The sequence below is a fragment of the Mus caroli genome, unplaced genomic scaffold (genome assembly GCF_978045245.1).
Source record: "Mus caroli unplaced genomic scaffold, Mus_caroli_1 scaffold_1, whole genome shotgun sequence".
NCBI lineage: Eukaryota > Metazoa > Chordata > Mammalia > Rodentia > Muridae > Mus > Mus caroli.
This window is the reverse complement of record NW_028227256.1, coordinates 8,315,090-9,468,522: the sequence shown is the minus strand read 5'-3', so window position 1 is coordinate 9,468,522 and position 1,153,433 is coordinate 8,315,090. Positions and strand designations below refer to the sequence as shown.

The following is a 1,153,433-nucleotide window of genomic DNA, read 5'->3' as shown; positions in this document are numbered from 1 at the left end:
TTTGTTATTCCAGATTAATTTGCAAATTTCTCTTTCTAACTCAGTGAAGAATTGAGTTGGAATTTTGATTGGGATTGCATTGAATCTGTAGATTGCTTTTGGTAGGTTAGCCATTTTGACTATAGTAATCCTGCCAATCCATGAGCATGGGAGATCTTTTCATCTTCTGAGATCTTCTTCTATTTCTTTTTTCAGAAACTTGAAGTTCTTGTCATACAGATCTTTCACTTTCTTAGAGTTACACCAAGGTGTTTTATAGTTTTTGTGACTATTGTGAAGGGTGTTGTTTTCTTAATTTCTTTCTCAGCTTGTTTATCTTTTGTGTAGAGAAAGGCCACTGATTTGTTTGAGTTAATTTTATATCTAGCTAGTGCACTGAAGCTGTTTATCAGGTTTAGGAGTTCTCTGGTAAATTTTTAGGGCCACTTATATATACTATCATATCATCTGCTTTATCAGGTTTAGGAGTTCTCTGGTGGAACTTTTAGGGTCACTAATATATACTACCATATCATCTGCAAATAGTGATATTTTGACTTCTTCCTTTCCAATTTGTATCCCCTTGTTCTCCTTTTGTTGTCAAATCGCTCTGGCTAGGACTTCAAGTACTGTGTTGAATAGGTAGGGAGAAAGTGGGCAGTCTTGTCTAGTCCCCAATTTTAGTGGGTTTGCATCAAGTTTCTCTCCATTTAGTTTGATGTGGCTACTGGTTTGCTGTATATTGCTTTTATTATGTTTAGGTATGGGTCTTGAATTCATGATCTTTCCATGAATTTTATCATGAATGGTTGTTGGATTTTGTCAAATGCTTTCTAAACATCTAAGGAGATGATCATGTAATTTTTGTCTTTTAGTTTGTTTACGTAGTGGATTACGTTGATGGATTTCCATATATTAAACCATCTCTGCATCCCTGGGATGAAGCCTGCTTGGTCATGATCAATGATCTTTTTGATGTGTTCTTGGGTTCGGTTTGCGAGGATTTCATTGAGTATTTTTGCATCGATATTCATAAGGGAAATTGGTCTGAAGTTCTCTTTCTTTGTTGGATCTTTGTGTGGTTTAGGTATCAGAGTAATTGTGGCTTCATAGAATGAATTGAGTAGAGTACCTTCTGTTTCTATTTTGTGGAATAGTTTGAGAAGAACTGGAATTAGGTCTTCTTTGAAGGTCTGATAGAACTCTGCACTAAACCCATCTGGTCCTGGGATTTTTTTTTTTTTTTGGTTGGGAGACTATTAATGACTGCTTCTTTTTATTTAGGGACAATGGGACTCTTAAGATCATTAATCTGATCCTGATTTAACTTTGGTACCTGGTATTTGTCTAGGAAGTTGTCCATTTCATCCAGGTTTTGTTGAGTATAGCCTTTTGTAGTAGGTTCTGCGGATGTTTTGGATTTGCTCAGGTTCTGTTGTTATGTCTCCTTTTTCATTTTTGATTTTGTTAACTGTCCCTGTGCCCTCTAGTTAGTCTGGCTTAGGGTTTATCTATCTTGTTGATTTTTTCAAAGAACCAGCTCCTGATTTGGTTTTTCTTTGAGTAGTTCTTTTTGTTTCCACTTGGTTGATTTAAGCCCTAAGTTTGATTATTTCCTGCGGTCTTTCCTGCCTCTTGGGTGAATTTGCTTCCTTTCATTCTAGAGTTTCTAAGTGTGCTGTCAAGCTGCTAGGGTATGCTCTCTCAAGTTTCTTTTTTGCGGCACTCAGAGCTATGAGTTTTCCTCTTAGGACTGCTTTCATTGTGTATATCACTATTTGCAGATGATATGATAGTATATATATAACTGACCCTATAAGGTCCACCAGAGAACTCTTAAACCTGATAAACAACTTCAGTGCAGTAGCTGGATATGAAATTAACTCAAACGATCAATGGCCTTTCTCTACACAAAGGATAAACAGGCTGAGAAAGAAATTAGGAAAACCACACTCTTTATAATAGTCACAAATAATATAAAATACTTTGTTGTAATTCTAACTAATGAAGTCAAAGATCTATATGATAAGAACTTCAAGTTTCTGAAGAAAGAAATTGAAGAAGATCTTAGAAGATGGAATGATCTCCCATGCTCATGGATTGTCAGGGTTAATATCGTAAAAATGGTTATCTTACAGAAAGCAATCTACAGATTCAATGCAATCCCCATCAAAATCCCAACTCAATTCTTCACAGAGTTAGGAACGGTAATTTGCAAATTCATCTGGAATAAAAAAAGAAAAAACCTAGGATAGCAAAAACTATTCTCAATAATAAAAGAATCTTTGGTGGAATCACCATGCCTGACCTCAATCTGTACTACAGAGCAATTTTGATAAAAATTGCATGGTACTGGTACAGCGACAGACAGATCAATAGAATAGAATTGAAGATCCAGAAATGAACCCACACACCTATGGTCTATTGATCTTTGACAAAGGAGCTAAAACCATGCAGTAGAAAAAAGACAGCATTTTCAACAAATGGTGCTCGTTCACCTGGCAGTTATCATTCAAATCTCAAGACTAAGTGGATCAAGGAACTCTACATCAAACCAGAGATAATGAAACTTATAGAGGAGTAAGTGGGGAAGAGTCTAGAAGATATGACCACAGGAAAAAAATTCCTGAACAGAACAGCAATGGTTTTGCTGTAAGATCAAGAATCGACAATTGGTACCTCATAAAATTGTAAAGCTTCTGTAAGGCAAAGGATACTGTCAATAAGACAGAAAGGCCACCAACAGATTGGGAAAGGATCTTTACCAATCCTAAATCTGATATGGGATTAATATACAATATATACAAAAAACCTCATGAAGCTGGACCTCAGAAAAATCAAATAAACCTATTAAAAAAAGGGGTGCAGAGCTAAACAATTCTCAACTGAGAATACTGAATGGCTGGGAAGCACCTGAAAAAAATGTTCAACATCTGTAGGAAAGGAAAGGAAAGGAAATCAAAACAACCCTGAGATTCCACCTCACACCAGTCAGAATGGCTAAGATAAAAAATTCAGGTGACAGCAGATGCTGGCAAGGATGTGGAGAAAGAGGAACAGTTCTCCATTGCTGGTTGGATTGCAAGCTGGTACAACGACTCTGGAAATCAGTCTGGTGGTTCCTCATAAAATTTGACCTAGTACTACCAGAAGATCTAGCAATACCTCTCCTGGGCATATATCCTGAAGATGTTCCAACTTGTAAGAAGGACACATGCTCCATCCACTATGTTCATAGCAGCCTTATTTATAATAGCCAGAAGCTGAAAAAGAACCCATATGTCCCTCAACAGAGGAATGAATACAGAAAATGTGGTACATTTGCAGACTGGAGTACTGCTCAGCAATTAAAAACAATGAATTTATGAAATTCTTAGGCTAATGGATGTATCTGGAGGATATCATCCTGAGTGAGGTAACCCAATCACAAAAGAACACACATGATATGCACTCCCTGATAAGTGGATGTACTGGCTAAGTTTTGTGTCAACTTGACACAGCTGGGGTTATCACAGAGAAAGGAGCTTCAGTTGGGGAAGTACCTCCATGAGATCCATCTGTGGGATATTTTGTCAATTAGTGATCAAGGGGAAAAGGCCCCTTGTGGTTGGGACCATCCCTGGGCTTGCAGTCATGGGTTCTATAAGAGAGCAGGCTGAGCAAGCCAGGGGAAGCAAGCCAGTAAAGAACATCCCTCCATGGCCTCTGCATCAGCTCCTGCTTTCTGACCTGTTTGAGTTCCAGTCCTGACTTTCTTTGGTTATGAATAGCAATGTGGAAGAGTAAGCTGAATAAACCCTTTCCTCCCCAACTTGCTTCTTGGTCATGATGTTTGTGCAGGAATAGAAACCCTGACTAAGACACTAAGACAAATTGGTACCAGCATAGTGGGGTATTTCTGTGACAACCTGACCATGTTTTGGGAAGGACTGTGGAAGGACTTTGTAACTTTGGGCTTGATCATCCATTTGGTGTTAAGAGCTCTGTCAGATGTTGTGTAGGAGCTTGGAAGATAATGTTGAGAACAGTGCAGTAGATGGAGGCCTGGCTTGTGAAATTTCAGAGGGAAAATTAAAGACTCTTTTCAGGGCCATTGTTACTTTGTGAAGATTTTGTGGTTCTGGTTCGCTGGGGCTGAAGAATCAGCTGTGATTAACAAGATACCAGAACTACTAAAGCAAAAACTTTGCATTACTGGGACTATTGATGCTGGTTAGCTGGAGCTAAGAAATTAGCGGTGATTAAGAAGAGACCAGCATCATTGAAGTGACATCTTCTTGGAAGTGTTTTCTGAAAGCACAAAGAGACTGTGTTCTAGAGATAGCCAAGGTTGTACTCTTGCTTCAGCGGGACTTGGTAATCTGTAAGGGTCACCCAGGTGGTACTGGTTTTGAAGGCATGAAGGGGTCATGCAGAGCAGCTGAGGCTTTGCACTGTGAGAGGCCATGGAAGACCATTGGTGAAGGTGCAGCCTCAGTTGTAATTGATGGCCCAGGACTGATGGGGTCATGCAGTGTTTTGGAGATGCCAGTACCATGAGATGACCACCAAGAGCAGCAGCAGTGGAGTACAGGCATCTGGAGCCTAGAGGATGACATGTGTGCTACAAAGAACATGGCTGGAGAAGTGACCCAAGCCCTTGGAGGAGCCCAGAAGGTTGTGAATTGGATCCCAGACATTGGACAGTTGGAGTTTAACTTTTGATTTTGATTGTGACTGAGTCTTGATATTTTTCTGTCTTGAAGGAAGAAAATAGTGGATCCCACAGTTAAGAGATTTTTAATTGTAAAAGACTTTGGATTTTAATGGTTATTGGACATTTTAAAGGGGTTGACTTTTAATATGTAAAGACTGTGGGACTTTTCAAGTTGTTTAGATCTTGGGGTTGAATAAGAAATAAAGGGTTGAGGCTTACTAGTGATGTGTTTGTGTGTCATGTTGACAAGGGGTCAATTGTACTGGCTAGTTTTGTGTCAACTTGACAGAGCTGGGGTTATCACAGAGAAATGAGCTTCAGTTGGGGAAATGCCTCCATGAGATCCAGCTGTGGGGCATTTTCTCAATTAGTGATCAAGGGGGAAAGGCCCCTTGTAGGTGGGACAATCTCTGGGCTTGCAGTCATGGGTTCTATAAGAGAGCAGGCTGAGCAAGCCAGGGGGAACAAGCCAGTAAAGAATATCCCTCCATGGACTCTGCATCAGCTCCTCCTTTCTGACCTTTTTGTGTTCCAGTCCTGACTTTCTTTGGTGATGAACAGCAATGTGGAAGAGTAAGCTGAATAAACCCTTTCCTCTCCAACTATTTCTTGGTCATGATGTTTGTGCAGGAATAGAAACCCTGACTAAGACAGTGGATATTAGCCCAGACACTTAGAATACCCAAGATACAATTTGGAAAACACATGAAACTCAGGAAGAAGGAAGAACAAAGTGTGGATATTTCATTCCTTCTTAGTGTATGTAACAAAATACCCATCGAATGAGTTACAGAGACAAAGTTCAGAAGTGTGACTGAGGAAGGATCATCCTGAAATTGCCCCACCTGGTGATCTACCCGATTAACCACCACCAAACCCAAACACTATTGCATATACCAACAACTTTTTTCTGACAGGACCCTGATATAGCTGTCTCCTGTGAGGCTATGCCAATGTCTGTACCACATTAAATACATAAGTGGATGCTCTCAGTCATCTTTTGGATGGAACACAGGATCCCCAATGTAGGAGCTAGAGAAAATACCCAAGGTGTTAAAGGGGTGTTCAGCCCTATAGGAGGAACAACAATACGAACTAACCAGTACCCCCAGAGCTCGTGTCTCTAGCTGCATATGTAGCCAAGGATGACCTAGTCAGCCATCAATGGGAGGAGAGCCTTTGATCTTGTGAAGATTATATACTCCAATATAGGGGAATGCTAGGGCCAGGAATTGAGTGTGGGTGAGTTGGGGAGCAGGGGCAGTGGGGAGGGTATAGGGGATTTTTGGAGAGGAAACTAGGAAAGGGGATAGCATTTGAAATGTAAATGAAGAAAACATCTAAAAAAAAAAAAAAGAACAGAGTACTCATCAACAACTTCTTGTCTATATTCCAAAATAATAGTACCTTGGATATATTGGTTAGATTAAAGATTGGATTTAAAGAATCTGAATGTGGATCCTGGAATATTTGAAATTATTTAGGTACCACATTTGTCTCTTTCCTAATATTTCCATTGGGTAATACCATTCCAACACAGATTTTGTTTTCTTTTAAAGGATTAAAACACTATAGAAATCACAAATGGATTCCCAACAGGTGTAGTGACTGCCAGAGGTTGGTAGAATAGGGTTTGAGGCCAGTCTAGTCCACAATAGAAGAGCCCAGCCTTAAGTGAACCAATCTACAAAATAAATGTAAAAAAATTGTCAGCCAAGCAAAAACAACTAAGAACTTGGAAATTTTCTTAATTGCAACAAATATTAAACAAATACTAATACTAAACAAACATTTGTGTTTGTGTATGTTGTGCATGTGTGCATGTATGGGTTGTGTGTTGTATGCATATATGTGCGCATGTATTTGTGTGTGTGTGTGTGTGTTTGCATTTGTGTGTGTTATGCTGTACATATCATCAGGGCTATGTGATTTATGGCTGAGCTACATCCCTAGATCAAGACTAAATTGTCTTTCTGTTTGTTTATACAACTGATATTTATTGTGTATCTAGTGTATGCTTGGCATTAGACATGTGTGATTGTGAACAAGTCCCAGGTTTTGTCCTTCAGGGATTTTCTGTTGAGCACCGTGTTATAAATATCTATGAGGCAGGAGAGATAATGATAGTAAAATATTAAATCCCAGACAAGTGGCCAGGGGAGGTTCAGAGGAGACCATTTGCTTTCTTCCTGAGGGAAGCCACCCTATTTTAAGGAGCAGGATTTCTCATTCCTGTCTGTTTCAGATTAGCTTAGATTAGATTTCAATTTTACATAAAAACACATGGGGTTAGAACATCCACACTCAGTAATTCCTGAAAGTTCACAGTGATAAATAAATGGGCTTCACTTACTCTCTTCCACAGTTTACACCATGACAGAGTGTGAGTAAAAACAGCTGAAACAATACTCCCCTGAAATCCTTAATTTTTTCAGTTCAATTAATAATTAAACCACTCCCAATAAAGAAGGTAAAGGCAGTTCTGACAGACTGGCTGAGAATGGTCTGTCATCATGACTGGTAGTGGCAGGGTGGCATATCAGAAGAGTGTGTATCACACTGGATTTGCATGTTCTGGTGTGAAGTCAGCGACTTCACTGGTCAAGGCTGGAGCATATAGCCTCTCTCCAGTTTATGAGGTGCAAGTGATATGGTGTATATAATGTGGAACACATTGTTGAATAAACAAGTCACATATTTGGAACCTGGAAAATGAAATTATTTGAAAGAAAATATATTTAGTAAGAGGCTGTTAGATAGAATATAAAGAAGTACAGCCATGGTCAGAAAAGGGAGTGAAAATATAAAAAGAAGAATGTATCAATAATTCTTGTGTTGAGGGTCTGGGAGTGAACAGATTTTAATTTAAAAATCCATAAGAATAATGCTTTTAAAGTTGCCCTCTCTTCTTTTACCCCTGGGGGTTTGTGCTATTTCTCTCACGGGGACCTAGTTTTCTTTATAGAAAGCTTAGGGGCTGAGTTCAAGTTTTTTACCTTTAAAAACATTTATTTTTATCTTATTGCTCAGGTATTTTGCCTATGTGAATGGAAGTAGGCAGTGGATTTCCTAGAAATGCAGTCACAGACACTTGTGAGCCTCAATGTGGGTGCTGGCACTGAACTCAGGACCTTTGGAAGAACAAGTGCTCTTAACACCTGAGCCATCTCTCTTGATCATAGCCTCAGGGTAGAGAAGCAATCAATCAGTGTGTGTGTGTGTGTGTGTGTATGTGTGTGTGTATGTGTGTATCTGTGTGTGTGTCTGTGTGTGTGTATGTGTTTGTGTCTGTGTGTGTGTATGTGTTTGTGTCTGTTTGTGTGTGTGTGTGTATGTGTGTGTGTGTATGTGTGTGTGTGTGTGTGTGTGTGTGTGTGTCTCTGTGTGTGTGTGTTATATGGAGGCTGGAGGTCAATTCCACATGTCATCCTCAATATTGCTCTGCTTTATCAATTGACTGATTGAGTGAGTGAGTGACTGATTTATAGACAGTTCTTTGCCCCAAGCCTGAGGCTCACATACCTGGTTAGGCTGGCTGGTAGCAAGCCCAGGTATCTCTCTCCTCTGCTTGGGTTATAAAAACTTGGCCTGACAGCTTACATTGATGTTGGGGTCCACATTCAGGCCTGCTAAACACTTTACTGACTGAGGCCTTGCTTCGGTCTCAATCTTTTGAATAGAGATAGAATGAATTAGATTATCTATTTATTACAAAAGTTGAATTTGTGATATAGAGTTTGTTGTCATTTCCAAGTGACCAAGGTTATTAAAAAGTCAGTTATAATATTCTTTTACCTGCTTACATTTGAATGTTTGTAATGTATGTGTAGTAATACCTTGATTTTCACTGTAGAGAATAGACATATATTTATTCTTACCTATTAGATAGATAATCTTTATCTTTATTGATAAGGAATCATATTTTGATTTTGTTGTATTTTTTTATGGCTCATTGTCCTCTGTTTTTGCTGTTTCATTTCGTTTTAGAATCCCTTCCATGTTTTTTTGTTTATGCCCCCCCTGAATGAAAAATTTTAAATCTTTCTCATTATTCAAGGTTATGATTTTATATATTTATTTATTTGCTTCCCTCATCTCTATTTTGGTTGTATTTCTTAATTTTTAAGTTCCTTCATTATTATTCAGTTAAAATAATTTTGCTTTTCTAGTGTCAATTACTGATTGACACACTAGTCATGTAGAAGCATTTTTTTTTTGTCTTTTTGATTAATTGATATTTTAAACTCTGGACTATCTCAGTACCTTTTTGACAATTCTTTCATTAAAATTGGCTTTGTATCTTCACTTCAAAAACATGCATTTGCTTCTTTATGTTTGTGTGTGGATTGTACGTGTGTGTGTGTGTTCCTTCCACTTATGTGGATTCTGGGGACCAAGCTCGGGTGCCCAGGCTGGGGACCGATTCCCTGTCCTCCTGCTCTCTCACTTTTTTAGGATTAATTTTGGTAGATTGTATTTAATTTTTTCTTTTAATTCCAATCCTTTCAGTACCCATATCAGAACCATTATAAAAATATCATAGATCTGTGTATCTTTTAAAAAATCAAATTATTCAACAACCATTAGTCCAGTTACATTTAATATTGTGATGACTCTGAATTTAAGTCAACCACCTTACTGGTTTTTTTCTTTGGCTCTGCTGATGACAAATCCAAATTATTTACAGTCAGAAATATCTTTGTTCTTTTGTGTGTGTGTGTGTGAAAGATACTTTTATTGGGCATTGAATTTTGGGTGAATGCATTTTGTTTGCATGTAAAATTTGTTTTCAGTGTCTTTTGTTTTCATTACCCCTCCAAGATTCTCCGCACCATCACTACTTTTGTTTCCCTAAGCGTGATGTGTGGGAAGGGACTGGGGTATTCTGGAAAGCGGCATTATATTGGAAAAGTAGATTATTCCTCTCTCCCACTGTTTTCAGACTCTGCCGTCTTGACTTTCAGCAGCCAGATTTTGAGATGAATACATTAGTATCTTTGTATTTATCCTTTAGGAGACATACTGAGGATGCTGCTCCTGCAAGCTGATAACCCTGCTCAGTTGGGGGAAATTTCCACATTTATGTCTTCAAATGGTGCCACATTCTCCTTTTTCTTTTGTGTGGTTCCTTATAAACATTAGGTCAGACGTCAGGTATCCACTGGGTTTGTTATTCCATACATTATACTTTTAAATGTTAAATTTCTTTTAAAGAAGTTTTCTTTTTCCCTACTAAAATTCTTCACTTAATCGTTTCTTCTTCTAGGCTACTTTCACATTCATGGAAATAATTTTGAACTCTTCTTTGCTAGTTTGAACATGTAGGCAAATGCTAAGTATACTCTTGTTGGTTTTGGGTCATATTTTCTTCCTCACTTTTTGTTATACACTAGACATCACATATAAAACCCAATTGGAGCTGAAATAGATATTAATTTATCTCAGAAACACTTTGCTTTGTTCTTTCCTCTCTCTGTGTCTGTCTGCCATCTCTTTCTGTCTCTGAATCTCTGTCTCTCTCTTTCTCTTTCTCCTCCCTCCACCCCTAAGATCTTTGATTTCAGGTCACTTCTACCTTTAAGTACTAATGTCTGGAAGCAGATGCTTTTTTTCTTTCAATATTTGACTACTAGAACTGAAAGACCTTGTCTTCTTTTCTCTTAATTTACTGTCGCTTTCTTTCAATGATGCTGTTTCTTCAGGAGTACTCCTGAGGTGAACATTTGTTCCTATCTTTAGCACCTGGAATCCTTCAGATTTCAATCTTACTTGCCAACACACATGCGGAGGTTGAGAGTTTTAGTCAATTCTTTTCACAGCCAAAGTTTCTTGCCTATCATGCCTGTCTGGATTCCCTCAGGTTATGCTGAAGCGCTTAGAAATAAAAGCAAGCAATTGTTTCTCATTGCATAGGGAGGACTCATTATTCTCTGAAATACTCATTTTGACTTACTTACATTCAAGCATTTTAATAGATAAAAAGAAAATATATTTTATGTCATTTTATGATTTCTGTTATTAGTGTGGGATTATAAATTTAAAGGGGGAGACATACATCTCAACACAGGAAAGAATAAGAGAAATCTTTTAATTTTCTTGATGCAATGACAAGGATTTTGAAATCTAAGCTTAGATTTATTTTTATTAAAGTTAAAATTACATTTATTGTTCGTGCATGTGTGTGTGTGTGAGTGTGCTTGTGTGTGTTTCTGTGTGTGTGTACGCACTTGTGCATGGGATCAAAAGACAACTTACAGGAATTCCTTCTCTCCTTCCACCATGTAGATCTTAGGGATGAAACTCAGATGACAGGCAGGCAGGAGGTGCCTTTGCTTGCTGCTTTAAATGCTATCCTCCTGTCCAGTCCCACTAGTAGCTTTTGTTTGTTTGAGACAAGGGCTCACTATGGACCCTTGGATGGGCTAGAACTAGTACCATGTAGACAGCTTGGCCTTCAAGTCACATAGATTAGCTTGCCTCTGCATCGCCATTGCTGGGATTAAAGATCTATGCCTTCATACCTAGCCAAGATCTTAGATTTCTTACCCATAGCAACCATATACAGTTTTCATGAAGGTTGCTTTATTTAGCCTGAAAACTACTAACAATAATCCTATAGAAAAATGTATTTACAAAACAGTAAAATTTTATTTGCTGAACCGAAATATTATTTATATATGACTAATATTGCCCAGGAATGACCATTTTTTATTATCTTTAACCTTTTTTTAATAGTCCAGTCATTTTCCTCCCCCTGTTCTACCTTCCCACTGTTTTTTTATCTCATTCTTCTTCACCCCATTTTCAAGAGGATGTCACCATTCCCCATCCCCTGCCAGGCCTTCCCACTCCCTGAGGCCTCAAGTATCTCAAGGGTTAGAAGCAGCTTCTCTCATTGAGGCCAGACAAGGCAGTCCTCTGTTGTGTATGTAATGAGGACCTTGAAGCAGCTAATGTATGCTGTCTGGTTGGTGGCTCAGCATCTGAGAGATCTCTGGGAGCTGAGGTTGTTGAGCCTGCTGGTCTTCCTATGGGGTCACCCTTCTCAACTTCTTCTAGCCTTTCCCTAGTTCAACCACAGGGGTCCCTGACTTCAGACCATTGGCTGGATCTAAATATTTGCTTCTGTCTCAGTCAGCTGCTTGTTGGGCCTCTCAGAGGGCAGCCATTCTAGGCTCTTGTCTATAAGTACATCATAATATCATTAATAGTTTCAGGCCTTGGGGCCTCCCCTTGAGCTGGAGTCCAAGTTGGGCCAGTCACTGGACCTCCTTTCCCTCAGTCTCTGCTCCATTTTTGTCCCTGTAATTCTTTTAGACAGGGACAATTCTAGGTCAGAATTTTTGACTGTGGGTTGGCAACCCCATCTCTCCAGTCTTTCCACTGGAGGTGAACTCTACAAGTCCCCTCTTTCTACTTTTGGGCATTTCATCTAAGGTCCCTCCCTTTGTGTCCTGAGAGTCTTTCACCTCCCAGGTCTCTGTTACATTTTAGAGAATTCCCCTACCTCCCACCTCCCAAGACCATTTTTTTCTAAATCTGAAGATTATTCATCCAATGGATCATAAACTGGATGAAACTACGAATGGCCATACAGAGTCTAATTTATGAGTGGCAGTTGAGTTGAGTAGTGTAATCCACAAAACAGTTATGAGAATACAGATTTACCACACATAAAGTGCCTAGGAAAGAGAGAAGCAAATAAGTGCCTTTCTAAAGCTAATGCAAACATTTGACCACGATTGCAATAAAATGTCATTTAAAAATTGACCAGGGTCTGGGAGGACATCTCAGCCACTAAAGTGCTTTAAGTGCATGTATGAGGGCCTGAGCTTTCTGAATCCGTGTAAAACAGCTAAGCATGATGGTGGTGCAAGCAGCATCGGCAAGGTGCACACAGAAGAATCCCTGGAAGCCCTTGGTCAGCCAGCCTGATACACGTGGAAAGCCCCAGACCAGGGAGAGACCCTGTCTCAAAACAAAGTGGTCACTCCTCAGGAGTGACACCTGGCATTGACCTCTAGCCTCACACACATATTCGCATGTATGTTTGTGCAGGCATGCAATTTTACATTTTGAGAGAGAGAGAGAGAGAGAGAGAGAGAGAGAGAGAGAGAGAGAGAGAATGTTTAATTAGCTAAAGGCTGTGTTTTGTAATGTAGTTGAAGCCCCATTAGCTTTAGGCATTTTGAAATGGAGATATTTGGATGTGTATATTTCAGAAATATAGACAAGAGGTAAACTTTGTCTCATAAATGCTTTATAGATACTCACTATATAGTGTATTTGAAAATAAGTACAAGACATAAATGCATTTGAAATTTTGGTCTATAATGTCATTAGAGATGCTTTAAAAACAAAATATTAAGATTTTTAAACATGCGCTGTTTTCCTTTCTTACCAAGGAAGTTAACACAGAAAAAACCAAACCAAACCAAATCAAACCAAATCAAACCAAACCAAACCAAAACAACAACAACAACAACAACAAAACAAAAAAAAACACCACCAACAAAGGAAGCTCCTGGCTTAATTATTGTTCTATTGCTGTGAAGAGTCACCACGACCAAAGCAACTTATAAAAGAAAACATTTAATTGGAGACTGGCTTACAGTGTCTGAGGGTTCATCCATGATCATCATAGTGAGAAGCAGGCAGAATAGGCAGGCAGGCAGGCAGGCAAGATAGGCAGGCAGGCAGGCAGGCAGGCAGGATAGGCAGGAAGACAGGCAGGCAGGCAAGCAGGTAGGATAGTCAGGCAGACAGGCAGGCAGACAGGCAGGCAGGCAGGCAGGTTAGTCAGGAAGACAGGCAGGCAGGCAGGCAGGCAGGATAGTCAGGCAGACAGGCAGGCAGGCAGACAGACAGGCAGGCAGGCAGGCAGGATAGTCAGGCAGACAGGCAGGCAGACAGGCAGGCAGACAGGCAGGCAGGATAGTCAGGCAGAAAGGCAGGCAGGCAGGCAGGCAGGCAGGCAAGCAGGCAGGATAGTCAGGCAGGCAGGCAGGCAGGCAGACAGACAGGATAATCAGGCAGGTTAGGCAGGCAGGCAGGCAGGCAGGCAGGCAGCTAGGCTGCAAGTTGCAGGCAGAGAGAAAAAAGGCTGGACCTGGAATGGGCTTTTTAAACCTCAAACTCTTCTCCCAGTGACTTCTTCCTAAGCAGGCCACTAACTAGGAACTAAGCATTCAAATATATGAGCCTATGGGGTCACTGTCATTCGAATCACAGGAGGATATAACTCTCAGGAGAGTCTTGATCATCTATCATGTGTCTATAGTAAGTAGCCCAGTGGAGTCTAACTTAAACCAATGAATGGAACCACCCTAACATGGTGTTTATTTTTTTCTATCTTTTAGAGATGAAAAAGCAACAAGAGTTTTGAAATATAATTAAATCCCATTTTCAAAGTTTAGTACATAACCTTATCTCATGCAATTGGAACGAAAGTCTAGTATATTTCCTTTGAAATGTATTTGCCATTTTAGTGATCATTAGCTCAATAGCTTCAAGTGGGTAAGGCTGAGAATGACCCACACATATATATGCACCTATATGTATGTATATACATACATTTTTATATAATTATATAATATATTACATATATATTTAGCATGTAATATGTTGGGAGATACACACACAGATGTATGTGTATCATGTGTTCATTTGCTACAGGAATATACTATGTTTTTATCATTTTCTATTCTCCTGCCAATGAAATCATTATCTCTTTTAACCTTTTCTTTATTTTTAATTTTTTGGAGACATGAGAAAACTGAAAATTCGCTTTTTTACTCTACAAGGTTGTAATTATTTGGACAAAGTTCATTTCCAGTAGAGAGATATTATCTTGAAGATCATGTTCTAAATTAGGAAGCATTTATCTGCATGCAAGTTACATTTTAGATGTATGTGTAGGGCTCATAGAGGGTATGCTTGTTATATAGCACAGACTTGTGTGAAAATTTCCATGTACCGTGAATATGCAGTGAACATTTTTTAAAAGCCCACTTTTTATTAACCCATAGAAAAATCTCATGCCAGGACAATTGCATGTATCAATGTTTGAGGAACAGTGGTATGCTATTAAATGAATAAATAAACTCAAAATACATTAAATAGTTTTCTCTTTCTCAGGCACAATGCTAGATGTCAGGGAATGTAGCATGAGAGTACTTTGCTAAATACTCAGATATCTGAGTCTCAGATAGCTACTGAAATAACAGTGCAGACTGGTTCATCATTGTAAGAGAGATGAGAGGACTCAGGAATGTTTCTGGAATAGGGGAGAAAGCTTTTTGAGGGGGAGACGAATGACAGGATGGAAAGTGGGCTAAGGTTAAAGAGTATGACAAAGTGGAGGAAGAGCACGCACCAACTCCTAGACTGAATAAGCAGTGCATCACCAGGAGTGAGCACAGTGATCAGTGTGGCTCAGCACCCTACAGGGAACCAATGGGCTGGGAACACAATCAGAGCGATGGTAGAAAAGCAACAGGCAGGATGCTGGAGGGTCTGTGTGCTCCAGAAACACTCTGGCACAACCTTGATGGAATGCCACTGAAGGATTCCAAGCAGAGGAGTTCCATGATAAGTCTGCATTTCTGAGATTACTTATAGGGGAGTGTGGTGAGCTCCTGTACCCAGCACAACCTAGGAATTCAGTGTGGTGTATCCTCCACACCCAGAGGAGGAATTGTGGCAAGGAATGGCTCAGACATGGTAAGGTCCTTTAGAAAGGAGATTTCTCTACAGATGTGACAGGGGTATCTAGAAATGTGTGTGTGGTTGGGAGTTGTTATTGTTTGTGGCATAATTGTATGTTAATTTTTATGCAACCGAGGATAGCCTTGAATTTTTGAGATCCTCTGCCTTCCACCTCTGTAGTTTTGGAATTAGTGATGGGACCAAACCTAATTTATATTGAGCTGAAGATTGAATCAAAGCTTCTTGCATGCTAGTAAGTACTCGACCAGACAACTCTCAGCCATAGAAAGGGAGTTCTGTAAACCTGGAGTAACTAGCCAATGCATCCACAAATGAGTAAGTCTATAAAATACCTTAAAAATAGTATATGGAAGGAAAAGCATTAACCTAGGAAAGGAATTGAGCATTAGAGTAAATGAAGATACATTATTCTTCAATGATATAACAGAATACATGAATATTTCAATATAGTCCAGAATAACCTATGATTCCAAAGCAGTACAAGTAAAACCCAACAAGAAATCTTAAAGAAACACAATGAGGAAATAAAAAATGGAAAAAATATGAAAAATAATTTATAAATATGACTTCAAAAGTGTGGTAAAGATGTAATACTTTAAACAGTGAGGTCCATGGTACAGCTCACTGGAAGAATAGTGGTTGGGCAAGCACAAAGTCCCCAGTTTGACTCTCAGAAATGTAAAACCGAAACAGCATGGCAGTTACACAAAAATAACAAATTGGTGAAATAGCACAGAGAATTTGCCAATAATTCTTGATGTACAGTGACTTAGAATAGGGTTCACTTACTCAGTACTAAATGGAGTTTCCAAAGCATAATGTTATGACAGTTAGGTAAAGTGGTAGAAAATTACCTATTATACAGAGATGGAAAAATAAATTACAGCTGAGGTAAAGCCTTGCTGAAATGTGTACTCAGAATGCGCAAGTGTGGGTGGACTTGGGGATGAGGAGACAAATGCAGGTTTGGCTGCTTAACTCAGAGTTCTCTTTCCATAGAAAACAGCCTTATAGACAAGGCAGAAGTCATCATGCTGAGTCTGGACAAGGGAATCCCAAGAGGAGGAAAAGTGTCCTGAGAGCAGGCAAAAGAGTCAGAGACACACCAGCTCCCAGTTAGGAGTCTCACAAGAACAAGTGGACAGTCACAACATGTATACATGAAGGACCTGCCATCTCTTGAAGGTGTCCTCTTTCTGTAGAGGAAATGGAGGGGGAGTGGAGCTGGGGAAGAAGTGAAGTGGAGTGGGGAGAAGAGGGAGGGGAAACTGCTCCAGATGTATTGTATGAGAAAAGAATCTATTTTTCAATAAAAAGTATATTTTAGTTGTTTTTAAAAGGCCTAAATGAAAATATTGATATAATTGTCTATGTCAGAATTAAATATCTTAAATTTCACACAACTACCAAAAATCCCCTAAATTATGTAAAGAGTTTACTAGTAGAAAGAGAGAGAAATTACTATTTGAAATACTCAAAGGATATATTTCCGTGAAATAGCTACTATTGGCCAATAGGAAAGAGACTCTTCTGAAAAAAAAATGTGCAATGCTCTTTCACAGGAGAGAAGTTCGTACCTGCTTGACACTTGAAGCCATCATGCTGGGATCAGGGAAGATAACTCAACACAACTCCAGTTTTCACTGATCAGACTAACAAAACAGGTCAAGTATTCCTGAGAGTTTGAAAGAAAAGGTCCTCTTATACATTAATACAGATAGAGGATTGTACCAAACTGTAAAGGACAACTTGGCAATGGTAGAGAATTTTTTTTTCTCTTTTAGGCTAATTTAAAAAAATAGGTATTTTCTTCATTTATATTTCAACTGCTTTCCCAAAAGTCCCCCAGACCCTCCCACCAACTCCCCTACCCACCCATTCCCACTTCTTGGTCCTGGCATTCCCCCATATTGAGGCATATAAAGTTTGCAAGACCAAGGGGGCTTTCTTCCAAATGATGGCCGACTAGGCCATCTTCTGCTACATATGCAGCTAGAGACACGAGTTCTGGGGGTACTGGTTAGTTCATATTGTTGTTCCACCTATAGGGTTGCAGACCCCTTTAGTTCCTTGGGTACTTTCTCTAGCTCCTCCATTGGGGGCCCTGTGTTACATTCAATAGCTGACTGTGAGCATCCACTTCTGTGGTTGCCAGGCACTGGCATCACCTCACAAGAGACAGCTATATCAGGGTCCTTTCAGCAAAATCTTGCTGGCATATGCGATGGTGTCAGCATTTGGAGGCTGATTATGGGATAGATCCCCGGGTAGGGCAGTCTCTAGATGGTCCATCCTTTCGTCTCAGCTCCAAACTTTGTCTCTATAACTCCTTCGATGGGTGTTTTATTCCCAATTCTAAGAAGGGGCAAAGTGTCCACACTTTGCTCTTTACTCTTCTTGAGTTTCATGTGTTTTGCAAATTGTATCTTGTATCTTGGATATTCTAAGTTTCTGGGCTAATATCCACTTATCAGTGAGTACATATCATGTGAGTTCTTTTGTGATTGGGTTACCTCACTCAGGATGATGCCCTCCAGGTCCATCCATTTGCCTAGAAATTTCATAAATTCATTCTTTTTAATAGCTGAGTAGTACTCCATTGTGTAAATGTACCACATTTTCTGTATCCATTCCTCTGTTGAGGGACATCTGGATTCTTTCCTGCTTCTGGCTATTATAAATAAGGCTGCTATGAACTTAGTGAAGCATGTGTCCTTCCTACCAGTTGGAACATCTTCTGGATATAGGCAAAGGAGAGGTATTGCAGGATCCTCCATTAGTACTATGGGCAAATTTCTGAGGAACCGCCAGAATGATTTCCAGAGTGGTTGTACAAGTTTGCAATCCCACCAAAAATGGAGGAGTGTTCCTTTCTCCACATCCTTGCCAGAATCTGCTGTCAGCTAAATTTTTGATCTTAGACATTCTGATTGGTGTGAGGTAGAATCTCGGGGTTGCTTTGATTTGCATTTCCCTGATGATTAAAGATGCTGAACATTTTTCAGGTGCTTCTTAGACATTCAGTATTCCTCAGGTGAGAATTCGTTGTTTATCTGTGAGCCCCATTTTTAAATGGGTTTATTTGATTTTCTGGACTCCGCCTTCTTAAGTTCTTTATATATATTGGATATTAGTCCCATATCTGATTTAGAATTGGTAAAGATTTTTTCCCAATCTGTTGGTGGCCTTTTTGTCTTATTGACGGTGTCTTTTGCCTTATAGAAGCTTTGCAATTTTAGAGGTCCCATTTGTCAATTCTCGATCTTACAGCACAAGCCATTGCTGTTCTATTCAGGAATTTTAGCCCTGTGCCCATTTCTTGGAGGCGTTTCCCCACCTTCGCCTCTATAAGTTTCACTGTCTCTGGTTTTATGTGGAGTTCCTTGATCCACTTAGATTTGACCTTAGTACAAGGAGATAGGAATGGATCAATTCCCATTCTTCTACAAGATAACTGCCAGTTGTGCCAGCACCATTTGTTGAAAATGCTGTCTTTTTCCCACTGGATGGTTTTAGCTCCCTTGTCAAAGATCAAGTGACCATAGGTGTGTGGGTTCATTTCTGGGTCTTCAATTCTATTCCATTGGTGTACTTGTCTGTCGCTATACCAGTACCATGCAGTTTTTATCACAATTATTCTGTAGTATAGCTTGAGGTCAGGCATGGTGATTCCACCAGAGGTTCTTTTATCATTGAGAAGAGTTTTTGCTATCCTAGGTTTTTTGTTATTTCAGATGAATTTGCAAATTGCCCTCTCTAATTCATTGAAGAATTATGTTGGAATTTTGATGGGGATTGCATTGAATCTGTAGATTGCTTTTGGCAAGGTAGCCATTTTTAGTATATTGATCTTGCTAACCCATGAGCATGGGAGATCTTTCCATCTTCTGAGATCTTCTTTAATTTCTTTCTTCAGAGACTTGAAGTTCTTATCATACAGATATTTCACTTCCTTAGTTAGAGTCACGAAACAGCATTTTACATTTTTCGCGACTATTGTGAATGGTGTTGTACCCCTAATTTCTTTCTCAGACTGTTTATTCTTTGTGTACAGAAAGGCCATTGACTTGCTTGAGTTAATTTTATATCCAGCTACTTCACTGAAGCTGTTTATCAGGTTTAGGAGTTCTCTGGTGGAATTTTTAGGGTCACTTATATATACTATCATATCATCTACAAAAAGTGATATTTTGACTTTTTCCTTTCCAATTTGTATCCCCTTGATCTCCTTTTGTTGTCGAATTGCTCTGGCTAGGACTTCAAGTACTATGTTGAATAGTTCTGGAGAAAGTGGGCAGCTTTGTCTAGTCCCTGATTTAAGTGTGATTGCTTCCAGCTTCTCACCATTTATTTGATGTTGGCTACTGGTTTGCTGTAGATTGCATTTATCATGTTTAGGCATGGGCCTTGAATTCCTGATCTTTCCAAGACTTTTATCATGAATGGGTGTTGAATATCTCAAATGCTTTCTCCTCAACTAATGAGATGATCATGTGGTTTCTGTCTTTGAGTTTTTATATAGTGGATGGATTTTATATATTGATGATTCACGTATATTAAACCACCCCTGCATCCCTGGAATGAAACCTACTTGGTCAGGTGGATGATTGTTTTGATGTGTTCTTGGATTTGGTTAGCGAGAATTTTATTGAGCATTTTTGCATCGATATTCATAAGTGAAATTGGTTTGAAGTACTCTATCTTTGCTGTGTCTTTCTGTGGTTTAGGTATCAGACTAATTGTGGCGTTATAGATTGAACTGGGTAGAGTACTTTCTGCTTCTATTTTGTGGAATAGTTTGTGAAGAACTGGAATTAGATCTTCCTTGAAGGTCTGATAGAGCTCTGCACTAAACCCATCTGGTCCTGGGATTTTTTTTGGTTGGGAGATTTTTAATGACTGCTTCTATTTCTTTAGGGGATATAGGACTGTTTAGTTCATTAATCTAATCCTGATTTAACTTTGGTACCTCTTATCTGTCTAGAAATTTGTCCATTTCATCCAGGTTCTCCAGTTTTATTGAGTATAGCCCTTTGTAGAAGGATCTGATTGTGTTTTGAATTTCTTCAGGATCTGTTGTTATGTCTCCCTTTTCATTTCTGATTTTGTTAATTAGGATGCTGTCCCTGTGCCCTCTAGTGAGTCTGGCTAAGAGTTCATGTATGTTGTCGATTTTCTCAAAGAACCAGCTCCTCATTTGGTTGATTCTTTGAATAGTTCTTGTTTCCACTTATTTGATTTCTCCCCTGACTTTGATTATTCCCTTCCTCTTGGGTAAATTTGCTTCCTTTTGTTCTAGATCTTTTAGGTGTGTTGTCAAGCTGCTAGTGTGTGCTCTCTCTAGTTTCCTTTTGGAGGCACTCAGAGCTATGAGTTTTCCTCTTAGAAATGCTTTCATTGTGTCCCATAAGTTTGGGTATGTTGTGGCTTCATTTTCATTGAACTCTAAAAAGTGTTTAATTTCTTTCTTTATTCCTTCCTTGACTAAGGTTTCATTGAGAAGAGTGTTGTTCAGTTTCCACATGAATGTTGGCTTTGTATTATTTATGTTGTTACTGAAGATCAGCCTTAGTCCATGGTGATCTGAAAGGATGCATGGGAAAATTTCAATATTTTTGTATCGGTTGAGGCCTGTTTTGTGACCAATTATATGGTCAGTTTTGGAGAAGGTACCATGAGGTGCTGAGAAGAAGGTATATCCTTTTGTTTTAGGAAAAAATGTTCTGTAGATATCTGTTAAGTCCACTTGTTTCATAACTTCTGTTAGTTTCACTGTGTCCCTGTTTAGTTTCTGTTTCCACGATCTGTCCATTGATGAAAGTGGTGTGTTGAAGTCTCCCACTATTATTTTGTAAGGTGCAATGTGTGCTTTGAGCTTTACTAAAGTTTCTTTAATGAATGTGGCTGCCCTTGCATTTGGAACATAGATATTCAGAATTGAGAGTTCCTCTTGGAAGATTTTACCTTTGATGAGTATGAAGTACCCCTCCTTGTCTTTTTTGATAACTTTGGGTTGGAAGTCAATTTTATTCGCTATTAGAATGACTACTCCAGCTTGTTTATTCAGACCATTGGAAAATTGTTTTCCAGTCTTTCATTCTGAGATAGTGTCTGTCTTTTCCCCTGAGATGGGTTTCCTGTAAGCAGCAAAACGTTGTGTCCTGTTTGTGTAGCCCTTCTGTTAGTCTATGTCTTTTTATTGGGGAATTGAGTCCATTGATATTAAGAGATATTAAGGAAAAGTAATTGTTGTTCCTATTATTTTTGTTGTTAGAGTTGGCATTCTGTTCTTGTGGCTGTCTTCTTTTAGGTTGGTTGAAGGATTACTTTCTTGCTTTTGCTAGGGCGTGGTTTCCATTCCTGTATTGTTTTTTTTTTTTTTCCTGTTATTATCCTTTGAAGGGCTGGATTCATGGAAATATAATGTGTGAATTTGATAGGCCTGCCTTTATATGTTACTTGACCTTTTTCCCTTACTGCTTTTAATAGTCTATCTTTGTTTAGTGCATTTGTTGTACTGATTATTATGTGTCAGGAGGAATTTCTTTTCTGGTCCAGTCTATTTGGAGTTCTGTAGGCTTCTTGTATGTTCATGGGCATCTCTTTCTTTAGGTTTGGGAAGTTTTCTTCTAAAAATTGGTTGAAGATATTTGCTGGTCCTTTAAGTTGAAAATCTTCATTCTCATCTACTCCTATTTTTTGTAGGTTTGGTCTTCTCATTGTGTCCTGGATTTCCTGGATGTTTTGACATAGGATATTTTTGCATTTTGCATTTTCTTTGATTGTTGTGCCCATGTTCTCTATGGAATCTTCTGCACCTGAGATTCTCACTTCCATCTCTTGTGTTCTGTTCCATATTTCTTTCCTAGCGTTTCTATCTCCAGACTTGCCTCACTTTGGGTGTTGTTTATTGTGTCTACTTCCCTTTTTAGGTCTATTATGGTTTTGTTCAATTCCATCAACTGTTTGATTGTGTTTTCCTGTTTTTCTTTAAGGACTTGTACCTCTTTTAGCAGTGTTCTACTGTATTTCTTTAAGTGAGTTATTAAAGTCCTTCTTGATGTCCTCTACCATCATCATGAAATAATGCCTTTAAATCAGGGTCCAGCTTTTCAGGTGTTTTGGGGTATCCAGGATTGGTTGAGGTGGGAGTGCTGGGTTCTGATGATGGTGAGTAGTCTTGGTTTCTTTTAGTAAGATTCTTATATTTGCCTTTCGCCATCTGGTAATCTCTGGAGTTAGTTGTTATAGTTGTCTCTGGTTGGAGCTTGTTCTCCAGCCGACCTGGGAGACTAGCCCTCTCCTGAGTTTCAGTGGTCAGCGCAGTGTCTGCAGGCAAGCTCTCCTCTTGCAGGGAAGGTGCACAGGTATCTGTCTTTTGGACCTGCCTCCTGGTATAAGATGAAGGCCGAAATAGGGTCTGTCCCAGAAGCTGTGTCTCTACTGCCTGTCCCAGAAGCTGTGTAGCTTCTGTAGTTGGCACTCTCATCTATACAGACTAGTCTTTGAGGTGTCCAGGAACCAAGATGGCTCCCCCAGGTGCTCCCGCAAGGCTCTCTCAGGCGGTGCATATACCTCTTCTCCAGCAGTGAAGGTGCCCGGATGTCTGGAGCCCAAAACGCTGTCTGCCCCAGAAGCTGTGTGGCTTCTGCCTGTCCCATAAACTGTTAGCTTCTTTAGTCCACACTCCCACCTGTGCAGACTAGTCTCTGAGGGGTCCGGGAACCAAGATGGCTCCCCCAGGTGCTCTGGCAAAGCCCTCCCTGGTAGAGAAATTTAAAACAGGAGAGAAGGATGGAGAAAGAGAGGGAGAGGGAGAAAGAGAGGGAGAAAGAGATGGAGAGGAGTAGGGGTAGGGGTAGAGGGAGAGGGAGAGGGAGAGGGAGAGGGAGAGGGAGAGGGAGAGGGAGAGGGGAGAGAATTGTAGTGCTATGGAACACATTTTGTTTATAAACTTAACCATACAATGGTACTTTTCATTCATATATATGAAATGCTTTCTCTTTTTGGTATAGCCAAATGGATGTAAAATACCGATTTATGATAATGAAATGCAGGTCATTCCTATGTGATAATGGGAAATTTTTTTTCTCTATGTAGTGACATAAAATAGAAAACATTGACTGCAAATCAACATAATTAGTACTGTGAGAAAAGTTTTGAATGTTTCTGTGAGACTCCAGGCTAAAATCCTGAAGTTTTTAAGGACAGACACCAAGTCTTGCCCAGCATCCATCCATAGGATGCGGTGCACTGAAGAAAATAAGCAGATAGATTACAACAAGATGTGGTGACTCAGAGTAGACAGAGGGGAGAGTTTAGGGACTCAAGTGAGAGAATGGAAAGGATTTAAATTATGGGGTGAGGATGATGGATTTAAAGAAAAAGAAACCATCAAGTAACTGAAGGTCTTTTGAGGTCTTTCTTTCTAAATTGCTGGTTCAAATGCTTTTCTCATTTTCTCTTAGTGGTTTGACCTTTTCTTATTGAGTTATGAGGTATTAATCCTTTCCTGTATGACTTGGGAATACTCTTGTACTGTGAGTGAAGGCATGAGAAGGTGGAGGAGATGAAACTTAAGAGTCAAAGGACTCGAACTTTGGACTAAAATCCCAGCTGATTGAATGGCTTAGAAAAAAGGTTAAAAGACTATAGCAGTCAAAGAATTTAGTGAATAAGGAGGCAGATCAGCATAGCTATAACTTTTGAGGTTCTTTGTAATAGAATTTGAACAACACTGAAGCAGAAGGTGGTATGGCAGATATCAAAGTCTTAGATTCACTAGGCATGCATGTGAAGAGAGATGGGAGGAGTGGTATGCAGGACTTTTATCCCAAAGTGAAAAACATCTTAAAGAGAGCAAGAACTGCTATCCAAATGAAAAATGAAAAAATGGTGGCCTGGGGAGGAAAAATGTAGGGCAAAGAGAAGAGAATACACAAATAACCTGTTCTGTATCTATAACAAGAGGAGGTGTTCCATGGAAGGTTCTGCTGTGAAGTGTCTGGTAAGCAAGTTTTGGTTAGTGTTCTATGCAGTCATAATTGTGCAGGAGAGAGGGGCGGACATGGAGCAGTCTTCCTTCAGATGTCTTTGATGAAGTATGAGCAGCAGGAGGCCATATCCAAATTCCACCTCAGGTTCATTATCTTTTGGATCTGTCACCAGATTATTTAGTTTACTGAATCACAATCCTCTTTTCTGCATTTATGCAGATGATATGTTTTCTTTCTGTTGTAAGTTAAGTGGTGCTTCATTTAGAAAAAGGAGGGGAAAAAACCCTGCTATGTTGTGGGCAGACTGCATAATGATCAAATTTAAAACAATGCACAGATTGAAAGGTCATTACATAAATGTTACCTCATAGGATTTTAGATCCACCCAGCTAAGTGTTTCATTAAGCATGTTCCCTGTGGTGGCTCCATTTCGAGTCTTGGCCCTTCTTCCAGCATCCATTCATTTATGAAAACCTGCAGGTCCCACAAGTGTCAGGAGCAGACATCTGGGCAATCAGAAGGCAGGGATTATAATCTTCTTTTATAGAAGATAATTAAATAGGACTTGACTGAGGTGGTTCCAAAGTTTCAGTTGTAGGTCATTATGAAAATCAGCCAGCTTTATTTGTAGTGATATTTTCCTGTTATTCAGCATATCCATGGTAATTTCAGAGAGTTAGCTTATCTCTATACTGATACAATTTTAAGCTATGGATCAATAAGTATGAATAAGAATCTTGAGTGAAAAATATCATCAATATTATAAGCAAAAAAAGAAATACAACAGGAAATAAAATCAAAGCATTTCACATACTTACAGGCAATATTTTGTTTAAAGAATTGCTATAGATAGTACAACCACTCTGGAAATCAGTCTGGAAGTTCCTCAGAAAATTGGCCATAATATATCCTGAGGACTCAGCTATACACTCCTGGGAATATACCCAAAAGATTCTCCAACATATAACAAAGACACATGCTCCACTATGTTCATAGCAGCCATATTTATAATAGCCAGAAGCTGGTAAGAACCCAAATGTCCCTCAACAGAGGAATGGATATAGAAAATGTGGTACATTTACACAATGGAGTACTACTCAGCTATTAAAAACAACGCCTTCATGAAATTCACAGGCAAATGGATGGAACTTGAGAATATCATCCTGAGTGAGGTGGCTCAGTCACAATGGAACAAACATGGTAAGTACTCACTGATATTTGGTTATCAGGCAAAGAGCATAAAATACCCATGATACAACTCACAGACCACATGAAGCCTAAGAAGAAGGAAGACCAAAATGTGGATGCTTCAGTGCTTTTTAGAAGGGTGAGCAAAATACTCAGAGGAGGAAATATGGAGGCAAAGTGTTGAGCAGAGACTAAAGTCATCCAGAGACTACCTCACCTGGGGATCCATCGTATACACAGCCACCACACCTGTATGCTATTGTGGATGCCAGGAAGTGCTTGCTGATGGAAGCCTGATATGGCTGTCTCCTGAGAGGCTCTGCCAGAGCCTGACAAATACAGAGATGGAGGCTTGCAACCAACCATTGGACTGAATGTGGGGGTCCCAATGGAGGAGTTTGGAGAAGAGACTGAAGGAGCTGAGAGGGTTTGCAGCCCCATGGAGGGAGCAACGTTAACAGGCCAGACCAGCTGGAGCTCCCAGACACTGGACCACCAACCAAAGAATACACATGGAGAGACCTATGGCGCTGGCCGCATATGTAGCAGAGGATGGCTTTGTTGGACATCATTGGGAGGAAAGGCCCTTGGGTCTGAGGGTGTTGGATGCCCCAGTGTAGGGGAATGACCAGGTGGGAGTACAGGAGTGGATGGGTGGGGGAGCACCCTCATAGAGGCAGGGGGTAAGGGATGGGATAGGTGGTTTCCAGAGGAGAGTCCGGGAAAGAGGAAAACATTTTAGATGTAAATAAAGAAAACATCCAATTACAAAAAATAAAATCTCTGTAGAATTCTATTCAGCTAAAACACCCGAGTCTGTCCTTCCTTCCTTCCCTCCCTCCCTCCCTCTCTTCCTTCCTTCCTTCCTTCCTTCCTTCCTTCCTTCCTTCCTTCCTTCCTTCCTTCCTTCCTTCCTTCCTTCCTTCTTTTTCATTTAATCATATCACCATCTGTCTGATATCTATCTTGGCTGGACACTTGGTGATACACATGCCTCATGTTGTGGTTTCAGTGAACTCAACCCTCAAACTTTGCAGGTTGGGATGGAAACTCAACAGTAATGGGACTAAGATGAGATGGGAGCCATTAAGTAGGTAGCAGACCAGGAGTGCTTCTCACTCACAGGGCTGGCTCCAAGCCCTCACTAAGTGACTTACATGGAGCAGATTTTCTCTGTTGCCCTTCCACAAAGCAAGGATTCAGCTCAGGCTCCCCCGTGTGAAGATGAAGCAAAGGTGTTGCAGGTAGAGAGGAGCAACGTTTACCAGCACTTGACTTCAACCTCCTTGATCTCGGACTTTACAACCTTGAGGATTGTAGGAAATCAATACCTGGGTTTAGAAAAATATGAATTAATCTGCCTGTCTAAGGTATTTTGTTATGGTGGCAGCAGCAGCTAAGATAATGGTTTTCTTCCATTCAAGCTGCCAGATCCTGTGTAGTCATAATTTATGGTTTCTCACCATTTCCATTTATGAAAGTTAAGTTGAAGCCTCTATCATCTATCTTTCTGTCTATATATCTCTCTGTCTGTCTATATCTAGCATCTATTTTTGGCTGGAGTCATAATCTCCCTTTAAAATATTCTTGTGTTAAAATTTTCCTAATTAATATTATGTTTTTAAACTTTTTATTATAGAGTCAAATACAATTACATACATATCTTAAAAATCACTTTATTGAGCTATTTTGTGCCCCCTCGTTCTCTTTCTGAGACAGGAACTCATAAAACGTGTCAGATTCCAGCTGGGATTGGAGACATGCCCACACTCCGTTTTATGTAGTGCTGGGGATTGAACCTGTGGCCTTATGCATGTTAGGTACACACCTTAGTAACAACGCTACACTCCCAGCCTGAGAACATGTGATGTGAAGAATAACCAAGAAACGAACCCACTATTCCTGAGATTGATTCCGTTGTTATGAGTACAGCCGATTCTTACTTAATGCACCAGGAACCTGCCACACTTCCATGCTTTTATTGGTGTCTTGGTGCTACCAGGCTTTGAGCTTGTGTTAGTTTTATATTGCTGTGCATCAGATTGTCCCAAAGTTAGCCTAAAAGAAGGTACATTTGCTGTCTCAGCAGACATATTTTAGCTGGGTCTTCTGTAACATTACCACCAAAGGCTGGGTGCTCTTCTGGAAGAAGGATCTTCCTGCAGACTTATTCAGCTTGCTGCCAGAACTCATTTCCTGGAGGCTGAGTACAGGCTGCCAGAAATAGAGAGCAACACTTTCAGCAGACAGTCCACTGACAAGATGGAGTCATAGAACATTGTGTAAGCAGAGGAGATTTGATATATTCTATTGATTCGAAACAACTTACTGATCCATTCACACACCAACAGAATTGTATTGGGCCCTAGCCTAAAGATAGTGGGCACTAGCTTACAGACCATCACCATGAAGTTATCAAAGGTGAATGTACTATGAATTCTTGTGTACAAGAGTTTGCACACATGTGGTTTTGTTTCTTCAGCAAAAAAGCACAGGAATTAGAAATGCTGGTAAAAAATTAACTTTCTTTTTCTTTTCTTTTTTAAAATATATTTTTATTAGGTATTTTCTTCATTTATATTTCACATGCTATCCCAAAAGTCCCCCATACCATTCCCCCCAACACCCCTACCCACCCAATCCCACTTCTTGGCCCTGGGGTTCCCCTGTACTGGGGCATATAAAGTTTGCAATACCAAGGGGCCTCTCTTCCCAAAGGTGGCCGACTAGGCCATCTTCTGCTACATATGCAGCTAGAGACACCAGCTCTAGGGGTACTGGTTAGTTCATATTGTTGTTCCACCTATAGGGTTGCAGAACCCTTTAGCTCCTTGAGTACTTTCTCTAGCTCCTCCATTGGGGGCCCTGTGTTCCATCCAATAGCTAACTGTGAGCATGCACTTCTGTGTTTGCCAGGCACTGGCATCGCCTCACAAGAGACAGCTATATCAGGGTCCTTTCAGCAAAATCTTCCTGGCGTATGCGATGGTGTCAGCATTTGGAGGCTGATTATGGGATGGATCCCTGGATATGGCAGTCTCTAGATGGTCCATCCTTTCGTGTCAGCTCCAAACTTTGTCTCTATAACTCCTTCCATGGGTGATTTGTTCTCAATTCTAAGCAGGGGCAAAGTGTCCACATTTTGGTCTTCATTCTTTTTGAGTTTCATGTGTTTTGCAGATAGGATCTTGTATGTTAAGTATTCTAAGTTTCTGGGCTAATATCCACTTATCAGTGAGTACATATCATGTGAGTTCTTTTGTGATTGGGTTACCTCACTCAGGATGATGCCCTCCAGGTCCATCCATTTGCCTAGGAATTTCATAAATTCATTCTTTTTAATAGCTGAGTAGTACTCCGTTGTGTAAATGTACCATATTTTCTGTATCCATTCCTCTGTTGAGGGGCATCTGGGTTCTTTCCAGCTTCTGGCTATTATAAATGAGGCTGCTATGAACATAGTGGAACATGTGTCCTTCCTACAAGTTGGAACATCTTCTGGATATATGCCCAGGACAAGAATTGCAGGATCCTCCAATACTACTATGTCCAATTTTCTGAGGAACTGCTGGACTGATTTCCGGAGAGTTTATACAAGCTTGCAATTCCACCAACAATGGAGGAATGTTCCTCTTTCTCCACATCCTCACCAGCATCTGCTGTCAGCTGAATTTTTGATCTCAGCCATTCTGACTGGTGTGATGTAGAATATCAGGGTTGCTTTAATTTGCATTTCCCTGATGATTAAAGATGCTGAACATTTTTTCAGGTGCTTCTCAAACATTCATTATTCGTTAGGTGAGAATTCTTTGTTTAGATCTGTGCCCCATTTTTTAATGGTTTTATTTGATTTTCTGGAGTCCACCTTCTTGAGTTTATTATATATATTGGATATAAGTCCCCTAACTGATTTAGGATAGGTAAAGATCCTTTCCTAATCTGTTGGTGGCCTTTTCGTCTTATTGACAGTATCTTTTGCCTTGCAGAAGCTTTGCAGTTTTAAGAGATCCTATTTCTCAATTCTCGATCTTACAGCAGAAGCCATTGCTGTTCTATTCAGGAATTTTTCCCCTGTGCCCATATCTACAAGGCTTTTCCCCACTTTCTCCTCTATAAGTTTCAGTGTCTCTGGTTTTATGTGGAGTTCCTTGATCCACTTAGATTTGACTTTAGTACAAGGAGATAGGAATGGACCAATTCACATTCTTTTACATGATAACTGCCAGTTTTGCCAGCACCATTTGTTGAAAATGCTGTCTTTTTTCCACTGGATGGTTTTATCTCCCTTGTCAAAGATCAAGTGACCATAGGTGTGTGGGTTCATTTCTGGGTCTTCAATTCTATTCCATTGGTCTACCTGTCTGTCGCTATACCAGTACCATGCAGTTTTTGTGACAATTACTCTGTAGCATAGCTTTAGGTCAGGCATGGTGATTCCACCAGAGGTTATTTTAACATTGAGAAGAGTTTTTGCTATCCTAGGTTTTTTGTTATTCCAGATGAATTTGCAGATTGCCCTTTGTAATTCTTTGAAGAATTGTGTTGGAATTTTGATGGGGATTGCATTGAACCTGTAGATTGCTTTTGGCAAGATAGCCATTTTTAGTATATTGATCCTGCTAACCCATGAGCATGGGAGATCTTTCCATCTTCTGAGATCTTCTTTAATTTCTTACTTCAGAGACTTGAAGTTCTTATCATACAGATCTTTCTCTTCCTTAGTTAGAGTCACACCAAAATATTTTATATTATTTGTGACTATTGTGAAGGGTGTTGTTTTCCTAATTTCTTTCTCAGACTGTTTATTCTTTGTGTAGAGAAAGGCCATTGACTTGTTTGAGTTAATTGTATATCCAGCTACTTCACTGTAGTTGTTTATCAGGTTTAGGAGTTCTCTGGTGGAATTTTTAGGGTCACTTATATATACTATCATATCATCTGCAAAAAGTGATATTTTGACTTCTTCCTTTCCAATTTGTATCCCCTTGATCTCCTTTTGTAGTCAAATTGCTCTGGCTAGGACTTCAAGTACTATGTTGACTAGGTATGGAGAAAGTGGTCAGCCTTGTCTAGTCCCTGATTTTAGTGGGATTGCTTCCAACTTCTCACCATTTACTTTGATGTTGGCTACTGGTTTGCTGTAGATTGCTTTTATCATGTTTAGGTGTGGGCCTCGAATACCTGATCTTTCCAAGACTTTTATCATGAATGGGTGGTAGATTTGTCAAATGCTTCTCAGCATCCAACGAGATGATCTCATGGTTTTTTTTTTAATTAGGTATTTTCCTTATTTACATTTCCAATGCTATCCCAAAAGTCCCCCATATCCCCCCCACACACACTCTCCTACCCAACCAATCCCACTTTTTGGCCCTGGCGTTCCCCTGTAGATCTCGTTTTTGTCATTGAGTTTGTTTACATAGTGGATTTTGTTGATGGATTTCCATTATTAAACCATTCCTGCATCCCTGGAATGAAACCTACTTGGTCAGGATGGATGATTGTTTTGATGTGTTCTTGAATTTGGTTAGCAAGAACCTTATTGAATATTTTTGCATCGATATTCATGAATAAAATTGGTCTGAAGTTCTCTATCTTTGTTAGGTCTTTCTGTGGTTTAGGTATCAGACTAATTGTGGCTTCATAGAATGAATTGGGTAGAGTATATTCTGCTTCTATTTTGTGGAATAGTTTGTGAAGAACTGGAATTAGATCTTCTTTGAAGGTCGGATAGAACTCTGCACTAAATCCATCTGGTCCTGTGATTTTTTTGGTTGGGAGACTATTAATGACTGCTTCTATCCTTTTTTTTTTTTGTTTTGTTTTTTTTGTTTTTTTTTGTTTTTTTTTTGTTTTTCGAGGCAGGGTTTCTCTGTGTAGCCTTGGCTGTCCTGGAACTCACACTGTAGACCAGGCTACCTCTGCCTCCGGAGTGCTGGGATTAAAGGCATGAGCCACCACGCCCGGCAACTGCTTCTATTCTTTAGGGGATATAAGACTGTTTAGATCACTAATCTGATCCTGATTTAACTTTGCTACCTGGCATTTGTCTAGAAATTTTTCCATTTCATCCAGGTTTTCCAGTTTTGTTGAGTATAGCCTTTTGTAGAGGGATCTGATTGTGTTTTAAATTTCTTCAGTATCCGTTGTTATGTCTCCCTTTTCATTTATGATTTTGTTAGTTAGGATGCTGTCCCTATGCCCTCTAATGAGTCTGGCTAAGGTTTTATCTATCTTGTTGATTTTCTCAAAGAACCAGCTCCTTGTTTGGTTGATTTTTTGAATAGTTCTTTTGTTTCCACTTGGTTGATTTTGCCACTGATTTTGATTATTTTGTGTAGTCTACTCCTTTTTGGTGAATTTGCTTCCTTTTGTTCTAGAGCTTTTAGGTGTGTTGTCATGCTGCTAGTGTGTGCTCTCTCTAGTTTCTTTTTGGAGACACTCAGAGCTGTGAGTTTTCCTCTTAGAAATGCTTTCATTGTGTCCCATAAGTTTGGGTATATGTTGTGGGTTAATTTTCATTAAACTCTAAAAAGTCTTTAATTTCTTTGTTTATTCCTTCCTTGACCAAGGTATCATTGAGAAGAGTGTTGTTCAGTTTCCACATGAATGTTGGCTTTGTATTATTTATGTTGTTATTGAAGATCAGCCTTAGTCCATGGTGATCTGATAGGATGCACAGGACAATTTCAATATTTTTGTATCTGTTGAGGCCAGTTTTGTGACCAGTTATATGGTCAATTTTGGGGAAGGTACCATGAGGTGCTGAGAAGAAGATATATCCTTTTGTTTTAGGATAAAATGTTCTATAGGTATCTGTTAAATCCATTTATTTCATATCTTCTGTTAGTTTCACTGTGTCTTTGTTTAATTTCTGTTTCCAGGATCTGTCCATTGATGAAAGTGATGTATTGAAGTCTCCCACTATTATTGTGTGAGGTGCAATGTGTGCTTTGAGCCTTACTAAAGTCTCTTTAATGAGTGTGGCTGCCCTTGCATTTGGAGCATAGAAATTCATAATTGAGAGTTCCTCTTGGAAGATTTTACCTTTGATGAGTATGAAGTGTGCCTCCTTGTTTTTTTTGATCACTTTGGGTTGGAAGTCGATTTTATTAGATATTTGAATGGCTACTCCAGCTTTTTTTTTTTTTTTTCAGACCATTTACCATTTGCTTGGAAAATTGTTTTCCAGCCTTTCATTCTGAGATAGTGTCTGTCTTTTTCCCTGAGATGTGTTTCCTGAAAGCAGCAAAATGTTGGGTCCTGTTTGTGTATCCAGTCTGTTAGTCTATGTTTTTTTATTGGGGAATTGAGTCCATTGATATTAAGAGATATTAAGGAAAAGTAATTGTTGCTTCCTATTATTTTTGTTGTTAGAGTTGGCATTCTGTTCTTGTGGCTGTCTCCTTTTTGGTTTGTTGAGGGATTACTTTCTTGTTTTTTCTAGGGCGTGTTTTCCATCCTTCTGTTGGTTTTTTTTCTGTTATTATCCTTTGAAGGGCTGGATTCCTGGAGAGATAATGTGTGAATTTGGTTTTGTCGTTGAATACTTTGGTTTCTCATCTATGGTAATTGAAAGTTTGCTGGGTATAGTAGCCTGGGCTGGCATTTGTGTTCTCTTAGTGTCTGTATAACATCTGTCCAGGATCTTCTGGCTTTCATAGTTTCTTGTGAAAAGTCTGGTGTAATTCTGATAGGCCTGCCTTCACATGTTAATTGACCTTTTTGCCTTTCTGCTTTTAATATTCTATCTTTATTTAGTGGATTTTTGGTTCTGATTTTATGTGTCAGGAGGAATTTATTTTCTGGTCCAGTCTATTTGGAGTTCTGTAGGCTTCTTGTACGTTCATGGGCATCTCTTTCTTTAGGTTTGGGAAGTTTGCTTCTATAACTTTGTTGAAGATATTTGCTAGCCCTTTAAGTTGAGAATCTTCATTCTCATCTACTCCTATTATATGTAGGTTTGGTCTTCTCATTGTATCCTGGATTTCCTGGATTTTTTGACTTAGGATCTTTTTGCATTTTGCATTTTCTTTGATTGTTGTGTCGATGTTCTCTATGGAATCTTCTGCACCTGAGATTCTCTCTTCCATCTCTTGTATTCTGTTGCTGATGCTAGCATCTATGGTTCCAGATTTCTTTCCTAGGGTTTCTATCTCCAGATTTGCTTCACTTTGGGTTTTCTTTAATGTGTCTACTTCCCTTTTTAGGTCTAGTATTGTTTTTTTTCATTTCCATTACCAGTTTGGATGTGTTTTCCTGTTTTTCTTTAAGGACTTCTATCTGTTTGGTTGTGTTCTCCTGTTTTTCTTTAAGGACTTGTACTTCTTTAGCAGTGTTCTCCTGTATTTCTTTAAGTGAGTTACTAAAGTCCTTCTTGATGTCTTCTACCATCATCATGAGATATGCTTTTTAATCTGGGCCTAGCTTTTCGGGTGTTTTGGCGTGCCCAAGACTGGCTGAGGTGGGAGTGCTACGTTCTGATGATGGTCAGTGGTCTTGGTTTCTGTTAGTAAGATTCCTACATTTGCCTTTTGCCATCTGGTAATCTCTCGACTTAGTTGTTATAGTTGTCTCTGGTTAGACCTTGTTGCCTTGATTCTGTTAGTCTTTATCAGCAGACCTGGGCGTCTAGCTCTCTCCTGCGTTGCAGTGGTTAAAGCACTCTCTGCAGGCTAGGTCTCCTTTTACAGGGAAGGTGCATATATATATATTGAATGTCAGCTCTCTGACAGGTGTCGGGTTGGTGAAAATTTTTTTCTCATTCCATATGTTGTCATTTTGTCCTATTGAGAGTGTTCTTTGATTTGCCTTATAGAAGCCTTTCAGTTTCATGAGGTCCCATTTATTAATTGTTAATCTTAGTTGTCCAAGCTATTGGGCACTAAAAAGTTGTCTTCTGTGCCAATATGTTCAAGGATATTCACCACTTTTTCTTCTACCAGGTTCAGTGTATCTCATTTTATGTTGAGATCTTTGACTCACCTAGACTTGATTTTGTGCAAGGTGATAGATATTGATCTCACTGTATTCTTCTATATCAACATCCAGTTAGACCAGCACCATTTGTTGAATATACTCAAAACCACATACCCAAAGAAGTTAAGTAACAGGGAGGGACCTAGTGGGTAAGCTTGAATGTCACTAAGAAAGGAAAATAGATTAGACATCAGGGTGGAGGGAGGGAAGGATCTGGATAGGAGAGGGATTGAGGATGTAAACTGGATGGAAGAGGTGGGGGTGAACAGAGGGAGAGAATAATGGGGGGCGGGGGAAGAGCAACTGGATCAGGAGCAAGGCATCTCTGTGATCAGCTAGAACCTAGGATGATGGAAAACTCCCAGGAATCTATGAGGGTGACCCAAATTAAGACACCTAATAATGGGAAATATAGAGCCTGAACCAGTCATCTTCTATAGCCAGGTAAAACTTTCCATGGAGTGATTGGGACATTAACCCAGCCACAAAACCTTAGACTTCCAATTTGTCCTGCACAAGATGTGCAGGAAATTTCAGGGAGGGGCCAACCAATGACTGACCCAGTTTGAGACCTATGCCGTTAAAGGGAGCCCACTCCTGACACTATCAATAATTTAATTCTACACTTGCAGACAGGAGCCAAGCATAACTGGTTTTAGAGAGGTTTTACCTAGCAATTGATGTAAACTAATGCAGAGACCTACAGCCAAATATTAAGGGGAGCTTGGGCAATCCCATTGAAGAGAGGGTGTGGGGGGAGGATTGAAGGAGCTAGGAGGGGGCAGGTGACAAGGATACCACAAGTAAACCTACAGAATCAACTATCCTAGGCTCATAGAGACTGACTGCCAACCAGAGAGCATACATGGGATGGGCCTAGGCCTTCTGTACGTATGTAACAGGTTTTCATCTGGTTCTTGATGTGGGACTTCTAAAGTGGGAGCAGGGGCTGTCTCTGACTATATTGCCTGCCTTTGGATTCCTTCCTCTCTTCCTCGCCCCCCTCCCCCATACTGGACTGCCTTGTTGAGCCTCAAAATAAGAAGATACACTTAGTTTTTTTACAACTTGATATGCCAAGGGAGAGATCCCTTTTCTGAGAAGAAAGGTAAAAAGGGTGCATGAGGGGGCAAGTGAGAAGGAGAAAATGGGAGGAGAGAAGTGAGGGGAAGTTTCAATTGGGATTTAAGGTAAATAGAAAATTAATACTGGTTTTTATAAAAAGTCAGGGTATTGTCTTATGGACTTCATACTGATTTTTATAAAAAGTCAGGGTATCGTCCTGTGGACTTCATACAGGTAAGTTCTGGGCTGAGAAGCCAAGGAGATCTTTCAAAGCCTGGCTCACACACTAGAGCTATAAACTGAACTTAAGTGTTTTCACAGCTGGAAACGGTCTGTGTGCAGTTGCTGTCATTTGGCTTAATGCACTGCCTAACTAAATGGCTCTGTCATTCTTTAGGTTTATCTGTGGTCACAAAGTCCCCATAAGGAAAATATAAATGGCGTTAAGTTGCTTTGACATGCACCCCACCTCGTTATAGTCCTAAAACCAGCAAGCAAAGCAAAGCAGAGCAACAGCAACACAAACAAAACCGAAGCCTGAGTAGAAACTGAGCACTTTAGCTTTGCTCCATGGATTTCCTGAGACACCCAACTTCACAATGTGAGTGTACTCTGATGTTCCCTTATCTTTACTAAGCCTTTTTTTATTTCTTAAAATCAGAAGGCCATTAAGCAAACCAAGCAAGAATAGTAGATGAGGTAGGGCTGGCTGAAGGATCCAACTACATAGGTCTGTCATTTTCTCACTGCCTATGTAGGAACAACAATACGAACTAACCAGTATCCCCCAGAGCTTGTGTCTCTAGTTGAATATGTAGCAGAGGATGGCCTAGTCGACTATCATTGGGAAGAGAGGCCCTTGGTCTTGCGAAGATCATATGCCCCAGTATAGGGGAATGCCAGGGCCAGGAGTCGGGAGTGGGTAGGTTGGGGAGCAGGGCAGGGGGGGCATAGGGGACTTTTATGATAGCATTTGAAATGTAAATGAAGGAAACATCTAATAAAAAAACTATTAGCAAGTATCAAAATCTACATCACACAGACAAGTAAATTGACTTCAAATTCTAGCACTTGACTTCAAAATTGATGAGAACAAGTTTGTAAATTTTTCTCCCTGATTGTGCTTTCTTATAATGTATATGTCTATCTACCTATCTATCTATCTATCTATCTATCTATCTATCTATCTATCTAGATATCTATATCTTCAGTATTATTGGTTAATTGAAAACACAGTATATTATACTCTCATAGAATGATTAATTCCACATGCTTTATATATCATTCACATTTTTGGCCTGCTACCACTTGCTGGAAGTTAATAGACATTTTTTTCTCTTTTGCATATTCAATAGTATGCATTTTCCATTTACATATATTTTTGTATATAGAGAATGTATATGTAGTACAGATCTCTCTCTCTCTCTCTCTCTCTCCCTCTTTCTCTCACCCAACCCTCCCTCCCTCCTTCTCTCCCTCCACCTGCTTTCTGCAGCTTGTATTCTTCAGCTAGCAAAAACAACTTGGGGGAAAGGGACAGTTAATGAGTTAATTGAATAAACTACAGATATGTTAAATTGCAGCCCATGCATATAACAGCCTTATTTAATAGTCCTGCTCTTTAATAGATCCATTAACTCTTGCTTCTGGAAGTGCTAGGAGCCAAAGCAGGGAGGGGTGCAACGTGCATCCCAATGAGAGCACAGATGATAGAAAGGGTAAAGTGCAGATAAATTTTGATTTTAATGTTCCTTAAATCTTTTAGTGCCCTAGAGAGGGTGCACTGAGTTCAATAAAGGGATCTTGTGTGTGAAGCCCTCCAGAGCTGACCTGAGATGGCTGGCAGGGGAGCAGAGGGCTCCTAAAGCCTGGAGAGTTGTAGCTGCAGGCTATGTGGCTATCAGCTGGGAGGAGTTAACAACCTTTATCTGATCTTCAGTTATTTTACTGAACAATTAATGGCCAGCAGTCTGGGGAAGTTCAAAGCTGGACGTGAAGCCAGTACCCCTCAAGCCTCCATCTGGCATTAAATGACAGCAGAGAATTCAGAGGCCAGACAAAGCCTTTAGTATTAGACATTGGCAAGGGAGAAAATGAAATTTCTAAAACAGGGGGAAAACCCAACAAGACAGAATGGAAAGCAGAGTTTAGGAATGGTTTTTTGCTTGGTTTTCTGATGACTGCGGCATGGTTTTCACTCTCTGTGCTGCTGTCATTCAACTCACTTGACAATGTTTCAGTTACAGGCACTTTTGCTGCTCATGGGCATTCTGATGCATGACTCTGCCTGTGGAAAGTTTTAAGTCACTGCAAATTAAAAAAGGGATTATCAATTATTTTTTCATTAACCTTTCATTTCAACCCCAAACCATTCGATGTTTAGAGATTAAATCCTTTGGAAGTTATATGAGCTCTTATTTCAGCAATAAAAAATGAAATAAAAGAACATTGATGTCTTTCATTGCTGCCTTACTAGGAAAAGAATCCAATCACACAAGCTTTGTTAATGGCACTTGGAATTACCAAGATAGCAAAAGATAAAATTGGTGAGTTTACAGATTAATGTTAAATCAGTTTTATTGAGAGAAATAAAAAGTCTCCAAAACCCAAAGGCTCATAAAATGCTTATCTGAAATTTATAAACTAATATTATTAAGGGTGAGAGATATGTTAGGTTGAATCCAAAAATCTAATATAAAAGTTTACCAACTGTCTTTCAGATCTGGAGCATGGGCAAGACACAGACAAGTTGGTGTAGACAGGGACAGCCTATGCTAAAAGTCTCCAGTAATGGGTCAGAGATACAGCTCAGCTCCTAAGGTGTTGACACAAGAGCTTGGCAAACTGTGTTTGATTCCTGGGTCAGGGGCATAGTTCAACTGGTAAGTGTTTATTCAGGATCACAGCAAGCTGTGTTTGATCTCTAGAAGCCATGTAAAAGCTGCATGTGATGGTGTGCTTTAAAATTTGCAGAAGAGAAAGACAGACTGCTAAGGTTCATTACCCAGCTAGCCTAATCAAATCAGCACATCACAGGCTAGTCTAGCTAAATCAGCAAGTCCCAGGCTAGCCTAACCAAATCAACAAGTCCCAGGCTAGCCTAATCAAATCAGCAGGTCACAGGCTAGCCTGTGAGGGATCCTGGCTCCAAAAAGAAAGTGAATGGAAACTGAAGAACAGAATCTAAGGTGGACATATGGTACACACACACACACACACACACAGAGAGAGAGAGAGAGAGAGAGAGACAGAGAGAGAGACAGAGAGAGAGACAGAGACATAGAGAGAGACAGAGAGACAGAGAGAGACAGAGACAGACACAGAGGAACTAATGATAGATAGATAAATAGATAGATAGATAGACAGACAGACAGACAGACAGACAGACAGACAGATAGACAGATAGATAGATAGATAGATAGATAGATAGATAGATAGATAGACAAATAGACAGACAGACAGATTAGAAAGAAAGTCCTGGATATGTGATCTATGCTATTTGCAACCAGATAGCTTGGGACACTGTATCTTACACAAACTTCAGTTATGTTAATGAGATACAAACAACTTAAATGGATAAAGGATTTATTTTAGCTCCTAATTCAGAGGTTTCAGTCTATAGGTTGCCTGACTCTTTTGTAGGGTGGAGAGGAGCCATGATGAGGCAGAGCTTAATGGCAGCAGCAACATGCAGTGGAGGAGGAAACCACTTCCCTCACAGCATCCTTGAAGCAGGTTTGGGGAGAAATAAGCACTCCTTGTCAAGACCACAGATTAATGGCCTACTTCCCCCAGGACCCTTCTATACCTCCAGGGTTTCCCAATAATGTATTAAAGTCCAAACACATCCATTGGTTAATCCATGGATGAAGGCAGAACCCTCATGAACCTTTATTTAAAAAAAAACAACTATCCTTGAGAAGAGTTTTTGCTATCCTAGGTTTTTTGTTATTCCAGATGAATTTGCAGATTGCACTTTCTAATTCGTTGAAGAATTGATTTGGAATTTTGATGGGGATTGCATTGAATCTGTAGATTGGTTTTGGCAAGATAGCCATTTTTACAATGTTGATCCTGCCAATCCATGAGCATGGGAGATCTTTCTCTTCTCAAGGATAAAAGAACCTCTGGTGGAATCACCATGCCGGACCTAAAGCTCTACTACAGAGCAATTGTGATAAAAACTGCATGGTACTGGTATAGTGACAGACAAATAGACCAATGGAATAGAATTGAAGACCCAGAAATGAACCCACACACCTATGGTCACTTGATCTTCGACAAGGGAGCTAAAAACATCCAGTGGAAGAAAGACAGCATTTTCAACAAATGGTGCTGGCACAACTGGTTGTTAACATGTAGAAGAATGCGAATCGATCCATTCCTATCTCCTTGTACTAAGGTCAAGTCTAAGTGGATCAAGGAACTTCACATAAAACCAGAGACACTGAAACTTATAGAGGAGAAAGTGGGGAAAAGCCTTGAAGATATGGGCACAGGGGAAAAATTCCTGAATAGAACAGTAATGGCTTGTGCTGTAAGATCGAGAATTGACAAGTGGGACCTCATGAAACTACAAAGCTTCTGCAAGGCTAAAGACACCATCAATAAGACAAAAAAACCACTAACAGATTGGGAAAGGATCTTCACCTATCCTAAATCAGATAAGGGACTAATATCCAATATATATAAAGAACTCAAGAAGGTGGACTCCAGAAAGTCAAATAACCCCATTAAAAAATGGGGCTCAGAACTGAACAAAGAATTCTCACCTGAGGAATACCGAATGGCAGAGAAACACCTGAAAAAATGTTCAACATCCTTAATCATCAGGGAAATGCAAATCAAAACAACCCTGAGATTCCACCTCATACCAGTCAGAATGGCTAAGATCAAAAATTCAGGTGACAGCAGATGCTGGCGAGGATGTGGAGAAAGAGGAACACTCCTCCATTGTTGGTGGGATTGCAAGCTTGTACAACCACTCTGGAAATCAGTCTGGCGGTTCCTCAGAAAATTGGACATAGTACTACCGGAGGATCCAGCAATACCTCTCCTGGGCATATATCCAGAAGATGTCCCAACCGGTAAAAAGGACACATGCTCCACTATGTTCATAGCAGCCCTATTTATAATAGCCAGAAGCTGGAAAGAACCCAGATGTCCCTCAACAGAGGAATGGATACAGAAATTATGGTACATTTACACAATGGAGTACTACTCAGCTATTAAAAAGAATGAATTTATGAAATTCCTAGCCAAATGGATGGACCTGGAGGGCATCATCTTGAGTGAAATAACACAATCACAAAAGAACTCACACAATATGTATTCACTGATAAGTGGATATTAGCCCAAAACTTAGGATACCCAAGATATAAGATACAATTTGCTAAACGCATGAAACTCAAGAAGAATGAAGACCGAAGTGTGGACACTGTGCCCCTTCTTAGAATTGGGAACAAAACACCCAGGGAAGGAGTTACAGAGACAAAGTTCGTAGCTGTGATGAAAGGATGGACCATTTAGAGACTGCCGTATCCAGGGATCCATCCCATAAGCAGCTTCTAAATGCTGACACCATTGCATACACTAGCAAGATTTTGCTGAAAGGACCCAAATATAGCTGTCTCTTGTGAGACGATGCCGGGGCCTAGCAAACACAGGAGTGGATGTTCACAGTCAGCTATTGGATGTATCACAGGGCTCCCAATGGAGAAGCTAGAGAAAGTACCCAAGGAGCTAAAGGGATCTGCAACCCTATTGTTGGAACAACATGATGTACTAACCAGAACCCCGGAACTCTTGTCTCTAGCTGCATATGTATCGAAAGATGGCCTAGTCGGCCATCACTGGAAAGAGAGGCCCATTGGACTTGCAAACTTTATATGCCCCAATATAGGGGAATGCCAGGGCCAAAAGAATGGGAATGGGTGGGTAGGGAAGTGGGGGGCGCTATGGGGGACTTTTGGGATAGCATTGGAAATGTAATTGAGGAAAATATGTAATAAAAATATTAAAAATTAAAAAAAAAAACAACTATCAAAACTCTCTGGGAGCTGAGACTCGAGCGCAGGGTTAGCACACCTGCGTCAAAAGTACTATCATGCCAGGAACGCTTTTATTCCTATGTCTGTGGGTGTGTACACATGGGTGCCGGTACCCTAGAAGGTAGAAGAAGGATTTAAAATATTTATTAAGCATTTCAGTGGTTAGGGAAAGGAAAAGGCTCTGAAAGTATCTGCTCTAAGCATTACATTATATTCCTGGAAGATTTTGTGTTGATAAACTATATAGAAAAAAAAATCCTACTCTGGGACAGCACACACTGTGACTTCTGTCCTAGAAGAGAAGGAGCCATGAGTGAGAAAGTCCATTCCAGAACCATTAACTTCACTGGTTCTTTTTTCCCTCTCTTCCTGAGACAGGATCTCATGTAGTCAGGTAGTTCCTGTTGGCCTGGAACTTTCCATGAAGGTTCATCTTCGTACCGTGTTTAAGCTGGGGACTAGAAGTATTCACCTCCTGTTCAAACCACAAAGTGCTTGTCTATCACCACAACTCACTTTTCATCTTAGTTCAGCATCAAAGCCCCAGGGATTGTTCTGCTGGCATTTAGGCTGGGTCATCCAAACTCATAAACCTTTCTGGAAGCCACTCAATCCCATAAGGTGTAAGTTTAGATTAATCATCCCAGTCACTCAGACACGATCTCAAGTCCCATAAACTAGATATAGGATATAGAGGCTGCCTTTTGATAGTCTTGGAGTTGAAAATACCCAAGCAGATAGTTAGAATTAAACAATGATAGGCCAAAACTTGAGTGGATAAGAAAGCCTGAATATTTGTTAAACATGAAAACGATGTGCATTTTAAAATTATCACACTTTGAAGAACCTGACCTACTGATATCTTTTAAGTTGAAATCAAATGCCTATGCAATGGAATGTAATTAGACTCTCTGACTTATCTGCTTCTAGAGTGAAGTTTATGTAGTAATCCTTTTGAAAACACAAAAAAGGACCCAGGCTTACAAGGCATTTTAGCACTTACTAAAAGGGAATCATCAGGTATGGATTTCCCATAACTTAATCCTTCTGCCCAAGAATGCCTTGGGTGAAATCCCCCCATAAAGCCTTAAGTCCTATAGCATCATTAAAATTGAGGTTTTAAAATTTATCTTTAGGACTGAAGATAGCATTAGTAGTTAAAGGCTATTAATTATTGGTTTTATGTCACAGTATGTATAGTGCCCAAACTTCCAGATGACAATTTTCTTATTATTTTCATTGCTAAGTAGGAGAGTATAACTCTTTGTCTTTTTCTGTCTCTCTCTGTATCTCTGTCTCTGTCTGTCTGTCTGTCTGTCTGTCTGTCTGTCTCCTCTCTCTCTCTCTTTCCTGCTTCCCTCTTCCTCTCCTTACCCCCTCTCTTTGTGTCTTTCTCTGCAATTAACAGTTCTTCATTTTCTATAGGTGAAAGTTTAAATCAATACGTTGGTATACTTTACATGTTGCCCAATGAAGCCCATGGCAGACTGGATGGCTACTCCTTGTCTCTTCTTGAAGAATCAGTTGAATCACTCTTAGATTTTTCTACAGAGAAAAGAAAAAGGGTATTTGAAGACTTGGTGAAATCTACCTCAAACAAAACAAAACAAAACAAAACAAAACAAAACAAAACAAAACAAAACAAAACAAAACAAAACAAAACAAAACAAAACAAAACAAAACAAAACAAAAGGCTGGCCCAAGTAAGGAGATTCAGTCCTAGGATGAAGAATTGTTATAGATAGAGGGCTATGGTTATTACTAGATCCTACATTATGTTGCTAGCTCACTGAAAAGGTTAGTTATTCTTGTTACTGTGACAGGATACCTAACGAATGCCAGTTGAATAAAGAGCATCTTTATTATGGCTCATGGTTTGAGGCTACAGTCCAAGATGGTGGAGAAGTTGTGAAAGCAAGAGGAGCTCCAGCTGTCACAGAAGGAGTGTGAGGCAGCTGGTTTTACTGTGCCCACTTTCAGGAGAAATGGAGAGGGGTGTAAGGGGAAAGTGGGGGAAGGAAGGGAGGGGGGCAGGCAGGGAGGGAGACTGCGCTCTAATTGCTTTCCCCTTTTCATTCAGTCCATATCAGGTCCTGACTCCTCAGTTAAGCTTGAGTAGAAATATCCTCAAAGATATGTCTCAAAATGCATCTGGTAGGCAATTCCAAGGGCAGTCAAGTCTAACATGAAAGTCAAGCATCATACACATAAGGTATGTTCTATAAGAATTTCTATACAAACTTAGCTTCTCAGGGTTTGTATGAGGTGTTGCTAGAAAAGAGAAAAGGGGGATGGTTTGATCTTGATATTTTAAGTTGGAGTTTTCTTGGGCACAGTGATAGTGTGACATCAGGAGACATCAGGAGAGTATCTAAAGGCAGTGAGCCATACAGGGTAATATGACCTAGAGACATGTGTGGTGACATCCTGGAAGCAAATATTGGCGATGTCCATGGACCAGAAGGAGCATTTATACCCAACATTCATGATGATGATTTCTTAGAAATCGTTGAAATGGTTGAAAAAAAGGACATTTATATATTCTGTTAAATCAGTTTCACCAATAGCCAAAAATGAATCTTGAAGATGATAGACACCAAAATAATATTGCTTGAATAAATTTACACACACACACACACACACACACACACATACACACACACACACACACACAAATCAGTTGCTTATGTGGCTATCAAAGGAGACAATTACCTGAAAGCAACTTCAAAATGCATGAGTTCAGACTTCTTTCAGGACACCTGTTGAAGATCTTTATTTTGTCCACCCAGTTCCACCATATGCCTTTCTTCATCCTGTTCCATGTTCATGGAAGTTCCTGTTTATAGGCTGAAAAGACAGACTGCTGGTCCTGAGCTTAAGTCTGGATTTTTCCCATGGATGATGGATGGTGAAAGATCAGTGGAAAGTGTAATGAAGTCATGAGTTTTTACCCTGTTTCCCTGAGCTCTTGTTCTTCATTGGCCAAAATCCTTCACTGAAGTGTATGCAGCTACTCCCTTTGTGATGGACCCAGTATGAATTTTGTGGATACTTCTTCCTTTATTCATTGATATCTTTTTTCTTGTGTTGGGGGAAGTACCTTATTCCTTCTATGTTGGTTTAAATTTGTCTATACCTTGGGAAATAATATCAGTATCTATACATCAATTTCTTTTAAATTACCAAATTTTATTTAGCCTATTTTTTGGGGGTTGGGCAAATAAATTATATTATCTGATACTATGTCTGCATATGTATACTTCAAGAAAGAAAATTTAATTAAGATAATGAATATTTCTAATTATGATCCAATTGTCTAGAAATTCTCAAGTCCCCACTCTGAGTGGCACCATTCCCTAGGCAGGAGAGTCTGGATTGTATGAGAGTGGAGAAGGCTAGCTGAACATTAGCATGCAAGCATGAACTCATTGCTCTCTGCTTTTGAATGTGGCAGTAATGTGACTAACTACTTCAAATACCTGCTACCCTGATGTTCCCACAATGGTGTAACCTGGAACTGTGCGTTAAATTGACCTTTTCACCTCTAAGCTGGGTTTGTTAGGGCATTTGTTATATTAAGTAGAAGTGAAACTTGGAAAATGGGCTTTTGGGTATTTTATTGTTTTTGTTTTGTGTTTGTTTTGTTTTTATTTTTTGAGACAGGATTTCTCTACATAGCTTTGGCTGTCCCAGAACTTCCTATGGAGATCAGGCTGACATCAAATTCACAGAGATCTCCTTGCTTTTGCCTCTTGAGTGCTGAGATTTAAAACTGTGCCCTAACATTCAGTTGACAAAGAGCGATAAGTAGATGCATTAAAAAGGGTAGTTGGGTTGTACATGGAGAATGTAAACAAGTGTAGTTGTCACAGAAGAATAGAATTATCATAAGTAGATGAAGAAAATGTCTTAGTCCATTTTCTTACTATAGATAAATGCTACAGATTGGATAGTAAATGTAATATAAACATATTATATGTTTATACATATATGATATGTTACATATAAATAATGGATAATACATAGTTATATTTATTAAAGATAAATGAAGATTTACTTCAGTCATGGTGCCAGAGGCAGGAGGTCTAAAGCATGGAAGCAGCATCTATTTAGCAGACGGCAATGAATTTGCTGCATCATAATAGAGTGAATGCCATCATGAAATGTGAAATAACATTCACATGGATTTGGAATTTACATTTATAACACATAAGGTTAAAGGGTCACATATAAAGCACAACAGGAAAGCAGAAAGGATTTTCCTTCTGCAAAGATATGTTAGCACATTTGGGCTGCTGTAACAAATCTGCTTTGATTTAGAGACTTACAAACCTTAGTAATTTTATTCTGTCAATCATGGAAGCTGAGAATCCCACAGTTAAGATGGCAGCAGGGTTGGTGTTGGGAAGGGCTGCTCCTGGTTCCCAGATGGCCATCTTTTCACTTGGACCTTGCATGGTGAAAGGGTAAAGGGCCACACTAGATTTGTTAGGGTTCTTGTTTTTCCTTTCTTTGTTTGTTTGTTTTAGTTTCTTTTTTTTTAATTTTTAATATTTTTATTACATATTTTCCTCAGTTACATTTCCAATGCTATCCCAAAAGTCCCCCATAGCGCACCCCACTTCCCTACCCACCCATTCCCATTCTTTTGGCCCTGGCATTCCCCTATATTGGGGCATATAAAGTTTGCAAGTCCAATGGGCTTCTCTTTCCAGTGATGGCCGACTAGGCCATCTTTCGATACATATGCAGCTAGAGACAAGAGCTCCGGGGTTCTGGTTAGTACATCATGTTGTTCCAACAATAGGGTTGCAGATCCCTTTAGCTCCTTGGGTACTTTCTCTAGCTTCTCCATTGGGAGCCCTGTGATACATCCAATAGCTGACTGTGAACATCCACTCCTGTGTTTGCTAGGCCCCGGCATCGTCTCACAAGAGACAGCTATATTTGGGTCCTTTCAGCAAAATCTTGCTAGTGTATGCAATGGTGTCAGCGTTTAGAAGCTGATTATGGGACGGATCCCTGGATACAGCAGTCTCTAAATGGTCCATCCTTTCATCACAGCTACGAACTTTGTCTCTGTAACTCCTTCCCTGGGTGTTTCAATTCTAAGAAGGGGCACAGTGTCCACACTTCGGTCTTCATTCTTCTTGAGTTTCATGCGTTTAGCAAATTGTATCTTATATCTTGGGTATCCTAAGTTTTGGGCTAATATCCACTTATCAGTGAATACATATTATGTGAGTTCTTTTGTGATTGTGTTACTTCACTCAAGATGATGCCCTCGAGGTCCATCCATTTGGCTAGGAATTTCATAAATTCATTCTTTTTAAGAGCTGAGTAGTACTCCATTGTGTAAATGTACCATAATTTCTGTATCCATTCCTCTGTTGAGGGACATCTGGGTTCTTTCCAGCTTCTGGCTATTATAAATAGGGCTGCTATGAACATAGTGGAGCATGTGTCCTTCTTACCGGTTGGGACATCTTCTGGATATATGCCTAGAAGACGTATTGCTGGATCCTCCGGTAGTGCTATGTCCAATTTTCTAAGGAACCGCCAGACTGATTTCCAGAGTGGTTGTACAAGCTTGCAATCCCACCAACAATGGAGGAGTGTTCCTCTTTCTCCACATCCTCGCCAGCATCTGCTGTCACCTGAATTTTTGATCTTAGCCATTCTGACTGGTGTGAGGTGGAATCTCAGGGTTGTTTTGATTTGCATTTCCCTGATGATTAAGGATGTTGAACATTTTTTCAGGTGCTTCTCTGCCATTCGGTATTCCTCAGGTGAGAATTCTTTGTTCAGTTCTGAGCCCCATTTTTTAATGGGGTTATTTGACTTTCTGGAGTCCACCTTCTTGAGTTCTTTATATATATTGGATATTAGTCCCTTATCTGATTTAGGATAGGTGAAGATCCTTTCCCAATCTGTTGGTGGTTTTTTTGTCTTATTGATGGTGTCTTTAGCCTTGCAGAAGCTTTGCAGTTTCATGAGGTCCCACTTGTCAATTCTCGATCTTATAGCACAAGCCATTACTGTTCTATTCAAGAATTTTTCCCCTGTGCCCATATCTTCAAGGCTTTTCCCCACTTTCTCCTCTATAAGTTTCAGTGTCTCTGGTTTTATGTGAAGTTCCTTGATCCACTTAGACTTGACCTTAGTACAAGGAGATAGGAATGGATCGATTCGCATTCTTCTACATGTTAACAACCAGTTGTGCCAGCACCATTTGTTGAAAATGCTGTCTTTCTTCCACTGGATGTTTTTAGCTCCCTTGTCGAAGATCAAGTGACCATAGGTGTGTGGGTTCATTTCTGGGTCTTCAATTCTATTCCATTGGTCTATTTGTCTGTCACTATACCAGTACCATGCAGTTTTTATCACAATTGCTCTGTAGTAAAGCTTTAGGTCCGGCATGGTGATTCCACCAGAGGTTCTTTTATCCTTGAGAAGAGTTTTTGCTATCCTAGGTTTTTTGTTATTCCAGATGAATTTGCAGATTGCACTTTCTAATTCGTTGAAGAATTGATTTGGAATTTTGATGGGGATTGCATTGAATCTGTAGATTGCTTTTGGCAAGATAGCCATTTTTACAATGTTGATCCTGCCAATCCATGAGCATGGGAGATCTTTCCATCTTCTGAGATCTTCTATAATTTCTTTCTTCAGAGACTTGAAGTTTTTATTATACAGATCTTTCACTTCCTTAGTTAGAGTCACGCCAAGATATTTTATATTATTTGTGACTATTGAGAAGGGTGTTGTTTCCCTAATTTCTCTCTCAGCCTGTTTATTCTTTGTGTAGAGAAAGGCCATTGATTTGTTTGAGTTAATTTTATATCCAGCTACTTCACCGAAGCTGTTTATCAGGCTTAGGAGTTCTCTGGTGGAATTTTTAGGGTCACTTATATATACTATCATATCATCTGCAAAAAGTGATATTTTGACTTCATCTTTTCCAATTTGTATCCCTTTGATCTCCTTTTGTTGTCGAATTGCTCTGGCTAGGACTTCAAGTACAATGTTGAATAGGTATGGAGAAAGTGGACAGCCTTGTCTAGTCCCTGATTTTAGAGGGATTGCTTCAAGCTTCTCACCATTTACTTTGATGTTGGCTACTGGTTTGCTGTAGATTGCTTTTATCATGTTTAGGTATGGGCCTTGAATTCCTGATCTTTCTGACTTTTATCATGAATGGGTGTTGGATCTTGTCAAATGCTTTTTCCGCATCTAAGGAGATGACCATGTGGTTTTTGTCTTTGAGTTTGTTTATATACTGGATTACGTTGATGGATTTCCGTATATTGAACCATCCCTGCATCCCTGGGATGAAACCTACTTGGTCAGGATGGATGATTGTTTTGATGTGTTCTTGGATTCGGTTAGCAAGAACTTTATTGAGGATTTTTGCATCAATATTCATAAGGGATATTGGTCTGAAGTTTTCTATCTTTGTTGGGTCTTTTTGCGGTTTAGCTATCAGAGTAATTGTGGCTTCATGGAATGAGTTGGGTAGAGTACCTTCTGTTTCTATTTTGTGGAATAGTTTGTGAAGAACTGGGATTAGATCTTCTTTGAAGGTCTGATAGAACTCTGCACTAAACCCATCTGGTCCTGGGCTTTTTTTAGTTGGGAGACTATTAATGACTCCTTCTATTTCTTTGGGGGATATAGGGCTGTTTAGATCATTAACCTGATCTTGATTCAACTTTGGTACCTGGTATCTGTCTAGGAACTTCTCCATTTCATCCAGGTTCTCCAGTTTTGTTGAGTATAGCCTTTGGTAGAAGGATCTGATGGTGTTTTGGATGTCTTCAGGATCTGTTGTTATGTCTCCTTTTTCATTTCTGATTTTGTTAATTAGGATGCTTTCCCTTTGCCCTCTAGTGAGTCTGGCTAAGGGTTTATCTATCTTGTTGATTTTCTCAAAGAACCAGCTCCTTGATTGGTTGATTCTTTGAATAGTTCTTCTTGTTTCCACTTGGTTGATTTCGCCCCTGAGTTTGATTATTTCCTGCCGTCTACTCCTCTTGGATGAATTTGCTTCCTTTTGTTCTAGTGCTTTTAGGTATGTTGTCAAGCTGATAATGTGTGCTCTCTCTACTTTCCTTTTGGAGGCACTCAGAGCTATGAGTTTTCCTCTTAGAAATGCTTTCATTGCGTCCCATAAGTTTGGGTATGTTGTGGCTTCATTTTCATTGAACTCTAAAAAGTCCTTAATTTCTTTCTTTATTCCTTCCTTGACCAAGGTATCATTGAGAAGAGTGTTGTTCAGTTTCCACGTGAAGGTTGGCTTTCTATTATTTATTTTGTTATTGAAGATCAGCCTTAGTCCATGGTGATCTGATAGGATGCATGGGACAATTTCAATATTTTTGTATCTGTTGAGGCCTGTTTTGTGACCAATTATGTGGTCAATTTTGGAGAAGGTACCATGAGGTGCTGAAAAGAAGGTATATCCTTTTGTTTTAGGATAGAATGTTCTGTAGATATCTGCCAGATCCATTTGATTCATAATTGCTGTTAGTTTCACTGTGTCCCTGTTTAGTTTCTGTTTCCATGATCTGTCCATTGGTGAAAGTGGTGTGTTGAAGTCTCCCACTATTATTGTATGAGGTGCAATGTGTGCTTTGAGATTTACTAAAGTTTCTTTAATGAATGTGGCTGCCTTTGTATTTGGAGCATAGATATTCAGGATTGATAGTTCCTCTTGGAAGATTTTACCTTTGATGAGTATGAAGTGTCCCTCTCTGTCTTTTTTAATGACTTTGGGTTGGAAGTCAATCTTATCAGATATTAGAATGGCTACTCCAGCTTGTTTCTTCATACCATTTGCTTGGAAAATTGTTTTCCAGCCTTTCATTCTGAGGTAGTGTCTATCTTTTTCTCTGAGATGAGTTTCCTGTAAGCAGCAAAATGTTGGGTCTTGTTTGTGTAGCCAGTTTGTTAGTCTATGTCTTTTTATCGGGGAGTTGAGTCCATTGATATTAAGAGATATTAAGGAAAAGTAATTGTTGTTTGCTGTTATTTTTGTTGTTAAAGGTGGCATTCTGTTCTTGTGGCTGTCTTCTTTTAGGTTTGTTGAGGGATTACCTTCTTGTTGTTTCTAGGGCGTGGTTCCTGTCCTTGTATTGGTTTTTTTCTGTTATTATCCTTTGAAGGGCTGGATTCCTGGAGAGATAATGTGTGAATTTGGTTTTGTCGTTGAATACTTTGGTTTCTCCATCTATGTTAATTGAGAGTTTGGCTGGGTATAGTAGCCTGGGCTGGAGTTTGTGTTCTTTTAGTGTCTGTATAATATCCGTCCAGGATCTTCTGGCTTTCATAGTCTCTGGTGAGAAATCTGGTGTAATTCTGATAGGCTTGCCTTTATATGTTACTTGGCCTTTTTCTCTTACTGCTTTTAGTATTCTATCTTTATTTAGAGCATTTGTTGTTCTGATTATTATGTGTCGGGAGGTATTTCTTTTCTGGTCCAGTCTATTTGGAGTTCTGTAGGCTTCTTGTATGTTCATGGGCATCTCTTTCTTTAGATTTGGGAAGTTTTCTTCTATAATTTTGTTGAAGATGTTTGCTGGTCCTTTGAGTTAAAAATCTTCATTCTCATCCACTCCTATTATCCGTAGGTTTGGTCTTCTCATTGTGTCCTGTATTTCTTGGATGTTTTGAGTTAGGATCTTTTTGCATTTTACATTTTCCTTGATTGTTGTGCCGATGTTCTCTATGGAATCTTCTGCACCTGAGATTCTCTCTTCCATCTCTTGTATTCTGTTGCTGATGCTCGTATCTATGGTTCCAGATTTCTTTTCTAAGGTTTTTATCTCCAGTGTTGCCTCATTTTGGGTTTTCTTTATTGTGTCTACTTCCCTTTTTAGGTCTAGTATGGTTTTGTTCATTTCCATCATCTGTTTGGATGTATTTTCCTGTTTTTCTGTAAGGACTTCTACCTGTTTGATTATGTTATCCTGTTTTTCTTTAAGGATTTGTAACTCTTTAGCAGTGTTCTCCTGCAATTCTTTAAGGGATTTTTGTGCTTCCTCTTTATTGTCTTCTACCTGTTTACCAGTGTTCCTTTGTATTTCTTTAAGTGTGTTATTAAAGTCCTTCTTGAAGTCCTCTACCATCATCATGAGATATGCTTTTAGATCTGTGTCTAGCATTTCCGGTGTTTTGGGGTGCCCTGGACTGGGCGAAGTGGGAGTGTTGGGTTCTGATGATGGTGAGTGGTCTTGGTTTCTGTTAGTAAGATTATTACATTTACCTTTTGCCATCTGGTAATCTCTGGGGTTAGTTGTTGTTGTTGTCACTGTTTAAAGATTGGAGCAGAAGCTGTGTTCCACTCACCAGCAGTCTCAAAATCCTGTGGCGGGGGTCGTGGGTAGCTGGCAGGTGTCAGCCGACCCTGCGCTCTAGCTGCCCCGGTGCTGGTCCGGCCGGAAGAGGCCTGTGGTCCTACTCAGGCCGGTTTTCTGCTTCCCTAACTAATGCAGTCTCAGGTCCTGTGCGCAATTGGATTGGAGCAGAAGCTGTGTTCCACTCACCAGAAGTCTTAAGATCCTGTGGCGGGTGTTGTGGGTAGCTGGCGAGTGTCAGCCGACCCTGCGCCCTAGCTACCCCGGCGCTTTTCTGACCGGAGTGGCTTGTGGCCCTATTCAGGCCGGATTTCTGCCTCCCCAACCAAAGCAGTCTCAGGTCCCGCGTGATTGGACTGGAGCAGAAGCTGTGTTCCACTCACCAGCAGTCTCAAAATCCTGTGGCGGGGGTCGTGGGTAGCTGGAGGGTGTCAGCCGTCCCTGCGCTCTAGCTACCCCGGTGCTGGTCCGGCCGGAAGAGCTTGTTTTAGTTTCTTAGTGAGGACTAGAATCCTAGTCCCTAGTGGAGAGCCCTTCCAATGGCGCCAACTCACAAAACAGATTTTGCTTCAGTATAGACACAGACACCCAGAACACACCAGTATCTGTTACCTTCAGTAAAATGAGCTTGACACTTGATTTGGTTGGCTTATCCAAATGTTAAGATGAAGATAATTGTAACGTGTATCTTAGAGGGCAGGGTATATTCAATGCTATATTGCAAAGAGCACTCTTAATGTCTTCGGTAAGCAGTGAATACATGGTAACTGCCACTTATTTTTTATCTGTGTGTTACTCCTAAAGTGCATTCCTTCGAATTTACCCATGCAGGTTCTTCCTTCCCTCTTCCACAGCAGGTTTCAGCTGCCATAAACTTTTGGTAGTAACATGGCTCCCAACACCCCACCCTTTCTCACCATGCTCTGGAGGCTCTCTTTCAGATCTAAGGTAGAATCCACAACTGGGATTCAATGAAGAAATTAGTTCTTGATTTCCATCTTTCTTTCTTTCTTTCTTTCTTTCTTTCTTTCTTTCTTTCTTTCTTTCTTTCTTTCTTTCTTTCTTCTTTCTTTCTTTCTTTCTTTTTTTCCTCTCTTCCTTTCTTCCTTCCTTTCTTTCCTTCCTTCTTTTCTTCCTTCCTTCCTTCCTTCCTTCCTTCCTTCCTTCCTTCCTTCCTTCCTTCCTTCCTTCCTCCCTCCCTTCCTTCCTTCCTTCCTTCCTTCCTTCCTTCCTTCCTTCCTTCCTCCCTTCCTTCCTTCAAAAAAGTATTTTTTTGTTTAGTTATTTCATATGTACCTGTGCGGGTTTGCAAATATTTTGCAATAATTTTGGCAGTGAGACAACAGTGTACTATGAGTCATTGATCTCCTTCTCCCTTATGGATTCCAGAGCCCAGAGGCATGTCGTCAGGCTTGATGGTAGGTGCCTTTACCCACTGAGTCACCTCACTGGCACTTCTTCTTGATTTTCTTAGACAATCAAATTTCAAGAAGATCTATGTGTGTAGGCAAAGGAGTAACATGCCTTCTCTTTATGACTGACCCATCAAAAAGGAAATCACAGAATAAGGTTAAAGTTATAAAACTCACTATTGACCCTAATTTGATGCTGGAAGATTTAGAACTGAGACTATTTTATGTGCCTATTTTATGTTAGAAGTTAGAAACATCCATTGTTCTCAGACAGTTTTGAATAATGATCCTAGTCAGGATATAGTGTAGAGTTGAGTGATTTTGTTTGTTTGTTTGTTTTGTTGTTGTCATCATTTTTTAAAACACAAGACCATCAGAATTATCCTTTCTGGAAATTTTCAATAAAAAGTTAATTAGAAATGCAAATAAGGTGAACTATTGTGACTGGGTGATAAATGGAAAACACTTCAGATTAGTAAATAGGTGTCAGGATTGGCTAGACTACTACTAAAGCATTCAATGGCTGGCATAAGGACATAAAGAATTTAGATTTTGAACGTATATATATACTCCATAACAGAGGTACACAATTCTTTTAGGTTCACTATAACCTAAATAAATGGTTCCTCGAGAGAAGATCCAGTCTTTCTTGCTTGCTTGTTTTGTGTTGCCAAGCATGCTCATGATTCATAGTAGCATTTTTCCTTCACTTGTCTCAGAGTTACTTTTGCTGTGAAGAAACGCCATGACCAAAATGCAAGTTGGGCAGGAAAGGGCTTACTGGCTTACACTTTCCACATTGTAGTCCTTCACTGACAGAAGCCAGGACAGGAACTCAAACATGGCAGGAACCTGGAGGTAGGAGATGGTGAAGAAGCTATGGAGGGGTATTGCTTAATTAACTTGCCCCAAATGGCTTGCTCATGTTACTTTCATATAGAAACCAGGATGATCAGAGCAAGGATGAAACCACTGTCAAAGGGCTGGGCTCTCCCCAGTTGATCACTACACCTAGATCTTATGGAGACATTTTTTTTCCACTGAGGCCCCTTCCTCTCTGATGACTCTAGTTTGTGAGTAGATGATATAAAACCAGTCAGTATATCTGTACTTTACTATGAGAAAGCAAGCCTGAAGTATTAAACACAAATCTCCTTCTCTCTCTCTATGGCCTTTTAAAGCACATCTTATTTTTCTGAAGGTCATATTTTGGATCTACAAATTCCAAAGGCAGGCTAATGTCAGAAGGCCTGAACTAGGCTCCAACTATCCCTTACTTTACCCACTATTGTGTCTCAGGATTGGAGCCCCAACAAATTGCTCTTGATGAAATTAGCATTTACAGTGGAGGTCCTTGGAAGTGTGATACTGGGGAGGTGAGTAAATGACAGGTAGAGAGAATCCTTATAAAATATCACTCTTGTGTATTAGTTCTTGTTTTTATTGCTGTGACAAAATAGTGGACATGAATAACTTAAGGAAGCCATGATTTATCTTATTGTGCTTTCAACATAGTTAGACCATCATGGCAAGGAAGGCTCAGCAGCATGACTCCCTCTCAGAAACTTTTTTTTCCTATAGTACTCATAAGGGCTGCTGTATTCATAGAGGACACACAAAAGGTAACAACAATAACAACAAAATTCTATAGCATTCTAAAGCCTTGGTCTCTTTAAAACAATTACAGTCTCAATGATGTGAAAGTCTTAGTGGTTGGCCATCACAGTCTTGTGGGTATAGGACTATTATAATACTTTCCTTTATGCAAAAAAAACCCTATATAACAAGAGTTCTATACTTTGTGATCATTTGATGAACAGTAAATTGGTTTACTGTAATGATGGCATCATATAATAGCAATAGAAGAAGACCAGCAAGAAGGCTTGAAGCCCTGGGAGAGACATCTGGTCAGAAGAATTCTATAGCTAATCAGATGGGAGGTTTAGCAGTGATGTATTTGGGGTTCCATGACCTGGGACTTGTAGAGACATCACCTCAATGTAACAGGTACATTATTTTATCTCATGCTTTTCACCAATGTGGAGGCAGTACTTTATGGTGCCTTTTGGGCTCTGGTGAAAATAGTAGTAGTCCCTTTTTTCTCTAATTTTGCTTTCTTTAGTTTCAGTAACTCATGGTCAACCATGGATTGAAAACAGTTCATGGAATTTCCAGCAATAAATAATCTATGTATTGTTGTTTTTGATTGTTGTAAGGCTTTCTGCTCCAAACCTCTCAGTACTGAGTTATTTTTTTATGAATTGCACTTGCTATGCTGCACATGCTCTCCACACATTAGTCTAGTAACTGAATAGATCTGGGGAATTGGGATGGTCATTTTAACCACCCAGTGTTAAAGTTCTTGTGTTCAAGGAACTTTTGTTTTAATTAGTAATGTCCCCCAAATCACAGGCCCCCACATTTTCAATTTGGGTGGATCCTTTAAGTGAAAAGATGAAAGTTCATCAAGTTAATGAGAAAACAAAAACCGCCTATGGTTGGAATGGATTGCTTCTCCATAAAACTGTAAAGAAGAAACACTAGCATGTAGTTTATTTTTGCTGCTGTTTCTCAAGTCACAGAGGCTTGGTCCCCGTGCCTGGTAAGAGTTTGGTGCAAATAAGAGATACAGAATTTGTAGAAAACATGACCTGAAAACTTTCCCATGTGACAGCAGGATGTTGCACTAGAAAGCACAGTGGTCAATTTATAATTCAACCATCGTAGGTAGACACGTAAAAGAAAAATTAGGCATATGTAGGGTTGTGCAGTATTCAGAGTTTCAGGCACTGTGGTGGTGTGAATAGAATGGCACCCATAGACTCAAGTGTTTGAATGCTTGGTGCATAGGGAGTGGCACTGTTAGGAGGTGTGGCATTGTTGAATAGGTGTGGAGAACATGTGTTTTTGAAGATGGGCTTTGAGGCCTCATATGCTCAAGCCAGTCCAAGTATGGCATTGTTTCTTTCTGTTGCCTGCAGATCCAAATGTAGAACTCTCAGCTCTTTCCCAGTACCATGTCTGCTTGCATGACACCATGATTCCTGTCATGACTATAATGGGCTAAATCACTGAAACTGTAAGCCAGACCCAATTAAATGTCTTTCTTTATAAGAGTTGCTGTAGTCATGGTGTCTCTTCACAGCAATAGAAACTCTAATTAAGACCAGCACCCATTAGGATACTTATCCTGCATGGATAAAGGGGAACTCACGTACTTTAATGTGTATACTAGGTGTTAAGAGCGGCTGAGTTGAATGGGTATAGCAAAGAGTACTCTTCAGAAGCTCCATGTGGTGTTACAAGCATCTCTTCCTTTTGATCACATGATAGGTAGATAATACCCTAAGAAGTTAGCAGTACCTACAGATGTTGGGCCCTGTTTTGGCCCTGTTTTGGGCCTTGAGGACAAACTTGAGCCTGGCTCAAGTTTTGAGACCTATCTCATTTCTGTATCGGGGTGACTCAGCAAGACCTGCTTGGCCCTTTCTCTGACCTGCTGTTGCTGATGTAGACGTTTGACATTGGCCTTGTCAGTCACTCCATACCCTCCATCACCCTTCCCCTCCTATGTCATTTTACCCCACCAAAAATCCTCCTCCCAGTGTTCTGAACTTATATAAGCAAGAGGCTGATGCCATAAGTTGAGTTCTTGCTTCGACAAGACTTCCAGTGTGTTTCTTTTGGGCCATCGACACTCAGGCCTAAAGAGGCCCCAATGGGACTGGGACCTCTCTCCTCTCACCTGGACCTGCCAGCAAGAGCCAGCATATAGATGGGTAGATAGAACACTAGGTGGACTTTATGGCAAGCATGTTTAAGATTTCAAATTGTAAGTCCTGAAAAGATCTGTGCCTCCTGCAAATAATATCTTTGGTTATATGCTAACATCAATAAAATATGACCTACCAGAGAAATATATAAGAAATAATATAGACATCTGACAGGTTGTAGCCCTGTGTCATTAAAGCTGATATACATGACATTTTGAAAGATGCTGCTAATCCTTAGGTCATATCACTAGTTTTCATAGATATGTTGGCAAGGATAGGTGCCACACTCAGTCCCATCCTCATGGGCTTCCTCTCTTTGCACTGAACTAACTACAAAGCTTCTAATGTGCTGGCTCCAGACACACAAAAATCAATTGACCCTCAGTGTTATACTATCTCCTGAGGAAGCCAATCAGCCATATAGTGACAATATCATTGCACTGGGCTCCTTCAACTTTTGGATATGTTGAAAATTATCAGTGACAGGGTATAAGTTCTACTGTCATATCTTATGCCAGACAGAAACTGCCACATAAAATGGACTTTTAAAGTGGCCTGGTCTTGTCATAGTGAGGCCCCAACTTGATAATATTTTGTGAGGATTGGGAGTCATCTTTCAGAATAGTCTACATTGATTAATCAACTGTCATATGATTATTTTTGTGCTGTTGTTTACAGTATGTATACTACACAAGGTGAAAAACCAAAAGTTTAAAGTAGGAATGGCCATATGTATATATTTCCTATTGCTGATGTAATAAAATGTTAAAATAAACAAATGAATAATGAAGTAATGGCATGAAGAAATTTTTATTCTTTTACTTCTGTTACTACTCTATAGGTGTCTGGCAATCTCATCTTAACTGAGTCTTGTAAAGCTGAACTGAAGGTACTATCTATCCTATACAATTTTCTGTACATTCTAGGGATGAATGAATATCCAAGCTCATCTAGATTGAATTTAATTCTTAGCACATTGAACTCTTTGGGTTTAGGAAGAAGGTCTCTACTTTATTGCTGCCCATTCACTGGGCCTGATCCTTTTTCTTAGAGGTGTTTTGCATCTCACTTCACTTTTCCTTGTTTCTTAATTAAGAGGCAGTGGATCAAACCCCACTGAAATTGGAAAAATACTTTCTGTTTTTAAGGGTTTATCTGACTAGATTGGCTCCATTCCAATGAATCCAGAGTAACGTCTTTATTTTCATGTTTATAATAGTTATCTCTGAAGTCTCTTTAATTGGATCTATCAAGTCTCTTTTGCAATGTTATACCATATTTACAGGTTGCAGAATGTGAAGAGAGAGGTCACTCTGATACAAACTCATTGACTACTACTTCTCACAGTGAGGTTTTGGGAGAACTATGGCCCCATCCTGGAAACTGTGAATCTGGGGGCCCCAGGTTCAAGAGGACAATCACTTCTACCAGGGGACATAGCCAAAGTCGAAACTCTATCATACTGGAATTAGCAATTGGTTATATAGAATGTTTTTCCCTGATAGAATGACCTTGATCTAATGAGCTACAAAGCTCAGAGAACTGGTAACCACAAAAGTTTTAGTGTTGGTCCTGTAAGCACTACTACATTGTAGGCAAGCTTTTCTAGCTTCTAAAGACAGGGGCTGAGGCAGGGATCTCCTGCCTTCTCAGTTATTTGGAGGGAGGTTGAGAAGAAGGTGTGATCTGATAAGCTTCATAAATGATAGCAGGGAGGGGCTCCATCCAGCCTCTGGGAAAAGGCATTCCAGACATGCCTTCTGTCCTGGGAATGAACAGATGAAAGGGCTGACTTGCTTCCCTATCTATTGGAAGAGTCTTTGCAGGATGAGGGAGGAAGAGATAGAAAGGGAGTATCCTGAGAATTGAACCCAACTATGAACTTCATGCTGAAGCCCTTGACATGATGTAGTAGAATTAGAAGATACTTCAGGATTTCTATAATTAGTGGAAATTGATCCCAGTGTGTGGGGGGAAACAGAGATAATTCAGGCACAGTACTTACAACTGATCTTTGAAGAAACATACAGCCATGCTTTCCTGGGATGTTTTTCTATCTGGTTAAATGACTGAGAAGTGGAGTTGGTAGAGCAAGGTAGGGAGGAAGAGAAAACTATGATAGTTGAGGAGAATTGTGTCAAACCTGGAGTTACATGTCAGAGTCTAAGCATTGAAGAAGTTAAAATTGCCTTTTCCCCAAAGATCTAGCTATCTAAACTATTCTATTTTCATGAAGATAATTTTTCTTCTTTGACTCCAATAAGATTTTCTTTATTGTTTGGAAGAGCAAATTATAAAAAGTGAAATTATTTAGTAACATTTCAATGAGTTGTTCTAAAGTTTCAGCTAGCTATCGACAATGGTAGCAGAGATTTTCTCCTCTACACTACTTACTTTGATTTCAGTTTAGTATTGAAGTTTTTTTTTTCTTTTAAAGAAATGGTATGCAAGGCTCTCATCCCTTCAATTGTAAAGAAAATGAAAAAAAGAATAAATATTTCATGTACAACAAGGCAATTTCTAACATATAGAATCATCTCTCTCAATACATTTAAAACAAATCATCCTTTTTTAATGAATGTATTATTTTGTGTATATAACTGTTTTGTATTTGTGTATGTACAGATGTATACTATCTGCCCATGAAGGTTGGGAGAAGTCATCTGAGGCCTTGGAATGGAGTTCTTACATATGATTCTGAGCTGTCACGTGGATGCTGGGAACATATCCTGGGTCCTTGGCAGGAGTTGCAAGTGCTCTTAACATGTGAGCCATCTTTTCAGCCTCCAGTTTTAGATTCTGCATTTGCAAAATTAAAAAAAAATATGATCTTTGATAGTCAGAATACTCCTCTTTTCAAGTCCTTAGAAGTTCACAAGTATGTGACTATTACAACATCTAGCTTTCTGTGGCTTTCTATATAACTGCTCATTCTTTCTTATATGAACAATAAAGAAAATGCCTCTCAAAGTAATCTTAAAACACTCATCATATTTGTTTTCCAAAACCAAGCTAATTTTTGAAAATCTTTTTCATTCGGTGGAAATGGCCTAGCATGGGAGGGCTAATCATCTAATCAGCTCTACCTCTTATCATTCTAAAGTCTGGTGTGGGATATACATGACAATCTGCTTGGAGAATTCTGAAATACTCTTCAAGTAACTAGGAACAATGCCTATTGGCAAAACTGAGGCAGGTATACACTTCTGATTTCTTGAACACTCAATAGCATGTTCATAAACCAATATATTGGAGGAAATATATTTACCTGAAAAGAAAAGCAAAGGCTTATGAAAGGGACAAAACATTGTTTGAAAACAGTGATTTTGAGACCTTGGGTGCAAACTCCAAAGCCAGTCCTACAACACCCAAAGGAAGATACACTCCCAGGCACTCTAACACTCCCAGGATCATAGGATCAGAGGTAAATAGGACACAATATCTGCCCTAACACTGAGAGTAACTGGGACCAGCAGGACCCAGGCACCCAGTAACTCCAGTAGCAAGGGTTCCTTTTGGTCTGGGCTCGTGCCCTGAGCAGACCTTGGGCTCGAACTCCCCAACCAGTCCCACAAAACCCAGAGGAAACTCCACTCCCAGGTGCTCTAACACGCCCAGTACCACAGGATCCCAGGATCCCAGGAGTTTGGTCACACCAGGATCTCAGGGTCCCAGAGGCAGCTTGACTCCCAGGAGCTCTGAGACACCCAGGATCCCAGAATCCCAGGATCCCAGGACCACAGAATTACAGGATCATAGAGACAGCAGAACTCTAAGGAGTTCTGTCACAACCAGATGCACAGGAAGGACAGACTCTAGTCAGATATATTGAGGTTAGGTAGCACTAGAGATAATCAGATGGCGGGAGGCAAAAATAACATAAGCAACAGAAACCAAGACCTTGGCATCATCAGAACCGAATTTTTCCACCATAGCAAGTCCTGGATACACCATCACACTAGAAAAGCAATATTCAGATATAAAATCACTTCTCATGATGGTGATAGAGGATGTTAAGAAGGACATAAAAAAATCCCTTAAAGAAATACAGAAGAACACAGGTAAACAGCTAGAAGCCCTTAGAGAGTAAACACAAAAATCCCTTGAAGAATTACAGGAAAACACAATTAAACAGGTGAAGAAAATGAACAAAACCATCCAAGATCTAAAAATGGAACTAGAAACAATCAAGAAATCACAAAAGGAGACAATCCTGGAGTTAAAACCTAGAAAAGAGATCAGGAGTCAACCAAATAGAAACATAAAGAATTATACAAAGAATCAACAAAACCAGGAGCTGGTTCTTTGAGAAAATCAAGATAGATAAACACTTAGCCATACTAACCAGAGGGTACAGAGACAGTATCTAGATTAGTAAAATCAGAAATGAAAAGGGAGACATAACAATGAAATATATCTTAAAATAATTATTCTGTTTGTTGGATATTAACAGCTGAAAATATTAAAATCATGTTCTATAAATATCATGGAAATATTTTTTATAATTTTTCTCACTGTGCTTGAAATTAGCATTTTCTTATTGTTTAACTTCAAAAAAATTTTGCTATTTTGAAATTTTTAAAATACACTCACTAATAAAATAATTTATCTCCTAGAAACACAGATAATCTTTTGTAAGTAAACTGACTGTTAGACAATGTACACAGATATATAATGCATTTTAAATACTCTCTCACTATGTCAGGTGGTATCATATAAGGGTTTTTGAATACATTTCTTAATGATTCATTTTTAATATTTTATGCTTTTTTACTATGCTTAATTTCCAAAGAACATTTTGCATGTTTTGAAACAATACAGTTTCCAGCATTAGATATAAGATCCTCAGTTATGGATAGTATTAAATATTCATTAATAATATTTTTAGGTATGAAAGGATATGAATATAAAAGTTGAACAAATTTGTATGCAGTATTTGATTCTGAAAATACTCAAAATTATTAGTATGTTTTATGTAAAAAATTCATTTAAATAATAAAATAAATTAAGAAAAAAACATGATCCAATATTCCATATATTTTTTCTATTTCTTAAAAGAAAACAGTGATTTTTAGCACAAGAATATCATTTATGATAATGGATTACTCTCTCAAATCTCTGCAGAGTCCTTTCTGTGTCTGAGAAGGTTTGATGAATCCCCTCTTCTGGCTGTCTATTCCCATCACGATCAATTCTGAGGAGATGGTAATAGCTTCTTAAAAATGGTAACTTTCAAAACGACCTTGATACCTTATACCAGTCAGAATGGCTAAGTTCAAAACCTCAGGTGACAACACTGTTGGAGAGGATGTGGAGAAAGAGGAATACTCCTCCATTGCTGGTGGATTGTAAACTCGTAGAACCACTCTGGAAATCAATCTGGAGGTTCCTCAGAAAATTAGAAATAGATCTACCTGAAGACCACTCTTGGGAATATACCCAAAAGATGTCCCACCTTGCCACAGTGGCACCTGTTCCACTATTTTCATAGTGGCCTTATTTGTGATAGCCAGAAGCTGGAAACAACCTAGCTGTCCCAAGACAGAAGAATGGATACAGAAAATGTGGTTCATTTACACAATGGAATACTACTCAGCTATTAAGAGTGAAGACATCCTGACTTTTGCAGGTAAATGGATGGAACTAGAAAATATCATTCTGAGTGAAGTAACTCAGACCCAAAAGGACATGCATGGTATACACTTGCTAATAAGTGAATATTATTCAAAAAAAGAAAAAAAGAAAAAGAAAAAGAAAGAAAGTAAGAAAAAAAGAAGGAAAAAGAAAAAAGAAAAAACCATGCAGAATATACGAGATACAGTCCACAGAATTCAGAAGGCTCAACAAGCTGAAGTGCCCAAGTGAGGATGCCTCAGTCCCATTTCGGAGAGAGCAGAAAGCAATCACAAGTGGGGAGGGAGGGACTTGGGAGGGAATGTGGATGGGGTGATGGGGTGGCAGGGCAATGCAGGGTAGAGGGGAACCTGATCTGATATTGGGTGAGGGGAAAGGACAGAGCCCTGAGGGCCAGCAGAAAGAATGGAAACAGGCAACCTCAGGAAATAGGAGGTTGGGGGGACCCCCCAGAATGCACCAGAGACCTGGGAGGTGAGAGAATCCCAGGACTCATAGGGAGGGACCTTTAATGAGGTACCCAACAGTGGGGAGAGGGAACTTGTGGAGCCCACCTCCAGTGGGATGACAGGACATTTGTGGGGTTGCCATCCCACAGTCACACCTCTGACCCATAATTGTTTCTGTCTGAAAGAATTACAGGGATGGAAATGGAGAGGAGCCTGAGAAAAAGAAGGTCCAGAGACAGGCCCAAAGTGGGATCCAGCTCAAGGGGAGGTCCCGGGGCCTGACACTATTACTGAGGCTATGGAGAGCTCACAAAAAGGGATCTATCATGGCTGCCCTCTGAGGGACCCAACAAGCAGCTGAAAGAGTCAGATGCAGTTATTTGTGCCCAATCAATGTACAGAAGCAGCTGACCCTTGTTGAGTTGGGGAAGGCTGAAAGAAGCTGTGGAGAACAGCGATTCTGTAGGAGGACCAATGCTCTTGGTTAATCTGGACCCCTGACATCTTTCAAACCACCAAACAGACAGCATACAGCAGCTGATATGAGGCCCCCAACACGCATACAGTAGAGGAATTCCAGGTCTGTGTTCATTCAGAGATGAAGCACCTAACCCTCAAGAGACCGGAGGCCCCAGGGAGTTTAGAGGTCAGGTGGGGGGGGGGGGGGGAATCCATGTGGAGATGGGGTGGGGAGGAGGTGTGGTATGTGGAGCAGTCAGAGAGTGGATGGGGGAGGGGCGGGGAATGGAATATGGAGTGCAAAAAATGAATTACAAATAAAATTAAATTTAAAAAATGATAACTTTCAAAGATATGAATTTTTAGTAGCCAATCAAAAATGGCCGAAATCTTTTTTAAAAATGTATTAGCTTATAATTGTTTTGCTTGATAATCAAGCAAGAGTGGAATAGCATTTAACAACAGTAAAAACAATAGCAACAACAAATTGTTATTTTTTCTTAACTTTATTTAATCACCAGTGACCATTTCCATGAATTAAAAGTACAATCCAGGAACTTAAAACTGAAGTCAAGTTCTTCTAAAGTCAAACAGTAGAGGGGACAGGATCCAGTAGTTGAAAAAGTTCAGATAATTTTACTCTGTATAATTTTACTCTATCTCACTAGTAGGAACATAAAATAGGCAATTAAGAAAAGAGGTCAGAGGGGGTTGGGTGACAAGATGGCCTAGTCACTAAAATTAACTGCTGCTTGACAACATATTTGATCCCTGGGACCCACATGGTAGAATGTAAGAAATTGTTTGCACAAGTTGTCCTCTGACCTTCACTCATGCATTGTTCATAGGTAAACTACCTCATGAATGAATGAATAAATGAATGAATGAATGAATAAATATTAACAGTAAGTGAGTACACCAATGAAGGGTAATGGTGCATGCTGTTTACTGAACTCCCTCTTTGTGCTAAAAGTACCTTAATATCTTATAAGTGTTATTTCACTGATTTCTGGAAAACACTACAGTGTAGGTTCCAAAGAACAGAGATAATTTCACCTGTTCTGATCACTCAAGAATACTTGGAATTTTTCATATCAACAAGCTACTTGGAATATTTTAGGTTTGTCAGAAGCATTTGCCATGTCCTGATAAATAGAAGAATCCTCTCAGAGAGGTGATATTAAGTCCCTGACTATTTCAGATGAAGAAACAACACCAAGGAAATGATTTTGTGGTTTCTGAGGGTACCTGGGAGAAGGAAGAACTTGCTGCTCTTGCTATTGTGCAGTATAGTCACCCACAAATATGCAGAAAGTATAGCAACAGTGACATATGGTGCTCACTGACATTTAATATTCATTTTTATCAGTGGGGAGCTAACTTTCATTTAACCCTGCTTTGGAAGGAGTGGCTCTTCCTTGGTTTTCTCACTTTAAGGCCTTCGGGAAAGCTTAACTGTTTTCAGTCATCATTGACTAAAATTCATTGAACACAACAAGGTGTTTGAAACTTTATCTCAACCCACGCAGCATCATAGGACTTACATCCAGCAGCTAGAGGCCCTTAGGCAAAGATTATGACCAATGAATGAACAACACTGGTCTTGTTTCCTTGGCCTTCATGTAATTCCTCAAGATTTGGTTTTACTAGTGTGATATTAAAAAGTCTCTTCTGACTGTTAAAATGATGACTAATATTTCGAAATTATTGCAAGTGCCATTTCAAAGGGCTTTTTTTTTAATGCTTCTTCCTCCATTGCATTGAGCAGTTCTATATGAATGTGGAAGCACATGCACTAAGTAAGGGCATTTTTCATTTCTGATTCATATGGGGCCTTTCTCAATCTTAATTTTCAACAGTTCATCAAACAAACTGCACTCTCAAAATGTCTTATGGATTAAAATGTTGTATTTAGTAAAAAATACATAAGGGTTCTGAAGCTCATAGAATGGCTCCAGTTCCAACCCTTCCAAAGCAAATTTCCTCTTTGTGGTGGTGGTGACCCCCACCACCTATTGCTCTGGCTGAGGGAGGCTAGTCATCATCTCAAGGTTCTCCCCATGTCTGTGGAATGTCACACATTTGGAAGAAGATCTTGATGGTTTTCACTGAAGTGGAACAAACAGAACTTGCTTGTCTAATGTCCCTAATGAAGAACTTGGCACCTGGCCAACACCCACAAAGCAGATGTACTTTTCTTGATATTGAGTTGGAAGTAGCTGACAGGTTGTCATAAAGAGGCAAAGACTGAAGAATCGTGTCAGGAAAATATGGCCAGGGCTGTGTCTGGTTTTCAGAGACCCAGTGATAGCTGCTGTAGCACATTCATGCCCATATGCAGATACAAAATTAAATGTGATAAAAGATGAATCTATTTAGTAAGACCATCATCATCTAAAATTTTAAACATTTTTCCAGGTGAGACAAAAATCTTGACTGAACCAGTCATAGATTTTCTCCTGCTACTCCTGTTATCTCAGTGGAAGCTGATGTAGACAGAGAATTCTGTTTCTTGGCCAACAAAGCAGAAGACTGATGACTCTAAGAAGCACTGTCATGGCACGAGTTCTTCAAGTGGAAAGGTATCTGTATACCCTTAGGGAAAACAAAGCTAAATTTAATAACTATATTATCATATCTGTGTAATTTGCTTTTCTACCTTTCATTTTGATGGTTTGGATTAGCTGCAATCTACGGATAATCTTATTGATGTGTTGTCATATTGAATGTACACAGATTTGAAGATTTGGACATCTACTGGGGGAATTATGACATCTTCATTTGTATAAAAGCCACTAATCACTTCTGCTCTGGTGTTTTGTCCAATTCTTATTTCCTAGCTCTTACTACAATAGAAGCAATAATAAAACCCTATTGTATAACAATTCTTGCAGACCCTGGGTCTAGATGAACTTGTTCATATCAGGCCATGTGCTCACTGGCTTAACTCTCTTTGGTTACACTATTATATTTAATTTAATTTGAACTTGTACATTATCTCCCTAGATTTCTTACAAGTTACTAAGAAGGAAAGAGCAATTTATTGCTGGTGGTATGGGAAACATGTGGACTGATGGCAGAATTAGAAGGGTCATCTAATTTGAGAAGCTAGGTTATTTTGGCTAGTTCCCTAAGTAATAATGTACTTAATTTACTCTATATAGAGCTCATTGTTTTAGATTTAGAGGATGCCAGGAGTAGCACATTCTGTTCTTGTCTTGGAATAAAAACAAAGAGAAGGAAAATATAAGTTGTAAGAAAAACCACACAAAAATTAGAGAAAACAAGAAAAGACCAGACCCAGAATCTTAGGAAACTCTCAGAGCAGCATCGGCCTGCAAAGGCAGCAGGGTTTAGCATACACAGATGAATAGCAAAGTCGTGTGGTCTTCAAACACAGAACTTATCTGGGAATTGGTGAGAAAGTCTGGTTTGTTGGAATGAAGAAAGAGCAAGCTTAGGGCTATACAGTGACAGCAGATCACAGAGCAGACCTTGAAGACCAGCCAGAGCAGTCTTGGTTTTATCAGCAAGAAAGTGGAGAATCACTGAATATTCTGGATGTGGGTAAACAGGGTTTGAATCTTGCTTCTGAAGATCAGTCTAGAAGTAACAAACAATATCTAAAAATCAGTCTTCTTCAAGAGAAGACAGAGACAATGATTATCAACTATGCATCTGTCTGCCAGTCTGCCTATCATCTATCTATCTATCTATCTATCTATCTATCTATCTATCTATCTATCTATCTATCTGTCTGTCTGTCTGTCTGTCTATTATCTAACATGTATCATCTGTACATCTATCTATCTAGAGCTAACATCTATCTTTCATTGTTCCTAAGTAGCTAATTCAGTATAGGGTTTTTTTTTTTTTGTAATTTATTTTTTTCAAATTAACTCAATTTATTAGCTCACATAAGTACTCTATCTAGATAGGGTGGTACAGGTGAGATGCTTCCTCCACCTTTCACATCTTTGTCCTCAGCTTTGTGCTCTGTTGGATGACTATATCTTTTTCTGGGTTGTTTACTCCTTCAAGGACTACTGCATCAGTAGCTGTCTAGTTTCTTTTCCATCACTCATTTGTGGACATAATCATTCTCTCTCTCCCTTTCATCTCTCTATCTGTCTGTCTGTCTCTCATCTTAAGACATAATTGTTCAATTACAGAAGAGAGCCATCATACACACTATATCACAATTTTCCAGCTTTAGGATAACATCCCTCTTCAAATGTGAGCCTCTTTACCAAGGATGTAAAGATAATGATATTGCAGAATACCTGTGGCTTATCTGCATCTCCACTCAAGGCTGAGGGAAATGAGGAGGTCCTCACACGTTCATCTTTTATCTTGCAGTACTCTTCTCTGGCTCTCTGCCAATCTCCACAAATGCAGAGTCTCTGGATCATTTTCTTGAAGGACTTTTAACATTCCATTCCTGTTTAAAGAAAACACGAGGATGTCAAAAATAACTGAAGCATAGAACATTAATAGAAGCAAGATAACTATATCAAGTATGTGCATGACAGGGTGCTGGTTATGGACTTTCTCACTCTCTGGTTTCAGAGTTTCAGTGTCTTTGGGGATTGAAAATGCTCAGTAGAGAAGAGGACTGGAACACCAGGAGGAAAGCTGGCTTTACAGAGAATAGGTTACTGAACTGAACTCTCAACCAAGAGACTACTCTAAAGAGTAAGCTGGTGAGACAGAGAATGGCATGAGAAACTGCACACTCAGTATAGGCTCAAGTGTTTTATAAAGAAAGAAAGTTGGGGTAGTCAGGACAGTTGGGAGTTAGGACTTTTAAACAAGTTTTCCTTGTCTCCATTTCTACTTTTTGTCAATGGCATTTTTAAAAATTCCCCTCTTTCTATTACTCTGAAATTTTTGAGTTCTATGTTCTGGGTGTGTGATTGGGTGTGTACGATGAAGCAATTTGGTGGGAAGAGAACCAGGGTGTCTTGGATCTGCAGAGAAACCATGGATTTCTAAATTTGCACAATTCAGTGATGATCCATTTCAGAATAAAAAACCAACAATCACTGCCAGTAGGTACTATGCAGAATATACTTTTCATGTTTATGCCTGAATTATGTGCAGCCCTCTCCACAACTCTTTTACTTGGCCACATAATGATCTGAAGAGAACCCTCTTTGGTGTTTCTTTCTCCTCCTTCTTTGCCCCTCCTCTTCCATCTCCTCCTCTTTCCCCATTTTACATTTTATTTATGTCTACTGAGGTCGTGTATGGAGGCCAGAGGACAAAAACAAAGGTTAATTGTCTCCTTTCATAATGTGGGTCTTGGGAATTGAGCTCAGGTCATTAGTCCTTGTGGCAAGAGCTTTACCTGCAGTGCCATCTTTGTTTAATTTTAATACTGTTGTTGTTTCCTCAGTGTATCAAAGAGTGGATGCTCACTTAGTTTAGTTACTAAGTGTGACTTACAGTTTTGTATCAACCTCTTCTTGCTCAGTGGACAGTACTGCTCATGTAGTCATATGAGGGATCTCACTTGTGAACATGACAAAGATAGGCAAGCAGACTATATTAACGGAAAATTTATTTGGAAAATATCCTGGGATCATCCTACTGAAGGTCTGGACCCAGCAGAACACTGAAGAATGAAAATGTTGCCATGTACCCACTTCATGTGGGATTTTGGTTGTGTACAAATAGTCTCAATAGAACAAAAATAATATTAGAATATCAATAATAAAAATATAAAGACTTTAAAAGCTAGATTGATGTGTGGTATTATGATTTTCTTTTCTTTTTAAATAGCAAGATGAGCCAGGGCTCACTGGACTTAAATAGAAAACCATCTCTGGACAATTTGTGACAGTGATCACGCGACAGCCCTGAAGCAGTTCGTACTTACTTAGGCTACACTGTGCTTTCATCTCTCTAAGTGACAAGTGTGTGTCCTGGTGAGCAGTCACTTTGAAAGTGGTCTCCATTGGCTTTGTGTTCTCTTCTACTTTAGTGTAATCAATATACTCAGTATAAATAGCCAAGTCGTCAGAAAGATTTGCCCACTTTTGTAACAGCTACATTTCCAATATCATGCTAAATTAGGCATAATTGTATAGGGACACTAACATTTTCTAACAGGTGGCAAATAAACTTTGTTTGTTCATCAGTTCAGAAACAGTTCTTTGGACAAATCATCACTCTGTTTTAGGGTTCCTTCTAATATGCTGTGTTGAAGTTAAGTCCTGGTTCTTCCTCCCAGCCCCATGCTCCCAGAAATAAGACTTAGACTCAAATTTGCAAATAGCTTGGCCATATATCTAGGTTCTTTACTGACTAGATCATAACTAAAGACAACACATTTATTTTAACCTACGTTCTGCCATGGGGTTGATTACTGGTACTCAGATACCACGCATCTATCTTGCTACATTTTCCTGCCAACTCTATCCCAGAATTTTCTCTCTTCCTGGATGTCCCACCTTTATTTAACTGGCAGGTGATGAATCTGTATAATACACAAGACATCCTCTCTACAAAGCTGGGTACTTTTAATCAATTTTATGAAAATACTTTTAGGTAAAAAAAAATAAATGAAGAAAAGAAGTATTTTCAATGAAGCATCTCCAATTCAAGATTCCAGGACACAAGAAAGGTTTCTATTCTACATGTGAAGCTGGAATACAAAGGAGACTATGTGTGGAATAAAATTCCATCAAACCATATTCAAGTGCATTTGATGTTCAGCTTCTGAGACTCTGAGTTAAGGAATCTGGACAGAGTGAGGAGGCTCTCTGATGCTTTATTTTCTTTAGGTAACAGATCTTTGAGCATTAATTTTAAGATAAAAGCATCATCCCTTTTTATCAGTGTTTTAGCAGAAGTATTGCACTCGCCATAAATACCCAAAACAGGCTGATAAATTAAAAAAGACACAAGGACCAAAATAATCTATGCAGATTGTAAGCAGTCAGGCATTTCACCAGGATCCTGAGGTTAGATACCCGTTTTTATGAATGCCCATTAGATCATACCTGGCCAAGCTGAAAACATTTCAATTACACACACATTGTGCTTATGATAATCAGCAGATAATTTTGGTGGGGTATTCTAAATCTCAAAGCACGTTCTCGTGTCCCATAACAAGGCATTATGCAATCTCCTTGGGGACTGAGGATTCAAATACAAAGAGATCTGGTGTTTAGTTACATTTTATTTAAGCCATGCATGTCTCAGGAGAAGGTTGTGCTTATAGCCTTATGAAAGTCTGCGTATGTATATTATAAAAGCCCATGATGCTCCAAAGGACTATGTAATTATTCTACTTGCACTGCAGTGATCGGGGAGAGGGATAAAGTGGGAGGTGGTGAATGATGGGGAAGCTTTGCAGATCACAAAAGAGAAACCCAAACCTCCTTAAGGTTCCTCAGCAAAAACCTGTCACCGAGCACACACCATTAGTGGCTTTCTTTCTTTTGGGTGGTTGGGATTAATAAGCACAGTTATCTTTCCTATTACTTTTAGACATATGCTGCTATAAAATGCTCACTGCCCATGGGAGAAATGTAAGCACACAGAGTGCGTTCTGACTATCCTACCCTGTCCTACCACTTTCCTTTTCAATATAGATGACAGTCAGGTTACCAGATAATTTAATTAGTAGAAATTAATTTAAAATTAATATAATGAAATGACTTACAATTATGCATTTACTTAAGATATCACAAACATAACTTTTGTTATGACAAAATGAAAGCAAGCACTTAGAAGGACACTTGACTCCTAACCCTTCCTGAGAGCTCTGATGGACAGCTAAATCTTCTCTCCAGGAGAAGGACTTCATTTCGGGAAAACAGATGTCTAACACAGGAAGTTAAGTTTGTGTAAGCAAGTAGTTGTAATGAGAGACATGAAACACACTTCTAAAAATTAAGATGTGCTTTATGCTTTACAATTAAAAGGAGCCATTCAGAGTCAGTACTTGCCATGTTGTTACTTAGGGGCCCTTCAGGATGTACATGGCTTCTGGCTAAGCCCGAACCCCAGCACTTGCCACATACTGACCTCTGGGATATCGACAGCTTGGGAGGTTCCCATCACATCATCTTACACTATCCATGCAGGACATGCAGAACTTTTGCTCTGATGATGGTATTTTCTCTAAACTCTGGTTTCATAGAGTTGTCCTCTCAGAATAGAGCCCACCGTGGTAGGCAGGACCATTTGGAATATTTCACTTACTATCTAACCTTCCAATGGATTTTGGGTACGTAATGTTCCTGCAAGTCCCACATGTTGAAGGTTTTGTTCCCAGATATACTCTCGAGGGAGTGCTAGGAGTTTGAATGGTAGGACCTAGGGAGACGTTTCGGGTCATCAGAGTACTGTCCTGGTGGAAACTGTCCGTGATCTCTTGCTTCCTGTCCCCAGAGAAAAGCTCTGTTCTGTCTCATGCTGTCCTCACGGCATGTTGTCTGGACACAGGTCCTAAGTGAAAAAGTGAAAAAGCTACTGAGCAAGGACTAGAACTTCCAAAAGTATGGGTCAAAACAATCCTTTTCTGTTCATAAGTTTATTACCGCAGGAATGTTTTATGCTGATAGAAATATGACTAGCGCATGGCCCTGCTTGGGCTCTCACTTACTGAAAAGGGAAAAATGTGGGATTTTAGGATATACTAGTCCATGTGAAATAGGAAGAATTCTGAGAAAAGAAGAAACTATCAGTGTTGGAAAATTTTTAGCCTTTGGAACTCTTTATTGTATTCAAGCAAAGGAGTCAATGCCTAGTTTAATAAGTTAAATTGAACAAAAGGAAATTCAATCTCCCAACTCCTTAAGTATATATAAATAATTTCTCTTCAGTTCATTTTCTAAGACACTATTATCAGTAACTTGCTTTTCTGGGCTTAATTCCTTTTCTCTCTTTCCCTCCCAGAAAAGCAAGTTACTGATAATAGTGTCTCTGTGTGTATTTTTTGTGTGTATGGGTATATGTGTGTGTGTCTCTCTGTGTGTATGTGTATATCTGTATGTATGCGCATGAGTACATATCTCATGTGTGTGGGGCCTAAGGAAGGCAGGAAAAGGCATCAGACCACTGGAAACTATAGTTAGAGGTGGTTGTGAGCTGGCTGATGTGTGTGCTGGAAACCCACCTGGGCCCTCCAGGGAATAGTTGTACATTCTTAACTGCTGAGCCATCTCTCCATCCTCTGCATTCTCTTTGCAGTATTGCAGTCTCTTGTGCTTGAATTGCTCAGAAATACTCTTTGGTTTTATTTGTGAATATAGTTTTTAAATTGGTCTAAATATTTCTAGACATAGAATCATACATCAGAAGAATATAGGGTTTAAGATAAATGTGGAATGTAACAGACCTAAATATGTTCCTCTGCAAAGTTATACCTTTCTTTGCACAGACAGTTCAGTCCTCTGCAGGGACAGTACATGTGAGTAGTCTTAGCATGTCCTGTTTGCTAATATGCTGTAAGATCCTCATCAGCTCTCACTTGTTGTGTGCTCTTTTTCTAAGTAGTTCATGGGTAACCACTAAAGGTATCACAACTTCCAGGGGAGATTTTTCTCTTTAATTAGAGCCTCTTAAGAAGTTCAATGGCTTCAAATTTCTAAAAAATAAAACCATTAATGAAGAAATAAAAAAGTTCTAAAATGTACATGTCTTAAATAAGTAGAAATACAACTGATCAGTCCATATATATATATATATATATATATATATGATATTTTATTGTACTGCATTATGTACATTATACATTTATTTGACAAAGTAATTTAGGCTTCAAGATGAAATAAATAACATTCTGAAGTGTGTAAATTTTTAAAATGTTATATAGATGTCAGTTAACTAATACAGACCAGCATCTTTATTAAGCCAATAACCCAGTAAAGCTAATTTTAATAATTCTTTTTTTCTATTTTTTTAATTAGGTATTTTCTTCATTTACATTTCCAATGCTATCTCCAACATCCCCCATACCCTCCCCTCTCGCACTCCTTTACCCACCCACTCCCCACTTGGCCCTGGTGTTCCCCTGTCTTAGGCATATAAAGTTTGCACGACCAATGGGCCTCTCTTTCCACTGATGGCCGACTGGGCCATTTTCTGCTACATCTATACAGGTATTTTTGCATTCACGCTTCTTATGGTTAGCACTAATGTCAAGAACTGGGTGATTAAAAGTTCTCCAAAGTATAATTTAATTTAATTTTCAAGGAAATTAAAAAACCCTTTGTAAGACTGTGCTTATTCATTAGCGTAGAAATAACAGGCAGGTAATTGTAACAGCTACTCTCATAGATATTGTTGGAAAGCTTTCCTGGACCTTCTCAATCATGCACATGGGGAAGAGAACAGGGTGAGCTTGCCCTGTGGGTATTTGGCAGTGTAGTTTATAATTATTTTCTGGTTGGCTGAAGGTCTACATAAAATTGGAGCTACTTTACATTCGAAATGTGTTCATGTTTTGTTTGTTAAATGATAAAATATGTAAAATCAAAATCTCTGATGGAACACTTTGTGTGCAGAATTGTAATAATTAGAGAGTGGCTGAAAAACAAATCAATGTTAAATTTAGCTGGAGACTGTCTTGTCAATTCCTCCTTGGAACAATTACTGTGAGTGTGTAAGCAGCAGGCACTACCATCGTGTTCATGGGGTGAATTGGCTGGAATGCACTGGCTCATTGCATCAGCTAATTTGTACTGGAATGCTCTAGACCACGATTGAGAGTGATTACAGAATACATAATTAACACGAATGGCTGCAAATTCAGTTGTCAACAGTTGTAGATTATGGACAATGGATAATTAAAAGTATAATTAATGAGCTAATTAAGATGTCAGCAACAGTGATGTTTTGTACATTCACTGGTAGTTAATGCACTCTTGGTCCTAACACATGCAGACTCTTAATGGAGGAACAGACATCTCTAATGGCAAACATCTATGCTTTGTGACATGTACAAAACCATTCTGAGTTCAGGTGCTGTGATGTTCAAAATAAGGCAACTAGCATAGGCGAACACAGGAGCACAGGAACTCTCATAAGCAGATGGGTTGAGCCAGTGATATTGTGGTGTTTAAGTACTTACGAGAGTATGAGGGTAGTGGTGGCACACACCTTTAATCCCAGCACTAAGGCAGAGTCAGGCAGATCTGTGACTGCAGGTCCAGACTGGTCTACAGAGGAAGTTTCAGGATAGCCAGGGCTATTTAGAGAAACCTTATCTTGAAATTAATTAATTAATTAATTATTAATTAAACTTGATCTTTTTTCTATGTGGTGTGGTTACTTCTTCACTTACGACATTTATCCACACACAGTGTCACGATTTCTGAAGTGATCTTGGTCGTGGACATTTGGAAAACTATTAGGCAATGGTACTCCACTTAGTAGCAAATGTTAAGTTTCCATTGATCTCAAGTCTCTGAGTATTGACTGGAAAGGGAAATGTGGAAAAAAAAAATCAGAACTGTGGTTCAATAGAGGAAGCAGGGAGAAAGCCCCTAGTTGCCCATCTCTTCCTGCCCCGAGTTATTTGTAGTATGTCAAGTATTCAACAAACTATTGTTCTAACCTATCAAATATCTAATGCTTTGGAAATATACAATATATTACATTATAGCTGTAAGAAAGAAGTTTTCCACCCTCTTCCCAAATCTTGAGTCCCAGGTACAGGAATTATGTGGTAGATGTGTCAATTGGAACTAGGGAACACACAATTTCTTGTTCACTGCATTTAAGTGGTGCTTTTTCTGTAATGATTCTCATATGTGGCAAAGGAAGAGTCATTGATGGGGGATGAGAACTACACCTACAGGTGGGCATAAGGACAAATATTTTGACTGCAGTTAGGGATTATGCTGGTTTAGTTAAGTGGCAGTTGTAGGTTCTCCTCCAAGATCCATGACTTCTCTAGCCTTAGGTAGTTGGCTAGGTTTCTAGTACCATGCATAATTTCCTTCTTGTTGATGGGTGTCTTACGACCAATTTGAGAGCTGATGGTTATAGGTGCCACTACTCATCAGGCTATGCTGCTCATTGCTGTGCTTCATATGCGTCATAGAAGAAATTCTATATTGCATGTGTGTGTGCAGATGTAAACATGTGTATAAGGCAGAAGTTGAGGTTGAATGTTTTTCTTTAACACTCTTTTTATATCTTGTTTATAATCAGGACTTTTCAAGGTAGCTGTAACTTGCTAATCCTGCTGGGCTGTCTGGCCAACAAGCTCCATGGATCATCCTATGATGTTCTGTGAATATAGGTTAGTTCCTTTATACTCAGTTGTCTTCAAGCATACTGGCAATCTGAGCTCAGGGTCAGGGTCTCATGGTTGAGCAAAAATCACTTTATCCACAGCACTATCTGTAATTATTGATTTCTGAAAGGATTTTCTTTGTGAACCTCAAAAAGTTTGGAATCCCTAATTTTGTTTCCTCTCATAAATGATTGTGACTAAGATCAAGGAGTTAAGCAACACTGACTTAGATTTTCAGCTCTTTGAATTTCATGGTATGTTTGAGAAATAAGTTATTTTATGTGAGTACACTGTTGGCTGTCTTCAGACGCATCAGATCACGCATATGATCTCATTAGAGATGGTTGTGAGCCACCATGTGGTTGCTGGGAATTGAACTCAGGACCTCTGGAAGAGCAGTCAGTGCTCTTAATGGCTGAGCCATCTCTCCAGCCCAAGAAATAAGTTATATATGAGAGAATTATATACAGATAAGTGAACAATAATAAATTCAAATAATAATGTAGTGGAATGCATAGGTAGTAATGTCATAAGTGACAACACATGTAAGACTTTCTAGTACTTTGTTGTATTTATATTTTTCCTGTTAAAACAATCCCAGAGGCTGAATAATTTATATAATTTTTTTTTTTTTTTTTTTTTTTTTACCATTGTAGGGGCTTGGAAGCTTCAAACCAAAGGTCTGAATCTGATGAGAGTCTTCCGGCTGTGATAGAATATACTGGAGAGTTCCACACAGTGAGATTAACTAGTCTGCTCTAACAGCAATGGCAGTGATTCCTTCATGGTGGTGGAGCTCCCATGGCAGAATTGTCCCAAAGTTTCCACCTTCATATCACCATTAATGGAGGATAAGCTTCACTGGGAGTATTTAGAGAATATTTAGAGAATATTTAGTCAACCAGAATGGGCTACAAAGAGCAGGTTTTTAAGGGGGCCGGGGTAGATTTCTGAGATTTAAAATGTAAATTTATGGGTAGAAAGCTAAAACATAGAGGTGGTAATGACAACATAGTAGCAGGAAAGCAAGGCCTACAACACAGAAAATTGAAAGCCTCTTGCTAGGGGTGGCATGTGGGGTATTGGTAGACATGAATGCAAGGGGAATGTGTAGTCAGAATATTATCAGTCCTTAACTGGAAGTAACTTAAGAAAGTGGCTAAACAGCCAGGAGGAATGAGATGGCCACTGTAACAAAGACTCTTCTGGAAATTGTTTGGCAACATCATAAAGAAGGGTACTCTCAAGGTCTCCGTTCACTATCACATCTATATAACAGTAAATAAACTACAATAGTTACATCTTGGGGCATGAGGCATCTGCGGAATGAGACACAATCCTAAGAAGTCTTTTAAATGATATTACATGTTTGTAGGAGTAATGTTAACAGTGCTGCTCATTAATTTTCTGTGAAAGTATTAAGTTCAACTTTGTAAGAAACGAATGGCTTTTATTAAGCTTTGGGAAGGAGCAGGCTTAAAGATTTCTGAAGAGATGACAATGTAGATCTCAGCAGTTCCTTGCAGATTTTGAAATGAAGCTGGGGGAACACAATAGAATTAGAGAAGCTGAGGCTCCAAGTGGGAAGCACGAGTTGAGGGAGAGCAGCCCAAGGGGCTGACTGAGCTCAGGGAACTATGTCTCTAACTTAAAAGTTAGTAGAGTCTGTGTCTGTTCTAATTACCCCTGTAGATAAATTCCATGCTAAGGTTCCTGAAAGTATATATGATTTGGGACAGGTAACTTTCAATATGAAAGCAGGAGTTTCAGATGTAATTTTAGCAGAGGAGAGCAGGGTTAGGAAAAGACCAGGACAGGCCAAACCACTGAGTAATTGCCAAGGCCTGGAGGTCTGGAAAAAAGCAGTCCCAGGGTTCTGGTAGAAATAAAGGCAAATAAGAGGTAGATGGAAGGCACATTCAACAGAAGATCGGTGTGACTCACTAGCTATTTGAAGAACAAAGAAACAACTGAAGTTCCTGAAGGACAGTAAAAGATTAAATTCTGGGTTATAAAACAGAGGGAGCTGTATTCTAATGACTATCCTTATCACACTGAAAGTACTTTTCCTCCCCAAATCAGAATTGATTAAAGGAAAAAAATCTAGTAGAGGCTTAGAAAATGTAAGAGCTTCCATATATATATATGATTCTTCTTTCATTTATTTGTTCGGCAGATAGCAGAGTTCAGTGACAGTTCTTTGAAGCTTATCTAGTCGAGCTGCAGCCAGGTCAGAGACTCCTTGAAGAATGACTGATGAGGGAGAAATCAAAGCTATCTCCAGAAAGAACAAAGATAGAGAAAAGACAACAGCCATGGGGAGAGAACAGGAAAGACATGAGGCCATAAAAATTAAAGAAAAAAAAAGGCACAGGAAATGTAAGACCTCAGTTTCCTTAATGGCACTGGTGAAAAGAGGGAGACGGTTGTGCTTTGCTTATTCTAAATCCACAGAAGATTTTCCCAACAATGCCAATATGACTTATAGACAAATTTTATGCAACTTGTAATTTCCTATACACCACCAAGACAAACCAGTTTAGCAGAGCCACACATGTAATTATAAAATGCTTGTAAGCACTCCGGGTAGAGTGGTTTAATGAAATAACCAGTCATTTCATTACAGCACGGAACAACTGAAAGCTTTTGTAGTGACTTGTTGCACCAGACCAAGTAGACTTTTCCTCAAGAGAACTGAAAAGCAATGGAATCTTATCTTGACGTCAACACCGTCTTTGCCAGGATGTGGAAACAGCTTTTCCTGTCACTAAAAGGACACACTATAATCCATCTGCCATGTATAATTTGACAGTCTGCATTGCTTAAACAGTAGGAGGGAAAGAAAGATGTACCTTGCAAACTTTCCCCTGCAGGAGGAGGCTTTCGGCAGTTACCAATTACTAGCCAGGCTAAATATCTCAGCAGACACATCTGCTCAGGGGTTATCCACAAAAACCTGGCATACAGAAGGTTGAGGTGTGTGTTGGCCTGAACATACCAACTGTTACAGGAGCCAATCACTTAGTATCAGTGTGCGTTTTGGGCAGCCTCTGGTGGCATTGCTTAAATGTGCCCAAGACCTGACTCTGCAGACAAGACTCCTGAGATGATAATCTCCTCAAAGTTCAAGGTGGAAAGATCCTGTGTGCAGTGGGTCTGTGCCCAGCAATGAGCCAAAGACCTTAGCTCACTTTTCCTGACAGTACACGAATGAGCAATCACAGGGCTGGGTAGATCTGTGTTTCCTCCTGATAAGAACTACTTTCCCAGGACCCACGTCAGCTCAGTACACACCCACCAAACAGCCTAATACTCTTTCCTGGCACAGGTTCAGAATATAAAAATCTGTTCTTTCCAGAAACTTCCTTTGCTTATCATGAGTTGAGGTTCTCAGGTAATGGCAATTTTTAAGGGGTCAAAAGGAAAATAAGAGATTTCATTTAGTACAATCAAGTTACCTTCCAAAATCTCAAGAATGTTAGATGAGATTAAAAATGGACAGCAAACTGAACGTAGAAATATCAGCTTTCTTCATGGGAAAAGAACAAGGCGAGATTTTCCATGGCATCAGTGAAATCAATTCGGAACCAGAACTGCCCGTAAGACGCCTTTCCCGCCATCCAAAAGAACTAGGTTTGGGACTAAGGGAAAGTGACCCAAATGTCAAGTAAGATCTTAGATCTGATCTTGGGAAAGGAAAAGAACATAAGTGGGAAAAATTGATGAAATATGAATAAGTTCTCTAGTTCATTTACTAGGAATGCATCCACGTTCATTTCTTGCTTTGGGAATTCTTTGATTAAACAGTGATAATGTTAGGGATGATGGCTGAAGGGCAGCTGAGATATTTCTGGACCATCCTTGCTATTCTCTTGCAGATTTAAGATTATTTTAATGTGAAAAACTTTTTTTAAAGGCCAAATCAATGCAGTGTGTGTTAACTACTTGTTTTCACTAGTATGGAGATAGCTCTTGTTCTGAGTGGTAGAATTGCAGGACTTTGGTGGAGTCACAGAGTCCCATTCAGAACTACTTTGAGAGAGATATCACAGTTGATTTAGCTCACTTCATAAGAGAACCAATACAAGACCTGTGATGGGGCTCTGCTCCACAATACTTAGACAAATGGCTGCAAAAGATCTAGACTATTTGTCATTTTGATCAGTACAGGGAACCACCAGTGTATGTTGCTATTAAAATTGGCAGCCAGCCTTTAACTAATCTACAATGTAAGCAAAAGATACAGTCTGGAAAGATAGAAAAGTTGCACAGTCTACACAATCAGAAAAATGAGAATTTCATGAGTTTTAAATCTTCTTAATTGTAGAAAATTATGAGAAAGAAAGACTTGAAGCTGCCTCATCAGTGGTTTTGATTTTAAGCAAAACATAAAATGTTTTTCGTGTTTCCAAACACGAGGCTTCCTGTAGGAATAGGTCCTGAGAGCAGAATCACACAGCTCAGGCTGCCAAATGCAGAATCAAGTTATTTCCAACTTTTGTCGTCAGTGAATACTCCTGATCTACCCCTCCCCTTCATCAAATTAAACATTTTGCCAAGCCCTAGCAGACAAACTCAGCTCACTGTTGAGTGTTCAGTTGATCTCAGCTCATCTTACATCTATCCCGGGGCAGTAATTCAATATCTATTGTGAGTTTCATAGCAATCCTAGAGTTTTCATTTGGACAAAGCATTTCCTTGAGAATTCTAGAATGATACCCAGCCTCATAAGAGATTCTGTAGAGATATATTGCTTCTCCCCTAAAAGCAAATGTCAACCTTGTATGGACTGTGATTATGTTTTTTGAGGGCAGTGACTAGTTCCCCAATACTGCTGTATCCACACAGCTCTTAATGATGTGTTTTCTCAACAGTAGGTAGTTAACAAATGCTGACTGGCTCACTACATGACAATATGAATAAATGCATGAGTGATTTGTGGAAAGAGTTAAATGAATTACCCATGTACATCATTATCAGCAATGCTTGGATTCCACCCCTGCTCCTAAGGGACAACTGTTAGGACTTTTCTTTCCTTTTTCTTTTTCTTTCTTCTTTTTTTTGTCCTTTCATTAAAGAAATGGCTCACACTGTTTCAACATAGAGGGAGAAATAAAAATTTTGGCCAGCTGAAACCCCATGATAGCCTCAGCAAAATATAGTTTTGACATAAGCCAAGGAAATCCTTCAACAATACAGACACGTAGTCTATAGAAATAAACTCTCTCGAGTAAGCACCTGGTTTGAGGTCTCTTCCTAGCATTCTTGTTTGACTTCCCTTTTTCCAGCTTCTCCTTCCTATTTGTTTAGAGTACCACTGCTTTCCAAACTGACCTTTGTCAGGGTACTGTGCTATGGACTCTAGCCATGTGCCTGGTCCAATATCTGTAGCTGAGATGTTCTGCTGTTGTTCGATTTTGCTGAAGAGGGGTAATAGTTCAGTGGTTAATTGCATCTAATAAATTAATTTCCGTTGTGATACGCCAGTGTCTCTTCTGCTTTCCATTCTGAAACATGTCCCCTGTGTTCTTGTATGCTTCTAGTTATTTCCTCTTTCCAGGAAGCTCTTCCTGCAGAAAGCACAACAGCTCTGCCCTTGTCTTAGCCTCTTTTCTGAGTTTGTATTGGTGAAGGTTTGCCTCATTTCTCTACATATGAAGGGCAACTCTGCTTTCTTTACTACCTTAGACCCGTTGTCTTCACAAACAGGAGACTCAATCAGCAGTTTTAAAAAATAAACTGACTCATACAACATTAGATTTTCTCATTTTGTAAGGCATACCACTTTAGTAAATAATCAAAATCAATGAAGTCAGCTTTTTTGAACATGTTAGAACATAAATGGAGACATACAGCTCTAACACTCAGGGTGTGTTCTCCTGGACTACTGCATTGTTTATCAGAAGTTACACATAGTTTTTTGTTAGGTTGTCTGATTAATTTAATGAGTTTTTGTGATAGTCAGTTTTAATTGTCAATTTAACACAAGGTAGATTACCTGTGAAGAGAGATTCTCATGTAGGGACTTTCTGGATCAGGTTTACCCTGGGTGCATGTCTTTTGGGACTGTCTTGATTTTCTTCATAATGTGGAAATATCCACATTGAAAGTGAGTGGTGCAATTCTGGATTTGGGGCCTAGTCTGCGTAAGAGTAGGGAAGGCTGGTAGAGTACTGTGGATGTATGCATATCCATCTTCCTCTTCCTCAGTGGTGAATGAGATGTGACCAGCTTCATCAAGTTCCTGTTGCTTTGACTTCCCCACAGTGATGGACTAAAACCTAGGATTGTGAGTTAAAATTCACTCAATCTCCTCTAAGGTGCTTTTTGTCAGTTCCTCCTACCACAGAAACAGAAATGAAAATAAAACAGTATTATCTCCCTCTTTCCCAGCTAGCAATCATCTTCCTCAAGTTCAGGGACCACATAACTTAGTCATCATCATGTTGCATGAAAACACCGGAGAGATTCCATCAGTACTCCAGCTGAGTGACAGGATTTTATCAGTCATGATAACACTGAGAACAAAATTGAACAGATTGGTAGAGAAAGGCTCACCTAAGCTTGACTAGACATAGTCTTTAAACATATTCCACTACTTTAGTTTCTTATTGAATATTTGTATATAAATTAACTGTGAAAAATAAAATAGACACAGATCTGAGTCACTAAGAAGCTGCTGAAGAAAATCTTCACTTACGTTAGGAACCATGTCTCTGCTGGCATCTCTTTCACATGGATCCTCGGTTTCTTTGGAGTTTAATTATCTAGCATCAAGATAGAAAACAGAGATCCATTAGACAGACTTTTACAAATGTTGCCATGGAAATTTAGTGGTTGATTTAGAATATGAAGAATAGACAAAACAGGGCTATGCTTTGGAAAAAACAAATTAAAAACCTAGTTTTGCAATAAAACCTTCTAATTCAAAAATGAATGTAAAATCATCAAGATTTTAAAAAGCTTTCTCTCTAGATTTGAAGATAACAAAATGGCCTAATTTCAATTCAGTAGATATGATATAAATGTGCACATAATGAGTTCATTTTCTGTAAGAAAAGCACGCAGAAGATCAACCCAGTCATAAACCTTCAGTGAGTCAACACTGGACTTTTATGGGAGTTCTGGAGTTCTCTTTTTCTTAGAGCAGTGACTCAACTCAAGGGATACACATAGTGTAATATTTTTATGTTCAAATTTTGTTCTTTCACAGTGGTCATTAAAGAGAAAACTGGCTTTTGGAAACATGGACTCATAGAGCTATGTTTAAAAGTCAGAAACTGCTACTGTAATTTGTTTTTGTCCCTATTTTCAAGTGAAAATAAGCTGAATTCTTTTCTTTAAATGTAAGATGCAAAACAACAATCCATATTTGAAAATCATCAGAAGACTTCAGAAAGTTCATTTTAAATTTGGAATTTATGTAAAGTTTTAAAAATCTTAATATGTTATTCTCTCTCTCCAAGGTGAAGGAACCATCTCAGAAGAGGGGACAAAAAGATTTTAAGAACCAAATGATGGGAGGATAAAGGGGAAACCATGTCTTCTAGTCATAACTGAACCACTTACAGAACTCATTGGAGCTGTGCCTGTGTAAGAACCACAGAAGCTCAAGCCAGTCAGTAGTGGAGGGTGGATCTCATGGTGTCTATTCTTCCCTGGATTGCTGTTGACAGTTGGTGGCTGCTGGAGGACAGAGAAATGTGTATACTCGGGATGTGGCCTCTGGTAGGTCTATCATGTTCTTAGTGGATGGTCCCACCCCTACAAGTGTATGAGTAGCTCAAATTAGAATTTTGGAATTAGTTGGTTATGAGAAAGAGAGAGAGAGAGAGAGAGAGAGAGAGAGAGAGAGAGAGAGAGAGAGAGAGAGAGAGAGAGAGAGCATAAAGTTGAGAGAAGGGTTGAATTTGGGAGGACAGGAGCAAATATGATAAAAATTCACTTTATGCATCTATAAAATTTTCAAAAAATTCTTTAATAATCATGAAGAACTAACAATATTTAGAGGGCAGAATAAATTGTGAGGAATTTACATGCCTTGTGATCATGAACGACCTGATAAAGCACCCCAACCCTCTTCCTAGTGTATTTTTAAAGAAAAATGTTAATTTTTATATTGATTGCTTATAACAATTCAGATTTCTTTAACAACTGTATTGTTAATATTGATAATTTCTTAAAGAATAATCTTTGTGCCTGTGTGTGATGTGTGTGTATGTGTGTGTCCATGTGTGAGTACAGACATATGCATTCTTTACCGTGTATACAGAAATGACAGACCAACCTTAGATGCTAGTCCTCATCTTCTGCCTTGTTGGAGACAGCATCTGTTGTTGATTGCTGTGAGCATCATAAGCTTCCAGCTATTCTCTCCTATTCCTACCTCCAGTCTCACTGTGGTAGTCCTTGAATTCACTTCCACATCCAACTTTACCTTGACTCTGGGGATCTGAACCAACGTCCCTATTCTTGCAAGGCAACTACTGTGCCATCTTTGTGAAGAAGATTTTTTGTAAGTTTTACATGTAGCTATAAAATCACCATCTTAAACACATAAAACTAAAAATTTAAAAATATACTCTTGAGAAGGCAAAGGCATCAGCAAATACATGTTAGAAATAGTATAATAAGACATTGCATTTTATTATAAGTACTGTCAGGTACATAAGAGGCAAGAGACATTTTAACTGTTAACAGTTTAGAAAAATATGAACTGTTTATCAAATATTACACAAAGTATGCTCCAGATTAATTGGGGAAATGAGCAATTTTTGTGTGAGACTTGAGCAGGTATGTCCTTATTTAAGAATACAGTTGAGTGAGGTACATAAAAGTCTGTACAGCTAGCTCAGAGTTGAAGACACAGTGAAAATGTAGAGTTAGAGAATAAGAAATACTGGAACTGAGAGATCAGTAGAGAACTGGCTGGATGCTATATTTTTCAATGAACCTGATGTGAAATATGTAATGGATGAGTGGACTTCACTGGCCAGAGGGGTGATAACAGCTCTGACCCTGGGCACATCACTGAACTCACAGGTACCCATACTAATGGACCAAAAGGTTAAGTGATTCTCAGGAATCTATGATAGCATCATCCTGAGAACCACTTAGACGGTTACCCATCTACCACCTTCTCCCCTGTGAACAGATTTCTAAGTATATCTCCAATCCCTTTATTCAATGGCTCATTATCATCTCTAAATTAGTTCCTTTCCTACTTTGCCTTCTGCAGTCTCGCTAGAATACTAGAGAATAATTATCATGTCAACATGAAATTAGTCTTACTTCTCACAGCAATTCAACGATGCATCTCTTTCCCCATTTGACACGCTGACAACTGTGTGATGACTTGCTTCCAGAATCATTGTATGCTAGTGAATTTGTGCCAGCCATGTTTAATATGTTATACAAGTGAAAAAACAAGTAAAAACAAAATCCAACTATGACCTTGCCATTCAGAAACAGCTACTGTTAACAATTGCTATGAAAACTTGGTTATTATATATATTATATATAATACATTTAATTCAATTTGAATTGAAATTTAATTGTATATGTCATGTGTGTGTGTGGATATGTGTGTGCTAAATTGAATTTGTATCTGTGTTTGAACTTCCTTGTCACAGTCTAATATATTGCTGCATTTCCCTATTATTTCAATCATTAGGAATCTTTATAACCATTTTAGAGTATATTGTTATTTGCTACCCTTAGCCCACTGTCCAGGGCTCCCTACACTATCTAGGTAAGCTAACATGAACCACCAAACTCTTCCCCTGGCCAGCTTAGTGGGATCTGTGCTAAGAATAATCTTACTTTGTTCCTGTGAACATATTTTAAAACACATGTTTAATTATCTTGGAATTCCAAGGGACTCAATGGTTTGTAGTTTAAGAAAGAAAAATACCAAAAAATGATGTAAGTTCTTAACACATAAAATGCCTAAGGAGAAATGCAAAGTGGGCTTCAGGGAGATAATTGAAAGTTTTGGCAAATGTTTAATCAAAGATTGATGTCGTCCCTGAAGATCTAGGCTGTGCGGTTTGTGCGAACCTCAGTTGGCTTTCCCTTATTTGGATAAATCTCCATGGAGCCTTACGAATGCAGCCCTGCTTCTCAGCACTATCATAAGCACTTGGTTCTCATGCACACAATGACACTGAGAAGGAGTTCTAACATTCTCACTGCTTTTGATTCTCTAACTTCTCAGTTACCACAGGCATAGGAAGCTAATTTATTCTTCTAGGATCCTAAACATTCCACAGCCTGAACTGGACAGAACAAAAATAATTTGTTCACTTAGCAGAAAGAAAGTCTATACTCCCCAAACAAAATGAGTCAGCCGGCATGCTTTGAATTAGCAGCCTCTGCTGACGGCCTGCTCCTTCCTTTTCATCAGCCTGGTGGCAGTGGACTCTGGACAGAAAGATAAATGAGAGGTCAAGCTACCCTTCATTTTTCCAGAGGATTATTTTGCCCCCAGATAAGGCCCAAAGAAGGAAGCAATCGTCAAACTAGTCTGTACAAAAACTAAACAAAAGGGCCTACCCACAAAAGCTCATTCTCTCAGCCCTTCCTTGGCCCCACTCCAGCCCAGTGCCACTGCTGCTAGCTCACACACTTTATTTGTTTGTTTGTTTTTTCAGAAAAGAAAGAGCAAAAGGTAAAGGAAAAGCTAATATGTGGCAAAAATAATGGTGCCTCAGACGGTACTGCTTGTGTGTTTTCTAACTTTATGCTTCATGTTTAAAATAGTTGTTCTTTGGCAAACATTTTCTTTCACAACAGAAAAGGACCAAGAAAGCTCAAAATATAATAAAGTATAGGTACAGCTTTGTTCTGAACAAAGTGGTGATAAGCCTGATAGTCTCACTGTGAGATCAGTTTCCATTATAATTTTGGAAGGAAGAGAAAACTCCAAACACTACTAGGACTCTTGTGGTATGTTGAGATAAAACTCAGAATTGGGTCCTTAATAAGAAAATAAAACAAAAACAAACAAACAAAAACAAAGAGCAACTGTAAGACGCTGTGAATGAATTTGGAATGGAACTTCCTGCCCATGGGTTTACTGCAGATCATTCTTCTTCCATTTAGTCACTATCAAACTTTGTTCATCCGTGCAAGACGGTTTTAGATTCTTTAAATTTCTGTGTGTGTGTGTGTGTGCCTAATTCTTAGTATATGAGGACTTTGAAATGTTCTAGCTCTTCAATTATTATTTATTATTTTTAAGATTACATTTTAATTATGTGTGTACTTGTGGATATGTGAATCGTGAATGAAGGAATTAAATATGAAATATTAAAAATATTACAAATATGAAATATTAAAAAAAAACAGTCCACACTAATGCAGGCTAGATACCGGCTGGTGGCCTCCTCCAGCTGTCTCCAGCCCAGCAGACAGGCTGAGACCACATTTTTCCCTTTTAGCCAGAGTCTGTCTCACCCACGCTGGCTGCGCCTCTCCTGAGCTCTAAAGTCACAGTCTCTACTCAGCTCCTTAAGTTGCCATGCCTGGCTATTGCCAGGAATGGCCCCATGCTCCTAAATTCCTCTAGCAGTCTGGAGTGTACTCTCTTATCTTTCTCTGAAACCCAGCTGAGTCACCACAGGCAGGAAAACACCACACAATCTTAGTTTAGAATGAACAGGTAACAATCACTGGCACAGAACCTAGTATCCTAATTTTGTAAACAAATCTGTGTTATAAATGCTCCCATATTTTTGATCTTAGCCATTCTGACTGGTGTGAGGTGAAATCTCACCACTAGGATTGTTTTGATTTGCCTTTCTCTGATGACTAAGGATGTTGAAGATTTCTTTAGGTGCTTCTCAGCCATTCGGTATTTCTCAGTTGAGAATTCTTTGTTTAGCTCTGTACCCCAACTTTTAATAGGGTTATTTGGTTCTCTGGACTCTAACTTCTTGAGTTCTTTGTATATATTGGATATTAGCCCTCTATCAGATGTAGGGTTGGTAAAGATTGTTTCCCAATCTGTTGGTTGCTATTTTGTCCTATTGACAGTGTCCTTTGCCTCACAGAAGCTTTGCAATTTTATGAGGTCCCATTTGTTAGTTCTTAATCTTAGAGCATAAGCTATTGGTATTGTGTTCAGAAACTTTTCCCCTGTGCTCATGTCCTTGAGACTTTTCCCCACTTTCTTTTCATTAGTTTCAGTGTCACTGGCTTTATGTGGAGGTCCTTGATCCACTTAGACTTGAGCTTTGTACAAGGAGATAAGAATGGATCAATTTGAATTCTTCTACATGCTAACTGCTAGTTGGTTGACCCAGTACCATTTGTTGAAAATGCTTTTTTTCCACTGGATGGTTTTAGCTCCTTTGTCAAAGATCAAGTGACCATAGGTGTGTGGGTTCATTTCTGGGTCTTCAATTCTATTTCACTGATCTACCTGCCTGTCACTATACCAATACCATGCAGTTTTTATCACAATTGCTCTTTAGTACAATTTGAGGTCAGAGTGGAGAAAGAGGAACACTCCTCCATTGCTAGTGGGATTGAAAACTGGTACAACCACTCTGGTAATCAATTTGGCAGTTACTCAGAAATTTGGACATAGTACTACCTGAGAACCCAGCAATACCACTCTTGGGCATATACCCAGAAGATGCTCTGATATATAATAAGGACACATGCTCAACTAAGTTGATAGCAGCCTTATTTATAACAGCCAGAACCTGGAAAGAACCCAGATGTCCCTCAACAGAGGAATAGATACAGAAAATGTGGTACATTTATACAATGGAGTACTACTCAGCTATTAAAACAATGAATTCATGAAATTCTTAGGGAAATGAATGGAACTAGAAAATATCATCATGAGTGAAGTAACCCAATCACAAAAGAACACACAATATTCACTCATTAATAAGTGGATATTAGCCCATAAGCCCGGAATACCCAAGATACAATTCACAGACCAAGTCAACCTCAAGAAGAAGATGAAAGTGTGGATACTTCGGTCCTCCTTAGAAAGGGGAACACAATACCCATGGGAGGAATTACAGAGACAAATTGTGAAGCAGAGACTGAAGGAAAAGCCATCCAGAGACTGTTCCACCTGGCGATCCATCCCATATATAGTCACCAAACCCAGACACTATTATGGATTCCAACAAGTGCTTGCTGACAGGAGCCTGATACAGCTGTCTCCTGAGGGACTGTACCAGTGCCTGAAAAATACAGAGGTGGATGCTCCCAGCCAACCAGTGGACTAAGCACAGGATCCCCAAAGGAGGAACTAGAGAAAGGACCCAAGGAACTGAAGGGGTTTGCAGCCCCATAGGAGGAACAACAATATGAACCAACTAGTAACCCCAGCACTCCTAGGGACTAAACCACCAACCAAAGAGTACACATGGAGGGACCCATGGCTCCAGCCATATATATAGCAGAGGATGGGCTTGTTGGACATCAATGGGAGGAGGGGCCCTTGGTTTTGTGAAGGCTCTATGCCCCAGTGTAGGGGAATGCCAGGGCCAGGAAGCAGGAGTGGGTGGGTCGGTGAGCAGGGAGAGGGGATAGAGGATAGGGGAAACCAGGAAAGGGGATAACATTTGAAATGTAAATAAAGAAAATATCTAATAAAACCAAACCAAACCAAACCAAAAAATCCTTTGGTGGATGGCAGATCCACCACCTGAACCGACAGCCTCTGGCTATCTACATTGTTTCTGCTCTCACCCTCAGATAGACAGCAATCCACAGAGGTCAGAAGAGGATGTCGGATCTCTGGATCTGGAGTTACAGGTAGTTGTGAGCTGCCTGAACCAGATGTTGGGAACTGCATCCAGGATCTCTAGAAGAGCTAAGGACCCTCAGTCACAGAAACATCTCTCCAGCACTCACTTTTTTCAATCATTTAAAAAATCTAGGCTGAAGCAACCCAGGGATAGAATGGCTTCTTGGATATTTAGGTCTCCTTGAAGATGCTAAAAGAAGCTGAGTAACTACTTCTCATGGGACTACTTTAAAGAGATCACATCAATCAATGTATTGTTTTCAAGAAATACTTGAAATAGAATGCATAAGCAGAATATATGATTCAGAATAAAGCAAGCATACACAAGGATGAAGAGATTTGAAACCGATAGTGATTTATGTTTTATGCACATTACCAACACTATATATAAGATGTTGATAATCATAAGCTGCAAATTGAAAAGTACAGTTCATTGTATTTCTTTGCATATACTTGAGTGTGTATATGTGTATTTGTATGTAAATGCCAACGTGTGTATATGTAGAGGCCACTGGTCGATATCAAGTGTCTTCCTAGCCCACTCCCTACTTTGTTATGAGGCAGAATTTCCCACTGAGTTGACAGCTTTCTCATTAGGATCTTCCTACATCTGCCTCCCAGCACAGGATTATAGATATGTGCTGCCATGCCTGATGTGTAACATGGCCCATTCCTTTTTTGTATTGAGTTAATTTAATATTTCTCAAAAATGGAAAAAAGTCTGTATCTCTACCTATAAATACATCCACACAGTAGAATAATGTAAATAGAGGCTAGTGGGAGTTTAAAGGAAGAGCCAGATAATACAGTTTAGTTTTTCTGGGGTATATTGTATTTGTTGTATCTTCTGAACTTGAATGGATATGATGATCATTTTCTAGTGATGAACTTTTTACAGAAATAAGCATTTGGTCAGTAAGCCATAGTTTATATGCTTTTGTTATATGTCACTACATAATAAAATTTAAGTAGTTGCACAGTGAGACACAATATAGTAATGAATGTAAATCCTCAGCAACCCAAATGTAGCGAAAGCAGTGAATCTCAGAAGCTGTTGAATAAAAAATCAGTGAGCCTGGTATGAAGGTATGAGCCCTTAACTCCAGCAGGTGGGAGGCAGACGCAGTTGGGTCACATGATTTCAAAGCCAACCTGGTCTACATAGGGAAGTTTCAGGTAAACTAGGGTCACATAGTGAGACCTTGTCTCAAAAAGGAACCAGTCAAAAAAAGTTAGAGAAAAGATAATATACATATACATATGTAGTGAGTTGATGGGTCCAACAGACTCACAGTGTTAGAAGTCAGGACAGCAGTTTCCCTGGGGGTGGGAGGGGTCTTCAGTCTTGCTGAAGTTCTGTTCCTAATCTGAGTTCTGACACACAGGTGTGTTCAGCTGTAAAGGTCCCATGAGCTACACAGTTACAAAATGTACATTTAAGATAAATGCATGTTAAATTTCAGTTAAAAACCCTGTGTTATATATTATGGAGAATACACGGTTTACAAAAGTAAACTGTCTTTTTGAAAGTTGGTACACAAAGCTATAGATGGAAGCAGGGGTCCTGGGAAGGTCATTTCTCAGTTGATAAAGCCTTTTATTTTTGGCAGACACAATACTATTTTGAATGTCATCTAACGATACTTAAAATGTAATGGCTTGAAAATATACTAACATAACTGGCTATGTTTCAATGTTCTATTCTTCTCAGAGACAGCTCTAACTTGTATCTTGGGTTATACAGGCATGAGATCAATTTCAGTTGATGGAAACCCTTTGGTATCACAGGCTTTTCATATAATTTTAATGAGAAATGGCTCATTTTCTGACATTTCTGGAGTGATTCTACTATAATCTGACTAGGCCTTTCAGAGACAAAAGCATCACACTAGGGGTGGCAATCCTAATTCACCAGTATTATGTTAGAGGTATGCGGATGATTTATAAACATTACGTTGTTCCCAGAATTTGGCTCAATCTCAGACACTGTCTTATGTTTGGGCTACTTCATTTATTTTTTTAAACCTTATCTACTAACTGTGTGTGAGTACATGTGTTGTGTATGTGCATGGGAGTATGGAGGTCAGAGAACAACTGTAGGCATGTGGGTCCTTGGGATTGTCAGAGTTGGCAGCAAGTACGTTTACTGGTTGAGAAATTTCACTGATCTTGTTTTTTTTTCTTTATTTTTAAAATTACTGGTCACTTTAATTCTGCTGTCCCACACTTTACAGCCCAGTTTACCCAGATTATTAATTGACTCTCTCCAGAGAGGAGACACAGTAACACTACATATGAAGGATGGCAACTTGCTCGTTTTCTACCAGGTGATGCTCTCTCATCATGCTGCTCCTCTGTAGCCACTAATCTATCTCCCACATGTTTCCATAGTGTTCATATTTCAGTATGGACTTACAGAATGTTTGCTGCTAAGCAAACCACCATTTGCTGCCTTTTGATCCAGTGATGAATTCCTTCTGAATCTCTAATCCTCCTTCTAGCACCAGCCCTGATAGTAGCCTCTTCCTCAACCACCCCAGGGCATGTTGCATGTGTTTTAAGCCAGTGCTACATAGGTTAACATATAAACATACATTCCAATTAAATTGCTAGGCTCTTTTAAATAATAGTCTATTTATCTTTGCAACCTAAACCCTAGCTTTATACATAGTAGATTCTCAAGAGATATCAATTTAATAGATTCAAAATTAGCAAGTCAATGGAAACAATTTTAAGTAGTGAAGCTATTAACCCTTTATACATTGCTTAATCTAAACAATGCTATTACTATTTATTGATTATTTTTTAGAGCAAGTCAAAGATTGCTGTGTTCTTTGATCATTTAATTTCATATTAGATTATTCTGAGACTATCCCTATAAAACAACAAATATGCTTCAATTCACTGTATTCAGATTTCTTTTAAGTTAATAAACTGACATTTATTGATTTTTACAAGGCTTCTATCTAGAAAAAATAGACAGATCATTTCATTCCATTTTTCATTGCTGAAAAGTACAAAATAGGAGTCAGTCAGTGACAACCTTGCCTGCTAGAAGGTGTCTAAAAAAAGAAAAGAACATTAAAAGCTGCAAAGGAAAAAGAACAAGTAATGTTGAAAAGCAGACCAATTAGAGTAATACCTGACTTCTCAATTGGGACTCTAAAAGCCAGAAGGGACTGGAGAGATATGATGCAGACTCTAAGAGACCACAGATGCCAACCAAGACAACTACACCCAGAAAAACTTTTAATCACAATAGATCAAGAAAATAAGATATTACATGATAAAATCAAATTTAAGCAATATCTATCTAGAAATCCAGCCCTACAAAGGGCACTACAAGGTAAACTCTAACTTAAAGAAACTAACTACATTCAAGAAAACAGAGAGTAATATTCCTAGAGCAGCAAATCAAAAGAAGGGACACACACACCCAAAACCTACCACCAACAAAACAACATGAATTAACAAATACACTGCTCACTCATATCTCTCAATGGCAGTGGTCTCATTCCGTAGTAAATAGACACAGACTAACAGAATAGATATTCAGACAGAATCCATCCTTCTGCTGCATCCAAGAAACATGAATAACATCAAGGATAGACATCAGGGTAACAGGATGAAAAGAGATATTTCAAACAAATAGATCTAAGAAGCAAAAAAGATGTTGTAGCCAATCTTATTATCTGGTAAAATAGACTTCAAACAAAAACTAATCATAAGAAATAGGGAAGAATACTACATACCCATCAAAGGGAAAATCCACCAAGAGGACATTGCAGTTTTTAACATCTATGCACCAAACACAAGGGAAGCAAAATTTGTAAAATGATCTCTACCACAACCTAAATCACATATTGTCCATCCCTCACTGACAATGGGAGACTTCAATACCCCACTCTCACCAATAGACAGGTCATCCAGAGAAAAACTGAACAGAGAAATGTGGGAGCTAACAGATTATAAAAATCAAATGAAACTAAGAAATATTTACAGAACATTTTACACAAACACAAAAGAACATATTTGCTTTTTAGCACCTCATGAGACTTTCTTCAAAATTGACCACATACTTGAACACAAAAACAAGTGTCAATAGATAGAAGAAAACTGAAACCCTGAATCCCATCTGACAACCAGATTAAAGCTGGGTTTCAACAACAGAATCAACAGAAAGCTTACAAACTCATGGAAACTGACTGTCTCACTACTGAATGAAAAATCTGCCAAGATATAAATAACAAAAGAAATTAAAGATGTTCTAGAATTCCATAAAAACGAATACACAGAATACCCAAATTTGTGGGATACAATGGAAGTAGTTCTAAGAGGGCACATTAAGAGCACAAAGTGTCTACATTAAGAAAAAAAACAACCCAAATTATCTCTTATTTGTAACTTAACTGCATACCTGAATGCTCTAGAACTAAAAGAAGTCACACCTAAGGAGTAAACAGCAAGAAATAATCAAATTCAGGGCTAAGATCAAAGTAGAATCAAGAACAAATTGCAAAGAATCAATGGAACAATACTGTTTACAAACTCTAATCTCAACTAAAAGGCATAGAAAGAATATAAAAATTATCAAAATTATAAATAAAAATGGAGATGTAACAACAGACTTTGAGGAAATCTAGAGAAACAAAAGGACATCTTTTAGAAACCTATACTCCACAAAGCGAGAAAATCTAAAAGAAATGGATAATTTTCTTAGTTATTATCCAATTATTTACCAAAGTTAAACCAAGATCAGATAATCATTTGAACAGAATTATAACCTCAAGTGAAATAAAAGCAGTTATTTTTTTAAAAATTAATTTTCATTCTTTACATACATTACATTCTGACTGCTGTTTCCCTTACCTCCACTCCAACCAGTATCCCAGCCTCCCCTAGACCCATGCCTCCTCTGTTTTTCTTAAAAAACAAACAAACAAACAAACAAACAAAAACCCAAACCAAACCAAACCAAAAAAAAAAAAAAAAAACAACAAAAAACAAAAACAAAACAAAGAGCAGGACTCCCAGGATATCATCCAAACATGGCACAACAAATTACAATAATACTAGGCACAAATCATATTGATGCTAGAAGAGGTGTCCCAGTAGGAGATGGGTCCCAAGGGCAGGTAAAGGAGTCTGAGATATCCCTACTACCCTGTTAAGGGTCCCAAACTGTGCATCCATAACATATACTCAGAGGACCTAGCTCAGACCCATATAGGCTTCGTGGCTGCTGCTTTAGTCTCTGTGAACACCTATGAGCCCTGTTTAGTTGATTCTGTGGGCCACGTTCTTGTGGTGTCCTCAATCCCTACAGTCCCTTGAATCCTTCCTCCCCTCTTTTTTGGGGGTTCTCTTGGTTCAGCCTAGTGTTTGTCCATGTGTCTCTGCATCTGTTTCTATCAGTTGTTGGTTGATGCCTCTCTGATGACAGCTGGGTTAGGCATCTATCTATGAGTCTAGCAGAATATCATTAGGATCATTCCATTGACTTTTTTATTTTTTATTTTTATGTTTTTGTCAATCATATTTGGTTCTATCTTGAACCTATGGGCACACCAGTCTCTGATTTCTGGAGATCTATTCAGTATCATGTGGTTGTTTCCCTCTCATGGCATGGGCTTCAGGTTGGACCAGACATTGGTTGGCCACTCCCACAACTTCTGCACCAACATTACCCCAGGACATCTAATAGACAGGACAGATCAAAGGTTTAGTGGCTTGATGTCATAGTTCCATTTCTATGAGCCTTTCTTGATTATAGTTTTCAGGTTCCATATCCCCTATTAATAGGAGACTTCACTGGTGTCACTCTGGTAGATTCCAGGAAGTTTTCATTGAATTAGAAATGCCCCCAATTCTAGTCATCTCTTCTAGTACTTTCTCTCTCTTTCCATCCCTGGCCCATGCATGAACCCTTCTGCTCACATCCTAATTCTCCCGAAGTCCATTTGCAAAGCCCATTTTATTTCTCCTTTTTAGGGAGATCCTTGTGTACCCCTTGAAACCTCCTTGTTACTTAGCCTCTCTGGGTCTCTGTATTATATCATGATTATCTTTTACTTAATAGCTAATGTCTACTTATAAGTGAGGGTATACCATGTTTGCCTTTAGGGGTCTGGGCCACCTCAGTTTGGTTTTTTCGAATTCCATCCACTTGTCAGCAAATTTTATGATGTCATTGTTTTCACCAGCTGAGTAGTACTACATTGTGTATATGTACAACATTTTCTTTCAGTTGTGGAACATATAGGTTGTTTCTAGTTTCTGGCTATAATGAACAAAGCTGCTATGAAAATAGTTGAACAAGCGTCCTTGTGATAGAATGGGGTTTTCTTTGGGTATATGTTCAAGAGTGCTATAGCTGGGTCTTGATGTAGACTGATTCTCAATTTTCTCAGGAACCTCCATATTGATTTCTGTACTAGCTATATAAGTTTGCATTCTTACCTGTAATGGAGGAGTATTCCCAGTGTTCCACATCGTTGCCAGCATGAGCTGTTACTTCTGTTTTTGATCTTAGCCATTCTGACAGGTATTAGATGGAATATCAAAGCAGTTTTCATCTGTATTTTCCTGGTGGTTAAGGATGTTGAACATTTTAAGTTTCTCAGCCATTTGAGATTTCTTTGTTGAGAATTCTCTTTTTAGATTTGTACCCCTTCTTAATTGGATTGTTTGGTTTATTGATATCTAGTTTCTTGCACTCTTTTTTTTTGATTTTTAATATTTTTATTACATATTTTCCTCAATTACATTTCCAATGCTATCCCAAAAGTCCCCCATAGCGCCCCCCACTTCCCTACCCACCCATTCCCATTCTTTTGGCCCTGGCATTCCCCTATATTGGGGCATATAAAGTTTGCAAGTCCAATGGGCCTCTCTTTCCAGTGATGGCCTACTAGGCCATCTTTCGATACATATGCAGCTAGAGACAAGAGCTCCGGGGTTCTGGTTAGTACATCATGTTGTTCCAACAATAGGGTTGCAGATCCCTTTAGCTCCTTGGGTACTTTCTCTAGCTTCTCCATTGGGAGCCCTGTGATACATCCAATAGCTGACTGTGAACATCCACTCCTGTGTTTGCTAGGCCCCGGCATCGTCTCACAAGAGACAGCTATATTTGGGTCCTTTCAGCAAAATCTTGCTAGTGTATGCAATGGTGTCAGCATTTAGAAGCTGCTTATGGGATGGATCCCTGGATACGGCAGTCTCTAAATGGTCCATCCTTTCATCACAGCTACGAACTTTGTCTCTGTAACTCCTTCCCTGGGTGTTTTGTTCCCAATTCTAAGAAGGGGCACAGTGTCCACACTTTGGTCTTCATTCTTCTTGAGTTTCATGCGTTTAGCAAATTGTATCTTATATCTTGGGTATCCTAAGTTTTGGGCTAATATCCACTTATCAGTGAATACATATTGTGTGAGTTCTTTTGTGATTGTGTTATTTCACTCAAGATGGTGCCCTCCAGGTCCATCCATTTGGCTAGGAATTTCATAAATTCATTCTTTTTAATAGCTGAGTAGTACTCCATTGTGTAAATGTACCATAATTTCTGTATCCATTCCTCTGTTGAGGGACATCTGGGTTCTTTCCAGCTTCTGGCTATTATAAATAGGGCTGCTATGAACATAGTGGAGCATGTGTCCTTTTTACCGGTTGGGACATCTTCTGGATATATGCCCAGGAGAGGTATTGCTGGATCCTCCGGTAGTACTATGTCCAATTTTCTGAGGAACCGCCAGACTGATGTATTTTGGATATTTGCCCTCTATCAGATGTGGAGTTGGTGAAAATCTTTTCCTATTTTGTAGCCTGCCATTTTATCCTATTGTGTTCATGGTGTCCTTGCCTTGAAAATGCTTTTCATTATCATGAAGTCCCATGAAAATGATTATTGTTCCTACTGCCTGTGCTATTAGTATTCTGTTCAGGAAATTGTCTCCTGTGCCAGTGTTTAACACATAATTCTACCAGCTTTTCAAAGAGTAAATAACAATGCTTCTCAAATTATTCCACAAAACAGGAACAAAAGTAACATTGCCCAATTTGCTTTATGAAGCTACAGTTCCCTTGATACCCAAACCACATAAAGACCAAAGAAAGAGAATTAGAGACCAATTTTCCTTATGACATGTGCCTTAGTTAGGGTTTCCATTACTATGAAGAAATCATGAATAAGGCAACTCTTATTTAATTGGGGTTGGCTTATAGTTTCAGAGTTTTAGACCATTATCATCATGCCAGGAAAAATGACAACCTTCAGTCAGACATGGTGCTGCAGAAGCTGAGAGTCTTACATCTTGATCTAATAGCTTTCCGAAAGAGACTGAATTCAACATTGGGCAGGGCTTGAGCATAGGTAACCTTAAGTCTTACCCCACAGTAACACTTCCTTCAGTAAAACTATACATACTCCAACAAGGCCAGACTTCCTAATAATGCCACTTCTTATAGTCCAAGCATTCAAACATGTGAATGCTTCTGTTTAATAGGTCAAACCTATTCAAACTGCCACATTCTACTTCCTGGCCCCCATAGGCTCCTGGTTGTAACATATTGCAAAACAAACAAACAAACAAACAAAAAACCAAAAACTTCAAAAGTCCCCATAGTTAATTCCCTATACAATCAAAATTAAAAAAAAAAAAATCCCATACTTCCAACATCACAAGATATTCATTGCCTTTCCAAAACACAGGGAAGGGAGCATAGTGAGAAAAAAGCAAGACAAAAAAGCAGCTGGGAAAACTCCAAACTCTACAACTCCATGTCTGATGACAAAGTGCCCTTCAGATCTCCAACTCCTTCAGCTTTGTTGACTATAAAACACTTCTTTCTCATAATCTGGTTCCACTCCTTGTTAGCAGCTTTTCCTTTGCCAAGGGCAAGCCTTGGCTTGGAGAGGGGTTCTGAGGAAAGGGCATTTGAAAGCAGTGTAAGTACTACTAGAAGTCTACCATGGGTATAAGCTAATAGCTCTGTGTTCTTCTTGAGACAGCTCTCCAGAGATCTCTAGACAGCTCGTTCTTGCAGACCAAAGCCCAGTCTTTTATTTGTATATCAATTCAATATATTCCCAAAATTCCTTTTTGATTATCCCATGAATCAGTACTTTATTACCTTAACCCCTTGTTTCTTAGAAAAAACAAGTACATTTTTTTTTCTAACATGGCAAATGAATTCAGAGATCTGTCTACCATTGTAAGCGCAGGCAATCAGTTAGTTGGATGGGATCCCATCCTGAAATTACAATTCCTACCATGCCTGGGTCAAAACTCTCTCTGTCCCAGGCTGATCTTGAACTCAGGAATATGCCTGCCTTTGTGTCTTTCTGAAAATCTGACTTACTAGTGTAGCTGCCTCTGTTTTTTTTCTTTTAATTACTATTATTGCTATTATATCTAGGTCTGTGAAATCCCTCATATAATTCATATCACATCCTTATATTTTGCATAATTGAGAAATTACATGTTCTTGAACACACATTTTCAGAGTTGTTTCCCACAGCCTTAAGAGCTGTCCTGAAGGTCACAGCATTTACCATTTTGCTGAGGCACACCCTAGCCTTCTGGACTTGTGCTTCTCCTAAGTTTCATTGAGTCATAAACCTGGGCAGGAAGAATAATCCCTGATAATTTTGATGGGGAGAACATTTCTTTTCTTTTCTTTTCTTTTTTTTTTTTGTGGTGATGGCTTCTGTTTCTTTTTTTTTTCAATTTTTAATATTTTTTATTACGTATTTTCCTCAATTACATTTCCAATGCTATCCCAGAAGTCCCCCATACACACCCCCCACTTCCCTACCCACCCAATTCCCATTTTTTTGGCCCTGGTGTTCCCCTGTACTGGGGCATATAAAGTTTGTGTGTCCAATGGGCCTCTCTTTCCAGTGATGGCCGACTAGGCCATCTTTTGATAAATATGCAGCTAGAGTCAAGAGCTCCGGGGTACTAGTTAGTTCATAATGTTGTTCCACCTATAGGGTTGCAGATCCATTTAGCTCCTTGGGTACTTTCTCTAGCTCCTCCATTGGGAGCCCTGTGATCCATCCACTAGCTGACTGTGAGCATCCACTTCTGTGTTTGCTAGGCCCCGGCCTAGTCTCACAAGAGACAGCTATATCTGGGTCTTTTCAGCAAGGGAGAACATTTCCTGAAGGAGGAATATAAAGTAAATTGTGTACATTATTATATAAACAACCCCCCTACACATGGTAACAGTCAAGACTCATGGAGGCCCATTCTCTTCTAGCTCTGCTCCAGGCGTGGAAACTGTGTCACATCATCCTTTCTGCAGCAGCCATGCAGGACTTGACATTCCTCAGCAGTTATCCTATGGATCAAGCATCCCTAACATCTTAGGGCCTCCAAAGCAACTCAGGCTTCACCTTTACAGCTTCATACAATAGGTTCACTAAGCTTCCATACAGGGATAGATGGGTCACATATTTGGCCTCAATGTTTTTCCTTAGCCATAGAAATGAGATTCCATGACCCCTCCTACTCTTGACTCTATAACCAGAGGTATTTGGCTAAAGCTGTTGAGTTCTGCTGCTTGCTGGGACTGGAACATGGCTCCCTTGTTTTATTACATCTTTACCAGCTTTCTCTTTTCCTGGCTTGTCTTTACTACCTAAACTTGGCTGTCCTGGAAATTTGCTCTGTAGACTGACCTTGAACTCAGAGATCTGTATGCCTCTGTCTCCTGAGTGCTGGGATTAAAGATATATATACTATTATGCCTGGGCCTAAGCTTTTCTTGAATTCCTTTTCATAAGATCTTTATAAGAATGACCACTATGCATAAAGACCCAAATCAAAAACATGTGTCTTTCTGACTCAAGATAAAGGTCTGGTATGCCTTCCAATTTTAGAAACAGAGATGTAAAAACAGTCAATAAAATACTTGCAAACTAAACCCAAAAACACATCAAAAAAGCTTGTCTGTCATTATCTAGTAGATTGTATCCCAGACATTCAGGGATGAATTAATATATATGAATCAATGAACATAGCTGTACTGGCTATTTTTGTGTCAACTTGACACAGCTGGAGTTATCACAGAGAAAGGAGCTTCAGTTGAGAAAATGCCTCCATGAGATTCAACTGTAAGGCATTTTCTCAATTAGTGATCAAGGGGGAAAGGCCCCTTGTGGGTGGGACCATCCCTGGGCTGGTAGTCTTGAGTTCTATAAGAGAGTAGGCTGAGCAAGCCAGGGGAGGCAAGCTAGTAAAGAACATCCCTCCATGGCCTCTGCATCAGCTCCTGCTCCATGACCTGCTTGAGTTCCAGTCCTGACTTCCTTTGGTGATGAACAGCAGCATGGAAGTGTAAGCCGAATAAACCCTTTCCTCCCCAACTTGCTTCTTGGTTATGATGTTTGTGCAGGAATAGAAACCCTGACTAAGACAATAGCCCATAATACAGACAAACTGAAAGACCAAACATGTGATATTTTGTTAGATGCAGAAAAAAGACCTTTGACAAAAGCTAATATCCATTCATGATAAAATTGAAGGAGATATTAGTGATGTATGAGATGTAACTGAACATAATAAAGGCAATTTACAGCAAGCCATAGCCAACATCAACTTAAATGGAGAACGTAAAGCAATTCCACTAAAGTCAGGAACAACACAAGGTTGTCCACTCTATACATACCTATTCAATATAGTACCTGAAGTCCTAGCTGGAGCAATGAGACAAGTGAAGTTGATCAAGGAGATGCAAATTAAAAAAGTAGAAGTTAAAGCATCATCATTTGAAGATGATAAGATAGTATACATAAATGCATCTAAATATTCCCCATGGAAACTCCTATAGCTCATAGACACCTTTAACAAAGTAGCTTGGTACAAAATTAACTCACAAAAATCAGTAGCCCCCTTATACAAATGAGAAACAGATTGAGAAAGAAATCATGAAAACAACATTTTTCACACTAGTATCAAATAATACAAAATATCCTTTGATGACTAAACAAACAGGTGAAAAACTTGAACGATAAATCTTTAAGACATTAAAGAAAGAAGACATTAAGAATTTGAAGAAGGTGTCACGAGATAGAAAGGTCTCCCATGCACATGGAACAGTTAGATTAATATAGTAAACATGGGTGTCCTACCAAAAGCAATCTTCACAGAGCTTGAAAAGGTAAGTTTTCAGTTTCGTATGGAAACACAAAAAGCCTGTATAACTAAAACAATCTTGAGTGGTAAAAGATCTGTAGGAGGTTCAACTTCCACAATTTCAATTTTTACTATAAAGCTATAGTAATAAAATTAGCAAGGTATTGGCACAAAATAAGACACATTAATCAGTAGAATTAAATAGAAGGACCAGACATAAATCCTCATATCAATGGACACCTGATTTTTGATAAATAATGCAGCAACACACACTGGAAAAAACATCTTCAACAAATGATTCTGGCTAAATTGGATGTTTGCATGCAGAATAATGCTACATGATCCATACTAATCACTCTGTACAAAACTCAAATCCAAGTGGATCAAAAACCTCAATATAAAACCAGATAAACTGAACCTTATAGAAAAGAAAGTGGGGAATCATCTTGAGCTCATTGCCTTAGGAAAAGACATCTTGAAGTGTTAGTACAGGCACTAAGTTCAACACCTAGTACATGGGACCTCCTGAAACTAAAAAGTTTCTTTATGTTACTGGACACCATCATTCAGACAAAGTAGCAGCCTACAGAATGGAAAATATTTTTTTTTCAACTCCACATCTGATAGAGGCCTAATGTCCAAACCATTTATAGAACTCAAAAAACTAGATATCAAGAATACAAATAACCCAATTAAAATATGAAAAAAATCTGTAAACAGATTAGTATCAAAACAGGAAACTCAAATACCTGAGAAACAAATGTTCAACATCTTAGCCACCAGGGAAATGCAAATCAAAGCTACTTTGAGATTTTATCTTATGCCTGCTAGAAAGGCTCACAACAATAAAACAAGTGACATACACTGCTGTTGAGGATGACACTCCTCCATTGGTAGTCAGAGTACAAACTTGCACTGCCACTGCTGAAATTAGTGAGGCAATCAGTGAGATGGCAATTGATCTATCTCAAGTTTCAGCTATGCTACTCTTAGGCATATATCTATCTAAAGGATATTTCATTTCACCACAGAGACACTTGCTCAACAATGTTTATCTCTGCTCTAAAAAAAAAAAAAAAAAAAGCTAGAATTGGAAGCAATCTACATGTCCCTCAGCTAAAGACTGGATAAGGAAAATGTAAAACATTTACCCAATACAATATAACTTAATCATTAAAAAAGTGAAATAATAAAGGAACACAATGCAAGACTTTGATGCCTCATTGTAGGTCAAAGAGTTGTCACCATTGATACATGTGAAGATACTATTGACAGCTCTATTTGTCACTGCTGGCCTGTACACACAGGTGCCCTGTGTGAGAGGGACAGAAATGAATACACTTAACAACCCCTGCCAATTTGGGGTGGGGGTGATGTGCCAAGGTGTCCTCAGAGGATCAATAGAGATACACTGCAAGCCTTCCCTCCTCCTTTAACTACCCTGAAGCCTCAGGCTCTGTTTGTATCTGTCAGCCTGAATTCACAGACAAGAGCCAAGTGTAACTGGCCTCTATTAGGCTCCACTCAGGATCTGACAAAAACAAAAGCAGAGACTAACAGCCAAACATTAGACTGGGCTGTTGTGGAGGAGATGGGGGAAGGATTAAGGAACCTGGAAGGGATAAGGACTCCACAAGAAGAGCAATAGAGTCAGCAAACCTGTACCCTTGGGGGATTCTCAGAGACTAAACCACCAACCAAAGGACATACACGGGCTGGACCTAACCCCCTTCCTTATGCATATATGTGGCAGATGTGCAGCTTGGTCTTCATGTGAGTACTCCAACAGCTGGAGTGGGGGCTGGCCCTGACTCTGATGCCTGCCTGTGAATCTTGTTGCCCTAACTGGTTTGCCTCAATTGGAGAGGATAAACCTAGTCCTGTAGTAACTTGATATACCAGTGTTAGTTGGTACACAGAGGTGACCTTCCCCTTCTCAGAATTGAAGGAGAGAGGTGGGGGTAGGGAGGACTGGGAGGGAAAGGTGGCTGTGATAGATATGTAAACAAACAAACAAAAAAACAAATAAATAAATGGAAACAGTGAAATCATGAGATTCACAGATAAATGAATGGAACCAGAAAACATCATCCTGAGTGAGTTATCCCAGAGCTAGAAAGATAAATGTGGTATGTATTTGTTTATATGTGGGCATTAATTCTTAATTCAATGATAATTATGATATAATCTGTAGACCCAGAGAAATTAAGTACAGAGTAAGAGACTAGGGGGTACAGATAAATCTCATTAGGAAAGGGCAATCAAATAGATAGCTATGCTGAAACAGGAGAATCAAATTGGAAAGGAGAAAGAGAGGTACAGAGGGAGGGTATATAGGAAGAAAAAGCTAAAATTAAGGGTCATTTAAGGGCTTGTGTGGATAAAACAGTAGAAAAATTTAAATTTATATTAGATTATCTAGAAGAAACTGTCAAATAAAAGGGTAGACAGAGCTCCAAATGGACATCTCTTGTCACCAAATGTATCTTCCTCACATTGGAATTGGGATACATCTAATTGACTTGTTGGTCAGTGAGGTTACATGGAAATCCCCAAACAACCCAAACTGTTGTCAGTGCTACCTGTTGATCTACCAGACTGACAACCAGGCCCCATTGCTGAAGGCAACATCTACCCAACTCATTGAACACGGTGACCAGAAGTCAATCTGGTCCCAATATAGAGCTGTCACCCCTATATTCGAGCATCTTTGCTACATGATGTTATTCTGCATGATACCAAAAGAGAAACAAATACCAAGCCAGCCATAAATGCTTTGATCTACAATGGTATCCTGCCTGAAAGATATACTACACTGTGGCATAAACTTTTAAAGTAGCCAACCAATAATTAATTTGGCTTAAGATCCACTCTATGAGTACCTAGTATTGATTGGGTGACCATGAATCAGAGACTAGATTGCCCCAGGGAACCAGGGTGGTAGAAGCCATGCAGGGAAGACTGCAACAACAAGTGAGCTTCCAAGAGCTGGCCTACCCTTTTGCTTGTCTGTGATGGGTGAATCCTGGAAAAGTAGAGCTCCAGGAGCTCCATCTGAAGACTGCTTCTTGCTGCTGATGTACTTCCTTATGCTGGTCATTGCTGTATCCCTCATTTTCCTGCTAGGTATGACTGGACAAAGAAAGGCCCTTTCTGCCTATAGTCTGTTAGGATTGATTCCTAGACATTAGTCCACACTGTTGAACAGATTTCCTGCAATCAATATGGAAATGTACTTTCATGAATTTATGCTGTTTAGATGAGTTAATGATTTTATAGAATTCCTAATTTGGTTCAAATAATTTTAGGAAATTTAAGTAATTGAAAGAAAGTCTAAGGACATGTTTTTGTTGTTTTTCCAGAAAGATATAGTAAAGTTAGAATCAAGAATAGAATGTGTCCCCTCCTCATAGAATGATAAGCAAAGGCTGCATGAAAAAGAGCACAGGCACTAAAGCTGACAGATTGTACTAGGAAGGAAAATTGTCTTGATTAAGATCAAGGAAAATCTTTCATTCTAGGTCAGGTCTAAGGATGAGGCCACAGGTATGCACTATGATAAAGCAATGACATGTAAAACTATTGCTTTGAACTTATAATGATCTTATAGAATGAACACTGCTTTGAACTTATAGTCAACATGCTACTGTGTATATGTACAGAGAACTTTTGTCTGAGAAGCTATATAAAGGCTGAGGCTCTGCTCCATCCATATATATATATATATATATATATATATATATATATATGTACATATGTATGTGTATAGGTATATGTGTGTGTATATAAGAATGCATGTGCACTTGTGAAATTGATGAGACTGGTGCTTTGGCCTGGCTGAGTGTGTGCGTGTGTGTATGATTTTTCTTCTTCTTTTTTTTTTTTTTTGTTTCTCCAAAAATGATTTTTCTTCTTTCCCTTGTGTTCTCACCAGCCTCTTAAGAGTTAAAAGAAGCCAGGTGTGGTGGTGCACGCCTTTAATCCCAGCACTTGGGAGGCAGAGGCAGGCGGATTTCTGAGTTCGAGGCCAGCCTGGTCTACAAAGTGAGTTTCAGGACAGCCAGGGCTATACAGAGAAACCCTGTCTCAAAGAACCAAAAAAAAAAAAAGAGTTAAAAGAATTCATTTTCTCGGGGGACTGGGGGGTGGGGAGTGTATTGGGGACTTTTTGGATAGCATTGGAAATGTAATTGAGGAAAATACCTAATTAAAAAAAATAAAGAATTCATTTTCTCAGACGTCATATAGAGTGCCTGTCCCAAGTAGTTAAGTTTCTTTTTCTAACCTCCCCCTGACCCCCACCACTATCAGCAGTAGTTAATTGCCAGAAGCCATCAGCAATGGCCCCAGAAGAGCAAAAGAGAACTGAATTGTCAGTTTTTGGCCCATCCAACTCTTTAGTCCCACCTCAGTTTATAGGGATGTCAGGGCCAGTCCTTGACACTAGGGCATAACCAAATAATACTGTTCTAAAAAGGAAATAAGAAGCCATGAAATTACTTCTAATGATATTCTGCTATACTCTCAGTACATCAGTAAAGTTTCCTCCACAGCAGATGGGAACAGAGAGACCAACAGCCGGACAATATATAGCAAGTGAGAGACCTTAGAACACTCAGCCTTTCATGGATTTTCTTTATTAATCCCTTCCCTCATGGAAGAAGAGGTAGAAAGATTGTAAGAGTCATAGGACACTAGAAAACAAGACCCTTTTAGTCAACACAAGCAAAGCTCACATGAACTCTTGCTATTGAGGCAAGATACATGTGTTTTATCTTCTTAGGAAAGTTTGAATTCTGTGAATCAGAGATGGAATATATGTGCTCTTTGAGTATACTGCCACCTAAGGAAATGCTAACTAGAAGAATAAACATCATTGCAATGTCACGTGGTGCAGACTTTTAGTCCCAGACTCTCAGAAAGCTGAATGAAGCAGGAGAATCAAAGCTAAAGGTCTGTTTTGTCTATAGAATGCATTTTAGGTCACCCTAGACAACCTAGTAAGGCCTTGTCTCAAAAGATAAAAGAGGCCTGTGGATGCAGCTTAGTGGTAGAGTGGGTGTCTGGCACATAGGATAAACTGGGTTCAACACTGATACTGCGAAAAGTACAAATTATGCTTTATATGTAGCAGATCCCAGTGTAAAGTGTAAATGGAATTTATTTAATGTATCCAACAACTTGTGAGGTTGATATTATTGTACACTTTCTTTCTTTTCTCCTTCTCCTCTTCTTCCACTTTCTCCTTCTCCTTGTTTTCCTTTTTCTGCAAACAGACTCTCAGAGTCTCATTCATATAAGTTCAAACTGGTCTGGTCCTCTGGATCTTCCTCCCTCAGCCTTCTTTACACCGAGATCATATGCCACTAAATGTAACCTATTCTCTCCATTTTTCAGAAAGGGAAACTGAGACAAGTGTATAATCTCAGAGGAGATTCCAAAATGAACACTGGACAAAGGTTAGTAAATTGTGTGTATGTTTCTCTAGGCTGTTGAAGTATTGCTTTTATTAAGGAGCAAAGAAAAAGAATTTCAGAGAATAGAATGGAAAGTTGTTGAAGGAATGAAACTACCACTGTGCATAAAAGCACACACACACACACACACACTCACAAACACATGCACACACACACACACACACACACACACACACACACACACACACACACACACACAGATAGATGTGTTTCCCCACCCAATGCAAAAGCTACAGAACAGGAGGATGGCTTCCTTATGTGACAGAGGAGAATAATCATGAACAGATGGCTTGGGTGGTGTGATGTGGGAGGAATTCTATGAAGCTCAGGGGCCTTAGATAGAAAAGTTGAGTTAGATTTTGATTTTTGCAAATTACTTAGAAATATGAAAATATCCACCAATTTTTCCTTTTACTGAAAACACCCACACAATGGGGTGTCTATTCCAGGTCTTCAATACCATAGGAAGAGGTTGGTGGAGAACTTGGTGATTTCCCTTTTATCTCAGCTTGGTAAACTGCCTATCAGGGGATACTAGCTCTCAGAGAGGAGGAAGTTAAGTTTAGAAAATAAAGTAATTGTTTCCAACCACTAAACAATCATTTGGTAACTGTGTTCAGAATGGTGAATTTTTATTTTTATCCCCAGGGAGTAGTTTTAGTTATGAAGAAACTAGAATCTGGACAAAACCACATACATTAATAAACTCAGGAATTCCAACACAATTGCAATGCGAAGTGTTAACTAACTTGAAGCCTGTGCTATACCATGGGGTAATAGCAGTGTACTTTTTCTGTGGTTAGAGAATATTTAACTAATAATTTGAGTTTATGTATTCACTGTAGGTGGCAGAGTGAAAAATTCACAGGCAGAGAATTTGTGATTTGAAACATATATTATTTATAAGCACTTATGAATACCACACTCTGCCTTTGGATGTAAACAGCCAGATGATACCCTCATGTAGCCGTTGCCAATTATTAAAATTAGGCATATGACTTATTGCATCAAGTAAATATGCTTTTCTATTTAAAAAGAAACTTAGATTGAAACAAGAAAAGGACAAGATATCCAGGTAAAACAATTCTTTTTAAAATGTTTGTTTTATTTTATGTGTATTGGCATTTTGCCTGTACAAATGTCTGTGTACTACATGTTGGCAGTGTCCACAGAAGCCAGAAAAGGGCACTGAATTCCCTGGAACTGGAGTTACAGATGGCTGCGAGCCACTATGTAAGTTCTGGGAATAGAACTCAGGCCCTCTGGAAGGCCTGTGCTCTTAACCACTAAGCCATCTCTCCAGATTCTTTAAAATGCTTTAAACGGTAATATGGAGCTCCCAAGTGTGTATTGTTGAGATAGACCAGAAATACTTCTGATACTTACAGGATGAACCAAGAGATGGTGCATAGCCCAGACTCCAGTATAGAATGATGAGCTTTGTAGAGTCTAGATTTGCAGCAGCAAGTACAATTTAACCATTTGTGGAAACAAGAGGAAGCATTACCAGAGATAAGAGGCTGTAATTTCTTTTCATGCAGAAAAGTATTTAAAAAACCCTTCTTTTGTAGAAAAGATTTTCTTTTTCTTTTTTTTTTTTTAATATTTTTTTATAGGTAGACCTGACAGTTTTAAGAGCTTGCTTTGTTTGTCCTTTTATTCCCTTAATTTTTATTTTTATCTTTTTTCATTAGATATTTTCTTCATTTACATTTCAAATACAAGTTCCCTATATCCTTTCCCCGGCCTGCTCCCCAACCCACTCAATCCTGCTTCCTGGCCCCAGCATTCTCCTGTACTGGGGCATATGATCTTTGCAAGATCAAGGGCCTCTCCTCCCATTGATGGCCGACTAGTCCATCCTCTGCTACATATGCAACTAGAGACACAATTCTTGAGGGTACAGGTTAATTCATATTGTTGTTCCTCCTAAAGGGTTGCAGACCCCTTCAGCTCCTTGGGTACTTTCTCTAGCTCCTTCATTAAGGGCCCTGTGTTCCATCCAATAGATGACTGTGAACATCCACATCTGTTTTTGCCAGGCACTGGTATAGCCTCTCAAGAGAGAGCTCTATCAGGGTCCTGTCAGCAAAATCTTTCTGGCATATGCAATAGTGTCAGAGTTTGATGGTTGTATATGGGATGGATCCCCAGTGGGGCATAGTCTTTGGATGTTCTTTTCTTTTCTTTTCTTTTCTTTTCTTTTCTTTTCTTTTCTTTTCTTTTCTTTTCTTTTCTTTTCTTTTCTCTTTTCTCTTTTCTTTTCTTTCTTTTATTTATTTATTTTTTTTTTTTTGAGACAGGGTTTCTCTGTGTAGCCCTGGCTGTCCTGGAACTCACTTTGTAGACCAGGCTGGCCTTGAACTCACAAACCCTCCTGCCTCTGCCTCCCAAGTGCTGGGATTAAAGGCGTGTGCCAACACACCCAGCTTGGATGTTCCTTTCTTCCTTCTCAGCTCCAAACTTTGTCTCTGTACCTCCCTCCATGGGTATATTGTTTCCAATTCTAAGAAGGTGTGAAGTATCCACACCATGGTCTTCCTTTTTCTTGAGTTTCATGTTTTGCAAAGTGTGTCTTCGATATTCTAAGTTTCTGGGCTAATATCCACTCAGTGCATATCATGTGTGTTCTTTTGTGATTGAGTTACCTCATTCAGATGATACCCTCCAGATGCATCCATTTGCCTAAGAATTTCATAAATTCATTGCTTTTAATAGCTCAGTAGTACTCCATTGTGTAAACGTACCACATTTTCTGTATCCATTCCTCTGTTGAGGGGCATCTGGGTTCTTTCCAGCTTCTGGCTATTATAAATAAGTCTGCTATGAACATAGTGGAGCATGTGTCCTTATTACAAGTTGGAACATCTTCTGGGTATATGCCCAGGAGAAGTATTGCTGGATCTTCCGGTAATGCTATGCCCAATTTTCTGAGAAACCACCAGACTGATTTCCAGAGTGGTTGCAATCCCACCAACAATGGATCAGTGTTCCTCTTTCTTCACATCCTTGCCAGCATCTGCTGTCACCTGAATTTTTGACCTTAGCCATTCTGACTGGTGTGAGGTGGAATCTCAGGGTTGTTTTGTTTTGCATTTCCCTGATGATTAAAGATGTTGAACATTTTTTCAGGGACTTCTCAGCCACTCGGTATTCCTCAGTTGAGAATTTTTTTTTTTTTTAGCTCTATAGCCCATTTTTAAAATAGGGTTATTTGATTTTCTGGAGTCCATTTTCTTGAGTTCTTTATATATATTGGATATTAGTCTCCTATCTGATTTAGGATTGGTAAAAATCCTTTCCCAATTTGTTGGTGGCCTTTTTGTCTTATTGACGGTGTCTTTTGCCTTGCAGAAGTGTTGCAGTTTTATGAGGTCCCATTTTTCGATTTTCGATCTTACAGCACAAGCCATTGCTGTTTTGTTCAGAAAATTTTCCCTTATGCTCATATCTTCCAGGCTTTTCCCCACTTTCTCCTCTGTAAGTTTCAGTGTCTCTGGTTTTATGTGGAGTTCCTTGATTCACTTAGACTTGAGCTTTGTAACATGAGATAAGAATAGATCAATTTGCATTCTTCTATGTGATAACCAATATTTGTGCCAGCACCATTTCTTGAAAATGCAATTAACAAAAACAAAAAACAAAAAATAAAAAATAAAAAAAAGAAAGAAAGAAAGAAAAAAAAAAAAAAGAAAAGAAAAAAAATGCTGACTTTTTTCCACTGGATGGTTTTAGCTTCCTTGTCAAAGATCAAGTGACCATAGGTATGTGGGTTCATTTCTGGGTCTTCAATTCTATTCCATTGATCTACCTGTCTGTCGCTTTACCAGTACCATGCAATTTTTATCACAATTGCTCTGTGTAGTATAGCTTGATGTCAGGCATGGTGATTCTATTGTTGAGAAAAGTTTGTGCTCTTTTAGGTTTTTTGTTATTCCAGATGAATTTGCAGATTGCCCTTTCTAACTCAGTGAAGAATTGAGTTGGAATTTTGATGGGGATTGCATTGAATCTGTAGATTGCTTTCAGCAAGATAGCCATTTTGACTGTATTAATCCTGCCAATCCATGAGCATGGGAGATCTTTCCATCTTCTGAGATCTTTGATTTCTTTCTTCAGAGACTTGAAGTTCTTATCATACAGTTCTTTCACTTCCTTAGTTAGAGTCACACCAAGGCATTTTATATTATTTGTGACTATTGTGAATGGTGTTAGTTCCCTAACTTCTTTCTCAACCGGTTTATTCTTTGTGTGGAGAAGGGCCACTTATTTGTTTGAGTTAATTTTATATCCAGCTACTGCACTGAAGCTGTTTATCAGGTTTAGGAGTTCTCTGGTGGAATTTTTAGAGTCACTTATATATACTATCATATCATCTACAAATAGTGATATTTTGATTTCTTCCTTCCCAGTTTGTCTTCCCTTGATCTACTTTTGTTGTCTAATTACTCTGGCTAGGACTTCAAGTACTATATTGAATAGGTTGGTAGAACGTGGGCAACTTTGTCTAGTCTCTGATTTTAATGGAATTGCTTCAAGTTTCTCTCCATTTAGTTTGATGTTGGCTATTGGTTTGCTGTATATGGCTTTTATTATGTTTAGATATGGCCCTTGAATTCCCGATCTTTCCAAGACTTTTATCATGAATGGGTGTTGGATTTTGTCAAATGCTTTCTCAGCATCTAAGGAGATGATCTTTTTGTTTTTGAGTTTGTTTATATAGTGCATTATGTTGATGGATTACCATATATTAAACCATCCCTGCATCCCTGTAATGAAGCCTACTCGATCATGATTGATGTCTGTTTTGATGTGTTCTTGGATTCAATTTGTGAGAATATTATTGAGTATTTTTACCTTGATATTCATAAACGAAATTGGTCTGAATTTCTCTTTCTTTGTTGGGATTAGGTATCAGAGTAATTGGGGCTTCCTAGAATTAATTGGGTAGAATACCTTCTATTTCTATTTTGTGGAATAGTTTGAGGAGAATTGGAATTAGGTCTTCTTTGAAGGTCTGATAGAACTCTACACTAAAACCATCTGGTCCTGAGCTTTATTTGATTGGGATACTGTTAATGACTACTTCTATTTCTTTAGGGGATATGGGACTGTTTAGATCATTAATCTGATCCTGATTTAATTTTGGTACCTGGTATCTGTCTAGAAATTTGTCCATTTCATCCAGCTTTTCCAGTTTTGTTGAGTATAGCCTTTTGTAGTAGCATCTGATGATGTTTTGAATTTCCTTGTGTTCTGCTGTTATGTCTCTCTTTTCATTTCTGATTTTGTTAATTAGAATACTGTCCCTGTGCCCTCTAGTTAGTCTGCCTAAGGTTTTATCTATCTTGTTGATTTTCTCAAAGAACCAGCTCCTGGTTAGGTTGATTCTTTCTGCAGCTCATTATGTTTCCACTTGGTTGATTTCAGCCCTGAGTTTGATTATCCTGCCTTCTACTCCTCTTGGTTGCATTTGCTTCTTTTTGTTCTAGAGTTTTTAGGTGTGCTGTCAAGCTGATAGTGTATGCTCTCTCTAGTTTCTTTTTGGAGGCATTCAGAGCTATGAGTATTCCTCTTAGGACTGCTTTCATTGTGTCCCATAAATTTGGGTATGCTGTCACTTCATTTTCATTAAACTCTAAAACGTCTTTAATTTCTTTCTTTATTCCTTCCTTGATCAATGTATCATTGAGTAGAGTGTTGTTCAGCTTCCACTTGAATGTTGACTTTCTATTATTTATGTTGTTATTGAATATCATCCTTAGTCCATGGTGATCTGATAGGATGCATGGGTGCATGGGATAATTTCAATATTTTTGTATCTGTTGAGGCCTGTTTTGTCACCAATTATATGGTCAGTTTTGGAGAAGGTACCTTGAGATACTGAGAAGAAGGTATATCCTTTTGTTTTAAGGTAAGAGATTCTGTAGAAATCTGTTAAATCCATTTGTTTTATAACCTCTGTAGTTTCCACGTGTCTCTGTTTAGTTTCTGTTTTCAGGATCTGTCCATTAATGAGAGTGGGGTGTTGAAGTCTCCCACTATTATTATGTGAGGTACAATGTGTGCTTTGAGCTTTACTGAAGTTTCTTTAGTGAATGTGGCTGCCCTTGCATTTGGAGCATAGGTATTCAGGATTGAATTCATCTTGGTAGATTTTATCTTTGATGAATATGAAGTGTGTCTCTTTGTCTTTTTTGATAACTTTGGGTTGGAAGTCGATTTTATTCGATATTATAATGGCTACTGCAGCTTGTTTCTACAGACCATTTGCCTGGAAAATTTGTTTTCCAGCCTTTTACTCTGAGGTAGTGTCTGTCTTTTTCCCAGAGGTGGGTAAGCAGCAAAATGTTGGGTTTTGCTTGTGTAGCCAGTCTGTTAGTCTATGTGTTTTTGTTAGGGAATTGAGTCCATTGGTATTAAGAGATATTAAGGAAAAGTAATTGTTCCTTCCTTTTATTTTTGTTGTTAAAGTTGGCATTCTGTTCTTGCGGCTTTCTTCTTTTAGGTTTGTTGAAGGATTACTTTCTTGCTTTTTCTAGGGTGTAGTTTCCGTCCTTGTGTTGGTGTTTTCCCTTTAATATCCTTTGAAGGGCTGGATTCGTGGAAAGATAATGTGTGAATTTGGTTTTGTCATGGAATACTTTGGTTTCTTCATCTATGGAACTTTAGAGTTTTGCTGGGTATAGTAGCCTGGGCTGACAATTGTGTTCTCTTAAGGTCTGTATAACATCTGTCCAGGATCTTCTGGCTTTCATAGTCTCTGGTGAGAAGTCTGCTGTAATTCTAATAGGCCTGCCTTCATATGTTATTTGACCTTTTTCCCTTACTGCTTTTAACATTCCATCTCCACTTAGTGCATTTGTTGTTCTGATTATTATGTGTCAGAAGGAATTTCTTTTCTGGTCAGGTCTATTTGGAGTTCTGTACGCTTCTTGTATGTTCATGGGCATCTCTTTCTTTAGGTTTGGGAATTTTTCTTCTATAATTTTGTTGAAGATATTTGCTGACCCTTTAAATTGAGAATCTTCATTCTCATCTATTCCTATTATCCGTAGGTTGGGTCTTCTCATTGTGTCCTGGATTTCCTGGATGTTTTGAGTTAGAATCTTTTTGCATTTTGCATTTTCTTTGGTTGTTGTGTCATTATTCTCTATGGAATTTTCTGCACCCGAGATTCTCTTTTCCATCTCTTGTATTCTGTTGCTGATGCTCACATCATGGTTCCTGATTTCTTTCCTAGGGTTTCTATCTCCAGAGTTTTCTCCCTTTGTGTTTTCTTTATTGTTTCTTCTTCCATTTTTATATCTTAGATGGTTTTTATTCAATTCCATCACCTATTTGGTTGTGTTTTCCTGTAATTCTTTATGGGATTTTTGTGCTTCTTCTTTAATGGCTTCTACTTATTTAGCAGTGTTTTCCTGTAATTCTTTTAGGGATTTTTTGCTTCTCCTTTAAGGCCTTCTACCTGTTCAGCAGTGTTCTCCTGTATTTCTTTAAGTGAGCTATTAAAGTCCTTCTTAAAATCCTCTATGAGCATCAATAAATATGATTTTAAATCTGAATCTTGTGTTGGGGTATCCATGACTCATTGTGGTGGGATTGCTGGGTTCTGATGATGCTGACTGGTCTTGGTTTCTGTTAGTAAGATTCTTAAGTTTGCCTTTTGCCATCTGGTAATCTCTGGCTTTAGATGTTATAGCTGTCTCTGGGTGGAGCTTTTTCCTCCTCTGATTCTGTTAGTCTCTGTCAGCATTCCAGGGATTCCAATTCTCTCCTGAGTCCCAGTGGTCAGAGTACTCTCTGATTGCAAGGTCTCCTCTTGCAAGGAAGGTGCACAGAGGTCTGGAGCTTAGCTCTGCCTCCTGGCTGAAGATGTAGGCCCTAAAGGCACCCTGTTCCAGAATCTATATTGCTTCTGTGCGCACGTGCTATCCTGTGCAGTCTGGTCTCCGAGGGATCTGGGATACAAGATGGCATTCTCACCTGGTCCCACTGTCCTGAAAAGACTTTCTAACCAAATACTTTGTGTTACATCCTGCCTTTAGGTGTGCTCTCAAGTATCACTTGAATAATGTGAACTTTGAAAGTCTAATCTTTAATGAACATATGGTAATATTTTGCCTGGTTCCTTTAAATAAGACAAGGAGTATATGCATGCAGATATTGGTGCTCAATGGCACGGTAAGTGATCATTCTTACAAGATGAGAACTCATCCCCAAGGATTCTGACCATGATAAAATAGAAAGCAAACTGATATGTAAACCATCATAAAGTTTTAGTTAAGACCTTGATGTTTCATTGCCAGGTTTCCAATTTGATGTAACAATTTAATGTAGAAATTACCATAAAAACCAAAAAGGAGTTGTTTTCAATTCTTATCTGCTCTTATTAAGGAAGTGTGTATCTTTGACAATTTTATGAATAGTTAGCTTTAGTGACTAACATAAAGTTTGCCTAATAAAGGTGCATTTCCTTCAAGGTCTTGATTATCAGTTAATTTGCATATCTTTTGAAGGTATTAGTGAAAATAAAGCAAAACAAAAAAATGGAGCCCAGGCATCAGAGTTCAGCATCCACTAACTACTGTGTGCTGTGCTGTGTGAGTGTGTACATGTGTGGGGAATGAGTATAACTGGTTATCAGGGTAATAGGTGCAAAGAGTGATAACCTTTTGTTTCTTTTATTGTACAATATTTTCATGTGCACTGTCTTCAAATGGAGCACATTGTTCATCTGCAGTAGAACACATTATCATAGAGTCTCTGCCATCAGACTTTTGAGGGTTGAACCTTCTTATTCTGTTTATTTAATTGTGATATATTTGCCATGCAAATGTTTGTGTTCTGACTCTTCCAGCAATCATTATTGTGGTGCTAGATTCTAATTAACACGAATAGCTACAGTTGCAGTTCGTCATAGAATTATGGTGTGTTATGATAAACAACTGTGTGGTACCAGTGACTTATTTTCATGGGAAAGGGTAGATTTTTTTCTTTTCTTAGATGAGAAAACACCCCATCCTTATAGAAAGCATTCATGGGCTGAATGGTCACATGATTTGCCTTCTTGAATAGTATAGGAGCTAGTTACATAGGTATCATTGTGAAATTAAGTGTCACCTGTTATCTTAGTCAGGGTTTCTATTCCTGCACAAACATCATGACCAAGAAGCAAGTTGGGGAGGAAAGGGTTTATTCAGCTTATACTTCCATACTGCTGTTCATCACCAAGGAAGTCAGGACTGGATCTCAGGCAGGTCATAAAGCAGGAGCTGATGCAGAGGCCATGGAGGGATGCTCTTTACTGACTTGCTCAGCCTGCTCTCTTATAGAACCCAAGACTACCAGCCCAGAGATGGTCCCACCCAGAAGGGGCCTTTCCCCCTTGATCACTAATTGAGAAAATGCCTTACAGCTGGATCTTGTGGAGGTATCTCCCCAACTGAAGCTCCTTCCTCTGTGATAACTCCAGCCTGTGTCAAGTTGACACCCAAAACCAGCCAGTACACCTGTATTTATCCAGAAGATAGTACACAGCCTCCCACCTCATTGCCATCCTGGAAAAATATGACTGAGAAATCTGGCATAAAAGTTGCCAAAGTGGATACAGCAGATATAGCTTTGTGGTGAGGCACTTTCCTAGCATGTGCACATATGTGAGGCTCGGTTTATTTATCAGTGCTAAAAGGAAAAAAAAAGGAAGCAGAAAACACTACAGTGAGCAATGGAGATTGCTTGTCAAATGGTCAACACACTGTCATTTATAAGATGCATATATTGAAGAGGTGATACAGAACATGGTCACTGCAACTCTGAACTGCAGAGTTGAGATGTTTAATGACAGTGCAAGATAAGTAGCTTGACTGGATAATTTAAAAATATAGTTGGGCAGCAAAACATCATATCATGTACTTTAGCTATATCTAAGACTTAAGTCAGTAAAGGAGACCACAGTTGTGAATGTCAAAATGAAGAGATGAATAGTTTGAAATTGAACCAGGCAATAGACTTTACATCATTATCACCCATAAAATGGTGGCAGACTCTCTGCAATAACAGTTCAGGTTCTGTGTGAGAAAAGCTATGAGCCTGAAGGTTGAAAATTGTCCATCCACTCCAGCCAGAGATGCAGGGCCATCACAGAAAGAACAAAGATGTTCTTGTCTTATCTTCTGTAGCTAGCAGAAAAACGAAAATGCAAATACTTGTTCTTTATGGAATGTGTATCACAAAGGAGGCTTGATAGATGTACTTTCAAATATTTTCAATACATCTTCATGTTTGGATTAGCATTTCTGTTTCCAGAATAAAAGTGCTGCATTTTAGCGACAAATGGCTGCATAGACATTTCAGCCTAGATCCTCCTGTAAGTCTGACACAAATTCTCAAATCTCATTGAGAACAAACTTCAACCGTTGGCCAGGCATGGAAATGAAGTGGATTTGAAACAGGCAGGTCGTGTGGATGGCACAGCTACATCACCTAGTAACAGAGTGATATGACGTGGGAAGCCACTAGCAACAAGGATAGCTCTGGGTTATACCATCCTCCTGTAAGAGAAACCACTGCTAACTTGAATGCCAAATACTACGTACTTCAAAAAAAGTAAGGTCTTCTACTGTTTTCAATTCTTATTACTACACATAGAATCTTGGACAAACAAGAAATCTGCAAAAACTCTGCCAGACCATAGAGTCCCTCGACTCCTAACCACACCAGGAGATATTAATTAAGGATGCAAATTTCAATCTGAACTCAATGTAGCTATTGTGTCTGGGCTTCAAGAAATAAGAATGCTTGGGCTTTTTGCCCCTCGCATAACTCATGGTTACAAGATTTTGCTTTGCTTTTAAGACAGGGCCTCACAATGTAGTCCTGGCCAGCTTAGAACTTGCTATTGAGACCAATTTGACCTTGAATTCACAAGAGATCTACCTAGCCCTGCCTCCAGAGTGCTGGGGTTAAAGACACAAGCTACCATGTGAAGTCATGGTTATTAAAACAAATTTCTTGTCACATTTAAAGCTATATTAAAGCTTGATATGATGAGATGATTTATTTGTGCTTTTCTTTGTGGTACATGATTTTAAAAAACCAACCAAAGAACCAACCAACCAAAGAACCAACCAACCAACCACCTTAAGGCACACAGCACACTGTGATTCTTATACATACAGCCTTTTCTAAGAAGCCTCTCATTCCTTTCCTTTCATTGTCTTTTCTTCCTCCTTCTCCCCCCTACCCCTGGCTTCTTCTTTTCCTCTTCCCCATCTTCCTCTTCCTTCTCTCCATCCCCAAATTTGGTAACTTTGTATTTCCTGATAAAATTGTGCAGAACACTCACAGACACTTCCAAAGCTACACTGGTGCCTTCTTCATGGTCTGAGGAATACATTGTCTTGCTGCAGATTAGACCTTCCCTATCCTGTGTGCTGACCCTCTTTCTGACTTCTGCCCTGGTTAGTTCCATTTGCTCCTATGTCATCATAATGTTCCTTCCAACTGCATCAATTTATTAGAGGACTGTCATCTTCCCATTGGCATCTCTCTGCTCATTATAATAGGTGTTCAGAAGCTGGAAGGGATGAGTATTATCAGAGCACAAAGGATATTGGTTTCCAAGGATGATCTTGACCAAATTTCCTAGCCAGGTGGCTGTGTTAGTTGCTTCTTCATTGCTGTGCCTGAGTACTGACATGAACAACTTAAGGGATAAAAGGTTTATTTTGCTGCAAGATATCACAGACTGTTCGATATTGTGAGAGAAAGGAATCGCAGAGTCTTGGCTTGTGAGTAGGGGGAGCATGTGGAATGGCTAAGGGCAAATAATACAGCATGGGCCTCAGGTAGGCATAACCTACAAAGGTCTGCTTCTAGTGACATACTTCCTAACAGCCAGGTCCCATCTTCTAAAGTAACCACAGCCTCCTAAAAGTAGCCACAGTGACTGAAGACAATGTATTTAAAGCATGGGCCGGTGGGAGTGCATTTCAGGGTCAAGCCAGAACCATGCCTTGTGGAGAGCTTTTGGGGCCCCTTGGCAGCAATCTGACATTGGGCCATGACAGGAAGTAAGCTCAGGCTAGAACAAAGAAGTAGGCTTCAGGCAAGACTGTGACTTTGGGCTAGGACAAGGAAGTAGGCTCAGATATCTTTGTCATCCTGATAAGCCCTTAGAAACAGTGATCACAGCACTTTGTTTATTGTCTTGCTTGTTCCTTGACTATTTGTGTTTATTGTACTGTTTGACTTTATTACTTGAATGTAATTAAAATGATTTAAAACAGATTGAGAAAAAAAATAAGCCTGCCTCAGCCTCAGGACTGGCTGAGGTCATGCTACAATGTTGTCTAATTGTCTTTTTTCTTTTTAATCCTTGAACCTGTTGACTGACTGAACTGGCTTGTTCAATGTCTTAAAACAAAGGATATAGTGTTTTCTCAAACATCTGGAAGGTCCAAAGGCACGGTGTTATGAGGCAATGTTCTCTTCAACCCACAGGAAATCCTTTCTGCATATTCTAGCTTATGGTAGTGTGCTGCCACTCTCTGACATCCCTTTGCTTTCAGACTCATTCATACTTATGATCACAGAGCTTTTGTCTTTCTTTAATCTGTAAGGGCACCAATCCAACTGCAGCACAGGCCACACAGATCCAGTGTGACCTCCTTCAAATTCAGTACATGTGCATCAACTCTACTTTCAAATCTGGTCATAGTCTGAGGTACTTGGGGTTATATTTCAACACACCTTTGAAAAGAAACACAATTTAGTTTCTAACAGGACAACACAAAGCAACTGTCTTGGAGAGAAAAATCAAGTAAGGTGGATGAGTTCAGCTTTGAGGGGCAGCTTTAAGTGAGGTCCCTGGCCACTTGACTATCTTAGTCCCTGTCAGAACAGAGATGTTTGATTGTGTCTGTTAGTTTCAGTTTTTGTTTGAAACTAATTAGCTTAATTCCATTTCTGCCATTGAACAAAATGTCTCTCCTCTCATCAGCAGATGGCTACCTCAGGAGTATAGACCTCTTCCTGTGGAAACTACCTTTTGCTTTTAGGGTGGAAGATTGACACATGACTGTGAGTTGCTTATTTTAAATGCTCCCATTCTCACAGACACGGAGACAAGGTTTTGTTATATAATAAAACAGTAAGACTATCAGATAAGGCACTCTCAAGCCAGATGCACAGCCTCTTTTTCAGAGCCATCGTAACTGAAAGATTAAGGTAGTCCCTAGAAACCACACAAAAAATGTCTTTCCTTTCTGGTGAGATATTTAAAGATAACATTTATGAAAACATGAGTTTCTTAGCTGTGTTTGTGAGTGATAGTGTTTTGCTCTTGGGTCATGAGTGCTAAGCAGGGGAGGAAAAAGATAGTCATGTTCACCTTTACAGAATGAGGGGAGGGAACCTTGCCCTTAGTTACTGAGAAAAAGTTCTGGAGACAGAGTCTAGACTAAGTTTCTCTAGTCCTTGTCTCTGACTCGTTTTCAACACTTAGCTTCCCATGCACATGGCTCCCTTAAGGCCCTTATTCCTCATAGTCTCCTGTGTGTACCCCAGCATCTCTGCCTACTGGAATGGGATCAAATCCAAGGTCTTCAAATTGAGTGTTTTTATAATCCTCATGCTACATGTACAAGGGTTAGATTGAGTCTGAGAGATGATGGCCACTCACCCAGTTGATTTACATGGGACCTAAGAAATACCATTTGTTTAAGGCATTTGTTCTCCAATCCACAAATATTTATCAAACCCTCAGCACATGTCTGGATGTGTTGTGAATTCTTCAGAATGATGAATAGACAAGCAGTGACCTTCTGACTTTGACGCAACTGCCAAGATTCTCCTTTCATAAAAAATGTTAGCCATTCTTATTCAGAGATATGCAACTATGGGAATGTAGGAGTGAGAAACCAAGGGAAGTTTGTGGGTCTTTGAGAAGTGAACTGACACAGATAATGGACACAACCAGGTGAGGTGTTTTGGCAAGGGCCATCATGAACAGAACCAGGGAGAGAGTTGCAGAATAGTCTGTGACTATAATACCAACCCATGCCAAGCCAGCTGCCCTGCCGGCATCTACACAGTGTTGTATGCACAAATCTTAAAGATACACTTGACAAGTAGTAATGTCCTAACACAACTGGGAGAAAGCTATTGTTCTCCCTTGCCATTTTTTTTTTCAGAAAAGGAGAGATGGGCATTGGGGCCAAGATCATGAGTAGAAATTTAGACTAGGGAGTAGCCCAGGTGGATGATCAAGAGTGATTTCTAGAACTGTCATGGGCAGCTAGGAAGAGTGACAGCAGCCAGAGTTGAACACTCAAAGCTATGAGATCAGTGAGAAGATTAGCTTTGTCTACAGAGTGGCAGCCTTGAACTGACACAGGTGCATATTTCAAGTAAGTCTCCAACAAGCTGAAGATTCTGGACTGGGTGTAATGAGCTTAATCCCACTGTACTGCTAAGATCAGGCCTTCATGGAAATACTGTAGAAATGTTAGCTCACATAGGCCTTATCACTGCATCAGCAACAGCCATTCCCTCAACTACAGAACAGGAGAGTGAGGCTCTGAGAGGGGAAAAAAAGGTGCAAGAAGTTCTGCAGCACAGGGAGCCTGGCTGGAGCGAAGTCAGACAGCATGCTTTGATGTCTGTGATTTGAGGTGCAAAGAATTCTCAACTGAGCAATGCTGAATGGCTGAGAAGCACCTGAAAAAATGTTCAACATCATGATTAAGGAATCATCAGGGAAATGCAAATCAAAACAACACCTCAAAGATTCCACCTCACACCAGTCAGAATCGCTAAGATCAAAAATTCAGGTGACAGCAGATGCTGGCAAGGATGTGGAGAAAGGAACACTCCTCCATTGCTGGTGGGATTGGAAGCTTTTACAACCACTCTGGAAATCAGTGTGCGGTTCCTCAGAAAATTGGACATAGTACTACTGGAAGATCCAACAATACTACTCCTGGGCTGCCACAAACCGGCCTCAGTTGGCCTCCCTCAATCCGTGGAAGAAATTGGGGTTCTGGACAGGTGGGAAAGGAGTTGGCAAGAAATGACAAACAAATACAAACACAAGAGAGTGTGGTATATGAATGTAATTTGTCCCAAAGCGAGCACAAGTCTTATAAGTGACTTTTACACAAAACAGAGGAATGCATACTAAAAGCTAACAGGAACCAACTGGGATAAAAATCACTGTTAACAACTGGGATCCAAAGCAGCCCCACCTAAGGTCAACTTAATCTTAGAAGCCAGGGGCAAGGGCTTTGTGCCCTTGCCATAGTTCCAATTCTAGTCTGTTGTATAGTCCACCTTCCTCCTAGGCCATAGTAAATTCCTGTGTATGGGTGTAACTCAGCTATCTATAGTTCTAAGTGTTTATTCTAGTTCCTCTTTAGTCCACAGCCTTCCTTCTTCCTATATAATGGTAAATTCTTGCATATGGGAGTAGCTTTTCTAACTCTATATAGTAGATAATAATGACTGATTTCTTTCACTATCTTGCTTACAATACTAGAGGCAATTCTGAATGTGACTGAATAGGCAACATTCTTACTGAATTCAAAGCCCATGGTCAGCTCAAGAACTACCTAGGGCATTGGTGAAGGCCAGGAAGCAAAATTCAATTTTGCTTAGGTATTTGGCAAGTCATTGCTTGGAGACTCCTATAATAAAACAATACTAAGGGAAAGCACACAGATCCATTCACTGACTAAAGCAAGAACATTGGAGCATTTGTTATAGAGGATGCCACGGTTCCAGGAGACAAAGCTTCCATGAACTTTTCTCCTCAGGACTGCATCCAGGTTTCTGTGCCTGTCACACGTGTCACTACTGGAGTGGATGTAGCACTGGGCATATACGCAGAAGATGTTTCAACTTGTAATAAGGACACATGCTCCACTATGTTCATAGCAGCCTTATTTATAATAGTGAGTAACTGGAAAGAACCCAAATGTCCCTCAACAGAGGAATGGATACAGAAAATGTGGTACATCTACACAATGGAGTACTACTCAGCTAATAAAAACAATTAATTTATGAAATTCTTAGGCAAATGGATGAATCTGGAGGATATCATCCTGAGTGAGGTAACCGAATCACAAAAGAACACACATGATATGCACTCACTGATAAGTGGATATTAGCCCAGAAACTTCGAATACCCAAGGTACAATTTGCAAAAGTCATGAAACTCAAGAAGAAGGAAGACCTCATTCCTTCTTAAAATGGGGAAAAAATATCCATGGAAGAAGTTACAGAGACAAAGTTCAGAGCAGAGCCTGAAGGAATGACCATCCAGAGACTGCCCCACTTGGGGATCCATCCCATAAACCACCACCAAACCCAGATGCTAGGCAGATGCCAGCAAGAGCCTTCTGACAGGAGCCTGATATAGCTGCCTCCTGCGAGGCTCTGCCAGTGCCTGGCAATACAGAAGTGGATGATCACAGGTATCCACTGGACAGAGCACAAGGTCCCCAATGAAGGAGCCAGAGAAATACCGAGGGAGCTGAAGGGGACTGAAGAAATCAATATGAACTAACCAGTACCACAGAGTTTTTTGGAACTATACCACCAATCAAAGAAAACACATGGTGGAACTTGTGGCTCTAGCTATATATGTAACAGAGGATGGCCTAGTCAGTCATCAGTGGGAGGAGAGGCCCTTGGTCCTATGAAGGCTCTATGCCCTAGTATGGGGGAATGCTAGGCCCAGGAATGGGAGTGGGTGGGTTGGGGTGCAGGGGGAGGTGGAAGGGGATAGGAGAATTTTAGAGGTGAAACTAGGAAAGGGGATAACATTTGAAATGTAAATAAAGCAAATACGTAATAAAAAATATGAAAAACAAAGAGCATAAAACAGAAAAAAAAAAAAAAAAGAAAAGAAAAGCATGAAGGTCTGGCTTGGAGGTTCTATTGGTCAGATAATAATCAACTCTTGGCTGCTGTGCAGATCCTTGCTAGTGATACTGGGAATAAAGCAGTGAACTCCACATCTGGGACGTTGGCTTAAATGAGAGAGAACACAAAAGCTAGTAGAAAACAACAGTAATGAGACATTAGCATTGAGCTGTTCAATCTGGTGGCCGGTGTGATTCAGGAAAACTAAGGTTTTAATATTATTGATGATGATGATAATGACATTGTTTTGTGCATTGTTTTTACAGAGGATCTCATTCTAGCCAGACTGGCTTTGAATTTGCAGCAGTTCTCCTGCCTCAGTTTCCCAAGTGCTAGGATGTTAGTCATGAATCACTATATCTTGCTTCAACTGTATTTCATTTTAATGTTTTTATTATTATTTAAATTGATAATGGTACTCAGCTCAGCTTTTGGGGAACATTTGAAGCACCCTGGGCCTGCGTCCTTCCTATTTAAATTGTAAATTTTATGGATTCTGAATACTGTTAAATCATTTTTGCCTGAATTAGTGTCCCTGGTGAGACTATGCTGTCAGTTTGTTATACCCAGATTTCAAAGACTTCAAAAGGAAAGAATGAAAGCAGTTCACTAATAACTAATGTTGCTTGAATGCTGAAGTGATGTTAGCTTGGATATATATGCTGGTCTAAATTAAAAGTAGTGGTAAGGTTAGGATTGGCAGTTTCTTTTGGCGTTGTTAAGGTGACTTTGTGCTGATCACTTTTATGTCAACTTGACAAAAACTAGAGTCATTTGGGAAGAGGGAAGTTCAATTGAATAATGTCTCTAAGATTTGCCTGTAGGGAAGTCTGTTGTGCATTTTCATGAGTGATGGCTGATGTGGGAGGGCCCAGATCACTGTAGGTGGGGCCACTCCTGTCCTAGAGACTTGGGTGCCAGAAGAAAGCAGGCTGATTAAGCCATGCAGTTTCTGCCCTGCCCGAGCTCCTGCCCTGGTTTCTCTGGATAATGAACTAAGATTTGTGAGATGAAGCAAGTCCATTCCTCCCCAAGTTGCTTTTAGTCTTGGTACTTTATCACAGTAAAACCCCCAAGAACATCTTTTTTGGTGCTGGCAACAGTGAACACATGAAGTTTGCATTGTCTTTGTTTAGAAAGTATTCTCTCTTGGGTGTGATGAGCAGAATAGAATAGGGTGACAAAATGCACAAAGCTGGGCAGCTAATTTATTTCAATTAAATTTGACTATAGTAAGACTGCTATGCAGGAGATCTATCATTTTTGGAGGATTTTTCTGGTATACAGCACAGTATGGTCATTTACTGGTAAAATGTGGTATGGTTGATTTCTGGAATGAATTCATCTTGTGCAAGTAATTTTATAACATTTGATTTTCAGTGAGTGGAACAATGAGCCAGAAGAGAGCAACAGCTGAATGTTAGTGGCTAGACCACCAGGGAGCATGGGGTGGCTACTGTAGGCTGTGCAACTGGGTGGCAATTGGAGAACATTACTCAGATGAAAGAACTCTTTCAGGAAATGGTCAATGCAGGAGCCTAAGTACCTTTCATTTGGGAGCTAAGGGAAGAAGGGTGGATTGGGTGGTGTAGACAGGCAAACAAGGCAGAGCTAACTAGGAGATGCCAGATGTAAACACTGGGGCCAGACACATCAGTCTTGGAGGCTACAACAAAGAAGGGAGAATACTTTAAAAAATATGTTGGGAAGTCCTTGGAGGGTTTCTCACTGGAGTAGTCTTATGAGCTGATGTCCAGGGAAGGAAGAGAGCCCTGTGCACATGAATAGCCAAGCCAGAGAGGACCCGAAGGTCTTGGGGTACAGCTAGCTCTCCTAAGATTTTCTGACAAAGCTAAAATGGTGTTTTTTCACCCCTTTAATCCTAGCACTCAGGAGGCAGAGGTAGGTGGATCTCTGTGAGTTAATGGCCAGCCTGGTTACAGATTGAGGACAGCCAGGGCTACTCAGAGAGACTCTGTCTTGAAACAAACAAACAAACAAACAAACAAACAACAATACAGAAATAAAGTGGGGTAGAAAACCAGGAATGGAACTGACATCCTGAGGTCATGGGGGTGGGGGTGGGGGTGCTACCAGAGCTTCCATTGTTACATGCCCTCACTTTGGCCAGAAGCTGGAAAAGTCCTCATGTTTCAGATGAGGAACACCTTACATATTCAATGGGTGTTTGTTGAGTTAAAAATATTGATGATAACAGTGTTGATTCCCAGAAAACCACATTCTCATGCAGTCATCCCACAACTGATTCATCCCATTTGGGAGCATTTAAGCAGTGGCTTCCTGAATGTAGTCAACATTCAACCTCCTTGTGGGAATCCTACCCATGGTCACTCTGGACTCAGGAAGAGGCAGCCATCCAGAAGCCAAATTCTTTGGTTGTGGGCTTGTGGTAGCTTCTTCTACTCATAGAGATGCTGTCTGCTCATAGAGGTTAGGAGGTATTTATGTTCTATGAATGAGAAGAGTGGATGATGGTAAGGATAAAGACTGATGTGCAAGTAAGTGCAGACAGTCAACTGGGAATGAACATATCAACTATATATTTGCTTTAAAGAGGAATCAGGGTATAGAGGAGATACTAAGCTGCTCCAGGAATCAGAGTGTGGGTCTCAAAAGCTGCCCATTCTCCAGTGTGTGGTCTTGGAAAGCCACATGTTTTCCTGGGTCTTTGTTAGAAACTAAGGGTAAACTAGGTTTCTATGGCTATAAGGATTTTAGATGTGTTCTGTCTTCTGCCCTTGCCCTTGGGTTACTTGTGAGAACAAAAGAATGTCCATTTATTTCACCATTTTCTTCCTTGGAGTATTGAATTGCCACATCAATTCTGTCTGTCTGCAGTCTATTTGTTCTGGGCAATTTATATCTTCTTTGACCAAGTCTTTGCAACCCAACATCAAAAATTAATCATAGAAATTTTATAATTGCTGTAAAGTAGGTTTAACTTTATATTCCACACTGGGTACCAGGCTAAACACAACAAAACTGTGGCTGGTAAAATGAAAATATTGACTTAGGATTCAGTGGAAAAAAATAGATATCTTAGAGGGTAATTATCAAGAGGGAAAGGGGTCACTAACAAAGTCAAAGCTTTATCAGTCACATAGGTCAGTTTGATGTTATAATATAAGCAAAAGACAATAATAAACTTTGGGTAGCTTTATTATGAAATTATTTTTCCTCCACAATGTTATCTTTGTGTGTCAGAGGAAAGTTCAGGAGATTAGATGAGCAAGTTAAAATTTCAGAACCTGTGGTGGGAAATGATTCCAAGATCCCCAAGTGCTGTAATATTTCTATGCTCTCTCCTGAAAACATGAAGATGCCAGGTCTGAGTTGCAGATAGGGTTGACATATGGACCCCCAATGACTACTTAGACAGAATTTTATAGTAAGTCCACTGTCTCCCACCAGCTTCAACCAAGGACTTTGCTCACATGCCAAGCTCTCTTTAATTTTCCCTCTTTTCTCAGGCAGATTTATCACTCAGGGTTTGCTTGCACTTGCTCTTTTTCTCACAAGTTTTCTTTCCATGGCTTACTTACCTGCCATCTTTGCTTCTCTTCAGATTTAAGGTGGTGTTGTCTGATTTCAAAAGCCCATAGAGCCACAGTGAGTAGTAGCCATGAGTTTTATTCTAAGTTAGGGAAGCATGCTGATGGATATTCTGAAGGTCATAACGAAGGTGACATTTCCTTTAATTTAATTTTATTTATTTTTTTAATTGGGGGAGAGAGACATGCTACTGTGTGAAAGTCATAGCATAACTTGAGAGTCAGTTTTCTCCTTCCACTATCTGGATTTAAGAAGTTGAAATAAAGGTGTGCGCCACGACGCCCAGCTTTAATCCCAGCATTTGGGAGGCAGAGGCAGGCGGATTTCTGAGTTCGAGGACAGCTTGGTCTACAAAGTGAGTTCCAGGACAGCCAGGACTATACAGAGAAACCCTGTCTCAAAACAAACAAACAAACAAACAAACAAACAAACAAACAAACAAAAAACAAAAACAAAAAAACAAAAAAAAACCAACAAAACAAAACAGAACAAAACAAAAAAAGAAGTTGAAATAAGATAATCAGGCCTGGTGGCAGGTGGCTTTACCTAACTGAGCCATCTCAACAACCCCAAAGGTAACATTTCTAGTAGATAGGATGGTTGTTGTAAATCATTGGTAAAGTAGCTAATCTACAAGCTTTGCAATAGGAAGCATCATTGGAGAGAATCAAGTAAGTTCTAGCTTCCAGCATGTCTAACTTTAAACCACTGCAGAAATCATTCGTATGACTGTTGGCTCACCTCTATCACAACTTCAGCAATAGCACATTATTAGAAAAAGGAATACTTTGGATGTGGTGTCCAGAGCTATGTACTGTGTTTGGATTTCAACATATTTTATTGAGGACTGACATGAGAACCAGTCAGCACGTTCAATCAAGTGATTCCACATAAAGGCCGTGTTAAGAATAGCTTGCCAAGTTCCTCTGTCATGCCATATGTATATCCTCAGCCTCTCTTGCCAGATCTATCAGCTTACATTTTTCTGTCCTGATCTCACTTTATCATAGACCCTAAATCTTATCTTTCTTAATTATATTTTTACAATATATCTGTACTTGTTGAAACATAATAATTTTTAACAAATATAATATGGCCTTATTAGTAGAAGAATGTGTTCATTACATGGTAAATTATGTTTCATTTGGGGACAACAATCTTTGACTTCAAGATCTGCTTGCTATCTTAGTTTCCTGGATTAGCATTCTGGCAACTGCAAATATTCAATGAGAGTGAGTTACCAACACTCCCTTGTGCTGTTATAAGGCTGAAGATACCAAGGTATATGACACAGTTAAGGACTATGCACGGTATTTGCCACATAAAATGAGATATGGACAATATTTATATATGTCTATGTAAACACATGTTATCAGATTTTTCCTGAAAAATGAAAAAAAGTGAAAGAAAATAAAACTTGAGACCTGTGATTCATGTAATTTATGTCAAATAGCCCAAAAAGTTGTTTGTGAGCTTCGAAACCTGGGGTTGAGAACATAGCAGAACAGGCCAGGACATGCCCGGGCAGGCCCGTCTTTAAGACATTCCTGAGGCTGCTTGGCCATAAAGATAAAGAGAGATAAAGAGAATGACATGCCGGACTGGCCCAGCGCCTCCCTATCTCCCGCCCTTCTGACCTAAGATAAATGTGATCTGCATGTACAGTCTGCTGATGTTTAAATGGACCAATCATGTGAAACCATGCCAATTCTTCCCCCAGCCCCAGCCCCTTTTCTATAAAACCACCTAGCTTCCAAGCCTCGTGGTCGAATCCACTGTCTCCTGCAGGAGATACGTTTCGACCCGGAGCTCTGCCATTAAACTACCTCAGGTTTTTGCATCAAGACAGTCTGTTCGTTCGTGATTCTTGGGTGCACGCTGAATCGGGAATTGAGTGGGGGTTTCCCCACTAGGTTCTTTCAAAAGCAAGAAGAGTCAAGAGAAGAGAAAAGAAAGAAGAGATTTGTCAAAAGAATTCTTTCCTTGGAGCAGAGACAGCCTTAAGAAATTGTCAATGGAAGATACCCCACACCTGGAGAGGAGAGTCAGGCACAGATGAGAGGCCAGAGCTGCTTGGGGCATTAGCAAATGAAGAGGGTGGTAAAGGACCATTTATATCACCATTGCTCTGAAGTTACCACCATAGGAATTGGCAGGCAATGGCAAAGAGATAGGCAAGCAGGGGAAAAAAAGCCAAAGTTCACTAGACTGCAGTAGCCCTGAGGGCTGACTCTCAGACTACCTGTCCCAATTGTGATCCATTTCTTACCAATGTATTTGTGTTTGCTGGAGGCACAGAAGACAGAAACTTTTTCTTTTCTTTTCTTTTCTTTTCTTTTCTTTTCTTTTCTTTTCTTTTCTTTTCTTTTCTTTTCTTTTCTTTTCTTTTCTTTTCTTTCCTTTCCTTTCCTTTCCTTTCCTTTCCTTTCCTTTCCTTTCCTTTCCTTTCCTTTCCTTTCCTTTTCTTTCCTTTCCTTTTTCCTTTCCTTTCCTTTCCTTCCTTCCTTCCTTCCTTTTTCTTTCTTTCTTTCTTTCTTTCTTTCTTTCTTTCTTTCTTTCTTTCTCAAGAAAAGTTGTGCATTAAGTACAACATTCTGAATGTTGTACTTAATGGCAGAAGAGCTGCCTGGAATGTTTCAGTGTAGGTTGGAAAGCAAAGCACATAGCAGTTAAGACCATGCTGTCTTTTGTGAGCTAGAGATACCTAGGAAGATATCATATCTGATCCTTGTATCTATCAGCCATACAGAATGTAAAGTGCAAGCTGACTTAGGCTCCCCCACTTCAGACAGTTTGTCTTACTGACCCATTGCTCACACAGGGAGAATCTCACATATTTACCAGATGGCACTCTCTCTTTTCCACCTTTATTTTTGCTTCTTTGATGATTTTTGTAACTCTGATAAGTGGAAATGTCTATGCACTTTGGCAACTCTTGAATATTAAGTATTTCTTGTCTTAATATCAAGAATATTAAGTATTTCTTGTCTACAAGTTGGTAAATAGGACTGACTGCTTTGCTCTGAAAACGTGTAGTTTTTGTACATAAAAACTAGGCATTTAGTCCCAGGCTTGAGAATGTGACTTTTGTGACTCAATGCTCCAAGGCATGCTAATCATAAAACAGATAGTGACATTCCTCCATCCACCTGCTTCCTGGGTTCAGGGAGTGTTTGTTCAAAAGGGACCACCCTGACCATTCATGGAACCCGCTATGCAAATGTGCTATTGTTAGAGGCTCATAGAAACTGTCTTGAGAAATAACCTCACAATTATCATGTATTTTTCCTTGTGACTTGTGACTTCCTCGTGACTCTTAACTGGTATTTTTGGTATTTTCCAATAACGCCCTCCCCACCCCCTTGAGTTGTGGTTTCTTCCTTTAAATACCACCTTACCCAGCTACTCGGGGCGCCATGGTCCTCTACCCCTGTGTGATGTATGACAGTGGGCCTGAGAGCACTTTTGAAATAAAAGTTATCTTACAATTTGCATCAAGACCATTTCTCATGAGTGATTTGGGATGTTGCCTCTCCTGAGTCAGAACATGAGGGAGTCCTCACGTTGTGCTCCTTTCAGCTCCTTTTCACTTCATGCTGCCATTTATGCTGTCTACATGCTATAGGGACCATAGTCACAGGCAGCTCTCCCATGTGTCTATAGGATGAATCTGAAAAACAAAACAAAACAAAACAAAACAAAACAAAACAAAACAATGCTTATGCTATTACAAACATTTGCATTCTGAAGAGTTCTTCTGGAACAAAAGAGATTATTGATGGTTTTATAAAGGAGAATGAGAAAGAAAGGCAGAACTGAACAATATGATCGGAGATTGCTTGCCTTGAGACTCCAAAGGGTGGCCATTACTACTCTTCTCTGACCCCAAGCCACTCCTTACAGCTTTTAAAAGGGCTTTGTCTAGCACTTGCTACAGTATATTACCGCAGCTTTATAGCTCTGAGTCTCTGGAAGACGAAGGGTGTCTTTAAATGGCTATAATGCTTATTTTAAAGAGCAGAAAATTTTATGACCAAATTATGTTTAGCTTTAAAAGAGCAGATTTAGTACTTTTAGCTTCAACAGTATGTGAGAAGACTCCACATAGGTTATGAAAATGTCAAAGAACACCACTGAAACATCCTGGTGGAGTTTTCCCAAACGTTTGCTCTCTGAGTACTGATTTAGGCATGGTTAGAGTTTACCTGCCTCCTGGCACTCACCCAGAAATGAAAGAGAGAGCTGCAGAGTGTCCATGGGAAAGCAGAGGACTTTTCTTTCATGTCTCCAACTAGGAGAAGTCCTAGGGTTCTGAGTCAATTTTGTGTCTTTCAAAGCCACTGGTACCTCTACTCTGAGTACCCAGTGTAAACAAGAGAACACCCAAAGACCATTTTCTTTGTTAAACAAAGTTTTGTGTACTCATAAGTTTAATAGACTTTGTTATCCTCAGATTGTCTCCAGACAGTCAAGTACTTTTGAAAAAAAATGGATCCCAAGGTCTGGGGATATATATCTGTATACAGATTTGCTCAGCATATGGTGACTCTCGTTACCATCCCAGAACCACAAACAACAATAACAACAAAACTGATCACATGACACATATGACCACAGTTATGTGTCAATACCTTGGCAGCATACTGGATCAATCACTAAGCTGTCAGAAAAGATACATTTTGGGAAACAGATATTGGAAAGCTCATGAAATTTATAGGAAGATGAGAAAATAAATCCTAATAAAATGGTGTGGAAGCAGAAGGTACATGGCTGTGGTAATGTCCTGGGCACAGAGGAGAAAGCACTGGACATTTTATGTGAAGCAATGGCAAGGCAGCCTGTTTGCTATAGATAATTACATAGTGCAAGCTCTTCCAGTTCCAGATCTTCTATGAAATACTGAGATTTTTGTTTGCAACATTTTCCATGTCTTCTTAAACTAATCTCTTCATATGAATTAGGTGAGGAGCCAGCCTCATCTGAGTAGAAAAGTGCATTTTCTGGATAAAATACCTAATTGGTTATTCCCAGGTCATACTTGAATAGTTTGGTACATAGAACAAACAGAATTTCAACCCGAGCTGTATATCCCTGGTCCCGATTCAGAATCACTGTATCCTATGTTCAGTGTTGGAGAATATCAGCTGCTAAAGGCTGTGATGGCTTGATGGCTGTGGCTGTATGGGAGGAAATTGCTTGTATCTCCATAGAGCTACCTTGTTAGAGTTCCTACCTCAATCTCATCAAGGGCCTGCATACAACCAGTGATAGGGAAGTTCTCCAGTTCTTCTTAAGCCCACACTTTCTAAGGCCAATTGCCTACACCTTAGTCTTCTGCTGTATCCACATTCTTACTCCACTATTCCCTGCTCCCTCCCTCTGCCTCCTCACTTCCTCCAGATGCTTCTGAGGAGCCCTGTCTACTAATCTTTTGTGTCCCGATTCCTGTATCAGAGCCAAGTTTGCCTCCATAGCCCACTCAGGCTCTGCTGAGATACATATAAAGGGAGATTCTATGAGAATTTGATCAATAATAAATTTATTATTAAGCAATTTTAGTGTGGTCACAGTGATTTTGTAGCAATATTTAGGCATATTTTAAGAACTTTGTTTTAGGTTAGACTATAAATTTATTTCTTTTAAACTTTTTTTTACATTTATTTAGTGATCTATTTGTGTGTATATACATGTGTTAAATTTATTTAAGTTTAAATTTATTATTTTTAATTATTTTACATTTATTTGGTGTGTGTGAGTATACTTCAGTGTTCATGTGTTTGTGTGTGTGTGTGTGTTTAGGAGTGGTAGCCACAGGGCAGCCACTTGGCCGTGGTCCTCTGCTTGTGCCACAGGGGTCCTCTGGATCAAAGACCATCTGCTGTACTCAGCCTCCAGCACTCTATCCACTGAGTCTTCCTGAAATCCATAGAATACGATTTAAAGTTAGTCTTTGAGGACAAACTGGGAGATTAAATTAAAATTAAATTTAAAATCACAATATAAGAATATTTATCTAACATTTCTAGCACACATTCCTAAGGTAATATTTGGTTCTTCACCATACTCCACAAAGCTATTGTCCATGGGAAATGTGCTGTGAAGCTAACACATGTTGGGCTCTTGCCTCCATAATGCACTAATCAGAACAAGTATTGTACCTAGTGGTCATGTGAAAACTTTCCTTGGGATTCATAATAAAGCTCATGAGAATGCCATGAGTTAGTGGTACAGATATATCAGAAAAGGCAGTTTTCTTGTGATTACCTTCCTATTACATGATGTTAATTAAGTGTTCCCATCATGCCTATTCTGGTGAAGGAAATGTGGATCTTAAAGCTTCTTTGTTCTAGAGCTACCAAGAGAAAATAATCTTTCGGCACTTAAAAAGAATTATGCATCTGTTAAACAGATGTTCGATATTATTTATTCCCTACCCAGTAAACAGATGCTTATTATATTTAGCTACCATATTATGGCAACCCTGGGAGAAAAACATTCCAAATAATGAATACAAAATGTGACTAAACGTTTGTTAGAGCATAATTAATGTTAAATTCCAGCAGTCTTAGAATGCCATGGAACTGAAAGACATCATAGTTGTCTGATGAATTTAATTTTCAACGAACACATCTGCCTTGTTACTTGGAATGAATTCAGGTAGATTGCTGTTTTGTTTGCTTTGTATATGAGAAACAGTCCCACAAAGAAAAATGATAAACAACAAAAATTTTTAATTGGTTTCTGAAGTATTAATCATGTGATTACAAAATTTCAAACATGTTGATTCTAAAACCATATCTCACTGCAATTCAAATGTAAATAAATGGTCACACGATTGTTATTTGCTTGGTCATAAAAATGATTTTCTAAATTTGAGGTTGCAGTTGACTTGCCTTGTATGTGGCCCCTGAATGTGCTTGCTTTTGTTTTTTAATTTCTCCTGAACAACTTTTGCATACACTTAGCTCTGGTCTGCGAGCGAAGTGTCCTCACCATATGAAAGGCTTCACCTCCAACTAGATGATCTGAGGTGAGAGATGAGTGAGCCACAAAAGCTTTGCCTCTGAATGTATTGATGGATCCAAAAGTCAATGGCCTTATGAGAATGCAGGGTCTGATTAGAGGATGTAGGTATCTAGAGGCATAACTTTGAAGGGCAGCTTGTCTCTGACTAATTTCTCTGTCTGTGCTTCTGGGTATATTTGGGTGAGCATCTCTGTCCCATTTCATCCCCCTCTAAAATACCTCTCCTTATTACAAGCCACAGCAATGGGGCAAAGGATGCATGGACTGAAATAACTAGACCTCAAAACAAAGCTCTCCTTCTAAACATTTTCAATTTAATTCATTTCTTTTGTATTATTGATGTTGTTTGAGATAGTATCTCCTCATGTAGCCCAGGCTGATCTCAAAGGTACCATGCCTACTTTGATCTTCTTTCCAAGTGCTGAGAGAGAATATATCATTACCCTATACAAGTAATGCTAAAATACTGTTTATTAAATTCTATTTTGTGTGTGTGTGTGTGTGTGTATGTGTGGGCCCACATACCTGTAAGTGTGTATATGTGTGCATGTGCATGCATGTGCCATAGATGTGCCTTATGGCAGATCTTCCAGATGATTCTAGATCTTGTCAGGTAAGTGTTAACCATCACAGTACCTGGATTCTTCATAGACAATAGTTTGTAAGGGACTGCAGCTAGACTTAGGCTACTGTGGACTCAGAACAGTTAGCAACTTGTTTGGTAGGTGTAAGTCTTAAATTCACCCTGATCTCTATGGACACTTACTATTGATAACTCTGTTCTGATGGACAAAGAGAGCATAGTGTGTCCCAGTTCCTGATCTAAGAGATTACATGTGTTTAGTCCTTATGGTGTAGGCATTTGGTCTGATTCAAAAATAATCTCAATTTGATTACTTTCCATCCCTCTGTTTTAAATGGAGGCTATAATAGTCTAATTAAGTTCTGACTTTTCTTGTGGTATAATAAGATGGATAAGAGACACTTCCAAGACTTCTGGGGAGATGATTCTAAAAATAAACCGGAAGCGTTGTTTTTATAAAAGATTTAGTTACTGAATAAATTAATTTATACCACATTACTGAGCAAGCCAGTAAAAACCTTGCCTCTGTCATCTTGTACAACTCTTAGACTCTCTGTCTTCTGTCTTACTGTCTGTTCTTGGAAAAACCCCTTCCTATATATTTGTTTTATGTGGAAATTACATCAAACCCATTTTATAAATGTACTGGAGGGTCTAAAATGCCATGAGGGCTGGGTGAGTTTCCAGTTTTCCTTGCTTACATGTGCCTTGCCCTTTGTCACTGAGAAGACATTCTTGATGACTTAAACTGCTGCTATATATTTTAAACACTGCTTAGGATGGGATTTTTCTTCTTCACGCACAGCACTTGTATGGACTCTCTGTATTGGGATGGGTTCTAGGGATGCTGGCAAAGACAAGTTGGGGGCAATTTTTGACCTCAACTTCTTCCAACTCTGGCTTTTTAAAATCAATTTCCCATTCAATACTGAGCATTAATGTAGAAAACTCTTCATTATTTGTCAAGTCATTAGCATTGGTGGTCGTTAACGTGGCTGGTTAACAGGAGTTCCTTTGCAAGCAATGAGGGGAAATAGAGAGAAATGCATAGGGGAAAAAACAGGAACAGAAACAAAAGCAATGGCATTTCCACTTCTATGCGCTCCATGTTTGCTTCAGAGTTGTGTGTGTTCCAGAGCTCTTGTTTGTCATCCACCCTGACTCATGACTGTGGCTGGGGAGAAAGTAGAAGTAGAGGAGATAATCCTGAGTCTCCTGTCAGACCTAGAAAGACACAGTGTATGGTTTAAAACAACACCCTTGGTAGTTAAAGCAGAGAATCTCAGAGTCACTCAGAGAATAATGGTAAAGTCAGTGTTTGTTTCTAATTAATTGAATCCTGGAGCTGACTTAGTTGGACCAGTGAGAAAGAGGCTAAGGAGTTGGGATTGAAGGTTCCCATTTTCACTTAAACAACAAAGCAATAAAACAACAACAACAATAACAATAACAACAACATACCCCCAAAACAAATCTAATTTAAAAAGGATTAATGTGTCAGTAACTGTTCTATGATACTTGCATATTATTATTGATCTGTCTCTTTGTTTTATGTCTCCAATCCCTCTATCCTGCCACTCACCTACTCTCCCTCTCTCCTTCCCTGCTTCCTCTGGTTTGTGAATGCCCTGTCCTATTCTCTCTTCTGCCTAGCAACTGGGAGATCAGCACTTATTGACAAGGCAGAGAATAAATGGTAAGAATTGTTTACACAAACGTGAGACACAATATTCTTGGTATAAGCATTACAATGCTGTGTCCTGATTGAAACAAGATAAGAGGGCAGAGAAACCAAAACTTAAATAACACAAAGATTAAACTTTACACAGTGTACAAAAACATTATTCCTACATAAAAATTTTAGTACAACTAGAATATGCTTATTTAGTTTTGTCTTGGAGTCAGGTATGCTAGTACACACCTGTAATATCGGCACTGAGCTCGGAGGAGCACAAATTTGAGACTATCCCATGCGACCATGAGAATTCCAGGCCAGCTTTGTCTACAGTGAAAGATGGTGCTTTAAAAATAAGGGAAGGGATGATTAATCAGAATAGACTGGGGACATCAGAACTTATTGGAGCCAGGAAGATGTGTTTTCTTAAAGTAGCATCAAAACCATGGATCACTTAAAATTATGATTTGGAGTCCCTTAGATTTAAGCAGTCCACTAAAACCAGTGGTAGTGATTACCGCATGCCTATAGTCTCTTTCAATTTCTTCCAAAAATGATACAGTGGCTGAAATACAAAAGCTATTAAAACTGAAGAGCAAACAGGCAGCTAGAATCTAAAGTGCTAACATGCCCTTTTTAAATAGGAACACATGGCCAACTGGAATATGAGCGTGCAAAATGAATGGTACTACCAGTGACTATGAATGTGGCTGGCTGACAAATCTAGAGTCAGGATGCAAACTGTTTAGCTCCTTGTCCAGCCTGCCTCACCATAACATCATTCTTGAGCCATTTCTCAGTTTCATGGGTTTCAGCAGAAGCAACAGACAACCTCACAGAAAACCTCACCAATTAGATGATGTTTTCTAAATGAAACTCATGGGTTGATCCATGGGGTAGGTGAAGGCAAATGTAGTTACTGTGATATTTCACAGATGGAGCAAAGGACTTATAGCCTTTCCTCACACATAACAATATTTAAATTATTTATGAATTGGGGAAATAAAGACATCATGGTGACATCATAGTAATTACATTGCTACTTATGACTATTCTTTTAATGAAGACATGATTAATATTCACTTGATGTTTTTTGTAAACAAAAAAGTAATAATATGGCTTCCCAACTTAAATCTGAGGGATGGAGATAAACTTCTCTACAAGAGGGAAAGGAATTCAAATACTGGGCTAATTCTCATATGTGTGTTTGTTTTCTGCCCCTTTCTTCTGGAACCTAAGTTTCATGAGATAATTTATACATGTCCTGAGTCTAAGATAGTATAAGAATGTTTAAAAATGAGTTAAATGCATGGATTAGTCAACTGAGTCCCTCAACGTCTGTTAGAGACTGCTGTGTATGCTTGTCAATTATAATAGAACAGATATAGAATTGAAAATGGAGAGAATATTCCTAAGAAACTGTACTTCAACCACTAAATCTGTCTTATGGCTGCTGAAATAAGGTTAAGGAGGCAATGGGAGAGGAGTTGGAGGAGAGTTTGGAGAGAGTAGAGACCAGCCTTGAAGCAGAGCAGGGTACGAATTCCCACCCTGGTATGGGTGCTCTCAGCATCCTGCCAGTTCTTTTGCAAGAAAATACAGCAAAGAGGTTGTAATGACTGGAATCTAATTGAAAATTACCATGGGGGTAATTTTTTTTAATGTTTTTACATTTTATTTTAGTTTTCTCAGAAGGTTAATTCCCTCTTTGGCTACGAGGGGAAGGGAGGAAAAGGAAAGCCCTCTGTGAAATCTAACCAGATGCTTTCACATCGAACCCACATTACTATTAATAAGGAAGGAAACAGAGTTTCTCCTGCCAAACTTTTTGGTAAGAACTGACCAAGAATTGAGTCTGGTACCCATTAAAATCAGCATTACAAGGGGGAAACTTTGAATAACTGTTAGTAGGCTAAAACTTTTAGATGAAAATTTTATAATTCTTTTACCTGATAGCATACATAAATATAAGTTTAAAATTTGCTTCTAGCAATATTAAACATTAGATTTTGTTTTTAAAGGAAGACTGATAAATAGCTTATATTTAAGGGGAATAAATTGTATGAAAAATTTAACTTTTAAAAATTAATTTTGTTTATTATTTTTACTAATTAACTTTGCTCTCCGACAGAGTCACACATGTATAAAATGTATGCTAATTACTCACCTCCCAGTTGTGTCAGCCATTTGTCTTCATCCATACAGATCTTTTCCCACATCCACGTCTTTTGTTCTGTGACCCAGAAAGTCTTAATAAGGCTGTCTGTCTTCTCCTGGAATTATCCACTGGAGCTTGATGGGCCACAGAGTGGGTAAGCCACAGAAGACAATTTACTCCCCATCACCAAGAACCTTTCAGTAGCTCAGTATAGGGCAGTCACGTTTGAGACTCTTCTCGATCTATAACTGACAGCTGGCAGAGCCAATCATGTGCAGGGTCAACTGCAGCTACAGAGTGCGCTCTTACATTGCCAGAGCCATAGACAGGGTGGTACACACTTAGAGCTGAGTGTCGTGTCACATGTTCTCTTGAACTGCCATGAGTCTGCATTCGCCTCTATTGACTACAAGGAGAGGCTTCTTTCAGTTAATACTGAGAAAAACATTTATCTATGAATATAAGCATACTTAGAAGATAGCGTGACACTACCTCCCTTTAAGCAAACAGTGGTAAGTTTTCCTTCAGGACCTACGACTTCCAGAGCTGTAAGGTTTTGACTGAGTTATAGTATCATGCACGGGTTCTAGCTTGTGTAGAAAGCCTCAAAGCTAGTCAGAAAGTAATAGGTTAATAACAGCCATGCCATGGTCTTTCCCTGGTAGATAATTTTTTCCTGGCAGTCCATACTGGAATTTGCCGGTTTCACAGCTGTGTAAGATTGTCAGTGCCTTTGTCCCTGAGCAGCCTGTGTATCTCTTTCCAGCACAATGTCTGCTAGCAGGGAGGGGGATGATTTTAGGCCAGTTCCAGTTTGAAATGCTTTGTATTTTACAAATCAAAGTGTGTGGTATCTTCAAAATTTAGTTACATTTGGGTTTTTCATATATCCTTCACAAGGTCCACTCTTCCCCCAGCCCTTCATTTCCCCATTCTCCAAATACTCACCCCCTTAGTATTTCCACTCCCACTATTTCCCCCTCTACTTTGACTTTTCCCATGTTTTAACAGTCAACCATAAGGCACCCTTCCTCTGCTCAAATGGGAGCATAGCTTCCATAGGTACTCTAAGTTAAAAACACACAACTGAAGATGTGGAGGGAGAAGACAGAGATAGAGGACATTTGTATTTCTGGGCCTAGGCTACCTCACTCAGTATATATACATAATATATATATATATATATATATATATATATATATATATATATATATACACACACACATATATATAGTTGATATGTGTGTGTTTAGTGTATTTAATATTATTGCTTTACTTGTAAATTTCATTTTTTACAGCTAGATAAAATGCTACACTTTAATTTTTCCTTCATCATCTGATGGACATCTAGGCTGAAACCATTTTCTGTATGAATGAAGCATCAATGATCATGGAGGTACTAGAATCTTTGTAGGAGGATGTAGAGTTCTTCGGGTACATGCCTAAAAGTGATATAGCTGGGCCATGTGGTTAGTCTAGATGTAGTTTTTTTCAGAACCCCCCACACTATTTTCCAAACTGACTACACTAATTTCCACTCCCATCAACAATGTTTAAGGGGTCCACATTGATGACATCCACAGCACCATCTCTTCTCATTTGTATTATTTTTTTTAACTTCTTCTCTAATTCAATACATCTCCTCCTTCTACTCCTTTCAGTCTAGCCCCCCCCCTCCCCTCACCCCAAGAACCACTTCTCTTCTGTTTCCCTTCAGGAAATAGCAGACCAGGGATATCAACCAAATACCACAAAGCAAGTTAGAATACAAATTAGTCACAAACCTTTTTATATCAGAGCTGGATAAAGGAACCCAATAGGAGGAATGGGTCTTAAGAAGTGGCAAAATGTCAGAGATAGTACCACTGTTAGGAGTCCTACAACATATATGCAGGTGACATAGAGCAGACTCATGCAAGCTCAATGATTGATGTGTCTGTCTCTGTGAGCACTTATGAGCACTGGTTAGTTGATTCTGAGGAGCATATTGTCATGGTGTCTGTTGCCTCTCTGGCTCCAACAATCCCTCCTCCACCTCTTCCATGGAGTTTCCCAAGTTCTATCTAATGCTTAGGTGTGACTCTGGGCAACTGCTTCACAAGTTGCTGGGTAAAGCCTCTCTGATGGAATTGGGGAAGGTACCAATCTATGAGTATAGCAGAATATCCTTAGGAATAGTTTCATTGACTTTTTTTTGTCTAGTTGTGTTTAATTTTATACTAGGTCTCTGGTCTATCCAGCTTCTGCTTCATGGTCATCCATGCAATGTAGGTCATAGGTTCCCTTTCCTGATATGGGCTTCAAGCTGAACCAGTCATTGGTTGGCCACTTCCATAAGTTCTGTACCACCATTACCCTAGTACACCTTGCAGACAAGACAAATTGTAGGTCAAACTTTTGTTGCTGGGTTGGTGTCACAGTCCCACCACTGGAAGTCTTGCCTGATTACAGAAGATGGCCAGTTCAGGCTCGATATCCCTTCTCACTAAGAGTCTTCACTAGAGTCAACCTCATAGATTCCAGGGAGTTTCCATAGTGCTAGGTTTCTACAAAATCTATTCTATTTCCCTTTCCCAGGGAGATCCATGCATCCTTCCTTGTTACTCTTAGCCTTTCTTGGACTGTGGATTTTAGCATAGTTATCCTTTATGTAGCAGCTAATATCCACTTGTAAGTGAGTGATAATATCAACTGTCTGCATCTGAATTACCTCACTCAGGATGATTTTTTCTAGTTTTATCCATTTGCCTGCAAATTTCATGTTGTTACTTTTCTTCCCATTTCATGATGTCATACAGCTGAGTAATACTTCATTCCATAAGTAAATCACATTTTCTTTATCCAGTCTTCAGTTGTGGAACATCTAGTTTTTTTTCCCCCAATTTCTGGCTATTACAAATAAAGCTACTATGAATATAATCTAGCATGAGAAGTCTTCTATCTAGTATCTTCTTCAATGTCTTCAGAATCTTAAAGTTTTCATTGTAGGTATTGTTTATCTTTTGTGTTAAGTTTATTCTGAGATACCTTATTTTTTGTAGCTATTAAGAATGACATTGCTTCCCGATTTATTTTTCAACATGCCACTGATACATAGGATGTTGATGTTTATGGTGTTTGTATTAATATCACAATATTGAAGGTGTTTATCAGCTCTAAGTGTATTTATAATTTATTATGTATAGCATAGATGTGGCAGACTGTATGACAACACCTGCAAATAGAGATACTATGACTTCTTGTTCTATTTGTATTCCTTTGTTCCCTTCTCTTACTTTAGATAAGACATCAAGCACTATATTGGATAAGAGTGGGGACAGCTGAAACTTTTGTCCTATTTCTGGTCTCACTAGAAATGTTTAGATTCTGCGTTTATCATGACATTGGCTATAGACTTGTTTATAGCCTTTATTATGTTAAGGTAGTCCTACTTTCTCCATTACTAGTATCATGGAAAAGTATTGAATGTTATGAAAGGCCTTTTTTGCGCCCTCTAAAATGATTATATGTTTTCATTTTTAGGAAGTTTATGGGATGATTTATTTATGGGTTTATTTACATAGACCTATTGCATCTCTGGAACAAAACTAACTAGATTGTAGTGAATGGTTTTTTTGGTGTGATCTTGAATTTGATTTGCAAGTATTTATGGCGATATTTTTATATCTATTTTATCAATGAGATCAGTTTATAATTTTCCTTTTATATTGTATCTTTATCTGGTTTTGGTGTCAGGGTAATAAACAGTGGCTTCATAAAAACTGTTTGAACATTTCTTTCCTTTCCTTTTTATGGAATCACTTTATAAGTGTTAGTATTACTTTTTCTTTGAAATTCTGGTTGAAATCTGCAGTGAATTGATCTGGTTCTTGGCATTTTTTAGTTGGGAGATATTTTTTTTTTAGTTACTGCCTCAATTTGATTACTGATTATATGTCTGTGTAGGTTATTTATTTGCTCTCTTTGATTTTGGTAGGCTCTAAGTATGCATTTAGAAATTCATCCATCTTATTTAGATTTTCCAATTTACTAGAACATAGGTTTTTATAGTATGTCACTAGTAGGTTTCTAAATTTCATTGGTATGTGTTTTAATGACTACCTTTTTATCACTGATTTTACTAATTTGGTTCTTATCTCTTTTTTCAGATTAATTTGGCCAAAGGTTGGACATTCTTGCTTAATCTTTTCAAAGAGCCAACTCTTTTTTTTTTTTTTTTTTTTTCTTTTTTTTTTTTTGGTTTTTCGAGACAGGGTTTCTCTGTATAGCTCTGGCTGTCCTGGAACTCATTTTGTAGACCAGGCTGGCCTCGAACTCAGAAATCCACCTGCCTCTGCCTCCTGAGTGCTGGGATTAAAGGCGTGCGCCACCAAGCCCGGCTCAAAGAGCCAACTCTTAATTTCATGTGTCCTTTCTATATAATTTTGTTTTTATTTCATTGACTTCTGCCCAGATCTTAATTATTTATTTCCATAATACTTATCTTAAATTTATTTTGGTCATGTCTTTCAATTTTTAAAATGTACCCTAAGGTGCATAATTTAAGTATTGTTTGAATTCCACCTTATTTTTTAATTTAAGAACATAGTAATATAAATTTTCTTACGAGGACTGAGTTTGTTTTATTTCATTGGTTTGGGTATTTGTATTTTTACTCTTATTTAAGTCTAGGAATTTTTGAAGTCTTCTCTGATTCATTTAGAGACCTAACCATCATTCAGTAATTTGCTGCTTGCTCTCTGTGAGCGTGTATACTTTCTGAATATCTCCTGCTCTTGATAGCTATCATTTCTCTGTTTTGCTTAGATGGACTGTAAGATTTGTCCCATTTTCCCATTATTTGTTAATACATTTTTATGTACTAATATGTAAACTATATTAGAGAAAGTCTCATACACTCTTGAGAAGACCATATAGTTTTTAGAATAATCTGTAGATATAATATTATTATATATAATATAGATAATATTATATCTGTAGATATAATATTATTTATTTTCTGTCTGATTTTATTAGTGATAATGCAGTACTAAACTCACATACTTTTACTTTGTTTCAGTTATATCTATGGATTTATATCTAATAGTTTTTCTTTAGTGAAATGGAGTGATATAATAGTCTCTTAATTGATTGTTCCCTTAATGGGTATAAATTAACTTTTATCATTTAAGACTAACTTTTGTTTGAACCTATTTTGTCAAATATTAGAATAAAGATATCTGGTTGTTTCCTAATTTCATTTGCTTGCAAGGCATTTTCCCCTCCATGCACTCTAAGATGTTATCTACCTTTAATGGTGAGATGTATTTCTTCCCAAGCCCTCTAGCTTTAAACATTTCAAATGAATGATCAGCTATTCTTTTAGGCCTGCCTTTATATGTGTAATATGGCAGTTTTATGTTTTTAAATTTATAATATTCTAGGATGTTCTTAGTGTTTTACCTATTATAAATATCATGGAGAGTTTCTTTTCTCATCCTTTATTTTAGAATTAAATATTATTTATTTTTATATGTATGGGTGTTTTTGCCTACATTTATGTCTGTGTATCTCACATGTAAAGTGCCTGTGGAAGACAGAGGAGAATGTTAGATCCCCTGGGAATGTAATTAACAGATGGCTCTGAGTTGTCTAATTTCTGCAAATCAACCTCCATTCCCTGGAAGAATAGCCAATGACCTTAACTACTGAGCCATCTCTCTAGCCCCAATTTATAATTGGTGTTTTTTAAGTCTCATGTTGTGATGAGCATTCCTCTCTCTTGATTTTGGGGATTGTCTTGTATGATTTTATTGAACATATTTTCTATGGCCTTTCTCATGATAATTTTTTTTTCTTTATGCTTATAATCCATTGGTTTGAGCTTTCAGGTACCCCAAAGCTCTCCTATGTTCTGCTTCTAGATTTTTATGTAATATTCTGTTAATTCTTTAGTCACACTTCAAAATTAGTATTGACTTCTCCCTCATCTCATCTAGCAGCCAGGATACACTGTGTCCACATGATCCATTCTGCTGAGGCTTTCTAATGAGCTTTTTATTCAACGTAATGAATTTTTCATGTATAGTATCATTGCAGTTTGGATTTTGAAACTACAACTCACTTTACTTAATTCTGCTTATATAGCCTGTACATACTTCCTTATTTTATTTCACTTTTCTTTTTGTCATCTTGGAATACATTTAACTGTTTGTTGAGTTGTTCGAATACATCTATACATATTCATGTGAATTTTTTGTCTGGAGTGTTTAAAAAAAAAAAAAAAGTCATTCTCATTGATACCACTATTGTGGGATTGATAATTTTTGGTGGGAACATGTGTGTGTGTGTGTATAGGGGTGTGTGTGTTTATATGTATTGTTGTAGTTGTGGGTATACACAAATGTGTGTGTGCATCCATGTATGTATGTGTTGTTTCTATGGTGGAATTTGTGCACCTGGAGAGAGTTTATTGCTTAAGTCTTTCTTGTTAAACCATAAATTCCTTTTCTCAGTGGCAGCATTTCCAGTTTTCATGTGATGAATAAGTCAAAGTAAGGCTAGCTACTTCAGTGGTACTGACACTTAGGGCCCCAGGCTTTAACCTTAGTCTTCATTGCAGGGACAGCTACAGGCTATCACATCTTATGGCCAACACAACTCCAGCAAGTTCCCACCTTTGTGGTCATCTGATACAGCTCCCTGCCTTATGTCAGGCCTGCTCTACATGTTGGCTTCCATGAGCCTCAATCAACTCTATCTCTGTCCTATGTCCACAACCTATGTTGCTATGTGCTGTGGGACTCTGCACATGTCATGCTTTGCCCTCAGTCAGCTTCAGCTTTCTCCCTCCAGCCCCACCTCTGCAGATTCTATCGCATGTTGTAGTAGTCTGTACTTGGATGCCCTATCTCTGTCACCTACCCTGCTTCTGCAGCTCACATATTTCTCTTTTTTTAATTAGATATTTTCTTTGTTTACATTTCAAATGTTATCCCCTTCCCTTGTTTCCCCTCCAAGAATTCCCTATCCTCTCCCTCCTCCCCCTGCTTACCAACCATCACACTCCTGCTTCCTGGCCCTGGAATTCCCCTATACTGGGGCATAGAATCTTTACAGGACTAAGGGCCTCTCCTCCCATTGATGACTGACTAGGCCATCCTCTGCTACAGCTAGAGCCATGAGTCTCACCTTGTGTTTTCTTTGATTGGTGGTTTAGTCCCAGGGAGTTCTGGAGGTACTGGTTAGTTCACAATGTTGTTCCTCCTATGGGGCTGCAAACCTCTTCAGCTCCTTGGGTACTTTCTCTAGCTCCTTCATTAGCTCACATATTTCTATGGTTATCAAAACAATTCATAAATTCTCTTGAAAGTCCCTCAGAAGCTAGTGGATGAATAGGTATATATCAGCATGAAGCTGTTGGGAAGTAGTGGAATCCATAAGAGTTGGGTCCTAGTGTGAGGCCTGTAGCTCACTGAGGGAATGCATGAAGGAGAATTTGGTGCTAGGATCACCATCCTTTTCATCTCTCCTGCTTCTTGGTCAAGAAATGATTGGTTTTCCTCTTTTCAGCACTATGTACTACTTCCTTGATTCATGTGTTCCCTCACCACAGGCTCAAGGCAAGAAGACCCAACCATTAAGTGGAGACTTCAAAATGTGAATAGTTTTTCTCTCTGGAAACTATTTCAGTATTCCAGAAAACCAATCACATACGTGAATGTGGCTGGCAGTCTGAAGTGGGGCTTTTGCTCTGACTGTACCTCATGACAAGGAGAAAACTTTGGGTTTGGATTATGGGAGGAGTTAGGAAAGTGTGGTCTAGTGTGCCACAGAAAGCCAGAATACTGTCAATGGAGCTTAATGATTCTACTGGGGCCTCAGGAGACCAAATTAATGATGGAAGCATGGCCATTAAGGGCCATGTTAATGAGGTTTCAGATTGAAATGAGGGTGCATTAGAGGCCTGCCTGTCACAGCATACCAAATCATTTGGCTCAATTTTCACATGCTCCTAGATGTTTTTGTCAGTTGAGTGGTTTTTACTCGTGGAAGAGATTATGAAGTGATAAGCCTACATGACTACCTGGTTGTCTATAGTCCAACTGACAAAGAAAACTAGAAAAAAGCAATGGACAGAACTGATACAGCATGAAAACTTGTAGCTTGGCCAGCAAAAGCAGAACACTCAATTTTAGACATGGCTGGTACCTTGCCCTGGGGCAGATGGGAAGCTGCCAAAGGACAGCTCAGAAGACTTCATAGCCATAAAACCTTTGTAGTCCTATCTGTAGATAAATGAACCTTTTGTTTTATTGAAGAAAACAAAACCATATTTTTTAGCTCTGCAATATCCAGCTATCAATGCTCTACAGAGATTATTTCCTTATTCAGGTGTCAAAGCACTCTGAGATAGTGGTTAAGTGTGGTTTGGGCCTAGGGACAGAAAGGAATCATGATTAAACTTTAATTTTAATCCTGTGTGATACAGGTCATACTACTAACTTCATTATTTTAAATTGACATGCAATAATTGTATGTAGTTATACAAATGATATATAAAGATCCTTCATTTTTTTATGAAGGGAATATAAAAATCTCATTATGTGCTGTTTTGGAATATACCATCAAATGGAATTAGAATATAACAAATAGCCTTACGTTACTATGTTTTTCATTGTAGAGAGAGGTATGTTTCCAAGCCTATAGATGCCATGGAAGCACTGTGGGACAGACAAATGCCTCTCTGCCCTCTTTATCATGCCATCTTACTTATTCTTTTAAACTTTTTCCAAATTTTATTAGGTATTTTCTTTAATTGCATTTCAAATTCTATTCCAAAAGTCCTCTATACCCTCCCCCCACCCTGCTCCCCTAACCACCCACTCCCACTTCCTGGCCCAGGTGTTCCCCTGTACCGGGGCATATAAAGTTTGCAAGACCAAGGGGCCTCTCTTCCCAATGATGGCCAACGAGGTCATCTTCTGCTACATATGCAACAAGAGACACGAGTTCTGGGGGTACTGGTTAGTTCATTGACCCTGTCTTTTGCCTTACAGAAGCTTTGCAATTTTATGAGGTCCCACTTGTCAATTCTCTTACAGCACAAGCCATTGCAGTTCTATTCAGGAATTCTTTCCCTGTGCCCATATGTTCGGGGCTTTTCCCCACTTTCTCCTCTATAAGTTTCACTGTTTCTGGTTTTATGTGGAGTTCCTTGATACACTTAGACTTGAACTTAGTAAAAGGAGATAGGAATGGATCAATTCCCATTCTTCTACATGATAATCACCAGTTATGCCAGCACCATTTGTTGAAAATGCTGTCTTTTTTCCACTGGATGGTTTTATCTCCCTTGTCAAAGATCAAGTGATCATAGGTGTATGGGTTCATTTCTGGGTCTTCAATTCTATTCCATTGGTCTACTTGTCTGTCGCTATACCAGTACCATGCAGTTTTTATGACAATTGCTCTGTAGTATAGCTTGAGGTCAGGCATGGTGATTCCACCAGAGGTTCTTTTATCATTGAGAAGAGTTTTTGCTATCTTAGGTTTTTTTGTTATTTCAGATGAATTTGCAAATTCCCCTTTCTAATTCGTTGAAGAATTGAGTTGGAATTTTGATGGGGATTGCATTGAATCTGTAGATTGCTTTTGGCAAGGTAGCCAAGTTTACTATATTGATCATGCCAATCCATGAGCATGGGAGATCTTTCCATCTTCTGAGATCTTTTTTGATTTCTTTCTTCAGAGACTTGAAGTTCTTATCATACAGATATTTCACTTCCTTAGTTAGAGTCACACCAAGGTATTTTATATTATTTGTGACTATTGTGAAGGGTGTTGTTTCCCTAATTTCTTTCTCATCCTGTTTATCCTTTGTGTAGAGAAAGGCCATTGATTTCTTTGAGTTAATGTTATAACTAGCTACTTCACTGAAGCTGTTTATCAGGTTTAGGAGATCTCTGGTGGAATTTTTAGGGTCATTTATGTATACTATCATATCATCTGCAAATAGTGATATTTTGACTTTTTCCTTTCCACTTTGTAGCCCGTTGGCCTCCTTTTGTTGTATAATTCCTCTGGCTAGGACTTCAAGTACTATATTGAATAGGTAGGGAGAAAATGCCCAGCCATGTCTAGTCCCTGATTTTAATGGGATTGCTTCCAGCTTCTCTCCATTTACTTTGATGTTGGCTACTGGTTTACTGTAGATTGCTTTTATTATGTTTAGGTATGGACCTTGAATTCCTGATCTTTCGAAGACTTTTATCATGAATTGGTGTTGGATTTTGTCAAATGCTTTCTCAGCATCTAACAAGATGATCATGTGGATTTTTCTTTGAGTTTGTTTATAGTGGATTACGTTGATGGATTTCCATATATTAAACCATCAGTGCATCCCTGGAATGGAGTGCACTTGATCATGATAGATGATTGTTTTGATGTGTTCTTGGATTCAGTTTGCAAGAATTTTATTGAGTATTTTTGCATCAATATTCAAAGTATCAACCAAACCAAGAGCTGTTTCTTTGAGAAAATCAACAAAATACATACACCTTTAGCCAGACTCACTAGTTATGTCATGTAGGTGAATTATGACCAACTGGGTTCAGAGCTCAGCTAGACCGGAGACCAGCTTGCAATTCCCCACATGGAGACTAGTAATGACTGCTTCTATTAATTTAGAGGATATAGGACTGTTTAGGTCATTAATCTGATTCTGATTTAAGGTTGGTACCTGGTATCTGTCTTGAAATTTGTCCATTTCATCCGGGTTTTCCAGTTTTGTTGAGTTTAGCCTTTTGTAGAAGAATCTGATGGTGTTTTGGATTTCCTCAGGATCTGATGTTTTGTCTCCCTTTTCATTCTGATTTTGTTAATTAGGATGTTGTCCCTGTGCTCTCTAGTTTGTCTGGCTAAGGGTGTATGTATCTTGTTGATTTTCTCAAAGAATCAGCTCTTGGTTTGGTTGATTCTTTGAATAGTTCTTTTTGTTTCCATCTGGTTGATTTGGCCCTGAGTTTGATTGTTTCCTGCAGTCTACTCCTCTTGTGTGAATTTGTTTCCTTTTGTTCTAGAGCTTTTAGGTTTGCTGTCAAGCTGATAGTGTATGCTCTCTCTAGTTTCTTTTTGGAGGCATTCAGAGCTATGAGTTTTCCTCTTAGGATTGCTTTCATTGTGTCCCATAAGTTTGGGTATGTTGTGGCTTCATTTTCATTAACCTCTAAAAAGTCTTTTCTTTATTTCTTCCTTGACCAGTGTGTCATTGAGGAGAGTGTTATTCAGCTTAATGTTGTGAATGTTGGCTTTGTATTATTTATATTGTTATTGAAGATCAGCCTTAGTCTGTGATGATCTGGTAGGATGCATGGGACAATTTGGTATTGCCATGGAATACTTTGTTTTCTCCATCTATGGTAATTGAGAGTTTAGCTGGGTATAGTAATCTGGGCTGGCATTTGTGTTCTCTTAGGGTATGCATAACATCTGACCAGGATCTTCTGGCTTTCATAGTCTCTGGTGAGAAATCTGGTGTAATTTGAATAGGCCTGACTTTATATGTTACTTGACCTTTTTCCCTTATGGCTTTTAATATTCTGTCTTTATTTAGTGCATTTGTTGTTCTGAATACTATGTGTCGGGAGGAATTTCTTTTCTGTTCCAGTCTATTTGGAGTCCTGTAGACTTCTTGTATCTTCATGGGCATCTCTTTCTTTAGGTTGGGGAAGTTTTCTTCTATAGTTTTGTTGAAGATATTTGCTGGCCCTTTAAGTTGAAAATCTTCATTCTCATCTATACCTATCAATCTTAGATTTGGTCTTCTCATTGTGTCCTGGATTTCCTGGATGTTTTGACTCAGGATCTTTTTACATTTTGCATTTTCTTTGATTGTTGTGTCCATGTTTTCTGTGGTGTCTTCTGCACCTGAGATTCTCTCTTCCATCTCTTGTATTCTGTTGCTGATGCTCACATCTATGGTCCCTGATTTCTTTCCTAGGATTTCTGTTTCCAGATTTGTCTCCCTTTGTGATTTTTTTTTATTATCTTTACTTCCATTTTTAGATCCTGGATGGTTTTGCTCAATTCCATCACCTGTTTGGTAGTTGTGATGGTTTGTATATCCTTGGACCAGGGAGTGGCACCATCTGGAGGTGTGGCCTTGTTGGAATAGGTGTGACCTGGTTGGAATGGGTGTGTCACTGTGGGTGTGGGTATAATATCCTCACCCTAGTTGCCTGGAAGTCAGTCTTCCAGTAGCAGCCTTTGGATGAAGACATAGAACTCTCAGCTCCTCCTGCGCCATGCCTGCCTGGATACTGCCATGCTCTCACCTTGATGATAATGGACGGAACCTCTGAACCTCTAAGCCAGCCCCAATTTAATGTTGTTTTTTATAAGACTTGCCTTGGTCATGGTGTCTGTTCACACAGTAAAACCCTAAGACAGTAGTGTTTTCCTGTAACTCTCTAAGGGATTTTTGTGTTTCCATTTTAAGGGCTTCTAGCTGTTTACCTGTGTTTTCCTGTATTTCCTTCTTAAAGTCCTCCATTATCATCATTAGAAGTGACTTTAAATTCATGTCTTGCTTTTCTGATGTGATGGTGTATCCAGGACTTGCTATGGTAGGAGAGTTTGTTTCTGATGATGTCAAGTAACCTTTGTTTCTGTTGCTTCTGTTCTTACTCTTGCCTCCTGCCATCTTATTATCTCAAGTGCTTGCTGTCCTCAATATAGCTGATTGGAGCCTGTCCTTCCTATAATCCCCATTGATTCAGGACTCCTCAGAGTCTAGCTTTCTCTGTGATCCTTTGATTGTGGGCTCCTGTGAACGTGAGATTCTGGGTGTGTTAGAGTTCTTGGCAGTCAAGCTTCCTCTGAGACCCTTAAATACTGGTGTGACTCAGTTCCTGTTATCCTGGGATCCTGTTATCCTAAGATCCTGGGTGTGTTACAGTGCCTGGAAGTGGTGTCTCCTTTGAGGACCATGGAACTGTCTGGTCTGTTCGAAACCAAGGTAAACCAGTACTGATCAAAAGGAACCTGAGCCTCTGGTCAGGAAGGGCTCCGGTGTCCTTGTTCCTGCGGTCACAGGACTGTCACAATTCGATTGGAACTGATGTTATGTTCCACTCACCCATGATCCTAAAATCACGTGGAGAGTTCTCTAGGGACCATGGGGGTGTCCTCCGACTCTGTGCCCTAGGTAACACTGTGCTGGTGCTAACTGGAAGGGACGTGTGCCCCTGGTCAGGCCAGTTTTCTGCTTCCCTACTGCCTTCTCAGGTCCCGAGTGATTGGATTGGAATTAATGTTGTGTTCCACTCCCCAGTGATCCTAAGATTGCATGGAGAGTCCTCTGGGAAATGTGGGGGTGTCTGCCGACTCCAAGCCCAAGGTGACCCAGTACTGGTGCTGACCGGAAGGCCGCCATCTTACTTTTATACATATGTTAAATTAAATTAATTTCAATACTTGCATTCACAACTAGGAAGTTAATAAGTGGAGTTGATTGTCAGCTACAAATTGATATAGACTATTTTCTTCCTGTCTTAGTTAATGTTCTTTTGCTGAGATGAAAAAGCATGAACAAAGCAACTTATAAGGCATTTCAATTTTGGACTATTCCTACGGTTTCATAGGGTTAGTTCATGACTCTCATGGTGTATGTATCAGGCAGGTATGGTGCTGGAGAAGTAGCTGTAAGTCCATATCTGATTTGCAAACATCAAGAAGAGATATAGAGATGTGTGCGCGCACGCGCGCGCGCGTGCGTGTGCATGTGCGTGTGCGTGTGCGTGTGCGTGTGTGTGTGTGTGTGTGTGTGTGTGTGTGTGTGTGTGTGTTTGTGTGTGTGTAGACAGACTGGGCATGGAATGGAGTTTTGAAACTTCAAAGCCCATCTCCTCCAGCAAAACCTCCTAGTCCTTCCATCAGTGCCCAAACTGGGGATCAAATATTCAAACATTTTAATCTATTTGGTCCATTCTCATACAAACCACCACATTTTCCAACAAGAGACTTCTCCAGGTAGAACTTGCTTTATCAGTATAATTGAACTTGGTAATACCAGAAAAACAGTGGCACTGGTGAGGTAAAGGCCATGTTTGTGAACACTGTCTCACGTGACTTGAGTTTGGACTGAGTGATGAACAAGAGTCATTATGGAAAGGCATCTGATTTTAGTTTTGCTCCTTTTCCACCTCCATGTTTATATAAATAATTGGTTTTCTTTTACTACTTAATCCTTATTGTTTACAAACAATCCCTCCTATTTTTTTCTATTCAATAATTTTAGTCTTGCTCTTAAACAGAACCTATAGTATTTTAATTAGTGTCTCCTTGGATATGAAAAAGGGAAAAGAAAACAAAACCTCAATGACATGCAATCCATTGTGCTTCCAGAAGCTACTTAATGGTGTTCATGGGAAGTGTCAGTCTGCTAAATGCTTCTGAAAATAGGTCATCTATTTTCATCATATACTGCAGGCAGGAAATGATTTTTCCTCACTGCTAAATGTGGCTCCTGTCAAGAGAGTATGTGGAGAGTAATGGTGTTTCAGGGAAGCATTGATCCCATAGAGAGAACACCATGGCCAGGGGGAAAAGGTGCAAAACACTCAGCCTACAGAGAAATTCACAGAGCATTTCTGGGTGCATAATAGGTTCCCAATATTTTTATATAAATGAATAAGTGAATTCTGTATTATAAATAAATGCAACCAAAAATGAATGTGTGGTATTGAAAGGAAAGAAACTCTGGAGCACACAAATAATGTATGACTTTTAGCAAATTGATCCATCAAGACTCTTTGTGGCTAGTACTAAAGGTCTGAAAGAACCATGGATGTCCAGTTTGTGAGCAAGAGAAAAATGATGACAAAGTGAAGGATTCAGATTTTACATAAAAAACTAAACTATAAGAAGGAATGGGAGAATGTCATTGCCAGTTCTTTGGTGAGAGAAAATAATAGAACCTACTGATTACTCTATGTTTTTCCTCCATCCCTAAGGCATAGTCACATATAAATACCACATGTAGTTTTTCCTTCAATCATTCGTTAACTGTTCTCTTAACAAATACTTTTTGAGTTACTTATATGTACTTGGCATTCTTTTAGGAACAGCAATATAACAAATTGACAAAGTAGGTAGAGTTCAAGCCTTTGTGGTACTACAGAGAATGTTCGTAAATATATATATCGGGGGTTATGTATATAATCCATGGGAGTTTACACACTGAAAAATTACAGCAGAATAAGAGGCAAGAGAAGTCTGTATATAAACAAGCATGTGCCCACATTCTGCAGAGAAGACATATTGCCAGGTGACATCTAAAATAATGTCTAAAAGTGGTCAGGGAGTGAATCATACCGACATCTCATAGAAGAAGTTCTTATCAGAAAGAGCTTCAAAGAAAAATGCCAGAAGGCAGATTGCTCATGCCTGGGAAATGTCACTAGGGCATGGCAAATAGGAAAGAGAAGAGGTAAGTGTGAATCCACAGGCGTCATACCAGCATGTCTTATGCAGGGCAAATATCCCTTCGAGTAAAGGTATGAACTTGGATTTCTCTGAGTGAGAAGGGAAGTCATTGTGCATTAGGTGGTTCTGAGCCTAGGAAACATATGGTCTATACATAAAAAAAAAAAAATGTAAGTAAATCAACGGAGAGGCAGGCATCATTGCAGACAAGGAGAAAAAACAGAGTACCACAGTAGCTGAGGCACCAGCCAGGTATGGTTTACCTTTTGCAGTGGAGGTAGCTACATGACCGAAGTTTGGATGGTTTTGGAAGGTAGATGTTGCATGTTGATGATGATTGAATATAAGTCTTGAGGAAACTGGATATAGTCATGATCAGTGCAAATAATTTGACTTCTCTTGATAAAATAGAGGAGCCATAGTAGTCATGGTAGTGTGGGGTTGTGTAGACCATTAGAAATAAGAGTTGGGTTTGGAGACATAAATTTGATCATAGTAGTTAAAGACGTTTTCAATAGTTAGTTAGCTAAAGATGTTTTCAAATATGATGAAAGGCAGACACACAGATTTAAGAGGCTATGTGACTCCAATCATGCAACTCCAAGAGATGTATGCAGAAGAAATTCACCATTTTATTCTGAAAGACAGAAGCTGATGGAGAATATTCATCACAGCCGTTGGACAGAAGCAACACATATTCCATACAAGGAACCCCAAACCATGTGTCTTCTCATCTGAAGACACAAAGGTCAAAAGAACTGAATGGAAAGAACTGTCATGCATGAATTTTCAATGAAAGTATACCACAAGGGTTCAAAGATAAAATTAAGATGATCAGATGAATGAGAACAGTGCATGCACACCCACTCTTAAAAACAGGCTAAAGAAATTTCTTTGAATAAAAAGATGTAAGAAAAGAAATCATGTCATCTCAGGTAGGAAAAAAAGGGATGAAAATGGAAAGGCACAAATATACGGAGCTTGTTCTTTCTCTCAGACACTCAATAAATCATAACTTATTAACAAAACAGCCTAGCATATTGTGATTATTGGGACAAGAAGCTTGCTGAAAAGATAAAAATACCTAAACAGCAATGATAAAATATTGATACCATTAGAGTAGTGTTGCACAAAGAAAAAACACAGATAACACTCTGGGAATGAGAACAGAGGAAATAATAAGAGAAGATACACAGCTGCATACACCAATAAGAACATAACTGGCTTTTGGTGAGTATATTTAAATTAAAATGCCCAAAACCCCACAAAAATCATGACCAAATACAACACTATTTATAAAAACTCATTTAAAATTAGATACCATATGTAGATGCAATGTACAAGAATGGGAGAAGATATATCATGCAGACATGAAAATAAAGCAGAAGTGTCAATACTAAAATCTGGTAACAGACTTCAGAAGAAGGATAATTACTGGAGGCAGAGGGACATTACATTATTGTAAAATGATCAACACCCCAGCTAGACACAGTGAGCTCAAATGTATATAAGAAAGCCTCAAAATGCATGAAAAAAAACCAAAAAAACAAAAAACACAGCAGTCAAGTCCATACCATACATTAGGCCTGTAACAGTTCCAAAGAGAACGATAGACCTATTAATTGGAGAACTATCTGAAACATGAAAGACCTGAACAACACAATCTATAACATGATTCTGGTTGACATCTTACAGCAGTTCCCCTAAGGACAGCAGAATATACACCTGTTTCAGATCTCCATGGATTTGTTGGTCAGCATCTTAACTATAATGAAGACACACAAACCTGCATGAGTGAAAAAATAACTACTTCATACATGCCAATGAGCACTTGTAAAACTGAACAGCTACAAATAAGAACCATGGTTGTAACACCAGTGCGTCGACGCTGAGCCTGACAGTGTGCTGTAGTGCTACCATTTGTGGAAAGTGGGCAAAGCCTTTTCTTCCCTTCCTCCTCATCCCCCTCTTCCCTTCCTCTCCTTTTTGTCTGAATTTCAAGTGCAACCACAGCATTCTGCTTTCTTGTATCCTATTTTTATGACCTAGGAATTTACAAAAACCTACAGCAGCTAAGTAAATGTAAGAGTATTAGTGAGATGTGGGGCTGTCTTACTAGGGAATGCTTAATAACTCTGTAAGTTGTAGCTTACCAACCCCATGCCAGTGTCAAAGTTCATCAGAGAAACCTGAGGTAAGGAGGATGGTATCTTAGTCAGGCTTTCTATTGCTGTGATAAAATATCATGACAAAAAGCAACATGGGAAAGAAAGTTTATTTCAACTTATATTTTCATCACAAAGTCCATTGCTGAGGAAAGTTGTGGCAGGAACCTAGATGCAGAGGCCATAGAAGAATACTATTAATTGGTGTTCTTGGAATGCTTTCTTATAGCACCCAGGACCACCATCCTAGGGAGTAGAGCACGGCCTGAAGTGAGCAGGTACTTCCTATGTCAATAATCAATCAAAGAACAAACAAAAAACAAAAAGCAAAAATAAAAACAAAAACAAATACAAAACAACACTACAGGCTTGTTTGGTAGAAAATTTTTCTTTTTCTTTCTTTCTTTCTTTCTTTCTTTCTTTCTTTCTTTCTTTCTTTCTTTCTTTCTTTCTTTCTTTCTTTCTCTTTTTCGCTCTCTCTCTCTCTCTCTCTCTTTCTTTTGAGACAGGGTTTCTCTGTGTAGCCCTGGCTGTCTTGGTACTCATTCTGTAGACCAGGCTGGCCTTGAACTCAGAAATCTGCCTGCTTTTGTCCCCCAAGTGCTGGGATTAAAGGTGTTCACCACCACAGCCTGACAGAAGAATTTTCTTAATTAAGGTTCCTGCTTCCAACACTACTCTATCTTTTATCAATAGAAAATTAGTCAGCATTGATGGCTTAGTGAAGGTTCTTGTTTTCAAGTTTTGATTCCTGGGACCCAGAGAACTGACTCTGGAGGGAGTGTTGTATGTTGACCTCTGCACATGCAAACACACAAACACTAATCCCCCATTCACACATTTTTAAAAGTACATTTGTTAGGGAATAAGGGAGACAGTTAAACAGGTAGCATGCTTGCTGTACATGCATAGGGTCTGGAGTTCACATTCTCAGAACCTAAGTAAAAGTCTAATGGCTGTGGCAGTCTGTAATCACAGAGTATAGGAGGAAGAAACAGGAAGTCCACAGAGCAAGTTAGACTTGCTAGAATAGCAAGCTCTAGATTCAGAGAGATACCACCACAATATATAAGGTGGAAAAAGTTTGAGGAAGACTCTTGATTTGAACGTTGGGCACATCTGAGTCTATCAGGTGATCAATATACATGTATGCATGCATACCACACACACACACACCAGAGCTTCTTCATTATTATATAATTACATTGTAATTATATAAACTTTAGCTTTTTAATCTAAAAAATTTCCATTCTTATCCTTTTAATGGAAGCAGAAATTAAAAAGAAAGAGGGAACGTGAATTTGTACCAGTTACATTAGTGAGATCTGGAGTCCCCTTGATTCATGACTGAATTACAAAAGCAAAAGAGGGCAGACAGGGGCTATTACTTAATAAGTTCCAGCCTGAGCAAGTTGAACAAACATCTTCATTTATTTCTAATGATCACCAAAGGCAAGGCTGGAGTAATGAGGATAAGCATGATGTATTGAGTCACTGTCTTGTCTCCACTTCTTCCTGGGAAAATACAAAAACACAAAACACACACTCCGAAGAGTGCACTGAAATCCCCTTGGAGAGCGTTTTCCTTGCACTGGGAGACAGGAAATGACTTAAATAGACTGTATAGTATTCTTAACAAATGATTGCCTTGAGAGATGAAGTGACACTAATCCTGAAGGCTACACTCTGAGAAAGTGTCACGGAGGAGAGCACTTTGGCTGCTGATCTTTTATCTAAAAATAAACAAAAGACAGCAATTACTCTCTGCCCTGTGCAAAAACCCCAAGCCTTTACAGCGGTTTTTTATTTTATTTTATTATTATTTTTTTTTATTTCTGAAGTATTTAGGATTTTGTTTGCAGCACCTTTCCCTATGTGAGTGTGGTCCTTCAACATGGATGTGGCCACAAGAAGTGGGTGAGACTACCTGGTAGAATACAAAGATGATTCAGTCTTGATTGCAAAGTCACAGGTCTGTGAAATCAATTCTCCTTCCTGCCTTCATTTTAAAATTTTTATTGCAGCTAATTATTCATACATATAGCCATTTCACTTTTATATAGATGCTAGACCTGTACCTATTATCTTTGCTTACACTTATTTTACATTTTACTCTTGACTCTATCCAGACATTTATTTTTATATTTTATCATTTATTTTTCTTAAAACCAATGTTCTGTCTGACCACAATGTGTTTTCTCTAAATGTATATAATGCTATCTTCCATATATCTGAGCTCTTTTCTGAAGTGCTTTTTCTTCATTTGTGGATGACACTAATGTCACATTTCTTCTCTTGGGCTGTGATGACAAGGCAGTGCTGACTGGTTTTACTTCCTTCAGTTTTGAAGAGCAGAAGGAAGAAAACTAAGATAGCAGCAATGCATGCTCCTCTGTAGGGTCCTCCACAGACTACTTCCCACCTGTTCCATCTCCTAGTGGTTCTGGCAACCTGTATTATAATGCTTGTGTTGCAGTATCACCTCTGTTATCTTCACACCACTTCATACCATTCTGGAGCCTCCTTGTGTCACTGTGTTCTCTCTTATAAAGACACTGGGAGTGGGGCTTGGGTGATCTAATCCAATGTGACCTAACCTTAACTTGTTCATGTCTTTACATATCCAATTTCTAATTATGTCCATGTTCAGGCTTACCAAAGTTTAGGACCACATATGTATATTTGGAGGACAGGTGTCAAAATTTAACCCACAGTAGAACAACTGTACTTTGATTCATACAGGCAAGCTGTGATAATGGTGATCACATGTCAGCAAACAATGTTCACACCTAGCTCTAAGAACAGTGACATGTTTTCTCATAGTCCATACAGTGCTTAATTTCTATAAAGACCAATTCAAAAAATATACACTTAATTACTAATGTTTTAGTCTACATGGCTATGCCAACTTGAATATAGAAGAATGGAATTAACCTCAGAGTTTAGCACAGTTCATGTCTAGAATCGTGAAGTATTCATTTATTTCTAGGTGGGTAGATCCTACATCTGATCCCAATCTGAAAAGCACAGATTAACTCCCAGTGACCCAATTCCCTGTCTAGAAGAAATGCTGTAATCCATACTTTGTGAATCATTCCATGAGAATTTACTGCATATATTAGCATCTAGTTGTCAATTTATCATGTATCTGTCATCATATATCTTATATCTTCTAATTTCTATGCATTTATCTACCTAACTACAATCTACTATATATTATATATCTATTTTCCATGCAATATTTATTATAAATCTATCAACTACTATAATCTATTTATCATCTATCTATTGTTCCATTAATTGATTGACTGATCTATCTATCTATCTATCTATCTATTCTATATTATTTATCTATTTATCTATCAATCATCTATCTTTGCCTGTCTAACTACCTATTACCTACCTTCTAGCTATAATGTTTCATTTATCTATCTACTTATTATCTATCTAATCTCTATCTTTTCTCTATCATCTCTATCACCTATCATTTATCTATTTACCTATTATATATCTGTCTATCATCTCTCTATCAGTCATCTACCTATTATATATCTAATCTATCTATCTATCTATCTATCTATCTATCTATCTATCTATCTATCTATCTATCTATCTATCTATTGCCTCCCTCAGCCCTGAAGCAGGCTGATCCAGACTTTGACCTTGCTGCCACTGAGAAGGAAATTACCTAAGGTGGAGCCTTCTGACCTAGATGGCTCTTTTGTTCTGCCACCTGCCACTGCTCTCTCCAAGACACTGCTACGCGCTGAGAAGCATCTGAGATATTCCGGAGGAACATCCTATTCTGCACATCGCCTACAGGCTGGCTCTAGACACCAAGAGTGGACTGGCGTGGGATGGGCCTTCCCCCCTTTTATAAGCACACTTTCTGAGTAAATGGGGAGCCTTGAGCAGAATCATGTCTTGGCTCCATTAACCTCTTGCCATCTAAGTCTCTTTCAGCCCTAGCCTGCCTCCCTGGTGTACCTGGTCCTTGTAAGCCACAGGCCGGCATACAACATCTATCTATCTATCTATCTATCTATCTATCTATCTATCTATCTATCTATCATCTATCTGTCTATCATCTATAATTGAACTCTGCATCAATCATCTCTCTCTCCCCATCCATCCACCTATCTATTATTTATTTTCTTCTGTCAACTATCTATCTATATGTGTATATAGCTATCATTCTGTCTAACTATTCTTGCAATTTAATCATTAAACATGAAATCCACACTGGTCAAAACCCAAAGAACAACATACTATAGGATGCTCAATCATAATTCAAACATGTATATACAACCCTTATACCAGATGCTCAGGAAACATCGTGGAAGATGGGACACAAAGACTGTAAGAGATGGAGGATTGGGGCATCTGCTGAAAGAGAGTGTTTTCTGTTTGTCACGGGAAAGATGTAACCAGAGGATCTCAAACAACAACACAAGTTGACATGCCAATATGGATGGGAGAAACTTCACAGTACCCAATTTCTAGATGAAAAATGACAGAAAAATCCATGGTAGCTGGGAGGGTGAGAATCAATCTTTTCTAGGGATGAGGCCTCCAATATGTTATCTAATGCCAAGTGGTCATCCTTAAACACATATACATACAAGTAACATTAAATGAAATTGAGAAGTAAGGGAATGGGGTAAGTTGGAGGGTGGCAAGAAGACATTGAGATGTAAGCATGGCACTTTTGTATAAAATTCTCAAAAATAAATTTGAAAATGGAAATGCACAGATAGACATATTCTCCCACTTTCTTATCTTCTTAACAGTAAAAAAACTCTCTAAGTCTCCCTCACTCCCTTCTGGCTACCATCATATTTTTCTTGTGTTGTATAGAGCAGAGACCCAGTAAGTTGCCCATATTAATAATTTTCCTCTGTTCTCCCCTCTGGTCACCTTCTTCTTCACTGAAAATGCCCACACTCTCTAAGGCTGCTGTCCCCACCCCTGTGTAACCTGACAAATGCCCTTTTCTACTCCTAATTTATGTCTGTTGATCTTTTTTTTATTATTATTTTTTATTAGGTATTTTCCTCAATTACATTTCCAATGCTATCCAAAAAGTCCCCAATATACTCCCCCCCAGCCCCACCCCCACCCCCACCCCCACCCCTTGGCCCTGGCATTCCCCTGTACTGGGGCATATAAAGTTGGCAAGTCCAATGGGCCTCTCTTTCCAGTGATGGCCGACTAGGCCATCTTTTGATACAAATACAGCTAGAGTCAAGAGCTCTGGGGTACTGGTTAGTTCATAATAATGTTCCACCTATGGGGTTGCAGTTCCCTTTAGCTTCTTGGGTACTTTCTCTAGCTCCTCCATTGGGGGCCCTGTGATCCATCCAATAGCTGACTGTGAGCATCCACTTCTGTGTTTGCTAGGCCCCGGCATTGTCTCACAAGAGACAGCTATATCTGGGTCCTTTCAGCAAAATCTTTGTAGTGTATGCAATGGTGTCAGCGTTTGGAAGCTGATTATGGGATGGATCCCTGGATATGGCAGTCTTTAGATGGTCCATCCTTTCTTCACAGCTCCAAACTTTATCTCTGTAACTCTTTCCATGGGTGTTTTGTTCCCAATTCCAAGAAGGGGCACAGTGTCCACACTTTGGTCTTCGTTCTTCTTGAGTTTCATGCGTTTAACAAATTGTATCTTATATCTTGGGTATCCTAAGTTTTGGGGCTAATATCCACTTATCAGTGAGTACATATTGTGTGAGTTCCTTTGTGAATATGTTACCTCACTCAGGATGATGCCCTCCAGATCCATCCATTTGCCTAGGAATTTCATAAATTCATTCCTTTTAATAGCTGAGTAGTACTCCATTGTGTAAATGTACCACATTTTCTGTATCCATTCCTCTGTTGAGGGGCATCTGGGTTCTTTCCAGCTTCTGGCTATTATAAATAAGGCTTCTATGAACATAGTGGAGCATGTGTCCTTCTTACCTGTTGGAACATCTTCTGGATATATGCCCAGGAGTCTGTTGATCTTTATACAATATTCACTGCTTGTACACTGCTTTGTAGTCTCTAATGTAGAAAGCAAAGTCTACAAGGGTAGAGACTTGACTGTTATTTGTTATAGTTCTATGAGCTGTGGAGTGATAAAGAAATGCTATCTTATCATAGTTATAATGTTGTATACTATAAATTTGAATACAGCCAATCACCTTTTCAGATGTTTATGAGTTATTTGTAATTTTCTTCCACCTCCATATCATTTATTACTATTATTATTACAAAATTCCATATTCTTTTATTGCATTTTATTTTCTTGATTGTTCGAGATTCTGGTCATGCATAAATATGCTTTTACTGAATTCACTTCTCATTTCCTCTGCCCCAATTCCACTACCTCAATCATTATTTTCTCCTAACTTCATGTGTGCTTTGTTTGTTTTTATTTTTGTCTGCTGAGTGTATTTATATGAGTTTAGGGCTACCTTCTGGAGGATGGGTAATCTTATAGGTCACCTGTGAAGAAAACTGACTCTCCTCCCAACAACTGCCAATAACTATTTAGCTGGGGGAGAGACTTCATGACACCCTACACACACACACACACACACACACACACACACATTTTATGCTAGGATTTTCGCTTGGCATGGGCTTGTGCAGATGTTGTGTATGCTGTCTATGCTGTCACAACTAGTATGAGTTCATATGTGGGAATGCCCTGCTGCTTTCTGAAAACACTGCTTCATTGTAATCAACCTTCCACCACTAACAATCTTTCCTCACTTTTATTTTCATCCCTGAGCCTTGGGATTAGTGGGTGTGATATAGATGTTCCATGTAGGGCTGGGCACACTTGTCTCTTTCTCTGCATATTGACAAGTTGTAGGTTTCTGTATGAATCAATTTCTATGGTTAACACAAGCTTCTCTGATGAGGGCTGAGAGGTACACTAATATATGTATATAATGATTAATTATTAGGAGTTGGTTTAATACTGTGCCCACTTAGTAGAATAGCAGGTTTTGTCCTGAAGACCATAATCAATCCAATCACATGTTCTTTACCCAAGTAACAGAGCCAGACAAGAGTTCTGTCTTTTAGAGTGAGCACTAAATTCCAGCCATGAAGTGGTTGGTTATTTCCATAAAATTTGTGTTTCCATAACCATTGTACCCTGGACATATCCTGGCATGCTGATCATTGTTGTAGCTTGCAGGATTCACAGCTGGGTAAGACTGATGATAGCTTTTCTCGTTAGGTGGAGCGTATAGTTCCTTCCAGCACCATGATAATCTTTACCTTTTTGAGAAACTCTTAGCTAAAAGTAAAATATAGTATGTCATTTAAAAAAGGAAAGGAAAAATCAAAATAGCAGAATAGCTATAGTACACATAAAATGCTTGTTTATATTTAATTTTTTTAAATATATGCAGCTAAGAGTGAGTTTAATTCTTAATTTGTTATTTAAAATGCAGCAAAGAACTTCTTTTACTATACTATTAGTCAGAACCAGGTTATTCAATTACTCTACAAAATTATAAGAATACACCAACTTTTTCTATGCATAGCACACTCAGTGTGAACTCCAAGCACAGGTGAGTGTCACAGTGAAGGGTGCATAGTTCACCTTTCTAAGTAAAACACAAAGAGAAAGAAGGAAATGCTGGAGCACATTTCCTTGTGATAGAACAGCTTATACAAGGCAACGTTGGGGATGAAGAGTTTATTTGTGCTTATCGTTTAAGAAGGAACACTTTAGTCATGTCAGGCGAAGCAGAGGAACCGGAATAGGAGACTTGGCTAACAATGTCTCCAAAGTAGCTAGGAAGTGGGGCTGAACTAAAGAACCTCAAGGTCTATTCCCAGTGACTTACTTCCTCCAGAGAGGTTTCACTTTCTAAAGGTCCACGACTTTCCATTCTGGCACCTTCATCTGGGGACCAAGTCTTCAAACACACAAGCCCATCTAGGACTTCTTACATTCAAACTACAATGAAGGGAAAGCTCACAAACACCATCTTGGTGTAGCATTTCTGGTAAAATGGTGTATCATGAGGGCAACATATATGAAATGCTTTAGATAAACTTTATGAAGTTACATTTAAGTTTCAACTGAATAAACTATAAAAGGGAAGAGGATACTTCTGAATTTTAAAAAAAATATTTAATTTTCATTTTTTAAACAAAATAATCTTTCATTATGACATTTAATACATGCATATAATTGCTGTATCCTGCTCCCCTCCTACTGTTCCCACACCTCTACCCCCAAACCTTCCTTCTATTTTTCATATTATTTTCTTTCTTTAATCTTTACTGTTTCATATATTCGTATACATATACAATTTCACACTGCTGTTAATGTTGCTTGCTTTAATATGTTTTAGAGCTGTCCATGTGGTCTTGGATAACTAATTGAGAATTTATTCTTAGAGGAAACTGATTCTTTCACACACAGCAGGCATTAATTGCCTGTAGCTCTTCATCTAGGCATGGGCTTTGTAAACTATCCCTATCTATATGGTTATGCCAACTGGTGTTGCCATTGTTCAGATATTTTAAAAATCTTTTGGTTTTTAAACCTAATATCTGAAAAATATAACAATAACCCACAGCCTTTTGACAACATCTGCAATGTATAATCCCATGTTTACTGTACTACTATTCATAATAGTTAAGAAATGGAAACAACTAAAGTATCTATAAACATATGAATAAATAGTAGTACATATAAGCAATAGAATTTCATCTTTTCCAAGGATGAAATTCCTTTTGTTCTGGCATCATGAGAGAACCAGAGATTATGTTAAGTTCAGTAAGCCAGGCAGAGAGACAAGTGCCACATGATGTCACTCATGTGTGAACTCTTGTAGAAGTTGAGTATGGTAGTTATGAGATGCTAGAGGATGTAGATAGAATGTAAAAGAAGGTAGAAAGGGATAAGAAAACAATTGATGGAATTGATGGACAGAAATAAGACATCCTGGCATGCTGTTGTGTAGTAGATTGACTATAAGCAATGATAAAGTACTATGTATTTTAAGAGTTGGGAGAAAAAAAATTCATTATTTTCACTATAAAGAAATTACATGAGATTAAGCAGATACATATATTTGCTTCGAAGTAAACAAGATTCTATGTTTCTATATTTTAAAAAAATCTTGAAAACATTGATTAAAATGTAAAAAAAAAAAATACAGAAATCCTGTAAATCTAACACTTACTGTTAGAAGTCATGGCAGTGGTTACTTGGGAAGGAGTACTCACTAAGAAGGCCATGACTGAAGCTTCTCTTTCTAGATGTGGTGGTTGGTTATATTGGCGGATTTATTTTGAGGTGTTTTTTAATCCACACAGTTCTGATATGTGAATTTCATATAAACACACTGTATTTAAACAAAAAATGAAAAGTTCAGAGCCAGTGACACACATGCTATGTCTTTATCATATTCATGGTATATCTTTATCAAAGCCCTCCCCTCAAGGCTCTATAGAGCTATGTATAAGAGGAGGTGGAACAACAACTGTAAGAGCCAGAGGTTGTGGATGCTCCTATGGGATATTGAGCTGACAGTCTGGTCTCCAGTTGAGCTGAGGTCTGAACACTGGAATGGTGATAATTCACCTACATGACACGGTAGGCGTTCCCTCATGCTCCTGGAACTCTGGCTCCTGTCTAAATTACTGCACCCCCCCCCAGCCCCCACAAGAGAAGCATGGTTAGAAGTCACATATGCAATGTCCAAAGCTTCTGACCTTCAGGCTAAAATCCTCCCCAGTTACCTAGCAACAAAAAAGATAGCAATATACTTTAAAAGGGGCTGTTTGGCCCCTCCTTGCTCTCTCACTCCTCTCACTCCTTTGTTCTCTTGCTCTTCCGCTCCTCTCCTCTCCTCTCCTCTCCTCTCCTCTCCTCTCCTCTCCTCTCCTCTCCTCTCCTCTCACTCTCTCCCTCTTACTCTCTCTTTCTCTCTAACTTTTCCTCTCTCTCTCTCTCTCTCTCTCTCTCTCTCTCTCTCTCTCTCTCTCTCTCTCTCTTTCTCTCTCTCTTTTCTACCTTCTCTCTTTCCCCCTGCCTTTCTATAATAGCGCTCTAAAACCATAGACAGTCTCTGCTCATCAAAGCTGCACTGACTCTTGCCTGTGTGGGAACCTCCTTTCCTATGCCCTCTCTCCCATAACCCTGGGCTACAGGGTGTACCCCAGGGCCCCTTTTGGTTTTAGGGACTGCCCCTTGTCCACCCCCTATCGAGTGGGTCAGAGGCTTGGGTGCCCACTTGGGGCTGAGTGGAGAGCGTCTGGCAGCCCTTCCACCTCCTCCTGTCCAGAGCATAGGAGGAACTCTGGCGGTATGTGGCTATCCTCCTTCCCCAGCTCCCTTTTTAGTTCCCACATGCTCCAAGGAAACAGTGTCTTCTAGGTATTTCATGACTGATATACATATGAACTCAGAGACTGTGATAGCACGCACAAGACTTCATAAATTTAAAAAAGACACAAGCTACAGTATATAGAAGAGCAAGTGGACACAAAATCATACATATAACCAAGAAGCTATTTGCAATTGACAATGGTTGGGAAAGAGAAAAAAAATCAGTGTTCTCCTACAAAGTGATACCTGGTATATCAATATCAACCACACTCCAGGGTATGCCCACATTCAGTACTCGGTAAACACAAAATAGATTCCATGTTTACTGTGTACATTCTGTTTTGTCGTATTTTCTGTTTTTTTTTTTTGTCCTGAATTTTTATTGGGGAGAGAGAGAATAAAATAGGGTAAGGATGGAGGTGAGGAGGATTAAATAATATCATAATACTATATTAAATTAAAAAATAATCAAAATGCTTTTTAGTTGAATATTGATGGAACCAGAGTTCATGATGTACTACTGAGACTTATGGATATAGATGATGTATTAGAACTTGTCACTGTGTCTCAAGATGAAGAAGTGTGGACAGTATGGTCCCATTGTATGTGAAAAAGGAGAGCTCCTAAAGTGAGCCAGCTCTGACAGGAAGACCTTAAAGCCAGGGGAGATAGAATATACTGGTATGAAAGATTAAGAGAGAATAATGGAACAGAAAATATGAAATTGTGGTAAGCCTGCAGAAGTAAAAATACATAGGGAATATGGAAAGGGATAATAAATATGATGACCTTTCAAATGAGTAAACCTTCTACTGCAGATGCTTCATAAAGCATCTATCTATCATTTATCTACCTGTCTGTCTGCTTATCATCTATCTGTCTATGCATACAATGAGGTTGTATAGCTCACGTATTATAGGTTATTGTCATTCTCCTTGGTTACCCTACAAAACTTAACAGGAAGATCCTATTGCTGAAGACAGCATACTTGAATGAAAGAACATGGAGAAATCATGCAGGCATTGGCCTGGAAGTCTGTGCCTTCTGGACAGCTGTTACAGTGCTGGGAGGTGCTATCCGGGAGAAAAGTAACCATTATTCTTACCCAGCTGAGACATCTGCAAGCTACAATGATGACTACAATGACTGGCCTATTAAGACATTTCTACTGGTTGAACAGTGACACAACATGGGATTTAAGTATCATACTACATGATGAAACCCATACTTAGCATCATTAATAGTCCAAGAATCAATGGCTTGATGGGTCATAGGCCCTAGGTGAGAACCTATTTCTGTTTGCTAACTAGACATGGTCATAAATTAACTCCTAATGACTTGTCATTATGTACACAAGCAATGCCACTCTCATTTGATTAGCTTCTATTTGAAAAGATGGTGATGGACGCAGACCCGCAATGGGCTAAGGTACAGACGAAGAGACTGCAGAGTGCTCAGCCCTAAATGGAACAAATACACCTTAGATTTCTTCCCAAGGTTCAGGGAACACTATGGACGAGAAAGTGGGAAGAGTGCGAAATCCAGCATGTTGGATGTCTACCAGAAAACTGTCTTTTGGACATAGCTGGGGCTGGTAGCTGCACAAGTGAACTCAGAATAATGCAGTGTGCATGAGATCTGTGCAAGCCCAAGATAGATACAATTCCAGTATGGAATCTAAGTTGGGGATGAAATTCCACCCCTAGCTGTGGCACTATTGACAATGGCTAGCTTCTGAAAGAGAGAGAAAAGCAGTTTTCTCTAAAAGGGGAGGCTTTTTTACTGAGCACATTTTCATTACTGCTATAACCACTTATGTAACTTCATGTGGGGTCATGATCCACAGTTTCAAAGCCTAAGTATCCAAGTATCATAACTCCTCAGATAGCTTAATCAAAAATACTGACGTGAGTATAAGAACAGATTAAGGCATCAGAAGTTTATTTACAAGTGGATTAATCAATTTACCAGAATACAAATAAGCCATTAAATGAAGTATAAAAGCAGTTTAGGACCTGGAAGAGAAAGCTAACATCACAGGAGATAAAGCCAGAAGTAATGATGAAAACGCCACAATACAGATAGAAAATGCAGCAAGGAAATTGAAATGAAAGAAAGCCTTAATTGTTGCAATTACAAAAAACCCAGTGAACCAACTAAAAATATAGGGAAATTATCAATCCTAAGAGAAAATAAGCAGAAGAAAGATTATGAGGGACAAAGGACAAGGGTGAAGAAATATTGCATTTTAACATCAATAAAGAAAAAGAGCAAGCAATGTGTAGGAAATATGAGACATAATCAAAAGACTAAATATAAATATTAATAAATCCATGTGGTGGGAGAAGAAACTGCCACAAGCAAACAAAAATGCAAGGAAAAAACAATTCAATAAAATTATTATGGGAAGATTTCTAAATGAAAAGAAATGGTTACCTAAACACAGGAGACATTACATGTGAACTCCAAGCTGACATGAGTAAGAAGAATCTCTTACAACATAGAGTCAAGATGCCTCACTTAAAAGCAAAGAGACAACGGTAAGAGCTATATTAAGAGTTATGATATTGATATTTCCTCTGATTACTCTATTGCTTTTGTGGGAAGCATACAACCCTAGCCCAGTAACCACTGAAATGAAATAGCACAATAGCTAGATTTATGTTAATGGTAATGGGCCTGCTGACATTCTCTAGTAGAGATTGTATAAGGTAGGAAATAGTGGTGTGGTAGCGGGTAAGGATGATTTATGGTGTTTGGAGCATCTTACATGAGGCTCCACCCATTAATATTTGAGCCATTCATATTACTGTAATTCTTATCCTGTAAGTAACTCTTTATCCTGTAAGTAATTCTAATAAATTCACTGATTTACCACGTTAGAGTTGGGTAGAATTGTTTTCCTGGACTATTGTTGTTACCCTATGTGGGGTAAAAAGTTATCTGTTGGCATCCCTCCATGTATAGCAGCATGGCATTATAAAAGAACAATGCCAGTTCATTTACAAAGGCAGCCACGTGAAAATAACAAAGTCAGAAATACATAGAATTACATATGAAGCCCTGACAATAGGCAAATACCAAATAAAATAGCGATACTGAACAAAAACACAGGAATATTGGCAAATCAAGTCAAACATACAAAATCAAGCTAGAACTGCAAAGAAACTTAATTCCTAAATACAAAGGGGTAAGAAAGTCAGACCCACTCACAACAGATAAAAGAATAAATCTTATGAGAGGAATAGATGAATAAAGAACTTCAAAAAGTCCACTCATGTCCAGAACTGTTAGGCAGCAGATCCTTCATATGAATAGGGAAGAAAGGAGCAGACAATAGTCCATCCAATTGGCAAAATGACTAAAAACATTCTGGGGGTTAGCAAGCCTCTTGCAATAACTCTAAGTACAAAAGTTGTTTTAACACTCAAGTAAAGCATACTGTTTCTGCTGACAAAGGAGATTCACCATCTCTTTTCTCTCATAAATGTACTTTCCTGTTAATAAAATTCCCACACTAGTAGTGAAAAGGAAGAATTCTTTGTTTAGCTCTGTACCTCATTTTTTAATAGGGTTATTGGTTTTTTCTGAAGTCTAGCTTCTTGGGTTCTTTATATATATTGGATATCAGTCCCCTATCTGATTTACGATTGGTAAAGATCCTTTCCCAATCTGTTGGTGGCCTTTTTGTCTTATTGACAGTGAAGACACTGCCTTACAGAAGCTTTTCCATTTTGTGAGGTCCCATTTGTAGACTCTCGATCTTACAGCACAAGCCTCTGCTGTTCTGTTCAGAAATTTTCCCACTGTGCCAATATCTTCAAAGCTTTCTTCCACTTTCTCCTCTATAAGTTTCAGTGTCTCTGGTTTTATGTGGAATTCCTTGATCCATTTAGACTTGAACTTTGTACAAGGAGATAAGAATGGATCAATTTGCATTCTTCTACATGATGAATGCCAATTGTGCCAGCACCATTTGTTGAAAATGCTGTCTTTTCCTCCTATAGGGTTGCAGACTCCTTTAGCTCCTTGGGTACTTTCTCTAGCTCCTTCATTAGGAGCCCTGTGTTCCATCCAATAGATGACTGGGAGCATCCACTTCTGTATTTGCCAGGCACCGGCATAGACTCACAAATATCTAATAAAAAGAAAAAAAAAAGAAAAGAAAAGAAAAGAAAAGAAAAGAAAAGAAAAGAAAAGAAAAGAAAAGAAAATGCTGTCTTTTTTCCACTGGATGGTTTTAGCTCCCTTGTAAAAGATCAAGTGACCATCGGTGTGTGGGCTCATTTCTGGGTCTTCAATCCTATTCCATTGAGCTACCTGTCTGTCATTGTACCAGTACTATGCAGTTTCTAATCACAATTGCTCTGTAGTACAGCTCGAGGTCAGGCATGGTGATTCCACCAGAGATTCTTTTATTGTTGAGAATAGTTTTTGCTACTGGAAGATCCAGCAATAACTCTCCTGGGCATATGTCCAGAAGATGTTCCAACTTGTAATAAGGACACATGCTCCACTATGTTCATAGAAGCCTTATTTATAATAGCTAGTAGGTGGAAAGAACCCAGATGTCCCTCAACAGAGGAATGGATACAGAAAATGTGGTACATTTACACAATGGAGTACTACTCAGCAATTAAAAACAATGAATTTATGAAATTCTTAGGCAAATGGATGGATCTGGAGGATATCATCCTGAATGAGGTAACTCAATCAGAAAAGAACACACATGATATGCACTCACTGATAAGTGGATATTAGCCCAGAAACTTAGAAAACCCAAGATACAATTTGCAAAACACATGAAACTCAAGAAGAAGGAAGACCAAAGTGTGGATACTTCCTTCCTCCTTAGGATAGGGAACAAAATACCCATGGAAGGAGCTACAGAGACAAAGTTCAGAGCTGAGAGAGAAGGAAGGACTATCCAGAGAGTGCCCTACCCAGGGATCCATTCCATATACAGTCACCAAACCCAGACACCATTTCAAATACCAGAAAGATTTTGCTTATAGGACCCAGATATAGCTATCTCTTGTGAAGCTATGCCAGTGCCTGACAAATACAGAAGTGGATGCTCACAGTGATCTATTGGATGGAACACAGGGCCCCTAATGAAGGAACTAGAGAAAGTACCTTTGATGGTTTGTATATCCTTGGACCAGGGAGTGGCACCGTCTGAAGGTGTGGCCTTGTTGAAATAGGTGTGACCTGGTTGGAATGGGTGTGGGTATAAAATCCTCACCCTGGTTGCCTGGAAGTCAGTCTTCAACTAGCAGCCTTTGGATGAAGACATAGAACTCTCAGCTCCTGCTATACCATGCCTGCCTGGATACTGCCATGCTCCCACCTTGATGATAATGGACTGAACCTCTGAACCTGTAAGCCAGCCCCAATTAAATGTTGTTTTTATAAGACTTGCCTTGGTCATGGTGTCTGTTCACAGCAGTAAAATCCTAACTAAGACAGTACCCAAGGAGCTAAAGGGGTCTGTAACCCTATAGGAGGAACAACAATATGAACTAACCAGTACCTCCCTACCTACCTCCAGAGCTGTGTCTCTAGTTGCATATGTAGCAGAGGATGGCCTAGTTGGCCATCACCAGGATGCATCCATCTTGGCTTCCTCCTTTATCTCCTGAGATGCTTCTGTATCTGCAACTCTTAGCTTTGCCTCCCTTTTCCATGTCCAATCACAGGCCTCCTGCTGCACTAATATTTTAATGTTATTGGACAGGGAAAAAAAATCCCACTTCAATATATCCTGATTCAAGAATAATTGGTGTCTTTACCATGTCACTCCTGTTAACATAGATAGATTCTCCCAATAAAATACTAATAAAAGAATCATCAGAGTTAATCAGTATTGTATGATCAAATGAACTTAACAGATTTTTAACAGCATATTAAAGCTGTGAGATATACTATTTTCAGTATCCCATCAAACTTTCTCTAAAATAAATAAAATTTTAGCCATAATACAAGTCAGAACAAATACAAGTAATAAAAATAAATTCTTTTGTCTTATCAAGTCAAAGTAGAATAAAACTAGAAACCAATAGCAAGAGAAATCACAAGCCCTGTCTATGTACTTGTAGATTAAAATATAACTCTTAAATGACCAATAGGTCTTTGGAATCAAGGATGAAATGAACATGTTCCTTGAATTAATAAATGTGGAAGTACCACTTCCCAGAACTTTGGGCTATACATAAGGCATTTCTAATGGAAAGTTTATAATTATGAGTGATTACATTTTTAAAAAGTCAAAGAGATATCAAATAATGATATATCTCAAGGTCTTAGGAAGGCAAAAGCAAGCTCAACTCTAAAGCAGGATGCTGAGAGAAACGATGATGATCAAGAAAGCACTTAATGGTACAGACACTAAAGAAAAATATAAACTCTGAGCCAAATTCACTAGAGAAGGAGAAAAGTCAAAATAATAAAATTAGCAATAAAATAGGGGACGTTACAACAATGAAATCCAGAGGCTTGTTGAAAAAGATTTTGAAAACATGTTTATTTGTTTGTATTTAAAACATGGGAATTAAAGAAGAAATAGATGAATTTCTAAACACATAGAGCTTACCAAAATTAAATCAAGAGGTTATAAACAATTTAAGCTCATCAACAACCAAGAAAGAGATTGAATCAGTAATACAATCTCTTAGGCCAAAACTGACTCTCACTGCCAAATTCTAGCATCAGTGTTTTTCAGACTGTTCCACAACACAGACAGGAACACTATAAAATTCAGTCAATTATGCCAGAATCGCCATAATACCCAAACCAGATAAGGACACAATGAAAAGAAAACAATAGATCCAGTGTCTCTGATAAACATAGACATAAAAATTCTCAATACAATTCTTCCAAACTGAATCCAAGAACACATTAAGAAGATCATACACTGTGGCCAATCTGGCTTCATTCTGGAGCTAGAAAGAGGATTTAGGATATAAAAGGAAGTGTGTGTAATACAGTGTGCAAACAGACCAAATAGAAACCACACCATTACTCTAAAGGATTCAGAAAATTCCTTTGAGAAAATTCAGCATCCTTTTCTGCTAAATAATCTGATGAAACAAGGGACAGGAGAAGCTATTGTAGCAAAATAGGGGCTCTATATGAGAAACCTGTAGTCAACATTGCACTAAACAGGAAATTATTTGAAACATGTGCTTTAAAATGTTTCATGAATCAAAACCTACTCTACTCATTCTTTTCAATACCATAATTGAAGTCTCCACTAAATGATAAACAAAAAAATACATAAGTGATATAGAAGGAAAGGGGGTCAACTCACTCAGTTTGCTGATGGTAAGACACTAAAGGCTGTTTCAAAAACTCTTTAGACTTATGAAACATCTCCAACAAAGTAACAGACTGCAAAATCAGCATACAAAAATGCCCAATAGTTTCCCTATAGACTAGTAATAAACCAGCTGAGATAGGAATCAGGGAAAAATTTTATCCCTAGGAGCTTAAAATGATATAGCTAGGGGTGAACTGAATCACAGACATGAATGAGTTGCACAGAGTAAACAGTAAAGCACTGAAGAATGGAGGGTGAAGATAGGAAGTAGATAGGAAGACCTCTGATTTTCATAGATTGGCTTAAATAACATTGTGATGGTTACATTGCTGATAGTAATTTACAGGTTAAAGAAAAGTCCCATCAAAAATTCTGATAACATTGTTCATCTAAGATTGATGGATTTCGGTATATTGAACTACCCAGGCATCACTGTGATGAAGCCTACCTGGTTATGGTGCATGATTGTTTTGATGTGTTCTTGGATTTGGTTTGTGAGAATTTTGAGTATTTTTTGCATCAATATTCATAAGGGAAATTGGTCTGAAGTTCTCTTTCTTTGTTGGGTCTTTGTGTGGTTTAGGTTTAAGTGTAATTGTGGATTCATAGAACAAATTGGGTAGTGTTCCTTCTGTTTCTATTTTGTGAAATAATTTGAAGAGTATTGGTATTAATTCTTCTTTGAAGGTCTGCACTAAACCCATCTGGTCCTGGGCTTTTTTTTTTTTTTTTGGGTTCGGAGACTTTTAACAACTACTTAGCTTGTTTCTTCATACCATTTGCTTGGAAAATTGTTTTCCAGCCTTTCATTCTGAGGTAGTGTCTATCTTTTTCTCTGAGATGAGTTTCCTGTAAGCAGCAAAATGTTGGGTCTTGTTTGTGTAGCCAGTTTGTTAGTCTATGTCTTTTTATCGGGGAGTTGAGTCCATTGATATTAAGAGATATTAAGGAAAAGTAATTGTTGTTTCCTGTTATTTTTGTTGTTAAAGTTGGCATTCTGTTCTTGTGGCTGTCTTCTTTTAGGTTTGTTGTTTTAGGTTTTGTTGTGTTTTACCTTTGCTCTTTTCTATACCTATTTTCCTTAGGTTTGACCTTCAGATTGTGTCCTGGATTTCCTGGATGTTTTGGGTTAGGTGCTTTTTGGATTTTGCATTTTCTTTGACTGATATGTCAATCTTTTCTATGGTATCTTCTGCACCTGAGATTCTCTCTTTTATCTTTTGTATTTTGTTGCATCTATGACTCCTGATCTTTTTCCTAGGTCTTCTATCTCCAGGGTTGTCTCCCTTTGTGATTTCTTTATTGCTTCTATTTCCATTTTTAGATCCTTGACGGTTTTGTTCAATTCCTTCACCACTTTGGTTGTGATTTCCTGTAATTCTTTAAGGGATTTTGTGTTTCCTATTTAGGGGCTTCTAGCTGTTTACCTGTGTTGTCTTGTATTTCTTTAAGGGAGTTATTTATGTCCTTCTTAAAATCCTCTATGAGGATCATGAGATGTGATTTTAAACCAGAGTCTTGCTTTCCTGGTGTGTTTTGGTATCCAGTGTTCATTGTGATGGGAAAACTGTGTGATGATGATGCCAAGTAGCCTTGGTTTCTGTTGCTTATGTTCTTGTCCTTGCCTCTCATCATTTGGTTATCTATGCTGTCTCTGACTGTGGCTCATCCCTCCTGCAATCATGTGTGTCAGTACTCCTGGGACACCAGTTCTCTCTGGGAGGAATTTGGGTAAGGAAAACTGTGGCACAGGGTCAGCTCCAGGTGCAGACAGAGTCTGGAAGGTTTCTGTCCATGGCTGTTCCTTCTTTCCAGTGTCCTGATGGCTCTTGGTTGGTTCCTCTTGGGCCAGGAATTTGAGCAGAAGTGGTGGTCTTCCCTGTGCTCACAGTTGTGTCAGCCCTCTTGGGAGACCAGCTCTCCCCTGTAGGTATTTGGGTATGGAAAACTGTAGCACAGGGTCAGTACAGGGCACAGACAGAAATGGGATGAATCCTGTCTCAGGCTGCTCCTAGGTCTCTGTGTCCTGAGGCAGATAAATATATGTCAATGAAAAAGTTTACATTTTGGTGCAAACAGTCAAATCTATTTTGAGTAGAATCTCCAGATTTGGTAAATAAAATGTTTAGTTGACATTTAAATTAAATGAAAAATTATCAGTTTAAATGTCAGGTAAACGGTAACATTTTTAGATAAAGTATGTTGCTGTTTGTTTAATATTTACATTTAATTGGTCTTTCAGTATTTTGCCTGAGAACTTGAGTGCTAAGTAGTAGTTCTGTTTTTATTTGAAGGTCAGTGTTGGACTTGGTGATGCAGATGCTAGTGGGCAAGCTGCTGCTTTGTGGCAGCCAAGGGCATAAACATTGCTGCTCTTAAGATGGAACTTGTGATAGTTCAGTGAATGGGCATCCATGTTTAACATGTACAGATTGTATCAGAAGGCACAAAAAACTAAAGAGGTCATTAAAGGAAAGTACAGCCATTGTTCTGCTTAGCTTAGATCCTTGTTTTGTTTGGCTGGTAAGATGACAAGGTCTGTCTCCTCACTAAAGAGCTCATGTCCTACATTGTCTAGATAAGATTTGAGAAGAAGAAGAACGTGATTGCAAAGGTAGTCATTGCCAGAAACAATACACACAGTATTCTCTTCTGCAACTGGCAGCAATTTATACAGAACTACTTACGTATATTGTGAAGAACTGCCAAGGTAACTTTGTGTTTATTTAGCACTTAAACCAATGTTTGTTTTCACAATACTTTCAAGGCAAGTCACTTTTACAAGTGAAGAGAAGAAAGGATAAACTAAGTTCCTGAGAGTTTCACACTGTGCCAACAACAGAGGTGGGAAGATGAGAAAAATCTCTCTGCTGCTAATACTGAAGACATTTATTAAGGTGGAATCACTATTACTGTTTAAATTAACTTTTTTGTTTTAAAGAACTTAAAAAGCTTTCAGAATACTATCCACATGGATGAGATACCCTTTGGTAATTTAAAATGTCTTAAATTCAAAGTTAAAAATTCTCAGATATCTTCAGCAACTCCAAAGGCAGCACAATCTTCAGAAATTCCTTTTTTTGTGTCCTATTTTCTCCCAAAGAAGTAAGTTATAAATTTATTTTTATGAAGGTTGGAAGAATGGGTATAATAGGGGATAGTAATCTTTTAATTCCTGTAAGAATACATTTAAATATGAATTGACAGCATTTTATCAAATACTAATTTACTCATACTGTGAAATACTTTAGTGAAGCTGAACTTTAGTAGCTATACTCACATACTCAAATCTCAGTAGTGAATAGAATAAGTGAAATTCTGAATTGGAGATTCTGAAACCATTATTTCTGTTCCTGTTAGAAATGATATTATGAAGCCAGGCAGTGGTGGTGCATGCCTTTAATCCCAGCACTTGGAAGGCAGAGGCAGGTGGATTTCTGAGTTCGAGGCCAGCCTGGTCTACAAAGTGAGTTCCAGGACAGCCAGGGCTACACAGAGAAACCCTGTCTCGAAAAACAAACAAACAAACAAACAAACAAAAAACAAACAAACAAACAAACAAAAAACCCAAAACCATAACAAAAAAGAAATGGTATTATGTACAGCTCATTTGAAGTATTTGAAGCTCTTTTGACTTCAAGCAAGTCTTTTAGAAAGCTTTTGAAAAAACAAAAAACTTAATGTTATTAAGCAAGCAAACAAAAACCCTTCGTGGTATTACCAAGCAGTGTCAAACAGAAACCACAGTTGGCACTAACCCTAAGAGTGTTTCAGCTTAATCTTGATGGAAGATTATCAAACATTTTCAGTAATTTGTCTACAAAATGTTGACACTAGAAATATGTATATGTCATATTTCAGTCACACAGTGACTGCCAAACAAGTCATGTGATCCTGTAATAAAAGAAAGTGGACATGTCTGTCCTGTCCTAACCATCTACTCAATCCTTGCCCAGGCTTTAGCAACAAATGGTGTGTTCCAAAAAATAGTGCCATACTTATGCAAGGCCTCCAGCGACAGAAATGACTGGGGCAGTGAGGGAACAAAGAAAATCACAGAAAGTCAGCCAGAAAGCTGGGATCAAGAGGTCTGGCTCACTGCTGGAAAAAATCACAGCACTCAGAAACTTTATTATGTACAGTTGAACAGAGAGGCGGGTGTTATTACATGCAGCTGAGCAAGAAGTCTGGTGTTATTAATATAGATAAATGAACAGACAGGGTTTATAGTGTACATCTGGATCAAACAGTTAGGTTTAGCTAATCTCAGTAGGAGCCATCTATGTATTGGAGAAATCTTTAGGCCACAGATACCTGGAGACAGAAGGCTATGATGTTTGTTTTCTGCCCACAGAGTCAACATCAATACTGGGTCCCCAGGGAAAGGTTTTTGCCATTTCCCTGTGTGTATCACCTCACAGGGTAGGCTTTGCCATGTCTCAGTGTGTCTGAGGCTCTGAGGTTCTTGACAGGACCATGTGTACGTCAACAATGTAGCCTTTCCTCAGGACTTCATTTACTCTGTTCCATGCCAAGTAGACACTAGGAAGAGAGCATGCCTTAGAGGCAGAGCTACGGAGTATATGCAGAGTACCTGCAACTGTTTGGGGCATGCAAGGGTGCCTGGGCAAAGATGACTACAATGAATTTAAATAAAGCCAGCCTTCTGCAGGACACTTAAATACAGGTTTTAGCAGAAAGCAACTTAGAGATGATGTTGGAAGCTTTTCTGATTTAGAGAGATAATCAGGTCCTATAGGCTCTTTCCTCCTATACAGAAATATCCCTTCACCTTGATCTTCGTCTCTTGTAAGTCTTGTATGGATAACTGAGTTCGCTCCTATTTGTTCTTTATTTTGTTTTCTTTTTCTCATCCTTCTGCGATACTCCCTCCACCTTAGGTATGTCCAGTTCTGTTCTTACCACTTTATTAGCTCACATGGTATCCACATTCTTAGCTCACATGGTATTATAGAAACAATTTGTACATGCACCATTCTTCCAGGAATTTGTGTAACAAGGCATGGTGATTTACCCTTTCTTTGACCACAGAGTGAACTTAACATGTATGGGTAATGTTTAGAATTAGCAGAAATGGGAGTCACTTTTAGATATCACTTAGACTCCTCTTTGTAAAGTGGCAACCCTGAAATTATCACATGTAGCAAAGAATGTTTTAATAATGTCCCAGATGAAAAGGCAATGAACAAAAATAATTGAAACTAGGAATATTCACTCAGTATATGTAGCAAACTTTTCTGGCCTTTATTTTATTTTTTGTGTATGTGTATATAATATGTGTATGTCTGTGTGGTCACATGTAGGTGGGCTTACATGTGTATATGTGTGGGTATATGTATATGTATTGTGAATACAGAGGCCTCAAACTGATGCCAGAAATCTTTCTTGATCACTCTTCACTTTACTTACTGAGGCAGGGTCTCCCCCTTGAACTCAGAACTTACCAATACAGCTAGTATAAGCAACTGTAATGCCTGCCCAGCTCTTAAGTAAGTTCTGAGGGTTAACACAAGTGCTTTTTACACTGAGCCATCTTGATGGTTTTATCTTTCTAGCTTTAAAACAACAAAAATATAAAGGCTGAAGGCCCTAGCATAAGCTTGCTCCTTTGGTCCACAGTTCAGCTTTGATAGCATACGCACATTTATTGCTTTGGGAAAAGTAAACATGGTAGATTTCTGCTGTTGCCCATGCTTGTTACTGACATCACAAAAGGAAATGGATTTGTGAACCCTGAGGTGTGCTGATTCTGGTCCTCCTCAGTGCTCTTGATGCAAAGCTGCTGTTGTGAAGAACAACAATGGCTCCTCTGCTGCAGCACTCTGGTGGCTGAGATTGACCACCATCATACCACTTGCCAGTTACTATTGGCAAGAAGCCAAACACCAAGAGGTCAAAGATCAAGTGTTGTGCCAGAGCTTGCATCTCCAAACACCTCACAGCCACGGGCAAAACTGTCCACAGTTATGTCTTCAGAAACATGGCTCTTAAACAGAAGGCCAGACAGGAAGGCCAGACCCAGGAGAGGCAAGAACAAGATGTTCTTCCAGAAGCTTCTGTTTTTAGATGCCTTTTGTTTCCACCATTAAACTTTTTTTTAAGGGCTTGTGCTTGAAAACAACATGATCATCTGTAAACCTGCCTTTCCTCGATCAGCTAATGTTAATTAGCAGTCACTAACGTGAACAGTCTGTGGAAAGTTAATGTTGGAATTGAAATGATTAAAAACCTGCATAGTGGAGCTTCACAGCTCCATGCCCCGAAAAGCTGGCACTGTTCCTGGACCTATGCGATACCTTCAGAATTAATAATGTTTAAAAAGTGGTTTTGGAACAAAAAATGTAAATGCTACGCAGGAATATAAAACAGACATTCTCTTTTCTGGTCATCTTGCTTTGCATATTCTTTCATCCGGTTCCAGTTTTCTATAAAATGTGGTTTTCATGCCGCAGCTTTCCTTACCTGCTCTTGGACTCTAAGTCAATACTTTCTGATTCCAATTTTTGGCACAGAGGAGTCATGCAATGCTCCAAGGGTCCCCAGTTTCAAATGGAGATAAGAAAGGGAAGAGAAATTGAAAGCTGGGGAAGGGCACTGCAGTACTCCTGTTGTCACAGGAAGATGCAGCTGTCACAAGCCTTCTTGGACCTTCCCTGCATTCCAGAAGATGGCTGCCTCCTCCCCATGGTTCCCATAACACTCCACAGGGTTTTCCCTGATGACACTGTAAACTGCTGGCTGATTGTCCGGGTCTTTTGTGAATTTGTAGTGAGTTGTGACACATCAGAAGTTTCAAGCAAGGTCATAGACTTTGAGGCATTGCCAGAAGTGAGGATGAATCACAGAAAAGTTCTACAAAGAATTGGATTTGTTTTTATATGCATGGGAAAGGTGATGACCAGAATCTGTCTTCAGCTAAACACTGAATGGCTTGTTTAAGTACCAAAACCCAAGTGAAATATAGAGAAAATAATAACTATGACAGACTTGTTAAGTGTAGTTTTCAATTTAATATGTAGGCACATGCTGTGGTGCCTACCTAGAGAACCCTGTGCTATAGCTTTCCCTTGGTCCATGTTTCCAGGACTTAGGGAGTGTGCACATATTGATTCAGCTCCATATTCTTGGTTCCAAGTGGCAGAAATAAAGTAAAAGAAATGATGCAGTCTGTTTGCTTCCACATTCTCATTTTAATGCTCAGCTAGAGGTTTCCATTCTGAGGTTTTCATTTTTTTCCCCTTTTCAACATTCTACGGAGACTTGAAAGGACTTTAATGTTTGATACTATAAGAAGAATGACTTCTGGTGATATTAATTTTCAATAGTGGGCTGAGTTAATGGTTCCTTTATGCAACCGTCTCCATGTATGCTGCTTCATGTGATCACTGATGTACAGCTCTTGTTTCCACAAAGCAAATCAGGAAAAAATGCCAAAAATGGGGCCAGGGATTCTGTTAGATCCAAAGAGGGTAGAGGCAGACCAAATCTTGGTCCTCAAACAAAGCCAGAGTTCTTTCCTCTTCCTGTGTTTATATGGCTTCATACTCCCTGTAGAGAGGGGCTTGCTCTTCTTCCTCCCTCTGAGGAGACTGTGTTTGTCAGTATTAGATATGATTTTAATACTCAAAGACAGGCAATGTTCTTACCTCCTAGTTCGTGGTGGTGAACCCTGGGAAAGTGTGTAATCTAGCATGTGTCCCGTGCTTCCCATATCAGATTTGAATGCCACAGAGAGGGAGTTTAATTCTGCCCCTCTTTGACATGGGGCAAGATGCTTGGACAGAAGAAAGTACACATCCCCAAAAGGCAAAGGCAGCACCTATTATAGGAGATTTGTTATATTTTCTATGTATTGCCTTGTAAAGAGCTTGTCAATACCTACCTACCTAGCAAGCTAAAAAGAGTCTGTCAACTTTTCAACCAGGCCGCCTAGTCTTTTTTTTTTTTTTTTTTTTTAATCCTATTTTACTTACATCTTATTGTGATTTTTTTTTAATTTTTAATTAGGTACTTTCTTCATTTACATTTCCAATGCTATCCCAAAAGTCCCCCATACCATCCTTCCCACTCTTCTACCCACCCATTCCCACTTCTTGACCCTGGCGTTTCCCTGTACTGAAGCATATAAAGTTTGCAAGACCAATGGGCCTCTCTTTCCAATGATGGCCAACTAGGCTACCTTCTGATACATATGCATGAGCTCTGGGGGTACTGGTTAGTTCATATTGTTGTTCCACCTATAGGGTTGCAGACCCCTTTAGCTCCTTGGGTACTTTCTCTAGCTCCTCCATTGGGGGCCCTGTGATCTATCCAATAGCTGACTGTGAGCATCCACTTCTGTGTTTGCTAGGCCCCCAGGCATAGTCTCACAAGAAACAGCTATAACAGGGTCCCTTCAGCAAAATCTTTCTGGCATATGCAATAGTGTCTGGGTTTGGTGGCTTATTATGGGATAGATCCCCAGGTGGGGTAGTTTCTGGATAGTTCATCCTTTCATCTTAGCTCCAAACTTTGTCTCTGTAACTCCTTTCATGAGTATTTTGTTCCCTATTCTAAGGAGGAATGAAGTATCCACCCATTTTCCCTCTTCTTGATTTTCTTGTGTTTTGCAAATTGTATCTTGGGTGTTCTATGTTTCTGGGCTAATATCCACTTATCAGTGAGTGCATATCTAATGACTTCTTTTGTGATTGGGTTACCTCACTAAGGATGATATCCTCCAGATATATCCATTTGTCCAAGAATTTCATAAATCCATTGTTTTTAATAGCTGAGCAGTACTCCATTGTATAAATGTACCACATTTTCTGTATCCATTCTTCTGTTGTGGGACATCTAGGTTCTTTCCAGCTTCTGGCTATTATAAATAAGGCTGCTTTGAACATAGTGGAGCATGTGTTCTTATTACCAGTTGGAACTTATTCTGGGTATATGGCCAGGAGAGGTATTGCTGGATCTCCCGGTAGTATTATGTCAAATTTTCTGAGGAACCTCCACACTGACTTCCAGAGTGGTTATACAAGCTTGCAATCCCACCAGCAGTGGAGGAGTGTTCCTCTTTCTCCACATCCTTGCCAGCATCTGCTGTCACCTGAATTTTTGATCTTAGCCATTCTGACTGGTGTGAGGTGGAATCTCAAGGTTGTTTTGATTTGCATTTCCCTGATGATTAAGGATGTTGAACCTTTTTTCAGGTGCTTCTCACAGGCTGCCTAGTCTTACAGGCAGGCCATCTGTGGTAGCAGGTACTAACCCCTCCACAGAGATTGCTATTTAAAAATGGAGAAGAGCCTATGCAATAAATGTACCAGATGGAGTGAAACCTTGACTCAGAACAAGTTATAAAGTAGTGATTCTTTACAGGGAAGAATTATCCATCACAGGTCATACTGACAAGGAGTCAAATATTGGTTCTTATAGCTCAGATGCTGCAGCTGCATATGTGGGGAGGGGTTACTCAAAACACCACTCACCAAGGAGCTTCACACAACTGACTGCTGCACTTTGTACTTTAAACTTAACCTAATTTATGACATTGTGTATGAGGGGGCAGTGAGGTGACAAAACACTCTCAGGACTTTTCTCATCAAATTACTGTCACACTGATACATGTAGAAGATATATGTAGGTTTACTTAGAGAGATAAATATAATAGATTACATATGTAAGTTTTGTGAACTAAGTTTCACTACCTCTTCACTTTCCCCCACTTTAATGCTTTTTAAGAACAAGCTTCTTTTCATATTCAAACCTAGAATTATATGTTACTGTGCAGAGCTGGCAAAGTGCAGTGTACTTAAGACATTTCTGTTTAATTCTCCTAGTCTTTCACTAGGATCATTCCTTCACATTAAAAAAAAAAAACATTTTTTTAAAACTATATAATATTATTCTCTGAAATCTTTGTTAAACCTTTTACTTAAAATATTCCTTTAGTATTTCATTAGTTAAAATGATAAGATCAGAGCATAATTAAGTTTATTTTGAATTTTTTGTACACAAGTCTATACTGGCAGATTGGTAAGCACTTAAACTATCAGTACCTAGGAAGAAACATGGTTGTTTAAAGAGGATTAAGTATCTTAGGAAGTTTTATATTCATTCATAAAGCCACAGACTTCTGAGATGACTCAGCGGTTAAAGTGTTTGCTATGCAAGCAAGAGCACTAGGGAAGATTAGATCCCCGAGAAACCACAAAAATATGAGGTGAGTATAGTGACCTATCTATAGCCCCAGCCTCAGAAGGCAGAAATAACACATCTCTAGGATAAACCGGCCAGCAAACTAGCCATATCAGTGAGCTCTGGGTTTGATTGAGACTGTCGTGTGTAATTTTATGAATCATGCTTCCTCTTGCCTGGTCTCCTTGCCTGGTGTGGCAGCCCCTCAGGACTTAGCTTTGAGATCATGCCACTGCTGACTCCACTTTCATCTGCCTGTTCCTCCTGAGAATGCCTGGAGCTACTGCTCACATTCCACAAACCATCCACCCCTGTGACTTGTCTGCTGACCACCAAAGACCACCGGGGTCTCACTCAGCTCCCATGCTAATTCTCCCAGTCTCCGCTTGCTGCTTGCCCAGTGCCTCAATGGCCACTTCACCCAGCTCCCTTTATCTTCATAGAAGGAAAACACTAGAGACTTTTATATTTTAAAATTGACCAGATAACTCAAAGGCTGGGTGAAGAATATTCTGCCCCATTCTCCTTGGCCTCCGCAGTTGCCCGAGGAGGCTACAAACTATCGATGCATTGAGAAACCTACATGTCTACAGCTTACTATCTGCTCCACCATCTGGTGCCACTCCCAATACTCTCTGTTCCCCTCTTCCTGTCCTGCTTGGAAATCCCATCGTATCTTTCACCCAACAATTAGCTTCTGCCGTCTTTATTTAGCCAATCAACAATTAGGGAAAGTCTCCCTACATGAGATTACCTGTCTCAAAGAATAAAGTGGAAGAATGATCAACTAGGATGACTCCCATCCATCTCAGACATTCCCAGGCACCTACATGCATCTCACCCATACATGTGTGTACATACACATCTATCTCACCCATACATGTATGCTCACACACAAGTGAACATGCATACACACACAACTGCATGCATTCACACATGCATATACATAAAAATAAGGAGAAAAAGGAAGAATCCACTTGATGTATTATCTATTTGTATTATAAAGATGCAGATACTGTAATGGCTGAAGCCACATAATTTCATTTACTTTTTCTTGCTTATAGATGTTACAGAGATAAATGTATATGAATCCAAGTGCAAATGAAAATACATAGTTACATTATAATATATAGTGGAATATGTAGGGCTGGAGAAATGTCTCAGCTCTTGCAGCAGACCCAAGTTCAGCTTCCTGCACTCAGGTTGGATGGCTTACAACTTCCAGGGCTTGGACTCTCTCTTTTGGCAGCCACAGGCACCTGCATTCATGTGTACTTCCCCCTCCATTCCTCAAAGAGTATAAATGAAAATTAAAAGAAAATGGCATTTTGTGTAGAAGAGACACTGACTTTCAGACAATTCTCTTTCATTGTAGCAGCTCCAAATTGAATTCATTTTCATGGGTAAGACTTGCCCAATTAATATTCCATTCCACAGAAATTTTAAAAATTATCACTAAATTTTAAACATATTATTCTTATCTCATAAGTAACCCAGTGAGCCCATAATTTCCCCCTACAATCTCCGAGCTATAGATCCAGTTAGAATACCAATGTATGAACAATGCACTTTTCATCTGCAAGTGTGAAAATGACCAGATGTCATGGCTGTATCATATTTAACCCGTTTGAATAATGGGAGTGGTTTTGATTTGGCTTACCCTCCCATTATTAAGATAAAAGAGAGTGTGTTTTCTCTGTACATTGGTTTACTTTACAGGACATAGTTTCAGTCCAATAGTGCATCAGGGTCTCATGGCAAACACACGGATACAGGAAAAGTGCTTGGATCTTTGCCGCCCATGAGCGTGGAGAGTTAAAAATGATGCCAGTAGATAGATTGCCTGCCAACACACTCTGTGGAGGGCCAAGGTCACTCTGCCTGAAAACATGTCAAGCCACATCAGTCAGAGAAAACAGCGTCAGGTCCAATGTCAATCATATGCCAACCCTACCAGATCCATTCTGGTATCATAATACTGAGGTATCATTTCCTTCTAGTCCTCAGCTCCAGAAGTATAAGGTAAACCAGGAGAGCAGTTAAAAGAACCATTTACCCATTTCCCCTAATTCCAGGATGACGTGGTTAGTCTAAATCCAGCACTGTTTAAAGGGAACGTTATTATGAATTCCAAGGAAGCTCTCAAAGGCAACGTCTCTGGGTCATTTGCCTTTCTTGTTTATTTGATTTTGAACGTCTGCAGGCATTGCTGGCAAAATAAGCAATTTTCTCTGGAATACTTAACTATGCCACTGATTAACTATAAGGATAGAGTTTCTTCTGAGGTTATGACAGACTCTTGAGATTTGGTGGTTCACTGCCTGCACTTCCTCTAAAACCCCAGGAGTCCGTGCTTGTGACGTTTCCTGAGCTTCAGCTAAATTACTCGATATGGAAAATAAACTCCACTAATCAAATTCTTTAAGCATCTATTTCCCTATTTGGACATGCTGGAAATCTTGTCAGTTAGCTTGCTTAGGTCTGGAACTAGCAGAGGACAGAAGGGGGGAAGAAAAGGGGGGGGGAGGAGACAGAACAAGTCATGTTCCATTCAGAACTTGAATGGGAAAGCTGGCCATTTTGAAAGGTTTCCCCACTGAAAGCATGCATTTCCAGGAATTGCATTATATTTACTTTTTCCAATGCTGATTTTAAATGTGTTCCTTTCCCTTCATAGGCTGATTGCAATACAGTTCACAATGTTAACTGCAGAATCTCAGGACAGGTGCTAAAAGTTCCCTACCACAAATCACTTTGTGAAGAAAGTAATATCATCAAGTTACTTCAAGCATAAGTGACTCCAGGCCTAAGTCAAGGTTGAGGCTTGAGAAACAGATGCAGCTGTCTAACCACAAGTAATTATAGGACTCCTTAGACTAGGAAAGACATATTGAGTCTTTTCTCCTTGTATTGCAGATGAAATTAAATCAAACATCACCTACCTTAGTGTGACTTACAGAAAGAGATCTTACTTCATAGTCTCCTTTGAAATGAACCAGGATCATTTCGAAATATCTGTTTTATATTTCACATTTATATATCTGTCCGTGCAGGAAGGGCTATGGATTATCTCCTCTCCTCTCCTCTCCTCTCCTCTCCTCTCCTCTCCTCTCCTCTCCTCTCCTCTCCTCTCCTCTCCTCTCCTCTCCTCTCCTCTCCTCTCCTCTCCTCTCCTCTCCTCTCCTCTCCTCTCCTCTCCTCTCCTCCCCTCCCCTCCCCTCCCCTCCCCTCCCCTCCCCTCCCCTCCCCTCTCCTCTCCTCCCCTCTCCTCTCCTCTCTTTCCCTCCCCTCTCCCCTCCCCTCTCCCCCTCCTCCCCTCCCCTTCCCTTTCCTCTCCATTCTGAGTTGTCTATAAAATATATCTTATATCCACACGACAGTACATTATATTCTTGCAAATTTGCCAGCTTCAAAAATGCTTTTTTTAATAGTTTCTCATTGCCCTGTTCCCCTTCTTGTTCTCTTTGAGGATCAGCCAGGCAAATATCACCTAAATTTATTTGTATGTATTAACGCATTTTAGGACAAACCTTTCTTATTGAAATGAAATCTTATAGCCAGGAAGAATAAAACCCCGTTCTTGGATGTCACAGCTATAGCCTGGGGTAATATTGGATGAAATAGAGACTGTGGGAGTGTGAAGTCTAGGTTACACAGTGCTGGCCTTTCTTCCTATTGAGGTACACCAGCCTGAGAGTTCTCTTTCCACTCACTAAGTAGCTAAACCCTGATATCACAAAGAAAAATGCAATTCACAACCTGTACTGGCTAGTTTTGTGTCAACTTGACACAGCTGGAGTTATCACAGAGAAAGGAGCTTCAGTTGAGGATACACCTCCACGAGATCCAACTGTAAGGCATTTTCTCAATTAGTGATCAAGGGGGGAGGTCCCCTTGTGGGTGGGGCCATCTCTGGGCTGGTAGTCTTGGTTCTATAAGAGAGCAAGCTGAGCAAGTCAGGAGAAGGAAGCCAGTAAAGAACATCTCTCCGTGGCCCCTGCATCAGCTCCTGCTTCCTGACCTGCTTGAGTTCCAGTCCTGACTTTCTTTAGTGATGAACAGCAGTTTGGAAGTGTAAGCTGAATAAACCCTTTCCTCCCCAACTTGCTTTTTAGTCATGAGGTTTTGTCCAGGAATAGAAACCCTGACTAAGACACAACTCAAACACTGTCACCCAAAGGTAGCTTGCTATTTTAAATAAAATTAGACGTACATTGGCATAACAGATCCAAAAAACAATCCACTTTATTTTTAACTGTTTTCGGTGTGTTCAAGACTGGAAATGCTCAGACAGAGGAACAGAAAAGCTACTTTTCTCTCTCTTAAATTAGACACATTATTATTTCTCGCCCCTCATCCCTAACTTCTTTTTCTTTGTATAAGCAGAAGTGATGAGTCCAGCTGGTCTTCTGTTGTCAAAATAGTCTCCATCTGCCTTGCAGTGGATCTCACATGCCTGGCACTCTTTCTCAACAGTCTCCTGGGTGTGTTTTTATGTACAGGTCCATCACTCTGCAGGATGTTGGAGACATTTTCTTCTTGCTGGTCTCCACAGTGACTTGGGGACAGGTCAAATGCACAGATTTGGGCCCATTGCCAGTAGCTTTTCACTCTAAAGACCTATAGCAGGATGTCACTTGTGGCACAAGCCTGAAAGAGGCCAAGTGAATTCCACCTACATCTCACTACATCTCAACCTTGCTGTTACTCTGCTGCTCTTCAAAGTAGACATCACTGCTCCTGACCCTGGAGAACAGTAAGGAGTTCTCAGAAGCACCTTTGTTAATCAAGAAATGTAGACAGAATGTTCTGTCCTGCAAGTGGCTCAGTCTACAGGGCCGAATGAAACAGTGGTCCTCAACAGGCAATACCTCTCATCGGCTGTAGAACTAGCATTTGTCATTTTAAGGTAGGTGTACTAGTGAGCACCTGCTTTAGTTGTCCATGTTTAGCTTCCATCTTAACTTCCTCCCCATTCCAGAAGGATGGTCTTCTGATAAGGAAGTCTCCATGGATGGAACATTTCTTTTGGATCTTAAAAACACGTTGCCATTTCCTTTGCTAGCCCATGCTTCCAGGCAGAACATCTGCTGTGAACCCCACTCTTCTCTTCATAATATGTCTTTTCTGTCTGGCAGCTTCTAACGTTTTAGACTTGTCCCTATCTCTCCAAATTGAATTTTGCTGTATTTTGGTGTGAGTCTCTCTATGCATGTCCTTTTGAATGCTAATTTACTTCTAGAATGTGTATGTTGGTGATGTCTTTACCCAGATCCAGGGAGGTTTAGTCATTGTTTCTTTGAAATCACATTAATTTTTGTCCTTTTGAAAGTTCATTGCTATGTGAGATCCTTCCTTACAGTCTCACAAGTTTTGGACATGTTCATACCTTTTTTCCTTGTCTATTCTTTCTATTTGGGGAAGAGGGTAAATTAAATAGGTCAGTTATCAAGTCCCTTGGTTCTGTCTTATGCCATTTTTATTTTATGGCCAAACATAAGCCTATCCATTAAGATTTTAAATTAATTATATGCTTTCAATTTTATCATTTTCAATTGGTTCCTGTGTTACTATCAGTTCTTTCATGAGGATTTTTTTGTTTAAAATTTTAAGACTCATAGAGATGATTTTATTTTACAGCTGTGTGTTTGTGTGTGTGTGTGTGTGTGTGTGTGTGTGTGTGTGTGTGTGTGTGTTTGGTTGGTGTGGGAACCTGCAGAAGCCAGAAGAGGGCATCACATACCCTGGTGGTAGAGGAGGTAGAGGCAGTGTTAACCTGAAGTGAGCGCTGAGAATTGCATTTCTCTACAAAAAGAGTGAGCCTTTGCAACCACTGAGCCTTTTCCTCAACCAAGATTTTTGGTTTTAAAAATGTGTGTCAGGGCAATACATCATTGTGGGATAGTGGTGAACATTAATCTTAGAGCTCTTGCTGTATAATGTGAGACTTTGGGGTCTTTTCCCAGGAAGTGTAACTTCAAAACCAGCTATATTGTTTTTATTTCACCTTGGAAGAAAGCCTTAAGGAAACACATAGATAAGCCATGATGGAACTGGGAAAGATGTCTGTATCCCCAGAATCATGGGAAAAAAGAAGCAATCATGGCAACAAGCTTCAACTGTCATGTCTCGACAAGGAGGACATAAGAAACGGAGGTCTTCGGAGGCACTCTTCCACTCAGTTTTACAGTGTTGCCGTGTAAGTTCCAATCTCTTCCTAGTCTAGGGAAATGAATGTATTTAGGTAGTGAGAGAATCATACTTCTACCATAAAACATTCATAAGAATTTATTAAAAGGGAGGGTTTAGGTTTGACTCTTTTTTGTGAATTCATGGGAGAATTAAAATAATCACCCTATGATTGACTGTATGTGTGGGAACCAGATGCAAATCTGGCAGGGCCACACAAGTTTCTATGCTGGTGTGAGTGGAAGCTCCACGTCCACGTCAGGTGAAAGTTCTGATGAGTTGACCTTTTATTTTCCAACAAAGAGATCAGGAGAGGACTGTCACATTATAACAAAGCTTTCCCCAACCCAGGGGCATGAGTTGGCCTTTTCAGAGATTAGCTGACCCATGACTGACATTTCACTAAATGATAAATTAGCTTTGTGACTTTCACCCATTGATATATTGGTGGTTACTTGTTAAGGCCAAGTCAAGTTTACAGTCACCATTATAGACTAACCTTGGTTAAAGCTGGTGGCAGTGGTGAGAGTTTACACTAATTACTACCACATAAAAAACTTCAAACCCAACTATATTGTCTCTATTTCACCTTGGAAGAAAGCCTTAAGAAAACACGTAGATAAGCCATGATGGAACTGGGCAAGATGTCTGTATCCCCAGAATCATATGATTAGTTGTGAAACACGCTATTACTAAGTACTTTTAAAATCATCCCTTAAACATAACAATTGGGATGATAGGTCATTAAGCTGATTCCAAGGAGATTTTCCTTTCAGCATTTAGTGGGAGGAACATGAATTAGGGAGTGGCAAGGAGAAGACAAATTAAGATTTTACTGAAAAATCCTACCCATGAGTTTTGTCTCTCTGGGAGACTTTGAACAACTTATTATACCCCATTTCCCTTTATATACAAGGCCACAGTGGATGTCTTTGTGATGTTCTAAATTGTTACATGTCTAAGGTAACTTCCCTAAGAAAAAAAATAAAGTTTGGAAAAGAAAAATCTGTCCCCCCCCCCAAAACTTCGTGCTTAAAAATCACAGGACTTACTAATTGATATTGGATAACCAATTAGGGGGTTCTTCCCTGGAGAAAACTATCTCCTGCTCTCAGCATGCATTAATCTCTTATTCTTTGTTTGAGGGTAGAACCCCATGAGATTTTTCCCTTTCCCATTAGCATGTCTCTAGATGTTATTCTTGTTAAGGTCTTGCTTAGTCAGCCATATCCTTGAAGTAATATGAATCAAGAGTTCCTGTCATTTCTATGAGAATCTCACAGCAGATTTCCTGATCCTCTAGCTCTTGAAATCTTTCTTTCATATATGTATGTAACAATAACTAGGAAAAGGAGGTCATGAATTTCACTGAAGGCAAGAGAAGACCTTGAGGAAGGAAGAGGAAAGGAGGAATAATGTAAAAAAAAAAAAAATAGAAAAACTCAGCAAAACCCTCCCACCAACCCACCCACAATTCAATTCAATCCAATCCAATCCAATCCAATCCAATCCAATCCAATCCATCAATCAATCAGGATAGAACATCCAGGGCTTGACATAGGTTTGGAGCTAAAATGTGTGTTTAAAAAAATCCCAGTCATATAATTTTCTAAACTGTCCAGTGTGGAAATTTGGGTCACTGGGATTGTCTCTGTCTTGCACAGGTGAGTGGTTGCCCACCTCTGGGCATGTGACCTTTTCCTGGAACTTTAACTTGGAAAAGATTTCAGCAAAATCTGTTTCTGGTTGATCCCTGGTTCCTTATTTCCATTTGAGCCTGTGTGTTAATCAGTAAATTTTTGTCCTTCTATAGATTGGATGTTCTCTATTAACCAATGAGATATGCAGGCATTTTCCCTCTCTCGACTCCAACTGGAACTCCTTTGGCAAAGTATGAGAGAAGCTCAGCCTGTCCTTTTTGGTTCAATGAGGAAGGACCACTGCACGACCAAGTGAATTTCCTGTCTTTCATTTGTGCTCACTAACATGATGGTTGCTTTCTTCTTTATTGAGATGGATATTTTCCAAACCTGCCAGTGATTTGGTTGTACTTGGCTCTTTGTGTACTTACCAGGGATCTCACCAGAGGTTCCTGAGTAGGGGCCGTGTTGGCCAAACTGAAAAAGCCCCTGGAATTCCAATAACAGAGACTGCTTACTTTCCTATCCCATGTTTATTTTTCATCTTTAGTTTGATTAGATTAAGCTTCCTTTATTTAGACTTCAGCAGGAACAACAGACATAAAGAAATTTAGGGGATTTCAAACTTAATTTGAAAAGACAATCAATTAAACCACTACCATAAAAATATCACATCATTTAGAGGCTTATTCACCCCATGAGCTAAATGGCCCTAGCAAGAGCCCAGGTCTTCTGTGTCCACTGGGCAACTGGTATGGAAATTCAAGGGACATGCTGTGCTCTGACTCCCTGCTTGGCCCAGCATGTGTTCACTGTCAGCCTCTGGCTTGGTAGAATGTTTGACATTGGCTGGGGATGAATTTTCCTGGTCAGCCTTACTCTTGCTTGGGTTTCTGTTGACTGAGCATGTGACTTTGTCCTTTTCTCTGCAAGAGAAGAACAAGAGAAAACACAAAAGCATACCATGTAATAACATGATTTACTTGCAGGACTCCATCTGGTCTATTGTTTGAGGATGTCCAGCTCTTAATGGTGTCCTTAGGCAAAAGCCATTCTTGTATTTTAGGAGCATTTAGTGAGCGAGACAGAGCCTTCAGGATCTTCTGATGCGTGATTCTGACATCTCATCTTGCAAATATCCCTTTTTATCTTTTCCTACAGATCTTCCTTGCTTTCTATATTTTATTTTTAAGCTTTTTATTAGTTCTTTGAGAATTTTGTACAATGCATTTTAATCATATTTTCCCCTCCCCTAATTGACCCCAAGCCCAACCTGTCTTCTCTTCCCTGCTTACAACTCTGTGTTCCAAAATGCCCATTAACTAAGATTTGTGTTGCCCTATACTTTTTTGGTATATGGTCATCTAGTGGACTGTAATCTACCTAGCAGGCCTTATGGTACAAACAATGAAAGACTACAGTTCTTTATCTAGTTATTCATCCCTCATCAATCTTCATTTGGACCGAAACAGCAATATCCTAAGAAATCTCCTTACTCCAGTTTCTAAGGCATAATTAGAATATCAGGTACTCACATATTCAAACACTATGATGTCATGTCATACAGGAATCTCCAAGGATTGGTACCACATTTGCAGCACTCAAATCTTTCTACTGTGCTGCCTTAGCCTACCTACTGATTCTTTATCTTCCTGTCAGATACAAGCAAGTCAACACAGACCTGTCACACGTGTCCAAACATCCCAATGACAGCCTTTGTGTTTTGTGTTCCCCAGGGCCTTTTATACTTAGATTATACATGTTTTCTACCAGTCACTCTAGTTAGACCTCCTGTATGAAATATTTATCTATACTCTGACTTTTTAAAAACTCCCTGCCCTCTTGTAATATTTGTCTATCAAAACTAATAAGACTTTGGAAATAGATATGCTCGAAATGCATTTTATTGGAATTCTTTGAAGAAACTTTTTGCATATTTATAATTATTTATGAAGTATAGACATGGGGTATATAGCCACCTCTGTCATTGAAATTTCTAATGAATATTTTTAAAAATTAAGTTTTAAAAGTTATCTCCCTTCAGGGCCCACATCTGCCACTCTTCTTTCTCGATTTCATAATTAAATTAAAATATTTTTTACTTACCTGAGACAGGGTCTTGCAATGTAGCCCTGGCTGAACTTGATACAGAGACTATTTTATTTGAACTTGCAAAGATCTTTTAGATTCTGTTTCTTTTGATCATTTTAACATTATATCTGATTTAATAATATCTTAACATGTTGATATATGTCTGCATAATGCTTGATTTCCTATACAATGTTATATCATTTGAATTCAAAACCCCTTATGAAACATTGATGCTGCCTCTTCTAGAATCACAGTGTTTTAAAGTCTGTGTAAAGTTAGGAAGTTGTAACAAATAAGAAAAGAGTTACAGTGATGAAAGATTCAGAGTAAGTGAATAGTTTACAAAATCTTGTTTTCCACATCTTAAGAACAAGGAAGCCAGACACTTCAGATTTTTACATAAAAAGCTGATATCTAGAAAAGCATCACAATGAAAGAATGTACTTTTTCATTATCTTCAGTTTTAAATGTCATTGTCTTTCTTCTTGGTGGTAATCTCACCTTTTCGATGAGATCCTGTCTATACATATATGTTTGGAAGCCATCTACAGTTTTAGTAGAACTGAGGACAAAATGATTGAGTTGTTTTTTTAATGTATATGAAAGAGCTTTAAACTGTGTATTAAGTAAACTATAGCCATTACTGGAGTTAATAAATGTGGAATGCTAGAAACCCCATGTTGATCAAAGAAGGTAAGGGACAAAAATAAATCAGTAATTGTTTAGTCTTTACATTTTATTTTGCCTTTATATTTCTTTATCTGTTTTTACCTTTTATGCTCAGCCATTGCCACCAACCAAGTGTCCAAGCTGACTTGCCTATAAAACAAACACAGAAATTATGTACTTTATTGTACTAGCCTCTAAGATCTGAAAATCCCCTCACTGGAGGTGCTATGGGGTTGAGCTAGCTGTATGTGCAGAAAAATAATTCTATTTCTTCGCAATACCTATGGTCTGGCTATCATATTTCTAGGTGCTTACAGGAAAGCATGTACTGCCAAGAATTAGCATGAGATGATCACAAAGATATTTTCCAGTGGAATCGATTAAAATCTAGAAAATGACCAGTACCACTTGGTTTGCAAAGAGCAAAGGCTCAACTCCTAAAAGCTAGTGGTCTTCATCTTCTGGGTGCAGAGTCAAAGCCAAGACAACCTTCCTGTTAGATCACACGGATAAAGAGAACCTCAGACGAATGAAAGAGAAGGGGACAGGAAAGTATTATTTTCAATTCAAAAGCATGAAGTGAGTCAGAGGAACTGGGAACTAGTGAGCTCAGATTTCCCAGTTTGGTCTAGGGGAACAAGGAACCAGCAGCTGGGAGGGTGTATCAAAAATCTCCCTTGCTGGGGCAAAATAAAGAAGCTGCCAGGGATTTTAAATATTCTGGGAAGTTACTTCCTTTTGACTCATGTTTAAAATTATCAAACGATGTTAGTTTTGAAGGAAAGAAAAACCTTTCAAAATTTCTATGGATTTTTTCCCATCAATGGTTAAATTTTTGAGTGTATTAAATTCCCCCTGCCAACATTCCTTACACGGTAAATAATATTAAAAAGAGCATACATTCTGAGATATTTCTGTAAGAAAACAGTGAAAATGTGGGAAGGGTTGTTGTGGCCATTTGTACTGACAGTAACTAGACTGTTTGAACCATACAGGGATGGGTCCTAGTGATTAATTTAAAAGTTAAAGGTTCTGTCCAGCCAAGTTTCTCACTGTGTAGAGGAGAAAGAAGATTTCAGAAGTATTGTTTTGGTATATTTCTGTTCTTCCTGATGGGCATGAAAACCTAAAATATTTATTACAATTCTAGATACAAGACCTGGGTGTATTTATTTTTTGATAATAGGGCAAGATCTTAGCTTTGAACAATGTCTGAAATGGAAATTTTCAGACATTATTGTGCTGAAAATGCAGATAATGATGAGTCTCTATGTTTCTCCTTCTCCCTCTCCCTCTCCCTCTCCCTCTCCCTCTCCCTCTCCCTCTCCCTCTCCCTCTCCCTCTCCCTCTCCCTCTCCCTCCCCCTCCCCTCCCCCCCCCCCCCCCCCCGCCTTATGCTGTGTGGTTTACCACAAAGTATCTAAAATAAGCAGTTGCTGGGCCTTGTAAAGCATGTATCTGGGACAGACTCAAGGCTTTCTTTATTTTCCTTCTAGTAGACAGTGTGTGTTGTCATGCTGAATTTTAAAAAACCTATTTTGGATAGTTATAAGACACTTGTTAGTTCTCTGCCCTGTGTTGTAATTTACAACACATTTTCCATTATACAACTATCTTTTTACACACTTTGTGTTAGTTTATGCCTATAGATGCATCTCTAAAAGCCCTTATTTTTACAAGATAATTTAATAAGACCTCAAATTCTTCATACTGATAACCATTATCACAGATATGGAAGACATCCCACTAAGAGTCAATTGTGTGTTATCTATCATCTACATTTGGTCATTTGTCATAAATCATTTGAAAATCAGTACTACTGCTGTAGCCCATTACTTTTTTTCCTCAGAGTTCTTCAATCTTCTTCTGGTTAATGTTAAAGAATTTTAAGTTTAAGGCAAGAAGCAATGTATTAGAAACAAGATGAAAGCAGTGTACAGCAGGAGCATTCATGGAGGAGTTTGCTTTCAGTCTCAGTCCTGACTCCATCCCTCACTCTTGAGGTTGTAAGTTTGGAAAGAAGAACATTATTTTACGATAGTTCTTTTTAACACAGAGGACAGCATTGTACTGTGTAGTGTTACAGAATTGAGGATGTTTGTGAATCTAGCTTGCCCTTCCATCTTTCCTTCTCTCCAAAGACACCTAGGAAAACCCCTGAACTGCAGCTCTGATGCAGTTCTGTGTTGATTCAAATTCCCTTAGCTCTTAAAGAAGCCACCTGCAGCCTGATTACTCATCTCTGAATCTCATATGCTAATATTTCTTTGTTCACGTAAGATCTTTCCTAATTCTTTCATATTCCAATGAAGGTATTTTCTCTCTCATTTGCTGTCCATACTATGCTATTCACCCATTGTTTTTTGCTCAATGCCGAAGTTTGGGTTTTCCTTTTCCTTAGTCTGAGATCTTCTTGTGAGATGGACAAGCTGAAAATTCAGTGTTATTAAATCCTTATTCATTCAGGCCAGACATACACAGCAGGGATATCCTTGTAGGCATGCTATTATTGCACATTGTGTAAAGATTATCCATGTATTATTCAAATGCTGATTTCTTTGCCCCCACATCTGATTGCAATCCAAATATGGTACTGTAGTACTTATTCTAAGTATCTCCTCCCCAAATGTGGATTTAAACATTATTCCCCATTGACTTGTCAATAAAGTTGACCAGCCCATGGCTGAACAGAACAGAAAATAGGGCTGTATTTCCAATCTTAGCCAAGAGAAGTAGAGGGGAGTGGGGGGAAGGGGAGAAAGTATTCAACAGGAGAAGAGAAGGATCTAGAAGCTACCATGGGAACACACCTGGAGCAGAGAGAGCCAGACCAATACTAAAATGCGAGTACTTGAGGATTTTGGTTGTGAGGGAGCCAGATTAGTTTAGAGGAATAGAAGAGATAATAGGTGCTCAGCTACTGTGCCATAAAGCCTATGAAATAAATCTTATAGTCTCTGTCTCATTTATTTGGGAACTATTCAGAATCAAGAAAATATTATCATTCTAAAAAGTGCACTAACATTTGGCACCTATTATCTCTTAAAAGTGCACTAATGAATGTTGTTTTCAGCAGGATCAGGAATGAATTAGAATGGAAGTGATTTTCACTGTTTTCTTTGAGGTCCAAATTGTTCTAATTTTGTGTTTGAAACTTTGTTTATCACTAAAATTTACTCATGTATTTACAGGTTAAAATAATGTTAAATATTGTTAATATTTATAATAATATTATAATGTTAATGTTAAAATCAGGTAATTTTTTTCTCCTTTATTTGAAATTTTTATTTCCTTCCAATTTGCTCTTTCCTCATTTTCTCATGTCTTAGCTGGAGCTAAGACATTAGCAATGATTAAGAAGAGACCAGCATCACTGAGTAGAAATCTGGGAGTTGTTTTCTGGGAACACAAAGAAGCTGTGTTCCAGAGATAGCCAAGGTTGTACTTCGTGCTGCAGCTGGACTTGGTAATGTGAAAGAGTCACCCAGGTGGTACTGGTTTTGAAGGCATGAAGGTATCATGAAGAGTAGCTGAGACTTGGCACTGTGAGAGGCCATGGAAGGCCATGGGAGAAGGTGTTGCCTTAGCTATAGTTAATGGCCCAGGACTGAAGGGGTCAGGCAAAGAATTTGATGCTTGGCACCATGAAGAGAGCCTATGAGAGGCTATTAGTGAAGCCTAGTTGGAGTGGAACACCCCAGTGTATTGGTGATAACAGTACCATGGGATGATCACCAAGAATAGCAGCCATAGTGGAGTGGATCAACCTGAGCCTAGAGTGCTATAGAGGGCAGAGCTAGAGAAGTGATGCCAGCCCTTAGGAGGAGTCTAAAAGATGAAGTGGAATCCCAGACACTGAAACAAGAAGCTGTAACATTGAAATTGCCTTGGAGACTCAAAGATGTTAAAGATGCTAGAGCCATGGGATACATGCTGAGGAAAGCTGCTAACAGGGAGTGGAACCAGCCCAGGAGAAAGCAGTTTGCTGCAGTCAGCAAAGATGAAAAAGGAGTGGAGATCTGACGACCACTTTGACATCAGCCATGGAGATGCAGAGTTTGGAGTTTGCCCAGCTGGTTTCCTGCCTTGCTTTGTGGATTACAGTTAAGTTGAATGAATCTCAGAAGAGACCTTGAACTTTGGACTTTTAACATTGTTGTGACTGCTATAGACTATGAGGACTTTGAAAGTTGGATTAAATGCATTTTGCATTATGCTATGTTTAAGTATGGACCCCATAGACTCATGTTTTTTTAACAAGTCTATGGGGATCAGGGAGTGGAATGTGATGATTTGTATATCCTTGGACCAGGGAGTGGCACCATCTGAAGGTGTGGCCTTGTTGGAATAGGTGTGACCTGGTTGGAATGGGTGTGTCACCCTAGTTGCCTGGAAGTCAGTCTCCCACTAGCTGTCTTTGGATGAAGATATAGAACTCTCAGCTCCTCCTGCGCCATGCCTGCCTGGATACTGCCATGCTCCCACCTTGATGATAATGGACTGAACCTCTGAACCTGTAAGCCAGCCCCAATGAAATGTTGGTTTTATAAGACTTGCCTTGGTCATGGTGTCTGTTCACAGCAGTAAAACCCTAGCTAAGACACTTAGTATTGGAGAGTGGACAAGACTCCAGTAGAGGACCAGAGGATAGGTCCAATGGATGTCAGCATGTATGTGGGAAAAATCACAGAAATGGGAAAAGTGGAGAAAGAGACCCCTATATATGTACACAAAATCTCCGGCTGTTCTTCAATCTGAGTAGGGGTTGATGAGAGTTGTTTCAATTCATCATGACAAAGGCATGGTCCCAGAAGTACATGTGGGGATCAGTGTCAAAGCACTAATGAGACTTTAAACACACACAAAATCACCTGTCTATATAAGGTAGTTTGACAGAGTATGACCCAACCACACACGTTGCAAAACCATCAATTAATAATGTAAAATGGCTTAACATCCAACCATCTAGGAAAAATTTAAAGTACTTTAGGAAGAAAAAAACAGTGAAAAAATACCAACACTTGAAACATCTCTTCAAATGGTATATATATATATATATATATATATATATATACATACATACACACACACACACACATATATATATATATATATATATATATATATATATATATACATATATATATCATTCATATATATATATGAATGATAGGGTCCATTAAGCAGCTGTGAACCTCTGGTGGAATCACCATGCCGGACCTAAAGCTCTACTACAGAGCAATTGTGATAAAAACTGCATGGTACTGGTATAGTGACAGACAAATAGACCAATGGAATAGAATTGAAGACCCAGAAATGAACCCACACACCTACGGTCACTTGATCTTCGACAAGGGAGCTAAAAACATCCAGTGGAAGAAAGACAGCATTTTCAACAAATGGTGCTGGCACAACTGGTTGTTAACATGTAGAAGAATGCGAATCGATCCATTCCTATCTCCTTGTACTAAGGTCAAGTCTAAGTGGATCAAGGAACTTCACATAAAACCAGAGACACTGAAACTTATAGAGGAGAAAGTGGGGAAAAGCCTTGAAGATATGGGCACAGGGGAAAAATTCCTGAATAGAACAGTAATGGCTTGTGCTGTAAGATCGAGAATTGACAAGTGGGACCTCATGAAACTACAAAGCTTCTGCAAGGCTAAAGACACCATCAATAAGACAAAAAAACCACCAACAGATTGGGAAAGGATCTTCACCTATCCTAAATCAGATAAGGGACTAATATCCAATATATATAAAGAACTCAAGAAGGTGGACTCCAGAAAGTCAAATAACCCCATTAAAAAATGGGGCTCAGAACTGAACAAAGAATTCTCGCCTGAGGAATACCGAATGGCAGAGAAACACCTGAAAAAATGTTCAACATCCTTAATCATCAGGGAAATGCAAATCAAAACAACCCTGAGATTCCACCTCACACCAGTCAGAATGGCTAAGATCAAAAATTCAGGTGACAGCAGTTGCTGGCGAGGATGTGGAGAAAGAGGAACACTCCTCCATTGTTGGTGGGATTGCAAGCTTGTACAACCACTCTGGAAATCAGTCTGGCGGTTCCTCAGAAAATTGGACATAGTACTACCGGAGGATCCAGCAATACCTCTCCTGGGCATATATCCAGAAGATGTCCCAACCGGTAAAAAGGACACATGTTCCACTATGTTCATAGCAGCCCTATTTATAATAGCCAGAAGCTGGAAAGAACCCAGATGTCCCTCAACAGAGGAATGGATACAGAAATTATGGTACATTTACACAATGGAGTACTACTCAGCTATTAAAAAGAATGAATTTATGAAATTCCTAGCCAAATGGATGGACCTGGAGGGCATCATCTTGAGTGAAGTAACACAATCACAAAAGAACTCACACAATATGTATTCACTGATAAGTGGATATTAGCCCAAAACTTAGGATACCCAAGATTTAAGATACAATTTGCTAAACGCATGAAACTCAAGAAGAATGAAGACCAAAGTGTGGACACTGTGCACCTTCTCAGAATTGGGAACAAAACACCCAGGGAAGGAGTTACAGAGACAAAGTTCGTAGCTGTGATGAAAGGATGGACCATTTAGAGACTGCTGTACCCAGGGATCCATCCCATAATCAACTTCTAAACGCTGACACCATTGCATACACTAGCAAGATTTTGCTGAAAGGACCCAAATATAGCTGTCTCTTGTGAGACGATGCTGGGGCCTAGCAAACACAGGAGTGGATGTTCACAGTCAGCTATTGGATGTATCACAGGGCTCCCAATGGAGAAGCTAGAGTAAGTACCCAAGGAGCTAAAGGTATCTGCAACCCTATTGTTGGAACAACATGATGTACTAACTAGAACCCCGGAGCTCTTGTCTCTAGCTGCATATGTATCGAAAGATGGCCTAGTCAGCCATCAATGGAAAGAGAGGCCCATTGGACTTGCAAACTTTATATGCCCCAATATAGGGGAATGCCAGGGCCAAAAGAATGGGAATGGGTGGATAGGGAAGTGGGGGGGGCGCTATGGGGGACTTTTGGGATAGCATTGGAAACGTAATTGAGGAAAATATGTAATAAAAATATTAAAAAAAAAAAAGCAGCTGTGATAGCTGTCAAATAAGAGTGAACTCAATGGAGAGCAAAAGCTGTTAGCTCAGCAATGAGCAATACAGAAAGAGCTAAAGGAAAACTGGTATTGAAAATAAGACAAATGAGAACAGATTACAATGCAGAAAATAGCAGAATAGTAACCATGAAAGAGGCAGGTAGCCTCAGGACAGAAATGTTCACAATCTGAACAAGCAAGGAATATATGTGAACACAATGAATAGTGAGGCTGCACATCTTGTAATAAAAAAGTGGTATGACACAGAAAAATATGACTATAAACTTTACAAATTTGTTGAAAGATGTGCAAATATATCAGTTCAAGAAAACTAGAAATCTGAACATGATAAATGCAAAGAAAGGCGTTCAGAGATGGTTTAGAGTCAAAGCTGAAAACTTTGAAAGTGGAAAAAGAAAAGCAGCATAGACCACACATGAAGTGATAATTGGAATGACTTCATTTATCTCATCAGAAACCACAGAGAACTGAAAAATAAAAACCTGCCAACTTAGATTTCCCTGTCAAGTAAAAGTATCCCTTAGGAAGAAATGACAACATTCAACTGTTTCCAGCTACAAAAACTGACAATAAGTATGAAAACTTAAAAATAAAGGATGGGAGACATAGTAATTGTTGATACAAATATTACTATTTTTTTTTCTTAGATTCACTAAGTACTAATCCTAGCCTAAGGCAAACATAGGATAACAAGTCTTAGGGCTGTCAGTGTATACAAATACAGTGTGTACATCAGCCACAATGTTTTGTTTTGTTGCTTATAACTTCTCTACACCGTATTTGAAGTAGTGAATTTCCCCAGGTAGGTGATAAAAGATATGTATATATTGTAATCCCTTGGGCAATCATTGAAAAATTATACCAATAGAAGTAAACAAAAGTCAATATATTTACTGAAATACTACAAACAAAAAGAAAAGGGAAACAGAATAATGAAAATGGGGGGAGGGGATGAGAGGAAAGATAGAAAATAACTAGAAAATAGCCAAAGTGCAGCTATACATGTATTTATAGTAGGTGCAATACATGTAATGACTACAGCAGGTAAAAGGAATCTAAATATCCTCAATTTAAAAGTCTAGAGATTTGATATGCAAAGATTTAATTCTAATTCTGTTAATATAACCATTTTCCTCTTTTATTAAAAATACATTAGTTTTTCACATAATATATCTGATTATAGTTTCTCTTCTTCTACTCCCTCCATTTCCTACCCACTTCCCATCCCATTCCAAACTACTCCCTTTCTGTCTCTTGGTGGAAAAAAGGGCTTGTAAGTGATAAATAATAAATAATATTATAAAATAAAATATAATGAGACAAAGCAAAATCTGTCATATCGAAGTTGAAAAGAACAAACCAAAAGAGATGGAAAATTGCCCAATAGAAAGCACAAGAATGAGAGACTTACTCATCTGCATACTCAGCAATCCCATAAAAACACTAAACTGGAAGCCATAGGATATACACAGAAGACCCGGTGAAGATGTTGCAGGTCTTGTGCATGCTGCCTCAGTATCTGTGAACTCATATGAGCTTTGTTCATGTTGATTTAGAGAACCTTGTTTTCCTGGCTCCTTGTTCCCATCTGGCCTAGATTTTTACTGCCTCCTCCTCTGTGGGGTTCCCTGAGCCCTGAGAGGATGGATTTGATGGAGATATCCTATTCAGAACTGAGTGTTTTAATGCCTCTCAGTATGCATAATGTCTGGCTGTGGGTCTATGCATTTGTTCCCATCTGCGGCAGAAAGAAGCCTCTTTGACAATGGCCGAGCAAGGCAGTGGTCAATGAAAACAGCAGAATGCCATTTTGTTGCTACCCCTCCCCCCATTTAGATCTACTGTTTTATTTGTAAAATTTGCTTCTACAATAGGTTCCTAAGCTACTTAATCGGGGGTTCTTGGTCACTCAAGTTGTGTAGGCTATAGGTTCTAATTCATCAAGTGGATCTTAAGTCAGATCTGTTAGTGGTTGGTTATTCCCACAAGCTTTGTGCCACCACTGTCCTGATGGTTCTCAACCTGTGGGTCATGACCACTTTGGCATATCTCTTCAAAACCGTTTTTATTATGATTCACAACAGTAACAAATTTGTAGTTACAAAGTAGCAACAAAAATAATTTTATGGCTGGGGCCACCACTGCACAAGGAACTAAAGGATCACAGTATTGGAAAGGTTGAGAACCACTGTAGCATATCTTATAAGCAGGACACCATTGCAGATCAAAGGGTTTGTGGCTGGCTTGGTGTTTATGTTTCTCTTTTGGTAGAATGCAGAGTACCTTCTTGTCCAAAAGATTTTAGAACATAGGAATGAAAGCTCGGTAGGCTCAAAGTTTCTATGTTCAGTGAGTTGTGTAAGTGTTGACTTCAGCAATGGGGCCTTGTAGAGTACATCCTATTGATAATTCTAAGCCACAGGTTGGGTTGGTTGGGGGTTCCCATGGAACCCCCGTGACCACCAATTCAACTAGATGAAATCCAGTCCCTGTGCGGGAAGCTTCATTTGGTGGTAGATGCCTCCCATGACAAAAACTGTCCCAGCAGAGATTGCCTGTTATATACTCAACCATGATGAATTTAGGGCAAAACAAGTAATAACTGAGCCTTCTGTTGTATTACATGACTGCCAACAAGCCAGTATTCATTCCCTTTTTATCATGGAGAACATGTAGAGGAATCAAGCTAAAGATATGCTAAAGGTTATGTTGTGATTTGGTAACAGGAAGATACTTGAAAAGAAAAATTCAAACTTCTTCTCTTTTGAGTTATATATGCTACTTATGCTACTTATATATATGTAGTCAAGGAAATAATTTATCTTTCTTATAGAAGGCCCTGGAAATGTTTAGTTTAAAAATGGAGGTTAGAATCTCTGCTTGGCTCTATTTAAGCTGGTGGATCTATATTGTATGTAACTTTAAGAACATGCTTGCTCTTTTGCCTGGGATCAGGGTCTTGGTTTAGCTCTGAGACCATGCACTTTCACCAGTTGGAGCTTCCAACTTAGCAGTAGCTCCGCCAAAGGACACTTAGCCATTTTTCCTGGAATGATGAGTGCTCCTCTAGACCCTCACAGCTAGAATCTCCAAGATGCCAACAACTGCTCCAGTTGCCTGCTTTTTCCTCCTACCCAACTTAGCGCCATGGATCAAAACACTAGACAGTTTTATTTTTTTAAAACTAGCCAGATAACTCAATGGCTCAGCGAAGAATTTCTTGCCCTAATCTAATCAACTAGCTCCTTCCATTCTCCTTGGCCTCCACTTGAAGTGGAGGCTACAAAGTCTAGGGGCTCCAAGACCTACATGTCTGCAGCTTCTTCCTCGCTCTAAAACCTGGCTCAAAAAAAAAACTTTTATTTTTATTTCTATTTTTATTTTATTTTTTTAAAATCCCTTCTGTTCCTCTTGGGGCGTGGAAGTCCCACCTTTTTCCCTTAACCCAGCAATTGGCTTCTGTCTCCTTTATTGACACAGTTAAGAATCAATTAGGGAATTGACACCTCCCTCTACAGATCTTATTCTCTAATGCTGCAATCCTTCAATACAGTTGCTCATGGTGCAGTGACCCCCCAAGTGGTTCTAAACCTACCTAATGCTGCAACTGTTTAATAGAGTTCCTTGTGTTGTGGTGACCCACAGCCATAAAATTATTTCATTGCTACTTTATAACTGTAAGTTTGCTGTTATGAATCATAATGTAACTATCTGATATTTCTAATGGTCTTAGGCTATCCCTATCAATGCATCATTCAACCCTCAAAGAGATCACATCTCACAGGTTGAGAGCCATAGATTTAAGCTCTCTGCCATCAATCTTTCCTTCAGTTGCATGATCTCCATCTATATACAGCAGGTCACTGTAAATTTTCTCTAAGCAGGAAAAGTACACATATTTGTAAATAGCTTTTAGGATGCCTCTGACTCACAGGAAGATTATGAATATGTAGGACATTTCAGGGAACAGCATCTGCTTTATCTGCTTCTGCATGGGTAAGAGAATGAAAGCAAGATCAGATCCAGAAAATATTACCAACCTATGCAAAATCAGACTTTGGCCATATGACTACTATGAGGATACTTTTTCACATTTGTTAAAAACAAAACAAAACAAAACAAAACAAACAACAAAAAACCAAGTGAGTTGAACTAAAATGTCAAAAAATGTTGTTTAGCTGGATTCTGTGGACCAAATTCACTTTTGTAAATATGAGACATATTATGATCAAAAGAGCTAGATATTAAAACATTTGAAGAGTAAACCAACACTTATACAATAAGTTATCCAGTCTTTAAAAATTAATTTAATATTTTTTGTGTGTTTTTGAGACAGGGTTTCTTTGTATAGCCCTGGCTGTCCTAGAACTCACTCTGTAGACCAGGCTGGCCTTCAACTCAGAAATTCTTCTGCCTTTACCTCCTGTGTGCTGGGATTAATAGCATGTATCACCACCACCCAGCTAATTTAGTACATTTTAATTAAAATATATCAATTTTGCCTTTCTCTTACTTCTGTCTAAACCCTTCCAAGTTCTCTTCCTCCAACTTCTTCCAATATTCCCCCATTCTGAAAATTGTAGCTTCCTTATTATTATTATTGTTGTTGTTGTTGTTGTTGTTACACATATATGTTTACATATGAATACATAAATGACTTACTGAGTCCGTTTTTGTTGTTGAGGGTATATGGTTTCACGTATACTACTTCATATTAGATAATTAATAGCTTCCTCTCTCAGCAGTCATTAATTGCCTATAGTTCTTTGTCTAAATGTAGGACCCAAGGAGATTGTTTTTTCTTCTTCCATATTAGTAATCTATTGATACTGCCATTGTTCAGGTCTTATTTTTGCAGTCATTTCTATGAGAGATAGTTTCATAGTAGAATTCTGATATTCTGGCTCTTTGATGAAGGATATTAGTATATCCAAAGTATACCTTTGGATATAAGTCTAAAATTTAGAATACAGTAGGAATTATGTTGGTCTATCAATGTGGCACTACCTAGATTCTTATCTAAGTTTTATGACCTCACTGGCCAGGCATCTGGCTAGATCTCTAGTTCCAGACATGCTTTTTCTCCTATTGAGTAATCCTTAAGTCCAATTAGACAGTTGTTGGTTGTCACCAACATATGAGTGCCACTAATTGCACCTTTATGGATATCTTGAGATGCTGGTTCGTCACTACTGAGGTTCACAGGTATTGCATTTGGCTAGAATGACTAATTTCTCCCCTCTCTTAGCAACTGGCACAGTATTTTCTGGTACTATGAAAAATAGACCAAGGAAGAGGGTTTCAGATTACATGTAGATCAAATTGTCTGGGCCCTGTGTTCTGAGTGTGTGGGTTCCCCAGAAACCTTCAAGTTCTGAGAAGCAGCCAAAGACTATGCCCATAGCTTACATTATTTTCAGACTCATTTGGAACACCTTAACTAACCATTCAAAAGGAAAATTCTTATAACTGGTATTGGGGCTTTTGTTAATCTATGGTTCTCTTGGGTGGCAATTGTCAGCCAAAGTGCTTTAATTCCCTTTAACACACACACACACACACACACACACACACACACACACACACACACTGCCTATGGTCTCTTTATACTTTCTGTATCTGAGTTACCTTACTCAGTACTTACTAAATAGAATATTTACTAGGTCAATGCATTTACCTGCAAATTTCATGATCACATTTTCCTTTATAACTGAGTAGTCCTTCATTGTTTATCTGTACTACACTCTTACCCATTTCTATATTTAAGGATATTTTAGGTTGTTTCCCTTTCCTAACCACGGTGAATAAGGTGACAATGAGCATGGTAGAGCAAGTATCTACTGAGTAGGTGTAAAGTTCTTTCTGTGTGTGTGTACAGCTGCATCCTATGATAGATTTACTTCTAGTTTCTCAAGAATTCTCCATATTAGCCAGGCATGGTGGCGCATGCCTTTAATCCCATCTCTAGGGAGGCAGAGGAGGAGAGCACTCTGAGTTCGAGGCCAGCCTGGTCTACAAAGGGAGTTCCAGGACAGCCAGAGCTATACAGAGAAACCCTGTCTCAAAACAAACAAACAAACAAACAAACAAACAAACAAACAACCCAAAACAACAAAAAAGAATTCTCCATATTGATTTCTAGCATGGTTATATTGTTCTACATTTATATCCACAGTTCTTTTCCCCTCTAACCTTGCCAGCATTTGTTGTCAGGTTTGGTCGATGCTGTTGATCTTGACCATTCTGTATGAGAAAAAATTAATTTAATTTTATTTACATTTTAATTTACATTTCCCAAATTGATAAGGGTAATGAACATGTTTTGAGGTACTTTTTAGTCATTTTTATTTTTGCTATTGAGAACTCTGTTCTGATACAAAACCACTTTTAATTGGGTAATTTGTTTCCTTGATTCTTTGTCTTTTGAATCTTTGTATATTCTGTCCTTTAATCTTTTGTCAGATGAATTGCTGCAAAAGATTCTTTCCTGTTCTGGGAGTTTCTTCTTCACTTCATTGGTTCCCTAGCTGTACAGAAGCTTTTAAGTTTTATCAAGTCCAGCTTGCCAATTGATTGCCTCAAGGCCCCACCCCCAATGAAGTCCTATTCAGGAAGTCCTTTGCACAGCAATACCTTGCAGGTAAAGCCTATACTTTCCTGCAGCAGTTTTGGCATTTCGGGATTTAAATTGAAGCATTGGATCTGCTTGTATCTATTTGGGGGAGGGGTGATAGTACAGGTGTAAATTCATTCTTTTTCATATGGACACACAGTTTTCACAGCATCATTTGATAAATAATTTTCTTCCAGTGCATGTTTTTGCCTCTTTTTCAAATATCAGATGACTATATTTATGAGTACTCATGTTTGAGTTTTCTATTGACTTTCAATGTTCTGCCTTTCTGCTTTTGTGACACTATGTTGATTTTATTACTATAGTTTCATAATATATCTTGACGTCTAGATATACGGCAATCATTCTACTCTTGTTCCTTTTGCGTAGGACTGCTTTGTCTATCTTGGGTCTTTTCTGGTTCTAAATGAATTTTAGATATCCCCCCTAGTTTTGTAAAGAATGTCATGGATATTTTGATTGTGATTCTATTAAACATGTAAAAAGTTGGTCATTTTCACGATATAAATTATACAGTTCATGAATATAAGATATCTTTCCATTACCTAGTGTTGTTGTTGTTGCTTGCACAACAAATCTCTGCAGAGATTTGAACTTTTCATTGCTGAGGTGTTTTGCCTCCTTGGGTAGGTTTATTTCAAGACAGTTGATTGTCTTTGGTGCAATTATAAACAGGAATGTGTCCATGATCTCTTCATCACTGTGTTGATTGTAGGTTTGAAGAGGCACTGGCTTTTGTTATTGCTTGTACCCTGGACAGCTCTCTGCCTGACCCTACCTGCTCTTGGGGGTTGGGAACAAGTTGGCACAGAGTGTGGGAACAGGTGAGAAATGTTGCAGCTATCTCATCTGAGCACTGCTGCAAGTTCCTTTAATACCCTCCAGCATGCCCACATTGGTTCCAAGAAAGTATCTATTCTAAATAGCAGTTTCTGATTGGCTGGTATTATTTGTGTCAGCAACCCCTGCTCTCTCAGGCAGTAGTCAATTAGGTCCTCCTGCATGAGATACTTCCCTCCCACCCCACATTTACATAGAGGTAGTCTTGCCATATATGCTACATTTTGTAAGTTGATTTTGTACCCAATCACTTTCCTGAAGTTTTTGATACTATCTTGTAATATTTAGGTGGAATTTTGATATTTTTTTTCTGATAGCATATCATCCACAAATAGAGATAATCTGACCTCTTTTTCTATTTTTATTTTTAGTTTCTTTCTTTTACTTTATTACTCTGGCTGGTGCCTCAGTCACTATGTGTGTGTGTATGCATATATATATGTATATAAAATGGGGATAGGGGACAGCCCCTTTCTGTTCCCGACTTTAATATAATTACTTCAAGTTTCTCTTCATAGGAGATAGTATTGGCTTTAGGTTTGTCACATATAACCTTTGTGATGTTGACACATATCCCCTCCATTCTACTTTCTCTAGGACTTTTATTATGAAGTCATGTTGGATTTTTTTTCTTCAAGATAGGGTTTCTCTGTATAGTCCTGGCTGTCCTGGAACTCACTCTGTAGACCAGGCTGGCCTTGAACTCAGAAATCCACCTGCCTCTGCCTCCCAAGTGCTGGAATCAAAGGTGTACACCACCATTGCCCAGCGTCATGTTGGATTTTTGTCAGAAGCTCATTTTCTATATATAGAAATGATCATATGACTTTGCCTTTAAGTCCACTTGTGAAGGTATTATATCTGTTAACCTATGTATATTAACAAACCCTGAATTTTCAGGATAAAGCCAACTTGTTCATGGTGGGTGATCTTGTAATATACCTGTTTCCAATATTTTATTCAATATTCAATAACATTTTATTGAGAATTTTTGTGTCAATGTTCAGGGATATTGGTCTGTAGTGTTCTGTTGTTCTTGTTGTTTTGTTTGTTTGCCTGATTTGAGTATTAGAATACTAGCTTTATAGAATGAGTCTGGAAGCTATTCTTTTGATTCTTCTTCTTTTTTAAATTATGATGTATCAGTTGTTATTTGACAGTCTGTTACACATCTGTGAATCCTATTGGACCACACAATTGTTCATGCATGTATCTCTCTCTCTCTCTCTCTCTCTCTCTCTCTCTCTCTCTCTCTCTCTCTCTCTCTCTCTCTGTGTGTGTGTGTGTGTGTGTGTATTGGGAGAGTTTAGCATTAGGAGGATTTTAATTCTGGTTTCAATCTCATTTTTTTTTTGTTATGGACTTGTTTATGTAGGTTGTTGATCTCTTCTTGACTTAAATTTGATACTTTGGATAAGTCATGAAACTCATTCATTTCTTTTAGATTTTCCAACTTACTGGAGAACCTTTTTTTTTAATATTCTTTTATAAAACCCTGTATTTTTTTTAAGATTTATTTATTTATTATATGTAAGTACACTGAAGCTGCATCAGACACCCCAGAAGAGGGCATCAGATCTCATTACGGATGGTTGTGAGCCACCATGTGGTTGCTGGGATTTGAACTCACAACCTTCAGAAGAGTAGTCGGCACTCTTAACCGCTGAGCCATCTCTCCAGCCCCATAAAACCCTGTATTTTTCTGAGGTCTTTTGTAATGTTTCCGTATTCTTTTTTTTATTCTGTAGATTGGACTATCATTTTCTTTCTTAGTGTCATTGGGCTAAGGCAAAGAATTGGCTTTTCTATGAGTTGATTCTTTGTTTCTATTTTGTTCATTTTTACTTTGATTTTTACTATATTTTGTGATTAACTGAATTTTGGTTTGGATTGTTCTTAGTTTTACAAATTCATGAGTTACATCACTAAGCAATTTCTTTGTGTTCTTCTAATCTTTAAATGAAGGTTTATGTTTGTTAACCCATGTATGTTAACAAATCCTGAATTTCCAGGATAAAGCGAACTTGATCATGGTGGGTGATCTTGTTTAGGGCTATAAACTTCCTTCTTAGAACTAATTTTAATGTACCCCAGAGGTTTTGTTTTGCTATGTTTTTATATTCCTTTAGTTCCAGGAATATTTTTATTTCTTCTTTGAATCATTCATCATCCAGTAGTGGTTTGCTTAATCTCTATAAGTTTATACAACTACTAGATTTTTGTTTGGTGTTGGTTTTAAGTGATATTGTATAGTGGTTGGATAGAATATATGGGATCCTTTCAATTTTTTTGTGCTTGTTTAGGTTTGCTTTACATCTGTGGTCTGCTTACAGAAGTTTCATGTCTGTTGCCTTTGAACCTGCCATCTTTGACTAGTGCCTTTTCTTTCCCATCTTCTCTTAGCCTAGTGTCATGATTGCATCTAGAAGCCTAGCTCCAGATCATTTTGTCTGGCCCAATTCAACCACTTATTCACTACATTTACCTGAGTTATCTCTCCAACCACAAGCTGTAGTTTTGAAGACTCACTTTTTAAAATAGTCTATGTCTGTATTTACTAAGCAAATGTAGAATAGCAAGCCAATACAGAAATTTGATGCAGCCTTTTATTTGCTACTTTAAGAACATATAAAGCAGTTGAAGACAAGCATTTCAGTATTTCTTATTTTACTATTGAAACTATAAAGGGGGTACATTAAGCTTGAGTTTGAATTCAAGAGATTTGAGAAACTGCCTTGTATATCCAAGATGATCTTAAAATCAAATATGACATAGTAGTTGGAATTTAGTTAACGTCTTGCTTCTTATCATTCTTATAAACCAAGTAGCTGAAAATGTTGCCCAGAAAAGATTTAATGGAGACAAGTGATGCAAATTCATACATGAAAACTGAAAGTATTTATAAGGTTTCTGATAAGTGACCATATGACACTTAACAGGAAGGAAGGCCCAAGTGTGGATGCTTCAATTCCATTTAGAAGAAGGAATAAAATAATCACAAGAGGAAAAGGGAGGGAGGGACTTGGGTGGGAGAGGGGAGGGGGATAGAAAAAAGTGGGGAAGGATCAGGCATGGGGAGAAGCAGGAAAGAATGAATAAAAATACGTAGCAGTGTGGGATGGGGAATAGGGTAACCACTAGAAATTCCCACACATCCAGTATCTGAGAGACTCTTAGGACTCAATGGGAATGACATTAGCTGAAATGCCCAACAGTGAAGAGATGGAACTTGAAGAGATCACTTCTAGTAGATAGACATGGCCTCCAGTTGAAGGATGGGGCCACCCACCCATTTCTAAATTTTTGGCCCAGAATTGTCCCTATATAAAGGAAATGCAGGGACAAAAATGAAGCAGAGATTGAAGGAAAGCCCATCCATAGATTACCCCAACTTGGGATCCATCCCATGCTCAGATACCAAACTCCAATACTATTGCTAACGCCATGTTGTGCTTGCAGACAGGAGCCTGGCATGTCTGTCCTCAGGTAGGCTCTACCAGTACCTGACAGACAGATACAGATAATTATAGGCAACCAATGAACTGAACCCACAGATCCCTATGGAAAAGTTAGGGGAAAGTCTGAAGGAGCTGAAGAGGATTGCCACCCCATAGGAAGAAGAACAGAATTAACTAACCAGACCCTCAGAGCTCCCAGGGACTGAGTCACCAACTAAGAAGCATACATGGGCTGTTCCTTGGCCCCTGCTGCATATGTAGCAGAGGAGTGCCCTGTCTGGCTTCAGTGGGAGGGGATGCACTTGGTCTTGTGGAGGTTTGATGCTCCAGGTAAAGGGAGATGCTACAGGGGTAAGGTCAGAGTGGGTGGGTGAGAGGGGAGGGGTGATGGAGTGGGGGTCTTGTGGAGAGGAGACCAGAAAAGGAGATAACATTTACAATGTAAATAAAGAAAATAATTTAAAAATATATAATTCAAAACAATAACAAAACCAGAATTTGTGTCAGTGGCCTTGTTCTATTCAAGTAGATGAATAAATCAGTTATTCATTAAAAAACAATATTTTATTGTTACTATTGAAATTATATCTTTGAAGTCAGGGGTCTACTTTAACTTTATTGCAATCAGTATAAATTTTAGTTAGCCTTAGGGACATTTAACAACTTTTCTTTAAACAGATTACTTTTTTATTGGAAAAAACCAAACATATTTTATCTACTGCTGGGAAATCTAGAGAATATGTCTGTAAATTTGGTTGTATTGACTTATCTCATTATAAGATTCTGAAGAAAATATTAAGAACTAAAATGGGATAGACTTAATAGACAAATTGCTTTAATTAATTAACCAAAATCATGTAATTCAAATCATTTTAAATGTAATTACTTTCATCAAAATATTGAGGGCCAGCAGGATGGCTCAGTGGGCAAAGTGCTTCTTGCCCAGTGTGGCGCTTTCATGACGTATGTTGAATCCCCAGAACCTGCATGATGGAAGGAAAGATCCAACCCACAGCTAGTTATCCTTTCACTGTCAGTCAGACACACAAAGAAAATGTTAAAAAAGTCCATTAAATTGTTTTCTTCTTTGATAAATGCTGAGTTTTTCATGCATAGAAAATGAAAATTTTCATATCCTGAATTGTTGTAATGAATTGAAATATCCTTTGATAGCAAGCTCTTTTATGCAATTATCTTTCTATATTACTTTAATATGTATCAAATTTTGGGTTATTCTTAAAATACCAGCATTTTTTATTGACTAATAACAAAATTTCAGTTTTTACTAGCAATTTTGGAGTGTCTTAGCTGTTGGGTTACACAGCTTCAGAAAGGTTTGTTTAAAAGATTGTTACAGTTATCTGTATACTGGACAGACTTCCTCAAATAGTCCCCATACCTGATTATTTTTCCTAGGTAGTTCACAGTTGCCATAACATACTACAAAATAGTTATTCAAATACAACAAAATCATAAGGGATAACAAACTATGCCAATAAAGGTGAATATTGATAAGATAATCAATATTCTTTTAAGAGTTAATCTTGAACTATTGGCTTTTGAAGATAACTAGCCATAAGAACACAGCCCACAGAATCAACTAAGTAGGGCTCATAGTGGTTCACAAAGACTGAGCTGACAATCGAGGAGCCTTCATGTGTCTGTGCTATAACCTCTGGATACCTGTTGTGGTTGTTTAGCTTGGGGTTTTGGTGCCAGTGCTAACAATGGGAGTGTGGGTGTCTCTAATTATTTTGCCTGCTCATAGGACCCTTTTCTTCCTGCTGTGTTGCCTTGTCCAGCCTTGATATAAGGATTTGCCTAGTCTTCTTGCATCTTGTTATGCTCCTTTCTGATAGAAAATAGAGGAATAGTGGGTCTAGAGGAAAGGGTACTTGGGGGTAAATGAGAGGAGGGGGAAGGGGAGCCTGGGATTGGTATAAATTGTACAAGAGGAGAAAAAAGAAAAAGAAAAAAATAACATCAGTAAATAAAGGACTAAGTGGTGCACTATTTTTGTTGAAAATTTGGAAGAAATTTTGGCAGAATTTGAATTTTTAATCAAAATTCAAAATAAATTAAATCAGATAATGTGATTCTGGCAAGAGGAATGAAGAATTGGGGGCCAGTGGAACTGCATACATATTGGTGTTAGTGGTGATAGGTGGGAAGTGGAATGTTGTGACACAAATTATATTGATTAGTAGTGCCTTGTTATTAGCACTTGTTAAACATGAACTATGACAGCAAGAGAGCACTCATTTCAGAGTCCAGCATGTTTACCTCAGTATCCTCTGAGTCCTTGTCAGAACAGGCAAGCACGAGGGAAAAGGAAAAGAGCAAACAGCCAAGAGTATGAAAATCACCACATCCCTGAGGACAGATAGACAATAAAGTGTTTTAAACAAACCTCACTTCTGCTTATACAATGGCATAAAAATACTTGTAGTGGGAATAAGAAGCTGGAATCTTGTCCATGGAAAGTCATAACTCCATCATCACATGTCACATGAGCTGGATTTTCTGATGATAACTTTGTTTTTTTTTCCTTGCTTGGGATGAATATTGTAACATCTAGTTGATGGTTTCCTCTCTATATGCTTACAGTTTTTCTTCACTTTTACCTACTACATGTTTAATAAATCCACTCATCCAAAACTCATTATATTGCTATTGTCAAAAATTTCTTTGTATGTAAAATAATTTTAATCTAGCAGCATAGCTGCTTTGGCAAGGGATCACATCCAAAGACTTATATACTGAAGCCAGAATGTAGACATTACCTGGATTATAGTATGATCTGGTTTGAATACAGACATTCTCTTAATATACACTGTTAATTCCTAACAATTAATGTAAGGCTATTTTGTAAAAGGAAGCAGCCACTTTTGAGAATGACATCTCATTGAGGGGCAGACAAAGTGATGAATCAGAGAAAGATTTGACAGAACGAGTCAGAGATAGGATATTCCCAACTCTCATGAAAACAGCACAGGACAGAGAGGCTACTTAAGAGCAGTGAATGGAGATAAAGGGGTTGTGGTGAAGTGGTGTGTGGTATAAACAATTCAGTCAGAAGCTGAGAGAAGCTAGATTGAATCAGTAAGCTTGGAAGATTAGAATGTATGGAAGCTAGAAGTTTTCAGGCCTAGGACTAGGGATAGTTAGAATAGAGAAAGAAATAAATGCTCTGGCTCAGCCTATGCTGTTTATTCTCATAGCTTAGGTAGAACTCTCATCCCTTCATCTGAGGACATAAAAGCAGCATTTTTATTTCTTCTATGCAGATATCATTTCTTTTTTTAATTTTTAATATTTTTATTACGTATTTTCCTCAATTACATTTCCAATGCTATCCCAAAAGTCCCCCATACCCTCCCCGCCACTTCCCTACCCACCCATTCCCATTTTTTTAGCCCTGGAATTCCCCTATACAGGGGCATATAAAGTTTGTGTGTCCAATGGGCCTCTCTTTCCAGTGATGGCCAACTAGGCCATCTTTTGATACATATGCAGCTAGAGTGAAGAGCTCCGGGGTACTGGTTAGTTCATAATGTTGTTCCACCTATAGGGTTGCAGATCCCTTTAGCTCCTTGGGTACTTTCTCTAGCTCCTCCATTGGGAGCCCTGTGATCCATCCACTAGCTGACTGTGAGCATCCACTTCTGTGTTTGCTAGGCCCCAGTATAGTCTCACAAGAGACAGCTATATCTGGATCCTTTCAGCAAAATCTTGCTAGTGTATGCAATGGTGTCAGCGTTTGGAAGCTGATTATGGGGTGGATCCCTGGATATGGCAGTCTCTAGATGGTCCATCCTTTCGTCACAGCTTCAAACTTTGTCTCTGTAACTCCTTCCATGGGTGTTTTGTTCCCAATTCTAAGAAGGGCACAGTGTCCACACTTAGGTCTTCATTCTTCTTGAGTTTCATGCGTTTAGCAAATTGTATCTTATATCTTGGGTATCCTAAGTTTTGGGCTAATATCCACTTATCAGTGAATACATATTGTGTGAGTTCCTTTGTGATTATGTTACCTCACTCAGGATGATGCCCTCCAGGTCCATCCATTTGGCTAGGAATTTCATAAATCCATTCTTTTTAATAGCTGAGTAGTACTCCATTGTGTAAATGTACCACATTTTCTGTATCCATTCCTCTGTTGAGGGACATCTGGGTTCTTTCCAGCTTCTGGCTATTATAAATAAGGCTGCTATGAACATAGTGGAGCATGTGTCCTTCTTACCGGTTGGGAAAGGATCTTTACCTATCCTAAATCAGATAGGGGACTAATATCCAATATATATAAAGAACTCAAGAAGGTGGACTCCAGAAAATCAATTAACCCCATTAAAAAATGGGGCTCAGAACTGAACAAAGAATTCTCACCTGAGGAATACTGAATGGCAGAGAAGCACCTGAAAAAATGTTCAACATCCTTAATCATCAGGGAAATGCAAATCAAAATAACCCTGAGATTCCACCTCACACCAGTCAAAATGGCTAAGATCAAAAATTCAGGTGACAGCAGATGCTGGTGAGGATATGGAGAAAGAGGAACACTCCTCCATTGTTGGTGGGATTGCAAGCTTGTACAACCACTCTGGAAATTAGTCTGGCGGTTCCTTAGAAAATAGTACTACCGGAGGATCCAGCAATAGCTCTCCTGGGCATATATCCAGAAGATGTCCCAACCGGTAAGAAGGACAGATATCATTTCTATCTGCATAGAAGAAATGACCATTGGGATTGATCTGAATGTTCATTCACCTAACATAATCAGGGGCTTTTAGGATTGGCTGAATGTATGTGTCAGAGCCTGGAATCTGGGGAGAGTTGGTAACATTATCTCTGTAGCCTACAACAGTGCAGTGGAGTAGGTAGTTGGAGTTGGATGAAGCCTTTTTTCAAAACAAAGAATAATGTTTCTTCTACAATAGGACAAACCAGAAGCACATGCACAATTGAACATCCTTAGTACAATAATCTGAAATGTAAACTATTCCAAAATTTAAAACTTTTTGAATGTAGATATAGTATCAGGGATGGAAAATTGCTCACCAGAAAACTGCTTCTACACAAAATTTATAGAAGTAATGTATAAAATATAACTTCAGACCATGTATATACATTATCTGTGGAATATAAATAAGTTTGGTGTTCAGTCCTATGTTTCATCCCCAATATATTTCATTAGAGATATCCAATTATTCCTAACACTTAAAAAAAAAGCCCAAATCTAAAATAATTTTCATCCTGAGAATTTTGTATTAAACAGTCCTTCTGCATGTATATTAACTCACAAGTGCTTCTGAGTCCTTGATTGTCTCCCTTTGGTTTTGTTCCATGTGCCTTAGAGACAGTTCTGGCTGTTAGCAAGAACAGCAAATGATGAAAACCCTTCCTAAAAGCAGCAGATGCATCTAACATCCTAACAGCAACAGATAACATCATGAAGCAGGAAAGAAGACCAGAAATAGGGACAGGATACAAGAGAAAACACAAAAGGAAAAGTGTGGGTTGGTGGAGATAGACTCTGGCTGCTGATTGAGGCCAGAAGTCAGAGTGATGCGAGGGTAGTGGCAGAAGCGACTTCAACCCTATAAAAACTGGTCAGTCCACTGCCATAGTGCAGGTCAGCCTGCTCTAATTATTCTTCACATGCATGTGTACATGATTCTTGGATGTAAACCCCTTCAGTGTTTTTTTTTTTAATTAACTGATACTCTATTTTTACATTAATTGTTTAGCCACATCAAAGTAAAAGTGAAGGTACTAGGTATAGCAGTGTCCTTCTGCTATGGTGACACAGAAAGAAGCATTTGTAAGGCAAAGTGAAGCACCAAAATTGAAGACCCCACATGTTGAACAAGTGATGAATGTGTTTTGTCCTTGATTAGATCTTTTCTCTTCTCTGCTCTTTATTCCTTTCCAGTTGGTTTAGAGTCATCTGGTTCGCATTTCCAGGGAGTCTGTCACCCTCATGTCAATTGGCTTTGGCCAAGTATGAAACCTTCCAGAGAGCTGAGCAAGCTGAGTGTGCATCTTCACTGTGGTTAGCTGAAATGTCTCTGCTTTTGTTTCATTTTAGTTTTGAGATGAGCTTTTGCTTTTTATACTGTCTGGACCCGAATTTATGATTTTCCTGCTACACTCTCCTGATTATTGGGATTGCAGATATGCCCCACCCTGCCTGATTTGTATCTATATGTCTTCTCTCCAAATTGTGCATCTTTACCAGATTGGTTCAGAACAGCCAAATCTGCTCATTCAATTAAATATTTAACACACTATCTGGCATGAAGTAAGCATCCAATACATGTTTACACAAATTACATTGAAATATGCTTTATATTTTATTTAGGTCTCAAAAGTCTAAAATATTTAATTATGTCTGCTACATAAACATAATCAACCATATGTTTTTTATTTTTCTCATTTCTTTTATTGAGCTATGTTTTTAATTGGTATTTATCAATCTTGAATCCTATGAATAATTTTATATTCATTTATGTGGTATATTTTTCTATCAGTTTACTATGTCCTAAAGTTTGTCAGCACTGAATTTCTCACCCTCATCAAATGTATATTCTATTAGAATGCTAATATACCCTTAGCATTTAAACTGCCAACCATTTAGATTCTTTAATTCTCTTTTAGCATGTATTTGAGCCCATGGACCTAAAGTTCTACATCTATTGATTTGTAATTTAATATGTTGATTCAATACCAACCGTTAAATTAAAAGTTCTAGATTTTCTATTCTATAGGTGTTTTTTTTATTTGCATCTTCCATCATAATGAAAAGGAAAATGGAGCCAGTCCCTCAACACCTAAAGGAAGCTCCTCTCCCAGGTGCTCTAATATGCCCAGGATCATAGGATCAGAGGTGAGGAAGATAAAACATCTGTCCCAACATTAGGAATAACTGAGACCTGGAGGATCCAGGCACCCAAAAACTCTGCCCAACCAGTGGCATAGGTTCCTTCCTTTCCATTGCCCAGAGCAAAACTTGGGCATGAACTTCACAGCCAGTCCCACAACACCCAGAGGAAGCTCCATGCCCAGGTACTCTAACAGACCCAAGATCACAGGATCACAGGAGTTTGGTCACACCAGGATCTCAGAGTCCCAATGGCAGCTTGACTTCCAGGAACTCCTACACACCCAGAATCTCAAGATCACAGGATCCCAGAATCACAAGATATCAGAGACAGGTAGACTCCAAGGAGTTCTGGCACAACCAGGATCACAAGAAGGACAGGCTCCAATCAGATATAGCAAGGGTAGGTAGCACTAGAGGCCATCAGATGGTAGAAGACAAGCATAAGAACAGAAGCAATGGAAACCAAGGTTACTTGGCATCATCAGTACCCAATTTTCCCACCATACCAAGCCCTGAATATACCATCACACTGGAAAAGCAAGATTAGGATCTAAAATCACTTCTCATAATGAAGATAGAGGACTTTAAGAAGAAGATAAATAATTCCCTTAAAGAAATACCGGAGAACACAGATAAACAGCTAGAAGCCCTGAAAGAACAAACACAAAATTCCCTTAAACAATTACAGGAAAAAACAATCAAACAGGCAAAAGAAATGAACACAACCATCCAAGATTTAAAAATGGTAATATAAACAACAAAGAAATCACAAAGGGAGACAACCCTGGAGTTAGAAAACCTAGGAAAGAGATCAGAAATAATAGATGCATGCATCACCAACAAAATACAAGAGATAGAAGAGAGTATCTCAGGTGCAGAAGATACCATAGAAAACATTGACACAACAGTCAAAGAAAATTTAAAAAAATCAAAAAGCTCCTAACCCAAATTATCCAGGAAATACAGGACACAATGAGAAGACTAAACCTAATGATAATAGGTATAGAAGAGAGCAAAGATTCCCAAATTAAGGGGCCAGTAAATATCTTCAAAGAAATTATAGAGGAATACTTCCCAAAAGAAATTCCTCCTATCACATAATAATAAAAACACCAAATGCACTAAACAAAGAAAGAATATTAAATTAAAGCAGTGAGGGGAAAAGGTCAAGTAATAGATAAAGGCAGACCTATCAGAATTATACCAGACTTCTCACCAGAGACTATGAAAGCTAGAAGATTCTGGGCAGATGTCATACAGACCCTAAGAGAACAAAAATGCCAGCCCAGGCTACTATACCCAGAAAAACTCTCAATTACTATAGACGTAGAAAACAAGATATTCCATGAGAAAACCAAATTTATACAATATCTTTCCACAAATTCAGCTGTACAAAGAATAATTAATGAAAAACATCAACACAATGAGAGAAACTACACCCTAGAAAAATCAAGAACTTAATCTTTCAACAAAACCAAAAGAAGATAGCCACACAAATATATTTCACCTTTAACAACAAAAATAACAGGAACAATCAGTTTTCCTTAATATCTCTTAACATCAATGGACTTAATTTCCCAATAAAATACATAGACTGACAGACTCAATACATACACAGGACCAAGCATTTTGCGGCATACGGGAAACACACCTCAGTGACAAAGACAGATACTACCACCACAGGGTAAAAGGCTGGAAAACAATTTTCCAAGCTAATGGTCCCAAGAAACAAGCTGGAGTAGTTGTTCTAATATTGAATAAAATCAACTTTCAACTTAAAGTTATCAAAAAAAAAAAAAAAAGATAACTTCACACAGGTCAAAGGAAAAATCTACCAAGAAGAACTGCCAATTCTCAACATGTATGCTCTAAATGCAAGGGCAACCATATCCATAAAAGAAACTTTAGTAAAGCTCAAAGCACACATTGCACCTCACACAATAATAGTGAGAGACTTCAACACCCTGCTCTCATCAATGGACAGATCCTAGAAGCAGAAACTAAACAGAGACACAGTGAAACTAACAGAAGTTATGAACCAAAAGCATTTAACAGATATTTATAGAACATTTCATCTTAAAACAAAAGAATACACCTTCTTCTTAGCAGCTCATGATACCTTCTCCAAAATTGACCATATAATTGGTCACAAAAGATAAAAGGAGATGGAAATAATCCCGTGCACCCTATCAGATCACCACAGTTTAAAGCTGGTCTTAAATACTAACAAAAACAGTGGAAAGCACTCATACACATGGAAGCTGAATAACACTCTACTCAATGATAACTTGGTTAAGGAAGAAATAAAGAAAGAAATTACAGACATTTTAGAATTTAATGAAAATGAAAACACACATACCAAAACTTATGGGACACAATGAAAGCAGTGGTAAGAGGAAAATGCATAGCTCTAAGTGCCCCCATAAAGAAACTACAGAGATCTTATATGAGCAGGTTGACTGCACACCTGAAAACTGGAGAACAACAACAAGCAAATACACCCAAAAGGTGTAGAGAGTAGGGAATAATCAAACCCAGGGCTGAAATCAACCAAAGAAACAAAAAGAACTGTACAAAAAAATCAACAAAACCAGGAGCTGGTTCTTTGAGAAATTCAAGAAGATAAACACTTAGCGAGACTAACCAGAGGACACCGAGTTATACAAATTAATAAAATCAGAAATGAAAAGGGAAACATAATAACAGAAACTGTCAATATTTTAAAAAAGCCTCAGATTCTACTACAAAAGCTTATAATCAACAAAATTAGAAAATCTGGATGAAATGAAAAATTATCTAGACAGGTACCAGGTGCCAAACTTAAACCAGGATCAGATAAACCATCTAAATAGTCTCATAATCCCTGAAGAAATTGAAGCAGTCATTAATAGTCTCCCAACAACAACAACAACAACAAAAAGCCAAGAACCAGATGGGTTTAGTGGAGAATTCTATCAGACCTTCAAAGAAGACCTAATACCAATAGTCTCCAAACTATTTGACAAAATAGAAACAGAAGCAACACTACCCAATTTGTTCTATGAATCCACAATTAGGCTTATATGTAAACAACACAAAGACCAAACAAAGAAAGAGAACTTCATAGCAATTTCACTATGAACATTGATGCAAAAATACTCAATAAAATTCTTGCCAACTGAATCCAAGAACACATTAAAAGGATCATTCACCATGATCAAGTAGGCTTCATCCCAGGGATGCAGGGATGGTTCAATATATGGAAATCCATCAACATAATCCACTACATAAACAAACTCAAAGAAAAAAAAAACTACATGATCATTTCATTAGATGCTGAAAAGGCATTTGACAAATTTCAGCATCTCTTCATGTTAAAAGTCTTAGAAAGATCAGGAATTCAAGGCCCATATTTAAAGATAGTAAAACAATATGCAGTAAATCAGTAGCCAACATCAAACTAAATGGAGATTAACTTGAACCAATACCACTAAAATCAGTGACTAGACATGGCTACACATTCTCTTCCTACCTGTTCAATATAGTACCCGAAGTTGTAGCTAAAGCAATTAGACAGCAAAAGGAGGTCATAGGGATATAAATTGGAAAGGAAGAAGTCAAAATATCACAATTTGCAGATGACATGATTGTTTACTTATGTGACCCCAAAAATTCTACCAGAGAATTCCTAAAGCTGATAAACAACTTCAGCAAAGTGGATATAAAATAAGCTCAAACAAATCCGTAGCCTTCCTTTACTCAAAGGATACACAGGATGAGAAAGAAATTAAGGAAACAACATCCTTCACAATAGTCACAAGTAATATTACGTACCTTGGTGTGATTCTAACCAATCAATTGAAAGATCTGTATAACACAAACTTCAAATCTATGAAGAAAGAAATCAAAGAAGATCTCAGAAGGTGGATAGATCTCACGTGCTCATGGATTGGCAGGATTAATATAGTAAAAATGGCCATCTCACCAAAAGCAATCTAGAGATTTGATACAATACCAATCAAAATTCCAACTCAAGTCTTCATAGACTTAGAAAGAGCAATTTTCAAATTTATCTGGAATAACAAAAAACCCAGAATAGTGAAAAGGATTCTCAACAATAAAAGAACTTCTGTGGGAATCAGCATCCCTGACCTCAAGCTGTATTATAGAGCAATAGTGATAAAAACTGTATGGTATTCGTACAGAGACAGGCAGGAAAATCGATGGAATAGAATTGAAGACCCTGAAATGAACCCATACACCTATGGTCACTTGATATTTGACAAAGGAACTGAAACCATCCAGTTGAAAAAAGACAGCATTTTCAACAAATGGTGCTGGTTCAGCTGGTGGTCAGCATGTATAAAAATGCAGATTGACCCATTCTTATCTCCTTGTACAAAGCTCAAGTCCAAGTGGATCAAGTACCTCCATAAAAAACCAGTAAACTGAAACTTATAGAGGGGAAAGTGGGGAAAAGTCTCTAACACAATGGCATAGAGGAAAATTTCCTGAACAGAATACCAATGGCTTATGTTCTAAGATCAAGAATAGGCAGATGGGACCTCACAAAATTGCAAAGCTTTTGGAATACAAAAGACACTGTCAATAGGACAAAACAGCAACCAACATATTGGGAAAAGATCTTTACCAATCCTATATCCGATAGAAGGCTAATATCCAGTATATACAAATAACTCAAAAAGTTAGACTCCAGAGAACCAAATAACCCTATTAAAAAATGTGGTATAGAGCTAAACAAAGAATTTTCAACTGAGGAATATCGAATGGCTGAGAAACACCTAAAGAAATGTTCAACATCCTTTGACATCAGGGAAATGCAAATCAAAACAATCCTGAGATTATATCTCACATTATATTTCAGTCAGAATGGCTAAGATCAAAAATTCAGGTGACAGCAGATGCTGGTGAGGATGTGGAGAAAGAGGAACACTCCTCCATTGTTGGTGGGATTGCAAGCTTGTACAACCACTCTGGAAATTAGTCTGGCGGTTCCTTAGAAAATTGGACATAGTACTACCTGAGGACCCAGAAATACCTCTCCTGGGCATATATCCAGAAGATGTTCCAACATGTAATAAAGATACATGCTCCACTATGTTCTTAGCAGCCATATTTATAATAGACAGAAGCTGGACAGAATTCAGATGTCATCAGAGGAATGGATACAGAAAATGTACATTTACACAATGGAGCACTACTCAGCTATTAAAAACAATGACTTCATGAAATTCTTAGGCAAATTGGTAGAACTAGAAAATATCATCCTGAGTGAGGTCACCCAATAATAAAAGTATACACATGATACACACTGATTGATAAGTGGACATTAGCCCAGAAGCTCGGAATACCCAAGATACAATTCACAGACCACATGAAGCTCAAGAAGAAAGAATACCAAAGTGTGGGTGCTTTGGTCCTTTTTACAAAGGGGAACAAAATACTCATGGGAGCACATATGGAGACAAAGTATAGAATCAGAGACTGAAGGAAAGGCCATCCATAGACTGTTTAACCTGAGGATTCATCCCATATATAATCACCAAAGCCAGGCACTATTGTGGATGCCAAGAAATGCTTGCTGAAAGGAGCCTGCTATAACTGTTGTCCATACAGCTAACCACTGGACTGAGTGAGGTGTCCTGATGGAAGAGTTAGAGAGAGGACTGAAGGAGGTGAAGGATTGCAACCCCATAGGAAGAACCACAATATCAACCAACCAGACCCCCCGCCCCCCATTCACCCAGAGCTCCCAGGGACTAAGCCACTAACCAAAGAGTACACATGGCTCCAACTTTATATGTACCAGAGGATGGCCTTGTTAGGCATCAATGTGAAGAGAGGTCCTTGGTCCCATGAAGGCTTGATTGATGCCCCAGGGGAGCATCAATCGAAGGCATGGAGGTAGGAGTGGGTGTGTGAGTGGAGACACACTCTCATAAAAGGAGGGGAAGGGGAGATGGGAGATGGGATAGGGTGTTCAGGGAGGGGGATAACCAGGAAAGGGGATTTTAAATGTAAATAAAAATCATATCCAATAAAAAAAAAAAAAGAAAAAGAAAAGAGGAGAAGAGAAGAGAAAAAAAAGAAAAGAAAAGAAAAGAAAAGAAAAGAAAAGAAAAGAAAAGAAAAGAAAAGAAAAGAAAAGAAAAGGAAAATGTGCTCTCAGCCACCCTTCATATAACACTAGGCTACAACCTACCAGGCTGCTTGTTCCCCACCTCCTGCTCACACACTGTCACTTCCAGCAACTGACCCATTTTGAACTGACCAAGTGGCGTCTCTGGGCATTGCTTCTTCAGCTTTTCCACTTGCAAGTCTTTTTGTTAAAATAATTTTGTTGCATTTCTGAGTATTTAAGTTTATAAAAGAGGAATATCATCTAATACCTAATGATTAACAACAAATTTATTTGCAAACAATTTTTAAGTATCCATGAAAACTTGCCATTTTTTAAAAGTTAAAGAAAATTTGCATAGTGCTGGAATGTACATGCTTGGTTTTCACATAAGAGACTAACTGTAAGATAATATTTGATGATGCAGAACATACAACATCATTATTAGTTTTAAGGATTTATTAATATTTTGACATTATAATCCTCAATTCTGAGACTCTTGTTTCTCATAAAATCTATAATTGTGAAAGTACATTCAGGGCTGTTTCAGAACCTGTTGGAAATTCTATTCCATGCCAAAATTCATTGAATGCTTTTTTTTTTTTTAATGAAGCTATGTCTGCAACTTGGAGTAAAGCCAACTCCAAAAGCAACTCTTGTGTGTTATTGCATGGATGTGAGCAGGAGGCAGCTTGCTGTGATGAACGCTCAGGTCTGTTAGTGTCTATATATCTGCCCATGTACAGTATACAGAGAAAGTCATCAAGAGTCCTGATCTGTCACTCTCTACCTTATTTTCCTGAGACAACAGCTTTCACTGAAGTTGGAGCTAGGCTATCACTAAGCTAGCCCAGTGATCATCGTGAGGGCTTTATACCTCAGCACTGAAGTTATAGGCACATATGGACACAGCAGCTTTTCATGTAAGTGTTCAGCATTTGAACTCAGGTCATCATGCTTGTTCAGCAAGCATACGCTCAAATATGTAGGAACATATTTGAAGTGTTTGTTTTCTATAATTTAAGCCATAATGGTAGAAAGAATTAAACTATTGCTAGAATTGACAACTTTGGATGAACAGTAAAATCACTGAAAGTCCTACATGTGATGGTCTCACATTTGAACTAAGGTTGTGTTGACAGTGATTCCATGGTGCTTTGTGAGCAGGTGCACAGTTTTTTCTGAGAACCCAGGTGGCACACAGTTCCTCCATGCTGCACAGAGGTGCTCCACACAGCACAGGGAAGTACTGCCATGAATTCATTGTGTTGATTCTGAATAAACTTTTGCTGTTGTCAACTTTTCCACATCCCCATATTTACTAACATGATTCCATTTGGGTTTAACACCCAATATTGTGAAGTATGACCAGATCATGATTTCAGTTACCTTCCCCCGTCTTTGCAAAATCAAATATATGTCAGACTTAAATATAAACAAAGGTTTTTAAATCCAAGCTCTTAATGTTTACTTTTGATCACATCTGTAACTCCCTATAATTGTTCTCCATGTCACCATTAACAGATAAAAACCCATGATAGCAGCCAGCTGCCAGATAAAAAGAGGAAAATCAGGCAGGCCTTTCACAATGTTGAGACTTACCATCTTGTTTTCTACACCTAGAACTCAAATACTAATAATGCCTGGGAATTTAATTCCTAAAACCTCACAGAATTTAACATAGTTGTATCTACTTGGAATCTCTGGGGCACAAGACTCAGGCTTCGAGGGAAGCTAACTTTTGTTACAGAAGAGCTGTTTTAACATTTCAAATGCCTCAAACTCCCGGTATCATTGGATTTTCCACCAATTCATTCATATATAAATGTGGAAGAGAACACAGGTCATGACTAACATCATTTCTTCATAGGTATTTTCTTATATTCTAATAGTTTCTGCTTTTCTTTCTGTAAGATACTATTATAGTGTAGATCTGAACTCCCAGATCTACTTTTTACATTTTTCTATCCATTTCCACCCTGAAGAGAGGTTTTGAATCACCTCATCTTTAGCCACTGTGTTGACCTGAGGGATAGAAGAAAAATGATGGTATTGTTCATTTACTTGTCCCCTCTGATTAGACCACTTGGAAGTCCCTGGCACCACTAATCAGTATGGCCTCTTGGCCACACTCACCACAAACCCCAAGTCACATTTTTTCCAATTTGGCTCCTCTGACTGATCATAGTCTATGCTGACCATATATCCACTTTTAAACTGGATTTTGTGGGTAAAGAAGATAGAACAGTTTTCCTGGCACAAAGCCACCAGAAAATTATCCCTTTTGGAGACTAAAGGGACTCTCGTTTCTGGTATTTTCATGTTTCCCCACTTAGAAATGCTTCTTGCTAGCAGCTGTAGATTAAGAAACAAAAGCCCTGGTTCCCAGAGTCTTTCCCATGCTCCAGGGTTTTCATGTTTGTGATTCACAGCTGTTCCTGTGCCTTACTTTGGTTGACAGAATGGAGCAAGACTACTCTGTTCAAAATGGTGAATTGCAAATGTGTGACAAATTTTTCTGAAATAAACCAATAAAGACAAAAAGTACTCTGAAATGTTTATTTAAAAAAATGAAATAGGACATAGCAAATTATATACCTCAGTTATAAAGTATATGTTTTGAATAAAAAAAAAAGCCCTGGGTTCAATCCCAGAGCAACATAAACTGGACATGGTGGTACATATCTCTAATCACATTGCTTGGAAGTCAGAGGTAGGAGAATTAGAAAGTTCAGTGTCATCCTTGGATAATTAGCAAGTTCAATAAACGTTTGTCTACCTGAGACTGTCTCAAAAAATAAAATCAGAAAAAATAAAAAAAGAAGTGCTTCAATCAGGGCATTTTCAATGTATAAATGGGCTCAAGAACAAACCAGGTAAGGAGTCAGAAATTACTTAGTTTAAGCTTAAATCTGTACCCAGAACATAGGAAAATCTTGGTAGGGAAGGAAGACAGGTTTTGAAGACTCCGAGGCCCATAAAAGTTTATCTTAAACTAAAAAACAAACAAAAAACAAACAAACAAACAAAACAACTTGTCACTACCGTCTCCGACCAGCAGAAAAGAAGCAATGAAACCAACATCCTTCTCAAGACAGTTTATTCAGGAACATCATAAATGTGTGGGAAAAAGCAAATGCCCCAACCTCTCTTGGCCATCCCCCTTTATCCCATCCAGTCCACTCCCCCTCACCCCAGTCCATGTAGGCACAGTTCATTGGCTCAGGATTACATTTGTCACATCATCCCATCTTAGTCGTGGTGCATCTGTGCAATGCATCTCAAGGGTACATGGCTATCTTCAGGGATATGAAGAAGTCAGGTGCTAGTCATAAGACTTGGCAGCAGTCCCGGGCGCCATCTTGGGGCCTCGGCCACACCCGCTCCTCACATCTCCCCCTTATTCTTTAAATTGGCAGAGAGAATGCATGTCTTAGGTTGTCCCCTGCAACAATGCTCCTTACCTGTCATCGGGAGACAGACAGCAGTAGTCTGATCCCTGTCTTAGGTTGGTAATGCATCCAGGGAGTCTTACCCATCATTGACTACTTCCCTAGCATGCCAAGCCACACTTGAGGAGATTGTCCCATCTCCACAGCTGCAAAGGCTTGTATCAACAGAGCTTTAGCACTGCGATGGCGATGTTGCATGCGGCAGATGCACCAAAAGGCCAGGACACTGATGAGCACGCAGCACAGTGCCAATCCACCCATACCGGCCCATTCCTTTAGGTGTGACATAGCGGTGGCAATCCAATTTGCAAGTCCTTCAGCCATGGATACATCCACCCCAGTGGAATTGATATGAACTATCCCAAAATCTCTTTTGGGTCTAAACAAGGTTATATCCGAAGGGGTCTGCACGGGCCATGGTAACAATCTAGGCATTCTGGTCACAATAGCTAAAGAAAACATAGAAGCATTCCAACACATACTATAAAAACAACTATCTTCCTTACATTCTACAACATCATCAAAATAACTACCATTATAAACTAAAAAGACAAAAGGGGGCCAAACACATACAGGCATGGCTTTAAAGAATACATTCTTCTTCCCATAAGCAAATTGAATAACAGAAGACTCAAATAATACAGATCCATTCCAATAAAAGCTAGTATTTCCCCCACCCATCAACATACTCAAAGAAGAAAGATCTGTACAACTCCTAGTTTATCCCACACAACAGCCAAACATTAAAGGGACGTACCCAGCTGTATACCCAATAGCTTTTGAAAATCATTCAATGTCCTCAAATTATCCGTCCGAATCTGAATTTTCTGGGGAGATACTTGACTATCAAAAATTTTAGTTCCTAAATAATTCACCACTTTTCCTTTCTGAACTTTTTCCGGGGTTACAACCAATTGCTTTTCTTTTAATTTTTGGATCACTACACTATATGCGTGTTCCAACATCTCCTCTGTGGGTGCAGCAAGAAGTATATCATCCATATAGTGATAACACTTCAACCTAGGAAATTGATCTCTTACCCCTTTAAGAGCAGAATCTACATAAAGTTGACACATGGTGGGGCTATTAGCCATGCCTTGAGGCAAAACAACCCATTCAAATCTCTCATCAGACTCAACATGATTAATAGAGGGCACTATAAAAGCAAATCTGACTGCATCCTGGGGATGCAATGAAATGGAAAAAAACAATCCTTAATATCTAAAATAATTAAAGGCCAATTTCTAGGTAAGGCAGAAGGAAGGGGTAATCCCCTCTATACAGGTCCCATAATTACCATTTGTTTATTAATTTCTCTCAAATCATGTAATAACCTCCATTTTCCTGACTTTTTCTTGATAATAAAAATCAGAGTATTCCAGGGGGAAGTAGAGGGTCTGATATGGCCTAGGTTCAACTGTTCCCTAACCAGCTCTTGTGCTGCTGTTAATTTCTCTGAGGGTAGTGACCACTGAGGAACCCACACTTGTTCCTCAGTCTTCCAAGTAATGGGTAGAGTTCCCTCAGTGGCCCCTAGGAAAAACCCAAACCGGCTTGGTCATTCTTCCTCTCAACGGGTATCGGGGATAGTCTACCTTGTAAATAGCAACCCAAACCTTTACCAGGCTTATATCCTGAATGCAACATCATTCACTGGGCTTGGGTGCTATATGGTCCTTCATTGGTCACTTTAAAACCCATCTTTTTCATCAAATCACACCCCTATAATGAAATAGGGATGGGCAGCACATAGGGCTGGACATGCCCTGAATGCCCTTCCTCGTCATGCCAACTTAGATGGTGGGAACTCATTTCTGGCATCTGAGCATATCCAAGTCCTCTCAGGGTTTGCTCTGATCTCTGATGTGGCCAATCAGAGGGCCAATCCTTGACACTGATGATACTGCAATCTGCGCCAGTGTCCAACAGCCCAGAAATAGATTTTCCCTCTATGATAAGCTGTAATAAAGGTCATTCATCTAAATCTAGGGAGCAAAAAATGGCAGAAGTGCCAGTAGAGCCAAATCCCTTGTTCCCTCTTTCTTCCTCCTTAGCTGGGAACTGAGAATGACAACTAGGTAATAAAAGCAACTGAGCTATCCAGGGGAGATGGCTACTATGCCCCTAGGTAAGAGACCATGATCTTGACTTGTCCTGTATAATCTGAATCTATGACTCCAGGATGGACTATCAGGGCCTGCATTGTTACAGAGCTCCTTCCTAAGATCAACCCTACTGTATCTGCTGATAGAGGGCCTTTGAAATCTGAATCCACCAGCTGGACCCCCATATGGGGGGAGGGGTGTTAATACGAGTTGGGTGGCAGAACTGAGTTCTATCCCTGCGCTTCCTCTTGTGGCCCTTCTGGGTTGTTCCACTGCATTGGTGGTCTCAAATTGGTCCATCCCTCTGTGACTGCCCCATATATTTGAGGGCCCTGAGGTCGGGGCCCATCTCCTATTTTTTGGCCAAGAGCCGTCATGCTCGATTGGCTGCCCCTGAATATCCTTCACTGAGCAACATTCATGGGCCCAATGACTTCCCTTTCTACATTTTGGACAAAGTCCAGGTACCCAAAGCCTCTGGCCTCCTGTTCCAGTCTGTTGCGGGCATTGTCACCTTATATGACCAGGTTGCCCTCATTTGAAACAGCCTGTATTCCTGGACCCATTCTTTCCTTGGGAGACCTGCACAAGTGCAGCAGCCAGCCCTGCATTAGTTAACGGGCCTCCTATCTCTCTACAGATCTTCATCCATACCTCAAGCCCCCTATGTTTATATGGGTAAATGGCTTGTCTACATTCCTTTGTACATTGTTCAAAAATCAGCTGTTTCACTAATGGCATCGTAGTATCAGGATCTCTAAACACCCTCCCTGCCGCTTCTACCACCCTGGCCACAAAGTCTGAAAACGGCTCCGTGGGTCCTTGAAGGATTTTTGTTAAATTACCACTAAGCTCTCCCCTGTTAGGGAGGGACTTCCAAGCCTTAGTTCCTATTTTATTAATTTGTTCATAAACTTGTATAGGGTAGTTAATCTGTGCAGCAGCAAATCTTCCTTGACCTAATAACATATCCTGATCCCAGGCCGCTTGCCCTTGCGTTCTGAGTGGCCTGTTCACCTGAATATTCTATAAACAATGCTTTCCAGTCAAGATACTGTCCAGGGGAAAGACACGCTCACGCCAGATTCTGCCAATCGCTGGGAGTTAGACAATAGCGATGCAGAGAATCAAGTTGAGCAATAATGAAAGCGGCACTGACCCCATAGGCTTGTATCCCATCCGCCAGTCTTTGATTTACCTTCCAATCTAGTGGCTCATGGAATCGAGCTCCTTGAGCATCCTGGAAAACTGGGAAGCAGTGAGCATTTAGCTCTCACCTTGCTTCTGGATGCAAACTACGCCCTGTGGCACCTTCGGGAGCATAGCTCCGTGGCCCTGGAGCCCATGGCTGCACTTTTACTTTCACTTTTTCTAAAATGTCCCCTATGCTTTCCAAGTCATCTTTGGACATGTCCCCTTCGCTACAACTGCTTTTGGCATCGGATTTCTGTGATCTCTCCTCTCTTACTTGGTTCAAAGCCTCCTTCCCCTTCTGCAGCTCAGCTCCACATCTTTCCTTGTCAGTTGAGAACTAACTTCCATACTGGTAGAACCCTTTTTGCGAGGATTCCATGTTCCTCTGCAAACTTCCTCTGCAAACTTCAAATATTTTCCTAACTTCTCCCAGCTAAGGTGACCAGAGACTGGGAACCATGGGGCCACCTGATCTACCGCTTTCAGAAAAATTTCTAGGGTTTCCTTTTTTAGCCCAATTCCTTTTACCTTTAGGAGGTCTTTTAAGGCCTGACGAACTGAATGTCTTGATATTGTGTTTCCCATAGTGCTTGGTATAACTTTAATTGTCTTACTCTGAGAACCTCAATAGTCCCTAATCCGGGAACCTAATAGTCTCTAACCGAGAACTTGAATTGTCCCACTTACCTGGGAGCTTTCCAGCCAGCTACCCTGACTGCTGAGAGTTCTGGACTTGTCATGTCCCTGTACGGGTTCCACCACTTGTCGCTACCGTCTCCGACCAGCAGAAAAGAAGCAACGAAACCGACATCCTTCTCAAAGCAGTTTATTCAGGAACTTCACAAATGTGTGGGAAAAAGCAAATGCCCCGACCTCCCTTGGCCATCCCCCTTTATCCCCTCCAGTCCACTCCCCCTCACCCCAGTCCACATAGGCACAGGTCATTGGCTCAGGATTACATTCGTCATATCATCCGATCTTACGTCATGGTGCATCTGAACAATGCAGCTCAAGGTATGTGGCTATCTTGAGGGATATGAGGAAAGTCAGGTGCCAGTCATAAGACTTGGCAGCAGTCCCGGGTGCCATCTTGGTACCACGGCCACACCTGCTCCTCACAACTCACCTTGGAAGACCAGACCTTAGCTCTGCAGTTTCACAGGGTACATCCAGGCTTCGAGAACAGCTAACACTTGTAGGTCATTTACTATGGGTGCTATGTCCAGCACCTCTACCCATCATGATGAATATATAGGAACTATAACTGCTTATAATTACTTTCAAGATGAAGAACATTGGGCAAAGCTATACTAAGTGTTTTGACTCAAGAATACATTGTTAATTAATGGCAGAACCAAATTTCAGAATGGGCATAGATCAACAACAACTTGTTAGCAAACAACCTAACTGACAGCCATACCAAAGAAGATGGCCATAGCAATATGTAATATTCACATTTTTTGAAGTTGTAATTTTTTAAATCAATGCTATTATTGAAACAAGTAAGACCACTTCATTGTGGCAGTCATTGTTTTAGTTTGCTTTCTATGGCTGTAATAAAACATCACAACCAAAAGCAACTTGAGGAGGAAAGGGTTTATTTGCTTATAGGTGCAGAGAAGGTAGGGATACAGTCAGGGCAGAGTAGGAGCCTGCAACTCAGGAGGAGACCATGAGGACTGACTGATATTTATTGGCTTGCTTCTCATGGCTTCCTTATCCTCCTTGTCCTTGTCCTTATCATCATCATTGTTCTCCTCTTCCTCCTCCTCCTCTTCCTCCTCTTTCTTCTATTTAGACACAATCTTTATGTAGTTCTGTTTGGCCTTGAACTCACAGAAATCTGCCTGTCTCTGTCTCCTAAGTGCTGGGATTAAAAGAATGTGTCACCACACCCATCTTATCCTGCTTCCTTACACAACTAAGAACCATCCTCCCATGGTTGGCACAGCCCTCAGTGGGCTGACCCTCATACATTAGCCACACAGTGCTCAGAAAGCGACCAGGCTTTCCTGAGGTCCAAAGTCTGATTCCATCAAGTCTACACACCTCCTGCTGTACTGTTAAGTCCTAAGTATTCTGCTTCTGGGTGCTTTTACTGAGAAGTTTCCTAGCTTTATGTTACATCATAATCAAGAAAAAGGACTCAAAGCCTTGTCTAGGGGCCAGTTTATGAGGGAGTTTTCTTGACTGAGATTGCCTATCCTCAGACTATTCTAGCTTGTGTCAAATTGACAAAAACTAACCTGGATTTTAGTAATTAGTAGTTGGAATAAGTAGACCAAAACAAATTACAAAAATATAGTCACTTAATGATTTTTCATATCCCTTATGCACTAGAGTAGTTTGTGCGTGCGTGTGTGTGTGTGTGTGTGTGTGTGTGTGTGTGTTTTAATAAATACCACCATAGACTACCTGTAGTCTAGAACATTTTTATTTCTTTTTGAAGTGTTAAAATGGAGTTGAGTCAAGGGTCAAATACAGTTTCCCTCTGGCTCCATTCTTGTCCATATAGAAAAAAATAGATTCTGCAATGTTTCCCATAGGACAACATAAAGCTAGGACACTTCTCAGTAAAAGCACCCAGAAGCAGAATACTTAGGACTTAACGGTACAGGAGGAGGTGTGTAGACTTAATGGAATCAGACTTTGGACCTCAGGAAAGCCTGGTCGCTTTCTGAGCACTGTGTGACTGACTAGCTGTCGTTAGGGAAACTTTTGTGTTTATTTATTGATCCTGCTGCTCCTCTCCTCTCTCCTCACTGACTTACACATTAGAAGCCACATTGAATGACTTCTTAAATCACACTTCTCTTTCCCAGGGAAAATGAATTTTAACTTATAGGATTAATTTGACCTTGTAAAATTGAGTTGGAGTTTTAGAAAAGAAATCCAGGACATCCTAATCATTTTGGTGTCCTTTGCTGTTGATGCCATCATCTACATTCTAAAGATGTCTATTTACTTGGAAAATATCCCCAATGTGTATTTAAATCCATATAGGCAATACTGAACAATACACATGCTGTCATTTCTCCTTATTTTATATTCTTTATATTCTCATCAGAAAAACAACAAACAGTCCTGAAATATAGCATATACATTTATGTTTTATCTCAGCTATTTCCTGGATTCCTGTTCTCAATTGTAGGACAGTCCTCGTGTCCCTAGTTTTGAAAACTGTATACTGTGCCAAACTATATGTTGTGCCAGGCCCATAATTTAATCTCTTTTTGTTATTTTAATTTCTTTTAGCAATAAGGATAGCTGTTCTTTTACAGTCTGCAACACAACTGACATGTGATCAAACACTTTTATTAGCATACATCACCATCATAGGTAGTAAACCACACCTCTTTTTGGCAGCTTTGTGCACAAGGTACACAGGACAGATCAGGTCACATTCTTTTAAGCAAGGGAATTTCCAAGATCAACAATTGCCCTTGCTGGAATGTATGAGAGCAGGTGGGTAAATTTTCATGTCCTCTAGAAATCAGACACCAATTTGCTTGTTCACTTTGTCATGTTTTCTAATATTTTACTAAAATCATTGTTGAAATCAGATAATTTAAGAATCTGCTGTTCAAATCACAGTTTGTAAGACATAAAAGAACATTTTTATTTTTGTTGCAATCCACACAAGCTACATACTAGGTAGTGCGTGAAGCACAGGGGTTAGGAGCATCAGACAGAATGTGAGATGTACTTTTGGGCAAACACGCCTCCTATTGTATACTCCTTTATGTTTTCCCACAATTGTATTTTAATGATCAGTTTGTGTCAGTGGATAGAACCTTATTCATCATCAGAATCAGGTGCCACCTACATTTCTGTAGAAGAGAATGACTGCTCGAGGGAATTTGTGTACACTTGAATACGATTCTGAATAAATCTAAAGATGAAAACCAAATGATTTATAAATAAAACATTGCTGAGATTTGAGCCTCAATTTGAAGACTAGAAGGTAACAGTTAGCTGGTGGTAGTGGTGTATGCCTTTAGTCACAGCACAGGCAGAGGCAGAGGCAGAGGCAGAGGCAGAGGCAGAGGCAGAGGCAGAGGCAGAGGCAGAGGCAGAGGCAGAGGCAGAGGCAGAGGCAGAGGCAGAGGCAGAGGCAGAGGCAGAGGCAGAGGCAGAGGCAGAGGCAGAGGCAGAGGCAGGTGTATGTATCTCTGTGGGTTCAAGGCCAGTCTGGTCTATAAAGCAAGTTCCAGGACGGCTATATAGTGAAACTCTGTCTCAAGAAACAACAACAATAATGATGATGATGATGATAAAATAAAAAAAATAAAATAATAAAAAAGAAGGTAAGGCTTAATTTGAAGCAATAGTTCTGCTTTTAAACAGAAGAATGATTGCTGCGAAGTTTACGTGGTATTGGCAGTATAAAATCCTTTGTGCTGGAGCAGTGGCTCAGTGGTTGGATGACCTGCTGCCCTTTTGGAGGACTGGAATTTCTTTACTAGCACTATGCCAAGTGGTTCACAACTGCCAGTATTCCAACTTTAAAAAGTCTGAGACCTTCTGACTTCCACAGGTACCAAACACATGGACATGCACAAATAATATATTTTAAAAACATTTTACTAAAAATTGTCTCTAGATAAATTTTCAAGTAATAATACTTTTCTCAGAGTTGCTCATATATGTAACTTTTAACCCAATAATCTCCGAGTCTTCTCTCAGACCTGAAAAGTGCCTTTCATATGGACAGTCAAATGGTTATGGTCCCCATTCTTTGTCTGAAAACAAGCAACTGGCTTCCATCTCCCATATGTTCTTTGTCCATATGTTGTTGTTAGGTAATAAAGCCATCATAGAGAGACACAGTATCAAATGAGCATGTTAACACTCAAACTCGTACAGTGCACCCACTTGTGAACACTGCAATGTCTAATTTTCCTTTGGTAAAATTCTGATCTGATAGTAGGTTCTTTTAATTCTAACATTTCTGTTATTCAGCAAGACAAACCCATTTCCTGGAAACAATGGGAAAAACAAGACAAAACTAGCTTCCGTTTTGGAGGAGAAATGCACTTGTTACTTGCTGGCTCAGTTCTGCTTCTGCCTTCAGGATATAACAGGATATCTCAGGATGGGGGTGACTTGAGTGCTGGGGAGAAACAGCCTTCTCCAAGTTGGTTTTCAGTGAAACAATTCTCTTTTATTGAGGGTAATAAGAGCTATATAAATCTTGGAGTGTGGTTAAGGTATTTTTGTTTGTTTGTTTTGTTTTGTTTTGATTTTTGGAGTGAGTGTATATGATTGGCTGGTACCTAGGTACTGGGAATGTCCATTACCGTGAAGAGATATTTCAGGTGCTTGCTGAACATGTCTTTATATAGAGAAAGGAAATTAAAGCTGTAATTTGGCCACCAGGCTACAACTAACTAAAGGGGAGGAGGCAGGGGTGGGGATAATACAGGCTACTTGCTGGGAACAAACAGACCCAGAGGAAGGAGGGAACAGTCCTAATTCCTGCTCATCTCAAGAGAAGATTTGTTTTGGGTTCAGACAGGACTTGACCTCACTTGGTCCAGACTGGCTCCCCAGTCTCATGGCTTTCAGGCCCCACAGTTGCCAGATGGTTTTCATCGCCCTCTGAGAGCACACACATTACACGTATTAATTAGCACACTTCAGATTTTATAAATACATTCCTCAAATCCTTAGGGCCTAACTAGGTTTTCTGTTCATGTTTACCTACTTTACATACTATGAGATTAAGGCAGTTTGAATGAGACATGCCCCCGAGTTTTCGGCCTTTGAGTAAGTCCCCACTTGGTAGTGCTGTTTGGACAGTTTAGCAGGTGTGGATTTGCTGGAGAGGTATTACTATGAACCAGCTTTGAGAGTTCACATTATTGCCGGTTTGCTCCCTCTGCCTCCTCTTTGTTGCTTGAGATGTGAGCCCTCAGCCTCTGCTTTGCTGCCGTGGAATTTTATTTCTCTGGAACTGGAAACCCTTTCAGCACAATGGTCAAGAAAGTGATTTGTTGCTACCACACAGAACTATCCATAGTGAAAAACTGAGTGAAATAAGTGTTTGGAGTGAAAGCCCATTTATTTCCAGATTTGAGCTTCCATCTTACCCAACTTTGATGGGCAGAAACACCATCAAGCTCTTATCATTCTGAGCCCCTAAAATGCCTCACATAAGTATTTCCTGGACCAATCAAATATACTTCCCACCCTTGCTGCTTTTTGTTTTGTTTGGTTTGATTGTTGTTCTTACAAATACAAAATTACTTAAAATAATGTAAAAGCTACACTATTCTAATCTTCACAGTAACTTCAGTCTTCCTAGGAATGACAAATGTCAACCTCTTAGTCACCCGTACAGCTGCTAAACTCTAGGGACTCTCATTGGGTCCACCTGTTTCACCTCAAGCTTTTCATCCCTCCACCTAAAAATGACTCTTCTTCATACACGTTGATCCTAACAGGACCATGCTCTGTTAAGCTCCGAGAACGTCAAGATCACCCACCTGTCCCCAATCCCAGAAAATGAGACTCTACTCTGGCAGCTGAACTCAACCTCACTGGATTACACATGAGTTTCTCATCTTCCCCCTGATGTTTGTTTCCATCCAGAGTAGCCCTTACATATGGAGATTTGAGGTTCAAGAAACTACACTAATAGTCTTTCCAAATAGGGTCAGGAAACTGCTTCATAGCCAGATGCCAGGAGCTAATCCAAATTGCTGTCATCCCTGTATCTGTTATCTCATCTAAATATTATGATCTCTATAATGACTTTCTCTTTGTCGAGACAAAAGATTATTGTAGAAAATGGCCAGACATATATGAGGCTGCCCATATTGGCCTTGTCAGATACATATGCTAGGATCACAGACCAATCATTTCTTCTATCAACACTGCAAGACACTCTTTTTTTGTTTGTTTGTTTGTTTGTTTGTTTGTTTTTTAAGATCCACTTGTATTTTATTGTATTTTTACAAATAATTTAAAAGTTACACAAGATAATATGCACATTAATGATTGGTGAATATACAAAACTCTGACAATATAAGTATATAATATATAATGACCAAATAAAGGAAATTAGCATTTCTATCTACTTTTTAAAAACTGGATATTTTATTTGTATACATTTCAAATGCTATCCCCTTTCCTGGATTCTCCTGTGCAAAACCCCTATTCCATCCCCCCTTACCCTGCTTCTATGAGGGTGATCCCCCACTCACCCACCCACCTACTCCTGTCTTACTGCCCTAGCATTCCTCTACATTGGGGCATCAAGTCACAAGATCAAGGGCTTCCTCTCCCATTGATGCCACATAAGGCCCTTTCAGCTCCTTTAGTCCTTCTCCTAACTCATCCATTGTGGTCCCTGTGCTCACTCCTATGCTGAGAGCATCCTCATCTCTATTGGTCAGGATCTGGCAAAGCATCTCAGGAGACAGCTGTTTCAGGCTCCTGACAGCAACCACCTTTTGGCATCCACAATAGTGTCTGGGTTTGGTGTCTTCCTGTGGGATGGGACCCCAGGTGGGGTAGTCTCTGGATCCCCTTCCTTCAGTCTCTGCTCCACTCTTTGTTCCTGTATTTCATTTAGACAGGAACAATTTTGGGTAAAATTTTGGATATAGGTGGGTGGCCCCATCCATCAACTAGAGGGCCATGCCTAACCTCTGGATGTGGTCTGGACAGGTTGTCCCTCCCTTTGTGGGGGTATTTCAGCTAATGTCATCCCTGTGGGGTCTTGGGAAGCTCTTGCTTTCCTGGAATCTGGGACTTTCTAGTTGCTATCCCCAGTTCCCCTTCCCCCATTGCTACACATCTCTGTTCAATTTCCTGACCTTCAGTATATCTCCTCCATCTACTCCCATACCTGATTCTAACCCCCTTACCCCCTCTTCCTCCCAAGTCCCTCCCACCTCTACTTCCCTTGATTATTTTGTTCCCCCTTCTAAGTAAAACTAAAGCATCCACTCTTTGGTCTTCCTCCCTCTTGAGCTTCATGTGGCCCATGAGTTGTATCCTGGGTATTCCACACTCTTTGCCTAATATCTACTTATCAGTGAATGTGTGTTCATTTGTGATTGGGTTACCTCACTCAGGATGATACCGTCCATTTCCCTATGAATTTTTTTTTCCTTAGTTTACATTTATTTTATGTGTGTGTCAAGCCTGTTTGGTTTTTTTTTTTGATTTTTAATATTTTTATTACAAATTTTCCTCAATTACATTTCCAATGCTATCCCAAAAGTCCCCCATAGCGCCCCCCACTTCCCTACCCACCCATTCCCATTCTTTTGGCCCTGGCATTCCCCAATATTGGGGCATATAAAGTTTGCAAGTCCAATGGGCCTCTCTTTCCATTGATGGCCGACTAGGCCATCTTTCGATACATATGCAGCTAGAGACAAGAGCTCCGGGGTTCTGGTTAGTACATCATGTTGTTCCAACAATAGGGTTGCAGATCCCTTTAGCTCCTTGGGTACTTTCTCCAGCTTCTCCATTGGGAGCCCTGTGATACATCCAATAGCTGACTGTGAACATCCACTCCTGTGTTTGCTAGGCCCCGGCATCATCTCACAAGAGACAGCTATATTTGGGTCCTTTCAGCAAAATCTTGCTAGTGTATGCAATGGTGTCAGGGTTTAGAAGCTGATTATGGGATGGATCCCTGGATACGGCAGTCTCTAAATGGTCCATCCTTTCATCACAGCTACGAACTTTGTCTCTGTAACTCCTTCCCTGGGTGTTTTGCTCCCAATTCTAAGAAGGTGCACAGTGTCCACACTTTGGTCTTCATTCTTCTTGAGTTTCATGCGTTTATCAAATTGTATCTTATATCTTGGGTATCCTAAGTTTTGGGCTAATATCCACTTATCAGTGAATACATATTGTGTGAGTTCTTTTGTGATTGTGTTACTTCACTCAAGATGATGCCCTCCAGGTCCATCCATTTGGCTAGGAATTTCATAAATTCATTCTTTTTAATAGCTGAGTAGTACTCCATTGTGTAAATGTACCATAATTTCTGTATCCATTCCTCTGTTGAGGGACATCTGGGTTCTTTCCAGCTTCTGGCTATTATAAATAGGGCTGCTATGAACATAGTGGAGCATGTGTCCTTTTTACCGGTTGGGACATCTACTGGATATATGCCCAGGAGAGGTATTGCTGGATCCTCCGGTAGTACTATGTCCAATTTTCTGAGGAACCGCCAGACTGATTTCCAGAGTGGTTGTACAAGCTTGCAATCCCACCAACAATGGAGGAGTGTTCCTCTTTCTCCACATCCTCGCCAGCATCTGCTGTCACCTGAATTTTTGATCTTAGCCATTCTGACTGGTGTGAGGTGGAATCTCAGGGTTGTTTTGATTTGCATTTCCCTGATGATTAAGGATGTTGAACATTTTTTCAGGTGTTTCTCTGCCATTCGGTATTCCTCAGGTGAGAATTCTTTGTTCAGTTTTGATCCCCATTTTTTAATGGGGTTATTTGACTTTCTGGAGTCCACCTTCTTGAGTTCTTTATATATATATTGGATATTAGTCCCTTATCTGATTTAGGATAGGTGAAGATCCTTTCCCAATCTGTTGGTGGTTTTTTTGTCTTATTGATGGTGTCTTTAGCCTTGCAGAAGCTTTGTAGTTTCATGAGGTCCCACTTGTCAATTCTCGATCTTACAGCACAAGCCATTACTGTTCTATTCAGGAATTTTTCCCCTGTGCCCATATCTTCAAGGCTTTTCCCCACTTTCTCCTCTATAAGTTTCAGTGTCTCTGGTTTTATGTGAAGTTCCTTGATCCACTTAGACTTGACCTTAGTACAAGGAGATAGGAATGGATCGATTCGCATTCCTCTACATGTTAACAACCAGTTGTGGCAGCACCATTTGTTGAAAATGCTGTCTTTCTTCCACTGGATGGTTTTAGCTCCCTTGTCGAAGATCAAGTGACCGTAGGTGTGTGGGTTCATTTCTGGGTCTTCAATTCTATTCCATTGGTCTATTTGTCTGTCACTATACCAGTACCATGCAGTTTTTATGACAATTGCTCTGTAGTAGAGCTTTAGGTCCGGCATGGTGATTCCACCAGAGGTTCTTTTATCCTTGAGAAGAGTTTTTGCTATCCTAGGTTTTTTGTTATTCCAGATAAATTTGCAGATTGCACTTTCTAATTCGTTGAAGAATTGAGTTGCAATTTTGATGGGAATTGCATTGAATCTGTAGATTGCTTTTGGCAAGATAGCCATTTTTACAATGTTGATCCTGCCAATCCATGAGCATGGGAGATCTTTCCATCTTCTGAGATCTTCTATGATTTCTTTCTTCAGAGACTTGAAGTTTTTATTATACAGATCTTTCACTTCCTTAGTTAGAGTCACGCCAAGATATTTTATATTATTTGTGACTATTGAGAAGGGTGTTGTTTCCCTAATTTCTTTCTCAGCCTGTTTATTCTTTGTGTAGAGAAAGGCCATTGATTTGTTTGAGTTAATTTTATATCCAGCTACTTCACCGAAGCTGTTTATCAGGCTTAGGAGTTCTCTGGTGGAATTTTTAGGGTCACTTATATATACTATCATATCATCTGCAAAAAGTGATATTTTGACTTCATCTTTTCCAATTTGTATCCCTTTGATCTCCTTTTGTTGTCGAATTGCTCTGGCTAGGACTTCAAGTACAATGTTGAATAGGTATGGAGAAAGTGGACAGCCTTGTCTAGTCCCTGATTTTAGAGGGATTGCTTCAAGCTTCTGACCATTTACTTTGATGTTGGCTACTGGTTTGCTGTAGATTGCTTTTATCATGTTTAGGTATGGGCCTTGAATTCCTGATCTTTCCAAGACTTTTATCATGAATGGGTGTTGGATCTTGTCAAATGCTTTTTCCGCATCTAACGAGATGACCATGTGGTTTTTGTCTTTGAGTTTGTTTATATACTGGATTACGTTGATGGATTTCCGTATATTGAACCATCCCTGCATCCCTGGGATGAAACCTACTTGGTCAGGATGGATGATTGTTTTGATGTGTTCTTGGATTCGGTTAGCAAGAACTTTATTGAGGATTTTTGCATCAATATTCATAAGGGATATTGGTCTGAAGTTTTCTATCTTTGTTGGGTCTTTTTGTGGTTTAGGTATCAGAGTAATTGTGGCTTCATAGAATGAGTTGGGTAGAGTACCTTCTGTTTCTATTTTGTGGAATAGTTTGTGAAGAACTGGGATTAGATCTTCTTTGAAGGTCTGATAGAACTCTGCACTAAACCCATCTGGTCCTGGGCTTTTTTTAGTTGGGAGACTATTAATGACTGCTTCTATTTGTTTGGGGGATATAGGGCTGTTTAGATCATTAACCTGATCTTGATTCAACTTTGGTACCTGGTATCTGTCTAGGAACTTCTCCATTTCATCCAGGTTCTCCAGTTTTGTTGAGTATAGCCTTGGTAGAAGGATCTGATGGTGTTTTGGATGTCTTCAGGATCTGTTGTTATGTCTCCTTTTTCATTTCTGATTTTGTTAATTAGGATGCTTTCCCTGTGCCCTCTAGTGAGTCTGGCTAAGGGTTTATCTATCTTGTTGATTTTCTCAAAGAACCAGCTCCTTGATTGGTTGATTCTTTGAATAGTTCTTCTTGTTTCCACTTGGTTGATTTCGCCCCTGAGTTTGATTGTTTCCTGCTGTCTACTCCTCTTGGGTGAATTTGCTTCCTTTTGTTCTAGTGCTTTTAGGTGTGTTGTCAAGCTGCTAATGTGTGCTCTCTCTAGTTTCTTTTTGGAGGCACTCAGAGCTATGAGTTTTCCTCTTAGAAATGCTTTCATTGTGTCCCATAAATTTGGGTATATTGTGGCTTCATTTTCATTGACCTCTAAAAAGTCCTTAATTTCTTTCTTTATTCCTTCCTTGACCAAGGTCATTGAGAAGAGTGTTGTTCAGTTTCCACGTGAAGGTTGGCTTTCTATTATTTATTTTGTTATTGAAGATCAGCTTTAGTCCATGGTGATCTGATAGGATGCATGGGACAATTTCAATATTTTTGTATCTGTTGAGGCCTGTTTTGTGACCAATTATGTGGTCAATTTTGGAGAAGGTGCCATGAGGTGCTGAGAAGAAGGTATATCCTTTTGTTTTAGGATAGAATGTTCTGTAGATATCTGCCAGATCCATTTGATTCATAATTTCTCTTAGTTTCTCTGTGTCCCTGTTTAGTTTCTGTTTCCATGATCTGTCCATTGGTGAAAGTGGTGTGTTGAAGTCTCCCACTATTATTGTATGAGGTGCAATGTGTGCTTTGATATTTACTAAAGTTTCTTTAATGAATGTGGCTGCCTTTGTATTTGGAGCATAGATATTCAGGATTGATATTTCTTCTTGGAGGATTTTACCTTTGATGAGTATGAAGTGTCCCTCCCTGTCTTTTTTAATGACTTTGGGTTGGAAGTCAATCTTATCAGATATTAGAATGGCTACTCCAGCTTGTTTTTTCATACCATTTGCTTGGAAAATTGTTTTCCAGCCTTTCATTCTGAGATAGTGTCTATCTTTTTCTCTGAGATGAGTTTCCTGTAAGCAGCAAAATGTTGGGTCTTGTTTGTGTAGCCATTTTGTTAGTCTATGTCTTTTTATCGGGGAGTTGAGTCCATTGATATTAAGAGATGTTAAGGAAAAGTAATTGTTGTTTCCTGTTATTTTTGTTGTTAAAGTTGGCATTCTGTTCTTGTGGCTGTCTTCTTTTAGGTTTGTTGAGGGATTACCTTCTTGTTGTTTCTAGGGCGTGGTTCCTGTCCTTGTATTGGTTTTTTTCTGTTATTATCCTTTGAAGGGCTGGATTCGTGGAGAGATAATGTGTGAATTTGGTTTTGTCGTGGAATACTTTGGTTTCTCCATCTATGTTAATTGAGAGTTTGGCTGGGTATAGTAGCCTGGGCTGGAATTTGTTTTCTTTTAGTGTCTGTATAACATCCGTCCAGGATCTTCTGGCTTTCATAGTCTCTGGTGAAAAATCTGGTGTAATTCTGATAGGCTTGCCTTTATATGTTACTTGGCCTTTTTCTCTTACTGCTTTTAGTATTCTATCTTTATTTAGAGCATTTGTTGTTCTGATTATTATGTGTCGGGAGGTATTTCTTTTCTGGTCCAGTCTATTTGGAGTTCTGTAGGCTTCTTGTATGTTCATGGGCATCTCTTTCTTTAGATTTGGGAAGTTTTCTTCTATAATTTTGTTGAAGATGTTTGCTGGTCCTTTGAGTTGAAAATCTTCATTCTCATCTACTCCTATTATCCGTAGGTTTGGTCTTCTCATTGTGTCCTGTATTTCTTGGATGTTTTGAGTTAGGATCTTTTTGCATTTTACATTTTCCTTGATTGTTGTGCCGATGTTCTCTATGGAATCTTCTGCACCTGAGATTCTCTCTTCCATCTCTTGTATTCTGTTGCTGATGCTCGTATCTATGGTTCCAGATTTCTTTCCTAGGGTTTCTATCTCCAGTGTTGCCTCGTTTTGGGTTTTCTTTATTGTGTCTACTTCCCTTTTTAGGTCTAGTATGGTTTTGTTCATTTCCATCATCTATTTGGATGTGTTTTCCTGTTTTTCTTTAAGGACTTCTACCTGTTTGATTGTGTTATCCTGTTTTTCTTTAAGGACTTCTACCTGTTTGATTGTGTTATCCTGTTTTTCTTTAAGGACTTGTAACTCTTTAGCCATGTTCTCCTGTAATTCTTTAAGTGAGTTATTAAAGTCCTTCTTGATGTCCTCTACCATCATCATGAGATATGCTTTTAGATCCGTGTCTAGCTTTTCCGGTGTGTTGGGGTGCCCTGGACTGGGCGAAGTGGGGGTGCTGGGTTCTGATGATGGTGAGTGGTCTTGGTTTCTGTTAGTAAGATTATTACGTTTACCTTTCGCCATCTGGTAATCTCTGGGGTTAGTTGTTATCGTTGTCACTGTTTAAAGATTGGAGCAGAAGCTGTGTTCCACTCACCAGCAGTCTTAAAATCCTGCTGCGGGGGTCGTGGGTAGCTGGCGGTACCCTGGTGCTGGTCCAGCCGGAAGAGGCCTGTGGTCCTACTCAGGCCAGTTTTCTGCTTTCCTAACTAATGCAGTCTCTGGTCCAGCATGCAATTGGATTGGAGCAGAAGCTGTGTTCCACTCACCAGAAGTCTTAAGATCCTGTGGCGGGTGTTGTGGGTAGCTGGCGAGTGTCAGCTGACCCTGCGCCCTAACTACCCCGGTGCTTTTCTGACCGGAAGAGGCTTGTGGCCCTACGTAGGCCGGATTTCTGCCTCCCCAACCAAAGCAGTCTCAGGACCCGCGTGATTGGACTGGAGCAGAAGCTGTGTTCCACTCACCAGCAGTCCCAAAATCCTGTGGCGGGGGTCGTGGGTAGCTGGCGGGTGTCAGGTGACCCTGCGCTCAAGCTACCCCTGTGCTGATCCAGCCGGATGAGGCCTGTGGCCCTACTCAGGCTGGTTTCTGCTTCCCTAACTAATGCAGTCTCAGGTCCCGTGCGAAATTGGATTGGAGCAGAAGCTGTGTTCCACTCACCAGAAGTCTTAAGATCCTGTGGCGGGTGTTGTGGGTAGCTGGCGAGTGTCAGCTGACCCTGCGCCCTAACTACCCCGGTGCTTTTCTGACCGGAAGAGGCTTGTGGCCCTACGTAGGCCGGATTTCTGCCTCCCCAACCAAAGCAGTCTCAGGACCCGCGTGATTGGACTGGAGCAGAAGCTGTGTTCCACTCACCAGCAGTCCCAAAATCCTGTGGCGGGGGTCGTGGGTAGCTGGCGGGTGTCAGGCAACCCTGCGCTCTAGCTACCCCGGTGCTGATCCGGCCGATTGAGGCCTGAGGCCCTACTCCGACACTCTTTTTCTACATACAAGACCCAGGGGATTCCAGGTGGGAGACAGTAGTTTTAGGTAAACTTTACCATAAAAATCAACTTGGGTCCTCAGTAAGTACCATTCATATCTAGAGAAAATGTCTCAATTGCCCAACCCCTAGATATCGGGACAGTAAGGAAAGTAATCGAACACTCCTCTGAGGCCCTTACCTCTTTGACATCTGTAAGAACGCTGAGCTCCCTAGACTGCAGTAGAACCATAACCCTTGATATATCATCTCTGCCACAATGCCCTGCAGGCCAGAACACGTCAATTCTTTGTGGCACTCAGGCATATCATTGCCTCCCCACCAGGAGTTTGCACGTTGGTACTCCTTTTCCCTGAACTAAGAGTAATCCTGGGGAACGAGCCTCTGCCAATCCTAGTTGTAGATATGATAGCTGCCCAACATAAGAGGGGCAGCTCAGGTTGTGCCATTCTTGGTCGCTTCGGGAATAGCCATAAGGTTCTAGTACTGGAATTGCAGAGATAACCACTTCCATGACCAAATATAATAAATTCACTTTTGAGCTTAACAGTAGTATTCAGAAAATGTTTGAAACCATGCTTACTATTCAGAAACAGACCTATTGTTTTGGTAGCTGTGGTGTTACAGAACCAACAGGGGCTAGATGTCCTGACAGCTAAAGAAGGTGGTCTTTGCCTGTTCCTCCAAGAAGAATGCTGTTTCTATGTCAACCAATCTGGGATAGTAAGAAATAAAATCCAGTAGCTACAGTGAGACATACAGAATTTCATGGAACATGAGACCTCCAGTTCTGGGATTTCCTAAAAGCTCTATATGGGGGTGGATACTGCCTTTTGTAATGCCTTTTCTAGTTATCCTCCTGGTATTTTTATTTTCACTCTGCCTCACTGATCTTGCTTCTACATTCCTTCAATGACAAATTCAAAAACAATTCTAACCAAGCTATTAATCACTTCCTGTTACAGGATTACCAGCTGCTGTACACAGAGGAACCTAATGTGAACATTTACCAAGTGGATTCTGATGGTGAAAGTCAGCTACACCCCAAAATTGATGATGCCCCTAGACAGCAGGAAGCAGCTTAAGAGACACAGTGTACCCATTCCCTTTTCCCCATTGGCTTCCCCCTCCTCCTTTCCCCCTTCTCTTTATGACAAAAAAAAAAAAAGGTATGTTGGCATCAGGGAATCAGTGCTGCAGATCAGCTCCAAACCCAGTGACATCACACATCAACAACAGGAACCCACATATCTGCTGCCAAGGCAACTGCCACTACATTCCCAGAATCCACTTGGCTCACCTCCCACCTTTACCTGAGAATGGCTATGTCAGTATCCAAATAAAAGGAAGACCCTTCTGACCTCTCTCTCTCTTATCCCGCTTGTTCTTTGCTGCCACCTTTGCCCTTTTCTCCTACAATAAACTTCCTGTGGAACTATTTTGGCCTGGTGTGGTCTATCTAGATTTGAGCCACACTTCTAACACAATACTCGTGTTCTCTTCTCTGGCTCATTCACACTACTGTGTGTCATTTATGCCACTTAGAATCATGAGACCTAAACAATATTTCTGTCCAACAAAGTTGGGAAAGATGGAAGCTCAAATCCTGAAACAAATGGGCTTTCCCTCCAAACACTTACCTTTTCCTTAGTTTATCACTCTGGACAGTTGTGTCTGGTAACTACCTGAGTCAGGTAAGTTTATTTAAGGAATTAAAAAAAAAAAACTGTCCTGTTGGTGGTGTTCTGTTCTACTTTATTTTTTTGTTGTTGCACGGATAAACATTATATTACCAGAGCCAACTTAGAGGAGGAAAGGGCTTATTTCATCTTATGCTCTAGGTTTATCATGGAGAAAAGGCAACACAGGAATTGCAAGGCAGGAACCTGGGGCAAAAACCATTGAGGGAAAGTGCTTTCCCTTGGTTTGCTAGGTTAGCTTTATTACGTAGCCCAGGCCCATCTGCCTAGGGATAGCACCACTCAGAGTAACCTGTGCCCTTCTACATAGTAAATGAGAACATAGCTCCCAGACATGGCAGCAGCTCACTGTGATGGAGCCATTCTTCAGTTGAGGTTTCCTCTTCCTTCCAGGTGATTCTGTATTTCAGTCAAACTGACAGCTGAAGCAGTAACAGGTGCCGTAGCATGTTTCAATACACGGATACATTGTGTAGTTTGATTTATTAATGTAATCTAGTTTGGCTTTACATTCACCATCCTCTTACCCCTGCCTCCCTTGTAAAATATTTAAATCATATATTAAAATATATCTGCTTCCTAAAATATCTTTTCATGGTTTAAAACTTCTCCCCAAATCCATTTTTTCTAGCCTTTTGACATACTGAGCATGTTATAGCTGAGAGCAGTCAAGTGCTGAATAGGTAGAAAAGACATGGTACAAACACACAGTGGAAACTATGTAACCAAAAACAATATAATTGTATCATTTGCACCAACGTGGGTAGAATGGGGGATCATTGCACTAAGGGTAAAAAGATAGACAGGATATACCAGCACTGCATGATCTCACTCCTATGTGGAGACTGCAGGATCTCACTGTGGGAAGTAACTAAAAGGTGACGTCATGGAAATTCAGAGGTCTGGTGTTTAGCAAAGGCTCAGGAGCAAGGGGCTATATGGGAAAAGATCAATAAGGGTATGGAAAGGTACAGAAAGTTCCCTTTAAATGAAGACAAGAATGCACATGCCTCTGGTTTTGTGCATCCATTTTAAAAGGCAATAAACAATTGACTTTCGCATCAAAACACTCTTGCCTAACATCGGCAAGATTTTAACTACTGCGGAGATCATTATTGAGCTTTGATAACCTTTGAAATGGACTCAAAATGTATTGCATTCACGAGGAAATACAGTTTCTTTTCTTTTACCTTCTCTCTTGGTCACCCACAAAAGCTTTTCATGATTGTGTCCTTGGGATTCTTCAGGTGCAGCTCACCGTACCTTGGGCTTTGTTCTTCACTCAAAAGGTATTGATTACCATGTCTTGTCTTTGCAGGCTGAACTGATGATCTCCTAACTGGAACTAGCCAAACAATTGCTGAAATCAAAAAAGATAGCAAAATAACTACATTGATTGATTCAGCAGAAAATTGGTGTCTCAGAGTATAACTGTAGTTCCAGGGGCAGGACAGTCACCTTGCATTTCTGACTGCATTTATCTTTAGTTGTTGACAATAAGTAATCTTTTTGATTTGGACAAAATTCTCTCTTCTTTGACTTGTTTTCTTTGCCCTCATGTTGAATGGGTGATGCTATTAACAAATGTGGTCTGATTCATTACTTAGTCTGTACTAAAAGATTCACATTCTTCTCTAGGGCTGTCATCAGGAATCCCAGAAAGGAAAAGAAATTAACAAAAGAAAAGATTTCCAGGACTTGGGTAGAGAAAGATGTGGGTCTAAGATCTCCCTTAACGATGCTACAAGACGTCTTTTTGGTCAAATTAACTGATGTTGGGGATGGGATAATTTGTCCTTATTTTTAATTTTGAGGGGATTTACAGTACATTCTTTCTTCTTAACAAAACAGAGGCAGAAATAAGTCATTACCTGACAGCCTTAGCTGATGTGAAACAGACATCAAGAAATTTACCCATTGTCAGTCCAGAATACTCACTCATTATGTCTCTCCAGCAGTGAAGGGCTTGATTTTGCTGGTAATGTCAGCCAAAGCCTGGTTTGTCTTTTTCCCTGTTGGAATTTCAACAGTTACTCAAAACAATGTTTCACAGAAATTATAAAGAGTAGGAGGTTTTGTTAATGAGAGTATAATCTGTGGTCTTGCTTTTTATTATACTGTTCTTACACATGAGTTCTATGACCTCACCTTTGAGCAGTTACCCTCTGTGAGTCAGCAACGGATGGCTAGCTTATACATAACTAGCACCAATGTGCACCTTGCAGAATATGATTTCAAGCTCAGTTACTTTGCATGGAAAGCTGTCTCATGGCCCTCACCTGCAAAGAAAGAAAGAGAGAGAGAGAGAGAGAGAGAGAGAGAGAGAGAGAGAGAGAGAGAGAGAGAGAGAGAGAAAGGAAGGACAGATGGACCTGGGGAAAATATCCATAAATAGAATCAGCAGCAGTTTTCTGTATTTAAAATATCAGTACACTATTTTATAGCTAATTAGTTCTTTGCATAAGAAGGAGTCAGTACAGATGATTGATGGGCTGTGTTGAATTATGGGAGTTTGAAGGTGTTAGGGAGACAAGGTCTTCATTCTGTAAACACATGAAATCACTACTTTGAATTTAGTGTGTTTGTATATGTGTGTTTATGTTTCAGAGGCTGATATACACTACATCCTTTGATTATATTATTTAATTATGCTAGACTTTCATTTTTGAGACAGGCCCTTCCCTGAGCCTGGAGCTTACTGCTTGAGGAGACTGCTTATCCAGCTGGCTCTAGGGATCTGCCTGTCGCTGACCCACGAGTGCCACTCATGTGCTTGGCTTTTAGAGAGACAAACTTAGGTCCTCTTGCTTGTGTGACAGGTACTCCACCGATGGGGCCATCTCCCCAGTCCCAATAGTATTCCTTTTATTCACCCTACTGCAGCCAATATTGCTTATTTTTGGTTTTTTTATGCTCAAGCTTGTCAATGACAATGCAGAAAACACAAGGCAAACTGGTATCCAAAGAATCTAACAACTTCTAAGCAAAGGTAATGGATTTTCAGGATATGTCATAGTTCTACTATCCTGACAAAACCCTGAGGTGTGAGTGTTTTGGGAAAGCCTCTAAGTTCAAGTATTTTCAAGTAGAACCAACTTTATTGCCTCTGATATTAGAATAAGTGGAATGAGAATAAATGCTATTCATGCAATCTTTTTTCTCAGCACACCTGAACAGGTATTTTGAGAACAGTGCTCATGACCCAACCTTCCTCCCTTGGTTCTTTGGTTTTCAGTACCTGAACAATGGCTTCTTCTAGCTATTCAACAAATCCCTGCTACCTTTGCTGCACCAGCCAATGCTTTTGAGTTTTTTTTTTTCTTTTTAAGCTTAGTCTGATTGTTTCACTCTCTCCTAGCCTTCTTGCCTCTGAATTTCTAGGCACTGATAGCAATGTACTGAACTTAGTCCATGTGTCTCATCTTGGCTAGAGAGCAGATCCCTCCACTTCATCAAGGTAGACTGTTAAATGTTTCTTTCATGCCTTGCTTCTACTCTCCCCCTCAATATCCAGTGATAGTGCATAAGACACACATCATCTTTACTGAATCCTACTATTTTCCTAGTGGGAAGATGTTAAACATCCCTTTTTAAAACATGTAAATCTTTTTTATTGGATATTTTCTTTTTCTTTTTTTTTTTTTTTTGGTTTTTCAAGACAGGGTTTCTCTGTATAGCCCTGGCTGTCCTGGAACTCACTTTGTAGACCAGGCTGGCCTCGAACTCAGAAATCCGCCTGCCTCTGCCTCCCAAGTGCTGGGATTAAAGGCGTGCGCCACCACCGCCCGGCTTGGATATTTTCTTTATTTACATTTCAAATGTTATCCCATTTCCCTGTTTCCTCCTGGAAACCCCTATCCCAACCCCTCTCCACGTGCTTCTATGAGGTGTTCACCCACTCACCAACCCACTCCAGTCTCCCTGCCCTGGCATTCTCCTACAACGGGTCATTGAGTCTTCCAAGAATCAATGGCTTCCCCTCCCATTGATGCCCCACAAGGCCATCCTCTGCTACATATGCTGTTAGAGCCATGGACCCCTCCATGTGTACGCTTTGGTTGGTGGTTTAGTCCCTAGGAGCTCTAGGGAGTCTGGTTGGTTGATATTGTTGTTCCTCCTATGGGGTTACAAACCCCTTCAGCTCCTTCAGTCCTTTCTCTAACTCCTCCACTGGGGACCCTGTGCTGTCCAATTGTTGGCTGAGGACATCCACCTCTGTATTTGTCAAGCTCTGACTGCTTCTCAGGAGTCAGATATATCAAGCTCTTATCAGCAAGTACTTCTTGGCATTCACAATAGTGTCTAGTTTTGATGACTTATATGGGATGGATCTCCAGGTGGGGCAGTCTCTGGATGGTCTTTCCTTCAGTCTCTGCTCCACACTTTGTCTCTATATTTCTTTTCTTTTCCTTTTTTTCATTCTTTTATTAGATATTTTCTTTATTTAAATTTCAAATGCTATCCCGAAGGTTCCCTATACACTCCCCCTACCCCCGACTTGCTCCCCAACCCACTCACTCCCACTTCCTGGACATTGCACTCCCCTGTACTGGGGCATATGATCTTCCCAAGACCAAGGGCCTCTCCTCCCATTGATGGCCAACTAGGCTATCCACTGCTACATATGCAACTAGAGACAGTTCTGTGGGGAACTGGTTAGTTCATATTGTTGATCCTTCCATAGGGTTGCCTATCACTTTAGCTCCTTGGATACTTTATCTACATCCTTATTTAGAAGACCTGTGTTCTATTGAATAGATGACTGTGAGCATCCACTTCTGTATTTGCTAGGCACTGGCATAGCCTCACAAAGGACAGCTATATCAGAGTCCTTTCAGCAAAATCTTGCTGGCATATGCAATAGTGTCTGCATTTGGTGGCTGATTATGGGATGGATCCCCTGGTAGGGCAGTCTCTGGATGGTCCATCCTTTCATCTCAGCTCCAAACTTTGTCTCTGTAACTCCTTCCATGGGCATTTTGTTTGCCATTCTAAGGAGGCATGAAGTACCCACACTTCAGTCTTCCTCCTTCTTGAGTTTCATCAGTTTTGCAAATTGTATCTTGGGTATTCTAAGTTGAGTTCTTTTGTGATTGGGTTACCTCACTCAGGATGATACCTTCCAGATATATCCATTTGCCTAAGAATTTCATAAATTCATTGTTTTTAATAGCTGAGTAATACTCAATTTTGTAAATGTACCACATTTTCTCTATTCATTCCTCTATTGAGGGACATCTGGGTTCTTTCCAGCTTCTGGCTGTTATAAACAAGGCTGCTATGAACAGAGTGGAGCATGTGTTCTTATTACCAGTTGGAACTTCTTCTGGGTATATGCCCAGGAGAGGTATTGCTGGATCCTATGTTAGTACTATGTCCAATTTTCTGAGGAACCACCAGACTGAATTCCAGAGTGGTTGTACCAGCTTGCAATCCCACCAATAATGGAGAAGTGTTTCTCTTTCTCCAAATCCTTACCAGAAACTGCTGTCACCTGAATTTTTGACCTTAGCCATTGTGACTGGTATGAGGTGGAAACTCAGGGTTGCCCTGATTTGCATTTCTCTGATGATTAAGGATGTTAAACATTTTAAAAGGTCCTCTCAGCCCTTCAGTATTCCTCAGTTGAGAATTCTTTGTTTATCTCTGTACCTCATTTTTTAATGCGATTATTTGATTTTCTGGAGTCCAGCTTCTTGAGCTCTTTGTATATATTGGATATTAGTTCCCTATCGGGATTAGGATTGGTAAAAATCCTTTCCCAATCTGTTGATGGCCTTTTAGTCTTATTGACAGTGTCTTTTGCCTTACAGAAGCTTTGCAATTTTATGAAGTCCTATTTGTTGATTCTCGATCTTACAGCAGAAGCCATTGCTGTTCTGTTCAGGGATTTTTCCCCTGTGCCCATATCTTCGAGGCTTTTCCTACTTTATCCTCTATAAGTTTCAGTGTCTCTGGTTTTATATGGAGTTCCTTGATCCACTTAGGCTTGAGCTTTGTACAAGGAGATAAGAATGGATCAATTTGCATTCTTCTATATAATAACCAGCAGTTAAGCCAGCACCAATTGTTGAAAATGCTGTCTTTTTTTCCACTGGATGATTTTAGCTCCTTTGTAAATGATCAAGTGACCATAGGTGTGTGAGTTCATTTCTGGATATTCAATTCTATTCCATAGATCTACCTTTCTGTCGCTGTACCAGTAACATGCAGTTTTTATCACAATTGCTCTGTAGTACTGCTTGAGGTCAGGCATGGTAATTCCACCAGAGGTTCTTTTATTGTCGAGAATAGTTTTGTTCTCCTAGGGTTTTTGTTATTCCAGGGGAATTTGCAAATTGCCCTTTATAACTCAGTGAGGAATTGAGTTGAAATTTTGATAGGGATTTCATTGAATCTGTAGATAGCTTTTGGCAAGATAACCATTTTGACTATATTAATCGTGCCAATCCATAAGCATGGGAGATCTTTCCATGTTCTAAGATTTCTAATTTTTTTCTTCAGAGACTTGAAGATCTTATCATACAGATATTTCACTTTTTTGATTAGAGTCACACCAAGGTATTTTATATTATTTGTGACTATTGTGAAGGGTGTTGTTTCCCTAATTTCTTTCTCATCCTGTTTATCTTTTGTGTAGAGAAAGGCCACTGTTTTGAGTTAATTTTATATTCAGCTACTGCACTGAAGCTGTTTACTACGTTTAGGTGTTGTCTGGTGGAATTTCTAGGGTCACTTATATATACTATCAAATCATCTGCAAATAGTGATATTTTGACTTCTTCCTTTCCAATTTATATCCCCTTGATCTCCTTTTGTTGTCTATTTGCTCTGTCAATGACTTCAAGTAATATATTGAATAAGTAGGGAAAAAATGGGCAGCCTTGTATAGTCCCTAATTTTAGTGGGATTGCTTCCAGCTTCTCACCATATATTTGATGTTGGCTACTGGTTTGCTGTAGATTTTTTTTAGTATATTTAGGTATGGGCCTTGAATTCCTGAACTTTCCAAGACTTTTATCATGAAGGGGTGTTGGATTTTGTCAAATGCTTTCTCAGCATCTAATGAGATGATCATGTGTTTTTTTGTCTTTGAGTTTGTTTATATAGTGGATTACATTGATGGATTTTCATATATTAAACTATCCTTGCATCCCTGGGATGAAGCCTACTTGATCATGATGGATGATCATTTTGATGTGTTCTCGGATTTAGTTTGCAAGGATTTTATTATTTTTGCATCAATATTCATAAGGGAAATTGTTCTGAAGTTCTATATCTTTATTGGGTCTTTATGTGGTTTAGGTATCAGATTAATTGTGGCTCCATAGAATGAATTGAGTAGAGTACTTTCTGTTTCTATTTTGTGGAATACTTTGAGGAGAATTGGGATTAGGTCTTCTTTAAAGGTCTGATGGAACTCTGCACTTTTTGTTCTGAATAGTTCTTTTCCTTTCCACTTGGTTGATTTCAGCCCTGAGTTTGATTATTTCCTGCAGTTTACTCCTCTTGGGTGAATTTACTTCCTTTTGTTCTAGAGTTTTTAGGTGTGCTGTCAAGCTGCTAGTGTATGCTCTGTCTAGTTTCTTTTTGGCAGCCCTCAGTGCTATGAGTTTACCTCTTAGGACTGATTTGATTGTGTCCCACAAGTTTGGGTATGTTGTGGCTTCATTTTTATTAAAATGTAATAAGTTGTTCATCTCTTTATTTTTTCCCTGACCAAAGTATCCAGTAGACTGTTAGTCAAGCTTCTACGTGAATGTTTGCTTTCTATTATTTATGTTGTTATTGAAATCAGCCTTAGTCCATGGTGATCTGATAGTATGCAAGGGATGATTTCAATACTTTTGTATCTGTTGAGGCCTTTTTTCTGACCAATTATATGGTCAGTTTTGGAGAAGGAACCATTAGTTGCTGAGAAGAAGGTATATCCTTTTGTTTTAGGATAAAATGTCCTGTAGATATCTATTAAATACATTTCTTGTATAACTTCTTTTAGTTTCACTGTGTCTCTATTTAGTTTCTATTTCCAGAATCTGTCCAATGATGAGAGTGGGGTGTTGAAGTCTCCCACTATTATTGTGTGAGGTGCAATGTATGCTTTGAGCTTTGCTAAAGTTTCCTTAATAAATGTGGCTGCCTTTGCATTTGGAGCATAGATATTTTGAATAGAGAGTTCATCTTGGAAGATTTTACCTTTGATGAGTGTATTAGTCAGGGTTTCTATTCCTGGACAAATATCATAACCAAGAATCAAGTTGGGGAGAAAAGGGTTTATTCAGCTTACACTTCCATACTGCTGTTCATCACCAAAGAAACACAGGACTGGAACTCAAGCAGGGCAGAAGCAGGAGCTGATGAAGAGGCCATGGTGGGATGTTACATACTGGCTTGCTTCCCCTGGTCTGCTAAGTTTGCTTTCTTATAGAACCCAAGACTACCAGCCCAGTGATGCTACCACCCACAAGGGTTCCTCCATGCCTTGATCACTAATTGAGAAAATGCCTTTCAGGTGGATCTCATTGAGGCATTTCCTCAACTAAAACTCCTTTCTCTGTGATAACTCCAGCTTGTGTCAAATTGGCACAAAAAACCAGCCAGTGCAGTGAGTATGAAGTGCCCCTTCTTGTCTTTTTTGATAACTTTGGGTTGGAAGTTAGTTTTATTCGATATTAGAATGGCTACTCCACCTTGTTTCTTCAGACCATTTGCTTGGAATATTGTTTTCCAGCCTTTCACTCTGAGGTAGTGTCTGTCTTAGTCCCTAATGTGGGTTTCCTGTATGTAGCAAAATGTTGGGTCCTATTTATGTATACAGTCTGTTAGTCTGTCTTTTATTGGGGAATTGAGTTTATTGATATTAAGAAATATTAAGGAAAAGTAATTGTTGCTTCCTTTTATTTTTGTTGTTAGAGTTGGGATTCTGTTCTTGTGGCTGTCTTCTTTTAGGTTTGTTGAAGGATTACTTTCTTGCTTTTTCTAGGGCATAATTTCAATCCTTGTGTTATTGTTTTCCCATTATTATCCTTTGAAGGGCTGGATTCTTGGAAATATATTGTGTGAATTTGGTTTTGACATGAAATACTTTGGTTTTTTCATCTATGGTAATTGAGAGTTTGACTGGGTATAGTAGCCTGGGCTGGCATTTTTATGTTACTTGACCTTTTTCTATTACTGTTTTTAATATTCTTTCTTTATGTAGTGCATTTGTTGTTCTGATTATTATGTGTAGGGAGGAATTTCTTTTCTGGTCCAGTCTATTTGGAGTCCTGTAAGCTTCTTGTATGTTCATGGGCATCTCTTTCTTTAGTTTAGGGATGTTTTCTTCTATAATTTTGTTGAAGATACTTACTGGCCCTTAAAGTTGAAAATATTCATTCTCATCTACCCTTATTGTAGGTTTGGTCTTCTCATTGTGTCCTGGATTTCCTGGATGTTTTGGGTTAGGATATTTCTGCATTTGACATTTTCTTTGATTGTTGTGCTCATGTTTTCTATGGAATGTTCTGCACCTGAGATTCTCTCTTCTATCTCTTGTATTCTGTGGCTGATGCTTGCATCTATGGTTCCTGATTTCTTTACTAGTATTTCCAGAGTTATCTCTCTTTGTGATTTCTTTATTGTTTCTATTTCCAGTTTTAGATCCTGGACTGTTTTGTTCAATTCCTTAACCTGTTTGGTTATGTTTCCCTGTAACTTTTTGAGGGATTTTTGTGTTTCCTCTTTAAAGACTTCTAGCTGTTCCCCTGTGTTTTCCTGTCTTTCCTTCTTAAAGTCCTGCATCACCATCATAAGAGGTGACTATAGATCCATGTCTTGCTTTTCTGGTGTGATGGTGTATCCAGGATTTGCTAACATGGGAGAGTTTGGTTCTGATGATGCCAAGTAACCATGGTTTCTGTTGCATCTGTTCTTAAGCTTACCTCCTGCTATCTGATTATCTCAAGTGCTTGCTGCCCTCAATATATCTGTTTGGAGCCTGTCCATCTTATAAATCGGGTTGATTCAGGACTCCTCAGAGGCCAGCTTTTTCTGTGATCCTGTGATTCCTGGCTCCTGTGAACCTGAGATTCTGTGTGTGTCAAGAGTTTTGGCAGTCAAGCTTCCTCAGAGACCCTGAGATCCTGGTGTGACCAAGCTCCTATTATCCTGGGATCCTGGAATCCTAAGATCCTGGGCGTGTTACAGCGCCTGGAGATGGTATCTCCTCTGACAACCATGGAGCTGTCGGGTCTATTGGAAACCAAGGTATACCAGTACTGATCACAAGGAACCTAAGCCTCTGGTTAGGCAGGGCTCCTGTGTCCTTGCTCCTGCTGTCACAGTTGGTTTGGAACAGATGTTTTGTTCCACTCACCAGTGCTCCTAAAATTGCATGGAGAGTCCTCTGGGGACCATGGGACCGTCCACTGTTTCGTGCCCAAGGTGACCCAGAGGTGGTGAAACCGGAAGGGCCTTTTCCTTTTTCAGTTGAGTATGTTATTCCTCCTTCTAAGAATGACTAAAGTATCTACACTTTGGTCTTCCTTCTTCTTGAGGTTTATGTGTTCTGTGAATTGTATCTTGGGTATTCTGAGCTTCTGGGCCAATATCCACTTATCAATCACTGTGTATCATGTGTGTTCTTTTGTTATTGGATGACCTCACTCCAGATGATATTTTCTAGTTCTACCCATTTGCCTAAGAATTTCATGAAGTCATTGTTTTTAATAGCTGAGTAGAACTCCATTGTGTAAATGTACCTCATTTTCTTTATCAATTCCTCTTATGAAGGACATCTGGTTTCTTTCCAGCTTCTGAATATTATATAAAAAAAGGCTACTTGGAACATAGTGGAGAATGTGTCCTTGTTGTATGTTGGAGTATCTTTTGGATATATGCCCAGGAATGGTATAGCTGGGTCCTCAGATAATACTATGTCTAATTTTTTGAGGAACTGCCAGACAGATTTTCAAAGTGGTTGTAATAGCTTACAATTGTGGAGAGCCGTGCTGTGAGCAATCACAAGCCGCGAGCAATTGCCATTATAAGATGGTGCTGGCCTCCGCTGTGCCTAACTAGTAAACAAACCTTGTGCGCAAGTGCAAGAGTGAACTCACGTTTAATCACTGCCTATCTCAGGATGTAGTAGTGGGGTGACAGGCGAGCAATGAATCAGGAGCTGACACACCACATCAGGTGCTGAAATGCCATGGCTGAGGGCTATATAAGCGACCCCATTTTCCAGGGTCTGGGTCTTCCCTCTTGAAGAAGCAATAAAGCTTTTGCTGCAGAAGATTCCGGTTGTCCTGAGTGTGTTCTTGCCTGTGAGAACCGTAGCTCGGGATAAGTGGCTCCGAAGACCCGGGAACTACCATCACACCTGCACAAAGGAGATCCCTCATTTGCGGGGCAGAACCAGAACTGCAGGACACTACAGCTCTGTAAGGTATGTACAGTCTTGAAATTTCTCCAGAGTTAGATGCTGTTTTGATTGTTTTCACGGTGATAGTACTTTCCCTTTTGGTTTCGTTTTGCTTCCACCGCTGGAACTGTTGACTGATCCTCAGTTGCGGTCAGGCCTGGACAGCGACCAGTATGGGAATCTCCCACTCTGTTGTAACGGCCTTATGGTCGGTCCTGAAGCAGTGTGGCCTGAAAATCGCCACTAAGACTATAGAGGGATTTGTCAGGGAGATAGACCATGTGGCACCATGGTATGCTTGCTCAGGGTCATTAACTGTCGCCTCATGGGACAAACTGAAAGGAGATCTAGTTAGGGACCAGCAGAACGGCAAACTTAAAGCAGGGACCATGCCATTGTGGAAATTGGTGAGATCGTGCTTAACAGACAAGGATTGTCAGCAAATGGTTGAAGCGGGGCAGAAAGTTTTGGACGAAATTCAAGACAGTCTATCAGAGACAGAGAGGGGAGAGAGAGTAAAAGTTGGGAGGAAACAAGGTGCACCGAAGAATGAAGGCCTTTCAATGGGCCTTGAGCCCGAGGAAAAGAGATATAAGGGACAAAATGCCCTGGGAGAGATTAGAAAAAGGGATGGAAAGAGAGAGAAAAGGAAATATCGAGCTGGAGAGGCACATAAGGAAAGGAGCCTCTACCCGCCATTAGATGAGTTCAAGGCACTAGCTGTCAGTATCTCAGAATCAGATAAGGAACTTAGCTCCTCTGAGGAAACAGACTTAGCAATATATATTTGATATCTTTTATGGGTTTTCTCATGGATTTATATAGTTCATTTGTTCCTGTTGCATAACACAAACCTCCCAGAGCTTATTTCTCTGATGAATGACACAATTCATTAGCTTCTAGTGTGCAGCAATTATCAATAAAACCAACATTAAGTGTTTCCATGTAGGTTTTTCCACAGACATTAAGCTTCAACTCACTTGGTTAAAGGAGTAAAACTGCAGGTTCCACTGTGGACTGATGCTTAGCTTCATAAGACATGGATAAAATATCTCTCAAAGTAGCTGTGCCACTTTGCATTACTACAGCATTGTAAGCTCCTCGGGTCACACACTGTTGTGGCACTTGGAGTTGTAGAATTTATCTCTTCTGCCTTTGCGACTCTCTGTCACTTATGTACTTCTACATAAAGGGTTCCTCATGACTGGCAGGCATGGATGTTTGTGCTTCCTGTTCCCATGCTCTCTATTGACACTGTGCTGGAGGAAACAGTGCCTGAATGGCGGTGAGGATCCTGAGGGTTATTGGGCTTCTCTGACACCATCTGACTGGGGAAAGGAAGAGTGGCTTTGTTTCTTTCAGTTGGCATGGCAGTCTGTGCTTTCTGTATGGTTTCTGTCTCTGCTGCAGTGAGGAATGTGTCCTGCTGGAGGAAATGAAAGTCTTGGTCTCTTTACTGGGTATCCACTGACATCACCCCTATGGGGCATTTGGGACATCACTTCAAAATTTTATGAGGATAGAGGTCTAGACTTCATTTTGCGGCTTTGCTAGCATAGGTGGAAAGGGGCCTGGAGTAGGAACAGTAATTGTCTACATTTCCTGTCTTAATTGCTTAGCCCTTTCCTGATTCTTTGCCAAGGCTGCAATACTTTATTGGGATGTTTTATGCACCTGCTGTTCCTAGGTTACTGGCCTTTTAGTTCGAAGCCTGGAACTTATATGGCAAGAGAAAACCCAGGAATATCACTAATATGTGTTTCACTGAGACCAAAGCATCTGTGTGGACTGTCTTTCTGCCATAGTTTATAGTCTATTCTTTTCTATTGTTTGTTTGTTTTGTTTTTAGTAGAGCAGGAATAAACAGGCATATAAGAATTGTTATATCAACTTAACTGATGAAATAGAGAGAAAAGTATGTAACTACTTTACCTTTTCCATGTATAAGTCATCTCAGACTTGCTATTACTATATCTAATCTTATCTTCTGATAATTATATATATTTATATATTACATATAAATATATACAATTAAAAATTTTATTATATATGTTATACATACTATGTAATTATATAGTATATATAATTGACATATCATTTATACTATATTAATAAACTAATTTACCTATAAGTAATAATATATTTACACATTATATGTAAGTATAAAAAATTTTTATATGTGATATGTACTTTTTCATATAGCAGAGATAACTAAATTCTTTTGAGGAAAATTTTCTACATTAAGATTTCCAGATCTTTGAACCAATATGAACAAATAGGTTCTGGAATATTCTCTTTGATTATTAATTTTACTTACAATATTTTTGAGGCCACATTAAATTTAAAACTCTCTGTGGGAAAATCTTTCTGACAGCTATCCTCTACAAATTCTTCAATTATTTTCAACCGCCATGCTGCATGGCTAGTCTGAATTCAATACATTTTTATGCATTTTTGTGATGTCCGTTTCTTTTTTGATTCATTGTCTTTGGCTTAGTGTTTACATTTGTTTCTATAATCCATGTGGAATTTATTTGGGTTTGTAATGGAGATAAAGTTATAATTTAATATTTTATATTCTGAAAATAGTTAACAAACTGTGCCATTATCCTTACTAAATAATCTTCTGCTTCTGTAAAGTTGAGAACTGGCTTCATGTGCTTGCTTCCATTTTCTGACACTTTCATTTGCTTCAGACAGGTTTTCTTCATTGGAATTTATATATTTATACATAAATATATATGGAATTTATAAATCAATGCAGCATTGAAAAGTTTGAATTTTTCTCAATAAAGTAAAAATAATCCTTTCCTGTGACCCAGCAGTTCACTCCTGTTATTAGGTATGTGTCCAAATTAAAGGAAACCATTAGTCAGTGTGGACCAGCTTACTATGGCATTGTTAACTGTAGCCAGTATATGGACTCTGTCTCGGTACTCATCAGTGCATGAGTAGATAATGAAAATGTGGTACATATCCTTAAAAAGGGCTCAATTATATAAAAGAGTTCTGTAACATTCAGTAACATGGACTAGCCTGGAGGACTGTATGGAAAGAAAATCCCATTTGTATTCATACTTATGTGGAACCTCAGAGTTTGATCTCACAGACCTTGATAATGTAATAGAGTTTACCAGAGCCTAGGAAGGACTCAAGAGAGATGGAAGAACATTGGTGAAATAAAAGGACAGAGCCAAGAGTATTAAGTCAGTGTTCTTCTGCATCACAGTAGGGTGACATAATATGGCAAACATAGTATGAATTAGAACCATTGAGAGGAGTTTGAAGACTTCCAACAATGAGTGTTTAGGACAAAGGCTAATTGGGCTGACTTGTTCATTGTAGCATCTACATTTACATGTGCATTTACCATGTTTTTAATCAATATATATATATAATTATTGTATTAAATTAAAATTCAAGTCAAATGAATGGGATAGATAAGCAAGACTTCTCAGAATGATTTTGTGTTCTCTGTTTTCTGAAAAAATGAAGAATCAGAACCAGCAGCAGGGAGAATGCGAAGAAGTAAGTTGACCGTCCTTATTACTTAGTTTTTTATACTTTATTTTTATTTTTTGGTGGGAGGAGTGTCTGTTGATTATAGAATGGTTATCCTATACTTTAGTGTTAGAATCCATGTATAAGTGAGTACATACCATGTATGTCCTTTTGGGTCTGGGTTACCTCACTCAGGATGATATTTTCTAGTTCCATCCATTTGCCTGAAAGTTTCATTATGTCCTTGTTTTAATAGCTGAGTAATATTCCATTGTGTAGATGTACCACATTTTTTTCCATCCATACTTCAGTTTAGGGACATCTAGGTTGTTTTCAGTTTATGGCTATTGTGAATAAAGCTTTTGATTTTTGATCTTTGAGTTTTTTACCTTAACAATTTTTTAAATGAAGCCCCCTAAAATTTTTATTTTTTTTATTATGCTCTTCCTTTTTATTGGAAACTGAAAATTTTGCACACAGTATATCCTAATTATGATTCTCCCATGTTCGGGTACTCAGAGTACCTCCCCAAGTCCCCTTTCTGTCTCTCAGAAAACAAACAAGCTTCTAAGGAATAATAATAAAATATGACAAAATAAAATGTAGTAAGAGAAAGCAAAAGCTATCATACCAGAGCTGGACAAGACAAAGAAAAATGAGAAAAGAACATAAGGGATGGCACAAGAATCGAAGACCCACTCATTCACAAACTCAGGAATCCCATTAAAATATATAAATTGGAATCTGTGAGATTTCAATACACACACACACACAAAGGACAATTGCAGGCCTTCTGCATGCTGCTATTCAGTCTCTGTGAGTTCATGTGAGCTTGAAAGACCCACAACATGAGGACTCCCCCACATTCTGACTCAGGAGAGGTGACACCCCAAAATCACCCACAAGAAACGGTCTTGCTGCAAACTGCAAGAGGATTTTTATTCAAGAGCGCTCTCGGGCCCACGGTCATACACCACGCAGGGGTAGAGGACCATGGCGCCCCGAGTAGCTGGATAAGGGGGTATTTAAAGGAAGAAACCACAACTTAAGGAGGTGGAGAGGGCGTTGTTGGAAAATACCAAAAATACCAGTTAAGAGTCACAAGGAAGTGCAAAGTCACGAATGTCAGATTATCTCTCAAGACAGTTTCTAAGAGCCCCTAACAATCTAAGAGCCCCTAACAATAGCACATTTGCATTGCAGGTTCCGGTAATGGTCAGGGTGACTTTTCTTTGAATGAACACTCCTTGAACTCAGGAAGTAGGTGGGTGGAGGAAGGAATGTCGCTATCTGTTTTATGATTAGCATACCTTGGAGCATTGAGTCACAGAGGTCACATTTACAAGCCTAGGCCTAAAGGCCTAGCATTTTGTTTTTACGTTATCCTTCTTCAAGCTTTGATTATGCTTTTTTAGAGTAGTGGTTCTCACCCTGTTCAGTACCTTTTTGGGGGAAGAATTACCCTTTTACAGTGGTCACGTATTGGATATTCTAGATAACAAATATTTACATTATAATCATAACAGTATCAAAATAACAATTATGCAGTAGTAGCAAAAATAATTTTATGGTTGGGGGTCACCATAACGTGAGAAAATGTACTAAAGGGTCATAGAACTAGAAAAGTTGAGAACCACTGATTTATAGGGTCTTATTAACTTATTATGTCACCTCTGGCTCGGATATCATATTGCTCTTCTTTTTTTAAAGAACAGAAGAATATCTTTTACACTAGGCCCCTGAGCTATCTAGTGTCTGGCTTTTGTTCATCCAAGCAGTGTTGGGTACAACCTCCATCTTGTGAAGTGGGCTTTAAGTTAAATGGGATTTTGGTTGGTTACTTTCACAACTTTGTGCCACCATTTCACTATCATATCTTTTAGATAAAATACCAATGTTGATCAAAGGGTTTGTAGCTTTGTTTGTTGTTCTTTCCCTAGCAGCATATTTTCCTGTACATAAGATGTTAGTAGATAGGAGTGAAGAGTCTATGTAGTCACCAGAGCGACTTCTACATGTTCAATGAGTTGAGTTGTCTTTAGCAATAGAACCCTGCTGACAGGTGGTGTAGAGAAACATAAAGACATGGTAACAGCTTGAGTTCTTTGCAGATTCCCATGTGAACCATTTGAACATCTCAGTATGATATACTTGAGTTTGAATACTGGAAGCATCTATTGGTGAGGAGAAGTATACTCTTAGAAATAAATCTCTTTTGTAATTTGGTGATTTCATTAATATATGTATATATTTTTCTATCTATCTATCATCTGTCTGTCTATCATCTATCTAATCTCCCTATCATCTAATATATTTTTCAATTATCTATCAGTTATCTATCTATAGCACATTTATAGCTATTGTCTATCAATCATCTTTTATCTATCCCCTTTATTCTATCAAATAATTAATATGTCAATTACTTATGTATTTGTGATTGATTAATCTATCTTTTAACCATCTTATTATTACCTATCCTGTTACATCCACTCCAGTAGTGACAAGTGTGACAGGCCCCTAAAACCTGGGTGCTGTCCTGAGGCAAAAAGTTCACAGAAACTTAGTTTCCTGGAACCAAGGCATCCTGTGTAACGAATGCTCCAATGTCCTTGCTTTAGTTGGTAAACAGATCTGAGTGCTTTCCCTTAATATTGCTTTATTATACGTGCCTCTATTTGACATATAGCTCAGTTAGAGTCTAGGCAGTCCTTCAGCTGACCCTGGGCATGGATAGCTAAGTCACTGCCCTACACATGAATTTACCATTATCTAGGAAGAAGGAAGTTTGTGACCTAAGGAGGAGCCAGAGTAGATACTTATAACTATTGATAGCTGAGTTACACCCGTACACAAGAATTTACAATGGGGAAAGGTGGACTATACAATAGACTAGAATAGGAACTATGGCAAGGGCACAAAGCCCTTGCCCCTGGCTTCTAAGATTAAGCTGACCTTAGGTGGGGCTGGTTTTTGATCCCAGCTGTTAACATAATGTACTTTCCCTGTCTGTCCTTAGTCATTGATCTGTGTGATGGGGCATAAGGAAACAATGTTAAACAGCTGGGCTGCAGGGACAGATGATGCACTGTATCTGGTGTTAGGATTATATTAAAGATCTTATTCGACAAAGAAACTAATGCAGTGCGATTGCTAAGCACAGACTCTCCTTCCTGTCTTGTCCATGTTTTAGTGATAGCACCCACTATGGCATCTTGACAATTTTTCTCTCTAATGTTAACTGGCTTTCTTTTCTTTGGGACCAACACTGACCAAGCATGAGTGATGCCTGTATTTCTTCAGCAACAGATAGGACTTTTTTTTTCACTATTTCCTTTAAAAGAAATAAGCAGAACAAATGGTTTGAAGACTATTTGTTTCAAAAAATGAACTGAACTACTTCACTTTATTAGTAGATTCTTTTGATCAAGAGTTAAACCTGTATTTTAAAGACTACCAAATGATACAGAATATCCTTGGCTAAAAATGGAGAAAAAAGTCAACGTAAACTTTAACAAATCATATGAAAATATCAAAGAGAATTTATTTTCAAGATCATGGAGCCATTAGGAATAATCCAGTATGCCAACTTTCCATGTTAGCATGTCGGCTGCCCTAGGGCATTCCATGTTAGCATGTCAGCTGCCTTGGGGGCATTGGCCTGCCCAGAAGCCACACTTAGAAAGAAAAAAATTACTCTTCTGCCAACAAAACATTTTAGGGCAAGAAACATGTCTAATTCATCTCTATCTCGAGAGCCTCAGAGAACAGCAGTTCTAATGGTTGATACACAATAATATTTCCTAATTAGTGTGTAAATTAATTAATGAATGTTTGATTAAGTTTTTACACTGAGAGAGCAACCAGCATTTTGTTTAAGAAATGGATGAATTCTCTCTTTAAATAAAAACCTTTTTCCTTCTCCACTTGAGGAGTGAAAATGCCACACTCCTGTTCGTCCTTGACAGCATGGGCCTTTCCAGGTCGCTTATTTATGTCGGATCACCTTCCAGCTGTGCTGTTCCCTGTCACCTGGGAAACATTTATCTTCACGGGCTCCTAAATCTCTCTTAGATGATTCATGTTGGATTTCAGTCCAACTACCTTAAAAAAATATAAAAACAAACACTCCCCAAGGTGCCCAAGTTCTGGCTGTTCCAATGCACCATATAAATGGCCGTAAACCATATGCTGTGTGTGGAGTCAGGAATAAATAGTCCTTTAAAAAACAGAGCTGCCAACAAAATTGGGATTCCATTCTTAAATGATTTTCTGCAAAGCAAACATTTTCCAAGCTTGGTCTTTGTGTAATTTTTCAAGCTAGGAAGGGGAAAAAAAAAAAAGAAAAAAAGAAAAAAGAAAGGCGTGCTTTGCATATGTTCTTTGTGTAGAGAAAGGTTTAATACTCTGCTGTGTCACCAAGTCCCCGTGAGCTAATTTGTTCTAAAGACAACATTACTACATCAATGCAGCACAGCTGAACCTCCAACTAACCTTCTCTGTTTGCTTCCCATATCCCTAATGAGGCTGTCAGAATGTCCCCGCAATTCGGGGTTCATTTCTTGGGAGATGGAAAGTATGTGCATATAAACTCTGTTGTTTTTGCATGTCAGAGGAAAGGCAGCACTGTGACAGGCTGTCACTACACTATTTGCACGTACATGTTCATTTCTTCAATTTCAGAGCATCTTGCTTTAACATCCTCATCCACTTGAGTAAACTACTGCACCCCTGCTCAAGACTTCCAGGAAAATCACTCATTTTCACCCACTTTTTCTCCCTTAGCTCTTCCTCTCCCTTCAATCGGAGACATCAGAAAAAAGATCAAAGATACAGTCAATAGAAATTCCTTGCCAAAGTGATGCAACATTGCTTTGTTGACCACAGGTCCTGTTTATGGCTGAGACAACAGCTTCAAGAGGATGCTCGCATCTTATTTGGAGGGAAGCCCGCCCTCCTTTTTGTCCTTCACAGAAGCTGCATGGAAGTGACTTCAAAGTTGGCTGCATATCAGTTTCATCTGTGGAATTTAAACACAACAAAATTTCCACACAATTGCAGGATGCACTCAGATCAAAAAAGGAGATTCTCTAGGGTGAGTTCCAGTCCTCCGTACTTTTTAAAATGTCCATGTGGTCGCAACGTGTGTACTAAGGTCTGAGAGCTTTGGGTTTAAGTTTAAGAATGAGAAGTTATGATCAATGACTAATCGCTAATTAACATTCAAAGATCAGAGATTTCCACATGACCCAATAAATCAACCACATTCACCTCAAATCTTCCTGAGTTAGAGTTCTGTTGCTTTGTTCTCCATTTCTATCTTTTTCCAAATCAGCTTTTGTTTTCTCTAACTCTGACCCACCTTTTGCCATCTATAATCTTTTCTGATCACCTAATTTTATTTTCTTAAAATAAATTCTCTTATATCAACTAAACTGTTTGTGAAAGCATGTAACTTAATTTATGCACATGATGCATATCTTTGAGACCTATCTTCTGAAAATTATTTTAGTTCAGACTTTTAACATTTAAGTAAAGCATTCCATTTTCAAACTCAAGATGCTTTGACACATGTGTTCTTGCATGTTCATCTCTCTGCCTCCAAACTTCCCTTTCCTATATTCAGAGAGTATTTCAGAATACCATCTAGTCTAATACCCATCTCAGAGATAAACAACTCTAATATCAGAGATGTATATCAAGATGGGTGGCTAAAAAGCCTTCACTATTTGTATGGCTGGTCCATCTCTGAAGAACATTGACCATTTCCTGCAGAGTGTAAAAGAAGATATGAGAAGATGGCAAAAAAAAAAAAAAAAAAGACAGAAAGAAAGAAATGAAAAAAGAAAGAAAAGGAAAGGAAAAAAGAAAAGAAAACAAAAAACCTTACCACACCCCATACTTGTCACTCAGAGAATGCTGTAGAGAAGAACAATGACTTTTTCTACCAATGATGGAACTTTGAACGAACAATTTATGACTTGGAAAGATGACTCAGCAGTTAGGAGTTCATACTGCTTTTGAGATGGTTCACTTAGTAGCCTCCATATGTGACTGATGAAGATAGTGAGGCATGCATGTGCATACACACCTAGGAGATGATCTCATGGATTGAAATATAACTATATTGTTCTATGATACTGAACAGCTCATTATAAATGCACAGCTTGTTTGCTGTTAGGCCAGTGGGAACATCTTTGACCTGATTCTTTACTTATAACCAAACAACATGCCAAAGCTATTTTGTCTCTGTGCTAGGATTTGGAATCTATCAAATTTTGGATGATTCAGAGCTTCCATGGCCTCTATCTTCTGACTGACTGTTCAGAGCTGTCCAGGGATTCAACTGTGTTTTGGACAGCGTTTTCATCCATTTATATTTTAGAAAGGGCATTTCCCCTCTAAAATAAAGATTGTTGTAGATGTTGCAGAAACCTTGTTATCTGAGTACTCAGATAAAATGCAGATGGGGGGATATAATAACCACAATGAAATTTAATTTTAAAATGTAATAAGAGAACTAAATGATGGTATTGAAATGCTCCCGCAGACATCAGGCTAGAGCTTCATATCCTCATAAAACATAGGTGGAGATTTACAAGATTTGATTTTCTTTAGCTATGATAGGAGGCCAACTGCAAACACACCCATGAAGAATCAACCAGCAGTCTTTCAACATACTAGCACACATCAATATTTTTGTTTGCTGATTTTAAATCACAGTATTGAACTAGATTTAAACATATCATGGTTTTAAGTGATACATATTCTGGGTTCCTCGACTCATCCATTTATCATTTCTCTCTTTTAGCATATATAGGGCGGAAATCTTAGTTGTATGTGAGATGTTCAGAATGAGGGAAGTTTAGGATGCCAAGGCTGCATGGAAAAATTCAAATAACATCTAAGATTTATTACACAATCTAAGCAACACGAGAAAAAATTAAGTATATTTATTCTTCCGACCATCTGGTAAAGAGTAATTCAAATAAATATATAATAAGCTACGATCTTTTTGTTATTTAGCTGGTAATGACAGAGTATGGAAAAAGAGAAAATCACATTAATAAAAAATCCATATAATTCCATGGAAACAGTATAACTTTGAATTAAAGAAGGAAAATTGGGGCTTTATCGGCTAAAACTGTGAGCCCTTTAAATGCAAAGTGCCAGACATCTGGTTGCTACAGCCTCCGGCCACAGTAATAAGCAGGCAAGAAAAGGGACTATGTCATTCTCACAGACCCTGACCTCAGTCTTGACAGAGAGCCAAAGTGTTTTAGTACTTGGCAATGTTATTTTATTGACACATGTCAAATAATTTTAATTTATGGCCATATAATCCCACATCTTGAGGCTCAGCTCTGCGACACACAATGAGATCAGATACAATAGCAGCATGTCAAGCTAGAGCCAAGTGAGGCAATAACTTCACCTTTATGTTGAGACTTACAAGATAAAAGGAGAAACTTTAAGAACTTGATTGCTCGACTAATGCTATGGCCTGTGAACATGCTTACAGATTTACTGGACTCAGTTTGAAACTTTAAAATAATCAAGATTTCAGCTTAATTTCATAGATAATGAGAACAAAATGTGTCATATGCAGAAACATGAAGCCTCCTGAAGTTATGTATGTCAATGTTAAGGATGGTCAATGAGAGATCAATCTTTATTAGACAGAATATAGGTAAGCATGTGGTCTCATCACTGATGACCACTGTCATATTCATCTTCCTGAGTGGACTAATTTTACGTTGTAATCAATAACTTTTTTCATAATCATCACACAAATTTATAAAGTTTATTATATATAAATTTTACTTTTATATGGTTAATATAATGTTAAATAGTTGCTATAACTTTTTATTAGATATTTTCTTTATTTACATTTCAAATGTTATCCCCTTTCCTGGTTTCCTCTCTGAAAACCCCCTAGCTCCTCCCACCTCCCCATGCCCACCAATCCCACCTACTCCCTGTTTCCTGGTCCTGGCATTCCCCTACACTAGGACATCAAGCCTTCACAGGACCAAGGGCCTCTCCTCCATTGATGACCTCCAAAGCCATCCTCTGCTACATATGTGGCTGAAATCATGAGTCTCCCCATGTGTACTCTTTGGATAGTGGTTTAGTTCCTGGGAACTCTGGGGTTACTGGTTAGTTCATATTCTTGTTCCTCTTAGGGAGTTGCAAATCCGTTCAGCTCCTTGGGTCCTTTCTCTAGCTCCTCCATTGGGGATCCTGTGCTCAGTCCAATGGTTGGCTGAGAGCATCCATTTCTGTATTTGTCAGGCAATGCCAGAGCCTCTCAGGAGACAGCTTTATCAGGCTCCTGTCCACAAGCATTTGTTGACATCACATTAAGTGTCTGGGTTTGGTGACTGTATATGGGATGAATCCCCAGGTGGGGCTGTCTCTGGGTGGCCTTTTCTTCAGTCTCTGCTCCACACTTTGTTTCTGTATCTCCTCCTGGGTCTATTTTGCTCCACCTTCTAATAAGGGCTGAAGTATCTACTCTTTGGTATTCCTTCTTCCTGAGCTTTATGTGGTCTGTGAATTGTATCTTGGGTATTCCAAGATTCTGAGCTAATATCCACTTATCAGTGAGTACAAACCATGTGTGTTCTTTAGTGATTGAGTTACCTCACTCAGGATTATATTTTCTTGTTCCATTCATTTGGTCAAGAATTTCATAAATTCATTGTTTTTAATAGCTGAGTAGTACTCCATTGTGTAAATGTACCACATTTTCTATATCCCTTCCTCTGTTGAGGGACAGCTGGGTACTTTTCAGCTTCTGGCTATTATAAATAAGGCAGCTGTGAACATAGTAAAGCTTGTGCCTTTATCACGTGTTGGAGCATTTTCTGGGTATATGCCCAGGAGTGGTATTGCTAGTTCAAATTTTCTGAGGAACTGCCAAACTAATTTCCAGAGTGGTTGTTCCAGTTTGCAATCCCACCAGCAATTTAGGAGTGTTCCTTTCTCCACATCCTCGCCAGCATCTGCTGTCAACTGAGCTTTTGATCTTAGCCATTCTGACTGCTGTGAAGTATAAATCTAAGGATTGTTTTGATTTGCATTTCCCTGATGACTAAGGATGGTGAACATTTCTTTAGGTGCTTCTCAGCCATTTAATATTCCTTAGTTGAGAATTCTTTGTTTAACTCTGTACCCCATTTTTAATAGGGTTCTTTGGTACTCTGGAGTATAACTTTTTTAGTTCTTTGTATATCTTAGATATTAGCCCTCTATCAAATATAAGGTTGGTAAACAACTTTTTACAATATATTGGTTGCTGTTTTGCCTATTGACAGTGTCCTTTACCTTACAGAATCTTTGCAATTTTATGAGGTCCCATTTGTCAACTCTTGATCTTAGAGCATAAGCTATTGCTGTTCTGTTCAGGAAACTTTCCCCTGTGCCCATGTGCTTGAAGCTCGTCCTGACTTTCTTTTCTAGTAGCTTCAGTGTATCTGGTTTTATGTGGAGGTCCTTGAACCACTTGGACTTGAGCTTTGTACAAAGAGATAAGAATGGATCGATTTGCATTCTTCTACATGCTAACTGCCAGTTAAACCAGCATCATTTGTTGAAAGTGCTGTCTTTTTTCCACTGGATGGTTTTAGTTCCTTTGTCACAAATCAAGTGACCAGAGATGTGTTGGTTCATTTCTGGGTATTCAATTCTATTCCATTGATCTACCTGCTTGTCACTGTACCAATACCATGCAGATTTTTAAATCAAGATTCCTCTATAGTATAGCTTGAGGTCAGGGATGCTGATTCCCCTAGAAGTTCTTTTATTGTTGAGAATAGTTTTTGCTATCCCAGACTTTTTGTTATTCCAGATGAATTTGCAAATTGCTCTTTCTAACTCTATAAAGAATAGAGTTGGAATTTTGATGGGGATTGAATCTGTAGATTGCTTTTGGCAAGATGGCCACTTGTACTATATTAATCCTGCCAATCCATGAGCATGGGAGATCTTTCCATCTTCTGAGATATTCTTTGAATTATTTCTTCAGAGACTTCAAGTTTTCATATAGAACTTGCTTAGTTAGAGTCAATTCAAGGTATTTTATATTACTTGTGACTATTGTGTAGGGTGTTGTTTCCTTGAGTAGAGAAAGGTTATGGATTTGTTGAATTAGTTTTATAACAAGCCAGTTTGCTGAAGTTGTTTATCAGTTTTAGTTCTCTGTTGGAATTTTTGGAGTCACTTAAGTATACTATCATAACATCTGCAAATTGGGATATTTTGACTTTTCCTTTTCCAATTTTGATCCCTTTGAACTCCTTCTGTTGTCCAATTACTCTGTCTAGGATTCAAGTACTATATTGAATAGGTAGGGAGAAAGTGCGCAGCCTTGTCTAGTCCCTGATTTTAGCATAATTGCTTCAAGTTTATCGCCATTTAGTTTGATATTGGCTACTGGTTTGCTGTATATTGCTTTAATTATGTTTAGGTATGGGCCTTGAATTCCTGAACTTTCCAAGACTTTTATCCTGAAGGGGTGCTGGATTTTGTCAAATGCTTTCTCAGAATCTAATGATATGATCATATGGTTTTTATCTTTGAATTTGTTTATGTAGTGGATTACGTTGATGGATTTCCATATATTGAGCCATCGCTCCTTCCCTGGGAAGAAGCCTACTTGATCATGATGGATGATCACTTTCATGTGTTCTTGGATTTGGTTGGCAAGAATTTTATTGAATATTTTTGCATCGATATTCACAAGGGAAATTGGTCTGAAGTTCCCTTTCTTTGTTGGGTTTTTGTGTGGTTTTGGTATAAGCATAATTGTGGCTTCATAGAACAAATTGAGTAATGTTTCTTCTGTTTCAATTTTGTGGAACAGTTTGAAGAGTATTGCTATTAAGTTGTCTTTGAAGGTCTGATAGACCTCTGCACTAAACCCATCTGGTCCTGGTTGGGAGACTATTAAGAACTGCTTCTATTTCTTTAAGGGTTATAAGACTGTTTAGGTTGTTTATCTGATACTGATTTAACTTTTAGTACCTGGCATCTGTCTAGAAAATTGTTCATTTCATTCAGATTTTCTAGTTTTCTTGAGTATAGGCATTTGTAGTAGAATCTGATAACTTTTTAGATTTCTTTGGTTTCTGTTGTTATGTCTCCCTTTTCATTTCTGATTTTGTTAATTTGTAAACTGTCTCTGTGCCCTATAGTTAGTCTGGCTAAGGATTTATCTATTTTGTTGATTTTGTCAAAGAACCAGCTCCTGGTTTTGGTGATTCTTTGTATAATTTTTTTTTTTTTTTGTTTTCTATTTGGTTGATTTCTGCCCGAGTTAGCTTATTTCCTGCTGTCTTCTCCCGTTGGATGTATTTGTTTCTTTTTGTTCTTGAGCTTTCAAATGTGTTTTCAAGCTGCTAGTGTGTGCTCTCTCCAGATTCTTTTTGGAGGCACTCAGAGCTATGAGTTTTCCTCTTAGCACTACTTTCATTATGTTCCATAACCTTCTGTATGTTGTGACTTTATTTTCATTAGACTCTAAAAAGTCTTTCATTTCTTTTTTTATTTCTTCCTTGACTGAGTTATCATTGAGTAGAGTGTTGTTCAGCTTCCATGTGAATGTTGGCTTTCTATTATTTATGTTGTTATTGAGGACCACCCTTAGTCCCTGGTGATCTGATAGGATGCATGGGATTATTTCAAGTCGAGGCTTGTTTTGTGACAATTTTGGAGAAGGTACCATGAGGTCCTAAGAAGAAGATATATTCTTTTGTTTTAGGATAAAATGTTCTATAGATATCTGTTAAATCCATTTGGTCATAACTTTTGATAGTTTCACTGTGTCTCTGCTCAGTTTCTGTTTACAGATTTGTCTATCGATGAAGGTGGTATGTTGAAGTCTCCCACTATTACTGTGTGTGATACAATGTGTGCTTTGTGCTTTACTAAAGTTTCTTTTATGAATGTGGGTGCCCTTACATTAGGAGCATAAATGTTCAGAATTGAGACTTCTTCTTGGTAGATTTTTCCTTTGATGAGTATGAAGTGTTCTTCCTTATCTTTTTTGGGTAACTTTAGATGGAAAGTCAATTTTATTTGATATTAGAATGGCTACTCCAGCTTGTTTCTTGGGACTATTTCCTTGGAGAACTGTTTTCCAGCCTTTTACTCTGAGATAGTGTCTGTCTTTGTCACTGAGGTAGGTTTCCTGTATATAGCAAAATGTTGGGTCCTGTTCACATATCTAGTCTGTTAGTGTATGTCTTTTTATTAGGAAATTCAGTCCATTGATGTTAAGAGATATTAAGGAAAAGTGATTTTTGATTCCTGTTATTTTTGTTGTTAGAGGTGGAATTATGTTTATGTGACTATCTTCTTTTTGGTTTGTTAAAAGATTATTGTCTTGCTATTTCTAGGGTTGGAGGTTTCTATGTATTATTCTTTGAAGGGCTGGATTTGTGGAAAGATATTGTGTAACTCTATTTTTATCATGGAATATCTTGGTTTCTCCATCAATGGTAATTGAGAGTTTTGCTGGGTCTAGTAGCCTGGGCTGGCATTTATGTTCTCTCATGTTCTGTATGACATCTGTCTAGGATCTTCTGGTCTCAATAGTTTCTGATGAGAAATCTGATGTAATTCTGATAGGTCTGCTTTTATATGTTACTTGACCCTTATCCTTTACTGCTTTTAATATTTTTTATTTGTTTTGTGCACCTGGTGTTTTGACTATTTTGTGACAGGAGGAATTTCTTTTTGAGTCCAATATATTTGGAATTCTATAGGCTTCTTGTATGTTCATGGGCATATCCTTCTTTCATTCTGGGAAGTTTTCTTCTATAATTTTGTTGAAGATATTTACTGCCCCTTTAAGTTGGGAATCTTTGTCCTTTTTTATACCTATTTTTCTTAGATTTGTTCATATTGTATTCTGGATTTGATAGATGTTTTGGGTTAGGAGCTTTTTATGTTTTGCATTTTTTTTGACTGTTGTGTCAATTTTTTTTATGGTATCTTCTGCACCTAAGATTCTTTCTTCTATATCTTGTATTCTGTTGGTGATGCTTGCATCTATGACTCCTGATCGCTTTCTTAGGTTTTCTATCTACAGAGTTGTTTCCCGTTGTGATTTCTTTATTGTTTTTAGTTCCATTTTTAGATTGTGGATGGTGTTGTTTAATTCCTTCACCTATTTGGTTATGTTTTCCTGTATATGTTTCTTCTTTATGGGCTTCTAGCTGTTTAACTGTGTTCTCTTATATTTCTTTAAGGGAGTTATTTATGTCCTTTTTAAAATCCTCTATCAGCATCTTGAGATGTGATTTTAAACCCAAATCTTGCTTCTCCAGTGTGTTGGGATATCCATGACTTGCTGTGGTGGGAGTATTCAGTTCTGATGATGCCAAGTTGTCTTGGTTTCTTTTGGTAAGTTTCTTGTGCTTGCCTTTTGCCATCTGGTTATCTCTGGTGTTAGTTGGTTTTGGTGTCTCTGGCTGGATCTTGTCCCTCTTGTGGGTCTGTAAGACTGTGTCAGCACTCTTAGGAGATCAGCTCTCTCCTGATGGAACCTGTGTAGAGAGCGCTGTGGAACAGCCTTAGCTTCTGGGTGCAGATGGCTACCAGAAGCAACCTGTCCCAGCTTTTCCACTGTTTCTGTGCCCTGTGCATTCCTGGCTGGTCCTGATTTAGACTGTTATTGGAAAGTGGAAATCTCACTTCTTGGCCCTTGAGTGAAAGCATTCCTAGGAGACCATTCTCTTGGTCGGTATGTGTATAGTATGCTGTGGAATAGCCTTATCCCCTGGATGCAGACGGTGACCAGCAATAACATTATTATTAATAATAAATGCGAATTGAAAATATTTTCCCCAGGGGAAATAGCACCAATTTTTTATCCAGTACCCAGTGGTCAGTCCAGAAAACATAATACAAGTAGCATTAAATGGCAAGAAAATGTTGTATTTATGTATTTAGGAAAATATATTTATATAGACAGATTTTTATAACATTGATTAATGAAAAAAGAGGTCACAAACTTGAAAGAGAGCAGGGAGGGGTACATGGAAGGTTTTGGAAGGGGAAAAGGAAAGGAGAAATGATGTAATTATACTTTAATCTAAAAAAATGTACAATATGAACTTCTAAGAGACAACATTACTTTTGAATGCCAGTTTGTTTAAGACATAAAAGGAACAAATGGACTCCCATGGAACCTCAATGAAGAACATAGCACAAAAAGTCTCATAAGATTCCAAGTGTTTGAGGTGTTCAGCTGCTCTTTAGGTCAGACCTTATGCTCAGAGGTGGCTTTACCAACACAAAATATACTCCATGGATTTTTTTTTTATGCCTATTTTTTGGTATAGTTTTCTGGGTTTGTTTGTTTGTTTGTGCCTTTTGTTTTGTTTTATCCAGCTTTTCACACACACACACACACACGCAGAGAGAGAGAGAGAGAGAGAGAGAGAGAGAGAGAGAAAGGTTGGGTATATAGGGAGGATAGGGGAGGGCACTGAGAAGAAGAAGGAATTTGACCCAAATATATTTATGACAAATTTTTAAAATAATAAAAATGTCATAAGTGTAAATAAAATTTAGGAATAGTATATATAACCTGAGGTTATATTTGCATTTGCTTAGCTCACTGTCGTGAATTTGGGTGTCACCTAAGGAGCCATGTGTCTAATGTTTGATCCTCAGTGTGGTGCTACAGGGAACTCAGTAGATCTTTACATAGAAAAGTGTCATGGGAGGCCCTTAGACAAGCTCTGGAAGGGAGTTGGTGAAAACACGGCCTGTCTTCTCCTTCTCTGCATCCTAGCCTATGGTGGCAATAGACCACTCTGCTGAGCATTTTGTAATTACATGTTGCGCCCATGAAAAGCCCATAGTGGAGCTGTGAAACCTTTGGGAAAGAACCTGAAAAATCATGAGTTAAAATAACCATTTTTGTTTTTATGCTAATTGCCTCATTATAGCTGATACTTAGTAACTATAAGACTAGCTCCAGGAAGAAAAAGCATAGACATCAAGCTTGGAGATATTGATAAAATAATCATTATTCCACTGTCTATAACATAACCATCTATAACCGCTCCCAAAAAATTGTATACAGTGTATAGCTCAGGCATACAGAAAGTCACCTTATATTGGAGGATAATAAACACTGTAGACAGAAGGATAATATAAAAGTAGAAACCCAAAGAATGATTTTTGTGACTATCATCTAGTGTTTTTTATATACTATTTTACATTTATATACTGTTTTAAAGTTGACTGCTTTGGAGACATATGTGCTGTAGTGTGCATCATGTGTCTGAGAGAATCCACAAGACAATAGGCAACCTAGGAAGGATGTATGCTGACTCATTCAAAGTCACTATTCATGAGGTATTTTAGAAAATTCTTCAGGGTTTGAGGGCTATCATTTGAATTTCATTTTATTAGAAAAATACAGCTTTTATCTTTTAAAATTGCTTGCTTAGAAAGAGAAATTATTCTCTGAAAATACGCTGAAGTAGAGAACTGTGGTCTATATAGTTAGGGACTTGAGAATTGTGAAACTGAACCATCGCTGACTACTTGGTGTTACATAATCCAAAATGATCTGCTGTGACAGCAATATCACTTAAATATGTTGTCATCCCAAGTCTTTCAAGCTAGTGCCAAACTTTGAGGCAATAAAAATTCATATGATTTTCACTTAGTATAATAGGTTCTGTGTTCAGCTGAGGACAAAGAGCAAACAGTGGGCCACTGGACTTAAGGCAGCACATCATTCCTTTCTGAATTTGAAAGTATACATTACATACTTTTTTGGGTAATATAGGCTAGGAGAGGTCACCGAACCAAATTATTAATCACTAAAATTCTTTTTCCTTACCAAGTGTGAAAGAAGTGTTTTGATAGAATACTTTTACTTTTAAAATCTTTTAAAAACTCCTTTAAATATAAGGAAAAATTCTGTTCCTGTACATATTTGGCATGGATTTTTTCCAAAAATAAATATTTCTATGTATTCAATACACATTTTTCTGATTTTCCACTATGCCAGGCACTGTTTTATGCTTTAGGGATCCACAGACACTGAAGAGTGAAATGCCTTGCTAATGGGCTTCAGAGGCAGGGCCACATGGAACAAATGGCTGAGTAAAGTATTTCGAGACACAGGAGGAAAGAGGTCTCATGCAGGGGGAAACGGTGAAGGAGAGCCCCAAAGAAATGCTTCTTGAATTTATTTTCAAGGGTTACCTGTGGTTTTCAAGCATGGAGCAGAATAAGTTGTATGACAGATGATGGTGATATGATTCAATATCATCAGATTATATGACAGAGAGAGAAAGAGATGGCTCAGGGGACTCAAGAATCCAAGTCAAATTATGAAAAGCTTCACTATGGTAGCAAAGAATCTCCAAGATAGAGATTATTCTCTGCTTGGCACATACTACTCCTGATGTCCTTCCTCAGAAACTCCTACCCAGCCTGCCTAGTATAATAATCTCATCTTTGAAGTCACTAATGTCTTCACCAGTGTATAAAATATTGTCATATAAATCCTGACAAGTAGACCAAAATTCAGATACACTACAGGGAGATCAGAGATAACATTTTGTCAAAAGACACCATATCCTTTATATAAAAAGCAAAGCAAAAAACAAAAACATAATTGTGATACTGGAACAATTAAACTTTACTAATACTTTAAGTGGATCATGATTGAATGGTTTTTAGAAGGACATTTGTTTCCCACCTGCTTTTCCCTTCAAAGATCTATTTTTCTTGGCAGCGTCACACCGGAGATCTGGCTCCATATGAAGTTTGCATTTCCATTAATTCTGAAAAAAATATAGGCAAGTTTAACACATGCTTAAATGTTAGTTAGGGTTGCATGTTTTATAGGTCTTAAGCACAGGTGTATTTGGTTTTCATTGGTCATTAAGTATGACACACTGTTATTTTAAGCAGCAATATTTTTCTTGCTGAAAACAGATTAAACATGTATAGGAATGGTTTTGTATTCTTTCTTTTGGCTGGGATTGTTGAAATGTTATAGAAATTAAGTCAATTTCATCTTCGTGAATTATAATTCAAAAGGGGTGCTTGTGGCATCATTTGTTATATCCCATACAAAAATATAATTTTTAACATCTGTGCTATATAAACAAAGATAAGTAAAGTCACCAGTGAGTTGGACTCAACTTGGAGAAGTCAAAGTTATGGTTTCGATGGAGACGATTGTCTCATTTTTTTTTTTTTTCACCACGTGTTACCTCGCCGATGCATTGCAATGTCTGCTGGCAAGCCCTTAGTACGCTAAGTACTCTCTGTGGATACAAAGGGCTGGGCACTATGGCAACGATAAAAAGTTAAGAATTCACTCCTGGGAAGCAAGATGTGTTTTAAAATGTCACACACAGTAAACATTGGCATCCAGACAATCTCATGCAAACTCTTCATTTCCTAATTGAGAAAGCTTTAGCTCAAGGGGAGTGACTTAAGCAGATCTGGCTATGACTGGGAAAATGGAGAGCCATAGTTGTCTCCAAATGGGGAAAAACCGGGGCAAGTGTGGTTTTGCTCAGATGGAAAGGCATCTTGGGAAATAGGAGATCAGGAACCACATAGCTCTCAGAGGATAGGAAGTTTCCCCAGCAGAGGCATTCCAGAGGAGAATATCCCCAGCTGACCTGAGGAGCTCGGAGCCTCAGCCCCACTCCACTTCTTCGATTCTTCTCTTTTTTTTTTCATTGCTTCTTGCTTTCTTCTGATGACAGAATCACACCAGGCAGAAAATCTCATAAAAGATATTTGTTGGAGGGATGAATTCAGGGATGAATCCAGGGGTGGCTGGCAACAGGCAATTGACCAAAATACAGGGCTTATATAGGATTTCACAGCAGGTAGACTTTTGGGGGGCAGAGATTTTTAGAGTGAGGATTGGTGGGATTTCAAGCAGCTAACTCATGGGCCCAATGCAGGGGAAAAGGGAGGTGAAAAGAAGCCACCAATCTCTGAGCTCTTGAAGCTCAGGACACTAAATCAAGAAGACAATCAGTTTGGGACCGCCATGAGTTATATGGTGACTTCCGATCCAGCTTGAGCTACATTATAGCAGTTGCAAACAAAAAACGCAACCCCCCCCCCCCCCCGCAAAAAAAAAAACCCACAAAAAGAAGATTTGTGATGGCTCATGCCTTTAATCCCAGCACTTGGGAGGCAGAGGAAATCAGATTTCTGAGTTTAAGACCAACCTAGTCTACAGAGTGAGTTCTAAGACAGCCAGGGATATACAGAGAGAAACCCTGTCTTGAAAGAAAGAAAGAAAGAAAGAAAGAAAGAAAGAAAGAAAGAAAGAAAGAAAGAAAGAAAGGAAGGAAGGAAGGAAGGAAGGAAGGAAGGAAGGAAGGAAGGAAGGAAGGAAGAAAGAAAGAAAGAAAGAAAGAAAGAAAGAAAGAAAGAAGCGGAGAGGAGAGGAGAGGAGAAAAGAGAAGAAAAGAGAAGAGAAGAGAAGAGAAGAGAAGAGAGGAGAAGAAAAAGAAAAAGAAAAAAGAAAAAGAAAAAGAAAAAGAAAAGGAAAAAGAAAAAGAAAAAAATCTTTTGTCGAAGCACCTGCCCCAGTCATGCTTGGTGGGGAAGTTAAAAGAAAGACACTCAATGAGTCTGGAAGAAAGCCATCCAAGCATCTTCTGCAGGTACCACTAAGATGGACTAATGTGTAATGGAGAAATGGAAAAGAAGGGGTATGTGGTATAGAGATGGACAGAGAGCTAAATGATAGGGTTCCTGCACTGTGAGGAAAGCTGAAACTGGAAACTTGATGGAGGTGAGAAATAGGCCCATATGGTGAGGTCCTGGCATGGGCTGCTGCCAAGGGTCATGTCTGGATCCGTGGTCGTACTGCAGCTGGGTTTTGTGTCAATGTCTGTACCATGAATTACCACTAAAGGCTAAGTGGATGTCCCTGGTCTGGTCTGCCACCTGAGACATGCTGATCTAAATGTTTGAGACCATGGGGACATGAAGGCCCATGCTGCTGTTGGAGGTGGGTATTTGGAATGTCTAGATCTGTGGCCCTATGGCAGCTTGGGTCTGTGTTGATGTCCAAAGCCCTTATTAATGCCAGAGGCCATGTAGTTTTCCCTGGTCTGGACTGCCACATGAGCCACTGTGCTGAGCTGGCCCACCCCTTTCCTGGGTAGCATGCTAGAGTTGACCCTGATTTGGGGGGTGATACCTGCATTTAAGGACTTTCACTCATTTTTGCCTGTTCTATCACTATTATATCTGATATAGTAGAAGAAAAAGTTTTACACTTAAGGGTATATAGGCACAAGGAAGGATTTTCTGAGTGGGAATCCCAGTGCTTGGTAAATAATATGAACAACGAGCAAATAAAACTAAAAAGCTTCTGCACAGCAAAAGAAATATCTGTTAGAGGAGTCAGTCACAGGATTGGAGAAAGATTTGCCAGCCACACATTGAAATGGGATTTCTATTTAGGATATACCAAGAATTTAGGATACTAAGGAAATTAAATAATCTAATTAATAGATAGACTGATAAAAATGACCACAGTTTTCAAAAGGTGAAATACAAAAGACCAATAAACACACACACACAAAAAATGTTCCACCCCATTAATGACCAAAGAAATGTAAATCAAAGCTACAGAGAGATTTTATTTATGGCTATCTTAACAGAGCCCAGTGGTGATCATTAAGAGAGGAAGGGAAGACAATACAGATGGAGAAAAGAGGTCTTAATAACACTAAGGATATTTGAAAAAAAAAAAAAGGGGAATCTTAACATTTTATACTTATCTAAAATAATATATAAAAGTGAGGATATATGTATTTGTATAGTTTGAATAAAGTTATACCAGTTAGGGTGATAATACTTTCTTCAATCTATAGACTAAACAAATCCACTATATCATGCATGAAAAACCTCCTTTGAATCATTAGTCACATTTGTGTAAACAACTTCCCAGACAATGTAGGCTATTGCTGTTGACCCTGATTGCTTCCCAGGACCTGAAGAGGTAAGTCTTAATTGCTGAAGACATCAAGCACTTCAGATACAGGATTCAGAGGAATCAAGCTGGATCTGACCTGAAGACCTCTTTCCTGGGAATTCTTTCACTGAATTCAAAGGTGCTATGCAAACTGCTAGGAGAAATGAAGAGCAATTGATAGTTACACATTTTTTTGTACTGACTACAAGTCACAACAATGATCAACATGACAATATCCCAAAATGTGCAACAGCGGTACTTCTACCTTAGTGGTAACAGATTTGTCATGAGACTTAAGGTATTCTCAAAGAAGAGAACTCATATTTGGTATTGCATACCTAGCCAACTCTACATTTCTAGTGAACTCACTTTCCTAAATCTGTATAATTCCTATCATATTCTAAATATTTATCCTTATACACACAGATAAGCATAGGTATCACCCATCATCAAGGAAGCTTCGTTTTGCAGCATACACTGGCCATTAATGGATAAGCAACAAAATGAAGAGAAACTGTGTGGTGCCCAGCCTCAACTGATATTTCCAGAACACAACTTCTGTATATAGGCTCAGGGAACACAGTGGAAGAAGAGGGGGGAAAAATTGTCAGAGACAGAGGACCAAAATATTTGCTGTACTCTTTTTTTCTGTCAAGCTTCGACCTCAGCTCAGAGAGGGCTTTCTGAGGAAGGGGTGTTTGGGGGCAGTGGAAGCAATGACTTAAAGTCAATCCTGGGTAACAAGCAGACAGCTCTGTGTTTTGTTTGAAACAGCTCTCCAGAGATCTTCAGACAGCTCAGCTCTTACAGACCAAAGCCTTTTATTTGCATATCAATTCAACCATCAACCCCAGGATCCTTTTTTAATATCCCAGGAACCAGTATTTTATGACCTTAGCCCCTTGATTCTTAGATTCTTAGAAAAGGCAGCAAGTACATTATAAACCATAGCAAATGAATCCAGAGATCTGTCTGCCTTTGTAAGCATAGACATTGATCTAGGTGGGATCTGCCTCTTAGATTACCACTCCCACCATTCCTGGGCACAGACTTGCTCTATCCTAGGCTGAAATTGTACTCAGGAATCTGCCTTCTTTTGTAAGCCCTAACAATAAGCTAGCTGGGTGGAATCTTTTCCTACAACCACCACTCCCTACATCCCTTTATCTTCTTTTTTCATATCTTTCTGATAAGCTGGTGCATAGTACAGCTGCCTCTATTCTTTTAGGTCTGTGAATTCCCTCATACAATTCATATTGCATCCTTATACTTTTATATTTGAAAAATTATACATTATTTTTTATCTTAATTTTTTATTAGTTTCTTCATTTACATTTCAAATGGTATCCCCTTTCCTAGTTTCCTCTCCAAAAGTCCCCTATGCCCTCTCCCTGCCCTGCTCCTTAACCCACCCACTCCCATTTCCTTGCCCTGGCATTCCTCTGTACTGGGGCATATAATCTTTGCAAGATCAAGGGCCTCTGATCCCATTAATGGCCTACAAGGTCATCCTCTGCTACATATGCAACTAGAGACACAAGCTCTGGGGAGTACTGGTTAGTTCATACCAGTTAGTTGCAGACCCCTTTAGCTTCTTCTGTACTTTCTCTAGCTCCTTCATTGGGGGCCCCGTGTTCCATCCAACAGATGACTGTGATCATCAATTCTATATTTTCCAGGCACTGGCATAGCCTCAAAAGAGATAGCTGTATCAGGGTCCTGTCAGCAAAATCTTGCTGGCAAATGCAATAGTATCTGGGTTTGGTGGTTGTTCATGGGATGGATCCCTGGGTCAGTCTCTGGATGGTCCTTCCTTCTTTCTCCGGCCTGAACTTTGTCTCTGTAACTCCTTCCATGGGTATTTTATTCTGCATTCTAAGGAGAAAGGAAGTATCCTCAGTTTGATCTTCCTTCTTCTTGAGTTTCATGTGTTTTGCAAATTGTATCTTGAGTAGTTTAAGTTTCTGGGCTAATATCCACTTATTAGTGAGTGCATATCATGTGTGTTCTTTTGTGACTGAGTTACCTCACTCAGGATGATATCTTCCAGATCGATCCATTTGCCTAAGAATTTCATAAATTCATTGTTTTTAATAGCTGACTAGTACGCCATTGTGTAAATGTACCACATTTTCTGTATCCATTCCTCTGTTGAGGAACATCTGGGTACTTTCCAACTACTGCCTATTATAAATAAGGCTGTGAAAGAAAATTAAATTCAAGGTCCATGACTCATGCGGCTTGCTAGTTAGGAGGGCTTTTTAGGCCAAGGGCAAAGAACAAAGGCTGTTGCTGTTAAGTCATTCCAGGAACTGGCGAGCCATAAAGATAGGAGAGGCATACAAGGTCATCCAGACTATCTCAGCTGTTACCTTGCTCTGCAGTACAATTTGCTGATGTTTAAACTGTCCAATTGTGTGTAACCACACCAATTCTTCCCCTGCTCCCAACTTTTTTTTGTTTATAAACCCCTAGCTTCTGAGCCTCATGGTCACTCCTCTATCTCCTGTGTGAAATACGCGTTGGCCCAGAGCTCTGTCATTGAACTACCTCATGTGTTTGCATTAAGATGGTCTCTCGTGATTCCTTCGGTGTGTGCCATCTCGGGACTTGAATGGGGGTCTTCCCTCTGCAGTCTTTCATTTGGAGGTCCCACTGAGATCTGCATGACACCTAGGAACCCGGAAGACCCCTTGGAGGTACGTTTGTGTGAGTCTTATATGTTTTCTGTTACCTGAGTGTGGCACCGCTGAGTTTGTGTTTGATTTCAGTTTTCTGGCAGCTGCCATTGTGGGTCGTAAGGACCCAGTGGCTGTGGAAGGAGACATCCTAGGGCCCCAGGCTGCAACCTTGGAAGATGTTCCACATGTGGAAGGGTGTGGATGTGGAATCCCACCCCATCAGGAAGGGGGTGGATGTGGAATCCCACACCCTGTCAGGAAAGTCAGGAGAGCCTGGCTGTTGTCTTTCAGAACGAAGGAGATGGAGTGCTCCTTCTACTGGGAAGGGAGTGTCTGGCAGTGGCAGCGGGAGTGGCACGCAAACCTTCTGGGTTGCCTGCTGTTCACTTCTGAGTTCTGCAGGTGCCACAGCGGCAGAGGTCAGGTATGCGGCCACGTGGCCTGGGCATGCTGGGCCCTGAGAGTGAGCCTTGTCTGATAGTTCGATTTTCCCACCACCTCCACACACCTCACCGTGTGTGGACGTGTGGGAGGGGATGGGAAGAAGGTCGAGGCCCATGGGGCCCATGCCGGCACCTGCAAGGCTCCCTGGGAGTGGCCTCAACACCTGCTGCAGCTGAGGCGATCTACAGGTAGGGCCTGGCTCGTGTCCAGAGTCGCCACTACCACCCACCAGTGTCAGCCTCCCCCCTACCCCGGGGGCCAGCTGGTTCCTCCTCCTCTGAACCACTGCTGGGTTGGACCTGCTAACCTGGAGCCTGCAAACCGACCTACCCCAATCCCGACCCCAGGCCCAACTGCTGCCATAGGATAGACGGACAAAAAGAAGAGGAGGAGACTATGGGAGTGGCCGGCCAGGTGCGCTGCGTGTTCATTGCCCTGGCTGCTTCTCATACTTGCCTAATTATGTTTCCCTTTCCCCTGCATCCCACCTGCCCATCTCCAGGCTTTGACAGTACCAGAGTGCCTCTTATTAGCAGAAAAAGTGCTTTCACTTTGAGACGTCAGTAGCCCAGTGCAGCCAGCTGTGAGAGCTGCACTCCCTTCCCTGTCCTATGTGTCTTCTCTTCTTGGGCGGCCCTTCCCTGAGCTGCTGGCAGTGAGTCTGTTCCAAGTTCCAGCGAGGGAGACATTCGCCCACTTGGGGCTTCTCCTGCCCAAGTAAAGAGGTAAAGAGGACCTGTGAGTCAAACCGCTAGGCTCTGATGGGGGTCTGTCTCTGTGGGGCTAGAAAGAGCCCCAACAATCTGACCAAGGTAATAGGAAATTACAGAAGTTAGAAAAAGGACAGGGTAAGTCGGTAAGAAAGTGCAGAGGAAGAGAAACAAAAGAAGAAAGAGAGGATGAGGAAGACAGATGTGTATAGAGGTCTAGAAAGAAGTGAGCTTAGACTGTAAGGAAGAGCAAAGCTTCAGCAAACTCAGGAGAGATAGATGACAGTGGCAAATAGAGAGACTAACAGTGAAGAAAAGTGAAAATAGAGATGAAGGAGATTAGAGAGGTCTGAGATGAGAGAGATAATCTAAATGGGAAATATTTAGAGTAGGAACCAGTAAGTAAGAGACAGGCAAGAGGAAGAGTTGAAGAAAGACGAGGCTGAAAAAGACAGAGACCAGAGTCAGAATCAGAGATGTGCAGTGAGGCAGGAAGATAAACCAGGGTAGAAGTAATACAGGGGCTGATTGAACCTCCCTCAGTGTTCCTTGAAAGGCCTATGGAAGCCTTCAGGCATTTCACTCCCTTTGATCTTATCTTAGAAGCCCAGAAGGCCTCAGTGTCCCTGGCCTTTATAAGGCAGTTAGCCCCGGATATCAGAAAGAAACTTCAGAGATTGGAAGGTGTAGTACAAGAGGGAGACAGTTACGTGATCTAGTGAAAGAGGCAGAGAGGGTGTATTGTGTGTGTGTGTGTGTGTGTGTGTGTGTGTGAGAGAGAGAGAGAGAGAGAGAGAGAGAGAGAGAGAGAGAGAGAGAGAGAGAAATTTGACTAGAATTTTGGCCACAGTGGTAGGAGAGAAAAAAAAAAAAAAAAAAAAAAGACAGGACCTAGAAACCTGGGCAACAGAAGACCAATGTGTTTAACAGAATAGCCTCGGCTAAAAAGGCTCAGCTGTGTCAGACCGAAGTTACTTATTTGGGATACACCCTTCGAGATGGGAAGCAGTGGCTAAAGGAAGCCAGAAAAAAAGACTAACTCAGATCCCCATGCCAACTATACCAAGGCAAGTAAGAGAATTCTTCAGCACTGCTGGTTTCTGCAGACTCTGGATACCTAGGTTGGAGACCTTAGCTGCCCCATTGTACCCCCTAACCAAGGAAGGAGAGGTGTTTGTGTGGACCCCAGATCACCAGAAAGCCTTTGAAGAAATTAAAAAGGCCCTACTGATGGCCAGCCTTTGCCTGACCTAACCAAGCCTTTCACTCTTTATGTGGAAGAGAGAGCAGGGGTCGACAGAGGAGACATTACCCAGACTTTGGGACCTTGAAAAAGGCCAATGGCTTACCTATCGAAGAAGTTAGACCCTGTTGCCAGCGGGTGGTTTTCTTGCCTGAAAGCTATTGCTGCCATATCTCTGCTTGTCAAGGATGCTGATAAGCTCACTCTGAGACAGCAAATAACTGTAGTGGTACCCCACCCTCTTGAAAGCATTATCCAACAGTCCCCCTGACCAATGGATGACCAATGCTCATATGACATATTATCAGAGCTTTTTGTAGACTGAACGAGTGACCTTCACTCCCCCTGCTGTCCTCAATCCTGCTACCCTACTGCCCGAGACTGACTCAATCACTGTGCTGGCATTCTGGACACAGATGGCAGTAACTTCCTGGATGAAGGTAAGCGGAAGGTGGGGGCAGCAGTGCAGTGGTGGACAGAGAACAAGTGATCTAGGCCAGCAGCCTCCCTGAAGGGACTTTGGCCCAGAAAGCCGAACTTGTGGCTTTGATACAAGCTCTATGAATGGCAAAAGGGAAGTCTATCAACATTTACACTGATAGCAGGTATGCTTTTGCCACTGTATGGAGCAATATACAGAAAAAGAGGGCTGTTGACATCTGCAGAGAAAGAGCTAAGATGCTGTGACTAAAGAAAATCAAACAGCAGATCTAACCGTCAAACAGGCAGCCCAAGGAGCAATGATCCTGGCAGTCAAGGAGCCTAAAGACTAGTATGATGTCAGAGAGACCAGCTTTAGATACACCCCTGAAGACTATCAAGTTATGGACAAATTATGACTGGTAAAGGAAACCCTGTATAGAGTAGTAAAAACAAAAGAAGGAAAACTAGTCCTTCCATGGGAAGAAAGACACAAGTATATTACCAACTTACATTACTTGACCCAGTTGGGGGCCAAGAAATTAAAAGGTGTGGTTAGGTCCTCCAACTACTATGTTATAGGACTCTGACTTGGCAGAAGAAATAGTCAAAGCTGCAAGGCCTGTGCTATGACTAATACAGAACACTTCATATATACTCCTGAGAAGAGGCTCAGGGGCAACTGCCTGGAGGCCTACTGGGAGGTAGAATTTACATAAATTAAGCCAACAAGTATTTAGTGTTTATAGACACCTTTTCAGGCTGGGTAGAAGCTTTTCCTACCAGGACTGAGACAGCCAATGTGATGGCCAAGATCCTAGAAGAAATCTTCCCCAGGTTTGGGATACCCAAGGTAATTGGGTCCAATAACGGACCTGCCTTTGTTGCCCAGGTAAGTCAGGGACTGGCCAAGATATTGGGGATTGATTAGAAGTTACATTGTGCATACTGGCTCCAAAGCTCAGAACAGATAGAGAGGATGAATAGAACTCTAAAAGAAACCTTGACAAAATTAACCATGGAGAATGGCTCAGACTTAGTGTTCTTTCCCCTTGCCCTATTTGGAACTAAAAATACTCCCTCTTAATTCAGTCTTACTCTTTTTGAGATCCTTTATGGGGCTCCCATGCCCATAACTGTCTTAAATGATGTGTTTGAACCCATATTTTGTTGTAATAAGAATCTGTATGCTAAGTTGAAAGGGTTGCAGGTGGTGCAGAAAGAAGTCTGGTCATAACTGGCTACAGCGAATGAGCCGGGTACCCCAAAGACATCTCACCAGTTCCAGTCAGAGATCTGATATACTTGCACCTGCATCATGCCCAGACCCTCAAGCCTCACTGGAAGGGTCCCTGCCTAGTCCTGTTTACTATCCCTTCTTATTCTGTTTTTGTTCTTAACCTTTGACCCATGTTAAAGATAGAGTGAATGCAGTGCAGCTTATGGTCCTCCAGTGTCAATATCAACCTATAGTTAAGATAGAAGAAGAGTATGATTCTCCACATGGAGATATAGACCTGTGAAATTCTAAGATTAGAATTATTTAGTAGAAGAAGAGGGGAAATGAAAGAAAATTAAATTCAAAGTCCATGATTCATGCGGCTTGCTAGTTAGGAGGGCTTTTTGGGCCAAGGGCAAAGAACAAAGGCTGGTGCTGTTAAGTCATTCCAGGAACTGGCTAGCCATAAAGATAGGAGAGGCATACAAGGATGTCCGGACTCTCACAGCTATTACCTAGCTCTGTACATACAATTTGGTGATGTTTAAACTGTCAAACTGTGTGTAACCGTGCCAATTCTACCTCTGCCCCCCAATTTTTGGATATAAACCTCTAGCTTCTGAGCCTCATGATCAACTCCTCTATCTCCTGCATGAGATACACAGCCTAGAGCTCTATCATTAAGCTACCTCGGGTGTTTGCATCAAGACGGTCTCTCATAATTCATTTGGTGTGTGCCATGTCATGACTTGAGTGGGGGTCTCCCCACTGCGGTCTTTCAGCTGATATGAGTATAGTGGAGTATGTGTCCTTATTACAAGTTGGAACATCTTCTGGGTATATGTCCAAGAGAGGAATTGCTGGATATTCCGATAGTTCTATGTCCAATATTCTGAGGCTCTACCAGACTGATTTCCAGAGTGGTTGTACCAGCTTGGACTCCCACCAATGGAGAAATGTTCCTCTTTCTCCACATCCCCACCAGTATCTTCTGTCACCTGAATTTTTAATCTTAGACATTCTGACAGGTGTGGGGTAGAATCACAGGGTTGATTTGATTTTCATTTCCCAGATGATTAAGTATATTGAACATTTTTTCAGGTGCTTCTCAGGCATTCAGTATTCTCGGTTGTGAATTGTTTAGCTCTGTACCTGATTTTTTAATAGGTTTATTTGCTTTTCTGAGGTCCAGCTTCATCAGTTTTTTTTTGTATATATTGTATATTAATCCCATATCAGATTTAGGATTGGTAAAGATACTTACCCAATCTGTTGGTGGCCTTTTTGTCTTATTGACAGTGTCTTTTGCCTTACAGAAGCTTTGCAATTTTATGAGGTCCCATTTGTTGATTCTTAATCTTACAGCAGAAGCCATTGCTGTTCTGTTCAGGAATTTTTCCCCTGTGCCCATATCTTTGAGGCTTTCCCGCACTTTCTCCTCAATAAGTTTCAGAGTCTCTGGTTTTATGTGGAGATCCTTGATCCACTTATACTTGAGATTTGTACAAGTAGATAAGAATGGATCAATTCACATTCTTCTACATGAAAACCACCAGTTCATCCAGCACCATTTGTTTAAAATGCTGTCTTTTTTTCCACTGGATGGTTTTAGCTCCCTTGTCAAAGATCAAGTGACCATAGGTGTGTGGGTTCATTTTTGGGTCTTTAATTCTATTCCATTGATCTACCTGTCTGTCGCTGTACCAGTCACATGCAGTTTTTATCACAATTGTTTTGTAGTACAGCTTGAAGTCAGACATGGTGATTCCCCAAGAGGTTCTTTTATTGTTGAGAATAATTTTTGCTATCCTAGGTGTTTTGTTATTCCAGAAGAATTTGCAAATTGCCCTTTCTAATTTGTTGAAGAAGTGAGTTGGAATTTTGATGGGGATTGCATTGAATCCACAGATTGCTTTCAGCAAGATAGCCATTTTGACTATCATAATCCTGCCAATCTATGAGCATGGGAGATCTTTCCATCTTCTGAAATCTTCTTTGATTTCTTTCTTCAGAGACTTGAAGTTCTTATCATACAGATCTTTACTTGCTTGGTTAGAGTCACACCAAGGTATTTTATATTATTTGTGACTATGGTGAAGGGTGTTGTTTCCTTAATTTCTTTCTCAGCCTGGTTATCCTTTGTGTAGAGAAAGGCCATTGATTTGTTTGAGTTAATTGTATAGACAGATACTGCTCTCTAGTTGTTTATCAGGTTTAGGAGTTCTCTGGTGGAATTTTTAGGGTGACTAATATATACTATCATATCATCTGTAAATAGTGATATTTTGACTTCTTCCTTTCCAATTTCTATTCCCTTGATCTCCTTTTGTTGTCTAATTGTTCTGTATAGAACTTCAAGTACTATATTGAATAAGTAGGGAGAAAGTGGGCAGCCTTGTCTAGTCGCTGATTTTCGTGGGATTGTTTCAAGTTTCTCTACATTTGTTTTGATATTGGCTACTGGTTTGCTGATATTGTGTTTATTATATTTAGCTATGGGCCTTGAATACCTGATATTTCCAAGAATTTAATCATAAATGGGTGTTGGATTTTGTCAAATGCTTTCTCAGAATCTAATGAGATGATCATGTGATTTTGAGTTTGTTTATATAGTAGATTACATTGATGGTTTTCCTTATATCAAATCATCCCTGCATCCTTGGGATGAAGGATATTTGATCATGATGGATGATCGATATGATGTGTTCTTGGTTTTTGAAGATGTTATTGAGCATTTTTGCATTGATATTTATAAGGGAAATTGGTCTGAAGTTCTCTTTCCTTGTTGGGTCATTATGTGGCTTAGGAATCAGAGTAATTATGGATTCATAGAATGAATTGGGTGGAGTACCTTCTGTTTCTATTTTGTGAAATAATTTGAGGAAAATTGGAATTAGGTCTTCTTTGAAGGTCTGATAGAATTCTGCACTAAACCCATCTTGTCCTGGGTTTTTGTTTGTTTGTTTGTTTTTGTTTTTTTGGGGGGGGATGGGAGGCTATTGATGACTGCTTCTATTTCTTTAGGGGGCATGGGGCTGTTTACATGATGAATCTGATTCGGATTTAACTTTTGTACCTGGTATCTGTTTAGAATGTTGTCCATTTCATCCCGGTTTTCCAGTTTTGTTGAGTATAGCTTTTGTAGTAGGATGTGATGATGCTTTGAGTTTCCTCAGGTTCTGTGGTCATGTCTCCATGCTCATTTCTGATTTTGTTAATTAGGATACTGTCCCTGTGCACTCTAGTTAGTCTAGCTAAAGGTTTATCTATCTTGTTGATTTTCTCAAGAAACCAGCTCCTGGTTTGTTTGATTCTTTGTATAGTTCTTTTTGTTTCTACCTGGTTTATTTCAGCCCTGAGTTTGATTATTTCCTGCAGTCTACTCCTCTTGGGTAAATTTGCTTCCTTTAGTTTTAGAGCTTTTAGATGTGCTATCAAGCTGTTTGTGTATACCCTCTCTAGTTTATTTTTTGGCACACAGAGTTCTGAGTTTTCCTCTTAGAACTACTTTCATTGTCTCCCATAAGTTTGGGTATGTTGTGGCTTCATTTTCATTAAACACTAAAAAGTCCTTAATTTCTTGCAACATTTGTTCTTTGACCAAGTTATCATTGAATAGAGTGTTGTTCAGCTTCCACATGAATGTTGGCTTTCTATTATTTATGTTGTTATTGAGGATCAGCCTTAGTCCGTGGTGATCTGATAGGATGCATGGGATAATTTAAATATTTTTGTACCTGTTGAGGCCTTTTTTGTGACTAAATATATAGTCAGTTTTGGAGAAGGTACCATGAGGTGCTGAGAAGAAGGTATATCCTTTTGTTTTAGGATAAAATGTTCTGTAGAAATCTGTTAAATACATTTCTTTCATAACTTCTGTTAGTTTTTTGTGTCTCTGTTTAGTTTTTGTTTCTAGGATCTATACAATGATGAGAGTGGGATGTTGAAGTCTTCCACTATTATTGTGTATGGTGCAATGTGTGATTTGACCTTTTCTATAGTTTCATTAATGAATGTGGATGCCCTTGCATTTGGAGCATAGATATTTAGTATTGAGAGTTCATCTTGGAAGATTTTGTCTTTGATGAGTATGAAATGCCCCTCCTTATCTTTTTTTGATAACTTTGGGTTGGAAGTCGATTTTATTGGATATTTGAATAGTTACTCCAGCTTGTTTATTCAGACCATTTGCTTGGAAAATTGTTTTCTAGCCATTTACTCTGAAGTAGTGTCTGTCTTTGCCCTGAGTTGGGTTTCCTGTATGCAGCAAAATGTTGGGTCTTGTTTATGTAGCCAGTCTGCTGGTCTATGTCTTTTTACTGGGAAATTGAGTTGGTTGATATTAAGAGATAATTGATAATTATGTAATAATTAATTAAAAATAATTGTTGCTTACTGTTATTTTTGTTTTTAGGGTTGGGATTCTATACTTGTGGTTATCTTCTTTTAGGTGTGTTGAAGGATTACTTTCTTGCTTTTTGTAGGGCATAATTTTCCTCCTTGTGTTGGAGTTTTCCCTTCATTATTCTCGGAAGGGCTGGATTCGTGGAAGATATTGTATGAATATGGTTTTGTCATGGAAAACTTTGGTTCCTTCATCTATGGTAATTGAGAGTTTTGCTGTGTAAAGTAGCCTGGGCTGGCATTTGTATTTTCTTAGAGTCTGTATAACATCTGTTCAGGATCTTCTGGCTTTTATAGACTCTGGTTAGAAGTTTGGTGTACTTCTAATAGGTCTGCCTTTATATGTTACTTGACCTTTTTTCCTTACTGCTTTTAATATTCTATCTTTATTTAGTGCATTTGTTGTTCTGATTATTATGTGTTAGGAATAATTTCTTTTCTGGTCCAGTCTATTTGGAGTTCTGTAGGCTTCTTGGATGTTCATGGGCATCTCTTTCTTTAGTTTAGGGATGTTTTCTTCTATAATTTTGTTGAAGATATTTACTGGCCCTTTAAGTTGAAAATCTTCATTCTCATCTATCTATTATCCTTAGATTTGGTCTTCTTATTGTGTTCTGGATTTCCTGGATGTTTTGAGTTAGGGTTTTTCTGCATTTTTATTTTCTTTGATTGTTGTGTCCATGTTTTCTATGGAATCTTTTCCAACTGAGATTCTCCTTTCCATCTCTTGTATTCTGTTGCTGATGCTTGCATCTATGATTTCTGATTTCTTTCCTAGGATTTCTATCTCTATAGTTGTCTCCCTTTGGGTTTTCTTTATTGTTTCTATTTCCATTTTTAGATCTTGGATTTTTTTTTCAATACCATCACCTGTTTGGTTGTGTTTTCCTGTAATTCTTTAAGGGATTTTTATGTTTCCTCTTTAAGGACTTCTATCTGTTTAGAGTGTTCTCCTGTATTTCTTTAAGGAAGTTATTAATGCTCTTTTTAAAATTCTCTACCAGCATCATGAGATATGATTTTAAATCCAAATCTTGCTTTTTGGGTGTGTTAGTGTATCCAGGACTCACTGTGTTGGGAGTCCTGGATTCTGATGATGCTGAATGGTCTTGGTTTATGTTAGTAAGATTCTTATGTTTGCTTTCGCCACCTGGTAATTTCTGGTGTTAGATGTTCTAGTTGTCTTTGCCTGGAGCTTTCGCCTTCTGTAATTCTGTTAGCCTCTGTCAACACTCCTGAGAGTCCAAATCTTTTCTGTGTCCCAGTGCTTAGAGCACTCTCTGCAGGCAAGCTCTCCTCTTGCAGGGAAGGGGCACAGAGGTCTGGAGCTCAGCTCTGCCTCCTGACTGAAGATGAAGGCCCGAAGGGACCCTGTCTAAGAAGCTCTGCTGCTTCTGCGACCAGCACACTCTCTTGTCTGGACTTGTCTGTAAGAGACCAGGGACACAGGATCGTGTTCTCACCTGGGTCCCAGCGTCAGATCCCTTCCTGGAAGCCAACCAAAATTTTACATTCTTGAACTCTTATTTTCAGAGTTCTTTCCCACAGCATTAAAGGCTGTCCTAAAGACCACAGTGTTTACCACTCTGCTAAGGATATTAGACACACCCTCACCTCCCAGACTTCTGTTGTTTCTAAATTATCATGCATTCATTAGCTTTGGCAGGGAGAATATTCCCCAATAAACTTGTCAGAGAGAATATTTCCCAAAGAAGGAACACAAATAAATTACGTACAATAGTATACCAACAATCCTTATGCCTAGTACCTGTCAACCTTCAGGGAGACCCATGTCCTGCTGTTTCTGCTCCAGGGGCTAGAATTGTGTCACACTGTCTCTTCTGCAGGGGGCATGCAGGACTTGGGCGTTTTCTAGATATAAAGGACAAAACTATACCTATGAAATCATAGCTAAAATTATGACTGTCCAATCAAGAAGTAGATAATTTTAACACGTGTCAACATACCAACACAGGTGACATAAATCTTATGAGGCCCCAACCCTAGAAAAAGAACTCTAGGAAATTAATGGCTGTTAAGAGGAGGAAAATTGCTTTTTTTCTGTTATTATCTTTTGAAGGGCTGGAAGCAATCTACATATTCAATGCAATCCCCATCAAAATTCCAACTCAATTCCTCAACAAATTATAAAGGGCCATCTGCAAATTCATCTGGAATAACAAAAAACCAAGGATAGCAAAAACTCTCCTCAAGGATAAAAGAACTTCTGGTTGAATCACAATGCTAGACCTAAAGCTGAACTACAGAGCAACAGTGATAAAAACTGCATGGTACTGGTATAGCTACAGACAAGTAGACCAATGGAATAGAATTGAAGACCCAGAAATGAACCCACACACCTATGGTCACTTGATCTTTGACAGGGAGCTAAAACCATCCAGTGGATAAAAGACAGCATTTTCAACAAATGGTGCTGGCACAACTGGCGGTTATCATGTAGAAAAATGCGAATTGATCCATTCCTATGTCCTTGTACTAAGGTCAGGACCGAAGTGGATCAAGGAACTCCACATAAAACCAGAGACACTGAAAATTATAGAGGAGAAAGTGGGGAAAAGCCTCAAAGATATGGGCACAGGGGGAAAATTCCTGAATAGAACAGCAATGGCTTGTGCTGTAAGATCGAGAATTGACAAATGGGACCTCATGAAACTGCAAAGCTTCTGTAAGGCAAAAGACACTGTCAATAAGACAAAATGGCCACCAACAGATTGGGGAAGGATCTTTACCTATCCTAAATCAGATAGGGGACTAGTATGCAATATATATAAATAACCCAAGAAGATGGACTCCAGAAAATCAAATAACCGCATTAAAAAAATGGGACTCAGAGCTAAACAAAGAATTCTCACCTGAGGAATACTGAATGGCTCAGAACCACCTGAAAAAAAATGTTCAACATCCTTAATCATCAGGGAAATGCAAATCAAAACAACCCTGAGATTCCACCTCACACAAGCCAGAATGGCTAAGATCAAAAATTCAGGTGACAGCAGATGCAGGCGAGGATGTGGAGAAAAAGGAACACTCCTCCATTGTTAGTGGGATTGCAAGCTTGTACAACCACTCTGGAAATCAGTCTGGCGGTTCCTCAGAAAATTGGATATAGTACTACTGGAGGATCCCGCAATACCTCTCCTGGGCATATATCCAGAAGATGTTCCAACCTCTAAGAAGGACACATGCTCCACTATGTTCAGAGCAGCCTTATTTGTAATAGCCAGAAGCTGGAAAGATCCCAGATTCCCCTCAACAGAGGAATGGACACAAAAAATGTGGTACATTTACACAATGGAGTGCTACTCAGTTATTAAAAAGAATGAATTTATGAAATTCCTAGGCAAATGGATGGACCTGGAGGTCATCATCCTGAGTGAGGTAACCGAATCACAAAAGAACTCACATGATATGTACTCACTGATAAGTGGCTATTAGCCCAGAAACTTAGAACACCCAAGATACAAGATACAATTTGCAAAACACATGAAACTCAAAAGAAAGAAGACAAAAGTGTGGACACTTTGCTCCTTCTTAGAATTCGGAACAAAACACCCATAGAAGGAGTTACAGAGACAAAGATTGGAGCTGAGACGAAAGGATGGACCATCTAGAGAATGCCATACCCGGGGATCCATCCCATAATCAGCCTCCAAACGCTGACACCATTGTACACACTAGCAAGATTTTGCTGAAAGGACCCTGATATAGCTGTCTCTTGCGAGGCTATGCCGGGTCCTAGCAAACACAGAAGTGGATGGTCACAGTCAGCTTTTGGATGGATCACAGGGCCCCCAATGGAGGAGCTAGAGAAAGTACCCAAGGAGCTAAAGGGATCTGCAACCCTATAGGTGGAACAACAATATGAACTAACCAGTACCCCCCCCCAGAGCTCGTGTCTCTAGCTGCATATGTATCAGAAGATGACCTAGTCGGCCATCAGTGGAAAGAGAGGCCCATTGGTCTTGCAAACTTTATATGCCTCAGTACAGGGGAAAGCCAGGGCCAAGAAGTGTATGTGGCGGGGGAGGGGAGTGAGGCAGAGGGGTTTGGGGGGCTTTTGGGGTAGCATTGGAAATGTAAATGAAGAAAATACATAATTTAAAAAAATAAGAAAAAAATTGAAAAAAAAGATGATGAGCACAAAAATAAGACCTAGTGCTGGCACGTGTATGGAGAAATAGGAATGTTCATTTATATGCTCTTACTGGGAATGTAAGTTTGTATGGTCATTATGGAGTTTCCTCAAATATTACAAGTAGACCTAGCATGTGATCTGGAAGTCTCACCATGAACATTCATTCAAAGGAAATAAAGTTATCTGTACTCCAAAAAAAAAAAAAAAGAAGGAAAATTTATCTTTTCCAGAAATGAGTCCCTTAGTTGTTTATCTAATACCAAGTGGTCATCCCTTAAAAAAGACATACCTATGAGCAATACTAAGTAGATTCAGCAAATCAAAGAGGTCATAGAATTGAGAGTGGGGGAGATTGGAGGGATAAAAGGGAGCAAAGAATTACGTGAATACAGTACACATGTATAAAATTTTAAAAGTAATTTTGAAAAAAAGAAAGCATTGAAACACACACACACAAAAACCAAATGAAGAATGTGCTGTGAAGGATGTGGATGAAAAGTAGTGCTTACATACTGCAGGTGGGTGGAACTGTAAAAGAGTGATATCATGCATTGGACAGTCATGGATGCATATATATGCATGATATGCATCCATGTATGTCAATATGGAAGTTTTTCAAAAATCATAAAATAGATACACTATATGACACTGACACAGTTATTTAGTTAAAGGAATCCTGTTAAAATTTCACAGAGATATTTGCATATTAATGTTTATTATAATTTTATTCACACCAGGTATGTTACAGAACCAGGCTACATTTACAAAGACAGGAGTGCATGAGGACAATAGGAGATGTTATGTAATTTTCCAACTATAAAGAAGAAAAGAGTTATATATCTAAATCTATATGTAGGAAAATGAACATAACTAGAGATAATCATATTAAATTAGAAATGTAACTATCATGTGTTTTATCAACTTGGCTTCCTAGATTTTACAGAGCTTTACAAAATTATGTCCATATTTATGACATGAAAAGCAAATTTGTCTAGGGTAGCAAAAGGGAATAAAGGGAGTAACCAAGAAAGAAGAGGACTGGGGGCACAGAAGGTAATCTGGTCAATGTACAATGTATGGTCGTATTTTAAAAATAATTTTAAAAGTGTAGAGCAGTTGGGACAGGATCCTTCTAGTCTCCATTTGCACCCAAAACTAAGGTCGTGGAATAACTTTCTGTACACAAATACTGTCAGGAGAAAACTGGTCTCCCAGAACTGCTCTTACTCCTAAGCTCAGATGTAAGATCGCCACTTTGTCTCCAATAACTGTCCAAAGCAGGACTGGCTAGGAGCCCACAGGTCACAGGAAATGTGGAACAGCTGGGACAGGATCCTTCTGGTCTCCATCTGTACACAGGAGCTAAGGCTGTTTAACAGCCCTCCATACCCAAACCCTGCCCAGGAGAGAGGTGGTCTTGCCAGGAGTGCTGACACAGGCTTATGGGCCCACAGGAGTCAAGATCCAGCCTGAGACAGCAAGACTAACTAACACCGGAGATAACCAGATAGCAAGAGGCAAGCACAAGAACTTTACCAACAAAAATCAAGGCAACCTGGTATAGTCAGAACCCAGTTCTCCCACAGCAGCAAGTCCTAGATATCCCAACACATTGAAGAAGCGAGATTCAGATTTAAAATCACATATCATCATGCTAAGAGAGGACTTTAGGAACGACATAAATAACTCCCTTAAAGAAATACAGGAGAACACATGTAAACATGTAGAGGCCCTTAAAGAGGAAACACAAAAATCCTTCAAACAATTACAGGAAAACACAACCAAATAGGTGAAGGAAATGAACAAAATCATCCAGGATCTAAAAATGGAAGTAGAAACAATTAAAAAAAATCACAAAGGGAGACAACTCTGGTGATAGAAAGCCTAGGAAAGAGATCAGGAGTCATAGATGCAAGCATCACCAACAGAAAGCAAGAGATAGAAGAGAGAATCTCAGGTACAAAAGATACTATAGAAAACATTGACACAACAGTCATAAAAAATGAAAAACTCAAAACCCCCCTAACCCAAAACATCTATCAAATCCAGGATACAATGAGAAAAACAAACCTAAGAATAACAGGTATGGAAGAGAGTGAAGATTTTCAAATTAAAGGGCCAATAAATATCTTCAAGAAAATTATAGAGGAAAACTTCCCTAATCTAAAGAAAGAGATGCCCATGAACATACAAGAACCCTACAGAACTCCAAACAAATTGGAGCTGAAAAGAAATTCCTCCTGTCACATAATAGTCAAAACACCAAATGCACAAAACAAAGAAAGAATATTGAAAGCAGTAAGGGAAAAGGGTCAAGTAACATATAAAGGCAGAACTAACAGAATTACACCAGACTTCTCACGGGAGAATATTGAAGTCAGAAGATCCTGGGCAGATGTCATATAGACCCGAAGAGAACACAAATGCCAGCCCAGGCACACACAACAAAGCTCTCAATTACCATTGATGGAGAAACCAAGATATTCCATGACAAAAACAAATTTACACAATATCTTTCCACAAATCCAGCCTTTCAAAGAATAACTCGAAAATGCAAACCTAAAAGAAGATAGCCTCGAGAACACAATCCCAGCTCTAACAACAAAAATATAAGGAAGCAACAATTACTTTTCCTTAATATCTCTTAATATCAATGGACTCAATACCCCAATAAAAAGACATAGACAGATTGGTTATATAAACAGAACCCAACATTTTGCTACATTCAGGAAATACTCATCAGTGACAAAGAAGACACTACCACAGAGTAAAAGGCTGGAAAACAATTTTCCAAGCAAATGGTCTGAAGAAACAAGATGGAGTAGCCATTCTAATATCAAAGAAAAATGGACTTTCAATCTAAAGTTATCAAAAAACATAGGGAATGATACTTTATACTCATCACAGGAAAAATCTATCAAGAAGAATTCTCAGTTCTGAACATCTATACTCCAAATGCAAGGGCAGCCACATTCACAAAAGAACCTTTACTAAAGCTCAAAGCACTCATTATGAGGTGTCACACAATAATAGTGGGAGACTCCAATACCTGACTTTCAGTAATGGACAGATCATGAAAGCACAAACTAAACAGAGACACATTGAAACTAACAGAAGTTATGAAACAAATGGATTTAACAGATATCTACAGAACATTTTATCCTAAAACAAAAGGATATACCTTCTTCTCAGCATGTCATGGTACGTTCTTCAAAATTGACCATATAATTGGTCACAAAACAGGCCTCAACAGGTACAAGAAGATTGAAATAATCCTGTGCATCCTATCAGATCACCATGGACAAAAACTAGTCTCCAATAACAAGAACAATAGAAAACACACATACACATTGAAAGCTAAACAATGCTTTTAGTCAAGGAAGAAATAAAGAAAGAAATGAAAGACCTTTTAGAGTTCAGTAAAAATGAAGGCACAATATAGCCATACTTATGGGACACAATGAAAGCAGTCAAAAGAGGAAAACTCATAGTTCTCAGTGCCTCCAAAAAGAAACTGGAGAGAGCACACACTAGCAGCTTGACAGCACATCTGAAAGCTCTAGAACAAAAAGAAGCAATTATACCCAAGAGAAGTAGACAGCAGGAAATAATCAAACTCAGCTCTGAAATCCACCAAGTGGAAACAAAAAGAACTATACAAAGAATCAGCCAAGCCAGGATCTGGTTCATTGACAAAATGAAAAAGATAAACTCTTAGCCAAACTAACCAGAGGGCACAGATACAATATACAAATTAACAAAATCAGAAATGAAAAGGGAGACATAAAAACAGAAACTGAGGAAATCACAATAAAATAAAATAAAGCCATCAGATCCTACTAAAAAAATCCTATATTCAACAAAACTGGAAAGTCTGGATGAAATGGACAATTTTCTAGACAGATTTCAGGCACCAAAGTTAAATCAGTATCAGATAAACCATCTAAATAGTCCTCTAACCCCTACAGAAATAGAGGCAGTCATTAATGGTCTCCCAATCAAAAAAAAAAAAAAAAAAAAAGCCCAGGACAGGATGGGTTTAGTGCAGAGGTCTATCAGGTCTTCAAGGAAGACCTAATAACAATACTCTTCAAACTATTCCACAAAATTGAAACAGAAGGAACACTACCCTGTTCATTCTATGAAGCCACAATTACTCTGATGCCTAAACCAGACAAACAGCCCAAAAAGAAAGAAAACTTCAGAACAACTTCCCTTATGAATATCAGTTCAAAAATACTCAATAAAATTCTCTCAAACCAAATCAAGAACACATCAAAACAATAAAGCATCATGATCAAGTAGTCTTCTCCCCAGGGATGAAGAGATGGTTCAATATATAGAAATCTATCAATGTAATAGATACACTACATAAACAAACTCAAAGAAAAAACACACATGATCATTTCATTAGATTCTGAGAAAACATTTGATAAAATGCAACACTCCTTCATGATAAAAGTCTTGGAAAGATTGGGTATTCAAGGCCCTTACCTATACATACAGTAAACCAGTAACCAACATTAAACTAAATGGAAAGAAACTTGAAGCAATTCCACTAAAATCAGGGACTAGAAAAGGTTGTCCACTCTCTCCCTACCTATTCAATATAGAACTTAAGTCCTAGCCAGATGCACTAGAAAACAAAAGGAGGTCAAAGGGATACAGAATGGGAAGGAAGAAGTCAAAATATCACGATTTGCAGATGATATGATAGTATACTTAAGTGACCCAAAAATTCCATCAGAGAACTCCTAAGCCTGATAAACAACGTCAGTGCAGTAGTGGGATATAAAATTAACTCAAACAAATCAGTAGCCTTCTTCTACTCAATGGAAAAAAAGGCTGAGAGAGAAATTAGGGAAACAAGACCCTTCACAATAGTCACAAATAATATAAAATGTCTTGGTGTGACTCTAACCAAGCAAGTGAAAGATCTGTAGGACAAGAATTTCAAGTCTGAAGAAAGAAATCAAAGAAGATCTCAGAAGGTGGAAATATCTCACATGCTCATGGATTGGCAGGATTAATATAGTAAAAGTGATCATCTTGCTGAAAGCAATCTACAGATGAAATGCAATCTCCATCAAAATTTTAACTCAATTGTTCATAGATTTAGAAAGAGAAATTTGCAAATTCATGTGGAATAACAAAAAATCAGGGTAGCAAAAAAACTATTCTCAACAACAAAAGAACTTCTGGGTCAATCACCATCCCTGACCTCAAGCTGTATGACAGAGCCATAGTGATAAAAACTGCATGGTATTGGTACAGAGACAGACAGGTAGATCAATGGAATAGAATTGAAGACCAAGAAATGAACCCATATACCTATTGCCACTTGATCTTTGACAAAGGTGCTAAAACCATCCAGTTGAAATCAGACAGCATTTTCAACAAATGGTGCTAGTTCAACTGGCGGTCATTATGTAGAAGAATGCAAATTGACCCATTCTTAGCTCCTTGTACAAAGCTCAAGTCCAAATGAATCAAGGACTAAAAACCACATAAAACCAGATGCACTGAAACTAATAGAAAAGAAAGTGGGAAGAGCCTCGAGCACATGGGCACAGGGGAATATTTACAGAACACAACACCAGTAGCTTATGCTGTAAAATCAAGAATTGACAAGTTGGACCTCAAAAAATTGCAAAGCTTCTCTAATGCAAAGGACACTGTGAATACAAAAACAAAACAAAACAAAACAAACAACCAATACACTGGGAAAAAAATCTTTACCGACCCTACATCTGATAGAGAGCTAATATCCAATATATACGAAGAATTCAAGAAGTTAGGCACCAGAGAAATAAATAACCCTATTAAAAAATGGTGTACAGAGCTAAACAAAGAATTCTCAACTGAGGAATACAGAATGGCTGAGAACCACTATAAAAAATGTTCAATATCCTTAGTTATCAGGGAAATGCAAATCAAAACAATCCTGAGATTCCACCTCACACTAGTCAGAAAGGTCAAGATCGATCAAAAACCCAGGTGACAGCAGATGCTGGCAAGGATGTGGAGAAAGAGGAACACTTCTCCATTGCTGGTTCCCACAATGGGGAGTGCAAGCTGTTACAACTATTCTGGACATCTGTCTGGCAGTTCCTTAGAATATTGAACATAGTACTACCTGAAGACCCAGCTATACCACTCCTGGGCATCTACCTAGAAGATGCTCTGACATGCAATATGGACACATCCTCCAGTATATTTATAGCAGCCTTATTTATAATAGCCAGAAGCTGGAAAGAACCCAGATGTTCCTCAACAAAAGAATGGATACAGAAAACGTGGTACATTTACAAAATGGAGTACTATTCAGCTATTAAAAACAATGAATTAATGAAATTCTTAGTCAAATAGATGGAACTAGAAAATATCATCCTGAGTGAGGTAACCCAGTCACAAAAGAATACAAATGGTATGCACTCACTGATAAGTAGATATTAACCCAGAAGCTGGAAATAGCCAAGACACAATTCACAGACCACGCGAAACTCAAGAGTGAGGAATTTCAAAGTGTGAGTACAATGGTCCTTCTTAGAAGGTGGAATAAAATACCCATGGGAGGAGATACAGAGACAGTGTGAAGCAGAGACTGAAGGAAAGACCATCTAGAGACTCCCCGACCTGGGGATCCATCCCACATACAGTCGCCAAACCCAGACACTGTTGTAGATGCCAAGAAGTGCTTGCTGACAGGGGCCTGATATAGTTGTCTCCCGAGAGGCTCTGCCAGTGCCTGACAAATACAGAAGTGGATGCTTGCAACCAATATTGGACTGATCATAGGGTTCCCAATGGAGGAGCTAGAGAAAGGACCCCAGGAGCTAAAGAGATTTCCAGCTACATAGGAAGAACAACAATATCACCCACACAGTGCCCCCAGAACTCCTAGGGACTAAACTACCAACCAAAGAATATACATGGCTTTCACCACATATATAGCAGAGGATGGCCTTTTGGGACATCAATGGGAGAAGAGGAGAGGCCCTTGGTCCTGTGAAGGCTTGACACCCCTGTGCAGTGGAATGTCAAGACAGGGAAGTGGGAGTGCAAGGGTTGGTGAGCAGTGGGAGGGAGGATGGGATAGGGGTTTTTCAGAGGGGAACCCAGGAAAGGGATAACATTTGAAATGTAAACAAAGAAACTAATAAAAAATTTTTTCAAAAGCATTATGAGTTTTAAAATCTTCATTATGGTACTTTATGTGTTCATGAAGTTGTTTAATAGACTTTAGGTACTATTTTCTTTAAGGCATAAAGTATGATCCTTATTCTAATTATGTCAGTGAACTTGAAGTAAGAAACGTATATATGCTTTAATTCTACTTATCCTTATTAACCGCCTTATGTTGTCATAACAAATACCACATGCTTGCTAAGTTACACACTAGTAATTTATATTCTTACTGTTCTAGCATCTGGAAATTTACCTCAAAATGTTGGCAAACTTGATTTCTCCAGAAACAGCCCTCCTTGGCTTATAGAAGTTTTCTTTTCATTGGATGTTCAAATGGCCTTTCTTCTGGGTGCATGGCCATCCCCAGTGTCTCCTGCTTTTCTTGAGGAAAAAAAAAAAAGTCATATTGGATATGACCTACCTTTATCATATTATCTTAATAACTTCCTCAAGGCCCTAACAAATATCTCAGGTTTCCAAATATGAATTTGGGAGGCCACAACTGAGTCATGAAATCACCCTGCTTGTTTTTATCCTAACCCCTTGCTCTTCCTCAAGTTTTTACCACAAATACCAGCACAGCAGGCATCTCCTGCCACAGGGAAGAAAAATATTTGACTAAAGATAGCAGAGAAAGAAATTAGACAAGACCTGCAAGTGGAATTAAAATTAGTGAGCTGAATGACTAATGAAAATGGAACAATTGAAGGTTAAATAAATTTCAAGAGAATTAAGTAGCAAGTTTCAGTTGATTATATGAAGCTCACTATTCTTCCAGAATACCGGGAAATGACTTCAAATAAAGAGGCTGCATATTTTAAATGTAGCTTCTTCCAGGCAAGCTGGTTCATAAAGTAAATGGTTTCTCTTTGTGTTTTAAAACAAAATTTAAAACACCCTTGACACCAGATTATCTCACTGTCCTCATAAAAAACCTTCAGATGGTTCATTTTTGCCTCTTTTAAAAGACAAGTAGGGGCTGGAGAGATGGCTCAATGGTTAAGAGCACCATACTGCTCTTCCAGAGGTTGTGAGTTCAATTCCCAACAACCACATAGTGGCTCAGAACCATCTGTAGTGAGATCTGATGCCCTCTTCTGGTATGTCTGAAGACAGCTACAGTGTACTCATACAAATAAAAATAAATAAATCTTTTTTAAAAAAAGATAAAAGTAAAGGACAATGAAAGAAAGGATATCTTTGGATTAGATTAATTTGTGAGTGTGAGTGTCCTTTAACAATGTTTTTTGATAAGTTTCAAAAAGAAAGAAAGAAAGAAAGAAAGAAAGAAAGAAAGAAAGAAAGAAAGAAAGAAAGAAAGGAAGGAAGGAAAAGGGAAGGGAAGGGGAGGGGAGGGGAGGAGAGGGGAGGGGAGGAAAGGAAAGGAAAGGAAAGGAAAAGAAAGGGAGAGAGAGAGAGAGAGAAGAAAGAAAGAAAGAAAGAAAGAAAGAAAGAAAGAAAGAGGAAAGAAGGAAGGAAGAAAGAAAGAAAGAAAGAAAGAGAGAGGGGGAGAGAGGAAGAGAGAGAGAGAAAGGAAGGAAGGAAGGAAGAAAGAAAGAAAGAAAGAAAGAAAGAAAGAAAGAAAGAGAGAGAGAGGGGGAGAGAGGAAGAGAGAGAGAGAGAGAGAAAGGAAGGAAGGAAGGAAGAAAGAAAGAAAGAAAGAAAGAAAGAAAGAAAGAAAGAAAGAAAGAAAGAAAGAAAGAGGAAGGAAGGAAGGAAGAAAGAAAGAAAGAAAGAAAGAAAGAAAGAGGAAGGAAGGAAGAAAGAAAGAAAGAAAGAAAGAAAGAAAGAAAGAAAGAAAGAGAGAGAGAGGGGGAGAGAGGAAGAGAGAGAGAGAAAGGAAGGAAGGAAGGAAGAAAGAAAGAAAGAAAGAAAGAAAGAAAGAAAGAAAGAAAGAAAGAAAGAAAGAAAGACAGACATGGAAGGAAGCGGTTAAGGGAAACATACAATGTGGTTCTATATACAGGAACACAGCAAATCAAAACATCCATGAATTAGCCAAAGTATTCAGGAATAAATCCCAGAATTGGTAAGAATTGGAGGGTAATAAATGAAGCATAACCAAATAGTAGTGAATGAATTATTTAATGAATCATAGAATGTTGATCAAATCACAAAGAGTGATTTGCAGAGGATCTAAAATTGAGCACATGTGCAGTGACAAAGTATAAAGTAAAACATGGAACATGATTTATAAAAATGTTTCTGAGCACCAAAACAAAAGGAAGAATCCATAAGAAAATATTAACAAATATCACTTTATGAAAGTAAAGATCTAGAAGATTTTAGATCAAACACCAGTGTTAATAACCAGAGTCTATAATTGAAACAGTTCCCTTCATTTATATCCAATATTGATTAAAATCATATAGACTTATAGTTTAAGAAACAGGAAATCCATAAGGACAGATAGAAAGTAAATATGATAGGAATTAAATTTATATATTACTAAGCAAAAAGATTATGGCTCACAGACAAAATTGAAGTTTGAGAGCAGATGAGGAAGCAGAGACACTTGCTGATTAATTCTGCAGGCTTCTAAGGCTGAGTACTCTGCAAATCAGAGGTAGGTTGGTGTAAAAACAGCAAGGATCAGTTAGCTGCACATGGTGGTGGTATATGTTTGTAAATTAGTAATTTATATATTAGAATGACTGAGGCAGAAAGATTTTAAGATCAAGACCAGTCTGAGCTCCAAAACTCCCCAGTCTGAGACACTTCAACTCTAAGCGCAATCATGCTAAAAGTAGACAGGTTAAGAAGATGCAATACTAAGTACTAAAAATTAAAATGAAACAGAAACCTGTCTTATCCCTTGCATATATTAGGTAGAAAAATTTGGTAGAATACATTCCACAACCCCTTTTTTCCACTGTGGAACAATGTATAACAAGAGAGAGAGAGAGAGAGAGAGAGAGAGAGAGAGAGAGAGAGAGAGAGAGAAAGAAGAAAGAAATTACATCATTGGCACAGTACTACCAACATCAGCAACAACAAAATCTGCTCTTTTTCTTACCTGCCAAGGAAGTCTACAGTAGAGATGATATTTGCAGAAAGGTTCCTATCATTGCTTAATTGTCTTTTAGCAACTTTTACAACTAAGGAGAGCTAAGTACCTAGAAAAAATGTAAATATTAAACACAGGGCAGGAGGAGAGACACTCAAAGATAACCTGGTGCATGCAAGAACATACAGACTCAAAGATTATAAATGTAAACAATTAGAAAGACTTTCAGAGTAAAGAGAAATGTGGACCATCATGGTAATAAAAATAAACAAGGCTAGTGAGATGGCTTTGCAGGTAAGAGAGTTTTCAGTGCTTGCAGAGGATCTGAGTTTGGTTCCTAGCACCCACATGTAGCTGTTCCTGCAAGCCTGTAACTACAGCTCCAGAGTCCTGGATGGCCTCTTCTGGATTCCATATGCATCTGCACACACACACACACACACACACACACACACACACACACACACTTTATAAAATAGATTTGAAACAAATATAAGACAATACAGTATATAAAAATGGAACACAATAGAAGAAAGATAATCACTATGGCGTAAGCATCTTTTGTTATCTATGAAATAGGTATTAAAATAAAGAAAGATCAAATAGAAAAAGGTCAGAAAAATAAACAATATATGTTAATAAAATTTTCCCTGAAGGACAAGTCCAGTGAGCACTCAGTATGTGGCTGAAAATAGAAGCCTAAGGTACAATTTAATTAAATGCTCTGTGGACTAGATGGAATCCCTAAAGCTTTCTTTATGGAAAGAGATTTGATTCAGAGAACAGTGCATTGAACATCAGGAAAATTCTCAGTAGCAAAAGAAAAGAAAATCCAGTGAATTGTATCAAGGTACTAAAATACCATCCAGGGAGCCCTTGCGGTCTATGGGGAAGAATTTGGGGAGTTTTCCTTCATTTCATTAATCAATTCAAGGTTCAATATCTTCTTTTAAAAAAGACTCTCCCTTGATTCTTGAGAATTTTATATATGTCTACAATAAAAAAAAAAGATCATTTCCAATCCCCACATTCCTCCTCCAACTGCTTCTACAAACCATATCCAATCATCTGTGGATATACGGCTACTGGTGAGTTTCCCATGCTCTAATGGATTCCTCCATCCACATATACTCACAGGTAGTACTAACTTTACTAAGTATTTTTTTAAAAAAATCATATTGCAGCTGATTGGAGGATCTAGGATGCTCTTGGAGCATTAAGATAATAGACACTCATGATTTTCTTCACATACATAGAGGAACTTTCACAGTGCCTGGTGACACAGACCTAAAAGAGAAGTAAATAAGCAAAAAGCAACAAATAAATTCTAGCAGTAACAAAGTGTTTAGGGAAGATTTACAATAATCATAGATTCTATCTATGCACACCATCACATAGGTGTGGCAATATAGATTCTAAATGCTGACCTGTGCAACATTGCCCCTGAGTTGGTATGAATAGAAAAGGAACATGGGCAGGCAGGGTATGTGTGATAACAAAATATTTACCTTTGTTGCAGACAGTCCAAAGGTAACAACGGATATTTAAAAGCACGAAGTATTAACATAAGTATTCAATATTGTGTACAATGTGAAAATAAATTCTAGAACAGATAATCTGTATAACGGAGAAATTTGTACTAGAAGGCAGGAATTACTAAACAGTCACAGGGAGAGGCAGAGCAAAGAGAGCTAACCAACAAATTAGACAAAGACTCACTGAGCTTTGTTAAATGATTAAAATGTAATTTATATAAAAAATGAAAGATGACTAAAACTAAACAGAAATTCTTGAAATTACAAAGAAACAGAAATGGAAAACCACTTCAAAACAAGAATTCCTCAAGGCTAAGATTATTCCTATATACATAGTGCTTCAATGTAAAAATCACTGAAACTTTCAAAATGTAGCAACCCAAGGAGATAGAAGTCGTGGAACAAGATGGCAACACAAATTCACTTTCAAAAGTTATACAAGAAATTAGATTAGATTCCAAACTGGAAAGTATCAATATGGTAATAACAACACTGAGATGGCTCTTGGTGATCTTTTATTAAAACTATGAAATTATGCCTCCCACAAGGCATTTACTGATATTTATAAAGAATTTCTTATGCTATTTAACTCATAACTCATTTTCTGGGACTCTTTTCAAAGAAAATAAAATCAGAATTGTAAATAAAATTTTGTGCCTTGGGAACTTGTGTTTATGTTAGTGTTTCTTGGTCTGGGTGCTGATGGCATTGTACCTTGTGACTGTTTCTCAGACTGCAGAATGATTTGTGTGCTATTCTGTATGTAAATTGCCAATACACAATGAAATAGAGAAAAGAAAATGGTTAAATAGATAAAAGCATACTTACATTAAAAACTCAGTAAAGTGAAAATGTCGGTAAGTGGTAAAGCAGGGCAGTAAGAGCCTGTCTTCACACAGGGAACTGTGCAGCCTCGGAACCTTCATTTTGTATAATAGAAGTGTGTGGCACTTATTTTGAAATGGCATTTCAAATAACAACATTGAGAAAATGATGTTTGTGTAGAAAGCATGGGCAGGACTATTTCACACCTGTATATTTTCTCCTATGGAAGCTATGCTTCATTTGCTTTGGTTTGTGCTTTCTCTGTAGATGTGTGTTCATCTACATGTTGATGTACTGTTGCTTCTGACTGTGCCTGTTGAACACATACATGTAATAAGATTGTAGTGGAGTTCAGTAATTTCGTTATAATTTCTGGACGAATCCATTTTAAAAATATGACCGTTTTCTACATTGGAGCCCAATAATATGAAACACAGAAGCAAACAAACTTTGAATTGAGTGTGACAGAAGTGAAACTTAAACAGACTCAAAATGTCAGCAACAACCCTTAAAAACCCACTGAACTGTTATCACAAAATTTGTGAAACTGATGCAGGCTGTAATGGCAAAAATCCTCAGAAATTATTTTTTTGTACAGTATGGCAATATGCATAAAGTATCCTTATGTTTGTTTATTTTTGCAAAAAGACACTCAAATATATATAAACAAAAATTTTACAAAGAAATTTGCTTTTGAAATAAAGCAGAGAAAGAAAGCATCCTTAAGAGATATGGACATAATATAAAGTCACAGTAATTGATGTACTATGATTCCTGTAACTGGAAGACAGGTCTGCTGAACAGAATAAAGTTCAGGGTCAGTTCTTTTCACCTCTATAAGAACTTGATACCAGCAGCATTAGCTTTAGAGGTAAGATATTATTGCACAGAAGCATTGGAGAAGTCCATTTATATAATGTGGAGAAGATATGCAACATAGTGTCTCACTATGAAAGTACACATAGAAAGCTAACCACATGCTTAAGTCTAGGAGCATGAATAAACATGGGCAAACATTCTACAATTTGGCAGTATCAGAATTGTAAATTCTATTCAACAAAAGACATCAAAGGGGGAAAAAAAACAGGAAAAGGGAATCAGAATAGGACTTTGCAATCCCCCAAACTGGAGACTATTCAAAAGCTAATGTAAATACATTTTTTTGTAGCCCACATTGGCCTTGAACATGTGGTTCTCTGCCTTCAGCCATGCTAGTACTGCTGACCCTAGTGTATTGTTTTTCTTCCTTCCTGAAGTTGTAAGGATGGAAAACTGAGATTCATGTATACTAAGCAAGGTCCTAGTCTCTGAGCCTGAAACCAAGTGAAACACATGGTTCAATTCAATGCTTTGCATCAAAACAGTAAGAAAGGGAAATACTCAAGAAAATACATGGCGAAGAGCAGTAAAATATATTTTACCTCACTAGAAATTAGATAGATGCAGTTTAACTTACAATATACCTTTTTATAACTACTAGAATGGCAAAAGGTATGTGTTTTTAATACCAACCAGGGGAAAATATCTATAGAAAGAAATGTTTCCACTTCTTCTGATGGGAGCTCTGGTGACAAGTTTGACAACATTTAATAAAAATGTACACCTGCCTTCTGCTCTAACAGTTCCACTCCTCTGCAAGTATCCTGGGGAACTCACAGGGGAACAGAAGATGAGATCAGGAGAAAGTGGAGGAAATCCAGATTTCAGTCCCAGGAGAATGTTTGAGTGGAATGTTATCTTTGCAGGGCTGACACTTAGCTGTAGCCAAGAACTGAAAATGACCAGCAGAATATATAGAAAACAGGTAAGACACATGGCCCAATGCCATACCTGAAAAATCCAATGAAAGGCTCAGTAAACCACAGTTACTCTTTCTGGAATATGCATATACTTAATGAATATTCACATAGCATTGTGTTAATAAGACACAGAATGAGGCACAACTGTGATTGTGGCTCCTGAGAGTAGCACAGAAGATGGGAGGAAGAAAATTAATATAGTACAATGGAGTTATTCTCCTTTACTATGTCAGTTGCTAGTATACAGTATTACCATGAAACTTTTCATAATATATTAGGGTTATTAAATCAAGGAATTATGTGTGTGTGTGTGTGTGTGTGTAAAAGAACATTAGCTCCTCCAGAATTAAAATGATTGTAAGTTACCTGACATAAATGTTAGGGTCTGTACTCAAATCTTCTAGAAGGGCAGCAAGTATTTAACTGCTGAGCTATCTCTCCAGCTTCCAGAAACTTATATTTTATATTAGGAAACTCAAGAATCTATCATCAGGTAAGAAATCAGAATAAAATGATAAAACGTGAAAAAACAAATTTGAAAGTTATTAATTGAAGGATGTTAAATTCATGTGACGTGGCTTAAAACTCAGACCTTACATTCTCAAGTTAGAAAAAATTATTCAACATTTAGTAAGGAATACATATAGCTCATGGAACTAAAATAGAATGCAAATATGTCAAAAATATAGATGGAAGGCAATACTAATAAATTATTGAAAAATATGTAAAGGAAAAAATTTACAAAAGGCTTTGGAAAGAAAGAAAGCCTCATAATGATATAGCTCAACAACAGCAACAAAAAAGAACAAATAAATAGTGATTAAGGTAAACTATAGATTTTACAAATCAGCACCTCTCTCAATAGAGAAGATTCTGCTTGTAGTTGAGGGTAATGACATAGAGACTAGACAATGTGCAGAGTGCAAAACACTTAGCAACACTCTATCCTAAATGGGAGGTCTTCATCAAATTCTTCCCCTCAAGGTTCAAGTAGAGATGTGAAAGAGGAGGTGGAAGGAGTGTATGAGCCAGAGTTGATGTGTGACTCCAAAGACATAGTCTTCCAGACACAGAAGGGCTCATACAGGTATGAATTCACTGAGACTGTGGCAGCATATATAATATCTCAAGTCAGACAGAGTCCAGTGCCAAAAAGGGGAAGAGAGTATGGGGTTCCTTCTCTAACAGAGATGCTAATTGCAATTGATACCTACTCACAATGAAGTGTCACAGACAGAACCAACCATGTTCCAGGGCAGACCCCATGCCCAGGAGTATGATGGCAACACCACATGAATTGGTACATGTGTGCATGTGTGTGTTGAACATTTATTCCTATTGCTTTTTTGTTTATTTGATTTGATTTTTGTATGTGAGTACATGTGTTTGCTTGTCTGATAGAGTTATAAGGTTGGCAAGCAGGGAGATGAAAAGAAGCTGGGAGGAGGTGGGGTAAGGAAACCATGGTTAAAATGTATTATGTTCGGTTTCAGACCCCAGACAAGGGATTGAGATACATATTTTACACACCAAAGCATACCTGGCTTCCAGGTTCTCCAACCATCTCTCAGTTTCTATCTGGCATATCCTGACCCCAACCTTGAACTTTCCAACCCAGGGGCTGGGCTGTCCATCTCCCAGAGCATCCTCCCTATATACTCCAGACATTTTGGTCTCTCTCTCTCTCCTCTTTGCATGGGTACCCTCTTCCCTCTTCCCTCTTCCTCTCTTCCTCTCCTAGTTCCTCCTATTTCCCCATGGCAACTTCCCTGGCCTTGGTGCTTGAGGCAGGGGAGCTCGCCCACCTGAGAGCAGCTTCCCAATAAACCTGCCTTTAATATAATCCAGTCTGGCTTAAATTGGATCATTTCACTGCCAGCAGAGAAATAACCAATCATATTACATAAAATCTTTTTAATTAAAAAGGAAAATTTAGGTAAAATACATCTCAGAAACTTATATCACAATCTGAGTCAAAAATGGAATGACTCCAGTTTACAGAACTGGCCATTGGCTAAGAGGTAGAACCTTGAGTGACTGGCTAGCTACCTCTGCAATCATCATGCGTGTGCTCGAATGCAAGCTCCACCATATTATTACTGCTTGGGCAAATTATTTAACCTTCCTAAATCTCAGATTGCTCCTTTGCAAAATGAGATTAATAATAACTTATCCTCTCAGATAACAACTATTAATTTAGACAGTTCATGAAAAGATATAATTGCCCATAGTTAGGCAATTAATGTCAAACATGAATAACAATTATTGCCATCAATCTTTCTAGGACAGAGTGGCATCTCAAAGCCTTTGCTTCTTTTTGGCAACTTCTTTCATATTTGCAAGCTTTTACTTTTTATATTTCAATTGTGTCTTTTGACAAAAATATCATTTTTTAAAATACTTCTCTCATGAACTATTCATCTTTAAAATGTAGAACAGAGTGCTGTGGGTCTCCCCTTCCTCGTGGGTCTTTGGTTACCAGTCCATGAGGGCAAGGGGAGCAAAGGTGCAGGGCAGGGTTCCTGGTGAGTACAACAGAAGGACTGAGTTCCTGGATCAGCTGCAGTGAGGCAGGTCAGCTTTATTTGGGGGTGAACAAGGGCTATATAGCTTTTGGGAAAAGGATAGGGGTTTTCAGGGTGGGTATGGATCTCTGGCTAGAGCTTAAGGTACTAGGAATGCCACATTTGCATGGAGAGACATTCCAGAAATTCCAGGAACTTGCTGAACAGGTTCTTACTGGGAGAAAGGAAGTTGAACCTGTAGTCTCACCAAGCATTGCAGTGACTGACATTCTTCAGGTAGAGGATGTGGGAATCAGCTCCCCAGATAAGGTTAGGAACGCCAATGGGAAAGGGACTCCTCCATTTTGTGCTGAGCTCAGAGGAACTGTTCGGACAGGGTTGGTGGCAACATTAAAGAGCAGGGATTCACCAGAGTGGTTGGATGAATAGAGGTTCCTGGACCTCATTTCCATCATTAAAAAGCCCAGCAGCCTGAGAACATGGGCACAGTACCATTCTGAATGAATGACCTTTGGAGAAAGTTAGAACTCAGCAAGGAAGATTCTGAAACCTTGTGAGAAACTTGGAAACCTGCAGTTGAAGCATAGAGGAAAGAACAAAGTAGACTCACTTACTTTATGTCTTAGTCAGGGTTTCTATTCTATTCCTGCACAAACATCATGACCAAGAAACAAGTTGGGGAGTAAAGGGTTTATTCGGCTTACTCTTCCATACTGCTGTTCATCACCAAAGGAAGTCAGGACTGGAACTCAAGCAGGTCAGGAAGCAGGAGCTGATGCAGAAGCCATGGAGGGATGTTCCTTACTGGCTTGCTTCCCCTGGCTTGCTCAACCTGCTCTCTTATAGAACCCAAGACTGCCAGCCCAGAGATGGTCCCACCCACAAGGGGCCTTTCCCCCTTGATCATTATTGAGAAAATGTCTTACAGTTGGATCTCATGGAGGCATTTCCTCAACTGAAACTCCTTTCTCTGTGATAACTCCCGCTGTGTCAAGTTGACACAAAACTAGCCAGTACACTTTATCTCTGGTCTCTCAGCTGATGAGGACCCTGTTTATCAGGAGAAAGAGTGAGCAGCTCAAAAAGCTGCATTACTGGGGGTGGGTGTGGGGGGGCAGCGATGATTTTGGCTCCTGGGAAATTTCACATTTGCCATAGAGTTGTAATCCAGTTGGGGTGAGCAACGAGGTATGGTAACATTGCATTGGAGAAAGAACTTACACTGTCCTTTTGCCATTCTCTGAAACCTAAGTTCTGCCATAAGCCAACATATTGAGAAGCAACTTTTGTCCAAATTCATGTTCTCTTGAGAGTTAGAAATCTGTGAGTCTCCATCCCTGTAATCCCAGAAACAGTCTGCCACAGTATGCAGAGGATTGTAGCTTCACAATCCAACTCAGCTCAATAGAGATGTTGTTATTCAAGGATCCACGCCCATGCCATGCTGCATATTAGAAGGAAGAGGTGTTTTAGCACACAAGAGACTGAAGGGTTCTATACTCAACAAAAGAAAAGTGAGCATAGTTATGCTCTGGGATCTAGAGTGTGGACAGTTGCATGAAGGATTCTAACACTGCTAGGACTGGGGGTGTGTTCAGTTGACCAGGCATCTCCAGCACATGTCATGTTTTCTTGTTGGTATTTTCACTCATGGGCAAGTACATGAGTACCTTACCATCTATTGCACATGTAACAAGCAGTATGGTTCCCTATTGTTACCTTGCTTACTCTGTACATAGGGGTATACCACTGTTAGAGCTGAAAGTGGGTATCAGGGGGAGTGATGAGCCTTACCACACATGAGGATTTATAGGTTTGTGTTGCTCCTGGGCTAGCATGCCTAGTCTACCACTTAGACTTAGGTAAGATACTTCAGAAGCTCCACCACTCCAAGTTCAGCCGGTATCAGGCATCCTTTCCAGTGTTTGTCTCTGTCCATATGTAGGGAAATAATGCTGACCAGTTGTTATCACACTCCTGCTGACTGTCATTGCTAGAATATGGTGATATAGAAAATACTCACTGTATACCCTACCCTAGTTTTAAGGTGCATCATCCTTGCCTAGATATCTTCACCCTAATGGGCTACAGTAACAAATTGTCTGTTTTGCTTTCCATGGCATGCACTATTCCTAAAACCATTAATTGAAGTTTCAGAAGCTACAGAGGGACTATTATGATGCCTACATAGCATCAATAACAATATTGCATACTCTTAGGCATACTTTCAGAAGAAAGCTCTTTCCTATGAAAGCAACTTTATAAAAGGAGTAGCGTTAACTAATGAACTGGATGTATAAAACTCAGTGCGGTATCAAAAAATATTTTAAAAACAAGGAATATGATGCTTTCAAAATAACACATCAACTCTCTAAAGAAAAGATTATCAGGCCTGGAAGATGGCTCAACAGGTAAAGGTGATTGTTACTAAGCCTGGATCTAACTCAGGTGAGTTAGGTCCCCATGACTAACATGGTGGACGGGGAGAACTTACTCCCTTAAACTGTCCTGATCTTTGTACTCTATCTGGGGGACATATGGATGTATGGAGGTCCTCTGATTTGCATACTTTCATTCTTTGCCTTTTCTTTTATGTAGCACATCCAGGGACAGACACACACACACACACACACACAAACATATACACACACTAAAATATGATACAATTTTTAAAAATACATAGAAAATATTAATAAAATTCCTGATAGAAAATTTAAAAGCATAATGAAATGCTTCTAAGGAAGCTGATGAGATTGAAGATGATACATTCTGTTGAGATTAAAGATGATACATTCTGTTGAGATTGAAGATGATACATTCTGTTAAGACTGAAGATGATATATTCTGTTGAGATTGAAGATGATACATTCTGTTGAGATTGAAGATGATACATTCTGTTGAGATTGAAGATGATACATTCTGTTGAGATTGAAGACTATACATTTTGTTGAGATTGAAGATAATATGTTCTGTTGAGATTGAAGATGATATATTCCGTTGAATGCAATTAGAAAAAATTCATGATATTAATGAGAAATATAGCAAAAAGTCAATAACAATAGGCTTGATTAAGCAGAAAAAGAATATTTAAACTTGAAAAAGCTCTCCTGATTATTCCAACCAGGCAAGGAAAAAAGGAAAGAGAGAAGAAATAATAAAGACTATCTTTGCCATGTTATTAAACAACCCTATATCTATAGTTTTTTAAATGCCCAAAGAAGAAAGAAAACAGATGGAATAATTTATTGAAATAATAGCCAAAAATTCCTTAATCTCAGGAAATCTATGATAATCCAGGTACAAGAGGACAAGAAACATGGCAGTGTTGGCCATACATGCCACATAGTTAAAATGTGAAAAGTACAAAATATAGAAAGAGTGTTTAAAAACATCCAGAATATTGAATCTTACTCTGGAAAGCTTTTGTTAGACTAAGTGCCCATTTCTTAGCTAAAATCCTACTATCCAAGACGGGATGCATTGAATGAGACCAATTCTCACATAAATGATTGTCAAGAGCACTGTGCCTAGCAGAGCCATAAATGAAGGAGAAATAATGACTTTTCAAGATAAGAGAACAAAGGAAATCATTACAACTAAGGAGTGTTTGAAAATTTTTATCTAGAAGCTATACCAATAACAAAACAAACAAAAAATGCCCTCATCAGGAAAACACAAAACTCAGTGTAGAGAAGGTGCACAGGAGAAAATCAGAAAAGAACATCACAAATACAAAACCCCAAAGATACACAAAGCAAAGAATGCTAAAAACGAGAAATCCGGCCTGAGTAGGGCCACAAGCCTCATCCAGTCTGACCAGCACCTGGGTAGCTAGAGCGCAGGGTCGGCTGACACCCGCAAGCTACCCACGACACCCGCCACAGGATTTTGAGACTTCTGGTGAGTGGAACACAGAGTCTGCTCCAATCTTTAAACAGTGACAACGATAACAACTAACCCCAGAGATTACCAGATGGCGAAAGGTAAACTTAAGAATCTTACTAACAGAAACCAAGACCACTCACCATCATCAGAACCCAGCACTCCCACTTCGCCCAGTCCAGGGCACCCCAACAAACCGGAAAAGCTAGACACGGATCTAAAAGCATATCTCATGATGATGGTAGAGGACATCAAGAAGGACTTCAATAACTCACTTAAAGAATTACAGGAGAACATGGCTAAAGAGTTACAAGTCCTTAAAGAAAAACAGGATAACACAATCAAACAGGTAGAAGTCCTTAAAGAAAAACAGGAAAACACATCCAAACAGATGATGGAAATGAACAAAACCATACTAGACCTAAAAAGGGAAGTAGACACAATAAAGAAAACCCAAAATGAGGCAACACTGGAGATAGAAACCCTAGGAAAGAAATCTGGAACCATAGATACGAGCATCAGCAACAGAATACAAGAGATGGAAGAGAGAATCTCAGGTGCAGAAGATTCCATAGAGAACAATGGCACAACAATCATGGAAAATGTAAAACGCAAAAAGATCCTAACTCAAAACATCCAAGAAATACAGGACACAATGAGAAGACCAAACCTACGGATAATAGGAGTGGATGAGAATGAAGATTTTCAACTCAAAGGACCAGCAAACATCTTCAACAAAATTATAGAAGAAAACTTCCCAAACCTAAAGAAAGAGATGCTCATGAACATACAAGAAGCCTAAAGAACTCCAAATAGACTAGACCAGAAAAGAAATACCTCCCGACACATAATAATCAGAACAACAAATGCTCTAAATAAAGATAGAATACTAAAAGCAGTAATAGAAAAAGGCCAAGTAACATATAAAGGCAAGCCTATCAGAATTACACCAGATTTTTCACCAGAGACTATGAAAGCCAGAAGATCCTGGACGGATGTTATACAGACACTAAAAGAACACAAATTCCAGCCCAGGCTACTCTACCCAGCCAAACTCTCAATTAACATAGATGGAGAAACCAAAGTATTCCACGACAAAACCAAATTGACACATTATCTCTCCACGAATCCAGCCCTTCAAAGGATAATAACAGAAAAAAACCAATACAAGGAAGGGAACAACGCCCTAGAAACAACAAGAAGGTAATCCCTCAACAAACCTAAAAGAAGACAGCCACAAGAACAGAATGCCAACTTTAACAACAAAAATAACAGGAAACAACAATTACTTTTCCATAATATCTCTTAATATCAATGGACTCAACTCCCCGATAAAAAGACATAGACTAACAAACTGGCTACACAAACAAGACCCAACATTTTGCTGCTTACAGGAAACTCATCTCAGAGAAAAAGATAGACACTACCTCAGAATGAAAGTCTGGAAAACAATTTTCCAAGCAAATGGTATGAAGAAACAAGCTGGAGTAGCCATTCTAATAACTGATAAGATTGACTTCCAACCCAAAGTCATCAAAAAAGACAGGGAGGGGCAGTTCATACTCATCAAAGGTAAAATCCTCCAAGAGGAACTATCAATCCTGAATATCTATGCTCCAAATACAAAGGCAGCCACATTCATTAAAGAAACTTTAGTAAAGCTCAAAGCACACATTGCACCTCATACAATAATAGTGGGAGACTTCAACACACCACTTTCACCAATGGACAGATCATGGAAACCCAAACTAAACAGGGACACAGTAAAACTAACAGAAGTTATGAATCAAATGGATCTGGCAGATATCTACAGAACATTCTATCCTAAAACAAAAGGATATACCTTCTTCTTAGCACCTCATGGTACCTTCTCCAAAATTGACCACATAATTGGTCACAAAACAGGCCTCAACAGATACAAAAATATTGAAATTGTCCCATGCATCCTATCAGATCACCATGGACTAAGGCTGATCTTTAATAACAAAATAAGTATTAGAAAGCCAACATTCACGTGGAAACTGAACAACACCCTTCTCAATGATACCTTGGTCAAGGAAGGAATAAAGAAAGAAATTAAGGACTTTTTAGAGGTCAATGAAAATGAAGCCACAACATACCCAAATTTATGGGACACAATGAAAGCATTTCTAAGAGGAAAACTCATAGCTCTGAGTGCCTCCAAAAAGAAACTAGAGAGAGCACACATTAGCAGCTTGACAACACACCTAAAAGCACTAGAACAAAAGGAAGCAAATTCACCCAACAGGAATAGACAGCAGGAAATAATCAAACTCAGGGGCGAAATCAACCAAGTGGAAACAAGAAGAACTATTCAAAGAATCAACCAATCAAGGAGCTGGTTCTTTGAGAAAATCAACAAGATAGATAAACTCTTAGCCAGACTCACTAGAGGGCACAGGGAAAGCATTCTAATTAACAAAATCAGAAATGAAAAATGAGACATAACAACAGATCTTGAAGACATCCAAAACACCATCAGATCCTTCTACCAAAGGCTATACTCAACAAAACTGGAGAACCTGGATGAAATGGAGAAGTTCCTAGACAGATACCAGGTACCAAAGTTGAATCAAGATCAGGTTACTGATCTAAACAGCCCTATATCCCCCAAAGAAATAGAAGCAGTCATTAATAGTCTCCCAACCAAAAAAAGCCCAGGACCAGATGGGTTTAGTGCAGAGTTCTATCAGACCTTCAAAGAAGATCTAATCCCAGTTCTTCACAAACTATTCCACAAAATAGAAACAGAAGGTACTCTACCCAACTCATTCTATGAAGCCACAATTACTCTGATACCTAAACCACAAAAAGACCCAACAAAGGTAGAAAACTTCAGACCAATATTCCTTATGAATATTGATGCAAAAATCCTCAATAAAGTTCTTGCTAACCAAATCCAAGAACACATCAAAACAATCATCCATCCTGACCAAGTAGGTTTCATCCCAGGGATGCAGGGATGGTTCAATATACGGAAATCCATCAACGTAATCCAGTATATAAACAAACTCAAAGACAAAAACCACATGGTCATCTCGTTAGATGTGGAAAAAGCATTTGACAAGATCCAACACCCATTCATGATAAAAGTCTTGGAAAGATCAGGAATTCAAGGCCCATACCTAAACATGATAAAAGCAATCTACAGTAAACCAGTAGCCAACATCAAAGTAAATGGTGAGAAGCTTGAAGCAATCCCTCTAAAATCAGGGACTAGACAAGGCTGTCCACTTTCTCCATACCTATTCAACATTGTACTTGAAGTCCTAGCCAGAGCAATTCGACAACAAAAGGAGATCAAAGCGATACAAATTGGAAAAGATGAAGTCAAAATATCACTTTTTGCAGATGATATGATAGTATATATAAGTGACCCTAAAAATTCCACCAGAGAACTCCTAAACCTGATAAACAGCTTCGGTGAAGTAGCTGGATATAAAATTAACTCAAACAAATCAATGGCCTTTCTCTACACAAAGAATAAACAGGCTGAGAAAGAAATTAGGGAAACAACACCCTTCTCAATAGTCACAAATAATATAAAATATCTTGGCGTGACTCTAACTAAGGAAGTGAAAGATCTGTATAATAAAAACTTCAAGTCTCTGAAGAAAGAAATTATAGAAGATCTCAGAAGATGGAAAGATCTCCCATGCTCATGGATTGGCAGGATCAACATTGTAAAAATGGCTATCTTGCCAAAAGCAATCTACAGATTCAATGCAATCCCCATCAAAATTCCAACTCAATTCTTCAACGAATTAGAAAGTGCAATCTGCAAATTCATCTGGAATAACAAAAAACCTAGGATAGCAAATACTCTTCTCAAGGATAAAAGAACCTCTGGTGGAATCACCATGCCGGACCTAAAGCTTTACTACAGAGCAATTGTGATAAAAACTTCGTGTTACTGGTATAGTGAAAGACAAATAGACCAATGGAATAGAATTGAAGACCCAGAAATGAACCCACACACCTATGGTCACTTGATCTTTGACAAGGGAGCTAAAAACATCCAGTGGAAGAAAGACAGCATTTTCAACAAATGGTGCTGGCACAACTGGTTGTTAACATGTAGAAGAATGCAAATCGATCCATTCCTATCTCCTTGTACTAAGGTCAAGTCTAAGTGGATCAAGGAACTTCACATAAAACCAGAGACACTGAAACTTATAGAGGAGAAAGTGTGGAAAAGTCTTGAAGATATGGGCACAGGGGAAAAATTCTTTAATAGAACAGCAATGGCTTGTGCTGTAAGATCGAGAATTGACAAGTGGGACCTCATGGAACTGCAAAGCTTCTGCAAGGCAAAAGACACCATCAATAAGACAAAAAAACCACCAACAGATTGGGAAAGGATCTTTACCTATCCTAAATCAGATAAGGGACTAATATCCAATATATATAAAGAACTCAAGAAGGTGGACTCCAGAAAGTCAAATAACCCCATTAAAAAATGGGGCTCAGAACTGAACAAAGAATTCTCACCTGAGGAATACCGAATGGCAGAGAAGCACCTGAAAAAATGTTCAACATCCTTAATCATCAGGGAAGTGCAACTCAAAACAACCCTGAGATTCCACCTCACACCAGTCTTCTGGCTAAGATCAAAAATTCAGCCAGGCGTGGTGGCGCATGCCTTTAATCCCAGCACTCGGGAGGCAGAGGCAGGCGGATTTCTGAGTTCGAGGCCAGCCTGGTCTACAAAGTGAGTTCCAGGACAGCCAGAACTACACAGAGAAACCCTGTCTTGAAAAACCAAAAAAAAAAAAAAAAAAAAAAAAAAAAATTCAGGTGACAGCAGATGCTGGCGAGGATGTGGAGAAAGAGGAACACTCCTCCACTGTTGGTGGGATTGCAAGCTTGTACAACCACTCTGGAAATCAGTCTGGCGGTTCCTCAGAAAATTGGACATAGTACTACCGGAGGATCCAGCAATACCTCTCCTGGGCATATATCCAGAAGATGTCCCAACTGGTAAGAAGAACACATGCTCCACTATGTTCATAGCAGCCCTATTTATAATAGCCAGAAGCTGGAAAGAACCCAGATGTCCCTCAACAGAGGAATGGTTACAGAAATTATGGTACATTTACACAATGGAGTACTACTCAGCTATTAAAAAGAATGAATTTATGAAATTCCTAGCCAAATGGATGGACCTGGAGGGCATCATCTTGAGTGAGGTAACACAATCACAAAGAACTCACACAATATGTATTCACTGATAAGTGGATATTAGCCCAAAATTTAGGATACCCAAGATATAAGATACAATTTGCTAAACGCATGAAACTCAAGAAGAATGAAGACCAAAATGTGGACACTATGCCCCTTCTTAGAATTGGGAACAAAACACCCATGGAAGGAGTTACAGAGACAAAGTTTGGAGCTGTGATGAAAGGATGGACCATCTAGAGACTGCCGTATCCAGGGATCCATCCCATAATCAGCTTCTAAATGCTGACACCATTGCATACACTAGCAAGATTTTGCTGAAAGGACCCAAATATAGCTGTCTCTTGTGAGACTATGCCGGGGCCTAGCAAACACAGGAGTGGATGCTCACAGTCAGCTATTGGATGTATCACAGGGCTCCCAATGGAGAAGCTAGAGAAAGTACCCAAAGAGCTAAAGGGATCTGCAACCCTATAGTTGGAACAACATGATGAACTAACCAGTACCCCGGAGCTCTTGTCTCTAGCTGCATATGTATCGAAAGATGGCCTAGTTGGCCATCACTGGAAATAGAGGCCCATTGGACTTGCAAACTTTATATGCCCCAATTTAGGGGAATGCCAGGGCCAAAAGAATGGGAATGGGTGGGTAGGGAAGTGGGGGGCGGTATGGGGGACTTTTGGGATAGCATTGGAAATGTAATTGAGGAAAATATGTAATAAAAATATTAAAAATTAAAAAAAAGAATGCTAAAAACAACAGAACATGTGTATTAAACTTAATTATATATAACAACTTTAAAAATAAAGTAATTACTAATCAAAGACAATGTTGGAATGGATACAAGAGTCTCACTTTACATGGAGGCTGAAAAGGAAAAATTGGAAAAGAGGGTTCATACATCCAGACACTGGAAGCAAACAGGAATTGTTATACTTATATCAGATAAAATATACCTGTAGTGGATATTCCTGGTTGTCAACTTGACTATATCTGGAATGAACTACAACCCAGAATTGGAAGGCTCACCAGTATAAGTTTCTGACCTGGATCTTGGCATGGAGATCTTGAGGCATAGTGGCTTTGAATCCCAGAAGATTAAGACAGGGAGATCTCTAAATTGAAGGTTATCTGGGATTAAAGGCACACACCTTTAATCTGGGCTACACCTTCTGCTGGAGACCTACATAAGGATATGGAAGAAGGAAGACTCTTGCATTCACCTGCTTGTCTTGTGGGACTGAGCAACTGCTAGATCCTTGGACTTCCATTCACAGCTGCTGCTGACCGTTGTTGGGAGTTGGACTACAGACTGTAAGTCATCAACAAATTCCTTTACTATATAGAGACTACCTATAAGTTCTGTGACTCGAGAGAACCTTGACTAATACAATACTCTAAAACAAAAACCATAAAACAATTTTTTTAAAAGTCAAGGGCTCAACAAGAGGATAAAATAATGGTAAGTGTATACAATACATTCAAATTATATAAAGCAATTGATATTATGTCTAAAGGGAGAAATTGGATCCAATATGATAGTAATGAGAGACTTCAAAATCTGATTTATATTGATAAGCAAATCATCCATATAAAATTATAAAAGATGTTATTAATGATAATAAAGATCAGGAGGAGTTGAAAATGCCTGCAGAGTTTCTCGCACCAGCTGCGGAATGCACACATTTCATCAGCATGTGCAGTGTGCTCGAGAATAAACCACATGTTAGACTACAAAATCTCAAAACACCTCTAAAACTCTAGTTTTCATAGTTAACATATATGTTTCCAGAACACAATAAATTAGAAGTAGAAATAAACAAAAAACTTTATAAAATATAGAAATCCATGAGGACTTTATAACAATGAGTCATCCAAGATATTGGAAGAGAACTTAGAAAAATAACTTAAAATAAATGAAATTGGATGCATAATATACTAGCACTTAATAAAATACTAATAGGGACAGCTATAGGAATAATTGCCCATCTCAAGAAAATGGGAATGTATGAAATAAACAACCTAATTAGCTATCTCCAGGCCACAGTAAAGAAAGGGCAAGACAAAACAAAATCACCAAATGGAAAGAAAGAGAAGATAGAGGAAGAATAGAAGAGACTCTAAGAATAACACAACATATCACTGAATACAAAAATCTTAGAAAAACAATAAACGCAGCAATATTTTACCTAGCCCAAGTAAGAGAAGACACAGATCATGAAGACAAAATAACAGACAGAATTGAGTCCTTGCAATTGATATGGCAGAAATACAAATGTACATTAGAGCTTATGAATAACTACGTCCCAGTGAATGAGAAAACCTAGAAGAAATGAATTCATTTTTTTGCCACTCATAGCCTTTTAAAGTTGAACTATGAAGTAATAGAAAAGCCCAGCTAATACTGAGAAATGAGACTACACTGTATTAAAATCCCCTCTCCACCTCCAAATCTCAAGACTATACAATTTAATTGAATTCTGTGATGTTTTAAAGGGAAAGTTGATATTTAATTCTTATCAAAGTATTCCCAAAATTTGAAAGGAATTCTAAACTCATTTTTTGAGACCAGCATGGTTCCTATAGAAACATCAGACAAGGATATAATGACCAAAATGAAAAACACACATGATTGACTCTAATGAAATTATGTGATTGATAAAATGATAGCAAACTGAAAGCAACAGTATCAAAGAATGATCACTCATAATCAAATAATATAAGAACAGTTCAACGTACAAAAACAAATCAAATCAAGTTTTGCCAAGTTCCTCCTCCTATCTCCTGAATGTCTCCCTGTTTTGTTTTTACAGTTCTACAGGTACACATTCTATACTAAACACAGAACTCTAGAACATCTAATTTAGGCTTCAGATATGAGGGGAGTGTTGCTCCTCAACGAAATATTGGCCAGAGAACTCCCAGAGGCTTTCAAAACAACATAGGTGTTGCAACTGCTCTTGGTTGCCATGGAACTAGGCAAAACACTGTTACTGAAGACAATGTATATTGTAGATGCAGGACACAGACGCCTGGACCAGAGCTGATATCTTCCTCCCTTCTGACTATTATTTAAAATATATTAATGTTAACTGCATATATGTGACATCTCCCTCTTTGTCTTCTGTTCTTGTCATTAAAAAAAAAAAAAAGCCTATCAGTGAACTCCATCCTTCATAAGCAAGCTTTGCCACTCAGTGTCTCTTTTCATCCCCCACCACACTCTCTCCCTCCTTCCCTCCATGCTCCCCTCTTAGTTATCCTGTTTTGCCCTCCCCACTCTTCTTTTTTATACAAAAAATCCTTTGCTTTGTTGGAAATTGGCAATTTAATCTAACTGGTTACTGAAACAAAGAAACAAAGTGTGGTTAAATTATAAATGATTTCAAACTTCTGTTATTTATCAATTTTAAGAAAACCTGGTCAATGTATGCTGATCCCCTCCCCAACCCCATCCCCTGTGTTCAAAGTATAAACTCCCCAAATTATTACACCTGAATGACCATATTTATTCAGTTTTTTTTTTTAAAAAAAAACATCCTATTGCAGACAAATACGAGGAAAACTCATGATATAAACTATTTTATCAGGTCAACAGTTTAGAAGAAGAATCATCAAAACCAAATGTGAATTGATCTTTGCTTATTTATTAACAAAGAATGCATAAAGTTTGGAGAATAATCCTCTCTGCTTGAAAGTAAGGAAGACATTATCAACTGAAAAATTCATTTGGAATCATCAGATTAAATCAAGCAAGATGAAGGAAGCCTCTGTTGATAGTTCTGGCTCCTATAAAGCCCATTATTTGAGGTTAAGTTAAAAGAAAGAAAAATGCAATATATGTCTGTTCTTCCTTTTTGACTTTAGGAAAAGTGGCTGAGTGCATCTGAGAGCACTAACAGCTCTAAAAGTCTCAAAACAGCTCTAAAAGGGCATGCATGCCTTTCCTCCTTCGGTGTACTAGGATACTGCTGTGGAGTTTTTTTGTTTGTTTGTTTTGTTTTGTTTTTTAGTGTGACAGAGTGGGTGGCACAGAAAACATCCAAAACTCACCAATAACCTTTTTGCCCTATTTGGTAATTACTTGAAATAACTGCCCTGTTTTCTCCTCACAAAAAAAAAAAAACCTTTTTCTTTGATATCAACTTCAACTGGGAGTCTGTGAAGATTTCTTCAGCATGTTTATCAAGGGGAACATTTTCAAGTGTGATTCAGTGCACTGTTTGGAAACTTAAAACTATGAAAAAAAAAAACCACTATTTTATCCCTGTATAACACATTGTGGCTGACCACACAACTCTTGAGTGTGTCACAAGTCACAGCATGAGCCTATGAGCTGAGATGTTCTCAGATCCTTCAGAAAGATGGATTCCCATTGATGTCTGCAACTTGAACTGATTTTGTTTGACAATCTGATGACCCACTATAACATAAAGTTTCAACTGTTAGCATCAGTAGTATCTTCCTGGAGGATGAATTTGTAATGGCATGAAGTATAAAGGGTATTTTAGTTCTGTTTCTTCTGAGACAGGATGTTTGTTTCTCAGAATCTTTAATTTCAGCTTCTTCCACATTTTGGTGTTTCTTCTGATGTCTCATGAAATTATTTGATGCTTCCTGGATCTGTTTTGTTTTGTTTTCTAACAAATGGTCATGAATTTAATGTCACTATTAGGCTTGTAGCTTGATAGTCTAGTAGAAAAAACTCCTTAGTTAGAAGAGAAGAAACCCAGGAGTGTCAAGCATGAAGCAACTAGGGGAAAAAAACCTAGTGGATCATGTCTAGGCCTCTTGTGCTCACTTATTTTTGCTAAGCTGAAGAATTTCCTCTCAGAAAGTTGACACCTGACACTTGTCTTTCTCTCTTTATTCAGGCTATGGGTGACTGAATTTGGGTCGTTCTTTATTTTCTATGGAAACATCACAACAGTGTCAGTGTATCTGGGCCACACAGATGAACATTCTAGACATACCTCCTGTCACTGACAGGTAGCACAGATAATAATACAAAGGGCTTTTCAATATTGTATGCCTGTCACTTTAAGCTCTTTAGTATTACAGCATTCCTGTGAATGTAATCTAATTCATAATTACAAGTGGTTCAAAAGAGGAAAATGGATTCCAGAAGCATACTGTCAAGACAAAAGAAAAATTCAGTCTTTCAGTGAATGTCTTATTCCAGCCCATGTTTAGACTTGCCCCAAAGGTGTCAAAGTTCAGAAATTCTAATGAACCTCTTTCCAAAGAAGCCCTCAAAAACTCCTACCCATCACTTAAACGGAAATAAAATCCATTAAAATTATACAGTGGAGATAATGATCAACTAATGATTGAACTCACTAGTTACATTCTGTAAAATTATAGTGAATCACTATAGTTTTCTCAAGTAATGATTGATCTTTCTATAATCTTATTAATTGATTACATGAACCCTTGTAAATATAGTGCTTGTACATGCTAGAAAAAACCCCACAATGAAAATAAATTCTCTGGCCTATAATGTTTGTCACAGTTTTGTCTTCCCAATGTGTCCTAGGACCATCTCACATATGTTGCTTCATCCAGTCCTAACTTGTACTATAGGCACACTTATTAAGTAATTAATGTTTTTATTTTCCCTTATTTTTTGTATATGTTTTGTTAAAGTTCGGGTTTTTAATTATTTTTGTTTTTGCTTTGTTTTCTAAAAAAATAAAGAAAAAGAGCAGGACATTTCGTGTTTGGAGAAGTTGGGAGGTTCTTGAAGGAGCTAGTAAAGACAAAGCCATGATCACTATTATATGAAAATTTCTTATAAAATTTCTTATTATATGAAATAATCTTATTTTAATTTTGAAACATTTAAAGTATAGTGAATTACATAAAACAATGGCATTACCTTTTCCTATTTCCACTTCTTGTACCTTCTTATCTTTTATAAAACAGATCTACTATCTGAAGTTTTCAGTGTGTATGCTGCTATACACCATCTGAGTTGATTGTCTTTCTTCTTGAGGGCTTCCCTGACTTGGTAGAAAGCTTCAGGCATGGTCCAACAACTTGAACAAGTTCATTGAAGAAGAATGAAGTGTGAAGCAAGGGTTAACTCAATATGTATAAAATATATTAAATTATTTATATTATATTTTATATTAAATATAACCATATATTTATATTAAATATAATTAATTATATATTAAATATTATATGTATTCTCATGATAGAAATCCACCATTACTTTTGATTGACAGACATAGACTCTCCAAGACAAAGAGGAAAATATAGCAAGTAGAAGATTTAATTCACAGTAGGTAATAATTGGTAAACACACAAAATTCCAGAGGGCTACTCTGAAAAAGTTTGAAATCTCAGTTTTAAAGGAAACAAATTATACATCAATTAGATACTTTAGTTCTATCTCCAGCTGGGAAGGTTCCAAGTAGTAGAGTCTAAAGAATGAGAGAGGTTGTTTAATAGCATGCCGGGCGCTCTATCAGTTCCTGTCCCCCACCATTCAGTGCTTTCCATGACCATAATGATCTTTGCACTTGTGCTAAAGGACAACCTCTGAAGGGTTGGTATGTCTGTGGAGCTAGTCACCCTTAAATATAAAAATCATACTTTCAAAAGGGACAGAGAAGGTGCAGTCAGCTCATCAGTTGATTGTGCTATTGAGTGCCAGCTAAGCTAGTATGCTTTCTGGTTTAGTGACATGTTCTATTTTCCCAGCAGATGTTAAAACCACACTCACTTTCTACTCAACTCAGTTTTCATCTTTCTGGAACCATGTATGATGGGGTGAGGATATTCCATCCACCCAGTTCAAGTAGGAAAACTGAGAAGGAAAGGAAGCCACAAAAAGCCCAGCTCCTTCCCAGGACTGTAGAGTCCCCACCACAGAACCAGAAAGTCTGCCAACATTGAAGATGTCACATACGTCATAAAGAAAACAGTTACTGTACAGTTAACCACCCGGACATACCTCATGCAAGCCATTATTTCTTATGCTTGTATTCCCACTCTTTTAAATCTCTCATTCTAGAAATTCTTTCGATAGTTTGTAAAAATTAGATCCTAAGACATAGTGGCTGTGATTTTGTCTGATATCTGACAGATTGCAAGGACAGGAAACTGGATGGACATCAAGGAAAAGTGAGGACTGTTCTGTTTCTATGACCATGCATCAGACCTATTCTGCTGGGCAGAGTTCTGAGGCCAGAGTTATTCTTATGACTATAGTCAATATCTGCCTGGCAATGATAGGGCATTTTTATTATGGAACTTGACAGTTGAGGACCAATCTTCATTCAACCATGATCACTTTTCTTTTCTCACTGCTTATACTTTGCTTAGCATCCTCAGGCATTGAGAAACTGGCCTGTCCATGAGGCTGTAGCAGGAGGGTCTGTGACTTAGAGTAGGATCTTCTTACTTGCAACAAATAATTCACCTCAGCTTTTAGCCACCTTCACTTTTATACCAATAACCTCAACTTGTTAATAACTAGAGTTGCACATATTTCAGGGAAGTAGATTGTTGCTGTGGACTGTGCACATAAAATATTCAAGCCACTTAATTCATTTTTCTTTTCTGGATATAAAAAGCTCAATATAAACCTAAGTCTAATAGAGACTGTCCTCCCTCTCCCTCCCCCTTTCCCTCCCCCTCTACCTCTACCTCTTCCTTCCCCTCCCCCTCCCCCTCTCCCTCTCTTTTCATATATTATAGACTCTGTCTCTCTATGTTACATAAACTTTACTACCCAATATGCTCAGAGATAGTTTAGCTTTGATATTCATTGTAAATATTTTTAAAGCAAGTCTCACTAAAATGATATATAGCACAATATTTCCATTATAACCTTAAGTACAGCAGCACACATCTGTTCAAACATTCTGATGGAGAAACATGCTTTCCTCATGACTATCCTCTCACTAGAATGGGCAGTCTTTGTTGTGGAAATCAAAGTTGCATCATTTGCAAATTCCATCACTGACTTTTCTAAAGTAGAGAAAGGTTTTGAAGATACTTTGATTCTAAACTTTTACAGTTTCTTCTTTCATCTACAAGTTGGTGATGATATATATGTATATATATAATATATATATATACATATATATCATCTGCTTAGTGTGTGAAGTTTCAATGTCATTATTTTTAAAAATGACCTTTCATTATCTGCTAAAAACTTAATATTTTATCTAAAAATGTTGTTTATTTTTATTACCCACTCCACTAGCTAAGCCAATGCTTACTTACACTATATAAGTAATTATTTAGATTGAAAATCAAATAAAATAATTTTGACAAGCTTATAATTTATAGATCTCATAGAAGTTTATGGGATGAGTGCATGGCTCTGTGGTAGGCTGTTTAGCATGTCCAAGGACTTGTGTTTGATCTCTTTCACAAGAAAGAAAAAAAAAAGAAAGAGAGAGAGAGACAGAGACAGAGAGAAAGAAAGAAGGAAGGAAGGAAGGAAGGAAGGAAGGAAGGAAGGAAGGAAGGAAGGAAGGAAGGAAGGAAATGAAGGGATGAGGAGGGGAGGGGAGGGGAGGGGAGGGGAGGGGAGGGGAGGGGAGGGGAGGGGAGGGGAGGGGAGGGGAGGGAAGGGAAGGGAAGGGAAGGGAAGGGAAGGGAAGGGAAGGGAAGGGAAGGGAAGGGAAGGGAAGGGAAGGGAAGGGAAGGGAAGGGAAGGGAAGGGAAGGGAAGGGAAGGGAAGGGAAGGGAACATATAGGTAACATGAAGTGGATTTATGACTTTCCAAAAGGTGACATGAGCAAAGGAAGACCACTGCAAGCTGGTCTGAAGTGTTCATGAAAGCTTACACAGTAGATTAAGTTTGTGCTAGACAGGTCCCACTTGCTGAAGAACCCTGGGAAGTAGCTAGTGCTGAGATTTATAGTACAGAGCAATAGGAATCTCTGGCCAAAACACTGAGAAATGTGAGATGGTACTGAGCCAGGCAAGACTCTGCTCACCTCCCCATCTCAGGATGATACCCATTCCTTATTCTACTGTTACTATTGGGAAAACACACACAGAAGAGGGGGTATGGATAGGGTTGGTCTATCTAGAGAAATCTAGAGAATGTCTCTGTAAGTATGTTTTGCAGAATACACTAGTGTTTACTGTAGGGATGGTTTTGGTGTCCTCACACAGGGTATAAGAGAGCATTGATTCATCTGTCAGGTTGTGCTGTTTGAACCTGATTAAGACAGGTGCTACAAAGATGCAGCATGGAATGATGGTCATTTGATGGGATCTACATTACACTGTAGGCCTCATTCAGAGTCTTCATTCTCGTACAAATTGTCAGGCACCATTGCTTTATTTAGTGTATTTCTATAGACTTTGGTTTTCTTCTTTATAATGTTTAGTATTTGTAAGAATGAAATTTATTTTCAGCATAGCAATTAGGAACTGAGGAAAATTCTCAATGTTGATCTATCACCAAATTGAGGCCAACTAAAATTCAGGTAGTCTTGGTTCAGAAATAACTGATTTAGATATTCTCATATGTTCCCATAAATCCTAAAATACATACAAGCCACCCATTTTGTTTTAACCACCTTTCCGTGGGTCTAAGTCAATAAGACATCAGAAAACAGTCTATAAGAAATGAGGCACTTAGATCAACAAAATCCTTTTGCATTTCTAAAAATGTGCTTTAGGCCTGCCTGTGTTTCAAGTTTCAATCTGGGGTCAGCACCACAGTAATTCCTTTGGGTTCTTTGTGGGAAAGGTTAAAATTTACATGTCTCTGGATACATTAAATAAATATCACACTAACAATTTGAGTTCCCAGCAGAGAGTGCTATTGATTTCCTAATTGGGCTAGATTATGAATAGTAGGAGTTAGCATCCACTGTGACCCCAGAAAACAAACACCATCGTTAGTTGCACGCTTTCCTTTCATTGTCACTGTAGAAGTCATCCCCTTGCTCAGAACCTGCCCTGCACTTTTTGGCTCATGCAAATAACACCCCTGGGGGGTTGGGGTCTCAAACCTCCAAAGCATATTTGATTTCATTTACTTTTACTTTCATCAAAAGTGATTGAAACATACAAACCACACGATAATAAATGCAAACTTTCAATGGTGGATGAAATTGAACATTTCAATTAGGCAAGGAAGAATTCAGTTCTTCATGGTAACTCCAGGTCAGGGGTTTGCAAGAACAAAAATCTGAGGCTGGGCTGTGGTGGTGCACACCATAAATGTCAGCACTTGGGAGGCAATGGCAAAAAAAGATGCAGAACACAAATCTAGTTTGAATAGTTCTGGATTAAAGAGAAAAGGCTTATGGGATTGGTTGCTGATTCCCATAGATTCTTCTGTTTAATGTGTTGGCTTCATTTCCTGTTACTGTGATAAAATGCCATGAGCAAAGCAACTTCAGGGAAAAGAGTTCATTTTAGCACTTCATGGTACAGACAGTGAACCATGGTGAGCCATCCTGGAAAGATCAAGGCAACGGGAGACCACAGCATCTGCTCATGTCATCTCCAGAATCAGGAAGCAGAGCAGGAGAGTGAGTACACGAAGCCTTTCAGTTTCCTTCCCACATATATGCACTCTAGGATCCCAGCTAAGAGTAAGGAAAGTTCTGCCGATAGTCCATGGGGCTCCACATCTCAATTAATGTAATCAAGATCATCTCCTACAGGAGAGCCAGAAGCCCATCTCCTATGTAGTCCTGGATTCTATCAAGTTGACAACCAGCACACACACACACACATGCAAACACACACACACATGCAAACACACACACACATGCAAACACACACACACATGCAAACACACACACACATGCAAACACACACAGAGAGATATTATTAAATGCAGTTAGCTAGTCTGAGAAGCATGAATTTATCTTTGGGGACCTGTGTTTACTCATCTTTACAATGGTATCAAACTCCTTGTCTATGAGCATGTAACTGTATTGCAACACTTGGCTGAAGTATCACTTGCTCAATAAAGTTTATCTCTCGTCCTGGCTCACTCATTTCTTTACACCTACATTATGTCAAGCTCACCATGCTTTCTTTACCATATCTTGTCTGGAAACAGAGATCATTATTTCTGCTCAGCCTACCCTTTTCTTCTTAGCCTAATGTCCTTGCCCATGGATTGGCACCACACTCATTTAATGTGGCTTTCCATCTCAGTTAACACAGTCTAGAATATCTGTCAAAGGACATCCAAAGCTTTATTTCCAACCTGAGTCTAGATCCTGTCAAGTTGGCAATAAATATCAAACACCGTAAGTTAAGTCCAATTTTTTTCAACTTGTCACTTAATCATGTCACTTTGAAGCCATAACTTTCTACCCCTTAGCACTACTGATTCATGGCCATTTTGTAATGCAAAAAAGCATTAAATTGAATTAAAAATGCCAATTAGTCCTGTAAGTTAGGAGGGGGACTTGGTGCCTACTTCCCCTTCTTTGTGCTGTAATTTTGTCTGGATTTGTGCATGCTGTCACAGTCTCTGAGTTCACATGTGTGTCAGCCTTCTTGTTTTTGAAAAATTAAAAAAAAATAAAAACATGGTTTCCATGGAGATGTTCTTTCTATCTCTGACAGTTTTTTTGCCTCCTGGGCAAGCCTCCTGTTTATAAGTAGATGTCCAACACAAAATGGACTCTATGGAAGTTTTTGAATGAGTCTTTGTCTCTGTTTGTCTTTCTGTCTGTCTGTCTATCTGACTCTGTGTGTGTGTGTGTGTGCGTGCGCGTGTGTGTGTGTGTGTGTGTGTGTGTGTGTGTGTGTGTTCTCTTTCTTTGTTTTGTTTGTTTCCTTCTTGTTTGGCATTGGCTTTGGTGGCTTGATTTTATTAAGTGAGAGAAAGAACCTGAAGTTGGGTGGGTATGGAGGAAATGGGGATGTAGAAGGAGCTAGAAGAGAAGAAAGAATATGATCAAATATAGTGCATAAAAACAATAAAATCATTTTTAAGGGTCTGATTATCTTTAACAGTTCCAAAGTGTTTAAAAGAATATGTGCAAAGTGTATTCTGAGACTTGGATAACGTTTTACCTGTGAGCCTTTATGACACCAAAAAGGACAGTTTTAGGTTGGTGAACTGCTCAGCAGGTAGAATCATTTGCTTCCAAGTCTAGTGATCTGAATTCAGTACCTAGAATTTATACTGTAGAAGGAGACGACTAAGTCCCACTGAGTTCTCCTCAGATTTCGCTCTATGAATGTGCTGTGATAAATGTGGTGCGCACACACACACACACACATTTAAAAACCAAACAAAACCAGATTACATGTTTCCAACATACAATGGCACAGAGTAGGCACTGTCATTCTCCAAAGGAGGAATGGGGGCATAGCAGTGAAATATCTAAACAAAGAAACACTGAAATGCAGTATGGAAAAAATCAGGTAATACCACCATGTCAGGCTCCTCCACATCATGATGTAGTAAATGTCTATCTGGACTTCAACTGGCTGGATTAAACCTACCCTCCAGGTCTTTTTTCTGTAGTACCATTGACTTTCTCAGGCCATGGTTTTGTTTGTTTGTTTGTTTGTTTGTTTGTTTTTTGTTTTTTCTATTTCTGTAGCTCTCCTTGGTGAATATCATGTGGTCCTTGCACCTGCAACACCCTGGGTACTCCTTGCCACTCTGACTTTGCTGTAATGAACTTATGCAATGGCCTCCCCTGACCTTCTGGGCATGGCAATCCTGTCACACATTGCCTGCTCTCAACAGCCTATCCCAACTTTGGCACAAGCCTTCATGACCCATTCATTCTTGCATCTATCATACCTATAAAATCAATGTCAACAATGCTACCATATTCTACTGGAAGCTCCAGAAGTAGCCTGGTCTCATGGACCTCAGTTATCATGACATTTGCCTGCCTGGGTGTTTGCTCTTAAACACAGCCCCCTTGAGTGGTTCTTTCACTTTAAATTGACTTGTTTCAGACAGTTTACTCTCACAAGGTAGAGAAATGATTGGTAGGGGTCCTGCTCTCCATGTAGCTATCTTGTTCTGAGGACTGTGAGGATTGTCATTAACACTTATTCGTGTGGACTTTCCTTGTTAGCAACTTTAAACTTGTTCGCACAGCTATGCTCATTGAAGTCCATAGATTTTTACATCTTCCCCCACCACCTCAATTGATAAGAGCAACAAACTTTATCCAGAATCCTGGGCTGTCTTGGAATTTCCCCCACCAAACAACTCAATCCATTAATTTGGAAATCAGCCTCATTTGAGTTCTCAGGTCATGGATGGAAAGAAGACAGAATCTTCATCAGGATGTATCAAGAATGACTGCTAGCCCAATGTGCAGTAGATTCTAGTCCCTCCAGGAAACCTCCTAAGCTGGGTCTCCATTGATCACATTTCTTTTGTTGTCCTGATCATCCCAATTCCCACCAGAATGGCACATTTGCCTCTGATTATAGTATTCAAGAATTCTTCAAGTCAAAGTCCCAAATTCTTCCACTTTCTTCCCAGAAACCTATTGCAAAGACTTAAGAATCAGATGGCCAGGTTTATCACAGCAAAGGCCTCCCTTCTTAGACCTGATGTCTGTTTGAGTTATATATTTTGCTCCTATGGCAACATTTCTGGCAAAAGCTAAAGCATGGAACTTATTTTGGCTCACTGTTTGAGGGAACATTAGGGTCAGGAAGGTGGCAGAAACTAGAGGTCATATTGAAGTCAGAAAACAGAAATAGATGAGTGTTGATATTATACACACTTTCTACATTTTAGCCAGTGTATGATGGCAGCCTGTGGGATGGTGTTAACTACATTTAGGATGAGGCTTCCCACCTCACAATATAATCTCAAAAACCACTCACAGACATGCCCAGAGCTTTTAGTTCTAGGTAATACAACATCAGGTCAAGCTAACAAACAATACTAACTACTATAGTTGGTAAAGATATAGTGAACAAAATGTAATAAAATAAATATATAATAAATAAATGAAATAGTGTAAAAAATTCAGCATGTAATTTTAGCTTAAGTCAGTAAGGGCTTAGAAATAATTATGAATTTACATAAATATGCATATGTTACATGCAATGTTTAGTATCTATAGCTATAAATTAAGCATAAATTTCATTTATACAAGTGATCTGTTTACCTTTATTATGAAACACATATACCATTTTGCTTTTGCTATTTTGAGGATCTGTGAAGATGGCTCAGCCAATAAGAACACTTCTTACACTTCCAGTAGACTCCAGTTTAGTTTCCAACATATACATTTAGTGGCTCACAATTGCCTGTAACTCTAGCCCCAGGTGATCTCACAGCTTCTGTTGGCCTCCTCAGGAACCCAAACACATTTGCAGTAAAGTCACCCAAGTACACATGCATACACATAAATTAAAAATCACTTTAAAAATTATTTTGATTTTAAAAGCTAAGATGGTAAATGACTAGTTTCAGTTTACTTTGGAATAAATAAAAAATAACATGGGGGATTCTGTACTTAATCAATCAATTGATTCTACTTCTTAAACAACCCTAAACTTATCATGACTCCTCCTTGCACATCAAATTAATTTAAAACTCTGTAGCATGACTTTCCAGAGGTTTCCAGTCTTGCTGTATTCTTTTTTACACATAATGTAGACGTTAGTTATGCTGAAGTAAATTCCATTCTGAAGTGTACTATGTGTGTTCACAGTACAGTCTCTTTGCTCTGGAGGTTTCTTCACTATTGTATATATCAGACATATAGAACTGTTCTATTATCTTAGGAATGCCAGCTCCTGCTACAGGTGCAAATGCTTGGGGATGCTCATGAATCTGAGGAGTTAAGCTTCAGGGACATAGCATGCAAGGTACTTTACAGAAAGGAAATGGAAAGGTGGTGGGGCCTATTAAATTTATTTTGTTCATTTTTTTTCTTTTCTTGCAGGGATTTCTCCTTAATTCAAGACCTCTCGGAGCTTCTCCCTCTTCAGTGATTCAAAAGTACTTGAGCCTTCCTGCTGGCTCACATGGAGACATAGTAATCCTATATTTCTCAACCAAAAACCTGTCACTTTCAGGATACTGTGTATGTTAATACTTCACAGATTTCAAAACCAATGTCTTTTCTTTGTGCAGCCCTTCTCCCATCCTTACACAGAAGGTTTGGACACAGATGCCATGCAATTGGTTGGAATGGCTCACTGTTTCAGCACATTGAAGCTATTTAAAATCCCTGTTAGAAGGAGATGATAAATATAGGGTTTTATTAGCACTGATAAGGAAAAATCGAAGATGTGAAAGATGTAAGAGTGTCAGCCATTATTGGGAGCCAAACAGACTTTAAGTAATATTAGTGAATGCATTTTGTCTCAAAAAGAATGAATGCTTGGATCTACAGATTCAATGCAATTCCATAAAAATTCCAACTCAATTCTTGGTAGAATTAGAGAGAGCAATTTGCAAATTCCTTGGAATAACATAAAACCCAGGATAGCGAAAACTATTCTCAACAATAACAGAAGTTCTGGGGGAGTCAGCATCCCTGATCTCAAGCTACAGAGCAATCATGATAAAAACTGAATGGTATTAGTACAGTGACAGGCAGGCAGATCAATGAAATAAAACTGAAGACCCAGAAATGAACCCACACATCTATGGTCAGTTGATCTTTGACAAAGGAGCTACAGCCATCCATTGGAAAAAAGACAGCATTTTCAACAAATGGTGCTGGTTCAACTGGTGGTTACCATGTGAAGAATTGATTCATTCTTAACTCCCTCTAAAAAGTTCAGGTCCAAGTGGATCAAGGACCTCCACATCAAACCAGATACAATGAAACTAATGAAAAAGTGGGGAAGAGCCTCAAGCACATGGGCACAGGGGGAAATTTCCTGAAAAGAACAGCAATGGCTTGTGCTCTAAGATCAAGAATTGACAAATGAAACCTCATAAAATTGCAAACCTTCTGTTAAGGCAAATGACACTGTCAATAGGACAAAAGGGCAACCAACAAATTTGGAAATGATCTTTACCAATCCTACATTCAATAGAGGGCTAATATCCAATATATACAAAGAACTTAGGAAGTTAGACTCCAGAGAATCAAATAAACCTATTAAAAATGGGGAACAGAGCTAAACAAAGAATTCTCGACTGAGGAATACTAGATGGATGAGAAGCACCTGAAGAAATGTTCAACATCTCTAGTCATCAGTGAAATGCAAATCAAAACAACCCTGAGATTCTACATCACACCATTCAGAACAGCTATGATCTCGTGAGGATGTGGGGAAAGAGGAAAACTCCTCCATTTTTGGTGGGATTGCAAGCTGGTACAACCACTCTGGAAAACAGTTTGGCAGTTCCTCAGGAAATTGGACATAGTACTACCAGAGGATCCATCTATACCACTCCTGGGCATATACCCAGAAGATGCTCCAACATGTAATAAGGACACATGCTCCACTATATTCATAGCAGCCTTATTTATAATAGCCAGAAGCTGGAAAGAACCCAGATGTCCCTCAACAGAGGATATAGAAAATGTGGTACATTTACACAATGGAGTACTACTCAACTATTAAAAACAATAAACTCAGGAAATTCTTAGGCAAATGGATGGAACTAGAAAATATCATTTTGAGTGAGGTAACCCAATCACAAAAGAACACACATGGTATGCACTCACTGATAAGTAAATATTAGCCCATTTCGGAATACCCAAGATACATTTCACATACCACATGAAGCTCAAGGAGAAGAAAGACCAAAGTGTGGATACTTCAGTCCTTCTTAGAGAGGAGAACAAAATACCCATAGAAGGAGATACAGAGACAAAGTGTGGAGTAGAGTGTTGGAAGCCGCCCCGCGGCTCACAGGAACCAGGTTTCACCTGGGAGGCAAGCCGGGGCTGAAAAGAGAGGGGAACTAGGCGAACTAGGCGGCCGAGAGAAAAATGAAGCTAAGTCAAGATTCCTGATCAAAGCTCAAATGTTTAATGGCAAATGCGTTTATAAAGGCGCGGGGTGGGGGTGGGGGGTGGGGGGCATTCCTGCCAATTCATTCTTGGAGCCTGGAACCAGTTGCAGGTGACAACGTGCAGGATAGGGTGTAGTCAGAAAGATGAAGACAAGTCATTGCACCTGTGTGTGTGTACGTTTGTGCATGTGACTGGGGTGTGTGTGTGTGTGTGTACGTCTGTGCATGTGACTGGGGTGTGTGTATGTGCCTAGGGTGTGTGTGTGTAGAGATTGTTGCTAATTTAGTATGAACAAAACACAGAAACAAAAACAAACATCAGGGACAATGGCAGGGGCAGGGGTGGGACATTTTTAAGGATGTGTAGGAGATCCCTGTCCCACTCAGAGCCCAGACCTTTTAGGGTAGTGTTAAAATGACCTCGCCATGGCTGTGCTGATTACCTTTTACCTTCTGAGGTCCAGAGGCTCCAGAATCCAGCAGGGTTTTTTATTATAGAAAATGCCACTAAAGCTGGGCAAGGTGTCAAACACTTAGAGTCTCAGTGCTCCTGATGCATGGCCAGAGAATCAAAATTCCAGGGACTTCACAGTGATACCTTGTCTTTAAAAAAAAGAAAGAAAAAGTAACAACAAAAATTCCATAAAGTGTTATGGTCTTCTAAGTTGTCTCCTTTTAACAACAAAAGCTAGGGTGATGTGGCCTGGGAGAAGGTACACAGGCCAAAGTGTTGGCCATGCAAGTCAACAACCTGAGTTTGTCCCCAGATCCCGTGGGAAGCAAAGAACTGACCCAAACCCCAAAACATTGAAATGAGCCATTGCTATAGATCAGTTTGTTGAGCGCCTTCATGGCATATCCGAAGCCCTGGGTTCCATCATCATCACATATAAAACAAGGTGTCCTATAATCCCAACACTTATGGTTATCCTGGGCTGTATAAACCTATCTCAACATTTTTAGGAGCTAGAGAGATGGCTCAGTGGTTAGTCACTTGCTGATCTTGAAGAGGATGCTGGTTCAGCTCTCAGCAGCCACATGGTTTACAACTCCACTTTCATGAGATCCAGTGCCCTCTTCTTGGCCTCCATAGCACCACGCATGTACATGGTACACATACATGCAGGTGCTTACACACGCATAAAATAAAAGCAATGCTTAAATGTTTTCAAAGTTAAAGTGACATTCACATCACATAAAATTCATCATTCAGAAGTTCAATTTAGTGTCATTTAATTCTTTCTAATATCGCAAAGCACCGACTCTAACAGAGAAACACTGTTTTTCTCATTACACAGAAAACCCTACAGACTCACAGTTGGCTTCTTCTGACCCTGCCATTCAGCAGCAATCTATTTCCTGTCTCTATGACTGGGTGTTCTAGGTGTTTGATAAGAACAAAATAATGAACATTTGACATTCAATGCCTGGTTTACTTCATTTAGTAATGTGCTTGAGAGAGTACTGAGTGCTGCAGTACACTCCACATGCAGACCCTTAATTTGCATGCCTAAAGAATATTTCATGTAGGTATATAATCTCAATTTACCATCCCTCTATTGATGCATAAACATGGGAAGCATCCAAAATGTGAATTTCATGTACTGCTGATTCTGAATGGTATTGCTGTATCTGCTTTCAATCTGTTGAGTGTAAGTCCGAAGGAGAACTGCTAGGGTAAGTCACAGCTTGTGACTCTCTTGTACCTTGGCTTGCTATTAGATATGACTAGCTCTGTAGCTATGTGTGGGAGGCAACTGCCTCCACAACTTCATGAATGCTGACTTTTCTTCCTCTTATTGTTTTATTTATAACATGCCAGTGTGAATCTCATTGTGCTTTGGATTTTCAATTCTCTAATGAGGTGCTTAGCATGTGCTTTTTGGCCATTTGTATTTCTTTTGTTTAGAGAAATTTCTCTTCAAGACATTTGCCCAGTAGTCCAGAGGACAGCTTTTGATTTTGTTCTCTCCTTCACTGTGTTTTCTGGAGATTTGGATTCAGGTATCGAGCTTGTGCAGCAAGTTTTACTCACTAGATTGTCTTGCCAGCCATCATGTTCTTGTTGATGCGAAATGTTGCATTCTTTATGTATTTCACACACTGGAACTTTACTTAATATGTGATTTCAATTGTTTTTTTTTTTTTACTTTATTGATACTTAAATATTTTAATATTTTAATATTTAAGTATAGATTTTTTAAAAGGCTGATTATATTTTTTAAAACGATCATGTCACTACTGTGACATGTACCCATGTACCCATCATGTACTGGTATGGATTCATAAATACAGGTGATTGAGGAGGCCACAGGTGTCAGATGACCCTAATATCTCTTTGATATGGTTCAAATCCCATCTCTTGCACGTGTATAGCAACTTGTTTTTCATGTGAACATCAGCATTTCTGGAACCATTTGTTTGAGAAACTATTTTTTTTTCACAATAACAGGCATAGGCAGCTTTTCTAAACTAATTGGTCATGGATATAAAAGTTTTCATTTTGTTCTCAATTCTATTTGATTTTTCTATGTTTCTATTTTTATTTTCTCTTTTATTAGTATCATGATTTGAAGACAGTAGGTTGGAAGCACGTTTAGAAACTAAGTGACTTTCCTAACTTTGTTTTCCTTTATGTATGTGTGTATATATGTGTATATATACATATATGTATATATACATATATGTATATATATAATTTATGTATGTATATATGTATATGTGTTTGTAGGTATGTATCTATCATCTAAAAGTCATCTATCATTATCACCCACCTGTCTCTCAATCTATCTGCTTATAGATCTATCTCCATCTATCCACCTATCATCTATCTATCTATCTATCTATCTATCTATCTATCTATCTATTTATCTATCTGTCTGTCATCTATCTATCCTCCATCTGTGGATCATAACAGTCTTAGCTGCTTTGTATGTCTGCAGTTTGTTTCATTTAAACCTTTAATCCCAGCTCACACCTTTAATCCCAGCACTTGGAAGACAGAGGCAGGCAAATTTCTGAGTTTGAGGCCAGCCTGGTCTATAGAGTGAGTTCTAGGACAGCCAGGGCTACACTGAAAAACCTTGTCTCGAAAAAACAAACAAACAAACAAACAACCCAAAAACCAAACAACAACCACCACCACCACCACAACAACAACCCTGAATGTAAAGATAAGCTTTCACATTGTGTAGGAAAGCTCTTGAAATTTTGATATGAAATGCATCGACTCTCTAGGCCACTTTTGCAAGTATTTCTCTCTTAATATTAAATCTTATAGTTTATTGGACAGGTTATATCTTTCAATTTACTTAGATCTTCTTTAGTTTCTCTTTACAATGTTCTGCAGTTTATAAGGATATTATCTGTCACTTCCTTGGTTAAATTAATTCTAGATATATTATTCTTGTAGATGGTATAATAAAAGCATTGCTTTTCTGATTTTCTTTCCAGATTTTATAAAACTCTATATAGAAGCAAAATTAAATTTGTTTTGCTCTTGAACTCTAATCCTTTTATTAACTGGCTATTATCTCTGGCCACTCTCTGTACCAATTTGCCTTCTGTTGTGATAAAAAAAAAAAAACCATGACCATATTTATAGATTTAAGACCATACACACACACACACACGTAACAAAATGTAAAGAGGTCATGAATTTGAAAGTAAGGGTGTATGTGTGTAGGTAGGTTTAAAGTGTGAAAGGGGAAGGAAAATTATATAAGTTAAAAATAAAAAAGAAAAAATTTAAAAATACCATAGTGCAAAGCATCTTGAAAAAGAAAGGGTTTATTTCACCTTAAAGTTTACAGTCCATCATCTAGGGAAGTCAGGGCAGGAATGTGAGGCAGGAAGTGGATCAGAAGCCATGGAAGAGTACTGCCTGCTCTTGCTTTCAGCGCTTGCTTAGTGTTTCCTAACCGTGAAACACTTGTCCAGAAGCGCCATACTTTACAGTTAGCCTGGCCTTCCCACGTAAATCATTTATTAAGAAAATGTCCCTACAGACTTGCACACATATGAGCAGAGGGAGAAATTTTCTCAGTTGAGGAACCTTGTCCCAGATAACTCTAGCTTGTGGTTAGTTGACAAAAATCCAACAAGCACACTATCTAAAGCCATTCCACGGGACTTGCTATATATAATGATAGATATGTATCTTTAAACAAGTACGCTTATATTCATATTGGTTCATTTTCTCGGCCTTTTTTTGCCTTCATGTTCAAAATAGAACTTTTAGTACAAATTTAGATAGCAGGGCTAAAAGAAGGCATGCATATCTCATTTTTTATCTTAGAGGGAAAACTTGTGGCAGTACATTATTCTGTATTATGTAGTATATTGCTGATTGTTTTTAATCACAAAAAAATGGTGAATTTTGTCAAATGCTGTTGATAGTAAGCAATGGAGATAATCTGGTGCTCTTACATAAGTTCTGCCAATTCCATAATGATTGATTTAAAGCAGCTTGAATCATCTTCTGGTATAAATGTCACTTAGAGATAATGTATAATATATTCAGTTCAGTGTTGAATTCTATTTTCCCTTTAAGCAGAGGGACTTGGCTATAGGTTTCTTTAAACTTTGTTTTTCTATTATGATATATTAACAGCACAATAGTGGGCTTGCTTGTGACATTTTATCCATACACATTGTGTATTTCAATCACATTCACTTCCTATTCCCTTTTTATTGTCCCATGCTCAATATATAATGCCCTAAATAGCCCTACATCTTCTCCTTTTATGCCATTGTCATGTATATGTGTGTGTGTGAGAGAGAGAGAGAGAAAGAGAGAGAGAGAGAGAGAGAGAGAGAGAGAGAGAGAGAGAGAGAGAGAGAGAGAGAGAGAGAGAGAGAGAGAGAAGGGGAACGGGCTTCACTAGTGTTATGTGTAAGAGCAGGAGGTGGAGTTATTTAAATAAGCATATGCTCCTTACCAATAAACTACATCACTAATAAATGGCTCTCCTTCCATCATCAACTTTTATTTGTGCACAATTGTTCTATAGCTTTAAAATCAAGTTAGTGCTCCCTATTTTAAGGAGGAATGAAGTATCCATACTTTAGTCTTCATTCTTCTTGATTTTTTTATGTTTTGCAAATTGTATCTTGGGTATTCTAAGTTTCTGGGCTAATATCCACTTATCAGTGAGTGCATATCAAGTGACTTCTTTTGTGATTGGATTACCTCACTAAGGATGATATCCTCCAGATACATCCATTTGTCCAAGAATGTCATAAATTCATTGTTTTTAATACCTGAGTAGTACTCCATTGTATAAATGTACCACATTTTCTGTATCCATTTCTCTGTTGAGGGACATCTGGGTTTCTTCCAGCTTCTGGCTATTATAAATAAGGCTGCTATGAACATAGTGGGGCATGTGTTCTTATTACCAGTTGGAACATCTGGGTATATGCCCAGGAGTGGTATTTCCACCAAACCCAGACACTATTGCATATGCCAGCAAGATTTTGCTGAAAGGACCCTGATATAGGTGGCTCGAGTGAGGTAGGCCAGTGCCTGGCAAATACAGAAGTGGATGCTCACAATCATCTATAGGATGGAACACAGGGCACCCAATGGAGGAGCTAGAGAAAGTATCCAAGGAGCTGAAGGAGTCTGCAACCCTATAGGTGGAACAACAATATGAACTAACCAGTACCCCAGAGCTCTTGTCTCTAGCTGCATATGTAGCAGAAGATGGCCTAGACGGTCATCGTTGGGAAGAGAGGCCCCTTGGTCTAGCAAACTTTATATGCCTCAGAACGGGGAAAGCCAGGGCCAAGAAGTGGGAGTAGGTGGGTAGGGGAGCAGGGTGGGGGGAGGGTATAGGGAACTTTCAGGATAGCATTTGAAATGTAAATAAAGAAAATATCTAATAAAAATAATAAAAATTAAAAATCAAGTTAATGCTTCATAGAATGTGTTTAAATATTAATTTTTATTTATTATTATAGCAGTTTGGAAAAAGCTAACTCTGGTCCCTTAAATGTTTGGTAGGATTGAATAGTGAGATCAAAGACCTTGGTGGGGTGTTAGATCTTTGAATGGCTTTTGATTTCTGATTGGATTTTATTATTTGTGATATTAAAATTTCCATTTTTTCTTCTGTCAGTTTTGATAATTTTTGGTTCCAAAAATACTTTTGCTGCTTCTAGGTTATTTAATCAACTGGCATACAAAGTTTCATAGATTTCTCTTAGAATGCTTCTGACTTCTGGAAACCGTGTTAGCTGAAGAGTTACAGTGAAATTCACTCTGAGCAAAGTCTACATATAGACACATACATTAAGTTGATATGTGGAAGTGATGTATTAGAATAGGAAGCAGGTACGTGAGAGCTTACACATCTTTTGTTTCAAAAAAAAAAAAACCAAATAAACATTCAAGTCAATTATTTCTATGGAGAGAAACACTATTTTCCATCCTGCCCTACATTCAGGAAAACTTGAAACCCAGATGTAATCAAATGTTGATATGAAGAAATGATAGAGTCAAAATTTAATGATATTTACTTTTTCTCTTTTTGGAATTTATGTCAGTCTAGACAGTACAGTAAATATTTTATTATATCTAATTTTTACCCATGTTTGAAATACAATTATGCGTACAGAAAAATGAAAGTAAAAGCAAACAAACAGGTTTACCCACACATGCACCTCCCTATTTACATAGGAACTACCTGGAAACTTACAGGCCACTCCTGCCATATTATCACCTCTTTCTTTTTTTTTTTTTTTTATCACCTCTTTCTTTATTCCTCTAAGTCCAAAATCACAGCCTATACCCACCTCTGCAGCAGAACAACCAGGCAGCCTCCTCCCCAACCTCAACCACAACCGCAACCACAATGCATTTCTAGTGCATCCTACATATCTTCCCTTCCTAACCTCCCTCCCCCAATCTTTGCCTTTCCCCATTCCCCAACTCCAACAGACACTTCCTGTGACCAAACAAGCCATTCTTGCCAGCAAAACAAGAAGGATAACTATAGACTTTCACCTCTCCTTCTGCTCCTTGAAATAAAATTTCCTGGTCTTATCCCCACCTCTACACCTGATGCAGTATTCCTTCCCTGTTTTTTTCAGTCACCATAAATAGAGAAAGAAGATATGTGATAAAACCAAATATAGGCAATATCTATATACAAACCCAGCCATAAGGAGCTAAACCCTCAACATAGGTTCACTACGTACAAAAAAAAAACCAGAGAATAAATAATGTCAGATCAGCAAAGTCAAAAGAAGGGAAACACACACATGCTTCAGAACCAGCACCAACATCAGTACCACCACTACCACTATTGTCACCACCACCACCACCACCACTACAACGACCACCACTATCAAAAAAGAAATAACAGGAAGCAACAATAATTGGTCATTGATATCTCTCAACATCCATTTTCTCACTTCCAAATAAAAATGTACAGACTAAGAGAATTAATATGAAAATCGGATCCATAGCTCTGCTATATCCAAGAAACACAATTAACATCAAGGATAGACATTGTCTCAAGGTAAAAGGATGGTAAAAAGATATTCCAAGCAAATGGATTTAAAGAAGCAAGCTAATGTAGCCTTAATACCTAATTAATAGAATTTAATCAGAAGAGATATGGAAGAATATTACATATATGTCAAAGGAAAACATTTACCAAAGGGACATTGTAATTACATGGACATGCAACAGGTATCAAAAGTTACAAGAAAACTTATGGGACACAATGAAGTCTTTAGCCACTAAGTGATATGAACTCACCTCTTAGAACAGATGCCACCGTGTAAACAAAAGTGGGTATTGTCAGACACACTGTAACACATTACATGTTTCACAGCAAGATTTTTTTCTTGGCTGAGGGGAGATTATAAGCATGGAGGGTGGATATGAGGGGAGGCGGAGAGGGGTGGGATTGAGGTGCATGCTGTGAAGTTCACAAACAGCCAATAAAAAGGATTTTTAAAGCAATATAATGAATCTATGAAAAAAAAAGAGTTGGTCCTTTGAGAAAAATCAGTAAGACTGGAAAACCCTTATCCAAATTAAGAAGACGGCAGAAGTAATATATCCAAATGAACAAAACTAGATGAAAGAGGAGATATAACATCAGGCAACAAGGAAATTCAGAGAAACATAAGGACATATGTTTCTATAGATAGTACTCAAACAAATTGAAAATTTTTAAAGAAATGGTAAATGCATACTGCTTACCAAAGTTACATCAAGATCAGAAGATAAGATAAACAATTTAAATAGACCTATAACCCCTAGTGAAATAGAAGAAGTTGTTAAAAGTTTCCTAACCAAACCAAACCAAACAAAACAAAAACAAAACAAAACAAAAAAAAAGCCCAAGGCAAGATGATTTTAGGGTAGAATTCTCCCTAAAGATGTTCAAAGAAGAGTTAATGCTGATACTTCTCAAGTTATTCCATGAAATAGAGACAGAAAGGACTTTGCTGAATTCACTTTATGAAGTCACAGTTAAGCTGATATCTGAACCACATTAAGATACAACAAAGAAAGAGAATTACAGATCAATTTCCCTTATGAACATAGATGCAAAAATACTCAATAAAATATTTGCAAACTGAGTACAAGAACACATAAAAAGATCAACTGCCATAATTAAGTGGGGGCCACTCCAGAGATTCAGGGATAGTTCAATATACAAAAATTAATGAATATATCCCACCATATAAAAAACTGACAGAAAACTCCCACATAATCATCTTATTAGATGCACAATAGGCCTTTGACAAAATCCAAGTCCCCTTCATGATAAATGTCCAGGAGAGATTAGAGCTACAAAGGATATACCTCAACATAATAAAAGCAGTAGACAACAAGCCCATACCCAACATCAACTTAAATGCAGAGAAACTAAAAGAAATTTCACTAAAATTGTGAACAAAACAGTACCGTCCACTCTTCCCATATCTATTCAATATAGGACTTGAAGTCTTAGCCATACCAATGTGACAGCTAAAGGAGATCAAGGGGATACAAATAGAAAAGGAAGATATCAAAGTATTATTATTTGTAGATGATATGATCATATACAAAAGTGGCCTGAAAAATTCTACCAGGAGACGCCTACACCTGATATTCATCAAAGGAGCTGGATGCAACAATGAAGAGCAGCCCCATAGAAGAGGAGGTGGAATGAGTGCAAGAGCCATAGAGGATGGAGGACACACACACACACACACACACACACACACACACGCGGCAAGGCTCTCTAAATCAACATGAGCTAAGCTCATATGAGGCTCACAGACACTGAGGCAGAATTCACAGGGCCTGCACAGGGCTGCACCAGTCCTCTGTGTATACACTATGTCCTCAATCTTATTGTTTCTATTGCATTCCTGAGTGTGTGAGTGGGTGGTTCTCTGGGTCTTTTGCTTTCTCTTGAGCTCTTTTCCTTTTTGGTCTCTCCCATCTCTGATGTGATAGTTTTTGTTTTATTTTATTATGTTATATATTTAAAGAAAGAATGAATGAATGTAAACCTAGCCACTAAAGAACTATCATTTATACCTACTGGGAGTGTAAAAACCATTGTAATGACACTGGGAATATCAACTACTCTAAGGTAAACTTCACGCTCATCTCGGGTAGATACTCATGCAGTAGTGGACCAACATATAATGGTCTCTATGCAGTTTCTTTTTTTCTTCTTTTTCTTCTTATTGTCTTTTTGGTGATGTTTAGGTTTGGAGTGTTTTGTTGTTGTATTGGTTTTTTTTTTTTCCTAAGAAAGAACTTAAATTTGGGTGAGTAGAGAGGAGGGTAGGAAGAAGATAAACTTGCTTGAACGAAGAGTATGATCAAATATATTTAAAATTAACATTGTTTTAAATAATAATAAGAACCACAAAAAATAAAAACGAAAGTTTAAAACATAAACAACAATCCCAAAATTGCCCAAGGATCTTTCCGAGACCCCAGAATAAAGTCTTGATCCTAGGTCTTTCTGTCATGAATGCCTGCCTTTCCAAACAGTGGACTCCACAGGAGGAAAAACAAGATTCCCTGGTTCCTGGACAACTGAGCGTCCATTTTATGTGAAAAGCCATGCCTTTCAGTGGTTAGCTGGGAACTGGGAATAATTTGAGTTATAATAATTTTCTGCATACAAAAAGAGTAAAATCATAGAGTTTTAAGTTTCTGACATGCTTAAGACATTTTGGGGAGAGGTGAAAGTTTTGTAGCCTAATACTTTAGCTGCTGCAAGGTAAGAAAGTGGTGAAGTTCTGAAAATTTCCACATAACACAAAGCACATGAGGTAAGGTGTAAAAGCAAATGCAGCACAGTGCAGTCGTGGATAAGCCAATAAGGATTTTATTATTCCAAAGTGGATTTGCTTAGGCTGATAAACCCAATAATCTATATAAAATAGTCTTTCATTCCTCCTCCAGATAAGCACGCCATTAAAATTTCTAAAGATAAATGTATTAAAAGAAGATAAATGTATTTTAAAGAATAAATAAAGATTTGCTATGTATGTACTTATCAGTAGCCTTGCTATAAACTGCACAGAATAATTTCTGATATTTTTAGAGTAAGAACATCAGACTTTAGGTCCAGAAACTAACATGCCTGATGAATAGGGCATCTTGACTCACAATGAGGGGCAAAGGAGGGTGCAGTATTTTAATTCAGCCCTACTAACGCTTGTAATATTTAGTGCCCAACTTCTAGCATTGACATCGTGTTTGAATGCTAAATTTATGAAGCACATTTACGATGATAATGAAATAAATAAAACGTACTAAATTTGGCAGTAAACCAAGCTAATACCAAACATAATTCAAACATAATCCATCCCAACAGCATGAAAATAAATGCATGAAGCACCAAGAGCACAACACCCAGACGATGAGCTTTCTCTCTTAGGGCAGTTGGAAGACAATTCCAGTTTAATGAGATGTATAAAACCCCAATTATTTTATCCCAGCTATATCTGATCCTAATTAGAAGAGCAGACAAACAGTGCTAGGTGGACATGAATGATGAGCCACCTTGTTTCGTTCACTGAATGTGAGGGGATAGTACAACCACTCCCCCCCCCTTCTCCTCCTCCTCCTCCCCCTCCTCCTCCCCCTTCTTCCTCCTTCTTTTTGGTTTTGGTTATTATCAGGAGTGACTGAAATAAAAAATATAATTGAGTCTCATCATTATTGTCATTATGGAAATGGCTTTAAGAAAAAACTGGTCAGATGAAAATTGTTGCTTCCCACTTCTCAATAGGTAAATAGTTGCCATTTATAAAACAGACAAGCCCAGAGAATCTATCTGTCCAGAATGTTCAAGATATGGTATATTATTCAACATGCCTGTTCTCAGGGAGAACACCTAGGACATAACTATGTGCATTTCTTGATCTCATCATACAAGACAAGCACAAATGTACCACCCATGCCTCTGAGAACGTTGGACTATACACCCTTGAAAAAAGCCTTGCTCCCTTCATAGCAAGCGATCTTCCGCCAGCAGTCAAGCATGCCTGTGTACATGATATCAGGTCCTTTGTGTCTTGTCTGCATCATGGTACAACAGCGAACAGTGTCAAAAGGATAGGAAGTCAGGCCAGCGACAGCAGTGACAGACTGCAATCATCCAGCTGATGAAGATGTGAGTATTCTTGGGATCTGGGAGCATTTCCTTTGCAGTGTCATAGATACCAGCTGGGTAGATGATAATGCCCTGTACTGACACATTAAAGCCTTGGTACAGGCCCTTAATCCCACCGGATTTGTAGATCTTAACTAGGCAGTCACCAAAGCCTTTGAATTCCCTTTCAACTCCAGCTTTGCCCACATCAGCTGCTAGATGGGTACGGGCAAAATCAAGAGGATACACAAAGCACAAGGATGTGGCCCCAGCAGCACCACCTGATGCCAGGTTCCCTGCAAAGTAGCACCAAAACTGGTTCCTCTTGTCCACACCACCCAGAAAGATCTGTTTGTATTTATCTTTGAAGGCAAAGTTGAGAGCCTGGGTGGGGAAGTATCTGATGACATTGGCCAGATTCCCACGCCAGAAGGTCAGGACTCCTTGGGGTTACAAATCACGAAGTCTACTATGCCCTTGTATTGCTGATCTTCTGTGATTAGCTTGCTGGCATGCTGCACGTACAGCAGCAGCTTGACCCTCTCGATGGGTGCTACCGACGTCTTGGTGAGGGCCGCGGCCACTCCACCATCCAAGAAGTCCTTAGGGAAGGACACAGGGCATCTGTCATGTCGAAAGCAAATAAAAAAAAGAAAAAAGAAAAAGAAAAAGAAAAAGAAAGAGAAAGAGAAAGAGAAAAAAAAGAAAAGAAAGAGAAAAAGAAAAAGAAAGAAAAGAAAAGAAAGAAAATAAAAAAAGAAAAGGAAAGGAAAGGAAAGAAAAGAAAAGAAAAGAAAAGAAAAGAAAAGAAAAGAAAAGAAAAGAAAAGAAAAGAAAAGAAAAGAAAAGAAAAGAAAAGAAAAGAAAAAGAGGCAGGCAAGTGCATGACAGGACTGGGTTGACAACCGGCTTTGATTTCCAAACTCTCAATACAACCACTTTTTTGGGGGGTGGGGTGGGGTAGGGGGTTCGAGACAGGGTTTCTCTGTATAGCCCTGGCTGTCCTGGAACTCACTCTGTAGACCAGGCTGTCCTCAAACTGAGAAATCCACGTGCCTCTTCCTCCCAAGTGCTGGGATTAAAGGTGTGCGCCACCACTGCCCAGCTAATACAACCACTTCTAAAGCATTGTTGTTAGACTCTCTTGTATGTAAGTCACACCCCATGCAAGAGTTTTTCTTGGGAATTACAGAACAGAAGGTATTCTGGGAAAAACTAGAATTTGTTTCCAGAGTCTCCTTTCTATTAATCACCCTAATATGCTATGTAAAATAAAACTTAGAATGTGTATGTCCTTGTAAGGACACACATATTCTCAGAAAAAGTCAAAATTTAATCTTAGTTAAATTAATGATCTGAACTCCAAAAGTTTGGTCTGATGACTGCTATTGCCTCACAGTGTGATTTCTGTTCTCTAGTCCAGAATAGAGTTGTTGAGTTGAAATGAACTATCCTAACTTTCCTAGCTCATCATTAATCATGCAGCCAACACTCCAAGTGTTAATTATTATAGTTCTTCTGTAAAGTCCATAAATGCTCAGTACCAATCAACTCAAACATAAAGCATTTCTCTATCGTGCAAATATCCAAAATACTTTCAATGAGGCTTTTTTGAAATTCTTACTATGTTATTACTACCTGCTGTCACTTGACTGTGCAACAGAACACCAGAAGTTATTTTTCCACTCCAGCTGTAGCTATTATCTATTAACCATCCTGTCCCCATTTTTCCCTCCTACTCATAATCTCTAACCTTTGATATTTATTATATTTTCAATTTCTATTAGGACGATTTCACTTAAAATTTTCATAGTACTTACTTTCACTTAATATTTTACATATATGCACACTATTAACTTGTTTCTATTTTACATATACAATATTTTTCTTATTAATTTTTTTCATTCTTTAACAGATGTATACTCCAAGAGCAAGGATTTTTATGTTGCTTGTTTAGCCAGTGCAAACCAAGTTAGACAGTGGTAAATATTTGAAGTAATTGCAGTGTAGAACTTTCCTCTGTCCTTGATATGACCATTGTCATCTGGAGCATAGTTGCTGTGGGGACTGTTATGAAGAGAAACTCAACACATGATACAATAGATAGCCAGACCTATGGTATTAGAGCTGCATACATCCCTTCTCAGGGGAAGAAAGAGAGGAACAAAATCTCGAGAAGTCTGTCCCTGAAAACTGCTGCTCCTTCTTGCCTGCCTATATAATCATAGGAATGCTAAAGTATTTGAGGAGAAAATATTGATTGGGAGTATGACATTTGGTATTGTAGTGACCTTCTAGAGGAGACCACGTTCATCTCGGTAATCTGCTCCTTCACTGGCCAAGTTTCTGGGTATGCTGGTTATTTTTGCCTTATTGTATATGTTGGAAACAAATCACTGTATGTGCCTCAATCTCAATGAGAGGGAAATTGACTTCAATTTTTTTCAAAGTAAGAGTTTCAAATAATTTCCATATAATATAAAGAGCTGTATTCAGATACAACCAAACGTTTATATCAGAACATATTTTTAAATATACTTACTTTATTTTATGTGTGCTGGTGCTAGGCTGCATGTGTACCTATGCACTACATGCAGGCAGTGCCTAAAGTGCCCAGAAGAGATGATTAGGTCTCCTGTAACTGGCGTTTCAGACAGTTGTGAGCCTCCATGTGAGTGATGGAAATCAATCCTAGGTCCAGTGCAAACCAAGCTAGACGGTGGTAAATATTTGAAGTAATTGCAGTGTAGAACTTTCCTCTGTCCTTGATATGACCATTGTCATCTGGAGCAGCCAGAACTCTGAACCACTTACTGAGCCCTCTCTTTAGCCCTCCTATAATGCAATTTTAATCTCACATGGAAAACATTTTGTTACAACAGAATATAAAAATGTATAGCGATGCCTACACAAAGCGGGTAGACCATCTTCTTATGTATACAGCAATGATATAACATCAATACCTTTGCAAAGACTTTTCTTGCATGGTTCATTACAAACAAGAGTCAGGGGGCTGGAAACATTTCTAGCAAGCACCAAAGAACTAAATAATGAACAAGGGAATATTTTATACAATAGCCAGAGGCAGTGTTGGCCAATTTATTAAGTAAAATTTAATTTGATAATCTTGTCTTGAATGTTGGCAAAAATGCCTGTAAAAGGAACAGAAGCAATGGAGACCATTGTAAGATTACTTGGAGGTTTCAGTTTTCCATTACTTGTGTCACTTTAAAGTAAGAAAAAATTATAGTTACTCAAAAGATTATATGTTATTCTAGACTAGCAATTCTCCTCTTACTCTGTGAAAGACTGTACATTGTTCAATAAATTAAAAACTCTAAAGTGTCTACGAATTAGTTGCTTTGTAAATATGAAGCACAAAAACTGATTTGCCAGTTTTCTCTTTTAAGTAAAGTGACTCATTGTTTTGATGTCTACCATATGACACATTGTTTCTTAGCTGCTCTGAGTGGCCTTTAAGAGACCTCTGCTTTTAAAAATCTTGTTTCATTTATAAAATGATAAGCAAAACTTGTTAGAATTTAGGGTGTGATGCCCACATAGCCATGACTACTGGGCTATGTCTCATTATTTAATGTCATACTTGAATCACTCTGGAGCTAATTTTGCTGAGAGATCCTGGGGCCTAAAGTGATAATTAACCTACCCATGGCCAGATGATGAGCACAGTTAGAATTGAAGTACAGACTTTCTGACTCATTTTCGCTGATTATATTTCTTACATGTCTTTGTTTAGATTGAGCCTTACTTACATGACCAGTAAAGAATCTAAAAAATGCAGGGCTTCTTTGTGAATGAGTTTCCTCATGGGGTTCTGCCAATCTTCTTGTGGGTCTGTGGAATTCCAAAAACAAACAAACAAAAAAAAAAACAAAAAAAAACAAAACAAAACATGGGACAGCTGCATTATCCTCTTTCGTATTACATGAGAGACCCCCTAATGCTAAGCTGTGATATTTAGTTCATCAGTAATAACAGTTTGGATTTAGGGAACAGTTGCATTGGTTAACCAATATAATTTCAAGAAGACACAGGAAAGCATAATTACCAAGCTCTGGTCTTCCAAATATCTCTGGGCAGGTTGGACTGCCCATGTAGACACAAATCCCTTCCTTACTCTGTGAGAGAAGAGTGGATCAGGAAGGAAGAAGAAAGGAAGAAGGGGTTGGAGGCGTGGGGGGCTGACACATGTTCTGGGATATAAGTTTTAATATCCAACATATTTTGAGTTCTATTGACATCTTCAGCTCTAATGACAGAGAAAGCTATTAGAAAGGGAATTTAAAGAAAATAATATCAAATAACTAAATTAAAGAAATGAAGGATTTGGATAGTTGTGTTAACTGGGCAAGTATCTTTGTCTTTCTGTTCTTCCTTTTTAATAGTGAAATAGTAGTAGAGATTCCATGTAAAAATCTTAGAGTTTGTGTTAATGCACAACAAATACTAAAGTGCTACTATTGTTTTATACCTATATCTGAGACTGGAGTTAAATGGATCTACACTAACTATTTCTATTATTTAACTGTCAACGGTTTCAGATTGTAAAATAGTTTGGCTTTGTTTAGTATTACCAAGAACTTTTGACATATTCTCTGGAGTCTCATGACTTTAGGATACAAATAAGGTCTACACAGTGACAGTGACTCTTATAGCTTTGACGTCAGAAGACAAGACACGAGTTACAACAAAGCTTGACTTATAAAAAACTACTATTGCAGAAGAAGTGGAGAGTTTGCCTTGGATCAAGATGTGGGTGATGTGAGCACTAATATCCAGTGGTTAGGTGGAGTTGGTAGCAAAGTATGTAGAGGTGAGGAGAAGGCTTAGATGCTTAATAGAAGTACTTTACTGTTTCTAGTTTCCTGATGAAGAAGGAAGCAAGATAACCTTTACCTAGAGAGAGTATTAGAAAGCAAAAGACACATAAACTCTTGTGTTTCTTGTCTACTGCTTAACAGTTTTAGTGTTTTGTCCTTTTCTGAACTGGCTTACTTTTTGATATACCTTTATATCTCTTTTTAAACGTATTTGATGATATGAGGATCCCATTTCTGATTAGAGTTTGTGAGTTCTCAGAGAACAGAGTTCTTTCTTAGCAGATTGCTTGTGATGTCCTTGGCCATATGGTGTGAGCAATGAAGGTTGATGCATCAAAGATTTAGGTTTTTAAAAACTGAAATGTACAAATAAGATGATCAAAAAAGACAAAAAAGATACTTGCTTTTAATAATTTGTGAAGACTCAGATGTCTTGTCATGGGCAAATAGAGTGGAGTAGTGTACTAGAGTTTGGGGAAAGTAAATAAGAGCAAGATGGGAAGAGAGTGCAGAAGCAGTAGAAACACATGATGGAGGCTGCTCCTGGTAACCTTGGTTACAGCAATCACTAAATATTTTTATCTAACTGCAGGAGTGTGAAAGGTTCATTTACATAAAACATACTCATGCTTGATGCAAGGGAAGACCTTCTCCTGATTTGATCACAATAAATTCTACTCTGTGTGTATATCCATTAGCATATTGTACTCTGGAAGATACAAAATTTTCAACAAAATACATCTATCTCCAGGAACTCTTATTTTTAAGGTGAAAAATGTTCCTCAAGTTCTTGAAGAGCCCCTGTATATTATAGACATTTCCAAAAGGTTCTGTGATCTTACAGTTATGAAAGTATGAATTCTAGAAAGTAAAGTATGAGATGTATTAGTAATGGGTGCTGAGCCAACCAACCATGTCAGTGGTTAAATGGTGTAAGTATCTCCATTACAGTTCAAAGAGAATGACAGGTCCTTGGACTGGAGCCACACAAATTCCAAACAGCAAGCAGCACATTTCACACTGAACTTCAAACACAATTTAACAATAAAGATTTGAAAGGTGTTGCCTGTCATGTTCTTCCAAGTTATTAACCACATTAAATTATGTAGATATTTCAAAAGGGTAAGAAAATATAAGTAATTATTCCTCAAATGTACTATATATTTATGGCTAAAAAGTGTTTTACTAAAATATTTACAAATAAAATGATAGATGGTTATGTATAGTAAAAATATGAGGTGTTAACTTCAAAAGTATATATAATTATCATTCTGGTTTATTTTAGAGTATAGGTTTAACCACAAGCTATGCAAATTAAGGTATTATATTCAGTGTTTATGTAATTGCAGAGTATTTCCTCTAAAATTATAGTGAAAATAGCTATAATTAAATAAATGCTCTCTTTAATTACTGTAAAGTTCCATAATCTTTTTATGCAGTATACAGAGAGTTGTTGTTACATCTTCATGAGAGCTAGGCACTCATGACAGTGACACCCCCACCATGGGCTATTAAATTATATGACCATACATTGATCCACAAATCTCCAATAAATAGTGACACTGCCAATGCATGAGCCCACTGTCCTAAAGACCAGAATTGTCTCCTGCATTCCATTTTGACTCTTGACGTGACACTGTTTCAGATATTTCCAAACATGAAAAGAATTCTGAGTTATTTTTATAATCAAATGATCTATCTTCCATTTGCTCAAACATTCCCAATAACGTTGAAGAAGCAACTACATCTGGATTCATTTTCACACTACTTCATGTAAATATTTTCAAAAGGAGAGCAGTGAATAAAATAATGAATCAACTTAAAGCCCAGCCTTATTACAAACAGCTGGCTTGCAAACATGTGCCTGAAGAGAAGGATTATCTATGTGCAGTTTGTCCCATTTACTTTCATTTTTTTTATAGATGCATTCTTTTTCCCTTCTGGAAAAGAATGCTAGGAGAAGAAGAAGAAGAAGAAGAAGAAGAAGAAGAAGAAGAAGAAGAAGAAGAAGAAGAAGAAGAAGAAGGAGGAGGAGGAGGAGGAGGAGGAGGAGGAGGAGGAGGAGGAGGAGGAGGAGGAGGAGGAGGAGGAGGAGGAGGAGGAGGAGGAGGAGTGGGGAGGGGGAGGAGGAGGAGGAGGAGGAGGAGGAGGAGGAGGAGAAGGAGAAGGAGAAGGAGAAGGAGAAGGAGAAGGAGAAGGAGAAGGAGAAGGAGAAGGAGAAGGAGAAGGAGAAGGAGAAGGAGAAGGAGAAGGAGAAGAAGAAGAAGAAGAAGAAGAAGAAGAAGAAGAAGAAGAAGAAGAAGAAGAAGAAGAAGAAGAAGAAGAAGAAGAAGAAGAAGAAGAAGAAAAGATTAAATTCAGAACAAATGAACTTCACTCATTTTTGCTAGTGTTTTATCCTGAACCATCATACTTGGACACATTCAAGATCAATTATCTTTAAGTTTCCAACATTTGTAATATACCCATCCAGTATGCTGCTGGGCCCTGTCTGTCATGGCTGTTTTCTTCCTCCCTGGAATATAAAGGTAAGGCACTACTTTGCTATCTTTTGACTGTTATTTTAACTGCAACTGTCTATTATTTTAGCCATCTGTGACTACAGCTACAATGATACTAGAGGCAGAGAGTACTTCAGATTCTATTTTGTCCACTTCCCTTCTTTTAGAGCTGAAGGATGTGTCATTTAACTTGTTCTGCACACTCAGTGAAGGGAGCCAGGATACAATGTGAGAGCATGCAGCTCTCACCCAAATGCTCCCAGTTTTATGTGCACTGAACTAACATTTCTGTTTCCTTTTCCATGGTTTGCTTAAGGTAACTCTCCTTTGGTTCTCTACACAGGATGCTTTGCATTCAGAATCACTTTCTTTCTTTTCATCAGATCACATCCATGTCTCTGTATGCAACTCACATTTTGCATGCACACATTATGGGCAGGACCTATCTTTTAGTTTTGGTTTTCTTCCTTAAGCAATGTCTGTTTGCAGACATTGTGCAAAGATTCATATACAAACATGAATATAGATAATTATCCTTTTAAAATAACTTGTTTCTTTGTAGGTGTGAATGTGCATAAATGTCTATGTTTTTACAAGTCCATGCATACAAATGGGAACAAGAAATCAATCCAGGTAACTGAACACCTTGTGTTTTAGATGTTGAGTCTCTCACTGAAACCTGGGAGTTTCCAAGTCAGCTAGGCTGGCTTGCCAGCACATCCCAGGAACCATTCTGCCTCCATATCACCTCCTCAGCCCCATGGTGCTGAAATCACAAGCATAGGCCAGATTTTTATGAGGATGTTAGAGACTGAGTTTGGATCCCCTGGCTTGCATAATAAGCACTTTACTAACTGAGCCATCCCTCTAGCCCATTTATCGTCTCTTCTCTTTCTTCTATGTTAGAATCTTGAACTCAGTGCCCTACAGAACAACAGGTAGTTATTGGACTTTTGTATGAGGCTGCTTGTAGAGGTGGCCAGAGTGCTGTCATTTACTCCTGAAGTTACTTTTCAGCATTATTACTGGGACTGCAACTGCAAATGAGGCTAAGTTTGGAAGAAGTGTAAAGTAGCTAATGGAGGACACTTTCATTCTCGAAACATCATGTTCACCATTATGTGGGGTAGGTAGGAAAGCTACGTCAAGAGGGACTTAATAAGGGTGTCATTACTTCTCAGATATATCCAGTTTTCAAGTGTCAGAGAAGCAGGTAGATGGCATTGGAAACATTCCTTTCACAGATTGGCGAGCTTACCTGTGCTGAGACTCAGCAGGGATGTCTCCATTATCTTTCTGAAGAAAGTCATTTGGTAAGATCATATTTTATGCCATTTGAAATGCTGAAAGAAAGTCATATTTTCTGATACAGGGCTATGATAATGTCTTAGTTGGGGTTCCATTGCTCTAAAGAAACAGCATGACACAGGCAACTCTTATGAAGGACAACATTTAATATGGATTGGCTTACTAGTTCAGAGATTCATTGTCATCAAGGCAGGAAGGATGGCAGTGTCCAGGCAGCCATAGTGCTGGAGAAGCTGAAAGTTCTGTGTCTTGATCTGACTACAGCCAGGAAAGACTGTCCTTTAGGAAGTTAAGGGGAGGATCTCAAAGCCCAACCCCACAATGACACACTGCCTCCAACAAGGTCACACCCACACAAAAGGCTACACCTCCTGATACTGTCACCACTAGGTCATCCAAACTACTACAAGGACCTGTTTCCACCAAGTCTTGATTTGTGTTTTCCAGCCTTATCATCTGTGGAAGTATTTATATTTAGGTTTATTGGCAACCTTTATTGGCTCTTCTTCTGTGTCATTACTGAAATGCAGAGAATCATAACATTATTAATTTTCACAAATACTGTATAAGTGAGTTCTACTACTTGCTTTGTTTTACATGTGAGCTAAGTTGAGAAAAATTTACCTAACATGTGGACCATTATACAGTAAGAACAGTATGTAGCCAGTCTTAGCCAAATCTTTGTTGCTCCAAGCCCCTAATAAATGTAGTGCTATTTTTTTTGTTGATGTGTCAAAATAACTTTATAGAGGGAGACTTCATTTTGGCTTAGAATTTGAGGGTTCAGTCTATCTTAATTCGGATTTGAGGATTCAGTCTATGTCTTATTAATTGGATACCCAAACTATCATTTTTTTCTAACTTTTAAAGTTTGTTTTTTAGATTTAAAATAATTTCTATATTGTATTATCCAGGATTCTCTAGAGTAGTAGAACTTATAGAATAAATTTCTTTCTTTCTTTCTTTCTTTCTTTCTTTCTTTCTTTCTTTCTTTCTTTCTATCTCTATTTATCTGTCTATTTATCTAATTTATTAGACTGACTTATAGGCTGTGATCCAACTAATTCAACTATGGCTGCCTATAAAATGAAAGTACAAGAATTTAGAAGTTAGCACTCTGCTGCGGAGCACCTGGGGGACCCATCTTGGGTCCCTGATCCCTCAGAGATTAGTCTGAGCAGGTGAGAGTGCAGACTACAGAAGCTACACAGTTTCTGGGACAGGCAGAAGTGACACAGATTCTGGGACAGGCCCCTTTTCAGGCTCCAGAAATCCTGGAACCTTCCCTGCCAGAGGAGAGGTGTCCACCCAGGAGGGCTCTGGTGCAGAGCACCTGGGGGAGCCATCTTGAGTCTCAGATCCCTCAGAGACTAGTCTACAAAGGTGAGAGTGCAGACTACAGAAGCTACACAGCTTCTGGGACAGGCAGAAGTGACACAGCTTCTGGGACAGGCCCTGTTTTGGGATTTCATCTTCAGTCAGTAGGCAGGTCCAAATGCCAGATATCTGTGCACCTTCCCTGCAAGAGGAGACATTGCCTGCAGAGAGTACTCGGATCACTGAAACTCAGGAGAGAGCTATACTCCCAGGTCTGCTGACAGAGGCTAACAGAATCACAGAAGGAACAAGCTCCAACTAGAGACAACTATGACAAATAACACCAGAGATTAACAGATGGTGAAAGGCAAACATAACGATCTTACTAAGAGAAACCAAGACCACTCACCATCATCAGAACCTAGCACTCGCATCTCACCCAGTCCTGGGTACCCCAACACACCAGAAAAGGAAGACTCGGATTTAAAATCATAACTCTTGATGCTAGTAGAGGACATAAAGAAAGACTTTATAACTCACTTAAAGAAATACAGGAGAACACTGCTAAACAGGTAGAAGTCCTTAAAGAAAAACAGGACAACACAATCAAACAGGGGATGGAATTGAACAAAACCATACAAGACCTAAAAAGGGAAGTAGAAACAATAAAGAAAATCCAAAGTGAGGCAATGCTGGAGATACAAACTTTAGGAAATAAATCTGGACCCATAGATCCTAGCATCAGCAATACAAGAGATGGAAGAGAGAATCTCAGGTGCAGAAGATTCCATAGAAAACATGGGCACAACAATCAAAGAAAATGCAAAGTGCAAAAAGATCCTAACTCAAAACATCCAGGAAATCCAGGATACAATGAGAAGACCAAACCTATGGATAATAGGAGTACATGAGAATGAAGATTTTCAACTTAAAGGGCTAGCAAATATCTTCAACAAAATATAGAAGAAAACTTCCCAAACATAAAGAAAGAGATGCCCATGAACACAGAAGAAGCCTACAGAACTCCAAATAGATTGGACCAGAAAAGAAATTCCTCCCGACACATAATAATCAGAACAACAAATGCACTAAATAAAGATAGAATATTAAAAGCAGTAAGGGAAAAATGTCAAATAACATATAAAGGCAGGCCTATTAGAATTATACCAGACTTCTCACCAGAGACTATGAAAGCCAGAAGAGCCTGGACAGATGTTATACAGACACTAAGAGAACACAAATGCCAGCCCAGGCTACTATACCCAGCCAAACTCTCAATTACCGTAGAGGGAGAAACCAAAGTATTCCATGACAAAACCAAATTCACACAATATTGTTCTATGAATCCAGCCCTTCAGAGGAAAATAAAGGGAAAACACCAACACAAGGATGGAAATTACACCCTAGAAAAAGCAAGAAAGTAATCATTCAACAAACCTAAAAGAAGACAGCTACAAGAAGAGAATCCAAAATTTAACGACAAAAATAACAGGAAGCAACAATTACTTTTCTTTAATTTCTTTTAATATCAATGGACTCAATTCCCCAATAAAAAGACATAGACTAATAGACTGGCTACACAAACAGGACCCAACATTTTGTTGCTTACAGGAAACCCACCTCAGGGAAAAGGACAGACACTACCTCAGAGTAAAAGGCTGGAAAACAATTTTCCAAGCAAATGGTCCAAAGAAACAAGCTGGAGTAGCCATTGTAATATCGAATAAAATTGACTTCCAACCCAAAGTCATCAAAAAAGACAAGGAGGGGCACTTCATACTCATCAAAGGTAAAATCTACTAAGATGAACTCTCAATTCCAAATATCTATGCTCCAAATACAAGGGCAGCCACATTTATTAAAGAAACTTTAGTAAGCTCAAAGTACACATTACAACTCACATAATAATAGTGGGAGGCTTCAACACCCCACTCTCACCAACGGACAGATCCTGGAAACAGAAAATAAACAGAGAGACATTGAACACTAACAGAAGTTATGAAGCAAATGGATTTAGTTGATATCTACAGAACATTTTATCCTAAAACAAAAGGATATACCTTCTTCTCAGTACCTCATTGTACCTCCTCCAAAATTGACCATATAATTGGTCACAAAACAGGTCTAAACAGATATAAAAATATTGAAATTATCCCATGCATCCTATCTGATCACCATGGACTAAGGCTGATCTTCAATAACATCATAAATAATAAAAAGTCAACATTCATGTAGAAACTGAACCACACTCTACTCAATGATTCCTTGGTCAAGGATGAAATGAAGAAGGAAATTAGACTTTTTAGAGTTTAATGAAAATGAATCCACAATATACCCAAACTTATGGGACACAATGAAGGCAGTCCTAAGAGGAAAACTCATAGCCTTGAATGCCTCCAAAAACAAACTAGAGAGAGCATACACTAGCAGACTGACAGCACACCTAGAAGCTCTAGAACTAAAGGAAGCAAATTCACCCAAGAGGAGTAGACAGCTGGAAATAATTAAATGCAGGACTGAAATCAACCAAGTGGAAACCAAAACGACTATTCAAAGAATCAACCAAAGGAGGATCTGGTTCTTTGAGAAAATCAACAAGATAGATAAACCCTTAGCCAGAGTAACTGGAGGGCACAGGGACAGTATCCTATGAACAAAATCAAAAATGAAAAAGGAGACATAACAACAGAACCTGAGGAAATCCAAAACATCACCTTATCCTACTACAAAAAGCTATACTCAACAAAACTAGAAAACCTGGATGAAATGGACAACTTTCTAGTCAGATACCAGGTACCAAAATTAAATCATTATCAGATTAATGATCTAAAAGACCCATTTCCCCTAAAGAAATAGAAGCAGTCATCAATAGTTTCGCATCCAAAAAAAAAGCCCAGGACCAGATGGGTTTAGTGCAGAGTTCTATCAGACCTTCAAAGAAGATCTAATTCCAACTCTTCTCAAACTATTCCACAAAATAGAAACAGAAGGCACCCTACCCAGTTCATTCTATGAAGCCACAATTATTCTGATACGTAAACCACCCAAAGATCCAACAAAGAAAGAAAACTTCAGACCAATTTCCCTTATGAATATCGATGCAAAAATACTCAATAAAATTCTTACAAACCGAATCCAAGAACACATCAAAATGATCATCCATCATGACCAAGTAGTCTTCATCCCAGGGATGCAGGGATGGTTTAGTATACAGAAATCCATCAATGTAATCCACTATATAAACAAACTCAAAGACAAAAACCACATGATCATCTCGTTAGAAGCTGTGAAAGCATTTGACAAAGTCCAACACCCCTTCATGATTAAAGTTTTGGAAAGATCAGGAATTCAAGGCCCATACCTAACCATAATAAAAGCAATCTACAGCAAACCAGTAGCCAACATCAAACTAAATGGAGAGAAACTCAAAGCAATCCCACTAAAATCAGTGTACTGGCACTGATTAGTTTTGTGTCAACTTGACACAGCTGGAGTTATCACAAAGAAAGGAGCTTCAGTTGAGGAAATGCCTTCATGAAATCCAACTGTAAGGCATTTTCTCAATTAGTGATCAAGGGGGAAAGGCCCCTTGTGGGTGGGACCATCTCTGGGCTGGCAGTCTTGGTTCTATAAGAGAGCAGGCTGAGCAAGCCAGGGGAAGCAAGCCAGTAGGGAACATCCCTCCATGGCCTCTGCATCAGCTCCTGCTTCCTCACCTGCTTGAGTTCCAGTCCTGACTTCCTTGGTGATGAACAGCAGTATGGAAGTTTAATCCGAATAAACCCTTTCCTCCCCAACTTGCTTCTTGGTCATGATGTTTGTGCAGTAATAGAAACTCTAACTGAGACAATCAGGGACTAGACAAGGATGCCACTTTCTCCCTTCCTATTCAGTAGAGTACTTGAAGTTCTAGCCAGAGCAATTCGACAACAAAAGGACATCAAGGGGATAAAAATAGGAAAGGAAGAAGTCAAAATATCACTATTTGCAGATGACAAGATAGTATATGTAAGTGACCCTAAAAATTCCACCAGAGAACTCCTAAACCTGATAAACAGCTTCAGTGTAGTAGCTGGATATACAAATAAGTCAAATAAATCAATGGCCTTTCTCCACACAAATGATAAATGGAATAAGAAAGAATTTAGGGAAACAACACCCTTCACAATAGTCACAAATAATAGAAAATACCTTGGTGTGACTCTAACTAAGGAAGTGAAAGATCTGTATGATAAGTGCTTCAAGTCTCTGAAGAAAGAAATTAAAGAAGATCTCCGAAGATGGAAAAATCTCCCATGTTCATGGATTGGCAGGATTAATATAGTAAAAATGGCTATCTTGCCAAAAGCAATCTACAGATTCAATGCAATCCCCATCAAAATTCCAACTCAATTCTTCACTGAGATAGAAAGGCCAATTTGCAAATTCATCTGGAATAAGAATAAAACCTAGGATAACAAAAACTGTTCTGAAAAATAAAAGAACCTCTGGTGGAATCACCATGACTGACATTAAGCTGTACTACAGAGCAATTGTGATTTAAAAAAAAAATACATGGTACTGGTACAGTGACAGATAGGTAGACCAATGGAATAGAATTGAAGACCCAGAAATGAATCCACACAGCTATGGTCAATTGATATTTGACAAGGGAGCTAAAACCATCCAGTGGAAAAAAGACAGCATTTTCAACAAATGGTGCTGGCACAACTGGTGGTTATCATGTAGAAGAATGCGAATTGATCCATTCTTATCTCCTTGTACAAAGCTCAAGTCTAAGTGGATCAAAGACCTCCACATAAAACCAGAGACACTGAAATTAATAGAGGAGAAAGTAGGGAAAAGCTGCAAAATACGGGCACAGGGGGAAAATTCCTAAACAGATCAGCAATGGTTTTTGCTGGAAGATCAAGAATTGAGAAATGGGACCTCATAAAATTGCAAAGCTTCTGTAAGTCAAAAGACACTGTTAATAAGACAAAAAGGCCACCAACAGATCGGGAAAGGATTTTTACCAATCCTAAATCTGATAGGGGACTAATATCCAATATATACAAAGAGCTCAAGAAGCTGGACTCCAGAAATTCAAATAACCCCATTAAAAATGGGGTTCAGTGCTAACCAAAGAATTTTCAACTGAGGAATACCAAATGGCTGAGAAGCACCTGAAAAAATGTTCAACATGCTTAATCATCAGGTTAATGCAAATCAAACAACCCTGAGATTCCACTTCATACCAGTCATAATGGCTAAGACCAAAAATTCAGGTGACAGCAGATGCTGGTAAGGCTGTGGAGAAAGAGGAACACTCCTCCACTGCTGGTGGGATTGCAAGCTTGTACAACCTCTCTGAAAGTCAGTCTGGAGGTTCCTCAGAAAATTGGACATAATACTACCAGAAGATCCTACAATACCTCTCCTGGGCATATACCCGGAAGAAGTTCCAACTGGTAATAAGAACACATGTTCCACTATGTTCATAGCAGCCTTATTTATAATAGCCAGAAGCTGGAAAGGACCCAGGTGTCCCTCAACAGAAGAATGGATACAGAAAATGGGGTACATTTACACAATGGAATACTACTCACCAAGTAAAAACAATGGATTTATGAAATTCTTGGACAAATGGATGTATCTGGGGGATATCATCCTTAGTGAGCAAACCCAATCACAAAAGAAGTCATTAGATATGCACTCACTGATAAGTGGATATTAGCCCAGAAACATAGAACACCTAAGATACAATTTGCAAAACACAAGAAAATCAAGAAGAGGGAAGACCAATGCGTGGATACTTCATTCCTCCTTAGATTGGGAACAAAATACCCATGAAAGGAGTTACAGAGACAATGTTTGGAGCTAAGATGAAAGGATGGACTATCCAGAGACTACCCAACCCGGGGATCCATCCTATAATCAGTCCCCAAACCCAGACACTATTGCACAATACCAGAAAGATTTTTCTGAAGGGACCCTATTATAACTGTCTCGTATGAGGCTATGCCAGTGCCTGGCAAATACAGAAGTGGATGCTCACAGTCATCTATAGGATGGAACACAGGGCCCCCAATGGAGAAGCTAGAGAAAGCACCCAAGTAGGTGAAGGTGTCTGCAACCCTATAGGTGGAATATCAATATGAACTAACCAGTACCCCCAGAGCTCATATCTCTAGCTTCATATGGAGCAGAAGATGGCTTATTGGCCATCACTGGGAAGAGAGACCTCTTGTTATTGCAAGCTTTATATGCCCCAATACAGGGTAATGCCATAGTCAAGAAGAGGGAGTGGATGGGGATCAGGGTGGAGGGAGGGTATAGGGAACTTTCAGGATAGCATTTGAAATGTATATAAAGAAAATTTCTAATAAGAAGGAAAGAAAGAAAGAAAGAAAGAAAGAGAGAGAGAGAGAAAGAAAGAACGAACGAGAGAGAGAGGAGAGGGAGAAAGAAAGAAAGAAAGAAAGAAAGAAAGAAAGAAAGAAAGAAAGAAAGAAAGAAAGAAAGAAAGAAAGAAAAAGAAAGAGAGGGAGAAAGAAAGAAAAACAAAAACTCACAGAAAAAAACACAACAACAACAACAACAAAAATAATTCAGAATTTGCTCCGTATACAAGGCTAGCTATCTCCGCTGGTCTTCACTGAATGCTGGAATTCTAAAGAAGTATGCTGTAATGTCAGTGAAGGAATAGAGTTGATAGCAAGGCCAAAGTAAGCAGGCAAAGAGCAAAAGCTTTACTCTTCCAGGTCTTTATAGAGACTTCCAGCATTTGGTGTGGTCCAGATTAAAGGCATGTCTGCTTGTACCTCAACATCTGAATTAGAAGTGAATCTTCCTACTTCAAATTAAGAAAAAAATAATTTCCCCACAGGTGTACCCCCCATTTTTTTATTTTAGTATATTCTAAATGTAGTCAAGTTGGTGACTAAAAATAGCCATCATTTTGGGACATTTTGTAGGGACACTTTTAGGAACATTTTGCTTGCATGTGGCCATTTATGTCAGAAGAGGACATTAAGCCTCTGGGAACTGGAGTTCCAATGGTTTGTGAACTATCATGTAAGTTTTCTGTAAGAGTAGCTAGTATTCTTTACCCTTGAGATATCTTTCGTGTCTTACATATTACTTTTAAATTATAACCTTCTACCCATAGCCCCCATAGGATTAGAACCATCTTATAATGTAAAATATATCCAATTTAGTTTCAAAAGTCACTGTAGTATTTATCAGGTTCATCATTACTTAAAAGTACAAATGCTGACTCTTCTGTGATTCAGGCCATTTATTAACTTTACAAAAACAAACCGAAAAACAAACAAACAAACAAAAAAAACAAAAAGCCCTCAAGTGGCATGATTAATTATAGTTTATAATGGCATAGAAAAAACATTCATATTTAAAACAGAGCCAAAGCAAAACCAAAATCCAGCAAGGAAAATTCCCACACTCTATCTCAGGCATCTGAGACTTGTAATGAAGTCATCTCCCCACCCTTTCTACTCTCCTATCTTCAACTCTCATAGATTCTCTCCTAGGCCAGTTGTATTCGGTGCTTGCAGCTTTCTTCAGTGGATGTCACATGGTCCTTGTTTGTACCTCTAATGTCCTACAGTCTCCATTAGTTTTATCTCCACAGCTTCACATAGTGGTCTCCAAGGAAGTTTCCTTTTATCTCCTTTAAGAACAGAGTCTGCCCCATGTCATGTTATCTGAGTGGCTCTCTAATCTGTGACCCATTAATTCTGCATCTTTTATGCCTCCCAAGTCAATACAAGGTGGCCAGCAGAGTCAAGTTCTGCTAGTTTAGGATGCACCTTAATTCCCTTGTACTGTTCCTTTTTGACTTCCAGGCTGACTTTGGCAAAATGCTTCCTTAATGGTTGTTATATCCTATAGATGTAGGCTCTTCAGAGGCATGCACAGAAGCTTGTTTTCTTGGTGGCTATAGATCTTGTCAAATTGACAATTAATACTAGCCATCTCTATGCAAGAAACAATGAGATAGTATAACTGAGGTCACCAGTGTGACATCAATAAAATTGTCACATTCAGGAGTAAGCATTCTCTCAGTGAACAAGAATATTTGACACCATTTGTGTCATGTGCTTACTGTGATTCTCTGAGTTTATGGCCAAGGGCTGACAAAGTGGGACATTCTGAAGGTGTTGCTTGGCTCTAGGTATATTCTAGCTACCCACATTGTAGCTCTGCTGCACTCAACTATATATTCCCTTTCCTCAACTTGAATGTAAGCTATATGGACCAATAGTAAATGGTGAGTTCATAGTTAATGTGAGGTTAAGATTTAGGGATCCATTTCTATTCTAAACTTTGTTCAAAAGTGAAAATATTATTGGGCTTCCTAAAAGAAAGTGCTAGTAAAAGAGTTTATAAGAGTTATAATAAAAATATCACAAAATCTGAATTAGAAACAACCAAAACTATTCTTCAAGTTATAAAATAATTATATATGTGTATATATATTTGCATATAGTCTTTTGACCTGTCTAATCTAAATGATCATGTTGGCAACTATATGCAAATAAAGATATGTTCTAATTAAAATGCAATTACAGGGATAGACTGCTAAAGGAGGCTGCTTTGTAGCACAACACTTACTTGTAATGACCACATTTATGATGAGGATTTTGGGGGATTAGGAAAAAAAACTGAGAATAGGCTGTATATTTTATTTATTTATTTATTTATTTATTTATTTATTTATTTATTTATTTATTTTTGTTATCCCGTTTCCTAGTTTCCCCACCGATAATCTTCTATCCCTCCCACCTCCCCCTGCTACCCGACACACCCACTGCCATTCTTGGTCCTGGCATTCCCCTATAATGGGGCATAGAGCCTACACAGGACCAAGGGCCTCACCTCCCATTGATGAAGGAGTAGGCCATCCTCTGCTACATATACAGCTAGAGCCACAAGTTCCACCATGTTTTCTTTGATTGGTGGTATAGTTCCAAGGAGCTCTGGGAGTACTGGTTAGTTCATATTGATGTTCCTTCCATGGGGCTTCAGTCCCCTTCAGCTCCATGGGTATTTCTCTGGCTCCTTCAGTGCTGACCTTGCACTCTGCCCAATGGATAATTGTGAGCATCCACTTCTGTATTTGCCAGGCACTGGCAGAGCCTCGCAGGAGACAGCTATATCAGGCTCCTGTCAGAAGGCTCTTGTTGGCATCTGCCTAGTGTCTGGGTTTGGTGGTTGTTTATGGGGTGGATCCCCAAGTGGGGCAATCTCTGGATGGTCGTTCCTTCACTCACTGCTCCAAACTTTGTCTCTGTAACCCCATCCATGGGTATTGTGTTCCCTATTCTAAGAAGGAATAAAGTATCCACACTTTCGTCTTCCTTCTTCTTGAGTTTCATGTGTTTTGCAAATTGTGTCTTGGGTATTCTAAGTTTCTGGGATAATATCCACTTATCAGTGAGTGCATATCATGTGTGTCCTTTTGTGTTTGCATTACCTCAGTCAGGATGATATCCTCCAGATCAATCTATTTGCCTAAGAATTTCATGAATCATTGTTTTTAATAGCTGAGTGGTACTCCATTGTGTAAATGTACCACATTTTCTGTATCCATTCCTCTGTTGAGAGACAACTGGGTTCTTTCCAGCTTCTGGCTATAATAAATAAGGCTGCTCTGAATATCGTGGAGCATGTGTCCTTATAACAAGTTGAAACATCTTCTGGATATATGCCCAGGAGAGGTATTGCAGGATCTTCTGGTAGTACTATGTCCAATTTTCTGAGGAACTGACAAACGGATTTCCAGAGTGTTTGTACCAGCTTGCAATCCCACCAGCAATGGAGGAGTGTTCCTCTTTTTCCACATCCTTGCGAGGATCTGCTGTCACCTGAATTTTTGATCTTAGACATTCTGACTGGTGTGAGGTGGACTCTCAAGGTTGTTTTGATTTGCATTTCCTGATGATTAAGGATGTTGAACATTTTTTCAGGTGCTTCTCAGCCATTCGGTATTTCTCAGTTGAGAATTCTTTGTTTAGCTCTGAGCCCCATTTTTAATGCGGTTATTTGATTTTCTGGTGTCCAACTGCTTGAGTTCTTTGTATATATTGGATAAGAGTCCCCTATCAGATTTAGGATTGGTAAAAATCCTTTCCCAATCTGTTTTTGGCCTTTTTGTCTTATTGACAGTGTCTTTTACCTTACAGAAGCTTTGCAATTTTATAAGGTCCCATTTGTCAATTCTTGATCTTACAGCACAAGCCACTGCTGTTCTGTTCAGGAATTTTCCCCCTATGCTCATATCTTTGAGGCTTTTCCCCACTTTCTCCTCAATATGTTTCAGAGTCTCCGGTTTTATGTGGAGTTCCTTGATCCACTTAGACTTGAGCTTTGTACAAGGAGATAAGAATGAACCAATTCTCATTCTTCTACATGATAACTACCAGCTGTGTTAGCATCAATTGTTGAAAATGTTGTCTGTTTTCCACCTGATGGTTTTAGCTCCCTTGTAAAAGATCAAGTGACCATAGATGTGTGTGTGTGTGTTCATTTCTCGGTCTTCAATTCTATTTCATTGATATACCTGTCTGTTGCTGTACCAGTACTATGCAGGGTTTTTTTTTTTGTTTGTTTGTTTGTTTGTTTGTTTGTTTGTTTTATCACGATTGCTCTGTAGTACAGCTTGAGGTCAGGCCTGGTATTTCTCCAAGAGGTTCTTTTATTGTTGAGAACAGTTTTTGCTATCCTAGGTTTTCTGTTATTCCAGATGAATTGGCAAATTGCCCTTACTAACTCCTTTATCCTTTATGTAGAGAAAGGCCACTGATTATGTTTGAGTTAATTGTACATACAGCTACTCCACTGAAGCTGTTTATCAGACTTAGGAGTTCTCTGGTGGAATTTTTAGGGTCACTTATATATACTATCATATCATCTGCAAATAGTGAAATTTTGACTAATTTCTTTCCAATTTGTATCCCCTTGATCTCCTCTTGTTGTCTAATTGCTGTGGCTATGACTTCAAATACTATATTGAATAGGTAGGGAGAAAGTGGGCATCCTTGTTTAGTACCTGATTTTAGTGGAATTGCTTCAAGTTTCTCTCCATTTAGTTTGATGTTAGCTACTGGTTTTCTGTATATTGGGGTTTTTTTTGTGTGTTTAGGAATGGGCCTTGAGTTCTTGATCTTTCCAAGACTTTTATCACAAATTGGTGTTGGATTTTGTCAAATGCTTTCTCAGCATCTAAGGAGATGATCATGTGGTTTTGTCTTTGAGTTTGTTTATATAATGGATTATGTTGATGGATTTCCGTATATTAAACCATACCTGCATCACTGGGATGAAGCCTACTTAATCATGCTGGGTGATCGTTTTGATGTATTCTTGTATTCAGTTTGTGAGGATTTTGTTGAGTATTTTTGCATTGATATTCATAAGAGAAACTGGTCTGAATTTCTCTTTCTGTGTTGAGTCTTTGTGTGGTTTAGGTATCAGAGTAGTTGTGGCTTCATAGAATGAATCGGGTAGAGTATCTTCTATTTCTATTTTGTGAAATAGTTTGAGGAGAATTGGAATTAGGTTTTCTTTGAAGGTCTGATAGAATCTGGACTAAACCCATCTGGTCCTGGGATTTTTCAGTTGGGAGATTATTAATGTTTCCTTCTATTTCTTTAGGGGATATGGAGCTGTTTAGAACATTAATCTGATCTGGATTTAACTTTCTTACCTGTTATCCGTCTAGAAAATTGTCCATTTCATCCAGGTTTTCCAGTTTTGTTGAGTATAGCCTTTTGTAGTAGGATATGATGATGTTTTGGATTTCTTCAGGATCTATTGTTATGTCTCTCTTTTCATTTCTGATTTTATTAATTTGAATACTGTCCCTGTGCCCTCTAGTTAGTCTGGTTAAGGGTTTATCTATCTTGTTGGTTTTCTCAAAGAACAGCTCCTGGTTTGTTTGATTCTTTGTATTGTTCTTTTGTTTCCACTTGGTTGATTTCAACCCTGAGTTTGATTATTTCCTGCTGTCTACTACTCTAGGGTGAATAGAGTAGGGTGAATCTGCTTCCATTTGTTCTAGAGCTTTTAGGTGTGCTATCAAGCTGCTAGTGTGTGCTCTCTCTTGTTTCTTTTTGGAGGCACTCAGGGCTATGAGTTTTTCTCTTAGAAATGCTTTATTTGTGTCCCATAAGTTTGGGTATATTGTGGCTTCATTTTCATTAAACTCTAAAAAGTCTTTAATTTCTTTATTTTTCCCTTGACCAAGTTATCATTGAGTAGACTGTTGTTCAGCTTCGATGTCAATGTCTGCTGTTTATTATTTATGTTGTTATTGAGGATCAGCCTTAGTCCATGGTGATCTGATAAGATGCATGGGATAATTTTAATATTTTTCTATCTGTTGAATCTGTTTTGTGACTAATTATATGGTCAATTTTGGAGAAGATAACATAAGGTGCTGAGAAGAAGGTATATCCTTTTGTTTTAGGGTAAAATGTGCTGTAGAAATCCTTTAAATCCATTTGTTTCATAACTTCTGTTAGTTTCACTGGGTCCTTGATTAGTTTCTGTTTCCATGATCTGTCCATTGATGGAAGTGGGGTTTTAAAGTCTCCCACTATTATTGTGTGCAGTGCAATGTGTGCTTTGAGCTTTACTAACGTTTCTTTAATGAATGTGGATGCCCTTGCATTTGGAGCATAGATATTCAAAATTGAGAGTTCATCTAGGAAGATTTTACCTTTGATGAGTATGAAGTGCCCCTCCTTGTCTTTTTTGATAACTTTGGGTTGGAAGTCAATTTTATTCGATATTACAATGGCTACTCCAGCTTGTTTCTTTGGACCATTTGCTTGGAAATTTGTTTTCCAGCCTTTTACTCTGAGGTAGTGTCTGTCTTTGTCCCTGATGTGAGTTTCCTGTATGTTGGAACATTTTGCGTCCTGTTCATGTAGCCAGTCTCTTGGTCTATGTCTTTTTATTGGAGAATTGAGTCCATTGATAGTAAGAGATATTAAGGAAAAATAACTGTTGCTTCCTGTTATTTTTGTTGTTACAATTGAGATTCTGTTCTTGAGGCTATCTTCTTTTAAGTGTGTTGTAGGATTACATTCTTGCTTTTTCTAGGGTGTTATTTCCCTCCTTGTGTTGGAGTTTTCTTTTATCATCCTTTGAAGGGCTGGATTCCTGGAAAGATATTGTGTGAATTTTGTTTTGTCATGGAATACTTTTGTTTCCCCATTTATGGTAATTGAGAGTTTTCCTGGGAATAGTGGCCTGAGCTGGCATTTGAGTTCTCTTAGGGTCTGTATAACATCTGTCCAGGATCTTCTGGCTTTCATAGTCTCTGGTGAGATGTCTGGTATAATTCTGATAGGTCTGCCTTTATATATTATTTGACCTTTTTCCTTTACTGCTTTTTTTGTTCTGATTATTATGTGTTGGGAGGAATTTCTTTTCTGGTCCAGTCTATTTGGAGTTCTGTAGGCTTCTTGTATATTCATGGTCATCTCTTTCTTTTGGTTAGTGAAGTTTTCTTCTATAATTTTGTTGAAGATATTTACTGGCCATTTAAGTTGAAAAATCTACATTCTCATCTATAGTTTTTATCCTTAGGTTTCATCTTCTCATTATGTCCTGGATTTCCTGAATGTTTTGAGTTAGGATCTTTTTGCATTTTTCATTTTGTTTGATTGTTGTGTCCATGTTTTCTATGGAATCTTCTGCACCTAAGATTCTCTCTTCCATCTCTTGTATTCTGTTGCTGATGATCTACAGTTCTTGATTTCTTTCCTAAGATTTTTTTTTTCTATCTAAGATTTCTATCTCCAGAGTTGTCTCCCTTTGTGATTTCTTTGTTGTTTCTATTTTCAGTTTTAGATTCTGGAATGTTTTGTTCATTTCTTTCACCTGTTAGTGTTTTCCTGTACTCTTTAAAGATTTTTGTGTTTCCTCTTTAAGGGTTTCTATCTGTTTACCTGTGCTTTCCTGTATTTTTTAAGGGAGTGATTTATTTCCTTCTTAAAGTCCTCCATCATCATCATGAGAAGTGGCTTTAGATCCATATCTTGCTTTTCTGGTATGATGGTGAATGCAGGACTTGCTATGGTGGGAGATTTTGGTTCTGATGATGTCAAGTAACCTTGGTTTCTGTTGCTTATGTTCTAAGCTTGCCTCCTGCCATCTGATTATCTCAACTGCTTGCTATCCTCAATATATCTGATTGGAGCCTGTCCTTCCTATAATCCTGATTGATTCAGGATTCCTCAGAGTCCAGCTTTCTCTGTGATTCTTTGATTGTGGGCTCCTGTGAACCTGAGATTCTGGGTGTGTCAGCATTCTTGGCAGGCAAGCTTCCTCTGAGACCCTGAGATCCTGGTGTGACCAACCTCCTGTTATCCTGGGATCTTGGAATCCTGATATCCTGGGAGTGTTTTAGCTCCTGGAAGTGGTGTCTCCTCTTAGAACCATGGGGCTATCTGGTGTGTTCGAAACCAAGGTGTACCAGTACTGATCAAAAGGAACCTGAGCTGCTGGTCAGGCAGGGCTCCTGTGTCCTTGCTCCTGCTGTCACAGTCCCATCACAATTTGTTTGGGATAGATGTTGTGTTCCACTAACCAGTGATCCTGAGATTACATGGAGAGTTCTCTGGGGCCTGTAGGACTGTCTTCTGAGTTCACATTCCATTTTTATTTATTCTTAATATAATAGTTAGAAAGTTCTTAAAGATCTAGGTTCTTTGGTATTTCACTGTATATTTATACATTATTGCTATAGCATTAAAATTTTGGGACTTAATCTGTGCTATGATTTAAATATAAAATACCTGCAATTTGGGTTGAATAGTTGCTTCCAAGCTATTGCGCTGCTTGGGGAGCTTTTGGAACCTTGAGAATGTGGGGCCTGACGGCAGGAAATGTGTCACTGTGGACATGCCTAGGAAGCTTAGGTCAAGTCCCCAGTGCTTTACTCTCTTTGCTTCCTGTCTTCCTTGAAATAAACAGCCTCCTTCTCCAGGGATGCAATTCTCTGAAGCCATGGATCAGGATAAAAATCAGTCATCTCTTCAGTTGTTTCTGTAAGCTAGTTTTGTCCCAGCAAATATAAGGTAACTAAGAAAACCCAAAAGTTTCACTTGTATATAAAAAAGTATTTGGAAAAATGATTGTAATGCTCCGTATATTTATCATATGTAGAATTAAATTATAGTATATTCATTATATATGTCATATATAGAATAAAATTATAATATATTCTTTAGCCAATATTTATCCCCAACATTGCAATAGTTACAAGCCACTTCCAGAAAGCCTAGTTAAAGGCAGTTAATCAACATATGGTCTACTAGAAAAACTGATCCTTTAATATAGGGTAGTAATACAGAAGAGAGACTTTTTTAAAATGTCATATATGTATCTGAATGTATATGTATAGGTATGTATACATATATGTACCTATACATATATGTATATGTATAGGATAACATTTTAATCTGGACATAGAGAATGATAACTTGATGATAAATACTAGAGTGGCTGTTTGGGTTGAGCATCTATTATTAATGTTTCAGGCTAGAAGTTTATACTTTGCTATTTTAAGACTCTGGAATGTTTATATATTCGTTGGTAATGAGGTATCTTAATGATAATGCTCAAGTTCAAACCTACATTCATTTATACTTCAAAGACACCTTTGTATGCACTTGATACTTGAGTGTGTATTTTTTTAATTAGGTATTTTCTTCATTTACATTTCAAATGGTATCCCAAAAGTCCTCCATACCCCCCAATTTTATTCATCTCATATACCAATTTTGTTACACAATATTTCTCGTGTGCCTACAAACTGTCACATGAGATCATGGCTGAAATTTTCCTCTTGTGACATACTGGTCCTCTGCAAGCTTTGGGATGCTTATCACTTCAGTCATCAGATTTCAGACTGGGGATATTCAATCTGTTTTCACAAAGTAGAAAAACAAGCCTTTTTTATTTACCACCTGGACAAGCACACAAACTTGTGTTTACCACCTTTCCTTTCTATAGATAATAGATTAAGTCTTATGAAAAGAAAATGGAAGCAGTACATGCCTAGAATCTAGCTCTAAGGAGGTAGAAGAAGGTGGGTCTCTGAGTTCAAGACTAGCCTGGAGCTACACAGAGAAGCCCTGTTTCAAAACAAAACAACAAAGGTAAACCTGATGAAGGAAAAAAAAAATATTTCAGCTGCTCTGGAATTGAGTCGACTGAGAAGATCATTGTGGAAATTTAGAACTTTAGCATGTTCTCAAAAGATCTTCAATTTTATATTTTTTAAATCAACATAGGCTTATATAGACAATCAGAAAGGAAGAGATCCTTATTAGTCAAAGTACAATTTTTTATGTAGGTAGTTTTGAGAGGTTGTTACAATTGCCCACTTCTGGTCCCATACCCTAAAGCTTTATGAAACTAAAATACAAGCCATGTAGTGGCATTGAAATGGCAGCCAGGTGTTGGGGAAGAATGCTAGAGTGGAGTCTTGAGAGAACTGATTCTATGACAATTGTAAGACAAACTCCATTCATCACCAGGACAAGCCATTCAAACTGCACCAAACAATGATGGGTTCAACAGTGAAAGAGGGCCCTCAGAAGCTTATCATCAGCATTCTTCCACTTTCTGTCCCAAGAACTCTCTTATGGCAACACATTTTGCAGTTAAACAATTGTATCCTGTATATCTTACCCTAATCCTTTCTTATTTCCAAGATGTCACAAGTCTCTTCAATATAAACTAATGATTCTGTATGTCACCCAGGTCATTGTCCAGGTTATTTGATTGAAATGTATATGCTGACCTGAGTTCTTACCATATTCCAGGTGATGGTCTGAATGAAATTTCCAACAAATCTGTAAGACCGTTTAACATAACGACTTGTATGAGTAAAAGCACAAACTTATACTAATAAGTTACACGGAGCCATAATAATGTTTACGAAGGAATAGACCTCTTCCTCCCAAACCTTATGGTTCATGGTCAGACCTCTGTGTCTGTTTGACAAAAAGGAGTTGCTAAAGCTCACAATCATTTCTTACTTAAAATTTCCTTTTGTATCTTTTATCCACAGAAGTTTAGATAAGGGAGTATTTTATTGTGCTGAAAACATATGATGAGTATTTAAATCATCTCTAGGGAGTGAGAAAGCTTGTGTCTGGGAAAGTAACTGTAAAGGCAGTTAATAGCTGCTGGGGATCTTGGAACATATTGAAAAGAGCAGTGATCAGTAGCAATACATCCACTACTTGGTTAAAACTAGAGTGAGGTTCTCCCATGCTAAGGATGTGACAGGGCATTCCATGTTCTCATGTGCCAGAGAGCCTAGAAAGAACACTATGCCCTTTGATAACATTGTTGAAAGAGAGTATTTACTGATACTCCCTGTTTCAATGTGTTAGCAAGTGGGCATAATGAGGCTGAGGCTGTATGGGATCATGGAGATGCTTTCAGCAAAGCCAGCCTAGAGTGCACAGCCCCCAATCTAACTCAGCTTCTCACACTTCCAACTGGAGCATTTCTTGGTCCTATGCCCTTAATATCTGAGAGTCATTTTCCTGTTAAAATGAAATACTGAGCCTCATAATAGAGCCATATATCTCCCTCTCAAAATATTTGAGTAACAAAATGGGATTAAAATTGCACTGGCAAGTAGGGGTTATAATGATTTTTTTACCTACTGAGAGCTATTCATGCAAATGTTGTCTTTATCGTTTGAGATGATGTTTATGGAAAAAGAATATGATTACTGGCCAAAATCTACATTATGTCATTTGCTGTATTATATAAACACATACCATACAGATGTAAACTACAGACTGTGGTTAGCTAATTAAGTTTAATGGAAATACACATACATGTACAACTCATTTTAAAGGAATTAATTCTAAGTGCTCTATTTTCAGGACACAGGCTTTTGGAACACCTCACTGTGGCAGTACAGAGGAACCATGAATAGTTTAATTTCTCCTTAGAAACCATTTGGAATGCTGCATTTGAAGCTAATTTTTGAGAGAAATTCCACTAACTAAGTCACATACTGTGAGACAACCTGCCAAAAATGCTAATCTATATTATAAATATGTGTGGTCCAATTGGGGTTGTTGCCAACATGATTTTACATCAAATCTGGCAATACACTGCTTTAAATTCATTATACTAATAAAAGTAAATAGCAAAGCATAACACTAACTCAGCAATAAATAATTTTGGTAAAAATTTATAGATAAAAAACTATTCCACTTTGAGACTAGTTTTTGTTTTTTTTTTTTTGTTTTGCTTTCCTTTTTTTCATCAAACCTGTTGGATGAAGGAAACATTCGTGCTGTTTATTCCAACTCTTGTTTACTGTCACACTTTTTTCTTGTCTGTTTAGTCTTGTTTCCGATTTCTCCTTCAGTATCATAACCTGCTTTCCACAGATGCAACATAAAGCCAGGTGCAAATTGCAAATTTGCATTTGCTAGCATTTCTTGTAGCTATAGGTGAGCATGTGATATTTCTGGCTAGTGGATAAAAGTGGAAGTTTCTGGGAAGAATTAGAAAAATTGGACTTGATTCCATCAATGTGTAACTTTTTCCAACCAATAATGTTTTATTATTATTATTATTATCTTTATTTTTTATTAGGTATTTATTTCATTTACATTTAAAATGCTATCCCAAAAGTCCTCCACCCACTCCCCAACCCACTCCCCCACACACCCACTCCCACTTCTTGGCTCTATCATTCCCCTGTACTGAGGTAGATAAAGTTTGTACAACCAATGGGGCTCTCTTTCCACTATTGGCCCACTAAGCCATCTTCTGCTACATATGCAGCTAGAGACACGAACTCTGGGGGGTACTGGGTAGTTCATATTACTGTCCCACCTACAGGGTTGCAGATCCCTTTAGCTCCTTGGTTACTTTCTCTAGCTCCTCCATTGGGGGCCCTGTGATCCATCCAATAGCTGAATGTGAGCATCCACTTCTGTGTTTGACAGGCCCCGTCATAGTCTCACAAGAGACAGCTATATCTGGGTCCTTTCAGCAAAATCTTATTACTGTATGCAATGGTGTTAGTGTTTGGGGGTTGATTATGGGATGGATCCCCAGATATGGCAATCTCTAGATGGTCCATCCTTTTGTCTCAGCTCCAAACTGTGTCTCTGTCACTCCTTCCATGGGTTTTTTGTTCCCAATTCTAAGAAGGGGCAAAGTGTCCACACTTTGGTCTTCGTTCTTCTTAAGTTTCATGTGTTTAACAAATGGTATCTTATATCTTGGGTATTCTAAGTTTCTGGGCTAATATCCACTTATCAGTGAGTACATATTGTATGAGTTCTTTTGTGATTAGGTTACCTCACTCAGGATGATGCCCTCCAGGCCCATCCATTTGCCTAGGAATTTCATAAATTTATTCTTTTTAATAGCTGAGTAGTACTCCATTGTGTAAATGTACCACATTTTCTGTATACATTCCTTTGTTGAGGGGCATCTGGGTTCTTTCCAGCTTCTAGCTATTATAAATAAGGCTGCTATGAACATAGTGGAACATGTGTCCTTCTTACCAGTTGGAACATCTTCTGGGTATATGCCCAGGAGAGGTATTGCAGGATCCTCCGGTAGTACTATGTCCAGATTTCTGAGGAACACCCAGACTGATTTCCAGAGAGGTTGTACAAGCTTGCAATCCCACCAACAATGGAGGAGTGTTCCTCTTCCTCCACATCCTCGCCAGCATCTGCTGTCTCCTGAATTTTTGATCTTAGCCATTCTGACTCGTGTGAGGTGGAATCTCAGGGTTGTTTTGATTTGCATTTCCCTGATGATTAAGGATGTTGAACATTTTTTCAGGTGCTTCTCAGCCATTCAGTATTCCTCAGGTGAAAATTCTTTGTTTAGCTCTGAGCCCCATGTTTTAATGGGGTTATTTGATTTCCTGGAGTACACCTTCTTGAGTTCTTTATATATATTGGATATTAGTCCCCTATCTGATTTAGGATAGGTAAAGAAATTTTCCCAAACTGTGGTTGGCCTTTTTGTCTTATTGACAGTGTCTTTTGCCTTAAAGAAGCTTTGCAATTTTATGAGGTCCCATTTGTCAATTCTCGATCTTACTGCACAAGCCATTGATGTTCTATTCAGGAATTTTTCCCCTGTGCCCATACCTTTGAGGCTTTTCCCCACTTTCTCCTCCATAAGTTTCAGTGTCTCTGGTTTTATGTGGAGTTCCTTAATCCACTTGGATTTGACCTTAGTACAAGGAGATAGGAATGGATCAATTCCCACACTTCTACATGCTAATCGCCAGTTGTGCCAGCTCCATTTGTTGAAAATGCTGTCTCTTTTACACTTTTACAAGGGTGGTTTTTGCTCCCTTGTCAAAGACCAAGTGACCATAGGTGTGTGGGTTCATTTCTGGGTCTTCAATTCTATTCCATTGTGCTACTTGTCTGTTGCTATACCAGTACCATGCAGTTTTTATCACAATTGCTCTGTAGTAAAGCTTAAGTCAGGCATGGTGATTCCACCAGAGCTTCTTTTATCCTTGAGAAAAGTCTTTGCTATCCTAGGTTTTTTTTTTATTCCAGATGAATTTGCAGATTGCCCTTTCAATTTCCTTAAAGAATTGAGTGGGATTTTGATGGGGATTGCATTGAATCTGTAGATTGCTTTTGGCAAGATAGCCATTTTTACAAGGTTGATCCTGCCAATCCATGAGCACGGGAGATCTTTCCATCTTCTGAGATCTTCTTTAATTTCTTTCTTCAGAGACTTGAAATTCCTATAATACAGATCTTTCACTTCCTTAGTTTAAATAACCCCAAGGTATTTTACATTATTTGTGACTATTGAGAAGGGTGTTGTTTCCATAATTTCTTTCTCAGCCTGTATATCTTTTGAGTACAGAAAGGCCATTTACTTATTTGAGTTAATTTATATCCAGCTACATCACTGAACCTGTTTATCAGGCTTAGGAGTTCTCTGGTGGAATTTTTCGGGTCATTTATATATACTATCATATCATCTGCAAAAAGTGATATTTTGACTTCTTCCTTTCCAATTTGTATCCCCTTGATCTCCTTTTGTTGTCGAATTGCTCTATCTAGGACTTCAAGTACAATGTTGAATAGGTAGGGAGAAAGTGGGCAGCCTTGTCTAGTCCCTGATTTTAGTGGGATTGCTTCCAGCTTCTCACCATTTACTTTGATGTTGGCTACTGGTTTGCTATAGATTGTTTTTATCATGTTTAGGTATGGGCCTTGAATTCCTGATCTTTCCAAGACTTTTATCATGAATTGGTGTTGGATTTTGTCAAATGCTTTCTATGAATCTAATGAGATGATCATGTGGTTTTCGTCTTTGAGTTTGTTTATATACTGGATTATGTTGATGGATTTCCATATATTGAACCATTCCTGCATCCCTGGGATGAAATCTTGGTCAGGATGAATGATTGTGATGTGTTCTTGGATTCAGTTAGCGAGAACTTTATTGAGGATTTTTGCATCGATATTCATAAGGGAAATTGGTCTGAAGTTCTCTATCTTTGTTGGGTCTTCTTGTGGTTTAGGTATCACAGTAATTGTGGCTTCATAGAATGAGTTGGGTAGAGTACCTTCTGCTTCTATTTTGTGGAATAGTTTGTGAAGAACTGGGATTAGATCTTCTTTGAAGGTCTGATAGAACTCTGCACTAAACCCATCTGGTCCTGTGCTTTTTTTGGTTTGGAGACTATTATTACTTCTTCTATTTCTTTAGGGGATATAGGACTGTATAGATCATTAACCTGATCTTAATTTAAATTTGGTACCTGGTATCTGTCTAGAAACTTGTCCATTTCATCCAGGTTCTCCAGTTTTATTGAGTATAGCCTTTTGTAGAAGGATCTGATGGTGTTTTGGATTTCTTCAGGATCTGTTGTTATGTCTCCCTTTTCATTTCTGATTTTATTATTTAGGATGCTGTCCCTGTGTCCTCTAGTGAGTCTGGCTAAGGGTTTATCTATCTTGTTGATTTTTCTCAAAGAACCAGCTCCTCGTTTGGGTGATTCTTTGAATAGTTCTTCTTGTTTCCACTTTCACCACAGAGTTTGATTATTTCCTCCTGTCCACTCCTCTTGGGTGAATTTGCTTCCTTTTGTTCTAGAGCTTTTAGGTGTGTTGTCAAGCTGCTAGTGTGTGCTCTCTCTAGTTTCTTTTTGGAGGCACTCAGAGCTATGAGTTTTCCTCTTACAAATGCTTTCATTGTGTCCTATAAGTTTGGGTATGTTGTGGCTTCATTTTCATTAAACTCTAAAAAGTCCTTAATTTCTTTCTTTATTCCTTCCTTGACCAAGGTATCGTTGAGAAGAGTGTTGTTCAGTTTCCATGTGAATGTTGGTTTTCTACTATTTATTTTGTTATTGAAGATCAGCCTTAATCCATGGTTATCTGATAGGATGCATGGGAAAATTTCAATATTTTTGTATCTGTTGAGGCCTGTTTTGCGACCAATTACGTAGTCAGTTTTGGAGAAGGTACCATGAGTTGCTGAGAAGGAGGTATATCCTTTTGTTTTAGGGTAAAATGTTCTGTAGATATCTGCCACATCCATTTGTTTCATAACTTCTGTTAGTTTCACTGTGTCCCTGTTTAGTTTCTGTTTCCACAGTCTGTCCTTTGACAAAAGGGGTGTGTTGAAGTCTCCCACTATTATTGTGTGAGGTGCAATGTGTGCTTTGAGCTTTACTAAAATTTCTTTAATGAATGTGGCTGCCCTTGTATTTGGAGCATAGATATTCAGAATTGAGAGTTCCTCTTGAAAGATTTTTACCTTTGATGAGTATGAAGTGCCCCTCCTTGTCTTTTTTGATGACTTTGGGTTGGAAGTTGATTTTATTAGATATTAGAATGGCTACTCCAGCTTGTTTCTTCAGACCATTTGCTTGGAAAATTGTTTTCCAGCCTTTCATTCTGAGGTAGCGTCTGTCTTTTTCCCTTAGAAGGGTTTCCTGTAAGCAGCAAAATGTTGGATCCTGTTTGTGTAGCCAGTCTGTTAGTCTATGTCTTTTTATTGGGGAGTTGAATCATTGATATTAAGAGATATTAAGGAAAAGTAATTGTTGCTTCATATTATTTTTGTTGTTAATGTTGGCATTCTCTTCTTGTGGCTGTCTTCTTTTAGGTTAGTTGAAGGATTACTTTCTTGTTTTTACTAGGATGTTGTTTCCGTCCTTGTATTGTTTTTTTTTTTTTTTTTTTTTTTCTGTTATTATCCTTTGAAGTGCTGGATTCGTGGAAAGATAATGTGTAAATTTGGTTCGGTCATGGAATACTTGGTTTCTCCATCTATGTTAATTGAGAGTTTGGCTGGGTATAGTAGCCTGGACTGGCATTTGTGTTCTCTTAGTGTCTGTATAACATCTGTCCAGGATCTTCTGGCTTTCATAGTCTCTGGTGAAAAATCTGGTGTAATTCTGATAGGCTTACCTTTATATGTTACTTGACCTTTTTCCCTTACTGCTTTTAATATTCTGTCTTTACTTAGTGCATTTGTTGTTCTGATTATTATGTGTCGGGAGGAATTTCTTTTCTTTAGGCTTCTTGTATGTTCATGGGCATCTCTTTCTTTAGGTTTGGGAAGTTTTCTTCTATAATTTTGTTGAAGATATTTGCTGGCCCTTTGAGTTGAAAATCTTCATTCTCATATACTTCTATTATCTGTAGGTTTGGTCTTCTCATTGAGTCCTGGATTTCCTGGATATTTTGAGTTAGGATCTTTTTGAATTTTGTATTTTCTTTGATGGTTGTGCCAATGTTCTCTATGGAATTTTCTACACCTGAGATTCTCTCTTCCATCTCTTGTATTCTGTTGCTGATGCTCGCATCTATGGTTCCAGATTTCTTTCCTAGGGTTTTTATCTCCAGTGTTGCCTCACTTTGAGTTTTCTTTATTGTGTCTACTTCCCTTTTTAGGTCTAGTATGGTTTTGTTCATTTCCATCATCTGTTTGGTTGTGTTTTCCTATTTTTCTATAAGGACTTGAAACTTATTAGCAGTGTTCTCCTGTATTTCTTTAAGTGAGTTATTAAAGACCTTCTTGATGTCTTCTACCATTATCATGAGATATGTCTTTAAATCCGGGTCTAGGTTTTTGGGTGTGTTGGTGTGCCCTGGACTGGCTGAGATGGGAGTACTGGGTTCTGATGATTGTGAGTGGTCTTGGGTTTTGTTAGTAAGATTCTTATTTCTGCCTTTCGCCATTTGGTAACCTCTGGAGTCAGTTGTTATACTTGTCTCTGGTTAGAGCTTGTTCCTCTTGTGATTCTGTTATTCTCTACCAGCATAGTGGTGAGACTAGCTCTCTCCTGAGTTTCAGTGGTCAGAGCACTCTCTGCAGGCAGGCTCTCCTCTCTCAGGGAAGGTGCACAGATATCTGGCCTTCAGACTTGTCTCCTGGCAGAAGATGAAGGCCTGAAACAGGACCTGTCCCAGAAGCTGTTAGCTTCTTTAGTCCACACTCTCACCTGTGCAGACTAGTCTCGGTGGAGTCCAGGAGCCAAGATGTCTCCCGCAGATGTTCAGGCAAAGCCTTCCCGGGCCGGGCAGACACCTATCCTCTGGCAGGGAAGGTGCCCATATGTCTGGAGCCCGAAAAGTGGGATGCCTCAGAAGTTCTGTAGCTCCTCCCTGTCCCAGAAGCTGTTAGCTTCTGTAGTCCACACACTCACCTGTGCAGAGTAGTCTCAGTGGAGTCAGGGATCCAAGATGTCTCCTACAGATGCTCAGGCAAAGCCCTCCTGGGCCGGGCAGACACCTATCCTCTGGCAGGGAAGGTGCCTGGATGTCTGGAGCCCAAAAAGGGGGCTGCCTCAGAAGCTCTGTGACTCCCGCCTGTCACAGAAGCTGTTAGCTTCTGTAATCCACACTCTCACCTGTGCAGAGTAGTCTTGGTGGAGTCTGGAATCCAATGTGTCTCCTGTAGATGCTCAGGCAAAGCCCTCCTAACCAAGAATGTTACATGCAGAGAATTCATTCTCTAACTATGAGGAAATAGCCATGCAAAGAAATACTGCAATGGTCCCTGTGTAGGAAGTCAGGAAGGGCCTACATTACTACTGAAATTACAAAATCACCTTCATTAGTGATCCCCAACCCACTCTGGAGGACTTAGTTCACAAAAATAGAATTATTCATTGAATTTCTGTCAATTAGACATTTTATAAAAGGAAGCCAGAATATATTTTTAGAGGACAGTATCAATTATGGTTATTGACTGAAGTTTTTTGTTTGCTAGATGTTAAAGTAAATTAAAAGCTGTCCTATAACAATTTATGAAAAATGCCTTTTCAAGGGTTTGAAACCTAAAAAGGCTCCTTTATCACACATATTCCTGACACATAACAGAGGGATAGCACTAGGATTTCTACTGAACCTCAGTACTAGTATGGAACTAATGGAATAAAAAAACATAGGACTTACTGCAATCAATTCATGATCTCATAAAAGCCTAGAATTTCAATGAAAAAAATCAGTGTTATGTCCATGTATGTATTTAATTCAAACATAGTCTGTTCATAGTCTCATTTGAGTAATCATAGAATATAAAATGTAAAAAAAGTCTCTTACTCTACATGAACATAATCATTGCATGTTATACATAATGCTTCAAGATTAAATATTTATGAACCAATACTACAAACTAAATGAAATTTTAATATTTTCATCTAATTTAGAAACTTTTGTTTATATGTGTCTGTAATCCATACACTCCACATGTATTATGCAATATATTTTTTCCCTTTCTTAGTAATTTCCTATAACTTAGACAGATTATTCTTATTTTATATTTCATTGATAAAATGATACTTTGTTTAAAATATAACCATAAACTTGAGCATTGAAACCAGATAGGCATGACTGTGAGTGAGCAAGTAAGGTTCCCTCAAAATACAGTATAGTTCAATAATTATACTTCTGTCAAATTATATATTAATAATAATTTGAACAATACATTTAACTCTTTATTTTCAAAAAGGTATCGTGAAATACCTTAATGTCTTCTATTGAGGCTCCCCATCTATCAGATATCGGGAAACTGTCAGGGAGTTTGAATAAAAAAAAAAAAAAAAAAAAAACTGCATGGGTCAAAAAAAGTATGCCTGGAAGCCATAAGGTTAGTCACTAAAACTCTGCTGCTATGGATGAGTTGCCTCCCTCTGTGTTGTTAACTAGGGAGGTGACTGATCTCCCTAACCCTTATAGGCTGTTGTTGTTAATTGCACACTAGAAGTAGATGGTAAGACACTACTTATAAGCATCTTTTATACCTTGATTAGAGAACGTGGGAAAACCATGCTTGGACTGAGCTGGTTTCTCCCACTCTGCTGGCTAGCATCTATAGTGCCTGAAAGGACCATGCAGACTGTTTGGGAATGGTTATCACCAATATCATCATGGTGCTAGGTAATGTATGTCTGCTGGTGTAATAGTGACATAATGGTTAGTGGATGTCTTAGTCAGGGTTTCTATTTGTGCACAAACATCATGACCAAGAAGAAAATTGGGGAGGAAAGGGTTTATTTGGCTTATGCTTCCATACTGCTGTTCATTACCAAGGAAGTCAGGCCTGGAACTCAAGCAGGTCAGAAAGCAGGAGCTGATGCAGAGCCATGGAGGGATGTTCCTTAGTGGCTTGCTTCCCCTGGTTTGCTCAGCCTGCTCTCTTATAAAACCAAGATTACCAGCCCAGAGATGGTCCCACCCACAAGGAGCCTTTCCCCCTTGATCACTAATTGAGAAAATGTCTTACAGTTGGATCTCATGGAGGCATTTCCTCAACTGAAGCTCCTTTTTCTATGATAACTCCAGCTATGTCAAGTTGACACAAAACTAGTCAGTACAGTGGCATAACCAACTATTTTCTTATTGAATTTAAGACCTACTCCACAAAGAGGTGCTTATATTTGTTGTTGCAATCAAGATAAAACCTTGTGATTACTGGTATTATAGGCCCTACTATGGGCAGGTTTGGTGCCTGCCCGTGGGATTGCTGATATTTTGCTAAATAAATAAAATGTCAAATAACTTTATAAATGTTTGTTTATGCTTATATGTTAGCAATGCTGTTGGTGGTGGCCAGGGAATATTCTCTTGGCAATTGGTAAATGTTATTGGGTAGCCTCAACTCATAAAAATGTTAAGTATAACTGACAGTTTCTGTGTAATGGTGGTCCAATGCTCAGCCTTCAGTGGAAAAAATAAGTTTATAGGTGTTTCACCTTTTCTGATGCCCAGGTAGCATCATGTAAGTGGTGAGAATCTGAAAACCAGAGGGAAAGGGTCTTTCAGGAAAGAAAGTTTTAGACAAGAAAAACTAATGGGATTGCCATTACTATACTTTTTAAAAATTAAATTATTGTATTTATTCACATTCTAAATGTTGACACCCTTCATGGCCCCACCTCTCAGAGTTCTTTACCCCATCCCCCTTCCCCTTTCCACTTTGCCTCTGAGCGGGTCCTCCCCAATTCACCCACCACTCACCTCCCCACATCACTCACCCACCAATCTACTCCTCTCATCTACCCCTCACCTCACCCTTCTCAGCATCTCCCTTTCATGGGGAATCAAGTTTATAAAGAATTAGGTACATCCTCTCCCACTGATACCAGACATACGTACAGTGGGCCATTGACCACACCAAGTACGGTCTTTGGTTGGTGGCTTGGACTTTGTGAGCTCTGAGGGGTCTGGGTTAGTGGATACTGTTGTTCTTCATATGGGGTTGTCATCTTCTTCAGCTCTTTCAATTCTTCCTTTAACTCTTCCATAGGGGTCCCTGACCTTAGTCCAATGCTTGGCTGTTAGTATCTGCATCTTTCTTAGTCTGTAGCTGGTAGAGCCTCTCAGAGAACAGTCATACTAGGCTCCTGTCTGCAAACACAGCATGACATCAGTAACAGTGTCAGAGTTTGGTGCCTGCCCCTGGGATGGATCCCAAGTTGGGCTGGTTACTGGATGACCTTTCCTTCTGTGTTTGCACCATTTTTTGTCCTTTCATTTAGACAAGAAAAACTCAGGGTCAAACATTTTGAAGGTAGGTGGGTAACCCTGTCTCTCTAGTAATTGCTATCTTCAAAGCAGAATATCTATGAGATACTCACAATATTGGGTCCATAATATTCCCTCACAGAAGGGATGGGACTCTCATGGTTCACAATGGTAAATTATATTAACAATTGTTGGCTGCAGTTAGATAGGGGACTCTTCTTCAGTGTTGTGGCTACTACAAGAAACCCCAGTGGAATGAAGAGATTGAGCAAGCAGGACATGGGTGGAATTAATCTTTCACTCTGTAATTGCCTTGTCTGTTTGTCTTCTACTACTATAAATAGAATCCATAAGAAAATACACACAATACAGTTTTAGTTAAAAAGTGTAAAGGTTCATAAAGCAAGAAAAGTATAGCAAGTTCAAATTTAATTTGATCTTGAAAAGTGAATATTTTCTCTTATCTAATTTCCAGAAAAAATTTATTATTTGGAAATATCAAACACACACAGACACACACACACACACACATACATATATATTTGAGTATATATGATTATAAAACAACTAGTCTCAGGCATTGTGTGAACCTTAAAAAATTCTTTTTGTAAAAGGGAGAATCTACTAATATTATTCTGCTGAGTCTACATAAAGTTAAACTGCTCCTAAATACTCTTCAAAGAGTTGTATCTATCACCCCTTCTCAGAGAATGCTATTTTGATGATGATTAATTCAGAGACTCACAATTTATCAGAAGCAGAGAATAAGAACTATGGAGAACTCTCAGTGGTAAATAGAAAATCTATATCACATTTCTCAGTTACAGTGGAAACTCAGGGTTTGAAGGGGTTTCATGAAGAGAAGCTGAGAACTGGCACTATGTGGGAGGGTTGTTATCCTTGGAAAAAAAGGCCAGGGGTCTAATGTAGGGATGCAGACTTTGGAGGTTCCAGCATACTGGAGATATTGGGACCAAGGAACCACCACCAATAACAATGACAGTTGTAGTATAAAGCTGGCCTAATTATAGGAAAAAAGCTGATTGTAATTGCAGAAAACCCCTTAGCCATTTAGAGTCCAGAATATACAGAATTGCAGACCTAGCAGGTTGACTACAGGATTTCATTTACCCCAGTGGAGTTTGGTTTTGCTTTCATTTAATTGTTAGTGTGTCCTGGTTTGTTCCTTAAAGTGTGTAATTTATATTTTTTTAAGAGGTGCCCACAATTGAGAGACTTAACTTTTAAGAAAATATTGAATATTTTAATATGACCAAAATTTAAAGTGATGTATGTATGTATGTATGTATTTATTTATTGCAGGTGGAGTGATCTGCAATGGCATAAATTTGGAGGTCAGAGAACAACTTGTGGGAATCAATTCTCCTCTACCATGTGAGAAACAGGGATTTAACCACAGTCATAAGGTTTGAAAGTAGTGCTCTTGTCCACTGAGCCATGAAGCTGACGTAAGTGCTGGCATTTTAAAAACACCATAGACTTTTAAAGTTATATTGTGTTTTATATTATGATAATAATATTAATATAAGATCTTGGTGATAAGAGAGGAAAATTATGATTTAATAGTGGTTTATTTGTGAGAGAAAATTCAATTGTGCTGGCTACATTTTTGTCAACTTGACAACAATTAGGAATTAGCTGAGAAGAAAGAACCTCAATAATGATAATGGTTCCATTCAGGGACAGAATCTTTCAGGTTTCCATCTGTGCCCAGGAGCTGAATCTGTGCCACAGTACTTTGCATTTCAATCCCACCCAGAGGAAACTTGTCTCCTAAGAATGTTGACACACCCAAACTCACAGACTGACAGGATCATGGGAAGAACAAGCTCCAATCAGAGACAGAAAGGCCAGCTAACACCAGAGATAACCAGATGTTGAGAGGCAAGTGTAAGAACACAAGGAACAGAAACCAATGCCACGTGCCATTGTCAGAACCCAGTTTTTCATCACAGCAAGCCCCAAATATCCAAACACATCTGAAAAGCAACATTCTGATCTAAAACCACATCTCATGGTGATGACAGAGGACCTAAAGAAAGACATAGATACTTCCCTCAAAGAAATATAGGAGAACACAGATAAACAGCTAGAAGCACTTAAAGAGAAAACACAAAAATCACTTAAAGAATTATAGGAAAACACAACCAAACAGGTGAAGGAAATGAACAAAACCTTCCAGGATCTAAACATGGAAATAGAAACATTAAAGAAATCACAAAGGGAGACAACCCTGGAGATAGAAAACCTAAGAGATCAGGAGTCATAGATGAAAGCATCAACAACAGAATACAAGAGAGAATCTCGGGTACAGAAGATACCATAGAAAACATTGACACAAAAGTCAAAGAAAAGCCAGGCAGCCTTTAATCCCAGCACTCGGGAGGCAGATTTCTGAGTTCGAGGCCAGCCTGGTCTACAGAGTGAGTTCCAGGACAACCAGGGCTATACAGAAAAACCCTGTCTCGAAAAACCAAAAAAAAAAAAAAAAAAAAAAAAAAAAAAAAATCAAAGAAAATGCAAAATGAAAAAATCTACTAACCCAAAACATTCAGGAAGTCCAGGAAAAAAATGAGGAGACCAAACATAATAATGGGTATAGAAGAAAGCAAAGATTCCCAACTTTATAGAAGAAAACTTCCTTAACCTAAAGAAAGAGATGTCCTTAAACATAAAAGATGTCTACAGAATGCCAAATAGATTGAACCAGAAAAGAAATTCCTCCTGTAACATAATAATCAAAACACCAAATACACAGCGCAAAGAGAATATTAAAAGCAGTAAGAGAAAAAGGTCAAGTAACATATAAAGGCAGACCTATCAGAATTACACCAGACTTCTCAGTAGAGACTCTAAAAGTCAGAAGATCCTGGGAAGATGTCATGCAGACCCCAAGAGAACAAAACTACCAGCCTAGGCTACTATACCCAGCAAAACTCTCAATTACCATAGATGGAGAAACCAAGATATTCCATGTCAAAACCAAATGTAATCATCTTTCCACAAATCCAGACTTACAGAGAATAAGAGAAAGAAAACTCCAACACAAGGAGTGAAACTACACCCAAGGCAAAGCAAGAAATTAATCTTCTTCCAGCAAACCCAAAAGAAGAGAGCACAAGCAGGTAAGTATCAGTCTTAGTGCCTTAGCTGCTTCAGTTCCTGCCTCAAAATCCCTGTCTCAAGTCCTTGCCTCGAGTTGCATTGTTGTCATGATTATCAGTAGATGTATAATGTAAGATAAAATAAAATCTTTTCTTTCCAAGTTTCTTTTGTTGTGCTGTTTCTTGCAGCAAGAGAAGGCCAAGTCCCACTTTGGTCTCTGTTTCATGCTCCTGGGTGAAGGTAACAGCTCCCAGCTTCCTGCTGCCATGCCTGTCTCTTGCTACCTTGCCTTCTCTCTGTGATGGACTCTCATTACTCTAAGAATGTAAGCTCAAATAAGCTCTTTCTTCTATAAATTGTATTTGGCCATGCTGTTTTATTGCAGCATCAGAAAAGTAACTAATACCATAACATAAGAAATATATGAACTTAGGTCTCAAGAGTCACTGAGCATCTCTGAGTTGTGTCAAGATTGCCTTGTTAAGTTATATTAAATGTGTGGATACTAAATTTTGACAAGATTAGCACCTTAAGTTGATCAAAATTGTTTCTTCGAAAAAAGCACTATCTATCATAGTCTTGAGGACCCATCTTTTCAAATATAACAAACATATATTTATGTTTCTTGTGGGAAACATAAATATAGGGAACAGAGTCCCCTTCATTAATTTTAGTCGAGACACTAAGAAGATAGTCTAAAAACTGTCTGTGAAAATCAGATGGAGACTCATCATTAATTTTTGATCAAAGCTCTGCAAATGCAACATTATTTCCTGATACTTTATTACTTTTTAGGAATATGTACCTCTGGTTCTACAAAGCTGTCTATAGATATTAACAAAGTAAAAGTGGGTTTCCCCAATATTGATAGTTTCTCAGTGTTGCAAAATTCCCTTACTTATTTTTCTCCCCAGATATCTCTTAGGAAGCCTAAAGATTCAAAGTGTGACATCAAACTATATTAAAATAACATAAATAACTCTTTAACAAAAATAGATTTTTGAAAAGGTGATTACAAACTTTCTGTCAATGCTTTCATTTTTCTCAGATGACAAGGGTCCTCATGAGATAGATCTTGGGATTACTCTTGCAAATTACTTTTCCTAGATGCTTCAGAAATCTTAATTTTATGAAAGAGTTCAGTGCTAGCTAGTCTACATTATAGACATATGAAAAACTGAACCCTCTGAAGCTTTTCTCTGTTTTAAGGAGGAGACACTTATTCTACATAAAGAGATAAAATGTATCAAGAGTTACTCCATGAACTCAGGAGCTACCACCACACAAACTACTATACCCTGTTATAGACACTTTAGTGGATAGCATTAAATGACCGAGATCCATAAAATCCTGCCAGGCATTTAATTAGGACTTAAAATTAGATTTAACTACATACCCTGGAGCCTCCACAAGAATATACAACTAATACACATAGCAAAACCTTTTGTTGAGGTACCAGTTAGAACAAAGAAACAATGTGTTAGAAGTAACTAAGATGAGAACCCAGAGGAGAGCTACTCTAATCAGGACAGCTCCCAGATGGGGTTGGACCAGGCTCTCCCTCCTTTAAGGGTTTCTTCCTTGTGCTGGGAGTAAACACATCTTTCTTATAGAAGTCTTTCCTCCTGCTTCTTTAGTGTGCTGTGTGTTTTCAGATGTCTGTAGCTCAAAACATCCTATGTCAAAGTAGCATATCCCAGGGTGACATATCCTGTCACCTTCATCTTTCTATTGGAAGAATTTTGAAAATCTTTTCTTTAAGAACACCCTTTTACAGCTGTTTATTACTGTCCACATAATATAGGGAGAGGATATATGAAAAATGGGAGCTTCACTTTGATCCCACTTTTGAAAGACAACTTATGTCTAAATATCTAAGTTTTCTTACATGTTAAAAATTGCAACGTTTCTGCTGAGCTCTGCCATTCTGTATTATCTCAAGATATGAACACTTCCTAGAATTTTTCTCTACAAAAATCTATGAGGCGTATTATATACCTATATCTATCTATCTATCTATCTATCTATCTATCTATCTATCTATCTATCTATCTATCTACCTATCTATCTATCTATATGTATATATGTGTGTATATATGTAAGTATATTAATAATATATATTAATACAAAGATACAAAGACTACATATGTTAATTTCCTGTTTCTGTTAATTTTTCTAAAATAAAAACAGCTTGAAGCAATTGTAATTATATATATACATATATATATAATTAGATATAGTTTAAAGTTTTGAATAATATATTATAATTTTTAGCAACCTGAGGAGAAAATAAAACAGACTCTTTAATTCACAAATAGTGATACATAAATTAAGATACCCACCAAGCATATGCCAATTAAAAGTACTTTGAGACATTACTGCTCCACAATCAAAATGACTGTCATCAACAAATATGACCACAAAAGTTGGAGAGGGTGGAAAAAATGGAGCCTGTATTTGCTGTTTGTGGGAGGTACAAAATAATGCAGGTGCTGTGGAAAATAATTTGGAGACTTCTAAAGTATTAAAATTAAAATCACCATATGGTCCAGTTCTTTTACTTTTAGTATATACCCAGAGAACTCTGCATTCTATGACAGAGATATATGGCATATCATGGTATTAGTGGTTTATTCATTACAGCAATGAATTGGAGTTAACCTAGTTGTCCAACAAACAGATGAATGGATAATGAAAATTTGGTATATGTATATAATGGAATACTACTCATCCCTAAAGAAAAAAATAAAGTTAAACATTTTGTAGAAAATGTTTTTAATATATAATATTAAGTAAAGTCACACTACCCCAGAAGAGAAAAAAAGTTCTCTTTCATATGCAGAACCAAGACCCAAATAACCAATAATATATGTATATATGTAAACAGATATTCATGTGGATGGAATATAACATGAAGAAAGGGGGCTCTGCAGAGATAGCTCAGTGACTAGGAGTAAATACTTGTTGTAGCAAAAGACCTAGGTAGACTCCCAGAACCCACATATCGGTTCACAACCATTTTCAATTTCAGTCCCAGGAGATCCATTTCCCTCCTCTTACATCTGTGGGCAGCAAATACAAATTTTGTACCCACACATACATGCAGGCAAAACACACACACACACACAAACTCAAATGCATAAATCTAATTTTAAAGATTACAACATGCATAATAGGATTCACATGATTGGCAAGGGTTATGAAAAAGGATTTAAGGCTTTTCTTTTCTTAATTCTAATACGGCTATGGATATTTGTTTATTTGTTTGTTTGTGGTGGTGGATATAGTAAATAGTGAAAATGTATAATTTAATGTGAAGCTCAAATTTTAATAACTAGTTTAATTGTATAGGCATTCACTGAGTTACATTGGTATGGGATCTGATTAACTTTGATGTGTAATGTTTTAATTTATTTGCAAGTTTTTAAGGAATAAGGTTTAGAAAATTAAGATACAATTAAGGTGTGGCAAAGTTTGTAGTAAATTTGTGTTTGCTAGCAAGACATGCCATTTCAATAGAAACGAAATATGTGTTTCTAGCTTTATATCTACTAAAATGTATCATATAGATTAATATATATGTAGATATATAGATAGATATAGATAGATATATACTAAAAAACAATCTTAAGATGCCTTCTTGTGAGTTTCCATCTTTCTTTGGCTTGATGGTCCATAATACACATGGGCACTGTTTCTTAGCTCATTTGTTAGCTTATGTTTGAAATTTATTCTTCTATAAATGTGCTCTTCAGCTGTCATGGGTCTCAGAGGGATACAGGAATTGTGTAAATGTGACACCAAGGATGAAATGCCTACATACACATCTGGGAGTGCATGAATGTTGACTGACCTTTAATAAATCTCAGCTGGCTAGGGTTTACTTCTTTGGCAAATGTATATAAAAAAACAGAAATGAAATAGTTTTAATCTTATTTGCTACTGGAATTTGGCCCTGGGGACTTCACAATTCTTAAGATTATTTCAAAAAGCTATAAAAAATCATTTCCTATAAGAAGTTGCAGTATTAAAACACATAAAAATCTGGTTAAATATGTTGAGGGTAAACCTTGTTTGGAAGTTCAAATATGAAACAGAAAATAGGTGTCAACAATGGAAGTAAAATAGAGGCATGAACATTAATTAGGAAGTTAATTGTAAAGAGTAATTTACATAAATAACAAAATCTCTTTTAAATTTCATGTAAAGATGCAGACAACACATAGAACTGGCTATAAATTAGATCTCTTTCAATTTCCTTATTAACTAGTGCCCATGACTTAAACAAATAGCACATTTTTACTGGGAACTTTGGTGAGCAGGAATGTATATGAATATGAACATAAATGTGAAAGTACATGTGAATGATCTTTTACATAGCCATACATATATATTATATATATAGCATATGTATATATGACAATTTGAAATATATATATGCTATATATATGATATGTACACATATGTATGTTATATAGATATATGGCTATATACATTATATATTAACATATATGATATGTAGATATAGGGCTATCTTTTCAATATATGCATATATATATTCATACATATAGATAGATATAGATATAGCTTTGCATCAGTTGGACCCCATATTATTATGAAATTCTAAATTTCTTAATTATCAATATTATAAATTGTAATTTATTTTAACAAAATTTTAATTTACTGATAGTTGAATCTATTTTACTTATAGGTTATAGTGCAAACATCTCTTAATGACATTTTAAATATGAAGCATTTTGTTATATCACTATTTTACTAGATTTGCAAGAACTTATCAAAGACTCACAGTTTACATGTCTTATAATTGCCTTATTTTCCATATACCTCATTTAATATTAGTAGTATCTTCTAAGTCATGGTTATAGTTTGTTTGTTTGTTTGTTTGTTTGTTTGTTTTGTTTTGAGACAGGGTTTCTCTGTGTAGCCCTGGCTGTCCTGGAACTCACTCTGTAGACCAGGCTGGCCTCGAACTCAGAAATCTGCCTGCCTCTGCCTCCCAAGTGCTGGGATTAAAGGTGCGCACCACCACTGCCTGGCTATGGTTATATTTTAAGAGCAAAACTTTTTCATTTCAAAATATTATGGTCTTCTGGTACTTCAATATGTAAATAAATCTATAATTTCTATCTTTAATATTACTTCCAAAATAAAATATTTTTTATTCTAAATTTCAATATACTCAGCACATCAATAAACTAAGCCACAGTCCCTTTAAATTTATAAAGCTGAGATCTGCAGGTCAATCCTTTCTTTTATTCATTACCCAATATTCACTGTCAGTAAATACTTCTTCTTTATGTCTGAGTGTTATGCTCAAACTCTAGTTGTTTTCTTTCTTTTTTATTAGATATTTTCTTCATTTACATTTCAAATGCTATCCCCAAAGCCCCCTATACCCTCCCCCACCCTGCTCCCCAACCCACCCACTCCCACTTCCTGGCCCTGGCATTCCCCTATACTGGGGCATATAATCTTCACAAGACCAAGGCCTCTCCTCCCAATGATGGCCGACTAGGCCATCCTCTGCTACATATGCAACTAGAGACACAGTTCTGGGGGGGGGGGGAGTACTGGTTAGTTCATACTGTTGTTCCTCCTATAGGAGGAACCTTTTATATCCTTGGGTACTTTCTCTAGCTCCTCCACTGGGGGCCCTGTTTTCCATCCAATAGATGACTGTGAGCATCCACATCTGTATTTGCCAGGCATTGGCACAGCCTCAAGTTCTATTTTTAGAGCCATTTACTCATCTGCTATTTCTGTTGCTAACCTTGTTCAAACCATCATTATTTCCTCAAGGATTGCTGGTGTTGCTTCCTTAGTGGTGTCTTGGTGTCTAAATCTGACCTGTAAAAATGATTCAGCAGTAAGTATCTCCTAAAAGCACTTTAAAGGCTCCCCATTGTATTTGTAATAAAAAAAAAGCAAATGCACTGCTATGTGTTACTGGAGCATATAAATCACACTGCATAGTTCTAAAGCTCCACTTTTTCCACTCTCTCTCTCTCTCTATTTCCTGTCTTATTCAAACTGGTTTTGTTTTTAAACATGTAGTACCTCCAGATGCATGTTCAGAGTCTCCATAAAGCTGATTCATTCTAGTCTTTGAATATCTGATCTGATGCCACTTTAGAATATTCCTTGAATATTCTGTTCAAAGAGTTTATGTGGGGGAGTGACTGTCACTATCTTATTAATTTTCCTATTCCCATTACAGAGTTTATCACAGACTCTAAGGATATATGGGTTTGTATTTTATTTTGATAGTTTATCTACCATCTCCACAGTATTTTTCCTCTGAGTATATGATCACATGTACAACCATCTCTTCCACCTAGCAGAGTACTTTCCAGAATGTAAGAAACAGATGCTAGCTCTTCATCATCTTAACCAAAGTATCAAGGAGAATATCTTAAGGAAGGGAATAACATTTTTGGCTCATGGTTTCAGAGATTTCAGTCCATTTTCTTTGGCTCCATTGTTTCTGGGCCCATGATGAAGTTGATTATCTTATAGTCTTATCCTGGAAGCATGTGGATGGGAAGTCTATTTACCCTGTGGAGAACAGGATGAACTAACATACCAGGTATTGCCCTCCAAACCAGCACTACCTGTTAAATTTTAACTGTACCTCAAAATATCACCACCGTTTGGAGAATAAGCATTCAACACATTAGCCACAGAGTCATTTGAACCATAATGTGGAAGTATTACTCAGCCAGTATAATTTAATTTAATCAACTGTCAACAAGAAATATCTATGTTATATTTTTTCTGAGAGAGGTAAATGATATTGTGTTGATGCTGTTATGGGATCTGGAACATGTCAAATACTGCAGGAGTGTGATAACCTCAATAGCAATTACCCATTATCAACAATAAATAAATCTAGTCTCCACAGATCCTGGAGTTATAATAATGCTGTAATGGTTTGGCAAGTGAGAATATGAATGCTTTTATACTTTAAGCCACTGAAAATAAAACAAAAGAAAATATGTCATAACACAAAGTCATATAAAATTCAAACTGCAGTATACATAAGCTTTGTAATATATAGACATGCTAAGATAGGCATTTTATTTATAAACTGTCTATGGTTACTTTCATGTTTACAACAACAGTATTGAATAGTTATGACAAAGACCTTCTGATAAAGACTAGGTCAACATGTAAGAATGAATTATATCAACGCATGCCTATTTTCCTATGTTGTGCATTGTTTTAATCTCCTTTTGTTGATATAGTAACTGACAGCAAATAGTAAATTTTGAATTCGATGCTCAATATATCTCTCCATGTAATTTAATTCAGTTTTCACCACATCCATGTGAGATAATACTATTAAAAGGTCTCATGGGTTGTAACAAAGCCAAAACCTACCTCCTCATCAATCAGAAACTTATGCTACAACTTCCTTTTTCACAATTACGTTATTAGGTATATACTTAGTCAATTTACTTTTTTATTAATCATATAGATAGATGTTTTCCATCAGCTCATAAACAATCTACTGATGTACTGGCATTTTAGCTCAAAATATTTAAAAAATTACTAAGCTTCCAAAGAACAATGTAGAAGTCAGCAGCACCAGAGATTAAATTCACAAGCATAAAAAGTAGTCTAAAAGCATCATTGAAACAGCATCCATGACTGGTACTAGCCCAAAGCTAAGAAACCTTTTCATCTAAGATATTTTCTGCTGTGACAAACTGAACCCACAACAAATATCTTCCAGTGTAAGGTTTTCAGAAATTTATATGAACAAGGAGTCAAAATCATTTTTTTTTTTAAAATTCATCATAGCTCTTGAAGCCAAGGAATGGAAATACTCAAACTGAACTTTTTCAAACCCAGTAGAAATGAATCCCAGGGAGTATTCCTGTCCTCTTCAAATGACCTGGGGAACCATTACCTTTACATCTTAGATACTTTTCATGCTCTTTGAAAATACATAGGGCTTATCACGTGACCACGTGGAGCTTGCTCAGTACCCAGTCCTCTGTGGGTTGCCATGGGGATTAACCTATCTTTTATTAATTTCCAAATTATTCTGAATTACAGTTTATTTTTCTTCTTTTGTTTACAAATAAACTTTAGTTTCTTCAAGTTTAATCACAACAATAGCAATTTCACAGAGCTTTGGTTTTCATAAAGAAATTTATAAAAACAGAGATGACCTACCCGGTTTCTGGTTCCTGCCTGTGTCAGCCAGGAGTAGAGACCAGGTGTGGAACCCAACCCCACATAACCCACACCCCAGTTACAGCTCAACTCCCCAGGATCACAGGATCACAGGATAGAAGGCTCACAGGCTCACAGGAAGGACAGGCTCCAGTCAGAGACAGGGAGGCCAGATAACACCAGAGATAACTAGATGGCAAGAGGCAAATGAACATAAGAAACAGAAAACAATTTGACATAGCAACATCAGAACCCAGTACTCCCACCACAGCAAGTCCTGGATACACCAGCACACCCTTCAAGACAAGATTCAGACAAGATTCAGATCTAAACTCTCATTTCATGAAGATGATAGAGGACTTTAAGAAGAACATAAAGAACTCCCTGTAAAGCAAGGAACACTACCAATATGACAAAACATCAACCCACAGATTGGGAAAAGATCTTTAGAACCCAACATCTGACAGATGGCTAATATACAAATTTTACAAGGAATTTAAGAAGGTAGACTCTAGAGAACCAAATAAGCCTATTAAAAATGGGAGACAGAGCTAAACAAAGAATTATCAACTGAGGAATACTAAATGGATGAGAAGCACCTGAAGAATGTTTAACATCTTTAGTCATCAGAGAAATGCAAATCAAAACAACCCTGAGATTCTACCTCACACCAGTCAGAATGGCTAAGATCAAAAACTCCGATGAGAGCAGATATTGGTGAGGATGTGGAGAAAGAGGAACACTCCTCCATTGCTGGTGGGACTGCAAGCTAGTAAAACCATTTGGAAATCATTTTGGCAATTTCTGAGAAAATTGGAAATAGTTCTACCTGAAAACCCAGCTATACCACTCCTAGGTATATACCCAAAAGATGTTCCCACATATAACCAGGACACATGCTCCACTATGTTCATAGTAGCCTTATTTATAATAACCAGAAGCTGGAAACAACCCAGATGTCCTGCAACAGAATGGATACAGAAAATGTGGTGTATATACACAATGGAGTACTATGCAGTGGTTAAAAACAACGGCTTCACAGGGTGGTGGTGGCACACGCTTTTAATCCCAGCACTTGGGAGGCAGAGGCAGGTGGATTTCTGAGTTTGAGGCCAGCCTGGTCTACAGAATGAGTTCCAGGACAGCCAGGTCTATACAGAGAAACCCTGTCTTGGGAAACAAACAAACAACTTCATTCGTGGGCAAATGGATGGATCTAGAAAATATCATCCTGAGTGAGGTAATCCAGACACAAAAGAACACACATGGTATCACTAATAAGTGGATACAATACCTATGATACAACCTACAGACCATATTGAGAGTAGAAGGAAGGAAGACCATGAGGTAAATGCTTTAAAGCTGCATTGAGGGGGAAACTGGACAATTGTGGGAGGTGGAATAAGAGTGGGGCCCAGGAGGGAGAAAGAAAGAGGAGGAAATACTGTTGACAGTATCAGAAACTGTAGGAGATTTGAGAGATATACAGAGGGTCAGGAAATTAGACTTTAGCTGTAATGAGCAGAGAAGTGAGAGATAGAACCTGTGAAGACCACCTCCAGTGGATGGGCACGGCCCCTGGTCATGGAATGGGGCCACCCACCTGTCTCAAAGTTTTTTTTAACCCAGAAATGTTCCTGTACAAAGAAAGAACAGGGACAAAAATTAGAACAGAGACAGAAGGAAGGAGAAACCACTGATGGCCCCACCTGGGGACACATCTTATCTGCAGATACCAAACCCAACACTGTTGCTGTGGTAAAGAGGCACTCGTGGACAGGAACCATGTATGACAGTTCCTGGGGAGGTCCGGCCAGCAACTGACCAATGCAGATGTGGATGCTTGGAGCCAACCATAAGACTGAACTCAAGGAACCTGTTGAGGGTGCTGGCAGAAAAACTGGAATTGCAGAGGGGTATTGCAACCCCATTAGAACAACAACATGGGCTGGCCTGACCACCCAGTTCTCCCAAAGTCTAGACCACTAAACAAGGAGTGTATCTAGAGGATCCATGGCTCCAGATACATATGTAGCAGAGGATGGCCTTGCCCAACAGCAACAGGACAGGAGGACTTTGGTCCCAGGGAGGTTGGATGCCCTAGAGTAGGGAGATGCTGGAGTGGTGGGGCATGAGTGTTTGGGTGGGTGAGGGAGCACTCTCATATAGGCAAAAGGGAGTGGGGAGGGCAGATGTGGGATGGGGTGATAACCAGGAAGTGGGATATTATTTAAGATGTAAATGAATGGAATGATTAATTTTAAAAAATCTTCAAAGCCTTGTATAACATATAAAGGTACTTTTAAGAAAAAAAAAACACAGAGGTGAATTGAGGAATGCTACAAATGCAGATAGAAAAAACAAGTTCAAATATTTTCAGGTAGATGTGTTGAGCCTGAAAATATATGCTACTTATACAAAATAATGGACTTACTCATGACATTTTCATACATGTATATAATGTGATTTTATTACATTCACATATCAAATGCATCCCATAATCCACTCTTCCCTTAAATCCCTCCAGTCCCGTTATTACAGCTCCCTTCGAATTTCACATATATCTTTCTTACTAGATTACATATTAGTCAGGATTGAAAATATATTTAAATGGAATTTACTACATTGGTTTACATGATATAGTCTGAGTAATACAGCAATGTCTTATACTGGAGGCTAAAAACATAGTGGCAGCACAGTCCATGGAACTGGATGTCTAAGTGGTATCAAAGTTCTATAAAGTGCCTAAAATATGCCTGGAGAGCCACTGGTCTTCAGTAGGTTTGAAGCCCAAAGAAGCTGGGTTCTGATATCAGTTACAGAGTGAGGCAACAGCAACTCAGTAGATGCAATGTACATCCACTTGCCAGTGAGAGTGAAGGAAAAAGATGTGGTCTTCCTTTCATCTGGGTTGCCACTGAAAGATGTTCCTTAAATTTAGAGTGTGTCTTGCCACTTCAAATGACATGATAAAGAGAATTGTCAAACACTGCACCCGACAGTTTGACTTTTAATTTATTATAGAACGAATCAAGTTGATAACCAAGATGAACAATTATGTCACAAATATAAGAGAAAATGTAACATTTCTCCTCCCGAGTCTGGCTTATTGCTTAACATGATCCATATATTTTCCCACAAAGAAAGTTGTTTAATCATTCTTTATAACTGAATATTTCATAATACATATGCATATCTGTAATTTTTAACCTAATTCTCATTGACTCAAAGACTTATCTGTGGCATATGCCATCATCATAAACATGGGATTACACATGCACCTGTCTATATTGAATGCAATCTCTGATTCTTTTTTATATACCCAAGACGATTTAGCATTATTATGCTTTCATATTGTTAGATTGGGGGAGAATCATAATGACTTTTCCAGTAGCTGCACTGGCTTACATTTCCAACAACAACATTTATGTTCCTTTCCCTACTTGTAATTTGTTATTTTTTATTTGTGTGTTTTCTTGATTATAGTAATTATGAGAGGTTTCTATGGACTATAAAAGAAGTTCTATATTTTCTTAACTATTCTTTGAAGAATGTTATTGGAATTTTGATGATATCTGCATCATGTCTGTAGATTGCTTTCTATAGCATGGCCATTTTCTCAACAGGACTCATGGCTGTGCATCTTTGGTGCTAGGATCACAGTCACTCTGGTCCTCTTCCAGGGCAGTATTTGCTCTGAATCTCAGAACCATCTCTCTAGTCTGTTAATTTTATTTTCCACCACTTAAGTTTGTGGTACTTTACTATGGCAGCTATGGGAGAATAAAACAAATAAAGATAGGTAACAGAAAAAATAAGGAAACAAAATCTGTAATTCAGAATATACATAAACAAATACACATGTATGTATGTATATATGTATGTATGCATGTATGTATGTATGTATGTATGTATGTATAATAACTGTAACTGTGGAGGATGTCAACTCTGGTTTACATGTATTAAAGTTTTCTATGCCACAGTGGTTCATTGAGTTAATGCTACACATACCACCAAGACAAAGCTTAAGAACTTTCTGTGGCCACAATAGAGGAATGTAACATTGATTAATTTTGCTCTTTGACAATTTCATACGTGGATGAGATATGTTATAATTATCCCTCACACTCTTGTCTCCTTCTATCCCTGTCAACCCTCTCCCAATACCAATCATTTTCTCAGATTCATTACTTTTAGATTTTAGGACCCACTTAGAACATGACCATGAAAGTATATTTTCATTTTCTATCCAATAAATAAAACTCGGTATGGCTCACCTCAAAAGGAAAATGAGTATTCACCACTAAACATTGGCAACTTCTCTTGGAAAAGTTGCCAAAGCCAGGGAGAATGAGCCTCCATGGTTCTGGAAGGACATAAACTCTGCCCCAGCTTCTTCTGCTGCCTGCACAAGCTTCCTAGAGACCAGAGGTAACATGTCTCTTATATTGAAGAAGATTCCACCAGTGAATGATGGTCAAAATGGTGAAGTATCAGAATTTATGAACCCTCTCCTATTATATTTTGTTTCTTAGATTGAAAATGAAGATAATACAAGAGTTCAGAAGATGCATGCATGTGAATACTTTGGTGACTTTTTACAGTTCCGGTGGGATTCATCCGGAACACTAAAAGAAAACCACAAATCATTGAGAGAAAAAATGGTTGATTTGAAACATTTAGGCTTTAGTAGGAACAAATCCTTGGCTTAAGAAAATAGACATTTCCAACTTCTTGTGATAGAGATTAAGATCTCTGAGCTGTCAGTGACAAATAATGTGAGAAAATGACCTGTAAGTGTGTCAAAGTGAGGTTAAGCAGGGTTCGCAGGTTTGCTGTAGTTTGCACTGAAAGATCATAGACCCTCATCATTCTACATTATGAGGAGAACATAATAGCACGATTTATTCTTTGCAGTAGAAATAAACGGATGTAATTGTTATCTTGTGCCGGGTGCCTGTACCTGGGAACCCATGAGCATAAACAGTGGCTACTGGAACTGTAGATAATGGCCCTTTGTCTTCCAGAACCCAAAAGATTTCAGTTCACCCGATTCTTTTTTCTAGATCTTTGTTCCTTGACTTAAATTCATGATCTCATTAAATTTCCCTTCTTTGCTTTTACTTACCTTATAGAAGCTAAATCTCTCTGTGATTCATGCATCTTGAAATGAATATATCTTGCCAACAATAATCCACCTCATGAAAATCTCACTCTGACCCGTGATTGATAACTGTGTTTTACTTCTTCTAAAATGATGAGAGGTTTTTAATAATCCAGAAATTTGGTTCATCTTATTTTGTTTTTATTACCATTGGAACAAAAACATTGTTCTTTTCAATTTTACTAATAGACTAGAGCATGCACTCCAAGGACCCTCTGCATTTACTATTCAGTAGTACTATAAAATTTTGAGCATCATTTTTAGCTGGGGTTAGGATTAGGACTGAAACCATGACTTCACATACTAGGTTAGCTCTCTACCATTGAACCACTTCTTTAGCCAATAGGCTATATATATTTTTTTTAAAAAAAAGCTAGAACTCTGAAATGTAGTCATGGAATCAGGTATGTCCTGCGGAATCGTGAATTGTAGTTTGGAAGGAGGGAGGGAGGGAAGGAGGGAGGGAGGGAAGGAGCGAGGGAGGGAGGGAGGGAGGGAGGGAGAGAGGGAGGGAGGGAGAGAGAGAGAGAGAGAGAGAGAGAGAGAGAGAGAGAGAGAGAGAGAGAGAGAGAGAGAGAGAATACATATAAAACTCTTGAATAAGAGGTGGTGGCGCATGCCTTTAATCCCATCACTCGGGAGGCAGAGGCAGGCGGATTTCTGAGTTCGAGGTCAGCCTGGTCTACAGAGTGAGTTCCAGGACACCCAGAGCTACACAGAGAAACCCTGTCTCAAAAAACAAAACAACAAAAACAAAAAACAAACAAAACAAAACAAAACAAAAAAAGAGACATGAAGGGCTGATACATGGAACCAGTTCAACATTGCTAAATTTCGAATAACAAGTTCACATTTTTCCTATAGTAGATTTTTTTCAGTTTGTGGTTAGTTGATTTAAAAAATAAGAAAGAGATTTCTTCCTCATCAATGCCTTGTCTAAGGCTGGAAGAGTTGATCACAGTATTTTAAAAAGTTTCAAGGAATTTTGTTCAGCTATATAGCAGCCTGAAAGGAAATCCTAGGAGACTTAGTCACTTAGAGCCCTTCACAGAACAAGTCACCCAATCCTTCCTCATTCTTTAAATTGGAGAAGAGTGGCAGAGGCCATTCAATGCTTTTTATTTTTATAAATAAGCAGTTCTTTTGTATTTGGTTAAAGGCATAAACCAGATAGCTGGCAAATAATATCCCCATATCAGGTAGCAAGGTGCACTGGGTTCACAAAGGAAGAACAATTAGCCTTTATCAGAAAGGAACAGGTTGCCACTGCAGCTTAAGCTGCCTGAAAAGGCTCATGGATCAGAGGGATTAGTTCAATCAATGTTTAGGTCTGTGGTTGTCATAAAAGCACCTGGTAATGTATAGCATTGCTTAAAATGTTGTGAACTTCTTGGTGGCTAGTGTGTATGTGTGTGTGTGTGTGTGTGTGTGTGTGCTGTGGCCCACCCACAAAAAGCTTCTCCTGATGCTAAGCTAAGCAGGTGCCTCCTAGGTCAAGCTTGGCCTGACTTTAGTATAAACCCATTTATCTTTAAATAGGCCCCAAGTTTTATTCTGTTTTGTTTTTTCGAGACAGGGTTTCTCTGTGCAGCCCTTGCTGTCCTGGAACTCACTCTGTAGACCAGGCTGGCCTCGAACTCAGAAATCTGCCTGCCTCTGCCTCCCAAGTGCTGAGATTAAAGGCGTTCGACACCACGCCCAGCTCCAAGTTTTATTCTTACATGAAGAGATGTATGTGAAGAATAGATGGGGTTGGGGAGAGGACAACACAGAGCTGCTCCTAACATGAGTATCTTGTGCCTATTTTCCCAGACAGTGCTTGCCCAGGCATCTCATTGCTTAGATTTATTCTCTTTGTATTAATGTCAATGGGACCAGCAGCCAGATCTCTCCATGAAATGGAGTAGCCTTTCAGGGAATGCTGATTCCCATTTTGCCTTTGAACATAATGGATCACTTGTTCTGTTTTCTTCCTAGGTTTTTCCAAGTATGATGAACTATGAATCCTCTCTTGAGGCTTTGGCCAAAGCATGCATTTAAACATTCACTTCGACTGTCTACAAAGTAATGATCAATCTACTTCCAAGCCTGCCAAGAATGCATATTCTTTAATAATAATGTTCAGCCTAGGACTATATGGAAAAGATTATGTAGGGTGACATAGCCTTTTATCTTTTGTCTTTGTTTGAGATACTTTAAATGTGCCTTGGGATCAATAAACAGCACAGATCTTCAACTGGTCCTTACTCTCTAATTAAAGTATCATCTGGAGGATGCCTTGTTACATAAAATAGAGTTTTCACTCATTTATCATTTCCAGGATGGTCACTGCAGCATGAAAAAATCCCCCCTTTGCCTTCCTGCTCAATTAATCACAATTACTTTCATTAGTGAGCAAGATTATCTGGAAGGATACTTGACACCAATGAGTTTCTTTGGCGTTCATTGTTATTTTTATTAGAATACTACCTCTTGGTCTGTCCCTGCAGCTAAAAATGAGACTGATGCCTTCTCCTCTGTCTCACTTACTTTCTAGAAGACAACAGTGATGCAGATCTATATTTCTGAGGTCAGCCTCGTTTGCCTTCATAGCACCAGCAATATAAAGGAGCATTGTGTTATTGTCATTAATTCAAGGAGTCACAGTTTTACACTTATTTTTATGGAATTAAGGTAGAATAGAGATACAATATGGTTACTATATTTCTATCATTTATTTTGATACCCAGCATGACAGTTATTCAAATGTAGATTTAAAACATACAAGTCAAGCATGATCATGCAGAGGTCTAATCCTTGCACTTGGCATAAAGTTGAGAGTTTGAAGCCAAGCTTGGTTAAACACAATGTGATTAATCTCAAGACACAAAACAAAACAAACCAACAAAGGGGAGTAACTGGCAAAAAGGGGGAGGAGGAAAACTAAGAGAAGGAGAAAAAAATGGCATGTTTACACAGGGAGTGGTCTGAATGCAGATGCTTTAGGATATGGAGTTCATATCCTCTTTGATAGTGAACATAATCACATGTCACTGAAAGGCAACTATGTCCTAGAAGAGACAAGTTCTCTTCGTGGGTGCTGGGTAGAATGTAGACAATGAGAATACATTTTTTTTCCCTGAAGTTTAAATTCATAGCTCGCAAGTACATCTACGGCTGTATATTAAACTCACCTGGCAGCTCATAAAATACCTCAGCATCTAATATATGGAGATGGACCCTGTATCTGCTGGATTCTATGATCTCTAGAGGATAAGTACCATGGAACTGGTTTATCTTTACCAATAGCCTAAGGAACGTCTCATGGTTAAGGGAATCGTGGGTAGAGATTCCCACCCAAACAGCATTATACACTAAAACAGTGGTTTTCATCCTGTGGGTTGCAACCCTTTTGGCAGACCTCTAATTCTAATAAATATTTACATTATGAATCAAAACTAACAAAATTACAGTTATGAAGTTGCAACAAAAATCATCTTATGGTTGGGGGTCACCACAACATGAGGAACTATAGAGTCTCAGCATTGCAGTGGTATGAAGACTGGGAACTACTGCTTAAAAGCCAATTTCCAAAGTTCACCTAACTATTACAAGCATCTGGTGGTAGAGAGAGCAAAACCAGAAAGTTGGCGCCAACCACAGATTACTTGCCACACCATTGCATTTTAAGCTTAAAGCAGCCCTTGCAGGGAGGAGGAGTTACACAGGCTAAAAATGAAAATTACAATTTTAAGATGATACTTCAACATTTAAATAATTAGCTAATTATGACTAAATAAATAATAAGGTAAAAAAAATCTGTGAAACTTCATGTAGAGAAGAGTTAATCACTGAGGGTTTGAGCTGGAAACCAGTCACTTACTCTTTGTTTTTCTCATTGACAAGTAGGTAATTAGCAGTACCTCTCTATGGATGATGCACAGGTCAGCTGAGTCTGAAAACAAAAATAATGTTGTCCTTTCTCAAACAAGCACCATCTAACCATGTGAGCACCTGTTGCAGGGCTATGTCAAAATCAGCATACTTATTAGTAATGCTTTAAGGAAATTCCCAGTGAGGGTAAAGACAGACAAAGTCAGAAGAATCATGAGGTGCTGGGGAAAATGATGGAAAGAAGCCTTCAGAAGAGATGTTACAAAATTAGAAGCCTATAAACAGCTAGATAAATAGCTGGGTGAAGCAGCCATGATGGGCTATTCCTGCTCTGTAGCCTCTTCCTGGTTTTGAACATTCTGATTGAGAGTGGGGCCAGAGGTGAGAAGGACAGACCAATATATCAACAGATCCATGAGCAATGGCACTACTATTTTGCTTAAAATTTATTAGAGAATTTTGAAATACAAAACTCATTTCAGTTTTTAAAAAAACACTTGTATTTGATTTGAAACACATAGATCTATCTATCCCTAGATATATTAGATAGACAGATAGATAGATGATAGATAGGTAGGTAGGTAGGTAGATAGATAGATAGATAGATAGATAGATAGATAGATAGATAGATAGATAGATAATATTTTTTAGCATTTGTAATTTAGGGATTTTGATTTTTAATTTCTGTCCTGAAGTACTCACTCACCTTTGGAACATTTAAGACAGGAAAAGAAACTTGTAAAATGAAATAAATTAAGTGGTCATGCTGTAGACAATTTCAAATGTTCAGTTTATGTTTAAAGGTTGATTAATAACTATTCCATAAAATTTAGAAAATCTGAGTAAATTAGGTGATCATATCACTCCAAAACTTTTAATTTTCTTGAAAGTGGAGATAGATGAGAGAAGGCCATAAATATCAGCAAAATGGCTCTGGAAAACAGACAAGATGGTTTTCCAGACCAAAGCAGCAAGCATGTCTTGGTCTCCTATAATGACAGAATGAATTATGATTTCAAGGGGTCAATGAATGGCAGCAGCTGGGACACCAGAAGGATATAGGGTGAAGCTGGAACAAGGAAATTGAATAACAGCAGTTGAGTTAAACACCACCAATGTCTGCCCAGCACCCTGCAGACAAATCTACACCTCAAGAACCCTTTTGTTTTCTGGAATTTAAACAATTTCCTTTTAATTCCCAGGGAGTCCACATTCTTATTGCGGTATTAATATTATTTACATTCATTCCTTGCCTCCTGGAAGCTTAAGGTGATTTAGTAACTATAAGGTACCCAAAGTTAATAATCTGAAATGCCAACCATGATGACATGGCAACTCCACTGTTCTGAGCTCCTAAGGAAATCGGTATGCAAAAGGAATTAACTTCTTTTAACCTGGGACTGAAAAGCAGCTATGGAGGAAGGAAAAGGCTTATTGGTTCTTCATGATTCTGATTCTGGTAATGTCTATGGTCATATTCCCATGTGTATTGAGGCATTGTTTAGGAAGCTACCTTCATTTTAGAAGCTGTGTAACAGAACAACAATTCTATCAGTGAAAACAGATGTCATTTCTGCCTCTTTCCATGGGAAAATTGCTGGAGATAGTAATAAGGGTGGTACTAAAAGAAGAGAGAATCAGGGAGAAAGCAGTGCAAGAGTAAAAGTAGCTTTCAGTGAGGAAGTAGTACAGCACTCTGAGCAGCAGCCAGCTGCATTACAAATGCAACAAGATCAAGTGGATATTGGCAACCAGGGGCTCAGTGTAGGGAGGGTAAGTAGATAGAGCAAGGATGACTCTTCAAAATTTGAATTAACGGTTTCTTGTTTACTTGTTTGTTTGTTTTTGTTTTATTTATTTATTTATTGTTTCTTTGTTTGTTTGCTGAAGGTTATCAAACATCATGGGAAGATATTGTGGATAGCCCTGGGGTTAATTATATTTGATGTTAATTCCTTTGAACACCGAATGAGTCAGCACTCAGGTGATTTCCTGTAAACCTACTTCCCACCTTAATTTGTAAAATAATAGAGATCTGATGATTGGGCAGATAAAAGGGAAGGTGGATCTGAAGGTGGAGGAGAGAAGGAGAAAATATAAGAGGGAGAGGAGGACACAGAGGAGGAGGAAGAAGAAAAGTGGAGCAGAAACACATGGCCTGGAGAAACAGCAAGTTCTAAGATAGATAGATGTGGAAGATGGTAATATAAAGATAGATCTGTCCAATCTCGGCGCCTAGCATGTATCATATTAATTGAGTTGTGTTTTCATTCCCGGGGCATATTTGGGTTAGAGATTTACCGAGACAGGAACATTGTTGTGGAATTTGACTTGATGTCGAATATCAGATATGGAGACTAGGGAATTATCTCCATATAACTTAAGGGGGCCCTTGTTGAAAGCAGGAGACAGGGGCACAAGGAGGACAATACGAAGGCCCAAGGTTCAGAGCTATATAAAATAAGGTTCTTGAGGAGCCAAGGTTTGCTCAAAGAGAAACTCTGATAGTGGGTAGGAGACAGAAAGGACCAGGGTTTTGACTACTATCCTTCTTCAAGTGATGTGGTAAATCTCCAACCCAAATAAGCCCGTGCAAAGAAAGCACAACTTAATTTATATCAATACAAGTTGCACACCTAGATTGGCAGATCTACCACTACACTGCTCTATTCCTCATATAGGAGATCCCTTATCACTTGCAGATTTCTCCAGGACACGTGGTTCTGCTCCATTTTTCCCTCCTCCTCCTCCTCCTCCTCCTCCCCCCTCCTCCTCCATTGTCCTCTCTTCTCTCCTTTTCCTCCTTCTCCCTAACACTTTTCAGCTCTACGTTCCCTTCCACTGACCAATCACCAACTCTAGCCTTTATTTTACAAGTTAAAGTGGGGAGAAGGTTCACAAGAAGTCACCTGATTCACTCCTCGTCTTAGGCAGCTCCTCCTGGAAAAGTGGAACCAGCATTAAAATACAAACAGCATCAGGGCAATCTACAACAAAGTGGGGAGTGTGACCCATCACAGTTCTATGACTTTAGCTCTCCCCTGATGTTTTGTCCATTAGTGAACAAATGTTATTCAATTTTCCAGTAATTTGAATGGATGCACAAGGTAACCATAGTACCCCAATGTGTTCTGCCTCCTTTGCTTCCTCACCCCAGGCTCATGACTACCTTCTTCCCATGAAGCTTTTGCAGTTATCTATTATGCTCCAAAAGGCTAGAAGGCAGAAAATTTCCCTGGTATGTTATATAGGGATGGGAATTTTATCAAAAGACTGGCATCTTGCTTTAATATCATCATCTCACTGGTCTTATGGACGGTTCAAAAAATTAAGCTGAGACAAAACACAGTATAGAAGATATATAGAATTTATTACAAAAAAAAGGATTGGTAAAATCATTTTCCAACCTCTTGGTGGCCTTTTTGTCTTATTAACAGTATCTTTTGCCTTACAGAAGCTTTGCAATCTTATGAGGTCCCATTTCTCAATTCTTGATCTTATAGCACAAGCCGTTGCTGATCTGTTTAGGAATTTCCCCCCTGTGCCCATATCTTCGAGGCTTTTCCCTACTTTCTCCTCTATTAATTTCAGTGTCTCTGGTTTTATGTGGAGGTCTTTGAGCCACTTAGACTTGAGCTTTGTACAAGGAGATAGGAATGGATCAATTCGCATTCTTCTACATGATAACCACCAGTTGTGCCAGCACCATTTGTTGAAAATGCTGTCTTTCTTCCACTGGATGGTTTTAGCTCCTTGGTCAAAGATGAAGTGTGTGGATTTATTTCTGGGTCTTCAATTTTATTCCATTTATCTACATGTCTGTAGCTGTACCAGTACCATACAGTTTTTTATCAAAATTGCTCTGTAGTACAGCTTTAGGTCAGGCATGGTGATTCCACCAGAGGTTCTTTTATTGTTGAGAATAGTTTCTGCTATCCTAGGTTTTTTCTTATTCCAGATGAATTTGCAAATTGCTCTTTCTATCTCAGTGAAGAACTGAGTTGGAATTTTGATGGAGATTTCATTGAATATGTGGATTGCTTTCGGCAGGATAGCCATTTTGACTATATTAATCCTGCCTATCCATGAGCATGGGAGATCTTTCCATCTTCTGAGATCTTCCTTGATTTCTTTCTTCAGAGACTTGAAGTTGTTAGCATACAGATCTTTCACTTCCTTAGTTAGGATCACGCCAAGGTATTTTATATTATTTGGAACTATTGTGAAGGGTGTTGTTTTTCTAATTTCTTTCTCAGCCCGTCCATCTTTTGTGTAGAGAAAGGCCATTGATTTGTGCTCCCAAGAGGTAAGGGTGGACGAAGGCCAAGGGTACCATTGTGCTGATCTACATTTTAGGTGGGCCTTTGCTGTATATAAAGTCTATAGAATGTGAAGCTCTCCCCATTTGGACTGACCCCCCCCCCCTGAGAAGGGAACATGTGTAAATCCTTGCTCTTTGTCTGAAAGTGTATTACTCTATATAAGAGTTAGTATAAGATGTGGGGCTTTGTACTGGCTAGTTTCATATCAACTTGACACAAATTAGAGGAGAGAAGCCTAGTTGAGAAAATGTCTCCATAAAATCTAGTTGTAAGCCTTTTTCTTAATTAGTAATCAGTGTGTGTGTGTGTGTGTGTGTGTGTGTGTGTGTGTGTGTGTTGAGGGGGAAGCCCACTGTGGGTAATGCCATCCCTAGGCTGGAGGTCCTGGGTTCCATAAGAAAGCAGTCTGAGCAAGCTATGGAGGAGCAAGCCAGAAAGCAGCACAGTCAACTCCTGCCTCCAGGTTCCTGCCCTACTTGAATTCCTGATCTGACTTCCTGTGATGATGAAATGAAATATGAAAACATAAGCCAAATAAACCCTTTCCTTGGCAACTTGCTTTTTTGTCATGGTGTGTCTCATGGTGTTTCCTCAAAGCAAAAGAAACTCTAAGATAGGCTGTTAGAACAAAGATAACATAATTATTATTAATTATCTTCTCAGCAGTTTGGAATGTCATACTTTCCAAACTTTAAGAGTCACACTCCTCTGCCTAGTGATTGGAATTCTTCAGTTCCAGACCTTGGTTTAATGGGCTGTTGATTATAAAGTAAGTGTGCAGTCTCTGGTGCCCTAAGTTTCTGATATCTAACAAACTACCGAAAGAGAAGTCATGACAAATTTGCCTTGGCCATGGTAATAAATCTTACTGTAATCTAAGCTGCCATTCTCTCAATCCCAAAGGAGTCTTGTGATTATGACTTAAATTATTCAGAATGAGTAGTATGTATGCCACTTCTCAAAATGAAAACTGACTGGAGAAGCTTTGATGAACATGTCTTTAGTTCTTCTTCCCCATCCTCACCCCCCACCCCCACCCCATAAAGGGCAGAACTCACATCCTTATAGTCTTTGACAGCTCAGGGTGAGAATCCAAAAGGGAGCTGGACTTAATTTTACAAAGAGAATATGCAGTAACTCCCCAGCCAGCTCCAGCAATATACATCTCTCCTGGGCAAGTTTTCTACCATCTTCACTTACAGAAAATCACTTGCTGCAGACAGAGATCTAAGAAATACTTCGAAAACTAAAGGATCTTTTGGAATATAGAGCTGTTTGATGATTTTTCAAACCATAATTTACTTTTTTATGCTAAATGAGGGAGCAGAAGAGACCATTCACTACATGTATGCATTCATGTATATTCGTCATATTATTATATATTATTACTTCATGCTTTAAGCTTTATCTAGGAAAAGAGTAGAGATTTATTTTTGTTTTTTTTTTTAAATTTATTTATTTATTATATGTAAGTACACTGTAGCTGTCTTCAGACACTTCAGAAGAGGGCACAAGATCTCGTTATGGATGGTTGTGAGCCACCATGTGGTTGCTGGGAGTTGAACTCTGGACCTTTGGAAGAGCAGTCGGGTGTTCTTACCCACTGAGCCATCTCACCAGCCCGAGATTTATTTTGAAAAGCAATTTTCTCACTGCTAATGTTCTTCCATTTTATATGAACACTATCAGTGATAGAAATGTTTCATCTGAAAGAGTAACTTGAAAAAATTCAGATCCTTTGAAAAAGATTGTCCTCAAAATAAAATCTTGAGGTTTTATATTGCATTTAAAAACATTGCCTTTTGTCTCATATACCTTTGATGTTTTTCAGTTGATGATTAAATCTTCATGTCTTTGGTTTCCTGGTTATAAAAAAGCATGGAAACAAATGCAACACTGCCACAGGGGTGTGATGCAAGCGGGAATCATATAAAATGTGGTTTGGATGTAATTTAGCTTGAAATTGTACCACCTAGGTAAGTAAGGTGTCTCTGTTATTATGAAATTTTTGTACTTGCAAACTTCTGGAAAACAAACAAACAAAACTTTCATTTGTGGAGTTGAGCATGTTAACAGGAAGCAAGCTTTCAGTCACTTAGAAAGGCACTTTTCTTCCTCTGACACAAATTTTGCTTTTGTGATTTGATTGACAGCCGTCCCACTGTCTATAAACAATCCACCATTACCCCAAATTACCATTCAGTCCCTGCATCCAACATTTAAACATTGAGTGGTTTTGCGTTCAATAAAATTCCTTTTCATTCCTTCCTAGGTTGCCATGTCTCTTCAAACAGAGACAGAAAAGCTCCGGTCTGTGTCAGACAGATTTTAATTTTCAGTCCCCATCCATTTGCAGGGGACTAGACACAGGCAAACAGACTCTCCCCCAAAGCCTAGCAACCTGCAGTTTAAACAGTCAATGCATAAGAGTCCTGGGATGGGGGCCTGGACCTGTTCACACATGAATAAAGAAGATTAAGATTTCCTTTCAAAGACCTGAAGCCTTTTTGACAGCCAGTGTCAACAGCACTGTCTGCCTTCAATGTGAACCAGTCTTCTAGCACAGATTCCCACAGGGAGGTCCTGCCGATTAGCATGCATCACACCACTGTTCCTTGTCGGTATTTAATGGAAGAATAAGGGGGTAAAGTTTTGCAAACTCTTACTTAGGCACAAAGAAAGGATAACTTACAGGAATTGTTGAAAGAAAATACCAGTGAACATGAACACCTACAGTGAGCATTTAAAAAGTGAAGAGCCCAGAAGGGAAAGGAAGAATAGTTGGGATTTCTATTATCTAATTGCAGAGAAGTTAACAAAAGCTTTGTAGTCAAAGAGGTGTTTTGAAATTCCCTCAAAAAATTAGCTTTACTCCAAGAAGGGGGAAAAATATCGTCTAACTTTTCTTTTCAAGTAAGGGTACAAGACTGCTTCAGAAATAAGAATTTATTATCAACATACTTATAAATAAATAACCATCCTTATAATTAGGGGAACACTTTCAAAAGGAAGACTTAATTTTTTTCTTAATATTTACTAATGAAAAATTAAAGTAAGTCCTTTACACATAGGCGATTTGTAGCACTAAATGAATGGACTAGGGCTTTATTACATAGTGAGTTTCATAACAAATTTGTGTCCTTAATAAAAACCGCAAAGGGGGAAATAGTGTCCTGTCTATGAATGGCAGCCTCTCCAACTTGTCAGAGACAAGTTCTAACACTGGAACATGTTGGCGTATGGATCCTCTCTCCTTTGAAAGTGTATCCAATCATCCTATTAATTAATATGTGCCAAATTACTTGAGGATGAGTTGAAATACTTAAATTATACTTATTTACAAGATTATGGCTGTCTTTCATTATGTGACCAATGTTTACACAATTTGATGTCAACTGTTTATTTCTCAAGACCGGACAAGAATGTAAACCAAAACGTGCAATTGAATAGATGGCTGCCATGCTTCCATACCAATGAGACTCAGTGGCTTCAGCAGAACTGGAAAAAGGTTCTCATTGATCTACCTACCCTCCTTCATTGATTGAATACTTATTTTCAGAGTACCCTATGCCAGGAACTGGAATAAAGCCTGGACTACACCAAATTCAACTGAAATAGCCTGGAAAGTGCCAATTATATGTTACCTTTCCCTGCACAAATCATGCTTGTGCTGCATTTGACAATTTTAAATCAATGAGAGAATTTACACCACAGAAAATAGCAATGCAGCAAAATAGGGATAATTTGTTGTTGGTGGTAGGGTGTTGTTTTGGGGGTATTTATTTATTTGTTTGTTTGTTTGCAGTTGATTGACATATATTTGCTAATATCTCACTAGATAGACAAGGTGTTTCTTCTTTTTTTATACCTTGCACTCAGGTATACATTATCTAGATACTTTTGCAATGTATATCCAGAGATGGCTCTTTTGTGAAAAAAGGATAGGAAAAACTAAGAAGACTGTACCTCATAGATTTTTTTTCCTTCTGAGATTTGGGCAGAGTTAGTAGAATTCAAGAATATCTGTCATTTAGCCTTCAGAGAGATAAGAGGCCCAGAACAAAAATCAAATCTGTCTTGGACTTCTCATTGCTATGTTATGACCAAAGCTAAATTATCATGAGAAGAAAGGAAGGCTACCTTGGCTATCTGAAAAAGTTAAGCTGTGGTTCTACATACAGGCAATGTTTTCTGATCATTTGTGTACTTAACACACATACTGGCTGGCACTTAACTACCTCTTGATGGATGGCAGGACTGCCATGTGGTGGTTCTCAAAATTAAACACATCAGAACTACCTGGAGTCTTTCAAAACCACATGTAGAAAGTTCTCAGCCTCAAATACTTTGATTTAATAGTCTGGGATGGGGCCCAAGGACTTTGTGTTTCTATGTAGGTAGGTAACAATGATGCTATTGGTTAGCACAACACATCTAGAAAACCACTGCTCTAGGGTTGAATCAAATATCTCCACTCCAGTGCCTTCAGAACAATCAATGACCCATGATGCACCTGAGAGCATGGGCCATCTTATCCCTGAGTCATACGGGAATTTACCCATGGCTGTAAAAGCTCTCTGTATCTGGATAAGAGAGACTCAGAAATATTCAAACATTGTAAATTCACGAGTTCCTTCTTTATCATCATTTGGTCTTCATGGGGTAATGCTATTTTTGGTAATCCTTTGAACTTGACATCCACAGACAATTACCTCCAGCAAACAAATACTCTTATACAATATAACAATAGTGCTTCATACAGAATGTACTTTATAGTAGAAACAGTGAGCACAAGCCACGTGTCCTTGCATATGTGTCACTGATGACTGCCATGTAAAGTGGAAGCCATGAATTCATCAAGACTCTTTCTGCCAGCCTCTTGGAGCTGTTTTCAATGCCAGTTCAAAGCACAGAGACCCAACTCTAGCCATAGTTATTGAAACCTTGTTCATGTTTAAAATAAAAACTGGAATGAATACCTAGGAAACATTCATTCTACAAAATAATAAACCCATCTCTGTTACTGTTCTGTGAGTATTTTTCTCCTACCAAGACCTAACTGTTCCAGTCAGTCATCTCAGTGATCATAAGAGTGGATGTCAGGCAAGGGTAAGCTCATTTGGATGAGATGTAATTGACTGCTAACGTAGTCTAAAAGATCTCACTAAAGGTCCATTACCAGTGAGTAACAAAGCCAACATTATTGCCAATTCTTTGGGGATTTAAGATGTATTTATATTTAGAAATAATCTCCACCCTGGATATAAATACCCTTTGAGAGTTGATAGCTAATTGTGACATATGAGTTTAAAGGAAAATATAACCTATCTATGTATATGTATATATACATACATACACACACACACACACATACACACACACACACACATGCACAACCAGCTCATTTTTGTACATTTATAGATCTGTGCTCTAAAAAACCTGCCAAACAATAATGAAAATTTCTTTTTAGAATAGAGGCAAATACAGATTTGTGAAGGTAAATTGAAATTTATAAGGTCATATTACATCTGAAAAATTCTGATTAAAAAATTTGAATGTGTCTCAGATATTCTGGCAATATAGAAAGTAAACTAAAGGATAAAGAGAGGTAATTCTGCTAACCTTATATAAACAAAGTCAGGGAAGGGAAACTTGGAGTAAGACAGTCAACAATGACCACCAAAGAGCTTCCTTGTCACTAGATGGTGACAGCACCAATTCAAGCAATTACATCTATCTGGGAAGCAGATGCAACTTAGAGATGCTTGGAGTCAGAGCCCTGTGCGTGCCATTCTGGTTGTTTTACTGCATCTACATACTATCCACATAAAATACATAAGTATTTCACAGCCTTAGTTTTACTGAGATTCATTTTAATTTAGTTTAACTTGAGAAAATTAAAACAAGCAGCTATTTATGTTACAAGCATGCTGTATAGAATTTCATGAATGAATTTTTAATTAGGAACACATTTTTCATCCAATTCACATCATTTCACATGTTTTCCAAGTAGAAGTTAACTTCTACTCTAATTTACTGAAGAGAACATGTCTAGACACTGAAAGATTATAGGGAAACATAAAGATAAGTGGAGTAGATACACAAACACTCTGAAATGGACTCTATTCTCTCATATTTCAGCTATTTATAGGAACCGATTTTCAGACTAAAAGGAGGGATCTGGGAACAGCCTGGGACCTTCCCTGTGAAAACGTACTTTCTACCATAAATCAAAGCATTTTTCATTCATTTCAATAATTTGTTCCAGCTCACAAACCATATGTTCTGTTTCCACATTTCACACACCTTATAAAACATGCCCCTTCAGTGCAGTTCCTGAACGATCTCAGACTTGTTCTGGATGAAGTCGTAAAGTCAGAAATATGGAAAGTGCTTTGTTTCCTCTCAGAAGTGAGATACAGCTGAGCGGTCCACTTCTCACTGGAGAGATTGTGCCTTTCTCAGACAGCGTGGTGGTTCTTTCCGGACTATGGAACCTCCTTCTGTCAAGTCACATATCATTCCTCATCCTCAGTAAAGAAAGGAGATGGTTGTTCTCCAGAGAACTGGATCCACGGCTTTCATGAGTCTTGTATGCTGATTAAATTATAAAAGCTTATAATAAATGAATAATTCACAAAATATAAAAGTAGAACACATACAATGTATCACTTTCTAGTTGACTTTCTCATCAATGTTGCACAGATTGCAAGGCACAAATTACAGTGTTTCAAGTTGAAATACAACCCTTCTTTCCTAGTTCCCTGGTACCTGGTGATTCCTTTCTTTCATGATATTCATTCTTTTCCTTCTGGTTTTTAGGCATGCCACCACTTCTTTTCCTTCACCAGACACAAACTGAAGAAAGATTTTTTAATTTTGTGTGTGTGTTTTGTTTTTTTGTTTTTAACTGCAGCATGAGCCTAATCCCATCACTCAGCAGGATGAGGTAGAATTTCATACCAGTCTGGCTTACAAAGCAAGACCCGTTTCAAAAAAGTAAATAGAAGTTTCTTACCTTTACGTGTATATGGAACAGACAGATATCCCAGAATTCTTTCAGGGATTAGAATGGCCGGTTTTCTATCTCACATCCCTGCAGAGTCTGCATTGGAGTTCTTTAGAAGACCCTAAGGAGGGTCACATGAGAGTACTCACAACACTTACCTCACCTGCCTCGGTCCATCAATCTGTCAATTTCACTATGGCAGGTGGGTAGAGGACTCAGTGCTTTGAGCTTCAGAAATTCTACAGATCCCAGTGTTTCAGAGCCAGGCACCCTTGTGCCACCAGCCACCTGTTGAGAGACATCCTCAGCTGCCTCGATGCACACAGGGACACAAGGGTCCACACTGTGTTTATCTTCAATCATAGGAAAGGCCATTCACTCCTGTTAAACTTCTACTAATATCTATCAAAATCAATTCATTGCAAAAGAATTAATTTATCCAAATAAAAGGAACTCTTCAGGCAAACATCTTTGAATACCATTTAGAGACCAATAACTGAAAGGCCAGAGTTCAACTTTTAGCTTGAAAATCTTCCCACTTAATTATTATAAGTTTAAAAAACAGCAGACTGTTTTCCTCGGTGTGTCTGTTATCACCACCATGTCAAAGGTCACATGCTTCCTGAACCTCCACAAGACCATGCAGAAATGGCATTGTGTAGCTGTCAGCACCATGGACTCATGGAACCCCAAAATGGCTCCCACCAGTTGACCCCAAAATTCCCCTCTTCTCAGATTCCTACGTCTAAACACAAAACAGAAAATCTTTTGCTTGAATTAGCCCATGTGTGAATTTATAGGGTCACTTGGTTCAGATCCACAAAGATATGTGTAAGTCTGTTTGATAAAGTTTGATTAATTCCCAGTCAGCAGTCTGAACTCCTCATTTCAGAAGATGCTGGGCTGAGTAGATGTGACCTGAAGATTGTGGACTCTAGCCACTCATCTAGCCATAGGTAGGGGATGGCACTTCCACTGTATGCTGGACCAAAAGTAGCTGTTAACCTGCACCCTTTACAAGAATCTGAAAAGTCTCATTTGACCAATGTTGCTACAGGGCAGGTAAATGATGACATTAGTGAAGATGAACACGAGGCATTCTAGTTCCCATTGGCCTGGTGCTGATTCTGAGGGAGATTCCATTTTGATCAGATAAGTCTTTTGTCATTTTCTAACTAGTAAATGACAATTAGGCATTCCAAACAGGAAAAAAAGAAAAACAAAATAAAACAAAACAAAACCAACTATAGTGGCTATTCCTGGTTGTCAACTTGACTATATTTGGAATGAACTACAATCCAGAATTGGAAGGGTCACCAGTGACCCAAATCTGGAGGCTGGGAGATAGAAGTTTCTGACCTGGATCTTGGTGTGGAGATCTTGAAGACAGGGAGATCTCCCAGTTCAAGGTCATCTGGGATTAAAGGTGTGGTGGCACACACCTTTAATCTGGGCTACATCTTCTGCTGGAGACCATATAAGGACATTGGAAGAAGGGAGTCGTGCTCTCGCTCCTTCGCCTGCTTGCCTGCCATGTGGGACTGAGACTGAGTAACTGCTAGATCCTTGGACTCCCATTCACAACTACTACTGAACCATTGTTGGGAATTGGACTGCAGACTGTAAGTCATTAGTAAATTCCTTTACTATATAGAGACTATCCATAAGCTCTGTGTCTCTAGAGAACCCTGACTAATGCAGAAGTTGGTACCAGGAGTAGTTCTAGAGGAACAGAAATATATGGATGAATCTTTTAAAATACTGAAATTGGCTTGTTGATCCACAAGCACTTTCTTTTGTTTTTTCATTTTTTTATTGGGTATTTATTTCATTTACATTTCCAATGCTATCCCAAAAGTCCCCCACACGCTCCCCCACCCACCCACTCCCACTTCTTGGCCCTGGCATTCCCCTGTACTGAGGCATATAAAGTTTGCACGACCAATGGGCCTCTCTTTCCACTGATGGCCAAGTAGGCCATTTTCTGATTCATATGCAGCTAGAGACACGAGCTCCAGGGGGGTAATGGTTAGTTCATATTGTTGTTCCACCTATAGGATTGCAGATCCCTTTAGCTCCTTGGATATTTTCTCTAGCTCCTCCATTGGGGGCCCTGTGATCCATCCAATAGCTGACTGTGAGCATCCACTTCTGTGTTTGCTAGGCCCCAGCATAGTCTCACACGAGACAGCTCTATCTGGGTCCTTTCAGCAAAATCTTGCTAGTGTATGCAATGGTGTCAGCGTTTGGAAGCTGATTATGGGATGGATCCCCGGATATGGCAGTCTCTAGATGGTCTATCATTTCGTCACAGCTCCAAACTTTGTTTCTGTAACTCCTTCCATGGGTGTTTTGTTCCCAATTCTAAGAAGGGGCAAAGTGTCCACACTTTGGTCTTCATTCTTCTTGAGTTTCATGCGTTTAGCAAATTGTATCTTACAAGCACTTTTAACTACTGAAACCTCTCCATATTCTCTCCCTCCTGGGAGCTCAGAGAATTTTGAAGACCAATGGTTGAAACTATATTTCAAACTTAAAGAAGCTAATGCCCTTGATTTTCTTGATAAATTAGGTGATTCAGCGTACAAAGCTTTCTACAAGATGGTGAAAAAAAATCGGAAAATGATTTTACTGGCTGCTTGCTCTTAGCATCTGGGGAAAAAAACGATTAATTAAAAGAAGGAGTTGTGTGATAAAATCAAAAGGCTCCAGACACAAGTAAATGATCTAAAATTGCTAAGTGTGTCCTTGAAGAGAATCTTCTCTTCAGCAGCCATAAAGCTCAAGTTGCAGAAAATCAAACTGAAACCCTTATTGTAAGGTTGGCTGAACTACAGCAAAAATTCAAGTCTCAGCCTCAGAGAGTGTCAACAGTTAAAGTAAGGGCACTAATTGGCAAAGAATGGGATCCTATAACTTGGGATGGGGATGTGTGGGAAGACCCTGCTGAAGTTGAGAATTTTGAATCTTCAGATTCTCAAGGGTTTTCCCCACCTGAGGAAGTAATACCCTCAGCCCCACCCTTTGAAATAATGCCTTCCCCACATGAGGAAATTAATTCTTCAGAGTCTGATAAACCAGCAGTGACTTTCACTGAGGAAAATGCCAGACAAGACAATATTGATGTTTCTCAAGGCCCATCAATAGTTTCTTCTAGACCTATAACCAGACTCAAAGCAAAACAGGCTCCTAGAGGGGAGGTAGAAAGTGTAGTCCCTGAGGAAATTCGATACACTACTAAGGAGCTTAATGAGTTTGCTAATTCATTCAAGCAGAATCCTGGAGAATATTTGTGGGAATGGATTTTAAGGGTGTGGGATAATGGTGGAAGGAATATAAAACTAGAGCAAGCTGAGTTTATTGACATGGGCCCTCTGAGTGGAGATTCTAGGTTTAATATGGAAGCTCGCACAGTTTTAAAAGGTGTCAAAAGTTTGTTTGAATGGTTGGCTGAAATGTTTATCAAAAGATGGCCTACAGGAAAGGACTTGGTGATGCCTGATATTCCATGGCTTAGTGTTGATGAAGGGATTTTAAGACTTAGGGAAATTGCAATGCTAGAGTGGATATATTGTTTTAAACCTAATCTTCCACAATGGGAAGGTCCAGAAGATGCCCTTTATCAGCCCTATAAGACGCAAACTGGTGAGAGGGGCACCAGCACATTTGAAGAGTTTTGTTCTTGCCCTTTTCCTTGTGCCAGACCTTAGTGTTGGAGATGCTGCTGTTCAGTTAGATGAATTAAATTCAATAGGTTTAATTGGATCCCGAGGTAACAAGGGCCAGGTAGCACCATTGAATCGCCCGAAACAAGGTGACTTCAGCCGAGGAGGAGTCCAATAATCAAGTGAATAAGATGACCCGTTCTGTGGCGAGTCAACCTCTTTCCCCAGCCATCGCTGCCATTGCTCAATGGGCTCATGAACAAAGTGGTCATGGTGGTCGAGATGGAGGTTATGCTTGGGCTCAGCAACATGGTCTTCCATTCACCAAGGCTGACCTGGCTACAGCTGCTGCTGAATGCAAGATTTGCCAACAGCAGAAACCAACACTGAGCTCCAGATATGGCACCATTCCTCGCGGTGACCAGCCAGCAACCTGGTGGCAGGTTGACTACATTGGACCACTTTCTCCGTTGAAAAGGACAGTGTTTTGTTTTTACTGGAGTAGATACTTATTCTGGTTATGGATTTGCCTTTCCTGCAAGGTAATGCCTCTGCTAAAACCACCATCCACGGACTGACAGAATGCCTTATCTATTGTCATGGTATTTTACACAGTATTGCTTCTGACCAAGGAACTCATTTTAAAGCCAGAGAAATGCAACAGTGGGCCCACAATCATGGAATTCACTGGTCTTACCATGTTCCCCATCATCCTGAAGCAGCTGGTCTGATAGAAAGATGAAATGGCCTTTTGAAGATGCAGTTACAGCGCCAATTAGGTAGTAACAGCATGGAGGGCTGGGCAGAGTTCTTCAGAAGGCAGTGTATGCTTTGAATCAGCGTCCGATATATGGTTCAGTTTCTCCCATAACCAGGATCCATGGGTCCAGGAATCAAGGGGTGGAAAAGGGAATAGTTCCACTTACTATCACTCCTAGTGACCCTCTAGGAAAATTTTTGCTTCCTGTCCCCATAACTCTAGGTTCTGCTGGCCTAGAAGTTTGGGCTCCATAGGGGGGAGTGCTCCTATGAGGAACTAGAACAAACATTCCATTGAACTGGAAGTTCAGACTTCCCCCTGGTCATTTTGGGCTTCTAATGCCCTTAAACCAACAAGCTAAGAAAGGAATAACAGTGTTAGGAGGGGTGATAGATCTAGATTACCATGGGGAAATTGGATTACCTCTTCACAATGGAGGTAAGCAGGATTATGTCTGGAATGTAGGAGATCCCTTAGGTCGTCTCTTAGTACTATCATGTCCTGTGATTAAAGTCAATGGGAAACTACAATGGCCTAATCCAAGCAGAATGACAAAGGGCACAGACCCATCAGGAATGAAGGTATGGGTCAATCCTCCAGGAAAAGAGCCAGGACCTCCTGAGGTGCTTGCTGAAGGTGAAGAAAATACAGAATGGGTAGTAGAGGAAGGTAGTTATAAATACCAGTTAAGGCCACATAACCAGTTGCAGAAATGAGGATTATAAAGTAACATGAATGTTCCTGTCTTATTTTGCAAACAAATACATTTGTCTTTCTTCCAATTTCTTTAACATCAATTTGTATTTAAGTTGAGACACTAAAAGGATGTTCCCAAGGGACATTGCTCCATTGTAAATTTACAAATGTGTTTGTGATTTTACAAGGGATAGTTATATCATGTTAGTTCACAACCTTGTTTTTGTTTCATGTGAACAGGAGATATTATTTGTGTCAAATTGACAAGGGGTGGATTGTAGTGGCTATTTCTGGTTGTCAACTTGACTATATTTGGAATGAACTACAATCCAGAATTGGAAGGTTCACCAGTGACCCTAATCTGGAGGCTGGGAGATAGAAGTTTCTGACCTGGATCTTGGTGTGGAGATCTTGAAGACAGGGAGATCTCCAAGTTCAAGGTCATCTGGGATTAAAGGTGTGGTGGAACACACCTTTAATCTGGGCTACACCTTCTGCTGGAGACCATATAAGGACATTGGAAGAAGGGAGTCTTCCTCTCGCTCCTTCGCCTGCTTGCCTGCCATGTAGGACTGAGTAACTGCTAGATCCTTGGACTTCATTCACAACTACTACTGAACTGTAAGACTGTAAGTCATCAGTAAATTCCTTTACTATAGAGAGACTATCCATAAGTTCTGTGACTCTAGAGAACCGTGACTAATACACTAACCCACCAACCAACCAACCAACCAACAACAACAACAACAGCAAAAAAAACAAGATTGCTAGATAAGAACTGGTAGTTCCCAAGTCTCTTTTATCTTTGAAAGGAAGTAAAATGTAGATAAATAGAATATTTAAAAAATGGATCTAATTTGTGTTAGCATGTAAGGTGAGTTTTTTTCTGCAACAAACTCGGTAGAATATGAGAGATGATGATCCTACATATACTTCTTACATTTTAAGCCACCTTTGTACAGCACAAAATTAATTGCACTCTCCATTAGTATGTCTCTTCTTGTTGCTATCAGACAGAAGCCAGGCAAACAAGAAAGATTTTACTTTGAGTCATGGTATGAAGATGCTGTCCATGATGTCAAGAAGGCTAGGGGTGGGTGGGGCTCCAGCTGTGGCAGCAAGCAATGGAGGCAGCTGCTCACACTGCATCCTTCCTCAGGAAACAGAGAAGAGCACTCAAAACTGTTTCCTCTGTTTCTGTTTCCACTTAAATATTATCATTGAACAATATCTGAAGAGATGAATATTTTATTTTATTATTTTTTTTTTTGTTAGTACTGAGATAAAACTCAGGGCTCCATGGATGCTAGGCAAATGTTCTGCCAATGAACTACACTAAAATAAACATGAGAGCCGGGCGTGGTGGCGCACGCCTTTAATCCCAGCACTTGGGAGGCAGAGGCAGGCGGATTTCTGAGTTCGAGGCCCGCCTGGTCTACAGAGTAAGTTCCAGGACAGCCAGGACTACACAAAGAAACCCTGTCTTGAAAAAACCAAATAAATAAATAAATAAATAAATAAATAAATAAATAAACAAAAAAAAAACATGATACATTTCTTATTTTAAATTTATTTTTCTGGATGCATGCTATGTGCATGGAGGCACCACATCATGGCACGTGTGAAGTCCAAGGGACAATTTTATGGATCAAAGTCTCTCCTTCCTCATTTATATGGGTGCTGGAGATTGAACTCAAGCATTGAAGGTTGGGTGGCAAGTATTTTTATCGAGTGAGACATCTCTCTGGACCAAAGCCACTATAAGTGACTTTATTTATTTATTTTACAATGTTTATATATAAAAACTTTATATTGTATGTCACAGCTTTATGGAACTCATATTTATAAATTATTACTTCATGAAGTTGAGAAATATAAAATTCTAAAAATTAAAAAATATAGATTCCATATTTTTCTCCTATCATATTTTAAAAATATTTCATATATAATTAAGGTAAGGGAATTATATTATCTATTATATGAAATATACCAGAGAATATATCTTATATAACAACAAAAATGCAAGTATTTTTATTAATTGTACTTGTTTAAATATATTGGATAGAGCGTCTTCTTTTCATGATATTAAAAACTACATTCTGAAACTATGTACAAGTTATTAGATGATAAATTAACATGACTACTGTTTATATTAATTAGGGAAATGTGATTTGAAATAGATTTTTAACTCATCTAGAATTAGTCTTATGGAAGTAAAACAGAGGTTTTTGAGAAAATGGAAGATTTCTTGGACTCTTGTCCTATGAGCAGTCTAGAGCTATCACCACCACGAGGCTGTTATCTTAACTCTTTAGCCATCACTGTGCCCTCCTAGGTCTCTACTAAGATATATCATGGAATCTACAGCCTGCCCCATAAATAAAGCTTCTGAAAGAAGTCTTGAGGTCACAGTGGCTTCTTCTAGATTAGATATTTTAGCTTACTTACCCAACCTTTACATAGAAGCTATTAGAGATCTTTTTATAATAACATCTCAGGCCCTATAAAAGTCTTTCATGAAACCATGTGCTATCACACACACCCGTAAACTATCTCAGGAGCTAAATTCAGTGAATACAGAGTGGACATTTCAAGAACATCATAAAAATTCATGTTATTGGTAGCAACAGGAAAATGACTTAGTTGGGTAAGTTCTTGTTGTGCAAGCAATGAAGACCTGAGTTCAGATCCACAGAATGCCTGGAGAAAATGGGTGCAATGGCTGGCATCTTTAATGCCAGTGTTAGAAAGGAGAGACCTTAATCCCTGGAGCTAACTGGCCAGGCAGCCTAGTGGGAAACAGAAGGGGAAGATCTGATATTGATCTCTACTAGGAGTATGAGTAGTAGAATTTACAGAATCAAATATAGGAGTGCACATGAACAAACACAAAATACATGCCATCAGATGATAAAAATATCTTGTCTTAAAGGTATTGTGTATATATCTCACATGTGAGCTGAATAAATACCAGAGAGTGCCATAGGAATTCAAAGTGAATTATGAAATGCTAACAAAGAATAAATTAAAATTTTACTACTAAAAACATTATGCTCCCCCCAAATGGCAAACATTACAACACAGAATATAATATACCCAGGAGTAACAATAACAGAAAATATTCCTCTCTAGATATATGTGCAAATATTAAGGAGAGAACTTTAGGTAATGTAGTGAACAAAATCAGCAATGGCTGGTACATTTACACAATGGAGTACTACTCAGCTATTAAAAAGAATGAATTTATGAAATTCCTAGGCAAATGGATGGCCCTGGAGGGCATCATCCTGAGTGAGATAACCCAATCACAAAGGAACTCACACAATGTGTACTCACTGATAAGTGGATATTAGCCCAGAAACTTAGGATACCCAAGATATAAGATACAATTTGCTAAACGCATGAAACTCAAGAAGAATGAAGACCAAAGTGTGGACACTGTGCCCCTTCTTAGAATTGGGAACAAAATACCCATGGAAGGAGTTACAGAGACAAAGTTTGGAGCTGTGAGGAAAGGATGGACTATCTAGAGACTGCCATATCCGGGGATCCATCCCATAATCAGCTTCCAAACGCTAAAACCATCGCATACACTAGCAAGATTTTGCTGAAAGGACCCAGATAAAGCTGTCTCTTGTGAGACTATGCCGGGGCCTAGCAAACACAGAAGTGGATGCTCACAGTCAGCTATTGAATGGATCACAGGGCCCCCAATGGAGGAGCTAGAGAAAGTACCCAAGGAGCTAAAGGGATCTGTAACCCTATAGATGGAACATTATGAACTAACTAGTACCCCAGAGCTCTTGACTCTAGCTGCATATGTATCAAAAGATGGCCTAGTCGGCCATCCCTGGAAAGAGAGGCCCATTGGACTTGCAAACTTTATATGCCACAGTAGAGGGGAACGCCAGGGCCAAAAAGTGGGAGTGGGTGGGTAGGAGAGTAGGGGGGGGGTATGGAGGACTTTTGGGATAGCATTGGAAATGTAAATGAGGAAAATACCTAATAAAAATATTTTAAAAAATCAGCAATGGTACATTCCTGAATTTACCTAAGTTTTTCTATTTAATAGTAGGCTATTTTACTGGGCTCTTTCTTCAGAAACACTGATTTATAAGCAGTATGTTGCTAATGTAAAGATGTTACTATGGCACTAGTTCCATACTAGTCACTCAAACCTACAACTTACCCCAAGGCATGGGTTGTAATGTATAAAAAGGTCCTCACCTATGTATGCACAAATATTTGGAGTTCCGTGATTTAAAGCATAAAAATTTTTTTTGGTTTTGTTTAAATAAAATACAATTTTTCGTGTGACAATCTGTGTGTGTGTTTGTGTGTGTGTGCCATGTGCATGTGTACACACACATGTGTGTGATTACTTCTCACCTTATTTAACAGAAATATTATAAAATCTGTGTCGTTATTTGTGGATAACTGTATATTTTTCTCATGGCAAGATGCCAAGCCTGACACTATGTGGTGTATTGGAAAATTCTTACCAAAAGCTGGTAGAAGTCTAATCTCAATATACTTATATAATTGAATGTGAGAAGGAAGATATACTGGGAAGAAAGGAGAGAACAGAGGTTTTTTTAATCATAAGAGCAATAGAATTCTATACAAGTGACAAGGTTCAAATCAGGAGGAGAGAATACCAAGAGAAGAAAAGTAATTGAATGTTCACAAAATTATGGTCAAATATAAGTAAATAGTGTGTTTAGAAAATGGGAAAATAGGTGGAAAGCTGAAAACAAGCAAACAAACAAACCAGATAAAGCAAAATTAGGAAGGAGGGATTTTGTAGTTAAGACTTTTCATGTATATGCCAGGAGACTGAATGAGATTTCAGAACAAAGACTCCAGTGCAATCTCTGCTGGGTCCTCTGGACCTTCAAGGAGGATTTTGCCTGGTGTTCCTTGAATAGGGTAGGCCCCATGAGATACTTCCTGAAACTGATCTGGAATTCTCTATTGCAACTACCTTTCCCCACCTATTTCTGTCCCCTCCTCATGGCTTCTCTTTTAATTCATTTAACCTTCTAAGGTTGAGAACACTGGCCATTGAAACACTGATACAGCAGAACTCCATAGAAGTAACTGTTTTTATGGAGATTGAAATTTAAGGATTTTACAATAAGATTTAGGATACAGGTTTACAAACAAAGGTGATGGGTCAGATTTAACACAAAGATTGATTTTATTTTTACTAATATGCATATGTGTCTGTATCTGTGCATACCACATTTGTAGGGATGCCCTGGCCAGAAGAAGGCATTAGTTTCCCTACAACTGGAACTATAGGTGCTTATGAGCAGCTGGACATGGCTGCTGAGATCAGAACTTAGGTCCTCTGGTAAAGCAAGAAATGCTCTTAACTGGGGACCCATCTTTCCAGCCCCAAAGTCGGGATTTTAAACACATGTTTATTTTCATTGTTAATTTGGCTCTTTGATACTTAAGGTTGCTCAAGAGGGGAATTGGTTGATTGCTCTCTGGTTGAGTTTTCTACATGAGTTTCATTTATAGTTAAGCCAACATGATGCAACTACATCTTTCAGATTCCACATAAAATAAGATTAATTTTTATTTCCAAGCCATGCTAAAACACATTATAGGAAATTTTCCAATAAGTTTCTGCTTGGTGTTAAATGGTTAGCTAATCCAGTATTGTCTGATTTATGCGATTTATACTTCAGTCTGTATAAATTATAATATATATGTATGTATATATATATATATATATAATATTCACTGCTTTTTTATTGCTTTGATAAAAAACACATAACAAAAGCAACTTGAGGAAGGGTTTACTTTGGCTCACAGTTTGAAGAACCAGTTGTACTGGTTAGTTTTGTGTCAACTTGACACAGCTGGAGTTATCACAGAGAAAGGAGCTTCAGTTGAGGAAATGCCTCCATGAGATCCAACTGTAAGGCATTTTCTCAATTAGTGATCAAGGGGGAAAGGCCCCTTGTGGGTGGGACCATCTCTGGGCTGGTAGTCTTGGGTTCTATAAGAGAGCAGGCTGAGCAAGCCAGGGGAAGCAAGCCAGTAAAGAACATCCCTCCATGGCCTCTGTATCAACTCCTGCTTCCTGACCTGTTTGAGTTCCAGTCCTGACTTCCTTGGTGATAAACAGCAGTATGGAATTGTAAGGTGAATAAACCCTTTCCTCCCCAACTTGCTTCTTGGTCATCATGTTTGTGCAGGAGTAGAAACCCTGACTAAGACACCAGTCTATGATGGTGAGAAAGGCATGAGACAACTGGTCATAATGCATCTCTAACCAGAGGAGAGATGAATGCTTCCTATTCTCGTCTCTTCTCCTGTCACTCAATCATGCCCCTCACGTATAGGATGGTGTCACCTTATTTTCAGGGTGTGTCTTCCCTTTTCACTTAACCATGTCTCCAAATCTCTTTATAGACATGCCCAGAGTTGTGCTTTCTAGGTAATTCCAACACTAGTCAAATTGTCAATTAAAATTAACCAACACAGCCTCAAATATTATGAAATGATGCAATCTAAAAGTTCTTGGTTTAAAAAAAAATAAAAAAACTACTTTTAAGGTAACAACATGTCCTACTTTGCTGTTTTGTTGTTGCTGCTGTTGTAAAATACTGACCCAAAACAATTTGCCTTCTTTGATTTACAGATTACTGCCCACAATCACAGGAAACCAAGGCAGACTCCTAGGCAGGAGCATGGAGACAAGGATCATGAAAAAAATAAAACAAAATAAAACCAGGGCTTACTGACATACTCCCTGGCTCACAGGCTATTTTTCTTCTATAGCCCAAGCCCACCTGTCTGGGCATGTCATCACCCAAAGTGGGATGGGCTTGCCTACATCAATTAGCAAATAAGAAAATGCTTAATAGTCATGACCATAGGCCAATCTGATGTGGACAATTCTTTAGTTACTTTTCCCCCTTTGCAGCTGACAAAACAAAACAAAACAAAACAAAACAAAACAAAACAAAACAAAACAAAACAAAAAACAAAAAACAAAAAAACCCCAAACAAACAAACAAACAAAAACTAACCTTTACACATGATACATATATCGTGTGTGTGTGTGTGTGTGTGTGTGTGTGTGTGTGTACTTTCAAACACTGAACAGAAAGACATTTATATCAGGTTTTCAATGCTATAAATTGTAAAATAGTCTATAATTTTAGTTTCCAAAAAATGTATCAGATCTCTTGGAGCAGAAGCTAGTGATTGTGATCCACCCATGCTAGGAGCTTAATGCTCTTTCTCTGGAGGAACAAGTACTATTAACCACTACCACATTTCTCCAAGCCATACTCATCCTTTTTCTAGAGACAGGGTTTCACTCTATAGCCCAGAGTGGACTAGAACTCATTATTTAGCTCAGACTTACCTCAACCTATTATGATCTTGTTGCTTCAGCTTCCTGAACTCAGGGATACAAGGGTACTGGAGAAATGGCTCCACACTGGCTGCTCTTTCAGAGGTTCTGAGTTCAATTCCCATCACCTACATGGTGACTTATAACCATCTATAACTGTAGCCCCATGGAATAAATAAATAAATAAATCCTTTAAAAATCATTATTAGATTCTTATTTTAAAGTAGCATTATTTGAAGTAGGTAGTCCAGCAGCATATAAGAAATGTCTTTGAAAGAGAACTCCCTGCAGCTTCATCCTATGCTGCCTTCCCTTCATATCAGAACAAAGTCTGCACTACTCCAGAGAATGAAAGCTTTAACAATAAAGCATCCTTCAGGAGATCTTGAGAATCTCAGTCTAATTCCCAGCCCACATTAGACAGACCACAACCACCTGTAACTCCCACCTCCAATGAATTGGAACTCCTTCTGGCCTCTGTGGGTACCCACACTCATACATATATAGAGTCCCCTTATAACATATAATAAGTAATTTCTTTAAATGGGAGAGGGTAGGAACAGTGAGATAAAAGATGACAAAAGACCAATTTACAGACTTCCAATGCCAACCACTTTGCACAAGATTGCAATACACATTTTTGCTGAAGTATAATACAATTTTCTACATGGGTAGAATTGCAAACAAGTCTGTACTATGAAATCACCAAGTCATAGCACTTGTATAAGTTTAAGACTTTAGGTTTTATCTGTAGATCTTCAATAGTGCACATTTTGTGAACAGGGCATACATCGCAGGTGTATCACTTAAACACATCTACTGCCATTCATACATTTAGTTCCTTGACTTCCTTGACTTACACGACTTACACTAAATGAACTTTTACAGTTTTTGATTCAATTGGAAAGAGGAAAGAATAATATTAGAATATGGGTTATTGAAAAACTGGACTATGATCTTGTATCCTGGGACTCTCAGAGACCAGTCCACACAGGAAAGCACGCAGGCAGCAGAAGCAATAGAACTTCTTGGACAGGGTCCCTTCGGTCCTTCATCCCTAGCCAGGAGGCAGAGATGAGACCCAGACCTCTGTGCACCTTCCCTGCAAGAGAAGAGTCAGCCTCCAGGGAGGGCTCTGACCCCAGGACTCAAGTCAGAGCACCATCTTATATCCCCGGTCTCTCAGAGACCAGTTCACTCAGGAGAGCACTGGGGCTGCAGAAGCAACAGAGCTTCCTAGATAGGGTCCCTTCAGGCATTCATCTTCATCCAGGAGGCAGAGCTGAGCTCCAGACCTCTGTGCACCTTCTCTGCAGGAGGAGAGCTTGCCTGCAGAAAGTGCTCTGACCACTGGGACTCAGAAGAGGATTGGACTCCCAGAAGTTCTGACAGAGACTAACAGAATCACAGGAGAAACAAGCTCCAGCCAGAGACAGCTAGAACATCTAACACCATAGATTACTATATGGCAAAAGGCAAACATAAGAATTTTACTAACAGAAACCAAGACCACTGGGCAGCATCAGAACCCAGTACTCCTACCACAGCGAGTCCTGGATATACCAACACACACGAAAAACAAGAGTCAGATTTAAAATCATATCTCATGATGCTGGTAGAGGATTGTCAGAAGTGCATTAATAACTCACTTAAACAAATACAGGAGAACACTGCTAAACAGGTAGAAGTCCTTAAAGAAGAAGCACAAAAATCCCTTAAATAATTACAGAAAAGCACAACTGAACAGGTAGAAGTCCATAAAGAAGAAACACAAAAATCCCTTAAGTAATTACAGAAAAGCACAATCAAATAGGTGATGGAATTGAACAAAACCATCCAAAATCTAAAAGTGGAAGTAGAAACAAAGAAAACCCAAAGGAACCATAGATGTGAGCATCAGCAACAAAATACAAGAGATGCAAGAAAATATCCCAGGTGCAGAAGATTCCATAGAAAACATGGACACAACAATCAAAGCAAATGCAAAATGCAAAAAGATCCCAACTGAAACCAAACCTAAGGATAACAGGTATAGATGACACTGAAGATTTTCACCTTAAAAGGCCAGTAAAAGTCTTCAACAAAATTATAAAAGAAAACTTCCCTAACCTAAAAAAAGAGATTCCCATGAACATACAGGAAACCTACAGAAATCCAAGTAGATTGGACCAGAAAAGAAATTCCTCCTGACACATAATAACCAGAACAACAAATGCAGTAAATAAAGAAAGAATATTAAAATCAGTAAGGGAAAAAAGGCCAATTAACATATAAAAGCAGACCTACTAGAATTACAGGAGACCTCTCAGCAGAGACTATGAAAGCCAGAAGATCCTGGACAGATTTATACAGACACTAAGAGAACACAAATGCCAGCCTAGGCTACTATACCCAGCAAAACTCTCAATTACCACAGATAGAGAAACCTAAATGTTCTATGACAAGACCAAATTCACACAATATCTTTCCACCAATTCAGCCCATCACAGGATAATAAAAGGAAAACTCCAATACAAATAGGGAAACTATGTCCTAGAAAATACAAGAAAGTAATCATTCAACAAACCTAAAAGAAGATATTCAAAGAACAGAATGCCAACTCTAACAACAAAAATAACAGGAAGTAACAATTACATTTCCTTAATAACTCTTAATATCAAAGGATTCAATTTTCAAGTAAAAAGACATAGACTAACAGACTGGCTACATAAACAAGACTCAATATTTTGCTGCATGCATGAAACCCACCTCAGGGAAAAGACAGACACTATCTCAGAGTAAAAGGCTATAAAACAATATTCCAAGCAAATGATCAGAAGACAAAAGCTGGAGTAGCCATTCTAATATCAAATAAAATTGACTTCCAACTCAAAGTTTTCAAAAAATACAAGGAGAGGCATTTCATATTCATCAAAGGTAAAATCTTCCAAGATGAACTCTCAATTCTGAATATCTATGCTCAAAATGCAAGGGCATCCACATTCATTAAAGAAACTATAGTAAAGCTCAAAGCACACATTACACCTCACACAATAATAGTGGGAGACTTCAAAATCCCACTCTCATCAAAATACAGATCCTGGAAACAGAAACTAAAAAGGAACACAATGAAACTAACAGAAGTTATAAAACAAATGTCTTTGGCAGATATCTACAGAACATTTTATCCTAAAACAAAAGGATATACCTTCTTCTCAGCACCTTATGGTACCTTCTCCAAAACTGGCCATATAATTAGTCACAAAACAGGCCTCAACAGACACAAAAACATTGAAATTATCCCATGCATTCTATCAGATTACCACAGACTAAGGCTGATCTTCAATAACAACATAAGTAATAGAAAACCAACATTCACATGGAAGCTGAATAACACTCTACTCAATGATAACTTGGTCAAGGAAGAAATAAAGAAAGAAATTGAAGACTTTGTAGAGTTTAATGAAAATGAAGCCACAATATACCCAAACTTATGGGACACAATGAAAGCATTCCTAAGAGGAAAACTCATTGCTCTGAGTGCCGTCAAAAATAAACTAGAGAGAGCACACACTAGCAGCTTGACAGCACACCTAAAAGTTCTAGAACAAAAGAAAGCAAATTCATCCAAAATGGAGTAGAAGGCAGGAAATAGCCAAACTCAGGGCTGAAATTAACCAAGAGGAAACAAAACAAAACAAACAAACAAACAAAAAACTATTCAAAGAATCAACCAAAGCAGGAGCTGATTTTTTGAGAAAAATGACAAGATAGATAAACCCTTCGCCAGACTAACACAGGAACAGTATCCTAATGAACAAAATCAGAAATGAAAAAGGAGACATAAGAACAGTACATGAGGTAATCCAAAACATTATCAGATCCTACTCCAAAAGATGCTACTAAACAAAACTGGAAAACCTGGATGAAAAGGACAAATTTCTAGACAGATACCAAGTACCAAAGTTAATTCAGAACCAGATCAATGATCTAAACAGTCACATATTCCCTACAGAAATAGAAGCAGTCATTAATAGTCTCCCCACTAAAAAAAAAAAAAAAAAAAAAAAAAAAAAAAGCCCAGGAACAGATGGGTTTACTGCAGAGTTCTATCAGACCTTCAAAGACCTAATTCCAATTCTCAACAATTCCACAAAATAGAAACAGAAGGTACTCGACACACTCCATTCTATGATGCCACAATTACTCTGATACTTAAACCACATAAAGACCCAACAAAGAAAGTGAAGTTCAGACCAATTTCCTTATGAATATCAATGCAATAATACTCAATAAAATCCTTGCAGACTGAATCCAAGAACACATCAAAACAGTCATCCATCATGACCAAGTGGGCTTCATCCCAGGGATGCAGGGATGGTTCAATATTTAGAAAACCATCAATGTAATCCACTATATAAACAACCTCAAAGACAAAAACTACATGATCATCTCATTAGATGCTGAGAAAGCACTTGACAAAAATTCAATACCCATTCATGATAAATGTCTTGGAAAAATCAGGAATTCAAGGCCCATACCTAAACTTAAGAAAAGCAATCCACAGCAAACCAGTAGTCAACATCAAACTAAATGGAGAGAAACTTGAAGCAATCCCACTAAAATCAGGGATTAGACAAGGCTGCCCACTTTCTCCCTACCTATTCAATATAGTACTTGAAGTCCTAGCCAGAGCAATTAGAAATCAAATATAGATCAAGGGGATACAAATTGGAAAGGAAGAAGTCAGAATGTCACTATTTGGAGATGATATGATAGTATATATAAGTGACCCCAAAAATTCCACCAGAGAACTAAACCTGATAAACAGCTTCAGTGTAGTAGCTGGGTATAAAATTAACTCAAAAAATCAGTGGCCTGTCTCTACACAAAGGATAAACAGGCTGAGAAGAAATTAGTCAAACAACGCCCTTCACAATAGTCACAAATAATATAAAATACCTGGTTTTGACTCTAACCAAGTGAAATATCTGTATGATAAGAACTTCAAGTCTCAGAGGAAAGAAATCAATGAAGATCTCAGAAGATGGAAAGATCTCCCATGTTCATAGATTTGCTGGATTAATATAGTAAAACTGGATATCTTGCCAAAAGGAATCTACAGATTCAATGCAATCCCCATCAAAATTCCAACTCAGTTTTTCCCTGAGTTAGAAAGGGCAATTTGCAAATTCATCTGGAATAAAAGAAAAGAAAACTAGGATAGCAGAAACTATTCTCAATAATAAAAGGACCTCAGTTGGAATCACCATGCCTTACCTTAGGCTGTACTACAGAGCAATTGTGATATAAACTGCATGGTAGTGGTACAGAGACAGACAGATATATCAATAGAATAGAATTTAAGACCCAAGCCGGGTGTGGTGGCACATGTCTTTAATCCCAGGACTTGAGAGGCAGAGGCAGGCAGGTTTCTGAGTTCGAGGCTAGCCTCGTCTATAGAGTGAGTTCCAGGACAGCCAGGGCTACACAGAAAAACCCTGTTTCGAAAAACCAAAAAAAAACAAAAAACAAAAACAAAACACACAAAAAAACCCCCAAAAAAACAAAAAACAAAACAAAAAAAAGCAAACAAAACAAAACAAAACAAAACAAAACAAAAAAGAATTTAAGACCCAGAAATGAACCCACACACCTATGGTAACTTCATCTTTGACAAAGGAGCTAACACAATCCAGTGGAAAAAAGACAGTATTTTCAACAAATGGTGCTGGCTCAACTGGTTGTTATCATGTAGAAGAATGTGAATTGATCCATTCTTATCTCCTTGTACAAACCTCAAGTAGATCTAGGAACTCCATATAAAACCAGAGACACTGAATTTTACAGAGGAGAAAGTGGGGATTAGCCTCAAAGATATGGGCACAGGGAAAAGTTCCTGGATAGAACAGCAATGGCTTGTGTTTTAAGATCGAGAATCGACAAATGATACCTCATAACATTGCAAAGCTTCTGTAAGGCAAAAGACACTGTCAATAAGACAAAAAGCCTCCAACAGATTGGGAATGGATCTTTACCAGTCCTAAATCTGATAGGGGTCTTATATCCAAAATATACAAAGAACTCAAGCAGTTGGACACCAGAAAATCAAATAACCCTATTCAAAAATGGGGTACAGAGCTAAACAAAGAATTCTCATCTGCGGAATACGGAATGGCTGAGAAGCACCTTTAAAAATGTTCAACATCCTTAATCATCAGTGAAATGCAAATCAAAGCAACCCTGAGATTCTACCTCACACCAGTCACAATGGCTAAGAAATTTCCTCCCTCCCTCCCTCCCTCCCTTCCTTCCTTCTCTCTCTCTCTCCTTCCTTCCTTCCTTCCTTCCTTCCTTCCTTCCTTCCTTCCTTCCTTCCTTCCTTCCTTTCTTCTAATTCCTGTCTCCCCACATCCCTCTTTTGTGTTTACATGAGTGTGTGTATGTATGTGTGTTTGTGTGTGTGTGTGTGTGTGTGTGTGAGAGAGAGAGAGAGAGAGGAATCAAATGTAGGGCCACATACATTAAAATGTTTTGATCAGCCTTCCTACTGTTGGAGAAGAATCATCATGATGAAAGCCGTTGTCTTGCCAGGTCAGTGGATAACCAAGGTGAGGTTATCTCTGCTCTCACTGATTTACATTACTTGCGTAACTGCACATAAAACATTCTATTACACCAGTCCATAAATTTATTTTCTTTTTTACTATTCCATAACACAATGCATATTAATTGACACAATACCTAAGTAAAATGTTGTCATTTCAATTTCAATGCCTACCCCTGCTTCCTATTTCTCCTTCCTTTAGATATAACATCTGTCTGGGCAACACCCAGGAAGACAGAATGTCCTTTGTGAATTCATGAATTCAAGGAAACATCTAGATTTTAACTTTCAGGAAGATGAACAAGGTAGGCTATAAAACATATTTTAAAGGTGCTCATTAGATGAAATAATATGCCCTGAAGAAAACAAACACCACATACCTTCTTCTTACTCTCTCCTAAAATACTTTGCAAATTCCTATCAACTCAATTCTTTCAATTTATGTCCATGAAAATGTTCCTGGCAAAATTTCAAAATTCAACTCCTATAATTCTTAAAAAGTCTACCTCTGGGTAACATATATAATCTATCTGAAAGGATAAAACCTGGACTCTTAAAATGTCTTTCCTATCTTTAGCTTTTGCAAAGCAATTACCACTTCTCTCAGATTTAAGACCATTGGAGTCTAATGTTGAGTATACTTGCCAAAGTATTTTGTTGTCAGTTGATATTAGGTAACAAAGCACAGTAAAGGAACACTCAGCATGACCATAGTCCTCTCTGTTAGTTAATGTTTTAGAGACCAAAGAAGAAGTTTAGATGGAAAAGAAAACCTGCATAATGCCCCAAACTACTGCATCAAAAATTTCCGTTCAAACCGGGCGTGGTGGCGCACGCCTTTAATCCCAGCACTCAGGAGGCAGAGGCAGGCGGATTTCTGAGTTCGAGGCCAGCCTGTTCTACAAAGTGAGTTCCAGGACAGCCAAGGCTATACAGAGAAACCCTGTCTCGAAAAACCAAACCCAAAAAAAAAAAAAAAAAAAAAAATTCCTTTCACCATGTGGCTTTCCAATTTTTGAGAAATAAACTGGGTTTTGTACTTTTCTGAAAATCTTTTAGATTCACATGGAAAACAATTTCTATATCTGTGAGGAAACACTATGCAATTCTTATAAGGAAAACATTTATACAAAGCTAGTTTACAGGTTTAGAGGTTTAGTCCATTATTGTCATGGAATTGAGCATGGTAGCACACAAGCAGACATGGTACTGGAGAAGGAGCTGAGACTTTTACATCTGGCTTGGCATCCTGCACAAAAAGAGAGTGACTCTGAGCTTGGCTTGAGCTTCTAAAACTGCGCCCCACCCCATTACATATCTCTTCTAACAAGGCCACGCCTCCAATAATGTCACTGCCTGTAGCCGGGTGTGGTTACACAAACCAGGTTCCTGAAGGGGAGAATGGGTCTGAATGGAGAAAAGACGGAGAGAATACGAAACCAAGAAAAAGATACTGATCAGGGCCCCAAGTTTACTTAAGAGTCTGAGCTTATAAAGGGGGAAGGTCCATCCCCCATCACACCAGGTTCTTGATGATTTGTCATCAGGCTGTCAGAACTTGGTCACCAGGTTTTTGCTTATTCAAGAATGTCTCAAGAAGACAGGTTTAGCCTCTCAGCAGTAGCAGCATCTTGGAGAAAAGCACAGAGGTGGCAGAACAATAGACCTATCTAGATCGGAAGACTCCATACTAGGTGGTCTCCTTCACAGTGGCAGACCAGGTTTGAGCCAGCCTGCTCGAGGCTGGAGGAAGCTACAACTGCCTATGAATCTATGGGGGCTGTTTGCATTCAAACCATCACAATAATGTTTAGTACTTATCAGGTAGTTATTTATCAAAAGAATGTCTTTAGATCTGTATGTTTTGCCACGCACTCTGGTCGAGTCAGCTTGACAAGCCGAGAGGGTCTGTGGCAATGTTTAACTTAGGAGAGGCACAGAACCCAGGAAACTGGAAAGAAAGTGTTAGAGAAGATGGCACAGATATTAAGGGAGGGGTGATATGGGAGCATAGGTGATAACAATGAGAGATGGACACTATGTTGACAGCAGCCTTATTTATAATAGCCAGAAGCTGGAAAGAACCCAGATGTCCCTCAACAGGAATGGATACAGAAAATGTGGTACATTTACACAATGGAGTACTGCTTAGCTATTAAAAAAAATGAATTCATGAAATTCTTAAGCAAATGGATGGAACTGGAAAATATCATCCTGAGTAAGGTAGCCCAATCACAAGAGAACACACATGGTATGCACTCACTGATAGCTGGATATTAGTCCAGAAGCTAAGAATACCCAAGATAAAATTCACAGATCACATGAAACTCAAGAAGAGAGAAGACCAAAGTGTGGATACTTTGGCCCTTCTTAGAAGGAAGAACAAAATACCCATTGGAGGAGATACAGAGACAAAGTGTGGAGCACAAAGGCCATCCAGAGACTGTCCCATCTGAGGATCCATCCCATATACAGTTACCAAACACAGACACTATTGTGGTTACCAACAACAGTGTGTTGACAGGACCCTGATAAAGCTGTCTCCTGAGAGGCTCTGCCAGTGCTTGACAAATACAGAAATGGATGCTCACAGCCATCCATTGGTCTAAGCACAGGGTCCCCAATGGAGGAGCTAGAGAAAGGACCCAAGGATCTGAAGGGGTTTGCAGCCCCATAAGAGAAACAATTTGAACCAACCAGTACCCCCAAAACTCCCAGGGACTAAACCACCAACCAAAGACTATACATGGAAGGACCCATAGCTTCAGCCACATATGTAGCAAAGAATGAGAGGAGAGGCCTTTGGTCTTGTGAAGGCTTGATGCCCTAGTGTAGGGAAATGCCAGGACAGGGAAGCAGGGTGGGTGGGTTGGTAAGCAGGCAGAGAGGGGATGGGATATGGCAATTTTCAGAGGGGAAACAAGGAAAGGGAATAACATTTGAAATGTAAATAAAGAAAATACATAATTAAAAAAACAATGTGAGATGGACATAATGAGAAGTGGGGTAGACAGCTGAGATGGGGAAGGGGATAATTAACACTGGAGATATTTGAAAAGCCATAAGGAAACCTATTTTATAAGTTTTGTATACGTTATAGAGTTTGTGTCTCCTGGGAAAAGGTTACAGACTCAATCCAAGTATAATTAAAAGATTTGTTGATAGCTGCTGGCAGGATTACAGTCTCAAGGCCAAATATCAGGCATATCATGAAGGAGGGTTATGGGGAAGGATTTTTTGAGGAAATCACAAGAAGATCTTCAATATCAATGTAAGCAAGTATATGTATAGGAAAGCTTCAGAAAAGAAAATAGTGATTTAGTTATGTCATAACAAGTAACATTTGAGGAGGGGGTCGTTATTACTGAGTCAGGGTTACTAGGAACCTAAGGGGTAGAGTGAGAGACAAATGGCTATGGGTACCAAGATGGATGTGTAGCATAAAATGCAGTTTCTTTGTGTGTGTGTGTGTGTGTGTGTGTGTGTGTGTGTGTGCATGATTCAATTAGAGTTTCCTACAGTCTGAGGACAATGTTCTTCCCTGAGCCAATGCTGCCAAATATCATGCTCAGTCCCAGCTATGGGACACCTCCCCTAGACTGTTTGTCAGGGGTTCCTAGCCATTCTCAAGCAATGCAGCCTATTACCACTGCTTTGTGTTGTTCACTAATACTTGGTGACCAGCTTGTATTACTGAAGACACCCTTTATTGTGGTCACAGAATATGGAGAAATGAAGCTGCAGCTAACTAGAAGTTGTTCCTTCCTACTGGTTGAGTGCCATATACCGGAAGGCGTTATATAGGAAGTGGGGTAGAGAAATGAACAGTCTTGCCCTGCAGCTAACCCAATGAGCTGCAGTTACATTCAGCCTGTCAAGATATGACCATGAGTGCAAGAGGGCAATGGATATTATGAATTTGCCAGCATTGTCTTAGTGAAATTAAGGAGGAAATGCATGTCTCATTCCATAAATGTGGGCAAGAACACGTGGTTGAAAACTCACAGTTCACAGGGGTGGGTCTACTATTACTTCTGCCAAATTTGTTGTTAGATTAGTTCCATACTTAGACCTCTTCAAGGAAGTTTCATTGTGTAATGGATGGTGGTTAACAGAGAAACTCACAACTGAACAATGTGTAGTAAGGATGTGTTAGTCGAGTGTTCAGCCACAATAAGGATATACATTCACGGGCTGGTGAGATGGCTCAGCAGGTAAGAGCACCCGATTGCTCTTCCAAAGGTCCTTAGTTCAAATCCCAGCAACCACATGGTGGCTCACAACCATCCTGAACAAGATCTGACTCCCTGTTCTGGTGTGTCTGAAGACAGCTACAGTGTACTTACATGTAATAAATAAATAAATCTTTAAAAAAAAAAAGGATATACATTCACAGCACCTGCCCAGATGTTAGGGCAACTGCAGAAGAGGGGCTGGAAAGATTATGAGACCAGGAGGTCAGCTAATAATAAAGGAACAAAGCAATAAAATGATTCTTTTTTTTTTTTTTCGTTTTTCGAGACAGGGTTTCTCTGTGTAGCCCTGATTCTTAAGAACATTCTACTATACCCACAGACTGTTGCCTTGCTCAGTCATCAACAGAGAAACTTCATCCTGCAGTAGATAGAAACAAATACAGAGACTCACAACTGAACAATGTGTATAGAATGAGAGACTTTGAAATGCTTAGTCCTAAAGGAGATGTCTCCACCAAATATCTCCCCTTAGGGCTCAGAGAGCTCAGTGAAAGAGGAGGGAAGTTTGTAAGAGGCAGTGGAGTTGGATGACACTGAGAAAATAGTGTCTTGCGAACACAACAAGGCTGACCCACATTTGAACACACATGTGTCTGTATGGACAGGACTTGCACAGGTCTAAGATAGATGTGGTCTGAGCACTGAGAGGGGAAATGGACAGAAGACCCCATTTCTAACTCAGAAGCTACCTTCAATCAGAAGCTACCTTCAATTCATACTTACTTACAAAGGAAAAGTTAGTTTTCTCCAATGGAGTCTCAATAAGTATACAAACCACATGAAAGAGTAGGGCACAGATAGTCAACAAAAAGAATTCAATGGTAATTTGGAGAGTTATTTTGCCTCACAATGTTTTGTGTAGCCTCCCCCCCCCCCCGAAGACAGGGTTTTTTTGTGTAGCCCTTGCTGTCCTGGAACTCACTCTATAGACCAGGCTGGCCTTGAACTCAGACATCTGCCAGCCTCCCAAGTGCTGGGATTAAATAAAGGTGTGCACTACCACTGCCCAGCTTTTGTTGTTTGTTTTCTTTCTTTAGGCTTTTTTTTTTCCTTTTACAGATCTTTTGCTTATATATTCCCAATTTTGTTTTAATGGGTTTGAGCAAGTATGTGTGTTCAGCATCTGTATGTATTTATTGTTCTTTTTCTCTGGCTCTTTTTTTCTCTTTATTTCAATGTTTTGTGCTATGGTTTGTTTGTTTTTATTTTATCTTATTTTATTTTTGTTGACATTATTTCAGATGCCTGTTTGTATGAGAAAGAGGGAGGGAGAGGGAGAGGGAGGGAGGGAGGGAGAGGGAGAGAATAAATATTTGGGTGGAGGGTCTTAAATGGTCTACTTGTTAAGTGCACTGGCTGCTCTTCCAGAGGAACAGGTTCAATCCTAACTCCCAACATGTACTGCTGTGCCCTTTAAGCATTTAAGAACCCCAAAAGATGTAATTAGGTGGTCTAAACTCTCAAGAGCCCTGACACATTTGGAACCCTAGGTGATCTAAACTCTCAAGAGCCCTGAAACATCTGGAACCCTAAGTAATCTAAACTCTCAAGATCCCTGACACATCTGGAACTCTAGATGATCTAACTGCTCATGATACCGGCCCAGATCTCAGATGAACCGGATTTGAAGAGGTTTCTCAGTGCTAGGCATGCCTGTCTGTAATCTGTATTTTGCACTTTAGTGACTAACAAGACCCAAATGGGACCTGTGGCTTTCAGCTAGACAGGATGCTTTTACAAACTGGAACTTTAATTTTTCTATTCCTCATTGTTGTCTTAAATCATGCTTTAGAGGTCTGTGAGCACTGGTATATTTTACCTGCAGTATCCATCCAGGAACTATTTTCACATCTAAAAGTATTTTTCTCTAAGAATGCTAGTATCTATAAATCTATGTTAGTTAATCCTTAGTTCATTCTGTAGGTAGCTTGAGTTTGCCCATCTACCAACTAAAATTTCCATATAGCAATACTTACTTTAGTCACATTGTTCTTTTTCATGATTTTTTATTTATAATAATCATTTTGAAAGATTTGTTAATGTGCCACTGGAATTTATTTTCTTCCATGGTTCTTAAAATTTCATTTGTTCTAAAATGAACAGGTAATGTCTGTATAATGTTCACTTACATCAAAGTACTGTAGGGTAATTGGCAACATCTGGCCAGACTGGCCGTACACAAACCAAAGCTGGGATTTGAGAGACAATAGTGGTAAGGAGCAGGCAAGTAAGTGAACTCAGGGCAGTCCAACTCCACCAAGTTCGAAGACTTTCCTAAACTCTCTCTCTCTCTCTCTCTCTCTCTCTCTCTCTCTCTCTCTCTCTCTCAGTTTGTGTGTGTGTGTGTGTGTGTAGGGAGAAAGAGACTGAAAGGATAGAGAGAGAGAAGAGAGAGGCAGAGGAGAGGGTCTGGGAGAGAGAGAAGAGAGATGGAGAGAAAGAGGTGAGAGGGAATAGAAGGAGAGAGAGGGATAGAGAGAAAGAGAAAGCAGGAGAGCGTGTGGGAAAGGGAGAGAGAATTGTAATGAAGTCCTTATGCTCTTCTTTATTTTTAGATCACAAATCAAATGGAACAATTGAATCAAGGACCATGATTTTTCCAGAGAATATAGACATATGAAACTCAACTTGAATATATTCTGGAGTAAATACATCAGTGTCAAAAAAAAAAAATGTGAAGGAGAGGTTGCCCAGTGCTGGCATTTCTAAGAAGTTTGAATGAGAAGCTCTCCTGAAAGTATGCTCCTATGCCCCACCTTTGGTCTGGAAGAAGGAGGAACATCTGTGTGGAATTTCACAGAGGTCATGTGATGTAGGAGCTTCCAGTGCATTCTGTGCTACAGCACCAATGTCCCTGAAGCTCTGTTAAGATTTATTTTAGCTTGTTCGGTGTTCTGAGGTAAGAAGTATGACTAATTAATATTTTATTTAAACAATGGGTAGAGAAAATCCTAAAAGAATATTGAAACAAGGATGGCTGTTTCTGCCTCTTCTTCTAATGAACTGTAGAGTGCTCTTGAGTTTAGACAGTGTTCCTTAGGTATCATATAGGAAAACCATTATCACCTGCTTCTTAACTTTTTTCTCTTTGGAAACTCTTTTCACTCAAGGGAAAAAAAGTTGCTTTTGTTTTGTTGTTGGAGGTGGTTTTTAGAGACAAAGATTCTCTGCGTAACCTTGGCTGGCCTGGAACTCGATATATAGATCACGCAAGACTGGAACTCAGAAATTAGCCTCTCCTCTGCCTCCTGAGGACTGGGATTAAAAGAGTAAGGCCCAGCCTTATCAAATAAATATTTGTATGACCCTTTGCATATAAGTCTTAAAACCAGTATGGAAATCAACTGTTTACCAATCATAAGTCATAAAATAATTATTAAAAAAATTTGCAAAAGTATGGGTGGTTGAATTCAGATATTCAATACCCAGTGTAAAATCTGAGTCCTATGCATGCATGTAAACATAATATTGAATACTGAGCAAAGACAAGCAGATCCCAGGGCTGTGCTGGTTCAGGTTTGTTAAGTGGAAACTGCCCCACACATATGCTGATGGTGGGGCATGAAAGCACACACATGGTCTCACACACACACACACACCCATACACAAATGAAAGTAAATTTAAATGGTAACAGGAGAGAAGTATTTACTTATTTTTATATAAAGAATCAAATCAGGTAAATTTTGTTACTTCAGAAAAAAGAAAATTTTGAACACTTTCAGAGTTGATTGATATTTTGATTTTATAAGTATCAGTTCTGCGGATTTCAATTTCTACAAGTCTATAATTTGAAATGACAGTATGTTTAAAGCCATTCCAGAAATTTTTGGAAATTTTGTTCTGATCCCATGCCAAAATTCATTTCACATTTAAAAAAATGAAACTCAAGTTAGTGACTCAAAGGCAATTTTAAAAAGCAAATATTCTGATATGATATAATCTAAATATATACTACTTTGATCTTTAAATGGTTTGAGGGGATAGTATGAAAGCAGTAAAACCTTAAGTGTTTGTCCAGCAGCACTGATCATATCGCTTGCTCTGAAGGCATAGGGGGACTAAGTGCCTATGTAGTGTTCTAAAGGAAGGTTGCCATGGACTCACAATGAACACTGGTGTGTGTCCTGTCATAAATACCTCAGATCCTTATGTAATGGACTCTGAATTCACTTTGGTTGTTGTGCATTCAGAGACCATTTAATGAAGCCATGTTTTTTCAATCCTTACACTCAGTTACTATACTTCTATGGGGTCATAACCCAGAGTTAAAATGATTGACCATAAGCAATACAGGGGATCTGATCACACTTATTTCACCTACTGGACACTAGTGCATGCTCTACCTAACATAAGAGGCAAGAACCATTTTGGCACGATGGACTGCAGAGGTCTTCAGGATTCTCCTCCCATTCACAATACCACCCTTTTTGTTCACATTTGGCTTTCCTAGTGCAGGGACAAGCCTGAGAAACATGTTCAGGGCCCTGTGTTGACATCAGTCTCTCCTACTCACAAATGTCCAAGGTAATCATCTCATAGAGAGAAAAAGAGTGAGTGTATTTTAGCTTACAGTTTGGAGATAATCCCTGCTTGGTCAGTTTCATTGCCTTTAGGCCTGGGCAGTGCAGTAAGACAGCAGCTTGGGAAAACATTAATTCTATGTCTAGGAAGCAGTAGACCTGTCAGGGGAGAAGCCCAGACAATTGGCAGACCTACCACCAAGCTCTGTACACCACAAGGTGGAACACATACCTTCATTGCATTGGCCTTTAGGGACATTTCTCCAAGCCTCAGAAGGCACCAGGTGGAGTTCTTATACCATAAGAGGACATATGGAGGCATAGGTAAGTGTCATGCTACCATTCAATTGAAATCCAACTCTCAAAATGAATTTAAGAGCTCCTCAAAGCAATCTTACATGCTGGGACCTGGCCCAAACATAGTCACTTGGACAGACTAGGTAATTAGGCTCCTCCTTCTGGTTTGGGATATGGTCTGGCTTGGAATTAAGAACTGTTCAGTGTGGAAAATGTCTTGATACAGATGTAGTCTCACAGACTTCCTAAGATTTAACCTAGATAGCTGGGAACCAGGCAAGCATTTTCAATTATCCTATGATTACTAAAATTTTCCCTCTTGTTGGCAAATCTCACAGTAATGTCACGACTGAGCAAAGGCAGCCCGGAGAGGAGCTGGCTTATGTTTCTAGCTCTTCAAACCATAGACTCAGACAGAGCATCTGCCTCACCCACATCACTGATGAATACTATACTAAGTAGAAACAGACCCATTAAAGGGGCAGTTGCTATTCCAAATACACATGGACTTTGAGCCATGTTCTTCAGATTAGCTGTCAGTCATTTTCATTGTAGAAAGATAATTAGTTAGGTAGGATCTTAATTAGATTCAAGTGCTGATAAAAGTACATGCTGGGACCTGGCCCAAACATAGTCACTGTTTTAAGAGATGTTAGAAAAATATTTAGAAATGTTGAAAGAGTTGACTGCATGCCATCATGGAGCATAAGAGGTTGATGGAAGACATTAATAATTATGAATGTAATCAATATCTAGAGGTCTGAGTTTTGAACAATAGAGTGGGTGACTGTTTCTTATACTGTGGATTATGGAGTTTGGATACTGTAGTTTTTTTCCAACCAGAAAGCAGTGCAATTGTCACTGACAATTGAAAATTTCTTTCATCCCTTCCCTTTTAGTTCCATGGCTGTGGAAATGGCAAACTCCAAAGTCCTTAAAAATTCATATGAAAGAAGATTCTCTAGGAAGTCATTCATAGATCATCTTCCCAATAGATGATCTGCACTTATTTCAGGCCTGTAAACAGACTTGCTTATTAAAGAAATCAGCAGAAAGTTCCATTATCTACCAAGACAAATTTCACTCTAAATTATTCTGGTGTATTTCTGGTTATCATCTCAAAATAAGATATAGAAAAGAAAACGCAAAGTGTTGGATGTCCTTATGCTATATTCTAAGGAGTGTACTTATGAAATAAAAGAGAAGCTAAGTCACTAACAGGAATTTTAAAGAAGGGCACAATTATATCACGGATTATAAAACCACAACATTTTCAAAAACCTAGAGCCCGCATTTCATCAACAGCACTCATTGTAAACATTATCTTTGGAACATTTATGTCACAGAAACCCATGCCTTAGTATCTCTATTTCCTTGGATGTCACAAGACAAAGATATAATGAATGAACTACTAGATGTGGAGAGTTTCCACAGAAATGAAGCTTGATCCACGTGAGCTTAGCTATTGAGAAGAAGCCCACCACACCACACCACACTACACCATACCACAACACAATACAACCCACCACATCAATAAGAACTCAGTTTGCATGCACACAGCCATGTTATTGTCACTATTAAACGTTTTATTATTTTGTTTATTTTTTATTATGTAAAATCTAAAAACATATTTGGGTGCACCATATTTTCAGGGATAGAGAGATATTAGTAAAATAAATGTTTTTCTGTAATGGTTAATGTTTGTAGTATTTGTAGACAGTCTGTGAATTTGAATTTTATTATATTTCTCTTCTTTATATTCTAGAAAATGAAACATTATATGCATGTGTGTGCACATGCCATTTGTGTGCAAGTGCCTGAAGAGGGCAGAAAAGGGCATTGGATCCCCAGGGGCTGAAAATACAAGCATTTGGAAGTCATTTGACATGCTGTTGGAAACTGAATTCAGATCCTCTAGAAAGCAGGAAAAGCAACCTGGAAGATCAAGCTTAACCTTGGAGCTATCTCTCCAGTCTCCATAAGAAAACATTTAGCAAGATTTGCAATTATAAATACATTACAAATGCTGAAAGCACTTTGCACAGATTTTCATGTGTCCTTAACGTCTGTTAATCGTTTTTTTTTTTTTTTTTTTTGGTAATGCTTTTTATATACTTCAGAAAGACACATAAACCATTCACTGTGGTTGGTCTTTTCAGTGATAAAAATTGAACGGACCCTTAGAAAATACCCTACCTGGCAATAAGAACTGAGGGGGTCAGTCACACAATGTTGCTTCTTAATCATTCAGAATGATGAACCACAAACACCATCCAAGCTGGGATAGAAACCAGACATTGCTATTTGCTTTCCAAACTAGAAGGCTTTCAAAAGTGTTAACTGCAGTGAAAATCACTCATCAGAGACTGAGTTGACATTTAGTTACATACATAGAAAGATCACTTGTAAGACACTAAGCCTTTATCCAATTACACAACTGCTGCAGGCAAGGCTTCCCTTAAACGCTTGAGACTTAATGTCTCCAGTTTCACGATTTGTCAGAGGCTGGGATATTCTCATGTATGCAATGAAATATCTAGGAGATGGGACCCATTTCTAAATGCTAAATTTATTCATATTTCATACGCAACTAATATGCATAGTCCTATGGTAATTTTCACTTCTTTCTTGCATAACAAATATCCATGGTGCAGAACTTTCCAAATTGTACAAGAACTTGTGCAAGGTTTTCAAGTTTTCTGTCTTCTGTAAGCTTCTTATTTAAGGTTTATAATCAAAATAGAACATATCTTATTAATCAGATCGTTACCTTTAATATTTTTCCCTTATACTCCATAGTATGGTCCTCGGTGAGTTTTGTATTAGCAAAAACTAAGTGTCAATAGTAACCTGGAATAATGGGGAAATAGACAAGATAAATTGCATAACCAAAGTTATTTTTCTGTTTGAGTTGCCAAAAACATTGTCTAATAAGTGAATATGTATATTTTATGGTCATATTTAGGCATCTGAAGTTGAGAATATTCTTAGTCTCTTTTCAAACAAAAGGAGACTAACAACTTTTTCTCCCTCGGCTAGAGATAGTGATGCATAGGAGAGCGCTGGGATTTGGTGCATGGCATCTGGTATCCTGTTATGAAAAGAAAAGGCTCTTCATAGTCAGTTTGTTTCATTCCCAGCAAAGCACTGTCTCTAATGGGCAAATTAAATGTGTTTATGCTCTCTGTCATGGAGGCAAAACAAATAACGAAAGCACTATGTGGTGTTCTCTTTCAGCAGATAAAGTATCAGGAACAGTTTTCATGCAGCAGGACATTTTGAAATCAAGACATTGTGTGTATTCTTTGGATTTTGATGAAATTCTCTAGACTTTGAACTACATCTTTATTCCCTCTGGAGATAAAAGTCTATATGGAAGTACTTTACCTGCTTGCTAATCAGCTGTATAATTTCTGAACATGTGTTTACTGCAAAACCCTTTTTATGATCTTATAGATTAGTTTAAAAGGTTTCCTGGATTGTGTCCAGTTATTTGAAACATCGCAACTTTAAAAGAGCCGTCTTCTGAAAAGATCTTCATATCTGCAAAGTGTTTGAGTCTGTTTCTGGTGTCTCCTCCTTATCATATATGTTGTATCAGACTTAAAATGAAAAAAATGACTAGTTTGAATTAGAGAGATAAAATTTTATTTTTACTATAAGCATATTTGGTTATTAATTTTTTTCTTAGGTTGTCATATTCATAACTTTTAGTATTACATTTCTACCTTATTAAGCCAATATATTTGCATACCTTCATAACAGGGTAATTCAGAATATGGCTTAATATATAATTATTAAAGCATCCCAGCAGATCTTCATTTGTTCCTCCTTTCCTCCAAATCCAGTCCCTCAGTCTTATGCTCACATCTGAGGCAGACCTTCTGCTGCTCTCTCCCCTTTGTCCCTGCTCCCATCTCCAGTATCTCACATAGATCTTCCCTTACAAACTTTCCTTCCCAGAACTCACTGCTCTATCCCAGCCCCCAGATCCAAGCAGGGACTCCCTAGGAACCCACAAGCCACTCAGACTAAGAAATCAAGTAGCGGAATGCAGATATTCACCTTCCTCTCCATTCCTCCATCTAAAGGCTCAGCCTCATTCCCAGCTCAGTAGCAGACCACCTGTGTAGCTGCTTGTATTCTAATGCTAATTGGGTCCTCTAAAACTGTTTCCAAGAGAAAGTCTGAATGTAGCTTCTGGGAACCTGTCCCAATTAATTCTGATTGGTAAATAAAGATGCCAGCTGCTAAAAGCTGAAGAAGAGAGGCATAGGTGGGGTTTAGGGTTCCAGGGTTTGGGACCATAGCAAAGGGAAGGATAAAGACATAGAGGCAGCTATGGAAGTGGAATAAAGTTTAGGAGGGAGAAGCAAAGCTACTCTGTAAAGGGGTAAGAGAATTCTACACAGACAGTTGCTCAATTGGGTCAAGAGAAGCCAAGATAGAAAATATAAATTGGTAAGTAGTAACTTGGAGTTACTGGTGAGAGGTAGATTTTAACAGCATGGACATTAGGCAGTTGCCCAGCTATTGTGCTGCTTTTAAGGCATATCAAAATATAAAGGCTGTGTATGTGTCTTTCACTCGTACACATAAACCATTGAGACAGTTCTAACCCTGCATCAGGATTTATTTAAACTATCATTACTATACACATGCTGTGGCCTCTCCTCATTCTCTTACCCATTCCTAAGGGACTAAGCAGGTCCTGATGAAACACCCTGCTTTCATTCTTTACTGGATCCCCCCCACAGCCCCTCATCCTAGTCCATCCCCATTCCTAAGTGTCAGTTCCAAATATCTAGAATATATTTTCTTGGAACCTCCAGTGGCCACATCTATCAGAATCCCAAAAGAATTTCCTACTAGGCAACACACAGTCACCATATTCTTCTAATTACCAGAGAGAGCAAATGAATCAAACAAAATATCCAGCCAACAAAGACAAGACTATATATCAGCATCAAGAATTATAATCTTCTCAAACTCAAATGCCTAGAAAATCACCTTAAAAACCTTAAAATCACATTTAGTAACAGCCAAGATAATGTCTCCACTAGAGTCCAGCAATCCCACCACAGCAGGCCCTGAATATGCCAATATTGCTAAAGTACAAGAAAAAGTCCTGAAAATAGCCTTTATAAATATGATCGATGTCCTTAAAAAGAAATTAATATGTATTTTAAAGAAATGAATAAAAACACAAACAACTTACAGAAGAAAATGAAGGAAACAGTTTGAGCCTGAAAAATGGAAATGGGATCAATAAAGAAAATCAAAACTAAGGAAAATCTAAAAGTGAAAAGTTTAAGAACTCAAACAGTGACTTCAGAGGCAAACTTCACCAGCAGAGTACAGTAGATAGAGAATGTTAGGCATTGAAGACATGAGAGAAGGAATAGATACATCAGCCAAAAAGTGTTAAATCTTGAAAACTTCTAAAACAAACATCCAGGAAATCTGGGCTATGATGAAAGGAACAAATCTAATAATAATAGCAAGAGAAAAGAGAAGAAACCCAGGTCAAAGGCATAGAAAACATTCTCATCAAATTCATAGAAGAAACTTTCCCTAACCTAAAAAAAGTCTGTCTTCTTTTAAATTTTATTAGGTATTTTCTTTATTTACATTTCAAATGCTAATCCTAATGTTTCCCATACCTTCTACCCGCCCTACGAAATGTCTTTCAAGGAACCAGAAGCATACAGAACACCAAAAAAGACTGGGCAAGAATAGAAAATCCTCTTGGCACATAATCATCAAAAAACTAAATGACAAACTTTGTTCATTAAGAAAGAAAAAAATGTATCCAAGGAGCTAAAGAGATCTGCAACCCTGTAGATGCAACAACATTATGAACTAACCAGTACCCTGGAGCTCTTGACTCTAGCTGCATATGTATCAAAAGATGGCCTAGTAGGCCATCACTGGAAAGAGAGGCCCATTGGACACGCAAACTTTATATGCCCCAGTACAGGGGAACGCCAGGGCCAAAAAGTGGGAATGGGTGGGTAGGGGAGTGGTGGGGAAGGTATGGGGGACTTTTGGGATAGCATTGGAAATGTAATTGAGGAAAATATGTAATAAAAAATATTTAAAAGAAAGAAAGAAAGAAAGGAAGGAAGGAAGAATGTTATAAGCTTCAAGGGAAAAAGACCAAGCATAGATGTATTAGATATAGGTCCATTAGAATAACACCTGAATATCAATGGAGACAATAAAACTAGAAAGGCCTGGAAAGGGTTACTAAGAGACCACAAATGCCAGTCAAGACTACTATTTCAAGTAATTACAATAGATGGAGAAAATAAGATATTCCATGTGTGCACACACATACACAAAATATAACACAACTAAATAAAATGAATCAACAAACCCCATACCACTCACTCAGTGATATCCCTGAACATCAGTGATCTCAATTACTTCACAAAAAGACATAGACTAACAGAATGGTGGCATACTCAGGATCCATCTTTCAGCTGCATTCAAGAAACACATCTTGGCCGGGCACGCCTTTAATCCCAGCACTCGGGAAGTAGAGGCAGGCAGATTTCTGAGTTTGAGGCCAGTCTGGTCTACAAAGTGAGTTCCAGGACAGCCAGGGCTATACAGAGAAACCCTGTCTCAAAAAACAAAAACAAAACAAACAAAACAAACAAATAAAAAAACCAAGAAACACATCTTAATATCAAGGTACAATAATCACAGTAACACAATCACCCAGAGTAAATGAATGGAAAATCATATTCCTAGCTAATAGACATAAAACACAATCTGATGTAGCCAGATTAATATCTGACAAAATAAACTTTAAACAAAAACTAATCAAAAGAGATAAGAAATAACAATAAACTTTTAGAAAGATAATTCCACCAAGAGGACATTGCAATTCTTAACATCTATGTACTAAACACAAGAGCACCCAAGTTTGTAAAAGAAACTCTACTACAGTTTCAAACACATATTGACCTTCACACACTGATAGTGGGAGATTTCAATATCCCACTTTTTACAATAAACAGGTCATCTACCCAGTAACCAAACAGAGAAATGATAGCAATAACTGGTATTTATAATCCAAATGGACAAAATAGATATTTATATAACATTTCATCCAGATACTTTTACTCAACAGTTTATAGAAATTTCTTCAATATGAACCACATTTTATATTCTGGATATTAATCCCATGTCAGGTGAATAAGTTGAAGACATTAGGACATCTAGTATGGAAACCAAAATAGATACTCCCCTACACCCCAAACTAGAACTACCATACAATCAAGATACAGTTTGAAGATATAAAATTTGGTGGGGGGGGGGAGGGGTGGGAGGAGCACTGTGTTACTGTGATTATTATATCACATTTACTACAGCTAAAATACAGAACTAGAATACAGAACTGATCTAGATATCCATCAATAGATGAGTAGGTAATAGAAAAAATCTTCGCAATAAATTTTTAAGCATTAAAAATGAACCCAAGGTATTTGTAGCAATGTAGACAGATCTAGAGGTAGTTACCTGAAAAGCAATCAATAAGTGAGTCACAGAAAGACATTATCTCTCATTCTGTATTTGTCTTAAAGTAACGACGACAACAACAATAACAACCTGTTGATTATTTCTTTTTCACACACACACTTTCAATTTGGTGCAGTATTATTTGTTTCTCACATTTGTTGCCTGCAGTGCCCAAGCTTTGGGTATCCACTTAACAAATAATTAACTATACCTGTGTCTCCAAGTGTTTGCCTCATTCTTTTTGTTATTTATTATTATTATTATTATTATTATTTGGTTTTTTCAAGACAGGGTTTCTCTGTGTAGCCCTGGCTGCCCTGGAACTCACTTTGTAGACCAGGCTGTTCTCGAACTCAGAAATCCGCTTGCCTCTGCCTCCCAAGTGCTGGGACTAAAGGCATGCGCCACTACACCCCGCTTTGCCTCATTTTTTATGCAGTAATTTAATAATTCAAGGTTTGAATTTAGGCCTGTGATTAAGTTGGTTTTGTTGTATGGTGGAAGAAATCTAGTCTTAGTCTTCTATGCATGTGCGCGCGCACACACACACACACACACACTTCTAGTTTGAAGCATATATTGAAAAGATCTCAACTACATGTCAACAACGTGTTAGCTATAGACTTGTTGTTTGATTTATTTCTGTGTTATTGTTCCACTGTCTATTGTTATATGAATACTGTTTTCTTTTATTTGCTATTGTTTTGAACTGTATGTTGAGTTTTACCTCATATTTATTGGATAGTTTAGCTAAAGTTTTGCCAATATGTTTATTATTTTTAAAAAATTATTCTACTTTGTTGATGTTGTTTATTATATTTTAATACTAACTTGATTTCTGGTCTGATCTTTACTATTTTTTTATTTCTACTAATTTTGCATTTGGTTTATTCTTAGTTTTGTCTTGACATATACTGGTAGGCTGGTCTCTCTCTCTCTTTTTCATTCTCCCTTCCTTCCTTCCTTCCTTCCTTCCTTCCTTCCTTCCTTCCTTCCTTCCTTCCTTCCTTCCTCCCTCCCTCCCTCCCTCCCTCCCTCCCTCCCTCCCTCCCTCCCTTCCTTCCTTCCTTCCTTCCTTCCTTCCTTCCTTCCTTCCTTCCTCTTTTTCCCCCACCCTTCAGATATAATGATTTTGCTTTTTTTGTGTGTATCATTTATTGTTATGTATACATTTAAATACATATGTATGCATATGTATTTCTTTGTATACATATTTATTATTATATTTTCTTGATGAAATGATCGATGTATATAGTGACATTATTTGTCTCTTGTTGCGAGCCGGCCAGCGGCTCACATGGACAGGGTACATCTGAGTGGCAAGCCGGGGCTGAAAAGAGAGGATAACTAGGCGGTCGAGAGAAAAATGAAGATAAGTCAAGATTCCTGATCAAAGCTCAAATGTTTAATGGCAAATGCATTTATAAAGGGGGAGGGGGAGGCCCATTCCTGCCAAATCATCCTTGAATCCTGGAACCAGCTTCAGGTGACAAAGTTCAGGATAGGGTGTAGTCTCTGGAATAGCTCAGCGGGCCTCCCAGCAGGTAGCAGTATCTTGAAGGAGAACAGTGGCAGTGACTGAACAATAGAGTGATCTAGGGAGGAAGGCTCCACCCTAGGTAATCTCCCTAGTGGCAGCAAGGTGGTGGATCTGTAAAGGTTATGAAGATAAACAACTCCTGAGATGGTTTCAGGGAATAGCATCTGTTTTTATAGCACATGCGTAACCTCCTATATAGTGGAAACCTATTGACTGTGACTAGTTAACACATTACCTTGGATTGGACAGTAAGTGCCAGGTTTAATATACAGAAGAAGCACATGAAAGGAGACATGGAGAGTGCAGACTTGACAGCAGGCCAGCTACTAGCTTATTTACGAAGCAAACTCATCAAAGTCCAGTGTGCCAGGTCCTGGATACCTAGTCATGCCTTCATTTCCTTCTACAGTATGTGGTTTTCATTAGCATTTATATTTATAGTACAATTGAAAGGTACAAATTTCCTCCCATCATTTTATTATTTTACACTTGTTTTATACATGTGCTGTCCCTTATACATTAAGCATGATTTTATTTTTATGCTTTGCTGGATTTCTATTGCAAATTTGTTTCTCTTTCGTTATTTTTTATTCTGTTATTCTAGTGAACCTTGTCCATCTGTGTGTGTGTGTGTGTGTGTGTTTACCATGGTGACTAGTAACCCTTTGTTTTAGTGTAGAACTCTGTAAGCATGTCTCATAAAACTTAGTTTCTACTAAAGTGAAAAGGACATCATTTCTGAAGAATAATTTTGCCACATACAGTGTTCTTCTTTTGACAGAACATTCATTCAGAATTTTAATACTAATCACATTCTTTTCTTTTCACAATTTGAGAGTCTAGAATCTTCCAATGGAAGATGAAAAGATAATGTAATGGTAAGAATTTTTTTTTAATCCTGAACAATTTTATTTTCAGGAATTTCATAAGTCAAGATATAATATTCTATAATAATAGTTTATAATAATGGTTCTATGAAGAGAGTGTGCTTCCTTTTTATAGATCTATTTGATCTTATTTTTGTATGTAGAGGAAATTCTACATATTTTCTTGAATTGTGGGGGCCCATGAGTTTGGGTAGAACAGTTGACCACTGAGCACAGTGCATGGATTTTATACACTGTCAGTCTGGGCATACTTCTACATTTGAAAGGGGTTCTGTTGAATAAGCTCTCTTTCTGGCCTCCAAATATCTGGTGGTCAGATGCCTTAACTGTGTTACTCACCTAGAAGGATCTTCTTGCAGCCTTTGCTCCGTGTTTGCTGTTCAACAACCAAGACGGGCCTTATGCTTGCTTATGGTGCTTATGCTTCTGTGTATTATTCCTATCATAAAAATTGTCCATAGCGATCCGGCCGGATCAGTGCCGGGGTAGCTAGAGCGCAGGGTTGCCTGACACCCGCCAGCTACCCACGACCCCCGCCACAGGATTTTGGGACTGCTGGTGAGTGGAACACAGCTTCTGCTCCAGTCCAATCACGCGGGACCTGAGACTGCTCTGGTTGGAGAGAGAGAAATCCGGCCTACATAGGGCCACAAGCCTCTTCCGGTCAGAAAAGCACCAGGGCAGCTAGGGCGCAGGGTCGGCTGACACTCGCCAGCTACCCACAACACCCACCACAGGATCTTAAGACTTCTGGTGAGTGGAACACAGATTCTGCTCCAATCCAATTGCGCGCGGGACCTGAGACTGCATTAGTTAGGGAAGCAGAAACCGGCCTGAGTAGGGCCACAGGCCTCATCCGGCTGGATCAGCACAGGGGTAGCTTGAGCGCAGGGTCGCCTGACACCCGCCAGCTACCCACAACCCCCGCCACAGGATTTTGAGACTGCTGGTGAGTGGAACACAGCTTCTGCTCCAGTCCAATCACGCGGGACCTGAGACTGCTTTGGTTGGGGAGGCAGAAATCCGGCCTACATAGGGCCACAAGCCTCTTACGGTCAGAAAAGCACCGGGGTAGCTAGGGTGCAGGGTCGGCTGACACTCGCCAGCTACCCACAACACCCGCCACAGGATCATAAGACTTCTGGTGAGTGGAACACAGCTTCTGCTCCAACCCAATTGCATGAGGGACCAGAGACTGCATTAGTTAGGGAAGCAGAAAACCGGCCTGAGTAGGACCACAGGCCTCTTCCGGCTGGACCAGCACCGGGGTACCGCCAGCTTACCCACGACCCCCGCCACAAGATTTTGAGACTGCTGGTGAGTGGAACACAGCTTCTGCTCCAATCTTTAAACAGTGACAACGATAACAACTAACCCCAGAGATTACCAGATGGCGAAAGGTAAACATAATAATCTTACTAACAGAAACCAAGACCACTCACCATCATCAGAACCCAGCACCCCCACTTCGCCCAGTCCAGGGCACCCCAACACACCGGAAAAGCTAGACACGGATCTAAAAGCATATCTCATGATGATGGTAGAGGACATCAAGAAGGACTTTAATAACTCACTTAAAGAATTACAGAAGAACATGGCTAAAGAGTTACAAGTCCTTAAAGAAAAACAGGATAACACAATCAAACAGGTAGAAGTCCTTAAAGAAAAACAGGAAAACACATCCAAACAGATGATGGAAATGAACAAAACCATACTAGACCTAAAAAGTGAAGTAGACACAATAAAGAAAACCCAAAATGAGGCAACACTGGAGATAGAAACCCTAGGAAAGAAATTTGGAAACATAGATACGAGCATCAGCAACAGAATACAAGAGATGGAAGAGAGAATCTCAGGTGCAGAAGATTCCATAGAGAACATAGGCACAACAATCAAGGAAAATGTAAAATGCAAAAAGATCCTAACTCAAAACATCCAAGAAATACAGGACACAATGAGAAGACCAAACCTACGGATAATAGGAGTGGATGAGAATGAAGATTTTCAACTCAAAGGACCAGCAAACATCTTCAACAAAATTATAGAAGAAAACTTCCCAAATCTAAAGAAAGAGATGCCCATGAACATACAAGAAGCCTACAGAACTCCAAATAGACTGGACCAGAAAAGAAATTCCTTCCCACACATAATAATCAGAAAAACAAATGCTCTAAATAAGGATAGAATACTAAAAGCAGTAAGAGAAAAAGGCCAAGTAACATATAAAGGCAAGCCTATCAGAATTACACCAGATTTTTCACCAGAGACTATGAAAGCCAGAAGATCCTGGACGGATGTTATACAGACACTAAAAGAACACAAATTCCAGCCCAGGCTACTATACCCAGCTAAACTCTCAATTAACATAGATGGAGAAACCAAAGTATTCCACGACAAAACCAAATTCACACATTATCTCTCCACGAATCCAGCCCTTCAAAGGATAATAACAGAAAAAAACCAATACAAGGACAGGAACCACGCCCTAGAAACAACAAGAAGGTAATCCCTCAACAAACCTAAAAGAAGACAGCCACAAGAACAGAATGCCAACTTTAACAACAAAAATAACAGGAAACAACAATTACTTTTCCTTAATATCTCTTAATATCAATGGTTTCAACTCCCCGATAAAAAGACATAGACTAACAAACTGGCTACACAAACAAGACCCAACATTTTGCTGCCTACAGGAAACTCATCACAGAGAAAAAGATAGACACTACCTCAGAATGAAAGGCTGGAAAACAATTTTCCAAGCAAATGGCATGAAGAAACAAGCTGGAGTAGCCATTCTAATATCTGATAAGATTGACTTCCAACCCAAAGTCATTAAAAAGACAGGGAGGGACACTTCATACTCATCAAAGGTAAAATCCTCCAAGAGGAACTATCAATCCTGAATATCTATGCTCCAAATACAAAGGCAGCCACATTCATTAAAGAAACTTTAGTAAATCTCAAAGCAAACATTGCACCTCATACAATAATAGTGGGAGACTTCAACACACCACTTTCACCAATGGACAGATCATGGAAACAGAAACTAAACAGGAACACAGAGAAACTAAGAGAAATTATGAATCAAATGGATCTGGCAGATATCTACAGAACATTCTATCCTAAAACAAAAGGATATACCTTCTTCTCAGCACCTCATGGCACCTTCTCCAAAATTGACCACATAATTGGTCACAAAACAGGCCTCACCAGATACAAAAATATTGAAATTGTCCCATGCATCCTATCAGATCACCATGGACCAAAGCTGATCTTCAATAACAAAATAAATAATAGAAAGCCAACCTTCACGTGGAAACTGAACAACACTCTTCTCAATGATACCTTGGTCAAGGAAGGAATAAAGAAAGAAATTAAGGACTTTTTAGAGTTCAATGAAAATGAAGCCACAACATACCCAAACTTATGGGACGCAATGAAAGCATTTCTAAGAGGAAAACTCATAGCTCTGAGTGCCTCCAAAAGGAAACTAGAGAGAGCACACATTAGCAGCTTGACAACACACCTAAAAGCACTAGAACAAAAGGAAGCAAATTCACCCAAGAGGAGTAGATGGCAGGAAATAATCAAACTCAGGGGTGAAATCAACCAAGTGGAAACAAGAAAAACTATTCAAAGAATCAACCAATCAAGGAGCTGGTTCTTTGAGAAAATCAACAAGATAGATAAACCCTTAGCCAGACTCACTAGAGGGCACAGGGAAAGCATCCTAATTAACAAAATCAGAAATGAAAAAGGAGACATAACAACAGATCCTGAAGACATCCAAAACACCATCAGAGCCTTCTACCAAAGGCTATACTCAACAAAACTGGAGAACCTGGATGAAATGGAGAAGTTCCTAGACAGATACCAGGTACCAAAGTTGAATCAAGATCAGGTTAATGATCTAAACAGCCCTATATCCCCCAAAGAAATAGAAGCAGTCATTAATAGTCTCCCAACTAAAAAAAGCCCAGGACCAGATGGGTTTAGTGCAGAGTTCTATCAGACCTTCAAAGAAGATCTAATCCCAGTTCTTCACAAAATATTCCACAAAATAGAAACAGAAGGTCCTCTACCCAACTCATTCTATGAAGCCACAATTACTCTGATACCTAAACCACAAAAAGACCCAACAAAGATAGAAAACTTCAGACCAATATCCCTTATGAATATTGATGCAAAAATCCTCAATAAAGTTCTTGCTAACCGAATCCAAGAACACATCAAAACAATCATCCATCCTGACCAAGTAGGTTTCATCCCAGGGATGCAGGGATGGTTCAATATACGGAAATCCATCAACGTAATCCAGTATATAAACAAACTCAAAGACAAAAACCACATGGTCATCTCGTTAGATGCGGAAAAAGCATTTGACAAGATCCAACACCCATTCATGATAAAAGTCTTGGAAAGATCAGCAATTCAAGGCCCATACCTAAACATGATAAAAGCAATCTACAGCAAACCAGTAACCAACATCAAAGTAAATGGTGAGAAGCTTGAAGCAATCCCTCTAAAATCAGGGACTAGGGCTGTCCACTTTCTCCATACCTATTCAACATTGTAATTGAAGTCCTAGCCAGAGCAATTGGACAACAAAAGGAGATCAAAGGGTTACAAATTGGAAAAGATGAAGTCAAAATATCACTTTTTGCAGATGATATGATAGTATATATAAGTGACCCTAAAAATTCCACCAGAGAACTCCTAAACCTGATAAACAGCTTCGGTGAAGTAGCTGGATATAAAATTAACTCAAATAAATCAATGGCCTTTCTCTACACAAAGAATAAACAGGCTGAGAAAGAAATTAGGGAAACAACACCCTTCTCAATAGTCACAAATAATATAAAATATCTTGGCGTGACTCTAACTAAGGAAGTGAAAGATCTGTATAATAAAAACTTCAAGTCTCCGAAGAAAGAAATTATAGAAGATCTCAGAAGATGGAAAGATCTCCCATGCTCATGGATTGGCAGGATCAACATTGTAAAAATGGCTATCTTGCCAAAAGCAATCTACAGATTCAATGCAATCCCCATCAAAATTCCAAATCAATTCTTCAACGAATTAGAAAGTGCAATCTGCAAATTCATCCTGAATAACAAAAAACCTAGGATAGCTAAAACTCTTCTCAAGGACAAAAGAACCTCTGGTGGAATCACCATGCCGGACCTAAAGCTCTACTACAGAGCAATTGTGATAAAAACTGCATGGTACTGGTATAGTGACAGACAAATAGACCAATGGAATAGAATTGAAGACCCAGAAATGAACCCACACACCTACGGTCACTTGATCTTCGACAAGGGAGCTAAAAACATCCAGTGGAAGAAAGACAGCATTTTCAACAAATGGTGCTGGCACAACTGGTTGTTAACATGTAGAAGAATGCGAATCGATCCATTCCTATCTCCTTGTACTAAGGTCAAATCTAAGTGGATCAAGGAACTTCACATAAAACCAGAGACACTGAAACTTATAGAGGAGAAAGTGGGGAAAAGCCTTAAAGATATGGGCACAGGGGAAAAATTCCTGAATGGAACAGTAATGGCTTGTGCTGTAAGATCGAGAATTGACAAGTGGGACCTCATGAAACTACAAAGCTTCTGCAAGGCTAAAGACACCATCAATAAGACAAAAAAACCCACCAAAAGATTGGGAAAGGATCTTCACCTATCCTAAATCAGATAAGGGACTAATATCCAATATATATAAAGAACTCAAGAAGGTGGACTCCAGAAAGTCAAATAACCCCATTAAAAAATGGGGCTCAGAACTGAACAAAGAATTCTCACCTGAGGAATACCGAATGGCAGAGAAACACCTGAAAAAATGTTCAACATCCTTAATCATCAGGGAAATGCAAATCAAAACAACCCTGAGATTCCACCTCACACCAGTCAGAATGGCTAAGATCAAAAATTCAGGTGACAGCAGATGCTGGCGAGGATGTGGAGAAAGAGGAACACTCCTCCATTGTTGGTGGGATTGCAAGCTTTTACAACCACTCTGGAAATCAGTCTGGCGGTTCCTCAGAAAATTGGACATGGTACTACCGGAGGATCCAGCAATACCTCTCCTGGGCATATATCCAGAAGATGTCCCAACCGGTAAAAAGGACACATGCTCCACTATGTTCATAGCAGCCCTATTTATAATAGCCAGAAGCTGGAAAGAACCCAGATGTCCCTCAACAGAGGAATGGATACAGAAATTATGGTACATTTACCCAATGGAGTACTACTCAGCTATTAAAAAGAATGAATTTATGAAATTCCTAGCCAAATGGATGGACCTGGAGGGCATCATCTTGAGTGAAGTAACACAATCACAAAAGAACTCACACAATATGTATTCACTGATAAGTGGATATTAGCCCAAAACTTAGGATACCCAAGATATAAGATACAATTTGCTAAACGCATGAAACTCAAGAAGAATGAAGACCAAAGTGTGGACACTGTGCACCTTCTTAGAATTGGGAACAAAACACCCAGGGAAGGAGTTACAGAGACAAACTTCGTAGCTGTGATGAAAGGATGGACCATTTAGAGACTGCTGTATCCAGGGATCCATCCCATAATCAGCTTCTAAACGCTGACACCATTGCATACACTAGCAAGATTTTGCTGAAAGGACCCAAATATAGCTGTCTCTTATGAGACGATGCCGGGGCCTAGCAAACACAGGAGTGGATGTTCACAGTCAGCTATTGGATGTATCACAGGGCTCCCAATGGAGAAGCTAGAGAAAGTACCCAAGGAGCTAAAGGGATCTGCAACCCTATTGTTGGAACAACATGATGTACTAACCAGAACCCCGGAGCTCTTGTCTCTAGCTGCATATGTATTGAAAGGTGGCCTAGTCGGCCATCAATGGAAAGAGAGGCCCATTGGACTTGCAAACTTTATATGCCCCAATATAGGGGAATGCCAGGGCCAAAAGAATGGGAATGGGTGGGTAGGGAAGTGGGGGGCGCTATGGGGGACTTTTGGGATAGCATTGGAAATGTAATTTAGGAAAATATGTAATAAAAATATTAAAAATCAAAAAAAAATTGTCCATAGCAAGAATCACATCTTTTGTAATCTGCAGTGTCATCTAACTCTACTAGAATCATACTCAGAACACACATAACCACTAACTGAATTAAAACCACATAGTCCTAGGCTGGAAAAGCAATACTTACAGTTTCATTTTAGAGCTGGGAATCCCAAACTTCCTTAGCTTACAATGGAGCACCTGTTCTCTGTGGGGGCATCCTATCAAGCTATCCAGATGCACACAGATACCACATTATTCCCAGAAAAGGTTTCCATTGCCTAATTAATTCAACTCTACACTTTCAAGATGGCTCAGTGAGTAGCCCCATTGAATCTGGTTAACTTATGAAACCTGCTCTCCAGCAGTTGCTTTATGGAATGAGCATGAATTAGAATCAATGATAAAACATTACTTGTCCCCATTGCTGTACTTATCCTTAATCTGTTATTCACAAATTAACCAACCCTGTCTAATTTCAACTCACATAACATAGATTTCAAAACAGAAAAAAATTTTATGAAATCAAAATACTTCTCAGATGTAAGGTCAAGTGAGAAAGAAAAAGAGGAAGTTTAGGAGAGAGAGAGAGAATGAATATTTATTTTTGTGTTTCTTATTTTATTATTTTATTCCTACATTAATTATAAATAATAATGGCATTCTTTAGGACATTTGATACATAGATATAAATCTTTCAATCATGTTCACTCTGTGTGTCATCATTTCTGGTTTTCTTCTCACTCCCATGAAACCAGTAAGCTTATCTTGCCAGGATGTGGATTACTGTTGTCCATGGCTGTTGATGAGGACACAATACCCTAGCAAACTTCATAGCAGACTGGGCACTATGAAGGTTGATGTCTTAGTTTAGCTAACTGTATTTGTGATAAATCACCATATCTAAAGCAACTCTGGGAGGAAAAGGATTTATTTGACTTACATTTCCATATTTCAATTTGTTATTGAAGGAAGACAGAAAAAGAACTAAAACAGGACAGGAATCTGGAGGCAAGAGCTGACATAGAAGCCATGGAGGGGTGCTGCTTCCTGGCTTGCTGTTCATGGTTTGCTCAGATGGCTTTCTTATAGAACTCATATGTCTTAGTTAGGATTTATATTGCTCTGAAGAAACACCATGAGCACAGAAACTCTTATATATGACAAATTTTATTTGGGGCTAGCTAACAGGTTCAGAACTTTAGTCCATTATGATCATGGCAGGAAGCATGAAGTACACAGACAGACATGGTGTTGAAGAAGCTTCAAGCCTAGAGTTCAACATACTGGTCCACAGGCTACAGGGAGAGGAAATGAGCCCCTGGGCCTGGTTTGAGCTTCTTAAAACTTAAAGCTCATCCCTCCACAGTGACACAGTTCTTTCAACAAGGCCATACCTATTCCATTAAGGCCATATGTAGTAGTTTGAATAGGTGTGGTCCCCATAGACTCATATGTTTGAATACATTTGGCTCATGGAATGGCACTATTAGGAGGTGTAGCCTTGTTGGAGGAAGTGTATGACTGTGGGAGTGGGCTTTGGAAGTATTCTCCAATGCTGAGGCTCCACCCATTATGGAAGAGTGCTTCCTTTTAGCTGTCTGAGGATGCCAGACTCTCCTCGTTACTTTCAGATCAAGAGGTCAGAATTCTCAGCTTATTCTCCACTATCATGTCTGCCTGTATATGCTGTTATGCTTCCTGAAACTGTAAGCCAGCCCCAATTAAATATTTGCCTTTAAAAAAAAAAGTTGCCTTGGTCATGTTGTCTCTTCATAGCAATGGAAACCCTAATTTAGGCACCATACACCCAATAACGCTATCCTATGAGTATGGGGACTATTTTCATCAAAGCACCATACGAAGACCACCATCCCATGGGTAGCTCCACCCACCATCCATCACTAGTTAAGAAAATGTCTTATGAAAGCATTTTCTCAACTAGAATCAGGTCTAGCCTGGATCAAGTTGGCATAAAATTAGCTTACTTAACGCACAGTATTTTTTTTTTTAACTTTTTATTGGTTCTTTGTAAATTTCACATCACATAGTCTTACTCATCAACCTCTCCCCTCTTATCTGCCTCTACCCTGGCAATCCCAGGTATAAGAACTTTGTTTTCTGAAAATCAATAGTGGAACCTTACTGAGACTCATATCAGATATCTTGTTGTTGCCCTGTGTCTTGGAGATCCTGTAGCTTTGAATCTGTAGTTCTGACCCCTTCATGCACTCCAGCATTTTATCAGTGGGGTAGATGTCGGGGTGGGCCAACTCCATGGATTTGAGACTGAGGAATCTGAGATGGTCAGCTCTCCCATTTTCACATTCTCATGGCTGGCTCACCCGCAATCCCTGCATCAAGAGTCATTCCTACCCTTCTGCTTAGGTGAAGTGGGTGACCTACTGTTTTGTGTATTGCAGCAGATGAGGGGTAGGGACACCTCTCCAGCGTGCTTCAGGTTGCGAGGGCAAAAGTGAGGGAAGAGGATTTCTTCCTAGCAAATGCCATACTAGACAGCAGACAAGAGTCAGCTCTCCCACACTCATGTCTTCAGGCCATTCCTACCTGCAACCCTCACATCCAGGGCCCATTCTACTGTGCTGCTAAGATAAGATTTCTTTTAAAGACAACCTTTTCTGTTTTATTTTTGTTGTTTTTGTTCCTCCTCCTTTTCCTCCTCCTCCTCCTCTTCCCCCATAATCTCAGATTAATAAAAATCACAAATATAAAGCATATTATACACTTAAAAATCCCATAGTCTTTCCCAATTTAAATACTTTAAAAGTTAAGTTTCAGGTTGGAGAGATGGTTCACAGATTAAGAACCCTGGCTGCTCTTCCAATGGTCATTAGTTCAGTTCTCAGTAACCACATGGTGGCTCATATCCATCTATAATAAGATCTGGTGCCATCTTCTACCATGCTGGCACACATGCAGGCAGAACCCTGTATATATAATAAAGAAGTTTTTTTTTTTTTAAACCAAGTTTCTATAAAAATCCAATGTTTCTTTTGAAATATAAAATCTTTTAAAAATTGAATCTTTCTCAACTGTAGTCTCCTATAGAAATCAAAAATAAATTAAATACTTTCTTACTTCAAGAGGAAAATTCCAGAAGGTCCAGAAGAGTCTTTGCTTTCGTCCTACACTTCACAAGCCAGTCGTCTGCTCTGCCCTCAGCACTCTTCCAAGCTCTTACAGAATAACCCATTGAGCTCTCTACACTCAATTGCTCTTCTAGCCTAGGGTTCCAATGTCCTTCCACAGTCCTCCTCCAAAGCACTATGGTCAGTTCTATAAGAACAATACTCTACTATGTTGGTACCAAATTATCTTAGTTTGGGTTACTATTGCTGTGATAAAACACTATGACTAAAGGAATTTAGAGAGAAAAGGTTCCTTCCATATTAGTGTTTGTCATTGAAGGAAGCCAGGACAGGAATTTCAACAGGGGAAGAACCTGTAAGCAGGAGCTGATGCAGAGGCCATGAAGGGCGCTGCTTACTGGTTGGCTTCCATGGCTTGCTCAGCCTGATGTTTTTTGAACCCAGGACCCACAAACCCAGGTTGGTACCACACATAACTGACTGTACCCTCCCTTATCAATCACTTAGCAAGAAAATGGTCTTGCTTGCCGACAGACCACTCTTATAGAAGCTTTTTCTCATTTGTGGTTGACTCGAGCCTGTGCTAAGTTGACATAAAATTAATCAGCACAGTTTGCCAGCAGGTAGGACTCTTCCAGCCTGGTGTTAGCTCAATTTCTCTGTCTTACAACCAAGACCTGTGGCTTCTTCACTAATAAGGCATTACTCACTAGTTCTGGTGGGCAACCAGACACAATAGTAATTGCCAGTGTCATTTTAAGGTAGCCTACCCTTGAAAAAAAGATTTTTTTTTCATTTAATAATCTTTGGGTGCTGGGGACAGCTTTATCTACTCCTAGAGTGCCTTTATTAAAATGTGTTCAGTTCATTTTTTGATCAGCTTACAATACTTTTACTCTCTGTGTCTTCATGTTTTTACTCTGTCTCATACAAAAATAATTGTGTCTTATATGTATATATTATATGTATATATGTATTATATGTATACATATAATTGTAGGCAGCCGCGCGCCTAAAAAATGGCACCGACCTCTGGTACACCAGCGCCGTAAACAACGCCATTGTGCATGCAGGTGCTAGCCCGAATCTGGTGCCAACCCCTCCCGAGCGGGTGCATACAAATCAAAGTGCTGACAGACTGACCAATCCCAGAAGGACACATAGCTCTCCCCAGGGCTGGGGTGTATATAAGCAGTCCTCCCGGGGTTTCTGGGGTTCCCCCATAGCATGGAAGTGTTCCTAAAATAAAGAAAGCTGTTGAGAAGAATCCAACCATGTTGCATTTTCTCTTGCTGGACGAGGTGAGCGCAACAAAGTGGTGGCCCATACAGGGAATGAAGGATCTTATGAATTCAGAACTCTTCAGCTGAGGAACGGCGGTACTGGTAAGTCTCCCAAAATTGATCCCTGGTTAAAAGGAGGGATATGTTTCTCTTGCCCGTAGACCCAGTGTGGGTAGCTCTTAGTGGTTTTGTTTTGTTTTGTTTTGTTTTGTTTTGTTTTTTTTGTAATTTCTGGCCTCTGCTTTTGGGTGATAGGAGCAGTTAAGGCAGGTCAAAAAATTTTCACGGAACAACAAGAAAGTATGTCAGAGGAAGATAGGAAACATATAAGTAAAAGAAAGAAAAGGGGTGAAAAAGAGAGAGAAAAGGAAAAGGGAGGAAAGGAAAATTCAAAAGGAAAAGGAAATAATGAGAAAGGAAAGGAAATAGCAAAAATATATCCCTCATTAAAAGACTTAACAATAAGTTCAGCAAGCTCTGACTCCAGTGACTCAGAGCTTGATAAAGATGAGGAAGCTGACCTAGAAGAAGAGGCAGCTCGGTATGAGAGGGGTAGGTACAATCCAGATTGGTCATACAAAACCAATCTTTTAAACAAAGGGGGGTCGGCTGGCAAAGGAGTAAAATTGAAAGTGCCGACCTCTCCACCTCTTAACCCTGAGTATACAGGAAAAAAAGGAATCCACAAAAGCTGGTAAACAAGGTACCTCATTGTGCCCAGAGGTTTGGAAGGAAGCTGAACTGACTTTCCCTGTATTCTTAGATGGCCAGGGATGACGGTATCATGAGCCAATAGATTTTAAAACTATTAAGCAACTGGCTGAGTCAGTCCGTACCTACCGGGTGAGTGCAGCTTTTGTAGTTGCACAGGTCGAGGCGCTTGCTAGATATTGCCTCACCCCGGGGGACTGGAATAATATTGCTTGGGCTTGTTTGTCGTCCGGACAGTATTTAGATTGGAAGTCCTTGTCCTATGAATATGCAAACAGTCAGGCAGCAGCAAATTTAGTCACAGGACAAGATCCTCAGAGACATTGGGATGCAGACGTGCTTCTAGGTTTAGGACGTTTTGCTTTAGATCAAATAAATTATCCTGAAGCAGTCTATGCCCAAATAAATGAGGTAGCTACCAAAGCCTGGAAGGCATTGCCGAACAAAGGCACAGTCTCAGGCAATTTTACGAAAATCATCAGATCAACAAAGGACATAGAAGGCCGACCATTACAAGCAGGATATAATGGCACTAGGCCAAAAAACGGACAGTGGGGCCCACGTTCCCAGGGCCCTCAAATATATGGGGCTCTTCAGAAAGACCAGACGAGACACCTTGGCCGTCTCTCCGTCATCCAAGAGACTACGGAGAGCCACTACTGGCTCCGCGGGATTGGACCTTTACTCCACCACCAGACTCGTATTAACCCCACAGATGGGGGTACGGCCCATAGATACAGATTTTAAAGGCCCCCTTCCCAAAGATACTGTAGGACTATTGCAATCCCAGGCTTCTAGGCAGTGGCAGGTTGGGGAAGGCCAGATAGTTTAAAAACTGATAATGGCCCCGCATATACATCAAAATCATTCCAAACCTTTTGCAAAATAATGCAGGTTAGTTACTCTACTGGCCTTCCCTACAATCCACAGGGTCAAGGCATTGTGGAAAGAGCACATCAAACCTTAAAAGAACTCTTACAAAAACAAAAAGGGGGAATTGCCGATGGCCGGCCACCCAAAGAACAATTATCTTTAGCCTTCTTTACTTTAAATTTTTTTAATTCTGGATGAACATGGTCATTTGGCTGCAGATAGGCATGCCATGACCTCGCCTATCCTTAAATAGGATGTCAAATGGAAAGATGTCCTAACTGGAAAATGGTATGGCCCAGATCCAGTTATTTCGAGATCCAGGGGAGTTGTTTGTGTTTTTCCACAAGGTCAAGAACACCCGATTTGGGTACCAGAGAGGCTGACGCGAACATTACTCCCCCCCGACAGAGATATAGATTGCAATAGTTCCGGAAGGACATATTTGTTAGCAGAGTGTTGGCAGGGTATACTGCTGTGGTTGTGAAACTTCTCACCTTTGTGCCTATAGTAGATTTTGAAATGTTTGCCACCTATACCCATTAGGTGCCCCTTGTATAAAGTTGTATAAGCTAATTTCTCTCAGTCTCTTGAACAGATTCACCTCTTATCTGAGTAGGAAATTGGTCGGCTAAAGCGGAGCAGTTGTCCAGAAAGCTGCTCCTCCAGATTGCAAAACTCAACAGCACTCGACTGGACCCCGTCACATTGGGGGACTTCACCTCCTGGATCACCAATGCCTTCTCATTTTTTAAGGAATGGGTGGGAATGTTGGCCTGGGGAGCAGTGGTCCTCCTGGGTTGTGTCTTTTGTATCTGGCTATTGTGTCGATTCAAACGAGAGCACGCTCAGTATAAGGCAGTAGTGTACCAAGCATTGATGGCGATTAAAGAGGGCATCTCCCCTGAAGTTTGGTTATGCTCAAGAATTAGTCGGCATCTGAGTTCTCTGCTCTTGCACTCCACAGATTTATGGATCCATTGCACTGGGATGAGAGAGACTCAACGATCATTGATCAGCCCTTGCACATCGCTGAGGTTTCCTCATTGCACGCAATAGGGTGATCATGATTTCCCCACTAATTCATTTTTTGGCTGGCCTCTTTTGTAGAGTTCGCCCTAGGTCATTTAGCAGTTATTGTCACACAGCACTGTGGTATCCAGAGACGGGCAACTTTCCTTATGCACAGACCAACCTAGAACACGGGGCCCAGTGGTGATAGGGTAACCCTAGGACGGGTACGCCTGTGACATGAAAGGATCGACCTAATACAGGAGCTGTAGCCGATGGACAGACTTGCCCAGACCTAGTCCAGCATCATATTATTAAACAAAAAAGGGGGAGATGTAGGCAGCCGCACGCCTAAAAGATGGCGCCGACCTCTGGCACACCGGCACTGTAAACAACGACATTGCACAGGTGCTAGCCCGAATCTGGTGCCAACCCCTCCCGAGCGGGTGCATACAAATCAAAGTGCCGACAGACTGACCAATCCCAGGAGGACACATAGCTCTCTCCAGGGCTGGGGTGTATATAAGCAGTCCTCCCGGAGTTTCCGGGGTTCCCCCGTAGCATGGAGGTGTTCCTAAAATAAAGAAAGCTGTTGAGAAGAGTTCGACCGTGTTGCGTTTTCTCTTGCTGGACAAGGTGAGGGCAACATATAATATATACATCTGTATGTATATATTACATGAATATATGTATTATATATATACATATAATATATATTTTTCAGGTGTTAAATTTTGAATATATAGTGCCTTTCAAAATGTTATGTATTGAATGTTACATCTTAGATATTGGTCTAATTTTCAGAAATGTGGAAACTTCAGGATGTGGGGTCCAACTAGAAATAGGTCACCAATGCACACCCTTCAAAAATTCCTCTGTCATCCCCCCCTTTCCTTCTTTCCCATCTTAAAGATGTGTGTGTGTGGGCTGTACTCTCTACTTCTTTCCCATCTTAAAGTTATATATGTGCACACATAACACACTCCACTACCATGATATCATGCCCAGTGTAGCCAGGCAACCATGAGCCAAACTCAGACTATGAGTCAAATAAATTCTCCATTAACTTGTTTTGTCAGGTATTTTGTCCCAGTGCTAAGAAAAATAATTTATCCTTTGATTGTGAGCACCTACTATTCGGTCTATTTAAGGAACATCTTTAGATGTGTGTATCCACAGAAACCTCAGAGTTCTAGAAAGTAATAAATGGTCTATTGGGAAATGCTGAAATGAAATTTAAATATTTGATATAAAGCAACATCTCTTTCCTCTTTGTGGTCACTCTAAAGGCAGAGAAGATGCATCCTTAAGTGAGTAAAGTCCGATGAGCCTTAGCAGTTTTCTAGTCTCATGGCCGTTTTTCAGATGGGAACCATTTCTACATGTTATTAATTTTACTATGAATGTGCAACTCATTCTTTTCTCTACATGTACCTTCCTTCCCTGGGTAATGATTTCATTTTTATCACTCGATTCTGATCCAAGGATACTAGCATTTCAAAAGTTCCTAATCTTATCACTAGTAATATATTGTCCTTTAAGTTCCAATCTCACTATGCCCTGATAGGGCTGTTTCTAACCTGATCCAAGAACATGAATAACACTGCCACACTTCTGGTTTAACTTAACCTTTGTAGAAAACAAAAACAAAAGCAACAACAACACAACCACTCATCCCCCAGTTTTTTCTGTCACTTGTTAGAGTAATTTTCTATTGTAACATTTGAGATATCCCACAAATGCCAAACATAGTTTTCTGAACCTATGTATGTACTTCTCACAAGGCTGAGCCAAGAAGATTATCAGTTTGGAGCCATTCTGGACCACATAGCAAGGTAAAATCTCAAAGGACAAAAATCAAACAACCTATTAACAATTGTAGTGACAGCATTCATGCACTGCATCTCCTGATCTCATGAAAGTCATCCAGGCTTAGCTAGTTCATCTGTTCAAGTTTCCCTCACAGGCTGCAGATAAGGCTTTGGCTAGATCTGCACTTGATGGCAAGCTACAGGTTAGGATCAACTCCCAGCCTTCTTATAAGGATGTTGGGCTTTTGAGGCTGTGAGAGTTAGGATTTCAATTTATTGTATGCTAGAGGTTGAAAACAGCTCTCAACTTCTCACGACTTACCTTTTCATCAACATGAGCCCACAAATCTAGCCAAAGAGTGTGTCAGTCTGTTACTGCCTAATCTCAGAAACTGTAGCGCATCATCATTGTTGTACTCTGTGTATTAGATGTGAGCCTGCATGTCTAGTCCTCATTCAAAGGTAAAGAATGGTATGAAGAGTGGGCTTGAATACCTAGAGGGAGTTCATGGAGTCTTTTCAGATGCTTCTGACCCCCTAGTCCCCTAAATGTGCTGTATTTTCTTGCAACAGAGATAGAATTTCTCGGGTTATAACCAAAGTGTTAGAAAACTGACACTTAAAAATTGGCATCATCCAGAAGAATTCTACCATGAAAATAAAATGTCCTCCTTGGATATTACCTACCAGAACTTATAACTCATTAATTACTGACAATAGGAGATACCTGGTCTCACACAAAGAACACTGCACCACTTAGCTTGGCAGTAAGAAGGTAGGAAGGACAGATTATGATTTCTAACCAGTGAGGAAAACAAATGGTACTTAACTCGGGAAGAAAAAGAGAGGGTAACATGGGGAATAAGGTTGCTTGTTAGGTAGTCTTTGACCAGAAGCAATGAGATTCTTATAAGATCTTCTACTGAAAACTCAAGTAGATGGACTGGCTTGCTCCACCAAATCCAGACATAACATCGTGGATTAAAGTCCTCAGAGTTTATGAGTTTCTTACTGACATCCCCATGTGAGTTCTATATAGAATTCTTACACAGTTAATGCTAGACTATAGTACAGCCACTCTACTGAGAAGCAGTAGTCTCCAAGCTCATTGCCATGACAACAGATGACACATTACGAAGAGAAATCTTCACTTTTTACTCTCGTTGATGCTGTTCTCCAGCATTTGGCTGGAAAAGGAGTTGTGGGAGGATTTTGTGGAGCACACAGGATACTCCTATAGACTGTGCAGGGTGATTTTAGACTCAATGTTTAATTTTGTCTTTGAAGTCATAAAGTTGAGTTTGAACTTAAAAGTTTGAAGCCTGGCTGGTATGTTAGTGGTGCAGCTGATTTTGACCGAGAACTATGGTGAACACCTCTGAAAGCTTCAGTTTTCTTTTCAAAAATGAGGTTCTACATGTTGGATGAGAATCTGTGTGACAAAATCCTTGCAGTAATAAAGGGAAATGACATTTGGACATTTCATAAGGTGTGATTCTTATGTAGCAGAGATATGTTGACTATCTTTAATATGAACCTCATATGTGGATTCTGTTTTTATATTAATGGAATTTTTTTTGCTTTGACAATTTCATACATATATGCATGCATATATAAATAATCCATCCTGAGTATGTTCACCAAACTTTCTCCTCTTTCTGTCTCTCTCTGTCTCTCTGTCTGTCTCTCTGTCTCTGTCTCTCTCTCTCTTTCCCTTCCCTTTCAATTTCTCCCTTTCTTTTCCCTACAGTTCCCTTTCCCATATTAGCATGTTTCTGTGTTTGTGATCCTTTGAGTTTGACCAGAGCCATGTGTGTTACCATGAATGTGGAATTATCCACTGGGCCCAGATGGGCTTGCCAGCAAGTAAACAGCTGAATATGCCTCCACCCTCCCCCATCATTAGTCAATAGTACAGGAGGGAGTGGTGTGGCCCCCATGAGCCCTCCACCTCCAATACTTGATGGACACTTGACAGGTCCAGGTAAGCAAGGTTGGTTGCTATGCAACTATGGATTCTTGTAAATGTGAGAGAAGGAGGAAGGAAGGGAAGGAAGAAGGGACACAGAGAGAGAGACAGACAGACAGACAGACAGGCAGAGACAGACAGAGACAGAGAGACAGAGACAGAGAGACAGAGAGAGAAAGACAGAGACAGAGAGAAAGACTGACAGAGACAGAGACAGAAACAGAAACACACACATACACACACACAGAGAGAGAGAGAGAGAGAGAGAGAGAGAGAGAGAGCGATCACAAAGTCCCTAGCTCACAGAACAACAACCTGATTGCTCTTCAGCCCTACAGCTAGCTGCAGTCTACACAGATGTCCATTTGCCATGAATCTAGAGGTAAGTTTAAGTCTCTGACATGTCATAAAGTAACCCATTTCTCCTATATATGAAAAATGCCATGGTTTGTTTTTAATGACAAATGGAGAAAGAAGAAAAAGGGTGTACATGTAAGCTCAAAGCTTGCAGAAAGTCATGCATATTTTTTCTCTGCCTAAAAGTCTATAAGTCTACAGAACAGGGAGTACAATAACAAAATGTCTTTTGTGATTTGTGAGATTTCTTTAAAGAGTAGAGGATTTGAGAGGAATTTTCTATGGCAAAATTCCAGTCTCTTTTTTGTCACAAACTAAGTCTACACTCACAGTTATCTTAGTCATTTCCAGCAAAAACCTCCCCCAACCAGACTGTTATCTTTATGGTTTAAGGATGAAAGACAGAGGGGGGTGGAGGAACACAGACACTTGCAATTATGACATGACAATGTAATCTGAAGCAAAGAATTGTTGCAAAGGAAAATTTGAGTTTCAGTATTTATATACTGAAAAACTTGACACTGGCAATGGGCCTTAAGAAACCATACACTAGTTATGAGGAGACAAAGAAGGGCATTGCAAGGATAAATCTTCGCACAAGGCAAAGAGAAAGGGACTGTGAGAAAGCCACTGAGGGGGAACATCATCTGCCTGTTCTTGCCTCTCCAGCTGGGATCCCTCTGGAAAGACCATTAAGCAAATCAGCCTCTCACTGAGGCCAATGATTTCTTCCTGACCTGTCTGAGAAGGGCTGTGATTTTAACCAACTTTAGTAATGACACTACTGGGCCATCTTCCCCACTCTACCCCCCTCTCTCACACACAGACACGCAGACACAGACACACACACACACACACAGAGAGAGAGAGAGAGAGAGAGAGAGAGAGAGAGAGAGAGAGAGAGAGAGAGAGAGAGAGGGAAAGAGAGAGAGAGAGAGAGGAGAGAGAGAGAGCTACAACACCTGTTCCAAGCTAAAGGCAAACAAAAAAATTAAAGCCCACATGCTCCCAGAGCAAGTATGAGATGCAGGCCTGAGGAAGATGTGCGTGCTTGTGTGTGTATGTGTGTATGTGTGTGTGTGTCTGTCTGTCTGTCTATATGTATGTATGTCTAAGCATGGAAAGTGTATAATGGCAAATGTAATTACATCCTGTCTCCAATGATAGCTTAGGAGTAGTAAGTTGGTAGTTTCTCAAACCAAGAGGATAGGTTCATGTAACAAAAGGAATTTTACATGCAGATGGCTTTCAACATCCTGTTACCAGCAGAGCTGGCATTACAGTTTGCTGGCATCACAGACCTTAACAATTCCCAGGATTCAGAATAAATAAACAAAATAAAACAGCAAAATGTTCCTGGTACTAAGTTGAGTACCTGCTGGCCAGGTGACACTCATCAAACTGTCTATTACTCTGTCCAGTGGGTTTTTGTATGAATTCTGCCATGTATTACTTGTTAAATATATTTCCTTGTCTATGTTCACAAACTCAATTAAGAACTTACTGTCTGTCTCCAACTATAAGAACTAGTTCTTTTATTTCTTTCTTTACTCACACCCCAAATTATATATTAAAAGATAGGTTTATAAAAACATTCTTACACTTTTTTTTAAATGAGGATTGTGCTGAGTCACTTGCTCATCTTAAAGCATCCTTTTGTTTGTGGCTATGGGGGTATAGAAGAGGTATTAATCCCATGCACAAACAGATAGACAACATCATGATAGGGACTCTGAGGAGAGTTCAGGCCCCAGCATTGTAGACAGGCAACACAGAGGGGTCTCTGAACATCACAATCAGGGTTCATGGTAGTGGGGGAATTTTATTTATTTCCAGATACTAGGGCAGGTGCTAACTACCTGTGGGTAACTCTGACTCCCAACTCTCCACAATGATAATATATATATATATATATATATATATATATATATATATATATATAAAATCTTCTAAAAGTTATTTTAGATATATAGGACAGTTCAAAGGGGGAAAGAAATGTTTCTTTAATAAAGATGTGAAATACTCTCACTGCAATGGTTTTATCTAGATGAAGACCTCTGAGGGACAAAGTTTGAAGGTCTCAGCTAGGACAGGAGATATCAGGCATCTCTGATATTCAATAGGACAGTTCATAGACTACCTTGAATAAATTTGGTGGGGTTTAAGGACTGTGCTTTCCATGATTCTGTAGCTAGAAAATTTTGCTTTTTGTGTTAGGAACATGATCTTTGTAGGTACCACAGTAAGATTAAAGAGTCTTAGGGGGGGAGATTTAAAGCTCAAATCTATGATATGTGCAGAAGAGAGATGTGAACTGATATTCTTTCCATGACCTGAAAACATAAAGTGTGCAGGTCATGTAGGTAGCAGCTCAGATCTCAGGACCAAAGGAAAGTAAATGGAAGAGAGATGCAGGAGAATGTAACATCTCAAGTCAAAGGTGTTCTGTTGGTACAGGTACATGGTACCCATATGGACATCAGACAACAAATTTAGGTATTAGTCCTCAGGTACGTTCCACCTTTGTATTTGACCTAAGATCTTTCATTGGCCTGGATATTTGCCAATCATGCTGGGGTAGCTGGCCTGGAAATTTGCAGGGATCTACCTGCTTTTGTCACCTAGATTTCTCATGCTTGCTGAGATTCCTGGCTTCTCTCACTATCTGGCTTTTAACATGGGCTTAAACATGGACCCTTATCCTTGGGAAGCAAGCACTTCACTCATTAAGTCATTTCTCATTTTTTTTGAAGTATTAGCACTTTGAAGAAACTAATAGTCATAGACAAAAACTAACAACCAAAGTGTGTCTGTGCACATGGTGTGCACATATGGGGAATGATTCTAATGCAGTTTTCTAAACGGTTCGAGAGTGATGCTGGAAAAGAAACTGACCTGCAAAACTCTGCACATAGGTATGGCTTCACATCTTCTTAATTTTATAGACAATATCTGTACGGATCTCAGGACAAAGTCAGTGTTGTCCTTCTGTCTACTTGAGACCATGAGCAACAGAGAAAAGGCACAAGAGGACAGATGACACCTTCCCAGCTTGATGTGAGACTCAGAAGTCTAAGCACATTCAGCCTAGTATTACTAGAAGAATCCCAAGGACACACATTAGCATCAAGCTCAGCAAACAAATCCAGAGGCTAGGCAGAAGTGAATGCAAAGTTGATTTATTAGAATCCAGTCTTAGGCAGGGCACACAAGCCAGTCCTAGAGCCCCTCACTCGTAGCTTAAATTCACAGCCATACAAGCAAATAAGAGGCCAAATGACTCTTCCGGTCAGACCAGCCCTGAGGTAGCTAGAGCAGAGGGTCGGCTGACACCTGCCGGCTACCCACGACAACCGCCACAGGATTTTGAGACTTCTGGTGAGTGGAACACAGCTTCTGCTCCAGTCCAATCGTGCGGGACCTGAGACTGCTTTGGTTGGGGAGGCAGAAATCCGGCCTGAGTAGGGCCACAAGCCTCTTCCGGTCAGACCAGCACCGGGGTAGCTAGGGTGCAGATTCGGCTGACACTCACCAGCTACCCACAACACCCGCCACAGGATCTTGAGACTTCTGGTGAGTAGAACACAGCTTCTGCTCCAGTCCAATCACGCGGGAACTGAGAATGCTTTGGTTGGGGAGGCAGAAATCCGGCCTGAGTAGGGCCACAAGCCTCTCCCAGTCAGACCAGCACCAGGGTAGCTAGAGTGCAGGGTCGGCGGACACCTGCCAGCTACCCACAACACCCGCTACAGGATTTTGAGACTTCTGGTGAGTGGAACACAAAGTCTGCTCCAATCTTTAAACAGTGACAACGATAACAACTAACCCCAGAGATTACCAGATGGCGAAAGGTAAACATAATAATCTTACTAACAGAAACCAAGACCACTCACCATCATCAGAACCCAGCAGTCCCACTTCGCCCAGTCCAGGGCACCCCAACACACCGGAAAAGCTAGACCCAGATCTAAAAGCATATCTCATGATGATGGTAGAGGACATCAAGAAGGACTTGAATAACACACTTAAAGAAATACAGGAGAACACTGGTAAACAGGGAGAAGACATTAAAGAGGAAGCACAAAAATCCCTTAAAGAATTGCAGTGGAAACACTGCTAAACAGGTAGAAGACATTAAAGAGGAAGCACAAAAATCCATTAAAGAATTGCAGGAAAACCAGACCAAACAGGTGATTGAATTGAATAAAACCATCCAAGACCTAAAAAGGGAAGTAGAGACAATGAAGAAAACCCAAATTGAGGCAACACTGGAGATAGAAACACTAGGAAAGAAATCTGGAACCATAGATGCGAGCATCAGCAACAGAATACAAGAGATGGAAGAGAGAATCGCAGGTGCAGAAGACTCCATAGAGAACTTCGGCACGACAATCAAAGAAAATACAAAATCCAAAAAGATCCTAACTCAAAACATCCAGGAAATCCAAGACAAAATGAGAAGACCAAACCTACGGATAATAGGAGTAGATGAGAATGAAGATTTTCAACTCAAAGGACCAGCAAATATCTTCAACAAAATTATAGAAGAAAACTTCCCCAACCTAAAGAAAGAGATGCCCATGAACATATAAGAAGCCTACAGAACTCCAAATAGACTGGACCAGAAAAGAAATTCCTTCCGACACATAATAATCAGAACAACAAATGCACTAAATAAAGATAGAATACTAAAAGCAGTAAGGGGAAAAGGTCAAGTAACATATAAAGGCAAGCCTATCAGAATTACACTGGATTTTTCACCAGAGACTATGAAAGCCAGAAGGGCCTGGACAGATGTTATACAGAAACTAAGAGAACACAATTTCCAGCCCAGGCTACTATACCCAGCCAAACTCTCAATTACCATAGATGGAGAAACCAAAGTATTCCACGACAAAACCAAATTCACACATTATCTTTCCACGAATCCAGCACTTAAAAGGATAATAACAGAAAAAACCAATACAAGGACGGAAACCACGTCCTACAAAAAGAAAGAAGGTAATCCCTCAACAAACCTAAAAGAAGACAGCCACAAGAACAGAACACCAACTCTAACAACAAAAATAAAAGGAAGTAACAATTACTTCTCCCTAATATCTCTTAATATCAATGGACTCAACTCCCCAATAAAAAGACATAGACTAACAGGCTGGCTACAGAAACAGGACCCAACATTTTGCTGCTTACAGGAAACTCATCTCAGAGAAAAAGATAGACACTACCTCAGAATGAAAGGCTGGAAAACAATTTTCCAAGCAAATGGTAGGAAGAAACAAGCTGGAGTAGCCATTATAATATCTGATAAAATTGACTTCCAACCCAAAGTCATCATAAAGACAAGGAAGGGCACTTCATTCTCATCAAAGGTAAAATCCTCCAAGAGGAACTATCAATTCTGAATATCTATGCTCCAAATACAAGGGCAGCCTCATTCATTAAAGATACTTTAGTAAAGCTCAAAGCACACATCACACCTCACACAATAATAGTGGGAGACTTCAACACACCACTTTCACCAATGGACAGATCATGGAAACAGAAACTAAACAGGGACACAGTGAAACTAACAGAGGTTATGAAACAAATGGATCTGACAGATATCTACAGAACATTTTATCCTAAAACAAAAGGATATACCTTCTTCTCAGCACCTCACGGTACCTTCTCCAAAATTGACCACATAATTGGTCACAAAACAAGTCTCAACATATACAAAAATTTTGAAATTGTCCCATGCACCCTATCAGATCACCATGGACTAAGACTGATCTTCAATAACAAAATAAATAATAGAAAGCCAACACACACGTGGAAACTAAACAACACTCTTCTCAATGATACCTTGGTCAAGGAAGGAATAAAGAAAGAAATTAAGGACTTTCTGGAGTTTAATGAAAATGAAGCCACAACATACTCAAACTTATGGGACACATTGAAAGCATTTCTAAGAGGAAAACTCATAGCTCTGAGTGCCTCCAAAAAGAAACTAGAGAGAGCACACATTAGCAGCTTGACAACACACCTAAAAGCTCTAGAACGAAACAAGCAAATTCACCCAAGAGGAGTAGACGGCAAGAAATAATCAAACTCAGGGGTGAAATCAACCATGTGGAAACAAGAAGAACAATTCAAAGAATCAACCAATCGAGGAGCTGGTTCTTTGAGAAAATCAACAAGATAGATAAACCCTTAGCCAGACTCACTAGAAGGCATAGGGAAAGTATTCAAATTAACAAAATCAGAAATGAAAAGGGAGACATAACAACAGACCCTGAAGAAATCCAAAACACCATCAGATCCTTCTACAAAAGGCTATACTCAACAAAACTGGAGAACCTGGATGAAATGGACAAGTTTCTAGACAGATACCAGGTACCAAAGTTAAATCAAGATCAGGTTAATGATCTAAACAGTCCCATATCCCCTAAAGAAATAGAAGCAGTCATTAAGAGTCTCCCAACCAAGAAAAGCCCAGGACCAGATGGGTTTAGTGCAGAGTTCTATCAAACCTTCAAAGAAGAACTAATCCCAGTTGTTCACAAACTATTCCACAAAATAGAATCAGAAGGTACTCTACCCAACTCATTCTATGAAGCCTCAGTTACTCTGATACCTAAACCACATAAAGACCCAACAAAAATAGAGAACTTCAGACCAATTTCCCTTATGAATATTGATACAAATATCCTCAATAAAGTTCTCGCTAATTGAATTCAAGAACACATCAAAACAATCATCCATCCTGACCAAGTAGGTTTCATCCCAGGGATGCAAGGATGGTTCAATATACGAAAATCCATCAATGTAATCCATTATATAAACAAACTCAAAGACAAAAACCACATGATCATCTCGTTAGATGCTGAAAAAGCATTTGACAAAATCTAACACCCATTCATGATAAAAGTCTTGGAAAGATCAGGAATTCAAGGCCCATACCTAACCATGATAAAAGCAATCTACAGCAAACCAGTAGCCAACATCAAAGTAAATGGTGAGAAGCTGGAAGCAATCCCACTAAAATCAGGGACTAGACAAGGCTGCCCACTCTCTCCCTACCTATTCAACATTGTACTTGACATCCTAGCCAGAGCAATTAGAGAACAAAAGGAGATCAAGGGGATACAATTCAGAAAAGAAGAAGTCAAAATATCGCTTTTTGCAGATGATATGATAGTATACATAAGTGACCCTAAAAATTCCACCAGAGAACTCCTAAGCCTGATAAATAGCTTCGGTGAAGTAGCTGGATATAAAATTAACTCAAGCAAGTCAATGGCCTTTCTGTACACAAAGGATAAACAGGCAGAGAAGGAAATTAGGGAAACAACACCCTTCTCAATAGTCACAAAAAATATAAAATACCTTGGTGTGACTCTAACTAAGGAAGTGAAAGATATGTATGACAAGAACTTCAAGTCCCTGAAGAAAGAAATTAAAGAAGATCTCAGAAGATGGAAAAACCTCCCATGCTCATGGATTGGCAGGATCAACATTGTAAAAATGGCTATCTTACCAAAAGCAATCTACAGATTCAATGCAATCCCCATCAAAATTCCAACTCAATTCTTCCACGAATTATAAAGGGTAATTTGCAAATTCATCTGGAACAACAAAAAACCTTGGATAGCAAAAACTCTTCTCAAGGATAAAAGAACCTCTGTTGGAATCACCATGCCTTACCTAAAGCTGTACTACAGAGCAATTGTGATAAAAACTGCATGGTACTGGTATAACGACAGACAAGTAGACCAATGGAACAGAATTGAAGACCCTGAGATCAACCCACATACCTATGGTCACTTGATCTTTGACAAGGGAGCAAAAACCATCCAGTGGAAGAAAGACAGCATTTTCAACAAATGGTGCTGGCACAACTGGCGGTTATCATGTAGAAGAATGCGAATTGATCCATTCCTATCTCCTTTTATCAAGATCAAATCTAAGTGGATTAAGGAACTCCACATAAAGCCAGAGACACTGAAACTTATAGAGGAGAAAGTAGGGAAAAGTCTCGAAAATATGGGTACAGGGGAAAAATTCCTGAATAGAACAGCAAAGGCTTGTGCTGTAATATCGAGAATCGATAAATGGGACCTCATAAAGTTGCAAAGCTTCTGCAAGGCAAAAGACACCCTCAATAAGACAAAAAGACCACCAACAGATTGGGAAAGGATCTTTACCTATCCTAAATCAGATAGGGGACTAATATCCAATATATATAAGGAACTCAAGAAGGTGGACTCCAGAAAATCAAATAACCCAGTTAAAAAATGGGGCTCAGAACTGAACAAAGAATTCTCACCTGAGGAATACCGAATGGCAGAGAAGCACCTGAAAAAATGTTCAACATCCTTAATCATCAGGGAAATGCAACTCAAAACAACCCTGAGATTCCACCTCACACCAGTCAGAATGCCTAAGATCAAAAATTCAGGTGACAGCAGATGCTGTCGAGGATGTGGAGAAAGAGGAACACTCCTTCATTGGTGGGATTGCAAGCTGGTACAACCACTCTGGAAATCAGTTTGGCGGTTCCTCAGAAAATTGGACATAATACTACCAGAGGATCCAGCAATACCTCTCCTGGGCATATATCCAAAAGATGTTCCAACCGGTAAGAAGGACACATGCTCCACTATGTTCACAGCAGCCTTATTTATAATAGCCAGAAGCTGGAAAGAACCCAGATGCCCCTCAACAGAGAAATGGATACAGAAAATGTGGTACATTTACACAATGGAGTACTACTCAGCTATTAAAAAGAATGAATTTATGAAATTCCTAGCCTGGATCTGGAGGGCATCATCCTGAGTGAGGTAACATATTCACAAATGAACTCACACAATATTTACTCACTGATAAGTGGATATTAGCCCAAAAACTTAGAATACCCAAGATATAAGATACAATTTGTTAAACGCATGAAACTCACGAAGAACGAAGACCAAAGTGTGGACACTGTGCCCCTTCTTGGAATTGGGAACAAAACACCCATGGAAAGAGTTACAGAGATAAAGTTTGGAGCTGTGAAGAAAGGATGGACCATCTAAAGACTGCCATATCCAGGGATCCATCCCATAATCAGCTTCCAAACGCTGACACCATTGCATATACTAGCAAGATTTTGCTGAAAGGACCCAGATATAGCTGTCTCTTGTGAGACAATGCCGGGGCCTAGCAAACACAGAAGTGGATGCTCACAGTCAGCTATTGGATGGATCACAGGGCCCCCAATGGAGGAGCTAGAGAACGTACCCAAGGAGCTAAAGGGAACTGCAACCCCATAGGTGGATCATTATTATGAACTAACCAGTACCCCAGAGCTCTTGACTCTAGCTGCATTTGTATCAAAAGATGGCCTAGTCGGCCATCACTGGAAAGAGAGGCCCATTGGACTTGCCAACTTTATATGTCCCAGTACAGGGGAATGCCAGGGCCAAGGGGGGAGGACTGGGGGGGGGGGGAAGTGTATTGGGGACTTTTTGGATAGCATTGGAAATGTAATTGAGGAAAATACCTAATTAAAAATAATAAAATAAAAAAAAAGAGGCCAAATGAATAAAGGAGAGCTAATGCCCAGCTAGTCATCAGTTCATGCCATAAATACTTGAGAAATTAAGATAGACAATAAGTATATGGGCAAGAGGAACAAATAATATCAAATATGTTTGATTAAGTCTCAAAGAATTCTATCATTTTATATTTACCTAAAATTGTACAAAATACATATAAGAATATCTTTCTCTGTCTCTCTCTCTCTTTCTTTGTCTCTTTCTCTGTCTCTCTCTTTCTCTGTCTCTCTGTCTCTCTCTGTCTCTCTCATGTGTGTATGATAAAGTTCTTCTACTTAGGGTGACAATGATTCATGGAAGAATCAGACTATCTAACAGAAACCCTACCATCAGGCATGAGAGACTTCTGTTTGACTTCCTAGTAAGGGAAGTCTGAGTGACTCCCAAAACAATAGGGGTCATTGCTGTTGTCCTTAGGCACCTTTTAGAGGTTGAAAGTAAATCCTAGTTACTGAAGACACTTCACACTTCAGAAACAAGACTCAAGATCTGATCTGGGGCTGACCTAAAGTCCTCCCTCAGGACTAGTTTTCACAGTAGCAGGAAGGCCTGTGGAAGGGGCCAAGGTACAAAAGTCATCAGCAGTCATATCCTGCTACAGTAGAAATTAATTATAGCAATGGACAGCATGGTAAGATATTCCTAAAGGTGCAATAATGGGACCAATAATTTGGCTGTAACAAAGAGCTGTGTAACTGGAGTTAAGGCCCATTCAATAAAAGAGAAATCATAATTGGTTTTTTGAAAACTAGACAACTACTTGAGACTAGTGGAGTCATGGGTCTTAGACTAGAACCTATTCCTGTCACTTCACTTTATGCCAGCATAGTCCTATGCTGTTCTATGAAACTGTTCTATGAAATAGCCTCATACGCATAGTTAAGTGTAGTTTTCATCTCTCTCCACAGTAAGCAAAGACCATTATACAAAACCAAACAGGTCATAATGAAGAGATAAAGAGATTGTGAGGAGCCTGTTCCCTACTGTCATATCTACATCACAACTCCTGAATATAAGGCTCAGAGAACATCCCAGAAAATGAGGTAGAAAGATTGTAAGAGCTAATGAACCAGGAAACTTGTTGTGAGTGGTGTCTCTTAGAAATGGGAGGGAGTGTATGCAATGGTGTCAGTGTTTGGAAGATTTTGCTGAAAGGACCCAGATATGGCTGTCTCTTGTGAGACTATGCCGGGGCCTAGCAAACACCAAAGTGGATGCTCACAGTCAGCTATTGGATGGATCACAGGGTCCCCAATGGAGGAGCTAGAGAAAGTACCCAAGGAGCTAAAGGGGTCTGCAACACTATAGGTGGAACAACAATATGAACTAACCAGTACCCCCCAGAGCTCATGCCTCTAGCTGCACATGTAGCAGAAGATGGCCTCATCGGCCATCATTGGAAAGAGAAACCCATAGGTCTTGCTAACTTTATATGCCACAGTACAGGGGAACGCCAGGGGCAAGAAGTGGGAGTGGGTGAGTAGGGGAGGGTATGGGGGATTTTTGGGATAGCATTGGAAATGTAAATGAAGAAAATACCTAATTAAAAAAAAAGAAATGGCAGAGAGTTCAAATGGTTGCATAAACAATAGACTAAAACAGAAAGGTGAATTCTCAGTGGTCTGACCCCTGGAGAAAGAACTACAGGAAACAAGTGACAGCTGATAGAGGGCGAATAAGCATCTCCCAGGGATGAGCCCCCCCTCCCCAATTGTACCATACACAGTGGTCAGCTGTGAAATTATATACACACAAGCCACATTAAAGGGACTCAGCAAATGGTATTTAAGTATTTATATGTAAATATGTAGCAAAAACAATCAAAGAAAAGGTTATCAGTATGAAAATAAATAAGGGGGAACATGGTAGAGGTTAGAGGGAGACAGGGAAGAGGGAGATTAATGTACCTATATTTTAGTTGAAATGTTTACATAATAAATTAAAAAGATGTACGATAGGCAAAATAGGAAGTCCGTACTGGTTGTTATCTAATGTGCTAAAATGCTAGTATATTGGAGCAAGAATGGAAGTAGTTTAAATGTGACTACAATTTTAAAGAAAGCCAAAGTGACAGAATTAGGAAAAAAAAAAAAAAAGACATGTGGTGCTGAGTAAAACAGGATTAATTGCCAGAGACAAGAGACAGAAAGAAAGGGAAAATAGCAAGGGGTGGGGTGCAATTCCTTTACTGAGCATTGCAGAGGAGCAAGCCCAAAGCTGTAGGATCCCCAAGACCTGAGGACAAACAAACAAACAAAAGAGTAGAAGAAACAAGTTACAAAAATGCACACAGAGAAGACTGGAAGAAGTAAGTCAGAAGTGGGTACTTATTTTAAAATCTTTGTGGTACTCTTTGGTGGACATGCATATATTTGTGAGTCATTTATCAAGGCTTATGCTTGAGAGCTATTTGAATAATGCTGACATTTTTGAGTCATTTTGTTATATCATGTGTGTGTGAGTGTGTGTGTGTATGTGTATACATGTATATTTGCACACATGCACACTTTATGAATTTTGGTTGTAGGTCGTTCGTGCTTATATGTTACTAAGAGCTCGATGATCTCACCTCTTAGCACTACTCTAGAAAGCCTTCCTAGTCACAGTTGCTTATTCTCACTGTGAAGTCCACTTGTCTGATGTAGTGGTTGTGGTTTCTTCCTCATTTCCTTAAATGCTATTCTCCTTCAATTTTTCATTGTTCTGGATCATTTTTTTTTTTAGATATTTAGATATACCCCTTTCCTAGGCTTTATTATTTTCATGATTCTCTATCTATAGTTAGAAATTTTCTTATTTTATAAAATGTAGTAGCCATTTATACAATTACAGTTTACTATAATAGATTTAACCTTCTATGTATGTAAGCCACATCAACTGTCTTACCGTGAGAATAAAAAAAACATCCTATTGTTTCTTCTTTCTTACCAACAGAAATTCATTATGTTATTTTATTGCTTCTTAGGATACTTAGTTCTATGACACAAAATGTCTTATATTATTTTTCAGCTCTCCATATATTGACTTGGCTGTATGTATGAAATCCATTTCATCAATTTTGTGGTTTCTCAGAAAACTGGGAATATTTCTACCTCAAGAAGCAGCTACATTACTCCTAGGCATATATCTAAAATATGCTCTAACATCCCACAAAGACACTTGCTCAACCATGTTCGTAGCAGCTTTATTCATAATAGCCAGAAACCAGAAACAACCTAGATGTTCCTCAATGGAAGAAATGCACAAAGAAAACATGGTATAGATTGGAATACTACTCAGTGGAATACTATTCAGTTATGAAAAACAAAGACATCATGAGCTTTGCAGGCAAATGGATGGATCTTGAAAATATCATCTTGAGTGAGGTAACCCAGTCCCAAAAGGACATGCATGGTATGTATTGACTTATAAGTAGATATTAGCCATAAACTACAGAATGTTGCACTCCACAAACCCAACAAGACTGGATAGGAAGGAGAACAGAGGCAAGGATGCTTGAGAGTCACTTGGAAAGGGGAATGGAGTTGTTTTAAAAGTGAGATGGAGGGAAGGAACTGTGTAGGAGAGAGCATTAGGAGAGGAGTGGGGTGTTTGGGGTTAGGTGTGGGGAGGGGCAGTGCAGATAACCGGATAGCTGTGGGAATGAAGAGAAGTCTTCAGTCCACTGGGTGTGGGGAGATGTAGGGAGCATTTCCAGGTATAGACAGAGATGTGGGTTAAAGGAGGTGCCCAAGAATCACTGGGATTGTCCTTAGCTGTGCCTCACAGCATTGGGGATATGAAGCCTGGGGCGTGGTGGGCGGGAGGTCACCTCCTATAGCCAGGAAGGAACCCTGGTAGAGCGATAGGGACATCAACCTAACCACAAAATGTTTGACCCAACCTTATCTAAACATTATCTTGTTAACAAGAAATGCAGTGATTGGCGATGAGCAAAGATCGAGGAAACAGACAACCAATAACCAGCGCATCTGCAAGCAGCAGTCCCTGACGCTACTGATGATGCTCTGTTACGCTTGCAGACAGGAGTCTAGCATGGCTGTCTGCTGAGAGACTCTACCCGACAGATGTAGACATCCACAACCAAAGTATGGAAGGGGAACTCTTATGGAAGAATAGGAAGAAAGATTGCACTGCCTAAGGGGATAGGGAGAATCTAAGAAACTATTGGCAGTTGAAGGCTTTTGGGATAAGGAGAATTGGTTTTCTTTAAGAATTATCTCTTGACAGGTCAACTGCATTCTTGCGATTGAATGCCCCTTTCCAACTTAAAATAAAATATTGTATAACTTCAAAAAAAAAAGGGGGGGGGTGGATAGGAAGTCCACAGGAAGGCCAATAGAATCAACTAACCTGGACTCTTGCGGCTCTCAGAGACTGAACCACCAACCAAAGAACAAGCAGGGCTGGACCTAGTCCTCCCTGCACATATGTAGCAGATGTGCAGCTTGGTCTTCATGTGGGTCCCAAACAAGTGGAACAGAGGCTATTTCAGAAGCTGTTGCCTGTCTGTGTTCTTCTAGCTGAGCTGCATTATAAAAAAGCAATTTGCTGCAAACTAACAGCCAATATCAAATTAAATGGAGACATACTTGAATCAATCTCACTGAAATTGGGGACAAGACAAGGATGCCCACTCTCTCCATATCTATTCAATATAGTACTCGAAGTGTTAGCTAGAACAATAAAACAACAAAAAGAGATAAAGGGGATACACATTGGTAAAGAAGAAATAAAGGTATCATTATTTGCATATGATATGATAGTATACATAAGCAACCCCAAAACTTCTACCAGAGAACTTCTCCAGCTGATAAACAATTTCAGCAAAGTTGCTGGATATCAAATTAAGTCAAATAAATCAGTCATCTTCCTTTATATAAAGGATAAACAGGCTGAGAAAGAAATTAGGGAAACAACTTCCTTCACAATAGCCACAAATATTAAAAAAATATCTTTCGGTAACTCTAACCAAACAAGTGAAAGACCTATATGACAATAACTTCACATTTCTCAAGAAAGAAATTGAAGGAGATCTCAGAAAATGGAGAGATCTCCCATGCTCATGGGTTGCCAGAATTAACATAGTAAAAATGGTCATACTACCAAAGGCAATCTATAGATTCAATGCAATCCCCATCAAAATCCCAGCCGAATTCTTCAAAGACATGGAAAGAGCAATTCTCAAATACATATTATACTCTTAAAACTTGAAATCCAATAATACTTTTGTTTCCCTAGAAACAAATACATTTTAAAAGACAGACTTTTATTTTACTGAAAAGTTACCTTAGGACTTTAGAACAGAAGTCAGAGAGGATACAGATATTTACAACATAAAAAGACTACGGGGCATGGTGGCACACGCCTTTAATCCCAGCACTTGGGAGGCAGAGGCAGGCGAATTTCTGAGTTCGAGGCCAGCCTGGTCTACAGAGTGAGTTCCAGGACAGCCAGGGCTATCCAGAGAAGCCCTGTCTCCGGAAACAAACATAAAAAGACTAGATTTAAAGTCAAAGAGCAGGCCAACTCAGCAACATTGTCAGTGCATAAACTTAGGCTTTCTTACTGTAGAAATATGCATGTGGTAATAAAAGTATTGTGAGACAAAGGTGCTATCCATGAAGTAAATTAAGTAGCTTTGCCTTGCTTCACTTGCACAGTGCCTGGGAAACATATTTTTTGTTCATTCACTGGGGTTATTAGATATATATTCTTAAACACATTCTCAAGTCAGCTTGAGGAGCCACAAGTTCCAGTATGCACTGTTGGGCAGGTAAACAAACTTGGAATTTTACATGAAGTACAAGGGATACTTTATAATGGGTTTGTCTTTTGCCTGAGACCCTCTTTACATCTCATATAAGCCCCCCACTCCCAGGAAAATACTCCCCTAGTGGTTGTTGTGTTAGAATTAAGGTCACCTCAATTTGATCTGAGCTTTATTTGTGCTGTCAAGGCCAATCTCCATGTCTGCTGGGTGAACCTTGATAGCCCTTAGTGAGTTGCTTAAAAGTCAGGTATGGGCTGGCTTACATTACCGCTTAATGTACACAGAGTCAATAGGCAGGGTTTGCCTTCTATTGTTTTTAAATATATCAATCATAACTGTATCTTTAACTTATTGCCATATTATTCTTCATTACCATATGATTTCCTCCTCATTTTACTGTGAACTGGACATGACATAGCACACTGCTCACACTGTTTTCCTTTCAGCGCTGCTCAATGTGAATGTTAGAGGTTCCAGAATATTTGCTATTGCTTATGTGCTTATAACCAGAGAGATAGGTCTAATGATCTGTCAATTTTCAAGGCTTAGCCACCTTGCTTGAGATGCCATCAATACTGATGACGTTTGCCTACCAGCTCACCGTCCTAAAGCACTCTCCTCTGTATGTATTAAAACTGCACTCATGGTTTCCAAAGCAGAAATAGTTCTCTATCAATGTGGTCATTGTGTTAGGTTAAATGCAAACTGGCCCTCTGCCAAAGCTTTGCCCCAGACATTAGTGTTCTGTTCCTCTAATGAATTCAGTCTTTCTTACAGGATTCAGGTACTTAATCACTTCGTGTCCACACAATGTCACCATGAGCCCGGGAAGCTGGACCCCACTGCTGTTTTAATTCTGTCATTCATGCTCTGGATTGGTTTGCTTTTAAGGTTTAACTGAGCCCTTAACCCAAAGGCTGTTTTCTTTACATATGTTGTACAGAGGTATGTAGGAATTTCTCTAAGAGGTACTGTAATAACTGTTGGAAAATTTGGAGTAAGTTACATGTGCCCATGGGATCTTGCTTTATCACTCATAGAACAACCTGGGAATGTCTACTTCTTAAAATCTATTCTTTACCTCTAAGTGGGCATGCTGTATTGGTGTCACAATTGCAAAAAACTGAAAATAAAAGCAAGTGACTAGACCATTTTGAAAACGATCTCTTATATGTGGATATATACAAAACAAAGGTTTTAAAGAAAAAATACATCTTAGCTATAATTTTTTTAAAAAGGAAAACAGTTATTAGTATGACAAAATATAAAAATTATGTCTCAGTTTTAACATTCATGCTAATATTATTTTATAGGTAATGTTACCCAGGTTTGAGTTTAGATGTCTCAGTGACCACTTAATAAGTGTGAAAACTGCTGAGCACCCTGGGAAAACCTGTGCTTACTGCACAGGTCTGGCATTTGAGACCAGAAGAGCTAAAGTTAGAAAGAACTTAAGGGCAACACAGGCTGAAAACTCTGTCAAAACACCATGAGAATTGGAAGTCCTCTGCGAGGAAAGGAGAATTCAGAGCTGGTGGAACCATAGAATGACAGAGAACAAATTGCCTTTAAGACAGATGTAGTAAAATGAGTGGCCTACAATCAGATGTAATAAGACTGGATCATTCTACATTAACTACCTGCTGGCAGGGAGTCTTTGAAAACCAGCCCAATGTGCTTCTAGTCACCCACGTAAACAGGCACACAGCTAGGCAGTGCACTATACTTAATGATGATAATGGCCACATTACTAGTTTTCTTTTATTTACTTGTTCATAAGCAAAGTTTATTGAACTGTTCATTCAGTTTTAGAGTGTGCTCTTCTTTATAAAAAACCATACTTCTCTGAAGAACAACACAGCGTATTGTCTAGGCACTAACTTCATGCATGCGTATTACCATGTCTTTCAACTGCCTCCTGAGATAAACCAATAATTGGCCTATACCATCAGGTGTTGTGGCTATTCTCTGACCCTCAACCAAGGATGAAATCTCATAATGGCACGTTTTAAGAAGCCATCCTGTTATGCCTCACATGTCTGAAAATAGTTGCTGTCAAATGTTGCCATTGTAGTATAGACCAGATTAGCTGATCAATACTGCATGCTCTTTGATCTCTGAAATGTTCATGAAGGCACCATATCCATGTTTTAAGACAGAGAACCAGACTTCAGAGAAACTGTGTCACTTGTACAAGGTGAAACACCAAGGAAATAGATTTAGTCTTTCTTTTTTTAAAATATAAATATGTGTGATTCTAAAGTAACTCACTCTCGTAAAGACTGCACTGCATTTCCCACTCTTACATCTTCTGCATCTACAGAAGTTAAGTGGTGTCTCATTTTACAGTTAGATCTGGATGACTGTCAGAAGAAAACAAAATGCCTTTCTGATGAAAAAATACAGTATATTTTAAAAGCTATTTGTAAAAGAGTAGTATATTAATTAAAACTTTAAAAAATTCAAAAAAGATTGGAATATGAATGATGGTAAAATATAAAATAATTAACTTTGAAGCTGTTAAGGAAAAACAGCAAGAACTATGGAGATAGCACACTTGGTATAGTGCTTGCTATGAAAGCATAAAGATCTACGTTCAATCCACAAAACTGCATAGAACAATCAGGCATGTGCTACTGACATGGCTCAGTGTATAAAGACACTTGCTGTGCAAGCCTGATGACATAAGTGCAATCCTCTAAGCCCAAGTAAGAAGAAAGGAGAGCCCCAACTCTGTGAAACTGTTCTCTGAGCCCACACACATTGTGGGATGTTTACCTACTAACACACTACACAGAAACACAGAAAGCACACATAGACAGACAGACACACACACACATATAATTTATTTAGAAAGCTTCTGTAGTAGAAGTAACAATCATGTAATAGATTTTTGAAGATTTTTTAGATGGTATACTGTCTGGTTTTGTGTGTCAACTTGACACAAGTTAGTCTCATCAGAGAAGAAGGAGCCTCAGTTGAGGAAATGCTTCTATGAGATCAAGCTTTAAGGAATTTTCTCAATTAATGATCAGTGGGGTTGGGGAGCAGCCTAAACATGTCTGGTGCCATCCCTGGGCTGGTGATCCTGGACTCTATAAGAAAGCAGGATGAGCAAGCCATGAGGAGCAGGCTAGTAAACAGCACTCCTCCATGGCCTAGCACTCCTCCATGGCCTTGGTATCAGTTCCTGCCTCTGGGATCCTGCTCTGCTTGGGTTCCTGTCCTGACTTCCTTCCATGGTGAACAGTGACATGGAAGAATAAGCTGAATAAACCCTTACTCCCCAACTTGCTTTTTCGTCATAGTGTTTCATCACAGCAATAGTATCCCTAACTAAGACAGATGGTTATAAGAAACTTTCAGATAGGAAAATTAATTACCATTTGGGATGAAGTCAAAGCATGCTATGGTGTAATAGAGAATTTCATTGATACTTGATCTTTGGATTTTCCAAGTATAGGAAAATCTTCATCATTCATTCAGAGTCTCTAGGTTCACATCTGAATTTACATTAAGCCAAGAGATTGACTCAAGATGAGGGACACCCACTGGAAATGCCAACAATGATTAGAGAGTGAACTCAATCACAAGGCCAGTTTTCAATCTGCCTATGTAGGAAAACCCCCCACTCTGATAATCAACTCAGTAGAGTTTGCCAGCTGATGAAATCTGATGTACCAGGAAGATAATAAACACCAGTTCCATGTGCACATGGCAGAGAAGCCTTGCATTAGGAACTCTGCCTGCCTTACCCTCTGTGTAATCTCCTTTGGCTGGCTCTAATTTCTGATATATTTCCTTCATTTCTCGATTTTGTTTTTAGTTTAGGGACTCTTAGCAAGTTCCATTTTTAGGGTTTTTTAAAAATTATTTTCTGAGACAGGGTCTCACATTACAGGTTAGGCTGGCTTCAAACTCTCAGGGTCTTGCTGCCTTGCCTTTTATGTACTGGAGTTACAGGCATAAGGCACTGTGCTTTTCTTATATCCTTTATAGTAATGTATGTTAGAATATGAGAGTGTGCAAGTCTTTTATGCAGAGTAGCACAGCATTTGCACTTGGCCAGAGAACCTCCCCCAGTGTACTTCTTAAAAGTACTTGTAGGTTATTTAATACCCAATGCAATGCAAACACCATGTTAATAGGTACAACACACTGCTTAGAGAATGACAACAATAAAAATACAACACTACAGATGCATATTTTTCTTTCTTGAGATTTATCAGTGTGCTGCTATTGGTTGAATCTAAGCATGTAGAACCCACACATAGAGATTGTGTAAACTTTCACTAGCTGGTGGTGGGCAAAACCTAAGAGAAGAACTCCTGTGCCAAAGAATTTTGCTTACCAATGGACAAAATCACACACACACACACACTCACACACACACACACACACACACACACACACACACACACACATGCTTACAGTAACACACACACCTGAATTTCCAATGAGCCAGATTTTAGAGGACCAGACACAATCTTATTCCATGGGGGCTTCTCGGCATCTGGCCTTGTTTAAAGGGCATGTGAGAAGAATTATCATTTCTTTAATACCATCTGGCCTTGACCTTTCCCACAAGTCTGGTCATGAAGAGATTTCCCATGGAATTCTGCTCTGGATATTATATACATCTGACTTCTTGGAAAAGCCAAGAAATTATCAGAGAAACAAGAATACCCCAAGGACACAGAGATGCACTGAACTGAACTGTCACACATTCCTCACAACAACATAATACAGGAGAACAGAGTGGACTCTCTGGGATAACAGTCAGAAATTGGGGGAAAATTTTGGCTCTGTTAGCATAGGCAGCTTCACTCCCCCAAGGAGCCTTGCTTTTCTTAGCCCACAATGGATTTAAAGTTATGGCCTGAGTGGCTATTCCCAGGTCAGTTGATTTCTCATGAGCCATATATATTCACATGTCCCAGACAAGATCATTTTTGGTTTTCAGCACTTAAAGTTCTGGGAAGAGAGAGAGCTAAATTATGTGAGAGCACTCCCAGTTGGGGGTGGGAGTGCACATAGACATAGTTGTTCTAGCAGCAATAAAACTGGGGTAATAAAGGGAATTGAAGGTTCAGGGGGTTTGAGGCCTCAGATATTGTGTTCAATTAATTATTATAGAGTGGCCAGAGCATTGATTCCAGCTGAAGCATAGCACAGCTGGGTCTGGCTCATCAGAGAAGGCAATTGTTTCTGAGGCTACCCATGAAGATGAATGGCCTTCAAAGCTCTTGTTTTCTTAGGAAATAGTTTTTATCACTGTGGAGAACATAACAAACCTTCATAAGTTTGTCTCAGCACAAAGGTGAGTACAAGATCCCTTGCCTACTCAATTTTGTCACAAGTGGCTCATACATTTTGTAACAAATGCAGCACTGGGAGAGATTTCCTGCCAGAACTAATGAATGGGCTCAGAACATGGCATAGAAAAGCCAGAGTATCAGAAATTGATAATATATTCTCAATAAAGTAAGTACTGATGCCAAGTCTAAGAGGCATTTTCTTCAGACTGTTCCAACTGTGGATTGACTTTCTTTTGATCATTTGGATTATGAAATCTATGTGAAACAGAGGTGCATCTAAGTCATTGTTAAAGCATAGCTGTTAGATTTTCTTCAATGACTCTTCACCCATTCTCATCTACAAAATAAATGTAACCATGTTCACATTGTTATGGAAATTTGGTATAAGTATTAACAGATAAATGGACCCATTCATTTGTCACCAGAAAGATGGGTGGCAGGACTCTCTGCATGACTCTGGAGTGCCACAATTAAAAGGGCTTAGGTCCTTATATAAAATGGTGTCTAATTTGCATATAATAACTATAATTGTCCCATATTCTTTAAATATTTGTAGAGTATTAATTATTACCAGTATATGTAATGTAAACAGATGTCCATACAGTATTGCCTAGAAGCTAACAACAAGGTGGAAGGATTACCATGATAGGTCTTCCAAGCAGTTTTGATGGGCACTGATTGAAACCATGCACCTAGAATCTGTAGATACAGAGGTCAACTATGTGTGTAAAACTCATTGAACGTTAGCTTAACCATAGAAGAGTATTTGCAAAGGGCAATGGTCTGCTGTTCCTTACTTCCTTTTTGGGGTGTGGGCAAGATGTAGATAAAGGAATGTGCTCTGTAAACTGCAATGTTGCTCTTGGCAACTTTACTGTAACTTGTGAACAGTGTGTTTTTGTTCTCAGAGCAGGTCAAGAGTAATAGATATTGACCTTCTTGCTCCATGTTCTCATTCTATGGTCACAATTCTCAAACAGAATCTGAATCAGGAGCAGCTAGGACAAGAAGACTGATTTTTTTTTCTAATTTTCACTACTGTCAACAATATCTGTAGCAAGTCTGATGATGGTGTTGTGAACAAGGAATGGAAGCATTCATGCTGGTCAGACCACAGTGCACACGAGAATAAGGCCAGGCTTTAGTCTCATAATAAACTTTCTCAGGCTATCCTGGTGTAGCTCAGCAGGGCCTCTCCAGCCTTACAGCCAAATGGGTCTTAATAACTACAGATTTATCTTGAATGTGCACAAAAGGCCCATTTGTTGAAGACTTGGTCTTGTTCTTCTGGCAATAATGGGATGCAATGAAATCTTTAGGAAACAGGAATAGTAGAGAAAGTTAGGCCGTTGTGAGTGCACTTGACAGAATTATTGGGATTCTAGCTCCTCCTATTATGGTGCACTGTGTCACTGTAGCCCTAAAGCAAGAGGGCCAAATAGTCAGAGACAGAAAGCCCTGAAACCATGAGCCCAAACAAGATGTTTCTCTTTTTAGGTTGATTATGTCAAATATTCTGTTGCAGTTGTGGAAAGCTGAGTATAATATTACTCACAATCCATCAGAAATTTTGGTATGTGCATGTGTGTGTGTGTGTGTGTGTGTGTATACACTCATATATGTTCATAGAAGACACAGTATTAGGTGTCAATTTCCCAGAAGAATGTACTTCAACTTTAGCTTGCATCATATTACCCAGAGGACTTGGTGAAACAGATCTGCTTTATGGACCCCACTCTGAGGGTATGGGTAGGGCAGGGCTGTGAAGGTCTATGCTCCCAATGGTGAGGTTTCTGTTAGTGTGCCACACAGCTTGAAGAACTTTTTCCTGAAATTATTTGTGTTTAAGTATGGGAGCTTGAATCCAGGATATTTGTAAGTCTTTGCAGATACCTTTATGGTGGATAAAGTAGAAATTTTAGAATTGAAAAATGTTATAAACAAAATACAATGTTCAGCAGTTGGACTCAAAAGAAAAATGGAGTGACTAGAGAAAAATAAAATCAGTGAATTAGAAGACAAAATAGAAATTAACCTAGACAAGGAGAGAAAACAGAAAACTACTGGTCAAAAGATTTTAGGGCACATAAGACTGCTTAGAAAAATTATGAACTTCTGGAGTCCAGAGAAAGAAGGAAATGGATAAGGTGAAAATGTAGTAAGAGGTATTGATTATAAAGTTCCCTGGTCTTAATAGCATACATTTTTACATTAGTATGTTTTCCCCAGGAAACAGCCTTGAAGTTTCTTTCTATTACAGGGTTTCTCTGATTATGTCACACAACAAGCCAACATCTGTTTAAAGTATTGTCAGAATGATATGTTCTAGCTTATATCGTTAACCAGTTATATTTCTACTTAAAATTCTCACATGTAGAAAATGTCCATGTGGAGCTTGCCGTTTGCTTACTAGTCTGACAGTTTTAACTCAGTTGTAGACATTTACATCTAACATTGCTTCGATATAACTTGTTTGGAATCTACCAGCTTGCTATCTGAAACCTATTATCCATGTATTATTTTCTTGACTCTCATTTCTCTGCACTGCCTTCTGGATAGACTGTTGTTAATGACTCAATTTTATCTCCTTTACTAGTTTACCAGTTGTAAATACATATTGTATTTATGTCCTCTTGTGTTTATAGTACACACTAGAATTTATTGCAACATGTATTAAAATGGTCTTATAACACTTACATGTGGTATACAAACCATACTACACTATCTTTTTTTCTCAATCTTTGTTATTTTTAAGAACAAATTTAGATGACTAAAAGAAAGACTTAGAAAGACTAAGAGTCCAGAGAGTTTCTATATCTCCTACATCCAGTTTTTCCTATGATGATAATTTAAAAAAGAAAAAACGCATCATTATTGGCTCTGGAGATTAAAAGCAGGATCCCACACATGCTAAGCACATGGCCCTTTTGAATAAGAGATTTATTAGAAGAATTATTCACAAAGGGGTGAACTTCAGACTCCTTTCCCTTACATCTGGAACCCACAGAGCAACAGCTATGAGGACTACTGATCACTCACATGGCATAAGGTCTCTTTGTCCCATTGGGCTGAGCTTCCCTTACAGCATCCAACATACTCCTCTGTGAGGCATTAATACCTTTTCTAATAAACCCTTTAAGGCAAGGGGGGACAAATTGCATCATTTTTAATTGATGTTGGGATGTTATTTGGAGAACAGGTACACTTGGTTGACAGAATATGAAAGTATTGTTTATAACTGCTGTACATTGATATGTATTTATAAATATTTCTATATAATAATGTGTACATTACACCACACAAAAGATATTACTTCTGTCTTGAACACTGATGATCTGATATGACATGGACCAATCAGTGTCTGTTCTTTACCTGTAGCTTCCTGCTCCAGCATTAAGAAACCTGACTTCTAGGACTAGGGAGATAGCTGAGCGCTCAAGGGCACTGGATGTTCTTCCAGGGCTCCTGAGTTTGATTCCCAGCACTCACGTTGAAGCTCACAACTGTCCCTAACTCCACTCCTCTCAGTCAATAAGCAGTCCTGCAGTGCACAGACATACATGCAGGCCAAACACACACATACATAAAATAAAAATAAACATATATATACATATTTTCTGCTATATATTTTTTTTTATTTGTGTAACTCTAAGTTACTGTAAAGAATTTTCTTTTTCTGCTTAAAGAATGATTAGTGGGCTGATGAGATGGTTCAGTGGGTAAGAGCACTGACTGTTCTTCCAAAGGTACTGAGGTCAAATCCCAGCAACCACATGGTGGCTCACAACCACCCATAATGAGATCTGATACCCTCTTCTGGTGCGTTTGAAGACAGCTACAGTGAACTTATACTAATAAATAAATCTTTGGCCGGAGCAAGTGGGGTTGGCTAGAGCAAGCAGAGGTCCTAAGTTCAATTCCCAACAATCACATGAAGGCTCACAACCATCTGTACAACTAAAGTGTCTACTCATATACATAAAATAAATAAATCTTAAAAAAAGCATGATTAGTATACTTGCTTTAGTACAAATTTGTTGGCATTGGGTAATTTCAAACTTTTATTTCTGAAAATGTCTACATTGCCTTCATTTCAAGAAGGAGTTTTGATTTTTTTTATTATAGGCTTAGAGATATTTGTCTATAGGAATTCAACTTTCTCCGCACTCCTGTGGCTTTCAGGGCTGTCAGGAAATGTTTGTCAGGAGATCTTTGTTCCTCCAGGTACCCACCATTCCTTTGTGCTTTCATTTAAGTTTTCCCTTTATATTGGTTAGCAACACTGTGTTATGAAATATCTCAGCACAGTTTTCCTCATGCTTTATTGTTGTTGAGGATCACTAGTCATTTTAGCGCTATAGATTTATGGTTTTCATGGAACTTGTCAATTTCCTTTCATACTCCTTAAATTGTTTGCTTTTACCACTTCCTCCCTCTTCTCCTTTGGGGATGAAACTTCACCTGTATTTAACTCCTAACTTACCTTACACCTTGTCTTAGTTAGGGTTTTACTTCTGTGAACAGACACCATGACCAAGGCAACTCTTAAAAGGACAACATTTATTTGTGGCTGGCTTACAGGTTCAGAGGTTCAGTCCATTGTCATCAAGGTGAGGGCATGACAGCATCCAGTCAGGCATGATGCAGGAGGAGCTGAGAGTTCTACCTCTTTATCTGAAGGCTGCTAGAAGACTGGTTCCCACATGTTAGAAGGAAGGTCTCATTGCCCATTCCCACAGTGACATACTTCCTCCAACAAGGCCATACCCTACTACAACAAGGCCACATCTCCTAAGAGCTCTCTCTGGGCCAAGCATAGTCAAACCAACACACACCTTAAGGATCTGAAGGAACTAAAGAAAGAACCCAAGGAGCTGAAGGGATTTGCAGCCCCATAGGAGGAACATCAATATGAACTAACCAGTACCCTAGAGTTTCCAGGGACTAAACCACCAAATCAAAGAAAACACATGGTGGGACTCATGACTCCAGTTGCATATGTAGCAGAGGATGGCCTAGTTGGCCATCAATGGAAGGCAAGGCCCTTGGTCTTGTGAAGGCTCTATGCCCCAGAATAGGGGAGTGCTAGGGCTAGGAAGCATAAGTGGGTGGGTTGGTAAATGGGGGTGGGGTGGGGTGGGGGTGTGGAAGGGGCTAGGCGGGTTTCAGGGGAAACCAGGAAAGAGGATAACATTTGAAATGTAAATAAAGAAAATATCTAATAAAAAAAGTTGGTAAAAAAAAGAAATATCAAAAAAAAAAAGGATCTTTGTTTATGCCTTTGTCTTCTTTTTCTTTTACCATATTAATCTTTCGGTAGATTTTTTTTTTTACTACAGTTCTGAATTTTTCTGATTGCTATCTTTACATTTACTCATCTGTGGTTTCCATCTCAGATAATACAATTTAATGTGTGGTTTTCATTTCAGGAATTGCCATTGTTTTCATTCAAAACTTTGGTCAATTTTTATATCTTCCTATCATACTATACCCAGAATATTTTCTATCTTTCCTCCAGTTTCTGGGCTATATGAAGCAGTAACAAATGTTTTTATGTCCTTGTCTAATAATTCTGGAACTCATCTCATTTTAATTGATTAAATTTACTTTTTATTGAAAATATGTATTTCTGCTTTGTTGAAATTATATTGTTTTTAAGTTGTTAAAGGGTAGGATGATAAACATTGTGAATTGTCCCTACTGAGAACTAATGTTTTTTTTTTATTGTTGTTTTGTTTTGTTTTTTTAATACTGGAAAATGAAACCAGAACCTTGCTTATACTGGGAAAGTGCTCAACGACCGCGCTGTTTCCTCAAGCCTTGTCATCTTAAGCTTTGCTCTGGAGGCATAGATAAGAAAGAAATGAATCAATGCCTTAAAGTCTCAATTGTAAAATTTAGTGAAGAAGACAAGAACAGTGGTCAACCTCGTGCTCAGTTTTTCATACTACATTTTTGAACTTAAACTGATGAGATTGAAACTGACTGGTGACAACAGGAAATATTCCAGCCACAAGGGAACTCAAAGTAATAATTTCCTAATCCCTTGGCCATTCTGCTCTTGGTCTTAGTCCATATGTAGACAAATACTTAGACGATGATTGGAGACAAATTCTGTGCGTCCCTGGAGTCCCTTTCCATTGTGCTTGCCTGTGTTCTTCTCACTGGAAACTCCTGACCCTCCAGGCTTCCAGTTCCACGTCTTCAGTCTGGAGAGATGAGCAAGCTGCCAGAGGTTCCTGTGCTCCCATCTGAAACTGGAACATAAACTAAGGCAGTCACCAGCTTAAGTTTGTTGTCTGAATTTCACTGACTGTTCCTTCTATGTCTAGCATTGAACAGTTGGAATCTTTGCTTCTGGCTGAACCACATTCACCAGAAGTGGATGCCCATTCCTCATTTTAAACAGGTTGAGTACTGTCTCTACCATTTGTCCAGTAATAAAACAGAGAAACAGAAAAAGTAATCTTAGATTGGGCCAGTTTTAGATGAGACATCTTTTCACAAGTACTTGACCATTGTGTGACTTTTGTCCTGTGCTTGTGAACATATTTCTCCTAAGGTAAAGGAGGTCAGGCAGACCCTTTTGTAGAGTTTAAATTAAGCTCTCCCATTGTGCACAGACTTAAGCAGCAACTAAACATTTCTGTTTCTTGTTAACTTTCATCCAGAAGAATTTTTTCCCATTTAGGAGTTCAGATTTAAGAGAAGCCCACAGTCCCCCGGGATGCTTACTTCAGCCCACCCACTCTCCCGCAGGATCCCTACTTATTTGTGAGAATTTTACATTTCACTCACGATGTGGAGATACTCATTTATTTTGATTTTAAGCAACTTTCCTTAATTCATCTAAATCTCAGAGTATTTGGCAGATGCTCTCCATGGACTGTGGTTTAGGGAGGTGCTCGTTGTCCATTTTTAGTGCAAATAAAAGTTTCCTTTTGTACGTGTATACGTGTTGCTCTCTTGGGTTCCTTTCAGCCAGGCTTGTAGATTTCACTGTTCACTTACCATCATTACAAGTACTTCTAATTGATGTGTGTCTCATTCATCAAAGTCTGAAAGCTCAAACACTTTCTGAAATATGAAAACCAGAGGAAAAGAGCCAGTTAATCATCTAGCTATCAACTACTCTTAGCAATCTCTCTCCCACCGATCTATAACTTTTATGTACTCTGGGCCTTTCTCATTACATGTTTGCCTTCCTTTTATGTATTTAACACCTGCTCTATGAGTGTTGCAACCACCCACAGTATGAGGTGGATATGAAACTTACCTTAGTTATCACCTTTTGGTTAAGGTATACCTACTCAACATAGTTAAGTCTATTCTCTCCTATAAGGACCTAACTCCTTCTAACTGGTTCTAACTCCCTTCCCCAGCCTATGAACCTTATGAAGACAGCATAGTATGTATTAGACATATATGATGCTTACAGGGTATATAACTATATAATATGTTGTATGATGCTAATTGTATGATACTCTTTCCTTTAATATGCTTGTTTTCTGATTTTCTTTTCTTTTTTTCTGAATGTAGCTCATGTGTGCTGAAAGACTTTGTTTTGTATTGCTATTTAGTTCACCCAGAACAGGACTGATATTTGGTGGGTTTTATACATATTTATTAGATTTGGTCATTTGATAAATAGAACTTTGAACAATGTAGATAAACCCTGTGTAGCTTGCAATGGAACGTGCAAAACCAATGAGAGAGACAGCTGAAGGAATGGAACCATTTACTGAATTCCAGACAGAAGGGCAGATCTTTGCCTTCCGCATAACCAGCAAATAGAGCTTCATGTGTGAGCTGAAAGGGACTCTAGCTTCCCCTGAATGAAGAGAATCAGGGAAGAGGCCTTCTCACTCACTATATTGCTCTTTAAAAATCCGCCTGTATCTCCTTTACAGAAATGTTGCTAAAGGGTTGGTTGACTTCTGACTATCATTTCAAGTTCAGAAATTTAAGGTGATATTCATTTGTGCTGCAGGAGAGATTATGGGAACCTTCACAGTAAATTTTTCATCTAATTCTGGCTTAGTATTAGACATTTAAATAAATTTTATAAACACTTACCTCCAAGGTTATCTATTTACTGTCTATAATTACTGGGGGGGGGTTGGTGGTGGTGATGATCTGTTTCAGACTTTTTTCTGGGGGTGTAGGCATGAGAGAAATCAAACCAGAGTCTCTCATATTTTTGGCAGACACTCTGTCACTAGGCTGCATGCCCAGCTCCTAAAGAACATCCTCCTAAGACTTCAGCACATCACTTCCTCCCTTTAATTTTAATTTATAAAAAATATTTTATGTGTCAACTGCTTTGTCTCATATATGTCTGTGAACCATATGCCCGCATAGTGCTCACAGAGGCAGAAAGGGGGCATCAAGGCCCTCTAGAACTGAAGCTACAGGCAATTGTGAATCACCAAACTCAGGCCATCTAAAAGAATAGCCTGTGCTCTTAAGGAATGAGCTACCTCTCCAGCCCCCTTTCCTCTCTTATATTCATAATTGTCTTTGTTTTAGTTCACTCAGACAGTAATCACTAAGCGTCACATGTGAGTTGTCCCAATCAGTTCACACTTTTCTGCACAGTTCCATGGACTGAAAAGGTCACACAGCTCACCAGTGTTTTAAAAAAGTCTTGAATTTAAAAAGTCTCTCTTTTCTTTTTTTAAATTTTAATTAGGTATTTACTTCATTTACATTTCCAATGCTATCCCAAAAGTCCCCCACAACCTTCCCCACCCACTCCCCCACCCACCCACTCCCACTTCTTGGCCCTGGCGTTCCCCTGTACGACCAATGGGCCTGTCTTTCCACTGATGGCCGACTAGATACGAGCTCTGGGGGGAGGGTACTGGTTAGTTCATATTGTTGTTCCACCTATAGGGTTGCAGATCTCCCCAGCTCCTTGGGTACTTTCTCTCCTCCATTGGGGGCCCTCTGATCCACCCAATAGCTGACTGTGAGCATCCACTTCTGTGTTTGCTAGGCCCCGGCATTGTCTCACAAGAGACAGCTATATCTGAGTCCTTTCAGCAAAATCTTGCTAGTGTATGCAATGGTGTCAGCGTTTGGAGGCTGATTATGGGATGGATCCCCGGGTATGGCAGTCTCTAGATGGTTCATCCTTTTGTCTCAGCTCCAAACTTTGTCTCTGTAACTCCTTCCATGGGTGTTTTGTTCCCAATTCTAAGAAGGGGCAAAGTATCCACACTTTGGTCTTCGTTCTTCTTGAGTTTCATGTGTTTCAAATATTGTATCTTATATCTTGTGTATTATAAGTTTCTGTGGTAATATCCACTTATCATTTGCACACATTTGTCTTCTCACAGGAGGGAAGGATTTACTCTCATTTCCTCTTTGATAAGGAAGAAGAAAATGTTCCCACCCTTAATACTTGCTATTTCCATTGGCCTCATTTTCAAAATAAGGACATGATAGGGGTGGGTAAGACATCCCTAGTGAGTTTTGATGAACCTTAATCCAGTCCAGAACACTTTCTGCTTAATTTTACATGCTTTTGATTTGATAGTGTCCTCTTTTTTTGAACCTCAAATTATTCTTCTTACATTAACACATCCATACTTACTATGGTACTATTTCCTGTACCTAATCTATAGACCCACTCTAGGTACCATCAATGGAGAGATGGATAAACACTATGTACTATATATATGCTATTTTTTGGAAAAATGGATATACATGGCGGTTGTTAGGTTAAGAGAATTAAGGCAGACTCAAAAGTAAAACTACAGCATGTTTTATCTCACATGCAGAATAAGACTCCAGTCACTCTGGAAATAAGGCAACAGTTCATAGCAATAGTTCATGAACTAGAAAGCTTCTGTACATCAAAGCCTATGGAATAAGTGCTGGGGATGAGAAAAGATGGACTGTGAAGAAAAGAGTTCAGGGAAAACTGAGTGTCTATATGAAAAAGGAGACCACACCCTTATCTCTTGTGCCATATAAAATTCAGCTCTTAATGGGTTAAGGACCTCCATATAAGACGTGAAACTCTGACACTTCTAAAAGAAACAGTAGGAAGTATACATTATAACTTTTGTTTTGCTCTCAATTATTAGGGTTATTATTTAACAGTTATATGTCATTTCCTGGCATTTATATTATTTATTCACTACTTTCATTGTTTACCATTAAAGCAATTTATATCCTTTAACTATAACTAAATTGTATAATCTTTCATGTCAGAATCTGGCACATTTCCTCAAGAAACTACCACAGATACAATGAATCTATGTCTATGTTTGCTTCATAGCCATCACTCACCACATATAGTACTTGTTTATGTAATAACGAACATATCTTATAAGGCAATGTCTTATAATAGGCAATGCAAGTCCTAGTGTAAAGGTAAAAGCTCAGACAAGCAATATAACTTCCCCAAATGACCGAGCACAGACAGTACTGAGTCTCAGCTCTGAACTTGACTCCTTCTACTGATCCCCTGCTACGCATGTTATTCACAAATATAGAACATGTTTTCTGACTGTCTCTCAAACAATATACCCATGAAGTTAAGCTCTTTCTCCTAAGCCAGATACACTTCTCTCTCCTCGGTGCTAAGGGAGCAGGTATGAGATCAGAGGATTGTGACCTTTGGCCTTTGCATGCCTTGAGTCACCACTTGATGTAATGTCAATGAGTAGAGTTTTCATACAGAGTCATGCACACTCCATAAGCTCACTGTCTTTGTGACCGAACCTGAGTCCCATTCCCTGAATTTGATCTTTCTGGAAGAAGCTGTCAAATCCACACCATTGGCCATATTTCTGGCTCATAAAATAGCTCAAAGAATCACTCTATATAAATAAATGTGCTGTTCAGGATAATAAATGTATTACCAAGATAGCAAAAGTCTTGACTTTAAAGAGAGCTAACTCTCACATCTAGGCCAATTTTAAGTATAATTATGAAGTTTGACAACTTATTTTTTTCTTTCAGTTAAACTTGTAAAATGAAATATAAGCTCTATAGCCACTAGTTGAAAGATTAGTATGCATAACATTCAGTAAGATAAGGAATATTTATTCAGATGTAGATAAGCAATAAGACTGATAATGACTAAAAGCTTGTAAAATTCTTTATTCTACCGTAAGTAATCTCAAATAGTGAGAGGAAACACTGGCAGCTTGATAGTAACAGAATTCTGATGAGTAGAGGAAGCTCTGAGTGAGGTAAGACCTGACTACATATGTGTGGTTGACATGAACTAGCCATGTCAAGGACCATAGACTTAGAGAGAATAGCAAAGCCTTCCCTTCTGGTCCATGTGCAGATGTTTAGTGTATATAGAAAATGTCCACCATGGCTTCCTCCCAGTGTATTTATGGCCAGAGTATGATTCCACTAGAGATTGTGCCTAGTGAGATTAACCCTGTCTTCTTGATACAACTAAATAGCATAAACCATTGACTATTTGTATGTCATAAGCCTTGACCTTGTTCAACTGTATGCAATAAACCATTGCTCTGTTCAGCTCTATATAACAAACATTCTGAGCTTCCAGGGGGTGCTGGAGTTTCTCCATCAGAGAGCCCAGTTCATCCGATCCCAGGTATTTCTGTGTCCATGTGTCTGTGTGTTTGTCTTTTCTTCATTCCTTGAGTATCCTAGTTAGTTCTATTACTAGAGCCATCCCAGATTTCACAAGTGATTATACAGACAGAGGTTAATAAAGTTATCTTACACTAATAATAAGTAACATTCAGACATAATCCTAACCTTATGTGGCCAGAAATGTATGTTACAAATCCTCCTGACCTTCAAACCAAGAAACATACAAGAAGTTAGCCTTACTTTCAATTTTATGTATTCTTCTTTCCTCTATCCTGAAATAGAAACTTTTAACTAGGTTTAAAATCATCCCTTTAAGGAGATAAGGAATCTTATGTCTTGATTTAATTTCCCAGAAGTAGCAAGTATTAAACCAGAAATGACAGTATTTGTATGTGATTACCTAAATAATTAAGGTGAAAGTTGTCTAGAGTAATGATACCTCCCTCCCTTTTGCAGTTCTTACCCCAACTTGTCCCTTAATATGAGCAAGGGGCATTCTTCTCTGAGTATTATGTATACAAGGTCAGATACAAGCCCTTCCAATAGAAGGGCTGGACCTAGCTCATTGGGCTTATTGAGGCCTACTTTTGTGTACATCACTTCCCTGCCAGATGGTAAGTAATGAGATGCAGGCAGCAGCATCAGTCATAGAGAGATCAGTTATAACTAGACATAGGTATACAGCACAAGGCAGATAATTTTATTTCAAAATACTAGCTTATCACTTGCCAACGCATTACAAAATCTGACATTGATTTAGGGTGGTCTATACAGAATAATACAAACACAGAAATCTTTATTACAGACTATGCTTTAATTATGGTATGTACCAGAGGGGGAAGGGTTAGTATATTACTGTGCATTCTGTAATGACATATCTTTTGGCTTTGGGAAAGTATATTTACTTACTGGTCTGAAGGAGATGTTAATACAAAAAAGTCAATACAACTGACAGACAAATGACATGATAAACCTAAACTTTGCAAAAGGTCACCTTGGAGAGGCTCGCATGTCACAGCTAATCTCTTTGGACTGGCTTTCAGGCTGGAAATCTCACAAACTTGGACTGTTGTGTAGATTTCCCTGTGTCTTGGATTTGACTCAGTCAGAAACATTACAGGTCAGGTTCTCTCTTTTTTTTTTTTCCCTGTGGTATTGATTTCCTTCCTAGTCTATGAAAACTATCCAGTGAAAGGATCAAGCAAACAAAACAAAGAACATGAAAAGGAAAACAAGAAGGGAATTTCACTAATGACCTCAGAGCTCCTCCAGGATCTGATTTAACTCTCACGGCACTTGCTGGGGTGGCATTCAGACCAACTACAGCTTCCCAGGTTTCTTCTCATCATTTCACGTTCCACCCAGCAAGACTTCAACATACTCACAGCTGCAACGCTGGGGCCACAGATTTCTTTTTTGTCTAAATGTCAGCTCATATGAGGAAGACTAGCAAGAAACCATGAACTTGGATTTGGCATTAGTTGAGTAGGCAGGTGAAGATCTTGTACATGTAGAGAAAGAGAAGGCTAAGCTGATGTGTTTCCCCTGGATCTGTAATCTGAAGAGGCATGGCCTTCTGGAAGATTAACCCTCTTGGAATGCAATATGAAAAAGCAATAATGGAGGGGCAGTTTTCTTCAGTGAAGATGCTGGTACAGGAAATCATGCCCAGCTCTTACCAGTCAAAGGTTCTTCCTGGTGTAGAAACAAAACCTTATGCACATTCTATGACTACTCCAGAAAACAATATGAAGTGCGGCTGAACAAAGGCAGCCAAGAGTGTCAGGGAATTAAGTGCTGAGATGGGAGTCAGTCCAAGTTCCACACATTTTACTTTGACCTATCAAAGTTCAAAGCTGCCTGGCTGTTGCTGCCCTTGGGGATACCCGCACTTCTCTCACACATTGAGAAGTTTGGCCTGATAACCTCCAGAGAGGTGCCAGCCTTACATTTTATGCAATCTGCTTTGGAACCGTGTTCACCGTTGACCTGCCTTCAGTTGTACACAGATTCCAAGTCTAATGAAACCTCTGAATCAAAGGAAAGGAAGAAGATGACGGCATTGCCTCCCAAACCCTAGAATGATCACAAATACTTATTCTGAGTTCTTTCCTGCCCTGACTCTGCATAGCAAAATGGGAAAGAAAAATATGTGAAAATCTCATAGCAGGAGTAGAAAATGAGAGCCACTCCTTGCTCTGCTGAGCAGCAGAGCACATACACTAACAAGCACTAAGGAAGAGGATTAATATCCAACAGTTGCATCCTTGGCTTCACACACCAGGTAATTGAGATTAAGTATATGCTCTATTGCTCCTTGACTTGGGCAATAACATAGGGAATTGAAGCTAAACTGCATCCTTTCTCAGATGAAGTCAAGGAAAGCAAAATGACTTTCTGTAATTATACAAGTAGTCAGTGCAATTCAGCATTTGAATGATAGGAAACATGTTTCTTTACCTTTATTATGATTGAATATACAAGTAAAAGATTAAGATATCTTATAAAACAAGATGTTCTACGCTCAAAGGGCTTACAATCATAGAGGCACTGGTTGGAGCCTCTCTTCCTTTATGGATGTTACAACAGGTTTCTTAACACTTTGAAGCACTGTTTCCTCCATGCCTCATTAGCACCACACATGCTCTCCCTATTAACATCTGTATCTATCTATTCCTCGGCACCACTTTCAGTTCTGACCTTTATAATAATCAGAGCCCAGTGCCCAGTGGAGCCTCATACCATAATTTTCAATAAGGAAGGACGTGGTACTTTGTCTTCATGATTGGTCCAGTACAAAGTATATATAGGCTTAAGAAAATTCTTTCCTAAATTATTGTTTATGTATATTTACTGATGTTTTGAGACCCCTCTCTGCACAAGAACTGACCCTACAAATACAAACACAAGTCAGATGCCATCACTGATGACAGTCTTCTCAGAGCCAAGTGGCTGAGACTGTCACTCAAGAGATGCAGCCATGAACAAGATGTAGCCAGCAGGAATAGCTACATCAAATCATATTTTAAATTGTTTCTGGGCCTAAGTGCATAAAAGAGTCATCCAAAGAAACTCACACGTATTCATGTCTTGCTTCACCTCTAAATGTTCTAACTTATTATACTGGGATTAGATACCAGCTGTGGATCTTTTTAGAATTCCTCCTAATTATGAGATGGTACAGCTAAATTGCAGGAACATTTGAGTTAGAAGACAAGTTAAAGTAGATGTTTAATCAGTTGGGACTATACGCTCCAATTTTATGTTTTTCCATCACAAAATATTGTAGAGAATTGATTGAGAAGCCACAACCAAGTAGATAGGTTTTGAAAAAAATATGGCACTGAGATCAACATATAAGTGTTCTCATATAGATATGTTACAGTTTCTGTGCTTTCAGAAAAGGCTGAAGATAAAACTTTCTTGAGCAAACATTTGTCATTTAACAGTTGTTTTACTTGGGATTTATTTTGCTGTGAAGAGACACCATGACCACGACAAATCTTAAAAAGGAAAGAATTTAACTGGGGTTGGCTTACAGTTCAGAGGATTACTCCATTATCACCATAATGAGAAGTATGGAAGCACACAAGCAGACATGGTGCAGGAGAAGTAGTGGAGGGTTTTACATCCTGATTGGCAAGCAGCAGGAAGAGAGAGCCACTCCGGGTGTAGTTTGGGTTTCTGAAACCCCAAAGCCCCCTTCCAGTTACCTCCAACAAGGCCACATTTATACCAACAAGGCCACACTGCCTAATAGTACCACTTTCTATAGGACTATTTGGGCCATTTTCATTTAAACCATCACAGTAGTTCTTAAGATGGATAATAACACAATGGTAATCACTATGATTTAATTAGCACTTACTGTACCTATTATACAATGAACATCTATATCTCCTAGACTGCATATACTAAAGCCCTAACTACCAGAGGAATGGTATCTAGATGTAAGCCTTTGGTTTACAGGAGGTCATTGGAGAAAACAGGAAGCAAACCTCAACAGGATCTAACCACCCTGTGCTTGGATGCTGGCAATGCAGCCCCAAAGAAATGTCAATTAGCCATTTTACTAACCCCTTACTGAATGACATTCTGTTTTTGAGGCTCAATTACCATATCTCTCACAGTGTCAGAATATCATATGCTGCCTTATCTAACATCATTTAAATATAGATCTTGTTGTATTGTAGTTGAAGAAGCCTACCAGAAAAGCTAGTGATGAGTGCTGTACTGAGGTGGACTGGTGTGAAACTCTTTCCACACTGATGGCAAGGGCAGAGGGGTGGTACTGAATGCCTCAGACCTTTATTCTTGCGCGCGCCTGACTGGCCAGGAAGAACGATGCTGCAACAGGATCCTTCCGCACACGTTTATTGGGAGAGCTTGATTGCAGAGGCGAAGTGACCCCAAGCCCAGAACTGATGCTGCTTATATAGGCCTAGGAGAGGCGTTCTCTCTCATCTGATTGGTTAACTTGTCTCTCATCTGATTGGTAAACTTGTCTCTCATCTGATTGGTTAACTTTGGTTAATTCTCAAAACCTCATCTCGGCAAAAGAACCTTTACTGCCTATGTATGTGTGGTGGCCAGCAGTAGCCAACTGCCACTCTGCAACTGCCACTCTGCAATGGCTTCCACACTTTATAGAACATAATGATAAGGATAAAAGATGAAAAAGGATTCAGATCTCAGTGGAATGTCTTGTTAGACTTCCTAGACATAACAATGAAGTTGTTGTGCTGGGATCCACAGTAAGTACGTTAGCTATTCTTACTCAGTCTTTGAGCAATATAGCAAGTGTTTAAACCCCAATGTGAACAACAAAGTCCTAGGATGGGTACTATGGCACAGGGTGTTTATCTTTCCCCTTCAAGAGATCTGTTTGGCATGATAACCTCCCCCTGATAAGGTACAAGCTTAAGTCTCAACATCACTGGCAAATTACCTATATACAAGTAATTTTTCCATAACTTTTATAACTTAGTTCTTGAGAGCTTCCTGAGGCACACAACAAAACAAATCTAGAACATTAGATGCCAAGAACATACTAATGAAGGTTTGCTTCTTGCTCACAATGCTTGTCCAATTTTTACCTGGAGAGAAACACTCTACCTAGATATGAACCTAGTCATCTTTATGTGCACCATCTCACCTTGTAACACATATTAGAGAGGAGTGTCTATGCCACAGACATCTTCCAAATGTCTTGGCTTGGAAGTGATACGTCATATCCCCCAGGTGATTCATTGATAGGGACTAGTTAAGCAACCTGCAGGGACCTTCCAAACGTCCAGGAGGGAAGGAATAGTGTTGAGTAAAAATAGTACACATCACAGAACACAAATAGCAAGTATACAACAAAATCTTGACTTTGTAACATGTGATCATGTATTCTCAAAGATGTAAAAGTGCCAAGGATGGACAAGGAAGGCAGATAAATAAGAATTTTTTCCTTTTCCCCACTTGGAAGAATTTTTTCCCTTTCCCATTTAGGATCTTTCCACTTTTCCTCTTAGATAGCTCCCATAGGAAATTTTTTACAACTTAGTAATAAACTCTATAACCAGGTCTTTAAAAAAAAACCCTTGTGTTTCATATTATTCAAGATATATACATATTTGTTTCTCTCATGAAAATATAATTGTTCATCGCTCATCTGAGGCCACTGATACATAATCCTGACTATGTTATAAGAAAAGTTTCTTGTGCAGCTCAATATTATTATTCTTAAGAATTTCAAAGTCTGGGGGCTGGACAGATGGCTTAACAATTAAGAGCACTGACTGTTCTTCCTGAGTTCAATTCCCAGCAACTACATGGTGGCTCACAACTATTTGTAATGGGATCTGATGCACTTTTCTAGTGTGTCTGAAGACAGTTAGTGTACTGACATACTTAAACTCTTTAAAAAACACTTTTCCATTATTTAAAAAAATAATTTCAAGGTCTAATGCAAAGTTTCTACAGCCACCATAGTCTCCTTTTTACCCAAGGATCCACAGAGTGCTTCAAGTCTTGGGATAGTCATTCATCAAATTCTCACTCTTCATAAAGGCCTTTATACAAAGCTAGATCTACAAGCTTCTCATTTGTTGTAAACTCTTTCTAAACCTACATTTGCAAATTATATGCTGGCCATTTCACCTACGAGGCTGTGCACTTCTCTTTGTGTGTACTAAGCAATATTTGAAAGAAAGTTGCTGTGTGGTTTCTGTCTTCTTGAGACAGTGCCTCAGTTCTTCCTCTAGGCTCTTTATACACACCATAAATGATCTAAGCCCAGCTCCAACCATTTCTCAGATGCTCACATATTGCCTTTCCAGATGTGGGTGGGGTCTAAAAACTTCAAAGACAAGAGGCACAAGAACCACCACATGAAGTTTACAGAATAATGAAACACCAGTTGAAAACCAACAGGTACTTGCATATGGAAGATGGTATCTGCAGGAAAGCAAGAATTCCATGTCTAGATGAAGACAGATGGTTGGGGCTGCTCTCAGTTCCACACCTAGTAGCTGGCTTTCTGTATACTCAATAGAAACGTATGTTTCATTAGTTTGAAAACAGAGAAGAGGAATAAAAATATAAAACATTAAAACCATATCAAGTGTCTGGAACTAAAATGGGTAAAATACATGCAAAACTGAGGACCAGAGCTTGAATCCCCAGAAGCCCCATGGAGGTGGACATAGTAGTGTGCATCCCAAGGTTCCTACAGGGGAATAGGAAGTGGACCTAGGAGATGCTCAAAGCATACTAGTTAGCCAGTCTGGCAAATGAATCAGTGAATAAGAAGGGATCCTGTCTCAAACAATGTGGAAGGTAAGTACTGAAACTCTGTGCTGCCCTCTGATCTCCACATGCACAATATTGTGTATATGTGTAATCTCATTCACACACACACACACACACAGAGAGAGAGAGAGAGAGAGAGAGAGAGAGAGAGAGAGAGAGAGAGAGAGAGAAGAGAATTCAATAAATAAATACCCAAATAAATAAAGACTACACAGAGATAAGCCAGCTGGATTAATTCTTAAACCCCTTCATTACTACAAAGCAAAGAAATAGATACTCTCAAATTAGAACATCAGAAATCACTGACTGAAAGGACTTCAGATTAGCAACGCCTTATTTAAGATGTAAATGAAGAAAATGCTAAGTTTATTACAGGCTGGCTTCTATTGCAATAGAGCTGTTTTTAGTCCACCCACAGGAAATTTCTACAGCATCATTAAACTGGCTTACTAAAGGTTGTTCCACAAATGTGGCCACACTTGTCTCTCCCTTCAAATCCAGCTGTGCTTATGGCAACCAGAAACCTAGAGGTTCAAGGATTTTGACCTTCAGCTTCCTAGACACAGTGTGTGGACCACCCACTCTGTGAAGTGTCTATAAAATGTTGACTCTTGAAATCACTTTTTCAATCTCTTAGATACCCAGTGTTTCCCTAGGATGTCTGTCTGCCTTGCACTGAAAGACTCTTCATCAGGTGACGTCACTTACTGCCTCAACTTCTGTTATGCTCTGTTTGATCATCCACAAAATGATGACACTTAAAATCTTGGCTATATCCTGAGCTGAACTGAACATTTGAACATCTGCACATTGTTTAAAGATATTTCACCACCAGGTGTCCTGGCTAGAATCTGAACACTATCTATGACCTTTCGCTCCCATCTTTAATCAATTAGTAGTCTAGATTCCTCCCTTTCTGTGCCATTTGCTCTCCAGTTCTGATTGTGTAAGTGTCCTAACCATTCCTTTGGATCCCAGTCTTTTCCCTTTATGACCAATTTCCTCCCCGTTCCCAGAAATTATCTTCCTAAAAGGCAAATTATACTATTTGCTTGCTCACAGATCTTGGCTGTTTCCTTCCCCTCTTAGTGAGGTGTACCTAGCAACTGACTTTATGGTTTTGTTTCTACTGACTTCTCATCTGCACCACTCGGCAAAGCCGTTCAGCCATGCTCCAGCTACACTATCTGTCTCTGTCATAGGTTAGGACATGGATCTTTGGAAAAACCCTTGAGCAAAGCCAGGTGAGTTTCACCTGGAAGAACCACCCTTTTCCTTTTACATTTTGTAAATTTCCATTTCCCTGATTGTACTCAAACCTCAGTCCTCACTATTTCTATTCACCCATTATGCCATGGAAATGCTCATTCACTTATGTACAAACTGGGGCGGGGTTTAGTTCACACTAGACTCTGTTTTGTTTGCAGCAGTAGGATTTTCATTAGAATCTGTCCTTACGTTTTACTTACTGTCTTTACCTATCTTCCATGGTGCATACAGTAATATCCATTCTTACTTCCCCTTGCATGTGATTCTTGAGATTCATGTGGAATATAAGGCACGTTGGCAAATGGAAAGCCAAGTTTGAATATGTCATTATTGAAGGAAAACATGGCTTTCAGATAAACACATTTTTGTGACATATTTTAAACCAAAAATTTTTAACAAGAAAAAAATTAAATCCTAAGTTGAATCATTTTGAAACTCCATTTCATGATGCAGAGTGTTAAATAAGAAATATTCTGATCCTATAATCTCAATCTCTGTCTCTCTGTCTCTCCATCTCTCTGTCTCTCTGTCTCTCTATCTGTCTCTGTCTCTTTCTCTCTCTCTCTCTCTCTCTCTCTCTCTCTCTCTCTCTCTCACAAGACAGGGTTTCGCTGAGTAACCCTGGCTGTCATGGAACTCGCTCTGTACATCAGGCTGGCTTCAAACTCACAGAGATCCACCTGCCTCTGCCTGCTAAGTGCTGGGATCAAATGTGTGTGCCACCACAGCCTGGCATCTGATCCTATAATCTCAATCTCCTGCTTTCTGGCTTTCTGCTTAAAAATTCTTTTCTGAGCTGTTATAATTTGCATAAAAATGTCCCCATTCTAAGATTTGTAGGGTTCCCAATAACATTTCCATAAGTAAGGTTTTAGAGAAGCAATTGGCTCTTAAGTTCTCAGACCTTTATCAGTGGGGTGATCTGTTTATGAAAGGACAGTTAATGGGTTATCGCAACATAGTGGAACCTAAAAGGTGGACCTGACTGGAGGAAGTGGGTCACAGAAAGGTATATGTTGCTCCTGCCTGTCACTCTCTATGCTTCTGGGCCTTCATGAGGTAAGTTATCTCATGTCACATATTCCTTCTTCCATGACAATGTGCTTCACTACAGGCAAAGAAGCTAGCAGACCATACTCTGAAACCTCCAAAAACATGGACCAAAATAAAACTTTCTCCTTTAGGTTGATGGTACTTAGTTATGTTGTCACCTCCAAGAACAGCATCTGATACATAACCTATAATTTATTTCCATCTATAAAAATACTTATTACTAAAATTAGTTTCATCATACAAGAAAACAAAAATGTAAGAAAATTTATTACATCATTTCTAATTTCTGTATTTATATTTGTAAACATGACTTAATTCAGAAGTCAGAAACTGCTTGTTTATTCCTTAGCTATGGCCGAGTCTTTAACAATTGTTTCTTTTACAGTTATACACAGTTGTATAATTTAGCCTTAATTCATTAAAGCCCACCAAAAAAACCTTGCATTAAGACAAATAAGATAAAATATAGCAGATATAGTCAATAGATTGACTGAGATCAATTCATTTAGAATCAGTACAAAGCACATTCCCAAAGTAAGGTGTAGCTCAATAATTGCATACATTATCAAGTGATTTTCTTTGCAAGTGTCCTGAGGGCATGCATTTCATTATTCACTAGTTTGCTTTACTGAAGTAACATACCCATCATATTTAAATAGGAATAGGTAATATAATCATATCGGGGCAGTTGTGGGGGATACATTTTTTCCTGATGCAAATAGGTTAACACTAAGCAGTCAACTGCTGCACAGGACTAATGCTGTATCTTGGCACATGTGGGCAAGTATAATGCGTATTAATCCAAAATATGAGATATTATTATAAAAATAGAGGTAGAAAACCCTAGCTAAATTAAAATCCAGAAATTTTTAAGCATTGAGTTAGCCAATATTTAATATATCAATATTAATTTTAATAACTACATATAAAGTAACATAAACCCAAGACACTGACCAGGTCAAAGAGTATCAGATTCCATAGACAACAGACTTAGTGTTCTTGTACTATACATTAGTGCACACCCTAATCTTGTTTATTATTGACATTAGGAAAATGACATCTCTTTAGATATTACATTTAGTACATCAAATTAGGACAATAAGTAAAGATTCAGTCAGCTATAATATTCTTAAGGACCACTTGCAACTTCCTTTGCCGGTTTCACAGACAGACCTGTAGAAGAGTAAAAAATAAAAATAAAATGCATTCAACAGTGCATGGATAGAACTGCATATCCAAAGGAGAGATTGGAACTTTAGTGCTCTCTTCTACTCTGAATGAATTTCTGCCATGGCAATGATCTTGCTGTACACTGATCTTACCTTCATTAGCCAGATTAGGCCCGTGTTTTTAATAGTACATAAATGTTGGTATCTAAATAAAATCCTAATCAGAATGTTATTTTACATTTTTCTGCTTTGTGTCATAATTATATCTAATATGTCTGGTTTACCAATTAAGCAATAAATACTTTGGAAGAAGATTATCAATCTTCTTCCTGCTCACAGGGCTTAGAGGAATACTTTGCATACTGGGAAATTCTCAATAAAGTTTTATTTAATGAGAGAGGAGAAACAAAGGGAGGAAGGATGGCAGCACCTATTTCTTCTTTATCTATAATTCATTATTTACTCCAATCAACCCAGGTAACTCCCATGTTTGACTAATTGCTATCACCTGTGAATATCCCCCTTGATTGTGCCCCATGTGTCTGGTGCATGCACATATCCTAATGATACTTAATAGTCTGTACTTTGTCAAGATAATTGTCCATTGTATATCCTGTCCATGTTTTTCTTTTCTTCCATATGTTCCTTGCTTGTAAACTATACTATTTGTCATGCGACCCACAATTGTGATGAGCTATTTTTCTGGCCCATTTCAAAATCCATTTATTAATATGAATCACCAGAATGACAGTGTTTCTAGGAACTCTGGGATTGAAGAGAAGTATACCTATAAACCTTGTAAAGAACATTTGAAAGACAAAAAAAAAAAAAAAAAAAAGCTGTGGACCTAGTAGTCGAGTCATTCTATGGAATAGAAATGCAAATGGACAGAACCACAATGAAGACATTTGCACGGGCTCAGAGACAGGAGCAAGAAAAGACAGGTTTTTTTTTTTTTCTCACCACATTTTCAAACAAAAAATTATAAATATTTTTATAATTTATATAATATCTGTTTATTATGGAATTATTATAAAGAAACAAAAGTAATAATCATATTGCTAAAATATAACATTAATGAGATTTTTGTTTGTAACCATTCAGGTTATTTTCAATGAATATAAATTTGCTGTGTATATGCCTGTAACTTATACATGACAAAAATTAATTTATATTTAATATTCCATTCTATGACTTGATTTTTTAAAAAAATATTGGGACAAAACTTCTACATTAGAATCACAATGTATTTGTATATATAAGTGTATGTGTATGTGTGTATGAATATGTATATTTATGTATCTGATGTTTCCTAACAAAATCATAGTTATTTAGTATAAAATGTGTATAATTTTAAAATTAACTTCTGTTGTTGGAATCTAGATTGTTTCTCCTTTTATATGCTTTCCACATTTACTATAAAATTTTTTCCAGGTTTTATAGCATAACTTTTTTTTATTTTATTAAAAACATATGGAGAGAAATACACTATTATTAATGCTATATAAAATGCACAGATAGTGTTTTCTTGAAAGGATTTCCTAATACGGAATTTGCAGGTTAATACGTGGGAAGGGTGGAAACCAAATGAGCAACCATGGGAGACTTCAGCCATGGGAGAGTTCCCCTGCCTAGGTCCACAGTGACCCTGTCTAGCCACATGTAAGAGGTATTGAGAGAAGAGGTCATCCATGGGTGAGGAGAGGGTTAAACTATTCCAAAGTTCCTTGAAGCTTTGATAATTGTGACTTACTCGATACCAACGGAACCAAAATTCACTGGTTCTCTCTGAAATACCTGAAAAGATATTTCTGAACATCTTATCTTTATAAAAAATCTGAGACATATAGATAGCTTCATGCATGCAGTATTTTTTGTTCTGAAACTCCAGGAGATAATCAATGACATTGTAGAGTCTAGCAGAGTTGGGAAGTATGCTTTCAGCTTCTATCTATCTAGACTCTAGATCTAGAGTCTAGAAGTTAGTTATTGTCCCAGGACAGTAAATTGAGGGAGCAGAAGGGAAGGGGATAGAAAGAAATGAACATAATGACAAGACACAAACGTTTTCCTCATGGGGTCTTAAACAATATGCATTTTAAAAAATGTGAACAGTGAGTAGTTACAGAGAATACACAAGATTACCTGCTGTTGATAATAAATGCCTGTAGCATATAGATTTTAAAAACTATCCAAGCTGACTGTCCCTAGCCTGGTGCATAGCCCGCGACCAAGACCACATGTTTCTCCTAGCCAACGCCTCTTCCACAAATGCCAGCTCTGCCTCTCTAGAGCTCAGAGATCTTCTCTTGCCAGTTCCAAAACCAGTGGCCAGCTGCGGGCACTCTCTCACCAGCCCAAGCTCAGCTGTGGTTACTTATCCCCTGGTTCTCGGTCCTTTGCCCAATCTTCCTGTTCCAAAGGCTGGCTGAATTCTGCCCCAGCTAAGTTCTTTCCCTTCTGCCCACCTGAACAAACTGCGAATGGAAAACACCAGACAATCTTAGTTTAAAATCAACAAATTTTATCTATCATCTTAAACTCATCAACTATTCTGCTGGAAATCTGGTGGCAGAGGTCGCCACCAGGTCTAACAGTTCACGGTCTACATCATGCCCCCTCTTGCTTCCCACCTCTCTGTAAAAAAGAGCCATTTCTTCCTCCCTCATCCCACTTCCTCTCTCAGACTGGAAGGCCCACCTCCTCTTTCTTGCCCAGCTTTGGTTTAGTGTCATCTTTACTAGCCAATCAGTAAATTAGGGGGAAATTCCCCTACAAATTCCCTGAGCAAACATACCTGAATAGATCAGGGTAGGACAGGACGAGCATGGCACACAGAGAAGATCAGCAGAGCCTGTTGAAATTGAAAGAGAAATTGAAAGAGAAGGGGTAATACACTGGATCTAGACCAAAAATACAATTCTCTGCTGCCTTCACCCATTTCCCGAGAGAACTAATCACAATTAAGTTCAAACATGCAGTGCAGTCTGAACAGAATGCCTGCTGCATGTTGACTGTGTAGCAGTGTGTAAGTTGTCATGCTACAACCCAGTCACTTGCAATTTCAAAATCTTGTTGGTTTCTAAATAAAGTATAAAGAAAAATGTCTTTCTACGTCATATTCTGGGAATATATGTAAACACTAGGAACACTTTCATCTAGATTACAGTCACAATTCTGAGGCTCATTACGAGTTTGACAGAGGTCAACTGAATAACTATATGTACCAAATAATGATGCTACAAAATGTACAAAATTTCACTATTCTGACACATGTGGCAGTGTATATGAACTAATAAACCATATTTATAGCAAAGAATATACAATATTGTATTGTCAGTGGAATTCTTCTAGACAGAAGAGTAGACTGTGAGTTATCTCTAAAGGAGGGGCAAAGTAGTGCCTACTGGGATGACAGGATATATTATCTTATTTCAAAAAAGTAGAAAAAAGGGGAATAAGTAAAAATCAGACAGTAAAAGCAAAATTTAAAAGACAAATGTACATGTCTTAAAGAATAACAAAATGGAAAAAATTACAAAAAAATTCCTACCTAGCTCTAGGAATACTTGTCCTGGTGTTACTATAGATGAGCTATAATTTTCTACAATGCTCAAGACTTTTGGACAGTGTTATAGTATGTCTGCTTTATAGAGGGTTAAAAGGCACAACTGTGGAAATAGAGACATAGAAGTGCTTCAACAAAAGAAATTAACTTGACATTCATCAAAACTATTCAGAAACATTTTTTCATATCATCCATTGCAAAGAACTCAATTAAGGGATATGGTGATAGGTCAATGGGCAAAATACTTGCAGTGCGATCATAAGCACCAGAGTTTGGATTCTCAGCACCCGTTTAAAAGCCAGATGGGCAAAATGGCTGACCTTAATAATCCTAGCCCAGCATATGGGGGATAATAGTAGGAGATTCCTAGGTAAACTTGCTTTTTAAATGAGCTGAATCCATGAACTGTGCATTTGAGTAAGAGACTGCCTCAATGGCTAAGGTGAGAGTGACAAAAAAATGTTACTCTTGGTTTCCACACAGAAGCTTATATGTGCACATGTATCCACACATACATGTGTACCCATACTCATATGAAAAAATACATGCTCACTAGACATATTTATATGTGAAATAAAAAGAATTTTATTAAGTATGTGTTGAAAAATGCTGCTTCAACTAGAGTGCAGAGGACATTGTTCTGTTCTATCATGTTGCATCACTCATCAGTGAATTTATGCTTTCAACAGACTAGAGTCATATGTGTGACCATAAGCAAGTTAACATTTCTTATCATTTGCAAAGAATGGCAATGAGCAAAACATCTCTGTAGCATCATTGAGGAATAGGCATGTAGCATTTTTATAGTTTTCAAATTCAATTGACTTGGAGATATAAAAGGCATTTGGACTGAAAATGAGAGTTGTATCAGAAGTGGAGCCTGGGCAATAATGGATAAAGTGGTATATTTTAGAAATCTTCCATATTGTATAGTTCAGACAAATTCTTATTATATTCATGTTTGGATACCTGACATTATTAAAGATGCTAAGAAGTAATTATTCAATTTCTCATTAAATTTATTAACTAGACATGTTAAGTGTCAAGGCACAGGAATCTATTAAGTAAATATCTAAATATTTAATGAATACTTACAGTGTAACATAGTTGAATAAAGTTTTTCCAAAAAGGCTAACTTTTTTAAATAGATAAAAGCAATGATTGAGGCACAAAGTCATCTATAAAATGTAGACACTTAAAAGGATCATTTTAACTGCTAACAATGGATATTTTTCTCTGTCCTAGTATAAAAGAGAATGTCACAGCTAATTTATGTCTCAGAATCCAAAGAAAAGCCATGTTGTCTTTGTTTTGAACAATGTTTAATTATACTAAAGATGATATAGAGTTCTGAGATATTTAGTCAACATGTCAAAATAAGGCATTTTGAAGGAATTTGACAGCATGTTGTGAACAGTTGTACCACTTTTAATAGCTCACTATGAGGCTGAAGACATGCCTGATGTAATTGCTAAGCAATATTTATTTTATTCTTTCAAATATCTAATTTTTATGTTTATCATATATGCCTCCATTAATTTTCTGGATGACTTTGCTCATAAATAATAGTTTGGAACATAATGTAAATATAATGAAATCAAGTTGAAGTTTCTATTAAAACCAGATTTCTTGCCCAAACGTATTAGCATCTCTGTTTCTTTCTCTGTTGGTTCCTCATATTTTCTGGTGTTTTCCTTATGCTACACTGCAAAGTGGAATGATTTCTTTCTTATGCTATGTATGTGCTTATTTTTACACCTATAGTGCTTTAGCTTCTGTTATGATTTGAATGTGAAATAACCTTTATAGGTGCACATGGTTGAAATTTTACCTCCTAGCTGGTGGCATGATTTAGTGTTTGTAGAATCTTAGGGAGGCAAAGTACAACAAGAGGAAGTACAGCATTGGATGTGGTTCTTGATGCTTTACAGTTTCACTGCACTTCCAAGGCCATGTCTGCCTACCTGCTACCATGGTTCCCACCATGATGGTCATGGCCTCTGACCCTCTTAAACTCTATGCACCAAAACTCTTTGTTTTGTATGTTCCCTTGCTCATTGTGCTGGCTAATTTTTTTTTGTCAGCTAGACACAAGTCACTGGAGAGGAAGGAGCCACAATTGAGAAAATGCCTCAATAAGACAATCATATACGCGGGCCTGTAGAGTATTTTCTTAATTAGTATGGAAAGGTTAAGAGCACTGTGGATTGTCCTGAATGTTATAAGAAAGCAGGCTGAGTAAACCATGGAGAGCAAGTGAATAAGCAGCACCCATTTATGGTGTTTGTGCCATCTGCTGCCTTCAGGTTCCTGCTTTGTGAGTTCCTGTTGTGACTTTCTTCAATGATGAACAGTGTGATATGGAAGCAAAAGTCAAATAAACCCATTCCTTCCCAATTTACTTTGTTGTCATGGTTTTCACAGCAATAGAAACCATAACTAAGACAGTCATGTGTCTTGTCAAAGACACATGATAAAAAAAATAACTGGGACCCCTGTAATGCCAATTAAAAAATACTCAATTTCACACACACACACACACACCACACCACACACAAATACAGACATGAACACATTGTTAAATATTTTTTTAAATAAAAAGATATAGGTGGTAAAATAAAGAACAACATGTAGAGTAAATACTCAGAATAAATAAATGAATTTTGACAGTGTATTGCAAAACAATAAAGTTGTCCCAGACTTAAAATATACAGGAAACTTCAATGCTCTTCTATTACACCGAGACCTTTTTACCCCAATACTAACCTTTCCCCTTTTATACTATATGAATTACATCTCCCGTTCTTTGAAATCTAGATGCATGGGCCCTTCATTGTTCCCTGAATTCTGTGGATACTTTTCAATTTAAACACTTATCTAAAGATTCAAAGCCAACAACAATACATGAGAAAGAACATGTGCATTTGTTTTTGTCGGTCTGGGTTATCTCTCTGAGAATGATTATTTCTAGTTCTACCTAGGAATTTCATAATTTCATTTCTCTTTATTATAGAATAATATTACATTGTATGAATTCATCACAGTTTTCATTATCCTTTTATCAGTTGATGGGAGTACAGGCAATTCAATTTCCTACCTATTGTGAATAGAATAGCAATAAACATGATGGGCAAATATCTCTGGTAGAATATTAGGTCCTTTGGAAATATCTCTTGGAGTGCTATAGCTAGATCATCTGGTAGACTGCTACCACTATCTAGCTTTTAAAATAACATCCACACTGATTTCAAATCTGTTTTTTAAATAAATGTATCTGTTAAACATGAATACAAAATTCCTCAAAAGTGAGAGACAGAGAAAACATTTATACCACCAACAACCAAAATATAGTTGATATACAATGTCAGATGATGTGGAAATTAATTCAGAATTATTGCTAAGGATAATTAGTTGTATTTCCTTAAAAATCCCAACTTGCCATCAAAGTGTATTTCTAAATATATATAATCTGAATAACATTGAAATTTAGAAATCAAATCAAGAATTGACATAGATGAAAAGAGAACAAATTCATGCACCCTAGGAGTTTTTAACACATACCTCATGGTGATGAAAACAGTACTACCTGCTCAAATAGTCGGTAAAAACATGGATATATGCTCATCAAAATCAAGAATTCCACACAGTGCATGCAGACAGAAAACTATACCCAGTGAATGAGTAGTTTTCCTCGTTATTATTCAGAAACATGTTGCTTCTTCACAATGTGTCAAACTAGTCACATCCAGGGTTACCCATGCAGTCTCAACATATTTCAAATGATTTAAAGCAGCCGCAAAAATGGATGCAATATGAAAACAGAGTTAAGTATGTAAGGAACACTTCACTTTAAACCAACAGATCTGAAATAAAGAAGGGATGAAAATGAGCAAGGACAGCTTCTCGTGACAGTGTCATCTATCTTCTCCCAGATGTATGCTTTGTCATTGATATGCAGTCTTTTATCAGAAAGCATCTACTGACATGTAAGTTTGCAGATAATGCGGCTCAGTTATGAACGAAGGAAAACAAGACACTCACTTTGCTAGGCCCTCGGTGCTTGTGTTAATTTGATTTGTCTCTCAATTGAAGGATGTTAATGACGTTGGTTTAGAGAAAACACCTCAATTCAATCTTGTTATTTTTCTTTTTTTTTAATTTTTAATATTTTTATTACATATTTTCCTCAATTACATTTCCAATGCTATCCCAAAAGTCCCCCATAGTGCCCCCCCACTTCCCTACCCACCCATTCCCATTCTTTTGGCCCTGGCATTTCCCTATATTGGGGCATATAAAGTTTGCAAGTCCAATGGGCCTCTCTTTCCAGTGATGGCCGACTAGGCCATCTTTCCATACATATGCAGCTAGAGACAAGAGCTCCGGGGTTCTGGTTAGTACATCATGTTGTTCCAACAATAGGGTTGCAGATCCCTTTAGCTCCTTGGGTACTTTCTCTAGCTTCTCCATTGGGAGCCCTGTGATACATCCAATAGCTGACTGTGAGCATCCACTCCTGTGTTTGCTAGGCCCCGGCATCGTCTCACAAGAGACAGCTATATTTGGGTCCTTTCAGCAAAATCTTGCTAGTGTATGCAATGGTGTCAGCGTTTAGAAGCTGATTATGGGATGGATCCCTGGATACGGCAGTCTCTAAATGGTCCATCCTTTCATCACAGCTACGAACTTTGTCTCTGTAACTCCTTCCCTGGGTGTTTTGTTCCCAATTCTAAGAAGGGGCATAGTGTCCACACTTTGGTCTTCATTCTTCTTGAGTTTCATGCGTTTAGCAAATTGTATCTTATATCTTGGGTATCCTAAGTTTTGGGCTAATATCCACTTATCAGTGAATACATATTGTGTGAGTTCTTTTGTCATTGTGTTACCTCACTCAAGATGATGCCCTCCAGGTCCATCCATTTGGCTAGGAATTTCATAAATTCATTCTTTTTAATAGCTGAGTAGTACTCCATTGTGTAAATGTACCATAATTTCTGTATCCATTCCTCTGTTGAGGGACATCTGGGTTCTTTCCAGCTTCTGGCTATTATAAATAGGGCTGCTATGAACATAGTGGAGCATGTGTCCTTTTTACCAGTTGGGACATCTTCTGGATATATGCCCAGGAGAGGTATTGCTGGATCCTCCGGTAGTACTATGTCCAACTTTCTGAGGAACCGCCAGACTGATTTCCAGAGTGGTTGTACAAGCTTGCAATCCCACCAACAATGGAGGAGTGTTCCTCTTTCTCCACATCCTCGCCAGCATCTGCTGTCACCTGAATTTTTGATCTTAGCCATTCTGACTGGTGTGAGGTGGAATCTCAGGGTTGTTTTGATTTGCATTTCCCTGATGATTAAGGATGTTGAACATTTTTTCAGGTGCTTCTCTGCCATTCGGTATTCCTCAGGTGAGAATTCTTTGTTCAGTTCTGAGCCACATTTTTTAATGGGGTTATTTGACTTTCTGGAGTCCACCTTCTTGAGTTCTTTATATATATTGGATATTAGTCCCTTATCTGATTTAGGATAGGTGAAGATCCTTTCCCAATCTGTTGGTGGTTTTTTTGTCTTATTGATGGTGTCTTTAGCCTTGCAGAAGCTTTGCAGTTTCATGAGGTCCCACTTGTCAATTCTCGATCTTACAGCACAAGCCATTGCTGTTCTATTCAAGAATTTTTCCCCTGTGCCCATATCTTCAAGGCTTTTCCCCACTTTCTCCTCTATAAGTTTCAGTGTCTCTGGTTTTATGTGAAGTTCCTTGATCCACTTAGATTTGACCTTAGTACAAGGAGATAGGAATGGATCAATTCGCATTCTTCTACATGTTAACAACCAGTTGTGCCAGCACCATTTGTTGAAAATGCTGTCTTTCTTCCACTGGATGTTTTTAGCTCCCTTGTCGAAGATCAAGTGACCGTAGGTGTGTGGGTTAATTTCTGGGTCTTCAATTCTATTCCATTGGCCTATTTGTCTGTCACTATACCAGTACCATGCAGTTTTTATCACAATTGCTCTGTAGTAAAGCTTTAGGTCCGGAATGTTGATTCCACCAGAGGTTCTTTTATCCTTGAGAAGAGTTTTTGCTATCCTAGGTTTTTTGTTATTTCAGATGAATTTGCAGATTGCACTTTCTAATTCGTTGAAGAATTGATTTGGAATTTTGATGGGGATTGCATTGAATCTGTAGATTGCTTTTGGCAAGATAGCTATTTTTACAATGTTGATCCTGCCAATCCATGACCATGGGAGATCTTTCCATCTTCTGAGATCTTCTATAATTTCTTTCTTCAGAGACTTGAAGTTTTTATTATACAGATCTTTCACTTCCTTAGTTAGAGTCACGCCAAGATATTTTATATTATTTGTGACTATTGAGAAGGGTATTGTTTCCCTAATTTCTTTCTCAGCCTGTTTATTCTTTGTGTAGAGAAAGGCCATTGATTTGTTTGAGTTAATTTTATATCCAGCTACTTCACTGAAGCTGTTTATCAGGTTTAGGAGTTCTCTGGTGGAATTTTTAGGGTCACTTATATATACTATCATATCATCTGCAAAAAGTGATATTTTGACTTCATCTTTTCCAATTTGTATCCCTTTGATCTCCTTTTGTTGTCGAATTGCTCTGGCTAGGACTTCAAGTACAATGTTGAATAGGTATGGAGAAAGTGGACAGCCTTGTCTAGTCCCTGATTTTAGAGGGATTGCTTCAAGCTTCTCACCATTTACTTTGATGTTGGCTACTGGTTTGCTGTAGATTGCTTTTATCATGTTTAGGTATGGGCCTTGAATTCCTGATCTTTCCAAGACTTTTATCATGAATGGGTGTTGGATCTTGTCAAATGCTTTTTCCGCATCTAACGAGATGACCATGTGGTTTTTGTCTTTGAGTTTATTTATATACTGGATTACGTTGATGGATTTCCGTATATTGAACCATCCCTGCATCCCTGGGATGAAACCTACTTGGTCAGGATGGATGATTGTTTTGATGTGTTCTTGGATTCGGTTAGCAAGAACTTTATTGAGGATTTTTGCATCAATATTCATAAGGGATATTGGTCTGAAATTTTCTATCTTTGTTGGGTCTTTTTGTGGTTTAGGTATCAGAGTAATGTGGCTTCATAGAATGAGTTGGGTAGAGTACCTTCTGTTTCTATTTTGTGGAATAGTTTGTGAAGAACTGGGATTAGATCTTCTTTGAAGGTCTGATAGAACTCTGCACTAAACCCATCTGGTCCTGGGCTTTTTTTGGTTGGGAGACTATTAATGACTGCTTCTATTTCTTTGGGGGATATAGGGCTGTTTAGATCATTAACCTGATCTTGATTCAACTTTGGTACCTGGTATCTGTCTAGGAACTTCTCCATTTCATCCAGGTTCTCCAGTTTTGTTGAGTATAGCCTTTGGTAGAAGGATCTGATGGTGTTTTGGATATCTTCAGGATCTGTTGTTATGTCTCCTTTTTCATTTCTGATTTTGTTAATTAGGATGCTTTCCCTGTGCCCTCTATTGAGTCTGGCTAAGGGTTTATCTATCTTGTTGATTTTCTTTCTCAAAGAACCAGCTCCTTGATTGGTTGATTCCTTGAATAGTTTTTCTTGTTTCCACTTGGTTGATTTCACCCCTGAGTTTGATTATTTCCTGCCGTCTACTCCTCTTGGGTGAATTTGCTTCCTTTTGTTCTAGTGCTTTTAGGTATGTTGTCAAGCTGCTAATGTGTGCTCTCTCTAGTTTCCTTTTGGAGGCACTCAGAGCTATGAGTTTTCCTCTTAGAAATGCTTTCATTGCGTCCCATAAGTTTGGGTATATTGTGGCTTCATTTTCATTGAACTCTAAAAAGTCCTTAATTTCTTTCTTTATTCCTTCCTTGACCAAGGTATCATTGAGAAGAGTGTTGTTCAGTTTCCACTTGAAGGTTGGCTTTCTCTTATTTATTTTGTTATTGAAGATCAGCCTTAGTCCATGGTGATCTGATAGGATGCATGGGACAATTTCAATACTTTTGTATCTGTTGAGGCCTGTTTTGTGACCAATTATGTGGTCAATTTTGGAGAAGGTACCATGAGGTGCTGAGAAGAAGGTATATCCTTTTGTTTTAGGATAGAATGTTCTGTAGATATCTGCCAGATCCATTTGATTCATAATTTCTGTTAGTTTCACTGTGTCCCTGTTTAGTTTCTGTTTCCATGATTTGTCCATTGGTGAAAGTGGTGTATTGAAGTCTCCCACTATTATTGTATGAGGTGCAATGTGTGCTTTGAGATTTACTAAAGTTTCTTTAATGAATGTGGCTGCCTTTGTATTTGTAGCATAGATATTCAGGATTGATAGTTCCTCTTGGAGGATTTTACCTTTGATGAGTATGAAGTGCCTCTCCCTGTCTTTTTTGATGACTTTGGGTTGGAAGTTAATCTTATCAGATATTAGAATGGCTACTCCAGCTTGATTCTTCATACCATTTGCTTGGAAAATTGTTTTCCAGCCTTTCATTCTGAGGTAGTGTCTATCTTTTTCTCTGAGATGAGTTTCCTGTAAGCAGCAAAATGTTGGGTCTTGTTTGTGTAGCCAGTTTGTTAGTCTATGTCTTTTTATTGGGGAGTTGAGTCCATTGATATTAAGAGTTATTAAGGAAAAGTAATTGTTGTTTCCTGTTATTTTTGTTGTTAAAGTTGGCATTCTGTTCTTGTGGCTGTCTTCTTTTAGGTTTGTTGAGGGATTACCTTCTTGTTGTTTCTAGGGCATGGTTCCTGTCCTTGTATTGGTTTTTTTCTGTTATTATCCTTTGAAGGGCTGGATTCATGGAGAGATAATGTGTGAATTTGGTTTTGTCGTGGAATACTTTGGTTTCTCCATCTATGTTAATTGAGAGTTTGGCTGGGTATAGTAGCCTGGGCTGGAATTTGTGTTCTTTTAGTGTCTGTATAACATCCTTCCAGGATCTTCTGGCTTTCATAGTCTCTGGTGAAAAATCTGGTGTAATTCTGATAGGCTTGCCTTTATATGTTACTTGGCCTTTTTCTCTTACTGCTTTTAGTATTCTATCTTTATTTAGAGCATTTGTTGTTCTGATTATTATGTGTCGGGAGGTATTTCTTTTCTGGTCCAGTCTATTTGGAGTTCTGTAGGCTTCTTGTATGTTCATGGGCATCTCTTTCTTTAGATTTGGGAAGTTTTCTTCTATAATTTTGTTGAAGATGTTTGCTGGTCCTTTGAGTTGAAAATCTTCATTCTCATCCACTCCTATTATCCGTAGGTTTGGTCTTCTCATTGTGTCCTGTATTTCTTGGTTGTTTTGAGTTAGGATCTTTTTGCATTTTACATTTTCCTTGATTGTTGTGCCGATGTTCTCTATGGAATCTTCTGCACCTGAGATTCTCTCTTCCATCTCTTGTATTCTGTTGCTGATGCTGGTATCTATGGTTCCAGATTTCTTTCCTAGGGTTTCTATCTCCAGTGTTGCCTCATTTTGGGTTTTCTTTATTGTGTCTACTTCCCTTTTTAGGTCTAGTATGGTTTTGTTCATTTCCATCATCTGTTTGGATGTGTTTTCCTGTTTTTCTTTAAGGACTTCTACCTGTTTGATTATGTTATCCTCTTTTTCTTTAACGATTTGTAACTCTTTAGCAGTGTTCTCCTGCAATTCTTTAAGGGATTTTTGTGCTTCCTCTTTAATGTCTTCTACCTGTTTACCAGTGTTCCTTTGTATTTCTTTAAGTGTGTTATTAAAGTCCTTCTTGAAGTCCTCTACCATCATCTTGAGATATGCTTTTAGATCCGTGTCTAGCTTTTCTGGTGTGTTGGAGTGCCCTGGACTGGGCGAAGTGGGAGTGCTGGGTTCTGATGATGGCGAGTGGTCTTTGTTTCTGTTAGTAAGATTATTACGTTTACCTTTTGCCATGTGGTAATCTCTGGGGTTAGTTGTTGTCCATGTCAGTGTTTAAAGATTGGAGGAGAAGCTGTGTTCCACTCACCAGAAGTCTCAAAATCCTGTGGCGGGGGTCGTGGGTAGCTGGCGGGTGTCAGCCGACCCTGTGCTCTAGCTACCCTGGTGCTGTTCAGGCCGGAAGACGCCTGTGGCCCTACTCAGGCCGGTTTTCTGTTTCCCTAATAAATTCAGTCTCAGGTCCCGCGCGAAATTGGATTGGAGCAGAAGCTGTGTTCCACTCACCAGAAGTCTTAAGATCCTGTGGTGGGTGTTGTGGGTAGCTGGCGAGTGTCAGCCGACCCTGGGCCCTAGCTACCCCGGTGCTTTTCTGACCGGAAGAGGCTTGTGGCCCTCTCGTTATTTTTCTTAAATCTATGTGAAAATAATGAAAGGGCTATTACCATATTTCAAAAAGTTTCTCATTTTATCCATCTGATTTGATTCATAAAAACATAGCTTATAATTTTTAAGTATTAAATTGTTATCCACAGTGCTGGGCAAAGTTAAGAACAAGTGCTATCTGAGAGCAGTCCTCAAGGACATTTTGTATTTTTTTTTGAAGAAAGAAGATATCTATATCTGTATCTGTATCTATCTGTATCTGTATCTATATCTGTATATCTGTACCTGTACCTGTACCTGTACCTGTACCTGTACCTGTACCTGTACCTGTACCTGTACCTGTACCTGTACCTGTATCTGTATCTGTATCTGTATCTGTATCTGTATCTGTATCTGTATCTGTATCTGTATCTATCTGTATGTGTATCTAGATCTGTATATCTGTACCTGTACCTGTACCTGTACCTGTACCTGTACCTGTACCTGTACCTGTATCTGTATCTGTATCTGTATCTGTATCTGTATCTGTATCTGTATCTGTATCTGTATCTGTATCTGTATCTGTATCTGTATCTGTATCTGTATCTATTTGTACTAGATATGAAACAATTATAAAAGTTGGCAAGGGAAAAATTTTATTCTTTTAAAATTTAAATAAATAATTTAAAATGACTGTATAGCTGAGAAAAAAATTGACATGTGATGCAGAATGTTTCTCTTAGACTTCAGCTGTGTGGACAACTAGAGTCAGATCCACAGCAGATGCTCCGCAGATGGTATGAACGCTTCTTAATGGCTTTTGCGACAGGGTAAACCTTTCATGAACTGCCAAAGGAAATTCTACACAGAGCTCTTACACCTTTGCTTTTACATCCTTGCTCTTACTCTTGCCCTCCTTTCCTCCCTCTTTCTACATAGTCATGGCCAGTCTCTGCTTCTTTACTCTTCTCCCTATCTCTGCCTTTCTACAATAAACACCTTTAAAAAAAAAGAAATTCTACATAGATATGATTTAAGGGGGGCCTGGAGAAATACCTCAGCCATTAAGAATGGAGTTTGCTCTTGAGGAGGACCTGTGTTTGGTTCTCAGCACCGGAATCAGGTTCCTGGCACCCAAATTAGGTGACTCACAGCTGCCTGAACCTGCAGTTTCAGGGGATCTGATGCCCTCCCTATTCTGGCATCTGCCGGTAACTCCACTCATGCATTATACATATAGGTAGACACACATATACACACATTTTTTAATAAAACATTTTAATAATTCAACCATGTTAGAAATCAAAATAGCAAAAATATTTTGAACCAGTAGAAAGTCAGTGTGTTATAGACCTGTTTTTCTGAATTCTGAAATGTAATACACATGTGGAAAAACATAAAATAATGTGGACCTCAGTAATAAAATAGATGCCATAAATACCCATTAGACATCACTCACTCTGATGAATAGAACTCTGCCAACCAAATATGAGACTATTTTCTGATTTTTTTAAATTAGGTATTTTCTTCATTTACATTTCAAATGCTATCCCAAAAGTCCCCTAGACACTTCCCCCCACTCTCCTACCCACACACTCCCACTTCTTGGTCCTGGCGTTCACCCCTACTGAGGCATATAAAGTTTGCAAAACCAAGGGGCCTCTCTTCCCAATGATGGCCGAGTAGGCCATCTTCTGATACATATGCAGATAGAGACATGATCTCTGGGGGTACTGGTTAGTTCATATTGTTGTTCCACCTATAGGGTTGCAAACCCCTTTAGCTCCTTGGGTACTTTTATCTAGCTCCTCCATTGGGGGACCTGTGTTCCATCTAATAGCTGACTGTGAGCATCCACTTCTGTGTTTGTCAGGTCCCGGCATAGTCTCACAAGAGACAGCTATATTAGGATCCTTTCAGCAAAATCTTGCTGGTGGATGCAATGGTGTCAGCGTTTGGAGGCTAATTATGGGATGGATCCCCAGGTACGGCAGTCTCTAGATGGTCCATCCTTTCGTCTCAGCTCTAAACTTTATCTCTGTAACTCTTTCCATGGGGGTTTTGCTCCCAATTCTAAGAAGGGGCAAAGTGACCACACTTTAGTCTTCCTTCTTCTTGAGTTTAATGCGTTTTGCAAATTGTATCTTGATTCTTGGGTATTCTAAGTTTCTGGGCTAATATACACTTATCATGTGAGTTCTTGGGTTACCTCACTCAGGATGATGTCCTCCAGGACCATCCATTTGCCTAGGAATTTCACAAACTCATTCTTATTAATAGCTGAGTAGTACTCCATTGTGTAAATGTACCACATTTTCTGTATCCATTCCTCTATTGAAGGACATCTGTGTTCTTTCCAGCTTCTGGCTATTATTAATAAGGCTGCTATGAACATAGTGGAGCATGTGTCCTTCTTACTAGTTGGAACATCTTCTGGATATATCCCCAGGAGAGATATTGCAGGATCCTCCAGTAGTACTATGTCCAATTTTCTGAGGAACCACGAGACTGATCTCCAGAGTGGTTGTACAAGCTTGCAATCCCACCAACAATGGACGAGTGTTCCTCTTTCTCCACATCCTCGCCAGCATCTGTTGTCACCTGAATTTTTGATCTGAGACTTTCTGACTGGTGTGAAGTGGAATCTCAGCATTGTTTTGATTTGCATTTCCCTGTTGATTAAGGATGCTGAACATTTTTTCAGGTGCTTCTCAGACATTCGGTATTCCTCAGGTGAGAATTCTTTGTTTAGCTCTGAGCCCCATTTTTAATGCAACCGCATTTTTTTTTTGATTTTTTGATTTTCTGGAGTCCACCTTCCTGAGTTGTTTATATATATTAGATATTAGTCCCCTATCTGATTTAGGATAGGTAAAGATCCTTTCTCAATCTGTTGGTGGCATTTTTGTCTTATTGACGGTGTCTTTGCCTTACAGAAACTTTGCAATTTTATGAGGTCCCCATTTGTCGATTCTCGATCTTACAGCACAAGCCATTGCTGTTCTAGTCAGAAAAATTTCCCCTGTGCCCATATCTTAGAGGCTTTTCCCCACTTTCTCCTCTATAAGTTTCACTGTCTCTGGTTTTATGTGGAGTTCCTTGATCCACTTAGATTTGACCTTAGTACAAGGAGATAGGAATGGATCAATTCACATTCTTCTACATGTTAACTGCCAGTTGTGCTAGCACCATTTGTTGAAAATGCTGTCTTTTTTTCCACTGGATGGTTTTAGTTCCCTTGTCAAAGATCAAGTGACCATAGGTGTGTGGGTTAATTTCTGGGTCTTCAATTCTATTCCGTTGGTCTACTTGTCTGTCGATATACCAGTACCATGCAATTTTTATCACAATTGCTCTGTAGTACAGCTTTAGGTCAGGCATGGTGATTCCTCCAGAGGTTCTTTTATCCTTGAGAAGAGCTTTTGCTATTCTAGGTGTTTTGTTATTCCAGATGAACTTGAAAATTGGCCTTTCTAATTCGTTGAAGAATTGAGTTGGAATTTTGATGGGGATTGCATTGAATATGTAGATTGCTTTTGGCAAGATAGCCATTTTTTGGCAAGATAGCCATTTGGCAAGATGCCAATCCATGAGCATGGGAGATCTTTTCATCTTCTGAGATCTTCTATAATTTCTTTCTTCAGAGACCTGAAGTTCTTATCATACAGATCTTTCACTTCCTTAGTTATAGTCACACCAAGGTATTTTATATTACTTGTGACTATTGAGAAGGGTGTTGTTTCCCTAATTTCTTTCTCAGCCTGTTTATCCTTTGTGTAGAGAAAGGCCATTGACTTGTTTGAGTTAATTTTATATCCAGCTGCTTCACCAAAGCTGTTTATCAGGTTTAGGAGTTCTCTGGTGGATTTTTTAGGGTCACTTATATATTCTATCATATCATGTGCAAAAAGTGATATTTTGAATCCTTCCTTTCCAATTTTTATCCCCTGGATCTTCTTTTGTTGTCGAATTGCTCTGGCTAGGATTTCAAGTACTATGTTGAAAAGGTATGGAGAAAGTGGGCAGCCTTGTCTAGTCCCTGATTTTAGTGGGATTGTTTCCAGCTTCTCACCATTTACTTTGATGTTGGCTACTGGTTTTCTGTAGATTGCTTTTATCATGTTTAGGTATGGGCCTCAATTTCCTGATGTTTCCAAGACTTTTATCATGAATGGGTGTTGGATTTTGACAAATGCTTTTTCTGCATCTAAGGAGATGATCATGTTATTTTTGTCTTTGAGTTTGTTTATATAATGGATTACGTTGATGGATTTCCATATATTAAACCATCCCTGCATCATTGGAATGAAACCTACTTGGTCAGGATGGATGATTGTTTTGATGTGTTCTTGGATTCGGTTAGCAAATATTTTATTGAGTATTTTTACATCAATATTCATAAGGGAAATTGGTATGAAGTTCTCTATCTTTGTTGGATCTTTCTGTGGTTTAGGTATCAGAGTAATTGTGGCTTCATAGAATGAATTGTAGAATAGTTTGAGAAGAACTGGAATTAGATCTTCTTTGAAAGTCTTATAGAACTCTGTACTAAACCCATCTGGTCCTGCGCTTTTTTTTTTTTTTTTGGTTGGGAGATTATTAATGACTGTTTCTATTTTTTAGGGGATATAGAACTGTTTAGATCATTAATCTGATCCTGATTTTAACTTTGGTACCTGGTATCTATCTAGAAATTTGTCCATTTCATCCAGGTTCTCCAGTTTTATTGAGTATAGCCTTTTGTAGAAGGATCTGATGGTGTTTTGGATTTCTTCAGAATCTGTTGTTATGTCTCCCTTTTCATTTCTGATTTTGTTAATTAGGATGCTGTCCCTGTGCCTACTGGTGAGTCTGGCTAAGAGTTTATCTACCTTGTTGATTTATTCAAAGAACCAGCTCCTTGATTGGTTGATTCTTTGAATACTTCCTCTTGTTTCCACTTGGTTGATTTCGCCCCTGATTATTTCCTGCTCTCTACTCCTCTTCAGTTATTTTGCTTCCTTTTCTTCTAGAGCTTTTAGGTGTGTTGTCAACCTGTTAGTGTGTGCTCTCTCCAGTTTCTTTTTGAAGGCACTCAGAGCTATGAGTTTTCCTCTTAGAAATGCTTTCATTGTGTCCCATAAGTTTGGGTATGTTGTGGCTTCATTTTCATTAAAGTCTAAAAAGTCTCTAATTTCTTTCTTTATTCCTTCCTTGACCAAGAGTGTTGTTCAGTTTCCACGTGAATGTTGGCTTTCTATTATTTATTTTGTTATTGAAGATCAGCCTTAGTCCATGGTGATCTGATAGGATGCATGGGACAATTTCAATATTTTTGTATCTGTTGAGGCCTGGTTTGTGACCAATTATATGTTCAATTTTGGAAACGGTACCAGGAGGTGCTAAGAAGAAGGTATATCCTTTTGTTTTAGGATAAAATGTTCTGTATATATCTGTTAGATCCATTTGTTTCATAACTTCTGTTATTTTCACTGTGTCCCTGTTTAGTTTCTGTTTCCAGGATCTGTCCAATAATGAAAGTTGTGTGTTGAAGTCTCCCACCATTATTTGTGAGCTGAAATGTATGCTTTGAGCTTTACTAAAGTTTCTTTAATGAATGCCCTTACATTTGGAGCATAGATATTCAGAATTGAGAGTTCCTCTTGGAAGATTTTACCTTTGATGAGTATGAAGTGTCACTCCTTATTGTTTTTTGATCACTTTGGGGTGGAAGTTGATTTTATTGGATATTACTATGGCTACTCGAGCTTGTTTCTTTGGAACGTTTGCTTGGAAATTTGTTTTCCAGCCTTTTACTCTGAGGTAGTGTCTATCTTTGTCCTTGATGTGAGTTTCCTGTTTGTGTAGCCAGTCTGTTAATCTATGTCTCTTTATTGGGGGAATTGAGTCCATTGATATTAAGAGATATTAAGGAAAAATAATTGTTGCTTCCTATTATTTTTTAATATTTTTTATTAAATATTTTCCTCATTTACATTTCCAATGCTATCCCAAAAGTCCCCCATACCCTACCCCCCACTAACCTACCCACCCATTCCCAATTTTTGGCCCTGGCGTTCCCCTGGACTGGGGCATATAAAGTTTGCAAGTCCAATGGGCCTCTCTTTCCAAGATGGCCGACTAGGCCATCTTTTGATATATATGCAGCTAGAGCCAAGAGCTCCGGGGTACTAGTTACTTCATAATGTTGTTCCCCCTATAGAGTTGGAGATCCCTTTAGCTCCTTGGGTATTTTCTCTAGCTCCTCCATTGGGGGCCCTCTGATCTACCCAATAGCTGACTATGAGCATCCAGTCTGTGTTTGCTAGGCCCCGGCTTAGTCTCACAAGATACAGCTATATCTGAGTCCTTTTAGCAAAATCTTGCTTGTGTATGCAATGGTGTCAGCGTTTGGAAGCTGATTATTGGATGGATTCCTGGATATGGCTGTCTCTAGATGGTCCATCTTTTCGTTACAGCTCCAAACTTTGTCTCTGTAACTCCTTCCACGGGTGTTTTGTTCCCAATTCTAAGAAGGGGCAAAGTGTCCACATTTTGGTCCTCGTTCTTCTTGAGTTTCATGCATTTAGCAAATTTTATCTTATATCTTGTGTATCCTAAGTTTCTGGGCTAATATCCACTAATCAGTGAGTATGTTCAACATCCTTAATTATCAGGGAAATGCAAATCAAAACAACCCTGAGATTCCATCTCACACCAGTCAGAATGGCTAAGATAAAAAATTCAGGTGACAGCAGATGCTGGTGAGGACATGGAGAAAGAGGAACACTCCTCCATTGTTGGTGGGATTGCAAGCTTGTACAACCACTCTGGAAATCAGTCTGGTGATTCCTCAGAAAATTGGACATAGTACTACCAGAGGATCCCTCAATACCTCTCCTGGGCCTATATCCAGAAGATGTCCCAACCGGTAAGAAGGACACATGCTCCACTATGTTCATAGCAGCCTTATTTATAATAGCCAGAAGCTGGAAAGAACCCAGATGCCCCTCAACAGAAGAATGGATACAGAAAATGTGGTACATTTACACAATGGAGTACTGCTCTGCTATTAAAAAGAATGAATTTATGAAATTCCTAGCCAAATGGATGGACCTGGAGGGCATCGTCCTAAGTGAGGTAACCCAATCACAAAAGAACTCACACAATATGTACTTGCTTCCTATTATTTTTGTTGTTAGAGTTGGCAGTCTGTTCTTGTGGCTGTCTCCTTTTAGGTTTATTGAAGGATTACTTTCTTGCTTTTTCTAGTGTGTAGTTTCCATCCTTGTATTTTTTTTTATGTTATTATCCTTTGAAGGGCTGGATACATGGAAAGATATTGTGTGAATTTGGTTTTGTCATGGAATACTTTGGTTTCTCCATCTATGATAATTGAAAGTTTGTCTGGGTATAGTAGCCTGGACTGACATTTGTGTTCTCTTAATGTTTGTATAACATCTGTCCAGGATCTTCTGGCTTTCATAGTCTTTGGTGAAAAGTCTGGTGTAATTCTAATAGTCCTGCCTTTATATGTTACTTGACCTTTTTCCCTTACTGCTTTTAATATTCTATCTTTATTTAATGCATTTTTTGTTCTGATTATTATGTGTCGGGAGGAATTTCTTTTCTGGTCCAGTCTATTTGGAGTTCTGTAGGCTTCTTGTATGTCCATGGGCATCTCTTTCTTTAGGTTTGGGAAGTTTTCTTCTATAATTTTGTTGACGATATTTGCTGGCCCTTTAAGTTGAAAATCTTCATTCTCATCTACGCCTATTATCTGTAGGCTTGGTCTTCTCATTGTGTCCTGGATTTCCTGGATGTTTTCACTTAAGATCTTTTTGCATTTTGCATGTTCTTTGATTGTTGTGCCCATGTTTTCTATGGAATCTTCTTCACCTGAGATTCTCTCTTCCATCTCTTGTATTCTGTTGCTGATGCTCGCATCTATGGTTCCAGGTTTCTTTCCTAGGGTTTCTATCTCCAGTGTTGTCTCTTTTTTGGGTTTTCTTTATTGTTTCTACTTCCCCTTTTAGGTTTTGTATGGTTTTGTTCAACTCCATCAACTGTTTGGTTGTGTTTTCCTGTTTTTCTTTAAGGACTGCTACCTGTTTGGTTGTGTTTTCCTGCTTTTCTTTAAGGACTTGTAACTCTTTAGTAGTGTTCTCCTGTATTTATTTAAGTGAGTTATTAAAGTCCTTCTTGATGTTCTCTACCATCATCATGAGATATGCTTTTAAATCAGGGTCTAGCTCTTCAGGTGTGTTGGGGTGTCCAGGACTGGCTGAGGTGGGAGTGCTGGGTTCTGATGATGGTGTGTGGTCTTGGTTTCTGTTATTAAGATTCTTACGTTTGCCTTTGGCCATCTGGTAATCTCTGGAGTTAGTTGTTATAGTTGTCTCTGGATAGAACTTGTTCCTCCAGTGATTCTGTTAGCCTCTATCAGCAGACCTGGGAGACTAGCTCTCTCCTGAGTTTCAGTGGTCACAGTACTCTATGCAGGCAAGCTCTCTACTTGCACGGAAGGTGCACAGATATCTGGCCTTTGGACCTGCCTCCTGGTAGAACATGAACGTCTGAAACAGGGCCTGTCTCAGAAGCTGTGCCATTATTGCCTGTCCCAGATTCTGTGCAGCTTCTGTAGTTGGCACTCTCACGTACACAGTCTAGTCTCTGAGAGATTCTGGACCAGAGATGGCTCCCTCAGGTGCTCTGGCAAATCCTTCCCAGGTGGGGTGGACACCTCTTCTCTGGCTGGGAAGGTGTCCTGATGTCTGGAGTCTGAAATGGGGTCTGCCCCAGAAACTATGCTGTTTCTGCCTGTCCCAGAAGCTATGCAGCTTCTGTAGTAGGCATTCTCACCTACACAGTCTAGTCTCTTAGAGATCCAGGATCAGAGACAGCTTCCTCAGGTGCTCTGGCAAAGCCCTCTGAGACTATTTTCTTATACTGTTTCTTTGATTTCTCTCTATATTACTCTGTATTGTACTATGTATCAGTTTCTATTTCCCTAGTTCTCCCTGCTGATCTGAATAGGGAAGGTTTCAATATTGCATTGTATAGTTTGTTAAAGGGACTTTTTTTTTTTTTAGATAATCAAATTCTTCTTACGCTGAAATAAATTGAGCTTCTTACCATAATTGATTTCATTAAATTTTTATTTTAATCTGGTAATATATTCTGATATTATGATTTGTATTGCCATCAATTTGTGTAGGATTCTAAAATCTACTTGATAATCCTATTGTTCATTCTCAGAATGTTCTTTTCTTCCCTGCAGTATCTTTACTAAGTTTTAAAATCATACTTTGTTTTATAAAATGAATTAGAGGGTGTTTCCTTTCTAATTCTCTAGGAGTATTTGTATAATACTCAGTGCTAAAGTAACAAAGTATCAGAAAATTTTCTGTGTAAAGTTTTGTAGTTATAGATTTAATTTTTTAAATAGTCAAACTCTACTCAGATTTTTATTATCTTTTGTATCAGCTTTGGTAAGTCATGTTATTTTAAGAATTTCTACAGTTCACTTGAATTCTCAAGCTTATCTGGAAAAATTTAAAAGTACATATCATGTTCCAAATATTATGACTCCTGTCCTAGCACCCAAAAGGTAGAGGCAAGAAGATCATGAGGTCAAGGCTAGCCTGGCTTACCTATTGAGATCCTGTCTCCAAACAAAACAAAACAAATTCTATCTTGAGTATTTTGAGTTTCTGGGCTAATATCCACTTCTCAGTGAGTGCATATCATGTGTGTTCTTTTGTGATTGGGTTACCTTACTCAGGATGATATCCTCCAGATCCATCCATTTGCTTAAAAATTTCATAAACTCATTGGTTTTAATAGCTGAGTAGTACTCCATTCTGTAAATGTACCACTGTGGTGCGATGGGCTATGAACAGACAGCCTGGTCTCCAGTCGAACTTAACTCTTGAACCCAGGTGGGACCCGGTGGGTGGTAATTTCCACCTACATGAGACAGAAAGCATTTGATCATGTCTCCTGGACCCCTGGCTCCTGTGGAAGTTGCTGCCCCCACAGCCCCCACAGGGGAGGTATGTGCCTATCAATCACATAGATAATGTTCCAAGCTTCTGATATTCTGGCTAAACTCCACCCCCATAGTTACTTGGCAAGAGAAAGACAGCCCAGTCCACTATAAGAGGGGCAGAGGCAGGTGGACTTCTGAGTTCAAGGCCAGCCTGGCCTACAGACTGAGTTCCAGGACAGCCAGGGCTACACAGAGAAATCCTGTCTGGAAAAACCAATATATACACAAAACAAAACAAAAATTATATACAAAGTTGAATTCACACGGTACTCTTCCTAAAATCACACTTGAAATAATTTTAAACTTAGTACTTAGCTCTGCTGTTTAAAATCTTACCAATCCATGCATCTAAACAACGTGTTCATCACGGAAGTCCTCTCTAACCCAGTTTCTGCTACCCACTCTGGGTAACAGTTCCCTTCTTTGACCACCTCTTTAATATGTTGTCTCAAGAAATGGTGTAACTAATGTTACAATTGTGTATCTGTATCTGTCCACAGCAGTAGAGAAGAGTGAGCAGATAACCTGACCTGTCTCTGCATCTGCAGGCCACAAAGCCCAATAAACACACACACACACACACACACACACACACACACACACACACACACACATTTTTAAGTCCATAATGATGGATGTTTCAAGTTGGTAATCTGGCCTGTACAGCTAGGCTCCTGGGATTTATGTTGGAAGATATTAACTGTTTCTAACTTGAGACAAACATGTCCAAGACTGTATGATTTGTGAAATTGTAGCCAGTTAGTAAAGCCGAAGTATCCCGAGAGAATTCTGAAGCAGTTCAGCTGCTGTGAATACACTCAAATCTTTTCAATAGCAGAAAATGCAAGGCTAAAATCCACAGTCTCAGGAATAAGCTTTGCTACCAAGCAGCCCATGCATTCTGCACGTTCATGATAATGTATTATGTTTGGTATAAAAGACTGTCCCAGAATATGTTCCTAAGGCTAAAGAGAGAAGTAAGTTATTTTTCTTTCTTTCTTTCTTTTTTATTTTATTGTCACTATTTGGTAGATTCAGTCCACACCTAGTGAAAAGATAAGAATATTCCAACACAAACAAAGCATTTGCTAAAGGATTGAAAACATGTGCTATTCATATCTAACTTTGATTTCTTAAAAAAAAAGAACAAAATATTGGACCATGTACCTCCTTTTAGTTTAGGGAATTCAACTCCATGAAAGACTCTAGCCCAAAGAATTTGCAAAATAGCATTTGAGTTTTCTCACTTAAATACAACCCTTTTGGATGAGTCTAACAATAACCTAGATGAGCTCTCTGTGACATAGAGTTTTAAATAAAGGATCCATGTATTCAAAACTTATAAATTTATATATTGCTAAGCAATAGGGCACAGTTTTCTGCTATTCTTAAGAGTAGTATATTTAGTGAAATCAAGTTTTATATACTTGTGGTTTGAATATGCTTGGCCCACGGAGTGGCACTATTAGGAGGTGTGGCCTTGTTGGAGAAGTATGTCACTGTGGGGGTGGGCTTTGAGACCTTCCTCCTAGCTTCCTGGAAGTTAGTCTTCTCCTGTTTGCCTTCTGAACAAGATGTAGAACTCTCAGCTCCTCCAGTACCATGCCTGCCTGGACACTGCCCTGATTCCTGCCTTAATGATAATAGATTGAACCTCTGAATCTGTAAGCTTGCCCTAATTAAATGTTGTCTTTATAGGAGTTACCTTGATCATGGTGTCTGTTCAGAGCAGTAAACCCTGACTTAAAATAATACTATTAAAAGTTACTGTTAGTTAAATTTTTTCTAGGACCTTAGGAATTAATTTAACATTTCATAATTTGTGAGTCTCCCCACACACCTAGGGAGGATTTTCACATAAGAACATGAGTAAATATGAAAACGAGTGATTCTCAGGCATTTGTGCTCCAAAAAATGCAAAATCTTTTTCATAACAAAAATAGTCCTCAATATTAAGTATTGTACTAGAAACTTACAATTGATATTGGAATTGCTTGCTTTTGACAAACAAATGACTGCAAATACTTTGGCTTATCTTTCTACTATTTAAAGATTAATTTTAAAATGTTTACTATCATTATATGTCTACTATGCCAATATCTGATGTGATCCAGATATTATAAACTATGTATAAAGGATTTACTTTCTAAAAAGCATAGAAAAATTTAAAGCAAAAAATGTGAGATCAAATTATTACCAAAATTTATTTAATATAGAAAGCCAGTCTACTACTGTTTGATATAAAGTTCTGGAAATTTTCCCTGTGAGAGCTAATCTCAGTAGTTACCTCTGCCGGGCGTGGTGGCGCACGCCTTTAGTCCCAGCACTCGGGAGGCAGAGGCAGGCGGATTTCTGAGTTCGAGGCCAGCCTGGTCTACAAAGTGAGTTCCAGGACAGCCAGGGCTACACAGAGAAACCCTGTCTCGAAAAACCAAAAAAAAAAAAAAAAAAAAAAAAAAAAGTAGTTACCTCTATTGCTTTTCTTTTATTACTTTGATTGTGATATTCTTTGTTTCTTTCTGGCATGTAAGCCCTTTCACTTACAAATCTTTGTAATGTGACAATAACTCACAGGATCCATAAATAATCACAAAGCATGAAAGTCCTTTGTCCTTTAACCCCTTTGGCATTAATAATACAATTTTTAGTCCTTAATTTGATGTCACAGTTATAATATTATGGTAATATCAAGAGCAATACATTTCTTGAAAGCTCTGACACCTGTTAGACCTAATTCACCACTGATGATTTTTCTCCTTAGGTCATAGGTCACCCACTACTCTCATACACATCTCTTGTACATCTTTCAATCTTAGATTCATTCACTAGTTCTTCAAAATGAACATGGTGATGTAATCACCTCTGAAAGCACATCTTACACATACTTCAAAGTCCCATCTTGGGAGAGCGCCTAGAAAGAAATAACCTAGGCTAGTTAATAGGTTTCTCTTCAAGGGGAAATGCCTAGACACATGGTCAAATCCTGCAACTCAATTCTCTACCCCACACACTTCTGATATAAAGAGTCACAATTAGCCCTTGGCAATGGGATTGATGGAAGATCAGAAATGAATCATATGGTAGGCTGTAACAGCACCAGCATCAGACAGAGGATATATGATCTGGTCTTTTCTCTGTTAGTAATAAGGTGAGGTGAATGAGTAAACAGTATTTAGGAGCCTCAACTTTTCCACTAATTGGGAAGGTTAGATTTGATGGACATCTATTCTTACAGAAGTGTAGACTGACATCAGAGATGGGCATTCTTCAAAGGAGCCTTGTGCTCAGTATAATCAAGCAGATCTTGTTTCTGAAGAACTAAGTAGTGATTTTATTATGTGGATATTTTAGAAAATTATCAGGATCATTTCCTTCAGTCTAGCAATGGATAATAATTCCACCATTTAAGCCAGCACTCTGGTTTATTTGTCTGTTCATATACAAGTATACAGTTGATTTGTCTTTCTTGAAAATTTGTCACCACATCAATGAATAAAAAACTCAAATATAGTAATAAGTAGAATTTTCCCAGAGTCATTTTACTACATTTTATTAAAAAAATACTTTTTAAAAAAATTTCATTTGAAGCTAAGACTCATGCATATACTTTCTAACTCTATACTCCATAATGAGTTGTTGTGTTCCTACTGTTGAGATTAAAAACATTAGGTCAAGACAAGCAGATAGCTCAGCAAAAGCACTGAGTTATGAGCAGTTTTCACAGCCCTTTATCTACATATTTCTCTCTTGTTCAGAGGCACCCTTGAAAATAAGTACTTTCATCATATAGGAGACTATGATCAGAATATCCTAGTAGGCACAGAAAGCAGAATGAATTTGGAACCCCAAATGAACATCTCTAGACAGTTAACACAATTAGACTTCTACAGTTACTTGGAGAATGCAAGATAGGTCAATTGAGATTATACATTATAAGAAAGATAAGCATAATAGTACATGAGATTATTCAGTCTGAGAAACAAAAATATTAAAGAAAAAGACAAAGTAAAAGTAACTTAGAGATTCTTGAGTCACTGGCAAGAGTATGTATATTTTGGGGCGTCCAGAAGAGACATAGGGATAAGAAGGGCAGAGTTTGTGAATAAGCAATGATAAAACAGCAACAAAACAACCTTGTTAAAGAAACAGTAATTTAGATAACACAAAGCTCTAAGATGTTCATATCTTTATAGAGTTTGTCAAAAGACAATCCTGGAAGTATCTAGAGAAAAACATCGCACCATCTACAAAAGGTCCCCAGTGAGACCAGTATCTAACTTCTCCACAGGAAGCACAAAGGGAAGAAGACAATGCATGGCAGTGCTTCAAATGCAGAGCAGTGTTGGCGGTTTGCTTACAGGAGACAGTGTAGAACATCACCAAATAGGTTAAGCAGCAGCTTCACAGTGGTGTAATTAGAAATCACTGCTGTGTAAATCATACTAAATGATTTATTTAGTATTTTCTAAATATCCACCTCTTCTTACATCCTGAGCCTTTCTTTCCGCCTGCTTGTCTGGATTTCTTTTGTATCTTCAGTTGACCTGTTCCCTTGCTCCTGATGAGGCCATGTCTACTCCTTTTCTCACCAGCTGCCTCGCCCTTGTGCTACTGTAGCTTTTCACCAAATCTGTAAATCTCCTCTAAGAGCTTATCTCCAAAGAGTTGATTTTCAAATCTTTACGGTTTATAAATATTGCAGTTCTTACATTTACCTAGGATAGGGCCCAGTGAATTTTAATAAGAAAGGCCAGTTTCTACAGCAATGTAAGTTCCAAACAAATAGGGAGTTCCCCTTTAAACCCTTTTAGTTGAGACTTGAATGCTAGTCTTCATATGGATAACTATGTTTTCTTTTCTTTTTTTCGTTTTTTTTTTTTTTTTTTTTCGAGACAGGGTTTCTGTGTCTAGCCCTGGCTGTCCTGGAACTCACTTTGTAGACCAGGCTGGTCTCGAACTAAGAAATCTGCCTGCCTCTGTCTCCCGTGTGCTGGGATTAAAGGCGTGCGCCACCACCGCCCGACCGGATAACTACCTTTTCAACTAAAGCGCATGGAGAACAAACTTCCTGGCTTTCTCCACGTCTGTAGAACACAGGTTTTTCGTATTGTGGCAACTCCTAAGGTGCTAGGCTTTGTACAGTAGAGCCTTCCTAAGGATACAGTGTGTCTCTGTGATTTTTAGATCATAGTCAGTATTGAGACACTGACTTCCTCTGTGTTTCTAGAACCTTGAGCCATTTCTGACATCTCAATGCATAATTGCATAGATAGCTTCAATCTATAGTTCTGTTCCTTGTTTGTTTTCTGAGACAGTTTCTGGCTGTGTATCCCAGACTGGCCACAAACTTAGGATCCTGTTCTTGCAGCCTCTAGGGTCCTGACATGACAGCTGTGAGTCATATGCCTAGCTGGTATTTGTTTATTTGGGACATCTATTGTTTTGTGGATTTGCTTGGAGACTTTTTCTGCCTTTCTGTATCTGGTTTTAGTTCTTTAAAAGTTTGTGGTGTTAAAGATGGAACTTAGGGTTTCATGAATTCTTTTTTTAAATATTTTTATTACATATTTTCCTTAATTACATTTCCAATGCTATCCCAAAAGTCCCCCATACCCTCCCCCCAACTCACCTATCCACCCATTCCCACTTTTTGGCCCTGGTGTTCCCCTGTACTGGGGCATATAAAGTTTGCGTGTCCAATGGGCCTCTCTTTCCAGTGATGGCCGACTAGGCCATCTTCTGATACATTTCATGAATTCTAAGTGAACCCTGTTAATAGAACTATTCTACAGCAAGATCACTTAATATTCACACACTAACACTTTTTTAAAAAAAATAGAAGATACAATTAAAGAATGCTGACTGATATTTAAATGTTGACTTTATAAACTTCAATGTGGAGGGCCTGCCCTTGTTTCTGTTTATACCCACTCAATCCAACATTAGTCCTCTTTCTTCTTCTATCTCATGTCTTACATGCAAAATTGACTTCTACCTCTAAGAACGAGGACTTAGAGAAGCAAGGGCCAATATGAAAGCAATGCTAAAACCAACAACCTCTAATTCATTGAACTTTACATTACTTACCACTTATAGTTTTTAAAATAAGCAAAAAAAATCTAAATCACCAAGGATTTATTGAAAATGCAAGTAATAGAATCCTATGCAATGCACAGAGCTTCTGATTCAACATTCTGAAGTACTGCTGTAGATCTTGACATCTGGAGTTAATTCACTTAGTGTCTTTGGATTATAATCTGTGAGATCCAAACATACATGTGCACTGTTGACATGAGTTTGTTTACACTGTAGCTTAGAGTTTGTTAGTAAAAGATAATAAAGAGGAAATCTCCCTAACCAAGTGCTCTGCTTGCTTAGAATCAAAACATATAAAGATTTCCCTTCAGTTGTTCCAAAGTGTCTTTCTAATAGGTGTGTATTTAAAAACAAAAATAAGCAAACAAAAAAGCTATTTGAACTGAAATTCCATTTTAAAGCAATGCAATTAGAAATGTGCACCCACTGCAAAGATCCTGAGATTGTTTTTGAAAATTCCTTTCATAATGGGTTTGTCCCAAGAGAAATTAAATAATTTATAACATTACCTAGGCATTATTTATAAAACGCTCAATCAAAAACAGGGAGTTCCTGCTGGGGAGATGAACTTGGTCCCTTGAACATTTGTAAGTTGACCGGATATAAAGTGTATACTCTGAGGAAGATGCTCAGTTCAAACAAACTTTTGCCATTCATTTCCTTTCACTGAGAAAGTAGATGTGGTGATGGAACTGTGAGTCACCAGCTGTTGTACAAACCACATACATGGAATGCAAGTAAACAAGATGCCAGAGCTTCAGGAACTCCAACTTGTTCACATCATAGCACCTGGTTATTAGAAGCCACTCTTGAAAATATTTGCCTGTCCATGCTTTGAGTCCAACTACAATGCAGGCTAACATTTCATTTTTAGATGGTTCTTATTACCACCTAATCATATTCAATCCCTATTTTATCCCATCAATTTGCCATTGTTAAGGCTCACCTCTTTGTACAGCATTGCTGAGATAAATATTTTTGGTCTTAGGTCTGATTACAAGAATTAAGAAATGGCTTCCTTTAGAATGACAACTCAGGAAAATCCACAAGCAAAACCATGTATCCAAGATTACAATTGCAGTGTTGCTATGTATAATGTTCATAATAATATTATTAAATGTAAATTTTCCTTATTAAGCAAGCTGGAGAGCACCAAAGCTCCCTATCATTCATTTAGTCAATGGTTCATATTGAGTCACACTTCTCATCCTGGTGGAGGCTTGTTAAGTTTTCAAACAAGATAAAGAAAGTATTCATTTTCACTTTATCAGAAAGAGAAAATTCTAATGTATTGTCAGAAGTTTGAGAAAATTATGTGCAAAAAACCCAACCCTTACTAAATGTCAAAACTTGAAGAAAGTTCCGAGGATCTTTTTCTCCTTTATATTGCTTGGCTATGTAGTCGTCTTAAAGCTGGTCACAAACATGAGCTTCAGGAAAGGACATAACCCTGCATCAGGATCACTTACAATACACTGTTACAGATCATTTTGTTATATTCAGGGTTTAGTGCATTAGCACAGTCACACAGATGCAGCTAGTAAATGGCATCCTATAAGAATGTTGGTTTGGCCACATTCAGGCACCTTTGTTTGATTTGATAGCTCAACTAACTAAAATCATACATGTAGTCTGACTATATAATATTTGCAAAGTTGTTTGTGGTTTTTAATTCAAATTTCATAAAGGCTTCCAAAGAATTTAATGCAAATGACTGAATACAACAGTAATATATGAGCTCATATCTTTTTAATTATGTATGGACAGGCCAGGGGGAAAGCAGGGTTATATGTGTGTGCCTGCTTTTTCTATGCATGTCCCAGGTTGCTGGTAATTACTTCATATTTAGAAATTGCCCTCCTTTGTACTCCATGCTCTTTGTTCAAGACTATTTTATTAATAATGTAAATTATAAGTGTAATCCCTCATATAGCAATTACCCAATTTATGATAGTTTAAAATATCCAAACACTACCAAGTCATCATTAACATTATCCTGCAGAATTCATAGGATATTTTAGCTGGACATTCCTCCGTTGTTATCAAGAAAAAACTATTCATATTTCAAAAGTTAGCTTATCAACCTCTCTATGACAATTAGGATAACACTGAGCCAATGGTATTGTGGAGTTGGTTAAAAAGTCATTTGATTTGAACGTGGAATCTACTTACGTTTGTCTTGCTCTGTTTCAATTCCTTCACTTTCTGTGTCACTTGGTAAAAGCCATGGCTGATGCACAACCTGCAATTGCTTCAAAGACTCATCCTGTCAGAGAAAAGATTATTTTAGATTAAAGTCTAGGTTGATATCACACTCACCAATGAGGTTGAGCAATTCAGTTTCCATAAAGTCCATGTTCAAAGCACTAAAACCTTCCCCACAGCAGGGTGATAATTGAAGCTTAAATTCCCTTTTCATGTCATATTTATGAATCTCTTAACCCTAAAGCCATTTCATATTTTCTTTAGAAATATTTGGGCAGTAAGAATTAAATCTAGTCTATTATCCTTCTGAGGAATGTTTTATATAAATGCTCTTGGAAATAACATTACAAAATGCACAAGATAAAGTTGGATAGAAGTAGCCTTTATCAGGTAAAGACTTTAACTTCTTTATAGGAACCGAGATTAGTATGATTGACACCTGCTTCCTGTCTTTACTCCTGCAGTATTTTTTCCTGCCTTCTCTCCTTTCCTGCTGTCTTATTTCTTTGGTCTCAATCTACTGAGTTGAAGGGATTTCACCATGTAACTTTCCTGAGTATGCCAGTACTACAGATACAAACGACCACACTCATCTTCAATTCTGTTTCAGTTAAAATATTTCATATATACATCTTTACTCTGTTCTTTCCTTTCTGTTGAGGAACGTACATACACCACCATTTCTTCTTTTTTCTTCACTAAAGGACATCTATGAAATTTCAAGGAACAACTTTCTTATGTTTTCTATGTCTCCTTTTAAGTCATTTTTGGGAGAAATTTTAAAGAAGTTGTATGATGGAATTGTTTCTGTGCTTATAATTTTTGTTTGTTGTTGGGGTTGTCTCATTGTCCATGGGTAAGATTGGATTTAAGTTACATTCTGATCCCTACTGTTTTCTTTCCGCTTCTATTCCGTCATCTGTAATTATCAGGTAGCTCCTGAGCATTGTCAGCATTGTTGTGATCTAACACAGTGTTTTACACTGAACTTCTTTATCTCTCTTCTACACGACAACATGCTTGAGGACCCGATTAGTACCTAAACTGAGAGTTTTCCCTTACCCTACAGGCAAGTTGCTTCTCAATTTCTTTATACCCTTAATGGATCAATATACAACTACATAGTAAGTGTCCAGTGACATTTTCTTGTCTCAGCAATAACATGAACTCTGTAAAGGCACAGATAGGCTTTTGCAACTGGTCATTCCAGGAATGTATGAAGAATGTAGGCCACAAAGTAGGCACTTATGTAGGAGAAAATAAGAAAGAAGAAGAGGGCCATTAGGAACAAAGGAGCTTGAAAGTGTAAATTCATCCTTAAAACTCAGAAACAATATTTTTAAATACAAAAACATGTTTACATATTTTAGTAAAAATACTCTTTACAAAAAAGTAAAAATCCATAAGGTCTGTCATTTGAAATACTTGACCTTCGAAATTAATTTATTATTTTCTCCATTTTTTTCCTGCAGTTTAGGGTACTTTGCTCTCTGTTGCTCTGACAAATGCTAATAATATGAAACTTAATTCTCATATTTCTAAGAAACATGCAATACCAGACATTAATTGTCAGTTTTGCTTAACATAGCTCCCATGGATGAGAAATACACTATGCACAAACCCTTAATTTAATGGTAAATTCCTGAGGTGTTCAGTCTTTGTTCAGATTTTTCCAAATCACATACTTTTCCAGGAGTGTGGGATATAGGATGAATGGGTAAAACATAGGGACATTTCAAAGCAGTTAACTAGTGCTGTACAGCATTATAGTAAATATACGATATTGCATACTGGTTGAAAGAGCAGGCTATGTGCCACTATGAACATTTTTGTATACTCCAGTGAAAAAGACCAGGGAACCTAAGGATGGTCAATAGATTATGAAGAAAATACATAAATGCATTAAAGGTAAATAAAGCACACTTAAAGGGGTGGAAAATAAAATGCTGACCATGTAATTCTGGAGGTTCATGGAGTATGTAAAATTAGAGACTTAATGGACAGCATAGAGGGACTTTATTTTAACTGATAGTTCATTACAGACTTATATCAGAATTGGGTTAGTTACTTCAATATAAAATACATATCTATGAATCCTTATTGCTAAAAATAAGTGACTCAATAAAAGAGTGTGTGAGTGAGTGATCATAGGCAAATATACATATAAGAAGAATCTGGACAGAAGGATGGATACAGAAAATGTGGTTCATTTACACATTGAATAGTACTTGGCTATTAAGAATGAGGACATCCTAAGTCTTGCAGGCAAATGGATGGAACTAAAAATATCATCCTAAGTGAGGTAACTCAGACCCAAAAGGACATGCATGGTATGTACTCACTAATAAGTGGATATTAGCAAAAAAAGAAGAAGAAGAAGAAGAAGAAGAAGAAGAAGAAGAAGAAGAAGAAGAAGAAGAAAAAGAAAAAGAAAAAGAAAAAGAAAAAGAAAAAGAAAAAAGAAAGAAAGTACAGAATACCCATGATACAGTCCACAGAACTCAAAACACTCAACAAGCTGAAGTTCAGACTTGGGAGGGAGAAGAAAGCAATCACAACTGGAGAGGGAGAGAGGGAAGGGGGTGGGGGAAGAGAGGGGGAGAGGAACTTAATGTGGTATTAGGTAAGGGAAAAGGACTGAAGCCCTGAGGGCCAGCAGAAAGAATGGAAACAGGCAACCTCAGAAGATAGGATGTTGAGGGTACCCTCCAGAATGTACCAGATATCTGGGAGGTGAGAGAAGAGATCTCAGGGCTCAAGGGGAGGGACCTTAGATAAAAGTAGGGAGAGGAAACTTATATAGCCCACCTCCAGCAGGAACACAAAGCATCAAGTGAGGGATGTGGTTGCCATCCCACAGTCACAACTCTGACCCATAATTGTTTCCACCTGAAAGAATTACAGGGATGGTAATGAAGAGGAGCTTGTGGAAAAGAAGGTCCAGCAACAGGCCCAAGGTGGGATTCAGCTCAAGGGGAGGTCCCAAGGCCTGACACTGTTACTGAGGCTATGGATCACTCACAAAAAGGGATCTATCATGACTGCTCTCCAGAAGACCCAACAAGCAGCTGAAAGAGTCAGATGCAGATATTTGCACCCAACAAATGGACAGAAGCAGCTGACCCCTGTTGTTGAATTAGGGAAGGCTGAAAGAAGCTGAGGAGAAAGGTAATCCTATAAGAGGACCAGTAGTCTCAATTAATCTGGATTCCCAAGATCTCTCAAACACTGGACCACCAAACAAACAGCATACAGCAGTTGATATGAGGCCCCCAACACACATACAGTAGAAGACTCCAAGTCTGTGTTCATTCAGAGATGATGCACCTAATCCTCAAGAGACTAGAGGCCTCAAGGAGTTTAGAGGTCAGGTGTGGTGGGGACTAGGAACATCCACGTGGAGACAAGGGGGTAAGGAGAAGGTGTAGGATATGGAACCGTGGGAGGGTGGACGGGGTGGGGGAATAAAATATGGAGTGTAAAAAATAAATAAATTAATTAAAAAAGAGAAGACTCTGGATAATTTATATACACACACTGCGCTTATATGAAACCCCCACTCTGAGGTGTGGGGAATAAATTCACAGCAGAGTAAACTGACAATCACCACTGCAAACCAAGCAATCAAGGGCAGTCAGTCAGTCTTACAGACCCTGGTCGTTCATCATTTGTAATGGATGGAAACAGGAGTTTTGTCTCAATGTTGTTCTTTTCAAAATATACTGTATTATATAAGTACATGTATGATTCTAAGCAATAGAACTAAAGATGGTGACTCATGACATGAAATACAAATTTTTTTCATAAGATCTTAGAACAAAGTAGACTTTGCTTTTATGCTAAACTTTTCTTTAATAAACCAGGTCAATTGGCAATCTGCACAATGCATAGATTTCATTACAAACATAGCATCAATGAGCAATTGTGACAAATGTCCCATAATATATTTGTAATAATGTGAGGTGGTAATACTAGTTGGAATCAGAGTGGGAGAAACTATGTTATATCTTTGCAATAATTCTGTGACTCTAACACTAGAGCAAAAATAAGGCATTTATTTTAATAGTTGAAGCAAAAGAAACCCAATCTTGGAAGATTTAAAAAAAAAAAAAAAGCTTGAGGTTTTTTTTTGTTTTTTTGTTTTGTTTTGTTTTCCCCCAGCAACTCTTAAAAACATTTCGTGAGATGGGTTCCACTGCAAAATGTTTTTGACCCAGTGTGAGAAATCCTGGCTGGTCCAAAGCCCTTGAGTTCCCTTCTGTGTTAGTTACCCTTCCGGTGAAAGCATACCACACAGAAGAAACTTAAGGAGAAATGGTTTCCTGTGTTGTATGGTTTCAGTCCATCATCGTGGTAAAGAAATGACAGAGGCACTTGATAATAGTAGCCCACAATAGTGGATGTTCATGTGGTGATAGACAGGAAAGCAAAGAGAGCAGAATTTAGCCACAAATGGGAGCAGTCTTCAAAAGTCACCTAAATGTCATAAAAGCCCTACAGCCTAATGGCCACAGATTTAAAACAAAACAAAACAAAACAAAACAAAACAAAACAAAACAAAACAAAACAAAACAAAACCAACCAGTTCCATATAAAACATTCAAACCATGAGTCTACAGACTTTCAGATTTAGACTGTACCACCCTCTTAATGCTGATAGAGAAAGGGAAGATATTGAGTTAGATAATGCGTGGTGCTTCGCAAGCAGGTCAATCTAGGTCCTCACTCTTCAGAAAGTTGAATGGGAAAGATTATAGTTGGGTTTTCTAAAGGAAATTTAGCACCAAAACAAGTTATTCAATCTTGGAATATGTAACTTACATGGAAATGGATGTTTATTTTTAGGATTGAATTTAATTGTTCAATTTCTGTCAACTATGAGATTTGGCTTTGCAGAGCTGCTCGAAGAAGCTGTACAAATATGAAAATTCTGGGTTTATTGTCTTGAAAATCCTCCCCTCTCTGTGTGTGTGTGTGTGTATGTGTGTGTGTGTGTATGTATGTGTGTGTGTATGTGTGTGTGTGTGTGTGTGTACATGTGGAGAAACACTATTTCAGGTATCAAAGAGAGAAAATCACAATCCTGAAAATTCTCAAAGCATATTGTGAAGTCCTCTGTTTTTAAAGAAGGAAAATTGAAAAATGGTTTTAGATTTCTAAGAAGAAATCAAAGGCCGCGTGGAGCTTTTCAATCACAACACAGCACAAAATATCCAAGGAAAACAATGTTAATTAATTTAGAAAAGTGTTTTTGTTTTTTATCTTCTTGTCCCAAATGTTAAAATCCATTTTGTAAGAAAGAATATTACTAATAAGTCATAAGGTTTGTTATTTTTCCCACAATGGCTCAGATATTAAGCAATATAAGCAACTAACTTCCTTGCCTCGCTCCTGAGTAAAGAAGGCTCAGCCAGCCTTGGTTTATTGCAAGTGGTGCACAGCAGAGATGGAACTCAGTGGAGCTGTGGAGAACTTTACACTGTTGACATCGACTTGTGATGACAGAGCAAGTATCACTATCAGAGGACTTCATGGTTGTACTTTAGCTTTCCCTAAACTAGAGCTAGAAATAGAAACCCACAGTTTGCCTACCTCTGATCAACAAGAGCAGTGCATGTCTGAAACTCACCCATCAGCCTGCATATAATTCTTTGTGATCAGGTCAAGAAGTTAAAATCCTGAACATTTTTCAAAAACAAGAACTGATGTGTTCCTTCTCATTAAGTTTACTCAAAAAGTCTGCAGTTATTAAGCTATATTTCAGTGTAGCCAAATGTTTTCATATTACTAAGAACAAGCTCTCAGTGCTGCTTTTAGAAGAAATATCATTCATCCTTTTAAAAACATTCTCTTTTTTTGCCCTAAGTATAGCAAATACTCAGGGACCTGGGTGATGGGCACTAGTGGCATGGATGAATAGCTACTAGTCCTGAATCAACAAATCCTTCTCTCTGCTTACAGAGTAAGAGCTTTATAAGCTAGCAGTATTGTTATTTCATATGTATAACTTATTTTTGGATTCTCAAACTGCTATAAATCACTGATTTATGTTACACCTGACAATAGAAGTTCAGATTAGTTAGAGGAAAAAAGTGTTCCTTTGTGAAAATATTTTAATTCTAAATTAGCGATGTTTACCCATTGGATATGAACATGTAAATACATACTGACAATGGTTCCAGTTATTTTCTGAACTCTCAAGTCATAGATTCCCTCTAAATAGATGTTCTGTGGAGTATTGTACAATAAGAGCAAGCAAGTTAGCTCAATGGATAATGACATTCCTCACCAAACCTGATGATGTATGTAAAAAAAAAAAATTAGTCTGCTCCAGATATATTTCACAGACTGCTTCACATGACAAAGAATTAACTCTGTACTTCTTTGAAAGTAGAATTTCCTCTAAGTCATTTATGCATTTAGTTGGCAATGTTAATAATACTGCCTTTTAGCACTTGTTAACAAATTATCTCACAATGACTATGAAATCATTAATTTCTTTTTTATGAATAATGTTTCTGTGGTCCAATTATTTGGGAACCACAAAAAGCAATTGGAATATAAGAATACAGAGTTAACTATGTCCAGGAGCTGTAACTTTTAATGAATAGATTCTGAGAAAAAAAGGAAAAAGTTATAAGTAAAGTATAAAAAATATAATGAATTGTCAAAAAAAAAAAAAGAAAAAAGAAGGGAAAAGTAAAAACTGATTCAAAACTACTTCAGAAAATTTGACCATCTCTCCTATTTTCTCTTCTGTGTTGAGGACTTGGAGAGCCCACCACTGCACTAGGCAAGCCTTTCTACTTAATGACTTCTTTCCCAGAGAAAGGAACAAAGCATTTTATAATCCATGAAAACTTAGTCATTTCCCAGCATTCCCTTGTAGGCACTTGCTTCTCTGGCTGCATGAGTCATTTATATATCAGCTATATCACACTATGTAGTTTGTAAAATATAGTAACACCACAAATGAGCCTTGTCTATGTAGATGCAAACTGTGTCCATTGTAAAGGTGGTTGATTGTTAGCCTGTGGAGATGGATTTAATTTGGCCAATTTTTCCATCTATTTATAATGTCATTTTAACATTCTTTGTTTGCTCTTTTATATGATTGAAGTCATCTTTTATTGGTCATAACATATAACTTGTTCCATCATTAATTTACTCTTTCTATACATTTGACATGTATTTCTCTATGTGTATTTGTGTGTGTGTGTGCGTGTGTATGTGTGTGGTTGTGTGTGTGTGTGTTCATGTGTATAAGTGTGTGGAGGGTGCACATGTGTGGAGAAGGAGTAGAGGACAACCTCAGGTGTGATTACTGTCATATCACCTACTATGTGTTTGAGGCAAGGTCTGTCCCTAGCCTGAAGCTCACCAAGTAGGCTAAGCTGGCCCAAGGGGTCAAGCTTGTCAATGCATCCCCAGCTATTTAGCTACAAATTTCTTCCCCCACATTTAGGTGTTTTGCTTTTTAACATGGATTCATGGATGGAATTCTTATTCTCGAACGTACAAGGCAATCAATTGACCAACTGAGGTATCTCCTGAGCCAGACTTGTTTTTATATGTCTACGAGGGTATGAATATAAGCTTTTAAAAATTGTTATTTAACAAGGAATGTCAAAATATTAATTGGCAATGGCAAAAAAGGATTTTATTTTGCAAAACAATATAATTGCCTAGTTTCCCGAAGACAATAAACTATGATAGTGATAATAGTTAATTTGATTTTCTAAAAGTTAGTACATCTGAAGAGCAAAATGTATATTATCCATTTTCTATAAGTAAATGTGCCTTTTCCATCTGAAATATAGCTGGGAACTCATTTACATTGAAGGTCACAGAGTTCAACCCCGGGGAGTCAGACAGGCCTGAGTGGGTATAAGTGATCTGGAGCCCCCGTGCTGCACAGAATCAGTCCCTCTCCAGTTCAGATGGTGCAGCTGGCAAACCGAGCCCAAGAGCTGGGAAAGCCTTCATCTTTCCAGTGCTGTTTCCTGGCTGGCGCCCTTAGAGGCGACAAAGCTGCCACTTGTCATTCTGAGTGAGTTCACACCGCATGTGCTGGTTGCTGTTCTGTCATAAGGCCTTCACCACCTTTGTGAAGTCGTGACTGCTTCATGAAAAGTTTCAGAAACAGTTGCCTTGACTCTAGTTCTCCAGAGCTTTTTCACTGTTGCGGTGGCTAGCACTTCATAGATGCCTGTGTCCACACCACAACTCCCTACCAGTCTAGGGCATTTTAAGGCTGTGCATTATGCTCATCCCACACTATGATCTGGGTAATGTGGTATTTTGAGAACATTAGTTTTCTTATAAAAGGTATGACAATAAAGATTTAGAAATACTTAAATTTAATAAATTGTTTTTAATTCACTTTATCGATCAGCATTAGTGTTATGATTGTAGATGATAAAGTATATTTTGAAATTATTTCTAACTTGAGTTGTCAAGTAACTCACATGTGAAGACCATGTAATCTCTTAAATTTAACGTTGAGAGATATTTTGAAGATCTGGAAATAGATTCATTAAGTATCTTATATTTTACTTGCTAAAAGATCTAAAGCCCAAAGAACTAAATGTCAGCTGGGTATGACGGTACATTTCTTTAATACCAGCACTTGGAGAGCAGAGGCAGGCATATTTCTGTGAGTTCAAAGCCAGCTTTGTGTACATAGTGAGTTGCAGGAAAGCCAGGGCTGCATAAAGAGACTTTGTCTCAACCCTCCTCCTCAAAAAAATCTAAATGCTAGATTAAAATAGTAGATTAAAAATTGATTATATAGAATAAGACTAGGTTTATTATTACATAGAATATTATTATATATAAAATATTTTTACATAAATTATATTGCCTCGGTTCTTCTATTTAGATCTCAACACAATTGCTTAATGTCATGTGGTTATAATTCATGTACAATATATGTAAGCAAGTAAGTAAATAAATCAATAAATAAGACAAAAAACCCCAATCCCGGGGTGGAAAAAAAAACCCTAACCCCACCAGAAGGAAACAAAACAAAAAACAGAGAGGGTGATATGTTAAAAATTGTTCAAAGTTTAACAATAAATGTGACATACATTAAAGCATAGTTTATTTGAGTTTTAGTCGGTGCTAAATAAAAACAAATGTTTGCAAGCTCAGTTTTCATGTCAGTGCTTCTAACATTCACAAATATTAGGTTTTCCTTTTGTTTGGTCATCCTATAACATGAAAAGTAAAGTAAAATCTCAAATGAAAAAAGAAAAAAAACAGAAAATATTGTAATTTTATATCTTGTGTTTTAAACAGATTATCAATGGAGACTTTAAATGTGTATTTTCTAAAAACCAAATGTATACAAATTTAGAAGAAAAAAATTAAATTAAATTAAATTAATTCATAAGTCACTAATCAAGGCCACATAACTTTATTGTGATGGTAATTTGTTGCTTTATGAAACAGCTAATATGTAAGCATCATCCAATTGGAAGTGAAAATTCCACACACTTGTAGACCATGAGGATGGATAGGCAACATTTACACTACCTGGTTCACACAGACTAGCAAAGCACACAGGGAGAGTCAATAATGATTCTCATAAACTGAAGACATTTATACTCCCAAGAATAAAGCAGATCATGTCTGAGAACAGAGGAATAAACAAAGTTTTAATGTACTGATAGAGTTGTCTTCCCTTTCTAGACTACAGAATGAGAGTGGGCTTTCCCATGATGCATGTCTTCAACTGTAGCAAAAACTCTGGTAGAATCATTATATCTAGGGTAAACATTAGAATGAAATAGTTTTCTAGAAGTACTGTGACCTTAAAAAAAAAATCACTATAGAAAACAGAGATTGAAGGGAGCTAAAACCATCCAGTGGAAGAAAGACAGCATTTTCAACAAATGGTGCTGGCACAACTAGTTGTTATCATGTAGAAGAATGCGAATTGATCCATTCCTATCTCCTTGTACTAAGGTCAAATCTAAGTGGATCAAGGAACTTCACATAAAACCAGAGACACTGAAACTTATAGAGGATAAAGTGGGGAAAAGCCTTGAAGATATGGGCACAGGGGAAAAAATTCTTGAATAGAACAGCAATGGCTTGTGCTGTTAGATCGAGAATTGACAAGTGGGACCTCATGAAACTGCAAAGCTTCTGCAAGGCAAAAGACACCATCAATAAGACAAAAAGACCACCAACAGATTGGGAAAGGATCTTCACCTATCCTAAATCAGATAAGGGACTAATATCCAATATATATAAAGAACTCAAGAAGGTGGACTCCAGAAAATCAAATAACCCCATTAAAAATGGGGCTCAGAACTGAACAAAGAATTCTCACCTGAGGAATACCGAATGGCAGAGAAGCACCTGAAAAAATGTTCAACATCCTTAATCATCAGGGAAATGCAAATCAAAACAACCCTGAGATTCCACCTCACACCAGTCAGAATGGCTAAGATCAAAAATTCAGGTGACAGCAGATGCTGGCGAGGATGTGGAGAAAGAGGAACACTCCTCCATTGTTGGTGGGATTGCAAGCTTGTACAACCACTCTGGAAATCAGTCTGGCGGTTCCTCAGAAAGTTGGACATAGTACTACTGGAGGATCCAGTAATACCTCTCCTGGACATATATCCAGAAGATGTCCCAACCGGTAAGAAGGACACATGCTCCACTATGTTCATAGCAGCCTTATTTATAATAGCCAGAAGCTGGAAAGAACCCAGATGCCCCTCAACAAAGGAATGGATACAGAAAATATGGTACATTTACACAATGGAGTACTACTCAGCTATTAAAAAGAATGAATTTATGAAGTTCCTAGCCAAATGGATGGACCTGGAGGGCATCATCTTGAATGAGGTAACACAATCACAAAGGAACTCACACAATATGTATTCACTGATAAGTGGGTATTAACCCAAAACTTAGGATACCCAAGATATAAGATACAATTTGCTAAATGCATGAAACTCAAGAAGAATGAAGACCAAAGTGTGGACACTGTGCCCCTTCTTAGAATTGGGAACAAAACACCCATGGAAGGAGTTACAGAGACAAAGTTTGGAGCTGTGATGAAAGGATGGACCATCTAAAGACTGCCATATCCAGGGATCCATCCCATAATCAGCTTCCAAACGCTGACACCATTGCATACACTAGCAAGATTTTGCTGAAAGGACCCAGATATAGCTCTCTTTTGTGAAACTATGCCGGGGCCAAACAAACACAGAAGTGGATGCTCACAGTCAGCTATTGGATGGATCACAGGGTTCCCAATGGAGAAGCTAGAGAAAGTACCCAAGGAGCTAAAGGGATCTGCAACCCTATAGTTGGAACAACATGATGAACTAATCAGTACCCCGGAGCTCTTGTCTCTAGCTGCATATGTATGGAAAGATGGCCTAGTCGGCCATTACTGGAAAGAGAGGCCCATTGGACTTGCAAACTTTATATGTCCCAATACCGGGGAATGCCAAGGCCAAAAGAATGGGAATGGGTGGGTAGGGAAGTGGGAGGGGGGGTATGGGGGATTTTTGGGCAAGCATTGGAAATGTAATTGAGGAAAATACGAAATAAAAAAAAAACTTAAAAAAAAAAACAGAGATTGTTTTCTGTTATTTCTAGAGGTTTTGTTTTGCTATTTTGTTTGTTTGTTTTTCCTGATAGAGATTTATAGCCTTTGTATGATTTGGGTCACAAGATAGGCATGGTACACCTGGTATGTCTTATATTAATTAAGTACTGCAAACAATACACAGTAAAGACTAAAGTTGCAGGAGTGTAGTGTTTTCCTTCAAGAAGCATATAGCTTAGATTAGGGTTTTGGTAGGAAGAACTTGTTTTACCCCTAAAGCAACTTTTGTGTAACAGTCAATAAACATGCTTTTGCAACACTCTTCAAGAGTCTGCCAAAGAAGCTCCGTGCTGCCAACATGGCCATAATTCTATGCCGGGGCCAAACAAACACAGAAGTGGATGCTCACTGTCAGCTATTGGATGGATCACAGGGTTCCCAATGGAGAAGATAGAGAAAGTACCCAAGGAGCTAAAGGGATCTGCAACCCTATAGGTGGAACAACATGATGAATTAACCAGTACCCCGGAGCTCTTGTCTATAGCTGCATATGTATCGAAAGAGTGAGTCTATTTCTTTGATGGTCCCTTTCAACTCAGAAGACTGACATTTATCTCTAGAAATCATTCCAGAAAGACCTAGCTAGAGAACTGTTTCCATACATAGCTAGAGTATTTGTCAATCCATGGAGATCTTAGTAAGCTCAGCAAGATGAACAATGAGTCCTTGGAACCCAGTGAATCCTGGGAGTTCCTGTTTCCAATATGCCTCCTGCTGATGCTGATGTTAATGCCCTTGCAGCAGCAATGCCTTTCAAAGCACTTCTAATCAGAAGGCACAAATAACAAAACAAAACTCATTCTAACATGCCTCTTCTTGATATGTAGCCCATAGCCCATGCATGCATGACTCAGCGATTTCCTTTCACAGCCTTGGACCAGAAAGCAAGAGGCATCCCCAGCCTTTTTGTGGAAGTCCAGTCCCATCAGCACATGTTGAGCCTGGGACCAAGAGCATAAGTGACCACAAAATCTCCACTCCCTGTGGATAATATTAATTGTTCAAATATATTGTAAGTTTTTGCATCAGATCCATTAAATTCAAACTTAATATTCAATCCTCCCACATTTTGCCCAATTATTTGGATGCTTGTGACCCTGAACATCTTCCCCGTAATTTCCTTCCTATCATTTTTTTATTCCCTTCTGTGCTTTTTTGAAAAGCTCCAATTATCTCTGGGAAGATAGGCAAACCTGTAGAGACTGCACACTCCACATTCCTCTCTGAGTAATATCTAGGAACTGAGAATTTCAGTATCCATGCACCATCCTGGGTAGGAAATACACAGAGTGCTCAGATGTCATTGAAATGGCCTCTTGAATTGGGTAGAAGCACAGAAGATCAGTTCCTGTTGAGAATTGGCATTCCTCCCAAAGATTGGAACCTATTCCTAACCTGCCTTGATGCCTAGCAGATTCAAGCTGGTTTCTTCATGAGCATCATGAGTTTGCTTCAGGTCTTAGGGACTCTGCAAAAGTTCTGACACAGAATAAAGCTCTATGGCACAGAATACTCTTCAGTGTCTTCACAAATAAAGCCAAGAATGTAAGGCTTCCATGTTAGTAGGTGCACATCAATGGGTACTGCCCTATTATGACTGCTCTTCTCATAGAGGCCAGGACTGTGTCTTTCTGGTTTTACTCCTTTTGTTTTTCCTCATGCCCAGCACAAAACATGTGTTTCTCATTATACATATACAACTAATGTTTTGTGAATGAAAACATATGACAGCACTCGGTTCATGCACTTTCTCCTCCATTTTCAGGATGAATGGACTGACAGAAAGTATCCCTCTATGAATGAGGAACAAAAGCAATGTTGATAACATCATTTATTGTACTTTTCTAAACATGGCCGGTGAATAGGATATGTATTAGGAACTGAAAAGATAGAAGGAGAAAGCGGAGTTCGTGCTTCATCTCACGTGTAGACTGATGACATGCTATGGTAGATTGCCTAGAAACTCACTTCTTCCATGTAGGATTTCAAAGAGTGTGCTCCACTAGAGGCTTCTCCCTAGAGGCAAACAGAGGTTGAAAAGGTCAGAAAGGGAAAGAAAGAACAATATGAAATTATAGAGGGCAGGGAGATCTCCTTCACTCTCCCCTGTCCAAACAGTGCCTATGAGCCTGTCATTTTGACAGATTCAGACTCTCTGAGGGAGATATAATTTCTTTCCAAACAAAGTCACAACTTGTAAGTACATTTCAGTTCATGTAAACAAACAGCCAGTCAGTGAAGCTTATTAAATATTAGAAGAGAATGCTAGGTAGGTTTATGAAATTTTCCATTATTTAACTTTCTAACTATGTTCTTAAAATGAGATGAAGTCACTAATTCCATGTGCTCTAAATTTTCATGAAGATCTAACATCTGGATTTAAGACTATCCTATGAAAAACCAACATATTACTAAATATTTTGTCTTTGCATTTAGTCTTTCTAGCCATAGTGATGTGTGCTTTGCCAAGTATCTATCACTTGTGTATTTTGCTAATACATCATTGAACTCTAGAAACCAGTGAGCCTGAGATCACTAAAATTTAAAGCATCAAATTAAATGTATTCTAAACTATCAATCAAGTTGTTGGTTTGGATTAGTTATGTTTTTATACTACATAGTCAGGGAAATTTGGAAATAAATTCTGGCTGCTATGAAATGATACATTCTAGGATGTCGTAAGTGTTTGAAAGATAGCTATATAAATTTGAGTGAAGCTTAGGATGGTTTTCACAGTATCTTTTGTGACTTTTCAAAGTCTCTCATATATGTAATTTCATTGGACTGGTGTGTGTGTGTTCCTGTGTTTTAAAGTACAATTTAAGGACAAGACATCCTCAGGTCAATTTGATATGTCGATCAATTAAAGCTAGGAGGAGTGAATGAAATAAATGAACCCAGGAGCTAAGCAAAGCATCACTGGGCCTTTCCTCAGCCTTATGCTCTATCACCTTAAAAGCAATTTATCATAAAATGTTATTCACTTTCATTTTAAAAGTGGGTTTTGTTGTTTTTGTGGTTGTTGCTGCAGTGGTTTTTTTATGGCTACTGTTTCTGCATGATCTGAACAATATGATCTAGGGAAAATAAAGGCAGCATGCTCACATGAAAACAAGAATTAACTTACAAGCAATAGCCTGACATTTCTGTAAATTAAGACATAACAGGTCAATATGGTAATATTTCTTCAAAAAATCATGGTTTCCACTAGTACACATAAACACACATGCACAGGCACACACACACTCAAACACATCACACATAACCAAAAACATACTCACCCACATATACACATACCCTACACACACACACACACACACACACACACACACACACACACACACATCAATATACTGCAGTTTAAAAGTCTCTAAATGCTTCTAAGCTTGTGGCACTTGCAGAAAGCAGTCAAAAGGATAGGTTAGTTTTGTGTTATTAAAGTATAAGCTATTTGGAGAAATCAAATTCATGTAAGCCCTCTAAAAACTGAGGAAATTTAATTTGAGTCCACAAGTTCAACACTTAATCCCTTATTAGCTGATCAACTAGCCCCAATATGCTGTAGACCCTTCCAGTATGTCTCTCACATGCCTAATTATCTTTTTTCTCTCTCAGTTGCCAGGAAAAAGGGGACGAGTTGGCAAATTGTTGTTGATGATAAATATGCTAAGTGGCCACTGTGTGAAGGTGGCATGTCATGTTTCTGAACACTTGGAGGGCATGACGTGCAATTTCAGAGTCTCTAGGGGCTCATTGAACAGACTTGATTGCTTCCAGCTAGAAAACAATGCTTTGTCCAATTTGTCTAGATGTCCACAGTGTTCTGACAAGACGTGATGATGACAGAGGGTTTTCTTGATGATCACATATCACAATACAAGAACGTATCCTTCTTGACACCTTTGCTCCTTCAACTGTGCCAAAATATTTAATGCCAATGCTATAGAAAAGGATTCATGTCAATATAAAACCATTCTTGTGAGGATGGCACAGAATTAAAGCAAGCAAGTTAGGAGGTGGGAAGACTCATGGCTTCCCATCTATGAAATAAACGTTTCAAATGCTCAGAAGAAATGCCTCATTGGACACACAATCGAATATATGGAACACCTCACATGTCTACAGATTTATGTAAGAGGTTAACAGTCTTTAAAACCACAACAGTCCACACAAGACAGTTTCAACTTGCCCAGCAATAGCACCTCCACCAATGAACTAATGACAAGTCCCCCAGAGGTCTCTGACACCAGTGAAGTTTTTTCCCGTTTGCCTTTAAAAATTTACCATTGCCTCATTCATGTTGATACCACAGAGTTTACTATGGCTCATGCATACCCATCAGTGTCCTGCCAGTCCAAAATAAATGAAGACATTCTCTGAGAATCTGTCTGTGCCTTGAGATTGTTAGGAAAACTCACATATCATTTTTTCACACACTGGAGTCTGACTACAAGCCTCATCCCCAAATCACTGAGTTGGTGGCTCCAATAAATGATAAACATAAAATTAAAGTCTCTAGTTGGTAATATAAAAAAAGGAACACTTGGCAGAGAGGATTACAAGTGTGCCCATGGCCCAGTGAACAGAGGCAAAGACAAGAGGTAGGACCCATGATTTTAAAGTCTAAAGAAGAACCCAGCAAAGAACTGGATTCCACATGTCTGTCCCAGTTTCTTTAGAGACTTGTAAAGTCTCTTACATATCTCTCTTCCCAAAACTGGGGGTCCTAAGGAAATAAAACATTTCACAAATCTATTTCTATCCATTTCAGTCCAACTTTTCATAAATTTAAAGACCAGTATTTTTAATATCAAATCATCCCCATAGCATAATATTTTGGTAATCACCTTTTAAAAAAGAATTTTAAAATATCCAAATGCAATTTCTCTTGAAAATCAAAGAGGGTAAAACAAATAGAAAAGAGGAAGAAGGGGTATGTGAAGGAGAGAAAGATCAGGGATATGGAAACTATGCCTTTAAAAACACAAACAAGGGAAGGTATTTCCTGAAACATGGTTTCACTTATCAACAATTTCTAATACAGTCACAGTTGAAATAAAAAATATTGGAAATACAAAACAGAAATTATGCTGCAAACTAAGAAAAAGTTGGAGAGAGAAAAGCTGGAGTCAAGAGTCCCCTACCAGATCACATGAGCTGCTAAGCAGGAAGACATGTGTCACCTTGTTCAACATTTTATATTTGAAGAAATTTTCTCAGTAATGTAGAATATTCTCGTAGCACAACTTCATTTTTCCGCTCCTCATTTCCTTTGCATTTAAACATTTTATGCATATCCTGCTCCAATCAGTAAGCATTTCTTATTCATCTTACTAATTTTTAGACAAAACACAGACTGGCTTTCTCAGTAGGAGGTATTTATTTACAACAGTACATGTGTAAGATCTGTGGGACCAATTTCCTTCCAAAACAATTTCATTAGAACCCTACTTCACTGAAATGTTCTTGTTTCCCACCCTACTCAAATAAAACTAAGCGACAATGCTAGCACATAGACTTCCATCTTTTTTTTTTGATATTTATCAGAAGTTATTATCTATTTATTTATTTATTTTTATTAGATATTTTCTTTATATACATTTCAAATGCTATCCCAAAAGGTCCCTATACCCTCCTTCCACCCTGCTCCCCTACCCACCAACTCCTGCTTCTTGGCCCTGGCATTCCCTTGTATTTGGGCATATAAAGTTTACAATACCAAAGGGCCTCTCTTCCCAGTGATGACCAACTAGGCCATCTTCTGATACATATGCAGCTAGAGATACGAGCTCTGAGGGTACTAGTTAGTTCATATTGTTGTTCCACCTATAGGGTTGCAGACCCCTTCAGCTCCTTGGGTGGTTTCTCTAGCTTCTCCATTGGGGGCCCTGTGTTCCAACTTATAGATGACTGTGTGCATCCACTTCTGTATTTGCCAGGCACTGGCATAGCCTCATATGAGACAGCTATAACAGGGTCCCTTCAGCAAAATCTTTCTGGCATTGTGCAATAGTGTCTGGGTTTGGTGGATGATTATGGGATGGGTCCCTGGGTGGAGTAGTCTCTGTATAGTCCATCCTTTTGTCTCAGCTCCAAACTTTGTCTCTAACTCCTTACATGGGTATTTTGTTTCCTATTCTAAGGAGGAATGATGTATCCACCCATTGGTCTTCTTGATTCTCTTGTGTTTTGCAAATTGTATCTTGGGTGTTCTATGTTTCTGGGCTAATATCCACTTATCAGTGAGTGCATATCTAATGACTTCTTTTGTGATTGGGTTACCTCACTAAGTATGATATCCTTCAGGTACCTCCATTTGTCCAAGAATTTCATAAATCCATTGTTTTTAATTTCTGAGTAGTACACCATTGTGTAAATGTACCCCATTTTCTGTATCCATTCTTCTGTTTAGGGGCATCTGGGGTCTTTCCAGCTTCTGGCTATTATAAATAAGGCTGCTATGAACATAGTGGAGCAGGTGTTCTTATTACCAGTTGGAACTTCTTCTGGGTATATGCCCAGGAGAGGTATTGCTGGATCTTCTGGTAGTATTATGTCCAATTTTCTGAGGAACCTCCAGACTGACTTCCAGAGTGGTTGTACAAGCTTGCAATCCCACCAGCAGTGGAAGAGTGTTCCTCTTTACCCACATCCTCGCCAGCATCTGCTGTCACCTGAATTTTTGATCTTAGCCATTCTGACAGGTGTGAGGTGGAATCTCAGGGTTGTTTTGATTTGCATTTCCCTGATGATTAAGGATGTTGAACATTTTTTCAGGTGCTTCTCAGCCATTTGGTATTCCTCAGTTGAGAATTCTTTGTTTAGCTCTGTGCCCCATTTTTTAATGGAGTTATTTAAATTTCTGGAATCCAGCTTCTTGAGATCTTTGTATATATTGGATATTAGTCCCCTATCAGATTTAGGATTGGTAAAGATCCTTTCCCAATCTGTTGGTGGCCTTTTTGTCTTATTGACAGTGATAGACTTCCATCTTAAGAAGTTTCTGAGTTATGTGCCTCCCACAGAAGTATAGGAAATCAATGGAATTGGTCAAGCCATCCCTAAACCCAAGCAAAACATCAAATATCATCATCATTTATTGCATTGAGGTATCTTGGTGGGAGTCCCAGATGGTTGTACGTATCAGGACAAAGAGTTGGATAAGAACTTACCCCTCTTATAAGAAGTTTGCCATGGGAGAACAGACAGACAATTAGGATCAAGTACAAAAGCTCCCTGACTCATGTAACATTAAGCTGCCACAGGAAAAGCTAAGAGAAAAAGCACTGTGGCTTTCATTCTTGACTAGTGAAATTCTTGATAATGAATGATCAGAAACACTGAGAACTGTTGTTGACACTGCACATATAAGACTTTGTACAAAGGGCACAGTCATGCTTGATATTATTTTCAAATGTCATCTTGATTTTTACAATTGGCCTGAAATCTAAGCTATACAAGGTCTTGGAAATAAGGAAAATTTTGCTTAAGACACAACAGAACAAACACAAGAAACCATGAGAATTACAAGTAAAATCACAAAGACACAGTGCGTGTTGTGTTGTGAAATGATAGCTATCAGCAGTGTGTTGGTTCCTCATTTCTTATGACAAGTGCGTGGAATAGAGATCCAGACATGCTGATACTCTGCTTTCCAACTGCTTCAACACTCTGGGTAAGTGCATCATATTTCCAGGAGGCGAGGAGGGGGAAATTAAGCCTTTTGAGCTTGGCAGACCCTATGGACAATGGCTACTTTTGTCTGGCTAGTTGAAAACTAAGATAGTTCACACGTGGGAAGCCGGAGCAAATTCAGAGGTCTGTGAAGTCACTGGCGTATTTAACATGTTGAGTCTGGTTTTCCTTCATATATGCACATATGAAAAGATGCTGCTTCTATATAACTTCCCCTAGGGGTCTTTCAGATCAGGTGAGAAATTTACGTCTTAAAAATCTGTCAATGATGTTATGGATAGATATTATCTCTGATGACCTTTTTTCACAAATGACAGCTTCATTCAGTGGAAAGGATACTTTAGCACTTTAGCATAGCAAAGATTAAAAACAAAACAAAACAAAAACCTCAAAAAAAAAAAGAAAGAAAGACAGACAGACAGACAGACAGACAGAAAGAAAGAAAGAAAGAAAGAAAGAAAGAAAGAAAGAAAGAAACCAGAATGAACATCACCACCACCACCACAAACCACTGATGCTATTGTGAAAGTGAGATTGTGACTCACTCTGCTTTTAAAGTTTACTGGTATAGCAGGATGTCTGTTCTGGGAAGGAATAAACTCAAGTTTCATCAGATTTCTCTTAAGGAATAACAAAACAGGCCCTGGAGAAGTGGCTCAGTGGTTGAGAGCACTTGCTGCTCTTGCAGAGGACATGGGTTCAGTTTCCAATGCATACATATTTTCTCCTATAACTCTAGTTGCAGGGTATCAGTGCTCTTTCTCTGCTGGAGCACTACATTATATATATATATACACACACACACACACACACATACAGGTAGAACCCTTAGATATACAAAATAAAAGATTTAAAGAGGGGGAGGGCAAGACATCGTTAATCTCCATACAAATAACCACTCTCTAAATTTGAATAAAAATGATTTATGCCTTTCTTCAAAGTCTTTGATATGTTTAAGAGTTCGTTTAGTGATGATGGAAATGAGCAGGAATAATTACGAGAATAATGACTGTTAGTAAGAATGTTCAATTTCAAAGGATTTAAAATATTTCTTTGTTCCTATTTTCTTAAAAGTGGCTGCTCAGTAGGAGAAGTACTTTAGTGCTTTAGTTTCCTTCAGAGTCAGGTAAAACAAAAGTGGATGGACTAGAAATAAAAGGCTCCATATTTGGGGACATGGTGACCTTGGTGACCTCCATAAGTGAATGTTAGATCATAGAAAGGACAGTGTAGAAATGTACAATATAAAAAGATACATCTCAGTTTTACAGCTATATTCTTTGAATATAAATACTTCCCTCTGGGGAGAAATAAGTCTCTGATTGAAATTTAAGGAAAAAAAAGTAAAAGGAGGTCTTTTTAAATTTACAGAATTTTAGCTAAAGTAGGAAACATTAAAAAGAGGCAAGGAAGACCAACTATGTGGAGAACAGAGAACTTGAAGCTAGAACATTAAACAAATGAAACAAAAGGGAAGACACAAAACAAAACAAAAAACAGATACACTTCAAGAAGTTTCCTGTCCATCTTATCAGGAATGTTGTAACAAAATGCTAGATACAGAGGAGACAGTTACAACAAAGAGGTTGAAAGATATATGTGATTCTCTAAAGGTGACAAAGATCTCAGAGGTGCACAGGAAGAGAAAATGTTTACATTGGAATGTTATGTGATACGGAGTTATGATTGTACTTGTCTATGATGGTGATGGGGGCTATAAGCATAGAAGCAGGATGTAGACCACTGAGGCATAGCTGTCCGGTAAAGGTCAAGCCCTTAACTCTGGTTTTCTCTCAATGTTGATTAAGATAAGAGTGTGATGTGAGTGATTTTTTTTTCTGTATATATACTTAATTTCATAGCAAAATATATTTTAAATAAACAAATGTATTTCTGATGTTATATCATATTTTGTAGGTGGATCTGGAGATGCAAGTGAAACCTGTAAGACAGAATGAGTTGTTACCTAGCACTGCTTATTGTGGACTTATCTGTGATTATGTCCTCAAGCCTTTGGTCTATATAAAGTGGTAACTGTCAGTCACATAACCAGAAGAGGGAAGACCACAGGAGGCATTCTAACTTAATCTTGTGGGTAACCTAATTATAACACTCATAAAAACCAGTTGACAATTTGAAATTCTTTAATTTTTGAAATCTTTAAACCTTTAAATGCTCTTCCATTATGCTTTAAACAAAATCAATAGATGTCACTTTGGAATCTGGGAAGTACTTGGATAAACTCTCAGAGGTCAGTCAAATATGAATGTAAGCCTCATAATTCAAACCAAACACACAATGTATTCTTTTGAAATTAAATTAACCTGCGCCTGGCAAAATGACCAAATGGCTAAAATGACCAGCTTCCTGAACTGAGACGTGAATGGGAATTTGCAGGAAAACTGATATGTGAGATAAAAAAGCCACGAAAATACCAAAGGCTCCTGTGTCTGGCGTTCTCTACCTGTGTACTTCTGATTTTAAATCGTGATCGATATTTCAGGTAAATAACATCACCAGCCCTTTCTCTGCATTTAAGGAAACATATTTCTATTAACGAATACATCAAACATAATTCTTTGTTTCTATTTTTAATATCTGACTCTAATTTTTGTTTATAATAGCAAAAAGATAAATTTCATAAGTTAAATACAGCAAAATAAATTTATATACAATAAAAATCTATAAAATAACAAAACAGTAAGAAACATGATTTTTACCAACTTGTGAACAAATATGGGCCATAGACAACAAGAGTTGTTTGTCTGTTTTTTTTTTTTTAAATATTTTTATTAGGTATTTTCCTCAATTACATTTCTAATGCTATCCGAAAAGTCCCCCATACTCTCCCTCCCCCAACTCCCCTACCTACCCACTCCCACTTTTTGGCCCTGGCGTTCCCCTGTAATGGGGCATATAAAGTTTGCATGTCCAATGGGCCTCTCTTTCCAGTGATGGCCCATTAGGCCATCTTTTGATACATATGCAGCTAGAGTCAAGAGCTCCTGGGTACTGGTTAGTTCATAATGTTGTTGCACCTATAGGGTTGCAGATCCCCCAGCTCCTTGGGTACTTTCTCTAGCTCCTCCATTGGGGGCCCTGTGATCCATCAAATAGCTGACTGTGAGCATCCACTTCTGTGTTTGCTAGGCCCCGGCCTAGTCTCACAAGAGACAGCTATATCAGGGTCCTTTCAGCAAACGCTTGCTAGTGAATGCAATGGTGTCATCGTTTGGAGACTGATTATGGGATGGATCCCTGAATATGGCAGTCTCTAGATGGTGTGGGGAGTGGGTGTGGCGGCAGTCCCAAAGGCGCCAGGGACTGCAGCTAAGTCATATGACTTGCACCTGACTTCCTCATATAAACCACAAACATCGTGAGAGCTGCACAGGTGTACCAGGTTACTGGCGAAGCCATTTTGGTGGAGATATGCCCCTGCTGCCCTGATTAGCTGAAGCTGCGTGCCTGGTGAGGTGGCTAGGCCTGCTGTGCGTGGATGAGAACTGATAGTATATAACAGTGAGAGGCCCAGGGCTCGGGGTCTTTCACCTATACAGTCAATGCGCAGCCCAATAAACGTGTGCAGAAGGATCCTATTGTGGTGTCTTTCTTGCTGGCGAGTTAGGCGTCCCACAAGAAGGTCCATCCTTTTTTGTCTCAGCTCCAAACTTTGTCTCTGTAACTCCTTCCATGGGTGTTTTATTCCCAATTCTAAGAAGGGGTAAAGTGTCCACTCTTTGGTCTTTGTTCTTCTTCAGTTTCATGTGTTTTGCAAATTGTATCTTATATCTCGGGTATACTAAGTATCTGGGCTAATATCCACTTATCCGTGAGTACATATCATTTGAGTTCTTTTGTGATTGTGTTACCTCACTCAGGATGATGCCCTCCAGGTCCATCCATTTGCCTAGGAATTTCATAAATTCATTCTTTTTAATAGCTGAGTAGTACTCCATTGTGAAAATGTACCACATTTTTTGTATCCATTCCTCTGTTGAGGGGCATCTGGGTTCTTTCCAGCTTCTGGCTCTTATAAATAAGGCTGCTATGAACATAGTGCAACATGTGTCCTTCTTACCAGTTGGAACATCTTCTGGATATATGCCCAGGAGAGGTATTGCTGGATCCTCTGGTAGTACTATGTCCAGTTTTCTGAGGAACCTGCTAAACAGGTAGAAGCCCTTAAAGAAAAATACACAAAAATCCCTTAAAGAATCACAGGAAAACACAACTAAACAGGTGATGGAATTGAACAAACCATCCAAGATCTAAAAACAGAAGTAGAAAGAATAAAGAAAACCCAAAAGGAGGTAACTCAGGAGATAGAAACCCTGGAAAGAAATCAGGAAACATAGATGCGAGCATCAGCAACAGAATACAAGACATGGAAGAGATAATCTCAGGTGCAGAAGATTTCATAGAGAACATGGACACAACAATCAAGGAAAATGCAAAATGTAAAAAGATCCTAACTCAAAACATCCAGGAAATCCAGGACACAATGAGAAAACCAAACCTAAGGATAATAGGTATAGAAGAGAATGAAGATTTTCAACTAAAAGGGCCAGTAAATATCTTCAACAAAATTATAGAAGAAAACTTCCCATACCTAAAGAAAGAGATGCCCATGAACATATAAGAACCCTACAGAACTCCAAATACACTGGACCAGAAAAGAAATTACTCCCTACACATAATAATCAGAACAACAAATGCAGTAAATAAAGATGGAATATTAAAAACGGTTAGGGAAAAAGGTCAGGTAGTATATAAAGGCAGACCTATTAGAATTACACCAGACTATGAAAGTCAGAAGATCCTGGACAGATGTTATACAGACACTAAGAGAACACAAATGCCAGCCCAGGCTACTGTACCCAGCAAATCTCTCAATTACCATAGATGGAGAAACCAAAGTATTCCATGAAAAATACAAATTCACACAATATCTTTCCACAAATCAAGCCCTTCAAAGAATAATAAAGGGAAAACACCAACACAAGGAGGGACACAATTATGCCCTAGAAAAAGCAGAAAGTAATTATTAAACAAACCTAAAAGAAGACAGCCGCAAGAACAGAATCTCAACTCTAACAACAACAACAACAACAACAACAAAACAGGAAGCAACAATTACTTTTCCTTAATATCTCTTAATATCAATAGACTCAATTCCCCAATGAAAAGACATAGACTAACAGACTGACTGTACAAACAAGACCCAACATTTGGCTGCTTATAGGAAACCCACCTCAGAGAAAAAGACAGATACTACCACAGAGTGAAAGGCTGGAAAATAATTTTCTCAGCAAATGGTCCAAAGAAACAACATAGAGTGACCATTCTAATATTGAATAATATGGACTTCCAACCCAAAGTTACCAAAAAAAACCACAAGGAGGTGCACTTTATACCCATCAAAGGTAAAATCTTCCAAGATGAATTCTCAAGTCTGAATATCTATGCTCCAAATACAAGGGCAGCCACATTCATTAAAGAAACTTTATTAAAGCTCAAAGCACAAATTGCACCTTACACAATAAAAGTGGGAGACTTCAACACCCGACTCTCATCAATGGACAGATCCTGGAAACAGAAACTAAACAGAGACACATGAAAACTAACAGAAGTTATGAAACAAATGGATTTAACACATATCTACAGAACAGTTATCCTAAAACAAAAGAATATACTTTCTTCTCAGTGCCTCATGGTACCTGCTTCACAATTAACCATATAATTGGTCACAAAACAGGACTCAACAGATATAATAATATTGAAATTATCCCATGCATCCTATCAGATCACCACGTACTAAGGCTGATCTTCAATAATAACATAAATAATTCAAAGCCAACATTTTTGTGGAAGCTGAACAATACTCTACTCAATGATACCTTAGTCAAGGAAAAAAGAAAAAAAATTAAAGACTTTAGAGTTTAATGAAAATGAATTCCACAACATACCCAAATTTGTGGGACACAATGAAAGCAGTCCTAAGAGGAAAACTCATAGCTCTTAATGCCTCCAAAAGAAACTAGAGAGAGCCTACACTAGGAGCTTGACAGCTCACCTAAAAGCTCCAGAACAAAAGAAAGCAAATTCACCCAAGAGGAGTAGACAGCTGGAAATAATTAAATGCAGGGCTGAAATCAACCAAGTGGAAAAAAAAGAACTATTCAAAGAATTAACCAAATCAGGAGCTGGTTCTTTGAGAAAATCAACAAACTAGATAAATGCTTAGCCAGACAAACTAGAGGGCACAGGGACAGTATCCTAATTAACAAAATCAGAAATGAAAAGGGAGACAAAACAACAGAACATGAGGATATTGAAAAGATCCTTACATCCTACTACAAAAGTCTATACTCAACAAAACTGGAAAACCTGGATGAAATGGACAAATATCTAGACAGATATCAGGTACCAAAATTAAATCAGGATCAGATTATTGATCTAAACTGTCCCACATACCCTAAAGAAATAGAAGTAGTCATTAACAGTCTCCAGACCAAGAAAAGCCCAGGACCAGGTGGGTTTAGGGAAGAGTTCTATCAGACCTTCAAAGAAGAATTCCAATTCTTCTCAAACTATTCCACAAAATAGAAAGAGAAGGTACTCTACCCAATTCATTCTATGAAGCCACAATTACTCTGATACGTAAACCACACAAAGATCCTACAGAGAAAGAAAACTTCAGATCAATTTCCCTTATGAATATCAATGCAACATTGTCCTGTTGTTATAGATAAAAGGTATTTAAATGCTTTCTATATGTGCACATACATCTATTTTAAGAAGTTTCTACAATATTAAGTGTTAGTTTTCCATCTGCATAACATTTCTTTTACCCTGTCTTTTCATCAAAATAACCATTCATATACCATTTGTGTTTTATTCCTTTCCTCACACAAATCCCATGTTCATGTCTCTTACTAGTACCCTGACTTTTGTGGGCTGTCCTATTTAAACATATGTGTCTGAAGATTCAAGCTAACATTTTCATAAAAGAGAAAACACACAGAATTTGCCATGTAGAATATGGGTTACTCACTCAGAATGACGCGTTACATCTTCACTCATTTATCTGTGAATCACTTAATTTCATTTTACTTTTACAGCTGAATAGTACTCTATTAAAGTAGTCCTTATACACTGTTGGGTCCTAAGACCAACACTTCTCTGTCCCAGGACAAAAGATTAAATTAAGACTTGTAATGTGAAATGCATCCTAGCTGACAGGCAAACATGGACAAGTTTCAGGTTTAGAATTGCTGGAAAATTTGAAACTGAGTTTCTGAGCCATACTCATGGAACAGGCAGAGCATCTAGAAATATTGACTCCACTACCCAGCTCCTTTACTCAACACTCTGTACTACACCCTAAAGTAATGACTGCCTCAACCTGCCTGACCCAAAGCTTCTTCATATACTCCAAATGCTATTTCTTCTTTACTTCTTAGGTTTAGATTTCAGCTGTAGGAATTAATAAATTAAGGATCATTCTCCCAACCAGGCTTGGGATCATTTGTAGAAGAACCCTGGCATCTTGGTACATAGCACAAACAGTGCAAAGCTCTAATTAAATATCTCTGCTTGGCCACATGACTTCCTCATGTCATATGGGCAGAAATGCTTTTGGGCTCATCTAAGGATACAACTGAATATCCCTCCGGGAGGAGGGACTATACTCTTCTCATTATCATTGACTATACAAGTTTGGGACCTAATTCATTCCATTGTTGCAGTCAAATAAATGAGAACTATCCCAAGAAACATAAACTCTAATTTAATGGCGAAAGAACAAAGAATAAAGCTAGAAGATAGAAAAGCAAATATTTTAGTGGTTTTAAATAATTCAGAATAATAGAATTGAGAAGCATCTAATGGCAAGAGATAAGGGATACCATTGCATTTTATATTTATAAAGGAACAGAAAAATACATCTAAATATAAGATAGAAACAGATATTTGTAATTGACTGCATTTATTTTATGTTGGATAATAGTCACCATATCTTAGGTAAATAAAATTAATTATATGAAAGTTAAGATAAATGAATAAAGGAAAGAAATCAATCAAAAATTTCTTCTAAGAAACCTTAGGTCTACCAGCTCAATAGGCATTCTGGAAAGAGCTTAAAGTTAACGGTTTTCTTCAGAACAGGCAGAGTAGCTTGCAGTCATTATCAAGGATATTGCATAAAACTTAGAGATGAAATACACTAGAGAAGGATGTGGAGGAAGTTGGTTACAGCAGGCATCTTGGTTATCATATTCTGGGGATACTATTGTCAGATTCAATTCTTGAATCTTGAATTTCCATTTAAAAGCTCATTAATTGTGAGTTGAGTCCAAAAAGACTGTACCATGTATTTAAGAAACAAACCTGCTAGAAAATTTATTTCAATGATTCAGAATTACAATGTAATCAGTGGTGTAAATATGTTAAAGACAAAGTCATGAAGTCAGGCCAGATATGACTATCTAAAAAACATTATTTAGATAGGATCTCAACTGTGAGCCTATTGTGTCTCTTGATGTAGCCCAGTTTTTCTTTTGTGGTCTAAACCTCTTGTACTTTAAACTATTGAGGACCAGAGCTCGAGGATGTTCTATAAGGAAACGGACTTCTGTCAACTCTTAATCCTGAAGTGAACTTAAAATGCTCTCCAGAACAAAGCTTGCTTTGGGACCCTGAAAAGAGTCAAACCTCATCACAGAAAGTAAGAAGATATCTTCTATTCTCATGAAGGTTTGTCTGCCTGGAGAACCAAGTTCAAAGCAAATATCTTTTGAGGTCTTACTGAACATGACTGAATTTTGAAGTTCATTACAATTTTTCTGCATGTGTTTGCATTTTGTAAAAACAGCTTGGAACAGAAATAGAAGAGCCAAAAAAATTCCCTGCCATTTTTGGAGTCTAAAGGACATTTCCAGAGAAAAGAATAATGTTTGTATCATGTGTCATTAAATTTTATATTCTTTCAATATTAATTAATATGAACATTTTGAATGTTGGGTACTTTTTGATAATCAAATTCAGACAAATCTATTTAGCAATATCTAAAATTCAAACCAGCATTGCACTGTTATTCATCTTAAGGTCACTGCCAGTCAGTTAAGCAACTCAATAAAGCCAAGTCACAAAAAGCCAATCTCAATATTTTTAAGGTTCCCTGATCCCCTAAGAAAGTGTTCTTTTTACCCTTGCCAGATGTTCATTTACATACACAGATAGACCAAACTTATCAAGAAATCATCCAAAGTCTTGCCTGAGAATATTGGTAAACTTTTTTAAAAATACATTTTACAATATTTTATTATTTGTGAATGTGGTATATTTATGTGAGTTACATGCCTATATGTGAGATAATATGCACATGTGCAAAGGAGAGAGTCTTCCTCTGATTAGGTCTCCATCTTACTGCCTTGAGATGGGGGTCTCTGAGTACTCCGGAAGCTCAATGTTTGGGTAGGCTGCATGGTCAGAAAACTCCCAGGATCCTCTTTGTGCCTCTAGTATGGAGGATACTGGCATCAGCAGCAATATGCAGTTAATTACATGAGTACCCTGGATCCACCTCCTGCTTGTAGAGTGGCTGAACTATCTCTTCTGCCAAGAACAATTTCAAAAGATTTCATTAATGAGAATATTATCCACTGTATATCATTGATGGTTGGGTAGTGGTTAGCTGATGAAGAGAACAGTAAGTTTAGGTTTCAAGTATGGGAAGGATATGGGACAAAATGATAAAGTAAGTAAGACTATATAAGGGATGCTTAAAGAAGGCATTTATTTTTATCTTTTTACTTTTTTAATCAAGAAGAATTACTACTGAAAGAGCAATACCATAACTAAGTGAAGATTTATTTTATTTTTTAAATTTTTTTTTAATTTTTATTAGATATTTACTTTATTTACATTTCAAATGTTGTCTAAGTGAAGATTTTCTAAATGAAAAAAAATTGGAGTACATTCTTAGTTCACTGGGCCATATTAATTCTTGTAGGCAAGATATTCAGGGAGACATAATTTTCTGTCAAAATGTGGAGACATTGTGTTAGTCTAATAAAAACAATACATATTCGATAAGGAAGATTCACAAACCTGTTTTTGGTCCGAATTCTGAAGGCATTGGGCCTTTCATGAAGAAAAAATAATTGTTCCATGCTTTAACACTAAACTGTGGGACATTTCCTCTTACACAGCTCAAACCATTGCAGAATTCCAAAGGTGGGCTTCAGAATCAAGGACTGTGCTGCTGTGCAGAGGGGCTGGTCTTCAGCCTACAGTTAAAATCTTGTTGAATTTAATTTGGGAGAAGAGGGTGACATGCTCTTAACATAGATTTTCATTTGGCTGCATTGTCTTAATAAAGGAAAAGGAAACAGCCTTCCCTCACACTCACTACACAGCAGACATGTCCACATCTACACAGTCCTCACAACCATTCTGAGCTGCCATCTCCATTAAGCAGCTGAAGAATTAAGAAACTGCGAAGTAAGGTCTTTGTCCACAGCCTTAGTCTGTAATTAGTCTGTAATTTGTCACAAGGCCCTAGCTTGTATTTATAACTATCTGTCCTTACTACTCATTCTCTATTTCCTCCACCCTCAGCAAGCATTTCAGACAGTCTTGGTTCTTTTCCTAGAAAGGAAATACCTTTATTCTTGAAGAGTCTCTGATCATTGTCATACAGCCTAGAGTAGGTTGTTGTCATTTCCTATTGATTTTAATCAAAGGATGTAATAGCACCAAGAGATGTCATAATGGATCTCCTGGACTCCAAATATGATGTTTCTTACCTCCATTGTGGAGAGACAATCCAATTTTCCCTTCAAAATCTGGATCAATCACTACTCCTAACATATTATTCCTTTATTTACCTGTTGGTTTAATGGCATGACAAGCTCACACTGGCCAGGGGGAAGTCTGAGCTTCCAGTTCAGAACCATGATTGTTGAGACTCTTGGCAAGAGTGTTTCCCACTCTGAAACTAAAACTTCTAGGACAGTAAAACTTTAGATTACAGGAAGAGAAGACAAAATTTATCCTAGTGGGTATCTAAGAGTGATAGTGAGTGGAACTATCACTCCCTCTTCATCCCTTGATTCTTGGACCCATGGATCCTGAATATGAGAGAAACTGTACCATATATTGGATGCTGACTCAAGTCTTGAACTGCCCTTTGGAGAACTCCATCCTAGACCTCAAGGCTGCTGCCACTTCATTCGCACTGACATGGTGTCTTCAAAAGGCCATTCTATCTTTTTGTCAATCCAACTGTTTCAGCATAATGGAGACATAGTAAGACCAGTGGATTCCATAATCATAGGCCCACTGTCGAACATCTCTATGTAGGAACGTCTGATGTGAAGTGAATTCCTTAGTTAAAAAAAAAAATACTGTTTGGAATTCAATGATGGTGGATAAAGGCATTCTGGAAATCCATGGATGGTGGTTTTAGAAGACACATTATGTGCAGGAAAGGCAAATTAATAACCAGAATAAGCATGTCCTACAATAAGGACAAAGTATGGTCCTTTTTTATGGAGTAAGTGGTCCAATGTAGTTAATCTTTCACAAGGTCACTGTCTGGTCACCCTAGGGAAAGGTGCTGAATCTGGGGCTCATTGTTGGTCTCTAGTAGTGGCAGATATGGCATTCAGCAGCAGCTTTAGCCAGGTCAGCCTTGATGAGTATAAGTCCGTGTTGTCAACTCCTTCTCTGGCACCATGGTCACTTTGTTCATGAACCCACTGGGCAATGAGAGGTGTAGTTTAGAAGAGAGGTGGCTGACTGTCCAAAGAATGAGCCATCCTATCCACTTAATTATTGAAGTCCTCCTCTGCTGAAGTTACCTTTTAGTGAACATTTATGTGGGGTACAAGTATTCATTCCCTATTTGGAGAGATATATTACATTTATTTCCTATTTGGAGAGATATATCCACATACTTCTTCCCCAGATATCTTTCTCATCTGATTTCCAGTAATGCTATTTCCAAGTCCCTGACCATTCACCCAATCCATTGGGTATAGCCCATTAATCAGTGAATAATTACAATTGCAGATCTGGCCATTTCTTCTTCCGTACAAAATATATGACCATATCCCGCCCAAATTCATGTCCACCATGAAGATCTCCCTTTCGTGGTGTCTTTCAAGGTTGTCACAGAAAGGGCTTTTAATGCTACTGCTGTTCTGTCCCTGTCTGGGTAGTTTCTGTATAACATTCATAACCATCAGAAAACAGGCCCTAGTCTTCCCTTCCTCAGTCAAACAATCATAGAGCACACCCCATGAAACTATAGGTGCATGTTTGACAGCAGGTGGTTTTAACTGGAGTAGAAAACAAAGGCATTCAGGCAACTTCTTGTAACTTGCTTGTGTATTCGGGAACTGCTCATCCCAATCATATTCATCCATATATATATATATATATATATATACACACACACATAAAATCACTTTCATTGAATAATGGATTGCTTCTGTGAGCAATCTATGACTTTTTCATCAAATACAATCTAGCTCATGATGGGCAGTTCAGATTGCATGGTATCTTGGATATATCCTCAAACATTCAGTTTTCCCTAAGCCCTAGTAGTATATGAAGAGCTGGCTCTGAATGAGAGGAAACTTATCTAAAAATGGTGGTAGAGCTTTACTCCAAAATCCCAAAGTTCTCTTCTGCCATGTGCTTATAGGGACCTACCAAAGGTTTCAGAAAGTATCCCTATCTTCCACTAACACCTCAAGTATCATCAGGTCTACTGTATCATATGGTTCAAGTGGTAGAGTGCTACGCACACTCCAGTGTAGTCTGCTTGGCAGGCCGAGAGGCCTGGAAGCACTCACAACGCAAAGGGTTTCAGAGAAACTCAAACCTCCTGGAACCTTGGCATTCTCATACCCTGTTCCTGTGTTAGTCTGGTGTATGGATCCATGTGCACTCTTTTAGTATTATTATAAGTGCCTTTTAAGATTGAATTCTGACATAGCTAAGCCTTTGCCAGTGTTCCAACATCCTAGAAAATCCTTGAAGCCGGACAAACTTGGAATTCAGTAGAAATTCAATGAGAAGGTTGCCTATTCAGTAACATTCAAATTTACTTCTAGTGAAACTAATTAGGCATTACAAAGAACGGAGCTAGAATAGCTCAGGGCTAGTCTGCAGAGTGTTTACTTAGGACAGTAGCCAGTCTTACTCAAACAAGGGAATACACAATGGCCTAGCTAATAGGTGAGTTTACCATGTTAGGGAATCCCACTGAGACAGGAATCCCACTGAGACAGGAATCTTCACTACAGCCTGGTATAGCAGGCTACATTGCATATTAGAAGCAAGTTGGTGAATTCTTCTGACAAATGGAGATTCTCCACAGATACTTAAAAGAACAGCCAAGTTACATTCATACAAGAATTTATCAAGGCCTAGGAAATAGGGGAGTTGTGGTATTGCATTATTCATGAGAAGGTCTGCTAGAGCAGAACACCCTGGTGCTAGCTTTCACAAGGCTCAAAGGAGTAGCACAAATTGTGACTAGGGTGTGAAATCCTTAGCTGTCATTAGCTGACCCTAGGCAGGGTGGTTTTATCTTTACTGTAAATATTACCTGGTTCCTGTAAGTCCTTTTGAAGTCATTCCTTTGTTTTGTGTCAGGTAACTTCAATGTACTTTGCCTGCTGTGACATCCTAACCCCTTTATTTTCTGTATTATATAAGACTGGTGTTCACTTTGTGACAATACGTTCAGATTCTACACAATCTCCTGTGTTACATCTGTCTGTTATTTGCCAACTCCTTGTCAGCCTGTAACCAGAGACCCCCTTCTACTCAGTCAAGGGACCAAAAGGGTCTGTGGCAGTAGAGCAGCCTATACAAAATTCTGGACCAGTTGAAGAACCTTCAACCATTCCAAGCTCCACTAATAGCTAGTAGCTTTCAGAGCCACATGTTACATGGGCCATAATAACACATCCAAGTGAGGAATGTGCTGTCTCCTGAATCCAAGTAGGTTCACTACACATAGTGCTTCTATTGTGCTGAGAGGGACAGGTCAATATGTTATGATTCACCTTTAAACTAATATCTCCTCATGTTCCATTGCACTAGACTCCTAAAACTTTCAGTGAGGTAGAAGACTTTGAATTTTAGTCGGATTTGTTCCCCCTTCTCTGATGCACATAACTATTATCCACAACTCCAAAATGGATGTTACCTATTGCTGACTTGGTCCATTTAGCACAATGTCATCAATATAGTGCCCTAAGTTGATATTTTGTGGAGGAGTCATATGATAGAGATCCCTTTGAATTAAATTTTAACATGGACCTTCAGAGTTTATATATCCTTAAGGTAAAACTGTAAATGCATAATGTTGGCTTTGCCAACTGCAATCAAATTGCTTTTAATGTTTCTTATAAACAGGTACTGAGAAAAAAGAATTTGATAAATTATTAGCTGTATGCTATGAATCAGGACATGTGCTAATCTGCTCAAGTAAGGATTCCATATGTGGTACATCAGATGTAATTGGAGTCACTACTCAATTCAGTTTTAAATAGTCAAAAGTCATTCCTCATGATCTATCTTCTTTACTGGCCTGAGAGCTAAAGGGAGTTGTGATGGTAACTACTGCCCCTACATCTTTCAAGTCCTTGATGACTGAACTAACTACTGCAGTTCCCCCAGGGATGTGATACTGCTTTTGATTTCCTAGTTTCCTTGGCAGAAGCAACTCTATGGGCCTCCATTTAGCCTTTCCAACCATAATATCCCTCACTTCACAGGTCAGGGAACCAACATGAGGATTCTACCAACTTCTAAATATATCTATCCCAATTACACATTCTAGAACTGGGGAAATAACCACAGAATGTTCAGGAACTCACTGGACCTACTATGAATCAGACTTTAGCCAAAATTCCATTAATCACTTGGTCTCCACAAATTCCTACTTTTACCAGATGGCCATAATGTTTCTTGAGATCTCCTGTCAATTCAGAACCAGAATCCAATAGATCCTGGAATGTCTGATTGCTTTCTTTCTCTCAGTGTACAGTTTACCTTATAAAAGGCCTTAGTTCCCTCTGGGGAAGGACTGAAAAAAGGCTAACAGTAAAATTACTAGAGTAAAACTCTAGTAATTTTATCAGGGTCTTTATTCAGGGGAGCATGTACATCCCTTCATTCAAGGGATTTTGTGCCTATAAACTGTCTCAAGGCTGGAAATTGGTTCATGGACTGAGACTCTCTTTTGACATGATCTAATGGCACCTTTCATTTGATTGTGAATTTTTTGCTTGTACAGATTAAACACAAATTCTATTTCATGCCTAAAACACCATGATTGATTAGCCAGTACCAAAGGTGCATGCAAGTCATGCCATCATAAAATTCACTTTGTCTGTACTGTGCATTATGGGCTAGGTCATTATGGACATTGCTTTGTCTATGTGGTCCATTTGGGGTATTGGGCTATACAAAGACAGTCTGGTTTCCAGTTGGGCTGAGGTGTTGAACCCCGGGATCTGGTGGTGATAATTCACCTTCATGGGATGTAAGGAGTTCTCTCATGTCTTCTGGAACTCTGTCTCCTGTCGAAGTTACTGCCCCCTCAGCCCCCACAAGAGAAGCATGGTTAGTAGTCACGTAGGCAATGTCCCGAGCTTCTGACCTTCAGGCTAAACTCCTCCCCAGTTACCTAGCAACAGTAAAGACCACAAGAAGGGCTGCTTGGCCTGACCTTGTTCTCTTGCTTTCAGTCCTTTCACTTCTCTCTTGCTCTCCTCTCCTCATACTCTCTAGCCTTTCTTCTCTCTCTCTCTCTCTCTCTCTCTCTCTCTCTCTCTCTCTCTCTCTCTCTCTCTCTCTCTCCTTCTCTCTTTCCCCCTGCCTTTCTATAATAAAGCTCTAAAACCATAGACAGTCTCTGTTCATCTCATCTGTGTGGGAACCTCTCTCCCTCAGCCCTCTCTCCCATAACCCCAGGCTGCAGGGTGTAGCCCTGGGCCCCTGGTCAGGGGCTGCCCCTTGTCTACCCCCATCAAGTGGGGTCAGTGGCTTATATACCAACCTGGGGCAGAGTGGAAAGTGTCTGGCAGCTCTCCCACATCCGCCTGCCCAGAGCATAGGTGGAATTCTGGCCATTATGTGGGTTATCCTCCCTCCCTCCTCCTTCCCCTTTTAGTTTCCACAGTCCATTATGATAACTACAATCACATTGCCTATGTCAATTCAGTGCTGTTACCTGGCCCCTGCTACTTCAGGGTTCAATTAATCCTATTGTACTTAACTCATCCTGATTCATCCATTATATTGATACTGAGCAGCCAGCATTGCCAATGTCTGGCACAAGGAAAAGGGGAACAACAGAACTCTTCAAATGGGATTTTTCCCCTTTCAACTTTTTGTGTCTTAGAGAATTAGTAAAGAGCATGTTTACTGGGACTTCCCATTGTGGAGAATTAGATTTTACACAGTGTACTCATTCTAGTGTTGCAATTTCCTCACATCCTATAATCTTTTCCTTAACACTATCCCAAGAGATATCAGGCATCTCCAACTCCTTTTCAATAGGCCATCTTTTACAAAATGCTTCAGCCAACCACTCAAACATTTGACACCTCTTTTTAAAAAACTGTGTGAGAAACCGTATTAAACCTAGAATCTCTACTCAGTGGACCCATAACATTAAACTTGGCTTGATCCAGGCTTTTATTCCTTTTACACTCTCAAATCCATTCCCATCCACATTTCTAAGAGTTTTGCTTTAATGAGTTCACCATTGTTATTGAACTCTTTAACAATGGAATGTACTTCCTTGTGGACTACACTTTCTATTGGTCCTCTAGGAGTCTGTTTAGGTTTAAGTCTGGTTACAGGTCTAGAGGAAGTATAGGTGGGCCCTGAGAGACATGAGTATCATCTTGCTTGGTATCTCCCTTAGAAAAAGTGGCTCCTTAAATAGCAGATAATGAAGTATAAATTTACCCAAGGGAAGGTGGAAAAAGGCAATATTTCAGGAGGTGGAGTGGTAGTATGTATTAAGCAAAGGGTAGAGAGATACTTCCTCAGGTAAAATAAACCTTTAAGAATCTGAGGTTTCAAAGTTCTCAGCTTCAATAGGGTCCTCTCTCACATCCCCATCTCATTCATTACCAATTAATGCCCTTAAAGTACCCATATTCTCTGAGGGTGATACTTTAAGTTTTGCTGTAGTTCAGCCACCTTTATAATGATGACTTCAGTTTGATTTTCTACAACTTGAGCTCTATGGCTGCTGAAGAGAAGATTCTATTCCAGAGCACACCTAGAACCCTTACACTATTCATGAGCATCTGGAGCCTGTCAGTTTTATCACTGATATTATTGTTGTCCTTCACCATATTCTGAGATTCCAGAAGTTGGCTAATTTTATCATAGACCTCATTCTTTTTCTTTGTCAATATATTAAGATATGCCAGGAGCAACGAAGCAGCAACAACATTTCCCTTATTTTTCACAAATTGTTAAAAATTTTATATACATAGTCACCAAATCCATTGACTTTAATAATTCATGTATTGGGACAATCAAATGTATTTTTCTCCTTTCATTTGTAAAATAGTTCACACCATGGGCCTTCAGCACTTCTAAAAGAGGCTTCTGTAACTGTAGGTATCAACAAACTGGAATTCATATTTCAGATACGTAAAAAGTTCTTCCTGCCAGGCGTGGTGGTGCATGCCTTTAATCCCAGCACTCGGGAGGCAGAGTCAGGTGGATTTCTGAGTTTGAGGCTAGCCTGGTCTACAAAGTGAGTTCCAGGACATCCAGGGCTACACAGAGAAACCCTGTCTCAAAAAAAAAAAAAATTCTTCCTTATAGTTCTGTTGTATTAGAACTACTTCTGGTTTCTGGTAACAGACTTATAGAATAAAGATATAGATTGATACAGATTTATGTAGATTTTATATATAGATATAAATATATATGATACAGATGCAGGTACAGATAATATATAGATGTAGATAGATATAAATTATAAATATATATGCCACTCAAGACATGGACTTGTCAGTAAGAATGAGCATAGTAGCAAAGACAATAAGCTTCTCTCTTCCATGGCCTGTATATAAGCTGCCAGCAGAAGATGTGGCCCAGATCAAAGGTAAATATTCCCAATTCAGAAGACCCAGATTCAAAGTTGCATGCCTCACTTCAAATGATCTAATTATGAGAAAAAGTCCCCCAAAGGTATACCCTGTGTGTAAGTTCTAGATCTACTCAAGTTGACAACCAGGATTACCAATCACAGGGTTTCTCCTTCCCTATCAACATTTCTGGACATATATCAGTCACAGTAATTATATGCTATCACAACATGAAGTCACACACTTGATAATAAAGGGCTTCAATGGTTAAGACTTCACTTTTCATTTCCAGATCTCTAATATTTCACAAAGTTCTTTAAAATATCATTTGACTAATAAATGCTTAATAAATCAACCAAGTACACGAGGCCAACAAGGCATGCTGTTTCTATTATACAGTAGATAATTCTTATAAGAATAGATTCTTCTGTCAAATTATTAAGAACCTAACATAAAAAGTCAACAGATATCAGACAAATGTATTTACAAGATAATTGAAGAGGCATTTGAAAACTCAGAATCAAGTTTATTTTCCACTAAAGTCCAAGTGGGTTTGTGCTCATTCAGCTTACTCTTCTATTGTATCACAGTGCTTCTTCAGACCCATTGTGCTCTCAGGATTAAGGAATCTCTGAGGTTTTCACTTTGTGAGCTTTGAAATGCTTTTGACATGTAGGTTATTTAGGTACAGAGGGGAAGGAAACTGAAACAATGGGAGTAAGCAGATGTGGTTGTTGGAATAGGTATGGACCCCATAGACTCATGTGTTTGAATGCTTGGCCAATGGAGAATGGCACTATTAGGAGGGGAGACCTTATTGGGGGAGTTGTGACCTTGTCAGAGAAAATGTGTTACCATGGAGATGAAGCTTTGAGGTAATATTTATGCTCAATCCCTGCCCAGTGTGAAACACAGTAATCTCCTTTTGGCTGACTTCATATCAAGATATAGAACTCTCTCTTGGGTACTACAGCACAATGTCTGCCTCCGTGATGACATACTTCCCACCATGATCATCATATATTGAAGCTCTGGAACTGTAAATCAGCCCCAATTAAATGTTTGCCTTTATAAGAGTTGCCTTGGTCATTGAGTCTCTTCAGAGCAATACAACCCTAAGACAGAAGTTGGTACTAAGGATCAGGTATTGCTGTGATAGGCTTGGCCATGATTTGCTTTTAGGAAAAGAGACTTTGGGACTGTGGTGCATTGCTATGATAGGCATGTTTTGTTCACAGTAATTTATACTTTGGGAATGCGGATTAGAAAATCAGTTAGACAGTTGAAGTGGGGCTTAATAAGCTATTCTACTAGAAACATGGAAGCCAGTAATGTTGAGGCTGATTTGAATTTTGGAAGCTTGGCTCAAGAGGTTTCAGAGGAGAATTTTAGTATGTGTCCTGGAGACTGTTTTTGTGATATTCTGGTGACTAATGTAGCTGCTTTTTGCCCTTGTCTGAGAGTCTACTAGGCTAACATGAAAAGATTTAGATTAATTACACTGTCAAAGGGAGTCTCAAAACAACTTAGTTTAGACTTTGTCCTGTGGTTCAATTCTTAAAAGGAACATTTTGATCAAGGGAAGCAAGCTTAGAAAGGAAAATACAAGATGTGTAGTACAAGTAATAAGGGGGATGTGTAATGGAACTAAATCCTGTGTTCAAGGATATTAAATGAAGTTAAGGGAGTGGTGACCTCAGGGCAAGATGCCACCCAGTGAACCTTATTGTTTATACATTTGCAGTTGTTATATCATGTTAAGTATTATTATGACCTGGTTATTGTTTTCATTTGGACATAAGGAGATATTATTGTGAGTCAAATAGGAATAGATTGTGATGACCATTCTCAGTTATCAACTTGAATATAAAAGTGGTGAACTGCAATTCAGAAATGGAGGACATACCCGTGCTCCATAGATGTTGAGGCACAATGGCCATAGTCATAAAGATCTTGTGAAAAGGAATAAAAGAAAAGCTTATGTTCAGGCATGGTAGTACACTTCTTTAATCTAGGGAGACAGAAGTCCACAAAAATCTGAGTTCAAGGACAACTTGGTGCAGGGCAAGTTCAGGTAAAGAATAGCTTAGTTTCAGGCATAGTGGCACAGGCTGTTCATCCCTGCACTTGAGACAGAGGCATGCAGATCTCTGAGTTGAAAGCCTATAGAGGATAGTCCAGGAGAGTCAAGCTTCGGAAGTGAAGGAAATCACTGAAAACAAAAAACTGGTGAAGTGTAATAGAGTAAGGGTGAAATGTTTCAGTCCCAGAATGAAAGAGAACTTGGAAGCTTTGACCACTTGGATTTGGCTTTGGAGTCAAGAATAGTGTGGGTTACTGGGACAATTGATGCTGGTTAACTGGAGCTAAGAAATTATCAGTGATTAAGAAGAAAAATAGCATCACTGAGGTGAAATCTTCAGAGAGGTGTTTTCTGAGACAATAAACAAGGTATGTTCTGTTTTTTTTGTTTGTTTGTTTTTTGTTTTTCGAGACAGGGTTTCTCTGTATAGCCCTGGCTGTCCTGGAGCTCACTTTGTAGACCAGGCTGGCCTCGAACTCAGAAATCCACCTGCCTCTATTCTGAAGAGGAAACTTATAGTTTCTTTGGAAAGTCAGTTATGTCAAATGAAGTTTAGCTGGGGCACACAGGTAAAAGGATGTTTTGCTAAAGCCGACACGTGAGATAATATTTTGCTGAAGACATAAGTGAAAGGATGTTTTGCTATAGCAAATATGTGAAAGGCCACATGATGTTTACAAGGAATATGAATATGATTCCCACAGACAGTGGGAGCTCAAGAATTGGTTGGCCTTGCTCTGCCACACTAGTCTTCACTGATAACACGCATGTATTGGTTCACTTTATATCGTCTTTCTGAGCTTTGCTTATGGTGACTACATAGAGAGAAATAGTAACGAAGGTGGATACTTATTGTTGCTTCCACAGACTCAGTACAGTTGGTGAGCCTCAGTTTCTCCTGGATTGAACTACTTTTGCTGATTCATGTGTAGTTTCTGTGGAGTGGACTGGAATGCAACTGCTGATTCATGTTTGGCATTTGACAGTGGACTAGACTAAGAACAAGGAATATTGGAATCACCTCAAACAATTTTTTTCTGAACAAGTCTACTTCCCCTGTATTGTAATAACGTTTCTCCAATATCTCTGGTGGGTGGTGAACTACAGGGGAGGTTGAACCCTTTCTTAAGAAGATTGAGAAGGATATATGCTTACAGGTGGCTCCCAACATGGGTTGACATTGCCCTTGATGTAAGGAAACAACAACAATTGAACAATTTTATTCTGTTTCAGTTTGCATCTTCTTCACATTTGCCATGATTTTTATTTCTCCCTTGCTATCACAATCTATTCACTCAATAAATAGTTGAGACATTAATTTACTTCTTCCTAAGATTACTCCTACTGTCCCTGAAGGTCCGTGACAATACACACCACTGGTTAACTTGTAACTTCCTTCTGTAGCATGCATAAAATCAGAAGTGCCTAATTTTGATTTTCTTGCCTGTTTGGTAACTCTTAACTGACCTCTCCCCACCAAATGACTCATATTGTTGTCTTTTTTGTTGTTGATGTTACCGGTTTTTGAAATGTACATAAATTTTATTCATATATACTCCTCCGGGTTCATTAACAATTCAAACTTATATTAGCAATTCCCATGACATGTACATGTCTTTGAAAGACAATACAATCCTGCTTCTTTAAAAAATTAAAATATTGACGTGACTAATAATGCTAAACACTAGGCAATCATTCTTTGACCAATATCACTTAAGGATTGCAGTTTTTCTTTTTATCTTTTTTCTGTTATTTTTTATTAGATAATTTCTTTATTTACATTTCAAATATTATCCCCTTTCCTCATTTCCTATCCAACCCCCTCCTTACCCATCTCTGCCCACCCTGCTCATTAACCCAACAACACCTGCTTCCCTGTCCTGGCCTTCCCCTACACAGGGGTACCAAGCCTTCATAGGACCAAGGGCCTCTCCTCTCAATGATGTTCCACACTGCCATCCTCTGCTACACATGAAGGTGGAGCCATGAGTCCCTCCATGTGTACTCTCTGATTGGTGGTTTAGTCCCTGGGAGCTCTGGGGGTACTGGTTGGTTCTTATTGTTCCTTCTATGGGGTTGCAAGCCTCTTCAGCTCCTTGGTTCTTTTTCAAGCTCTTCCATTGTGGATGCTGTGCTTTGTAAAAGAATGGCTGTGAGCATCCACTTCTGTATTTGTTAGGCACTGGGAGATACTATCAAGAGACAACTATAGCTTCCTGTCAGCAAGCACTTGTTGGCATCTACAATAGTTTCTGGGTTTGGTAACTGTATATGGAATGGATCCCCATGTGGGTCAGTCACAGGATGGCCTTTCCTTCAGTTTCTGCTCCACACTTTGTCTCTGTATCTCCTCCAATGGGTATTTTGATCTCCCTTCTAAGAAGGAACGAAGTATCCACACTTTCGTCTTCCTTATTCTTGACCTTCATTGGTCTGTGAATTGTATCTTGGGTATTCCAAACATCTGGGCTAATATCCACTTACCAGTGAGTGTGTACCATGTGTGTTCTTTTGTGATTGGGTTACCTGACTTAGGATGATACTTTCTAGCTTCATTCATTCGCCTAAGAATTTCATTAATTCATTTATTTTAATAGCAGAGAAGTACTCCATTGCATGGATGTACCACATTTTCTGTATCCATTCCTCTGTTGAGGGACATCTGGATTGTTTCCAGCTTCTGACTATTATAAATAAGGCTGCTATGAACATAGTGGAGTGTGTGTTCATATTACATGTTGGAGCATCTTCTGGGTATATGCCCAGAAGTGGTATAGCTGGATACTCAGGAAGTACTATGTCCAATTTTGTGAGGAACCACTAGACTGATATCAAGAGTGGTTGAACCAGTTTGTAATCCCACAAGCAATAGAAGAGTGTTCCTCTTTCTCCACATCCTCTCCTGTATCTGCTGTCATCTGAGTTGTTGATCTTAGTCATTCTGATTGGTTTGAGGTGGAATCTCAGGATTGTTTTTATTTGCATTTCCCTGTTGACTAAGGATGTTGAACATTTCTTTAGGTGCTTCTCAGCCATTTGGTATTCCTCAGATGAGAATTCTTTGTTTAGCTCTGTACCCCATTTTTAATAGGATTATTTGGTTCTCTGGTGTCTAACTTCTTGAGTTATTTGTATATATTGGAAATTAGTCCTTTATAGGTTAAAAATCCTTTCCCAATCTGTTGATTGTCATTTTATCCTATCGACAGTATCCTTTACCTTAAAGAAGCTTTGCAATTTTATAAGGTCCCATTTGTCAATTCTTGGTCATAGAGCATAAGTTATTGTTTCAGGGAATTTTCCCCTGTGCCTGTGTGCTCGAGGCCTTTCCCCACTTTCTTTTCTACTAGTTTTGGTGTATCTGGTTTTATGTGGAGGCCTTTGATTTACTTGGGTTTGAGCATTGTACAAAAAGATAAGAATGAATCAATTTGCATCACTCTACATGGTAACTGCCAGTTGAAACAGCATCATTTGTTGAAAATGCTGTCCTTTTTTACAATGGAATGTTTTAGGTGTTTGTCAAAGATCAAGTGACCATAGGTGTGTGGGTTCATTTCTAGGTCTTCAATTTTATAACATTGATCAACCTGCCTGTCACTATACCAACACAATGCAGTTTGGGGTCAGGATAGGGATTCCTCCAGAAGTTCTTTTATTGTTGAGAATAGTTTTTGCTATCCTGGCTTTTTGTTATTCCAGATGAATTTGGAAATTGCTCTTTCTAAGTGTGTGAAGAATTGAGTTGGAACTTTGATGGGGATTGCATTAAATCTGTAGGTTGCTTTCAGTAAGACGGTCATTTTTACTATACTAATCCTGCCAATCCATGAGCATTGGAGATCTTTTCATCTTCTGACATCCTCAATTTCTTTCTTCAGAGACTTGAAGTTCTTTTCATACAGATCTTTCACTTGCTTGGTTAGAGTCACACCAGTGTATGTAATACTATTTGTGTGTATTGTGAAAGGTGTTGTTTCCCCAATTTATTTCTCAGATTGTTTATCATTTGAGTAGAAGAAGGCCACTGATTTGTTTGAGTTAATTTTATATCCAGCCACTTTGCTTAAGTCGATTATCAGGTTTAGGAGTTGTCTGGTGGAATTTTTTGGTCACATAATTATACTATCATATCATCTGCAAATAGTTTTATTTTGACTTCTTCCTTTCCAATTTGTATCCCCGTGATCTCCTTTCATTGTCTAATTGCTCTGGCTAGGACTTCAAGTACTATATTGATAGGTAGGGAGAGAGTGCAAAACCTTGTCTAGACCCTGATTTTAATTGGATTGCTTCCAGTTTCTTTCCATTTAGTTTGATGTTGGCTACTGGTTGATGTTGGCTACTGGTTTGCTTTATATTGCTTTTATTATGTTTAGGTATTGGCCTTGAATTCCTTATCTTCCCAAGACTTTTATCATGAATGGGTGTTCGATTTTGTCAAATGCTTTCTCAGCATCTAATGAAAAGATCGTGTGTGGTTTGTTTTTATTTTAGTTTGTTTATATAGTGTATTATGCTGATGGATTTCTATATATTGAACCATCCCTGCACCCCTGGGATGAAGCCTACTTGATCATGATGAATTATCGTTTTGTTGTGTTCTTGGATTCGGTTTGCAAGAATTTTATTGAGTATTTTTGCATTGATATTCATAAGGGATATTGTTATGAAGTTCTCATTCTTTGTTGGATTTTTTGTGGTTTATGTATCAGAGTAATTGTGGCTTCATAGTACAAATTGGGTGGTGTTTCTTTTATTTCAATTTTGTGGAAAAGTTTGAAGAGAATTGGTATTAGATTTTCTTTGAGGTCCAATAGAACTCTGCATTAAACCCATCTGGCTCTGGACTTTTTTTGGTTGGGAGACTTTTATTGACTGTTTTTATTTCTTTAGGAGATATGGGACTGTTTAGACAATTAATCTGATCCTGATTTAACTTTAACAGTACCTGGTATCTCTCTAGAAAATTGTCCATTTCATCAAGATTTTCCAGTTTTGTTGAGCATAGGCTTTTGTAGTAGAATCTGAAGATTTTTAGGATTTCCTCATTTTCTGTTGTTATGTCTCCCTTTTCATTTCTGATTTTGTTAATTTGGATACTGTCTCTGTGCTCTCTGTTTAGTCTGGCTAAGGGTTTATCTATCTCGTTGACTTTCTCGAAGAATCAGCTCCTGGTTTGGTTGATCCTGTGTATAGTTCCTTTTGTTTCTTCTTGATTGATTTTAGCCCTGAATTTGATTATTTACTGCCTTCTCCTCCTCTTGGGTCTATTTGCTTCTTTTTGTTGTCAAGATGCTAGAGCATGTTCTATTCAGTATCTTTTTGGAGGCAATCAGAGCTCTGAGTTTTCCTCTTATGGGTACTTTCATTGTGTCCCATAAGTTTTTGTATATTGTGCCTTCCTTTTTACTAAATTCTAAAAAGTCTTTAATTTCTTTTTTATTTCTTCCTTGACCAAGTTATCATTGAGTAGAGTGTTCTTCAGCTTCCACATGTATGTGGACTTTCTATAATTTTTTATGGTATTGAAGACCAGACTTAGTCTGTGATGATCTGATAGGATGCATTGGATTATTTCAATATTCTTATATCTTTTGTGGCCTGTTTTGTGACCAATTTTATGGTCAGTTTTGGAGAAGGTCCTTTGAGGTTCTGAGAAGAAGGTATATTCTTTTGTTTTTGGATAAAATGTTCTAAAGATATCTGTTAAATCCATTTGTTTCATAAGTTCTGTTAGTTTCAATGTGTCTCTGTTTATTTTCCGTTTCCAGGATCTGTCCATTGATGAGAGTGGAGTGTTGAAGTCTCCTGCTATTATTGTGGGAGGTGCAATATGTGCTTTGAGCTTTAGTAAAGTTTCTTTTATGAATGTGGGTACCCTTGCATTTGGAGCATACATGCTCAGAATTGAGAGTTCATCTTGGTAGATTTTACTTTGATGAATATGAAGTGTCTCCCCCTTATCTTTTTTTGATAACTTTAGGTTGAACTTCGATTTTATTCAATATGAGAAAGGCTACTCCAGCTTGTTTCTTGGGACCATTTGCTTGGAAAATTGTTTCCTAGCCTTTTACTCTGAGGTAGTGTCTGTCTTTGTCACTGAGGTGGGTTTACTATATCCAGCAAAATGTCGGGTCCTGTTTACATAGCCAGTCCGTTAGTCTATGTCATTTTATTGGGGAATTGAGTCCAATGGTTTTAAGAGATGTTAAGGAAAAGTGATTGTTGCTTCTTGCTATTTTTGTTGTTAGTGGTGGAATTATGTTTATGGGGCTATCTCCTAATTTGGTTTCTTAGATCATTATTTTCTTGACATTTCTAGGTTGTAGTTTCCTTCCTTGTGTTGGAGTTTTCCCTTTATTATTCTTTGAAGGGCTGGATTTGTGGATAGATATTGTGTAAATTTGGTTTTGTCATGGAATATCTTGTTTTCTCCATCTATGGTAATAGAGTCTTTTGCTGGATATAGTAGCCTGGGCAGGCTTTTGTGTTCTCTTAGGTCTATATGACATCTGCCTAGAATCTTCTAGCTTTCATAGTCTCTTGCGAGAATTCTGGTTTAATTCTTATAGGTCTGCTTCATATCTTACTTGACTTGTTTACCTTACTGCTTTTAATATTCTTTCTTTGTTTTGTATATTTGGTGTTTTGATTATTATGTAACAGGAGGAATTTCTTTTCTAGCTCAATCTATTTGGAGTTCTTGCATGTTCATGCGCATCTCTTTCTTTAGGTTAGGGAAGTTTTCTTCTATAATTTTGTTAAGGATATTTACTGGCCCTTTAAGTTTGGAATCTTCACTTTCTTCTATACGTATTATCCTTAGGTTTGGTCTTCTCATTATGTCCTGGGTTTCCTGAATGTTTGGGGTTATGAGCTTTTTGTATTTTACCCTGTCTTTGACTGCTGTGTCAATGTTTTCTATGGTATCTTATGCCCCTGAAATTTTCTCTTCTATCTCTTGTATTCTGGTGGTAATGCTTGCATCTATGACTTCTGATCTCTTTTCTAGGTTTTCTGTCTCCAGAATTGTCTCCCTTTGTGATTTTTTTTATTGCTTCTACTTCCTTTTTTAGATACTGGATGGTTTTGTTCAATTCCTTCACCTGTTTGATTGTATTTTCCTGTAATTTTTAAAGGGATTTTTGTGTTTCCTCTTTAAGGGCTGGATACCTGTGTTCTCCTGTATATTTTTAAGAGAGTTATTTATGTTCTTCTTAAAGTCCTCTATCAGCATCATGAAATGTGATTTTTTAAATTCAAATCTTTCTTTCATGGTGTGCTGGGGTATCCTGGAATTGCTGTTATGGAAGAACTGGGTTCTGATGATACTATGTAGCCTTGGGTTCTGTTGGTAAGTTTCTTGTGCTTTTATCTCTGCTGTTAGTTGGTCTTACTGTCTCTGGCTTGACTTTATCCCTCTTGTGGGCCTATAAGCTTTTGTCAGCACTCCTGGGAGACCAGATCTCCCTTTGCAGGACCCATTTATAGAGGGCTATGTAACAGCCCCATCTCCTGTGTGCAGATGTGTACAGGAAGGACCCTGTCCCAGCTACTCTACTGTTCCTGCACCCTGTGTGCTCCTTGCTGGTCCTGCCTTAGACAGTCACTGGAGAGAAAATGTAGCTCTCATCCTTGAGCCCAGGTGTCAGAGCACTTCCTTGAGACCAGCTATTCCTTGGCAGGACTGGTGCATAGAGTGCTGTGGAATAGCCCCAGCTCCTGGATATAGGTGGAGGCCAGAAGTCATACTGTTTTCTGCATGGCCTCTAGCTGATAGATCCCTTGACAAGACCCCTTTTCCCATGGCAAGAGGTTACTTCATATGTCTCTCTTGAAAAAGCAATCCTTTAACTAATGTTTACCCTTTCCACAGTAACTACAACACCCTGAAAGCCTTTATGACTCATAGCAACCAGAAACTGCTATTACCATATTCTGTAGCATCAATGTACCTGCCATTTTGAGCTCTGAATCTTTGAGCTTTACAAATTCTTTGGAAATGATCACATTTGCCACAACTAAGACACTGACAAGTTTTATTTCTGATATTTCTAACTATGATTTGCCATATGATATTGGCAATATGCTCCCAAGAATCAATACCAGTTGTCTCTCTCTCTGTTATTGTCCTCCCACTGAATCTTTTTGCTTTCTGAGCATTTTGACATCTATTTACAAACTCTACATGCATAAACAACAAAGATACCCAAGGTTGCACCTCATGTTGCAGCTGGATTTAGAAATGTCTAAGAGTCACTGTGGTAGACTGGTTTTGAAGGCATGAAGGGGTCATGGATAACTGCTGAGGCTGGTACTGTGAGAGAACAGGAAAGACCAATGGTGAAGATGCAGCTTAAGTGGCAGTTGAAGGACCAGGACCGAAGGGGTCATGCAAATAAGTTGCAAATTGGCACTATAAGGAGAGCTTGTGAGAGTATTGGTGAAAGCGTAGCCTAGTTGCAACAGAAGACTCCAGCATATTGGGCATGCCAATACTATTGCATGATCACCAAGAACAGCAGCAGCAGCAGTGGAATTATGCTGTCCAGAACCTATAGTGCTACAGAGGGCAGTGCTGAAGAGGTGATTCAAGCCCTTTGGGGGAGGCCAGGAGATCACGTATGGAGCCCAGACATTGGAACAAAAATCTGTGAAATTGAAGTTGCCTTGGAGACACCAAGATGTTAAAAATGCCAGAGACATGGGAAACCTGCCAAGGAAAGTTTCTAACAGGGAATGGATCAAGTCCAAGAGAAAGAAGTGTGTTGTAGTCAACAAATATGAAAGGAGTTGCAGATCTGAAGAGTGTTTTGACATCAGACACGGAGATGCAGAGTTTGAAGCTTGCACAGCTGGTTTTTGGTCCAGTATTTTCTCACTATGCTCCCTTTCTATGTTTTGAAATAGTATAATGCATATCTTGTACCATCACATGTTGGAAGTATGTGATCCGATTTTTGATTTTGATTTTATAGGCAATTAGAGTTAAGAGAATGCATGAATGTCAAAAGAAACTTTGAGCTTTGGACTTTTAAACATTGTTGAGATGCTGATAGACTATGGGGACTTTTGAAATTAGACTAACTACATTTTGCACTATGTTATAGCTATAAGCCTATGGGGGACAGGGAGTAAGGCTTGGTGGTTTGAATAGGAAAGGCTCCCATATACTCATGTGTTTGAATGTTTAGACCTTCCATAGTGGCACCATTAAGAGGTATGACCTTATTGGAGGAGCCGTGGCCTTGTTAGAGGAGATGTGGCACTGTGCAGAATCTATCTGTGAGCAAAGCAGAATGCTATTAGGAATCTTTTTTTTTTTTCTGCTGTGTTTCTTTAGAACTAGTGATTGAATTCTCCCAATGCCTATGACCTATGTCGTCTCAGGTTCTTTGCTACCATGGCAATGGCAGGCTCCATCACCTGGAATGTCCTTAAATGCAATCTGATAATGGCTGGTTACTCCTACAAGCTCTGGGTCATATTTGCACCAGCCTGTCAAGCTGATGAGTCATCATTGTAAACCCAAGAGTTTGTAGCTGAGTTGCTGTTTAGCATTTTCCTCTGGTAAGATTCAGAGATACCTCCCAGTACCATGAAAAAATTGTTAGCAGAGGTGAAGGCTCTAGATAGGCACTACTTCAACTCTGTGTTCAGTGAGTTATAAAGGCGGTGTCTTCGGCAACAGGTCCTTACCATCAGTTTGTAAGAATGACCAATTGCCCTGTCAATAGCCTAGGTTGTGAGGAGATTTCCATGTAGTCCATTTAGCCAATTAACTCAATTAAATGTAAACTATGTGTAGAAATGAAGATTTATTTGTGGCAAGATGTCTAATTGGTGCCTTGTCCCTCCATTATTTGGTAATTTATGCAGGAAGGATATAGAAATAAGAGCCAGTGGGAATGAAGACATCAAAGAAACGAGGACTTCCAAACACAACAAGGCTGAAGCACATGTGAACTCACACAGGCTGTGGCAGCATGCACAGAGCCTGAACAGATCTAAGCCAGATGATGTCTTGGTGCTGAATAGGGAAGTAGACACAAGCCCCCATCCCAACCCAGAAGAAATGAAAAATTAGTTTCCTTTAATGGAGTCTTAGTGAGTATCAAAACACATTTAAGAACAGGTTCCATGTCCAGCAGTAGATGGTCAACACAAAATGGTATTTTTTGAACTGTTTTTGTTTCAGTAAATTTTATTCTGGACACTTATTTTCTATACAGATCTTATACGTATATATTACAGTATCTGAATTTGTGTTTTTGTGGGATTGCTTAGTGTAGGAATGCATAACTCTGTGCATCTGGATATGTTTCTTGTGTTTTTTCCTTTGGCTTTTTCCCCTGTTACTTTGTCTTGTCAAATTTTTGTTTATTTTTACTTGTCCATTTGTTTTCTAATAGGGGGAGAAGGGAGTAGACTTTGGTGCATGGGGAGAAAGAGAGGATCAGGGAGGAGTTGGGGGAAGAGAAACCTTGATCAGAATATACTCTCTAAAGAGGTTTATTTTAAATTGAGGAGAGAGAGAGAGAGAGAGAGAGAGAGAGAGAGAGAGAGAGAGAGAGAGAGATATCAGCCATAGAAACAAACTGTATCACTTTAAAAATCCAAAAAAGAATCTTTAATTAAATAAATATTGTTCAAGACCATTAATTTTTTTTTTAGGAGAAAATATACTTACTTTGAAGTCTTAAGTACTCTGTGTTGGAGATATTTTTAGCATGGTTATCAAGAATGACAATAAGGTTACAATTGTTGTTTGTAAGCATTGGGAAGAGTAAGTTTCATAACTTCTATTACTGTGTCTAGGACCACTTTCATCTGCTGAGTAAGGGAGTTTACCTATTAAACACAGCACACCAGATAAATGATGAGCCTACAAGGAAATAAAATTGAATCAAGTCTAAGATCCTTCTCTATGTGATCTCTGCTTGGGATGGAGATTCATTTCAGTTTTACAGTTCTAAAGGCCCCCAATTTCACAGGCAGACAGCAATCTGCTACAAGCCCTTACATCAGCCCCTGCTAGGACTTGGGATAAAGTTAGGAGAATAGAAAAACATTAGTTAAAGATAGATAGTCCTTAATAATGGTACTTTACTCCCTGATTTCTCAGAACTAATATAAATCAGTGCATCTATCACTTGGTTCTGGAAGAGATATTCCGGCCTGATATTCCCTGCCAAATTAATTGCTGACTAAGCTGTGTGGCTTGAATTCAGTTTTCAGAGAGAACCATCTTGTGTCTCTGCTCTGATTCTAACTTAGCTTAGGAATTTGTTGCTACAAAACAATGGACCACAGGAAGACACATAAAGGCCCACAAGGAGGATCAAATTTTATAGTTTGCATATATATGCAAACTATTATATATATATATATATATATATATATATATATATATATATAATTCCTATATTGGCAAACTTCTGTCACAGTGGGATCCTAGGGTGAACAAGTGCATACTCTTTTCATTACTCAGGCTCTCTAGGAAAAAATTTCTGCTTTCTCATAATAGGGTTCCCAGTGCTAATAGACTAGTGGGTACCCAGTAAGTCCACGACTATTATGTACTGGCTGTCTGAATGCCTACTGGACTGCATCAGTCATTCAGGGCCATCTTGGATAAATGTGAATAGATTAAATAGCTACCCTTCTTAGCACTCTTCACAGTTTATTTTAACATCATAAAAAGTATTAAAGTTCTTTATGAATGAAAATAATGGGTTTGAAGATTCAATGATGTGCTAGTAATTCTGCACTAAAATCTATTTGTGCTAGATTGACTCCTATGCCTCTATAACTCTGACCATGTTCAGCACAGTGACATTTTTGTTTTTAACCTTCTATGTTTGCTAAATTAAGTGCTTAACATATGTCTCTGACCCGTAACTTCCAGAACCTTCTTCTACAGAGTGGAGGAACAGAGAAGTTAATGCTTTCCTGTTGGAAGCTCAGAATACTTTTACATTTTGAAAGACAAAGCAAAAACAGTAAATCACAAACAACAAAAGGTTTTATCTTTTCTCAGTTGCGTGAAAAGACTAAAATGAAATCAAGCTTATATTCACACTAATGATCACACTTGAGTATGAGATATAAGCATACTGATAAGATGTCTTTTTTGTGTTATGGAGGACGGATATTGCCATGTGTGAGTAGTAGGCTTGGTATGTGTCTGATTGCCCTATGTGTAAAATCTGTATTAAACATTCTGTCAACTTTTTTTTTTAACCAAACGCAAGATTCTTCTCATCTTTGGAAAGAAATGTCTGTATGTTAAGCTTTCAGATTCTCATAGGAAAAAAAATGAATTGGTCCTGTTTAAAATGACATCATTCAACATCATCCCAGTTATTCAAGAGTTTGATCACAACATTTATTCACTGATATCATTTTTGGAATGTTTTGATCCACTGCCATGCCAGAACTGTTGGATGAACATTCTTTAATGTTATTCCATGTGGTATGTGAGTAAGTACAGAAACTAGGCCAAACATGTACAAAGGTACCTATGTAAGATGTTAAATAACATAGTATAACCCCAATTCCTTTCCTTTAAGCCTGTGTGATATCTTTTAATCCTTACTAATTCCATTTAAAATCAAGTTGTCTTCTACTCATAAGTATCAACTTAGAAGAAAACCAGAATAAGTGCTTGTCAAAAACTATCTGGATTAATAATGAAGTATCAAGTTACTGTCAGTGTTTCTAATAAGAAAACAAACAGGATATATATTTTTAAACATTCCTAAATAAGTAATAGGACAAAAAGTTCACTAGAGCTACTTTCTTCCAATTAGAATGAATTGATTCCTGGCTGAACAATGTTTTGCAAGTAGTCATATAGTTTTACAGGTTACAGGTTACAAAGGTAAGAGCATTGAAAGATGCATTCTTTCACCAGGGTAAGTAACTGAAACATTTAAATGTATCATAGTTATGCTATAAAATTTTTGGTTTTATAAGTTCTATGTATTTCCCATGAAGCTTGAATATGTCACAGAAGATTTTATCACACACATAAAATATATTAATATAATTCATATTAGTTAAATATTACATACACATTTAATGGTGTCAACATATGTATCTTATGGCCAGCTAGATTTATATGTATATAACATATTTACTTATTTATATATATAATGATTCCCTGCTTTACCCTGGCTTGTGTTCTAAAGATAGGCATTTCATATATAACTATTTCTAAGTATACTCTTTCCATAACTGCTAAGTTTGGATGTTTATGCCACTCAAATATTTCAGTAAAATGAAATTTCAAAGATGGCATTTAGAGTAGCACCAGCATTTATTTCAGCTTAAAAATCTCCCAAATCTCTCTGTGCAAATTATGCAGCTTCTGCTTAACTAGATGTAAATTAAGTGTAGCCTGGAGAGAGTGCCTATAGGATTCCTTGACAGGTACAGATTTATTCAAAAGCCAGAGTAAATTATGTGGGTTGAGTTTACTTAAAGTCTTCTTTGGCCTCGACCTGCTGTTTAACATTCCTCTCCAGCTTCTTAAAAGGCCTGTTTACATCAAAAGGGCATTTCTATGCCTTAATAGAAAGTAATTATGAAAGAGCATGCTTGTCAACATCAGTCTCTGGTAGAAAGTTTTGGCTTCTTTTCTCCACTTTGAGTGAAGGTAGCAATTTAGTATAGCTTCAGAAAAATGTAAAAGTAACACTTTTAGGTTATTCTTTCATGTCTAAACCCATAGTATGTTTTTATTAGTTTATAGTGTGATTTATGAGTTTGGGTTTTCTCATGTGATCTGTGTATCTCTAATTTTAACCAGTTCTCTTAACCAAATTGCTGCTGGCATTTTAACAGATTTTTTTTTTCAGTTAATGCCTGCATAACATTGCTTGATAAAACATGGCACTCAAATGCTAGCCATCAATCACAGACATGGAAACTTGCACTGAGTGTGAGAGGTTGATTCTCAGAGCTTCCTCCTCTCGATCAGACAGCTATAGGAACATTTTGACACTACTTACTATGTCTCCATTCCTGGCCAAGAACAGAGCATACAACAGGAAATTTCATATGGGGGCCATGAGTTACTGATCAAAGCTACTAGTCAATTTCAACTATATGGAACATGTTATTCACACATCACAATCCTCTATCATCTTAGGAACCACATTCTTTAAAGAACAAAATGTTTTGGAAACATAGTTTATATGACAGAACCTATCTGAGTCACATGTAAACCTCATTATCAAATTTCAAGGGGGTCACATAGAGTTTGCCTGAGGTGCCTGGTTTTGTATTCTTTTCATTTGTAATGTGAAGAACTAGAACTAGGACGGTGCAGTCTCGTGATTTCTGAAGCACTTGGGCACCTCAAATTCTGAGACACAAAAGTCAAGTTCAGTCTTCCCCTGAAATTCTAGTAGTTTTCAGTAGCTCTGTTGCCTTAAAAACAATCATCATATATACCGTCTCCATTGTGCAGTTTGCTTGATTGCACTCCGTTAAAAGAACCTACATTATATATGTCTAAAATCATGTCACTTCACTCTTTTCTTCTTCAAGGATTAGAAATAAAATGAAGGGAGAGTTCATATTATAAACTTAACATTTATTACCACAGCTGATAAACAGTGCCTACTGAGTTCCATATTCCGCAGTCACGAACATGTCCCTGTGACTAAAGGTGTTCAGTTTGTAGAGAACAACTCACTTTCTTTTCTCTAAGAGAACATGCTTTTCATATTGATGTGCTATGAACATATGTGGATTGTCATTTTCTTTTAAGCACTCCGCCAAGAACAAAATAATGTACTGTATGGAGTCTCACCAGATGCCATCATTTCAAAAAACAAAACAAACAAACAAAATATCAACATATTCTGTTGAGTTGAGAGGATATTGGATCCATACTATATGTAAAATGAACTATCTATGAGTTTATGGACACTTTCCCGATTTAAACACAGGCATACATACACACACAGAGATACACACACACACACAAACACACACACACAGAGTCTAAGAGTTAATTCAAGGAAAACTCTGAGATAAGCATAACATATACAATTAAAATTAAGAAACATTTTTGCAATTCACCTGAGGTGTTCCTGATCCTCAGGGTGTGACAACTGCAGATACACAGTGTAAGAATAGGAGAATTTTTTCCTACTTTAACTGAATTTGGAAAATGTTAATCATATAATACTCATAGAAGTCTGGGGAAAATTCTAGGGCTCATGGTTGTGAGTTACAAGCTGTGGTATCTCAGCTATGTGACCCTATCAAAGTTTACGAGTGCTGCTCCAAAAGAGGAGTCTTTAGGGCAACATTCTGATTCTCAGCAGAATTGTAATTCTCAGAAGCATACATGTAAAAGCTTAAAAACTAGTTCTCTGGGGAAAATCTTCAGGCTATAATTTGTAGCTTTTTCTTGTTTGTTTGTTTGTTTGTTTTTTGTTTTGTTTTGTTTTTGTTTTTTGTCATATTACTATTCCCCAGGGGCTAAGTACAAGGTACCAATGTAATGTCAGTAAACATTGAAGGAGAAGGTGGAACAATGGCCAGGGATTCTGCAATCCATGAGCCAACAGAGCATTCCCAGTACTACTTCAGGTAATCAGAGCAGAGGCAGGAGTGAAACCCCAGGATTAGTCTTACCAGGGGACTACTAAGAAGCGCTTCCCTGAGGTGAGGCTCAGAGGGCAAGGAAAATCTTCCCCTGCTCTGTGTGTGAATACTGACAGCATGTGGAGAACGAGGAGCTTAACTTAAAACACAAAGCAACCAGCCTCCTTTATCTGGTGATCTGAAGCAACTTCATGCTATCAGTGAATGTTTGAATTTATAGAAAAAGTTTGATACGCTTGTTTTTAATGAAGTTTTAATTCAAATAAATATCTTACATTTTATATGTAGCAATCCAGTTAGCTACTAACTTCATGGAAAATCTCATGGGTTGAATAAAAAGTGACATTTAACTTCTTGGTTCATCTAGTCAAATGAGGCATGCTTTTTGTTTGATATTTATTTTTTTATACTGTCTTAATTCTTTTAGTATTTTCCTTTTTTTCATTGTTTATATAGCCAGTAGCTGGCATTTTATGTTGCTATTTAGAAATAATTTCCAACATACGTGAAAATCATAAAAATAGCTAAAATACTTTTATAATCCTCAAGTTTCCAAATTTTAACATTTAGTCACTTTTGCTTCATCATTCTCTCACCCTCTCTTTTCTGTTTTTTCCTTTTTTTATTAGATATTTTCTCTATTTACATTTCAAATGTTATCCCCTTTCCTAGTTTCCCCTCCAAAAATCCCCTACCCCCTCCCCACCTCCCCCTGTTCCCCAACCCAGCCACTCCTGATTCCTGGCCCTGGAGTTCCCCTATACTGGGGCATAGAACCTTCACAGGACCAAGAGCCTCACCTCCCATTGATGGCTGACTAGGTCATCTTCTGCTACATATGCAGCTAGAGCCTTGAATCCCACCATGTGTTTTCTTTGGTTGACGGTTTAGTCCTAGGAAGTTCTTAGGGATACTGGTTAGTTCACATTGCTCTTCCTACTACGGGGCTGCAAACATCTTCAGCTCCTTAGGTAATTCCTCTAGCTCCTTCGTTGGGAACCCTGTGCTTCGTTCAATGGATGACTGTGAGCATCCACTTCTGTATTTGTCAGGCACTGGCAAAGCCTCTCAGGAGACAGATTTATCAGGCTCCTGTCAGCAAGCTCTTCTGTTATCCTCAATAGTGTCTGGATTTGGTGGTTGTTGATGGGATGGATCTCAGCTGGGGCAGTCTTAGGATGGTCATTCCTTCAGTCTTTGCTCTGAACTTTGTCTCTGCAACACCTTCCATGGGTATTTCGTTCCCCTTTCTAAGAAGGATCAAAGTATCCACACTTTTGTCTTCCTTCTTGTGTTTCAAGTGTTTTGCAAATTGTATCTTGGGTATTCTGAGCTTCTAGGCTAATATCCATCTATCATTTAGTGCATATCATGTGTGTTCTTTTATGATTGGGTTATCTCACTCAAGATAATATTCACCAGATCCATCCATTGCCCTAAGAATTTCATAAATTCATTGTTTTTAATAGCTGCATAATACTCCACTGTGTAAATTTTCTGCATCCATTCCTCTGCTGAGGGACATCTGGGTTTATTCCATCTTATGGCTATTATAAAGAAGGCTGCTATGAACATGGTGGAGCATGTGTCCATATTACAAGTTGGAACATCATCTGGGTATATGCCCAGGAGAGGTATTGCTGGATCTTCCATTAGTACGATGTCCAATTTTCTGAGGAACCACCAGACTGTTATCTAGAGTGGTTGAATCAGCTTGCAATCCCACCAACAATGGAGAGTGTTCCTCTTTCTCCACATCTTCGCCAACATCTGCTATCACCAGAGTTTTTGATCTTTGACATTCTGACTGGTGTGAAATGGAATCTCAGGGTTTTGGTTTGTACTTCCCTGATGATTAAAGATGTTGAACATTATTTCCAGTGGTTCTCAGCCATTCGGTATTCCTCATTTGAGAATTCTTTGTTTAGCTCTGTACCCCATTTTTAATAGGGTTATTTGTTTCTCTGATGTCTAATATCTTGAGTTCTTTATATATATATATATATATAAATATTTATATATATATATATATATATATATATATATATATATATATATATATATATGATATTAGCCCCTACCAGATTTAGGATTGGTAAAGATCACTTCACATTCGGGGTTGCTTTCCTTCATGTCTTATTGACAGTGTTTGGCCTTACAGAAGCTATGCAATTTTATGAGTGCCCATTTGTCAGTTCTCGATATTACAACACAAGCCATCACTGTTCTGTTTAGGTATTTTCCCCCTGTGCTCATATCTTTGAGGCTCTTCCCCACTTTCTCCTCTATAAGTTTCAGTGTCTCTGGTTTTATGTGGAGTTCCTTGATCCACTTAGACTTGAGCTTTGTACAAGGAGATAAGAATGGATCAATTAGCATTCTTCTACTTGATAACTGCCAGTTAAGCCAGCACCATTTGTTGAAAATGCTGTCTTTTTTCCACTGGATAGTTTTGGCTCCTTTATTAAAGATCAAGTGACCATAGGTGTGTGACTTCATTTCTAAGTCTTCAATTCTATTCCACCAGTCTACCTGTCTGTCAATGTCCCAGTACAATGCAGTTTTTATCAAAATTGCTCTGCAGTACAGTTTGAGGTCAGGGATGGTGATTCCACCAGAGGTTATTTTATTGTTGAGAATAGTTTTTGCTATACTAGGTGTTTTGTTATTCCAGATGAATTCACAAATTTTCCTTTCTAACTCTGTGAAGAATTGAGTTGGAATATTGATGGGAATTGCATTGAATCTGTGGAATGCATTGGGCAAGATGACCATTTTTACTATATTAATACTGCCAATCCATGAGCATGAGATATATTTCCATCTTATGAGACCTTCAATTTCTTTCTTCAGAGGCTTGAAGTTCTTATCATACAGATCATTCACTTGCTTAGTTAGAGTCACACCAAGGTATTTTATATTATTTGTGACTATTGTGAAGGGTGTTTTTTCCCTAATTTCTTTCTTAGCCTGTTTATCTTTTGTGTAGAAAAAGGCCACTGATTTATTTGAGGTAAATTTATATCTAGCTACTTCACTGCAGTTGTTTATCAGGTTTAGGATTCTCTGGTGGAATTTTTGAGGTCACTTATGCAAACTATCATATCATCTGCAAATAGCTATATTTTGACTTCTTCCTTTCCAATGTGTATTTTTTTGATCTTCTATTTTGTCTAATTGCTCTGGCTAGGACATCAAGTACTATATTGAATAGGTAGGGAGAGAGTTGGCAGCCTTGTCTACTCCCTGATTTTAGTGGGATTGCTTCAAGTTTGTCTCCATTTAGTTAGATGTTACCTACTTGTTTGCTGCATATTGCTTTGATTATGATTAGGTATGGAATTTAATTCATGATCTTTCCAAGACTTTTATCATTAATAGGTGTTGGGTTTTGTCAAATGCTTTCTGAGCATCTAATGCAATGATCTTGTGTTTTTTTTGTCATTCACTTTGTTTACATAGTAGATTACATTGATGAATTTCCATATATTGAACCATCCCTGGATCCCTGGAATGAAGCCTACTTGATCATGATGGATGATCGTTTTGATGTGATCTTGGATTCGGTATTCAAGAATTTTATTGAGTATTTTTGAATCGATATTCATAAGGGAAACTGGTCTGAAGATCCCTTTCTTTGTTGGGTCTTTGTGTGGTTTAGGTATCAGAGGAATTGTGGCTTTGTAGAATGAATTTGTTAGAATACCTTCTGTTTCTATTTTTGGAATAGTTTGAGGACTACTGGGATTAGGTCTTCTTTGAAGTTCTGATAGAACTCTGCAGTAAGCCCATCTGGGCCTGGGCTTTTCTTTGGTTGGGAGAGTAGTATTGACTGTTTCTATTTCTTTATAGAATATGGGACTGTTGAGATAATTAATCTGATCCTGATGTAACTTTGGAACCTAGTATCTGTCTAGAAAATTGTCCATTTCATCCCAATTTTCAAGTTTTGTTGAAGCTTTTGTAGTAATGTCTGATGATTTTTTGGATTGCCTCAGATTCTGTTGTTATGTCTCCCTTTACATTTCTGATTTTGTTAATTAAGATACTGTCCCTGTGCCCTCTAGTTAGTATGGCTAAAGCTTCATCTATCTTGTTGATTTTCTCAAAGAACCAGCTCCTGGTTTGGTTGACTCTTTGTATAGTTCTTTTTGTTTCCACTTGGTTGATTTAAGACCTGAGTTTGATTATTTCCTACAGTCTACTCCTTATGGGTGAATTTGCTTCCTTTATTTCTAGAACTTTCAGGTGTGCTGTCATCTCCTAGTGTATGCCCTCTCTAGTTTATTTTTGGTGGCACTCAGAGCTATGAGTTTTCCTCTTAGGACTGATTTATTGTTTCCCATAAGTTTGGGGATGTTGTGGCTTCATTCTCATTAAACTCTAAAGAGTCTTTAATTTCTTTCTTTATTTCTTCCTTGACAAGTTATCATTGAGTAGAGTGTTGTTGAACTTCAACCTGAATGTTAGCTTTCTATATTTATGTTGTTATTGAAGATCAGCCTTAGTCCGTGGTGATCTGATAGGATGCATGGGATAATTTTAATATTTTTGTATTGTTGAGGCCTGTTTTGTGACCAATTATATGGTCGATTTTGGAAAAGGTACCATAGGTGCTGAGAAGAAGGTATATCCTTTTGTTTTAAGATAAAATGTTCTGTAGATATCCATTTCTTAAAAATCCATTTGTTTCATAACTTCTGTTAGTTTCAATGTGTCTGTGTTTAGTTTCTGTTTCCAAGATCTGTCCATTGATGAGAGTAGGGTGTTGAAGTCTCCCACTACTATTGTGTGAGATACAATGTGTGCTTTGAGCTTTACTAAAGTTTCTTTAATGAATGTGGATGCCCTTGCGTTGGGATCATAAATGTTCAGAATTGAGAGTTCATCTTGGTAGAGTTTAACTTTGATGAATATGAAGTATCCTTCCTTATCTTTTTTGATAACTTTAGGTTGAAAGTTGATTTTATTTGATATTAGAACAGCTACTCCAGCTTGTTTCTTCCAACCATTTGCTTGGAAAATTATTTTCCAGCCTTTTATTCTGAAGTAGTTTCTGTCTTTGTCCCTGAGGTGGGTTTCATGTATGCAGCAAAATGTTGGGTCCTTGATATGTAGCCAGTCTGTTAGTCTATGTCTTTTTATTGGGGAATTGAGTCCATCAATATTAAGAGATATTAAGGAAATATTATTGTTTCTTCCTGTTATTTTTGTTGTTAGATTTAGGATTCTGTTCATGTGGATATCTTTTTTTAGGATTGTTGAAACATTACTTTCTTGCTTTTTCTAGGGTGTAATTGCCCTCTTTGTGTTGTAGTTTTCCCTCTATTATTCTTTGAAGGGCTGGATTCATGGAAAGATATTGTGTGAATTTGGTTTTGACATGGAATACTTTGGTTTCTCCATTCACGGTAATTGAGAGTTTTGCTGGTTATAGTAGCCTGGGGTGGCATTTGTTTTCTCTTAGGGTCTATATGACTTCTGTCCAAGGACTTCTGTCTTTCATCATCTCTGGTGAGAAGTGTAGTGTAATTCTAATAGGCCTGCCTTTATATGTTACTTGACCTTTTTCCCTTATTGCTTTTATTATTCTATCTTTATTTAGTGCATTTTGTGTTTTGCTTTTTATGTGTAGGGAGAAATTTTTCTGGTGGAGTCTATTTAGAGTTCTATAGGCTTCTTGTATGTTCATGGGAATCTCTTTCTTCAGGTTAGAGAAGTTTTCTTCTATAATTTTGTTGAAGATATTTACTAGCCCTTTAAGTTGAAAATCTTGATTCTTATCTATTCCTATTATCCTTAGGTTTGGTCTTCTCTTTGTGTCTTGGACTTCCTGGAGATCTTCAGTTAGGATCTTTTTGTTTTTTCCACATTCTTTGATTGTTGTGCCCGTGTATTCTATGGAATCTTCTGCACCTGAGATTCTCTCTTCCATCTCTTGTATTCTCTTGCTGATGCTCGCATCTATGGTTGCTGATTTCTTTCCTAGGATTTCTATCTCAAGTGTTGTCTCCCCTTTGTGATTTCTTTACTGTTTATACTTCCATTTTTAGATGCTGGATGATTTTTTTCAATTCTTTCACCTGTTTGCTGGTGTTTTCCTGTAATTCTTTAAGGGATTTTTATGTTTCTTCTTTAAGGGAATCCATATGTTTATCTGTGTTGTCCTGTAATTCTCTCAAGGATTTTTGTGCTTCCTCTTTAAGGGCTTCTACCTGTTTACCTGTGTTCTTCTGTATTTCTTTAAGAGAGTTATTAATGTCCTTCTGAAAATCCTCTACCAGCATCATGAGATATTATTTTAAATCAAATTTGCTTTTCGGGTGTGTTGGGGTATGTAGGACTCAGTTTGGTGGGAGTACTGGGTTCTGATGATGCCAAGTAATTTTTGTTTCTGTTGGTAAGATTCTTGCATTTGCCTTTCGCTATCTGGTATCTCTGGGGTTAGATGTTCTATGTTCTCTGGCTGGAGCTTCTCCCTCCTGTGAGTGTATAAGCCTGTGTCAGCACTCCTGGGAAATCAGCTCTATCCTGGCAAGATCAGTGCACAGAGGGCTGTGGAACAGCCCCACCTCCTGGCTGCAGATAGAGACCTGTAGGACCCTGTCCTGGCTACTCTGCTGCTTCTGCAGTTTGTGCACTCCTGAGTGGACTGGCCTCAGAGAGTCACTGGAGAGAAAATGCCAATCTCCTCTGAGTCCTGGGGTCAGAGCACTCCCTGGACACAAGCTCTCCTCTGGCAGGCAAGGTGCATAGAGGACTGAGGACCAGCTCCACCTCCTGGCTGCAGATGTAGGCTAGTAGGACCCTGGTCCCAGAAGCTCTGTTGCTTTTGCAACCTGTGCTCTCCTGAGTCCTGGAGTCAGAGCACTCTGTCTCTTTTAGTATGTTCAAATAGTTCACAATGTAATTTTAATACTTCTCTAATAATTCCTGGTACAAATACATTTTGGATACACCTCTATCTGAGGAGGCTGTTTAGAATCTAACCTTCTAACCTCTCAATACAATTTAGTGTGCAAGAATTTTAACTTTTAAACCACCTTACTCAGCCTACATCTCTCTATTGAGACTCAGCAAGTATTAAGTCCTTTAGCCTTGAGGGTGTTTTCAAGCATAGACATGAGCTCACCTACTTGGTCCTTCAAAGTAATCTAAGGCAATAATCCTCCTCTGAACCTTGTTGCTGTCCTGGCAATCACCTCTAATCTCTTCCTCCAATATTAAGACATGGTTCTACTTGAAATACCATGTAATTTGAATTACAAGCTCTATGTTCTCCCTGGTAGTAAGCCAAAATACTTGAAATCTGTTTATAATAAGCACATACTGAATTCTATGCTGTCATGTTACAATATGGGATAAATTATGGCTATTGTTCCGGTTTACTCAGGACTCCATTGGCATTAAACACAATATGAGTGGTTCTCCAATATGAATTTATTTCCAGTTTCTTCTGCCTTCTCCAATAACAATGCTTTGTTTGACTGTTCTTTTGTCTGTGGTGCCTTCCAGCTAGTACATATGCAAACAATTGTCTAACAATTAACTATAGCATAACATTCCTTTTTTTTTTTTTTTAGAGTAAAAGAGAGTCATCTTGACTCTCAGTATTGCCATTAATGGCTTTGACTATAATTATGTTAACTTCCTAGTGTTTATATTTTCAGATTTTAAAAAATGGGACTACAATACCTTCCTTGTTGAAATATTACACCAATTAAGGAAAATGTCATTTCTCATTCCTGAGTAATCTTCATATTTCTATATTTGATGTATTCATTAATTAATAGGCATAGGTTGGGTCTTTCATTTGGTTATTGTGAATAGTATAACTTCACATAGTCACATAAAATTTTTATGGTTACTTTGTTTACTACATACTTAGTTATATGGTAATTCTATAGTTTTATAACTTTAATTTTTATACTAAGAACTGCAAATGAAAAGTTAACAAAGAACCTGCAACTAAGCAATTCTACTCCTCAGAGGCTTCCACAAGACAATAAAAAAAATCAGTCCACAGAAAACCACATACACTACTCTTCATGGCATCATTATATATGAGGCCAGCATGAGAGACAGCCTACAGATCAGTCAGCTCATAACTATATCATGGTGCAGTCAGAACTGGCACATTATTGTTCATCAGTAAAAAGGAACTGCCTATCACAGAATGAAATATAACCTGATGAATATTAAGTTGAATGAAAACAAAGAAGTACAAAAGATTGTGTGCTTTATCATTTCATTTTTATAAACGTTCAAAGTAGATATATGTGCAGAGAGACAATATAGAAGTCAGCGTCTAGGAGTAGAAATGGATTATCACCTTGCATGGACCTTGAGGTAATAATATTGTCCTAAAACAAGATGAACTGAAAACACTTTCAAAACCATTGAATTATGCAGTTGATATGGATCAATATTTGTGGTGCTTTGAATAGGAATGGCCTCTAAAGCTCACATATTTGAATACTTGGTCATGATTAAATGTGTTCAGTTTGTATAGAATAACTCATTTTCTTTTGTCTCAAAGAATATGTTTCCTTGTTCCAGTCAGTACCAGCCCGGGGCCACCTTAGGCACAAACCCGGCAGATGGTCCCATCGTTCCCAGAGGACTCTCCATGCTGCAGGCACCCTAGCACACCCAGGATCTTAGGCTCATTGGTGAGTGGAACATAATATCTGTTCCAAAACAACTGGCAGGGGCTTGTGCCAGCAGGAACAGGGACAAAGGAAACATGCCCGACCAGTGGCTGGGGTTGCTTCTGGTCGGCACCAGATCCAGGCCACCTTGGGCATAAACTCAGGGGAAGATCCCAAAGTCCCCCCGCAACCCCCTCCCAGAGGACTTTTCATGCCAAAGGCACCCTACCATGACGAGGATCTTAGGATCACTGGTCTGGGTTAAAGACAAGCTTCTTAGAAAACCAAGAACATAGAATTATAAGAATTGTTGCCTAGCATTTGAATAATGGCATCTAAGTCATAATTTCTTTTTAAAAATTGTTTTGACTCTGCACACCTTCCCTGCTAAAGAAGAGTCGGCCTGCAGGGAGGGCTCTAACCCCAGAACTCAGGTGAGAGTACCATCTTGTATCCTGGGTCTCTCAGATACCAGTCCACTCAGGAGAGCATGTGGGCCTAAGAAGCAACAGAGCTACTTGGACAGGGTCCCTTTAGGCCTTCATCTTCAGCCAGGAGGCAGAGCTGAGCACAAGTCTGTGCACCTTCCATGCAAGAGGAGAGCATGCCTGCAGAGGGTGCTCTGACCACTGGGACTCAGAAGAGAGTTGGACTCCCAGGAGTGCTGACAGAGGCTAACAGAATCACAGGAGGAACAAGCTCCATCCAGAGACAGCTAGAACATCTATCACCAGATATTACCAGATGGTGAAAGGCAAACGTAAGAGTCTTACTAACAGAAACCAAGACCACTCGGCATCATCAGAACCCAGTACTCCCACCACAGCAAGTCCTGGATACCCCAACACATCTGAAAGCAAGATTCGGATTTAAAATAATATCTCATGAGGCTGGTAGAGGATTTTCAGAAGGGCATTAATAACACACTTAAACAAATACAGGAGAACACTGCAAAAAAAGGTAGAAGTCCTTAAAGAAGAAACACAAAAATCCCTCAAAGAATTGCATGAAAACACTGTTAAACAGGTAGAAGTCCTTAAAGAGGATACACAAAAATACCTTAGAGAATTAAAGGAAAACATAAACAAGCAGGTGATAGATTTGAACAAAACCATCCAAGATCTAAAAATAGAGGTAGAAACAATAAAGAAAACCCAAAGGGAGACAACTCTGGAGATAGAAATCCTAGGAACGAAATCAGGAGCCATAAATGAAAGCCTTACAAACAAAATACAAGAGATGGAAGAGAGAAGATACAAGATACAAACAAAATACAAGAGATGGAAGTGCAGAAGATTCCATAGAAAGCATGGACACAAAAATCAAAGAAAATAAAACGTGCAAAAAGATCCTAACTCAAAATTTCCAGGAAATCCAGGACACAATAGAATTACCAAACCTAAGGATAACAGGAATAGATGAGAATCAAGATTTTCCACTTCTAGGGCCAGTAAATATCTTCAACACAATTATAGAAGAAAATTTCTCTAATCTAAAGAAAGAGATGCCCATGAACATACAAGAAGCCTACAGAACTCCAAATAGACTCAACCAGAAAAGAAATTCCTCCAGACACATAATAATCAGAACAGCAAATGCACTAAATAAAGATAGAATATTAAAAGCAATAAGAGAAAAAGGTCAAGTAGTAAATAAAGGCAGACCTATTAGAATTACACCAGACTTCTCACGAGAGATTATAAAAGCCAGAAAATCCTGGACAGGTGTTATACAGACCCTAAGAGAAAAAAGATGCGAGCTTAGGCTACTATACTCAGCAAAACTCTCAATTACCATAATTGGAGAAACCAAAGTATTCCATAACAAAACCAAATTCACACAATATCTTTCCATAAATCCAGCCCTTCAAAGGATAATAAAGGGAAAACTCCAACACAGGAGAGGAATGACACCCTAGAAAAAGCAAGAAAGTAGTCCTTCAATAAACCTAAAAGAGGATATTCGCAAGAACAGAATCCCAACTCTAACAAAATAAAAATAACAGGAAGCAACAATTACTTTTCCTTAATATCTCTTAATATCAATGGACTCAATTCCCCAATAAAAAGACATAGACTAAGAGACTGGCTACATATACAGGATGCAACATTTTGCTGCATATGTAAAACCCACCTCAGGGACAAAGACAGACACTACCTCAGAATAAATGGCTGGAAAACACTTTTCCAAGCAAATGATTCGAAGAAACAAGCTGGAGTAGCCATTCTAATATCGAATAAAGACAACATCCGACCCAATGTTATCAAAAAAGACAAGGAGGGGCACTTCATACTCATCAAAGATGAAATCTTCCAAGATGAACTCTCAATTCCGAATATCTATGTTCAGAATGCAAGAGCATCCACATTCATTAAGGAAAGTATAGTAAAGCTCAAAGTACACATTGTACCTCATACAATAATAGTGGGAGATTTCAACACCTCACTCTCATCAATGAATAGATCTTGGAAAGAGAAACTAAACAAAGACACATTGAAACTAACAGAAGTTATAAAACAAACGGATTTAATTGATATCTACAGAACATTTTATCCTAAAACAACAGGATATAATTCTTCTCAGCGCGTCATGGTAAGTTCTGCAAAATTGTTCAAATAATTGGTCACAAAACAGGCCTAAAAAGATATAAAAATATTGAAATTATCCCATGCTTCCTATCAGATCACCATGGACTAAGTCTGATCTTCAATAACAACATAAATAATAGAAAGCCAACATTCATGTGGAAACTGAACAACACTCTACTCAATGATCACTTGGTGAAGGAAGAAATAAAGAAATTAAAGACTTTTTAGAGTTTATTGAAAATGAAGCCACAGCATACCCAAACTTATGGGACAGAATGAAAGCAATCGTAAGAGAAAAACTCATAGCTCTTTGTGCTGCCAAAAAGAAACTAGAGAGGGCATACACTAGCAGCTTGACAGCATACCTAACAGCTCTAGAAGAAAAGGAATCAACTTCACTTTGAAGAGGAGTAGATGGCAAGGAATAATCAAACTCACAGCTTAAAAAACCAAGTGGAATCGAAAAGAATTATACAAATAATCAACTAAACCAGGAGCTGTTTTTGTTTTATTTTTGGTTTTGGTTTTTCTTGAGAAAATCATCAAGATATATAAACCGTTAGCCAGACTAACTAGATGGCACAGGGACAGTATTCTAATTAACAAACTCTGAAATGAAAAGGGAGACATAACAACAGAAAATGAGGAAATCCAAAATATCATCACATAATACTACAAAAGGCTATACTCAACAAAACTGGAAAACCTGGATGAAATGGACAATTTTCTAAACTGATATGAGGTACCAAAGTTAAATCAGGATCATATTAACAATCTAAACAGTCCCATATCCCCTAAAGAAATAGAAGCAGTCGTTAATAGTTTCTCAACCAAAAGTAGCCTAGGAACAGATGGGTTTCCTGCAGAGTTCTATCAGACCCTTAAAGAAGTTTTAATTCCAATTCTACTCAAACTATTCCACAAAAATAGATAGAGAAGGTACTCTACCCAATTCATTCTATGAAGCCACAATTACTCTGGTACCTAACCCACATAAAGACCCAAAAAAGAAAGAGAACTTTTACACCAATTTCCCTTATGAATATCAATGCAAAAATACTCAATAAAATTCTCGCAAATCGATTCCAAGAACACATTAGAAAGATCATCCATCATGATTAAGTAGGGAGGCAAGGATGGTTCAATATATGAAAATCCATCTACGTAATCCAGTATATAAATAAACTCAAAGACAAAAACCACATGATCATCTCTTTAGATGCAGAGAAAGCATTTGACAAAATCCAACACCCATTCATGATAAAAGTCTTGGAAAGATCAGGAATTCAAAGCCCATACCTAAACATGATAAAAGCAATCTATAGCAAACCAGTAGCCAACATCAATGTAAATGGTGAGAAGCTGGAAGAAATCCCACTAAAATCAGGGACTAGACAAGGCTGTCCACTCTCTCCCTACCTATTCAACATTGTACTTGAGGTCCTAGCCAGAGCAATTAGACAACAAAAGGAGATCAAGGGGATATAAATTGGAAAGGAAAAAGTCAAAATATCACTTTTTGCAGATAATATGATAGTATATATAAGTGACCCTAAAAAGTCCACCAGAGAACTCCTAAGCCTGATAAACAGCTTCAATGAAGTAGCTGGATATAAAATTAACTCAAACAAGTCAATGGCCTTTCTGTACACAAAGGATAAACAGGCTGAGAAAGAAATTAGGGAAACAACACCCTTCTCAATAGTCACAAATAATATAAAATACCTTGGCGTGACTCTAACTAAGGAAGTGAAATATCTGTATGATAAGAACTTCATGTCTCTGAAGAAAGAAATTAAAGAAGATCTCAGAAGACGGAAAGATCTCCCATGCTCATGGATTGGCAGGATCAACATTGTAAAAATGGCTATCTTGCCAAAAGCAATCTACAGATTCAATGCAATCCCCATCAAAATTCCAACTCAATTCTTCAATGAATTAGAAAGAACAATCTGCAAATTCATCTGGAATAACAAAAATCCTAGGATAGCAAAAACTCTTCTCAAGGATAAAAGAATCTCTGGTGGAATCACCATGCCTGACCTAAAGCTTTACTACAGAGCAATTGTGATAAAAATGGCATGGTACTGGTATAATGACAGAAACGTAGACCAATGGAATAGAATTGAAGACCCAGAAATGAACCCACACACCTATGGTCACTTGATCTTCGACAAGGGATCTAATACATAGCAATTTTGATTACAACTGCATGGTACTGGTACAACGACAGACATATAGATCAATGGAAATGAATTGAAGATCCATAAATGAACTCATACACCTATGGTCACTTGATGTTTAACAAGGGATCTAAAACCTTACAGTGGAAAATGACAGACAACCTTTTCAACAAATGTTGCTGGCTGAACTGACAGTTATCATGTAGAAGAATGCAAATTGATCTGTTCTTATCTCCTGTACAAAGTTCAAGTCTAAGTGCATCAAGGAACTGCAAATAAAACATATAGAGGAGAGAGTGGGGAAAAGCCTTGAAGATATGGGCACAAGGGAAAAACTCCTGAACAGCGATGGCTTGTGTTGCAAAGTCAAGAATCGACAAATGGGCACTCATAAAATTGCAAAGATTCTTTAAGGCAAAATACACTGTCATTAAGATTAAAAATGCCATCAACATATTGGGAAAGGATCTTTACCAATTCTAAATCCGATCGGGGACTAATATCCAATATATACAAAGAACCCAAGATGCTGGACTCCAGGAATTCAAATAACCCCATAAAAAAAATGGAGTACAGAGCTAAACAAAGAATTCTCAACTGAGGAATACCAAATGGCTAAGCAGCACCTGAAAAAATGTTTATCATCCTTAATCATGAGGGAAATGCAAATCAAAACAACCCTGAGATTCCACCTTATACCTGTCAGAATGGCTAAGATAAAAATATTCAAGTGACAAGAGATGCTACCGATGATGTGGAGAAAGAGGAACACTCCTCCAGTGCTGGGGAGATTGCAAGCTGGTACAACAACTCTGGAAATCAGTCTGGCAGTTCCTCAGAAAATTGGACATAATACTTCCAGAAAATCCAGCAATACCTCTCCTGAGCATATACCCTCTGGTTCCAACTTGTAATAAGGACACATGCTCCACTATGTTTATAGCAGCCTTCTTTATAATAGCCATGAGATGGAAAGAACCCAGATGTCCCTAAACAGAGGAATGGATACAGAAAATATGGTACATTTACACAATGGAATACTACTCAGCTATTAAAAACAATGAATTTATGAAAATCTTAGGCCAATGGATAGATCTGGAGGATAACCCAATCACAAAAGAACACACATGATGCATATATCACTGATAAGTGGATATTAGTCCCAAAACTTAGAATACCCAAGATACAATTTGCAAAACATATGAAACTCAAGGAAAAGGAGGACCAAAGTGTGAATACTTCATTCCTTCTTAGTATGGGGAATAAAATACACATGGAAGGAGTTTCAGAGACAAATTTTGGAGCTGAAATGAAAGGAAGGACCATTCAGAGACTGCCCCACCTGGGGATCCATCCCTTAAAGAACCACCAAACTCAGACATTATTGCATAATCCAGCAGGATTTTGCTGACAGGACCCTGATATAGCTGTCTTTTGTGAGGCTATGCCAGTGCCTGGCAAATACAGAAGTGGATGTTCACAGTCATCTATTGGATGGAACACAGGGCCCCCAATGAAGGAGCTAGAGAAAGTACCCAAGGAACAAAAGGGGTCTTCAACCCTATATGGGGAACAACAATATGAACTAACCAGTAGCCCCCAGAGCTTGTGTCTCTAGCTGCATATGTAGCATAGGATGACCTAATAGGCCATCTCTGGGAGGAGAGGCCTCTGGTCTTGCGAAGATTATATGCCCTAGTACAGGGGAATGCCAGGGCCAGGGAGCAGGAGAGGGTGGGTTGGGGAGCAGGCTGGGGGGGTGGTATAGGGGACTTTCAGGATAGCATTTAAAATATAAATGAAGAAAATATCTAATAAAAATTGTTTTTGAAAAAAAGGAACATGTTTTCAATACTGAATGTGAAAATAAAATATGTGGACTGCCATTTTCTTTTAAGCACTCCATCAAGAACAAAATAATGTACAACAGTATGAAGTCTCAGCAGATGCCCTCATTTAAAAAAAAAATTAACATTCTCTGGTGCTTTGAGGAGAAATTAGATCCATACTAGGATTTTTCACTTTTTCCTTTCTAAGCTTGCTACCCTTCATCAAAATACTCTTTATAAGAGTGAACCATAGGGCAGGGTCTAAACTAGGTTTTTTTTTAAATTTCCTTTGCCAATGCAATTCATCTAAATCTTTTTACTTTAGCCTCATGCAGACTCTTCAGACAAGGGCAAAAAGCATCCACATTCTTCACCAAAATATCATTAGAACAGTCTCTAGGTCACATAGTAAAGTTCTCCTCTGAAGCTGCTTGATCCAGTTTTCCACAGTTCAAATCACCCCAACACTACTGTCTTTCATGTTTCTAATAGGATGGCTCATTAAGCCCCACTTAAATTGTTCAACTTATTTTCTAATCAACATTCCCCAAATCTATCTTCCTCTGAACATAAACATGCTTATCACAACAATGCACCACAGTTCCAAAGTCCATATTTCTCCAAAATGAAATTCATGATCAGGCCTATCACAGCAATACCCAGTCCCTGATAGCAACTTCTGTCTTAGTTAGGGTTTTATTGCTGTGAAGAGACAACGTGACCACAGCAACTCTTATAAAGGCAAATGTTTAATTAGGGCTAACATACAGGATCAGAGGTTCAGTCCATTGTCATCATAGTGGAAATCATGGCATCATTCAGGAAGACTTGGTACTTTAAGAACCAAGAGTTCTACATGATCTGAAAGCAGTCAGGAGGATATTACTGTGTTTCACACTGGGAAGAATTTGAGCATACATACTACCTCAAAGCTTCATCTCCACAGTAACATATTTTCTCTAACAAGGCTACACCTCCTCCAATAAGGCCACACCTCCTAATAGCAACATTCCAGCATGGACCAAGGATTCAAACACTTGGTTATTAGTGAGTCCTGCTACTTGAGGAGGCTTAGCAGATGCAGATTTTTTGAAGTAGGTGTGGCTTTGCTGCTTGAAGTTTGTCACTGGATGGTGGGTTTAGAGATTTCAAAAGCTCAAGCTAGGCCCAGTGTCTCTCTCTTCCTGCTGCCTTCAGATTGAGATGTAGAATTCTAAGCCACTCTTCAGTACCATGTCTGCCTGTGTGAAATGATTCCCACAGTAATAATGGCCTTTGAACTGAAAGCCAGACCCAATAAAAATTTACCTATATAAGAGTTACTATGGCCATGGTAATTTTTCACACAAGTAGAACAGTCAATATTCTAATCTATCAATTACTTCTTTATAGAGTTTTAAAAACAATTTTTAAAAAGGAAATACAGGGTAAAAAAAAAACACATCTTTTTTCTCGAGTTAACCACAACAGCTGTGACTCTATAGGCTCATCATCACAATGAAGGATAACAGATAAAGAGCTGCCTCTGCATTTGAGAGAGTTTGTTGTTCTTTCAAAGGACCTAAGTTCAGTTTTCAGCACCCAAGTCTGGCAGCTTACAAGTGCCAGTCAACACAGCTCTTGGTAATATGACATCGGCATCTGATCTCTGTGAGCAGCTGTTTTCATTGTCACCTTACTAACATTTGTTTTGCTTAAAACAATGTTTAAATGCCACAGGTACTTGGTAACCAGATGACCTGAATTTGAATTTTCACAAACTGTTCTTATGTTATGCTCTCAAAAATTTTAATTAACCTTTAAATAATCTACTCATCAGTGGGACTGAGGTAATATGGTTTATTTTGAAAACTGTATATCATCCAAGGGAACACTGAGTGTAACAACTCACAAAATGAAGAAAATTTCATTAATGTCAAAATTGCTCTTCCTGGTATTAAAAATGAAGACATGAATTTTTCTTTTTTTTAACTTTTGAAATGAAATTTTATTTTTATTTATTTTTATTAGATATTTTCTTTATATACATTTCAAACGCTATCCCGAAAGTTCCCTATACCCTCCCTCCACCTTGCTCCCCTACCCACCCACTCCTGCTTCTTGGCCCTGGCATTCCCCTGTCAAGCAAATAGATAGCTCTTGAGAATATCATCCTGAATGAGGTAACCTAGTCCCAAAGGGACATGCATGGTGTGTACCCACTTATAAGTGGATATGAACTGTAAAATACAAGATAGCCATATTACACTCCACAGACCCAAATAAGCTAAACAAGAAGGAAGGCACAGGTAAGGATGCTTGAATTTCACTTAGAAAGGGGAATAAAATAGTCATAAGAGGCAAATAGAGGAAACTGGATGGGAGAGGGAATGGGGAGAGGAATGAGGGGGTATCAGGATCAGGTATGATGAGGGACAGGAGAGATAAACAGATGGACATGAGAATGAATGGAGATCTGCAAATGACTAGGGTGAGAATGCAAAGGAGGACATCCAGGAAGAGACAGAGACCTAGGATAAGGGAGGCATCCAAGAACCAATGGGGGTGTTCTTAGCTGTGACTTACAGGATTGGGTATATGGAACCTGAAGAGGCCACCTCCCGTAGCTAGGCAGGAACCTCAATGGGGTAAAAAGGATGCAAATCCATCCACAAAACTTTAGACTCAAAATTTATCCTGTCTACAAGAAGTGAAGGGATGAGAGATGGAACAGAGACTGAGGGAAGGGCCAACTAATAACTAGCCCAACTTGAGACATGGACAAACAATAATCCCTGACACTATTACTGATACTCTCTTATGCTTGCAGAAAAGAAGTCTGAGAGGCTCCACCCAGCAGGTGACTCAGACAGATTCAGACACCCACAGCTAAACAGTGGATGAAGCTTGGGAATTCTTATGAAAGAATAGAAGGAAGTATTGTAGACCCCCTAAGGGAATAGGAACTTCACAGAAAGACCAACAGAATCAACTAACCTGGGCCCTTGGGGCTCTCAGAGTCTGAACCACCAGCCAAAGAACATTCATGGCTGGACCTAGGCTTCCCTGCACATATGTAGCCGATGTGCATCTTGGCCTTCATGTGGGTTCTGAGCAACTGGAGCAGGGGCAATGCTAAAAGCTGTAACCTGTATGTGCAATATGTTCTTGTTTGGCTGCATTGTCTGGCCTCAGTGGAAGAGTAAGAACCCAGCCTCACAAAAACTTGATGTTCCAGTGAAGGGGATACCTAGGGGGACCCCACCCTCTCAGAAGAGAAGGGAAAAGGAGATGGGAGAAGGACTGTGGAAAGGGGTGACACGGAGGGGGCAGGAAGTGGGATGTAAAGTAAGTAAGTAATAATAACAGTAATAATAATTATTAATAATAATAATAAATTGCTGTTAATGTCCTACATTGAAGTTTAAGCTAACAGATTTCTAATTAAGGGATATCTTATTTCTATATTTACTCAACAAAGTATGATAATGGAAATTCTTCCCAATATGATTTTCTATTCTTTACAACATAAAACACAATGATTAGACAAGTATTTTGGTTGAATTCTTGATAGATAGACAGATAGGTAATTCAGACATTGAAGAACAATGTTTCTTCATCTATCCTGAATGTTGTGGGGGTGTTACTTTTCCATTTCTGCATAAATTCCTATTATCTGGAGCTTATTTGTACTTGATTCCAATAACTAGAGAGCAATAACAAAGTACAACAATACAATTATCTGGTTTATTTGTTAAACTTGTTGTATGTACATTGCTATATTTGTCAGCTAGCATCATCAGCAAGTAAAAACAAAATAATAGATTTTTATCATAGACATATAGTTGTATCATCCATTCATTCACTTTTTAAAAATTTATTTATTTATTTATTTATATTAGAAATTTTCTTTATTTACATTTCAAATGTTATCCCCTTTCCTGGTTTCCCCTCCAAAAATACCTTATGCCCTCGCCCCTACCCCTGCTCCCCAACCCTCCCACTCCCATTCCTGGTCCTGCCATTCCCCTATACTGGGGCATAGACCCTTCACAGGACTTAGGGCCTCTGCTCCCATTGATAACCAACTAGGCCATCCTCTGCTACATATGCAGCTAGAGCTACAAGTTCCACCATGTGTTTTCTTCGATTGGTGGTTTAGTTCCAAGGAGCTCTGGGGGTACTGATTAGTTCATATTGATGTTCCTCCCATGGGGCTTCAAACCCCTTCAGCTCCTTGGGTACTTTCTCTAGATCCTTCACTGGGGACCCTATGCTCCATCCAATGGATGATTATGAGCATCCACTTCTGTATTTTCCAGGCACTGGCAGAGCCCCTCAAGAGACAGCTATATCAGGTTCCTGTCCACAACTTCTTGTTGACATCTGGCAAAGTGTCTGGTTTTCGTGGTTGTTTATGGGATGGATCCCCAAGTGGGGCAGTCTCGGGATGGTCATTCCTTCAGTCTCTGCTCCAAACTTTGTTTCTGTAACTCCTTCCATGGGTATTGTGTTCACCCTTCTAAGAAGGATTCTGAGCTTCTGGGCTAATATCCACTTATCAGTGAGTGCATATCATGTGTGTTCTTTTGTGACTGGGCTATCTCACTTAGGATGTGTGAAGGTTTGTATATCCTTGGACCATGGAGTGGCACTATCTGGAGGTGTGGCCTTGTTTAAATAGGTGTGACCTGGTTGCAATAGCTGTGTCACTGTGGGTGTGGGCATAAGATCCTCACCCTAGTTGCCTGGAAGTCAGTCTTCCAGTAGCAGCCTTTGGATGAAGACATAGAACTCTCAGCTCTGCCTGCGCCAAGCCTGCCTGGATGCTGCCATGCTCCCACCTTGATGATAAAGGACTGAACTTCTGAACCTGTAAGCCAGCCCCAAGTAACTGTTGTTTTTTATAAGATTTGCCTTGGTCATGGTGTCTGTTCACAGCAGTAAAACCCTAAGACAGGATGATATCCTCCAGATGCATCCATTTGCCTAAGAATTTCATAAATTCATTGTTTCTAATAGCTACATAGTACTCCATTGTGCACCACATTTTCCATTCATACACTTTTGCATTCATGTATTTATCTGCACATCTATGCTCTGAGGTAAAATAAATAAGACCAGAACCCAAGTCTGAAACTGTAAATTCGAATAGACTTAATCAGGGAGATTAAGACTAATTTCCTTTAAATGGTCATAACAAACAAAACTGTAGTTGGGGCTGAAATGCAACAGGCAAAGATGTGCATATTTATATGCAAAAATTTAGGATGTTAATATCTTATTACTACGAGAGGCCAGGGGTATTACCAGTGAGACATGTACTCTTAGGACCATCTTGCTAGATACTAAGCAGTTTTCAATAGTTGAAGAAGCAAAGTACAGGTGGATGGGTGCTCAGGCCAAATTATTGAGACATATGAATGCTAAATCTGGTAAATTTAATTTTTCTGAGTATAACAGTAATATGACCAGATTTTTTATTTTAGGAACATCAGCCTGCAATCTAGAGATAATTTTCAAAATGGTTTGAGTGAAACAAAGCAGAAAATTTTCATTAAAATTACAAGAAAAAATTACAATGACTTTGGCTTTGACTTTACTTTTTATGTAATGTTACTACGTATGTGAATGCTGAGTGCAATTAGGCATATACATAGAAGCCATAGATACATATACAGAAGTCAGAGAACAACTTTGTGGAGTTTATTTTCTCCCTATACCTTTTTTGGAATTGGGGGAATCAAACTCAAGCTGGTGTGACAAGTACCTTTACCCACTTAGACATAACACCAGCAATAATTGATGTTAAGATGATAATGCTAAAAGCACAACTCTCTCCGCAAAAAGATCAAGACATAGTTTATTCTGGAACCAAATTTGAGTGAATTTGAAATTTCAGATTTAATTTACCCCAAATCTCATATTCCAACATAGCAACAATTTGATGAGCTTTTTATAGTTGCAGAACAAAGAAAGTCATAAATCAAGATTTTTCAGACAAATTAGTAAAATTAAGTATATGCATTAAAGCAAGTTGGGGAATATTCTGCTGTTGACTCAATCGATACAATATGTAGGTCTGTGAAAGGTGGGAAATGACTTATGTTCTGGAGTCATTAGAAAGGCAAAAAGGATCAGCCATGGCACTAAGGGAATGATGGATGTGCCTAAGCATTAGAGTTCAAGTCCAGAAATAGAACACAGGTAAGTTTTGGTAAGATCCGAGGTATGGACACATGAAGCAGATTTGAGTGAAGACTACAGAAAAGAAAGAAAGAAAGAAAGAAAGAAAGAAAGAAAGAAAGAAAGAAAGAAAGAAAGAAAGAAAGGGAGAGAAAGTTTAAAATTGGGCTGTTGGGTAAGCTGGTTACACTGAGACACAGTTTACCACCAAAAGCAAATATGAGCTTATTTCCTAGAGCAGTAGTGCTCCCAGTGTTGAGAAGCCCAGTAAGGATGACTGGGTCCTGAAGAGTCTGCTCTTACAAATAGATTAAGGCCAATATCACAAGACTGGATTCACCTGCAAGGAAGTTGGTTTTCTATTTTACTTTGGACTTCCTTATTAAAAGACCCAAGATTCAGATAAATTTCTGGACATTCAACATTATTTGGAGTATGCTATAAATGAACACAAACACTTCAGTAATATTTAATTAGATAATATAACTGTCAAAGGAAACATTTATATTTAGAGTTGAATAACCAGGCAGTCGCATGAAGATTCAGCAGAAGTGGAGAAGCAGAAAACTGTCTCTTCTATTCTTATGAGAATGTGTATTCCTTAATCACAATTTTAATAAGAATGAGTAAAAATGACATTTGAGAAATGCCTGGAAGAAAATTAATTTTTCTTTATGGGAAGAAATGGAGGTGGCAACAGGTGAAGAGGTTGAAGATATGGAACATTTTAATTTACCTCAAATAGGTTCAAAATGAGATTGGTGGGTTGTTTGGTTTTGTTTTGTTGAGGCAAGGTCACACTGTGTAGTCCTGGTTGGCCATGGAAGTCACTATGTGCAGAGCAGATAAATCTCACAAGAGTTCTTCCTGCTTCTGCCTCCAGAGTGCTGGCACTGAGGGTGTGGAATACCCCACCCAGCAAAAATATGCTAATGTAAACTGAATTCTTCCATTGGAAAGAGTTTCAATCTTGTTTGGAAACATTGCCTTCTACATATGTTCTAGAAGCTCACTTTTCACATGTTTTGTAAGTTCTAGAACCTAGAGCTTTCCAATATCATTCAAGTAAAACTAAGCCAAATTGTTCAAGCTTATACTAACAGCCACAGTGGCAGCAACGCCTTATTATGCTCAAGCATTCATTGCAGTTAAAACTTTTCTATGTAATTTGAAAAAAAAAATATTCTGCAAAGAATGGAACTCCAAGGGTAGAGATGGCAGTGCACCCCTGTAATCCTAGCTAGTTGGGAGGATGAAATAGAATGATTGTGAGTTTGAGACCAGCCTGGACAACTTGAGAAGAAATTTTGTCTCATAACAAAAATAGTAGGGCATCTGATTCAGTAGCAGATGACTCGGTAGATTGTGTAAAAGCCTGAGTTCAATTCCAAATACCAAAAAACCTAAGAAATTCATAATGGATGTTATGCAGGTTCACATCATATATAGATTCTGGCAATCTGGAATGTGCTTAGGAGACTAGATCTAGTGCTTTAAGTGATGTTAAAGACCTGTCTTCTGGATGTGAAGTATACAGCACTGTTCGTTTTGGAACAAAGCAACTTGGGGGTAACACCTAAGTAACAGCAATAAACTGAAAAAACTCAGAATGACACCTTTGCTCCTTCAGTTCAACTCATGAAATCTGTCTCAGTGTCCCCAGAGTCCCCAGCACATACTTCACAATGTGCTAAGTACTGCCTATCTCGAGATCAATCTGACTCATTATAATACAAAAATATTGTCTTGTTATAGTGTTGGTTAAAACATTCTAATGTTGATAGTCACATCATTGAAATCTCTGGACTGACATCAAGCAGGGCTAACACAATCCAGATGCTCACTCTTCAAAGCTACACTGCCATCTATTTAAAAAATTCAAACAAGCCTAGAGAAGATGTGCAGGGCTCTGAGATGTGAGGGGGAGATTCTTTCGGGCCTTCTTTTCACATATTTAAAACAGAAACAACAATACTTATGTGTTTCTTGAACTAATATGAGAGCATCTAATAAGCTCAAGTGCACATATACATTTTAATTATTGAATTTTAAGAACCAGCCTCAGAGCTGTGGGAAGACAACATTTAGCAGTCACTTTTACTGACTGTGAAACCAACCATTTGACATTTGTACCTTATAGCTGAGCAAAGTACATAATAGCCACAGATAAATGAACATATTGTGCTTGCACTTCCAATAGACAAAGAATGCCCTAGTATAGTCTTCTGGTTTCCCTATATATCAACAGTTATATGAAGAAGACACCATTTTATGAAATGTAGTACACTGCAGTTGTCCAGGAAGAATTTCGTTAGAAGTGGGGTCAGAGGGTTTTCTTTGGTTTTACTGTGTGTTGAGTGAGACCTTGAACTAATTCCATTCAGTTAATAAATGTCTCAGGGAGAATTCCTTAGCAGTTTCATACACACACACAAACACATGAAAGCACACACATACACATGCACACAAGCACAGTAGAATTTAGTATTTCACAAATCTCTATTTAAAAGAATTTAGTCAAAAATGGATATTCCTTAAAAATGAAAGGCCTTGTACTAGCTAAGATCTCTCTTTTCTTTGAGGAGAAGACAGTTTCTAAATGTCTCTATCAATCAATCTTGATTTTTAATATGTTGAGCTTTCTCTCTCTCTCTCTCTCTCTCTCTCTCTCTCTCTCTCTCTCTCTCTCTCTCTCTCTCTCTCCTCGTTCCCTCCCGCCTCCCTCTCTTTCTCTTTCACTCTCTAAGTTGAGCTATTGAAAGATGTGGTCAAATACTTTATTAAATTTTCCAGGACTAAATTTATCAGATAGGCCTGCAGATTATTTAAAATATAAAAAATTTTAACTGTGGTCTCTTCTGTTCAATCTTAATCAGTCTCATGAAAGTTCAATGACCTTTTGTTTAATATGCTTAGATATGCTTAATTCTTACTTAGCCAACAGAAACAAAAAAATTTCAGGCTTTTAAAGGCATTCAAAATTTCCAAGGTGAATTTTTCTGAAAACAAAAAAAATTATTTTAGCTATTTAGGGCATTAAGCCACAAGAGTGATTAATAAGGTAGAAAAATAGTCATAACATACAAAAGGATCAGAAAGTTGTTAATTTTATTTTTTATTTATTTTTTTTTTTTTGGTTTTTTTCGAGACAGGGTTTCTCTGTATAGCCCTGGCTGTCCTGGCACTCACTTTGTAGACCAGGCTGGCCTCGAACTCAGAAATCCGCCTGCCTCTGCCTCCCGAGTGCTGGGATTAAAGGCGTGCGCCACCACGCCCGGCTATGTTGTTAATTTTAATAGTACTATATAAAAAATAAATTTCAAATCTTAGAACATCCTGAATTGTAGCATGTTCAAAGTTTTTATTCGAAAAAAATATTTTTTTTTTACTTTAAATTCTTAAGTGTTAAATAAATTCTTTACTTTAAGGCAAATCATACAAACAGACAACCACCCTGGAGCTACTCTGGGTGACAGAAAACAGAGGCAAAAACAGTGTATCCATGCATAAGTACATATGCCCTTACCCCTTGCCTCTAATAACAGGTCCCATATCAATGCATGGGAGAAAATTTATGTACATACAATATTATGACCGTGTTATAAACATGGTCAGGCCCAATGACTAGGGAGATCACCAGTCCATATGGAGAATCTACTGATAGTGTTTTGGTTACAGGTCATGTTATTAAACAACCCTCTGAATTGTTATGTTTGCATCATTAGACTTGTGCTGTTCTTATCCTTGGTTAGAGAAGATGCTCATTGCAGAGGACAGTAGTTACTATACAGGTAGTGCTGACAACAGGCCAGCCTTAGTGCTCTGTCATGGAGTGCATATCAATATCTTCCCGCTCAAGGCTCAGGGAACATCAAAAAGACTTTAAGAGCCAGAAGGAGTGCTGTGACACGTTGACCTCTGGACATAACATGCCTAGTGCACACGATGACTCACAACAGCTTGGTTCACCTGCCCAATGCTTTAGTTAATGTCCACTGATGTTTTTTTTTTTTTTCCTAGTCTTTTGAATACCACTTCAAAAATAAATAAAAAGAAGCAAACATTCACTCTCAGGCACTTATTGTTCTATTTAATATAATCTTAAAAGTATTGCTGAATCTGCAAATTCATCTGGAATAACAAAAAACCTAGGATAGCAAAAACTCTTCTCAAGGATAAAAGAACCTCTAGTGGAATCACCATGCCTGACCTAAAGCTTTACTACAGAGCAATTGTGATAAAAACTGCATGGTACTGGTATAGTGACAGACAAGTAGACCAATGGAATAGAATTGAAGACCCAGAAATGAAGCCACACACCTATGGTCACTTGATCTTTGACAAGGGAGCTAAAATCATCCAGTGGAAGAAAGACAGCATTTTCAACAAATAGTGCTGGCACAACTGGTTGTTATCATGTAGAAGAATGCGAATTGATCCATTCCTATCTCCTTGTACTAAGGTCAAATCTAAGTGGATCAATGAACTTCACATAAAACCAGAGACACTGAAACTTATAGAGGAGAAAGTGGGGAAAAGCCTTGAAGATATGGGCACAGAGGAAAAATTCTTTAATAGAACAGCAATGGCTTGTGCTGTAAGATCGAGAATTGACAAGTGGGACCTCATGAAACTGCAAAGCTTCTGCAAGGCAAAAGACACCATCAATAAGACAAAAAGACCACCAACAGATTGGGAAAGGATCTTTACCTATCCTAAGTCAGATAAGGGACTAATATCCAATATATATAAAGAACTCAAGAAGGTGGACTCCAGAAAATCAAATAACCCCATTAAAAAATGGGGCTCAGAACTGAACAAAGAATTCTCACCTGAGGAATACCGAATGGCAGAGAAGCACCTGAAAAAATGTTCAACATCCTTAATCATCAGGGAAATGCAACTCAAAACAACCCTGAGATTCCACCTCACACCAGTCAGAATGGCTAAGATCAAAAATTCAGGTGACAGCAGATGCTGGCGAGGATGTGGAGAAAGAGGAACACTCCTCCATTGTTGGTGGGATTGCAAGCTTGTACAACCACTCTGGAAATCAGTCTGGTGGTTCCTCAGAAAATTGGACATAGTACTACCGGAGGATCCAGCAACACCTCTCCTGGGCATATATCCAGAAGATGTCCTAACCGGTAAGAAGGACACATGCTCCACTATGTTCATAGCAGCCTTATTTACAATAGCCAGAAGCTGGAAAGAACCCAGATGCCCCTGAACAGAGGAATGGATACAGAAAATATGATACATTTACACAATGTAGTACTACTCAGCTATTAAAAAGAATGAATTTATGAAATTCTTAGCCAAATGGATGGACCTGGAGGGCATCATCTTGAGTGAGGTAACACAATCACAAAGGAACTCACACAATATGTATTCACTGATAAGTGGATATTAACCCAAAACTTAGGATACCCAAGATATAAGATACAATTTGCTAAACGCATGAAACTCAAGAAGAATGAAGACCAAAGTGTGGACACTGTGCCCCTTCTTAGAATTGGGAACAAAACACCCATGGAAGGAGTTACAGAGACAAAGTTGGGAGCTGTGATGAAAGGATGGACCATCTAGAGACTGCCATATCCAGGGATCCATCCCATAATCAGCTTCCAAACGCTGACACCATTGCATACACTAGCAAGATTTTGCTGAAAGGACCCAGATATAGCTGTCTCTTGTGAGACTATACTGGGGCCTAGCAAACACAGAAGGGGATGCTCACAGTCAGCTATTGGATGTATCACAGGGCTCCCAATGGAGAAGCTAGAGAAAGTACCCAAGGAGCTAAAGGGATCTGCAACCCTATAGTTGGAACAACATGATGAACTAACCAGTACCCCAGAGCTCTTGTCTCTAGCTGCATATGTATCAAAAGATGGCCTAGATGGCCATCACTGGAAAGAGAGGCCCATTGGACTTGCACACTTTATATGCCCCAATACAGGGGAATGCCAGGGCCAAAAGAATGGGAATGGGTGGGTAGGGAAGTGGGGGGGGGGTGGTGGTATAGGGGACTTTTGGGATAGCATTGGAAATGTAATTGAGGAAAATACGTAATAAAAAAATAAATAAAAAAAAGAATTACCAAAAAAATAAATAAATATATAAATAAAATAAAAATAAAAGTGTGACATATCTGGGATTGTAGCTCAGTGTAGAAAATGTGCTTCCAGAAGGCACTGGGTTCAATTACCACTGTCAAAAATTACATAAGAAAAGCAACATCAAGTAGAGACTGGTTGACTTTCTTTTCTTATTTTTCTCTTTGTAATCTTTATTTTATAGAGGAAGCTCCTCAATCACATACCTGTCATGCTCCATTTTGTGTAATAACTTAGATTGGTGATTTTCTCAATAATCATGTCAAAATAAAAAAAAAAGTATTGCTGTGAGATAAAGTATACCACATAATAGAAAGAATAATGTTTTCAGAGGATCGAAAAGTTTAAATGAGGTATGCTAAGTAAGTTCTTGAAGTAGCATAGCAGACTGAGCCATTCTTGATCATATCTCTTTCTATCAATCCATATCTATAGTAGTGGGCCTCCAGCAGAAAGGCATGATCTCATGAAAGGATATGTATGTTCTCCCCAAGCCAGAAATTCCTAGGAGGGTCAGTTGTGTGGAAGAACCAGTTGCTAGGGGATATGAAGAGATATCTAATTGGCAAAGGCCTTTCTCTCGTTGAAGGAGAGGGATCCAGCATGGCCTTGGCTTCAGAGGCCATTTAACATGGGGATATAATGATGCTTTTATTCTACAGGAGGAGGTCACTGGGAGAACCAACTCCTTCCCCAGAAGATAACAGGAATGAGAATGAGGTTCAGATTTGAAAGCTACCATGGAAATAACAATATTACAAATGCAGCAGAGTCACTCAAAGTATTCTGCATTTTCCCCTGTTGACAGAGACTTAGCCTGAAGGAGTAACACCCAGCAAGACAGTGGAAGTATTAGGAGTGCCTAATAGCTTGTGCTTCCCTTGGGTCCACATACCTTTCCTCTTCTTTAGATTTCTTTAGCAGTAAACCATCTAGGCTGGGATGTGTTTGTCTCTTTATTTTTGAAGAATGGATCCTACATGACTGCTTTTCAAATTTTGTGATCTCCACATTTCTTGATAACATTGAAAATTCTTCCCTACAGGCATTTAACATTTTAAAATTTCCATCACTGATAAAGTAATCTTTCCAGAATGGCTCATTCCAGAAATGTCTCACTATTGAAATGTAAATAGTTTCCTAGTAAACGTTTTCAAAACACAAGCAAAAATCTAAGAAGAAATGTGGAAATTCCAGAACTTATGATTTAAGTAAATACAGACATCCGTTTCAGAATTCTTATGAGTTCTGACATCATGGAAATGTACTTGCTTACAAATTATACAGCTTCCTTTTTACCCCAGTTTGTGTTATTTCTGGATCAAGATTTCCCAATGGGCTGACCAAAATAACCAGAAGCTCAGATTTTGATCCCACCTCTAATTCTTGAGATTCTTGTGAATACCACTTAAGCTTTGCTGCTGAAATTATACAAAAATCACTAGACAAAATACTTTTCAATAGACTCACCAAATTAAGTTCAAAACTGATTAATAAGTCTCACTAGGCTGGCAAGCAAACAAACAAACAAACAAACTTCCCCAGATTTTTATAGAAAGAGGAAATCTTTCAATTTTACCTGAAGTGATGGTGCATAGTTTTGATTTCAATACCTGAGCAATGACAGGAATTTTGTTTGTTTGTTATCAGGTTAGGTCATATAAAGAGACTACACATACACACACACACTAGCATTAAGCAGAAATGGACTTATATATTTTTAATAAACTATATTCAAGAAACATATTACAAGGCAGAGACAAAGAGCAATTGGTTACTATTTAATGGCGTATTTCTTTGACTTTATAAAATAAAATTAAAATATAACTCTTCCTCCTTTACATGAAAAATGTAATACTATAATGACTAAGACCTGAGTAGCACAAAACCCTTGCTGCTAAGTTGATAGAGTGAATATATAAACAGAATCCAGATTTGGATCATCTTGGGGTGGGGCTCCAATCTAGCTTCATTATTTATAAACAGAGAAAATCAAGACAAATTATCACATGCCATACAACTTCTGCACTTCCATTTATAAATCATATAAGAAGATTGTCAAAGGGCAGATTTTCTAACATAAAAAATTAAAATTCAGCTAATGCTATGCCATTATTCTCTAGCGTGTATTAATATGCAAAGAAAAATCTCAAACTAATAAGAAAGGAAAGCTGTAATAATATGGACAGAAGGTGAGGATTTCCAATCCATTTTACTGCTGGTGGGTAATAGGAAGTGGGAGGCTTGGGTGAGTTAGAGAAAGCAATACAGCAAATGAGTTTTGGAAACATTACCAGTTTCTTGACTTACAATAGCATGGAACTGAAGTTTGAGTGGGGAGTTCAAAAGAAAACTAAAAAGAATTAAGAGGTACATGTTTATCTAATATTAAAAAGGACAGTAAGTGTCAAAAGAATGAAAAAGCATAAGAAAATATGGTTTCTCTATAATTAAACTTTTATAATATTTAGTGCTAAGCTGAAAGTTATTAAAAATACTTCCAACAAATGTGAACTGGAGTGAGTCACCATAGTAATATAATGAATGCTAAAAGTCAATTGGGCTAAAGAAATCTCAAGAAAGACAAGACCAGTGGAACAGGAAAAAATACTGAAAATTCACAATCTAATAAATAATATGTCAATATATTGGTTAATGTGGTCAGCAAGATGATCATATAAACCTCACGAACTGATTTAAATTCCCAAAAAACACGTGACAGTGAAAGGAAAGATCTAACTCTACAAATGTATTCTCTGACCTCCCCATGCATGCTGTGGCACATGGCCCCATTACATGCATCAGACACATACACAGTGAAATTAAATATGTTTTTTAAAAAATTATCTCAGCATAAATCCTCTTGTCACCAAACATGCCAACCTGAGTTTAATCCCCCAAACCCACATGGTAAAAAAAGAGAAACAAATCCCACAATGTCCTCTGACAAGCATACAAGGTCCATTGCACTCCTGTGTGTGTACGCGTGTATGTAAACACACACACTAAATAAACAAACAAATAAACAAACATAAAGATTAAATTTTAAATACTCACTAGTAATCAAAGAAATGCAGTTAATTAAGGCACAAAAAGGCAAAACGTTTCATTTTATACTTATTTTTTTAATTATAAACTTTTTAAATTTTAATTTTATTTGTAATTCATTTTTACACTCCATATTCCATTCCCTGTTCTTCCCCACCCTCCAACTGCTCCACATCCCACACCTCCTCCCCACCACACCCCATCTCCACATGGATGCCCCCACCCACTACCCCACCTGACCTCTAAACTCCCTGAGACCTCCAGTCTCTTGAGGGTTTGGTGCATCATCTTTGAATGAGCACAGACCTGGAAGTCCTCTACTGTATGTATGTTGGGGGCCTCATATCAGCTGATGTATGCTGTCTGTTTGGTGGTCCAGTGCTTAAGAGATCTTGGGGTCCAGATTAATTAAGACTGCTGGTCCTCTTATAGGATCACCCTTCTCCTCAAATTCTTACACCCTTCCCTAATTCAACAACAGGGGTTAGCTGCTTCTGTCCATTGGTTAGGTGCAAATATCTGCATCTGACACTTTCAGCTATTTTTTGGGTCTTTCGGAGGGCAGTCATGATAGATCCCTTTTTGTGTGCATTCCATAGCCTCAGTAATAGTGTCAGGCCTTGGGACCTCCCTTTGACCTGGATCCCACTTTGGACCTGTCACTGGACCTCCTTTTCCTCAGGCTTCTCTCCATTTCCATCCCTGTAATTCTTTCAGACAGGAACAATTATGGGTCATGGTTGTGACTGGGATGGCAACCCCATCACTTACTTGATGCCCTGTCTTCCTTCTGGAGATGGGCTCTATAAGTTCTGTTGGGCATTTCATCAAAGGTCCCTCCCTGTGAATCCTGGGAGTCTCTCACTTCCCAGGTCTCGGTACGCTCTGGTGGGCCCCCAACATCCTATATCTTGAGGTTGCCTGTTTACTTATTGGCTGGGCAGTGGTGGCACATGCCTTTAATCCCAGCACTTGGGAGGCAAAGGCAGGCGGATTTCTGAGTTCCAGGCCAGCCTGGTCTACAGAATGAGTTCCAGGACAGTCAGGGGTATGTATAAGAGAGAGAGAGAGAGAGAGAGAGAGAGAGAGAGAGAGAGAGAGAGAGAGAGAGAGAGAGAGAGAGACCCTTCATTTTGTACTTATAGATACAATAACATAAGTTTAAGAGATTTTATGTTTATTTTCATTTATATATGTTAAAAGACTGTTTAATTCTGGTAAGTGGATTTAATGCTTAGCAAACAAGTCAAATGGACTTTTCTGGAACAGATCAAGAATTTTAAAGTACCAGAGGCTTTGACCTTTTAAAGAATTTAGCCTGCATAAAGCACTCAGACACTGTCTATAATTTATATATAGTGTTTCCTCTAAAGACTTGCATCCCTGAACAAAATACCAAGCAAACTAAGTCAGTGTTTGCAGCCCTTTTTACATCAAAACAAACACAGAAAATTAGTGTTTGTGCAACACATCAAGGGACTCAGAATTAGCTGTTTGCCAGGAAATGAGACATAAATAATTACCCATGGGGCTGAAAAGCCAAGTTCTCAGTAATGCCATCACCTCCTGTTCATGTCACTCCTGTTCATGGACCCTGACCGTAATGATAGTGTGGGACTCCCTGGTAAGAGAATTCAGCTATAAACCCTGATATTTGTCCAAATATGACAATAGTGTCTTCTCATTTTGCACTGAAGTGTAAATCTAAATTTCAAAATTGAAAAAATAAGATTAATATACCATAAGTCAAGGATACACTAATATACACACTCTTCAGGTAGCCCTATAAAATTCTGTGAGAATATGCTCATCATACTCTTTAAAATGAAAAAAATGAGGGGCTGTAGAGGTGACTCAGTGATCAAGGCTGCTAGCTATTCTTCCAATGGACTTAGGTTCATTTTAAAGCACCCACACTGTAGCTCTCATGTCTGTAACTCCAATGGCAGATATAATGCCTCTTCTGGTCTCCAGTGAAATTAGATACATAGTTGGTGCATTGACATATGTGCAAAACACTTTTTCATATAGTTTTTAAGTTAAATAATTTAAAAATTGTATACTAACAGTAAAAGAAATTTTTGTAATATGTACACGTTAGAACAACATACATAAAAGATGATTTTTCATTTTATTTGGATAAGCGCATTCCTGAGACTCTAGTTATGCATGTAATCATTTTCTATACTGGGAAAATATGGGTCTAAATGAATGTGGTTGGAAGATGTAGTTTACAAATGTGTAAGGTTCTGTAGGAAATCACTCTATATCTGGTTGTTTTAGAAGATCTACAGAGTTTTCTTAGTTTAAAAGAAAAGGCAATCTGATACCTAAACCACAAAAAGACCCAACAAAGATAGAGAACTTCAGACCGATTTCCTTTATGAATATTGATGCAAAAATCCTCAAAAAAGTTCTTGCTAACCGAATCCAAGAACACATCAAAACAATCATCCATCCTGACCAAGTAGGTTTCATCCCAGGGATGCAGGGATGGTTCAATATACAGAAATCCATCAACGTAATCCAGTATATAAACAAACTCAAAGAAAAAACCACATGATCATCTCGTTAGATGCAGAGAAAGCACTTGACAAAATCCAACACCCATTCATGATAAAAGTCTTGGAAAGATCAGGAATTCAAGGCCCATACCTAAACATGATAAAAGCAATCTATAGCAAACCAGTAGCCAACATCAAAGTAAATGGTGAGAAGCTGGAAGCAATCCCACTAAAAACAGGGACTAGACAAGGCTGTCCACTCCCTCCCTACCTATTCAACATTGTACATGAAGGTCTAGCCAGAGCAATTAGACAACAAAAGGAGATCAAGGGGATAAAAAAAGGAAAGGAAAAAGTCAAAATATCACTTTTTGCAGATGATATGATAGTTTATGTAAGTGACCCTAAAAAGTCCAACAGAGAACTCCTAAGCCTGATAAACAGCTTCAGTGAAGTAGCTGGATATAAAATTAACTCAAACAAGTCAATGGCATTTCTGTACACAAAGGATAAACAGGCTGAGAAAGAAATTAGGGAAACAACACCCTTCTCAATAGTCACAAATAATATAAATTACCTTGGCGTGACTCTAACTAAGGAAGTGAAAGATCTGTATGATAAGAACTTCATGTCTCTGAAGAAAGAAATTAAAGAAGATCTCAGAAGATGGAAAGCTCTCCCAGGCTCATGGATTGGCAGGATCAATATAGTAAAAATGGCTATCTTGCCAAAAGCAATCTACAGATTCAATGCAATCCCCATCAAAATTCCAACTCAATTCTTCAACGAATTAGAAAGAGCAATCAGCACATTCATCTGGAATAACAAAAAACCTAATATAGCAAAAACTCTTCTCAAGGATAAAAGAACCTCTGGTGGAATCACCATGCCTGACCTAAAGCTGTACTACAGAGCAATTGTGATAAAAACTGCATGGTACTGGTATAGTGACAGACAAGTAGACCAATGGAACAGAATTGAAGACCCAGAGATGAACCCACACACCTATGGTCACTTGAAATTTGACAAGGGGGCTAAAATCATCCAGTGGAAAAAAGACAGCATTTTCAACAAATGGTGCTGGCACAACTGGCGGTTATCATGTAGAAGATTGCGAATTAATCCATTTCTATCTCCATGTACTAAGGTCAAATCTAAGTGGATTAATAAACTCCACATAAAACCAGAGACACTGGAACTTTTAGAGGAGAAAGTAGGGAAAAGCCTTAAAGATATGGGTACAGGGGAAAAATTCCTGAATAGAACAGCAATGGCTTGTGCTGTAAGATTGAGAATCGATAAATGGGACCTCATAAAATTGCAAAGCTTCTGCAAGGCAAAGGACACCGTCAATAAGACATAAAGACCACCAAAAGATTGGGAAAGGATCTTTACCTATCCTAAATCAGATAGGGGACTAATATCCAATATATATAAAGAACTCAAGAAGGTGGACTCCAGAAAATCAAATAACCCCATTAAAAAATGGGGCTCAGAACTGAACAAAGAATTCTACCTGAGGAATACCGAATGACAGAGAAGCACCTGAAAAAATATTCAACATCCTTAATCATCAGGGAAATGCAACTCAAAACAACCCTGAGATTCCACCTCACACCAGTCAGAATGGCTAAGATCAAAAATTCAGGAGACAGCAGATGCTGGCGAGGATGTGGAGAAAGAGGAACACTCCTCCATTGTTGGTGGGATTGCAAACTTGTACAACCACTCTGGAAATCAGTCTGGCGGTTCCTCAGAAAATTGGACATAGTATTACCGGAGGATCCAGCAACACCTCTCCTGGGCATATATCCAGAAGATGTCCCAACCGGTAAGAAGGACACATGCTCCACTATGTTCATAGCAGCCTTATTTACAATAGCCAGAAGCTGGAAAGAACCCAGATGCCCCTCAACAGAGGAATGGATACAGAAAATGTGGTACATTTACACAATGGAGTACTACTCAGCTATTAAAAAGAATGAATGTATGAAATTCCTAGGCAAATGGATGGCCCTGGAGGGCATCATCCTGAGTGAGGTACCCCAATCACAAAGGAACTCACACAATATGTACTCACTGATAAGTGGATATTAGCCCAGAAACTTAGGATACCCAAGATATAAGATACAATTTGCTAAATGCATGAAACTGAAGAAGAAGGAAGACCAAAGTGTGGACACTATGCCCCTTCTTAGAATTGGGAACAAAATACCCATGGAAGGAGTTACAGAGACAAAATTTGAAGCTTTGACGAAAGGATGGACCATCTAGTGATTGCCATATCCAGGGATCCATCCCATAATCAGCTTCAAAACGCTGACACCATTGCATACACTAGCAAGATTTTGCTGAAAGGGCCCAGATATAACTGTCTCTTATGAGACTATGCCGGGGCCTAGCAAACACAGAAGTGGTTGCTCACATTCAGCTATTAAATGGATCACAGGGCCCCCAATTGAGGAGCTAGAGAAAGCACCCAAGGAACTAAAGGGAATTGCAACCCTATAGGTGGAACAACAATATGAACTAACCAGTACCCCGGAGCTCTTGTCTCTAGCTGCATATGTATCAAAAGATGGCCTAGTCAGCCATCACTGGAAAGAGAGGCCCATTGGACTTGCAAACTTTATATGCCCCAGTACAGGGGAAAGCCAGGGCCAAAAAGGGGGAGTGGGTGGATAGGGGAGTGGGGGGGTGGATATGGAGGACTTTTGGGATAGCATTGGAAATGTAAATGCGGAAAATATCTAATAAAAAAAAATGAAACAAAAAAAGGCAAGAATGTAAAGAAAACCCTTTTCTGGGGAACACAAAGCTTTCCTATATCCATTAAAGGAGTCAGTATTAATTTGATCCATGAAGCACACCTGTTATACAAATGCAAGTTATATTCAGACATGGCAGGCTTTCCTTCTCAGCATAAGCATAAGCCACGTGACCTTCCTTCAGCTTCAGCTCAGTAACATATAAATAAATTCAAATTTAAAGGAGCCAAAACTAACTTCAAAATATTGACAGTATCAAGGGATGTTTCCTTTTCTGCTTGTCATCTTTAAAAAAAAAAATCAAGAACCATGATATGATCCTTACACAAGAACATGATGTCCCACGTCTCCTTGGGTTCCATCTACCCAAGATCAATCATATTCTTTCACAACTGTGCACATTTTGTCATTCTTCTGTCACATTACATTAAAACATAAGTGTAAAATTTAATTAATCTCAATAAACACATGTCCTAGTTTTACTCAGATGCACTAAAATGACACAGCCTGAATTCCTTTGCAAAGCCACCATCAATGTTTAGGCATTGATTATGCCATATTTTACCATGTTAGGCCACTTTCTATATGTGAATATAACATTCAGAATTTACATTTCTTAAAAATTCATATATGTTTTAACATTAATATTTGCATAGATTTGGTGCAATATCTCCACCCTTTGATGTTTTGGAAATCCGTGTCCCTGAAATTTCTAAAGGAAAAAAATCTCACCTGGTCCTAAAATTTGCCCAGAAAAACTTAACCGCTTTAGGGCTTCATTTCCAGCAGCTTTATTGGCATCCTGGAACTGAAAGCATAGAAGCCCAAGTAAAATTTCCATGAAGAAAAGGAAGGAAATGATAAAAATCCTTCAGTACTGAACCAAACAGGCATTCCTCACTGTTCTGTAGAGAAAATTTATTGATACTGTTCCCTGCAAGCACTTTGACAACTCATTGTTTCAAAACTTAAAATTTGCTTTATTAAAGACTCTTACTTGGTGAGATAGTAATGAACATTCATTTTTTTGTTGTTGTTGTTTTTAATTTTGCAAGAGAAAAGTCAAATAAAATATGCTTAGACTTAAGTTCATAAATGCTGGTCTGCTTTGCATGCAAGCTATCTAATGCAAGAAAAAGATTACAACTTCTTCACCAAGCTATTCAATCTCTGTATCAATATACATAGAATTATATGCCCTATAAAATATAGAAAATGATTTACTTAGCATGATACTATACTTCAGTGTGAAAAAGTATTTGTAGGGTGTCTCAAAATATGAACTTGTAAAGATGATGAAGCAGAAAGAATTTTTATGAGGTAGATCTGTTAGGGGTGGTTAATAACTACATTAGTAAGAAACAAGGGAGAGAACAGAGATAGCAAAATCCATAGTTAGGCAAATAGTCTAATGGTCTTTGTTATATACTGAAGGTATTTGAGCATCTTATGCTGCTTTAAATGTACACATGTGTGACTTACAAAAGAAGACATAAAGATCAGCAAGTTGGGAAGAAATAGAAGAATTAATCTCCCAAGTGAGCACATACTGCTTGGTTTGATAGAAACAACCAGGCAACTAGAGAAGAGATGTGAAGGTATGTCATCACCCTGCATATTATAAAGGTCATAGGACTACAACAGATTACAGATCTCCTCCAGTCTTAGCAACCAATGTTCACTGTGTAATGGAATTCCTCCTTTAATATAATTCCCTAAAGCATCCAGGATTTAATATAAGAAGATTCTATTCTGGTTATTAACATTCAACAGGAAAAGGATATACAACAGAGACATAGCTGACCTATGCACTTCATTTGAGGATTAATTTTTAAATGAACAAAAACCAATTCATCAAATTCTCCCCAGGATAAAGAACTCATTATGGAACAATGCCCTTGCTGTCAAAACTTTCTGAAGTTATCAGGCAGTTGTTTGTATTACAGATGCTGTGGACACATTTTTTTATCCCTCAACTTTTGAATTATCAAAAAATTTGCACCTTACAAAATTTGTGCATTTAAAAATTCATGTGCATATAGGGTTGTTGGCAAATGAACCAAGCATACAAATGTCTACTTCCAGACAGGTACAAGTCTCAGTACTGAGTAGAGATTAAAAATATCAGCAAAGAACAAAAGTTAAAGTCACCCACTGTGCAATAAAGGATCAAATAAAGAAGGTGCTTTATTTACTAATTCACAAAACACAATCTCCCACAGGCTTAAAACGAACCAAACTGAGCACCTAATTAAGCTAAGTAGGCATTTTACTGAGATAATTTCCGGAATCTCCAGAATGCTTAGGTGGCCACAGGAAACATGTGAGGAGTGTCTTGTTTTTCTTCTCACTGTCAGTATCTCTCTTGTCCTGACACCCAGGTCTCTCAGGCCTCTTCAGTTATGGAAGACCTAAGCAAAGATAACCTACAAAGCCCCTTCCCCTCATAAAAAGCCACCTCTTAGTGTCCAATAGTTTAACCTGCAGCTTTTCACTGTGTTTAATCTAATGATGAATTCTTTACTATTAACCAATGAGGACGGCCTAGATTGTGTGTGTTTTATACTTCAGGTAGCTATTTAACAAGGTCTTAGGATGGAAATATGAGTGGTCTGTGCCCCATCCCAGGATGCATCCTAAAATGTTGTGAGAGCTCAGTTTGCTCACTTAAAAGTAAATGCAACTTAATTCTCAGGATGGATACTATGTTCAAAGGGATTATGTCACAGAAAGACAAAAGTCCAAGAATATTAACATCCAGTGTCTGGAATGCTTCATGAAGTAACAGTGCTCTATACATCTGTGCTGTTGTTACCACTACGCCCACTCTAGACAATTTTACATATTTTCATCAGTAAATAATACTCTTTAGAAGGAAAATTGAACTTTCAATAACTCCTGAGCATTTTGGGAAACCTCAGCAGAAATCCTCTTAATTTTTGCTCTATTTTCAGTAGCTATAGTAACCAGAAAGTCTTATGGGAGTCACTGAAAAAAATAAGTATTTACAAAGGAAGAAGTCAAGAAGACACTGAAGGTAAAAAGTCTTTCTTTATCATCTTTCATCTTTGTTCCGTGTCCATATACTTAATTAGTATCTTGAAAATAAAATAGAAAAAAAATAAGATTAATTAATTAATTAATTAATTCTGTTGAAATTGTGAAACTTGAAAATCCTTTATGTAAATCTTGATCAATCATTTACCTCAAACATCTGTCTATGACACTCCTGAAGCTAAGCCACAGTGGGCAATACCTGCTGCTTGGTATTTCCCTTTTGAATACTCTTTTCCTTTTGTTCACACATTTTTAATAAAGGGATTTACCTGACAAATCCACTTTTAATCTGCATGGATTATGTGTGTGCTAAAAAGCTTTCCAGAACAGGAAAAAGGAGAAAAATTCCAGCAGAATGATTTGCTCTGAGGGGTATAAAAGGATTAAGATAAAATTCTAAATCTAATCATTGCCTTTCTAATATTAAATATTCAAGAAATATTGAAAGCATGGATTCATTCATGAGGAAAAATCTCTAAAGGGCTGAATTCACTTATACATTCACATTATCCCACAGGGAGGCTAGTGAACAGAGTGAAGGGATGTATAGATGAAATAACTTTACTATTTGTGACATATTCATACTTTTACAGAATATCACTGAATTTTACTTTGACATATTTTATATTTATGATAATAGTAAAAAGAAAAGTCATTTTTGCTTCAATTCCCTATTAGCACTTAGGAAGTGTTACAAGATTCTCTTTGGCTTACTAAAAATAGTGTCCAAAAATACTATGAATGTACACTTTGGGCAATTTACATCTAAAATATAATCATCCTAAAATAATTAACATTACCTTTTTTAAATCTACATTTTCTTTATATTAAAAGGAGCTACCACCACCTAAAACTATCATATTTACAGCAATAACTTATCTTTTTATTATTAATATTACTCATTTTCAAAAGAGATTTAAATAGATTAGCTGATGTTAAATGGAGTCAAAAAAGTTTTAAGAATTCAATATATAATAAAGGAATGATTAAAATTGTTATTCAAGAAAATGTCTCATTAGAAAACACTGCTTGATCATTGTGGGAAGAAGGCAAACTCTTTAAGTGCCAATATAAAATCATTTACAAATCATTTGATTAAACAATGCTAATTTTTCACTGGCATATCAGAAGTTTTAAAGTAAGCCAAACATTGTAGGCAGAGATTAATTTGATAAGGCTATTAGAAAAATAAATCTTCTAGTAATATCACTTTTAATTAAAAATATTTTTTGTCTCAAACAAATAGGTTAAACATCTAGCTCAGACTGGCTTCCACCTGGCTATGTACTTAATGAACTCTGGGTCTTCCTGTCTCCACCACTGAAGTGGTAGAATCATAGGCATGAGTAAGGAAGCCTATTATACATTTAGACATGCAAGGAGAAATAAAAACTTAGCTAGATTTCACAGATGATAAAAATAAACCTTTAAGAAAATCATAATTAACAAGTTATTACAGCCTGAAGAATCATCCAGCTTAAGTATCATAAAATTATGGATATTCATTGAAGTTTATAAGTGAGAAAACATTCTTTCAAATAAAAGTTGATGAAATTCTTCTGATTTACCAATAAAAATTATATTGTATTTAAACAAATGTATTTATGAATTTATAGGAAGTGTGCAAGATATATATTTGGAAGTACACAATGTAAGAATTGGTTGAAAGTATAGATTGCATGTTGGGTGAATAATTTTCTTAGGTAGGACATACTGGCAGATTGTGTCATCGATTAAGCTGTTAACTTTACATGGCCTAGAATCGTCGAAAAATGGGGTCTCAGTTGAGAGGTTGCCCAGATCAGACTGACTTATAGGCATGTCTGTGGGTGATTGTCTTGACTGCCATTGACGTAAGAGGGCTTTGTCCACTGTGAGCAGTAGCATTCCCTGGGAAGGCAGTCCTGGGCTGTATATGAAAGATAGCTAAGAATGAACTACCAAGCCAGCAAACAGTGTCCTCCATAGATTTTACTTCAAGATTCTTCTTGAGCTTTTGCCCTGATTTCCCTCGGTTGTGGACTGTAATCTAGATGCTTACTCCAAATAAGCTTCATCCTCCCCTAAATTGGTTTAATCGGATTATTTTAGGATAGTAATAGAAATGAATCTAACGTAGTTACTATTATCTGAATATTAGAAGGAAAACACTGGTTTTAAGCTGTAACTCCACGAGTAGAGCTAACATAACAGCTAGAAAGAAGATGTAAGGTACACAAGAAATTTAATAGGACTACAGTGTTCCAAAAATGGTCTGGAGTCTGAGCTTCCAGGGCCAATTTTCTCACATATGGGTATTGATAGTGAGGACAAGAGTATAATAATGGCTGGGAATGCAGTGAGAAGGGAAAGAAGGAACCAGTTGCTATATTAAATTAAGATGGCTCTACCTGTTTCTACGACTCTAACAGGCTTAACCCACTGCCTGGCAATTATTGCAGCGTCATGCAATTAATATAATAGACATGTATTATGGGCCTATTATGTGCAAAAAAGAGAAGTAGAAAATGAAACATGTCTGCCTTTAATTATCTTGTATTATGGTAGAATGATATGGATAATAAACAAAGTAGTAGGTTATGGATCATGATGCAGTGTCATGCAATACATGAGAAGAACCACAAAAATGTAAAAGTTTAATAAAGATCAGGAGAGCTACAGTGAAAAAGTAGTATTTTAGAAAAAGTAGCGTTGACTTATTTAGTATTTTTAGAATTAATTTTAGTGTGACATCCAATGGTAAAGACAATACCCTTAAAGAAGTACTGTATAGTCGGAGAGACATTTCACCATAGTTAGTGGCATGGCTTATTGTGTATACCCATAAATTTCATGATTACCTCAAAATGTGTTTATAAATGGGGTTCTAAAAGAAATAACTCTCTGCAATACAGTTACTACTGCAGATTGACCCTAGTGTCAGAGGAGATTCTGGTGACTCCTCTTGGTTGAGGGGACGAACTAGAACAACAGCAATGAAAGGGGAAGCACAGGGTGACTTGGGAAGAAAACAGATATTGATCGCCACAGTAGGTAGAAATTAACACCTCCTCACACTTTTTTCTTAAAAAATTTTTATTAGATATTTTCTTCATTTACATGTCAAATACTATCCCCAAAGCCCCTGATACCCTCCCCCCTCCCTGATCCCCAAGCCATCCACTCCTGTGTCCTGGTGCTGGTATTTCCTTGTAATGGGTCATATGATTTTCACAAGACCAAGGGCCTCTCCTCCCATTGATGGCCAACTAGGCCATCCTTTGCTACATATGCAACCGGAGACACAGGTTCATAGTTCAAATTGTTGTTCCTCTTATAGGGTTGCAGACCCCTTTAGCTCTTTGGGTACTTTCTCTAGCTCCTTCATTAGGGACCAACCAATAAATGACTATGAGCATCCACTTCTGTATTTGCCAGGCACTGGCATAGCCTCACAAGATAGAGCTATATCAGGGTCCTGTCAACAAAGGTTTCTGGCATATGCAATAGTGTCTGGGTTTGGTGGTTATATATCAGATGGAACTCTGGGTGGGGCAGTCTCTGGATGGTACTTCCTTACATCTCAACACCAAACTTTGTTTCTGTAACTCCTTCCATGGGTATTTTGTTCCCCATTCTAAGAAGGAGCAGAGTATCCACACTTTGGTCTTCCTTCTTCTTGAGTTTCATGTGTTTTGCAAATTGTATCTTGAGTAGTCTAAGTGTCGGGGCTAATATCCAATTATCAGTGAGTGAATATCATGTATGTTCTTTTGTGATTGGGTTAACAATTACTGGTACAGCAACAGACAGGTAGATCAATGAAATAGAATTGAAGACCCAGAAATGAACCCACACACTTGATCTTTGACAAGGGACCTAATACCATCCAGTGGGAAAAAGACAGCATTTTTTAAAAATGGTGCTGGCACAACGGGAAGTTAGCATGTAGAAGAATGCGAATTGATCCATTCTTATCTCCATGTACTAAGGTCAAGTCTTCGTGGATCAAGGAACTCCACATAAAACCAGAGACAATGAAACTTATAGAGGAAAAAGTAGGGAAGAACCTCGAAGATATGGGCACAGGAGAAAAATGCCTGAACAGAAGAGCAATGGTTTGTGCTGTAAGATCTGGAATCGAAAAGTCGGCACTCATAAAATTGCAAAGCTTCTGTAAGGCAAAAGACACTGTCAATAAGACAAAAAGGCCACCAACAGATTGGGAAGGGATCTTTACCAATCCTATTTCAGATAGGGGACTAATATCCAACATATATAAAGAACTCAAGAAGCCAGACTCCAGAAAATCAAATAACCCTATAAAAAATGGGGTACAGAGCTAAACAAAGAATTCTCAACTGAGGAATACTGAATGGCTGAGAAGCACCTGAAAAAAATGTTCAACATCCTTAATCATCAGGGAAATGCAAATCAAAACAACCCTGAGATTCCACCTCATACCAGTCAGAATGGCTAAGATCAAAAATTCAGGTGACAGCAGATGCCGGAGAGGATTTGGAGAAAGAGGAACACTCCTCCATTGCTGGTGGGATTGCAAGCTGGTACAACCACTCTGGGAATCAGTCTGGTGGTTCCTCAGAAAATTGGACATAGTACTACCGGGGCATCCAGCAATACCTCTCCTGGGCATATACCCAGAAGATGTTCCCAGTTGTAATAAGGATACATGCACCACTATGTTCATAGCAGCCATATTTATAATAGCCAGAAGCTGGAAAGAACCCAGATGTCCCTCCACAGAGAAATGGATACAGGAAATGTGGTACATTTACACAATGGAGTACTACTCAGCAATTAGAAACAATGAATTCATGAAATTCTTAGGCAAATGGATGAACCGCCTCACACTTCTATCTCCAGAACCTGGAGGAAATGCACTGTTGTTTACACCATGTTCTCTGTGGTACCTTGTGGAAATGCAAGCACACAAACAGATGAACCCTATGAACACTGTAGAAAAGTAAAACACTGCACTAGCCTGGGCATTAGGACAATTCAAAAATCTTTTAAATACTTTTATATTCCGAATTTACATAGAGACTTCTGGTTTTCCTGTGTTTACTCTTTTAACCTTGAATTTTATTGAAAGTCAGAAATCCTGTTACACCCTGGTAAAGATGTAGCAACATCACAAGGACTCCACACCAGATGATAGCATGCATTAATGAATATGTCAGCTTAGAAGATCAGTTAGGATGCATATAACTCAACTGGTTCAAGTGATAACTCACAAGCTGTTAGAATGTACCCATGCTCCAGGTGATCTCTCAGCAACTACACTCTTAGTCAAGCCTTAGTCAAGCTTCTCACAACTGCAGAAGGAGCTTGACACAGCCCTGCTGTGTATTCAGTAAAGTGGTGTATTCAGTAAAGTGGTCCCCTGCTGCTGTGAGAGCTCTCCACTTTACAGGGAATAGTGGATGCTATTCAAGTATTCTTTATAAAAAGGATGGTCATTTTTGTTCTCTGTGTTCGTCCAGGATGTGTTCCTAGTTCTCTCTCATTCTCTCTCTCTCTCTCTCTCTCTCTCTCTCTCTCTCTCTCTCTCTCTCTGTGTGTGTGTGTGTGTTTGCTGTTTCTGTACATGTTACAGATTTAACAAAAACAAATTAATATACTTACTGGTTCTGTTAAGTTTGATGTTTTCTCAAAATCTTCACCTTCGTCCATAAGAGTTTCTTCTGTCCCAGGTAAAGAATCTATTTTAATTTTTAAAAATAAAAGTTACACATTGCCTATGTATAAATTGCATATATATATATGCACATATATGCCTCATGATAAGAAGGATATTAACATAATGGAACTACTAATTTAAAGAATCATAGAGTTTATGAGTATATTTTTGAATGGCATTTATTCAGTTTATAGATAAATATGAAAATGAACATATTTCTAATTCAGAAGCACATAGTAAAATCAAGAAAGCACAGTAGCTAGTTACCTTACTTTTATATATAAAACCATGGTCCAGGTTGGAGAGATGACACAGTGGTTTAGAGTATGTACTCCATATGAACTCAAAGAGACTATGGCAGCATACATAGAACCTTCACCAGTCTAAGATATGGTTCCAGTGCAGCGAAGAGAAATAGACCCAAGCCCACATCCCCAGCCCAGGAGCTAACCCTAGTAACAAAGGGAAACGTAGTTTTCTCAAGCAGAGTCCTCCTGATTGTAACCCACACTTAAAGGGTAGGCCTTGTGCCCAGCAGTAAATGGCCAGCACAAAATGAACTCAATGGTATTTTGGAAGCTTATTTTGTTTCATAAGATTTTGTATTGCATTTTTTAACACTACAAATATTCTATTATATATTAATGTTTCTGATTTTGTGTCTTAATGAGATTTTTTTTGTGTGTGTTTCTCTGTGTCTTTGTGTGTTCCTTGTACACTTTCTTTGACCCTCTTTTCTCTATTTGTTTGTTCTGTCCTATTCAGTTAAGATTTGTTTTTAACTTATTTTATTTGTTTCTTTGTGGATGCATGTCTTATTTCTAATGAGAGAGAACAAGAAAGGAAATGGGGAATTGGATCAGGGAGGGGGGAGCAAGGGAGTGGAAACTGTAATCAGAATACTGTGTAGTAAAAAAAAATCTAATTTTAATTTTAAAAAAAAAGTACTACTATGGGAGAGGACCTGTGTTTTGTTCCCAATACCCGCATCAGATGGCTCACAACTACCTGCAACTACAGCCCCAGGGGAACCAACAATCTATTCTGCCTTCTGTGGGCAACCACATTCATGTGCATACACCCACACACAAACACATACAATATAAGCACAATTAAAAGTAAAAACGAATCTGAAAATGAGGTAAAATTTTGAAATTTATTCAGCTAGAGTTTGGTAATACTTACCTTTAATGCTTTTTTTTTTTTATCTGTTTTGCATTATTATACTTGTTTGCTTAATGCCTTCTTTTAGACAGTGAGAGGGTTATACAATTTAAGTATTAATTCTATCAATTGTATTCTCTCCTTTAAATCAGATGACAAATTGTGAGGTGGCCACTAAGAATGCAAATTATTAAATAGTGGTAGGTTTTCTCCCCAATCATATCAAGCAAGATGTTATGAGTGTTTCATCTAAATCTTAGAATTGGAGGTAAGTGGCACTTTCAATTCTATTAATAAAGTGAGGGGAAACACTTCTATATGCCTTCAAATTTAGGTTAACAAGTGCAGTATAGATAGATATTTATGGTTGTTAGAAAACTGTAATAATGATTATTATATGTAACATCTGTAAATAATATATACCAGATACTGTCAGCTTCCCTAGTTAAATTTAACTTAATATGTTAAAGTTTAAAAATCAGTTTAGAAGGAAGCATTTCAAACCATTGGGCTTTATGAAGTTGATTTTTTTATATTTATTAACAGTAAGGGAGCCCTCTTCAAAGAAGTTTCTTTTTATAGAAAATGGAGACCAACACAGTAGATTAAAACTAGACTCAATGCAGCGATCAACCACTCATAAGAAGCCTTGACTTGATGTATGTCCCACACCATATCTCCTGCATGTGTGCAGGGACAACAGCAGAAGATATAGCTGGATGAATTTAGAAGGCAATATATGGACAGGTGAGAGTGTGCACCACAGAGGCAGACAGCTTCTGGGGCAGGTGGGAGCCACAGAGCCACTGAGGCAGCACCCTTTTGGGCCGCAGACATCCAGCACCCTCCCAGCCGGAGGACAGTGGTCTGCCCGGCACAGGAGCCCTCTGCCTCAGGAGCAGGGAGCGCCATCTTGGATCCGGGACTCCACCGAACTTAGGAACTTAGTCTGCACAGGAGAGAGTGTGCACCACAAAAGCTGACAGCTTCTGTGACCTGCCAAAGCAACACAGCATCTGGGAAAGGTCCTGTTTTGGGCCTTCTTCTTCGGCCAGGAGGAGGTCCAAACACCAAATATCTGAACACCTTCCCTGTAAGAGGAGAGCTTGTCAGCAGAGAGTGCTCTAACCACTGAAACTCAGAGGAGAGAGCCTGTCTCCCAGGTCTGCTGATAGACGGTAATCAGAATCACCAGAAGAACAATCTCTAAACAGAGACAACTATAACGACTCCAGAGATTACCAGATGGCGAAAGGTAAACGTAAGAATCTTACTAACAGAAACCAAGACCACTCACCATCATCAGAACCCAGCACTCCCACTCTGCCCAGTCCAGGGCACCCCAACACACCTGAAAAGCTAGACCTGGATTTAAAAGCATACCTCATGATGATGGTAGAGGACATCAAGAAGGACTTTAATAACTCACTTAAAGAATTACAGGAGAACATAGCTAAAGAGTTACAAGTCCTTAAAGAAAAACAGGATAACAAAATCAAACAGGTAGAAGTCCTTAAAGAAAAACAGGAAAACACATCCAAACAGATGATGGAAATGAACAAAACCATAGTAGACCTAAAAAGGGAAGTAGACACAAAAAAGAAAACCCAAAATAAAGCAACACTGGAGATAGAAACCCTAGGAAAGAAATCTGGAACCATAGATACCAGCATCAGCAACAGAATACAAGAGATGGAAGAGAGAATCTCAGGTGCAGAAGATTCCATAGAGAACATCGGCACAACAATCAAGGAAAATGGAAAATGCAAAAAGATCCTAACTCAAAACATCCAGGAAATCCAGGACACAATGAGAAGACCAAACCTACGGATAATAGGAGTGGATGAGAATGAAGATTTTCAACTCAAAGGATCAGCAAACATCTTCAACAAAATTATAGAAGAAAACTTCCCAAATCTAAAGAAAGAGATGCCCATGAACATACAAGAAGCCTACAGAACTCCCAATAGACTGGACCAGAAAAGAAATTCCTCCCGACACATAATAATCAGAACAACAAATGCACTAAATAAAGATAGAATACTAAAAGCAGTAAGGGAAAAAGGTCAAGTAACATATAAAGGCAAGCCTATCAGAATTACACCAGATTTTTAACCAGAGACTATGAAAGACAGAAGAGCCTGGACATATGTTATACAGACACTAAGAGAACACAAATTCCAGCCAAACTCTCAATTACCATAGATGGAAAAACCAAAGTATTCCACGACAAAACCAAATTCACACATTGTCTCTCCACGAATCCAGCCCTTCAAAGGATAATAACAGAAAAAAACCAATACAAGGACGGGAACCACGCCCTAGAAACAACAAGAAGGTAATCCCTCAACAAACCTAAAAGAAGACAGCCACAAAAACAGAATGCCAACTTTAACAACAAAAAAACAGGAAACAACAATTACTTTTCCTTAATATCTCTTAATATCAATGGATTCAACTCCCCGATAAAAAGACATAGACTAACAAACTGGCTACACAAACAAGACCCACCATTTTGCTGCTTACAGGAAACTCATCTCAGAGAAAAAGATAGACACTACCTCAGAATGAAAGGCTGGAAAACAATTTTCCAAGCAAATGGTATGAAGAAACAAGCTGGAGTAGCCATTCTAATATCTGATAAGATCGACTTCCAACCCAAAGTCATCAAAAAAGACAGGGAAGGGCACTTCATACTCATCAAAGGTAAAATCCTCCAAGAGGAACTCTCAATTCTGAATATCTATGCTCCAAATACAAAGGCAGCCACATTCATTAAAGAAACTTTAGTAAATCTCAAAGCACACATTGCACCTCACACAATAATAGTGGGAGACTTCAACACACCACTTTCACCAATGGACAGATCATGGAAACAGAAACTAAACAGGGACACAGTGAAACTAACAGAAGTTATGAATCAAATGGATCTGGGAGATATCTACAGAACTTCTATCCTAAAACAAAAGGATATACCTTCTACTCAGCACCTCATGGTACCTTCTCCAAAATTGACCACATAATTGGTCACAAAACAGGCCTCAACAGATACAAAAATATTGAAATTGTCCCATGCATCCTATCAGATCACCATGGACTAAGGCTGATCTTCAATAACAAAATAAATAATAGAAAGCCAACATTCAGTGGAAACTGAACAACATTCTTCTCAATGATACCTTGGTCAAGGAAGGAATAAAGAAAGAAATTAAGGACTTCTTAGAGTTCAATGAAAATGAAGCCACAACATACCCAAACTTATGGGACGCAATGAAAGCATTTCTAAGAGGAAAACTCATAGCTCTGAGTGCCTCCAAAAAGAAACTAGACAGAGCACACATTAGCAGCTTCACAACACACCTAAAAGCACTAGAAAAAAAGGAAGCAAATTCAACCAAGAGGAGTAGACGGCAGGAAATAATCAAACTCAGGGGTGAAATCAACCGAGTGGAAACAAGAAGAACTATTCAAAGAATCAACCAATCAAGGAGCTGGTACTTTGAGAAAATCAACAAGATAGATAAACCCTTAGCCAGACTCAGTAGAGGGCACAGGGAAAGCATTCTAATTAACAAAATCAAAAATGAAAAGGAGAAATAACAACAGATCCTGAAGACATCCAAAACACCATCAGATCCTTCTACCAAAGGCTATACTCAACAAAACTGGAGAACCTGGATGAAATGGAGAAGTTCCTAGACAGATACCAGGTACCAAAGTTGAATCAAGATCAGGTTAATGATCTAAACAGCCCTATATACCCCAAAGAAATAGAAGCAGTCATTAATAGTTTCCAAACCAAAAAAAGCCCAAGACCAGATGGGTTTAGTGCAGAGTTCTATCAGACCTTCAAAGAAGATCTAATCCCAGTTCTTCACAAACTATTCCACAGAATAGAAACAGAAGGTACTCTACCCAACTCATTCTATGAAGCCACAATTACTCTGATACCTAAACCACAAAAAGACCCAACAAAGATAGAAAACTTCAGACCAATATTTCTTATGAATATTGATGCAAAAATCCCCAATAAAGTTCTTGCTAACCGAATCCAAGAACACATCAAAACAATCATCCATCCTGACCAAGTAGGTTTCATCCCAGGGATGCAGGGATGGTTCAATATATGGAAATCCATCAACGTAATCCAGTATATAAACAAACTCAAAGACAAAAAAACACATGATCATCTCGTTAGATGCTGAGAAAGCATTTGACAAAATCCAACACCCATTCATGATAAAAGTCTTGGAAAGATCAGGAATTCAAAGCCCATACCTAAACATGATAAAAACAATCTACAGCAAACCAGTAGCCAACATCAAAGTAAATGGTGAGAAGCTTGAAGCAATCCCTCTAAAATCAGGGACTAGACAAGGCTGTCCACCTTCTCCATACCTATTCAACATTGTACTTGAAGTCCTAGCCAGAGCAATTCGACAACAAAAGGAGATCAAAGGGATACAAATTGGAAAAGATGAAGTCAAAATATCACTTTTTGAAGATGATATGATAGTATATATAAGTGACCCTAAAAATTCCACCAGAGAATGCCTAAACATGATAAACAGCTTCGGTGAAGTAGCTGGATATAAAATTAACTCAAACAAATCAATGGCCTTTCTCTACACAAAGAATAAACAGGCTGAGAAAGAAATTAGGGAAACAACACCCTTCTCAATAGTCACAAATAATATAAAATATCTTGGCGTGACTCTAACTAAGGAAGTGAAAGATCTGTATGATAAGAACTTCATGTCTCTGAAGAAAGAAATTAAAGAAGATCTCAGAAGATGGAAAGATCTTCCATGCTCATGGATTGGAAGGATCAACATTGTAAAAATGGCTATCTTGCCAAAAGCAATCTATAGATTCAGTGAAATCCCCATCAAAATTCCAACTCAATTCTTCAACGAATTAGAAAGTGCAATCTGCAAATACATCTGGAATAACAAAACACCTAGGGTAGCAAAAACTCTTCTCAAGGATAAAAGAACCTCTGGTGGAATCACCATGCTGGACCTAAAGCTTTACTACAGAGCAATTGTGATAAAAACTGTGTGGTACTGGTATAATGACAGACAAGTAGACCAATGGAATAGAATTGAAAACCCAGAAATGAACCCACACACCTATGGTCACTTAATCTTCGACAAGGGAGCTAAAACCATCCAGTGGAAGAAAGACAGCATTTTCAAGAAATGGTGCTGGCACAACTGGTTGTTATCATGTAGAAGAATGCGAATCGATCCATTCCTATCTCCTTGTACTAAGGTCAAGTCTAAGTGGATCAAGGAACTTCACATAAAACCAGAGACACTGAATATTATAGAGGAGAAAGTGGGGAAAAGCCTAGAAGATATGGGCACAGTGGAAAAATTCTTGAATAAAACAGCAATGGCTTGTGCTATAAGATCGAGAATTGACAAGTGGGACCTCATGAAACTGCAAAGCTTCTGCAAGGCAAAAGACACCATCAATAAGACAAAAAAAAAACACACACACACACACCAACAGATTGGGAAAGGATCTTTACCTATCCTAAATCAGATAAGGGACTAATATCCAATATATATAAAGAACTCAAGAAGGTGGACTCCAGAAAATCAAATAACCCCCTTAAAATTCGGGCTCAGAACTGAACAAAGAATTCTCACCTGAGGAATACTGAATGGCAGAGAAGCACCTGAAAAAATGTTCAACATCCTTAATCATCAGGGAAATGCAAATCAAAACAACCCTGAGATTCCACTTCACTCCAGTCAGAATGGCTAAGATCAAAAATTCAGGTGACAGCAGATGCTGGCGAGGATGTGGAGAAAGAGGAACACTCCTCCATTGTTGGTGGGATTGTAAGCTTGTACAATCACTCTGGAAATCAGTCTGGCGGTTCCTCAGAAAATTGGACTTAGTACTACTGGACGATCCAGCAATACCTCTCCTGGGCATATATCCAGAAGATGTCCCAACCGGTAAGAAGGACACATGCTCCACTATGTTCATAGCAGCCTTACTTATAATAGTCAGAAGCTGGAAAGAACCCAGATGTCCCTCAACAGATGAATGGATACAGAAATTATGGTACATTTATACAATGGAGTACTACTCAGCTATTAAAAAGAATGAACTTATGAAATTCCTAGCCAAATGGATGGACCTGGAGGGCATCATCTTGAGTGAGGTAACACAGTCACAAAGGAACTCACACAATATGTATTCACTGATAAGTGGATATTAGCCCAAAACTTAGGATACACAAGATATAAGATACAATTTGCTAAACGCATGAAACTCAAGAAGAATGAAGACCAAAGTGTGGACACTATGCCCCTTCTTAGTATTGGGAACAAAACACCCATGGAAGGAGTTACAGAGATAAAGTTTGGAGCTGTGATGAAAGGATGGACCATCTAGAGACTGCCATATCCAGGGATCCATCCCATAATCAGCTTCCAAAAGCTGACACCATTGCATACACTAGCAAGTTTTTGCTGAAAGGACCCAAATATAGGTGTCTCTTGTGAGACTATGCTGGGGCCTAGCAAACACAGAAGTGGATGCTCACAGTCATCTATTGGATATATCACAGGGCTCCCAATGGAGAAGCTAGAGAAAGTACCCAAGGAGCTAAAGGGATCTGCAACCCTGTAGTTGGAACAACATGATGAACTAACCAGTACCCCGGAGCTCTTGTCTCTAGCTGCATATGTATCGAAAGATGGCCTAGTCGGCCATCACTGGAAATTGAGGCCCATTGGACTTGCAAACTTTATATGCCCCAATATAGGGGAATGCCAGGGCCAAAAGAATGGGAATTGGTGAGTAGGGAAGTGGGGGGTGGTATGGGGGACTTTTGGGATAGCATTGGAAATGTAATTTGGGAAAATATGTAATAAAAAAATAAAAAATTAAAAAAAAAAAGAAGGCAGTATATGAGGAAGTCTGCTGAAAAACAGTCTCTGCTAGAAATAGCTCCATAAACAAGACTGAAAAACAGCAATATCAAGGTACATGCTAATGAGTAAAGGGGAAGTCTTCATGGGTCCTAGACCAAGAACCATAGACAACTATTGACAGCTGGAAGAGAGAGGGATAATTAGTTTCTCCAAGAGATGAGTTCTCTTATTGGTTATCAAATACAAAGTAATCAGCCTTGAAGCCATATATACACAAATAAAAGCAGACTTAACAGCTTGTGTTTACATATTTGTGCATACACATGCATATATGTAGACAATAAAGAAAATAATCAATTTTAGGGGAGGACATGAGAAGCATTTGAGAGTACTTGGGAGAAGCTGGAAGGAGAAAAAATAAAAATATATTTCTAATTTAATTTACTTTTAAAAAATGCCATATGATTACATAAAAATAATTTATATTCATGTGCCAGTGAAGGCAGAATTTTCTAATGTATGACATAAGTGTTCTCGGCAAGAAATTGGAATGTTGAATTCTAGTTGCTTATGGTCAAGTTGTAAGGAAAACCTGGCATAAACCCATGGTTGTGGCTCATGTCATCTCTATAGTACTTCATCTAAGAAGAAAAGCTAGCAAATCTCTTGGGTACATGTTTATCTCTATATAAATATAGATATTATTACAGAACACAAAATGTTTTCCACTATGATACAAGGTTGAAAAGGCTATAAATTAAGATAATTTACTTACTACCCTTCTAAACAGAGTAGAACCATTAAAAGTAGCCAATTTTAATTGATAAAATTAAGATGGGTAAGGAGAAAGTGTATCATGTTAAAAAATAGTCATTCAGCTGAAAAGAAGAATTCAGTACCTATTTATTAAAACCAACTTCTAACAGCTTATAAGCTAGCATTGACAAACACTTTAAACCAGGAGGCAAGTTGTATTTAATTTACATCTTTTATAAAGAAGTTACAACTTTGGTCAGGGAAATAGGTAGGGCAACTCAAGATCTTTACCTCTCTGTCCATTCCTCCAAGTCTAGCCCTGCAGTCTCATCACCAGGTCTATAGCCAAACTTCTACTCTGGCCACTCCTTGCTCCCTTCTCATTCCCAGGAAACTAAGCAGATACTGGTTCAATAAAACACCCTACTTTTCACCCTTTTGTGAACCCCCTGTCCCCAACCTATCTCACTTAGATTTCTAAGTGTTAGCTTCCAATACCCAGGAACTCATTTTACTTGGGTCCCAATTGGATATATCTAACAAAATACAAAAGAAATTTCCACAAAACAACATACAGCCATGACACACTGTCCTAAAACCAGAGAGAAAACAAATCAAGTTGCAAAACATATAACCAACAAAGACAAGATCAGATATCAGCACCTGGAATTACAATCTTCCCAATCCTAGATGCCTAAACATCAGAACAAAAACGTAATAAAAAATACTTAGGATAGTATGTCCTCCACTAGAACCTTGCAGCCCTAGCAAAATAGGCCCTGAATATCCCAGTAAAATTGAAGCACAAATAAAAGATTTTCCATTATGCATATGACAGAGGAGTTGAAAGAGGAAATAAACACCTAAAACAAATAATGAAAACATAAATAGTAGAAGGCAATGAAAAAAAAAGGTTCAAGACCTGACCGTGGAAGTAGAATGATTAAGTTGAATCAACAGAAGATCCAAAATAAGGGAAGTGTAGAAATGAAAAGTTTAGGAAGTAGAATACGAACCTCAGAGAGAAGTCTCACCAACAGAAAACCGGAGATAGAAGAGATAATCTCAGGCATTGAAGACATAATAGAAGAAATGAATATGTCTGTCATAAAAAAACGACTAAAAATTTAATTAAAATTAATTTTAAACTAAAAAATTAATTTAAATTAATTTTAAACTAAAAAATTAATTAAGAGCAGTCTCTGGGACAGGCGAGAGCCACAGAGCCTCTGAGGTGGCACCATTTTCGGCTCCAGACAACCAGCCACCTTCCTGATCAGAGCACAGGTGTCCACCCAGCCTGAGAGGCTTCTGCCTCAGGTTCCACGGGAGCCAGCTTGGTTCGGGGACTCCGCGGAGGGCAGTCTGCACAGGTAAGAGTGTGGAATACAGAGGCCAGCAGTCTCTGGGACAGGCGAGAGTCACAGAGCCTCTGAGGCAGTGCCATTTTCGGCTCCAGACAACTGGCCACCTTCCTGATCAGAGCACAGGTGTCCGCCCAGCCTGAGAGTCTTCTGCCTCAGGTTCCACGGGAGCCAGCTTGGTTCTGAGACACTGTGGAGGGCAGTCTGCACAGGCCAAAGCAACACAGCTTCTGGGAAAGATCCTGTTTTGGGCCTTCATCTTCAGCCAGAAGGAGGTCCAAACACCAGATAACTGTGCACCTTCCCTGAAAGAGGAGACCTTGCCTGCAGAGACTGCTCTGACCACTGAAACTCAGAGGAGAGAGCTAGTCTCCCAGGTCTGCTCATAGAGGGTAACAAAATCACCAGTGGAACAATCTCTAAACAGAGACAACTATAACAACTAACTCCAGAGATTACCAGATGGCGAAAGGTAAACTTAAGAATCTTATTAACAGAAACCAGGACCACTCACCAACAGCAGAACACAGCACTCCCACTTCGCCCAGTCCAGGGCACCCCAACACACCTGAAAAGCTAGACCTGGATTTAAAAGCATATCTCATGATGATAGTAGAGGACATAAGAAGGACTTAAATAACTCACTTAAAGAAATACAGGAGAACAGTGCTAAAAAAGTAGAAGGCATTAAAGAGGAAACACAAAAATCCCTTAAAGAATTGCAGGAAAACATAAACAAACAGGTAGAAGACATTAAAGAGGAAACACAAAAATCCCTTAAAGAATTGCAGGTGATGGAATTGAATAAAACCATCCAAGACCTAAAAAGGGAAGTAGACACAATAAAGAAAACCCAAAGTGAGGCAACGCTGGAAATAGAAATCCTAGGAAAGAAATCTGGAACCATAGATGCGAGCATCAGCAACAGAATACAAGACATGGAAGAGATAATCTCAGGTGCAGAAGATTCCATAGAGAACATCAGCACAACAATCAAAGAAAATGGAAAATGCAAAAAGATCCTAACTCAAAACATCCAGGAAATCCAGGACACAATGAGAAGACCAAACCTAAGGATAATAGGAGTGGATGAGAATGAAGATTTTCAACTCAAAGGACCAGCAAACATCTTCAACAAAATTATTGAAGAAAACTTCCCAAATCTAAAGAAAGAGATGCCCATGAACATACAAGAAGCCTACAGAACTCCAAATAGACTGGACCAGAAAAGAAATTCCTCCCGACACATAATAATCAGAACAACAAATGCACTAAATAAAGATAGAATACTAAAAGCAGTAAGGGGAAAAGGTCAAGTAACATATAAAGGCAAAACTATCAGAATTACACCAGATTTTTAACCAGAGACTATGAAAGACAGAAGAGCCTGGACAGATGTTATACAGACACTAAGAGAACACAAATTCTAGCTCAGGCTACTATACCCAGCCAAACTCTCAATTACCATAGATGGAGAAACCAAAGTATTCCACGACAAAACCAAATTCACCCATTATCTCTCCAGGAATCCAGCCCTTCAAAGGATAATAATAGAAAAAAACCAATAAAAGAACGGGAACCACGCCCTAGAAAAAAAAAAGAAGATAATCCCTCAACAAACCTAAAAGAAGACAGCCACAAGAACAGAATGCCAACTTTAACAACAAAAATAACAGGAAACAACAATTACTTTTCCTTAATATCTCTTAATATCAATGGATTCAACTCCCCGATAAAAAGACATAGACTAACAAACTGGCTACACAAACAAGACCCACCATTTTGCTGCTTACAGGAAACTCATCTCAGAGAAAAAGATAGACACTACCTCAGAATGAAAGGCTGGAAAACAATTTTCCAAGCAAATGGTATGAAGAAACAAGCTGGAGTAGCCATTTTAACATCTAACAAAATCGACTTCCAACACAAAATAATCAAAAAAGACAAGGAGGGGCATTTCATACTCATCAAAGGTAAAATCCTCCAAGAGGAACTCTCAATTCTGAATATATATGCTCCAAATACAAGGGCAGCCACATTCATTAAAGAAACTTTAGTAAATCTCAAAGCACACATTGCACCTCACACAATAATAGTGGGAGATTTCAACACACCATTTTCACCAATGGACAGATCATGGAAACAGAAACTAAACAGGGACACAGTGAAACTAACAGAAGTGATGAAACAAATGGACTTAACAGATATGTACAGAACATTTTATCCTAAAACAAAAGGATATAACTTCTTCTCAGCACCGCATGGTACCTTCTCCAAAATTGACCACATAATTGGTCACAAAACAAGCCTCAACATATACAAAAATATTGAAATTGTCCCATGCATTCTATCAGATCACCATGGTCTAAGGCTGATCTTCAATAACAAAATAACTAATAGAAAGCCAACATTCACGTGGAAACTGAACAACACACTTCTCAATGAAAACTTGGTCAAGGAAGGAATAAAGAAAGAAATTAAGGACTTTTTGGAGTTTAATGAAAATGAAGCCACAACATACCGAAACTTATGGGACACAATGAAAGCATTCCTAAGAGGAAAACTCATAGCTCTGAGAGCCTCCAAAAAGAAACTAGAGAGCACACACATTAGAAGCTTGACAACACACCTGAAAGCTCTAGAACAAAAGAAAGCAAATTCACCCAAGAGGGTTAGAAGACAGGAAATAATCAAACTCAGGGGTGAAGTCAACCAAGTGGAAACAAGAAGAACTATTCAAAGAATCAACCAATCAAGGAGCTGGTTCTTTGAGAAAATCAACAAGATAGATAAAACCTTAGCCAGACTCACTAGAGGGCACAGGGAAAACATCCTAATTAACAAAATCAGAAATGAGAAGGGAAACATAACAACAGATCCTGAAGAAATACAAAACACCATAAGATCCTTCTACAAAAGGCTATACTCAACAAAACTGGAAAACCTGGATGAAATTGACAAGTTTCTAGACAGATACCAGGTACCAAAGCTAAATCAAGATCAGGTTAATGATCTAAACAGTCCTATATCCCCTAAAGAAATAGAAGCAGTCATTAATAGTCTCCCAACCAAAGAAAGCCCAGGACCAGATGGGTTTAGTGCAGAGTTCTATCAGACCTTCAAAGAAGACCTAATTCCACTTCTTCACAAACTATTCCTCAAAATAGAAATGGAAGGTACTCTACCCAACTCATTCTATGAAGCCACAATTACCCTGATACCTAAACCACAAAAAGATCCAACAAAGATAGAGAACTTCTGACCAATTTACCTTATGAATATAGATGCAAAAATCCTCAATAAAGTTCTTGCTAATCGAATCCAAGAACACATCAAAACAATCATACATCCTGACCAAGTAGGTTTCATCCCAGGGATGCAAGGATGGTTCAATATACGGAAATCCATCAACGTAATCCAGTATATAAACAAACACAAAGACAAAAACCACATGATCATCTCCTTACATGCTGAGAAAGCATTTGACAAAATCCAACACCCATTCATGATAAAAGTCTTGGAAAGATCAGGAATTCAAGGCCTATACCTAAACATGGTAAAAGCAATCTACAGCAAACCAGTAGCCAACATCAAAGTAAATGGTGAGAAGGTGGAAGCAATCCCACTAAAAACAGGGACTAGACAAGGCTGTCCACTCTCTCCCTACCTATTCAACATTGTACTTGAAGTCCTAGCTAGAGCAATTAGACAACAAAAGGAGATCAAAAGGATACAAATTGGAAAGGAAGAAGTCAAAATATCACTCTTTGGAGATGATATGATAGTATATATAAGTGACCCTAAAAATTCCAGCAGAGAACTCCTAAGCCTGATAAACAGCTTCAATGAAGTAGCTGGATATAAAATTAACTCAAACAAGTCAATGGCCTTTCTCTATACAAAGGATCAACAGGCTGAGAAAGAAATTAGGGAAACAACACCCTTCTCAATAGTCACAAATAATATAAAATACCTTGGCGTGACTCTAACTAAGGAAGTGAAAGATCTGTATGATAAGAACTTCAAGTCTCTGAAGAAAGAAATTAAAGAAGATCTCAGTAGATGGAAAGATCTCCCATGCTCATGTATTGTCAGGATCAACATTGTAAAAATGGCTATCTTGCCAAAAGCAATCTACAGATTCAATGCAATCCCCATCAAAATTCCAACTCAATTCTTCAACGAATTAGAAAGACCAATCTGCAGATTCATCAGAAATAACAAAACACCTAGGATAGCAAAAACTCTTCTCAAGGATAAAAGAACCTCTGGTGGAATCACCATGCTTGACCTAAAGCTGTACTACAGAGCAATTGTGATAAAAACTGCATGGTATTGGTATAGTGACAGACAAGTAGACCAATGGAACAAAATTGAAGACCCAGAGTTGAACCCACACACCTATGGTCACTTGATCTTTGACAAGGGAGCTAAAACCATCCATTGGAAAAAAGCATTTTCAACAAATGGTGCTGGCACAACTGGTTGTTAACATGTAGAAGAATGCGAATTGATCCATTTCTATCTCCTTGTACTAAGGTCAAATCTAAGTGGATTTAGGAACTCCACATAAAACCAGAGACACTGAAACTGATAGAGGATAAAGTAGGGAAAAGCCTCGAAGATATGGGTACAGGGGAAAAATTCCTGAATAGAACAGCAAAGGCTTGTGCTGTAAGATCCAGAATTGATAAATGGGACCTTATAAAGTTGCAAAGCTTCTGCAAGGCAAAAGACACCGTCAATAAGACAAAAAGACCACCAACAGATTGGGAAAGGATCTTTACCTATCCCAAATCGGATAGGGGACTAATATTCAATATATATAAAGAACTCAAGAAGGTGGACTCCAGAAAATCAAATAACCCCATTAAAAAATGGGGCTGAGAGCTGAACAAAGAATTCTCACCTGAGGAATACCGAATGGCTGAGAAGCACCAGAAAAAATGTTCAACATCCTTAATCATCAGGGAAATGCAAATCAAAACAACCCTGAGATTCCACTTCACTCCAGTCAGAATGGCTAAGATAAAAAATTCAGGTGACAGCAGATGCTGGCGAGAATGTGGAGGAAGAGGAACACTCCTCCATTGTTGGTGGGATTGCAAGCTTGTACAATCACTCTGGAAATCAGTCTGGCATTTCCTCAGAAAATTGGACATAGTACTACCTGAGGATCCCGCAATACCTCTCCTGGGCATATATCCAGAAGATGCCCCAACTGGTAATAAGGACACATGCTCCACTATGTTCATAGCAGCCTTATTTATAATAGCCAGAAGCTGGAAAGAACCTAGATGCCCCTCAACAGAGGAATGGATACAGAAAATGTGGTACATTTACACAATGGAGTACTACTCAGCTATTAAAAAGAATGAATTTATGAAATTCCTAGGCAAATGGATGTACCTGGAGGGCATCATACTGAGTGAGGTAACCCAATCACAAAGGAACTCGCACAATATGTACTCACTGATAAGTGGATATTAGCCCAGAAACTTAGAATACCCAACACATAAGATACAATTTGCTAAACGCATGAAATTCAAGAAAAAGAAGACCAAAGTGTGGACACTTTGCCCCTTCTTAGAAATGGGAACAAAACACCCATGGAAGGAGTTACAGAGACAAAATTTGGAACTGTGATGTAAGGATGGACCATCTAGTGATTGCTATATGCAGGGATCCATCCTATAATTAGCTTCCAAATGCTGACACCATTGCATACACTAGCAAGATTTTGCTGAAAGTGCTACGCCCCGGTCGAGTCAACTGGACAAGCAGAGAGGCTTAAAAGTCACTCATGAGGCAAAAGAGTTTCAAAAAAGCTCTCCTCCTGGAGTCTAGCGTTCCCTACCCATACAGTAATTTTTCATTCCCGAGTTAGTCTAGTGTATGGATCCACGTGCTCTCTTTCAATATTTTCCTATCATAAGTGCCTTTTAAGATTGAATTCTGACATAGCTAAACCAGTGTTCCAACAGTCCTAGTTCGTCCTTAGCGAGACCTTGGGCTTGGATTTCAGTACGGCCCCTGGTATTACACTAAAAGTTAGGTCACTGCCCTTCACAGGAATCTACCATCACCTAGGAAGAAAGAAGTTTCTGACCGTAGGGGAAACCAGAATAGATGCTTAGTATTATAGCTGAGTTACACCTATTACAGGAATTTACTATGGTTTAGGAAACAGATCGGGCTGTGGTTTTAGAGTATTGCATTATTCATGAGATGGTTAGCTAGAACGGAACTCCCTAGTTAGAACCATGACTTGGGTGTGAAAGCCCTTGCCCTAGGAGTGAAAAGTTCTCACACCTGGCTTCTATGACTATAGCTGACCTTAGATAGAGCTGACTTTTTCTCAGTTATTTTACTGCCCAGTTCCTTCCGATCTTTGTGTTTTCATTCCTCTGTTCTGTGTAAGAATCATTAAGCATCCGGTTACCTCATTTGTACCTTGGGGGTATGTCACCCAACTTCTTTATTGTCTTCTGTATAAAAAGTCTGAAGCTCGAATTGTAAAATTACATTCAGATTCTACACACGAACTCTCCTGTGTGTGTCTGTTTGTCACTCGCTCATCCACGCTTTGCCCACCTGCGAGGAGAGACCCCGTTCCACGCAGACACAGGGACCCAGAGGGTCTGAGGCATGAAAGGACCCAGATATAGCTGTCTCCTGTGAGACTATACCGGGGCCTAGCAAACACAGAAGTGGATGATCACAGTCAGCTATTGGATGGATCACACGGCTCCCAATGGAGGAGCTAGAGAAATTACCCAAGGAGCTAAAGGGAACTGCAACCCTATAGGTGGGACAACAATATGAACTAACCAGTACCCCGGAGCTCTTGTCTCTAGCTGCATATGTATCAAAAGATGGCCTAGTTGGCCATCACAGCAAAGAGAGGCCCATTGGAATTGCAAACTTTATATGCCCCAGTACAGGGGAACCCCAGGGCCAAAAAGGGGGAGTGGGTGGATAGGGGATTGGGAGGGTGGGTATGGGGGACTTTTGGGATAGCATTGAAAATGTAAACGAGGAAAATACCTAATAAAAAATAAATTATAAAAAAATTAATTAAAATTAATTTTAATTAAAAATTAATTAAAAAGTCTAAAAAATTAATCCATCTAGACAATCTGATAAAAACTATTAAAAGACCAGATTTAAAGTAATAGAATTAGGGGGCTGGAGAGATGGCTCAGCGGTTAAGAGCACTGACTGCTCTTCCAAAGGTCCTGAGTTCAATTCCCAGCAACCACATGGTGGCTCACAACCATCTGTAATGGGATCTGATGACCTCTTCTGGTGTGTCTGAAGACAGCTACGATGTACTCATATAAGTAAAATAAATCCTATAATAATAATAATAATAATAATAATAATAATAATAATAATAATTATAGAATTAGAGGAAGAAGAGTCCCAAGCAAAAGACACCAAAAATATTCTCAATAAAAATCATAGAAGGAAAAATTTCCTAACCTAAAGAAATAGATGCCTAATGAATTACAAGAAACATATAGAATGTCAGAGTATCCATGAAAAGAAATTCCCCTTCAAACATAATAACCAAAAAATTAAATCTTCAGAATAACAATAGAATAAAGTAAAGCTCATAAAGAAAACGACAATGTAACATATGAAGGCAGACATATTTACATTATATCTAAATATTTTTATGGAGTCTCTGAAAGATAGAAGTGCTCAGATAGTTGTGCTGCAAATGCTAAGTGACCACCGGTGCCCTTCCAGAGTACTCAGCAAAAATTTCAATCACCATAAATGCAGAAACTAAGACATTCCATGAAAACCACAAATTTATATTATATCTGTCTACACATCCAACCCTGTGGAAGGTGTCAGAAGAAAACTCTAAGAGTTTACCTACATTCAAAGAGTTTACCTACATCCAAAACAAAACAAAACAAAAAAAACAACAACAACAGCAACAAAAACTGGATAGAATAAATAATCAGATGAGCAAAATCAAAGAGTGGGCTTTGGGTTTCTGTTTGCTCCCAGTGCTGATCCTGAACTACAGTGCCCAGAACAGATCCTGTTCTACAGCTCTCCATACCCAAATACTGCCAGGAGAGATCTGGTCTCCCAGAAGTGCTGACATACCACCAATGTTGCTCAAATTCTTGGCCCAAGAGGGACCTGCCCAGAGCCATCTGGACACAGGAACCAAGGAAAAGCCAGAGACAGGATCCTTCATATTTCTGTCTGCATCCCAGAGCTGACCCTGTGCCATAGCTCTCCATATACAAATTCCTCCATGAGAGATCTGGCGTTCCAGAAGTACTGAAACACTGGCTTGCAGGAGAGATAAGTCACAGTCAGAGACAGCAAGAACAACTAACACCAGAGATAAACTACAAGACTAGAGGCAAGAACATGAATATAAAGAACAAAAAAAAAGGCTACTTGGCATCATCAGAACATAGTTATCCTATCACAGCAAGTCCAAAATACCCCAACAGACCATTAAAAAAAAAAGACTCTGAGTTAAAAAATCACATCTCATGATGATGATAGAGGATTTTAGGAAGGACATAAATAACTCAATTAAAGAAATACAGGAAAACACAGGTAAATAGTTAGAAGCCTTTAAAGAGGAATAACAAAAATCCCTTAAAGAATTACAGAAAACATAAAATGGGTGAAGGAATTGAACAAAAACATCCAGGATCTTAAAATGGAAATAGAAACATTTAAGAAATCACAAAGGGAGACCTGGAGATAGAAAACCAAGGGAAGAGATCAGGAGTCATAGATGCATGCATCACCAACAGAATGCAAGAGATAGAAGAAGAAGAAGAAGACAAAGAAAAAAAAACTCAGGTGCAGAAGACACCATAGAAAACTTTGACACAACAGTCAAAGAGAATGAAAAATGCAAAAAGATCCTAACCCAAAAATAGCCAGGAAATCCAGGACACAATGAGAAGACCAAACTTAAGGATAATAGGTGTAGAAGAGAGCAAAGATTACCAACTTAATGGGCAAGTAAATATCTTCAACAAAATTATAGAAGAGAACTTTTCTAACCTAAAGAACAGCATGCCCATAAACATATACGAAGCCTACAAATAGATTGAAGCAGAAAAGAAATTCCTCCTGTCACATAATAGTCAAAAGATCAAATGCAGAAAACAAAGAAAGAATATTAAAAGCAATGAGGGAAAAAGGTCAAGTAACATAAAAAGACAGACCTATCAGAATTACATCAGACTTCTCACCAGAGACTATGAAAGCTAGAAGATCCTGGGCAGATGTCATATAGACTCTAGAGAACACAAATGCCAGCCCAAGCTACTATACCCAGCAAAACTCTCAATTACCATAGATGGAGAAAACAAGATATTCCATGACAAAACCAAATTTACACAATATCTCTCCACAAACCCAGCCCTAAAAAGATAATCGATGGAAAACATCAACAGAAGGAGGGAAACTACACCCTAGAAAAAGCAAGAAAGTAATCTGTCAACAAACCCAAAAGAAGATAACCACACAAACATAATTCATTTTCTAACAACAAAAATAACAGGAAGCAACAATCACTATTCCTTATTATCTCTAACATCAATGGGCTCAATTCCCCAATAAAAAGAAATAGATTAACTGACTGGATACATAAACAGCACACCGTATATTGCTGTATACAGAAAACTTATGTCAGTGTCAAAGACAGATACAACCTCAGAGTAAAGGGCTGGAAAAAATTTTCCCAAGCAAATGGTTCCAAGAAACAAGATGGAATAGGAGTTCTAATATTGAAAAAAATTGAATTTCAAACAAAAGTTATCGAAAAAATAAGGAAAGATACTTCATACTCATCAAAGAAATAATCTACCAAGAAGAGCTCTCAATTCTGAATCTATGCTCCAAATAATCTTCATAAGAGAAGACATTCATAAAAGAAACTTTACTAAAGCTCAAAGCACACAGTTCACCTTACACAATAATAGTGGGAGACTTCAACACCCCACTCTCAGCAATGCACAAATAATGGAAACAGAAACTAAACAGAGACTCACAGAAACTAATGGAAGTTAAGGTCCAAATAGATTTAATAGATATTTATAGAACATTTCATCCTAAAATTAAAGAATATACCTTCTTTTCAGCACCTCATGGTATCTTCTCCAAAATTAAAGATAGAATTGTCACAAAACAAGCATCAACAGATACAAGAAGATTGAAATAATCCCATGAATCCTCTCAAATCACCATGGACTTAAGCTGGTCTTCAATAACAACAAAAACAACAGAAAGCCCACATAGACATGGAAGCTGAACAACAACCTACTCAATGATAACTTGGTCAAAAAAGAAATAAAGAAAGAAATTAAAGACTTCTTAGGCTATAAAAATGTTACCCGCAGGGTTCATGCTACCGCATAAAAATGCCCAGTAAAATTAATTTTGTAAAGTAGAGCTATAAAATGGCAGCTTTGAAAACCATGCAGACACACATGGAATCATAAATTAAAATTCATTTGGAAAAGCAGAGCATGCCACTATGTGAAAATAATAATAATAATTTGAGAAACAAGGAGATCAAATTAGTTGTGTTAAGCTCACATTCTCCTCTTTTACGTTGTCTAAACTGATAGAGGCTCTTCAATACCACAGAAGAGCATGATTGGATCGGCAGGCAGGGTCATGAAAAAAAAAAAAAAGACTTCTTAGAGTTTAATGAAAATGAAGCCACAACATACTCAAACTTATGGGACACAATGAACACAGTGCTATGAGGAAACTCATAGCTCTGAGTACCTACAAAAAGAAACTAGAAAGAGCATACACTAGCAGGTTAACAACACACCTAAGAGAGCTCTAAAACAAAAGAAAGCAAATTCACCCAAGAGGAGTAGACAGCAAGAAATAAACAAACTCAGGTCTGAAATCCACCAAATGGAAACAAAAAGAACTATACAAAGAATTAACCAAACCAGGAGCTGGTTTTTTGAGAACATCAACAAGATACATAAACCCTTAGACAGACTAACTAGAGGGCACAGGGACAGAATGCTAATGAACAAAATCAAAAATGAAAAGGGAGACATAACAACAGAATCTGAGGAAATCCAAAATATCATCAGATCCTACTACAAAAGCCTATACTCAACAAAACTGGAAAATAGGGATGAAATGGACAAATTTCTAGACAGCTACCAGGTACCAAAGTTAAATAGGGATCAGATAAACCATCTAAAGAGTCCCATAATCCCTAAAGAAATAGAAGCAGTCATTAATTGTATCCCAAGCAAAAAAAAAAAAAAAAAAACAAACCAAACCAAAACAACACAAAACAAAACAGAACAAACAAACAAAGAAACCCAGGACTAGATAGTTATAGTGAAGAATTCTATCATACCTTCACAGAAGACCTCATGCCAATACTCTTCAAACTATTCCATAAAATAGAAACAGAAGGAATAGTACCCAATTCGTTCTATGAAGCCACAGCTACGTTGGTAGCAAAACATGGTACTCGAGGGACCAAGAGAACTCCAGAACAATTTCTCTTATGACACACAAATATTCAAAATTTCTGCAAACCAAATCTAACACATCAAAATGATCATTTACCACGATCAAGTAGGCTACATCCCAGGGATGGTTCAGTATAGGGAAATCTATCAACATAATCCACTACATAAAGTCAAAGAAAAAATCCTCATGATCGTTTCATTAGATGCTGAAAAAGCATTTGACAAAATTCAACATTTGTACACACTTTCTTGGAAGAATCCAGTATTCAACTCCCATATCTAAACGTAGTAGAAGCAATATACAGCCAATAAGTACCAAACACAAAACTAAATGGAGAGAAACTTGAAGCAATCCCACTAAAATCAGGGACCAGACAAGGCTTCCCATACTCTCCCTATCTATTCAATATAGTACTTGAAGTTCTAGCTAGAGCAAGAGGAAAACAAAAGGCAGTCAAAGGGATACAAATTGGAAAGGAAGAAATCAAAATACCACTATTTGCACATGATATGATAGTGTACTTAAGTGACCCAAAAAATTCCACCAGAGAACTCCTAAACCTGATAAACAACTTCAGAAAAGTGGCTGGATATGAAATTATCTCAAATAATTCAGTAGCCTTCCTCTTACTCAAAGGATAAACGGGCTGAGAAAGAAATTAGGGAAACAACACCCTTCTCAATAGTCATGAACAATATAAAATATCTTGATGTGACTCTAACCAAACAAGTGAAATATCTGTATGACAAGGACTTCAATTCTCCTAAGAGGGAAATTGAAGATCTCAGAAGCTAGAAAGATCTCCAATGCTCATGTTTTGGCAGGATTAATATAGTTAAAATGACCATCTTACCGAAAGCAATCTACAGATTCAATGCAATCCCCATCAAAGTTCCAACTAAATTCTTCACAGACTTAGAAAGAGCAATTTCCAAATTCATCTGGAGTAGCAAAAACCCAAGATAGCAAAAACTATTCTCAACAGTAAAAGAACTTCTGGAGGAATCACTATCCCTGACCTCAAACTGCATGGTATTGGTACAGTGACAGGAAGGTAGATCAATGTTATAAAATTGAAGACCCAAAAATAAACCCACATACCTATGGTCACTTGATCTTTGACAAAAACCATCCAGTGGAAAAAAGACAGCATTTTCAACAAATGGTGCTGGCTCAACTAGCAGTTAGCATGTAGAATAAAATGAATTGATCCATTCTTGTCTCCTTGTATAAACCTCAAGTCTAAGTGGATCAAGGACCTGCACATAAAAGCAGAGACACTGAAATTTATAGAGGGAAAAGTGGGGAAGAGCCTGGAACATAATGGCACAGGGGAAAAATTCCTCAACAGAACACCAATGGTGTATTTGTATTATAAGATCAAGAGTTAACAAATGGGACCTTATAAAATTGCAAAGCTTCTGTAAGGCAAAGGACACTGTCAATATGACAAAAGGGCAACAGACAGATTGGAAAAACACCTTTCACAATCCTAATCTGATAAAGGGCTAATATCCAATATATACAAAGAACTCAAGAAGTTAAACTCTAGAAAACCAAATAACACCGCCCCCCAAAATGGGGTACAGACCTAAACAAAGAAATCTCAACTGAGGAATATGGAATGGCAGAGAAGCACCTAAAAATGTGAAATAACCTTAATTATCAGGGAAATGCAAATCAAAACAACCCTGAGATTCCACCTCACACCAGTCAGAATGGCTAAGATCAAAAACTCAGGTGACAGCAGATGCTGTCGAGGATGTGGAGAAGGAGGAACACTCCTCCACTGCTGGTGGGATTGCAAGCTTGTACAACCACTCTGGAAATCAGTTTGGCAGTTCCTCAGAAAATTGGACATAGTACTACTGGAAGATCCAGTAATACCACTCCTGGGCATATACCGAGAAGATGCTCCAACATTTAATAAGGGCACATGCTCCACTATATTCATAGCAGCCTCATTTATAATAGCCAGAAACTGGAAACAATCCAGATGTCCCTCAACAGAGCAATGGATACAGAAAATGTGGTACATTCACATAATAGAGTACTACGCAGCTATTAAAAACAATGAGTTTATGAAATTCTTAGACAAATAGATAGATCTGCAGGATATCATCCTGAGTGAGTTAACCCAATCACAAAACAACCCACATGATATGCACTCACTGATAAGTGGGTATTAGCCCAGAAATACCCCTGATAAAATTCTCAAAACACATGAAACTCAAGAAGAAGGAAGACCAAAGTGTGGATACTTCGATCCTTCTTAGAAGAGGGAACAACATACTCATCAAAGGAGGTACAGAGAGAAAGTGTGAAGCAGAGACTAAAGTAATGACCATTCCAAGACTGCCCCACCTGGGGATCCATCCAATAAGCAACCACCAAACCCAGATACTATTGTGGATTCCCACCAGGGCTTGTTGACAGGAACCTGATATAGCTGTCTCTTAAGAGTCTTTGCCAGTGCCTGACAAATACAGAACTGGGTGCTCACAGCTATCCATTGGACAGAGCACGGGGTCTTCAATGTAGGAGCTAGAGTATGTACCCAAGGAGCTTAAGGGGTTTGCAGCCCCATAGGAGGAACATCAATATGAACAAGTACTTCCAGAGCTCCCTGGGACTAAACCACCAACCAAAAAAAAAATACATGGTGGGGCTCATGGCTCTACCTACATATGTAGCAGCACATGGAGGAGAGGCCCTTGGTCCTGTGAAGTTTCTATGCCCCAGTATATGGGAATGCCAGGGCCAGGAAGTGGGAGTGGGTGGGTTGATGAGCAGGGGGAGGAAGGAAGGGATGGGGGCTTTGAAGGGGAAAATAGGAAAGGGGATAACATTTGAAATATAAATAAAGAAAATATCTAATAAAAAATATTAAGAATTGACAAATGGGACCTCATAAAATTGCAAAGCTTCTGCAAGGCAAAGGACACTGTCAACAGAACAAAATGGCAACAGACAGATTGGGAAAAGATGTTTACCAATCCTCCATCTGAGAGAGAGCTAATATCCAATAATTACAAAGGACTCCAGAAGTTAGAGTACAAAGAACCAAATAACCCTATTAAAAAATGGAGAACAGAAATAAACAGAGAATTCTCAATTAAAGAAATTTGAATGGCCAAGAAGCACCTAAAGAAATGTTCAACACCCTTAGTCTTCAAAGAAATGCAAATCAAACAACCCTGAGATTCTACCTCACACCAGTCAGAATGTCTAAGATCAACAACTCAGGTTATAGCAGATGCTGTTGAGGATGTGGAGAAAGAAGAACATTCTTTCATTGCTTGTGGGATTGCAAGGTGGTACAACCACTCTGGAAATCAGTCTTGCAATTCCTCAGAAAATTGGACCCAGCTATACCAGTCCTGGGCATATACCCAGAAGATGCTCTAACATGTAATAAGGACATATGGTCCAATATGTTCATAACAGCCATATTTATAAAATCCAGATACTGGAAACAACCCTAATGTCCTTTGACAGAAGAATTGTTACAGAAAATGTGGTATATTTACTCAATCGAGTAGTTTTCAGCTATTAAAAAACAATGACTTCATGAAATTCATAGGCAAGTAATTGGAACTTGAAAATATTATCCTGAATAAGGTAACCCAATCACAAAAGAACACACATGGTATATACTTACTGATAAGTGGATATTAGCCCAAAAGTTGGGAATACCCAAGATATAATTCACAGACAATATGAAGGTCAAGAAGAAGGAAGACCAAAGTGTGGATATTTCAGTTCTTCTTAGAAGGAGGAACAAAATACTCAGAAGAGCAAATATGGAGACAAAGTGTGGAGCAGAGACTGAAGGAAAGGCCTTACAGAGACTGCCCCACCTGGGGATCCATCCCATATACAGCTACTGAACCTGGATGCTATTGTGGATGCTGGGAAGTGCTTGCTGACAGGAACCTGATATAACTGTCCCCTAAGAGTTTCTGCCAGTGCCTGACAAGTAGAGAGGCAGATGCTTGCAGCCAACCATGGAACTGTGCAAAGGGTCCCTGATGGCAGAGTTGCAGAAGGGACTGAAGGAGCTGAGGGGTTTGCAGCTCCATGGCAGGAGCAATAGTGTCAACTGACCAGATCCCCAAGAGCTCTCAGGGACTTGACCACCAATGAAAGAGTACACATGTAGGGACCCAGGGCTCCAGTCCCCTGTGTGGCAAAGGAAGGACTTTTTGGACATCAGTGGGAGAACAGGCCTTGGGCATTGAGAGCCTTCCATGCCCCAGTGTAGGGGAATGCCAGGGCAGGGAGGGGAGATTGGGTGGATAGGTGGGGGAGCACCCTCATAGAGGGAGGGGGAGGGGGGGAGGAGGTCTCCAGAGGGGAAACCTGGAAAGGGGATAATATTTGAAATGTAAATAAAGATAACATCCAATCAAAGAAAAACAAGAGTGGAAACACACACACACACACTTGAAAAATTCGGAACAAAAAAGTATTAACCACATTGAAAAGTAGTAGAGTATAAGGAATAACCAAACTCAGGACTGAACTAGAAACAAACAGCAATTCAAAGAATCAATAGAACAAAGAATATTTCTTTTAGGGACATCAGTAAAATAAACAAAGCCTTATGTAAATATACTAAACAGCAGATAGAGAATGTCTACATAAGGAAAATTGAAAATGAGAAGGGGACATAACAACATACATCAAGGAACTCCAGAGAACCATAAGGACACCCTTTAATAATCTGTACTTTTCCAAAGTGGAAAAAAAAAAAAAAAGGAAAATTTTCTTGATATGTCTTAGTTAGGGTTTTACTCCTGTGAACAGACACCATGGCCAAGGAAAGTCTTATAAGACATTTAACTGGGGCTGGCTTGCAGGTTCAGAGGTTCAGTCCATTATCATCAAGGTGGGAGCATGGCAGCATCTAGGCAGGCATGGCACAGGCAGAGATGAGAGTTCTACATCTTCATCCAAAGGCTGCTAGTAGAAGACTGACTTCCAGGCAACTAGGGTGAGAGTATTAAGCCCACACCCACAGTGACACACCTACTCCAACCAGGTTACACCTATTCCAACAAGGCCACACTTCCAAATGGTGCCAATCCCTGGTCCAAGGATATACAAACCATCACATTCCACTCCCTGCCCCCCATAGACTTGTTCAAACATATGAGACTGGGGGGGGGAGGCATACTTAAATATAACATAATGCAAAATGCATTTAGTCCAACTTTCAAAGTCCTCATAGTCTATAGCAGTCTCAACAATGTTAAAAGTCCAAAGTTTAAGGTCTCTTCTGAGATTCATCCAATCACTTAACTATAACTCCCCCCAAAAGACGGGAAACCATCTGGGCAAACTCTAAACTCGGCATCTCCACGGCTGATGTCTAAGTGGTCTTCAGATCTCCACTCTGTTTCCATCTTTGTTGATTAGAACAGACTTCTTCCTCCTGGGCTGGTTCCACTCCCTGTTAGCACTTTCCTCAGCATGTATCCCATGGCTATGGCATCTTTAACATCTTTGAGTCTCCAAGGCAATTTCAATGTTACAGCTTCTTGTTTTAGTGTCTGGGATTCCACTTGATCTTTTGGGCTCCTCCTAAGGGCTGGCATCACTTCTCCAGCTCTGCCCTCTGTAGCACTCTAAGCTTAGGTTGATCCACTTCACTATGGCTGCTGTTCTTGGTGTTCATCCCATGGTACTGGCATTGAAAGAGGAAAATTACTGACCACCAGAACTCTCACCCCAGAGTACATTCTGAACTCTCACACCAGAGTCAGACCCCCTCTCAAATGAAAACTGTTCCGGGGACATTTCTGAGATAAGGGTTTCCTGGAACGAACCCAGTCCTACCCCTCCCAACTAAGGACTGTGCCAGGGACATTTTTGAGATAAGGGTGTGAGTAAAAACCTCAGTTCCAATGAATCAAGTACATGGCCAAAGTGTGGGACACGGTTGCAAAAGCACTTTGGAAAAACCCTTGGCTGAATCACTTAGTGACGTAAAACCTGTATTTTCCCTGCCCTGCTCCCCCCCTTGCCTCCTACCTATAAAAGCTTGTGAAAAGTTTGGGCTAATGGCCGGATCTCCTCTGCACCTTGCAGGCTGCATGAGGTCCGACCCCAGATATCTGGTATATGTGCTTTTTGTTTGTTTTGTTTGCTTTCTTGTCGTTGCTGTATTAAATCTTACTCCCTATACATCTTAAGTACTGGTCTCAGTGTCTTCTTGGGTGCGTGGCTGACCCGAGGCTTGAGTAAGTGCCTCCCTTTGGGAGTTTTGGAGTCTTTCATTTGGTGCATTGGCCGGGAATCAGCGCGTCTACCCAGAAGTCCTGGACCCACTCAGAAGTAAGATTTACTGTTCTGCTTTGGTCTAGTGTCTGTGTTCTGTTTACTGTGGGCCTGGGAGAGGCCATCTGAATCTGTATCTGGTGCGATCGCTGTTTTGGGTTTGCGTGACGCTCTGTGCTCAGTACGAGCACCAGAGACCGTGCTCCGGGACTGTGGGCCTGGGAGAGGCCATCTGACTGGAGACCAAGCAGGTCTCAATAGAGAGCACGGGGTGGGTAGAGATAGACGTATCTGGTGCCCACCGTCCGATCGCCCTGGGGGACGCCCCAGGAAGACAAGGGGAGGGCCAAGGACGCTTGGCGGACCCCTCTGAAGGCCGAGAGACCATCACTTAGGTGGAAGGTCTAAGCTGGCCGGCCTTGGAAAGGCCATCTGAATCTGTGAGTTGCCTGTGGGCGACGGGAAGTCGCCGCTGTTTTTGGTTTCTTTTGTCTAAGTCTTGTGTCTGCTTTTGTCGTGTCTGCTATTATTCTAGAAATGGGACAATCTGCTGGGTGTGTAGGTGTGGAACTGCTGCATTTGTGTATTCTGAGATTGTGGGTTTATTCTGGCAGTGGCTGTGAGAGGACGGCTGTCTATGGCCTCACAATCTGCACCCCAAAAAAGATGTTCCAAGGGAGACCCTGGAAGGAGTGCCCAGGGTACAGAACAGTCAAAAAGACCTGGCTGTTGCCTGGCAGAGTGAAGGAGAGAGAGAGTGTTCTCTCTGCCAGAGCGGGAGTGAATGTGGAATCCCACCCCTATCAGGAAAAAGAGTCAATGTGGAATCCGACCCCGTCAGAAAATAGTGTTTGGCTGGTTGTGTAAGTCCAGGCGTGGACGAGTGTGCTTGTTTGTGGCCACATGACAGACTGTGTGTGTGTGTGTTAACCCTTTGTCGACTGTAGACTTGGACTGACGTCAGGACAGAATTTGTCAGAAATGGTTTTAAAAGGAAAAAAAAAACTCAGTGCTGGTGAGTCCCAGACTGCTCAAAAGAGCTCTGAAATGCAGAGCTGGGCTAAAAATTTCTGGCCTTGGCGGCGCAGTTAGGGCTTTAATAGCAACAGCGGCGCTGAGGTTCTGAGTTCTGCAGGCACAGCAGCAGCAGCGGCTGTCTGTGCCCCGTGAGCGAGTTGCCCTAGAGTGGCCATAAAGCCTGCCTCAGCTGGGGAGGGGCCGACTACAGCGTCCCTCTTTTGGTCCCCCCCCCCCCAGAGTCTACCCGCACTCCCTTGTGCCGGCCGGCTGCGTGCTCCCTCCCCAAAGACAGTGCAGAGAGCACCAGGCGTCTATCAGGTAGTTAAATAGTTAAATTGCTGCCTCTGCCTGCCAGCGTTTGTTTGCCACTCCCAGGAGTTTACACCGTTCCGGCACGCAGCGGAGACTCGGCGCTGGGCACTTCACATCAAAGGATCTGTTTTCAGCCTTTGCCTGCCTCCTGGGTGGGAGAGAGGCTCATTCTCCTGCCCCCTGTATCTTGTCTCTTGTTAACAGAGAAAAAAAAATTGTGTTCATTTTGAAATATCAGTGGTCTGATGTAAGAGCTACACTCCCTTCTCTGCCCCATGTGTTTTCTCTTCTCAGGCACTGCCCTGAGTTGTTGGCAGTGAGTCTGTTCTGGGCTCCGGTGAGGGAGACATACAAGGTAAGGAGCACCTACGGGTCTAACTGCCAGGCTCTGATAAAGGTCTCGTCTCTGTGGGACTAAAAAGTGCCCCAACGATCTGGTTAAGAAAAGGATAGAGGTCTGCAAAAAAAGAGCTAAGAGCAAAGCTTCAGCAGACTCAAAAGAAATAGGTTAACAGTAAAAAGAGGTAAACTATGAAAAAAGTTAAGTGACAGAATATAGATGTAATAATTAGATAACATTCAAAATAAGCAAGGACAGGGAAGAGACACAAAGAGATAATATAGATAGAAAGAGAGACATTATATGAGATCTCCATTACAGTTAAGAAACAGGAGTAAAGAGAGATAACTGACAAAGACTAGAACCTAGCAAAGTGACACTTGCTAATAATACTAGCACTTAGAGATGATCTGTAAGAAATAGGGAGCCAGAAAATTTTCAAAAAAGGATAAGAGAAATGGAATGCTGGTCACAAAAGTCAGGGAGACTAGAAAACTTAGTACCCGGCGACAAAAAGCAAGCTTTTGGCTGAAGATCAAAGTGTTTACTGTTATCTGTTAAAGAAAAAGAGCACTGGGTGAGAGACTGTCCTAACAAAAAAAAAGAGGAGCCCCCCCTCATGACCAAACCCTTCACCTGTTTGTGGCTGAAAGTAAAGAAAAAGCAGAAGGGGTGCTAACACAGAAGCTGAGTCCTTAAAAGAGACCGGTGGCCTACCTGTTAAAAGCAGCTAAAAAAGAGACTGTGTTTCATATTCCTCCACTGACCAGTGCAAAGCAAGTTTAAAAGGTTCCTGGACACTGCAGGCCTTTGCAAACTGTGGATTCCAGGTTTTGCTGAATTAAAAAGATAAACAGCCCTTCGTATAAAAAATAAAAAGAACAACCTTGGATGGCCTTAGATGCTATTGAGACTGCCCTAATGTTGTCCCTAACTTTGGGACTCCTAGATGTGACTGAGAACAAAAGTATTGCCAAAGAGGTTCTTACTCAGAAATTGGGACCCTGAAAAAGACCGGTGGCATACTTGTGAAAATTAGACCTGGTGACTGTAAGATGACCTGCTTGTCTGCACATAGTGGCTTCTGGTCAAGGACGCAGATAAACTGACTCTGAGACAAAACTTGGCACATGCCCTAAAAGTGTGGTTCAGCCCCCTGACCGATGGCTGACTAATGCTCTGGAAAACATGAACTCTTGGCGCTAACCCAAGCCCTGCGGTTGGCTGAAGGCAGAGACATCAAAGACAAAGAAGAAATTCTAGCCCTCCTAGAAGCTCCTGAATGAACTGGGTGAGTTGGTGTACCGGGTATCAGCCAAGAAAGCTCAGTTATGTCGTACCGAGGTGCCGAGACGACGAAAAGCGGTGGCTCACCGAGGCCAGAAAAAAGACTGTGATGCTGATCCCAACCCCCACCACCCCGCGCCAAGTACGTGAGTTTCTGGGGACGGCGGGCTTTTGCAGAAAAGAAAAAGTCCCATTCACCTGGACTGAGGAACACCAAAAAGCCTTTGACAGCATAAAGGCAGCCCTGCTTGTTAAAGACGCTGACAAGCTTACTCTGGGTCAGCATGTGACTATACCCACTACCAGAGTTTGCTGCTCCTTGGCGGATGACTCCACTCCTGTACATCAATGTGCTGATAAAATTGGAACAAGGAGAGATCTGACTGATCAGCCTTGGCCAGGTGTGCCTGCCTGGTACACAGATGGCAGCAGCTTTGTCACAGGAGCAGCAGTAGTTGATGAAAAGCAGCTCATATCCATGGGGCCATCTACCAACAGAGGGGGCTACTTACCTCGGCAAGTAAAGATCAGATCAGCCTTGGCCTGAGAGTTTGAGCTGGTACACGGACGGCAGTAGCCTCACGATTGAAGGTAAGCGGAAGGCGGGGACAGCAGTATGGTGGTAGACAGAAAGCAAGTGATCTAGGCCAGCAGCCTCCCTGAAGGGACGTCGGCCCAGAAAGCTGAACTTGTGGCTTTGATACAAGCTTTATAAAAGTCTACACTGACAGCAGGTATGCTTTTGCCACTGTATGGAACAATATACAGACAAAGAGAGCTGTTGACATCTACAGAAAAAGACCTAAGATGCTGTGAACAAAAGAAATCAGATGGCAGATCTAACCGCCAAAAACAGGCATCCCAAAGAGCAATGATCCTGGCAGTCTGAAGACTATCAAGTTATAGACAAATTAAGACTGGTAAAAGAAACCCTGTATAAAATGGTAAAAACTGAAAGAAAGAAAACTAGTCCTCCCTTGAAAAGACAGACCTGACATTAACTGAGAAATAAACTTTACTGAAAAAAAAAAAAAACGTTCTCAAAATGGATAAATGAGACTGCTCACATAGTCATCAAGAAGATTATTGAAGAAAATTTTTCCAAGGTTCAGAGTGCCAAAAGCAATAGTGTCAGATAATAGCCCTGCTTTGTTGCCCAGGTAAGTCAGGGTGTGGCCAAGTATTTAGAGGTCAAATAAAAATTACATTGTGTGTATAGACCTCAGAGCTCAGGACAGATAAAATAAATTAGTTTAAAACTCTATGACAGACCTTGACTAAATTAATCGTAGAGACTGGCACAGACTTGGTGTTCCTTCCCTATGCCCTATCTCTTGATTCAGTTTTACTCTGTTTAAAATCCTTTATGAAACTCCTATGCCCATCATAGTCTCAAATGATGTGTTTAAACCTATGTTGTTATAATAATGCTCTGTATGCTAAGTTAAAAGACTTGCAGGTGGTCTGGTCACAACTGGGAAAAATTGGACTGAGTACGCGGACGACATTGTTCCAGGGATCCCAACAGCTGAGACAGTGAACGAGCTGGGTACCCCAAGGACATCTCACCAGTTCCAGCCAGAGATCTGATCTACGTGCACCTACATCATGCCCAGACCCTCAAGCCTCGCTAAAAGGGCCCCTGCCTAGTTCTGTTTACTAATGCTTCTTGTTCTGTTTTTGTTCCCATGTTAAAATAGAGTCTTTCATTTGGTGCATTATGCAGTATCTGAAATTCTAAGATTAGAATTATTTACTAAAAGAAGGGGGGAATGAAAGAGGAAAATTACTGACCACCAGAACTCTCACCCCAGAGTACATTCTGAACTCTCACACCAGAGTCAGACCCCCTCTCAAATGAAAACTGTTCCGGGGACATTTCTGAGATAAGGGTTTCCTGGAACGAACCCAGTCCTACCCCTCCCAACTAAGGACTGTGCCAGGGACATTTTTGAGATAAGGGTGTGAGTAAAAACCTCAGTTCCAATGAATCAAGTACATGGCCAAAGTGTGGGACACGGTTGCAAAAGCACTTTGGAAAAACCCTTGGCTGAATCACTTAGTGACGTAAAACCTGTATTTTCCCTGCCCTGCTCCCCCCCTTGCCTCCTACCTATAAAAGCTTGTGAAAAGTTTGGGCTAATGGCCGGATCTCCTCTGCACCTTGCAGGCTGCATGAGGTCCGACCCCAGATATCTGGTATATGTGCTTTTTGTTTGTTTTGTTTGCTTTCTTGTCGTTGCTGTATTAAATCTTACTCCCTATACATCTTAAGTACCGGTCTCAGTGTCTTCTTGGGTGCGTGGCTGACCCGAGGCTTGAGTAAGTGCCTCCCTTTGGGAGTTTTGGAGTCTTTCATTATCTCCATTACACTGGGGTGTTCCACTCCAACTAGGCTTCACCAATAGCCTTTCATAGGCTCTCTTCATGGTGCCAATATTTTGCAGGACCCCTTCAGTCCTGGGCCATCAGCTACAGCTGAGGCTTCACCTTCTCCAGTGGCCTTCCATGACCTCTCACAGTATCAAGCCTCAGCTGTTCATCATTACACTTTCATTCCTTCAAAACCATTACCACCTGGGTGACTATTACACATTACAAAGTCCAGCTGCAGCTAGAGGTACAACCTTGGCTATCTCTGTAACACAACTTCTTTGTGCTCCCAGAAAACAATTCCTAGAAGATTTTATCTCAATGATGCTGGTCTGTTCTTAATCATTGCTAATTTCTTAGCTCTAGCTAACCAGAATCAATTGTCCCAGTAGTTCCTTCCATTCTTAACTCTAAAGCCAGAGCCACATAGCTGAACTGCTGAGTTCTCCTGTTTGCAGGAAATAGAACTTGACCTCCTTGTACTTTTTATTACATTGTCACTGGCTTTATGTTTACCAAATCCTTCACTGCCTAAGCTTGGCTGTCCTGGATCTTGCTCTGTAGATTGACCTTAAACGCAAAGATCAGCATGTCTGACTCCTGGGATTAAAGGTGTGTAGAATCTTGCCCCAAAGTCCCACTCCCTTAATTTGTTATCTCCTAGAACACAGGATTTTGCTCTATTTCACTTCCTGGTAGCCCTTTAATACTTGGACCATATATTTCAAATAAAAGTATGGTCAGGCCTATTACACAGCAATAGCCCAGTCCCTGGTACCAACTTCTGTCTTAGTTAGGGTTTTACTGCTGTGAACAGACACCATGACCAAGGCAAGTCTTATTAAAAACAACATTTAATTGGGACTGGCTTACAGGTTCAGAGGTTCAGTCCATAATCATCTAGGCAGGCATGGCACAGGCAGAGATGAGAGTTCTACAACTTCATCCAAAGGCTGCTAGTGGAAGACTGACTTCCAGGCAACTAGGATGAGGATCTTATGCCCACACCCACAGTGACACACCTACTCCAACCAAGTCACACCTATTCCAACAAGGCCACACCTCCAAATGGTGCCACTCCCTGGTCCAAGAATATACAAACCATCACATATACCATTTACTAAAGTTAAATCAAATCAGCTAAACAACATAAACAGACTTATAACCCCTGGTATAATAGAAATAATCATTAAAAGTTTAAAAAAAAAGGCCCAGGGAAAGATAATTTTAGCCCAAAATTCTACCAAACATTCAAGAGTTATTGCCAATAACTCTATAATTATTCCACAAAATACAAACAGAAATAATTTTAACCAATTTATTTTAGTAACAGCTTTCTTGATATCCAAATAACATAATGACACAGAGTATATACCAATTTTTCTTATGAACATAGATATAAAATTTCTTACTAAAATACTTGTAAACCAAACTCAAAATGTATTTTAAAAAAGTATCAACCCTGGTCAAGTAATCTTTATCCCGGTGAAGCAGGGATGGATTAACATGTGTAAATCCACTGTATAAAAAACTCCAAGACAAAAACCACATGATCATCTCATTCGATGCAAAACAAGGCCTTTAACAAAATCTAACAACCCCTTGATGATAAAAGTCCTGAAGAGATTAGGAATGCAAGTATACCTAAACATAATAAATGAAGGGGAATCTTATCTAGAGCAATAAGACAAATGAAGATAAAGGACATATAAAGTAAAAAGGGAGAAGTCAAAGTATATTTACTTTCAGGTGGTATGATAATATACTTAAATGACTTGAAAAATTCCACCAGGAAACCCCTATACCTGATAAACACTTTCAGCATAGTAGCTGGAAACAAAATTAACTCACAAAACCATATATATGTGTGTATATATATATATATATATATACATACATACATAGACTGAGAAGGAAATCACAGAAACAATGCCTTTTACAAAAGCCTCAAATAATATCTTGGGGTAACTCTACCCAATCAAGTGAAAAACTTTAAACCTTTGAAGAAAGAAATTAAAGAAGATATCATAAGATGGAAAGATCTCCCATGCTCATAGATCAATAGGATTAATATAGCAAAACTGGCCATCTTACCAAAAGATTCTACAGATTCTACAGATTCACTGCAATACCCTAAAATTCTAGTACAAAATTTCACATATCTTGAAAAGGCAATTTTCAGCTTTATACAGAAACACAAAAATCCTAAGATATTGGAATAATCCAAAACAATAAAGAACTGCTGGATATATAACCATTCCTGATTTCAAGTTGTACTATAAAGATATAGCAATAAAAACAGCATGGTATTGGCATATAAACAGACATAGTGATCAACAGACTCAGATTGAAGACATATACAAAAGACCACACACCTGATTTTAATAAAGAAGCCAAAAATATACACTGGAAGAAGATAACATCTTCAACAAAAAGAGTTGGTCATACTGGATGGTTGCGGGGAGAAGAATCCAACAGACCCATAATTATCAACCCCCAAAAAAACCTTCAACTTCAAATAGAACATAGACCTTAACATAAAATCAGATACACTGAAGCTGATAGAAGAGAGCGTGTGGAAATTCACAGGCAAATGGATGGAATGAAAAACAAAAATCATCCTGAGTGAGGCATCTCAGACACAGAAGGACAAATATGTATACACTTAGATGTGGGTGGATACAGTAATGGTAACAATGCTACAATCCATAGAACCACTGATGTTAGGAATGGAGTAAGGGACTTGATACAAATAGTTCTGATTAGAAAAGGGAACTGTAATGGATAATTAGGATGGATAAGAGAGCTGAAATGGGAGAGTCAAATGGGAAGAGAAGGAGAGAGAGGGTTGATGAAGGGAGTACAGGAAGAGAGATCTGAAATTAAAGGCCATTTGAGATGTAATATGGAAACTTAAAGCAGTAGAAACATCCTGAAATGTGGGACGCCTGACTCGCCAGCAAGAAAGACACCACAATAGGATCCTTCTGCACACGTTTATTGGGAGAGCATTGACTGTGTAGGCGAAAAACCCCGAGCCCTGGGCCTCTCACTCTTATATACTATCAGTTCCCATCCACTCACAGCAGGCCACATCACCTCACCAGGTATGCAGCTTCAGCTAATCAGGGCAGCAGGGGCATATCTCCACCAAAATGGCTTCGCCATTAACCTGGTACAGCTGCGCAGCTCTCACGATGTTTGTGGTTTATATGAGGAAGTCAGGTGCAAGTCATATGACTTAGCTGCAGTCCCTGGCGCCTTTGGGACTGCCGCCACACCCGCTCCCCACACTAAAACGCATACATATGCGAAGCCAATCTAAGTGAAATTGTCAAATAATGGAGGAGACCAAGACCCAACTGGCCATCTTCCTGGACTAGGTTTGGGTTAAATCTAATTGAATTGTTGGGCAATGGGGACCCATAGAAATCCCTAATCATTCCAAGCTACTGCCAGAATTTCATGTAGCTCACCATGAACCGACAGCAAGGCCTCATTGCTGAAGATAACACAGGCACAACTCCCAGAAAATGGAGAAGTTGATCTGGTGACTACATAGAGCCTTCACCTCTATGTCTTAATGTCTTTGGTACAGGAAAGTACTGTACATGCTACCCAAAGAGTACGGTTACCCTTTCCAGAATCTAATTCTTTCATCTATAGTGCCATCCTGCCTACAAGATATGCTATGGCAATGGTAGGACACAAGTTTGGGAGTAAACAAACAATATCTGATTGACTTATGGCCAAGTCCACAAGATAGATCCCATACCCAGCACTGCTTTAGTTACCGAAAACCTAAGACTAGGCAACCCAGTGTCCTAAGGTAAAAAAACAAATGTTACTTACTGGTCTAAAACAACCAAATCAAACCAAACACACAAGCAAAACATAATAGTGATAAAGTGACTCCTAATGCTATTTTCTATATATTGCTCAGCCCTCATCAAAATTACCTCCTGCAGCAAATAGGAACAAATACAGAGACTCACAGCCAGACATTATGCAGAGACTGAGAGAACTTGGAACACTAAGCCCTAAATGTGACCTCTCCATTAAAGTCCTCCCTTCAGAGCTCATAGAACGCTCAGTAGAGGCAGAAAAGTGTAAGAGCTTGAGGGGATAGAGGGTACCAGGTGAGCAAGGCCCTCTAAATTATAATGAGGCAGCATGCAAAGGGACTGCCTGGGTCTACACCAGTTCCTCTATAAACGGACTTCAATTTAGTGTATTCATGGGATTCTTAAGTGTGAGAATGCATGGTTCTTGTGCCTTCTCTTGGGCTCTTCTCCTGTTGGTTTGTCTTCTCTAAGTCAGATGTGATAGTTTAGTTTTATCTTTTTATATTATATATTTTTATCTCTTAGAAACCTGTTCTTGATAAAGGAGAGACAGAAAGGTAGTGGTTCCAGATGGGAAGGAACTAAGAAGAGTAGAGGGAGGGGAAACTATAAAACTGTAATCAGAATATATTATGTAAGAAAATAATCCTAATTTCTATAAAAGAAAAAGGAAACAATTTATAAATAAAATTAAGTTACATTCCATCAAACTGCAGTGTCATTTTCTAAATTACTGCATATTTTTTTTTATTTTATGAATTGAGATTCTGAGTAAGACATTTACTTAATATTAAAATTATATTTTCTACAGTAAAAATAATTTATAGAGATACACACATAAATATAAGACCAAAAACACTTAGAAGTTTCCATGGCTATCCTGACTATTTAAAGTTGAAAATATGGTGTGTGTTCTCCATTTCCTCTCAGAGACTATGTGACAGCTTTAGGTAGATACCTTTCTGCTTGATTTCATTTGTGCTAACTCATTCATTCATTTGTTCGTTCATTCATTAATTCATCCATTTATGTATATTAATTTATTTAATAAACATGATTCCATAGGCTATGTGGTTTCAAAGTATGTTAAAACAATTTTCTATTACCGTTTCATGGAATTTACTTGAATACATACACAGTATGAATTTTTTAACAAAAAAAATGAAGATTTACAAGGTGGCAATATTAGGAACTTTTTAGTTTATGCTCTGCTAGGTGCTTGTTTTTAGTGTTCTGTGATTAGGGGTGTTATACCTGCTAGAGTCTAGAGTCTAGCAGAGCACTTCTGTGATGGGCTTCTCAGAGCAGTTGAGAATTTTGATGTCTTACTTTATTTGAAATTTACAAGAGCAAATAGAGCCAGACAGAGACTAAGACTGGATGGAACACCAATGTAAGAAGTTGAGCAATGAGACATCATGAAAATAAAAACTTGGTGTCTCATGTTTGGAGGGACTAACTTTTTAAGGTATATGAAGTACATTTCTTGGCTAGTGCTCACTAGCACATGTAGATATGGACCAACTGTGTTCTTTTTTCTACAGAGAAATTTATATTACAAGCAAGCATGTTTTCAAGAAACATGCTATAGTTGTTTGGTTCTTATAATCACATAAGGAATGGTAGAAATTGTGTCTAATACAGAAGCATGGAGTAGTAAAGTGAGTTTGCTCTTTAAACTGTGTCTGAAATCTGGGATACAATTTTAACCTATTGGGTGAGCATGTTAATAGATCTAGAAATCCTGAACGCTTGTCACAATGCTTAGTTTCAATCAGCTTCCTCTTGTCATCATTTTTACCATGGTTGATTGTGTTCCAAGGACCTCTTTGCACAAAATTAAGCCTATTTATAGAAACACGTATCTTGAGTCAAGTTCAATATGGATGACCAGTTGACATGTAAATCACATTGCAGAGTTTTGGATGATGCTAGTGATTCTAAACTTTGGGGTCTCACAGCTTGACTAACTTCAGGAGAAAGGAATGTACTAAAGCAGAAACTCCTGTTTTGCAATTTCCTAATTAGGTAGTCTAATATTTGAGTGTGGAAAGAGCAGGATATAAATATTTCAAGAAAAGAGCTTAAACTTAATGAATGCATTTTTCTAGCAGATCTAGATATAATCAAAAACATATGTATTGTTTAATTTCCCAGGATATTTGAATCCCTACAGTTTTCAGTAAATATGTATATGTAAATTGCTCAAAGGTACAGATATATTAACAGATTGATTAGACTTGTTTTGATTGAATTAAAGCAGTTAATGGTCAAGTTGTAACACAGTATCTGTGTTGTGTTACTTTTATATTGAGCATAAAAGCCTTAAGAAGCATGAAATCATTTGAACTGAGAATACTGAGTAATCCAGAAACAGTTAGAAGTTTAGAAAGAGGAAGCATTGTGTGAGCTAGACATCAGGGACTCTTAATATGACCTTAGGGCAGGTGCTCTGCATACTGCAGGCAGCAAAAGAAAGCTGCTATCATTGAGGAAATAGTGACCTGTGCATAGGAAATCATGCAATATACACAAGATGAGTGGTCAAGTTAAATCCACAAGATAAGTAAGAGTTGATAGCTAGTTAGCATGAACCTCCATGCTGCTAGTCAGCCAAGGCTCTGCTTTATCGTCAGGGTTGAAGAATTATCTTGAGTAAGTTCATGCCTTTCTTCTTCCTCTTCCTCTTCCTCTTCCTCTTCCTCTTCCTCTTCCTCTTCTTCTTCTTCTTTTTCTTTTTCTTTTTTTTTTTTTTTACCAATTTAATTTTTCCAGGTTATTGTTCCAGCATATAGTAATATATCTTGATTGTTCCTGGTGACATTGGGAATAAAACCCAGACCTTGTACATGTCAAGCAGGCAATCTACTGCTAAGCTATATCCTCCAAGCTCTCAAATATAATACACACAAAACAAAAAAAACAAAACAAACAAACAAACAAAAAAACCCTGAAGTACACAGTATATAAGCCATCGTTCATTTTAAATAAAGCATTCATAAACTTTAAGAAAAATGATTTTTCTGGGTGTGGTGGCACATAGCTATCCAGCACTCAGGAAACTCAGAGAATAGCTTAAGTTACATGACGAGACTGTGTCTCTAAAGAATATTACAAATAAATTTTAAAATAAAAATATATGACTTTGAGCTTTCAACATATTGCCTTTCTTTTTTTTTTAAATTAGGTATTTTCCTCATTTACATTTTCAATGCTATCCCAAAAGTCCCCCATACCCTCCCCCCCACTCCCGTACCCACCCACTCCCACTTTTTGGCCCTAGCGTTCCCCTGTACTGGGGCATATAAAGTTTGCAAGTCCAATGGGCCTCTCTTTCCACTGATGGCCGACTAGGCCATCTTTTTTTTTTAATTTTTAATATTTTTATTACATATTTTCCTCAATTACATTTCCAATGCTATCCCAAAAGTCCCCCATAGCGCCTCCCACTTCCCTACCCACCCATTCCCATTCTTTTGGCCCTGGCATTCCCCTATATTGGGGCATATAAAGTTTGCAAGTCCAATGGGCCTCTCTTTCCATTGATGGCCGACTAGGCCATCTTTCGATACATATGCAGCTAGAGACAAGAGCTCCGGGGTTCTGGTTAGTACATCATGTTGTTCCAACAATAGGGTTGCAGATCCCTTTAGCTCCTTGGGTACTTTCTCTAGCTTCTCCATTGGGAGCCCTGTGATACATCCAATAGCTGTCTGTGAGCATCCACTCCTGTGTTTGCTAGGCCCCGGCATCGTCTCACAAGAGACAGCTATATTTGGGTCCTTTCAGCAAAATCTTGCTAGTGCATGCAATGGTGTCAGCGTTTAGAAGCTGATTATGGGATGGATCCCTGGATACGGCAGTCTCTAAATGGTCCATCCTTTCATCACAGCTACGAACTTTGTCTCTGTAACTCCTTCCCTGGGTGTTTTCTTCCCAATTCTAAGAAGGAGCACAGTGTCCACACTTTGGTCTTCATTCTTCTTGAGTTTCATGCGTTTAGCAAATTGTATCTTATATCTTGGGTATCCTAAGTTTTGGGCTAATATCCACTTATCAGTGAATACATATTGTGTGAGTTCTTTTGTGATTGTGTTACTTCACTCAAGATGATGCCCTCCAGGTCCATCCATTTGGCTAGGAATTTCATAAATTCATTCTTTTTAATACCTGAGTAGTACTCCATTGTGTAGATGTACCATAATTTCTGTATCCATTCCTCTGTTGAGGGACATCTGGGTTCTATCCAGCTTCTGGCTATTATAAATAGGGCTGCTATGAACATAGTGGAGCATGTGTCCTTTTTACCAGTTGGGACATCTTCTGGATATATGCCCAGGAGAGGTATTGCTGGATCCTCCGGTAGTACTATGTCCAATTTTCTGAGGAACCGCCAGACTGATTTCCAGAGTGGTTGTACAAGCTTGCAATCCCACCAACAATGGAGGAGTGTTCCTCTTTCTCCACATCCTCACCAGCATCTGCTGTCACCTCAATTTTTGATCTTAGCCATTCTGACTGGTGTGAGGTGGAATCTCAGGGTTGTTTTGATTTGCATTTCCCTGATGATTAAGGATGTTGAACATTTTTTCAGGTGCTTCTCTGCCATTCGGTATTCCTCAGGTGAGAATTCTTTGTTCAGTTCTGAGCCCCATTTTTTAATGGGGTTATTTGATTTTCTGGAGTCCACCTTCTTGAGTTCTTTATATATATTGGATATTAGTCCCTTATCTGATTTAGGATAGGTGAAGATCCTTTCCCAATCTGTTGGTGGTTTTTTTGTCTTATTGATGGTGTCTTTAGCCTTGCAGAAGCTTTGCAGTTTCATGAGGTCCCACTTGTCAATTCTCGATCTTACAGCACAAGCCATTACTGTTCTATTCAGGAATTGTTCCCCTGTGCCCATATCTTCAAGGCTTTTCCACACTTTCTCCTCTATAAGTTTCAGTGTCTCTGGTTTTATGTGAAGTTCCTTGATCCACTTAGACTTGACCTTAGTACAAGGAGATAGGAATGGAACGATTCGCATTCTTCTACATGTTAACAACCAGTTGTGCCAGCACCATTTGTTGAAAATGATGTCTTTCTTCCACTGGATGTTTTTAGCTCCCTTGTCGAAGATCAAGTGACCGTAGGTGTGTGGGTTCATTTCTGGGTCTTCAATTCTATTCCATTGGTCTATTTGTCTGTCACTATACCAGTAACATGCAGGTTTTATCACAATTGCTCTGTAGTAGAGCTTTAGGTCCGGCATGGTGATTCCACCAGAGGTTCTTTTATCCTTGAGAAGAGTTTTTGCTATCCTAGGTTTTTTGTTATTCCAGATGAATTTGCAGATTGCACTTTCTAGTTCGTTGAAGAATTGATTTGGAATTTTGATGGGGATTGCATTGAATCTGTAGATTGCTTTTGGCAAGATAGCCATTTTTACAATGTTGATCCTGCCAATCCATGAGCATGGGAGATCTTTCCATCTTCTGAGATCTTCTATAATTTCTTTCTTCAGAGACTTGAAGTTTTTATTATACAGATCTTTCACTTCCTTAGTTAGAGTCACGCCAAGATATTTTATATTATTTGTGACTATTGAGAAGGGTGTTGTTTCCCTAATTTCTTTCTAAGCCTGTTTATTCTTTGTGTAGAGAAAGGCCATTGATTTGTTTGAGTTAATTTTATATCCAGCCACTTCACCGAAGCTGTTTATCAGGCTTAGGAGTTCTCTGGTGGAATTTTTAGGGTCACTTATATATACTATCATATCATCTGCAAAAAGTGATATTTTGACTTCATCTTTTCCAATTTGTATCCCTTTGATCTCCTTTTGTTGTCGAATTGCTCTGGCTAGGACTTCAAGTACAATGTTGAATAGGTATGGAGAAAGTGGACAGCCTTGTCTAGTCCCTGATTTTAGAGGGATTACTTCAAGTTTCTCACCATTTACTTTGATGTTGGCTACTGGTTTGCTGTAGATTGTTTTTATCATGTTTAGGTATGGGCCTTGAATTCCTGATCTTTCCAAGACTTTTATCATGAATGGGTGTTGGATCTTGTCAAATGCTTTTTCCGCATCTAACGAGATGACCATGTGGTTTTTGTCTTTGAGTTTGTTTATATACTGGATTACGTTGATGGATTTCCGTATATTGAACCATCCCTGCATCCCTGGGATGAAACCTACTTGGTCAGGATGGATGATTGTTTTGATGTGTTCTTGGATTCGGTTAGCAAGAACTTTATTGAGGATTTTTGCATCAATATTCATAAGGGATATTGGTCTGAAGTTTTCTATCTTTGTTGGGTCTTTTTGTGGTTTAGGTATCAGAGTAATTGTGGCTTCATAGAATGAGTTGGGTAGAGTACCTTCTGTTTCTATTTTGTGGAATAGTTTGTGAAGAACTAGGATTAGATCTTCTTTGAAGGTCTGATAGAACTCTGCACTAAACCCATCTGGTCCTGGGCTTTTTTTAGTTGGGAGACTATTAATGACTGCTTCTATTTCTTTGGGGGATATAGGGCTGTTTAGATCATTAACCTGATCTTGATTCAACTTTGGTACCTGGTATCTGTCTAGGAACTTCTCCATTTCATCCAGGTTCTCCAGTTTTGTTGAGTATAGCCTTTGGTAGAAGGATCTGATGGTGTTTTGGATGTCTTCAGGATCTGTTGTTATGTCTCCTTTTTCATTTCTGATTTTGTTAATTAGGATGCTTTCCCTGTGCCCTCTAGTGAGTCTGGCTAAGGGTTTATCTATCTTGTTGATTTTCTCAAAGAACCAGCTCCTTGATTGGTTGATTCTTTGAATAGTTTTTCTTGTTTCCACTTGGTTGATTTCACCCCTGAGATTGATTATTTCCTGCTGTCTACTCCTCTTGGGTGAATTTGCTTCCTTTTATTCTAGTGCTTTTAGGTATGTTGTCAAGCTGCTAATGTGTGCTCTCTCTAGTTTCCTTTTGGAGGCACTCAGAGCTATGAGTTTTCCTCTTAGAAATGCTTTCATTGCGTCCCATAAGTTTGGCTATGTTGTGGCTTCATTTTCATTGAACTCTAAAAAGTCCTTAATTTCTTTCTTTATTCCTTCCTTGACCAAGGTATCATTGAGAAGAGTGTTGTTCAGTTTCCACGTGAAGGTTGGCTTTCTATTATTTATTTTGTTATTGAAGATCAGCCTTAGTCCATGGTGATCTGATAGGATGCATGGGACAATTTCAATATTTTTGTATCTGTTGAGGCCTGTTTTGTGACCAATTATGTGGTCAGTTTTGGAGAAGGTACCATGAGGTGCTGAGAAGAAGGTATATCCTTTTGTTTTAGGATAGAATGTTCTGTAGATATCTGCCAGATCCATTTGATTCATTTCTCTTAGTTTCTCTGTGTCCCTGTTTAGTTTCTGTTTCCATGATCTGTCCATTGGTGAAAGTGGTGTGTTGAAGTCTCCCACTATTATTGTATGAGGTGCAATGTGTGCTTTGAGATTTACTAAAGTTTCTTTAATGAATGTGGCTGCCTTTTTATTTGGAGCATAGATATTCAGGATTGATAGTTCCTCTTGGAGGATTTTACCTTTGATGAGTATGAAGTGTCCCTTCCTGTCTTTTTTAATGACTTTGGGTTGGATGTCAATCTATCAGATATTAGAATGGCTACTCCAGCTTGTTTCTTCATACCATTTGCTTGGAAAATTGTTTTCCAGCCTTTCATTCTGAGGTAGTGTCTATCTTTTTCTCTGAGATGAGTTTCCTATAAGCAGCAAAATGGTGGGTCTTGTTTGTGTAGCCAGTTTGTTAGTCTATGTCTTTTTATTGGGGAGTTGAGTCCATTGATATTAAGAGATATTAAGGAAAAGTAATTGTTGTTTCCTGTTATTTTTGTTGTTAAAGTTGGCATTCTGTTCTTGTGGCTGTCTTCTTTTAGGTTTGTTGAGGGATTACCTTCTTGTTGTTTCTAGGGCATGGTTCCTGTCCTTGTATTGGTTTTTTTCTGTTATTATCCTTTGAAGGGCTGGATTCGTGGAGAGATAATGTGTGAATTTGGTTTTGTTGTGGAATACTTTGGTTTCTCCATCTATGTTAATTGAGAGTTTGGCTGGGTATAGTAGCCTGGGCTGGAATTTGTGTTCTTTTAGTGTCTGTATAACATCCGTCCAGGATCTTCTGGCTTTCATAGTCTCTGGTGAAAAATCTGGTGTAATTCTGATAGGCTTGCCTTTATATGTTACTTGGCCTTTTTCTCTTACTGCTTTTAGTATTCTATCTTTATTTAGAGCATTTGTTGTCCTGATTATTATGTGTCAGGAGGTATTTCTTTTCTGGTCCAGTCTATTTGGAGTTCTGTAGGCTTCTTCTATGTTCATGGGCATCTCTTTCTTTAGATTTGGGAAGTTTTCTTCTATAATTTTGTTGAAGATGTTTGCTGGTCCTTTGAGTTGAAAATCTTCATTCTCATCCACTCCTATTATCCATAGGTTTGGTCTTCTCATTGTGTCCTGTATTTCTTGGATGTTTTGAGTTAGGATCTTTTTGCATTTTACATTTTCCTTGATTGTTGTGCCGATGTTCTCTATGGAATCTTCTGCACCTGAGATTCTCTCTTCCATCTCTTGTATTCTGTTGCTGATGCTGGTATCTATGGTTCCAGATTTCTTTCCTAGGGTTTCTATCGCCAGTGTTGCCTCATTTTGGGTTTTCTTTATTGTGTCTACTTCCCTTTTTAGGTCTAGTATGGTTTTGTTCATTTCCATCATGTGTTTGGATGTGTTTTCCTGTTTTTCATTAAGGACTTCTACCTGTTTGATTATGTTATCCTGTTTTTCTTTAAGGATTTGTAACTCTTTAGCAGTGTTCTCCTGCAATTCTTTAAGGGATTTTTGTGCTTCCTCTTTACTGTCTTCTACCTGTTTACCAGTGTTCCTTTGTATTTCTTTAAGTGTGTTATTAAAGTCCTTCTTGAAGTCCTCTACCATCATCAGGAGATATGCTTTTAGATCTGTGTCTAGCTTTTCAGATGTGTTGGGGTGCCCTGGACTGGGCGAAGTGGGAGTGCTGGGTTCTGATGATGGTGAGTGGTCTTGGTTTCTGTTAGTAAGATTATTACGTTTACCTTTCGCCATCTGGTAATCTCTGGGGTTAGTTGTCATTGTCACTTTTTAAAGATTGGAGCAGAAGCTGTGTTCCACTCACCAGCAGTCTCAAAATCCTGTGGCGGGGGTCGTGGGTAGCTGGCGGTACCCAGTTGCTGGTCCAGCCGGAAGAGGCCTGTGGTCCTACTCAGGCCGGTTTTCTGCTTCCCTAACTAATGCAGTCTCAGGTCCTGCGCACAATTGGATTGGAGCAGAAGCTGTGTTCCACTCTCCAGAAGTCTTAAGATCCTGTGGCGGGTGTTGTGGGTAGCTGGCGAGTGTCAGCTGACCCTAGGCCCTAGCTACCTGGAGCTTTTCTGACCGGAAGAGGCTTGTGGCCCTATGTAGGCCGGATTTCTGCCTCCCCAACCAAAGCAGTCTCAGGTCCCGCGTGATTGGACTGGAGCAGAAGCTGTGTTCCACTCACCAGCAGTCTCAAAATCCTGTGGCGGGGGTCGTGGGTAGCTGGCGGTACCCAGTTGCTGGTCCAGCCGGATGAGGCCTGTGGCCCTACTCAGGCAGGTTTCTGCTTCCCTAACTAATGCAGTCTCAGGTCCCGCGCGAAATTGGATTGGAGCAGAAGCTGTGTTCCACTCACCAGAAGTCTTAAGATCCTGTGGCGGGTGTTGTGGGTAGCTGGGGAATGTCAGCAGACCTTGAGCCCTAGCTACCGTGGTACTTTTCTGACCGGAAGAGCTTCTTCTTCTTTTTCTTCCTTCTTCTTCCTCTTCCTCATTTTCTTCCTCTTCCTCTTCCTCCTCCTCCTCCTCTTCCTCTTCTTCTTCTTCTTCTTCTTCTTCTTCTTCTTCTTCTTCTTCTTCTTCTTCTTCTTCTTCTTCTTCTTCCTCCTCCTCCTCCTCCTTCTTCTCCTTCTCCTTCTCCTTCTCCTTCTCCTTCTCCTTCTCCTTCTTCTTCTTCTTCTTCTTCTTCTTCTTCTTCTTCTTCTTCTTTGAGAGAAAGTCTTTTTTTTGCTTCAGACTATACTTAAAATAAATCCTTTTTAAAAATCATAACACAGTGGTTAGAAAGAGTTATGTGATCCTAATTGCAAAGTCTTTCATGTAACACAACAGAGACAAGATTTGGGCAAGCTCTAGTAATATCTCCTGCATGTACATTTCTTTTTTTTTTTCTTTTTTCTTTTTATTAGATATTTTCTTTATATACATTTCAAATGCTATCCCAAAAGTTCCCTATACCCTCCCCCTGCCCTGCTCCCCTACCCATCCACTCCCACTTCTTGGCCCTGGCATTCCCGTGTACTGGGGCATATAAAGTTTGCAAGACCAAGGAGCCTCTATTACCAATGATGACCGACTAGGCCATCTTCTGCTACATATGCAGCCAGAGACACGAGCTCTGGGGGTACTGGTTAGTTCATATTGTTGTTCCACCTATAGGGTTGCAGACCCTTTCAGCTCCTTGGATGTATCTGTAGGATATCATCCTTTGTGTGGTAACCCAATCACAAAAGAAGTCATTAGATATGCACTCACTGATAAGTGGATATTAGCCCAGAAACTTAGAATACCCAAGATACAATTTACAAAATACAAGAAAATCAAGAAGAGGGAAGACCAACAGGTGGATACTTCATTCCTCCTTAGAATAGGGAACAAAATACCCAAAAAGGAGTTACAGAGACAAAGTTTGGAGCTAAGATGAAAGGATGGACTATCCAGAGACTACCCCACCTGGGAATCCATCCCATAATCAGCCCCCAAACCCAGACGCTATTGCATATGCCAGCAAGATTTTGTTTAAAGGACCCTGGTATAGCTGTCTCGTATGAGGCTATGCGAGTGCCTAGCAAATACAGAAGTGGATGCTCACAGTTATCTATAAGATGGAACAGAGGGTCCCCAATGGAGAAGCTAGAGAAAGCACTCATGCCTTACCTCTGTAACAGATCTGAACAGATGTAAAGTATCGTGCTTTCTTTGTAGGTCATCATTGGCATTGGTTTATATTCTTGTATCAGTTTATTTTTAAATGTTATTAGGTGATAGTCAACATGTGAAATTATATGTACATATAAAATTTCAAATAAAGTACACAAAACTGTGTTATATGGATAAGACATAGTAAATTTAACTTACAAAGTACAATAATTACACCAAGCTGGGGACCTACCTTAAAAATCAGACAATTCCCAATAGTTTTCATTTTGCTGTGGGCTCCTTCTTTACCAGATCTCTAAGCTTCCTCATATGCTGAAGAGAACTGATAGTTTGAGTCTATCGTTCCTTTCCTGTAGTATGGTTTTTTCATTTAGGCACATTTTCCTAGTGAACACTCCCTAGAAAGGTTCTCATTTTAAGCTTTATGAAAATGACATGCACAGCATTTTTGCTAAACATTTACCAGCAGGCTGCTGCCTTTTTCTATCCTGTGTGTACAGTTAAAATGCACTCAAAAGTCCCTACAGTGTAACAATTCCACAGCTCATTGGTTTCATCACCCATGAACATCCTAACGAGGATTATTGGCATTCCCTGGTACGTAAAGCTGGATTTTCTAAGATCTTTAACTGCATATTCAGTTTTGGGACTTTACATCATATAAATGCTCAAATCTTAATATAGTAGAAACATTTTTTTCAAATTGTTTAAATACCATACAGTAAATTCCTATCTTTACTAGCTATTTTCAGCTTTATTAATTAATACCAAACAGTTATAAAACAATACTTCATTATAGTCTCCATTTGATTGCTTCTCGGCCTTTTGGCTAAGATCAAGTGTAGTCTCCATTTGATTTTTCCTGGCTTCTAAGGTAATGAGGCATATTTCATATATTTACTTGATATTTGTATTTCCTCTTCTGTGACAAGTCTGTATAATATGTTGATTACTTCTCAATGGATTTGTTGAACTTATTAAATTATAGCTAACCATTGAGCAATAAAAACTGTACTGCAAATATATTTCCTCACGTTGTGACTTTTTCCTACGCATTTTTGATTTTTAAAAGCTCTATTTGTATATATGTGGCATGTATGCTGGTGTTATTTGTAAGGGTGTGGCATGTGTGCTGGTGTTATGTGTAGGGATATGGCATGTGTGCTTGTGTTATTTGTAGGGATGTAGCATGTGTGTTTGTGTTATTTGTAGGGATGTGGCATGTGTGCAAGTGTTATCTGTAGAGATATAATATTTGTGCTGGTGTTATGTGTAGGGATGTGGCATGTGTGTTTGTGTTATTTGTAGGGATGTGGCATGTGTGCAAGTGTTATCTGTAGAGATATGGTATTTGTGCTGGTGTTATTTATAGGGAGGTGGCATGTGTGATGATATATTTGTTGGGATGTAGCATGTGTGCTGGTGTTATCTGTAAGGGTGTGGCATGTGTGCTGGCATTATCTGTAGGAATGTTGCATGTGTGCTGGTGTTATTTGTAGGGATGTGGCATGTGTGCAAGTGTTATCTGTAGAGATATGGTATTTGTGCTGGTGTTATTTGTAGGGATGTGGCATGTGTGCTGGTGCTATTTGTTGGGATGTGGCATATGTGATGATATATTTGTTGGGATGTAGCATGTGTGCTGGCATTATCTGTAGGAATGTTGCATGTGTGCTGGTGCTATTTGTTGGGATGTAGAATGTATGCTGGTGTTATTTGTACTGAAGTTGCATGTGTGCTGGTGTTATTTGTAAGGAGGTGGCATGTGTGCTGGTGTTACGTGTAGGGATATGGCATGTGTGCCTGTGTTATTTGTAGGGATGTAGCATGTGTGCTGGTGTTATCTGTAGGGAGGTGGCATATCTGCTGGTGTTATTTGTATGGATGTCACATTGTGCTGATGTTCTTTGTATGGATGGCACGTGTGTGCTGGTGTTTAGTATGGATGTGATATATGTACTGCAGTGTGCCTTATGTGAGCAGGTACACACTCTTCGAACATTTTCCAGGTTATTTTTATTTCAGACTGGGTTTTTCGCTGCCTCTCAAGCTAGCTGATGAGCTTGCCTAGCTGGCCAGTGAATCCCTAGGACTTTTTCTGACTGTACTCCACCATCATAAGTGTCCCACAGGTGGATTTACAGATGTGTGCTACTATGCTCAATACATGTATTGCAACGATCTGAACTCAGCCTCATACATGTGCAACAAGCATTTTTTGTGCTGATCAGTCTCCTTAGCTTCATAGTGCTTCATTTTCTATAGTTTGTTTTCACTATCTTCTAAACTCATTTTAAAACTTGAGTTAATTAAAGTGATAAATTATAACGATAGAAATTGTACATCTGGGTAAGGAACCCTGGAATGTTCTGTTTTAATACATGTATGCTTTTGTATAAAATTGAACATATTTATAAACATTCATTATTTCACTTGCTTATGGTAAAATGGTTCAAACCTTCTTTCCCTAACTTTTGGTATTTGATCGCTAATGGCTATGAACTTACTGTCTGCTTTAAGATGTTCTCCATTCAGACATAAGGGAAATATTTTTCTAATGTGATTCTTCTAATGATCCTGATACCCTGTGCTGTGACCTTGTAGAATACTATTCAGTAACAGTAATGCATCTTGATGGCCTTGCAGTGCGATCACAATTACTACTTCTTCACCAAGCATTTTGAAGTACTCTAGCTTTAACTTCATAAGTCCTGGATTTTGTGCTGCATCATATAGAAATGGGGATACACTAAATACTGTTAATTTAAAATGAAAATAAAGTAGACAGCTGTGGTGCTGTGCATCACAGTTTGTCAACCTGAAACAAAGCCTAGACATATCTGGTTAGTTTTGGTCAACTTGATACAAACTAGAATCATCTAGGAGGAGGAAATCTCAACTGAGCAATTGTTTCCATCAGATTTTTCTGGGGGCATGCCTATAGAGCATGGTTACTCTTTCATGTAAGAGGGATCTGCTCATCTTTAGAGATATTATCCCTGGGCACATGGTTCTGGGCAAGCTGAGCATGTTATGGGAGGAAAAGCCAGTAAGAGACATTCATCCATGATCTCTGCTTCAGTACCTACTTCCAGGTTTTGGTCTTGGCTTTCCTGGATGAGAGACTGTGACTTAGAAGTATAAGCTGAAATACCACAACCTCATGCAAAGTAGCTTTGGTCAGTGACTTATAACAGCAGCATATACTAAACTAGGACACCTAAGCACAGGGAATCTAAACTAAGAAATGGCCTCCATCATATTGGCCAGTGTGCATCTCTGTAGAACATGTTCTTGATTAGTAATTTATATATGTGGGCCCAGCCCTCTGTAGGTGATGCCATGCCCAGGCAGGTGTATCAGAGATGCAGCTGGGCAAGCCAGAGGAACAACCAAGCAAGAAGCATTTCTTCCTTCCTAGTTTCTTCTTCAGTACCTGCCTCCAAGTTCATGGCTTGAGCTCCTGGCTTGGCTTCCCTAGATAACAGACTGTATCCTATAAACTGAAATAAACTCTTTCCTACCCACATTGCCTTTGGTCCTGGAGATTTATCAAAGCAAGAGAAAAGCTCTCAAAGCTAGGGCACAATATAATCAGGGGAAAGGAAGCATAAATGAGACTCTTAAGAAGAAAATGAAGTCTATCTTAGAGAGAGAAATAATATTTACAGTCTTAACACCACCTTAACACATAGATGAGAGAAAAGTTGTATGACATCTCCAATAGGATATCACTGTTTTCCTCCAAGAAGACTAACGGGACCAATGGCAAGATTATAGGAGTAAAAGACTTGCCAATTGTCAGCTGGGCATGGTGGTGCACACCTTTAATCCAGGCACTTGGGAGGCAGAGGCAGGCAGATTTCTGAGTTCAAGGCCAGCCTGGTCTACAAAGTGAGTTCCAGAACAGTCAGGGCTATACAGAGAAACCCTGTCTCGAAAAAACAAAAACAAAAACAAACAAAACAAAAACAAAAAACTTGCCAATTGTCAAGTAACTCATAATGACCTCCACTTTCCATAGAGCCATGGTAGAAAATCAAACTGTAAAACATTAGAATTAGTAGCATGGCTTTGACAGTAACCAACATATAGTTGCCTGTTTAGAATCTGCCCTTCCTGATTCCTTTCCTCATTTGTCTTCCCGAGCCTAGGCGGGTGTGATGAGCATGGGAGTTAAGGTTGCAGGAATTTGGTTCAGGTAATATATTTTTGAAAATCACCAAGAGCTACTAAAACTTCAGTAAACACTTTTGAATTTAAAACTTACCTAATGAGTCGGGGATTATCTCATCTGGAGTATGAAGTATTTGTAGTGTGTCTTCTGTTCTTTCCATCAAGTTGTCTCCTTGAAGCCTAAATAATTAAAAATCATCATTGGAAACTGTAACAGTGCTAAATGGTGAACTTCAAAGTATATGCCAGACTTCCAGACTCTGAAATCAAACATGCTTCTTCAACATAAGCATAGACATGTGTGCTTATCTTAATAAACATAAACAATATCTTATTTTAATCTCAGGTTGTTGCTTTTTCTAGCTATAAAGGAAAGGTCTTCTATATGTTTCCACATATGCAGTATGATTACTGTAGACCAGTGATTCTCAACCTATGTTTTGCACCCCTTTGAAGTTCAAATGACCCTTTCACACGGGTCTCATTTCAGATATCCTACATGTTACATATATATGTAATGTCTCATAAAAGTAGTAAAATTACAGTTATGAATTAGCAATGAAAGTAATTTATGTCTGAAGATTGCCACAACATGAGGAATAGTTAGAGGTCACACCATTAGGAAGGTTGGGATGCACTGCTCTAGACTCCAGACTCTAGAGCCAAACTCCTTTATTTCTTAGCCTGAGCTAAATAATAATAATAATAATAATAATAATAATGATGATGATGATAATTGTTACAGCAAATGTTTTTACTAAGCTACAACGTTTGGTTGAGCAGAGAGAAAACAGGTATGATACTATGTGCTCAATTGACTTCTAAGTCCTGGACTGCTGAGGCCATTTTTGATAATTGCACAGAGGTTTGCCACATGCACACTTGTCCAAATCAAATCAGTCTGAACAGAAAGTAGGAGGGAGCAGTAGGAAGGAGGATCCTATTTTGCTCCACATGCCCAGTGTTGGCAAAGGCACTAAGGAAGCCTGGAGAGTGGAAGATTGTGTAAGACCCTTACAGGGGTGGATCTCTTAAGTGATGTATCTTCATGTCTCCACTGAGAAATGATACCTGGCAGTATTGAATTCAACTTTGTTTTGATGAAACATTGTGAAACTGCCTTCAGAGACGAAGGTAGGTATCAGCAATATGTATCAGAATTCTGCCATAGGTAGGTCTAGCTTTGTAAATATTGAAGGATATTATGAAACAGTCCCAAGACTGGAAGTTTCCACCAATGTCTTCATATATTTTGTATACTGAGAAAATAACAAATGATTTCCTAGAGAAATAATAATAAATATATTGCATGTAACATCAAATTTTGTCAAAAAATAAAGAGTATAATTAGTAACTATACTTTTCTTTTCTTTTCTTTTCTTTTATTATTCTCAGTAATATCTTTACTTTGTGCATCATGGTAGAATCGCACAATAACTTGTTCTCTTTATGTATTATAAAATTATAAATATTTGGAAATTATGATTGCTTTCCATAATATTGCTTTCTCTGTATTTCTTTATATGCCACCATGTGTACTATATCAGCCTCCTGTAAATAAACTCATGTTTTCTGAATTGTGTAAGCTAACTAGAATGGTTACCATGTAAAATGGTGCTTGTTGACAAGCCTGAGCAGCTGCATTTGATCCCTTAGACCCACATATAAGAAAGCAAGTTGTCCTCTGAGCTCCACTTGAGTGCCACAGCATTGGAAACCCACACTCACAAAGGGATAAATGATGAAATAGAAAAATTAAAGATTTTCCAAGGAGAATTTTCTTGCAATATTTTTAGTCAGTTATGTATGCATTTTATACCTCAATAATTTTTACTACAGGAAAAGAAAACAGAACTTTAACTGGTGAGCTATACTTTTCCTTTGCCCTTTTCAATTCATGTAAACAAATTAGGAAAAATATGTTGATTACCCATAATATCAAGCATTGTTTTTTTTTTTTTTTGAGTTCCCTTTTCTGTAACTATTCTATCAAAAACTCTTAAGAAAAAAGTGCAAAGGCACACTGTATAGTTAAAGGTATAATTAATAATTGCCATTAGAAATAACAAGGGGATCAAGAGATAGCTCAATGATTAAGAGTGCTTACTGCTCTGGCAGAGAACCCAAGTTTTGGGTCTGAGAAGATACATTGGGTGGCTGGCAAATGCCTGTAACTATAAATGCAGGTTATGCCCACTTCTGGCCACTAAACACAACCCTACTTATGTGCACAAACACATATACACATAAAGAAAAATTTAAAAAGTGCATTCAGAAATGTTTCAACATACTTGCATAATTGACAGCAGGTTAACATGTAAATAGAAAATAAATTCTCTGCAAAGATACAAAGAATTTGGACATAAAAACTATGCCTCTCTGATGTGCCAGCGTGTATTTCTGAGCCTATAATCCCAGCACAGAGGATGTGAAGGCAGAAAGGCTGCAGTTCCACACCAGCCTGGTGAAAGTTGTCTGAGGAATTGAAAAATTGAACAATAAATTCCCTGTTTGTTGTTTTTGTGTTTATTTCGGTTTTGTTCTCATCTCATGAATCAGTAGAGGCAAATGTTTACTTAGCATTTAATAATTTGATCAATGTTGGGCCAACTATTGCAAGTATTAAAGGAAATCCTAATTATCTGGTTTCTGAGTCCTTGGTGTAGCTGAACTGAACAGACTAATAGCCATAAATTCATCCCACTGAATTGGATGTCCTTGAAGCTGGCTCATCTTCATCCAAGCACTGCCTTCCAGATGCCCAAGAAGCTGTTTGCTGTGACTTGGCACCTTTTTCCTGGGTGAGATGTGCTCGACTGCTCTGCCAATATTCCCCAGGCAGTGAGCCACAGAGCTCCACTGTTGTTGGAGGTTAGTAGTTGCTGCATAGACAAGGGTTGGGAGGGAATGTCCGGGAAATACAGCCTTTAAAAACTTAAACTGTTTTGATTTTCCTTTTTACCACAAGACTATTCCAAGCTGTTTTTATTTGCTTTCTAAAACTACTCTTTCATATTGAACAAACTTCTTTATATTTTTAACCCCTATGCTGAATGCCTCTGCTCTTCATTGTCACACTGAATCAGCCCCTACACATGCTGCCCCTACCCTTTCTTGTCCCACTGAAGCTATTCTCCTGGGGAGTGAGATGGAATTCAATGGTGGAGCATGTGCTTAGCATGTGCAGGAATAAGAAAAGTATTATGACTACTTTACTCCTCTCCAAATAACCCTGTGTGTCCCTCAACCCCTGCTCACTCAGGATTTTGTGGATAACCCTTTCTTCTCTTTGGTAATACATGCTGCTTAGGTCTTCAGTCTCTTTTTTCAATTCTTGTATCCCTAGTGTCTGGAGTGCTTGTGTGTCTCTATGCATACATATGTGATAAACTCAAAATCCTTTGACTTCCTCTGCTTTATCATCTCTAAGCCGATGACAGGATTCTCACAGCCACTTGGTACCAGAAATGCTTATGCCCATGTTCGTTGGAAGCACTTTGTTCCTTTATGCTTTTTTGTAATGCCATTCCATTAACACTTTTTTCAGAACGATTTTAATTGTATGTCCCTGTTCCCCATGTCCCTCAGGCTCCTTCTTAGATAGATATTCGGTTTCCCTAATTTCCTTGCTTCCCTCCTCTGTTAGAATTCATGTGTCCTTAGTTTTTTTCCCATGTCATCTTTCCACCAATGCCACCAAGAATCCAGCCCCACAGGAATCTGCCACATAGTGCTTGTGTGAAACTAAGTAACAGTAGTGGTGCTGCTTGTGGTATGCTATGTTAATAATGACTCTTGTCCTGGGAGGACAGATCTATAGATTGCAACTTTAAAGTGAGACTTCTTGGTTTTCTTTCTTCCATTTTTGTCAAGGACTTTCCAAATATAACACCTTCCTCCTGTACCACTCAGAAAAATGATTTCATCATTAATAAAGGTCTTCAATTCACCCCCACACATGAGCATAATTGTCTTCCTTATTTTTCTGTTTTTCAACTCACAGGAGGAATCTATTCACTGGGCTGGTGATGGAGGTCCATGGTCTCATGTCTCTATTGATCTTCAGTTTGTTTTATCCACCCCCATCACACCATTGTTATCCATTATGTGCATTTGCCCTATCGTTACTCATAGGATATGAGCAAGCTTACTTCTCCTGCAACTATAGACTCTCTCTACTTTTTGCTCCCTCTCTTCTTCCCCCTCCTTCACTCTGTCCCTCACTCCTCCCCACCTCTCTGTCTCTGTCTCTCTCTGTCACACACACACACACACACACACACACACACACACACACACTGACTCCACATTATCTAACAGATGCTGCTTTTGTCTTTTCTTCTGTATTGTACTTAGCCAAGTGCTTGAGATTCTCTTCATTCATTGCCATAGTTCTCACAATTTCCATTCAGCTTGCTTTAGTTTGGTCTATTTCTCAACTACCCTCGGATACCTGCTCACACTGGGACTTCATCTGCTGTGTAGAATGGAATATTTCAGGAGAACAGCCTTGCATCAGCACTTTTAGTGAATTCAGAATAAATTACAGTGGAGAAAATGAGGAACTTTAAGTGTTTGTGACCTACGTCTTTGGAAAGAAGGAGAGACCATAATTTTAGTTGATTTCTCAAAATAATCTTTGACTCGAAAGGGCTTAAGAACTCCCATTTGTATTGGCTTCTTGTCTCCTGCAAGATGAGTTACGGTTTCCTCAGCAAATTACGTGATTCCGTCCATTGGACAATCCCTAAATGTGTCTGCAAATCCATCTTCTTGGATCTTCTCCTGGGGTTGAATAGTCTATAAACTCAAAGCTGCTTTCACTTTTTCAAAGTTATTTTGTTGTGAGTCCTCTGTTGCTGTACTGTAACCTCTGGCCAAATTCCTCTGTCCTCTTTTATACCATGGGCTTGTTCCTCATTTTTCATTCTGGATTCCCCACTCCCCCGCTCTGCTTTCAAAAGCTAAGAGTCTTAGCATCTGTGCAAATCCTTACCATCTCTCTGCTTCCCTGTGTCTCACCTATTTATTTAGATGTCTTAAGCTTGGAGAAAGAATTTTGTCCCTAAAACCTATGTTAAAGGATTGGTACATTATGGGGTCTAAGGAGATATTTTTCAGATATTTTCTTTCAATGATTAGTTCAATTTGGAAGTCAGGAAATATGTCATCCAGCTGACAGGTAAGAATCTCTACAGACACTTTATTTATAACAATATGCATTTGAGAAATCCTAAGTGTCATCCTGCATGTATCCTACTTTGGTCAAGTAGTTCTCTACCTGGTCCACTTAGATGCAGAGAATGTGTCGGGGGCTGCTGTGTCCAGGAAACAGGAAAGAAGGACATGGGTAGGTAAAGTAGGAAAACATATCCATGTGATGATGGATCACTGAGTCAACTACTGTCCTCAGCAGGTGGCTGCTATTCAATCCCACATGAAGCTCTGAGGAACCTAATGAGATGTGACTTCAAGTATGAAGTCACAAAGCATTTATTCACCAATACCTAGTCAGGAGTGACTCCTAGGCAATGGCTTTTCTTAACCCATGATTTGCATATAGACTACTATTCCACGATTGCTGGTTGTTATTCCTGAGTACGAAATACAATATAACAGGACTAAGATAAGTGAGGCATTGAACTTTGTCCCTACACAAAACTGGTTACCACTCCTTAAAGCAGCTCAGCCAGAGGTGTATCAAAGAATGTCACAATGGAAAACATAGGAGTCTAAGAACAGCTGTGGATATATTTGTTTGAAACAAGTTAAAATCAGATTTAATTTTATAGTAGCCAATAAATACTGAAAAATAGTATCAGAAATTTTGTGGTATCCTTACTGGTACAGTTTTAATAATGAACTTAAGAAGGACAGATATACCCACCTATGGGAATTATTGTGCCTGTTATAGAACCTGGTAAATATGTATCATTGAGAAAGACTTGTTACATAAATTTAGTAAGAAATTACCCAGACCTTACAAAATATAGACACAAGGAAAGGGGATTTGTCGGGAAAATGTCAGAGCTCATTCAGGACTTTGGCTGTTACAGTGTGAGTAATATGTGGGTGATGTTGGCTGGATTTCACTATTTCACTATGAAAAGCACAAAAGGAACTTCCAAAGTCTCATCCAAAAGAATCAAGAATAGCACAGAACTGACTCCTGAGGAGGGAGTTTGAACAATGTAAGCAGTGAGGAAGACAAGACAATTTGTACCATTTGGTCAGTTTGTTCCTTTTTAAGGACCCAAAAGACTCAATGAAGTATTATATGTTTTAATATTTTTCTTAAATCCATTCTGTTGTCCTGGGAAGCAACTCTGTGGTAGTCAAGCACACACAGTACTGTGGGTTTGTAACCTAGCAAAGGACAAACAGAATCCCTGGCATTCTTGGTCCAGTTGAACCAAGGCATGGGCAATGGATCATCCAATCAAACAAGTGTAGTTCTTAACATACTAGAAGGCTTACCAACTCTGTAGAGATAATCACTTTTCTGCACACATATATTATTTTGTCTGAACACTTTCTAGAAAAAGCAGTATCTAACTTAAGAGTAGATAGATATTCATCAAATGCTTCTTTGCCAATGAATAATTAGTTGAAAGCTTAACTAACACTTCTAATACATGTAGGGACTCATAAAGATACACTAACTGGGGAAGCTTTAACAGAGTGGGCAGTACTTGAGCTGAGTATTAAGATTATCCTAGGATCTTGATACATGGAGGGAGAGAATAAGATGAGGATGGAGTTAAGAGGAAGAGAACATAAGAATACCACACCAGCTGAGAGCTTCAGCAGGAACAATGGTAGCAGACCTACACTGGATGGAAAGTCCCAACAGTCTGATATGCCTAATGTAATAAAGCTGTAACAATGGCAACCACAACTGTTGAAATACATGAGATCCTTGGGAAGCCTTGAACAATAATCCAGAAAGAGGGGTGCAAAGCATGGATGATGGTTTCTGTGGACAGTTGATGGCACAGGCACTACAGAGACTGGGAAAATCACTATAAATCCCATCCTTGAGGTTATGTAAGAAATCCAGTTTGTATTAAAGAAAGGGAAAGTTCAGCCAGTATGGAGGCATATACAACTTCACGAGGGATGTACAGGGAAGGCTGCTCTCAAATGTAGTATTTGAACTGAAGCATGAAGTGACTGACTGTTCTAGAACCCTGGAAAAATTATACAATCCAGTGTGCAGAAATTGCACATTCAAGCATCTTCAAGACAATGACTTCAGTCAAGTGGAGGACAGTTTGAATAGGTTGGTACCTTGCCAGAGAAAGAGGAGAGAGAGAGAGAGAGAGAGAGAGAGAGAGAGAGAGAGAGAGAGAGAGAGAGAGAGAGAGAGAGAGAGAGAGAGAGAGAGAGAGAGAGGATAACTAAGACACCAATGCAGAGTTTGAAAGAAAGGAGGGACCTGATATCACATTTTTTAGGGAGAAGAGCACTGAGCAATTGAACTGATAATCTGGCCCTTGTCTGAGAAATAAAATTGAAGAGAAATCTGATGGAAATTAAACAGGATTTAGTCTGGAACACAACAATATTAAAGACATTTTAGGCAGCTTAGGTTTTAAAAACCATTTTGAACCACTTTCTTTGAAGGGTGTAGGAAAACATTTCTCGCCCTATACAAGGCTGCTCTGGATTCCCAAAGCTACCTTCATGACAGTGAACCCTAGGCAACCTCTAATTCTTCCTAATTGTTAATTTGCCACCACAAGATTCTAGCATATTTCTCTGGATTTTGCTTTCAAAGGAAATATTAAGAACTTATTGTCATTCATTCAATCTTGATACTTTTAAATGAATCAAAATTGCCATCAACAGCAAAACAAAAACATAAGAAAACCCTACTGAGAACTCTTAAGGGTGCAATTCTATTCTACATCTGGGGCTGTGATCTGGCATGATCTGTGTGTATTTTGTTTGCCCCATTGGTAACACAGGTTTCCTAAAGTCAGAGGCCAGGTCCTGTGTTCTCCACACAGCATCTGAGACTTATAGGGGAGCTTATATTTGTGGTTCTCAGAGTACCACACTTATACTGCATTTGATGATCTCTTTCCTACCCTCTAAAAACAAACAAATAAACAAACCAAAACCCTCACTGCTGCCCTAGAACTATCAGCACATCCCAGCAGTACTTCAGACACAACTTAAATGACCGTTCCCTTCCTGTTTTCCAACTTGCTTCTCCATCATGCTTGTACCATACTGGCTCCAAAATCATCTGTAAAATGGAAATAAGCTTAGGTACTGCCAGTACTCTGAGATCAGAGTGCACATGGTATGATTCTCCGAAGAGAAGCTATATGTACGAGGAAGTGGAGGAGGGATTCAGCCCCAGTCAACAAGTGTAAAAAGTGAAAAATGGAGGAGTCATCAAGAGTTTAGTTCTAATAATTCCACACTTTACAAGAGAAGCAAAAGATACTCTTTCTGATAATTCAATAATTATAAATTTAGTTATGTTAGTATTTAACTAGGCATAGAAATAATATACATACAGCCATAGACAATAATAATGGTATTGCTCATTACAAAATTTTGGAACATTTTCAGTATAAGAAAAGATAAATATCTGAATAGATATGCTTACTTCAATTTTAAAATTATGCACTATATAAATCCACCAAAACATCACTTGGTACCCTATAAATATGTACAGTTTTTAGTAGTTATGATGCCATTAAAATTTTAAAGATGGGTGGAGTGGTACACATCTGTAATCTCAGCAGGGGTGGGCTAAGGCAGAAGATTTAAGATTTGAAGCAATCCTGGACTAGTTCAAGAAACCTTCTTTAAAAGAAAAAACATTAAGGAAAGTATAAAAGAAAAGGGGGGACAGGAAAGAAGAAAACAGGATTCATGTTTTATAAATTACTGAAGAAATCTAACATAATGTTTAGATGTGCAATAATTTCACACCTAACCTTTCACAGTTTTGAAGCTGGCACACTGTGAGTTTCTATTGGTTGAATTATATACCATTAAAATATGTAAAGTAATTTAAAATGAAAAGTTTTGCATCACTCAGATAAAAATGGATTCACTAGATTTTACACATTTTTGAGTTACTGTTTCACCTGAGAAATTTATTTAGGAAAGTGACTTAAGGAAGTCAGAGTGGGTAGCTACTCATCACTAGATTAAGAAGTAAATTGCATCTAAAGAACAGAGAGGTATTAACATTAAGAATATAATAGTGTCTTAAATGACAAGAAAGCTCAATGTAAATACTCATTAATATGAAAGCTGAGTCACATAAAATTAATGGATAATTATAGATGTATGATCTCTGTTTTATAAAACAATAGAGAAATATAACAGAAATTAAGATGGATAGAAAGAAGATAGATAGATAGATAGAAGGATAGATAGATGATAGATAGTATAAAAGAAAAATGCTGAGTTCATAGTAAAGTATAACTCTCAAACTCAGCAAAAGTCTCATAAATTTTGTTTCATAATACACAAGAGAAATACTGATGGGAAATCTGTACCAAGTGTCCATTGTGAGATATCTTCCTCCATGTAATAGTCCCCATATGCTAGGAGATTAGTGGATTTTAACGCCTACGCATAGAATCTTTTCTGTCTTCCCTTTGCATTAGATAGCCCTGTCATACTCCTAACTTACTGTGCAGCAGGCGCGTGCCACTGGTTAATGTCTTCCTGAAGCATTTCTCTTGAGCTCATGCTTTCAAAGGATCAGGTTTGTCATGTGCCAGTAAACTTGGCCAGATCGCCTTTGTGTTTAACATAACCCTGCACAATACATGCAAATGTGGATGAGAAATAGGTTTGTTTGTTTGTTTTTTAAAATAAAATCTTTAAATTTCCTGTTTACTGGGTTTTGGACAGAATCCTGAAAGAGGCTGATAAGTTCCTTGAAAAGGAAGAGAGGATTTGTTTTATGAAATGTGAAGAATGTGTAGTCTGGAAGTGATGCAATGGAAAGACAGAGGAGTTCTTTCATTCTACCAATAATGCTTTTTAAATTCTTAATCAGGACAGTACTGTGTACATATGTCTACATAACCAGACAAGCAAAAGCCCATCAGACATGAGGATAAGAGTGACTCATCTTTTGGCATAGTGTCCAGAACATATCTGCTGCTTATGCTGCTGTGTTAAATTGTAACTGCCATTGTCTGCACTGTATATATTCAGCTGTACACTTCAAATGATTTCTAGAAAGCTTATATGATTTAATTGCAGTGGAATATTTTTCCCATGCCTTCTGCTTTCAGAAACTAAAAAAATGGTATAGGTAACCTATGGATAAATAATGGTTTCATGGGGTCTTATTTAATTTTCTTTCATTTATGTAATTATCATATTCAGAATTTTAGTTCTTTTCTTGAATTTTCATCAATTTTTTTCTGACCAGTATATATGATTTAGAAGTAACAGACTTTCTGATTGTTTGAGAATGGATGACTATATTTAAAATTATGGAGACCCTTTCTAATTGGAAGGCAGGCACCAGTGAGTGTCATGAGGATTATTTTCTGCTCAAGTATTTCATTTTCCACTAGAATTATTAAATATTGTGAATGAAATGCACCTTCTGATAATCCTACTTCTTAGGAAATTTTATTAAACTTTATACTTTGATAGTTATAAAAACACCAGCCTATTTTGATTCTAAAAGACTTCTTCTGATTAGTAAAACTAACTCCCAACAGATGATGGAGACAGTAGAAAGTGCTATGCAGATAAACAAAATCTTTTGTTTAATCCATGCTATGCAAGCCATTGTGAGCTGTAATTCCATAATAAGTGAAATTGCAATAGTAAGTATTTGAAGTAATTTCAGTTTGACTACAAAGTATACTAAGGAAGTACAGAATATCACACAGTAAATAATCAATAAGTCTTCAGTCATGGGCAAAAAGCAAGAGCTACAGTTTCTTGTTTTTTTGTTTCAATATCTCACAGACTGGCTCATCTTCTGCCTGTAGGAGCCATCTTTGTCAATACCCCATTGTGACAACAAAATAAACTTCAGGATTGCTGTTACAACACTTAAAGTGCATAGCAATAGATGTCAATATTAAAGTTGGAACATTCAAAGCTACTATTTTTATACCAAGATCGATATTTTGCTCAAAACTGAAATATTGTTCTGTCATAACAGTTTCTATGATTATTTTATCAATAGACATATATAAGGTAAATTCCTTCTGAAATTGTCGTCTCCCAATCCACAGACACAGCATGTCTTTATTGTATGTTATTTTGGAAAAATCTTAATAACCTGAAGGGGCATGTGGATCAAAGGCATTTAAGGTCTATTGTTCTGTTTCCCTAAGGTTTGGGCATAATTAATTCATTTGTGGACTTGGTACCCTATCGCTTCAACAAATATAGCTCTCAAAAACTATTCCACACACTTTTAACTAAAGGTGCTTAAAGGGGAACTTATCAGAATTCCATTTTCAGGGGCAGCAAAGAGGCAAGAAAGCAGATATTGTGTGACATTGCTTGAACCAAGGACTGTTAGGCAGCTTGTGCATTGCAACACCCCTATTCTCCTTGGGGTGCCACTTCATTGTTTTCTCTCAGCCTCTTAATGTGTTGCTTGAAATCCTCTAGAGGAGCATGGGAACTACAACATGTTTGGGGTTAGTTCTTGGGCTAGACACTAGGGTATCAGACAACCAGATGAAAGAGACTCCACTTGGAAATAACAGAGCTTAGTCACCGCTAGAAACTCAGGTTAAAGTTGTGTTTGTGTGTAGTCACAACTCCTAAATTTGGAGAGATCTTTTTTAACAAATTGTTTTGAGGGCTATTGAGATGGATCAATGTTTAAGAGCATTGACTGCTCTTCCAGAGGTCCTGAATTCAATTCCCAGCAACCACATGGTGGCTTTACAACCCTATTCACCCTGGTCCTCTTTGCTCACAAAGAATGAGCTTTCACAGTTGAGCTGCTTTTCTTCATCTTCCCAAGGACCACTTTTCAGATCTGTGAGGGAGACAGAGGATTTTTCCAGTGCCGCTGAACAGTGAACAGTAAATCAATAGTGCAAACATGTGCCCTTCCACCTTTGATCTACTAAGAGCCTCTACTGAGAACACAAGAAGAAGGTTTTCTCAGAATTCTCTGTCACTTTCCACCATCACCATCCAACTAAGTACCACAGGCTCTGGATGCTGAGGCTCTGACCTCCCATGACAGAATGATGCCTGCTCAGAGCCAAAGGACCGTAGAGAGTAAGACTTCTTAATCAGACCTGAGAAAGCAGAATTCAAACATTTTTAAAAAATCTAGCAATGAAAAATATTGGGAAAAATATTACAAACTGTATTATTAGTATTGTCATCATCATCATCATTAAGTATTTTTAAAATGGGGCTAGTGTCAAGCCCTTTGGCCTCACACTATCTATGTAACCAAGGCTTGCTTTCAAGCCTCATCCTCCTCCCTCCAGCTAATGGGTGTTAAGATTACAGACACACTCCACCACTCTACTTGGACAAGGATTTTAGTTTCCTTAAGTGTCCTCTCCATTTCTTCACATATCTGGCTCTTTAAATTATGTGTTGATAGCTTTATAGTATTAGAAAAAATTTCCCCTTAGCCCACTGTAGAAGACCAGCAACTTCTATCACCAGAATAAAGAATCATTGAGCTGAAGGTAAATTGAAATATACGAATGTGGGTCTCTCTGAGTTTTTCCTGTCTGCCTAAAACCAGGAATGAGTTTTCAAGGATAAAAGGAAACTCCTTCCATTCCTCTCAGTTGTTCCCAGGAAATGGGGAACTTAACCAATGAAGACAGCTTTAGACCTGTATTGTTTGCAGTTGATCACATAGACATCTACTGAGAGCTGTGTTAGCTAGCTTTTATGTACCATGTGTTTATCTCCCACAGGCTGCTAGCGTATAGATCACAGTCCTTGATCTCTATATTTGTCTACAAATGTTCTGTTATTTGCTGAAGAAGCTACAGAAACTAAAATTCAAGGCTGTCACTTGAAAATTCAAATTTAAAATTCAAGAACTACTCACACTGCAGATGTCTCTGTACACATGTCACATGTGTACCTTAATTAGCTTTTATTTGTGTTTCTATTGTTATCCTGTCTTTAGTTGCATAGATTGATTTCAATAAAGAACTCTGTTGGAAATAAATTATTAATCCTCTGTATCACTGTGGTATTTTTCTATAACCATAACAAAATTCCTGGGACATTCATCTTATAGAGAGGAAAGGTTATAGTTTTAGAAATTTTAGTGTGTGATTGGTTAGCCTTATTGCTTTGAACCTTTAATGTACATCATGGTGCAGTGTGACAGCCCATGGTACATGAAGCTGTTCACCTTGTGATACCAAGGATGCAAATGGGAAAACAAGCTAGTGCCACCAAAGACTTACCATTTAACACCTTCACAGAAAGATCAAACTTCTTAAAGGTTCCACTACTTCCAAATATTACCATAGGTTTCTATACGCAGGCCTTATCCAGAGAGCAGTAACTTGAATCTGATTGCAAGCTACCTGCCAAGTCCAGTAACATCATCCGAGCTGCTTCTTGCCTTAGGTTTCTGTACTTTGTGATCATCCTGAATCCATCTTTTCTGCTGCTGCATATGACAAGAAAAATTTCTTCTGACCTCCTCTAGTATTCTTCTGTCACATTTCATATACTCAGCCTTTCCCAGTGGATGCCCCATTCTCTATCTGTCAGGCATTCTACTATGGTCTAGCCTCTACACACCATGTTCATCCCAGATGTCAATGATACTCCAGACATGAGTGTCATTAGCTCATGTTTGGTAGCTAATCATCCACTAATGATTGCAGTATTCTGTTACAGTGTCACTTTGAATTCACACGCAAAGGAAAAGAACTCTCTGATCCTATTGCTTCAAGAATTGCTCAATTTGTCCCCTAGTTATTAATATAAAACTTATTAGTTTTTGAAATCCAACTGGGCTCATACAATCTACATTTCCTTCAGATTGGGATTAGTTTAGGAGGAATAATCAAAAAGGCATATGCATTCACCAGTACAGAGAAAATGAGAAATAGGCTTTCTCTTTAACTTTGACACTCTTTTGACATACTAGAGGTAAGAAGTCTGGACAATTCTCTGGACATCATTGTTCAACTTCAAATAAGACTTAAAAAGCACACCCTTGACATTGCTGTTTGAGAAGTCACAGATGGTGAATGTTGGTGCACAAAATAGTGCTTGACTTACACCTGTTATTTTATAACAGCTGCAACATGCTGTGGAGCAAAGGATTCTTTCATTGAACAAAATTTAGAAAACAAATTATTTTATTTTTGAGACTCTAGTGTGAATTATATCATTTCTTCCTTTCAATCCCTCTAATTCCTCCAATATGACTCATAACTCTCTCTTCTAAAATCATAGCTTCTTTTCTATTAATTACACACACACACACATATATATGTATATATATATACATATCTATATACATATGTATATAGATATATAAACACAATCTGCTCAGTTTGTGTAATGTACTTGTGTGCTATGCATTCAGAGCTGACTATTTGCTGTTAGACAAGAAATTGCTGTTCTCTTCCATGAGGAAGAAAACTTTTCCCACTACCTTGGGCTAGTGAAGTCAAGGATTTTAGAAAAGAACTTATAATAGCCACTTTACTAAACCATCATAGTCCCTAAATAAGTTCTCAATATTTGTACTTATACCCACAGATAAGCTCACCCTTCATCAAGAAAAGTTTTCTTTGCCACAGATGGAGGCCATTACAGAAAATCATTGTACTTTTAGAAATAGTTTGCTGGGGTTAGACAGAAAGCTCAGTGGTTAAAAGCATGTACTGTTCTTGCAGCAATCTAGGATGTAGTTCTCAGCACCCATGTCTGGTTGCTCCCACCTACATGGAACTTCAGCTACAGCATACAGGAGAACATACCCTCTTCCATCCTGAAGTGGCCTGAACTTATGTACTCCCCCCAACACACAAACACTTAAAATATTAAAAGAATATTTTTATTTTAAAACTGTAGCTTCTTTCTACAACTTAATTTGTAAATAGTCTCAGTATTTCATACTATATCCATGAAGCAGTCAGTAGTTCACTCAACTTTCTAACTGAATTGGTGGTTGGTTGAGAAGTTCCATGGCTGTGCATACGATATTTAAGTCTTAATCATGCCTGAAGTGTTAACTCGGATCCTGCATTTTCATATCCTTTAACTTCTACTTCCTTAGTTATGGGGGGGGGCAGTGTTAAGGAGAATAATTCTATACTAAGAATTTGCAAAGCTGTAGAATTTAACTTGTTAATTCCTGTCCTTGAATAGTGAATCTCATCAGAGATTATGAGAAAAGTTGTCAAGAACCAACAAATGATAAAGGTCTGGATTCTCTGTACCTCCATGATGGACAGAGTCTTTCTTACATCTTGAAATGTATTTACTGTAACTTATATGATGTCCCAGTTTGAGCCACAGTGACTAGTATGATTTTCTGATATTCTTGAGATTTTCTAAAATAAGGTATTTGAAATTTGTACAACTATTTATGTAAGAATAAATTTCATTTTACCCATTCTATATTAATAAAATAACATTATAAAAGTTAATTCATAAGTATTCTGTTTTAATAACTTACTGATCTAAAGGTACTATTAACCTGATTTTCTTTTACTATATAAAAATTAGCAGCTTTTATATGAGCAAACTGTTACATTTTTTAGAAATTATGCAGGGGAAGGGGAGAAGGTGATTAGTTTTGAAAACTAACTTGAAATATTTTTATTAGTTAATTCTTATGACTGTTGGTCCTACATTATTACTGTCTAATTATTGTGCTACCTTTATATTGACTTAGAAGTTTTATGTAATCTTGGAGATTAAAGTTTTACACTCTATCATAGTTCATCGTAATTTTCAGACTTACTACAAATACTATAGTCTGGAGCTTAGAGAAAGACTAGTTAGCTTTCTCAAGGGCTCTTGATTCCTAACAAGTTCATAGCTCTTTCTTACAACCAAGATTTGCTGTGCTCCCAGTTTCTCTCTTAACTCTGGCTTCTTTATACTTTTAAAACTTTCTGTGTGTGATGTGGAAACACAGCGTAGAAAAAGTTCGGGTTCTTTCTAATTTCCCATCGTTCCTGGATCTTTCATTTCCTTTTCCCCTTGAAGCAGACACACTCAGAACCAACAGTGACTCCCATTGGATCTCAAAGAAAAGCCCCCAATATATTCTGTAATTTTATGCGTGCATGGAACGTGTAAAAATAAACAGTGCCCAGCTGGTCACACAAGGCCCCATTCAGATGGTGAAAGAAAAGGGAAGTGGGCAACAGACTGCAGGAGATGAAAGACGGAGGAGAACCAGCAGCACAATGCCCTTCCATGGTCCTTGCTGTTTTAACAGGATTTTCATTTCGAATGTTGATGTAAAAATGTTAGCCAGTATTCAAAACAGTTGGAAGGAAAGTTCACAATGCCCCTGCTCTTTTTTCCTTACTGTTGACTATTTTCATAATCCCAACACGAGAAAGAAATCCTGGGAATTTGTATATCAGGAAATAGAAAGTGCACCTTTTTTCATTGTTGTCTGGCCATCACCTGGATTTTTGTTTTGGTTAGTTGTAATTTTTGTATTCTGTTTGTCTTCTATCACGCATATTTAAGTTATTCAAATACAAACTTCCCTCTGAAACTCAGCCCTCTTTCAGACTTTCCGAACCAATCCTTTATATCCTTACCACGTTTTGAATGTTCATATCTCACAGTTGTTGTTGGTATCTCTTTGTTTTTCATCTGTCATCAAAAGACAGAAAAGTTACACCACCTGCAAATTCTCTTGTGTTACATTTTCTCCAAGCACTGGAGAAATAGTGGCTGATGGCAGAAGTAGATCAGTACCCGTCACAAAGTAGGGGTGAGGTCAGATTTTTGTTTCTTTTTACATGAGTCAAATCTAATGCTTTATCATCTAGCATAGCTTAAAAGCTCTGTGAGCAACAATGAAGTTTTAAGTCACAATTCTGAATGAATCTCATAAAGGTCCCTTTAAATAAAAATTGAATCTCTAAAGCAATATTCTTCATGACAAAGCTAAATTTGTTTGGCAATTGTCATCTGCATGAACTAGTGGTGTAAGGGCTTGGGAGTCCAGTAGTCTCTCCATTCTCAAATTTAACTTCAAATCACCACATTCTTTTCTGCTCAATATAACAAGACTACAAAAGCCACTCAAGGCTAACACTGCTGTTAATTCTCCACCACAGACCAGGGCATTCCATCTCCTAGCTGTTGTCTGAGTACAGTGAATCCACGAGAGAGGGGAATCTCCAAAGTCACTGTTCCAAGCCCAGCTGCATGAAATGTTTCCCTTCTTGTTGAGAACTCAGTGGAAATATTAAAATTTGTGTTTAATTTTTAATTTAGAAGAAAAAGCAAGGAAGGCCTGAAATTTGATTTGTTGGATCAATGATAGAATTAGTTTTGATAGAAAATACTAAGAGTAATCTTTGGTTTGATGCCAGTTTCTTCTCTTAGTCCATTTCCTGCTGGTCTAGAATGCCATATTGCAAGAATATCATATCACAGAGGAAAGGCATTTCTCTCAGCTTTGGAGACCAAGAAATGCAGGATATACCTGCCAGAATCTTGACAGTGCCATTTTGTTCTGTTTGGTTTTTCTAGGGGCCCTCTTTACTTTAATAGTTAGTTATCCAGTGACGTTTGAGATGCAACAAGATCGAATTCATTGTGCAAAGAAATAGTGTGTTAACTCTACTTTTCTCTACTTAAAAAAAAAAAGTTTGTCTTTTTATGTGTATGTGTGAATTGACTGCATATATATCTGTGCATCATGTTCATGCAGTACCTGTGGAGGTGAGAAAATGATGCCAGATCATCTGGGACTGGAGTCACAGACAGTTGTGAGCTACCATAGAGATGTTGAGAATCGAAGCCCAGTCCTCTGGAAGAACAAACAGTGCTCTTATCTACTGACCTATCTCTCCAGACCTGTTCTTCTTATAAAGTCACCCAAGGAAGGCTCCAGTCCCATGCCCTTGCTAACCATTATTATCCTCCAAAAACTACCTCCAAAGTCCATCAATACACAAACTTGAAGATGATGTCACCAGACACCCATCTTGACCAACACATTTGAATCCTTGTACCTATGGAATTCAACAACTGGTTGTGATTGTTTGATAGTGCAGGAGATGCTCCCAAAATACGGCTGTGGGAGATGAGAAGGCTTCACCCCAAACATGCTTTTTGGGCACAGAATTATTTTAGAAATAAGAGGAGGAAGAATTCAGACAGTAGTGTAGAAATGAACCTTCTTGAAGGTAACTTATATTAATAAAAGGAATGTCTATTTTTGTCCTTGTCTCCATCTTGTCAAGCAAGGAAAGAGGAAGTTAGTCAGCCAACATCTTGGTGGATGAGAAGGGATCCATAGAAGTCAAAATAACTGCGTTTGCCCTTACTAATCCCTTCCTGTCCCTTTCCCTGCCTGGCCTTCTCTACCTGTATGCTCATACACTTATTTTATATAGTTAATATGTCTTTTGCTATGAATGCTGGCAGCTAACAACTAAGGGGGTAAAAAGGAAATGATTTTTCACTCCAGATTTATGGTTCTGTGTAGCAAATGCACTAGCCAAAACAGCTGCATCTCAAACTTCACTGGATAACTATTAAAGTGAATCCCTAGGAAAACCACAACATACTGTGATAACTCTTAGATAACTCTTACCTAATATTTTTTCAAATTACAAAATTAGGGAAATTTAAGTTTGTAACAGTAGTTTAACATATATGACAGCACAGCTTACATTCTGAAGTGACTGAGATATAGTGTGGCCCCCATTCTTATGTTCCTCTATTTCCTTCATTTGACCTAATGAGAAAACTTATTTCTTACTCTGAAGAAACATTTTTTTTAAATTTTTACTTTTGCTTAGCTCTGACATAGATGTCATTTAACACAGCCATTTCTTTTCACAAATAATCTGTTTCTTCTCTTGCAGCAAACCATGGTCCCAGCTTTGGTTAACTGTTTTGGGTGCCTAAGTCACATGACAGTCCCCAGCACTCAGGTTCATCCTATAAATATAAAATAGGCTCATATTTCTTTAAAGTGGAAACAGTTATTGTTTGAAATGTAATATTTTGGTGCATAAAGTAAATCTTAGTTTAAAAGATGCTGGATGAGTCCATGAAATTGGGTTTTTGTCATATGATTCACCTGTGACCAATTATAATTTATGGTTTTAGAGGTTAGACCAGCTGTACCTCTATACATAGCAACTCAGTTCTGGGGAAAGTCAACATAATTATCCATTTTGCTACTCAAAACATTATTGAGCATGTGGTACTCTTTCTACAGTTGTGTTTCAGGAATGGAAAACGAAGTAGGGTTTAAGACTCGGTCTAAATTTCTCTACAAAAAGACACACCACTCTACTAAACCACAAAAAGGGCATACCATAATACTTACAGGTACACATTGAACTATCTAATTTAGCTAAAGCACCTACTAAAGAAACCAAAAAGAAAGAGTAGAGGACACAGATACCTTCTAGGATAAAGGGGAAATATTTTTCATAGAGCATCTCCAAATCATGAATGAAGAGCAAGTCTCACATCCTGCCAGCACAGTCACTGAGTGGGTCCAGGTAGGTACATTAGGCTTATGCTACTGTCCTCAACTCTGAAAAACATCCTTCTTGACTCTTCAGAAAACCATCCCAGATGTGGCCTGAAGTGACATTTCCCTAACTTGATAATTTACCTTTGCTAAACTCTGTTCATCCAATGAGATTTTTCTTCTCTTTACCCTCAACAGACCCCACTGAGACATCTAGAGATTGATTGAAAGAATCATGCTGTATAATAGATATATAAATTCATGTATCATTTCAAAGCTTTCTTCATAGCCCAAAGAATGGATAGGATAGTATTGTAGTTACCATTCCTGTTGCTATACCAAATGCTTGACCTGAAATAAGTTAAAGGAAGAAGGACTTATTTTGGATTCTGGCTTGAGGGAATAGTTATCATAGATAGGAAGATGTTGTAATAGCACAATGAGGCAGCAGGTCACATAGCCCATATAATTAGAGGGTAAACAGGAAAAGAACAGCTGTGAAAGCTCAAAGTCCACTCCCAGAGGCCTTCCTCCTCCAGGAAGGCTCTACTTTTTTTAGTTAGTTATTTACCTAGTTACCTTCTTTACCCTACATGGCTTACCCAAGGGAAAGGTTTGTTACTGCAAGTACATTTTCTAACATTTATTTAGTTATTTTTATTAGATATTTTCTTTATTTATATTTCAAATGTTCTCTCCCTTCCTGATTTCCCCTCTGAAAATCCCTTATCCCATCCCTTCTTCCCCTGCTCACCAACCCACCCACTCCTGCTTCCCTGTCCTGGCATTCCCCTTCACTGAGGCATCGAGCCTTCACAGGACTAAGGGTCTCTCCTCCCATTGATGTCCAACAACACATCCTCTACTATATATGTGGCTGGAGACATGGGTCCCTCCTCTTTGGTTAGTGGTTTAGTACCTGGGAGCTCTGGGGATTGGTTTATATTATTGTTTCTCCTATGGGGCTACACACCCCTTAAGCTCCTTGCATCCTTTTTCTAGCTCCTCTATTGAAGACCTTGTGCTCAGTCCAATGGTTGGCTGAGAACATCCACTTCTGTATTAGTCAGACACTGGCAGAGCCTCTCAGGAGACAGCTGTATCAGGCTCTTGTCAGCAAGGACTTGTTGGCATCTACAATAGTTTGGTAACTGCATATAGGATGGATCCCCAGGTGGGACAGTCTCTGAATGGCCTATCCACCAGTCTCTGCTCTACACTTTGTCTCTTTATCTCCTCCCATGAGTATTTTGTTCCCCCTTCTAAGAAGGACTGAAGTCCTTCGACACTTTGGTCTTCCTTCTTCTTGAGCTTCATGTGGTCTGTGAATTGTATCTTGGGTATTCCAAACTTCTGGGCTAATATGTACTTATCAGTGAGTTCATACCACGTGTGGGTTTTTTGTGACTGGGTTACCTCACTCAGGATGATATTTTCTAGTCCCATCCATTTGTCTAAGAATTTAATGAAGTCATTGTTTCTAATAACTAAGTAGTACTCCATTGTGTAAATGTACCACATTTTCTATATCCATTCCTCTGTTGAGGGACATCTGAGTTCTTTCCAGCTTCTGGCTATTATAAATAAGGCTGCTATGAGCATAGTGAAGTGTAAGTGTCCTTATTACATGTTGGCTTCTTAAGGGGGGTTCTTATCCTTGCAAAACATCACCACCATCTGGGGACCACATGTTCAAACACAAAGGGCCTACAGAGGACATTTTGTATTTAAACAATAATAAATAACAATGTGAACCTTAAAACACTTTTATAAATGAAGCAGCTAACATCAGTTCCAATGTGGTATTCCCTGTGGTTTCTCATTCATTCACTTTACACACAGGAGCATCCCTGCCAACCTCTTTAATTTTCATATAAGATATAAATAGCTTTAACCATTTTTGCTGTGATAATGAGGAGAATTTTTAAGACTTTTTAGTGATTTTTAAAACAGTTTTATATTTAGGGTAAAACCAAGAATAGACAGATGATGATTTCTGTATTCACTTTGCCCACTACACACACATACAAACACACACAGAGACCTGCATATACACACAGCCTCCCTACTGTCTATAATAGATGGTACATTTGATACATGGGATAAATCTACAAGATGCATCATCATCACCAACAGCATGACAGAATTTTTAATGTTTTTGATATGAAATGTACATCCTAGGCAATTTTTAAACTGTTTTTCAGTTGTTTTATAACAAATTACTATTATCTTGATTGTTTAATAAGCAGCCATTTATTATTTTGTATATCAGAAGTCTCGGGCCATGAGCTGAGGCATTGATTCAGTGGTTTGGAGTGCTTGATGCACTTTCAAAGTACCCGAGATTAGTATTCAGCACAAACGTTGATTGACACACAGCTAGCTGCAAGCCCAATACAAAGGGATCAAATGACCTCTTCTAGCCTTCATACATATATGCACACACACACACACACACATAAAAGGAAGTACTTTTTGAGTGTGTGTGTGTCTATTTTAAATATGTCTCAGGCTAGCAAGGTGGCTAACTAGAATAAAATACTTCATCTCAAGTCAGGGAACCTGATTCCTCAGGATGCGCATAGTAGAAAAAGAGTCAATTCCTTTAAATTGTCATCTGACTTTCCCACATACACTGTGCCAAAAACATGCACAAATAAAGAAATAAAATGTGTTTTTTTGTTTGTTTGTTTGTTTTAAAGCAAACCTAGAAAACCTTGGCTATGTTTACAGGCTCTCACAAAAAAAAAAAAAATTAAGATGTCAGATGTACAGACCTTTAATCTGGAGACACTAAAGATGTAGGGTCAATGGGGTCCTGCGTCTGCTCTGCCACAGGGTTCCAGCTGCTCAGGGAGGCAGGACATGGGAGTTTTGACTTTGCTTACCCCACACAGGTGCTGGGCAGTAGCTGGCTTGGCTTGGTGGTCGTGGCTGGGAGCACAGAGGAGCCTTGTATTGGAGATTAGACACAGCTCTATAGCTGAAGGCCTTCTCTATGGCTCCCCATGGGGGATCCCAGTGAAAAGAGACAGTCCATGGTTTTAAGGCATTTATTGTCATGGCGGAAAGTGAATGATTAAAACTGTACCCCAGTTCTCAGGCTGGCCTGAGGTTAAACACCTTCTGCAGGGAGGAGTATCTGGGAAGGGGAGTTTATTGGCTAAGCCTCCAGGCCTTTAGGTACCTCATTATAGATGGAGATCTGTCTAGAATCTATGTGGCCACAGTTCATGTCGGCTACCCGTGGAGGGGCTTGGGGTGTTGTTGCCCTTACATGACTTGTGTCAGGAACCTAGTGTCTGGGAATCAGGCAAAACACCTTTAGGGTCACAGGAGTTTTTAACCTTAGCTCAACCAGGAACGGTGCTGCCTTTCACTGTCCTACATAAAGATTAATTTTAAGCTCATTCAAATTACTGATCAAATCCAGCACCTTCTAGTTACAGTCCTGCAGGTCCTTTCACTGGAGGGCTTTCAGACACATGCTGTTCACAGAACATACCTAACTATCTCCCAAGATTTTGCTCCTTCATGCAATGACATATAGAACCCATTCCTGTCTGTCTCTTCTGTATTCAGCAGTAGAAAGCTCTCTGCCTTGAGAGGCTTATAGGATGGGTTTATGGGTTTGGCCCGTCTGTTCTCTCTCTCTCTCTCTCTCTCTCTCTCTCTCTCTCTCTCTCTCTCTCACACACACACACACACACACACACATACACACACACACACACAATATCAATCATGCACACAACATGGTATAACACAACATACATTGAAGATACGCTTTTGTAGGTCACTTTGTCTAATAACAAAATCTTCAAAAAATTATTTAGCAAATACTTTTTGAAAGGTTATAAAGTTGGCCTTCCCATTCATCAGCCACCTCACTTGTCCCACTGTCCTTACTGAAGTAGACTAAAACTTGTGTGTGCTGGCTTTAATGCCAGTACTGCTTGTCAGAATAACAAAAATAAGTATATTTTTCTTCCACGGAATTGCCCTTCAAATATGCATAGCTCTATTTATTCTTGTCCAGTATAAACTATAAAATCTTCATAATTTTTAAAAATGCCTGAGCTAAGGAAACTTTTATATTTTTCTTGTATTGTACAATTCAATACTAGGGCCTCAAGGAAAAATTTAATGGCAGTTCAATAGACATACATACACATACTCACACACACACACCTTTAAGAATAAATACAGTTCAACATCGTTAATGACCAGGGAAATGCAAATCAAAACAACCCTGAGATTCCAGCTCACACCAGTCAGAATGCCTAAGATCAAAAATTCAGGTGACAGCAGATGCTGGCGAGGATGTGGAGAAAGAGGAACACTCCTCCATTATTGGTGGGATTGCAAGCTTTTACAACCACTCTGGAAATCAGTCTGGCGGTTCCTCAGAAAATTGGACATGGTACTACGGGAGGATCCTGCAATACCAAGCCTGGGCATATATCCAGAAGATGTCCCAACCAGTAAGAAGGACACATGCTCCACTATGTTCATAGCAGCCTTATTTATAATAGTCAGAAGCTGGAAAGAACCCAGATGCCCCTCAACAGAGGAATGGATACAGAAAATGTGGTATATTTACACAATGTAGTACTACTCAGCTATTAAAAAGAATGAATTTATGAAATTCCTAGGCAAATGGATGGCCCTGGAGGGCATCATCCTGAGTGAGGTAACCCAATCACAAAGGAACTCACACAATATGTACTCACTGATAAGTGGATATTAGCCCAGAAACTTAGTATACCCAAGATATAAGATACAATTTGCTAAACGCATGATACTGAAGAAGAACAGAGACCAAAGTGTGGACACTGTGCCCCTTCTTAGAATTGGGAACAAAACACCCATGGAAGGAATTACAGAGACAAAATTTGGAGCTGTGACGAAAGGATGGACCATCTAGAGACTTGCATATCCAGGGATCCATCCCATAATCAGCTTCCAAATGCTGACACCATTGCATACACTAGCAAGATTTTTGCTGAAAGGACCCAGATATAGCTGTCTCTTGTGAGACTATGCCAGGGCCTAGCAAACACAGAAGTGGATGCTCACAGTCAGCTATTGGATGGATCACAGGGCCCCCAATGGAGGAGCTATAGAAAGTACTCAAGGAACTAAAGGGATCTCCAACCCTATAGGTGGAACAACATTATGAGCTAACTAGTACCCCGGAGCTCTTGACTCTAGCTGCATATGTATCAAAACATGGCCTAGTCAGCCATCACTGGAAACAGAGGCCCATTGGACTTGCAAACTTTATATACCCCAGTACAGGGGAATGCCAGGGCCAAGACGTGGGAGTGGGTGGGTAGGGGAGTAGGGGGGGAGGGTATGGGGGACTTTTGGGATACCATTGGAAATGTAAATGAGGAAAATACCTAATAAAAAAAAGAATAAATACAGAAGCTATGTATTCTCACTTTTAAGTGAAATGAATGCATATTTAATGAGATTACTTGATTATATAATGTTGGACTAATTTCTTAGGTCATCTGAACTTCCACTTATTTCTGAATGACTAGATCTCTTCTGCCTAAGATTCCTGCTTTTCTTCACTCCATGTCCCACACAAGATGTTCATTTTATTTTCTAGCTTTGTCTTGCTCAGTGAAGTTGGCAGAAAGTGATTCCATTCTAGACTTTTAAAAACTACTTTTTTCAAAGTGTGCTGATGAACTGTGATTAAGAACTTGTATCCAAACTTCCCAGCCAAGACTGTACCAGGAGGTATTAATCAAGTTTCCAAAGGAGGAAGGCAATTAGTCTTACCCAGCTGAGATTCACAACAATAACAAGAGTGGTAAGCTAGTCCTAAGAGTGTCATAGTGGTACACATATCTTGGCAGTAACCAACTGCCCTCTATTTGAACGTAAGGCCTGCTTGACAGGAGGGAAACTAAACCTTGTTCTGGAAACTTAGCCAACTGCTTGGGGCGAGTGAGGTCATGAATCTTAGAGAAGAGCTTTCATACTGCCACTTTACTAAAGCAGCATAATTCCTGACTAAATACTTATCTTTAGATCCACAGATAAGTGTAGCTTTCCTTCCTTATCAAAGAGAGTTCTCTTTGGAACAGTTGAAACCAGTACAGAAAATCTCAACTGGTCAAAATGCAGATAACAAGTGATCACTGTAATATAGCTCTGATCATTATATCCCTCATTAATATATCTACAATACAACTCTGATCATTGTCTCTTCAGTTGATACATCTACAACTCCCCCATGTACAATTCCAGGAATATCATAGTAAAGGAGATGAAAAGATTATAAAAGCCAGAGTACAAGAAAATCCGATATGAAATTTTGCCTCACAGAAATCACAGGGAAACTTCACCCTAATACCCTAACAACATGGCTGCCTAAATAGGACCTTAACAAGATGCATGCTATGGTAGTTTGAATGAAAATGCTCCACATAAGAGAATGCTCTGCATAAGGTCATATATTTGAATGTTTAGTCCCTGGCTGGTGGAACTGTTTGGGGACTATACAGAGGTGGCCTTGGAGGAGATGAATCATGGTGTTGCACTGAGTTTTCAAAAGACTCCTGGGATTCCCAGTGATATCTCTCTCTCTCTCTCTCTCTCTCTCTCTCTCTCTCTCTCTCTCTCTCTCTCTCTCTCTCTCTCTCTCTCCCCACCCCCTCTCTCTTCCTCTCTATCCTATTATTATACATGAAGAATTGAATGCTTAGCTGTGATTTCTGTCCTTCCACCATGGACTCTAATCCTCCTCTTTAAGGAAGGTATATTTGAGGGGTAGAAGGGAAAAAGGCAAAACAGAGAAATGAGGTATTTAATTTTTAGGAAAAAAATAAAAATTAATAAATCAGAAATATTATTATTGAATTAATAATAATTTGTTAAGTCTATCATTAAATAGGCTTAACAAAAAAGACAGAATGGAGAAGGACATAAATAACTTAATGCAGCACCTAACAATTTTGCTTTTACACAGATGTTTACATTCTTGGTTCATATGTAGCCATCTTTGAAATAGTTATTATAATAGTGTTTACTAATGCTGATACCAGTTTCTTTCACTTATTGTGAGAAGCCCTTTTTCTGGCTCCTACATAGTCTTTGTAATTGGCATTATTAATGGCCAATCAGAGTCAGGCAAGCATAGGGAACAGTTTAATAACTTGATAATCTGCTGGGTTAGGACACATCCTTGTCCTAACAATATACCTGGCATACTAGGACCCACACTCAGACAGATAGACTGCATATATGCTTAAAGAATCAAAATAAGTTACTCCCACATAATGCCTATGCATATGTACATGAAGAGGATTAAAATCAGATGCATTATGGAAAAGGACATACTCAGCAAAAACTTATATAATCGAAGCCTGACAATTAACATAAGACTTAGCCATGTTATGTTACTTAGCAACCAAACTCCTTCTCCTGAACCCCATAAAAAGAAGTTAAAAATGATAGTCAAGGTCCTTGAAATTTTCTCTTTAAAGTGGTCTACTGCCACTCTCAACAGTATATTTCTGGTTTGTACTATCAATGGATAAAATCCTCTTGTGACAAAACAAACAAACAGAATCTCCATAATTCTGACACCTTTATTCCTAAATATTGAATACTTTCAAATAGTTTCATTTTTAGTCACCCTATTAACTTTTTAGTAGCTAGAAATTTGCTTAAATATAAGCACATATTCATTTGTTAGGATAATTGATTAAATGTTTAAATAAAATGCTTTTTAGTCATAATCAAAGTGAGTTAAAATGGATCAAGAACATGAAATATTAGGCCAGTTTTTGAACAAGGATCATGGGTGTCAGGAATCAAACCAACCCAGCAGTTGCAGTCTGCCTGGAATATGTTTTCCATTGCCCAGTGAGTTCTGGGGCTTTTTATACACAGAGGGCAATCAAGGAAGATTGAATTTAACCGAGTTACTGTGACAAAATGAAAAGTCTCAGCTATTTTGTTACTGTGACAACAGCTGCTGCTGGACATGGCTTAACAGGAAGATCAGATACAGAAGAGAGAGAATCCAACCACTGCAGTAATACTGAGCTGTGATGTTAATCCTCTCACAATCATGTCCAAAAACAGAAATTTAAGATTCATAAATTATAAAGAAAGATGTCTAATTTGCAAAGCTGTGTATCTCCGTTGGTTTAATTCATCTTAAGAGAAGCTATAAAGCATTTTTATGAGTTTGTTTTAACCTTTCAGGCATAAAAGCATTAAATCCATTCTACCTACTTACATTTTGACTGACCAAAAGATATAACTCTTTAATACTAATAGTAATATACATTTCTTTGTATTTTAGTATAATATCTTAATAGAGATTAGATACATAGGTAGATTCATAGACTAAAAGAAAGGAGTGCTCTTCTATTTCAATTTGTAAAACCATTGGAAAATTAGCAATATTTTCTACTCTCCAGTAACAACTTATAGGCACTGTGTTTATTTTTCTCTTTTTCCCATTAGTATTATTCTGTCTGCATTCAGAACATCTCATCAACCTGGACAAAGTGGTGAGAGCCTATCACTATAGTACTTGCCAGAAACAAGAGGCAATCTAGTTCAAGGACAGCCTAGGAGAGGCAGCAAGTTTAAAACAAAACAAAACAAAACAAAACAAAACAAAACAAAACAAAACAAAACAGAACATCTTTAACCAAAGAGGCAGTAGGTTGATATACAATAATGACTTAGTAATCTATCCCATAAAAATAATACATGTATTTTATCACATAGGACTATACAAAAATATTATTAAGAATAAAAAATTGAAATTTTATTAACCCAACCTGAAGCCCTAATATTTAAGATTTTTAAATGGAAACTAATCTTATAAAAGCAAAAAAACAAAGAATCACTACTCAATTTAATTTTCCTAAATTTGCTTATTTTTCTATTAACAGAAAACAGTTCAGGATACTTCTGTACAAGCAGCAGTATGTGTGCAAATGATTCTATTAGCGATCCATATAAAATGAACGAATCCTTAAATAGGATCCATTTGTCATGATTTCCAAATCAGCAAATAGAAAGGAGGATGAATCCCCAGTCTTATGAATTCTTGCTCCCAACACAATGTCTAACAATCAATTTGAAGATCCAAGAGTCTTTTGCTTTGTTTTTCAAATGAGCATCCTCTATGAAGCAATTGCTGTGAGGGCTGACAGGAAGAATATCTGACTTTCAGATAACTTTGAGAAGTCCTAGATTCTATTAGCTGGCAATGTCAATTTTGAGCCATATTCCAAAAGAGGTAGGACCAAGCACCATTCAATTTGTTCTCATTGATTGCTAGAAAGACATGGGTACCTCATTCTGGAAAATCTAGCTGCTATTAATAAATTTTAGAAAGTAATATGCCACAGACTCTTGCCACTGCAGAGCTAAGACAACAAAGGTTCTGATCAAAGCTCAATTTTACTATTCAGAGCACTGGGTTATGAAGAAGTGGGGAGGGGCCCATTCCTGCCAAATCATCCTTGGAGTCCAGTTGCAGGTGACCACGTGTTGGCTCCGGAACAGCTAGGCGGCAGGTAGTAGCAATGGGAGTGGCAGACCCAGAGGGTGGCAGGCTCCACCCCTGATGCTCTCCTAGTGCTAAGAGTTAAACCTGATCAGTCAGATTTAAGGCTCAAAGGGGGTGGGGGGGGGGAGTTACAGTTTATGTCATTGTTCAGTACTTACATGCGTTCAAGACACTGTTTTTGGTGCTGCAGGTCCAACAACATTTTAAATGCACAAAAGTGTGCCTACAGATGAGTGAACCCCATTCACCAGACTGTTTATGTAGCTTTGGTCCTCACGCTAACATTTCTTAAATTTCCCACCTGCCTAAGATATCCTGTGTTTCTTTATTATCATGTCCTGGATAGTCTGTTAGAGTAGCAGAAAACAAACTAAGATCGAGTCCTTACAAGAAGAGGCCCAAAGGAGATACCACATGAGAACTCAGAAGACTACAGCCTAAAAGGCATCTTTCACAAGAATTAAACCAGATTGGCCCCTAACCTTGGATTTCCAGTTTTCAGATAAGTGAAAAGTAAGTTTCTACTGTTTGTTATCTACGTCTTCTGTGATACTTGGTTGGAGTAACTGGACAAACTAAGGTAGTATCTGAAGTCTGAAGCTTTGGGGATTTGTTAATACTTCTCCTACTGAAGGCAAGTTGAAAATTATAGAAGCATTCATTAACTCATCAGATAAGTGGGGAAACTATATGACCACAGAGAGTTCCATGTCATGAATGACTCCAGAATCTCTAAAACAGATACTATAGTCTAACTGGAATATTCACTGTAACCTGAAACAAAGAGCCACACAGACTTTTAAACATCAATTTAATTGATTTATTTCTGACATCATTATATATAGAATATTTCAAATATCTTCATTTTAAAATAATTTTAAGAATCTTAAACTGCACTAAAATGTGCAGTGATGTGATTCATACATTTTCTTAATTCTTAAGTTGTTAATCAAGTAAATAAATATTTGTTTTATGAAAAATAATGACCCACAATACTTAATGATTTTCTACTATAGAAGCAAGAATTTAAATAGGAACATCAGACTCTCATACTGGGATTCAAAATAGGAATATCGCCGTGTCTGGCAAAATGGTGAGAGAACACCTCCACACCAATGGAGGGAGGTGGCTCACAGGATTACTTCCAGGCACACATTCAGCTACATTTGCTATAGAACTCAAGACCACCTACCTATCCAGGAGTGGCACTGTGTGCAGTGGGTTAGGCTCTGCTCCAGCAATTAGCAATCAAGACATGACCGTGCTAATCTGATAGAGGCATTTCCTGGGTAGAGATTCCCTTGATTCAGGTATCTCTAGTTTGTGCCAAGTTGATAACAAACTAACCAGCACAGTCAGAAACTGAAGTAAGAACTCTTTCCCACTGCAACTCAGAGAAATCTCTACTCCCATACCCATGTAGGAAACCGAGTTTATAGAGATTACCTGATTTCTGAAAGTTTGCAGTGGCCAAAGAGATTTTACCATTGTGCCTCCTTCTCTGAACTCTTGCTTTTTAAGATATAACATAAAAATTGTCTATTATGATGTGAGCATATGTATGTATATTGGCATCTAAGTACACCCCTACCATGAACCAAGGACAATTGTCAAAGTTAGAGAGAATCTTGCATTGATTTATAAATAAAAGGAACTATGAAATTGATTTAAGAATTGAAGTGAAATGCTTCACAGCTTCATGCAGATCTGACATGAGCAATGAACGTCATATAGGAATATGTTCCAGGCTGTGGACATATTCCATAGCAACACTCCATAAAATTGCAACCAGTCACATCTAGTAGGGAGTAAACATCATGCCACGCTGCACTCCCATCCATAGCTCTGTCATCATCTACTCCAGCTTGGATCATGAATGTCCCAAAACACATCTGTTAATAGCTTGGTTTTCCAGGCATCTTGGATCATTGGAGATATGCTGCAAATGAGGTTAATAAGACTGATCAACTTCCTCTTCCTCTCTATTACTTCTTTGGCTACAAAGTGAGCACTTAGCTCCACCGTACAGGAATATATGAAGTACTGCTTTGTCACGGGTCTAAGGGCATGAATCCAACAGCTCTTGAACAGAAATCTTCTAAACCATAAGCACAAACAAATCTGTTTGTCTTAACAAAATGAAAGTCGCTCTCTTGCTCTCTTCCTCTTGCTTCTGCTCCTTGCTCTCTCTCTCCCCATTCCCCTCCCCCATCTCTTTCCAAGTGCTCATGTGCTCATGTGCTCATGGCTCCCCTCTCCCTCTCCCTCTCCCCCTCCCCCTCCCCCTCCCCCTCCCCCTCCCCCTCTCCCTCTCCCTCTCCCTCTTCCCTCTCCCTCTCCCTCTTCCCTCTCTCTCTCTCTCTCTCTCTCTCTCTCTCTCTCTCTCTCTCTCTCTCTCTCTCTCTCTCTCTCTCTCTCTCTCTCTCTCTCTCTCTCCCCCCTTTCTCTGTGTCTACTACCCTCTCAACTAACCTTCCCATGCCCTGAATAAACTATCTATTCTTTACTAAAATACAACAACAACAACGAAACACAATGAAAGTCTCAGCTATGTTGTTATAGAAACTGACTAATATATATTTGTCATTTGTTAGCATGCCTGATTCCTGATAATAGGTTCCTGGTAGTCATGAGTGTTGATTTTCATTCTTAAAGGTTATCACAGTGTCTCAGTTTTCTGGATGATTGCAACCATTTTCAAACTAAATATTGCTGCCACTTGAATATGAGTGAATTTCTCATTGTATGCATGCCAATAGTTGAATCCTTTACGCCTTTGGTCAAGGTCAATTTTATGAATTAAATAGCAAACAAACAAACAAATAAATGCATACATACATACATTTAAGCCAGTGGAAAGTAATTGTTTTCATTTTTGGTTCATGCCTGTTTAACTTACCATTTCCTCTGATGGAAACTTGGTGAATTAAACCTTATGAAAACAACTGGACAATATGTACATACAAGTGAACTGAACCTAGTGTGTCATTAATTATGCAGATACTCCATCAGCTAGTAATTCCTAATATTGACAGTTTGCAGTTAATTCACGCAAGTTTTAGCATCAGCCTTTCCTCATAGTCCTGTGATCCAAAATAATCTATTTCTGTTTTATTAATTTAATTCACTAGTCACAGACGCTTAATACCATGGAGCTAAAAATAAACAATAATGAACTTTCAGTTGCATAGAAGACAAGTTTTCTTTAAATCATCAAAATACTTGGAAAGAAACTTCTACTTAATTCTGAGGCTGCCTTTTGAGCCAGCTTCCTGTATGTTCTCTGTAATCCAATTTCTTTCAAGATGACTTTCAGCTTTCCAGCATTGTTTTGTTCATGAATGACGCTAAGCATGAAGGAATGCAAACACCCGTACCATCAAAAGCAAACGGCATCTTACCACAGGGAACTCCCTGGCATGAGTTCACAAAATGAGATTTAGCTCCTCAGAGTGGCATTGGATAGAGAGAAAAAGGTTAGGGGTGGTCTTTGTAGAATGAAGCTTCACTGTAAACATCGATGAGTGCCTCCACACCAGCACTTCCCTGCTTATCTTGACATCAAGCATTTTTGCTGTTACCTTGAAACAAAAACTCAAGGAGGGGGTCAATGAGATGTTCTAGAATGAAATATTTATATATTTTAGATATCACTCATCTAGTAACTATGCATTCTTTCAGTTGTCATATGTCATCATCTCTTTGTTTAAATTACAGATTATGTCAATAACCATAGGAGAACAGAGCACTGAGTGGTTCTGACTTATGATAACTTTGGCCTAAAACACTTCTGTTTTCTGTTTGTAATTTTCTAACCAAACAGGAAACATTTACCAACAAAAAGCCTTTGATTTATTATAAACATGCTAATCAACAAACTGTAAAAAAAAAATGTGTTTAATCTTTTAAACACTTTGAAGCAAGTAACAGTGCAGGGGCTTTTTAATATGTGATGACTCATTTCCTTTTAGATGTCTTGAAAACCCAAAGTAAGAGCAGTGGTTGGGAGTTCCTTGAAGGCTTCAGTCAATGGCAGCGAATTATCAGCAGTTTCATTACTGAGCAGGTCTTCCAATAGCTTCTGACCGGGCAAGGGTTCTATGCAGATGTGTCTTTTGCATAAGAATTTTAATCACTTTGGTTATGCACCAAGAACGGGAATTGTTGGAATGTATATTGTTTCTAGATTCTGTCCTGAGAGACCTTTCTGATGTTTTTCATAAAAGTGTATTAATAACATTATCAGTTCCCTACCCAGCCCAATATGTATGTTAACTGCAGATTGCTAGAACTTCATTTCGTAGAGGAGGACTCAGCATTTGTGAATATTTCCTCAATGATTAGCCACCGTCTACTAGTGTGAGGACAAGAATACTACTCTCCAACTTTAAATCAAGTTGACTAATCTACTTTTGCTGTAAGTCCTGAAGGTTATTGGTATAGTGATGCCATTTAACATTAATATTCCTATATTTTCTTATCCATCACCTTTATATCTGTCCGGTTTACTGAAATTTTATATCAAAGTGGATCCTATGTCTCCCTTCCTTGCTAGAAATAAGTGACTAAAAAGAGATTAATCTTGTTACATTATTTATTATTATTATTATTAAATTTTTTAATTTACATTGGTGTTCTGCTTGCATGTGTGTCTGTGTGGGGGTGTCAGATCTCCTGAAACTGGAGTTATAACCTTAAACAGCCATATGGGTCCTGGGAATTGAACTTAGATCCTTTGGAAAAGCAGCCAGGGCTCCTAACCACTGAGCAATCACCTCAGCCCCCTCTGGCTCTGATTTTAATTAAGTCATTTTCTTCCTGCTGGTCTAATTGGTAACATTAGATCTCTGACTTCCTCAGTACATCTGATTAGAAGCAGTTGCCTATGTGGTGGTTTGAATGAGAAATATACCCATAGGCATTTGAATGTCTGGTCTCTAGTAAGTGGTACTGTTTGGTAGATTAAGGAGGTGAGGCCTTGCCGGAGGAAGTACACCGCTGGGGGACGCCATTGAGCTTGAAAGCCTTTCAATCTCCCCCGTGCTCTTTCTCAGATTTGTATTTGCAGTTCAGCTCACATAAGTGTTCCTCATCCTGCTCTACTTGCCTGCTGCCTACCTCCCCACCATGGTGGCGATAGACTTCTTTTTTCACTTTGTTATTGGTTATTTTATTTATTTACATTTCAAATGTTATTCTCCTTCCCAGTTTCCTCTCCACAAACCCCCTATTCCCTTCTCCCTGCTTCCCCCTGCCTCTATGAGGGTGCTCCCCAAGCTGCCCACCTATTCCAGCCTCAGCGCCCTAGCATTCCCCTACCCTGGATCATCAAGCCTCCACAGGACTAAGGGGCTTCCCTCCCAATGTTGCCTGATGTGCTAAACTCTGCTACATATCCAGCTGGAGTCTTGGGTACCCCCATGTGTACTTTTTGGTTGGTAGTTTAGTCCCTGGGAGCTTTGGTGGGTCTGGTTGGTTGATATTGTTCTTCCTATGGGGTTGCAAACTCCTTCAGTTCTTACAGACCTTGCCCTAACTTCTCCCCTGTGGTCCCTGCCCTCAGTCCGATGTTTGACGGCATATATCTATATTGGTCAGGCTCTGGCAGAGCCTCTCAGGGGAAAAGTATCCAAGGCTCCTATCAGTAAGTGCTTCTTGGCATCAACAATAGTATCTGAGTTTGGTGTCTGCAGAAGGGATGGATCCCTCGATGGGGCAGTCTCTGCATGGCCGTTCCTTCAGTCTCTGCTCTACTGTTTGTCCCTGCATTTCTGAAGATTTTTTTCTTCCCCCTTCTGAATAGCTCTGTAGCATTCACACTTCGTTGTCATCTTCTTTCTTCTTGGGTTTCATATGGTTTGTGAATTGTATTGTGGGTATTTCTAGCTTCTTTGGAAAAGATCTTTACCGACTCTACATTCAATAGAGGGCTAACATCCAATATATACAAAAAACTCAAGAAGTTAAACTCCAGAGAACCAAAGAACCCTATTAAAAGTGGGGTACAGAGCTAAACAGAATTCTCAACTGAGGAAATTCAAATGGCTGAGAAGCACTTAAAGAAATGTTCAGCATCCTTAGTCATCTCATCGGGGAAATGCAAATCAAAACAACTCCATGAGATTGCACCTCACACTAGTCAGAATGGCTAAGGTCAAAATCTCAGGTGACAGCAGATGCTGGCGAGGAGGTGGAGAAAGAGGAACACTCCTCTGTTGCTGGTGGGATTGCAATCTGGAAATCAGTTTGGCAGTTCCTCAGAAAATTGGATACAGTACTAACTGAGGACCCAGCTATCCCACTCCTGGGCAGATACCCAAAAGATGCTCCAACATATAACAAGGACACATGCTCCTCTATGTTCATAGCAGTCTTAATTATTATAGCCAGAAGCTGGAAAGAACCCAGATGCCCCTCAACAGAGGAATGGATACAGAAAATGTGGTACATTTACACATGGAGTACTACTCAGCTATTAAAAACAATGATTTCATGAAATTCACAGGCAAATGGATGGAACGTGAAAGTATCATCCTGAGTGAGGTGACCCAATCACAAAAGAACACACATGGTATGTATGCACTCATAAGTGGCTACTAGCCAAAAAGATTATCCCCATCAAACCCAAACCCCAAATAAGCCTTCATTCACGTATTTTATCATAGCCACACGAAGTAACTAACCCAACTTGGTTCTTTGTATTTTGCCAAAAAATGAGGCCTATATTGCTATACTGATTTACTTTTTTTTTCATTCTTTTTTAAATCACTGTGATAGATGTCCAGCAAAACTAGAGTAGGAAAGATTTATTTTAGCTTACAGTTTCAGAATGCTCAACTCATGATTTCTTAGCCCTGTGTCACTGAGCATGGAAGTAAGAATCTACACAAGGGGGTTACTCATCTCATGTCAAAAGGAAGCAGTGCAAAAGAACGTTCATGCTGCATGGCCTCAGCTCTTTGATTCCTTCCTGGCTTCAAGACTAAGCCCAGTGCTATCTACATTCAGGGTGGATTTTCCCTCCCATTTAATCCTTACTGGAAACACTGTCATAGAGATATCTATAGAACTAATGTTCATGATGACTCTAAAGCCAGGCAAGCTGACAGTTAACACAAAACACCACACCTGATCATCCCAGAGGCATTTAGGATCTTGTCTTCTTCTTGCCCTGAATCCTTCCTCCAGTGTCCTGACTAGGGTCTTTTGGCAGTCTCCTCCCTTCCTCCAGGGTCCTGGCCAGGGTCTGTCTGTGGACTTCCTCCAGGCACTGCACATTCCTGTAATTTCAACTGAAGTAGCACAGGATATACAAGCCAAAAAAAATATGCTATATACTATTTGTTATTTGCATATATTTTGTTGACTTAAACGCTTTGAAAAACAGAAATTGCAATGGCAGCCTATGGTAGTTAATACTGATTGTCAACTTGACAAGATCTTGAATCATCATCAAGCATCGGTATGTCTATAAGGGATTGTCTAGGTTAGGGTAATTTTGCTTGTTAATCCTGAAATGCAAGGAGTGCTTTAAAGTTAAAACTAATCCTGAGACCAGATTTCATGTCTCTTTTACTTCCTGACTATGGATTAATGTGACCAGCTGCCTCACACCGCTCCAGTTATGCCTTCTTTGCCAGGATGGACTCAAGCTCTGAGCACAATAAACCTTGCCTTCCTTACATTGCTTTTGTTAAGTATTTTGTCACAGAAGCAAGAAAAGGAGCACATACAGAAAATATCTTCCCTTAGCTGCTTACAGACAGATCCTCCAAAATGATCTCAGTTCCCTTCAACTAGGGAGGGTGATTTCTATTTATCCTATAGCAAAGCATACTAGAATATTTGTGGGAGCCCACCAGAGGAAAGCATACACAGGACTGTCACACTTTCTGTGATTCCTCTTTCCAAAAGGCTGCTTCTCTCTCAAGTTACTTGCATCTCTCCTGTTTCCTCCCTGATGAAGATGGTAGGGAAGCTTCCCAGTCTTACTGGAATTCGGGCTCTTTCATTTTCATTTCTGTGATTTCTCTGTGCACATTAATGCATGTGTACCTGTCCTCCCTCTGGCCATGAGTAGCCTGTTGACTAATTCATATACTAAATGATCAAATACTCAAATGACAAAGGGAAACTTATCTTCCTTATTGCACACAGCATTTCTATAAACCAAATGTTATGAAGGAGTGAGGCTGGCTCAGTAAACAAAGGCACTCTGCAGTATGACTATGGACCTTGAGAATCAAGAGGACCTCTTGTTATTATGAATAGAGGCCCAATGTTATTAGTTGTATTGATTTTTGAGAGAACATAGTTTTATATAATCTTGGTAACTGAGTAGGATGTGTTCAAATGTTTTCATGCAAGTGAAGGTTATGTTGATACCTAAACCCTACATGAAGCTATATGAAGGTATGAGAATATAGGAATTCAGGGACGTAGTTATATCATGAGGTTATAGCCCCTATGTATGGGGTTAATGCCATATTAGAAGATATTCCTGGCATAGCACACTAAATGCAAGGCCTTGGGTTTGGACACTAGCACTGCAGAGGAGGAGGAGAAAGAGAAAGTAGAGGAAAAGGAGGAAGAGGAGGAGGAGGCTTATCTCTTAGGTAGTTAAACATTAGCTGACTTGAAGGTAATGGAAGATAGACTGCTTGAAATCAGTCCTGTTTCTCACTCCTGTGTCCCTAGTTACATACTAATTTCAGAGTGCGGGGGAGGTGGGTATCACAATTGCCTGGGAATCTCTAACACCACGGAGGAGGCTAAAAGCATCACAATTACCCCAACATTAGGACACAATTCCACACGAAAGGAGGAAAGGTGGAGTACAAGGGCTTTGCTGAAGCTCATTGATCAGGAGGAGGTTTTATAGAGACTGTCTTAGTTAGGGTTTCCATTGCTGTGAATAAACACCATGACAACAGCAACTCTTATAAAGATTTTAATTGGGGCTGGCTTTCAGTTTTTTTTTTTTTTTTTTGTTTTTTTTTTTTTTTTTTGGTTTTTCAAGACAAGGTTTCTCTGTGTAGCCCTGGCTGTCCTGGAACTCACTTTGTAGACCAGACTGGCCTCGAACTCAGAAATCCGCCTGCCTCTGCCTCCCGAGTGCTGGGATTAAAGGCGTGTGCCACCAAAGCCCGGCCGGCTTTCAGTTTTATGGGTTCAGTCCTTTATTGTCATAGTGAGAAGCATGGCAACATTTAGGCCAAATGGTGCTGGATATGGAGCTGAGAGGGCTACATCTTGATCCACAAGCAGCTAGCAGGAGACTGTGTCCACACTGTGTATAACTTGAGCTTTGAAGACCCCAAAGCCTGTACCCACAGGACATACTTCCTCCAGCAAGACTACACCACCTCATAGTGCCACTCCCTATGTAATGGCCTATGTAATTGGCCTATGGGGGACAACTACATTCAAACTACCACAGATAAATTATACATTTTTCCTTGATCTCATGTATTCTGTTCCTTATTATTTTGGTTTTAAAAAGATGGATCTGAGAAATAACTCAAGTCCTCAATAGAGACTTAGTATTCTAAACTGTTCCAAAGATTATAAGATTACAAATACATTCTATTGACTCTTCACTGAACAGTCATCCAAATGGATCTATCAATTACTGGGTCAGAAAAGCACTTTACAGCAACGTTGTTTATTCAAGAAACTTCAGAAAACAGGATAGAATGAAGATATAATAAAAAGACAGGAGGGTAATTATCTCTTCAATAAGGTATGGGCATATATATAGTGTAAAAGCTTCTCCCAAATCCAGTTGCTCAGAAATATTTACTACTAACAGAAAGCATAATTTTTCCTCTTCTTGTCCTGTCTCCCTTCTATGTGCTAGACAAAACCTAAATCTGTTTACCTTGACATTCTGGGTCTCTCTCTCTGTCTCTCTCTGTCTCTCTCTGTCTCTCTCTGTCTCTCTCTCTCTCTCTTTCTTTCTTCTTCTTCTTCTTCTTCTTCTTCTTCTTCTTCTTCTTCTTCTTCTTCTTCTTCTTCTTCTTCTTCTTCTTCTTCTCTATGTCTTGTTCTGTTCTACTCATAGCAACCAGAAAGTGACAATGTGGATGTCCCTCAATAGAAGACTGAATAAAGAAAATGTAGTACATTTTCACAATGGTGTATTACTTGGGTATTTAAAAAGTAAAAATAAAAACTTATATTTTCAGGTAAAGGCCTGGAGCTATGGGGAAAAAATCACTCTGATTGAAGTAGCCAAGACCCAGGAAGACAAATATGGTATGTTTTGGCTTACATGTGAATCTTGGCTGTTAAGTCAATGTTAACCAAGTTACAATCCATAGAACCACAGAGAACAGGCATAGGGTAAGGGACTAAGGAGATAGAGTTAGGAGAGGGAAATGGAATTGTTAGTTACAGTTGTATGAGCAGGTTTGAAATAGAAGGACAGAGGCAAGAAAGAAAGGGGAATAAGGAAGGAAAGAGAAAAGTAAAATTAAGGGATGTTTGAGGGATAGTATAGAAACTTAATAGAACTTTCTCAAAATATATACGTATATTGAACATACATGTGTATGTATATACATATATACATACATAAATAAAATCACCAAATAAAGGGACAGACAGAGCCCCAGTTGGACAGCTCTATTCACCAAATGACATTTTTAGTACTAGGAATCGGTTACATCTAATTAACTTGTTGGCTAAAAGAGGCCCCATGGAATCCCCAAACAACCCAGGCTATTCCCAGGATTATAGTCTATGCTCCCCACAAATCTACAAGTTTCCACTGCTAAAGATAATGCCTACAGAACTCATTGAACATGGAGAAATCAGCCCAATACTTACACAGAGCTTTTACTCCTAAGTCCTGGTGCCTTTGATTCAGGAAGGTACTTGGCAGTCTACCAAGAGAAACATAAATGCCAAACCAGCTGCAAACCATTTGATTCACAATGGTGTCCTACCTGCTAGGCAAAGGTGACACAATATAGCCCAGAGGCCTAGGATAAAAACCAAATGCTACTGTTCTAAATAAAATAGAATGACTCCTTGTTATATTCTACATTCTGCTATACTTATAGATCAATTCCTTGTTCAACCATCATCAAAGAAGCCTCTTCCTACAGCATGTGGGAGCAAATACAGAGATGCACAGCCAGACATTATGCAAAGAATGAGAGACTTTGGAGCACACAGCCTTAAATGGAATGTCTCCATCAAATCCCTTCCCTCAGGACTCTGGGAACCCCCATGGAAGAGAAGGCAGAAAGAATATAAGAACCCAAGGGATGGAGAACAGCAGGAGAACAAAGGCCCTCTAAATTAACTGAGAAAAGCTCATATGAACTCACAAAGACTGAAGTAATAAGCATGGGTACTACAGGGGTCTGAACCAGGTCCTCTGTGTATATATTATAGCTTCCAGTTTGGTGAATTTATGGGATGCCTGAGTGTGTGAACAAGTAAGTTTCTGTTTCTTGTGCTTTCTCTTGGGCTCTTTTCTTTCTGTGTGTTATGCTAAATTCTGATCTGTTAGTTTTTGTTTTATCTTTATCTTTTTTGTTTGTTAGTTTGTTTGCTGTATTTTGTTATTATCCCTTAGAAGCCTGGTCTCTTCTGATGAGAGAGGGAAAGGGAGTGAATCCAGGTCAGAGGTGAGAGGAGGAACGTGAAGGAGTGAAAAGAAACTGTAATTGGGATGTTTTATGTGAAGGGAACAAAATCTATTTTCAATAAAATTTAAAAGAAAGGAAGAAAGAAAAAAAGAAAAATGCTTCTGGATGTTACAAAGTTTTAGCTAAAAAAAGAAAGAACACTACAAAACTTCAGCAACAGAGGAGTCTGTACCTAAAATTGACTGCTTTTCTCAGTGGCCAATACTATTTTATGAAGTTATTTAATCAACTTGTCCCTCACTGTCCTTATCTATGAAGCTGGGACAGTAATATTAACTCAGAATTTCCTGAAAAATACAAGTTAAGATGTGTGATGTCCTTATATGATTATATAATGGATAATGTGGGTACAAAAACATAACTACACACAAAAATATGAGACACACAAAAGACAGAAATATCCCAGTCTTTAGCAATTGGACCCTGACTGCTTGGAAACTGAACCAGTAGTTTGTGTTACTTCTGGGAACAGAAGAAAGAGGCTGGTTGGGGAGTGTGGGATGAGAACTCCAGCTGGAGCCAGTCTGCTTCTCATCCTTGACAACCAGCTCTGTGTTGGCTAGACAGTGAAAATGTCACTTCTATGAGCAGCTCTGTCCTGGCCTAGAGAACAGAAATACTAAAACTGTCTAGGGGAACTGCTTCATGTTCTGATTTCTTGTCTTTAGTCTTTATTCTCTTTTTACATAGGAACAAATGAGTACAACAGCCTGGGAGCTGTATATGATCAGATATTTTCCTAGCCCATGAGAGTGTGCCCAGAACTCCAGTTCAGATCAGACACCATGGTAGAGAAATAATGAAGACGTTCTTGGTGGAACAACTGGACGGACCAGGTCATCTCTGCACATCTCAAGCTAGTAAAACCTTATTAACTCCTAGATATAATCTTTAGTGGTAGAAAACACAAATTAAATATTTGTCTTTTATGTCAAACATTGTAAATCATTCTTTTAGAATAAGAAGTTTAAATCTTTTGATCTCCCCAACCTTGTAAGCCCTTTTTGCAAATGTTTTAATTCCTCTGACTTATAAAACTTATTTTCATTAAGTTCTTCCAGAAATCTCAGGTTTTAAGTGTCTTATTTTCTCATTGTTTTTGGTACTGAGTCTTTTAAGACTAGCCAATTGCAAAAGACTAAGAGGTGGGTCCCTAGCCAATAGGGGAATGATACCACCTACAATAGCATAAAAAGCAATTGAACTTCCTGTCTGTGGGTGCTTGACATGTGTACTTCTCCCTCTATGAGTAGCACCTGCTTCTGATAAGAAGGAAACCTCATCCTTGTTGGGGTTTCTTCCTAAGAAACTTCAGCTTCCAACAATGGCAGTTCTTTCTCAGAACCTACCCCATTGTGCCTGAATTCTGCTTGCCCCTTTTCTTTTATGCTCTCACATACAATACATTTTTTCTGAAACTCACCTACCTTGTCTGTGAAATGTATTCTGTTACTTTGGGAGATGAAGAATCCAGAAGCCATTGCCCCAAGATGGCTTTAGAGGACAAGGAATGTTTTGGATACTAGTACACCCTACCCCGAATTATGCTCACCTGAGGCAAGACTATCTGTCTCAAGGACTTTTCTTTTGTCCTCCTTTTCTCCTTCCAAGTGCCATATACAAACATTTAGGTCCTAGCCCCTATTTATGCATGCAGCTGAGTCCTGAATGGAGAAATTTACTATCTAAGAAGATAGTGAGGTGTCTGCTTCTCACTTTCCCACAAGACCCCACACAAAAGAGTCCTGAGCTAAGACTGAATAAGTTCTTAACTGTTATAATAGGCCTTCCATTTCTTCTCAGGGGGCAGTTTTCTCTGAGAATTCACTCTCTATGTTCCTGTCTCTCATACAGCACATATCCTTTATTAAAATGCTTGTATTGATTCTGGTCTTGTAATTACTTCCATCTGCATTCAATTCCTGACACATCAACAACCAGACATTACTTGGTTGAGTGTTTCTTGAATAAATTCAGTTACAGATTCACTTTAAATACAGATTGTTTGTGATTACAATCCAACTCTATCATTTTGAAAGTGGAATGATAAAGAGCTAAGTGTGTGCTTGGTGTTTTTTCAGCTTAATCTTTAATAGTTTAGCAAGATATTTGGACAGGTATTCCTCTCTAAGTGTACCCAACAGGCCTATAATTGTAAGGAAAAGCCAAGCATCAACTCAATCTAATCAAACTCTCCTTATATAAAATTACTACAAAGTTTAAAATTCCAAGAGACCTCTTCCATAGATGACCTACAATGGGAGAAAGGTCATTATATAAAAATTAATTGCTTTCTTCAGAGTGCTAATAAAAATATGTTTTCACTGTTTGTACTTTGCTCTTTTGCTTGTCTTCAAACAACTTCGCCTGATTTTCTGAAGGTTTTTCTTTATTTTTTTCTAAGCCAGCAACAATTAAAATAAAATTTCCAAAGGAGTAAAAAGCAAAGAGGAAAAGCTACAAGAATCGGATTTGATTTTCCTACCCTCACTCATTCCTTATTTCCAAGCAACAAATCCCCTCTCACAGAGCATAATAGACCAGACAGACAGAAAGGAGAGGAAAAATTGGCCAGCTACTACATTGTCTTTGCTAATCTGAGCCATTTACATAGGGTTAGGAGGCTTGTTTTAGCATTTAAACAGACTTAAAAGCCCTTTGCAAATGAGATTTAGTTCATACAAAAGAATGAATTGGTGGTATTTGGTGAGTTGCCTATAGCCCAGAACTGACTTGGCAGTAACCAAGCTGCTTTTTGGGCCACATGCAGTGTTGGCAAAGATTGCTTCCAGCTGCCAAAACTGGGAAGCCTCAAGCTGATTAAATTCTTACCAGGAGGTGAACAGGATGAGGCCAGGCTAAAAAGCCAATCATACCAGAATTTGAACTATACCTGAGCAAAGCTCCTTTTAGAAAAGTGTTTTAAAGGTGGTTCTGAATGTTCAGAGCTTGCTGAACCTTCTCTGTAAAAAAGAAATGAAGAGCAGGCAGGGAAGAAACCGCAGAGGCTAAAGGACACAATACAATCTCAAGCTGAGTAGACAATCTAAACTTTTTGATTCATTGTTGGTCAAAGTTGCCTTGCCTACAAAGATAAATGGCCCATGTCAGAACAAAAGTAATTAGGAAAACCATCTTCTTCCCACAGTACCCTCTTTGCATCAAAATCTTAGCTATACCACACAACAAGTATAAGTTTTACCTGGCACACCTTGAACAGATGTTCAGTGTGACTTTGGCCTGTGGCTCGGCAGGGTGAGTAGGACGACCTTGGTTAAATTTGCTCCCCGAAAGTACCAGAGAGGTTACACCCTCCATCCTTAAGTCATCCAGATTTTCTGCAACAACACAAACAGTGACAGAGAGAATTAACTCCTGTTGAATTCAACAACGAACAATATTTAATGTACCTACCTATCAGTAATTTGTGAAGTAAACCACTTTTTTGTATTCTTTCACAAAACCAACCAACCAACAATAACAACAAAAAACAACCAAACCTCATGTGTAAATTATATTTTCCAATTTTCTCTGGTGTACTTGGGTCATCTACAACTATACAACCTCACACATCCACCTACAGTTTGAGGGGCTTGTCCACTCAGATAAAGCCAGATTTTGCTTATACCTAAGAATTAGGATCAGTCAGTGTGAAGCAACATTAGGTTTATTTTCTCCTCCTCCTCCTCCTCCTCCTCCTCTTCCTCTTCTGAGGTCAGCTCAGAGACTTTGGAAAATTCCACTGGGCCCCAGAACATGAAGACCCCATCCCCTCCTGGAAGAGAGAGGTCATGGAGCACCAAGGTACCCCTCCCCTCCAGAAGGGAGAGGCTGATTACATTCCTCAGGAAAACCTCAGGGGGGGACAACCATTATCTCCCTCCCCAACCCCTCCCCTCCCAAAGATAAGGGAAGCTTTTGCTACCTCATTCTCTAAGGACCAATCAGTTTAAAAGTCACACTGTTTTTCCAATCACATTGTGTCTAGTGGCTGTTGCTCTATTCCACCCTTGAAAACTATAAAAATTGGCTGAACAGGCTGCCCTAGGTCATGACCTCTTGTTTGGGTGCAAGATAACCCCAGCATGCTGGAACAATAAACTCCTCTTGCTTTTGCATCGATCTCCACCTCCAAGTGATTAACTAGAAGCGGTCCTGGTAGCTAAGGCTCGTCAGAGTCTTACATGAGTTTCTCTGTGTAGCCCTGGCTGTCCTGGAACTCACTCTGTTTGCCAGGCTGGCCTCCAGTTCACTATCTCTCCTGCTGGGAATAAAGGCAAGTACCACCACCACCAGACCACTTTGAGTTTTTGAAAAAGTGATACACACTTTAGATTTAAGTATAGGCATCAGCAAGCAACACATTACACCTAAAGTAGATGCCCAAAATGGCTGTATTTATGACCATGTCCTTAACAGAATGGACTCTGACAGGGTAAATAGAAGCCCAAGTTCAGCATTCCCAATTATTGCCTGGGGTCAGGGAGTAGAGGTCTGTTTATCAGGGAAGAAAATCTTGTAAGGGGATAAGGTAAGAAACTGTACTTAATCCTCTGAGAATCTCTCCTAATACCTCCCTACCAAAGGTCAACTAACTTGGCAAGGGCAACTAGTTTCCTGGTTCTCAGTCATTCCAAGCAACCTGGATCTGCTCAAAGATCCACTCTTTTTCTTCTGCCATTTTCCTCCTCACCCAACTCCCAACATGAGAGATAGCTTTGACAGTTTGATAACCAATATATTTTTGTTTCTACTGAGTGGTCTAACTCAGTGGTCTTGGTGCACTTTCACTTACAACAAACATGTGGAAGTGTCTTGGTAGCAACACAATTGATTCTGTAGCTTTTGAAGCTATACTGTTGAAAAGAATATTTTACAAGCAGTTTAACAAATTAATCCAAGTTTAAAAGGGACATAGCATCAAAATGCCTTGTGAATACACAACTTTAGACCCTGAGATTAGTGTAGCTCTGCCTCTGTCTGTCAGTCTCTGTCTGTCTCTGTGTCTGTCTGTCTCTGTCTCTGTCTCTCTGTCTCTCTGTCTGTCTCTCTCTCTCCTCTCTCTATGGTTAATACTTGCAACTGGTACAAGTATAAAGAATAAGTACCTGTAGAGTGTTCAGCCAAGTGATGAAGTTAAATACAAGGGACCACCAGAGCCCATTAGCTCCTAACCAGGCATTGCAAACACAATCTCCAACAAACAAACACAAACAAAGTGAAATTAACCAGACAAGGAAAATTCTTTTGCAAAAAAGGTAAACTGGGCTAGCAAGCACATCAGAGTACGAAGTTCACTTTGTTTTTTGTTTTTTTGTTTTTTGTTTTTTGTTTTTTGTTTTCTAACACTGGTGGCAAAGGCTGCTTTTTCCCTTCATTTGGGGACTGACCAACCCATCATTCCCAGATGGCTAATTTTTAAAGAACCAGTTAAATACAGGAAAGCAGGGTAGAAGGAGAAGAGAACAGTTGTTCCAAGCCAGAATGTTGGTGAGCATCTCTTGGAGTTCACAAGTTTTACCAGGTGAGACAGATTAAAGATTTAAATTCCTTCACATAAAACTTTACAAGGTGAGAAGATTTATGGAATGTTGGCCATTGGTGGGCTACTAACCTTTGATGTTTGCTTCTCACACAGGAAGACTTCAAACATTGCTCGAAACAAACCCAAAACACACTTTCTCCCAGGAGCCATGGCAACTTGACTGTGGTCAGCTTACAACCAGTCTCAATTCTCTATCCAGTATCTCTGTGATGGCTATCACAGAGTCTGAATCACATGTGGCCCATCTCAAAGATCACTTATTTACACACCCTGATTCCCTGCAATGTAGGAACTACTTCCTCTCTAACTTCCTGAAAAGAAACCTTGAAAGGGGATCTCTTTTGTGTTTGTCTCTCAGGCCTATAGTTCTCCATTCAGTGTTCAGTATCACTGTATTCAGCAAAGTTAATAAACTTTTGTCTAAGAAGGATGATACATCTTTGCATCTCTCTCAAACCCATTCATCTCTCTACTATCTAATTTTGGTTGGAATAAAATATTGAGAGGTAAGTCTCACTGTGTTTTTTGCCTCTGGAACACATTTCTGCCCTTCACGTCTTCACAAGGACTTTCAGTCATATGTGGGCTCCTGCCCTTCTCCATTATGAGACATTTTTTTTCCTCCATACCAATACCTTTTGAAATTCTCCCCCAGGTGTCTTGTCCTTTGGTGAGTCAGGTTTACCAGAGATCTAGCCTATCTCAGTGCAGATAAACCAAAAACCCCAGTGCTACATCAGGTCTTGGGTTTGCTGAGACTTAATGAATCTTAAAAAGGAAAAAAGTCAGCTACGCTCAGCACTGTAGATTTGACCATACTCCCCCCCACCCCACCCCACCCCCCAAAAAAACAATGTGGGATTCACAAGGGTTTTTGTTTCTTTCTTTTTCTTTTTCTTTTTTTTTTTTTTTTAACTTTTTCAGACCTACTTGAGAGTACTACTCAATCCCACTCACTTTAGGTGTTTTATATTAAACATAAATAATGAGTTTTTCTTGGTAGTGCTCCTTGGCCTCAATGTAATGGATTATGGTGAAGGAGGAAAATTACTGAAGACCTGAACTCTTCACCCCAGAGTCCTACCCCTCCTAACTGAGGACTGTTCCAAGAACATTTTTGAGATAAGGGCCTCCTGGAACAACCCCGGAATGTTCCAATAGATCGGGTACATTGCCAAAATATAGGACACGACCCCTTGGTTACGTAAAACCCTTGGCAAAACCCCTCAGTTAAGCAAACTTGTACTTTTCCTACCCTGCTCCCCCCTTGGCTTTTTCCTATATAAGCCTGTGAAAAATTTGGGTCGTGGTCGATTCTCCTCTACACCATGCCTGGTGTATGAGTTTCGACCCCAGAGCTCTGGTTTATGTGCTTTTTATGTGCTTTCTTGTTGTTGCTTTATTAAATCTTACTCTCTACATCTTAAGTTCGGTCTCAGTGTCTTCTTGGGTACGCGGCTGTCCCGAGGCTTGAGTGAGGGTCTGCCCTCCAGGGGTCTTTCAATGGCAGTCAATGGCCCAAAATGATGCCTTTGATTCTAAAATCTGTAGCAAACGGTAAGAAATCATACCTCTGTCTCTATAACTGTCCCTTTCTGTTGAGGTTTAGTTTTTAGCTTTATAATGCTAAATATTGGCCCAAAAGGCCTAATTGCCCCCAGAGATGAGAATTTGCAAGTACCCAAGTGAGGATATGTTACTTTGCCAAATTATCCCTGATTAGTGAATAAAGATGTCTATAGCTGGGCAGAAAAGAGATAAGTGGGTTTTTTTTTGGGGGGGGGAGTTCCTGGACTTGGGGTCTGAGGAGACCATGACAAGGAGGAAAAAGAAGAAGATGGAGAAAGGAGAGACACCAGGGATTAAGTGAATTATGACTACATGGCCATGAATGCTCTCCAATTGGCGTTAAGAACATCACAGATGGAACATAGCAAGTTATAATTTGGAGTTATAGATAGGGAAGTAGTGTCTCGTAGCTTAGAGGGTAGATATCTGCCAAGCTCTAGTGCTTATTAAAGCTTATTTTAAATATAAAAGTTGTGTGCCATTTTATGGTTGTGTGGTAGGGTAAAAACCCCAATTTGAGATCAAATAATTACTATAACACCTCTCTGTCAACCCTGAACTATATCTCAATTTCTGCTACTTCATGAAAATAAAATTCACTCAAAGACCAAAACATCCTGTTTTGGGATTGGAACTAGAATTTAAAACTCCTATCTCCTCCTCCTGGAGACTGACTTCTTGACTTTGGTCCTATAGAAAATGTGCCTCCTCCCTAAGCCAAGTTGCCAACTACCCCACATTGACTTTTTCTCCTCTGCACCATTCAGCCTAAACTCTGATCAAATGATCAAAGTCTAGCTGATAACTTCCAACCGCTGTGATTTTCTCTTTGCTGTGTTTTTCTCTTTGTTTCTAATTCAAAGCCAATCAGGCAAGGTCATATATGTGAAACCTCAAGTTCCTGTTTGGCCCAAAGCAGGTATAGGTAACAAATCCTCTTGGTGTCCCACATAGAAGCAACCCTAAAATATACCTATTGTAACTGTCAAAAAACAAAACAAAAGAAAACACAACAAAACACAACAAAACAAAAAACAAAAAACCCAAATGTTCCATACTGGATAGTTCAAGACTACGGAATCATTAATGAAGCCACTCTACAAATAGTTCCTGTGGTCCCCAGCTCCGTTTCTATCTGTTTTTATTTGTCTGCGCAAACATCTATTTTAACTATCTGCAGGATCTCCATCCTCACGTGGTGAGTTTGACAATGTCATACATTGTCAAACATACTCCAACATACACCAGTACTCCTTTCTAAACTCAGCCATGCTTCTTCCTTTCCTTGTTTCTCTATAGCCAGAAAATACACTTCATAATTTCTTTGAGGCATTGGACTATATTTGTAACCCATTTCCTTTCATTTCTGTTTCTCCCTTGTCAGTCAACTCCATGTTTGCTTTATAGATAGAAACTCAACCAAAATAGAGAAAGCTTTCCAAGTGGGAAGCACTGTATTCACTTTGGACTCAATTCTAGAGTCTAAGCCCCTACCATCTGAAAATACCTCACAAACAGCCTGATTTCATTGTGCTATCTATGGCATCGGTAAATATTTTTACTGGTTCTAAATATGCTTTCTGCATTAATCATTCTCATGCTTCCATCTGGGAGGGTTGGCAGGGTTTCAACTTGTAACCTGCCTCTCGGAATTAATAGGACCTAAGCCTCCATAGAAAGCAACCCTCCTCCACTGTAGGAGACACCAAAAACAAGACCCAATTATTAACATAGGAATTCACAAAGCTAATAGAAAAGCAAAATTTTAAGCCATACACCTTTTCTGTCATGTTGTCTCTCCATTTAACCTTAATCCTTATTAACCTGAAGCAAGATAGAAATTAGCAAAAGAGGCAGTCATCTTATACCAAACTTGGCTTACAGAGGAAGGGGAATAATTTTATGTGAGGGTGGGAAAACTTAAAATGTTAGCGATGCTTCATGATCAATTCCACTCTACCATATTGAAGTGAGGATTTTTCTCTTCTTAGAGGTCTGCATGAAGTCGCTCAGTCCTGCCATATATATCCTTACCTCAAGAGCCACAGGAACTTTGTCTTCAAGCATTCATTACCTTCTCTTTGAGTCCATTTGACTCCCTTGATAATCATTTACTACCTTTCAAAGTTGCTTCTGTTTTAACAATCCCCTCTTCTTAACAATGGGAAATTACATGTCTTGATCTCAGTAGGTAATTGGGGTTCCTTGGGATACCCCTCTATACATGAATGCATTTGTATACACTTTCTCTTGTGAATCTGCCTATGGTTTGGGGCAGAAAAGAAAGACTGGAAGATTTTGAGGGCATAGGAAAAGAAAGGATTCCTTCCAGAATTTAAGCAAAATAAAAACATTTTCTATGAAGGGTGGTGATATAGAGTTCTTGTTCTTCTCATATAAAAATATATTATGTTGAATTGGCAATAAAGCAGGCTTAACTCCTAAGTGAATATGACATGAAGGGCTTCATTCCTTCCTGAAGACATCTCTAAGACTCTCAAAAAAGACATTTTACCTTCCCGCATCCTTTTGAGGCACTCTTCACTTTACCAGCTCTAATACTGGCAGGTCTCCCAAGGACACCCATGTGATCTCCGAGTTCCTGTATTCATTCTCTCTCTCTCTCTCTCTCTCTCTCTCTCTCTCTCTCTCTCTCTCTCTCTCTCTCCCCTCTCTCTCTCCCTCTCCCTCTCCCTCTCTCTCTCTCTCTCTCTCTCTCTCTCTCTCTCTCTCTCTCTCTCTCTCTCCCCCCCCTCTCCCTCTCCCTCTCCCTCTCCCTCTCCCTCTCTCTCTCTCTCTCTCTCTCTCTCTCTCTCTCTCTCTCTCTCTCTCTCTCTCTCTCTCTCTCGTGTGTGTGTGTGTGTGTGTGTGTGTATTTGTTTACAGCAAAGCCCTTGGAGGTTAAAGCAGAACTTGCCAGAGTCATTTCTCTTCCTTCCACTATGTGTTTCCTTGAGATCAAAGTCAGGTTGTGTCTCAATTGGTTGGCAAAACTAACACATTGATAATTATGCTGGTCTAGATTTCTTGTGTGTTATTGATGGTGGAGTCCCTCTGACAGCTAGCATCTCTTTCTGTATTTGGCTTGGTGCAACAGGCAAGGCAACAATGCCTCCTGTGTATTCAGGAAAAAGCTACTTGGCTTCGTAAGCTTGGTCCTGTGTCTGTGAGCTTGCTCTTTCAGCCTGGGTCAGAAAGATGTTCTTGGTTCTGAAGCATCCTAAGTGTCCTTTCATTATGTTTGGCTTTGAGCATTGGCATCCAAATTCAATTCTGCTGCATTCTCATTTTCTTATTCCATGACCACAGTGACAATACAACTAAATGTTGTTAAAATATATTGGTATAGAAGCAAATATAAAGACAAATGTGCAGTCACTAGACAGAAAGATCTGGATCTCTAGGCTTTACCCAAACGTATGCAAGGCAGGAAGTGTTTGGAAGAGAGACTGAAAGAATATAAAAAATGGATAATGCCTAAAAGATAGATGACATTCCAGTACTGAACTACAACCTCCTCAGCAACTGGCCTCAAACATTCAAGATTTGTTTAATAAATCAAATATTAAACTGGTTTCCCTCCTTTTTCTCCCATTTCCAACACATGTTGCACTAAAGAGATAGACTGAGTCACTGCCTTAAGGTGTGAATTTATGCCCCTTACCCACCTGCATCCCAGTATAGTCCTTATGAGGCATGGTAAGGCTCAGCTGTCCTTTGTAATCAGCAAGTAATAACATTCCATTCTTCCTTTATCGGCCTCCTTCCTTAGATGCTGGCTAGAATCGTTGCCTCTTCTGATTCGTTGGCTCCCTGGCTCTTTCTTTAAATTCCTTCCTTGTTGTATGGCTTCTTGTCTGCCATGTGTCTCACCTCCATGCAGGCTTAAATGACTTAACTTCCTCTCACTTCCTTTTCTATATTCTTCTCTAGTTAGCTCCGGAGAGTGACAGCTTGCCTGCCAAAGTATAGTGTGGGGTGGGGAATTGTATTTTAAATGCTAATAAAATTGTCCTTGAGTTTTTATTTGAGTTAATTCTTAAATTTTTTTATTAATAAGAACAAAAATGCCAAGAAGAGATTTTGATTTCTCTTGTAACAAAAATAATTGATTTTAATAATTTGTTTATAACTTATTTTAAAACCTGACCTTTACATATGTTGACTCCTAGAAATTGGTTTGTGAAGGGATGCTTTTGCTGTACTATCTATAGACACAGGGAAAAGAAAATTCTCAGGGCGCTAAAGAGGGAAGAAGCTATATTGAGCAATTTTGAGCCAAATTTGAAACAGATTTTATCAGATACTGATGATGACCGTGGACTGCCAGGTCTATACCTGAGACTCATATTAAACATATGGCACTGAATTTACTTACAAGGGCAAATTCCAAAGACTATGTGTTTCCCAACTTCATCTAGTCATAGGCAATTAGCTAATATCCTGATGGACTTGAACTTCTTTTTTTTTTAATATTTTTTTATTACGTATTTTCCTCAATTACATTTGCAATGCTATCCCAAAAGTCCCCCATATCCCCCCCCCCACTTCCCTACCCACCCATTCCCATTTTTTGTCCCTGGCATTCCCCTGTACTGGGGCATATAAAGTTTGCATGTCCAATGGGCCTCTCTTTCCAGTGATGGCCCACTAGGCCATCTTTTGATACATATGCAGCTAGAGTCAAGAGCTCCAGGGTACTGGTTAGTTCAGAATGTTGTTCCACCTACAGGGTTGCAGATCTTTTTAGCTCCTTGGATACTTTCTCTAGCTCCTCCATTGGGGGCCTTGTGATCCATCCAATAGCTGACTGTGAGCATCCACTTATGTGTTTGCTAGACCCCGGCCTAATCTCACAAGAGACAGCTATATCAGGGTCCTTGCAGCAAATGCTTGCTAGTGTATGCAATGGTGTCATCGTTTGGAGGCTAATTATGGGATGGATCCCTGGATATGGCAGTCTGGACTTGAACTTCTAAGTAGCATATATCCTGATGTATTTGTACTTCTTGCATATGTACCTCCTGTCTATGTGTGGTCAAGCACACATTCATAATGACACTTGAAATTTTGGTTTCTTTAAAAAAAACACAGAAATATTATAAAAATATGTTTTTCATTTTAATCCTAGGTGTGGGCACATGGGGCTGTTTTGGACTTACTGCAGTAGCTGACTATGATGTGCCTCATGCTCTAGCAAAGGCATGGTATTGCCAACTGCAGATGGTTTCTGCAATTATATAACATTTGGAATTCTGGGATCTTTTCAGAGGGAATATAAATCCTAGAGCCCTATTGGCAGGGTTGGTGGTTGTTCGGGGGCATTGGTTGTAGTTTGTTAGTAGTCATGATCAAAAAAGATACAAAAGGAAAGAAATTAGATTCATGGATCTCTAACCCTTTCTCTCCCACTCTGTCCTTCTTTCTCTCCCATCTAGTGATAGAGGGTGAAACTGGTGGGGATAGGGAGAGATTAAAAGGTAGGAGGGGGGAAAGCCCTCAAGTAGCAAAGGCAGTCTACACAAAGCCTTCACAGCTCTGGAAACCAAACTTGTTTATAGAAACACACAACTTGTTACCTTAAATAACCACAGCCCCTGCATTCCAGGAAGTTATTCTATCCTTGGAAAAGTAGGGTTTACAGGTTAGAGCTGGGTTTTTTGTTGTTTTGTTTTATAGATATCTTAAGCACAGTAATTTAAACATAAAACATAATATTAGCCATCACAAAGTCTGAGATATCAGTATGTGTTTTTACTCTGGGGCCTAATATGAGAGAAGTAACTAGACCAGAAAAGTGTATTAGAAAGCAGAGGAGGACCACACATTGGGAAGACTAACTGAAGAGCTGAATGTGAAATCTGAGCAAGCTCTTCCACAGTCTATCTCTCAGGGAGACCTGAAATGCAATACCTTTCACAAGGCTTTCTACAAGATACCCGCATAGATGACCCCAGAGAGAGTTGAGGAACGTGTTGAGAATGGAGCAATAGACCAGATGGCTAAGGAAATCCGACAGTTCTCATCACAGGGTTACCTCAAGCAGGAACACTTCATTCACTTAACTTTCATCATAAGAAAAGAGAAACACATTAAATGAATGTTGGATTTTAAATGTTTGTGAAGACACTCGCCTTTTCTTTCAAACAGAAAACCCAAAGCATGGATTCATGTGTAAAGGTGGCCTATAAAACTGCAGCACATCTTCCCAGTCCTAAGAATGCTACTGAGAAGAACGAAACTAATTTACCACTGAAAGCACAGACATCTTTATCTTTATTCACTGGCAAATAACCAAGAACTAATCAAGCAAAATAGTGTTTTGATGTCAGAAAATAGCATCTGCTTAGATAAAATAATCCCAGGACTTTCATTTCAGTCAAGTGTAATCCATGAAATAATTACAGCTGTTTGAACTAGACAGTGTGGGAGGTGAGTGGATTTTCACATCTGTTTCAAGGCACTTTATAGAAAAATTAAAAGCCTTTCAAGTGTAAGTCTCTTCACAGAGATTCATTGATGAGATGAAGAAGAATTATATGGTGGTTTTCCCTGCTTTAGAATTGGTTTGTTGATTTATATCAATAAAACTGATTCGGTCAAATGTTTTGAACAGATGTTCCATATTCTGAGTGAATTATTAAAATTAAAGCGAATGTTAAGAAAGCATCAGAGATTAGAAAACATCAAATAAAATATGTATAAAATATTTCTGTTATGAGAGCCAGTTACATTTCCAAAAAAGGAAGAGAAAGAGAATAGTAACTCAGTTTGCTAGCACATACCATGGTAGAGGCAAGGGCAGTGGATGGGGAACTGATGAGGGGCTGTGTGAGCAGCTGAGGCTTCACCATTCTCATGTTATACCTGAAATAAGACTTCACATCTGTCTGTGTGCACCAGAGTAGTATGACTTCAATTTCACAAAAAAGGAGTTTATAAAAACAATAAAATCCATAAATAATTAGAAAAAAGTAGTAGTGTACAGCAATTACAGGTCTCAAGCTTTAGACTAATGATAGGCTAATGAATGTAAAGAAGAATTTTATTTGGGAAATACATTCTGTGGATTTTAAAGGCTATATTGAGCTTTTCTATTTTAATGCTATAGAAGGAAACATATTACAAAATATTTAATTTCATTGGCTCCATGAATCAATAGCAAAAGAAGAAGATTTAACTGATAAATAATATTGATTTAAATTTATACATATTCTGTCTCTACTGTTAACTGGAAAATACTAGAAATATATTGATATGTTCTTTTAGCTACCATTCTTTGTATTATTTCTAGGAATGGAAATGTCTACAGGACAACCTAAGTTTTATAAGGTTGTATAGGCTTCCATTTGTTTGTTTAGATTGCAAGTGAATTGTAAGCCTTGGGTTAATTGGCCTTATCATTAGACAAATTGTGAAGGTTCTTCATTTAGTCAGAAAAAAAAGTAAGTCATCTGGGAATAGTTTTCGACTTCTGACCAGGAAGAAAATGCTGGTACTTTTAACAAAGTCAAACCTAACACTATTCAAAGCAGAGTTGCTGCATCAGAAATCATGATTTCTGTCAACTTTCAGCAACCACAAGTTCAAGAGATTATGTTGTATACACTAAAATGTTGGCTGGTGAATCCTGAAATACTGGTTACTTTCTGAAAGTCTGACAGATGATTTTATAAACTGTATAGACTTCTCTATAATAAGAGTTCTGACATGTGAATTTATCTCAGCACAGGATACATGAGCAAGCTGCTCTTTTAAAAATGGAAAACATAGTTATTGCCCCCATTCAAGTCATGATATGTCATGACCAACACAAAAACCTAAAGAAAAGAAGAGCAGCTAAGAGGTATCAGTGATCTGAATTATGGATCACAGCGGGGGACTATGGCAAAGGACTTAGGAAGAAATTAAGAGTGAATATTATGCAAAATGCTCAAAATTCAGACACAAGGAAATGATAGGAAGTCATGAGGATTGATCTGTCAATCAAAAATAAAAGAATTATGTAAATTTTCAAATCTTTATAAAATAGTGGGTAAAATGTATTATAATTTACTTTTCTTTTGATGTGATAAGACACCAAGATCAAGGCAACTTATAGAACACACCATTTGATGGGGCTTGTAATTTCATGACCCCCATGGTAAGGGATACTGCAGCAGGCTGGGAAGAAGCTATGAACTTACAGCTTGAGACACAACAATGACACAGAGATGGCTAACTTAAAAATCTTACAAAAACATTATTATTTTAGTTAAAATGTGTTTGACCAATTTCAGTTTCCTTAAGATTTTTTCCTCTAGCTAAATGGTTCTTATAAAGAACATCTCTCAATAATCTCTGTTTTGAGAAAGTATGTTTTATTTCTATGACAGGAAATAATCACTGGTACTATTGAAAAGCATTATTTTGTTCAAAAATTATTGATACCACTACAGATGCCAGAGATAATTAAATGAATTTAGATTCAACTCAGAAGCCCTAAAGAAATACACTGTGGGTTTATCTGTGAGAGTATGTGCTAAAAGGACTAATGAATTGGAAGAAGACTTCTGAAGACAAGGGGCACAATCTCACTGTCTGGGTACCTGGGTAAAGATAGAACATGAACAAAGTGTCAACACTCCCCTCTTCTGTATTCCCCAGGGTCAGTTGCAGCCATGGCTTCTGCAACAGAATCACTTTTGCTGTATTCCTTTGCTACAACATGCTGCATCCTCTAAAACCAGTAATTACCATAAATCTTTATTCCTTTAAGTTTCTTCTCCCTGTTCAGGCATTTTGTCACAGTGATGCAAAAGAACTAGTACAGAAAATTGGTATCAAAGTAGTGGTGTTATTGCTGTGACTAAACCTGAGTATATGGTTCTCAAGCCTTTGATTACAGCTTGAATCAGAGATGTGACTGTGTGATGGCAACCCCATCCCTCACTTGATGTCCTGTCTTCCTGCTGGAGGTGGGCTCTATAAGTTCCCTCTCCCTACTGTCAGGCATTTCATTTAAGGAGTCCTGGGAGTCTCTCACTTCCCAGGTCTCTGATGCATTCTGGGGGCTCCCCCCAACCTCCTATTTCCTGATATTGTCTGTTTCCACTCTTTCTGCTGGCCTTCAGGGCTCCAGTCCTTTTCCCTCACCCAATACCAGATCAGGTTCTGCTCTCTCTCCAACTCTCCCCACCGCACCCCATCCATTTTCCCTCCCAGGCACCCTCCTTCCTCCCCACTTGTGATTGCTTTCTCCTCTCTCCCAAGTGGGACTGAGGTATCCTCACTTGGGCACTTCAGCTTGTTGAGCTTTTTGAGTTTTTGATCTGTTGACTGTATCTTGGGTAATCTGTAGTTTTTTTTTTTTCTAATATCGCTTAATTGTTATGTTTGAATTACAGGGATGGAAATGGAGAGGAAACCGAGAAAAAGAAGGCCCAGCAACAGGCCCAAAGTGTAATCCAGCTCAGGGCTCAAGGGGACGTCCCAAGGTCTGACACTATTACTGAGGCTCTTGAGATCTCACAAAAAGATGTATATCTTGACTGCACTCCAAAAGACCCAACAGGCAGCTGGAAGAGTCAGATGCAGATATTTGCACCCAACCAATGGACAGAAGCAGCTGACCCCTGTTGTTGAATTAGGGAAGGCTATAAGAAGCTGAGGAGAACCACAATCCTGTAGGAGGACCAGCAGTATCAATTAATCTAGACCCTCGAGATCTCTCAACACTTGACCACCAAACAGGCAGCATATACCAGCTGATATGAGGCCCCCAACACACATACAGTAAAGAACTTCTGGGACTGTGTTATTTCAGAGATGATGCACCTAATCCCCAGGAGAATGGAGGCCCCAGAGAATTTAGGAGTCAGGTGGGGAGGGTTGGGCCATCCAAGTGGGGATGAGGTAGGATGGGGAGGAAGTGTGGGATGTGGAGCAGTCAGAGGGTAGATGGGGGAGGGCAGGGAATGGAATATGGAGTTTAAAAATAAATTAAAAATAAAATAATTTTTTTAAAAAAGAAAGAAGATAGCTTGGAAGAGGTGTTTTTTTAAAAAAATCAGAAAAATTGGCTGGACAAATCTCAAAATGCTGTAAGTATAGCTTAGAAGAACATTCCGGAAGAAGCAACATGAAAATGGGCAGTAAAGATTGTTCTCATGAGGTTTCAGAGGGGGAAAGGCCCAGCTCTGAACTGGGATTGAAGGTATTCATGCTAAATTCCATTAAAAAATAATCTCTACATGTTATTAATGTCTTGAAATTTTGTGTGAGGCTTAGCCTAAAAGGGATGGCAAAGGGAAGTTCAGTACAGTGCTGTGTTAAGGCTGTAGTATGGATATGGTTTGTAACTTCATATTTGTAGTGAGAAAGGAAAAAGAAAAATAGAGAAGAAAGATTTATGAAGTATACTATCTATGCAGAAAATGAGCTACTTGAAAGTTGTACACAGGAGGGTATAGTAATTAAAGAGCCTAACACCAATAGAGAGAATATGAATATTTTTCAGCATGAAAGTAAGAATTTGGACTAACTTCATCAATCACAAGCTTTGGGGCATAAAACAAAATACTCAATTGAAATATTTTCCATTGATATGTTAGAATAAAAATGTTTCAGAATACTTAAATATACTGTGAACCCTGAGATTGTGTTATTTACTAGAAAAACCTGTTTTCAGTTGAGGTGTGTTTCAACCTTTGCATACCTTTCATCCAAGAGCTTTCTGCTTGAATACTGTAAAGAGGAGTAAATAAAGTCAACCATAGGTCAAGAGGCAGAGCATGCAACCAGTTGGCAGGAAGTGAATGTAGTATTTTTAAGAAAAAAAATTATAGAAAGGAAGTTCAGAGAGTGGCTGGAGAGATGCACAGGAAGTAGAAGGGAGAGACATTAAGTTTGAAGTTTTTTGAGAAGTCATAAGAGAGGGGCATTCCTTCTGAGATGCTGGCTGAGGAGAAAGGTCATCTGGGTACTTTCTCTGCCTCTTCGAGCTAGCAGGCTTTCACCCCAGCACCCAAGTCTTCATTGGTAAAATCAAATGATTGAGATCTTGTTAACAAAACAACAGGACAGTCTGCTCACGTATTTTCCAATGTGATCTGATGGGTGACAAATAATGCTCAAACTTATAGCAAACTGGCATGACTCATGTGGCACTGGCTTTGGAGGTATCAGAGTACAAGGATCATGAAGTCTTCTACCCAACTTTTAACGATGGCTTGGTAAGCCAAATTATCATATGCAATATAACTGAAACCATATACAGCATGATGAAGCTGTAAGGGTAAAGCCTAAGCCAAAATGGAAACTTCTGGCCATGGGAGACAATAAGAATTTTGAGTATTTTCCAAGGAAAGCTACATTCAAGGCAAACTCATAAGGCCTACATATAATAAGGTTGTAGGGATAGGACTTTCCAATCTCATTGCAGTACACTTCAAATCATGTGGTCCAGATGCCCAGCATGAAAATATAATATGTAATATTTTCCTGTATTATTTTTGTTTTCCTTTGGTATGATTATTTCTATGTCCATATTCATCCTATTTATATTGAGAATGATTTTTCTCTGTGGCATTACATTGGAAGTATATGACTTGCTTTTGATATTAGTACCTGTGCATGTATAGGGGTAAGGGTAGTTTACAGAATCTCACAGCTAAAAGTTTACCTTGGGTCTCAAGGACTCTGAACTTAGATAGTTGAACAATGTTAAGCCTAAGAGGACCCTTGAAGATAGACTAAATGCATTTTGCATTAAGAGATGGAGCTGAGACTTTAAAGATACCAGAGGTAGAATGTTATAATCTGTAGTGAAGTGTTTGGTGTCACACTGACAAGGGGTGGATTGTTGAAGGTAACCTTCTCTGTCAAAGTATCTGAAGTTTAGAATCCCCAGGCGATGGAAAGATACATCTGTGTGTTTGGAGGATATTTCTAGAAATTATTGACTGTAAGGAGAAGAACTGTCTTAAGTATGAACATTATCATCACATGACCTGGAGTCTCAGATAAGGTAAAAGAAACAAAGGGACAAAGCAGGTGGAGTCCCGCCATTGTCCTTTTCTCTCCTTTCCAGCTTGCTGTGGCACAGACTGATCCTTCTTGGCTAAGATGAACTGAATCCTCTGACGCTGAGAGCTGCTATAAATCTGTCCTCATTGATTTGGACAATTCCAAATTCCTAAGTTGAGACTTTTCTGGGTGTGTTTTGATTGATTTGTTGACTGCATGAACATGGACTATAATCATTTTGCCTTGTATGTAATCAATATGTAATCATTTTGCCTTGTTCTACATTTAATGGCATTTTACCAGGACTACAGATACCAATCAGGCTTATTTTAATGAATATTTCGGCATGTGGTGATGTGATATGCTACTTCTTAGTTATTGTTTTGGGAAGAGCATGATACATTTAAACACATCACTTTAGTCCAAAGCACAGCAGCAACATTTTGTTTGAACGCTCTAAGATTGCCTGTAGTTATTCTGACTCAGTCAGAAGTAGAAAGACTTCAGATGCAAACACAAATCCACTGGTGGGTGTGCAGCTAGGATTTAATGCCAGTGTGTGTTTTCATTAAATTAACTCTACTGAGACTTAAATGGGTGACACCAGCATCCATTTGCTTGAATCTCTCTTTTCTGGCATTCAGTGCTTACATTTTCTTAAGCTCTAGCTTTTGTTTGAAGGCATGTTCTGCTTTAGCTGCCTTCCTTATTACTTACTTCTCCATTCTTCCTCTTTATGAGCTGCATGTGTTTTTGTTAAACATGACTTCCGTTTTTGAGCTGCATGGTTTTGTTTGTTTGTTTGTTTGTTTACACATGACTTACTCATGAATGCTTTAAGCTAATATTTGAAAAAAAAAAAAAACTATGTCAGAGTTTTGGTTGTTGTTATTCCTCTTAGCATTTTCTGCCCTTCATGGAATACTCTGAGTAAAGCAAATTAACTACATGTCCATAGAAGATGAGGGCAAAGTGTGTTATGTTAGTCATACTTGGGACGATTTCACTGCAATGCAGTTAATTAAAAATTAATGCTAAGCGTCAAAGCTATCCATTCTCTTCTAACTCCCCCCCCCATACACTGAGTCTTTTGAAACAATAAAAAAAGTGTCACATGTGGAGAAAAAAATGTAAAAGGTTCTAAAATTGCTGTTGATGTGTTTTGGCTGTAGTGAGCATCTCATGCTTCCTGGTGGTATGCACAGATGAAAAGCAGTGCATGGCATACCTTTCCAAACACAGAGAAGCAGGCCCCTTGCCTCCCCCTCTGCCACCATATATGACACATTACAAATCCATTTTGCATTTTGCTTTTCTCAGAACCCATGTTCTGTTCTCATCCCTTACACTTCAAGTCGCAGAACATGGTGACCCAAATTGAAATCTCACAAAACCATTTCCAATTCTGTTCCACTTTCCTGGATAGCTGCCTCCATTGAACTGGATCTTACTAAGATGTGATGAGGCCTGGTGTTACCTGTGGATATCATTTCACTTCCTGTAGTCGATATAGTCTCTTATTAGGTTTTTAGTTTTTGAGATTATAATATTACAGTATCCCTTCTCCCTTCCCTTTTCTTCTTCAAAGCATTTCCTGATCTCTTTCAAATTTATGGCCTTGAAATCATTGTTGTTACATCCATTCTGTCTATCTATATGTGTATGCATATTTATGTCTCTTCTCAAATATAACCTGATCAGTCTGTGTAAGGTAGAAAGATACTTTTTTAGTTTGCTAAAAATGTGCATTTTGTGATAAAAAAGGATAAAATTGAAAAGTATAACAATACTAATGTATAACATATTGTCTTTATAAACTAGCCATGTCCCTAGTTCATCCAAGGAAGAGTCATGCTATCTCAAGTCTGTGCTTCCTTCTCCACCTTGTCACATCCTCTCCCTTCATTCAATCTTTGTCCAACGACTGCCTTTTTATAGGGATGTCTGAGGATTCTAAGACAGAATCTTCTATTTTCCCATCTTCTATCTTTATCTCTGTTACATTCATTATTTTCTGGAATCATATTATACAATCACAGTTCATTGCTTATACTCTTGACTAATCAACTTACAGCAAGTGTCTCACAATGACTACTGTGTTCTAATTTTCCAGAACTGTCCTTAGAATATGAATGCTCACTGGTCATATATCAAATGCACAAAAATTAATCATCCAAACACCATGATTTGCAGACCACAATTACCACCACTTTATACATGATGCATATTATAGATAAAGTCCACTTGAAAGTCTACTGGGTTTCCCAATGCAAGAGGTAACTGGGGAGATAATAATGGAAATTATTAGCCGGGCATGGTGGCACACGCCTTTAATTCCAGCACTTGGGAGGCAGAGGCAGGCGAATTTCTGAGTCCAAGGCCAGCCTGGTCTACAAAGTGAGTTCCAGGACAGCCAGGGCTATACAGAGAAACCCTGTCTCAAAAAAATAAAATAAAATAAAATAAAATAAAATAAAATAAAATAAAATAAATAAAATAAAAAAATAATGGAAATTATTTGTCTAGCTTGCAGCTAAGGGTCAATTTTGTATCGATGTAAGTTCAAGAAGGTTTTCTTGAATCTTTTGCAATAATTATCATGTATTACTTACCTCTTATATTCAGTAAATGTGTATTTAGTTAACTTCTTGCATTCGATAACATTCTTCAAAGTAAAAATTTTAAAGTAAAAGTATCATTTGTTGATTGTCTATTTTAAGCAAGTGGTAAAATAACCAGCTAGGAACTCAGACCCAGAGTCCAAGAAGTTTTGAGATACTGAATTTTACCAACAATGTGATACTGTGGCCAGCCTCTGCCTCATTTGCCTGGCTTGACACCATGGTTTTATTTATGTGAAACACAGGCCTTCACCAGACTATCCAAGAAAGTGGAATAGAATTGGAAATGGTGTTGTGATATTTCATTTTGGGTGACAGTATTTCACTACTTGAAGTCTAAGGGATGAGAACAGCACATGGATTCTGAGAAAGCAAAATGCAAAATGGATTTGCAATGCATCAGATGTGATGGCAGCAGCAGGAGGCTTGGTCTTGCTTCTCCATATCCAGATTCTCCACCCATAAAAGACTCAAGACTGTTTTAATCTGCTGCGCACATGGTAATTTGTCATACAGTCATCAAGGACAAATGCAGTATTAATTTTCTTTTCTCAAACCTACTAAGATTAAAATCTGTAGTAACACTTAAAGAATTATTTTGGACTGAATAGCTTAAATTGATGATCACTTGAGAAGTAGCAGTAAATATAAAACATGAAATAAATAAAATTCCAGGCTATCACATTGTCAGACAGTGGCCATGCAAGGTATACGTTCCATTATTTGCCTTGTTTTCAAAATGGCAAGAAAAAAAATCCACATTTAAGAATAGCAGAGGCTAGAAATACGTCTCAATGGGAGAATTCTAGTCCACCATTGTGAAATAAAACAATTAAAAGGGAATAGTTATCAACAATTTAATGTTTAGCTAATTTTTAATAGAGCCATTAGTCCATTGGTGACTTAATAGAGCTTCTACATCTCTCAGTTGATTTAACAAATGTCTTCAAGTGCTGATTTCCCATTTCCTTTGTATTACAATCTTGATTACATCTATGATTTCCTTGTGCTGTCTTAAATTCTAACCATAACTGTTAATATCATTTGGTAAGGGAAGTATGACTGACTTTAGGAGTTTCAAATTCAATAATGTGCTTTTCACAAACACATTCTACAAAAAAGTGGAGTCATCCTTTTGCAGCTTCTCAAGGAACACACACACACACACACAAACACACATGAGAGACAGAGAGAGAGACAGAGAGACAGAGAGACAGAGAGACAGAGAGAGAGATAGCCCCACAGCCCAATTTGTTCTGTACTATCCTAGTTCACCATCTCCTGAACGATATCCACATCCCCAATAGTTAGTTCTTGCTTGGGAAAAAAGCTCATCAATTAGCTGGGAGATACTTCAAGCAGTTGATTATTGCTTTTCAAGAGTGAATATATCAGTTCAGCATCCAGCATCTACTTTTAAAATGTCAGGCATGGTGGCATGCACTTGTAATATTTGTGTTGCTGAGAGAGAGATAGATGGGCTCTTGAAACAGCACTTAATCTACATAGTGAAGTTTGGATAACTGATAGAGCCAATCTCACCTCCACAACTCACCCCAAAACAAGGTGGTCAGCATCTGAGGAAAAGTAGCACTTTCTTCTTTGGTCTCCGAATGTATGTGCATACACGCATACACACACACACACACACACACACACACACACACACTTCACTTCATATCTCCATGTTAAACACTTGATGTTTGCTCCCATCTCTGTGCCTCAGCACTGTGGTTTCATTGATCTCTCTGAATTAGTCACTCCTTTAAAAACCTATTATTGTATGAATATGAAATGACCCCTGTGTTGCGATAAATCTCCAACCCAAATAAGCCCAGTCAAAGAAATCACAACTCAATAAATTGGAATACAAGCTACACATATAGATTGGGCAGATCTACCACCACGCTACTCTATTCCCATCTATTTGATCCCAAATAACTTGCAGTTTCTCCAAGCCACATGCTTCTGCTCTATCTTCCTTCCACCTCCTCCATTGTCATCTCTCTCCTCCACTCTCTCTTCTCCTCCAACCTTCTTAGCTCCACCTTCCCTCCTACTGCCCAATCACCAGCTCTAGCCTTTATTTGAAAAATTAAGATGGGGAGAAGGTTCACAAAGCACCTGTATACTCCTCATCTGCAATCCCTCCCATGAGAGTGGAATTAGCATCAAAATACAAGAGCAGGGCTACCCACAACACTTCCCCCTTTCTGTCCAATTAAAGACTCTTTTATCTCAGATATAAATTGAGCACAACTAATATCATTTTGTAATTTATAAAGTACAAGACAGACCTCACACCCAGTCCATTATTTTTGTCAATTAAATAGGACTCCTGTCATCTATCCTATCTTTAAAAACTTACAATTTTACACCTGACTCATGACCATCCTCTCAAATCTATATGATCTTTCTCATTGTTAAACTTGCTATGAGACTACTAGCCTTCAACCCTGTCAGAAATCCAAGAATGACTAATATTACCCGAAAATATGAGAAACACAAAATGTAGCTTCCAAAATTTAGCCCGTTTATAGAGACCGTTGATCACCTGGACCGTCCCTATACTTTAAAACATTGGTGTATTGGTCTTCAGCCTCCTGGCCCAGGATCAGCTGTCAGAACTTTGTAATGCAGACTTTTGAAGGGCTGATTATCCTGTCATGGCAGAGATAATACGTCTACTATTTCACATAGTGTGGCCTTTTTCTGGACAGTATTTTGTCTGTAGATGAAATGAGGCAGTTTTTGCCTAGTGACTGTTCCACAACAGCTGGAGCAACTCCATGCTGTTGAGCATCCTCTAATGCTCGGTTTCTTCTTTGAATCCAAGAAAGGGGTGCTGTTAGGAGCAGACAGGTCTCTAGTCAAATGATCTTTGATAAAGAAGTGTCCATAAATGTCATATTCTGTGGATTTCTGATGCCTTTGAAGACTACCTATTTACCCAAAGCATCTCTGAACTTTTAAGTTTTTACTACTCTTGGTCATTTCTAATTGAAATATTTCAAAAACACCCTTTTAATTAACTCACGACCATGAGTTTGCTATCTGGCCCTTAACTCATTTTGCTTAATCATTTAAAAACAGTTTGTAATAGCAGTTAAAAAAGGACTGGGTGTAAGCAGTGTATTTTTAAATGTGTTACATAGGCACAATGTCTATAAGAGAAATAACACAAGTCCCAATTTTTATCAATAAGAAATTTATACCAATGAAATACTTAAATTTGTATCAAATAAATTTTGTATCAATATAAAAGATTATAACTTTAACTTTGTATCAATTATAAAGATTTCTACTAATGTAAGATCTACTATGTAATGTTTGCTTAAGAGTATATTTGTTAACCTATCCCTATTTGTTTATTTTTATAATTTCTATGATATTACTATATTCCTCCTTTCTTTTCTACCCACTTCCCTTTTATATGAAGGGGGGAAAAGTTAAAGAAGAGGAAAGGAAAGGTAGAAATCTCTGAGTTTAAGTTCTCTAGTTTCTTCTCTGTCTAAAGCTATATTTGTAAAGTGTTTCTTAAATGACAACATATCTGTAATTTCTAAAATTACCAGAACCATCTACCTCAACATAAGGAACTGGGATGATGATATTCTTTTGACTTTTTTAGTTGAATTGGGACAAAGAATTCCCATCTGGAAGCCCAAAGGGAAATAAGAAAATTGGCCTTGTCACAGGAGAGCTAGCTGGCAATATTTGTCTTCTAGTAACTATCTGTTGAGAAAGTTTATTGTTTAGCTGACATCTTGACCATAACATTCTGAAAGGTGAGATAGGCAAGTTAGCTATCCTGGGAAAGTTTTAGAAGCAAGATTAAAAAGAAGTAGCTTCGATGTAGTTGAGGCAGAGTCAGGTACAAAGCTGGAACGAAAGGTCTCAGAATTTCAGCATCTCAGAGCGTGAATCTTTTTAGGGCTTTATTTCATCTTGTAGTATATAAAACTTAAAAGTAACATGTATGTAAAGACATTTACAAGAAGTGTGTAGGGTGTACAGATTGGTCAATGAAGATCAATAAAGAAAGATGACTGTCTTTCCTCAGGTTAGTTTGATCACATAATCAAACTGTAATATAACTTTGTATATTTGTCCTCTTAAAGGACAGTATGACATAACAAGTTATGTGAAAGTTGTACACAATAAATGTTATTGGGTGTGTATAGACATTTTAGTCTCATCTGGCTCTAGAGTTATCCCTACATATAGAGACATAAACATCACCACATATATATCACCTATTTTGTTGATTCTGTTAGTCTCCTTTTTCTTCTCTGTCATCAAGGTCTTTAGGAGGTCTCTCTTTGTCATGTCTGATTTTTATCAACTTGGAAAGAACCCACAGCTTTTTTTTTCCCTTGTGGAAACACTGGCATAGCCCCTCCCCCAGTGTAACACATTTTTCATTTTTTTTGATGTTAGAATATCTTTAATATAAACAGGATGGTTTAGTTTAATAGGTTTTTGTACAATCTAATGTCTGTTAGCAGTGGTGTTTTATTAGCATTAAAATAATTTAATGTTAATAAAGCACTATGTAGTCTATCTTTGGGGATTCTGGTTGATCCCTTTTGATTATTAAGCATCTCTCTTAGATCTTGATTAGATCTCTATACAATTGCTTGTCCTGTAGGATTATGTGATATGTCTGTAACATGCTTTATATTATAATATGTAAAAATTGTTTTATCTTATTAGAGATATATGTAGGACCATTGTCCATTTTAATTTGTATGGGTATTTTCATAATGGCCATAACTTTTAACAAAAGTGTAATTACAGAATCAGCCTTTATTGATGTTAAGGCAGTTGTCTATTGAAATCTTGAATATGTGTCTATAGTATGCTTACATATTTTAGTTTACCATACTCTGTAAAATGGAAGACATCCATTTGTCAAATGTCATGTTTGGGGGGTGGGGAGGGTACCCTTAGCGTTAGTTTTTGTAGGCAATGGAGTTTGGTTATAAAATGAGCAAGTAGAGCACTGCCTCACAATTTTGTTGTTGAATTGTTGCCAAGTGACAGAGAATTCTTTCTTTAAACCTTTGCTGTTAACTGTGTGTGAATGTGTATGTGTGTGTGTGTGTATGTGTGTGTGTGTGTGTGTGTGTGTTTTAATGGAATTCTGAAGCCTATAGTACAGTTCCTATCAATAGTTGGTCAATTTTATTATTACCTTGTGCCAGAGGGTCTGGCAGACCTGTATTGGGTCTTATGTGTGTTTTATATAGTAGATAACTCCTATTTTAAATCATTTGTCTTAGGTGAACAAATAGTGAAGACAATTTAGAATCATCTTGAATAAGTTTAGCAGTCTCTATGTGAGAGTCAGTTACTATATTAAGAGACTCTTGAAAATCTGACAACACCCTGATTATTGTATATAATTTAGATTTTTGAACTGACTTATAGGGACTCTCAGCCTCTTTACTTATATCTTCTGATTTATATCCTGTCTATTCTGACTTATTGACATCAATGTAAAATTTAGGAGCTCCAGATATTAGAATCCCATTTATTATATGGTGAAGAATCTAACTAGTTCTCTTTATGAACTGTAGCCACCTGTTCTTTGTCAATGTTCATTTTGTGTACATAATGAGGCAATTTTTGTGTTAGTAAAAGGTATCATAATTTTAGCAGGATCTACTCTGACTAATTGTCAAAGTCTCATTTTTCTTTTTAGTATCAATTTAGAGACTTTTTTTGTTGGAACTAAAGGGGAGTTGGGGAAGGAGGGGGAGGGAGGATAGCCCGCACTTGGCCAGAGTTCCTCCTATGCTCTGGCAGGCAGACTCGGGAGAGCTGCCAGATGCTTTCCACTTGGCCCCGGGTGGGCATCTAAGCCACTGTCCCCACTCGATGGGGGGTGGACAAGCGGCAGACCCCAAAACCAGGAGGCCCCAGAGCGACACCCTGTAGCCCCAGAGTTATGGGAGAGAGGGCAGAGGGATGTGGGGAAAGAGCTGGAGGAAAAGAGCCCATGTCTGGCCAGAGCTCCTGTGCTTTGGGCAGGCGAACGTGTGAGGGCTGCCGGACACTTTCCACTCAGCCCCAGGTTGGCATCTAAGCCACTGACCCCACTCGACAGGGGGTGGACAAGGGGCAGCCCCTGACTGGGGGCCCCAGAGTGACACCCTGTAGCCCCTCGGTTACAGGAGACAGGGCTTAGGGAGAAAGGTAAGTGCAGTGGGCCTTGATGAACAGAGACAGTCTATGGTTTTAGAGCTTTATTACAGAAAGGCAGGGGTGAAAGAGAGAAGGTAGAAAAAGAGAGAGAGACTGGCCATGGCCAAGAGGAGAGAAGGGGGGAAAGGAGAGAGAAAGAAGAAAGGCTAGAGAGTAAGAGGGAGAGAGAGTAAGAAAGAGGAGAGAGGAGAGGAGAGTAAGGGGAGTAAGAGCAGGAGAGCAAGAGAGTGAGGAGGGGCCAAACAGCCCTTCTTATGGCTTTACTGTTGCTAAGTAACTGGGGAGGAGACTAGCCTGAAGGTCAGAAGCTTGGACATTGCCTCTGTGATTACTAACCATGCTTCTCTTGTGGGGGGCTGACTTTGACAGGAGCCAGGGTTCCAGGAGACATGAGAGAACTCCTTCTGTCCAATGTAGGTGAATTATCACCACCGGGTCCTGGGGTTCAACATGTAGCCTCAACTGGAAACCAGGCTGTGCTCCACACTTTTTAATATAGGTTTTTTATTTTTTACTATGTTTATGTGTTAAAATATCCATTTCAAGATATAATCTTTCTTTTATATAAGAATTCCTGTAGGGGAAGATGTAGAAGTTAAGATAACTAAGATATAATCCATCTTTACAATATGATCTAGATGTGTATCTTGTGATCTCCTTTTTACCAAAGCTAACTCCTTTTCAGCCTCAGCTGATAGTTTTCTTAGGCTATTTAAACCTTTATCACCTTTTAAGGTTAGAAATAAATTGTTTAGTCCTTTAATGGCCAAGCCAATCACAGGCCACAGCCAGTTGATATCTCCCAGTAGCTTCTGAAAATCATTAAGGGTTCTTTAATTATTTTTTCCTGATTTGTACCTTTTGTGGCTTAATCCTTTGTAGACTTATTTTATACCCTAGAAAATTAATAGACTCTACTCTTTGTATTTTTCAGGGGTGATTTGTAATCTCTAGGAAGACAAGTTTTTTTTTTCTTTCTGAGAAGGAGTTAGCTTTTCTTTAACATCATCAAACATTCTTTTCATGATATTATCAATAAGATGTCATCTATATAATGATAAATAATGGATTGGAGAAATTGCTTGTGAATCATCTCCAATGGCTATTGTACAAAATATTGATACAAGGTAAGGCTATTTAACATTCCTTATGGCAGGATTTTTTGTTTGTTTGTTTGTTTGTTTGTTTGGAGACAGGGTTTTTCTGTATAGCCCTGGCTGTCCTGGAACTCACTTTGTAGACCAGGCTGGCCTGGAACTCAGAAATCCACCTGTCTCTGACTCCCAAGTACTGAGATTAAAGGCATACGCCACCACCGCCCTGCTATGACAGGACTTTTTAATGATACGTTTTCATTGGGTGACCTTTATTGAATGTAGGCACTAAGAAAGGAAACCTTTCCTTATCACATTCATGTAGAGGAATGGTGAAAAAAACAATCCTTCAGATCAATCACTATGATAGGCCATTCCTTAGACAACAAGGAAGGCAATGGGATCCCAGGCTGCAAGGAACCCATTGGCTGAATAATCTTATTAACCAATCTGAAGTCTGTCAACATCCTCCATTGGCCAGATTTTTTTAATGACAAATATTGGAGAATTTTAAGGGCTGATAGATACTTCTATATGTTGAGCCTCCAGCTGCTCCTGGACTAGCTGTTCTAATACCTGTAGTTTTTATTTTGTCATAGACAATTGATCAATCCAGATGGGTTGGTCAGTCAGCCACCTTAGTAGTAAGGCTGTTGGTGTCTTGGGAGCAGTGGCTTCTTGGGGTAGAATTAAATTGTCAGCCTCGGTTATATCTTGTTTATGGACAGCTTGGACAGTCTGTAACTTCCTTTGATAACATTCCCTAACTAATTTAAAAATTTTATTAGGAGCCTGACAGGTTTCATGACTAGACACTGAGTCATTTCTGAGATGATCCTGCTTACCACAACTAAAACATTTGAAATCTTGGGTTATCTCTAGGTGTCTAGTGGCAGCTTCTCCTATTACAGTCATATCAGGTGTGCTAGATCTAACAGCAGCTGTATATCTAATCCACTTATCTATTAATGCTGACCTTACCCTCAGTAGTCTGATTACTTCCTTGTACTTAGCATTTGCATTTTCAAAGGCTAAAGATTCAATTATTACCTTTCTTGTTGATGAATCTGATATACTCCTTTTCATAGCTGAGGTTAGCCTTTGTAAAAAGTCAGGGAAGGTTTTTTGTTTGTTTTTTTTTTTTGGTTTTGTTTTGTTTTGTTTTGTTTTTCTGGACCTTGTATGACTTGAGTAAATGGTTCAAGTCTTTTCCCTGATTCTGTGACTTTGTTCCAGGCCTTTAAGGCTGACAATCAACACAATGTCAGAGTTTCTTCATCATATCCACCCTGTACCTTTACCTCAACTAAGTGACCTTCACCAAGCATTTGGTCTGTGAAAATCTCCCTACCTTTGGCTCTATTTTGTCATGCTATCTGCCTCTCCTTGTCTCTCCACCATGCGAACCATTGTAAATTTGAAGTAGGTTCTAGTACTGCTCTTGCCATATCCTTTCAGTCTTGGGGGATTATTCTGTTTTTAATAGCCCAAGAAGTCAGGTTTTCTAGACTTTCTAAAACACACTGAATGTGCAATGAAAGGAAGAAGGCATGCAAGTTTACCTAATTATTTTTGTTCAACTGGGATTGCATTTCACTTTAATATCATGAATACTTCTGAGATCTTAATGTGGGTTTGCTACATTAACCTGAATCTTCTTATGCTCTACAAATGAATCAGAGAACTTTTGGACAGTTCCTCAGAATCATTCTACAAAAAGCATACCATTGTTTATGCAAAATGTCAGCAATAATTCTTTTTTTTTTTTTTTTGGTTTTTCGAGACAGGGTTTCTCTATGTAGCCCTGGCTGTCCTGGAACTCACTCTGTAGCCCAGGCTGGCCTCGAACTCAGAAATCCGCCTGCCTCTGCCTCCCGAGTGCTGGGATTAAAGGCGTGCGCCACCACGCCCGGCTAGCAATAATTCTTGATGCATGTAGTGTACTACATAGTATGTTCCTTGATACATAGCCTCACATAATCACTTCCATGGCCAATCAGTTCCTGTTCACATCACATTCTTGTGTATCTGCTCTCTGAGAATCCTTAAAAATAACTAAATTATGTGTTGTAAGTCCATACAAAAATTTGGTTGAGAATTATTTTTGTTAATTAAAAAATCTGTTCTGCATTTCTATCAAATGCTAAATCACTGTGCTTACTATAAGCACTAGGCATGCATGGATACCACTCTTCAAGGCCATGTCCACTCCTTTTATTTAAGTGAATCTGAGAACACACTATATTCATATAGACTCAGCCTTTCAGCCTTAACACATCTTCTTTGTAAGAATCTTGGAAATGGCAGAGACTCTTTTCCCGTTGTATGCTTTGTAGAGAACAATTACTTGTCTTTATTAGGTGCCTCTTCTCAGCTTTGTGCTAGATGACCTCATCCCCTCCCCCATCCTCCAGGAAATTAATGTTTGGAGCCAAACTGCTGTTATCCAGCATTCTTTTTCCTTGAGACCTACAGGCCTTTAAAGCCAGATGAACATCAATGGTACAAAAAGAACTGAGCCCCTTTCTCTGGAAGAACCATCTAGACTACCAAGAGTTCTTTATCCACTTTCATACCAACCACTGATTTTCCATCTAGCCAAAACTGAATGGTGCCATCACCATAAAACTTCTCAGTACAGACAGTGAGTTCCGATGTGTCAAACCTAAAATGACTACTTGATCTCTCTACTAGCCTGACACCATTGACAGCTTTACTATTTTAATTAAAACCTTTTTTTTTTCCATTGTAGCTTTTCCAACTCTTGCAGCATAGCTAGTCTATTATTCTCTATACTCTCTTTGGAGTTTGCTTCATTCCTTTACATGAGATTGCTAGCAGTTTTGAGATATCCAATCAGGCTCAGTGATCTTAGCCCATTAAAGTCTTTAGAAACTTGAACTTATAACATAAAACAACTGTAACTTTTATGTTACCTTCACATTTCTCCTTCAGCACTTACAATCATATCAAGTTGGCTAATGTGTTTCCCAAGTATTTCTCATACACATTTCTTTCACTGTTTACTTACTGCTGATGCTGAAGAATTCACCTGGGAAATGCTTGGAAATTCACCTTGGAAGTGTTGTTCATCTATTGGCATTAAGAAAAGGCCTTCAATTCTCATTCTTCTGCTGTCACTTCTGATGCACCTTTGGTTCCACGTATCTGTACATCACATTGTGCTGCATTCAAACCTTTCTGGCTTGCAGGGCTCTTTTTGAATTTGTGTTGCTTTCCAGTCTGATGATCACCAGATGACTACTTCCAGTTTTCACTCACACACCATAATTCTTCTTAGCCCTGCATCTTTGATCATATTCTTCTCTCTGTATAAGAACCCTCACTGCATCCCTCAACACCCATGCCATCTTTAAAAGAGAAAAGAAGTTCTCACTATAAGTTTAAACTCTACAGTTCCTTTTTCATGCACCAAAGTGCTTTGATGCACTTTCCTTGACATCCCCACTAAAATTTTGTCTACACCACATGGCATTATGTTTTTCACTTAATAGATCTCTCTCTCCTATAGTGCATAAAATGTGTACACTGTGTTTGTTGTTTTTTATGCAATATCTATCTCATCATTTAATATGTAGTATGGTCATATTGAATAAGAAAATGAATTGAGTTTTATAAAACCCACTGCACAAATCTGCACCATTTATTCATTTTCTGTGCAGATGTCTGTATACTTTGCTGTTGAGAATTTCACTGGTTACCTGACCATAATCCTGCTGGAATCTTCCTGTAGTTCATCTTAGTTAGAGGCTTGCTGGTAATCAGGATTGTACCCTACAATACAGTTGCAAGTAAGATTTTGTCAAAGTGTGGTGAACACAGACTTACAGCCTTCTAAATGATACCATCCACTGTTGTTTGCTCTTCTTGCTGCAAAACTAAGTAAGAAATAATAGATCATGACCTAAATACTTGATAGTCAACACATTTTAAGACTTTTTATATAGTACCAAGAATAATTCTTAAGTATTTCAATCAACTCTGGCTCTTTGGGCATCATAATGACTTTTGAGTGATGCAATGAGGTAAATTATACTTCAAACATTCAAATGCTGAAATTCTGACTCTTTGTGTCCCAAATGTGACTAGTTCTGGATGTAGGTTCTCTCAAAAATATTCAAGACTGGTGATTAATACAGTTGTCAACCTGACATACCAAGCAAGAGAGAATCCCAGTTGAGGAATTGCCATATTGTCTTGTGGACATTTCTATGGGGTATTTTCTTGTTTGTTAATTGATATAGGAGGGCTAACCTGCCATGTACAGCCACCCCTCAGCTGGTGGGACTGTGTTGCCTCAGAAAACTAACTGAACAAAATCCAATAAGCAGGGTTCCTTCGTGGTTTCTGTTTCAAACTCCTGTGTTTATTTATTGCATTGACTTCGGTCAGTGGTGGACTATACCACTTTCTATCCCCAAGTTGCATTCAGTAAGTGTTTGATGCAGTAGTAGAGAAGTAAAAGAAGATATCAAGTTAGGCTGAGTTAATTAGGATAGGTCTTAAGGGAGCATGACTCCTGTCTTCAACAGAAGAATTTAGAGACAGTGAGATAACTCAGTGGCTGAAGTCTTTCACCAAGTCAGTAATCTTGAGTTTAATATCTGGAACCCACATAGTAAAAGAAGACAACCAAATCAATCAGGTTGTCTTTTGACCTCCATACTGTTGCCATGGGATTTATATAGGCCTTCCTTCCCCAAAATAAATGTAAAAACTTTTAACTAGAAATTTTATTAGAAACATATACAAAGGGTTATGCTGCAAAGATACAGACAGGGAAGATATTCATACACAAATGATGAAGAGAGCAAGAGGGGGCAGGGGAGGGGGAAGGGAAAGATAGATCTCCGGAGAAACCAGCCCTGCTTACTTCATAGACCTATTGTTAAGTCACTAAGTATATGGTATATATCCCAACACCCCTAGTGAACTGCTACAATAAATAGCTCTACATATTTTTGAATACCAAGGGAAATTTAGTGAACTGACTGTGAAAAGAGAAAGATAAAAAGCTAATATTTTTTTTCTTTCCTTCTCTTACCTTTGAACAAGCCTGGGAAAGACTTTAGCTGCTAGGGACACTGAATAGAACTGTGGAGCACATGTGATTGTATCCATTCTTAAAGACATTCACAAATGGTAAACATCTGGAGCTACAGAGTATGGGGGAATGTTTCCTGAAAGATGCCACTGAACAAACCTCCCCCCCCCTTTGGCTAAAACTGCTTTGAGGATAGAAACATGGATATATTAAATTAGTTCCATGAGTTTGTTAGTGTTTCAAAATATCCAAGAAACAAGTAAACTCAAGCAAAGGTCTACCTTCATGCCAGATGCTAAGTAAACACTATGGTGCCAGGGATGCTGTAGTTACACACACTCCCTATGTGATCTTCATCTATGCCCTCACTAGCCCTTTCTATGCTGCAGCCTACAGTTAATCCAAATGACTGTTGCCTTGTTATTACCACATTTTCCCAATAGTGAAGGTTAGAAGACAAGCTATCACTCTGGCTATACTGACCCAGCTATCAATTTATTGAAAGTCATTAATTTCGCTACATCCAAACTAAGGACTAACAAATACAATTAGTTATCTCTCAAAAAGTTTGCACTCTTGCATCAAAGCTTTCTATTTCACCATCTTTTATTCATTTAAAAATGAATTTGTGGTTTTAAAATCCTCTATTTTCTTACCTGACTAATGATTCATGACCCATGATTTTTTTTTATTTTTAATATTTTTTATTACGTATTTTCCTCAATTACATTTGCAATGCTATCCCAAAAGTCCCCCATACCCTCCCCCCCCAACTTCCCTACCCACCCATTCCCATTTTTTTGGCCCTGGCATTCCCCTGTACTGGGGCATATAAATTTTGCCTGTCCAATGGGCCTCTCTTTCCAGTGATGGCCAACTAGGCCATCTTTCGATACATATGCAGCTAGAGTCAAGAGCTCCGGGGTACTGGTTAGTTCATAATGTTGTTCCACCTATAGGGTTGCAGATCCCTTTAGCTCCTTGGGTACTTTCTCTAGCTCCTCCATCGGGAGCCCTGTGATCCATCCAATAGCTGACTGTGAGCATCCACTTCTGTGTTTGCTAGGCCCCCGGCATAGTCTCACAAGAGACAGCTATAACTGGGTTCTTTCAGCAAAATCTTGCTAGTGTATGCAATGGTGTAAGAGTTTGGAAGCTGATTATGGGATGGATCCTTGGATATGGCAGTCTCTAGATGGTCCATCCTTTCGTCACAGCTCCAAACTTTGTCTCTGTAACTCCTTCCATGGGTGTTTTGTTCCCAATTCTAAGAAGGGGTACAGTGTCCACACTTTGGTCTTCATTCTTCTTGAGTTTCATGCGTTTAGCAAATTGTATCTTATATCTTGGGTATCCTAAGTTTCTGGGCTAATATCCACTTATCAGTGAGTACATTTTGTGTGAGTTCCTTTGTGATTGTGTTACCTCACTCAGGATGATGCCCTCCAGGTCCATCCATTTGCCTAGGAATTTGATAAATTCATTCTTTTAAATAGCTGAGTAGTACTCCATTGTGTAAATGTACCACATTTTCTGTATCCATTCCTCTGTTGAGGGACATCTGGGTTCTTTCCAGATTCTGGCTATTATAAATAAGGCTGATATGAACATAGTGGAGCATATATCCTTCTTACCAGTTGGAACATCTTCTGGATATATGCCCAGGAGAGGTATTGCTGGATCCTCCGGTAGTACTATGTCCAATTTTCTAAGGAACTGCCAGACTGATTTCCAGAGTGGTTGTACAAGCTTGCAATCCCACCAACAATGGAGGAGTGTTCCTCTTTCTCCACATCCTCACCAGCATCTGCTGTCACCTGAATTTTTGATCTTAGCCATTCTGACTGGTGTGATGTGGAATCTCAGATGACCCATGATTTTTATCGCTGAATTTTTTTGTTTATTCATGATTTTCTCAGTGTCTTGTTAGAATATATAACAAATTGTCTTTTCCAAAAACATTACATGTATACATTAACCAAGACCCTGAGGTAGGAAATATTGCATTCATTAAAGCATTTTATTTTCTTCATGGGTAATCATGTTACTAACTAGTAGCAATAATAGTTTTTTTTTCACATTTTTTGAAGTACAAGAAATAATTCTACATGAGCATAAATTAATTTTCCCACTTTGTTAGTTATGTCTCATATTGAATTGGCTAAAAACTGCAAAAATATAAAGCCTTTGATCGTTTCTTTCTTTATAGTTTGTTTTTAATGACATTTCCAAGCATAAGTGAATAAACGGAAATTCTCCTCTCAAGCACCTCCTACCTCACCTGGGTAAGGCCTCATCTGCTCTGGCCCAATGCTTCATTTGTTATACCAGTGAACCCAAGCTTATACATCATTATCACCCAACGCTCAGAGTTTGTATTCCATGGGTTCTGAAATGGATAACATCTGCCACAGCACCAAACAGAGTATTATCAAGTATACAAAATCCCCCAGTTATCTCTCTCCCTACTAATTCTGATAACACTAATCGTTTCAATGTCTTCAAATTTTGTCTTTTCACCATGTAATGTGTTTGTAATCTGCAATAAGTAGATTTGCAATAAGTAGCCTTGCCTGATAAGCTTTCATGTAGTAACATGTGACCTAGGTTCCTGTGTGTCTTCTTGTGGTCTGATGGCACAAGCATTTCTAGTGCTGCATTCTATGTCACTCTCTGGACATACCACAGTTCATTTTCTCATTAACTGTTGAAAGTCATGTTAGTTGCTTCTGACTTTTAAAGGTTGGAGGAACTTTGAGTACAGCTGCTATAAGCCTCCCTCTATAAGGTTTGTAAAAGTAAACTTTTGATCATTTGGGTAAGTAATAGAATGAAAAATTTGTGCTCTATCATAAGAATATGTTTAAGTTTTTAATAAACTTTCAAACTCTCATTCAGAGGGGTAGTCATATCTCTGCACAAGTCAGAAGCATACAATTTTGCCAGTGTACTAAATGTTGGCTACTCTTGTAAGTATATAGTAATAACATGTTGCTATTTTAATTGACAATTTCCTAATGGCCTATGATGTGAAACAACTCTTCAAATGCTATTTTCAGTATGCACATCTTCCTACATGAGATGTAAGCTAAGACCTTCAGCTTAATTTTAAATAATTTATTTGTGTTTACTCATTGTTGAGCTTTAAAGTACTTCTGTACACTTTTGATAACCATCTATTATTAACTATGTATTTGCAAATATTATCACACAAACTGTGCCTTGGGTGTCCATTCTCCATTTGCAGAGGGGTTATTTTTAATGACAGCTAGCTCAATTATTTTGTTAATTAATCTTGCTTTTGGTACTGAATCAAAACATCTTCATTATCCAAACAAAGTTCACTTCTATTTTTTCTGTGCTATCGTCTAGGAGCTTTACAGTTTTATATTTAGGTCTAGGGTCTGTTTTTATTTTTGTTCAGGATTGGATTCTCAAATTCAGTTTTAATATACTCCGTGTTTCTAAGTGTTGAAAATGAAGAGCACACATTTGAAGTTTGCCTCTCTCCCATACAGTCAATCTTGCCAGTGTATCAGCTTACAGTCTTCCACATTTTCATTTTCTGCATAGATAAATATACAGTCATTTTCTATGTCTATTTTTTTTCCTTGAAGTAGACTGATAAGTAGCAATTGGATGTTTTCATTCTCCACTTCTGTACTATGAAAGTATATCTAAAATCTGAACGGGGAGACTTTACAGATGAAAATATCTGCAAAGTATTCAATGAACAGTATACTTATAATAAGGAGGGAGATAGAGCCTTGGGTAACCAACCACTGAAGAGGAGTCTCATTTTCATCTCTCTGGCTTCCAGTTTTGCTTTGTTATTTGTTGATAGCCTATAACTACTTTCCCGATTTCTCTATCCATATCAGCAAGGTCAATTATGTCATTGCTTCTTCCAGCTGAAGCTCTTTGCTAGCTGGCCTTGCTACATCAGCATTAACATAAACGTGGGGTCCTCCAAGCCCTTGATTTTAATTAGAAAAAGTGGAGCCAGAGATGGTGTCCTACTAGACCATCTTACACTTACTGGCCACTGGGTACTTGGGTGATATTACTGGATATCTTATTGCTAAGGAGGAGGCTTTGTGCTACCTTGAGGTGTCTCATTTCAATCTCTGGTGTTGTGTTTCAAGAATTATGAAGACTGGTAGATCTCTTTGTCATTCAAAATCTGCTGTTAATCTTGAGGACTGTGTGTAAGCATGAGGAAGGAGGAAGATATTCAAATGCGTTCAAGGAAACACTTTCACATCTTTTAATTTGCAGAGACAGTGACAAACATTTTAAATTAGTAATTTAACACATTATTATCAAAACACTTCTTTCCTTAAACACCATAAGGAATACTGGGAGTTCATATCCAAAAATACTTAAAACTAGCTAGTGGCAGGAAGGAAGATCTCTCTGGTTTTAAAGTATTCACCACCTTATAAAAATCAGCATAAACAAACTTAGAACTAAGACATGTGAGTGATTGGCTGTCAGACTCTGACAAGAAACAAGAAGAAAAATTCCACCTTCCTGGTAGTAACATTACTTTCAGGCTTAAAGTGGGTTTAAAAGTCTTATCTGCAACATGAGAAAACTCATTCTTACAGCTTCTGGTTTCTAGCAGAGCTCCTTCAGGGATTCTTTGGACACCAAATTAACAAAGGCAAGAATCTACGTTTCCTTTAGAATGAGAGGACATTTAGCATGTATATGATCTGGAAGAATAATTCATTTATTTCTCTAAATATCTAGGATTTATTCTTTAAAATTAGATGAGCACTCACTCTAAAGTTCATGAGCTGAATAACTCTAACTCTTCCAAATCAACATGAAGAAGATTTGGAAAAAAGAGACTCCCAATAAAGTCTTTCTAAAAAAGGAAGCACCAGTTCAGTTCATTCATACGAAGCCAAAAAAAAAAAAAAAAAAAAAAACCCACAAAAAAACCCCCCAAAAAAACCCAAAAAACAAAAACAAACAAACAAACAACCTTGTCACAAGCATGTACCTAAAGGAGAGTTTGTGGCCTGCATGACAGAGCACACAAGTGGCTTTGGATGTGTGACCCAGGGCCTGACACTTGGCCACATTGCAAGCTCACAGGACATGATCTTCCATCTGAAATCAGAAGTCCTGCCACTTTACTGAGAACATCATTATCCTCACTGACCTCAGGTTCCTACATTCAAAGGCAAGTTTCCCCTAAAGCCCAACTCAGATTCCTCCCAGCAACCTGGAGTTCTTAGACCTGCATCCTAACTCTGAGCCAAGCTCTCAGTTTCTGAGTATTTTTTTTCAAAATTCTTTCTAAATGATTATGATTTTATTTCATTTAGCTTTTGCATTAATGACTTTTTTCCAGTATTATAGAATAAGAATGTGATATAGTTTAAGGAAGCTGGTAGTCCAGTTAAGAATACTTTGCAAAACCAAAATTTCTCACTGCCATGGGAAATGTGTCTGAGCAAGTCACATGATTCTATGGAATGAAATAACTATAATAATAGTATTGGAATAGAAAATAAAGAACACAGATTATAACTCCTAGCTAAAAATATCAGTAAATATTAAAGGCTGCCATGATCTACAGAACCTACATGTATATTAAAAATCTATAACTATTGTGATTTTAAATACTGATGATTAAAATACTGCTTCTCCCTCATGAGAAAATAGCTCTTCATGGGTATATTCTGTTCTCAAATGCCTTGATGGCCTTTGCTGCACAGGAATATCAGAGATGTTTGCATAATGCAGAACTGAGGAACACAGCAGTACTTCTGTAAGGCTCAAAAGAAAGGGCTCATTGGAGATCATATCGCCCTCTAGATAAAACCTGGGAGGCTGCTTATTACTGCTTATGAAAGTCTGGGTTTCTAAGGCTTGGGAATAATTTTCTATATGAGCCTCACATATGTACAGGCATCATTTGGTCATGTTGGTTATGAGATGAAAATGAAGAAATAGCATATGAACTGTTGGTGATCTGCCTACTGGTAATGCTACAGTTAGTCAACTTTGCTCTTGTTCAGCTTCCTTATGTGTTCTGCCAGGTTAAATATGAGGGCAACTACCTTATTTGTTTGAAAATAAGTTATAGGGTTGAAAGATTAGGCCTTTCTTAATCACTGATAATCACAGATGTATTTTATGAACATTTATGCTAATTTCCAAAAGTAAATGTGTTCAGAGTATGTATTATAATACTTGAATGTAACAGGAAAGAAATCTTGGAAGATGAAGTATTGGCAGAATCTAATGAGGAAGGAGAGAAGTGAAAGGTGACCTCACACTGATTCTTTCTTCCTCATCCCTAAACTTACCTTGTGATCAGAGTGAAGCTTTTTTTCTTGGTCCACATATTTCTTAAGTTGGACAAAGTTTGTCCAGACAGAAAAATATGTTGCAGAATTGAAAGGTGTAAGTACCATAAAAAGAGAAACAGACAAACACATGAGACAGAGTTGGTTTTATAGATCATGAAGAAACAATATTCCTATCTATATTCAGAAAGAGGAAGGATAAAAGTAGAAACTGATAGCAAAAATCACTGTGATAAAAATGACTTGCATATATTCACAATGAACACTAAACAAGTAGTATTTAAAATAACTGAACTTAGTAAATCAAAGCATCGACACAAGTAAAGAAATAAAACTAATGTCCTGGAAAATAATTTTTACTCTATCTGTTTAAACATTTAATGTAGTGAGGTATAGAGTACTAACCTATTAAGGAGTTAGGAGTATTAATAAGGTAAGGAGTATTAACACCTTTTTGGAAATACTAAAGCAGTAAGAAGGGAGCTAATTTTTTTAAAGAAATAATGCCCGAAAGTTTCCTTAGCTGTAATTGCTTAGATTCAAGTAATTTATCAGGGTAATATCTAAAAAACTGATAAAAATAACTGGCAGATGGCATTTGAAATGTAAATGAAAAAAAATCTAATAAAAAATAAATTAAAAAAAAAAAAGAAATAATTACCAGTTTCACCGGAGCATGGAAACATCTTAAAGAGATGTAAAGAAAGGATGTTGAGCTGTGAAGGAAGTTTTTACTGTGTTCATTTTAACATTTATAGATGAAAGACAGTATAGAAAAACACCCTGGGGAAACAGTATCATGTCAACAAGTAGAGACCAGGTCTGGCAGATACCTTTATCATTCCTATGTACATATTAACCTCTTATGTACATATTAAGTGCTTGTTAAGCATGGAGCACATCTGACAAGTTATAAGAAGGGATGGAGAAACATGGACGTCCGTTGGACAGGAGAACGACAACATAGAGTGTTGGAGAATGTATTAAACAATACTCAACACACACAAACACTCATACACACATGCACACATGGACAAACATGCACCACACACATACACACAAACAGTTGCACCCTGCCAAGCATTGAATATATACTATACAAATGATCTAAAAAGATCTTCTAAGACCACCAACTACTCAATAAACTTCAATTCATAGGTAGTAAGACTCTCCCCTAAGCCAGTCACTTAAAGAGAAGAGAATGTTCCTAACTCTTAATTAATTCTTTAATTAAAATAACTGTTAGGTTATTTGGGACATTTTACAACAACTGAAAAATTAAACCTACTAATTAAAAATTAGTAGGCTACAATCAAATCAGTACAAATATAGAATTGTGTATACTACTAAAACCACGGAAGAATGGGATTCATAGAACTACTCATAAGCTAGTAAACCCAGGGGCACCAGAAGGAACAGAATGATAAAGGCTGATGCAGACATCAGTGGAAGATAAATCAAATAAGCAATAATGACAAGGCAGTTGATAATGCTGAAAGAAATGTCTTTGAAAGGACTAGGAAGTGATAAAGCATTGACAAGATAGAGAGTGAAGGAAGAAAGCTGTGGGGGAAGAACATCCAACATGGAAGCAGGAAACACATGGAATGAAATACAAATCAAAATTTTATGGGGAAACTTTTTTTTTTGTAAACTTAAAAATATAATGACAATTAAAAAGTTAAAATGCACTTCTGTCAGTGTTTATATGGAGACTATGAAGTAACAAAATGTAAAGAGTGGAGAAAGAAAAAATATATCTATAAAGTAAGTGGAGAATAGAAACATTTTACAATGTTAAGTTTCCTTAGGCACAGGATCAGGGCTAAACACATACAGGCTAAATGTTTGCTTTAAGGTAAATTTGAAATAATTTTACTTTGAGCAGAAACCATTTTTTCAGTTCTTTTATTATTTAAAACAGTGGTCCTGACTGGGGTTTTTACATATATTGTAATTTAAGGAAGTGTAATAAAGAAAAAAAAAATCCAGCCATGAAATTCTATGTTTCTACACTAGCTGCTAAAGGCAGCTCTGACTTGACCAGTGAATGGTCCTCTGACCAGGGACAGTTTACTCATAGCCAAGGCTCTGTAATTCCAGCTGTTTCCAACCGAGAGATGTAAGTAACACCATGAACCTTATATCTGTGTACTAACAGAATATGAATGGCAGTTGGCACATATGTTTCAGAAATATCACTTTTTAAAAATGATGTAAAAATATGTAGTATCTAGTCAAACAAATTTAGTTAACCCTGGATTCACTGGCAGAACATGTAAGTAAAAGCATGATGTATAGAAAAAAATATTTTCTATGTGCCTGTTGCTCACCTCTTTCCCTTACAAACACTAGAGCATTCACTAGTTATGGCCTGCCAGGGTCTTTTATGCATTTTATTTTCCCTGTCCATTTCGTATCTCCATGAAATAGAAAACAATTCTGAATGAGCTTCCCTGAAAACTATACTGAATAAGGGGTTCTGTTAAGGTAAGACCTGCATGTGAATGTTGTTAATCATGCCTAATCATGTTGGATGGTGACTTTGTATCAATGGTGCAAAACCAAAACAGTTTGTTTTCTTCTTAGTTTAAACCTATAATGGTATCTACTTTGCTGAGTAATAGGAGAACCAAAGCAAGAAAAAATAGCATTTATCTTATTTATCTTATCTTATTTATAAAAATGAGTGTAAGTTAATATGTATTCTGTTATGAATGACTACACTTTTGTTTGTTATTTCTCATATTATCAGATCTTTCTGTCTTCTTGTAATAGTTGGCAGAATCACTTAGCAGGATGAGGGGCCCTTACACCTACCCAGCCCTGCCATGGACTCTCTTGTGTGTGGAGAGTGTGAGTCTAGCCAGTTTCTTCCATATCTTTGATGCTACTGAAGTTTCCTTTGGGTGTTTTAGTTTGCTAGTCTCACAGGGGCTCACAGCCCCTCACAAAAGTTCTCACACACTTCTCATATTATTTCAGGCTTTGCCAATCCCTCAGCATCCCTCAACACCATCCAGCCACCTAAGGCACTGTGACTGATCACACTTTTCTGCCACCAGAGCTCTGCAGCCACCTTAGTGTATTCATGCAGCTTGGAGCTAAGGGCTCAGTGCCTCTCAGAAGCCTCAAGCACTGTGCTTTGTATAATATTTTCAGACTTAAATCAATGGGACTTCCCATGTGAAGTTGGGTGTTTTTAATAATTTCCATGATAATGTTTTAATGTTTTCAGTCCTTTGTTATTGACTTTAAGAAGGGACAAATATTAGGATTATTTCACCTGTCCTTTCTTCCCTTCATCCTTTCCTCCAATTCCAGTAGGAATGCATTGCATCTCTGTTCCTACATAGCAAGAATTAGTTACTTAATTAATTAGAACTTCAAGTTCTCCCTATCTTGAGCATACAATAGAAAACCTCTGAGCTGCTTCAGAGGATTCACAACTCAGGTTAATGAAAATGAAAGGGACCAGAAACACTTTCTTTTTCATAAAATGGTTTTTGAGTAATTTGAAAGTCAGACTCCATCCCTCCTCCCTCCTGCCATTCCATCCTTTCATTTTGCCTCCCTCCCATGCCTTCCCCTCCCTTTCTTCCGGAGTACTGTGTGAGTCTTTTGGCCTTCCTTTCATATCTCTCTTTCTATTTTTTTAAGCAGCCATGTTATCTGGGTGTTACCCAACAAAGGATATATAAGACAATACCATAATGGAAAATCAAGGGATCTGCAACCCTATAGGTGGAACAACATTATGAACTAACCAGTACCCCAGAGCTCTTGACTCTAGCTGCATATGTATCAAAAGATGGCCTAGTCGGCCATCACTGGAAAGAGAGGCCCATTGGACTTGCAAACTTTATATGCTCCAGTACAGGGGAATGCCAGGGCCAAGAAGTGGGAGTGGGTGGGTAGGGGAGTGGGGGGGGAGGGTATGGGGGACTTTTGGGATAGCACTGGATATGTAAATGAGGAAAATACCTAATTAAAAAAAAGAAAATTAAAAACTTCTTACATTTAAAGGTATTTGCTTTTAATTTCTCTAATTTTATTATTTATTGATCATCTACTTGACAATGGTTCTAAAAATGAACTAGAGTCTGTACTGATTTAGGTACTTAGATAATATTTCACCCACCAAAAAATGTCTAGACAGTGTGAGTCTAAGGACTTAGGTAACCATGCTGATATCACAAGTCTATAAAGGTATCTACCTTCCCCCTCAGACCAGCTCCAGGCCACCTTGGGCGTGAACTCAGTGGACAGCTCCACAGTCCCCAGAGGACTCTCTATGCAATCTAAGGATCACTGGTGAGTGGAATACAACATTGGTCCCAATCCAATCACACTAGGCCTGAGCCAGCATCAGGGAAGCAGAAAACACCGCCTGACCAGGGACACAAGTCCCTTCCAGTTAGTTCGAGCTCTGGGTCACCTTGAGCACCAACTCAGCAGTCAGTACTATGGTCCCCAGAGTACACTCATGCAATCTTAGGGTCACTGGTGAGTGGAACACAATATCTGTTCCAAACCAATTGTGACATGCCTGTAACAGCAGGAGCAAGGAAACAGGAGTCATGCCTGACTAGCAGCTCGGGTTCCTTCTGATCAGTACAGGTACACCTTGGTTTCAAACATACCAGAGAGCCCCATGGTCCTATGAGGAAACACCACTTCCAGGCACTGTAAAATGCCCAGGATCTTAGGATTCCAGGATCCCAGGATAACAGGAGCTTGGTCACACCAGGATCTCAGGGTCTCAGAGGAAGCATGATTGCCAAGAACTCTGACACACCCGGAATCTCAGGTTCACAGAAACCCGAAATCACAGGATCACAGAGAAAGCTGGACACTGTGGAGTCCTGAATCAACCAGGATTATAGGTAGGACAGGCTCCAATCAGATATATAAAGGCCAGCAATCACTTGAGATAATCAGATGGCAGGAGGCAAGCATAAGAACAGAAGCAATAGAAACCGAGGTTACATGCCATCATCAGAACCAAACTCTCCCACCATAGCAAGTCTTGCATACACCATCACACCAGAAAATCAAGACAAGGATCTAGAGTAACTTCTCATAATGATTTAGAGGACTTTAAGAAGGAAATACAGGAAAACACAGGTAAACACCTAGAAGCCCTTAAAGAAGAAATACAAAAATCCCTTAAAGAGTTACAGGAAAACACTACAAAACAGGTGAAAGAATTGAAAAAAAAATCCAGAATCTAAAAATGGAAGTAGAAACAATAAAGAAATCACAAAGAGAGACAACTCTGGAGATAGAAATCCTAGGAAATAAATCAGGAACCATAGATGCGAGCATCAGCAACAGAATACAAGAGATGGAAGAGAGAATCTCAGGTGCAGAAGATTCCATAGAAAACATGGACACAACAATCAAAGAAAATGCAAAGTAAAAAAAGATCCTAACTCAAAACATTTAGGAAATCCAGGACACAAAGAGAAGACCAAACCTAAGGATAATAGGTATAGATGAGGATGAAGATTTTTTTCAACTTAAAGGGTCAGTAAATATCTTCAACAAAATTATAGAAGAAGACTTTCCTTTTTTTATTAGGTATTTTCTTCATTTACATTTATAGTGCTATCCCAAAAGTCCCCCTTACCCCCCTTCCCCTACCCACCCACTCCCACTTCTTGGCCCTGGCATTCCCCTGTACTGAGGCATATAAAGTTTGCACGATCAATGGGCTTCTCTTTCCACTGATGGCCAGTGGACAGATCCATGGCCATCTATTAGGCCATCTTCTGATACATATGCAGCTAGAGACACGAGTTCCAGGGGGTCCTGGTTAGTTCATATTGTTCCTAACCTAAAGAAAGGGATGCCCACGAACATAGAAGAAGCCTATAGAACTCCAAATAAACTGGACCAGAAAAGAAATATCTCCTGAAACATAGTAATCAGAACAACAAATGCACTAAATAAGGATAGAATATTAAAAGAAATAAGGTGAAAAGGTCAAGTAATATATAAAGACAGACCTATCAGAATTACACCAGACTTCTCACCAGAGATGATGAAAGCCAGAAGATCCTGGACAGAGGTTATACAGAACCTAAGAAAACACAAATGCCAACCCAGGCTACTGTGCCCAACAAAACTCTCAATTACATCTATTGTAATTACTCTCAATTATCATCTATTGTAATAGATGGAGAAACCAAAGTATTCCACGACAAAACCAAATCCACAAAATATCTTTCCATGAATCCATCCTTTCAATGTATAATAAAGGGAAAACACCAACACAAGGAGGGAATTGACACCCTAGAAAAAGCAAGAAATTAATCCTTCAACAAACCTAAAAGAAGATAGCCGCAAGAACAGAATCCCAAATCTAACAACAAAAATAATAGGAAGTAACAACTACTTTTCCTTAATATCTCTTAACATCAATGGACTCAATTCCCAAATAAAAAGACATAGACTAACAGACTGGCTACATAAACAGGACCCAACATTTTGCTGCTTACAGGAAACTCACCTCAGGGACAAAGACATACACTACCTCAGAATAAATGGCTGAAAAACAATTTTCCAAGCAAATGGTCCAAAGAAACAAGCTGGAATAGCCATTCTAATATCGAATAAAATTGACTTCCAACCAAAAGATATCAAGAAAGACAAGAAGGTACACTTCATACTCATCAAGGTAAAAATCTTCCAAGATGAACTTTCAATTCTGAATATCTATGCTTCAAATTAAAGGACATCCATACCCACTAAAGAAACCTTAGTAAAGTGAAAAGCACACATTGCATTGCACACAGTAAAATTGGGAGACTTCAACATCCCACTTTCATCAAGGACAGTTCCTGGAAACAGAAACTAAACAAAGAAACACTGAAATTAACAGAAGTTATGAAACAAATGGATTTAAAAGTTATCTACAGAACATTTTATCTTAAACCAAAAGATATACCTTCTTCTCAGCACCTCATTGTACTTTGTCCAAAACTGACTGTATACTCAGTCACAAAACAGGCCTCAACAGTTACAAAAATATTGAAATTATGTCATACATCCTATCAGACCACCACGGACTAAGGCTGATCTTCAATAACAACATAAATACTAGGAAGCCAACATTCACGGGGAAGCTCTACAACACTCTACTCAATGATAACTTGGTCAAGGAAGAAATAAAGAATGAAATGAAAGACTTCTTAAAGTTTAATGAAAACATACCCAAATTTATGGGACACAATGAAAGCAGTCCTAAGAGGAAAAGTCATAGCTCAGAGTGTCTCCAAAAAGAAACTAGAGAGAGCACACAGTAGCAGTTTGATAGCACACCTAAAACCTCTAGAACAAAAGGAAGTAAATTCACCCAAGAGGAGTAGACAGCAGGAAATAATCAAACTCAGGGCTGAAAACAACCAAGTAGAAACAAAAACAACTATACAAAGAATCAACCAAACCAGGAGCTGTTTTGTTTGTTTGTTTGTTTGTTTGTTTTGTTTTGTTTTGTGAAAATCAACAAGATAGATAAACCCTTAGCCAGACAAACAAGAGGGCACATGTATAGTATCCTAATTAACAAAATCAGAAATGAAAAGGGAGACATAACAACAGAACCGGAGGAAATTCAAAGCATCATCAGATCCTACTGCAAAAGGATATACTCAATAAAACTGGAAAATCTGGATGAAATGGACAATTTTCTAGACAGATATCAGGTACCAAATTTCAATCCAGATCATATTAATGATCTAAAAAGCCCAATATCCCCTAAAGGAAGAGAAGAAGTAATTAATAGTCTCCCAACCAAAAAAAAAAAAAAAATCCCAGGACCAGATGGCTTTAGTGCACAGTTCTATCAGACCTTCAAAGAAAACCTAATTCCAATTCTCCTAAACTATTTCACAAAATATAAACAGAAGGTGCTCTACCCAATTCATCCTATGAAGCCACAATTACTCTGATACCTAAACCACACAAAGACCCAATAAAGAAAAAGAACTTCAGAACAATTTCCCTTATGAATATTGATGCAAAAATACTCAATAAAATCCTCGCAAACCGAATCCAAGAACACATCAAAATGATCATCCTTCATAATCAAGTAGGCTTTGTCCCAGGGATCCAGGGATGGTTTAATATATGGAAATCCATGAAAGTAATCCACTATCCAAACAAACTGAAAGACAAAAACCACATGATCATCTTGATACATGCTGAGAAAAAACATTGGACAAAATCCAACACCTTTTCATGATAAAAGTCTTGGAAAGATCAGGAATTCATGTCCCATACCAAATCACAATAAAAGAAATATACAGCAAACCAGTAGCCAATATAAAACTAAATGGAGAGAAACTTCAAGCAATCCCACTGAAATCAGGGTCTAGACAAGACTGCCCACTTTGTCCTTACCTATTCAATATAGTACTTGAAGTCCTAGCCAGAGCAATTAGACAACAAAAGACATGAAGGGGATACAAATTGGAAAGGAAGAAGTCAAAATATTAATATTTTCAGATGATATGATAGTATATATGTGACCCTAAAAATTCCATCAGAGAACTCCTAAACCTGATAAACAGCTTCAGTGTAGTAGCTGGATATAAAATTATCTGAAACAAAGCAGTGGCCTTTCTCTAAACAGAGGATAAACAGGCTGAGAAAGAAATTAGGAAACAACACCCTTCATAATAGTCATAAATAATATAAAATACCTAGGTGTGACTGTAACTGAGAAAGTGAAAGAACTGTATGATAAGAACTTCAAGTCTCTGAAGAAAGAAATCGAAGATCTCAGAAGATGGAAAGATCTCCCATGCTCATGGATTTGCAAGATTAATATAGTAAAAAATGGCTATCTTTCTGAAAACAATCTACAGATTCAATACAATCCCCATCAAAATTCCAATTCAATTCTTCACAAAGTTAGAAAGGTCGATTTGCAAATTCATGTGGAATAACAAAAAACATAGGATAGCAAAAACTATTCAACAATAAAAGAACCTCTGGTGGAATCACCATCCCCGACCTCAAGCTGTACTACAGAGCAATTGTGATAAAAACTGCATGGTACTGGTACAGCGACAGACAGGTAAATCAATGGAATAGAATTGAATACCCAGAAATGAACCCACACACCTATGGTCACTTGATGTTTGACAAGGGAGCAAAAACCATCCAGTGGAAAAAAGACAGCATTTTCAACAAATGATGCTGGCACTACTGGCGGTTTTCTTGTAGAATAATGTGAATTGATCCATTCTTATCTCCTTGTACAAAGCTCAAGTCTAAGGGGATCAAGGAACTCCACATAAAACCAGAGACTCTGAAACTTATAGAGGAGAAAGTGAGGCAAAGCCTTGAAGATATTGGCACAGGGGAAAATTTTCTGAACAGAAAAGAAATGGCTTGTGCTGTAAGATCTAGAATTGACAAATAGGACCTCATAAAATTGCAAAGCTTCTGTAAGGCAGTGTCTTCACTGTCAATAAGACAAAAAACACACCAACAGATTGGGAAAAGATCTTTACCAATCCTAAATCTGATAGACTAATATCCAATACGTACAAAGAGCTCAAGAATCTGGACTACAGAAAAACAAATAACCCTATTAAAAATGGGTTACAGAGCTAAAGAAAGAATTCTTAACTGAGGAATATTGAATGACTGAGAAGCACCTGAAAAAATGTCCAACATCCTTAATCATCAGGGAAATGCAAATCAAAACAACCCTGAGATTTCACCTTACATCAGTCAGAATGGCTAAGGTCAAGAATTCAGGTGACAGCAGATGCTGGTGAGGATTTGGTGAAAGAGGAACACTCCTCCATTGCTGGTGGGATTGCAAGCTGGTACAACCACTCTGGAAATTAGTCTGGCGGTTCCTCAGAAAATTGGACATAGTACTACTGCAAGATCCAGTAATACCTCTCCTGGGCATATACCCAGAAGATGTTCTAACTTGTAATAAGGACATATGCTCCATTATGTTCATAGCAGCCTTGTTTATAATAGCCAGAAGCTGGAAAGAACCCAGATGTCCCTCAGTAGAGGAATGGATACAGAAAATGTGGTATATTTACACAATGGAGTACTACTCAGCTATTAAAAACAATGAATTTATGAAATTCTTAGGCAAATGGATGGATCTGGAGGATATCACCCTGAGTGAGGTAACCCAATCACAAAAGAACACACATGATATGCACTCACTGATTTGGGGATATTAGTCCAGAAATTTACAATACCCAAGATACAATTTGCAAAACATGAAACTCAAGGAGAAGGAAGACCAAAGTGTGGATACTTTGTTCCTTCTTAGAATGGGGAACAAAATACCCATGGATGGAATTACTGAGACAAAGTTCAGAGCATAGCCTGACAGAATGACCATCCAGAGAGTATCCCACTTGGGGAACCAACCCAAAAACAACCACCAAATCCAGACACTAGGCAGATGCCAACAAGAGCCTGCTGACAGGACCCTGATATAGCTGTCTTCTGCAAGGCTTTGTCAGTGCCTAGCAAATACAGAAGTGAATGCTCACAGCCATCCTCTGAACAGAGCACTAGGTCCCCATTCAAGGAGATGGAGAAATGCCATGGAGCTGAAGGGAACTGAAGCCCCATAGAAGGAACATCAATATGAACTAACCTTTACTCTCAGAGCTCCTTGGAACCATACCACTAATCAAAGAAAACACTTGGTGGAACTTGTGGCTCTAGCTATATTTGTAGCATAGGATGGCCTAGTCAGTCATCAATGGGAGGAGAGGCCCTTGGTCCTGTGACAGTTCTATGCCCCAGTATGAGGGAATGCCAGGATCAGGAATGGGAGTGGGTGAGTTGGGGACCAGGGGGAGGTGGGAGGGGATAGGGGATTTTCAGAGAGGAAACTAGGAAAGGGGATAACATTTGAAATTTGAATAAAGAAAATATCTAATATAAAAATTACAAAAAAAGTAAAAAGTAAACGTAGTATAGTTCAGAGAGAGATATGATAAATTCAAGTTAACATCCTTAATCTCTAATTTGTCCTGTGCTCAAATTTCCTTCAATTGGGTCATAATTTACAACATTTGTAGCAGCAGGTAATGTTAGGCATTGGGCTATACACAGAGAGCCTGGTTTCCAGTTGAGGCTAGATGTTGAACCACTGGCCCAGTGGTGATAATTTATCTACATTTAATGGACGGAGTTCTCTCATGTCTCTTGGAATTCTGGCTCCTGTCAAAGTTACCACCCCCTCAGGTCCCACAAGAGAAGCATGGTTAGTAGTCAAGTAGGCAATGTCCCAATCTTCTGACCTTCAGGCTAAACTCCTCCCCAGTTACCTAGGAACAGAAAAGATAGCAGCATACCATAAGAGGGGGCTGCTTGGCTCCTCCTTGCTCTCTCACTCCTCTCCTCTCTCTTCCTCTCTCTCCCTCTTATTCTCTAGCCTTTCTTCTCTCTCTCTCCTTTCCCCTTTCTTTCCTCTTGGTCATGGCCAGTCTCTCTCTTTTCTACCTTCTCTCTTTCCCCCTGCCTTTCTATAATAAAGCTCTAAAACCATGGATAGTCTCTGCTCATCAAGGCCCACTGCGCTTGGAGGATGGGATAAGCTTTCTCCTAATGATCCATTTCTAATCTCCTGATGAAAGGCCTTTCTATGCTCCATCCAAAGTCCCCTGCTCTTACTCTTGCCTGTATGAGAACCTCTCTTCCCGAAGCCTTCTCTCCCATAACCCCAGGGCTATAGGGTGTGGCCCCGGGGCCCCCTGGTTTCAGGGACTGCCCCTTGTCCACCCCCTGTCGAGTGGGGTCAGAGGCTTAGGTGCTCACTAATTGAGTGGAAAGCATCTGGCAGCCCTCCCACGTCCTCCTGCTGAGAGCATAGGAGGAACTCTGGCCAGAGTGCTATCCTCCCTTCCCCCTCCTTCCCCAGCCCCCCTTTATAGTTCCCACAGGGTATCACACCTCACCTGTAAAGGGAATTATTTTCATCTTTCAGCCACAGAATCCATCACATCTTTTTCACTCCGTCACAGTAGCTCACAAGTGTCCAGAGAACTTACATGGACAACTTGCCATGGTTCCTTGCAACCTTATGTGTAAATATAAATAAAGAGCTGGGTTTGTTCCTTGGACCATAGGTGGCCCATGCTCCAAGTGTCATGCTCCTATTCCTTTATCAAAGGAATTTATCAAAGTCATATGCATTTTGAGAAATTCTTTAGCCACAATGTGGACTTAAGAAAGAAAGAGAATCTATGAAAGATGCTACTCTCCCCATCTCCACCCTGAGATGGAAGAAGTCAGTCCTGCTTTTGCTGCACATCAACCCTGTTGTGTGTTCTCATTCTAACTTACAGGCTCATTTCACAAAAGAGCATGAGGTTCTTAAGTGGTTGGGTGGGATGTCAACTGATCAGAGAAGACAGAAGTTTTATGTGTGTTCTCATTAAGTTGCAAAGTAAAATGGTTTCTCTGGGTTGGTGAACTGATGGACAAATTTTATTTTACATTTTACCAAGTTTCTGTTACAACAAGTAGAAAGGAGAGATGGTTTGATAGGTTGCTGGTTACTAGTTGCAGGTTAAAGATAAGCAAGTTTGAAATGACAAAATGAACCTTTCAAATGGCACAAAGTCTTTGCCAATGACAATACATGGCAATGAGAGAACAATCTAATCATACCTAACAGCACATGCAGACTTTTTATGTAATTGAATATTTACCTTTGAAATATTACCAGTAATGGAAGATGAGGTAATTTGTGACAGCACATTAAATAAGTATACATGTACTAATAATTTCTCTTTCCTCTTCCATGTAGACAAATGCATATACCAATGCAGCTATGGTCCATAATTCCTTTTTCCTTTCTGATCCACAAATGCAAACTCAAAATGCCCTTTGTTCCCATACTCAATCCAGCCTGTAAGGTGGTCTCCAAGCATCCCAAATCCTATTATTCTCATCTTCCTGTCATTCCTTGAATACTCATCTGGGTTGAATTAAGTTAGGCAACAATGGTTTGGGGTACTTCTCCAGTGAGCTTATAGCATAGACATTGTGGCTTCCATCATTTACTCTTCCCCACATCATATTTCTCAATTTTCTACTGGGCCTTTTTACCTGGAGGGAGTTTATATACCATGTCATGAGGACTTCTCAACTGCTTGTGATGAGGGCCATGCAGAGATGAGCTAAGTTCTCTTTTAACACAAATGTACATAAACTTCCTTCCAAATGTACATAAGTCTCTAGCTTCAACAAGCCACCTGAAACACTGAGTATGGTCTGCTAAGACGACCTGAGCCAAAACCACCCAGCTGTGCTCTTTCCAGATCCTGACCCACACAAACTGAAGTAGTAAATGTTTGTTTGTGTGTTTGTTTGTTTGTTTATTTGCCACTTGGTTTACCATAGACTGCTATGCAACACAGAAAGATAATAAAATATTGCAACCTATAGCAAAACAAATCAAGCTATCAAAGTTGGTGGGCTGCAGACCAACTGCCTCCTCAACATTTAGCCGGTCATGGTAGCACACGCCTTTAATCCTGGCCCTCAGGAGGCAGAGGCAGGCGAATTTCTGAGTTCAAGGCCAGCCTGGTCTACAAAGTGAGTTCCAGGACAGTCAGGGCTATACAGAGAAACTCTGTCTCGAAAAAAACAAAACAAAACAAAACAAAAACAAAACAAACAAAACCCCAACAACAACAACAACAACAACAACAAAACCCTATTTCACTTAATATGCTTCTTTTATCCAAGACAGGAATCCATTATTCATTTAACAATGCACCAAAATGTATTCTTGAGCAAAGTGTATTCCCAAGCCATTCCATAACATTTTTCTGAATTCTTCCAAAGGCTCCTCTGTTCCTCTGCTTCTAAGAAGCTGCATTGTGGCTTCCTCTCTCATCTGTGGATCTTCTCTCCACTCAGTCATTTTCCCATTTTGCTAAATGAAGTAAAATGTAAGCATTCTTAGGGCACTTGAAATTCACTTCTCTATGCTTTCAAAATTCTGCTCTCTGCAGATGCAGATGCTAGGCCAGGATGACCTAAAGCAAGAACATCAGGGCAGAGTTTCACTTGGATCTTCTGTCCTCTTCGGTCTCCCACCACCACCTCCAGCCCTACAAGCAGGCCATAGATATTAGCATTCTTCTTCCTGATAGGACTCATAGAAACCATAACATTTCCCTAAATTCAGTTTTAAGGCCTAAAATATACCATATTTCTCTACCTCCTCTCTGTGTAGGAACTGAACATGAAGAAATTCTTTGGTCTGTCTTATATATTACATGTTATACATTACAATATATACATTATATATTATACATTATACATTATCACTGTTCCCATTTCATGTTATTTAGTAGGAAAAACATCCTACAACTTAGGGTCCAAGCAGAACAAGAATAGAAACACTTTGCTGGGTGCTTTCCTCTGTCTTTTATTAAGATTAAAACCTGTGTCAAATTATATTTATACATGGCCATCCATATACATATTTTATCCAATTTGAGTATTAAAGTGCACAGGTCAGCCGAAGTCTGTAGGTGAAGCCTCTATATCATGTAAAACCATTTTGTATGCTCACAAAGCTTTTATCTTGATAAACATTTTGCTGTTTTAGAACTGTTCTCATGACCTTTGTGAAAGAGATCACCCCTCAGTAAATTTCCCAACAAAAACCTCATTTGGGACACCATCCTATTTGGGGTCTAGAAAGAGTAAGTCATGTCCCCAAGATTACACAGTAACAGGACTGTTTTACAGTAAAGGGATATGAATTCTCTATCTGATTTCCACAACTCCATTTTAAAACAAACAAAATCATGTTTGTAAAACAGCTAGTGAGCAACAGAGCCACAGGAGAAGAGCTACAACTAAATCTGTACTCTTCATGAAGTTCTTTAAGCTCCATAACAATTCAACTCATGTTTATTATTTTAACATTCCAAATATTCCATTTTAAGCAGCGCCAGCTAGATTTTAAACTAAAGGGGAAGGGAAAAGAGAAAAGTATCAAGACCAGAGGAAGTTGTAGCCATAATTTATTTTAAGAACTCTGTTTTAAACAGTCTCTTTCTTTTTAGAGTTCTGTATACCTTTGTCAAGTAGAACCCTGCACCTGCCAGGCCTGTGCCCTTGATCCCAGTTGTGGTCATGCCTGATGAGTTCCAGTTGTTCCCTTTGTCATGTTTTAGTTTTCCTATATGGTTAGTACCTAAGAGAAGGGGTGTGAAAGAAATAGACGTATATGGGTTTAAATAGTTTTAATATACCCATGGGCATGTGTGTTTACATGTATATGGGAAGGATTTCCTGAGAAAGATATCCATCTTCATTGTTGGGACAAAACAGTTAAAGCAATTGCCCTCCTGAGGAGAGTAGACACCCACCAATTCGGGATGCTTTGTCTCTTATTTGCATTCAGTGTTTAATCAGGCTCCACTCAACTTTTTTTTTTCTATAAACTCAGATTGAGGGAGGGCACACACACACACACACACACACACACACACACACACACATACACACACAATTGGTGTTAAATAGCATACTTTAACACTTTTTTGTTTTTGTTTTTGTTTTTCAAGACAGGGTTTCTCTGTGTAGCCCTGGCTGTCTTGGAACTCATTCTGTAGACCAGGGTGGCCTTGAACTCAGAAATCCACCTGCCTCTACCTCTAGGATTAAAGGTGTGCACCACCACTGCCTAGCTATACTTGAATACTTTTAACCACAGTTGAAAGCTCTATAGATATGTAGACGAGTATTGGTGTGGTGGCTATTCTTGGTTGTTAACTTATCTACATCAGGAATTAACTAAAAACCAAGCAGCTAGGTATACCTGTGAGGAAATTGTTTAAATTAAAAAAATACATTGAAGTTGGAGGAATCACTTCTAACCTAGATGTCTTGAGGTGAGAAAAGGATCCACCTTTAATCTGAGCAGTACCTTCTGCTGTCAGCATGTATAAAGGACATGGAAAAAAACAATTTTCTTCTTGCTCTCATTGGCTCTTATTCTAAATGGGAAATCCATTCCTTCACTGGCATTGAAGCTTACTTGTTTAGGATCCAGCATAGAGTGAAGAACAGCTGAGATATCCACACTTGTAAACTGAAAAACTACCGGGCTCTTGAACCTTACATTGGTAGACAGCCATTGTTGAAATAATTGGGCCACAGCCTCTAAGTCATTCTAATAAATAAAAATAACCCCCATATAATAATAACCTATAAAATATGTACATATGCATTATTATTATTTATGCACATCTGTTTATATGTGTATGTATTATGAATATACATACATGCATATATATATGCACGTGTATAGTGTATGTATATATATACATATATATGTATAATTAGTAATTCTTTATAATAGCAAGTATATGTTAATGCTATAATTTCTACTTCTCTAGCAGACCCTAACTAGTTCAGTGGGGCTAATTAAGAAGAAGGCAAGATGTTAGACTCTGTTCTCAGGGTGTTCATGTTGTCTTTTCCTTTTCTGGATGCAAATTCAAATGAATGTGAAGTAATAAAATATTATTGAAAACAATTTAGAAAACTTTGCACTTGTTCTAACTTTAGAAACAGCATCCATTCAAATCTTTTGTACTTTAAATATTAGTAATTACAAATTGCACAAGCTTTCATAGCTGACAACAGTAAAGAATATTGATTTATTTTCTTGGGAAGAACTATTTTCAAGCATGACATATTGGCTTTAAAAAATGTTATTAGTGTATTACAGTGGCAAACACCACAGTGGGCATTTCAGAATGAGTAAAAATAAAACATTGGTCACCCTTCTGAGAGATGTTCATTATAAATATCCTATCTTTCTCTTGGAAACTGTAAAGAAAAAAGTGATAAGCAAGTGACTGAGATATCAAATGTTAAACTATTATCTTTTAAATGTATAATACTTATACTTCTGCTACCCTTCAGGATATGTCTGAAAGTACGTGAGGACACATAATTTACAGAGACGCAGTGTGCTTACTTAAATAATTATAAGAATGGGCTACAAGACATCAAGGTCAATGGTGATGTCTCAGCCAAAGGCTAGGAGAAAACCTGCCCAGGATGGTGAAGACCATGCTTGCCTCACACAGCCACCCTGCTCCCTGATCCACTTCCTCTTTATCTCTGTAAAAGCCCTTTCATTTACTGAGTTCTCAGACATGCCTATTTTAGGAGATGAAAGTCCCCTGCCACCTTCTCAGGATGTTAGTCTGTGAATAAATATAATCTTCTTCCCAGAAATTCTCTTTTTCCACATACTGGCTTTCAGTCTTACTCAAGGAATTAGTTAAGTTTAGAGTTAAGAGTAAGAGATAACTTCAGATTAAGAGAGAACAAGCTAAATATTACAAGTATATGAAGTGTGCCAAATTACTTAAATCTAACCTTTTTCTTTGAAGTAGAGAAAACTAATTGAAGAATTATCAGAAATGCTGTGTTAGGTAATTTAGATGATAGAATCCATTTCAGGTCACATCTCTCACATCTGTGTGTTCTACATTATGTATTTAGCCAACTGTTGAATGAAAATATTGAGGGCAATTTTAACTATTCCAAACATAAACAGATTTTTGTCTTGTTATTAATCCTAACATATACAATATAGAAACTATTGATTGCATTTACATTGTATTAGTATAAGTAATCTGGGATGGTTTAAAGTGAACAGAAGACATCCATAGGCTATGTACAAACAAACTTTATATAAGGGACTCTGGCTTCTCTGGCACATACCTGCCCATGGTGTTACTGCAGCCAATCCCCTGTAGACAGCAAGAGACAATTATTCTCTCCTTGAGAGACATGTCTTTTTTTTTTCTCTGACAGCTTGTTATTGTATACCTCTCTTATAGGATATTATAACACCAAAGTATGACTGTAGTAGACTAGACCATGAAGCCCCAAATTTGACTTGTAAATCCTATGAACTCCTTTCTGATTTCCACAAAGAGAAGAAATGACTCCCCAAAGACTTACCTAATGAGAAATTAAAAACTTCAACTTTTGTTCAAAGCCTCACTCTCCTTCCCCATGATTGCCTGTCACTGCTGCACCCTTGCTCGCTCCGTGCCTCTTGTTGATGAAGGTGTTAGAGAAGGCAGAGTTCTAGGACACTCAGGACATTTACTCGTCTCTCTGCTTGCTCTCACTCATGAGATAGACCTGGAAAATGTGATTGTATTCTTTGTCATTGGTGCCCTTTTCCCTTTCTTGGAAGGATTGCACTGATGACTTATAATGACGGGGGGGGGCATTATTTTCTTCTCAGCATCAATTATTTAATCAATTTTTATGTTTGTCATTTTAAATAAATCATGGGAACTAAAAGACTGAGAAGTGCTATGCTGGGAATAACAACTTGTTGATGGCTGGATGAAATTTGTTCTGCTCTGGATAGACACTGGCAAGGAGTTAGAAGATAGGGAATTATGAACACAGTGCCCATTGGAAGTAAGCACAGGCCTTAGGAAGGTAAACTCTTTGAATGGATGTCTTCACTGCTGCTTATAACAATCAGATACCATGTTGGCAACTGCAGAAGACCAACTATATAGATTTAGTAAGTTGGTCACAGTATGCCTTCTATTGCTGTAAAAAGATACCATTACCAAGACACCTTATTAAATAAAGACTTTAATTTAGGGTCTTTCTTACACTTTCAGAGAGTGAGTTCATGGCCATTGTTGCAAGCACGTAGGTATCTTATCTGTGACTTGAGTTCTGACTTGGTGATGTGTGAAAAGTTTTAGTCTTGAATAGTACTTTCAGGGAGTCTGCAGTGCAGCAATCTCAGCAAAATCTTAAACTCTGCTTTTACTTCTCTTCCTTTGTAGCCCTTGTGCTAGTTTGGGGAGCTTAGAATTTGTTACCCATAAACATGACATTTGGGGAAACAGCAAATGCAGAAAGGTTACTGCCAGTTTCCTTTCACTCATCTCTGTTGAAGCAAATCATAAAGCCTGGGAAAGATTTTCTAGCCTTCCCAGGAACCACAGGAGTGACTACTACCCAGAGTAAAGTTGGAACACAGAGACCAATCTGGATAAATGGGCCTGGGTGTGATGACTTATGTTGAGTATCAACTTGACAGAATCTAGAACCAGCTAGGAAGGGAGCCTCTGGTAATGCCTCTGAGGGGTACTCTTGAGTGGATGAGCTGAGATAGGAAGATATACCCTAACATGGGCAGCACTATTCCATGGGTTGGATCTAGACAGAATAAAACGAATGAAAAGAACTGAGCAATAGCATCCATCCCTCTCTGCTTCCTAAATGCTGAAACAGTGTGACCAGTACCAGGCTCCTGTCTCCAGGACATCTCTACATGATGGATGGTACCCCTGAAATGGGAGCCAAACCTTTTATCCATTAAGTTGCTTTTATCAAGGTATTTTAATGTCAGCAACAAGAAAAAGACCAGATATAACAAACCATTTCTGGTTTATTCCCTTCAGGACATGCTTTTTGCTCTACCACACTTCTCTACAGAGACCCAGCTAGTTCTCCACCAGTGCTAACATAAGAAATATAAAGGCTTACTATTTTGTTCAGGTTTTCCTTTCCTTGTGAATGCCCCCAAGTCACATGAAGCATATTAAGTAGACTAGTGTGCTTTCTCACGTTAATCTATGTCAGATTTGCTCTCAGATGTACCCAGTCTCTTAGAAGGTTGAGGAAAAAAAAATTCTTTCTTTCTCCACTTAATTCTCTGTATTAAATCACTCTGCACTGTGAATAGCTAGGTAATTTTTTACACTTAATTTACCAAATTATATTTTGAGCATATTCTACACTTTGACAATTTAAAGTAGAAAAGCTGTTTTGTTGTTAATTTTATTTTAATAATGTTAAAGTCTATGGAGAAAGCAAGTCAATCAGAAAAAAACCAACTCCTTCATTTACTTGTAAGAAAAATTATCTCTTCAGAATATTATATCTTATATTAAATGAATATGTGATTCAAATGACATAATTTCTGTGTTTTTTTTTTTCAGAAATTATTATGTAGCTAACAGTTTCTTCTTGTGATTTATCAGTGACAAGTAGTGATTCATACTGGAAGATTCAAGTTAACAATGAAAATTCCCTGTCACTTAATGCTTGTTGACCCATGTCTGCTTCGACAGGTCAATGTTAAAACTACCATATACTTGTCATGGAACTCAGCCTGATCAGACATCAAAGTATTATGTAATAATTGTGATATTGGGTCCCGCATCCTGCAGAGATTAGTCTGTGCAGGTGGGAGTGCGGACTACAGAAGCTACACAGCTTCAGGGACAGGCAGAAGCAACACAGCTTCTGGATCAGACCCCACTTCAGGCTCCAGACATCCGGGCACCTTCCCTGCCAGAGGAGAAGTGTCCGCACTGCCCGGGAGGGCTCTGCCACAGAGAACCTGAGGGAGTCATTTTGGGTTCTGGATCCCTCAGAGACTAATCTGTGCAGGTGAGAATGCAGACTACAGAAGCTACACAGCTTCTGGGACAGGCCCTGTTTCGACCTTCATCTTCAGCCAGGAGGCAGGTCTGAACAACAGATATCTGTGCACTTTCCCTGTAAGAGGAGACCTTGCCTGCAGAGAGTACTCTGACCCCTGAAACTCAAGAGAGATCTAGTCTCCCAGGTCTGCTAACAGAGGCTAACAGAATCACAGGAGGAACAAGCTCCAATCAGAGACAACTATAACAACTAACTCCAGAGATTGCCAGATGGCGAAAGCAAATGTAAGAATCTTACTAACAGAAACCAAGACCACACACCATCATCAGAACCCAGCACTACCAGTTCATCCAGTAATGGATACCTCAACAAACACGAAATGCAAGACTCAGATTTAAAATCATATCTCTTGATGCTGGTAGAAGACATCAAGAAGGACTTTAAAAACTCACTTTAAGAAATACAGGAGAACACTGCTAAAGAGGTAGAAATCCCTAAAGAAATACAAAAATCCCTAAAGAAACACAACCAAACAGGTGATGGAATTGAACAAAACCATACAAGACCTAAAAAGGGAAGTAGACACAATAAAGAAAACCCAAAGCGAGACAACTCTGGAGATAGAAAGCCTAGGAAAGAAATCTGGAACCATAGATGCGAACATCAGCAACAGAATACAAGAGATGGAAGAGAAAATCTCAGGTGAAGAAGATTCCATAGAGAACATGGGCACAACAATCAAAGAAAAGGCAAAATGCAAAAAGATACTAACCCAAAACATCCAGGAAATCCAGGGCACAATGAGAAGACCAAACCTACAGATAATAGGAGTAGATGAGAATGAAGATTCTCAACTTAAAGGGCCAGCAAATATCTTCAACAAAATTATAGAAGAAACCTTCCCAAACCTAAAGAAAGAGATGCCCACGAACATATAAGAAGCCTACAGCACTCCAAATAGATTGGACCAGAAAAGAAATTTCTCCCGACACATAGTAATCAGAACAACAAATGCACTAAATAAAAGTAGAATATTAAAAGCAGTAAGGGAAAAGGTTCAAGTAATATATAAAGGCAGGCCTATTAGAATTACAGCAGACTTCTCACCAGAGACTATGAAAGCCAAAAGATCCTGGACAGATGTTATGCAGACCCTAAGAGAACACAAATGCCACCCCAGGCTACTATACCCAGTAAAACTCTCAATTACCATAGATGAAGAAACCAAAGTATTCCATGACAAAACCAAATTCATACAATATCATTCCAAAAACCCAGCCCTTCAAAGGATAATAAAGGGAAAACACAAACACAAGGACAGAAACTACACCCTAGAAAAAGCAAGAAAGTAATTCTTCAAGAAACCTAAAAAAAAGACAGCCACAAGAACAGAATTCCAACTTTAACAACAAAAATAACAGGAAGCAACAATTACTTTTCTTTAATTTCCCTTAACATCAATGGACTCAATTCCCCAATAAAAAGACACAGACTAATAGACTGGCTACAGAAACAGGACCCAACATTTTGTTGCTTACAGGAAACCCACCTCAGGGGAAAAGACAGACACTACCTCAGAGTGAAAAGCTGGAAAACAATTTTCTAAGCAAATGGTCCAAAGAAACAAGCTGGAGTAGCCATTCTTGTATTGAATAAAATTGACTTTCAATCAAAAGTTATCAAAAACGACAAGGAGGTGCACTTCATACCCATCAAAGGTAGAATCTATCAAGATGAACTCTCAATTCTGAATATTTATGCTCCAAACAAGGGCAGCCACATTCATTAAAGAAACTTTAGTAAAACTCAAAGCACACATTGCACCTCACACAATAATAGTGGGAGACTTCAACACCCCACTCTTACCAATGGACACATCCTGGAAACAGAAACTAAACAGAGACACATGGACACTAACAGAAGTTATGAAACAAATGGATTTAATTGATATCTACAGAACATTTTATCCTAAAACAAAAGGATATACCTTCTTCTCAGCGTCACATGGTACCTCCTCCAAAATTGACCATATAATTGGTCACAAAACAGGACTCAACAGATACAAAAATATTGAAATTATCCCATGCATCCTATCCGATCTCCATGGACTAAGGCTGATCTTCAACAACAACATAAATAATGGAAAGCCAACATTCACGTGGAAACTGAACAACACACTACTCAATGATTCCTTGATCAAGGATGAAATAAAGAGAGACGTTAAAGACTTTTTACAGTTTAATGAAAATGAAGCTACAACATACCCAAATGTATGGGACACAATGAAAGCAGTCCTAAGAGGAAAACTCATAGTCCTGATTGCCTCCAAAAAGAAACTATAGAGTGCATACACTAGCAGACTGACAGCACAACTAGAAGCTCTAGAACTAAAGGAAGCAAATTCACCCAAGAGTAGTAGACAGCAGGAAATAATCAAACTCAGGGCTGAAATCAACCAAGTGAAAATAAAAAGAGCTATTCAAAGAATAAACCAAACAAGGAGCTGGTTCTTTGAGAAAATCAACAAGATAGATAAACCCTTAGTCAGATTAATTAGAGGGCACAGGGACAGTATACTAATTATCAAAATTAAAAATGAAAAAGGAGACATAACAACAGAACCTGAGGAAATCCAAAACTTCATCAGTTCCTACTACAAAAGGCTATACTCAACAAAACTAGTAAACCTGGATGAAATGGACAACTTCCTAGACAGATACCAGGTACCAAAGTTAAATCAGGATCAGATTAACGAACTACACAGTCCCATTTCCCCTAAAGAAATAGAATCAGTTATCAGTAGTCTCCCAACCAAAAAAAGCCCAGGACCAGATGGGTTTAGTGCAGAGTTCAACCAGATATTCAAAGAAGACTCAATTACAACTCTTCTCAAACTATTCCACAAAATAGAAACAGAAGGTACCCTACTCAATTCATTCTATGAAGTCACAATTACTCTGATACCTAAACCACACAAAGATCCAACAAAGAAAGAGAATTTCAGACCAATTTCCCTTATGAATATTGATGCAAAAATCCTCAATAAAGTCCTCGCAAACTGAATCCAAGAACACATCAAAATGATCATCCGTCATGACCAAGTAGGCTTCATCCCAGGGATACAGGGATGGTTTAATATACGGAAATCCATCAACGTAATCTACTGTATAGACAAACTCAGACAAAAACCATGTGATCATCTCACTAGATGCTGAGCAAGGATTTGACAAAATCTAACACCCCTTCATGAAAAAAGTTTTGGAAAGATCAGAAATTCAAAGCCCATACATAAACATGATAAGAGCAATCTACAGCAAATCAGTAGCCAACATCAAACTAAATGGAGATAAACTCCAAGCAATCCTACTAAAATCAGGGACTAGACAAGGAAGCCCACTTTCTCCGTACATATTCAATACAGTACTTCAAGTTCAGCCACAGCAATTAGACAACACAAGGACATCAAGGGGATACAAATTGGAAAGGAAGAAGTCAAAATATCACTATTTGCAGATGATATGATAGTATATGTAAGTGACCCCAAAAATTCCACCAGGGAACTCCTAAGCCTGATAAACAGCTTCAGTGCAGTAGCTGGATATAAAATTATCTCAAAAAAATCAATGGCCTTTCTCTACACAAAGGATAAACAGACTGAGAAAGAAGGGAAACAACACCTTTCACAATAGTCACAAACAATATAAAATACCTTGGTGTGCCTCTAACTAAGGAAGTGAAAGATCTGTATGATAAGAACTTCAAGTCTCTGAAGAAAGAAATTAAAGAAGATTTCAGAAGTTGGAAAGATCTCCCATGCTCATAGATTGGCAGGATTAATATAGTAAAAATTGCTATCCCACCAAAAGCAATCTACAGATTCAATGCATTCCATATCAAAATTCCAACTCAATTCTTCACTGAGATAGGGCAATTTGCAAATTCATCTGGAAAAATAAAAAACCTAGGATAGCAAAAATTATTCTCAACAATAAAAGAACCTCTGGTGGAATCACCATGTCTGACACTAAACTGTACTACAGAGAAATTGTGATAAAAAAACTGCATGGTACTGGTATAGTGACAGACAGGTAGATCAATGGAATAGAATTGAAGACCCAGAAATGAATCCACACAGCTATGTTCACTTGATCTTTGTCAAGGGAGCTAAAACCATCCAGTGGAAAAAAAGACAGCATTTTCAATAAATGGTGCTGGCACAACTGGCGGTTATCATGGAGAAGAATGTGAATTGTTCCATTCTGATCTCCTTGTACAAAGCTCAAGTCTAAGTGAATCAAAGACCTCCACATAAGACCAGAGACACTGAAATTAATAGAGGAGAAAGTAGGGAAAAGCCTCGAAGATATTGGCACAGGGGAAAAATTCCTAAGCAGAACAGCAATGGCTTGTGCTGTAAGATCAAGAATTGACAAATGGCACCTCATAAAATTGCAAAGCTTCTGTAAGGCAAAAGACACTGTCAATAAGACAGAAAGGCCACCAACAGATTGGGAAAGGATTTTTACAAATCCTAAATCTGATAGGGGACTGATAGCCAATATATAAGCTGGACTCGGGAAGTTCAAATAACCCCATTAAAAAATGGGGCACAGAGCTAAACAAAGAATTCTCACCTGAGGAATACTGAATGGCTGAGAAGCACCTGAAAAAGTGTTCAACATCCTTAATCATCAGGGAAATTCAAATCAAAACAACCCTGAGATTCCACCTCACACCCATCAGAATGGCTAAGATTTAAAATTCGGGTGACAGCAAATGCTGTCGAGGATGTGGAGAAAGAGGAACACTTCTCCACTGTTGGTGGGATTGCAAGCTTGTACAACCACTCTGGAAATCAGTATGGAGGTTCCTCAGAAAATTGGACATAATACTACCGGAAGATCCAGCAATACCTCTCCTAGGCATATACCCAGAAGATATTCCAACTTGTAATAAAGACACATGCTCCACCATGTTCATAGCAGCCTTGTTTATAATAGTCAGAAGCTAGAAAAAAGCCAGATGTCCCTCAACAAAAGAATGGATACAGAAAATGTGGTACATTTACACAATGGAGTACTACTCAGATATTAAAAACAATGGATTTATGAAATTCTTGGATAAATGGATGGACCTGGAGGGCATCATCCTAAAGAGGTAACCCAATCACAAAAGAAGTCATTAAATATGCACTCACTGATAAGTGGATATTAGCCCAGAAACATAGAACACCCAAGATACATTTCCAAAAAACTAGAAATTCAATCAGGAAGACCAATGGGTGAATACTTCATTCCTCCTTAGAATAGGGAACAAAATACCCATGAAAGGAGTTACAGAGACAAAGTTCGGAGCTAAGACGAAAGGATGGATTATATGGATTATGGATCCATCCCATAATCAGCCACCAAACCCAGACACTATTGCATATGCCAGAAAGATTTTGCTGAAGGGACCCTTTTATAGCTGTCTCATATGAGGCTATACCAGTGTCTGGCAAATACAGAAATGGATGTTCACAGCCATCTAGAAGTTGGAACACAGGGCCCCCAATGGAGAAGCTAGAGAAAGCACCCAAGGAGTTGAAGGGGTCTGCAACCCTATAGATGGAACAAAAATATGAACTAACCAGTACCCCCAGAGCTCCTATCTCTAGTTGCATATGTAGCAGAAGATGGCCTAGTCGGCCATCACTGGGAAGAGAGGCCCCTTGGTATTGCAAACTTTATATGCCCCAGTACAGGGGAATGCCAGGGGCAAGAAGCGGGAATGGGTGGGTAAGTAGGGGTGCAGGGTGGAGGGAGGGTATAGGTAACTTTCGGGATAGCATTTGAAATGTATATAAAGAAATATCTAATAAAAAATAAATAAAAATTTATAATAGTTGTACCATTATTGTTTAAAATTTCCCAGATTTTCATGACTTTCAATAGGGTAATTATTTATAAATCCTTACTAAATCCAGCTATTCCACATTAACATTGTAAACGATCAACTATGAACAGTGTCTTAGTTACTTTTTTGCTGCCATGAAGAAACACTATGGCCAAAGCAACTTGTAAAGGAAAGTGTTTACTTTGAGGATTTGTTTATGGTTTCAGAAGGTTTCAAAAAGGATTTTTACCAATCCTAAATCTGATAGGGGACTGATATCCAATATATACAAACAGCTCAAGAAGCTGGACTCTGGAAATTCAAATAACCCCATTAAAAATGGGGCACAGCTATAGCTATCACAGGAGGGAACAAGGCAGGTGGGTATCCTATCTTTGTGCTGGTGGTTTTGAGAGCGAGGGAGACTGGGCTCAGAAGCCACCCTCCCAACCCCCACACCTCCTTCAAGAGGGCCACTCTTCCTAATCCTTCAAATATCTCCACCAACTGGGGACAAAGCATCCAAACATATGAGGCTCTGGGACCATTCTTATTAGATCCGGGGTTGTGAACACTGTAAATCTCTGCTGGTCTTCTGTCCTCATTTCTTTCTCCTCATTTTCCCACATTCCTCCTTTTTTTTTTTTAAATATTTAGCTAGACAAGGTGGTATATTCACAAAATGCCATCACTTTGGAGATGGAAACAGAAGAACAGGAGTTCATCACCATCCTTGACTATGTAAAAGGTTGAAAGTCTTTGTCAATATAAATAAAATGTAGGCCTTTGGTGACAGCAGCCAACTCTGCCATCTGTTCTTCTATGAAATCTCTTGTTATGTAGTCTTCTTGTAGCTTCTGTGAAAACCCCTATCAAACAGCCATTTGTGAAGTAGTGAGGGACCCTAAGAGTTTTTCCAGTCCAACACCCCCCATACAGCTTCCCTCTCCCTGGAGGGTCAAGGATAGGCCAAGTTACATTCTCCACCCACAGGAACATTCTTGAATAAAAATTTCTCAGAAAAACTTCAGAATGAGTCCCAGATAGAATTCAAATGTGTATTATGATCTGCTTAGCCAATAAGTTTGAACTGTAACCTTGCTGATGTAACTTGTACCCCTAAAAGTATAAAACTTGCTTGTAATGGCCATTTGGGGTTGCCTTCCAGTCACTTGCCTTGAGCTTGTAATTGAAGGTCGACCCCAAAATGATGGAAAATAAACCTCTTGCTTTCACATTGATCTGCATCTTGGTGTCTCACTCAGGGGCATTTTGAAGTAAGTACCAGAGACTGAGAGTCGGAGTCTTACAGTACTTAATCTTAGATTTCTCTAAAAGTAAACAACATAAGCAGCCCAAACTTCATTAGCTTCAACAGAATATAATGCAGACTTTGTCTGAATCCTACGTAATAGGCTGAGAGCTTGTCCTGGGCAATACATAGGAATTAAGGAGACAAACCTGTCGTGCTGACTTGGTGGCAACAGCTGAAACTCCAAGGTGTGGGATAGGAAGCCAGAAGCACCTAAACCATGACTTGCCAGCCCCTGGAACTCAAGCTTGAATCAGTCCTTGGAAGTTTCTTCTGCCACTGCCTGGCCTTTGACCATGAGCAGAAAGGGGACCAGTGTGTATGTTAGTGCACTGGATGCTGCTGCTCTTCTGCAGAGCACTCCACAGACACGAGCTGGAAAATGCTTGGCTTCATTAAAATAAATGAAAGAAGAAATTTGGCTTCCCAACCTGTCCTTATCAGAATCAAATAAACACTTTAGACTAAACTTGAAGGTAAGAGAAGCCAGACCACTAGCCAAAGTTTGTCTATTGAGTAGAACGACACAAAGCCAGAAGGAACATATTTAAAGAACTATCAGGTCTCATTCCTTGTTTCTATTTCTGGTTTCAAGGATGGAACTTTTAGTGAAATCAGTTTTCAAATTTAAGTCCCATGAAACTATTGTGATTACCTGCTCCCACATTTGCTAGTTGATCCCTGCAGCCTCCATCTCCTCCTCAAGATGTACCAATGAAAAGCCATGCTGTTACCAGAGAGCAGCAGGGCAGCATGCTTCATTGTGACAGCAATACTAAAGTGGAGAGAGGAACTTGGAGTTGATGGTCAGAGCCCAAAGAAGCAGCCATTTATATATGTTAACCTGTAATGATCATTCCATATTGAGGAAACTTGTATTTTATGCAGTTTTGGAGGGAGCCCTGTGTTCTATTGAGGTGGGCATTATCTGTAAACATCTGAGCTTTCTGAAACGTAATGCACAGAAGCCTTTGTTATGTTCATGTCATGTCCCTGTGACTTGACATGGATACAGCCCCAACAGGAAAGCAAAGGTGTACATTTAGGAATTATGTCCATTTCTTTAATTTTAGCAGCACCGAGAAAGGTCTTTCCCCATAATTAGAAAAGCAATGAATCAAATTTAAATTACACATGCGATTTGCTGAATTTACATGTACTGTGTCATTCAAGTATCAATCAAAGAGAAAAGCCTACTAATAAGTTAAATGCTTCAGACTTGATGTATTTGTATCAATGGCAATCTCTCTCTCTCTCTCTCTCTCTCTCTCTCTCTCTCTCTCTCTCTCTCTCTCTCTCTCTCTCTCTCTCTCTCTTTCTCTCTCTCTCTGTCTCCTACATCTTACTTTTAAGAAAGTTAACAAGGAAAGCTGTCTGTACTGGTTTGCTCTAAACCTTATTAGAACTATCACATCATGTCAACCCTCTGATTTCAACTCCCAACATCTGCCTGAAAAGCACTTAGTAGTTTAGGTTTCCTGTCTGCCAATCACTTGAGGAATATCTAAAGATAAACAGGCATAATCAGGAGCCTGATGTGACTCTTAATGCTTCCTTTACTAGGCTCCTTTACATCTGTCATGAAGGCAGAACAGTAGAGAGCCTAAATCAACATTGTAAACAATGTTTGACCATTCACAAGAATTCAAACTGTTTTTATGTGTTAAATATTCTTTACCTTTTTGTCTCAAGTAAGATTTAAAATCAGAATAACCTAGCAAATGAGCCCAAACCTTGTTCCCGCCCATTGCTCCCTGCTGTTACTGTTTCCTTTCCTTTCACGTCTAAGGTTAGTTTTCAGCTGATTATGTATGCAATCTCACTGTGACCATGATGGGAAACAAAGTAGAACAAACACAGAAGCATATAGAAGCATATTCACCTTATATTTTCTTCAGTATTTATATGCTAATATGTTCTTTAAACTTTACACAAAGGTAAATAAAAATGTGTTTTCAGAAATGTTTTTTTAATTATTCATTTTGCATAAAGGCTTATTGTGTGTCACTTTTGACTTATAACACAGGTTTTCATTTTAAACAGCCTGTGTCAGTATTTTCCTGTGTGGGGCTTCCTAAGTGTTTGAAAACTGCAAAGCAAATGCATTAGCACCCCCTGGTGGTCTAATGAATGTATAGCACAAAATCGTATCAGTCAATAGGCATCTGTTATCTCTTTCATGTCACTTTTAACAGTGCAAGACTATTTTTAAGTCAATTCATAACATACATTTTAAAAGACATTTTGGTCATTTGCATGTGTGAGTGGATAATAAAATGACTCAAAATGTACAAAGTAATACATAAAGTCATAGAGAAATTTAATACTTTGTCATACTCTTATAGAACTCTGCTTTGTTCATTACGGTAGTAGCCTATGTAAATTAACCTAATTATTAATAATTATTCCTGGATTTATTATTATGGCTTTTTAAATTGGATTATGTCTGTGCAATTCAAGTTGATCTAGTACTCACTATGGAACCCAGGCTAGACTTGAACTCACACATAGCCCAGGCTGTCCTAGAAGTTACAACCTAGTTGCACCACATTTTTATAATGACAGACACAAACCACTAATGCCCAGCTTCAAGTTGCCTCTTGAAAGTAGATTTTCAGTTTTACTTTTGTGTACTATACAAATCAGCTGTGATTTTAGTAAACTGAAAATGGTGATTTAACAGTTTGGCAGTTCCTCAGAAAATTGTACATAGTACTACCAGAAGATCCAGCAGTACCTCTCCTGGGCATATACTCAGAAGATGTTCCAACTGGTAATAAGAACACATGCTACACTATGTTCATGGCAGCCTTATTTATAATAACCAGAAGCTGGAAAGAACCCAGATCTCCCTCAATAGAGGAATGGATACAGAAAATGTGATACATTTACACAATGGAGTACTACTCAGCTATTAAAAACAATAAATTTATGAAATTCTTAGGCAAATGGATGGATCTGGAGGATATCATCCTGATATGCACTTACTGATAAGTGGATATTAGCCCAATAACTTAGAACACCCAAGATAGAATTTGAAAAACTCATGAAACTCAAAAAGGAAGAACTAAAGAATGGATACTTTGTTCCTTCTTAGAATGGGGAACAAAATACCCATGGAAAGAGTTACAGAGACAAAGTTCTGAGCAGAGCCCGAAGGAACAACCATCTAGAGACTGTCCCACTTGGAGATCTATCCCATAAATAATCACCAAACTCAGACACTGGGCAGATGCCAACAAGAGCCTGCTGACAGGAGCCTGATGTAACTGTTTCCTGTGAGGCTCTGCCAGTGCCTGGCAAATACAGAAGTGGATGCTCACAGTCGTCCATTGGATGGAGCAAAAGGTCCCCAGTGAAGAAGCCAGAGAAAGTACCCAGGGAGCTGAAGGGGTCTGAAGCCCCATAGGAGGAACAACATTATGAACTAACCAGTACCCGCCCCCCAGAACTCATGTCTCTAACTGCATATGTAGCAGAGGATGGTCTAGTTGGTCATCAATGGGAAGAGAGGCCCTTGGTCTTGCGAAGATTTTATGCCCCAGTACAGGGGAATGCCAGGGCCAGGAAGCTGGAGTGGAGAGTTGGGAAGCAGGGCAGGGAGAGGGTATAGGGGACTTTTGAAGAGGAAACTAGGAAGGAGATGACATTTGAAATGTAAATGAAGAAAATATCTAATGAAAAAAAATTTTTAAATGAGAAAGAAAATGATTTAAAAAGTTTGTGTGTGTCCTCAGAGTATATGCCTGAGGCTGCTGATATTGAGTATATGCCTGAGGCTGCTGATATTGAGTATATGCCTGAGGCTGCTGATATTGAGTATATGCCTGAGGCTGCTGATATTGAGTATATGCCTGAGGCTGCTGATATTGAGTATATGCCTGAGGCTGCTGATATTGAGTATATGCCTGAGGCTGCTGATATTGAGTATATGCCTGAGGCTGCTGATATTGAGTATATGCCTGAGGCTGCTGATATTGAGTATATGCCTGAGGCTGCTGATATTGGCAGATTTGAGGAGACTGAGAATAAGCACCATTCAGTACAGAGAGTATTTAAATTTTTATATAAAGTAGTGCGGGCATTTATAAATATTGTAAAAAAAATATGTTACTTTAAAAATTAATTACAGTAAAAAAGATATGTTACTTTAGAAATTAATTACACTTTTCTGACATAAGGTTTTATTGGGTTGTTCAGAATAGCCTGAAACAGGGTTTTCCTGTCTCTGCCTCCTGCAGGCAGCCTATGCCACCATTCCTGGCAAATAACTGTATTTTTAAAAAGAGAAATGCCTTAAGAAATGAATTGATTTACCTGCATATTCATGTATAATAAGGTCGTAAAAATGCCCAACATACATATGCTTTCTCAATTTCTGAATCCTAATACAAAAACTATTCTTATACATATGTATATATATATATATGTGTATATATATATATATATACATATATATGTGTGTGTGTGTGTGTGTGTGTATATATATATATATATATATATATATATAAATGTTTTTTACCTGATAAATATTTTTACAGCAATTTTTACTTGAATGACAAATCAATTAGAAGAATGAACTTTGACCACAGGGCTTTTGTCAGCACCAGTTATCAATGGAGCTGTGCATTTAGTACAGTAGCAGATATGCAGTCATCTCTTTAATTATCAGTTTACTTAGTGATTCGCACATCAATGCATTCAATACAACATTTGAGCAGCACCTCCAGCCATTATAGAGTTTCTCAGAGCTTTATGAAAATCATGGTGACTTATAAAGACAAAGTAAGAAGGCCTCCTTCCTCTGCAAGTGAGGGAGTTCTGCATGTTACCTGTCACGTCACATGGGCGGCTGAACATTTTATGTATTGTATGTGTGGACACACATGCCACTCTGCCTTTCTGCGGGGAAGACGAAAACCAACAGGATTTGGTTCTCTCCTTTGACTTTTGGGACTCAGGAGTCAAACTAAGACCATCAGGGTTGGTGGTAGGTGCCTTTATCAACTGAACAATATAATCAGCCATTAAATTAACATTTTAAAGAATCTTAGTTTCAACAATTCCCATCTCTAAATTTATACTATATTTATCAAGAACTAACCCTTGAATGTTAAATATATATTAAAATATATTTATTATAATTAAACTATTTTTATTTTTAAAGTTTTAATTAAAATTAATTAATATTTTAAATGATAATTATAAATTATTATATAAAATAAATATATAATAAAAGATACATAAATATATAGCATCAGTTATATATTATACATTATATATAATTATATATATTTATATTATATATGTATGTTGGCTTTTAGCCTTTATTATATAGTATCCTTAAATCCTTGGCAAAAGTTATTATTTCTTTTAAAATTTGTCCACACAGTTATAATATTATTGAAATAATAATTATTTCTTGTGGAGTAAGTAAATAATTATTTCTTGTGGATATAAAAACTGTATGTATTTGCTGGTATATCAATATAAAAATATTACTTAATAGGCACTAATAAATGGCGTAATATCTTAAACAATAGCAGAAAAATAAAAGTAATTAGAAAATTTAAGAGATGATAAATGCATAAACAACACAATTTTATTTATTAAAATGTAGAAAAGAAAAATACCTCTTAGCATTGTGTCTCTCTGGTCCACCATGCTCAAAGGAAGCATTCATTGTCCTTCAAGAATTTCAAATGCAAAAACTAAAGCAGAAAGAGTTTAATAACTGACTTCAGAACTAAGAATGTGTAAAGCAGAATTAAGTCCCCACAAAGTGACAGAGTACAGCTCTTCAAAGCATGTAGACCCCCTAAAGGTCAGGGCCAGTGGAAAGTCATGTTTATATTGGTCACATGGGTCTCAGGTAGAAGACCACCATTGGGTGCTGTCCCTAACAGGGTAATTGCTTCAGTCTCAACACAGACTTGTGGTGCCTTTCCATAGCAGCTCTTGAAATCAATCACATGCCTCTATTTTGACAAAAGTATCTGTTTCCCACTTTAATGGTCTCATAAGTGAGACTCCATCTCTCTTGTCCAATGCGTAGCAATTTACCTGGCAATACGAATGGGGCTGGAACTACAAGCAGGCAGAAGCATAACCGAAGTGCTTGGGGAAAGGACAGCTTGAGTGATTATAGTGAGAATTCGCAATAGAGACAGAGGAACATCTGCCTGACAGAAGAGTGGATGGACCAACTGTTATACATCACTTTTAGCTGTAGATGTTTATTTCATGCTGACTTAGGTGGATATGCCACTTTGCTGGCATTTTAATATGATTACCAAGAACAAGAATGTATCATGTTATCTGTCTATAGGAGTATTCATACGTGGAAGATTATAAACTCATGAAACTGTTGCTGCCTCTCTTCTAGTGATATTTCCAGCTTACAGTGGTGTATTTTTCTTAATTTTGTAGACATTATAAGCATAAGACATAACACAGACCATGTTGAGTTTAGATTTTATATAAACTTATTATTTTATTTAAAATAGCTTCCAGCTGCTAAGCTAATAAATATTGCAATTTCTATATGCAAGAATGTAAAGACTGTGCCCTCTATCTGCTTGACTGAAACTCTAACAAGCACAGAAAAATCTTCCAGGGTTGGCTCATTTGGAATGTGTTCTCCTTTTGAATAAATTACCACTGCTGCTAGGTTTTGACATGTAAAACCGTGAAATCTGGAGGTAGGATGCAGCTCAGAGGGAAAATATTTGCCTAGTATTCTATTCATGAGGCCTGGATTTGATCCTTAATACTAGGGAAAGAAATTAAAACATGTACTCAAAATGGAGTAGAATTGCAAATCAGATCTCCCAGTAGGTAGAATGTATGTGTTCTGAGGTTGTTATGTGAAATGAGGGACAAATGCATGCATTCAGTTCTTACATGTAAGACAAAACAGTAATATGTGTGCTGATTCTGCCTCACTGATCACAGTCTTCACCCTCTCTGCAATACACACACACACACACACACACACACACACACCAAATAAGTTTTGTTTTGATGCACAGTTTCAAAGGTTTCAGGCCATACTTGGTTAGCTTTATTACTTTTGTGGGGCTGGAGAAAGACAATATCTCACATCAGGGAACACATGGTAGCGATGAACTTGGAGCAGCTGGATAAAGAGAGGCGAGACCAGCGTACCAACATCTCCATGCAAGCTATGTTCTAATAACTTTCAACTCCTTTGGCTAGGCTTAGTTCCTAAATGTTCTACTACCAACCAATAACACCATCAGCTGGAGGCAAAGCCTCAGTGCACAAGCATTTAAGAGATAGTGAAGTTTCAACCTATAACAGTCTTGAAGAAACATAATCTGCTCTCAGAAGCTTAAAGCATAATAAGTTGCAACAGGGAGGGTCTTTACTGCATGCCATCGTGAGAAATAAACAGAGGAACTGTCTTGATTTGAAAGGCTGTATTATATTCTTATTCTATTTTGCACTCCAAATGAAGTAAAGTGGCATGCATGGTATGTCAGGCAAGTGAGTAATCTCTGATGGATGACTGATAGAGAATATTACATAATGAGGGAAGAAAAGGAGCTAAAGTAACATTTCTATTAGTTTACCATGGCACCACTTTTCACTACTTTTCCTATTACCTTGGATAAAGATAGATATATTCTTGACTTGATTGTGCAAATGTAGGAATAGCTGATTATATGGGAAAATTGGATTAACATTTTAAAATTATTATAAGTCATGATTAACAACTCACAATGTACATTAAGGAGAATATCAGCTTACTACATGCCAATGGCATTAACTAGAATATAACTCAGTGGTCAAATAAGCCTGAGGATAATGACATTTAATTTGATTTAGTAACTGCAGACCATCTCAGAACTTTTAATCACCTAGTGTTTATTGACAACCTGCTAGACAGTAATATGATATTGAGTTTAAAATCCTTGTTTGATTACAGGCTCTGTTCCCCTTAAAGAACATCACAGAGGATTGTTTCCCAAGGTGAACTTTCCATGTTATAACAGAAATATCCAAATAGCTAAACTTAAGTATACTTAGAATCATTGTAAAACATTTAGAGAATATTTTAAAGGATCACTGAAATGAGTAGTAAATTAGAAGGAATCTCTACCATAGAGATTCTATATGAGCCAAGAATGTTTAAAAACTGACCATGGAGATGAGGGCAAAGTTGTACTAAATAATGTGAAGATAGGTGTTCTACAGCCCTGTTGTCCTCAGAGCCATGATTCATAGCATCACTGGCTATAGAGAAGCATGTTCAGTGATGTAATGTAATAGAATTATACACCATCAATCCTATTTGTCCAAAACTAAACTAGAGATACACTGTATTGGTCAGATTGTCACATTTTAACCAGGACACTATATTAGAGGATTCTGTAGCAGTGAGCACTAGCATCAAGCAGCTACAAAATATCATCTATACATGTCCATACATTCCCATATACCTAAAGCTACTTTAGAACAATGATGCCAGTCCTATTCAGGTACAGATGGGAGCCTGGCTCTTAGCTGAAGATCTGATCTGCTTGGTTCTATGTATTTCTTACTATTCTTTGGATCAATAATTAGCCAGTGAACACTATGTCTACAGAAATAAAAACACACAAAACAGAATTATTAACCTGGTGGTTTCTGCTAACCTCATCTACAATGAGCACATTTCATTTCCATTCAGTTTTCCTTTCTAAGGCAAAAGTCACACATGATCTACACATAGGAGTTGGAGAGAGCAGTATGTCCTGAACATTGTAGGAAGAAATGAATATATACATGTATATGTATATATATATACATATACATACATACATACATACATACATATATAATGTTATATAATGTATATAATATATAGGTTAAGTGTATGGATAGGGAAGGGAATAGCTTAATTTAGTATAAAAGTACATAAAACTGTAGAGAGGCTTGGGGTAGTATAGGTCCTATGAATTAGGGCATTGCAGAGCAGTTGCAAAATATTAGAATTCTTGGTAGAAAGAAAGAAGGCTTGAGGGAGCCATGATCATTGCTCTAAAGTATCTGAGGAGCTTTTAGGAAAAAGAGCCATGAATTATTAAAGGTTGTCTCAACAGACCTAAACAATAGAAAACGCTCCATAAAAAAATAAATAGGCAACGCACGGTCATTATCCACGTTGTTCTGAAACACATAAAACCTGTCAAGTTCTAACTAGCATTCATCACATTGCAATTCTGCAGAGCTGTATGCATTTAGAACCCATCCAGCAGGCATACAACCCACAGACAGCAGGCATATAACCCAAACAGAAAACAGGCATTCAACTCAACCAGAGAGCAGGCATACAACCCACAGACAGACAGCAGGCATACAACCCAAACAGAAAAGAGGCATACAACCCAACCAGAGAGCAGGGATATAGCTAAACATATTGTTCATAGTGTATTGAAGTATAATAATAAAATTTGGGCCAATAAGTGTAAAATAGTTTAAAAGTACTCCTCAGGATGGCTTCAGGAGAATGACAGAGAAAATCCACAAATAACTTTACTGGAAAGAAAAAAAAAAAGAAAAAGAAAACTAGCAAATTTCCCATCATCACACAACTAAATTGAACACAATTTAAAACCCACACTCTAAGGCAGTGCCAAGGAATCCTGGACTCTGGAATCTGAGACAGGAGGATTATCACAAGTTTAAGGTCAGCCTGTGCTGCATAATGAGCTCCAGGCCAACCTGGACCTCTCATAGTCACAAATTCTTATCATTAACTCAGAAGCTCTCTGAAATATTTACAAGAGTTTCAGCAGTAACTAAAGTAGATAAATACTTCATAGACAGCAGTACTTGATGTAATTGTATGTAGAATTAAAAATACAACCTTGGAAATAGCTGTGCATAAAAAGTTGGCAATATGGAAATTCTTGTAGAAAAAAATTTAAGTACAAACTAAGAGTATCTTTTTAATGTACTCTAATGCTTAAGAACAGACTATTGAGTAAGTTTCCTATATAGACAGTGTTACCCTTACCTATTCATGTGTAATTTGGACTTCCTTCTAAGCTGTTCTCTGCTCCTCTTTACTCCCCTTCCCACCTCTCTTCCCCTTCCATCCTCTTTTCTCCTCTTCCTTCCTCTTCTTCTCTCCGCTTTTCTTCCTCTACCTTAGACACAAAGTTGTAGGCCTCATTTGCAACATGTGTTCATAAGCTGTTTGGAGAATGTGGAGAATGCTTCCGTGTGACTTTGTCCTGATCTGCAAGCCATGGGAAGAGCAGCCTGGTCACTGCCAAGTTTGATTTGCTTCTGAAAATGTAATTGAATATAATTCCAAAAGCACTGGGCCTGTGAGCTAGAGATATGTTAAATGGATGTCCATGATGTAGCCACACAACTGACAAGGACACAATAGGAAAAGGGATACTATGGAGGCAAAGAAAAGAATTACAATCAGGAGTGGAAAACAGAAAAATGATGGAAGAATTTTCTCTAGATATTTCTACTTGCACTGTCACACTAAGGAATCGAAGGGCTGACTTACAGTGCTTTCCTGGGAGTGACCTGCCATCTAGTGAGGTTCAGACCCCAACAGGAAGGCCACCAAGGCAACCAGAAGCTCCTGCCTCCCTGTTCCTGTGCATTGATTTGGTAGTAATGTTCCACAAAGCAGCAGTGTGAACCAGATCAGACTTCTGCTATTTATTCTTACAGGGACATAAGGATCAGGATCAGAATCAGAGACATTCAGAGAAGAAAGATGACTGTCTGACTCTTCATTGTTTATGTCTACACACCTCAGAATTCAAGAAACAAGCATACAGCTCAGGAATACTTGCCTGATGCAAAACCAACTCCCATTCAAAACCATTGCAGTTTTGCCCCAACTAGCCATGTCAACCAGATTGCTGGAAACTTTATATAGTGAAAAACAAGCAAATGGAAAAATCTCTCCACTGGGCAAAATGCAATCTATTCTTAATGGATATTGTCACTTCCATTCTTAAAAAGACTTATTCATTTAATTTTGTATATATGTATACATATACATTTGTGTGTGTGTGTGTGTGTGTGCTTTAATGTGTAATATTTACATGCAGGTCCTTGATTGCCAGATTGTGTTTGATTCTCTGGAGCTGGAGTTACAGGTGATTCTGCGTCACCTGATGTGGGTACTGGCAGCTGAAAGCAGATTTTCTAGAAGACTAGCAAGCATCCTTAACTACTGAGCCAGCATTCTAGCTCCTAGTTACTTTATTTTTTAGGAACCAACCTCATCCAACTTCTCCAAAGTCAACTAGCAAATTGTGACTTTACTTTAAAAGAACTCATTTCAATCTTAGTTGTACTACTACATCAGCATTTCTCTGATACCAGGATCCTCCTCTGCAGCCAATGCATATTTGGAATAACTGGGGCTGTCCTCTTACTTTAGAGAGAGACGAAATCCAAAGGAGATGACTTTTCTGATGTCAAGGGAACCCAAGAAAGCTTAGCTGACCATGAGTCCACTGTCTGATCACTTCTAGACACATTCCTCACTTCTAGATACATTCCAATCTATAACCATTTCCATTGGTAGAGCTAGCCTACAAAACACACAGGCCATGTGGTATGCATTTATTTGTCTTACAAACCTGCAACATTTCTCAGGTCTAATTCTGAGTCAGTAGTTTTACAACCACTTTAGGTATAATCTCTAATTTCAGTTGTATTGTCTTTGAATGGAAAGCTGAAAATTTGTGTGATTAAATTGTCATTCCTTTCTTTCAATGGCTAGAGTTTCAATAATCAAGCATGTTTTTAATTCATATTTGTTCCTTTGAAAAGAACATAACTTTTTGAGAAAAAATATTGATAACAAATGCCTGTTTTAATGTTTCTGAAAATTGGAGGGTTTGCTCACTTTTAAAGATAAAAATAAATGAAAAGTATTTACATGTGATCTTTCTTTATGTGAACAAAGAATGTGTACAAAGGTTTGCCTCATGAAGAACTGTCCACCGCAAGCTACCCTAGCTAAGGAAACCCACACACACTGAGCAGTTCCAGATGCCATCCTGTAGGTCAGCACCTTTCAGCTTTGCTGAATCTAAATCCTTAATCTAGCTGTTTGACTTTTCTCTAATAATCCTGTGGACTCCTTCCTTGGTGCCTTAGAGAGCTTAGTCCACTTATTTTGTTCTATCTCTCATCAGTCACATTATTATCTAAGCTAATATCAATGTCCTCACTCATCTGAGAAAGGTTTTTTTTTTTTTTAAACTAGAACATGTTGTACTTATTTACAAGTGAGAGAGAATATACCACAGAAACATATATTGGCTATGCCTTCTTTCCTAGTCCAATTTTAACTCTCTCAAGCAAATAATCCAAGATATGATACACAAGCCCTCTAAAATCTCCTAGCTGAATTTCCTTTGAGTTATCTTTATCCCTCTGAGACCTGCAGTTTCCCTATTTAAGGAAAGGAGGAAACATTTTTAGAAGTAAAAGACTCATGCTTTTACTGTAAACTTCCACAGGTTTTGAATATGGTCCCTGACATCATCCTACAATGTTTCTAATAAAGAGCATATTCATATATACATGTATATAATATCATAATCTCATATTTTCTCTCCAATTAGAGTTGGATATAGTTAGAGATATTACAGCCTTAAAATTTCTATGGCCACAGTATATTGCTTCATACATCTTTGTATATACTTCCTTATTTGGAGTTAAATCACATTATAATTATATTTCTTGTTTCATAAGAATTGTCTGGCTACTTATCAGAGTAGACTGCTTTTTTGATACTTTGTGAACTAATGAAAGAGTAAAAGGTGAGGTGAGGCTGTATTAGGAGTAGATCAATGCAGACCAAACACAGACACTATTGCATACGCCAGCAAGATTTTGCTGAAAGGACCCTGATATAGCTGTCTCGTGTGAGCTAGGCCAGTACCTGGCAAACACAGAAGTGGATGCTCACAGTCATCTATAGGATGGAACACAGGACCCCCAATGTAGGAGCTAGAGAAAGTACCCAAGAGCTGAAGGGGTCTGCAACCCTATAGGTGGAACAACAATATGAACTAATCAGTACCCCCAGAACTTGTGTCTCTAGCTGCATATGTAGCAGAAGATGGCCTAGTTGGCCATCATTGGGAAGAGAGGACCCTTGGTCTAGCAAACTTTATATGCCCTAGTACAGGGAAAAGCCAGGGTCAAGAAGTGGGAGTGAGTGAGTAGGGGAGCAGGGTGGGGGGAGGGGGGAAGGGAGGGTATAGGGACTTTTGGGATAGCATTTGAAATGTAAACGAAGAAAATATCCAATAAAAAAAAAAGAAAAGAAAAGAAAAAAAGGAGTAGGTCAACGGTGTTGCAATGAGAAAGTGTCCCTATCGACTGTGTGACTGTGTGTGGTGCCCTACAAACATCATATTTATATGTCTTTGAAAGTTGCTAATTTACTAATACTGTAATAGGAACTCAAAATATAAAATGTTATCCAGGACATTTACCTTTTAAATGTTATAGTAACTAATGATAGTATGTTAGTTGGCTACTTTCCCTTGGTGTGAGAAAATACCATGATCAAAATCAACTTAAGGAAGAAAGAGCTTCTTCTGGTTTCTGTTACAGAGGGATACTGTCAACTGTGGTGGGGGAGGTATTGCATGGCCATGGGAGCAGTGAACAGATAGATCACACTTACCTGCCTGTAGGAACTCACAGCGAAGTAGTGATCTTTAAACCCTAACCCAAATGACATATGACCTCCAGAAACACCCTACCTCTGATGGGCTCAATAATCTCCCAAACACCTCAAGCAACTAGGGACCAAATATTTAAAGAAATGAACCTAACAGGGACAGTTCTCATTCAATCCACCTTAGTAATATGTCACATTTGGATGCAGGCTTAGTAACTATGAAGGTTGGGCTATGGATGGAAATCCTAATTTTATTATATAAGAGTCATGTTTTAACATTCTCCAAATCTTTGGCTTGCCAGCCCTATTCCTGACACATGCTAAGTAATTGGGTGTAAAGACAGAAAAGCCCAAATCTTATCCCTTAAGCAATTCCAATTTGCTGAAAGAACCACACACAGGGGCAGGTTACACAGACACTGTGGCTTACACAGAACACATTCACTTTCTTATGTAACAACACCATGTGATAAAGCTTTCCACAAGAAACTGAGCACTCGGTATTTATTACTGGTTACTTGGTGCATATAATGTCCTTTCCTCTCAGTGCCCTTTAAAGTCCTCTGGTAGGCTTCAAAGTAAATATGCGTATTAAATCACTCCGAGTTTCATTTCGACTTCCAGACAACCAGAAGCTCAGGATTTGGTAAATGGTGCTGGCCTTTATCTCTGCCATGGGATAAGATGGAAATGACTTTTAAGTGTTGGATAAAAACAAGTTCCTTTGTTTGTTTAAAAGAGCAGCAAAGTCACGAGGAGCTCCACAAGACAAAGAGTGACCCGAATGTCTGACTCTCTTTGTATATCTTGCTTCCTCTTTTCCTAGTGATTAGGGGGAAGACAAATTCTTTGTAGTAATTTTGAATCTGGTCTCAGAGCTACAAATAGCAGGAGAGAATGGAAGATGAATATCTGAGTAAAATGTTCATAACATGAAACTGTAAAGCTTGATGACATTTAAAATTAAAGCTAAGTGAATTGGTTGACCAGAAATAAAACTTCCTATTTCTTCCCCCTAATGCCTGTTGCAAAGTTTTTCATGTATTTTCCTGTTTCGTTTCTCCATTTTCTTCTCATAACATTATCTACATGGCGATAAGAGTAATATTTCATAAGCAAAAAAAATTTAAAAAGGTACATTGTAGCTCCCTTGATGTTATTTTCCTGACTACAAAAGAAATTCAACCCATTCAATGGAAATTGCAAAGCCTTCCATCTTTGAGCTCTTTGAGTCTGTTGGGGGCTCATTAGTTTTGGTGTTTTGCATCCTACCAGGTGAACACCCCCTAAGAATGGTCTCATGGTCTCTTCTGGCCTTATAGAAATCCAGATTTTTGTTGTGTGCCCCTCTGCTTCATCAGTATTTCCATTAATTCTACCAACAACTCCTACAACCACAAGGAGCAGTTAGACGCCTACGGTGGTCTACTGCAGTCTGTCATGTGTCAAATCATTCTGTGTTTTCATTACTCATAGAGCACATTCCTTTATGAAAGCTTTGATGCATCTTGATGTGTGTTTGTTTTATGCCCACATCATACTTAGATTTAATTTTTGAAGTTGAGCATCTGTAGGTTCCTGAGAATACTATGAAAACAGATGTGGGTATTTTTCACATAGTTGGATTTTCTGTATTGACAAAGGTCCTACATTCTTCTTATGACAGCTAAAGGATAATAGTTCTTTACTATGTGACTAATATACCATTTATCAGGTTCCTGCATGTTTCTGTCTTTTTTTTAATACTCTCTGGACAGTTTTAATCTTTAGGACCAAATTTCTTACCTCCTTATCAATCCTGCCACATCTTACAAACTTGCCCATTTATGGTATAATTTAGAGGACACATCAAAACACAATAAAACTTTCTTAATGTGAAATTGTCATTACAAGACCAAAAATTAATCTTTCATTGCATTTCTTTTCTGTGCCAGTGATACCACCCTCCTAAAAGCTAGACACAGTAATTATCTTAAGTCTCCTTGACCCCCCTCACCTTGCTAGTATAACCTCATTCTTCCTGTATTCTCAATTTGGACTCCAGATCTAAAGATCTTAAGATGACCCTTGCTTTCAACACTGTACAACCAGTGGATACATTTCAAAATATGCAAATTTGATGATAATTTGTTTCAAATTTGTGCCCATTCTCATTGCTGAACCCTCTGTACTCAATGCCCTCATGATACATTCAATTCCATCACTCAGTATTCTGGGAACCTGCCCCTCTTCTGTGGAGATGTCCAACTTCTCCTTTGGGTGCCTTATTGGTCCTGGTATTACTATATCACATGGGTGTGTATTTGCTTAATTTTTGTTTCTCTTTCTACTCTATTTTAGCACTAGGCTGTTTTCAATCTTGTTGGATTCATATGTACATGTGTTCCTTATTTTGCTGTGTAGTTGTCTATGAACTACAAGATGTAGCATAACTAAAGATCTCAACAGGTATCTGGAAATAAGATCAAATGCTCCAGTGGCATTGTTACCTAATTATATGACTGTAAATATACTTTGTGAGTAAATGCCTTTTCCTTCCTTTCCTAGTGTTTGTCCATTCCCTCCCCTTCCACCTTTGTCTTTCCATCATTATCTTACCACTTAACTTTCCAGCAACTATGAGCATTTTCAGTTAATTAAATTGTCCATGCTGCTATATTCTATGATGAGACAAAAGGTTGGCAACTCCCTTTCCCATGTGTTTGTTGGAAATTTTAAATTAATTTATGATAGATATATTTTAGTTTTTACAAAAATGAATGCAACACATATTTGCTTTCTCAGATTTAATGGAAAATACTAAATTGGTCATATTGCAAGCTCGTCATCAATGTTATAGTTGAAGCTCCAAATAAAGTAAAGAATAAGCAACCATCTAATTCCATCCCAGTAGATGAGAAGACAAACATGATGCCTGAAGAGACAGCCTTATTCTGGTCTATGTTAACTCAGAACAAGAGAGTGCAGGTTTCACAAAGCATTTCATCTGTTTTCCAGAATTCTTTATTTTTTCTTACAGTGTTAGTATTCAGAAATCATGATCAACAGCACAGTGATGATGGCATCCAGAGTCACAGAGGACGACCTTCTGACCCATGAGCTTTGTAAGCATCAGTTCCTACTTCATGTATAAATTTCCCACTTTCTCTTTCTCTAGTTAGGTGGTCAGTTTTACTCAAGTAGCCAAAATATAAAGGCTGAAAATTTAAAAATATTTAATTACCATCGGTTCTCCATTATTTGCCTTGCATCTCTGACTTCCAAATGCCATGACTGACCATTGTTGTGCTACCTAAGCCACGGTCACCGGGTTAGAAGGCTCCACCATTCAAATCCCTTGTTAGAAAACTGTGTAGGGAAAGGGATCTGTTAGTATGGACCATGTAGAGGGAAAGGGTCTGTTATTGTGGACCACAAAGAGGAAAAGTGATCTACTACTAAAGACTGAACGGTGAGGAGAAACCGTAAGGAGAAAGGCTCAGTGCTCTCAGAACACCAAGGCCTCTCAACTGGTCATTGGGAAGCTGAGTGTCAAAGTCACACTGTTGTCCAGAGCTTGTTGGGCGGCAGGCAGCATGTAAGGAAAATAAGCACATTCTAATGGCCATGGAAAGAAAGATGGGGGTGCTCTGTTTACCTTCAGAATCTGGGTGCACATGAAGTAAGGAAGTACCAACAAACAAACATCAAAAGAAAGCAAAACCAAAAGCCAACTCCTCCTGCCCCAAACAAACAAACAAAAAATCAAGAAACCAAAGTGTACCAGCTTTGTCCTGATAAAACACATATTTCCTGAAATAAGTTTTATTACAGGTCTGAGACATAGAAATTTGATCAGAGGACCATTAGGATATGTATGTCTGCAAGTCATTTCTTTTAAATGTATAGTATTTTGTTCCAATTTTGCCCTATTAATCTTAGAAGTGGCTTTTTGAAGGAACCACCCAATTAGGCAACTTAGTTTACAAGAAAATGATTAATGCACAGAGTAGATTAATAGATTCTTCTTCAGTATAAGATTATATGTCTAAAATCTAATTGTTGGCTAAGAAAATCCGGCTATGTAAATAGGTAACAAGGTAATTAGAAATCACAGAAAGTAGCAAACTTCATTTTACCACTTAGGGGAAGAAAGTGCAGAAGTAAAATCCAGCCAGTATGTAGAGCAAAGGTTCCTCCTCTCACCCTAAGAACTTATTAATGCAGTGGAATTCAATAAAACCGTTTTCCCATTCATATTTACTGGGCTTTTGATGTAGAGATGACTTATAAGCACAGTCAAAAATAAGTTTAACAACTTAGGTTTAAGAAAATTAATTATAAGAATTCTTATTTGATGAAAACTCAAGTCTGGCATCTGAACAAATTGATGGGAGTAAACTCGTACAGAAGGGTATGTGTGTGCAGAAGGGCATGTGTCCCGACAAAGCGAGGGGGCCAACACTGGGGGAACAGCATGAGCTGGGACAGGGAAATTCAAGTGACTTTCACGGGTCATTTGTGGATGTCATACATTCTACCTACCAACTACATTAGAATCCACAGAATTCGTGATTCTCTATGAATAATTTAAATATAAGATTGATGAACACGGTGAACAGAAGCAGCTGACTGACCACCTGTAGAGCCTTGTGGTCATGGTCTGCTTGTGTGGTCCTCCTCTTCAGTGAGCCTCAGAAATGCTGGATGTTCTTTCACGGTCCACCATGTGCTCCTATGCAGAATCTCGGGATCACCAAAACACACTGTTGTGTCTTCCTTTGATTCATATGCTACATGCAATCCATACAACAAGATCACAGACTTCCTTTAAAGTTCACAAAGTTTGCACTGTTAGTAAGTCTCAAGATGATAATCATGAAGTTATAAAATCATTTCTCTTTAAAGTATCAGTAGCTCTAGTACATTTTTCTCTTTAGAAGTTGCTTGTGTATAAAATTAAACACTAAGGACCCACATATAGTAGAATATGAAGATCATCAGATGTGGTGGCTCACATCTTTAATCTTAGTCCCCAGAGGCAGAGGCATGTGGGTATCTCTGAGTTTGAGGCCATGCTAGTCTACACAGAAAGCTCCTGGACAGCTGAGGCTACACAGAGAGACCTCATCTCAAGACAGCAACAATAAGAAATGAGTGAAAGATCAGGCAGTTTACTACTGAAGGGATCCAGTGTGCTGATAGACTGGAATGGCTGATGACCAGCATAGCTGCAGCTCATAGTGGGTATAAGAAGGAAACTCAACTGACCTTTAGAGGTTATTTGGAGATGGATCCAATATTAATATAATACATGTTTAAAAATGAGATCAAATGCTTAAATAGACAAACAAGGGGATATGCATAAGCCTAAAAGGAACACTGTAAAACAGCAACAGATAATTTTGAGTACAAATACAGTATGTGACTAGACATTAAAGGAAAAAGTTGGAATTAAAGGCATCAATGGACAATATACCTACATGCCAGGGTTATAGGGAGAACCACAGACTGGAATGTTTTTTTTTTTTTAATAAACCATAATCAAATTCTCAAAGGTCTAGTTTTTTTTTTTTAATTAAACTGTTATCATGCATGAGTCAAAGTGATAGTAAGATAGGAGCCCACTGAGACATCAGGGTCAGTTGATCTGAGGGTTCCAGTGAACCAGGGCAATTTGAAACATTAATGTCTATGCCCTGTAAGTTAGCAAAATGCACATTTGTGTTATGGGGGCTGGAATGATTGCTCAGCAGTTAACAGCACTTTATGCTTTCATTTCTAACACAGGACAGTTCACAACCTTGAATTTCAGTTCAAGGGAATTCAGACACCTTTCCTACCCTCCACAGGCATGATATGCATACAGTGCACCTGCAAAACTCCCAACACATAAAAAGAAGAAATGTTTTAATAGAAAGTGTGTGGACTAGAATATCACTTGAAACTTAAATAGGACTTTGCTTTTAGAAATCTACAGTTATTTTGCATGATGCAGGATATTTAACATCCCTGGCATCCGCATAGTAGAAATGAATAGTAATCCTAGATCTTTGAGCAAGTGAAGATGTCTGCGCTATGTACAGGCCTCCTGAGCTGAATGCACTTCTCCTGGAGAAACTTACACACTTTACCAAACCATAAAGACTGAAGAAGATAAATGTACTCTATAATGCTTGTTCTAGAGAAAATGGAGTACCAGCCGTTCTGAATGTGCTAGATGTGCAATTATGTACAAAACACACACAAACCATTGTAGAAGAAACTGCTGTAATACTGTGTAAAATATATTACTGTATGCAAAAAAATTTAAAATGTTAATTATTATAGGTATATCCTCTACTACCTGAAACAATGGAATAAAAGAGCAATCAACTTGGTGCTGTCATTATTCCCAAAATGGACTGTGGAGAGCTTTGGGGGTCACTTCTTGGAATTTGGCAGGAATTTGACATTGGGCTAGGGCATGGAACTAGGCTCAAGATGAATACAGCTGAGGAATGTGTTCTTTGTATTTTGATAGTTCTTGTTAAGACTCTGAATACAGTAATCATGGTACCTTTGTTTATGTTCTGTTTGTTCCTTAACTACTCTGTTTAGGCCTTTGGACTGACCATATTCTTTGAACGCACTTAGAGTGGTATAAAATATGACTTGAAAAAAATAAACCCTTTTCAGCCTCAGCACTGGCTGGAGTCATATTATAGTGTTGTCTAATAGTCTTTTCCTTTTCTTTTTTTTTTTTAAATATTTTTTTATTACCTATTTTCCTCAATTACATTTCCAATGCTTTCCCAAAAGTCCCCCATATCCCCCCCCCACTTCCCTACCCACCCATTCCCATTTTTTGGCCCTGGCGTTCCCATGTACTGGGGCATATAAAGTTTGCGTGTCCAATGGGCCTCTCTTTCCAGTGATGGCCTACTAGGCCATCTTTTGATACATATGCAGCTAGAGTCAAGAGCTCCGGGGTACTAGTTAGTTCATAATGTTGCACCTACAGAGTTGCAAATCTCTTTAGCTCCTTGGATATTTTCTCTAGCTCCTCCATTGGGGGCCCTGTGATCCATCCAATAGCTGACTGTGAGCATCCACTTCTGTGTTTGCTAGGCCCCGACCTAGTCTCACAAGAGACAGCTATATCAGGGTCCTTTCAGCAAATGCTTGCTAGTGTATGCAATGGTGTCATCGTTTGGAGGCTAATTATGGGATGGATCCCTGGATATGGCAGTCTCTAGATGGTCCATCCTTTTGTCTCAGCTCCAAACTTTGTCATCTATGGAAGGAGTCTTTTCCTTTTCAATTCTCACTCTGTCCCTTGAGATCTGGTTGACTGACTGAGCTGGCTTGGTCAAGGGATTATATCAGGAGCATGGAAATAGGGCAATGAGAGACCTGACTGCAAGTTTTTAAAAATTACTTACAGAAAGAAAAATGTTGACATTTGTAAATCTACCAATGAGTACATTAGAACTAGTTGACCATTATTCTAGTCTTCTCTATGTGTGAACTCTTTAATGACTATATTTTACTTGGAAGTGTTTGACAAGATTTTTAAGATTCACAATTATTAATTACAGGGAAAAGAATCACATTAAGTGAAGATCCACAATCAGATTCTTTGAACTAATACCTTCTACTTGCTGATGAGAAATGGTCACCTTCCTGGAATAATAGGACTAATTATAGTGTTTTCTGAGGATAAGTGAGGGTTAGTACAGAGTCCAGGGTAAGAAAGCCAGGAAAATGAATCCCAAAGGGAGAAATAGAAACTGCTGTGAGAAGTCAAGCAGCCAGAGATTTCATTTTTGTCTCTCCAGCTTTGCTATAGATAACACCTCTGACTTAAGCTACCACACAGGTTAAAACTTATCTGGCAGAAATTCTCAACCTGCCTCTGTTCACTTCCCTTTTCACAAAGACTTCTCCCTCACATTCTTCTGATCTCCCTGTACTTCTGAGTACAGTATGATTCTAGATACCAGCTTCTGTTCACAAGAATTGATGCAAATCAGGGACATCCTACTCTCATGATAACAAAATGCCACCCAAGAAGTTGAGCAATTGCACTCAATGCCAGACTAACTCTGCCTAATGTGGGACTAGTTCTATGTGTACCCTCTAACGTGATCTTCTTCATGAATATTCACTGCTGCCTCAAGATGGAGAAGGAGAGGAGAGATAATTGTGTGTTTACCTTCTTCCACGTTGCTAGAATCCTCAGTAAAACCAATAAAACTTTTTTCTCCTTTGGGGGAAAAAAAAAGCAGGAGGGTATATTAGTATATCTAAAGAAAGTCTGGCTTTAAACATGATGTGAAGTTCTTATAATTTAAATACAAGCTCAAATTAAACTTCTAGAAAGCAGACAAGCAAAATGGAATGAACTGGGCTATTCTTATTATGAAGAAAGCTAGAAGTAGAGAATAAATTTGGACTTTGTTAAGCCATGTTAAAAGCTAAAGACTACAACTAAATACAAGAATTCCACACCATAAAATATATATATATGAGAGAGAGAGAGAGAGAGAGAGAGAGAGAGAGAGAGAGAGAGAGAGAGAATAACAGTCACTAAATGTTACTCAAGTACCATGCACCAAGTGCTGTTCTACACATCTTCAGTCTTTCAATCTGCACAATGGTCCTCCAAGTGGTGGTCCTGTTTTGCAGATGAGGGAAATAGATTAAACCTGTATATGTGTGTCTGTATGCATGCACAGTACTATTGCACTGTGTTACATAGAATGTTCCTGTTACATAGATGATTGTTACATAGGTTGTACTATCTATGCAACAAAATATGATAGTACTTTATAACAGCCCTGAAAAACACTGCCCTCCTTCAATATCTTATCACTGTGAGTTTGCATTAATATACAGTAGTAAAGTATATCTAATACACAGATTAGTCCTGTAGATGTAGATATGTGTGCATGCACAGTTTCATGATATGTTTGTTACACAACATTTTGATCATATACCTGTCAAAATCTACTACCTTGCCCAAGTCACTAGATCTCTCTGAACCTCAACTGTAATAGGATGATGGCACTTATCAAAAAGGAGCATGGTAAAAATTAAATGTCATCAATCATATAAATATTAAGTAGAGTAGCCAGCCTTATTAAAATACATAAAATATATGAATTTTCATATATAAGCATTTTATATTCACAAAATTATAAAATCTCTAATGCATTATTTTATTGTTTTTTATGTAGCTAAATAGCTACATATATTAAAACTACTTCTGTGTGTGTGTGTGTGTGTGTGTGTGTGTGTACACATGTGTGGTGTGTGGGTCCCTGCAGAGGCAGAAAAGGGCATCAGAGTCTGCAGTGTGGAAGTTACAGGCAGACTTGGGTGTCAAAAACCAAACTCAGGTCTTCTGCAAGAACAGCAAGCACTCTGAATCACTGAACATTTCTTCAGCCCCTGATGAACCAGCATTTAAATACCAGGCTTGGAAATACTTCCTTGTGTTCTTTGTATTCTTCTGCTCTTTAATCTTGTGGCACACACAGAAAATAAAAAAATATATGGTTTTTATGAAGGCACAGATTCTCTCTATTTAGGCTTAGCTTGCCTGTAACTCATTCTGTAAAGTAGTTTGACCTTAAATTCACACAGTGTTCCACCTATCTCTCAAGTTCTGGGGTTAAAGATGAGTGGTACCATCACCCAGAAAAGGAAAACAAAAAGGTTTACGAACTACTTAAAATGTGATGTTACATAAATCTTTCTCTTTGCTTTTGAGTAAACTTAAATTTTCTCAATTATTTGAACTCTCAAAGTTGAACTCATAAGAGTTTTTATAAACTGTAAACTTCTCATCGTAGAAACATGTTTATATTTCATAAGAATATGAACAAAGGAACAATGTGAGAAAACTTTAATCATTAAATTGAGGAATAAGAATGACAAGATATATCAGCCAGAATGAGGCCTTGCAACTAAGTCTGAGGCATGGATTTGATCCTTAGAATCCACATGGTGGCTTTAAAGACCAATCTTCTGAAAGCCGTCTTCAGACCTCCCCATGTACTTCATCATCTGTGTGCATTCTCTGATAAAATAGTGCAAAAAAAAAAAATCTGTAAGCCGGGCAGTGGTGGCATATGCCTTTAATCCTAGAACTTGGGAGGCAGAGGCAGGAGAATTTCTGAGTTTGAGGCCAGCCTGGTCTACAGAGTGAGTTCCAGGACAGCCAGGACTACACAAAGAAACCCTGTCTAAACTTCATATAGACTTTGAGTCTAATGAATTTGGGTGTGTGACTGTATACAACTTCTTTATGATAAATTATTACTTAATGGGAGAGAAACACTTTAGAGCAATGAGTAAAATCAACTTTTCAGAAATAAATATGCACATTTAGGAATAATTTATATTTAACAAAAATGTCACATAAATTCAATGAAAAGAAAATATTTTCTCCTTGACAAATGGTGCCAGAGCCACCGAATCACCATAGCAGGAGAAAGGAACTAAACGGATGCTGTATACACAGCGAGCTTGATATAGAGCAGACAGAATCTTATATAAGATATTAGAGTATGAGTAGGACCACAGGCCTCATCCGGCTGGATCAGCGCCAGGGTAGCGGGAGCGCAGGGTTGCCTGACACCCGCCAGCTACCCACGACCCCCGCCGCAGGATTTTGGGACTGCTGGTAAGTGGAACACAGCTTCTGCTCCAGTCCAATCACGCGGGACCTGAGACTGCTCTGGTTGGGGAGAGAGAAATCCGGCCTACATAGGGCCACAACCCTCTTCCGGTCAGAAAAGCACCGGGGCAGCTGGGGCGCAGGGTCTGCTGACACTCGCCAGCTACCCACAACACCCACCACAGGATCTTAAGACTTCTGGTGAGTGGAGCACAGCTTCTGCTCTAATCCAATTGCGCCGGACCTGAGACTGCATTAGTTAGGGAAGCAGAAACCGGCCTGAGTAGGACCACAGGCCTCATCCGGCTGGATCAGCGCCGGGGTAGCAGGAGCTCAGGGTTGCCTGACACCCGCCAGCTACCCACGACCCCCGCCGCAGGATTTTGGGACTGCTGGTGAGTGGAACACAGCTTCTGCTCCAATCCAATTGCGCGGGACCTGAGACTGCATTAGTTAGGGAAGCAGAAACCGGCCTGAGTAGGGCCACAGGCCTCATCCGGCCGGATCAGCGCCAGGGTAGCGGGAGCGCAGGGTTGCCTGACACCCACCAGCTACCCACGACCCCCGCCACAGGATTTTGGGACTGCTGGTGAGTGGAACACAGCTTCTGCTCCAGTCCAATCACGCAGGACCTGAGACTGCTCTGGTTGGGGAGAGAGAAATCCGGCCTACATAGGGCCACAACCCTCTTCCGGTCAGAAAAGCACCGGGGCAGCTGGGGCGCAGGGTCGGCTGACACTCACCAGCTACCCACAACACCCACCACAGGATCTTAAGACTTCTGGAGAGTGGAACACAGCTTCTGCTCCAATCCAATTGCACGCGGGACCAGAGACTGCATTAGTTAGGGAAGCAGAAAAACGGCCTGAGTAGGACCACAGGCCTCTTCCGGCTGGACCAGCACCGGGGTACCGTCAGCTACCCACGACCCCCGCCGCAGGATTTAGAAACTGCTGGTGAGTGGAACACAGCTTCTGCTCCAATCTTTAAACAGTGACAATGATAACAACTAACCCCAGAGATTACCAGATGGCGAAAGGTAAACGTAATAATCTTACTAACAGAAACCAAGACCACTCACCATCATCAGAACCCAGCACCCCCACTTCGCCCAGTCCAGGGCACCCCAACACACCGGAAAAGCTAGACACGGATTTAAAAGCATATCTCCTGATGATGATAGAGGACTTCAAGAAGGACTTTAATAACACACTTAAAGAAATGCAGGGGAACACTGCTAAACAGGCAGAAGACAATAAAGAGGAAGCACAAAAATCCCTTAAAGAATTGCAGGAGAACACTGCTAAAGAGTTACAAATCCTTAAAGAAAAACACGATAACATAATCAAACAGGTAGAAGTCCTTACAGAAAAACAGGAAAACACATCCAAACAGATGATGGAAATGAACAAAACCATACTAGACCTAAAAAGGGAAGTAGACACAATAAAGAAAACCCAAAAGGAGGCAACACTGGAGATAGAAACCCTAGGAAAGAAATCTGGAACCATAGATACGAGCATCAGCAACAGAATACAAGAGATGGAAGAGAGAATCTCAGGTGCAGAAGATTCCATAGAGAACATCGGCACAACAATCAAGGAAAATGTAAAATGCAAAAAGATCCTAACTCAAAACATCCAAGAAATACAGGACACAATGAGAAGACCAAACCTATGGATAATAGGAGTGGATGAGAATGAAGATTTTCAACTCAAAGGACCAGCAAACATCTTCAACAAAATTATAGAAGAAAACTTCCCAAATCTAAAGAAAGAGATGCCCATGAACATAGAAGAAGCCTACAGAACTCCAAATAGACTGGACCAGAAAAGAAATACCTCCCGACACATAATAATCAGAGCAACAAATGCTCTAAATAAAGATAGAATACTAAAAGCAGTAAGAGAAAAAGGCCAAGTAACATATAAAGGCAAGCCTATCAGAATTACACCAGATTTTTCACCAGAGACTATGAAAGCCAGAAGATCCTGGACAGATGTTATACAGACACTAAAAGAACACAAATTCCAGCCCAGGCTACTATACCCAGCCAAACTCTCAATTAACATAGATGGAGAAACCAAAGTATTCCACGACAAAACCAAATTCACACATTATCTCTCCACGAATCCAGCCCTTCAAAGGATAATAACAGAAAAAAACCAATACAAGGACAGGAACCACGCCCTAGAAACAACAAGAAGGTAATCCCTCAACAAACCTAAAAGAAGACAGCCACAAGAACAAAATGCCAACTTTAACAACAAAAATAACAGGAAACAACAATTACTTTTCCTTAATATCTCTTAATATCAATGGACTCAACTCCCCGATAAAAAGACATAGACTAACAAACTGGCTACACAAACAAGACCCAACATTTTGCTGCTTACAGGAAACTCATCTCAGAGAAAAGGATAGACACTACCTCAGAATGAAAGGCTGGAAAACAATTTTCCAAGCAAATGGCATGAAGAAACAAGCTGGAGTAGCCATTCTAATATCTGATAAGATTGACTTCCAACCCAAAGTCATTAAAAAAGACAGGGAGGGACACTTCATACTCATCAAAGGTAAAATCCTCCAAGAGGAACTATCAATCCTAAATATCTATGCTCCAAATACAAAGGCAGCCACATTCATTAAAGAAACTTTAGTAAATCTTAAAGCACACATTGCACCTCATACAATAATAGTGGGAGACTTCAACACACCACTTTCACCAATGGACAGATCATGGAAACAGAAACTAAACAGGGACACAGTGAAACTAAGAGAAATTATGAATCAAATGGATCTGGCAGATATCTACAGAACATTCTATCCTAAAACAAAAGGATATACCTTCTTCTCAGCACCTCATGGCACCTTCTCCAAAATTGACCACATAATTGGTCACAAAGCAGGCCTCAACAGATATAAAAATATTGAAATTGTCCCATGCATCCTATCAGATCACCATGGACTAAGGCTGATCTTCAATAACAAAATAAATAATAGAAAGCCAACCTTCACGTGGAAACTGAACAACACTCTTCTCAATGATACCTTGGTCAAGGAAGGAATAAAGAAAGAAATTAAGGACTTTTTAGAGTTCAATGAAAATGAAGCCACAACATACCCAAACTTATGGGACGCAATGAAAGCATTTCTAAGAGGAAAACTCATAGCTCTGAGTGCCTCCAAAAGGAAACTAGAGAGAGCACATATTAGCAGCTTGACAACACACCTAAAAGCACTAGAACAAAAGGAAGTAAATTCACCCAAGAGGAGTAGACGGCAGGAAATAATCAAACTCAGGGGTGAAATCAACCAAGTGGAAACAAGAAAAACTATTCAAAGAATCAACCAATCAAGGAGCTGGTTCTTTGAGAAAATCAACAAGATAGATAAACCCTTAGCCAGACTCACTAGAGGGCACAGGGAAAGCATCCTAATTAACAAAATCAGAAATGAAAAAGGAGACATAACAACAGATCCTGAAGACATCCAAAACACCATCAGATCCTTCTACCAAAGGCTATACTCAACAAAACTGGAGAACCTGGATGAAATGGAGAAGTTCCTAGACAGATACCAGGTACCAAAGTTGAATCAAGATCAGGTTAATGATCTAAACAGCCCTATATCCCCCAAAGTAATAGAAGCAGTCATTAATAGTCTCCCAACTAAAAAAAGCCCAGGACCAGATGGGTTTAGTGCAGAGTTCTATCAGACCTTCAAAGAAGATCTAATCCCAGTTCTTCACAAACTATTCCACAAAATAGAAACAGAAGGTACTCTACCCAACTCATTCTATGAAGCCACAATTACTCTGATACCTAAACCACAAAAAGACCCAACAAAGATAGAAAACTTCAGACCAATATCCCTTATGAATATTGATGCAAAAATCCTCAATAAAGTTCTTGCTAACCGAATCCAAGAACACATCAAAACAATCATCCATCCTGACCAAGTAGGTTTCATCCCAGGGATGCAGGGATGGTTCAATATACGGAAATCCATCAACGTAATCCAGTATATAAACAAACTCAAAGACAAAAACCACATGGTCATCTCCTTAGATGCGGAAAAAGCATTTGACAAGATCCAACACCCATTCATGATAAAAGTCTTGGAAAGATCAGAAATTCAAGGCCCATACCTAATCATGATAAAAGCAATCTACAGCAAACCAGTAGCCAACATCAAAGTAAATGGTGAGAAGCTTGAAGCAATCCCTCTAAAATCAGGGACTAGACAAAGCTGTCCACTTTCTCCATACCTATTCAACATTGTACTTGAAGTCCTAGCCAGAGCAATTCGACAACAAAAGGAGATCAAAGGGATACAAATTGGAAAAGATGAAGTCAAAATATCACTTTTTGCAGATGATATGATAGTATATATAAGTGACCCTAAAAATTCCACCAGAGAACTCCTAAGCCTGATAAACAGCTTCGGTGAAGTAGCTGGATATAAAATTAACTCAAACAAATCAATGGCCTTTCTCTACACAAAGAATAAACAGGCTGAGAAAGAAATTAGGGAAACAACACCCTTCTCAATAGTCACAAATAATATAAAATATCTTGGCGTGACTCTAACTAAGGAAGTGAAAGATCTGTATAATAAAAACTTCAAGTCTCTGAAGAAAGAAATTATAGAAGATCTCAGAAGATGGAAAGATCTCCCATGCTCATGGATTGGCAGGATCAACATTGTAAAAATGGCTATCTTGCCAAAAGCAATCTACAGATTCAATGCAATCCCCATCAAAATTCCAAATCAATTCTTCAACGAATTAGAAAGTGCAATCTGCAAATTCATCTGGAATAACAAAAAACCTAGGATAGCAAAAACTCTTCTCAAGGATAAAAGAACCTCTGGTGGAATCACCATGCCGGACCTAAAGCTCTACTACAGAGCAATTGTGATAAAAACTGCATGGTACTGGTATAGTGACAGACAAATAGACCAATGGAATAGAATTGAAGACCCAGAAATGAACCCACACACCTATGGTCACTTGATCTTCGACAAGGGAGCTAAAAACATCCAGTGGAAGAAAGACAGCATTTTCAACAAATGGTGCTGGCACAACTGGTTGTTAACATGTAGAAGAATGCGAATCGATCCATTCCTATCTCCTTGTACTAAGGTCAAGTCTAAGTGGATCAAGGAACTTCACATAAAACCAGAGACACTGAAACTTATAGAGGAGAAAGTGGGGAAAAGCCTTGAAGATATGGGCACAGGGGAAAAATTCCTGAATAGAACAGTAATGGCTTGTGCTGTAAGATCGAGAATTGACAAGTGGGACCTCATGAAACTACAAAGCTTCTGCAAGGCTAAAGACACCATCAATAAGACAAAAAAACCACCAACAGATTGGGAAAGGATCTTCACCTATCCTAAATCAGATAAGGGACTAATATCCAATATATATAAAGAACTCAAGAAGGTGGACTCCAGAAAGTCAAATAACCCCATTAAAAAATGGGGCTCAGAACTGAACAAAGAATTCTCACCTGAGGAATACTGAATGGCAGAGAAGCACCTGAAAAAATGTTCAACATCCTTAATCATCAGGGAAATGCAAATCAAAACAACCCTGAGATTCCACCTCACACCAGTCAGAATGGCTAAGATCAAAAATTCAGGTGACAGCAGATGCTGGCGAGGATGTGGAGAAAGAGGAACACTCCTCCATTGTTGGTGGGATTGCAAGCTTGTACAACCACTCTGGAAATCAGTCTGGCGGTTCCTCAGAAAATTGGACATAGTACTACCGGAGGATCCAGCAATACCTCTCCTGGGCATATATCCAGAAGATGTCCCAACCGGTAAAAAGGACACATGCTCCACTATGTTCATAGCAGCCCTATTTATAATAGCCAGAAGCTGGAAAGAACCCAGATGTCCCTCAACAGAGGAATGGATACAGAAATTATGGTACATTTACACAATGGAGTACTACTCAGCTATTAAAAAGAATGAATTTATGAAATTCCTAGCCAAATGGATGGACCTGGAGGGCATCATCTTGAGTGAAGTAACACAATCACAAAAGAACTCACACAATATGTATTCATTGATAAGTGGATATTAGCCCAAAACTTAGGATACCCAAGATATAAGATACAATTTGATAAACGCATGAAACTCAAGAAGAATGAAGACCAAAGTGTGGACACTGTGCACCTTCTTAGAATTGGGAACAAAACACCCAGGGAAGGAGTTACAGAGACAAAGTTCGTAGCTGTGATGAAAGGATGGACCATTTAGAGACTGCCGTATCCAGGGATCTATCCCATAATCAGCTTCTAAACGCTGACACCATTGCATACACTAGCAAGATTTTGCTGAAAGGACCCAAATATAGCTGTCTCTTGTGAGACGATGCTGGGGCCTAGCAAACACAGGAGTGGATGTTCACAGTCAGCTATTGGATGTATCACAGGGCTCCCAATGGAGAAGCTAGAGAAAGTACCCAAGGAGCTAAAGGGATCTGCAACCCTATTGTTGGAACAACATGATGTACTAACCAGAACCCTGGAGCTTTGTCTCTAGCTGCATATGTATCGAAAGATGGCCTAGTCGGCCATCAATGGAAAGAGAGGCCCATTGGACTTGCAAACTTTATATGCCTTAATATAGGGGAATGCCAGGGCCAAAAGAATGGGAATGGGTGGGTAGGGAAGTGGGGGGCGCTATGGGGGACTTTTGGGATAGTATTGGAAATGTAATTGAGGAAAATATGTAATAAAAATATTAAAAAAAAAAGATATTAGAGTATAATAGAGGCAAATATATGAGTTTATCTTTAGATATCCCTGTCCTGTCTAAGGATGGATTAGTGAACAGCACTCTTGAGGTTCAAAGACAAGAAGCACAGGTCACTGGAAGAGGAAGCTCAAGCGCAGAACTGTAAAACACTGATGTCTTTTTGTATCTTATCACTGCCTTCTAAAGGCTTATTTGCCACTGTTACTTTCATCTGGTATATCATGTCTGACTATGGAAACAATTATGAAATAAGCAAAACACAATAGAACAAAAACAAAACCATAAATTTAGATAGTATAAAGATCACAATCAGATTCTAATATGCCAAAGAATTTTTAAGTCTGTGATTATTACATAAAGACTTTAGCAACTATAGGTGGTTAATATAGTCACAGCAGAAATCTAAGAATGATGGAGACTAGCTGGCTGTAGTGAACACTGTAAAAGAAATGAACAGTTCTGATGGTCTTTTTGGTAGACTGAGCATGGGAGGAAGGCTAGGGAAAGGATCTTTAAACTGTGGGATTTGTCAATGAAAACTTATGAAATAGAAGAGCATGGGAGAAAAGGGTAGAATGCCAGAAAACTGCAGAACAACTGCAAACAAAACAAAACAAAATGAAACAAAACCCCAAAACCATGAGCATAATGCATAATGAAAATGCCAGGGGGAGAGCTTGTCTCCCAGGAATGCTCTGACCTCAAGACTCAGGTGAGATCTCCATTTTCTCTACAGTGACTAAGGTGGGACCAGCCAGGAAGGAGCTCACAGGCCACAGAAGTGGTAGAGCAGCTGGGAAAGGATCCTTCCTGCCTCCATATGCACCCAGGAGGTGGGGCTGTTCCACAGCCCTCTGTGCACTGGTCTTGCCAGGAGAGAGCTGGTTTCCCAGGAGTGCTGACACAGATTTTCAGACCCACAGGAGGACCAAGCTCCAGTGGGAAACTGCAAGAACATCTAACACCGAGATTACCATATGGCAAAAGGTGAATTCAAGAATCTTACCAACAGAAGCCAAGACTACTTGGCATAATCAGAACATAGAACTCCCACCACAGCAATTCCTGGATACCCCAACACACCCGAAAAGCAAGATTCAGATTTAAAAATCATATCTCATGATGGTGATAGAGGATTTTAAGAAGAACATATATAACTCCCTTAAAGAAATACAGAACACAGGTAAACAGGTAGAAGCCCTTGAAGAGGAAACACAAAAATTCCGTACAGAATTACAGGAATACATAACCAAACAGGTGAAAGAATTGAACAAAACTATCAAGGATGTAAAAATGGAAGTAGAAACAATAAAGAAATCACAAATGCAGACAACTCTGAAGATAAAAAAAAAATCTAGGAAAGAAGTCAGAAGTCATAGATGCAAGCATCACCACACAACAGTCAAAGAAAATGCAAAAGGCAAAAATCTCCTATCTCAAAACATCCAGGAAATCCAGGACACAATGAGAAGACCAAACCTGGGGATAATAGGTATAAAAGAGAGTGAAGATTTCCAATTTAAATGGCCAGTAAATATCTTCAACAAAATTATAGAAGAAAACTTCCCTAACCTAAAGAGATGACCATAATCATACAAGAAGCCTACAGAATTCCAAAGAGTTTGGATCAGAAAAGAAATTCTTCCTGTCACTTAATAATCGAAACACCAAAATCGCAAAACAAAGAAAGAATATTAAAAGTAGTAAGGGAAAAAGGTCAAGTAACATATAAAGGCAGACCTATCAGAATTTTACCAGACTTCTCGTTAAAAACTATGAAAGCCAGAAGATCCTGGGCACATGCCATACAGACCCTAAAAGAACACAAATGCCAGTCCAGGCTACTATACCCAACAAAACTCTCAGTTACCATAGATGGAGAAACCAAGGTATTCCATGATAAAAACCAAATTTACATGATCTTTCCACAAATACAGCCCTTCAAAGGATACTAAATGGAAAACAACACAAGGAGGGAAAGGACACCCTAGAAAAAGCAAGAAAGTAATCTTTCAACAAACCTAAAAGAAGATAGCCACATGAACAGAATTCCAACTCTAACAACAAAATAACAGGAAGCAACAATGACTTTTCCTTAGTATCTCATAATATCAATGGACACAATTCCACAACAAAAAGACATAGACTGACAGACTGGTTTCATAAACAGGACCCAAAATGTTGCTGCATACAGGAAACACAACTCAGTGACAAAGACAGACACTATCTCAAACTAAAAGGCTGGAAAACAATTTTACAAGCAAATGGCCATAAGAAACAAGTTGGAATAGCCATTCTAATATCAAATAAAATGGACATTCAAACTAAAGTTATCAAAAGAGATAAGGAGGGATACTTTGTACTCATCAAAGATAAAACCTACCACAATGTACTTTCAATTCTGAACATCTATGCTCTGAACGCAAGGGCATTCACATTCGTAAGAGAAACTTTACTAAAGCTCAAAGTATACAATTGCACCACACACAATAATAATGGGAGACTTCCACACCCAACTCTCATCAATGTACAAATCCTGGAAACAGAAACTAAACAGAGACACAGTGAAGCTAACAGAAGTTATGAAACAAATGGATTTAACAGATATCTATAGAACATTTTATCCTAAAACAAAAGAATGTACCTTCTCAGCAGCTAATGGTACCTTCTCCAAAATTAACCAAAACAGTCACAAAACAGGCCTCAACAGATACAAGAAGAGTGAAACAATCGCATTCGTCTTATCAGATCGCCACAGACTAAGGCTGATCTTCAATAACAACCTAAAGAATAGAAAGCCTACATACACATGGAAGCTGAACAACACTCTACTCAATGATAACTTGGTTAAGGATGAAATAAAGAAAGAAATTAAGTTTTTTTTTAGAGTAATGAAAGTGAAACTACAACATACCCAATCCTATGGGTCACAATGAAAGCAGTCCTAAGAGAAAAACTCATAGCTCTTAGTGCCTCAAAACAACAACAACAACAACAACAACAACAAAAAACAAAACAAAAAAACAACCAAAAACAAAACAAAACAAAACAAAATTGGAGATATCATACAACAGCTTGACAGCTCACCTGAAAGCTCTAGAACAACAACAAAAAAAGCAAATTCACTCAAGAGGAATAGATGGCAGGAAATAATAAAACTCAGGGCTGAAATTGACCAATATAAAGGAATACACAAAGAATCAACCAAACTAGGATCTGGTTCTTTGAGAGAATCAACAACAACAAAGATAAACCCTTAGCCAGACTAACTAGAGGGCATAGGGACAGTATGCTAATTAACAAAATCAGAATACAAAGGGAGAAATAACAACAGAAACTGAGGAAATCCAAAAAATCATTAGAATACCAATAGTTTATGCTCTAAGATCAAGAACTGACAAATGGGACCTCTTAATGTTGCAAAGTTTCTGTAAAGCAAAGGACACTGTCAATAGGACAAAGCAGGAACCAGAAGATTAGGAAAAGATCTTTACCAATCCTACATTCAATAGAGGGCTAATTTCCAATATATATAAAGAATTCAAGAAATTAGACTTCAAAGAACCAAATAACCCTATTAAAAATGAGGTACAGAGATAAACAAAGAATTCTCAAGTGAGGAATACTGAATGTCTGAAAAGCAGCTAAAGAAATGTTCAACATCCTTAATCATCAGGGAAATGCAAATCAAAACAACACTGAGATTCTACCTCATACCAGACAGAATGGCTAAGACCAAAAACTCAGATGACAGCTGGTGAGGTTGTGGGGAAAAAGGAACACTGCTCCATTGCTGGATTGCAAGCTGGTACAACCATTCTGGAAAACAGTTTGGCGGTTCCTCAGAAAATGTGACTTAGTACTACATGAGGACCCAGCAATACTACTCCTGGGCTTATACTCAAAAGATGCTCCAACATGTAATAAGGACACATGCTCCACTATGTTCATAGCAGCCTTATTTATAATAGCCAGAAGCTAGAAAGAACCAAGATGTCCCTAAACAAAGGAATGGATACAGAAAATGTGGTACATTTAAGTAATGGAGTATTATGCAGCTATTAAAAACAATGAATTAATGAAATTCTTAGGCAAATGGATGGATCTGGAGGATATCATTCTGAGTGAGGTAACCCAATCACAAAAGAAAACACATGATATGCACTCACTGATAAGAGGATATTAACCCAGAAGTTTGGAATACCCAAAGTACAACTCACAAACCACATGAAACTCAACAGGAAGGAAGACCAAACTGTGGATACTTCTATCCTTTTAAGAAAGGGGAACAAAATACCCATGGAAGAAGTTACAGACACAAAGTTTGGAGCAAAGACTGAAGGAATGACCCTCCTGAGTCTGCCTCACCTGGGGATCCAGCCCATATACAACCACCAAACCCAGATACTATTGTGGATGCCAACAAGTGTTCGCAGACAGGAGCCAAATAAACCTGTCTCCTGAGAGGCTCTGCCAGTGCCTGACAAATACAGAAGAGGATTCTCACAGCTATCAATTGGAATGAGCACAGGGTCCTCAATGAAGGTGCTAGAGAAAGTACCCAAGGAGCTAAAGGGGTTTGCAGCCCCATAGGATGAACAATAATATGAACCAACCAGTACTCTCAGATCTTCCAGGGACTAAACCACCAACCAAAGAGTATACATGATGGGATTCATGACTCCAGCTGTATATGTATCAGGGGATGGCCTATTCGGTCATCAATGGGAGGAGAGGCCCTTGGTCCTGTTAAGGTTCTATGCCCTAGTGTAGGGGAATACCAGGGCCAGGAAGCAGGAGTGGGTGGGTTGGTGAGCAGGTAAATGGGGAGGGAGTATAGGGTTTTCAGAGGGGAAAGAGGAAAGGAGATAACATTTGAAATGTAAATAAAGAAAATAGCTAGTTAAAATACATGCCAGGGGAAGGAAGAAGATGAGAGAGAAGGAGGAGAAATGGGGGAGGAAGAGAAAAGAAGGAAGGCAAAAGGAAGGAGGAAAGGAAGGAAGGAAGGAAGGATTGAACAGAAATAATATTTAAGGTATTAATGAATGAAAATCCTCTTCAAGTTAATATAAGAGCAAGGGATTCAGGATACTCTGAGAGGACAGTATGAATATCAGTAACTTTACAACTGGTATATTATATATAAAGTATAGAAACTCAAACAAAAAGAATGAACCTTAAAAGAAGCTAGAAGAAACACTTAAATTTGCACCCCACTCCTTAGAAATTGTAGGCACATGAAGAACACTGAGTAAAATATTTAAATCTTGAATAGGGAGAAAAACAGCCCCTATGAACCAAAACTTCCATAATATATAAAATTAATTTAAAATAAAACTTTTAATAGAGTAAATATAATAGGAAATAAAAAGAAAACATGAAAATAGAAGGCAATATATTAAAATAACTAAAATTTTAAAAGTCTCAGATAAAATGGAGGAAATTTGTTATTGTGGATATATCTTTTGATAAATGTCAAATTTCTGTCTTCAAGGAGACAGAAAGTGATTTAGTTCAGAAACTTCATTTATTAACATATTAATAAAGGAAAAGTTCTAAAATATGAAATAGAGGAAAAATAAAACTATATATTTTTGTTAATATTGCAGACAAATCTGTTCTAAATAAGTAGCAATATGCTTATGTATATGTTTATATCTATATATACCTGTATATATGTATATATATATGAATGATAAAAGAGGTATCATAAAATACCAAGTCTTCCAAGAACGTAGTATAGAATAAATTAAAGGAGGCTTGCCTGTAACAGAATATTGTACTCTGCAGTGAAGCCTATGGAAGAAAAACATTGAAGCTTTGAAAAGAAATGGAAAAAAAAAGAATCATACAAATGTTCAATTGAGAGCAACAGTTGGGGCAGGAGAGATGGCTCATCATTTAACAGCACTTGCTGTTCTTACAGAGGACCTGGGTTCAATTCCCAGCATGCACATGGTGGCTCATAGCCATCTGTAACTCTAGTTCTCGTGGATTTGATATCCTGTTCTGGAATCTGTGTGTGCAGGGCATGAACACAGTACACATACATACATGATGCAAGCACATGCCAATACCTAGCACAGATAACTCTTTAACAAAAACTGAAAGCAAAAGACAATCAGAGTGAATGCAAATAGGACTGTTGTAAATTCAGCATTTGGGCAGCAGAGACAGGAGGACTGAGAGTTGGAGGGTAGCTTGAGATCAATTGAAAATTTCAAGTCAGCTAGGACTCTATAGTGAGACCCTGTCTCAAAAGACCTCCTCCCATGAAAATTCCCACCAACAGTAAACTAACTCATAAAACTGAAATAAAAACAAACAAACAAAAAAAAATCCAAGAGCTGAGAAAGAGTAGAAGACAATAGGAATAAAAAATTCATATAAAACAAACCAGAAATGGTGGCTACTAAAACATAATTCAATCACACTTTAAATCTCAGTGACCTAAATTGTCCGTAATTAGTGACCGAGGTTGTCAAGACTAGCATAATCATATCATATTTTTGCTCTAAGAATTCTTTGCTGAGTAAAAAGATACATAATGATTAAAATTCATGAATACAGGTAAAAGCACAGTGACAGGAATAGCAAGGGAGACAACACAGTTGTATTCCAGGCTAAGCAAACACCATAATGGCACCATAGTAGAAGTTATCAGGGATAGAGAAGAAGATTTAATAATAATAAAAGGGTTGGCACTTCAAAAAGATAAAATAGTCCTTAGTATTTATGTACCCCCCAAACCAGCATTAAAATGTGCAAGGTGCAGAGGCACTGGCATCGTCTCTGCTACTGTGCTGAAGAAGCTCCTGGTGATGGCAGTGTAGATGACTCCTGCACTTCAGCCAGGGGCTACACTGCCATCCTGGGCAACTTTGCCAAGGCCACCTTTGATGACATCTCCATGACCTACAGCTGCCTGACCCCTGATCTCTGGAAAGAGACTGTTCACCAAGTCTCCTTATCAGAAATTCACTGGTCATCTTGTGAAAACCCATACCAGATCTGTTCAGAGGACCCAGGCTCCAACTTTGACTACCACATAAGCTTTTTATACAAGAAAAATATAGCGAATTAATCCTGTTAAGTAAATAAATAATTGCCTCCATATCATTATTTGGAAACTGAGGTGGACATAGAAAAGCCTGAACAGTTAACACCTAGTTATCAAAGACAGGATGATATTGTCCAAAGTAGAGCAAGGAAGAAAACCAGACAGCTTCCAAAAAAGCTTGTATTTAAGAATCAAAGATGTTATTACTAACTGTTGTTTCAAGAGCAGATAGACTTTGGAGCATGTCTTCATTTCAGTTTGCTCAGTCCAAAGGGTTAATCATCTGTCTTCAAAGGTGATTGTGCCTTCCTCCATTTTCTTGTCTTCTATCACTTTTATTTATAAGTGTTCAAACTTGAAAATAGGAAATGTTTGGTGTCTTCAACAACTTAAAAATGACTAGAACATTACAAAAACAACTCATGAAAACTTAGATCTCACCACTGAAGAAGTAGAAGCTAGAGCGTCAGGAGTCTCAGGCTCTTGGCTACACAGCAGCTCCTAAGCCAATGGACTGTGTTAGCCTGTCTCAATTGTACTGAGCTCCAAGCATGGTTTATGCTTATCACAGCTTTATGAGTGAGGTTTTTTTGTGTGTGTCATTTATAGAACATTGGAAATGTTTCCTAATTTAGTCAATAATATGTACTGAGGGTAAACTGGCACCAGTTCAGTACTTTGTAAATGTTAACAATTAAATATAAATCATGTAATAAAAGACTGTCAATAAAAATAAATGTGTGAGGCGAATTGTATCAAGTTTCAATGTAGAAAGCAATCCACTCATTCAGAATCTTCAAAAATCATCACATTTCATCTCAGGAGCACCAATATCTGGTTGAATTTTGGCTCAATCATGGTTTATTTCATGTAAGAATTCGGTGATTTTTAGAATTACAAAGTGCAATGAAATATACCGACAATGTATACACAATTTTGTGAGTTGGACACATATATGCATCAAGTTATAAAACCTTCTATCACCCAGGAGACTTCCTTGTATCAATATCAATTTGCTCTATCACCATCTACTATTCTAATCTATTGACCATTAAATTTACCTGTTCATAAATGAATTACTATTAAATTAATTTAGAATATAATTATTGGTGTCTGGTTTCCTAGGCTCAACAGCATTTGTGAATGCCTTGGGTCACTCACAGTCCTGGAGTTTTAAGTGCCCAAGGTCACAGTTCTAAAAAGAGTCATCGTCCAGTTAGTACACACTTAGCTGTGTACTCAAACATCCTGTCCTTCATGTGTATATGGTGATCGTGAGGGAAATTTCTCTCATAACAAATGCCAATCCTACCTAATTAGCAAGCACCACATAGAGTTTATTTAATGGTGATTATTTCCTAAGAGTCATATCTCAGGATACAATCCTGTTGAGCTAGGCTATCAATAACATATACGTTTCTGGGGAACAGACTCAGTTTTTGGCAGTGAAGATCATTCATACTTTTTGCATGCGTTGAGACTTCATTTCACTTTTAACTGCTACCTAGTATTCTGCTCTATGGATATACCACAACTCTTGCTTGGCACTTGAATGGTTCCTACTAGATTATTTTAAGTAGCCCAGTTTTTGACACAGTGTAGTTGTGGAAACAAGTTTTATTGCCTTGGAAACATGCAAGGAATTTTAGGTCACAGGGTAAGTACATATTTAAATATACAAGATACTGTCCAGATGTGTTTCCTAACCTCTTCTCAGCAATGCTGGAGGGAGCTGGTTGCTGCACACTTCCACGTTTGCTATTTGGTCTTTAATTTCAACTGCTGTAGCTTGGAGGAAGTGGCATTTCATGCCTTAAATCATAGTTCCCTAGTGGCTAATGATGTTGTGCCATTCCTTGTGTGTATTATAAATTTGTCTACTTTCATTTTGCTTATTTGTCTTGAGCTTCTTGTTCCATTGAAAAATTCATTTTTGTTAATTGTGCATACTCTCTGGTGCAAGCTCTGTCTGCCATGTCGTTTATACTTTTCCTGCTACTGAGTGGCAAGTTTTCTACATCTTTATTTTTTTTCTTTTTTTTTAGGAGGAAATAGATCACAATTTTAATGAGCCCCAGTTTGTCAACTTTTCATTTTCTTCCTAGTAAATTTTGTGATTTCCAGGAAAATTTTACATAAAAAGTTATAAATTCTAGAGTTGTAAGAGTCTGCTTTTATGATGGAGTGAGTGATTTGTTACAGGCATGAAGCAGATCTGTCCTCATATTTACCATTTTACCTTCCCAGAAGAAATACTTAAAAATGTTTTCCTCTCTCAAACCACCTTAATGAACTAAGTGAGGAGGAATCCTTCTAGCTCATCCCACTGGCCATCTTTTATATCAAAGTCACAAGTCATAATTGTTAGAGTATATTGTGATGCTATAATTACACCCACATTATTCTTTACTTCTTTTTTTTCATTATTTTGACCATTGCAGATCATTATGTCCATATAGTTTCTATTTACTTGATTTTCCTCCTCTGTTTTGTTGTCTTCATAAATTTGGATTTTTCTCTTTTGCTTCCTTCTTTCTTTTTTATCATATATATTAATAAATATCTATATTTATCTATGTAGATACAGGGAGATAGATATATTTCTATATATTTACACATTTATATATATACATATATATATATATAATTTTGTAGAAAAAAGATTAAAACACTTTGGTATTTCTATCACATAAAAGGAAATGAAGCTATCTATCATCTGTCTATCTATCTATCTATCTATCTATCTATCTATCTATCTATCTAATTTAATCTATCTATAGAGAAACACATGTCCTCCCCCCCCCCCACACACACACAGCAGGCCAGTCAAACCTGCAATCCTTCCTCAGCCTTCTGAGTATAGAGTTATAGGATCAGATTCTTACATGATAGCGATGCCAAGCTTTTAAACCATTTTTTCTAGAATACACTGCTTTGTTTTATTTGTTTTCACTCTGGTTTTCAAGGGATTATTTTCATTGTTTCCTTGCCATTGTATTGTTTCTCTGTTACTATACATCTTGGACTGCTTTTTGTCTCCCTTTGATATTTTTCTTTTGTGTTATGAAGAAATACTCAATTTCTAATACTTGCCTGGACAAAAAAAAATTACATTCAACTCAAGAGAGAAAAGAGAAAGGAGGAGGAGGGGACTAGAGGGGAACTAAGAGTATTAAGAGTATGGAGGTGGCATGAAAATGATAGTCATCATTTAAGTACAAATTGTCTCACTTTTCTTTCTTTATTTTATAACCTCAATTTACTTAAATCTTTGGCTACTAAATGAATCAATGCCATTAAAGTAAATAATTTATCAATATCTAGTCCCTCAACAGAGGAATGGATACAGAAAATGTGGTACATTTACACAATGAAGTACTATTCAGCTATTAAAAACAATGAATTTATGAAATTCTTGGACAAATGGATGTATCTGGAGGATATCATCCTGAGTGAGGTAACCCAATCACAAAAGAAGTCACTTGATATGCACTCACTGATAAGTGTATGTTAGCCCAGAAACCTAGAATACCCAAGATACAATTTCCAAAACACAAGAAAATCAAGAAGGAAGAACAATGCATGGATACTTCATTTCTCCCTAGAATAGGCAATAAAATATCCATGGAAGGAGTTGCAGAGACAAAGTTTGGAGTCCAGAGACTGCCCTACCTGGAGATCCATCCCATAATCAGCCACCAAACTCAGACACTATTGCATATGCCAGCAAGATTTTTCCAGTGCCTGGCAAAGTGGATGCTCACAGTTATCTATAGGATGGAACACAGGGCCCCCAATGGAGGAGCTAGAGAAAGTACCCAAGGAGCTGAAGGGGTCTGCAACCCTATAGGTGGAACAACAATATGAATTAATTAGTACCCCCAGAGCTCATGTCTCTAGCTGCATATGTATCAGAAGATGGCCTAGTCAGCTATCATTGAGAAGAGAGGCCCCTTGGTCTAGCAAACTTTATATGCCTCAGTACAGGGGAATGCCAGGGCCAAGAAGTGGGAGTGAGTGAGTAGGGGAGTGGGGGAGGGGGGATAGGGGACTTTTGGGATAGCATTTGAAATGTAATTGAAGAAAATATCTAATAAAAAATTTAAAAATAAATAAATAAATTATCAATATCTATATTATACCATCATTAGGATTTCTGGTGAGAATATTTGTTTTAAGTAAGTTTATGCAGTATTTCTCTATGAACATGTTGTTAAGGAATATTGCTTTTTGGACATTGACTTTTGCTTTTAGATGTGTGTTCTTAGAGCACTCTCTTTTTCTCTCTCACTCCCTCTCTAACTCAGTTAAAAGCTTTTTGTTGGAGAGTAACTCTTCTCCCATTTTTAATTTCTCTTATAAACAGAAGTGAAGTAGCTCAGGACTTGTCTTGTTCTCTTATGCTAGACTAATAGAGATATAGTCTCTATTTTAAACTACAGAATATGCCTTAACTCAGCTACCAAGATGCAAGGCCTAGATGGTATCATGATATTATTAATGCTACTTGAGAAATTTCAGATCATAAGTGTCAAAGGCCTGTAAAGGGAAGATAAAGTTTTCTCTCTCTCTCCCTCCCTCCCACCTTCCCTCCATCTTTACACACACACACACACACACACACACATACACACACACCTTTTCATAGGTGTTAGTGTTGGGTAATCTGAAAGTGGTACAGAAGAGCAAGCCTTGGAAACAATAGTGTTTTCTTAGACAAGGTCCCATTCCCATCACAAGATGAGATCCACAGGCCTTACTCCCTGTAGTTCCATAACCCAGATGTTGACTTTCCATGCTACAGAACTGCCAGAGACTGTGACTACCAACCATGGAGGCAGGCAACCAGGCACCAAAACCCAATACATCTACAATAAAACCACACTGAAAGTTGTAGCTTTTGATACTGTTAAAAACAGCAAGAATATTCATATTGCTGTGAAGACTCGTTCAATTGAATCATCAGAAAATTCGAACACATTTATGCTCCTGTGTCTGCTAGTGCTAATGTTTAAATTGCCATGGTTTGGGCTAAAGTACCAGGGGAAATTAGCTTCATATGTTATAAAATGTCAGAAAGTTGTCAGTATTCATTTTTAATAGGAAATTAAATGACCAAGATGAAGAGGTTGTAGAAATGTTTTCTAAATATATGGGGCAAATCTAAGTTTTCCTGTGTCTCACTTTATTTTTTATGTGAACTCAATTTCACACATTAAAAGGAAAGAAGAAAAGAATCCACTTAAGAATTGCATTAATTTTCTAGCTTACCTGGTGGTTGAGAACTTTAGCATGAATTATTTTACTTAATCTTACAAAAAAGTGAACATTTTTATTAATCTTATTTTTCTAGCAACAAATCTGCCGAGTGTCCCTGTTCCCAGCTTTACAATCTGCAACAGCGATGGAGTCCGCATCAAGGCTCTCTCATTCCTGACTTCACACACTTTGCCATTCTTGAAAAGTCAAGTTCCTAAGCTTACTGTGATTTTTGCTTTATTGTACTAATACCACCTATGTTAATATTTTGAAACACATATTTACTGAAAGTCAATAATTAAAATGACTCATAAATGACCCATAAAATGAACTCTTCTGGTGATGCTTAGAAAAGCAAGCTTTAAAGAAATTGAAAATTTAAATAAAATCTCAGGAGAATTGTTTTTAACATGGACAAATCTATCCAACATGACAGAGGCATTCAGCAGGAAGGACAAAAGTTAAAAAATATAATAGAAAAGATTAATCTTCACTGATTTCCATTGTAACAACCTTAAGTTCTCCACTGTACTTCTTGGCAATCTTTCACTTAAAATCTTTACATCAATAAATGGATGTACTTATTGTTGTTAAGGATTCCCAAAAACATACATATAACATAATGTTAATTTTTTAAAGAAAGTTTTATTTTACAAAAACAACAGTTTGGGGAAATAGTTGTCAAGTTTTGTGAACATTCTTCTTAGCATTCTGTTTCACTTAAGTGTTTCTTTGAAAATAATTAAACATGTGACTAAGTATATCTGATATAGAAATATCTAAACACATTTTTAGCTATAAAACGAGATGTAAAGGAATCAGAGGAATTGCAACATGTCTTTAATGTGCTATTGATTTTGACATTAAGCTGCAAACAATTGCTAAACTAATTACAATTCATTTGTATCAACCAAGAAAAATATAACAAAGTTGTGATTCAGTGCGAATTTCAAATTAGTCTTATATAAAGCAAAAGTTCATATTCAAATTACATAAAAATAAGTACAAGGCTGAACAAATCATCCTGCAATATCACATCAATAACAAGTTTAGTAATTGATCTTTGCAGAAACACGTAAACGTGAATTAAAGTTCTAGATTTTCTGAATTTGACCCAACACCCCTTTCTCTTCTTTCCCAAGCTGTGTCTGCTAGTGTGAACCTCTGCATATATACAAAATAACTTTTTTCTTCTCCTATAAATTGTACAGTCTAGCAATCTCTTCCCCATTCTTTTTGTTTTGTTTTTTTGTTTTTTGTTTTTTTGTTTTTTTCGTTTTTTGTTTTTTGTTTTTCGAGACAGGGTTTCTCTGTGCAGCCCTGGCTTTCCTAGAACTCACTTTGTAGACCAGGCTGGCCTCGAACTCAGAAATCTGCCTGCCTCTGCCTCCCAAGTGCTGGGATTAAAGGCGTGCGCCACCTCCCCAATTTTAACAAGTCACAGAAGTCATTGCCCCTGCTTAAATCTCCATGAGTCACATGAAAGATGAGGTGCTGTGAGCTGGCAGGCAGCAGGCTGTTTGCATGCTTGGCTGTGGCTACACTTGGGGTTTCAGAGCTTGGCTTTCCAAGGTATTTTTTTTTTAAGATTTATTTATTATTTATATGTAAGTACACTGTAGCTGTCTTCAGACACAACAGTAGAGGGCGTCAGATCTCATTATGGATGGTTGTAAACCACCATGTAGTTGCTGGGATTTGAACTCAGGGTCTTCGAAAGAACAGTCAGTGCTCTTAACCTCTGAGCCATCTCTCCAGCCCCAAGTATTTTTTTATGCTCCGAGAAACACTGGTTCTTACTGTTGAAAGGCATTTCTCCATAGTTAAAGAAAGCACATATTTTCTTATGCCTCCGATTGCATAACACAGCCATGGGTGAGAGAACAGAACTGCTTGGGAGAAGAGTTTTATACATAAATTTGTGTCCTTTTCCCCAAGTATTCCTGTCAGCCTTGATGGAAGAAGAATGTGTCATTTTCTGAGAATATCTTATTACCTCACACCATGCCTGTGCAGTAGAGAGGGCACATGGTGCATCTGGCAATTTACAACTAATTGCTTGAAGCTCAGAGATTAGCAAAAGATTAAAAAGCAATTCCCTTAACAGCAAAAATGTGGGGGAAGAAACTAGGAAGAGGTAGCATGGGAGATTTGAATCTTAGAATTGGAGCACAGGTCTTTGGCCAGGTCACCTACAGCGCATCACAGTGGCCCACAGTTCCCACAATGCTCAGGGAAAAGTCACAGTGCGTGTATGAAAACCACACTAAATGCTGCCATTGGTAGGTGTCAATCACTTCATACTTTTGTGTAACTAACCAATATAGCTTAAGTAAACGACACAGAAATACCTGGAAACAGTTGTCTCCTGAGTAAAGAAATTTTCACCTGAACTACAATCAGCACTACAAAGGATTTGTCTACGTGTTCAGAAATTATTCGCAAACTATTAACTTTATTCTCCTGGATCAATGGGCTTTAGAGTTGGAATTGTTTATTTACATGTGGAAAGCAAAGCATTTATCACATGCTGTACAGGTGATATCAAGTGGTATGTACGGTTTTGGTGACATCTTCTTGTATTATACTTATTTTAAAAACATGAATACTCCACCCAGAGTATCCATTACTACTAGCAAAAATTCTGGTATCTTTGGAAAGAAACTAAAAATAACAAATAAAGCAAACAAACCATGCATAGAATTCCAAACACAAAACAAATTAGTGAGTGTGGATGACTCCGAAACTTCCACTTCTTCATCTCTGGCTGTAAACCATGATCAGTGAGCCTTCTCAGTTGCTGCTTATATCCTTTCTATCAGTGTTCATATGAGTTCAACAAGTCCTTATTCAAGTCCTTGAACTACAGGGTGACTGTGTCTATGTGGATTTCATAAAGGCAATGACAACATGGAAGCCAACTGAAGTTATAGCTCAGAGCATGGGTGCTAACACAAGATGGGACCTTCTACTGAGCTTCTGACCCAGAGGAGATATTGTGACAAGTGACAGATACCTCACACAATGTCAGGATGTCTTAGGTCTGCGGCTGCATTGATTGATTTGGTGCATCTCCGTAAGGTTAGGTTAACTTTTGGTAGTAGCTGAAGAATAATTAATGGAATTTGTTAGAATATCTTATATTGTGAAAAAAAAATGACTTGGATTGAGGTAACTCTTTTCAATGCCTTAAAAATTAATCTTCTGAGCCGGGCATAATGCCTTTAATCCGAGCACTCAGGAGGCAGAGGCAGGCAGATTTCTGAGTTCCAGGCCAGCCTGATCTACAGAGTGTGTTCCGAGACAGCCAAGGCTACACAGAGAAACCCTGTCTCGAAAAACCAAAAAAAAAAAAAAAAAAAAAAAAAAAATCTGAGTGTTTTAACTACTATATGTTAAAGTAATCCCCATTTGGATATTTTATCTATAATGGGCACTAATTTAGATTAACTTACTTTTATACTACACTGAATGAATTAATGTTTTAAGCAATCTTACACATAATATTGAAATACTCAGTGGTTGAATGTCTGAAAGTCCTCAAAATTTTTATAAAGAATCATTTTTTATGAAGAATCTTCAGTTTATTTTGCTATTCTGATATTCTAAATGATCAATGCTATAAGGGAAAAAAAAAACCCATAGAGGCTTATGTTGCAGGTTCCTTCTGGTTTAGACTGGTTCACAGGAATTAAGTCAATAAAGTATAAACAACATATAGGGTCTCCTTCCTTGAGCCACAATGACAGCCTTCCTCTCTCTCTCAGATCCAATGGTCCACTTTTACTTTGTAAATATGAGAAGGTTTTTTTTTTTTCTTAAATGCTTCCAACTTAACCAAACACAGGACAGTAAATATTTATCTTAAACAAAGTTCATCAAAATGTGGAAGAATTAACCAAAAGAGCATCTCACCTTAATGAGTCCCTCCAGTAAATCTTCTCTGTTCTTTGTCAATAATGAGTCGATATTGGAGACCTAGAAACTGTACTTACCCATTTATCTTAAAATGGGCAAATTATGTTTATAACAATGTTGTTTGTTTGAGGTAATGTAAAGTTAGCTTTAAATTTAAATTATATAATTCTGAGCTAAGGCCAAAAAGTATAGTGGCTTTCACATCTCTGGAATATGATATTTAGATAGTCTCCTTGTCCTCAAACCTAAGAAGGCCTAAAACATTTTATAAATAATAGTTTCAATGAAAGTGTATAGTAGGGCTGGTGAGATGGCTCAGTGGGTAAGAGCACCCGACTGCTCTTCCGAAGGTCCAGAGTTCAAATCCCAGCAACCACATGGTGGCTCACAACCATCCGCAATGAGATCTGGCGCCCTCTTCTGGAGTGTCTGAAGACAGCTACAGTGTACTTACATATAATAAATAAATAAATCTTAAAAAAAAAGAAAGTGTATAGTAAATTAGTTGTGCATTTTATTCTAGCTTCTTAAAATGGGGATAAATCAGTTTAAACTGTGTAGAAAGCAATCACCTACATATTACTGTTAAATTTTTTAAAATGTTTTACTACTCACTCTATTCATTTACTACTGTTACATTTCTAACATGATGAGGAAAACTGGGAACATAAGGAAAATGGGAAGATGGTCACACAGTCAAGCATCTTTAACAGTTCCTTAAATTCCCTGTAAGGATAAAGAAAGAAACCCTAGAAGGTCTGGGAAACTCATCTTGTCTCATACCATTTTTGAAAAACTCTTGATTTTAGTAGATGATTTAGAAAATGTGATAATTTTCTGGAAAGACTCTCTGTAAATCTGATTGTTATGTGGCAGTGTAGCCACCAAAATAGTTGAGGCTGTCTTACATTTATGGTTGAGAAGTGTATCATTTGAGGTGAGTGGGAAGATGTTTTTATTATATGTTTTGTATATCTAGAGCCAATTTCAGAGGTACTTATTATTGGTGTGTTTTTAAATCTCCATGTACAGATAGTTCATTATTTGCTAGATAATATTAATTTCATAAATGGTTATTCTGCACTATGAATTTATAAATAGAATTTAAAATAATCATAGACATTAATATGAAATGGATCCTAAAATATATTTCCACATGCCTAGTATGTTTATGAAATAAATCCACAGACATACATTTAAATAACTGTGAATATATAATCAACATGTATTAACAATACTGCATTTCAATAAAGACAGAAGGACTAAGTTTATTTATATGTATTATCTACACTAAAAGATTTTCTGCTTAAGTCAACCAATTATATTGATGGGCAATTCATTTTTATATAAATATTAAATAAAGTCATATATTTTACATATCAATTCACATTACAGATTACTTTCCATGCATGACACATTTTCAGCTTATTTTATTATGGCATAAATAATAAAAAATTAAACCCTTAAGAACACATTACAGCAAGCTCATTCTGCAACACATCATAGATTCCCAAAGAATATTTTAAACAACAATGTCTGTTACATCACAACACTGATTCTATGTACTAAATTTTGATTTTGCATAAACTGTCAAGTCGTTAGCATTTGTGTTTTTTTCAGCTAAATGCAATCTCATGTTTCTCTGAAATCATTTTCAAAACCAGGGAAAATGCATGTGGAGTTATTTAATGCTACTGCTGTGTGCTTGAGCATTGCATGCCATTACAAGAGATGCTCATCACTAAGAGAACAGCATCTCTTTCAGTCACCTGGGCAAAGATCTGTGAGACTACACAAAGAATGCCCAAAGCTTCTACAGTTCTTTACTGTTAAGCCTGGTTAGAATACAGGCTGAATATCTAAAAGGAGAAGAAGGATTAATGAGAGTCAATTGCTAATGGCTTATCACGAGGTAGATGCCAAGATCCAACCCTCTGGTGTTCAGCTTAGAAAGCTAGAAACTTTTGAACAGAGCAGGTGAGGTTTCAGGACAATCAGCATAAAGTAGACATATGAATCTCCTAAGAGTCTCTTGATCATGTCTTTCACTATCCCTGACCAGCAGAGAAGCAATTGACAGACACAGTTACAAAAGACCCCATATGTACGTGAACAAGTCCCCAGAAGTCTGGGCACACTCCACCTCCCAGGTTTATACCCCCTTGTCCTGCAAGACTAAGCAGAGGAACCAGCTTCTTGAAACAAGTATGTGGTGGTGACCTCTGCCCCCTCTTCTGCACGAGGAGTCACCATTATATTTGACTGTAATAGCATAGGTAAAGAAAATGGCGGAAGTGATGAGTTTACATTTTTAACATGACTGGAAAATGCCTGTAACAGAAATGATTTTATTTTATGACCTTAGGTCAAAGTCCTTGGTAGTGAATGAAGAATGGATAAAGGTGCCAGGGTTTCCAGAATCCCTGTCACTTTACGATTAGAAGTTAGAGGAATAAGACTCAATTGCTTAAAAGAAAACAAGTGCCAATAAATAGTATCTAACCAAAAGTGCCATAATTCAGTCTCCTTAATTCTAGACTCTAGGTAGCTATTAGACCACTAGAAAAGATCTTGAGCCCTGCCATCATCTACTGAATAACACCTTTGCAGGTATATGCATGGAGACTTATCATTTATATAGAACATAATTTACTGCTATCAACACTCAATTCCAAGAAATCTGTTTTAGAATTTTAAATAAAGTACTTTTGCAATGCATTGATATTTTATATGTAAATATATTATTTATTCTTTTTCAGCTCAAATATAATAGAATGTTGCTATAAAAGCATATACCAATTATTTTAATTCTCTATAGAATAGCTAGTACTACTCAATTAAAAGAAAAACATTTTACATGTGGAGTGCTTGCAAAGAAAAGTTTTACAAAAATGATTTTCCAGCCAGGCATGGTGGTCCACACCTTTAATCCCAACACTTAGGAGGTAGAGGCAGGTGGATCTCTGAGCTCAAGGTCAGCCTGGTCAACAGAGTGAGTTCCAGGACATCTAGGATTACACAGAGAAAGTCTGTTCTGAAAAAAATATTTCCCAAAATGAGTATCAATTAACAATTTATAGGAAGATAATTTATATGAGAATATTTCTACTGAAACAGGAGCACATACTTGTATCACTAAAAATTAAAAGATGAAAAACTATTAAAAGAAAAACTGTATCTACAATGTTAATGAAGTTGAGTGAAGGTAATGAGTCTCTAGACTGAAATCTCTGTAAGACTCCATATCATTCATGAAAGGCATTCAACATTAATCTACTGCCAACATCTTTCAACTCTATGATATTCTTCTAAAGCAACCTTATAGTCACAAAACTTTCTTAGGAAGAGGATGTATTTTATAGACAATAGGTGTAGTCAAGAAAATAAAACAGACAAGTTGCATCCTATCACAATTGCACACAGAATAAAGCTCACTGATGCCAGAGGATAGAGAGCTGCATATGCAAAGCACATAGTACAGTCTAGGGAATGTTTCACATGCTTTCATAGGTTCAGCTTAATTCTTACATGCAACTTCATAAAGTTCTAATGGAAAGAAAGTGTATATTAAAGAGATCCCTTTGCCCTAGACAAGACTATTTTAAAGGTTTAAAATCCCCCAATTATTGCACATTTTACAATGCCAGAAAAGACGAAAAAGAGAAGTTATTAATTTGTAAAATTACCCAGCAACTCCATTGCATCGTCTTCATTATCAATGTCTTCTTCTATTACAGATGGTGTGGGGCTATGGATGGACTCGAAGGAGTCCTGGGAAAGCATTGCAGCCAGGAGTTTCTTGTGCTGCTGCTGCTGCTGTTTTAATCCTTTCGTCTTGGGCTCCATCTTTAAGCTGAAGAAATGTTGATAAGTTAGTTAGCTGTGGCCAATAAAAGAAAATCTACTAAGCCAACACTACTTTGTTCCATTATGGTGTCATACAAACTCACTGCATATGGCTTGTTTTTCACAAGGATAATACCCCTTGATACTCAACTCTTGCCCAATGTTGAGGTGCAAACTTGTACCCTCTGAAGTGTTTCTTCCAATTGCTGCCACATGACCCACACTTTTAGTACCTTTTCAGATCCAGTAAGAACTAGAAGGTTTAAATTATTCATTGATTTCTACAGGAGTATGTCAAGCAAATCCAAGTGTTGAGGTATTTGTGGCATTTTAATTCATTAAAATAAAAAGTAATAATAACCCACTGAATATACTCCTATTTTGTGTTTCCTCCTTTCTCCTTTCACATGTTCCAAGATTCTCTCTTATCACTTCTTTTTGTTTGAAGAATTTCACTCACTCTTACCTTAGGGAAACTTCTGCTGGAAACAGTTTCACTAAGTATACAACTTAAGGGTTTTGGCTGATAGCCATTTACATTGGGGGGGGGGGAGGGATTGCTTCCCTTTGATCCCATAGTTTTAGATGAAAATTTCATAGCCCTTCTAATGGTTGTTCCCACACAAGCAATTTAATATTTACCTCTGCCTGCTTTTCAGATTTATTTTTAGGACACAGAAGAGATGGCTCAACAGTTACGAATACTTGTTGCTCTTGCAAAGGAGCAGATTTCACTTCGCAGCACCTGCATGGCAGCTTACAATCATCTGAAACTCCAGATGCCTGGGATTTGACACCTTCACAGGTGGACTATGGATTGTGACCAGCCTGCAGTGGAAGTGTAGCTCCCCTCCAAGAGCAGCAAATGCTCTTAATCTCTTGGCAAGATCTTCAGACCCTGTATCATATTTCTTTTGGTCTATGTCCTCTCAATTGTTGAGAACAGGACAATTCAAAAGACCTGCTACCAACAGCCTGTAATTTTGTCTCCTGTTGTCTCTGCCCTACTATTATGTTTATGCTATTTTTATTTCTGTGAATTCTTTTGTCAGTGCTATAATTTTCATGTTGTTCCTATAATTTGTGTTTACTTCCTATTATTTTGTATGCTTACATATTGCCAAGAAATTTGTAATTACTTATGAAAGCATTTTTATGATGACTGTGTTAATCCCTGACTAAATAATTCTACTGCCTGTGTCATCTCAGTCAGACGCCGTTGACTTTCAGCACTCAGGATGTGTATATTCTGGTTCTGGGTGTGAATGGTATTTTATAAAATTGTGTCCTGTACCATTTGGCTATTACTTTAGAACTCTGTGTACCCCTTATAAATTATTGTACTTTGTTTTTTATTTGTTTTTTTTTAAGTATTTTATTTATTTATTTATTTATTTTGTGGAGGAAAGGGTTTATTTCATCTTAGAGCCTACCGCTGAGGGAAGCCAGGGCTGTAACTCAACCTGGAGTCAGGCACTGAAATAAAGGTGATGGTAGAACACTGCTTACAGGCTTGTTCCCCATGTCTTGCTCAGCTTGTTTTCTTTCTTTCTTTTTTTTTTTTTTTTACATACATACATTTTTTTTTATTAGGTATTTTCCTCACATTTCCAATGCTATCCAAAAAGTCCCCAATACACTCCTCCCCCCAGTCCCCCACCCACCCACCCCCACCCCCTGGCCCTGGCATTCCCCTGTACTGGGGCATACAAAGTTGGCAAATCCAATGGGCCTCTCTTTCCAGTGATGGCCGACCAGCCATCTTTTGATACAAATGCAGCTAGAGTCAAGAGCTCTGGGGTACTGGTTAGTTCATAATAATGATCCACCTATGGGGTTGCAGTTCCCTTTAGCTCCTTGGGTACTTTCTCTAGCTCCTCCATTGGGGGCCCTGTGATCCATCCAATAGCTGACTGTGAGCATCCACTTCTGTGTTTGCTAGGCCCCGGCATTGTCTCACAAGAGACAGCTATATCTGGGTCCTTTCAGCAAAATCTTGCTAGTGTATGCAATGGTGTCAGCGTTTGGAAGCTGATTATGGGATGGATCCCTGGATATGGCAGTCTTTAGATGGTCCATCCTTTCTTCACAGCTCCAAACTTTATCTCTGTAACTCTTTCCATGGGTGTTTTGTTCCCAACACCAGACTGTGTTAATCCCTGACAAAATAATTCTACTGCCTGTGTCATCTCAGTCAGACGTCGTTGACTTTCAGCACTCAGGACGTGTATATTCTGGTTCTGGGTGTGAATAGTATTTTATAAAACTGTGTCCTGTACCATTTGGCTATTACTTTAGGACTCTGTGTACCCCTTATAAATTATTGTACTTTGTAAAACAGTCAACCTCCTGCTGCTGAACTAGTCTAAAGTCCAATTACAGTGTAACTGTCAGAGCCTTCGCTCTGTGTTCACACTTGCTTGCTTTATCTCATGTTGTTGTAGATCACACTAGTCCCTCCTGGTGTCTAATAAAAAACATACCCATGTTGTTAAACTGATGCCTCCAGATAGATGAACAAAGTGTCAGACTGTGGGGGAACAAAGACTTTCCTGTGACCAGGATAAATTGTCACAGATCCTTTTCTGCAATGTCTGAAATAGCATCAACCATGCATGGAGATGAGAAAGGGCTAGGAGAGGTATTCTGTAATGACCAAACAAAGGTAATCACTGTGATAGGTTAATGAGGCTAAACTCAGATCTACTGCCAAATGGGGGATTTGGGTCATGTAGCTCACCCTTTTTCACAAAAGAAAGCGAAGGGCTTGCACACAGGAAACCAGGAGCCAGAAATGCCATTTTTTTTTATCCCATGAAGTAAGACACAGGTCCATCAGTTCTGAATAAAATGGAGAGTAATATATTTGGGGGAAGAAGAGATGGTGTAAGACTATAATTAAGGAGTGTAAGTGTATGAACAGAGCAGATGTAGTGACAGTACCAGTGTATCTGGAATTTGAGCACTCATGGTTTAGAGAAACTGGACAGTGTGGCAAGTGTTCTCCAACCTTTGATGATTCCATCTCAGAACAGAAAGGAACTGAATTTCCACAAAGTAGCATTTTATTAAGAAAGAAAAGGACAAGAGATCTGGGTCTATACCCAGGGCTAGTCTCAGTGATGGGCTTTGACAGAAGATAGATACAGAAAAGCATGGGGAACAGGGTAAATGAGAATAGTCAATGCACCAAGGGTTCCAGTTCCAGTTGGGTACCAGAGAGGATGAAATAGAAGGCCAGGAGATGCTGAGGAGTGAAATGCCTGAAACAATACCACAGATTCCAGACAATGATGACAAGATTTAAGAAAATGTAGAGGGGATGAGTGGGAAAAGAGTAGAATTCAAAAATAGAGGAAAAGGAGAGAACGGAAAGGAGAGGTTATGACTGGGGCAGAACAAAGCTCCTGTCTCAACAAGACAGGAAGAGAACAGTGGAATGTGTTCAGGAGAAGATGGATAGAAGATTACGATAGTTGGTTAATTATTGCTATGAGAAGATGCTGACTAGATATAAAGAATGTAAATAGTGTGATTTGTGGGATTTAAAGACAGATGTATCATGAAAAAGGAAAGGGAAATTGCTTTAGAGAGATGACAGAGGCAAGGCTTGTAAGCAGAAATCACACTTGCTTCTCTTCAGCACCATAGCCTGAGAATGGAAGAGGTGGAAAGAAGGTGGTGCTGCGGGCAGCCTGGGAACACAAAGTGGTAGGTAGGATGAGGAGAGCTTTTCCTAAGAACACTGGATATTCTGCACACCATCAGTGGGCTGGATTCTCTTCTTTTTCAGATCTGAAGCTAAAACTCTTAGGGTTTGTGGGCTTTCTAGAAGTCCTTTCTAAAAAAATGGATGAACATCAAGACATTGAAGAGGACAAAAATTTGGCTCAAGACAGGCTGGGACAGTTGCTCCCCAGCTGTGCAGTATGGGAGAGGATAAAACCACTATGGGACTTGATTACCTCTTCCTGAAGTAGAGATGAAGATAGGGATAATAATTATAGTTTCACAAGAATAGATCAGGTTAATACTGACAAAGCACACAGCATCTAATACTGACAAAGCACACAGCATCTAATACTGACAAAGCACACAGCATCTAAGGATCTAATAATCTTCTGTGAAATTCAGCTCTTCAGACTTGGCAGTAACTGCCTTTACCCACTGCTCCATCCATCATCTCTGCCCAAACATTTTTATCTCCTTAAACTCTGAATTTTGGTGTTATCTCTGCCACATGCATTATGGATTTTTCATGTCCAGAAGAGCTTAAACTTGACAGTCTTTGTTTTCTGAAATTTGAATACGAGTTATCCCTACTTCAATCTATTTTCTTACTGTCTATCCTGATATACTTCCAATAGAAGCACACAGTATGACTTGAATGCATGGCTCTCCCTTGAAGAGCAGAGATGACTGTTTTTCTATGGAAGGAAACAGTTCCAGGTTTTGTGCATTGAACGTCAAAGTCAGTCTGAACATTGATGAAAAGAAAACTTAATAGAAAGAGAATTTAGCTTCAATTTAAAGTGTATTTCTAAGTTGTAAGATTACGATTAATTTTATTGAATATTTACATTTTACAAACAATTCTCATTTTAGAAAACCAGTTTACTGGCCCTACAATACTTATGGATTTTATTCTTGTTTCAATTAGATGGTTCAGTTTTAAAAGAACTGATTATGTTTTCAAGCTAATTCTACATTAAGAGCTATCAAGTAATTTTAAGAAATTTGTTACACATCTATTACAAAGTCTAATTAGGATGGCTTAGAATAAAGTTATATAGGCTTATTAGACTTGATTTCTGTTTACGCTTATATGATAAATATGTGCTTAGAGTAACTAAATGTGCAGCGGGTGCATATGCTTTTCCAATAACAAGCCAGGCAAGACAAAATTAGGAAGCTAAGAACACACATGAAAAGTCTTCACTCTTTCCGTAACACACCTCCCTTCTCCTTCTCTCTCTTCTCTCCCTGCCTTCCCTTCCTCCTTTCTCTCCCCTCACCCTTTCTGTTTTATCCCCCTCTTTTTCCCTGTCTTCTTCCCTTCTCACTCTCCTTCTCTCCCTTATCTCCAGCCCCTCGTCCTTTTTCTCCCTACCCTCTCTCCCCTCCCCCATCTTTTTTCCCTCTATAGCTGTTCTGATGCTTTCCTTCTTCCATGAACTCTCTTAATTACTAATTTGAGAATCCAGGAAAGAAGAGTCAGAAAAATATCTTTCATCATATTCGTATACCAATTTGAATGTAACATCAAAAGGGCCACAGTTGTCTTGAGATTCACCCAAGGACAATTAAGATCCATGATCTTAACACTGGAGTCTCAGTGTTATGCATTGCTTTACCTGTGCCGTTCTTTCAAGTACCTTAACTTGAACCAGCAGTTAGCATTTTAATTGGCAGTCATACATGGCATAAGTTGTTGATTTTTTTATAATGTATTTGAGGTGCATAAAGAAAAAACTTAACGTACAAAATGTTGTTTATAATAAAAGCTCCAAGAAAATATTTTGGGTAAGTTTCTGTCCATAAGACTGCTAAGAATTGGTTTACAATTAAATTCTCTAGTCTCTTGGTGAACGTTACATATTTTAAAAACAAATATGTAACGTTGCATTAAAAAAAAAAAGAGCTGTCTATGTGCTTAGTATTGCAATAACAGCCACTTACATATGACTTACTTTGTTTTCTACTAGGAAAGGCCAGGTTAGAGAAATGGCCCCCAAAATAAAAATAGACTCAAAAGATTTTTCTTGTGAATTATTTAGCATGGGCATAGTGATAACTCAAATCTCCTACACTCACATAACAGATACTTATTGAAAATAGCTATGTGCCAGCCTTGGTAAGGAAAAAAAATGGCTGAAGTAAAGCTTGAAAATTAACTTTGCTTTCAGTAGTTCAGAATAACATTATGATTAGAATCTCAATGCTTACCATTGATAAATTATAACATGTATTATTACTATTTAATGACAAAGGCAAATTCTACACTTGTGCACTAGAGACTTTAAGACTTCCTCTCCAGCATTTCTTACTCCCCTTAGTTTCTGTGTAAGCCACTGCAGAATACAGGAATACAGTAACTAGGATTTAGTCAAGACATCGTCACCTTTTCAATCCACAAGTGACATCTCAGCTCATATTTTAGATACAAAGTGAAGTGAAGCTAAGATGGCTTTTCAGGACAGAAGAACAAATATTTGAGAAATGTTTTTATCAACTGAGAAAGAGCTACAACTAGGCTTGAAAATCTCAGGGTAATAAGAGCTCACTGAAGCAAGGAAGAAAATAGAGGCACTAACATTTGCAATAAACAGCTCTGGATTTATTATAAATAAATTAAAGCAAGATAGAAGTTGACATTCCTCTATTTTACATTTAAGAATTAAAGATCTACCAATGAAAATGTATAAAAGTCTATTGAGTTTCGTGAGTCTAGCATTAGGAACAAAATTACCCCCATTGACAGGTGAAATTGATCTGGCATTTCCCAGAAGAGAAATCGACTTTTAGACATGGTCTGCTTCTCCTTTCGGGGCACTTTAACTATTTAAATAATTTAAAGTTATTTCGTGTGGAAATGGAATCAATTTTCTCCAAACCTGAAACACATTAGTGAGTATTCTGAACTTCTTTCCCTTGAGCCAAGTGGCAGGAGAGAGTCGAAGAACCTTGAACGCTCTTACATTGTAGAAAACACAATTTTCTCTCCTTGAGAAAAAAATACTTATTGGTTGACAGAAAATTTAACATAGAAATTATGAAGTTCCTGTGGCTATGTTATACAGAGTAAAAGCCTTTGGTAGGGACAAGCTAACAGCAACCTATGGACCTGTTAACTTTTCATTCATGAATATTTAAATGAATTTGTGTTTCATAATTCTTGCACCCTATAATGATTTTCACCTGGCTTCCTTGACTGACCCTTTTTGTTTTAGGTTGTACTTCTGGTGGTGGTCAGACCCCTAAATGGTAGTGGTAAATATGCTTTATCTAGTAAACATGATCTCACATCTCAATGTTGCTCCACCTCAGTACATAGTTACTTATGACAGATCTCCTGCCACCATTCTGGGAAATGTAGTCTGAATAAAATAAAAGTTATGTGGAGTGGCACTTTGAAGAGGAAGTCCCATAAGCTCATAGATTTGAGTGTTTGCTTCCCAATTGGTGGACTTTTTTGGGAGGATTAGGAGGTATGTCCTTGTTGGAGGTGCGTTACTGAGGGTGGGCTTTGAGGATTCAAAAGTCCATGCCTGGTCCAGTTTGGCTCTCCCTGCCTGTTGCTTGCAGATCATGGTGTAAGCTTTGAGTTACTGCTCCAGCACCAAGCCTGCCTGGCTACCTGCAACCATGATCCTCACCATGATGATCATGGACTGACCCTCTGAAACTGTAAGCAAGACATTAATTAAATCAGTAGGTCTCAACCTGTGTCATTGTAAAGCACATATTTCTGATGGTCTTAGGAAGCCCCAGCCATAAATTTATTTTGGTTGTTACTTTATAACTGTAATTTTGCTACTGAGCGGTGTCTCAGCTCCTCAGACCATGGGGAATATGTGCTTTCAGATGGTGAAAGCCCACTGGCTGAGTGCTGCAGAATCAAATGCTTTCTGCTAAAGGTTGCCATGGTAATGGTGTCCATTCACAGCAGTGGAACACTAGCTAAGACATATGTACTTTTACCGTCCTACAAACATTATAGTTTATACATTAAACAACTAAAGCTAAGAAAGCACAATAGTTATATTCAACCACAAGCTTAAATGACTATAACAAAGGCTTTCCTCTATAGCCCACTTTAACTACAGCTGCCCCTAATTCTTACCCACGGAAGAGTTCCCCTCCCCCTGATGGTTCCTCTTCCTAGTACCTTCTAGTCTCCCCACTCGACTCTTAACTCCCTGAATGGCTTTACAACTGGTCTTTACTTAGAGCTTAGAACCTCGAATTTATTTCTCCTTTTGGTGTTAGTAACAAAGAAATGGAACTTACTTAAATAAGGAGGAAAAATCAAAGCACACATCCAGCTGGGATTCTCAGAGGAACGTGCTTGCCTAGTATATGTACAAAGTCCTAGAACTGCTTTTGGGAGGGAGAAGACGTCAAGAACAAATCTAAATAACATTTTAAAACATTTTTACTACAATACTATTTATTTGTCTATTTATTTTTTTACTTCGAGTATGTGTATTTGTGTGTAGGTACACTTGATTCTGCATGCTCATTTCATATGTATGGAGTTCAGAGGACAAATTGAGGGAGTTTTAGTTTCTGTAATGTAGTCTCCAGGAAGATTGAACTAGGCTGGGGACAAGCATCTTCACCCTCTAAGCAGAGTTTTACGCTACTCACTCTAGACAGAGTAAACCATTACTTCCTTCTGCTTATTCTATGCAATGAAAATCTAATTAACTTTTTAATCTTATGCAAAGTCTAACAATTTTCGTTTTGACAGAACAAAATCATGTCCTTATGTCTATTTTCTCTCTCCTGTTTAATGAGCACTCACACGGATTCACGAAGGAGATCCACCTCACCTTCCTGCTGGACTCGAGCTGCTGTCTTCACTTTCCCATGAGTCATTCTTACTCCGTGGAACCGGCGGCTGCAGCATTTCAGCTGCAAGGGGATCAGCATCATTTTCTGCTCTGCCGATCCACTCCCCAATCACACGAGGTCTCAGAAGAGAGGAATTGAAAGCCAATGTTTCCTGCAGGTACAAAGAGAGAAAAAGCACTGTTTTAGATTACTCTTACTCCTTAACAGGTAACAGGAAAATAACCTCCAGGGTGTGGGCTCACTGGAACCAAAATATCCCCTTGCTTCTCACCATTCCTGCTCAGTGCTGCCTTCTCTGATTTGGACTAATTCCTGAAGACCACTGGGATTAAATGTCTGGGAGTGAAATCTTAGATTTGGGTTCTCAGAAGAGTGGGTAGGCATTCTGAATGGAGGAAAGAGAGCCTGCAAGGCGCACAGTGTGCAAGGGTGTCGTACCACAGTTGGAAAGCAGAAAGTAAATGTCACTGGAAGTAACGAGCTGCAGTTAGAAAACACAACTATGAGGATGTAGGGTGGACTGGATGCGTTTCTTATACAGTGATGCATTCTGTAGTTTCAGGGATGCCATATACACATGAAATAGGTCGAACCAACGACAAGTAAATTAGGTTAACTGAAACCATGTGGTTTCTTTATACTTGAAATGAAGCAATGCAATCGCTTGGGCTATGACTCAAGAAAATCTTGATGGAGAATGTTGAATATCTGTAATTACTAGACATATTTGAAGTAAAAAGAAAAGTCAGGTTAAAAAGAACTACGTACTTAATCTAATTTTTGTCTGAAGTCTCATGTAGACTTACCTTCATCATTTGATTCATAATTCACTCATCTATTCATTTACTAGATTTCTAAAAGTGTGCACATAGATTTATAGCATATTTTCATTATATTAAAATTTTTAGTATTTCTGAAATATCAACATTTTCATCATCATTTTCGATTTTATTTATTTATATATTTATTTTACATCCTGACCACAGTTTTCCTTCTCTCCTCTCCCCCCAGTCCTTCCTCCTGATTTCCTCCCTACCACCACCCCTACCCCTATTCAACCCTTCTCTGTTTCTCTTCAGAAAAGGTCGGGCCTCCTATGGATATCAGTCAGCTATCAGGTTGCAGGAAGACTAGGCACCTCCTCTTGTTTGTTTGTTTGTTTTGGGTTTTTGAGACAGGGTTTCTCTGTGTAGCCCTGGCTGTCCTGTAAATCACTCTGTAGACCAGGCTGGCCTCAAACTCAGAAATCTGCCTGCCTCTGCCTCCCAAGCTGGGATTAAAGACATTGGCCACCACTGCCCATCCTACCTCCTCTCATTTTAAGGCTGGATAAGGTGACCCAGTGGGAGGAAAAGGGTCCCAAAAGCAGGCAACAGAGTTAGAGACAGCCCCTGTACCTGCTGTTAGGAGTCCCACGAAAAGATCAACCTACACAACTGTAACATATATGCAGAGGGCCTAAGTCAGTCCCATGCAAGCTTCCTGGTTGTTTGGTTCAGGCTCTGTGAGCCCCCGTGAACCCAGCTTAGCTGATTCTGTGGGTTTTCTTGTGGTATCTTTGACCCCTCTGACTCCTAAGATCCTTCTTTCACCTCTTCTGTAGGATTCCTTAAACGTGACCTAAAATGGCAGTGGGTCTCTGCATCAGCTCCCATCAGTTGCTGGATGAAGCCTCTCCAAAGACAAATTAGGCTAGGCACCAAACTACAAGTACAGCAGAATATAAATAAGAATCACTTCATTGATTCACTTACACACACACATATAAAACATATATATGCAAACACACACACATACACACACAAACACACTCTTTGTGTTTGGGTCTATCCTAGGTTTCTGGGCTATCCAGCTTCTAGTTCCGGGCTCTCCAGACTTCAGGGGTAAGCTCCCTCTCATGGCCTAAGTGGATATTAGCTGTAAAGTAAGGAATAACCATGCTACAATCCACAGATCAAGAGAAGCTAAATACAAGGAGGGGTGTCTGAATCCCACTGTGAAAGGGTAATAGAATAGACATTTCAGGTTGATAGGAGGGGTCTGGGTGAGGGGGTAGGCACATGAACAGGAGGGATCAGGTGTGGGAAGACAGAGGAAGAGAGTACTGGGAGAGACAACTACAGTCTAGTTAGAGGTTGCAATAGAAACTCCCAGGAATCTATGAGGGTGACCCTAGCTAAGACTCCAAGCAATGGAGGATATGACGCCTGAACCTGCCATCCCCTATAACCAGGCAAGACTTCCACTGGAGAAACTGGGACACCAACCTAGCCACAAAACTTTCAACCTACAATTTGTCCTGCCTACAAGATATTCTGGGGTAAAGGTGGCACAGAAATTTTGAGGTGGACAACCAAGCTCTGAGCCAGCACAAGACCAATTTACTATTATTTATTAAGGCACAGTGTGTACTAAGAGCTGACTGCTGTGCTGGAAAAATCTATAGCAAGAAGAAACAGCTTTTAATAATGGTTTTATCTAAAAGGAGAGAGAGGTGATTTAATTATCTTGGTTTGTCGTTCCCTTATCTTTTCCCTATTCCATGACAAATACGTACTTGTCTAGTCATGTCTGAAATATCCTGATTTGAGAAACGCATTCTGCTTAAAGCTCCTTTACAGAAAACTTTCACTATTAGATAAATTTTGAACAATTCTTCAAAAATTCAGTCCTGGTGTTCTGTGTCTTTATAATTCACAAAATACTATTGAAATGTAATGCACTATACAATGTAGACATTTAAATATCTGAATTAATAAACACAATATTTAAAACAACATGTAAAAGCTTAGATACTAACGTAAAAATTAAGACGACACCAAATATCACTTAGAATATATTTAAAGGACATTTCTCTGAGTTACAGGGAAAACCTGGATATTTAATTAAATGTTATTAATGAATTTTATTTACACAATGAAACAGAATAGGCACATATTTTCATTGCTCTCAGCTCACAGGAGCATACAAACTGGTAAAAAGAAAACGCTAAAGAAAAGCAAGTGGCTGCAGGGACTGTGAAGGAAAAGATGAAACAGGACTTAAGATTTGGCAAGATCCAAATGCTGAGCACATCAGAGATGCTGAAGAACCCTTGGTTGCTTGCTGAGAAGTTAAATGAAGTGGTGGCTGCCACCACTGTCGGGAAGTGGAACACACAGAGGGTATAAGTGGCTTAATGTTTGCGATGGTTAGGTCCAGCTGGCACAGAAATTTAGTGAGAAATAGCTGACCATAGGGCAGCAGGGGAGCTCCACACAGGGTCAGGGCAGCTGGGGAGCCTCTGTTTTACATGATTCAAAAGAAGACTCCACCACTTGCACTTCTCTAAATGCACAAAGCCTTTCTGTGTTGGGACCTATGAAAAAATGGAAAAAACAAATACTACTTCTTGAACAAACATTTTGTCATTGAAAATTCTTGAACTTAGTCTGTTCACATTCAATTGATTGAAGAAACAGACTTTTGTTTGTGTATTTTATTTACATTGGATTAAGCTCAATAAACATTTCTGTGTATATATATATATATATTGAAAGTGTTTTAATAAAGTGAACTATTCTTTTTTTATTAGATATTTTCTTTACATACATTTCAAATGCTATCCCGGAATTTCCTTATACCCTCCCTCCGCCCTGCTCTCCCCTACCCACCCACTCCCGGTTTTTGTCCCTGGCATTCCCCTGTACTGGGGCATATAAAGTTTGCAATACCAAGGGGCCTCTCTTCCCAGTGATGGCCGACTAGGCCATCTTCTGCTACATATACAAAATCATACCACAGTAAATAACAATTAAATATATTTACACACATGTACACACACACACACAAAGGTGTGTGTATATGGGTGTATGTGTGTGTGTCTGCCTTTGTAATACTGGTTGTCATGGAACTGAAACTCACTATGTAGACCATGTTGAACTGAACTTACAGAGATCCACCTACCTCTGCCTCCCACCTAGTGGAATTGTAGGCATGACTCACAACATCCAATTAAAATGTATGCTAATAACACAAGATCTTTTGAAACCTTTTTTAGGTTCAAAGATAAACATTTTACTTAAAGATAGAAAGATAAATTTGTAAATGTGAATTGTTTAGAAACATAAAAGCACAGGGCCCTCTGTCCTCTCCCCAATTTCCACAGAGTTCTGATTAGAACAGGAGGAAACGAAAGGTATCCAGTAAGACTATGAAATAAGATGCAGAATCCTGTACTTAGCTACATTCAATAGCAAATGCATGCCTAGCCAGAAAGCCCCCATAGCTCACAGACGTACTTGGCTTTACCCATTAGCAAGAAGCACACATATCCAGGAAGTAGCTGTTTCATCCATACCTACTCTTTCCAGGAACATGCTGTCCACCATCTAATCCACAATCAATTCAACTGTCCTTACAAGTTGGGATCTTGCCAGGCTTGGAATTTTAAATGTCCCAAAAAGTATCTGTGATGGAGACTGTGTCTGGCCTGTGATTGGAGAGAAGGGTCTATTGGAGGGGTTTTCGTTCATGGCAGAGTGCTCTTGAAGTAGGTACTGAAGCCTTGGTCTTCTCTCTTACTTTGCTCTCTCAGACACCATGAAGGACATTGTTCACTCTACTATGTGCCCTCCATCATTCTACAAGCCGAAGTAATGGGCGCTAAGTGACCAACAACTAAAATCTTCTGATTCTTCAGCCAAAATAAACAACGGATGTCCAAATATTCCAAGAACTGTAACGTCTTGACATCTGTTTTCTGAGTTATGACTAGAACAGGAAATGAAAGGAATCTAGTATGAAATAGAAAGCAGAATCTTGTAATTGGTCTGAGTGATTTCCTCCCTCATTGGGTGATAGTAAAGTGGGGATTAGTGTGGCTTCAACATACTTATAAAAAGGGTTAATGCTGTCATTGTACTGTTGTAATAACAATTAAAAAATCCACTAAAACTGGTATTGAGATAATGGGAGGGGGCGGGGAGAGAGAGAGAGAGAGAGAGAGAGAGAGAGAGAGAGAGAGAGAGAGAGAGAGAGAGAGAGAGAGAGATTTAGAGATTCTTTTGAGAAGAGATTTTTTGACTCACCATTAATGTGAAGACAAGTAGTGAGCACAGTAGAGGACATTGGTCTGGAGAAAAACAATGAGAAATGTAAGCTGCTTTTGTTGTTTTAACTTAGTAAAACATGGGACTGAGGCAAATCATTGGGCTGTGAGAAGTGGAGTTTATTCCATGGTGGAATTTTGAATAACCAAGAAAAAGAGAGCCATGGAAAGCGGAAGTAATAATTTTGGGAAAAGTAAGCTTGAAGTTCAATGATGTCTCTGCACATACAGTCTCTTTATGTAGGAGACTAACAAGGATGGAAGTGTCATGGGGTAGAGACTGGGGAATAATGGCCCTCATAGAGTGTGGAATAAGTCCTCATAGAATATCCGTTAAATGTTTGAGTTGATCACAACCTAAAGCACATATGTGTTAATGGGATTTACTTTTGCATACACATTTTTTTCTCTAAAACTGTACCTTATATTCACCGAAGAAACAAACAAACAAACAAACAAAAAAAAAACAAAATAACCATATAACATCCTGTTTTATCTTCACCCTGTTAAGCTGCCATATGAAAATACAAAGGAAAATCACTTTTATTATTTGTTTCAGAACATAGTTTCTCAAATGTTATGGCTGTCAAGTTTCATTACTATGCTTTAGCTCCTCTGTTTGCATATGCTTTTTTATAAATGGAAAACTAGAACCCATGCTGGCTTCGGTTTATACCACATTGAGATGGTTCATTCTGGGAAGTTATTTGAAAATAAATATGCCATTCCTTCTGATTTTCATTCATTTACATTTATAGGGTACAGATTTGCCTTGTCTTACTGAATGCAATTTAGACAAAGCAACTGTAGGAGTAAGGGGAAGTCTGAAGACACACCACAACATGAATGAGGGAGAGGGATCAATTCTCAAAACTCAGATCTGATCCCTTAGAAAATTTGCTTACAGATATTCTGCAAAGGACTGAACTGTGTGCTGCTGTACACTTAGTATTTGTGTGTGTGTACAATAGCAACCTTCTCAGTGTCAACTTCCCTTAAGTCACTTCCAGCCCACTCGCCCTGTTCATTTTCTTTGATTCGGACTTTTACTACCTCCTTATTTTTATTTACTCCTTATCTACTATCTATCTATCTATCTATCTATCTATCTATCTATCTATCTATCTATCTATCCATCCATCCATCCATCCATCCATCCATCCATCCATCCATCCATCTATCTATCTATCTATCTATCTATCTATCTATCTATCTATCTATCTACAGAAACTGTATCTCACCAGATGCCTTGACTGGCCTGGAATTTGTTATGCATAGCAGGCAGGCTTCAAACTCATAACCATGCCTCTACCCTCTGCCTACTGCCCTCTGCTCTCTGCCCTCTGCCTCTGTGACTCTGGCTCAAAAGCCAGATCATTATACTCATCTTAACTGCCTCGTTCAAGTTATCTCATACCATAAAGTATCACTTTCTTTTCTGATGATCTCCAGCTTTTTTGTGCATATTTTGTTATAGGTCCTGCTAGACCAACAAATGCCCTAACTCTACCTAGATGAAAAACTGTTATGGCTGTTGAAACCCATGTCTGTATTTTATTTATCCATGTAGACTGGGTTTTCCAACAACTCTCTTTTCCAAATATCCAACAATACTGGATGAACTGGCATAAGATGATTTTTAAATGCAAAAGTCATAGAAAGGAGGTGCTGGTGGAGCATCTGCAATAGGCTCTTCCAGAGCCACAGAGGAACCAACATCCTTAGAGTTTAATGGTTGCTAGTGTGGGGGATCAATTTGAATGACCCCAGTCTTTAATCACTCAATGTCCCTGCCTTGTATAATGTGGCTTTTGAGTGACTCACACATGGGTAAAGTATATTTACTTCCACAAATGACTTACTTAGACCAATGATGAGGACAGAAATGTCTATATCAGATACAAGCAAGCCTAGCCTCACAGAGACCTTTTCTACCCCATTTGCTTCCCTATATGAGAAAGACAACCCTATGGCAGATACTCCAGGGTTCTCAGGAGATGCCTGACCAATTCAGATTCCCCTCAGGAAAACCCATGTTATATAATTTGGCAGACACAGGAGATCCCTCCTGACACATGAAGAAGTTTAACCAAACTTTGTTGAATAATTCCAACCAGAAACCAGTTCAAACTAGCTTAATTCAAAAGAAACAAGAGAGATCAATGTTATTCAACCACCAAGTCATGTTGAAAATTGTTACCTACAGCCAATTAAGATGCAGTACTACTAAATAAAAGATTCACTTGGCATTGGGATTTTGTGGCAGGTGGAGTCTTTGGAAATGGTAAGAAATTTTTAAGAGGCTGAGAAACTGAGCTATAGTGGTATTCAGATACTTGGTGAAAGTGTCATTTGGTAAGCTAGAAATTGTATCTAATATATTTTCATAAGTGAGTATGGAAGTATTTAGGAGTAATATTGTAAACCTCAGCAATTTATGTTTAATTCCATGCAAGTTCTTTCAAGAAGATAAACTGAGTAAATAACAGGCCAATTTGCAAGGCAAGTTTCAAGAAAACACTGAGTGCTGCCAAATTTATTACCACCAGCATATCCAGATGCCCATAGATTAATTATAGTTCTCACCAAATGTTAAATATAGGTCGTTTTAGATAAAACAAAGCCTGGCAGTAAAGAAATACCAAGAATATGACTATAATTCACCCTTTAATAAAAACCTTCTGAAAGGCAGACCTTGGACACTGGCTCTCCTCCCATTCCTGCAACACCCAGACTCCCAAGAGCTCTGATACAACAGGATCTCAGAAGCTTCATCATACCAGTCCCACAACACCCAGAGGAATCTCGACCAGGGTCACAGGAGAGGCCAGAACATCGGCCCCAACACCCAAAGTAACTGATCCCCACAGGATCCTTCTGGTCTGAATCTGTACCTGGTGTGCTGGCTCTGCACTAACTCTTAAAATACTCAGAGGAAGCCCAACTTCTAGATGTTGTGAAACAGCCAGGATCATAGGATCACAGAGGAAGCTCAACTTCCAAGAGATCAGACACACCCAGGAGCACTGGAGCTCTGGCATACTCGAGATCACAGCTGAGGCCACAACATCTTGCCCAAAACCCAGCCTAACTGGGACCACCACAGGAACCAGGAAAACACAAACCCCAACAGAGCCAGAAGCACAGGTTCCATTCAGCTTGCACTTGTGCCCAGAGCAAACCCAGGGCTCCCCTCCCATTCCTGCAACACCCAGACTCCCAGGAGCTCTGATAAAACAGGATCTCAGAAGCTTGGTCACACGAGGATTTCAGGATCCCAGATGAATCTTGACTCACAGGAGCTCTGACAAATCCAGGGTCGCAGTATCACAGGATCCCAGTATCACAGGAACACAGACAGCTGGACTCTGAGGAGTTCTGACAAAACCAGGATCAAAGGATGTACAGGCTCCAATTGGAGACAGTAAGAACAGGTAGTACATGAGATAACCAGATGGTGAGAGGCAAGTGCAAGAACATAAGCAACAGAAAGCAAGGCTACTTGGCATCATCAGAACTCAGTTTTCCCACCACAGCAAGTCCTGGATACCCCATCATACTGAAAAAAGCAAGATTCAGATTTAAAATCACTTCTATGATGATGATAGAGGACTTTAAGAATGACATAAATAACTAATGTTTAAAAATACAGGAGAACACAGGTAAACAGGTAGAATCCCTTAAAGAAGAACAAGAAAACACAGCCAAACAGGTGACAGAATTAAACAAAAGCATCCATGATCTAAAAATGGGGATAGAAACATCAAAGAAATCACAAATGGAGGCAACCCTGAAGATAGAAAATATAGGACAGAGATCAGGAGACATAGATGCAATAAGCATCACCAACAGTATAAAGAGATAGAAGAGAGAATCTCGGGTGCAGAAGATACCATAGACAACATTGACACAACAGATAAATAAAATGGAAAATTCAAAAAGCTCTTACAATCTGCTAAACGCATGAAACTCAAGAAGAATGAAGACCAAAGTGTGGACACTGTGCCCCTTCTTAGAATTGGGAACAAAACACCCATGGAAGGAGTTACAGAGACAAAGTTTGGAGCTGTGATGAAAGGATGGACCATCTACAGACTGCCATATCCAGTGATCCACCCCATAATCAGCTTCCAAACGCTGACACCATTGCATACACTACCAAGATTTTGCTGAAAGAACCCAGTTATAGCTGTCTCTTGTGAGACTATGCCGGGGGCCTAGCAAACACAGAAGTGGATGCTCACAGTCAGCTATTGGATGGATCACAGGGCTCCCAATGGAGGAGTTAGAGAAAGTACCCAAGGAGCTAAAGGGATCTGCAACCCTATAGGTGGAACAACATTATGAACTAACCAGTACCCCGGAGCTCTTGACTCTAGCTGCATATGTATCAAAAGATGGCCTAGTCGGCCATCACTGGAAAGAGAGGCCCATTGGACACACAAACTTTATATGCCCCAGTACAGGGGAATGCCAGGGTCAAAAAAATGGGAGTGGGTGGGTAGGGAAGTGGGGGGGGAGGGTACGGGGGACTTTTGGGATAGCATTGGAAATGTAATTGAGGAAAATACGTTAAAAAAAAAAAAAAAGCTCTTAACCCAAAACATCCATGAAATCCAGGACACAATGACAAGACCAGACCTAGGGATAATAGGTATAGTAGAGAGTGAAGATTTCCAAATTAAAGGGCCAGTAAATATCTTTAACAAAATTATAGAAGAAAACTTCCCTAACCTAAAGAGATGGTCATGAACATACAAGAAGCCTACAGAACTCCAAATAGTTTGGCCTAGAAAAGAATTCCTCCTGTCATATAATAATCAAAACACCAAATGCACAAATAAAAGAAGAATATTAAAAGCAGCAAGGGAAAAATGTTAAGTAACATATAATGGCAGACCTATCAGAATTATACCAGACTTCTCATCAGAGACTATAAAAGCCAGACAATGCTGGGCAGTTGTCATACTGACACTTAGAGAACACAAATGCCAGTCCAGGCTACTATTCCCACTAAAACTCTCAATTACCATAGATGGAGAAACCAAGAAATTTCATGGCAAACACAAATTTACACAATATCTTTCTATAAATCCAGCCCTACAAAGGATAATAGACAGAAAACTTCAAAACAAGGAGGAAAACTACACCCTAGAAAGAGCAAGATATTAATCTTTGAACAAACCCAATAGAAGATAGCCACACAAACATAATTACACCACTAACAACAAAAAAATAACAGGCAGCAACAATCACTATTCCTTAATATCTCTTAACATGAGTAGACTCATTTCCCCAACCAAAAGACATAGACTAACAGACTGGATATACAAACAGGACCCACCTCTTACAGTGTTGTGTAATTGTCTTTTTTCTTTTCAACCCTTGCTCCCACCCTGGAGAATCCATTGACTGACTGAGCTGGCTTACTCAGGTAGAGCTCCAGTAAGTGGTGTACAGTGACAGATACTGTGGGAATTGATAGGACTCACAGAGGAAAATTTAAGCCGGTGGTAAGTAAACACTGTAAGAATGGGGCAAGGTAATGGTAGAATGCTTTTTGTATATATGCTGAAATATATGCAAAAATCTAGAGGAACAAAGATAAGTCAAAAACAGCTTATCCAGTTTCTGACTTTTATAGGAGAAATGTATTCTTGTTTCCCCAAAGAAGGTACAATAAGTTTACAAACATGGGAGAAAGGATAAAAGAATACTATACAATGGTCATGAAAAACTCCCATAGATGCTTTTAGCCTTTGGAGCTTAGTTAGAGATACTTAAGATTCTAGACATAAATGTCTAAATTTAGGTAAGATATTGGAAGACACAGATATTTAAAGCAAGAGGAAAGATGAAACTGTTCCATCTGCATCTCCTATTTCTGAGATTTCAGACAAGGCAGGAAAGAGTGATGAGTCTCTCAATAACAGAGATAAAATTGAGTTGGAGGAAGAGGCTGCTAAGTATCATAACGAAAATTGGACTCTGTTTTAGGATTCTCTTAAGGTTTTTTTGGTTTTTGGTTTTTGTTTTGTTTTGTTTTGTTTTGTTTTGTTTTGTTTTGCAAAGGAACATCCCGTAGACAGAGAAGATGAAACAAAAATAATTGGCTCAGCTTGTAAAAAAAAAAAAAAAAAAAAAATGAGATTCTTAGAGAACAAAAGAGCAGCAAAGGCTCAGATTCTAAGGAAGACATCCCAATAGTACAGTCAAAAATGAAGACTTTCCCTCTTCCAGTGACTTTGAAGAACAACAGAAATGAAGGGAAATGTCCTACTTTAAATCCTAGTGTTATTCTGTTATCACATCTTCAGGCAGAAATAAAACAGGCTATAGAACAAGTAGAAGCTATACAAGGATATGCTTTGCAATGCCCTGTGTTTGAAGTGCAGGATCAACCAGCTAACCCTGTTAGATACCACACTATCATTCCTTTTAAACAGCTAAAGGAATTAAAAACTGCCTGTTTTCAATATGGATCTGCTTTTTCATTCATCATAGCTATTTTATATGGTTTGTCTGCCTTGCAGATTGGAAATTCATGTTTGCGGGAGGGGAAGGATTATCTGTTCTGTAAAATGAAATTTTGTGAAAGATGTCAGCAGACAGCAGAATTAAATGCTGGTGCTAACAACCTAGTTACTTATAAGATGTTAACAGGAGGTCAATATCAGGATATTCAGAATTAGTTACAATTTAATCCTGGTACTTATCCTCAACTTGGTGCTGCTACTTGCAGGGCCTGTAATACCTTGCCTACTAAAGGGGATTTTTCTCAAGATATCTCAAAATTAAGGCAGGGACCTGATGAGCTTTTTCAGGAGTTTGTTGGTAGGTTGATGAAAGTGGCAGGTAGAGTGTTTGGAGATGCCAATGCTAGAATTCTTTTAGCAAAACAATTGGCTTATGAGAATGCAAACACAGCCTGTTAGGCAACCATAAGACCTTATAGAAAGACTGGAACTATTACAGACTATATTAGATTATGTTCCGACATTGGTCCCTTTTATGTGCAGGATGTGGCCATGGCCACCACACTACAGTGAAAAACTATACAATAAGTTTTGTTTCAACAGTCCAGAAAAAGAAAAAGGATGATTAATGGGCCTCCTGGAAGTTGTTTTGGGTGTACACAGGGAAGACATCAAATGATGAATTGTCCAAATAAAACTAAGGAAAGTAATCATGAGAAAAAATCAGGACTCTGTCCTAGATGCAGGAGAAGAATGCATTGGGCTAGTGAGGGCAGGTCTTAGACTGATAACATAGGAAATCTTCTTCCTCAGGGAAACAGGACAGGAGGCCAGCCCCAGGTCCCAAAATAATGTTATGGGGCAATACAGTTCATTCCTCAGCAAAACAGCCCTTTCAGGATCTCTTCTGAGCCACCCCAGGCAGTGCAGGACTGGACCTCAGTTCCTCCATCTACAGAGTATTAATTCCAGAAATGGGGAATCAGGCTCTTCCTACTAGAATATTTGGTCTGTTATTATCAGGGTCTGTAGGATTGTCACTGGGAAGAAGCAGTGCCACTATGGCAGGATTGATGATTGCTCCAGGATTCATAGATGCAGATTATTCTAGGGAAATTAAAATTACGATTTCCACACCTACCCATATTTCTGTCATCCAACAAGGACAGAGAATTGCTCAATTAATCCTTGTACCATTGGTTATGACAAAAAAAGTAATAAAATGTTAAAACTAATGTTCAAAGAGCAAAAGGTTCTTCAGATGCTTATTGAGTCCAAGTAATAAAAGCTGAGAGACCTGAATTAGTTTTAAGTATAAGTGGAAAAAAATTAGAGGGCTGTTGGATACAGGAGCAGATATATCTATAATCACTTCTTTTCATTGGTCTGCTTCTTGGCCTAAAACAACTACTATTACTCAATTACAAGGGATAGGGCAAAGTCAGAGTACGAAACAAACCAGTGATATCTTACATGGGGAAGATGAGGAAGGCCACCATGGATATTTTCAACATTGCATTATTTCTAATTTGTCTGTTAATTTATGGGCAAGAGATACTATGAAGGACATGGAAGTCCTTTTATACAGTCCAAACAACAAAGCTACACAACAAATGTTTGTTTGTGCTTATTTACCTAACCGAGGATTAAGAAAGCAGAATCAGAGAAAATTAGAGTCCCTTATAGTTACCCCTAGAAAAGGAAAAACAGGTCTAGGGTATTGTTAATAGAGACCATTTGATAAGTCTGCACTTCATGCAGATAAAATTACTAGGAAAAGTGATGTTCCTGTATGAGTGGATAAGTGGTCTCTAACTTCAGAAAAAATCTGGCCACTCAACAGCTAGTGTAGGAACAATTGCAAGCTGGACACATTGAACCTTATAATTCTCCCTGGAATTCACCTATATTTGTAATTTTAAAAAAATTAGGCAAGTGGGGATTATTGCAAGATTTGCAAAAAGTTAATGAAACTATGGAACTTATGGGAGCACTACAACTGGCTTATTTACTCCAGCTGCCATTCCAAAAAATATATGTAAAATTATTATAGAACTAAAAAAGAAATGTTTTTATACTATTTCTTTGCATCCTGATGATTGTAAAAGGTGTGCCTGCCTGTAATTTTAAATGAAGTGATATCATTGGGAAGTTTTGTCTCTACATATGACTAATGGCCTTATATTATGCCAAATATTTGTTGCTGCTTCAATACAAGAAGTTAGGACTTTGAATTCTTCTGAATATATTATTCATTATATGAATGATATTTTATTAGCTGACCCCTCTGAAGGAGATTTACTACAAACCTTTGTTCTTATACAACAAGCTTTAAAATCTTGAGGATTAGTTATTGATCCAGAATAGAAAAGATTCAAAGGCAATATCTTTTTCAACATTTGGGACGTCAGTTATATCCAAAACAAATTGTAGCAGAGAAAATTCAAATAAGGAAAGATAATTTACTTACTTTAAATGATTTTAAAAACTATTAAGAGATGTTAATTGACTAAGACCTCATCTTAAGCATAGCACAGGAGAATTTAAACCTCTCTTTGATATTCTTTTTTTATTAGATATTTTCTTCATTTATATTTCAAATGCTATCCCAAAAGTCCCCTATACCATCCCCCCCCCCCGACCCTGCTCCCCGACCCACGCACTCCCACTTCTTGGCCCTGGTGATCCCCTGTACTGGGGCATATAAAGTTTGCTAGACCAAGGGGCCTTTCTTCCCAATGATGGCCAACTAGGCCATCTTCTGCTACATATGCAGCTAGAGACACGAGGTCTGTGGGTACTGGTTAGTTCGTATTGTTGTTCCTCCTATAGCATTGCAGACCCCTTCTGCTCTTGGGTACTTTCTCTAGCTCCTATATTGAGGGCCATGTGTTCCTTCTATAGATGACTGTGAGCATCCACTTCTGTATTTGTCAGTCACTGGCAAAGCCTCACAGGAGACAGCTATATCAGGGTCCCTTCAGCAAAATCTTGCTGGCATATGCAATAATGTCTGCGTTTGGTGGCTAATTATGGGATGGACCTCTGAGTGGGGCAGTCTCTGGATGGTCCATCCTTTCATCTTAGCTCCAAACTTTGTCTTTGCAACTCCTTTCATGGCTATTTTATTCCCTATTCTAGGGAGGTATGAAGTATCCACGTGTTGGTCTTCCTTCTTGATTTTCTTGTGTTTTGGAAGTTGTATCTTGGGTATTCTAGGTTTCTGGGCTAATATCCACTTATCAGTGAGAGCATATCAAGTGACTTCTTTTGTGATTGGATTACCTCACTCAGGATGATATCCTCCAGATACACCCATTTGCCCAAGAATTTCATAAATTCATTGTTTTTAATAGCTGAGTAGTACTCCATTGTGTAAATGTACCACGTTTTCTGTATCCATTCCTCTGTTGAGGGACATCTGGGTTCTTTCCAGCTTCTGGCTATTATAAATAGAGCTGCTGTGAACATGGTGAAGCATGTGTCCTTATTACCAGTTGGAACATCTTCTGGGTATATGCATAGGAGAGGTATTTCTGGGGGTCCTGTTATAGTGTTGTCTAATTGTCTTTTTTCTCTTCAGTCCTTGCTCCACACTGGAGAACCCATTGACTGACTGAGCTGGATTGGTCAAAGAAGAAACTCCTACAGGTTGATACCAAGAACTGTGAACAGTAGATCAGGACTGCCAGGGAATCCAGTCCCCACAACCTAGCACAGTTAAGGAACCCACATCCCAATGTGCCTCCAAGCAGAGATTACACACACACACCATTCCTTTTCCATGATGAAAATGTTAATAAGATTATCTCATACCAATTGCATTATGTAATGGAAACAAAGAAATAAAACCTACATCATTTATATATGTTTATTTTATATGGAAAATCATGAAATTTCTGAGACAAATATAAGTTAACTTATAGCTTGCTTATAAATGTATCAAATGGCAGCTAAATTGATGAACAGAATGTTCACAGAATGACTCAGAAATGTGAACATGCCAGTTCTCCCACACACACCTAAGTAAGGCACATGCTGAGCCAAATCCACCAAAGGAACAGAAAATTGGCAGATAGGCCAATGGAAGCAAGCAGAGGGTCCACTGTTCAGTACATGGCTCTAAGAAGGTTTTTCTCCACTCGGGCGAAAAAACATATCCCAACTTTTGTATTGAACAATAAAAATTTGGGTAAATCAAATGCCTCTATTTGTGATTTAGAAAAGAAGCTTGTAGAAATTTTACAATTATCAGTACATGTAAGAATGGATTTCCTAACAAAACAACAGTGTTTCAGAAAAATGATAATTTTCCATTTAATAGTAAACACAATTTAAAATAGAATGCCAATGCTCAACATAAAATGACATACTTTAGACATGTATAACAAGACAGAAGCCCATATCTAGAATGTTTAATAAACTCACAGAGAAAAAGGACTAAAAAACAAGGCCAAAGTTACTAGCTTCCACTGGACCTCATTAAATATGCTAAGATTGTCAGTTAAGTCCATGATTTTTGCTTTTATTTTTAAAATATTTTTCCATTAATATGTGGACAGCAGAAAGCGCAGGAGAGAAAGGTATTATACTGAACTGTTGGTAGGAGTATAAATTGACACAAACACTTTATGGTAAAATTTCTACCATACTAGTGATGGTGGATACACACAAAAGGCACAGGCCTTGCTACCCGAAGGGTCCTTTTCCAATTCTGTCTCAGAGGGAGACCAGTGTTTACAATGGAAAGGAAGTGCAAACACCGTGGATACAGAACCATAGTTTTTGTAAGATATAATTGAAAAAAAATGCTTGGAGTAAAACCCCAGCTAATATATTTCAGATGTTTCTGTGTGTTCAAATTTAACTCATTCACTCTTGGAAATAATAATAGGAAAGCATGCACTTCACACCAAAAGGCACATAACATTGGCTTTCCCATTACTGATTGTTCTGATTGCCATCATTACATTGAAGCAGTATCTTCTAGTTTTTTCCAAAGTGAATGGAGGCCTTTTCTTTCATCACTAAATATCTTATGGGACTTTCAGTTGGGGAACCATATTGATTTTCTGGAAATATGAAAGTGTCATCCATTACTTTGATCATCTTTGCTGAGGCTGACCTGAATCAATCAGTAAAAGTCTGCTAACTGGTTTTCTAATTGTGTTCAATATTTACCTCATCAAATCTTCAGGTTTATATACATTGTATGTAAATGTATGTGTACATGTACCTTTTCTTTTTTTATGCACCAAATTCAAGTTGTTAAAGAGAGTGAGATAATTTCTTTGTCACAGAATACAAAGCATACACAATGAATACTGTCCTGAACAACATGATCACTAAAAAATCTAAAACTGCACAGCTGTGCTGTCTATCCTTAGGACATGTCCCTTATGAGAAATTATGATTGCTCTAAATATATGCTGTACTAAATTTCTGGCTATCTACACCACAACCTGAAATTCATTAAATGCTATAAGCACACTTCACTACCTTGACTTCTTCATTTAACTAAATATCCAGGAACCATTTCATAATATATATTCTTTCATTCTTATGGCCGTATAATCCTGTGTTAAATCAATGTTTAAATTATGTTCAGTATTATTTTAATGTATTCTTGACTGTTTTTATTCCTCCTCTACTAAAGTAATATGTTAGTTTATAATGACATGTATAAGTCTCTTCATATTTTGTCAGTGTGTCCTTCAATTAGACTGGTGATTTGAATGCGACTGATCTCCATAGACTCATATGTTTGAATACTTGGTCCCTAGATTGTGGAATATTTTGTGAAGGATTAGGAGGCATGGGCAGGGTTTGACGCTCAAATACTTGAAACATTCCCACTATGTTTTCCCTCTCTCTCTTCTTTCTCCCTCCCCCTCCCCTCCCCCTCCCCTCCCCATCTCCCTCTCCCTCTCCCTCTTCCTCGCCCTCTCTTTCTCTGCCTCCTGATTTCACTTAATATGTGAGGATTGGTTCGCTCCTCTATCATGGACTCTAACCCTCTGAAAGCATAAGTCCAATTAAATGCTTTCTCTTACAAGCTTCTGGCTGTTCTGTCACAGCAATAGAAAAATAATTCATCATAGGAAAAAGATAAATTGACCAACAAAAAACTGCCCACCAAGTGTTTATGATATTGAAACATTTCCTTCATAGTGTTTGTACAATGTTATACTCTTACCAGCAATGTGTCCATGTGCCTGTTTGCCAGATACTCATCCAACCAGCATTTAACAAATGTTGTGGTTATGTCTGATAAACATGGATTAGTATTTACATTGTAGCAAGACTAATCATTGTTTTACATAGCTAACAAGAACAAGTTTTCTGTCAACAAATTCCACATATGGTTAATTTATAATACAAATATGTGTGTGTGTGTGTGTATATATATATATATATATATATATATATATCTTAGTCTGATTAGTTTACTTATTGGCATTTATACTTTGCATGCATGTGTCTGCGTGAGTGTTACATATACACTGTTCACAGGCAGAGGCCTAAATAGGCTTTAAGGTCCCTTGGAGCTGGAGTTATAGGCATTTGTGAGATATGTGGTTGGTTACTTGGGTACTGGGTTCTGAACTCTTCTCCTCATGCAAATGCATAGAGTATGCTCAACCACTAAGCCATCTCTTGAGTCCATGGTCTCTGTTTTAAGAGTTTACCATACTCATAGGTATTATGCTTTATTTGTGAATTAAATATAAGTTGTTTTTCCTTGAATATTGTTTCCTCATCTTCAAAATACAGGTTTTTAAAGATAAAATGGACAAGAATCATAATAGCAAACATACAACAATACATTCTTAATAATAATAAAACATACATGATTGTTTCCCCTACTATTATAGCTAGTTATCTGTTAAAAATCAAACATGTACTATCATAGCATATAAAACAATTCTACAGATTTTTGTTCTCTACTGCTTCAAATATTACATAATACTTAAGTGTGTAAACATGAGTTGACAAGAGACTCTGGAATATGGGAGGGAATTAGGACATAGGACCAATAGCAATTTATTTATTAATAATTTGCTTATGTGTATGTGTGTGTGCCTAAAGGCTACAAAGGACAGAAGATGGCATTAGCTTCCATAATCTGGAGTTTCAGGCAGCTATGACCCACCATAGCTTGTTGGGAGCCATTGAGACAACACAATTGTCCTGATCTCTGAATTGGGCCTCTCCCCCCAAGAAGAAAAGGGGATCAAAAGTGAGCCACCAACGCACCGCTCTGAGAACAACCACAGATTGTTCCAGCCCTAAGTCAGCGCCGGATATCCTGACCTCAAGATGGACCCTGATACCGCCAAGTTCCTGCTTCCCTGGGTAACTGTCTAAAGAATGTGCAATTCTATTGCCCCACCCCTCCCACTGATAAGTACCTGTACTTCCCCTTTTGCTTGTGCAATTCTACTGCCCCATCCTTCCTGTTGAAAGGCACTTCCCCTTTTGCGTGTGCATTTAAACCTTGGGCCTGGCTAATACATTGGAACCTTGATGCCACTCAGAATGTTTCTGTGTCATTATTTGCACAAGGTTCTTATCTCTCTCTATCCCCCCATTTGGTTCTTAGGAGAAGGTCCCCTCGAGACCCTCGAATAACTGGACCTGCTGGATGGGTCAATAGCTGAGTAGGAAAGCAGGGTCTTCTGCAAGAACAGCCCATACCCTCAACTGCTGAGCCATTTCTCCAGTTCTGGATCATAACAATTAAAATACACAATGATGATACAGAAAATCAAGAAAACTCTCTCCAAACAGTAACAAAAATAAGCCACAGAAATCTAAATTTGCCTTCCTGGGAAAAGTTAACAGGAAATCATCTGGTGAAAGCTGTCCTTATTTCTAAGTTGCTGTTCCCCTTCTACAGCAATCATTTTGTAGAGCAGCATCCGGTGGCCCACAGTGCATTCTGTCAGTGACAGTGTTAGTTCCCTGTCACCTGTGTAGTCAGTCTGGAATAATTTTAAAAGGTTCTCTTAGAAATCATTAACTTTTTAAGATGGTAAGATAATATAGTAAAAATATTATTTGGAGTTGAATGGTATTTAAATCTGAATTTTCAAATGTACTTTTCATATTCATAAATCTTTTCAACTATGTATATGATGGATATCACCAGAGCCAACACAGGGTTGCTGTTGGTATGAGAAGTTGTACTTTAAGGATTTAACACAGTAGTTATTCCACTATATACATTTTAATGATTTATTTTGTACTTTTATTTATGAGTATGTGTGTTGGGGGCATGCACATGTGAGTATAGGTGCCTGTGGAGGCCCGACTTTTAGGATCCTGTCATGAATGCTGGCAACTAAACTCTGGTCATGTAGAAAAGCAATATATGCATTTTTTCCCACTGAGTTATCTCTCTAGCCCTATCACCACCAGAATCTATACATATCTAATTTCCCCTACTGAGAAATTGTTTGTGGGACACCATCTGTGCTGGTTAATTAGTTTGTTTGTTTTTGTTAACTTGATATAAGAAAGGCCATCTGGGAAGAAGGTACCTCATTTGACAAAATGTGTCATAAGACTGGCCTGTGGGTAAGTCTGTGGAAAAAAAAATTTTTTTTTTGATTGATGATTAATGTGGGAGGGCCCAGGTCACCATGAGCAGCACCATCCCAGTGTAAGCAGCAGTGAGTTGTATGAAAAGTAGGCTGGTTGAGTGGAGCGAGGCAGTAGGCAGTGTTCTCAATGGCTTCTGCAAGAGTTCCTCCTCAAGGTTGATGGACTGCTATCTCAAAGTATCAGTTCCTTTTGGTCATGTTTTCCACAGCAATAAAATCAGGTTATTAGGACAACATCATAACTCTCCCTCAGTTCCTACACCATAGGAACCAATGAGAATCATTACTATCATAAAATAACTGAAATAAAATATTTTGATGGTGAAAAGTGTTACAAAACATCATAAAATGTAGACTTTAAATATGATAAATAACTGCTAAATAAGCCATGGATAGCTACTTTTCCAGCTATTATTTACCAGAAACTTAGTTAATATAAGTCTGCACAGTTAAGCAGTAGGAACACAGTTTCTGAGTGCTTCCTTTGCCCCCAGCCAGTGTTGAGCCCACTACAGAGGCTGCCAGCATGAACTCTGGAAGAGAAATTGCCTCAAGGTTTAAGTTCTAGTTTCTTTTCTTGATGTGGAACCAAAGGAGATAAAACTGTAAGGTATTCCAAAATTGTATCCCTTCCACTGGTAAGAGTTCAGATCTCAAAAACATAACATGACAGTTGTTAGGACTGCAGGCTGTAGAAGAAACATGCCCTACTCTCCACCCCACCCCTCCTCTGTGTCCCACCTCTGCTCTGTGCCCACTCCTGCTCTGTGCCTCACCCCTGCTCTGTGCCCCTCTTTGTTCTATGCCCCAACCTTACTCTGTGCCCCAAACATTAGGTATGCAACCTTTAGTAAATTCACTAATCTCACTGCATGTAAGTGTCTCACCTACCAAACTTTGCACATCACTTCACAGTTTATTATAGACTGTTAAATGGGATAATGCAGATAGATAATTGAGAGCATCCTCTGATACATACCAAATGAGGCAGGTGAAATGGCATAACCTGTGTGAAGTGCTGAAGCAACATCTAACATAGAGCAGGCACTAACTACATAGTACATTGCTATTTATTATGTTCATCAGCATGATCATGCATCTATGTAAATACTCATTGATGAAGGATTCAAGACCAGCATGGATAAGACGACAGAAGTTCTGAAGACTTTCCTGAAAGCTGTGCAGGTGCTGTAAAGTCCATTTTTCTTGAGAACATCGAAGGCTCATTCTATGCTGTGTTGTTAATAACTTCAGTGAAGTTCTTCTGACTGAAGGTTGCTCATGTTTCATGGCATATCTGGGTCTGTGCCTTTTTCTAAGAACTACTATGAAAATATTGATCTTACACATGAAACGACCAGTTCTTAAATCTGTAATAACAGCATGTAACCTAAAGTGAATACCTTGACCACGTATGTAGCATCATTCAGTCCTGTTGAATACATGCATTGTTGTGCTGCCAATCACCATGCCAACTAAGTTTGTGAAGTGATATTTTCACAGTAAGGCAATACCTATACTCATTCAACAGACCCCCTTCTTCCCGGAACCTAGTCTTGAGAACTGCCCTTGAACTTCTGTGTCTATAAATGTGGTTGCTAAATACCACACAGGGGAATCCATGTAATATTACCTTCTGTGATTGGTTTACTTCACTTAGCACAAGTGCCTACAAGTTCATTCATGCTGTGCGTGTCACAATATATCATCCTTTTGATGGATGAATAATATTCCACACTATGCATCTATTTCCCCATTGATGACCACTTGGTCATCAATGTCCTGGTAAATAATGTCACTGTGAATACAGATATAGGGGCACCTCTCACTGAACTCTAAGATCATGGTGCCCAGAATCTCTGTTAAAGGCATATTCTACTACATGATGATGAGTTTTGATTCGGTGTCAAGAGATAAAAACGATGAGTACCATGTCCTCACATAGGAGAGGACAGAGGAAGGGACAAGCAGGTACCCAAGGCCCCTCACTGAGGAGCTAATGCCATTGAGTGGTGCCTCATGACACAGTCACTGAAACAGCATTGCCATGTGATATTGTGAAGTTTAATACTTGGCACATTGACTTTCAATGTCAATTTTGAAAATACATAAACATTAAAAGTGCAGCATATGGTGAGCTTGTTTTTAATTAGTTGAAGAACTGCCAAATTGTTTTCCATAGTGGCTGTTTTGTTTTATATTCCCACCCAAACTCTGGCATATGGTAATTATACTTTTAATTACTTAAAGAGCTGCATATTGTCTTCCATGGTTCCTGCCTTCATATTCTCACCAAAAATGATGTACAGAGCCCCAAATTCTCCATGTCTCCACTGACACCAACACTTGCCACTTTCTGTCTGTTGTAGTAACTATGCTGGTGCTTTGGATGATGGTGGCACATGGCAGCTTTGCTTTGAGTTCTTCTAATGGACAGTGACATTCTGCATCTATTCACGTCACTTGCCTGATTTTAACCCAGTTGATGCTTTGTGTTATTGGACTTTGGGACTCTTTACTTACTTTACTTACTTACTTTATTTTGGAGGACACCATTGATCAGGGTGTGATTTTTTTTAACTTTTCTCCATCCCCATAAACAGCCCCCTCACCCCATAACTACATTCCTTGTTATACAGTGTTTAAGGCTGTTTTTGAGAACACTATTGAATGCATGATACAACAAAGGGTAAATGAGAGATGATCCTCTTAAGTCTGGGCAGGAGGCATGATGGATCCCCAAACTGATGTTTTGCTTTGATCTTGTGGGTGGTGGTGACAGTGAGACCCACAGTTTCCTTGTGTGGAGGAAAAGCACAGAAACTCGGTGCCACACTGTGGGAGGTCTGTCATTTGGTGCCACACTGTGTGGGAGGTCTGTGCTTTCCTCATGTTCTATTCCCTTTAAAAGTTTTTTTTCCATACATATTTTTAATATTTCATATTTTCAATATTTAGCTGTGCTTATAAATTTGTTTTAAGGGGAAATTCATGTCATTTTTAAAATAGTTGCCATCTAAATGAGGGACAATGAACCAGCATTTATAAATAATTCCTGGCAGGAACAGGACATGGTACATATTTCTGAAATGAAAGACTCAAGAGTCAGTCCCATGCTGATTGATATGGGTGGTTTCTTCTTTTCAGACATACAGATACACATAGTGTCTGATCAGAAGACACATTTCCATGAAGTCACTGTGTGCTCTTAGGCATATTCAAGAATGACTTAGAAAGGCTAGATGGACGGCCAGGAACATGAAAACAAACAGACTTTACCACCTAGAGGCATTGTCTTTTTGACCCCTCTTACTCCTCTAGGCTTTTGTGAGTACAGTGTAGCATCTGAACAGCAAAGAGGAAAATTAAGCATGAAGTACAGGTGTGAGGCATAAGACCGAAAATGAATTTTAGCCTTGGGCATAGGTACATAGTTTGGCAGGCTGCAGAAGTTCTAGGAAAAACTTCCAGGCAGATTCTGCCTGTTTCCTCTGCTGACTCATCTTAAGTAGAACATCCTAGCATCAGAGACTGAGAAAGCAGTTGATCTGGTCGCTTTTTCCAAGTGAAAAGTATAAAATGTGAGGGGGGCAAGAAAAGTAAGAGAAGGTGGAAGGGCCACAGCTTAGTTACTAGAGGGCTTGAATGCCAGGATCAATGCTAGCACACACAAACCAGCGTTAGTAATGCATATCTGCATTTCTAGGGCTAGGACTGTGGATGCGAGTGGATCAGAAGGCCAAGGTTTTACACAGCTTAACAGGGTGAGTTCAAAGCTATCCTGGCCTATGTGAACCCAGTGTCAGGACAGACAGACAGACAGACAGTCAGATATGTATTTAGATTCTAGAAGGCATACCTGAACAGGACTGGTTTGTCAAAGTTTTGTAGTATTTCTTTTTTACGGGAAAGGATTTCTAATATATGTACATATATTATGTGTGTGAATGTACTTATGGGCAGAAAAGAAGGCATGAATTTGGAGAGTGGAGAAGATTATATGGGAGGAGTTCAAGGAAGCAAAGGAAAGGTAGAAACATTATGATCATATTAGAAATTCTTTCCCCTAAAAAAGAACTACTGTAAAATTTTAAAAAATAAAATAAAAATAAAAAGTCTTGTATTTACAGGTGTCTGAACTTGGATCTTTTTTGGGTCAAGAAAATTCAAAACTGTGAGTTTTATGGCCACACGGGGGTGCTGCGGGACAGTGATGCTTCCACGCGACTGGCAGCGGATCCAGGTCTTCTTGAAAGCCTAGGATCCTCCCCACCCCCACCCCCATCCCCGCTCCTTTAATATCAAATACGAACCGCATCAAGATGAAAGTCATCAAGATTTTGTTCACTGACAAAAAAAATCTTTTAAAATATCTTTTCAAAAAGAAAAATTACTGTTTTCCTCAATTGAAATAAGCATTGTAAATTTTCATGAAGTTTTCAGAAACAAGTATTAGATTAAGTGACTAAAATGAGCACTGTTGTGTAAATTTGTGGATTGGACTACCCTTCCCTGCCTCCTCGCCCAGTACTGAGAAGAAAGCGTGTGGGAAAGGATATGCATGGGAGGTGGAAGGCACCTGACCACGGGTCAAGGCAGACCTAAGTCACTCTCTTGAGATCCAAATCCATTTCAGTGAAGACATAACCAGAGCAGGGCTGAACCTGAATCAGTTGGTTGCCCACATGTGGATCCAAGTCCCCTATCTGAGCTGCCTTGCCTGGCTTCAGTGAGAGGATGGGGGCTGGGGAGGGGAGTGTTTGTTACATCAGAGGGGAAGGCTATCTCTTCTCAGAGAAGGGAAGGGGAGCTGTGTGAGGGTGACTGGGAGGAGAGGGCTGATATTGATATGTAAAGTAAATTAATAAATTAATTTAAAAGAGATTAATAAGAGAGGGGGGGGTCCTTGAGCTCAGCAGTAAAGTACAACAATGTCACCATTACTCAGGAGGAGGGGAGGTGGGGCAAAGTCAGTGAAAGCGCCACACATTCTTAGTTACAGTTCAGGTGGCCTGGTTGTATAGGGGAGCATAGAGGAAGAAGAAAAAAAAAGGCAGGAATCTGGAAGAGCAGGCCACAGTGTTTAAGTTTTTGCAAATTGTGAACATTGTTCATGACCTAGGAAAGCAAGGAATGAGGGAGGAGAGAGAGAGGGAGAGGGAGAGAGGGAGTGGGAGGGAGAGGGATGGAGACAGGGGGAGAGGGGGAGGGAGGAGAGGGAGAGGGAAGGAGAAAAGGGGATAGGGAGAGAGGGAGGGAGGGGGAGAGGGAGAGGGAGAGAGGGAGAGAGGGAGGGAATGATGACAGACAGATGGAGGGAGGGAAAGAGGGAGAGAGAGAGAGAGAGAGAGAGAGAGAGAGAGAGAGAGAGAGAAACTAGAAATGATGGACAAAGGTGGGAGAGTGCACCTGGCTCTCCCTCCACTTACTGTTCTCCACAACCAAGGCCTTATCTTGCAGAATTACCATACATAGCTATTTAACTAGGTTTAAAACACCACGATGGTTACTGACAGAAACCTTGTCAAAGAGTATATCCAGACTTTTGGGTTTGTTTTTTTTTTTTTTCAGCGACTCAGACAGACATTTTTAAAATATCAAAGTTGTATTACTATTTGGTATGAACAATACCATTTGTACTTTTGTACTGTTCTTTGCTATTTTTACATGTTGTGATGTATATAGTCTCAATCTGTGCAGCTTTTTATCAATGATGGCTCTCTCCCTGTCATCCCTTTCTAACTACATTTCTAATGCCAGATTTCTTCCATCCATAGATGAAAATTGTAGTATATTAAATGAAGACAGGGATAGGAGAATTCAGCAGCTTTCAACTGTTTTCAGTATAAAAGAGGTTTATAAGATGCAAAGACCTCTTCTTCGGTAATATTTTGTTTTGGAAAATAAGGTATTTTTCATTGATATGTTGTTTTGAAAATGCAACAACTTTACTTAATACCACTTAAAATAATAAACACATAAAATTTTATCTGTTTTAATTTCTCACATGGCAAATATTGCCAGATAGAATGTGCATGAAGTCAACATCTTTAGTGACCTCTGCAGTACTGGTGAGCTATAAGGGTCCTTCGACTAAAAGACATTAGATCCAGATGACTCACAAGCATGTTGTTTGAAACAGATCTGCTCTGTGAGCACCAACTGTACAAACATGTTTAATAGACAGTTCAAAATGAATACACACAAAGAGAACTCTTCATAACAGCCCAACTGTTCCCAACTGTTTCCAGGTCACTGCAGTTTGAGCAGAAGCCAAATTTCACAACTCAGGAGTCACTGCCTGACTTCTGTGACTGCAGAGCCCCCAGGGGCGGTGAGTGCTACAAGTGTTACTGTGAGGATATATATCCAATCTACGTATCTCTGTTCACACTGCTCCCATTCGTGATATATATCCAATCTACGTATCTCTGTTCACACTGCTCCCATTCGTGATATATATCCAATCTATGTATCTATGTTCACACTGCTCCCATTCGTGATATATATCCAATCTACATATCTCTGTTCACACTGCTCCCATTCGTGATATATATCCAATCTATGATGTTCACACTGCTCCCATTCGTGATATATATCCAATCTATGTATCTCTGTTCACACTGCTCCCATTCGTGATATATATCCAATCTACGTATCTATGTTCACACTGCTCCCATTCGTGATATATATCCAATCTACATATCTCTGTTCACACTGCACCCATCACCCTGACAGGCAACTGTCACAGTCCTTCAGACTAAACCAAGCAAACAAAAATCATTAATGAGGAAGGGTAGGGGTAAAAAATGTCAATTTCCTTCCATATCGTTACCATCATGGTTAGCATCATCATCATCACTATGGTTACCACCATCAACATTGCCATCATCATAATAGTCATCATTATCGTCATCACCATTATCATCATTATTTTCCATTAAGAATTATCAAAGTGTTAATATATTATAACCAAATAAACTATCTTGGGACATTTTGTCTGTTTCAGAAAAAATAACTGAGAGGTGGGTTCAAACTTAAGTCCTGCATTTAATCATTAGATACAGAGCTCAGCTTACCTTATCAAGTTCATCTGAGATCGCGATACCTGGGATTCAAAGAGATTTACAAGATAGTTTTAGAAGCAATCCTTGATAAGCTAATGCTACAAACAACAAAAATTCTAGAAATAAATCTAGTGTGTTACCTATTCAATGTTGTGAATTTTACTTGGTTCTTTTAAAAAAAAGTTATGTCCATTCTACATATGAAAGCATATTAGGAAATAAACTCAATGATATCTGTCAGGACCTGCTGGTGCTTCACACTAAAGGAGGGAAAAGCAGGTGTTTCCTGAGGTTCTCAGAATCAAAGCCAACTTGCAAGACAATCATAGAGATGCTTGTCAACTCTGTCCGTCCCCTCAGACACCTTAATTACTTTTGTTTTCCTTCCTTCCTTCCCTCCTTCCTTTCTTTCTCCTTCCCTCTTTCCCTCCTTCCTTCCTTCCTTCCTTCCTTCCTTCCTCCCCTCCTTCCCTCTTTCCCTCCTTCCTTCCTTTCTTCCTTCCTTCCTTCCTTCCTTCCTTCCTTCCTTCCTTCCTTCCTCCCTTCCTCCCTCTCTCCCTCCCTTCCCTCCTTCCTTCCTTCCTTCCTTCCTTCCTTCCTTCCTTCCTTCCTTCCAACTTAAAATATTGTGGGTTTTTCCTACTTTTTGTGTCCTTCCCAGGAATTCTCTTGGGGAGAGTTCTTTCTTAAATACCAGGGCTCCTTGCTGAAACATGTTTACTTCCCACTTAGTATAAGTCCTTTCTACTAACCCACACCAACATGTTTCCTTCTCTACAGAAAAAAATCTTGTTAGCATTTCAATCTCCCCCTTCTTGATCCACTGTTTTTTGTTTTGTTTTGTTTTGTTTTGTTTTGTTTTGTTTTGTTTTTATATAAGCTATGATAGTACACCATGTTAGGGCTAGGAAGAGTCTCCATGACTGGGGACTCCACTCATGTTTCTGTCGGATGGAAGAAATGAGCTAATGTCAAGTCAGATGAAGAAGGATCAGGAGACAAGGAAAAATATGAAAGTATAAAGTGCAAGGGAGCACAAGAATGTCAGAGTAGGATTTGAAGTATAAGTATAGTAGAACCTGTGGGCAAACAGGAAGCAGCTGAACCAGACAGCAGAACGAGAAGGCAACCTAAGGAAAGAAACCTGACCAAGAGTCTCAGGGTGTTCAGTTTATCCTCCTGCAGACTTAGCAGAACCTGCAGGAGGTGTTCAGGCTGCTCAGCCAGTCCCCACTCAACCCACAGCAGCCTAGGAAATCAATGATCATTCACAAGGGAGAACACCGCCTACTTCTTCATCTCAGTTCGCTTTATAGATGAAACGCAACATGCAACATAGCTAAAAAGGCATTTCTCACAGCAATAGTCCACAGCATTCTCTTTTATAATAGTCGTTGGTGAGGACAGGGATAATGGCTCCATTGATAAAATGTTTACTATGAAAGTATGAAGACCTGAGATCAGAACCCTGGCACTTACATAAAACTCTAGGCACAGTTTTGCACACCTGTATGGGAGAGGTGAGTCAGGAGGATCCCTGAGGCTTGCTGGTCAGTCAATCCAGCAGAGTTGATTAGATCCAAATTCAATGAGAGATCTTATCTCAAAAAAAAAAAAAAAAAGCAGAAAGCCATTAAGAAATGCATCCCATGTTGACTTCCAGCCTCTAAACACATGGGAATACATGTACACACACATGCACACACACAAACACACATTGTTGATGACAGCGAATGATTTATTTGTTGGAGCAGAAGATGTAGCTTATCATTAAGGAGCACTAGCTAGTGTTCTAGAGAACTGATTTCAGTCCCCAGCATCCTTGTGGTGGTTCACAACTATTTGTGATTCCATTTCCAGGGAATAGAATGCTCTCTTCTGGCCTCTGTGGGTACTAGATACATGGTGCACATTCAAGGAAAGCACTTGTGGGCATAAAATAAAATGATTTGTCACTGCACTGAAAGATAGTCTAGCTTCTAGTTTAGGGAGGGTGTTGGTGATATAGCATAAACATGATTCAGAGACACTGTATTGTGAAGGGCAAAACTCCACAAGGCACTAGCAGGAGAGCTGTTGTACCCTCATGCAATGAAAGACCAACACAGAGCTGTTGTGCCTTGGTGCTCCGGGGGACTAGCCTGGGAGCTGATGCGCCATGGTGAAGAATGCTTCACCATCAGAAAGAGGTTACAAATCAGATATCTCACAGCTTTCTGGACAATTGTAAATAGTTCTATTGGCTTAGCATACATCATACCTTTGTGAAAGCTTGGTCTTTTAAAATCACAGAGAATTACAACAGTTGTTATAAATAATTAAAAATTTAAACAAATAAATAAATGCTGGCATTCCACATGGACTGTATTATGGTCTACAACACACTTAAAACACACCACTGTAGATTATAAAAGTATGTCTTAAATGCTGTGTTTGCTTTTAATACAATTCTACAGAAATATTCATTTATCACATTTATCCAAGGTCATGACAGAACACCTTAAACACAAACATTAAAAGACTAAATCCACATCAACATATAAAGAAAGGGGGTATAGATGCTATGAAATGAAATTCTCATTTGAGGTTAGAACACTTAGGTTCCTGGAGTTAAACAGTCCACAGTAAACTGCATGGGATTTCTAATTCTGCTGATCTTTTTAACTTGTTACTCAGATTCCTTGAACCACTGAAATAATTTTCTGATCTAATTTTTAGAATGCTCTCAGTTAATTTTTAAATTTCTTTTTGACATCAGCTTTGTGAACCTGGTATTCATAAAGACTTCACTAGCATGCCACTTACACTTGATAAATGTCAATAACTTAGTCATTTAATGCATAACTTATCTACAACGCAGCCAGTTACTACCAGCAAGTCAGGAAAAAAAAAGCACAGTCCCAAGCATGTGCCAGAGGATACATGATAATTTTGTGGTGGCTGTCAATGAGTGCTGCTTTCCAGAGTTGGGAAATGTTCAGCCATGGAGAAGAAAAGGGAAGACATATTACAGCTGATGAAGTGGTGATAAGCCCCTCCAGAAACTCAGTAGGCCTAAGTAGAAAACTAACTTGAGAGCAAGCCCTTTCCCCTTATCCCTTTAGCTATTACGAGTGTCTAACGACCATATTTTGTGGAAATACCAACTATCAGGCAGTCTTAATCTTTCCATATTTTGATTACTTTGCCCATAAAATTATTCTAATAAGTATTATATTAGATATAATTCACTTAACTTTCTGTTTTCAGTGTCAAAAGGCCTAAAGCATTTCTCATTTCATTTTTAATCAAAGCTTATACTGATTAAAAGTAGTTGTAGGAATTTTAATGAGACTCTTCTCTATGAAAGCAATGAGCTTTAGCAGAAGCCTTGCGTATGAAAAATCAAGTGAGACATTTATCTCAGGGCCTAGAATGTCCACAGCCCTTCTCTCTCAGAAAGAAAGGGTTGTTATAGTTCAGCTCTGCATCATCTCTTTAAAGTTTACAGAGACTGAGGATCAGTAGTAAAACAAATACACAAGGGTAACTTGCTGTAACACTCTACATCGAAGGGTTACATGAATTCTCGAAAATTCACACTGAACTATACGAGGGAATGTCTCAAAAGAGAATTGAATGTGGTCTGGCCTAGGGGAGTGACAATTCCCAACCGGAAAGACTCTGTGAGGGTCAGCTTCTCTTCTCCTGAAGCTAAGATGGGCTCAGGACACAGTACAACTGGAAGGCGCTTGTCTAGTATGCAGGAGACTCTGAACTTGATTTGACACACCAACCAAAACCAATCAATCAATTAATCAATCAATCAATCAATCAATGCTAGTACAAACCATCTCCACAGTTTCTATTGTGGAGCTTCCACAGTTTCCAATTCACTCTAACCTCCTAGGGGGGTTCAGTAGCATCAGGAGTCAGTTCTAAAAGACTCCCCAGGAGTCTAGATATCAAGTGTATTCCCTAAGATGTATGATTTCATCAAGATGGCCATCTACCAGGCCGAGAGTTAGAATCCAGCTACAGCTACAGGAACACAAGTGGCTTTTAACAATTCTCCCCACCTTGGTCAGTATTATTTATTTCATGAAAGTAGGTCTGGAAATTCCCATATGAAATGATTCTAGCTCTAATCTGGCTCCCTACTGGGGAAAACAAACCTTCATGATAAAATATAGAGGCATGGTCTTAAAACTTTCTCCATGGAAAGTCTCTTTCCAATTCTGAGTTAAGGTGCAGAAATAGAGTACATACAATGGAAATGCTGATTTGGGAATTGTACAAATAAACTCTGCACATTTAGTCCAGGCGTTTCCATGGAGACATCCCATTGTCAACTTGGAACTAGCTAACTGCACCACAGAACTTGATAACTACAAATCTGCCCTCATTTTTAGAATTAATGAATTTAAAACACTTACTGTAATAGATCATACTTGCAAAAAAAAAAAAAAACCCACATACATCATGTGGTTGATCAAATGCCCTTGAACATTTGTCAGTTAAACACTATTTAGACAGGCTGTTTTAGGGCAGAGAATTCCTGCTTGCTTGCAGGAATTTTTATGTTTCTGATACTTGAGACGGGATCTTATATTGTAACTGAGGACAGCCATGAACTTAGAAGAATTCTGCCTGAGCATCCTGTGTACTGTATTTGCAGACATGTGTCACTGAACCCAACAGAACTGAGGAATTCTGATTTTGATAGGTTAACTTTGTAATGCACTAAATAATATATAGTCTTCTTTTTATAAACTGCATATGGCCTGTTATGTCCCAATGCTCCAATTCTATGTACACATACATTTACAAATATGTCTATTCCCGCTCTCCCTCCTCTTTACACACACACACACACACACACACACACACACACACACACACACACACACACATATATGCAGGCACATGTGCCCCTCAAAGAAATCAAACCAAAGTGACTCTCAACTTCAAACAAAATGCCTTCTGTTTTACTAACTACAGCTTTCTCTTTGATCTTCCCTTTAAAAACAAAACAATATAAAACCAGGAAAATCAGGGTCCCATGTAGCCCAGGCTAGCATTAAAATCAGTATATTAAAATCAGCCTCTGTCTTCCCAATGCTGGAGGTACAGGCAAGCACCACACAACTGGCATTCATCTTCTCTTTCTATGAATATGTTTTCCAAGAAGATTGGCATGACTCAACATCCCTTCCTTCTACCCACCCCACTTCAATCTACTACATAATGGCTTCTCCTTTCTATCTTTTCCTAAAACTAGTTTGGACAAGTAACATCATAATTTCTGATTATGAAACCAAACCAAGAACTTTTCTATTGTAAAATATACTTTTTATATTCCATGTCATCAAATCTGAACCCATTTCTCACAGGAGGAAGAAAACAGCATGAATTTTATAGTTTTGCATATCAAATGTCCCCTTTAGAGATTATAATGTATTATATGGCTGTGCCACCGACGAAAGGATGGACCATCTAGAGACTGCAGCACCCTGGGATCCATCCCATAATCAGTCACCAAACACAGACACCATTGCATACACCAGCAAGATTTTGCTGAAAGGACCCTGATATAGCTCTAGCTTGTGAGGCTATGCTGGTGCCTGGCAAACACAGAAGTGATGCTCACAGTCAGCTATTGGATGGAACACAGGGCCCCCAATGGAGGAGCTAGAGAAAGTACTCAAGGAGCTAAAGGGGTCTGCAACCCTATAGGTGTAACAACAATATGAACTAACCAGTACCCCCAGGGCTCATGTCTCTAGCTGCATATGTAGCAGAAGATGGCCTAGTCGGCCATCATTGGAAAGAGAAGCCCCTTGGTCTTGCAAACTTTATATGCCCCAGTACAGGTGAAACACCAGGGCCAAGAAATGGGAGTGGGTGGGTAGGGGAGCAGGGGAGGGGAGGGTATAAGGGACTTTCAGGATAGCATTTGAAATGTAAATGAAAAAAATACCTAATAAAAAATTGGAGAAAAAAATACCTATGGCCTATAGGAAAGGGTAGAATAGAAAGTGGGACATCCGGGAGGCAGAAAGAATTCTGGGATAGAACCAGTTACAGAAGATTCACCCAGAAAGATGCATGGTACCTAAGCACAGATTGCCAGCCACATGGCAGAATATAGGTTAAAATAAATGAGCTATTTAAAATTATGTCTAGTCAGAAAAGAGTCTAGCTATATGGTCAATTGTATCTGTAAATATATTTTGAGTCTGAGTCTTATTCTCTGTAAGCATGGGACTTGGGGCAAGAATCAGACCAAACATTTAAGTCCTCCAAAGCCTCATGAGCTGAGTGCTTGACCCAAACTGTTGGAAAATATTTGGGGAAGTGGCAAAAACTTTAGAAGGTGGAGTCACAAAAAGTGACTTTAGAAGGAAGGTCACTAGGGGTGTGCTTTTAAAGGTTGTAGATGGCTCCCAGTCCCTTCCTTCTTATGTGCTTCCATCAACCTTGAGGTGAAGGATGCTCTCTATCATATATCCAACCTCAATGATGTTCTACAAGAGTGCAGAAAGTCAAGCAACAACAGAAAGTGTGAGCCACAGATGACTCTGCCTCCCATAAATTATTGTGTCAGGGAAACTCTGCAAGCTGAACTAACACCAAGTAGAAAACAAGAAACTTTCATTTACTCACAGACAGCTTCACCTTATAGCAGATTTAGATAAAAGCACACAGAAAAATGATGTCGTTTCCAGCTATGCACTTGTTAGAATACCACCCCAAGGGTCAATGTTAGCACAGCCCAGAGACAACTGCCCATATAACATGTGTGATTCTATCTTCCTCTTACAGACTTTATCTAGCACTGGATACCCACCTGTGGTAAATAAGTTCCTGTGTTTCCTTGATTTTTATGAACACATTCTTGTTTTGTTTTCATTCAATCTCTCTAAAGATTCATTTTCTTTATTCATTTGATCATTTTACTACATGAATCTCAAATGTGTGTGTTCCATGACATGTGAGTTTCTTTATTTGTACAGTAATGACTCCTATATCTTTATTTGCAACTTCAACACCACCCTAAATTACCACCTGATATATACACTTGGTTGCTGGAAACTCAGGGCAGTGGCCAGTGGCTGACTCTGTCCAGATGTCCCACAGCATTCAGAAGCAGAGTTTGAGTGTAATGCTACATTAACTCCGAACTCCTGAATTCTCATTTATTCTTATTTAAGGTACAGGACCCAAACAATCTTGCTTATGAACAATAACTAAAGCAGAAGAAACTAATCACATTATTACCCCTATCCTCACCTTTCCTTCATTAAAATCAGCACACCTTGGCCACAAAAACATCCCAATTAATGTAAAGTGCACCATCTTTTACATTCGGTCCCATCCTCTGGGTACTGCTTTATTTTAGGTTGACTTACCCTCTGTCTTTGCCTTGAGATCTGGAGCAAACCAATTCTGTCTGACACATTGTCTCAGTATGATGACTGTACAACACAGCCTGCTTGGAGGTTACTCTCAGGAGGCTTTGAAGCACTCCTAATTCCCTGTTCTCATATTCATCTCCAGCTAGCTTTCCAGCTTCAGTATCTTGCCTGATCCTTTGTGCACCAATAATACAAGGCTTTCCCTTCCCCATGTACCTTGCTGGAGCATCTGCCCTCACATCTGACAACAATCCATCCTCATGATGTGCTCTGGACTGCTGTCTTGCTTTAACTTTGTACTTTGTTATGAAGTTACAAGCTACACCCTAGTAACTCTTCCATCACATTCTGCAAAGTGTGGAGATGATCATTTTCATACTTTAACTTCAGCACTACATGTAAACAAGAAGTACAGGTCCATATCTTTGTTATTTCTCAATGGCACTAAGTGAATGGGGTAATGAATGAGCCATTGGTTGTTAAGCAATCTACCCGTACCTTTTCTCATGAGTTGTTATGCTCTAGATCCTCAGGCTGCTATATCAGAGAAGACTACTTTTCATATGCTCATGACTGACTGACTACAAAAATTCGTGTTACTTTTTATCTTGACTAAGTCTAAATTGTTGCTATCTATCCTGCTGCATTGACATCTATTCTGTTTCCCAACAGCTGGGTGTCTTTCCCTTTAAAAGCTCCAGCAAGTTTTTTCACCTGAGCTGTGGTAAACAGGGCAATATGTAGATGGCCTAAAGATGCCCATTCACAACTACCTCTTCAAAGGAAGATGCCAAATACCAGTGAGGATCAGGCTCAGAAATTACTAGGAGCCTTGCCACCAGGGAAGCAGCAGTTCTCTGGTACACATGATAGGAAACAAGCTGCCTTGTTACTTGAGTTTGTTCTCAGGTTTACCTACTTGTTCTTAAGCATAGCCTTCCAATGTATGTCATTATCAGAGTAAAATCTCCTGGCAAACAAACCCAGGATCAACCACCTTATATCAATGGCTCATGATTAAGGAATCTGAAGCCAAATCAGAAATGAAGGCAGAGACATCCCAGAGAAGATATATGTGGAAGACATGGAGCCAGCAAATCATGACTATGCTAAGTGCTTACCATTGCCAAGTCTTAGGGAGTCAGAGAGCTAAGAAAGCCTTGTCCTTAGAGTCCCCACAGTCAAAAGAGGAGATAAAGGACAAACATAATGGCATGTTAGTGAAGTAAGGAGACTCAAAATGACAAATTCAAATTCAGTCTAGAGCCAGACAACAGCAGAGAAGTCATCTCAGAGGATATGTTTGACCCAAAGCAAAGTTGGGCTTGTTAGAAAGAGAATCTATGCCAGAAGATGATATTTAAGGAGAATAACATAAGCAGACAAATGACAGGGATGCACATTATTGGAAGGTTGTACACCTAAAAATCAAAAGACATGCCATTAAAGACATGGTAAGGACAGACATTTCCATGAGCTTCTAATGGGAGACATCTGAAACAAGAGCCAATCCTGTACTTCAGAGCCACTATGCCTGCACTGTGGGCTTACTGGAGAAACAAGCTGAGTGTGAGGAAGGCTAGTTTTCATTTCTAAATTATCTGCATACTTCTCCTGGGTTCATATGATGGCCAATGTTCAGACTCCCTTGCAGCTTTTGTAGAATGCATATAAGCATGATGAATGCCAGTTCATGGAGAAACTGGGCTCCCCGGGCTCTTATTATCAACTATTCAATGATATTAAAGTATAAGCTACAAGATTCTGATAATAAGAGAGAAATAAATCAAATTCAAATTTTAAAAAGAAAAATGGACATGATTTGGAAACATATTTGTGGGGGAAAGGGGAATGTAAGAAAGAGAGAGAATATAAAAGGGGTTGATGAGCAAAGTAACACCACCTAAGATAGCATGCCAAAATGCCACTTCAAAGAGAAGTTGCATTCCCTTTACATATAATGGCTATAATATGGGTTACCTGATTGGAGATATATATCAAGAATTTACTTCTATGTCAAAAGTCTAAGGAAGAAAGTTTGGATGTGAAACAAACACATTTGATAAGGAGTTTGTTAGTGATGAATAAATAATGAGAGAGGCTGAACTGGAGAGAGGAAAAAGCAAGTTCAAAGGATGAATTACAGGATACAAAGATTCTCACAGGATATCTACAAGAAACACTGTGAGGGCATCCAATGCAAGTCAAGTGTCTGCCAGCTCCCCAAAGGTCAGAGGTCAGAGATGTCAAAGAGGTCAAAGAGAAACCATTCAACAGTTAACTACTGGAGAAGTTTCACTGGACAAGGACCACAAAACATACCATTCTCTTGGAAGCTGAAGTTAACAGGTGATGCTATCGAAAGTAACTTCAACAGAGTCACTGATACCTTGAGGAGTAGAAGAAAGCCCACAGAGTGGAGACAGTAGACACTAGATATCCTTTTTTGATGCATTGTATGGGAAATGCTGAAGGAAAGCTGAGAGGGTCTAGAGTTTATTAAAACTCAAGAGGGAGCTTTCTGTATGTGTTTTTCAGAGAGAGAGAGAGAGAGAGAGAGAGAGAGAGATTTTATTTACATTTCAAGTGTTATCCCCTTTCCTAGTTTCCCCTCCGAAAATCCCCTATCCCGTCCCTGCTCCCCCTGCTCCCCAACACACCCACTCCCATTCCTGGTCCTGGCATTTCCCTATACTGGGGAATAGAGCCTTCACAGAACGAATGGCCTCTCCTCCCATTGATGACCAACTAGGCCATCCTCTGCTACATATATAGCTAGAGCCACAAGTTCCACCATGTGTTTTCTTTGATTGGTGGTATAGTTCCAAGGAGCTCTGGGGGTACTGGTTAGTTCATATTGATGTTCCTCCTATGGGGCTTCAGACCCCTTCAGCTCCCTGGGTACTTTCTCTTGCTCCTTCATTAGGGACCTTGTGCTCCCTCCAATAGATGATTATGAGCATCCACTTCTGTACTTGCCAGGCACTGGCATAGCCTCACAGGAGGTAGCTATATCAGGCTCCTGGCAACAGAATCCTGTTGGCTTCTGCTTAGTGTCTGGGTCTGGTGGTTGTTTATGGGATAGATCCCCAAGTGGGGCAGTCTCTGGATGGTCATTCCTTCAGGCTCTGCTCCAAACATTGTCTCTGTAACTCCTTCCATGGGTATTTTGTTCCCCATTCTAAGAAGGAATGAAGTATCCACACTTTGGTCTTCCTTCTTCTTGAGTTTCATGTGTTTTGCAAATTGTATCTTGGGTGTTCTAAGTTACTGGGCTAATATCCACTTATCAGTGAGTGCATATCATGTGTGTTCTTTTGTGATTGGGTTACCTCACTCAGGATGATATCCTCCAGATCCATCCATTTGCCTAAGAATTTCATAAATTCCTTGGTTTTAATAGCTGAGTAGTATTCCATTGTGTAAATGTACTGTGATGGTTTGTATATTCTTGGACCAGGGAGTGGCACCATCTGGAGGTGTGGCCTGGTTGGAATAGGTATGTCACTGTGGGTGTGGGCTTAAGACTCTCACTCCAGTTGCCTGGAAGTCAGTCTTCTACTAGCAAGCCTTTGGATGAAGATGTAGAACTCTCAGCTCCTCCTGTACCATGCCTACCTGGATGCTGCCATGCTCCTACCTTGATGATACTGGACTGAACCTCTGAATCTGTAAGCTAGCCCCAATTAAATGTTGTTTTTTATAAGACTTGCCTTGGTCATGGTGTCTGTTCACAGCAGTAAAACCCTAACTAATACAGAAATTGGTACCAGCATAATGGGGTATTCCTGTGACAACCTGACCATGTCTTGGGGCAGACTGTGGAAAGACTTTGGAACTTTGGGCTAGAAGATCCATTCGGTGTTAAGAGCTCTGTCAGATGTTGTGTAGGAGCTTGGAAGATAATGTTGAGAACAGTGCAGAAGATGGAGGCCTAGCTTATGAAATTTCAGAGTAAAAATTAAAGTCTTTTTTCAGGGCCATTGCTATTTTGGAGTTTGTTATTCTATGGTTCTGGTTAGCTGGGGCTGAAGAATCAGATACCAGAACTACTAAAGCAAAACCTTTGCATTACTGGGACTATTGATGTTGGTTAACTGGAGCTAAGAAATTGGCGGTGATTAAGAAAAGACCAACATCATTGAGGTGACATCTTCTGGGAAGTGTTTTCTGAGAGCACAAAGGCTGTGTTCCAGAGATAGCTAAGGTTCTACCTTGTTCTGTGGCTGGATTTAGTAATATGTAAGAGTTACCCAGGTGGTACTGGTTTTGAAGGCATGAAGGGGTCACAAAGAACAGCTGAAGATCGTCACTGTGAGAGGCCATGAAAGGCCATTGATGAAGGTGGAGCCTCAGTTGCAATTGATGGCCCAGGACTGAAGGGGTCATGCAAAGGGGTTGAGGCTTGGCACCATGAAGAGAGCCTATGAGAGGCTATTGTTGAGACCATGTTATAGTGAAAAATAGCAGCATTTTGAAGATGACAGTACCATGAGATGACTACCAAGAATAGCAGCAGCAGTGGAGTACAGGTGGCTGGAGCCTAGAAGACAACATGTGTGCTACAAAGGGCATGGCTGGAGAAGTGACCCAAACCCTTGGAGGAGCCCAGAAGATCATGAGTTGGATTCCAGACATTGGATGGTTGGAGATTGATTTTGCTTTTGATTGTGACTGTGCCCTGATATTTTTTCCTCTTGAAGGAAGCTTTTTAGTGAAGCCCACAGTTAAGAGACTTTGAATTTTAAAGTACTTTGAATTTTAAAAGATACTGGATATTTTAAAAGGATTGAACATTTAATATGTAAAGACTGTGGGACTTTTAAAGTTGTTTAGATCTTAGGGATGAATAAGAAACTAAGGGTTGAGGCTTACTAGTGATGTGTTTGTGTGTCAAGTGGACAAGGGGTCAATTGTACTGGCTAGTTTTGTGTCAACTTGACACAGGTGGGAGTTATCATAGAAAAAGGAGCTTCAGTTAGGGAAATGCCTCCATGAGATCCAGTTGTAAGGCATTTTTTCAATTAGTGATCAAGGGGGTAGGTCCCTTTGTGGGTGGTGCCATCTCTGGGCTGGTAGCCTTGGATCTATAAGAGAGCAGGCTGAGCAAGCCAGGGGAAGCAAGCCAGTAAGGAACATCTCTCCATGACATCTGCATCAGCTCCTACTCCCCGACCTGCTTGAGTTCCAGTCCTGACTTCTTTCAGTGATGAACAGCAATGTGGAAATGTATGCTGAATAAAACCTTTCCTCTCTAACTTGCTTCTTGGTCATGATGTTTGTGCAGGAATAGAAACCCTGACTAAGACGTGTACCACATTTTCTGCATCCATTCTTCTGTTGAGGGACATCTGGGTTCTTTCCACCTTCTGTCTATTACAAATAAGGCTGCTATGAACATAGTGGAGCATGTGTCCTTATTACAAGTTGGAACATCTTCTGAGTATATGCCCAGGAGAGGTACTGCTGGATCTTCCGGTAGTGCTAATGTCCAGTTTTCTGAGGAACCATCAAACTGATTTCCAGAGTGTTTGTACCAGCTTTTACTCCCACCAACAATGGAGGAGTGTTCCTCTTTCTCCACATCCTCACCAGCATCTGCTGTCACCTGAATTTTTGATCTTAGCCATTCTGACTTGTATGAATGGAATCTAAGGGTTGTTTTCATTTGCATTTCCCTCATAATTAAGGATGTTGAACATTTTTTTCAGGTGCTTCTCAGCCATTTGGTATTCCTCAGTTGAAAATTCTTTGTTTAGCTATCTACCCCATTTATAATAGGGTTATTTGATTTTCTGGAGTCCACCTTCTTGAGTTCTTTATATATATTGGATATTAGTCCCCTATCTGATTTAGGATTGGTAAAGATCCTTTCCCAAACTGTTGGTGGCATTTTTGTCTTATTTACAGTGTCTTTTGCCTTACAGAAGCTTTGAAATTTTATGAGGTTCCATTTGTAGATTCTCAATCTTACAGCACAAGCCATTGCTGTTCCATTCAGGAATTTTTTCCCCTGTGCCCATATCTTTGAGGTTTTTCCCTGCTTTCTCCTCTATAAGTTTCAGTGTCTTTGGTTTTAGGTCGTGTTCCTTGATCCACTTAGACTTCATCTTTGTACAAGGAGATAAGAATGGATCAGTTCTCATTCTGTGTGTGTTCTTAGCATTTGAGTGTGCTGCCTGGTACAGCAGCCACCCCTCCCTCATGTGGAGATCAAACACTGGAAATGCAGTGGTCCACTCTGACATATGCTGGGAAATAAAATTCACACTAACATTTGAGGACTGAGAACTAAGAAGCAAAGTTAATGGAGCCCAGTGATCATTTTATATGGAACACAAATAAAATTGTGTTCTGCACATTAGGGTAAATATCTCACTAAAATTATTTCATGCAATTGTGTTCATATTCTTTAATGTGTTTAATTGAAAATAGAAACTCATATGTGTGACTTATCTTACATTTCTATTGCACTGGACATAGGTGAGCATGTTGTAGACTAGTAAGTAACTCTGTTATGCAGAATAATAAGAACAGTTCCCATGATTCATGCTAGTATAGTATCTCTTTCCCGTGATTCCAAATAGAACTACTGATTGTGAAGAAATACTTGCCTCATCTCATGGACTTTGAGCAAGTAGGGAGAGAGATTAACCTGTGTGAAACTGACTTGATTGGGTACACCCTTTGGAAGAAGGTGAAGCTTCAGAGAGATGTTCCACCATGTTCTATTAAAAGTACTAAGTTGCCAAGGAGTGGTATAGCTGAGTCCTCAGGAAGTACTGTGTTCAATTTTCTGAGGAACCACCAAACTGATTCCCAGAGTGGCTGTATCAGCTTGTAATCCCACCAGCAACAGAGGAGTGTTCCTCTTTCTCCACATCCTTAACAGCATATGCTGTCATTTGAGTTTTTGATCTTAGCCATTCTGACAAGTTTGAGGTGGAATCTCAGGATTGTTTTGATTTGTATTTACCTGATGATTAATGATTTTGAACATTTCTTTAGGTGCTTCTCAGCCATTCAGTATTCCTTAGTTGAGAATACCCAGAAGATGGTCCAACATGTAATAATGACACATGCTCCACTATGTTCCTAGCAGCCTTATTTATAATAGCCAGAAAGAACCCAGATGTCCCTCAACAGAGGAATGGATACAGAAAATGTACATTTACACAATGGAGTACTACTCAGCTATTAAAAACAATGACTGCATGAAATTCTTAGGCAAATGGATGGTACTAGAAAATGTCATCCTGAGTGAGATAACCCAATTAGAAAAGCACACACATGGTATGCCCTCACTGATAAGTAGATATTAGCCCAGAAGTTCGGAACACCGAAGATACAATTCACAAACCTCATGAAGATCAAGAAGAAGGAAGACCAAAGTGTGACTGCTTCGGTCCTTCTTAGAAGGAGGATCAAAATATCCATATGAGGAGATACAGAGACAAAGTGTGGAATAGAGACACAAGTAAAGGCTATTTAGAGACCGCCCCACCTGGGGATCCAGCCAACATACAGTTGCCAAATCCAGACACTTTATGAATGCCAAAAAGTTGCTGGGGCATGATATAGCTGTCTCCTGAGAGGCTCTCACAGTGCCGGATGAATACAGAAGTGGATGCTCACAACCAACCAATGGACTGAGCACAGGGAGGAGCTAGAGAAAGAAACCAAGGAGATGAAGGAGTTTGCAGCCCCATAGGAGGAGCAACAATATCAGGGACTAAGCGCCCAACCAAAGAGTACACATGGAGCAACCCATGGCTCCAGCCACATATGTAACAGAGGACGACCTTGTGGGACATCAATGAGAGAAGAAGCCCTTGGTCTTATGAAGTCTCAATGCCCCAGTAGGGGAATGCTAGACAGAGAAGCGGGAATGGGTGGATAGATGAGCAGTGGAAGAGGAAATAGGATAGGGCTTTCAGAGGGGAAACAGGAAAGGGGATAACATTTGAAATGTAAATAAATAAAATATCTAATAATAATAATAAGGAAGTAGTAAATTACCAGATGCCTCTCCTCTTCTCTGCTGCTGGCTGTTTCAGTGGTTACTACTTCTCCATATTATCTTGAGACATTAAAGAAGCCCACCTCAGGCTTCAGACAGCAGAACTCAGTTGTGTGTTCTACCTGTGTGCATGTGTAAATTGTTTGTAACCTCCTCAAGTATATATGTTAAAGCCTGACCTCCAATGTTACGGTGGTAAGCTCTGAGGCCCAAGTAATGATAATGGCACAATATCTCCTCTGTCACTAATGGTACTGCTGTACAGAGTTGCCTGGCCTCTCTACCACACAAACACATGCAAAGAAGCCACTACCTATTAAACAAATAGACAAACAAGCAAACAAACAAAAAAAGGACTTCACTAAACAAGAATTAGTGGGGACCTTGACCTTAAACTTCCCAGCACTCCGAACTGTGAGAAGCATGTTCTGTGAGTGTAGAATTTACCAGCCCATGTTGCTTTGTTATACAGCACAGTGTAAATTGACACTTCTACTACTGTGACATACATCATTAAATAGTCCCTTAGGAAACAGTTTTGTGGGAAGACCAGATAGGAACCTGGAATGAACAATAAGGCAAGCATTTGCTTGGCACTGGCTTGTTTTAAAGGACACAGTTTGATGGATATGTATAAAATTCAGTCATGTTCTTCACCCATCCTTTTTTTTTTTAGCTCATGTTTATAAATAATCAAGAAGCTGTTATAGCCCCAATCACTTCCCCAAATAGTCAGATTTAGAAATATTAGAATCTGCATTTTGCCATATTAATGAGATCAAACTCCTTTCAGAAACACAATTTAATAATAAGCTGAAAATCCACTTTACTGGTTTTTGTTTTGTTTTGTTTTTGTTTTTTGGTTCTGATTTGTTTTGTTTTTGGTTTTGGTTTTTTTTTTTTTTTTTTTTTTTTTTTTTTCTCCAAAAGTAAATCTAGCTCAAAGCAGGGCTTTGCTAAATCCTATCTGGGGCTTAGCATCTTATAACATCTGCGCTTCTCAAAGATTCTCACTGCATAACAGTCTAAAAATGGAACTAGTTTCAAATGAAAATGATATTTCTATAAATATATAACACATGAAACTATGTATAAGTGTACTGTCGAACAGCACAATATACATAGGTATGTACATTTTAAAATTTTGTCAAAATATGTAATGGGACAATGATAAAATTCGATATATGTAATTAGTAAAACTGCACCATTAGAAAAAAACTATAACTACATGTCAGAATCATTAGTCATTCATTCTGTTAAAAGAAAATTTTAAGGAAGCCATGATTTTATATATATATATATATATATATATATATATATATATATAGAAAGAGAGAGAGAGAGAGAGAGAGAGAGGTGGGAAGAAACACCTATATAGACAAAGATAAGAATACCATGAGTTTTTTTCTAAAGTCATAATGTATACATCTACAAATTCAGTATACATTCACCAAGGCACAGACTCAAAAATGCTTATTGGATTGCTGATGCAGTGACAGTGGTACTGACTGAAAATCTTATGCCTGAAAAACATTTTATCCCAACAACGTCACCCTTCCCCCATGGAGCCATAGTGACATCTCATGGAAGGAAAGTGATTTATCTCTGGTGGCACCTCATGAACGACACTGAAATCCCTATGCCGTGCCCTAACACTATAGATGTGACTTTTGGAGAAAAAGTAAGTTACATGACATCACATTCAGCTCTGAAAGGAATCTAAGAAGAATTTGATCCATTTACTGCTCTGCAAGAAGTTGATAGACATGGACAACTCATGGAGGTGAGAGGAGTGCTTTCTAGTGAGCATGAACAAAACAGTACTTTTCAACATATAAGATTGAAGAAGATAGCACTAGATGTATATTAGAGCTATGTGATGAAAACTATGGAGGGCATCAGAGTCCAGCTGCTCCAAGAGGCCTATAGCTCCTGCCTGCTCACAGATCTGTTCCATGGCACAGTCAAACTTCCTTTCAAGGCTTACTCCCTTTGCACTCCTTAACCTTACACAATGATAATGAGGATGTCAGAAATGGATCACTGCCAACAGTGATGTATGTTTCTACTTTATCATTGGCTCTGGATTTCAATTATTGTCAAAAAAACGAACTTACTTCGAGAGAGATTCTCAAGGGCTTTCCCCAGCTTCTTGCTCTCTTGAAGGATGTGGTTCAATTCATCAAAATCACGGCTTTGTGGTTTAGTCCGCCAGTTCCACTTAAGATGGTCTACTGACCTTGGCACTATGTTTAAAAGAAACGGTTATTTCATAAGCATGTCATACAGTGATACAAACTCACCATTTATCATTTGTGCAAGACTGCACCAAGATGAACACACAGGATAAAAATGGTTAAGCTGGAGATGATTTTCTTTCTTTTTTGTTTTTTGTTTGTTTGTTTGTTTGTTTGTTTTGTTTTGTTTTTGTTTTTCGAGACAGTGTCTCTTTGTGTAGCCCTGGCTGTCCTGGAACTCACTTTGTAGACCAGGCTGACCTCGAACTCAGAAATCCGCCTGCCTCTGCCTCCCGAGTGCTGGGATTAAAGGCGTGCGCCACCACGCCCGGCTGGAGATGGTTTTATTGTGAGTAAACAACAAGGAGATTTAAAATTTGGTCTGAAGAAACTATTTGATTTTAATAAATAGAACAAATATGGCTGTTATTATGAAAAAGAAAAACTGAAGTACTAATTTAAATCTAATTACTTCTATGACTTAAGGGGAAACATTAGAGAAATGTTTATTTTGTATAATGCTATCAGCCTACAAATATTTGCTAACTTCAACAGCAGGAACTAGCAAACATATTTAAGATGCCATTGTATGTCTTCTAAAAACACAAGACTGAATGTTTATGCACACACCATTATTTTGCCTATGTAGCCAATAAATTATATTGCAGTTAATGATTATTGTTCCTTTACCAAAATAAATTGAGCATGGAGAAGTTATTAGGCAGCACTTTCTTTTTCTAAGAAGATATAGAATTATGAGCACTGGGGGGGATTTAACAAAGGTGAGAAAAGATGATTCGTATCCCTAGAGAGTGACCTACACAGAGAGTAGGCTACAGATAGAGTGGGCTACGGAAGGAGTGGGCTACAGCTGGAGTGAATGAGCTACAGACAGTGTGGGCAACAGCTGGAGTGGGCTAGAGCTGGAGTGAGTGGGCTACAGACAGAATGGGCTACAGACAGAGCAGGCTACAGACAGAGTGTGCACTCCTCATTCTATTTAAGGATGAAACTGTCAACTTAAGGAGCATCAAGTCAAATCAATCGTCAACTCAGGGAGTACCAAGTCAAATCAATGAAACGTGACAACTTCATTGTTCCATATTTAAAGAGTCAAATTATAAAGTCCAGCAAAAGACAACTTTTTATATAATGTCATAAAAAACATGATAGCACAAGTTTTGAGAGACAAAAATGAGAAATCACACTAACAGTAAATTTCTCAACTGCAGTATCTGTCGTAGACAACAGAAGAACAATTCCTTAAAAAGTCTGAGAGAATGTTACTTCTAATTCAAAACTTTATAAAAATCCTAGATCCAATTGATATATTTAAAGTTCTTGGGAGTTTCTATCATAAACACTTTTTTCAAGAAAGTTGTGAAAACAAAGGCTGTGCTCCATCACAGTGAATAAATAAAGCAAAATCCTTAAAGAGTTTGCAGTAAGAAATGGGTGGATTTTTAAAGAACAAGAAAGACAGAAGTCTTATGATATAACAGTGAAGGATGGTACCAACATACAGCTGCAAATCTTTTATGGATGAACAAGTTGAGAATGGAGGAAAAGGCAAAGGGCTATAGGAGAAGGCCTCTCAATGTCTTGAATGACATAAGATAAAACTAAATAAAGTGGCATAAAAGAGAAGATGAGTTAGATCATATTGAAAAACACCTTCAGCAGGGCTTGAGTGAATATAAAGAAAGCACATAAACAGTTAAAAGAATATTAATTATTCTAAAATTTTTAATAGTCTGGCAAGGTGATAAAACATTAATTAATAAAGTTGTCATAAGTTTGTTGCAGAATACATCTTAATGCAACATTTGAAGTAATCACATTCCTCTGCTGTCAGGATGAGAGCTGATGTGTGTAGAGGAAGACCTGAAGTTTAAAAGGTTAAAAAGCAGTGTTAGAACCTTACGTTCTCAGACTAAGAAGCTAAAATAAAAATTCAAAATGTTAAAATTGATTCTAGTTAGAGTTAGGAAGGAAGAACGACAGCACCTCAATACAGCTCTACTTTATAGGCATGAGGAGTCTCAGCTGGAATCTTGATGGCCACATTTGTTAACCTACTTTGAATAGTTTCTTTGATCAGCAGTTTTTATCACAATGTCATCTAATTTCTTATAAAATAATGAATCATCAAGATCTTCCCTTTCAATTTAGAAAGAAGTATAATAAAACCATGAATACTCCAAGTCCATGTCCAGACAGCCACCAGACCTTCTCGTGAATGCTCCAAGTTGACAAGTTCAGGTGAGAACAGCAGAAGACCTGACTGGCCTTTCAACCCCAGATTATAAGAATCTACACATATCCTTGAAGGCATTGGATTTGAGGGGCCTCACATAACACCAAAACTTTCCCCTGTGACTACTGAGAAACTGAGATCAGCTCCAGTTTTTGTATCTGTAGCCTGTGGTGATTCATGAATATAATGACTTAGCATTGGAACCAATTACAGAATGACCTTGGTCACCTTATGATCATGAGCTGGTTAGCTATGCTTCCAATTTCAGTACCTCTTCTGATAAGTAACAGAAGGGCTTGGAAGTCATCATTCCAGCATGCAGCCTTGGATGATAGCATTGCTGTAGGTTTCTGGGATACTAAAACCTTACTGAGGTTTCACTAAATTTTAGAACTCAGTGCTACAGTAAAATCATATCTTAGAAATTTTCCTCAGCTGAAATGGAAAACTACAGAAGACTATCCTAACAAAATATAAGTCAGAGGAGACAATGAAAGAATTTGAGAACACAAGAGCAAGCTCAGTCCAGCATAGGTGGACTTTCCTTCCCTTATGTTCCTATAACAAGGCCACCATGCCACTTAACAGCCACACTGTTGACTGAGCAGGAGCAATTTTTGAAAATTTCCTTACATTAATCAAATTCCAACTCACTTGACTTCCATTAGTTGTTTATGTCCATGAGTTTAAAACTTTGTTCCTCATATTAACAATTGCCTTTTTAACAATATTTTTATTGTTGTACAACATAGTGTATTTATATCATTTCCCATCACCTTTCCTTCATCCATGCCCCCATGCACCTTTTTATCCTCCTCTCAAACCTATAGCCCCCATTTCTTTAATATATAAATATAATATATGTGCTGTTTTCTTTAATATATAAATATAGCCAGTTCAGTCCATTATTGTTACTTGTATGTATATAATAAACCATGGCTAACAATTCATATTAAATGAATAATTGAGGGGCTCTTCCCTGGGAAAGACTATTTTTCTCATTCTCAACAGATCTTGCTGATAGCCAACAGTTCTCTAATTGGACTTAAGACCTGTTCAATAAGAGGAAAATCATGTCTGATCCATCCACACATCTACCCATCCACCCATCCATCCATCCATCCATCCATCCATCCATCCATCCATCCATCCATGGCTAATGGTAAGGTCACAGATGTGAGAGGACAACCTGCAATGACCCCTCTTCTACCTGAATATAATCCCTTATGAATTTTTAAGAACTAGCTGTCCAAATTCTTTTAAGACAAAGTGAGGACTCAGTCACTGACAAATCTATCTCTACAGAATAGAGTCCAGAATCTTCAGCCAGGAGTAATACTGGCAGGCCTACCCACTCTGCCATTTTGTCTCTTATTCAACTATATTTAGAAAAATGCAAGATAACAAGTATTTAGAAATATCACATGATTTTCATAGATGATATGTTATGCATATTTAAAAGAGAGTAGATACATCTGTGCCTTATATTTATTATTTCTCAGTGGCGACAACACACAAAGGCTTTTCCAAGCTTTATGAAATGCACACTGCATTATCACCTATGATAAGACTACTGTTCAGTAGCATACTGCAGCTTCGTGATCTTTGCTAGAATATACTTCTCACCTATTAAATTGCCCACAAAGATGATTTACACCTTTCAATCCTTCTTTCTAAAACAATTTGTGCACCATGCTTTCCTTTTAAGTATGCCAGGACAAGTCCATGTTACTCCGGTGTTAGTTTACTGAGAGTTGATCAAGGTGAGGTACTGTGTCACTTCTGCTTTTTGCATTTACAATTTGTAGATACCATACAGTGTTTTGATGTCTTCATTCTCTTGTATTATTGTAATTGTTACTTGTATACTTATGCATCATCCTTTGATTTTTATCCCAAAATTTCCCTGATAATATCTACATATCAAGATACCACTGTTTATATATTTTGCAATAAAATGTAAAAAGGAAGAGAGCATTAGGGGAAATGGTTGATCAGTATATACATGATGGCACATGACCATTTGTAACACCATTTTCAGGGGATTCAATGCTCTCTTTTAGACTCTACAGATACCAGATATTCACCCTGTATATGGACATACATGCAGGTAAGACATCATACACACACAATAAAATCTTAATAAAAAATAATAAATAAAACAAAACTGAAATATAGTTCCGCAAATGCAAAGAAAGCATTAATAGGATTCTGACAACTGGCTTCAGTTTTTCATTTTATTCTAAACCAACATATTTCTCTTTGCTTTCTTTTAAAAATATATGTATTTTTGTCTTACATACATTGGTGTTCTGACCTGATGTCTCTCTGTGTGAGGTGTCAGATCCCCTGAAACAAGAACCTGACAGTCATGAGCTGAGAATATGAACCCAGATCCTCTGCAAAAGCAAACAGTGTTCTTAACTCCTGAGCTATCCCTCCAGCTCTTTTCAGTTTTCTTAACTAGATCATGAATATGAAATGGCAAAAACAAGGCATTTATCCCTGTGGACAAAAAAATTGATGGATAATGTCATTTTCCTTGTTTCCACCAAAATTCTGTTCACTGTATGCCATCACACATTTTAGGCAATTGAAAAGAGTACTTAACACTGCATGACAAGTACTTAACACCACTTATCAGTCACTAACTGCCTTATCTACAACATATAACTATTGAAAACTAATGAGCCACTGGGTGGGCTGAAGTTGTTCTGTTTGTTGAAAAATTAGTCATAAATAGAATCTTTTTATGATAGGTTGAAAAGTAAAGATATTTTAGAATTTTTTTTTCTTCTTTCTTTCTTCCTTTCTTTTACTTTTCTTTCTTTCTTTTTTTTTTTTCTTTTGAAGCAGTGGCTTACTTTACAGGCCTAGCTAGCCTCAAACTTAGAATTCTCCTACCTTCAAAGTGTTTAATTGCTGGCATGTGGACTAAATAAATAACAAGAGGAAGAAAGAGAGGGGGGATTTTAAGTTTGAGGGCAAACTGGGAAAATTAGTGAAACGCAGCTGGAAATAAGGAAAGGAGGGAGGGGAGAGGCTTAGAAACAAGGAGACCAGGAAACTCTACTGTGAGCTAGAAATATAGCTGTGTAGTAGAGGACCTACAAGAAGTCCTATATTTTATCCTGGATACATAATATTTGTATGTATAAAAATATTTAGAATCCTAGAGAGAAATCAGTAAGAACAAGGATCACTTCAACACTAGATTAAATAGAGCAAGCAGACAGAACCATGGCAGAAATGAGCATCCTTCTCTGGGGTGGAGAAGACATTCCTTAGCAAAGATCATGTGTAAGACAGGTGAGTAAATATCAACAAACATTAAAATATTGAAATTATACAGAATATGTTCTCTGACTGTGATAGAATAACAGGAATCAAAAGCAGAACTGCTAAACACACAGGCCTGAGAGAGCTAAATACAACCAGAACACAAAAATCGAAGAGAACCTGAAGGATACACTATGTGGAGATGACATACATTCTAATGCTCTGGGGTATGCAGAAAGGAGTGTACAGATGGGGATCCATAGCTGTGTGCTAACATCCAAAGAGGAACTTTCAATGTTTGTCCCAAATTTCTTCCCTAATTAAAAATAAAGTTAAGTAGAAAAAGAAGAGCAAAACAAGCCAAATCTTGCAGAAGGTGTAAATAATACTTACTAGAACTGAAAAAAATTAAACAAAAGGCTGAAAAATGATAAAGGTAAAAGAATTAGAAGTCAATGTATTAGAAATTAAAAAATAATAAATCTCGCTGGGCATGATAGCGCACGCCTTTAATCCCAGCGCTCAGGAGGCAGAGGCAGGTGGATTTCTGAGTTTGAGGACAGCCTGGTCTACAAAGTGAGTTCCAGAAGAGCCAGGGCTATAAAAAGAAACCCTTTCTCAAAACACCAAATAAATAAATAAATAAATGAATAAAACTCTAGCAAAGGTGATGAAAAAAAGGAATTGAAAAGTCATATTATTAAAGCCAGAAGTATAATAATAAATAAATAAATAAATAAATAAATAAATAAACTCTAGCAAAGGTGATGAAAAGAAGGAAATGAAAAGTCATATTATTAAAGTAGAAGTCTAATAATAAATAAATAAACAAATAAATAAATAAATAAATAAAACTCTAGCAAAGGTGATGAAAAAAAGAAATTGAAAAGTCATTTTATTTTTTTATTTTTTTTAATATTTTTATTACATATTTTCCTCAGTTACATTTCCAATGCTATCCCAAAAGTCCCCCATAGCGCCCCCCACTTCCCTACCCACCCATTCCCATTCTTTTGGCCCTGGCATTCCCCTATATAGGGGCATATAAAGTTTGCAAGTCCAATGGGCCTCTCTTTCCAGTGATGGCCGACTAGGCCATCTTTCGATACATATGCAGCTAGAGACAAGAGCTCCGGGGTTCTGGTTAGTACATCATGTTGTTCCAACAATAGGGTTGCAGATCCCTTTAGCTCCTTGGGTACGTTCTCTAGCTTCTCCATTGGGAGTCCTGTGATACATCCAAGAGCTGACTGTGAACATCCACTCCTGTGTTTGCTAGGCCCCAGCATCGTCTCACAAGAGACAGCTATATTTGGATCCTTTCAGCAAAATCTTGATAGTGTGTGCAATGGTGTCAGCGTTTAGAAGCTGATTATGGGATGGATCCCTGGATACGGCAGTCTCTAAATGGTCCATCCTTTCATCACAGCTACGAACTTTGTCTCTGTAACTCCTTCCCTGGGTGTTTTGTTCCCAATTCTAAGAAGGGGCACAGTGTCCACACTTTGGTCTTCATTCTTCTTGAGTTTCATGCATTTAGCAAATTGTATCTTATATCTTGGGTGTCCTAAGTTTTGGGCTAATATCCACTTATCAGTGAATACTTATTGTGTGAGTTCTTTTGTGATTGTGTTACTTCACTCAAGATGATGCCCTCCAGGTCCATCCATTTGGCTAGGAATTTCATAAATTCATTCTTTTTAATAGCTGAGTAGTACTCCATTGTGTAAATGTACCACATTTTCTGTATCCATTCCTCTGTTGAGGGACATCTGGGTTCTTTCCAGCTTCTGGCTATTATAAATAGGGCTGCTATGAACATAGTGGAGCATGTGTCCTTTTTACCGGTTGGGACATCTTCTGGATATATGCCCAGGAGAGGTATTGCTGGATCCTCCGGTAGTACTAGGTCCAATTTTCTGAGGAACCGCCAGACTGATTTCCAGAGTGGTTGTACAAGCTTGCAACTCCACCAACAATGGAGGAGTGTTCCTCTTTCTCCACATCCTCGCCAGCATCTGCTGTCACCTGAATTTTTGATCTTAGCCATTTTGACTGGTGTGAGGTGGAATCTCAGGGTTGTTTTGATTTGCATTTCCCTGATGATTAAGGATGTTGAACATTTTTTCAGGTGCTTCTCTGCCATTCGGTATTCCTCAGGTGAGAATTTTTTGTTCAGTTCTGAGCCCCATTTTTTAATGGGGTTATTTGACTTTCTGGAGTCCACCTTCTTGAGTTCTTTATATATATTGGATATTAGTCCCTTATCTGATTTAGGATAGGTGAAGATCCTTTCCCAATCTGTTGGTGGTTTTTTTGTCTTATTGATGGTGTCTTTAGCCTTGCAGAAGCTTTGCAGTTTCATGAGGTCCCACTTGTCAATTCTCGATCTTACAGCACAAGCCATTACTGTTCTATTCAAGAATTTTTCCCCTGTGCCCATATCTTCAAGGATTTTCCCCACTTTCTCCTCTATAAGTTTCAGTGTCTCTGGTTTTATGTGAAGTTCCTTGATCCACTTAGACTTGACCTTAGTACAAGGAGATAGGAATGGATCGATTCGCATTCTTCTACATGTTAACAACCAGTTGTGCCAGCACCATTTGTTGAAAATGCTGTCTTTCTTCCACTGGATGTTTTTAGCTCCCTTGTCGAAGATCAAGTGACCGTAGGTGTGTGGGTTCATTTCTGGGTCTTCAATTCTATTCCATTGGTCTATTTGTCTGTCACTATACCAGTACCATGCAGTTTTTATCACAATTGCTCTGTAGTAGAGCTTTAGGTCCGGCATGGTGATTCCACCAGAGGTTCTTTTATCCTTGAGAAGAGTTTTTGCTATCCTAGGTTTTTTGTTATTCCAGATGAATTTGCAGATTGCACTTTCTAATTCGTTGAAGAATAGAGTTGGAATTTTGATGGGGATTGCATTGAATCTGTAGATTGCTTTTGGCAAGATAGCCATTTTTACAATGTTGATCCTGCCAATCCATGAGCATGGGAGATCTTTCCATCTTCTGAGATCTTCTATAATTTCTTTCTTCAGAGACTTGAAGATTTTATTATACAGATTTTTCACTTCCTTAGTTAGAGTCACGCCAAGATATTTTATATTATTTGTGACTATTGAGAAGGGTGTTGTTTCCCTAATTTCTTTCTCAGCCTGTTTATTTTTTGTGTAGAGAAAGGCCATTGATTTGTTTGAGTTAATTTTATATCCAGCTACTTCACCGAAGCTGTTTATCAGGCTTAGGAGTTCTCTGGTGGAATTTTTAGGGTCACTTATATATACTATCATATCATCTGCAAAGAGTGATATTTTGACTTCATCTTTTCCAATTTGTATCCCTTTGATCTCCTTTTGTTGTGGAATTGCTCTGGCTAGGACTTCAAGTACAATGTTGAATAGGTATGGAGAAAGTGGACAGCCTTGTCTAGTCCCTGATTTTAGAGGGATTGCTTCAAGCTTCTCACCATTTACTTTGATGTTGGCTACTGGTTTGCTGTAGATTGCTTTTATCATGTTTAGGTATGGGCCTTGAATTCCTGATCTTTCCAAGACTTTTATCATGAATGGGTGTTGGATCTTGTCAAATGCTTTTTCCCCATCTAACGAGATGACCATGTGGTTTTTGTCTTTGAGTTTGTTTATATACTGGATTACGTTGATGGATTTCCGTATATTGAACCATCCCTGCATCCCTGGGATGAAACCTACTTGGTCAGGATGGATGATTGTTTTGATGTGTTCTTGGATTCGGTTAGCAAGAACTTTATTGAGGATTTTTGCATCAATATTCATAAGGGATATTGGTCTGAAGTTTTCTATCTTTGTTGGGTCTTTTTGTGGTTTAGGTATCAGAGTAATTGTGGCTTCATAGAATGAGTTGGGTAGAGTACCTTCTGTTTCTATTTTGTGGAATAGTTTGTGAAGAACTGGGATTAGATCTTCTTTGAAGGTCTGATAGAACTCTGCACTAAACCCATCAGGTCCTGGGCTTTTTTTAGTTGGGAGACTATTAATGACTGCTTCTATTACTTTGGGGGATATAGGGCTGTTTAGATCATTAACCTGATCTTGATTCAACTTTGGTACCTGGTATCTGTCTAGGAACTTCTCCATTTCATCCAGGTTCTCCAGTTTTGTTGAGTATAGCCTTTGGTAGAAGGATCTGATGGTGTTTTGGATGTCTTCAGGATCTGCTGTTATGTCTCATTTTTCATTTCTGATTTTGTTAATTAGGATGCTTTCCCTGTGCCCTCTAGTGAGTCTGCCTAAGGGTTTATTTATCTTGTTGATTTTCTCAAAGAACCAGCTCCTTGATTGGTTGATTCTTTGAATAGTTTTTCTTGTTTCCACTTGGTTGATTTCGCACCTGAGTTTGATTATTTCCTGCCATCTACTCCTCTTGGGTGAATTTGCTTCCTTTTGTTCTAGAGCTTTTAGGTATTTTGTCAGGCTGCTAATGTGTGCTCTTTCTAGTTACCTTTTGGAGGCACTCAGAGCTATGAGTTTTCCTCTTAGAAATGCTTTCATTGTGTCCCATAAGTTTGGGTATGTTGTGGCTTCATTTTCATTGAACTCTAAAAAGTCCTTAATTTCTTTCTTTATTCCTTCCTTGACCAAGGTATCATTGAGAAGAGTGTTGTTCAGTTTCCACGTGAAGGTTGGCTTTCTATTATTTATTTTGTTATTGAAGATCAGCCTTAGTCCATGGTGATCTGATAGGATGCATGGGACAATTTCAATATTTTTGTATCTGTTGAGGCCTGTTTTGTGACCAATTATGTGGTCAATTTTGGAGAAGGTACCATGAGGTGCTGAGAAGAAGGTATATCCTTTTGTTTTAGGATAGAATGTTCTGTAGATATCTGCCAGATCCATTTGATTCATAATTTCTCTTAGTTTCTCTGTGTCCCTGTTTAGTTTCTGTTTCCATGATCTGTCCATTGGTGAAAGTGGTGTGTTGAAGTCTCCCACTATTATTGTATGAGGTGCAATGTGTGCTTTGAGATTTACTAAAGTTTCTTTAATGAATGTGGCTGCCTTTGTATTTGGAGCATAGATATTCAGGATTGATAGTTCCTCTTGGAGGATTTTATCTTTGATGAGTATGAAGTGCCCCTCCCTGTCTTTTTTGATGACTTTTGGTTGGAAGTCAATCTTATCAGATATTAGAATGGCTACTCCAGCTTGTTTCTTCATACCATTTGCTTGGAAAATTGTTTTCCAGCCTTTCATTCTGAGGTAGTGTCTATCTTTTTCTCTGAGATGAGTTTCCTGCAAGCAGCAAAATGTTGGGTCTTGTTTGTGTAGCCAGTTTGTTAGTCTATGTCTTTTTATCAGGGAGTTGAGTCCATTGATATTAAGAGATATTAAGGAAAAGTAATTGTTGTTTCCTGTTATTTTTGTTGTTAAAGTTGGCATTCTGTTCTTGTGGCTGTCTTCTTTTAGGTTTGTTGAGGGATTACCTTCTTGTTGTTTCTAGGGCGTGGTTCCTGTCCTTGTATTGGTTTTTTTCTGTTATTATCCTTTGAAGGGCTGGATTCCTGGAGAGATAATGTGTGAATTTGGTTTTGTCGTGGAATACTTTGGTTTCTCCATCTATGTTAATTGAGAGTTTGGCTGGGTATAGTAGCCTGGGCTGGAATTTGTGTTCTTTTAGTGTCTGTATAACATCTGTCCAGGATCTTCTGGCTTTCATAGTCTCTGGTGAAAAATCTGGTGTAATTCTGATAGGCTTGCCTTTATATGTTACTTGGCCTTTTTCTCTTACTGCTTTTAGTATTCTATCTTTATTTAGAGCATTTGTTGTTCTGATTATTATGTGTTGGGAGGTATTTCTTTTCTGGTCCAGTCTATTTGGAGTTCTGTAGGCTTCTTGTATGTTCATGGGCATCTCTTTCTTTAGATTTGGGAAGTTTTCTTCTATAATTTTGTTGAAGATGTTTGCTGGTCCTTTGAGTTGAAAATCTTCATTCTCATCCACTCCTATTATCCGTAGGTTTGGTCTTCTCATTGTGTCCTATATTTCTTGGATGTTTTGAGTTAGGATCTTTTTGCATTTTCCATTTTCCTTGATTGTTGTGCTGATGTTCTCTATGGAATCTTCTGCACCTGAGATTCTCTCTTCCATCTCTTGTATTCTGTTGCTGATGCTGGTATCTATGGTTCCAGATTTCTTTCCTAGGGTTTCTATCTCCAGTGTTGCCTCATTTTGGGTTTTCTTTATTGTGTCTACTTCCCTTTTTAGGTCTAGTATGGTTTTGTTCATTTCCATCATCTGTTTGGACATGTTTTCCTGTTTTTCTGTAAGGACTTCTACCTGTTTGATTATGTTATCCTGTTTTTCTTTAAGGATTTGTAACTCTTTAGCAGTGTTCTCCTGCAATTCTTTGAGGGATTTTAGTGCTTCCTCTTTACTGTCTTCTACCTGTTTACCAGTGTTCCTTTGTATTTCTTTAAGTGTGTTATTAAAGTCTTTCTTGAAGTCCTCTACCATCATCATGATATATGCTTTTAGATCCGTGTCTAGCTTTTCCGGTGTGTTGGGGTGCCCTGGACTGGGCGAAGTGGGAGTGCTGGGTTCTGATGATGGTGAATGTTCTTGGTTTCTGTTAGTAAGATTATTACGTTTACCTTTCGCCATCTGGTATTCTCTGGGGTTAGTTGTTATCATTGTCACTGTTTAAAGATTGGAGCAGAAGCTGTGTTCCACTCACCAGCAGTCTCAAAATCCTGTGGCGGGGGTCGTGGGTAGCTGGCGGGTGTCAGCCGACCCTGCGCTCTAGCTATCCCGGTGCTGGTCCGGCCGGATGAGGCCTGTGGCCCTACTCAGGCCGGTTTCTGCTTCCCTAACTAATGCAGTCTCAGGTCCCGAGCGCAATTGGATTAGAGCAGAAGCTGTGTTCCACTCACCAGAAGTCTTAAGATCCTGTGGAGGGTGTTGTGGGTAGCTGGCGAATGTCAGCCAACCATGCGCCCTAGCTACCCCAGTGCTTTTCTGACCGGAAGAGGCTTGTGGCCCTATGTAGGCCGGATTTCTGCCTCCCCAACCAAAGCAGTCTCAGGTCCCGCGTGATTGGACTGGAGCAGAAGCTGTGTTCCACTCACCAGCAGTCTCAAAATCCTGTGGCGGGGGTCGTGGGTAGCTGGCAAGTGTCAGCCGACCCTGTGCCCTAGCTACCCTGGTGCTTTTCTGACCGGAAGAGGCTTGTGGCCCTACATAGGCCGGATTTCTGCCTCCCCAACCAAAGCAGTCTCAGGTCCCGCGTGATTGGGAAAAGTCATTTTATTAAAGCCAGAAGTCTAAGTGAGGCATTCTTATGGATGCTAAAGAAGCAAGTTGGATAATATAGATTAAAAAGAAATTCTTGGAACTCATAAAGACATTAAACTCACTCAAAAGGAAAGAAAAAGTATCTGAAGAATTTCTTGTAGATCCAAGTAGTAAATATATTGACTAAGTAAAAACAAACAAGCAAACAAACAATAGAACAAACAGCAACAACAAAAACCTGAGCAATTATTCCAAAACAATCTATCACAAATAAAATTCTCTTACAAATATATGAGCTAACAACAAAATGTTCTTCTTGTTCTAGAAAATTGAATTTAACACTCTACTTCATCTTATGAGACCAGCTTCACTATCAGAAAAAAACAAAGAAGCAACATTTTCACTCCAATGTATTTAATGGAAACATGCAGAAATTGTTAGCAACATAGTACCAAGCCAAATACAGCAGCAAGTTGTACACCAAGATAATCCAAGTGTGATTTAACACAAGAAAATAATTAATTTATAAAACATGGTATGCCTTCCGGTCGGTGCCAGCTCCAGGTCACCGTGGGTGCGAACTCTGTGGACGGTCCCAAGGTCCACAGAGGACTCTCCACACGATCTTAGGATCACTGGAGAGTGGAACACAATATCAGTTCCAAACCAATTCTGACAAGCCTGTGGCAGCAGGAGGAAGGACACAGGTGCCCTGTCTCATCAGCAGCTTGGGTTCCTTCTGATAGTGCTGGTATACCTTGGTTTCAAACACACCAGACAGCCCCACGGTCCCCAGAGAAGACACCATTTCCAGGCACTGAAGTATGCCCAGAATCTTAGGATTCCAGGATCCCAGGAAAACAGGAACTTGGCCACACCAGGATCTCAGGGTCTCAGAGGAAGCTTGACTGCCAAGGACTCTGACACACCCAGAATCTCAGGTTCACAGGAACCTGGAATCACAGGACCACAGAGAAAGCTGGACCCTGAGGAGTCCTGAATCAACTGGGATTATAAGAAGGACGGGCTCCAATCAGATATATTGAGGGCAGCAAGCACTTGAGATGATCAAATGGTAGGAAGCAAGCATAAGAACAGAAGCAACAGAAACCAAGGTTATTTGGCATCATCAGAACCAAACTCTCCCACCATAGCAAGTCCTGGATACACCATCACATCAGAAAAGCAAGATATGGATCTAAAGTCACTTCTCATGATGATGATGGAGGACTTTAAGAAGGAAATAAATATCTCCCTTTAAAAAATACAGGAAAACACAGGTAAGCAGCTTGAAGTCCTTAAAGAGGAAACACAAAAATCCCTTAAAGAGTTACAGGAAAACACTACTAAACAGGTGAAAGAATTGAACAAAACCATCCAAGTTCTAAAAATGGAAGTAGAAACAATAAAGAAAACCCAAAGGGAGACAACTCTGGAGATAGAAATCCTTGGAAAGAAATTGGGAGTCATAGATGCAAACATCACAAACAAAATAAAACAGATGGAAGAGAGAATCTCAGGTGCAAAAGATTCCATAGAAGACATGGACACAACAATGAAAGAAAATGGAAAAATGCAAAAAGATCCTATCTCAAAACATCCAGGAAATCCAGGACACAATGAGAAGAACAAACCTAAGGATACTAGGTATAGATGAGAATGAAGATTTTTTAACTTAAAGGGCCAGTAAATATCTTCAACAAAATTATAAAAAAAAGCTTCCCTAACCTAAAGAAAGAGATACCCATGAACATACAAGAAGCCTACAGAACTCCAAATAGACTGGACCAGAGAAGAAATGCCTCCCCATACATAATAATCAGAACAACAAATGCATTAAATAAAGATAATGTATTAAAAGCAGTAATGGTGAGTTTGAGGCCAGACTGGTCTACAGAGTGGGTTCCAGGACAGCAAGGGCTATACAGAGAAACCCTATCTCGGGGGGGGGGGGGCAGGGGGGGAAGCAGTAACAGAAAAAAGGTCAAGTAAAATATGAAGGAAGACCTATTAGAATTACACCAGACTTCTCACCAGAGGATATGAAAGCCAGAAGATCCTGGGCAGATGTTATGCATACCCTAATAGAACACAAATGCCAGCCCAAACTACTATGTCCAAGAAAACTCACAATTACCATACATGTAGAAACCAAAGTTGTCTATGACAAAACCAAATTCACACAATATCTTTCCAGGAATTCAGCCCTTCAAATAATAATAAAGGGAAAACTCCAATACAAGGAGGGAAATTCCACCCTAGAAAAAGCAAGAAAGTAATCCTTCAACAAACCTAAAAGAAGATAGCAGCAAGAACAGAATCACAACTCTAACAAAAAAAAAAAAAAACAAAAAAAACAAAACACTACGTAACAATTACTTTTCCTTAATATCTCTGAATATCAATGGATTCAATTCCTCAATTAAAAGACAAGAACTAAAAGACTGGTTACATAAACAGGACCCAACATTTTGCTGCATACAGAAAACCCACCTCAGGGACAAAGACAGACACTACCTCAGAGTAAAAATCTGGAAAACAATTTACCAAGCAAATGGTCCAAAGAAACAAGCTGGAGTAGCCATTCTAATATCGAATAAAATCGACTTCCAACCCAAAGTTATCAAAAAAGACAAGGAGGGGCACTTCATACTCATCAAAAGTAAAATCTTCTAAGAGGAACTCTCAATTCTGAATATCTATGCTCCAAATGCAACGGCAGCCACATTCATTAAAGACACTTTAGTAAAGCTCAAAGCACACATTGCACTACACACAACAATAGTGGGAGACTTCAACACCCTACTCTCATCAATGATCAGATCCTGGAAACAGAAACTAAACAAAGACACAGTGAAACTAACAGAAGTTATGAAACAAATGGATTTAAGAGATATCTACTGAACATTTTATCCTAAAACAGAAGGAAATACCTTCTTCTCAACACCTCATGGTAAATTCTCCAAAATTGACCATATAATCAGTCACAAAACAGGTCTCAACAGGTACATTAATACAGAAATTACCCATGCATCCCATCAGATCACCATGGACTAAGGCTGATCTTCAATAACAACATAAATAATCGAAAGCAAACATTGACATGGAAGCTGAACAACACTCTACTCAAAAATAACTTGGTCAAGGAAGAAATAAAGAAATTAAAGGCTTTTTTCTAGTTTAAAGAAAATGAAGCCACAACATACCCAAACTTATGGGACACAATGAAAGCAGTCCTAAGAGGAAAACTCATAGCTCTGAGTTCTGCCAAAACGAAACAATAGAGAGCACACATTAGCAGATTGACAACACACCTAAAAGCTCTAGTACAAAAGAAAGCAAATTCACCCAAGAGGAGTAGACGGCAGGAAATAATCAAACTCAAGGGCGAAATCAACCAAGTGGAAACAAAAAGAACTATACAAAGAATCAACCAAACCAGGAGCTGGTTCTTTGAGAAAATCAACAAGATAGATAAACCCTTAGTCAGATTAACTAGAGAGCACAGGGAGCGTATCCTAATTTACAAAATCAGAAATGAAAAGGGAAACATAAAAACAGAACATAAGGAAATCCAAAACATCATCAGATCCTACTAAAAAAGGCTACACTCAACAAAACTGGAAAACCTGGATGACATGTACTATTTTCTAGACAGATACCACGTTTGAAAGTAAAATCAGGATCAGAATAATGATCTAAACAGTCACATATACCCTAAAGAAGTAGAAGAAGTAATAATAGTCTCCCAACCAAAAAAATCCAAGGACCAGATGGGTTTAGTGCACAGTTCTATAAGACCTTCAAATATGACCTAATTCTAATTCTTCTCAAACTATTTAACAAAATAGAAACAGAAGGTACTCTATCCAATTCATTCTATGAAGCCACAATTACTCTGATCCCTAAACCACATAAAGATCCAACAAAGAAAGAGAACTTCAGACTAATTGTCCTTATGAATATCGATGCAAAATTACTCAATAAAATTCTCCCAAACCGAATCCAAGAACACATCAAAGTGATCAAGTAGGCTTCATCCCAGGGATTCAGGGCTAGTTTAATATACGGAAAACCATGAACTTAATCCACTATATAAACAAACTCAAAGACAAAAACCACATGATCATCTTGTTAAATGCTGAGAAAGCATTTGACAAAAATCTAAGACCCATTCATGATAAAAGTTTTGGAAAGATCAGGATTTCAACGCCCATACCTAAACACAATAAAAGCAATATACAGCAAACCAGTACCCAACAGCAAACTAAATGGAGAGAAACTTGAAGCAATCCCACTAAAATCAGGGACTAGACAAGGCTGCCCCCTTTCTCCCTACCTATTCAATATAGTACTTGAAGTCCTAGCAAGAGCAATTAGACAACAAAAAGAGATCAAGGGGATACAAATTGGAAAGGAAGAAGTCAAAATATCACTATTTGCAGAAGATATGATAGTATATATAAGTGACCCCAAAAATTCCAGCACAGAACTCCTAAACTTGATAAACAACTTCACTGCAGTAGCTAGATATAAAATTAACTCAAATCAGTGGCCTTTCTTTACATAAAGGATAAACAGGCTGAGAAAGAAATTAGGGAAACAACACCCTTCTCAATAGTCACAAATAATATAAAATTCCTGGGTGTGACTCCAACTAAGGAAGTAAAAGATCTGTATGATAAGAACTTCAAATCACTGAAGAAAGAAATCCAAGAAGATCTCAGAAGGTGGAAAGATCTCCCATGCTCATTGATTGGCAGGATTAATATAGTAAAAATGGCTATCTTGACAAAAGCAATCTATAGATTCAATGCAATCCCCATCAAAATTCCAACCCAATTCTTCACCAAGTTAGAAAGGGCAATTTACAAATTCATCTGGAATAACAAAAAAGTTAGCATAGCAAAAACTAATCTCAACAGTAAAAGAACCTCTGGTGGAATCACCATGCCTTACCTCAAGCTGTACTACAGAGCAATTGTGATAAAAACTGCATAGTACTGGTACAGGGACAGACAGGTAGATCAACGGAATAGATTTGAAGACCCAGAAATGAAACCACACACTTATGGTCATTTGATCTTTGAAAAGAGAGCTAAAACCATCCAGTGGAACAAAGACAGCATTTTCAACAGATAGTGCTGGCACAACTGGCAATTATCAGGTAGAGGAATGCAAATTGATCCACTCTTATCTCTTTGTACAAAACTCAAGTTTAAGTGGATCAAGGAACTTCACGTAAAATCAGAGACACTGAAACATATATAAAAGAAAGTGAGGAAAGGCCTCGAAGGTATTGGCACAGGGATATAATTCCTGAACAGAACAGAAATGTGCTGTAAGATTGAGACACGACAACTGGGGTCTTATAAAATGGCAAAGCTTCTGTAAGGCAAAGGACACTGTCAAAAGACAAAAAGGCCACCAACAGATTGGAAAAGGATCTTTACCAATCCTAAATCAGATAGGGGACTAATTTCCAATATATACAAAGAACTCAAGAAGCTGGAGTCCAGAAAGTCAAATAAATTGATTTAAAAATGGGTTACAGAGATGAACAAAGAATTCTCTATTGAGGAATACATAGTGACTGAGAAGCACCTGAAAAAATGTTCAACATCCTTAATCATCAGGGAAATGCAAATCAGAACAAACTTGGGATTCCACCACACACCAGTCAGAATGGCTAAGATCAAAAATTCAGGAGACAGCAGATGCTGGCAAGGATGTGGAGAGAGAGGAACACTCCTCTATTGCTGGTGGGATTGCAAGCTGGTACAAACACTATGGAAATCACTTTGGCGGTTCCTTACAAGATTGGACATAGTAGAGCCGGAAGATCCAGCAATACCTCTCCTGGGCATATACCCAGAAGATGTTCCAACTTGTAATAAGGACACATGCTCCACTATGTTCATAGCAGCCCTATTTATAATAACCAGAAGCTGGAAAGAACCCAAATGTCCCTCAACAGAGGAATGGATACAGAAAATGTGGTACATTTATGCAATGGAGTACTACCCAGCTATTAAAAACAATTAATTTATGAACTTATTAGGCAAATGGATGTATCTGGAGGATATCATCCTGAATGAGTTAACCCAATCACAAAAAACACACATGATATGCACTCACTGATAAGTGGTTATTAGCTTAGTAACTTAGAACACCCAAGATACAATTTGCAAAACACATGAAATTCAAGAAGAGGGAATACCACAGTGTCAATACTTTGTTCCTTCTTAGAATGGGGAATAAAATACCCATGGAAGGAGTTATAGAGACACAGTTCTGAGCTGAGCCTGAAGGAATGACCATCCAGAGACTGCCCCACCCATAAACAACCACCAAACCCTGACAGATGCCAACAAGGGCCTGCTGACAGGAGCCTGATATAACTTTCTCCTGTGAGACTCTGATACTGCCTGGCAAATACAGAAGTGGATGCTCACAGTCATCCACTGGACGGAGCAAGGTCCCCAATGAAGATGAAATACCCAGGGAGCTTGTAGCCTCCCTCTAGCCTTGAGCAGGCTGATTCAGACCTTGCTGCCACTGTACATGAGAACACCTGAGGTGGAGCCTTCTGACCTAGATGGCTTAATTTTTCTGTCACCTGCAGCTGCTCTTCTCCAAGATGCCAGCTACCCACTGAAAGGCTGAACCTGTCTTCCTGAGATATTCCTGAGATAGCTGACAACCTGTGGAATTGGTGACCTAATGCTAACAGCTCTGACAGACTAGTGCTAACAACTTAGCAACAAAGCATCAAGAAGCCTGGCATGGCAGGAGATGGACTTTTCCCCTATATAAGCACAGACTCTTAGTAAACATTGGGCCATGATCAGAAATTTGTCTTGGTCTCTTTACTTCTCTCGCCTTCTCTACTTTACAGCTCCAGCCTGCCACTCAGGATCCCAGTTTTTGTGGCCAAAGGCAGCTACAGCACCTGAATGGGACTGAAGCCTCATAGGAGAAACATCAAGCTCCTTGGAACTATACCACCAATCAAAGAAAATACATGGTGGAACTTTTGGCTCCTGCTATATATGTAGCAGAGGATGGCCTAGTCAATCATCAATGGGAGCAATGGAGTCTTGTGAAGGCTCTATGCCCCAGTATAGGGGAATGCCAGAATCAGGAATGGGAGTGAGTGGGTTGGGGAACAGGAAGAGGGGAAGAGGATAGAGGATTTTCCGAGGGTAAACTAGGAAAGGGGATAACATTTGAAATGTAAATAAAGAAAATGTCTAATAAAAAATAAATAAACATATATTCACAAAGAAAAATAATATATTGATAGAATACAAATGAATAATTACACAGTCTCAAAAAGTGATTGAATTTGGAACACATTTTCTTTTTTTTTTTTTTTACATTTTTTTATTATGTATTTTCCTCATTTGCATTTCCAATGCTATCCCAAAGCCCCCCATACCCTCCCCCCACCGCCCACCCACCCACTCTCACTTTTTGGCCCTGGCGTTCCCCTGTACTGGGGCATATAAAGTTTGCATGACCAATGGGCCTCTCTTTCCAGTGATGGCCGACTAGGCCATCTTCTGATACATATGCAGCTAGAGACAAGAGCTCCGGGTTACTGGTTAGTTCATATTGTTGTTCCACCTATAGGGTTGCAGTTCCCTTTAGCTCCTTGGGTACTTTCTCTAGTTCCTCCATTGGGGGCTCTGTGATCCATCCAATAGCTGACTGTGAGCATCCACTTCTGTATTTGCTAGGCCCCGGCATAGTCTCACAAGAGACAGCTATATCTGGGTCCTTTCAGCAAAATCTTGCTAGTGTATGCAATGGTGTCAGCATTTGGAAGCTGATAATGGGATGGACCCCCGGATATGACAGTCTCTAAATGGTCCATCCTTTCATCTCTGCTCCAAACTTTGTCTCTGTAACTCCTTCCATGGGTGTTTTGTTCCCAATTCTAAGAAGGGGCACAGTGTCCACACTTTGGCCTTCATTCTTCTTGAGTTTCATGCGTTTAGCAAATTGTATCTTATACCTTGGGTATTCTAAGTTTCTGGGCTAATATCCACTTATCAGTGAGTACATATTGTGTGAGTTCTTTTGTGATTGTGTTACCTCACTCAGGATGATGCCCTCCAGGTCCATCCATTTGCCTAGGAATTTCATAAATTCATTCTTTTTAATAGCTGAGTAGTACTCCATTGTGTAAATGTACCACATTTTCTGTATCCATTCCTCTGTTGAGGGACATCTGGGTTCTTTCCAGCTTCTGGCTATTATAAATAAGGCTGCTATGAACATAGTGGAGCATGTCTCTTTCTTATTAGTTGGAACATCTTCTGGATATATGCCCAGGAGAGGTATTGCGGGATCCTCCAGTAGTACTATGTCCAATTTTCTGAGGAACTGCCAGACTGATCTCCAGAGTGGTTGTACAAGCTTATTTTCTTTAATAGAATTTGACGAACTTGAGAGAAGATCCTCACAAGTAGGAGCGTCTCACAGTATATTACAGTCCTGTATGATTTGAATCTGAGAGACTCTTTTAGACAATAACAAGCACAAACTTGTGACCAGTTTTTGCCATTTCAAGATAATTTTGCATGGGTATTTCTATCTATAGAAATTAAGTAAAGAGAAATAGGACAGAAATCCGGCCTGAGTAGGGCCACAAGCCTCTTCCAGTCAGAACAGCACAGGGGTAGCTAGGGCACAGGGTGAGCTGACACTCGCCAGCTACCCACAACACCCTCCACAGGATCTTAAGACTTCTGGTGAGTGGAACACAGCTTCTGCTCCAATCCAATTGCGTGGGGGACCTGAGACTGCGTTAGTTACGGAAGCAGAAACCGGCCTGAGTAGGGCCACAGGCCTCTTCCGGCCGGACCAGCACCGGGGTAGCTAGAGCGCAGGGTCGGCTGACACCCGCCAGCTAACCACGACCCCCGCCACAGGATTTTGAGACTGCTGGTGAGTGGAACACAGCTTCTGCTCCAATCTTTAAACAGTGACAATGATAACAACTAACCCCAGAGAATACCAGATGGCGAAAGGTAAACGTAATAATCTTACTAACAGAAACCAAGAACATTCACCATCATCAGAACCCAGCACTCCCACTTCGCCCAGTCCAGGGCACCCCAACACACCGGAAAAGCTAGACACGGATTTAAAAGCATATCTCCTGATGATGATAGAGGACTTCAAGAAGGACTTTAATAACACACTTAAAGAAATGCAGGAGAACACTGATAAAAAGGCAGAAGACAATAAAGAGGAAGCACAAAAATCCCTTAAAGAATTGCAGGAGAACACTGCTAAAGAGTTACAAATCCTTAAAGAAAAACAGGATAACATAATCAAACAGGTAGAAGTCCTTACAGAAAAACAGGAAAACACATCCAAACAGATGATGGAAATGAACAAAACCATACTAGACCTAAAAAGGGAAGTAGACACAATAAAGAAAACCCAAAATGAGGCAACACTGGAGATAGAAACCCTAGGAAAGAAATCTGGAACCATAGATACGAGCATCAGCAACAGAATACAAGAGATGGAAGAGAGAATCTCAGGTGCAGAAGATTCCATAGAGAACATGGGCACAACAATCAAGGAAAATGTAAAATGCAAAAAGATCCTAACTCAAAACATCCAAGAAATACAGGACGCAATGAGAAGACCAAACCTACGGATAATAGGAGTGGATGAGAATGAAGATTTTCAACTCAAAGGACCAGCAAACATCTTCAACAAAATTATAGAAGAAAACTTCCCAAATCTAAAGAAAGAGATGCCCATGAACATACAAGAAGCCTACAGAACTCCAAATAGACTGGACCAGAAAAGAAATACCTCCCGACACATAATAATCAGAACAACAAATGCTCTAAATAAAGATAGAATACTAAAAGCAGTAAGAGAAAAAGGCCAAGTAACATATAAAGGCAAGCCTATCAGAATTACACCAGATTTTTCACCAGAGACTATGAAAGCCAGAAGATCCTGGACAGATGTTATACAGACACTAAAAGAACACAAATTCCAGCCCAGGCTACTATACCCAGCCAAACTCTCAATTAACATAGATGGAGAAACCAAAGTATTCCACGACAAAACCAAATTCACACATTATCTCTCCATGAATCCAGCCCTTCAAAGGATAATAACAGAAAAAAACCAATACAAGGACAGGAACCACGCCCTAGAAACAACAAGAAGGTAATCCCTCAACAAACCTAAAAGAAGACAGCCACAAGAACAGAATGCCAACTTTAACAACAAAAATAACAGGAAACAACAATTACTTTTCCTTAATATCTCTTAATATCAATGGACTCAACTCCCTGATAAAAAGACATAGACTAACAAACTGGCTACACAAACAAGACCCAACATTTTGCTGCTTACAGGAAACTCATCTCAGAGAAAAAGATAGACACTACCTCAGAATGAAAGGCTGGAAAACAATTTTCCAAGCAAATGGTATGAAGAAACAAGCTGGAGTAGCCATTCTAATATCTGATAAGATTGACTTCCAACCCAAAGTCATTAAAAAAGACAGGGAGGGACACTTCATACTCATCAAAGGTAAAATCCTCCAAGAGGAACTATCAATCCTGCATATCTATGCTCCAAATACAAAGGCAGCCACATTCATTAAAGAAACTTTAGCAAGTCTCAAAGCACACATTGCACCTCATACAATAATAGTGGGAGACTTCAACACACCACTTTCACCAATGGACAGATCATGGAAACAGAAACTAAACAGGGACACAGAGAAACTAAGAGAAATTATGAATCAAATGGATCTGGCAGATATCTACAGAACATTCTATCCTAAAACAAAAGGATATACCTTCTTCTCAGCACCTCATGGTACCTTCTCCAAAATTGACCACATAATTGGTCACAAAACAGGCCTCAACAGATACAAAAATATTGAAATTGTCCCATGCATCCTATCAGATCACCATGGACTAAGGCTGACCTTCAATAACAAGATAAATAATAGAAAGCCAACCTTCACGTGGAAACTGAACAACACTCTTCTCAATGATACCTTGGTCAAGGAAGGAATAAAGAAAGAAATTAAGGACTTTTTAGAGTGCAATGAAAATGAAGCCACAACATACCCAAACTTATGGGACACAATGAAAGCATTTCTAAGAGGAAAACTCATAGCTCTGAGTGCCTCCAAAAGGAAACTAGAGAGAGCACACATTAGCAGCTTGACAACACACCTAAAAGCACTAGAACAAAAGGAAGCAAATTCACCCAAGAGGAGTAGACGGCAGGAAATAATCAAACTCAGGGGTGAAATCAACCAAGTGGAAACAAGAAGAACTATTCAAAGAATCAACCAATCAAGGAGCTGGTTCTTTGAGAAAATCAACAAGATAGATAAACCCTTAGCCAGACTCACTAGAGGGCACAGGGAAAGCATCCTAATTAACAAAATCAGAAATGAAAAAGGAGACATAACAACAGATCCTGAAGACATCCAAAACACCATCAGATCCTTCTACCAAAGGCTATACTCAACAAAACTGGAGAACCTGGATGAAATGGAGAAGTTCCTAGACAGATACCAGGTACCAAAGTTGAATCAAGATCAGGTTAATGATCTAAACAGCCCTATATCCCCCAAAGAAATAGAAGCAGTCATTAATAGTCTCCCAACTAAAACAAGCCCAGGACCTGATGGGTTTAGTGCAGAGTTCTATCAGACCTTCAAAGAAGATCTAATCCCAGTTCTTCACAAACTATTCCACAAAATAGAAACAGAAGGTACTCTACCCAACTCATTCTATGAAGCCACAATTACTCTGATACCTAAACCACAAAAAGACCCAACAAAGATAGAAAACTTCAGACCAATACCCCTTATGAATATTGATGCAATTATCCTCAATAAAGTTCTTGCTAACCGAATCCAAGAACACATCAAAACAATCATCCATCCTGACCAAGTAGGTTTCATCCCAGGGATGCAGGAATGGTTCAATATACGGAAATCCATCAACGTAATCCAGTATATAAACAAACTCAAAGACAAAAACCACATGGTCATCTCGTTAGATGTGGAAAAAGCATTTGACAAGATCCAACACCCATTCATGATAAAAGTCTTGGAAAGATCAGGAATTCAAGGCCCATACCTAAACATGATAAAAGCAATCTACAGCAAACCAGTAGCCAACATCAAAGTAAATGGTGAGAAGCTTGAAGCAATCCCTCTAAAATCAGGGACTAGACAAGGCTGTCCACTTTCTCCATACCTATTCAACATTGTACTTGAAGTCCTAGCCAGAGCAATTCAACAACAAAAGGAGATCAAAGGGATACAATTTGGAAAAGATGAAGTCAAAATATCACTCTTTGCAGATGATATGATAGTATATATAAGTGACCCTAAAATTTCCCAGAGATCTCCTAAGCCTGATAAACAGCTTCGGTGAAGTAGCTGGATATAAAATTAACTCAAACAAATCAATGGCCTTTCTCTACACAAAGAATAAACAGGCTGAGAAAGAAATTAGGGAAACAACACCCTTCTCAATAGTCACAAATAATATAAAATATCTTGGCGTGACTCTAACGAAGGAAGTGAAAGATCTGTATAATAAAAACTTCAAGTCTCTGAAGAAAGAAATTATAGAAGATCTCAGAAGATGGAAAGATCTCCCATGCTCATGGATTGGCAGGATCAACATTGTAAAAATGGCTATCTTGCCAAAAGCAATCTACAGATTCAATGCAATCCCCATCAAAATTCCAAATCAATTCTTCAACGAATTAGAAAGTGCAATCTGCAAATTCATCTGGAATAACAAAAAAACCTAGGATAGCAAAAACTCTTCTCAAGGATAAAATACCTCTGGTGGAATCACCATGCTGGACCTAAAGCTCTACTACAGAGCAATTGTGATAAAAACTGCATGGTACTGGTATAGTGACAGACAAATAGACCAATGGAATAGAATTGAAGACCCAGAAATGAACCCACACACCTACGGTCACTTGATCTTCGACAAGGCAGCTAAAACCATCCAGTGGAAGAAAGACAGCATTTTCAACAAATGGTGCTGGCACAACTGGTTGTTAACATGTAGAAGAATGCGAATCGATCCATTCCTATCTCCTTGTACTAAGGTCAAGTCTAAGTGGATCAAGGAACTTCACATAAAACCAGAGACACTGAAACTTATAGAGGAGAAAGAGGGGAAAAGCCTTGAAGATACGGGCACAGGGGAAAAATTCTTGAATAGAACAGTAATGGCTTGTGCTGTAAGATCGAGAATTGACAAGTGGGACCTCATGAAACTACAAAGCTTCTGCAAGGCTAAAAACACCATCAATAAGACAAAAAAAACCCCAACAGATTGGGAAAGGATCTTCACCTATCCTAAATCAGATAAGGGACTAATATCCAATATATATAAAGAACTCAAGAAGGTGGACTCCAGAAAGTCAAATAACCCCATTAAAAAATGGGGCTTAGAACTGAACAAAGAATTCTCACCTGAGGAATACCGAATGGCAGAGAAGCACCTGAAAAAATGTTCAACATCCTTAATCATCAGGGAAATGCAAATCAAAACAACCCTGAGATTCCACCTCACACCAGTCAGAATGGCTAAGATCAAAAATTCAGGAGACAGCAGATGCTGGCGAGGATGTGGAGAAAGAGGAACACTCCTCCATTGTTGGTGGGATTGCAAGCTTGTACAACCACTCTGGAAATCAGTCTGGCGGTTCCTCAGAAAATTGGACATAGTACTACCGGAGGATCCAGCAATACCTCTCCTGGGCATATATCCAGAAGATGTCCCAACCGGTAAAAAGGACACATGCTCCACTATGTTCATAGCAGCCCTATTTATAATAGCCAGAAGCTGGAAAGAACCCAGATGTCCCTCAACAGAGGAATGGATACAGAAATTATGGTACATTTACACAATGGCGTACTACTCAGCTATTAAAATGAATGAATTTATGAAATTCCTAGCCAAATGGATGGACCTGGAGGGCATCATCTTGAGTGAAGTAACACAATCACAAAAGAACTCACACAATATGTATTCACTGATAAGTGGATATTAGCCCAAAACTTAGGATACCCAAGATATAAGATACAATTTGCTAAACGCATGAAACTCAAGAAGAATGAAGACCAAAGTGTGGACACTGTGCCCCTTCTGAGAATTGGGAACAAAACACCCAGGGAAGGAGTTACAGAGACAAAGTTCGTAGCTGTGATGAAAGGATGGACCATTTAGAGACTGCCGTATCCAGGGATCCATCCCATAAGCAGCTTCTAAACGCTGACACCATTGCACACACTAGCAAGATTTTGCTGAAAGGACCCAAATATAGCTGTCTCTTGTGAGACGATGCTGGGGCCTAGCAAACACAGGAGTGGATGTTCACAGTCAGCTATTGGATGTATCACAGGGCTCTCAATGGAGAAGCTAGAGAAAGTACCCAAGGAGCTAAAGGGATCTGCAACCCTTTTGTTGGAACAACATGATGTACTAACCAGAACCCCGGAGCTCTTGTCTCTAGCTGCATATGTATCGAAAGATGGCCTAGTCGGCCATCACTGGAAAGAGAGGCCCATTGGACTTGCAAACTTTATATGCCCCAATATAGGGGAATGCCAGGGCCAAAAGAATGGGAATGGGTGGGTAGGGAAGTGGGGGGGCACTATGGGGGACTTTTGGGATAGCATTGGAAATGTAATTGAGGAAAATATGTAATAAAAATATTAAAAATTAAAAAAAAGAAAAGATTATGTAGTTTTTCTTAATCTGCCCATTCTTGGATGAAACAAATATACCAACTTATTATTCTTTTGTTGCAATATTTGATAAAAGTCTTTGTGCTTGTAATGGTTAATTTTTTCAATCTGTAATTGATAAACACCTAGGAGATTATAAAACATGCTCTAGTGTGTTGTGTGTGTGTGTCGGGGAGGGGGGTTGATAGATTGCATTTATAGAGCTTGAATAGTTTAATTAATTAAAGGGATAAAATCATGGCAACATTGTTTGGAAGTAAAAAGATGAGGTTGGACTTTCACAAGGAACAGAATCACTGAGATAAGACTTGGAGGCGCCATCTTGCTCTGTGCCTTTCAGTACTGCTTTGTCTCTGTGTCCTAACTGAAATGGTGGGGATGTCTAATTTAGACTAGGTCCATTAAGGTGAAAACACCCCCAATAGATGAGAGCATTACATCTTTTAGGCTGGAGTTCTTAACTTCAGAAGAGGAGAATGTTAACAGAGTACAAGCATCACTTCAACACTTCCCTGCATCCCTGTCTGGATGCCTGATGACCAGCTGCCATCTCATGTCCTACTGCCATTACTCCCCTTCCATGATAAACTGTGAGCCAAAATTAAAACTTTCTGCTTTAAGTTGATTTTAACAGGTATCTAGTAATGCCACAGGACAAGGAACTAATACACCCACCCTGACGCTGTTTTAGAAATAATGTCAAGATGGTTTCTGAAAATGAGTTGAAATATGAACCATTATGTGTCTCTATATTCCATAACAAATTCCTGTGGCACAATTTCATTTCCCCCCAAATGTTTTGTTCTCAGTGAGGACATTTTGGCTTGAGGTATTTATGTGGTAAATTGTTAGATGAATTTAACTTCCTTCATTGATAGAAGAAATTAAAACATTTCTATTTTACTTCAGTTTTAGATAATGTCTTTCTAGGAATTTCTATCTTTTATTTCTATTGTCATTTCTATTGACGTAGGTTACACAAATTATTTTCTAAATAGCCTTTTAATATTTTTACCATATGTGACCAAAGTGCTTACTTAATCTTTCAATAGTTTTGGTTTATATTTTATACATCTTTCTAGATCTATATTTTCTTTTTGTTGTTGTTGGTTTTTGTTTTTGGGGGGGTTGTTTTGTTTTGTTTTTTGTTTTTTGTATTTTGAGACAGGGTTTCTCTGTATAGCCCTAGCTGTCCTGGAACTCACTTTGTAGACCAGGCTGGCCTCGAACTCAGAAATCTGCCTGCCTCTGCCTCCCAAGTGCTGGGATTAAAGGCATGCGTGTGCCACCACTGCTCAACCTAGATCTATATTTTCAAACAACCAACTCCTACATCTATTTTTTCTTTTCAATTCAATTTCTTTTAATAAGTTTCTTTCAACACATTTTGTTTTTAATCATAATTTGCTTTTTAAATATGAATTCTGATATCAACAATTTTGTGCTACGTTTATTAAAATGTTTAAAGAGCTAGAAATATCTTTCTAAGTACTTCTACTTAGTTTTCACCTATAATTTTATATATTATAGATCAAAATGTTGTCTAATTTCTGTGTAGTTTCTGTCCCTACCTCATGAATCTTTTTTACACATGTGCAATTTAAATTTTAAAATTTAGTACAGCATGACACATTGTTTATCTTTCTGAACATATTTTATTGAATGAAAAATTATATATTCTAACTTTGTTTGGCATAATATTCTGTAAGAGTCAATTAACTCAAAGTAGTTGGTTGCGTTGCTGAAATTTCCTGTATCTTACTTCTGTTCCTGTTCTATGTACTCAGACTATCTTTAGCTTTGTAAATTTCCCATCATACTCTTGAGAACTTTGATCCTGATTATATGTAGTGCTTCCTGGATTTATATTGTAAATTCTCCCCCTCCCCTCTGTCTGTCTCCTTCCCTCCTTCTCTCCTCACTTTTGAACTGGAGATTCAAGCCAGGGTCTTGTGTGCATGCCAGACAAGAACACTAACAATGAGTTATATTTTTTACCAGTGAATTATGTCATCCTGGTTCAATAACATTGTTATGAGATACTATTTATTATGAGATAATTTCCTATTTTTGGTACTTGTCTTCATCTTACATTTTATTTTGTCTGTTATTGCTTTAGTCATGGAGGCTCCTTTATATTTAAAACTTGGTCTGCCTGTTTCTTTTGGTTTGCTTGCTTTTAATCTATGCTCTTTTTATCTAGCCTGATAGTATTTGCTTTTTAAAAATTTTATATTTCAAATGTTATACCCTTCTCATCAGCCCTCCACAAGCTCCTACCCAATCCCCCATTGCCTTTGCCTCTAAGTGAGTGCTCCTCTACTCACCCACTCACACCTCACACCTCTAGCATCTACGTTCTCTGGAACATCATGTCTCCACAGGACCAAGTCCATCCCCTCCTACTAAGGCCAAACAAGTCAGGCCTCTGCTAGTTATGAAGTGGGAGTCCCTGACCAGCCTATGTATGCTCTCTGGTCAGTAGCTTAGAACCTAGGAGCTCTGAGGGGTCCAGTTAGTTGATACTCTTGTTCTTCATATGGGATTGAAATCCCCTTTAGCTCCTTTAGTCCTTCCTTTAACTCTTCTATAGGGGTCCCTGAGCTCAGTCCAATGGTTGGCTATAAGTATCTGCATCTGTCTTAGTCAGGCGCTGGCAGAGCCTCTCAGAAGACAGCCATACCAGGTAAGCACATCTTGGCAGCAGCAATAATGTGGGGGTTCACAGTCTGAACCTGACATGAATCCCAAGTTGGGGCAGAGAAGATGGAGGAATCACTAGAAAGTTCTAGACACTAGAGGTGTGAGAGGCTTCCAGGTCCCAGTGGGGATGACATTAGCCAAAATGACCAACAGTAGGGAGATGGAATCTGAAGAGACAACTTCCAGTAGATAGGCATGGCCCCCAGTTGAGGGATGGGGCTAACAACCCATCTCAAAAATTTTGGCCCAGAATTGTTCCTATCTAAAGGAAATGCAAGGACAAAAAGTGGAGTAGTATTTACTTTTTAATTGGGAGGCTTAGTCCTCTTATTTAGTGTGATTACTGGCATTTGGATAGGAGCCCCTATCTTTGTGTTCTGTTTTTCTCTTTTATAATCTATTCAATGTTTATATTCATTTATTTATTGTATAAGGGTGCACATTCATGCCATGGCATTAGTATGAGGAGTGGAGAATGCCTAGCAGGAACTAGATCTCAATGTGCAATATGTGGCTTCTGGAGTTTAAACTCAGGCTATCAGGCTCTTGTGGTGAGTATGCTTACCCACTTACTTTCCTCACTTGCCACTTGTACTTTCTTTGTTGAAACTATCACATTCTGCATCAGTGTGGGGAAAATAAATAATTTTATTTCTCATTTTGATAAACTTGCTAATCTTTTATTTGTCTATTTTGTGCTATTGCTTTTGGTTGTTTTTTTTTTTTATAGTATAGAATAGAGTTTATTCAGGGTATGCGGAGGGGCATTAAGATGGTAGTAGAGGCAGAGAAAGGCAAAGAGAAGGAGAGAGTAGAGAAATAGAGACTGGCCATGACCACGTGGAGAGAGAGGGGAAGGGAATGGAGAGGGTGGGGGGAGCAAGAAGGCAATAGGCAAGAGAGAGAGGCAAACTTTGTCTCTGTAACTCCTTCCATGGGTGTTTTGTTCCCAATTCTAAGAAATGGCAAAGTGTCCACACTTTGGTCTTCGTTCTTCTTGAGTTTCATGCGTTTAGCAAATTGTATCTTATAACTTGGGCATTCTAAGTTTCTGGGCTAATATCCACTTATCAGTTAGTACATATTGTGCGAGTTCTTTTGTGACTGGGTTACCTCACTCAGGATGATACCTTCCAGGTCCATCCATTTGCCTAGGAATTTCACAAATTCATTCTTTTTTTTTTATTATTACATATTTTCCTCAATTACATTTCCAATGCTATCCCAAAAGTCCCCCATACCTCCCCCCACTTCCCTACCCACCCATTCCCATTCCCCTGGCCCTGGCATTCCCCTGTACTGGGGCATATAAAGTTTGCAAGTCCCATGGGCCTCTCTTTCCAGTGATGGCCAACTAGGCCATCTTTCGATACATATGCAGCTAGAGACAAGAGCTCCGGGGTTCTGGTTAGTACATCATGTTGTTCCAACAATAGGGTTGCAGATCCCTTTAGCTCCTTGGGTACTTTCTCTAGCTTCTCCATTGGGAGCCCCGTGATCCATTCAATAGCTGACTGTGAGCATCCACTTCTGTGTTTGCTATGCCCCGGCATAGTCTCACAAGAGACAGCTATATCTGGGTCCTTTCAGCAAAATCTTACTAGTGTATGCAATGGTGTCAGCGTTTGGAAGCTGATTATGGGATAGATCCCTGGATATGGCAGTCTCTAGATGGTTCATCCTTTCATCACAGCTCCAAACTTTGTCTCTGTAACTCCTTCCATGGGTGTTTTGTTCCCAATTCTAAGAAGGGGCATAGTGTCCACACTTTGGTCTTCATTCTTCTTGAGTTTCATGCATTTAGCAAATTGTATCTTATATCTTGGGTATCCTAAGTTTTGGGCTAATATCCACTTATCAGTGAATACATATTGTGTGAGTTCCTTTGTGATTGTGTTACCTCACTCAAGATGATGCCCTCCAGGTCCATCCATTTGCCTAGGAATTTCATAAATTCATTCTTTTTAATAGCTGAGTAGTACTCCATTGTGTAAATGTACCACATTTTCTGTATCCATTCCTCTGTTGAGGGACATCTGGGTTCTTTCCAGCTTCTGGCTATTATAAATAAGGCTGCTATGGACATAGTGGAGCATGAGACGAAAGGATGGACCATCTAGAGACTGCCATATCTGGGGATCCATCCCATAATCAGCTTCCAAACGCTGACACCATTGCATACACTAGCAAAATTTTGCTGAAAGGACCCAGATATAGCTGTCTCTTGTGAGACTATGCCGGGGCATAGCAAACACAGAAGTGGATGCTCTCAGTCAGCTATTGAATAGATCACAGGGCCCCCAATGGAGGAGCTAGAGAAAGTACCCAAGGAGCTAAAGGGATCTGCAACCCTATAGGGGGAACAACAATATGAACTAACCAGTACCCCCCAGATCTCCTGTCTCTAGCTGCATATGTATCGGAAGATGACCTAGTTGTCCATCAGTGGAAAGAGAGGCCCATTGGTCGTGCAAACTTTATATGCCAGGGCCAAGAAGTGGGAGTCGCAGGGGGAGTGGGTGAGGGGGCATATGGGGGACTTTTGGGATAGCATTGGAAATGCAAATGAAATAAATACCCAATTAAAAAAGAGAGAGAGGCAAGAAGAGCAAACTGTGCTATTGTTAATGGTGCTTCACAGATCAAAATATATATCTTTAACAACTGCTTCAAAAATTTAGACATTTTGGCAATTATGTATACATGAATGACTTAAATCCACTGTTTTTTATTGTCACACACATATTTCAGGGATGTTGGCTTGTTATTTCATCATCATTAGAAGCCTCTTGCTAACATTTTGCTGTAACTGGACACTGTAAATAAATTAACAAGACAGAAAATAACCTAATGAGTTTGTCACACTGGCAGCTATGCTATGCCTTGGCAGTATCATGTTTAGAGCACAGAGCCTCCATGTGCGAGGGGTCTGGCATATCTCTTCAGAGAAAAGGGATTCTCTAAGTTTATTACTTAGCTTGAGACAACAGACATCAGATAAAGAGACAGATAGTGGGAGGGAACTGGGAAGAAAGGGAATGGGGATGAGAATGGGGATTCAAGATCAGGTGTGGGAAGAACAGGAGAGATGGCTACAAGGCCATGAAAATTAGTAGAAATCTGCAACTGATGGGGTAGGGATGAGGAAGTGGGGGCACTTTCAGGATGAGATAGAGAAATGGGACAAGGGATCGATGCCCAAGAATCGATGGGGGTGGCCTTAGCTGTGACTCACTACATTAGGGATATGGAACCTGAAGAGGCCACATCCTGTACAGACATGACTTCCAGTGGAGTGATAGAGATACCAACCCACTCATAAAACTGTCAACCTAAAATTTATCCTTTCTACAACTAATGTGGTCACAGGGAATGAAACAGACTGAGGGAATGGCCAACCAGTTAACAGCCCAATTTGAGACCCATCCCATGGGCAAGCACTAACACCAAACCCTATTACTAATACTCTGTTATGCTTGCAGACAGGAACATGTTGTCCCTTGAGAGGCTCCACCCTGAAGTTTACTCAAACAGATAAAGATACCCACAGCCAAAGAGTGGACAGAGCTTGGGGACGCTTACAGAAGAATAGGAAGGAGGATTGTGGGCCCCAAAAGGGACAGAAACCCCAAAGGAAAACCAACAGAGTCAACTAACTTGGCTTTCATGTGGGTCCTGAACAACTAGAATTGGGGCTATCCAAAAGCCTGTATATGGGATATGTTCTACTAGTTGGGCTGCCTTGTCTGACTTCAGTGGGAAAGAAAGTGCCTAGCCTCTCAGAGGCTTAAAGTGCAAGAGTGGGGGAGATACTCAGGAGGGCCCTCACCCACTCAGAAGAAAAGGGTAGGGCAGAGGGGAGAGAGAAGAGAGCAATCACAAGTGGGGAAAGGGGGAGAGACCTGGGAGAGAATGGGGATGGGAGTGGGAGTGGGAGGGGAGAGGGGAAACCTGATCTGATATTGGGTAAGGAAAAAGGACTGAAGCCCTGAGAGCCAGCAGAAAGAATGGAAACAGGCAACCTCAAGAAATAGGAGGGACCTTTGATGAAATGCTGGAGAGTAGGGAGAGGGGATTTAATTTGGTTTCAATATTCAGAAAAAAAATCTTTTTCCCTTCTTCTCTAAAAATTTGTTTTGCTTTTCTGTAAATCGGAAGTGCTTCAAAGGTGGTCTGCAACAGGCCAGAAGAGGTAAGAGACACTTTTCATGTAGCTCACAATGTTCAAATGACAGAATATCAGAAAAGATCTCAGACAGTTATATACTTGAGAAGGTATAAAGGAGAACAGATTGTTGTGTGCACGAAATTCAATGAAAATTCTGGTACGAAAGTGGATTCATTAGGATTAAAAAATAACTAAAAACAAATATAAAGCTTGAATTCAGTTGTTAAGTTTTCTTTACTTTCAAGACTACAAAGACTTGAGAAGTTAATAACATTTAAGTAACAAACTTACATGATTTGGAGTCTGGTGATGGAGGAGAAATATTAGATACAGCCAGATCACTTTTTGATTTTTTAGGCTTCTTTGCATTCATCTGCCAAGGTTTATCATAGCTTCTAAAATCCCTTCTTGTTCCTTTGGGTTCTGTTAAAACAAAATATACACAGATCATAATAATAAGGATGAAAATTTCTGGTTATGAAATAGAGCATCTTATTTTTTTAAATGGTTACCAAGAGAAGCTGTGTTTCATATAACATGGGATTTTGTTCTTTATTTCATACTTTTGTCCATAAGTCATAGTTGTGAAATAACTTAGTCAGGATATGGTTTTTACCTTGCCTGACTAAATGTGAGAGAAAGAAATTCACTCATCAGTACAGCAAACACAAGATTTGACCGATATTAGCAATTTCAGTATCAGTCATGATTTGTCATGTAATTATAGCACATTACACATACGTACATAGATAGATAGATAGATAGATAGATAGATAGATAGATAGATAGATAGATAGATAGATAGATAGATAGATAGAAAGATAGATAGTACCCAGAGTTTCAAGTTTCATGATGAAACAGAAACAGCAAGGGAAACTCTGCCTACACTACTGACATACTTGGAACCAGATACAACACTCCACACTTAAGTATGGATCAATTAAAAACTATCATTCTAGAAAGAATTGATGATATATATTAAATGAAATATAAAAGATTTAAGACACAAAGGTAAATGATAATCTTACAACTATTAAATGTCAGGATCTTACTTTTTGACTTCCCAATATAAGTAAAATAATCTATGAAACAAAACAAAATCAAAGAAGAGGTTCTCAGAAAGCTGGGTTAAAATATAATTTCACACAGTGTTTTAAAGGGAGTTTTTTTGTGCTTTTTTTTTAAAAAAAATAACTACTGACAGAAAACGAAAGTGGAATATCTCATTAAATTTGTATTCAATGCTGGAAAAGGAATTCTGATAGTGTTAGAAATTGAATCACGGACAGAGAAAGCTTACTTCACTCAACAGAGCTCCAGAGTGGAGTCCACAAAATGAGACAGGCAGTGTTGAATGAAGGGGGTTAATGATGTACATTCAGGGAAACTCATTTCTACAAAATTATTTTCCTGAAGAATTGAAGCTACAGTTTGGAATATCAAAATTGTGTGTGGTGTGTGTGTGTGTGTGTGTGTGAGAGAGAGAGAGAGAGAGAGAGAGTAGGTGGGTGTCAGTGTGGTGTGTGCTCATATGTGCATGCACATGGAAGTATTCCACAAAGATAATTGCTTTGTGTTGAAAATATGAAACAAATAGAAAGGTTTCTCTTCCACACCACAAAATGTTGAACACGTGAGGACATGCTGCACTCTGAGTTGCTAGAGGTATTTAAAAGCGACAATATGACAACTTAGAAATTTAGGAAAAATATTTCTTCTCTATTCTTAAGCTGTTGAGTGTAATGGATTAGAAAATGCTCCAAAATAACTCAAATCACGGCAATGGCTTAAAGGGGAACCATTAACCTCCATCCAAACAATCATTCGTTGACTCTGCTAACATCCAAGAACTCATTATTTTCTTCCTCCCTCCATGTCTCCCTTCTGAAACATTTCCCCTTCTTCTCTGACATAAACAATCATTCCACCATTTTTAGATCTCCACTTCATATCTTAGCATGTACCTCATTTTTTCATGTTTTCTTTTTTTGCATCTCCCTGGAATAGATGTTTCACCCCATTGCCACATACACACACTATCAAGGCAGAAGACTTCCTACATTGCAGATGCTGCAATGGGAGGCCTCCACAAATAAAGGGAAGCAGGAAACACCACTCACCACACTGTTCACTACTCCTCATCATTACCCACAGCAGTATTCTAGACCTTGCTACAATTTCTCTTGTCCGTCTGACAGCATGGGTGAAACATGGACGACTTCTTTAAACTTACACAAATCATAGACGTAAGACTTTCTTGATTCAATTCTGAGAAACTTCATTTTTCATACCACACTTATCCTTCTTATTCTTATTCTTATTCTTTTATTCTTATTCTTATTATTCTCATTCTCTAGAACCACTCTTCTTGACATCAATTATCACCGATAAAGTGAAAACTTAAGGGTTCTTTGGAAAGACAGATGTGTTGGATGGTGATTTGCTAGGACAAACATGTGAAGGAATATTTCTCTGAAGCAGACACAGGTGAAAGGATGTTCTGCTAAAGCAAGCATGTAGAATAGCATGTGATAAAGGGTTCTTTGCTATTGACACACATGTATTAGTCCACCATTACTTTGCATAATATTAGCTCAGCTCTGTTTATTAGGACTCTTTAGACAGAAACACACCAAAAAATTTCTGGTGGCATGCCATTGCCTCTTGTTACTTCCACAGACTCAGGGTTATTGGCAGAGTGATGTCAGTTGATAAAGGCTCACATGGAGTTTTTCTAAGTCAGACTCACATGCTGAATCAAGACCCATGGAGGACCCATGATATTTGGAGGAAGTATAAATAGAACTCAATGGACAGTGATGGACAGTGGCTTTGCAAGGCTTGGCTTGCTTATAGATATAGATATGGGTGACTTCTTGGTCTCAAGTCTTTGTTGAAAGAGGCACCACAAAGACCTCAGGGCATCCCTGCTGCTCTGAATCCCTCATGACTGAACTGAACTACTGGTGTATCCATGAAGTAATTGCAACTGGATCAAACTGTCAGTGCTGACATACTTATTGAACTGTTTTTCTGACAATGCAGATGGGATCTGCTCAAAAGAACCATTTCTACACAGGTCCACTTCCCCTGTATCCTTTCTTTTCCACAACCTCTGGTGGGTGGTGGGCTAGTAGAAAGGAGGTTAAAACATTTAAGAATCCTTGTTAAAAGTAGGCTTTGAAATATGTAAGGTTAAGGTTCAGATATTTTGATTTAATTGGTAATCTATGAGTACTGATGCTGAAAGTCCTGATCCCCAATTGGTTCTTGATCCATCAATAAAGATGTATGCCAATGGCTGGATGGAAAAGGTGGAACCTCCAGGTTCCCTCAGGTAGGAGAGAGACTCAGGAAAAAGTTTTATCAGCATCCTTGGAGGGAGACAGAGCCACCAGAGATGGAAGAACCTGGGAAGTAATTGCTAGCCAAGGAATTTTAACTGATGTGTGTGTGTGTGTGTGTGTGTGTGTGTGTGTGTGTGTGTGTGTGTGTTTCTTCAATCTGAGGATCTGAGATAATTCCTGGACAGGTGCAAGAGTGTGACTCCCTGGGAACACAAGGCTGGGTAGAGAAAGTTACATGCAACAGAAAAATTAAGGTTGCACACTAAGTTTCAGCACAGCTAGAATCCCGTTTCTCTTGTTTTTAACCACATCAATCTCTCATACATAGGCTTTTAAATATTGGACTGGGGTTCTATGGAGAAGTCTGTTTCCACACACAGTTGCTATATTTTATGCCAGGTTTTACACTTAGTTATGTCTACTTTTTGTTCATCAACCTTTCCAACTCTTCCACAGAATTTGTGTCCCATCTTCTACCCTGGTACGAGTAACACATCCACTTGTCTCAGTAAATCATTCTAATTTTGGGCTCTGCTGGAAAACACTTCTCTAGTGATGTCTACAAGTTTTAATTTTGACTAATACATGTCTTCAACACAATTTATCCATGGAGTTGTATAAATTCTATGGGTCACTTACTTCTTCTAATTTCCAACTCTTCTTCATCAAGAACATTTACCTTTTTTTTTTTTTTTTTTAAAGATTTATTTATTATATGTAAGTACACTGTAGCTGTCTTCAGACACACCAGAAGAGGGAGTCAGATCTTGTTACGGATGGTTGTGAGCCACCATGTGGTTGCTGGGATTTGAACTAAGGACCTTTGGAAGAGCAGTCGGGTGCTCTTACCTGCTGAGCCATCTCACCAGCCCGAACATTTACCTTTTGATAAACAGCACAACTTAAAGCACACGGTAATTCTTACTTGTGAATTTGAATTTTTGTGGCGCATCTTAGGAAGCAATACAAACAGGCATTTGAATGCAATTCTGACTCTCTGGTCTGGGTCAAGGTAACAGGTTCAAAAATGAGACTCATCCAGTATCAAAGGAACATACAATCCACAGGAATGAAAGAATGGAGATTGGTGTGCTAAACTATGTCAGAAATGGGGTGTATTGGAAGATAATTACTGCCATTCATGTTTCATATTATTACTTAAGTTACTAAGCCAGTAGCTATAATAATCTACTCGCTTCTTCTACCCTGTCCAAGAAAAGTCAACAACCACTTGTAGGAATGTGAATTCTAAGAAATCTGGGAGAGTAACATAGTAATGATTAACCAAGACTTAGACTATTTCCTTTTCTTTAATGAAAAGAGGACCATTGATTCTCATCTGTCATAATAAGCAAAGCTGTTGAGATAGTAATTATAATTGCATTGTAATAATTTCATTGTAGAAACCTCATTTGACTGGATTTCTTGACTTACACAAAATAATCTGCCAAAAATGTAAGAATCATGTAGCAATGAACTCTACTTGTAGCTAGCAAGCAGCTAAGAAAAAACACAGGCTAAAAGCCAGAAAGAAAATAAGGACCTCAGTCATATCCTGTAAGAGTTTGTTTGCCAACAAGGCAAATGTGCTTAGAAATATGTTCTTCTCCAGCTCAGTATCCAGATGAGGATGTAAACTAGTCAACAGTTTGATTTTAAGCTGAAGAAAGCTGGATAAGCTATACATTGGCTTCTGGCACATTGAATATTAAAGGTGCATTGGTAAATAATTCAGATTTTAATATATTACTGCTCCCATAAGTAAAAATTTTTATAAGATATATCCTTGTTAGCTTTTATAACTTCACAGATGTCCATTTGATCTTTTGTCACAAGGTGGGCACCATTTTAGCATCTAGAAACATAAGCATTTGGCAATAAACCCTCTGACTTAGAAACCCAACGAAGTGGTGTCAAAAGGGGGAAAAGCCAACACAAGAGTTCTCTGCTTTGTATGGCAAACTCATGTTGTAATTTCTTGTTTACTGAAATAACTTTTATGTAGACATCATCACCAGTAATGTCTACCTTCTTCAGAGGATATTCACTTTCTGCCCTCCTTAGTATATACTTGTAATATTATCAAGAAACTATTACTATGATAATACAAAAAAAAATTTCCTGAAATTCCACTGAGTATGAGAGAAGGCAATATGGTAGCATCCTAGGGAATCATTTAGCGACTAGTCAGTCCAATATGCAAGGGAATTAGGCAAAAAGTTGGTTATCCACAGGTGTTGGTTTGAATATGCTTGGCCCAGGTCATGGCACTATTAGGCATTATGGACTTGTTGGAATAAATGTGGCTTTGTTGGAAAAAGTGTATCACTGTAGACATGGGGTTTGAGACCATCCTTCTAGCTTCCTAGAAGACAGTCTTCTCTTGTTTGCCTTTGGAACAAGATGTCAAACTCTCAGGTCCTCCAGCACCATGCCTGCCTGGACAATGTCATGCTTCCTGCAATGATGATAATGGACTAAATCTCAAAACTTTTAAGCCAGCCTCAATTAAATATCCTTTATAAATGTTGCCTTGGTCATGGTGTCTCTACAGCAATAGAAACCCTACCTAAAATGACAGCCATTTCTTACTTAGGATTGCTATTGCAATGCTAATATAGAATAGCCATCAAAATATTGGGATGAGAAGATTCCATTTCACCTTAATCTTCCAGAAGCCCTCAATTACTGAGGGCAGGAGTTGAGAACAAGAATTCAGAAGTAGGAACTATAACAAACTATGATGAAACTGGCTTGCTACTCATGTTGCTCAGACTGTTTTCTTATAAAACTCAGAGCCACCAACTCTGGGGTACCACTGCCCACAGTCAACTGGACCATTGCCCATCAGTCATCAATCAAGATAATATACCACAGGATTGACCACAAGCCAATTTTTTAGGGGTATTTTCTTAACTGCGATTCCCTCTTCTAAAATGCTTCTATGTTGCATCAAGTTGGAATAAACAGATCAGCCCAAACCATGGAGAGACTGGGATTTCATAGCAAACCCCAAACCTGAAGAACAATGTGCAGAAAGATTGAAGCCACATTTACCTTGTTGTTTTCCTCATTTAATGTGGAAAGCAAACTATGTCGACTTGGAAGGATGCCCCCAATGTTCAGAGTCACCCAGTTAAATTTACCACACAGGATAGATAATATTAGGATTTTGAAAAATACAGAATAGTTTTGAGTAAAACAAAAGTAACTTTGTAGAAATTGTCTCATTACTTTTCTGTAACAATAAGCTGTATATTTTAAAACCAAGTTGTTTTTTAAATGAAACACAAATTTTGAATGATTAATTCAAATCTATACAGAATGAAATTATTTTTTTTGCAAATCAGAATCATTTTTATTAAATGAAACACTCTGATTTTCATCCATAGAAGCACAGTACATTTTAATGTATTCAAATCAAGACTGTTTTAAATAAAAATTGAACATGAAACTATGATCATAGAATATTGGGAAATTCTAGTTTTATCATATTATAAGTAAAAATAGTTTTGAAAATGTTCTATTAGATCACTGGTTCTCAACCTTCCTAATGCTAAGACTCTTTAGCATAGTTCCTCATGTTGTGGTGATCACTATCCATGAAATTATTTTAGTTGCTACTGCATAATCGTCTTTTTAGTACTGTTATGAATTATAATGTAGATATCATTGATTACCAATAGTCTTAAATAACTCCTAAGAGGTAGCAACCCACAGGTTGAGAAGCACTATATTAGATGTATCCCAAATAGCACATATATTCAAAAGTTTGGTTTCCTCCACCCAATTACCTGATGATTCACTTTCTGCCCAGAGAGCTGCTGACCCTGACAAAGCTCTTTGCAGTTGTCCTTGGTTTCCTTGTTTAGATTGAAGATGGTCAATGAGAAATGGAATTGGCTGGTCAGGTGTCTCAGTTATTAACTTGGTCATTAATTCCTAAAGACAGAACAAGACAAGCATTTACATCTAATAAGAAGAAACAGTACCTGAGCATTCATCATTGTTTGGCACTACAATGTTCACACAGTGCAACTAATTAAAACTCTTCCAGAATCCTTCTAGTCAGGTATGTTAGAAACTGTTTTCACTCTGAGGACAAACTAGTACAAATAAACAAACCATTTGTGTTCCACAAGCAAAACACAGCAAAAACTAGCCAAAATCATACTAGAGATGTTATCTAAATTCTTTTTGTTAAACTATGATCTAAAAATTTAAGTCTTCAATTACTCTTTCAAGGAATCCCATTAGAAACTAAGCTTTAAATTAAAGAAACTAAGATATAATTTCCCTCAAAATTCCCAAAGAACATGCTGGAATTAAAGAAAAAAATTTAGTAGTCACAATGTCATATAATTTCACATAATCTATAAAATGTATAGAATAATTTTTATAAAAATCTCCCTTTTCCCATTTCCCTCTTTCTTTCCCTCCTTCCACCCCTCCCTCTCTATATCTATCTCCCTCTCCCTTTTCCTCTCTGTCCTCTCCCAATGAGTAGGTCTCTACCCACAACACAGACTCTTTATTTCTTAGTTGCTCTAATGATACCTTAAATTATGCCAAAATCTGCCCAGAGATAATGTCTACATATTATTTTTATTCAGACAGGAAAAACAAAGGACAATCTCTGGTTGTAATCAGTTATGATATTCAGACATGAACATCTGTGTTACGACAAAGATGGGGACACTGTTTCATGTCCACTAATTCAGCTCTTGAGCTGGCCTCCCCTCTTAACATCTCATCTTGCCTGTTTTATTATTGTCATCTGTCAATTGTCATTTTAACTTCTATTATGTAAGTGGCAATTGTTCTGCTGAGTAGGTCAGAAAAGTTAAATATTAGGATTACTTAGGAAACAAAGGGTACCAGAAACTACGATTCCATTTTTGGTTTTGCTTATTTTTTTTTCTTTGTTTCCTTTTTGTTGTTGATGATGCTGGCTTATGTCTTTGTTGCTGATGATGCTGGCTTGTGTCTTTGTTGCTGATGATGCTGGCTTGTGTCTTTGTTGCTGATGATGCTGGCTTGTGTCTTCTACTTTAATGTTCTTCCTCAGGTGTTTCGCATGTTTGTCATCAGTCTGACTCCAATGATATTTTCTGAGAGGCTTACTCTAAATCATCTTTATCAGCCTATATTATTTTGTGTCCAGATTCATGTCAGGGCCCCCCACCCAAGGCAAACAAGAGTCATGCTTAAATGAAGGGAAAGATTTTCATCTTATTCACTTTTGGAAGACAGAGACTTCCAAAGAATTGTATTCCATCTTTAGGGTTACTGACATGAACTTTGAGGTTAAATTGAGAAAGAATTTGGATGGGCCAAGGGGTGACTGTAATATCTTCATAGATACAATACATATTTTATAGGTGAAAGGTTCTCATGTTGCTGTTAGGAGTACAATTAGGATAATTCAGAGCATCTGAATGCTAATGCTGGAAATTCAAAGATCAATACAGGTTGCTTCATGAATGTACTCTGATGCAAAGCATTTGCTAAGGAAATACTTTTTATATGCTGAAAGATTGGAAAGAGAAGTGGTCATTCCCATCTGTGGTGCTTTGAATATGCTTGGCCCAGTGAGCGGTACTATTAAGGAGTTGTGTTCCTGTGACAAAGGGCAATGAGACCCTCCTCCTAACCATGTTGGCACCAGTCTTCTGCTAGCAGCCTTCAGATGAAGATGTAGAACTCTTAGCTCTTCCAATACCATGCCTTTCTGGACACTTTACATGTTCCCATGTTCCCACCTTCATAATAATGGAATGAACCTCTGAACCTGTAGGCCAGCCCAAAGTAAATTTTTTCCTTATAAGAGTTACTTGGTCATGGTCATGGTGTCTGTTCATACAGAAAAACCCTAAGACAGAAGTTGGCACCAGGAGTGAGGCCGGCCTATGATAGGCCTGACTATGCTTTTGTTTGGAAGAATGTATATTTGGGGACTTTGGAATTGGAAAGCAGTGGAATGCTTTACGTGGGCTTAATAGGCCATCCTAGTAAAAATATGAAGGCTTTCTTCCTGAGGGTGACTTGAACTGTGCAGACCTGATTCAAGAGGTTTCAGTGGAGAAGAATTTCAGTATGTGGCCTAGAGACAGTTTTTGTGGTATTTTGGTGACAAATGTTACTGGTTTTTTCCCCTTGTCTGAAGAGTCTACATGAGGCTAAGGTCTAGAGATTTATATTAATTGCTTTGACAAAGGAAGTCTCAAAAAAGCCCAGCACAGACTTTATTCTCATGAAGAATGTTCTGATCAAGCATAGCAAAGTTTAAAAGAAAACAATACAAGATGTATGGTTCAAGTAATAAAGGGGCACAGAAAGGATAATGAGCTTAATCCTGTGTTCAAGGAGATAAAGAAATTAATGGAGTGGTGATCTCCTGGCAAGATCCCACCCAGGTAAGCTTATTGTTCATTTTTGCAGTTAAACAACAAATACTTTGGACTTTTAACCCGGAATGAACTACAATACAGAAATGGAGGGCACACTTGTGATCCAGATGTTGAGGCTGAAAGACACAGGCTTTTGATCCAGATCTTGAAGAATAGTGGCCATGAAATGCTTAGGCCTAGGCATGGTGATACACACCTTTCATTCCAGGACACAAAGCTAAGCATATATCTGAGTTCAAGCATGAGACAGCAAGTTCTAGGTGAAAAAAAAAGCTTAAACACATGCATGGTGGTAAATGCCTTTAATCCCAAAACTCAAGAGACAGAGGCATGTATGCAGATGCTGAGTTCAAAGTCAATCTATGGAGCAAATTCCAAGATAGCCAAACTTAGCCAGTGAGGGAGTTAGAAAAGCGAAAGCAGGTAATAGAATGTGTGTGTGTGTGTGTGTGTGTGTGTGTGTGTGTGTGTATGTGTGTGTGTGTAGGGGTGTTCCAACCCCAGCAAGGGACAGAACTTGGCAGCTTCAGAAATATGGCTCTGGCTTTAGAGTAAAGAATAGAAGAGACTACTGGAACAATTGATACTGGTTAGCAAAAGGTAAGAAATCAGTTGGGATTAAGAAGAGACCAGCATCAGTGAGGTACAATATTCAGATAAGTGTTTTTTGAGATGACAAAGAACCTGTGTTCCAGAGATAGCCAAGGTTGTACCTTGTGCTGCAGCTGGACTTGGTAATATATAAGAATCACCCAGGTAATACCTGGTTTTGAAGGCATGAAGTGGTCATGGAGAGTAGCCAAGGCTTGATGTTGTGAGAAGCCAGGGATGGCCATTTGTGAAGGTGCAACTTCAGTTGTAGTTGATGGCCCAGGACTGTAGGGATCATGCAAAGAAGTTGAAGTTTGTCACCATGAAAGGAATCTATGAGAGGCTATTGGTGAGGTCTAGCTGCAAAAGGAGACCCCTGTGTATTGGAGATGCCCATACCAGGGGTGATAACCAAGAACAGCTGCAGTAGTAAAGTGGAGTCAACCAGAGCCTAGAGTGCTTGCTGATGAGGGCAGAGCTGGAGAAGTCACTCAAGCCCTTTGGAAGAGCCCAGAAGATCATGTGTGGATCCCAGACACTGGAACACGATGCTGTGAAGTTGAAGTTGTCTTGGAGGCCATAAGATGTTAGAAATGCCAGAGCTATGGTATACCTGCCAAGGAAAGCTGCTAACAGGGAATGGAACCAGCCTAAGAGAAAGAAGTTTGATCCAATCAACAAAGGTGAAAGGAGTTGGTGAGCTGAAGAGTTCTTTGACATCAGACATGGAGACACAGTTTGGAGTTTGCCTAGCTGGTTTTTGGTCTTGCTTTGGGGATTACAGGTAAGTGAATCTCAGAAGAGAGTTTGAACTTTGGTCTTTTAACATTATTGAGACTGCTATAGACTATGAGAACTTTGGAAACTGGGATAAATATAGTTTACATTATACTATGTTTAGGTATGACCTCTATAGACTCACGTGTTTGAAAAAGCCCATGGGGTCCAGGAAGTGGAATATGGTGGTTTGAATATGCTTGGCCCAAGGAGTAGCACTACTTGGAAATATGCCTTTGTTGAAGTAGGTGTGGCCCTTTTGGAGGAAGTCTGTCACTTGTGGGATGAGCAATGAGACCCTCCTCTTAACCATATGGGAGCCAGTCTTTTCCTAGCAGTCTTCAGATAGAGATGTAGAACTCTAAGCTACTTATGTTCCATGTTTGCCTTGGCACTGCCATGCTCCTGCATTGATAATAATGGGCTAAACCTCTGAACCAGTAAGACAGCCCCAATTAAATATTGTCCTTGTAGGAGTTGCCTTGGTCATGGTGTCTGTTCACTTCAATGAAACCCAAACTAAGACACCATCATTGAAAAGGCATAATTATTACTATCACTAAATAGGGGATATCCATCTATTGGCATTCATAACACAGTGTTGTGCTCAATTAAATTCCAATTACATATCAATGTAAGACAACACAACTCACAACATTTCAAATTTGGCCCTTAGAGGAGAGATGTGCAGTATTGTGCTTGAACCTCTTGTTCATTACAAAGATCACTAGATAATGGAGAGAAAGGGGAATGAAAGGACCAACAGCGTTTATCTTGACATAGAAACCCTGGGCACTAAGACACAGCAAAATTAGGTCAGTCAAAATTGCCCAGGTTCTTTCCTGGGTAACTTTCTGTTGTGACCCTGTGAGATTGCATATAATTTTGTTTCTAAAATTCTATCTTTCAAGTCAGATGGAAAATGTCTATATTTTTGTTCTTTGAAAAGATACTGAAGCATACCCTATTCTCTACAGAAGAGCAGTTAAGTAGCTCTATTTCAAAAGTATTATGAGTCTCGTAATTTCAGTGACACATTTTAACCCACTAATAAATATATAAGGTTAAAGGAAAAGATACATTCAACCATAAGCAATTAAAACAGTTAATTTTTTGGTATAATATGTTGCTTGGTCAAAAGTCTATCTTCAGATGATGCCAAATACAAGAAGTGTTATTTGGCTTCTGAATATATGTGTCCAGACATTTTGCATTTAAATAAGCCTGAGGACTTTGAACTTGCAGAAATCCCTTTTCTATACAAGAACACTTAAATCATTTTCAAAGGAGCTCAGCAATAGATGGCCAGTCCCTTGCAACCAAGAGGTTGTAGATATGCAGAAATATAACCAAGGAATTGATAGATTTGGGCAGTGAGAATAGAGTTGTGCAGGTAGAAAGTCAAGTTCAAAGTGGGAATTGATTGGTGTTTAGTCCACAAGGTTCACTCAGCACAGGGGCAATTTTTTGAGAATATTAAGTCAGTCTCAATTATTGGGCTGAATACCTTCAGGAAATTATCTATAACCATTACCATTAATGTAAAGGTTCTGGTATGAAAGTCCCTCTGAGATTTTGGTTAAAAAAAAAGGCAAAAAGAAAGAAGTAATACCATCTTTCCCACAAATTAAATATTTTTAGGTATTTTAGAGGAAGGACCTAGGGGATTGATAAAGTGCAAATGCTGCTTTACTTGGTACCCGATTTGCACTCACAGTCTAGAAAACATATTATCAAACTTGCCCATAATTGAATTCATAATCACTCTTAACAATAACATTGGCAATACAATCAGCATACAACATGAGGTCTACAACACAGTCATGACTCAGCACCCAGGTTTTGAAACCACTCTGATGAATGGTTCTATTTACTAGCTGTGTAGGTTTGAGTCAGGTACATCATTGCTTTAATATGCAATTCACCATCAACTAAATGCGAATGATAGCCGGAAAGTGAAGGATGATAATATATACAGTGCTTAAGTTATGTAGAGACTGCTGAAAAGGGAACTGTTTCTCAGAACTCATTCGTTCATTGATCTGGATTGGAGCTTCCTAATGAGGAATTTGTAGAGGCCTTGGAGAGCAGAGAGAAGCAGAAGAAACTGTTCTATAGAGTCTATTGAGGGCAGAAATGAGGGCAATCAAGAGACTTGTAATAACCTCCCAGAGCTTCTAGAAAACTCCACTGTAGACTGGGATAAAAGCATGAAAAGCTACCCAGGAACTGTAGCAGTTCCAGGCACACAGTTAATAGCCAGATGGTTCTTGTGTGCTGTAGCCTGAAATCTCCAGAGTCAATAGCTTTGATCCTGATGGCGGCCTCTCTTGACCTGCAGCAGCAGTTCTCTGGCCTTGGAGCTCTTTTTTTTTTTTTTTTTTTTTTTTGATATTTCCTTTATTTACATTTCAAATATTATCCCCTTTCCTGGTTTCCCCTCTGAAAAACACCCTCTCCGCCCCCCTCCCTTGCTCACCAACACACCCACTCTAGCTTCTTGGCTCTAGCAGGAGTTCAACTTTTATCATGTGAATTCATTATTACTAACGTTATTATTACCAAGACACATAAAATAGTTTCTGTTTTTCTGACTTAATGTTAATTGATGCTCCTCAAAAGAATACATTTTATTATGTATTATAATTTATAAACATTTATAAATTATATATGTGAGTGATCATTTATTATTTATTTTTTATTATAATCACTATCTTTTATTGACATAGATTTGCAATATTGTAAACATATGAAATATTATCATTGACATTATTTTGATATTAGTGTTCTCTTTCTCTTAATTTACATATATTTACATTATTTCCCTCTTTCTTTTCCTTCCTCCAGCGCTTTTCATGTCCTCTCCCTGGCTCTCTCTCAAATTCATAATTCATGGCCTCTCTTTATCTAGTAATTGGTGAAAATCTACTTAGATTTACATGTGTATGTATGATTTCATTATATCCAATAGTGTTTAGTATTGGATAACCAATTAGGAGGGGGTTTCCTGGGGAAAACTCTCCCTCTCTTAACAGACAGTTGCTGCCTGGGATTCTTTGTCTAGGACAGCTTCCCCATAAAATTTCCTCCATCTCCCATATTAGCAGGTCTACTGATTAAGAGGCCTTTTCTTTTCTTATTTTTTGATTTTTTTTTTCAAGACAGGGTTTCTCTGTATAGCCCTGGCTGTCCTAGAACTCACTTTGTAGACCAGGCTGGCCTCGAACTCAGAAATCCGCCTGCCTCTGCCTCTGCCTCTGCCTCTGCCTCTGCCTCTGCCTCTGCCTCTGCCTCTGCCTCTGCCTCTGCCTCTGCCTCTGCCTCTGCCTCTGCCTCTGCCTCTGCCTCTGCCTCTGCCTCTGCCTCTGCCTCTGCCTCTGCCTCTGCCTCTGCCTCTGCCTCTGCCTCTGCCTCTGCCTCTGCCTCTGCCTCTGCCTCTGCCTCTGCCTCTGCCTCTGCCTCTGCCTCTGCCTCTGCCTCTGCCTCTGCCTCTGCCTCTGCCTCTGCCTCTGCCTCTGCCTCTGCCTCTGCCTCTGCCTCTGCCTCTGCCTCTGCCTCTGCCTCTGCCTCTGCCTCTGCCTCTGCCTCTGCCTCTGCCTCTGCCTCTGCCTCTGCCTCTGCCTCTGCCTCTGCCTCTGCCTCTGCCTCTGCCTCTGCCTCTGCCTCTGCCTCTGCCTCTGCCTCTGCCTCTGCCTCTGCCTCTGCCTCTGCCTCTGCCTCTGCCTCTGCCTCTGCCTCTGCCTCTGCCTCTGCCTCTGCCTCTGCCTCTGCCTCTGCCTCTGCCTCTGCCTCTGCCTCTGCCTCTGCCTCTGCCTCTGCCTCTGCCTCTGCCTCTGCCTCTGCCTCTGCCTCTGCCTCTGCCTCCTCTGCCTCTGCCTCTGCCTCTGCCTAAGTGCTGGGATTAAAGGCGTGCGTGTGCCACCACTGCTCAGCCTAGATCTACATTTTCAAACAACCAACTCCTAGATCTATTTTTTCTTTTCAATTCAATTTCTTTTAATAATTTTCTATCAACACACTTTGTTTTTAATCATAATTTGCTTTTTAAATATGAATTCTGATATCAACAATTTTGTGCTACATTTATTAAAATGTTTAGAGAAGAGCTAGAAATATCTTTCTAAGTACTTCTACTTAGTTTTCACCTATAATTTTATATATTATAGATCAAAATGTTGTCTAATTTCTGTGTAGTTTCTGTCCCTACTTCATGAATCTTTTTTACACATGTGCAATTTGAATTTTAAAATTTAGTACAGCATGACACATTGTTTATCTTTCTGAACATATTTTATTGAATGAAAAATTATATATTCTAACTTTATTTGGCATAATATTCTTTAAGTGTCAATTAACTCAAAGTAGTTGGTTGTGTTGCTGAAGTTTCCTGTATCTTACTTCTGTTCCTGTTCTATGTACTCAGACTATCATTAGCTTTGTAAATTTCCTATCATACTCTTGAGAACTTTGATCCTGACTATATGTAGTGTTTCCTGGATTTATATTGTAAATCCCCCCCCCCCGTGCCTCCCCAGGGTCTGTCTCCTTTTTTCCTTCTCTCCTTACTCCCTCCCTCCTTATTCGGGTCTTTTTTTTTTTTTTTTTTTCCTCAACCATACTGTTGAGGTATCATAGGTGAAGCTTCTCTGTCACTTAAAGGATACATAGTATCACAGTAGCTATCACAGTTGTCTGGCACTTGCAATCTATTTACCATGTCTTCCTCATATTTCCTGTGCCTTAGGTGAAGGATGTGGTGTAAAATGTATTCATTGAGACTGTGAACCTCATGACTAGTTGTTGTCTACATTATGATTGGTGGTTCTTTTCTGTAATGTTCTCCCTCTGTTACAAGGAAAAGTTTCTTTGATGAGGGATGAAAGGGACACCCCTCCGTGGGTTTAAAGATAAGTATTTAGAATGCAACTAGAATTTGTATTGGCTTAATAAATTAGTGATATGAGGTTTTCCTCTGATATTCATGAGTACTTGTCCAGGTACTTGGCTAGGTGTTCAGCACTAGGCATGATTTTCCTCTCAACAAATGGACCTGAGTGTAAATTAGTGACAGACAGAATAGGAACACCACTGGTGTAGTCTTAGGACTACCTTGCCTGGCTGCTTTGTGGATCACAGATGTCACAACAGGGCAGGACTATTGGCTACTTCTCTCCCTTTCAGTATTGTGAAAGCTTGTCCTCGGAGACTAATCAAAGAGGTAGTATCAATCATATATATTTTTCAGTGTTTGTAATGATTTTATATTAGTAGACTATAGTGCATTATCATATGTAGAATTTTATTTTTGTTCCCACAAAACTGGCATTAAGATCTGATGACTGAATGAATTCATTCTAAGTCTGCATATGTTTCAATGTTTTATTTTTAATTAGTTTCCTTAAGTTCTCAAGATCATTACCCTATAAATATTTACTTCCCAACATAATACCCAACTATAATTCATTAATGGTCAAAATTAGACATTGGATTGTTAACTTAAAATGTGAATCTCTATTTGATTCTTGATTGTTTGTGAAACCACTGATGGTAGTATTCCCAATGGCTTGAACTCTGCTTGATTATACTTGCCCAATAATCCATGATTACCTTCCCAACCTGTTCCATATGGGTCCATGCTTGTCTTTCCCACCTACCACATAGTCTATGCAAGTTATTGTAGTAGGCCTATAGTGCTAGCTTGCCTATTTCACCTTCCTCATACCCATGGTTTTCTATTCTACCTGCCCTATATTCCATGTTTGCCTATTCTAGCTACCCCATAGTCGTTCTTCATCTGCCCCTTAGACCATGCTTGCCTATTTACTTGCCACATAAATCAGGCTTGCTTTGCTTTCTACCTGCACTATAGCATACTCTTGCTTCTTTTTCTTTCTTTCTTTCTTTCTTTCTTTCTTTCTTTCTTTCTTTCTTTCTTTCTTTCTTTCTTTCTTTTCTTTTGTAAATTTTATTTTATTTTTATTTTTTACACTTCATATTCCATTCCCATCCTCCACTATCCACCCTCTGTCTGCTCCACATCCCACACCTCATCCCCACCTGATCCTGTCTTCATGTGGATGCCCCCATGCCCCCACCCCACCTGACCTCTAAACTTCTTGGGGCCTCCAACCTCTTAAGGGTTAGGTGCATTATCTCTTCATGAACACAGACACAGAAGTCCTCTACTGTATTTGTGTTGGAGGCCTCATATCAGCTGGTGTATGCTGTTTTGTTTGGTGGTCCAGTGTTTGAGAGATCTCGGGGTCCAGATTAACTGAGAATGCTGGTCCTCCTACAGGATTGCCCTTCTCCTCAGCTTTGTTCAGCCTTCCCTAATTCAACAACAGGGGTTAGCTGCTTCGGTCCATTGATTGGGTGCAAATATCTGCATCTGACTCTTTCAGCTACTTGTTGGGTCTTTTGGAGAGCAGTCATGATAGATCCCTTTTGGTGAGCTCTCCATAACTTCAGTAATAGTGTCAGGTCTTGAGACCTCCCCTTGAGCTGGATCCCACTTTGGCCTTGTTGCTGGACCTTCTTTTCCTCAGCTTCCTCTCCATTTCCATCCCAGTAATTCTTTCAGACAGGAACAATTTTGGGTCAGAGTTGTGACTGTGGAATTGCAACCCTACCTCTCACTTGCTGTCCAGTCTATCTGGTAGAGGTGGGCTCTATAAGATCCCTCTCCCTACTGTCAGGCATTTCATCTAAGGTTCCTTTCTTTTCTCTCTCTTTCTTTTTTTTTTTTTAACTAGAAAACATGATGCATAGTGGGGAGAATTTTTCTTGTCTGATTGTACATTCAAGCAGACCTATAATATCTGGGATCAGCAGAAATGGGTTTAGATGCAGCATACAAGTCTCCATGCATGCTGAGAGAAGAACCATTTTTTAATTTTTTTTTTTTCAGTCTGATGTAGAGACCCTTCTAAGCCACTGGAGAACTCAAGGTTTTTTGTTTGTTTGTTTGTTTTGTTTTGTTTTGTTTTGTTTTTTTCTATTTTAAAAGTACCCTAATCCTACTTCTCTCTTTAACAATAAAGACACAGATTGAATTGGAATGCTGTGATCAATGAAAGTAGTATAAATAATAATAGCTCTCTTTCTGTAGAGTAAGATGCTCAAAGGAAAGAAGGTGGCCCTGTCCCCTCTACCATGAAGGAGCAGGAGACCAAAAATGTAGTGAATCCTTTGTTCAAGAAAAGGCTTAAAACTTAGGTACTGTGCAGGGCATCCAGCCCCCCAAAAATCTCACAGTTTCACCCAATGGTTCCTCTACTTCAGGCTGAAGAGCAAACAGCTAGGCTTTATAGTGACAGATAAGATGAGATCCACAGCCACTCAGGAGGCATCATCCTAGGTCCTAAATCTGTGGTTGTATTGCTAAGCTAGAAAAGACAAAGATCAAAGAACTTCCCACTAAATTGACTTAAATGTACAGTGCTGTTTTTTCTGTACTTAAATATAATTACAAAATTATTAAAAAATTAATAAATTATCAATCACTTATTAAGCCTGAGAAGTACAGGTAGCAAGAGTTTTTCATAAATTAATTTACTCACTTTGTATTAAAGAACTGTACAAAAAAATTTTACAAATCAGCCAAGAGCTGCACATATTTCCATGGTTTTGTTAAGTCCATACTATTATTTTCAGATCAACAATCAGATATGCCTGGGCACCCCCAGAACCACACAGGCCAGGCAATAAATTCATCACAAATCTAAAATAGCCTCTCAATATAAATTTTTGAAGATTTGATATGTGCTATGAGATTGTCCTTCAATAAGAATTGGAAGCTTTCAAGTGAATATCTAGACGAACACTGAAGTTTCCAATGATGAAACTGTCATCTCACACATCCAAAATTTTCCCATTAGTAAATTATGTCATTTGACATAGCAATCTTTTGAAGCAACTTACTTAGTTTTAGACATGATTTTCCATAGTGTCACTTGAAAATAACTCTCTGCAAGTACAAAACATTCCTCATAGAAATAGTGAGTTGGTCCAGAACTCTAATAAACCACTTACACAGGTCCATGAGGGAAGCAGCAGATTTATGTAAATGTTCCCATAAAATGAAAAACTCTCCATTGAATAAAAATTATGTTAGGCTTTTATTATTTATTTAAAAAAAAACAGAGTGTTCTTCCTAGCATAATAACAGTGAAATGTCATATAGCACACACAGCACCTCCTTCCGTGACTGTTGATCTAAGGCATAGATGTAGATGTTTCTATTTCTATTGCAAGTGCAGTTCAAATGTGTGATAGTTTCAAGAGACCAATATAGATGAACAGAAATCCACTCTCTTGTGGATTTCACTGCATACACGCTCCATGAGAACCTGGAAAGATAGTGTGGATTAACAGGAGGACTATGGTTCTGTCTCACCTGAATTCATGCTCTGTACCTGCTGTATAAATTTCACAAAGTTGTTTGGTTTTGTCTTAGTTTTCTCATCCTTAATATTGGTAGGGCACTATCTACCTCATCCATTGATTGTCAAGAGCAAAAGAAACATTTATAGCATGGGCTGTAGAGATAGCTCAGCAGGTAAGAGCACTGACTGCTCTTCTGAAGATCCTGAGTTCAAATCCCAGCAACCACATGGTAGTTCACAACCATTCATAATGAGATCTGACGCCCTCTTCTGGTGTGTCTGAAGATAGCTACTGTGTACTTACATATAATAATAAATAAAGCTTTGGGCCAGAGTGAGTAGGGCTAGAGCAAGCAGAGGTCCTGAGTTCAATTCCCAGCAACCACATGATGGCTCACAACCATCTGTACAGCTACAGTGTACTCATATTCATAAAAATAAATAAATATTTTTTTAAAAAAGAAACATCTAAGGCATATCACATGAATTCATTTGGGGCTGTGTTTCTGAAAAATGTGTCTCCCTGTGCCAAGGATCAGCCTCAGCTTGGAGAGGGGTTCCTGAAGGGTGTTGGGGAATAGTGAAACAAATGACCTGAAGTCAAATCATGGGTTACAAGCTCAAGACAGCCTTCCAGAGAGCTCTTTCTATGTTCTTGTTGAGACAGATTTCTCTGCTATTCTAAAATATCTCTCCTGATGGACCATTCTTGCAGATCAAAATTCCTGTCTTTTATTTACATATCAATTCAGTCATTACCCCAGGTTCCCTTGTGATTATCCCATGAATAAGCATCCCTTCTCCCACAACCCAGCCCCTTCAAAAGAATAGAAGCAAGCACATTTTTTAACATTATAAAAGAATTCAGAGATTTGTCTGCCTTTGTTAAGCACAGATAATAAACTAGTTGTTGGGACCCAGCCCTTAAATTACCATTCCTATCACACCTGGGCCAGGGCCAAAACTCCCTCAATCTGCATCTGACCTTGAACTCAGGAATCTATTTGCCTCTGTAAGCACAAACAAGAAATGTAGGTGAGTGGAATGTTGCCCTGTGAGCTCCATTCCCTAAATCTCTTTATCTCCTTCCTTACTATCTTTCTGACAAACTGGTTCATAGTGCAGCTGCCTCTGTTTCTTATAGATCCATGAAGCTCTTTATGCTATTCATATTGCAAATTTCATCTTTATATTTTCCATAATTGAGAAAATATGTATTTTTGAACTCAGGTTTCCAGAAGTTTTTCCCACAGCCTTAAGGGCTGTGTTGAAAGTCTCAGCATTTACCATTTTGCTGAAACATAGACACAAAATTTGAAGTTGAAAAAACTTATACACACACACATAAATAAGCTGTATGCCCACAGTAACCATCAGCAGTCATGGAGGACCATGTCCTGCTGGTTCTGTTCCATAGACGGGAACCATATCACACCATCTCTACAATAGCCAAACTGGACTTGGTACCCCCTTTAGTTTACAACAAGGTAAAGGATACATAATACAAAGGGCTTGCCAGTTTGATCTCTGTAAATATTTTTCACAAGATAAGTGAACAGTTTTTCAGCGTTATTTATCAGTCATTTCTCAGAGGACTGAGTTGCAGGCAACCTTTGGAGCTGCTCACTTGGAGACAGCATGCTGACACCTACCCCTTTCACTAGATTCTAACACAAACTATTACCAAATCTTCAGGACAGGCACTTGGTATTTTTAATTATGCACTTAACACCCAATCAGAAAACTTTGTAAAGTGTTTCCCAACACCAAAATATAAACATTTTATGTCCAACAACTGTACTATAAGAACCAAAAGATTAAAAGTCTCAGTCCCACAATTCTGTCCTCATTTATGATGGAAATGATAAGTACCAAGTCATTTGTGTTTTTGATTGGTTATACATAAAGGGCACATGCAGATACTCAAATGTCTTTGATAAAAAAATAAATACATACATAAGTAAATACATAAATGTGTTATGTTTACCCACTGACAAATTAGACAGCAATGAAAATCAATACTGTTATTCCTTCTTATAATGAAAGTAAACTAAAAATAGAGGAAAGTCATAAACAAAAGATATGTCTATAAATACCTATGTGATGCCCACAATAGACAACAGTATGTGGGGTACAGTAACACAGAAAGTCATGTGGTCTTTGTCCCCCATGACAGGGAACAAGATACAACTCTAGTCATTTCTTTATTCTTAAAGAAGGCAAGAGCTTCTTTTGTTCCATTGAAATGTAAGTTACCTTGGGAAGTGTAACAATTTTGTATATTTCACTCTCCTTGTCATACTTAGCTTTCATTGGTTTGTAATATTACTCTTTATATACATTAAACCACATAAAATGTTTTAACTTTTATTTTATAACATTAGTACAGGTTTATATATCACCACATATTTATGGTTTTGATTGTGTTTTATCTCTCATTAGATTTTTAAATCTTTATCCATCTAAAAATCATTTTTGGCAGTATAAGGATTTTAGTGATAAGGAATCTGTTTTATTTTGCACAGAAATATATTTCTTAAGCAAATAAAATTTAAAACAAAAAGTGTTTCACTGTATTTAATTATACATTTGAATGCTTTCTCCTTGCTCCTTTTTGTTTATCTTTGATCTTTATTCATACACACACACTTTTTCATTCCTTTGAATGTGGAGAGGAAGCACACAAATTACTATGTTATTTACAAGAATTTGCAAAGAAATTGAATGCATCATGGACTCAGTTGTTCATAACATACTTTATAATGGAGAATTCAGCTCAGGGCCTTTGGAAAATTCCACTAAGCCCTAGAACATGTAAGGCCCTCCCTCCCCAGAAGGGTGAGATCAATGGTTCACATAGGTACCCCTCCCTTCCTGGAAGGGAGAGGCTCATTCCTCAGAAAAACCAGAGGACAGACTAACCATTGGCCACCTGTAGATATGGGAAGCCCTTACTACCTCATTCTCTAAGGACCAATCAGTTTACAGGTCACAGTGGTCCACCAATCATATTGTGCTTACTTGCTCTTGCTCTATTCTGCCCCTAGAAACTGTATAAAAACTTGCCGAATGATTGGCCAGTGGTAGCTTCTCCTTTGGGTGCAGAAAGTCCCCAACACACTGGAACAATAAAATCCTCTTAACTTTGCATCAATCTCCAGCTCCTTGTGGTCCACTCAAGGTTCCTGGTACCTAAGGCTTGTCAGAATCTTACAATAACATCAAAAGTGAAAAGTGGAATTGCTTTAAGCTTGCATGCTTTACTGAGCTTTCACCATTCTTCATGCACTCATGTATTCATGTGTGTGTGTGTGTATGTGTGCATGTGTGTGTAAGTGTCTATTCAATTCTGTTGTGATGGAACTAAGAATACATATTGCCAAAATGAAGGTGCAATCACATGATTATGTGATAATCAGTAGGTTTCCTCATATTATGTTTTTAGACTCACTTTCTTACATTTCCTCTTCCATGTCAAAGACCTGGCAACCAGCAACTATTCTCCATTTATTTATGTGATTGTGTAATATTTCCATGGTACAAATGCTCTTTGAGGTTGTCTTTTTACATAAACTTCTTGATATCCATAAAGCAGTTATGTGTACAAATTATTTATTTGTCTTTATTAATGAGTATTACTCAGGGTGTTGATGTGTTGTAGTGTGCTCAACATTCCATTAGTGAATATTGAAGGATTTTGAAAAACTGAACAATTTTATAATAAACACAGAGTATTTGTGTGAAAATGTATATTTCTCTGGGTTAAATTCCTAATAGTACAATTGTTGGGTTGTTTGTTAAAGTTACTTTTACTTTCAAAAAGAACTGATGGATCATTCTCTGCCAATGCAATTTGATATTTACTTTTGCTGTATGTGGGCACTCTAGCCATCCTTCTGGTTATAATAACAGCTCATTATGGTTTTAATTATATTCCACTGATGACTAATTTCAGTGAAGATCTTTCAATCTGTTCATTTGCCATCTTTTATATCTTCACAGTTAAAGATTTATGTATATCTTTTATATATCACTTTTCTAATTGATCTGTTTGAATTTTGACTGCTTTGACAGTTCATTATACTTTACTGACGGGACAGTGAGATTTTAGGCTACTTTATCCCCTTTCTTGGTTTCACTTTTTACACTCTTAAAAAATGTCTCATAGTTTAGATGATATTCATTTTTGTGAGGTACTGTTTCTGGAATGTTCCTTTCATAGTCAACCCTTTCCATGTCCTTTGTAATAAATTACCACCAAGCCCATGTCCTTAATACATTCCTTTCATTTCTCTACCGATTTTCAGTCTTATATTTTACATGAAACTTAATGACCTATAAGGAGTTAATTTTGTGTAAGGGCTAAGTCAAGGATAAAGGTTAAAGTTCAATTTTCCTATTTAATTACAGTTTTCAGTTGGAGGCTTTGCTATGCCCAAATCACTTCTATTCCTTGGTCAAAAATTATTTGACTTATTGCTTATGTATCTTTTTTGCATTCTATATGTTCTTGAAATGACTAACATGTCAGTTTCTCAACCAATGACCTCATCCTCTCTTAATATTTTGCACTATTGTGTAAAATGTCTCTATATATTCCATGCTACACTCATTATCTCTGTAGAGTCCTAGCTCACCAAGAACTCATTTTATCTTTCTCTGCCTTTTAACTGCTGGGACATCAGGCAAGCACCATTGCATCTAGCTAATATCTTATACTTTCAAATTGGTCATAATGATTTTCTATTTTACAAACTAAAACAGAACAAAACAAAACTTATTTTTGCTATTCTAGTACACTTCTATACAAATTGTGGGACAATTTAGACTACATCTACAATATCTTCAGAGATTTTGATAGGGATATTTTATTCATAAAAACCAACTTAGAGAGCATATATACTGAAATTAAGTCTCCTAATTATTTAATATCATTATGAGTTCCCGCCACACCCACTACAATGAAAAGTACGTGACAGGCCCAAAAGCTTTAATGCAGTTCTCAGGCAAAATGTTTCACGGAAACTTAGTCTCCTTGGCATCCCGTAGCACGAATGCTCCAAATTTGTCCTTGCAAGAGTCATTGAACAGATCTGTGTGCTTTCCTTCAATATTGTTTTAGTATAAGTGCCTCCAAGGAATGATTTGACATATAGCTAAGTTAGATTAGCATCCTCCAGTGTTCCAATATCCTAGGAAATCGTTGAGCCAATGTTGGGCTTTGAATTTTGTAAGAATTCAGATCAAATGCCTCCAATATGGATAGTGAAAGAAGTCAGGCATTACAATTTACTGGAAAAGAGCTAGAAATCTCAGGGCTAGTTCTACAAAGTAAACTTAGAATAACAGCCAAGTCACTCCCATGTGCAAGAATTTATAATGGCCTAGGAAGAAGGAAGGTTGTGGTCTAAGAAGGAACAAGGATAAATACTTAGAATAACAGCTGAGTCACTCCCATACACAGGAATTTACAATGGCCTAGGGAGAAGGTGGATTATACAATAGATTAGAATTGGAACTATGGCAAAAGCATAAAGCCCTTGCCCCTGGCTTCTAAAATTAAGCTGACCTTAGGTGGGACTTTTTTTTTATTATTATCCCAGTTGTAAACACTATTTTTTATCTCAGTTGTATGTAACCTCCTTCAGCCTAGATAGGCTGGATCAGACCTTTTACCACTGAGGCAGGGCCACCTGCTGTGCTGCTTCTCATCACTCTCCTTTGATGTAACACTGCCTGCCACCTGTCCTGAGGCCAAACTGCTTCTCCAAGATTTTCCGGAATTACCTGCAAACTGTGAATTTGGCGAGTTTCTGCTAAAAGACTGTTCTGAGAACTTCTCATCTCTACATAAATTTGGCATGACTGGGAATTGGTTTCCCTCTTTATAAGCGCAGGTTTTATTATTAAACATTTGAACCTTGAGCAGACTAGCTTGTCTAGGTTCCATTATTTCTCTACCCGCCTAGATTTGCTCTTCTCTTTCAGCTCCAAGATGCCTCCCAGGCTCGAACCAGGACATGAGAGCCACAGGCTGGCCCCAACAGATATAAACACTGATTTTTATTGCAGTTGTAAACACTGCCTGGTTCCTGTAAGATTTTATGTATGCATTCCTCTGTTTTGTGTAGTCATTTTTTAACAGGTAACCTCAGTGTACCTTGGATGACCTTAATGTATCACTTAACTTCGTTGTTTTCTTCTGTAATATGTCTGATGCATTCTTTGAGACATTACACTTAAATCCAACACTCTCTATGGTGTTAGTGTCTGTTTGTCACCCTGACTACCTGAGTACCAGAACCCTGATTCTCTTGCGGGTGGAGGGATCGACTGAGTCCAGTCCATGGCAAATTCCTGTTAAGCTAATTTTACACTTCATTTCACCAGCTTTCCTACAGATCATATTGTTTTTGATAAATTTTATTCCTAATTGCTTCATATTTTCTGGGTAAATTATAAGTGGTTTCCATATGATTTTGACCTCTCAAAATTCAGTTTAGGAAATGGTTAAGCCATAGGGAACTGTCCTTCATTGATAAAAATTAGTTCAAAATTGCTGGGAGGGGAACTTAAAATTCCCTCAAGATTAAATGAAAATTAAACAAAACAAACAAACAGACAACAATAAATAAATAAATACAGACAGACAGACAGACAGTGGGATACTATGAAAATGATCCTTAGAAGGAAGAATGTTTAGTGTTATGAATGACTAGCTGATAATTAAAGAGATCTCAAGTAAACTATGCAGTTAGACCTCAAGTTCTACAGGGAAGGAGTGAGTCAAATATAAAATAAACAGAAAAAAGGAGAAATAATCAAGATTATGGCTGAAAGTAACAAAATAGAAACTAAAAGTAATATAATCAGTGAAACAAAGAGTTACATTTCTAAAGGTCAAATTGGCAAATTATTAGCAAAACTAACCAAAATAAAGATAAAACACAGAGACAGAAAAATCTAGAAATTAAAAGAAGGAGACAATTTTCTCAAAAAATATTGTGAAAAATGCCACTGGAATGCAGAGCACATTAGACATTTTGAAAATTTATATTCCAGTACATTGGAAGTTCTTAAATATAGAATTTCCTGAAACATGTGAACTACCAAAATTGATCCTGAAGTATAGAAAGAACATAAATAGATCTATGATGAGGAAGGAGATTGAAGCAACAATAAGAATCTCCCAACAGAGGACCTCAAGAACAGGAATTTCCATGACTGAATTCTACCAGATTTTGGTAAGCAAGAGGGTCACCCCAATAAGCCCCATACGATTCCACCAAACAGTAACAGCAATATACCTTGCACTGTGTCTCTACATAGTTAAAACAATATACTTCCCACTATGCTATCACATAGTCACAGCAGTACACTGCAAACTAGCCCTTTAAATAGTCACAACAATATGACTCAAAACATCCCATCACAAAACAAGAAAAGGCTATTTTCAAATTCATTCTCTGAAGCAATTGGTAAGCTAGCCTCTCTCTCTCTCTCTCTCTCTCTCTCTCTCTCTCTCTCTCTCTCTCTCGCTTCTCTCTCTCTCTCTCTCTCTTTCTCTCTCTCTCTCACACACACACACACACACACGAGTCTTAAAAATATAAGCTATTATCTGATAAGTATAGACACAAAAGTCTTCAATAAATTTCTTAAAAACTGAATTCAGCATGACATTAAAATGATCGTGCATCCTGATCAACTTGGTTATTGTCAATGATCTGATGATGGCTTGACATACACAAAATCAAATTGGTTTCCCCAAGTGAACTTTAGTGAAATGGTGTCTCAATCTGTTGTGGGAAGCATACTAGAATGGAAAGATCATTGTGTCTGTCCTGCAAAGGAATCTTAGGTATATCATCTGACAGATCTAAATCCAGAATATAGAAAGAACTAAAAAATTAAATGGGAAATTGAAAAATGAAGAGGTGAAGACATAAAAAGTGTTTTATTTATACAAACATAACATTATCTGAAGAAATAATGTAAAATTTGTATTAAGAAATGATGAAACTGGAGATCGCTGTATGAATGAAATAGGCCAGACACAGAAGCTAAGTCTCATGTGTTATTGGCAAGTGTAAAATCTTAAAAAATTTAAGGCCTAAAAGCAGAAGGAGGGACATAGAAAAATGGGAAGGGGGGCAGTGGGGGCATGCTCAGTAAAGGAATGAAAAGTTTATAGTGAAACCCAGTGTTCTGCATAGTTCACAGAAAATCTTTTAGCTTTCAAGGTATGGGAGCTTGCTCTAACCCTTCTGCCAAGTGAGGAGAAAGAAAAAAGGGCCTCACAAATAATTCCAGGACTGTGAAGAGTAAATTCCTGAGATATATATCGTAGAAGAAATTGTCAGGAAGGCACATGTTGTCCTTTGATATATAGATATGTGTGTATATAAAAATATACATGTATTTATATTTGTATTATATAGTTATATATATGTATATATGTGTGTGTATATATGTATGTATGTATATATATATACACACACATATATACATATATATGTACATATACATATATGTATATGTACATATACATATACATATACATATATATATATATGTATGGTGTTCTAATGTTTCTTTTAAAATGGTGGATACTAGTTATTTATCAGATATTTACTGAGCACCCATCATGACACTGGACTGGTCTGTTGCTTGTGATCTGTGTGTATAATAGGAAGACACATCTGCCTTACAGCGTTCAGATCATGATCTTTGGATTTCTCCATATTTATTTGATTCTCCGAATGAGTTAGAAAGCAGAGATGGTGGAGAGGATTGCTGTTGTTTTTAAAAAGTGAAATCTGAAAGTGTTCCCCCAGACTATATCAGAGTGACTGGACACTCCAGATAATTATTGCTAGCTTTAAAGCTTGACAAATAATCATGGTTCCTTAAAGCTATAATCAATTACATTTTTGTATGAATGAAGGGAGCAGAATTATAGGTTGGCAGTTAGTGATTTAGTTAGTTGAGTAAGTGAAGCTGAAAAAGGATCATATGCTTTAGAACAGATGCATAGAACAGTTATAATAACTGGACAGTGGGTACAGGATTTAGCTGGATCAGAAATAAAATGAGGGTATCTAGAAAGTGAGAGATAATGAAAAGGTAACATGATTCATAGAGTAGACATCCAGTTACAGTCAAAAGACAATTGGAGTTCAGAGTATAGAGTCAATGATCTAGAAAAACAATGTGATGTTCTGAGAAGATGCTTTAAATGAGAGAGTCAGCAGCTATTGTTAACAACAGCAGGATGAATGTGTAAAAGTAGCACACACACACACACACACACACACACACACACACACACACACACACAAAACAGTGGAACAAAGGAGCTCCATAAAGAGTCCAGGATTTTAGAACAGCCATATACAAGAAGAGGAAAATTACCAAAATGGATACATGCATACAGTCCTTAGAGTAGATGAATATAATGCAGAGCTCAAACTGCTGATAAAGAGGAATGGCCGTGAGAGTTGAGACAAACACAATGGGCAATCTGGCCTGATGAGGACTTCAAGCTGTTCTTAGAAGGTATCTGCAATACAGTAATTCTGAAATATTTGAATAGGAATCACTCCTCTTTATCAGAATATTTTCTCTGTTATAATTTAGACTTGGAGATGGCTTATTGGATGACATAATTATTATGCAAATATGGAGATCTGAGTTTTGATTCCCAGAATCCACATGAAGCCATAAACAGAAATATATGCATGTCCATCGTCTCAGCACTTCTGCAGTGAGATGGTGAGTAGTAGAAAGAGAATTCTCAGAAACTGTCTGATGAGATGCATCCCATCTCAAATCATGTGGAAGATAAGGACCAACAAACACCCAGGCTGGCCTGTGACCTCTATGCATTCCATGGCAGAAGCACACACATATACACACACACATGCACACACATGCACAGACACACACACGCTGATCGTTAAGAAAAATGTCACTAGACCTATTAAAATTCAAGGTTCTATTACTATTTATATATTTTAAAGGTAGAGGCACATTGTCTATGCATACCACCATGTCCCAAATTAAAATGACTAGGCATATAGTCCTACACCTGCATAAAAAGAAGAGCCCCCATTGTGAGTATAAACAACATTTTATATATATTAGCAAGTTGCTAATATGATATTTTCTCTAGGCTATAGAAAGTGAAAAAGCACAATGATGTGCTAGGAGGAAGTCCAGGAATAGGGTATTTGCCATGTAGAATGTACACAAATCCTTAGACCCCCATCTCCAGCACTAAATGAGAAAAAAGTAACTGTGCAGGTAACACAGTTCTAACCTAGAGATGCTGAATACCCCTACTCACAGAAAGGCATGTCCTGAACTCTGTATGCATACTTTCATAAGATTTTGATCAATGACTTGATAAAGAAAACAACATCTTGCATTGAACTACAGTTCCTCAGTGAAAAATATGGTTCTGTAATATCCACATGACATGTTCAAGCTGCCCGAGAGGGCTTTGCCAGAGCACCTGGGAGAGCCATCTTCGTTCCCAGATCCCTTTGAGACTAGTCTGTGCAGGTAAGAGTGTGGACTACAGAAGCTAACAGCTTCTGGGACAGGTCCTGTTTCGGGCCTTCATCTTCTGCCAGGAGGGAGGTCCAAACGCCAGATATATGTGCACCTTTCCTGGAAGAGGAGAGCTTACCTGCAGAAAGTGCAGTCAACCTGCCAGAACTCCCAGGATCTCCCAGGGACTGAGCTACCAACCACAGAGTACACATGAAAGAACTCATGTGGCAGAGGATGGCCTTGTTGGACATCAGTGAGACGAGAGGACCTTGGACCTGAGGGTGTTCTATGTACAAGTGTAGGGAATGCCAGGGCAGGAAGGCAAGAGTGGGTAGGTGGGTGGTAGACCACCCTCATAGAGGTGGGGGAGGGGAGATGTTATAGGGGGATTCCTAAGGGGAAACTTGCAAAAGGGGAAAACATTGAAATGCAAATAAAGAAAATATCCAATAAAAAAATCTTGACTTATTGACAAAAAAAAACAAAACAAAACAAAAAAAAAAACATAGACTAATAGACTGGCTACACAGACAGGACCCAACATTTTGCTGCTTACAAGAAACCCATCTCAGGGAAAAAGACAGACACTACCTCAGAGTGGAAGGCTGGAAAACAATTTTCCAAGCAAATGGTCTGAAGAACAAGCTGGAGTAGCCATTTTAATATCGAATAAAATCAACTTCCAACCCAAAGTTATCAAAAAAGACAAGGAGGGACACTTCATATTCTTCAAAGGTAAAGTCCTCCAAGAGGAACTCTCAATTCTAAATGTCTATGCTCCAAATGCAAGAGCAGCCACATTCATTAAAGAAACTTTAGTAAAGCTCAAAGCACACATTGCACCTCACACAATAATAGTGGGAGATTTCAACACACCAATTTTATCAACGGACAGATCATGGAAACAGAAATTAAACAGGGACACAGTGAAACTAAAGAAGTTATGAAACAAATGGATTTAATAGAAATCTACGGAATAATTTATCCTAAAACTAAAGGATATACCTTCTTCTCAGCACCTCATGGTACCTTCTCCAAAATTGACCATATAATTGGTCACAAAACAGGCCTCAACAGATACAAAAATATTGAAATTTTCCCATGCATCCTATAAGATCACCATGGATTGAGGCTGATCTTCAATAACAACATAAATAATAGAAAGCCAACATTCAAGTGGAAACTGAACAACACTCTTCTCAATGATACCTTGGTCAAGGAAGGAATAAAGAAAGAAATTAAAGACTTTTTAGAGTTAAATGAAAATGAAGGCACAGCATACCCAAACTTATGGGACACAATGAAAGCATTTCAAAGAGGAACACTCATAGCTCTGACTGCCTCCAAAAAGAAACTAGAGAGAGTACACACTAGCAGCTTGACAACACACCTAAAAGCTCTAGAACAAAAGGAAGCAAATTCACCCAAAAGGAGTAGACAGCAGAAAATAATCAAAGTCAGGGGCAAAATCAACCAAGTGGAAACAAGAAGAACTATATAAAGAATCAACCAAACGAGGAGCTGGTTCTTTGAGAAAATCAACAAGATAGATAAACCCTTAGCCAGACTCACTAGAGGGCACAGGGACAGCATCCTAATTAACAAAATCAGAAATGAAAAGGGAGACATAACAATAGATCCTGAAGAAATCCAAAACACCATAAGTCCTTCTACAAAAGGCTATACTCAACAAAACTGGAAAACATGTATGAAATGGACAAATTTCTAGACAGATACGAGGTAACAAAGTTAAATCAGGATCAAGTTAATAAGATAAAAAGTCCCATATCCCCTAAAGAAATAGGAGCAGTCATTAATAGCCTACCAACCAAAAAGACCCCAGGACCAGATGGGATTAGGGCACAGTTCTATCAGACCTTCAAAGAAGCTCTAATTCCAGTTCTGCACAAACTATTCCACAAAATAGAAGCAGAAGGTACTCTACCAATTCATTCTATGAAGCTACAATTACTCTGATACCTAAACCACAGAAAGATCCAACAAAGATAGAAAACTTCAGACCAATTTCCCTTATGAATATTGATGCAAAAATCCTCAATAAAATTCTCCCTAACCAAATCCAAGAACACATTAAATCAATCATCCAACCTGACCAAGTAGGTTTCATTCCAGGGATGCAGGGATGGTTTAATATACAGAAATCCATCAACGTAATCCATTATATAAACAAACTCAAAGACAAAAACCACATGATCATCTCTTTAGATGCGGAAAAAGCATTTGACAAGATCCAACACCCATTCATGATAAAAGTCTTGGAAAGATCAGGAATTCAAGGCCCATACCTAAACATGATAAAAGCAATCTACAGCAAACCAGTAGCCAACATCAAAGTAAATGGTGAGAAACTTGAAGCAATCCCACTAAAATCAGGGTCTAGACAAGGCTGTCCACTCCCTCCATACCTATTCAACATTGTACTTGAAGTCCTAGCAAGAGCAATTCGACAACAAAAAAAGATCAAGGGGATAAAAATTGGAAAAGATGAAGTCAAAATATCACTTTTTGCAGATGATATGATAGTATATATAAGTGACCCTAAAAATTCCCAGAGAACTCCTAAACCTGATAAACAGCTTCAGTGAAGTAGCTGGATATAAAATTAATTCAAACAAGTCAATGGCCTTTCTCTACACCAAGAATAAACAGGCTGAGAAAGAAATTAGGGAAACAACATCATTCTCAATTGTCACAAATAATATGAAATATCTTGGCGTGACTCTAACTAAGGAAGTGAAAGATCTGTATGATAAAAACTTCAAGTCTCTGAAAAAATAAATTGAAGAACATTTCAGAAGATGGAAAGATCTCCCATGCTCATGGATTGGCAGGATTAACATTGTAAAAATGGCTATCTTGCCAAAAGCAATCTACAGATTCAATGCAATCCCCATCAAAATTCCAACTCAATTCTTCAACGAATTAGAAAGAGCAATTTGCAAATTCATCTAGAATAACAAAAAACCTAGGATAGCAAAAACTCTTCTCAAAGATAAAAGAACCTCTGGTGGAATCACCATGCCTGACCTAAAGCTTTACTACAGAGCAATTGTGATGAAAACTGCTTGGTACTGGTAAAGTGACAGACAAGTAGACCAATGGAATAGAATTGAAGACCCAGAAATGAACCCACACACCTATGGTCACTTGATCTTCGACAAGGGAGCTAAAACCATCCAGTGGAAGAAAGACAGCATTTTCAACAAATGGTGCTGGCACAACTGGTTGTTATCAGGTAGAAGATTGCGAATTGATCCATTTCTATCTCCTTGTACTAAGGTTAAACCTAAGTGGATCAAGGAACTTCACATAAAACCAGAGACACTGAAACTTATAGTGGAGAAAGTGGGGAAAAGCCTTGAAGATATTGGCACAGGGGAAAAATTCCTGAATAGAAAAGCAATGGCTTGTGCAGTAAGATCGAGAATTGACAAGTGGGACCTCATGAAACTGCAAAGCTTCTGCAAGACAAAAGACACCATCAATAAGACAAAAAGACCACCAAAGATTGGGAAAGGATCTTTACCTATTGTAAATCATATAGGGGACTAATATTCAATATATATAAAGAACTCAAGAAGGTGGACTCCAGAATATCAAATAACCCCATTAAAAAATGGGGCTCAGAACTGAACAAAGAATTCTCACCTGAGGAATACCGAATGGCAGAGAAGCACTTGAAAAAATGTTCAACATCCTTAATCATCAGGGAAATGCAAATCAAAACAACCCTGAGATTCCACCTCACACCAGTCAGAATGGCTAAGATCAAAAATTCAGGTGACAGCAGATGCTGGCGAGGATGTAGAGAAAGAGGAACACTCCTCCATTGTTGGTGGGATTGCAAGCTCGTACAACCACTCTGGAACTCAGTCTGGCAGTTCCTCAGAAAATTGGACATAGTACTACTGGAGGATCCAGCAATACCGCTCCTGAGCATATATCCAGAAGATGTCCCAACAGGTAAGGACACATGCTCCACTATGTTCATAGCAGCCTTATTTATAATAGCCAGAAGCTGGAAAGAACCCAGATGCCCCTCAACAGAGGAATGGATACAGAAAATGTGGTACATTTACACAATGGAGTACTACTCAGCTATTAAAAAGAATGAATTTATGAAATTCTTAGGCAAATGGATGGACCTGGAGGATATCATCCTGAGTGAGGTAACACAATCACAAAGGAACTCACACAATATGTACTCACTGATAAGTGGATATTAGCCCAAAACTTAGGATACCCAAGATATAAGATACAATTTGCTAAATGCATGAAATTCATGAAGAATGAAGACCAAAGTGGGGACACTGTGCCCCTTCTTAGAAATAGGAACAAATCACCCATGGAATGAGTTACAGAGACAAAGTTTGGAGCTGTGATGAAAGAAAGGACCATCTAGAGACTGCCATATTCAGGGATCCATCCCATAACCAGCTTCCAATTGCTGACACAATTGCATACACTAGCAAGATTTTTGCTGAAAGGACCCAGTTATAGCTGTCTCTTGTGAGACTATGCTGGGGTCTAGCAAACACAGAAGTGGATGCTCACAATCAGCTATTGGATGGATCACAGGGCCCCCAATGTAGGAGCTAGAGAAAGTACCCAAGGAGCTAAAGGCATCTGCAACCCTATAGGTTTTATATGCCCCAGTACAGGGGAACGCCAGGGCCAAGAAGTGTGTGTGTGGGGGTGGGGGGTAGTGGAGTAGGTGGGAGGGTTTGGGGCACTTTTGGGATAGCATTGGAAATGTAAATGAAGAAAATATCTTAAAAAAAAATAAGGACAAGTAAGATTCTCTCAGAGGTTGATCAACCTAAGACAGGGCATGAATGCTGAGATTTATGTACCAATGATGGGTAAGGTCCATACTACTTGAGTGGATGCCTAACACAGGCACAGTCTTTCTATGCCAATAGCTGAGACAACTTTGGCTTCTATAGATAAAAAGGGGGAGGTGACATGTGGAGAGAACTTCCAGAGTTAACTTTGGCTGACTGACTTCTTGCTTGTGATTAATCATGAATGAGTTTGCCAACATCTTTCTTTGTTTTAATTAAGACATGCAATATACCCTGCCAAGTTCCTCCATTTATGCATACATACTTGAGAGACTGGCCTAGCTTGAAGGAAATGCCCTTAGTCAAACATAGCTGCTATGTACCATAACCTCACTGCATAAGCATTTGTGATCATTGTTTATATTCCTGGAATTGGTTATGCTTTGTGTTGCTTGCCATTAAAAGTCATTGAGAAAATTAAAAAAAAAAAAAAAAAAAAAAAGCAGAGAACATTCTTACTACGTCACAAAACAGAATCCAAGGGCAGGTTATTTGATTCCTTGAAGAAGTATAGTGTCCCTCTCCACTTCTAATAGGTAGAGTCAATAGCTTTTACTCATCATATTCACATGGGGAGCCAATAACTCACCTCCAGTGAGGCCCAATAGAGAGAAAATAATAAAGTTAGCTTAAGGCAATGCTTTGCTGTGGGTCTCACAGGGAGACAGATAAGGAGAGCACTCTTCACCAAGAGAAGATCTTTAGTCTGGTACTTTGACCTTACACTCATGTACTGCATAAGAAATAGTGACTGCTCTTATCTCCAGCAACACAAACAGAACAGGGGTCTTCTAGAAGGACACAGGAGAAGCATAGGTAAGCTATATGTGAGAAACATTTTCTTTCATTCATAGATATGAACAGGCAACAAGAAATGACCATAAAAACACATATTTGGGTAAATTAAGAGACCACTTAAGGCAAGAAGAAATGGAGCTATTTCAGAAGAATGAAAGCTATCACCCATTGGGACTGAAGAGAAGGTGGCATTTATGAAATAAAAATGTGTTAGTATGACTGATGAGCAATCTGAAGAAACTATGAAAGCAGTAGGTCTTTAAAATATTTTTCTAAACTCTAAATATAAAGAGAAAGACAATAATAAATTCAAGGTCCATTAATGATCTAAAATGTATAAAGGTAATCGGCCAGCAAGATGCCTTAGCAGGTACAGCCAAGCTGTATGACCTGAGTTCAATCCCATGACACATATTGTGGGAGAGCAAAACCAACTCCAGTAAGCTGTCCTCTCTAAATTCCTGTACCTGGCATTTGGTACGAGCACACACACACACACACACACACACACACACACACATGCACATAAATAAATAAATAAATATAATTTTTAAATAAAATAAAAATAAACTTAAATAATCCTAATAAGAAACAGAAGCTGGGTGGCAGTACATGCCTTTAATACCAGCACTTTAGACACAGAAGCAAATGGATATCTGTGAGTTCAAGGCCAACCTGATCTATAAAATGAGTTCTAGGACAACCAAGACTGTCACACAAGGAAATTCTGTCTGAAAGAAAGAAAGAGAGAGAGAGAGAGAGAGAGAGAGAGAGAGAGAGAAAGAAAGAAAGAAAGGAGGGAGGGAGGGAGGGAGGGAGGGAGGGAAGGAGGGAAGGAGGGAAGGAGGGAAGGAGGGAAGGAGGGAAGGAGAGAGAGAGAAAGAGAGAGAGAGAAAGAAAGAAAGAAAGAAAGAAAGAAAGAAAGAAAGAAAGAAAGAAAGAAAGAAAGAAACTAAGAAAGAAAGAAAGAAAGAAGAGAGAGAGAGAGAGAGAGAGAGAGAGAGAGAGAGAGAGAGAGAGGAGAGAAAGGAGAAAAGCCAAATATATTCTGCCAAAAAAAAATTCAGAGAAATAGATGTAAGATATAGAAAATCTACTAACTCTCTAAAGCACATTGAGAGAATATTTGAATTTGTGAGTTCAAACATTTGAGAGAATATTTGAATTTGTGAGTTCAAATAAGAAAAAAAAAAAAGAGTAAGAGATTCCCTATATAGAAAAGATGCTCAAAGCACCAGGCAGAAAAAACTTATAATAAACAAAAAGGATCACAACCAAATTTTTACCTCCAACATGGAAGTGAAGTAACTAAGTATTTCAAAAGAAAAATATTGAAGTAAAGGGAGTATCCTTCACACTCTACATGGCATTTTATAGACTGAAACTCTATAAACAAAAAAATAATCTAAGGCAAAGTATAATGAAAATGCAAGGATCAGGCAGGAGAGATGGCTCAGCACTTGGAGGCATTGGCTGCTCTTCCAAAGGACATGATTTCAATTCTCAGCAACTACATTGTGACTCACAATCATCTGTAATTGGATCAAATGCCATCGTCTGGTGTGTCTGCAACAGAATGCTCATATACATAAAATAAATAAACCTTAAAAAAAAAAGAATACAAGGATCAAAGGGGATGATGCATTGAAATGCATGAAGAAACGGTAAAATCTAGACTTGACCTTAGAAAGGTCTCATTGTTAATAGCTGATAACATTTCCACATGTGCAGTTGCTACCTGCACATCTGTGAGCCATAGCAGAAGTGTCTCCTTGCACAGAAGTCTCTTCCTATTTGAGGTACCTCCAGAAACACCATGTATGCCAGTCCACCCAAGAGAGTGGTGTTTGAGGGAGTGCCACCACTGGGACACACTAGCTTTAGAACATGCATGGGGCTGGAGACATGAGTCACCAAGCAAATTCTTTTCTTATGGAGGTCCCTAGTTTGAAACTATGTTGGACAGCTCACAACCTTCTATAACTCCAGCTCCTGAGGCAGAGTAGGGGTTGGGGGTTGGAGAGTACATTGACTTTTTTCTCCCAGGGCATGTGCAAAACACACACACACACTCACATATACACACTTAAACAGATTGTGTTGGCCTCTTGTCTTCAGTAGGGCAGTTGAACAAAGAAGCAGAAAAGGGAGATTTATCCAATGTGGTCACTTTGTGAAGAGGGACAAAATGATCTAACAATACTCACAGAGCTCACCTTCAAGGTTACCACATGAAGTTAAAGTTAATATAGAGGGTGAGAGGATGGATAACTCAGGTCAAGGTGTGGCCCTGCCTATTACTTTAGTACCTCGTTTCCAGTCTCTATAGCATAACTGCCTGGAAAGTTGTTAGATTGTGTGAGATCTCTTTTAAGTCAAGTTCCCTTCCTGTCTCACACCAGGTTCTCTCTTTTCTTTCTTCAAGGTTGAGGTATCCTGCAGAAAATCTAGTTTTTTAAGGTCTATCCTTTCAAGAATCTGGTAGCCAAATAGGGGGTCCCAAGCCCAAATGTCTCTTTAGAATATTTTTATTTCTTCCAGAATAGTTAAAACCTTAGCCCTGTTTTCATTTCTTTGACTCCCAAGAATGTTAAAGCATACCTCTGACCTCTCACAGCTGAGTTTTCCCACCAACAGACACAAAACAGTCACATCATCAACCTACCATGGTCCTGGAAAGCCTCTTCCAGGCCTGCTCCCTCGTAGTAACTAGTGAAAGACACTGGAACCTATTCCACAGCACATGAAAATTTTACATCTCATCAATCACTGGCCACTGGTTTATACAAAACGGATGATTCATAGTGACAGAAAAAATTTACCATTATTAAGGTTAATCAGCATTGATTCTGGGACTGTCTGTAATAGTCTCTGTTCAAAACTAATTAGGAATTCTGACCATTACATGAAGAGTAGGGACTGAAGCTAGCACCTGGGTGAATGCTCTGAGGGGAATGCTGGGAGCTGCTTGGTGAGATTCCGAAGAGCTGAGAAGTGCTTTTTCAATAACATTTACATGTTGAAACAGCATGTTTAGCAAAACAACTCCAATATAAGCTGATTGTCTCAAGTGTTTTAAGAAATTATTCCTTAGGTAGAAGTCTTGATAATCAGTTTCTATGAGAAAGAATATTAGCTTCTTTATAATGCAAGATATAAGGCATGCTGGTTTGATATGCTTATCTGTGACAAAGTGGTATCAATAAGCTAACCAAATTATCACATCCAACATCTCAACTGTTACATATTTTGTGTGTATTCCTCTTGCCACCAAAGTATAAAATAATATTTATGGTAACATCTTGATGTTTCAAAACATTTCAGTATACAATATCATATTTTAAGATAATTATATAAGATATACTTCAGGTTTATGCTAATTAACTTGTGAATATATATGTAACAATTTGCTAGTCATTACAGATATTCATAATCAGTTTGACCATGACAATTTCAATTAGCTTTATTTAAATATACATATTAAGCTATTAAGTGAGATATATAACTTTAACTATAAGTTAAAATGACACAGGAAAATTGTCAGATGTGTGTTATCATTGTGTTTCTACAATTGTTACTTTGGAGGAGATGTTTACTTGTGATAGCATATTTTGTATTTCTTTAGAAAATATACCACACATAAAGGAGAAAATAGATTAAAAGAAAGTAATAGAAAGTATTCACAATGAGTGAACAGGACAAATAGCTTGAAAAACAAGAATAATTGACAATGCATTTACAAAATGTAAAAATGCCTTCTGACCTAGTGACTCTAAACTGATAGATGTACAAGAATATCTACTGGTGGTGTGTATCAAAAACAGGAAACAAACTACGGGTCTATGAAAATGCTGACTAAAGAAATTATATGCCATACTTCAGAATGTTTTCTAGTTATTAAAACGGGGTTGGTTTTTTTTTAATTTTTAATATTTTTATTACATATTTTCCTCAGTTACATTTCCAATGCTATCCCAAAAGTCCCCCATAGCACCCCCCATTTCCCTACCCACCCATTCCCATTCTTTTGGCCCTGGCATTCCCCTATATTGGGGCATATAAAGTTTGCAAGTCTAATGGGCCTCTCTTTCCAATGATGGCCGACTAGGCCATCTTTCGATACATATGCAGCTAGAGACAAGAGCTCCGGGGTTCTGGTTAGTACATCATGTTGTTCCAACAATAGGGTTGCAGATCCCTTTAGCTCCTTGGGTACTTTCTCTAGCTTCTGCATAGGGAGCACTGTGATACATCCAATAGCTGACTGTGAACATCCACTCCTGTGTTTACTAGGCCCCGGCATCGTCTCACAAGAGACAGCTATATCTGGGTCCTTTCAGCAAAATCTTGCTAGTGTATGCAATGGTGTCAGCGTTTAGAAGCTGCTTATGAGATGGATCCATGGATACGGCAGTCTCTAAATGGTCCATCCTTTCATCACAGCTACGAACTTTGTCTCTGTAACTCCTTCCCTGGGTGTTTTGTTCCCAATTCTAAGAAGGAGCACAGTGTCCACACTTTGGTCTTCATTCTTCTTGAGTTTCATGCGTTTAGTAAATTGTATCTTATATCTTGGGTATCCTAAGTTTTGGGCTAATATCCACTTATCAGTGAATACATATTGTGTGAGTTCTTTTGTGATTGTGTTACTTCACTCAAGATGATGCCCTCCAGGTCCATCCATTTGGCTAGGAATTTCATAAATTCATTCTTTTTAATAGCTGAGTAGTACTCCATTGTGTAAATGTACCATAATTTCTGTATCCATTCCTCTGTTGAGGGACATCTGGGTTCTTTCCAGCTTCTGGCTATTATAAATAGGGCTGCTATGAACATAGTGGAGCATGTGTCCTTTTTACCGGTTGGGACATCTTCTGGATATATGCCCAGGAGAGGTATTGCTGGATCCTCCGGTAGTACTATGTCCAATTTTCTGAGGAACCGCCAGACTGATTTCCAAAGTGGTTGTACAAGCTTGCAATCCCACCAACAATGGAGGAGTGTTCCTCTTTCTCCACATCCTCGCCAGCATCTGCTGTCACCTGAATTTTTGACCTTAGCCATTCTGACTGGTGTGAGGGAAGTTGAATCAAGATCAGGTTAATGATCTAAACAGCCCTATATCCCCCAAAGAAATAGAAGCAGTCATTGATAGTCTCCCAACTAAAAAAAGCCCAGGACCAGACGGGTTTAGTGCAGAGTTCTATCAGACCTTCAAAGAAGATCTAATCCCAGTTCTTCACAAACTATTCCACAAAATAGAAACAGAAGGTACTCTACCCAACTCATTCTATGAAGCCACAATTACTCTGATACCTAAACCACAAAAAGACCCAACAAAGATAGAAAACTTCAGACCAATATCCCTTATGAATATTGATGCAAAAATCCTCAATAAAGTTCTTGCTAACCGAATCCAAGAACACATCAAAACAATCATCCATCCTGACCAAGTAGGTTTCATCCCAGGGATGCAGGGATGGTTCAATATACGGAAATCCATCAACGTAATCCAGTATATAAACAAACTCAAAGACAAAAACCACATGGTCATCTCGTTAGATGCGGAAAAAGCATTTGACAAGATCCAACACCCATTCATGATAAAAGTCTTGGAAAGATCAGGAATTCAAGGCCCATACCTAAACATGATAAAAGCAATCTACAGCAAACCAGTAGCCAACATCAAAGTAAATGGTGAGAAGCTTGAAGCAATCCCTCTAAAATCAGGGACTAGACAAGGCTGTCCACTTTCTCCATACCTATTCAACATTGTACTGGAAGTCCTAGCCAGAGCAATTCGACAACAAAAGGAGATCAAAGGGATACAAATTGGAAAAGAGGAAGTCAAAATATCACTTTTTGCAGATGATATGATAGTATATATAAGTGACCCTAAAAATTCCACCAGAGAACTCCTAAGCCTGATAAACAGCTTCGGTGAAGTAGCTGGATATAAAATTAACTCAAACAAATCAATGGCCTTTCTCTACACAAAGAATAAACAGGCTGAGAAAGAAATTAGGGAAACAACACCCTTCTCAATAGTCACAAATAATATAAAATATCTTGGCGTGACTCTAACTAAGGAAGTGAAAGATCTGTATAATAAAAACTTCAAGTCTCTGAAGAAAGAAATTATAGAAGATCTCAGAAGATGGAAAGATCTCCCATGCTCATGGATTGGCAGGATCAACATTGTAAAAATGGCTATCTTGCCAAAAGCAATCTACAGATTCAATGCAATCCCCATCAAAATTCCAACTCAATTCTTCAACGAATTAGAAAGTGCAATCTGCAAATTCATCTGGAATAACAAAAAACCCAGGATAGTAAAAACTCTTCTCAAGGATAAAAGAACCTCTGGTGGAATTACCATGCCGGACCTAAAGCTCTACTACAGAGCAATTGTGATAAAAACTGCATGGTACTGGTATAGTGACAGACAAATAGACCAATGGAATAGAATTGAAGACCCAGAAATGAACCCACACACTTACGGTCACTTGATCTTCGACAAGGAAGCTAAAACCATCCAGTGGAAGAAAGACAGCATTTTCAACAAATGGTTCTGGCACAACTGGTTGTTAACATGTAGAAGAATGCGAATCGATCCATTCCTATCTCCTTGTACTAAGGTCAAGTCTAAGTGGATCAAGGAACTTCACATAAAACCAGAGACACTGAAACTTATAGAGGAGAAAGTGGGGAAAAGCCTTGAAGATATGGGCACAGGGGAAAAATTCTTGAATAGAACAGTAATGGCTTGTGCTGTAAGATCGAGAATTGACAAGTGGGACCTCATGAAACTGCAAAGCTTTTGCAAGGCTAAAGACACCATCAATAAGATAAAAAAACCACCAACAGATTGGGAAAGGATCTTCACCTATCCTAAATCAGATTAGGGACTAATATCCAATATAACGGGGTTTGTAATGCTCACAAGTGTCTTTCTATAAGCTAAGTAGCAACATGAAAAAAATCTAAACACTTCAGGCTTGGCTTATGCATTACAATTTTTTTATATATATATTTTGCTTATAAAAGCATGCTTTGCAAACTTATATGTGCACCATGTGTGCAGTGGCCAAGGAGGACATGAGGATATCAGATCTTTTGGAACTGGAGTTACAGATGTTTGAGAACCACCATATATATGCTGGGAACTGAGTCTGAATCCCCTACAGTAGCCTCTACCAGTGAGTCATCTCTCCAGTCCCATGGTTTATGAGGTTTAAGATTATTATTAATGAACCTAGATGTTTAAACCAAGTTAGGGCAGTATTTACAGAAACATGGATGAAACAATATTAAAGACATGTCTGAGAACATGGAAGGGAGACTACTTCTAGGCAAAACCTTGAAAGAGCAGAAATAAGGGAAGAAAGAGAGCAGGCTAAAGGCTAAAACTGAAGGGACACTTGGCAGGATCTCTAAATGTCTTACTTTAGAGCCTAAGGAAAAATGAACTCTCCCAGGCTTACAATGCTAGGGACTGCTGTGTGGTACAAAACAGAATCTATCATGCATTGTTTAACTACTGATGATCAGTTAATTCTTCATAAAAATTTTAGTAAATATAATTGAAATATGCTGGGAAATTTTGTACACAGACATCAAACATTTTTCTTTAAAATTATATGCTGAACTCTAAGCTAGGAGGACTGGCTAATGGTAGCATGAAGGTCTCCTACTATTTGGGATAAGGGATGGTGGTGGGCAGGGGTTGAGAAAATCAAGTATAGCACAAAGGACTTCAAATAAAGGGCTTTATTTTGCTTACTGATTTAAAAATACTCACAAGCATGGGTACAGTAATAAATCATTAATATAAGAATCACTAGGCTTCCCTGACTGTGGCTTCCTAGAAATAGACTTAGAATTACCTTTTTTTGTTCATTTGTTTTCTTTTTCTTGTCTTTTTCTTCTGTTGAAAATAGATTCTTTTCTCATACAAAAATATTATATTTTCCCTTTCCTCTGTTCCAAGTTCCTCCCACCTCTCCTCCTCTCTTGATCTATTCCCTTTCTGTCTCTCATTAGAAAAGAACAGGCTTCTAAGAAATAACAACCAAACATGGGAAAATAATATATAATACAAGGAAGCAAAAACTAGTATCTTGAAGTTGGAAATTGCATACAACAGAAGGTAGAGAACCCAAGAGTAGGTACAAAAGTCAGAGACACACTGTTCTCACACTCAGAAGCCCCACAAAATCACTAAGCTGAAATGTATGATCTATACACACAGGACCTGGTGTAGGCCCATGGAGGCCCTGAGCAGGCTGCATCAGTCTAATATTCACATTGTTTAGTTGATTCAGAGGGTCTTGTTTTCCTGGTGTCCTCCATCCCCTCAGGCTCTCACACTTTTTCTTCCTTCTCGTCCTCAGGATTTCCTGAGCTCTGAGAGGAGGGATTTAATGGAAATAACCTACTTAGTCTCTGTCCACATAATGTCTGACTGTGGGTCTCTGAATCTGTTCCATCTGTTGTTGGAGGAAGCTTGTCCAATGATGACTAGATAAGATGCTAATCTTTGTGTACAGTAGACTATAGTTGGGAGACATTTTATTGATACATATTTTATATCAGTAGTCTTTGGTTTTACCCTAGGTCTCTAGGTCATCTAGTCTGTGACTCTTGGTTACCCAAGCACTGTCAGGCATGAATTCCTTTGTGCAGACTTAAAGTCAACTCACACATTGGTTGGTTACTCTCACAAGTTATGAGCTACCATTACCCTAGTATATTTTGCAGGCAGAACAAACTGTAGGTTATACATATTTGTGCCTGCGATGTTGTCTACATTTCTCTTCAACAGTCTCCAGGGTATCTTCCTGCACCAAAGAGACTAGAATGTAAGGATGAAGGGTCTGTGTAGACACCAGCTCAGCTCCTCCACGTTCATTAACTTATGTGGGTATTGCCAAGGACAATACCCAACCACTTATCCTTGAGCTGTCGGTTCAGGGAGAACAACCTTTTCTCTTAGCAACAGCCTGGATTGTGTTGGATAGACAACAACACAACTGAATGAATACCAGTTCTGTTACTGAATTCCTCTCCTACTTACAAGAGATTGCCAGCTGGGACTCAGGATCTTCTCTTACTAGGAGTTCTCATAAGAATCACATTCATCCATCCCAGGAAGCTTAAACAGCACTAGCTTTCAAACCACCCCCAAAGTGTAACCAATTCCAGCAATTTCTCCCCATACTCCTCCTCTATCCATCTTTCCCAGACTTCATACCCCATTCCTTTCCACACCTGCTCCTAGCACACCCATAAAATCCATTCTATTTTCTCCTTTCAGAGAAGGCTCTTTCCCTAACCTCTCTGGCTTGCAGCTTTGTTACCATTTACTTAATGGATAAAATACACTTGTGAGAAAATACATACTCTATTTGTCTTTCTGCACCTGGATTACCTCAATCACGATTATCTTTGGCCAGTTCCATTCACTTGCCTACAAATTTTGTGATGTCATTTGTTTAATAGCTGAGTAATGCTCCATTGTGTAAATGTACCACACTTTCTTTATATATCCTTCTGTTGAGGGACATATAGGTTGTTTCCAGTTTCTGACTATTGTAAATAGTGCATCAGTGAACATGGTTGAGCAAGTGTCCTTGAGGTAAGATGGAACATCTTTTGAGTATATGGGCAAGCACAGTATAACTGAATCTTGATGTAGATGGAGTTACATTTCTCTGAGGAACTGCCGTATTGATTTCCACAGTGGTTGTACAAGTGTGTATTCCAACCAACAATGGAGGTGTAGTCATCCACATTAGCATAAGTTGTCACTTGTGTTATTGATTTTTGTCATTCTCACAGATGTAAGATAGAATCTAAAAGTTATGTTTTGATTTGCAAATTTTCTCTGATGACTAAGAATGTTAAACATGTCTTTAAGTGTTTCTCAGAAATTTGAGTTTTCTTTACTGAGAATTCTCCGTTTAAATCTGTACAGAATTTTTCATTTGATTATTTGCTAATATAGATATAGATAGAGGTGATATAGATATAGAAACTGAGAGATAAAGAGAGCTAAATAGAGATATAGATAGAGAGAGAGATAGATGTAGTTTCTTGAGTTCATTATTTATATTAGTCCTCTATCAGAGGTGGAGCTGTCAAAAATCATTTCCCACTCACTGGAGTCCTGCTTTGTCTTAATGACAGTATCCTTTGCCTTATAGGAACTTTTCAGTTTCATGAGGTCCCATTTATTAATTGTTGATCTTTGTACCTGCACTATCAGTGTTCTATTCAGGAAATTTTCTACTATGCCAATGATTTCAAGATTGTTCCTCACTTTCTCTTCTCTCGAGTTCAGTCTATCTGGTTTTAGATTGAGGTATTTGAGTCATTTGAAGTTGAGCTTTGTGCAGGATGATAGATATGGATCTGTTTGCATTTTTTTTTCTACATGCAGGTTCAGAATTTACCAACACTATCTGCTGGGGATGCTTTCTTCTTTCCAGCAAAAATTTCTGGCTTCTCTCTTTTTTTTTTAATGGGGCATAGGTATGTAGAGATTAGGGGGGTGACTTCAATTAAATTTTATTAAACAATCTGTCTGTTTTCAAACCAATACCAGGCAGTTTTTATTACTGTAGCTCACTAGTACAACTTAAGACCAAAAAAGTACAAAAAAGTACAAAAATAAAATAAAATAAGATAAGATAAGATAAAATAAAATAAAACACCAGCAGTTCAGTTTTTGTTCAGGACTCTTTAAAAGCTATTTTGGTGATTTGTTTTGTTTTTCCATATAGAGTTGAGAATTGTCCTGTCAAGGTTTGTAAACAATTGTGTTCGAATTTTGATGGGGATTGCAGTCAATCTGTAGATTGCTAATGGTAGGATGGTCATTATTTACTATGCTTGCCTCAATGATCCACAAGCATCTGATGATACCTTCTTCAAGGACTTACATTTCATACAATTCGTTCATTTGCTTGGTTAGAGTTTTTTTCCAAGATATTCTACATTATTTGAGGCTTAGTGAAAGGTACTGTGTTCTTGACTTCTCTCTCAATCTATTTGTCATTTGTATATAGAAAGATACTGATTTTTTTAAAAAGTTAATCTTGTATTAAACTATTTTGCTGAAACTGTTTATCAAACATAGGAGTTTCTTGGTGCAATCTTTAGGGTCACTTATGTATACTAGCATATCACTTGCAAATAAAGATTCTTTAACTTCACCCTTTTAAATTTGTATTCCCTTGATCTCTTCCAGTTATCTTATTGTTCTAGCTTAAATTTCAAGTACTATAATGAATAGATGTAGAAAGAGGGGACAACCATGTCTCATGCCTGATATTAGTGGAATTGCTAAGAGTTTGTCTCCATTTAACTTGATGTTGGCTATCAGCTTGCTGTATATTGTCTCTATTATGTTTATGCATGTCCCTTATATCCCTAATCTCTCCAGAACTTTTATCATGAAAGCTACTGGATTTTGTCAAAGCTTTTCCTGGACATAAGATGATCATGTGGTTTTTGTTTTTCAGTCGGTTTATATGATGGATTACATTCATTGATTTTTATATATTGAGCTATCCCTGCATCTCTAGGATGACAATTACTTGATCCTGGTGCATAAACTTTTTTATATGTTCTTGGATTCTGTTGTGACTATTTTATTGAGTGTTATTACATCTAAGTTCATAAGGGAAGTTGATCTTATTTTTTTTTTATTTGTGGACTTTATCTGTAACTTAGTTATCAGCATAATTCCGGCCCCATAAAATGAGCTGTATGATGCTCCTTTTGTTTTTATTTTGTGGAATAATTTGAAGGGTATTGGTGGTAACAATTCTTTAAAAGTCTGGCCAAATTCTGTACTAAAACCATCTTTCCCTGGGCATTTTTTTTTAATTTGGAGTCTTTTAATGATGGTTTCTACTTCCTTAGGGATTGTAGGTCTATTCAAATAGTTTTTTTTTCTGAAATTGATTAAACTTTGGTAAGTGGTAACTCTTGAGAAAATTTTCCATTTCTTTTAATGTCTTCCAATTTGGTAGAGCACAGCTTTTTGAAGTATCTCCTTAGAATTCTCTGGATTGCTTAAGTGTCTTTGTTATGCTCCCCTCTCTCCCAGTTTAGTTTCTGATTTTGTTAACTTGGATATTCTCTGTCCAACTTTTAACTAGATAATCCAGCAGCTACAATTGTATCTTCATTAGGTACATCTGATTGGGATATATTTTCATCCTTTTACCCTAAAGTGAAGTTTACCCTTGACACTGAAGTTTCTTGGATGCAGTACAAGGATGTATCACATATATTTTCATATTTACTCTGTTAGTCTGTATCCTTTTCTTGGGGAATTGAATCATTGATATTGAGAGATATCAATAACCAATGATTATTGATTTCTATTTTGTTGTTGTCGTTGTTGTTGGAGGTGGTGGTGGCGGTGGTGTGTGTGTGCATGCATGCAATCACACATCCATGTGCATGCTATGCTTCTCTAATTTTGATTTTGATAATGTAAGATTAAAAATATCCTGTGTTTTCCTGAGTGTACTTAACCCCCTTCGGTTGGAGTTTTTCTTCTAGCACCTTCTGTAGGTCTAGAATTGCAGATAGATGTTGTTTAAATTTAACTTTATCATGAAATATTTCATTTTCTCCATCTATGCTCACTTAAATCTTTGCTGGGAAGAGTAATATGAGATGGTATCTGTGATCTCTTAGAGTCTATAGTACATCTTTCCAAGTTCTGCTGACTTTTAGGGTCTCCTTTAAGAAGTCAAGTATAATTTTAATAGGCTTATCTTTGTATGTTATCTGGTCTTTTCCCATTGCAGCTTTTAATATTTTTTTCTTTTTTTCCTGTAGATTTAGTGTTTTAATTATTATGTGGCAAAGGGAACTTAGTCTCAGGAATTAAAGATACAATAGAGAAATGGATACATGGGTCACAGAAAATATTAAATTTAAAAAATATTACTGACACAAAACATCCAAGAAATCTGGTACATAAGCAAATGTCTTTTTTTATTAGATATTGTCTTTATTTACATTTCAAATGCTATCTTGAAAGTCCCTTATACCCTCCTCCTACCCTGCTCCCCTATCCACCTACTCCCACTTCTTGGCCCTGGCATTCCCTTGTACTGGGGCATATAAAGTTTGCAAGACCTAGGGGTCTCTCTTCCCAATGATAGCTGACTAGGCTATCTTCTGCTACATATGCAGCTAGAGACACGAGCTCTGGGGGTCCTGGTTAGTTCATATTGTTTTTCCACCTATTGGGTTGCAGACTCCTTCAGCTCCTTGGGAACTTTCTCTAGCTCCTCCATTGGGGGCCCTGTGTTCTATCCTATAGATGACTGTGAGCATCCACTTCTGTATTTGCAAGGCACTGGCATAGTCTCACAAGAGACAGCTATATCAAGTTCTTTCAGCAAAATCTTGCTGGCATATGCAATAATGTCTGAGTTTGGTAAATGATTATGGGATGGATCCCTAGCTGAGGAAGTCTCTGGATGGTTCTTCCTTTCCTCTTAGCTCGAAACTTTGTCTCTGTAACTCCTTCCATGGGTGTTTTGTTCCCTATTCTAAGGAGGAATGAAGTATCCACACTTTGGTCTTCCTTCTTCTGGATTTTCTTGTGTTTTGCAAATTGTATATTGGGTATTCTAAGTTTCTGGGCTAATATCCACTTATCAGTGAGTGCATATCAAGTGACTCCTTTTGTGATTGGGTTACCTCACTCAGGATGATGCCCTCCAGATACATCCATTTGCCCAAGAATTTCATAAATTCATTGTTTTTAATAGCTGAGTAGTACTCCACTGTGTAAATGTACCACATTTTCTGTATCCATTCCTCTGTTGAGGGACATCTGGGTTCTTTCCACCTTCTGGCTATTGTAAATAAGGCTGCTATGAACATAGTAAAGCATGTGTCGTTATTACCAATTAGAACTTCTTCTGGGTATATGCCCCCAAGAGGTATTGCTGGATCTTCTGGTAGTACTATGTCCAATTTTCTGAGGAACCGCCATACTGATTTCCAGAGTGGTTGTACAAGCAGCAAATGTCTTTTAATGTTGTTGGAACAATACTTTCTCCAGCCATCAGGGTCTGCAAGACAGTTTTTCTGTCACTGAATGATTATGAAGAATTTAGATATTAGCCTTCTGTTCTACACATCAAATTCAGGCACAGACCTTTCAAGGGGCTTTAGATCCCTACTGCATTGTCTTGGAATCCTGCATTGTCCCTTCCCTCTATGACATAGTTATTACTATAATATGTGTATTTGTAATGTCATAGTTGTTCTTCTTTCATTCCCTTAGGAGACCATAAATGCTTACTACACCATTCCCTAGGGGTAAATGACTCACACTGGTTTTTTATCAAATTTCCAATTTTATTTTTCTTGGCATGGCAAAAAAGAAATCTCAAATATAACAAGTGCTGTATCATCAAGAATTTCAAAATTAATATTTTATCAGTCATTCTCAATAGTAACAAGCAGTCTTTTTTCAAAACAACCAGAACCTTGAAATGTTGGAATCAAATGAGGGTGGGACAGAAATCTTTTTTTCAGAGAAGAATCTAAACAGCAAATTTTAATGCCTTCTCCCTTAAAAGATATTTGCCTAAGAAAAAATCCACATTCTGCTCCTTTTTTTTTTTTTTCTCTGCATTTCAGAATGTACTGTGACATTGTATAGCCTCCCTCAGGCTTAAAGCAAGCTGATCTTGACTTTAACCTTGCTGCCACTAAGAAGGAGATTACCTAGGGTAGAGCCCTCTGACCTTGATGGCTCTATTTGCTCTTCTCCAAGACTCTGCTTCCTGCAGAAAGGTCCTTGAGAAGTTCCGGAGACACACCCTGTAGATCGCCTATGGGCTGGCTCCAGACACCAAGAATGGGCTGGTGGGGGGATGGGCCTACCCTCTTTATAAGCACGGGTTCTCAGTAAACTTCAGGGGCCTTGAACAGAAGAGTGTCTTGGCCTCCAGTATTTCTCTCGTTGTCCTCTCCCATACAGCTCCTGCCTCCCACTCAGGAACCCAGTTAGTGTGATTGCAGGTGGTTACAACATTGCTGGCTTCTGATTTTTTCGTTTGTTTGTTTGTTTGTTTGTTTTTGTATTAAGTAGCTAAGTAGGTATTTTCATGGTGAGAGTTACAGACTTCTGCCTATATCCTTTTGAAATGTATGCTTTCCACTGGCAAATATTCTTTCCACTGACATAGTATGATGTGAATACATTCACATATTACTAAATTTCCCCTAGATCTTCTTTGCTAAGCTGTTGTAAGACCTGTAAAATTTCAAAAGGTGGCTAGCATCTTCCATCATCAAAATCTTGCAAAACATGATGCATTCAGATAAATGAAGACCTGAACTCTTGGGAGGAAGAGAGAGAGAGGGGTGGGAGAGAAAGAGAGAGAGAGAGAGAGATAGAAAGAAGACCAGTTTCCAGTTGCAATTGATTACAGACTAGTCTCCTCTAAGCAAATAATCTTACTGAAGAGATACACTCTCCAGCACCCAAGTGTAAGGAGCACAGACCACTAGATGGCACTAGGAGAAATGCTATGGTTGTGTTTTGGTTTGTTTGGTTTTTTGCTTGCTTGTTTGTTTGTTTTTGTATTAAGTTGAGGCAGTCTTCTCACCTTAAAATGAGATATGAAGCTCAACATAAAACATAGAAGTTCAAAATAAGATTCGATTCACCAAGGAATTGCAAAAATATTATAAAGTTAGAAATAAAAGTATTTTGGACACTTGGCCTTTAAATTCAAGCAAAGGATGTTTTGTCTCAGCGCACCGGGTCTGTCTTCCAATATCTCTGCATATGACATCAGTCTATTTCTTTTTCTCCTGAGACATTATTTCACATATTATTTATAGGCTACAATACAGGAGTTCAATGCCAGAATACAAAGTGTACACTTCAGGTGGTTAGTGTTTCAGTTTCCTCAGTGTTGGGGTGTTTCTTTTCCTTCTCCTCCTTCTCCTTCTTCTACTCCTCTTCTCCTCCTCCTTCTTCTTCCTCTTCCTCTTCTCCTCCTCCTTCTTCTTCCTCTTCCTCTTCTCCTCCTCCTCCTTCTTTTTCCTTAACTAGTTTTTCTTTTTCTTCATATGAAATAAATACCTATGGACGTATTGCTCATGCTCATGCTACAGTGCTACATAATGTTAGACTTACTTCTTCCTAACTGTAGTTTGGTCCCATTTATCTTACTTTATTGTTCTCCTTCCCAAATCTCCTATTTGACTATATGTTTATAAGACTAACTTTTCGGCTTCTATATATGAATAAAAGCATGCGATATTTATCTTTCTGTGCCTGGTTTATTTTACTTAAAATTATGTCTCCTTTTCCATCAATTGCCACAAATAACAGAATTTCCTCCTTCTACATACCAGGGTATTATTCCACTCTATATACATGAGCCACATTAGTTTCATTGCTTGTGTACTTGAATTCTTAAGTTGTATTTATATTTTTGCTATCATGTTGCAAAAAATACCATGAAAGTTTATGTTTCAGTTTGCTATCATAGTTGATATATGCACAATTGTCAGATGGCTGAATCATATGTTTGATGTATCTAGCTTTTTTGAGGAAGTCAATACTATGTTCCTTAATGGCCATACTCATTTTCATAGTATATTGAAACAGCTTTTCTCACTGGTATTTACGTTCATATTTTGTGTAACAAACATTTAAACTAGAGTGGAGTGCATATTGCCACAGTTTTAATTTTAACTTTCTTAATGCCTGGTGATCTGCAGCGTGCTCTGTTCTTTCTTCCACACATCACCTCTCCCAGATAGCTGTAAGACTCCAGATAGGTCTCATTACTCCTGATCTTGCTCCTTCACAATCCATTTGTCAATCAGTTAAGAATGTACTTATCATACTACACCACTCCCCTATCTAAAGCCCTCCATAGCTTGCCTTCACCTGAAGACTAACAGCCAAACTACTAGAGAGTATTAGATGGACTGATTCTTGTTAAATTATCTAATTTCATCTCTTGCTACTTCAGTGTCACAAAATTCTGAAAGAGTATATTGTCTTTTGTGACTCTTTTTCCAAGGGTGACCCTTACTCCGCTTTTGCTACAGTAAGCGTCTTCTTCCCCAAGCTCATCTTTAGGAATTCTGACCATGTTGTGTAGGCTGCCCACTCTTACTGCAAGCAAGGGCTCTTGCATGGGTGGTAAAGAGAGATCAATCTAAATTCCTCATTGTATCCTGATATAGTAAAAATTCCAGGCTTTATCTCAGCAATGTTATGTAAATTGGAATGTTTAATTTTGCTTCTCAATATCCTCTTTCCACTGAAATTCTTAATGTGTCTACCAAATGGGATAATCTAGTTCTCCCAGATTTTTTGTTTGATAAGTTTGCTTCAGCATATACATATTGCTTGAAATATATGGAATGAAATTTCAAACATATCCTCTTTCAGATCACATAGACATCACTAACAACTTGTAATACTTGGATTCATCTCAGGTTCTTCACAAAAGACTATTCATCTGTGTGGAATTCACTCAATACAAAGGTATACAGGCATTTTCATCTCTAGCACATTCCTTCTTCACCAGCCCAAGTAATTGACATGAGTAAGAACTACAACAGTGTTTTACAAGTGAAATAAAATTCTGTCTAATGAATTAAACAACAAAATTAAGTTCTCTCTCTCTCTTTCTCTCTCTCTTTCTCTCTCTCTCTCTCCCTCTCTCTCTCTCTTTCTCTGTGTGTGTGTGTGTGTGTGTGTGTGTGTGTGTGTGTGTGTATGTGTATACATTTCCATGGTTAAGTCTCAATTCTTGGGCTTTTCTGAAAGCTTAGTGGTTTTTGGTTTTGTTTTTATTTTTGTTTTTTGTATTTTGTTTTTTTTTTTTTTAACTAAAGCCAAGAACATGATACTATCACTTTTCACAATCATAATATCCTATGAAAAAGAAGAAAAGTAGAATTGTGTTTCTGACTACAGGCATATTTATAAAGCCAAGAACAGACTATGGGTTCAACTTCTTTTCAAGTAGATGATCCATTTTCGTAGAATTAACTGGTATACAATTGTGTTGAACACTTTTAAAATAAAGAATACTTGGGGATAGGAAGTATTTAATAAACAAACTTAATTTTTAAAAGAATCTGCTCAGTACAGTCTTCAAAAACTTTTAAAGAAAAACTGATATTTTGAAAAATATCTAAAATGTTGCTAAGAATAATATAACTAATACTTTATGCACAAGTCTACCTTGTCACACATCATTTTTATTTCCAGGTTTATTTTTTTTATTGTAAACAAGGTAGAGCATTAGAAAGAAAACAGGCATCTTCTATGCTTGCAAGTAAACAATAAAACATGGCATAAAAATATGCCAGAAACAGTCTTATATGTCAGAGAAAAACAGTCTGTATGATGGGTGTTCTCAGGATAATTTGTTTTCTCTACACAAATAAATAAAGTTAGGTTCCTAATTCAAACCCCATGGAATCATAAACTACAGATATATTAAAATCCTAAAGATTTTTTTAATCTAAGGGAAAAATCTATGATCCTGTAAAAATACATTTTATAGATAAGAAACAAATTCATGGCAAAATAGAAATTCATATGCTTTTAAATTTAGTTGCTGTTTACTTATAAACCAGTCAAATATTATGACTAAAAACCCTCATTTTGTATTGACTAATGTTGTTCATGAAGTTTTCTCATTTTGTCCTAGGAATGCAGAAGGGTTATACTTTCCTAGTTCCTTAAGCTTCCAGGGTCCATGCCATCGATTCTCTTTGGTCAGTGTAAGGTTTAGAGAAGTAGTATGTCACTCTGCGAAGATCTTTAAGAATTCATTCCCAGCTTGCTCTGCTTTTCTCCCTCTGCTATGGGCTCACCATGTTTCTGAATATAGAGGACTCTCAGTAGAGATGATAAAAATACAATGGACCACTGACCCAGGTATGCATGGAGTGCAAACCCTAAGCTAGTGACTTTATGATTGGTGGTCACTTTATCCATCATTGTAAAATGAGCACTGTGCTGGTCCCTGCTAAAAGGTGACAGAAATACACCTCAGTTTCTTAGGGGTTAAAAAAAAAGGAATAAAAAGATTAAATCAGGTCGCACTGTACAGGAAGAAAGACTTCCAGACTTGTAATGCCTCCCTCCTTTGACTCTCTGCATCATTTCCCTAAGTGTGGTCCTCAGGATCTTAAACAACATTGGAGAACTGTGGGATCATGAAAGGCAACCTGCTTTCTGGTCGAGCGAGACTTACTCTGGAGACCCAGGACAAACTCTACAAGGGATGGATCAGTGAGCCCTACTCCCAGACAAAGGTGCCTGACACCATGGAGTTCCAAGCTCAATAATCCTGTGACTATCAGTCACATCCCCAAACTCCTGGTATTGTAGCTAGACTCCAACCTCACGATATCTGACTACAGCCTGGAAAGCTCCTCCCCACAGTAACCTACTGTAGATAGCCCAGCCCACAATAAAAGGGGCTACTTGGCCCTTCCTCTCTCTCTTAAGCTCTCACCTCTCTTATTCTCATCTCTAGCTCTCTTTCTCCCCCTCTCTTCTCTCCTCTCTCCATGTGGCCATGGTCTACCTCTCTTTTTTTCTACCTTCTCTCTTTCTCTCTGCCTTTCTACAATAAGGCTCTAAAACTATGAACCATCTCTGCTCATCAGGACCTGCCATGCTTGAACAATGGAATAGGCCTTCCCCTAAAGAGCCTCATATAATCTCCTGCCAGAAGGCCTTCCTGCACTCCAGTCACAGACTGGACCAAGGGCTCTTGCCTGCATGGGAACCATCCAGTGCCCCATCTCCCAGTGCCCTCTTCTCTCTTCTGCCCTGGGGCTGGCTGAGCTGCCCCCTGGGCCCTCACTTTGTTCTCAGCTCTTCCTGGACATATAGCAACATCTGCGATGTCCGAGACTGAGAACCTGATATCTTTGGCCTCCTTGAGGCCCAGAGACCCCAGATTGCTCCTTCTCTACCCCTGAGGACTGAGGTTCCATGGCTTCCCACAGCCAGACGCTCACCTAGGCAGCATAGAGAGCTCAAGGCAATCCCCTGCATGTGCCTGGTAGGACACAGGTTCTCTCCCAACCCCTTTATTTCCCCACTGCCTAATAGAGAATGTAACCACCAGAAAGACAGCACACAGCCTTGGGCTTTGAGATGGTGATAACAAATTTCCTGCTTCTAACATAATTTGAAAACTTTTAAGACAGGACTCAGGTTGATTTCCTGTTTCAAGTCACTATGAGATGATGTCTCTCTCATTCTTTCACAGATTATAAAAATATCTCCCTTTCTTTGCTTTTCTTCAGCAATGAACAAAAAAAATCTGTGTGGACACTCAACTAATTTGATCCATATATATGGGCTCTTAGTTTGCTGGTTATGTGACCATTTTCTGTGTCAATTTGAGCAAAATATAGCACACAGTGCTATAGTGTGCATATAACTGATGTCTAAAATCAGTTGACATTGGTTAAAGTACATTACCATTGACAATGCAAATAGGCCTCATCCAATTAATCAAAAGGCAAAAAAAAAAAAAAAAAAAAAAAACCCAGCACCTAACATTTGATGAATAAAGTGTGTCTTCAGTGTTCAACTCTAGCATCCACCTGAGTCTCGAGACTACTGGCTTGGGCTTCAGACTTCAGGCTTGCCAGAACCCAAGACAACAGGAAGCAATTTCTTATACTAGATCACTGTAGGCTATGTTTCCTTGAAAAAGCTGTGATACAGACTACAAATATCCTCAAAGGCGACTGCCATCTCTAATTTATTAGTAGTGAGCTGAGTTGAAAAACTGTAATACATGACTTCACAGGAAGTTCCTTAGGTTCAAAACTGGTGTGTTGGAGAAGACACATGCCTGTAATATCAAATCTTAATTTAAAGTTGGGGGTGTAGCTCTAGAATAGAACATTTATCTTGCATAATCAAGGTCCTAGGTTCCAAGACAGTACCACCCTCAATGGGAGGGGTGAGGGCTAATAATGCTCGTATATACAAACAAAGGAAGAGGGAAATGACAGGGATCAAAAAGACTGAAAGAGTCTGCTCATTTTTAATGCATTCTCCCTGGCTTCATCTCCATTTACAACCCTTCTCATATGTATCCACTACTGGAGAGCATGCTATTACATACAACGTCTTTTAGAAGCCTACCTCTTCTAGACTATTTTATAATCATTATAAGTCAAGGAGTCATCTCCTCTTGTTTTTAATTTGAAAGAAGTCATAGACTAAGCAGGTAATTTGCATAACCTCTGAGACATTTCAAAGAGAAGGGCCAATCCATGGTTCTGAACTCTCAGCAATGTCATCTTAAGTGATATTAAGTGCTAACACAGTGAGAAGCCTGGTGGAGGGGGATGAACTTGAATTCATTCTTATTCTTTCATCTATACCATAACAAATATTCTTTAACAAATTGGAAATTACAAAAAAGAATACAGAAAAAAAATATGTCCTAGTTTGCCTTCTATATTGGTAATAAACAACATGAACAAAAGAGTCTTGGGGAGGGAAGCCAATGTAGAAACTCAGGGAAAGAACCTGGAGACTGAAAGTGAAGCAAAGGCCCCACAGAGAAATGCTACTTACTGGATTGATTTCCCATCTTGTTCAGCTATCTTCCCTATATAGTTCTGGCCTACCTATCTAGGGATGGTACCACCCACAGTGGAATGATCCCTCTTACTCCAATCATTAGTTAAAAAAAAAAAAAAATACCCCCACAGTCACGCCACAGGCCAATTTGATGAAGGCAATTTCGTTGTTGAGATTTCCTCTTCCCAGGTGATGCAAGCTCAAATCATGTTGTCAAAAACTAACAAACACAAACATTCAAATTTGAAGCAGATACATAAATATAGTAAAGTCATCTTTCTACTAGTAATGCCAAGAATTCCTTGAAGAGTAACTATGGCTGACCAAATCACCTACTTACATGTTGGAGGATTCTAGCACCTTCGTGAAGACATTCAAAAAAGGGAGCAATCAGTACAATTATGTAAGTCTAAGAACAATTTTCATCCAAATACTCTGCCCTTGAATGAGATTTTGATTCTAGTGTGAAAAAGAAAACTGAGTATATTTAAATAGATAAAAATTCACCAAGATTTTTGGAAAGCAAGTGGAAAATAAAATGCCAAGTCTGCAAATGTGTGTGTGTACTTGTGTGTATGTGTATGTATGTGTATGAGTGTGTGTATACATGTGTGTGCATGTGTGTACATGTGTGTACTCACACATATGTTTTACTCCGTCATACCTTCATATTTTTAATTTAAACCTCTTTAGCTGAACAAATATCTAAGTACATGATAAATACAGAACTCTTAAGCAACAGCTGAGAAAGATAATTACCCACGTCCTTCACATTACAAACATTAAAAAACAAATTGATAGTTCTTTCCAAAGGAAGCTTCAGTTTCATATACAAGGGATATCAAGTGTCATGGGGTTTAAAATATGCTTATATACTGTTGTCAGACTGTCTGTTCATGGGGTTTCATCCTGAAGGGACCTTCTAGTTGGTGCAGTTTGCAGCACAAATCTGGACAACCCTTGGCAGCCCAGACTCTGAAGCCTCTATTCATTTTAAGCCATCATGTAACTATTGTCCTCATCACTATGCCACAGACATGAAAAGGCAGGTATACCCAAGCCTGCAGGCCATAGGCCTCAAATGCGACAAAAGAAAATGACCCAACCCTCCACACAGGGCTGAGCAAACCACAGATAAATTCTGATAACACTGTGCACTGCCAAAGCACTAGCCCAGCTCAAAAAGACAGGAGGAACTTCTGAAAGCCCACCAGGTGGCCATGATCAGTGTGAAAACAAAAGGGCTGTGCTATGACTAGTGTAAACAGAATTCCTCATTATAGATGATACTGTGAGTTCAAATATTGTGACTCCTCCACATTTTTGGCTATTGGAAGAAGCTATTCCACTGTTCCTGTGAGCTGGAATCCACTTACATACTCTGTTCCTAGTGCTATTACATTAGGTCCAAGGGTAGTACTGTCTCAAGGGACTGTGCTTGTCTGCATGTCTGTCTGTTTGATCTGCTGGCTTTGGATTTTTATAGTAAGTGGAGTCAGCTGGGTTGACAACATGATGCAGCACCAATGGGGAAATATGTGAACCAGTGGTGATAGTGGATGAGCAGCCCCCTCAGAACAGAAGCAGAAACAGCAACATTGTCAGCAACATGGTGACTGAAGTGTTCCAGGGAGTGGCTGTAGAGAGACAGGATGGACAACAGAGGTGACATAGATGACAAGGGACAGAAGTAGCATTGAGGGTGGTTAAGGTGAAAAGTAAGACTGAAGAAAGACAGAAGGCCATGAGGAGCCAACCACAGAAACTACACAGTCTGATGCCTAGAAGAGTTCCAGGGAGGGGCCAAAGCTGACAGCCTAATGGTCTCAGCACTTGAGGCCAAGTGCTGTAGCAGTGAAGCCAAGAGCTGTAATATTGGCAAGAGCAGTGCAAGTAGCAGGTGCTGGCTGCTGCTGCTGATAAAGCTGTTGCTGTACGGAGACAAAGATTGCATCAGCGGCTCCATGCTGTGTCATTGGCAACTGGAACCCAGCCTACTGAAAACTAACCTGAGCAACTACAGCTTATTGAGTTTGGCTTCTGGTATGCCTTTCTGCAAGTTTGCTTTGCCTGTGTAGGCTTGAATGGTTCTCTGTGTCTTGCTCTGAGCTCTGCTATTGAGACATGTGAAGTGAGGGTATTAATAGTAACTTTTGCTTTCCTCGAATGGGTAACATAGACCATACTGACATCCAGCTCAATTACATAAACCTGCATGTGCCTCTGGTATTAAAGACATGAGCAAGGCTTCCCTGAAGAGACTACATCCTGAGCCATCCTAGAGGACCCGCTGCACTCAAAGCAATTGTAAGAACACTGCCCCCACCCCTGCAAAGTCCAAGGACTGCTGCTAGGAGACCAGTGGACTCTGGACCCATTACCCACCAAAACCCCTGCCCCCCAAATACCACTCCCCTTCTGCTCGGTCCTTTCTGCTGGGGCAAACTGCTAACTGGTCTGCTTCCCTGAAGATACCATATCCTGAGCCATCCTAGAGGATCTTTTGCACTCAGAGCACTTGACACTGTATTCTGAGACATCCCAGAAGATCCTAAGCACTCACAGCAGTTGTCTGCAAGCCAGTCTACTCCCCTGAAGGCACCATATCCTGAGTTATCTCAGAAGATCCACTGCACTCAGAGCAGTGGAGTAACTGACACTACAGCCTGAGGTATCCCAGGAGATCTGTTGCACACAGGACAACTAAACAACTGATCACCAGCTGGTCTGCTCCCTGAAGTCACCACAGCTTGAAGGTATCCCAGGAGCTCCTCTGTACACAGGGAAACTGGGCAAAAGACACCATAGTCTCAAGACCTCCAAGGAGCTCTGTGGCATGCAGGGCAACAGACCTGACAGACTGAAAACCTTCCTGGAGTTCTGCTGCACACAGGAAAACAAAAATCATAGTCTGTAGATGCCCCCTGGGGAACATCCTCACAAAGGACAATAGCTTGACTGCTCCACTGAAGACCCAACAGTCTGAAGGCATCCCATGGAATCTACTGCAGCCAGGGCCATAGATCAGCATCTTCTCTGCTCCTGTGAAGAGCCCCCAGTTTAAATGCCCCACAGGTGATCGGATACAGCCAGGGGTGCAGGCCTTCCAACAGACCTGAAGCAACTCAGGGACAAAAGAGGCAGACTCTAGACAGCATCACCCAGACCAGAAAACACCAGGGATAAACAGATGGTGAGAGGAAAGCACAAGACCATAAGCAACAGAAGCCAATATATGTGGGCATCATCAGTTCTCCCACCACAGCAAGCCCTGAATATACTAACACACCAGAAAATCAGGAAGCTGACCTATCTCCTGAAGATAATAGAATCCTTTAAGGAGGATATGAATAACTCATTGAAAGAAATACAGGAAAACACAGGTAAACAGGTTAAAGTCCTTAAAGAGCAGACAAATAAATTCCTTAAAGAAATACAGGAAAACACAAGCAAACAGGTAAAGGAATTGAATAAAGCAGTCCTAGACCTAAAATGTGGAAGTAGAAACAATAAAGAAAACACAAATGGAGGCAAACCTGGAAATGGAAAGCCTAGGGAAGAGGTCAGGAATTACAGATATAAGTATCGCCAACAGAATACAAGAGATAGAAGAGAGAATCTTGGGTGTAGAAGATACCATAGAAGAGATTGGCACAACTGTCAAAGAAAATTCAAAACATAAAAAACTCCTAACCCAAAGAATCCAGGAAATTCAGGACACAATGAAAAGACCAAATTTTAGAATAATTGGTATAGAGGAAAACAAAGATTCCCAACTCTAAGGACCTGAAAATGTCTATAACAAAATCATAGAAGAAAACTTTCCCAGCCTAAAGAAAGAGATGGCCATAAAGATACAAGAAGCTTACAGAACACCAAATAAATAGGACCAGAAAAGAAAATCCTCTCATCACATAATAATCAAAACACTAAATGCACAGAGCAAAGAAAAAATATTAAAAGCTGCAAGGGAAAAGGGCCAAGTAACATAGAAAGTTAGACCTATCAGAATTACACAAGACTTCTCAATAGAGACTATGAAAGCCAGAAGAGCCTGGTCAGAGGTCAAGAAGACTCTAAGAGAACACAAAGGCCAGCCCAGGCTACTATATCCAGCAAAACTCTAAGTCAACATAGCTGGAGAAAATAAAATACTCCAGGACAAAACCAAATTCAAACAGTATTATCTACTAATCCAGCCCTACAGAGGATCCTAGAAGGAAAACTCCAATACAACAAAGGTACATACATCAAAGAAAGGACAAGATATTATGCACCTCACAACAAAGCCAAAAGGAGAGAACCACAAGCGTATCAGGAATCAACAGTCATCTGTCTTTAATAAGTCTCAATATTAATAGATTGAACTCACCTATAAAAAGACATAATCTAACAGACTCAATACACAAACAAGATTCAGAAATTTGCTGAATACAAGAAACACACCTCAACAACAAAGACAGACACTATCTCAGAGTAAAAGGATGGAAAAAAGTCTTCCAAGCAAATGGTCCCAGGAAACAAGCTGGAGTTGTCATCCTAATACACAATAAAATAGACTTTAAACCAAAAGTTATCAAGTGTGATGAGGAAGAAGACTTCATATTCATCAAAGGGAAAATCCACCAATAGAAAGTCTCAATTCTGAACATCTATGCCCCAAATACAAAAAAAAAAAAAAAAAAAATACAAGGACACCTACATTCATAAAAGAAACCTTACTAAAGCTTAAAACATACACTGAACCCCACACATAATAGTGGGAGACACCCACTATTATAGGTCATTGAAACAGAAACTCAACAGAGACACAGTGAAACTAATAGAGGTTGTAAACCAAATGGATTTAACAGATATCTATAGAACATTTCACCCTTAAAAACAAAAGAATATATCTTCTTCTCAGCACCTCATGGTACCTTCTCCAAAATCGACCATATATATAATTGGTCACAAAATGATCCTCAACCAATACAAAAAGATTGAAATAATCCCATGAATCCTTATCAGATCATCATGGCCTAAGGCTGGTCTTCAATAACAGCAAAAACAACAGAAAGTCCATATATGCATGGAAACTGAAAAACTCTCTACTCAGTGATAACTTGGTCAGGGAAAAAATAAAGAAATTAAAGACTTCCTGGAATTTAATGAAAATATTGACACATCAAACCCAAATTTATTGGACACAATGAAAGCAGTGCTGAGAGTAAAATTCATAGCACCAAGTGCCCTATTAAAGAAACTGGAGAGGTCTTACTCTAGCAACTTAACAGCACACCCAAGAGCTCTAGAACAAAAAGAAGCAAACTCACCCAAGAGGAGTAGAGGGCAGGACACAGTCAAATTCAAGGGTGAAATCAACCAAATAGAAACAAAGAGAACAATACAAAGAATGAACAAAACCAAAAGCTGATTCTTTGAGAGAATCAACAAGATAGATAAACCCTTAATCAAACTAACTAAAAGGCCCAGAAGCAGTATCCAATTTAACAAAATCAGAAATAAAAAAGGAAACATAACAAATCATCAGATCCTACTATAAAAGCCTATGCTCAACAAAACTGGAAAAATCTCGATGAAATGGATGGTTTTCTAGACAAATACCACATACCAAAATTGAATCAAGGGCAGGTAAACTATCTAAACAGGCCCATATCACACAAGGAAATAGAAAAAGTCATTAAAAAACCTCCCAACCAAAAATCAAATTAATTAATTAATTTTTTTTAAAAACCCAGGGCAAGTGGATTTAGTACAGAATTCTGCCAAACCTTTAAATAAGACTTAATACCAATATTTCTCAAACTATTCTATAAAATAAAAACAGGGGCTGGTGAGATGGCTCAGTGGGTAAGAGCACCCGACTGCTCTTCTGAAGGTCCAGAGTTCAAATCCCAGCAACCACATGATGGCTCACAATCATCTGTAACGAGATCTGACTCCCTCTTCTGGAGTGTGTGAAGACAGCTACAGTGTACTTACACATAATAATAATAAATAAATCTAAAAAAAAAAAAAACAGAAGGAACACTACCTAATTCATTCTATGAAGCCACAATTACTCTAATTACCTAAACCACACAAGGATGCAAACACAAAAAGAGAACTTCAGAGCAATCTTGCTTATGAATATTGATGCAAAGTACTCAATAAAATTCTTGCAAACCAAATCCCAGAACACATCAAAACCATCACTCACCACAATCAAGTAGACTTCATCCCAGGGATGCAATGTTGGCTAAATACACAAAAACCTATTAATGTAAGCCATATATAAACAAAATCAAAGAAAATAATCACATGATCATATCCTTAGATGCAGAAAAGGCATTTGAGAAAATACAACACCCCTTCATGTTAAAAGTATTGGAGAGATCAGGAATTCAAGGCTCATACCTAAGCATAATAAAAGCAATTTATGGCAAACCAACAGCCAATATCAAATTAAAAGGTACTTAAAGCAATACTTGAAGCAATCCCACTAAAATCAGGGAGAAGACAGGAATGACCACTCTTTCCATATCTATTCAATATAGTACTCAAAGTGTTATCTAGAACAATAAGACAACAAAAAGATATCAAGGTGATACAAATTGGGAAAGAAGAAATGAAGGTATCACTATTTGCAGATGATATGATAGTATACATAAACGATAGCAAAAATTCTACCAAAAAAACTTAACTAGCTGATAAACAACTTCAGTGGCTGGATATAAAATTAACTCAAATAAAACAAAATAATTCCTTTATACAAAATGGCAACCAATAGATTGGGAAAAGATTTTTACCAACCCTATATCCGATAGAGGGCTAATATTCAATATATTCAAAGAACTCAAGAAGTTAGACTCCAGAAAATCAAATAACCCTATTAAAAAATAGGGTACAGAGCTAAACAAAGAATTCTCAACTGAAGAATACCAAATGGCTGAGAAACACCTAAATAAATGTCCAATATTATTACTCTTCAGGGAAATGAAAATCAAAACAACCCTGAGATTCCACCTCACACCAGTCAGAATGGCTAAGATCAAAATCTCAGGTGACAGCAGATGCTGGTGAGGAAGTGGAGAAAGAGGAATACTCCTCCATTGTTGGTGGGATTATAAACTGGTAAAATCACTCTGGAAATCAGTCTTGTGGTTCCTCAGAAAATTGGAAATAGATCTACCTGAAGACCCAGCAATACCACTCTTGGACATATACTCAAAGATGCCCCACCATGCCTCAGGGACACGTGTTCCACTATATTCATAATGGCATTGTTTTTGATAACCAGAAGCTGGAAACAGCCCAGATGTCCCACAACAGAAGAATGGATACAGAAAATATGGTTCATTTACACAATCAAATACTACTCAGCAAGGACATCCTGAGTTTTGCAGGCAAATGAATGGAAGAACAAAATATCATCCTGAATAAGGTAACTCAGACCCAAAAGGACATGCATGGTATGAACTCACTAATAAGTGGATATTAGCAAAAGAAACAAAACAAAACAAAACAAAACCCTACAGAATACCCAAAATACAGTCCACGGAACTTTTGGGAGGCAGAAGAAAGCCATCACAAGTGGTGAGGGAGGGAGGTACCTGGGAGTAAAGTAGATGGGGACAGGGGAAGAGGGAAACCTGATCTGGTATTGGGTGAGGGAAAAGGACTAAATCCTTGGGGCCAGCAGAAAGAATGGAAACAGGCAACCTGGGGAGGAAGGTTTGGGGAAACCTCCAGAATGCACCAGAGATCTGGGAAGTGAGAGACTCAAAGGGAGAGACCTTAGATGAAATACCCACCAGTAGGGTTATAGAGCCCACCTCCAGCAGGAAGACAGGGCATCCATCAAGTAAGGGACAGGGTTTTCATTCCACAGTAAAAGCTCTGACCAATAACTGTTCCTGTCTAAAAGAACCGAAGGGATGGCAATGGAGAGGAGCCTGAGGAAAAGAAGGTCCAGCGACAGACCCAAAGTAGGACCCAGCTCAAAGGGAGGTTCCAAGGCCTGACACTATTACTGAGGCTATGGAAAGAAGCACCTGAAAGAGTCAGATGCAGATATTTGCACTCAATTAGTGGACAGAAGTAGCTGACCCTTGTTGAATTAGGGAAGGCTGAAAAAAGCAAAGGAGAAAGGTGCTCCTGTAGGAGGACCAGCAGTCTCAATTAATCTGGATGCCCAAGATCTATCAAACACTGGACCATCAAATAGGCAGCATACATAAACTGATATGAGGCCCCCAACACACATACAGCAGAGGACTGCCAGGTGTGTGTTCATTCAGAGAAGATGCACCTAACCCTCAAGAAACAGGAGGCCCCATGGAGTTTAGAGGTATGGTTGGGTGGGTGGTGGGGACATCCTTATGGAGACAAGGAGTGGGGAGGAGGTATGGTATGTGGAACAGTTGGAGGGTGAACTGAAGGGGGAATAAAATCTGTACTATGAAAAACTAAATAAATAAAAGATTAAAAAAATGAAGGAAAAAAAAAAGTCTGGCTTCTAAGACCATAAGTCTAAGGTCTAGTTCTCAGGGGTAAGAGCTGTGAGCATAGGGCTCTCTCAGCCCAGTCTGTAAGCATCCTGCACTCAGGGGCCCAAGAGAGGAAACACAACCTGTGCCTCTCCTTATGATTCCACATACATAGAGGGAAAAGCAGTGGCCAGGTCAAGTATAACACAAACGAGATGGAAGCCATGTCTTTGAATTTTATAACTGGCATTTGCTCTTCTTTTTCATTAATCATTATTGGATACATAAGGACAGTATTTTATTTTGCTCTAAATCTATGTTTATTTTGTATCATAGATGAAGGATTTAATAAATCTTGGTACAATGAATGCATCTAGACCTATGAATGTCAGATGTCAGTGCTGATAAAGCTGTGAATTGCAAACTACCTTCTGGGCAGCACACCTGGTAACTGATATTTTCATATGTATTTCTTATCAACTGAGAACCCAAAAGACTTAGGGTGCAGGTACTCCATAGAGAGAAACTCACTAAGGAACAGTTTCAAACAATACTTCTCGAAGTCTCATCAAAGTTTGGGGGTCAGAATTACAAAATTCAGGCCAAATTAATAACTGTGAAAGTGGAAAATCACAATCTGTATTTTAATAAACTGTAGTGACACATTCCAGTTTTAAGAAATGCTAGTGTTTTGTAGGAACCTCTGCAGAGAAAACTTGAAGAAGGTGATGCCTATCTCCTCCTCCTATTTAAAATACAAGTCATGTCTCTTTTGTCCTGTGGATCATGACTTTGTAATTTGGCATCCAGCAAATGACATGCATCTAGAAAGGAAGGCTAGTATTAAAATAAACAAGAAAACACATTTTTTTTTCTGAATACCAATTTGTTATTCCTTAGTAGACTTGATACTATAAAATCATATGACTGGTTTCTAGTCAATCTGGTGTAGCAGGTTTCCACTTCTATGATACTTAGATTGTGATATCATGAATAAGTTTTTGTAATAAAATTTGCTCCATAATAACTTTGCTCCTTCCTCTTCCTACAAGCCTCTGGGAAACAGAGAGTTCAGCTAGCCAAAGCAATTAAGCAAGACTTTCCTTTATCTGTGTCTCTGGAGAGGAGGAAATCTAAGTGAGATATCATCAGGACTCTGGAATGAGATACAACAGTACCAACACACTTAGCAGCTGCTGAAGTCAGTAAATACCAAATGTCAGTAACTGCATGCCAGCCGAGACTTCATAATTTGTGAATCTTTCCTTTGTTGAATAATGGACAGACAGTAATGAAAACAGAGTGCCTATTTTTATCTTAAAACAAAGTTCTTAGGAAGAAAAAACCTGAAGCAATCTTCACATAATTCATGATTTTAAAATGACAGGTAGAAAACAGTCATCAATAGAAGATAATCAAAGACCCCTGTGTTAGAACTGCTAGGAAACCCTAAGACACAGAAACTCATAAGATAGTTTCCTCCTCAGCAGAGGACTGCAGAAGCAGAGGGAAGCTGTTAGTGAGAAACCCAGGGCACTCCACTAACGCAGGCTCAACATCTGAACACCAAATGGAGAGAAATAACATCATTGCCTTTTTCTATAATGTGATGTATATTCATACCCTAGAGCTGAATGGAGGAAAAGAAACACTGGCAATCGACGCTGTAGTCCTTCTCTACTCTTTTATTTTAATTTCATGAACCAGTGAGATATATCCCAACGAATGAACTACACTGATTATTTCTGATTCCGCACTTATCACAAGTAGCCTTCTTCCTTCTCACTGCACTGTTCTGAGCAAAGCAATTTGTCCATGGCAAATCTCCATGTATTTCTTGCTTGGAAACTCAGTGTCTGTTCTGAACACCCAGTGCAGTTCCCTTCATCTCTGTAGAGGTGCTCTTTCCTGTTTTCAGTTGAACTGTTGATACTTTCCTATCTACAATCAAAACTTCACAGTCACCATTATTTAACTTCCATACTCCATAGCAATTCAGTTAAACCCTGCTTTAACAATCCCATCTACTGCTTCCCTTTCCTGTTCTATGTTGGATCACTGTCATGCACCCTCTAGCAATGATCTTTAACTAGCACCATTTAGACCCCAATAATGTCCATCCATAGAAGATGTCCAAAAGAGTAGTATCATGAGCACAGTCTTCAAGCTGGACATGGAAACGGCTATGTGTGTAGAACCTGCGCTCTGTTCCATCAGCATCTTGCCCCCTCTGTCTACTACAATCCATACCAGGAGTTAAGTGTGCTAAGGAGGCATTCCCCTTGATTCTTTCACAGCTGCCTTTGTATCATGCAATTCTTGAACTTAAAATGCTTCCAAACCTCTCAAACCTCCTATGATTTGGCCTGAATCTACAGAACAAACAAGATAGGAAAAGATTTCAGGATTGAAGGAAGCTCATGCTATGGGGATCAGGAGCAAAGTTGACATTCCCTTTGTTTTATATTCTTTACATATAGCTGCATGTGTGATAAATGCTTCATGAGAAAACGAAGCATTTTGCTTCTTGAGTTGATACCTGCCCCCCAGACAAGCCTTTCTGGACTTGAATTCCTCTAGAACTCCCTGTGTGCCTAATTCTTAATACACAGTGTCATAGTCTTCATTGGTGGGGGCTTTGAGGACTGGATTGTTCACAGTGGTGCTTTCATAAAGGGATAGTAACCATGAGAACCAGCGAGTGCCTTGTTGGTCTACCTTTTGGGCACTCAGTGAGAATGAGAAGCAGTTCCTCAGGCGAATCTACCAGTACCTCCATCTTGGACTTGCCAGCCTCCAGAAACATAGAAATAAATGTCTACATTGGAAAGTCATTCACTTAGGCTTTTATATTGTAATATTTTATATTATATTTATATTTTATATAATGGTAATTCAAGAGAGCTAAGACATATTAAGTGATTCTTGTCATGCTGTCCTCCTAAAACATGCCTGTTCAGTATTCTTTTATTTCCAGATAGAGGTAACAGAACTAAGTAAAACCCAGGCACTGTGACAAGTTGGTGATAAGAAACTGTTTTATAAACTTCCTATCAATATTTACATTTTAACAAGGGTCTCATTTACTTTCCTACAATAGAAAATATCAACCTGTTATCTTGTCTCCTGGGACATCACCATCACCGTAACCATCACCATCATCATCATCATCATTATTGTTATACTGGAAAAAACTATTCCTGAAATTTGCTAGATAAAAACCAATAACATTCCTAAGGATGCTTTAATATACAGGACAGCCTTTTGAAGAAGGTTACCTGATCCCAAATGTCTGTAATGCTGAAGTTATATAACCCTGTCCCATTCATAAAAGCAAAGGCATTTGAAGGTCTGTCAGGGTTGAGGTTTGATAAAGGCACTTGGAAAGAAGGCAAAGGGAACCTATTATTTCTCATATTACAAAACAGATTTAGGCTGAATTTGCAGTTACCTAAGGCCACCATCTTTGCTCAGATATTTATAAACTTAGAGAAGAAAAAAGAAGTAATTCAATTTTCCCAGCGCTGTGAACAGAATATTAGCAGGAACCATTTGAAGGAGAAAATGAGATGACTGATCTCCCTTGAGGAGTCAGAATGACAGACCTCAGGTGCTTTGGGCCATACGCTTGAGGCAAGTCATCAAGGTACTGAGCATCTTGGATAGCTACTTCTTTCTTCATGTGGATGAGAAAGAGAGAGAGATGGACGAAAAGGAGTCATTGACAACATAACCCTCAAGTCTTGCCCCTAGTGACTTATTCCATCTGGAGTCTTCCTCCTGCTTGTCACAACTTACCACAATATTGCTACTAACTGGAACAGAGACCTAAGCATGTGAAGTACATGTTTTCATCACCATGACACTAGTTAACACCATTAAGATTTGGTGCTGTTTTTACCTGATATTTCAAAGATTGTTTACTGGGTGTATCTAGAATAAGTACACATTCTATATATTTCTCTCATATATTTGAAGACACATGCAATTTTCTCATTATACTATCCTTCTTATACCTAATATTTCCAAGTCTTTAATTCTTTCTTATTGCTTTAAACATTGTGGGTTTGATAGTTGCACTTACAAGATTTAAAATTAAATGCCAGAGGCTGGGGTGTAAGTCTGTCTTGCTTAGTTCTGCAAGTCCTCACCACAGTCAGCAAAAGTAAGTACACTGATGAATTGGATGCTGACCATATACAAAGTCCTGAGAAGCTTTGCACCACTCATTATAAATCCCTAGCTTTTTGTTTTGGAGGCAGTCTATTTAATTGTTTTAATATATTTGAAATATGTAGCTCATTTAATCATATAAGTTTGGGGTAAGAATAATCAGCAAGACACATCCTAGAACTGAAAGGTCAATGGGGTTGGTTCCTCAGCTCCCACAATGGTCAGCCCATCCTCAGAGTGAGAACTGATCAGAAAGATCCACTCATTCTTCATTTTCCAATTGTAAACCAAAGGACTTTCAGACATTGGGGTAGAAGTCTTCAGAGATGCAGTGCATCCTACTTGGATACTCTGAGCCCAGCTTTCTTATCAGAAAGAACCATTAACCTAGTGTGAAATGACTTGTTTTCAATGAACTCATGGGTTGAATAGTGCAAACAACTTACTTACTGCTTTTATTCATCACCGTTTAATACAGCTGTATAGTTTTACTGTAGATAAATTAATCTCATGTTCTGTTTATTCCAGAGGATACAAACCTACGCTCTCAAACATTAACCATTCTCTTCCTGCTCTACTGTCCTGGAACTTCTGTGTATCAGCAAGTACAACATAGGGTACAACATGGGTGCTGACCTTTGAGCTCCTGGCTTTCAATCCATTCTTTCTCTATTTGTGTGATGTGTGAGCTCAATAGGTGGAATGGCTAATACTGACTGCTAACTTGACAAGGTCTGGAACAGGAATTCTCAACCTGTGGGATGATCCCTTTAGGGGTTGAACAACCCTTTTACAATGACTGACTATGACCATCAGAGAACACATAACTACAGCAAATCTAAAGTTATGAAGTAATAATGAAAATAATTTTATGGTGGGGGTCACCATAGCATGAGGAACTATATTAAAAAGTTTGCAGCACTAAGAAGGATGAGAACCATTGATCTAGAATAATTTAGGAAACAAAACTCTGGGCATGTTTGTGGGAGAATTTGTAGATTGAATTGAGATGGGAAACCCCAAAGTAAGTGTGAGTGTCCTAGCTGTGTGCATTAGCGTATCACAGTCTTCTTGCTGGCCAGGGGTACAGTGTGACCAGTTGTTGCATGCTCTTGACCACATGTATTCTTGTATTCCTACTGTGACGGGCTGGACCATTGAACTGTGAGCCAATATAAACATTCCCCTCCTTAAATTGCTTTGACAGATAATTGTATCACAAAACAGAGGAAAGTAAGTACTGCAGTCATTTACTTAACTTCTCTGCTGGCAACGGAGACCACTGTAGTCTATTTAACTATAGACATAATTACACAGGATTTTAAAGACTAATTATTTTCCTAGCATGTGGGAAGCATCAGATACAAGGCCATGATCAGAGGTTGTACTGTTAATTAAAAAGGAGAGTAATGCCCTGTTGCCTCAGTTTAAGCTGCTGAATTCACAAGTCCACTCACTCCTCTGGCCAAAGCTCATAGACACATATGGCTATTTTATTCCCTTTCTTGGCTTCTAGCTTCATCTTGGTCAAAAATGCCTAATTTTGTGGCATTTAAAGATAATTTTCAATAGAAAATATGTCAGCAAAATAGACATTAAATTCTTCAAATCTCTCATGTTCTATTAAAATTTCACCATCTGCTGTTTCCATGGGCTCTGTTCCATCCTTGGTGTTATTAGATTCTACATGTTTAATCTTTTGAAATATATGGAAAGAAATATAGGGAAAGAGAATTTAAGAATACAAAACTACAGTATCTTTGAGTAATGGACCTAAAAATTACATCTATATATATATGCTGAATAACCACTTCCTTGTCAAAATAATTTAGTGCATTTAAATGACTGGCTTTTGCTTATTAATTTATAATGAAGAGTAACAGCAGAAAACAACTTGACTTTGAATCCTTTCTCTTCCTACCAGAAAACACTTGCTGTTATATATTTGATAATCACATTAAAAAATTTTTGCTCTTTCTCAAGTAGAAGGGAGATTGCAAATGAAGCATAAAAGTGCACTCGAGAGCAGTGTTCATTGATGTTCCATCCAGGGAAGGAAACCCTTACTGTCCAGTTTAAGGAGGATCTCTAGTTACAAAAGTTACACTTTTATGTAAGACTATTGGTCTCACCATCTTAGCGCATTATCAGTGCAGTTCTCCCCATTCCAATGAAAGTCTACAAGGGTATAGGGAACTTTCGGTATAGCATTTGAAATGTAAATAAAGAAAATATCTAATAAAAAAAAAAAAGAAAGCCTACAAGGAACCTTCAAATCTCTTGCAGTTCTGTTCATACTGAGGGAACATTGTACAAAACCCATATTCTGCCTTTTACAGAAGTCCCAGCAGTGAAAACTCATTATATAGATATATAATGAATGAATGCTTTTGAATAATGTTTTCTTCTTGTTAAGCTTAATTCCAGGAAAGGCCTCTATTCATTCCCACCAGAATTCTGTATTGCTGGTTTATGTTTCAACCTCCTTTATAAGATTAACCTGCCATCTTTCTGCCCTCTGCCTGGTACCTATTTTGATAGAGTGAGTTGCCATTTTAGGAGTTGGTATCCATGAAGGATCAATGGCTCTTCAAGCCAGATCTCAGATCTTAGTGTTTTCCCAAGATGATATAATTTTGCATGGTTATTCTGTAGCAGTTGCCTCAAATACAAGGATTTTCTACAAGAGATTGGACCTATATTTTTTTAAATAAGAAGTAATCCATGCTGTTTCAAAGTTATGAAAAGCTACATCACAGGACATTGCAGACGATAATACTCCATAGACTAGGGATTTTTCCCAGGTAGAACATGGGCCTCACACAATGGATTCAAACCCTTCCAAGGAGGAGAAGAAGGAGCACGAGAATGAGGAGGAGCACGAGGAGGAAGAGGAGAAGGAAGAGGAGGAAGAGGAGAAGGAAGAGGAGGAAGAGGAGGAAGAGGAAGATCAGGAGAATGAGAAAGAGAAGAGAACTGGAAGTACATGCAGAGTCTTTTACAGAAGACTGACATAAAGAGGGGCAAAGAGAATGGCCTATCTCAAAGAATATGGTCATGGTATATGAAGCCCACCTTTGAAAATGCAGAATATAAAGAAATTCCTGAGTCTTTTAGATGAAATAAACCCATAAGTCTTCCAGGAAGTTTAATTTCGTGGTTTAGAAAGGAGGAAGATGTGTTTCCAACTACCAAAGTAGATGAAACTTTAAGTGCATAAAAGAAATAATTGCATAAACTGATTAAATGGACCACAATAACATGGTTATCTTATTAGTACTAAGTTTAAAATGGTTTACTTAACCTGTAGCAGATAATTGTTCAGGAACCGAGAGCCAAAACTGCAGGGCCAACCAGAAAGCAGACAGAGCTGCTGGCCATCAGAAAAAAATATTTCATCAGCAAAGAGCTCAGAACTTCCAACTTTCTAGTTCTGTATATGAAACATTTTCACACACTATTTCCCAAGCCAATCCAGAAATCAGAAAGGAATAATATTAGATAATGTTACAATTATTCTTATTTTATTGATGAGGAAAAATGAAGTAAAAATATGCAGAAAAGGTAAATGATGACATTGGCATGTAGGTTTTCAAGGAATTTTATGTGACAGATCTCTGTCCATAGAAATTTTCAACTGACAATATGGTCTGCACTGTGTAATCCAGTCTCATTAGGTAACAAGTTCATGTGCATAGAAGGTAAGAATATGCATCAATATTTTAGCAAAATAATTCAATGAAAGAGCAAGAAAGACTTTGCCTTTTGATTGGTTTTCTTTTTTATCAACAGTTAAATAATTTTAATGGAAAATATAAATTGCATGAATTTGTAATCAATTTAAATGTCTCTTTTTAAGTGCTGTAATCTTTTCAACACAGGAAATAAATAGACTCTTCCAAGGAAGACAAAGCCATTGCAAAACAGCATTTACACTCGTAAACGTAAACACTGATCATGTAAGATACAACCATGGGTTGCATGGACTAGAACCTGATATAGTTGACCTAGAAAGAATGTTTTGAAAGATGTAAATTTGGTATAGAAGTTGTGAATACAAATTCATGGGGTTTGTTGTTTCCTTTCTTTAGAGAATAGGAATGTGGACATCAATCCTTCTTCAGATAATGTGACTAACTAACTAAACTAACTAATATAAAACTAGCTTCACTTTACTCTCCTTAAAGTATTAAGAAGACTACTGAGAGTATTCTTTCCCTGTGCTCAATGACTGACTTACATCATGTTGCCTCAAAACCTTTCTGGGTTTTTGGTTTGGTTTGGTTTGGTTTGGTTTGGTTTGGTTTGGTTTGGTTTGGTTTGGTTTGTTGTTGGTGTTGGTGTTGGTGTTGGTGTTTTTACCTCGGACAATTTATTTTATTTGCCTCTTTCCTTCTTTTCTTCCTTCCTTCCTTTTCTTCCTTCCTCTTTAATTTTATTCAGGAAGGACTTCCAGTGGAGGGAGAGAGACATCAGTCTATCCACACAACCTTCAACCCAGAATTTTTCCTGATACAGATGCACAGAGATAAAGATGGATCAGAGATTGAGGGAATGGCCAATCAATGACCCCCTCAATTCAAGACCTATCCTATGGGAAAAAGCCAACCCCTGACACTATTAACGTTATGCTTCCAGACAGAAACCTAACATAACTGTCTTCTGAGAGGCTCCACCCACTCACCAATGGAAAGACATCTAGAAAGCCACAGCCCAACATCGGGTGGAGCTCAAGGAATCTTGTGGAAGAGTGAGGGACAGAATTCAGAGAGCCTGATGGTCAAGGGCACCATAGAAAGACCTACAGAATCAACTAACTTAGACCTATAGAGGCTCAGAGACTGAACCACCAACCAGCAACCTAGGCCCCTTACATATTTGTAGTAGATGTGCAGCTTGGCCTTTGTATGAGTCGCCTTACAATTGGAGCAGGGCTGTCTCTGACTCTGTTGCCTACTATTGGATCCCCTTACCCTACCTGGACTGCTTAGTTGGGCCTCAGTGTCAAGGGACAAGCTTAGTCCTGCTGGTACTAGATGTACCAGAGTGTGAGTAGCCAAGGGAGGCTTACCCTCCTCTGAGAAGAGGAGGGGGCAGTGGAGGGAGGGATTTGTAAGGGTGGGACTAGAGGAGAGGAGGAAGGGGGCACAATTGGTATGCAAATTGAATAAATAAATAAGTTAATCAAGTCAAAAATGAAACTCTCTTCTTGAAAAATGAATGAATGAATAAAGAAGTAAGTACATACATACATACATACATACATACATATATACATACAGAAATATATAAATAAAACACAACCAGCTAGTATATAGTCACAGAACACAGCTGAGTGTATAAAATGGAGTTGAGATTTTGCTACAAGAATCTTCCAAAATAAATGCATGTGCTCTAAATTTTGATTGCCTGGAGTTGACAATAATACAAGGGCTCTTCCATGCCCGGCTCCCATCCTGGTTTTTTTCTGAATTGTCTGCACACAGACAATGTTTGATGAGTTCATTACTGCATATGTGTATTTGTTTTACAGGCTGAAAAACTGAATTCTGATAGGGTGACATAAAGTGTGTCAATGAAATGCTGAAGCAATCAGTAGACTAGAACTAAAGCCAAGGCACCTTGTGCCTATATTCACGTAATCTAAAACTCTTGTCAATAATTTTGCTGGCGTGTCAACCACACAGCCAAATAATGATTTTTTTTTTAAGTGCCACATTGGAAGTAGGAAATTATCTTTAAGAAAATGTCACTTCTGGAAATATCTTCTTTAAAATGACAATACTGTAAACAGCAATTTCCACTCTGGCAATTAAGCATAATTAAATGCTAGACTTCTCTCATATAGCCTCTTTCATTCTTGGGATCTTATTTGCCTGGGCTGAGCTCAATTTCTTTCTCAAGTACATCTTGTTCTTGTCAGGGGAAAATGAAGCTACCAACTGAAAAAATATTACAAGAATTTAAACGCATATTTAACCATATGATGGAATCCAATGACTCTAAAGACATTTTCTTTACATAGAAACAGCACGGGGTTAACAAGCAACAGGGAAGAACAGTGATGTGCATAAAGGTGACCATAAGGAAAGGAAGACATCCTGAAGCATCTGTGCCCAAAATAAACCTTCACTTTTGAACATGTTAGGTTCGTCCTCTCGGCTGGATGTCCTTAACAGTGGCCTTTGTATAATGATTCAGACTTTAAATTTCCTTCTAACAAAGGCATCCCAGTCTTTCAGTCATTTATCTCCCAATGTGCTTAAGTTGCATTTACTCTTTATGTTATGTAACATTACGATTTAACATGAGTGCTTTGACACAGCAGACATAATTCTGAACAGCATTAGTAAGACGTGCTGGTTGTTTAGCTACAAAGTCCCAGCTTGCACAGTCTGCAAGTTTGTTGATGGTAGAGTTGATGGCGTTACTGAGACAATTGTTCCTGTTTTGCTTACCATAACATAGATTTCATCCTAAAGTAGGCTCCCTCCTTTGTTCTAGGGAAAACTTAAATTAAAACCTACCAATAATGCCAGGAAGATATTAGCATCATGTTATTACCATTCAATCATACAACATGGAAAACTGAGATTTTAAAAAATAGTTTAAATATTAGTTAAACAAATTAACCAAGAAATAAATCAGTGTAATTCCAAATCAGTTGTGTCAGGTCTCAACCTTAACAAACATCTACAAATCTTAGGTAAAGTTCATTATTTTCACTACTTGACCATACAGATTAATGTGTCTATATACTATCTTAAGACAAGACATGAGCAACTCTAGCTAGATTCTTGATAGGGTATGGAATGCAATTCAACACTAGGTACATGATAAGTGCTCATGAGATAAGTGCCACTGATGGTGGGAATCCAGTGGGTTATGCTAAAAAGTGATGTTAAGAAGTTTCTAGAATAAAATAAGATCTCAGACTTGTTTTGATTTGCAATTCCCTGAAGACTAAGGAGTTTGAACATTTCTTAAAGTGCTGCTTGTTCATTCAAGAATCCGCTTTTGAGAATTCTCTGCTTAGCTCTATGCCCCATTTTTTAATTGGATTATTTGGGTTGTTGGTATATAACTTCTTGAATTCTTTATTAATTTTGGATATAAGTGCTGTCCCAATCAGCAGGTACTGTTTTGTCCTATTGATAGTGTCATTTGCCTTATAGAAGCTTTTAAGTTTCATGAGGTCCCATTTTTGATCTTAGAATCTGAGCCATTAATGCTGTTCAGGAAATTTCCCTCTGTGTCAATGCCTTCAAGAGATTTTCCCACTTTCTCATTTATGAGATTTAGTGTACCTGGTTTTATGTTGAGGTCCTTCATTCACTTGGACTTGAGTTATGTTCAGGATGATAAGTATGGATCTATTTTAATTCTTCTACCTGTAGAGATACAGTTAGACCAGCACCATTTGTTAAAGATGCTTTTTTTCCCATTGTATGGTTTTGGCTTCTTTATCAAAACCAAGTGTCCATAGGTGTGTGAGATTATTTCTGGGTCTTCGACTCTATTTCACTGATGGATCTTTCTGTTTCTGTATTAATACCATGAATTTTTTATCACTATTGCTTATAGTATGGCTTGAGGTCAGGTATGGTGATTCCTCCCAAAGTTCTTTTATTGTTCATAATTGTTTTTGCTATCCTGATTTTTTATTTTTTCCATATGAAGTTAAGAGTAGCTCTTTCACAGTCTATAAAAATTGTGTTGGGATTTTGATGGGGATTGCATTGAATCTGTAAATTGCTTTTGGTAAGATGGACATTTTCACTATGTTAATCCTACCTATTCATGAGCATGAGATGTCTTCCAATATTATGGTATTTTCTTCAATTTCTTTCTTCAGGGACTTGAAGTTCTTGTTATACAGATCTTTCACTTGCTTGGTTAGAATTACTCCAAAATATTTTATATTATAAGTGACTCTTATAAATGATGTGGTTCCCTAATTTCCTTCTCTGCCAGTTTATCATTTATGTAAAGAAGGAATATTGATTTCTTTGAATTAATTTTGTATCCAGCCACTTTGCTAAAATTGTTTATCAGCTGTAGAAGTTCTATGGTAGAATTTGTAGGGTCACACATGTATACTATCATATTATCAGCAAATAGCAATACTTTGATGTCTTCTTTTCCAGTTTGTAGCCTCTTGATTTCCTTTAGCTGTCTTATTGCTCTGGCTAGGACTTCGAGCACTATATTGAATAGACAGGGAGAGAGTCAGCAGCCTTGTCTTGCTTCTGGTTTTAGTGAAATTGTTTTAAGTTTCTCTCTATTTAGCTTGAAGTTGGCTATTGGCTTGCTGATTATTGTTTTAATTATCTTGTCTTAGATCCTCTTTCTAAGGGCTTGACAAAATTGTGAATTGACAATATCAACATAAACAGAAAAAAGGCATTTGAATATCTCATTGATAAGTTTTCACCTCCATAATGATTGTGTATGCCCACTGAATCATTTCCCAATGGAGTTCACACAACCATCTTGTAGAGACTAGAAAGATATACCTGGAGTTACACTCAGCTTTATGTTCATCTTATGTTTTTATTACATTCTTATTGATATGTTGTTTATCACGTATAAAACATATTACTGCAGTTGTATAGTTACATAATTTAAACATAGACATTAATATTGTTTGCATATACAAATATTTTTATCAGTAAGATTGATCAAACCACTTCTCAAGGATAAAGAACCACTGATAGAATCACCATGCCTGACCTAAAGCTGTACTACAGAGAAATTGTGATAAAAACTGCATGGTACTGGTATAGGGACAGACAAGTAGACCAATGGAATAGAACTGAAGACCCAGAAATGAACCCACACACCTATGGTCACTTGATCTTTGACAAGGAAGCTAAAACCATCCAGTAGAAAAAAGACTGCATTTTCAACAAATGGTGTTGGCACAACTGGCAGTTATCACATAGAAGAATGATCCATTTCTATCTCCTTGTACTAAGGTCAAATCTAAGTGGATCAAGGAACTCCACATAAAACCAGAGACACTGAAACTTATACAGGAGAAAGTGGGGAAAAGCCTCGAACATATGGGCACAGGGGAAAAATTCCTGAATAGAACAGCAATGGCTTGTGCTGTAAGATTGAGAATCAATGAGACCTGATAAAATTGCAAAGCTTCTGTAAGGCAAAAGACACCGTCAATAAGACAAAAAGGCCACCAACACACTGGGAAAGGATCTTTACCTATCCTAAATCAGATCGGGGACTGATAGGAATATATATATATATATATATATATATATATATATATATATATAAAGAACTCAAGAAGGTGGACTCCAGAAAATCAAATAACCCCCTTAAAAATGGGGCTCAGAGTTAAACAAAGAATTCTCACCTGAGGAATACCGAATGGCAGAGAAGCACCTGAAAAAATGCTCAGCATCCTTAATCATCAGAGAAATGCAAATCCAAAGAACCCTGAAATTCCACCTCACACCAGTCAGAATGGCTAAGATCAAAAATTCAGGTGACAGCAGATGCTGGCGAGGATGTGGGGAAAGAGGAACACTCCTCCATTGTTGGTGGGATTGCAAGCTTGTACAACCACTCTGGAAATCAGTCTGGCAGTTCCTCAGAAAATTGGACATAGAACTACTGAAGAATCCAGCAATACCTCTCCTGGGCATATATCCAGAAGATGTTCCAACTGGTAAGAAGGACACATGCTGCACTATGTTCATAGCACCCTTATTTATAATAGCCAGAAGCTGGAAAGAACCCAGATGCCCCTCAACATAGGAATGGATACAGAAAATGTGGTACATTTACACAATGGAGTACTACTCCTAGGCAAATGGATGGACCTGGAAGGCATCATCCTGAGTGAGGTAACCCAATCACAAAAGAACTCACATGATATGTACTCATTGAGAAGTGGATATTAGCCTAGAAACTTAGAATACCCAAGATATAAAATACAATTTGCAAAACACATGAAACTCAAGAAGAACGAAGACCAAAGTGCGGATACTTTGCCCCTTCTAGAATTGGGAACAAAACACCCATGGAAGGAGTTACAGAGACAAAGTTTGGAGCTAAGACAAAAAGATGGACCATCTAGAGACTGCCATACCCGGGAATCCATCCCATAATCACCCTCCAAATGCTGACACCATTGCATACACTAGCAAGATTTTGCTGAAAGGACCCTGATATAGCTGTCTCTTGTGAGGCTATGCTTGGGCCCAGCAAACACAGAAGTGGATGCTCACAGTCACAGCTATTGGATGGATCACAGGGCCCTCAAAGGAGGAGCTTGAGAAAGTACCCAAGGAGCTAAAGGGATCAGCAACCCTATAGGTGGAACAACAATATGAACTAACCAGTACCCCCCCCCCCATAGCTCGTGTCTCTAACTGCATATGTATCAGAAGATGGCCTAGTCGGCCATCAGTGAAAAGAGAGGCCCATTGGTCTTGCAAACTTTATATGCCTCAGTACAGGGGAAAGCCAGTGCCAAGAAATGGGAACGGGGAGGGCGGGAGTAGGGGGAAGGCATGGGGGAATTTTGGGATAGCATTGGAAATGTAAATGAAGAAAATACCTAATTAATAAAAAGAAGAAAAAAATAATAATAAAAGATTGATCAACCCAAATATTTGAAAACTTTTGAGCTATAACAAAAGGTAAGCAAAGCCCAAGTCAAAAACTGAATTTTCTATATCAAAATACTGCATATAACTAAATTGTCTTTTAGATAAACTCAATTGTACTTAAGAAGTAGAAAAAACATTGCAGATGCAGCTCTGCTGTAATGTGAGAACATCCATGGCCCCTCACTGAAGCTGAGTCTGCAGTATCATTTCCTATAAGGAGAGAGAACCGTAGGTCTGCACTATTAACCATGTCATCCTTACAGAATCTTCTCAGAAACACACACACACACACACACAAGCAGAGAAGATAATACAGTCTGTGCAGATAACCAGACATATATGAACCTTTTGTTATCATGTGGACCAGACTAGCTGTCTGGTGAGCTTCCAGGGAATGGTCTCCATCTTCTACCTCATAATTGCTGGATTTCAGGCTCATGAGCATGCAACACTAAATCCAGCCTTTTAATTCAGTTTTCAGTATCAAAGCTTGTCTTTATTCTTTCAGGGTAGGTGCCTCACTGACTAAACCATCACCCCAGCCCTTAAGGTACTATTAATAGGTATTAGAAATATAATTATTTCTAATGAAAGAGAAGCTTTCATTAAGACAGTTTTTAATTTAAGGCCAAGCCCCTTTCCCCCAAAAGCACAATCATAGTTTTAGCAGCTGGAAGTGATCTCAAGTTAACTATTGAGCCTCTTTAGGCCTTTATTTTTGAAAAGGCAATGAGGACGAGTACTTTCAGTGTGTTGAGAGTTCACTTAGGAACTGTCTATACTCTATAGAGAAAGATGTTAATGATTTATAAGTTATTTGATATCCTCCAACAGTTACTCTTCCATTCTCAAAACTCATTGACCATTTACAGAAAAGAATAGTGTCTTCAGTCATATTTCATGGATAGTCAAAGCCCCAAAAGATGTCCATGTCTGGTTAATTTAAACAAACAAATAAATAAGTAAAACTTCTCTCATATAAATAATAAAATTGATTTGCAAATGCTATGCCATTCTCAGCAATGGAGAATTCTTTATTTTAAAATGTATTCTATAAGAAAAAAAGTTAAGTATCAAAGACAGAGTTTCTATCCTGTGTATGGCTACAAGTGTATGAACATACCAGAAGGAATAAAAACATAACCTACACATCAATAATTCTACACTATGCCCATTTTGTAATCAAGAAAATTACAACTTGTCACTTGAATAATGATATAATGTTCCATGGATATCCTCATTTTAAATATATGATGTACTAAAACTTCTGAATGAATAGTAAACTAAAACAATATTTATTTCAAAATGAATATAAAGAAAATGACAAATTTGTCTATATGCAGGTAAATGTGTTGCTGTGACTTAGGAATATGAAACAAATACTACTACTAAATTAACAAATATAATAAGATACGGATGAGGCAGCTCTGTGTGTCTTAGAACTTTGCACTAAAGCATTAAAGCTGCAAAGAATGAGAAACAAATCTCACTGACAGTAAGACCCTATGCCCATCTGCACAGGATTTGCTTAGAGAAACCAAACTGGCTCTGTCAATATTATCACAATTGTCAATGCTTTTTGAGAGACTGCCTATGATACAGAACTATATTTCATTCAACTCTACCCCTTTCTTCACCAAACTGTAAGTCAAAGAGTAATGTCCTTGTGCTGATCTTGAAATTATTATTTCTTAGTAAGTCCACATTTCCACACTTTGTTATACACAGAAGATGGTGTGGCACCATATACCTAATTTCCTTTGCCAGCTAGGCATTAACATTATGAAAATAAGGGCAGGCAAGCACAACTGGAAATGGATACATAAGAGGAGGGATTCACTGCATCCTGTACTCAGTTATCCCTGTTCATATGATCCCTTGGCTGACTTTTCTCATCTGTAGCTTCTCTAGGCTCTTGGGGAATTCATCCCAACTGTAAGCCCTCTGAGATACAGGACCATCTATGGAAGCTTATTTCTCAGCAGGGAGAACTTTTCTCTGAGAATCTAAGTTCTCCCCACCTCAATGTGTATGTGAGTGCATTTGTATGTATGTGTGCATGCATGAGTGCATATGTGTGTGTGTTCATGTGTCTGTATATGGTGTGTGTATGAATGAGTATATATGTACATGTGAAGTTCTGTGTTTGTGTACACATTAACTCATGCATGCATATGAGTAGTCCTGTGTGCTTGTGTATGCATGAATACATGCGAATAGTCTTGTCCACATTATTTTATTCATTTGGGCATCCTCAAAAAACCCTGGAGCTCCATGATTAAGCTAGGTAGACTGGTGGTGAGCAAGCTCCTGGAATTGTTCTATTTTCAAATCACAGTGGTAGGCTTGCAGCCTAGTGCAATCCTGTCAGCTTTCTACCTGGGTGTTGGAGACAGAACTCATGTCCTTGTGTTTATGCAGTATATGTTAATTTTTTTCTTGCTATCACAAAGTACATGACCAAAGTAACTTAAGGAAGAATGGGTTTACTTTGGTCCTGTTTGAGGATGCAGCTCATATTGATAGAAGGTGTGGAAGCAAGGGTGTGAAGCTGATCATATTGAATCCTGAATGACTAGAGCCTAGTTTCCTTCCTCGATGAAGACTGGGACACCAGTCAATGGAATGGGGTTGTCCATATTAGAATGAGGCTTCCTATCTCAATAAACCCAATCTTTATAATCCCAGATATGGCCAGCCAGGCTGTTTGTCTCTGATGATTCCAGATCATGTCAATTTGGGCAGTATTTACCCCCACTCATAATGTGCCCTTTATTAGCTGAATCATCTCCCAGCCACAGATGTGGATTCCCCTTCTCTCTACACTCAGCTTTTTCTTGAGACTGTTTGCTATGTCTCATCAGTTGTACCTTTTTATTCCTCAGTCCTTCAAGTCCTAGTCCCTCAGCTCCCTATGAGAAACTTCCTCATCTGAAACAGGAAATAGCATTTCCCTTTCCAACTGTCTCCTGAGAGATTCAGTGTTTACGATCAAGAATCTCAGAGATGAAACTTGAAAGTTAGGCCTCCAGAGATAGTGTATGACTCTCAGCCAGTGAAAATTACAATGCTGACATATATATGACATGAAAAGGCATCCTGATTAACAGTACCATCATCACATTTGATCATGTTGTTCCTGCTTTCTGTTGCTGTGATACAAAACCAACAAAAACTAACTTGGGGAGGAAAGGGTTGCCTTCATCTTACACTTTACAGTCCATCACCAAAGGAAGAAAGGGTAGTGGTTCAAGGCAGAAACCAAAGGCTTGCTCTCTCTGGCTTACACAGTTACTTTTCTTACACAGTTCAAGCCCACATGCCTAGAGATGGCACGACCCACATCAATTATCGATTAAGAAAATTATCCACAGTCATGCCCACATACCAGTCTGATGCAAGCAAATCCTCATTTTTGCTTTTCTCTTCTCCAGTGACTATAGTTTGTTTCAAGTTGACAAAAATCTAACTAGCTTATGGATAAAGTACTTAAGGTATTCAAAACCATAGGGAACCAAATGCCTATGACATTGGACCATTACTGCAGACATGGTGATGATAAGTACACTAAGGTGACACTTAACTGGCTTTAAACTCTTACTGCAAGTCACTATGGTTTCAACTGCACCCATAAAATTATCTTCTGTCACTTCTAACTATAGATATGATTTCACGAATAACCCAATCTCAACGTTTAAACTTGCAAATTCAAATTACACTGCTATATCACTGCTAAATTCAAGATGCATTTGTAAATCTAAATTACATTGGAAGTTCACATACTCCCTAACTATGAGTTTTGGCATGGATTGAGAAGTATTGGGTAACTGTGGTTCAGGTTGAGATGATTGAGTAGACTGAAAATAGTCTAAAATCATGGCCCTTCAAGCTTTCCTGGGGTTCTCTATCAAAAGATCCAGTCTGCCCTCTTGGTCTGAGCATAGCATCCATTTCTTAATATCTGTCTCAGTGAGGGAAGGAGAGAACACTCATGAAGTCAGTTGGCTTTCAAAAGGATAGCTATTTTCCTTAAGACCTGCCCAGTTACAATTACTTTTCCATAGTCAAGTATTGGCTTACTCCTGAGAGACAAGTTTCACCCTAGAGGAAGAAGACAGCTTATTCGCTATGAGCTAGCATTAATGAGTTTTGACACAAATCTGGAAAATGGGTGTTGAATTTGATTCTGAGCATGACAGACCAAAACAAGTGAAACCTCTCATCAGATTGGAATGGATTACTGACATGGCAGAAGACAGAGCACTGCCCATAAAATGCTATTCACACAACAGAGCTGCATGCTGTGAGGTTAAGATTCCAATATATCATACATAAAACAGGGGAAAGAAATACCAAGGAGTAGAAAGATTAGAATACAGAATAAATTTATCATGTGAAAACTGCATATTTCTTTTTATGAATAAATGCCTAGGCTGTAAGTTTTTACTTGTTCCCCATCTAGCTTCTATACCTAAATAACACACTCATTCAATTCTAAGTTGGCTACAAGTCTTGTTACCTCTCCTCAGTTTTAAGCATCAGACTTCCTCAGAGTGCAGGGAGAATCTCCCACCTCTGACTCTTTCCCAGAGTCCCAATCTCTCTACTGCAACTCCCATATTCTATTTCCTGCCTTTTGCTAATAGGCCATCAGCTTTTTTTATTAATAGGTGATGCATTCACACAGTATACAATAGAACATCCTGTATCTCCCACTTTTAATGGCTCTTTTTCTTATAGCAATAAACTATATACAATAAGATCATTTTTGAAACAATTATGAAAACTACCAAGTAAGAATTGCATTAAGAATGTCCAGTCCATTTATAATTGGCAACTTTGAAGAAAGTATTCTACTTTCTGTCCTAACTTGGTGAGTTCAGTCTGTATTTAAATCATTTTTTATCATAGTTTGTATTTATCAATCTAAAAAAATCTGCTTAGACCTATAAACATGTTTTAATCCTAAGTGCACTAAGCTTATATGTGTGACTATAACTATATAGTCTTCAATTCCATCAGGGATCCGTGAAACAATGAATGTTACCAGAGTATGCAGGAAGTGCAGAGCAGGCAGCTTCTAAAACTGTAAACATGGCAGAGACAGCTGGCTGCCTTAACAGCCACTAAGGTTCGTCAGCAGTTGAAAACTGCATAGTAATACCCATTCCTAAGCTAGAAAGACCCAGAGCCACATTCCCTTTGTGAGTATTGAGAAATAACCCCAAGAGAATCACCTTAACAATCTCTGTACCTTCTGAATCTTGACTATAAGGAAAGACAGTGAGGAGTGTTATCATTAGCAGGCTTTTCATTCAACCTGGATGATGGGTACCAAAACCCAAATGTAAATGCCTACTTTTCAAAGAAATTAGGGACACATTTACCATAATATGGAGCAAAATAATTTACCAGAAAAAATATTTTATGTTGCCTATAATCAATCAGCATGTCCTAGAAATGGACCATCCAGGCAGTCTATAGCAAAGTAACTTTGTCTACATAATTTAAGAGAGAGAGAGAGAGAGAGAGAGAGAGAGAGAGAGAGAGAGAGAGAGAGAGAGATGCTGTTGTGCTTTATCGTGATTTGACTAATCACAATGAAAAGTCTACTTCATTGAAAATGAAGTTTCATTGAAAATGGTAAAGTTTCTGAGGGTCAGGTAACCAGGGTCTCCATCCCAAAGTTACACAAGCTAAATATTTAACACTACAACAGTGTGGTCTCCCTTCTCCCAGCCTGGAACCTGCTTGCTCAAGGGTGGAGTTTCCTGCTCATTTGTTCTGCCACGCCCACTGTTGGACCCTGTCGCTTTGCTGCTTGGAGACACACACACACACACACACACACACACACACGTGTTCACCTGTTACTTGATCCCGAGATTATTTGGCGGAAAATCGGGTCCCCTCCCCCTTCCTTTATAACTGGATGTCGGTACTAGTAAAAGGGGGCTTTGAACATGAAATCGTCTTGGCCTCGTGGCCTCCTTCTTTCTCCCGCCCCGTCTAGTTTCCTCTCTTTTCAGCTCTAACCGCTATCCTCAGTTGAACCGTTCACGTTGCGGACTGCCGGTTGGGCCACAACACAACAGGACATACTACTCTTGGCTTTGGGAAGTATTGTGTACTGTTACTGATCAACACATAAATCTACCCTTTCAAGTGAGCCTAGAACATGAGAAGGCTCTGAAACTGACATGGCTACAAACGCAGCTTTAATACAGAATCCTAGTGTTCCTGCAAAAACAATGGAGTTCGAAGTCTCTGTGCCAATGAGGATATTGCACAGGAAGACTCAACCAATCACAGGAGCTGTGCAGCACCATGTGTGGATCTTTAATAAAGTTCTCTTTGCTGCTTTGGATGATTAGTTTCTTTCTAAGGCCCCAGGCTCTGAATAAAGACTCAATTATGAGAAATCAATTTCCATGAAACTGGAGCTGCCCATCATGAACTACAATTTCTGGGGCTCAATAAATCATAAGACTGTGTGTAAAGCAAGTGTCCAGAGTGCATTGGTTATATTTAAAATTATTTAGACTTTCAATACCTGCTTTTGCTGCATTGCTTCCTTTCCTTTAATCCATCCACATTTGCATCCTTATGGGAAGTTCTATAATCAGTTAAAGAGATGGAGGGGGAGGCAGAGACACAGGAGGAAGAAGGAAGGGTGTTTGAGAACAATTCAGAGTCCAGGGGTTTCCAACCTTGACACTACAGTATGACCTTGTTATTTCCAAATGAACCAAGCCACACTCAAAGTTTCTCTGGAACTTACACAAATCACAAGCTGAAGATTGCAGCTGTCTGGTTTAGTTCAAGCTCAGAATGATATTATGACTAAAATAATATGGTAGAAGTGGACTATCATAGTGTAACAAATCTACTCACAAGTCTGGTAGAAAGACAGAAAGTAAAGGTCCAAAGAAACAAAATTTGAAGCATGCTTGGTTGGGCACCTGAGTGATCTATTACCAGATGTGCTATTCCCACTCTGTTGTTGGCCAGTAAAACAGCTATATGGTACAGAGATTTAGAAAGCTGATAACTGAAACACAAGGTAGAAGGATCTAAGGAAAGCTGTGTGCAAAATCCACTTTAAATGTGAACTAAATGTGGACAAAAAAGAATATGAAAACAGTTTTTCCTTAAATTCTAAGTTAGAAACACATTCTGGAACAACGGAACAAGAAAGAAATTAACTTCACCAATTCACAGAATAGAAAGATAAGAATATCTTTTAAATTAACTTGAAGCTGAAAACCAAAATCCTGCAAAAGAAAGAGATTAAATACCCTGAGTGAAATCTGTTTCTTTCAGGACTCCAGTAATATAATTTTTCTCACTAATAAAATAAAGGGATAATCATTGTAATCTCCATACATGAAGAACTTGAAGTAATGTTGGATTTAACTTTTAATTTAAAAATGTTAACAAACTGTTAAGATAAGAAATGTTATCAACTTTGTTATAAAAGGCACTTATCAAAAAGCTGCTGGTGCTTCCTTGTAATAGCCAGATGCACACATGGAGATATTGTCCGCCACTTCTGGTCAAGATTGTCTTTATTGCTTTATCCAGCAAATAACACAAAAAGTAAACAGTGATAGACTGAGTCAGAACAAAACTGCCCTTCTTTTATTAATGACAGGCAACTCCAAAAAGGAACATTTGGAAACACAAAAGAACACTGTCAATTTCATAAGGAAGATCCTGGGTTTAAAAATTCAGAGTATTTTCGATCTAAAGAGTTAGAGAACCAAAATGATTCTAGATGCACACTTGGTCCAATGAGAAACACTTGTTCTTGTCATAGCTATGATATGTCCTACACACATAGCTACATGAATGCCCATATATGTTCATATATGGGAATCCCTCTGCTGGATATTCTAAATAAGACTGTTATGAATATAGTGGAGCATGTGTCCTTATTTTGTGTCAGAACATCTTTTGGGTATATGCCAAGGAGTGGTATAGCTGGGTCCACAAGTAATAAGTACTATGTCCAGTTTTCTGAGGAACCCCCAGACTGTTTTCCAGAGTGGTTATACCAGTATATAATTGCACCAGCAAAGGAGGAGTGTTCCTCTTTCTCCACATCCTTACCCGCATCTGCTATAACCTGAGGTTTTGACCTTAGCCAATCTGACTGGTGTGAGGTGGAATCTCAGGGTTGTTTTGATTTGCATTTCCCTGATGACTAAAGATGTTGAACATTTTTTAGGTGCTTCTCAGTCACTCAGCATTCCTCACTTGAGAATTCTTTTTTTAGCTCTATACCCCATTTTTAATAGGGTTATTTGGTTTTCTGGAATCTAACTTGAGTTCTTTGTATATACTAGATATTAGCACTTTATTGGATGTAGGATTGATAAAGAACTTTTCCTGACCTGTTGGTTGCCATTTTGTCCTATCGACAATGTTCATTGCCTTATAGAAGGTTTGTGATTTCATGAGTTCCCATTTCTTGCTTCCTGATCTTAAAGCATATGCCATTGGTGTTCTGTTTAGGAAAATTTCCCCTGTGCCCATGTGTTCGAGGCTCTTCCCCACTTTCTCTTCTATTAGTTTCATTGTATCTGGTTTTATGTGGAGGTCCTTGATCTACTTGGACTTGAGCTATGTACAGTGAGATAAGAATGGAATGATTTGCATTCTTCTATATGCTGACCTCTGGTTGAACCAGCATCATTTGTTGAAAATGCAGTCTGTTTTTCACTGAATGGTTTTAGCTCCTTTGTCTTATAGCTCCTTTGTCAAAGATCAAGTGACCAGAGTTGTGTGGGATCATTTCTGGGTCTTCAATTCTATTCCATTGATCTACCCGTGTGTCTCTGTACCAATACCAGGTAGTTTCACATCACTATTGTTCTGTAACACAGCTTGAGATCAGGGATGGTGAATTCCCCTGAAGTTCTTTTATTGTGGAGAATAGTTTTCACTACCCTAGGTTTTCTGTTATTCCAGATGAATTTGAGAATTGCTCTTTCTATCTCTGTGAAAAATTGAGTTGGAATTTTGATGGGGGTTGCATTAAATCTGTAGATTGCTTTCGGCAAGATGGCCATTTTTGCTAAATTAATCCTGCCAATCCATGAGCATGGGAGATCTTTCCATCTTCTGAGATCTTCTTCAATTTCTTTCTTCAGAGACTTAAAGTTACACAGATCTTTCACTTGCTTGCTTAGAGTCATACCAAGGTATTTTGTATTATTTGTGACTATTGTGAAGGGTGTCATTTCCCTAATTTTTTTCCCAGCCTGTTTACCCTTTGAGTAGAGGAAGACTACAAATTTGTTTAAGTTAATTTTATAGCCAGCCACATTGCTGAAATTGTTTATCAGGTTTAGTAGTTCTCTGGTAGAATTTTTGGGAGTCACTTAAATATTCTATCATATAATATGCAAATAGTGATATTTTTATTTCTTTCCAATTTGTATCTCTTTGACCTCCTTTTGTTGTCTAATTGCTCTGGCTAGGTCTTCATGTACTATATTTAATAGGTAGGGAGAGAGTGGGCAGCCTTGTTTAGTCCCTGATTTTAGTGGGATTGCTTCAAGTTTCTCTTCATTTAGTATAATGTTGGCTACTGGTTTGCTGTATATTGATTTTACTATGTTTAGGAATGGGCTTTGAATTCCTGATCTTTCTATGACTTTTATCATGAAGGGGTATTTAATTTTGTCAAATGCTTTCTCAGCATCTAATGAGATGATCATGTGGTTCCCCCCCCCCCTTGAGTTTGTTTATATAGTGGATTACATTGATGGATTTCCTTATATTGAACCATCCCTGCATCCCTGGGATGAAGCCTACTTGATCATGATGGATGATCATTTTGATATGTTCTTGAATTCGGTTTGTGAGAATTTTATTGAGTATTTTTGCATCAATATTCTTAAGGGAAGTTGGTCTGAAGGTCTCTTTCGTTGTTGGGTCTTTGTGTGGTTGAGGTATTAGTGTAATTGTGGCTTCATAGAATGAATTTGGTAGTGTTTCTTCTGTTACTATTTTGTGAAATAGTTTTAAGAGTATTAATATTAGGTCTTCTTTGAAAGTCTGATATAATTCTGCACTAAATCCATCTGGTCCTGGGCTCTTTTTTGTTGTTGTTGGGAGACCTGTGAAATCTTCACCTTTCTCACTTTTGATGCTTAGAAAGAGTGGAAAGTTTGAGGTTCCTTTAAATGAAAAGAAAAATTGTTCAAGTTTCTGTAGGCTACAATTTTCATATATGTGTTTAATTAACATTCACCATTCCCCAATAGCTAAGTTAGATACTTTTCAGGAAAGTTAGGGGAAAATCCAACAAGACAAATGAGATGCAATAAAGAAATGTGTGAAATGATCCCTAAGTGAAACAGAAATTCAGAGAAGAGCCACAGCAGTCAAATGTATTTGCTTGTAGACTCAAAACATGCATTTCCCCTATCAATGGCTGCTAGATAGACAGAAATGTAGGAAATAGTGTGGCATGCCCATCTACCTTTCAGACACAGGAAACCATTCTGCTAGTTTCCAAAGATGTTTCCAACAAAAGGCTCTCACAGAATCCCTTCCAGAATTGTCCTCCCATAGAAGGCAGCCATCACTCAAGGCAACTCTTTGTGAAGGAAGCCTCCTCCTCTGTTGGTTAGAGTACAAAGTTCCATCTTTCACAATCACAGCTCTCAGTGCTCTCAGTTCCAGGTCATCTTAAGGAGGCAACTGTAATAGGCCAGACTGCTCAGATCACCTCACAGCTCTATTTCTTCCCTCCCTGGGAACCTCTTCTTCATTCCCTGCTGGCTGTTCTGGCAGAACCTGTCCATAATGATCTGCATGGAAATCTTCAAGATTCCCTTTTCCAAAAACTCTGATCTAAATTCCAATAAAAAGTCAACTTTGTGTGCATCAAGCAGGAGTGCAGATGGACAAGCTGACCTAGTTAACACAGGAGGAAAGCAATAAGCAGACAATGAAAAGTGTGGCTCAGGAGACTACAAGACCTTGAACGCCATCCTAGTTTAGAATTCCACTCATCTTTCAGCATTTCAAGATTTCAAATGCTGAGTGGCCCAGAGCTGTGAATTCATCCTCGTGGATAAGGAGGCAGAGCTAAAATTAATACAAATGCAAGCATGAAAGTTCTCAGAATTGATGCTGCTTAGAATCTACACAAACTTTGTGTTTTATTCACAGTTGTTGGCACATGTTCAAATGACACATGCCTACTGCTGAGCTGTTCAGAAAGCAAAGCCATAGGGAGGGAAACACAGTATGAGTTATTTTTTTGATAGAGAATATCATGATGCATATTTCAAATTAGAATGGCCACTGAATCAAGTACAAGTGAAATAAATTGGAACAGGGTGATATGATGGTACTATCTGGATTCCAGGACTAACCTAATAACCACGAGAAAAAAAATGGGTGATATTGGCACACTGACATGTTAACAGTTGGGTAGATTCTCAGTTGACCATGAGCATGTCCAAATGAGACCCCTGTGAAGGGAAGATATTACACAAAGGGTTTCTGATGCCTTTTTGAAGGTGTCTCAGGCCCCATGTCCCTTTCTGCTTCCTGTAGTTCATGTGAGGTAGTCCTACATAGAGTTGAGATACAGAATAAGGTGCTGTGAAGTTTTGTGGCACCAAGCAACACATACCACCAATGTCATTAATTTCTTTAAAGTGATGCTTTTAAAGAGAGGAGTACAGTATTTTAAAATTCTAACTCATCCAATCCTCCTCACTGGCTAGCACCACGTTCCTCACCTAACTCCATTCTGCCTACTCTTGGACTCTCACACTTGTGGTTTGTCCTGCTGGGCTGCTCAGTTAGAGCTTTCCTCTACTCTCTTCTGGAACTCCTCATTAATGTTTAAATTGAAAATAAAATCTGAAATTGCATGCAAATGTGGTGCCCATGTGTCAGTCTATAGGGCCTCTAGGAGAACAAGATGGAGGGACCTGGGAGGGAAAGTGGACAAGGGCAGTGGGGGTGGGGGTGGGGGACCTGATCTGGTATTGGGTGGCAGAAAAGGACTGAAGCACTGAGGGCCAGTAGAAAGAATGGAAATAGGCAACCTCGGGAAATAGGAAGTTGCAGGGACCCTCCAGAATGCACCAGAGACCTGGGAGATAAGAGACTCTCAGGAATCAAAGGGAAGGACCTTAGATGAAATGCCTGACAGTAGGGAGAGGGAACTTATAGAGCCCACCTCCAGCAGGAAGACAGGACATCAAGTGATGGATGGGGTTACCATCTCACAGTCACATCTCTGACCCATAATTGTTCCTGTCTGAAAGAATTACAGGGATGGAAACGAAGAGGAGCCTGAGGAAAAAAAGGTTCAGTGATAGGCCCAAAGTGCGATCCAGCTCAAGGGGAGGTCCCAAGGCCTGACACTATTACTGAGGCTATGGAGTGCTCACAAAAAGAAACCTGTCATGACTACACTCTGAATGACCCAATAAGCAGCTGAAAGAGTCAGATGCAGATATTTGCACCCAACCAATGAACAGAAGAAGCAGCTGACCTCTATTGTTGATTTATGGAAGGCTGAAAGAAGCTGAGGAGAATGGTGATCCAGTAAGAGAACCAACAGTCTCAATCTGGACCCCCAAGATCTCTCAAACACTGGACCACCAAACAGACAGCATACACCAGCTGATATGAGGCCGCCAACACACATACTTCTGTGTATGAGGACTTCTGTGTCTGTGTTCATTCAGAGATGATGCACCTAACTCTCAAGAGACCGGAGGCCCCAGCGAGTTTAGAGGTCAGGTGAGGTGAGGGATGGGGCATCCACATGGAGACAGGGGTGGGGAAGAGGTGTGGGATGTGGAGCAATAGGAGGGTGGATGAAGAGCAGGAAATGGAATATGGAGTGTAAAATATAAATTAATTTAATAAAAAAAGAAAGAAATATTTTCCAAAAAAACAAAAAAAAAAACCAAAAATATCATAGAAGAAAACTTCCCTAATCTAGAGAAGGGGATGCCTATCAAGGTACAAGATGCATTCAGGACACCAAATAGACTGAATCAGAAAATAAAGTCCTCTTTCCATAAAATAATCAAAATACTAGATATAAAGAACAAAGAAGGATGTTAAAAGTTGCAAGGAGAAAAGATCAAGTAAAATATCAAGACAGAGTAACTAGAATTGCACCTTAATTCTCAACAGAGACATTTAAAGACAGAAGGACCTAGACAGATGTGCCATAGACTCTGAAACCACCGACACCAAACCAGATTACTATAGCCAGCAAAATTTTCAAACACCATAGATGGAGAAAGCAAGAAATTCCACTATAAAACCAAATTTAAGCAATATACATCTACAAATCCAGCTTTATAGAAAGAGAACTTCAACCTAAGGAGGTTAACTACACCCAGGAAAACACAGGGCATAAATAATCTAAGAGAATCAAAATCAAAAGAGGGGGGATAAATAATCCCACACCAGCAAAATTAACAGAAGGGAAGCACACACACTCACACACACACTACATACAACCAACCACCATCACCACCAGCAGCAGCAGAAGCAGCAGCATCTGTTCCAACAGAAAAATAGCAGGAATCAACAGTCTCTAGTCATGGATATCTCTCAACAGCAATGATCTTAATTTCCCAATAAAAAGGAAACAGACTAAAGAAATGAGTGTAAAAACAGGCTCTGTCCTCTGCTGCTTCCAAGAAACATATCTTAACATCAAGAATATTGTGACCTCAGACCCCTATCCATCCCCCTCTCCCATACTCTGCCTGTATGAGGTTGCTCCCCAACCCACCAACTGACTCCCACCTCCCTGCCCTGGCATCCCCCTACACTAGGGCATCAAGCCTCCACAGGACCAAGGACCTCCCCTCCTATTGATGCCAGATAAGGCCATCATCTGTTCCATATCCAGCTGTAGCCATAGGTCCCCCCATGTGTACTCTGTGGTTGGTGGTTTAGTCGCTGGAAGCTTTGGTGGAACTGGTTGGTTGACATTGTTCTTCCTATGGGGTTGCAAACCCCTTCAGATCCTTCAGTCCTTGCCCTGACTCCTCCATTGGGGTCTCTGCATTCAATTCAATATCAAAGATTGGAATGGTGAAGAACAGGTTTACAGAAAAAATTAAATTTGATTATTATATATTGTATATATGTTTTGAACTGTCACACTGAAGTACATTAATGTTTAAATACTCATAATGTTAAGAGTTCTGTTGTTGACCAATATTTTATTGTTTAAAGTAGTATAGAAAGATTTCATTGTGGTATTTTAAGCAGAGTTTATTGTTGATGTTCCTGCCCCTAGCTTCTTTGTCTCCCTGATTTTCTTTATGCTTTGACTTCCCAGCCAATAGCTTCCTTCCACTTTAAGGCCATATGTGTCCTATTGCCCTTCCCCACTTCCTTAACACATTTTCTCTACTAGTAGTCTTCTTTCTAATGTCATGACTTATATTTAAACACACACACACACACACAGGTCCACACACACTCATATACTCAAATACATGCATGTATATACCTTGAAAGCCAGTACTCACATATGAAACTGCCACACTGAACTACATTAATATACCCATACACCCACAAGACTTGAAAACCTCTACAGAGACACTGGCCTATCCATGTTGATTGCAGCTCTATTCACAGCAGCAAGGTAATGGGATCATCCCAGAAGTGCATTAGCTGATGAATGGACCATAAAACAGTCACACACAGTACACTTTGATTCAGCCACAAGAAAATGAAACTTTGGAAATTGCAAGGAAATGGATAGATCTGAAAATTTATGTGAAATAACCTAATCTCAAAAGAGTAATTTTAAATTATAATATATTTAAACAAATTTTCAAACCCCAAATTCACCCAATGTTTATAAATAAATATATATATATTTATGATACACATGATATATAATAATGTATATTATAAAACATTATATATGTTAGCATATATATGTATTAGAACATATCACAATGTATAATGCATTATATTTAATGGAATAAATTCCAAAAAGTCTGATTCTTTCCAGTAATTTGCACCCTGTATGTTTGTTTGGTTTTAGGTAATATCTAATATATTGCAAGCTGGCACTGAGAGCACTATTTGCTCAAGAACCACTTTGAGCTGATCCTCCTTCATCTACTTACTAAGCACTGGAATTACAGATGTCCACCACTATGCCCAGATCATATGGTTTGACTGAGCAGACGCAGAGTCTGTGCATTTGGGGCAAACACTCTACTAAATGAGCTGCATCATCAAGTTAGCTACATTTTTTTTTTTAGATTATCTACTTTGTAATTGGGAATTTGCCCTCTGATCACAGAGTTTCAATATAAGAATTGTATGTGTGTGCTATAGAGTAAGACCTCTATCAAAAGCTTCTTACCGCAGCCAGCAGGAGGTTGACAATGCAGAAGGCAGTTCTCCATAATGTGCTGAGGAAAGGGATAGAGGATTGTGCAGCCTTTAGGTGAACTGTGAAACGGAAAAATGACTCTGCCCCTTGTGCATACCCCAGGCTCAAGTCACGTATTCTGTGACAGACACATGAGACTGTGCAAGTCAACATTGACTCTGTGGCTTGACTACATGTTTATCAACCATGCCACCACTCAAATGAAAGAGAGATGAAGATTCAACCTAAGCTTTTTCTTATCCCCATCACACTTAGGCATTTGATTCCTTGATTTCTAAAAGGTATTTCAGCAGTATTTTAATTATACACTTTCTTTACTCATTTCCTTTCCTTATTATTTATTGCACAAATAGTCCTATAAATAGTGATCAAAGTCTAAACTAAATGCATCTGATTTGTTTCATAAAAACTGAGATAAATTGTTTTCTAAATGCTTATTTCCTTACATTTTTATTTTCATATTTTTATTATGAAACAATTTCACATTTATAGAAAAAATATATGAATAGAAAAGATTGCCTATGTCCTTCACCTCAATGCTTCCCCAGCACACTCCTCCATGGCAGGACTACTGCCTCTAAAGTCATATTCCATATTTAGTCTTCATGTATTTCAGTCTGAAGCCTTGACATTTTGAAGACTCTAAGAAAGTCACATTATAAACTGTGCCCCATTAGGTTTAATAGTTATCTTTGAATACTCCTATTAGTTATACACAATTTAAATTAGTGCAGAAGCAATGTTGTGTGGATTCAGTCCTGTCCTCTAAGTGGCACACGATGTTATACTTGGGTGAGACAAGTGAAAAGCCCCCTCCTCTCTCTCTGTCTGTCTGTCCCCCCTACCCCTTCCTCTCTCTCCTTCTTTCTCTCTCTCTCATTACCCAACAAATCTATCTATTAAAATGGTTATTAGTGTCAGTATGAGGTTATGTTCTTTTTTGATATTTATTTATGTTTGTGTAAATACACTTCTGTGTGTGCAACAAGGCACACATGTGGAGGTCTATGAACAACTTATGGGAACTGGCTCTATCTCCAAGTGAGTCTAGGAAATCCAGCTTTGAAAAATGAGATTGTCAACAGGTGCCTTTACCCACTGAACTACCACTCCCCTTGTGAGTTGATTCTATTCCAATCTCTCCTGACATTTATTTTCCAAAAATTAGGAACGATGTTTAGGGATGGACTATATGACTTCTCAATTAGCAGTTGTTTGATTCTCCCAGGTTGCCTTGAGCAAAAGGACTGTTAATAACAGCCAGGAGGAGGATCCTTATTTACTTAATCACTGCCATTTTAAATATTATATGGTTCCTTGGGGAAACCGTGCAATGATCACAGCTGATGGCCTAGCATCTTGAATGTACAATCTCAACTAGGGAAGTTTTGGGTCATTACAAGCCTTCCTGAACTCTAGGGAACTTCAAAATTTTCTGTCTTTGACAGACTGCTGGTGCTAATGCTATGTAGGCAAGGCTCTGATTATGTAAGCATAAACTTCCATTTGTGTGTGAGGTACGTTGTGCATGGTGCAAACACAACCCTTTATATCCATGCACAATGTGATGCAGTTGGTTCTAATAACCTTCTCTAGCTGTATGAGCAGGGAACTCAGGCTTAGTATGTGGTCAGATATCTCCTGCACTGCCTCCCTCTGTGTTGCAATAAAAGTTTTCTTGCAAATGCCCTTCCCTTGCCTACTTTTCAAAGTATTAGGTGAACTGGTAACACAAAAGTCCAACAGCAGAGACAGCAGAGGCATTGGAGTGGCAGAGGCACCAACTGAGGAATGATTGACTGACCAGGCTACAGAGGTGGCAAGACTGCCATCATCTTCACAGTTAAAGGAGAGACAACATGTGCTGCTGCTAACTGCCTGTCTGCAGAAGAGACACATTCTGTGTCTAAGAGGATTCTGGCCTTCGACACACTAAAGACGGAAGGAAATCATCCAGGCAACAGATCTTTCTACGCCAAGAAGCCAGGAATGTGCTGTATATGAAGAAGTAAAGCTTCCTGTGCCCCTCTATAGCTTTCTACCTCTCCTCACTTGTCTTCATTCTCTTCAGTGATCTATTAAGCAAAATACATGATTCCTTATAAATATGGTTTAATTAGTGCATAGAACCCTTTTCTTTTATATAGTGATGGTATTGTGTGCTTAGATAGAGAGAGATGGGAAAGTACAGTGCCCCATCCTAAAACGTGGATTTGGACTTCATTATTATTTTTCTATTAAAATATTTTATACACTATATTTGGATCATATTTCTTCCCCCCACAAACACTCCTCCAATATATTCTCTACCTCCCTACATTTTGTTTTGGAGTTTATTGTTTGTTTTGTTTTTATTTTGAGAGAGAGCCAGAACATGGTATTGTATAGACCCTCTTTATATGTGATTGCTTCTAGTGTCAACCTAGAACTGGAGAAAGTCTGTATTCTTAGAGCTTCTTATGTGCTCAATAGGTCCCCAGCTTCCACCGCTGAAAATTCATATTGCAGACTCTAAGTCTTGTTCTAAGTACTGAGCCCCATATCTACAGCAGTGTGGTCTGCAAGCTGAAATAGAAAAGCAGGAAGCTAGCTCGCTGACCGATAATGAGAAGAAAGGTAAGCATTTTGAGACAGTGGACAGTGTTGGAGCAAGGCGGAAAGGAGAAATAGAAAGGCTAGAAAGCTGAGGCTGACGACAAATAGAACATTCTGGTGAGCCAAAGAAATGGTAGTCTTGGGTCACTAGAAGAGTTCCAGGCAACTGTAAAACATGTAGGGCCAATGGGCACAGACACCATAGACATTGTAAGTGTAACACTTGTCACTGACTAAGACCAACCCTTGAAAAGATTCATCCCTCCTATCCATGGTTTCAATCTACAGAGTGAACAAGACCCCTGGCAGCTGGTTAGAAACATTGCTGAAAGAAACATTGCTAGGCTTCTATACTGGAAGATTATCTTCCCACTTAAAATTGCTAAATATTTCCTGGGAAAATGCCTTGGGAATATGTCACATCTTACCTTCCATCCGACTTCATCTCACCAGTTAAGCAGTGGTTGCTTTTTTCTTGTCTGGATTATGAAGTAGCAATTTTCCCAGTCTCTTACTCCTTTGAATGTTACTAACAGACATTCTATTATTTAACCTTTCTCCTCTTCCAAGGATCACATTCTGTATTCCATTAAATCTTATTGGAATCAAATGTTGTATTTTATCCAGTATGATAAACTTTTAGCTTAATTCTATATTTTGAGTTTCAGGTGACTCTGGTTTACGAACCACCTCAAACTGGCTTCTCTGTCCTTGTGACAGCATCACCACCCTTTAAACATCAGGTGTAAGATGCTCTGAGTTCATTCATCTTATACAAACCTGAAGTCAGCCATTCCTTTAACAATACTTAATTATTCTAGTAGGGAAAGATAGGTAGATACCACCATCAATGTACCAAATATGCTCATTGCTACTCAGGTGCTGTTATTCCTAGTTTCTCACAGTAAACAGAGCAGAGATCTAAATGTGGTTCAAACACCTTAACATGAGTGAAACCTATACCTGTTCCTGAAAGACATGAGATTACATGGTACTTGTAACTCAGTTCTAACATCCAAACTTTTCTCTGCTTTTGATCTGTGATCACTGTCTTCATTAGTGAGAAAACTGGCTCTCATGAGTATCTTTTTTTTAAAAAGATTTGTTTATTTATGTATATTAGTACTGTGATAGAAGAGAACATTAGACAGAAGAGGGCATCAGATCTCATTATAGACGGTTGATCTCATTGTAGATTGGTTGGTTTGATGCTCTTTTTTTTTCTGTTTTGTTAGTAGAAGTGCTCACGATTAAGTCCAGACCTTGTATATGAAAGTCAACTGCTTTCTCACTGGGCTGCATCCTCAGCACTATTTCCTTCTGGAGTTACTTTATTTCCTTACAAACTATTTGAAAATAAGACATAACAAGGTAGAGATGAAAATTAATGGGCATTAATCTAAAGCATGTCCGTTTTAAAAGATTATTTTGATGTTAAATCAATAGAAATGTGTTAACTTTGACTCTTGAAAACTTGATTAAAATAAATGCTTTTCCTCATCTTTAACTTTAACTGCCCCAGGATTATAAAGAGCAATATCTATTTAGAAACAAGAAAAGTCCTTATAACTTCAAGAACTGGGTAAAAATCTCGGACAAGAGTTCCTCCAGCTGGGTGTGGTGGTGCACACCTTTGATCCCAGCACTTGGGAGGCAGAGGCAGGCAGATTTCTGAGTTCAAGGCCAGACTGGTCTACAAAGTGAGTTCCAGGACAGCCAAAGCTACACAGAGAAACCCTGTCTCGAAAAACCAAAATAAACAAAAAAAAAAAGTTACTCCAAAAATGTATTGGCTTATCATTAACATGAAGAGTTTCTGAATAACAAGGTAGTATTTTTTATTACCTCTTCCCAGAAAGCATTTTACTACAATTACGTTTTTTACATTAATCTATCAGAATAAGGTAGGCATGGAGCTTAGCTCTTGAGTCTAGAGTGACTAGCATTCCTCCTTACCCTATTTAGAGCATGCCAATCACACCTGTGTATTACCATCAAATCCAGGAACACTCCTTAATGAGAGCAAAGGATATAGTCTTTTCATCCTATAATGCAAAGGAGCAAAGGATACTCATGAGCTAGGGAAGGATGGAAGCAGATTGAAGTTTAAGCTTCCAGATGTATAGGTAGAAGAGATGAGCAAGTGCCACTGAAGCATAATGTGTCTAGATTTGTCTGGGGATGCCCCAGGTCTGTCCATGTGTCCAGCTCACCCTGGATGCAGCAAATTAGCTCATACAAATTTAGGCTATGTGAGTCGTACAACACTGAGCCACAAACATGATAAGAACGTGACTCTATTCTACTTGGAGAGCATTAAGCCACATTTGAAGGATATAGTGAGTTGGGCTGGATACAGGGTCAGCATACACATACACTTAAAGTTTGTGAAAATACACCAGAGTCAACACTATTCTGCTTTGAAGTAGTTCAGGATGTCACACTATTGTGTGAGGGCAGAATCAATATACATGCTACTGTGAGGATTTTTCCAACCAGTAGTCTATTAATAATTACTCTGTATAGTTAACACGAATAAAAAAATCTAAGAAATTACATACCTCTTTGTATGAAAAATGAGAAATTTTGATGATCTACACCATATAATCTCTTGTGAACTAAGTCAAATGATTTCTACTAAAGACAAGGGGGTCACTTTAATTCTCTAAGCAGGTATTTGCCAGATAATTCAAGTGCTGAACTTTTTTAAGCTATTCACTTTCTGGCCTTGGAGTTTGACACCACTCCTGTTTTCACAGCTCACATTTTTACGAATGTTATAAAACGACTCCACTGTGGTGGAACAGGAACCATTTTATACCCTGCCACTTAAGAAGTTAGATGTAAATTTTAAAGCGGTCAAAGTCATACGTCTGCTGTATCCCAGCTCTGAGAAATACTCCTATATCCAAATGCCGAGGCTCAGCTCTTCTTGCCTGCCTTTAATAAGCCAAAGGGAAACCGAAATTATTACACGCTACATAAACCTCAGAGTTTGTGGAGTGCGAGACATTTTCATCTTATGTGTGTTTGTACTCTTTTGAAATGCCATCACCCAGGACTCTTATGCAATGATTTTTAGGCATGGTTTTGTAATGCTTCAAACTATTTTTATTTGTACTTAAAGGTATGTTCCTAGATCACCTGAAATCAAAGTCAGTTTCAGTCTATTTTGACTGTGGTGTACAAAGCAATTTTTAAGCATCACTAATGACACAGTATTAGTGATAAAGTTTATAACTAAGAGAGAAACTATGTACTTACATTTTATGACTTTTTTTTAAAGTTAAGCTTGGTATAGCGATACATGCTTTTAACTTGCCAGCATTTGGGAGGCAGAGGCAGGTGGATCTCTGTGAGCCTGACATGGCCTGTATAGGAAGTTCTAACCAGCTCAGCCATGGCCTCATATCCAGCCATTCTCAATCCTAGAGAGGAGGTTATCTTTCCTACTTGACATTCTTTAAGTAACTTTAATAAGCTCCCTTTAAAGTGTTTCACTATTTTGAAAAATGGGGGATCCAAATATTCCTCCCATACAAAGCACACAGTGGGACATACTCTCAATGAACACTTTAACCACTGACGAAACCTGTATCACTAACCCTTGGGTCTCCATCCAACACAGTGGGGAGTGATAATCATGGCAGCTGCCTATTTTAAATTCTACTTTCTTAAAAGGAATTTTTAGCTTGAATTTTCTTTTCTTAAAATATGGTCTAAGAATAGGAGCAATCTATTGCAGTAATCTTCTCTTCCAGACCAGGGAGTGGGGGTGGGGTCTTCCACTGAGCTTCCAAGTTAGTGTTGAGAATCACTGAGTCACAGAATTTTTATATCACCAATATCCATGTCATAGATGATACTTCTGGGCTGGTTTTGTTTGTTTGATTGATAGTTTGGGTTTGTTGTCTTTGTGACGTGTATTTCTCTATAGCTCAGACTATTTTCTAATTCACTCTGTAGCTCAGACTGAACTGGAGACTGGTGATTATCTTACTCCAGCCCAACAGGTGCTAGCACAGCAGGTGAGGGCTACTACATCTGACTTCCGCATTGACTCTAACTTGAGGAGAAAGACTACAAATTTGCATGAGTTCCCAAATGGCTATCATTGGTCAATTCCACTCTCAGAGCCAAGCTCTATCATAGTCACTGCCCAAATACTAGCACTTCTGCTTTTCTCCCTTCAGTTATGGAAAGTGCACATCAGCCCTTAGAACTACTTATCACTTCCATCCAAGCTAATGGGGATTACGTAATGTGCATCATTGAGTGAAATACAAAGCATAGAATTTTGTTGGTTTGGGTGAGGAGATCTAAAGCTTTCGTGAAGCAATTTTCTTAGTCACTTAAAACTCTTCAGAGGGAGATTAGCTGCTGAGCATTACAGGGGAGGAGACTGCTGATCAATATCAAACTCAGCTCATTTCCTAACTATGGAGAAAGTTAATTCCATTATTGTCACTTGGAAAGAATTCTAAAATAAGTTGAGTGAGAAGGGGATCTATTAAAAGCAATTCACTTATTTTTTCCTTGGCTAATTGTGCTTTATATTCCAGGAATTAAGCCAACAGATGCAGTCAAAATGCCTCCAATTTATTATTTTGATGCAATTCATATACGGTTGGTTGGTGTGCGTCTACCTTTCCTGATGTGAGGCTGTGTAATGTATAATCATTGTACCAGGGATGAGAAAGGCTGCTGATGGCTCACATGCCTCAGGTAAGGACTTAGCAGAAGCAAAATTTCCTTTGCTAACATTTTGAAACAAACTAAAAATTAAGAGACCCCCCCAAGACTTGTGACCCCTTTAACAGAATTTTCGTTGAAACAATTCTCCAACTTTTCCAAATTTTACCATTAAGTTAAGACTGGGAAGGAATACTTGCAAAAGCTTAGTTATTGGAAACCTGTTCTTCCCAGGGAAAAAGACCTTTTTGTGCCCCCCATGAGCTCTTTCAAGCAGAGGCATTAGTTGCACCCCACCCCGATGGGATGCATATCTCTGCTGCTCTAGTCCCCAAGAAGCTGCTCTGTTTTCAGATCACTGATGCATCCTCTTCCTCTTTCTCCCTAGCTCTTCAGCCTAAGAAATAGGAAGCTGCTTTTTCAGGTATGTGCTGGGAGGAAGTCATAGGATAGACTTTCTATAGGAAGAATGCAGACTGCGGAACCTCAGGCATCCCAGGTGAGCCTGGCCACTTGAGTACCTGGCACTCCACAATTCCTCAGCCTGGGGTCAGCACCCTGACAACCTGCTGACACTTAGCACTTAGGTGGTGCCTGCTTTCTGCCCCTAGGTCACATTTTCCCTCTTGCTTAGCTTTTTTCTTCACTGTGTTCTTGTCATTAATTATTTGAAGGCGAAGGAAAACATCTCAAGACTGTTCTCAGAAAACAGGCATATTTTCCTAAAAGCCTTCTCTGCTCCTTTCCATCTCTTAGAACAGTGCAAAGGGTTCTAGTTTCAGCCACTGGACCAGCTTTAACATATTTTTTTTTCCCAACCGGGCAACCCCTCCACCTTTTCAGGTTCTACTACTGCCCATATTTAAAAGAAGAAAATTCAACATGCAAGATAGTGTGAATTCTCGGGGAGTGTGTGTGTGTGTGTGTGTGTGTGTGTGTGTGTGTGTGTGTGTGTATGTGTGTGTGTGAAGATGTACACCTGGATTACCTGTCTCACCCTGTCTAAGTCATGCTATACGGCTACTAGATGCAAGACAGTCAGATGGCTCCAATTGTCCTGTTAGGCTGAAGTTAGGCCCACCAGAGCTCACCTGTCAGTGTCTAGGTAACTGGCCAAGTGCCAGCAGGGCCGCCAGTTCCAGAACACCTAGTGGGACAGTCCTCCCTCTCCCGCGCATTTGCTCAGCCCCCTACCTTTGCTTAAGAAAATTCTGATTTTTTTTTTTTTTTTCCTGTACCACCACCACCACCTTCAAAGAGAGCGGGACCATTCCCCACCAGGGCTCCTTACCTCAAACAGTGGACCGATCTTGTTTTTCTCCAGGTAAGCCTGGATTCGGGTTTGTTGACGAGATGCCATGAGAAAACAGATGGGTCAGCAGAGAGAAGACAATGCGCCTCGGCTGGGGACAGCCCTACTCTACCCCAGGGCAGGAGCTCCGAGCCTGAGCTTTCTGGCACAGCGATGGCTAGCAACTCCGTTAGCAGCGAGCCCGAAGGGAACAGGGCTCAGGGAACCCGGGCGAGGCTCTACCAACTCAGACAACTCCAAGGCAAGGAGAGAACTACATCGCATCCTGCAGCTCGCGCCCACCCGCTCTCCGCTTTCCGCAGCGCCGCCGCCGAGGCGAAATCGCGGGCAGAGGCTAGTCTGTCCTCTGGGCGGCAGCAGCAGCAGGAGCCGGTGGCCGAAGGCGAGTGTCTGTGCAGCGCCTCCGCGAGCCGAGCGGGGGACAGCGCGGGCCGCAGGGGCGACAGCGCGCGGAACCGCCCAGAGCGCGCCACGGTGTGCGCCCAGCTCCTGGCTGCCAGGAACCAGCACCCAAGCTGCTCCCCGAGGCGGTGCTCGCTCCCTAGCGACAGAGCCGCTCAAAAAGCCAATGGTAAAGGTGCTTCTTTCAAAGTGCACATAAATCTGGTGCTTGTTGGCTACTCCTTGGCAGCTACAACCGCAGTTCCAAACCACTCAGCTTGATCTTCTCCTGGCCAAGCGCTCTGCCTTCACTAGCCTGGGTTGAGAAAAAGCCGGAGATGAGAACTATGGGTGGGTTTTGCCGCGAAAACAAAGTTGCTTATGTTAAAAAAGAAAAAAAAGAAAGGAACAGATATATCTATCTTGGCCTTGAGCAAGTCAGCCACAACCGGCGTTGCTGCCTGAGAACTGATTGAAAATTCCCGAAGTACAGACACCCAAAGGCTGGAAGCAACCCTTAGGCATTTGGCAGGGACATGAAACAAAAGCAAGCCAGCTCTCTCTGCTTCCAAGTTTACTGTTCTGCCTACACCTTCAGCTCTGTCTGATACACCTCTGGCTAGGGCTCAGGGGCTCCGAGCTCCCACCCAACAGTTATTCCTCTATATACTTCAGAAGCACATCAACTTTATCTCATACCTTCTTATTATGAGAGGACTTTTCAAGGTTAAGATCTGCAGTTATCACAAGGTTCTGTGTAGAGTTCTTCGCATAAAAAAAAAACAAAAAACAAAAAAAAAAAAAAAAAAAAAAAGAACAACGATATAAAGCACTAAAACCCCAAAGATGAGTTGTCTAGTTCTAAACCATTGTGTACTGCCAAGTCAGAACGTTTATACTAAAACTGTTGGTTGTCTCTACAATAATAGGCACCGGTTTCTTTAAAACCAACTGTGACAGTATAGATTTTTTTCTTTTTCTGCACTGTGTTCAGGTTTCTGTGACCTGTATCTGTCCAAGCTTTTTCTCTCCATTTTAAATTATCTAAGCAATGTGCAATAGTTAAGATGAGAATGGATTGTTCCAGGAAGTATTATAATAATTGCCTTTAATAATTCACATACACGAAATCTACTAGAGGAGTTAGGCTATTAGCCACTATTGAAAACTCAAAGCAGACAAGATTTGGGGTGGAAAGATGTCAGAGCTGTTACTTTTACAATCAGCCTCATGACCCACCAGGTACAGGTGGGAGTAACAAACAGTGAGGAGCCCTGGTCTGTCGCGTATTTCCTGTAACAGTTCAAAACTACACTTACTTATATACTTTTTCATAAGATCCGGAGATACTGAATATACATTAAATATGTTGTAGAGTTGGTGTGAAGCCCAGTGAGTCACCTAAATACCCAAGTATTTTAAATTCCACATTGTACTAAAAGATCAGGACAGGCCTTTATCAAAATACATCTTCTTCCTCTAAGAGATATGAGGAAGATCTTTCTTCAAATCTATTAATTAATATAATTACTAAGTCTTCAGTAAACCCAGGAGTTCTGCATCAATTTTATTGGCCAGAAAAGATAAAACTTAGTCTGGCAACATTAAAGAAGACCCATAATGATATTTTAAGTAAGGGTGCTACATCTCTAAGTATCCCAAACTTACATGACTGAGACATTTCCAAAGCCACTCCACTACTTCAATGCAATCTCTACCTCAGAAAGCATGGTTGTTCCATTTCTTAAAAAATCTGACACCATTGCTACTGGAAGTGTGTGGGTTTCCCCCCCCCCCAACTTCTCCATTGTAGACATAACATTAAGTCTGTAACTGTAGAGGCATAAAGCTCCACCCTTGTCTGGTGGCTTTCAGTCCTGTGGAAGTAGTTGACACCTACACAGATGATGGTGTACTAATACAAGAGTAAAGAGGCATAGTGTGGCCACAATTTTCTGGAGGGATGTTGTGAGGATTGTTGAGTCTGGTGTCTTCAGTGAATACTTAACAAAGGACATAGTATCCATACAAAGTGTTGGAAGATTAAAAGGTTGGTTTCTTTGCTGAGACTGGAGGAGTGAGATTTGGGGATAAAGTATCAAGCTTCAACATTAAAATCTAGCATGTAGCAGTACATAGGCCTGCCACAGGCTTGCACTGGAGAAACAGGGGTGAACATAGATGAGCATCACATGCAGTAATAAAAATAATCAGCACCCATCTTACTACGGTAGTAAATGTCTGGCTGAGCAGTGGCATGTCTCGTGGGAAGTGATTATTTGGGTTAGGCATTCTATAAAATTGTGACAGCTAGAGTTATGGCTGGAGTCTAGCATGAAAAGAATGGCATTTTATGAAGACATGCCTAAGAAGGAATCTGTCGATTAAATGTGTGTCAAATGAGATAGGAGAAGGAAATTAGAATATCACGGAGTTCTGGTATAAAGTTAAGAGATGTCAGGTACTTGTTCAAGCCACCTATATAAAATAGGTTGCTCTGTGTTTTAATTCACACTACCTCATTCTCAAATGGAGCCCATTTATATCATATAGTGTAGAAATGGAGCTTATAAATATTCGCATTCCCCGTGGAGAGGGCTCTATCTAAGAATGTAGCACTCCGTAATGATAATGAATGAGTTAAATTTTAGTAGATTGGTTCAGTCCACTAGGCTAAACTTTCTCCCTATTCATGGTATTTATAGTCTGTTTTATTTCATTTGGTCGATTGCTTACATAGAGGCCAAAGCCTCTAAAGCTGAGAACTATTTAAAACCATGAATTGTATATTATTAATTTCCTTATATTTACAATATGCAATATTTTATATAGTAAGTTCTTTATAACTGTGTCTTTGGAACCCTATGACTCTACATCTTAATAATTTTGATCACCTATAACCTTTATGGTTGATTAGAGGGCTGGAGAAATGGCTCAACTGTTAAGACTATAGGCTGTTCTTCCTCAGAGAAGAGTCTGTTTCCTAGCATCACTGTCAGACTATTCACAAAGCCCTGTAACTCTAGCCCCTGGATAATTTGATCCTTCTGGAAGATGCACATAAACATAATTAAATATAATAACACATAGTTTTAAGAGATTGTTTGAAATTTAATCCTGGTCTCAGACTGAATTTTACAAGCTTTCTCTGACATGTTACCTTGGTATCCTTTCTCCAGTCTTGGCCATTTTTTAGTGAGACTATTTTGACCTCATTGTGCTCTAGGAGTGCCTGTCAGCATAATTTACAAATACACAGAATCCGATTTATAGAATGTGCTAAAGCCCTTGTATAACTCCATTTGTAAGACACCTTGCACAGCTCCTTAAACAAATGATTTTCAATGAAAGACAGAGCAGTGGCGAAGTCCAGTTGACCCACCTCACATCCACTAGCAACATGACCTCTTGAAATTGATTCATTCAACATAGAGGTCAGGCAGCAAAGACAGTCTGAACAGGTGTCTTGAATAGAGAAGACTCTTGAGCCCTGAAGCATAGTCCTCCCTTTCCTCGATGACTTTTGCCTTGTCTATTTATAAGCAGCCACAAGTACCTTCCCAAAGAACACAGTGGCTTTGCGCACTCTGCCCATGCAAGGGAAGGGAGCACAGACAGTTCCCTTCCTTTCTGCCTGAACAGGTACAAATGCCACATCTACCATCTGAGCACAGTCACAGCAATTTCTCCACTGAACCAATGCATTTCATACTGGAGATAACGTCAAGAAGACAGTGCTTTCAATTTCATCTTTTCCAGATGAAAAAGTGGAGACACCCAGCAAATAGCTTATCCAGAGTAAAAGCTAGCAAGTAACAGAATGTGTGTTTGAACCTCCCTGGTGTCTGAAACACTCATAGCCCTGCCAACCAATGTCATAAATGCTTCATTTCCCTTTGGTTTGAGTTTGTTTATGCCAGGGGTTATTTTGATAATGAATTTCAAGACGAAGACAATTGTTGACCCTATGCTAAATGAACACACTGTCTCTCATGATTTTCAAAAACACCCAACCAATCACATTCACACTAACTGCTCTTAGTGGCTAGTAACTCAGATTGAATGGTACCATGGAATTCAGAACTACAATGACTCTGTGGTTTTACACAGCCATGCCTTCCATTATTAGCCAGTGGAATTCCATCTCTAATTTTCACATTTAAATATTAGATTTTAATATTTAATTTTTAATATGTGTGCTCATAAGCAAACTCCATCTTAAAGTCTTTAATTTATGGCAATAACTGTAGAACAGGCTTACTTATTAAGTCATGAACCATTTGAAGAATATCTTTTTACTTGTGATCATATGGCCTACTGGAAGCTGCTACTGCTAATATCAGGACAGAAGACTATAGCACATGCTGTTTGCCATAGAAAAGATCCAAATTCACCATCTAAATTATGGTTTCTATACACATGCCCACCACTATATAAGTCAAACACTGGCAAGTAGAACCATTATGGATTGGACCCCATCTGCAAAATCAACTTTCCATGAGCATGAGTCTTTCCTGAGTCACCATTGTAAAAGCAGTGGGCTGACAATCACACAGAACACAGAGGAAACTTCTGTACTGTTGAATCCTAGTTCCAGAACATATCAACTCTCAGATCTGGGCAAGTAGGTCCAGAAGCCTCACCTTCTAATGTAACAATAAATATATCATTATTCCTATTGTAGGGTTGTGATGAACCAACTTTTGGGGGAAGATTTTTGCTATTTTTAGAAACACAGTATTCTTAACTGTCAAGCTCTTAAAAATATGGTTGCCAAAGAATATTTGGTGAACATAACTGCTGACTGCAGGAAGTTATTTCATACAACATCTGTTTTTCTTCCTTCCTTCCTGCATTTTTAAAGGTAAGTGAAGTCTATCTAATCAGAAAATAAATGCCCTACCCTTCTTATTTGTCTTAATGTCAGAGTCTAAAATGATTTCTATTTTACCATTGAGACACCGAGGACAATCTGGAGATTTATAATTGAGTAGACTAAATATACATATTGATGTTCACAATGAAAAGAGAGGAAAAACAAAGTAACCAGACGAAATTGAAGTCATTGCATCAAGCTAATACATTTAGATGTTCATTTTGGAGATAGAAAAGTGTAAGTTCCCTGAACTTATTTAAAACAATATATTCTCTTTTATGTTGGAGCTCAGCTAACATCTGATAGTGGTAAATTTTTTATTTTGGTGTTCATAAGTTATTCTAAAAACACTAACAAAACTTTGATATTTTTAAATGAAGATATTTCTCCAGCCAAAGCTTTATCTATCTAAAACTGTCTTAAAGATGACAATTCTGCATATGGCAGTATCAATTCTAAAAAGAGTCCTCTTTCTACATGTAACAAAGCATCCAGGCAGCTAATTCCTAAGACTGTGTATCAAGCTAGGACTAGTCTAAATATATCTTGTGGATCCCAGAAGAGGATATGGAGCCCTGGTTTGTGTTCCATTCTGTTGCTAATGGTCACCGTGTATCCCTGTCCTCTGAGTTCTTCTCAGTTTCTATGGTTTCTATAGCATGGTGTACCACACACCATTCCTTCTCTATTGTCCCCATGAAAAAGGAAATTTTATTTATCACTTCACTATTAACCACATGAAAAATGAAATTTAGGATAGTTCAGACTAAAATGAACAATTCAATACTTCAGTACAACCTTGTATTGGAAATACTGACCAATGTAATTAGTCAAGAAATGAAATGGAAAATCACATTGTAGTAATAAAATGACATTTCAAAACATAAAATACAAACGGCCAATAGACCCAAGACAGGAGAAAATCAACATCTCCAGCCATAAGAAAAATGGATATTGAATCCACACTGAGATTCCCTCTCATCCCAGTCAAAATGGTTGTCATCAAGAGTAGCAGACACTGATGTGTATAAAGACACCCTTGCTCATTGATGGTAAGAATGTAAATTAGTCCAGACACTGTATGAAGGTCTCTCAAAAAAACTAAAAGTAGACCTGCCCTATAACCCTGCATATACCAGCATTCCTAGCATGTACCTAAATAGCTCTAATACGTACTACAGAGACATTTGCACATCCGTATTTTTTTCTAGGTTGGATCCGAGCATCTAATTTAACAATCAGCAATTGAGGTATTCCTCACAAATACCTGTAACCTCAGATCTGTGAGAGGTAGAGACAGGAGGACAATTGAGACTTGCTGGAGTCCAGCCCAGTGGACAGATAAGCACTGGTTTCAAAGAACTAAGCAGAGAGTGATGAAAGAAAACACCTGATACAATCTTCCAGCCTCTGCACACACGAACACACATTCACATAGGTAGGTACACCTGATACACTCTTCTGACCTCTGCACACATGCACAGACACACCCACAAATGTGTACAAACACTTGCATGGGCAAATAAACAAAGTTACATTCCGTAGGTAGAAATAATCTAAATGCCCAAATACCTACCATGGATGAAAAATAAAATGTATATCTGTATGATGTAGTATTCTTTAGTCATGAAGTTGAACATTGCTGTGCATCAATATGAATTAAGGATGAATATTGAAAATAGTTTAATCAGTAGAAGAAATACCATATCCTCTATGTTCCTTTCATAGGAAATATCGATACTATTAAGTCTACAGAGAAAGAAAGTAGGTTAATGGCTGCTGCCTAGGGGAGAATAGGATACAGGGAGTCTGGAAGGCAATAGGAAGGGTCGGGGAGAAAGAGGGGGAGGAATGCCTGAAGTTTCTTTCTGGGGTGACAAAAATGGCCTAACATTCATTGTGTGAATGTTTGCATATATCTTTATGAATGTGCTAAAACTTTTCTATTCTGCATTTTAACTATGTGAATGGTTTGATGTGTGAAACTTATCTCAGTAAAGAAGTTATTTTAAGAATTTACCATAATTGTTAAATTTTGTAGTTTCCAAGCTTCTCTTGGAATAAGAATTTTTGTTATAGAAAAAAATGTATTTTTATAATACACACCATGGAATTATAAATGCGTCCCTAAAAGAACTTGTATTTGGTGAGCAGAATATATTTAAAAGCAAAATGGAGTCAAATGGCCTTGCATTAGCTTAAATGGGCAGTTCTGGAACTCCAGGAACTGAAGCCAGAAAGAGGCAAAGACACATCAGTGTAGAGAGAGTTGCTCATATATGGGGTGATTTTAATTGGAGTAAAATAAGACACATAAACACTTTTATGTAACTTGCTTTACTTCTTTTCTCCTCCTTTCAGGACGTCTTAGATAGAAACCTTCATTCTGTCTTCCTTACTGTACTGTGGGCCCTGTTTTGAAGGGCAGACTGCAGGAGAAGTGTGAGCTAAGTGGCAGCCTGCATCTGCAAGGGTAGTGATCTTCATTTCCAGGGACATTACTGGGTCTCTCTATTTTCTTTCTCATTTTCTTTCCAAACAGTTCTTTGGCTTAATGTACAAATATTTGGCACTTTGCTTTTTTAAAAATAAAAGGGGCATCTTTTTAAATTACCCCATTGATATGCCCTTTGTAGTGCACTGATTTCCATTACTCAACACTCTTACGCATGATTAAAGCACACCTTACACATCAATGCTCCTCTTCCATCTTTTACCGAGGCTAACACTACTGTAATAAAGTTTCTGTGCATGTCTGATGTTCCCATGGCCTCGAGGTTCTTCAATTCATGAACCCACTCAAGAAACTGCTTCTCAGTCACAAGGACAAGCACATCCATGTTCTAAGGTGCTGTGACATTGTGCTCAAAGGTGGTGGCAGTAATTTATAATCTTCTCATAACTACAGAGAGACTCCTTTGCCAGAATCTTCATCATAGTGAAGGGGAAGTATCATAAAATATGTGGGTCTCAGTCCCAACTTTGCCAGTCTCACACTATACTGAATGCTAGGCTTTTATTATATAAAGTGATAAAAAGCCCCAGGGCAGACACCTTGTCAGCTCTGCAGTTTGCTCTCCCTGTTTTTTCAGTCCCTTCTTTATTTCTGGCCCAAGGCAATTCCCTGACTCTCAAGCAGTTCAGCTATGTATCTATGAGGATGCTAGTCATAATTTATTGAGTGATTCTAGGTGCTCAGAGCTGGGGAACTTCAAGCTATCTGCATTGCCAGGCATTTAAATCCAGAACAGTGCTTTCAGTGCCTGACCAGTCTTTTAACATCCCCAGATGTTAAACACCATAAAGAAAATAAATGAAATCAAATTAGCAATGATAATGAACTATTAAGCTCTTCTTTCATGATTTCATTACTCAACATGAAGGCAGGACAGCATAGCAACTAATAGTAGTAAATCTATGGCCAGTTGCTTGGGTTTGCATCCTAAGTGCCTAACGGTAGGGCAAGGAACTTCATCTCTTGGGGACTTGAATTTATCTTAAGCTGAGAGGGAATGGTAACAGTAGTGCCTATCCTGGAGAGCTGCTGTAAGGATTTAGTGCATTAGAATTCATGAAATGCTCAAGTCTTTATCTGGCAATTAGTATGTGCTGCTCAATCACTTGATAAATAAATAAAATGGGATCCCGAATACTAAGCATGCATTTCCAGGCTACCCATGAATAATTTACTAATAGTCTTCCCTCAGCATTCCATCCCCAGCCTATGCACTATAAAGTATGCAATACCACAGCACAACTTTATAATTCTAGTGAGCAATGACTTTAGCAAAGGTATCTCTGTGCTTATGAATAGAAGTGAACTAGTTGGTGTCCATTGTGCGATAGACATAAAGAATCATTTGCTTATTCAAATAATCAATTACACATGTTTAATAGAAAGTGCATTATGTTCACTTATACAGGGTAAGCACATGTGTTTCACAGCATAAGTGCATTGTACAGACAGGGAGTAGGCAAGAAATATTCTGTCCCATGCATTCTTTGGCCTCAAAGTTGGCCAGTGTTCCATCAGCATCCCTTTGCTGACCTCCTTTCTTCTTCCCCTCTGATCACTGTTTTCAACACTGGTCCCTCACTCAGAATTTTTGTGTTTGGAAGAGGCTATCTGCGCACAACACAGCATAAAGATTTGTGGTCATCAGCACTGGGAATTTTACAGGATCCATAATCATCTTGAGACAAACCTCTGAGCATGTCTTTGAAAACTTTCTAGAATAAGTTGATTGTAGTTAGGAGACCCACCCTAAATGTGTCCTTTAATTCTATTAGCTAATATCCTAGACCAGTACTTCTCAACCTGTAGACCATAACCCTTTTGTCGAACCTGTATCTTAAAAAATATTTACATTATGATTCATGACAGTAGCAAAATTACAGTTATGAAGTAGCAACAAAATAATTCGTAGTTGGGAGTCACCACAGCATGAAGAACTGTATTAAAAGGTCATAGTGTTTCTTAGGAAGGTTGAGAATCACTCTCCTAGACTGAATAAAAAGGTCTTTTCAGTCTGCCCAGGCAATTACCACGTGTGAGGCTGCTCAGGCTCTGAGTAGCCCGTATCTTGGAGTATGACCCTTTGCAAGGATGGAACACTTAAGTATCTTAAGTTACTTATTCTATTTTATCATGCATTGTCAACATCCTGAATTTCTGTCAAAAAGCAAAAATTTAACAAATTTGTTTTTAACAAACCAATTTATTTTAATTAGCAGTTCATGAACTGGGCATCAACTTGCCAATAAAATGGAAAAGGACAAGAGAAAACTGAGCCAAGTGCTGGCTTTACAGGCAGAGAGTAAAAAGGAGAAACCAGAAGCAAATGGATTGGTAATGTCAATGCTACTCTCTTTATAAGACTAAAATAGAGAGGCCACCCTTATCATGCCAGCATAAACATTTTGGATCCCTTTCAGACTGGTTGCTGTGAATTTGTTTCTGTAAACTGGAGAACTAGCAGGAGTGACTCCATTTGGTTTTATTCTATTTTCTGGGACCTAGAACAGCTATACTACCTAAAACAATGACATCCTATAAACATTTTAATATAATTTTCATGCCACATTCCCATTATATTTAACTAGAAGTAAATTAAGACACACTACACAGTTGATACAGGAAACTTGACAGTGCCTCACAGTAATATGAATTTGAGTATAGCACAAAAAGCAACTAAATTCATTGCTTTCCTGGCACCTCTCTAACTTGGTTTTTCTAATATTGTAATAAGACACTGGCCAAAAGCAATTGTAGGGAGGAAAGTGATTATTTGGCTTGTACTTTACAGTCCATCACCGGGGGAAGTTGGGGCAGGATTTTAAGCAGAGGTCATGGAGTAATAGCAGCTTGCTCTCTGTGGCTTGTTCGACTGGCTTTCAAGATCCCAGGGCCATCAGCCAACGGATGTCACTTCCTACTGTGGGATGGATCCTCCTACATATATCATCAGTCAAAAAAAGTATCACTCATGTGCCTACAGAACAACCTGATGAAGACAATTCAGCAACTGAAATTTTCTCTTCCTCGTGACTCTGTCCTATGTCTACCTGACAACTACCCATCCCGATCCTCTTTCTCAAAGATGGCCAAGCTCAGTTCTTTTCAGGCAATGGAGAGAGAAAATTGATAACCTATGACTATTATTTCTTTGTAGAAGTACATTCTGCTGATATTGTACAATCAGTTCCTCACACATTTAATAAAATTATTTTTTCACACCATAATTTGATGGTTGAGTGAAAGCTTGCATTTGCAACCTGTTATCAATCTTCCATCTTCCTTCACAGAGCTTTTGGACCTCACTTGTAGTTTGTAGGGTATGGAAGCACCCAGTTCTAAACAAAGGACTCTTGACCAAAACAGCTCTGATACACACAATAGACTTGTCAACAACTTTCCTACAATTTTATTATGACATGGAGTTCTCAGTTCAAAAACACCCGGCTTCTCTTCTACACTATATTCCTGAGACTTTTACCCAGCCACAGATAAACAACTCTGTTGTGGGAGGGTGTGCTATGTGTCCATTCTAGATTCGATTATTACATTGTGTTATTGGAGCAGTGAATTCTCAATTCTGTTCTTTTCCTAAATTGGTAACTGGGAAAGAACAAATAAGAACAAGTTTTCATCATATTTTTCCTTAAGAACTAGAACAGAGAGAACTGCAGCCTTTCCGATGTGCATTCAGATTCCACTGGGAAAAGCGATTTGGGACTATTTGTTGATACAGCATATCTTTCCTACCTGGTTACTGATTGCTTTCTAGAAGTATTTTCTTTTTCTGCTAGACTTTTGCTTCTCTGCTACAATTTCTACAGTGGTCTAACATTCCACTGATACTGACCATACTAAAATAACCAACTAGTTCTAACCAAACCCAATAAATATCTTTCAGCCCTTCCAAGGAGACATTTGTGAATGCCCCTCTGTAGGGTGGGCATCACATATAGGTGATGAATCAGAAATAGTAGGGATATATCCCTAGTATTTCTGTAGTAGAATATCAGAAATAGTAATTCAGAAAAGTAGGTTAAGAGCTGATTTAAAATTCTTTTTCATTTTTAAAATAGTATCAAGATAATGTAAACACTGGTATTTGTGTTTAAAATTTTAAATTAATTTCAAAACTAAAATATGAACAATATTAACATAAAAACCTTTAAAATACTTTCTTTTATAATTTTAATTATATATATAATTTTAATTATATATATGTATGTGTGTGTGTGTGTGTGTGTGTGTGTCTGAGTATGAACCTGTGTACATGACTGTAGTGCCCACAGACAGTGTTCGATTCCATGGGGCTGGAGTTGCTGGCACTTGTAAATTGCCTGATGTGCATGCTGAGAACTGAGCATTGGTCTTCTACAAGAGCAGTATGCATTCTTAACCTGCTGGGGTCCAACCTCTACCCAGGATCGGAGTTCTCAATTGGAAGCAGGGATATCTTGAAGGCACATAATAAATATACACATACTACTTTTTGGATACAAGTTGACAGGCAATTTTTCAAGGCTTAAAGTTTCTCCTCTCTCTAATTTTCTCCTGTGCGATTTTCTTGAATTTTTACACTCATAAACACCCTATCACTCTCACATACACTCTCCACAAACATCTCACACACACTCTCCTTTCACTCACATAGACACTCTCCATACACACCTCACTTGCTCTCTTCATTCATTCTTCACATGCTCTTCTCATGTTCTCTCTCACTCTTCATTCACTCTCCACATGCACCTCACATAGTCCTCACTCACTCTCTATATGCTCTCTAACCTTTTTCTTGCCCCAGTCTTTTATTGATACTCCAAAAGTAGAAAAGAAGACATTGTATAATCGTTGCCAAATCAAATTCAAAATAATAACCACATTCCACAAGGAGTCAAGAATTAGAATTGTTCCCTAAAGTTTCAAGCTTCCCTATTCCCAGACCAATAGCCCAAATAATAATAATTGCAAACTTAACATTATTTAAACTTTAACTACCGATTTATTATACCTCAGAGCTCAGAACTCTAAGGTCAGCTACTTTCATTTTCCTGTGAAGCTCTAAAGATAAATGACATGGGCAAAACTGCCAGGCAGTGGCCAGAAAGAATCAAGTTAACCGTTATCTCAGTAGTTCCACTAGCTTTCTGCTTCTGCACATTGCACACAATTGTAGCCTCCCCCAGCCTTAGCAGGCTGGCTCAGACCTGTTCTGCCACTGTGATCGAGACCACCAAGGGTGGAGTCTTCTGACCGAGATATACTATTGTTTTGCCACCTGTGCCCTTCTCCAAGGTGCTGCTACCACTGAGAGGCTGAACCTGTCTTCCTGAGACATTCCTGATTAAGCAACAGCCTGGAGACCAAGTGCTGATAGCCTGGTGACAAAGCATCAAGAGCCTGGCGTGGCAGGGGATGGGCCTTCCCCCTTTATAAGCTCAGACTCTTAAGTAAACTCTGGGGCCTTATCAGTATCTCATCTAGGTCTTGTTATTTCTCCCACCTTTTCCTCCTATACAGCTCCAGCCTCCCTTCAGGAACACTGTTTGTGTAGCTGCAGGCGGCTACAGGTGGTATCTGAACACGGACCTAAATACAGAAAGACCTACTGAGGGAACCTTGTCTTGGTAGAACTCTACGGGAAGATTAAGAAGACATAGCTGGGCGTGGTGGTGCTTGCCTTTAATCCTAGCACTTGGGAGGCAGAGGCAGGCAGATTTCTGAGTTTGAGGCCAGCCTAGTCTACAAAGTGAGTTCCAGGACAGCCAGGACTATACATCAAACAAACAAAGAAGAAGATATATCCAGCACAGTAAGCAACATTTTGTATTCAAGCTAGCGCTGGCTTTAAACTTCATCTTTTCAAAATTTCTTGCTGTAGGTGCAAAAGGATACAGGCTAGACTGAGTGAGCATTGGCCCAGTGCTGATATCAGCTAGGGGTTGATAGTGGAAAATGGGAGTGAAAAATTCTAAACAGGCATTTGTCTGCAGTCAAGAACTGAATCAGGAGAGAGGAGTAGGGCTTAAAATAATAGAATAAAAAGAGTAAAATTTTTTAAAAATAGGGGGATGCTAGATATACAAATGGCATGAGACAGAGAGATCAAGAGAGAATGAAAATGGATTTCAGAGATCTTCCAGGGACAGAGGGAAATCGGGAGATGCCCTGTTCTGTCTCTGGCCCCTACAGGAGACACCCTTAGTTCTGGTTACATCAAGTTCTCTACGCTCTCTGTATTGTCTGTGTTTCGTGCACCAATCTGTCCATATGTCAATTCATGTCTGTTTTTGTTTCGTTGTCTGAATGCCTGTTGTTCTATGTTTCATGTTGAAAAGAAAAAAATGGTTAAAACTTTATCTGCTGGCTAGACATCTCTTGATTCAGTCTCAGTTTACACAGCATAGGCTGATAAAAGGTGGCTCCGTACTTTAGCCAGGAGTAATGAACAGCAGGATAGCTCCTGATGAGAAACTGTTTTTTAAAAAAAGGAGTCTGCAATTTCTTAGCTCTAAGGCAAATAAGCTGATAGTTATTTTTTCCTAGAAAGTTCTCTGCAATTGTGATTATTGGGTTCAGCAAATGACAAAGTGCTTTTTTATCTTGAAATTATCGCTAGAAAAAGTAAAATTCTTTGATTGGTCTAAATTTATAAGATTTGTGTAGCCACTTCATTTGGTTTTTGACTGGTCTTAAAGGTAAAAATAAGCTCTGCATGTCTTGGTCATAGAGTATTGGCTTATAAGTTATTGGGTATGATTAGAAAGCTGTAACATTGGTAACAAGAAAGTTATCATTAAACTGGTAACTCAGGATTGGAGTCATTTTAAACAACAACACATGGCATAAACCAGCCCAGGAAACTAGGCCTCTAAGACTACTTGTAAATTGGGATAATATTTTATGTAATTTTTATCCTAGAAAGTAGACTTAAAAGAGATAACGTTTAAAACAATGTCTCATTAATGAAGCATTAAAATTTGCACTGTCATGCATTCATATGTATGAATTGGCAGCCAAACTTCGTAACATGAAAGTGATGTTTCTGGTATTGATTTTTAAAGATAATAAATTGTTTAAAATTGGGCTTTGCTTACCAAAAGTTATATATATATATATTCTCACATTGCAAAAGAAACTTAAAAATTATGGTTAAAATTGCCAGTGTTCCATTGACTGCAGTTTGCAGTTTGATCGCAAACTTAAGATTTTTAACTCACCCATATATTGTAATTTGGATGATTATGAGAATAATCATCTAATCAGAGCACTAATGCAGCTCATTGTGGCCATCCGGCCATACAAAACAAAGACAGACTTATCTAGATACATTCTTCTTTGTGCAGAAATTGGACTCTCATACAATCAGTTTGGCTATGGTTGCTGATTACAGGGGACTACAGTAAAAGCAATTTTTTTCACAGTAGTAAAGTTATAAGGAATGTTTTAAGTATAAGTCATCTTAAGAAATACTGTCCAAAATTGGAGAAATAGACAAACAGTTAAATTGTTCCTCACTACAGGAGGAGATAATATTTGGGCCAAGACACAGGCAGTATGCTCAACTTAAGAAATATTTATATTTGAGTTAATTGAAAACTCAGAGCAGCCTCATTAAGGCTTGTGTGATCTTTCTTTTGTTTTCCAAACCCCACCTAGGAAACTTCTTGGGTCCTTGCCTCTACTTGCCTCTGGGGAATAATGGTTTTTGTTGTTGTTGTTGTTTTGTTTTGTTTTTTGTTGTTTTTTGTTTTTAGCTAAACAACATAGTTGCAGATTTATCCAGGTGTTGTTCAAAGTAAACTTTAAATTTAAGATTTAGGAAAGTCAATGAGGCTGGAGAACTTATAGAGGCGTTACAAGATGGCTTGCCTATACCATATAAAATTATTATAGATTTGAGAGTTTGTTTTTTCCTTTGCATATTTTTTTCTGTCTCTGCTTCAATACAAGAAGCTAAGACTTTGAATCCTTCAGTGTATAGTGGTTGTTAAATAAAATGTAATTTATTAGCAAATGCCTCTGAAGGGACATTTACTTCAAATCTTTGCTCTTACACAATGAGCTTTAAAGTTCTGGGGAGTAGCCGTTGCTCCAGAAAAGATTCAGAGGCAGTATATTTTTAATATTTAGGGTCTTAGTTATCCTAGAAAATTGTGGTACAGAAAACTTAAGAAAGAAAAAATGATTTGCTTACTTCAAATTTTTTTCCAAAGCTTCCAGGAGATGTCAATTGGCTAAGAACTCACCTTAAGTTCTTAAGGTGACTGAAGCCTTTGTTGGATGTTATCAAGAGAGATGCAAATTAACTGGTAAAAAACAAAAGGCTTTAGAGAAAATAGAGGACGCTATTATAATTAATTGTTATCAATTATAATCAATGATAATCAAATATTAGCTGCTTATTTTAGTTATTGTTACTGCAGATTACAGGCCTTACCCAAGAATAATTGGCCATATAATCTCATTCTTTACATCATCAAAATAGTAATGGCTTGAGGTAATATTTTGGTATTTTTAGAGAAAGTTCATGCCAAATTATAAAGACTTATTTTCAGTGTCCTCCATTTCTACCTGTTCCACATAATGGTGTTAATTCTTGAGGACTTATACTTAATCAATTATTGCATGTGAATACTCATATTACTGCTTTAAAAAAGTAAAATAAAATATGCACATGTGACTACTGCTACCTTTTCAGGCTTTCTAGTTACAACTGCTCTAACAAGAAAAGAAACAAAAATTGTAATTAGTCATTGACTATGTTAATTTTTTTTTTATGCTTGGTGTGCCAAATCAGATTAAAACAGATATTGGAACTGGTTATTTACAGTCAAGTATTTGAAATGTTTTGTCAACAACTTAATGCTACCCATGTTACTGAGCTTTTTTATAATTCTCAGGGGCAAGGTGTTGTGGAACTTTAAAAACTATATCTTAAAAAACAAAGAAGGGGAGGAATTATATCCCCATGCACATTATTTAAATCACTATTTTAAAAATTTTTAAATTTGGATGTCAAAGAACTTGCTAAATGCCTTATAGTATCTTAAAACTAGACAGTGAAAGACCCACAACGTGAGGACTCCCCCATGTTCCGACTCAGGAGAGGCGACACCCCAAAAACACCCACAAGAAATGGTCTTGCTGCAAACAGCAAGAGAATTTTTATTCAAGAGCGATCTCGGACCCATGGTCATACACCACGCAGGGGTAGAGGACCGTGGCACCCTGAGTAGCTGGATAAGGGGATATTTAAAGGGAGAAACCAACTCAAGGAAGTGGGGAGGGCAGGGTGTTGTTGGAAGATACCAAAGATACCAGTTAATAGTCACAAGGAAGTGCAAAGTCACAAGTGTCACAAGGAATACCTGGTAATTGTTCAGGTTAACTCTCAAGACAGTTTCTAAGAGATCCTAACAATAGCACATTCTTTGAATGATCACACTTTGAACCCAGGAAGCAGGTGGGTGGAGGAATGTTGCTATCTGTTTTATGATCAGCATACCTTAGAGCATTGAGTCACAAAGGCCACATTCCTAAGCCTGGGCCTAAAGGCCTAGAATTTTGTTTTTACGTTTTACTTTTTCATTAGGATGAAAAGGTTCCACTTATTAGCATATGGCATGATCCTAAACAGACACTTAATATGGGGAAGACGACATACTTGTGTCTTCTCCACAGTATACTGCAGGAGTATGCCAGCTGCCAGAATGATTTGTGTAACAGGCTGACTTGTGAGCTTTGCAGATTGCTCTGACAATGGTGACAAGAAAGCTGTATTAGGTATATGTTCTTGACCCACCTTTGCTTGCCCTTTTCCCAGATTAGACAAGCTAAGCTGCCTTGCTTCAAGCTTTTTAACCTTATGGGAGAGAGAACATTAGAGACTGTGGAAACTGACTTAGAAAACTTATTCAAAAGGAGGAGTTTATAATGACTCTTCTCTTTCCTTTAATGTGACCAATTATTCTTACTCAATCATGGACTGGTCGAGTAATAAATCCAATATTAGAGATTCCTATTATGAAGATAGCTAAAAATCTTTATTAGCCAGCAGAGTTAACTTGGAGCATAGCCTATTTATATGAGAAGTAACAGCTTTTCTGCTAATTCCCATAGCCATCTCCCCAACACCTGGAGGCAAGAGCTTGGGTTTGATAGTTGCTAATTTGCAACTCAATAGAGTACCTGAACTTCCCCACAGACAGCCTTAATCCTGTTGCTTTTCAACTCTTGGCTTTGTATTTCAAGCAGGTCAGTTACCTCCATGCAGGCTCATCCTCAGTAAGCACTGGTGACAGAAATTCATCAATATAAAGAGATGCATTGAGTACCTATTGTGGCTTTGATCTGATTGGGGAAAAGGTATGCTACGAGGGCCAGCAGTCAAAGACAGGCCACTGTGTTTCTGAATTTTTCAGTCTAAGACAGAGACATGTGTTTGTTCATAATAACACCATAAAGCCATGTTTGTGCAAATAAACACAAGCAAGCTGCACATTTTCTCCAGGATGTCTAAGAACATGGACGTTCATAGAAGACCAAAGTCCCAAGACAGGCATGGATCCAGCCACCATAATTCCCAGGCAGGACCATGGAACATAAGTAAATTTTATGCCCCAGTCCAGTTAATTTTTTTATTATATATTTAGGGAGGGATTGTAGCCTCCTCCAGCCTTGAGCAGGCTGGCTTGGACCTGTTCTGCCACTGTGAATGAGACTACCTAGGGTGAAGTCTTCCTACCTAGATAGGTCTATTGTTCTGCCAATTGCCCTACAAATGGAGCTAGAGTCATGAGTCCCACCATGTGCTTTCTTTGATTGGTGGTTTAGTCCCAGGGAGCTCTGGAGATACTGGTTAGTTCATATTGTTGCTCCTCATATGGAGCTGCAAACCCCTTCAGCGCCTTGGGTACTTTTCTCTAGCTCGTTCATTGGGGACCCTGTGCTCCGTCCAATGGATGGCTGTTAGTATATACTTCTGTATTTGTCAGGCACTGGCAGAACCTCTCAGGAGACAGCTATATCAGACTCCTGTCAGAAAGTTCTTGTTGGCATCCACAATAGTGTTTGGTTTTGGTGGTTGTCTATGGGATGGATACCTGGGTGGGTAGGGCACTCTCTAGATGGTCGTTCCTCCAGTCTCTGCTTCACACTTTGTCTCTGTAACTCCTTCCATCAGTATTTTGTTCCCCCTTCTAAGAAGGACCGAAATATCCACGTTGGTCTTCCTTCTTCTTGAGATTCAAGTGTTTTACAAATTGTATCTTGGATATTCTGAGCTTCTGGGCTAATATACACTTACCAGTGAGTGCATATCATATGTGTTCTTTTGTGATTGGGTTACCCCACTCAGGATGATATCCTCCAGATTCATCCATTTGTCTAAGAATTTCATAAATTCATTGTTTTGATTAGCTGAGTAGTACTCCATTTTATAAATATGCCACACTTTCTGTATCCATTCCTCTGTTGAGGAACATCTGGGTTCTTTCCAGCTTCTGTCTATTATAAATAAGGCTGCTATGAATATAGTAGAACATGTGTCCTTATTACATGTTGGAGAATCTTCTGGGCATACGCCCAGGAGTGGTATTTCTACATCCTCTGGTAGTACAATGTCCAATTTTATGAGGAACTGCCAAACTGATTTTCAGAGTGGTTGTACCAGCTTGCAATCCCACCAGCAATGGAAGAATATTCCTCTTCCTCCACATCCCAGAGTGTTCTTTTACCACCTCCTCACAGGCATCTGCTGTCACCTGAGTTTTTTATCTTAGCCATTTTGACTGGTGTGAAGTAGAATGTCAGGGTTATTTTGATTTGCATTTCCTTGATAACTTAGGATGTTTAACATTTGTTTAGGTGTTTCTCAGCCATTCGGTATTCCTCAGTTGATAGTTCTTTGTTTAGTTCTGTTCCCCATTTTTAATAGGGTTATTTGGTTTTCTGGAGTCTAATATCTTGAGTCCTTTGTATATATTGTGTATTAGCCCTCTATCAGATTTAGGATTGGTAAAGATCTTTTCCCAATCTGTTGGTTGCCTTTTTGCCTTATTGACAATGTCCTTTGCCTTACAAAAGCTTTGCAATTTTATGAGGTCCCATTTGTTGATTCTTGCTCTTAGAGCATAATCCATTGGTGTTCTGTTCAGGAAATCTTCCCCTGTGTCCACTTTCTTCCCCACTTTCTCCTCTATAAGTTTCAGTGTATTGGTTTTTATGTGCATGTTTTTGATCCACTTGGACTTGAACTTTGTAAAAGGAGGTAAGAATGGATCAATTCACATTCTTCTACATGCTAACTGCCAGTTGAACCAGCACCATTTGTTGAAAATGCTGTCTTTTTTCCACTGAATGGTTTTAGCTCCTTTGTCAAAGATCATGTGGCCATAGGTGTTTCAGTTCATTTCTGGGTCTTCGATTCTATTCTCTTGATCTACCTGCCTGTTACTGTACCAATACCATGTGGTTTTTTATCACTATTGCCCTGAAGTATAGCATGAGGTTAGGGAAGGTGATTCCCCCAGAAGTTCTTTTATTGTTGAGAATAATTTTTGATATTCTGGGAGGGTATTCCAAATAAATTTGCTAATTGCTCTTTCTATATCTGTGAAGAATTGAGTTCGAATTTTGATGGGAATTTCACTGAATTTGCAGATTGTTTTCAGCAAGATGGACATTTTTACTATATTAATCTTGCCAATCCTTGAGCATGGGAGATCTTGCCATGTTCTGAGGTCTTCGATTTTTTTCTTCAGGGAATTGAAATTTTTGTCATACTGATATTTCATTTGCTTGCTTAGAGTCACACCATGCTATTTTATAATTTTTGTGACTATTTTGAAGGGTGTCATTTCCCTAATGTCTTTCTAAGTGTATTTACCCTTTGAGTAGAGAAAGGCTGCTGGTTTATTTGAATTAATTTTATATCTAGCTCATTTGCTGAAATTGTATATCACCTGTAGGAATCTCTGGTGAAAATTTTCAGGTCATTTAAATATACTATCATATCATCTGCAAATAGTGATATCTTGATTTCTTCCTTTCCAATTTGTATACTTTGACCTCCTTTTGTTGTGTAGTTGCTCTGGCTAGGATTTTGAGTACTATATCAAAGGTGTTTGTTCATAAAGTAGATTAAGTTGATGGATTTCTGTATATTGAACTATCCATGTATCCCTGGAATGAAGCCTGCTTGATCTTGGTGAATGACCATTTTGATGTGTTCTTGGATTTGGTTTGTGAAATTTTTATTGATTATTTTAAAATTGATATTCATAAGGTAAATTGGTCTGAAGTTCTCTTTCATTGTTGGGTCTTTTTGTGGTTAAGTTATCAGAGTAACTATAGCTTAATAGAATGCATTACATAGTTTTCCTTCTGTTTCTGTTTTGCAGAATCATTCTAAGAGTATTGGCATCCAGTCTTCTTTGAAGGTCGAAAGGAAATCTGTAGTAAAACCTTCTGGTCCTGGGCTTCTTTTTATTTGGAGACTTTTAATGACTGCTTCTATTTTTTTGGAGGTTATGAGACAGTTTAAATGGTTTATCTCTTCCTAATTTAACAATATACCATGTATCTTTCTATTTATTTAATTATCCATTTCATCCAGTTTTTCAGCTTGTTGAGTATAAGTTCTACAGTATGATTTTTTTTTTAAATTTCCTTGGCTTTTTTTATGTCTCCCTTTGATTTCTGATTTTGTTAATTTGTATGTTTTTGTTATAGAGCTTTTGGATGTGCTGTTAACCTGCTAGCATATACTCTTTCCAGTTTCTTTATAGAGGCACTCAGAGCTATGAGGTTTCCTCTTAGTAAGGCTTTCATTGTGTCCAATGAATTTGGGTATGTTCTGTCTTCATTTCCATTAAATTCGAAAAAGCCTTTAATTTCATTCTTTAATTCTTCCCTGACCAAGTTATCATTGAGCAGAGAGTTCTTTAGCTTCCATGTGTATGTGTGCTTTCTTTTGTTTTTATTGTTATTGAAGACCAGCCTTAGTCCATGGTCATCTGATAGGATTCATGGACATATTTCAATCAGCTTTTATCTGTGGAGGCTTGTTTTGTCACTGATTATATGGTCAGTTTTGGAGAAGGTGCAATGAGGTTCTGAGAAGGTATATTCTTTTTTATTAGGATGAAATATTCTATAGATATCTGTTAAAACCATTTGGTCCATCACTTCTGTTAGTTTTACTGTGTCTTTATTTAAATTCTGTTTCCATGATCTGTCCATTGCTGAGAGTTGAGGTCTCCCACTGCTATTGTGTGAAGTGTGCTTTAAGCTTTAGTGAAGGATCTTTGTTTTTTGTTTTTTGTTTTCTTTTTGTTGTTACTGGGTACCATTGCATTTGAGGCATAGATGTTCATTATTGCGAATTCATCTTGGTAGATTTTTCCTTTGAAGAGTATGAAGTGTTCTAATCTTTTTTGATAAATTTTTGTTTAAAGTCAATTTTATTCGATATTAGGATAGCTACTCCAACATTTTTCTTGGAATCACTTAATTGGAAAAATTTTTTTTCCAGCCTTTCACTCTGAGATAGTGTCTATCTCTGTCACTGATGTGCATTTCCTATAGCCAGCAATATGCTGGGTCCTGTTTATGTATCCAGGCTTTTGGTCTATGTCTTTTTATTGGGGAATTGAGTCCATTGGTATTAAGAGATATTAAGAACTAGAGATTGTTGCTTCCAGTTATTTTTGTTGCTAGAGATGAAATTATGTTTGTGTGGCTATCTTCTTTTGGGTTTGTTGTAAGAAGATTAATTTCTTGCTTTTTCTTGGGTGTACTTTCCCTCTTTTTGTTGGAGTTTTCCATCTATTATTCCTTGTAAGGCTGGATTTGTAGAAAGATATTGTGTTAATTTGGTTTTGTCATGGAATATCATGTTTTTTTCCATCTATGGTAATTGAGAGTTTTGTTGGGTATAGTAGCCTTGGCTGGCATTTGTTTTCTCTTAGTGTCTGGATGACATATGCCCAGGATCTTCTGGCTTTTAGAGACTCTGTTAAGATTTCTATTGTAATTCTGATAAGTCTGCCTTTATATGTTACTTGAAATTTTCCATTACTGCTTTTAATATTATTTCTTTGTTTTGTGCATTTGGTGTTTTGATTATTGAAGGAATTTCTTTTCTGGTCTAATGTATTTGAGGTTCTGTAGGCTTCTTGTATGTTTGTGGGCATCTATTCCTTTAGCTTAGGGAAGTTTTCTTCTATAATATTGTTGAAGATGTTCACTGGTCCTTTGAGTTGGGAATCTTCCCTGTCTCCCATACCACTTATCCTTAGGTTTGTTTCTCTCATTGTGTCTTGGATTTCCTGGATGTTTTGGGTCAGGAGCTTTCTGCATTTTCTTTGACTATTGTGTCAGTGTTTTCTATGGTATCTTCCATACCTGAGAGTTCATTCTTCTATCTCTTGTATTCTGTTGGTGATGCTCTATGACTCTGATAATGCTCTATGATGCATCTATGACTCCTGATCTCTTTCCTAGTTTTTTTTTTTTTTTTTTATCTCCAGGATTGTTTCCCTTTGTGATTTCTTTATTGTTTTTATTTCCATAATTAGATCCTGGATGATTTCGTTCAATTCCTTCCCCTGTTTGTTTGTGTTTTCCTGTATTTCTTTAAGGAATTTATGTGTTTTCTTTTTAAGGGCTTCTACCTGTTTACCTGTGTTCTCCTGTTTTTTGTTTTGTTTTTATGCAAAAACAAGAGGTTTATTTTCTGGTGCATCGATTTGACATTCCTTTATTGTCTCAAGGAGAGTGATTAGAAGGTGACCCTGAATGTCTATTACAAGCAGTTTTTATACATTTTAGGGGCACAAGTTACAACAGCAAGGTTACAGTTCAAACTTACTGGCTAATCATATTGACCTTTAAATCTATTGGCTAGCAAGCATGATACACATTTGAACTCTACCTGAAACTTTCCTCAGAGTCAGGTGACTATCAGTCAGTATATTCTGAGAATTTTTTACTCAAAAATGTTTCTGTGGGTGGAGAATGGAATTAGCCTTGACCCCAGGAGGGAGGGGGAGTTAATTATTTTCTTCATAAAGTTCTCTATCATCATCATGAAATGTGATTTTTCAATCAGAATCTTGCTTTTTATGTGTGTTGGGGTATCCAGGGCTTGCTGTGGTAGGTTCTGATGATATTGCTTGTGTTCTTGGTATTGTCTCTTGACATCTAGTTATCTCTGGAGTTTGTTGTGCATACCCCTGGGGCTAATTATATTTGATGTTAATTCTGTTCTCCTGTGAGTGGTTGTGAACAAGGAATGAGTCAACACTCAGGTGATTTCCTGTAACCCTGTTTCCCATCTTAATTTGTAAAATAAAGGAGAGCTGATGATTGGGCAGATAAAAGGGAAGGTGGAGCAGAAGGTGAGGGAGTGAAGAAGGAGAAAATGGAAGAGGGAGAGGACACAGAGGAGGAGGAGGAAGAAGAAGAAAAGCAGAGCAGAAGCACATGGCCTGGAGAATCTGCAAGTTATAAGGGGTCTTATGTGGAAGATGGTAGTGTAGCAGTAGATCTGCCCAATCTAGGTGCACAGCCTGTATTCATATTAACTGAGTTGTGTTTTCATTGCTGGTGCATATTCGGGTGGAAGAGATTTACCACAACAGGTGTTAGCTGGTCTTGCTGTTTCTGACTGTAGCTTGTCCCTCCTGTGATCTGTGAGCCTATGATCTTAAGTGTGTCAACACTACTGTAATACCAGCTCTCCCTGGGTGGGATTAGGGTGTGGAGAGCTGTGTCACAGGGTCAGCTCTGGGATGCAGATGGAAACTGCACAAAAATATATTTAGTGATGACGATACAACAATCCAGTCTGAAGTACTACCAACCTCCATTCTAAATTGCTACTCTAAATGTATAGAGGTTCATTGGGTTGTACAGTTTGGGGTCTGGTCAATTTCAGTGTATAATATCTTTGTCTACAATATGTTTTATAGTAAGTTTTAAAGACTTTTTAAAAAAATTAAAAGGCAAAAATATGCTTTATTCTAATTTCATTATTTGAAGCTAAGTTGGAGATAACTAAGCACTTGGCAGGAATGGTTCCAATATCTTGTGGTTAAAAAGACAAAGATCATTAAATCCCATCACTTGTTGACAACTGGCTCTTTTTTTATTCATGATACCTAACCCCTCACTTAGGAAACTTTCCTAGTTACAACCTTCTAAAGCGGGGTATTAGCAGCCTTTCAATTTTAGTCATTCAAGGGATTCCAACTTTCATTCTCTAATGAATAATGAATATAAAGCATTTTTCATACTGTTTCAGGTGCTTATAAAGATTCTGATGCAATTCTTTTGGTCACTTAAAGTTTGTTAGTGTAACTGGAATGTAGAATTTCTTTAGATACCCTGAAAATTTGCCAGCTACATGCATGCTCTATTAGATGAGTTGTCGTGAAACCCAAGCATGTCTGTTCCATCTGTTCATGGATCCTTTGTTAAGCAGCTATTAATTTTGAGGAGACCTATCTGAGCAAATTTTCATTATAGTTATTGTCTTAAAAGTTACCTTAGGGGCTGGAGAGATGGTTCAGTGCTGAAGAGTAGTCACTGTTCTTTCCAAGATCCTAAGTTCAATTCCCAACACCCACGTGACATCTCACAACTCTCTGATGCTGTCTTTTGGTGTGCAGAAGTACATGCAAAGTATTCATACATAAAATATATAAATAAATGTTTTTCTAGAAAGTTATTTTAAATGGCTTACAGTTGTTATTTATCTCAAAGCATTTCATACTATTTAGTCATTTCTTCATGATAGAAACTATAGTTTTCTATAATTTCACCTACTTTTCTGTATTGTATCATACATTTGATATCCAGCTTAACTCAAAAAACATATTCTGCATGCATCTGGTCATTAAAATGTCTCTGGACTTGGGAAAGAAAACATATCATGATTATTTAAAAGGAACACATATCTGTAATTTTTGAAAGTAGTTTTTCAAAAATAGGATTTAGTCAGGGTAACATAGGTTTTGTTCTCAAAATGATCTATGTTTTATTGATTTTTTTTTATCCAGTTCTGTTAACTTCTGAAACAATGGTGTTAAATGTTTCAACGCTGACTACAAAATTATTTCCCTCTGATTCTGATTTTATTGTCTCTTGAATTTAAAACTATTGTACTAGCTGGTTTTGTGTGTCAACTTGAAACAGGCTGCAGTTATCACAGAGAAAGGAGCTTCAGTTGGGGAAGTACCTCCAGGAGATCCAGCTGTGGGTCATTTTCTCTGGTTGTGATGAAGGGGGGAGGGTTCATTGTGGGTGGTGCCATCCCTGAGCTGGCAGTCTTGGTTCTATAAGAGAGCAAGCTGAGCAAGCCAGAGGAAGCAAGCAAGGAAAGAACATCCCTCCATGGCCTCTGCATCAGCTCCTGTTTCCTGACCTGCTTGGGTTCCAGAGCTTACTTCTTTTGGTGATGAACAGCAATGTGGAAGTGTAAGCTCAATAAACCCATTCCTCCCCAACTTGCTTCTTGGTCATGATGTTTGTGCAGGAATAGAAACCCTGATTAAGACAACTATTAAGACAGAGAATATCCTCCTGAGTGAGGTAAATCAGTCACAAAAGAACACACATGTTATGTACTCTCTCATAATTGGATATTAGCCCAAAATTCAGAATAACCAAGACTCATTTCACAGAACATATGAAGCCCAAGAAGAAGGAAGACCAAAATGTGGATCCTTCAGTGCTTCTTAGAAGGGTGAACAAAATGTAGGAGGAAATGTGGAGACAAAGTGTGGAGCAGAGACTGAAAGGAAGGCCATGCAAAGACTGCCCCACCTGGGGATCCATCCCATACACAGCCACCAAACTCAGATGCTATTGTGGATGTCAGAAAATACTTGCTGACAGAAGTCTGATATGGCTGTCTCTTGAGAGGCTCTGCCAGAGCCTGATAAATACAGAGGCGGGTGCTTGCAGCTAACCGATGGAGGAGTTGGTGAAGGAACTGAAGGAGCTGTGGGGGTCTGCAGCCCCATGGAGGGAGCAATAGTGCCAATAGACCATATACCCGGAGCTCCTGGGACTGGACCACCAACCAATGGTAGGACAGATGGCTCCAGCTGCATATGTGGCAGAGGATGGCCTTGTTGGACATCAGTGGAAGGAGAGGCCCTTTGGGCCTCAGGGTGTTCGATGCCCCAGTGTATCGGAACGCCAGAGCGGGAGGATAGGTGGGGAGCACACTCATAGAGGCAGGGAGAGGGGAAATAATATAGGGGGTTTTCTGAAGGGGGAAACCTAGAAAGGGGAAGATATCTGTAACATACATAAAAAAAATCCCATTAAAAAACTGAAAAAAAAAAAAGACAGAAAAAAAAAGTCATTTGTGAATACAGAGTACCTAGTGTGAAACGTGTTTTTCTCCCCAGAGTCTCTGGTTCCTTCCCGAGGATCTGAAGTTAGATACTGTATCATTTCTCCACAGCCTGAAGCTGTCCTTCCATGACCATTTCTGCTGGGAACACAGTATCTTTTCCTTATGTACAATTACCTCTCTGATGCCTTTTTCTTGTTTAGTAGCTACAGACATTTGAGTTTTGAGTTGACGGATTTTTTTTTCTGCTATTTCAGAATTTTGAATGTACTGTAGTGCTATCTTTTTCATTGCTTTAGAATATGTCATTTTTGCTTCTGCTATCAATATTTTTCACTTGATTCCAATATTTTAATGTTGAATGAAAACATGGGTTTGTTACTAATTTTCATATTGGAATTTATTAATGTTAAAAATAATATATTTAAATATAATTAGTATATAGCAAACCAGATAAATTTGGAATAAACACACACACATGCTTATATATACATATATGTGTGCATATATATATATATATGTGTGTGTGTATGTGTTTGCATGCAAATTATATACATAATGTATGTATTTGTATGTGTATGTATGTATATATATATATATATGTGTGTGTGTGTGTGTGTGTGCTACTTTTGCATTCCTACAATCAAAATCCTTGACAGAAAGAGCACACTGGATAAAAGGCTATTTTGCTTATGGTTTCAGGAGATTTCAAGCCTAAGCACTTGACCCCAGCTGGCCCTGTGCTGTGGCAGAATAGCATGACAATAGGAGAATGGAGTGGGGAACAGCTGATCATGCTGTAGCAGACAAAATGAAGAGCCCAACAGGAACCAGGGTTGGTCTACAATCTTCAAAGGCCCAATCTTAGTGAGCCATTCTGCCCCTCCTCCTAAAGGTTTCATGTTTCCCAAAATCGTGCCACCAGCTGGGCAAGAAGCATTCAAAACATGAGCCTGAGTCAGGCATTTCAGCCTCAAAGCACAAGATCAAAATGTCTAACTTATCTCTTATTCCAGAAGCTTCCTTCTGCCATCTTCCACACAATCCCCAGAGACTTTCAGTGATCTTTTTGTCACTACCTGTTTTTGCTTTCAGGATTTCATCAATGTTGAATCATATACTATTTTGTCTACTAAATCTCCAGCACCATAATTATTTGATATCCATACATTACTGAATGGATTATTACCTCACACACTTTGATTGCTGATTAACATCCTACTGTATAGATATGTTCCTCTGTTTGAAAAATATTTGTGTCCTCTCCTCTGGCCCCGTGATAGACAGTGTTTCTATGAAGATTCATAAACACATTTTTGGTTCTATTTCATAAATATCTTGTAATGTAACAACTGGTTCATAGAGCAGGTATATGCATAATTATTTTTAAAATTACCAAATTGCTTCTCAGGCAAATTTGACTGTTTGATTCCCCTCTAGAAGCATTTAGAAGCTCCTGCAAGTTTACATTGTTATGAACATTTGGTGGTGGTAAAAATAAAAGTAAATAAAATGATAGTTCTATATAATTTTATTACCAGTGAGTGTAGGTTCACTTATCAAATGTTTCCTGCAACTTAAATCTATAATTAAATCATGTGTATATAGACAGTTTCAGAAATGCAGAATGAAAACACAAATTAACAGCTTTATCTTGGTCCCAATGTTACTCTTTTCTTTATGATTTGGAGATGCATGATTTGAAAAAAATGAACTATAGCACGCACACTTTTATAATCCTGTCTTATAGTGAAGCATGAGCTCCAAAATCATGACCTGCCCTTCCTTAATGGCTCATCTTTAGATACTACAACATATTCAATCATAACAGTGACATACTTATGCTGTTGTATTTTTTGTTATGTATTTGTGTATTTCTAGTATTTCTCTTCTTTTCAATTCTGTTAAAATGTGTAGACTGTAAGATTTACCACACTCAGTGTGGAATGAAGCATTAAGCGTGTGTGCTGTGTCAGCATTCACTAGGATGTTTTTATCTTACAAAATTAAATCTCAACGCCAATTAAACAGCCTCACTGCCGCCCGATCTGGACTCTCTACAAGATTCCATGCTTCTGCTGGTAGATTTTTCTAGATCATGCCCAGGAACTCATCTAGGCAATTTGTCCAAATGAAGCTCACAGAGTATTTTTCATGGGTTTTTCTAAAGTGTTATAATTTTAGATTTTGCATATATGTGTATGATCCTCTTAAATAAAATCTTCTATGTGGTTGATGGATGTGCTTTGAAATATATGATAAAAATCTGTTTCTAATTGACTTATAATATTTGTATATACTTATGGTCTTCATTATAATAATTTGATACATATATTAAATACAGTAATTACTAAATTAGGGTAATCAATTTTTCATCAGCCTGTGCTCAGAAACGTTGTATCTTTTTTTTCTAATTACATGGAAATTTATCAATTGTTGTAGACCAGAGCATCTTTCTGTGTTGCAGAACCCTGAAGGGAACATTCATTCTTTTTATTTCTGTATGACCATTTGTTCCATTACCATGTAAAAAATTATCTTTTCTCAATTGAATGCCTTTTATATCTTTGTAGAAAATAAGTCATCCATATGCTGGATATATTTCTGGGCTTTCATGTCTGTTCCTCTGGTTTAATTGTCTCTATTCCAGGACCAGATTCTATACTTCTGTCAACTTATTCAATTGTTAGATTCACATAGCATTCACTCTCCAACTTTGTTATTGTTTTGTTGTTGCTGTTGCTGTTTTTATATTTGGGTCTCCATTTTGGATGCTGGCACTTAACATAAATTTTGTAACCATAAAGTCTCTTTGGATTTTATTTAAGGTTCTGCTGCCTCACAAGTGAATGCAGGAACAATTTACACTGTCACAATATTGAGGCTTCTGACCACAAATCTATTGAATTTTCCATAAAAATCACTAGTATCCAAAACTATGTTTTCTATAATGTTCGGACAACTCCATGTGGTGGTACTAACTTTGCATTACTCTTAGGTTCAAAACTATTTTAAATCTGGGGATTTTTGTTTGTTTGTTTGTTTGGTTGGTTGGTTGGTTTGTTTTTATATTTTGTTTTCAAAATTTCATGTTTTCCTGGAATGTTCCTATATTTACTCATTGAATACTATCTGTGGACAACTTTCCTCTATAATTGATCTAAAAATAATAGGTACTGTCAAAGGATACTCTGGTCTCATGATAATTACTTGAGCCCCACACTGAAAGTGACATCTCAAGTAACTTCGTTCTTAAGTGTCCCACTATTTTCTACAACCTCTATTTTCTTTGAAAATTTTCTTGTAATTATTTTTGGACTTCTCTTTTCTACAAGAAGTTGTTCTTGAATGTCTCTGGTGATCTTTTATCAGCCTTTCTTTTGTAAAGGAATTCCTTACCAGGCAGATTCCAAGATCCATACTGATGGTCATAGCTCATTTGTCAGTGATGGTCTCTCAGGTGCAATCATGCTGAGACATTTTTGGCCAGTTTGATAGGATTCTCTCAGATGTGCATACATCTGGGTCTTTCTGATGGGCCTGGTGAATAGATGGTCTGATATCTCATTATACAGCCTCCATACTTCAAATACACTGTTTAACATGGTTGTGGTTCACATAGTATTGGTCTTCAGGAAAGTTATTCTTTCCTCATATGTCTTACATAGAAGTTATTTGTATTCTCCTGTAGATGTTATATTCTCAGTAAATGTTTGCCTATGCAAGGAAGTAGATAATTCTATTTAAATATAAAACCAGAAAACCATCAAGCAGAAATCCCCCAAGTCTTTTGAATTTTTCTAAGTGTTGCTTGATGATGATTTTCTAATTACTTCTATTTTTACTGAAATGTATTTTTATCTTCAGCAAGTGGCTTTTTTCTCATGGTATTCTACATGATACTTACATTAAGTTACATCTGTTTTGTCAAAAAGATCTTAGCCATCGTACTTCTTTGACTTCCTGAAGAATATTCCTTCTTTCATCAACCTCTCTTTTCTTCCTCTGTTTAGCTACAAAAATTCTACTGTCCCTCAGGACCTAGCTAGATTTATTAAATTTATTATAAATTTCGCAGATTTTCCAGGTAGACTCCATTGATTTCATCCTTCTGGACTAACTTTCATGCATTCAAAATTCTTTATGTAGTAAATCCAAACACATCCTTTATAGGGTAACACAGAGCCAGAATCATCTGTCATTTTAACTAAAATAGTTTCTGTTGTGAGATTTTGTATGATATACTTGTTTCTGTAATGCACTGGTACTTATGTGCCTGCTTTTTGAGTAGTGAATTCATCTGTATAGGTTATCACGTGAGTAAATGTATCTAACAGTTTGCCAACTATTACAGATTTTTACTTAATTATGAAGACATAATTACTACTTATAGTATTTAGGTGGTTATGTCTTAAATCAGTGACATATTTTCAGCCTGTTTCATGGAATGAACCCAAATCTTTTTCTAGATATTTGTTACTAAATTATTTGAAAGAGAATCTTGCAGCTGATGTGTGAATCTGCTGAATCATTAGAAAAAATATTCTCCCCTGGAGCTCTTGTCTCTAGCTGCATATGTATGGAAAGATGGCCTAGTCGGCCATCAATGGAAAGAGAGGCCCATTGGACTTGCAAACTTTATATGCCCCAATATAGGGGAATGCCAGGGCCAAAAGAATGGGAATGGGTGGGCAGGGAAGTGGGGGGCGCTATGGGGGACCTTTGGGATAGTATTGGAAATGTAATTGAGGAAAATATGTAATAAAAATATTAAAAAAAAAAAAGAAAAAATATTCTCCAAGTAAATTTAGTTTAGCCTTCTACAGTCCCCTTCAAGTATTGGAAACAGAGGCAGCAAGTCTTAGACATAAGAAATCTGACATGACAAAGTGATACTCTTACAGATATCATAAGAATGCAGTCCATAAGAACTTCATAGAGCAGTAAGTGTGTGAAAGTGAAATTATAAAGAACCATGTTTTTTATTTTAATGAATCTAGTGTAAGTTTCATAATGCATAGATGAAATACATCTCTGAAAATGAGCCTGCTGACAATTTTTGAGGATACTTAGAAAGTCCCTTACCCTGAAAGTAAAGTAAATGAAAATTTGACAAGGAGTGAGTTTGCTCAATCCCTGTGTATTATACAGAATCAAAGAAATGAAAGGTAAAACATAATTGTGTTGGTTACTTTTCTAGTTGATGTAACAAAATAGCTAAGAAAGTAACTTCAGGAAGGAAAGATAGACTTTGGCTGCCAGTTTTGGATGGCTGCAGAAAGCAGAGAAAACATGGTGTCAGGAGCAACCCCAGCTTACACAGCAGCAATGGGACTACTGGTTCACATGAATAGTATTGAGAAATAACTTTCCAAACTCGTGTCCCAGGCACAAGAGCAAATGTTCAAACACATGAACCTGAGGAAAAAATTTCATATCACACATTAATAATTTAATCAAAATGACACATATAAACAAATAAGATGATTAAAAACAGAACTGACTTTATAATTAACCCTAGAATGCAATGTTTCAGAGCATTCAGACCATTGTGAAGGTGATGTGGAAGAAGAGGGAGCATAATGTGATCCCTGCCAGGAAGCAGAGAGACAGAGTATGCTGGGTTGTGTAAAAAGAGGGCAAGACAAGAAAAATATAGTCCTTCCAGTGCCTGGCTCAGTAACCTACTTCCTCCAGTTAAAGTTATGTCCCTCCCTTTTCCACTTCACAACAGTAACTTTGCATTATTTGAAAAAAGTCTTCTAGAAAAGGACCAGAGACGTGAGTTTCCTGGAGATGGCCCACCATTTTGCATAGCTTCAATGGGTACAATCTGGAGAAGCACAGCCCCAGAGGGGTTGTCGCAGGAATGCTTCTCGATTCTGATATGCCTTTCCTGCCACTAATGATTCCTAATGATTCCTGGGCATCATCCCACCACCCTATTGTGCAAATTTCCTACAGATCAGCATGACAATGAACTTTCATGATCATGAAAGTTTAGATTAACTAATAACTTTATTGAATTCCTGACTTGATTCAAATAATTTTGGAAAGGTTTAAGGAGATGGTTTTAGTTGTTTTGACAGAAAGATAAAATAAACTTAGCAAAAAATAGAATGTACCCACTCGTCATAGAGTAGAACGTAAAAGCAGTATAATAAAGAGTACAATGAGCTCTCACAGTTACACCAAGAAGAGAAATAGGCTTGGGATAGATTTGCAACCAAGAAAAAAAATTATTCATTCTAGGTCAGGTCCAAGGATGAAGCTCCAGGTGAGCACTATGACAAAGCAAGGCCATGTGAAACTGTTGCTTTGAACTTGTAGTGAGCTTATAGAACGAAACACTGCTTTGAACTTACTATCGGGATCCTTCTATAACTCCCCTTTAGTACAACATTTTATCTCTGAAGTAATTTTATAAGAACTTTTGTCTAAGAAGGTATAAAAGTTCTGAGAGACAATAAATTGTGGCTCAGTCTATCAGATGTATATATGTGTATATATGTCTGTCTGTATCTCTGTCTATAAGTATGTACAATATGCATATATCTATATATGTCTATTTGTCAATATGTATGTACATACATATATATTCAGGTATATGTGTATGTGTATAAGCATGCATTTATCCTTGTGAAATTGATGCAACTGGTGGTTGGGCCTGGCCAAGTATGTGTATATGTGTATATGTGTGTGTGCACATGCACACGCACATATGCATGACTTTCTATCCTTTTTTTCCCTCACTGGTATTTTTTTTTAAGATTCATTTATTTATTATATGTAAGTATACTGTAGCTGTCTTCAGACACCCCAGAAGAGGGCATCAGATCTCATTATAGATGGTTGTGAGCCACCGTGTGGTTGCTGGGATTTGAACTCAGGACCTTCTGGAGAGCAGTTGGTGCTCTTAATCACTGAGCCATCTCTCCAGCATCTTTTTTTTTTTTTTTTTTTTTTAGTCTAGGACACTTGATTTACTCAAGTAAAGTTATTACATAATTTTGTACAAGACAAAGAAATGCACCATATCAGAAAAGAGTCATAGAGATGTGAGTTTCGTCTTTGGGCTGGAAGGATTAAGTTTTCTTTGAAGTCCAAATGTATACCAAGATTTGCTTGGCACTGTCTTTGAGTTCTCATGACCCTGGCTGAGAGTTTTTGAGCATTTTAAATCAATGCATTTACATTTAATTTCAGTCTCTTTTGTTTCTCTTTTCAATGTTTTCAAAATGTCCACTTTGGAAATTTGTGTTTCTTTTTTTTTTTCTAATATTTTTATTAGGTATTTTCCTCATTTACATTTTCAATGCTATCCCAAAAGTCCCCCATACCCTCCCCTCTCCACACTCCCCTACCCACCCTCTCCCCCTTTTTGGCCCTGGCATTCCCCTGTACTGGGGCATATAAAGTTGGCAAGTCCAATGGGCCTCTCTTTCCAGTGATGGCCTACTAGGCCATCTTTTGATACAAATGCAGCTAGAGACAAGAGCTCCGGGGTACTGGTTAGTTCATAATGTTGTTCCACCTATAGGGTTGCAGATCCGGTTAGCTCCTTGGGTACATTCTCTAGCTTCTCCTCCTCACTGGTATCTTAAGAGTTAAAAGAGTTCAGAGTTTCTCTCTGGACATTCTTGCAAGCCGCAGATAATTAAATTTTGTTTCAGCAGCAATCATGACCCTGTAAATCGCCCACAGCTATCGGCAGAAAGCAGGGAAGTGACTTTGGCTGCTGTTAGCACCAACCCCAATTGCAGATTCCATCTCCCTTCTCTGACTTCCTTGGGGATTTGGAGTCCCATGGTCATCAGGAATTATTATGATTTGGAGATGCTAATACATTCATTAAGAGGGACTCTTCATCTTATAATCATGTCTGAAAATGCCACTACAGACACATCTACATGTGGCTTTACCAATCTCCTTGGAATTTTTATCCAGTAAAGTTGACCATGAAATGACACCACCATAGGACTATGTTTAATTAAGAGGAACAACTACAGAAAATGTTGTCAGGGCATTGGGGTGACAGGCTGGTCCATTGAGAAGGAACCAAACCAAAAGTAACAGTGCAGACCTTTGTTCTTTTATTTCACTGGTGTTTAGAGTCTGGGCCCTGTGTTTCTATGTTCTTGACCTGTTTCAGGAAGCCCCTATTGCCAAGATACATATGTTTGAATAGAGACTATTCATCTTTGATGACTGGAAGAGCAAGAGATACTTATTTCACCTTTCAGAGAGGGCAGTGTGTACAGCTCAAGGCGCATGAAGTTCCCATGTTGTTAGCAGGTTCTCAGATTCATGGTCTGGAGTGGGGTGTGAGCAAACACTGTGTGCAGGTACTAAGAAAGAAATACCTGGGTGATGTAAAAATTTCTAACCATCAAGTGCAGGTCTGATATTTTTCCTTTTCACCTTCTTTAGCTTATAAAGTACTTGATAATAATAATAATAGGAATGCCATCTCAATGGTACACATAAGCAAGCAAACATCCTAATGAACAGAAACATTGTCGGCATGTGGCAACATATTTCTTAGCCACACTGGTTATCTGACTCTGTCTTGTGTCTATAGAATTTCCTAACATCTGACTTGGTTCAAGTGATGTTGGAAGTTTGGGTAGCCAAACAAACATAAAAAAGGATTAATTTGAGTACATAAAATATCATTATTCTCTGTACCTAAATGGGGACTAGCATTATTTTATTAGATTTAAGAATGTACTTTTGGTTTCCATCTGGAAGTTGACCCTGTGATACAGGACTCTGCATCCCAATCCCACTTAGAGAAAACTTGTACGTTAGGAGTGTTGACACACCCAAGCTTACAGGTGAGACCACCACTACCACCCAAATACCTGGCCCAAATGGGACCCACCTGAGGCCCAGTGGAACCAGGAACCACAGGGCAGACAGGGACAGGATTCCTCTGGTTTCAGTCTATGCCCAGTGCTACTGCTGTCAGAACCCCAATCCCATCCAGAAAAAGCTTGAGCCCCAGGAGTGCTGACACAACCAAGCTCACGAGCTCACAGGAGAGACAAATTCCAGTCAGAGACATAAAGGTCAGTGAAAGCATAGAAACCAGATTGTGAGAGGCAAGCACAAGAACATAAGCAACAGAGACCAATGCTACTTAGCACCATCAGAACCACATTCTTCTACCACAACAAGCCACGGATACCCCAACACACATGTAAAGCAAGATTTTGATCTAAAAGCACATCTCATAATGATGATAGAGGACTTTAAGAAGGACATAAATAACTCCCTTAGAGATATACAGGAAAACACAACCAAACAGGTGAAGAAATTGAACAAAATTATCCAGAATGTAAAAATAGAAATAAAAATAATAAATAAATCACAAAGAGAGACAGCCCTAGAGATAGGAAACCTAGGAAATTGATCAGGAGTCATAGAGGTAAGCAACACCAACAGAATACAATAGATAAAAGAGAGAATATCAGGTGTAGACAATACTATAGAAAACATTGACATAATACTCAAAGAAAATGCAAAATGAAAGAAGCTCCTAATCCAAAATCCAGTAAATCCAAGGTATAATGAAAAGATCGAGCCTAAGAAAATAGGTATAAAAGAAAGCAAAGATTCTCAACTTAATGGGCCAGTAAATATCTTAAAATTATAGAAGAAAACTTCCCTAACTTAAAACAATAACAAAAAGAACTACACAAGCATGTCAGAAGCATATGGAAAGCCAAATATATTGGACCAGAAAAGAAATTCTTCCAGTCACATGATAATGAAAACACCAAATGCTCAAAACAAAGAAAGAATATTATAAGGAGTAACAGAAATGGTCAAGTAACGTATAAACGCAAACCTATCAGAATTACAACTGAAATCTTATCACAGCCTCTAAAGGCCACACGATTCTGGGCAGATATCATACAGACACTAAGAGAAAACAAATGCCAGCCAAGGATACTCTACCCAGCAAACCTCACAATTACCATAGATGGAAAATACCATGATATTCCATGACAAAACCAAATTTACATGATATCTTTCTGCAAATCCAGCCCTACAAAGGATAATAGATGGAAAACTCAAACAGAAGAAGGGAAACTATATACATGAAAAAGCAAGAAATTGCTGACCCTGGGACTCAGGCAAGATCACCATCTTGTATCCCTGGTCTCTCAGAGACCAGTCCAGGCAGGAGAGCCCGTCGGACACAGAAGCAACAGAGCATCTTGGACAAGGTCCCTTCGGGCCTTCAGCAAGGAGGTAGAGCTGAGCCCCAGTCCTCTGTGCACCTTCCCTGCCAGAGGAGAGTTGACCTCCAGGGAGGGCTCTGAACTGAGGACTCAGGTGAGATCATCTTCTTCTATCCTGGGTCTCTCAGAGACCAGTCCTCACAGGAGAGTTCACAAGCCACAGAAACAATAGAGCTTCTTGGACAGAGTCCCTTTGGTCTTCATCCTCAACCAAGAGGCAGAGCTGAGCACCAGACCTCTGTCAACCTCCCCTATCAGAGTTTGCCTGCAGAGAGTGCTCTAACCCCTGGAACTCAGGAAAGAGTTGGACTCCCTGGAGTGCTGACAGAGGCTAACAGAATCTCAGGAGGAACAAGCTCCAGCCAGAGACAGCTAGAACATCTAACACCAGAGATTACCACAAGGTGAAAGGCAAAGGTCAGGATCTTACTAACAGAAACCAAGACTACTTGGCATCAACAGAACACAGTGATCCTACCAGAGCAAGTCCTGGATAACCCAACACACCCAAAAAGCAAGATTCAGATTTAAAATCATATCTCATGATGCTGGTAGAGGATTTTAAGAAGGACATTAATAACTCACTTAAAGAAATACAGGAGAACACTGCTAAAAAGGCAGAAGTCCTTGAAGAAAAAAACACAAAAATCCATTACAGAATTACAGGAAAACACAACCAAACAAGTGATGGAATTGAACAAAACCATACAAAATCTAAAAATGGAACAAAAAAGTAGAAACAGTAAAGAAAACCCAAAGGGAGACAACTCTGGAGATAAAAATCCTAGGAAAGAAATCAGGAACCATAGATATGAGCATCACCAACAGAATACAAGAGATGGAAGAGAGACTCTCAGGTGCAGAAGATTCCATAAAGAACATGGACACAACAATCAAAGAAAATGCAAAATGTAAAAAGGTCCTAACTCAAAATATCCAGGAAATCCAGGACACAATGAGAACAAGAAACCTAAGGATGATAGGTATAGACGAGAATGAAGATTTTCAACTTAAAGGGCCAGAAAATGTCTTCAACAAAATTATAGAAGAAAACTTCCCTAACCTAAAGAAAGAGATGTTCATGAACATACAAAAAGCCTACAGAACTCCAAATAGATTGGAACAGAAAAGATATTCCTCCTGACACATAATAATCAGAACAAAAAATGAACTAAATAAAGATAGAATATTAAAAGCAATAAGAGTAAAATTTCAAGTAACAAATAAAGGCAAACCTATTAGAATTATTCCAGACTTCTTACCAGAGACTATGAAATCCAGAAGATCCTGGAGAGATGTTATACAGACCCCAAGAGAGCAAAAATGCCAGCCCAAGCTACTATACCCAACAAAACTCTCAATTACCATAGATGGAGAAACCAAAGTATTCCATGACAAAACCAAATTAACACATCTTTCCATGAATCCAGCCCTTCAAAGGATAATAAAGGAAAAACTCCAACACAAGGAGGAAACTATTCCCTAGAAAAAGCAAGAAAGTAATCCTTCAACAAACCGAAAAGAATATAGCTGCAAGAACAGAATCCCAACTATAACAACAAAAATAACAGGAAGTAGCAATTACTTTTCCTTAATATCTCTTAATATCAATGGATTCAATTCCCCAATAAAAGATATAGACTAACAGACTGGCTACATAAACAGGACTCAACATTTTGCTGCATATAGGAAACCTAAGTCAGGGACAAAGACAGACACTACCTCAGAATAAGAGGCTAGAAAACATTTCCAAGCAAATGGTCCCAAGAAACAAGCTGGAGTAGCCATTTTTTTTTGACCTTTTTTTTTTAATTAGGTATTTTCCTCATTTACATTTCCAATGCTATCCCAAAAGTCCCCCATACCCTCCCCCCCACACTCCCCTACCCACCCACTCCCACTTTTTGGCCCTGGCATTTCCCTGTACTGGGGTATATAAAGTTTGCAAGTCCAATGGGTCTCTCTTTCCAGTGATGGCCGACTAGGCCATCTTTTGATACATATGCAACTAGAGTCAAGAGCTCAGGGGTACTGGTCAGTTCATAAAGTTGTTGTCCTTGGGTATTTTCTCTAGCTCCTCCATTGGGGGCCCTGTGATCCATCCAATAGCTGACTGTGAGTATCAACTTCTCTGTTTGCTAGGCCCCGGCATAGTCTCAAAAGAGAGAGTTATATCTGGGTCCTTTCAGCAAAATCTTGCTAGTGTGTGCAATGGTGTCAGCGTTTGGAAGCTGATTATGGGATGGATCCCCGGATATGGCAGTCTCTAGATGGTCCATCCTTTCATCACAACTCTACACATTGTCTCTGTAACTCCTTCCATGGGTGTTTTGTTCCCAATTCTAAGGAGGGGCAAAGTGGACACCACACTTTGGTCTTCATTCTTCTTGAGTTTCATGCGTTTAGCAAATTGTATCTTATATCTTGGGTATCCTAAGTTTCTGGGCTAATATCCACTTTTCAGTGAGTACATATTGTGTGAGTTCCTTTGTGATTGGGTTATCTCACTCAGGATGATGCCCTCCAGGTTCATCCATTTGCCTAGGAATTTCATAAATTCATTCTTTTTAATAGCTGAGTAGTACTCCATTGTGTAAATATATCACATTTTCTGTATCCATTCCTCTCTTGAGGGGCATCTGGGTTCTTTCCAGCTTCTGGCTATTATAAATAAGGCTGCTATGAACATAGTGGAGCAGGTGTCCTTTTTACCAGTTAGGACATCTTCTGGATATATGCCCAGGAGAGGTATTGCAGGATCATCTGGTAGTACTATGTCCAATTTTCTGAGGAACTGCCAGACTGATTTCCAGAGTGGTTGTACAAGCTTGCAAATCCCACCAACAATGGAGGAGTGTTCCTCTTTCTCCACATCCTTGCCAGCATCTGCGATCAACTGAATTTTTGATCTTAGCCATTCTGACTGGTGTGAGGTAGAATCTTAGGGTTGTTTTGATTTGCATTTCCCTGATGATTAAGGATGTTGAACATTTTTTCAGGTGCTTCTCTGCCATTCTGTATTCCTAAGGTGAGAATTCTTTGTTCAGATCTGAGCCCCATTTTTTAATGGGGTTATTTGATTTTATGGAGCCCACCTTCTTGAGTTCTTTATATATATTGGATATTAGTCCCCTATCTGATTTAGGATAGGTAAAGATCCTTTCCCAATCTGTCGGTGGTCTTTTTGTCTTGTTGACGGCGTCTTTTGCCTTGCAGAAGCTATGCAACTTTATGAGGTCCCATTTATCGATTCTTGATCTTATTGCACAAGCCATTGCTGTTCTATTCAGGAACTTTTTCCCTGTACCCATATCTTCAAGGCTTTTCCCTACGTTCTCCGCTATAAGTTTCAGTGTCTCTGGTTTTATGTGGAGTTCCTTAATCCTCTTAGATTTGACCTTAGTACAAGGAGATAGAAATGGATCAATTCGCAATCTTCTACATGATAACCGCCAGTTGTGCCAGCACCATTTGTTGAAAATGCTGTCTTTTTTCCACTGGATGTTTTTAGCCCCCTTGTCAAAGATCAAGTGACCATAGGTGTGTGGATTTATCTCTGGGTCTTCAATTCTTTTCCATTGGTCAACTTGTCTGTCGCTATACCAGTACCATGCAGTTTTTATCACAATTGCTCTGTAGTACAGCTTTAGGTCAGGCATGGTGATTCCACCAGAGGTTCTTTTATCCTTGAGAAGGGTTTTTGCTATCCTAGGTTTTTTGTAATTCTAGATGAATGTGCATATTGCTATTTCTAATTCGTTGAAGAATTGAGTTGGAATTTTGATGGGGATTGCATTGAGTCGGTAGATTCCTTTTGGCAAGATAGCCATTTTTACTATATTGATCCTGCCAATCCATAAGCATGGGCATCTTTCCATCTTCTGAGATCTTCTTTAATTTCTTTCTTCGGAGACTTGAAGTTTTTATCATATAGATCTTTCACTTCCTTAGATAGAGTCACGCCAAGGTATTTTATATTATTTGTGATTATTGAGAAGGGTGTTGTTTCCCTAATTTCTTTCTCAACCTGTTTATTCTTTGTGTAGAGAAAGGCCATTGACTTGTTTAAGATAATTTTATATCCAGCTACTTCATTGAAGCTGTTTATCAGGTTTAGGAGTTTGTATCCCCTTGATCTCCTTTTGTTGTCGAATTGCTCTGGCTAGGACTTCAAGTACAATGTCGAATAGGTAGGGAAAGAGTGGACAGCCTTGTCTAGTCCCTGATTTTAGTGGGATTGCTTCCAGCTTCTCACCATTTACTTTGATGTTGGCTACTGGTTTGCTGTAGATTGCTTTTATCATGTTTAGGTATGGGCCTTGAATTCCTGATCTTTCCAAGACTTTTATCATGAATGGGTGTTGGATTTTGTCAAATGTTTTCTCGGCATCTAATGAGATTATGTGTGGTTTTTGTCGTTGAATTTGTTTATATAATCGATTACGTTGATGGATTTCCATATATTGAACCATCCCTGCATCCCTGAGATGAAACCTACTTGGTCAGGATGGATGATTGTTTTGATGCGTTCTTGGATTCGGTTAGCAAGAACTTTATTGAGGATTTTTGCCTCGATATTCATAAGGGAAATTGGTCTGAAGTTCTCTATCTTTTTGGATCTTTCTGTGGTTTAGGTATTAGAGTAATTGTGGCTTCATAGAATGAGTTGGGTAGAGTACCTTCTCCTTCTATTTTGTGGAATAACTGTAATTAGATCTTCTTTGAAGGTCTGATAGAACTCTGCAATAAACCCATCTGGTCCTGCGCTTTTTTTGGTTGGGAGACCATTAATGACTGCTTCTTTTTCTTTAGGGGATATGTGATTGTTTAGATCATTAATTTGATCCTGGTTTAACTTTGGTACCTGGTATCTGTCCAGAAATTTGTCCATTTCGTCCAGGTTTTCCAGTTTTTTGAGTATAGACTTTTGTAGAAGGACCTGATGGTATTTTGGATTTCTTCAGGGTTTGTTGTTATGTCTCCCTTTTCATTTCTGATTTTGTTAATTAAGATGCTGTCCCTGTGCCCTCTAGTGAGTCTGACTAAGGGTTTATCTATCTTGTTGATTTTCTCAAAGAACCAGCTCTTCATTTGGTTGATTCTTTGAATAGTTCTTCTTGTTTCAACTTGGTTGATTTCACCCCTGAGTTTGATTATTTCCTGCCATCTACTCATCTTGGGTGAATTTGCTTCCTTTTTTTCTAGAGCTTTTAGGTGTGGTGTGAAGCTGCTAGTGTGTGCTCTCTCTAGTTTCTTTTTGGAGGCACTCAGAGCTATGAGTTTTCCTCTGAGAAATGCTTTCATAGTGTCCCATAATTTTGGGTATGTTGTGGCTTCATTTTCATTAAACTCTAAAAAGTCCTTAATTTCTTTCTTTATTCCTTCCTTGACCAAGGTATCATTGAGAAGAGTGTTGATCAGTTTCCACCTGAATGCTGGCTTTCCATTATTTATTTTGTTATTGAAGATCAGCCTTAGTCCATGGTGGTCTGACAGGATGCATGGGAAAATTTCAATATTTTTGTATCTCTTGAGGCCTGTTTTGTGACCAATTATATTGTCAATTTTGGGGAAGGTCCAGTGAGGTGCTGAGAAGAAGGTATATCCTTTTGTTTTAGGATAAAATGTTCTGTATATATCTGTTTAGTCCATTTGTTTCATCATTTCTGTTAGTTTCACTGTGTCCCTGTTTAGTTTCTGTTTCCATGATCTGTCCATTGATGAAAGTGGTGTGTTGAAGTCTCCGACTATTATTGTGTGAGGTGCAATGTGTGCTTTGAACTTTACTAAAGTTTCTTTAATGAATGTGGCTGCCCTTGCATTTGTAGCATAGATATTCAGAATTGAGAGTTCCTCTTGGTGGATTTTACCTTTGATGAGTATGAAGTGTCCTTCCTTGTCTTTTTTGATAACTTTGGGTTGGAAGTCGATTTTATTTGATATTAGAATAGCTACTCCAGCTTGTTCCTTCAGACCATTTACTTGGAAATTTGTTTTCCAGCCTTTCACTCTGAGGTAGTGTCTGTCTTTTTCCCTGAGATGGGTTTCCTGTAAACAGCAGAGTGTTGGGTCCTGTTTGTGTAGTCCAGTATGTTAGTCTATGTCTTTTTATTGGGGAATTGAGTCCATTGATATTAAGAGATATTAAGGAAAAGTAATTGATGCTCCCTATCATTTTTGTTTTTAGATTTGGCATTCTGTTCTTGTGGCTGTCTTCTTTTTGGTTTTTTGAGGGATTTTTTTCTTGCTTTTTCTAGGGCATGGTTTCTGTCCTTGTATTGGTTTTTTTCTGTTATTATCCTTTGAAGGGCTGGATTCCTGGAAAGATAATGTGTGAATTTGGTTTTGTCATGGAATACTTTGTTTTCTTCTTGTATGGCAATTGGGAGTTTTCTTTGGCATAGCAGCCTGGGCTGGCATTTGTGTTCTCTTAGGGTCTGTATAACATCTGTCCACGATCTTCTGGCTTTCATACTCTCTGGTGATAAGTCTGGTGTAATTCTGATAGGCCTGCCTTTATATGTTACTTGACCTTTCTCCCTTACTGCTTTTAATATTCTCTCTTCATTTAGTGCATTTGTTGTTCTGATTATTATGTGTCGGGAGGAATTTCTTTTCTGTTCTAGTCTATTTGGAATTCTGTAGCCTCTAGAATGTTCATGGGCATGTCATTCTTTAGGTTTGGGATGTTTTCTTCTATAATTTTGTTGAAGATATTTGCTGGCCCTTTACGTTGAAAATCTTCATTCTCATCTACTCCTATTATCTGTAGGTTTGGTCTTCTCATTGTGTCCTGGATTTCCTGGATGTTTTGAGTTAGGGTCTTTTTGCATTTTGCATTTTCTTTGATTGTTGTGCTAATGTTCTCTATGGAATCTTCTGCACCTGAGTTTCTATCTTCCATCTCTTGTATTCTGTTGCTGATGCTCATATCTATGGTTCCAAATTTCTTTCCTAGGGTTTCTATCTCCAGCATTGCCTCACTTTGGGTTTTCTTTATTGTGTCTACTTCCCTTTTTAGGTCTTGGATGGTTTTATTCAATTCCATCACCTGTTTGGTCATGTTTTCTTGCAATACTTTAAGGGATTTTTGTGCTTCCTCTTTAAGGTCTTCTACCTGTTTAATACTATTCTCCTGTATTTCTTTTAGTGAGTTATTAAAGTCCTTCTTGATGTCCTCTACCATCATCATGAGATATGCTTTTAAATCTGAGTCTATTTTTTCGGGTGTGTTGGGGTGCCCAGGACTGGGTGGAGTGGGAGTGCTGCGTTCTGATGATGGTGAGTGGTCTTGGTTTATGTTAGTAAGATTCTTACATTTGCCTTTCGCCATCTGGCAATCTCTGGAGTTAGTTTTTATAGTTGTATCTGGTTAGATCTTCTTCCTCAGGTGTTTATGTTAGCCTCTATCAGCAGATCTGGTAATCTAGCTCTCTCCTGAGTTTCAGTGTTCAGAGTACTCTCTGCAGGTAGGCTCTCCTCTTGCAGGGAAGGTGCCCATATATCTGGTGTTCGAACCTGCCTCCTGGCAGAAGTTGTGATCCACTCACAGAGATCTTATGATCCCATGGAGGGTACTGTGTATACCTTACGGGTGTCTGCAGACTCCATGCCCAAGGTACCCCTGTACTGGCGTGGACCGGAAGGGACTTGTGCCCCTGATCAGGCCGGGTTTTCTGCTTCCCTAATTAATGCAGTCTCAGGTCCCGAGAGATTGGATTGGAGTAGCAGCTGTGTTCCACTCACCAGAGGTCTTCAGATCCCGTGGAGGATCTTGTGGGTAGCTTGCGGGTGTCAGCCGACTCCGAGCCCTAGCTAACCCGGTGCTGGCAGGACCAGAAGGGCTCTATGTCTTTTTATTGGGGAATTGAGTCCATTGATATTAAGAGATATTAAGGAAAAGTAATTGTTGCTTCCTATTATTTTTCTTGTTAATGCTGGCATTCTGTTCTTGTGGACGTCTTCTTTTAGGTTTGTTGAAAGATTACTTTCTTGCTTTTTCTAGGGCATGGTTTCCATCCTTGTATTGGTTCTTTTCTGTTATTATCCTTTGAATTTGTGGAAAGATAATGTGTGAATTTGGTTTTTTCATGGAATACTTTAGTTTCTCCATATATGGTAATTGAAAGTTTGTCTGAGTATAGTAGCTTGGGCTGGCATTTGTGTTCTCTTAGTGTGTATATAACATCTGTCCAGGATCTTCTGGCTTTCATAGTCTCTGGTGAAAAGTCTGCTGTAATGCTATTAGGCCTGCCTTTATATGTTACTTGACCTTTTCCCGTTATTGATTTTAATATTCTATCTTTGTTTAGTGTATTTGTTGTTCTGATTTTTATGTGTTAGGGGGAATTTCTTTTCTGGGCCAGTCTATTTGGAGTTCTGCAGGTTTCTTGTATGTTCATGGGCATCTCTTTCTTCAGGTTTGGGAAGTTTTCTTCTATAATTTTGTTGAAGATATTTGCTGGCCCTTTAAGTTGAAAATCTTCATTCTCATCTACTCCCATTATCTGTAGGTTTGGTCTTCTCATTTTGTCTTGGATATCCTGGATGTTTTGAGTTAGGATCTTTTTGCATTTTGTATTTTCTTTGATTGTTGTGCACATGTTCTCTATGGAATCTTCTGTACCTGAGATTCTCTCTTCCATCTCTTGTATTCTGTTGCTGATGCTTGCAGCTATGGTTCTTTAATAACAGCAAAACCAACAGAAAACCCATATAGACTTGGAAGATGAACAACTCTCTACTCAATGATAACTTTATCAGGGAAGCAATAAAGAAAGAAATTAAAAACATTTTTTAGAATTTAAAGGAAATGAAGGCAAAACAGATACAAACTTATGGGACACAATGAAAGCAATGCTAAGAGAAAAACTCATAGCTCTGAGTGCCTCTATAAAGAAACTGGAGAGAACATACACTAGCAGCTTAACAGCACACCTAAAAGCTATAGAACAAAAGGAAGTAAATACGCCCAAGAGGGTTAGATGGCAGGAAATAATTAAAGTCAGGGCTGAAATCAACCAGGTAGAAACAAAGAGAACTATACAAAGAATCAACAAAACGAGAAGCTGGTTCTTTGAGAAAATCAACAAAATAGATAAACCCTTAGCCAGACTAACCTCAGGACACAGATATGGAATCCAAATTAACAAAATCAGAAAAGAAAAGGGAAACAGAACAGCAGAAACTGGAGAAATTAAAAAACCATCAAGTCCTACTACAAAAGCTGATACTCAACAATTCTGGAAAATCTGAGTGAAATAGATTATTTTCTAGAGAGATACCAAATACCAAAGCTAAATCAGGATCAGATAAATTACCTAAATAGTCCTATAATCCCTAAAGAAATAGAAGCAGTCATTAAAAATTTCCGAAAAACAAAAACAAAATACAAAAACAAAACCAAATAATAACCCAGGACCAGATGGGTTTAGCGCAGAGTTCTACCAGACCTTCAAAGAAGACCTAATACAATACACTTCAAACTATTTCACAAAATAGAAACAGAAGGGACACTATCTAAGGAACACAGTTATGCTGATACCTAAACTACACCAAGACCCAATGAAGAAAGAGAACTTCAGATCAATTTCCCTTATGAGTATTAATGCAAAAATACTCAATAAAATTCTCCCAAACCAAATTCAAGAACACATCAAAATGGTCATTCACCATGATCATGTATGCTTCATCCAAGAGATGCTGTGATGGTGCAATATACAGAAATCTATCAACGTAATCCACTATATAAACAAACTCCTAAAAAAGCCACATGATCATCTTATTAGATGCTGAGAAAGCATTTGACAAAATTAAACATTTCTTCATGATAAAATCTTGGAAAGATCAGGAATTCAAGGCCCATACCTAAACACAGTGAAAGCAATATTCAGCAAACCAGTAGCCAACATCAAACTAAATGGACAGAAACTTGAAGCAATCCCACTATAATCAGGGACAAGAGAAGGTTGCTCACTCTTGCCCTATCTATTCAATATAGTACTTGAAGCTCTAGACAGAGCAATTAGGAGAAAAGGAGTTCAAAGGTATACAAATTGGAAAAGAAGTCAAAATATCATACTATTTGCAGACGATATGATAGTATAACTAAGTGACCTCAAAAATGCCACCAGAGAACTCCTAAAACTCTAGAACTCCTAGAGCTGATAAACGTCAGTAGCCTTCCTCTACTTAAGATTATGCAGGTTGAAAGAAATTGGGGAAAGACATCCTTCACAATAGTCACAAATAATATAATATATGTTGTTGTGACTCTAACCAAGCAAGTGAAAAATCTGTAAGACAAAACTTCAATTCTCTGAAGAAAGAAATTGAAGAAGACCTCAGAAGATAGAAAGATCTCCTATGTTCATAGATTGGCAGGATTAACATAGTAAAAGTGGCCATCTTACCAAAATCAGTCTACAGATTCAATGGAATTCCCATCAAAATTCTAACTCAATTCTTCACATAAATAGAAAGAGTAATGCTCAAGTTCATCTGGAATAACAACAACAACAAAACAGGATAGGGAAAACTGTTCTCAACAATAAGAACATCTGGGAGAATCAGTATCCCTAAACTCAGACTGTACAATAGTGATAAAAACTGAATGATATTGGTACAGAGACAAACAGATAGATCAGTGGAACAGAAATAAGGACCCAAAATTAACCCCTCACTCCATGATCACCTGATCTTTGACAAAGAAGCCAAAACCATCCAGTGGGAAAAAAAGACAGCATGTTCAACAAATGGTGCTTGCTCGAGTGGCAGTCAGCGTATAGAAGAATGCAAATTGATCCATTTTTACCTCCTTGTACAAAATTCAAGTCCAGGTAGATCAAGAACCTCCACATAAAACCAGATACACTGAATCTAATAAAAGAGAAAGTAGGAAAGAGCCTCGAACAAATGGGCACAGGGGAAATTTTCCTGAAAGGAAAACAATGGCTTAGGTTCTAAGATATAGAGAGAGACATAAAGGGTCTCATAAAATTGCAAAGCTTCTATAAGGCAAAGGACACTGTTAACAGGACAAAAAAAAAAAAAAAAAAAAAAAACCAACCAACAGATTGGGAAAAGATCTTGTACAACCCTACATCTGATAATGGGATAATATCCAATATATACAAAGAATTCAAGAAGTTTGACCCCAGAGAACCAAATAACCCTATTAAAAATGAAGTTCAAAGCTAAAAAAAAAAAAAAAAAAAAAAAAAGAGAATTCTCAACTGAGGACTATTGAATGGCCAAGAAGAACCTAAAGAAATATTCAACATCCTTAGTTATCAGGGGAATGCAAAACGAATCGACCCTGAGATTGCACCTCATACCAATCAGAATGGCTAAGAAAAAAAACCCAGGTGACAGCTGTTGCCTGTGAGGTGGAGAAAGAACAGTCCTCCTTTGCTGGTGGGATTGTAAGCTGGTAAAACTACTCTGCAAAACAGTCTGGTGGTTCCTCAGAAAACTGGACATAGTACTTACTGCCTGAGAACCCAGGGATACCACTCCTGGGCATATTCCCAAAAGATGTTCCAACACATAATAAGGACACATGTTCCACTATGTTCATAACAGCCTTATTTATAATAGTCAGAAGCTGGAAACAACACAGATGTCCCTCAACAGAGGAATGGATACAGAAAATCTGGTACATTTTCATAATGGAGTACTATTCAGCTATTAAAAACAATGACTTCATGAAATTCTTAGGCAAATGGATGGAACTAGAAAATATCATCCTGATTGAGGTAACCGAATCACAAATGAACATATGGGGTATGTACTCACTGATAAGTGGATATTAGGAAAATGTGCAGAATACCCACAATACAATTCACAAAGCATATGAAGCTTAAGAAGAAGGAGGACCAAAGTATGGATGTTCCAGTCCTACTTAGGGAGAATAAAATAATCATGCAAGGTAGAGGAAGGGAGACCTGCAAGAAAGAAAAGGGGGAGAAAGAAAGACGGGCAGAATCAGCTGTGAGAGAAGACAAAAAAAAGTACAGAGGGTCAGGAAATTGAATGAGGATGTGACTGAATGAGGATGTGTAGCAGTGGGGCATGGGGAACTGGGGTTAGCTACAAGAAAGTCCCAGATGCCAGGAAAACAAGAGGCTCCCAGGACCCAATGGAGATGACATATTTTGAAATGCCCAACAAAGGGGAGAGAGAACCTGTAGAGACCATATCCAGAAGTTAGGCCCAGGCCCTTGGTTGAGGGATGGGGCCACCACCCATCTCAAAATCATTAACCCAGAATTCCTCCTGTCTAAAGGAAATGCAGGGACAAAGAGTGAAGCAAAGACTGAATGAAAGGTCATCCAGAAATAGCTCTACCTAGAGATCCATCCCATCTGCAGACACCAAATCCAGACAATATTATTGATGCCATGAAGTGCTTGATGACAGGAGCCTAGTATAGCTGTCCCCTGAGAAACTCTGGAAGAGCCTGATCAATATAGATGTGGATGCTTGCAGACAACCATCAGATTGAGCACTGGGACCCCGATGGAAGAGTTAGGGGAAGGACTTAAGGAGCTGAAAGGTTTTACAACCCCATAGAAAGAACTCCAATATCAACTAACCAGACAGCTCAGAGCTCCCAGGGACTAAACAACCAACCAAAGAATACACATGGAGGAATCCATGGCTCCAGCTGAATATGAAGCAGAGGACTGCCTTATCTGTCATCAATGAGAGGGAAGGCCCTTGGTCCTGCTGAGGCTTGATGCCCCCATGTAGGTGAATGCTAGGACAATGAGGCAGGAGTGGGTAGGTAGGTGGCAGAGCTCCATTATAGAATCAGGGGACATGGGGGGGGGGGGATGAGATATGTGGTTTGTGGAGGGAAATCAGGAAGGAGGATAACATTTGAATAGTAGATAAATAAAATAACCAACAAAAATGTGCCAAAGAGAATTTTAATTATTTTAGACATATTTGAAGGTATAAAGGATGTAAGAGATTCACATGGGAGTGAGAAATGTTGTTGGGAGACCTTTGATTTAAGTTACCCAGGGTGACCAATTGTCAGTGTAGTGGAAGATGGGTATGAGCCAGAGTTTGTGAAGTCCACAAGGATGTGTTCTCTGAAGTTGCTACAATTCTGAGATGAGAAATATGAATATAAGAGGGCTTTCCAGAAGCACTACAGCAAAGGAAGGGCTTAGAAGTTCTCTGTGGAGTCCCTCTACTCCCATGATGAAGGGGTCTTTGATGTGATTTCTTTTCTCAATTCATGAAATCACCTGATTTTAGCTTTTATTCATATATTCCCCCCTTTTTTATTGTAGAAAATTCTATAACCACCTTTGAACCTTTTCTCATCATGCTTAAAAGTGTTTTTTTTCAATAATTGTCTTAGTCAGAGTTTCTATTCCTGCACAACATCATGACCAAGAAGCAAGTTGGGGAGGAAAGGGTTTATTCGGCTTACACTTCCATGCTGCTGTTCATCACCAAAGGAAGTCAGGACTGGAACTCGGACAGGTCAGGGAGCAGGAGCTGATACAGAGGCCATGGAGGGATGTTCTTTACTGGCTTGCCTCCCCTGGCTTGCTCAGCCTACTCTCTTATAGAACCCAAGACTACCAGCCCAGGGAATGGTCCCACCCACAAGGGGCCTTTCCCCCTTGATCACTAATTGAGAAAATGCCTTACAGTTGGATCTCATGGAGGCATTTCCTCAACTGAAGCTCCTTTCTCTGTGATAACTCCAGCTGTGTCAAGTTGACACAAAAATAGCCAGTACAATTGACCCCTTGTCAACTTGACACACAAACACATAACTAGTAAGCCTCAACCCTTACATTCTTATTCATCCCCAAGATCTAAATAACTTTAAAAGTCCCACAGTCTTTACATATTCTTAAAATTTCAATCTCTTTAAAATATCCATCTCTTTTAAAATCCAAAGTCTCTTAACTGTGGGCTCCACTAAAACAGTTTCTTCCTTCGAGAGGGAAAATATCAGGGCACAGTCACAATCAAAGCAAAAATCAATCTCCAACCGTCCAACGTCTGGGATCCAACTCACGATCTTCTGGGCTCCTCCAAGGGCGTGGGTCACTTCTCCAGCCATGCCCTTTGTAGCACACACGTCGTCCTCTGGGCTCCAGATGCCTGTACTCCACTGCTGCTGCTGCTCTTGGTGGTCATCTCGTGGTACTGGAATCTCCAAAACACTGCATGACCCCTTCAGTCCTGGGCCTTCAATTACAACTGGGGCTGCACCTTCACCAATGGCCTTCCATGGCCTCTCACAGTGCCGAGCCTGAGCTGCTGTGTGACCCCTTCATGCCTTCAAAACCAGTACCACCTGGGTGACCCTTACACATTACCAAGTCCCACTGCAGAAGGAGTACAACCTTGCCTATCTCTGGAACACAGCCTCTTTGTGCTTTCAGAAAACACTTCCCAGAAGATGTCACCTCAACGATGCTGGTCTCTTCTTAATCACCGCTAATTTCTTAGCTCCAGCTAACCAGCATCAATAGTCCCAGTAATGCAAAGTTTTTGCTTTAGTAGTTCTGGTATCTTGTTAATCACAGCTGATTCTTCAGCCCCAGCTAACCAGAACTACAAAATCTTCACAATAAAAACAGCAATGGCCCTGAAGAGAGTCTTTAATTTTCCCCCTGAAATTTCACAAACCAGGCCTCCATCTTCTGCACTGTTCTCAGCATTATCTTCCAAGCTCCTACACAACATCTGACAGAGCTCTTAGCAACGAATGGATATTCAAGCCCAAAGTTCCAAAGTCCTTCCACAGTCCTCCCCCAAACATGGTCAGGTTGTCACAGGAATACCCCACTCTGCTGGTACCAATTTGTCTTAGTCAGAGTTTCTATTCCTGCACAACATCATGACCAAGAAGCAAGTTGGGGAGGAAAGGGTTTATTCGGCTTACACTTCCATGCTGCTGTTCATCACCAAAGGAAGTCAGGACTGGAACTCGGACAGGTCAGGGAGCAGGAGCTGATACAGAGGCCATGGAGGGATGTTCTTTACTGGCTTGCCTCCCCTGGCTTGCTCAGCCTACTCTCTTATAGAACCCAAGACTACCAGCCCAGGGAATGGTCCCACCCACAAGGGGCCTTTCCCCCTTGATCACTAATTGAGAAAATGCCTTACAGTTGGATCTCATGGAGGCATTTCCTCAACTGAAGCTCCTTTCTCTGTGATAACTCCAGCTGTGTCAAGTTGACACAAAAATAGCCAGTACAATAATATATGTCTTTGTTTTAATAGACATGACTCATAGTTTTCATTTTATTTTGCAATGGATAAAAGTGTCAGATTTTAAATATAGAAGCAAAGGGAGTGTTTTATACTAAGGAAGGTGAAAGCCATTGTCAGTTCTGATCATTTGTACCAATAGTATATTTAATCATTAGTTTCGTCAATAAAGATCACAGTCACAGTGAACACTGTTCATAAATTTTTAGTTCTTACAAAAAGATTTAATTTAGTAGGAATGCCTTGAATAGAAAAAATATTTTTACAATAGAATTCATCAGGTGAGGGTCTCTATTTTTACATTATTTGGCATCTGGAAAGGTAAAGTTTATCCAGTGGAAAAAGTATATGAACAGCATGTAAATGAGATCTAATTGTCAATAATTGAATGGTTAAAGGGATACAAATTGGAAAGAATGAATTCAAAATATCACTATTTGCAGATGATATGATAGTATACTTGAGTGACCCCAAAAATTTCACCAGAGACTCCTACAGCTGAGAAACAATTTAAGCAAATTAGCTGGATATAAAATTCACTTAAACAAATCAGTAGCTTTCCTATACTCAAAGGATAAATGGTCTGAGAAAGAAATTAGGGAAACCAGACCATTCACAATAGTCACAAACAATATAAAATATCTTGGTATGACTTTAACCAAACAATCTGAAAAATCTGTACGACAAGAACTTCGAAGTTTCTGAAGAAAGAAATCAAAGAAGACCTCAGAAGATGGAAAAATCGTCCATGCTTGTGGACTGGCAGGATTAATATATTAAAAATGGCCATCATTCTGAAAGCAATATACGGATTCAATGCACTACTCATCAAAATTCCAACTCAGTTCTACATAGAGTTAGAAAGAGCAAATCTGAAATTCATTTGGAATAACAAAAAACCCAGGATAGTGAAAACTATTCTCAACAATAAAAGAACTTCTAGGGGAATCACAATCTCTGACCTCAAGGTAAGCAATAGTGATAAAACAAACAAACAAACAAACAAACAAAAAACTGCATGGTATTGGTACAATGACAAGCAGGTAGATCAGTGGAATAGAATTGAAGACCCAGAAATGAACCCACACACCTATGGTCACTTGATCTTTGAAAAAGGAGCTAAAACCCTCCAGTGGAAAAAAGACAGCATTTTCAATAAATAGTGCTGGTTCAACTGTCAGTCAACATATAGAAGAATGCAAACTGATCCATTCTTATCTCCCTCTACAAAGCTCAAGTCCATGTGGATCAAGGAAGTCCAGATAAAACCAGATACAATGAAACTAATAGAAGAGCAAGTGGGAAAGAGCCTGGAACACATGGGCACAGGGGAAAGTTTCCTGAACAGAACACAACTGGCTTATGCTCTAAGATCAAGAATCAACAATGGGACCTCATGAAATTGCAAATCTTCTGTAAGACAAAGGACACTGTCAATATGACAAAATAGCAACCAACAGATTGGGAAAAGATCTTGAACAATCGTACATCTGATAGAGGGCTAATATCCAATATATACAAAGAACTCAAGAAGTTCAACTCCAGAGAACCGAATAACCCTATTTAAAAATGAGGAACGGAGCTAAACAGAATTTTCAACTGAGGAAACTAGAATGGCAGAGAAGTACCTAAACAAACATTCAACATCTTTAGTTATCTGGGAAATTCAAATCAAAACAACCTTGAGATTCCACCTTACATCAGTCAGAATAGCTAAAGTAAAAACCTCAGGTGACAGTGATACTAGCAAGGATGTAGAGAAAGAAGAGCGGTCCTCCATTGCTGGTGGGATTGCAAGTTGGTACAACCACTCTGGAAAACAGTCTGGTGGTTCCTCACAAAATTGGACATAGTACTATCTGAAGACCAAGATATACCACTCCTGGGCATATAACCAAAAGATGTTCCCACACATAATAAGGATACAGGCTCTACTGTGTTCATAGCAACCTTACTTATAATAGCCAGAAGCTGGAAAGAACCCAGATGTCCTTCAACAGAGGAATGGATACAGAAAATCTGGTATATTTACACAATGGAGTAGTATTCAGCTATTAAAACAATGACTTCATGAAATTCTTAGGCAAATAGAAAATATCATCCTGATTGAGGTAACCCAATCACAGAAGAACATTCATGGTATGCACTCACTGAGAAGTTAGGAAAGGCATTTTAAAGAAGGAAAGGAATTCCTAGCAACAAAGGCTCTGTAGAGAAAGGCCATAGGTGGTGATTTGGAGTGGTTGTGAGCTCAGGCTGACCCTGCAGAGGGACAGAGGATAGAGAGGAGCTGGTTGCTCTGTGATGATGGGTGAGTACAGACATTACCAAGGTCAGGCTGAGAAGTTCAACCTTCATTTTGTACTTAGAGACAGAAATGAGGATTTGAAGCTTGGGGTGACCTATTATGAGGACACCATTCTGATTAACAAGTTAGTCCAGTTGAATTTTACAATACAACCAAACTGGTTACATGCATTTGTTCTAAATGAATCTACTATCCTGTAAAATTTCCCTGGTATTTTTGGTTTACTTTTAAAATTTCTACTGTGCTGGAACACCCTCATAGAAGCACATATGGGGGGGTTGGAAGGGTGGAATGAGGGGAGAGGAGGTTTCCAATGGGGAGACCTGGAAAGGGAAAACATTTAAAATGTAAGTAAAGCAAATATCCAATTAAAAGAAGAAGAAAAAAGGAAAAACAAAAACAAAAAATATTATTGAATGGTCTATTTAGTAAACGATTGACATTAAATCCTTGTGGTTTTTATGAGTTGGTTTTTGTGCAAACATTATTGAAAGGAGAATAATTGTTGTTAGCAGAGACTCGGGCACCAGTTTTACCTCAGAGTAGTGAACTTTTACCTTAGGTAATTTCATAACCTTTCATTGTCATGAACTGCGCTATATCCATGTCATGTTTCTTTCTTTAAGCATCAATTCTCAGGACAGCCATAAACTCATCTTTTCCTGTGGTTGAATCTGAAAGATTACTTATAAGCTTCAGTCTAGAATTTGACCTAGAACATGGCCTAAAGGCCAACACAAATAACTGGTATTTCTCTTAAGTTGAACACTTCATTTCTAAGATATATATGTACAGTACCATTCTTTAATAAGAATACTTTTTATATGTCTAATACATCTCTCTTTTTTGTTTGATAATATCTTTTCAGTGTTTTCATCTTTTATAGAGATAAACCCCAAAGATTAAGTGTTGTTCCAAACACATTATAAAAGAAAAATTATAATTAGGGCATAATTAAAACTTTGGGACAGTTGTAAACATCATGATATCTTTATGTCTTCACTTAGGATAAACTGGGTTTTAAAAGGACATAGTTTCTTAATTCTTGATTTTTTGAGCTGTATTTCACATAAACTTGGTAAAAATCAAAACTTTGAAGACCCTGATTATAAAAGAGTCAGTAATAGACAATAATTACATGAACCTTAAGGTGAGCTGGGATGATAAATGACAGCGTTTAGACACTGTGTCTTTCTACAGTTAGAGAGTAGAGCAGTAGCAGGGAGAAAGTCCCAACACTGGCAAAATAACAGGCAGAAACAAAGGTAAAGTAAATGTCTTAAATATACAGATACCAACCAAAATAAGAGGTCAAGATCCAGAGAGAACGCATTGATGAGGAGCCAGTGCTGGACTGGGATACAAAAGACCCATGCCAATACCTGCAATTGACCCATGTGATTCCTCTGATGAACAGGGACTGTCCTTAGCCTCTTACGTTAAAGTGTCAATAATTGTTGGTTCAAAACTACACCTCTTATCTTAAAAGAAAAGAAATTCCTTTATTCTAGAGAAAAATATCATGACCAGGGCTCAGGATCACATATTTAGGTTATCTCAAACCCCAAAGCTCCACAGGACATCAGTCCATAAACTCTCTGCTAAATCAGGAGCACCTTACATCATTGATGGAAACATCAGGCAAGTGTTTTGTCCCATAGCAGGGAGACCACTGTTACAGACCTTAGACACCATCTGGTGACATTATTTGTTTTGAGTTAATGAACCATCAGGAGAATAATGGTAAAGGATTTTAAGCAGCATGTTCTTGTCTCAAGATGTATCATTCTAGAAACTGGATTAAGGTTAGAGTCTCCTTTGGTTTGGGGTTCCTTGTTAAGAGCAACAACTGCCTGCACATAAGGTTTCTCAACTGAAGGCTGCCATTTTTTGAATATTCCCTGAGAGTACCTGTCTCACTGACCGTGATAGCATAAGAAAAAAAGCCAAAAATAAAAATCAAGTAGTGTTTTCTCACATGTCCTCTTTGGTTGGGTGGTTTTTGTTTGTTGTTGCTGTTGCTGTTTTCTTCCCATGGAACCGCACAAGAAGGGATCAGATTAAATGGTGGGAAACTTTGAGGCCACTCACTGCCCAGATCGATTTCAGGAGGTGACAGGACATGGAGACAGAAAGAAAGGTAGAATGGAGATGAATAAAGTTTGTCAATAAATAGTTCACATAGATACCTAGATAATGGGTTAGGTAGTAGATTTGTTTATTTTATGTGTTTTATCTACATTCATCCATGTGTACCTCCTGCATATCTGCTGTCCATGGAGGTCAAATGAGGATGACAGATCCCCTTAACTGGAGTTACAAAATGGATGTGAGTTACCATATGGTGGTGGGAAGTACTCTTAACAGCTGAGCCATATTTCCAGCCCCTCTAGATAGTGTAACTCAAACCCAAAGAGGCAGCTAGGCTGATAGGATAAGACCATGGCTGGATAAGCAGGGTTGGTGTGAAAACACTGAGTCCCTGCATGCAAATTCCTCCAGAACCTATGGTGCCCTGGCTCTTCAGCATACTAACCAGGAGCAGAGCAGCTATGCCAAGATGACAGCCATAAACTCATCTTTTCCTGTGGTTGAATCTGAAAGATTACTTATAAGCTTCAGTCTAGAATTTGACCTAGAACATGGCCTAAAGGCCAACACAAATAACTGGTATTTCTCTTAAGTTGAACACTTCATTTCTAAGATATATATGTTTGACCTCACCCAAGGAAAGAGACATGTAAGATGGAGATAAATTATATAGTACATTATAAAAATGTCTATAGCTTTACATAAAATATTAAGCACAGCATTTCTGTATTTGCAAGTTTCAAGTATTAACTCATACTCACATATCTAGAAAAAGAAGACTAATGTAGTCAATTTATTCTTGATATAATTTCAAAAGCAATTTAATGGGAAATACAGTTTATCCAATAATGAATGCTTGTACAGTTCCATGTTCATTATACAAGTAGAAAAAATTAACATTTTCCACCAAGGACACTATACACACCATAAAATTTTACTCAAAATAAACCATATGGTTAAATATTAAAATCCAAAACTCTTTTTAACTTTTAAAAATGATTTTATTATTATATGAATGGGTGTTTTGCTTACATGAAAATTTGTGCAAAAACTGTGTGTCTGGTGCCTGCTAAGGCCAAAAAAGGACATCTGAGTCTCTGGAACTTGAGTTATAGGGGACTGAGGCCTTTTGACTTGGCTTGCACATGGCTGCCTTTTAGATGGTCTTTGGTCAGTGTGTATCTACTCCAGTGCTCTCTCATTTTTCTTTTAAGATTATCAATCACATTGGATTATATCCTCATCCTAAAGTCTAATGCCTGACAGTACCAATTGCTACAGAACAGCAATAGTTTTTTTGTGGTTGTTGGAACTAGAAAATGGCATAGCCATTTGGAAGACCATTTGGAAGTTTCTTATAAGGTCTAACATTTATTATCACAAGATTCAGCAATTATACTCTCAAATACTTGTCTAAATGATATGAAAACTTATATCCACAAAAACTTGTATACAATGTTCATAGCAGCTCTGTTCATAATTTTTTTTTCAAACTAGAAACAACCAAGATGTTCTTCAATAAATGAGTTGTTCAACAAATTGTGGTCCATCCAAGCAGTGAAATCTTGCTTGGCAATTAAAGTAATGTGCTTCCAATTTTCCAAAAGATGCAACTAAATGCAGATACACCTGAGGCATATATCTTATGAACAACAAGTCAGACACAGAAAGGCTGGTGCCACATCATACCATTCATGTATCAGGTCTTTTCAAAAGTGAATTTTTACAAAAGAAGAGAACAGCATGGTGCTTAGCAGAGACTGATGAAGGTAGGGGAAATGGAGAATAAAAAGATTTGCTAGCAGGTAAAAAGTTGTAGGTAGGGAGGAAGAATCCATTTAAATGTAGTATTATACCAATGTGTGACCATAGTTAGCAGTATATTGCATATTTCAAAAGATTGAAGAGGATATTTAAATTTTCCCACAAGAAAGAAATAATAGATAATTGAAATAATTAATACGCTAAATATTCTGTATTAATTACTATGCAATATATGTAGGTATTAAAATACTACCTTGCAGCCGGGCAGTGGTGGCACACACCTTTAATCCCAGCACTTGGGAGGCAGAGGCAGGTGGATTTCTGAGTTCAAGGCCACTACAAAGTGAGTTCCAGGACAGCCAGGACTATACAGAGAAACCCTGTCTCGAAAAACCAAAACCAAAACCAAAACCAAAACAAACAAACAAACAAACAAACAAAAAACCACACTACCTTGCACTAAAAGACTGGAATTTTCCGGGCTTGGTGGCACAAGTCTGTGGTTTCAGCTGCTTGGGAAAGGGAGGCAGGCAGATCACAAGATCAAGACCCATCTTTACGAGTTATCTCAAGTCCAGTCTCAGTAACTAAATGAGATCATGTCCCCAAAATAAAAATGTCAAAGTCTGAGAGTCTATGATAAAGTGTTTACCTGCACACAAAGCTCTGGGTTTATTTCTTTATAAAGAAAAATAGCCAAGTTTTTTTATAATTACTGTAAGTTAAGTATAACTTTAAAATGAAGACTTGCATAAATCTTAACTAAGTATATATCAGTAAATGAAGAAAGCCAGTCAGCTTACTTTGGAAAACTAAATCTCACACAGGCAGCAGATTGGTGGTTAGGCTGCATAGGGAATGAATGGTTGAGGAGAGAAAGCAGGAAATGGATTTATGCAGCAAAACTATTTCACATAATACATGTGAAATGTAAGGTAATGATGGTCACATAATATTTTGCACTTGCCAAAATCCTGAAACTGACTAAATTACAAGAATAAGCCTTAATGTACACAGTAATCAAAAACACTGATAATTTTGTAGGTCTATGGATCTCAGGCTGGAATATAGAATACAACAAAAGAATCAAACTGCATGACACAGTTAACATACTATCTTCTCAAAGAGGTAAGGGAGAGGAGAAGGCAGGCAGTGACTAGGATGTAAACTGAATAGATAAATTAGTTAATTTAATGGAAAAAAAGGCAAAGAAGAGATGCTGACTCCTGTAAATTTGAGGAATGACTAAGGTCTGTCAGATCAAGGCAAAAGAATGTGATAAAAGAACGGTACTCAGAAGATGGTTTCAACAAAACACAGAGGTTATTTATCAGTTATGCAACTATGCTTAGTTACTTGAACAGATATGTTACAGAAAAACGAACATGAATCAATTTTCCACACCACTACTTGTGAATGAACCAACATACTGCCATAAACTAATGACAAAAATAGAAATGTAAAACATCAAAGGAGTGGAGAAGCTAGAGTGCATTACAGATGGGAATGCAAACTGGGAAAGCTATACTAGAACAATGGTCATTTTCAGATATATGGAAACCTATCCTTACACTGTAAGGTAAAGTAACTGGGAAAGCTATACTAGAACAATGGTCATTTTCAGATATATGGAAACCTATCCTTACACTGTAAGGTAAAGTAAACACTGTACTCACACACACACAAAAACCTAGGTATAAATATATTTAGTGGTTTTAATAAAATTGCCCAAACTGGAAACACACTGGATTTTGAGGACCTGGGTGATATTAAACATCTTCATCAGTTTTACCTGGATTAGTCTTTGAAATTGTAAGATTGAAATGTATGGTCACATTTTTTTTTCATTTAAAAAAGACATGCAGAGCATCCTAAGTTCCACATAACAGATAAAGATTCAAATGGAAATGAAATGGGAGAAAAGTACAGGGTACCAAAGACAAGAAGCAGAAAAAAGAAGGAACAAAGCATAATAACTGATTAACCACCCTCCACAGTAGACCTGGTACAAAGCTGATGGAGATGAGCTCTGAGGTTTCCATTACCAAGAACTAAACCCATTTTTCCTCTTAGCAAACTGGTCTATGGAGATCTTAAGATTAGTCTCTTTTAAAAACTAATGAGGGAAAGAATCCAACCATTGCTTTATGAAGCTCCTTTCAATAACTATTTCCTTCCAGAGAAGTTGGTTCCCTAGAAGCAAGTGTTTCTGTAATGTATTGGGCCAAACTGAAAGCCAGTTTGCTTATTTAAGAGAAAAAAATGGAATTTCAATTAATGAAATATAGGATTCAAAAATCACATTTGTGTTTCATTCTATACAGGCGTCCATTTATCTCCTCACTAAATAGAATCATTTGTAGTATTCAAAGGGCAATCACAGGTAAACTTGAAGATAATTCTGTATCCCTCAGAATGGTATCAGATAACATACTCATGGTAGACATTCTTTAAACGTGTATCAAGCTGAGCCTTAGACTGCATGTTCCATCTACCCCTAGAACAGGAAGAATGATGGTTCTTCTGGTTGGTTTTAAGGTCTGTGGTTTAGTATCTCCTTTCAGTTTTCCTATTTTGTTGCTATTGGTGCTGCTTTTCTTACTTTAGTGAGTTGGATTCTTTTATGTTATTGGACATAGGGTGTTATTCTACTGCCCAGGTTAGCCTCAAACACACCATGTCTCTGCCTCCTGGTGCTTGAATTATAAGTGTAAATCATCACATATATGTTTCCGGTTTCTGACGGAAGCCAACATGTGGCCCAGTGAATAGTCCTAGGAGAAACAGGGAGAAGAAAGGCGGCGTCCTCTATTTAGTTCTTTACAAGTAGATGATGTCTCTGCCTTTCCCTCTTCTTCACTGTCATGGGTCAGAACAGTGTTTACTCTAGTTTAGCAACTAAGTCAGGCAGTTGTGGATACTATTCCTAAAAGTTCTCCCAAGTGCGTACATCAAATAAGTTAGTCCCCTAATAAAATCTGTCCTCACTTCCATCTGAAATTTACAATTTGCCCATGGTTCAAATGGCAACCCTTAGTCACCCGCCAGTCTCCTTCAGTATATATGTGGTGTACAATGTGCCAAGAATGTGTGTATACCAGCCAGCCTCTGTTCTCATTGGTTAGCTATATTTTTCCTATTCTATGACATTAGAATTATGGTATAGAAGATGCAACTTTAAAATTTTCACTAGTGCATTTGCTATGAATTCAGCATACACAGTGAGATTCCACATTGAATACTGGATATAACATAGTATGTAAAATTCAATGTAGCATTAGTTCCTTTAGGACTTATATTCTTATGACCATGATTTTATTCTAATAACATGTCTTAGATGATCACCTACACACACACACACACACACACACACACACACACACCTGCACTGTGAATTTGTTACTGTATTTCAAGCATCTGTTTTCACCTAATAAAATGCATAGAGGTAAACAGACAGACAATTGAAGGGTCAGATTTAAAAATCACATGGTGAGGTATTATGAGGATTTGATTAACTTGAAGAAATCATTGATTCAAATCTCAGGAAAATCTTGAGCAAACCATCTCCCTCATTTGCTATGTTACATTTTTCATGTCATCAATGGTTTATTTAGGAACAGATTTGAGTGACAGATTTTCAATGTGGCTTCCTACTTTTACAGATGGAAAAAATGATCCAGTAGACAATTTAATTTGCTCAGGCACATATCAGTGGGATGCACATAGACACAGAGCAGCCACAGCAGCCAGGTAAATATGTTTAAACTGTAACCTGTTATTTTGTAGAACAGAGGTCTGGATAACAGTGATGATGATCAGAAGGAACCAGGATTAATCAAAACAGAGTCAGGAAGCAGAATAGATTCTTGAAATAGAAACAGGCATACCCAAGTCATTTGACTGTAAAGTAGAAGCATCCTTAAGATTAAAAACATGCAGCCGGGCGTGGTGGCGCACGCCTTTAATCCCAGCACTCGGGAGGCAGAGGCAGGTGGATTTCTGAGTTCGAGGCCAGCCTGGTCTACAAAGTGAGTGCCAGGACAGCCAGGGCTACACAGAGAAACCCTGTCTCGAAAAACCAAAAAAAAAAAAAAAAAAAAAAAAAAAAAATTAAAAACATGCTTTCAGTTGGCCTATGACTTCTGGTCAATACAAGATGTCACAGACTTTAACTCCGTTACGGTTTTCATTTCATTTTGTTTTGTTTTTTCTCCTCAGATGAAAACAGTAATATGTTAAGCAGACAAAGAGGAATGCTGGTTTATGACATAAGAATTAAAGGAAAGGCATAGTCACCAGTCATTTTATTCTCTTACCTTTTTCAAAATGGATTTAGTGGTGGTGTTTCCTCATAGACAACTTAGCCACAGTGCAGATAGCTTGAACTGTGCTGTCCCTTCCTGAACCAAGGAAGAGTCTCCACAACAAAAACAGGCATGGCCACTCTGGTGGCAAGGGGATTCCACTGGCAATGTTGCTAATGTAAATTGGGGAAGCCTCTCCTTTCTTAAAAGGCATGAAATCCCTCTTTCTAATGGACAAATATGGGCCAGTAAGGTGTCCTTTGAAAGAAATCCCCACCATTAGTGGTCACATGGACCTGAAAGCCCATCTGTTCCCACACAGCTAAGACTTCCCTACTTAACTCAGTCAGTAGAGACTCCCAGAAGAGAGTCCCCACAGAAGGAATATTAACCCAAGAAAAAAGTTTATTGTCAAGGACCTGTCACTTCTGTACCAAGAGTCTGGGCACTCAGGTCTTAGATGACACACTGTACTCTGTCAGATAATGCCAGAAAGACCAATTAGGAGTTCTAGGAATACCAAATAAGCACATCAAAACATGGCTACAGGGTCTGTGAACATTAGAACCACAGCCCTAAATTGTATAGTAGCTGCTAAAATAAAATGCTGAATTAAGTTTCAGAGTCTTCTCGCATCAACAGTGTAAAATGTGCAAGATAATACTTATCAGTCATTAATAATAACCATGAAAACTACAAGTTGAATAAGTCATCATTGCTAGCAACATCCAGATAAACCATTGATTCCACTGACAGTGGAGTTTTTATCCAAAATCCTTGGGTAAGTAGCACATTTCCCAAGCTCAAGATGAGACCTGTTAACTCCAAACACCATATTACGTCTCTTTTCGGTATGTAAAGGAAAGAAAGACATTATTAGAAGAAGAAAAACCAAAAAGTCTTGTGGCTAGGAGCCTTAGCTTTAAATATTGAATTGTAATAAAAATTCTTCATCATAAAGGAAAGGATAAAATAGGGAATCAAGGCAATTGGGAAAAAATAATGGGCAAGCAGAGATGTGAGTATACAGTACACAGTATACCTTTTAAAGGATGATAATCATATTTAATTATTGGAACAAAAATCATAAAAATATGACATTCAGGATAATTTTGTATTTAGAAAGAAAGGCAAAGAAATGTAAGCAGATATAAGGTTTCCATGCTTTTAAGATGATAAAAATGTTGACTATGGTGTCATATGTATATAATAATGCCCACAGCAAGTGCTAGAAAAGTTACCTGTAAATTAGTTAAATATTACATTTTTTAAAACCCAAACACCTAAAAGAAACAAGGAAGTAGATTATTTTAGTTTATGGATTGAGGATTCTATAGGCAGTAGATTATTTTAGTTTATGGATTGAGGATTCTAAGATGCTTAGCCCCATGTCCTTGGGAGAATCTCAAAGGCAGGAGTATGTGGAAAAAAAATGTTCATCTCATGATAGACAGGAAGTAGAAGAAAGGAAGTACAAAAACAGACCTGGGAAAGGTATGGATACAGAGACACACATACACAGGAGCCCACTTCCTCAACTAGATCCCCATGCTATATGTTTGATGAAGTTTATATGTGCTAAGAAGTGTGCTAAATTATCTAAAGATGCTATTATCAAAAGAATTACAAAATAGATGTTGTGATTTCTCATTTTTTTTATTGGAAGGAAACCTTAGAGGGATAAAATCACTTTCTCAAAAATCACACTGAACCATCCCTGCCTGAGTTAGAGCCTGAGTCTACTAATTTCCATCTTCCCAAACTGTTTCCATTTCTTTGCACCCAAAGGTCAGAGGTGGAGTTGGCAAGTCCTCTGGTTTCCCAAGACTGAGGTATTATCTCTCTACTTCTTTTTACACTTAATCTTTTCCAGGGAGAAAAGCTCTGTTATCTACTGCTAGATGTCCCTGTTAAGAACCACCTGCTTCCTACCAATCCCTACAATTCTACCACCTTGCGAGAGGCAGGAACCACCCTGGCCACTAGCCAGTGTGAGTGTATCAGAGCTCACCCTTAGGAATCTAAAACATGGAGATTCAACAACTGCGTTCTCTCCAGGTATACAGGTCCAATTCTGTTCTCCTATGAATATTAGTAAGTATTTTCAGGTGCTGTGGATTTTCAGCAGTGACCTTTACGCTGGCATCTATTATATTGAATTACTGGGGTTTTGTTTTTGGTTTTGGTTTTTGTAAGCTCTTCTGTGAAATTACTGCTGAAGTATTAAAGTCCTGTCCAGGTAGGAAACGGGTGTCTGATGACTTCACATTGCACAGGCATCCTTACCTTGTTTTCCTTGTGTGCATACCCATGCTACTGATTCTTAGTCTTTTAGCAGGAAAATTTGATATGCTTTTATTAATGTCCCAAGTATGATTTTTCAGAATTTATAATTAGACTTCAACATATGGTTTTGTGTATGTCTATAGACAAGGAAAGCAAATGTTCATGCTCGTAAACTTTGCAGTTTCTCAGTCTAAAATGAAATTATTTCATATTCCCTTACAGTATTTAATCTAGGTGGTGAATAATCTTGAAATTGAGGTGATAAGAAATGTTTGCTTTTACTAAGTATACCTTGTTACTTTGGAATTTTAGAAAAATAAGTATCATATTGTATGCTGAATTTTCCAAACTACATATTATAAAATATATATTTATATATATATATTTATTTATATTTATTATGATATGCTTCATGTATATCAACATATATATAAAGAATACAGTATAAAACAGCATATATAGGCATATATAATATAAAATCATGTGTGATAGCAATATATTATGTAAAATAAAGAATAACATAACTTCACATATAAATATTGGTATGTTCTCTTATTGATGCCTTTATTTTCTACTTTAAAAAATGTTTCTTGTATTTTTTAAGATTACAATATAATCTCACTATTTCCCTTTTCCCGTTCCTCCCTTCAAACCCTTCTATACATCTCACTTTGCTCTGTTTCTAATTAATGGCCTTTTTCATTAATTATTGTTAGATGCATATAAGTATATGTATATACATATATATTCCTAAATATAACCTTCTCAGTCTGAATACGTTACTCATATGTATGGTTTCAGGGTTGACTGTTGATCTTGGATAACCAGTTGGTGTCCTCTTCCCTGGGGAGGACTACTTCTCCCATTCTCAGCATTCCTTCATTGCTTGTAGCTCTCTGTGTAGGATTGAGGATTCATGGTCTTTCCCTATTCACTATGGCAAATCTGCTGTTGTTCTCCTTGTTGTTGATTTTTCAGGCAAGATCTGCAATCTTTTCTGCCGGACCTGGAATCTGAGGACCTGAAAGAATGGGAGAACTGCAGTCTAGTGTAGAAAGTCTTACTTTAGTTTCAGTGTACATTTATACGCAAATGTAACAAAGAAAGTAATGATCCAAGGAAAATTGAGCTCAGAAAATAATGGTCAGAAAAACATATAAATAAGTATCAATAAGTATATAATAAATTAATACAGCAATCCTTTGCCAGAACTTTCTCAGGACAGACTAATTTAAACACAATTGCCTGGCACATACTATAGATCATATCTGGGAAAGCATGAAAGCAAAGTAAAACACCATATACAGATTCAGGGTATGCTGCACCCACTCCAGTAGTGACTCTCATGATAGGCCCAAAAGCCTGAATGCAATCCCGAGGTGAAAAGTTCATGGAAACTTAGTCTCATGGAACCATGGTATCCTGTAAAACGAATGCTCCAAAAATATCCTTGCTTTAGTTGGTGAATGGATCTATGTGCTTTCCTTCAATTTGTTTTATTATAAGAGCCTCTAAGGATTGATTTTGACATATAGCTAAGTTAGATTAGCCTCTACCAGTGTTCCAATGTCCTAGGCAGTCCTTGAGCCGACCCCAGGCTTGGAACTCAGTAAGAATGTTACCTATTCAGTAACATTCAGAATTACCTCTAGTATTATAAAGGAGATAGTGAAATAAATCAGACATTACAATTTACTTGAATAGAGCTAGTAATCTCAGGACTAGTCTACATAGTAAATACTTAGAATAATAGCTGAGTCACTCCCATACACAGAAATTTACTATGGTCTAGGAAGAAGGTGAGTTGTGGTTTTAGGAGGAACTGAAAGGGTTAGAAGAACAGAATTCCCCTGGTGCATGTCTTTCACTGGGCCCAGAGGAATAGAATAATCAGGTATTTACTAAAGGACCCTTGGTGGTGGGTTTAACAATAGACTAGCATTGCATCAGACCATTCAACTGGCTCCTGTGTTTAGCTGACCTTAGATGGGGCTGCATTTGTTAACATTGAATTTTATCTCAGTTGGTTCCTGTTAGCTTTTTGTATACATTCCTCTGTTTTGTGTAAAAGTCACTTATAAGTCTGCTTGCTTTTTGACAAATTACATTCAGGTACAACACTCCATTGTGTCCATGTCTGTTTGTCACCCTTTTCGCTGACTCCCTGCCCACCTGTACCAGGACCCTGATTTCTCCTGAGAATTGAGGAGGGCCAACTGAGGCCAGTCCGTGGCAAGGGTACATCGACCAAGTTAGGTTCTATAGCTATTTCTGCCTTCCAACAAAAGTAAACATGTTGTATAAATTGAATGTAAATGTTTGTCACAAAAATCACATTGAAAAGCAATCAGGAAAGAAAATGCAGCTGAGTAGAGGGCCATCTGCCTCTTTTCCTAGAGTCTTTCTCACAATTCTCCAGGCAATGTTTGCCATGAATCATTCTTTTAACCATGTCCCAACATACTCCCTCTCCTCTTTTATATATTTTAAATTAGGGAGGTATCTTGTTTGGAGTCATTGACATTCTAAAAGAAGTATGAAAAGATATGGGAGATGCAATGGCAGATGTAAGAGCACTTTATGTGATGCTTTGCCATCAGGGACAAGGATTTCTGCCTTGTAACACATCAACAATTTCTTCTGCTATTGCTTGCCCTGAAAACCTAGGTAGTTGTTTAGAAAATGTCTGAAAATTTTCATCTTGGTAGTCTACTTCTTTATACCAGATGGGCCAGTACAATGTATGGCTGAGAATCCAGAAAATGTTAAAAAGTTTTCATGCTAAGTTCACCTTGAGACAACTTTTAAAATACTAAAATAAATAGGGTAATAGCAAGAGTGTCTCAGGGAATAGTTCCCTCCACCTTTTTTTTTTTTTTGAACTTGTTTTTTTTTAATATTTTTTATTAGGTATTTTCCTCATTTACATTTCCAATGCTATTCCAAAAGTGCCCTGAACACTCCCGCCCCCACTCCCCTAACCACCCACTCCCACTTTTTGGCCCTGGCATTCCCCTCTACTGGGGCATATAAAGTTTGCATGACCAATGGGCCTCTCTTTCTAGTGATGGCCAACTAGGCCAACTTTTGATACATATGCAGCTAGAGACAAGAGCACCAGGGTACTGGTTGTTTCATATTATTGTTCCACCTATAGGGATGCAGTTCCCTCTAGCTCCATGGGTACTTTCTCTAGATCCTTCAATGGGGGCCCTGTGATCCATCCAATAGCAGAATGTGAGCATCCTCTTCTGTGTTTGCTAGGCCCCAGCATAGTCTCACAAGAGATAGCTATATCAGGGTTCTTTCAGCAAAATCTTGCTAGTGTATGCAATGGTGTCAGCGTTTGGAGGCTAATTATGGGATAGATCTCTGGATATGGCGGTCTCTAGATGATCCATCCTTTTGTCTCAGCTCCAAACTTTGTCTCTGTAACTCCTTCCATGAATGTTTTCTTCCCAATTCTAAGAAGGGGCAAAGTGTCTATCTACACTTTGGTCTTCATTCTTCTTGAGTTTCATGTGCTTCGCAAATTGTATCTTATATCATGGGTATTCTAAGTATCTGGGTTAATATCCACTTATCAGTGATAACATATCATTTGAGTTCTTTTGTGACTGGATTACCTCACTCAGGACGATGCCCTCCAGGTCCAACCATTTGCCTAAGAATTTCATAAATTCATTCTTTTCAGTAGCTGAGTAGTACTCCATTGTGTAAATGTACCACATTTTTTATATCCATTCCTCTGTTGAAGGGCATCTGGGTTCTTTCTAGCTTCTGGCTATTATAAATAAGGCTGCTATGAACATACTGGAGCATGTGTCCTTCTTACTGGTTGGGACATCTTCTGGATATATGCCCAGGAGAGGTATTGCTGGATCCTCCGGTAGTACCATGTCCAATTTTCTGAGGAACCTCCAGACTGATTTCCAGAGTGGCTGTAGAAGCTTGCAATCCCACCAACAATGGAGGAGTGTTCCTCTTTCTCCACATCCTCAACAGCATCTGCAGTCACCTCAATTTTTGATCTTAGCCATTCTGACTGGTGTGAGATGGAATCTCAGGGTTGTTTTGATTTGCATTTCCCTGATGATTAAGGATACTGAATATTTTTTCAGGTGCTTCTCAGCCATTCGGTATTCCTCAGGTGAGAATTCTTTGTTTAGCTCTGAGCCCCATTTTTTAATGAGGTTATTTAATTTTCTGGAGTCCACCTCCTTGAGTTCTTTATATATATTGTATATTAGTCCCCTATGTGATTTAGGATAGGAAAAGATCCTTTCCCAATCTGTTGGTAGACTTTTTGTCTTATTGATGGTGTCTTGAGCCTTACAGAAGCTTTGCAGTTTTATGAGGTCCCATTTGTCAATTCTCAATCCTACAGCACAAGCCATTGCTGTTCTATTCAGGAATTTTTCCCCTGTGCCCATATCTTCGAGGCTTTTCCTAACTTTCTCCTCTATAAGTTTCAGAGTCTCTGGTTATATGTGGAATTCCTTGATCAACTTAGATTTGACCTTAGTACAAGGAGATAGGAATGGATCAATTCATATTCTTCTACATTATAACTGCCACTTGTGCCAGCACTATTTGATGAAAATACTGTCTTTTTTCCACTGGATGGTTTTTGCTCCCTTGTCAAAGATCAAGTGACCGTAGCTGTGTGGGTTCATTTCTGGGTCTTCAATTCTATTCCACAGATCTACCTGTCTGTTGTTATACCAGTACAATGGAGTTTTTATCACAATTGCTCTGTAGTACAGCTTTAGGTCAGGCATGGTGATTCTACCAGAGGTTCTTTTATTCTTGAGAAGAGTTTTTGCTATCCTAGGTTTTTTGTTATTCCAGATGAATATGCAGATTGCTCTTTCTAATTCCTTGAAGAATTGGGTTGGAATTTTGATGGGGATTGCATTGAATCTGAAGATTGCTTTTGGCAAGATAGCCATTTTTACAATGTTAATCCTGCCAATCCATGAGCATGGGAGATCTTTCCATCTTCTGAAATCTTTAGTTTCTTTCTTCAGAGACTAGAAGTTCTTATCATACAGATCTTTCACTTTCTTAGTTAGAGTCACGCCAAGGTATTTTATATTATTTGTGACTATTGAGGAGGGTGTTGTTTCCCTAATATCTTTCTCAGCCTGTTTATTCTTTGGGTAGAGAAAGGCCATTGATTTGTTTGAGTTAATTTTATATCCAGCTACTTCACCAAAGCTGTTTATCAGGTGTAGGAGTTCTCTGGTGGAATTTTTATAGTCACTTATATATACTATCACATCATGTGCAAAAAATGATATTTTTAATTCTTCCTTTCCAATTTGATCTCCTTTTGTTGTTTAATTGCTCTGGCTAGGACTTCAAGAACAATGTTGAATAGGTAGGGAGAAAGTGGGCAGCCTTGTCTAGTCCCTGATTTTAGTGGGATTGTTTCCAGCTTCTCACCATTTACCTTGATGTTGGCTCCTGGTTTGCTGTAGATTGCTTTAATCATGTTTCAGTATGGGCCTTGAATTCCTGATCTTTCCAAGACTTTTATCATGAATGGGTGTTGGATTTTGTCAAATGCTTTCTCCATGTCTAAGGAGATGATCATGTGGTTTTTGTCTTTGAGTTTGTTTATATAATGGATTACGTTGATGGATTTCCGAATATTAAACCATCCATGCATCCCTGGAATAAAACCTACTTGGAGAGGATGGATGATTGTTTTAATGTGTTCTTGGATTCGGTTAGCGAGAATTTTATTGTGGATTTTTGCATCAATATTCATAAGGGAAATTGGTCTGAAGTTCTCTATCTTTGTTAGATCTCTCTGTGGTCTACGTATCAGAGTAATTGTGGCTTCATAGAATGAGTTGGGTAGAGTACCTTCTACTTCTCTTTTGTGGATTAGTTTGTGAAGAAATGGAATTAGATCTTCTTTGAAGATCTGATAGAACTCTGCACTAAACCCATCTGGTCCTGGGCTTTTTTTGGTTGGGAGACTATTAATGACTCTTTCTATTTCTTTAGGGGATATGGGACTGTTTAGATCGTTAACTTGATCCTGATTTAACTTTGATACCTGGTATCTGTCTAGAAATTTGTCCATTTCATCCAGGATTTACAGTTTTGTTGAGTATAGCCTTTTGTAGAAGGATCTGATGGTGTTTTGTATTTCTTCAGGATCTGTTGTTGTGGCTCTCTTTTCATTTTAAAGGGATTTTTTTTTTATTAGTTAATTAGGATGCTGTCCCTGTGCCCTCTAGTGAGTCTGGTTAAAGGTTTATCTATCTTGTTGATTTTCTCAAAGAACCAGCTCCTCCTTTGGTTAATTCTTTGAATAGTTCTTCTTGTTTCCACTTGGTTAATTTCGCCCCTGGGTTTGATTATTTCCTGCTGTCTACTCCTTTTGGGTGAACTTGCTTCCTTTTTTCTAGAGCTTTTAGATGTGTTTTAAACCTGCTTTTGTGTGCTCTCTATAGTTTCTTTTTGGAGGCACTCAGAACTATTAGTTTCCCTCTTAGAAATGCTTTCATTGTGTCCCATAAGTTTAGGTATGTTGTGGCATCATTTTCATTAAACTCTGAAAAGTCTTTAATTTCTTTCTTTATTCCTTCCTTGACCAAGGTTTCACTGAGAAGAGTGTTGTTCAGTTTCCACGTGAATGTTGGTTTTCCATTGTTTGTGTTGTTATTGAAGATCAGCCTTAGTCCATGGTGGTCTCATAAGATGCATGGGAAAATTTCAATATTTTTGTATCTGTTGAGGCCTGTTTTGTGACCAATTATATGATCAGTTTTGGGGAAGGTACTATGAGGTGCTTAGAAGAAGGTATATCCTTTTGTTTTAGGATAAAATGTTCTGTAGAAATCTGTTAACTCCATTTATTTCATAACTTCTGTTAGTTTCACTGTGTCCCTGTTTAGTTTCTGTTTCCATGATCTGTCCATTAATGAAAGTGGGGTGATGAAGTCTCCCACTATTATTCTGTGAGGTGCAATGTGTGCTTCGAGCTTTACTAAAGTTTCTTTAATGAATATGGGTGCCCTTGCAATTGGAGCATAGATATTCAGAATTGAGAGGGGGATTTTACCTTTGATGGGTATGAAGTGTCCCTCCTTGTGTTTTTTGATAACTTTGGGTTGGAAGTCAATTTTATTTGATATTAGAGTAGCTACTCCAGCTTGTTTCTTCAGACCATTTGCTTGGAAAATTGTTTTCCAGCCTTTCACTCTGAGGTAGTGTCTGTCTTTGTCCCTGAGATGGGTTTCCTGTAAGCAGCAAAATGTTGGGTCCTGTTTGTGTAGCCAGTCTTTTAGTCTTTGTCTTTTTATTGGGGAATTGAGTCCATTGATATTAAGAAATATTAAGGAAAAGAAAGTATTGTTTCCTATTATGTTTGTTGTTAGAGTTGGCATTCTGTTCTTGTGGCTGTCTTCCTTTTGGTTTTTGAAGGATTACTTTCTTGCTTTTTCTAGGGCGTGGTTTCCGTCCTTGTATTGGTTTTTTTCTCTTATTATCCTTTAAAGGGCTGGACTTGTGGAAAGATGTGTGAATTTGGTCTTGTCATGAAACACTTTGGTTTCTCCATCTATGGTAATTGAGAGTTTGGCTGGGTATAGTAGCCTGGGCTGGGATTTGTGTTCTCTTAGTGTCCGGCTAACATCTGTCCAGGATCTTCTGGCTTTCATAGTCTCTGGCGAGAAGTCTGATGTAATTCTGATAGGCCTGCCTTTATATGTTACTTGACCTTTTTCCCTTACTACTTTTAATATTCTATCTTTATTTAGTGCATTCGTTGTTCTGATTATTATGTGTCTGGAGGAATTTCTTTTCTGGTCCAGTCTATTTGGAGTTCTATAGGCTTCTTGTATGTTCATGGGCATGTCTTTCTTTAGGTTTGGGATGTTTTCTTCTATAATTTTGTTGAAGATATTTGCTGGCCCTTTAAGTTGAAAATCTTCAGTCTCATCTACTCCTATTATCTGTAGGTTTGGTCTTCTCATTGTGTCCTGTATTTCCTGATGTTTTGAGTTAGGATCTTTTTGCATTTTGTATTTTCTTTGATTGTTGTACCCATGTTATGGAATCTTCTGCACATGAGATTCTCTCTTCCATCTCTTGTATTCTGTTGCTGATGCTCGCATCTATGGTTCCAGAAATTTTTCCTAGGGTTTCTATCTCCAGTGTTACCTCACTTCGGGTTTTCTTTATTGTGTCTACTTCCCTTTTTAGGTCTTGGATGGTTTTATTCAATTCCATCACCTGTTTGGTCCTGTTTTCCTGCAATTCTTTAAGGAATTTTTGTGCTTCCTCCTTAAGATCTTCTACCTGTTTAGCAGTGTTCTCCTGTATTTCTTTAAGTGAGTTATTAAAGTCCTTCTTGATGTCCTCTACCATCATCATGAGATATGCTTTTAAATCTGGGTCTAGATTTTCGGGTGTGTTGGGATGCCCTGGATTGGGCAAGGTGGGAGTGCTGCGTTCTGATGATGGTGAGTGGTCTTGGTTTCTGTTAGTAAGATTCTTATGTTTGCCTTTCGCCATCTGGTAATCTCTGGAGTTAGTTGTTATAGTTTTCTCTGGTTAGTGCTTGTCTCTCAGGTGGTTATGTTAGCCTGTATCAGCAGACCTGGGAGACTAGCTCTCTCCTAAGTTTCAGTGTTCAGAGTACTCTCTGCAGGCAAGCTCTCCTCTTGCAGGGAAGGTGCCCAGATATCTGTTGTCTGAACCTGCCTCCTGGCAGAAGTTGTGTTCCACTCACCAGAGGTCCTAAGATCCCATGGAGAGTCCTCTGAGGACCTTAGGGTTGTCCGCAGAGTTAGTGCCCAAGGTGCCCTGGTGCTGGTGCTGGTTCTGACTGGAAGGGACTTGTACCCCTGGTCAGGCCAGGTTTTCTGCTTCCCTAATTAATGTTGTCTCAGGTCCTGGTCGATTGGATTGGAGCAGCAGTTGTGTTCCACTCACCAGAGGTCCTAAGATCACGTGGAGAGTCCTGTGGGGACCTTGGGGGTGTCTGCAGACTTCGTACCCAAGGTGGGTAGGTGCTGGCGCCAAGTGGAAGGGCTAGAAGTTGTTTTCTTAAGAATGTAATGTGTATGTTCTACACATGTTTGATCTTGTGGGTTATAAGGGAGTCTAATGATGTGTTGAATTTATAATACAAAACAGAATTTCTTAAAATTTCAGGAGACAATAGCTGGACTGTTATCAGTTTTAACTGTATGGGAATACCCATAACAATGAATGTCAGCAATCAGGTGAAAACAAAAGTTTTGAAGGAATATAATTTATCTAACTTTGAATGTTGAATAGTTAATATTTTAGTTAATATTTTACCATGCAAGGCTTGATCATTAAATGTTCAAGTCATCATGTGACTGTCTTTGCTTGAAGAACAACATGGTTAGCCGTGAAGGCATCTAAGATCTCTGTGTCCTTCACATAAACAGCAAAGCATAGGAGGGTCAGATATATAAGCTCAGTTTGTCTCCACAGTAACAGATGCTTTCAACATAGCAAAAACTGCCTTTCTGAAGTCATATCCATCCCATGAGATTTCATCAACACTTTTCTGTTCATCACTGGTTTCTTCATCTCAGTCATTATTGGTAGGTAGACACTGTTCTGTTGGTTTGATGGCTCCAGCATCCTACTATCTTTCTTTATGTCAGGTGTAACCTCTACAGATGCTTTGGACCTCTTTGGTTTTGTCTGTCTTCCACGGGGCCACTTTTTGACCATGTTCTGACACCATTTCAACTCAGGTTTAGGCAGGCAGGCATGCTGTTGAGATTTTATGGATATAGCTCACAGCAAACCTCCTAATCCTCTGGCTTCTGAAATCTTTCTAACTCGTCTATGTGGAGATTTTATTTTTAAAGTCTGTTTGAAGTGTCATTACATATGTCAACAAAGTTATTGTAAATCATTAACACTTCTATTGAGGTTATTATCTATAATTATGAGAGATAAGATGGCACAGTTGCTCAAAATAAACCAAACAGGAGCAATCACTGGAAGGAAGAATGGGAGGATGAGATCAGAGCACTAGGTATTGAGCTCATAAATTCCCCAATGATTAAGAATCAGTCAGCTCTTGCCCCTCACCCAGCAGATGATTTTAGTAGCACTTTTGCAAACTCATGGCCACAATTCATCTCACTGTAGTCAGATGTGAATTATTCTATTGAATAGTATCACAAGGAATATGTTAATTTCCCTGTATTTCTATGCTTGTTTTCCTTTAACTTCATTTGAGAACATCTACACATCATCTCACAGTATTTAAACTTTAAATAGCCCAAGAATGCCATTCAATGAGCCTCTCCACACTTCTTTAAGACATATATATGTATTAACTGCACTCAAAGACTGATTTATATGTGACAAAATTGGATTTTAACATAAGAGCCAACATTTGAAAATATACTTATATTCATGATGTGTTAAATATCCTGACTAATGAAACTTTAATGGTGATAACTTTATACCCATACCTACATTATTCATTTGATATCCCCTTTGTGCCAGTCATTTGGAAAGTATCTTTTCTAAGTATATAAAAGGCAAAATTTAATATTAAACTCTGATAATGAGCAGAACAAACTATATCTACTCAGAGAAAATGAAAATTAGAACCATATCAGTAAGTTATTAGTGGCAAAAGGAGACTGTTAACTTCAGCTGCAATCTCAGCTTCTGTTGATTTCCTTTGGGCTTTATGATTAATTATAGACATATTGCCTTTCTCTGAAGATCAGAGTAAGATGGTAGGTCAAGCAAACCCTTGCCAAACATTTCCAGGGCTCTGAAAGAAACATGAGATCATGTCTCAGGGGACTGAGGGTGCATGACTCAAGAGCTTACTGATTAATCATTACATTAGAGAGAAAATAAGCACTAATCAGATTACTTTTCCTCATATCTTATGGACTCTTGCCTGGTGGGTTTGTGAGACTACCAGCCATTGAAGAGAATAGAGAACTCTGTTTTAAAAATTATTAGCTGTTTAAGGAGTTCTAAGGATATATGCTTGGTATGCAGTCATGACAAGATGTTTAAAAGAAGATATAAAAAGCAAACTAAGGGTACACATACCATAACAACTGAATGGCTTAAGAGCAGAATATTGTGAAAGATTAAAAGAAAAATGTTAAGACAAAATGCTAATCCAGAATGTTCAACTAGGTTTCTCATTTAACAAGGCTCAGAGCAGACTCTTAACTGAAGATGTGTGTTTTGGAAACCAATGATCAGGTTTGGGGGGACTCAAGATTTATACTAAATAAATCCTCAACTAATGATTTTAACTTTATTTGAAAATTTTAGTTCCTAAGATAATAAAAACTTCTCATCCCTTGCTTATCATAGTCTCTCCTTGTTGAAATACCACATTTGAGATCAAATTAATGGATTGCTATAAATCTGATCATGCATTCAAGGCAGTATCACATTAAGATAAGCATGCCCTTTGTCACAGCTCAAGCAGCAGTCTGCAAGTGGCATAGCCTCTAAAGCTTTTAACAATCTTCATAATGTGGTCAAGTTCAAGGTTAGTTATCTTCAACTTTATGAAATTCAACACTAACTTTTCATAGCAAACATTTTGTTACACCCCTTACAATCAGGAAATGTTAAGAAAATTAAGTCAAATCTTATCTACAGTTTGAAGTAAACACATTTTCCAGCATACCTTGTTTGTGGGAAAGTCTAAGAATCTTTAAGGCTAAACAGTAAAGAGATCATTGACACCGAATAATACAGCCTGTTACTCAAAGTGTCACCCTAAGGCCAGCAAAACATAGCATATGTGTGGGACTAGAAGGTGGGGTGCAGGACTGATCAGACAGCAGGCAGAGAAGGGCTGTTGTCAATTGCCTTTATGGAGATTACCATGGAAGGCACAGGCTAGACAGGGTAAACAGAATTGAATAATTTTGACAAGCTTATGCAGAAAGCTTAAGTATTTGGTTCCTGTCAACTGTCAATGGCTAGTAGCTTAGGGTGTCAGAACTAGATAAAAGTGGCTGGTATTTGGGCTTTTGATTGGTCATTGGGAACTTAAAAGGGCACTCACAGGTAAAGTATTTATTCTTTCTAAAACTAATCAATTTTGGGAGAGAAAGTCCTTCCAGGGTCAACAAATTCCAATAGTACTAAACTGTAGCAAGGCATGTTTAATACAGCACCATACCCTAAATGTATTAAGAGATTTCTAATGTATTAAATGATTTCTAATGTATATTTCTATATGTAAGTGCAGTCCTTACTTACAGGGTGCTGGGAGTTAGATCTCTGCCTGATTAGATACAAATAAATTACCCATATATGACAAGATACGACACAAGACACAAGTGTTAGCTGGCGAGGGTAGGGATATTGTTTTGGTTGATTTTTGTCCCTTTACCCCAACCCTTAACTTTTCTTGGGACTTGACTATCTTTATTAGCATTGCAACCAAGGAATTACCTTCTCTACACAATGAAAAATTTGGTTGTGTGTATGTGTGTGTGTGTGGGGGGGGTGCATGTTCTCTTAATTTATGTAGTAATGACATTTTTTTTAAAAAAAATCAACATTTGTTCAAATTTAAAATATTCAAAAACATCTTGAGTTTATATAGAAGTGAGCAGAGGTTTATGTCTACTGATAATACAAATATTTCATCTAAATTTATGCCAACAGGAAAATTGGTATTATTTCTAATACATGAAAATCCTCAGTTTACACGTCCTCAGGGAACTATGTAACAATCCTGGCACCTGTTCCTTAGGGATCAGTGGTACAGCCAGCTCTGCTCTAATATGACATGTACACTTCCTAGAAACACTCCCACAGTGAAAAATTATGCAGATAAAAACCACAGGGTAGAAGTGCCAGTTCCAGATCACCTTGGGTGCAAACTCAGTGGATGGTCCCACAGTCCCCACACAATCTTAGGATCACTGGTGAGTGGAACACAATATCAGTTCCTAAACAATTGTGACGGGCCTGTGACAGCAGGAGCAAGGATACAGGAGCCCTGCCTGACCAGCAGCTCAGGTTCCTTCTAATAATATACCTTGGTTACTAACATGCCAGATAGCCCCACAGCCCACAGAGAAGACACCACTTCCAGGCACTGTAACACGCCCAGGATCTTTTTATTTTCAATTTTATATTAGATATTTTCTTCATTTACATTTCAAATGCTATCCCAAAAGTCCCCTATACCCTCCCCCTGCCTGCTCCCCACTCCCACTTCTTGGCCCTGGCATTCCCCTGTACTGGGGCATATAAAGTTTGCAAGACCAAGCGGCCTCACTTCCCAATAATGACCAACTGGGCCATCTTCTGCTACAAATACAGCTAGAGACAAGAGCTCTGGGGGTACTGGTTAGTTCATATTGTTCCAACTATAGGGTTGCAGACCCCTTCAGCTCTTTGAGTACTTTCTCTAGCTCCTCCACTGGGGGCCCTGTGTTCCATCCAATAGATGACTGTGAGCATCCACTTCTGTATTTGCCAGATACTGGCATAGCCTCACAAAAGACAGCTATATGAGGGTCCTTTCAGCAAAATTCCTGGATCACAGGATAACAAGAGCTTGGTCACACCAGGATCTTAGGGCCTCAGAGGAAGCTTGACTGCCAACAACTCTGACACACGCAGAATCTCAGGTTCACAGGATCCCAGAATCACAGGATCACAGAGAAGGCTGGAGTCTGAGGAGTCCTGAATCAACCGGGGTTATAAGAAGGACAGGCTCCAATCAGATATTTTGAGGTCAGTAAGCACTTAAGATAATCAGATGGTAAGAGGCAAGAGTAAGAACTATTCAAAGAATCAAGCAAACCAGGAGCTGGTTCTTTCAGAAAATCAACAAGATAAATAAACCCTTAGCCAGAATCACTACAGGCACAGGGACAGTATCCTAATTAACAAAATCAGAAATGAAAAGGGAGACAGAATAGAACGTGAGGTATTCTAAAGCATCAACAGATCCTACTACAAAATGCTATACTCAACAAAACTGGAAAACCTGGATGAAATGGACAATTTTCTAGACAGATACCAGGTACCAAAGTTTAATCAGTCTATTCTTAACATGCCCTATATGCTGGCATAGAAAAAAAAGGAACAATTAAATGGCTTTGAAATACCAGTGAAACCTAAGTTCCACTTATAGACTATGTCTGAGGGCAAATGGCAGCTCTCCAGGCACCAGAACACCGGGAAGTTTTGAAGCATGGATTCTGTAGGCTATGATCACAGGCAAGCAGAAGGATTCTTTTTGCTGCTTTTCTGTGGGATGACTTTTACTAATTAAAATAAATTGGTCTTTTGCTTATGGATACAGTGACAATAACATAGTGTCACTGACTCCACTTTGAACTCTCTCCTGAAACGGGTACTGTAACTTAGCCAAGTGGCTGACTAAGAACAACCTTGGCAAATGTGAACCAATTTTATAAATAACTGGACTTCCCCCGCTAAAATTAACTTGTGACAGGATAATAGCCCTTTACTATACAAATACAGGTACCTTCACCCTGTCTCCCAACATGCAAGATAAGCATTTTCCTTAGAGACACTGTCTGTTCCGTGCTCTTCCAGAATGAACAGTTCTTTGTTTCTTGAGAGCATTGTAGATAACTGTGTTTATTCCTACTCTTCTTGCCAGTAATTTTATTTGACTTATTTTGACTATAATTTTATTTTCCATTTATGTATCTTTGTCTTCCTCTGCTTTGGAGTATATTACAATAAGTTGATAACTGCTTTTGTTTAACCCAATTTGTGATTCAATTAGGGAATGAAGTGTCTGTTCTTAGAATTGAAAATCCTTGAACTTAAACCATGACCTGGTATCAGGAAAATATACTATGCTTATCTGATCAATGTGAAACCAGGCTAACTTAGTTGAGACTTTATTCTTGAGTGACAGCCCACCCATGAGGACTTGATGCATGGGAAAGTCACCCTCTGCATGCTGTTAGAAGGAGCGGTTGAACATATAGATGAACTGCTCTCAAGTAAACTAATGTGACATCACCTTACAACCTGTGATCAACAGGAGGTTCTTAACAATGCAAAGAATAAACTTTGGCTAAGACACTCATGTTTATGAGAAAGTGCTGTAATGCTATAGAGAACAGTAAGCACTTCATTTTATTAAGTAGTTAACAAATTCCAAGAGGGTTTGGTGAACCCTCTGCAGCATTTTTAAATCTTCATCACTCATCTGCTCATATTTTTCTTTGTTCAAAAATAAAATTGAGAATTCAATTTAATCCACTTGCTAAAAAGCTTTGAAGTTAAAATGCAACCGGTTTTATGTCAATTCTCACAGTGTATTTATCAATGGCATACCTTGTCACTCAGAAGTGTTTAAAATTGATAACAATACAAATGGAGAAAATCTTTTGGCAGTTTCCTGTTTCCATTCAGGAAATAGTACAAGTATTTTTAGGTACTATTCACAAAGTTAAGGATGCATGTAGCAAACTACTAAAGAAGGAGGAGGAGGAAGACGATGAAGAAACAGGAGGATAGGGAGAAGAATGAGGAGCAGGAACAGGAGCAGAAGTAGTAGAAAAAAGGAAGGAAAGAAAAGGGGAGGCCGGGCATGGTGGCGCACGCCTTTAATCCCAGCACTCGGGAGGCAGAGGCAGGCGGATTTCTGAGTTCGAGGCCAGCCTGGTCTACAAAGTGAGTGCCAGGATAGCCAGGGCTACACAGAGAAACCCTGTCTCAAAAAACAAAACAAAACAAAAAAAAACAAAAAACAAAAAACAAAAAAGAAAAGGGGGAGGAAGAAGAAAAAGGAGGAAGAGCAAGCAGAACAGGAATAGGAAGAAGGAAAGAAAGTGGGAGAAGGAGGAAGAGGAAGATGAAAAAGAGAAAGAGAAAAAGGAAAAAGAAAGAAAAAAGAAAAAGAAGGGAAGGAAGAGAGGAATGGAGGCTCTGTGGTTAAGATCACTGGCTAATCTTCCTAAGAACTTGAGTTTGATTCCCAGCACCACATGGTAACTCTCAACTGTCTGAAATCCAGTTCCATGGGACTCAAAGCCCTCTCTGGTCTCTGAGGACAGCATCTACACATGCAGTACATAGGCATGCATGGAGGCAAAATATTCGTGCACATGATAAAACCCCATTTTAAAATAATAAAACAACAAAAGTAAAAAAAAAAAAGACATAATAATGCAACACTAACAGTAAAAGCTAAGAGCTAATCCTAAAGAAACCAGAAAGAATGAAATGGAGAATGTTAAGTGAAGGATAGATGAGACTTTACCTATACAAGCAGCAAGATAATAGAATGAAAGCCAAGTGCTGCAGCAAGAGACAAATGGGAGCTTGACATATAACTTGAATGCCACTTTGAAATTGGAGCTCAGAGATTTCAGAATTCAAATCTCTACTAAGCCTGAAATTTTTTTAAAAAGAAAGAAGAAAAAGCTGATAGTGTAAAAAAAAAATAGTTGTATGAAGTTTGTGTTAAAACAGGAAATATTTTTTCAAAAAAAAATTAAAATTGAAAATAAAGATATGAATGAGAAGTGTTTTGTTTAAATACATAAAGATTTCTGACCACATCTTCACACAGCACAGACTAACTGTTCCTAAGGAAACCATTTTTGTAAGGAAACATAAAGCCGTGGACAATTTACTTCATCTAGTTTTATTACAGCTACATCATTAAACACATAAAAGGATTTTGCACTTGCTTAATAAGGAGTTTACACTTTTGTGGAGACAAAATCTAGTTGACATTTAGTTTCCCATGATTTGCTTTATAAACAATAAAAGTTAATTATATTCCAGAGAATATTTTAGTGCCAATTATATTTGAAACCCTTTTTGTTTAACAACATTAAAATTTTGATGACTCGTTCACAGAATTAATAAATACATCCTATAATAATTGATCACAGCCATGCAACATTTTGTGTTGGTTGGATAGAATAGTCATTTTTCTGAAAGCTTTGTATTACCCAAATCAAGTGATAAATCAGAGATTTAAGTAGTTTTTCTACAGAGTGAGATACATTTCACAGGAAGACACCATAAAGAGAGAAATGTTAAAAATGTCTTCATATCAGCTATACATTACCTGTCTGACCTAACACCAGATCAACTAGGGTTTACCAAAGCACATTTTAACAAGGGCTTTCATACAAATATGTGAGGCACTTCTTTATTCCCCAGCATTTAAGATTTAAGTAGGTTGCTTCTCTGTGTGTGTGTGTGTGTGTGTGTGTGTGTGTGTGTGTGAGAAAATAGCTTTCAATAACTCTATTAGACTATTAGTTCTATAGAGAGACCATTGGATTTGCATTTAAGTTATATTTATTTACCTATGGCTATCCCTTCTGAATAATTGTACTTTGCCCATGTCATAATGCTGAACAAAGTACACTCACATTTGAATCCACTAATACTTGAGGTTTCTCTCTGAAATCATTTGCAAACTGAAGGAGCTGAAGGGGTTTGCAACACCAAAGGAAGAACAACAATATCAACTAACCAGAACCCCACCCCCACCCCCAGAGCTCCTAGAGACCAAGGAGTACACACAGAGGAACCCATGGCTCCAGCCACATATGTTGCATCAATGGGAGTAGAGGCCCTTGGTCCTATTAAGGCTTGATGCCCCAGTGTAGGGGAATTTGAGGGTAGGTTGGTAGGAGTGGGTTGGCCGGTAGAGGAACACCCTCATAGAAGCAGGGGGAGGGAGGATAGAATAAGGGGCTTCCAGGGAGGAACTGGGAAAGGGGATAACATTTGAAATGTAAATAAAGAAAAAAATCCAATAAAAAAGGAGAGAGAGAGAGAGAAAGAGAGAGAGAGAGAGAGAGAGGGAGGGAGGGAGAGAGGGAGGGAGGGAGGGAGGGAGGGAGGGAAGGAAGGAAGGAAGGAAGGAAGGAAGGAAGGAAGGAAGGAAGGAAGGAAGGAAGGAAGGAAGGAAGGAAGGAAGGAAGAAAACCAATTTGATATCTGCAGGGCAAACACATCATATATCGTATTATTGAGGAATAGATTTGTCTCCTTTAGTGAAAATTTATACTATGTGAAATAACATTAATATTAATTATAACTCAACAATATCTACAACACAGTGACTTAGTTTTTTGAAATTTGGCTCTTGGCTTTTCAAAATTACCCTATGTACCCCCAGCCCTTTCTTTCCCTTGGTACAAGTGGAATCATGTTTAGCAGGGAGTTAATTCTCCCTATAGCCGCTAATGAGACTCCCATTTCTTCACTGCCCACTCCTGTAACAAAAGATAAGTCAAAAACAGCAAAAAGTGCATGGTAAATTTATTTGATTGGTGTTTTATAAGAAACAGACAGAAAAACCAGAGAGAAGTATCTACTCTTTTTAAAAGATTTATTTTTTATCTTATGTATATGAGTGCTTTGCCTGCATGCATGTATGAGCACCACATACAAACCAGTTACCCACAAGGTTCAGAAAATGGTATCAGATACCCTAGAACTAAATTTTCAGATGGTTTTGAGTTCCACTGAGTGGATGCTATGAACCAAATCCAGGCCATCTGCAAGAACAACAAAGTGTTTTAACTGCTGAGCCATCTCCCTGCTCCCTTAAACTGTCTACTTTGTATACAAAAGTTTTGTGATTGGATAAAGCAATTTGATATAGTATAGCACACCTGAAACAAGTCCAGGCTTTGAAAAATCTTCTATCCCTTCTTTGTAGAACCCCTTCCTCCCAGACTGCAGCAGTGCATCTTCAGGAAGGAGAGTCTTGTAATCAGACAAAGTGGGTCAGGGAGGTTCTCTGAGTCTGGCTCCTAGTCAGAAGATCAAGTAAAGGTTTAAGGAATATTCATGTCTTGATAGCTTACTTGATGAAGAGAGTTCTAGTTTCTATGACTTGTGTTAGGGATGAGTAACTATGGTTTCTGTGACCTACTTTAGTGGAAAATTGAGCATGAGAGCAGTGAGGCTGGACGGCAGAGACCTGAGTGTTGAGGATGCTTACTGGACTTTGGATATCTATTCCAAAGTTTTCAGCATAACAAACTGTCCTCCTTAGGTCATCATTTTCTGAGTCCAACAAGTCCATACCCAGGATATACCTTAAAACTTGCTTTATAGCATCATGTAATGATATAGTCCCAAGACCAAGGATCAAACATTAACAGTGGGACTCTGCTCTGGGTTGGATCTTGAGGTATCCTTGAGTCCTGGGTTGTATTGTGAGACATCCATTCATGAGTCCCAGGTTGGATCTTGAGCTGTGTCTGCAGTAGGAGAAGATGCATTCATGAACAAATGTCTTAGAGCAGTGTTTCTCAACCTTCCTAATTCTGCAACTCTTTATTACAGTTCCTCATTTTGTGATGACCACCAGACATAAAATTATTTGTGTTGTTACTTCATAACTGTAGTTTTGTTACTGTTTATAATCATAAGGTAAATATCTTTGTTTCGGAAGGTTTTAAGCAACCCCTGTGAAAGCATTGTTTGAGTCTCAAAGAGGTTGTGACCAACTGGTCTAGAACCACTGGTCCAGAGCAGAGTGTCAGGAGCTGCTGGAAGTATCTGGCAAAGTTCATTCTCCCGGGATTACAATGCTGTAGTGTTAATATAGCTAACAGAGGTGCCAATACAGATAAGAGAGGCACACATGCAATGCCATCAGCCTCAAACAAAGCCACAGAGATTTAGGAGAGGCAAAAACACAATGAAGAAGGCTTCATCAAGACTCTGCCACTATTATCTGTCAAATGTGTTATCAGATAGAAAGGTGAGAAGCAAAGATAGCTAAATGAGTAAGAATGAGATAAAACAGAGCCTATCTCACAAAGAACACTGCTGACTTTGATTTGAGTGTTAGTAAAATCAATGGAAGATTTGAGTTGAAGGCTTTGGGCTGGGGATGTAGGTCAGTGGCAGAATGCTTGCTGGAATGAATGAGTAAAATAAAGGCCTTGAATGTGAACAAAAATACTTTAACTCAAAAGACAATGAAGAGACATTTGTTTATTGACAGACCTACAAACGAACTTATATGTTTTAAAGCGAGAGGGTTAGTGATAGGATTTAGAGTAAGTTTGGAGAAAATGGCTTCAGACTTCAGAGTAAATATTTTCATGTCTAAATGGAAACCATGAAGTTATAATATACATACGACATCAAAACAGGACATAAATAAAACATAGCTAGTTAGAATCTATCTACCATCTACATATGATGTTGCTGCAGGTTGTCAAGCATCATTGACTAAGAAAATGATGAAATTCTCTGTAGAGACTTAGAAACATAGATTAGTAGCTCGTTCTGTAAGAAATGTATAGTTATATACAATAGATTCCCATCATAAACAGGAAAACATTTCCAAAACTGTCAGAGACTACCTGAAGCTGTGGACCATACTAAACCATATGTATTCTAAGTTTGTCCTTGTACATGTATATCTATGCTGAAGTTTCCTTATAATTTTTTTTAGTCTTCAGGCACACCAGAAGAGGGTGTCAGATCTCATTAAGGATGGTTGTGAGCCATCATGTGGTTGCTGGGATTTGAACTCAGGACCTTTGGAAGAGCAATCAGTGCTCTTACCCACTGAGCCATCGCTCCAGCCTGAAGTTTATTTATTATAAATTAGGCACTGTGAAAAATTACCCAATGATAAAGCAGAATGATTATAACTGTAGCATACTGAAAGTAATGTGGCTATATTGTCTTTCTCAACATATCTATTTTGAATGCCTTATCCTTTTTCAGGTGATCCTGAAGATGATGCAACCCCTACTGGCTAGTGAGGTGGGAGAAATGATGCAGGCGCTGTGATGTGGTGTTAGGATGCTGCACAGAGAATGATAGACAGCAGGCACTGTGATACTGTGACAGTGTATCTGAGAATGAAACAGCTCTGGGTTGCTTATACAGATGGATACTTTGCTCTTTGTCTGGGCTTTTCCTGCAGACCAGGTTTCTTGTCTTTTCATTACCAGCTGAAATCAACCCCAAAACAGAAACGCCATCACAGCTTCATAAATCACCAAGTGGAAGCTCACAGGAAATGTCTTCTAGACCAGTACTGGGAGCAAATTAAATGTAATATCAAAATCAATTATGGAAGAAAGTTTTACTTTGGCTACATCTTTATTATGAAAACCCAGTATCATTGGCCTTGGCTGAAACTTAAGTAAAAACACCTGAGGAGAGTTCAATAATTTTTAATAAACTTAACTTGTACATATCTGCAATGATCAAGTGCATTTTTAGCTGAAGATGCCTAAAGAAAAGGTTTTGTTAATACTTCCCCACTTTAAATTGTTAAGTAAGTTTCAAAATTTTTAAAATAGTTAAATGTTTGAATTGCACATCAACTATAAGCAGTATAATTTTTATTAATGAAAAGTATTTGAAAACCAATTAAATAAAAGCTGAAATCCACCCCCACTCCTTTCTTTTTTGGCTCAGGTCTTAAACCATCTGGGAAGACCTTTAACTTGCCATCCTCCTGTTTCTGCCTGCTAAGTAAGTACTGGGATTAAAATCTACACAACTTAGCTATCTATATTTGAAACACCTTTAGTAGAGAAAACGACCTATCTAGAAGTTCAGAGATAAACTTTGCTTCTCTTGGTAATGTAAACTTTAGCAAAGCACAGACAGGCTATTGGATTATAGCATTACTAAATGTTTTTAATAACCCTGAAACTCTCTTCGCAAGCATTTCTGAATTCTCCTTGTTCTGTGTAAAGGCAAATGATCCCCTGAGATTTCAAATATTGAAAGGTTCTGTTTTTGTTTGTAGATCACAAATGAAATAATATGGTTCTTTCTGTGGAGCATCTACTACTATGTCACTCTTGATTAATCATCTGAATCAGAAACAAACTTGATCTGTTCCAGGTTTTTCATATAAAACCTTAATTGGTAATTATTATGTGAGCCAGTTTGTGTTTGCAATATTCACCAATGTTCCCAAACTGCAAAGCAGAAGAGTCAGGACTTGGGATCAGGTTCTCCATTAGCTCCAGAGCTCTTCAGATAATAGTAATGTTATCGATGGTGGAACATTTAAAGTACAGCAAGAAATTTCTCTTTATAGCAGACAGAGACTATCAAAGAAACTATACTGGCCAAAATACAGAGAAGAACTGACCCTAAGGTATTCAGCCCCAACAGATATATCTACTAAACCACCAGAATTCTCATCAGAGAGTATGAAAGCCAGAAGATCCTGAGCAGATGTCATGCAGACCCTAATAGACTACAAATGCCAGCCCAGGCTACAATACCCAACAAAACTCTCAGTTACCATATATAGAGAAACCAAGGTATTCCATGACAAAAACATATTTATACAATATCTTTCCACGAATCCAGCCCTTCAAAGGATAATAAAGGGAAAACTCCAACACAAGGAGGGAAACTATGCCCTCAAAAAAGCAAGAAAGTAATCCTTCAACAAACCTAAAAGAAGACAGCTACATGAACAGAACCCCAACTCTAACAACAAAAATAACAGGAAGCAACAATTACTTTTCCTTAATATCTCTTAATATCAATGGACTCAATTTCCCAATAAAAAGACATAGACTAACAGACTGGTTGTATAAACAGGATCCACCATTTTGTTGCGTACAGAAAACCTACCTCAGTAACAAGGACAGACACTACCTCAGAGTAAAAGACTGAAAAACAAATTTCCAAGCAAATGGTCCCAAGAAACAAGCTTGAGTAGTCATTCTAATATCAAATAAAATCACATTCAACTTAAAGTTATCAAAAAAGATGAGGAGGGACACTTTATATTCATCAAAGGTTAAATCTACCAAGATGAACTCTTAATTCTTAACATCTATGCTACAAATGCAAGAACATACACACTCATAAAAGAAACTTTACTAAAGCTCAAAGCATACATTGCACTGCACACAATAATAGTGGAAGACTTTAATACCCCATTCTTATCAATGGACAGATTCTGAAAACAGAAACTGAACATAGACACAGTGAAACTAACAGAAGTTATGAAACAAATGGATTTAACAGATATCAGAACATTTTATCCTAAAACAAAAGGATATACCTTCTTCTTAGCACCTCATGATATTCTCCAAAACTGACCATATAATTGGTCACAAAACAGGTCTCAACAGATACAAGAAGATTGAAATAACCCTATGCATCCTATCAGATCACCACAGACTAAGGCTAATCTTCAATAACAACATAAATAATAGAAAGCCCATATACACATGGAAGCTGAACAAAACTCTGCTCAATGATAACTTGGTCAAGGAAGAAAAAAAGAAAGAAATTAAAGACTTTTTAGAGTTTAATGAAAAAGAAGCCACAACATACCCAAACTTATGGGACACAATGATAGCAGTCCTAAGAGGAAAACACATAACTTTCAGTGCCTCCAAAAAGAAACTGGAAAGAACATACATCTACTATTCAAAGCTGAAGTCCAAGTGGATCAAGGACCTCCACATAAAAATGAGATACACTGAAACTCATAAAGGAGAAAGTGGGGAAAAGCCTCGAAGATATGGGCACAGGGGAAAAATTCCTGAATAGAACAGCAATGGCTTGTGCTGTAAGATCGAGAATCAACAAATGGGACCTTATAAAATTGCAAACTTCTGTAAGGCAAAAGACACTGTCAATAAGACAAAAAGGCCAGTAATAGATTGGGAAAGGATCTTTACCTATCCTAAATCAGATAGGGGGCTATGCAATATGTACAAAGAACTCAAGAAGTTAGACTCCAGAGAAACAAATAACCCTATTAAGAATGGGGTGCAGAGCTAAACAAAGAATTCTCTACTGAGGAATACCTAAAAAAAAAAAAAAATGTTCAACATCCTTAGTCATCTAGGAAATGCAAATCAAAACAATCCTGAGATTCTACCTCACACCAATCAGAATGGCTAAGATCAAAAATTCATATGACAGCAGATGCTGGAGATGGTACAGGGAAAGAGGAAAACTCCTCCATTACGGGTGGGATTGCAAGCTGGTATACCCACTCTGGAAATCATTTTGGAGGTTCCTCAGAAAATTGGACATAGTACTACCTGAGGACCCAGCAATACCACTCCTGGGCATATACCCAGAAGATGCTCCAACATGTAATAAGGACACATTCTCTACTGTGTTCATAGAAGCTTTATTTATAATAGCCAGAAGCTGGAAAGAACCCCAGATATCTGTCAACAGAGGAATAGATACAGAAAATGTGGTACATTTACATAATGGAGAACTACTCAGCTATTAAAAACAATGAATTTATGAAATGGATGTAGGCAAATGGATGGATCTGGAGGATATCATCCTGAGTGAGGTAACCCAATCAGAAAAGAACCCATGTGATATGCGCTCACTGATAAGCAGATATTAGCCCTGAATCTCAGAATACCCAAGATACAATTCATAGACAACATGAAACTCAAGAAGAAGGAATACCAACGTGTGGATACTTCGATCCTTCTTAGAAGGGGGAACAAAATACCCATGGAAGGTGTTAAAGAGACAAAGTATGGAATGGAGACTGAAGAAATGACCATTCAGAGACTGCCCACCTCCCCAGGGATCCATCCCATATGCAATCACCAAACCCAGACACTGTTGTGGATGCCAACAAGTGCTTGCTGACAGAACCCTGATATAACTCTCTCCTGAGAGGCTCTGCCAGTGCCTGAACAATACAGAAGCGGACGCTCACCGCTATCCATTGGACTGAGCATAGGGTCTCCAATGAAGGAGTTAGAGAAAGGACCTAAGGAGCTGAAGGGGTTTGGAGCCCCATAGGAGGAACAACAATATGAACTAACCAGTACCCCCAGATTTCCCAGGGACTAAACCACCAACCAAAGAGTACACATGATGGGACTCATGGCTTCAGCTGCATATATAGCAGAGGATGCCCTAGTCAGACATCAATGGGAGGAGAGGCCCTTCATCCTGTGAAGGCTCTATGCCCCAGTGTGGGAGAATGCCAGCTTGCTGATGGGGGTGGGGGGGGGGATCGGGAAGGGGAATAGGGGGATGGTGTTTTTCAGAGGAGAAACCCGGAACAGTGATTACATTTGAAATATAAATAAAGAAAATATCCAATTAAAGAAAAAGAAATCTTAAAAAAAAAAAAAAGAACAAAAGAAAACACTAATAGACAAACTAATGTGGAAGAGGAAAATCTCAAGGACTCTTAACCAGGAGTCTACAGGCAGCTGATGTTGCCTGAGGGAGGAGGAAGCAGTCATTCCTGTGGCTGAGCCTTCTAATACCAAGGTGTGTCCTCTCCCCCTCAGCCTTGAGTAAGCTAAACAAATCCCTGATGGTTTTACAATCTGGCTTTAGTTGGCTTGTGGCCTCACCACTTTTGCAATTCCCTACCAGAGCTTTGGGGAGTAGACTGCCTGGAGAGCTTGCTTTGCAACTCAATCCAGCTAAAACAAAGGATGAGGCTGTGGGTTTTCACAGAAAATTAAACTTTGAGCCTTGATCATAAACCTTTGTTTTGGCTTCATCCTTCTCTCATGCACCGGTCCTTTTTAATTTCCAGCCTCTCTTTCAGGTACCCAAAGCTTCTGGACAGCTACACCAAGGAGTGAAAACTGAAATATCTTGCACATACAAGCAGCACTAAACAGGAACAGCATGTTTATACACATACATGTGTGTTTGTATGTGTGTGTAATAAGAAAGAAAAAGCTATGAATTTGATAGGGAGGAAGGGACATGGGAGTGGTTGTGGGGAGGAAAGAAATGCAGAAAATGATACATTTATATTTTAATTAAAATGTAAAAGTTAACAAAAACGATTTGTTGCCGACAAAGTGTAAACAAATTAAAAGGAGATGGTACCCCAATTTGTCATTAGAGCTTTGTAGAGCCTGAGAAACTGCCCACCATTTCCACCACGTGACCCACCGCTGCCGAGGGACCCACAAACTTTAAACTAAGTGAGCTGTGCCACTTCTGCACGCCTTATAGGCTGGGCTTCCACGCTCCTATTCACTGGTTCGCTAAAAATTCCGACGCAGACACCAGCATACTATTGGTAGGGCTTGTCAGTGGGGGAAAGACCTCCAGGTCCTGGAACAGAGCCTGGCCAGTACTGCCTGAGAACTAAGGGGCTAGCGTTCCAGCTGACATAGAAGCAGAGACATTGCCCATCTGGATCTTGTTCTCCCAGAAGTTGCTCTCTCCCCTCAGGGCCCTAGCGGCCGCCTGAAATCCCTGGCCAGGGTGGAGCAGTTTCCACAGTAAGTCCAGGACTTACTGGGTAGCCACTAGAGTCGTGACGACTTGGGCACTATAGCCTGGCTGATTTCCTTTTTGGTTTCTGAACTGTTCTCGGGACGCCAGTAGGAACATCAGGAACTTTCAGAACGTGGGCAATAACGTATCTTCAAACGTACCCCCAGATACACTGCTGGGATGTCTCCTAGAACATCTTAAGTCTTTGAAGCTGACGCCTCCTTTAAAGGCATCAAAATTAAAACGATCTTAATACATACTGTCAGCAAACTGGTAAATGGGAAGAGGTTATCTATGTAAAAATCTTTCATCCATCTCTGTTCCAACCCCGCTATGTGTTCTTCCTGCTCTCCAACTCCAACTAACTTCTGTTAGTCATGAATCCTGTACAACTCCTACTAGACGATGCTACAATACTGGACCCAGCATATGAACTACTTCCTTTTCACCGTAGGCCTGCTTCTGCACCATTTAGAACCCAAACTGCTGCCTCGGTTTTGCCCCACCGAGACTCCCCAGGGCCTGCCACCAGTTCTCCTCCTTCTGCACCAACTGCAGGTCCCTCCAAATGTTCTACCTTAGCACCTACTTTCACACGCCCTATCACTCGCTTTAAGGCCACAACCAAAACCCCAAGCTCTCCATCCCTAGAAGAATCTGACCCAGCGACTATCCTTCCCTTAAGGGAAGTGGCGGGGGTAGATGGTCTGGTCAGAGTACACATTCCCTTCTCACTGAGCGAACTTTCTCAGATAGAAAAGAGATTTGGGCTCCTATACTTCTAATTCTTCTGCCTTTATCAAAGAATTTCAGTGTACCACTCAGTCATACAGCTTGACTTTTCTTGATATACACATGATACTAACAATTTGCTTCCTGAGGAACGAAGCGAGAGCACATTCAGACAAGATTCATCAAACAGATAGAGCATATCCAATCGGAGCAGAGACAGTACCTGACATGGATCCGCAGTGGAATTATAATTCTGCAGGTGGTATTCTAGCCAGGGACAGGTTTGTTACATGTCTTTTGGTGGATCTGAGAAAAGCAGCTTTAAAGCCAGTAAATTTTGAAAAACTTCAAGAGGTTGTCCAAGATAAACAGGAGAATCCATCTCAGGTTTTAGAACACCTTAAAGGGGCTCTATTGCAGTATACCAATCTGGATCCTGAGAACCCAGAGGGTAAACAACTCTTAATGACTTACTTTTTTTCCCAGAGCTACCCCAACATAAAAACTAAGCTTAAGAAATTGGAGAGGGGACCCCTGACTCCACAGGTAGAAGTCTTGTCACTGGCCTTAAAGGTATACCATGGGAGAGATGAGAGGGTTCGCAAGCAGAAGTACAATATGCTGGCAAAGGCTGTCCGACCAGCCCCAGCTGCTACCCCAAGCTTATGGTCTCTTAAGACCCAGGGACCACTGGGCACCTGTTACGGGTGCGGTCAACAAGGTCATTGGGCCAAAGCCTGCCCTAGTCCCCACAAGCCAAGGGGGCCATGCCCTAGGTGCCATCAAGAGGGACATTGGACTGTTGAATGCCCCCATGTTACACAAAACAGAGGGGCATCACTCCCAGATAACCCTCCAACAGATCTAGGCTTGGCTATGGCCGACTGACGAGACCCAGGCTCCTCTGACCCGACCACTGCCATCACAAACAGAGAGCTTAGGGTAGACATTGTGGTCTGTGGGCAACCCATCTCTTTCCTCTT

General features: G+C 38.6%; 1 protein-coding gene and 2 pseudogenes across 8 annotated transcripts; 1 reads left to right on the top strand and 2 right to left on the bottom strand.

Moving 5' to 3' along the window:
* Positions 1–354,244: 354,244 nt before the first annotated feature.
* Positions 354,245–424,566, bottom strand: LOC110312210 (ADP/ATP translocase 2 pseudogene; annotated as a pseudogene).
* A 97,633-nt stretch (positions 424,567–522,199) lies between these two features.
* On the bottom strand, positions 522,200–1,060,600 carry CUNH8orf34 (chromosome unknown C8orf34 homolog). 8 transcript variants are annotated; one of them, XM_021165867.3, is made up of 14 exons: positions 1,060,076–1,060,600; positions 962,556–962,703; positions 955,706–955,837; positions 920,820–920,948; positions 903,298–903,326; positions 876,026–876,198; positions 867,311–867,477; positions 751,378–751,513; positions 707,391–707,476; positions 654,903–654,979; positions 568,783–568,830; positions 555,144–555,237; positions 525,827–525,883; positions 522,200–523,033 (listed from the first exon to the last, which is right to left on the bottom strand). In XM_021165867.3, exons 1-14 carry the CDS (start codon positions 1,060,142–1,060,144, stop codon positions 522,990–522,992), a joined length of 1,389 nt encoding a protein of 462 aa, XP_021021526.1. In that variant the 5' UTR covers positions 1,060,145–1,060,600; the 3' UTR covers positions 522,200–522,989. The 8 variants fall into 8 exon arrangements, with proteins under 8 accessions (XP_021021526.1, XP_021021534.1, XP_021021541.1 ...); XM_021165875.3 differs by having other exon boundaries at positions 751,387–751,513; XM_021165882.3 differs by lacking the exon at positions 568,783–568,830.
* LOC147006001 (U2 spliceosomal RNA) lies at positions 703,930–704,042 on the top strand (annotated as a pseudogene).
* Positions 1,060,601–1,153,433: the final 92,833 nt, after the last annotated feature.

Coding starts and splice junctions, on each gene's coding strand:
- CUNH8orf34 (XM_021165867.3), bottom strand. CDS start 1,060,144: ATGGCATCTCGTCAACAAACCCGAATCCAGGCTTACCTGGAGAAAAAC. Junction 903,327..920,819: donor CCTTGAGAATCTCTCTCGAA/GTAAGTTCGTTT, acceptor TTTGAATCCCAG/GTATCGCGATCTCAGATGAA. Junction 654,980..707,390: donor GATAATCCCCGACTCATTAG/GTAAGTTTTAAA, acceptor AAATTAAAATAG/ATTCTTTACCTGGGACAGAA.